General features: G+C 44.0%; 1 protein-coding gene across 1 annotated transcript; it reads left to right on the top strand.

The window, feature by feature from the left end:
* The first annotated feature begins 208,003 nt into the window (after window positions 1-208,003).
* LOC144824255 (adenylate cyclase type 5-like) lies at window positions 208,004-1,091,808 on the top strand. Its single transcript, XM_078683396.1, has 5 exons — window positions 208,004-210,463; window positions 922,170-922,319; window positions 1,075,848-1,075,969; window positions 1,091,435-1,091,514; window positions 1,091,702-1,091,808. The coding sequence occupies exons 1-5, from the start codon at window positions 209,534-209,536 to the stop codon at window positions 1,091,806-1,091,808; spliced, it is 1,389 nt and encodes a 462-aa protein (XP_078539522.1). The 5' UTR covers window positions 208,004-209,533.
* Window positions 1,091,809-1,153,433: the final 61,625 nt, after the last annotated feature.

Here is a 1,153,433-nt window from a genome sequence, read left to right as displayed (position 1 = left end):
AAACAATGGCAGAAAATTAAACAATCATAACAATAAATAAACACTATTAAACAAATATGATTGAATATATTAACCATGTAAAAAGAACACATATTATAATATAAATTACATATAACAAATAGCTACAAATATTATATAAAATAAATTATTAAATACATTTATAAACAATAATTATTTAAAAGGAACAAATATTAACAAACAAAAAATTATTTAAAAAATAAATATATTTTATTTCCTACCCTATAACACCACACCAACAAAAACAAAACTTCAAAAGTTTTTTACATTTATTTCCACAATTAACTTAATGAATAATCACTTTAAAAATATTATTAATACAAAATAATAAACATTCATTAAATACACATGCTTTAAGACTATAATATCCACAAGACACACCTAAAATTAATTACACAATAACCATAATTAATTTCTAATTAATTAATTTAAATTAATTAACAACTACTTATTAATTTATCAATAAAAAATAAATTAATTCCCAACATTTTCACCTATCAACACCACAAAACACACCTAAAACTAATTACTCAATAACCATAACTAATTACTAAATAATTATTTAAAATTAATTAACAACTAATTATTAATTCCTTAATTAAAAATACATTACTCTCCACCCTTCCCATCAGTAACACCTATAAACACCACAACACACACCTAAAACTAATTACACAATTACCATAATTAATTGCCAATTAATTGTTTAAAATGTATTACAATAAATTATTGATCAATTAATAATAAATAACTTTACACATTTAACACTATAACATATCGATTAAACCAAAATTAGAAAATATAAAATATTAATTAAATTTAATACAATTAAATTACTTCCCACCTTATTCCCCTATAAACCCACAACCCGCTATGGAAGTAAAAACGCAAAATTCAAACAACATTTTTTTATAACTACTAAAATTTTAACACATGTAAGAAAAATACAAACAATTGTTATACAAAAAAAATACATCACATCCATGAAATTAAATGAAATTTGAATTTCATAAAGCGCGCAGATACACACAAGGAGTGTCCCGGCGCTAAACTCGAAACTGAAGCCTCATGTAGAAACACCCCGCCAATAGTTATTGTTGGAACATCCACGTTTTAAGTTGTTTTCTAAAAAACAGTAGATCCTGAGCCTGTCTAATATGAAGAGGTAAACCATTCCATAAACGAGCAGCTTGAACCTGGAATGACCTTCCTCCAATTTGAGATTTTGCGGAAACCCCAAACTCCTTGCAAAAATCCTTGAGTTGTTGCACTGCATACTTCTCCAAGCTAGATAGCTAAAACACTTGGTTTGCAGGTGCAGTTATGGGACCTCCAACCAGAGACATGATTTAGGAGAAAAAGCAAAAATGCCAATCAGGGAGAAATGAGAAAAAATGAAAAAAGTAGAATGACAATTAGATAGAGCAGCAACAAAATGCCAATGGGGACCAGAGACAATTGATTCAAATTGGTCTAGATGTGGATAGTAGCGAACATCAAATTACTATAATGTATTACACAAACACAAGTCCTATCCTTACTGCTGATCACCAATGTTTGAACTGGGGCTTCTAGTTGGCTAGGGATTATTCTTAAGACCCACCTCTCTAGTCAGAGTAAGTCAGATACACAACCTAAATTAACCTGTGCTCACCCTCTGTTAGCTTGGCACAGAGCTGTCAGGCTTAACTTAAGAGGCAATGTGTAAAGTATTTGTGCAACACTTCGTACTGTAAGACAGTGAAAACACCACACAACAAGAACCAACACCAGATTAGAAAGCGAGACCAAAATGACCAATATGGAATACATAAATCAGGAGGTGTGTGCTGGTAAGTAAATCAGATAAAAAGCTGTGGTTTTCAACTAGCCTTGTTTTAGAGCTGGCACAGTAATTTTTGCTTAGCAGTTAGATATTCAAACTTTTGTGAGAGGTCAAATGTTTGTGGGGTTGCTGAGGCGCGTCCATCCTAAGGTTAACAGTAAAGTGTTGTGGGGAATATAACAGGAATCCTCCCGGGTTATTGAGAGTTCACCACCGCGCTGCGGGTACCGAGAGGGTCCAACTTCATGGTACACGAGTTCAGTCACTGAGCTGGTGGGATACTAGCCATGCTATCATGTTGGTAATGCTTTCCAAATAAATAAAGGGTGCCCAGTAGTGCACCAATCTGTCGGTTGATTATTGTAGGACAACAACAGGTACCAACACTCACCGGGACTGCTTCTGCTCGACGAGGGGAAATAAAATCCATCATCGGCGTCGTGCTGAGGCTCCCCGGTTTGCGATTTTGCAGTAGATTCCCTTGAGCAACTATAGACCACAGTTCCACTTGAGAGGGGAGCCACGCTGAAGGGGGTTTGCATGATGCAGCAGCCTAACACAATAACACGCCTCCAGATCGGCACTTGGGGGAAGGAAGGCAGTATCAGTCTTCTGCAGGGTGGTTTCCTGGATATTCCCCGCAACGTGTCCACACTTGTAGGCGATTTGCAGTCCTTAGGGGACCCTGAACATGGAGGGCAACCTCGCTGCAGTGGCACGGTTTGCAGGCTAAAACTGTAAAAGGGGTTGCTGCTGTGGGAGGCAGAGACCGCTGCTTGCAGTGAAGTTGCATGCAAGAACACCAATTCCAGAGCAAGAGTGCAGCTGGTAGTGAAGGCATGTAGTAGGCACAAATTATGCCATTTAGGTTGCAGGTAGTGCTCAGGCTGCCCACTAAGAAGTCTTTTGTGGCCCTGAGACTTCAAACAAGAGGCAAGCTGGACAAGCCCTCGGAGTTCCATGGGGTAACTGGAGGTAGAGGGCAGGATCCTTACTCTCTCTGGGCAGAAGTAGCAGGTAGCAGGTCAACACAGCAGAGCACAGTGCAAGGTGGCATTATCTCCTGGCAACTCAGCAATCAGCTTGTAGCAGGCCAACACAGCAGAGCAGTGGCAAAGTGGAAGTCCCTCTTGGCAGCATAGCTCCTAGTTGCAGAGTCTCCTCAGCACCCCAGAGTGAACTAAATTGGGGGTGTCAGAGGTCCAGTACTTATAGCAAAATGTGTCTTTGAAGTGATGGAGACAACAAAAGGGGTCTTTGAATCCTGCAATGTCCTTCCTTCCCTTGCTCCAGGCGCACTCCATGTCTATGGAGTGCAGCTCTATGTGTGGTTACAGACACAGTCCTATCCAGGTTTGAGTGTCAGTTCCACCCTCCCAATCTACGCGAGGAAGGCCCATCAGCCTAGTGATGGGCCATCAAGATACAATGTCATACCCCAGCTCTGTTTGTGTGACTGTCTACAGGGAATGCACAAAGCCCAGCTGTCTTTCTAACCCAGTTTTGTATTCAGAGACAGGCAGAGACATATACAATGGTTAAAGATTACATTAAATGCCAACTTTCTAAAAGTGACATGGTCAGACCTGCAATTTAAAAATAAACTTTACCAAAATATGTGTTTTTAAATGGCGATTTCAGAGACACCAAACTCCAAATTTCTATCTATTCCCAATGGGAAATTAAATTTAAAAGATGTTTTAAGGCAATCCCCATGTTAACCAATGGGAGACATAGGTATTGCACTAGTGAAAATGAACTTAGGAGTATTTTACTACTGGACATGTAAAGCTTAAAAATACAAGTCCTACTGTTAAGTACACTGCACCCTGCCCCCTGCCCTTGGGGCTGCCTAGGGCGTACCTTTTGAGGGACTTATATGTAATAAAAGGGAATATTTGGGCCAAGCAAGTAGTTAACTTGCCAGGCTGGAATGGCAGCTTAGAACTGCGCAAACATACCCTGCCATGGCAGGTCTGAGCTATGTTTCAAGGGCTACTGAGTGGGTGGCACAACGAGTGCTACAGGTCCACTAGTCGCATTTAATTTATAGGCCCTGGGAACCTATAGTGCACTTTACTAGGGACTTACAAGCACATTAAATATGGAAATTGTGGTAAAGCCAATGTTATCATGTTGACAGTACAGAGCAAATGCACTTTAGCACTGGCTAGCAGTGGTAAAGTGCATAGAATCCTAATAACAGCAAAAAAAAATCAGCAAAAGAACAGCATGTTATAGGTAGTTTGAGGGATTCGTTTTTTAAATTTATTTTTGAGAAGTGAGGCAAAAGCTTTTATTAGGTGCTGCCTAATCCATCTGCTGCTTGGCCAAACCCAGACAGTCCTAATCTGGGAAGGATGGAAGCTACTGGGCTTTGGCTTGCCAGTTAATCTATAAGGCCATTTTACAATGTATATCTGTCCTCAGACCAACATTATAACAGCTGTCCACTCTTTTTTTGTATAGTTCTCACCTAGAGTCCTGGTGAGTGAAGTCTTTTACCAAAACTGATCCCTGATGAAGCGGTATGGCGAGCGTCCTTAAGATTATCCAAAGTGCTTTTCCTTCAATATAAAAAGACTCAGGTGATATCTAGTAGTTGGCACTCTCAAATAGCTGTGCATGTCATAAACCTCTGTCTTTCATTTGCAAGATAAAGGCTGGCATTGCTTTGCAACGCTCAGTCACATCTTTGTATAGATCATTGAGTGGAACTAACTAGATCATTAATCATGGTCTGACTACATTATTGAGGTGTAATGTGCACAATTTTACAGTAGAAGCTCATCAACATATAACAACTAAAAAGAAGCAATGGGAAAGCCAATTGGCCTAGGCAGAGAAAGCCTATTCATTTTTCCAAATGCGTTTTGGTTTATGGTAGATGACCACCACAGATGAGTTTTTGGCTATTTTTTAAGAATTGTATTTTATTTTTGCAAATCCCGTTTAAAAGAATCTAAACTCATTTTTAAAAAGAAAAAAATACACTTAAGATTGCCCCCATGTATCTGAAAACATCTATTTCACATATTTGAGTTGGAGTGGTAAAAATAGAAAACATTTAAATTCAAAGATGACTGCTGCACTCCAATGGGCATGTGCCTGCCTGGGTGGCCATCTTGAAATTTCAAAAAAGGTTTTAAAGTGCCGCCCACCAAGAGCACAGTGTGCAGCCACAAATTAACGTGTGTTGAGAGAGAGCAACGAATCAAGACACTGTGGGGCAGATCTACGAGGAAGTGCCGCAGCGTAGCACCGCAGGCCCTTTGGCTGTGCCACGCTGCAGCACTTCCCGAAGCACAGGGATGCGACATATTTACAAGAATATGTCGCATCTCTGTGCATCCCCCTGTGCTGGCGCACAAACTGCAGCCATGCGCTGGCGCAGGCAGCCTTGCACCATGGTGCAAGGATGCCTGCGTCGTGGGGATATTATTTTTGTTCAGGGATGGGCACCTTCCCGCCCAAAAATAATCACTACAGGTATTTTCCTCTTTCAATGCGTGCTGTAGAATGCAGCACGCATTAAAAGAGGAAAAAACAAGGAGAAATTAAAACATTTCTCCTTTTTGCGCCTCGCTACGCCACCTCTAGGGTGGCGTAGCATTCACACGCATCTCCAGATTTACGATTTCTCGTAAATCTGGAGATGTATCTTGTTCCTTGGATGTTGTGTGGCAACACCCACAGCAACACCCATAGAACGCCCCTTCAACGCAAAATGCTGCATGTGAAGGAGCCGTATTTACAAGGAGAGGAAAAGTCACGCAGGGTGGCTTTTCCTCACCTTGTAAATATGGAGGAGCCCCCTGCGCCACCAGGCAGATAGATAATAAAGCCATCCAATCACGAGTAAAATGTTAACCCAAAGTCCAATAGGTCTCAAACAGCTAAAACTCTCTGTAGCTGAAACCTAACTACTGCCAATTCTAGCTTGCCTTAACTATTAATTGGGACCCTGTGGAAGTCAAGATCAAATTCTGAGTGTAGGTTCCTTGCAGGTACTGACCATACCACAACATTCTCTGAGTATCAGAAGGCACTAATCTGAATAACAGATATGCCAGGAGCAATTAACTTTTTCTCACTTCTCTGTATCCACATCCAACCACAAACAATAGAAATATAAAAGATGTCTACTTTTTCTTTTCACTTTTGAGATAGGACCTTTTACGCTGTTTAATTGTAAAGGTTCGGAAATGTGCGAGTTTCAACTTTCTTCTAACTTCAGACATGCTACTAGTACCCCAGTCACTGCCTTTGCTTTCTTTGAGCCGCGTTCAGCTAAACGATAATCTAATTGCACTAATAAAGTTATAAGCTCTGCACACTTAGTAGGAGGATATACCACCAATGATAGTAAAACATTCAATTCACTTTGTAGCTCATGATAAAATAATAATACTCTTTCCTTTTGGGCCAACCAGCTTCAATAGCTGAACAATTAAATGCCGTATTAGAAATAAACAAATCTTGATGGCACTATTTAAACCTTAATGATTCTCTATCTAGAGAAAAAATATACGACGATGGATCATTTTTGTCAACTGATGGAAAACTTGAGTTAGCAGTATTTTTTTCATAAATTTGACAAAACGAAAACTACGTTTGATTGGTCATGTAAAATATCATGGGTTGGTATTAAAAAGTTGTCGACTCTGTTCAAGGAAAACTTGTTTGAATCCCATAAAAATCTCTCAAAAGACACCGTAGGAGTAACGGATGTCTCAGTTGGATAGGCATGAGTATAGTACTGTTTCTGTAGCTAACATTTGAGCTACACTTGGGATTCATTGCTCAGGTAGGATGATAATGTGGGATAGGTTGTCTGTCAGAATGCACTAACCTGAATTTCTGGTCGTATGTAAGTGATGGACGTTTGAACACTTCTCTCTTCCAGAGCCAACTATATACAAAAGGAATATGTTAGATAGCAATAGGGGAAAAGGAAGTTGGATAAGAGGGAAAATAGAGACTCTCGATAGCCCCACTCTGACCCATCGCTGTGCTGGACGCTGAAATCTATTACGTTGTAGTGGAAAGTTCCAGAATACGTCTGTGCCTCCGTGTCTTTGGGTTGCTTGTGGAACTCTGGCATTCCTGGAACCTCTGTCTTTTGTGAGTACATACTCTCTCGATCCCATATATTTTCAAGATTGCTTATTAAACTAGAATACAGTATGTGTTTTCTGCAAAATATCAGTCGATAAGGACACTTCTTATTCCTCCATAACTTAATATCCCAATGTGGATTTGAAAATATGTTAATTTTAAATATGCATTGTTTGCACTTTGCCATTATCTCCTCATAATATTTATATTTATTTAGGTTCAACTTTAAAAATGCATTAAAAAAAGAAAACAGTATTCAAGGTTTTCATGAAGTCTGTCAAATAGGCTGCAGGAAAAGGTGTATCGATTGCCTAGCAAGGCAGCATTGAACCAAGAGGGAATTTATACTCAACATCTTCAAAATGACTGCCTCCACTTCCAAAACATTGTGAGAGGCCTGTGAAATGCTGTTTTATAAGATTGCGTTCAGGTGCTTATGCATAGAGTATCTTCCAGGGACATTAAACCTTGCACTAACTACCTGGTGCGAACATTCCCAGTGCATTATCAGCTTTTTCTTCCCTGAACGAGCTTAGCACTTATGAGTTTGGAGTATTACTCTTGGGCACCCACAGAGCACAGAAAGGTAAGTTTTGACCACAAATCATGACAGCGCCTCACTCCAGCCCCCACCAAAAAACCCACCTCGGTGACGGACCTCTTGATTTGCCTGGATTCTTAACATAACAGTCTAATAACAAATGTGGGGCATCCAGGTTGGAAGGCTGTACCCATGTATGCTTTTCAGGGCCAAAAACCCACCAGTCTACCAGATATTGCAATTGTTTTCTATCAATTCCAAAACTTATGTACTTCATATTCTTTTTCATCATTCACCTGAACTGATATAGAATTTGGAGCAAGACGTGTTTGTGCAGAACATGGTTTCAGCAAAGATATATGGAATACAGGAGGATTTTTATGGTCTGGGACAATTTCACATTAACAAAATTCAAGATGTTACCTAGTAGTAGTGCCCGCCGGGTCATGCCAGAAAAGGTGAGAGGGAAAGCGGGAGGGGACAGTTAGCCTGAATTTGTGATATAAAGAACTTGAATTGCCTGTATAATAATGGATGTCAATTGCATGGGCTTGTTTTTTAAACAATAAAATTTGGTTTAAAAAAAACCCACAGAATTCACGATGTGCTCAGTTTGAAATAGATCATTACATTTTCATTGCAACTTAGAAGATGTTTTCAAAATTAAATTCTCAGTAAGTAACCATATCATTTCACCCACAATGTCTTTTGGTGTAAGGGTTAATTGTGATCAGCATATAACAAGTAATCTAGTTTTAGCTTTTTCGGTGGTTTCCTGTGCTGTTTTTTTGAACTCCCTTCAAGTAACTTAAATGTTCTGTAAAGAAGGTACTGATTAGATGAAGACAAATTTAATGGTTGTATATTTAAATGAGGTACAGTCAAAAGAAAGGTGACATTTCAGTAACTCACAGTTCAATGTTGTTGTAGGGATACACCGTTTGAGTGTCTATATTGCCCACTTCTAACATGCAGCTCCCAGTGCACCCTGTTTTTATGAAAATGAGATAATTATCATCAAGGCTTGTGAGACAGAATTACATTTGTATTGACTTTTAATTTCTTTCCCTGTTAGATAGAAGAATTCCTCTAAGAATAAACCAGTTTGCTAGACTATAGCAAGAAGTGCTCAAATTAATGTATTTAGATATTGGAGAACGATTTAGTAAACTGTTACTATCACCTTACCAATCTTAAGTCTACAAATGCAACTTTAAATGGAATAATGTTAAGGCATGAAGGATGTTTATGTTGACACTATTGACCAGATAGGTTCCCTCTTTCTTGAATCTTTCCCCTCCAATAATAAATCCAAGGCTCGTAAATCATCAGAGGCATGGTTCAATAGGGAGTGCAGACGAAAAAAGACCTCACTGATATCCGCAATCAAGAACCATAATACTAGTGAGGTCCAACGGTCCACGGTCCAGAAAGGATTATAGACGACCTATGGTTGAGGCTAAGAGGGCCTGGGAGGAATCCCATTAGTTACACTTGAAGGCAGCTAGTCTGTCTAAAAATGGTGACTTGTTTTGGAGCCTGGTTAGGAGATCTAATGGTCGGGACCCTGACCTGATTCCGAACCATATCACCAATCAGGAGTGACATGATCACTTTAAAAACTATATGAGGGAGTCACTAACCTGGAGTATTGAGAGCCCCCCTGCTGCCCCCTGTCCCTTGTCCCCCACGAACCCTTTCAAGCGATAGTGGTGAGGGAGGTAGAGTTAGCCATAGACAAGATCATTCCGGCGAAGGCCCCGGGCCAAGATGGCCTACCAGGCGACCTATATCGCGCGAATCCTAAAGAATGGGCCACATATTTTTCCCTTTTGATCAATGCCCTCTTGGAAGGGGCCCCCGTCACCGCTTCTTGGAAGGGGGCTGAGGTAATTCCCATTTACAAGAAGGGCCCCAGGGGGGACGCTGCCAACTATCGTCCCATCAGCCTTATATATGCTGTCCAGAAGGTCGTTGGCAGGGTCCTACTGGAGAGGATTCTTTCCTGGGCCGAGGAGAAAAATATCCTGTCGGATTTCCAGGCAGGGTTTAGGGCATGCACAAGCACGATCGATCAGGCCTTTAGGCTGGCCCTCCTGTACTGGAAGGTGATGGCCATCGGCAAAGGCAGTCTTTACCTCGCTTTTATCGACTTAAAGACTGCCTTTGACCTGGTCTCCCGAGACCGCCTTTAGTTGGTCTTACAGGAGATGGGGATTCCTTTGCCCATTCTGAATCTCTTGGTCCACATGCATGAGGATAACTGTGCCCGAGTCAGGTGGGGTTCGCAGGAACAAAAAACTGAGAAAATTCCTGTTGAGAGAGGTGTCCGTCAGGGCTGTGTTATGGCCCCAACCCTCTTTTCTCTTTTTGTGAACGGGGTGGTCTCCTATCTACTAGAGATAAATGCAAACGTTCCAGTCCTGGCGGGCGATAAGGTGCCCACTTTACTTTTTGCGGACGACACCCTATTAATCTCTAAAACCCCTGCCGGACTGCAAAAATTGCTAAATTGGTTTTATTCTTTCTGCAACTTGAGGGGCCTGGTAATTAACACTTCAAAGACCAAGCTCTTCTTTTTTAATCCTAGCAGGCAGGTAAAGACCATACTCACACTCGATGGGGTACCCTTAGAGTGTGTTAAAACATTCGATTATTTGGGTATCAGAATCTCAGATAAATTGACCTGGAAACCACATATCGGTAAAATGGCTCTGAACCATAAGCGGGTTGTGGGTGTTATAGGTAGAGAGCATCGCTCTTCAAGATCCAGGCCAATTGCTCCAGCCCTTGTGATTTATGCTGCCAAGGCCGTAGGCTCGGCACTATATGGTGTTGAGCTTTGGGGCTTTGAGAAAATCGATGATATGGTAAAGGGAGAAAATAAATTCTTTAGAGAATTGGTCGCTCTCCCACAGGGAACTCCAACAAAGCCACTATTGAGCGATTTGGGACGCCGCTCATTGAGAGATCTCGCCATTTTACGTCCTCTTCTGTATTGGGCTCGCCTGTGGCGTACACCCGAGTTATCTAAATACGCCGACGGCCTAGGAGAAGTGATGCGTCTTGAGGGATCCTATAAGATCAGTTGGCTTTCAAATATAAAACAGTTCCTTATAGCATTGGGATTCAGAGAATCCTGGGACTCAGGGACCCCGCTGAACAAGACAGTCATCAAAAGTGCCTACTGGGCTTGGGTTGACAGGCAGGAGACTAGAAACCACAGCCTAGGTAGGGTGACTGATGATTTTCGCTTGCATAAACAGGTTCCAAGCCTATAACCCTACCTGGATTTTATCCAGAAACCCAGAGGCAGGGCTCTTTACATCCAGTTTAGATTGGGCACACTTCCTGTCCGTAAACACACTAGCAGTTGGAAGACCCCTTATCAGACACATTAATTTTGCCCACACTGCGATGGAGTGGTTGAAAGCATTCCGCACCTTGTGTTCGCATGTATTGCTTATTCTAATCCAAGGGAAAAATTGTTGAATCCTGTTTGTCACCAATTAGGAACCAGGAATCACCGTGAAGCATTGAGAATATTACGAACAGATACTAATACTACTCTGGCTTGCGGTGTGGCCAAATTTCTTAGTTGGACAAGGGTGATCAGATCGAAAAAGATATGTTCTGGATGAAGATCTTTTTAAATCTTGATTTTACTTTGTTTCAAAGCTCAGATAGTTTAATCTATTTTTAAAACATTTGTTGTGTGTTCTTGTTTTGATGAATTGTTATTTATTGATTGTATAATTATGTACGGAAGGTATGGAGAAAGGAAAAGGGAAAGTCGCATCACCTCGCTGTGTTTTTAATTTTTTTTGATACTATGGTACCCCTGCCCAAATTTTTTTTATATTTTGTACCCTCCTTGTATATTTTGTAAAATGCTTTTGTGATATATTTATATCAAAACAAAGCTTTGATGATGATGAAGGAATATTTGTAGGAAGCTTGCTGAAGGGTGTTAATCAACAGTAGACTATTTTTCTTGTAAAGAGGAAACACATGCATCTCTATAAATGTATTTATTAAAGGTCATTAAATGTTATTGCAGTTAGAAACAGATATTGCTTGCCATTAAGTGGAAAGCTAATGCAATGCTGACCGCTTATGTCATATATGTAATGACAATGACCAGTAATGAATGTAAACATCTAAAACAGACTGCAGATCATTAAATGTAAAGTAAAAATAAATGTTCAGTTTATGACCCTTCAACACTGCATCATAATAATCAATCCGGGATCCCTTTTGGCATAATGTATACATTTCTGAAATGTTATATACAGCTTACCAGCTCTTTCCTGAAAACACGAAATATGTTAAGCTTGTTTTTAGTATCTTCTCTTCAATTATCTTTATAGTAAACCTGCCAAATATTAATTGATTTGACCAAAATTACCATTGCATTGCTGGAATATGTGAGCTGATGTGAGGTCCGATTTTCTTGAGCTTTTTCTGAAATATAGCCTTTGCCTAAACTTCCAAAATAATGTGTTTTCACTCAAACTGGTCATCACTAAACATGAGCACTAAATCCGCTCCGCTCGCGGATTTCGCGGATTTTCGGTAAATCCGCGATCCGCGAACTCTCGCGAATTTACCGAAAATTCGCAATCCGCGAGCGGCGGATTCCTAGGTCAAAAGTTCAAGCCTTGCTGGCCTGTTGTTGTAACTATTTTACGATGGCGCCGGCAAGCTGCCAGCGCCATCGTAAAATAGTTACTAAATTAGCTTCAACAGGAAGCACTAATAGATAAAATCAAGCAGGCGCTCGTGCATCTGCTTTATTTTATCTATTCGCGCTTCCTGTTGAAGCTAATGTAGCAACTATTTTAGGATCGTAAATAGTAAATAGTTTACAGGCCAGGCAGCTGTGCCCTCTTCCCAAAACGGTGGCGTCTTCTTGAATAAATATGAAGGGCAGGGTTCATTCTGGCACGATGGTCCTGGCACAAAATTAAACCTCAACCGGAAGCACTTAATGTTGCAAACTTTCATATATGGCTTGCCTTTATACAAAAGCCATGCACAAACTAAGCATTGGCAACTCAAACGGTCAGCAGCCCATGCCAGACCTATTAACTTTGCCAGTGCTTGATGGACTTGTTTTTATGCCAGAGCTCAACACTTTGACAAGCTAAATGAAGAGGACCGGTATGTGTGTGTGTGTTCTGTTACTGTGGAGAATGGAAGTGGCAAGTATATTGCTGAAAAGTTATTGCTCTTGTGAGAGGGGGCCGGTATGAAGGCATAAATAAGGATTACGGTAGCAATATGGGGGATGAGGAATAACGGCAAAGTATAGAGAGAAGATGCACTAATGGGCAGGATCATAGGATGGAGGGAGGTGTGCCTTCGAGGGCTACACATTTTGTCATTCTTTGTTCCTCATTAAATTCCGCTCTGACTCGTATGGTAAAATTATTTTCCCTCTCTTGCAGCTTCGATGGAGATGATTTTGATGATGTTGAGGAGGATGAAGGGCTCGATGACTTGGACAATGCAGAGGAGTTATGTTGTTGGATGTATGAGACTTTGGAATACACTGAAATCATTGTACTTGCACTATAGATCACACATGGATAGAATGCCCCAGTTTCACTCTGATCGGTATCTCACCTTTTATACACACAAGAGGCATGTGCACTCGCATGGAAGCCCCGCCCCAAATCCGCAATTACGAAAATCCGCAAATACGCGGATTTTGCGGATCCACGATCCGTGAATACGCAAATTCGTGAATCGTGGATCCGCAAAATCCGCCCATGCTTAGTCATCACATGGATGAACCAGAAAGGAATGAGCACTTCCCTGGAAAGACTGAGCATCTCCATCCACTATTAGAGTGGAGTCAGTTTATCAGGGTCATTGCTTTCTGTATCGAAATATCCTAGCCTTAAAAATCAGAAGACCAGTGAGAGAAAATTTGCAAACATACTAGAATTAGGGAGTTACAGAGGAGGGGGTTGAGATCCATGAGGTGGAGGAGAGGGTCTGGGCTGAGGAGCTTGAAGCTGGACCAAAAGTAGTGTGTCTGCACATGGTTCTCCCTCTGTACAATCCTCTAGAAGGATGAGCAAGAACCACTCTTGAACACTTCTTCAGCTGAATCATCTAACTATGTGAGTGGTCAACATTCAAACGAATTACAAGCCAGCTTTTTGCCTTCCATTACTTGTTTCGCCATTTAGGCAACTTGGTAACTGAACAGCTTGCCATCCAAAAAGACGCAAGGCAAGTTATCACTCTGGCCAAGGTTAACTTGAAGAAATACAACCAGTATTGTGTTCTGAGGCTGGGTAACTCAAAGTTCACTAACATGCTACAGGTACATTTAGGAAGAAGAGTGTCCACTTCACCACAGTTGAAAATGAATCCTCAAACTAATGTGCAGAGTATTCCTTGCTGAGAAAACATTTAAATATTTAAGTTCACGTACTTCTTTAATTGTCTAATGTGAAATCTGATAATGAAGAATGAAGCATAAGGACAGGGTTCAGGAAATCCTGGATTTGGTGTCATTTTGGTCTTTGCAATGCAGTGGAATAAGGAACATAACAATCCAGCGGGTCAATTATGTGTACCAATACATCTTCAATCATTTGACAGCAGATGGACACTCCTGGACCTCCTCCTCCACATTTTCTGGTGCAGATATTCCCCTTATTTGCATCTGCCACTGCTTATTTAATCAACTCCCCCAGCAAGGTAGGTACATTTATTGTATGGCCGGAACCATGTCAGTTGCAGTGCTCTCTCGGTTACTCAGCGATTTTGTTTATAGAACGTAAGTGCAATTGTTTTACAGACTGAGAAGTCTCTGCTACTGGATGAAATGTCTCTGTCATTCTCAACTACTAATCGACACTGACTGTATAATTCTTGCAATTTCACTCGGGTCATGGTGAGATCCTTATTCAGATGCGTAAGGACATGTTCAATTCTAACATAGAAAAAGGAGGGGTAATTGTGAATGACTTGCACTGTCATAGAAGGGTAGAATGAGAGCATACTTTGTTCAACACTGCAAAATCAGAAAAGGTCTTTTGATTTTGCTCACATTCCAGAATGACCCAGAACCATACCATACCATACCAGTAATTGCTGTGGGGCCAGGGAGTTTTGATTCTTATTAACTTGGAAACAGTATGCCCCGGAAAGATGAATGGGAAGGATAGTAGGCAGTTTTCACGTGGCATACAAACTAGTGAAAACATTTATGTTTAGCCCTGGAGGTTGTTTTTCAATTACATAATTTGGGGTCTCATTATGATGTCGGGTGGAAAGCCTCCTCCCAACAGTCAGAATCTTTTAGACCGTGTTGGAACTCTTCCGACCGACTCCGTCGGTTTACAATCCGCCCGACCGATTACAGTGTTCGAGGTTGGATTGTAAACCGCATGGTCTTTCCGAATTGGTTCCAACCTGTTCTCGGAGAATAGGTGTTGATTGAAAGCAAAAAACAGGAAAATCCCATTGCTCTAGTAGTACTACATTTGATTAAGATATAATTGTCGCACTAATCCAACCATAGTCTTGGACAGTTGTTTCAAGGTCATAAATCTAGACCTGCGGGTGTCCACTTACAACTTCGTGAATCAGTCAGTACATTTTTTAAAACAGTCACTTTGAATTTCTTTACATTACTCAATTTTACCCTCCAGAGCTTCAGTTTAATCTGTCCATCTGAGATGTATTCCTTCAGGGAATCCAATGTATTTTATTGTATTCCAATAAAATGGAATCCAATAAAATGTAATCTGACAGGCTAAACTTCTTTTCCCGCATTTGAAATTTTAAATGGCAGATCAGAATGAAATCTGTAACTGACAGATGTCCTATGCCCCACCTCGTATTTTGTCCTTTATGTATTTCTCATTGACAAACATCAGGTGCCAACCAAAAGCTGAGCCAGATCTCCCACAACCCTTATTTGCTGGTGCGTTGTTATTCTGGTTGATGTGGCACAGTAAGTGCCCAGTGGAACACTAAGGCACTGTCCACACCTGCCAAGCTACCAGCACAGCTTAGTGAGGTAAAAATGTTGTGAGACGTGAAGTGACCTGACTGTCACAACTGCGAAGCTTGACAAGGCAAAGTCAGCCTCCATTCTTCAGAGACTAGTAAATTGAGGACTAATAAATTGGATAAGCGCAGTTGCGGCTCCTCTGCTATGGTGGAGGAGCTTCACCCTACTGTTTTCTCTCAGTACAAGAAGCAAAAACATGAAAGGGTGATACATTTTGGTTATTACCATTTTATTTTTCATTTGCGGGCGGGCTCGCGGGTGAGTGGGGTTGCTCTGCTCTGCTTACGGAGCAGGGCAGTAGTGGTTTGCCCACTCCTAAGTGCGCAAGGACTATTTGATTGGTCCTCTCAGGCTTCCAAAATCAGTCATGCGCACTTTCCCCTTCTCCTTGCAGGCTGCATTGCAACCTGCATGGAGAACATGCCCACCGCTCCAGCCCCTGGCTGAGTGCTGTGTCATGACGCTCAGACCAATCACAATGCAGCACTGCAGCATTGTGATTGGCTTAGGGGAGGGAGCCTGGCTGCCTGCTTCCTGTTCCTGTTGGACACAGGAGAGCAGGAGCAGAGAAAATGTTGGACCCGGCAAACCCTCCCCCCGCAACCCCCCCCCGGTATTCCCCCCTCACCCACGAGGCATGCCTGCCGCAACTTGATAATAGTAATCGTAATATTAATAGTAACAGTAAATAACACTTGTTTCTGTAACACTTCATTTACAATGGCTATAAATTCCAGAAGTGTGGCTTAAAGCGCTGAATAAAACAAGTTAATATGTATGAATCAAGAGTGGCAGGTAAGGATTTCCTTTATGCCCTGACAGTCCTAGACATAATATATGTGCCTAATTGATCAAGGCAGCGTGCAGATAACTAAGAGACAAGCTAGAATAACGCCAGCTCATGTTTCTCACCATCTCTTTTTAATTTACAGAAGTTAACTAAACTCCAAAGCCTCCATAAAAAATATTTAAATAGCTGACTCCATTAACAGTTCAGGTGCATAGGGGTAAAAAAGAATATTGGCTAGACGTCGAATACGTGTCGCAACTTCTTCCACCATCGTTTTGCAATTTGTTTACCACTGGCACTACTTTGTCACCCAAATGACCATTGGCATTTTGATGACTTTATGCCCAGAGATGTTTGGCCTGTGAATGCTTTTCTTGTAAGCTATTGAGAAGTGAAAGCGAAAACACCAGGTTTTGAGACACGGGGTGAGTGATACTTTCCACAGACTCTTTCATCTCGATACATTCCAATGTGAAAATACCTGGTTTATTTTTGCACTGTTATTATTGGATCTTGTATGGCAAAGGGGGATTATCTAGGACACAAAAGGTCAACTGAAATGAACAAAAAAACATTACATAAATAGCAAGCTCTTGGCATATAACGTTTCTCTCCAAACATTAATTCTGAATGAAAAGTGCTCATAAAAATAACTTTGAAACAGAGCCTGTATTGTGCTAGTAGTGTGAGAAATAGGGCATTGTTAAAGGGCTTAAATAGGAAACTTTTTTGTTCCAACCCATATGAAAACAGATTTTAAATAATGACAAAGTCGGCTAACCACTGTAGGTGCATTCACAGGCTCGCTGCTCACCTGTAAGGAACGTTGCACTCTACAATGCAATAGGGAGAGCTAAAACTCTTGCATGGCTCAGCGTGACGCATTCGATGATGTAAGGGCGCGGAAGTGAGGTAAATCTGTGCATATGTCCTTGAAGTTAGGAGATTGTGGCTCCTTTTAGGAATGGAGAAGGGAAGGAGCTAGTCGAATTTGAATTGAGATGGGATTCTAGATACCAGGAGAAAGTGTATTATGTCGTCTTCCCCTTTTTGTTTTTTAAAATTTGTTAGTATTAACATTTTCAAATATAAACACGTGGCAAATAAACTTTAAAAAGTAACAGTAACTTTGACTTGATGAGAGATGGGCACATTGAATAAAGTCAGGCACTTGCCTCACACCTATTATTCCATTCAACAGTTTATAATGGTGCGGAGTCACCAATGATGTCCATTTTACACTGTGTTGTATGTTGTGTTTTTGTCCTCGCTGCCACACGACCTCATAGGATTCCAATGTAAGTGTTCTGTTACCTTGGAATCTAGTGGGACAGTGTGAAGCAGATCGAGGCAGGAAGAGGAGTGTTCAGATTGTGGGAAAATGGTGATTCTTTCAATAATCTTCCCAGTCCTGGTATGAGTGCAGCATCCAAGGATTATCGCATTCCTGAAAGAAGTTCTGAAGTAACTAAAGCTGGGAGAGTGTGTGTTAAACCTCTTTATTTAAAAGACTACATCACACATGTCTGTTCTTCTTAATTTATTCCATAATAATTACCTAGTAAAACTATCATCTTACTTATAATATGTATCCCTAATAGTGATGTATTATTTTGATCTTGTTGTTATTTAATATTTGGTGGGAAAGGGGAAGTGTTGTGTTTATGTCCTCGCTGCCACATGACTTCACAGGATTCCAATCTAAATGTTCTGTTACCTAGGAATCTAGTGGGACAGTGTGGAGCAGATCGAGGCTGGAAGAGGAGTGTTCAGACTGTCCTCCTCAACCTACGGCTGGATTCTTGCATTAAAGCCTACTTACTTCTCATCAGCTTGAGAAGTATTTACTGGAGTATGTGCTTCACAACATTGTACACCCATCACCGGGTAGAGGTACACCACTGCTTATTATACAGACATACGTAGTGGCTTTGATTGATGCAACCTGGCCATGCACAATCATGTTCATACGTCCACCCATACTAAGACTCCCTAGTATCAGCATTGATGTCTTTTAGTGAAGTTCATGAGAGGTGGAACCAACTCTTGCATGTGTGTGAACCCACCAGCTCATTCCACTTACAGGGAGATCTCTTTGTGTTTTATGTCGGCCTAGTGTCATCTTTTTTGGCTGATCTAAAGAGGAACTAATCCCACTCTGTTATGCGAGACTGACCTTCCACCCGCACCTAAACTGCCAGGACAGCACAATTTCTTCTTCATCTGCCCATTTAGTGAGTTCCCTCTACCAGTACTGTATCTGTGGTACTGTATCTGGAGTATGCAGTAAGTACGCTTACAGCAGGTACAAGTGTAAAAGTAGGAAGGCTTTATTGGAGCATCCGTCCACTTCCAGGCCAAGTCCCAACTGACAGAATCTTTTTATGGAACTTGGAATGCATCACTGTTCACAATGCTTGACGAATGAATAGAAAGATAAACAGATATCATGTAGAAACACACTCAGTACAGAAACTTGGTTATAGAATATAGAGCTGGCATACATAGAGAAAGAATACTAGATACATACCTCCCTTCCTTATAGAAAAACAAAACAATTAGCAAATTAATTAATACAAAATTAAATCATTGAACTGTTGAGGTAACCTGGAATTCCTTTTTTACTTTCAGGAACTTCTGGTAACTCTTTAACAGAAGTACTCCCATCAATGCCATACAGAACTTTCCTTGTAACAATTTCACACCCATAATGAGGTTAATTAGTTACACTTATACTGTTTCCCTTGGACAAATTTATCTTCGCCAACTTAGAAATACTCTGCCATGTACCATTATCCGGTAAAGCTGAAGTTCTACCCGGCTTGACAACTTTTTCTCAGTTCAGAAAATTTAGAAACACCCTTTCAGAACATGTCTCGGACTTTTGATTTTGACTTCATCTCCTGCACATAATGTAGATTGTTTAGAACACTCTTTTTTTATTTATTTCTTATCACTTTCACCTCAACATTAGTTTTGACTGAATCATGAATCTTTTTTAAAATGCGAGTATCTATGTTTGGAAACAATCAAGCTGGGTTCAATTGCCGTCCAGGTTTCCTTCCTTTAAGAAACAGAAAGTAGAATATTTTGTGGTACAATGAGGAGTACAATGCTATTACCACAACAGATCTTCAACATGTCTTTTAACATTAATTCTGGCCCTAGGAGCCAGTTGTATGCCCTCTACCAATGTCCTGTTAAATCATTCCAGCAAACTATTCATGTTAGAATATAAATCCGCCTTGCCATGCTGTATACCCACACTCTTAAAATAATTACTCATGGTGCAAAGTGTGAATTGCATGCCATTATTAGACACAATGGAATGTGGCAAAGCCTCCCTTGTGAAACCATCCTGCAGGAAAACAATAACGGAATCTGTGTTGGGTTGTGCAATCAATTTTAGCTGAACCTATTTGGAGGAATAGTCAATAAGTACTATAATATAACATTTTCTAAACTCAATGTCCTCATGTGGACCTAACAAATCCATAGCCATTTTGGATCAAGGTTTATCTGGTAAGGTGGTTTGAACCTGGCCAGCTTGCTGTGTTTTCAATATTTTGTCGGACTTTAAACACAAAAGGCAATTATCCACAAACTGTACACTGTCACTGTCCAGATATGGCCACCAGAACAAATCTTTGATTTTGTTAATGGCACTAGTTTGATACATGTGACCTAAATGAGTTATGAAAATAAGTTTATTCCTGAATCCTTGAGGTGGGGCAAAACATCCCCCTTTTACAATCACATCATCATTCGCTACAAGCAAATCATCCCTGGCTTTCCAAAATACTTGGACAATCTTTTGATTCTAGTGGTCAGCCTTCCAAAATATATCCTTTGAGTCCCTCAAAGGTGTCATCATTAGACCTAGCCAACAACCATTCTGCGTTGGACAAGACTTTTCCTACCAAAAGCACAAAATTCTCCAAAGATGCCACCACGCACTCCTCTTGTGGTTGCAAACTAGAGGATGACAGCACTTCAGTAAATTTTAAAATGATCCACAGACCAAGTACACTCCAACGCTTCTCGTTCTATGTTGGCATACCTAGGCTCTGCTACAGTCAATGGTCTGAATACAAAATTAATGGTATATTCCATACCATCTTTGATTTGGCTCAAAACAGTTCCAAGACCCACAGTACTGACATCAACAGTAACCACATTTACAGCATTTGAATCAAAAAAAGATAATGGTTTAGATTTAGTTATCACTTTCTTCAAACTATTGAACGCCAAGGTATGCTCTTCCAACCGCTCAAATGTAACTCCTTTCTTGAGTAACATCGTCAAAGGTTAAACAATGTCTGCAAACTTCTGCACGAATCTAGCATAGTACTCACACAAACCTAAAAACGATTTGAGATGATCTTCACCATTAGGAAATATGTATATTCTGAATTGAGCCTAACAAATCCTTTTTAGGATAAATACCAGTCTTGGCAATGGTATGCCTTAAATATTCTACCTCATGAGCGAAAAAATGGCTCTTGTCAAGGCCAATAGTCATTCATTTTTACTCTAAATTTGGCATCACCTTGTTTAGTATGTTGGAATGTTGTTCCGCTGTCTCAGAATACACCAGAATATAATTTTTCAAAGCAACCACTCCATTGATATACCTGAAGATACAAAACATCAATTTCTGGAATACCGATGCAGCAGACAGAAGTCCAAACAGCATCCTGATGTATCTAAATGCCCTATAAGGAATAATGAAAGTAGAAATATGTCTTGACTGAGGTGTAAATTCAACTTGATGATAAGCTGCCTTTAGATCAATTATAGAAAAATAAGTCGCCCTATCCAATTCTGCCCATAATTCATGAGCCTTAAGCAAAAAATGACAGTCCCCCAAAATGTGTTTGTTTATTGATCTGAAATCTAAACACATCCTGAGTGTCCCATTCTTTTTTTTTAACCAAAACAATTGGATAAACCCGCTTCAATGAATTGACAGGTGCAATTACCCCTTCCTCTCACACACTTTTCAACATTTGAGACAGCTCAGACTGAACTGATAATGGAACTTGCCCCAATGTGTGTCTCACAGGCCCACCATCTTTTTTGAGTTGAATATGGTGTGAAAAACCTTTCACCTTACCAACAGACATATGCATCAAGGTAGGATTTTACGAGTCCTTAATTGCGATAATTAAGGAATCGCAATTAAGGACTCACAAAAGCTTATGTATGTAGGAATCACTATAAAATTGCGATTTCTACACATTCCTTATTGGCGACTTGCAAATTGCAATTCGCAAATAAGGAATGGCTGCCCATTCATTCCTATGGACCCTACAGGCCCATAGGAATGAATGGGAAATTGCATGCGCAATTTGCGAGTACCAATAGGTCCTCGCAAATTGCGCATGCAATTTCAGGGTGCAACGGTGTCAAAAAGACACCCTGTTGCACCCCTGTAATTGATCTGTGCACATATGTTATGGGCATATGTGTGCGCAACATGAAACTTTGAAAAATGCACAAAAGTGAATTTTTCAAAGTTTTTGCAAATTACTATGAAGTTCAACTTCATGGTAATTTGCGCCCCCTATTAGCGAAATCGCTATTCTCAAGTGGTTCTTGCATTGCATTTAAGGAATTGCAAATTGCGATTCCTTAAATGCAATCACAGTTTGAAAACTCGCAAATAATTGCGAATTTTTAAATTGCGAGTGGCAAGTTGTTTCATGCATCGCAAAAGCTAATTTTGCGATCACAAACGGCCGATTTTTGCGATTTGCACTGTTTGCGATCACAAATAGCTTTGATGCATGTGCCTGCAAGTTCCTTGTGAAACAAACCTTTATGTTCACTAAGAATACTTTCCAACTCGTCTTTACTCAACACACTCTGAACTTTCATAGTGTCTTCAGCCAAATGCACTTGCATTGGGTTGACGAGTGATATCAAACGTCCCCTGATGAGTCCAACCCAGCACTTGTAACCCATCCACCACAACATACACCTTTCCCAAAATGGGTCAGTTTGAAGGTTATCTCAGCCACAAAAAAACCTTCATGATAATCTCTATCCCTCCAAATGGATGTATGACGTTACAACGCATACTTTTACCACGCCTACCATTACCACGCAATTTTTACAACGCAGGATCCATTACAACGAAGTACCATTACCACGCATGTATTTACAACGCATATACCTTTACAACGCATACAAATACAACGTAAGTATTGGTAAGTATATAATATTTTTTTTAATTTAATTAAAATTAATATAATGTAATTTAATTTAATTTAATTAATTTAATTTAATTTAATTTAATTTAATTTAATTAATTTAATTTAATTTAATTTAATCAATTTAATTTAATTTAATTTACATTTAATTATATTTAATTTTTACCCTGTACCCTTTTACCCAAAAACCCAAAACTGACCCTGAACCCTAAAAATACCCCTTTACCTAAAAACCCAAAACTGACCCTGAACCCTAAAAATACCCCTTTATCCAAAAACCCAAAACTAATCCTGAACCCTAAAAATACCCCTTTACCCAAAAACCCAAAACTGACCCTGAACCCTAAAAATACCCCTTTACCCAAAAACTGAAAACTGACCCTGAACCCTAAAAATACCCCTTTACCCAAAAACTGAAAACTGGCCCTGAACCCTAAAAATACCCCTTTACCCAAAAACTGAAAACTGACCCTGAACCCTAAAAATACCCCTTTACCCAAAAACTGAAAACTGACCCTGAACCCTAAAAATACCCCTTTACCCAAAAACTGAAAACTGACCCTGAACCCTAAAAATACCCCTTTACCCAAAAACTGAAAACTGACCCTAAACCCTAAAAATACCCCTTTACCCAAAAACTGAAAACTGACCCTAAACCCTAAAAATACCCCTTTACCCAAAAACTGAAAACTGACCCTGAACCCTAAAAATACCCCTTTACCCAAAAACCCAAAACTGACCCTGAACCCTAAAAATACCCCTTTACCAAAAAACCCAAATAATATTTTTAATAAAATAATATACTTACCAATACTTACGTTGTAATGGTATGCGTTGTAAAAGTACCTGCGTTGTAAATACCTGCGTGGTAATGGTATGCGTTGTAATGGATCCTGCGTTGTAAAAAATGCGTGGTAATGGTAGGTCGTGGTAAAAGTTGCGTTGTAAAGGTTGTATACCCTCCAAATCCATACACTCTAACATCAGTAGCTTCCAAATTTGTATCTCGTCAATTCTTGTAGAAACAAACATCAGAAATAATAGTATACGGAGATCCCTAATCAACCATAACCTGAACCGTTCTGTTATCAATAGTAATCTCACACATAGGTGGGACATATGGTTCTACATCCATCTCATTAAGTAAACTAGCATCAGTAACCATATGAAATTCTTGAATGGCAGTACCCTGACTAGACTCATCAACAAACACAGCATTACTCTGACTGGTTTCAACCTCAAACACACCTTCCCTCACACACAACACAACTTTTTCCTCAACATCATCTTCAACATACTTCTCTTGCACACTATACACTCTCCTTGCCCCTCTTTGACAAACAATCCCGAAAAGACCAATCTTTCCACATTTATAACATTCTTTACCAGGGAAAACCTGGTCTTAACGTGGTAAAACAAGGAGAAATGCTTAATTTCGGATTGTTTTTGTAGCAAAACGCCATTATTTCTTCCTGCACATAAACAATCATTAAAGAAATTACAATTTGCAACTTCTGTGTGCTGCATTCTGCAGCACACATAGAAGTTACAAAACACCATTACTGATTGTTTATGTGCAGGAAGAGACACTCGGTCACCTTGGTGTCTCGGTCTGACTCTGAGTACGGCTCTTACTGAGGTGCCACTGAGATGTTGCCAAACAAGCTTGCCGGCCTATGGCAAAAGCACAGTACTGGGCTTCAAAATTGCCACCAGCCACATGGCTATCCAGTAGGCTCAGAGCAGGTAGCCACAGGTGCACTAAACAAGTGTTTCTGTGTGTTGTGTTGAATTTAAACATCATTTAGGGCATGGATGGCATTGGATTGAGTTGCAAAATGTGTTTTGGGGTATTTCTGTTTTTGGGTGTGTGTTAAAGAAATGTCTTTGGTGTGTGTGTCTGGTGTGTTGGCGTGTACCCTGCAGACCTTGTTTTTCCCTGTGGACTTTTGTTTTTACATTGTATTGCATTAAAAAGGCAAAGCAGTGTGGTTTAGTATGCATCCTTTGCCTGGCTTTTATAGGTCTTTTGTCGGTACAAACTATTGTACCGGAGGCCAAACAAGTCATCTCAAAATACACCACAATATCATGTGGGAGGCTCACCTAATTCGCTTAGAACAAAGTAAAACTCAACCCGATGTTGTTGGGCATAAAGAATCAGGGGAAGATATTATCGTGGGGGAAAGTGAACAAGAGTGAGACATTTCTAGCCCTGTCCCCAGCAGTGTAGTGGTACCGCCCACATCCTCAGCAAATTTCAGTGGCACTTCAGTAAGAGTCGTACTCAGAGTCAGACCGAGACACCAAGGTGACCGAGTACTGCAGTGAAACAAAGTGGGTCGTTGAGCCTAACTAGGTTCAAGAAAACAACTGCACCACAAAGGAAAATAATCCAGACTACCATTGAGAGCATGCTTAGGTTGGAGGAGCAGTACCAACGCAACCACCCAATGGCACGGTTGTACAATGCGAAGCTGGCTAAAATGTTAGCGCTGGACCTTCTCCCTTTTTCATTTGTGGAAGGGGTGGGTTTCCTTGAATTTGTGTCAGCCATCTGCCCTAAATGGAAGGTTACCGGCCAGCCCTATTTCACCAGAGTTGCTGTTCCAGCACTACATCATGATGTGCTGGAATTGGTTGGACAAGCTTTGCAGCAGGGTGCTGTTCATAATATCCACCTGACAATAGACATGTGGACAAGTTGCCAAGCTACTGATTACATGTGCATCACTGCACACTGGGTCTCTTTTGTGGGGGTTAGAGATAAGCTATCTGAAGTAGTAGGTGCTGTTGACACAGCTGAGATTTTTAATGCTACTCGGAAACATGGAACTGTAGCCATGTTCGCCAAGGAGAAATCTCATACTGCTGTAAACATATTGGAAGAGTTTGGCAGCAAGGTTTTTGAATGGCTGTGCCCAAGAGGGCTTAAAATTCGTTTTGTTTCCACAGATAAGGGCAGTAATGTACTTAAGGCCATGGTGCTTGGTTCCTATTTCGGGGTCCCGTGTTTGGCGCACTGCATTAACATTATAGTTCAAGACTTTCTGAAAAAAGAAGCCATAGTTAGCAACTTACTGACCACCTGCCGAAGAATATGCACTCATTTCAGCTATTCTTTTAAAGCTCGGAAGCAGCTGAGGATCATTCAACGTGACTATAGAATACCAGTCAAAGCACTCATCCAGGAGGTGGCAACGCGTTGGAACTCAACTTATTACCTGCTTGACCGGCTGTTTGAGCAGTATAGGCCAATCAATGAATATGTCTTGCGAAGAGGGGATGCTACTGTGAAAGGCATGACCCTTCAGATGGACCAATGGTGCCTAGTTAAATGCCTGACTGAGATGCTTCTTCCTTTCGAGGTCTTCACACGTGAAGTCAGCAAGGAGGACTGTACTATGGGACAAGCTATCCCATTGTTGCAAATGCTAGAGCAACAGCTGAAGGAGGTGTCTGAAGAATACAAAGGTGTAGAGGAAAAAACGAAGCATATGAGTTGGTGGCAAGCTTAGCCCGTCGCTTAGCTGACAATTCAAGGGTACAAAATAAGATTTTGTCACAAGAATATTACATTTGTGCACAATTCTGGATTCACTGTCAAAAGGGGCACTGAAAAGTAAGACATTAATTCCTTTTTCAGAAATGGATGTTGCCCGATACAAAACTTGGATAGCTAAGTCAGCCAGTAAGTTGGAAAATAAACGGCTGCTAATTAAAAGCCCACTAGATAAACCCACAGCAAGTGCTGCAGCAAGGCATCCAGCGTCAAGTTCAACTTCGGAGCCGTTTGGCTCAGAACACTCACCAACACTATCGACAACAGCAAGAACTGGATCATTAGGCCCAGTAAAATCATTAAACAATTGATATTTACAGCAAGGCATTGGTAGGTCCAGTATTGATGCAAAGACAAAAGAGCCAAAAAAAGGTGTAACACCCCTGAACATTGAGCGGATGGTTCAGGCCTATCTGGACGACCGTCAAGAGGTGTACATTGATCAAAACCCATTGCGGTATTGGTATGGGAAAAGGGCCACTGCTCAGCAGGCTGGCGATAAACTATCTGGCTTGCCCTGTCGCAAGTGTTTTTTCTGAACGTGTTTTCAATGCTGCTGGTTCCATTGTAACAGTGAGAAGGACCAGTCTGTCGCCCAAAAACGTGGAGAGGTTAACCATGATCAAAATGAATCAGCACTTTATACTGCAGAATTACACAATATATGAATCAAGGGAGGAAGATGAGGACAGTGGCTCAGGTGACAGAAGTAGTGTGTTAGATGATGATTACCTACTTCTGGTTAAACCCCCAGAGTTTGAGGATGAGCTATACTTCCCTGACAATTAGGCTTGCACTTCTTACTGTCTTTCTCCCTTATTTTCTTTTATTTTTGTGTCTGTCTTTCTGGTTCGAAACTTCGAATCACAACAAATCCATCACCACCGTCTTCTAGTCTTTTTATTACCATATATGAGTTTCAGCTGTCTGCATTTCACAGTCCACTCCTCTGAATCCTGCTCCTCCATCCTCCTGAATCTTCCTAAATCCATTGCCCTCAAGCCAGATGATAATTGGATGATGCAAAATGGAAGAAAAAAGAAAATGTTTCCTAGTCCCTCCAAAAGAAGTGGAACATGATGATGACTACTATAGCTATGCTACTTTCTGAGCCGGGAGAGACTGCCCATTAACTGAAGATGAGAAGGAACAGGTAATGAATGATGCCATGCTTTGGACGCTGACTGAGTGATTTTGTTGTTGTTTGTTGTGCATGAAGTTAATTCATTGTGTACTATATGTAATCTACACACTAAAAGTAACTCAAGGCAATTTTTACCTTCTTGTATTTTTAATAACACATTTTTACTTCTACTGAAGGCCGATACATTCCATTTTGAATATAGGAAGGGGACTCAATCTGTACACTGCACACTGAGTAGGACAACACCATGATGGTGATGGCGAGAGAGTCTGCCCCTTCACTTAAGATGAGAAGGAACAGGTAATGAATTGCAAGCATTGGACACCGACTCTGAGTGATTGGTGTTTGTGTTGTTGTTTGTTGTGCATGAAGTGAAATCAAAGTGTACTAATATTTAATCTACACACTAACAGGGACTCAAGTCAATATTTCCACTCTTGGTGTTTAATAACAAAATTGTACTTCAACTGCAGGCCGATCCATTGCATTTTTGAATATGGAATCTGGACTCACTCGGTACACTGCAGACTGAGTTGAACAACACAATTATGATGACCACAGTGACTATGTATCTTCGCAGTCTATCAGTAAAAGGATCAGAGATGATTGATGGAATAAGTCAGGTAATTTCATGAGCGGCATCAAAGGTAAACAAGCCAACAACAACCACAGCAGACCTAAATGTCTGTGTAGTGATGGAGTCGAGTGTAGTGCGGTATGACTGTGGTGCATTGATTTAGTCACTTAAATTTTAAAATGCTATGTTGCTGGATATGTGTTTTGTCCAACTCTTTTAAAAAATGTACGCTAAATGGAGGATGTGCAAAGGGTGCCGTCACCATGGGCCTGCCCTGTCCTGTTGTTGTTATAGGTTAATGCTGGAAACAGACTAGAGTAGACATGATGCATCCATGCCGCCTCTGAAAGTCTTCTTGTTGCACTACACCATAACTTATGCATTTTGTTTTACTTGGTTTCTCAATATCCCTTTTGTTTTTCCATCTACAATTACAGGCCGGGCCTTACCCTGTGCTATACTTGGGAAAACAATGCACACTTACCTTACCAATGAATCTACATCTGCCAGGTAGGCAGTGGCGTCACCCAAGATTGATGGACGGAGCATTCATGGAAGGGAGGACCAAGATGAATGCCGAGATGCAACTCCCCATTTTGACCAGGATAACACAGTAACAGTATCAACTTTCATCATCTTTTAAATATTTAGATTCATTTTTTTGTCTTCAATCATTACAACAGTGTGTTCTTGTTATTATCATTATGGTTGCTCTCTGTTTATAATTCATCCCTATAGATTTTTAAAAAATTTCTTTGTTATCTTTAAAAGTAAGCCCGGTACAACTGAACACAAACCGTATGCAATCCTGGTCTCCTTATCATTATCATGCATGCATTTCCTTTTTCTCCCTTAACTGATTGATATGGATATTGATAGAGCGTGCGAGGTCACCCAGCCAATAATTTCGCCGTTTCCGGCTTCGGGCCCATATACTTTCAATTCACACTATTCATTGACAGGGTGACTTCACGGGCTGCTACCAATTTGTGTGAATTTCCCTACTGTTATTACTCAGCGTACCCGACTTACCATCCAATGACACGGGTACCTATGACCTCAACGGATTAGGGAGCTAGCTGTAAAGGGAAAGGCAGCAAAATACCAACTCAAAAATGACATTCAATACTGTTGTAAAATGACCACGGACAACTGGAAGTTTTAAAAGCTTTATCTAAAGTTCGTTTTCGTTGAGCATTAAGTTTACAAGAATAAGGCAATCAATAACCAAGATAATGAAAAGTACATAACTATAGAGAAATAAAGTCAGGGTAATCATGGAAATACTAATATGAGATGCAACAAGAAACGCTATGCATTTAAGGTAAAAGTGCTTTAGACAGTTTAAGTAAGGCCGTTCTAGACCATATCAGAAAATGACAAACTGCAATGCAAAATACGATTTCTAACAGGTAGGGTAACATGGGAACACGTTATGAAAATATGCAATGACTTTACGTTTCAATAGTTGCGGCAAAAGCATGGAAAATCAACATGTGCAAGATGTCTCTTTATTGAAGCAAAAGACAGAAAAATAGAAAGGTGCAAGTTTAAATAACTTAGAGCAATATTTACCTAGACTGGTGTGAAAACCAAACCCTGGCCACGGGTCAGTTAAGGACAGGAAACCCTCAAGGAAGGATACCCCTCAAAGGACAGCAGGTGCAGAATGGACACCCAGGACAGGACAGGATACCCTCAGATTAGGAATCAGGACAGGACCCTCAGGACAGGACAGCAAACCCTCAGGACAGGACCGCTCAGGACAGGACCGCACCCGCAGTTTGGAAGCAACGCCTGCGCTCCACCCTCTCTGCAGCTATCGATCAAGACCCCGATTGGGTCAGCGAACTCCCAGCAAAGTGCTTCGCCAGCACTTTAAGGTTCAGTAGAACCTTAGTCTATGGTCAATTTCGGACAGAGTGCTCCGCAGCGCTCTGTATCTTCAGTCACCTATTGAGTACGATGGGTCAGTGACAGGTCAGCTAAACCAGACAAGTCGGACAATTTCCCTAGGTGAACCCAGGGTAGATATACAGTTTGGGGACGGTGTACCACCCCCCAATGTTGCAAAGTGTCAGAATCCCTCAATTTGGATTGGTCCTAAGATAGGATTTGGGTAACACACCAATCATAACACACTATTTGGATGCCTAATTTGCATCTTTGGGTACCGCCTAGCAAGATTGGGGTTCCCATGAGAAACTGCAGGGAAATACAATGACAATTTACATTGTTGCAGAGTAGGGACACATGGCTCCATTTTCCTGGGTTTTCAGGTCAGTTCTCAGGAGCATCTTGCCCATCCCTGCCAGCTGGCCAAGTTCCACCAGTCAAGGTTGTCAGTTCCCCAGATGGAGGAGCATGCGCAGAAAGGCCCTCCAAGATGGCATTCGGTTCAGTCAGACCCCCATTCCCCGCGATACATGAAAAGTAAGCGAGAACAAATTAATACATAGAAATAACATTATGAAAACACATCACAGGGTTTGTACTTTCAACTTATCACTATAAAATATACTTATGCAGTCTAAATGTTAGCTACATGTATACGTACACAAGAGCAGTGGCACGAGCAGTACCACGTTACTGGCAAAGCTATGTATTACGCATGCGCAACTATTTCCCTCCAAACCTGCAAACACGTCAGGACACGTGAGTGTGACTGACGCATGCGCAGACACTATTTCAAAGCAGCGGCCATTTTAAAGACTCAAATTAATTATTTTAGTAAAACACAAAGGCAAGCGTCGGGAAACCTCGTTTAAACATAGAATAAACGTTAGTAAGACGTACAACTTATTACTGGATTACACACGGGCGAGGTTCATGAATAAAGCACGTCGCGAATGCGAAGCTTTGCTTCATCAATATGGTAGTCTACAAAGATTGTGTTGTTTGTTATTTGTCCATGCGTACTGTTTTTCTTTGTCAAACCTTTCCCCAAACCCTCCTTCCCAACCATTCAGCAAACCCTAACCCTCTTTCCCCGGTCTGTGTGACTTATTGAGGTGTGACTAAATTAAATGTACACCGATAATTTATCACACGCTTGCTGGGACGGATGTGGCAAAAGCAACAGTAATTCAATTTCAAGGCAGGGCGATGATCTTCTTCTGCTTGCCCACCCATGAGCAGTATATTTATGAGGTAATTGTTTTACCAAAGGAACCTAATACATCAGCATTAATTGCTGGCATCGATTGGATTTGTTGTCATCCTCCTACACAGCACTAACGGTTAGGGATATGTCCAGAGTACTGTAGGCCTAGTCGAGTGACTTGACACAACTAGAGTTTGAATTCTGTGTAATAGGCTATCCCCACCACCATTATGTTTTGTTGTATTTTTGCATATTATTGTTTGGCATGTAAGTCCTGTACTGTACTTCATTCTACTACTCCTCGAAAAGTCTCTCTCAGGCGACTGACTGTCTCATTTTCTTTTTTTGCAAATGCTACTGCCAGTGTCTACTACTACTACTACCACCACAACCATGGCATGTGCCTAAGCTTAACATCAAGCAAAGGTAAGAGAAGTTTGGGGAGGCATAATTAATAATGGACAGGTTTTCATTAATTCCATTTCACACACCCCTTTGAGTCCAGTTGCAGAATGCATAGACTAGGAGAGACTGACAGCACTAGTAGGCCAAGTCACTCAGTGAGGGGTGCCGCATCTGTTTGTGTCTTACAATGTCAGTCAATTATTTAAATCAAACACTGGCTGTGGCCCTGCACCAGCAAGGATACAGTGTGATGTAAAACAGTAACCCCACCCACAAAACATTAACAACATAATATGTAAAGTATAAATATATAATTTAATCCCCTAACAAAAATAAACTATGTAAAAAAAATCCCACAACACCTGACCCACCCCTCTCCCTAACCCCAACCAATGTCCATAATGAAAAAGTCCAACCTAATGTCCAATTGTCCAAAGAAATCCCAAAGCCGACCCCACCCACCAAAAGAAGAAATAAAAAAGGGGCAATCAACAGGCTCTTATGATCGGTGGGCTCGACTCTCCTGGAGGACATGTACTTGCTCGTCTAGCCGGGCAACACGGTGCTTCAATGCGCAGTAGTTGCATCCACATGGGGGGCAGCAGTGATGTTAAAGGAGGTGCGGCGGCTGCCAGACGGTGGTGCCGTAACACTGGAGGGGGGTGGCTCGGGCCCGGGGCATTGGAGGAGGCTGCAGCTGCTGTCGCCTCCTCTTCCTACTCTGCCACAACCACCAGCCGACAAAATTGCCCCTGTATGGCCTCCAACTTCCTGCACGGGGCCTTGGCTGCCAACTCCTTCCTGTCTGGTTTCCCGTTGGAAGGAGTAGCGATATAACAAGACTATTGTAAAATATACTCTTAGCAAAGCAGTAAGACAAATTAATTCTACACATAGTGGCATGGTAGAACTAGCAAGTACAGTACATAACATTTGTGGTATGTATCTATCCTCCCACTTCCTTGGCCTTTAACATTTGAGGGAGATTCAGGCATTCAACCAACCATGCATCTTATTCCTATCAGCCACCTATGCCTGCATGCATCCCACGTATCCTTCTCTGCCAGTCAGAAATATTAAATCCCGCCCGCCCCTCCTTCCTTCCACCCTTCTTTCCCTTTTCGTTCAACCCATCTATCAAGGTCATCTGATCTAACTTTTATTCTTCTCCATAAAACTTTCACAGCTGAGTTGAAGTCAGATAGTAGAGGCCATTGGTTACTCAACACTCCTGTCGCTAATGCTTTTACTAATGCTAAGTAAAGGGTGTCTTCAACCGTTCACAACTTCTTACTTAGTAAGTCTCAACAGTACAGTATACAGTACACCCTGGCAGTGAGAGTTATGTCAATAGGTAAGGATTAGGAATCTAACTTACCACGGCCCGCCACTGCTGCTGGCCCACCCCCTGCAGCTTCTCCTGCAACTGCCGCATCCTCTCCTCCCTCAGCAGCCGCGTCGCCTTCGCCGCTGGCCCCGGCACTGGTGGTCGGTAGTGCGCCTAGAATAAACATTACACATTTTTTAGATGTCATATACACCTCCCCCTATTTTTCACTAGCAAGATAAAAAAATGAGTTAATAGTAATACATACATATGTAAAATACATCACTAGTACAGTTGTAGAGTAGACACTAGTAGTTATATGGTCCTTAGGGTCATTTTAGTCTTTGCTTAGCTAGCCCGAGCCATGCAACCATTTTGCCTTTGTGTCTTTTATTTTTGCGCACGTTACCTCGCAGCTTGTTGTGTAAGACGCCTTTGAGCCCACATGAGCTCATACTGCTACTGTTTTTATTAAAAATGGGATTGGATCCTCCTTTGGTCCACTTTTTAGCTGAACTCCACAAGGATTTAAAGGCTTCCATTAGAATGGACCAAGATGGACATCGCACAGCATGGTTTAAATCAGGCAGGGGTGTGCGGCAAGGATGCATCCTTGCCCCTATGCTGTTCACTCTATACATAAACTCTCTGGAAAAAAATCTTCTGGCTGCGTCTGCGGACACACCACGTGCAGGAGACACTCATATTCCAGTGCTCCTGTACGCGGATGATGCCGCCTTAATAGCTAGGACACATCTGGGCCTCCAGAGACTTCTTAATGCATTCAGTGACTTTATGTCTTCTCTTGACCTTGTGGTTAATAATGCTAAATCTCATGTCATGGTTTTTGGGGCAGCTAAAAATAATATCAAATCCTTTTACTGTAAGGGGGAAGTGATCACAAACGTTAAAGCTTTCACTTACCTCGGTGTAATTTTTGACACTAAGGGCAGCTGGATCCCCCAGATAACAGCAAAGACCAAAGCAGTGAGGAGCTCTGTTAACGCTATTCTGAGCTTCTCAAGGAGACTCGGGGGGAAACCAAGTGGTGCATTACTAGCTTTGTATAGGGCAAAATCATTGGCTATAGCTAGGTACGGAGCAGGATTGTGGGGATATGTAAAAACTGAAACCATTCAAATAGAGGTTAATAAGTTTTTCTGTTCTATATTAGGACTCCCCTCATCAACAGCCACTTTTTCTGTCCATCAGGAGCATGGAGTAGGATATATTACTGATATCCTCTCTATGGCACCCATTCTTTTGTGGATAAGGGTCTGGATTAATAACAACTTAGGTCTCAACCACAAAATTCTGATGGATTGTTTAAAACTTGTTAAATATAAAGATATTGCTTGGTTGGCATATATTTATAAGTGCTCTGTAGAACTTGGACGCCCGGAGATTTTCTCCTCCCCGCTTGACCTAAAAAAAGCAGACCTAACCTGGGTTAAGGAAAACTTTTACAAGCTTAAGTCCTTGGAGAGAGAACAACTCCAGTTAACAAAACCCAGGGTTAGAGCACATTATATGACAATCACCTGTATAGCCATCCAACCGTATCTTGCCGTAGTTAACATTCCGTTTCACAGGTGGCTTCTGGTTAAGTTTAGATTTAACAAGATTTACTTGGTACTCTGTGACAGACAGGGTTGGTTCAAGCATGAGGATGCACCTGTATGCAAATGCGACAACTTCTCCATTCAAGACAATATGCACCTTATGTTGTTCTGCCCCGTTTTTCATGCTCCTAGGCAGAAGTACCTGTTACCTTTGTTGAAGGGGAAAGCTTTTATGCAAGCAAAACCAGCTCTTCTATTTTTACAAATGCTTGATTCGCCCTTGGTAATGTTCAGTGTGGCAAATTTCCTTGTTGCTGCTGTTCGGATTAGGAAGAGGAAATTACAAGCTTAATAGTGTGGACTGTGATGAACGTGGTATATCTTGCTTTTTTGCACATGATGAGTTTTTTTTAATCTGATCTTTTTATTGTTTTTATATTGCATTGTATTGTATGAAATTTTTTAAACATGCACTTGGATTGACTTTTAACTGTTGTAGTATGCTTTTATGATTTTTAACAAAATCGAATAAAGTGGTTTTTGACTTGACTTGACTTGACTACTGTCTAAGCGCTGCGTACAAGGTCGAACAAAACAAGCCACCTTGTTATGAAGTTCTGGTGTTAGTCCATATTGCTTATTCATAAAAATGCTACACTTTTTGGCACGACTGAGAAATGCTTGCAATCTACTAACACACACCATTTTTCTCATAAGAGACAGAAGATTCCCTTCTACGAACCAGAGCTTTGCAGAGCTTATGATGTAACCAGTACTAGGTTCTTCTAAGGTGAGGGGGTCCCCAAAATTCACTCAGAGATCTGCATTTATAATTTTATATCAACTATATTCCTACCAAGGGGATGTGGTGCTTCCACCACTGTTCAGTTATCATGATTTCGCATTTTTTTGTCTTCGTTCTATGGACTTGTAGTTGTTGTAATTGTCACTAAGTGTAACAATGTTTATTGTTTTAATCTTATGCATTTTCCTGTTGGTGCTGCATTATAGAACAACGTACAGAACTTGTCAGTTGAAAATAAACCTTTTGAACTTACATAGACTCTGTGGTATTTGGTGTGGACTCACACGAGTGAGTGAGTGAAAGGAAGGGTGTGCATGTGCATTGGTTCCACGACTGAGAGGTCGGGAGTGTTATGTTCTGGGTTGTCTACTCGGGTTTCTTGGGGAGGGAGGGGTTCAGAGAGCTAATAGTAATGAGACACTATAACTAGTTGGGCAGGGGATTGTGGTGGGTTCTGATTGAGGTGTGAGGAAGGTCCAACCTCCAATCACCAACTTCCTATTTTCTTATGCAAAGTTCTGTATGTGCAAATTCCCTACAACAGTAGTAGTATGTCCTATCCTATCAAAATAGTAAAATCTGGTTTGGCATTTTGTTAGTGGGAATTGTCGAAAAGCCTCAAGATTAAGAAAAGCTCAAAATTAAGAAGTCTAGAAGTAGTAGAAGAGGACAACCCAAAGGATAATGGCTGGAGCTACTGGTGAATCTGAGTTTTATTTAAAACCTTTTAAATAAAGAGTGGCCAACTGGGCAAGCTTAGCTACAGACAGACTAATAGTAGTAGTACAGAAGGTCATAGCAGAGGCAGTTAGAGGCAGGGATAACAAGAATTTCGAAACAGATAGTCTAGATTGAAGGATAATTGGTAAAAAAATAGCATTAGGAAACGGAAACAACAGTTCAGAAAAAATGCGGTGCAGTAAAAGTTAGGGAATAAAAATTATTAATATTAAAAACAGGAAGACTTACTGGGGCCAGCAGAAGAGCCCTCGTCCTGGTCCTCCTGTCCCTGGTGTTCAAAAGCTCCCGCCGACTCTGACCCCCTCTTCTTGCCCCTGGGTGCTGATCATGAAAGATATAAGAAAGAAAGAGACAAACACTGATGATTGGTGTGAAACAAATAAAATATTTTTAAAAGACTGTCAAAAAAACATTTATGTAAACAACAATTGCAATAAAATTGACCTATCTAATCTGGTCGACTAGTAGTATTGGAGGATTCGCGAACCGACTAGTTATTATTTATCAACACTAATCCAGTGTTCCATTCTGATTCCAGAATACTAACTATGCTTAAGTACCGCCTGACCTTGCCCACCTATTCCAGGGGTGCCAATTGTTCATTAAATATGCATTTCTACTTCTTTTAGTCTTCAAAAGTGCATAAATGGAGGACACATGCCTACATTTTTGCATACACCAAATTGTTGGTTGGTTGCTGCTGATGTTCTGCTAGTGCTAAGCCTTTACCACTCACTGAACTAACTACAAAAAGGTTCTACTAAGGACTGGGGTAAGGAGTAGCAGCACTCAGCAGCACGTGACATAACAGAGGGGGCGTCACGCAGACCACTAAAAAATTACAAACTCATACTAATAAGTAACTAAACCTAAGTATCAATCCACCACTATCTCTTAGTGACAGGACAAAGGAAGGACTAGAGTCACTCTAGCATTACCTAACTTAAGTTCTCTAAAATAAACTCTTACATAATCACGCTAAGTGAACGCAAAGTTGCAAGCAAGTAAGATTAGTAGCGCAGAGCACCTGTGTCATAGCAATCACAGAAGAATTTTAAACGTCATTTACCTCCCATGTAAGCAGCAGCATTCTAGCTGGTCGGAAAAAAATATATTCGCAATACACATAACAGAAGAACAGACACAAAGTAGTAATTAAGAAATAGCTACTCACCAAGCCCCGGGACCTCCACTCCTAGCAGGTCCAGCAGGTCCTGCTCCCAGTCCATGATATCGGACCACTGGTGCGTCAACTGGTTTTGGGTGCGCTGGACACCAGAGCAGCGGAACAGTGCCCGGCGCACCTTTCCCCACCGCTGCCGACACTCCCGGATCCCGGACCGAGGCGTGCCGTCTGCTGCCAAGGTTAAGGGGAGGTGGCGCTGCACAAAAACAACCAGTGCGGCCAACTCCGCCTCCCCAAATAAGGCCCATGCCTGCACCCCTTGTGGGCGTCGCCTTCCACAAGGAAGACGGTCGCGGCTCTGGCTTCGACGAGCCCTGTGGCCCTTTGCCATGGTTCTGGGTAGGCGGGGCAGAAAAAAAGGTAATAATTTTAAAAGTAAGTAAAAGAAATGAAAAAAGCAGGTAATAGAAAAAGAGTGAAAAAGTAGTTAAAAACACACAAAAAGTAGACAAAACCAAAAAATATAGAATCAGGAAAATAGAGAGAGAGAAAATAAATAAAAAAGATTAAAAAAAAGTTTCCTGAAACAAAGGATTGAAAAGATAGAGGGAGGATTGAAAAGCAGGCCCCAGAACCATAGCAATAGAGTGAAAAACAAGATGGCCGCGCCCATTGCAACCACATTGGCCAGTTTGCTCGATATTTCCCCTGAGCACGAAGAAAGCGTTGCGAACACATAATACACGTTCTCGAACAGGAAATACTTATCGCGAACGGGCGGGAGCATGTAATGCGCAACCTGGAACAGGAAATAAGCATCGCGAGCGGTCGGGACAGGTGAAAACAAGATGGCCGCGTACATTAGCAACCGCATGGGCAAGTTGGCAACACATTTCCAACGCGATCATGCAAAAAACATTGCAAACAGGGCGGCAAGCACTTCCGCGTCTTCGCGATATTTCCGCATGTTTGTGGAGATTTTTGGCAGAGATTTGTGTAGCGCGTTTATGCAAATTCCACCCACACCTAGTTACAAGAAAGGTCAGAGCAGATATGAAGATGTGAAGTGTCTAGAGGAGTCTAGACAAAAGATGTTCAAGACCACCAGGTTTTGATGGTCTAATCTGAGAATATTCGGATTATGATCTATTATTGCTCAATTGCCATCAAAGGGGGATTTGAGTAGCATAATTTTGGATCCATCCTTTTATGTTTGCCTAAGCAACATATATATTTACATTTGGCCATATGTGCTCATGTGACGCAATAATCCCAGTGAGTTGTGTTGCAGCAAAAGTATAGAAAGTGCATCTATCATGTCATTTGACATATATGTGTGTGCATATTAACTTTTTATTTTCAGAAACATCTGGATTGCTGATAATAATCTTCTATAGGTTTAGATTGGAAGGTGGTGCGCTAAAATTCGTGAGAATCAGTCATATGTGTGTTTAATGCTTTCTTTATAAATTGTGACCAATTGTCGTTTTTGCTTAAAATTACATGTATTAGTTATTGTGCCACATATAAGAATATTGCACGATGTAGCCTGATTCATTATTAAAGATTTCCTAGGTTGTAGAACTACTATGTTTTAAAGAGAAATTTTAAGTTATCGTGATTATGGGCCTTAAGCTTGCAGTCGAGACATTTAAACTTAACTTGAAAGCTGTTTTTCTGCATGTTTTCCACCTCTGCAGGTGCCGACCAAAGGCATTCATTAGATAGTAAAAAGCACATTCTATTTCAGAGATAGAGAGGCAAGAGGAGCTGGCAAGGTTAAAAGATTTTAACGAAAAAGAAAGGGGGTGTTACCAGTTGGTACTATCAGACCACGGGAGATACCAAGGACACTTTGAAAGCAGAGGCTGTGATATGGGAGTAGTGTACAGTGTGCCAAATTCTTTTCTGGTAACGGGTAACTGTAAAACATATGTGCATGAGGTCATGTTTTCTCAAATGGTCTTTGTGCATTTTAATTAGTGAACCCACCTTGAGTTTAGTGGAATTCCCTTTAGACATGGAGATTTACAGACCTCTCTTGACATCTCTGATTGTGTGGCTTCATACTATACATGATTCCTTACCTATAGAATTTCTAAACCGGTTCCGATGCTGACACCTTTCTTGCTACCTTGATCACTATCCTATTCTTTTTTAGTGTAGGATTTAGTAGATACTGCAAATCTTTTCCATGTAAGGTGAGAAGGATCAAAACCAATCGACGAGTCATCAAATCCTCTTCCTTATTTTTTGCATTGCTGCTTCTGAGATACTTATATGCTCTTTGCTGTTGAGGACAAATATTGCAAGATACTTCGGTCTTCCTTTGGTAGTTTTATACTTTTAACAGTATTTTCTTGAGAGTGATGTATTTGTCTGCCTTTCAGTTTCCAATAAACCTTTTAACTGTAAGTTACTGATTCCAACTTTTATTGCGTGGTCCTAATGATCACACTGTATTTTAAGATTTGGTTTGTTATTAACCCCTCTTCCTCTCAGGCTACTACAAAGGTCTATTGACCAGAGTTGAAGTGGAAGGAACGGCCCAGAGCATTCTCATTATAAGTTTGAACCTCATGAAGACCTGTCCCAAGAACTGCAACACCATTTTCTAGTCTATGTTCGTCAGGTCATCACAAAGGTCATCTAGTCTATAATGTCTCCAAGTACAATTTAATCATGCGCAACAGTGCTGTGTATGAAAGCATTACTGTGCTCCATTCCGTGCCTCAACATTTGCAGATTTGATAGTCCAGATTAGTTTTTGGCATCCAAGAGCAAAGTTCTAGGTCTTTTGAAATGTATACATCAGTGCATTGCATATTAAAAACTGCCTTTTTAGGGATACAGTATATGTGTTGGAGACTCTGCAAGATCAGCATTGTGCAATGCATCCAAATATTCTGAAAGTTTTTCTACAGCACAGTCTGACAACTTTTTAACACAGGCACATGCCCAGATACACACTGATCAATAATCCGTTGTCAACAGAAGCTTTGGGGTAGCTCACAGTTTTGTTTGCAATAGGCTTCGGTATTAAGAAATATTCTACCTTGAAGCATATTCTGCAAAAACATTTTGTGTGCTCAGGCTTTATGTTGTTTAACATGGGTTGCTAAATGCATCTCAAACTGTAGAGATTTTTAAATGGTGGCATGATTTTGAACATACACAACCATACTTGTCTCAAAGACTTACATTATTTCAATCCTATGCACCCACACATGCTCACAAAGTAACTCTAAGTTACATATGACTATGGTGTTATCAGTGATGTCGTCAATGATGCATTTTAACAGGTCTAGTTTTAAAACAAAGTTGTGTTTACTATGAATGGATCATTTTAGTAAAATTACTGCGTTTTTAGTTGCTGCAGTATTGCAATCCCTGAAAATGGTACAGCTGTACCTGTGACATGTAGTAAATGCACAGCTGATGTCATTGTATTGATGCATTTTGGAGAAAGGCCCACCCTATTACTGTTATTAGGGAGTGGCACTTGAGTTGACATTCTCTGCACCCTTTTCTCAGTTTTTTGTGTAGATTTAAACTTTTTGGAGAATTCAACAATAAAAAAATCTCAAATGGCATCTGGAGGAAACCATAGAGGAGATGAAAAGTACTAGGAAGAACAGGACGATCCAAGAATTTCTTCACAGTCCATTGTTTGGAACTTCTTTTCAATCTGTACAGGTAAGAAGAAAGTCTCAGCAACAATGATTACCTCCAACATCTGCCACCAAGAGTTTTCCAGGGGTACTGATAAAACATTATCTGACTTCTTGGAAAACCACTCAATGCAAAGCTGGCAAGAGAACAATTTACAAAGATGCGGGAGTCTCAACATGTCATGCTCCACTCCAGACTGGTGATAGTCTTCCAAATGCAGTCAATTGCACCCTCATTGAAGATATCAACCCTCTCTATGCAGATATTGGTTTATTTTGCAAAATGTGTGAAAACATTGTATCTGTTTGAGAACAGAGTGCAGCAGCTCTACACCAACTGTTGGCTTTTCACAAAGTAAACTACATAAAATCATCTTTCTCTACCTACCCTGGGTCATTTCCTGACCCCGGGGACAACTACCCCTGGTGCTGATTCATGAAAATGGAGGAGGGTGGTGTGCATTGCCATCCTGGGTCAATTGAATGCCCAAGGGCCCCATTCCCCCAGGCTGAAAATGTAAATAAGGGGAGGAAGTGTGCGTCCTCTTCCCAAGCAGGTGATTGGCAAAGAGCACCTCAACCCCCAGGTCATGTTGCAGTGACATCTTTTCCCATCCTGAAATAGCATGAGCAGAGATCTCTTCTGCGCCCCAACCCTTTGGGAGCAGAAAGGTTCCTGCCAGGTAAGAGCACAAACGTTTCTCCCTGCGGAATGCGGGGAGGAAATTATAGCATTTCTAACTGCCTGCGGGAGCAAGAAGAAAAGCTACTCCTTCTGGGGGGAGCCAGGCCAGCTCCCACCACCCCAAAATGGGTGGTGAAAAGGGAGCCCGCGGGCTGCGGGGGGCCTTGGGGCTCCCCCCCACAGCCACCCACAATAAAAATGCTGAAAGGTTCTGTGGGTGGGCACAGGGAACCTCAGTTTTCTTTTAAAAGCAAAAATAGTGTTGCTGGCTTCTGTGTGGCCAATGGGGCCACTTGGAGGGAGCCGTTGGGGCTGTAGGGGCCTTAAAGATGTGGGTGTCCCTGGTGGGCACCGGGTAAACCAAAAAGAAGTCTGCTCATTTGATATTCACTGTTCGGTGTGGTGCGTGCCATAATGTCCAGCGAGGGATTGTTATTTAGGGGAATAGTTATGAGCCCCTTTGTGCTCAACGCAGTCAAAATGTGATTTATGAAGCCACACAAGGCCACCTTACATGGCCCTGAGTGGCTTAATAGGATCTCGAGTAATACAACGCCACACAAATCGCAATGTTGCATTACTCTGCGCCGGAGAGGTGTTTCCATGGGTGTTTGCGTGGGTGTTCCCATACAACATTCATGAATTTGGGTGCATTCCCAGGTGTACCAGAAGTTGTAGACCCGGGAATGTGCAAAAAACATATGCCTCCCCAGGTGAGATGTAACGAGGAGAAATATCTTTATTTCTCCTTGTGCTGCGTTGTGCAGCACACATAGAAGGAGGAGAAAGATGGGGTGAAAAACATGTCTTCCTCATGCAATTTTCTACGGGAAAATTAAACAGGGATTCATAATGGCGGAACTGAATTACACCAGATTTAGCAGAAACTAGATCTATACCCAGAAAAAGTAGCTTTTTTGTGATTTGGTTTAAATCCATTCATTATTTCTTTTAGAAATGAAGGTTCAAAATGTATTTATATTTCATGTTATGCAGTGCTATTACCTCACAAACTACACAGTGCATTTTAAGAGATGAATGATAGTTTCAACAGTTAACTATAACTGGTAAATTATAGTGCTTTTTTTATAGTTTAAAAGGTTTTTTTTGCCAGACATTTTCACTAACTAAAACATTACTTTAACCTTTGTTTCTTTCAGTGGATGTACAGACGGACTGACGGATGGATAGATGGATGGATGTACGGATGGATGGATAGATAGATACATTTGTCTGCAAAATGTTACTGTTTAAAAATTTGGGAGCTGTTAAGTAACTAAGAAAATGGATAGATATGAATAAACTGATGTGCAAATGGTATACAGGACTTATGCAGACAAGTCTCTATTTAACTATTGTTAGCCCATTTATAAATAGATTATGCCTCAAATTGCTATGAACATATAACTTACCTCACATGTTTACCCTCTTGTTTCATGTCTGCATTAACATCTCAATGCTAATTTACTTTAGCCTACTATTCTGTAAAGGCTTTGAATTCAATAGTTTCTTTTAAAACAAAATGGCATTCTGGAGTTCCTCACATTTGTCTTGAACACTTAGGGGCAGATTTACAACAACAGCACGGTGTAGCAAGTCATTTTGCTGCGCAGTGCTGCGTTAGTTTGGAAAGCCCAGAGATGCAACATATTTACAAGAATATGTCGCATCTTTGTGCTTCCCCTGCGCTGGTGCCCAAACTACCCTTGCTCCATGGTGCAAGGATGCCTGCGTCATGGGGAGATTGTTTTTGAGCAGGAAGGAACACCTTCGTCCACAAAAGCAATCAGAACAGGATTTTATCTCTTTCAATACGTGCTGTAGAATGTAGTACGCATTGAAAGAGGAAAAAACGAGGATAAATGAAAATATTTCTCCTCATTGTGCATCACTAGGCCACCTCTAGGGTGGCGTAGCATTCACACGCATCTCCAGATTTACGATTTCTTGTAAATCTGGAGATGTGTCTTGTTCCATGGGTGTTGCGTGGGAACACCCACAGCAAAACCCATGGAACGCCCCTTCCACGCACAGTGCTGTGTGTTAAGGGGCCATATTTACGAGGAGAGGAAAAGTGACGCAGGGTGGCTTTTCCTCTCCTTGTAAATATGGAGGAGCCCCCTGCGCCACCAGTACGTCAGGAAAAGTGACGTAGTGGTGGCGCAGGGGGCTTGTAAATCTGCCCCAACATGTCAGAGCACTACTTGTTCATTAGAACTGTTTGGTGATGCTGTAGTTGATTAGTTGCCAGTTAATTGATAGGCTTCCGGTGTTGGTACTACATGTTTCACTCTGATTGTCAAAATGTTTTACTGAAATTAATTGAGGTGATGGGAACACATAAAGAATGTGCCCTCATTTTAACTTTCTAGAGCACTAGCCATAATTCGAAGACAAAAAGAGCCCCTTATTTTGTTTTATTGGTGCATGTTTCCTCTGTATGTAATGAATACAGAATGCTAGCACTCACGTTTCTCATTAGAACTGTAAGAAATTTTTCTTACATTGTTAAGGTATGTTTGAGACTTCCACCACCATGGAGGATTCACCTATCTTTTCAGTTATCCCATCTTAAACCATACCTTTGTCGAATGGATTCTGATGTTAAGGAAAATGCCTGATCTTATTCTAAGTTCAGGGGCATCTTGAATAGGCTATTTAAGACATCTGTGGCTCTTGATATGGAGCCAGGCATCCTGTATCTCAATCTTTGGGTGTAATCAATAAATAGCCCCGGCACTGGTCATATGGACCTTTGATGGTCGACCTAGAGAAATAAGGAGCGATCATCTATATAAACAATAAATACATCATTATAAATTTGTTATTGAGTCAATAAAGAGAGTTAGTGTGAGTTAAAGGGTCTATTATCAGATCTTTTAAGATGTCATCTATTTATTTATCAGACATTAATCTTTAGATTTCAGCATTAAATATCAGTATAACTCATCTATTGATATTTGATTATAGAATAGAACAGAATATCTGTTTAAATAACAGACAAAATAGTAATAATACAGCAAGCATGTTCCATAAAGGAAACTCCCTATTCCAAAAAGGCTGAGATAACGGGAGTAAAGGTATTGCTTAAGAAACCCATAAATAGTTCTGATTGAGAGAGACATCAATTCTCAAGCATAAAGCTTTTGCAAATCAGTCTGGAAATGTAATCTCAGTCATGATTCAGCAAACATAATAAGCTAACTAAACTCTCATGTAGAGAAGTCTAGGAGATCAGAGACAAATCTGTAGTGAGAATGTCGGAGAAAGGAATCCCACAAGATCTGATCCTCAGGTCTCAGAGCAGTCTAGGAATAAGCACTAATATAAACACACAAGATCTATGTTGCAACATTATTTTCTTTTGTATTCTTAATCCACCAATAAAATAGCAGCACACTTCTGGGAACAGGTTCATTTCCCATGCTCTCATCAGAGCATATTAGACTTTCAGACATTAGTCCTAGAAAATGTTTCGTTATTTTCTTCAGATCTAAACTTTGAGTCATTCTTCCTTTCATTATTGTCTCTTCGTGATGGGAACCTCACTATGAGTTGTCTAATACAAAACAAGCATCTATTCACTAACTATCAGTAGGCTTCCAAAGTTGTGACATCTGCAGTATAGAGGAGAAAAACATCTTGTACAAACAACTATTTAATATGATTTTTTTTCATTTAATATGACATTGACAGTTAGGCCAACTAAGTCTAGCATTTGATTTACTCACAGGCCTATAACATTCAAGTATGATTACCTTCCACAAAGTTTGCATTTAGCAAATACTTTATTGAAATGTAATATTGTTCACATTATTAATATGTGTTTTCAGTAACAAATAAGATTCTCTGCACCAACTTCCCACCTCTGATGGTTGATAAAACATCACAATTTCCTTACAAATCAATCTTTAGATTGAACACTCATTTTCAATTAAGTCATTCTTTTTATTCTTTAGGGTTTCATTTTTCTTCAACTCTTTATATTTTCTATTCGTTCTATCATCTATTTCTAAATCTTCTCTAATTTTCCTTATGCTTTCTTTATTCTTCTTTTTAATTAAATAACACTTTTTAATTAAATAACATATAAATCCTGTATGTAAAAAATAGAAACCTATCAAGCAAATGACAGCTATTAGTACAGGGCTTGAGATAACTCTAAAAAGTCCTCCTCCTACTGTTGTAGTTAATTACCAATAGTTGAAGCTCCTTTGCCTAAGCTCTTAAAATACAAGTGAGCTCCAAGCATACTAATTTAGGTTTCAGATCAAAAATGTTCTTTGCAAAATCTTCTATCTTTCTACTTTCATCTGAGATGTATTAACAGCAATGTCGAGCGTTCAGCATCATGCAGACTCAGCCTTTCTCTGCTAACAAAATATCTAGAGTTAATCAATCTTGCCAAATTATTGATCTAATGGCCACTAATTCTGTATTAACTGCTATTAAAGCACCTGATGTACTTGTGGCCATTTTATCTACCACTGTTTGCAGCTTTCTAATTTTCACATCATTTAAGACTACTGCACCGAAAATATCTCTCACAAATTGTGTCCCATAATTTTTCCTACGTGGATGTCGGAGCAGTGGTGTTATTGTACATCTTAGGAAATAGCAAAGCAAGATAACATATACCTTATCAATCAGCTGGCAACTGAAAATAAGCACCTTGTCCACATTCAAAATACTCTCCAAGAATAACTGCCTCTTACCCTGTTACGTTTTTTAAAATCTGTTTATTGATACTTTTTTGTGAGCTTACAGAGTCGTAAGGCGTGCAAGTAGTAAGGTATGGTATAATAGGTTGGCAATAAAATGCTCATAGAGCGGAAAGTCACAGGGCACAACACATTATGTATGTTAAGAAAGCATAGTGGTAAAGGTAAGGGACCATATGGCAGTTCTTGAGAGTCATTGGAATGCAGTTACTTGCACATTGGAAAAGATGTGGCACAATCATAACAGTTCTTGGAAGCGGGCCTCATGTGCATCAGGAAATACTCAGGTCATTCAAACTTAAAATATAACAATCAATGGAGAAGCCTTAACCCTCCCCTTCCCTCCACCCCTGAAGCGGCTGCAGAGATGGTGTTGAAGAGGAGAAGACATCTTTATGTGTCTGATATCATCACCCTGTCTGTTAGCAAGTCGATGTGAGCATCAGGGGCAAGTTGAGTAGCTGCTTGTAAATCAAACAGGATGGTGCCCCAGTTGGTTACTATCAGATATTTGCAGAGCCCCATATTGTTTTCCCGGTGTAAAGCGATGTTCTCCCCATGGGCCCACGTCATGATGGATTGTTTCCAGGCTGCGAGAGCTGGGGGTTCATGTGTTTTCCAATGATGGGTGATGAGTTGTTTAGATGTCAGGAACCTTAAGTCAAGAAAACTGGATGTGACCCTTTGCTTCTTATTCCTACGGTAAAGGCCAAGGAGACATGTTTCTCATATATGGAGTGTCGTGCAGCCACTACAGGTGAACAGAAGGTGCATAAAACTAACCCTGGGCGTAGTTTGTGTAGTAGCACTACGCATAGCTACGCGAAGATCTCTTCGAACTACGCGAGCTATGCGTAGCTACGCAAACTGCATAGTGCACTGTGCAAAATGCTGTTCGCACTGATTGCACAGTGCCGGGTGCTTGTCTGCACTGTGAAATCAGTGCAAACTGCATCTTGCACAGTGCAAGCGGTCATTTTTGCTTCTTATTCCTATGGTAAAGGCCAAGGAGACATGTTTCTCATATATGGAGTGTCGTGCAGCCACTACAGGTGAACAGAAGGTGCATAAAACTAACCCTGGGCGTAGTTTGTGTAGTAGCACTACGCATAGCTACGCGAAGATCTCTTCGAACTACGCGAGCTATGCGTAGCTACGCAAACTGCGTAGTGCACTGTGCAAAATGCTGTTCGCACTGATTGCACAGTGCCGGGTGCTTGTCTGCACTGTGAAATCAGTGCAAACTGCATCTTGCACAGTGCAAGCGGTCATTTTCTGCAGCTCGAGTAGATTTCTACTCGAGCGGCAGCTTTATCAACACGGACTGGTAGTTTCTCATCGCGAGCGGTCGCAGGCATATGCCACCACTCACAATGAGAAACCTGACCTCCCCGCATTGAGAATCTCGCCGGGAGGTTTATTTTCCACGCGAATGAGGAAAAAGTCTCGCCGGGATGTCACTTTGCTTGCTCGCGCCGTCAACTTGCTGTTGAGGACTGCGAGCAAGCAAAAAATGACCGCTGCACTACGCTACGCGTGTTTGCACTGTGCTACGTGCAATTCGCGTAGTGCGAAGTTTGCACTACCAGATTAGCCAGGGTTACATAAAACCATGCCTGTATAACTGCAGGGACGAGCATGTCCACAGTATTTGGAAAAAGCCTGCGTGTACCAAGTGACATCGGGGCAGGCATCATCTGTGCTTTTGAAAAAGCGGTATATCTTGGTGGGGTGACATAAACTCTGTACAATGTAGAACTGAAAAAGGTAAAAGCGGGTGTAACGGGGATATGGACTGGACTTTCCAGCAAGACCTCCCATTCTTTGTCCGTACAAGGATATGCCAGGTCGTCCTTCTACCTACAGTGGAGGAGCATGAGCTGCAGTGCAGTGTGGATACAGAGGAAGTCGGCAAACCAGTGGGTCAAATGCCTGCTTGATCCCATCAAGTGAAGGTGTGGTACAGTGAGGTGTGTTGGATGTTCCTGTGCCATATCACCACACTTGTTCCCCAGTGCAGTGACTAATCAGTTGTAATGGAGGAAATGGCATGGGGTAAAACTGCATCCTCGATTAATGATTCATGTAGTAGAAGGCATCCATCTTGGTAGAGGTCACCTAGGGTATAGAGGTCTGCAGTTTGCCAGGCGGTTAGCTCTGCCAACGAGGTGGTGAGCTAGTGATGGGGAGTACAACGTACAGCTAGCACTGGAGCAAAAGTGGTCTGTGGCAGACAGAGGCTCTGGTGAGGGTGGAACAGATGGAGGATGTCTGATAGACACCAAGTAGGTATTGTTGTCACATGCCTGAAAGTTGCAGGCCTGACAGCCACTTAGCTATCCAATGGAGTTGGGAGGCTACGTAATATTGTTCAAAGTTAAGCACTGTAAGCCTGCCCTGGTCTGTCGATAGGTATAGCTTTGAGAGGGCCACCCTGCAGCAGGAGTTGTTCCATACAAATTCCCTCACTAGCTGTTCAAGGGGGCGAAAAAAAGAAATCAGAATACAGAGGGGGAGATTAACAAAATAACAGAGACAGTCACAATTGAAGTATTAACCTTCTGTGCAATTAAAGTAGGGATTGCTTCAACAGATGCAGGAATAATTGGAAGTGGTCTTTCAATCTGAATTGTGCTTGGATCAACAAGGGCTGAAGCCACCGTAGCACTCGTGGTTGTAACACAATCTTTATTTGTTTGGAGGAGCCACATATGAGGTGGATGTGAGGACAACAAAGCATCTATAATATCACCCCTGAATCACTATTAGCGTCTGTTTTCTTTGACGTTTACTCGTCATTATTTCCCTGCTTCCAATTCCTTTTAGTCTTTTCTTTAGTTATTGCTGAATATGTTCTTGCTCCTTTGACTACACTAATCTTCTTGACCTATTCTGGTACTTTACTTTCTCCTTAGGATGAGCCTCTCTCTCTCTCTCAAGCACTTAATGCTTCATATTATATGGGTCCAGGAGGTTGCTTCATTTCTTATAACTTTTCTTGTAAGCTTTCAATAATCTTTAAATCAAAACTATCATATTCTGGAAATGTAAAAGGTCCTTCATTTATAGTTATCTTGCATCTTTGACAGAGTCATAAACATGTAGGGAGCCCTACATTTGTCGCCATATAATGAGCTGGCGAACCTGCCGGCGGTGTCTCCACACCCTCCCGAACTGGGAATCTAAAATCTCCCCTATTTCACTAAGCGAAACACATAATCTCTACATAAAAACGTAATCAATAAAAGAAAAAGATGACTCATAACAGTATTGATATTCACACCTCCATGACTGCACCCGTCGCCTTAACCGATACTCCTTCAGTCTTCAACTCCGGGCTTTGGGCTCATGTACATGGGCTACAATAAGTTGGAGTAATTTATTTCAGTTCATCTCTCTTGTGACACTAACCATCCTCTCGCAACTACATGATGGAGCCAGGTTTTCTGTATCTCAGTCTTTGGGCATAATCATTAAATAACCCCAGCCTCTGGTCGTATGGACCTTTGATGGTCGATGAAGAGAAATGAAGAGCAGTCATCTAAATAAACAATACATTGGTAAAGATTTGTTATTGAGTCAATAAAGAGAGCTAGCGTGAGATAAAGGGTTTTATTTTCAGGTCTGTTAAGTTTTCATCTATTTATTAATTAGACAATAATCTGTAGATTTTATTAATAAACTTTAATATTATCCATCAATCTATATTTAATTATAAAATAGAACAGAATGCTCGTTAAAATCACAGTCAAAATAGTAATAATACAACAAGTGTTTTCCATAAAGGAAACTCCTTATTCTAAATAAGCTACGAGAGTGAGAGGAAAGGTGTTGGTTTAGAAACCCATAAAGAGTTCTGATTGAGAGAGAGATCAATGTGAAAGCATAAAGCTTTTGAAAATCAGACTAGAAATGTAATCTCAGTCACAAATCAGCAGGCAAATAGAATTAAGCTACGTAACCTAGAATGCAGTGAAGACTAGGAGATCAGAGACAAATCTCTAGTTAGAATGTCGGGGAAAGGAATCCCACAAGATCTGCTCCTCAGGTATAAGAGGGCCCTCCCTCTTAATTATTGTCGCAGCCCTGGGGGATTTGGTCTCAGGGACCTTTTTAAGGCTCAGGGAAGGGGGCTCTCCCCTTGTATGTACATATCTGCCCAGGGTATGGGGTCACTGGGGGCCACATTAGGCTCAGGGAGAGGAGCTATGTGCCCCCGCCAATCCACTTAATTACTCAGCCCTGAGGTATGGGCTCCCATGGCCTTTCTAGGCTAGGAGAGTGGGGTCGGACAGTCCCCTTAACTTTTTGATATATTTCAATCCCAGAGAATGAGGTCACTCGGCCTAATTAGACTCTGGGATGGGGCGGTGCCCCTTCCCTTTTTTTACCTCAGCCCCGGGGGCCTCTCAGAGGCTCAGGGAGGGGAGCAATGCACCCCCTCCTCAAATGGCATAGCTAGGAGGGTGCGGGGGCGTGCCTCCGCAGGCGGCACGATTTTTGGGGTGGCCGCGGCACTGGTGACCCATTGCGGACGCGGTGGCCTTTATAACTTATTTGGGAACACAGTGTCCCCAAGTAAGTTATAAAAGCTGCCGCAGCCGCAACGGACCTCTAGTGCCACGGTGACGGCCCACTTTGAAAATACAAAGCAGCTCACTGCACGCACCTGAATTGCCAACAGTCGGTCCCGCGTTTGTGTGTGTTGGTCTTAACCAGCCTCCAGGGCCGTCAATCTTGTAGCGCGCGAGCGCTACCAATGACGGCCTGGGGTGACATTTTGGCCAGCCCTCCCATTGAGAACGTAGCAGAGACGCGTCACGCGCTTCACCGCTTCACCGCTATGCTCTTGTGAGGAGTCTGGCTGCTGCAGAAGTCATTAGTTAAACGAAGTTCGACCCAACCCCCCTCCTGCCATAGAGACCCCTGAGCGACGAGTGAGGTAAGAGGAGAGCTGGAGCAGCAGGTTTATTTTATTTATTTAATTTATTTATGCGTTTTTATATAGCGCGGACTGTACCCGAAGGCGTCAGAGCGCTTCACAATAGGAACAGTAATGATACAAGAGGAGAACATTACAATTGAACAAAATTACAAAAGCAAACGTTAAGTTACATGAGGCAAAAGTGACAATTGTGAGCAAACAAAATACATGAGGTAGCAATCGATGCATTACAGGAGGAAAAAGTGACATGTGTGCAAGTTACAAGAGAAAACAAAGTACAATTAGAGGTATAATACTGCAATATATGGAGGCCACTCAAACACAAGAAAAAACGTTACTTAGGCAATGGTGGCACTTGTGCAAGTATCTAAAGCAAACAAAATGTGAGAGGTAGCAAACAGTGTGTTACAAGAGAAAAGTGACGTGTGCATGCTACAAAAGAGTACCAAACACAGGTACAAGGATACTACTGCAATAAATGGCAAACACTCCAACCACAAGAACACACTGGGAAGGCACTTCCATAGTCATGAAAAATAGAATTTTCAGTAAAGGGAGGTCTTCCTTCAGATGATAGAGAAGGCGTGAATACATTTTGGAGGTGTCTTCGGAGGAGGAGAACTTTGAGGTCGGTTTTGAAGGCCTGGGTGGAGGTTATGGAATGGGAGGAGAACTCCAATGGTTCTGTACCCACAATTTCCAGACACCTGCCCTCGGGCGGGGCATCAGAAGTAGGCACCCCGTGAGTAAGGGAAGCAACCACAAGACTTGGCTCCATCGCTGAGGAGGGCTGTCACTCACAGGCTTGGCAGCCCTCCCCTGGCGCTGCCTACCAGCCGTGTCTCTCTCGGCAGTGGCTCCCTTCCCGTGCCCTGGGTAGACTTGGGGGTAGGTTACAGGCTCAGCCCACAAGGCAGGCGGATCTCAGCTCCCCACCATTGGCTGCACTTCCAGCCTTTGGGCCACTAGAGTGGGCTTTGTATCTGCTCTGTATTGGTGGAGCTGACTGACCACATGTGGTTTTTCTGAGTTCCCAGATAGATCATGCAGTCTGTGTGTTCTCTTTTGTACTGCCAGTCACCGGTGTATTCAACTGTGTAGCTTTGTATGTGCATGTAACTTACATGATCGAGGTAACGATTAGCGGCGATACTACGTGCCTCTCGGACCTCTTTCAAGTGCTCGCCGTCCTTTTTCTCCAGCACCCCCATCTCCCCCCCATCCCAGGGGCGGCAATCTGAGGGATAGCCCCGGGCGCCACAAGCTCTAGCTACGCCTCTGCTCTGGGCCCTGGCACACCCTAGGATTTTTTTCCAAACAAGAGCAAAGCCTGCACTGTTTTTGGCTCGAGAAATTATATATTATATAAAGATAAAATACAGACAAAAATCAACCAACAATATTACAAAAATACAATGAATCAAATATGTACACAGCCACGCCTTAAAACATGTTAGGCTTTATCACAAATTTAGTAGGATGACAAGTAAAGGAAGGTTTGAATATTATAAAGTCTCCAGTCTTTCATAAACAGTATTTTGTTTTCAAACTGCCATAATGGAGATGAAGGGGTATAAGACAGGAAGGGCAACAAAGAAATACCTAGACAGAACAGAATAACTTTGTAGAAAGGATGAGCGGGCAGAGCTTTTCTCTGTTGACCACCTGTTTATACATTTTCGAAGGCCATGAAGGAAACTTATTGCTAGTAAAAACATTTTTATATCTTTTGGTGGTGGTATGTTAGTTTCTAGTTCTCAATACATAGTGCGTTTCCAGAGTAAACATTTGATATGTTTTTTTTTTAAGTATATGAGATAGCCTAGCAGGGTTATGCATATTCCAGAAGCAACAACCTACAGATAACCGTTTAATGCTAGATGTTTGACACAGCATTTTGTTAGTGTTAGATTATTAAAATAAGCACTGACCTTACCATTAGTAACACGAGAATGAAGGTATGAAACTACTCGTCTATGATAATAAATACTATATAATAATAATGTATCATTATAACTTCAACTTTCTTTTATATGCCTCCCGTTCTAAAAAAATGTCTAAATGAAGTGTATACTTACTTTACTCATGTTAAAATCAGGTATAAATAAACAAAATATAGCAAACAAACCTGGTAGCGCCATTTGCAGGTGTTAATGCACCTTCTATCAACCACTTCCTTATAGCATGAGTAAGAATATAAAAATGCACCCTCCCTCAATAGGGAAATATTTACATTTCTGCCTTTCTTGGATAAACATTCTGTCCTCCCATAGGCTTTCGATTCTACCGGTCCTCTGACTAAAAGCCACTGTGAGGAAGCATCTCTCAGAAGCTTTTGTTTTCACATATGTTCATGTTATGGTGGGCTCGTCATATTCAATCTTCATCATGGCCACAGCAAATATATTTTCTTCGTCTGTCATTGGAGCACTGTTGCCAAACCCAACGCTGGTGAGACTGAGCTTTGTGAAGTACAAGGAGGATGTGCACATGGAATCCTTGCTAGGACCACCCTCCCATTTCCGTGATCCAGAGGAATTGAACCAATATGGAGTGCCAATGGATTCCTCCAATGAAAGAGCCAACTCACATTCTTTATGGTATTGATGTATTCATTGATGACTTCATAGTCTCTGATACTGTACCAGATACAAGCCAGCCAATAAGCTGCAAGGCCAAATGCACACATAAGCAGGACCAGACTAGCCCTCTCCGACCCCCGGCCATCAACATGTTGTCGTTGACGCGGGAGGTACAGGGGTGGGGGGCAGAATCGTGAGTCCCGGGTCCTGCACCTCATTAACGTCCGAGCCGTGGCAGCAACTGGCAGCCAGAGAACATGACAGCGCTGATGGGCGGCATGCTCTGCATCCCACTTCCCATATGAATTTAAATATTGTAAAAAAGTGTGCACTTTTTTTGTGTAGCATTGGGCTTCACTTTTGTAGCCTTATGTTTTGTGTATATATATATATATATGAAAATAAATATTAGTAAGTAGTCTTCTGTTTATCACTTAGGTTAAAAAGCTTGGTTTTGGGGGGTGCATATTGTGATTGTGGGAAATTTAATATTTTTATTTGTTTTTTTACTTTTTTTGATGGTACCGCTATACTATCTCGGAAGTAAAGCAATAATTTTGATAGGCTGGAAATGTTTTTGTTTTTCAACCAATACAAAGCTGGATTTTTCCAACTTTATTATAGTTGTGCTTTTGAGTTGATCAGAAGTGTAACAGTTCTGATGCTGTTTTTCCTGTGTTTAGCTGCAATTTTCCAGCATGGCTGAAGGAGAAGAACCTAGTGGTGTTGCTCATGGTGCAATGGTGAAGGAGGAAGAGGAGGCCATTGCCCTGGAAGACCAAAAGCTGGAGCGGTGAAAGCAGTTCAAAGAGTCAATGGTTTGGCAGTCCCTTAGCATTCTTGCAGTGGAGAAAAAAGTGAACACCCAGCATCTGGCATGTTCCTTATTTCACAAAGTGATATTGTATGGAACTGGCCAGCAGTACTCGTTGGGGAACACAAGAATGCACAAACACATGTGTGCCATGTATTCCACCTGTTTTGCATGGGCTGGACAAAGAAGAGAGTTGGCGTTGGCACAACTCGACAAGGGAACATCTACAAGAGCTGCTGATGTTCCACCTGTTGGACCTTCCTTTTCAGGCGCCCTGAGGCAAGTACAAACACAATCTAGTACTTTAGCACCACCTGCTATTTCACCACCTGGCTCGTCAGTTGCTGTTGCCCACCTTAGGCAAGACTCTAACATTTTTTAGCCTTAGGCAGGGACAGCGACCCATGGGGGCAGATTTATCAAGCCACTTTGCTGGGCTGTGTGAAAGGGAAGGGCAGAAATGCACCATATTTAAAATGATACAGTGCATTCCTGTATTTTCCTTGCACCAGTGCTGTTTTGGCTGCCTAGTACCAACACAAGCACCCTTGCGCCATGGTGCAAGGGTGCCTGTTGTAGGCAGGATTGCTTTTGTACAGGAAGGGATGCCTTTGTGCACCAAAACAATCCTCAGAGACAGTTTCCTTTTTCTAAGTGTGCTGCAAAATGCAGCACTCTTAGAGGAACCAGCCTGGAGAATGAAAGATATTTCTCCTCGTTACACCTTCCCTGGGGAGAGGTAGTATTTTAACACATTCCTAGGTTTACCAGTGTTGATAAATCTGGAAATGACGACCAGAGAGTGATACCTCCGCGGCTCGCTATAACCTTTCTAAATTCATTTACTTCGTAGTGCGTGTTCTGCTATTTTTTTTTTTTTTTTTTATTATTTGTTTATTGGAGTAAGAGGATCACTGCACTTCATGCAGCTGACGAACAGAAACACATCGTAAACATATATAGTGCAGTTGCCTACATCCATAAATGGCCGGCTACCTGCACTCAAAAATCAAAATCGTTTGCATTAGTGTTACACGGCCCATCAGCCGACATCCAGCGGACCGGCGGCGTAATGATTGTTAGCATCCATGCGTGTGTCAGTGCTATGTTCGCTCACTCATAAATCAGTAATCTTACATTTTCAAAGTTCTCTCACTTCTTATCTGGTACCGTAACTTAAACAAAACCAAACAATGTAGTCCCCAACTTTTAGTTCACATCCTGCAATTATCTTCTGTGTCACAGCATCCTCCCTCCTCAGTTTCATTACCACTAAACTTGTACATTTAGAGTCGTCAGTGTCTTATCTGTTGATCTCTCTATATCTCCGTCTCTGATCCAGAACCAACATGTGCCAGTAAATACACTCGCAAGTATCCCCAATAATCTTTGGGCCTAGAGCCACCTGGCAGCTCTTCCTCATACGTTTCAAGCGTATCTCGACAATACACCATATCACTTATCCATTGCTTCACCCCAGGGGCCCTTCTGCCATTCCAGTACATAGACACCCTTCGCTTAGCCAGTAAAAGCGCTATAGCACAGAATTTGCGTTTCAATGCTCTCAGTTGCGGGATAATGCCCAACAAGCAGATTTTCGCATCACACAGCATAGAGGTCCCCAGCATCTCGTTCAGGACCTGCATCACGCCTTCCCAAAACCCCGCCACTTTGCGGCAGTGCCACGCTAGGTGCATGAAGTCCGCTTCATCCTGCTTACACCTACAACATTGTGAATCATCCCGCAAACCATACCTATGTAACCTCTGAGGCGTGTGGTATACCTGATGTAAATACTTGTAATGTATTATTTTCAAGTTCCCGTTAGGCGTCAACATACCAGTGAGTGCACAAGAGTAATCCCATTCCAAATCAGTGAGAGGTTCTGCTAGTCCGGCACTCCATCTGTCCCTGGCCTTGTGAGTATTCGCCCCCGCCGCCTCCTGTACAGTGGCATACAGTTTGGACACTAGATGTGACGCTGTCGGTGTAGTTAGGAGCAGTTGTAGGGGCGCTAGTGTGGGAGGTTCCTCCGGGTGTGTCGGGAAGTGTTCCCTAAGCGCTCTTTGTAGTCTATAGTAATTAAAACTGAATAATAGTGTCGGGTTTGTGATGTAGGTCAGCTTGTCCAGCGTGAGAAAGACCCCGCCATCGTATAGATCCCCAAGAGTGTCTATGCCCGCCCGCCTGAACAGGTCTATGCCCACCTTTTCCTGCGTCACCGAAAGAGCCGGGTGATGTGCCAGAGGGAGTGTTGGTGCATACAGTGGTAAGTTGTGTGTTGCCTTGCCTATCAGCCGCCAAGCCTCAATCGTGGTATTAACAGGATTAATGTCTCGTTCATGCCGTTTACTGCGTTTATGTGTTAATATGTTGGCTAGTGGGATAGGGTCAGCGTCTCCCGCCTCTACGGCCACATGTGTCATGAAGGGCACCTCGTGGTACCAGTAATGCGCGTATTGCGCTTGCGCGCACAAGTAATATAGATAAAAGTCTGGCACCTTGAAGCCCCCCTTAGCATATGGCAGCGTCATGGTACGTAATTCCATCCTCGCTTGCTTTCCCGCCCACAACAAATTTAGGACCAGTGTGTTAATATTACGGAATACGGCAGCGGGCGGTTTGATTGGGATATTGTTAAACAAGTACAGGAACTTCGGAAGAAGCACCATTTTTACAATGGCCGCCCTGTCTGCCAATGAAAGGGGAAGTCTGTTCCACCTTTTAACCTTGTCCTCTAGCGACGATATGGTCCGCCCGTAGTTCGTTCTTACCACCAATTCTGGGTCTCTGTGGAACCATACACCCAAATATTTCGTAGGTTCTTCTTGCCACTTTAGAGGATAGTCTAGTTTCGTCGGGTGGGTGCTGTCCGTTAAGGACAGAACTAGAGATTTATCCCAGTTAATTCGCAACCCGGACTGTAGGCCAAACCTAATGTACTCTCTCAGGAGTGGATTCAGGTGCTGCTCAGGATTCTTCACATATAGCACCATATCGTCTGCGTACAGTGAGATATGTATGGGTCTGGAGGGCATTTGTATCGCTGAATAGTGGTGATGCTGCCGGATCTTACATGCCAGCGGCTCTAGCACCAACGCGAACAGCATCGGCGAGAGCGGGCACCCCTGTCGAGTGCCTCTGCATATTGGAATGGGCTCTGATATGTACCTGTTCACTCTGATGCGTGCTGTCAGGTTGGAATACAACATCGTTATCCACCCCAGAAAGATCTGCGGAAATCCCATACGCACCAGTACTGCTTGGATAAAGGGCCAGCTGATTGTGTCGAAGGCTTTTGCTGCGTCCAGTAACACAGCCACCGCCTTAGATTCCGGTGTTAAATAATGGGCCAGTGCGAACAATGTACGAGTGTTATGTGTAGTCGCTCTGTCGGGGATAAAACCTGATTGGTCTGGCCTGACCAGCAAAGGCATAAGGGGCTTCAAGCGGTCCGCTAATAAACTAGCTATGATTTTAGTGTCCACATTCAATAAAGAGAGAGGGCGATATGAGTCGCACCTATCGGCTTCTTTACCCGGTTTCAACAATGCCACGAGCAGTGCCTCTCTCATGGACGCTGGTAGCGACTGCGCTTCATGTGCCGCCCCGTACAGCCGCACCAAGTATGGTGCTAGGGTATCCGCGTATTTTTTATAGAATTCCGTGGCGAAGCCGTCCGGCCCGGGTGCCTTGTTATTTGGCAATCTCCGAATAGTGTCAGTCACTTCCTCTACTGTCACCGGGCGTTCCAGATATTGCCTGTGCCCATCAGCTAGCCATGCCAGCTCTATATCATCCATGTAGTGAAGCAATTCACCCTGTGGTGGTGACGGACGTGCAGTGTAAAGTGCCTCGTAAGTTTTCATAAATTCAGTTAATATCCCCTTGGTGTCCGTGATCGCCTCCCCTGTGTCCGTGCCAATGGACGTTATGTTTTGTGGGGTTCTACCCGCGCATATCTTTGCGGCCAATTCCCTACCAGGCCTCCCTCCTTCCCCATATCTCCTCGCTGTCGCACGCTTCGATACATACTTTAGTTCATCCGTCGCGAACTCATCGTATTCGGTTAGGAGTGCTTTAATTTCCCCCAAAGCAGCAGCGTCGCCCGTTTGGGCGTACGTCTGTTCCAGGGTTTGTATAGCCCGTTCACGTGTGTGCAGTTGTTGTCTGATATCCTTGAGGATGCCAGAGGTGGTGCTGATACAGATCCCCCGTATCGTGGCTTTAAAGGCCTCCCATAGTAGACCAGGGTCTTTAGTGGTGGGGGCGTTGAGATCGAAGTAATCTATGATCGCTTTGTGTATGGTCTCAACATAAACAGGGTCCTGCAGTGCGGTCGCGTTGAAACGCCAGGTAAAAGGTGGTGGGTCATAGTATGGTATAGCAATGTCTAATAGTACTGGACCATGGTCCGAAAGTGTTCGCGGTAGGTGAGTTATGTCCCTGACCCACGAAAGTACCTCCTGTGTGCCCAGCCAGTAGTCCAGCCTAGACCAACTATTGTTAGCTGCATTTATGTGTGTCGCGACAGTCGTTACTGGGTTGCGTGTCCTCCATAAATCTACCATGTGCAGGTCTTCCATGGTGTCTCGCAGCATCAATCGCGCTTTGCCGTGTTGTTCCAGCGTATGTGTTGCCCTATCTAGAATATCCTGTAGTGCGACATTGAAATCTCCACCCCAAATTATGTGTGTCGTCTGCATGTCGACGATAGTGTGCCATACCCGTCTGAAAAAGTCCGGGTCATCCACATTAGGCCCATATGTGTTCACTAACAGTATCTTCTGTCGTCTCACCACCCCAGCTAGTACGACGGTCCTCCCCTCTGAGTCTCTATGCATGCTCGTGATCTCAAATCCCGTTCCCTTTCTGATCAATATGCTCACCCCTCTAGAGTATGACGAGTAGTTCGAGTTGGTGACAGACTCAGCCCATTTAGCGCCTAGTGTGGATTTACTTTCTCGGGTTAAGTGCGTTTCCTGTAAAAACACAATGTCCACTCGCAACCTGTCGAAATAGGCAAAGAGTCGCCTGATCTTTTTCGGGTCGCCTAGCCCCCTTACATTCCATGTTAGAAATTTGAGCGTGTTAGTACCTGTAATGGGTATGGGACTGGACATCAACGGCATAGACCTTACTTTTATAACTTTGTTTGTACAGTTCGTATGGACGTAAGCAGTACACAGTGACCGGCATTAACGTTGGGACGCTCTGCACATAGACAACTCTTACATCATAATACACAGCTAAGGAGTTCGCCATGCGTCTCAGACACAGAAATTGCAGTTGTAAGCATTTAGAAATTCCCGCCCACCCCCCACCCACTTTAGCCCCCGAACTTTGCCAAAGCCATCCCTTAACAACCTTAAACAGTAATGTCAAATTCTTAGTGGGGAACACCCACTCGGGGGTATCACCAGGTTCACACATCTCCATCCACATAGTGGACGTGGACGGTCGCGATATCATGCTGTAGTGTAGTACATGCGTTCCAGGTCCCCCAACCCCCCACCCCTCCAGTATATGCAGGGCCGCCAATGCGGCATGACATCAGTACGCCAAGTCCCCAACTTTTAGGTTCATCTGCGTAGCCACCAGATCAAGCCTTGGTATGGACAAAGTGCCGTCCGTCAGTTGAGCTATGTAAGCCATATTGTCTACCAGAGTGGCCGGCACTTGGTCGTGACCACGCAATCTCCATAGCCGAGTGGCAAATACCAAGCCATCCCCACACCCTCTATTGCAGAGATACTCACAGTCATGATGGCTCTGCCGCGGCGTAGTTCCAGCAAGGTCCATACTTACAATGTGTTCGCAAGTGCCTCGCCAGGTCACCAACCGCTACAATCACAACCGCTTAGGGGTGTGCGAACATTCGCTCACAAATGTAGTGTCCGTCGCCTGCGCCTTTCTGATGGGCACTGAAAATCAGTCTCGCGTGTCCACAGACTGGGCCATTCATTCCACATCGCTCGTGGCCGCACTTTGATCTTGCTGCTTGCGCCTCTTCAATTGCTGCCTAACGTAGTCCTGCGCCGCCTGTAATGTTGGCAGTATGACCGGTTTCCCACCAGTGAAGATTTTGAGTTTCGCTGGGTACAGCATCGCATATTCTTGTCCTAGCTCTCTCAGCTTCTTTTTAACTGGAGCGAATTCCTTCCGAGCCAGTTGCACCGCCATGGTATGATCTGGATAGAACTCTAGCGTGTTGCCTTGATGAGTGACCTTACCCATTTCTCTGGCCAGCCTAAGTATCGTGTCTCGGTCTCGGTAGTTTAGTAATCGGGCTATGACCATGCGGGGGGCGGCACCAGGTTTCGGCACAGGCGCAAGTGAACGGTGTGCCCGTTCGACCAGGAACACGGAAGACAGTTTCTCAGAACCAAATATCTCTTTCACCAACGATTCTATATAAGTCTCCATCTTCCCCGTGTTTGTGGATTCGGGCAAGCCCGAAATTCGGACGTTGTTGCGCCTGGACCTGGCTTCCTGGTCCTCCACCTTGGCGCGCAAGCTTTCCACTGTTTTTTCCAGACCTCCGCAGGACCTGGACATGGCCTGATGGTCATCCTCCACTTGCGAGATTCGTTGTTCGGCTTCCGTTATACGCCCGTCGTGCTGTTCAATGTTCGCCGTCATGTTGTCCATTCGTTGCACCACATTGTCCAGTTTTCCGTTCATTTCCTGCAGGCTCTTCTGAATCGCCCGCAGCACTGATTCCATGCCCGTGGCGCCTGATTGTTCCTGACCTCCTTCCGCCTCATTGTCCGTCGCAGCCATTTTATCTTGTTTCCGCGCCTCAAATTGGAGCTTAGTTTGTTGCCTGTCCGGTTTCCCCATGTCCATCTGCTGCTTCGGCGTAGTGTGTGCCGACGACAATCTGGGGCTGCTAGCCGTTGTCCCACCGGCCGTGGAGCTGACGCGGTGCGTTTTCGCTGCAGCCCCCCACCGAGCTTTGCGTGTAGTCATTAGTCAGCCACGTGCTCTGGAAATAAGGCCGGTCGCCTCCGCGACGGGCCGTCCGCTCAGGGCCCCAAACGGCGTTATGCTAGTGGCTGCAGCGCGTTGGGGGGTCTCTCCTCAAAGCCGGTGAGCGGAACCGATGTGCTTGCCAAAGTTATGGGGCTCGCTCCTCATAAGCTCATGTACCATGTACAACTCTCATCTTTGGAGCAGTGTGCAGCCAGCTTCATCTCCCGCGCGGGGGCCAGAGAGAGTGCTCGTGGACGACAGGTGCCACTGCGCGGTGCAGAAGTCTCTTGCTGGCAGTTGAGGCGTGCTATTGTGCCGATGTCTATGCGCTGCTGTGCACAAATCACGGGCGCCCCGCGTATTATCTGGATCTGCTCACCTCCGAGGTTGGCACACTGGCGGCCCTCTGCGTTGTCCCGCTGTCAGCGCCGATGCAAAGCATGCATTCTGGTAATTGCTGGGAGCCTCCCTCCGTTACCGGTTCACTTGTGTGTTCTGCACAGGCAGCGTGTGTCGGGAAGTCGGCCTGCGGGAGTGTCTGCCGCCGTCCTCAGTCCGGTGCGTTCCACGGGTGCCGCCATCTTGTCCGCGGTGAAACGCACGTTTGTTTGGTGCGGCGCTGTGTCGTGGGGGCTCACTCGAGCCTCGCAGTCGTCGCGCTGGTGGTCAGTGGCCACTCACCAAGTGGCGCTGGGTGTGCACCGTTGTTTCACTTCAGCAGGAGCCTCGGTAAGCGCCGATCCGCCAGGCGCCCTGAGCGGCCATTTTAGCGATGTTGTAGCCCGGAGCTCGAGACTTGGGCTGATTCTTCCATTCCCGGCATAAATCGCCTTCTAGCGTTAACTCGGGATGACGGCCTCACCTTCCGACGCCCATATTTACAATCGCCGCTTATTTTTATGGGGTTTCAAGGGGCTAAAGGCCGCTAGTTTCGCGACCGTCCGGCGGAGCTGACAAGCTAGCCAGCCATTCCGCAGTGCGCCCTCTAGCGCCCCGTGTTCTGCTAGTTTTTCAAATCTGGAAATGTGCCATAATCCATGGGTGGATGCACGAGAACACCCGCACTCCACCCATGGAACGCCTCTTTGGGGCAGAGTAACGCAATGCAACGTTTTGCGCTGGGTTGCGTTATTCCACATTTATCAAGCCATGCAGGGCCATGTAAGGTGGCTTGATACATCTTACTTTAGAGTTGCATCACCTCTGCACCTTCTTAGCTTGGCACAACACACTGATAAATATGCTCCATTGTTTGTATAGTCAAAAAGTAATAGTCACAGGGCAGAGTGACAAGAACATCCACCAGGAGCTTTTATTAGCTCACTGCTGTCCTCTGCAAAACCCTGGCAGCAGGTTCTGTTGTGCCCTGCCGGGTGTGTTATTTTCTCTTTTTGTTGTAGGTCCTGTTGACCTATAGTTGGAAAAAAAGGACAAAAAAAACACACACAAAAAAAGAAAAGGTTCTTTTGAGAACGATTCCTATTTTGTTACAATAAAGAGCTAGTGCAGTTATTAATACATATAAAAGAAGAGGAAAGGAGAAGGTAAGTGAAGGGTAAGTTATAATATGTAGCTATGTATAGTAAAGAAATAGTGTTTTTACTTTGTATTTTTCAAATGTCAAACTTTTTGTGGATTGTAAAAAATAAATTACAATACATTTAATGTACATTTGTTTACATGCATACATAATAAATGCAATTGTTTTTATTTAGTGTTTCTCAGATGGTAGTAACAATGAAGTTACAAATATGTGCTTTTGTTTATCACTTAAGAGGTATTTTATACTTCATCAAACACTGGGTAATCACAAATCAATTGGATTGTGAAAAAAACCTTTTCAATACTGTGCTTGTTCAATGGTAAGTTGTAGTGAAAGTAGTAAAGCAATTCACAGTGACTAATTACAATGCTTACCTAAAGCAGTAGATTTCTTCAAAAGACACTAACCATGCTAGTCCACAGAGGGCCATATGTAGCTAAAACATGAATACCGATTACCTTAATACCGAATTTGACCGGTTCGGTATTAAGGATGTCAAGGCTCCGTCAAGTTACTCCTCGGGACTGTGCAGAAAAGTCCAAACCTACACCCACACAACAACCCCGGAGCCTGACTTAGTATACAGACTCACGGAATCGTTCCGCGGGCGCGGGAAAGGAAGGGGACAGCGGGGAGGGAGATCTGCAACGACAAAAGACACTACAATTAGAGGAAACCCCCCCCCCTGTTGTACACTGCTTGGATGCTTAACACTTCTAATCGATGCAAACACTTTTGTCACAGAACCCCTACCTGAAAAGGAAAATACTGTGGGCGGTGTATACAGGAGAGATAGGAGGATTACCAGAGACTGCAACCAACTACAAAAGGAACAATAAAAAGGTTGAAGCCATGCAGTACATCCCTAGGGTTACATATACAACTTCATCCAAACATAACCTACCACATACAGCTGTGTTCTGACTTGGGCTGCTCATGTACTCTGTGCAATACCCCCCATGAATGTTCTCACCTGCACTGAAGAAATGAATGCAAAAAACAAGGTTGTGCATATAAAGAAACATAGAAAAAGGACACTGAAGGTTGAAGTCACCCCAGTCCTATTAGGATTCACACAAGGGTTTGTGATAAGGTAAAAGTCCGTTATATAATGTTTTGTCAATGTTCCACAAATGAGGTTGCACAGCACCCCTCAGTCTATATTAAGAATGTTTTCAAGGTAAAGTTCCATGCATGAGAGAGCGGGCGCTCCTCTCGTCCAACAGGGAACGAATCACAGTTTGTTTGTACCCGCGTAAACAGCCGTTTACCGGGTAGGAATTCCCTCACAGAGTTGCCGGTGTTCGAACTCGGTGACCCCAGCCGGGAGACACTCAACACTGACACAACACGGGAAAAGTTCTACTCACGGATCCGCAGATAGTTTCTTACCGACCAAGGTAACTTCAGGAAGAATTATCGGCGTCTTCCGACCGTTCCGTACCTCCATTTGGTTCCTGGGAGTGTGCGTGACGGACGTCCTGACGTCACTATACCGCAATGCTGCTGGGTTCTGTAGTTTGGTTTTAACGGCGCGCCGTTTGTCACGCATTACGCGGACAGCGGCACTCCGAGGACGGAACCCTGACAGAACATCCCCCTTCACAAGGGACGCTGTCCGAGAGCTGGCTTGTCCGGATGCAGCGCATGGAACCGAGACACCAGTCGAGGTGCATGCACCGAACCCGATGGCTCCCATGAATTCTCCTCCTGACCATAGCCCTTCCACGAAATCAGGTACTGCAATCTGCCCCTCACCCACCGAGAATCAAGGATCCTCTGTACCTCGTATTCGCATTCACGCTGCACCCACACTGGCAAGGGAACACGACGAACAGGGACAACAGAGGGTTTCAGCAGGGACACATGGAATACAGGATGGATCTTGAAGTGAGCAGGCAATCGTAACTTCACAGCCACTGGATTCACCCGTTTCACCACCCGATAGGGGCCTATGTACCGGGGATTGAACACACTACATTTCCGAAATCTAATGTGTTTGGTAGACAACCACACCAGGTCACCCGGCTTGTAAGTAGGGCACGGCCTGCGATGTTTGTCCGCCTGTGCTTTGTATTTCCCCTTGGCCCGCACAAGATTCCTGCGCGTCTCCAGAAGTATTCTGCGAATGCGCACCAATCTTGCTTTGACGTCTGGCAGCCGCACTGAGTTACTGGGTAGTACTAGAGGATTGACTCTGGGGTGATGTCCATATGAACTGAAGAAAGGTGAATATCCAGTAGATGAGTGTTGAGTGCTATTGTATGTCAGTTCCGCCACCCACAGCCAATTTACCCAGGAATCCATATCAGCCTGAACGTAACAACGGAGATATTGCTTTAAGGACTGGTTGAGTCTTTCTGTCTGGCCATCGGACTGAGGGTGAAAGCTAGTGGAAAGGGAAGAGGTGATGTGCAATGCTTCGCACCAGACCTTCCAAAAGAGTGCAGTAAACTGGGCCCCTCTGTCTGATACTATGCACTTCGGGAGTCCATGTAACCGTACCACGTGTGTTAGGAGGAGATGCGCTAAACGACCTGCTGTAGGGACCTGGTCACAAGCTATAAAATGACCCATTTTCGTGAGAAAATCCACAACTACCAGAATGGTTGTTTTGCCTTGGTCTTTGGGGAGGCCCACGATGAAGTCCACAGAGAAGCTCTCCCAAGGTGCTTCAGGAGTGGGTAGAGGTTGCAAATAGCCTTGAGGTTGTTGCCGATCGGATTTCATGCGAGCACACGTCACACACTTCTTTCCCCAAAGATTCATATCCAGACGTATGGACGGCCACCAAAACTGTCTTAGGGCCTTCTCAAGTGTTTTGGCTCATCACATATGTCCTGCACTAGGGGTATCATGACACCACTGATACACAGTTTTTTGCAACGCTTTGGTAGGTACAAGAACCCGTGTCCCCTTCATGGCCACTCCATGCTTTATCCTCCACTCGGGATGTCTGCGGAGCCATGTTCTCCATACACACGACTGTATCCCTGAACGGACTGCCTGCAGGAAGTCCCTTGACTGTGTGACCCCTATCACTTTGGAAGGATCGATGATGGATCGCTGCGGGGTTACGGCATGCATACTAGGATTTTCTTGCCGGGTCAGAGCGTCCGCCTTTTTGTTGTGTATTCCAGGTCGGAAGGTGACTACGAATCGATATTCCTCAAAGAACATCATCCAACGTAGCTGCCTAGGGGTAAGGTGACGAGCTGCCCTGATGAACTGCAAATTGCGGTGATCCGTATAAACCGTTACTTCGTGGGTCGCTCCTAAGAGCCAATGTCTCCACTCCAGAAAAGCATCCCTTATTGCAAGCAGTTCCTTTTCCGCTATGGTGTAGTTAACCTCGGCGGGGCTCAATTTTCTAGACATGAAAGCGATGGGGTGCAGCTCACCGGTGTCTTTGTGTCTTTGGGACAGGACCGCCCCTAACGCCACTTCAGAAGCGTCCGCCTCCACTGTAAAGGGCAATTCCGGGTTAGCATGAGTCAAAACCGGTGCTTTTGTGAACGCGTCCTTTAATCCATCAAAAGCGCTTTGTGCTGCACCGTCCCAAAGAAAAGGAACGTTCTTTCTGGTGAGACGGGTCAAGGGGGGAACCAAAGCAGAAAACCCCGCGATGAAGCGTCTATAAAAGTTGGCGAATCCCAACAGACACTGGATATCCTTTACATTGCATGGCCGTGGCCAGTCTCTGATGGCCTTGACTTTTCTGTCTGCCATGACTTGGCCGGACGGAGTGAGCATTACCCCCAGGAATTCGACGGTGGTTACATGAAATTCGCATTTCGTGATTTTGCAGAAAAGACGATGCCGTTCTAGGGCCCCCAACACCAAACAGACATGCTTGCGATGTTCTTCTGTCGAATCGGAATACACCAGAATATCGTCGATGTACACGACCACGAAGAGATCCAGGAATTCTCTCAACACCTCATTCAGGAAAAACTGAAAGGCGGCGGGGGCATTGCAGAGCCCAAAGGGCATAACCAAATATTCGAAGAGCCCGTACCGCGTCTTGAAGGCCGTCTTCCATTCATCTCCTCTCTTTATCCGAACCAGATGGTACGCTCCCCTCAAGTCGAGCTTTGTATAGATCTTGGCTGATCTGACCTGTTCCAATAACACCGGGATCAACGGAAGCGGGTATTGATTCTTGATAGTAATGGTGTTGAGAGCGCGATAGTCAATACAACACCTCTTCTCTCCATTCGCTTTGGGTATAAAAAATAAAGGAGACGAAGCGGGTGATCTGGACAGACGGATGTACCCAATGGCCAAATATTTGTCCAGATAAGTGCGCAAATAGTCGTTTTCCGGTACGGTTAGGGCATATAGCCTTCCATTTGGGACGATGGAACCCGGAATAAGGTCAATCCGACAGTCAAAGGGCCTATGTGGAGGGAGTTCCTCGGCTTGTGTGTCACTAAACACTTTTTCAAAGGATGCATAACATGCAGGCAACTCCACCTCCTTCACTGCAGCTGTGGCGACCTTATGTAAAAAGGCCAGATTCAGTGATGGACCCACCGTGGGTACCATACAGTGCTCCTTACAGTAATCAGAAACAAACCTGACTGTCTTGGTTGTCCACTGAATATGAGGTTCGTGTTTTTGGAACCAGGGCAAACCCAAAATGACCCCATATTGTGGGGCTTGTATGATGTTAAAAGAAATCACTTCTTGATGTGTTTCTTGGTATACTAGTCTACACTCCGGAGTCTGATACTTAATGGGTCCGGCGATCAACTCGCTCCCATCCACAGCATACACTAGTTCGGGTTGTTTCTTGGTGATTAGTTGTATGCCCAATCTTGTGGCTTCAGTGTAATCCATGAAGCACCCAGTCGCCCCGGAGTCCACCATCGCGTGAATCTCTTGTTCTCCCGAATCCACCATCAGGGACATGGCCAAAAACACATGGTTCCTCTCTTGTTCGCACCCAGGATTAATCGAAGGAATTATGTTCTTGCTTGAGAGTCCTCCTTCATTCTCTCTCAATCACTGGAGTTTTCCGCTCCCTTGTCCGATGCTCCTGCTGCTGTTTGTCCCACCTTATATTTGCCTGTCTTGGGTTTCACCGGGCACTCCCTGAGGAAATGACCTTTCTTGCCACAATAAAGACAGAGACCGTTCTTCCTACGGTATTCTTTTTCGTGGAGGGTTAACGCAGCCCTGACTGCTCCTATTTCCATGGATTCGGATGATGAGGTGGTCTTTTCTCCTCCGCTTCTCTCGTACGCCGCCACAGTGGGTTCTTTCTTTTTCAGCTCGCCCTTCTGTTCTCTGATTATGTGATCCAGGCGAAGGGCAAGGTCAATAAGTGCTGAACATGTGCGAGGTTGAGGGTCTATGTGCGCCAACACATCCTTCATTTCATCACACAACCCTTGATAGAATAATGCGGACTGTTTTGCTTCTGGCCAATCTGTTTCTGCTACCAGGCGACGGAAATTGTTCAGGTATGTAACCAAGTCTGAATGGCCTTGTTTCAGGACCAACAACTCCCTGTCAGCGGAAAACGTTTCGGCCCTTCGATCGAATGTCTTCTCGAACTCTGTTCTAAATTCATCCCAATCATAGAGCAGGGGGTCATCTCTCCTAACCACTGGTACAGCCCATTGAGCCGCCTCTCCCCCTAGATAGGAGATGAGAAACGCCACCCGTGCCTGGTTCGTTGAGAACATCTTTGGCTTGCACATGAAGTGCAACAACACTTGTGTAAGAAAGACTTGAACCTTTTTGACATCCCCATAAAACCTCTCGGGGGGAGCTAAAGGAATCTGAGTGGGCATTTCTACAACTAATGAGGGGGGTGAGGTAGCTTGACTCCCTACGTCAAAGGGGTTCCCCTGCATTCTATCCATCCTAGCCTTTAACTGCGCGTTTTCAGTTCTAGAAGCCGCCACTTCTCTGTTGGAAGCAGCCAACTCCGTTTGAACCAACGCCAAAGCTGCCAGTACATCGTCAAGCGAGGCCATTCCTTTTCAACACAGCCAAGAGGAGGAAGTATACTTAGGCCGATAATTCTGTCAAGGCTCCGTCAAGTTACTCCTCGGGACTGTGCAGAAAAGTCCAAACCTACACCCACACAACAACCCCGGAGCCCGACTTAGTATACAGACTCACGGAATCGTTCCGCGGGCGCGGGAAAGGAAGGGGACAGCGGGGAGGGAGATCTGCAACGACAAAAGACACTACAATTAGAGGAAACCCCCCCCTGTTGTACACTGCTTGGATGCTTAACACTTCTAATCGATGCAACCACTTTTGTCACAGAACCCCTACCTGAAAAGGAAAATACTGTGGGCGGTGTATACAGGAGAGATAGGAGGATTACCAGAGACTGCAACCAACTACAAAAGGAACAATAAAAAGGTTGAAGCCATGCAGTACATCCCTAGGGTTACATATACAACTTCATCCAAACATAACCTACCACATACAGCTGTGTTCTGACTTGGGCTGCTCATGTACTCTGTGCAATACCCCCCATGAATGTTCTCACCTGCACTGAAGAAATGAATGCAAAAAACAAGGTTGTGCATATAAAGAAACATAGAAAAAGGACACTGAAGGTTGAAGTCACCCCAGTCCTATTAGGATTCACACAAGGGTTTGTGATAAGGTAAAAGTCCGTTATATAATGTTTTGTCAATGTTCCACAAATGAGGTTGCACAGCACCCCTCAGTCTATATTAAGAATGTTTTCAAGGTAAAGTTCCATGCATGAGAGAGCGGGCGCTCCTCTCGTCCAGCAGGGAACGAATCACAGTTTGTTTGTACCCGCGTAAACAGCCATTTACCGGGTAGGAATTCCCTCACAGAGTTGCCGGTGTTCGAACTCGGTGACCCCAGCCGGGAGACACTCAACACTGACACAACACGGGAAAAGTTCTACTCACGGATCCGCAGATAGTTTCTTACCGACCAAGGTAACTTCAGGAAGAATTATCGGCGTCTTCCGACCGTTCCGTACCTCCATTTGGTTCCTGGGAGTGTGCGTGACGGACGTCCTGACGTCACTATACCGCAATGCTGCTGGGTTCTGTAGTTTGGTTTTAACGGCGCGCCGTTTGTCACGCATTACGCGGACAGCGGCACTCCGAGGACGGAACCCTGACAAAGGAATCGGAAAATGCGATGTAGATAAAAAATCGGTAAACATTACCGATTCGTTAAACATCAGTAAAAAAAAATATACCGATAAACCAATACTGAATCGGAATTACCGAATTCATTACCGAATTGGTAAATACCGAATCGGTAATTCAAAAATTCGTCATTCGATGAATCAGCCAATCCTGTGTCACCTAATCGCCTCCCAAACAGGAAGTGGCCACACCCAGGCAGCTGCACAGAACCTGGAGCTTACTGTGAGGCAGGTAGGTGAGCTGAGGAGCCAGGAGCAACAGAGCCTCACAGCTACAAACCAGAAAAAAACTGCATTGAAATGGCAAGCCAGGACAGGGAGAAGGAGGGAAGTGAGAGGAAAAGAAAACTGAAGTTCAGCGACAAGGAGCTGGAGGTACTGATCCAGGATGTGAGTCAGGACCATCACAGGCGTTTTGGTAAGCAGTCCCTCCATGTGCCCGAGTCTCAAAAGAGACAGATCTGGATTGGCATAGAGGACAAAATAAATGCCATAGGTGTGACCCAGCATACCATTGAGGACATCAAGAAGAGGTGGTACAACCTCAGGAAAACGGCGAAAGCAAGGATGGCAGAGAGGCAGAGGCAGGCTGGCAAAACTGGTGGAGGAAAGAACAGAGCACCAGCACCAACACCACTGGAACTGATGGTGGAGTCCACCCTCCAGCCGGAGAGTGTGAGTGGCGTGGGAGACGCAGACAGCTCTGCCAGAGCAGCAAGGAAACAATGTAAGACGCATGCCCAGCATGCTGTGCTACCCCCTCCCCAATCCCAATCCCCATAGTGGCATAGGGGCTCCCACTCCACTCCATGTCTTACTCATTACCTGCTATGCATTGTGGGAGATGTAGTTCGAGGGAACTGATGTATAGGACAGTCAGGCTAGCAAAGACAATAGCATGTGAAAGTAATGGGCAATCTCAGGACAATCACTGTGATCTGTAGGCATGATGTTTAATGTAATTCAAATGCAGACAGAGCAGTGAGTATAACTACATTTGTGTCATTACAGGCGAGACATCTCGCATTGCTGCAGAGGGGAGCAGAGCAAAGACAGCCAGGCCAGAGGGGAGGCAACTTGAGGAAGAAAGCATGCCTGCAGGGACCACAAGCTCCGTGCAACCACAACCACCAACTCCTCCATCACAGGCATCACCACAGCGCTAGGGAACGCCGCCATCCCCTCATACCCAGTCCCCACTGCGACGATCACCAACACCAACACCACCACCACCACCACAGTCAGGCAGGAGGCATGCCGTGGCCACCCTCCAGCAGATGGAGGAGTCGGAGGGCACAGGGGGCCAACAGTCTCCAGTCCATGAGGGGGGCAACAGGGAGAGGGCTGGTACTCCACCTGAGGGCGCCCACAGTTCACCCAGACGCCGCAGGGCAAGGCTGGACAGTCCTGAAGCATCCGAACAGGGTGAAAGTGTGTTTGCTGGACTGGAAGGCAACATGCTGAAGGTCCAGCGCCTGCAATGGAGGGAGATGAGATCACTGCACAGGGAGGTGGCACACATTAACAAACACATGCACAGGATGGAAAAGGGCATCAGTGCAATGGGAGACAACATGTGTGAGGGAATTCAGAGAGTTGCAACCTCTGTGGACAACCTCTGCAGCCAGTTGGAGCAGGACCGTCTTGGCAGGTGCAGGGAGAGGCAGAGGCTCCAAGCCTATACCAAGGCAGTGAACCGGCTGGCCACTGCAACCTCACTGATGTGTCGCAGGTCTATCGCCATGCAGGAGGAGATGGCCCATTGTAGCAGGGATGTGGCCAGGGGCATGGTTTCAATAACCTCTGCATTAGAGCTCCTGCAGAATGCGAAGGCGGCCACAATGGAAGGTGGGGGACAGTGAGGAGGCTACCAGCCGTGGTTGCATTACGCCCTCTCCCACTGAGGGCAGGAGGCACAGCGAACGCCATGGCGCTGCGCAGGAACAGTCTGACACTACAGACAGTGTTGGCAGGGAACATGCACATGCAGCGCGTGGACGCAGGAAGTAGGAACCACTGCCAATTGCCAAACATTAGATGGGTGATGTAACCCATGTCCAAATGGACACTGCTTACAATACTGGTGGTGTGCTTATTAAACACCATTACAAAAAACTGTTACTGGCTCTGTCTCGTTACTCACTCAGAAATAGTTTGACGTTATCTCTGCCCGTCTCTGTCTCCCATCATGTTCAACTGCAACACCAGCTGTGCAGGGCTCTGGCTGAGGGTTGTCCTCGTTCTCGTCCTCAGAGTCAGTTAGTTCCACTGCTGTTCCTTTTTTTGTGGCCAGATTGTGTAGCATTGCACATGTAGCAATAATGGGGCTGTACTGACGTGCACCTCCACTTTTGTGTAGACAACGGAATCTGCTTTTGAACAGTCCAAAGGTGTGCTCCACCACGTTGCGTGTGCTCTTATGTGCCACATTGTATCTCTTCTCCCTTGGGTGGTTGTGTTGAGATATGGTGTGAGTAGGTAAGGCCGGAGGGCATATGCGCTGTCACCTAAATACAAAAGAAAGTGCCATTAATTTGTGTGACCAATAGCTTGAGCCAAGGTGTACATCAGGGTGTGTCACATTGATTTACCTAGTAGGTATCCTTCTCCAAAATCACCAGCAGCCAGATGTGTATGGATAACACTGTTCTGGAATATGTACGAGTCGTGGGTACTCCCTGGGAATTTGGCCACGATGTCAGTTATGATGAACACATATCACCTGCACATTAATGGAGTGGGTGGATTTGCGATTGCGGTAAATGTATTCTGTTGCTGCAGGCGGGCAGATTGGTATATGGGTCCCATCGACGCAGCCAATGACGTGTGGGAACTGCGCCAGTTGGTAGAAATCCAGCTTGGTCGTCTGCAGCTGCGCCTGTGTACTGGGGAAGGTAATGTAATGTTCCATTCTGTCCATCATGGCATCCAGGAAGGTGTTGAAAAAACGGGATAGACAGCTCTGTGACACACCACCTACCATGGCTATCACACCCTGGTAACTTCCTGATGCCAGGAGGTGCAGGCAACAGAGTACCTGGACATGGGTGGGTATTGCGTGCGCCCTTGGTGTCTGATGCTCAAGATAGGGTTTGAGGTCCCGTATTAAGTCAAGGATGGTGTGTGGGTGCAGCCTGTACCTTTCATGGATTTCTGGTTCAGTCAATTGAAACAATGTGATGCACAGTCTGTACACCCGCTCTTCCTGTCTCCAGATCCTCACTCCTGCTGCTCTCAAGCGTAGCTGCCTTGCTATGAGATAAAGGCCCGCCATTGTGTTCACACTGTTGCATTTTGGGGCTGTTTTTATGCACTGCACCTGATTACCACCTGCTCAGGATCAGTGGTAAATACCGAATCGTTATTACCGATTTTGGTCAAATTCGGTAATACCTATTTTTGCTACATCGCATTTTGGGATTTTACCGATTCGTTATTTACCGATTCGGTATTCATTGTTTCGGTGTTCTCCGATCAGTAAATAAGGAATCTGTAATTATTTACCGATTCGTTATTACCGATGCCATTCGGTAATAAGTACATCTCACAGGGTTAAATACTGGTCGGTAAAGCCGAAATTTACTGATTTTCGGCTTTACCGACCGGTATTTGGCCACCTACATATGGTCCATAATGGCATATCTACGGTTGATAGTATGCACTATATTTGGTCCATATTTTGCACATGTCTATGTTTGTACCTAAAATTAAAATTTAGGAGTTAGATTCATACGGTAGCAGTTGACATGATTTTTTAGCAATCTGTATTTGTAGTTTCATCATATTCAGTCCATCCCATTTTGTTCCTTAAATATATTGCGTAATGTCTAGAAGTTACACTTTGTCCATGATGGAAAATAATAGCAGAACAATTAAAAGTGTGTCTGGAAATGGAAAGTTAGCTAGCAGTGAATTCAGTAATTAAGAAATTAATTTTTATATTATCTACAGTAGTTCTTTGTATCATTACAGATAGATTCTTATTCACTATAGTTAAACAAAGTATTGAGACAACCTTTGATCCACATGTTGAACAAAATTTCAAGTACACAGCTTGATATATTAATTTTTTAATGATATTGATTTACAATCAGGAATGAGATGGTAAATAAATCTTTCACATTTTGAGACTGTTGTGAAAGGATTCAAGTTTTGGAAACATTCATGTTCCAATTAGTAGCTTATAGCAAAAAGATCTGTATGTGGAAAATGCTCATTAGCTACAATTTCAGGGTTAGCCATTGAGAAATCGTGGACATCCTGTTGCTGATTAATAGAGAAGCAAACAGTTCCTGTACAAACATCAACAATATCTTTTATACCACTTGTAGATTGACACAATAGGTTCTTAGATTGTGGTAGGGAATACAAATGAGTTACTGTCTTACAATAAGGTGTATCTGTATTTTGGAGATATCATTCTTTTACTAAAGCTAAATATAAAATGAAATTAACAATCACATTACGATAGAAGTTAATACCATTTGTATTACTGAACTGAAAGCTTAACATTCCAGGGGGGGGGGGTCCTTTTTATTTACATTTTTCCACATTTTATAAACGCTCATCAGTTGTAAAGCTTTCATTTCTTTTCAAATATATGTTAGGTTTACACACCACCAGATATTCACCAAGAGAAAGGGTAAATATATTTTTAGCAACTAATTATATTTGCTTACACTAGAAGTGTCTGCATTAATTTTGGTTTCATCTAAATCTGTAATATATGGCCCTCATATTGTTTTCACACGTTATAAAGCAATATATGCCATATCCTCTTTAAAAAACAGTTCCGCCAATGTTAATTAATGCATAATCCAAGCTTAACACTTACATTTTATATATTGCTACAGCATAAGCTTGAATATAAAGACAACTGTTCTCTATGAATATATGTCTTTCAATTGTAAAAATCTTACAGTTGCTCTTGAAATTTCTTTGGGTTTCTTAATATTGCAAAGTTTTACAATAATAAATTCAATTTCATCATTAGTTTTATTTTTAGAAATTGTAGTATATATCCCATTGCTCCATTTACAAGTCCATGTTCTACATCAAAATTGTTTCGTAAAATGACACCACATTTTTTGGTAAGAAATAACTCTTTTTCTAATCCGGCAGTTTGTGACACAGATTTCTCCATTATAGGTAATGATTTTGTTAAAGGAATATTTGCCCCATGAGTTTCAAAACAATCTTTACAAGGTTAATGTATAATTGTTTCCTTTTCCGTTGATACCATTTACCATATTTAAATCAGAGCATTCTTTTAGGGTTGTAGGTGTTGGTAATTTTCTTGAATATATTTGGAATACATTTTCATTTTGAGTTTTTTCTGGTAATACTTTGAAGGCATCGTGCTAACTGTAGCTATACCTGCATATAAAAATATAGAAGAAAGTAAGAGCAATATGTGTGCTAATTAGACTGTAGTCTAAATTACACATTAGCTCTACATTTTACAAGTTTTCTTACTGAAATATATTGCAACTTTATTTGCATTTAACTTCAACAGAAGTAAATGGTGTGATTATTTTCCGAATAATGTAACAGTATTAAATAAATAGGTGTATTGTCACACTTTATTTGAACTTCAGTTCAAGTACAGCAGTTCTTCTAATCTAAATAGTGTTTGCATGAATCTAGTAGTTTTGGGTTACGTTTGTAGCCTAATGCAGTATATAATCCAATAGCAATTGTGTGTTACAGCTCAATTGTTTTTGTTAGATAGGATACTATTCGTTTATTCAACCATGTGATTAAAGTTAGTCTCTCTTTCACATATGTTCAAGAAATCATCAAATACATAAGGATATGAATGATGGTTTTCCCTTCTAATCCTCTACTCTATTGGTTAACATAGTTATATGACCTTAAATGTCAATGAAATAGCTATAGGTATACAATAGTAATCAGTAAGTAAGCAGTCTAGTCTATTTGTTGTTCAATATGCTTTTGTAAGAGTGTTTGGGCTATTTTACTAACCCAATCTTACATATAAATGATCACACTGTTTCTTTCATAACCCTAACATGTTAAATAGTACGCAATTGGACAGTCTTGTAGCTCACTACTTAAATGTTTCACTTTTCTACATTCAGTCAGTGTTTCATGTAGCTTTTTGCTACACTTCAAGATGGTTTGTGTGTGGATAATTGGCCACGGTTATATCTTATGGGCTTGAGAGTATACCAAGAAGCATTAAATAGAGCATAATTTAGATTTGGCAAATGTTGAAATAGCATGGGTGTCTAAAAGGGTTCTAAGGTGGAATAACATCCTACCTCTCATGTAATCTCTTACTGCTTGTCAGCATTCCCAATTTATAATTATTCATTGTTGAGACAATGATATTGGTCACCTCGCTGGTTTTCAAATTGAAATGGAGATAAAAGCTACTTTGAAATCTTTTTGACTGTATTTCCTCACACCCATTGTGTGTTTTGAAGTATTTGCCAAAGGATAAAATTGAAGTATTCATTAGCAAATGCGGGGATAGAATGAGAAAATGTGCAGACTTATGAACTAAAATGTATAAGAAAATGTGCATACTCAACAAAATGGTGTCTGCCTTTCCTAAGAGATGACAGCATGTCTTTCATATATATCACCTAAACATTGTGTTTTCAAAACCTTATCTATTTTGTGCAGGTAGTGTACATTGTACCACAGATGGCAATAATGGATTCATTAATAACATCCTCCAATTGCTGCTCAAGCATATCTAAATCCAGAGTACACTCTTTAAATCAAAGGCTCTTTTAAGAGCCAACTTAACAGGAACATCAGTAAATGTCAAAATATATGGGTTCTTTAATAATAAATAGTTTTACAGTATTGCGGTAATCTCTAGAAACATTTGAGATAGTACTGCGGTACTACGTATTTAGTTTTTTTACACATATAGGCATTTGCACATATTATCCCCTATATATTACCACTATACTGAACTGATACTAATTAAAAGCAAAACACATACCTCATTTATAAACTTATTCTTAAGATCTATCACAAAACAAAGGCCAACTGCTGTAAAAAACAACATGGCTGCCTTCACATTTTAGAAAGAACACATTAGCCAATTAGATAATCCCTTGACATTGCTATGTACCATGGTAATACCGCGGTACTGCCACGACCACAGCTACACAAAAATAGACCTCATAACCTAACATTTACTTACTCTACCTACCTGCACTACACCACAGAAACGTCTGCTTCCCCAATATGTAATACTTTCAAATTTAATAAAAATCAAGCTGACGGTTTCCACGCAATGCGAAATACAAAAGTCTCTGGAAAATGCATTGGTTTTTGAGACCCCCTTTTTTCTTTGCATCCCGTTGACCAAACTCCATGAAACTTTCTGTCCTCCTAAATGAAACGGGAACTGCAGGTCTGCAAAGATCCAAGCACATTTGTCAAAGTTATTAAAGGACAAAAATCTGAAAAATCCTTATCTCTGGTCATTCTAACTATAATTACAGAGTGACTACTGCCACTCTGTAGAATATGTATATATTATAAAGAGTATATAGAGCAAGAGAAATAGAGAGTACATTTCAATAAATAATTGCTTGCAAAATAATTACTCTTGATATAAATGTAGCAAAACATACTCTTGATGTAATGGAATGGCTTTCTATGTACTACATAAAATGTATTGACTCCCAATGTAAAGGAAGCACAGTACTATAGTTGTAGGTCATAGGCTAAGGTGCCATTTGATAATGTCTAAAATGTAGCCGTAGTTAAGCACATAGCTATCCCCTGAACAGTGATGCTTTATGTTATGCTTCTGAGGCCAGCTCTCTTCTAAAAGTACAGCTGCATTGTTCTATATTTATTGCAATCTGCTCCGCCCCTCTACCTCTCTTCTTCCTTGTTGATGCTCTATTAGACCAGACCAGCCCAGAAAGACTGCACAGGTGGCAGTGTTAGCTAAAATGGCAAATCAGGACAGAGTGAGATATCCTATGATAGACGCAAGTGTGTGTATTTTTGTTACAGAAAACTGGAGAATGAATTAAATGCCAACATTTTAACTGCTTTTCTTGTATAAGGAGTTGAGATTTTAGAATGTCAACAACTCCGGCATACTGATAATTATTTAACAACATTGTCTGCTTCCTAGGGTAGGCATGGGGTTCACTAGTATACAGTCCTCAAAGAAATGGTTTAAAATTCACAGAGAGGAAATGAAGACAAAGCTGTACACATGAAAAGAAAGATGGGCTTTGTGCAGCCTCTCCTCTATGACTGACCAACCCACAGCTGTCACAGATTCCCCATTCACCCAACAGTAAGATTCTTTGGATGTAAGATGGATTTGTATGGTGCTGCTTTTCACCCTTGAGGGTATCCAGGCACTGAGTAGGTGAGTATAGGCGTGTGGGGTGGATGGGCCTGAGTATAGGCATTCTTAATGGTCCCGCAACAAGACTAATTACAAAGCCATGTTATTAGCTTCTTGCAGGATTCAAGAAGTGAGGAGGAGTCCCTAATGTGTTGGGAAGGGCTTTCCAGGTTCTTGTGGCTTGGTAAAGGATTGATTAGTCTCCCATTCTGCTTCTGTGGATGAGGGTGTGTGTTTGTGTGAGTGAGAGTGATGCTGAGCAAAGGTGTCTGTTGGGTTGGTGGAAGTGAAGCCAGTAATTGAGGTATCTGGGTCCTGTGTTGTGTAGTTACTTTAAAACATGTGTGAGAAGTTTGAATTGGCAGCTCTTTTGGTTGGGGACCCAGTGTTGCTCTCAGAGGAGTAGTGTGGTGTGGTATTGGCGGCGGCGCAAGAGGTTGAGGACAAGTCTGGGGATGGCGTTTTGGATTGTTTTTTGTCTGTGAACAAGATAGATTGGGATGCTGGTGGACAGTGCATTACCACAGTCCAATCTGCTTATGATTTGGGCCTGTGTGTTGGTACATCTGGTGTACAGTAGGAGCCACTTGAAGATTTTACATAACATGATGAGGTTGATGTTCAGCCTGAGACCTAGATTCCTAGCGATGATGGTCTACATTTGTCACACCACCAGGTGGAGTCCCAAGGTAAACTCTTATACCTGAAGATCAGCACTTCAGTTTTGTTGGTGTTGAGCTTGTGGCATTTCTATTTCATCTTATTGACCTGGTTGGACATGCATTGCTATATGTTTGTCTTGGTGGTGGCAGTTTGGTCTAAGAGGAAAGAATGAGTGGGTGTCATCAGTGTAGGAGATTATGTTGATTCCGTGGGACCTAATGATGTTAGCCAGAGGAGTCATGTACATGTTGAAACATATGAGGCTGAGTGATGATCCCTGTGGACCTCCACAGATGAGGGCCGTGGTTCTGATGTGAACAATATGAGCCTGGAGTTCAACTTATGTTCTTCCAGAGAGGACTGGAGCTATACATTTGAGTGCTGATCCTAGTATTCCCACTGTGTGCAGTCTGGCAATGAGTGTGTGGTGGGAGACAGTTGTCAAAAGCGGTGGAGAGGTTGAGGAGGATGAGGGCGGCGGTCTGTCCATGGTCGAGGATGGTGCATATGTCCTCTGTGGCAGCAGTGAGGACTGTTTCGGTGCTGTGGGTGTTTCAGAATACTGATTGTCAGTCATCAGGGAGTTTTTGGCATTCGAGGGGGTGAGAGTGTTGTCTGTTGGTGGTCTTCTCGACGACTTTGGCTAGGAAGCGGAGCAGCAAAATGGGTCGATAGATGCTGAGTACTTGGGGATGGCTAACGGTTTTTTGAGGAGGGCAGTGGCTCTGGTGTGTTGCCTGCTATGTGGGAAAGTAGCTGTCTTGAGGGAGGTGTTGATGATGGAAGTGAGTGCAGCACTGATTGAGGCTCTTCCCAGGTGGTAGATTTGGTGGGGCAGGGGTTTGTGGGTGCCCCTGAGTAGACTGTCTTTATTATTGCTGCAGTGTCCTTGCTGGATAGAGGGTTCCGTGCTGTCAGTTGTTAGTCTGTGTTTGATGAGGTTAGCAGGCTGTGAAGGCTGATGCAGAGAGGCTGTGGTTCAAAGTTGCTGTAGATTGTGGTGATTTTTTCATAGAATAAGCCGGATAGATTTTACAGAGTTTTCGTATAGGTGTGATGGTGTTGGTTGTAACTGTTGGGTTGGTGAATTCCTTGACAATGGCAAAAAGTTCCTTGTGGCTAGAGCCAATTCTCAGGGTCAGGGCCATTTTTTTGGCCTCTTCCAGTTGATGGTGATAGTGTCATAGTGCGGCCTTGTAGGTGTTTCTTGTGGTGGTTCCTCAGCTGGTTCTCCATTTCCTTTTGATTTGTTTGCAAACTCTCTTGGATTCTCTGAGGTCAGCATTGTACCAGCTAGCTTTTTGTGTTGGATCTTTTAATTTTGGTATTTTTCAGGGGTGACAGGGTATTGGCACATGGGGTGATCCAGTTGTTGAAGATGTTTGTGTCATCACATCAATGCAGTTGCCAATGGTGTCTGGGTAGTGTAGTTTGAGGATTTTCAGCCATTTATTTTCTGTAACATTCTTCCAGCTGGAGCTTGGGGTTAGTTGGTGGCCCTGTTGTGTGTAAGTGGACAATGGAGGGGTCCATCCAGGTCAATGGAGTGATGTGGCTGACTTTAACCTTGTCCCTGGAGGAGAAGATGGTATTCAGGGTGCATCCAGCGATATGCCTAGGGCCTTGTACAAGCTGCATAAGGCCAGTGTTCTGCAGACTTTCAAGCAAGTCAATGGAGTTAAAGTTTGTGAGTTTGTTGAGATGATGCTGAGATTGCCTAGGAGTTTGAAGTTTTTGGTGCCTATGGCAATGGGTGCGGTGAGGTAGGTGAAGAGGTTGCTGAAATGGGTGTGAGGTCATGAGGGGCGGTAGGCAAGGTTGCCGTTGATAGTGGTTTTACTGTCTGTCTGAAGCTTGAAATTTAGGTGTTCCATTAAGAAGTCATCTGATGATGAAGCTGCTCTCAGTGAGGATGAAGCTACTCTCAGTGAGGATGAAGCTCCTCTCAGTGCGGATGAAGTGTCTTAGGAGGACACTGAAGTGTCGATGGTACAGCAGGAGGCATTTGGATTGCAGCATGGGGCTGCAAGGCTTCCTACTGGATGTGCTGGACCCTGAGTTGATCAAAACTTGGTACAGCCGGTGTTGCCTGCCTTCGGTGGTGATATAATTTGTATGCTGAACAGTTGTTGAGGGACAACAGTGCCAGACTTAGGACCCGCTCTAAAGCTACCTGGTCGACTCCCACAAATCTGGATGAGATGAAGACGTTTTTGGGTTTGACTTTTTTGATGGGCTTGATAAGGAAGCCGTCCCTTGCTACATAATGGTGTACCCGTCCATTGATGGTAATAGCCATATTTCCTGCAATTATGAGTTGTGATCTGTATTTACTTTTGCTTCGGATGCTGTATTTTGTTGATAATTCTTTGGCATTGCCACAAGATCACCCTGACTGTGACCGTCTTTTTAAGATTCGGCCTGTTCTTGAACATTTTGTAGATGGATTTTCAAAGATCTGTGCTCCAGGGAAAGAAATATCTGTTGATGGGTCTTTGGTCATGTTTAAGGGCTGTTTGGTTTTTAGGCAGTACTTTCCTAGCAAGGAGGCACGTTATGGAATTAAGATGTATATGTTGTTTGAGAGTAGGACAGGATATGTCTATAATTTCTGAGTGTACACCAGTAGGGATTCCACTATTGACCCCCTTTGTTGTCTGTTCACTTTGACTTTAGAAGTTTCAGAGAAAATTGTGTGGGAATTTGCTAAAGGGCTGTTTTAACAAAGGTCACAATTTGTACCTTGATAACTTATTCACTGCTGTTCAATTGTTTAAGGAATTCTTCAAAGTGGACACTTGCTTGTGGCACAATCTGCTCTAAGCATAAAGGTTACACAAAAGAGCTTGTTTGTAAATAGCTTCATAGGGGACAGTGCAGTGCCTTGCATAGTGAAGAAATACTAGCTGTGAAATTTGTGGACATGCAGTATGTGTACATGTGACTACCAACCATAATGACAGTACTTAACCTGTGACTGTTTGGGGTCAGGTTGCTGAAGTGCGCAAACATGTGTTCATTGTAGACTACAATCAGCAAAATGGGTGGTGTTAATAGAGTAGATTGGAGTTTGGAACCTTACACCTGTTCGTAAGGCTTACATTTGGTATCAGAAGTTGGCCATCCTTCTCTTCAATTTAGCAACTTTAAATGCTTTTGTTGTGTTCAAGGAGTGTTCTCCTGCGTCAAAGATTACTTTTGTTCAGTTTCAGGAGTCTGTGATAAGCAGCCTTGTTGTAGTGAAACAGGCAAGTTTTCCTAGAGTTGGAGTAGTGTAGGATTTGGCTAGATTGAAAGATCACCACTTTCCTGATTTAATTCCTCCCACTCCCCAAAAAAACATTCTCAGTAAGAGTTGTAGAGTCAGTTTGCAAAGATGTATGCGAAAGGAGAGTCGTATGCATTGTTCTGATTGTCCTTCTAATCCTGGCCTGTGTGCGCCCACATGTTTCAGTCACACTCAAAAGAGGTTTTGAGAGCAACCGTGAGTCTAATAGTGTACTGCCTGGTCTGTATGGTTTTATGGTTGTTGTTCAGTTTCACAGCTGGCATTAGAGTGATGTCTTTAGTTACCGCTGTTGTGTTTGTAGTTATAGTTTTGTATCTCATTCCAATTGGTTTGCGTTTTCTTTCTTGTTAAAAATAAATTTGATGATGGTGTTTGTGGACTAGTGCTTGGCTGGCGGTGTGCATGGACTGGCACTTGGCTGGTGGTATGCATAGATTGGCGCTTGGCTGGCAGTGTGCGTGGACTGGCGTTTGGCTGATGGTGTGTGTGGGTGCTGGTGCTTGGCTGGCAGTACATGTGAGTTGGCGCTTGGCTGACAGTGTGCGTGGGATGGTGCTTGGCTGCCGTGTGGTTGGGCTGGTGCTTGGCTGGCAGTGTGGGTGGACTGGCGTTTGGCTGATGGCATGTAAGTAGTGACTTGCTGCTGATCATTACACACACTGCTAGCCAAACACCACTGCACACACTATGTTAACCACCAGCCGGTGTGATTGCTGTGCCACTCATGTAGGCGAAGGAAAGTGATGGGCCCTTGAATGGCGCGGTCTGTTGATGTAAATGTTGTAATGTGCTAGGCCTGTGGTGTGAATGGTCTTGTGTGTCATGTGTGAAAGGTGTGTGAATGGCCTGTAAAGAATTTGGTGCCCTGCCGTGGCTTTACAGCTCATTTGCTGTGAGGCATTGGTTCAGGTTTTTAACCTTTTAATTATTAACAGTGCATTTCCATTTTGCGAAGTCTCTTGTTGATAAAATATTATGCTCTGAACCTTCACTCACCCTTGTGCCAAATTCAACCAGTATATGTGTGTACTTAAGGAATAGGTATTTTAAAGTAATATTTGTCTTTTCGACCTTTCTCTGCCAGGGTGAACATTGTCTCTACATTGTCTGTTAATGTGAGTGTTGTAATGTGCTGGGGCCGCAGCTGGTGGTGTGAACGTGTGTATCAAGTATGAAAGGTGTGTGGTTGGTGCCTTGCCATGGCTTTACTGCTCACGAGCTGTGAGTCATTGGTTCAGGTTTTTAACCTTTAAATTATTAACAGTGTATTTCCTTTTTGTGAAATCTCTTGGTAATAACATACACATTTTGAACCTTTCACTTACCTTCATGCCAAATCCACCCAGTTTATGTGAGTACTTAAGGAACAGATGGATAGGCAGTCATATTTTTCGTAACTGTCCTTCTGTGCTAAGATGTAGTTTGTCTCTAGGGAAAATTTACCAACATTAGATTTTTTTGTAAACTCCACACAACTGGGGAGTACTGGGTGGTGTGCCTCTCATGAATCCCAACAAGTTTTCTTACTCACAATGCCATGCAAACCTCAAAATGTGATTATAGTCACACATTTTTCTTGCATTACTTTATCATAATCTTCTGATATCAGAAAAACCACAATTTTCCTACCATCCAGCATTCCCCCCAGGTCTCCTGATAAAAATGGTACCTTACGTGTGGGTGGGCCAAGGACCAGCAGCAGGCAAGGGCCCAAAACGTATTGTGGAGACATCAAAATTACTTATAACAAAATAACCTGGTTTTGCAAGATGGTGTCCTGGATTTTCAGCCTCGGGCTCGGCGGCTATCTAGAGAAACCTACCAACCTCATATATTTCTGAAAACTAGACACCCTGGGCAGTCCAGGGAGGTATGGCTTGCATGGGCCCCCAAAGTTGTCCCACCCAGAATCCCCTGCAAACCTCAAATTTAGCTGAAGAAATCACATTGGAGAAATCAAAATTACCTATCACAAAATGACATGGTTGTGCAAGGGACGTCACCTGGGTTTTTGGCCACGGGCTCGGCGGCCATCTAGGGAAACCTACCAAACCCCACACATTTCCGAAAACTAGACACCTGCGGGACTCCAGGGAGGTAGGGCTTGCGTGGACACCCTAAAGATTTCCTACCCAGAATCCCCTGCAAACCTCAAATGTAGCTAAAAAAAGTATCATTTTACTCGGGAGACTGAAGGGAACGCTGTGTGGTAGGACATCCGTGCCGGCAGTGATCCCACACAAAAATATGTGGAAAATGTGATTTTTTTCAGATAAATTTGAGGTTTGCAGGGGATCCTTGGTAGGAAAACTTTAGGGTGTCCACGCAAGTCATACCTCCCTGGAGTCCCCCGGGTGTCTAGTTTTTGGAAATGTGTGGGTTTAGTAGGTTTCCCTTGTTGGCTGCTGATCCCGTGGCAAAAAATCCAGGTGACCCCCCCTTGCAAGACCTGGTAATTTTGTGATAGGTAATTTTGATGTCTCCTCAATACGTTTTGGGCCCTTGCCCATCCACACGAGTGAGATACCATTTTTATTGGGAGACCTGGGGGAATGCTGGGTGGTAGTAAGTTTGTGTCAGTCCATTGGCCCCACAACTTTTCCACACAGAAATGTGAGAAAACTTGATTTTTTTCAGCTAAATTTGAAGTTTGCAGGTGACTCTGTGTAGGAAAATGTTGGAGGCCCACACAAGCCATACCTCCCTGGACTCTCCCAGGTGTCAAGTTTTTAAAAATGTGTGGGTTTGGTACGTTTCCCTAGATGGCCGCCGAGCCCATGGCCAAAATCCCAGGTGACCCCCTTCCAAAACTAGGTTGTTTTCTGATAGGATATTTTGATGTTTCCACAATATGTTTTGGGCCCTTGCCTGTTGTGGTTACTTGGCCCACCCATGCGAGTGAGGTACCATTTTTATCAGGAGACCTGGAGGATTGCTGGTTGGAAGGAAATTTGTGTCAACGGGTGATCTCATAACTTTCCCACACAGCAATGTGAGAAAAATAGATTTTTCCAGCTAAATCTGAGGTTTGCAGGGGATTATGGGTAGGAAAACGTTGGGGGGCCCATGCAAGTCTAACTTCCCTGAATGCCCCCAGATGTCTAGTTTTCAGGAATGTGTGGGTTTGGTAGGTTTCCCAAGATGCCGGCTGACCCCGGGGCCAAAAACCCATGTGACTACCCTTGCAAAACCAGGTCAATTTGTGATAGGTAATATTTATGTCTCCACAATATGTTTTGGGCCCTTTCCTGCTGCGGACACGTGGCCCACCCACACGAGTGAGGTACCATTTTTATTGGGAGAGTTTGGAGAACTTGGGGTGCTTGAAAGTTTGTGGACCCACGCAGATTCCAGAACTTTGCATCACAGAAATGTGGGAAAAATTTGTTTTTGTAACAAAGTTTGAGATTTGAAAGGAATTCTGGGTAACAGGACCTGTTGAGAGCCACAAAAGTCACCCCATCCTGGATTCCCCTGCGCGTTTAGTTTTCAAAAATGTATAGGTTTGCTAGATTTCCCTAGGTGCTGGCAGAACTAGGGCTCAACATCTACAGCTAGGCACTTTGCAAAAAAACGGTATGTTTTCACTATGAAAATGTGGTGTGTCCATGTTGCGTTTTCTTGCCATTTCCTGTCGTGGGCACTAGGCTACCCATACAAGTGTGATACCATTTTTATCAGGAGACTTTGGGGAATGCACAGTTAGCGGAATTTTGTGGATCCACGCATATTCCAAAACTTTAGATCACAAAAAATTGAGGATTTTCTTTTTTTACAAAGTTTGAGGTTTGCAAGGGATTTTGTGTAACAGAACCTGGTGAGAACCACAGAGGTCACCCCATCCAGGATTCCCCTGGGTGTTTAGTTTTCAAAAACGATAAGTTTGCTAGGTGCTGACAGAGCCTGGGTTCAAAATCTACAGCTAGGCACTGTGCAAAAAAAGGGTCCGTTTTTACTGTAAAAATGTGGTGTATTCACATTGCGTTTTGGGCCATTTCCTGTCGCGGTCACTAGGCCTACCCACACAAGTCAGATACCATTTCTATCAGAAGACTTTGGGAAATGTAGGGTGGGTAGAATTTTGTGGATCCAGCAAGATTCCAGAACTTTCCATTACAGAAATTAGAGGAAAATAGTTTTTTTTACAAAGTTTGAGGTTTGCAAGGGATTCTAGGTAACAGAACCTGGTGGGAACCTCCAAGTCACAGCATTCTGAATGACCCTTAGTGTCTAGTTTTCAATAATATATAGGTTTGCTAGGTTTCCCTAGGGGCTGGCTGAGCCTGGGTTAAAAATCTACAGCTAGGCACTGTGTAAAAAAAAGAGTCCGTTTTCACTGCAAAATGTAGTGTGTTAATGTTGCGTTTTGGGCCGTTTCCTGATGCGGGCACTAGACATACGCACACAAGTGAGATACCATTTTTATTGGGAGACTTCTGGCAATTTGGCATTGGTGGAAGTTTGTGTATCCACACAGATTCCAGAACTTTCCATCACAGAAATGTGAGGAAAATGTGTATTTTTTGACAAGGTTTGAGGTTTGCAAGGGATTCTAGGTAACAGAACCTTGTGAGAACCACGTAAGTACCCCATACTGGATAACCCTGGGTGTTTATTTAAAAAAAATATATAGATTTGCTAGGTTTCCACAGGTGCTGGCAGAGCCTGGGTTCAATATCTACAGCTAGACACTGTGTAAAAAAGGGTCAGTTTTCACTGTGAAACTGTGGTGTGTCCACGTTGCGTTTTGGGCTGTTTCCTCTCGCGTGCACTAGGCCTACCCACACAAGTAAGGTACCATTTTTATTGTGGGACTTTTGGGAATTTGGCATTGGTGGAAGTTTGTGGATCAATGCAGATTCAAGAACTTTCCATCACAGAAATGTAAGGAAAAAGTGTTTTTTGACAAAGTTTGAGGTTTGCAAGGGATTCTGGGTAACAGAACCCAATGAGAGCCACACAAGTCACCCCCTCCTGGATTCCTCTTGTTTTATAGTTTTAAAAAATCTATAGGTTTGCTAGGTTTCCCTAGGTGCCGTCAGAGCTAGCGTTCAAAATCCACAGCTAGGCACTTTGAAAAAAAGGGTCAGTTTTCACTGTAAAAATGTGATGTGTCCGTGTTGTGTTTTGGCACGTTTCCTGTCGCAGGCACTAGGCCTACCCACACAAGTGAGGTACTGTGTTTACTGAGAGACTTCGGGGAATGCTGGGTGGTTGGAATTTTGTGGATCCACATGGATTCCAGAACTTTCCATCACAATAATGTGAGGATAATGTGTTTTTTTTACAAAGTTTGAGGTTTGCAAGGGATTATGGGTAACAGAACCTGTTGAGAGCCACACAAGTCACCCCCTCCTGTATTCCTCTGGGTGTCTAGTTTTCAAAAATGTATAGGTTTGCTAGGTTTCCCTACGTGCCCGCAGAGCTGGGTTCAAAATCCACAGCTAGGCACTTTGCAAAAAAGGGTCTGTTTTCACTGTAAAAATGTGGTGTCCATGTTGTGTTTTGGGCTGTTTCCTGTCGCGGGCACTAGGCCTACCCACACAAGTGAGGTGAGGTACCATTTTTATCGGGAGACTTAGGGGAACAAGGAATTGTAGAGCAACTGTTATTACCAATTGACTTCTGCCTTCCAAATGTAAGACAATGTGTAAAAAAGAAGGCACTTTGAAAAATGGCCTATATTTCACATGCTAGTATGGGCACCCACAAAGATGTGAAAACAGCTACTGTTTGTAAACTCTATATTTTGTTCCCATTTCGGAAATACATAGGTGTCTATGATACCTATTTTTCACTCTTTATATTTTACCAAATAAATTGCAATGTACCTGGTACACAATGACAAACCATTGAAGGACGCTGCACAGTTATTGGCTCTGGGTTCCTCGGGGTCTTGGTGAACCTACATGTCCTATATATCCCCAGAACCAGAAGGGTCCAGCAGATGTAACGGTATATTGATTTAAAAAATCTGCCATAATGAGAAGAAGTTACAAGGGAAACGTTGGCACAAATAGCTGTTTTTTTCAACTCATTTTCAATTTTCCTTATTTTCAACTGTTAGTTTCTATTAAAAAAAACCTTGAAGGATCTACACAAATGACCCTTTTCTGAATTCAGAATTTTGTCTAATTTTCAGAAATGTATAACATTCTGGGATCCATTATTGCTTTCACACCTATTTCTACCACTAACTGAAAGGAGGTTGAAAGCACAAAAAGTAGCAAAAATAGGCTATGTCCCAGTAAAATGCCCAAACTGTGTGAAAATGTTTGGTCTCCTGACAAATGTCTGTCTGTCTCTAAAAGCTGGGAAGATGGTGATTTCAGCACCACAAACCCTTTGTTGATACCATTTACAGGGAGAAAAACAGACGCTTTCATCTGCAGCATTTATTCCCCATTTTTAAAAAATCCTGAGGTTGTTGGACAAAAGGGCGCAAATTTGGTGCGAATACCTTAAGTGGACAAAAAGTTACAGGGGCATCAGTGCTAACTACCCAAAATAGCAAAAAAAGGCCGAGCACGGGGGGGAAAGGCCTAGCAGCGAAGGAGTTAAACATTTTTTACCTAGCATGTTTATCATATAATTGCATTCCAAAACAAATTGACTTTAAATTTCCCAGGCAGTATCAAGCCTCTTCATTTATCTTGAAGAAAAGTCAATACAAGCCTTATTTTTCAGGTAACATAACAGAATCAATTGAAGAAATTGCATTTTGAAAATTCATTTAGCTCAAAATTAATCTATTTGTATTTTTTTCTGTATTTATTGAGATAAAAAGTTATCTGCAAATAAATTACATTACAATCAGCAACTAAAGTACATCTAGGTTTAATTCATCATTGAAAATATTTCCAAACTTTGAATATATCATCATAAGGGCCTCATTACAATGTCAGAGGTCGGATGCTTTCCGCCCGACATTGTAGGTTTACAGTCCCACCACCGTATTAGGATGACGGCAGTCAGAGGTAAACCTGTGGGGAGATTCTGACGTGGTTCCAATGGGCTCAAGGAGCTCGTTCCGTCAGACAGACCACATAATCCCTTAATGACGGTGGCTCCGCCATCTGGATTATGATGTAGGTTTCCGACAGCCAATCCATATCAGCTTTTCCGACAAGGAAAAGCTGTTGGACAGCAAAATTGGGGACCCTAGCAGTGCCCCCTTACCCCCTGGCCCTCCGCAATGGGGCAGTGGCAGCTCCTCCGCATTGGCAGAGGAGTGTCACCCCACTGCCTGGCACAGAGACAGCAAACAAAAAATAAATCGTTTGCCGGCTCTGAGCTAACTAGAGCATGGAGGGACTGGGCATAGGAGGGGGGGATAAGTGCGTGTACACTCCCAAAGTCCTCATGCGTGTATTTGTGTGGCCAACCAAAACACACATGCACACTTAGGTTTTCTCCAGTTGAGCAGCATTGAGCAGCCGGGCTGAAGAAACTCCACAGACTCCCAGGCCTGAGCGGAGCATCTTTCATGCCAGCTCAGGTCAATCCCCATGCTGCTCTGCAGCACGGGGATTGGCTAGGAGTCTGTCCCAGGAGCTGCTGGGAACCAAGAAGACGCCAGCAGGAGAGATGCGACATGAGAGGTATCTAACTGCATCAGGTCAGTTTTTTAATTATTTTTATTAACCCGTGGCTAATCCCTGTTCTGTTTCCAACCCCCCACACTACCCCAACCAGCCCCACCACCCTTTGTTAGTTTCAGTCGCTGCTGCAATGGGGCCTGGGGTGCGTCTATGGTGGCCCCTAAACCTCCCTTTGCCATGTGGCAGGCACCGCATGGGTGCCTGTCACACGGTGAAGGGATGTGTCAAAACCTCCATTTCTCAATGGAAGTTTGTGTTGCTGGCCTTTTCCGCCCGGCACACAAGCTTTCATTGAGAAATAGAGGTTTGCGACAGCACCATGGCGGTCGCATCAAAGTACTGTGGTTGGAACTGCTGACCTGACGTCAAGTGGTTCCTTCCCGCAACGCCAGCCGACATCGAAATAAGGCCCTTAGTCTCCACTCATACAATGCTTTATAAAGAATAACATTTTGCTTTCTCTTCTTCCAGTCACTGAAAGATGGTATAAGTGATGATTTCCATCTTTGCGTAATGAGTCAGCGACTCAGCATGCTATAGAGACTGTGTTCAAAAGTAATCATTATTTTGACCTACTAGCCTTCGTAAAAGAAGTGGAGTACCTAAACGAATTGTAACAAATTGAATATATTCAAACAAAAATACTTGTAATTTTGGAAGGCAGACAATCTTATGCCACTAATCTCAATAATAGTTATCTTGACATCCAAAACAAATAGATGAGACATTTGGGTAAAACTCGGAGAGGATTTGAGCAGTATGATAAACTAATCATCTTGCACAATAATTAATACACCTCAAATTAGAGCCCTGGAAAGTTTCATTGCTAAACTGGAAGACTTCTGTCCTCATTTTTGGATATCTTGACACCATGGGGCAGATGTATCATCTAAAGAGATAAAGGTAGGAATGGGGGTCTAGGGGTATACATTTATCGACCTTGACGCCTCCGTACCCCGAAATATATGACAACAACAAATAGGGGAGGTGTCCGGTCAAGAAGAAGAATGTGTGTGTCTTATACTGAAGACTGAAGAACACAGACCATCAAACAGCAACAACAAAGGCAACACTTGGTTGAGAAATTCCCATCAGCCCACCCTTCCGGCGGAGCATCATCATGTGGGATTCATATGGTACATCCAGAAATCGCCCGACTCATCAAAATGATGGTGCGAAACTGGATACCAAAGATGAACTCTAACCAAAGTGTGTCTTAATGGTACTGATGGGGTGCAGTGCTATGGTTTAAACAGGTGAGTGAAATTAAAAATGACTGCCAAGACAAAAATTATGTTTAATCGGTATTATCTTGGCGCCAAGGTTAAAAAAACGCCTGATAGTCTGAAAGTATGACTAAACCATGGCGATGTGCAGAGAGGTCGACATGTTTCAGCCGGTTGAAAGACACTGTCCGGCTTTCTTCAGGACCAATTGGATGAAAAGCTACTGCATATATACGGGAAAGTAGTGTAAGAAGAATTGTGGTAAATAAAATTCATACCATACCACCAGGAATTTGGGTCCCCAATATATTCTGGTGGAGATGAAGTACGTGTTACTCTTCCGAGCTTTATGTGGGGAATGGCCTCACCTCACCCGGCAACCGCTCGGGAATATGAGGCCCCGCTCTATCCGTCGGTGCCTCTGTCAATCGTCCGAGAGGCAGTGGAGGTGAATTGTTTGATGGTCTGTGTTCTTCAGTCTTCAGTATAAGACACACACATTCTTCTTCTTGACCGGACACCTCCCCTATTTGTTGTTGGCAGATGTATCATCACCATAATTTGCGATTCCCAAATCGCTATTTGACAATTGCAATTTTGGATGTATGTAGAAAATCGCTATTTTTTAGCGATTTCTTAAAATTCCTTAATTGCGATTAGCAAATTGCTAATCGCAATTAAGGAATAATTTCCCATTCATTTCTATGGGCCAGGAGGCCCATAGGAAGGAATGGGAAGTTATTCTCAATTTGTGATTCGCAATTTGCTAATCGCAAACTGAGAATAATTTCAAGGGTGCAAGGGTGTCTTAAGGACACCCTGCTGCACCCCTGAAATTTTCATGTGTGCGCATATGGTGCACATACATGCCCTAAGCCTGTAACTCCGTTCTCAATAGCCAATCTTCTGAATGGTTGAGAGTTTAATCTTAGAACGTTGTCCATTCCATATACATTTAGTAGTGAATCTAGTAAATAAAAACGTAGTTAGGAATTTACAAGGCACATTTGCAAATAAAAAAAAGAATAACTTAGAATTTGTCATTTTTACTAACCATACCACCCTATAATAGGAATAGGGAGATTTTGGTCACTGTAGTTAGTGATAGTATAAACTTCAATATATCTGATAGAATAGTGAGGGTCATAGCTAACCTGCAAACTCAAAGGCATCACATTTATAGAAGCATTACTAAAATAACCACCGTTTTATGATGATTTTGTAAATTAACTTTATTTGTGCAGTATTCCCCAGATTTTTGCCTTCCTAAGCTGAACCTGCCTTTTTGGCCATAGGACTCTGGACACTTTACCCCTACTACCCAGAGGTAAAGTGTTTGTGCTCTCCCTTTCAAACATGTTAAAGTTGGAATACACCTGATTGGTACATTTAATTTACTTGCAAGTCTCTAGAATCCGGTAACCCTAGGCTTGTAAATGTAATTCTACCAGTGGGCTGCAGCACTCATTGTGCCGCCCACTATAACAGCACTGTCAAACCCTATCTCCAGGCCTGCCACGGCAGCCTGATTGTACAGTTTGATACTGTGTTTTAAAAGTAGAACATGTATATTTAGTGTTTTCCAAAGTCGTTTTCACTGTTACAAGCCTGGCTCTCCCATAGAGAAGCACTGGGTTACATTATACATATTTATAATGCTTAATTTCAGTTTCAGGGCACCTAGAAAAATGATACAAGGACTCATTTTAATGGTAATTTCAAAAGCAACTTAATGATAATGTCGGTTTTAAGTTTCCTTTGAAGGAAAATACACTTTTAGAAACTTATCCTTTTTCTGCCTAAAACCAAAAGACTTTTCTGCCATTGTCCAACTGTAACCCGACTACTGATGGTTCCCCTGTGCTGAGATGAGTGTTGTTCCCAGATGGTAGACTTGGGGTTCTGGGTAAGGGTAGGAGTTTCCTCCCTTGACTGTGTGGCCAGGATGTGCCAGGCCCTTCCTAAGATTCAAAGAATGCCTACCCAAAAACAGATGAAGCTCACACCTATAACCGCCTCCCTTATGTCTTTCTATTCAGGCTGGCTCCAGACCTAGCAAAGGAGGGAAGCGTCCCAGAACTTTTTCCAAGTGTGGACAAAGATTGCCCCACCCACAGGCTAGGACTGGGCATAAAAGTGGCATCCACAGAATTCTCCTCCAAACACTCTTGAACCTAAAAAGGACAGAAGAAGGACTCCCTATTGTCTGAAGAACCTAAAGGAGGTTTTGGCCTGCTTGCCTTGACTTTACGACCAAAGGCAAGTTGGATAACCTGTTTGAGCAACAAGACTTCAACAAGCTTCCAGATGCATGTTCCTGCTTTCTAGATAACCAGCCCCAATTGGTTCTGACCTGGTCCCCTCTGCAGGCCTCTGTGGGAGTGAATGCTGATCCTCAAATATTGCCCCCAAGGTCCAGGAGCCTTTGCTGTGGTTAGAGTGCACTCCTCCCTGCCTAACTGATAGCCTCATCGGAGCTGATGCTGAGCATTGAAGCTGACAACTTTCATCAATGGTTTCACCAGACTCCATTCCGAGTAACACTTGATTGCCAGCTTCACCAGTCTTGACACAAGCAGCATCTGAGCATCAATGCCGTCAACTTTCACCAACTGCTGCACCAAGACCAGAACCGACTAGCCTCCAATCGACTCCTCACGTAGCGACTCCCATACATCCATGAAAGATTTCAAGTCTTAAGATAATTTTCTGATTGGGACAAACCTGGTCCCTGTATCCAACCCATCCATCTTGGCTTTACCTTTTGACTTAGACCCAGCCTAGCACAATCAGATACCCATGTTTGGTGCTTAGTGGGTTTTAGTGCTAGCTTTAACATGAACCTTTGAAAATCATATCTCCAGTTCTACTTATTAAATTTTTTTTCATTTTGGTGTCATTTCATTTCCCTAAATTGGTTTCGGGAATTTCTTGTGTTGTGTTTTCACTTTATTACTGTTTGAGTACTGAATACATACTTTTCACAGTGCATCTAGGTGAAGCCTGACTACTCTGTCCAAAACTACAAGAAGTGTGAGCAGATATTTATTTAGTGACTCTAGTGGTTCACCCCGACAAGGATAGTGATTGTTATTTGAGATGGGTTCTCCCCTGCCTCAACTAATACCCCAATTTCTTGCTGATGATTAATCATACAGACAGAATCTGAGACAATTAGTGTATCTGCTGTAATCTACATACAAAATTATTAAGTTGTGTGCTAAGATACAGAATCTGATCATCAACCAAAATTATTTATTAGATCAGATGTGAAATGGGTGAAATAATCATATTATGTATAGGATGTTGAATCGTTTAAGACTGTTAGACTTGTCATGATTAGGGTGGTCGTTCCCTCAACTGTTTGCATTTTTGCCTTTCACTTTTTGCTAATTCTTTTTGTTGGCCTTAGGACTCAGGACTTTACGCCTGCTAACCAGTGCTAAAGTGATTGTGCTTCTCCCCTAAACATGGTATTGGTGTATACCCGATTGGCATATTTGTTGTACTGGTAAGTCCTTTGTAACGTGGTATACCACATACCCAGGACCTGTACATCAAATGTTAGTAGTAGGCTGCAGCACTGATTGTACCACCCACAGAAGTAGCTTTTCAAACCTGTCTCGGGCCTGCCACTGCAGTGCCTGTGTGTGCAGTTTACCGCTACTTTGACTTGGCATGTAAAACTACTTGACAAGCCTTAAACTCCCCATTAATTAAATATAAGTCACCCCTAAGGTAGGCCCCAAGTAATCCCAAGGGCAGGGTGCTATGTTAGTGAAAGGTAGAACATTCACTTTTATGTTACCCCAGACGGAGATCTCCGCTCTGCTCCGCCCGCGGAGTGCGCAGAGATTTGCCTTCTCTGCGTTCCGCGGAGATCCCGGAGAAGGCAAATCTCCTCACACCCTGCAGCGAGCAGAGTTGGTCAGCCCCCGCCTCCACCCCATTATAAAAAGTAATTAAACATTAATAAAAGAATAAAACCACTTACCTGGCATGCGGCGTCCCCGGGCTGCCCTCCTCCTCTTCTTTGCCCTATCGGTAATCCTTGTGAAAACTGGGCATGCGCGTGCCAGCGCATGAGCATTTCTCGCAAGAAATGTGAATGCGCAGGCTTATGCTCAGTTCTCACAAGGATTAGCGAGACAGCAAAGTAGAGGAGGAGGGCAGCCCGGGGACGCCGCACGCCAGGTAAGTGGTTTAACATTTATTTTTTAATAATGTTTAATAACTTTTTTAATGGGGGTGGAGGCTGGTGGTGGAGCGGAGCGGAGTTTGTTTTCATCTCCGAGGACCTCTACGTAGCCCACTATATACACTACCCCCGGGGTTAATGTTATGTTTTGCATGTCCTCATAATGACAAACAGCCTATTGCGTTTTTCACTACTGTGAGGCCAACAACTCTCATTGGCCAGCATTAGGAATGCTTTAATATACTTTTAAACTGTAATTCCTGATCGGAGAGGAGAAGCTTTTCATGTTTGATATGTTTGGAATGGTGATGATAAATCCTCCAAGTTGGATTTAACATTACTGTTTTAGGAATGCCACTTTTAGAAAGTGGACATTTCTCTGTAATTACTGCTTTTTGTGCCTGTCTCCAATATACGTCTGGGCTGGGTGACAGCTACACTGTGTGCATTCCCTCTTGACAGCCAAACAATCAATCAATCAAGGCATTTATATAGTGCGCTACTCACCTAGAGGGTCTCATGGCGCCTGGGGGGGGGGGGGGTCCGCTACTGCTCGAACAGCCAGGTCTTGAGCTGCTTCCTGAAGGCGAAGTGGTCTTGGGTGAGGCGGAGGTGGGTGGGGAGGGAATTCCATGTCTTGGCGGCCAGGTAGTAGAAGGACCTTCCTCCTGTGGTGGCTCTTCGGATGCGGGGGACGGCGGCGAGGGCGTGGTTGGTCGATCGAAGCTGGCGGGTGGGAGTGTAGAAGTTGAGGCGGTTGTTGAGGTATCTTGGGCCTTGGTTGTGCATGGCTTTGTGTGCGTGGGTGAGGAGTCGAAACGTGATTCTCTTGTTGATAGGGAGCCAGTGCAGGTCTCTCAGGTGTCCGGAGATGTGGCTGTGTCGGGGGATGTCCAGGATGAGTCTTGCTGAGGCGTTCTGGATCCGCTGGAGTCTCTTCTGGACACAAACACAGGAAGGGCTGGGTGTGAGAGAGAACTCATCTACATTCCTCTGCATTCTGACAGCATTCCTGGACACAAAGGGGGAGAGGTGGCTCACACTTACATCAGGATAGGCTGTGTTCTGTCCTCACATAAAGCACTGATTTTTCCCCCCAGAGTTAGACTGGCAGGCAGGACTGGGTTGAAAGGGATCCTTGTGCTCTTCAGAGAGTTATTTTGAAGTCACACCCTACATCTAGACCTGGGCAGAGCTTGCAGAGTTTCACTCCACGGAATTACACAGAGTTACCTGGAAACTCCCCCAAATTCCGCAGAGTTCTGTGAGCAGGTGGGCTTTTGCTCGACCAATGGCCACCCCAAATTGGCACACCACTAAATTCTCTCCAGAAGCCTTTCGCTCTATTCTATGCAAAACACCCCTTCTCAAGTCTGCACATTGTTAAAATGACCTCCTGCCCGCTACTCACAGGATCTTCCAAGTCTGTTCGGAGTCCGGAATTCATCTTTGTAAAGATTACATTTTCTGTAATCTCAGTACTTTCGGTTCATTAGGGAGCCAATCCCATGGCTGAACATATTTTATAGGGGTTGCCTGGTAGAGGGAGGGACTCCTGATGTGTAAGGTGACCCAGGATTGCAATATTGGGGGCAACTGAGCCAATCCTAGCTCACTTCACAGAATTCTGAAGCGCTCATTCTCTGTAAAGTCGCATTGCCTAAGTCTTCACTGTGTGTAAAAACTACCCATCCAATCGGTCATCAGCCAGCTGGTGGAGGCCTTGGGGTTTGGATCCGACAGTCAGTCTGGGGCCGGTGTATCACTTACTTTAAGTTATTCAGAAAAAACAAACAGTGAACTTGAGTCGGTCGGTGATAGCCTGGCTCCAACCGGGCATTCACTGCTGCTGTCTCTGATTGTGGAGGATATCCTCCCACAGCACCAGATGCAAGGTGGCAGCCTGCTGCAGCTCAGGGCGCTGATGTTTTTCATGTTGTAATTCGGATATTGAGCCCCTTTCACCGCCTCTTTGTGTGAGCTCCAGCAGCTCTCTTAGCCCCAGCACTGCTGCAGGCTGTGACAACGCCGGTCCAGCATGGCGAGTAGTGGCACCGTTACCCGGTGGTTTCGTGCATCTATCTAGTCTGAGTGGCTGTGTCATTTTCCAGCAAGCATACACCCTGCTATTTAGCTGAGGTCTGGGGTGTTGGAGTCACTTCTCTGTGACAGTTTTCGGTACTTTAATAGAGAAGAGAGCCAAATGCCACCATGAGAAAAAGGAGTTTAAGCTGACTTTTAAAAAACAAGTGTATTTGAATTTAAGTCATGCTTCACATGGGTGGCGGGGAAGTTCTAGTCACAGTTGGAGCTTTGCTTTGATCATCCTTCACTGCATTGCAGCTCCAATTTACAACCAGCAATATCTACTCCATGTTAGAAGTACAGCAAAAGCAGCAGCATTCCTGGAACAGGCCAGCTTTATAAGATAAGACAAGTGTGCTCACATAGCTCTCAGGTAAACTCTGCTCCACCAGTGGTAGGCACAGTTTGCCAAATCACCGATCCAAGTGGAGCCTGTAGTCATAACAACTCCATTAGCTCTGCCAGCGAAGCGGAGTTCGCCACCCACCCTTACCTACATCAACAGCACTTTTGGGTAGTTCTCTTACCACCTAAAATCAGACACTTCTAGATCTTGAAGTGAACCTGTGTCAGAAGGATTGCTAAGCTACTTAAAGGACTCAACTGGACTGCTCTTACTGAAGGACTGCTTTTCCGTGTGTTGCCCTGCTGCCTGCTGCTCCCTGACTCTGCTGTAAGGAGAGCAGGGCTCAGCCTTCCCTCCAAGTGATCTCCAAGGGCTCGCTGGTTTGCCCGCTGTTGTCTGTAGTCTCAGGGACACAAGTGACTTCCTACAATTCTGCTGGTGCTGCTGGACTCTGCCTTCTGTGAGTCCCACCCTAGCTTGATGTGCCTACATCCAAGTTCTGGGCCTCAGAAGTGGGTTCTGCTGCTGCTTTTATCACCTACAGCTCCTTGGCACCTGAAATCAAGCTTTAGGGCTTTTTGTGACCACAAATAGACCTGCTTCCACTGGGACTGCACCACTCCCTCAAAGGATCAGCATGAGCTGCCACAGTATAGTCCCCTTACACAGCAAGCATCACCGCCCACTACTGAGAGGTCCCATCTGCCGTCCACGATGTCTGACCGACTATCGTGCCGGCAGGATAATAGCTGGTGACACTCTTATTACTCCCAGCAACCATTTCCCCACAAACAGGTCTCTTGGCTCAGGTTGAGAAGGTAAAACTTCAGCAGGACCTGTTTGGAACTGTATTCGACCCCCGCTTCATTGCAGTCGGCCTGATTTTGGATGTACCCAGGTCTAGTGAAACTATTGACTTCTAAGTACTGCTTTTATTTTATTCTTTAAAAATTCATAACTCCCATTCTAGTTATTGGATTTTTGACATTTTGATCTTGTTTTATTCATAAAAATATAATCTGTGTGGAGCCTTTTTTTGTTGTATTCATTGTATTACTGGGTGTGTGTGTGTTGCACAAATACTTTACACATTACCTTTGTAGTTAAGCCTGACTGCTCTGTGCCAAACTACCAGAGAGTGAGCACAGGTTATCTTATTGTGTCTGGAGCTTACCCTGACAAGAGTGGTGGTTCCTGCCTGTCCTGAGTGCATACCTCAGCCAAATAGGAATCCCATTTCTAACAAAGATTAATGGCCTAATTTAGATTTCTGCAGACAGGTTACTCCGTTACAATGATGGCAGATATCCTGTCCGCCGAAATGTGAATACTATAATTTTCTATGGGATTCATATTTCAGTTACATTTATGACGTAGTAACCTGTCCGCCAAAATCTAAATCAGGCCCTAAATACAAAGGACTAATACACAAAGAGAAAGAGGGCAGCCTTTTCTGCCTCTTGTGACAGAAACGTTCCCTTTCTGCTGAGAGTTGATTATAGCAGTTGGAGAGGATTTAGACTATAATTAGGCTTTCCTGTTTTCAGTTCCTATTTTTGGTCAATTCTGGAGGGGTTTTTCAGGGTTTTCAATACCTTAAAAAAACAGAGGTTATCAGTGGTTACACCTTTTCACGCAATTAAAAACAATAGAAACAGTGTTTATGGAATGTTTTACTTTTCAAACCGATAGTGTCTGTCTATAGAGAGTGTATGTACAGGGTATATGAGATCCAAATACATTTTTAGAAATCAAACTTTTTGTAGTACACCATATAATACTTCTTTAGTGAGTCTGTGGTCATGCGCGCTCGTAAACGTTTATCTGTGAAAAGGTCCTCTCAACATTGGCACTTGAGACAGGCAACACCAAAACAGCCAGTCCACAATTTGCTAATTCTGGCCAATGACATAGCTTTCCATGCCAGTACTGGTGCACCTGAAGATTCTGATTCTCTAGGACATGTTCTGCAACATATGCATTAAATTGGGCGCATACACCCTCTGTCATTGAAGCAATCAAAAAAGAAGCTGTACTTTTCAAAGTATGGAGAAAATTCAGAAGGGATCTATAACATGTGCAGAGTACCTCAGTGAGGCTTCATTAACTTCAAATGCCATGGTTGGGTTAGGGACATTTCTATGCATCATCGCAAGCCATTTCCCATAGACAGTAAAATATAATTTCCTGAATTGCTCTTCCACATTTCTTTGCTTACAAAGTGGCAAGAATTCTAACATGCAGCATGTTGCAGTGCCAAAGTCACTAAAAGTATCTCCCAGCCTTCTCTAAAGGAGATGTTTCAGATCTACACCAATTACCCTGAACACTTGGTAGACAATGGTGTTTTTAGACTCTAGTATTTTGATTATGTCCACTACATCAGTCATGTATTCCTGGAAAAACCTAGGCATGCAGTAGACTGTACTTTTTTCACATCACTATCAATATGTGACCAAAGATCATCACATTTCTTGCCTTTGGCATCATTACTAAGCAAAAATTCAGTAAACGGTCGCCTCATGGATAATATAGCATGCACAGCCTCTAGGACTGAGAACCACCGGCTAAAGGACGGTTAAGATGACTCTTCCCTGGATGTCACAGAAAGCAGAAAATTAGAAATATTTGCATTTTAGTTCCTGGGCATACCGAAACAGGGCACCAGATTGGACTACAAATTCAATGGCATTCTTCATTAACTCTGAAGATTATAAAGATGCTTTTAGCATACCATCTAGCAAATGACAAGGATCTCTTACAAAGAAGCTTTTCAGCTCAAGTATAGATGTTGACAGGTCATCATACAACTTTTTCATATACGTAGCTGAATTACCGCAAATAAAAACAATATCGCTCCAATCTTTATTGAACTTGGTAGGAACTTTTTTGCAGCAGCATTCCAAGTGACACTGCGTTCCATGTTTACCAAATGTCGGATGTCATGTTTTCCCCACTATCTCAGATTCTTCGTAACAACACTCTTTTCACTTATACCTGTCACTACACCTTTGAAATGAATGTTTAAAACCTGGAGTGTTAGGCAATTCATCTACAATCAATAATGACTTGCTAAAAAAAGGGGGTTGATGTATCAAAGGATTTCACCTTTTCTCTGTGGGTAAATGTGATGGTATATAGTGGGAAAGATTCTTATGAAACCAGCCATTTTACTTACCAGTGAAATCAAATGTAGCCACAATATTAAATATGATCTTGATATTTCTTGATTCTCTACAGTTTATAAAATAACTAAATAAGACCTAAAACATGCTTCTAAACACTGCATCTTTAGCCCAAAGACCACAAAAGTGAAAAAAGCAGACGAAGAAGAAACAATATTTTAGTGATATTCCTAAACAACAAAACTCAAGCAGGATAATGTTAGCCCAGTCTTTCTTGCTGCTGCCTTTTATTACAAAGTTACATTATAGGGGCCCTTCAGGAAGAAATAAAAATGAATCTTTCACTCATCTATTCTTTCTTAGAACATCACTTAGTTTGTGAATTTGAAGGTGTTTTTTCAGTGTTTATGTGTTTGCACTGGTGATAGCTATTTTCCTTTTGGTGGGGTTCTATCAGTTATTATAGGTTTAAACCCAAAACCAGACAGACTAAATATAATCTTAATAATATTTCTCTAAAATATGTAGGAAGGCCTCACTTTTCTAAAAAATATTAACACCTTTCAATTTACCAGACCTTTTCAGCATCGACTATGATCAGTGCAACTTTGTGACATTTGAAGGAAAGGTTGGAGGAAAAGCAATCTAAAGCTTCAATCAAATAATTTATCATTGCCAAGGTCTGTCTACTAGGTAAAAGACCAACATAATACAGGTGCATCACAATTTGGACAACTTCAGGAAATCAGTTGCCTAGAGGTTTGGCAAATAATTTATAATCTTTGTTTAAGAGACTTATAGGTCAACATGGTCCGGGTTCTTCCAGGCCTTTATCTTTTTTTTAAAGTTATCTAAAATTACCTCATAGAATAAGTCAGGAATAGACTAGTAGTAGGACCAGAGATTTGTAATTTTAAACTTTTTAGAGAAAATAGTGCCTAAAATCACAAAGCACCACTTACCATTACCTGGTCATGATAGACCAGGGGAAGACACAAGGTCAGATCAAATGTGATGGAGAGCTGGTCGAATACAAGTATCAGGTTAATCCCTCTGAAAAGTTACCTTCTGAGTCTGGTCAAAAAGTTCTGGTCGAGGTGGAGGAGACAGCAGGGAGGATGCTGTAGCGTGTAGAGCAGGTGGGGCATAACTGACAGTTGTCGTTGAAGTACAAAAGCCAGTTAAGCATTATGGAAGGTTGTTGCTGTAGCTCAAGGTTGACAGTCGTCGTTGGCTAGCATTGTTGTAACATGAAATGCAGGTCTCACATTGCTGGTCACCACGGTCATTGTCAGAGTAAAGAGCAGGTCTCACCGGAGCTTCAGTTTGCAGTTATCACAGGTGGCAGAGTCATGGAGAGAACAAATCTATCTAGGGCCACAAGAAGCCCAGTCTTCAGAATTGAAAACTTTTCTTTCAGGAGGAGCTTCCACTGGTGCCAATCAAGGGTCCAGGACCTGAGGCATTACTCCTGGGGATCAGTACTCACTCCAGCATAGAACAAACAGCAGGTTTAGTTGCAGCGGGTCAGTTTGGCAGTTGCAGGGAGGCCTCTGAAACTTCTTTCGTCATGGTAGCTCACACATGGGGTCAGACAACTGACCCTTATGGTCACACTGGGTAGCTTCATGTGATGACGAGCAGGTCCCATCTTCCTTCTCAGATATCAAGGCAGACCTTCAAACTACAGGGAATTATTGTGGCGGTAGGGTAGTCCTTCTTCTGAATCTACCACAGGCCCAGCAGTGGTCTGGTGAGTGGCTCTGGAGATCCTGTCCACACCTAAGCCCTCATTGTGTCATTTTCTAGAAGTAATATACAAATCCCAACAGCAGAGCCATTCACAGTCATGTGCGCCAGGATGTTGGAAGAAGCACAGCTAGTTGGGACAAGAAAATGCCAACTTTCTAAAAGTGGAATTTTCAAAATTGTACCTTAAAATCCTATTTAACCGTTAAAGAGGATTTTAAATTTCATTTCATTTAAGTGTAAACAGCACATCTCTATCTGCTCCCAATCTGGAGTTAGCACTTATAAATGTAATAAGCTGACCCAGTGTTAGTCAATTGAACACATGTCCTACTTTTTAAATACAATGCATCCTGTCCTATTAGCCTTTGGGCCTACCTTAGGGGTGACTTATAAGCATTAAAACAAAGAATTAGGTTTGCAAAAATGCTTGTGTTGCAAACTCAAAATCGCAGTGAAGAACTGCCCACACAGACTGCAGTGGCAGACCTGAGACTTGCTGCTTTTCGAAGATGCTACAATGAGTGCTGCTGTCCACCAGTAGTATTTACGCTACAGCCCTGGGTACTGGTAGTACCATTTACTAGGGACTTAGAGGTTGATGAAATGTGCCAGTTGGATGTTGCCCATTTTTACTGTATTTTTAGGGTGAGAGCACAAGCACTTTAGCACTGTTTAGCAGTGGTAAAGTGCATAGAGTTCTAAAGCCAACAAAAACAAATTCAGCAAGCAGGAGGTGTGAATGCAAAATGTTTGAACGAATTCCACACCAAAGATGTCAGGTCTAAAACCTTCCCACTGTTGAGACTGTCTAGAGCTTATATTAATTCACTTACTGAAATTTGTCTGACCAAAGTTTGAGTTTATTGAGAAGAAGTTCCAGCCATGGGTAATTGATTCAAATATTGTAGGATATGAGATCTGGTGATTGTGTTGTTTGCATGATAAATTAACCTATAGTGTCTTCAAAAAATGAATCTATCCCTTGCTCCTCGTGAATTCGCTTCTGGGTACTAGAGTCTGTAATTGCTTTAATAAAATACCGGATGGAGGCTATCTTCGCGATATAGACTAACATTTTCCCTATATGTCTGTTCTCTTCATAGTCGTGTTGGCCTATTGTCTTCTTATTAACTATTTATTATTTAAGATAAAAGTCTTTTAAAACTTTTATGTAATTCTTCCAGTTTTAGCTTATCCTCATTAGACCCTCTACTGAGTATCTTAGAGGTAGCTGATTCAATGTATAGTCTGCTTTTGAGTTAATTGCAACAGTTTTTTCTTTTGTGTATCAGAGGAGTTGACAATGATTTGATCCCGTAGGTTTGCAATAAATGTTTCACATTCATTAGTCAAATTAGTGCTACCTAAAAATTGCAAAAAAAACCCTTCTTAATAAAGTCTGAGGTTTCCCATGACCAATTAGCATCAGTTAACAAAGCTTTGCTAAAGGACCACCTGAAAGTGGGCGATTGTGTAAGATTCACACAGTTTGTGTTGAAACAACTGAATAATCTGAAAAATAATTTATCATTTTATTTTTTTACTTTTATTTTGATTGAACACTAGAAAAAAATCCAATTGAGCAACTAGGTTAAAAGGTGTAGTAAACAAGCATGAATACTGCCTCAACATGGGCTTATCTGACCTCTAAGAAGAATGAAGTGTAAGAGTTAGCAAAGTAAATCACCTCCTACTATCAATTGGCTTGGGAAACTCATTAAATAAATACATGGCTGATATAGAGAGATGGAATCATCATCAATTGGTCCATAATAATTAATCAAAGTAAATTTGGTATTATAGATCAAAAGAGTAACCATAATACAGCGACCGTCCTGATCAGACTTAATTTACAAAATTTTGAAATTAACAGTTGAAAAGAATTGCAACTCCTCAACGTGCCATTTGAGCAGAAAAGAGATGAGAGAAGGCAAACATCTTGAAGTCTAAGTTTTGGTTTTACAGTTTACTAAAGTGAGTCTCTTGGAAGAGAATAATAGGAGGCTTGAGATCTGTTAACATCTTAATAATGCCTTGTACTTATTAATAAAGACATCATTTTAATAGTAGTCATTCTAGATTTATGTATTTTAAAAGCTGTTTATAAAAAAAACATTACCTCTCTGGACCCTTTTTTGCTACTGCACCCCCTGAACACCATTTCCATTTCAACAGCTTTATTTGACAAATTTAAGTCATAAAAGCATTTACAAAAATACAGATAGAATTGATTAGATAAAACAGCTGCCAATGGGAAAAACATTCAATTATTGATTATAAAAGGGAGTTATTTCCTTTTTTCTCCTTTTATATGTATTTTAGGTAAAAATGTGTGCACTAGTTAAGACCATCTTTAAAATCTCAGGATCATATGACTAAATTATAGTACATGCAAGACCTGGCCTTCAAAAGTCTAGGTGAAAACACTTATCTTAAAACTTTTATAAAAATACTTACAAAGAATATTATAAAAGAATTTAAAATATGTACAATACACATCGCAATTTTAAATAAGGTTAACAATTGTTAAGTTGCTACGTTTAAAACTCATTTAGATCTTGGTAAATAATTCTCACTATTATATCCTATACTGCTTAGTGGAAAATGGCTATGTTAGGACACATCATTATGTATCCTTACTTACACATATTCAGTAGGCCCTCAATACCCATGACCACCCAGGAAATGTTGATGAGGTATCGGTCCGCAGGATACGTTCGGCTTCGCTGGCCCGTCTAGTGCCCAGGAGCTTACAAATGGAAAGCAACCAGACGCGACGAGGAGCAACATATGCAGCACAAACAAAAATAAGATTTGTTGCTAGACTTACACCTCGGGCATGTGTCAACAGTTTGCGTGTTCCATCTAGCAGTGAATGCTCTCACTGGCAAGGTGCCTACCCTAAACTGAAAGTACAGTTTGCGGTCTAGCGGTTTCGTGATTAGGTCCCAGTATGTCTCCAGCTTCGGCATAGCTTTATGTTCTAAAGAAAGGCCTGTTAGAGAGAATGGCTCACTTTGTCTATTGTTGTTATACTAAATTAGACAAGAGGTCTCTGACCGCCCATAGCCATGTAATGCGGTGTAGAGCATCAGTCCTTATTATTTCTAAGATACCTTTCCCATAGCCTGCGAGCTCCATTGTAGACCAGAGTCTCCTCCAATAAAGGAGGGGTCGAAGTTTAGCTACGGCTGCGATCAGTTTTCTCCCCAGATCAAATATTAATGGGCTCATTGGGGTACCTGAACACCGTTTTCACTTTATTGGCATGGCAGAGACAGTGAAACTGAAGCTCGGAGGTGATGCAAAACTGTCAGCTTCATCCTCCCCCAACAGGTTGTGCTATTATTCACTCATGTCTGTCAAAAATCTTAAACTGCTTTTAAAATCAAATTGTTAGAAAACGTTTTTTGGGTTGAGGGGTTGTTAACTTTTCTGAAGCAGCAACCACACTCCTTTTCAATGTGAACCACAAAATTTGCTAAATTAACCTGTGCTTAACCCTCTGCAAGCTTGGCACGAAAGCAGTAAGGCTATCATAAGTATGTATGCAACATATAAACACGAATGAGGTGAAAACATAACACAAGAAAAATCCCACATCAACTTAGAAAAACGGAGTACAATTTAATAAATAATATTGCACTAAAATGACAAAACTCCAATTAGTAGAACAAGAGTTATGAATGTATTTATTTTTAGTAAAAACGAATGCTTAAAAGATCAATGCGGCAACCACGGACATCTAGTTCTGCAAGACCAGGGCAAAGTCTAAAGTTACGGCCGACTGCAATGGAGCACGGTTCGGATATATGAGGTGGATTTGGCGTGGTCTCAGCTTTCTTTTGGATGTGGAAGAAATTGTAAAAAAAAATGTCTGCGACAGTAATGTACAGAGTAAGGCAGTTAGCAATGTCCCAGGAGGAGGTGTTGTCGGGAAGCTGCTGGGTGAAGTCAGAGTGAAGATTTCTATATTTAGACTAGTAACTTTTTGGGAAGTTTAAAATCTCAAGTGGGACGAAGCTGCAGGTTGTGGCTGACGTGGGCTCCACAAATCCCGATACCACTTCTGCGAGCATCCACTGAACAGCATTTGACGCTGTGTAGAAGAGGTTTAACAGGACCTGATGTGATATCAGGCCGATTGATAATGCACTTTGCGTGGATCGCTGAGCAGGTAGGTCCCAGTCTCCGGTCGGTTCTCAAAGCACTTTTTGGCTAAAATATTTAAAAGGACCAATGTTTGGTTTTTGGCTGTTTGGGAATCTTTAGGACTGCTTCCAAGGGTCCAGGACTGTGAGGGTACCCTTCCTCACTTCTGGCAGGGTCCAGGTACATGGCTGGAGCTTTTTGTGATCCTGTATCTCAGAACAGGAGACCAGAAAACAAGCCTTTGCAGTCACTCTGGTAATCCTGTGTTCAAGCAACAAGGCAGTCCTCATGGAGCATGGTTGTCCTCTGAAATACAAAGCAGGCCTCAAACAGCAGGACAGACCTCTGAAGTATAACGCAGTGTAACATTTATACCTAGCGCCAGCCTTTGAAGTGTGAGAAACGTCTAGACTCCCCCACATATCTAGTCTGGAAATGTTCTTACTCCTCTGCCCAGGCTATAAAAGGCCTAGGGTGACAATGGACTGGTGTTAAGTTCTTTGTGAGTGTGCTGGAGGCAGCCCCTTTAAAATGTAAGTACAGCAGGGAGCTGCTCCACCCATCCCATCATGGCTGGACGGTTTATCCTGCCAACACCTAGTAGCCTTTTGTCCCACTGTCTGGGTGGAATTCTTTGTCCCACTGTCTGGGTGGAGTACACAAAGGTACTTTGGCACTCTATCCACAGTCAAGTGAGCCAGGACACAGGCTGCAGGCACCAAATGGTTAGGACATGAAAATGCCATCTTTCTAAAAGTGACATTTCTAGAACGATGACTTAAACCCTAACATTACCATTAAGAGGATTTCAAACTATAATATGTAAGAGCCCCAACATGATATTTCTACTTGAACCCAATCAAAGGATAGAACTTAGTAAATGTAATAATGTAACCCAATTATATCCTATCAGAGAGGAAGGTCTTGTATTAATGAAAAACAAATGTAATAGTTTTTTACTACTAGGATGTGTAAAACTTAAAAGCCCATTACCAACCTTTCCAATACACTGCACCCTGTCCTTTGGGCTGTTTAGGGCTTACCTTAGGGGTGAATTATAAGTATTAAAAGGAAGGTTTAGGTCTGGCAAAAAGGTTTTGGGGTTTTGGGGAAGGGGGATTGACATCCGAAGTGCTGACGCACTGCTCCGGCTTGGCTCTGCGCGGCTGTGGAGCTTTACCTGGGATATCCACCCATCCCTTCTGAACCGGAGTGTGTGGGGCGCTTGCGGAGCTGCTCAGATCGTCTGTGCAATCATCGCCGCGGCTGAAATCCACTGCGCGAGCGACGGAACGGCAGTGCATAAAATGGCGGTTGGAACCTCCCTGAAATCGCCGATATTGGAGAGCCTCTCTTGAAGGTACGCTTGAAGTCGACATATGGCTGTGTTGCAGCGGCTGCTGCTGGCCGCATTCCGCTGTGGGGACCTCGCTAACAGACTTTTCCTGGAGGCATTCTTTATCGTGTGCCTCCTCCCGAGCATGCCTGACTCTAAAATGGCGGCCGGCAGCGCGGTGCAACTGACGATTAGCACTGTCCTCAGATCGTCTTGATTCCGGCTCTCACCGTTTCCAGGCACTGCAAATTGTTCCTGCCTCTCCAGCTTGCCACACTCCTCCAGATGGGGCTCTGGAGCTGGTGACATCGCTGGGCTGCCCTGCAGGACATCACTGGACCCCCCCCCTCCCACCACCGGACCTGCCTGAACGTGTTGACTCCAGTCCTGGGTTATCACCACGCACCAGAGGTGGATTCTGGCCTTCCAGTCCAACACAAGGATGTCAGCCTTAACGACTCACACCTAGTTTGCGGGACATTTACTGGATGACCTGCCCTTTTGACGTCATCAGAGAGGCCGACTGCTCGGACCCACGAGCAACTAGCGGATGGCGTGTGCATTGGAAGGCTCAAAGAGACACGCAGTAGGGTGCAAAAAAAACAGGAGGCTGCGGTGCTGCGAGACTGTGGGGATTGCACCTGGAAGTGGAGTTCTCGATGGGACACTGGCATCATTGTAAGAGCACGGAGGTCGAGTGATGTGCAGGCTGAAAGGCGCGATGTACTGCGTGACTTGCGCCCTTCCCCCTATGCAATATTGATGCCCTGGTATTGTGCTGACCGCGAGTGGTATATATGTGTAGACTGGAGCTCTACTGCTGGACCTGGGGCATATGAATGGTGGAGCCACCTGCATACTATTGTATGATGCCCGGTGGAGCTACCTCACTTGCTATGGGGGAGATTGACTCTGGGCTCCCTCCTTTGACTATCACCTACCCAGCCGGACTTTGGACTAACGCTCCTGCGTCTCTACTGACCTTACCTTCCCCCTCTCCCTTCCCCCAACCCTCCCCCCTCTCCGCTCCTACTCTCTCCAGTTTCTGTCCTCTGCCATCACATGCCCTTGCCCTTTGTCCCCACCCTGTTTTTCTGTGAACCTCTTCCCTCGCCACTTGAGACTGAACTATTTTGTCTGATGCCTGATGGAGCTACCTGGTTTAGCTATAGGGGAGATGGACCGTGGATTCCCTCCTAGGTGATCACCGACCCAGTCGGTCTTTCGACAGACTTCCTTTCATCTCTACGGTTGTCTCTTCCCTTATCCTCACTCTCTCTCCTCCCCTACCCCCCACTACTTTCTTTCTCCTTTCTCTCCTCCCCTAATATATTGCCGACTGTTTGATTTAATGTGTACTTGTTATTTTTTATCTGGTATATTGTTGAACCACATTGCTGCGCATCCTTTCGTCTCTCCTGTCGTCTCTCCTGTCGTCTCCTCCCACACCCTCCCTCTATTTATGTCTCTCCTTCCCTTCTCTCTCAATGTATTGAGACCAAACTATTTTGTCTGATGCCCGATGGAGCTACCTGGTTTAGCTATAGGGGAGATGGGCCGTGGATTCCCTCCTTGGTCGTCACCTACCCAGTCGGTCTTTAGACAGACTTCCTTTCGTCTCTACAGTTGTCTCTTCCCTTATCCTCACTTTCCCTCCTCCCCTACCCCCCACTACTCTCTCTCTCCTTTCTCTCCTCCCTTAATGTATTACTGATTGTTTGATATAATGTTTATTTGTTGATCTTTTTCTGGTATATTGTTGAACCACATTGTTGCACTTCCTTTCGTCTCTCCTGTCGTCTCCTACCGCATCCTCCCTCTGTTTATGTCTCTCCTTCCCTCTTCTCTCGATGTATTGAGACTAAACTATTTTGTCTGATGCCCGATGGAGATACTTGGTTTAGCTATAGGGGAGATGGGCCGTGGATTCACTCCTTGGTCGTCACCTACCCAGTCAGTCTTTAGGCAGACTTCTTTGCGTCTCTCCTTATTGTCTCTTCCCTAGCTCCTATCCCATCTCCCCTGAATCTCCCCCCTTGCCTGCTACTCTGCCTACCCCCTGTCCTTTGTGCCCTTTGACTAAGCACTCCTCCACCCTTTGTTGGGGAAAGATCCAATATTTATACTCTGGAGTCTCAGTGAACCCGCTGAGTGAGTCCACTGCGTCAAGGGAGCCACTCACACTTGAGGTATGGTATGGCACCCCTTGCCAAAGCACTCCCTCTCCCCTTTTTGGGGAAGGATCCAGTGTGTAGGCCTTGGAGTCTCAGAGACCCCTCTGAGAGAGTCCACTGCGTAAAGGGAGCCTCTCGCAACAAAGATAGGGAAGTGATACCACTTCCCCTGGGATCACAGCTTTCTGGACTTTGGACGTTGCCTTGACTCGTCTACCGGTTTGTGTCCCCGTCACCCTTCCCCTCCTCTTCCCATGCTGTGTCTCTCACCCTCCCCTCCTCTTTCCCGCCTTCATTATCTGTCTCCTTCCCCCGCTTCAACTCCCCTCCCCTGAATCTCTCACCTTGCCTGCTGTTCCCCTTTCGTATTTGTGCTTATTGTTTATCCCTACCTTACAAGTAACTATGTTGCCATGCTCTAAGAACTGTGTAACCTTTGTAACAATGTAAACTGTTACTATGATCTGATGCTCATGTAAAGCGCTCTGATACCTTCGGGTCTAGCTAGCGCTATATAAAACTTTTTAAAGAAATTTAAAAAAAAATAATGTCGTATTGACAGTTTAAAACTGCGCACAGGCAGCAATGGCAGTCCTGAGGCAAATTTTGAAGGGCTAATTAACTGCCTGGAACGATAAGTGCTGCAGGCCCACCAGTAGCATTTAATTTATAGGCCCTGGATACATGTAGTACCCCCTGTGCTAGAGACTTATAAGTAAACTAAATGTGCCAATTTGGTGTGAGCCAATATTTTCATGTTTAGGGGTGAGAGCACAAGCATTTTAGCATTGATTACCAGTGGTAAAGTGCACAGCCAACAAAAATGACTAAGGGCCTCATTAATATCTTGGCAGACAGTCTGCCGTTCTGACATGGGGACGGAGTAAATTCCTATATTCCTGAGATGGAAGGACCACCTGTCAAATCTATAAATGACCACCAAGCAGATGGTCATTTATAAAGCATTGGCAGACTTCAAAGCAGTCCACTGTTTACAGGGCTGTGTGAGCATGCTGCAATCATGCACCAAAAACTATTATGTTTTTTAATTTCAAAAAGTAAATCCCAGAAGGGATTCTCTTTTTGAAAATAAAAAAGAAATGCTTCCCACGCCATGAGAATTACCTCCTATGGTTGGGGGGCATCATTTGTTTTTTATTGTCCCTCACCAAAAGGGTTTGCCTAGCAGTGTTAACAGTAAAGAAATTACTACAAGCCCATCCATCCTGATTGGGTGGGTGGACATGTAGCCATTTCTTCAACAGCCATTACTTTGTCGGCTCGTCTGAGAGGTTTAGCTTTGCCGGCAGCCACAGCCATAGCCAACTGAAGATCTGCTTGCATTTCAAGTGGGCAATCGAATATAGACCCTGTCGCCATTGCGATGGATTATACATACTGCCAACATAAATGAAACCCTAAGTCCAAACATAGAAATCTTCACCATTACTTCATCCAGTGTCTCCCCGATGATGACGCCACCTCCTCAGTCATGAACAACTGCCTTGCCCTGCGGAACCTTATCTTCTCAGACAGTTTTCTTCTATTTTTCTTACAAGTCAGAAAGTAAGCCGAGCCTGGCCATGGTCTTGCACAACTATAAGTGCATGGTATCTCTTTAGAATCCCAGGCACGCTTAGTTGGAAGGGTTTGAAGATTTTAATAGCTCAGTTTCTTGTTTATTCTTAAAAGATACTTCCAAGCTCCTTACAGAGTTGTGACTAGCAGCTAACCTCCGCCCCCTAAATGTGTCTTACAATTGGTCCATATGCACAGAAAAGATAATCCTTAAAAGTTCAGAGCCCCTATCCACACCCTATCCCTAGGACAAAAGGGTTGTGTATACACCAGGAATAATCTGAAGATGCCCATTCACAACAACCACAGAGTATACATACCAGCTAACATGAAAGTTCACCCACCTGATTTAAATGTGGGTGGACCTTCTGTATTTCTACTGATAAAGCGGAAATCTCTCTTTGGAAATTTAGAAAATGTGGCACCATTACTTTTAATTACCATTGACCTTGTTTCCGCTCAAGGCGATTGAACCTGGCCACTGTATTTTGAAAAAAAGAGCTCCTTCATAAACATGGGCAAATAATCAAATGCAAAAAAACATTTTAATAATGACAGTTGTGAGTAGTTGTAAAGAGATTTATTTCTAATTAATATTGAAGATTCTCTGACTCTTCATTTATTAGTCAAGCATCTATCAGGTTACATAAATGATAAGAGAGCATATCATTAATTGCTTACAGCTCGTTCCATAAAGGAAAGAATCCATATTCTAAGAAAATGAAGCACAAATGATGCACTTTCTTGAAAATTGCCACTCGAGCCTGTAAGATGACGTCCAATTTCTGATATTTCTAACCTTGCATGAAAACTCAGCTAAACCAACTGATGAATTGTTAATGGTGTATTAACATGAACTGTCTAATCTATTTTGATATGGATTATATTACCTTGCTGTATAATTGTTATTTTTCTGTGCTTTTATGGATTCTTGGAATCCGAATAAAGTTAATCTGAATCTGAATCTGAATGATGTCAGTCAGAACTCATGAAGAGTTCAAGAATAGAAGCAAGAGTGAGATTAGCATGAAGCTAAATCAATAATTAACAACTGCCGGTATCTCCCATAAAGAGAAATAAAGCATAGAGCAAATAAGCCTTGGCAAAGCCAGTTACTCAAAGCATAAAGCTTGGGGATTTTAATAAAAGTCTGAATGGACAAAACCTGCATCTAATCTGCCTTCGTCAGCCTCAGTTCTGCTCTCCATCAAAATCTGCCCTTCCCTTCCCTACATCTGCAAATCACATCTGATCTGCTCCCTTCAGTTCTGCATCGAAGTCTGAAATTCCTCTGCAGCCTCCCATCTCTAAATCTGTCTGCAAGGGTTCTGAAACTCCTAAACTAGCAACGCATTCATAATAAAGAAAAACGTTGCAAAGCATTTGGCGTAATTTCATTCTGCATCCAACCGGAACCCAGCATTTTCCAAAGGGATACCTCCAACCCTCGGCAGTCTGCATACGTCCTCTATCAGACAGGAGAAGATCCTTCCCACAACAAATTCTTGTTTAAAATAACTTCATTTCCTTACCTTCCTTTAAAGAAACATTTTATTTCTAACTAAACATGTAACGTAAGCTGCAAAATAATTTTTTAATTAGGCAAGAAACATTACACATTACATGTTAATGCACTTTTAAAATATGTGTGCTTTCTATTCTCTCTAGAGCAAAGGATGAACAGAGGCTTTGTTTAAACATTTCCAGCAACTAAAATGATATGGATCCGAGGTTACCAGCTGTAAATTATGCCAAGAGTTCTTCTTTCACATGAGAGGAAACATTCCTTCGCTTATCTCAAAGACCAACTGAAACTTACAGGGCAAGAGCTAAGTCACAAGCTGTTGTGTTAATTCTAATACAATGTATATTCTACCAATGTACATTTAACATTTTTGCTAGTTAAAATCACATTTCCATAGTGATAACAAAAATCTTAACTAAACCCATTTAAATCAAGCTATAAATTACTTGTACATGGGTTACATCATTTATTAAGTAGAAAGCTTCTGACTGAAGCCTGTGTATATCAAAGCCTCATGTTTTCACTTTGCAGCACCAAATGTCTAAGTGCCACTTTTTTAATGCAGTTTCATTTTGAAAGCTTAAGGCAGGTTTGCCATTAGTAATACTTAATTTGAAAGGAAATGTGTAGTGAGCCAGCCTGCCTCGCGCCCCTGTGTGCTATGCGCGAGGCACTGGTCTCGTGCTGCCAGTTGACGTATGGTGTTATGACAGTTGGCGGCCGGCGGACACGGCCATTTTACAGTAAGCAATGGCGGATCTAGCGGATCTCGCGTACGCGAATTTGCGTATTTACGGATTCGCAATCCGCGAGAATACGCGAACTCTCGCGGATTTGCGGATTTTCCCGTTTTTTGTGTTAGCGAGCGTTCGCGCGGATTTTGGGTCAATTTCGCAATTGCGAACTTACTTTTCGGCTCGCAACGGCCGCAACTATGTTGTTTCTACGTCTGGTTTATCATCACAGGTTCACAGCACCCTCTGTTTCACCACTGCCACCCTCTGGGACACCCATGCCACCCTCTGGTACATCCTCACTGCCACCCATTAGGTTTGTTTATCACTGTAGTTTATGGGGGTTGAAAAAAGCAAGCACACCTCCCCTACTTCAACTGCCATGAATTAATTTGGGGTTGATTAATGTGTCAGTTATTTTGAAAGTTCCAGTCTGGCTGGCACCTGCTTCCTTCCTTATCTGTAATTTGCTTTCTGTTGCAGTGCAATTTTTTTTCCCAGGACCTTTATGGTCTACTTGTAGCTATTCTATGAGCCTGCTGTTTGGGTCATAGCAGGGTCATAGAATAGTTGCAAACTCTGGAGGGGCCCCTCAGGAAGCACTAGAGTGAATGTTACTAATGTTAAGTTTGAACTTTTGCACCTGCTCATTGCTTTCAGTTTAGCAAAAATCGTTTTTTCTGCAATTTCGCGCGTTTTTTGGGGCGCGAATCCGTGCGAGATCGATTTCGGAAGCCGCGAATGCTTGCGAATACACTAAGTTTTTCTTTGCGACGTGTATGTTCGCGTGATTTTGTGCGTGTTCGCGAGGCGCTTGTAGCTATACGTTTGCCAAGTTACCCTAGCGGTCGTACACGGGCGCGGCCATCTTGTTTGCGTGACATAATTCCGTTTCCGGCCGCTATGTGTAATCTCGCAAACTGTGCTGCTCGCTAGTACAATTTCGCGCGTGCTCGCGAGGAAAATCTCGCGCGAACTTACCCACGCGGTCGGGAACGGGCGCGTCCATCTTGTTTCTCATTCATTGCTATGGTTCTGGGCATGCTTTCTGTATCCTCTCTTAATCTCTGCCATCCTTTGCTTGTTTGAAGTTTATTTGATCTATTTTACTTATTAATCTATCCCTCTATTTTTCTAGCTCTATATTTTTGTGTTTTCTGCTGCTTTTAGTTACTTTTAAACTACTTTTTTAAACTCTTTTCTTTTCTTCTTCACTATTCTATTTCTTCTTTATCATTTAACTTTATTTCTGCCCAGACCATGGTAAAGGGAGCCGGGAAGCACCCTGAGAAGGGGAAGGGTCCCGCACCCCGTGACCGGCTCCCGTGCGGGCGTTTGAGGGGGGAGCAAGTGGTGCCACGGGAGATCTTTTGCGCGGAGGATGTGGCCGCACTCATCTTCCACGTCCAGCGCCGCCTCCCCAAGACGATCCTGGGAGGCGGCAAGATCGCAACCGGCTATGGCATCCGGGAGCGCCGGAAGCGGTGGGAGAAGGTGTGCCGGGCCATGTTTAAGCTCTCTGGGGTCCGGCGCACATATAACCAGGCCACCCACCGCTGGACAGATGTCATGGACCGGGAGCGGGACTTGCTGGACGCGCTCGGCGTAGAGGTCCCCGGGCTTGGTGAGTAGTAGTAGCTATTCATCACTACTCTGTTTTATCCGGCTCTGTCATTTGCAAATCTTTGTTCTTTACCAAGAGCAATAATGCCGCCGATTACATTGTAGGTAAATTATATTTCAAAATCTTCTATGCATTTCAGGTGCACTGCTCTCCTTCTCAGTAGCCTTGCTTGCTACTATGCTTATTTGTTTTGTATTTTGTGTTCATTTCATTGGCCTGAGAAATTATGTATGAGTGTAGTGTAAAGATAAGAACTGCGTAATGCTAGACACTAAGGGTCATATTTTCAATTACCGGCGCATCCCTGCAAAGTAGCAGGGGTGCGGCAGTAATTGTGTGCCATGCCACCACCACCCATTGGCCCAAAATGTCACAGAAGCCTTACGCATCTGTGCCGTAAAGGCGGCGCATTGCTGGAGTTGCGTGCCAACGATGGCGCAGCTCCAGCAATGCTCTGGGGTACCCTATCTCCCCAATGCTGCATCAAGCCGTACGTCGGCTTCAAGCGCGCAGGGTTTGAGTCATGCATCATTGTCCTAAAAGTGACTGATTGACATCTTGTAGATTTCCCTCAGCCACTTTTAGGATTCGTTCCTGCGCAGGTACGCCCTCCCTTGCGCCGGAACGCCCCCTGATGGCGCAGGGCTTTACAACGTGATGCATATATACGCCGCACCAACACCATGGCGAGTCTTTTGTTCTGCCGCTGCGTCACAAAAGTCATGCAACAATGGAGGAAAATGAGCCGCAAGGGACTTCTAAATCAGCCCCAACAGACTGAAGTCCAGTCCTTCCTTTAGACACATGGCTATAAGAAGAAATAGTGGCGGTGGTCGGTGGATTGATAGTTTGAGTATTCACTGATCTGCAAGCAGGATGGACTTTGTCTGTCACTTCGCGTGCTGCGGACTGCTGCCTGCCAGGCCTAGGCAAACCTCTTTAGTAGTCTGTTTATTGAGTTACATAGGAACTTTCTAAGTCAACGGTCCGCAAATCAGGCAATACGAATAACGTAGTATACCACATGAGATAGATCCCGTGGAATAGTTGTCTATCTATTTGCTATTTCTCCAAAATATTTTGTTATTGTTCTTTTGAAATGTTTGATTTGGTTGACAAATCTCATCCATGTTTTCTGGTCTTTCTTTCTTTCATGTTGTACATCAGCTCCCCCCAAGGGCAAGAGGACACAGGAGGAGGGTGCTGTTCAGGAGGATGCAGGCCAGGATCGGGCAGGCGAGGGCTCCTTTGCTGGCCCCAGTAAGTTTAAATTTTAATAAAGAGTACCTATTTTTTCCTAGCGTTCCTCATTCGATTTTTTCTAAATCGTCTTTGATCTTCTTGTAGACTGGATATAAATTCTTATCCTGCCTCGAATATGACTCCATGTGGTATTACTAGATTATTCTTATTAGTCTGTCTGTGTAGCTAACTAAGATTGGACATTTGGCAATTCCATTGTACTCCCATTCTATTCAGCAATAGCTCTATGCACTGTCTCCTTACTGACTAGATAGTGTGGCAGAGTCATTTAGCTCCCGAAGTCACCGATGATTGATCCCCAATGATCTTTAGATTATCCTACGCAGGACAAGAGTACAGAGTCACAGTCAAGAAGTGTCAGAGGCACTCATGCTTGCAAAAATGCCAAAACCTTTAGCTCATCCACTCTAGTCTGGAGGACCAAAAACCACAGAGTCTATTTAAGTTTAATAGCTTTATTAAAGGTAAACACATTTATTAAAATCAACTTTGTCATAAAACTATTTAACTGAAAACAGAAAAGTGCTTAGTGCTGACGATTAATTGGACACATTTCTTGTGGTCGAGCCGAGCTCTCACCTGGTTTGAACTTGATCCTGGACTCGTGTTCTTAGAAGTCAAGCTTCTGTCTGTTAGGAGAAAAAGTGGTGCGTGTTAAAAATAAAAAGCAAGCATTCATCAGTTGTGCATAAAAGTGCAGCAAGACAACAGCCTTCCCTGGAAAAAGGGACATTTTTACTTTAGAGTAGACAGTCACAAATTATTCCATTGTATTCTGTTTTTTTAACATTTCTTTATGACTCCTAGACCAAATATTATATAGTAGTGAGTGGTGTATTTTAACATTCTTAAATGTACTTTGTAGGTGGAACATCTGGTGGCGGGGCCAGCGCGGAGGTGGCGGTGTTGGGCGAGGACTCGGAGGACTCTGAGGAGGAAGTGGTGCAAGAGCCGGCGGACGGTCCTGTGGGGGTTCCCACGGTGGTGGCGGGAACAGGTAAGCTATATATTCCTTACTTATTGAGATTGAAGACTGCATAGTGTGCTTTCTGCACAGGTGTATTACAAATCAACCAGGTAGTAGCCTCCTCGAAATGTACTCCGACTTAGCTGTGAAGTTTTTGGTGAGAAGAATCCCAATAAGATCTTAGATGAACGTGATGGATGGGATGAACGAAAAGCGAAAGAAGGGTGTAAGTAAGTGGGACGCGAAATTTTATGATGGCTGGCAAAGAAGAACGATATGTGTTTGCTTGGCCCCCGAGGTGGCTGGGAAGGAAAGAATATGGTATGGTGCATGGCTGGGTCAATGATGAAGCAAGGATGGGTGGAAGGACAGCAGCCTGGGTGGGTGAAACAGAAACTGTATGTGTGCGTATACTTAGAATGAATGGATGCCTGGAGCATGGGATTCTCTGACTCTTAGATAGCACATGTGTATCTAGAGAGAGTAGATGGTCGCTGGATGAACTAAGTGTTACCTTGAAGAGCATGTACCACCGCACCCGCACGTCTGTTCCAGTGTAGGGAAGGCAAGGAAAAGAAATTGTAAATGTGTCCAATACTACCATGAATAGTAGCAGTAGTTTGTATTGCAACTGCAAGCACAGCATATATCCGGTTATTACGGTGGACACTCCATACCTCTCTTAATAACTTTAGTTTAGTTGTAGTACGTCATTCATGTGTGGGTGTATCACTGTTCACTCAATATTAAGCAAAGCACCTAAAGTCATCCCATATGTCATCAAATACGTCCCATGTGAAGTGATAGATAATCAAATTATTTAGCTTCTTCATTTTCCTTTTCTAGTACTCATTTGCACTGTAGGGTGAAAGGTAAATTAATTAAGCAGTAGCCCTTGTAACAGAGTATTCTCAGTGCCACGCGTAATAGAAAAGTAATAGCTTCACCACCTGCATGTACTGGACCGGTACAGTAACGCCAGTGTGTCTCACTCATCATGGTGTGCAACTGTTTTTCTCGGGTGCAAGTTCACTGTGCTGCCATTCTGCCGGCTTGCATAAGATAACGTACCAATTTTCCTAAACAAGAGAGAAGAAGAAGAATAAGACTGGGGTACTGTCATAGTCGACTGTAATGGAAGTCCATAGTGGTCGTAGAATTTGTTCATTAAACTACCACTAATGTTAGAGCAAGGATGCAGAAGTGGGAGGTTACATAGATACTGTCCTCAATAGTTATGTACTGTGCTTTCAATTTGCTACTTGTACTGTGACCCAACTTTCGGCTCATTCACTTTGTGTTATTAATGCTAAGGAGCATTGGTTACAGACTATGTCTTTCTTTCTTCGTATAGTTGCTCCTTCCAAATCAACATCACGGAGGGAGCAGGCTCGAATGGCCCGGCAACGGAGGCTGGATGCCACTGTCGCCGAAAATCGGCGGCTGGTGGCCCTGGAGGAGGAGGAGGACACGCAGTCGACCGGTGCAACCACCACAACATCCTCGACAGGGACAGCTGCATCCTCCTCCGTGACCCCACGGGCCGCCAGCATGCGCAGTGCTCCAGCGGTACGGAGCCGGGCTAAGAAAGCCAACCGCCACCGCCAAGCAGCAGAAAGACCAGCTGCCCCCCACAGGAGCTGCAAGGCACGCCAGCGCCGCCTAGGAGTCCGAATGTCCTACCTGGAGCAGGAGGTCCTTACGTACAAGAACTTGGTGGAGGGCCTCCGCTTCGACCTTGCCACCCTCCGCAAGGAGTATGATGCCCTGGCCGCAAAATTCACCAGCACCCTCCAGTAGTGGAGTGTCCCTTGCCCTTTTTTTAGAGACTTTTGGAGGGTGGGATTTGGGAGTTGGGTTCTTTTTGGGACTTTTCAAAGACAATCGTTGGGGTTAGGGAGGGTCTTGAGGGAGATTATTTTGTTAGGGCTACATAAATATACTTTTTTGAACTTTATCTGACCATACCTGTTTTTTACTGCTTTTCAGTCTGGTGGGTGGGGGACGGGGGTGTAACAGTAAGTTTGTTTTCCTGAACAGTCGTAGGACTTTAGTAGTACTACCGTCAATCTCTCGTCTAGTCCTAATACTCCATTATACTACCTCCCACCAAACGCTTATCTTACCTGTAATTTGTGTTAGAAATTAGGGCTAGGCCCAGGGCTGGCTCCACGTGAAATGGGGATTAACGTTGGCAATCCTGGGCGGGTGAAATTTCCTCATTGCGGTGGTACTAGTGGTGTGACACAGTGGCAGTTGCATGCCTATGGAAAAATAGAAAACGTTTCCTGGTTTGTCCTTACTGTAGCATTACAACAGTTACGGTACGATCGAGAATATAGCAGGTGACAGTACACTAGAACAGTGCCATAATGTAGCCTAACAAATGGTAAAGTATTTGCTTGCAAGTATAACTTGTACTTGCGTTGAATTTATTTGACATTGGCTCCTACTACTAGAAGAAATAGTACTGAAGCTGAGTAAGTCTAGAAGATATCCTCGTATTCCTTCGCCAGCCTGTTGCTATGACCTTATCCTCCCCAGTAAGTGTGTGGAATTATTGATGTCATTTTAGTCAGACATCAAGCAAAACAACACAGCCCGGGGGAAGAGGGTTAGGGTTTGGAAAATGGATGGGAATGGGGGTTTCTTTTTGGGTAGGTTTTGTGGAGAGAAGAAAAAAAATGCACAGCCTGGACAAACAATAATTGAAGATAAAGAAATCTTTTGGTACAAACTAAAGCTAAGCACATGCAGTCACACTCATAGAAGAAAACAATGGATACTGTATCTGTAGTCTGTATGTTGTTGGAGTTGTCCTGTTGAATTTGGTAAGTAAGTTGCATGCAGCAAACAATTCCTCTTATTAGCGGCACTCCTCCATTCCAGCTGACGCTTCGTCCATCAATGTTGGTGACCACTGACAGAAGACACCCTGTCCACTGCCTGCCTGGCGGATGTTGACTGAAACCCGGCCTGTAATTATTGAACGGAAAACAGGAAGTGCTATTACAATACCACTGATAAATAAATAAAAGGTATGTACGCTGTGTGGTGCAAAAAGTCACACTTTGATTTCCCTAATAGACAGTACAATATTTTTGAAATTGCGTGCTCTGTCTGAGTCACTTTTTTAAGGATAAATAAGTATGGCCAAAATATTATAGCGGATCTTTCCCCTCATGGTAGGTGTACTGTAAACTGTGTTTTAGAACACAATTTGACCTTCCCAGCAATGCTCCCACCAAGACCCTTACTAAAGCCAGTCGCAAAAATGTAGAAGACCCTCAATCAGATCTCCAAAAACGATGCCTAGCAGAAAAATGGAGACAAAACGTACTTTGAAAGTAACAGGTTGCCCAAATACACCCTTACCGACCGTGGATTGTATTCAAACCACTTGCAAGTTGCAAGCAAGCAAAAGTATCCATAGCCAGCATCGCTCCAACAGTGCTCTAAAACCCCAGAACTGCGTTGCAATAGAACACCCCGAAACACATGCAATCCTGCTGCTAGGGCTAACCCTAACGAACCCTAACTTACAAAAAGTGCCAAAAGGTGTTTCCTTATGGATTTTGTCCAAAACACTTCTATCCGTTATTAGACCTTCCCAGGAATGCCCCAGCCAAGACCCGCCAACCCACCCGCAAAAAAGCACGCGACAACACCCCCAAACAGCAAAAAAGCTAAATCTCATACTTACAATATCTCTCGGCCTTCCGTCCAAACGCGCTGTGCAGCTAGGTCACCAATCATCATAACTCCTGTTTCCCACCACGGATTTCCTGAAAAGCAAATGCAATCAAGATGAGACTGTCGCAGCAGTGCTCCCAGACCCCAAAACTCACCCACAAACACCCGGAACCCCGCCAAAGAGCACCTCAAAGGCAAGCAAGTCAGCAAAAACGGCAAGAAATTTCCACCTCATATTTGGTCCAAAACACTTTTATCCATTATTAGAGCTTGACAGCAATGGGCCCAAAGCCGTCAACTCACCCGCAAAGAAGTAGAACACCCCCACAAGTGCTGAGTCTTTCTTCATTGGGCGTAATCCAACACTCTGCTTTGAGGGAAATCGCAGTCTGGAGGAGGAGGATAGAGGAGCATGTTCTTCTGAACTTGTGAACCTGAGGAATGTAGACTGCGGCACCTTCGAATCAATAAGCAAACAAGTGAAGACAGTTCTGCTGATGGGCTTGTTTTTGTGGTTAGGTGATTAAAGTTTGAATTAAATTAACTGTGCAAAACAAAGAAAGACAGACACACAGGAATAAAAGTGAATAAGGACGAAAAAGAAAGTTATTGATTCATTGTCTCATTTTCAGGGCTCGCTGTCAGGGAATAAGAATAAGAGTTCGTCATCATACTCTGCGAATTCAGGCAGGATGAGGTCAGCGTCACCGAACAGAGAACAAATTCCCTCATCTACGTTGCTGTCCTCCTCGTCTTCATGCGGCGTGCTTTCTCGTACTTTGTAATCTGGTGGTATGAGGTGCCGATTCATCTTGATCATTGTTAGCCTCTCCACATTTTTGGGCGAGAGGCGGCTCCGTTTGGGAGTTACAATGCCACCAGCAGCACTGAAAACACGTTCAGAAGACACACTTGCGAGTGGGCAAGACAAGTAGTTTATAGCCAGGTTGGAGAGCTGTGGCCACAATTGTTTTTTGCCATGCCAATACTGCAATGGCTCATCATTAAGAAAGACCTCTGTTGACTCATTCAGATACTCCTGCACCATCGACTCAAGGTCATCAGCGGTTCCTCCACTTTGCTTACTTTTTGCTGTGCCTGTGACTTTTTTTCGAGAACCATACCCAAGCAAACTTAGCCAATCCTCTACAGCAGCCACTGTTACTGTTGTGTGTGGTGCAGATGATCCAGTTGCCGGTGTCTTTAACGGCTGAGAGGTCTCTTGTGCCCCAGCCACAGGTGCAGAAGTGGATTCTTGTGACTGGGGATGGCCTGCTGATGCTGATGCTGATGTACTGCCTTCTCCTTCAATAACCTGCCGTTCTTTTTCAAACCTCTTGGCTGACCAGGCTAGCCAATGTTTGTACTTTTGAACATCTTCATCAGTAAAAGGAAAGAATGCTTCGCCTGCCAGCGCCTTTTTGTAGCGTGGATCCAGAATAGTAGCACAAATGTAATGCTGTTCTGACTTGATCTTTTGAAGACGTTCATCACCACGTAGGCGCTCTAATAATTTCTCAGACAAAATAAAAGGGTCTTTTTTTTTACATCTTTTTCAAACTCAGAAGACACCGCCATCAGTTGGTGCTCCAGCATGCACAACAATGGGATAGCTTTTCCCAAATTACAGTCCTCCTGGCTGACTGCACGCGTGAAGAACTCAAAAGGACGAAGCATGTCTGTCAGGCTTTTAACTATGTCCCATTGCGCCGCAGCCATCCGCAGGTCCTCCTTCTGAGATGTACCCTCTGTTAAGAAATAGTGATCGAGTACCGTATACTGCTCATACAGACGCTCAAGCATGTAGAAGGTTGAGTTCCAACGTGTTGCCACCTCCTGGATGAGTGCTTTCACTGGCATTCGACGTTCAAGTAGCAGCCTCCTCAGATGCTTCCGGGCCTTAAAAGAATGGCTGAAATGGTTGCACATTTTGCGGCAGGTGGCCATTACCGCGAACGCCGCACTGTCTCTATCACTCAAGAATTTTTGAACTACCAGGTTGATACAGTGCGCCAAACACGGCACTCTGAAATAGCCACCCAGCGACATGGCCTTAACTACATTGGCGCCATTATCCGTGGAAACATAACCAATCTGGCGTTTTTTTGGGGATAGCATTTTCGAGACCTTTTTGTTAAACTCGTCCAAAATGTTTTCGGATGTGTGACTTTTCTCCAAGCCAAACATGGCTAGTGTTGCATGTTTCCGAGCAGCTTTGAAAACTTGGTCCGGGTCAACACCTGTGTTTTGCTTTGCTTTAACACCTGAAAAAGAGACCCAGTGTGCAGTGATGCACATGTAATCAGCGCCTGCGCCACTGGTCCACATGTCTGTTGTCAGATGTATTGTGTGAACAGCACTCTTCTGCAAAGCTGCCCCAATCGCCTCCAGCACATCTTCATGTAGTGCTGGAACCGCAACTCTGGCAAAATAGAACCGGCTAGGAACCTTCCATTTAGGGCAGAGCGTTGCCACTAATTCTAGAAAACCTACCGCTTCTACAAAAGAAAAAGGGAGAAGGTCCACAGCTAGCATTTTAGCCAGCTTAGTGTTATACAGACGCGTCAGTGGGTGGTTGCGTTCATATGGAACGTCTGCAGAAAACATGGTTCTAATGTTGCCCTGGACCAAGCATTTACGGGCTGATAATGACTTCGTTGACCCAATTTTGCTCGCTGGTGAACTTTTGTGCGTTGGTGTCTCACTCGCTCCAACACTCTTAGTGTGCCTCACATTGGGTGTGCTGCTGACAGGGGTACTGGGTGTAAGGGAAGTGTTTGACACGTCTTCTTCCTCCTCGTCATCATCAGATGCAACATCAACGTTTTCTTGAATTCGGGCTTCCTTGATCGCATCTAGGTGCGCAAACCATTGGACAGTGTGCTGTCTCCTAAGATGACCTCTCTGGCCTCCGGTACCATAGTTGGTACCTGACTTACCACGACTAACTGCAAGCTTACAAAGGGTACAAATGGCAAACTTTGGATTTTTTTGACAAACAGTAAAGAAGTCCCAAACTGGGGACTTGAAGTGTCTGTGGGGCCTGGAGGAGGCGGCGATACTGGTGGTGGTGGTCATGAAGCTAATGCCAGTTGAAGTGGAGGATCTGGATTGCCCAACTTTTGTATGTTGTGCACTTTCACCGCCACTAATTAAGGTCGAGGTGGATGGAGGTCCCTTCTTGCCAGAAAGAAATATGGAAGCGGGACGAGTTGGTGTACTACTTAACTCCAATGATTGTGGTGTTTCCACTGCCTCCTCATCGACAACATCATCATCATCACGCTCAGCAGCTCTTCGGGCTAGGGTCAAAATGTCTGTTTGCTGCATGCCCGCTGGGGCTGCAGTGACCTTTATGATGACTGGGTTGTCGTTGTCAGAGTCTTCATCAGCAGCAGTATCCGCCACTTCTTGTTGAGCCTCATCACACTCCATAACTCTGAGACTTTGGACGAGCTTCCTTTTACGCTTAACTACCTTTGTCAGATCATGGTGTGCCTCACTGTCAGACGGCAGTGGTGCTGGTTCCCAAGTTTGATCCATATCATCAGAAGGAGGTGTGCTTGAAGAAGATGTAGACACCACCCTTGATCTCTTCCTTGCTAGGGGTGTGGAAGACAATGAATGATCATCAGGAGGAGTGGCTTCCTCAAATGATACCTCGCCTTGATTGTCGATTTCCTGATGTGCCCCTACTTCGGGAGGAACAACTATTGTGGGCACTTGTGACCCTCCATGCACCTCTGCTTGCGCATCTCCTTGCGCTGCCTCTCCTTCCACATGTACTTGGGCTTGTACTTGCACATGTGATTGTTGTTGCGGCTGTGGTTGTTCAACACTCGTCAGATGAGCTACAACAACCTGTGTTGATTGAGGGACATTGCTGCTGCTTTCTTGCGATGAGCCAACATCACTGGTCGATGGTGATTGAACAAGTAGATTGGCTGCCTCTGCAGCACTCAAGGGCTTGGACTTAAGTTGGCGTGGTGGTGGTGGTGGCACTGAGCCCAATGGAGCGGGGGTTCTGCTGCCAGCTTGGTCCCCAGCAGATCCCGCTGCTGCTGCAGGCATACTTTTTTTTTTACTCCCAAAAAAAAGGGCGGGCGGCACACCAGTCTCCTTGGTAACTTGCTTCTTCTGCTCCTTACTGGCACCTTTCTTGCTAGAGGAGCTACGGGTAACTTTTTTTGGGGCCATCTTCTTCAGAGCAGGTCAGAACAGCAGGCAGCAGTTGCACGAGTTGCAGAGTTGTCTGTGTCCAGACGTGACGTCGCGTGACGTTATGCTGCACACACACACCGCTGCAGGACTTCTTCCTGGCACTGGTGGTTCTCTTGAGTCTTGTGCACCTAAAAGCAATGGAAGACAGAGGAACATCAGTTCAGTTATACACCCCAAAAAATCGACAAAACACAGAAAAATCAGCACAATCCCATGCCATCCATGATGTTTACATTGAAGACACCCCACAGAAAGACTAGGGCCATGCAAGTATGCAACACTCACTACCCCTGGGCATAATGGATGAAAAGTAGGCAAAATAAGTGCAGGCCTCAGACACTGCCTCTCTTCAAAATGGCCCCTTACACCCCAAGCCAGTCCACATCAACAGTACACCCCAAAAAAACAGAAAAACAGCCAAAAATCACCACAATCCAATGCCATCCAGGATGTTTACATTAAAGAGAGTGAGACCACACTACATGCACACTCAGTCCATGCACCACTACCCCTGGGCAAAAGGCCCCACCAGCAGCCCCAAAAAAACGACAAAAAACAATAAAATCAGCACAATCCCAGCCCATCCATGGCCTCAATGGTGTTTAAATTCAAGAAGACACCCCTCAGAAACACTAGGCCCATGCAACACTCACTACCCCTGGGCATAATGGATGAAAAGTAGGCAAAATAAGTGCAGGCCTCAGACACTGCCTCTCTTCAAAATGGCCCCTTACACCCCAAGCACATGTTGCCTGTACCAGCCAGCACTCAAGATGGCCACCACCACCACCCACATGGCCAGTCCACATCAACAGTACACCCCCAAAAAACCGAAAACCAGCCAGAAATCACCACAATCCAATGCCATCCATGATGTTTACATTAAAGAGAGTGAGACCACACCACAGGCACACTCAGTCCATGCACCACTACCCCTTGGCAAAAGGCCCCAACAGCAGCCCCAAAAAAACGACAAAAACACAACATTCAGCACAATCCCAGCCCATCCATGGCCTCAATGGTGTTTAAATTCAAGAAGACACCCCTCAGAAAGACTAGGCCCATGCAACACTCACTACCCCTGGGCATAATGGATGAAAAGTAGGCAAAATAAGTGCAGGCCTCAGACACTGCCTCTCTTCAAAATGGCCCCTTACACCCCAAGCCAGTCCACATCAACAGTACACCCCAAAAAAACAGAAAAACAGCCAAAAATCACCACAATCCAATGCCATCCAGGATGTTTACATTAAAGAGAGTGAGACCACACTACATGCACACTCAGTCCATGCACCACTACCCCTGGGCAAAAGGCCCCACCAGCAGCCCCAAAAAAACGACAAAAAACAATAACATCAGCACAATCCCAGCCCATCCATGGCCTCAATGGTGTTTAAATTCAAGAAGACACCCCTCAGAAACACTAGGCCCATGCAACACTCACTACCCCTGGGCATAATGGATGAAAAGTAGGCAAAATAAGTGCAGGCCTCAGACACTGCCTCTCTTCAAAATGGCCCCTTACACCCCAAGCCAGTCCACATCAACAGTACACCCCAAAAAAACAGAAAAACAGCCAAAAATCACCACAATCCAATGCCATCCAGGATGTTTACATTAAAGAGAGTGAGACCACACTACATGCACACTCAGTCCATGCACCACTACCCCTGGGCAAAAGGCCCCACCAGCAGCCCCCAAAAAACGACAAAAAACAATAACATCAGCACAATCCCAGCCCATCCATGGCCTCAATGGTGTTTAAATTCAAGAAGACACCCCTCAGAAACACTAGGCCCATGCAACACTCACTACCCCTGGGCATAATGGATGAAAAGTAGGCAAAATAAGTGCAGGCCTCAGACACTGCCTCTCTTCAAAATGGCCCCTTACACCCCAAGCCAGTCCACATCAACAGTACACCCCAAAAAAACAGAAAAACAGCCAAAAATCACCACAATCCAATGCCATCCAGGATGTTTACATTAAAGAGAGTGAGACCACACTACATGCACACTCAGTCCATGCACCACTACCCTTGGGCAAAAGGCCCCACCAGCAGCCCCAAAAAAACGACAAAAAACAATAACATCAGCACAATCCCAGCCCATCCATGGCCTCAATGGTGTTTAAATTCAAGAAGACACCCCTCAGAAACACTAGGCCCATGCAACACTCACTACCCCTGGGCATAATGGATGAAAAGTAGGCAAAATAAGTGCAGGCCTCAGACACTGCCTCTCTTCAAAATGGCCCCTTACACCCCAAGCCAGTCCACATCAACAGTACACCCCAAAAAAACAGAAAAACAGCCAAAAATCACCACAATCCAATGCCATCCAGGATGTTTACATTAAAGAGAGTGAGACCACACTACAGGCACACTCAGTCCATGCACCACTACCCCTGGGCAAAAGGCCACACCAGCAGCCCCAAAAAAACGACAAAACAACAAAAAACAGCACAATCCCAGCCCATCCATGGCCTCAATGGTGTTTAAATTCAAGAGGACACCCCACAGAAAGACTAGGCCCATGCAAGTCACCACCCCTGGGCAAAGGGCCCCACCAGCAGCCCCAAAAAAACGACAAAAAACAATAAAATCAGCACAATCCCAGCCCATCCATGGCCTCAATGGTGTTTAAATTCAAGAAGACACCCCTCAGAAACACTAGGCCCATGCAACACTCACTACCCCTGGGCATAATGGATGAAAAGTAGGCAAAATAAGTGCAGGCCTCAGACACTGCCTCTCTTCAAAATGGCCCCTTACACCCCAAGCACATGTTGCCTGTACCAGCCAGCACTCAAGATAGCCACCACCACCACCCACATGGCCAGTCCACATCAACAGTACACCCCCAAAAAACAGAAAACCAGCCAGAAATCACCACAATCCAATGCCATCCATGATGTTTACATTAAAGGGAGTGAGACCACACCACAGGCACACTCAGTCCATGCACCACCACCCCTGGGCAAAAGGCCACACCAGCAGCCCCCAAAAAACGACAAAAAACAATAAAATCAGCACAATCCCAGCCCATCCATGGCCTCAATGATGTTTAAATTCAAGAAGACACCCCACAGAAAGACTAGGCCCATGCAACACTCACCACCCCTGGGCAAAGGGCCACACCAGCAGGCCCAAAAAAACGACAAAAATCAGCACAATCCCAGCCCATCCATGGCCTCAATGGTGTTTAAATTCAACAAAACAGTTGTATCATGCACCCCTAACCAACCCTGGTCCTACTGGATACTGTGGCTACCCACAATATAATTTATTTAATGCTCTGAAAAAGTTCCAAAATTGTACTTGCAGCAACTGTAATGCCCCAAACAAACTTACTTGTGAAAGTTGATTTCTAATCCAAAAGTGATCCAAAGACAGTCAAAAAGGCCTCAAATCCAAATATCCAGCAGCACCCACAAAAAGTAATCCTTCCAGCTCCAGATCCAAATGAAAGTGACCAGGAGAAGGACAAAGCACTGGGAGGAGCCTGCTGGACAGGAACAGGAAGTTGGAGACTGTGGGGCACTTCCTTCCTCCCCCCCCCCCCAAAAATGGACTCCTTGCAAAAATAAAGGCCATGCAAATGTCAACCTGAGGAGTGATTCTGATAAAAACCATAATTTTCTGAAGGTTTATCCTGTTTGCTGGTGATTTTCTTGTGCAGAATTGCAAAATCTCTATTTCGCGAGTGCGAGATTGTTCCTTTCCGCCGCAACTACGTGTTCGCAATTGCGAACTCTCGCGAGGTGTGCTGTGCAAGGTGGCAAGCCGCGATTACGTATTCGCGGGCGCCAAACTCCCGCGGGATCACGCAGCAAGATCTAAAAAAATATGATCGAGAAAAACAACTCGGCAAACGCTTAATGACGGAAAGTGAACGCCGTGCACCACGCCGCGCGCCGCAACCAAGCAAAAAATCCGCCGCGAGCGGATTCACGGATTTTCGACAAATTCGCGAGAGTTCACGGATTGCGAATTTGCCAAAAATCCGAAAAATCCGCGAGCGGAGCGGATTTTACGCCCATGCTTATTTTACAGTTACTTTAGGTATGCTGTGTCGTGCTGGCGGGAGCTTATAATAAACATTATCTTCAACTTATCTTCTGTGCCATTGAGTTATTACAACTCTTTATTGGTGACGAGGCACTTAAGCTCCCGCAACGGACCTGCGAATATAAATAAAGAAGAAAAACGTATTACCTTGGAAGAAGGCCCGAGAAAACAACAGAGCTAAAGGAAGCTGGCCGCGACGTCTGTATGTACAAAGCATATCAAAGAAGGTATCCCGCTGATGTGAGGTGGGAACAGGAGTGGCACTGCAGACGATCAACGCGGGCTCTGCTTCTCTTCCTTTCTGCTTCAAGAGAGACGCTGAGGTGGTGACTGCGCATTCTCATGAACGTAAGTCAAGCGTGAGGGAGTAACCGCCTACCTCATTAGCTTGCCTGCTCTACCTGCTGCCATTCAATGTGTTTTTAAGGGGAAGTTACCCATTTTGAGGAGAGCATATGTTCCGATGTGCATTTGTAATGAGAAGAGATTTACAGCGCAAAGTTAACTGAAAGAGAAAAATATCTCTGGGGCAATCACCACTCAACAGTGGGTATTAAAATTAAAGCACGACGCATCGATCTTATTTAAACAAGGAAAAAGAAACTGACACTAGTGAATTACAACCTATGTCACGCATGGTAGAGGATACTGACACAGTCAAGCCCAGGAAAAAGGGTTCTTAGGAACAATTGATGGTTTTCTCCCTGTTTATGTTAAACCACTGTTGTTTTACTTGACAAGAGTTACTTTGCAGTTGTGGTAGAAAAGAAAATCGCAGTGGCATACGTTATACAATTTGTTCTTTCTAATAAAATAAACGATACCTGTGAGAAATTATGCAGTCAATTCACCCTCCGCCTCCTTTCTTAGACACACCTGGGGAACCACCCGTTGCATGGAGAAAATGGTTTGACGCATTCGAGAACTATTTGGGAGCCATTGGTGCGCACAAGTTTAGAGCAGAAAGAAAAAGATTTTTACTTCTTCACTCACTGGGGTTTGAAGGAAGAGAAACACTCAAACACTTACCTGATGTAGTTGATGAGGGTGGTGAAGAAACTGATGAATATCAAAACACAGTTAGAAAACAGAAAATAAGGTATGACAAGCAACCCAGTGTTGTTGTTTCAAGACATAAATTCTTTAAAAGAGCGCAAAAAACAGAGGAAGATGTTGACACGTACATTACCGCTCTGAGGAAGATGGTAGCTGAATGCGAATTTGAAAATCTCAGTGAACAACTAGTGCGGGATCAATTCATAAGTAAATGTCTGGATAAATCCATTAGACAAAAGTTGTTGTCCTTGGAAAATCCATCTTTAGATGAATTCATCCGCATTGCAAAAAGCATTGAAACATCACAATCCTCTATCAAAGAGCTGGAGTGTAAAAGTGCAGAAATGGTAACTCCTGTACGCATTAAAAATGTGGTGAAGAAAAAAGAATTTCAACAGAATAATTTCTTCAAAAGAACAGATATCTGCTTCAGGTGCGGTTATCGTTCACATGCAAGAAGTGGAAGGCCATGTCCCGCGAGGAACACTACATGTCGAAAATGTGGGAAGATAGGGCATTTTGACAAAGTATGCCAAACAAATAAGAAAAGTTCTAACCAAGTCGCGTGTATTAAGGACTCGAGTGACAGTGACAGTGATGACACTCTCAGTGAACTTAAAGACATGGTTCTGGTGGTCAATGAAGGAGACATTAAAACGGGTGATCCAAATGACTGCGTTGATCCATATGCGATCATTGGTGTTGGAGATAAAAATCTGAGACTTTTAGTAGACTCAGGAGCCAGGATCACAATGATCAATGAATCTTTATTCAAAGAAAAATGGGGAAATAGATCTCTGCAACCACCTGATCGAGAGCCAGTATCCTATGAAGGGAGGAGCATTGATCTTCTAGGGTATTTTGAAGATGTCTTGGTGTTCAAGAACAGGCACATATATGGGAAAATATATGTGGCCGTCAAAGGATTAGACATTCTAGGATGGTTCCATCAAGGTTTGTTCAGTATGATGCTATGTCCTGGAGCAAAAGAACACATTTTGGTTATTCGAGACCAAACACATGTGGAAGAATTACTCCATAAATTCCCGAAAGTGTTTTCTGGAGAGCTTGGAAAGATCAAGGGGTTCAAGCACAAGATAAAAATAAAGAGTGATGCAGTGCCTGTTAAGCACAAAATAAGGAGTATACCTTTCAGCATCTGTAGTGATTTGGAAAAAGAACTCTTGTTTATGCAAAAAAGAGGAGTAATTGAACCGATTGAATCGTCGGATTAGTCTTCGGCATTAGTTGTAGCAAGGAAGAAGAACGATGAACTCAGAATCTGCATTGACCTGCGCAGTTTAAACAAAGTGATTTGGGTGGATTCGCACACTTTACCCAATATTACGGAAATGCTGGGTGTAGTTGCAGGGGCTAAGGTTTTCACCAAACTTGACTTGGCCTCTGCATACCACCAGATCGAACTTGACAAGGATTCACGCCACTTCACTGCGTTCAACACTCCATCAGGATTGTATCAATTCTGCCGTATGCCTTTTGGTCTGGCTTCGGCAGCCTCTGTCTTTCAGAGAGTCATGCTCAATCTACTCAAGGGAATCAAAAATGTTGCTATAAAAATTTTGTCAATTTTCCAAGAGCATGGTGTTGTACTAAAGAGGGATACATGCGTATTCTCTAAAGACAGAGTGGAATATCTGGGTCACACCATCTCAAGCGAAGGTTTTGAACCAAAGCCGAGTTTGGTTCAAGCTATAGTCGACGCATCAGCTCCCAAAGACAAAGCAGGTGTAAAATCACTTTTGGGCCTAACAGAGTTTTATTCACGTTTTATCCAAGACTATGCTACTAACATTCGCCCCATTTCAAAGTTGTTACAGGACTAAAGTGAATTTGTGTGGGATGAAGAGTGCAAGTTAGCGTTTGAATGGATCAAAGATAAATTGTGCACTGTCAGTGGTTTGAAACCTTTTGTGCAGGATGTCCCGTGCACTTTGACTGTTGACGCGAGTAACCATGGGTTGGGCGCTGTCTTGACGCAGGAAGTAGGTCCCAATGAACACACGGTGGGATTTGTATCCAGAGTACTTAGAGAGGCGGAAACGCATTACTCCGTGATTGAAAAGGAGCTCCTAGCATGTTGGTGGGGCATTGAAAAGTTCAAAAATTATCTGTGGGGGCGCAAATTTACACTTCAAACGGACCACAAACCATTAGTGTCTATTCTTGGTAACACAAAACGCCGAAATGCTACTCCCCGTATTGCACGCCTTGCATCTAAGTTACTACAATACAATTTTGAAGTAGTCCACATTGCTGGGGGGAAAAATGTGAGAGCAGACGCTTTGTCACGCTTACCGGCCTCCACAAACAAGACCATGCAATGCAATGATGACTGTTGTTATGATGAAAATGAAGACTGTATTATTGCCAGTGTTGAATTGATGCACCTATGTTCTGTTGGACAAGAAAGTTGGAGGGAGGCTCTAGAAAGTGATGAAGTTCTTAAAGAGGTGAAGAAGTATATTGCTCAAGGGTGGCCTAGAGAAAGGAATATGGGTGTGGAGTTACAACCCTATGTGAAGGTGGGAGATGAACTCTCTATTGAAGATGGTCTAGTTTTCAGGATTGAGAAACTGGTACCCCCTGAAAACATTAGATCCACACTTTTAGCCAAGGCCTATGAAGGGCATCTTGGAGCCACACTCACCAAACGTAGAGTAAGAGAGTACTTTTGGTGGCCACAGATGGATAAAGACATTGATGCGATGGTGCAAGAATGCACAATTTGTTCTTCTAGTGACAAATGTTTTCGCACAGCCAGTTCACCCCTCACTCCCAAACCCCTTCCGGGTGCTCCGTGGGAAAAACTAGGTATTGATGTGCTGGGACCCTTCCATAGTTTACCCCATCAATGCAAATTTGCCATAGTGATGATGGATTACTACACTAAGTGGCCAGAAGCTAAATTTGTGACCAAAGTTGACTCTAAAGAGATTATTAACTTCATGAAAGAAATTTTCATGAGAGAAGGGTTTCCTCTTTCCATCGTATCCGACAATGGGGTGCAGTTTGTGTCCACAGAGGTGGAAGAGTTTCTTAAAGAGTCAGCCATCTCTCACTACAGGAGTTCCCTTTACCACCCGCAAACTAATGGCTTGGTGGAAAGACTTAATAAAGTAATTGGTGATTGTGTCAAATGGGCTTTTGAACACAACAAAGATGTTCCCCAAAGTGTGAGGGCTATGTTATGGTTCTACAGGACCACCCCTCATTCATCTACAGGAGTGTCTCCTTTTGAACTACTGAGGGGCAGAAAACCATGTACAGAATTTAGACCTGCATGGATGTCCAAATGGTTCAAATCTAATTCTTCTCCCCAAGAAATTGATGAAAAAGTTAGAAAAATGAGTGAAAAAGTACAGTCAAAACAGAAAGAATACCTTGATGAGAGGAAACGGGTGTAAAACAGAGCGTTTGCTGTGGGGGACTGTATAAGGATAAAGAAACAAGGGTTTGTAAAAAAAGGTGAAGCTAAGTTTGGTGAAATTGTAGTGGTTGACAAAGTGTGTGGAAGTGCTGTTCGGGTCAACGGACAGCACTGGTGGAATGTCAACAAGGTGGTAAAAGTTAAAAATGTTAAAAACAATCTGCCGAACTCTAATGATGAAAAAAATGTTTCACGTGACAATTCCCCATGTGATCTCAGTGTACAGCCTTCCACTCCTCAACCTTCAACGGTGAGGAGGAGCACTAGAGCCATCAGAGTTCCCATCAGATTCCGTCATTGATTCCTTCTCTTTCTTCTGAGCTTTCCTTTTGTTCTCCTCTCTTTCCCATCTCTTCTGTTTTCTCTGTTTAGGGAAAGGAGATATGTAGTGAGCCAGCCTGCCTCGCGCCCCTGTGTGCTATGCGCGAGGCACTGGTCTCGTGCTGCCCGTTGACGTATGGTGTTATGACAGTTGGCGGCCGGCGGACACGGCCATTTTACAGTTACTTTAGGTATGCTGTGTCGTGCTGGCGGGAGCTTATAATAAACATTATCTTCAACTTATCTTCTGTGCCATTGAGTTATTACAAAATGTTTATGCTCTTTCACTATGGTAGTGAATACTCCATCACTGCCATAGCCAAACCTCTCCGACTGCCCAAAGGACTAATGCCTGTCAGAGAAATAGCTACATGTCCGCCCACCGAATCTTCATGGGCAGTCATGTAGCCTTTTTTACTGTCTATCACAACAGGCAAACCCCTGGCAGTGAGGGACAGTGAAAGCCAAATAATACTCCCCTCTGTCATGGGAGATGGCTTCATGTATGGATGTCTTTTCCAAAGCCATTCTTATGGTAATTAATTGAGCCACATGATCCAAGGTTCTTTCATGGGATTACTGTGACTTTTTCATTAATATACATTATTGTTCATGTATTCAGTTTTGTTCTAGCATCTCTGGATGACATTAACCTAGAGGGTGCTGAATAATTATTCATGTAGTGTGTTAGTGTTTAGGTGTAAAGGCAATATGACATTCATTTTTCATGTGCTTTGATTTACTGGTGAAATTATACAAATGGTCACACCACAGTGAGTATGCAAGTTCTGTACTTTCATATGCATAAATAATGTATAAAACCCTTAATTTTGGGGGTGAGCCTGAAGACTTTCCTGTTTTACTTGAGATGCTGTCCATTACTTTCTTGATTTTGCTGGCAAATTGGACTTCGAACAATTTCAGATGTTTGTATTCCCTTTATAATTTTAATTGAGAGCTTTAATGGCATTGACACTGTATCACTTCGTTTTTAAATTTTGTAATAAAACCTTTTAACTCTTTTATTGCTCTAGAACTCAGTTATTGAGTTGGCCCATTTACGTAATGATGTTTTCCGATTTTTGATGCTTTGGAAGGTGTCTTAACAAAGGGACACATTGCCTCATAAAATTGAGGTGTACCAACATCTCCAGTGCAGTAACATGTGGGAATTCTTATTGAGGTATATTTTGAGGTATCTAAAATTTCAAGGTACTCCTTTCTCCCACATCACCAAGAGCACATGAGCAGCAGATGGTGATAGATGTAAGACCAGATGCTGAAATATTCTTCCTATATCAGCGCACAGTACAGGCACTTGATAAACTCTGCTCTATGGTGAGCGAAGATCATAAAAACTTGACTAACAGGAGTGCAAAGGGGTGATATAATGGAGAGAAACGTAACTCTTCAAACCCACAATCACCCAAATGTAGATCCTGGTCCCCAGAAGGGGGCTTCCTCTATTTAGGGAAAGATTGTAGCAATTAAGCGCAAACAGAGGAAGACACCCAGAATCATACCATCATCTTTACCTCCCTTTATTTATCGGAGGTTTATCATGATGCAGTTAATATGGGCAATATTTATTAATTGATTAAATGACTAGCCGGTATAGAATACTTAACCTGGAAAGACATTGTAACACTGAGATTTTTTATAAAAGCGCACAAGAGAATGGACAATCTACAGAGACTGTCTCGGCCATGTACTCTCTGCCAAAGTGATACTATTACACTAGCAATAACTATCAAGCTGGGTCATGAAACTCTCACTGTCTAGGAAAGAATTGTACCTACTCTCCTGCAACTGCCACTGTCCTTTCTTCCAAAGTTTTCATATTTTTCATCTCAGTATTTTCCCATGTATTGTTACTGCTTTTTCCCAGAACTTGTTCTGATTTCATATAGTATTCTGACAAGTCCTGAAAGTTGGTAACATGAAGCATGAAGCAGTGGTGGCAGCATACAGATTTTTGTAGATTGAACCAGACAAACACTATCTTTGTGATGACCAGTGCGTTAAGAGGATTGGTCCCCGTAATGTGTTTAGGTACTTTTGAGTGAGTATATCAAAAACTAAAAGCACAGTTATATTTGCCATGGTCTGCTTTATAACCTATCCCAGTATCAAAGTACACGTGGAGTTAAAATAGTAAATACACTCTTCATTACAGTCAATGACTTGTCCTCATAATGATAGGGATGAAGTGTGTGTGTGTGTGTGTGTGTGTGTGTGTGTGCGTGTGCGCATGTGTGTATTAATTAGTTAGTTAGTTCGTTATGGACATTTGCACAACTCTGTGTGGTAAGAGTATGGTTGCTGGGACCAGCAGAATCCATTTTGTAATGCCCTGGTTTGACATGGCAGACAGCTTAAGTGCATTGTCTGCTTTGCTGGAGCTGAAGGTAGGTGCCCCAGGCACTGAAGTGGATGGGTGAACACAAGGCAACCCTTAGGAATTCGATGGGGATCTTTTAGTAAGGGATTCCTGATTAGTCCTACCTGACCACTGCTAATTGCTGCTAATTGGTTACTGGTAGGGAACGATTTGAGTCAGCAGATTGCTTTGGTAAGACTTTTTTAAAAACCCCTTTGATGCTCATGACGAGCTCAGCTCGTCATGAGGTACACCTCTCGTACACTCATGACGAGCTGAGCTGAGCTCGTCATGAACCGCGGGTTTTTTAAAAGTGCAGCGTACAGCGGGAAAATGCACCGCATGCATGGAGTTAAGTAGGGCCTACCATTTTGTCTTTCTCTGAGTGCTACTTCAGAGACACTGATAAAAGCCAGGTGCAGAGACTTCACATTTCTTTGTACTCATGTTTTGGGAAACTACTGCGTGGAGCAAGCCTCATCGCTGCCTGCTGTGAGAATCATCACAGAGCACAAAGGCTGTGCCTGCACTGCAGCTAGAAAGTGAAATTTGAGGCGAGAATTACATGATGTCTGAGCACTTGCTGGAGAGATGAGAGTCTTCCTAATACCTAAAACATTGCCTGTCTACTTGGATACAGAAGGAGAGTTTCTGCGCCTGCAGGTGGAGAGACTGTCCAGGAGCCATGGTTCCAGTGTGGAGAGCACTTAGAAGAGCTGACTTGTGGGCGGGAGTGTGACTGGTCCCGGCCTGGTCAGTGAAGTTTTTGTCCTCCTTGTATAATTCATACTACAAACTACATGAAACAAAAATAATCCCAGATGGAAAGGTTGCCATCTGGTATTCCCCCACATACCAAAAGGACCTGTTCTACTGCTGCCAGGAAGTGCTCTGAGAAAAGAAATTGGCATTGCTGTAGCTGGGGATACTCCATTGGCTGAAGATGTACAGCCACTCCGAAGGCCTACTGTGCTGTTCACTTCAGCTGTGAGATTTGAAAGGAAGTGCTGTCACCATTAGCTTGTGCGTGTTGGCAGACACATGGCAGAGACACCACCTGTGTGCCCTTGCAGGTTGCACAGGCACAACCGCCACAGCACTGAGCCACTTTCTCACAGATAGGTACATATGGGGCTGTTTAGAGAGACTTAGACATTGTGTATTATGCAAAAGAGATAGAGCTGCACTTTGAAAGAGTAACCATTGGCAATATGAACATTTTTGCAAGATATGAACTGAACTGGCTTACAGGTCCCAAAATGTGATTAATTGCATAAACCAATTAGAAAGCAAAGACATGTCCCAATTTTCATCCATGATTTTTCTTTACTGCTAGATCATTCTAGTGGTGTGGGGCCTACAGCCACTGTTCTACAATGCTCTAGTGTGGGAACAGTAGCATTTGCACTAGAGGACTGTGGATAGTGTGTGAACTTTAGCATTTGTTTAGAGCCCCATTGTATGTTGTAGAACCTTGTAGCTGAACTGTTCTTACTGTGTGTAGCATGTCACTTCTCTTTTTCTCAAGCCAAGCAATGGGCAAGACAGTACATTATTGTGTGTGCTCTATGGCTTTTGCGTTCAGGGTCTCTGCGCACAACACTACCTCCCTGGTGAGCATTTGACTTCTCACCCTCACTTCCCTGGGAGTAAAGAGCAAAACTTGAGTAAATGGCCCAGTATGCAGAACTGTTGTAGCATGGAACCCAGGATACCAGAGGTAAATGATACCAGCCCCACAGTTGCCGAATAACACTGTCTGCCCTGTAGTCCCCTTCATCCTCAAAAACTGGATTTGACAAAGTTAAACTTTTTTCAAAAGTAATTTACAACTAATTACATTGAAAAGTATTTTTTTATGAAGTCTAAGCAAGTCCTGCTCATGAAGACAACCACATTATTTTAGTTTGCAGCAATTGTATCAGCAAGCAAAACCAAAGAATGACTGAAAAGAAGCTGAATGAGGAAGGACGTGTACTGTTCCTGCCAATGGGCCAGCATGATGTGCAGGAAAAACACTGAGGGCCAGATGTAGGTCGCCAATTACCGGTCGGTAACGGCCGAAAATCGGTAAATTCGGCCGTTACCGACCGGTATCCATGAAATGAGATGTAGGAGCCCAAAATTTACCGATTCGGAAAACACGAGTCGGTATAATTCCGACTCGGTAAATATGAGTCGGTATAATTCCGACTCAGTAAATATGAGTCGGTATAATTACCGAGACGGAATATACCGAATCCATATCTACCGAATTCTTATTTTCCGAATCGGTACATAAGAAACGGTAAAAAATGGCCATGGAGATGTAGGAAAACCCAGAAATACAGAATTTGCGGAAATTCGGTATTTATGAGTCGGTATTTACCATGGATTGAATGCAGGTGGTAACCAGGGGAGGTCCATAAAAAGAGTCCCAAAATGCATCTGTGGAACCATAATGGCGGCTTTCAACGTCATAGCAAGGCGGCAAAGACTACAGGCAGCAGAAGAGAGAGAATGGCAAAGGGAAGAACAAGTGTACAGGCAGAGGATAACACTGTTCCAACTGACAGAGCCAGAAATACTCCAGAGGTACAGGCTACACCCCGACACCATCAAGGACTTGATCAGGGACCTACACCCACTCCTGGAGCACCCAACACCCAGGGCCCACGCCATCCCACCCCATGTCCAGGTGCTATGTAGCTTACACCTGCTGGCCTCTGGGAGCTACCAGAGTGTGATAGCTGCAGTGGGTGGTGTGTCCCAGGGCTGGCTGTCCCGCTTCTTCAGGAGGTTTCTTGACGCCATGATGCAGAGGATGGAGCATTACATTTCATTCCCTGCTACACCAGCAGAACTAGCAAAAACCAAGACAGACTTCTATCACCTGGCACACTTCCCTCACGTCATAGGCTGCATCGATGGTACCCACGTACCACTCTGTCCACCTGTAGCCACAGAGCACATATACAGAAACCGCAAGTCAACGCACTCCATCAACGTACAGGTCATATGTAATGCAGGGAACCTCATCACAGACATTGTTGCGAAGTTGCCCGGAAGTACCCATGATTCTTACATATTCCAGAATAGTGGAATATACACACGCCTACTTGCCGGAGAATTTGGAAATGGATACCTGCTAGGTAAATCACATTGACACACCATGACACTCACAGCAGATCTACGTCTCATGTACATGCAATTAATGTCATTCTTTCTCCCCCTAGGCGACGGTGCATATGCCCTGCAGTCCTTTGTGCTCACCCCCTACCTCAACCCATCCACCAGGAGTGAAAGGCGATACAATGTGGCTCACAGATCTACACAAAACGTTGTGGAGCGCACATTTGGACTCCTTAAGAGCAGGTTTCGCTGCCTCCACAAGAGTGGAGGGGCACGGCAGTACACCCCAATCATCTGCTGCAAAATCAAAGCGACCTGTGCAATGTTACATAATCTCGCTACAAAGGAAGGCACAGAGGTGGAGATCACACATCATGAGGACGTTGATGACGACACAGAGGAGGCAGAGCCCCATGGTACAGTGGCAGCAGCAGCTACAGATGGGAGACTGAGACGAGAAGAGGTCACACAGCTATATTTCTGAGTGAGTAATGAGACACAGGCAGGCAAAGTTATTGGTGTACGTAGTTTATTAATCACTACGCTACTGCATTGATAGCACACATTGGGCACACAATATCAAACTGTCCATGACTGTGTTGTCACGGTCAACACCACCGTGACCTCTTCCTCGGGTGGAGGGCAAAGTCAATGTTTGTGGCCACGGACCACAGGGCGGGACTGCTGTGGCTGTGTGTCAATGTTCTCGGTGTGGCCTGTGTCACTTCCCCGACGCCTGCCGCTCCTACGTAAGTCTTGCACAGAAGTGCTTGCGCCACTCCAGCTGGTGGACCCCTCACTTTCCAACACACAAGTGTCGCCTCCAGTGCCAGTCTGTTGAGCGAGCACAAGCTCCATTGCAGAGGTCATCCTGGCCATTCCTACAGATACATTTGTGCAGCACTGCACAATGGCATCCTGCATCGCCACTGACCGTCTGCACAGCACGGTGGTAGCAGTAGCAAACCTGTTCATGGCTTTTGTCTGCTGCCGCACGTCAACACGTGCCTTGCGTCTCTCCAAATGGTCCCTGTCCAACTTGTCACACAGGACAGTCATGCACTGTGTTATGTCAGAAATGCCAGACGCCATTGACTGCATGCTCTCTGATATTTCCCCTATGCCCTTGCCTACTGTATCAAGCTTTTTGTTTGTTGTGCGTGCCTGCCTCTGAACCCCCATCATTGCTTTTGCCTGCAGGCGCTGTACTTTGACCATGGTGGCCTCCAGTCCGCAGAAGACCCCCTGATCCTGACGCACATCCTCTGCCTCACGTGGCCTTCGCCCTCGGACACTGGCCCGCAAAACTCTGGGAGTGGCCAGCTGCTCGGTGTTGGCTGTTTCCTGTGTGTCACCCTCCACCTCCTCCTCCTCCTCAGATGTTTCCAGTATTCTGCGAGGGGGCACATCAAGGCGCCTTGCCCTTCCCAGCACTGGAGATGGTGTTGTGGGGGTGGGGGACTGTGCAGCCGCTTCTGTCTCCTGACTCCCAAATAACAGAGGGGACTGTGGATGTGGTGCTGTTGGCTCCTCAGGTGACTGGGCTGCCTGCTCTTGGTCCTTCCCTCCGTGTGATGTGCTTGGTCCAGCTCCTTCCCTCCTCTTCTCTCTATCCTCTGCTGTGCTGCGCATTGACTCTCCTGTGGACAGACATGGACATTGTGTCAGTGGACTTGTTCACCTGTGTCTCATGATAAAACACACTAATATTGCACTTTTGCCAGTCTCTCAATTTGCCTATGCTAGTTGTCTGTTGCTCCCCTTGCTGCAAGGCATGCTGACTGCTCAGAGGTATCTACCCATGACTACATTTCCCAGAATGCATTGCAGGACATTAGTACAGTCAACAACAGGGAGGGACGTGAAGGGACAATATTTAAAGGGGTCCAGTGTGCATGTCCCACATGCTGAGCAACAATAGATTGCACACGGTTCCCCTGAGGATGAGTGATGGCGTAGTGCGGTAAGCTGTCTTAAGACAGCTTACCGCACTACGCCATCACTCATCCTCAGGGGAACCGTGTGCAATCTATTGTTGCTCAGGACATTAGTACAACCTGTTCTGGAGTATGATTTGGGCACACAGAGTGTGTGAGGGGAATAGGTAAATGGGTTAATGACAATGTACTTGCATCTTACCTTGTTTCTTTGCGCCTCTTGCTGAGCTGTCAGCGTCCCCGATGCCGTAGATGCATTCCTGCTCAAGGGTGGATGCCACCATCTTCTCGATGTCGCTGAGTCGTGGGGCTCGGTTTCTTCCTCCCCCTGTTAACGCACATTCCTTGCGGTGGGCAGCAAGTTTCTTCTTAGTGATAATGCGGATGTCATACCACTGTTTTTTAAGTTCTTCAAGGTCACAGTGGGTGACACCAATGGCATTTACCTTGCCTTGTATTTCTATCCAGGTGCTGCGCTTGATGGATTCTGCTACATGCAGTGATAGCTTCCCAAATATCTTGCTGTAATTTCTTGCCACCTCTGCTACAAGCACCTGCAGTTCTTCTTGGCTGAACTTCTGCTTCCTTTTGCGCTCTGCAGCATCCCTCTGTGCATCCTGACTCTCCATGGCGCTGTGTTGGTTAGCTCAGGGAAGCCTGCTCCACACTCTGTCCTCCTGCTCTCCTGACTGTTGGTTTCTGCACCTGCATGGGCGTGGCCAGTCCCAGGTACTGGGGAGGGGTGCTTGAATCTGATTGGTTGATTGCCCAGTGCCTTTGGAATTGGGTGTGGTTGGAGTTCCTGATTGGTTCACAGGCTCACATGTTTGTAAGTTTCAAATTTCCGATTCAGAATTTACCGACTCGGTATTTACCGAATCGGTATTTACCGACTCGGTATATTCCGATTCGGTACTACCCATTCATTCCTATGGGCCATGGACCCATTGGTATGTATGGGTTTTACCGATTCGGATTTTACCGAGTGGGTAAATACCGAATCGGTAAATACCGATTTCAGATACCGAGTGATTCCGAATCGGTAATTTTTTCAGATTTTTTATCTACATCTCATTTTCCGATTCTGAAATACCGATTCGGTATGACTCGGTATTTTAGAATCTGTAAATTAGATTCACCTACATCTGGCCCTGAGGACTGCAAATAACAGATGCAGCTTAATTGACTATGCACTCCTTAATATTGAATCATGGCTCGTGGTGACTAATATGAAAGTGCAGCCCTAGGACAGAAAGTAACCATTATCTGCTCTATCTCTGTGCTGACTAAACAGTCCCCACCGATCACAGAACGTCTTGCAACCCCAACAGAACTAGTTTGAAAAACAAATTATAGGGCCACAGGTGGCGAGCATAAATGTATGTCTCCTACACCCCTGTTGAACAAGTCCATGTGATTTCGGAACAGGAATCTCAATATATTTGATCAAATTTCAGTAAGTGTTAGCACAACTAAAAAATATAACAGCGGAAAAACTGACAAAGACAGCATTGGCCTGTATTACATATAGGGTGTGGCGTCCTTGTTTGTGCCATGGTGAAACTTAAAGAAGGTGTGCCAGACGCAAACATGGATGATCTGCCCTATTTCATAAATGTGATGCCCCAGGGTAGCTGTGAACTCGCCCTGTCCTGGGTGCAACAAATTTGGTGAAATACAGAGCGGCTCCATATTTCTCTGTGTAGGTGGCAACCTGCCTGCACTTTAGAAGAGTTAGTGATCCCCCTGCAGCAGGGGCGTAGCTAGAGCTTGTGGCGCCCGGGGCTATCCCTCAGATTGCCGCCCCTTGGTGGGGGGGGGAGGTGCTGGCAAAAAAGGACGGTGAGCACTTGAAAGATGTCCGAGAGACACGTAGTATTGCTGGTAATAGTTACCTCGATCATGCAAATTACATGCACATACATGACACGGTCAAAGGCTACACAGTTGATTACACCTGTGACTGGCAGTACGAGTAAATAAATGCGCCCACTGCCGCTGTGTGAACTGTGAAACACAGCAACGAGGGTTCAGTGAGCCCGCTAGGCCTCTGGGCCCCAGTGTCACTGCGCCTGCTGCACTAATGTTAGCTAGCCCCCTGATCTGCCATTTTATATACGGCGCTCGGCTTCCACCCGAATCTATGTCAACCTTAGTGAATTCCCAAAACAGCAGGAGCACTTTAATACCTACATTTGAAGTAATCAAATCTTGCCTCAGCAAACACTCTTTGTGATCGTAGAAAAATGATCCTACATGTTACTTTCCATCTGTAAAATGTGAATTTCTTTCACCAGCCCTGAGAAAACATGGACATTTAGAAGGACTCTTACAAAACCACTACCACCTACCGGGAACATCCAGATAATACAAAGGGATGTCTCTCATCTGAGGTCAAATGATGAAAGTGTGTAACACATCCACTGGGTGTTTCTCCCCACTTTAACGGGCGTCCATAGGAATTTATTGGCGATGAAGTTCACCGGGTCTAGTGGTTTTGTGGAGTAATGCGTCCACTGTGGGGGCCTGTGTTTGACCTCATGGTCACAGTTTCAAACCCAGGCAGGTCCACTCAGCCTTTCATCCTCTTGAGTCCGATACAATAAGCACAATTGAGTTGGGTAAAAATATACATCTGTTATTCAGCGCCAAGATGACCACGGATGCACGTGCACCAAATACATGTGAGGTTATGTTATAAACAATCAATTTTGAGTTGTCTTTTTAAAAAGTTGAGAAGAGGCAAGGCTGGTGTATGTCGAGAAGGCACCGGCGTTCCAGATAACGGATTGTTTTCAGAGAAAGAAGACTTGGGACTGGGAGCGTTACTGTTCTAAACTGAGGGGTTTCTATGCATAAAGGGGATTTACACCTCGGTCCCTCGTGCTACCAGAGATTTGCATGAGCTATAATGTCAGATAGCTTGGATGTTTCATGTGGGAAGCCATCTTTACATAGGATGCATGCTATTTTAAACGTGCGTCTAGATTTCAAAAGGAACCATTTCAGAGAAGCAAAACAGAAGTTATGTGGTCATATTACTTGGAACTGGGAACACTCTGCTGCCTAGGGTCGCTTTCTCTGCCTCTTCCTTATAAGGACCACTAGACTGTGACTGGTTTAGAAAGAACTCTGTCGGTGCACCAGCCCGAAATGTGGGTAAAATGTGCATGATGATCGGTTTATGAACGGGTGCAACTGGTCTAATCCTCACCCTCCCCGCCCTCCTTAGTGTACACAAAACACTTGCAAACTAATCAACACACGGATTCGTGTCGGTGACGTTTTCCAATAGCAGACAGACGTGTGTGTAAAGTTGCCAGCTTGACTAGACCTTCTGAGTGTGAGCATTGACGTAAAGAGAGGGACCCGCCAGGTGGTTCTTCGGGTGTTCGCACACCTCACAGCCTGCTTGCAATGAGCGAACACGTCAGCTGGCCTAGCAGGTGTCTCTACAGCTCTCCTGGGGTTAAACAAATATATATTCCTAGAGTATTTTAGACCTCGCATTCGAGTGACTCGCACGAGCTTCTATCGTAACTCTGTGGGATTTACTGATGTACCGCAGCCGAATAACCAGTTCATCATGGGCACCAAATAAATTATAAAGTCCGCCGCGCACGGCCGCAACGGGCCTCCATTCCATGCGGCCGCCTCAAAATTGGTGCCGCCTAGGGCGGACCGCCCCCCACCCCCCCTAGCTATGCCACTGCCCTGCAGGTGGTTGACGTGAGCGAATGTGCATGTCTGGGGACGTCCAATGGATCCTCTTTTCCCCCTCCAGAGGACTGCCCTCACGGGGCGCACTGACAGTAAGCCACCTTTTTCTGGCACACTTTCTGTGCGCCTTCTAAAGGCATGTTTACCTCTGCCCACGTGCCATATGAAGGAGGCAAAGTGATTCCCTCATTTGCAGTTGGCCATGCTTGCTCTGAAGATAGCACTGGTGCTACATGTGTGCCCAAAAATATAAGAACATGGTAAGAAAAAGAAAAAACAAGGAGGCAGGCTTAGGCTAGAGCCTAAGAGAAAGTGGAAAAAAACTAATAAATAACAAGACCAGCAGGAGATTCCTGAAGCTAGTGTCATAGAGCTGGAGGCCTGTACTAAGATCCCAGTGCCTGATGTGTCAAAGGGTATTACCTAATCAGCGTATATGGGGAAATGTGTTGCTACATAAGGACTGAAGACTTGGAAGTCACTTCAGTGTACTGTATAGGAGTGATACCCCATAGAATAGCCTGTGCCTTAATAATCTAAAAATCCCACAAGGCACACAGCCCAAAAAGAACGCCTCTAGATGTCTATCGGACCAGAAATTAAAACAATCTGTTTTGAAAGCTAGAATGAACAATGGTCCTGTGGTAACATGATAATATTCATGTGAATGGTGACACCACCTTGCCATAACAGTCAATACTGGAGCATCAGTGGGCCTTCATTGGCATGGTGCACCAGAAACCACAGATGACAGGCTCTGTAGGCCTGAGGCATAACATTTTCTGCAGAGTTTGCAAGATGTCATGACAAGAGCACCACACATTAGTTGTATATATTAAAGTGATATCGGTATATATTTGCGCAAATTATTCAGGCAGCTACATACGTTTCTGCACATTTACGTGTCTTTCTCTAGGTCACGTTTAAAACTGTGCTTCAGTTTTTATTAAATGTTTTTAAAAGTAAAAGTGTTGGATATATAAATATGACCTACCTATGCAGCACAGTGGTATATTATATTTCCCTTCAAAGTGCTGCTTCATAGTGCGGGAGGTTTGTTTACCGCAAACCCTTTCAGTGAATTATCCAATACTTCACTGTATAAAACAAAAATATTTCCTGTTTTGGCCTTGGAATCCTCAAAATGGTTATTCGTTGTGGCCGTAAACCTCATAACACTGATATTGTTCTCCTGGCAACATCACCATGGCACCTGCCTACGCTGAAGAATCTCACATTCTGATAATTAGCATTTCAATTGATCATGTTCAATGTGGAGGAGCCTATCTGTTCCCTGGGCCTTTCTTCCTCTGAAAACAAAAAGACGCTCGTGGCAGGCGACCCAGGTTTCCACGGTGTACATCTTAAACAAATGACAGCGTTTCAAAAAAAAAATACTATTTCCAGTGCAGTCCATGAAAAGCACATGGCATAACACGTGATCAAATAACGAAGGGACCTGCTAACGCTTTTGAGGGTCTGTTCTCTCAGCTCATTGCTTGTGTGATTTTATGCAGACGATGGAGTCCACTGCTTAGGAAACCCGTCTTTAGACGACCTTGTCTCTGGTATCCGAACAGGCCTTGTGTTTAACTGGGTCAAACAAACACACAACATTGGACGAAAGTTATTTAATATTCCTTTGTTAAAACAGCTGGGAACACACATACTTTTAAAGTAGGCAAAAAGTAGTTGATACATTGCGTGAAGCGGACACACAACGAACGATCGACTGCATCACTCAGTGCAGGGATAGTCAAAGTACTACTAAACAGAAGAGGACCCCTGAAAACGAGGATAAAGAGTGACAGGAACCAGGGGGAAAGACACTACAAAGGTACACTAAACTGCCAACTCAACTGGTTAGTGTTGGTATAACTTATTCCCTATTGACACACAGTATAATCTTGAGCCAACCAAAAAGCGAATATGTTCATTAAATGTTTTTTTGTGCAATATCTGTACTTTTCACATATGTGTGTGGTTGGTTAATTTAATTTAATTTAATTTAAAAACATTTATAGAGCGCAACGTCCACCGAGCGGTTTCTTGGCGCTAACAAAGGTCCGAATTACTGAGGATTGCAGGGGTAAGCGAGTTTATGAGGGGAAGGCCTGTCTAAACAGGAACGTTTTGAGGTCTTTTCGAAAAGAGGCATAGTGGGTGGCAAAACGTAGGTGATCAGGCAGAGAATTCCAAAAAGTGGGAGCCAAGGTAGAAAAATTGGCACCACCCCACTTTTTTCGCTTAAAACGTGGGGTTTGGAGGAAAGATTTGGAGGAGGACCGGAGCTCTCTGGAGGGGACATATTCGCTTATCAGCGAGGAAATGAAGGCCGGGGCAGTGCCTTGCCGGGCCTGGAAGGTCATGCAGGCGGTCTTGAAAAGGGAGCACTCCCTGATAGGCAGCCAGTGGAGCTCCCTAAGAAGGGGGGAGGAATGATGGTAGCGTGGGAGACCGTAAATAAGCCGGGCCGCGTGGTTCTGCACCACCTGGAGCCTCCGTAAGCTGTATGCCGGAATGCCATTATAGAGGGCTTTGGCATAATCCAGCCGCGAGATTACCAATGCGGCCATGATCAGTTTGAGAGCCTGGGGGAAAAAAAAACGGGAAACGGTACGGATTGTTCGAAGGGTGAGGAAGCAAGAGGAGACTACGGAACTGATTTGGGAGTGAAGGGTGAGATGACTATTCATTTTCACTCCCAGTGTTTTTACCGTGACTGAAGGGGTAGGGGAGGGACCAAGAGTGGGGGGCCAAAAGTGGGGGTTCCAGGGACTGGATGAACCACCAGTGAGAACCAACTCGGTCTTCTCCGGGTTCAATTTGAGGTGGTTGTGGTTCATCCAGTCCCTGATGAAAATCATAATGGACTGAAAATTAGAAACAGAGAGAGAAGAAGAAGAAAGATCGAAGATGAGCTGGAGGTCATCTGCATAATTAAATACAGTGACCTCCAGCTGCTGAAGAGCGAAAATAAGAGGGGAGATATAAAGGTTGAATAGTAGAGGAGAAAGGGAAGAGCCCTGGGGGACACCACAGGTGACGGGGAGTGAGGTGGTCGTGAAGGCTACCAGCCGAACCGCCTGGGTACGGTCCCTCAGAAAGGAGGAAAGCCAAACCAGGGCTGTTCCCTGGATTCCAGCCGCCCCGACACGGGACAAGAGGATGTTGTGGTCCACCGTGTCAAAAGCGGCGGAGAGATCCAGGAGCACCAGCGCCTGGTGTTGGTTATGATCCATTCCCTTCCTGAGTTTATCTAGGACCGATACCACGACTGATTCGGTCGAGTGCCTGGGACGAAAGCCAGCCTGGCGGGAAGCCAGTCCCCCATTTGCCTCTACGTGGGCGCTGAGTACCGCGGTGACGTGGCGCTCTAGCACCTTGGCCAAGTAGGGCAGTAGGGAAATGGGGCGATAATTGGCTGAGATGGTTCAAGATTATACTCTGTGTGTCAATATTGGACGAGTTATACCAACATTAACCAGTTGAGTTGCAGTTTAGAGCACCTTTGTAGCGATACTCAAAGTTCCCTGGGGCCCGCTTGTGAGCGTCCGGACTTACCTGAGGCCCCCAAGTTTACTTGACATAGCAATGGACAAGCATTTATTTAGGAAAAGAAGCAATTAAGGTGTTCTTAAATTTTAAACCCTTCCCTGCGCCGCGAATTCCGCCGCGGCCCGGTGGGCTAGGGCAGTGAGCGCGGCGCTTCGGTGCTCATGACGGCTCCCGCCGCCATGAGTCAAGGGCGACGTGTGCTCATGACGGCGTGGTTCCGTCATTGCCACGCCCGCTCATTAATTCGCCAGCACAGGCGGGGAATTAGTCCTGCGTGGGAGGAGCAGTGGCAGCATGACGGCTCCACGCCAACATGAGCACACACCGCCCGTGGCTCATGACGGCGTGAAGCCATCATGAGCACACAAGGGGTTAAGGACATTGTGCATACATGCCAACATTAGGACAGCAGGAAGAGGGATATTTTTTTTAAAAAGAATCAGTAGATTGTATTTTCCCCATAGACTTGCATTAAAGTGGGGCCGATTTCAGTTGGGAGAATGTTAAATTAAAGGAATTTTTTGCTTTAAAATGTGGAAGTCTTGTGGCTGAATCGGATGTGTTGGCATGTATGATCGTGCCACACACATATGCAATATGATAAAGTCTCATCAAAATTCAGAAAGTGTATTTCATTAACAATCAGGTACCCTATTAAGTAAAGGGCGCACTTTCCCTGTTTTCACCCAGCGCACCTGTTTTAAGGTGCGCCGGGCGCAAACAGGGAAGGTGCGCCCTATTACATAGAAAGTGCTGCTCCAGGGCAGCCGCGAACTTGCACTGCCGCCAGGACAGCGCATTCTTGTGAAAACGGAGTGGCTGCTTTGAAGTCGCTCCGTCTTTTCACAGTGCAGGCGGCAACCCGCCTGCACTTTCAAAGGGGATTAGAGATCCCCTTGCAGGCGGGTACATTCAGTAACTGCACGTTTTCTGGTTTCACATTGTGAAATTCAGCCACTAGATGCGAATGTCTTTACTGTTGTTGTTCTAAAAAAAAATTAATGCTTTTCCTTTAATTTTTGCTGCATGAGGTTAGTGCATGGGTGGCAGACAGAAGCCATATCCCACATGAATGGCTCATCTGGTCTTGCTCTCGTGGATCCAAGAAAACCTCGAGCTGAACCAAAACCTGGACTATGGCTCAAGCTTGGTTCGAACTTTCAGTGGCTTGACCACCTCTACCACATAATGGTAATTAATGGGACAAAGGCATAGGAGGGATATGATTTGTCTATGAAACAATTTGGTGAAGCAGGAATACCAGCACCACAGCACAGGACTCCATGTTTCAAGATTCATAACTTTCTCACAACCCCATATTTTAGTGATTGAACTATGAAACTGGTTGTTATGGGGTAAAATCAAATGATTATTGGGTTACAGTCTTGTTTTCTAGTCACATATTTGCTACCAATGTTTATTTTAAGGTGTTTTTCCTATCCGATCAAAAAAGGAGCATAGAAATATGTTAAAAAATGAATTACCCAAGAGCTTACAATTTGCCAGAAGTGTCAGGGTTGCAGGTGGTGTACAACTGGCGAATTACAAAAATAGCCATCTCCCACAAACGCGTATTCGTGGAAACCGGCCTGGGGGCCTAAATACGCACCAGAGCAGAGATGCTTTGCGTTCATGCTTCGGGAAAGAGAGTAGTTTTTCGGCTCTTACCTGTACTTCTGGGTTGTCGTCCATCGGCGTCCTTCTCGTCGGATCAGTGTGCCGGGCTCCGGGGGAAGTAGGTCGCAGACCAGTCTTCCCCCGGGGTCATTCGCGCAGGGGATAGGACCAGGCAGGGGAAGGGGAGTTTTTTGGGGTGGGTATAAGAGCGCAGGGGAGGAAGGGAACTTCCTCTTCCTGCGCTCGGCATCATCGGGAGGGGAGCTTGCAAAAGCCACCAGCCCACCCTGCAGTTTCTGGGGTTTGAGGGTTGGGTTGGTTTAGCGTGCCAGTGTAGGCCGGGCTGTGTTAGGCGATTCTATGGACGGGTAGGTGGGTCAAGAGCGGGTGCAACCATCCCTCGGGGGAGAGTTTGAATGAGGTGGGGAGCTGGAGGCATGACTGGAATGCCAGAGGACGTCGGGGCAGGATGCTAGGTGATTTGTGGATATGGATGAGGTACGGAAGGGATATGGAGCGGTTGAAGGCATGAGTCAGAGTGGGTGAAGAGAGTGAAACAAGGAAGAGTGTATGGAGTTTTGCTGTTATTAATTTTGTTGTTATTGGTTATTGTTTAGTTATGCAGCCTGGTCCTAATAAATGGCTTGGGGGGGCAGGGGGGGCACCAAGCCGTCAGATGTCGGCAGAGTTCGGGGTGGCCCGGTAGGGCGCAAGTCGGCCCCTGGACGCCGGTTTGAAGCAGCAGGGTGGTCCACGGCGGCCATCCCTCCGGCGCTGGAATGGGCAACGGCGTCGGGGGTGTGTGAGAGGCGGGGAGCGAGTGTGGTGAAGAGCAAGGGAGTGAAGAGAGCAGTGAAAGAGATGTTGTGGACGCCTGTGGACGTGGATCCGGTGGTGGAGTTGGATTACGTGGATGAGAATGATGAGCTTGAAGAGGGGGAGGTGAAGGATGACAGTGACTGGACTGTGGGTGAAGGACAACAGTAGCCTTGGTGTTTTGCAGGTGCCTCAAACATCTAAAGACAAGGAGAAGGCGGAAGCGGCCAAGGTTTCTACCCCCAGAGGACAGCCCAGGGAACTGCTACCCCCAGAGGACGGCCCAGGGAGCTGCACGCATCGGTATCAGGTGAGGGGTCTTGGTGGGCGGCATGGGATGGGGGGCCGAGGGGAAGCAGGCGTGCAGTTCGGTAGGTGTCGGAGATGGTTCTATCCGGGTTACAGAGAAGGCACCTAAAGGGGGATGCCTGAGGGGGACAAACAAGGGGGGGTAGGTCTGTTGCTACGGCAGTGGTCCAGACTGACAAAGTTGAAGGATGACAAGGGTGATAAGGTGGAGGACACACATCAGAAAAAGCTCCCCTACATGGGGCTGGCTATGCCCCTGGGATCGCACCTGTCAGATAAAGTTAAGGGTAGGATTTGGAGGCACGAATATGTGGATGTTTTCAAACTGTTGCACAGGGAGGTGCAGGCCAAGGAGGGCTCAAAGAGGAGGAGTGGGAGTTGACTAGGCGCCCCAGGGTACCCGTGACTATGGAAAACTGGACATCAGCATTTCTCATCTATGCGAGCATATACTGTGTGAAGCATTTGGACAGGGCCATAGCTTGGTTGAAGTACATGGACATAAAAAGTAAGGCACAGATGCAGTCTGGCGGTTTGGCATGGCTGGGCTACGATGAGGAGTTCAGGGCCAGGGTTAGTGCGAATCATGACAAGTATTGGGGTGAAGTGGACCAAGAGCTGTGGATGCAGTGGATGGCATCCACGCATTCATCGGCGTCTACGCACACTGCTAGCGGACTACCTGTGGCGTATCGGTCCTTTCCGCCGCGTCCCGCCCACGGAGGGGAGGGGGGAGGGACTGCCACAGGTGCGGGGGCTACCGGACAGGCAGCAAAACCGGGTAGTTACTGTAGTGTCTGCCACAAGTATTTAGAGATTAAACATGAAGAAGGTGTAGAAGAGTATTTTATTTGCCTCATCCACAAACAGCCAGGCTCTCAACTGCCTGGAATATCGCTCACATTCTTCATTCTCAGAATGGTCACAAACGAGGAATCTAAGTTCCAAAAGGAATAAGTACATGTAAAGGAAGCATGACATTACACATCTCCCTTCTTTACAACGGCAATAAACACTATAACAAAAGTAAAATAAAAGAAGATAATAAAACTGAGCAACTTAATGTTCTTAATAGTGACACAAATGAGTTTATACATAGTCTTTCATATAGGATGGTGCTCTCCGTAGTCTTTGACTTCTCATACGACCAGAAGGTGAACTGCTAGAACAGGTAAGAGGAAGATTAATAGTACCAGAGGATTCACATACAGGATCAATATCACCTTGAGAAACATTCCTTGACTTAACCACAACTACACGACTTCTGTTCCAAATCCTCCCATCTTGTGTCTTAATGGCATTACCAAAAACTTTAATAACAGGTCTAACATTGGTATATTTAGACCATGATTTTCTTCCAACTGGTGCTTTTATTTTGACTAGATCACCCACTTTAACTTCTTGAAATTGAACACTTTTTTTTCTATCAAAATACATTTTTCTACAAACTTGTTTTTCTAATTCCCTCTCCCTCCAAGCACCAACATGATTGTCAACAAAGCCCTTGTTCAAATTCATCCAACCAGGACACCACATGGTGTTAGGAACTCTACCTTTAAATAATTCAAAGGGAGATTTACCAGTGGTAGAGTGAGGTGAACAATGGTAAGCTTCAACCCTTTCCTTAAGTGCTTCTTTCCAATTTAACCCATTGACTCTTGCAAGCTGAATGCACTCTTTTAATGTTCTGTTGACCCTCTCAACTGCACCATTGGTTTCAGGGTGATATAATGAAGAACGTTTGTGTGCAATACCACATTTATTGAGGTATGCATCAAATGTAGTCGAACAAAATTGAGGCCCATTATCTGATAAAATACTGTTTGGAAAACTCTCTCTCATGAATACCTCAGATAAAAACTTAATAACGGAATCAGATGTTATGTCACTTACAGCACACACTTCAATCCAACGTGAGTATAAATCAATTAAAACAATCAAGTACGGAGTATCAGAGACACCCGTAAGAGGACCCAAAATATCGATGGCTAATTCATCCCATGGATGATTTGGTAAAACTCTGCAAACCATCGGCATCTGTCTGGTTTTTAGAATTTTGTCACTAGCGCAACATTCAATACAGTCCCTAACCATGCGTTCTATTTCTAAATCCATTCCAGGCCACCAAAATTGAGTGCGTAACATTTCCTTGGTTTTCACTATACCTAAATGGCCAGTGTGTGCATGTGCCAATAATCTTTTCCTCAAAGAAAAAGGAGGCACAAGTCTCAAACCTCGCGTCAACATGCCATCAGTTATGGACAACTCCTGAGAGACCAAGGACCATGGTTTTTCCAAACGCTTATTATCCCTTAGCAAGGATACTACCTTAACTAACTCTTCATCTTTTAGTAACTCATCCTTCCACTCAACTTTTCCCACAACACCCTCAGTGACTTCACAAACATTGAGAAGATCATCTTCATCAACAAACTCCTCATCCTCACATAAATTATCATTCTTTACTAGTCTCGAAAAACAATCAGCAGCTTTATTTGAAACACCTGGCAGGTATTGTACCTCGAAGTCAAACTCCTGTAAAGATATAATCCATCTTCTAATTCTAGAGGAGATAGAATCCAAACCCTTCTTATAAAAAACTTCCTTCAAAGGTTTGTGGTCTGACTTTACAACAAACTTAGTACCCCAAATCAAATTCCGAAACTTTTTTAGAGCCCAGTAGATAGCTAATGACTCTTCTCAATAACTGAGTAATTATGTTCCGGACCACGAAGACACCTTGAGGCACAAGCAATGAGAGCATCATTCCCATGTTTGTTTTGCACTAACACCGCACCCAGACCTTTATCACTTGGATCAGTAAACACATACGTTGGCAACCCCGGAACAAATGCCTGAAGAGAGGGAGCTTTTTTTAATTCCTCTTTAATCTCAAGAAATTCTTTCTTACAGTCATTCGACCACTCAAATATAACATTCTTTGCAGTAAGTCTCCTCATGTTCTTTGTTTTATCTGCAAAGTGTAGGATAAATTTCCCATAAAACTCTACCATGCCAAGAAATGACAGTAACTCATCTCTACTAACTGGTTGAGCCATGTTATCAATGGATGTGACCAAATCTAACTTTGGAAATACGCCTTCACTCTTAATGCAGTGTCCAAGGTAGTTCACTTCTTCCAACCCAAACTTGCACTTCTCCCTCTTAAGAGACAAACCAGCCACAGACAATCTTTCCAACACATTACACACCCGTTCATTATGCTCTAGCATGTTGGCACCAAAAATCAGTAAGTCATCTTGGTAACATTTCACGCCCTGAAGACCTTTGAGTATATTTGCCATAATTCGTTGAAAAACAGAGGCAGCTGAAATTAATCCAAAAGGCATTCTTTTAAATTTAAAAGTTCCCATGGGGGTTATAAAAGCAGTCAAATCTTGGCAAGAGGCATCCAGTTCCACCTGGTGGTAGGCCGAAGCAAGATCCAAGGTGGTAAAATACCTTGCACCTTCCAAAGTACCCAGAATCTCATCTATGTTGGGCAACGGAAATCTGTCTACCGCTACTTCTTTATTTAAAGTCCTCAAATCTATACATAGACGAATTTCACCAGTTGACTTCTTAGCTATAACAATGGGAGCCAACCACTCTGTTGCTTCCACTGGTTCTATTATGTTGTTCTCAATAAGCTTGTCAATCTCTTTTTGCACTTTGTCTTGTTCAGCTAAAGGAATCCTTCTTACTTTAGCTATTATGGGGACTGCATTCTTTTTTAATTGTATGCAATGTTTATAACCTTTCAAACAACCTAACTTATTTTTGAATACATTAGGAAATTTTCCTGCAAACATTTCTGACAAATTCTCTACCTCTTGTATTTGCACCTGAGGTGTGGCATTCGGATTAAGTGTAACTCCTAAATCTCGCTGATCCCTCCAACTAATTAAGGAATCACCCAAATTAGTTACATAAATCTTACCAGGAATAATGCGACTTCCCAATTCAATAGTAGCCTTAAAATAGCCTAATATTTTAATTGGTTTCCTGCCATAACCCAACGGTATGATATCGCTTTTGAAAAGTTTGACATTCTTTCCAAAAGTCTTAAGTAATAATTTTTCATCAATCATGGTAATCTGGGAACATGAATCAAACTTAAACTCGATTATGGCATCATTCACCTTCACTAAATGTGAGGGATGATCTAATGGACTGCTACTGATTTGGAAAGTTACAGTTTTCACTTGGGGTTGAGACCATTTTCTATTCACATTGTCCCTCTTGTTGCCCCTAGTTCTACAACATTTTGAAAAATTTCCCTTTTTTCCACAATTATTACAAATAGATTTCAAAGCAGGACAATTGGGAGAGTTAGCTAGATGACCAATATTCCCACATCTAAAACAAGAAAACCTGTTAGAAACATTTAAGTTTGGATTGAAACTATTCATTCCACTATCGCTCTTTTCACTAGACATTTTTTCTTCTTTCTTCACTTGACAGACGACTTCTTCAACTTTAGGTTCATTTTTCTTTTCAGGTTCAGTCATCTTTTCTTTTTCTCCTTTTAATTCATCCACACATTTTGTCATGTGTTCAACCTGCTTTGCTATAACTCGAACTTCTTCCAAAGGCGGTTCGTCTTTCAACCATAGCTCTTTTCGAATGCTGTCATGAGCACATTTCAAAACAAATTGGTCTCTAATTCTTTCTTCCAAGGTCTGTCCAAATTTACAAGATGAGGCTAACTTTCTCAATGCAGAAACATAGTCTTCAACCGACTCATCCTTCTTTTGCCCTCTTAAACCAAAATGGTATCTTTCCATTATCGTACTCAATCTGGGTAAATAGTGTCGATCTAATTGCTCAATGGCTATCTCGTACTCATTCAAATTTCTTTGTTCAGATGCTGTGAGTTCTGGTAAATGTTCTAAGACATCTTGGCCTTCTCCTCCTAAACAGTGTAACAGTAATGAGTGTTTTCTTTCTGCACTCAAATTTGTCCCACATACTCTTGCATAGTTTGCAAATATTTTTTTCCATTTTTGCCATTTCACATTTGGTTCTCCAGGACTTGTAAAAAAAAATGCGGGTTGTGTTACATTCTGCATTTTAATTTTCAACTTTTCTTATTTTTTTTTTATTATAATATTTTGTTTAGACCCTCTTGTAATTTATACTTGAATGTTGCTTGTAATAATAAAGAGAATGGATTCACTTGTAAAGAGAATGGCTTCACTTGTAAAGGTTCTTTATTGAATTTATATTCTATTCAAGAATTGTTGAATAACAATGGATTTCTTTCTTCCAGTTTATTTCTCCTTTTTTTTTTTTTTTTTATGTCATAAAGTCAACTAAATTGTGAAGCGCTGAGCTTAATCTTCCAAAGAGGAGTTTTCTTTTTCATAAAATTCTTTTAACGTCACAATGCTTTGCACCTTGCTGACGTGTAGGAATTATTCCCTTGTAGAGAACACTTGCGCGCTGAGGCGAGCGTGATGCGTCAATGACACGCACTGTACACGTCACTGAAACGCACAGCCATCACTCTGCGTCTTTCAATTCCAAGCGCGAGTGGGTGCGCGAGTAACTTTTAAATTATGTTATTACGTTCCGTTTCTTTCTTTTGCTATTTTAAGCCCCTTTTTTTTAAGAAAACACCTCCCGCTGCACTCCTCACCGTATAATCTTCTCAAGGAAACCGGTGATGCAGCTTGTGAACTGCCGCTGGGAAGACAACGCTTCCTTTGACGATAACTCAGGCGCTGGAGAGGTGACAAGTCGGGGACGGCTGCGTGTTGAGGCAGAGAGGAGGTAGGACGATCGTCGCCAGTAAATATGTAGTGTCTGCCACAAGTATTTAGAGATTAAACATGAAGAAGGTTTAGAAGAGTATTTTATTTGCCTCATCCACAAACAGCCAGGCTCTCAACTGCCTGGAATATCGCTCACATTCTTCATTCTCAGAATGGTCACAAACGAGGAATCTGAGTTCCAAAAGGAATAAGTACATGTAAAGGAAGCATGACATTACAGTTACAATACAGGGGCCTGTTGGAGTTATAACAGAGGTTACTGCTCACGCTACCCGTGCAAATTTAAACATGAGTGCTCCAAGTGCAGAGGAAAGCATGCCCTTATGCAGTGTCATACTTTGGCTCACCCCCTCTGAGCAGTGGCGGAACGCTAAAGGTAGGGGACAGGCTGGGCAGAAGGGCGCCTACACCGGTTAAGGTGGATGCGATGGACCCATGGTCTCGTGCTACCCAGATCAGGAAGCTGCGTTGAGGATTCAGTGGGGTTTCACAGAGGGCTTTCTGTGGGTTATCAGGGTCCCAGGGTGAAGAGGTGGGCGGAGAATTTGAAGTCGGCAAAGGAGCTGCCAGGAGTGGTGGCTGCCAAATTGAAGAAGGAAGCGGAAGAAGGGAGAATAGCTGGCCCGTTTACTGACTGGCCGTCTGACGACCTTATCATTTCTCCGCTGGGGGTGGTGCCCAAGAAGGAGGAGGATGAGTTTTGGATGATACACCATCTGTCATGGCAGGAGGGTCAATCCATGAATGATTTCATTGCCGAGGAGGATTCAAGGGTGCTTTATGCATCCGTGGACGATGCGATCCGCCTAGTGCGGGTGTGTGGGTCGGGGCGGAAATGGCAAAATGCGACATCAAGTCAGCTTTCCGCCTGTTGCCAATACACCCCGTGGAGTTCTCGCTCCTGGGGATGCAATTTGAGGGGGCCATCTACGTTGTCGTGTATTTCTATAGGTTCTGAATCAGTCCCCCTATTCCTGACCCTATTCTGGTTAAACTAACTATCAAGTTAACTAACAGTCAGCCCATGAGGCAAGAAAACCCCCATGATGCAGATACCGTTATCTGACGCAGTCACACTACGGCACAGGAACGTGTTATCTGATTAGGTCATAACGCTTGAGATCTAATTAGACAAGCGACATTCCTCCAGCCCCTGATAAGGCATACGACGTTCTCATAACAAATCAAACCTATGACAACCTGGAAAATCCGTGCGGCCATTGTTTTGATTTCACAGAGAACTTTAGTAAAGAATGTGCTAACGAGCAAGTCGTATGACATCTTTATTGACGTATCTATGTCCATCCTTACGTCAATCTCGGCACCTTTAAGGTATAAATATTGCCGACCTTGCCCTATGCAAACACACGCGTGGTGACAAGACGGAGCAGCCATACTTGCCGAAGCCGAGAGCAGAAGCAGACCCCGCTGGCAGCAGCCTCGCCTTCCTGACGCGCTGAGAGACGCGCTGCTATCTCAAGCCGAGAGACCCAGCACCGGCGCTTCTGGGCAGCCCTCGCAGGCAGCCTGGAATATCGAGAGCAGAGAAAGAGATACCATTCCTCATTCATCCTAACTTCCAGGTACAGAACTGAATAACCCCTCACAGAGAATTCTTTAGTTATTCACTTGGCAAAAACAAACTTAACTTAAACTGTAACTTTCTATTCCCGCCCACGCATTAGACTTAGGTCAGGTACACGGGGTAGGCGTATTTAGAAACACCAGTTGAGTACGTTTAGTCAAATGTATATGTGTATGTAAATATATTTTAATCATTTTAAACATCATATGGCTCAGAAACCATATCAATGTTTTTACAGTATTATGTTATACTATTGCTTTTAATGTATGCACTTTACTTAACTATAAGTATTGCAATAATATCGATCCATTTCTCATGTATGAGAAAAGAGGCTGATCAATAAATAACATCTTTTATTGAACACGCCCGTCTCTTCCTTTTCTCTACATTCTGATGAGACTAAGAATGCACGTACTGACTGAGTAAAATAATTGCCTTGTGCTCACACGTCTCTCGAGATTGACTCTTGATTAGGGGAGAGCAAAGTTGTCATGTTCTATGGTTGTCAGAAACTAAATCCCTTCTTGTCTAATCAGGGGAGTTAATTCCTTCCTTGAACATTCGAGAAAGTTTCTAGCGAACTCTGAGCTTAGCTGGCAAACCCAAAAATTAAGTCTAGTATCGACAGTAGTAGACCTAGTTAACGTCTGGCCTAGGCCTTTACTGCTGTAGGTACTATTCCAATGCGCAGAGCCTATTGGGAAAATAGGAGCTACACTACATGGCGCCCAACGTGTTTGGAAAGGGCGATAAAACTAACGTAAGACATTTAGAGTAACTCAGTCGTGCTTTCTCACTCAGACCCCTTTTCCCAAATACTCCAAAGACGTCTGGAGTGGGTGAAAGGTTATATCCTCCAAAACCTCGCAGGAGGGAACTCCTATGTATGGTTCTTGGTCAAGTCAACGTTGAAGGATAAACAGTTCCAAAATATTGTGCATCTAATCTTTGTTCCATAAAGAAACCTGATCTGCAAATAGACATAATACCATCCTGTCTGTAAAATGGGAGACAGTGATGAAGAAAGAGAGGCAGTTAGATTAGCAACTGAACTCGCAGATGCTGATGCTACCATGCAAGCAGCAGACCCGAATATAACACTCATTCCGGTCATTAAAAGGAGATCTATAACCTTAAAACTGATAGAAAATGGACTGACACCTAGAGGTGGCACAGTCATATTTGTAATTGAGGCACACGAATATCGGCAGACAGAGGTATACTATTCATGGATACATTTTCCGGCAGCAAATGCTGTAACAAAGTACTTCCACTATTACAAAGTAGAGGAACCTCCTGAAACGTACACTCCTTTCGAGGAGGTGGAAGTACCACTCAAATTCCAAGAGCATTTGCTCTTATTTGATGGCGCCCTAAAACATAACAATCACATTACAAGGCTCGGTCCTTTAGGAAGACCAGGAGCAACGTGGCCGGTCTTAGCCGGATACACACCACATCCAGACATCGAAAGAATGCCTGCAGCAGAGCTGTTAATACAGCTAAAACAACTACTAAAAATTCATAGACAATTAGTTCAGTATGTAATGCGGACTTCAACAATTCAGCCAGCGATTAAACTTCCACAGCTGACCCCTCACCAGGGGAACACAAATAAAATTACACCACAGAACATCCAATCCTGCCTAGGTAAAGTTCCAGCTAAACGGGAACAGATACCATTCTGGTTGGCACAGAAAATTACCCAAATAGAGGCGGTGTTTCCTGACACCACCCCATTAGAAAAACACAGGATTCTGACTATATGTCTCCCAATGGGAATCGCACCACACATTGAGGACTGTGACACTTGGGGTACAGTCTTTGCTTCCATCTACACAAAAACGCACGGTGTTCCATCCATTTCGGTAATACCAGATGTGCTAAAACAAATTCAAGATGAATACGGTCCAGAACCTGCTTTAACTCTTGGTATGAAATTACTAAAAGACTTCAAGCAGGTCTCGGCTATATTATTAGCCAACATAAAAGGTGAAGCAGCAAACGTGGCGATCCGCCAGAGGTTAAAAGAGACAGATATAGCAGACCAACCAGCTGAAATTGCCAGAATCATAGAAAAATCCTATGAAGAACTAGGCAGAGATAGTCTAGGTGGAATACCAGTAAAACCGCAACTGACTACAAGTCCAGAAAAAATATTTTTTAATAATAATAATTCACCAAAAAAGAACTGGGATGGAAACAAACAATCCAGTCCTAAAGAAAAGAAATTCCAGTCCCGAGGAAGGTCTCCTAGGCGAAGAGAGAAATCTCCAAACCAAAGACAAAGGTCACCGCAGAGTGACCCCTCTGGGAAAAGATATAACCTTAGAAATAGGGATAATATTAAAAAACCTGATAGATATCAAGACATTGATACACGTCCCTCTCAATCTTTTCAGAATTCCTCGCAGAAATCGGAAAGAAGAGGACGATCAGAAGAGCACGCCAAGTCCAAAGACAAGGAACCTGCTCAACAAAAAAAGAAATTACAATTTCCAAAAAAGAAGGTAGCCAGTATCAAGGTAGTTAACAATGCCGAGAATACTGAGGACACAACTGAAAAACGGAGAGTGGGCTCAGACAATGCTAGACAGCGCAGCAGACGTGAGCATAGCTCGCAAAGTCCTTATGAATCATCTGGAGACAGTGGACACGAATGAATACCTTCAAGTGGAAACTGCAGACACCAGAGTTAGCAAGCCCCACAAGATATACGAGATAACATTACGTATAGAGGGAGATAAGACTAGGAAAATAAGGGGACTATTTTGGGATAACCTCTCAAAGGGTTATGACATCCTTCTAGCTGAAAAAGACTGGCCACCAGAGTTTGTCAGGGAGTGCCCTCATGGCGAAGAAGTAATTATGCCTGCCTTCTCGAATCAAATTCCGATTCATAAAAAATACACACTTGCTAGAAAGTGGGCAGTGGCCTTAGCACCTGCTTTATATAAAAATCATGTAGGATGGGATGAGGACTCCCCTCCTCACAAAATCGAGTTAAAATCACAACCTACTGCACAAAGGCAGTACCCAATTAAGCAAGAAGCTAAAAAACAGGTAAATGAAATACTAGATCAGCTAGAATACCAGGGGGTGATTGAAACTTGCACCTCACAAATGAACAATCCTTTGTTTCCGGTCTCCAAACCAGACAATTCATATCGTCTAGTTTTGGATTACCGACACCTTAACACATGTTGCAAAACCTTTGCAGTGCAAAACTCACACAGTGCTGCACTAATGAATAACATAGTGCGCAAAAAATACAAAACAACCTTGGACATCTCGAATGGATTCTTTTGTCAAAACATAGCACCAGAGAGCAGATATTTAACTGCATTCTCAGTAAATGGCACTCAAAAGCAATTCTGTCGGTTAGCCCAGGGGTACAAGAACAGCCCGGGGGTATTCTCAGCGAGAGTAACAGAATTACTACAACTATATGATGATGGAGCATTATCTTATGTCGATGACATTTACTTAACAGATGATGACTTGGAGACTCACTTGAAAAGGGTGAACACCATAATACTTGGGTTCGCTGCAGAGGGTTACAAATTCAAATTCAAAAAGTCCAGAATTGCCCATCTGACAGTCCTATTCTTAGGATATGAGTTATCAAGTGAAGGCAAAAGCCTGGCAGACAATTTCCTAGAGAAATGTGCCGTAATCCAAGCCCCTAAAACACAAAAAAACCTACAGTCAATTCTAGGCTTCCTAAATTTCGGAAGAACATACATTGCAAATTACGCAGAAAGGGTCAAACCCCTTTATGATCTAATTAAACCAGACTTTAAAAGATCCAATTGGACTCAAACACACACAGAAATTTTGAGATCCTTACAAACAGACATGCTAATTAAAACAAAATTAGAAACACGTGATAACACACGCAACCTTGTGATCCGAGTCATCCCAGGGAGATGCGGATTCACATACCTGACCTCTAATGAGGGAGAAAAGGTACCAATTGCATTTAAATCACACTTGTACACAGAAGCTGAACAGAAATTCAGTAATACAGAAAAAATCATTCGTGCAGTTCAAACCGCAATAGCTAGAGAAAAAGAGATAGCTGACGGCAGACATATCACAGTCAGAACAGCAGAATCAGCCTTTGAGGCACTAACAACACCGTGTAATTTACCAACAACAACATTGAATCCGGAATGGATACAATGGGTGAATTCAATCACAACGGACAAAGTATACTACTACTTTGATCCAGAACTAGAAGAATTAAAAAATCTAAAATATGAAAAGACGTATCCTCTGCCAATCGACATTCTTCCTTTACGACATTACGCCTGTGTAATCTATACAGACGGACATGCTCAACCCTCCGTTTGGGGAGAACAAGCATACAACCCCACATGTGAGATTACAAAAGAAGTGTGGCGGGGAGGTAAACTAAGACCTCTATTAACAAAATCACACTCAGTAGAAACAAATTCAGAACTACAAACTGAAATAATAGCTTTGAAAATGGCGCTAGATAATGCGGATCGCGAATTCCCGACACTTATAGTGTCAGATTCATATTACTGCGTCAAAGCATATAACAAGGATTTGCAGACATGGATTCAGAACGGTTACAAAGATGACACAGATGCACCAATAAAGCAGAAACTGCTCTGGGAACAAATAGATCTTTTGCAAAAAGAACTACCAAAGACTCACGTGACACACTCACTGAGTCATCAGCGTGATGGCGTTCACGTTGTGGGGAATTCATTGGCTGAAGCAGCCGCAGCGGCGGCCACTAAACCGGCTCCCGTAGATCGAAAAAAGCGTACATTAAAATACATTGACGGTGAAACGATGCTGGCGGTGAAAACGTCATCAAAAGGCGACTGCTCAGCATTACCGATCAACTATCCACTCAATTATACATACATAATCGATGCAAACTCCGTCCCTTTTGCTCGAATCCCTGGAGTGGGGGATAGAGTGATTCCAAACATGGACAGGAGAAACTTGTTAATCGCAGACGCACACATGGGCGAGGGTCTCAGACACCTTAAATTAAAAGATTCTCTGGAAGAATTACAATCACGGTACTGGTGGCCAGGCATGAGCCTGCACTACACCATGTTTGTAAAAAACTGCCCAAACTGCAACAGAGATCGCAGTGGGGAGAGAAGCAGTTTAATACCTCGTCGTATCAAGGCAGATAATATTACCAGCAAAAAGAATGGCTTGCGATTAACATATACAGGCTAGTTTCCACTTATAATGTAGATCACCAGCACTCGGCTGACGTCCGGACTATTATACAAGATTTGCGAGTCTAATTGGCATATACGCTAAGAGCATGTTACGTTCGACCATAGTTTTCACTCAGGCATACCAGCCTGGGGGGAAACATGGCCAAATGAGCACAGCCCAGCGGGAATCTTCTCACTTCCTTCCTGAGGGTACTGGATGGTGTAAAGAAAAAACCAAGGCAGAAAGCAATCTATAATGGAAAGGATATTAGGTTCGGGAGCTGGGTGGGTCAAACATCTAATAAGTGTCCAACGTAGTCTAAATAACTTGCCAAGAAATTCTCTGAAGGGATTCAGTCCGTACGAATTATTATTCGGAACTAGGATGTTGATCTCTGACCTTGATAGTCAGACTTCAGTGGTAATAGAAAAAACCTTTGATGTCAAAGACCGTTTGGCTATTTTGCAGGACTTAAACAAAACAAGAAAAGACCTAGGGCAACATACAGTTGAAACAACAGCCAACGACCACTGAAGAATCACCACCTGTCCCAGCAAGACCTGTCTGGATTCCAAAAGTCGGGGATCTAGTCAGGGAAAAGATCGCGGTAAAGAAGGAATTTGGGCCTTCTTACAGAAAAGCAGTTCCTGTCTTGTCTGTCAACGGGACAAGATCAGTTGTACTACCGCCACTTGCTGGTAAAAAGGAGAACCGAGTTGTATCCATCGACCTGGTAAAACCACAACATGTGGCCGATAACAAACAGTAGGCCAAGTGGACTCCCAATAAGTAGCAGAACACCAAGGTTTGCTACCAGTACAGAGGTCCTATCAAAAAGGCTCATCACATTCGAAACGCCTGCAGAAGAACAAGAAGGACTATGCAACAATGCAATAGAACTCAGACCTCTGAAAACCCAAATAAAGACATTTAGCAGAGACACACCAATCTATACTGAAGTACCAAGTGAAAATGCAAAAAACAGAAATCCTGAACCAATTGGAACAATTGACAGAACTGCATCCGGTTACTTCATCAACTTCGATGATTCCTCTGACGGCTTCAGTGAATCAAAGACACAGCCATCATCAAAATCCTTTAAAGACAAAGCGAAGGAACTTTTGAAACAACTGAAAGAAACATATCTGGTTTCTCCATGGATTGAATTTTGGGTGGGTTTTGGTGCATTTATCCTCATACTTTGGCTCATCATGGTATTTACTTTGGGACGCTTCATTGAGGGAAAATATGCTAAAATGGACACAGCAAGTCAGAACATCAACTTGGTCCTCAAACCACACACATCTTCACACGTCGAGAAAAGAGAACTTTCTTCAGAACTTTCTTCAGCCAACTTCACAGCCAATCCTATACCTGGTGGGGTAGCCTGGGACAACACTGACTATGAAATTTATGGTCCGGTCGAGATCCTAAAATATCCACACCAAATCAAGATCTCCTTGAGTGACTTTGCAAAACCAAACTCATTTGCTGATGATTGGGACTTCGAAAGTATTAACAACATGATGTCTGACTTAGTAATGTCTGCTAAATTTACAAAACATGATTATTTGCAAGGTTCTACAAATTATGATAGTATGTATTGCTATAACCATTATGGTAACCATTTTTTGCATAAATCTGCACAACCTAGAAATGTTTTAAATTATAATCAATGGGAACATTGTGCTACACCTCCAAAAGGTAGCTCTAGAACCGTGTATGACAAATATTCATATTTTTCAGGTTTTAACACAAGTAATGCTGAAACATTTTATTTTAAATTGTCAAACAAGACATGGATGAAAACCATGATAACCAACACAAAATTGATATATTCAGATTCATTCTTTGAAAAAATGAATACTTTTGGATTTGATTATTGGGACAAAAATGTTGATTTGAAAAGTGTTTGGGGTACAAAAGAATGGCAAGTACAGGGTTTAGAAGCTTTGTTTAGAGCCTGCATGATCCCAGAACAAATGATATTTTTAAATGACACTGTTCAACAAACCACCTGTCTTGGTTTTGCCAAAATCAAAGATTTAAATAAACCGTCTATTCCACAGCCAACAATGTTTAGCAATAGCTCTGATACAGATGAAGAGATAGACGTAAACCATATACTAAACCAAAACAGAACACATCCTGATTGGAAACAATGGTTGATCTGGCCCACAGATACAAATTACTGTCAAGATAGATTCCTGAATAAAACACAGGGTTTCAAAATGACCAGGCCAGACCCTAGATATCCCCAAAGACATCACCCAGGGATAATAACAACCTACAGTGTGGGCAAATTATGCCTTCAGTGGCTACAAACTTCCACACTGCCTGAAATTAAGCAACACCTAACTTTACTTACTGATGGTGCTGACTTGCGTGATTTCATAATGGGACCACCCAAACAGCGTCAAAAGCGTTTCATAGCAGCCTCTGTATATGCAGCATACAATGAGGCCTGGAAGGTTACTCAAATTGAGACAGCAGAAAGAATACGGGAAATTGACCGTATTAATTTGAAAAAATCACTTTCTGTAGTGGACAATGGGTTAATGACTCTGTCCTCCAGAATTTTTTTCATTGGACAGCATTGTGTCTTTAGCAATCGATATATTATCGCAAGACTTACTGTTATTACAACATGGTCAGTCACAATTGCGTTCCATTGTACAGCTTGGCTGGACGTTACAAAATCTGCGTTCAGGCTATGTGCCTTGGCGTTTAATCAACACAACGTCACTATTCCAAATCTTTAACCTTACTGATAGACAAATCGGTATGGCGCAAAAGGGTGCTGATTATACAATCTTGAGCATTGAAAAACTAGAAAGATTACCAATGACAATGTCAGAACGACCTGTCAGTGAATGGATAATCCACGGAATCATAAATATTCCAATCTCAACCTTCAGGTTTCAATACTGCCAAAAATATATACAGGCTGGCATGTACGAGAAATTGGGAAAGGGGTACCTTAAAACAACTTGGAACCTGCCCTATTCACATGCATGTGTCAGTAATAAAGGACAGAAAGTGTTTCTTAGTGGCAACAATTGTGCTATGTCACTAAGCGGCACGCTTCTGTGTAACGGAATTAGTTTGCATGGAGCCTGTGAAGGGAATTCATACAACCTTTCATGTCACCAGCAAGGCGCACCTGCAACTGAAATAGAACCATTCTTTCAAAGACTCTATAATGGGAGTTACATTCTTATTGTAGACCGCAGATGTTGCAGTCTTATGCCCGGGACTCCTTATCTAGTAACTACGACGGCGAAGGTCAAGTGCTGTGGACGTTCTTTATTCCCCAGCTCCTTTCCAGACAGGGAGGCAAGGGCATGGCCCAATTTGAAAATTACTTCTATTCGAATAGATACTTTAAGCAGAATGAAAACAGTGCTTCTTCAGACGCCTACAAGGCTCACGTCATCAAAAGAAACATATGATCTACAAGTCGCAAGGACGACTGCAGAGATACATACATTATTATCAACTAATTCCCCCGTACATTTCGCGGAAATCCTAAGCGAAATCTTAAATATTTCTGATACCAATGGGATCTCAGGGGTATTTAAGAAAGTATTTTCGATGGCATTAACACCATTCAAAGCCATACTGGGTATTTTTCCAGATTTCGTCCATTCGATTTTTGGCGGACTTCCCCTGATCCTGGGACTAATTGCAGGAATTCTATTCTTAGTCCTTATTTTTCGTTATGGCAACCCATGTCACAGATCAAACTCTCGCGACAATGGAAGATACGATCCTAGCCATTGGATACCGGGACCGGATATCAAAAATCCTGGGACTCTCCCGGCTTAGAGACCTAAACATGACTTGGTTTCTATCATTTCGACCAATGTGGCAAAGGTGTGTTTTACCTGTACTAAGGTGTCTGCTATGCGGAGAAGAATGCGTGTTAGACACCTGTCTGACGCTACAATCGGATGCGCCAGTGGATGCAGATACACTGTTGGTTCCTACCAAGGTTCACGCTTTGTGCTGCCCTCAAAGGCTGCCAATCCTGATGACGGCATTCCTGGAATCTTCACCACTGCGATTGAAGAGTAGTGAAGTTCAAGATGAAAGCAGCATCGAACAGGTACGACCTTCTGTCAGCAATGCGAATCAGAATGTCAATGCAGACAAACATGCGCACGAATGCATGGTTACACCTATTTCCGACTTAGTGGAACTTTCCCATGAAGCTGTTGACAGTTTTTTCGAAAGCCTTAATGATATGATGTTCTCTCCAGAACAGAAATAGAGACTTTTGAGCAAGCCCGCACACGGCGTTCCCTGAATTCGGCCTTCAACTTTAAAAATAAAGTCACATGAACAATTCTTCCCACCAGTTCACGGACAACAATTTTTTAGCAGCCCCAAATTATTTTTCACAAATTTTTCGGGACACTTATCTTCTGCTTAAAGTAAGAAACTATTCCTAGAGAACTAAGATTTCTATTTTTAGATACTTTATAAACTTTAGTTGCCCGCTGGGATGTTCACGAATATTTTATTATGTGATGAAATGGTCTCGAACTTCCTTTCTGTATAGCCATATTAAGAGCCATTTCATGTGTATTTCTCATATACCAATAAGCAATAATGCATAAAAATGCGTGTTTACTTTTGCATTTAATTCATGGCTTAAGTGCATACAATATATATGACTGCAATTTTTCAGTATATTTGAAAATTTCGAAATGCATTTATGTATTTTGGGGTGGTAAGGTATACACTATACTCTATAGTATGTTGTACTATGTTATTCTATGCATAGATTAGTAGATATGACCATAGTTAGCGTGGAGTGGGTGTCGTGTATTTCTATAGGTTCTGAATCAGTCCCCCTATTCCTGACCCTATTCTGGTTAAACTAACTATCAAGTTAACTAACAGTCAGCCCATGAGGCAAGAAAACCCCCATGATGCAGATACCGTTATCTGACGCAGTCACACTACGGCACAGGAACGTGTTATCTGATTAGGTCATAACGCTTGAGATCTAATTAGACAAGCGACATTCCTCCAGCCCCTGATAAGGCATACGACGTTCTCATAACAAATCAAACCTAGGACAACCTGGAAAATCCGTGCGGCCATTGTTTTGATTTCACAGAGAACTTTAGTAAAGAATGTGCTAACGAGCAAGTCGTATGACATCTTTATTGACGTATCTATGTCCATCCTTACGTCAATCTCGGCACCTTTAAGGTATAAATATTGCCGACCTTGCCCTATGCAAACACACGCGTGGTGACAAGACGGAGCAGCCATACTTGCCGAAGCCGAGAGCAGAAGCAGACCCCGCTGGCAGCAGCCCCGCCTTCCTGACGCGATGAGAGACGCGCTGCTATCTCAAGCCGAGAGACCCAGCACCGGCGCTTCTGGGCAGCCCTCGCAGGCAGCCTGGAATATCGAGAGCAGAGAAAGAGATACCATTCCTCATTCATCCTAACTTCCAGGTACAGAACTGAATAACCCCTCACAGAGAATTCTTTAGTTATTCACTTGGCAAAAACAAACTTGACTTAAACTGTAACTTTCTATTCCCGCCCACGCATTAGACTTAGGTCAGGTACACGGGGTAGGCGTATTTAGAAACACCAGTTGAGTACGTTTAGTCAAATGTATATGTGTATGTAAATATATTTTAATCATTTTAAACATCATATGGCTCAGAAACCATATCAATGTTTTTACAGTATTATGTTATACTATTGCTTTTAATGTATGCACTTTACTTAACTATAAGTATTGCAATAATATCGATCCATTTCTCATGTATGAGAAAAGAGACTGATCAATAAATAACATCTTTTATTGAACACGCCCGTCTCTTCCTTTTCTCTACATTCTGATGAGACTAAGAATGCACGTACTGACTGAGTAAAATAATTGCCTTGTGCTCACACGACTCTCGAGATTGACTCTTGATTAGGGGAGAGCAAAGTTGTCATGTTCTATGGTTGTCAGAAACTAAATCCCTTCTTGTCTAATCAGGGGAGTTAATTCCTTCCTTGAACATTCGAGAAAGTTTCTAGCGAACTCTGAGCTTAGCTGGCAAACCCAAAAATTAAGTCTAGTATCGACAGTAGTAGACCTAGTTAACGTCTGGCCTAGGCCTTTACTGCTGTAGGTACTATTCCAATGCGCAGAGCCTATTGGGAAAATAGGAGCTACACTACAACGTGGACAAGGTTTTGCCCATGGGGTGCGCTATTTGAACTTTTCAGCACCTTCTTGCAATGGGCTTTCACGCGGGGCAGCGGCCACCAGGACGTCACTCATTATTTGGATGATTTCCTTTTGGTAGGAAGATCACACTCGGGGGACTGAGGCAGGGCTCTGTCCAGTTTCCAAGACATGTCCAAGCACTTTGGCGTTCCCCTTGCTCCCGAGAAGACGGCGAGCCCCGGTTGTTGTCTGACGTTCCTGGGGATTAAGCTGGATTCCATTCACTGGCTGGCACGGCTTCCTGTGGATAAAGCATCGGAAATTCAGGAGAGTCTGTTGTGAGCGATTGGGGAGAAGAGGATTGCTTTGAGGGCGGTGCAGAGGTTGCTGGGTTTCCTGAATTTCGCTTGCAGGGTAGTCAGGGCGGGATGGACATTCTGACAGCACCTCGGCATGGCCATGTCGGGGGCAGTGCTTCCACACCACAGGGTCCGTATCTCCATGGGGGTGCGGGCAGACTTGAGGACTTGGCTGACTTTCTTGACAGATTTCAACGGAGTGTCCCTAGACTTTGATGAGGCGGTTTGGCAATGTCAAATTTTTTCTGATGCAGCAGGGTCAGCTGGTTTTGGAATATTCTGAGATGGTAGGTGTTGCGCAGAGAGCTGGCCGGCTCACTGGTTGAAGCAGGGGAGAAGCATTGGCTTTCTGGAATTCTTTCCTTTACTGGTGGCACTGGAGGTGTGGGGTTTGGAGTTTCAGAATAGGTCAGTTCTTTTCCATGTCGACAACATGACTGTGGTGGAGTTGGTTAACCACCAGAGGGCCAGGGATCTGAGAGTGCTGAGGTTGCTGCGGAGTTTCATGTTGAAATGTTTGCGTTTGAATGTGGTTTTTAGAGCCAAGCATGTCCCTGGAGCGAATAATGACATTGCGGAGGCTTTGTCTCGTTCGCAGTGGCAGCGGTTCCGGCGTTTGGCACCAGGAGCGGATCAGTGCAAGACCGAGCTGCTGGACAGCATCTGGGCCTTGAGGGAGTGAGAGTGATAGGCCTGGTGGAACATTCTATTGCCGACACCACGAGAAGGACATACCAGCTGGCTTGGGCGGAGTTTGTCTCATTTATCGGTTGGCATCAGGATTCTGTTCGAGGGGACCGTGCAGTGGTGCAGCAGGGTGTCCGGCGGCTTGTTTTGTGTTGCATTGACAGGGGGTTGACTGCTGCGACGATATCTGGAAAACCTACGGGAGTAGCTTTTTATTATAGCCTGTTTTTGGGGTTTGATCCTACAAAGGATGTAATTTTGAGTAGAATGCTCCGAGGTTCGGGTAGGGAGAGGCAGAGGGGGGGTGGGATGTTGAGGGAGGCAGTTACCTCTGAGTTGTTGGTTCGGCTGGCTGGGGTGTTGGCAGAGTTTTGTTATGACTCGTTTGAGGTACGGATTTTTCGGTTGTGCATGGTTTGGATGTTCTTTGGAGCCTTTTGGGTGTCAGAATTGTTGGGCACAAGGTCGATGGGTGGCAGGAGGTATGATGAGATCCATTTGGATGGAGTGCGCTTGGGGATTTGGCTGGGGCACTCTAAGACGGATCAGTTAGGCCGGGGTAAGTGGCTCTGGCTGTGTGAGTCAGGAGGTGTGAGTGTGTGTCCGGTGGTCGAATGGAGGCTCTTTTTGGCAGCTTCGCAGGGCAGGCAGGGTGAGATCGTCTGTCATGAGTCCGGGTCAAGGGTAACATCTGGCCAGTTGCTGGCGGTGTTGCAGATGGCTTTGCGGCGACTGGGGCTGGAGCTAGCTGGTTTTGGGACTCACTCCTTCCTCATTGGGGCTGCGACAGCTGCAGCCCGGTTGGGGTGGTCCCGGAATAGGATCCAACGGATTGAGAGGTGGAAGTTGAGGTGCTGTGAGCGGTATGTGCGGAAGTGAGGTGTACGTGCAAGCGGCTTAGTGGTTGGCTTTTTGCGGATCTTAGTTTTTTTTTAACATATTTCTCTTTCGTAGGTTGCGTGGGTGGACCGGGGGCCAAGACGGTCACCTGGATCGTGGGGCATTCCTTCGTGCACTGGGCGTCCAAGTACGCGGAGCAACAGGTCTACAGCCGTAACCTGGGACTCAAAGGACAACAACATGAGGTGCACTGGTGGGGAAAAGGGGGGATGCGATGGGGAGCACTAGTGCCTTGGCTCGCAAAGATGGTTTCACAAAAAGGATGCCCGGATTTACTGATAATCCACTTGGCGGAGAATGATTTGGTACAGCTGTCGGGTTTGGCGCTCTTGCAGCTGATGCAAAGGGACTTGGAGGTGCTAAAAACGAGGCTTGCAGGGACTTGCACAGCCTGGACTGAGTTTGTCCCCAGGAAAGTATGGAGGAGAGCAATGAAACATGGGGCCATTGAAAAGGCCCGGAGGAAGCTCAACAGAGCAATGAGACTGTTTTGTGGGGACAAGGACATAAAGGTTATCTCTCACATGGGTCTACGACTGGTGGAACCCTTACTGTTCAGGGACGACGGAGTGTATTTTTCTCGTTTGGTGTATGCGTATTATATGATGGAGATGAAGGATGTGGTCAGTAAGCTGTGGAACGAGGAGATTTGGTGTTGTAGGACGGTGTGAGTGGGGTATGGCAGAAAGATGCACTGTTCAGATTCCTACAAGGGGGGTGGGGCAGGTAACCGCCCTACAGAGGGTTCCCTGGTTGGCGATTCTATGGAGGGGTAGGGGGGTCAAGAGCAGGCGCACCCATCCCTCGGGGGGGGAGATTGAATGAGGTGGGGAGCTGGAGGCATGACTGGAATGCCAGAGGATATCGGGGCAGGATGCTAGGTGATTTATGGATATGTATGAGGTACAGAAGGGATATGGAGCGGTTGGAGGCATGAGTCAGAGTGGGTGAAGAGAGTGAAACAAGTAAGAATGTATGGGGGGTTTGCTGTTATTAATGTTGTTGTTATTGGTTATTGTTTAGTTATGCAGCCTGGTCCTAATAAATGGCCTTTTACACTTTAACATCTGCGTGGTCTGATTATTGTGCGATGCCGGGCCCCGGGGGAAGTAGGTTGCAGACCAGTCTTCCCCCGGGGTAATTCCCGCAGGGGATAGGACCAGGCGGGGGAAGGGGAGGGTTTAGGGGTGGGTATGAGAGCGCAGGGGAGGAAGGGAACTTCCTCTTCCTGCGCTCGGCATCATCGGGAGGGGAGTTTGCAAAGGCCACCCGCCCACCCTGCAGTTTCTGGGGTTTGAGGGTTGGGTTGGTTTAGCGTGCCAGTTTAGGCCGGGCTGTGTTAGGCGATTCTATGGACGGGTAGGTGGGTCAAGAGTGGGTGTACCCATCCCTCGGGGGGGAGATTGAATGAGGTGGGGAGCTGGAGGCATGACTGGAATGCCAGAGGACATCGGGGTAAGATGCCTGGTGATTTGTGGATATGGATGAGGTACGGAAGGGATATAGAGCGGTTGGAGGCATGAGTCAGAGTGGGTGAAGAGAGTGAAACAACGAAGAGTGTATGGGGTTTTGCTGTTATTAATGTTGTTGTTATTGGTTATTGTTTAGTTATGCAGCCTGGTCCTAATAAATGGCCTTTTACGCTTTAACATCTGCGTGGTCTGATTAGTGCGCGATTTCCTCTCCTGGCTCCGTACTTCTTCTACAGGTCCCTGATTGAGTTGACTTCAGCCTCCGGTGAAGTCCTATCTGAAAACAAAATCAAAACAGAAGAAAGCTGCATAATTTGTTTATGAAAACAGCGCTTTAGCGCTGAGTATACTAATTATCATTTCTCACATTATTTCTACCTATCTGACATGGGTTCCAAGTTTGTGGATGTTCGCTTTTGTTCTTGATTTCATATATAGTTCTGTAAATTTCTGAAAGATTAAGGAATCTAGTTAGTTCTACCTGAAGCTAGGGTGGATGTCGTAAAGTGCATAATATAGTGTTATAGTGAACCTTATGTTGGAATATATCTTGTCAGCCACTACATGCTTTTGGGTGGGTTTAGTCCAGTTTTTCTTCTCCATAATATTTACTCATCATTATTCTTCAACTCAAATAACTTTATTGTTTATACCTTTCTCCTACAAAACCTTTTTGCTTACATCAATTACCAGAATCCTTGGAATAACAGAATAATTTAGGTAGATATAAGCACACATTCACTGTGCCATTATTGTTTTCTATTTGTGCCATTCTACCCGTTTCCCGCTCCCCCACCCACCGCTGCTGCCCCCGTAGCCCCTCCCCTCTGTTGTTTCTCGCTCCTGCCTCCCAGCTGTACTTATCTCCCACCTCCCCTATAAAATGGCAGCTGCTGCGTGGTGAGCGCAAGCAGAACTTCTGACCTCTGCCGTTTCCTGCTCCGACCTCCCTGCTGTACCTCCCTCCCACCTCCCCTATAAAATTCCGGCTGCTGCTCAGCTGCATGTAGCGGGCACGCTTCTGCACCAAAGGCAAGCCCATCTGTGCTCGTCCGCGACCCAACAGCGACCAGCACCAGGAAACCTGGACCTCCGCACCGCCAACGTTATGACCCAGTGACACTCCACGCACTCAACCCAGGCCGCAACAACAATTGCAACCTAGCATCACCAGCTGACACCCATGGACTGCCAGGAACGCGGACCCAGCACAACCCGCCCACAAGAACACACCCGAACCGACGACACTGCTATGCATCCTCCTCAATGTCCGATCATTACACAAACACGTCACTGAAATCTGGGATCTCCTCGACAGCACCACCCTGGACATACTATTCTTCACCGAAACCTGGACCAACACCACCTCGGGACTGGACATTGCCATTCTCCAGGGATACAAAATCTCCAGGAAGGGCCATACCACCCGTCTGGAGGAGGTATCACCATCGTCCACAAATCCACCCTCTGCCTGAGCACACTCCCCGACGAACCCACAGACCTGATGGAACATCTGCACTTCAAGATACTGGCCAGCCCTACCATCACCCTCAGGGGAGCCCTCATCTACCGACCCCCGGGACCCTGCGGACCATTCACCAACTCCATCACAGACATCATCTCTTCGCACGCCATCACATCCACCAACTAAACCCTGCTGGGAGAGCTCAACTTTCACCTCAACAACCAACTAGACCCCAACACCACATCCCTCGTGGACAACATCGACAACATTGGACTCGCCAGATGGTGACCGAACACACATACGCAGTGGGACAAACCCTCAAACCCCTCTTCATAGGAAACTCCATCACTTTCAGCCACACCACGGAACTCCAGTGGACAGACCATCGATACATCCACTCTCCTTCAGAATACCCACCACCCACAGACACCACCACCTGCTCCCACAGAGAAACTGGACCAAAATCACTAACGACCAGCTGATCTCCTCACTCAGCAACTCCACCACAACAACCGCGGAAGACGACAACCCCTACACTGCCGCCCGAACTCTGCACAGATGGATCACCCACAGCGTCAGCACCATAGCCCCCCTCAAAAAGAACAACAACACACACATGCCAAGAAGGCCAGATGGTTTACCCCAAAACTTCGAGAGTCCAGGCGCACCTGCAACCGCCTCGAGAAGACCTGGAGGAACTCCAAATCCAAAGAAGCCCACAACAACTTCAAAGCTGCCACCACCGCCCACCATCTTATCAGAAACATGAGGAGAACTGCAATTGAAGAAAGAATTTCCACACATGAACACAACAGCAAAGAAATCTTCAACATCCTCAAGGAGTACGCCGAATCCACCAGTGAGTCCACTGACATTCCTTCCTCACAAGACCTCTGCGACAAACTCAGCACTTTCTTCCACCACAAAATCAAGAACATCTACGACAACTTCAACGAAGACAACCAACACACGGAACCCCCACCAGCCACCACTGACACCCTGAAGCTGACAATTGACAGCTGGAAATCCCTCACCACCGCAGACACACTAAAGACAATTAAGTCAATCCACTCCGGGGCCCCCACAAATCCCTGCCCCACCACATCCTCAACGGAGACACAAACACCATTGCACCCATGCTTCGCCACACCATCAACAGCTCCCTGGCGAACGCCTCCTTCCCCGACCACTGGTAACACACCGAGATCAACCCCAAAAACGACAGACCCATCTCCCTGCTCCCGCTCTCAGCAAAAATCCTCGAGAAAGCCATCAACAGCCAACTCACCACTTTCATCGAAGAGCACAACATCCTCGACCCATCCCCATCCGGCTTCAGCAAAAAACACAGCACAGAAACCACCCTCCTCGCCGCAACAAATGACATCTGTTCCCTACTGGACAATGGAGAAACAGTAGCCCTCATCCTCCTTGAACTCTCAGCGGCCTTCGACACGATATCCCATTGCATCCTAATACGCAGACTCCACGAAGCAGGGATCCAGGACAAGGCCCTCAACTGGATCTACTCTTTTCACTCCGGTAAAACGCAGCGGGTTAGACTCTCCCCTTTCCTCTTGTACCCCACACAAACACCTGCAGAGTCCCCCAGGGATCCTCCCTCTGCCCAACGCTCTTCAACGTCTACATGGCTCCACTCGCCCCCATCGTCAGAACCTACAGACTCAACATTGTTTCATACACAGACGACACCCAACTCATCATCTCCCTTTCCAATGGAGTCAATGCAGCCAAACAGAAATTCCAAGAAGGCATGGAAGCTGTTGCCATATGGATGAAAAGCAGCTGCCTACTGTTGCGTTTGGGCGTAGGATGGGTTGGAAATCACAGTAGAGTGCACAGTTGTATGAGAGAAGGTAATTGCGTTGAGCAGACAGGAAACTACATCTCCCATACTGCTTAGGGTGTGCTGATTAGTCCTACCTCCTTATTGCTATTTAATCTCCACCCACACACAACATGGTGCTTGTCACCTGACGTCCGTCGACAGCCCGAGGAGGTTGTTGTGCTTTCTTGCTTAGTTTCTGCGTTACTGACCTCTCATCACCTTCTGCCGTGGCCGTAGATTCCTTATTGACAAAGGAGAGAGAGAGACGGCATTTAGCCAGACTCGCTACCCCGGTGCTGGAGCGCGGTTCCGAGCCGCGTTGAAACAAGCACATTTCTACTGAGGTAGATTATGGTCTGTCTTGCCGCGCAGGAGCGTGCATCTGTTGGACTCCGTACACGGGAGACACTTAGTTTCACCAACGCTGGAGCATGAGTTACGCATCAGTTCTGTCAAATCCACTTTTTTCGTTTGTTTTACCGCGCTGGAGAGCACCCAGGTTGGGCTCTGTTTATGACACTGGAGACGCTTGACAAAGGCTTCAGCCAAAACGCGTTATGTTTTCCAGGAGAAAATAATACAATGGATGAAAAACGAGTCCCGAGAGTGCCTACCTCCTTACAGACTACGGAGTGAGAGCGTGAATATATATATATATATATATATATATATATATATATATATATATATATATATATAGGGTAGGTGCTTAGGGTGGTGTGTTGTGTTTTGTCTCACTTGCAGGGAACACGGGGCTAACGTAGGTGTGAGGTCTTCAACTCCAGACCAGTACCCCATTGATTAGTTTCGCAGCTGCACCTTTATTGTTTCGTTTCTCCCTTTTTTCCCTTTCCCCTACTGTGGTGTGGCCTGTGGAGTGTGTCTATGCTCGCAGGTGATTCCATACAAGGGGAATGGGTTATCTGGCATCATACATCGCTCCCGCTGTATCCGGCTTTTAAGGTTAGTGGTTAACCTTTCTCTGTCTGACACCTACAGCTCAACACAAATAAAACAAAAGTACTCCTCATGGACCCACACACCGACTCCTGGAACAACACCTGGTGGCCCCCAGCCCTCGGTAGCCCACCCACCCCCACAGACCACGCACGCAACCTTGGAATCATCCTAGACTCTGAGCTCAAAATGGACTGCCAGATCAACTCAGTCACATCCTCCTGCTTCCACATCCTTCACCTCCTACGTAAGACCTTTAAATGGATCCCCTCGAGCAGGAAAAACGCCACCCTGCCCTTGTCACCAGCAGACTCGACTACGGCAATGCACTCTACGCCGGAATAAACAAAAACCTCACCTGTAAACTACAAAACATCCAGAATGCCGGCGCAAGACTGGTCATCAACCTGCCAAGACACTACCATGTCTTCCAACACCTGCGCACACTCCACTGGCTCCCCATCAAGGCTAGAATCACCTTCAAGATCCTCACCCACACACATAAACCCTCCACAACACCGGACCCGCATACATCAACAGCTGACTCAACTTCCACGCACCCCAAAAAACCCTATGATCATCCCAGCTCTCCTACACCATGGTTCCCCAAGCCAGAAAGAGCAGTTCAGGAGGCCGCTCCTTCTCCTTCCTCGTGGCCAGAGCATGGAATGCCCTACCACTCCACCTCAGACAGACAACATCACCCCCCATCTTCACGCGAAACCTCAAAACCTGGCTCTTCATCGGACCCCCTCCTTGAGGGACTGGAACCTACACCTCCCCTCCTCCCCAGTACCTTGAGACCCTTACGGGTGAATAGTCATGCTTGACAAATTCCTGATTGATTGATTGATTTAGACTTACGTGTAGGAGTAGAAATACCTTGTATACGTACCTCATTTTCTGTCCTATCTCTTAACAGAGACTTCTCTTGGCTGACTGGTTCTGTCCCAGAGTGGGGTTCAACGTAGGACCTTTTGTTTTTCCCTCCTTGTTTTCTCCCTTCTTCCCCGAGTTACTATTGGTACTTAGACTCCGTTGGGTACAATAGGTGACCAGGGGAGGTTGAGGACATTACATAATTTGTATGGCGTTCCTGCGAAAATGTGAGTAAACCTCATAAGAAGGAGAGGTTGATTTGTATTAACATTATGCTTTCTGGCTCCATAATGTCCATCTTACTCATTACACAACAACCAGGATAGGAGTGGTTCCGATGGTGAGACTCAAAAACTACTCTCACCCAAGAAGTGTTACTGTGTTGTGGAATCTGCCCATTCTTTAAATACAATGTTGACAATTTGCACGCTTTGCCAAAGTGGTAAAGCCAGGATTAACCCCTTCGCTGCTAGGCCTTTTCCCCTCCTGTGCTAAGCCTTTTTTTGGCGTTTTGGGGTAGTGCGCGCTTAGGCCCCTGTAACTTTTTGACCATATAAGATATCCGCGCCAAATGTGCGTCCTTTTCTTCCAACATCATGTGGATTCTAAAGGCGCCCAGGGTTTGTGGATTCCCTTGGAGGGGTCCCAGAAATTAACCAAAATATGGTGAATTTTTTGTTTTTTTCAGAAAAATGGGAAAAACGGGCTGCAAATGAAAGCCTCTGGGTTTTTTCCTGAAACAAAGGGTTTGTGGGGCTGAAATCTCCATTTTCTCAGCTTTTAGGGAATGACAGTCTTTTGTCAGAGAACCGACATTTTTCACACAGTTTTGGCATTTTTCTGGGACATAGCCTATTTTTGCTATTTTTAGAGCTTTCCACCTCCTTCCAGTTAATGGTAGAAATGAGTTTGAAAGAAATAATGGATCCTGGAAAGCTGTACATTTTCGAAAGGTAGACAGAATTCTGAATTCAGAAAAGGGTCATTTGTCTAAATCCATGAAGGTTTCTTTATAGAAACTAACAGTTAAATATTGGAATAATTGAAAATTTGTTGAAAAAAACAGCCTTTTGTCTCAACGTTTTCACCTATAACTTTTTCTAATTTTGACAGCTCTTGGAAAGCAATATACCGTTACATCCGTTAGAACTTCCTGGTTGAGGGGATATATAGGACTTGTCGTTTCACCAAGAACCTGACGAACCCAGATCCAAAAACTGAACAGCAACTTGCAATGGTATTTTTTCATTTACTGGGTATAGAGCACTTTGTCTTGGAAAATGTATACATGGAAAAATCTGTATGAAAGACACCTATGTATTTCTGAAATGGGTACAATTTATAGTGTTCAGAAACAGTATATAATTGCACATTTTCAAAATTGGGAATACTCATACTAGCATGAGAATTATTGGTCATTTTTCAAAATGTTTTTTTTTTTACAGAATGTCTTTCATTTAAAGGGAGAAATGCATGAAAGCTCAATTGGTAATAACAGTTAATTTACAAATCTGAATTACCCTAAGTCTCCCGATAAAAACGGTACCTCACTTGTGTGGGTCGGCCTTGTGCCTGCGACAGTAAACAGCACAAAATGCAACGTGGTCACACCTCAATTTTGCAGTTACAAATTGACCCTTTTATGGCAAAGTGCCTACCTGTAGTGTTTGCACCCTAGCTCTGCCGGCACCTAGGGAAACCTAGCAAACCTATACATATTTGAAAAGCAGACACCCAGGGGAATTCAGGATGGGGTTACTCGACTGCCTACCACCAGGTTTTGTTACCCAGAATCCCTTGCAAAGCTAAGAATTTGACCAAAAAAACACATGTTCCTCACATTTCTGTGGTGGAAAGTTCTGGAATCTGCGTGGATCAACAAATTTCCACCCACCCAGCGTTCCCCCAGGTCTCCCCAAAAAAATGGTACCTCACTTGCATGGGTAGGCATAGTGGCTGCAACACGAAACAGCGCAAAACTCGACGTGGCCACACCTCAATTTCCCAGTGAAATCTTGCGTTTTTTGGACAAAGAGACTACCTTTTGTTTTTGAGACCTAGCTCTGCCAGCACCTAGGGAAACCTAGCAAACCTATACATTTTTGAAAAGTAGACACCCAGGGGAATTCAGGACGGGGTGACTCGACTGCCTACCACCAGGTTTTGTTACCCAGAATCCCTTGCAAAGCTAAGAATTTGACAACAAAAAACACATTTTCCTCACATTTCTGTGGTGGAAAATTCTGGAATCTGCGTGGATCAACAAATTTCCACCCACCCAGCGTTCCCCCAGGTCTCCTGAAAACAATGGTACCTCACTTGCGTGGGTAGGCATAGTGGCTGCGACACGAAACAGCGCAAAGTGCAACGTGGTCGCACCTCAATTTCCCAGTGAAATCTTGCGCTTTTTGGACAAAGAGACTACCTTTTGTTTTTGAGCCCTAGCTCTGCCAGCACCTAGGGAAACCTAGCAAACCCATACATTTTCAAAAAGTAGACACCCAGGGGAATTTAGGATGGGGTGACTCGACTGCCTACCACCAGGTTTTGTTACCCAGAATCCCTTGCAAAGCTAAGAATTTGACAAAAAAAACACATTTTCCTCCAATTTCTGTGGTGGAAAGTTCTGGAATCTGCGTGGATCAACACATTTCCACCCACCCAGTGTTACCAAAGGTCTTCCGAAAAAAATGGTACCTCACTTGCGTGGGTAGGCATAGTGGCTGCGACACGAAACAGCGCAAAACGCAACGTGGTCGCACCTCAATTTCCCAGTGAAATCTTGCGCTTTTTGGACAAAGAGACTACCTTTTGTTTTTGAGCCCTAGCTCTGCCAGCACCTAGGGAAACCTAGCAAACCTATACATTTATGAAAAGTAGACACCCAGGGGAATTCAGGATGGGGTGACTCGACTGCCTACCACCAGGATTTGTTACCCAGCATCCCTTGCAAAGCTAAGAACTTGACAAAAAAAACACATTTCCCTCACATTTCTGTGGTAGAAAGTTCTGGAATCTGCGTGGATCAACAAATTTCCACCCACCCAGCGTTCCCCCAGGTCTCCCGAAAAAAATGGTACCTCACTTGCGTGGGTAGGCATAGTGGCTGCGACACGAAACAGCGCAAAATGCAACGTGGTCGCACCTCAATTTCCCAGTGAAATCTTGCGCTTTTTGGACAAGGAGACTACCTTTTGTTTTTGAGCCCTAGCTCTGCCAGAACCTAGGGAAACCTAGCAAACCTATACATTTTTGAAAAGTAGACACCCAGGGAAATTCAGGATGGGGTGACTCGACTGCCTACCACTAGGTTTTGTTACCCAGAATCCCTTGCAAATCTAAGAATTTGACCAAAAAACCCACATTTTTCTCACATTTCTGTGGTGGAAAGTTCTGGAATCTGCGTGGATCAACAAATTTCCACCCACCCAGCATTCCCCCAGGTCTCCCGAAAAAAATGGTACCTCACTTGCGTGGGTAGGCATAGTGGCTGCGACACGAAACAGCACAAAACGCAACGTGGTTGCACCTCAATTTCCCAGTGAAATCTTGCGCTTTTTGGACAAAGAGACTACCTTTTGTTTTTGAGCCCTAGCTCTGACAGCACCTAGGGAAACCTAGCAAACCTACACATTTATGAAAAGTAGACACCCAGGGGAATTCAGGATGGGGTGACTCGACTGCCTACCACCAGGTTTTGTTACCCAGCATCCCTTGCAAAGCTAAGAATTTGACAAAAAAAACACATTTTCCTCCAATTTCTGTGGTGGAAAGTTCTGGAATCTGCGTGGATCAACAAATTTCCACCCACCCAGTGTTCCCCCAGGTCTTCCGAAAAAAATGGTACCTCACTTGCGTGGGTAGACATAGTGGCTGCGACACGAAACAGCGCAAAACGCAACGTGGTCGCACCTTAATTTCCCAGTGAAATCTTGCGCTTTTTGGACAAAGAGACTACCTTTTGTTTTTGAGCCCTAGCTCTGCCAGCACCTAGGGAAACCTAGCAAACCTATACATTTTTGAAAAGTAGACACCCAGAGAAATTCAGGATGGGGTGACTCGGCTGCCTACCACCAGGTTTTGTTACCCAGCATCCCTTGCAAAGCTAAGAATTTGACCAAAAAAAACACATTTTCCTCACATTTCTGTGGTGGAAAGTTCTGGAATCTGCGTGAATCAACAAATTTCTACCCACCCAGCGTTCCCCCTGGTCTTCCAAAAAAAAAGGTACCTCACTTGCGTGGGTAGGCATAGTGGCTGCAACAGGAAAAGGTCCAAATCGTATGGTGATTTTACAATACCCTATAGCAAAAGTACCTTGATTTTTGGGGGGGGGGCACCTGATTTTTTGGCCCTGGGCTCGGCGGCCATCTTTGGAAACTACCAAACCCAAACAGTTCTGAAAACTAGACACCCGGGGGAGTCCAGGGAGGTATGGCATGCGTGGGTCCCCCAATGTTTTCCTACCCAGAATTCCTTGCAAACCTTAAAATTAGGTTAAAAAAAACACTTTTCCAAACTTTTTCGCGTGGGATCTCCGTGCCGGCAAAAATGTGCTACCACCCAGCGTTCCCCTTGTTCTCCCGAGTAAAATGATACCTCACTTGTGTGGGTGCCCCAAAGCATAACAGGCTAAAAAAGAATTTTTTTAAAATCTAGTATTTAGGTTTCACAAATTAAGCACCCCAGCATAGTCACAGGGCTTTGGCCCACCCACACAAGCGAGGTATCATTTTACTCGGGAGATCAAGGGGAACGCTGGGTGGTAGGACATTTGTGCCGGCAGGGAGATCCCACCCAAAAATGTATGGAAAAGTGATTTTTTTAACCTAAATTTAAGGTTTGCAGGGAATTCTGGGTAGGAAAACATTGGGGGACCCACGCATGCCATAACTCTCTGGACTCCCCCGGGTGTCTAGTTTTCAGAACTATTTGGGTTTGGTAGTTTCCAAAGATTCCCGCCGAGCCGTGGGCCAAAAACTCATGGGAACCCCCTTGCAAAACCGAAATTGTTTTGAATGAATTAAGTTTTCAATTTGAGAGCGTGCAATTCTTGGGACAATATTGCATGGCAATTGTGACAGACATTTTCAAGTTTGCAGGAGTTTATGGATAAAAAAAAACCAATAGAATACACCAGAAAGACATGACCATATACTCCCATGGTTTATCAATAATGTCTAAATTTAGTAAGTTATTTATAGCTATAATGTACACCTTAACAGAGTTACTCAAAAGTCAAACATTCAAGCACGGCTATCTATTCCTCAAAGACACACACATACAGGTTGGATTTGGCACGAGGGCGAGTGATGGTTCAGTACATAAAATTTTATTAACAAGATATTTCAGAAAAATGAAATGCTCTGTCAATAAATAAATGCATAAAAACCGAACCAGTGACTCGCAACTCGTGAGCTGTAAAGCCACGACAAGGCACCAACCGTTTTACAGGCCATTCACGCACCTTTCATACCTGATACACACCAGACCATTGACACCATCCAGAAGGAAAAGCAACACATTACAACATTCACAAAAAGGGACAAGGTACACCCTACTTCTGAAAGAGAAAAAAAACCAAATATTACTGGACAGCTATCTAAACCGCAAGCACAAACACATACTGGTTGGATTTGGCACGAGGGTGAGTGATGATTCAGTACATACAATTTTATTCGCAAGTAATTTCACAAAAATGAAATACACTGCGTATAATTGAAAGTATGATAAACTGAACCACTGACTCACAGCTCGTGAGCTGTAAAGCCACGTCAAGGCACCAACCTCTTTACAGGCCATTCATACACCTTTCATACGTGTGACACATACAAAACATTCACACCGCCAGCTGCGGACCCATCACATTACAACACTCACACCAGCAGACAGCGCCATTCAAGGGCCCATCACTTTCACACGCCCACATATCTGCCACAGCAACTACACAAAATGATGGACTGCGTAGAGTATCACTCAACTAGCAGTGTGTGTAGTGACCAACAGAAAGTAACTACTCACACACCGCCAGCCGAGCGCCAGTCCACCGACACCACCATCCAAGCACCAGACCATGCACACCGCCAGCCAAACACCACTCAGCGCACACCGACAGCCAAGTACCACTCCACACACACCACCAGCCAAGCATCACTCCACGCACACCACCAGCCAAGCACCACTCCACAAACACACCAGCCAAGTACCACTCCGTGCACAGACAGCCAAGTACCACTCCACGCACACCATCCAGCCAAGCGCCACTCCACACACACCGCCAGCCAAACGCCACTCCACGCACACCACCATCCAAGCACCAGACCATGCACACCGCCAGACAAACCACTCAGCGCACACCGACAGCCAAGTACCACTCCACACACACCACCAGCCAAGCATCACTCCACGCACACCGCAAGCCAAGGGCCACTCCACACACACCGCCAGCCAAACACCACTCCGTGCACAGACAGCCAAGTACCACCTCACGCACACCACCAGCCAAGAGCCACTCCACACACACCACCAGCCAAGCGCCACTCCACAAACACAACACCAGCCAAGCACCACTCCGTGCACAGACAGCCAAGTAACACTCCACGCACACCATCCAGCAAAGCGCCACTCCACACACACTGCCAGCCAAGCACCACTCCGTGCATAGACAGCCAAGTACCACTCCACGCACACCACCAGCCAAGCGCTACTCCACACACACCACCATCCAAGCACCAGACCATGCACACCGCCAGCCAAACACCACTCAGCGCACACCGACAGCCAAGTACCACTCCACACACACCACCAGCCAAGTACCACTCCACGCACACCGCAAGCCAAGCGCCACTCCACACACGCCAGCCAAGCACCACTCCGTGCACAGACAGCCAAGTACCACTCCATGCACACCACCAGCCAAGCGCAACTCAACACACACCACCAGCCAAGCGCAACTCCACACACACCGCCAGCCAAGCACCACTCCACGCACACCACCAACCAAAGACAAATCCAAACACAACACCAGGCAAGCGCAAGAGCACGCACACCGCCAACCAAACACCAGACCACGCACACCGCCAGCCAAGCACCAGTCCACAGACACCACCAGACAAGCACCAGTCCACAGACACCGGCAGCCAAGCGCCAAACCATGCACACCGTCAGACAATGGACACTACACGCAAACCAACATCATACTTTAGTTTTTTTTTATAATAAAAGAAAAACAAAAACAAATTGCAAATTGATACAAATCTACTAACTCAACAACTAAATCTAAAAAGACTACACAAATGCAAACTTTGAAACTGAACAATAAGTTTTAAAGAATAAAGACCAACCAGTTCACTTTACCACTCATTGATACTCCCAAAAATTATTTTGCGTGTGGTACAATCTAAAACAAGCAGGTACACACAGCTCGGGGTTTGAAGGGCAGTCGGGGCAGTACATACGAACCTCCTTCCGCAAACCTCTTCGCCAACAGACTCTACAGCTCCGATTGGGAAAGTCTTTTGAGGTTGTAGGAGGAATTGTATCAGGAAAGTGGCGATCTTTCAATCTGGCAACATCCTCCACCACTCCAACTCTAGGAACACTTACCTGTTCCACTAAAACAAGGCTGCCTACTACAGACTCCTGAAACTTCACAAAAGTCATCTTTGACTGGGGACAAGATTTCTGGAACACAACAAAAGCATTAAAGATTGCCAAGTGGAAAAGATGGATAGCCAAATTCTTGTACCAAATGTAAGCCTTACGAAGAGCAGCATACGGTTCCAACCTCTGATCTACTCTGTCAACACCACCCATGTACTTATTGTAGTGCATTATGGACACAGGTTTGCACACTTCTGCAACCTGACCCCAAACAGGCACCGGTTCAGTGCTTTCATCATGTATTGTAGTCAACATGTAGACATCTCTCCTGTCTGAAAACTTCACAGCTAGAAGCTCCTCACAACGCAATGCACTGCACTGTCCCCGAGCAAGCTTTCGACAAACAAGTTCTTTTGGGAAACCTTTACGGTTTGAGCGGATTGTGCCACAAGCAACAGTGTCCACTTTGGCCAATTCCCTGAACAACCGCACACCAGTGTAGAAGTTATCGACATACAAATGATGGCCTTTGTTAAAAAATCCACGACCAAGTTCCCACACAATTTTCTCAGTCACTCCAAAAGTCGACGGACAACCAGGGGGGTTAATCCTGGATTCCTTACCAGTGTACACCCTGAAATTAGAGACATATCCAGTCTCACTGTCACACAGCATATACAGTTTGATTCCATAGCGTGCCCTCTTACTAGGAATGTATTTCCGAAATACCAAGCGGCCCTTGAACAACAGCAAAGACTCATCCACTGCAATTTCTTTCCCAGGATAAAAGATCTCAGGAAATCGATCAACAAAATGATCAATGACAGGCCGAATCTTGAAAAGACGGTCACATTCAGGGTGATCTCGTGGCAAAGCAAGACTATTGTCAACAAAATGCATCATCCGAAGCAGAAGCAAATACCTATCACGACTCATGACTGCCGGAAATATAGCTGTTGCCATCAAGGGACTAGTAGACCAATATGAAGCCATTGATGGTTTCCTAAGCAAGCCCATCAAAAAAGATAAACCCAAAAACTTTTTCATCTCCTCCAAATTTGTGGGAGTCCACCGGGTAGCTCTAGCGTGGGGCTTAAGGCTGGCACTGTTCACCCTCAAAAAATGTTCAGCATACAAATTAGTCTGCTCTACAATCTCTGCCAAAAACACATCTTCCATAAACAACTTGAAAAAATCAATAGGCAAAAAGTTTTCAGTGTTCACCCTACACCCTGGAACACCAGTAAATTCAGGCAATGCCGGCTGCACCATGCCTGGTGCAACCCAGAGGTCAGAACTTTCAACGTCAAGTCTTCCAGCCGCAGGCTGCCGCACAGCTGCCTCTTGTCTCACTACACCACTGGAAATCTAGCAGCCCAGGCTGCAGCCCAGATGTCTCTTGCCGCACTATTGGCACAGCAATGTCCTCCGCAACCACAGGCACAGCAATGTCCTCCGCTACCACAGGCACATCATCCACACCAAAAGTAGCTTCATCAGCACTCAGAGTGTCTTCATCATCAGATGAAGCCATGTGTAGAGAAAACTCACTACCTGAATCTTCACCTCCCACCTCTGGCTCAGAATCAGAGTCAGTCTCTGGACCATGGTCAGAGGAAGAATCAAAAAGCATTCCAACAACTTGCTGAGCAGTAATTCGGCGGCTAGCCATTATCCTTACAAATAAAGGAGTCTGCACAAACAACTCAACAACCCCAACACTGCGCAAAGTAAGATAAAAAATGTAAGCCTTTTTCACAAAAAACTATATTTAGAAAAAATATACAATTCACCTACAAGACACAACTACACTCACCAGCACCTACTCTGCCAAGACACAGCAAATAGGCAACGATATCCCACTAGAAAGAAGGAAAAAAAACTTACATCTACAGAAGGACACATCAAAAACAAATGCAAAACATGTTTTACAATCACAACAAACAGAAACCAAACATACTCGTATTACTACACACTTTGCAAAATAAACAATTACATTACAATTGAACAAAAAAGAGGTATCTTACCAAACACATGCAACTACAGAAACAGCAGAACAACAGAACCACCAGTAACGGAACCGCACACTGCAACAATCTAAAGAGAAAAAAAAACAATACACATTAGAAGAAACAAAAACAACACACATTACAACAGGCTATGTCACAAGGTATGTCACAAATGGGGTGTCTGTCCCAAAGGGGGGAAGATTATAAATCATTAAAAACGTGGGCCCCCTGGAAGCAACCCTACGGAGGGCAGAGAGGCCAAATAAAGACACAGCAGAACATACTTTAGAAAACAAATGGGCCCAAGGAAGCAACCCTTGGCCAAGGGATCGCTCCCTATAAAAAAAGTGGGCTTTTCTATCCCCCCCTGGGTCCAGAAACGGTAAAAAAAACAGCCGATCTGCCCCCAGGGGGGCAGAACAGTCTACAATATTTATAATGCCCCCTGGAAGCGACCCTTGCCCAAGGGGTCGCTTCCTTTATAAAAATAATAAAATCCCTGGTGTCTACTGGGCTTTTCTACCCCCCCTGGGTCCAGATGCGGTCCAAAAAATGGCTGATCTGCCCCCAGGGGGGCAGACAAGTCTAAAAAACAATAAGGGCCACTAAGAAGCGACCCTTACCCAAGGGGTCGCTTCCTTTTCAATTGTAAACAAATACCTGGTGACTAGTGGGCTTTTCTGCCCCCCTCTGGGGGCAGATCGGCCAAAAAAACGGCCTATCTGCCCCGGGGGGGGGGGCAGAAAAATCTGAAAAATATTTTATCCCTCTAAGGAAGCGACCCTTGCCCAAGGGGTCGCTTCCTTTATAAATATAATTCAATCCCTGGTGTCTAGTGGGCTTTTCTGCCCCTCCCTGGGTGCAGATCGGCCCAAAAAAATGGCCGATCTGCACCAGGGGGGGCAGAAAAGTCTGATATATATTATGGCGATAAAAGGAAGCGACCCTTGCCCAAGGGGTCGCTTCCTGCACAAATAGATATGGGCAAAAACTAATCCCTGGTGTCTAGTGGGGCCTTCCTGGTGCACGATCGCGACGCTGTGCGCGATCGTGCACCAGGAATGCCGTGCATTGGGACATCAGGGGAGAGGAAACACAGTTTCCTCCCCCCCGATGCCTCAAGGCACTGAAAAACGGCCCTCCCGCCCCACCGGAGCAGCACAATACCCACCTCTCTGCTGGACGCGCTGGAAACAAATGGCTTCCAGCGCGTCCCGCTCTTCCTGATGACGTCGGTGCACGCTGTGCGCGCTGACATCACCGGGAAGCGTCGGGGGCCAGGGGGTGGCAGCGGAAAGTCTTCAGCTGCCACCCCAGGTACAAACAGCAACATCGATGCCCCAGGGTGTGCGCGCCAGCGCTCCCCCCCAGGGCTGTACTGATGACGGAGCGGTTCCATCATCAGCACAGCCCAACCGATGCTGATGACGGAACCGCTCCGTCATCAGCATCGAAGGGGTTAAACAGAAAGCTTTATAGTGCCACAGGTAAAGCTTTCCCATTGTCCATGTCTAATGGAGGAGGATGGGTGCTTTTGTCTCTCTACCTGAGTGAATTCCACACCTTGTTGGGGGGTCTTTGTGTATGATTTTGTATAGCACTTGCTACCTTAGCAAGGCCTATTTCTAAGCACTCCTAATGTTTACCGATAAGAGACTGTTAGAAATGGGGGTCTCTAATTGGCAGAGGTAGGTACCTTGGCCCAAGTAGGGACGCTTGCTTCTAGTGTGGGTAAGGCAGATACACACTTTAGATAACCCCTGCTCACCATCTTGGTAGCTTGACACGAGCAGACAGGCTTATCCCAAAGGCAATCTGTAAAGTATTTGTAGTAAAAACACACAGAAATACAGTGAAAACACCAACAATGGACACCACACCAGTTTAGAAAAATAAAGTATATTTATCTAAACCAAACAAGACCAAAATCACAAAATTCCAACATGCAGGTAGTAAAATACGACTTTAGAACAGTTATTTTAAAAATAGAACTTGTAGCAAACAAATAACTCCACCTGGGGCTATTACGACATTGTGACAGACAAAAATCCAAAGTACAGTGCCGACTGCGAGGTGCACGTCATTGGGCACGGAGTCACAGGGATCCCCAAACAACAGTACCTTGGAACAAAGTCTTTGGACAGTGCACGGTGTCATTTAGATGAGGTGTTGGTGCCGATGTCAAGGCAGGCTCCCTGGCTGCTACGGGGTAGGTAAGGTATCGTGTCCGGGAGGGGGAGACGTGTCAAGTCCAGGACAGGGTAAGTTGGCTGCATCGGTGGTGAGGCGTTGGTTGCGGTGAGACGATGCGAAGTCAAAAACTTGTGGAGTCACCCTCTGTGATTATCAGCTCCACAATAGCAGGATTCAGGTGCTAGCATTGACGACGGGGAGGCAATTAACTGTAGGCGTCAAAGGGTGTCAAAGGGCATCGGATCTGCGGTGCATGTGGGCGTTGCATCATGCACTTCACGAACTGCGCCCCAGGCCTCAGTGCAGGTCATGGTGTCACGACGTCACCACTGACGGCATCGGAGATTGTCTTGCTTCTTTTAGGTTTCTTCCAGCTCCTAACAGCAGGAACAACCTCCAGAGGCCCAAAACTGGAATAGGCACCTTCTGGCAGGTCAAAATTCCTTTTACATCTAAAGATATGCTCTATAATATCTTTCGCATGCTGATAAGTATGGGGGCCTGTGCCCAAAGCCCTCGGTGTCAAATAAATCACAAAAGAGCGTAAGTAAAACCTACGCTGCCTGTCGCACAATTGTGGGCAGAGGGCCTCTATGCTGTTCTAAAGTCAAACGTATAATTTGTTCACTTCATTTCATGGTTTATTAAACGACATCAAACCATAGTTAATCGTGTAGTTACGATATCAATGTGTATCAATTACTTTGGTCTTTCACTACAAAAATTATAAATGCAATTCATAAGTTACATCATTACTCAGTGCATTTGAATCAATTGAAAAACATTTGATTTACAATACTTCAGGTGGTACCCAATGCATTTCGGGTCCTAGAATGAACCCTTCATCAGGGGATTAATTTTCATAACATTTTTGTAATACAGAATTTCTTAAAGATGATTCTGTGGTTCCAGTTCGGATCTATAACACAAAAAATACAGCAAAACATATATTTACACTTCTTATTTCTTCAACTTGCGGCGTTTGCCTGCACTATATAGGTACATTAAGGAGCTGGGGAATGACACCGACGACACCAGAGATTTAAAAAAGAATGAAAAACTAGAAGAGAGCTGATAGTACTAGTGGATAGAAGATACCATACGTGTAAAGATGAATACATCGTGAAAAGTATACTGCAACCAAAAGCTGAAGCCTGGAATTCCAATGGTGAATCTTATACATGATACCTCTATCGAAAATCAAACTATATGGGCTAGAGGTTCTAGTGCTCGCAATGAAAATAAAGTAAAACGTCACCGAATCCACGTGGAAGGAAAGTGAATTGTTGCTGAAATATCTCTTACCAACCACTCAGTCTATGATTCGCTGAGTCCAATGTATGCCCACTCATCCACACATAACGTAAAGCAGCGAGAAAACCTACAAAAATTAACAGCGTTCATAAGTGCTGACCCCTGTCCTTTCTATGGCCTCTACCGCATAAACACCACTGCGTGAATCATACCTATTTCCTCTTGCCTCGACCTATCAGGGTTCGTCTCTTTTCTTCGTAAGTATGTCTAAAAGTAATCGTATACCCAGAAGGGGGTTAGTTCATTATCAGGTTTTAATCTTCTGAAATACACGTTCAAAAACAAAACGAATCCTTAATAGACACTCACCACAGTAAGCAAAACTCCCCAAGCCGTCTTCTACAAACTCAATCCGCAACCGGAGTCACGTGATCGGAAGGGTTTGCAAGACTAGCTTAAAAGCTTAAACATCAAAGAGGGACGAGGCATCCAGCAACACTAACAAAGGACCAAGGTGTTTGACTATACGGGATGGACATGAGTCCAACAACACTAACATAGGACCATTAGTGCACTTCTCCATTACAGTCGGGTGCGCTCCTATGGTTATGAAAAGTAAACTACACCGCTGTATGGGCTAGAGGTTCTAGTGCTCGCAATGAAAATAAAGTAAAACGTCACCGAATACACGTGGAAGGAAAGTGAATTGTTGCTGAAATATCTCTTACCAACCACTCAGTCTATGATTCGCTGAGTCCAATGTATGCCCACTCATCCACACATAACGTAAAGCAGCGAGAAAACCTACAAAAATTAACAGCGTTCATAAGTGCTGACCCCTGTCCTTTCTATGGCCTCTACCGCATAAACACCACTGCGTGAATCATACCTATTTCCTCTTGCCTCGACCTATCAGGGTTCGTCTCTTTTCTTCGTAAGTATGTCTAAAAGTAATCGTATACCCAGAAGGGGGTTAGTTCATTATCAGGTTTTAATCTTCTGAAATACACGTTCAAAAACAAAACGAATCCTTAATAGACACTCACCACAGTAAGCAAAACTCCCCAAGCCGTCTTCTACAAACTCAATCCGCAACCGGAGTCACGTGATCGGAAGGGTTTGCAAGACTAGCTTAAAAGCTTAAACATCAAAGAGGGGCGAGGCATCCAGCAACACTAACAAAGGACCAAGGTGTTTGACTATACGGGATGGACATGAGTCCAACAACACTAACATAGGACCATTAGTGCACTTATCCATTACAGTCGGGTGCGCTCCTATGGTTATGAAAAGTAAACTACACCGCTGTATGGGCTAGAGGTTCTAGTACTCGCAATGAAAATAAAGTAAAACGTCACCGAATACACGTGGAAGGAAAGTGAATTGTTGCTGAAATATCTCTTACCAACCACTCAGTCTATGATTCGCTGAGTCCAATGTATGCCCACTCATCCACACATAACGTAAAGCAGCGAGAAAACCTACAAAAATTAACAGCGTTCATAAGTGCTGAGCCCTGTCCTTTCTATGGCCTCTACCGCATAAACACCACTGCGTGAATCATACCTATTTCCTCTTGCCTCGACCTATCAGGGTTTGTCTCTTTTCTTCGTAAGTATGTCTAAAAGTAATCGTATACCCAGAAGGGGGTTAGTTCATTATCAGGTTTTAATCTTCTGAAATACACGTTCAAAAACAAAACGAATCCTTAATAGACACTCACCACAGTAAGCAAAACTCCCCAAGCCGTCTTCTACAAACTCAATCCGCAACCGGAGTCACGTGATCGGAAGGGTTTGCAAGACTAGCTTAAAAGCTTAAACATCAAAGAGGGACGGGGCATCCAGCAACACTAACAAAGGACCAAGGTGTTTGACTATACGGGATGGACATGAGTCCAACAACACTAACATAGGACCATTAGTGCACTTCTCCATTACAGTCGGGTGCGCTCCTATGGTTATGAAAAGTAAACTACACCGCACTCATTATCATAAAACTAAAACCCATTGCTGAACAAAGCGAGAACATTTGTGCAAAAAAGTATAATGTAATATAACCTGAAAACTCACAAACCGTATGACATCTTTATTAACAGAGCCAGTACTTCAACTCACTATCCTACTTTTTATGAGAAGAAATGTCATACCTCACCAAGTAAACAGTGCATAAGAGATTAGACAAAGCAGTGCATTCCCTCACAATATATAGCTTTATATTTGATACTTTACAGATAACATAAGAGTTCATAGTGATCATTAAGACCTCCTGGTATGACAGTTCCTAATAATTTTATCCAGTGGGTTTCCCTACGTGCCAACATTGTGTTTAAATCTATACCCTTGTTAGATTGAATGCATTCTAGAATCGTGTATCGCAATTGTGGAATCGTATGAGATGCTTCTATCCAATGTCTTGCCAGAGAAGAATTAGTGTTCTTATTCCTAATGCAGCTTTTATGTTCCACTATTCGTATTTTAACCTTCCTACTCGTTCTTCCTACATATACTAGTCCGCATGGGCATTTTATGGCGTACACCATTTTTTCCGTGTTACAGTCAGATGTGTGTCTCAACTCTATATTTTTACCTGTCTGTGGGTGTGTAAAGTTCTTGCCCAAAATTACGTTACCACATTGTGCGCAGTTGTAACATTTCATCATCCCTTTGTAAGAAGATTGTGATGACTTTTTTGCAGGTTTCAAAATTTCTTTTAGGTTGCTTGCCCTTGTATGCGCAAACATTGGTGATCCACGAAACACTTGTTGGAAATCCGGTTCATTTTCAATGAGTTCCCATCGATTTCTGATAATCGCTTTAATTGCTGATGCTTGAGCTGAATGCTTGATAACACAAACTTCACGTTTCATAGGTGATTTATCTCTCTTTCTCAAGAGGTGTTCACGAGGTATTTCAGAAACTTTTTGTTAGGCCTCCTTCAAAATTCTTTCTGGATAACCTCGATCCTTGTATTCTGTAATTTGTTGCTCAATCAGTCTCTCACATGTTTCCGATTCAGAGGTAATCCTTTTTATCGCATCATCTGAGAGATGGATAAATGCTTCTTTAGGGCATGTGGGTGTGCACTAGAATATAATAGAGCATTGTTCACATCCGTTGGTTTCTTGTACACTATAGTCTCTAAACCCAATGATGTTTTCTTGATGAGTATGTCTAAGAAATGGATAGATTCTGTGCTGATTTCAAAAGTGAATTTAATTCTAGGGTTGCATTGATTCAATTCCTTGATGCACTCCTCCAACAGTTTTCTAGAGCCTGTCCAGACGACTAAAATGTCGTCAATATAACGAATGAAAAGTGCTGCATTCTCCTTCCAGTGTATGTTCGATAGTACATGTTGCTCTTCGAAGTGTGACATAAACGTATTAGCATAGGAGGGCGCTCCAGGAAATCCCATGGAGGTTCCCATGCGTTGGATGTAATGATCTCCTTGCCAGGTGAAATAGCTATGATATAGCGCGAAATGTAACAATTCCAAGAGAAAAAGACTTCTGTATTCCGGAATATCTGATTGTAATAGTCTCCATTCTAATGCCTCAATGCCCTCATTGTGTGCTATCGAGGTATACAATGCTACCACATCTATGGTGCAAAGGTAAATGTCTTGTGTGAACAGATGTCGTACAGATTCGAGCTTAATCTGTTGTGTCTTTCTAATAGGTTACCACTGCCCGTACCAGTGGTTGAAGATGGTAATCGAGATAGTATCCTAATAGTTCATTGATTGATCCACACCCTGCTACAATAGGTCTGATCGGAGGCTGAGTTTTGTGCTTATAGATCTTGGGTAACATATATATTGAGGAGACCCGTGGGGTTGAATTATACAAACATTTCTTGGTGTTGTCATCAATAGAGCCTTCATCAAATGCTTTTTGTAACATGACCTCTAGCGTGGATAAAATTTCTTGCGTGGGATCATGATCCAACTTGATATATGTGTCTTCATCTGATACATGACTGTTCACACTGTCGATGTAAAAATCGGTATCTAATACCACAAGAGCACCTCCTTTATCAGCGGGATGGAATGTGATTGATTCATCTTGTCGTAATTTGTTAAGAATGCGTCGCTCTCTTATAGTGAGATTTGACTGAGATGGTGGCCCATATCGTATACTTTCCAAGTCCTTTTTTACTAGGGTTTCAAATGTATCCAAGGTCTTGTGCGAGATGGGTGAAATGAATTTAATCTTTGGTTTGAACCTCTTTACTGTAGATTCCCCTCCGCTCGTTGTTGGCATGCTCCAGAAGGGTATCACAAACAGTGTCAGGATCTCTTAGCAGACCGAAAATTCTATCAGGAAATAACAGAAGACCCGACACCAAGGCTACAACGAACGGTCACTCTGATGGTAGAGGAAGCTGAAATCAATGGTTGGATTTCGAAAAAAGAAGGAGAATTCCTGATGACCAAAACACCAAGGACCCCATATTTCTATTCTTTACCGAAGACACACAAAGCAAGGTTCCCACCACCAGGTAGACCAATTGTCTCCGGCATAGGGTCAGTCCTTGAACCCCTTTCTCAATTTGCCGACGAGTATTTGAAACCACACGTACAGAAAACTCCGACCTACCTAAAAGACACAAGAGACCTTCTTAATCACCTCACACAAATATCCTACTCGGAAAGAACAATGATCCTAGTAGGGATGGATGTAGAGAGTCTCTACACAAGTCTCCCACAAGAAAAGACACTAAATACCCTAGAGAACTTACTCTACAACATGGACTGGCAATTCAAAACCCCCCGCCACTTTGTCCTGGAGTGCTGTAGACTTGCACTGACCGAGAACTATTTCAAATATGAAACGACTCTGTACAGACAATGCCATGGGACCTCGATGGGCAGTACATTTGCCTCGAGCGTGGCAGGGCTGTATGTAAGCAATTTTGAGCAAAAGGTCATCGATACCATAGACAACCCGTACCAACACCAAATCCATTTTTGGAAGCGCTATATCGACGACATTCTCCTCATTTGGGAGGGTGACATGGATAGCCTGCTAAACTTCCACACATGGTTGAATGCACAGGACGAATGGTTAAAGTTCACATACACTGCAGACAAAAAAAGTCTAGATTTCCTAGACATAACAATCTATGTCGAAGACGACCATTTACACACCAGAACTTTTTTCAAACCCACCGCAAAAAACAGCCTCCTGTCCTTCAACAGCTACCACCCACGTCCCCTAAGGGAGAATTTGCCCTACAGCCAGTTCCTCCGATTACGGAGGAACTGTAGCAAGACGGATGAGTACAAGACCCAAGCCAACGACCTCTGTAAGAAATTAGAGGCACGACAATATCCGCAAAAGGTGATTAAGAAATGCAAAAAGAGGGCCAGAAATCAGAATCGTGAGGCTCTTTTAGAAACCACCAGTAGGACAACTGAAGAAGACCAGCTCACGTGCGTAACAACATACAGCCCAGCCTCAAACAAAATAAAGAAGATCATAAACAAACATTGGCGCATCTTGACGTCTGCCAATATTTCGTGGCCCAAACCACGATTCGCTAATAAACGAACTAGCAATCTGAAAGACCTCCTGGTCCACACCAGACCCAGACTAACCACAATACAGAATCAGAGTACCCTCTGGAATCTCCCACCAGTTACGGGACACTTCCCATGCGGTTCTTGCTCGGTCTGTTCCCTAACAAGACCCACAAAAGAAATACAACTCCTCCCGCACCTAAAATGGACAATAAGGAACCATACTAATTGCAATACCAGCCATGCAATCTACATGATCACATGTCCCTGTAACCTAATTTACATAGGCATGACCTGCAGGAAAGCAAAACAGAGGATATGTGAACACCGCAGCAACGTCAAATGTCGGAAGACAACAACCAAGATGGCCACGCATTTTTTAGAAAAAGGCCACACAGTGAATGATCTGCAATGGATCATCCTAGAGACCCTGAAAATCAAAGATCACAATGCGGAAAGAATACTGTTCGAAAAGGAACAAAGATGGGTACACAGACTGGGTACTGATGTGCGAGGTCTGAACGATAATATTCCGTGGGCCAGCCTGAATAGATAAATACAGACGCTATTAAGCGCCATAAAATGAACTCACTGAGAAAATGGGCATTGAAACTGTCAGAGAATACCTTTTCCCTGTCTAACCAGTCAAAAGCCCCTAGCTACAGAGTCTGTTTTCCCTCTCTACACCCACACAAGGTGTATAAATAACCCCGGAAGCAATCTAACGCTACCGGGTACAGGACGGCAGAGTCAGCACAAGTAGTGCGGGAAGCGTGGAGCTACAGGTAACATCGAGAGTGGAGGTCCAATGGTACCGACAGATAAGTACACCCCCACCTACTAACTTGTTACCCCTCACCATTACTACTTTTAGAAGGAGCCCAAACCCCAAGACTCCCTGTCACCCGAGGAAGCGCAGAACGGATTGCGCAAAGATACGTTAAGTATGAATGCGATAGTTGTGAAAGTCACAATAATCACACATGTATACTATTATCAACACCTCATAGATACATGATCGGCACTTAACCCTTTAAGCCTTAAAAATGAACCGTGTGTTAGCCCTTTTGCTAGTCTAGCTTTCAACCAGCCCGACCACAAATGAGATAGACAACAATAGTTTGGTTGCCAGAGTCACGAGTATGTGGAAGCTGCCAGCAGTATATGGTGAGCAAACAAGTATTTTAATTTCACAAACCAACTGTATAATAGTCCCACCACCCTCACCGAGGTCACCCTTATCATTTGTATTTACAGGCACAACATTGACCTTCACCCAGCAGAGGACTAATATGTCACTTTGCTACACATCTCTCACCTGGTCCTGAAGAAAGCCCGTCGACCCCCCAGGCAACTAGGGCTAAAACTAGTCGACCTTTTAATCTAACGAAAATAGATAGCGTGAGAATCCTAACAATTCTCCCCACGCATATCAACCAACATTTTCTTGTTTTAACTCGAATCCGGAATAATAAATACTTACCCCAGCTGTCCGAGTTATTTTAAATATCACTCACACCATTTATCACTGGACACTACTGCTTTTAACCTCGGGTTACAACCTCCTGGTGGAGGATGCATACCAACTAACCCTGTGATTATGCAGACACGAGAGTGCAATAGCGGAGAACCAAGATATACCGCTACCCACAAAAATACCCACTCACGTGTATGAGGGTTTTTTACCAAGGGACATCCCAGCGACCTGAAAACCCAGGTTAGCAGGACAAGTGATCCAACCCCCCCCCACAATTGATTTACAAGATTACTGTTCTAAGGAAAGTGGTTGGATCCAACATTTTTCCTTCTCCCCACCCCATGATTTACGAATGCTCCAGAAGAACCATCTCAACCGCAATTTGCGCATGAATTTGAAAAGCATCACCTCCGTTTCCAGGGCATTAGATACACACGTGGGAACAAAAGATATTCCTTTGCTTAGAATAGCTTCTTCATCTAGAGTTAAGAGTCTCTTGGAAATATTCACTACAAGCGATTTCATTTCTTTACAGTCCTCTATGGCCTACCGGTTTCTTTTATTGTTTTTGGATTTTCCACGCCTGATTGGCCATCTGCGCTGGCTGGACTTTTGTCTGGGGGCATCTTTGCGTTGGGACCTTCCACTAAAAAAGGTGTCGTGACTGTAGATGTGCTTTCTGCCTCCATTGCAATGGGATGGGATGTTTAAGGCGCCGAAGATGCACTCGGTCGTTGTAATGATAGGTCTTGATCAGTCACAATGCTCTCTTCCGACGATGTTGCTCCGGGTTTCTTAAAAACCCTTCTCTGCGCATATTTCTCAGCCCACGTATACACCTCGTCGAACTTATAATCTATCGTGTCTCGACGAAATTTACGAGTCTTGCGTTCGTGAACTTCTCTCTCGTGAATATCTGTCAGGTTGGTAAAGAATATATCCGCGGGAGTGAAGAAGAATCCCCACACCTCCAAGGCACAGAAGCAAGAACGTGAAATGAGACACACACTCTTGTCTACTGTCCCCTAAAAGTATGAGGGAATTTACCCTAGGAGTGTCCCCCACTCTCCTCATACGAGGGGGGGGCTAGGCAGGGTACAGCAGGAATAGTCGTAGGTGGATGTCCAAGCTAGAAAACAAAATATGCAGTACACATAGATCATTCCTTCACTAACCTTTAAGCAGGAATCATTGACATGCGTGATCATACAAGTGTGCTTACCCCAATTGTAGTTTAGGCAGGCTCTCTCGAGGAAGTCAAGGAATAGTAGCCAATATGAGGAGCCACGAGTAGTGGGGCATAGACCTCTCGAGGGACATACACACCAGACCAATGTAAAAAACACAAAAAAGAAATGGGGAATGTGAGGAGCACCGGCCGGCTGCTGAGGGCTGAAACAGCGGAGCAGTGCACACACACACGAGGTGAGACACCCGGCCCTCAAGGGAAAACAAGGGCGGAGCGCTCACACTCTCAGGAAGGGTTTCAACAAACAAAGAAACTCGCCAGGTATTACATTCATACAAGCGAAGCCCGAAACAAGATACGAGCAAAAGAACACCCGCTAAATGCGTGAGTAAAGCAAGGGAGGTCGCGAGCAACTCTCGCGTATAATAACAGGAAATGCCGTAGTTCGGCAAAGAACACTCTCACTCACGAACACCCATCCAGGAAATAGAAGGGACCAAGGAATGAGGGTGCAGGAGCTGAGTAAGGTCCACAGGCACACGGAGACTCAGCAAGACGCCGCCAAACCTCGCGCCAGGAATCAGGAAGTGAAAAGGTGGGGGCGTGGTACCGGAACAGTAAGCCAAGCAAAGGCTACGTTCTGCCGTGCCTCTTTTCACTGGTTAGGGAGCGTCTCTGAAGAGTCTGTTGGTGGGAAATAGGGGCCGGGTAAAAAGAGCAGAGCTTCATAACCTCGCATGTCAATGCTATCGAGTCCTAACAGTACCCCTCCCCAAAGGCCTATTCATGGGACCAGGCTTAGCGGGATGGAGTCTGTGGAATCGTTGAATCAATCGGGCGGCATGAATGTTTTCAGCAGATTCCCATGACCTGTCCTCTGGGGGGTATCCTACCCAATCTATTAGGTACTGTAATTTGCCTCTTCTGTTACGGGAATCAAGTATTTTGTTTACTTCGTATTCTTCTTCGCCATCTATTCGTACAGGTGGAGGAGGGTGGTCTGGGACAGTAGAAGGGATATAGGCTTTTAACAAAGAGCTGTGGAACACAGGATGTATTTTCATGCACGGGGGTAGGGTCAACTTTAGGGTGACAGGGGTGATGATTTTTTCAATGGGGAAGGGACCTATGAACCTAGGTTGGAGTTTTTTAGAACCTTCCATCTTTAGGTTTCTAGTGGACAACCACACCTTCTCTCCTATTGTGTACATGGGTTCGGGTCTTCGGTGTTTATCCGCTTGTCTTTTCATAGCTTCCTTGGTCTTACTTAACTCTGTCTTGGATTTTTCCCATACTGACTTGATTTGGGCATGATGTTCCTCAAGAGAGGGTATTGAGGTATCTGTGGAAGGAATATCGATAGGGATCATTCTAGGGTGTTGGGCCTGGACAAAATAAAAAGGGGATGTCTTTGTAGCAGAATGGGTAGAATTATTGTAGGCGAATTCTGCCAAGGGCAAGGCTTGAACCCAGGTGGATGGGAGGGATGTCAACAAACAGCGCAAAAATTGTTCTAATGTTTGATTAGTCCTTTCTGTTTGTCCATCCGTTTGAGGGTGGTATGCAGTGGATAATCTGTGGTCTATCCCCAACTGGGAACACAACCCTCTCCAGAACTTTGAGACAAACTGTGGACCCCTGTCTGATATAATGACCGAAGGTAAACCATGTAATTTGACGATTTCATTCAAAAAGACAGAAGCTAGTTCTTTGGAGGACGGTATAGTTTTCAAAGGAATGAAATGACCCATTTTGGACAGTAAATCAACCACTACGTAGATTGTGGTAAAACCTTGACAAGAGGGCAAGTCTGTCATGAAATCCATGCTAATTGTGTGCCAGGGCTGGGGAGGAATGGCTATGTTTTTTAGGAGTCCAGTGGGAGCGCAATGAGACGCCTTTTGGCGAGCGCAAGTGGAGCAAGCTTGAACATATGCTGTCACATCTTTGGTCATAGACTCCCACCAGAACCACCTATTACATAAATCATGGGTTTTTTTAACGCCTGGATGTCCCGCCAATGTACTGTTATGACACCAACTGTTAATAGTCTGTCTCAACTCCGCATCAGGAACAAACACTTGGTTGTCATGGTAAAACAACCCATCTCTAATGGAATGCAAGGGATTATTCAACCACTCTTCCTGTGATACATCCAAAAGTAGTTGTTTGATTTGTTCCAGAAGGGTATGATCTTTTTCGCCCACTCCTAGGATCTTATTCTCAGGTATTATGAAACAGGGTTGTTCTTGTTCCGTGTGTTGTTCATGACCTAGTCTAGACAAGGCATCTGCTTTTCCTTGTTGTATCCCAGGCCGATAAGTGATGATAAAATCGTATTCACTGAAGAATAACAACCATCGCATTTGCCTGGGCGTGAGAGCTCTAGCTGATTTAAAGAACTGAAGGTTCTTGTGGTCAGAATATATGGTGACAATATGGGGAGATCCTAGTAAATGATGTCTCCACTCTTGAAAGGATAGCTTGATAGCTAACAATTCTCTTTCTCCTATAGTGTAATTTCTCTCTGCTGGTAAAAGTGTCTTGGAAAAATATGCTATAGGATGCATGTGTCCTGTCTCCGGGTCTCTCTGTGATAGTATACCTCCCACAGCATATTGTGAGGCATCCGCCTCTACAAAAAAAGGTTGAGTGTTGTCGGCGTGATGAAGGATAGGAGCAGAAGTGAACTGAGCTTTTAGGTCACAAAAGGCTTTTTCTGCTTCAACGGACCATTGAAAAGGTACACCTTTTTTCAGGAGTCTGGTTATCGGAGCTATGATCTCAGAAAAATGATTGATAAACCGCCGATAAAAGTTGGCGAATCCGAGGAATGATTGAATTTCCTTCACGGAAGTAGGACTTTTCCAATTTACCAAGGCCTCAATTTTCTTGGGATCCATTTGCAGACCAGTAGGTTTGATGGTAAAACCCAAGAAATCCACTTCTGTGGTGTGGAACAAGCTCTTGTCCAGTTTAGCAAATAACTGATTTTCCTTTAACTTGCTAAGGATCTTACTCACGTGTTCTACGTGATCCTTCTCAGTCTGTGAGAATATAAGAATATCGTCAATGTAGACAATAACAAAGATGTCAATGTATTCACGCAAGATGTCATTAATGAAGTACTGGAATGCAGCTGGTGCATTGCACAGCCCGAATGGCATTACACAATACTCATAGAGCCCATAGTTTGTGCGGAATGCGGTCTTCCATTCATCGCCCTGTTTGACGCGTATTAAATGGTAAGCCCCTCTGAGATCTATCTTCGTAAAGATTTTGGCACCCTTTATTTGTTCAAGAAGGACTGGAATCAGAGGTAGAGGATACTTGTTTTTTATCGTGATTTTATTCAGGGCTCTATAGTCCAGGCATGCCCTGAGCCCTCCTTCTCTTTTATCAATAAAAAACAAAGGAGATGATGCAGGTGAAGTAGAGGGTCTAATAAAACCTTTCTCTAACATGTCGTCCAAATAGTTTTTTCTGGTTTTTGGTATGGTGCCTGTTTCTCTCTCTCCGGCTCTTAGTTGTTGCACTTCAGTCATGAGTCTTTGATTTTCTACCCCCAATCTACCCACTTCTGTCTGAAGGGCTACTAAGGCGGCTGTGATATTCTCTATTGACTGAGCTTGGAGTTCTACAGAGAGTACCGATGGGTCAGGATTCATCTTCACTCAGGGGAATGTAAATTCGTGGGCTTGGCTTTCTGTCAGGTTGGTAACCAATATTCCACGGGAGTGAAGAAGAATCCCCACACCTCCAAGGCACAGAAGCAAGAACGTGAAATGAGACACACACTCTTGTCTACTGTCCCCTAAAAGTATGAGGGAATTTACCCTAGGAGTGTCCCCCACTCTCCTCATACGAGGGGGGGGCTAGGCAGGGTACAGCAGGAATAGTCGTAGGTGGATGTCCAAGCTAGAAAACAAAATATGCAGTACACATAGATCATTCCTTCACTAACCTTTAAGCAGGAATCATTGACATGCGTGATCATACAAGTGTGCTTACCCCAATTGTAGTTTAGGCAGGCTCTCTCGAGGAAGTCAAGGAATAGTAGCCAATATGAGGAGCCACGAGTAGTGGGGCATAGACCTCTCGAGGGACATACACACCAGACCAATGTAAAAAACACAAAAAAGAAATGGGGAATGTGAGGAGCACCGGCCGGCTGCTGAGGGCTGAAACAGCGGAGCAGTGCACACACACACGAGGTGAGACACCCGGCCCTCAAGGGAAAACAAGGGCGGAGCGCTCACACTCTCAGGAAGGGTTTCAACAAACAAAGAAACTCGCCAGGTATTACATTCATACAAGCGAAGCCCGAAACAAGATACGAGCAAAAGAACGCCCGCTAAATGCGTGAGTAAAGCAAGGGAGGTCACGAGCAACTCTCGCGTATAATAACAGGAAATGCCGTAGTTCGGCAAAGAACACTCTCACTCACGAACACCCATCCAGGAAATAGAAGGGACCAAGGAATGAGGGTGCAGGAGCTGAGTAAGGTCCACAGGCACACGGAGACTCAGCAAGACGCCGCCAAACCTCGCGCCAGGAATCAGGAAGTGAAAAGGTGGGGGCGTGGTACCGGAACAGTAAGCCAAGTAAAGGCTATGTTCCGCCGTGCCTCTTTTCACTGGTTAGGGAGCGTCTCTGAAGAGTCTGTTGGTGGGAAATAGGGGCCGGGTAAAAAGAGCAGAGCTTCATAACCTCGCATGTCAATGCTATCGAGTCCTAACAATATCCAAGTTCTTATTAATGTTCTCAAGTACCTTATCCCAATCCTCTTGTTCCATGCGTTCAGTAATTTCATCTTTAAGTTTGTTGATATCTAGAGTCAATTCTCTCAGCAAGATGGAAATTTCCTCCACAATCAGGAGGATAAGATCAAGCGAGCGAGCGAGCATTTAATAAGTATGGCATACCAGCATGCCATAAATGTTTTGTCATATTTAAAGAGCATAGGACGTAAATCAATCCTCAAACCACGCGAACTGGAACCACAGAATCATCTTTAAGAAATTTTGTATTACAAAAATGTTATAAAAATTAATCCCCTGATGAAGGGTTCATTCTAGGACCCAAAATGCATTGGGTACCACCTGAAGTTTTGTAAATCAAATGTTTTTGAATTGATTCAAATGCACTGAGTGATGATGTAACTTATGAATTGCATTTATAATTTTTGAAGTGAAAGACCAAAGTAATTGATACACATTGATATCGTAACTACACGATTAACTATGGTTTGATGTTGTTTAATAAACCATGAAATGAAGTGAACAAATTATATGTTTGACTTTAGAACAGCATAGAGGCCCTCTGCCCACAGTTGTGCTACAGGCAGCGTAGGTTTTACTTACGCTCTTTTGCGAGGTCAGAACTCCCAGCAGCGTAATCAAGGGGAGCTGTTGGTGAAGTCTTTGTGTCCCTGGGACTTCAGAACAGGAGGTCAGCACACACAAGCCCTTAGAGATTCTTTTTCAAGCAGCTTCTCGGCAAAGTTCCCGTCTGTGTCCTCTTCCTTGGCAGTAGCAGCCACTGCAGGCCAGCCCAGCAAAGCACACAGCAAAGGGGCAGTGCTTCTCTTCACGACTCTCCAGCTCTTTTCCTTGGCAAAGGTTCCTCCTGAGTCCAGAAGTGATCTAAGTCTCTGGGGTTTAAGTCCACTACGTATACCCTATTTTGTCTTTGTTCCCTATGTGGTAAGGGTCTCTGAGTCCAGTCCAAACCAGTTCTGTTCTCTCTAGTGCAGCATCACTAAAGGAGGTGGAGACATCATTGTGCAGAGGAGACACTGCCTATTCAGGTGAGTGAAACTCCTCTCACCAATCTAAATACAGCCGAATTCTATTCAGCTCAGCACTTAGTCACTCAGGATAGGCAGGACACACCTGACCCCCCGGTTCCTCGCCAGGAATGCGCATGTGCAGGCTCCCACGCATGCGCATTTTCAAGAAGAAGGCGCGATAGACCAGGAAGATGACCCCGCAATAAGGTAAGTGTTATTAAATCTTATTTTAGGCGTTAATCAATGTTTAATATTGCGAGCGGGAGGTGGGCTGGAGGCGGGCGGGAGGCGGGCGGACAATTTTCATTCCGCCCCCGAGTGTGCAGAGATTTGCCCCGTTTCTCCGCCTTCTTTGCGGAAGGCGGAAGGGGCAAATCTCCGCCCATTCCGTGGGCGGAACGGAAATGTCCGCCCACCCCTAGATAAAACACCTCAAACTAATTCCACGACTCACTGCCCACACCATGTACTTGCTTCTCTTCCCCTACATTCACCTTACATCTGTAGAATCATGGACCGACTCGCAGGTAACGAAGAATACTCTTTATTTGAGCAAACAAGATAGCGTCCATCATTTCCCAGTACTCCTTCAACTGTCGCAAAGCTCTGCCTACTCCCATTCTATACCAGAACCCATGGTCTCCTGTCACGCATATACAATGACCATGGTTACTATGACGCCACAACATCCCCTGGCCCTCCATCCTACTTTTTTATCAGTGATGCTCTCAGGCACAACCATCACAGACCATACTTTTAGGCCCCATGGAAAATGTTTGCTAGTCCCCAGGATTCAGTGAGTCCAACAATATAAGGATCCTATTGTGCGGGGTCTATGTATGTATACACACACAAACACATTTTTATATAATTCATATAATGTTGTGCAAATATAATAAAAGTAACACCAGTTGAATTTTCAAGAAAACGTAGCTATTTTTGTGACTGCGTGAAAGGAACCCTCACATATTCATTTTGAATTGATTTGCTCTAATATGAAGACTGTTTGGTATTAGGATAACATTACATCCATATAGAAAAACAGGCTAGATGTTAATTCCCTGTGAGCCTCTTTAAAAAAAAGTTATTGCACTCTTCATCAGTGGTGATGATCATCTCAAAATAACCCGCAGGGCATGCCCAAAAGGAGTTAAAAATACATCATTTTTGATAACCCCAGCTGCAGCATTCACTTCCCTCCCATTTTGCCGTGGGAAGCCTCCCACTGTAGCAAAAAGCCGCAGAGATCAAATAGCAGCCACCCAATGGCGGGCTTGTACTACAAACAGACAGCTGACAAGCACCAACCCGCCCCGCAGTGGGCGGTCCCAGCCTCTGCAGCTAGGCTGCACGGGAGTACAAAGATTAGTTTGAAAGGTGCGGATTGAAATATCTCTACAAGTGTGTTCGGGAGAGGGAGGAGGCCGGGCAGTGGTGCTAGTTGCCTGGGAAAGAAATAAAGGTTGATTTAGTGTTCTCTGGATTTTTTTTTAATTATCGACGTGTATTGATATTTTGACATTTGCCGAAGGATATGTGCCTTGCTGCCCGGTGGACTATTTTTATCTTGTTTTTTTTTTTTTTTACAAATGTGTGAGAACCATCCGTTTTCGGGGGGTGTCTTAATATGCAGGGAGGCTGCGTGGTCTGTGAAGGGCGATGGGGAGGTTGTTCCATCACTGCTGTAAAATGTGCCTGCCTTGCACGTCTCTGGCTTTGCGGTCCCACTACACGTTGTTTCAGGGTTTGACGTGAGAGGGGCTGGTGCCTCCGGAGCCCCAGCATCAACAGCCATCAGCGGCAGCAGATTCACGTGTGTGTTCTTTCTGTCTGCGTTGGAGATGGCGTTCCGCCTCCTGCAGGGCACTGGCTGGGAAGTGGTGCCCGTCTCAGCTGTCGAGCTGGTGTTCCGAGGAACCGTTGCTGCCCGCCGCAGATTGTCATTTTTTTTCTTCTGAAGGGAATATAGCCGTTTTTCGAGGGGTGCCTGGTATGCAGCAGCTGAAAAGCGTGACTGCAGCGCTGGATTCAGAAAGGAAGCAGGGAGAGAGGGGGCCGTCTGTCCCCAGGATCCGTACTGCAGCAACGTCCGTGTCCCTTGGATATAAAAATGCATTGGAGGATTCCCAGGCAGCTGCTGTCCCCCGACTTTAAACAACGGTGACAAAAACCAGCTTGTAAAAAACCCAGTTTGTGGATTTAATTAGCAGAGGCTTATTTGATGAATGTCTACATCATTTGGCGACGAGATGCATGCCAAATTCCCAAGGCTGCCTGCAAATCTTATTTCTGATCGACTGGCTTTAATTCCTGAAATTGAGTGAAACCCGACCATAGTGGGAGCCAAACCCTTCACTGTATTTCTTTAGCTTATGCGCTTTGATCGTAAGAAGATCTGTGATCTTTAAATGCTGATTATCTGTGGAATTCTGAGAAATGATACTCTAGGAGTTTAGACTTGGGAGAAGACGTCTGGCATGTAGCGCTATTTGTTTTCAGATCAATGGGCCTGTGTATTTTGACCAAATAGGATTGCAGTTTATCTCCGCGAAGATTAGTGCATTCCACAAAGACTTCTTCATGAGCATCAACTTAGGAAAGTTGCAAACGTCTTGTAGCATTTTCTTGATGGGAGACTAAGGCTGCTCTTTCTTTGAGAACTTCCCAATTAAAATGAAATAATATATTTTTTATTGGGAATGAGGATTTTCTGTATTATTATGTTGCATAAGTTTGCTTTTTAAGTCCACAGCCAATGAACTTTTAAATTAACTTGACTTGACTTGACACACAGTTCTGTAGTTCTGTTGTTATTTTTCTGGATTTTACAAGATGTAAACTGCACCCAGAGCGTGGATTTTATTTAGTGTACTTTTATTTTAAACATTTTTTGCGCAAAGGTGATTTTTTTTTGGACTGAATCATGTCGCGATCCAACAGCGTGAGTCCTCCAGGATTCGGAGCGTCTGGTGCCCGGTCGGGTACAGAGCACAGATCTGCCTGGGGAGAAGCAGAGTCAAGGGCTAATGGTTACAATTATTCCACTAGATCCTCTAGGAGGAAAAGTTCCAGAATGATGAGCAGATGGAGGAGTGAGGAGGACTATGAACCCCAGCCAGAAAGGAACATGATGGAGAACAGAATGAGCTTCAGATCCAAATCTGCTTGGCAGGATCAAGGTGACGAGATCAGGAACAATAACCGATCCAGCACCAAGAACCCTAGAGGTCAGGATGGAGAGGTGAGGCCAAAATCGGTGGAGCTAGGTATGGATGAGAAGAAAATTAAGACAAAAGGAGATGAAGAGAATGACTCAGAAGGCCATTACTCCTTGGGGGACTGTTGTGCCAACCTTCTCCAGATCTTCATGTCCAAGAAGTTCCAGTCGGACAAGCTTGAGAGGCTCTACCAACGCTACTTCTTTAGGCTCAACCAGAGCAGCATGACCATGCTGATGGCCGTCCTAGTTGTTGTCTTCCTGGTGATGCTCATTTTCCACTCCATCTACGGAGACTACCAAGTACCGTACCTCGTGGTCCTCTCAGTGGCCATGTTGGTAATCACTGTGCTCATTTTTGTTTGCAACAAAAATGGTTTCCACCAGGACCACATGTGGATTGTGTGCTATGCCATCATCCTGGTCATTTTTATGGTGCAAATTGTGGGAGTTCTGCTGCTGAGGCCCCGGAGCGCTTCAGAAGGGATGTGGTGGACAGTCTTCTTCATCTATATTATTTACACACTTCTTCCTGTGAGGATGCGGGCAGCTGTCATCAGCGGGATTATTTTGTCCACTATCCATCTTGCAATTTCCCTGAAGAGCAATGAAAATGACAATTTCCTCTTTAAGCAAGTGAGTTAAATCATTGTTTGTTGGGTGGGATTAATTTTTGTTTAATTGTGTTGCTGCTGCGGCTTGCTGATGTATCAGACATTTGTGTAGCAACTGGCAGTGGTCACTGACCTGTAAAAACTCTAGTATGGTTGTGTTTTAGTAATATAAACGGCACTGTTATTTTTAATGTTACTTTGCCCAGAAAGGGCATCAAGGTGGTTTGCGTTTAGCCAGGTGACATAACTATTTACCCACTGGGAATCGCACAAAATTGATATTTTGGGCTATATAATTGGATGACCGGGACGTTTCATAGCATGTGGCACGGCCTTGGGGAGATTCAAAGGAGGGATGGGATCATGGGGTGGGTATAACTAACAACGAAACTGAAGTTATGTTATCACTGTGTACTTACTGGCTGAGGGCTTCCTGGGTCAATAAGGTTATATCATAGAGGCCACTTGGAGATCAAAGAGTAGAAATCAACCAAGATTGTAGAAGATCTATGTTAGACATCTTAAGAAAAGTAAATACATAGCACAGAGGTGTAGTTTCTGTCAAACTATGATTAATGCGCGAACAATGTTTGAGGGAGAGAATGCATGCATCTTTCAGCAGAGGACTGTTGTGATAATTGTTCGAGTGGGGGCAGACAGATCTGATGTAAGGAAGGCACTAGTTACTAATTGGAGAATGTGTGGAAATTACTTCATGCATGAGTAGAAGGTGCAAAGCCAGTAAGAATTCAAAGTCGTCTGAAACAACCATTGGCGAATAATTATTGTGTGATAAAATAATGCTGGGGACCAAGAACCATCCACGGAGCGACAGCACGGTGCAAATAGGTACCAATGTCTACCAATGTCTTCCCAATTCATCTCATTCATCATAAAATGTGTGTGTATGGAGGAAAAATTTGACATAGAGCAACAATCTGTACAATGACAATGTGCATTTCACCAGGGGGAAGCTGCTCTGTTCAGAAAAAGAAAAAAAGAGTTTTAATTCAACTATTGGTTAGAATGTGTTCTAATATTGTAGTATCATATATGATGTTACTGACGCTACATGAAAAATTCAAAGTATCCCGTGGTTTTAGATTTTTCTAAGAGCCTATAAGTGTCACTGCTGCATGTGGTTATGCAAATTAGCCATGCTTTCATAGATCCAAGGGGGGGGGGGCATCTGAGTATAAGGTGATTTTAACATCTAAGAAATATGTTTGACTTGCAGTCTTAGAGTAAAACTTTTAAGCCAATGTGCTGAAATAATGCACTGTTTACCTGTGTGACTTTAGTGCACCATTAGTGTACAATTAAACGGACATGTTCCTGGCATCATGGGAACTTTTTTGTACATTTTCTGAAGAAACAGTAATCATGGGATCAGTTTTGAAAGTAATGTCACCAGTTTGGGAATAAAGGGCCAGAACATGGGCCAGGGCCCCACCAGGTTCGCCTCCAGATCTTCTCCCACGTCCCATCTTATATAGCCATCTTTTTCAACAGTAGGATCTCAGTGATGGTGATGGGTAGATAACCATACTACTCAGATTACCAATCGCAGTTAGCTGTGAAACCTCGACTTGCTGCCAGTCACCAGTGCTGCAAAATGGTAAAACTGCCAAAAGTTGGGTTACCAGACATTTACGTATCCTCTGCATCATTCCACACATCTCCAGAAAACACAAACCGTTCAAATGCTAGCAAAGTGTGGCCTTAGCTAGTACTGTTACATTTCTCATATTTTCAGATGTATCCAGCAGTCTTTTCTTGCTGAAGGAAACCTGCGGTATTTACTAGCGGAAGCATTGTTTCCTCCAGTTGTGTCCCAAAAAAAACCAGTTCACCTAAACCGGTCAGACAAGGTTGCGGGTGATGCTATTAATAAAGTCTCCATTTTCTCACAGTTCATAATCGAAGCCAGGGCCACATGTCAGGTATGAGCTGGTTTTTATTCAGTCCGGTGCGCTCAAGTTTTCTAAGTCTATAAATAGCTCATCCTCTGTAGCTTTTTTTTTCTTCTTTTGATTCGGTTACTTGTAGTCCTGGTTTGTTTGTTTGAGAAACACCGGACAAGTCCCAGAATGCAACGCAGAAATCTTGGACTGGACTAGATGAGCTGCTCACATATGGGCTTGGAAACTTGCGAGGACAGACGGTGCAGTTTTGTCAAACCCTGAAGATTCTCACAAGCTTTGCCGGTGTTCTTTTCATGCCCCGCAAATCCCTTGTTTTGATAAGTGCTTCTTTGAGAGGAAAGTTTAATGTAAATCGTATTGGGCATCCATTTAAACCATGCAGATGTATTCCATGCAGTTTTGCTGGTCACCAAGGGATCTTCCTGTTTTGTGTCCATACATCTCACTGAAATTAGATCTCCCTTCTGAAAAGCATACACGGCATTCTACCTGAAAGGGCTAGAAATCATTATTGAGAAAAAAAAGTGCATTGTGGGTTAAATTAATTAGCATGGCTGCCTGGTGTTTGATCACATGAGGTGGTAATACAGACATCAAGGGTTGATTAGTCGCCTGATGAGGTCACGAGCTTCAGTTGAAAAGGTCAATGCAATTAAAGAAAAGCTGCAGCAAATTGGAGCTGACCTTTACGTTTCTGCTTCTCTGGCAAGCTTTCGTAGACCTTGCGTCTTCATGCCACCGTCTTTTGTTAAAATCGGCGTTTGCCATGTGTTCACGGTTCTTTAAAATGGAATAACATCTTCTTGCGAAGTGAGCTACTTGAGCATTTAGATCTAGAATTGAATGTCTCTTTATCTGCAGTGCTGCCTGCTCATTTCATGATTGACAGGTATGGTTAGCGCTATAGTATGGTAAAGGAGCTGGGACTCAACCTGCTGATGTGAATTACAAGCATACAAAGGTCCCAGCTGGCCCGGCACTGAGTGTCAACCCATTTTTGCCAGTACCCCCTGCCTCATTCGTACCCCCAGACTGCTCCACAGCCACATCTGCCTACACCTTCAATTGCCTACCAGTATCGTGAATCAGGCCACCACTACTGCCACCCTTCATAGCTCCTGCGTCTGGTGGTTGCAAGAGGGTGCTGCTTTATGTCATGGATTCCAGATACATCATATGGTGCCCACACAACATCCTGGAGCAGGAAGAGGTCACAGAGAGGCGGTCAGCCATTTTGTTACCATGCTTTGCGTAGTCTGGTCAAATCCAGAACCTTGCACTCACATCGCCAAAGGCCTATATTTCCTGATATTGCTTGATTATGTGAGCATTATAATAATAAAACTGGGCTGTCACTTACTGTTAATGAGACACTGAGGGGTCAGACATGAGGGGCTAATTCAGAAAGCTTTTTCCAGTTGTAAAGTAGACGTGTAGCAGTAAAAAATGTCATGCACCCATATTTTAATTTGGGGGTTATTATATGAGGACATCACATTATCTCTTCCAAGTTTTCATTAACCTCGTCAATGGGATCTGAAGTGTAACTTTGGCTTAGTTCAATGGAAGTCGTCGTTGATTGGACAACTGCTAAAGTCTAGTATTAGAATATTTGCATTCTCATGAGATAGTTTCATGGCAACTATACATGCATTGTCCGTGATCTCTAAAAGATAAGATGTGTGTCACATCTAGGACCATGTAAGACGTGTGTGAGAAATGCACACAATGTTAGGGTACAAAAGAAATATACTTTTTTTTATTTAACTTGGATCTGAAAAGTGGTCGTTTCCAGAAGAGCCTGAAGAAATCCAACCGAGATCAGGCTGGCCCCACCCGCCAACAAAGCTGCATATTTGGTGTAGTTATTAACATGTAGATATGTATTTCTCACACTTACCTGAGCACCCTTATTGAAATGAATCCCAAATGAATCGGTTATTATTGATGCAAAAAGTGGAGTGAAATGCACCACCGCACACTATTGCATCTATAAATGTGTTAAAAAGAAAAAAAATACTAGAATATTATGCAAGTGCTTTCGTTTTTCTCAAGCTATACTTGCATAATGTACACATTGTACGAACTGAGGTTAGAATAAAAAGAACACAGTGTTCATGGATACCATACAGCTGGGCAGGTATATTATGCAGTGTAGTTTTTAAATGGGTTTAAACGGAATTGGCTATGCATCTATGCACAATCATACAAATAATGCCTGCCTAGATAATGTAGCAACCTATACCTTTTGTGACTATGTCCCAAAGTGTTTGCCGATAGATCATAACTTTAACCTACCTGAGTAGAACCACCTGTAGCGCACTTGTGTGAAGAATGTCTCATGAGCTCTTGTTTAGATCCATGAGAAATTAGTTTTAGGATTTATCAAAAAGAATAGTGGTCCCCAGTGAAGTCCTAAAAGATAAGTTGATATGTAAACCATAAAGGAAAGGTGCTGTTTTTAATGACATATGTATCAGAGCAGTTTTATGACACAATCTTTATTTTGTAACTGTTGGATTTTGTTTGACTGATAATTGGTTCCTGCAAGTACTGCTACCTGTGTAACCCACTGCCGGAATCCTAAAACCTCGCGAAAACCCCTCCTGAAGTAGGGTGGCCGCTGTGTGATCAGGGTATCTATTTAACCAAGGGATCAATGCTAACACATCTATTGGTGTGGGGGGGCCCTGCTCGTGAAAGTTACTCCGGCTTCCCCCTTCCTCTATGCCCGTGGTTGCCTGGCTTGGACCTGCAGGTTGTGTCGGGGTGTGATGGGTGGCCACAGATTGAACATGCATGCCTGAATCTACAGGTGCCCTGGGGTCTTGTGCATGTGCGCCTATTAAAATCCCAGCATACCCCTCTCTTTTCTGACCCCGCCCCCTTACTCTTCCCCGGGAGCTCACTCCCTTGGGTTGTCCGAAAGGGCTGATGAGGCTTCGCGGAAAATACCCTCACTGTACTGATGGGCTGTGAAGGGACTGAGTCACCCGAAAACCGCTTATGCCAAGACAAGGAATCGACCTTGTCCCATGCTAGGGATGCGTTAAATTCTTTGGCCTTCCTGAAGTTCACATCATACTCCTTCCACGCATCACCAGTGTATTGATCACTCCACCCCACAATCCTACTCAGGTAGCAAGCCATTTCGGCCTGCACATTTGGGGGGCGTTCTGCCGTGATGGCTGAAAGGACAGCGAAGGCCCTGATCCAGTTCTTCAATGTCTCCTCTACTCTAAACCTGGAGCATTGTGCCCTCCATTCACTTGGATGCATCCACTCCTTCAATACCTTTGCCTGTTCCATCTCCCTATTGTCCAGCAGTAAAGAGTAAATGTAAACATATTTCCCTGCCCAAATCATCTCCTTCACTTCTTTGGACACATGTTGTCCCAAATTTTCACTTCTCGTTGGCACTAAGCCGTCCCCCAACAGCGGCAGAGACACTTCCTTACCATTCACAGGCACTTGAGCCGGTAGGGCACTCTCCCCGTTCGCCTGAGCAGGACCCGAACCTGTAAGGGAAGAAGATGCTGGTCCCGCACTGCTGGCAACCGCCGTTGAAGCCTTGATCTTTTCTACCAGTTTCTGTGCTTCGGCAACATGATCAGATGAATCAAAGGACATACCCCCCTTTCTTAACCACGGTAGCAAATCTGCTATCCGAGATACCAATTCTGAAGGCACTGCATCAGTACCCGCTGGGCCCGCCGGCATCACTGTGGGCACGGTCAGGGGCACAGGAGCAATGGGCAAGGGTGCAGGCGTAACTGGGACTGGCGCCGCAGGCGTAACTGGAGTTGGAGCCACGGGCGGAGGGGCAGGCCCCAGAGGCGGGAGCGCCGGCGGGATGGCAGTAGCCGGTGCCACGGGCGCTGGGATCACAGGGGCAGGCCCCAGAGGCGGGAGCGCCGGCGGGATGACAGGAGCCGGTGCCACGGGCGCTGGGATCACAGGCGTAGGTGCAACAGGCACCGGGACTACCGGCTCCGGGGTAGGAGCCGTGTACCTAGTTTTCTTGGCCTTAGACCTCTTTGGTGAGGTGACAAAATCCCCCCTTGGCAAGGGGGGTGCCTTCCTACGAACAGGTCTACCCGATGGGCCAGGGGAATCATCGAACCTCTCATTAATTCGTGCCTCTAATTCATCAATCTTCCCCAACCGTTTGATCATTTCGCCCATTTCCCGCATCATGGCTCGCATCATCACCTCCATCTTAGACCCTCCTTTACCACCCCTTGCTCCTGGCATGATGACAACTGCTACACTCCTAGTGTTACAATCAGGTATTCTGTACCTTCACCAGATGGAGGGTCTCCAGGGGGCTTTCAGCACCATGCAACGGCAACCGCAACACCACCGGCTTATCCGGCTATGTAAGGGGTGAGTAAACCTAATGTAGACCCACCCGGCAGCAACCAGGAGCGATGAATGCCATCCCCCCGTTCCCCTCTTACCGACCAATCCTGCGCACGTCCCGCCGGTACCGGTCTGTGACCACGACCCCCGTCCACGCCTTAGTGTTGACCCGTGAAAATTGTTGGGGAAAATTCACATTAAATCCCAATTCTGCTCGTCGCTCAGCAGCCCTGTGCAAGCCTAACCGAATCCGTTCCCGAAATAGCCTTAGGCGCCGCTCTGGAGGCGGGAACGATACTCCTTCCTGAAAACCTGTAAAATAAAACGAGAGAAATTTTAAAAACAAGAGGCCCCCCGCGAGCGGGGCACGACCAGTAGCGTGGGAGCGTCCAGGAACAAGAGGGTTTCCTGGGCGCTCCCCGCCTCTATATTCCCAAGGGGCACGGTGGGGGGGGCGGCTACGCCCCCCCACCCGGCCCCTCCTGCGGCCCGCCCCCCAGACCCGGAAGTCCAATGACGACATCCGGGTCAGGGAGGGCACCTGGAGAGGGGAGCGGTCGCCGCGTCGCCATGCGGGCGGGGGGGCCAAGAGCCCCCCCTTTTCAGTTTCTGCTTCTCTGGCAAGCTTTCGTAGACCTTGCGTCTTCATGCCACCGTCTTTTGTTAAAATTGGCGTTTGCCATGTGTTCACGGTTCTTTAAAATGGAATAACATCTTCTTGCGAAGTGAGCTACTTGAGCATTTAGATCTAGAATTGAATGTCTCTTTATCTGCAGTGCTGCCTGCTCATTTCATGATTGACAGGTATGGTTAGCGCTATAGTATGGTAAAGGAGCTGGGACTCAACCTGCTGATGTGAATTACAAGCATACAAAGGTCCCAGCTGGCCCGGCACTGAGTGTCAACCCATTTTTGCCAGTACCCCCTGCCTCATTCGTACCCCCAGACTGCTCCACAGCCACATCTGCCTACACCTTCAATTGCCTACCAGTATCGTGAATCAGGCCACCACTACTGCCACCCTTCATGGCTCCTGCGTCTGGTGGTTGCAAGAGGGTGCTGCTTTATGTCATGGATTCCAGATACATCATATCGTGCCCACACAACATCCTGGAGCAGGAAGAGGTCACAGAGAGGCGGTCAGCCATTTTGTTACCATGCTTTGCGTAGTCTGGTCAAATCCAGAACCTTGCACTCACATCGCCAAAGGCCTATATTTCCTGATATTGCTTGATTATGTGAGCATTATAATAATAAAACTGGGGTGTCACTTACTGTTAATGAGACACTGAGGGGTCAGACATGAGGGGCTAATTCAGAAAGCTTTTTCCAGTTGTAAAGTAGACGTGTAGCAGTAAAAAATGTCATGCACCCATATTTTAATTTGGGGGTTATTATATGAGGACATCACATTATCTCTTCCAAGTTTTCATTAACCTCATCAATGGGATCTGAAGTGTAACTTTGGCTTAGTTCAATGGAAGTCGTCGTTGATTGGACAACTGCTAAAGTCTAGTATTAGAATATTTGCATTCTCATGAGATAGTTTCATGGCAACTATACATGCATTGTCCGTGATCTCTAAAAGATAAGATGTGTGTCACATCTAGGACCATGTAAGACGTGTGTGAGAAATGCACACAATGTTAGGGTACAAAAGAAATATACTTTTTTTTATTTAACTTGGATCTGAAAAGTGGTCGTTTACAGAAGAGCCTGAAGAAATCCAACCGAGATCAGGCTGGCCCCACCCGCCAACAAAGCTGCATATTTGGTGTAGTTATTAACATGTAGATATGTATTTCTCACACTTACCTGAGCACCTGCTTGAAATGAATCCCAAATGAATCGGTTATTATTGATGCAAAAAGTGGAGTGAAATGCACCACCGCACACTATTGCATCTATAAATGTGTTAAAAAGAAAAAATTACTAGAATATTATGCAAGTGCTTTCGTTTTTCTCAAGCTATACTTGCATAATGTACACATTGTACGAACTGAGGTTAGAAAAAAAAGAACACAGTGTTCATGGATACCATACAGCTGGGCAGGTATATTATGCAGTGTAGTTTTTAAATGGGTTTAAACGGAATTGGCTATGCATCTATGCACAATCATACAAATAATGCCTGCCTAGATAATGTAGCAACCTATACCTTTTGTGACTATGTCCCAAAGTGTTTGCCGATAGATCATAACTTTAACCTACCTGAGTAGAACCACCTGTAGCGCACTTGTGTGAAGAATGTCTCATGAGCTCTTGTTTAGATCCATGAGAAATTAGTTTTAGGATTTATCAAAAAGAATAGTGGTCCCCAGTGAAGTCCTAAAAGATAAGTTGATATGTAAACCATAAAGGCAAGGTGCTGTTTTTAATGACACATGTATCAGAGCAGTTTTATGACACAATCTTTATTTTGTAACATGTATTTTTATTCAAAATGGTCAAATGTCGACGGACAAGCTTACTTTTTGTTCTGCACTGTCAAACTCGCGATGTTGAAAATGTTAATTATAATTGTAATGTTTTTTTTTTTAATTCTATTGTTTTGAACATTTTTATTTTCACCCTTTTTATCCACTTTTTATTTTAAATGTGGTTGAATGCTTAACGGTTTCTAGTCAGCTCTTCACATTACTTTAATTTGATTTAGTTTGACAGAAGAAACATAATGTTCAATTTCTCCTGTGTAACGCAAAATTCCTGAAGTTACGTCACATCGTGTAATGTTAAGTCTGAAATCTGTTTGGTTAAAAATCCTATCATGGGACACCAGAACCATCATTCGTTTTTTTGTGCTTTTTTGTGTGAAATGTCTGATTTGAAGTTTGCATATTTTTCTGAAATTTCACATAATTTCACAAAATGGAACTAAATGAACTTTGCACATGTCTATTATTTACCACAAGCATTGCTTATTTTTGTTGAAAGATGATTTATTTTCTCATTTTTCTATGGTAGCAAGAAGGAGCCTCATTTAGAGTGATAGAAAACATTTGATAAATGTGCAGTAATACGGTGCAGGCTGACGGCGCTAATCTAATTACCAAATTAGGGTTTTGTTCAAGATATAGAACTCCATTATAAACAATGGCCTACGTTTTTTATTTCAAAATTGCTGTAATTAGTGCCTCAAAAAAGTGTGGTACATTACCATGGTTATATTAAGATAATCATTTTTGTCTAGTACTTGCCTACACACTCATGATGCTCCAGTAGAGGATGTGACTATTTCAGAAGTCGAGTGTGCTCGTTTGTTGCTTTTAAAAGCATGAACATCTGAATTAAACACACAGTATTCAACCTTATGCCCTGAACGCTGGGGCTCAATCCCAGCACCAAGTGCAGTAACTCATTACATTACCTCACTAGTCGAAATTATACTATTGAAAAATAGTTTACGTTCACCTGCCCATCTGAGGGTGTGAAAGCATTTTGCCAGGACCTTTGCAAGGATTAGGGAGCTGCAGACAAATGACAGTTTGCCATTTGGGTGCTCCCACTTCCATTGCACGAAGGCCATGATGCAGGTCATGTGTTGCAATCTCGCACTCCCTCGTGAATTTTTGTGACTTCTTGTGTCTCCAGTAATGGCAAATTTAACTGTTTACCTACACAACAATGCCTTATTACTTGTGGTAATCTACATACCTAATATCGTCAAGCATTAATGTCAGGAAAACTGTCATCTTGGTCGATATACATTTTACCACCAGAGATTATTTTTCATGTAAAGAAGGGTCTTCTGTTTTTAAGGAAATCCTCAAAGGGAGCAGCTCTCTAAGCTTTGTGGAACCTGCAGTTTATCACAGGTACACCAAGGGAAAAGATGGGGACCATGAGCAAAGTATTTGTGTGTGAAGAGCAGACAGGCGATAGACTCGATGGGCCTGGAGGCCCCAATATACTGAAAATCCCGTGTTTCCACTATCAAAAAAGGCACATCGTTACACTGGTCCTTTGTTTAAAACCTTTCTTACAATGTAGTTTCAGTTTCTTTTTTTTCTCCTAAAGTCTGCTTTACTTTGTAAGTAAGATTTTTTTCCTGCAAAACTTAAATGCTGTTGGCTCTGAACGATGGCTTAATAGTTCTTGGAAGGCCTGCCCAGGAGGGTGGGGCCAAATGTTGAACCTGTTCACCAAACAATTGTTGAGAAGGCAAAATATCCTGAGCCAATGAAAAGGACCCCTTTTGTGCCCTATATATTGAAAAGGGCAGCATAACGCAAGCATACAAGTGCAGAATCCTAGCCGTGTTATTCTCTTCAAAAATACTAACTGGGTTTTGTTATAGAAGCTTAACATTTGGATTGCAGATGTCAAATGCCACCAAAAATGTACTGCCACCAAATGATGTTGGTTTTCAGAAGGGTGTGTCGAGTGGTGCACGGTATAATGGTGTTGACTATCCTAGTAAGAAGATGTCTTGCACACAATGCAGCTCAGTTATACAGTACATATATGGTCTGCTCTAAGGCCTTTGTCACCAATCATAGAGAAAATGTGTGTCCCAAAGAGCGCCCCTTAGGTGCTCCTAGGGAATTTTTCACCATATTTACTGTCCTTTTTCTGAGACTTGTTGATCGGTTACACTGCCCAATTAAAGACTTGGAATAAAGATGGACTATCAAGTGGTTAGATAAAGATGCAATTGTCTCCTTACTATTTAGTCTAATAGGCTGTACCTGTGAGATCTTAATGACATAAAGCGTGCCCCGCTGCTTCCTACAAAGTGTGGTGGTAAGACTATAGGGTGTAACCCATATGTGGATGCCTTGTTGCTGCTTGAGAATTCTCCTGATTGGCCATAGTGAGCACATAATTTTGCAATCCTGAAAAGGATTCACCCACCCTATCAAAAACTCCGGACTTGTGTTTTAGGAAGTCTATCAAGAATAAAAGCATAGTTCTTGCATGAACTCGAGGGGTCAACAAAAAATATATAAATTGACTGGCAGCCAGGCTTCACCGAGAAACAGAGCTATTGATTAGTTGATGGCAATGCACTCGTGCCTGAATTCCCAGTGTGGTGGATATTAACCAAGGTCATTGCTAAAAGGGCGCATGCTTGCAAAATTGGTCCCCCTATCTTCCCATGGGACACCAGCATTGTGCAAAAATCCCACTGATACAATGGAGGCTGTTTTCTTGAGGAGACTTTGTAACCTCCATAAAGAAATTATTTGGGGGTAATTCATGCAGAATTTGGAGTCTGTTCAGCGTGGAGTATGTGATGTCCATTACGGTAGCTACTACCCTGATTTGTTCACTGTTTTGGTTAATCCTAGAAAAAGAGTACACTGTCCAGGAAGAAATCACTTAGCAACATATTTTAACATAAATGAAATCACAATAATTATGTAAATTTGTGGGACTCACTCCCATGCTAAAAAACGACTTCCACAACTTTGCCATCATCCTAGACAGCGAACTCTCCATGAAACGTCAGGTAACATCTGTCTCCGCAGCCTGCTTCCACATGCCCCGCAAAATCTTCAAGTGGATCCCCACCAGCACCAGGAGGAGGGTAACGCATGCCATCATCTCCAGATGACTGGACTACAGCAACACACTCTATGCAGGCACCACCTCCAAACTCATGAAAGGACTCCAGACGATCAAAAACGCAGTCATCAGACTGATCCTCAACCTGCCCAAGACTACCCAGATTACCCAGCACCAGAGAGACCTCCACTGGCTCCCCATCCACAAGAGATGTCACTTCAAGCTCCTGACCAACGCCTGCAAAGCCCTTCACAGCCAAAGACCCGCCTACTTGAACCACTGGCTGCACTTCCACCATCCCACCAGGAACCTGCACTCCGCATACTTGGCACCCGCACAGATCTCTCGCATACGCAGCTGCTGCACTACAGGACACGCCTTCTCCCATCTCACCGCCAAAGCCTGGAACACCCTCCACCTCCGCACCTCGCCCCGCTGACTGGCTTCAGGAAGGGGCGTAAGAATTGGCTTTTCGAATGAGACCAACAGCAAGCGCCTTGATAACCTCTCGGGTGACAATCAAAGCTCTGTAAATACTTCTTGATTGACTGATTGATTCAGCTCATTGTGATAGGGTGATGAAACGTGTGTCGACATAAGAACCACATTATATGTTAACTAACGCAGTTAAATTGAAACTTCACACATTTGCTAGAAAAATAGATTGGACCAGTAGCTAGTTGTGGCAGTGCTTTGGGCCCCTGCACTACGAAACATGGAGTTTATATGGTATAAAACTGCATGGACTATATACCAAATGGAAAAAAAAAAGAGTCTATAAAAGTGCGCGGAACAGCCCTGGCCCCGTCTTTTCCAAACGCTAAAGGCATTACTTCATTCAGCCTTGGTGTGCAGAAGAAAAAAGCAGACGGTGTAGTCAATGCGTTTGTGTTTGTAAGTGACGATAAGGTTTTATAGAACGCTTGTGCCACTAGGCTGCCCCGGCGTTGCGCTGAGGTGCTTGCTGACGCCGCTTGCATGCTTTGGTGTGCCTGTCCTTTCTCTGCCATGGCTGTAAGACGTGGGAGAGCGCGCGCAGGATCTAACGTAAACACAGCGAGTACATTTTTCCCAGGCAGTGCCTTACTCTACTTGCCAAGCCTCGGTTGATGCTGTGGCTTGTTGCCATGGAAACTTGTTTTTTTTTGGTGCCTTCTCTTGAGTCCCGTCGTTGCGGAGAAAATCTTTTTTTTTAATGTGTTTAGATTTCATTCTTTTTTTTAATAAACTTGTGTGGAGGCGATAAGGCAGAGAGATAAGGTACGGCCGTTCACCCCAACTCTTTGCTTTATTTATGAAGCATGGCCGGCGTTGCAGCTTCCCCTCAGAAGCCTCTCATGGGGTCTGTGGTAAATGGTGTGTTGGCCATGGAGGTCAATTCATCAAATTGCCTGGGGTAGCGGAAGTGACTTCGCATGCCCTTTGACCTTCACTTTCACTCACACATGCGTATGCTTATTGCTTATACATGCACACGCATTCACAAATTGCCTGGGGTAGCGGAAGTGACTTCGCATGCCCTTTGACCTTCACTTTCACTCACACATGCGTATGCTTATTGCTTATACATGCACACGCATTCACACATGCTCACGCTCACACTCACACATACACACACTCACACACACACACACAAACTGCTTCCACATGCGCACAAATACACACATATTCTCTTACATAAAAACACAGAAAACTGCAAGCACGCACACAACACACATACATTTAAAAGCTATTTTTTTACTCTATTCAGCTGCCAGGGAAAGTCATATGCCAGCTATTTGTACCCCATTAAAACATTTTTTTAACTGATTTAAAATAAAAATGCGAATAATGTAATATTATTTACTATTGGTATAATAAAACATTGACAAAAACGAGATGAGTGAAGCCCCAACGGACGTCCATGAAGACGAACTACTTCAGTTGTTGCCACTGATTTTGCAAGGCTGAAGCTAGGGGTCGCAAAGGCAGTGCCAGGGGTCATAAGGGGCACGCCAGCGACCCCTAAATGACTTCCATGGTGTTGGTGTGTTTAACTGCCATACAACTTCAATGATCTGGCGAGAGTAAGGGGTATACAAGTCTGGAAATGAAGTCACATGGCATAGGTCAAAGATAATGGTCAGCCTTTTACTTTTTGATTAAATTTTTTTATATATATATATATTTTAAACTGGTGGTGCATCATGTTCTTAAATAAACTGACTGCTAACAGAAATGGACAACCAACTGCAAAACCTAATGACATTCTTGCTTTGTGAATAAGTTAATTTGGTTAAATTACTGTGGTGCAAATCTGTCCACAGGGACTTTATGCTGCAACAATTTAAGGGTAGGAGTTTTTACCTATACTTGTATCTCTCGTCTATACAATATGAAAGAATTATCAGCATTACTTTTCATGAGCATTTCTTCTCTATACATTATTAAAGTAGTATTAGCATGCTTTTCATGAACAAAGTACGAACAGCATTGTTTGCAAAACGAAACGCTTAATATTGCTTGATGAGAGAAAATGCTGTAGAAAAATATTTACAGAAAGCTTCTTGCTTATACTCAAAATAACATATTATCCTACAAATCAATGTTCCCATAACATATTGTAGTCTTTCTTTTTTAGGTCTCTCGTAGACAGTGCATGCAATGTCTCTTCTAGACATTTAGTTTACTGTTAGTGAGCTTGGAGCCCTCCCATTAGTACCATTGGTGGGTTTCAAAGCCACTCCGAATTGCTTGCTTCTTGCAGGTCAGTTCTGCGGTCAACACTTGCATGTGACCCTCCCCTAGAACATGGACCAAGTACTTGTGGCCTTGCGCTGCTCGCACTTTATTGACCTATTTTTTTCTTTTTGCTGAGCCACTCTATAAAGTGCATCTTGCCTAGATGGTTCTATTAAGTGCTTCTTGTTTTAGGCTGTCCAGCTTCACTTAGTCTCTCCCATGAATACCCACTATCTGTAACCAGGTCTTTAAATCCTGTTCTTATCTTGTCTCATTTTCTGTGCATTCAAAGGTGGATGTCTAATGTCTGGCTTTGTGTTCCGAGAGAACTTGGTATTTACTTTTCTTTTGCTGACTTCAAAGTGAGAGAATTTATGTGACAATCCATCCTGCTAAGTACCAATGTGAGTGGACAGACTGTAGGTTGTTATCTTTTCCAGCACACAACAAAAATGAACTGTGCTGATATTTCAGAATGTATTACAATGAGAACAGTAGAAAAGAAGCTCGTGTTTTGTAATTCTGAAGTTTGATGGAAACAAATATTTTAATATAATCAAAACAAATCAATACACTTGGTGATGACTTTCCACAGATAATCATTTGTGCACAGTAAATCTGTACGTCTGTGCAAATGTAATGGGCATTGTCTATTGGAAATGTGTTGCTTATAATGGCATTGTTATATACTCCACACTGCACCACTCCACTTTACACTACTCATCTCTACAGCACTCTACACCACTTCTCTCTTCAGCACTCTGCTCCACTCAATGCCCCGCTACTCTAAGCCATGCCACTCCACGCCCCACCACACCATTCCACTCCACTGTAAGATACTCTATGACACGGCTCGCAATGCCACTACACACCTCTCCACTCCACCTACCCCAACCCATTCTACTCCACTCCAATGTACCCCACTTTACTCCATTTCAATCTCTCCCACTCCACTCTACCTTACTCCAGTCCACCCAATTCCCTCTACCCTACTCCAATCCACTCAGTCTACCCTGCTCCCCTTCACTCCAAAGTATCCCTCTCAAATCTACTACTCTCCAATCTAAACCACTCCACCCCAATCTGCCCCATTCCAGTCTAGCCCAATCTACTCCACTACACTCTTCTTCACTTCAATCTACTGCACTCCACTGTACCCCAATCCACCTCACTCCAAGCTACCCTACTCCACTCCAATCCCCTTACATAAAACTACCCAGCTCCAATCTACCCCAATCCATTCTAATTTACCCTGCTCTGATCCACCCAGTCTACCCCACTCCAAGTACCCCACTCCACTTCAATCTACATCACTCAACTCCAACATACACCACTCTATTCTAATCTACCCTAATCTAATCTACACAATCTACCCCACTTCAAGTACCCCACTCCAATCTGCCCCTCTCCACTCTAATGTACCCCAATCCACTACACTACACTCTTCTCCAGTCTAACCTGATATACCTCACTACACTCTATCCCAATCTACAGAACTCCAACTGCAATCCACTCAAATCTACCCCACTCCACTCCAATCTACCCCACTACAATCTACCCCACCCCATTCCAATCTACCCCATCCCACTCCACCCACTCTTCTCCACTCAATCTACCCCACTCTACAACACTACACTCTACCTCACTCCACCGTAAACCACTCTACCCTAACCCACACTACCCCAATCTACCTCACTTTACTGTAAACCAATCTGCCCCACTCCATGCTACCCCAACCTACCCCACTCCATGCTATCCCACCCTACCCTACTCTACGCTATCCAGTCTGCCCCACTCTATGCAAATCAATCTACCCCATTCCACTTTACCCCTATCTACCCAACTCCAATCTGCTCCACTCCCACACCATGCCACAAACGTTTAACCATGCTGAACAACCGCCACACGAATGTACAACATGGCTAAGAAACATTGCCAAAGTCGCTAGCGCTCGCGTAGGCAAGACCTATTGGTTTTGCCAATGACTGTTTCTTTTTCTGACAGTAGTTCTCAGGGAATGTTTCTACTTCTTGAAACTGTGGAGCCTTTTACTCCCATTACCAACGAACACCTTTCCTATCATACCAGCTCCCACTGTGAGAATATTTTTCAGTCCTCACAATCCTAGTGGTGTTAACGATATCCACAGTGTTTTCATCATCACGTTGGGTTCCCCAAATTTAGTTTCTCTAAACTCGAGTTTTTGCTAGTTTGTGCTGATTCACAGTGTTGTTCAAACTTTCTTCTTCGAATTGTTTTACTATGAAAACATTCAACAATTAATTGCTTTACAATCAACCTCTAAAGTGTCCTAAAAAATATATTTATATTATGATGATTGAAGAAATTCATTTTTTTATGCACTTTTAAATGTTGAGACAAATTGTAATCAGTCTACATGCCCAAAATCCCAATCCTCAAATGGACAGTTTATTCGGTTGAACCTGCTGTGCCTGTCAGAAAGCATGGCACAAACATGGATAAGAGCAGAGCTATCAGTTGCCATACCTAGTTGAACAATAATGACATATTGGCACATGTGCACAATACATTGTGGAGAAGGATGTGCATTAACAGGGATGGTGAATATTGACCACTCTGAGGGTACACAGATGTAATTTCCTGTAGTGGAAGCCCAAGCAAAATGAATTATGTATCTAGGGGTTTAAATGATAGTAAATCAGCTAGGACTGAGACCTTTTGAAATACGACTATAAAAAGAAACAAAAAGACTGCAGCGTGATTAGGTGTCATGTAGTATGGCACACTGAAGTCCTGGAGAGTATGACAACAATGAAAAGCAGAGAGATAAATTAGTCTGAGTTTCAAAGCAGATTACAGGCTCATGAAAATAAAAAAGCACTCTCAATGATGGGAGCTACATTTTTACATTCTGCATCTGTACGCTTCAGTCCTTAGCAGTGAATATAGTGGAAAGACGACATGCCCTTAAGAAGGTGATGAGACGCTGAAACTTGTGACTCAGTGACATCATGAATGGTATCCCTAAAACTGAGCAGACGTAGGACTTTCTTGAGGTGTGAAATTAGACTGTTTTCTTGCCGCACTGCACTTTTTGGGAGAAACCAAGCATTTTGTTAGGTCTGGCTTGACAATGCAGCTGTCGTCTTAACTTATGTGATCAACAGAAAAAGAGCTTTAAGACGTACTACAGGAAAAGGGTACTTAGTCTTTGGCCACATGTTGGTGTCGTTGAGTACAGCTTTTGATTTGTCAACAGTTCTATGCTTTAAGTAAAGGAGAGTGCTTATATTGTGCTTTTTAGCTTGTAGGGAAAGCTTATGCTCAGCACAGCACAGCAAGACGGAGCTGGTCATGGTGGTAAGATGACCAATGCTACAACCCTGAATTTCTATTGTGAAATGTTGCGATAAAAGCCCTAGGCCTGTCTTATTTATCGTGAAAACAATTTGTTAAAGCCAGTAGAAACATGGGTTTAACTCAACAGCATTTAAGGGTGGATTGGTATTAATCTGTATTAATGCCTACAGGTGGGTGTTTTGTTACATGGAATTTCACAGTTTACCATAGTAGGCAAGGGTTTTGGCAGCATTCACCTCATCTGAAAAATAATAAGGATAGAAAGTGTGCACTGTGATAATCCTTTTTAGGCCCTCTTAGGAGAGAGAGTATTTTGCTTTACCAGCCGTAACTTTGTGAATATTTTTAATTTTATGATTGTATGCCATATGGTTGCCTTGTGGGATAGTTTTCAAAAACGAAATTCCCTTTTGTGTCAAATTCATTAACTTTCAATAGTTTACACTGAACCAAAATCTGCACTCAACCAATAAGTGTCATGACTAGTCTATTTGAATAAGTATATTTTATTACACACAATGCCAAAAAAACCCGCTTTTAATTGCTCTTGTATAAAAAAAAATAGGTAAAAAATCATCGTAATGATAAAACTGACTGACAATGTCTGTAGCCACAGTTTTCCTTGAACACTTTACAAATGTATAGTACTCGCATCGATATAATACATCTAATGTAAAGCAAAATACAACAATATGTCAATACATATACATATATATATATATACAGTAAATCTGTCAATGAAAATAGTTTCTAGCTCAAACAATTCAAAAGTTACTAAAAATGCAGCGACGCATGTTGCCGCACAGTGGTAGGCCCTATGTTGGCATATTTGGGTGTTAAACTGTTACTAATAAGTTGCAACCAATACTAAACAATGTTAACTAGTGTAAAAATGACAAAATTATGAAGCAGTACTAATACAAAATGTGCCGCATTGTGCAGCATAATTTGACTCTTTGTGGCACATAATTTTGTCAAACCTGCCACATAATTTGGCCTTCTCCTGCCGCATATTTCCAGTGGCCCTGACTATACACCACTCAACGACAATCCAGTGTACGCTATTACAACATACAACACTACAGTCCATGCTACTCCACTATATATCATTCCATTCTACGTCACTAGACTGTGCACCATTAAACTCCATGTTATTCCACTCTAAATGACTAGAGTGTGCACTATTCTAATATATGCCACTCCACTCTATGCCTACTACACTCTCAGCTATTCCACCGTACGCCACTCCACTGAACCACATTCCACTCTATTCTATACTGTACGAAAGTACACTTTACAGCACTCTCCTCCACTCTGATGTAACACACTTCACTTAATAACACTCCACTCAATGACACTTCACTCAACAAAAGTAAACTGCACAATTTGAATTCTTTTTGTATTCAAAATAAATAAAAAAAAGTTGAAATTCAATTAAAAAACCAAAGGTTAAGGATAAGTTATAATTTGGAAAAAATAAATTCTTCTTTCTATACAAGTCAAACTTAAACTACATAAGCATTAGAAATTCTAAAGTTATAGTTAGAGCTTACATTTATAATTTATGCACCACCTTCAAATTACTATGTCGTGCACCTCCATACACAGTCTGATCACCACACTTCACTCCGCCCTTCACTCTGGAGGCGCAAAGTACCTTCAAAGGAGACTGTCCTTTTACCACCCGGCCCGGGCTCTCAGATCGGAGTCACAGTTCCTGGCTGTGGTGCCACGCGTGGAAAGAGCTCGTATTGGAGGTCGCTCCTTTGGACTGCGGGCACCTCAGCTGTGGAACTCTCTGCCGCTCACACTCCGGGGCGCTACCAGCCTGTTGGCTTTTAGGAAGGGTCTAAAGACCTGGCTGTTTACTTTATAGGCCTTTCTTCCCCTTTTTATTACCGCATTCCCTTCTCTGTTTTTATTGCCGTGTTATGTTATTCTGCCGTAGGTCTCGCTGTTAAAGCGCCGGGATACTCTTTTTGAGTCGCCGCGCGCTATATAAAAAGAAATATAACATAACATAACATATAACACTACATTAACTATAACTTGCCCCTTTTCCGTTCACTTTTATGCCCTCACATATTTAATAACTTATAGCATGTTAAATGATAGCATTCATAACAACACTTATGACACCTGAAAAGACAAGATTTGTAAGAATACAGTGCATGGTAGAGTGGCGAGTTAATGTAGTGTGGTGGGTGAGGTGACCAGACTTTGCATGGAAGTGTGCGACTTGTAGCAATTTGAAGGAGGTGCAAAAATTATATATGTAAGTTATAACTATGACTTATAGTAATGTGAAGGTGGTGTGTAAATTACAAATTTAAGTTATAACTATATGCATACATACACACAAATATATACCCTCCTCTGTTCAGGCAGAGAGAAGCTTTGGCCTAAATATTCGTCTGACAAACAACACTTTTAGTGTGGGATTTTTTGAGTGCCCAGATAATGCACTGGAAATGGAGATCATTTACTTTAGGAAACAAAGATTGGGGGATGTTGGCCAAGAGGAGATGGAGCCATTTAGGGACGGTGGCATCAGAAGATGAATGAATGACATCATTGGTCTTATATTTTACAAACGCTGTACCCAAAGACATTGGCAGCCAATAAACATTTGATAGTAAAGATCTTCTGGCTTTCAAATTTTGTCACAAGCAGATCACATTGTTTAGCTACTTTATGTTGTCAAAGAAGCTGTTGCGGAGATCATAGTGTATTCAGCAAATTTCAGGACATGAATTGGGTAAGAAAACTGTAGTCATTAATACATTTGCATGAAAGATCTGTGTCCACTGGTCACAGGTGTCAATCCTCATAAAAGTAGCTCAAAAGGTATTTGTGCCTGCTTCAGAGAATAACTTGTAAGTGTAGGTTACAGATTTGCAGTAGGTTTATGCTTCTGTTGCAGGAGTACCTTGCTTTGCAGAATGGTCACAAGTTCCGATCTAACTCCCTGGTATGCGTCCAATTCAAATAATTTGACTTGGCCTTCAAGACATAGGTTTGAATCCTGCAGCATTTATCTGAATCCTTTCTTTGATATTTTAAGAGTGATAAAAATTGTTCTAATGGGTAATAATAAACATTGAAGTCTCAGAAAGTCCAATTTTACCATTTACTTTTTTCCAAAGTTGTATCTGCCATCCAAATGGTTATTATTTGTGTACTCACACACATAGAAAGCCACGTCTGGTATTTATATAGAGTATACATATATCTATGTCTCTTACATAGACCCACAATCTGGGAATGCCACAAACACTTTAGATCTCCAATTATCTGTTAGCTACTTGTGAAGTTACACTGCAGGGGCTTTTTTCCTTTTTCCTGATGGATTGGCAAACTTCTGTATTACTTCAGCTTAACAAAGAACGCTAATTCACATAACATCCAAAGCATAGGGGTGAATGTCATATTTGTAGTTTATGATCATTTGTGTAAATGTACATAATGTTTCATTTGTGTATTATTGTCAAGCACGATATAAGGATACGTAGCCTGCTCAGTTCTTGTTGGAATTGCAATACCAACATTATAAACATAGCCTATTGAGATATGGAAAAACAGGGACAAACCACTGTCAGCGTGTACTTCCCACTATCAAGGCCATACGTTTTAACTCTCAGGTTTCAACTCACAGGTTTTATATTCTAATTGTGCTATTTTGATACGAAAATGATTACCCATATCAATCAATCAAAGCATCTTTATTCGGCAGAAGACCCGCCATGAAAGCAGTTCAAAATACATATCATTTAGTGAGGTCTATGCAGATTGTTTTGCTGAAAAAAGATCCCAATTCTGCCTTCACATCTATGCTCACGGAATGTGTGATGCCACCGCATGTGCCCTAGATCCGTAACGCTGCACCAGGTCTCAGACCTGGATGATTGCAGGGCTTGCCCAGAACCTCGTTTTAGCTAAAGAATTGCTGCTGGAACCAGGTTCCTACACTAATCCAACATTGCCCAAGCAGAACTTCCTCTTACCTCAGATCAGTTTTTTCACAATGTACCACTGCATCACATTCATTCCCTAACATTGTGCGGGGACACCAGCCTCCTACTTTTCCTACCCATTTAGGATTGCCACAAACTGCATGGGTGCAAGGCTGGTCCTGACATGTTTTTGAAGGAGAGTCACTTATTTATGATGAATGCCCTAAAATTGAGGCCAGTCATGTACATCTCTCTCTCTTTGCACTCCTTGTGGTTAAAGGCAGGAACTAAGCATATCATAATTGGCTTTGGTATGGACAGAGATTACAGGTGTTTTTTTGTTTGTTCTGTATACTCATTTGGCCAGTTGACTGTAATAGAAAAGGTAGAAGCAAAAAGAAGGAAATGCATTGGAGACCATGTTTTACAGTGGTGATACTTTGTACAGTGACTTCACTTAAAATCAAGCATAATACAGATTGTTTTGGAGGTGTAAGAATGATGCACGTTTTTTGACATTGTCATGGACTATATCACAGGTTGTCCATTTGTTTATTGTGTTCACTGAAGTTACTTGATGTTGGGAAATTGTATTCCTTGACCTTGGATCTTCTTAGGTGGCTTCACAGTTGGTGAGTACCACTGCTGTTGCTTCTGCCCTGGGCCTTAAGACCCAAATATTCCTCACACCTCACCGTATTCCTTCCTGTCTGGTACACATGGAGCAGCGAGCGAAGTTCTACTTATAACTGCTGTTTAGGCAAATATGGAAAACTTTGGTCTACTTTTAACTGCTGTTTAGGCAAATATGGAATTCTTTGCAAAGAAGGATAAAGTTCTAGTTTGGCTGAGGCTGTCACAGTATCCTTTCACACCCCCATGTACTCTGCATCCTAATGCCCACCCATCATGGATGGGACACCAGGCTGCAGAGTATGTCACTCAGAGGTGATCAGCCATTCTGTTGAGATCAGTGGAGCACAGTAGTTGCTACTCTGCTTGTCTCCTCCTTTCTCTGCATCAATAAATATTTCTCTGAGATATGCAGCTTCAGGATAAGGGGAATGTGCATGGCGCTGCAAGCAAAAGAGGAACGCAGCTGGACCTGTGTAGCAGCAAAGAGTGCCCATTGCAGTGCCAGTTCTTTTTAGCTCCCAATTTGTTTTTAACTGTGGTAGCACTGTGAACTTGGAGCACAAAAAACTTGGTGAATTTGCAAGACTGACAACTTTGTTTACCCATAGTAGATTAGTTATGCTGAACTTGTGGTGTTCAATAGTGGGCTATTCCGGGCTCGGCCCAGTTATGCAGGTTACTACTTGCCCCACCCTTTAGGACCACAGCTCCCCAGCTGCAGTTAGGCTAAAGAAGGGGCGGAAAGCTCTAGAAAGAGTCAGCATTAATATTGGAAGGATTCCCCTACAAGCGACCAAAGCATGCTACTTTTGGTATGGAAAATTAGTCAACACTGAGAATGCTTTTGCATTGGAGATAGGTGTTCAACCAAAACCACCAATAGATATTCAACCACAACCATTCTTTCTCCTTGAGTGCCTTTGGCTTCGTGATCATAAGCTGTCTGTGTATACTTTAATGTGTGTTCTGGCTTTAGTATCCGATGGGTCACCTCAGCTAATGCAGGTCTATCCACTGTGCCAGGAACTTGATTGACATGTGAAGATCTGTGGAATAGGGGCCAATGCAGGCATATTCACACACCTTCAGTATACAATAAACACACGGGAAAGCCTCCGAAATGCACAACATATAATGAAATGAAGGAGCTTTTGTCTTTCTAATATCAAGATATATATGCATTTTAAGCCCTGAGCTCGGGTAACAAGATATCATTAGCAGCTCTATATGTGCCACCATGGAATTTAAAGATGTGTGAGCGGAAATTTAAAAAATGCAGTGATCTTCACAACGTACAGAAAAGGACATCTGGAAATCGCACTGTGCCTGTTTAGATGTATACTAAAATCCTCAAAAGACAATGTTTATAATTCAGTTTCTTCTGCAACACACGCACACCTTTTGTATTTCACAAACAGAAGTGGTTTTGAACTTTGAAGCTCCAAAGAGGGGATTCGTCTCGGTGAAACTTTCCACATAATTAGGTGGTGTTACAAATTTCAGACCAGGGGAGCCTATTTTTGTACATCCTCCAAAATGTATATCGTGAACATGTTTGGGCAGATTTACAAGCCCCTTGCGCCACTTTTGCATCACTTTTAACTTGGGAAAAGTGACGCAAAAGTGGCGCAAGGGGCTTGTAAATCTGCTTCACTGTTTTTTGGTTTTTCTCTTTAGTCCCCCATTCTATTTTTATAAAGTATATGTTTAAAAAAATAACATCACCGAGCTTGCCAAAGCCAAGGTTCTTGTCTGTACCGGTGGTTGTTTTCATCTGCTTTCTCCTTGTTTAAGTGCTTCCCACGTTTCTTTTCCTCCTGCTCCGTTTCTCTCAGTTGCTCTTGCTGCAAGTCTGGGGATGCCATACTACCACAAATTCAATCCTAAATCCGGTTTATACCGGATTGGTGGTTACACATAGGACCACTTTCTCTTTATTTTGAGGATTTACTTTGCGAGTTGTGTGATATCTTTCACTCCCATTTTTAACTTTTGCCATATCTTTCATGTTTAGCTTTAAAATGAATCAATTTACTTTGCACACCAGTGTAACATCACTGGGTTCTTTTAGTGAATGCTTTCTGTACGCTTGCGACTGGGAATGCAAGGCAGCAGTTGCCGCTGACACACAAACTACGTTTATTTGACCGTGGAATGTTTCTCATCCTGAACAATAATCCATTTTTGGGCACTTCGTTCCAAGGCCGCCAGTGAGCTGTTCCCTCAGAGCTGAGATCAAAAGTAATGTTTTTGTAGCACGCTGGTGCACCATGTCAGCGATAACAGCTTTTTGAGGGCAAAGAACATCCAAGAAAAACAGCATTTTTCAGTTACTATGCAATGCATTTTTCACAGGGGAGCTGTACTGCAGACTCGTTTTTATTAGCCTAAATGGCTTGAAGTATCTTCTTTATTTATCTATATCTTCCTATATGGTTTTAAACCACAGTTAAAGCTTTATACTGCCAGTAGTCTTACTAAAGACATGGTCCAGATTTACTAAGTTGTCCAGTGAGACTCCATGTGGCATGTTTGAGTATTTATCGTTGTTTGTAAGTTTCAATAAAGGCACGAGCATCTTTTCTGTGAGCCTCCTGAAACGATCCGAGTGTTGCCAACCCCACCCATGAATGTGCAGTACCCCTATCTGGGTTTAACACACCCCAGTCTCCAGAACAGAACTTCACCAATGGGCATGTTCGCTAAAATGAATGGGCAATAGAGAGGCCAAGGAATACTTTTGAGTATTTTTGTGAACTTCTGTTTTTGTGCATTAGTACCATTGTGCAGAATATAGTTTTATGCTTAAATATAATTGTACACATTGCTATATTGGTGTTGTCTTTAAAAATACTTTTCTATTGTTGGGATGGAAAAGTCCACTGCATGGTGATGGATGTGCACCTCGGAAAATGAGTGCCACCACTGTAAGGATATCTGGCTCCCTAATGCTGATTTCTGTTGTCATGGGCGAACACAGATCATGGGGAAACAACCTTTACAACGCAACTTTTACAACGCACTACCATTACAACGCAACTTTTACAACGTAAAATCAATTACAACGCATGTTTTTACAACGCAGTCATTACAACGCATGACACTACATCGCACACCACTACAACGCATGTCATTACAACTCAGTTATTACAACGCATACCATTACAGCGCATAAAATTACCATCCAACACTTACCCTACTATTGCACCCCCTGGAGTTAGAATAGTAATTTTTACCCCTACACTATCCAAAACCTACCCTACTGTTGCACCCCCTGGAGTTAGAATAGTAATTTTTACCCCTACACTATCCAATACTTACCTTACATGCAATGTAATGTAATGCGTTGTAATGGTATGCGTTGTAAATGTAGTATGCGTTGTAATGGCATGCGTTGTAATGGTGTGCGTTGTAATGGTGTGCGTTGTAGTGGATGTTGCGGTGTAAAAATTGCGTTGTAAAGGTAGGCGTTGTAAAAGTATGCGTTGTAACGTCATACATCCCAGATCATGTATATGCGCCATGACATAGGCCTGTCTCACGGATTGCGGTCTTTTTGGACCAGCAGGAGTACCCAAAGCGTCACCCTCATGGTGGTGAAAGGTTAGTGTCTTTGCTAGGAGTTAAACAGCATGATGCTGGCAGCATACAGTGCAGTGAACAGTAGGAGTGAACAGACAGGGCCTTTCTACTTGTGTTACTGGAGCGAGGCCCACAGGCTCACCCATTTAAAGTGCCACTACTGTGTGCTTAATGCATCCCTGGCCTATATTGGTTGTGTGTGTAGTACTATGCATGACATGTGTGGTATACATGTGCTGGGTATATGTGTACCTGTGAATGGTACAGTACAGGAATAATGCAGCACTGTGCAGTGCGTATTCGCTGTATGCATGTGCTGGGTGTATGTGTACATGTGAAAGGCACAGTACATGAAGGATATAGTGAAGTGTGTCTATATTATATGCATGTGCTGAGTGTATGTGTGCCAGTGAGTGGTACAATACATGAAGGATTCTTAGTTCCATTTTGGGAGACACTGTGCTGAAAGAAGAAACATGAGAGGAGGTAGAGGAATGCTCCCAGAAAGATGTGTGTTTTACTGCATTACTGAAAGCTGGGTGTGACACACTGTAGTAAGTCGAGCCATGCTCTCATGTGCACTTTAAAAGGTGCTCTTTGATTCAATGAGAGGTCACTGGGAAGGGGCCTGAGCACATCTCAGGAAGGAGATGAGCAGGGTCGGACTGGCTACCAGGCGTTTTGGTGTGCTGCCAAGCTGGGGGCTGATTTTGTTGATGGGAACCTGCGTGTGCTTAAAACCATTCATTTTGCTTTGTTAATTTAGAAGCACACGCAGGTCCCCATCAACGACATCAGCCCCCACCACAGTAAAATCAGCCCCCAGCTTGGCCGCACACCAAAATGCCCGGTAGCCATTCCGGCCCTGGAGATGAGGCTGATAAGTGAATCATAAACAATAGAGCTGAGGCCCTGCCGTAATCTTTTGATACACATCACTGTGACTGCTATCCAGGTGTCAACCCGTAATCACTCCCATGGCCTGTGTTGTAGGGGTATGAAATTTGGAGTTGCTCCTGCTGTGACAGACTACTGTAGAGGAAAAGAGCACAGAGGTGAGGGCTCTTCAAAAGGAAGCAGACGCCCAACGTAAACTTCAAAGACTCTGGCTCTGATTCACATTTGGTGTCTGGAAACGGACTATAAGAAGAGAAGCTTGAGACCCCAAACATTGTCACTGGCAAGCAACCAGTCCAGCTGTGCAAGAACCAGAAGCTGTGCAAGACTTCTACCTGTGAATCGGATTGGGGGCCAAGGACTGCTAGTTTCCAAACTTGATAAGGGGACATCACCAAGGGAGAACCAGTACTGCTTGCTTGCCAAGACCAGTATCCCTTGTGATGATGGGACGACCGTTGGAGGGAACAAGGTCCAGTGAGGAAACCCTGGGGAGTGGATCCTTGAAGTGAGGCATGAGGAGACGGCTGCTGCAATGACTGTGTACAGGGATAAGTCAGCAACCCCCATATGCCAGAGGAGGGCCTCAATGAGCATTGCTGCATCGAACAGGTCATTGCCCTTGTGCAGTGTTTATTCAGTGACCCCTTATGCCAGATGGGGTCACTGTGAAGATTGCTGCTGTGCCAATCGGGCTGTAGTCTATTTGGAGCATAAAGGTGGGACTCCACATGCCATGTGGGGTCACCAAGAAGGCTGCTCCTGTGCCAATCGGGTCAGAGCACTTGCGCAGAGGAGGAACAGAGACCCTATATGCCCGATGGGCCATCAGAACCAAGCAAGAAGCATGGTTGAGACCGATGACGGAAGAACAAGGCTGCCTTGGTGACCCTAGCGGGCCTGAGCCGTGACTGAGGACCAGTACCAGGATCGTCACACGCCTCTACCTATCCGAAGAACTGAAGAATTTACCAAGCACCGGAGGAGCATCAAGAACCCAGCAGCCGCTGCCCTCGCAGTGCAGCATGTGAGGAACTCCGTGACAGCTGACCGCAGCTCGCCTGAGCTGTGTGTGAAAGGCTTACTCAGACTGTCACTGCAGCTTCAGCACCCGTGAAGGCAGCATGCTCAGAGATTCTGATCACTCTGATCCTGCAGATAACACTGTTTTTGGTCTGGACAGCCTGCGTGAACATGCTTGCCAGATAGCGCCTCAGCACGGGAACAGTTTTGACTTTAATTGTTAGTCAGAGTGTGACTTCTGAACTTGGGACTACTAGAGGATTTAACCACTACTGCTAGCTTAGGTGAGTGGGACTCCGGTCCTGAAGAGGTACTTGGCTCAGTTGCACAGGATCCAAAGTTGGTCGCGCACCGGGACATCAGGAGTAAAAAGACTCAACCCTCACGGTTGGGCCAGTACCCCCTGCTCTCCCCACAGCCCTTTAAACAGGGGTCTGGTGATGTGGAGAAATGTGTTTTCCTGACCCTTGGTAAGTAGGCCTCAGTTTGGGCCTACAGTCATCATGTTCAAAATGGATGTCTTCACCCTGCACATTTCACTGCTGTTATTTCTGCAGTACACAGTCAAGTAGACTTATTTTTCTTTATTTCCATGGACATTGTTTTTGCTGTTTTCTATGGAGCATACCTAGCTCGGTTACAAAACTGTATCTTCTGTCCAGGTCCTTTCGCTAGCTCGCTGTACCCTATTCACTCATAACAGCAAACTATCGTTCATGTATCACTTTGTTCAATCACCTCTGGATGGCATTAAAATTGAGTCGGCAGAACTAATATTCTTATAGTGGGATAATGCTTTGGTACTAAGATAAATATGACACTTAATAAAACTGTGCTATGATATGTTACAAATTTGATCATATCATGATGATTCTGCAGTTTTTGTGATTTTATATGGGAAAATAGTGTATTTAAACCCTCGATTTTGGGCATAAATCAGAAGAAGACTTACTGAAGGATTAGATGTTGCAAGGGATACTGTCTGTTTCACTATTGATTTTACCGGCACCTTGTGAGAGCCTTCTTTAATTGCAAAAATAATTTTATTAGCATTTTAATAAAATATGCACAACAGTACAATTACTATTACTACTTACCGCAACTTCTTCCCCACCTTTAGTCCAGTTCCCTTTACAGCATATATAGACATATCTTAATTCGGAAAGTACACTTCTGTTTTACATATACTAATTTGTAAAGTACATTTATACTCAATTCCAAACTTTTAAGGGACTCTAATTAATGAACCCACATACCCTTCCAGTAGACCCATCATATTTTACATTTATTTACAGTTAATTTCCATTGCAAAGTACATAACTACTCGTTTTCTTCCCCAGACTCCTCACACATATCCACATTTGAAAAGAAATCGAATAAATGATCCCATGCTCGTACCCTTTCAACTGATCCTCTACCCCTCCTTACTACACTATATAATACTGAGCTCTCATAACTTGCCCACTGAATCAGCGCCTCTTTCCATTTTGCTATCCTGGGAGGCCTGGGCGCCTTTTAATTCACAGTTACCTCCTGTCTAGTAAGTACCAGGGCCATGTCAATGAACCCTGTTGTGCTTCTAAGCTTAGCAGGTTTTGGAAATCCCCCCCAGCAGACAGACCATAGGAGCGCATTTAATAGATCTCTGCGTTACTTAATTTGTGCAGGATACTACCTCCTTGCATTATCCCTCCAATAATGAACATGCCCACACCATATGCCCACAACATCTCCACCCCTTGTTCCTCACACCTAGGGCTTGTTATTGCTTTCTGATATGTCCAAGCTATTTTCACTGGAGTTAGATTTACCCTATGTAAATTAAAAAAAATAATGCATGAAATCCTTGCATTTCTAGATAGTTCCAGAGTTTTCAAGAATCGTAGCCAATTTCGGCTCTGGTATTTGATGGTCCAAATCCTCCTTCCATAGACCAGAGCCTTCTTGTCAATTATTCTGTACCACATCTTTTGAGATTTGTAATAAAACCTTTAAACTCTTCCACTGATCTAGAGCTCAGTTATTGAGTGGGCCCTTTACTTAACTGTCTGTATTTCTGATATTTTTCATGTCCGGAGGTGCCTTACCTTCGAGACATATTGCTTTCGAAATTGAGGTTAAACTCCGTCTCTAATTCATTGAATTGTGGGATTATTGTTGAGGTAAATTTTGGGGTGTCAAGATTGTGGGGTCCACTTTCTCCCTTTTTTGGAGAGTTTATGCTTTTCCACATATAACACCAATTATATGGGATGGCAAGCAGACAAGGCTAAGTAGAAAGATTGTGATAACTCCAAGAGATAATTAAGAGTTGTGTTGCCACCATGTTTAATATTATCTAATAGAATATCTAATGATATCTCTTGAATCTGAGGAACACTTGTGTGTTCATGAAACAAGCTATTACGGTTCAGCCATTGTGGGAATTTGATAATGAAGTCCTGGAATAGGTTAGTACAGACTACCTCCTTCATGCCTTTTCCTGGCCCCTTCCTTCCAATATATGAACCGTGACTTCACTCTGAAACTAGATGATTTGGCTTGTTGCTAAATTGGTGGTAGAGGTGTGGTGCTTGAATAAAGGAATGTTTACGAAGTGACCGATCAAAACATTTGAAGATTGAAAAACGAACTTTGAGTCACATAAGGAGAAATGTGCCAATACTTTCAGCTTATGAAAGGGGTAATGAAACTGACCGTCAGTTCAAGGGCTATCAGAAAAAACTCCATTAGAGAAGCTCTTAGTGTTGTTTGTGAGACATCATGTTGTAATTACCTGCTGACTGAATGGGTAAGACTAGATACATCATTTAGTAATGTGTGTGTACAACACAGGGAGGTATGTATGACAATATTATGCAAGTGGCATTAAAAAGCAGTTCAAATAGGGAAATCTGATCAAACCTTGTCACACAGATATTGTATGAAAGTTGAGGGACATGCTCAAATTCATCGCCTCAGCATCCTCCTCCGAAATAACTAATTTTGTGTGCTACTCAATGGACCAGCAGAAGGAGAGCTCTTGCCTCCCATAGAAGAAGCATTAGAGATGGCAAAGATAATTACTGCAGCCTAACTGGTGATGGCTAACATGCGGGGTCAGTATCTAATTCCTTCAGATGTAATGTGGATGTCCAAAATATAGATATCTAAAATATGGAATATGATGTCAATGCAACACATTATGCACCTATGCTTTAAAAGAGAAGATGAGAAAATGTGGCTTCGTATGATGGCTTTTTCCAGATTGCATGGCCAAGAACAACCGCAAGCTATATCCAATGGGCATCAAAATCCCGCAGATGATTGTATGATACAACCTCAAATGACACAAATGTATATTCTAGATTACGTTGATCCAATCTATTTTATCAGTACCATATTTTTCTGCAAGTACTTCTGTAGTTCCCTGAAGACTTTAGATTGGGTTTTAGTTATGCATGAAGAGTTTTGGCCAGTGAGTTGAAGGAGGGTTGGAGTTTATAATGCTGAAACAAGATGAGACTCACAGCTACAATTTTTACTAGGTGGAAATTTAAAAAGGAATGTTACTATAGTTATTTATTGTGATCAAAGCTATCTTTTTTCCTGTGTTTGTAACAGCACCGTAAATGTGCCTTTTTTGAAACACTTGCATATTGAAATATATAGCACAACAGAGTAAACATAGGTAGCATGAAATGCAACAAACGTAGCTGACAGAAATACAAGATTTGGAAGAGACGGGAGAGATGGGATAGGTATTGGAGGAGTGGTAACAGAAATAAAAGAAAGAGAAAGTGGATGAAAAAAGTGTGGAACTGAAAGGAGGGAGAAGGGGGCATCGAAATGTGAAAATGGAAGGGCGAGTCCATACGCGCTAAATAAATATCTGCTCCTGAAGGAACTAAGATGAACTCTAATGAATATTATTGATGAAGCAAAGAGACTAGTCATAGCCAAACTTTCTCACACTCAGGTAACATTTGATTAAATTAATTTTGGGCGGTAGAAATCCCAGGGTTAGCTTGGATGCAAGGACATTACCTTATGAAAGAGGAGGATTCAGGGTTCCAAATTTACAAGTGTACTATCTGGTAGTGCAGTGCAGCTTCGCACACTCCTGGTATCACCCAGACGCCAGACTTCCCTACTCCAAACCTGAGGCGGACTTGGTCCTGCCTGCGACATTGCACACACTGCTACCCCAGGGCCTCCCAAGAGACCCCAGGGAAATCCAAACTGTCTCAACCACCAGTTGGGCGTGGCAGAAATTAGTTCGAGTCACAGCAGAGTCTAAATTGGATTCCCCGGACATTCCAATATTAAATGATCCTTGGATTCCCATCATGACAAAAAAATATTACAGCGTACATTAACCAAATTTGCAATTAGTAAGATGGGCGACCTATTCCCTGATGGCCACGTCTTTGACAGTGTTGAGGAAGAAAGATTCAGCGAGGCTACATTGATGGACGGGTAAGCAGCGCACTTAGATCAGAAATCACCGAGTTCCCATTGGAACCGGCCGAGTTTTTCCCATTATCCACTGTAATTTCGGCCCGTGGGAGCGAGTGAGCGAGCGACTAATTTCCAAAATGTATTGTGCATGCATGACACTTGTTCCTGGTAGTTCCACCAAGGCCAGAGAGGCATGGGGAGGGATTTGTGTTATCCCATTTCGGATTCACACTGGGACTTTAGCTGTGCACAAATTAAAGAAATTTCCCTAAACAGTAAGCACAGGTTACTAAACATTAAGTTTATATGGAGGATTTACATGTCCACAGAAAAAATACACAACATTGACCCAAACAGGCCACATTCCTTTAGTAAGTGCGGTGCACCACATGCAGACTTTGCACATTTAGTCTGAAACTGTGTAAAGATTGGGGCTTATTGGAAATCATTTTGCAAAGAAATCACTACAATGGTAGATTTGGAGGTACCTCCGTCTCCAGAAACCTCTTTACTGGGCTATGTATTAGATTTCCCTAAAGCTGTTCGGAAATTAACAGCAATGGCTTTTTGCTTGCTAAACGAGAGATAGCCCTCAAATGGGGTTGTAAGGCTTTACCCACGACTGAGGCCAGTTTGGCCTATTGCAACACAAACAGTGACTTATATGCTGACACCTTACCTTCTGCGTCCAAAAGATATATGGGGCCTCTTCAAAGCTTAACTAAAATACACAACTACATCCCATGCCTCAGAACCACCAGACTGCCTGGTCCCCACTGGAGTGGGGTGATACACAGCAGAGAGTTTTAGCAGTTCCTGATGTATTCATGTTAAACCTATTTAAACGACTGTAAAGGGAAAATAATATCACTTGTAACAGGAAGTTGGAGGATGGCAATACATTTGAAGAAATGTAATTTATTATTCTTTATATGCCATGATTCAGCATGATACTTTGCAATGTGGCAGTGAATAACACCTGTGAATTGTGTTATAATTGTACGCTGAAAATGGAAAATAAAGTTTTAAAAAAAAACTAGAAATAGCCAAAAGAAAGTGAGCTGAGTACAAGCACGGTTTTAGGTGCAGAGCGGGAAGAGATGTCAAGCAGGGAGGAGTGACTGGTGAGTTATTATCCCTTCATATCCAGAATCCAATACCACAAGCAAAGAATGACTGTGTGTAACAATCCCCAGTGGAGCCAATCGTCATGTACTAAATGCAGTATTTATGACATTCAGGCTGAGAAGCTTGGCAAGGACCCCATATCCAGTCATATGTTACTTTATGGTCCTGTATCATAAGACCACGCCCCTTTAATCGTGTGGCATTCTTGTTGAGGAACTCTAGCCTTTGCAGCAGGAATACATAGATGTATGCTTTTTAAATATCCAATTGATGTTTGACAGAAATTGGTGGTGACTCTGTCCCCATGGAAAGAGTAAATGAATCGCACTTCTGAGATTCTGGAATGTGGCAGAATGCCTGCTGACAGAGCCATCTGGTGATTGTTTTGGAACTGAAAAGGCCTATCTGTTATTTTCTCATGAGGAAACTTTTCGCTTCAGATCTATTCTTAAACATTCTTTTACAGCCTAGTATTGACACCACAGAATCGTTTTTTTTTCTTTTGAATATAGCCATGTCAACACAAGTTTCTTTTAAACCCCTTGCAACCAGGTTCAAGGAAATATACCAACCTATCTGTGAAAAGTATGATACGCCGAAATAAAAATGCAACAACGTAGGTTGTGGAAATTGTGATAGGTCATAGGTTTAATATAATTTTTACCTAGTTGACTGAGGAATCCTAAGCAAACAGGGTCAACAATTAGTTAAAGCTGATTTTTACACTAAATGATGACAATTGCGTTATGTTTTACATCCGGTACCATTTCTTGTATTCATTCTCGGTGAAGCATTTTTTGTTCACACCGAATACCATCTGAACATTTCTTTAGTGGTCAGAGTTTGTTCACGTGACCTGGTTGGAGCTCTGCAGTTGTTCAGTGTCTCAACTTATGCATTTTGGGAAGGAACACTGACACTTTCTTCCCAAGGCCTGGGGCAGATCAGGAAATGTTTGTTTTACATAGTATCAGAGCAGTTGTGAGCTGGCAATAGGCCAAGGTGACATTTTCTTTGTGCCGGGCTCATATTGCGTAATTTCTGACATGTCATATTACGTTTCTTACATGAATTGCCCGAGATTGCGCCTTTACACCATGTTGTGTAATTAAGATTTCATTTGGGTAAAAATCTTGTTGCAGGAGCACGCAATCAACGTTGTTCACATCACACAGGATTTTGCGCTTTCCTTAGCGCTAAATGTGTCTTCACATCCAGAATGGATGCATCCTGTACTTAAAAATTGCACCAAATACCAAACTGCCAATTCGTTTAATAACATATAATTTTGCGGACGTTTCACTTAAATTACACACATTTATCCACGCCTAGCTGCGAGGCTGTGTAGCTTCATGCATCCTATATTAAACATTGAATTAAATAAATAGGGGAGAAAGACCCCTTAGTATTGCACCAGATTACACTTTACCCTAAGCTTGGTGCCTACAAAGAGGAGACTTGTCTTCAAAGTTAAGTCCATGGTCGGTCGCTGTGGCTAAGTGGATTAAATCCTTTCATCCCAGATTGCCTAACATACCATCCACCACCACCACTGCAGCAGAAGGTGACACTTGATTTTTACCTTTGAACTTCAGGCTCTAGTGATCTAACGTGGCTGCTACCCACACTGGCTACATTGATGCAGCCATGTGACTCCCTTGGTAGGCCTGTACATTCTCCTGTATGACTGGTTGAGGCCATAGCGCAGCAAGAGCTACAGCCGAGTAGCGTGTGTGTAGGGTGGGTGACTCTGGGGACCTGATGCACCCTCTCACGGTCTTGAAAAGAGGAACGCGTGGCACTGCAGAGCGCTTTAGACCTGAAGAGTAGAGATGTTGCCTCAGCATGATGACCACTCCATCCTGACTTCAACTTCTAAGTAGCTGACAAAGAAGATGGAGGCAGTGCCTGGACTGGTGCTCCTGCGTCATATCTCTCTTAGGCTTGATGCCTTTAAAGCATTGGCTGGGGCAGGGCATCGGGAGGCTAAGAAAAAGACCAGCTCCCATGCTCAAGTGTGCACTGTTCTGATTTCAGTAATTTTTTATTGAAAATTATATTTACATGGTGCAAAGGATATACATGGGGAGTAACTGAGAAGAAAGAAGAGAAACAAAAACTCCCCGGGGGGGGGGGGGGGGGGGGGGGGAAGGGTATGGTCCAGTCGACCGCTTTTCCTCTTGTGGCTTCTCTCGGCTTTGCCCCACCTGTTCGATTGTCTCTCGCGTGGCCCCACTCCCCTGGTGGCTTAGAAAGAGAGGATAGAGAGTGAAGAAGCACAGGGTAGGTCGGAATAGGCAGGGGTCGGTGTGTGCTGTGTAGTGGTCTCTGGCTCAGTGGTGTCGCTTATGGTCCACTGCTGTGATTACGTAAACACGCCTTGCCAGTGTGGTACTAAACTTTTTTAATTAAAAGAAAACCAGAGAAAACGTTCCCGGCACTGAGGGCATTGATTTTTGCGGATCGCCCGTTCACTAAGTTGCTTTTTTCGTTGATGTAGTAGTTGAAACATGTTGTGAAACGTTTAAGCATGTGTCACTCTCTGGAAAAAAAAAGTGCAGTACTACAGATAGTCCTAAACAAGCATTGGCAAGGTCAAGAGGTCTGTGTTGCGTTTTAATTATACGTCTGACCTACTGGATATCCTAGTGCTGGTTAAATATGCCTTTTATTTGTCGAACTAACAAAAGACAGATTCAATTTAACACTGTTGCATCTTGAATGGCAACGGGTAAGTAGCACAATAAACAGCAACATTGTCATGATTATGTGCAAGACTTTGGTGATTTCACAGCCTCTGCTCCTCTGAACACAAGTGCTCTTCTATTAAAGTGCACTCATACACTCACTCTTTCACATACTACCTCCTTATACCAGTTTACCTAAGCCCCTCAAGCTAATTTACCATGGAAAATAGTCATCCATTCGGTCCCACTCATATCAGCTGATGTACTCACTCACATCACAGTCACACCAAACACCCACTCGCAGCAGCTCACCTGAGACACTCATCCACACACTGACACACCCACTCACACCAGCTCACCCATGTTCCTCATTGATGCATTGACAGTACCGCACTCATGCGTTCACTCACTCCCACCAAAGCCAATAAGGCTGATGTTATTTTTATAGGTGAAAGTATCTCTTCATTTATTGTGAAGTTATTTGTATGTATAGTCATATGGACGGGTTAGTGGGGCAATATGAGAATTAATCAACAACTAGTTTGAGTACAGCGATGGTTACATTACTACATGTATACATTGGTGAATAGATTGATAGATGAATGGGTGAGTCAGTGTGCAGTAATAGAAGAGCAATATGCAGTGGTGCAATTGAATCAAGGAGTGAGGGTGAGGGTAAGATCCTTGTGGACACACAATATATTTCAGAGAAGCATTGTGCATGATAATGTGTATTGTGGTTTGAATACACCCTTGTGCATAAAATGGGTCATGATTCACACAATCATAAGTAGCAGAGGTGGCCATTGTAGGTGCACAATGCCCAAATCAATACCACATTTAAGGATAACTGCTAACTATCTAAATCAGCAGGTCCATTCATATTAATTTTATGGAACTGTGTCTTACGTATCTTATGTGGATAAAAAGTTTGCACAGGTGCTGCTCACCTGTAGCTACATCAGACACCTGCGATATAAAGGTGTCAATGATGCAAATGTGAAAGTCTTATGCAGATGTTGAAGGGCACAGCAATAGCGTACAGCTCACCTACCCTAGTTTACTCCAGCTCCAAATGACATTGACAAATCCAGAATTCAAGTGTGAATTCACATGGTAAAAATTATCATGATCATTGTGGACTTCACAAGGGTGCAATCCACACACACACCACATACACACACTGCAAGGTGCATGATGCTGCACATGAGGCAGGGACTAAGAGGGAAACAATGCAACTGCTGCACAAATAAATGGCACCATTGCAAACCATTCTGGAAGAGTGGTTAACAACACACACAATTGCCATATTTTTCTTTGACTTGCCACTAATTTGTAATCCATGAATGTTCACATAGTATTGTATAGGGGGGAGGTGGGATAAAATAAGAATAGAGAGACTTGCAGTACTGGATCTGTTCAGCAGCTGTGCGAAACTGTGTAACAGGATTTGTCACTTCTGAGACCGTCTACGTGTGCGAGGTAGATGAGCACTGGACCAGATTTTCTGACTTTGTGAGGATGCAATGCACTGGAATAACACGAGGATGCAGTCAGTTATCATCAGTAAACTAACAAGCCTTTACATACACTGGACAACTTTTAACTTTAGTGACACAAAGGTACAAGTTTAATAAGCCGCTCGGCATGAGAGCAAAAATTCTAAAATCCCAGATTGGAGTGTGACACTCCTAGAAATAAACTTGAAAGGCAAATTTAAGCTATCGGCACTCCTCAAGATACATTTGGAGCATAGGCTGGAGTGAACTGCACTTCGAAGTTTACATACTCTGAAGTGCTTTCTCAGGAATACAGTGAGGTGGCAGATGCCACGGGAATCACTGGTTCGGACTTTAAGGAGACTAGAGCGCTTCTTGGTTCCATCAGGATTCTTTAGGTGAGTGGGAAGGGTGAAGCTTGTTCTGGAGGGAGTGAGGCCAAGCCACGATTCGGGTTTGGGTGGAGTTTATATACCCTCTCAAAGCCTTGATGGATGTAGCTAGATCACATCCAGGATGTGGGGCACATGGCCATCTGGAAGGTTCTCGAACCTTGGGGAAAACATGTTAGTACACTCTCTATGACCTTACAGGATGGGTAGGTGCAACCTGTTGTTCTGAACCAAATAAAAGGAAACAGATATATAATTTTTGCTCGTACGTGCATAGTGAAAAACAACAGCAAGGCCCCAGTAACAGCTGGAGCAAGGCTTGCTATTGGCTTATGGGATTCTTGGGGAAGCTTGCAGGGACTTAATGGAAAACAACACCAAGGTCCTAGTAAGAGCAAGAGTAGTTAATCCATTGATTCACGGGATGTGGGGAACAATTGCAGGGTCTCAAGCGTAATGGAAATTATTGGTGCCGAGGAAGCATCAGTCATGAGGGAGCTGGGGGAATACTAGCCATGAGGAAGGCTGGGGGTGCATCAGTCATGAGGGAGCTGGGCCAATATCAGTCATGAGGGACGCCGGGGGAGCATCAGTCACAAGGGAGCTGGGGGAGTATCAGTCATGAGGGGTGCTGGGGGAGCATCAGTCATGAGGGATGCTGGGGGAGCATCAGTCATGAGGGGTGCTGGGGGAGCATCAGTCATGAGGGGAGCTGGGGGAGCATCAGTCATGAGGGGTGCTGGGGGAGTATCAGTCACAAGGGAGCTGGGGGAGTATCAGTCATGAGGGGTGCTGGGGGAGCATCAGTCATGAGGGGTCCTAGGGGGAGTATCAGTCACAAGGGAGCTGGGGGAGCATCAGTCATGAGGGGTGCTGGGGGAGCATCAGTCATGAGGGATGCTGGGGGAGCATCAGTCATGAGGGGTGCTGGGGGAGCATCAGTCATGAGGGGTGCTGGGGGAGCATCAGTCATGAGGGGTGCTGGGGGAGTATCAGTCATGAGGGGTGCTGGGGGAGCATCAGTCATGAGGGATGCTGGGGGAGCATCAGTCATGAGGGGTGCTGGGGGAGCATCAGTCATGAGGGATGCTGGGGGAGCATCAGTCATGAGGGGTGCTGGGGGAGCATCAGTCATGAGGGGTGCTGGGGGAGCATCAGTCATGAGGGGTGCTGGGGGAGTATCAGTCATGAGGGGTGCTGGGGGAGCATCAGTCATGAGGGATGCTGGGGGAGCATCAGTCATGAGGGGTGCTGGGGGAGCATCAGTCATGAGGGGTGCTGGGGGAGCATCAGTCATGAGGGGTCCTAGGGGGAGTATCAGTCACAAGGGAGCTGGGGGAGTATCAGTCATGAGGGGTGCTGGGGGAGCATCAGTCATGAGGGGTGCTGGTGGAGTATCAATCATGAGGGGTGCTGGGGGAGCATCAGTCATGAGGGATGCTGGGGGAGCATCAGTCATGAGGGGTGCTGGGGGAGCATCAGTCATGAGGGGTGCTGGGGGAGCATCAGTCATGAGGGGTCCTAGGGGAGTATCAGTCATGAGGGGTGCTGGGGGAGCATCAGTCATGAGGGGTGCTGGGGGAGTATCAATCACAAGGGAGCTGGGGGAGCATCAGTCATGAGGGATGCTGGGGGAGCATCAGTCATGAGGGGTGCTGGGGGAGCATCAGTCATGAGGGGTCCTAGGGGGAGTATCAGTCACAAGGGAGCTGGGGGAGCATCAGTCATGAGGGGTGCTGGGGGAGTATCAATCATGAGGGGTGCTGGGGGAGCATCAGTCATGAGGGATGCTGGGGGAGCATCAGTCATGAGGGGTGCTGGGGGAGCATCAGTCATGAGGGGTGCTGGGGGAGCATCAGTCATGAGGGGTCCTAGGGGGAGTATCAGTCATGAGGGGTGCTGGGGGAGCATCAGTCATGAGGGGTGCTGGGGGAGCATCAGTCATGAGGGGTGCTGGGGGAGTATCAATCATGAGGGGTGCTGGGGGAGTATCAATCATGAGGGGTGCTGGGGGAGCATCAGTCATGAGGGGTGCTGGGGGAGCATCAGTCATGAGGGGTCCTAGGGGGAGCATCAGTCATGAGGGGTGCTGGGGGAGCATCAGTCATGAGGGGTCCTAGGGGGAGCATCAGTCATGAGGGGTGCTGGGGGAGCATCAGTCATGAGGGGTCCTAGGGGGAGCATCAATCATGAGGGGTGCTGGGGGAGCATCAGTCATGAGGGGTCCTAGGGGGAGCATCAATCATGAGGGGTGCTGGGGGAGCATCAGTCATGAGGGGTGCTGGGGGAGCATCAGTCATGAGGGGTCCTAGGGGGAGCATCAATCATGAGGGGTGCTGGGGGAGCATCAGTCATGAGGGGTGCTGGGGGAGTATCAGTCATGAGGGGTGCTGGGGGAGTATCAGTCACAAGGGAGCTGGGGGAGTATCAGTCATGAGGGGTGCTGGGGGAGTATCAATCATGAGGGGTGCTGGGGGAGCATCAGTCATGAGGGGTGCTGGGGGAGCATCAGTCATGAGGGGTCCTAGGGGGAGTATCAATCATGAGGGGTGCTGGGGGAGCATCAGTCATGAGGGGTCCTAGGGGGAGCATCAGTCATGAGGGGTGCTGGGGGAGCATCAGTCATGAGGGGTCCTAGGGGGAGTATCAATCATGAGGGGTGCTGGGGGAGTATCAATCATGAGGGGTGCTGGGGGAGTATCAATCATGAGGGGTGCTGGGGGAGTATCAATCATGAGGGGTGCTGGGGGAGCATCAGTCATGAGGGGTGCTGGGGGAGCATCAGTCATGAGGGGTCCTAGGGGGAGCATCAGTCATGAGGGGTGCTGGGGGAGCATCAGTCATGAGGGGTCCTAGGGGGAGCATCAGTCATGAGGGGTGCTGGGGGAGCATCAGTCATGAGGGGTGCTGGGGGAGCATCAGTCATGAGGGATGCTGGGGGAGCATCAGTCATGAGGGGTCCTAGGGGGAGCATCAGTCATGAGGGGTGCTGGGGGAGCATCAGTCATGAGGGGTGCTGGGGGAGTATCAGTCATGAGGGGTGCTGGGGGAGTATCAGTCATGAGGGGTGCTGGGGGAGTATCAGTCATGAGGGGTGCTGGGGGAGTATCAATCATGAGGGGTGCTGGGGGAGCATCAGTCATGAGGGGTGCTGGAGGAGCATCAGTCATGAGGGGTCCTAGGGGGAGCATCAGTCATGAGGAGGGGTGCTGCGGGAGTATCAGTCATGAGGGGTGCTGGGGGAGCATCAGTCATGAGGGGTCCTAGGGGGAGCATCAGTCATGAGGGGTGCTGGGGGAGCATCAGTCATGAGGGGTGCTGGGGGAGTATCAGTCATGAGGGGTGCTGGGGGAGTATGAGTCATGAGGGGTGCTGGGGGAGTATCAGTCATGAGGGGTGCTGGGGGAGTATCAATCATGAGGGGTGCTGGGGGAGCATCAGTCATGAGGGGTCCTAGGGGGAGCATCAATCATGAGGGGTGCTGGGGGAGCATCAGTCATGAGGGGTGCTGGGGGAGTATCAGTCATGAGGGGTGCTGGGGGAGTATCAGTCATGAGGGGTGCTGGGGGAGCATCAGTCATGAGGGGTCCTAGGGGGAGCATCAGTCATGAGGAGGGGTGCTGGGGGAGTATCAGTCATGAGGGGTGCTGGGGGAGCATCAGTCATGAGGGGTCCTAGGGGGAGCATCAGTCATGAGGGGTACTGGGGGAGTATCAGTCATGAGGGGTGCTGGGGGAGTATCAGTCATGAGAGGTGCTGGGGGAGTATCAATCATGAGGGGTGCTGGGGGAGCATCAGTCATGAGGGGTCCTAGGGGGAGCATCAATCATGAGGGGTGCTGGGGGAGCATCAGTCATGAGGGGTGCTGGGGGAGTATCAGTCATGAGGGGTGCTGGGGGAGTATCAGTCATGAGGGGTGCTGGGGGAGCATCAGTCATGAGGGGTCCTAGGGGGAGCATCAATCATGAATGGTGCTGGGGGAGCATTAGTCATGAGGGGTGCTGGGGGATTATCAGTCATGAGGGGTGCTGGGGGAGTATCAGTCATGAGGGGTGCTGGGGGAGCATCAGTCATGAGGGGTGCTGGCGGAGTATCAGTCATGAGGGGTGCTGGGGGAGCATCAGTCATGAGGGGTGCTGGGGGAGTATCAGTCATGAGGGGTGCTGGGGGAGTATCAGTCATGAGGGGTGCTGGGGGAGCATCAGTCATGAGGGGTCCTAGGGGGAGTATCAGTCACAAGGGAGCTGGGGGAGCATCAGTCATGAGGGGTGCTGGGGGAGTATCAATCATGAGGGGTGCTGGGGGAGCATCAGTCATGAGGGATGCTGGGGGAGCATCAGTCATGAGGGGTGCTGGGGGAGCATCAGTCATGAGGGGTGCTGGGGGAGTATCAATCATGAGGGGTGCTGGGGGAGCATCAGTCATGAGGGGTGCTGGGGGAGCATCAGTCATGAGGGGTGCTGGGGGAGCATCAGTCATGAGGGGTGCTAGGGGAGTATCAGTCATGAGGGGTGCTGGGGGAGTATCAATCATGAGGGGTGCTGGGGGAGCATCAGTCATGAGGGGTGCTGGGGGAGTATCAATCATGAGGGGTGCTGGGGGAGCATCAGTCATGAGGGGTGCTGGGGGAGTATCAGTCATGAGGGGTGCTGGGGGAGTATCAATCATGAGGGGTGCTGGGGGAGCATCAATCATGAGGGGTGCTGGGGGAGTATCAGTCATGAGGGGTGCTGGGGGAGGATCAATCATGAGGGGTGCTGGGGGAGCATCAGTCATGAGGGGTGCTGGGGGAGTATCAATCATGAGGGGTGCTGGGGGAGCATCAGTCATGAGGGGTGCTGGGGGAGCATCAGTCATGAGGGGTGCTGGGGGAGCATCAGTCATGAGGGGTCCTAGGGGGAGTATCAGTCATGAGGGGTCCTAGGGGGAGTATCAGTCATGAGGGGTCCTAGGGGGAGTATCAGTCATGAGGGGTCCTAGGGGGAGTATCAGTCATGAGGGGTCCTAGGGGGAGTATCAGTCATGAGGGGTCCTAGGGGGAGTATCATTCATGATGGGTCCTAGGGGGAGCATCAGTCATGAGGGGTGCTGGGGGAGCATCAGTCATGAGGGGTGCTGGGGGAGTATCAGTCATGAGGGGTGCTGGGGGAGTATCAGTCATGAGGGGTGCTGGGGGAGCATCAGTCATGAGGGGTGCTGGGGGAGCATCAGTCATGAGGGGTGCTGGGGGAGTATCAGTCATGAGGGGTGCTGGGGGAGTATCAGTCATGAGGGGTGCTGGGGGAGCATCAGTCATGAGGGGTCCTAGGGGGAGTATCAGTCACAAGGGAGCTGGGGGAGCATCAGTCATGAGGGGTGCTGGGGGAGTATCAATCATGAGGGGTGCTGGGGGAGCATCAGTCATGAGGGATGCTGGGGGAGCATCAGTCATGAGGGGTGCTGGGGGAGTATCAGTCATGAGGGGTGCTGGGGGAGTATCAATCATGAGGGGTGCTGGGGGAGCATCAGTCATGAGGGGTCCTAGGGGGAGTATCAGTCATGAGGGGTGCTGGGGGAGTATCAATCATGAGGGGTGCTGGGGGAGCATCAGTCATGAGGGGTGCTGGGGGAGTATCAATCATGAGGGTGCTGGGGGAGCATCAGTCATGAGGGGTGCTGGGGGAGTATCAATCATGAGGGGTGCTGGGGGAGCATCAATCACGAGGGGTGCTGGGGGAGTATCAGTCATGAGGGGTGCTGGGGGAGTATCAATCATGAGGGGTGCTGGCGGAGCATCAGTCATGAGGGGTGCTGGGGGAGTATCAGTCATGAGGGGTGCTGGGGGAGTATCAGTCATGAGGGGTGCTCGGGGAGTATCAATCATGAGGGGTGCTGGGGGAGTATCAATCATGAGGGGTGCTGGGGGAGCATCAGTCATGAGGGGTCCTAGGGGGAGTATCAGTCATGAGGGGTCCTAGGGGGAGCATCAGTCATGAGGGGTCCTAGGGGGAGCATCAGTCATGAGGGGTCCTAGGGGGAGCATCAGTCATGAGGGGTGCTGGGGGGAGTATCAGTCATGAGGGGCCCTAGGGGGAGCATCAGTCATGAGGGGTCCTAGGGGGAGCATCAGTCATGAGGGGTCCTGTTGGACAGGCCACATGAAGGTCCGCTCTCCCCCGGCCCGACCAGGCCCGAGCCCAGCCACGCAAGTACCACACACCACCATTGCACGTCCACCGTCCCCGCAGGGACCCCTACACTCGAACCTGTTGACCGCGTAGGCCGACCCACTACCGGCCTGCGCGCCCATCCTGGGCGCCATCTTGGACACTCCACCACGAGGCCGCCTGGCCCCCGATCGACCTCAACCCTGGGCCTGGCCCGGCCTCAGACATTCCGGCACCAACGTCCACCCAGGAGGTGAGCGGGCTACTTGGTCAGTCAATGGGAGCAAGAGGTGTCGATGGCTCTCCCCCGCCAAGTGCCGCTCGCCCATCGCCTCCCCGGGCGCTGGCTCCACCCCCCTGCTGGGTGTCGGGACTCCCTCATCCCGGACCTCCCGGCCTCCAGGTGCGAGGGTCCGGACATCAAAGCACACCAGCCCTATAACTGGGGCAGCTCCGGAGCAGGACGGCAGTTGTATCTTGGAGTCGAGAGACGCAAAGAAGAACTCATCCTTGACGGACTACTGGCGCTGCCGTAGCTCTGTCTTGTGCACCCTCGTCTTGCCTGCTGGCGCTGCCGCGGCTTTGGGAACCACCCTATCCTTCATCGTCGTCGGGACCTGCTGGCGTGGCCGCGGACCGTTTGTAACCACCACCTTCATCGGGACCTGCTGGCTCTGCCGCGGACCGTCGTCTTCCTTCATCCATCTCGGGACCTGCTGGCTCCGCCGCGGCCCGTTCATCTACACCACCGAGCTCGAGGATTGAGAGCTATTTCCATCTTTTTGGTAACAAGACTGTCCCGCTACCCTTTTCCCAAACAGAGACCAGAATAGAGGGGACCCCGGAGTCCAGACCTCCTTGTACCATTCTACCGTACTTGAAGAATTACCTATAAAGTATCGTTGAACTTTATCATTGTGTGGTGTCCGTCTGTGGGGGGGGGAGTTACTTGTCTGTACGATTCACTGGAGACGGCTCTCCCCGGAGACCTCTCCCCTTATCCTCGGCCGACCCTCCCGGTCCGTCTAACATTGGTGGCCAGCGGCGCGATCCGAATCACCGCATAAACCGTACAGAGAGTAGCTCACCCCACGGCGAATCACGATGTCAACTAAAGACAGCGGATCAACGGAGAAATGCCAGATGGAGAAATTGGATGAGTACAGCCATCGTGAACTTAAACAGTTCTGTATCGAATTAGGTATCGCTACCACCGGACTAAATACCAAAGATGACTTTAAGCAGGCCCTAGAATCTTGGGCAGAAACCGGGGCTGCCGGAACCCCCGATCAAAACATCGCAGCACAAACCCCCATGGCCCCTGAAGAGCGAAGAACGGGTCTCTCGCCAGACGAGATCCAGGAACGAGAAAGAACCCGACTACACGAGCTGGAAATGGCCCGGATCAAAATGGACGTTGAACTGAAGTTGGCCGAACAGAAAATCAACTTAGAGCACCTGCGTCTCCGAGAAGAAAGAGAGGAGAAACAGAGACAAAGGGAGCTCGAGGAAAAGAAACTGGCATATGAACATGAGCGGAAACTAGCTGAAATCGACCTACGCAAACAGAATAAAGAAGCAGGGGTGTCCGAGCAACCCCACACTCCAGGGGCAACAGAGAAGAAGGTACACATCCCCAAGGATGTCGTTCGAGAATACTTCCGAGAGGACGACATCCAGCAATGGTTTAAGGCCTATGAAATCGCTATGACTGCACACCGGATCGATAGAAGCGATTGGGGGGCCGGTCTGTGGGGGAGATTCCTCAATGAGGGCCGCGACGCCCTGCTGCAACTCCCGGACCACCAGATGACCTCCTATGACCATATGAAAGCTGCACTCCTCACCCGCTATGGCCTCACACCCGAGATGTACCGTCAGAGGTTCCGAGACTGCACCCGCATCCCGGGTACAACTTGGGTGGACTATGTCAATTACTTTAGCCGAGCCTTCGAGGGCTGGATCAAAGGAAGCAAGGTCACAACCTACGAACAACTGTTCAATCTTATGGTATGGGAGCATCTGTCGAACAATTGCTTCATTGAACTTCGCCAGCACCTTCTCGACAGCAAGTTAACGGATCCCCGGCAGCTCGCAGCCGAAGCTGACCGGTGGGAGATCACCAGAGTGGGTCGAAATGGGTCCTACGAACAGAACCGGAACAACAATGGTCAGCACCGTCCCCGAGGAGGAGGAGGCCAAGGACGCGGAAGAAGCAACGCTCCGGTCACCCCCACTACCAGCACCACCCCCCCGGCCAACCGGGGCAGCACCCCAGCGCGACCGGGATATCGAGCCAATGGTACCTGCCATCGATGCCAACGAGTCGGACACTATGCAAACGACCCAAACTGCCCCCAGTACCAGAGCCCAAGACCCCGCCAAGTAGCCGCTGCCGCTCTGGGGGAGGAACAGATCTCAGAGGAACAAGAAGAATATGAACAGGAACACCAAGAATGGGAGCCAGCCGCCATGGCTCTCGCCTGCCTAGGGGGGGGGGACATGGTCCCGCGGGTCCCCCTACCCGCTAATACCCAGAAGTACAGCCAATGGGTGGGCATCAATGGACGCCGGGCTGAAGCCCTTCGTGACACTGGGGCCAGTGTAACAGCCGTCCGCTGTCACCTGGTGACCCCCGAACAATACTTACCAAACATTCTCTGCCCGGTACGTTCAGCCGATAACTCAGAAAGTCTGTGTTGGATGGCCTGCGTCCCCTTCGAATGGGGAGGGGTCTCCGGCATGTTGAAGGTGACGGTCCGAGATGATGCCCCCGTAGACTGCCTCCTGGGTAATGACCTGGAAAGCTCTCCATGGGCAGCAGTCGAACGAAAAGAGCACCTGGGGATGTTGGGCGTCCCGGACTGGGCGTGCGTCACCACCCGGTCCATGACCGCCCGTGCCAACCCCCGCCCAGAGGAACCCGAATGGCCGGCGCCACCGCCTCCGGTCGCCCCCGCCGAAACCACCGACCGTGACGTCCCCCCCGAACCAGCTCAACCTCCAGACCTCGCTAACCCCGACCAGTGGCCTCAAGAGGGGGGGCCCACGCAAGAACAATTTCGCCAAGAACAAAAGACCTGTCCCTCCCTCGAGGGACTCCGCCAGCAAGCGCTAGCCCAAAGCGCAGGGGATACCTCCGGAACTCACTGGGTCTACTGGGACAATGATCTGCTGTACAGTGAGCAAAGAATCGCGGAGCTGGGGGCCAGCCGAGTCCTAGTGGTACCCCTCCGTTTTAGAGACTTTCTGCTAAACCTGGCCCACGATGTCCCCCTGGCAGGACACCTGGGTCAAGACAAAACCTATAGCCGCCTGGTGACCCACTTCTTCTGGCCCAAAATGAGGGACAATGTACACCAGCATTGCCGATCTTGCCCCACGTGCCAAGCCAGTGGAAAGAGCGGCCGCAAACTGAAAGCCCCCCTGCAACCTTTTCCCGTGGTCACCACCCCGTTCGAGAGGGTCGGAATCGATATCGTAGGGCCCCTGGACCCACGCACAAAACAAGGCCATCGATTCATCCTGGTGCTAGTGGACCACGCCACCCGCTACCCGGAGGCTGTTCCCCTGCGGACTGTGACAGCCCCGGTAGTCGGCCGGGCGCTGATGGGGATCTTCTCCCGGGTGGGCTTCCCCCGGGAGGTCGTCAGTGACAGAGGCACGAACTTTATTTCGAAATATATGAAGTCTCTCTGGCAACAGTGCGGGGTTACCTACCGGTTCACGACCCCCTATCACCCTCAAGGAAACGGACTCGTTGAGCGGTTCAACCGCACGCTCAAAGGGATGATCGGGGGGTTGGAAGAGCCCCTCCGTCGCCAGTGGGATGTGCTGCTGCCGTGCCTCCTCTTCGCCTATCGAGAGGTTCCCCAGAAGTCCCTGGGCTTCAGCCCATTTGAACTGCTATATGGACACCCCGTGCGGGGACCGCTCAGCCTAGTCAAGGAAGGCTGGGAGATGCCCCCTCTAAAGAACCCACCAGATGTTTTCCGCTACCTCCTAACTCTCCGCAACCAGACCCGGCGATTCCGAGAACTAGCAAAAGCCCACCTAGAGGCCAGTCAAGAGGACATGAAAAGGTGGTATGACCGGAATGCCTCCTCCATCGAATTTGAACCTGGGCAACAGGTATGGGTGATGTCCCCCACCGAACCCTGCGCCCTACAAGACAAGTGGACAGGGCCCTTCAAAGTGGTCGAGCGCAAGGGTCCGGCTACCTATCTCATCGACTTGGAATCTTCCCGGAACCCCCTCCGGGTCCTCCACGCTAACAGACTGAAACCGCACTTTGTACGGACAGAACTCAGCCTCCTGATGGCCACAGACAATGGGGCTGAAGAGGACTCCGAGCCCCTCCCTGACCTTCTACGAACTCGGGAGAAAGACGGCTCCGTAGATGGGGTCCGACTCTCAGAGGCCCTCACTCGAGAGCAACGCCAGGAGTGCCGAGTTCTCCTGTCACAATTCGCCAGCCTGTTCTCCCTCACCCCAGGTGTCACTTCCTGGTGTACGCACGATGTGGACACGGGGGACAGCCCCCCTATCCGCCACCGGGCCTACCGCGTGCCAGATCGGGTACGGGCCTGCATCCAGGAAGAAGTAGCCAAAATGCTCACGCTCGGGGTCATCGAGCCCTCAGACAGCCCCTGGGCCAGCCCTGTAGTACTGGTCCCCAAAGCAGCTGCCCCCGGCACCACACCAGAACTCCGGTTCTGCGTCGACTACCGGGGCTTGAATGCGGTCACCAGGACAGACGCACATCCCATCCCCCGGGCAGATGAACTAATCGACCGCATGGGAGCTGCCCGCTACCTCAGTATCTTCGACCTGACGGCGGGCTACTGGCAAATCGGCCTCACACCCCGGGCACAAGAACGTTCTGCCTTTTCCACTCCCGATGGCCATTACCATTTCACCGTCATGCCCTTTGGCATGAAGAATGCCCCAGCAACATTCCAACGGCTCGTCAATCAGGTCCTGGCGGGGCTCGAAGGATTCAGCGCCGCCTACCTAGACGACATCGCTGTATACAGCAACCATTGGTCCGAGCACCTCCACCACCTCCGAGCAGTGCTGCAAGCCCTTCAGCGAGCTGGCCTCACGATCAAGGCCAGCAAGTGTCAAATTGGACAAGGGTCTGTAACCTACCTTGGGCACCAGGTGGGAAGCGGCCTGGTGGCCCCTCTGCAGCTAAAAATTGCCGCCATCCAGTCCTGGCAGCCCCCCATCACCCAGACCGAGGTACGAGCCTTCCTGGGCCTCACAGGCTATTACCGAAGGTTCGTGAAAGACTATGGTACTATCGTGAGGCCCCTCACAGAACTCACGTCAAAAAAATCAGCCCCAGAAAGTCAACTGGACCCCAGAGTGTCAAGCTGCATTTGAACAATTGAAAGCCGCCATGTGCTCCGCCCCTGTGCTCCAGGCCCCCGACTACAGCCGGGAGTTCATCGTCCAGACGGATGCCTCCGACCATGGCATTGGGGCAGTCCTGTCTCAAGTGAACACCGAAGGCCGTGATCAACCGGTGGCCTTCATCAGCCGGCGACTCCTACCACGGGAACAACGCTGGAGCACCATAGAGAGGGAGGCCTTCGCGGTGGTGTGGGCCCTCAAGAAGCTCCGGCCCTACCTTTTTGGCACACCCTTTCGGGTACAGACCGACCACCGACCCCTGCAGTGGCTGATGCAGATGCGGGGGGAAAACCCGAAGTTACTACGCTGGTCCATCTCCCTACAAGGGATGGACTTCACAGTTGAACACCGGCCTGGGCCAGATCACGCCAACGCAGATGGCCTGTCCCGGTTCTTCCGCCTCGACGAGAAGAGTCCCCAAGAGGATGGGTAACTCTCCCCGCCTTCAGCTGGGGGGGACGCATGTTGGACAGGCCACATGAAGGTCCGCTCTCCCCCGGCCCGACCAGGCCCGAGCCCAGCCACGCAAGTACCACACACCACCATTGCACGTCCACCGTCCCCGCAGGGACCCCTACACTCGAACCTGTTGACCGCGTAGGCCGACCCACTACCGGCCTGCGCGCCCATCCTGGGCGCCATCTTGGACACTCCACCACGAGGCCGCCTGGCCCCCGATCGACCTCAACCCTGGGCCTGGCCCGGCCTCAGACATTCCGGCACCAACGTCCACCCAGGAGGTGAGCGGGCTACTTGGTCAGTCAATGGGAGCAAGAGGTGTCGATGGCTCTCCCCCGCCAAGTGCCGCTCGCCCATCGCCTCCCCGGGCGCTGGCTCCACCCCCCTGCTGGGTGTCGGGACTCCCTCATCCCGGACCTCCCGGCCTCCAGGTGCGAGGGTCCGGACATCAAAGCACACCAGCCCTATAACTGGGGCAGCTCCGGAGCAGGACGGCAGTTGTATCTTGGAGTCGAGAGACGCAAAGAAGAACTCATCCTTGACGGACTACTGGCGCTGCCGTAGCTCTGTCTTGTGCACCCTCGTCTTGCCTGCTGGCGCTGCCGCGGCTTTGGGAACCACCCTATCCTTCATCGTCGTCGGGACCTGCTGGCGTGGCCGCGGACCGTTTGTAACCACCACCTTCATCGGGACCTGCTGGCTCTGCCGCGGACCGTCGTCTTCCTTCATCCATCTCGGGACCTGCTGGCTCCGCCGCGGCCCGTTCATCTACACCACCGAGCTCGAGGATTGAGAGCTATTTCCATCTTTTTGGTAACAAGACTGTCCCGCTACCCTTTTCCCAAACAGAGACCAGAATAGAGGGGACCCCGGAGTCCAGACCTCCTTGTACCATTCTACCGTACTTGAAGAATTACCTATAAAGTATCGTTGAACTTTATCATTGTGTGGTGTCCGTCTGTGGGGGGGGGAGTTACTTGTCTGTACGATTCACTGGAGACGGCTCTCCCCGGAGACCTCTCCCCTTATCCTCGGCCGACCCTCCCGGTCCGTCTAACAGGTCCTAGGGGGAGTATCAGTCATGAGGGGTCCTAGGGGGAGCATCAGTCATGAGGGGTCCTAGGGGGAGCATCAGTCATGAGGGGTCCTAGGGGGAGTATCAGTCATGAGGGGTCCTAGGGGGAGTATCAGTCATGAGGGGTCCTAGGGGGAGTATCAGTCATGAGGGGTCCTAGGGGGAGCATAAGTCATGAGGGGTGCTGGGGGAGTATCAATCATGAGGGGTGCTGGGGGAGCATCAGTCATGAGGGGTGCTGGGGGAGCATCAGTCATGAGGGGTGCTGGGGGAGTATCAGTCATGAGGGGTGCTGGGGGAGCATCAGTCATGAGGGGTCCTAGGGGGAGCATCAATCATGAGGGGTGCTGGGGGAGTATCAGTCATGAGGGGTGCTGGGGGAGCATCAATCATGAGGGGTGCTGGGGGAGTATCAGTCATGAGGGGTGCTGGGGGAGCATCAGTCATGAGGGGTGCTGGGGGAGTATCAATCATGAGGGGTGCTGGGGGAGCATCAGTCATGAGGGGTCCTAGGGGGAGCATCAATCATGAGGGGTGCTGGGGGAGTATCAATCATGAGGGGTGCTGGGGGAGCATCAGTCATGAGGGGTGCTGGGGGAGCATCAGTCATGAGGGGTGCTGGGGGAGCATCAGTCATGAGGGGTGCTGGGGGAGTATCAGTCATGAAGGGTGCTGGGGGAGTATCAGTCATGAGGGGTGCTGGGGGAGTATCAATCATGAGGGGTGCTGGGGGAGTATCAATCATGAGGGGTGCTGGGGGAGCATCAGTCATGAGGGGTCCTAGGGGGAGTATCAGTCATGAGGGGTCCTAGGGGGAGCATCAGTCATGAGGGGTCCTAGGGGGAGCATCAGTCATGAGGGGTCCTAGGGGGAGCATCAGTCATGAGGGGTGCTGGGGGGAGTATCAGTCATGAGGGGTCCTAGGGGGAGCATCAGTCATGAGGGGTCCTAGGGGGAGCATCAGTCATGAGGGGTCCTAGGGGGAGTATCAGTCATGAGGGGTCCTAGGGGGAGCATCAGTCATGAGGGGTCCTAGGGGGAGCATCAGTCATGAGGGGTGCTGGGGGAGTATCAGTCATGAGGGGTCCTAGGGGGAGCATCAGTCATGAGGGATCCTAGGGGGAGCATCAGTCATGAGGGGTCCTAGGGGGAGCATCAGTCATGAGGGGTGCTGGGGGGAGTATCAGTCATGAGGGGTCCTAGGGGGAGCATCAGTCATGAGGGGTGCTGGGGGAGCATCAGTCATGAGGGGTCCTAGGGGGAGCATCAGTCATGAGGGGTGCTGGGGGAGCATCAGTCATGAGGGGTGCTGGGGGAGTATCAGTCATGAGGGGTCCTAGGGGGAGCATCAGTCATGAGGGGTCCTAGGGGGAGCATCAGTCATGAGGGGTGCTGGGGGGAGTATCAGTCATGAGGGGTCCTAGGGGGAGCATCAGTCATGAGGGGTCCTAGGGGGAGCATCAGTCATGAGGGGTCCTAGGGGGAGTATCAGTCATGAGGGGTCCTAGGGGGAGCATCAGTCATGAGGGGTCCTAGGGGGAGCATCAGTCATGAGGGGTGCTGGGGGAGCATCAGTCATGAGGGGTCCTAGGGGGAGCATCAGTCATGAGGGGTCATAGGGGGAGCATCAGTCATGAGGGGTCCTAGGGGGAGCATCAGTCATGAGGGGTGCTGGGGGGAGTATCAGTCATGAGGGGTCCTAGGGGGAGCATCAGTCATGAGGGGTCCTAGGGGGAGCATCAGTCATGAGGGGTCCTAGGGGGAGCATCAGTCATGAGGGGTCCTAGGGGGAGCATCAGTCATGAGGGGTGCTGGGGGGAGTATCAGTCATGAGGGGTCCTAGGGGGAGTATCAGTCATGAGGGGTCCTAGGGGGAGCATCAGTCATGAGGGGTGCTGGGGGGAGTATCAGTCATGAGGGGTCCTAGGGGGAGTATCAGTCATGAGGGGTCCTAGGGGGAGCATCAGTCATGAGGGGTGCTGGGGGGAGCATCAGTCATGAGGGATCCTAGGGGGAGCATCAGTCATGAGGGGTGCTGGGGGGAGTATCAGTCATGAGGGGTCCTAGGGGGAGCATCAGTCATGAGGGGTCCTAGGGGGAGCATCAGTCATGAGGGGTCCTCGGGGGAGCATCAGTCATGAGGGGTCCTAGGGGGAGCATCAGTCATGAGGGGTGCTGGGGGGAGTATCAGTCATGAGGGGTCCTAGGGGGAATATGGGCTCTGAGGATGCTGGGATGCAGTCTTGAATATCATAGCGTGCATAGGACGCCATAGGGGTAAAGCAACATGAACTCTGCACTCTAGGCCACTAAACAGAGGTTGCAAGTTGGGCTTGTGACAAAGAAGGAGCAGGAGGGGGGTCGTGACAGCCACAACGGCCTGTCCTTGTATGTTTGTTGGTCTGTGCTTTGTGTGGACATTATCACTTTGCGGACAGCTAAAGCTGCCTGCAGTCAGAATTAAAAAATATTTTTTCCTGATACATTTACATTGGTGAATGTCATGCCAAAGTAAGTCATTCCCTCGCCTCACCTAACTGCATATTTTTTCAACTGTTGCTTTCTTCTAGCAACAAATGTATTTCCTGGACTTCTTTTTGTACTTTTGTCTTCTGTCTGTATGTATGTTGCCGGGCTTGTTGCTTTTTATTGGGGAGGCATCCAAACTGAATACATGGATGCAGTGAAACCAAAAACAAATACATGAAGATTTTTTTTTTGACAAAGCACACGTTCTACTTCATCATGAAAGCTCTTCAAGGGTGTGCAAAGTTGCAGTTTTGTTACTAACGTCCTTGAATGTAGGTAACTTTGAAACTTTCGAAAACATTTTCCCCACCTTTCCTGAAATTTGCAACATTTAAGTCAACGTATTTCTTCTGTTTCCTTTATTAACTGTAACAGGGTGGTTCTTCAAAATGTATATTTCACGGAAGACAATTAAGCCCTTATTTCAATCTGGGCCATAACTGGTTTACAACACTTTTTTTTTACTGAGTTTTATATAGCGCAAACTAGATCCGAATCGGGTATCAGAGCGCTTTACATAGCACCAGTTGCATTGCATGAGGACACATTCCATTTTTTCTTGTTTTTGTTTTGTTAGGCACTGGGAGATTAAGTGGTTTGCCCAGAATCACAGGATGTTCAGCGTCGTTGCCGAGACTCGAACCCTTATAAATCGCTCCTCGACATGGATGTTTGACCAGGTTAATACCTGAAATAAATCTGGGGTGGGGAGGGGCAAGTCCCGCAAAATGCCGAGTTTCACACCCAGACCAGGTAAATAAGGAACAGGTAAATTGTGCGCTATATAAATCCTATTTGTCCTAGCAGAGTGACGCATTGCTGTTTTGACCTTGCTTTTGAGTTAGTCTTGCTGTTCTGCACTGAATGGGCAGCGATGCACTAGTGTTTACCTTCGGTGTCATGGTTTTCTGAATATTTTCTTTGCTGTTTACAGTGGAAGCCTTTTGTCCTCCTCATCAAGAGCAAACAGTGATACCGGTGGCGCATTAGCCAATGAACCGCGTCCTTATCGCTGGTTCTTTTCATAAACCTGGGATGGAAATGTGCACTGTACCCTATGCAAAGTGTGCCAACCTGCTGTGGAAGGCCAGCCACTATGTGCAGAGGAGACGAGATGCGCCGCCAGAAGTGGGTAGGAACCAGAGTGCGAAGGAGGAGTTGGTGGCTGAAATTGGCCTCTTTAAATGTAAGCCCTAAATCAAATAATAATGACCCAAAATATAAACCGCATCAAAACTGAAGTCTCTTGGCGTGTACCAGTAGTTTTGCTGCTTCTTTTGCCTTCATATAGCGCCTTGAGGATTAATGACTGCTTTCAGTAACTTGCCTCGACCGATTATGAGACTGCCTTTAGTCTGAAAGGCAAAATAATGTTACTCATTCGCTGATATATTTATTAACCCTGACAAATTTAATATTTAGTCAAATGTATCTTAAAGCAATATAAAAAGAGATGTGAGTAATTGAATTAACCTCAGCTATTGGTAATTTCTACTATAGTGCATTCCACCGGTTGTTTTATGCCCACTGTGCCACTCTAGATAGAGAACAGGCATACGTAAATTAGCCTAGGTCCTGCTCCAGTAGGAACAGGCCAACCAGGACTGTTCGGAAACAACACAAGCAACCCCAGTCTGGGTTTGCCCTAGTTGTGCTTCGTCTGTGACAAACCTGCCAACTTGCACGAAAATCTCTCCGTGTGAGGAGAGTGTGGGGACTCGGAGTGGGCGGGGATCATGCTGAGAAGTACCTTAAGAGGTACTTTTACTCTCACCCTGCCCCCAAGCCCTCTCCTCCAAAAAAAGAAGAAAACAAAAGGCTTGCTGAGGTTGGTGCCGATGTTCTGGGGTGTTTCACATCCCTTAATGGACGTCGGCAGTTCAAATTATATATAAATAATTATCTGTCTACTCCACTCCAAAGACACACTGCCCTAATTAAAGCAGAGAAGAAAGAGGCTGCGTGCATACATAAGGTACCTAAACACATTTTGGTAGTACAAGTAAAAAAAAGTGAAAAAGCAGTGAATGTCGTGTTCAGTAAAAAAGTATATTTTCTCCTAGATCATTGCCATCCTCCCGCGTACTGCTGGTGTGGGTTTTATCCCATCATTAATGAACAAACCGGAAGGGTGATAACTGATAAGTACCTTATCAAGGTGGAGACAGAGCACACCCAGGGCAGGACTGGCTGTAGCGGGCACCGGGCGTTTGCCCGATGGGCAGGAAGGGTGGTGGCCAGTTTTGTACCTGAGGGGACCGTTTTTGGTACAGGGTGCCGGTTTTGGTACAGGGGGCTGGCTTTGCAGCAGTGCTGCAATATAGGCCCTCTATACCAAAAGCACCAGCAGTGTTTCCTATCAGGATTCACCCCCCACGGCCTGTCTGACTTAATTGCTAGGGCCGATTGCATTCCCAGTCCAGCCCTGAGCACACTGTAGATGTAATTGAAAATTGTGCGCCTGGTACTTATGGACATACACAGTTTCATCTTTAGTTCTTTTGAACAGTTGAGAAGAATTTGATATTTAATTATTTGTTTCTTTGTTTATTTCTTTGTTTTATTTATTGGTAGAGCCCATACTTTGAAGAGATCTTCAAACGAGGGACCCTTCAAACAACGACAGCCAAACTTGGTTCATGTGGGAGCACTGGCTCCCGTCCAGAAATTGACTGAGTTCCAGCCCCTTTGCCTTGTTTACCAAGATCATCATTCACCAGCTCTTTACGACCTCAGTTAGTGTGTCACCGCCTAGACGGACACACAGTCGTCAACCCAAAGCCGCCCCTCCATGCATCCAAGCCGATACATGCTTTTTGGGGACATACGATTCCATGGTCTAGATTCCTCCTTGTGCAACATACTTCCATTAACGTGTGCACAGAAGACAACTATTTGAAGTTCAGAATGTCACTCTTCTAACAAGCTTTCTGGTCAATCCCCAGTTGACATTGGTGACTTTAGAGACTAACTTTCCACATATTTATTTATGCATGCTTTTACTCACCCTGTTACCTCCCTCATAGCAGTAAAAAAATAAATGAATAATATACCATAATTCTAAAAGCGGTATTTGAGTAACGTAGTGTATTTTGCCACAAGGTTGTTTTCGTTTGCTTTTATTTGCTTTTAGATTTGTAATACCAGCAGTTATTTCCCTATGCTATCGGGTATCCATTTAATAAAACCGAGTGAATGTCCAGTCTCTATCACAGTGCATGGTAGTACACCGTGGCATTGTACAGACTACTAATGACGTATCGTTGGTGCTCTTTGATCTAAAGAAGCTTTGCATGTCCTCTTGTTTCCATTTTGCAGAGGAGAGCCAGTGCTTCAGTACAGCAAGTGCTAGGCTATGTTTCATTGGGAGGATGACCACATTTTTTTATGCCACCAGAACACAATGTTTTCAGCATGAGACTGTCCACTGCAATGTATTGTGTTCAGTCGGTTTGAACGAGATGCAGGACATAATGAGCTGTAGTGGAAGCATCCACTGTACCCTAGGTCAGCGTTTCTTAACCTTTTGTCTTTTGGGGACCTCCACAAAATCACTTCAGGAAGCCGAGGACCCCAGCCTAAGCAATTTCTACAGTTTGAACCTCCAATCAATACACAAAAAAACAAAAAACAAGTATAGATTGACCAAATACATAAATTATTAAATATTTTATTTCACAAACAAAAATACAACAATTGAAAATATTATTTTGATGGGAGGGTCGAAGCTTTTCAAAATGTGATCTTGTTTCTTAAGGATGAAGCAATATGGTACACTATGACATAGTATCTTGTCTTTTTTGTGTTGAATGCATGCTCTCTGTTTTGTCCAAGCATACCAGTGCTTCAGTTGAGCCCACCAATTGGCTGTGCTAGTTTCTGTTTTCTGTACTTCTTCCAAAAATCATGCTGGGGATACCAACATAATTGTTAGCCTTTATTTTTTATGTTTTTACATTTTGCTTTTTTATCTATATATACTTCATTACTTTCCTATTAGTTAATTTTGTAAGAAGTCAAGGATCCTCTGAGTAAGGGTAGACAAAATGTTTCATTCTGCCTACAGAATTGATAGAATTTGGTGACTCTGCGTTACTCTTGTAACATGGAGTTCTGTCCAAATTCCACCGATCACCGCGTGGCGAAATGTTTTCCCTGCAAAGCTCAAGAAAAATGTGAGCTCCCAAATGAGATGTGGCATCCCTTCGCACAATTTCTGAATGTGGGTAGTCACAAGCAGTTGTGGTCAGAAGGCTTCTTCTTGAGTAGGTTTGCCGCTACTCAAGTAGATTTTCTACCCAAGTGACAGCAAAATCTACTTGAATGACTGTGTGCTCTTGCGCACCGCATACTGCCATCTGCATTGATTTTTCAACACTGCCCGTGCTACCTAAGCTAAATGACATGGCGACATGCATAATTTCCAACCATTGGCGGAACTCCTGGGAATCTTCCTCCCAGCACTACCACCTGAATAGGTATTGTGGACCCTCAGGTTAAGAAACACTGCCCTAGGTTGTTGTATGAGCTAGAACTGAGAACACGACTTCCAGATGATATGAACGCATGTCGATCCCTTATTAGTTAGACTCCTCAGATGCCCAGCCTATCACAATTCTAGCCTTCTAGCCTTAAAACAGGATATACATTGGAAAAATATAAGAACAGGAAAATAAGAAAATCCTCAGCATTAATGCCTGTATGAGCATCACTGTTTTTAGGTCGACCTCTGCCAATGCGCTTGTGCATTGCAGATGTTGATCTATAGTAGCTGAAACAAACTCTTTGAACCAAGCGCGGATTCGGATTACATGCAGTTCATGTGCCCGTGCATGCGCTTCAGACCCGCCACAGCAATGCCGTGAGAGCTTCACGCTTCAAAGGTTCCCTCCCACCCTTCCTTTGATGTCCACCGCGCGTGGCCTCTGCCTGTCGCCTCTCCGTCCTTCACAGCCCCTTTCTTTCGTGAATGTTAGCTTAGTAAAGAGGTCTCTGGGTCCTAGCGCGCTCTCGATTATTTTCTCCTCCAAGGTGTCTCCTTTTCAGTTTCTATGTTTGAATCTCTCTCGCACGCCGCTATGTCAAGTTTTCAATGCATCTTACTCCCCTTGCTTGTCTTACTCATTTCGTTTTTCCAGAACTTGTATTGTATTGTATTGAACTTGTCCTCAGCACCTCCCCACCTTTGTGCCTAGTCTCCTAATTCTCGTCTGTCCCCACACCCCTGTCCGCTACGTAGTTGCATTTGTGTAAACAGGCATTTGCCTCCACCAGTGCATCCTTAGAGTCCACCGCCCTACCAGTCATTTGCATCAAACTATTCCTCCGTGGCTGCGAAGGCCGCACTAGACCTTTCCCCACTTGCTGCTGAGGAGGCCCCACTAGACTTTCCCCGGGTTGTCGCTTCTGTCCATCACTGTCTTCCAACCAGCGTCACTGGTCCCTGCAATATCTTTTCAAGGTTGACGAGCCTCACTGGACTCTCCCGAGTCCACATCCTCCGTTCTGTCCTGGGTTGAAAGGCCTGATTGCCTGCCGGGAAGTGCTAAACTCCCAGACGAAACTTCTTTGTCCGTTGGCACGCATATCCACCTCCCACTAGCTCCCTCCAAGACACCCCAGTGTCCGAATTACTAGTAGCCACTGCCCTGCCCCTGCACTGCCGTGGAGCACTCCCTGTTCTCTTCTTGTTGAATACCTTCGTAGGCTTCTTCTCTCGACTCATACCTGCAGTGACCTCTCCCTCTAGCCCCATACTGCCTCCTGCCGCATTCTCCTTCTGATCTTCCCTCCATTGGCCCTGCTGAAATGCCTCACATGCCCTTTCACGTGATGGGAGCCTTAAGCCCCACCCCTGCATCTCTAATGCATTGTTTGCCGCGGCCCTGCTGACCTGCAAATCTGCTGGGCACCCCGCCTCCTCAGCGCCTGTCTCGCGCACCACAGGAGCACTCATCGCACGCTTCCCATGCCGCACGCATCTCTCCTGACTTAAATGTACCGCTGCTGCCATGACAGCCTGCAGATGCTGGCGATCACCCATGGCACCAGGTAAGGAAACTGATCCGGCTACTTAATGGGCCTCATGTCCCAGTGTCACTTCTTTCTTGCTCCGCAACGTTTTGGGGTGCCGCAGCGAACATGCAAATATCACAACTGTCATTCCCTCTAGTGCCCTCCTCAGTGGTCGACTTCTTACTACAACCACACCAGCCTGAGGTTCGGGCTCACTCAGCACCACCACAGCACCACTCAGCACCACCACAGCACCACCACAGCATCACTCAGCGCCACCCCAGCATCACTCAGCACCACCACAGCACCACTCAGCACCACCACAGCACCACTCAGCATCACCACATCATCACTCAGCGCTACCCCAGCATCACTCAGCACCACCACAGCACCACTCAGCACCACCACATTATCACTCAGCACCACCACAGCACCACTCAGCACCACCACAGCACCACTCAGCACCACCACAGAATCACTCAGCACCACCACAGCATCACTCAGCACCACCACAGCACTACTCAGCACCACCACAGCATCACTCAGCACGACCACAGCATCATTCAGCACCACCACAGCACCACTCAGCACCACCACAGCATCACTCAGCGCCACCCCAGCATCACTCAGCACCACCACAGCACCACTCAGCATCAACACCTCATCACTCAGCGCCACCACAGCACCACTCAGCGCCACCACAGCATCACTCAGCGCCACCCCAGCATCACTCAGCATCACTACAGCACCACTCAGCGCCACCACAGCATCACTCAGCGCTACCCCAGCATCACTCAGCACCACCACAGCATCACTCAGCGCCACCCCAGCATCACTCAGCACCACCACAGCACCACTCAGCATCACCACATCATCACTCAGCGCTAACCCAGCATCACTCAGCACCACCACATTATCACTCAGTACCACCACATTATCACTCAGCACCACTCAGCACCACCACAGGATCACTCAGCACCCCCTCAGCACCACCACAGCACCACTCAGCACCACCACAGCACCACTCAGCACCACCAAATTATCACTCAGCACCACCAAATGATCACTCAGCACCACCACATTATCACTCAGCACCACCACAGCACCACTCAGCACCACCACAGCATCACTCAGCACCACCACAGCATCACTCAGCACCACCACAGCATCACTCAGCACCACCACAGCACCACTCAGCACCACCAGAGCATCACTCAGCACCACCACAGCATCACTCAGCACCACCACATCATCACTCAGCGCCACCACAGCATCACTCAGTGCCACCCCAGCATCACTCAGCACCACTCAGCACCACCACAGCACCACTCAGCACCACCACAGCATCACTCAGCGCCACCCCAGCATCACTCAGCACCACCACAGCACCACCACAGCACCACTCAGCATCACCACATCATCACTCAGCGTCACCACATCATCACTCAGCGCTACCCCAGCATCACTCAGCGCTACCCCAGCATCACTCGGCACCACCACATTATCACTCAGCACCACCACATTTTCACTCAGTACCACCACAGCACCACTCAGAACCACCACAGCACCACTCAGCACCACCACAGTATCACTCAGCACCACCACAGCATCACTCAGCACCACCACAGCATCACTCAGCACCACCACAGCATCACTCAGCACCACCACAGCATCACTCAGCACCACTCAGCACCACCACAGCACCACTCAGCACCACCACAGCATCACTCTGGAACACTACAGCATCACTCTGGAACACTACAGCATCACTCTGGAACACCACAGCATCACTATGCGCTACCACAGCATTATTATGCGCCACCACAGCATCACTCAGGGCCTCCACAGCATCACTCAGGGCCTCCACAGCATCACTCAGGGCCTCCACAGCATCACTCAGGGCCTTCACAGCATCACTCAGGGCCTCCACAGCATCACTCAGGCCATCCACAGCAGCACTCAGGGCCTCCACAGCAGCACTCAGGGCCTCCACAGCAGCACTCAGGGCCTCCACAGCATCACTCAGGGCCTCCACAGCATCACTCACGGCCTCCACAGCATCACTCACGGCCTCCACAGCATCACTCACGGCCTCCACAGCGTCACTCAGGGCCACCACAGCATCACTCAGGGGCACCACAACATCACTATGCGCTACCACAGCATCACTCGTCGCCAACACAACATCACTCCGCGCCATCACAGCATCGATCTGTGCAACCATTCAACAACAACTGGTTCAAATATGTTCTCTCAATGTTTCAAGCTTTATTACAAATGTCACAAAAAATGTTAATATTTCTCTTCTGTTCTTGCATTTTCGTCACAATAAAATACACTGAACATAATCTTCACAAAAGTTATTTACAAAAGTTTAAGCTATTGCCATTATAAATTACAATCACTTTTATTTAAGTATTAATTATTTAAAAAAATTAAAAGCCATTGTTATTTGTAATATCAATACATCTAAGTCACGTAAATACAAAACATGTTGCATTACAAATGCTATAGGTGTCACATTTGCGAAAGTTATAACTATTGGTATTGTAAATGACAAAGCTATTAATTTAGCTATTTTTCAAAACCAACACATAAATAAAAAAATTGTCATTTACAAGACCAATAGCTCAAACTTTCCTAATGCGAGACCTATTGCATTGCAAATGCTTGTTTAAAGGGTGGCTTCCACATTGAACATGGCTATGCATTGCTATACAGGGCGATTTGCTTTGAAAAGATGCCCTTATATGTGCATGAAACACCGATAATTACATTTCTAAATAGTGGGTCTATCCGAGCCAAGAAAGGAATATTACTTTCATTTCCAAGAAATGTATGCACTTTTTAGGAGAAGACGTCCACTGCCAAGAGGTTGATTGAGATATACTAGGAAAAGCTACTCCGCATTTTTTAGCCATCTGTTTTTAATGCTGTCGGGATTTTATAATGTAAAACAATACAAGTAATCAAATCTACTCCTTTTGTTTGCTTGGACCTTATCTCAAGAATAGCACAGATGTATCAGAAACCTCAGAATCCATGAATAAAATACCAAAACAAAAAACATTAGCCAAACATGAAGAGACCCTGACGCCTATTCAACTCAAAAGGTTAAACATAGCCAGAACGAAGTGAATAACAAGGAAAAAGAAATATGGCACAGGTTTGTAGTGGCCTAGTACTGTTCAAGTTCAAGTTCGGGCATTTATATAGCGCACTACTCACCCAGAGGGTCTCAAGGCGCTAGAGGGAGGGGTTCACTATTTGTCGAATAGCCAGGTTTTCAGTTCTTTTCTGAAGGAGATGTGGTTCTGAGTAAGGCGGAGGTGGGTGGGGAGTGAGTTCCAGGTCTTGGCAGCCAGGAAGGAGAATGATCTGCCACCCATGGTGGTTTTACGGATGCGCGGGACTACAGCGAGGGCCTGATTGGATGATCTTAGTTGGCGGGTGGGAATGTAGAAGGACAGTCGGGTGTTGAGGCATTCGGGTCCCAGATTATAAAGGGCCTTGTGTGCGTGGGTAAGAAGGCGGAAAGTAATTCTCTTGTTGACGGGAAGGCAGTGGAGGTTTTTTAGGTGTCCGGTGATGTGCTCTTGGCGCGGGATGTCTAATATGAGTCTCGCTGACGCGTTTTGGATACGCTGGAGCTTTTTCTGCAATTTTGTTGTAATTCCGGCGTAAAGTGTGTTGCCATAGTCTAGTCGACTCGTGACCAGTGCATGGGTGACAGTCTTTCTTGTCTCGAGGGGGATCCAGCGGAAGATCTTTTTGAGAATGCGAAGGACGTTGAAGCAGGAGGACGATACGGCGTTGATTTGTCTGGACATTGAGAGAGAGGAGTCTAGAATGAAGCCAAGGTTACGTGCATGGTCTGTGGGTGTGGGTGCTGATCCCAAAGCGGAAGGCCACCAAGAGTCGTCCCAAGCTGAGGGGGAGGATCCTAGGATGAGCACCTCCGTTTTGTCTGAGTTGAGTTTTAGGCGGCTCTGTTTCATCCATTCGGCTACTTCTTTCATACCTTCGTGAAGATTGGTTTTGGCGGTGTTGGGGTCTTTGGTGAGGGAAAGGATTAGCTGGGTGTCGTCGGCATAGGAGATGATGTTGAGGTTGTGTTGACGTGCGATGGAGGCGAGAGGACTCATGTAGACGTTGAAGAGGGTGGGACTGAGTGAGGAACCTTGAGGTACGCCGCAGATGACTTCGGTGGGCTCTGAGTAGAATGGGGGGAGTCGGACTCTCTGGGTTCTCCCAGCTAGGAAAGAGATGATCCAGTCCAAGGCTTTTGCTTGTATGCCGATGTTGTTGAGGCATTGTATGAGGGTGCTGTGACAGACAGTGTCGAAGGCGGCGGAGAGGTCGAGTAGAATGAGGGCCACTGTTTCTCCGTTGTCTAGGAGTGCTCGGATGTCGTCGGTCGCCGCAATGAGGGCGGTTTCGGTGCTGTGTTTGGCTCGAAAGCCGTTCTGTGAGGGATCCAGGGAGTTGTTGGATTCAAGGAAGGCGGCGAGTTGGCTGTTGACGGCTTTCTCGATGACTTTGGCCGGGAAAGGGAGGAGGGATATGGGTCGGTAGTTTTTCAGTTCTGAGGGGTCTGCTGTGGGTTTTTTCAGAAGGGCGCTGAGTTCGGCGTGTTTCCAGATTTCTGGAAAGGTGGCAGAGTTGAAAGAGCAGTTGATGACATCGCGGAGTTGGGGAGCGATGATGGAGTCAGCTTTGTTGAAGATGTAGTGGGGACAGGGGTCAGAAGGCGAGCCAGAGTGGATTGAGTTCATGAGGCGAATGGTGTCTTCAATGGTGATTGGGTTCCAGGAGCTGAGGTTGTTAGTTGGAGGGGTGGGATCTGAAGGGGGTGGGGCGGGTTGGTCACTGGGAGTATTCTTGAAGCTGTTGTGGATGTCGGCAATTTTGTTGTAGAAGAAGGAGGATAGCGCATCGCAGAGGTCTTGGGAGTTAGTGATGTCGTTGGATGCTGCGGAAGGGTTGGTGAATTCTTTGACGATATTGAAGAGTTCCTTGCTGTTATGAGAATTGTTGTCGAGACGGTCCTTGAATGCTGATTTCTTGGTGGATCGAATCAGTTGGTGGTGTTTGCGGGTGGCTGTCTTGAGGGAGGCCATATTGTCTGGGGTTGGTTCTTTTCTCCAATTCTTCTCCAGGGTGCGGCATGTCTTCTTGGATTTTTTAAGGTCATCATTGAACCAGGGAGCCTTTTTGCTGGATGATTTCAACTGGTGTTTTTTCAGGGGTGCTAGTTCGTCCGCACTGTGGGTAATCCATTGCCTGAGGTTGGTGTTCTGTGTTACTGTGAGCGTTTTGGCACACAACATGCTCCTACGAGTGGGCTTGAGACTGCTTGTGGGAGCAAGGAGGGACTGTCGAGTACACACTCCGCAGTTGAGGAAAATACCCTGGGCAAGAGAGCTGTGTGAGGAGACATGGTGGACTACTCCCATTCCCCTAAGGGATGGCATGGTAGCATGCGCTTCCAATGCTACTTACCTGGTGAGCGCCTAGAACTTTTCAAAGTAATGTATTCCTTTTTTACTTAGATGTTTTCTTGTCCACATTTTTTGAGTAAGACATAGTTTTGTATTTATACAGTGCTTCTTGCACTAGCTAAGTGTCCAACAAACTGCTATGCTTGAGGATAATGCTTCTCCATAGTCTGTGTTTTGCTGGAAGTAGGAAAGGATGACAAAATCACACAAAAGCAAGTACACCGTGAGCCGTAAGGGCAACGGCATCACTCCTTCTTCCATCGCCGTGAGGGGAACGGCAGGACCCGCCACGCCGTGAGGGCAACGGCTGTAGTTCCACAATAATGAACTACATTCCCCAGCAGCCCCGGGGGCAGCGCACATCCCTGACGCTCACAACGCGCCCGGAGGCGCTATAAGAACTCGGAGCGCAGAGAGCTCCTGGGGGCCACAAAAGCAAGTACACCGCAAGCCGTGAGGGCAACGGCATCACTCCTTCTTCCATCGCCGTGAGGGGAACGGCAGTAGCCGCCACGCCGTGAAGGCAACGGCTGTAGTTCCACAACAACGAACTACATTCCCCAGCAGCCCCGGGGGCAGCACACATCCCTGACGCTCACAACGCGCCCGGAGGCGCTTTAAGAACTCGGAACGCCTCCCGCACCGTGGACAGGGGCCAGAGGAGGCCGGGCTGGGACACCCCCCTAACATCTACAATGGGTAAGAGGAAGCAGGTATGCCGCGGGGATGATGAAGGGAAAAAAAGCGAAGTACCACAGAAAGTCAGAATCAATAATTTCGTACTTACATCAGCGGTGGGGGTTTTGACCAAAGAAATAGGTAATGCTGAGAAAGTGCTTGGTCTGGGTGATGCTGAGGTTGACCCGGCATTAGTTGTAGATCATAGTTGGGTTATACCTTTGGAGCCGAACATTGTGATTACAAAACCTCACTCTGAAGCGGATTTACAGCAAACGGTATTACCATCCCTATTGAACACATCTGGCCATCAGAAGGGCACAACGCATGGTGTCCCCCCTCATATGTTGCATAGAAAGCGTAAGTCACTGAAAATAGTTGGCAGGAGGAAAAAACCCATGGCTGAGACTATCACAACCGACCAATGTAGGACGAAATTGGGAAAATTGTAGAGGACCTATTTACTTCACGATTGGATCCTGTACTTGTGACCATTGCTAAAGATATCGTGGACACACTTAATACCTGTGTAGCTGGGCTATTGTCTAAATGCGAGAAAATTTACTTGCTCCTTAAACAGCATACGGGGGCCAAGGGGTGTTCTACTCAGTCTCAACTATCAGTTGTAAATAGGCCTATGGTTGACGTTGTGAACATGGATCATATAGCCAGTATGGCTAGTAGCTCTGCTAGGGCCGTAGGCATTGTTGGGCAGGCACCCAAGAGGGATGGGGTGGGGAGTTTTATGTCTGGAGCAAGTATTAGGAGTAGCCAGGTACAAGAGAGTATTAGGCAGTCCCAACAACATGGTTAAAATCTGGACCTGCCCCCGGAGGCTGCCCCCCTGGTGGCCGTCTTTACTGGGGTGTCACTGGTAAGGGGGGGTACCAACGAAACAACCCACGACCTTATGAACTAAGCTAGGCAGTGGTGCCTACAGTTCAGTACTGGAGGAGCTGACATCACACGCACTGTTATTATGGCACGGAGGGTCTCCTGGGTTGGGCGTTGTCCAAAAAACATCCCGGGGGATTGCGTGGTGGTAAATTTTAACAACCGGGCTAGCGCTGAAAGATTATTCTGGGACGCTTCAGACCTTGATAACAAGGGCATTAGGCCACTCCCTCTGGTTTTTTTTTATCCCCCAGTAAGGCCACATAGACATCATCAGCCATCTAACTGGGAATACCCTCCCCTTAACAACAAGCTTACGTCATTATATCAGGCTACTGAAAGTCCGCAGATGAGACCTGCACAGGGGCTGCCACGTGGGGTAGAAATTGCACCTACAAACACAGTACCTGTTTCCCCGTCACGCTTTCAACTTAGGGGGGAGTTAGGATTATCCAATCGTTTCTCTCCTCTGTCTCAGATGGAGTCGAATGATTGACTACCTACCGGTACTTTAGGGCAAGGGGTTGAGGCAGGTGCCATAAGCCACACAGTAATAAGTCACACAGCTCCATGTAAACCTCTGAGCTGGAACGTGGCAGGTATTAGATCTAAAAGCACAGACCCCACATGGCTGAAGTTTATAAGGCAGTTCGACATCCTCGCCTTTCAGGAAACCTGGGATGCCGTTTCTAGTTTTATATTGGATGGTTACCACAGTTTTACTATTCCTGTGGTCACAGGAATCGTGGGGAGGCCAAATGGGGGCTTGCTTTTTCTTATTTCGGTAAACCTTGCTGGCACTTTTAAAAAACTCGATGCAGAGTCTGGTAATTTTTTAATAGTTGAATGGACCGTCTCTGACCAGAAATATCTGTTAATAAACCTATATAATGCCATGGAAGGCTCACATCAGAAGGAGCATTTTAGCATTTTGTATCAATTTTTGTCCATCTATAAACTCAATCAGATTTGTGCACCAGAGGTGTTACTTCTGGGAGATTTTAACATACACCCACGTTTATGGGACTGTTACGGAGGTGAACATGTTGGGTCACTGAGTGGGGGGGTTCCCCATTGCGAGCATAGTAAACAGGGTGAAGCTCTTGAGGAAATCCTTTCCAATTTGAATCTATTCGAACCGGGTAAGGAAGAGGGGAGGGAGAGGGTCCCCACTTTTATAGGACGGAGAGCAAAGTCGGTCATCGACTATATCTTTTTATCCACTTTAGTTTTGGCCAAGACTCTGGCGTATAGAGTGGTGATGTCGATTTTCAGTGACCACGACCCGATTTTATTGGAAGTCGAGTTGGGGGGCACGTTTGACATCAATGAATCGGGGGGGGGGGGGCTCCGCAGAATTTATCTACAAAAGATCAAGGTAGATGGATCAAATGGGACACTGTAGTCCCGGAGGCTTTTTTTGAGGACCTAGCTATCAAAGCCGAGGCTAATCTTGCCATCTGCCTGGACGGCTCCGCCTCGGGGGCGGGAACCATAACAGCCTATGTAGCACTATGTAAGCTAATTGCTAAGAATTTACAGGTGGATGGTAGAGTGAATACAAGGAAGGCCCATAAATGGTTCGATAATTCTTGTTCAAGGGCCCATGGGGCTCTTCTTGAGGCCCTCAAGAAGAGCCCGAGTGACAGGGTCCTAGTTGCTTCCCTTCGCAAGGAATATAAACTCGCCATCAGTACGCGCAAACATAAACTAAAAGAGGAGGCTTGGGACAACCTTCAATCTATTGATGTACTAAGGGACAGTAGGAAGTTCTGGTCCACTATAAATCAGCCGTTCTTCTACGAAAATGAGAACTTAGACACGGACTGTGTAATTCCCGATGCCAGTTGGCTCCAACATTTTAGGATCATCTATGATGATAAGGAGCATAGGGAGATACCATCAGTTAGTGCCGCTACTGCTTGGTTTACTAACCCTGTCATATTTGAATTAGCTGAAGTAGAACGGGCTATTAGAGACACGTCCAAACATAAGGCTCCAGTCCCCGACGGGGTACCTGCCGACCTCTATATTATGTATCCAAATTTCTGGGCGAACATCCTAACTAACGTGTTTAATGCGTCATCTTTAGTAGGTTTCCCACCTTCCTGGGCCACATCGATTATAGTTCCCATTTTTAAAAAAAGGAATAGAGGGGACCCCGCCTGTTATAGGCCAATCTCCCTGCTAGACTCTGTTGTAAAAATCCTGGGCAGAGTCATTTTACAGAAACTGGGAGATTGGATGTCGGGCAGGGGGGTGCTCTCTAATCTCCAGTATGGTTTTAGAGAACACAGAAGTATTATGGACCAATACTTACATTTACATCTCCTGATAAGCAAATATGCGATAACAAAAGATGGTCTTTTATATTTGGGGTTCATGGACTTATCATCGGCGTTCAATTTGGTGAATCGGTCAAAACTATGGGGAATCCTGCGTGAAATAGGTATAGAGGCACCTTTGGTTAATTTTCTTAGTGACCTTCACCAGGACCTCTCTGCCGCTGTTAGGGTCACGCAGGAAGGTCGGTGCACCGGTCAATTTAGCTCTAGACGGGGGGGTCAGACAGGGTTGCATTCTGGCCCCTCTCCTTTTTACGATTTACATTAATGCCCTCGAAGAATCCCTGGCCGGGGCTAGTGTGGACACTCCGCATATCGGGGGATCGGGTATCCCTGTCCTCCTGTACACGGACGACGCGGTTTTAATTGCAGGCACAGGTGTGGGCCTACAGAGGCTGCTGGATCACTTCGGCAGCTTCATGGAGTGAATGGTGTTGCAAGATCCACAACAGCCCTTCTTAGCTTCTCTAAAAGGTTGGCCCATGGAGGCTATGCTCAAAATATACAAATCCAAGTGTTGTGCGATCGCATTTTATGGGGTAGCCATATGGGGTTACGCACCTTTGGGTAAAATACAAGTGGTAGAAATCAGGTTTCTTAGATCCCTGTTAGCAGTACCGCAGTCGTCCCCGACATTTTCCGTACACTCCGAATTAGGCTTGGGCTATATCACAGACCACCTTAAAGCAGCCCCATTGATTTGCTGGGCAAAGACGTGGCTTAATGAGGAGATTACCCTTAATCACCTAATCCTAAAAGATTATCTAGCCCTCGAGAAGGTAGACAGAATCCCATGGCTGGCGTACGTTAGAGCGGCGTGCGTCAGACTGGGACGACCCGAATTATATACATCCCCGGAGAGAATCAAGAAAGAGGATTTGGGCTGGATTAAACACAATTTCCGGATCATGTTGGAGGCGGAAAGGGAGGAGCTGGAGCTTAGAAAACCGGGTGCGAGAAGTATTTATGTTTTACAGACTTCCCCATCTATTGAACCCTATCTGAAGATCGTCACTAAGCCGTTTCATCGCTTTTTGTTGATTAGATTTAGGTTCAATATAATCCATCTTACTTTGGGTACATTCCCGCAATGGGGGAAAACGGAAGACACCGCACCATGCTCCTGTGATAGTTTCTCTACACAAGACACATAATGTTTTGTGAGCACTTTTCCAAGGCGCATAAAAAAATCTTAAACCCTATATTACGAGAAGCTGGATTTGTTCACGTAAGGCCCACACTCTTACATTTGCAAATGCTGAGTACTGTGCGTGTCATCTTCAGCGTAGCAAGCTTTTTGGTGGCTACAGCCCGGGTAAATAATAAAAGGCTTATTTGCATGTAACAGCCTAGTAGGATGCAGAGGGGGCTTATGGGTTTTGAACCTAAAGAAATATAATGATGCACTTTAAATTGTAAATACGGTACCCCAATCTCTTTGATCTGAGCTAAACGGTTTGTTTTAAACATTGGCCTATTAATTGTTTGAGCGACGTATTGTAAATAGTGTACATACATGAACGATAACAAACAAATGCTTATTTATTTCTTTTTAACTATTTTATGTATGGTGGATGTATGTATTGTTTCTTTTATGATTTTAATTAATCGAAATAAAGATTTTTTGACTGACTGACTTACAAAATCACAGAACCTATTCTAGTTGGTGAGAGTGCCATGCTTTCAAGAAATTCGAATAGTGTATTGCGCTAGGAAGATTCTGATTTCCTCCTGCCAACCAAATAAATAAATATTGGCAAAGCCAATAGGTCTGGCGGTGTCTGCCAGTCTTTTGGCAGTTCTTGATTTGTTATGGGTTTTGCAAAACTTTATTTTTTGGGAAGCTGCCAGGTGAGCTATTGAGTGTTTGTCAATCGAAAAAAACGGACTAAAGGCAAACACTTTTTTGTGTCTCAAAAAACCAGGCATTTGCCATAGTACTCCCTAACACTGAAGGAAAATACTTTTTGTGTGAAAGTGCTCATTGTGAAAGGGAGGCATGCTGTAACCCATAGTAAGTCAGCCAATAGCTTAAGTGAGCTGACATAATGCCCCTTGATCATGCTTGAGTGGGTTGGAGAAAAATCTGAATGACACAGACAAATGGACGAAGTATGTCAGAAAACCTCTATAAGTAAGAATGTCAAACATGTAGCTTTAGTAAAATCAAAAGGTCTTAGCCAACACAGACCTGAAAAATCCAATTGTTCTGCCATTGGCTGCTAGCCTTTTGCCTTTGAGAACAAAGGAAAGTAGGAAAGATGGCAAGAAAATGATAGAAGACAAGAAGGAATGAAAGCAGGAAAGAAAGTAAGAAAGAATTACAGAAAGGATAGAAAGATGGAAAAAAGGATTGAAAAAAAGAAAAAAAATGAAGGAATAAAGAACGAAAGAGGAACAAAGGAGGAATTAAGAAAAGAGGGAAAGAAAGCAGAGAATGAAAAGGACAGAAAGAAGGAAAGAAAAAAGGAAGAAGGGAGAAAAGATGGAAAGAAAGAAGAAAGGAGCGCTTGCTAGAAAGAAGGAAATAAAGAAAAGAAATATGGACAGAATGAAAAATGAAACGAATGAAAGAAGGAAAGAAAGCAAGTAACAAGGAAATAAACAAAGAAACAGAAAGAAGAAAGGAGGAGGAAGGGAATTTAAAAAGTGCCTCAAGTGGTGTAAATTAGACTCAATAAAGCCTCATTTTCTTTCTGGACAAAGTTTAATAAAGAACCATTGGTGAAATTGAGTCCAGAATAAACGTGTCACGAAGAACTGTCTGCTTATGAATTCACATGTATAATATTGAAGCGCTAGGTTTTTGTACTACATGAATAGTAAAAAGAGAATAACTCAATACAGAACAGGTTTGAACGGACGCAGTCTGTTATGCTGTAAAATACCTGTAGTCAATTAAACAAAAGACACTTCAAAACGAATTCATAACAGCACTGGCAGGAGACAGTAACTGATAAAGCATGCATTGTGGCCTGTGTTCACATCTGGAAGACAGGCCCTGCTATCACATTAGGCTCGAAACACAAGGGCAATACTAAAGTAATTATAAAGCTTAAAAAAAAATACACTATCACATAAGGGAACTACCTTGTATGTGTGGATGTGCTCGTTGTGGAAAAGTAGACTGCAGCCACTTAAAGTGAAGGCTGATACATTACCCCATGCTGTTTGCTGAAATGTGGGAAGCAAAATGTTATTGACACAACAACAGACCCATAGATGAAGAGAAGTGGCTGAAAGCCCATTGAAGTTAATATATTATACATATAAATTTAGTAAAACTTAGTAACTTTTGGAGAACCTAATTTAAGGGCATATTCTGATATGATCATTAATTAATAGGAATAAGAATTAGTGCAAATGGCCCTCCACGCTCTTGTGTGTGTAAGGCGTAATTGACTGTAGCGGAAGTAGAACCTTGGATGAGATTTTTAAGGCAGGTTAGGGGACGTGGAGTGGGTGTGCGGTTGCACTTTGTGATGGTGTTGGTAGCAGGGGGAGCTGTAAACAGATACTGGGCCAGTGGTGCCTGTAGTAGCCTCGGTGAGTATTGCATGTGAAGGAAGTTGCAGCAGGAATGTGAACAAACAGATTCCCATTGTGTTGGATGTATTACAGTTGTGTGGTATCTTCACTCGCTACCATCCTATACAGTGATATTTAAAAAAAAATGTTTTTAATGAATATTTCATGCTTCCAATTATCCTGTTTTTGCACAAACGTTCCCCATGTGGCAGCCTGAATTCATATATTTTTTTGTTTACAGCTTTGCAATAGTTGAGCTTCAGCAAGTCTTCAGTGACTTTAGCAAGGAAGCGAGCTCTATAGCAGAAGTTTAAAAGGAAGTTTGTTCTGTTAGCAGCGCTTGAACTGATTGTCAGTCAAAACACAATACACATCAGTTTCAGGAAGACTATTGATAATACCGCATGCAAAGTGAACCTGAACAAAATGTAAATTCTATTCTTACCAAATACACAGTGTTTTGGGGATTGTAAAAATAGAAGACATACACACAAAAGCAACAGATATTGCTGAGGAGGTTTTATCAACTGAGTCATTGAGGCGAAAGAAGCACCTGTTGTGTTGTGTGTGGGAATTTATTAACTCAAGTTTCAAAAAGATGCACACTAAAAAACACAAATGTAGCTTCCTTTTCCTTTCAAAGGATGCAGAAGATTAAACTATTTGTACTGTGCTGTCGTAAAGAGGTGAGTTTTAGTGGGCATTGCTGTTACTGTATGAACTGTGGCTCAGATTATCAAGAAGTCATGCAATGCAGGGCTGCAATTAAAGTTGGTGTGATGCGTTGCATGGAAGAGAGAGAGCAGAACAGCACCTTATTTACTAAGATATGGCGCAGTTCTGCCCCTCTGCGCTGCTGCACAGTAGGCAGCCATGCACCGACACAGACACCCTTGCGCCACATTGCAAAGGTGTCTGTGTTGTCTCTTCCAGTACAAAAAATATGCTTTAAGGCTTTTCCCACTTTTTATGTGTGGTGTGAAATGCAGCACACATGCAAAGTGGGAAAAACGAGGAGAAATGAAAACACTTCTTGTGGCGCCTGGCTCGAGGAGGAATAGAATATTGATTGATATCCTTGGCTACAATTCTATATTCTAATATTGATCAGCATCAAAATGGATAGGTGACAGCATGGGAACACCTATGCATGCCGCCCCCTCCCCCTCCCGCACCCTCCCCGCACTACAGAGGAACTCCACCGTGATGCAAAGTAACACAAAGCGATAGTAAATTCTACCGGTAAACTTTGTGTCAGGTTTGCGCTAAAAAAGGTAAGCAAACCTGATGCAAAGTGTTTATAAACCCGTGCTTATGTGTATTGTGCTGTCATTTGGATACATTGATTTGATGGGTGATAGCACTTTGGAGTTTTGAGTGCCACTTCTTTGGTACAGTATTTTCAGTTTCAAAATTAGGAGGTGCTGCTGGCCTGCTAGGCCGAGGATCCTTCACTCGGGGATTTTCTGTGTTCCCCCTCATTGTTTTACTTTATTTATTGCCTGATGGACATCCATTACATCACTACATTAGTTACCATAGCTATACCTCATCGAAATTATGTGTAGCACAAAACATTGTTAACTCACCTACCACTATATTGCACATCAGCATGATGTATGTAGGGTAAAAAGTTCCAAGTATATCCATATTTAACATTTTCTTAATTTAACTTAATTTAATGAATTGTGTTTAAAAATAATTACATTTGGTATAATCCATGGCAAAATATTAATTTGGCTGTGCTGTAGGTCAGCATTGGGGTTGGGTTGTAATTTAATGAAATTAAAATGTTACAATTAAAAAATAAACATTGCTTGATGTTAGGATTACGTTTGTGAAATTGTTTCATGTTTTTTATTAAACTGAAATTGATTTAATTTAATGTAATTATATAAGTAGCTTTAGTTATGGTTAGCGTCAGGATTAGAGTAAAGCATTTCTTAATTTAATGGGAAAACATAATTAAACATTATTTACTGGTAAGGTATGGCGTGAGAGTTTGGGGCAGGGATGAGAAAATAAAATTGAATTTGATATAATTTAATTAGTAGAATTCGATATTTAACAAAGGTTAAGGCTTGTGTTAAGACTAGCAATTAGGTTAGTATAAACGTTCATTATTTAATGTAATGACAGAACTAAATATAACTGTACTATTGTTAAGGACAGTGATAGAGAGAGGCATAGCTGACAAGGTAAGAACCAAAACAAGGAGATGGCACAGTGGTAATTCTTTATACTGATTATATGTTAACGAGGTACAGGTGATCATTTATAGGCAGAAGACGCATTAGGGAGGCAGGAGCATTAGTGGTGTAAGTGTGTTGGCTGTGCTTCCAAGAGTTCATCAGACTGGTTTGATGTTCCTTCTTTGATCTCTTAAAGCGCCCCAGTGTTGTGCAGCTGTTTAATTGCATGAACATTAGGAATTAATTTGGTGCTTCAGATAGATGTTGATTTGAGAGCTCTGAATTCCAAGCAATCCTTAAAACAAATTGTAATCTGGGGTCAAATGTGCCCAGTGATCCTCTGTGGATGGCTGTGCACCACTTTAGAAAATATCTAACAAATTTGTTTGTGACCTTTAAAATTCTTTTGCCCTGAAGGGACAGACGTCGCTCTTGTCATAAAGAGGAAAACACAATAAAATAAATACTTAAATAACTATTGAAAGATCGACTGCGTTTGGTAAGTACTTATTTGTCATGTTTGGAAACATTTGGTATAGTGGAGTATAGTGAAATGAGAAATGGAACGCAATACTGATTGGTTGGCTTGCTTCTCTTTGCTGACTGTCCAATAGGTTTGCATTGCTATAGATCACGTCACTGTAGCATGCTCCCATGAGTTGTTAGCACTGTAGTTTGCAAGGTATTTTTAGAAGCGAGATCATTATTTGTTGGCCTTTTGACAAAAGGAGAAGTATAAATTCAGCTTCAGCAGCCATACATCTAAGTTTTCGCCGAGACAAAGTCAATAGCTGGGGTTTATAACCTATTCGCACAGCATTTACCAATGTACCTACCCATGGCTGGTCCTAGGATTTGTGGGGCCCTGGGCAGGAAAGGAACCTGCGAGGCCTCTCTAATTTGCATAAGATTTAATATCATAGGAACTGTCAACTGACCATTCATTTTTAGGGACTGTTTAAGTGGCTTTGCTAGAAGCTATTTCTCTAATGTGGATATCACTGAGATGGCTACAAAAACAAATAATAGCATTAATAAAACAATTTTAAAAGCTCCATTATGTGGAAATAAAACACATCAAACTGGGTTGAAAAGATAGGCCTGTATCTCTCCAAGACCAATGTTTCCAGATTATACATTATTAAAATTCTAAGACAGATTGTCCCAAAGGTATACAGTGGGTCTTCAGGTGACTCCCTGATACTCCAGTTGCACCAGTTAAGTTCAAGGTTAAGGCATTTGGCTTTCGCAGTCATGGGCATCCACGCAAAAGGATACATGATGGTTCGGATGAGTGCCCGGCAAATGCTCCAGTAAACAACAGAAAGCACTGATTGCAGAATATAAGAGGATAAAATGACACAGATGACATACACAGGTGGGGTGGCTAGAATACTGGCCGGCCGGAGTGCCAAAAGCTGGACCATTCCCACAAATTGAATGCCTAAACCCAACAACTACACTCACACTTCATTTTTAAGAGCTGAAAAGAGTTTAACTAGCTTTAAGATATAAAGATGAGATGGCTAAGAAGGGACAAGAATGTGTATTCAGGAAAGCAAAACTGCCAAAAACTACAATGGGAGTCAGTCACTAAACAGACAAGTAATAAATGTCAGCAACAAAACAAGAGGGATTTATTATAGAAGACTCAGTGTGGTTTTCCCTTACACGGAAATGAAATCTAGCAATGTGGAATAGGTTGGGGGAGGTGGTGTGTGACTTTCAAAATAAAGCTCTCATTATCCCTGAGATTTACTGCTTTAAAGATTTTAAGCCAGATTTTAAGTCAAATGTCTTTAATATCTGAGAAGACACTTGCCAAATTGCAAAGGGTCCAGACACATGTCGCTCGACTCAAATTTAGCCTAAGAAGTAACAACCAAATTGCACCTATCTTCAGATAAATCCACTGGATATTGGTTAAAGAAATAATTGAATGCAAGACCATTGAAAGACCATGCTCATCATACATACATATCTCTAGTCATGACCTAGGCTACCTAATTAAACTCTGTTATGCCTTTCAATTGCCAATACAAGATTAGCCTTCCTAAAAGTACTTGCCACCCACTCACCTAGGCTCAATGACTGGCTAATAACTCCATGAGTTATGATGTACTGTATATAATGAGGCACTCACTCCTCAGTCAGCTCCCCTCTCCAGTCCCCTTTTCATGTACACTGCCCATTCTTCTCACCTCCAAACCAAGGCTAATTCAAACTGTACTGCTGAAAAACAGTGGTTTCTCAAGCCTCACTGTCACTTCTTATGGTTTGGGATAATTTGTTGTGGGAAGAGGCGCACATCATCTTGTGCTTGCCCAGGCCTACCTATTGTCTTTCTGCACTTGACAGTGATAATGCTTTCTTTGGGAGCATTACCAGACTGACCCTGTGCAGCAGCCTGGTAACTGTATTTTAATACTCTTTGGGACGGGATAATGAGTGTGTTGCAAATATAGCTCTAGTTTCTTAGACAGTTGGTGACAAATGATGCACCGTAAAACACGCTGGAGAAGATACCCAATAGGCCTTCAAACTACTTTTACAAGATATTTGGGCTTCTTCACCTTCACCTTTTCTGAGGTGTTTTGTTAAATTACACCAAATAGAGCAGATAATGCATATTTCTTTAGTTATTGTTCTATTGAAAGAGATGAAGGAAAATACCACACAAAGAGGGTATACTGGCGCTAAGGGATTTCCAAGTTAAAGGTACAGACTATACTGTTGAATGGAAAGTCCAGTTTTAAAAAAAAATTCTCAGAAGATTGAAGATTGACCATAGCTCAAGACTGAGACATTTCCAGTCCTGTGCAGCTTGAAAGGAGAAGGACCTGCCTCCAATATGTTCTACTCTAAATTTTAGGATAGCACAGGAGCATGTTACAGAGCGTACTATTCTGAAAAATGAATCCAAGATTTTTTTGTTGATGCTAAGATGGTGGTTGATTGGCCCCACTCCACAGGCCACCAAAGAGAAGTGCATATGGTACCAGGCTCCTTAAAGATGTCATGCCTTATGTTCTGCTATAATGTTTTAAAGAATGTGTCTTTATCCAGAAAGCAACAGATTGCATGGAAGGTCAAAACATTTTCTTGGTTAGAGACAAGATTGTCATTGAATGAAATGGTGATTTGGGTATCAAGATGCATAGAACATCAGCAAAAAAACCAAAGGATTAAATGACTAACGCAAACTGGGTAAGGTGAAGAATAAAAAGTGGAGGACCAAGGAATTCTACAAGTCAGAAGTTTAGTATATCACCAAAATGGCATGGGAGGATTCTCAGAAATGATAGAGTTAAAGCCACTCCTGGGGAATACCCTGAATTTCAGGTTTTTCCAGTTGATTAAAAAGCACCGGATGAAAAACTGACAATTGTGACAGTATAATTTAGTAATATCAAGGCTGACAGCCTTGATATTGCTGACACAGCAAGAAATGCTACTTCCAACTCATGGAAAGGTCCGAATACAACTAGCAAGCGATCAATAAGTAAATTAGTTTCTATGAAAGAGATTTGTCAGTTGACTTATTGTTCAAGGAGGTTTTATAAAAGGCAGCAAAGAGATGTTAGAAGATGCTGAGAAGCTTTGAACTCCCTGAAGTATTTTTGAGCAGAGAACCAAGACCAGGTTTTTATTTATTTTTAAGATTGGTAGATACCGTGATATTGCAAATGGAGGTCAGAGCAGGGGCTATGATCTTTAGATGTCCATTCATGAAATGTGCAGGAAAGGGTTCCAACTGGGAGCTAGAGACTTAATAGAAAGGTCAAGAGGAATAAGAGTACACAGAGAGCAGGCTGTAATTCTGCAAATATGTCGAGGATGGTTCAAGATCACAAACCTTTGTGAAGGGTGACACATATCGTAAATCTAAGCCACATTTTCTACTTGTAGAATAAAAAGACCTACAATTGCAAACTTTGGCAGAAGCCTCAATGTACTTAGCAGCACATGCTGGTTCAAAGACACTTTTACCTCTCCTCCAGCCTTTTACTTGTTTTTGCTGATTCTGCCCACTTACATCCACCTCTCTACTCTGTGCTTTACTTTTCACCTGACTTCTTGCTTAGCCTATCTTCTCTTGTTGGTTCAGCCCCTCCTACATCCACCTTGCTCCGCATGCTCTCCTCTCAACTTCTCATCTTTCCCCAAGTCACTTACCTTATCTCTCTGGTTCTGTCTTGCCTTCATCCATCTTGGTCCTCATCCCTCCATGCTCTACTCTTCACTTCTCACCAAGCCTTTACTTTTCTCTTGCTGGTTCTGTACATCTAACATCCTGTCTCCTTCGCCATTTAACCTCTAACTATCTCTCGGTGGCTCTTCTCTTTTCTATAAACTTCTCTCTCTTGCCACTCTGCTTATGCACTATTGCTGGTTCTGTCTCTCTTATAACCATGATCCTTATCATTGCACTAGCTCTACTGCTCATCTCTCCCCAGCCTCCTAGCTTTTTTCATTGGGTCTACCCCATTTACATCTTCTCTCCATTTTTACCCTCCTGAACACTCTAATCTTTTCGTTCTGATTTTGCCCCTCTTACACCACCTATTTGCATTCATTCTCTTCTCTTATTCTCTTCTCTTTTTCAAACCTCATTTTGTGGATTCTGCCCCTTTTAGATCAATCACTTGGCTATCCCCAGTTTTGCTGCTTCTCTTTCTCGTTATGTCTCTTTATATCTTTCACCTTCCCCCTCCATGCTGTGTGCCTCATCTCTCACCCTGCCTCTTACTTTTCTCACTGATTCTGGCCTTCTACATCTTCCTCTCACTATTCCCTCTCTCTTCCCTGTATAAGTGTTCTTGATTGGTTCACCTTTTTTTACATCTACATGCCCCATCCATGTACTGCCCTTCACCTCTAATTTCTTCCTCCAGCCTCCTAATGTGTTTTTTGCTGGTCTGTCCCCTTTACACCCACCTTTCTTTTTTGACTCCTCTGCCTCTTCCCTTGTCTCACTGTTTTCGCATCTTCTACATCTGTGACTCCTTCCATGCTCTACACTTCACCTCTACTACTGTCTCTTACCTTTCTCACTAATTCTGCCTCTATTACACCCACCTCTTACCTACCTGCTGCACCCGTCACCTCTCATCTCTCCACAGCCTCTAACCTTCTCTCACTGGTTCTACCTCTGTAAAATCTTCCTCTGCCCTGCCACTCTCCCCCAGCCTCTTACTTGCTCTTGGTTGTCCGGCACTCTTACATCCAACACTCAGCATTCCCTCTCCATGACACTTAATTTCTCCTGAGGGTTCTGCATCTCTTATATCTACCTCTCCTATTCAAGCACTGCCTTTCACCTTTCTCTCCAGCCTCAACTTTGCTCACTGGTTCTGCCCTCTTTATGTCCACCTCTCCTCTCCATGCTTTACTCTTCGTGTTTTATCTCTCTCTCACCTTCAGCACGAAATAGGGCTGTGGTATATTGGCATATATAGGACATCATAAGGGCCGGACTGGGAACCCCAACCGGCCCTGGCAACGTGCTCGGCTGGCCCCCCCTCCCCACTCTTGGGGGGGTTGGAGGTGCCGCCGAGCTCTTTGCCGGGGCCGGTTTTCAGCCGATTTTGGTACGGCCCTGTAACAAAAACGGCTCCAGGGGCCCAAAACCGTCCGCCACCCATGCGGCGCACCGGGGATTGCCCGGTGCCCGCTATGGCTAGTCCGGCCCTGGATGTCATTTTCTAGTGCACCGAAGGGGAGTAAACTTGACAATGGTGACCCGAAATTCAAGAACGAGTAATGATTTCCGAAAATATCTTTGTTTGTTGTTAGGAAACTAATGAACACTTTATTTCGCTCACAGGCACAAATATAAATGCACAAACGGGCACATGCATCATTGTCAGTTGCATACGCAAACGGTGCTAATCGCAAATTTCGGCCGTTTGCAAATGCAATTGACAAAATTGAGAGGCATCATGTTTTTCGCAATTTTGGAAATCGCAATCATGTTGCGATTTCTAAAATTGCGATTGCATTTAAGAAATGGCAATTTGCAATTTCTTAAATGCAATGCATGAACATTTTAAATTTGCGAATTCACAAATGGGGAGAGGTAAATTACCATGAAGTTGACCTTCATGGTAATTTGCGAAAACTTTAAAAAAATACACAAAAGTGCATTTTTGAAAGTTTCATTTTACACACACGCATGCCCTTGGGGCATGTGTGTGTGAATAATGCACTTAAAGTTATATGTACAAATATTGTTAACCTGTACAGCACATAAAATCTAGCAATAAAGATGATCATAGGCGATAGTAGATTATTCCGTGCTGTGTATAATGTGAATGTCTTGATTTATAAACCTAATAAAGTTTGTTTAAATAAAAAATCATAGGCGATAGCCTGAAAAGGAAACATAACAGACAAGTTACTGTATGAACGCACTGCTTCACTTTTTCCCTGGCTTCATCTACCTTGTATTTGATACTTCAACATTCCTGCTTGATATCCAGGCACGCAAAAAATGGCAGCCCATTTTCAAGTAGGTGACCCTTGTTGAGACCACATTCCTTCTGCGCTGGATGTCATTTGTGCACAGAACCACGTACAAGGTTCTTGTGCTTGTGTTGTTCTGTCTTTGAGAGGATGTCAAGTTGTATTTTTCGCCTCTTTGGAGGATATCAAAAGCTATGGGTAATACTTCCAAGCCAGGCCACAGCTTTGGAAGATCTATGTGATGTAGACATAAATTATACAGAGGTATTATCAGCTTGAGAAAACAGAGGTGACACTCTTTCAACTAATCACCCTTTTTCTCATGCTTGCTGCTGCATCCTTCTTTCCTTGGCATCACTCTTTTTTCATGCCCTACATGATAAGGAATGTTGTCATTCGAAATTCCCAATCCCAACTTCTGCTTCCTTCTACTCTTCACTCGCATTATTCTGTGAGCATCGATCGGGCCTTCATATTTTTTATTTTTTCTGCTGGTTTCCCCAGCTTTTCTGCCCTGTCCTAGCTGTAGAATTATAAAAAAAAAAGACTCCTTCAAGGAATGAGACTCCTGTCCTTTTTGCTTCCCCTACCCTTTTCCATGGGCATTCATTTTTCAGTGTCCATTATTTTGCCTGTCTTTTAGTTTAAATTTCTACCTATGGTATTTTAGGGGTTTTAAAAGGGTTTTTGTTGGTTTCTATTTTTCATGCCTGGCCTATGACTCAGTATTGCGTCTTACAACGTAGTATACAATTACTTAATACAGCACTTTCACTTACTAACAATTCTTGAAGGTGACATTTTGCCAGCCTCGGTTTCTCCATTCCAGTTCTTGAAGATGAAAGCCTCGGTTTCTCCAACCGTGATATTAGTCAGCCCCATCAGCAGGAGCAACTTTGGACTAAGTGGCCTATTTCTGGGAATTGTTGTGAAATCCATTAAGGTCGTACATTTCTGGTAATCACAGGTGTAAGCCTGTGGTGAATAGATTTCTAGAGTAATATATTGCTTTTGTATACTGAACCCGTTGTGCTCGGTGTCATGATTATTTAAAAAAAAAAAAAAGGTGAATGGGGAAATTAAGTCAATGAAAGCTCGATCCTAAAACCAGGTTCTTACATGCACTTTTGGGAACAATATAAAAAAGTGATTGAGGTCATAGGCTCAATCCTCTTAATAGAAACTGCAGTGTCTTGCTTAGAGGAGAGTTGGTTACAAAGAAACACCTTTTTCATTCTAGGACCGTATGGGATGAAGGAATATACTGTTATATTCAATAATGCAGGTGCTTTGTATAGCAATATTACACAACGGAGATGGGGTCGTTAGGCATCGGAATTGGGGGCAGGAACGCCATTTAGTCATCGCCAGGTGTTGTAGCTGTTACCCGCCCCCTTGGCTTGGCCCTTGCGACCCCTGGCACTGTCTTTGCGACCCTTGTCTTGAAAGATGGCAAAGTCAGTGCCAGGAACACAGTGGCAGCTCCTCCTTTTCTCTGGGGCTCAACTTTGTTTTCTCTCAATAGTTTTATTACACTATTAGTGAATAATGTTTCATTATTCACTATTAGTGTAATTAAAAAAATGGAGTACAATTAGTTGGCAGCTGATATAGGTAACAAAAAAATTACATGTGTTTTTTTGTGCTTGCAGGTGAGTGTGTATTTTTGTGAGGGATAGTGTTTAAACGTGAATGTGTGTGTGTACGCATGTTTGTGCGAGTGAAACTGAAGTTCAAAGGGCATGAGATGTCACTTCCGCTACACCTGGCGTTTTATTGAATTGACATCATGATCGGAGTGTACACTGTTTAGCACCAGAAATGAAAACGATACACGTTGTTTATTCTGTAATGGAAAGGAAACAGCTATTTGTTCAGTAACGCATAGGGAATTGTTCAAAGTTTTGCTAATGAAAGGCAAGGAAACTTGCACGTTATATTCGACAGCGTAAAGGAATGGGCTCACCTTTAGACAGTATTTAAAGGAATATGCAGTGGTCTGTTAAATAAGAGGAATAAACCTTGCAATGTACTACTCTCGACATGAGATCCACTGTTTACTCTGGAACAGAAAGGATTGATTTTGCATTGGCAATGAAAAGCAGTGCGCGTTGGTGGGCCATCTAACTGAGTAAAGTGCAATGTGTTTTTTTAATTCAAAGTATTTTATCAATTGTTATAAGCAAATACATTAGCATGTTTTGGATAGGACTGTGAGGGGTTTTGCTTCTGTAATGGAAAGGAATGTTCATTGGTTCGCTGCCATATCAGAAAAAATTTTACAATGTTTTATTTGGGAAAAAGTGTTTGCTCCCGAACAATAATCTCACTTTTTCCCCACTTAAGTTTAAAGTGGTTTATTAAACATTTTGTTGCAGCTCCTAAATCCATCATACATAATAAGAGGAAACGTGGCACCCGCACACAAAGTTTATGACTCTGTTGCCATGGTCTGCGGGTATAAATGGGAAAATGTTTCTCAAGTTTCATGCACTGAGCTTTATTATTTCCATGTGACTCTTGAATGCTATTGTTAGCTTTCAAAATATGGCAAATGCTTGTGAGTTCTAATAACTCTTGGGTAGTAATTAATCCTTTAAATTGTCAATTGGTGCCGGGGTCATAGGCCAGGCTTCTTAGTTGGTGCAGCCCTGACCAGACTTTGGTCTTGAACTGCAAAAACATAATGTTTGAAAATGCATGAATCAATTGTAATGACTCGAAAGAAGAGATGTGGCCTAACGACTAGAGCTGCCTACCTTAAAACTGGGGAGGCAGGTTCCAGTCCCCGGGTCAACATCCTGTGACTCTGGGCAAATCTAGTAATCTGCCTGTGCCTTAAACAAAAAAGTGTACAATAACCCAGTTGCCTTGTGAAGCAGTCTAATGCTATTGGGCAAGTTTGGGCTATATAAAACTCGAATGTGAAAAAACCTATTCCATGTAAGCTGTGCTGAGTATAAAACTATAAACAAATCCGCCTTTGCTCTTCTCTAAAACCACGAGTCCATCTTGAAGTAGTAGGATACCTTAAATATCAATTGAGCATAAGTAACCCACAGTGTTGTTCTCCCTTATTGAACACCCTCTGTGTGTCAATGCACCCTAGCCATTTTGGTTCGACATCTCCTTTTGAAGGAGGTTAAGTCTGATTTGCAAATAGTTTTTTTCTATGTCATAGTGGACTGGAAAGGTATTCAGGCGAATTTAAATGTAAGAAGATTGATTATTGTATTAAAGAAATACATTTTTGATTGTCCGAGAGATTGGATTTTACACATTGCTTAATGAGAGAATTTATGGACTAAGGCAATGTTTTTGGTTCAGATGCTTTTTTTTTGCCTGACTTCACCATCTTCTGACACTTAATCCCTATTACATTTTTTATCTTTCTTAAAATGTTCAATTTAAGTTTCTTTTTATTTTTAAAAAATGACTTCAAAAGTGGGATCCAAGTGATTGCCACAATTTAATTTTACAAGCATGGCAGAGAGCAGGCGCATATGATCACCTTCCCCTTCCCTTCATTCATTTCTGGTTTCCAGCCCTCTTTTGCATAAGTAAACAAGGGCGACAGAGACCTTGGCCTTTCCTGCATCAGAGAATAATAATGTTTCGTGACCTTCCTATGAAAATGACCTCATGACATTCAGTAGGTAATTATGAGTCATAGATTGGAGGCGTCAGGCTGGTGAGAGTGCAGCAATGACTACAGTTTAGGCATTTGCTTATGATTGGTCTTTTAACTGTATTTTCTCTAGCCCCTGAAAGATCTGAAGACTGTCTGAATTGTCTGAGTAGATATATAAAACCGTAGCCAAAACAAGCATTTACTAATTGATGCCATAATCAAGCAATTAGCAATAACATTTTAGGCTACTTAGGGACCTGGTTGTGTAAAAGTAATTGAGAATCTTGAATAATTTTACTGCATTCAAAATCTAATTTTTTTGTCGTGTTGACGCAGTTGTTTACACGTCTCCCTCCCCGCCTGCTTAAGTACTTCATTCAAAACGCATTTCATATTTGCCAATTCATCTGTTTGTGCAGTAAATATTGAGCCAGGGCATGACATTCCTTAACCACCCAAGCAGTGGGTACCGCTTCACGCTTTTGTGATGCTGGTCATTTCCAGGTTTGGTGCAGACGCAAGTGGGACTGAGGAAAACATTGTCATGCCAAACCTCTCCTCCCCGCGACCCTGGATTTCTAGGTAATACTAAAACCAAAGTAGAATGGTTTTCTGCACTGAACATCTGCAGTTGACTTACCTGAGGGGAGAAAGAATAAGTAAAAATAAGTGTCTTACCAAACATTGCCACTTACCGACAACAAGCACTGACAAAACCAATAAGTCTTGCTTTTTTGACCAATTGGCTTTGCCAAAGTTTTTGCAGCAAAATAAAAAGCTTTTTTTTTTAAAGTATTGACTTCTGCCGAAAAAAGAACGTGTGTGTGTGCAAATGACTCACAAGATGATGGATGGAATGTTGCACAATGGCAAGACATTCACCCCCAGTCACAGATCTGGGTTTAATCCATCGTTATTTTGCTCACCAAGCCACCCCAGTTCAGACAAATGCATGCATACCCACCATGACGTATTGGCAGCCAAGCTTGATGGCAAATATGGGCATATGGAATGAGACATCAAACGTTCTGTTTCTTTTTTTGTTTACCTGTTCTAAGATAGTGGACGCTATGTAGAGGGATACATTTAAAAAAAATTAAACCTGCACGAAAGTGTTTTGTAAAATTGGGCTACTCCTAGCAGCAAAAGGCAGATGTGGGGCTAATCAAATAACATGGAAAAAAAACTTTTTATTGAGGAACAGTCAGAGGGTTATGGAAGAGCAGCAAAGGAGTGGGTGGGTGAGAAGTGAACGTGGGGGGCAATCGGGATTGGGCAGGGGAGCAATAAAGGAGAAGGACATTTAAAAAATGCATAGTTGTTGAGAACCGCGGATGAGCTTAGTTGGGGGAAGAGGGTGCATCATAGAGCACGGAGATGGAGGATTTTAAAGCGATGTAGAATGGTAGGAAGAGAGTATGAAAATATATGTACTTTCCTGGTGTTGAAAGAAACAAACAAAAGAATGGTTCCCTGAATGTAGCCATTGAAAGGATACAAGTGATCTATCAAAAGATGGTAAAGAAACTGTGCTCCAAGGGAAAGGAAGGGGCAAACACAAGAAGAGAAACTAAAGCCTTTGAATAAGAAGCAAGCAGATTGATAAGAAAGTAAACCAAAGGTAAGTAATGAGCAGGATCAAATATCACAGTTCTCAAGTGGTCTTTAGACAAAGGAGAGCTCAAAGTGGTCTGTGTACATTACCTAAGAACTAGGCACTCATTAGGACCTCCAGATCTTCTGTGATGCTGCTTTACCTCTTCCAAGTTCAAACGAGTCTTTAGGGGACTAAAGAATACTGCAATATTGCAGACAAATTGCCCAAGATTTATGGAGCTTGCCAGTAATAGGAAAATCACATTAGGAATGAGCTGGAGGTAATAATAATTAAAAGACATGTACTTTTTCCTAATTTTTCATGACATGTTTCTTGTATCACTTTTTAATGCTTGATAAAAATTCTTAAACAAAAAAAAAAAAAAAAAAAAGGAATGAGCTGGAGGTGAGCCACGTAGACCAAAGACCAAAAACAAAGTGTTTAAAAATTCCCAGACGTCCTTCTTTCATTTGTTATTGTTTTTATTTATTTGGGGAACGTTTACTTTTATAGTGTTGTTTTCAGTGTATTATTTAATGCAGTGAAATGGAGTAATAGCATTTGAATATCAAATTGATATTCAGTCACTGTTTGATCAAGTCATTATGGGATACTGATAACATTAGCACAAATTAGAAAGTCACATGCTTTCCTGACTTTCGATTGCAAAGCAAGATATAACCCAATATGCAAATGGGAATAATTAAATAGGCAGGATAAAAAAACCTTTCAAAATATATTTGAAGAAAGTACACAGAATGTAAGCAATTTGAAAATGTTTCTAAGGATTGAAGCAACGAATCACGTTGAGTCAAGTATATCAACATCAGTTCTCAGTTTATTCCCAAAATTAATACATAAATGCATAAGGTCTATTAACCTATTAATTAGTATTATATAATGTTTTAACCAACACATTTGAGCATTAGTAAGGTGCACTAATGGCAGTTTTCATCTAAGCACTATTCGTTGATGAAGGAAAGTTTTCCATTCCAAATCACATGTTTTGGTAGAAACCAAGCAAACACACGGAGATGATGGACGGAGCGCCGAATCTTTTCAAAACTCACCCCCAGCCACACATCTGGGTTGAATGCATCATCGTTCTTTAGGTCACTTCGCCACCCCAGTTCAGACACAGCTATATGCAAATCAGTCATGACCCTGTGCCTCATGGGAACAATCCAGCCCGAACAGCCATGCCATGTCTTCCCTGGACAGGAAACAAGCATCCTGGGACATGTTTCAGGCTAACAGCCCTCATTAGCGGTCCCTGGATGCTTGTTTCAGGTCCAGGGAAGACATGGCTTGGCAGTTCGGGCTGGACTATTTCCCATGGGGCACAGGGTCAAGACTGATTTGCATATGGCTGGGTTTAAACTGGAATGGCATGTTGAGCCAAAAAACAATGGATTTAGGCCCATATCTATGTTCTGGGGTGAATGTATGACATTCTGTCCATCAATTGTTCTTTTTTCATTGGTAGGAACCAAGGCGTGGTGGAAAGGAATCAAGGCTGATGGTACCACTGGATAGTGGAAATAGCCAACTTGAGTAGACACAATAAGAAATTGACAGTACTTGGAAGGAAAATTTCGTGATATGAATTTATTAGCTCATTTTGAGGAAAATTGCATGTGCTATTTTTGGAATTCAACTTGTGGCTTTTTAATTTGCACTTTATATTTATGACTGCTGCACTTGTCATTTTAAAAATTCTGTTCTTTTCATGTTGAAAGATTGATGTTTATTGACAATTTGTGATTTTACACTGGTTCTAATTGTACTTTAATGGTTATGTATTGACCAAAATAAATTTAGACTTGATTGAATCATGCTTTAGTGAAAAAAACGAATATTTCATATGCTGTATGATGTTTCTAACAAGTTCTGTCTTGTTAATGTTTTCTTATTTCATAACAACTCCATAAGAGAGACATCTAACATATTTTGACCTTACATCAAATAGATGTTATAGAAAGGAAATTTGCAAAATGTCACATCTGGCAAAGGATCGCAGTTGAATCTAGACAACTTTTACTTACAGTGTTAGTTTCATAGAATCCTATTTCTCTTTAGTGTTCATTTCAACGAAACGTTAAATTATGATAAAGAATGCCCGTGAATTGCTCGTTTTCTGTAACTCTAGGGTACATCTCATTAGTCTTGTATCTTCCTTACCCTCTTTTCATTGCATGGCTTGGTATTTCCAGCCATCTTATCACTTTACCCATAATGTCGATGCTGTTCTTACCTTTTTCTTGCCTTCCTATAGACTTGCTGTTCAAGTGGATATTTTGCAGCTTGACTCCTCCCCTTCAATCAATTAATCAGGATATATAAAGTGTGGCTAAACATCCAGGTGCTTGCAGGCCCTGGGGGCTTTTTCGACAGCCAGGTCTTGAGGGCCATTCTGAATTCTGGAAGTGAGGCGATGGTCCTGAGGTGCAAGGGAAGGTTGTTTCAGGTCTTTGCTGCGATGTGGGAGAGAGAGCCTCCCCCCCTTTACTTCAGTATATGTGGGGAGTATGGACAACTGAAAGGGAGGCGGAGGGTAATCTTCTCGATAGTTGGTGGTTAATGTAGGCAGGTCCTTGGTTCTGTAGAGCCTTGAGTGTGTGGCATCTCTTCTATACGGGGAGTCTGTCGAATTTCCTGAGGTGGGTTGTGATGTGGGTTTGTCGGGGAAGGCTGAGGAGGAGTCTAGCTGCCGCATTCTGTATGGCCTGAAGTCTCTGTAGGTGTTTGGCCTATTTATATGTAGAGGGCATTGCCATAGACCAGTCGGCTGGTGATGAGGGCTTGTGTCATGATGCATCTAGTGTGTAGAGGTAGCCACTTTAGCCACTTGACAATCTTACGTAGCATGCGCAGAGTGGGGAAGCAGGCGGAGGCGATGGCATTGATCTGTAATTTCATGGTGAGCTTGTTGTCGATGATTCCGAGGTTTCTGGCATGGTTGGAGGGAGTGGGGGCAGGTCCTAGGTCTGAGGGCCACCAGGAGTCATTATATATTGCCAAAGATCAGTACTTCCATCTTGTCTGCATTCAGCTGCAGGCAGTTGTTCTTCATCCAATCGGTTTTGTTTTTCATGCATCTATAGAAGTTGGTTCTGGTGGTGGTGGGGTCGTCAGTGAGTGAGAGGATGAGTTGCATGTTGTTGGTGTAGGAAATTATGTTGAGACCATGGGATCTGACAATATTGGCCAGCGGGGTCATATATGCATTGAAAAGAGTGGGGCTGAGGGATGAGCCTTGGGGATACTGCAGCTGAACTCCTTGGATTCAGAGATGAAAGGTGGGAGGTGGATCCCTTGGTTTCTTCTGGTGAGGAAGGAGGTGATCCATCTGAGAGCTTCCCTTTGGACGGCGATGTGGTGGAGTCTTTCGATCAGTGTAGGGTGGGATATTTTGTTGACGGCTGCCGCAAGGTCGAGAAGGATCAAAGCTGCTGTTCCTCCTTGGCCGAGGAAGGTTCGGATGTCGTCGGTGGCTGCGATCAGGGTGGTTACAGTGTTGTCATTGCTGCAGAAGCCTAATTGGGAGGTGTTGAGTAGCTGATTCTCCTCCAGGTGTGTCATGAGTTGATTCTTTATGATCTTTTCCAGTGCCTTTGCTGGGAATGGGAGAAGTAGATTGGCCAGTGGTTTTTGAGTTTGCTGGGGTCGGTGGAGGGTATTTTGAGTAGTGGTCTGACTCAGGGTGTTTCTGAGCATCAGTAAATCTTGCAGTGGCGATAGAGGTGATGAGTAGGGTGGTGAGTTCCTGGCCAATCCTTTGGTTTCCGAGGATGAAGATGTCATGTGGGCCTGGGTCTGTGGGAGCAGCAGAGTGGATGGATTTCATGGTGGAGGAGGTGTCGTGGGTGACGAGAATGTTCCAGGTGGTAAGTGTGTGGTTCGTGTTGGTTAAGGTGGTTGTGTGTCTGTCTAGGAAGTCTGTAGGTGTGGGTTGGGGTTTGAGGTTTGTGTATAAGGTTGCGATACTGTTGTGAATGAAGTTGGAAATTTTGTCACACAGGTCCTGTAAAGGTGTGATGTTGTTTTAGCTGGCAACCTGGTTGGAGAATTCCTTAACGATGTTGAAAAGTTCCTTGGTTTTGTTGGCACTGGTTTTGATGTGTGCAGCAATAGCTGTCTTCTTTGTTGCCCTCAGCAGGTGGTGGTAGAGGTTGAGGGAGGTCTTGAAGGCTGCCCTCTCGGAGGTGTCCTTGCTGGTGCGCCATCTCCTCTCCAACTGTTTTCTGTCTCATTTCACTGCTCTGAATTCTTGCTTTCTTATCTCTCCTCTTGATACATAACCCCTTACTACTCCCAACCTGCTCCCTCTACTATAATCTGAGCTGATACTCTGATGCTTACTGCCCGGCTCAGATGTCTCCTAATACCGCAAGAATCGTTGATGTGCTTCTTCTGTGCTCATTTCGCAAGCCCTCAGGCCAACATTGATTCTGTTCATCTGTGCTTATCTGCATGTTACACTTTACTTCCCTCCTTCTATCTCCCTTCCTTCCTCTATACATCTTTCTCCTCTTAACTAGGCTATCTGTTCTTCCTCTCTGTGCTGGTCTGTAAACTACCTCCACCACCTCCTTGCCACTCTCTTTATCTTCTACTTCTCATTATTTTATCTTTATTGCCCCTTGACTCCCCATGTCTTTGTTCCTGGTTGCCTTTCCAGCTTTGGCCTCCCTCTCTTCTGGTATTTTCCTCTAAATGCATAATTCTTGCCTTTGTTTATTGTTAGTTACTCTGTATTGCTTCTTCTGATAGGACTCAGTCATCAGTTTCACATCATTCTCTCCCGAGGCCTCAGATAGTATTGCAAGATCTTATAGTTTAGAGTCATATGCAAGATCTTATTGTTATTACTTTGTTACACTCTTCCTCCAGAGCTTAATGTGTACAGGGGGTTGTGGGTGATGCGCACTGGCAGGCATTTTGGGGACTGGGATTTATTTTTCATCATCCAACTTTGACTCGGAGCAAGGGAGAGAGAGATGAAAAAAGGGAGAAAGAAGAACAAGATTCACATCTAGTCATACCTGTCCCACTTAGGGAGACACACTAAAGTATACAAAAACGTGATGGATGGAATGCTTGAAATAATCTTGACACACTAAAGTATACAAAAACGTGATGGATGGAATGCTTGAAATAATCTTGGTCACTAGTAATTGCTCTGGGCTGCATCTCAGTCCATCGGTATTTTGCACACTATGCCACCTCAGTTTGGACACAGCCATATGCAAATCAGTTTTGAACCCTGCTCAAGTGGGAACAGTCCAGCCCAAACTGCAAGGCCAGGTTAGTCATCAACCAGAACACAAGCAACCCAGGACTGGGTTCGCCTGGTTCGAGCTCATCAGCCATAAGACAGGATTGTTTTTGTTGCATACTTTAGTGTGTTGCCCTAAGTGGGACAGGTATACCCAGATGTGGGTCCTGTGCTCACTAAGGAGGCATAGTTACAAGAAACTGGTAGACTGTGGTGTTAGGCCAAAATTGGTAATGGCACACTCCGACAGTTTCAAAACGCAGGCATGCGCAATATTCACAAGAATGCTGCACACCTCAGCGTTACCCCTAGCGCTGGCACTAAAAAAACTGCCTAGTGCCAGCAAAGGCACCTATGCGTCATTTTGCTAGGGTAAGAGCAAAATACGAGGAGAAATAAGAAAAAATCCTTGTATCGCCTGTTTAAGACCAGGTATTCCCTGGCAGTATTTTTAGTGCTGCCCCAAAAAGCATCAAAAAGCAATAGGTGTTGCAATGGAACCCCCACTGCAACACCCATTGCACGCCCCTTTCATGCTAAGTGCGGCGTGTATAGGGGCCTTATTTACAGCATTCACAGCATTAAGCCACGTTAAGTGGCTTAATGCTACCTTGTAAATAAGGTGAAGGAGGTAACACCACCAGAACACTGGAATAAGTGATATTCTGGTGGTGTTAACTCCTTTTAATTTTGCCCCTTTATCCCTAGATCCAAGCTGTACTTAGCTGATTAGCCTCACTCATGGTGAAATCAGTCATAGGTTGCTGTGTTCTGGGTCAGAGAAGAACAGGAACAAACATTTGATTTTTTACCAACAAATTTAGAGTTTGCACTCCAGAATGCATTAGGCAGATGGAAGATTTGCATTTCAACAATGGAACTGGACTAGGCTTATGTTTGTCCCAATCTCAAGTGCCTTTTGTCTGCTGATGGTTGTAGGCAGAGGGCACCAGCACTTATTATTTGGACTTGGGACTTATGTTCTGTCATCCACTTTTGACCCAAAACATGAGCGAGAAAGAAAGAAGGATGTAAAAGATGGGAAATTGTGGTGAAGGGAGAAAGCAGGTAACCTAGGAATAAAGTTGGACCCCTGTACTTTAAAAAGAAAAAAAATTAAGCACTGCCCATCTCTTGGAGTGGGCTGTTGGCTGGAGATGAACATTCCTTACATAGAGAAATGCAGCTCACTCATAGGCTGATATGGAAGTCAGAACGGTAATGTGGTCACTGGAAGATTGAGATGCTTATTTGAATGGAAGGTATTTAATAACCTAGAACAATGCATGCAGGGTTTAGGTAGTCCTTCAACATCCTATGGTTAGTTTGCGTTGGTAGAATAAACTTTAGCATTTGTGATAACCCTTTTCCGGTAGGTTTTCCTCTTAAAGTGTTTCTAAATTCATGTTTAGGAATAGTGGTATTTCTGGAATGCTTGGCTAATCTCTTCACAGGTATGCCTGCTTGCTACCAGTTCATTGGTTTTATTAGAAAACTATCTCAATCTCGGATTAAAACGATCAGGAAACAATTTACGGAGCATACTCATTATTTTCAGGCAAAATACGTTATTGACGTGCGGCGTAACACATTTTTATAATCTAAAAAAGGTTAAGGATTTTGTAATTTTAATGTTAGTTTTTAAGGTTGGAAGGTTTAAAATCGGGACTAGCCGTCTTGTGTTTTTGTGGAACTCACTGCTGTGGAGTTGTCCAGTGAGGTAGATAGGACTCTTTCGATGACAGTCTTGCTTGAGTTCTTTCATAGGCCATAAAGGACGTTTTGAGAAATTACTGTTGGTACCATCGTGTTAAGTTAATTCTGCATTAAGTTTTTTAAAATATTTTGCAGACACATTACAATAATAAAAAAAATCTAATTCAAAAGCAACAAACAAATGAACTCAAATTGCACATTGCTTAGAATTGTTCCATTTTTGTAGATTTTGTAAGAGCAACCTGTATTTAAATTCACATGTATATACTGCAGGCTAACTACACATAAATGTATCTGAAGCAAAGGCTGGTGCAGTTTCAACATTTCTTCTTACATTTTCTTAATGGAACTGAGGACTTCGCATAGAAAGTGTTTTAATTGTCGCAATTACTCAGATTCTGTACATCTGAGGGACTGCGACCACTAAAACGCTTTCAGGACTGTACTAACTCCACTTAACAATTTGGAAACGTCTTTCCGAATGGTTAAATGGGTAAAGCAAAAACTAAGGAATCTGTATTTAGAAGGAGCATGTTTAGGGTGTCGACCAAAAAGTGGTAAGCCATTCTGAAATTAACTCTGACAATAATGTCCATGGTCCCATGGAGCGCTGCAAAACCTTAGAAATTCACCGAGGAGGTTATTCTCCTCCCACCTCCCCCCCCCAAGTGAATGGTGAAGTCATCTTGGAGCGTACTGATGCATGGTTTTAAATCCCAGGACAGTAAGCGGGGCTACCTCTTTTTCCTCATACATTGGTGGCTTGGAGTTGTGCCCAATACCCACCCAGAGGCTCCTATTAAGAAAGCCTTTGAGGGTTGGCGGTAATAGGGCTTAGCCAGGGGTTGATACTGACTAGATTGGGCACGCATGCCTTTGCAGGGAGCGCAGTGGCGTACCGAAAGTTGAAGGCCCCCCTCAAGGTACACAGCGGGGCCACCTACTCCGGATCAAGCCTGAGTACTGTGCTGAAGGGGCCCCCTGCAGCTCAGGCCCCCCCCCCGCACCGTGGGGCTGCGGGGGCCTATGTTACGCCCCTGCAGGGAGCTGCATTATGTGGTTCACTGTTGTTTGAGCTCTGTGTTTCTAGCCACATTTCATCCCTTATTCTATCACACTGTTGAGACTGGAGTGCCTTTAGGCGGCTCTTTGATGGTGTTATTTGCTTGTTCGCGTGTGAGGATGCTAATTGTTGGCATCATGTGCCTGACCCTGTGGGAGATATAAGTAGGAAGTTATGTGAAGTCCTACTGTCAATGTACCAATGCTTAAAAAAGAATTTTACTTTTGAGAATATCTTAGAACGATTGACTATATGTCCTGCAAAACCCGTCATTTACAGGTGTCCTATGCTTATTAGGTTTGTAATGTCTTTGCAAATCTTTGCTTTACAATTAAAGCAAGCTGTGTCCTTTTGACCACACTTTGCTACCCTGCCTCTATCTCTTATTCTTCCTAGTAGGGGGGAACTGTAGGGAGTGGGGGTTATCTCTAGACCTGTGAGTGACAGCGATTTACACTATGTGAGCTTCCTAGGTGGATCCCCCTCATGTCACTCGCCCACTATTTTCTCCCTTTTTTCCAAGGCCCCTCCTCCCGCTCTGCCCCTCCTGCTGCCTCTTCCTCAAATTCCCTCTCCTCCTACTCATTCCATCATTGCCACCTTCTATCTCACAAGGCTCTCCTATTTTTTATCTCCTCTTTCCCATGAGGACCCTCCTTCTGATCTTCCTTATTTGCTTTTATTGTGCTCTATGTGTCTTTTTCTCCTCTCACCCCATCTCTGCTGATATGCCCCATTATAGAGACCAAGTGGCACTCTAAGCCCCCCCATGTGTTTGTGTGTTGTCTTCTTTTAGGTCGAGCTTGGGCAGCGCATGCGCTGCTCTGCGAAGCATTCTGTATTGAGCAGGGCCAGCAGTAGGCATGGACAGTGTGAGCAGCTGCCCAGGGCCTCACACTCAGCCCACCAGCATGAGGCCCCGCACCAGTTCAACACACCACCAGCCCTCTTGTACTCCTGATGATTCAGTTGAAAGAAAGGCATCTCTTTGCAATTGGGCCCGTGAAAGGGAGGAGAGGGGGCCCTCCCTGGGCCTTTTATGGATGGTGTCCCAGTTGCAATGAGATGCATTTTGAAGGTTTGTCCTGCAATTATGTCTCCTGCTCGGCTGCCCATTCAGAGACACCGCAGGACGCCCATTGTCCAGCACTTTAGCGCTTGCACAGTTTTAATTCTCAGCACCCAAGCATTTCTCACACCTTCAGCCCGAAATGGGCTGTAAAAGAGGTGCTTGAAGGTGGCTGAGAGGAGGAGCTGTGGCCCAGGAGAAGTCTCCACAAAGCAGCTTCTGGACCCCTGAATATGTCACGTTTGCAAATTAGAGGGACCTTTCACCTTCTCTTTCGGCACAGGGCCACAAAAATCCTAGAACCGGATCTGGTATTGAGATATGGAATAGAAGCTCTGCCCATTTCCTGCCCATCTTTTCAATTGGCTCCTGTTATTGTCCTTTTGAAATTGCTGTTTTTCTTCCGTGAATAGGCTTACTAGTCCCTCCTTGGTACAGCCTTGTGCATTTGTAACCTCCCATAAGGACTAAACGTCTTTACTTGTGTTGTTACACGCTCTGCTTTATCTAGTCAGCGAACACTATTTTCTTTAATGATCTTACCCTATTCCACCCATGATGTCGCAGCATGCTGCCTGCTTTTATATTGCTATTATTAATGAATGTATACAATTTGCAACGCTGTCAGCTTTCACTTTAGCAGCCACGCTTCTTTATTAATTTAATTTAGAACGCAGTCCGCTTTCACATTATTGCTACAGAATCTTTCTATCTTTATTTTTTGCAGTACCAGCGCCCTTACCGTACTTTTACTTCAATTTTGTCCGCGCCCCTGTGTTTGGACGCTGCTCACTGTAACCTGAATACGGCGAGCAGCATCTAAAGAAAGGGGGCGCGGCCACCATTAAAGTGGTCTAGCATTTGTGAGCGTTTGAGTGTCTGCTATTAGAATTGACAATGCCTTTCATATATGTGTTGCTTTAAAAACACATAAATAAAAGGCATTGTCATTTACAATGCCAATAGCTTAAACTCTCACAAACGCGAGACCTTTTGCATTGAAACTGCTTGTTCTTGACTTGCATTCCGACCTCAGACGGTCTTTCTGCTTTCCAAATGCCCCTTTCGCACCTTGCTCCCTGTCTTCCATTCTTCCTACGCCCTTTCTCAACATTTTGATTTCACCCCAACTTACCCCCACCATCTTCGCTCCTCCTCCCTCTATTTCCAGGATCTGAAAGCGCTTTGAAGCATATAAAAAGCTGGATATTGGGATTATGCAAAGCAGTGTCGTTGATACTGTCTTTCGTTCGCCTATTTTAGGAGGAACCCCATGTTCAGAAAGGTGTTGAATGAAGTAATGGGAGAGGCACTTGCACTGACGTCACGAGGACGCTGATCAGGAAATATTCAGCGCGTTGACAGCTTTCCCTCTGAATCCATATGTACCTGTGACATGTTTTCCAGCAGTGTGAATTACTGCTCTGGCCTGGCAGTTGTGAATTATTAATTGAAAACTCTTCCTCCCACTGTGTTGTAGAATTCATATCCCCATGTAAGGGCACTGCGTGTTCCACAGCCTCGGACCAGGGTTTGGTCACATCTAAGGCAGTGCATTCTTTTTGGCTTTTTCAGAGGCTTTTTTTCTGCTATTAAGTTGTGGCTGTGCTGTGTATACAGAAAAATTGCATATTTCCTGCTTCTTATGATGCCCTTATCTGGAAACCAGTCTCCATTTCAGTTATACTTCAATCTATATTCATATGATGAAATCTTACTCTTTTTTGACTTCAATATGTATGCTTTTTGTTATTCAGTCAGGAGTGGCTGCGCAAAAATGATTTAATTTAATATTTCCTATTGCGCTTACCTGGCCCGAAGGCAACAGAGTGGTTTATAAAATGGTAAAAAAAGAAAAGGGTCAGAGCATCACCTGCACATAACAAAAAGAGGAAGCAAATAGTAAGTAAAAAAAATGTAAAAGAGAATAAACTATCTCTGCCCAACTTCTCCACCCAGTTGGCACTAGACGCACCTTCCTTGTGAGGACATGAAGTGGAGGCTCCAACCTTACCATGCGCCACTCCTTAATGTTGCAGTGCAATGACTCCTCTGTACCCCATTGGGGCATCTGATAAGTGACTGCGGGAACGGTGGAACTGCACCAGGGTGGTGATGTGGAGCCACTTTTGTTCTTGACCAGTGTTCAGCCGGGCAGGAGGCAATGCTGCTTGAGGCTGGGGTAGGGTAGAGACGGACCACACAATGTAGTGGACTAAAGCTGCTTTCAAATGAAATCTGGACTTGTCTGGCCACTGTGACTAGATGGAAATATGGCAGCTCTGAACACCCCTGATGAAGGAGCAGTCCAGTTCGATGTTCTGTCTGCCATGACTATGCTATCTCGGATAGGTTTCTTAGCCCGTTACCTATGTTGACTCCAAGCTCTTCAGGCATAAAACAATGCAAAGTTCAATTCAGCATCATTAGGGGAAATTGGAAGTCGTAATCCTCACAGGATGATTTTATTGTCAATCTAATCCTGGAGAGAAGTTTCTTCTCCCTATTTATTCATTTCCTTACCTCTCACTCTTTCCAGCTGTGTCAGAGTCTCACTGCGTGTCACTCTGTTCCACAATTGTCGCATCACCTGTTGTTGCTCTTGTTGTTCTTTGTTGGTTTACTTTAAACAGTGTAGAAGCTTCTGCTTTCCTAGCTCCAATCGATTTTGCTCCTGTCATTTCGGAATTATTGATCCTCTAGTTTAACAAATACACTCATTTGATAATGGCACGGCACAATTCCAAAAAGAGGAAATTTCCAGCTCGTAAATAGTCATTGAACCACTGCTCCAGACAGTTTGTGATTTTAAGTGATTCCACTCACAGTGCCTTGCAGCAGTCACATATAAATCCAATGTGTGACATGTGAAAATCATTAAGTATATACAAATAGCAATTCAATATCAATAGCAGCCTCAATATCCAGGGGCGGCTCCTCCACTAAGGCGGAGGAGCATCACCCACTGCTTTCTCTCAGTGCAAGAAAGCCAAAACATAAAATGGTAATTACTAAAAGTTATTAACATTTTGTTTCCTTTGCAAATTGCGTGCAGGGCTGCTCTGTTCTTTGGGCAGGGGAGGAGTAGTTTGCCCAACCCTGAGTGCGCAAAGACTGTTTGGTCAGCCCTCTTGAGACACCCAAACCAGTCATGTGAACTCTGCCCTTCTCCATGCAGGCTGGAGAACATGGCCGCCCCATTAGCCCCTGGCTGGGTGGCATCCTGACCAATCACAATGCAGCTTGTAGCATTGTGATTGGTTTAGAAGAGTGAGCCTGGCTGCCTGGTTCCTGTTCCTGTCAGAGGCAGGAGAGCAGGAGCAGGAGCCCAGAAGACGCAAGATAGGTAAGATTATCATTATTTTTCTAATTTCCCCGTGCTCCGCCCACAACACCCCCTGCTAATTCCCCTCATGCCCACACTCCCACCCACGGGCAATGCCGGCTGCTGCTGTCAAAATACAAAAGTACCATAGAAGCGTTACATCGCTGTTACTCGTAGTCCCTAATCAATGTCTGTATCGGAGCCTTTGAGAGCTGGGTGACCACACAGAGCCTTAAAACTGAACCACCCACAAAGACTGAGTTTCAACTTCCCCAGGAGGCTGCACTGAATTTATCAGGTAGAGGCTTATAGAATTTTCAGTGACTGTCATCGTTCCTTGGTTGCCTCCTTGTGCCAACAATCCTTTGACTATATTCTAAAATAAAGGCTTTTGATGTAACACCCATCATTCTAGTCTTCAAATGTCCAACTTTTTCTCAAGAGAAAACTGTAAACAGGACCTGGCCGCAGGCCAAGGCATGCTTCCAATGCTGTGCTGTGCATGGCCATGGGCATGCACAGAACAGGGTTGGCTGCATGTGAGGGGTTATTCACATGGCCTGGCTTGTGGCAAAGCCCTGCAGCCAACTGCTCGCCATGCACAACCATCAGCTGTGTGTGGCAGGGGCTTTGCTTTATGTATGGTAGTGAAATATTACTTTACGTTACATCAACACTAGAAATTAATTTTAAAAAACAAAGGTGAAAGTAACATTATGGATTATTTTTTTTATTTGTTTATTGGCATTTTGAAGAAAAAAATCCCCATCTCCATCCAGCAAGTCCACTATTGCGCCCCAAATTTCCAGGTCTCATTCCGATTGCCATCTGGTCCTACCTTCTGGAGCCTACACTCTTTAGCTGCCTCCCACTCCAAAAAATCTGCCTTCCATTTGTTGCATGTCGTGGGGATGAACTGCCCAATGGATGGCGATACGCTGTTTGGCCAGGACTAGCCCAAACTGCGCAAACCTGTAGCCCATTTTGCTTCCTTTCCTTGGGAGCGACAGCAGACCCAACAGGGAGTGTCTCACTGCTAATTCCACTTTCAGTGCCGTCACCATTTGCAGCTCTCGGCGCGTTTCCTCCTAGAAGGGCCTCACCTTATGGCAAGTCTATTTGGCTTGTCAAAAGTTAACAGGGACATCCCACATCTCACACACATTCATCTGATCCATTTGGGTAAACCCAATGTAGGGATTGTGGTGTTAGGTATGCTGTGTGTAAATAGTAGAACTGTGTCTGCTTGAACCTGGCGTGGCTGGCCAGCCTGGCCACCTCTTGCACCTGTGCCCTGGGATGCCTCCACTCTCCCTTTACAAGGGGGGACTCTAAGTCCTCGTTTTTCAGTTGCAGGAGGGAGTGATATTCGTCTGCCTTTCAAACTTGAGGGAAGCGTACAGCCGGGAAATGATGCCCCTAGTGGACCCAGGTATCAGTATCACCCGTAGAACCTGCGAACCGCTTGGCTGATCAGGGAAGGATGTCCATATTCCTCGCACCGTCCTGGACACACTGGCATATTGCAAAAATTGCTCCAGACCTACACTGAAGTGTACACCGACCTCCTCCAGTGACATGGTGTCATTCAGGAACAGATCTCCTATACTCTGGCAGCCACCTTCCACCCATCTCAATACATCCATGGAGGCACATATGTTGTCAAGCGGGAAGAAGCTTAGAAAAGGGCACTCTCATCAGTACCTGAGTTATGGTTCTTTCTCATGCCTGAGCGACCTGCCAGACTGCAAAGGGGGTGCCAGTCAGGAGCCAGCGACCACACATAGGCCACTTGGGAAGATCTTCCATGGCTACTGAACCCTCCAACAACACCATCTCCCAATTGGGGCCATCCTCACACCACTGGGATGCATATTGAAGCAAACCTGCTAGATAATTAACTGGAGATCCGGGAGGCCCAGGCCTCCCTCAGAAAAGTCCAGTTGTATGACCTCTAGAAAGAACCTTCTCCTCTTTTCCACCTGCACGGGGAAAGCCAGGAGTCCGTCCAGTCTCTGAAATAATGAGGGCTGCAGCACACAGAACGAATTCTGCATAGCATAGAGGCATCAGGGCAGTAGAACCATCTTGCTTAACGCCAACCTAACCAAAACCGACAGTGCAAGCATATTCCATAAAATTTATAGAGGACATGAGGCCATCCAACACTCTCCCCATATTAAGTTCATATTGTGGGTGACAGTCGTATCTTATCTGAATCCTCAAGAACGAAACCTTCTAGCCTCCCAGGGCAGTCCCACCTCAGGAAGGGCAGTCTCTGCCACATCAGCAAGCAATGCCAGATGGAAGAGCACAGTCTTGTGGCGGATGAGTTGTAGGCCTGACACTCCAAAATTCAGCCACAAGTCGCCACAGACAAGGCACTGTGTGCTCTGGGTCAATGACATATAGCAAAGTATCATCTGCATACATTAATATTCTGTGCATCACGTCACCCACTCGCACACCACAATCTTCAAGTTGCGAGCGCTAACAGGAGAAGGACCTCCAGACCACCACAGTGCCTTGCGACAAATCTGTAGCCCCTCCCTCAGAGTCTTGATACCCTTACTGATTAGTACTCGCTCTTTACAAGCCACTTGAGTGATCAATTGATTGTTTGAGAGGGGACAATGGGCAACCCTGTCCGGTGACCCTCTCCACAGTGAGTGCCTCACAGACAATCCAGCCTGTGTAGGCCCGTGCCCTGGGGCCGTGTATAAGAGCTGTATTCATGACAGAAATCACAGACCCCCGTCCATCCGACACAGCGGTTACCACAGGTATTCCCATTATAGGGTATTGAATGCTTTTGCGATATCTAAGGCGACCAGTGCTGTCCGTATTGCTTTACCCTAGGTCTCATGTAAGAAATGGCAGAGCCTTTGCAGGTTCATGTGGGTACCCCGACCCAGCATGAAGCCACACGGATCACTGTGCACTAAGTGTGACACTATGCAGCCCAGGTGCTGTGTCTGCACTTTTGTGGGAATATAATATCTCAGGGGCATAACAAAGGCCCCTGCAGTGTGGGTGGCCCCCAGGCTTACCCATACTGGAGGGTTCCCCCTCAGCCCTTACTGATGTGGATGTGAGGGGCCACTACAGCATATCTTGCAGGGGGTCTCCTCATGTTTTGTCACGCCACTGTAAGATCTACATTGAGCATAGACAATGGGCAGTAGGAGCTGGAGTCAGCCGGGTCCCTGCCTGGATTTAAATGCATAATTATCAGAGCTTCTCACATGTGGGTCAGAAGAACACTGTTGGTGCATGACTCGCGGAAGGTCCCAAAAAAGGAAGGAAGCAGGGAAGCGGTGTATAACTGAAAGTATTCCACCAAGAGACCATCAAGTCTGGGACATTTCCCATGAGCCATGTTCCAAAAGGCTTCCTGTAGTTCCTTCACCTGTATATCTTTGTTGCGCCCTTCGGCTTGAGCCAATGTCAGGCATGGGATCTCAGCCCCCGTAGTCAGTTCCCTGCCTCAGGGGTACCTGTGAGCTCAGGGGCTCCATACACCACTGCTGTGTGATACTGCAATAGTAAAATTATCGTGAACTGCTCCACTGCTACTCCACCATTGTGCCCGTTGAGGGAAAAAATCAGTAGAGGTGGCCACTCATGTTTAAGCAGCCAGGCCAGCATACGTCCCAGTGGTCCCCCTCCCAGAGGAGCCACAGTCTGTCCCAGATGGGGGAAACATGTCTATGCGCTTCCGCCACCTCTGCATTTCTCCCCACCCAACTCCCCTCCCATTGCTGTTGAGCAAGAAGATCTCCCCCCTCCGTCAATTCCTGCTCCAGCTTCCTCCTGGTGCCATTGGTCTTACTGAGGCTCTCGCCCCTGAAGAACACTTGTAATGCCTCGCATTCCACGTGACCCAGCGGAGTTCCATTTGGTGTCCAAGTAACCCTGCCGATCACCCAGCTCACTCAATGACCTTACATTCAGGGTAATTGAGTGATTTAGGCCCCAGGGTGGGATATTCAGCCTATGATCTTGCACCCCACACTTGAGCAGTAAGGGGCGAGATATGACAAACTGCGCACTTGATAACTTGCCCTCTGAAAGTTTATAACGCAATCCACTGTCAAAAGGAAGCGGTTTAGCCGGCTATGGGCCCTTTACGTGGGAGTGTAGCAAGAGAATTCTCTGAAGGTGGTTTGAAGGTCCCTCCAGATATCCACGAATTGCAGCCTTGTCATGGTCTCCTTTAAGCTCACTACCATGCAAGGTTTGGTGCCTCTCTGGGAGAGTGCCTGTACAGCCAACCATATAAGACACAATTAAAATCCCCAGCCCAAATAATGGGCATTCGCACATAAGGGAGCAGCTCAACCTCTAATGCCTCAAAAAACTCACCATCGTCCATGTTGGGAGAGTATATGTGGATTATACACATCTCTCTACTATCTAAAGAGCCATAGAGTAGGATATACTGCCCGCTACAGCCTCAACGTGTCGAAATTGGACACCAGGGGGCACCCAAATAGATACACCCCTGACATAAGAGGAGTATGTGGATTAGAAAACCTACCCACTACATTTCCTCTGAAATTTGTGGGACATCTAATAAGTATGTCTCCTGCAGTAGAGCAATGTGGACCGCCCGCCACAGAGAAGTGTGAGTCCTGTATCTTTTGACAAACTAGTTAAGCCCTTTCACATTCCAGGTGAGCAACAGCATAGGTTCACTCATCGGAAGTCATTTTATGATCCTCCTGGCCCAATCTTCCCCTCGTCTGACCTCCCTGACCCTTCCATCCGTCTCACACGTCCCCCCAGTACCAGTATGCCATTCACTGCATAAAAATGAACATTATCCCTCAACTGCTCTCCCACCTTTCTCCCAGAGTAAACATCTCCAAACTTAACTAGTGTCTCCCAAGTTATTCGACTATCCCCACCCACTATGAACTACGGCAAGGCCCGTCTGTGTTGGGACCTATTAGTGATACTTGGTGAAGGTAAGAGGTTCCGGCCAGCAGACCAGTTATAACCCGAACAGCAGTTCGACCCCTGAGATAGCCCAGCAGGTCGGTTCGCACACTTCCAAACTCCAGACAATCACATTGTAAACAACAAACCAATAAAGGGAAGAAGAGAAATAGCGAGAGATAAGGAGGGGAAATGAGAGAAGAGAACAGGGGGCGCTCCTCACTGGTGGCTAGACCCTCCATGAATGACGCCCAGGTGCCCGCTAAATCCCCCCCCCCTGTGGGAAAGCCAGTGGTGGGGTCATCACCATGGGTAAGTGTTCCAATTCTCTCTCTCAAAGGGGTCCCTACACAAGCAACTCTACACTGTACCTTATGTGCTGCTTGTCCAGCGCGGGGGCATTCTTCCGACAGCATTGTCACCAGGTTGTTACTGTACCTTAGTCAAACCACAGTGTGGGCATCCTTCGCTAGACCAAGTCATGTTCAGTCCCAGGGACCTATGTCTCTTGACTAGGTCTGCTGGAGGATGTCACAGAGGTGATTGACTACCAGTGCCATAGCCTAATCCCTTTTGGGTCACTGTAGTTCCAAGTTCAAGGTGCCATCTTGGTGCACCAGCTTTGCTCTCACAACCAAGTGTTGCCAATATCTGCTTATATGCCTCTTCCTTTATGGTCACTGTTTTGGGCACCTCCTGATGGCGTCCCTGGGAACCTGCCACTCCCACTGATCTTCAACCTGTCCCATCCATCCTCCGGTGAGGGAAAGAAGTGTGCCCAACCATCATGGATCGCCTTTTGCGGGGTATAGCAGCATGTAAGTGGGACTCAGGGCTTTCAATTTTTGTTTGATGCCACTGTCTTTGCAGTTGAAGGGCCCTAGTAGTCTTGAAACATGGGTATGGTGTGGTTCTCGAAGGTCGGGCACCCCCGTTTACAGGCCTCCAGCAGAATGTCGTTGTAGTCCCTATAATTCAGGATCTTTTCTATGACAGTTCATGGGGTGTCTCCCTGAAATGGTGCCAGAGACCCGTGTGCTTTTTCTACCACAAATGTCTGCCTTAACTTTGCAGCTGGTAGTGCCATCTTAATTCAGTCCTCCAGGAATGACGGCAGGGTACTCCCCTCAGTCTCCTCCAGGAATCCCACAAACCTCAGATTGCATCTTTGGAATCGTCCCATCCTCAGCCCTTGCTTCAAGTTTGTGTGATCGGACATCAAGTGTGGCCACCGTTATTTTCAATGCAGCCATTTCTTCCTGCATTTTTGACACCCGCTGCTCTATTTCCACTGACCTTTCGGCCACCTTGCAGAGATCAGTATGAAGTGGATTTATGTCCATTTCCATTGCATCAATCTTTGCCTACCCGGCCTTGCCTGACACCTCAATAGATGTCAGGATCTGGGCACCTGTTGGGTCTCGTGTGTCCTGCAGTCTCTCGCTGCAATCCACAGGAGAGCCTCCACCCGCAACCGGGCTAGTAAATTGACCCATCTGCGTTTGTTACACACCTCAGGGTACCCAGTCTTTGCCCATGATGTGTTTCAAGCTCAGCTCAGCTGTGTCACCATGAAAATCATTGTTGTCAGTTGTGATCTGTGGAGTCACCACTCCAGCAAGTCTACTGGCTCTCTCCTGGCCAGCTGTCCGCTGCATTTTTTGGCTGGACCACCCCCCTAGCACCTGTATGATCCTCAGCCCACCAGGGCACAAGTCAATTGGATCTCCTCTATGTCCAGTCCGTAGCAAACAACTGCAAGAATCACAGGTTTTTGTGGCAGGCGTCCCTTTCCCCAGCTCCCAGGGAGGTGGTCTAGCGGCTGACGCAAGAGGCACGTGGTCCACCAGCATCAGTCACTAGTTTCCTCCAACAGGGGCTAGTCTGTGTCATGCGAGCCCCAGTGGTATTAAGTGGGGGCGCAGGTCCGCTGAGTCTGGAGTCCGGGGAGGAGGGGCCTACGGGTGTCCAGCAGCTCTTGCATCCCCAATGTACAAGCAAAGTTCCAACAGCTGGACGGATCATACCGAGGCGAAGGAGTGTCATGGAGCACTCAGCCCCTGCAACTCACCTCCTAACAATCCTGCCTGTAGTCCAGTAGCAGAACCTGCATTTCCCGAGGGTTGAGCTCACTCCCCCATATTAGCCCTCGAGAAGTCAGGTATCCAGCACTCCCAGTATTTTATTGTGGGGGAGGAGGCCATCAATCACCAGTGATAACCCCCTTTCTCTCCATCACTCGGCAGCTCCTCATGGGCCCAAGGGGATCAGACACTCACGGGTATCTAGTTTCTGTGTCCTTGTGTCTCTGGTTAATGCCCAACTGCTGTATGAAGGAGGCTAAGTGATGGCAGGACTGCCCGCTAGGAGTCCACTCCACAAGGGATGTCTGTGCTGTCCCGCCAGGCCATTAACTTCTGGCGGTAGTTACCCCAGGACCCGCATCTGTCTCAGGCCTCTATATGTGAGTCCCTGCTGTTAAGCAGCATCAGTGGAGGGGGGAAGCGTGAGAAAGCCAGCCCACTCTCATAAAGCTCCCACCACTCAGGCCCCACTGGAGCCCCCAGGTGCAGGATCTCAGGCAGCCGCAAATCGTGGGGTCAGCTGCAAAGCTGCCGCCGGGTCATGCGCCACCCAAGAGGGAGTAGGGGGGCGAGAGAAACCAGGCCCACTGACGGCAGCATTCCTTCTTTAGTCTCTGCTGGGGCACACAGCAAAAACTGTGCCGCCTCATCGCATCACTGACCGGGGGCTCCGACCACACCCGGCCCCCTCCATCCCAATGGCACCCACATGGCTCTCGCTGCTGGTGAGTATTGAAGGGCTTTCAGGCAGCTTCTAGGGTCAATAGAGCCAACCTGCATTTACCCAATGAAAGGGGTAGGGTCAATGGGCTCACTGGGGCTCCGGTGCAGCAGGATGTGAAAGGATGATGAAGTCAGGCCAGGAGCTGGCGTATAACGCTGCTGCTCAGCCATCTATCCGGACACACTCTCCCTCAATTAACTTTATAGTTAGGTGTGATAAAAGGGTCTGTGTTTTTTAACTTAGAAATTCACTGAAAAACCAAGAGTAAAGTAAGGTTATAGTTAAGTGCAAATGCCAGTGACAACATTAACATTTTGAAGTTTTAAAAAAACAAAGAAATTCACCAGAGCTAACTAGAACTTGCAATCCTGCGGTGCGCTGCTTATGACCTTATGTATTACATCACTTTTGACATTTTCTATGACATCATTTATGACATCACTGATGACATCTCAAATGACAACATTGATGATATTATGAATGTGCTTTTCACTAAAAGGACACACCCAAACCCTGCAGTCCCACTTTGGGGGCAAATATACCACTGCACCTTTAAATAACACACTTTGAGCAGCATTCCCTAGAGACGAGGAAAGACACAGCACTCCCTTTAGGCGAGGCAAGAAAACAAATTCAGGTGCATTTAGAATAACACACTCAAGTTTATTAATGCAACATTTAGAACGGTAGGCCAAATATATCAGTAAATGCATATTTCCAAATATCAAGTGACTAAAATGTACAATTAGAATAAAATGCAGTATATACAAGTAGCAAAGAGGAGAAACTATATACAAAATGGTTAGGAACACCTCACCGATCGATTAAACAATATCCTTGCCAACTCAAGCTGGGGGAGGCCTTCACCAGCCCAGCAAGGAGTTGGATCAGTACTCAAATTCCGTCACCTCCACAGCAATAAGTCTATTCTGTGGTGTGCTTCTACATGGCACCCGAAGGCTCCCAGCTTTAATACCATTACTCAATGTGAGGCGAAGCTTCAAGAAAACCTCGCCCACTTCTCTTGAGAAAGAACCGAGCTGGCTGTACCAGTCTGTGTCAAGGCCAAGACGGAGGCTGGCCAATCTCCTGTATTTTGACTTCGAGGCAGAGTTGCACATTCTACAGATAACATCTAGTTCACCCTGGTCAGTGAAGAGCGAAAAAAAAGTGAGGAACAGAAACATGCCCTCCCCACTTTGCAGCTACTTGCGAGCAGCAAGACAAGGCCAGAAAACAAGATGACATGAGGCCATGTCAAAGCCAATAGAAAGAACTCATAATTCTCATAACCCAAACAACTTGCAAGCACTGCTGTATACACACAAAAGCTGAAGCAATACAAGGACAGAAAAGAAGATGACATAAGGCCATGTCAAAGCCAATAGTAAGAACTCATCAATGTACAACACAATAGAAATTTCTGCACAACTGCCTATAGCATCACATACGTTATGTCTCAATGTCCTATAGCAATACATATTGTATCTCTCAATGTACCACACCGAGCACATGTGTGCACCACCACTCACAACACTGCACTTCGACATTCCACACCTCTCTCTCCCTCTCACATCTTCAAATGCACATCCTACACCCTCTGCTCTTGGCAAGACTGTTCTACTCCATGACCGCTCTGACTGAAAGACAGCAAGATTACAAGAAAGAAGAGAAGCAGGCATATGCAGGACATCGTATATCTAGCCTAGGATAAAATAACACACTAAAGTCAGTTAAAATGATGGTAGTTGAAGGTCATCATAGGGTGCCAAACCACAAGAGTGCCTCTTTCATTACAGTGTGTTAGTTTGTTTTATAGTTTACATTGTGGCGGGTGAGTACCATATTACTACTCTACCTATTTGTATACAGTCTGGGTCCAGCTAATGGGTGTAAGTGTTTACAAGACACATGTGCCCCTAATGCATCATAGGGAAACAAAGGTATTGTACATATTATAAAACTATATATTCAAGAGTAACTCTGTGTGCAGGTGGCGACTTCTGACAGTTTGTTTAACACAAGGTTTTTGGTTTCGCAGGGCACATATTCTATCTAGTAGATACTAAGTATTATAAGCAGCCATGAGTGGTTTGAAAGAATTGTCTCTGTTTGACAATTTCTTCATAATATGGAAGTCTGTGTGCACTGGATACTTACCTATGCACATGTGCTTGATAAGCTTTAGAAGATAGACTTTCCGTAAAGTTTTCACCACAGTATGAAGACTGCGGGTAGTATCACATTTAGTAAATTCATACCTTGGGTATTTTAAGTGAATAGTCTCTCTTTAGACACGTTTTGCATGGAGTGAACACTGTTCTTAGTAGATACTTTTTAATACTCTATAGTGTATTTCTTTTGAGAGTTTCACTGTCTGTAAACATTCTGGAACACAGTAAACTCTCTCTATAGTGTAACCACAGTTTATAGTATCAACTTTTCTACTCATATCCACTTTATTTCTCACTGTAGGCTTGGTGGTGGTGAAGGGTTTGATGCAGGGTAAAGGCTGTCCATTTTAGGACATTAGTTATGTAACAGAAGTTCAGCATCGGGAGGAGGCTGTTTTTTCTGATCAGTTGTATACATATTGAACATAGTGTGCAGTAGGGGTCACCCGTATATGTGTGGTTGATTGTTAATATGAAGTTGACTACCCATGAAGTGTATGGTACAGGGTCAATGTTGTACATAACACAAGCTTGCTTCATCTAAGGGTGTTTGTATGTGTGATGGCATTAATGATGATATATATGATTCAGATTTGTTTGGTACTTACTTTCAAACCTCTTATGACATACTCCTTTATAGAGTAATGAGTACAAAAGTAGCATTCATGATGTAATTGGTGATGCCATCAATTATGTCATTTGAGGTGGCATCAGTGAGGTCATAAAGCATATTATGAGTGATGTAATATGTGAGGTCAGAAGCAGTGCATTGTGGGGGCGCAAGCTAACTATAACTGGTGAATTTCTGTTTCTGTTTTTTTTTTGTTCAAAACGTTATTTTGGTATTCATATTTTCGCCTAACTATAATGTCACTTTTACCTTTGGCTGAGAGAAAGAGAGAGAAAAGTAACCTTTTAGGTTTCACTATAGACAGCTTTGTAATGAAGACCTATTATTTCTAGTACTTTAACATAAACACAGTGTGTGCTTTAACCCCTTGCGCACTGGCCGAATTTTCATGCTGTACGGGCGAAATAAAGAGTGGGTGGGGTTCAGACGACTCCCGGCGATCCTCATACACGCCCACCATAATGGCCGGGGGCCATCCGCAGCACGCAAGGGGTTAACTGCTTCATGCTATGATTCAGTGGCGTTGTAGTCTGTTTCAGCTTTCCGCTTCTTCAATTACTTTCCTTCTTATTCTTGTATGTGGACCATGAGAGGAGAACGGTGGTCTTGTCACCTTTCAATTGGGTGAATTTGTATCCTTCCAGTGTTGACGTCAGGCTTCTTTTTTTCCTTTTGCACGTTTTATAGCATATTACTTCATGGACTCGACGTAAGCACATTTTTTGCCCCTTTCCTTTCAGATGTCCATATTTCATTGCTCCCTTCCAACCCTCCCTCTGAATCCTGTGTATCGTCTCCTAAATGCTGCCTTCTTTTCTTTTCTCCCTGTCTTTCTTCTTTTCTCCATGCTTCAGCCTCACCTGGCTTCCCACTCTCTGCACTTGGGCTCTCCTCCTCTTCCACCTGCTCGATCCTGTTTAGTCCTCCATTCTGCATTCATGCCTGTTCTCCTATCATGTCCCTCTCCAATATGGTCGCATTGCTCCCTTCACATGCCTTTTTGCCCACTGACCTAGTATTCCCTCTGAAGCCTCTTGGAGAATCGGCATGCTTTTGCTAATCTAAGACCGTCACCCACTCCTGGGCTCTATCACTGCACTTATCCTTCTTTAGTCCATCAATGTCGGCCGAGCTTGAGAGTCGTGCAAGGGCACCATTTGAAGCCGCGTGGAACCCACCTACCATCCTTTTTCTCCATTCATGCCCCATTGACTGCCCCACCACATCCTCGACTTTCGCCCGCTGCTTGCCTTCATGTAGTGCTTGAGGTTACTGTTCTTTCGCTGTTCCCCAGCGCTTGCTCATAGAGGTCTCTGCCTCTAGCTACCTCGACGTCTCACAATTGCTGCTCACCTATTCCAACAACAAGTTGAGTTGAATGTCCTTAACATTTGGGTCTGCCACCTGCCGAGGCTGAGAACTCTTGTTGTGCAACATACTGTTGCTTTCATGGCTCTTTGCCCCTTGTCCCAGGGGTTCCTCTCTTCCTCTTCTCGGCAACCACACTCCATATTGGCATTCAGAGCTGCCAACTTTGAGCAGATTGGACTGTCTCTGCATATCTCTGTGCCCTCATTTCTCTTCGTACTCTAAGAAAGGTGCGTTCACTATCTTTACATCTCCCTTGCACCACCTGACTGCCACACAACATTAGTTATATTTATTACTTTAAATTATGATGTGCTGCTTGTTTACTGTACGATTGTATCTTTTATTGTTGCATTTGCTTTCGAATATAGAAAGACTTATTATTATGACAAGAGTGCAGTGTGATTTCTTCTTGTTTGTACAGTCTCAGGAGAACTAGCATTTAGCGTGCAATAGTTTATTCTCTGACCAGGCATCCTCTGTCGATTTTCATAATGGTGCTTATATTTGCCTTTTGTCTAAAATTGCATTGCTCTGCCTTAGTTAATTGTGCTCATTCATCAACCTAGACGCAGTCATACACAATACAGTCAGCGCTCCCACACCTTGTGAAGAAAAGCATCCTTACAATGCCAATATAATTTCCACACCACCATAGAGTAGCAGTTGCAGACTACCAACAGCAGGGCTACGGAGGTTATGTGGCAGGAGAGGGACAAATTATGAGCCAGGGCTGGCTAAATTAGGTGACAAGAAAAGGCGAACTATGCGGCACAATTTCACCGTTTTTGTGAAAAGTATTACTTCATTACTTCCTCATTTTTACCCATGATGCCTTAGCATAGGTTTTACCTCCTTAGTACCACTTTAACACCCAAATACAGCAATAAACTACTGGAAGGTGACCAGTCAAGTTTTCCAAATGAATGAATGAATGAATTAATTTTAGGACTTGAAGAGTGCACAGCTACACCCAGGATTGTCCTGGCGCTAGTGAATAAGCAAGAGCAGGAGAAAGAGGGAGCAATCAAATAGTAAAAAGCCAATTCTTCAGCTGTGTTTTTTAAAAGACCGTTCACTTTCTACTAACCAGAGCTCGGCCAGCAAGCTATTCCAAGTTTACGTGCCCAGGAGGGAAAAAGATCTACCTCCTTTTTTTGCACACATAACCCCTGGGGTTCTTGTCTAAATAACCAGAAGATGACCGTAGAGTGTTAAGCTGAGAATACATGTGAACCCTATTGGGAAAGTACTCTGGCCCAGACTGATGGAGAGCTCTGTGCATAAGTGTCAAGATTTTAAACAGGGTCCTTTTCCTGACCGGTAACCAGTGTAGAGTGATCAGATGGCTCGTCATCGACAACGGTATGGGAAGATGGAGTACCAGACGGGCCGCTGCATTCACCACTGTCTGTAATTTCTGCAGCAGATATTGATGAAGCCCTGCTTACAGAGCATTGGCACAATCCAATCTGGACACTAACAGGGCCAGGAGCACAGTAGTCCTGGCAGGTAAAGAATTGTAAGAATGTTTTGGCCATACGCATCAGGCCAAAGCAAGAGCCAACAATTGCATTAATCTGAGCTTGGAGAGTCAGCTGCTTGTCAATCTTGACACCCAAGTTCTTTACTATTTCTGCATGGACCTTAGGTGGGGGGGCTCTCATCCAGCCAGTGCGCTTGTAAATTCTGGGTAAAATTATAGCCAAAGCTAAGAATCTCAGTCTTATCGGGGTTGCACTTAAGTTGAGGAAGACTCATCCACTGAAGGATCACAGATAGGCTTAATAGCCTCTTGATCCAGTTTCTTATCTTTCTTAAATGAAAAGAGAAGCTGAGTGTCTTCTACGCAGCACACTATTTTGGCCCCAAAGGACTCGACCAAAATAATCAGAGCGGTCATGTAAATGTTCAACATCGTCAGGCTAAGTGCCGAGCCGCGGGGCACTCCCACCAAGACAACACTCTTGCTGGAGCAGACATGGGGCATCCAAACCTCTTGGTATCTATCCTCCAAAAAAGATTTTAGCCAGTCTAGCACTGAACCCTTATTGACAATCTCTCTGACTCAAGCAAGCAGCCTGAAATGCAGCACTGTATCAAAGCTAGCCCAAAAGATCTAACAAGACCATGACTGCCTTCCCCCCTGGGTCTAGGGTATGTTTGATCTCCTCAGATACCTCTATAAGGGCAGTTTTGGTGCAAAATTTAGGACTAAACCTAGACTGGCTGGGAGGAAGGAGCTTGTTGGACTATAAATAACTGGAGAGATGTCGATTCACAACCTTCTCCGCAATTTTTTGTGTTTTAAAGCCTTTATTAGGTTTAATATATACTACATAACAACAATACAATAAGATCGATAATAATAATCAGAAGTAGGCATGCAGTATTAATGACTGTTAAGAAAACCATAAAAGTCTTTATCATTTTAAATAAGAGGGAAAGAAAAAAAGGGGGGTATGAAAGGGTAGAGAAGGGAGGGGCGAAGGGGAAATCTTAGAGCAGTTCTTAGATACTTAATTAAAGTACTAACAAATTGCCTCTAGTTAATTTCATATAGTAAACAATATACCTATGGACAGATCATATAATCTATTCAAATATAGAATAAAGACAGAGAGAAAAGTTCATGGAGGCTGAAAATGTTTGATGAGCCAGGTAACAGGGAAAGGTGCCTGTATTTGCTGAGTATGTTGGGATCTGAATTGGAATTTTTCAGAAGCAGCAGAATCTTAGCCTGCTTCCAAATAGAGGAAACAGTGCCAGAGATCTGTTAATAAGAGAGTTTAACACTGGGTTAATGACATCCTCTCCCCTCGCTAGAACAGATGGAGGAAAAGGGTCAATAGGAGATCCTGATCTCAAGTTGAATATTGCAGGTATGGACTCCTCTAAAAAAAAAAATAGGGTCAAAAGAGGAAAAAGCGCAACTGATATCAACAAAAGGGGGAAGGCAGAGGTCTCCGAAGAGCAAGTTTTTCGAAGGCAAGTTTCCCGAAGAGCCTTTCACTGCATAGTGTTGCTTCTTTTCGGTAACTTTTGATCCATTTGAGTTAGAAATTAAATATTTTTGTTATGTTGTGCAATTTATGCAGCACATGGTGGATTGTCAAATCCCTTATTATGAGGAAACACCGCTGCCACAAAGTCATATCATTCGAGGAGCCCTGACCAACAGCCATGTCTCACCACTTATTTCTAACATTCTCACACTACTGACCCTACCACCCCCTCAGACTAGCAGCCTCACACAACTGACACACTCCCATACTAGCAGTCCCATTACCTACAGCCCTTTCATACCTATCACAGACTTTGTCCTTAAGTGTTTACACGTATTGTGATTATTCTATAAAGAGCAAATCTTTTTGCTTTGCCAATCCTTGTGGTTTTTGCAGGTAACAAAGTGCATGTGTACCTTAAGATCCTCTGAAAGTCAAGGAGAAACAACACTCTCCCCAGGGGTGGGTGGAGCGCCAGATGTAACTTGGTCTCAAAAGATGGCAGTAGTTCAGATTTTTTTTTTTTTAAAGAGTGGTTCAGCTACCTATTAGGACCTGGCTTCATGTCCCTTGAACAGTGCTTTCACTTTTGAGATTGGTTCAAAATCAACACAGACTACAACTCCCAGAGGTGTGGGACCAAGAAACGGGGCATAACTTTTCAGAGCTTGGGTAGTGTTGCTGAACCTTCGAGGTCACCCTTAGGCCTACCTTTAGCTCATTCTTTTATCCAAAGTAGTTTGCTTCCATCATTTAAGGTGGGTGTAATTGTAGATTCAAAATGGCTGGGTCTATGGTATACTTTCAGGCACCGTTGTAAGATAAATTCTAAAGGAACTTATAGTTATTCTGAAAATCTGACTGGCATGGATACTGCCCTCCTTGCCTGTATTAGACAGCCTTGAGCTAAGCAATGATCTGTTTTTTTGTCTAGCTAGCTAGATGTAAAAAAATTATTATCTGCCCTTTCTATGCATTAGCAATGGTTAGGGCCACTGGATTTATGCGATTTTGCGACTGTCATGTTTTCCAAATAATTATGGATTTTCCACATTTGCCACGCAATCCATCTCCTACATAATCTGCAGATTTTGACAAAAAAAAAATTGTTTTCAGCTCAAAAAGTAACTAAAACATGGTGACACGCATCGCCACGCAGTGGAGGCCTTTAGCAAAGGTTGAAAAAGGTCACTTTTCTGCTGCTTATTGCCACTTTCGAGTTACACTTGTACTAATGAGGGGAAACCTTTACACAGAAAGAATTAACATGTGTAAAAAGGATAAAGTAATTAAAATGACCAAATGTGCCACATAATTTGCCTTTACTTGCTGCATAACTAGGTCCCCTCCCCCACTGCAAAATTCCAATGGCCCTGACTAAGGAAGGACCATCGGGATATGTATAAAGGTAATTGTCTACACGTGCCACTGTATCCCTCCATTCAGAGCCATTTCTAGGTGTTTTGGCACTGTAGGCGAGAATTGAAAAATGCCGCCCCTCCCTTTTTCTCCTAATTTGCCAATTTTTTGGGCTGTTTGATTTCAAAATTTTAAAAAATTCCCCTTTTGCCGCCCTAGGCGGGCCCCTAGACTTGCCTAATGGTAGGAACAGCCCTGCCTCCATTTCTCTTCGTGTAGCTGCACTGTCCAGTTTTGGGCATGAGTAACACTGTGCCTGATTGCAAGATTATTGCTGTTCTTTATCCGGGCATTAGTCTTGAGCCTCAAACCTGATCTCCCCAGAGCCTTAATTATAGCGCTGGAACAATCATTTGTCTGCTGCGGGTCGCCTCGGTGCTTGGAGATGATGGGCTTTCATGTTTATTTCGAGTGCAATTGAGCCTGTCCTATCCGTTACAGTCTGATTGCAAAACACACCGCAATGCACAGTAGCGGAGAACGCAGCTTTATGTAAAGCGGCGAGGAATTGCCTGGCCCTGTGTGACTGTTTATGCTGCAGTTCTCGAAAGATGCTGCGCCAGGACTTAATTGGTGCCGGTGGTTGCAAGTGTTGGGCACCGGCTCTCAGTTTCGGGGCGCGTAATATCTATTTTATCATCAGACTGTTTCCCAGAGAAAGATTGAAAAGGCAGCCAATGAGAGACAAAGGGGAAAGAAAGGGAAGAAAAAGAACATGCAAAGTGAGACTAACAGACAGGAAGTGTAGGCGGGTGGAAGAAAGAGGCACGACTTCGAACCGGGACTAGGCAGGCTCAGTATTCGGCGTACTGGACATCTGGCAGCACCGAGGGCTGCTTCTTATAAAACATTAAAAAATAAAAACTTTGGTCCTCAGCACTTTAAAAAAAATGATGTACAAATTAAACAACGATGCTGTCTAATAAACATTACTGCTGGCATCTCCAAAATCAGTTCCAAGCTGAGATTTCACACTGCGTGTTGTCCAATTTATCAGACCCATTCACAGTAAAGTAGGGTACGTGTAGAATATTTCGCATTGTTACACCACTTTACCAGGAGCAGGTGTGAACTTGTGACGCAGTTTCCTTTTGAGTCAACATTCCATGTCTGGTGCACAGCCGACTCAAAGGGAAGGGGTAACCTTTTGTTCACGAGCGCTAAGTGTGACACCGGCCAAAACAAACCTCGGGGGATGAACAGTATGGTAGGGGGCAGAGTTCGAGTGTTCTTAAAGGCTCCCAACATAAATCTAGTAATTATTTCAACGATGATTGATGGATTTATTGAACAAGGAAGCATCCTCGAAATTCAAAGAGTGGGTCTGTTTCCAAACATCGCCACTTCCGAAGAGATGAGTGGTGAAGCATAAGAGCAAACTTCGCACCTGTCAAGTTTCGTGTGCTTGCGTCACGTTCTGTATTTAAAACAGCGGGGCCCATTCTGTTTGGTTATTTATTTTACAGTGTGTTCTTCTTGCTTCCCGCAACGCTTGATTGGTCTTTGATGTGAGAAGCACATCTGCTTAAGGCCGTGTGAGTTGAGCACTCCCTCTTGCCATCTGCCGCGATTTGCAGGACACAAGATTATGTCTGAGCTGGCAATATCGACTTCTCATCCTTCCGATGCCGATAATTCGAGTCACAATTAATTCGGCAATTTTACCAAGATGCTGTGCATTGTCTTAGCCATGGCAATGTTTCAAATGCATTTTAAAAACACGTTATTATATTATTATTAACCAAATAGTGATCACCTTCCATTGTCTCTCCCACTCCACTCTATATAGTCTAGGCGGATGTGCAGTGCAGCCATCTCACGCAATCTAGTTCGCATAGTAATATCACCAGTCTCACCGTAGTACTGTTGCCATAACAACAACATCCGTTTGTATGGCAGTGGCTGCAATTGAGATGCATCAGATGCAGCCAACAGGAGTTAACACCGCTGCCTCACCCGAGACCTCAAATGCCTGCAGTTGATCCAGGAACAGTAATTCTATGGAACAGCCAGGTGTCATCTGGGCACGTGCAGCACCGTTTAGGCTGAATTGATGTAAAAACCTCGAAAACGTGCCGCATTTTTTTACAGTCTGAATTATAGACAATAGTGATGTTTCTCTAGCAGGGCATGCCAATAAAAGAAGGAAACAGTGACGATTAAAACTACAATGGAATCTAAAGTACATTGTCTAAATATTTTACCACTTTTAAAAAAATCATTTAGAGCATAAAGATGTGGCCCCTGGGAGGCGGAGTCTAACAAAGGACTGCCAGGGAGCTCTTCGCATATGCCTTACATTTTTTATAAATCTATTGGTCTCTTTTAGGATTCGCCAAATTTACCAGATTATGCCAAGAATTGCCCATAACAATGCGATTACGTCGGCTTGTGTAATTATGAGTAATTTGGAGAAAACTTTCTACTGCAAGAGCACATTTAGCGAGCAGCTGCTCGTTCTGCTCTTTATGTTTGCTGCATTTAGGGTTATTTTCTTAAAGCAAGATGTATCCTCGTGCCCTTTTTGGACGCAAGGGTGCCTTTTCCGCTGAAAAACTAGTGTTAAATGCTGGGAGTAAATTGGAGGAAAATCCTACCCCATTTAGCGACTGGGAGGATCTGCTTGCACTCGCTAGTCATCTTCTGTTGCATTTAGTCCTATTTCTTATATCATAATGCACCCTTGCTTTTTTTTTTTGACACATTAGGCATTTTTGTGGTGAGAAAATAGTACTAAATGAGGAATTACTCTTCTTACATAATTCTGCATAATCTTGCGGAATCACGGCCGAGTCGGGGTACCACGCGTATGGACGGCATCCCCCCTCTTATTTTACCGGTAGCTCGATAACTGGAGCAGATGGAGCCCCACATCCACTCTTTGGCCTCTTTGGGGCGAGATCGGAGCCTATTCAGAACGCTGCTCACTCGCTGGCTTCTCTGATGCAATCGCATCTTAGGGGTGAGTGAGGGGAGGCAATGAGTCTGATGGTGCAAGCCACCTTTCGTGACGTCACTTCCTGTTGTGACATCAGCGTCCCCACACATCTTTTTTTAGGACTTGTGCCCTGTGCGGAATGTTTAGGTAACTCCACCTGATTATGCTATACGGAATTACATGAGTTACACCCACCCCTAACTTTACCGTGGCCATCAAAGCAGAATATCAGAAACCTGGTGAGCTTCAGCAGTAGGGAGAAACATGATAGGCCAACCTGGTATCCCTGAAGGAATAGGGGCTGCCTCTCCTATTACCAGGGTTGGATTGGGATAAAAATCGGCCCGGGCAGGTTGAAAAAAAGTGGCCCACATTTGCATATTGCCTTGCAAAACACTATTTCAGCAAAATGTTATAAAAAAGGGGGGGGAGGCGGTAAAGAAATTCACGGACTAGTTTACACTGATGAAACACCTAAAAACAAGTGAGGCCACTTTTGCTCAGTCCCCCTGTCCCCTCAGTATACATATATTAATGGGCCGTCCCAGGGAGAGAAATGGAGTGACACCTCTGCTGTGGAGTGACACCTCTGCTGTTAATAAAAGGGGGGTAATGGGCCCATTTACCTCCAGAAAGGCCACTCAGGCACCCACTGGGCCGCTGGCGGCATCGAACAATGTAGAAACCGCCAAAATCGGCCCCCAGGCTGCTCAAAAAAGCAGCCCACAGCTCGAACTGGACACTGGCCCCTCGGGCATTTCCCGAATGCCCTCGTTACCAATCCTAGGCTGCCTATTACTCGTTGACTTTGTGCTTTGACCCACTACAGCACTCTGCTGCCTTTTTACTAGTATATATATATATATATATAGACGCATCTTTTTTTTCTGGGCAGGTCGAGGCCCGTTCGTGCCTTTTGGCTTGCTGGTGTGGGACTTGGTCCCCCCACGTTCACGGCAGCGCGGGAGGCGGGGCCAGCAATCCCAACACCTGAAAGGCATCTGGACACTCCCGTAGCGAGGGATGCATCTTTTTCCGGGCCGGTGGAGGTCCGTTCATACCTCTTGGCTTGCTAGGGTTGGACTCGGTCCTCCAGCATTCACGGCGTGCCTGAAAGGCGTCTGGAAACTCCTGCAGCGCCCGTGCAAGACCAGGCCATGCACCCCTCTTGGTTCCCTCTTTTCTCGCCTATACCAATTGTAAGTACGTTATAAACTGCAAGCCCCCTGTCCAAGTATTTTCTTTTCCTGATTATATTTTGTGACTGTGTTTACAAAATGAAATGGCCAAACGGAAATTGATGGGAGTCAGGAAGGGTACTCCTAAGAACTATCATAGAACCAACTTGACTCCTTTTTTGGTGAGTGCGGCAAGAGTAATAGACCATGAAAACACTGTGGTAAAACAACGCCTATATTTGGATGGGGGAGTTCCTATTGATTTGAATTCAGATTAAACCTCTTGTAGGGTTTCCAGAGATATTCAACATGTTAACTCCCTTAGGGCTGAACTAGCAATGGAGTTTCCATCAACTATACAATCTTCACCACACCAATCCTAGTCATCACTGACAGGTCCACCGGTAAAAAGGAAGAAGAAGGTGAAACATGTGATGTCGTCCCTAGGTGCAAGAACTACATCCAAAAAAAAAAACTCTGGACATACAACATCAAGGGGGGAGGGGAGGAGGGGGGGGGGAAGATAAATTGCATCTTGCCCGTGCCTACCACCATAACCAAGTCCAGGATTTTGACAGCTCATCATACTTTACTACCAAATTTAGATCTGGAGAATATAATAAGCCAATGTGAGTGTGTGTGCCCACTGATACTAGATAGACTTAATAAACTCGAGGTTACTGTGCTAACTATTTGAGAGTTTATTAATAGTATAAGGTCCCGGGATGGACAGGAGAGGCCAACAGTGTGTGAAAGAGGCAATTCTGGGGGTGTGCAGCAGGCCGATGGGCTTAATACGCAGACAGGTAGACAACCTAATATAGCTACACAGCCCACATCAACAGGCACTGCTCATAAAGAGGGTCACAGTCTCAGGAAGGGTCTGGCTAAAATTGGAGATTTGTTGCTAGTTTGTCAAATAACAGTAGGAGGGTGTACCAGCAATGAATCTAGGGTTAGTGAGGATGCCTCCCCCAGAGTAGTTAAAATGATAAATCAAACCCTGGGCAGCTAAACACATTAGCCATTTACACACATGATTCCCCTAATCAGATGAATTTGGATTTCCCACCTGAGTGTTGCCCTTATGTGGCGAATTTAACAAATGTCCCTAGGCCTCTGAATAACAACAAAGAAACAACACGCTACTGAAAAAGAAAGTCTGCCATTGGTTATCTTGTAGCACCGACTTTACAAGCTCCAGTTATCATGACATTTTATTTGTCAGAAGAGTGGGTCCCACTCTTCTGACAAATAAAATGTCACGATTGGCCCCTTACCTAAATCTATCCATGGTGATCAGCTGCAGATTTCCAGCCTTAGAGGAAAAAAAGATGAAGGACAGCTGCCGTATATGCATGCTTTAGGAAACTTGGGCAACTGAGCTCATTCATAGGGTGGGATACACCACATTTAGTGTTGAAGCTAGACCATCGCCTGTAGGCAGACCCGCTGGTGGTTTACTATCTGGATTAAGACCAGTTTGGCATGCAAAATAAGTAGGCTTGAAATAGACTCACAGGACATATTGGGACAAGCTTTGGTACCCCTCAAAGGGAGTTTTAATTTAAGACTAACATATATAACCATTTTTGCATCCATCACAAGGACTTAACCATAATATTAATGCTATCCAGTTTCCTGGAGAGCTCAAGAGAAGAGTACTATCTCATGGTGGCTGGGGACTTTAATACAACATATGAACCCATAGACTTTGTCCAGGAAATTGTGCAGGAGGAAGAGCTAGCCAAAGGAATAAAAAGATTACAGATACCGCCAATTAAAAGATGAACAAAGGTTGGTCAATAAGTTTTGTCCTTCACACTTACTCATGGGGTCCGTGCCTGTAAAGGGTGGAAACCCTCAGATTCAGAAGCTAGCTTTACCTTTAAAAGGGTAAACGCCAAGACTAGGATTGATTTTATTATGGTGGATTTAGAACTATAGTCGAAAGTCAATGACATGGTTGTCATAGGTTGGCAGGATAGTGACCATAATGCATTTATCCGGAGGTTGGCTGGTATCTCAATATTGTCTATCCAGACCAGCCCGGCATCAGTTGTTGTTGTTACCACCAATAATATTAGGAGGATGCAATGGCCTCAAGTAGTCTCATATGAGAAGTCGCTCTCTGGTATTTACACAGAGGTGGCCCAGACTCTTACTGCTCTGAGAAATTCTATCCTAAATGATGGAAGCATTTTGATCACCTTCTCTCGTTTATTAACCGCTTGCGCGCTACCGCGATTTACCGCTGTGCGCTGGATTTTAAAAAATGGCTTGTTTATGACAAAGCCAGCTCGTCATCCGCGCAGCGCAGGTAACGCCCATGACGAGCTGGCTTTGTCATTAGCACGGAAGGGGTTAAGGAGATTGAAGTGCCATTTTAACAGTTAGCGTGAAATAAATATAAAAAGCCTGAATGCGGTGCCTAGGTATAATGAGAACTGTAGGCAAGCTAGAACAGAGTTAATTGCAGCTGTAAAGAAAGGAATTAGGAGTGACATAATAGCGAGGAGAAAAAACTACAGGAAGACACCGGACGAGGCAAAAAGGAACTGCGAGGTTGAGAACTGGTATACCATAGTTTAGGCTTCCAGACTGAAGGACTGCCAATTATTTTGTCATTTACTCTCTAAAGGGGCTACTCACTTGGTCAAAGTAGAGGACTTTTTCATACATCCCCATGTCTTGGAAGATCACTTTCGGAAACTATATTCAGGTGATGACTGGGAGTCTGAGTCTGAGAATGTATTGTATGGGAGGGATTGCTCCTTAGAGTCAGTAGTAGGAGATGGGGAAACATCCTTTGCAATGCATGCGGTATAACAAATGTTATCACACCGCATTTTTGCTGCGCAAAAACTTTTACAATACAGGGCTTTACACCGCAAACCATTACAACACATTCCCCATTACAATGCCCTGGTGGAGTTAGAATAGTAAATTGCATTGTAATGGACAATGCGTTGTAAAGCCGTGTGTTGTAAAGGCTTTTGCAGAGTAAAAACGTGGGGTAATGGCACGCATTGTAAATGCATGCAGAGTCAAGTGTCCTATTCTAGGGGATGTAGTTAGTTGTACTCTAGAAGAAACAGTGACCGCAATTAGCACACCACAGCCTGGGAAAGCACCAGGATTGGATAGAATACATGGAGATTTATATAGCTCTGAGCCAAACATATGGAGCCCTTTACTCCATTCAGTTTTCAATGCCATATACGAGGAGGGGATATCTCTGAGACCAGGAAGGGTGCAGAAATAATCCCCATATTTAAGAAAGGGGACAATGGGGATCCCTCAAATTACAGACCTATTAGCATTATAGATGTCACACAGAAAGTCTTCAGTAAAATGATTTTGACACATCCTCATTATTGGATAGAGGAAAACACCACACTGTCCCACCTGCATGCTGGTTTTAGGGCATTTACAAGCACTCTGGATCAGGTGTTCCATTTTTTAATGTTCATTTGGAAGGAAGTTACGATCAAGAAGGGGCACCTGTTCGTTGTAATTGTTGATCTTAAATCAGCATTTGACTTCATTAATCATACCAAATTATTGATTTACCATAGGGATCTTGGGTTACCTAATGGCTTACTTCAACTCTTGGTCTGACTGCACCAAGATAATTATGCTAAAGTTAGGTGTAACACCAGAGGAGACTTAACCAAAGATAGAACAGTCTAAAAAGGGGTGCGATGGGGCTGTGTTCTGGCCCCAACCCTGTTTATCATATCCATGAAGGGGCTCATCAACACATTATATGACTGTGAAGGTGATTCCCCCCCAAATGAGCCGGCGAGCTCATTCTCTCTCTTCCATTTGCTGATGACACGCTGCTTACTCCGAAAACCCCAATGGGCATTCAGAATATTTAAAATGTGTTTGCCACAGCATGTGAGGTCTGGGAACTTGAAATTAACTGCTATAAAACAAAGTTCATGGTCTTTAAATCTTTTAAGGGAAACTGAGGTTGGGTTAACCATTTTTAGACCAGGTCTTTGACTATTTGGGAGTTAGACTAACTGGCAACCGGGCATGGTCACTCCAGATACAAAATAGCACTCTCACACTTCAGCATGTGGATAGTGCAATTGTAAAGAAAATCAAATGATCCGTTTTCCACCCAATTTCCTCTATAATCCAAATACACCAGTCTAGAGAGCTGGGTGCAGCCCTTTATGGTGCTGAATTATGGGGATTGGAACAACTGAATCAATTAGAGGTTGCTGAAAACAAATGTCTAAGATCAATTCTAAACTTACCATTTAACTCTCCATTACTTCAAGTACGTCTTGATCTGGGGCTAACGTCTATTTCTCATACTGCTGTTTTAAAGGTCCTTGTGTTTTGGGTGAGACTCTGGATTAGTAAAACCCAGATCTAGGTTTAGGACTGATTGGAAGAATTAATAACCCTTGAAAAACAGCCTGGGCGACTGGGTTGGTTCAGAAAGGTCAGGCAGTGGCTTTTTAAACTGGGGTTGGGGACTTTGTGGACCGACCCAAAATCCAAGACTAAAAAAGTGCTTCCCCAGCTAAAAAAAAAGATTCTGAGATGATATTGAGTCTACATGTACTAATGTCATGGCACCAGGCACTTTAACAGATAGATTTTTAAACTTAAAAAAATTGTTTTCAGGTTGAAAACTTCATGGATGAAATTGAACCTCCTCAGGCACGAGCACTTTATATACAATTTAGGACTAAGGCTCTTCCCATGAATGCTATGAAAAGTAGATGGGTGAATGCTACTGTAACCTCACAGTGCCTGGTGTGTGACTCAAGTTCTGAAACTATAGAACACTTTATGTTCAATTGCCTCCATTATGCCCACATCAGGAAAAGTTGGATTATTCCTGCTTGTCGCCTGCTGTCTTTTACCCGATCCGAAGATGCACAACACACATTTAGATCTGACACAACTAGATAGCTCGTCTTCACATTATCCAGATACTTGATGTATGCTTGGTGGCTCAGGTCTAAGATGTGAGTTACTCATTTGAACATGTGTGTGAAATAATGTTGAGAGGAACTGTCTGTCCCTCGCTAAAAGCTTGGAAATAATGTAAATATCGGATTGTAATTGAATTGAATTGGTGTTTCTCCTGGAGGACTCTAAATGATTATTCTAAGTTTCTTCATGAGGTTTTATGAATTGCTACTTTTTAATGCAGATCATAACCATGATGTTTTTGTCATAAACATTTAACATATTCTATTTTAATGTTCTAATGTATGATGTGAGCATGTTTGTTTTTATGTGAATCTTCATTTCTTGATCGAATATTGTATATGGTGGCTGCAAATATCTGCAAATGCTTCACAGATTGTGTAGAACAGTCCTGGGTGTAAGCATCATGACCATGGGGCATGAAGTCCCCTGAAAATCCTCGGCTGCATACTTCTGAAGTTCTTTTTCAGACCATATTTTATGCAACACCTTCTTTTCTGGAAGTAGCATCCCTGCACGGTATGCTATGAGCGAAACTGGAACAAACTGTTTTACATGGAAAGTGAGTTTTTGGACCATGACCTGCTCCTTGTGCGCTTGTGAGCGCCTTTATGCTGTTTAGAGCAGTTTGAAACTGTCTCAACAGTGTTGTTCGAGCAAAATATGCTGAGTGTTGATGCCATTTTTCGTCCTAAATATGAAGAAAATAATTTTTACTCGGAGAGTCCGTCCTGATTATGACCCATCAGATGTATTGTCTTTAATAGGATGAAACATCAACGGACATGTGGATCACTATCTCAAGATTTAGGAACCCTGTTGTGTATAACCGTATAGGTGAATGAATTGAGTAACTGCTAGATTTATATTTTGTCACACGTTTTGCGTAGCCACTTGCTGCTAAAGTAAATCGGATTTGATTTGTCGAGCAGTTTAGGAGACAGCTATTGTATCATAAGATGAGAGCCATGTAAGGCCTTAACCACATGAACTGTGATGCTTCTAAAGCAAGCATTGCAGAAAAGCGTGAAACTGAATTTCCACGAAGAAGTGCTTGGTTTTGTTTTTCTTCTGGTCTGCTCTGTGATTCCATCCAAGATTTCGGGTTGCTGTTTTGTGTTTGTTGTCCTCCCTGCTTCGCCCCTCGTTGTCTTTGGTATTCTGCATTAATGGGCACATAATCAGAGTGCATGACAATGTTACTTTCCTCTGAAGCCGCCCTCTTTACTCATCTCTTCACCCTTTCTTACAGTGATTCATCTTTCATGTTGTCACCTGGGCTGTGTAAATACTTTAGTTTATGTTCACTGTGTGACCAGACCTTATTGGTCTGAAGACTTCCCCATAGTGTGATATATCATAAAATGAGTTCTCTTTTGCATGTATAATAAAAAAAATAATACTGCACCTATAAAGCACACTGTACTATTCGTCGTTTTTCTAGGTGCTTATTAAAGGTAGTGCTCATTACCAATCTCAGTGACACTCATTTTATCGAACGCAGAAGGGTGAAAGGCCGAGTTGACTCGCAGGGTTTCAAACCTGTGAACTCGAGGTTACACCCAGATCTGTGCAATGGATGCATTATTCCATTATAGGGCCATTGAAGAATTTTAAACCAGCAATGGTTTTGCCTTCTTGCCATGTACTGTATTCACTGTGAACGCAGCACTGTGCATCGATGTCCCCTTGGCCTTGATCACACACAATAGAAAAAATCACGAATAAACAAATCTCAGGGGGAAAAAAGCACTATAAAAGAGTGAAAGCGCCCTTTACTGTTGCTGATCTTGTCTGTAAGAAATGGTATATATAATCCGGGCATGTTATGCAATTGGAGACTTATTTATAGTAGTTACATTTGCATCAAACCCTAGATCGCCCCCATAACAAGTGCAGTCATAAGGCCCTTGGGGCGGCCCAGCCTGCAAACGTTAAAGACTTAATTATCAAAAGTGGTCCGAATGAGCGTGGCTTGGAAAGCCCGTTTCATAATATGTTTGTTGCAGGACAACCTTGCGCCGAGCCCTTCCTGTGGCAGCATAGTTATCTTGACATTCAACGGCATGAGACGAGAGCCTCTTGTGCCAAGACTTCCGGGAATGCTCAGCGCTCTGGCGCAACCAAGCGTGATTTGCAACAAGGTCAGGTTGTAATGTCATTCTGTGCTCTTGGATGCTAGAGACGTACTTATTATGCGTATGTACCGAAGGCAGTCTAGCAAATAGTTATCTATTATATCTCCTCCTATTTCTGTTGTGCACTCGCCAGGATGAGCTGTACCCAAGAGTTGGCATCAAACTGATGAATTCTTTTGAGGTTTTGGGATTGAGGGAGATTGGATGGACCAGGGCAGAGATTACTTAAAGGGCGATTTAAAGGAGCTACTTTGGGCTCTCTTGTAACGCTTTCTAGGATTTCTTCTTCTGTGAATCATTTTAGAAAAGAGTTTCACACTTTAGGCACAAGATGGCTGAAACAGAAACTTTCTCCAGTGATAAGTTAATTTTTGGGTCAGTGAGGCGTTCAGCTTTTAATGGACATTTCAATCTGAGGGAGACACATTCTAGGATTTCAAACCTTTAACACGTTTACTAAGGAAGCAGCATGCCGTCCATTTGATTCTGGCTTCCTTAAGAAGCCAGTGTGAAATTATAAACTTGTAATAGGACAGCTCGTTCTGTATGTATGTAGTATTTCTGTACGGTGAACCTAGGTGAGGCAGTAGAGCACTTTACGGGTTCGAATGAGACGGGTAGCTTGGTTCTGGGATCAGAAGTGAACTGTCCTGTTTTGTGATGTAGTGGTCTGTAAAGCAGTGCGTCTTTCAATCGATCCTAAATTGGAGCAGAGATGGAGGCGTACTGATAAATACAGGGACGTTGTTCTAGATCGTGGGTGCGTAAATGGAGAAGGCCTCTTGCCTTGTTTTGAATTTTTTTTTCACTTCTTAGTCTTCATTTTGATGGTTCTGTGACAGTGGATGTGACTAGGGCCGAAAGAGAGGGTGAGCTTGTCTGCAAGGCCAGCAGGGTTGCGGTTATGATGGCTTTGTAAACAATGCAGCTTGTTTTGAAGATGGGCAGGCCAGCCAGGGGAGCCAATGGAGTTACATCAGGATGGGATGAGGTGATTACCTTTCTTCAGACCCTAAATGAGATGTATTGCAGAGTGTAGGATGCCCTAAAGTGTAATGTAGGGTAAGTATCAGAGGCCGGTCAACAGTTTCGCTTTCTGTGGGAGAGAGCGCTGGCACCAGGCCGCCCTTTTTTTGGGACAATACGTTCCGTGAACTTGTAGTTGGTGTACATGGTGAACCCATGTATCTTGTCATTTATTGAAAGTAGGGGTACAAAGCTGTCGAGGGTCATGTCACTCGCCCAGTGGACTAACTACATTTGAGATGCCCCCCTGCAAGATGCAGGGAGGGCCCCCACTCCAGATTGATTTTATCAGGAGCTCTCGGACGAGAGTACAGTGCTAAGGGGGCCCCCTGCAGCGTGGGGGCCCCAGCACCGCTTGGGGTGCGGGGGCCTGTGTCACACCCCTGACCCAGCCAGGTTTGTACTAATTATTGCTCATTATTCTTGGCAAATAACAAGCAGTTTATCCTGGTTGGGTTGAGCAGCAGGGAGGCACTGAACATCCATGTCTGGATGAGGTGCTGGTAGCATTTGAATCTGCGGATGTCTGGAATGGTGGAAGCCTTCAAGTAGAGTTGTGTATCTTTGGTATATCTGGGAATTTTGATGCTGTTATCTGTGAGGAGAGCTCCAAGTAGAGGATGAAGATGACATCAGACAGGGATCTTTTGGGACCTGGAGGTGCCCATGTGAACTAACCCTGGGCAAAGCACTACGCTACGCTCGCGATGAGAAACTACCAGTCCGCGTTGAGAAAGCTGCAGCTCGAGTAAAAATCTACTCGAGCAGCAGAAAAGTACAGCTAGCATTGTGCAAGATGCCGTTTTCAATGATTACACAGTGCCGGATGCTTATTGGCACTGTGCAGTCATTGAAAACGATATCTTGCACAGCGCGAACATGCTACTACGCAATTTGTGTAGTGCTACGCGTAGCTCGCGTAGTGCACTTTGCGTAGCTACGCGTAGTGCTACTTCGCGAACTACGCCCACCCCTAATATTGTGAACCATCTGGTGGCAGTTGGAAAGATAGGAGGAGACCCAATGAATCAGAGAGAATTTTTTTCAACTGCGAGTGGCACTTTGGATCAGATTTGGTGAATCAGTGAAGGTAATATGGACTGGCTTTCTTGAGGTTATTGGATATTACAGCTGCAGAATGCCACTGGTGATCTGGAACGATTAAAAAAAAAAAAATTTGGGTAATTTATCTTTGAGTGTGGTTGTGAATTCAGAAATTCCACTGATGGGCTTGTTCTGAGAAGGGTCTTAAGGGGTATTGGGATATTTAAGATGTCCCAAAATAATCTGCATTGAACGTTTGTTGCTTCGTCCGTTTTCCACAGCCTACTATTTCAGAAAACGTTTCTATAGATCTTCCACATAGCAGGAGTTATTGGAATCTGACTGTAGTGAGATTAACAATTTAGAGGAATTTAGGAACAAATATTTGCCTCCCAAAGGTCTTAAAGGCATAAACAGAGGCTACACAGTTTGGGACAATCTGGTGAGCAGCATCTTGTTGCTGAGAATGGGTAGGATCTGCTGTGGGAAGCAAGATAGCGACTGTGTAGCACGCCTCACAAGCCGCTCCCTTCCAGACCTAATTGTTCTGAGATACATTGTTGCAAGAAAGAAAACAAGAGAAATGGAGTAACCTCTGAGGCATGTGGAGCTATTCCTGCCAGAAAAGCCAAACTCTTCACCGAGACACTCCTATCAGGAGGTCCAGGTCTGGTTTGTGCTAATCACGTCCACATCCCGGATTTTACATTGAGCTTCTGGAGCTGTATGTGGCACGCTCTGATGGTGTACACTGGGGGCGAAAAGCATGCCTCTGAAAAGTATTAGACAGGTCTGGGAATGGACAGAGATGCCGCTGCAACCTTACAATACACAGCCGGGCATGTCCGCTCGAAAACCACAGGTTGGGGAAAAACCCAGTGGGCAGTGTGTAGAAAGAGGCGACACCCAAGGGGCCAAATATTTCAGCAGAAAATAGAGCCAGCCACAGAGCTGCTTGGCGTAGACAACGCAGTATAATCGCCATTCCGCAATCCTCAATTACCAATTTCTCCAATACAGTATTAACTGATGAATGTGATCTTCCCAAAGTAATACAGGATGGCAAAATAAGCACAGTGAGTTTTATGCTCCCTTTGGGTTCTGGGGATAATTTTTCTAGGCAGGATGCGGGCCCGCCTGAAACAAGTGCTAGAGGTTTAGAGGACATTATGGGTTTCCCCGGATCAGGGAGAAACGTTCTTCTCTCTTACTGAGGAATCAGGAACCTCCAATACGAATGTCAGTGAGTCTGAAAGCGGTCTTCATACCTGGGGGGTCAAGTGACAGCTCTAATAGCGCTCCAGATGAGCTGTTTACAAGGAAATCATAACCTTAAAGGAACTGTAAATAGGCACCTAATAGAGGAAGGGAAATGGAGTGAGTCACCTAGAATGCACAAACCCTGAAATGGGACTATTTGGCAACCCAGCAGGTTTATTCTGATGAGTATGAGGGACATGGGGCAATTCAAGAAAGGACTCGACCGCTCTCTGTAGTTGGATCTGAAGATACAGGGGAGCCCTCGCTGGGGCTCATTTACAGCTCTATAAAGCAACTACAAAAAGAGTTTCATAGCGGGAGTCAAAAAGCACTTTCAGCCACTAAAAAACGACAGTGGCAATTTGGAATGTTAATAAAACATTCTCTGAAATCGTTGGCAGTATTGCTTCTGTAGAGGAGCGAACTTCTGCACTGGAGATGGATATCAGTGCAATGAAAGGCCCAAGTGATGTCTATGATTCACATCTGTAGATGTAATGATGAAAATGGAAGACTTCAATAACAGACGGCAGAGAAAATATTTGATATTTTTGGTGGTTGCAGAAGGAGCGGATGGGAGCGATATCAGAGCTTTCATGTTGAACCTGGCTTTCCCGGACCTATTAACATGGCACTGGAACCTGGAGGCACACTGTGCACACTGATTCTCCTTGACGCTTAAAACATCATGAGGCAACCAGGTAGACAGACCTAGAGCTATTCCGGTGTATTTTGGTAACTTCTTACTCCAACACGCAATTTTTGAAAAGCCTCATCCCAATGCTAGACAGAGTTATGACTGCATAGCTTTTTTGTAAGAGTTGATTTCTGCCATGCCACAGTGGAGAGAAGATGGTGACTGAGGCGGCTCATCAAGCCATTTCAGCTTCTTGGTTGTGAAATGTTCCTAATGAATCCTGCTCGTCTGAAAGTCAAGTCAAGTCAAGTCAAGAGTTCTTTATTCGATGGTTAAAAACCATCATAAAAGCACAGTTTATATACAATTAAAAAACGATTAAATCAATAATGAACCCAACTTGCAATACAATTCATAAAAAAACTGTTTACATTATACAATCCAATACATAGTATATAAAAAAATAAATAAAAGGAAGCTAATCATGGTGCAGTTCTATACACAATATATAGGGCTAATCACAGGAATTTTTACTCATCCCCTAGGGACCTCCTTAATCTTACTGCAATTTTAATAAAGTTGATTACACAAGATAGCACCCAGGGGTCATTGGCCTGTTGCAGAAATAGTAAAGCTGTCTTTGCATGTCTAATTTTAGCACGTTTAATAATACTGATTAAAAATTTCCGCCTTGGCATTGAATAAATAGGACATAAAAGTACAAAATGAAGGGAGTCCTGCGGAGACCTATTGTCGCAGCCGCAGGCTCCCTTCTGCTCAATTGCTGTGTTAAAACCCATAGGGGATGCTAATAAGAACGGTAATAGATTGAGCCTAAAACGACATATAAAATATATCTCCTGAGCATTGTGCATGAGACGCAAGTAAGGTTCCATACCGTCTGTAGTTACTATTAAATTGTGTGCTCTTACCGTAATTTTAGCGTTTTCTGTCTCAACTCTAAGTTTTATTCTAGAATCTGTAAAGGCCTTCTTTATATACAGCTTATGCGAAGGAACAATTAATCCTGGGTTGCTAAAGAGGGAGCTGTACCCCAGTGTGTCCAAATTTTCCTTTACATAACAGAGCCATGCTATTCTCATACATTTGTCTTTTTTAAGGCAATCATTTAGGATTTCTCGACTCAAAGTGGCCTCAGGATTGCACCATATTTTAATCCATGCCAGTATTGGTCTCCTTTTAATCAAATCTTCTAAATATGGCATACCCAATTCTCTGTGAGCTATGAATGCTGGAACACTTTGGGGAATTTTAAGAATTGACCTCAAGTGTCTATTTTCTTCTGTTTGCAATTTACATACATTAACAAAACTCCATACTTCAGCCCCGTACGTAAGTTTTGAACAACACATAGAGCTATATAAGTTCATTATTTGCTCAGGGCACCATCTGCCCACCCTCCTACCGTAACCTGCAATGGCTCCATTGGTGGATAACATTTTGGAACACCGGTCTTCCACCAGGCTATCAAACTTTAAGGCTTCATCGAACAATATGCCTAGGTATGAGAATGACTTCACCCTTCTAATCTTGTGTTTTCCAATCACGAACGCCGGCTTTACCCCTGGTTTATGCCCTGCTACCATAACAAATGATTTACCCAGATTTACAGACAGATCCAATTCTCCCATGAAGCTGACAAACCCATCTATTAAGATTTGAAGGCTCCTCGGGGTACGGGCGAGCAAAACCGCGTCGTCTGCATATAGCAGTACTGGGATAAAGCGTGCACCAGCTCTGGGGCAGTCAGTTTTCAGGTTTAGCAAATGCTGTTCTAACCCATTAATATAGAGTGAGAATAGGAAGGGGGCAAGAATGCACCCCTGCCTTACCCCACTCCTACAGGGGAACGAATCAGTCAAACCCCCCTCCATGTTATAGCGTACTTTTGCCGAGGTGTCTGTATGGAGCTCCCTTAAGATATTTGACCAGGCCCGCCTCAATACCCATACTCAGCATCATGGCCCATCATTTTTTCCGATTTACATGATCAAATGCGGCCGCCAGACCCATAAAGCCCAAATACATATTCTCATTACTTACTTTAGTGTATTTGGCTGTTAACATATAAAGATTCAAACATTGATCCCCCGTAGACCTTCCAGACCTGAACCCGTACTGGGTGTTGGAGATGATGTTATTTATCTCCGCCCACTCAGTTAGGCGATTAAGAATCCCCCTCCCTAATAGTTTAGCTGACACATCTATCAGGGAGATAGGCCGGTAGCATTTCGGGTTGTCCCTATTTTCTTTTTTAAAAATGGGAACTATAGTGGCGGTCGACCATGATCGCGGGAGACCCGACTTAACTGCAGCATTGATGACCCGTGTCATTATTGGCGCCCAAAGGTCCGTACAGCTCAAAAATAAATCCGGTGGGAGCCCGTCTGGACCTGGGGCTTTATTTTTTGACAAGCTCGCGATCCCATCTTTAATCTCTTTAAGGGTGAATTCTATTGGTACATGATAAAGTGTACTACCTACATCATCCCCCTCTATTGCAGCCTCATGGTTGTATAGGCCCTTAAAGTGTTCAATCCATTGTTCTGGTAGGATGTTAGTCCCTATGTTCTTGACAGCGGTTTCATTAAAACACGGGTTATTAATTACCCTCCAGAATTCAGACGTGTCCTTGCTCTCTGCAGCTTCTCTAAGATCCGCCCAGGCCTCTACCTTTAATGCCTCTTTCCTTCTACTTACTTCCTTTTTATAAGCTTGTCTGCTCCGTACTATTTCCAGGTTGTCCCTAGGTCTTTTTTTGAGGTTAAATTTGAGTTCCCTTAAGGCTCAAGAACAATTACTATCGAACCACCTAGGTGCTGATTTGGTTCTTAATGGCGCCTTAGTTTTCAATTACCCGTCCACTATGTCAGTTAATTGTCCAAATGTATTCCGCAACAATTGTCCCTCTATTTCCATATCTAAACAGCCCTCTATGCTAGCTCTGCCTACCTCCATCAATGACTTGTAAAAACGTGCCTCATCAGAATTGACCCACCTGAGCCGCCGTCCCTGATCAGTCACCTTCTCCATAATCCCAGTGTGTTTACTGAGACCCCCAAACACTTCCTCACCCTTCAGATTAAGTTCTAAAGGGTTGTGGTCACTGAATATGCTCCATGAGATTCCTACAGTTATTATTCTATTTTTAAGTGACCTTGACACCAATATAAAATCAATGCATGACTGGCACCCTCTTCCTTTGAAAGTGGGTGGTAAGGTACCGTTCTCTTCCCTAGCCATCATACTAATAGTGTGCACAAGGTCGTGCTTATCTATAATCCTACTGAGGGTTAGGCCCCCTTCTGAATGTTCAAAGTGGGGTCCGGTTGTTACTGGGCAAGATGACCATGTTTCATCTGTGCTAACCAGCGCTTGGCAAAGATGACAATTAAAATCACCTGCTATAATAATACTGGGTGTAACCCCCTTCTTGTCTATATTTACTTCACCCAGTCTTGTTGCCAGTTCTAGAAGAACTGAGTGATTCCTGCTATAACTGACTCTATTATAGACATTGAAGATTCTCATAGTTAGTCCTCTCCCCCTAAACTGTACTACCTGTAAATCACATGCAGACCGGCCCACTTTTGACCTCCAAGCTCAAATTCACATACATAGATAAGCCACCCTTTGCTCTCCCCGATCTGGTTTCTTGCGCCGGTTCAAAAAAGCACTTATATCCCTGCATGTGGAATGGGCAATTATCCAGGGCCCATGTCTCTTGTAGGATAATGACTTGGTATTGGCTGATATGTGTGCGCTATTCATGATTGTTAAATTTAGCTGCTATTCCCGCTATATTCCATGAAATAATTCTAACCTCACCATGATCCTTACTCGAAGCCTCTATACTGGTTTCACTCTGTATACAAACCCCCTCCACAAGTACTACTCCATCTGCTGGTATCTGAGCACTTGTGGAGGAGCTAACTGCCCTTCCTATGTGTTGGTTAACATTATTCCCTATAACAGCGGTTGCAGATAACTTTTTTGCCCTGCCATTCCACTCTACTTGATCATTCACCATTTTGTCCCCTCTATTTTCCTGCCCCGTGAGCTTCCTAGTGGGCAGTCAATCATTACTATCCAGTGAGCTAAGTGCCTGATATCGATTACTTAGCCTAATTCCACTGAGCAATGGGGGTATCCGGGAGGTTACTGATCTGCTCCCCCCTATTCCTGTATTTGATGGGTGATAAAAGAATCCCAGAGATAAAACGTTAACAAAATCATGTTGGATTCTGCCCGAGCCCGCCTGCTTTAAAATATCAGCGACCAACCTTGGGCAGCCAAAATTCACCACCACGCAATCCCCCTCCATCGTTTTGTTAGAAGTACCCACCCATGGCACTCTGCGCACCATTTTAATGTGTTTACACAGATGTTCCCCCAACACAGTTTTGGCAGAAAGAAAATATAGTACTTTGTTTTTAAGGGCATTCCAATCTTCAGCACGAGCTTCCTTAATTTTCGGTACATTTGCCAATACAACTGTGTAAGGGCAAGCCTCTGGTGGGAGATTAAGAGAAAACTCCCTTTTTGCCTGATATGCCTGTGAGCCTGGATTCCCCGCCACCGTCACGGGGCCTTCCTGTGTCCCCTGACTTATTGGAATATTTTCCGTGTGATTGACAGGGCCAATATTAGATGCAGGGATTAGAGTCATAGGAGTTATCAATGGGTCTACCAGATCATTTACTCTAGATGTGGTCCCATCCAATGTACGGGTTATATCAACACCTTGTATGTTTGTTTTTGTTTTTGTTTGTCCCGTGCCTTCTGATATTCTCTTCTCCATTTGACTTAGCCTGGCTTCTATTTGGTTTAATTTAGCCATGACTGGTGTAATATAATGTGCTAATCGCTCATCTAGAAGTGTAATAAGGTCCATTATCTTAGGACCCCCTCCCTCATGTGGACCCTTCTCAAGATCTATTACCTCAACCGTGGCCATGACCTTGTCCGTTCTATCATTAACAGTTTCCGCCCTCTGCTCTGATGGCTCCGGTGTGAGATTTGTGATTCTGGACTGTTTGGCGTTTTGCCTACTACCTTTTGGGGGATTACAGGCCTTTCTTTTGCCTCGCGTGTGTTTAATAGTCCCAGTAGAGGCAGCCTTCGTGGCCTTAGTAGTCAAAACTGCCCTTGACTTCCTGTTGTGTGTTAGTGGTGGTATGGAAAGTTGCCTATCCAGTGTTACGGGGCCCAATTGAGAGGGGGAGTTGACTTCCAGTGAGGCAGCATTTGTGTCTCTAGTTGCATGTACAGTTGCTATTGTGACCAACTGATTCCCTACTTTCTGTACTGGAACGAAAGGAGTAGCAGAACAGTTTAAAGATTCTGCACATACACTAATTCCGACGGGATTCGCCAGTGGGGAGGTTATATCTTGAAATAGTAATGGGATGCTGTCATTTAGGGACACGTCATATCCCTTATTCTCATAGATCGTGGCAGGAGGGGGCGAGGCAGCGTGCTGTATACATCCCAGGGATGATCGCTTGTTTTTGATGAATTCAACAGAGCGGCGTCTCTCAGATCGCCGCTCAGAAAGTGCAATTTCCTTGTCAGTTACTGAGATGGGCCGTGTAACAAAATTGTCAAGCGTACCTCGTTTATCACCCACTGCCATAGACGATTTGTCCTTAGTGGGAGACATCCTTAGTGTAGTTGCGTCTCTGATAGGGGGGTAGCCCAGCCCAGCCTCCTCTGGCCTCTGAGGGCCACAGAGGGCCCGCCCTTTGCCCGGGCTTAGCCCCGGGCACTCCCGCGACGCGGGAGTAAGAGGTCTTTTAATGCGCCTCCGGGCGCTCTAGTGACGGCGTCAGAGTGCGCCGCCGCAGGTAGTGCAGGGATAGCGAGTCCTCCGCTCGGCGGCCGCTAAGATGAAAGTAGCGGCGGCGGGAGGACTCGCAGTGCATGGCGCTGAAGGGTCCCGTGAGCAACAACTGGGCAAAGCAGGTCCTGAAGTCTGGTCCCAGCTACAGCATCCAATGCGGAAATCAGAGCCCGCTTCCGCTGGGGGTAAGAGGTCTTTTAATGCGCCTCCGGGCGCTCTAGTGACGGCGTCAGAGTGCGCCGCCGCAGGTAGTGCAGGGATAGCGAGTCCTCCGCTCGGCGGCCGCTAAGATGAAAGTAGCAGCGGCGGGAGGACTCGCAGTGCAGGGCGCTGGAGGGTCCCGTGAGCAAAAACTGGGCAAAGCAGGTCCTGAAGTCTGGTCCCAGCTACAGCATCCAATGCGGAAATCAGAGCCCCTGAAAGTCATCTTCAGAGGAAAGACTTGGACATTCACCTCCAAAATAAAAGCCAAAGAGTATATGAAATAACTCTCTTCAGGGTCAGCTGTAGAGACACCAGTCATGGGCAAATTGCCTTGAAGTGGGGAGAGTCTACAAGGAATGATACAAAAATCAGTATACAGGGTTCAGGTCCCCCTAAAATGGGTCTTTTTTCACAAATGTCACTGTATCCTCTTTGGGGGGGTTTACCAGGTCTGTGAAAGGTGTTTGGGGTATGTGGGGAGCTGTTTGTTAGGGTTCTTCTCTCTATGGGTAAATAAGGGGGATGCTCTCTCATATCTCCCTTTACATTTTCATCTATAATTAAGAAGATTTCCTCCTTTTCTTCTTGTCTGTATGCTGGGAAGGAGGGAGCTTGAAGTGATAGCAGATACCACCACTCAGATCATGTTGACCTGACAGCTTCATGGTGGTGGTGGATAGGGTGTGGGGGGAAGGGATGGTTTTAAGGGGGATTGGGTCCTAGCGGAGATCTTGTGCGGTGGGTAAGGTTCAACACAAGAAGAGAGTTATGTATTTGGAATATCTGGTGCTATTATTGATAAGACTAACACATATAAGGAAAGCAGAGAGCAGCAGCTTATACTTCAGGACAGCTCTGGTTTATGTGCTGAAAGAAGGGGCAACTGGGTTGTAATATATCATAGATTATACTATTGTCATGTAGTGCCTACAAATCTATATATGATCTGCGTGTTTAGATAACAAACTAAGAGATTGGTGTCCAGACTGATTCCAGACATCCCCAAAGGATATGCTAGTCTGTAGACCAGCAAGCTCACAGTGCCACTATGAGCCCCACAACCTTACCAAGAAGCGAATAGTTTCTGGCAACTATCGAACATGACAACCCTGACCTCTCCGGGATCGTGTAAACAGTACAGTACTTTTTGCTCAGTTACTCGTGCTCACCTTGCCTCAGAGAGATACACAGAATAAATGGTAGGGACGTTTTCAATAAGTATTTATTGAACCAGCGTCATTCTAGTATAAAATATTTGTGCTGCAACAACCATTAGACAGAAACAGATGTATATGGTTATAAACACCAACAGAGTAAATACAAAGTAGAATTCTACCATGGTGCTAAAACAATGAATATATGCAGGCATATAGATACATGGAAGTAATAATGAGTGTGCCTAAGATGCAAACCCTAACTAGGTGTACCTAGCATGTAAATAGGTGTATAGCCAAGAATCCCCCAAGTAAAGAGTCAACCCCATTACCTGATGAGAGAGAATGAAGGACTCCCATCTTGGTGTCTTAGTATCGAGGTGGACACCCCGCAAAGGAAGGTCAGACCACTGCGTGCTGGAGTGTATGAGTTCAGGGGACTCAGCGTCTCGTGTCAGCTGGAAGTTTCTCCTCTGGTTTGCCCAGCGAAGATGTGGTACTTATATACCTGAAAGGTACCCTCAGGGGTTCTACCCATATGTGTCATGGTACTGTGGGCCTGTCGGCCAAGGATGACGATAGTGTTGACTTTTGTGCAGAGTTACTATGCAGAAGATGGTAATCCTGCTGTGATACTAAGATTCTTCATGCACAATAGATGAGGCTAGGTTTCGAAGAAAACCACATGACATTTATTCGGCACCTAACTAGGTAAAAGGTCAACACCGGAGCAGTTATGTAGAGCAAGGAAGGACAAATGTAGGTAAAAGGTTGTGCAACTACCAAAGCTTATATTGGGGTACATAACATTAAGGGTAAGATTCGTATAGCTACCCTGAATATTAAGGGGATGAATGATAGTATCTATGCAAAGGACAGCTTTAGATTTTCAGATATTACAAGCTGATATATTATGTCTGCAGAAAACACACATAAAAGGGGCAAGGAAACATCTGTTGGAATAAGTGGGCTTCCATGTCATTGGTTGTACTACCCAAAGGGACAAGAACGCAAGGGGTAGCCATTTTGGCTCCAAATAATCTTTTCAGGTTCAAAGAACTAATGCTGATAGTTTCGGGAGATGGATGATCATGCAGTGTTATTATCCAGGTGGGGTATTCACTCTGTGCTCGGTATAAAGACCAGTCACCGATGATCCAGGGGTTTCTGATTGGTTGGATCAAGAATTGGCACTTTGGCCTATCCCAATAATCATTTGTGGTGATTGAAATACTCATTTGGGGGGAGGATCACTGGAGGAAGGTGTTAATTCTTATACGGGTCGAAAACTCAGGGTGTTCAAATGATTGTACTTGCTAATTGACATCTGGAACATGACTATGGTAGCAGACCCAGGGTTTACCTATTTATCTGCCCCAAAAAGAAACATGCTCGCTTATATTATTTTTATATCTCCCACGACCTGCTCCAAAATTGTAAAATCGAAAAATGTCCTTTAGTCATCTCCGATCATAACCCTCTGGCATTGGAGCCAACAACACACGAGCTGGTGAGCAAAGTAGGTCATCTACTCGCTATTTGAATTAGGCAAAAATCAACACAAAGGGAAACAAGAGAACTGAGAGCTCCAACTGGGTGCATCTCTGGGGATCCTGAGGGTATTAAGGAGATCTTCTGGGGGGTATTATCAAATTCTTTATGGTGAGGGAGAGGAACTGGGGGATGGGAATATATTACAATATCTAAAGTCAAGCCCTTCTCTGAAATGTAATTCTAAAGATCAAGAATTATTTGACTCCCCCCCCCGTGTGGGCTAAAATACAAATGGCTTTTAAAAAGCCTACCCACAGTAAAAGCGGTTGGTACTGGCAAGATCCCCATTGACTTTTATAGAGTGTTCTGCAAGATAGGGGCAATCCTGACTGAGGGCCTAAATCCCCACCCCGGCATCTTGGTCAACAAGAGACATAGTAGTCTCCCCTAAAAAAAGATAGACTTCTCCTTGAGCCTGGGTCATATCAACTGAAAACGCTGATCAATAGCAACATCAAAATTTACTCGAAAATATTGGCCTTTCGGTTATGGGTTGTAAGTATTCTTTGTAGATGCTTTTATGTGGTAGGGGACATTATGGCTCTGATAATATTAGATGATGAAAAACCATTCAATAGGGTCTCCTGGAGGAATTTATGTGTCATCATGAACTGGTTAGGACTTGAACCTGGGCAATAAAGCAATAAAAGCAGCACGGTATTGCAGTCCCACCGTCAGGATAGACTTAATGGGGGGACAATTGGAACTGATCCAGATCCAGCAAGGTACAAGGCAAGATTGCCTGTTTGCTCTATACTCCTTAAAACGGACCTTTGACAACAGCTATACATTATCATGGATGGGATACAAAAGTGCTGGCACATGCAGACGATGTTGCAACAGTGACTCCCAACCTCGCGATAGCTCTAAAAGAAATCGAAAAAGAGGCTGGCATCTTTTGTAGATTCTCGGGTTACTCTTTAAATCAGGATAAAACTCAAGTGGTTATTAACAGTAATCTACGGCTTAATGATATCCGGGTGGTGGTGAGGGTGGTGTATTTGGGTGTTAGTATTACCCCAGATGTTGATCAAATAGTGGAGAATAATCTATCTCTAGTTATTGGAAAGGCAAAGAAATTTTTTTCAAGAATGAATAGTTTGCACCTGTCTATAAATGGACGAAGTAATGTTGTTAAAGTTATATTTCTCCCCAAATTGTTATATTTCTTCCGGGACAACACACTTAATTTAATTTAATTTAATTGTGGGTTTATATAGCGCTAGGAATCGACTCCCGGAGGAGTATCTCCACGCTTCGACCGCTGGGGAACCCGTCCTGGCTCACCCTGAGAGATGGTCCCAGATGGGTATCTCTAAGGTGCGACCAAGCATCCCCGGCGATCTGGGGGGGCCGTTGTGAAGATGAGGCAAGCTGATGCCCAGAGTTGCCGCGTGTGGTCTCTGACTAGAGTAGGCACCGAGGCGAGAATTATCGAGTCCGCTGACCTTGGTCCACGACCCTGCCGCGTCGGGAATCGAACCCTGGTCCCGGGCCGTTCTCTGCTTACGGGTCTGCCGCCTCTAACCAGTGAGCCACACTTCTCCACTTGAATTTGGAAGTCACTGGTTTAAGTTAATGGATATTATGATAATCAGATTTATCTGGGCTTACTCTAAAAACAGGAGGGACCTTAAGTGTTTGACTCTCCCTAAAGAGAGAGGAAGATGGGCAATTCAGAACTTTAAATTGTATTACTGGGCGGCAGATCTCCAATATATGGTCACCTTATTTGGGGAGGTGGATGGAGCTTGATCCGTAAGGAAGCAGAAGCTAGGGAGTGCCTTCTCCGTTAAATACAACCCAGCTATTTTAAAAAGATCTTCTTCAAGACTATCCAGGGAGTTTACAAGACCAGGTCAGCACTCCAGAAGAAACTGGGGCTAAGGCGATTTTAATTTTTACACTCTGATTCAAGAAAACCCTAGTCTCCCGGGGTCTATTGGGACTCGTATGTACTTAGAGGAAGAGTCATGGTCTTAAAAGACATGGGAACTTTTATACCGATGTTGGAATTATATCCTTTGAGGGACTGAGGACAAAGTATGAGCTTCATCAGGAGGAATTTTTTAAATACCTGCAAGTTCAGGATTTTTTCATTGAGAAGGGTGGGGGACCCCAAGGTTTTTCTAGAACAGAGCTTCTGGATTTATTAGTGGGGGGTCCACATTGTACAATAGGTTGTATATATGGGTAATAAACTTCCTCTAGCAGGATGACATAGAGAAGCAATCTGAGAAATGGCAAACTGAACTGGGGGCCACAGACAGCTCTTTTTATGAATCCCTTGAGCTAGGTCATTCTATGTTATTGTTAGCCAACTTATCGTCTTAACTCTATGAAACAACCTTTGACTTATATTACACTCCAGGCAAGATTGCTAAGTGGGGTGGTGGTGCAGGTCCTATATGTCCACAATGCAAGTGTTTAGGCGCAAATCTAGTCCACGTGTATGGCAGCTGTCCCTCACTTGAGCTGCTTACAGCGGAGATTAGAAAGTTCCTTGACAAAATCCTGAATTTCAAAGTATCCCTTACCCCCAGCTCATATGATTATGCATTATTATGCATTATGTCGTCCTGGCTCAATAACTCCCCCCCCCTTTTATTGATGGCTAGCGTGATTATTGGTAATTAACAATTTAGAGTTCTCGCTATAATCAACTAAACATAGGGATGCCAGGAAGAAGGGGAACCCAATATGGGCTTATAGATTGGATAGTGGATCAGCTACTCTGATAGGGTTATCAGGTAGTGGAATATATAAAAGGTGTTCCTGCCCTCACTGTTCTTGTTTATGCCCCTCTGGTATATAGCCATAATGCTCTGTATTTAGCAGGGACACTGGGTAGTACCCTGCCAGTTTTACTGAATTAAGATTAAATATAGTTTATCGTATATCAATTGCTAACGTTTTTATTATGTATTATATTGCAGTTTGATCTTAGTTATAGGATTACTGCTATGGTGTGAGGAAATTGTAATGGATTTTGGATATTATGCTCTATGTGGTATTTAGTTTTGATGCTAACCTCGTGTGTTGTTTGTTAAAACTGGCACAATCTGTGCAATAAACATGTCCATATACCGTATGTTGGAGAGGGCGATACAGGTAGTGAGCACAGAGATCGTCCTTTCAAAGAGGAGGCTATCACTAAACGTAGGTTCTCTTATGCTGACTTCCAAATCTATAATGGTGGCATCTCCAGCCTTGGGCATAGCTCCCAACACCCCTCAGATCTCCTCACATTCATCTAGCCCTCCCCCAAATGTCTCATCTCAGGCGCTTCCAAGACGTCCTTTCGTTGAAGGTGATCAGTTCAGGTTTCATCTTAGAACCTCCCTAGCCCTTAACACTAAGTCTAAGAGGTTAACCCACACTAAACAAACTGGCAAGAAAGAGAAGGCTCCTGGCCCTGTGCATTCTACCCAATCAAGTTTATTACTTGACAAGTACTCGCAGTGTAGTGACTTAACCACTCCTTGTCCGCCCTACAAGATAAAAGAGGGTTTCGGTTGTTCAACCTACAGGTCATGGAAAGCTCTATAGAGAAATGTAAGAACATAATATAGATGTAACTCATTCCCCTAGTCACTTGCCTTGACTGGATACATATAAAATTAGAGGCCTTAAAGGTTCTGCCATCCTCAACCATAGGAAGCCGACCTCCATCCACCATTGAGCCACTACACCCCACCCGACTGCGCAGCAGACTCATGCTAAGAATAACTTACTACCCCCGCTGCCACAACCTACCTTGATAGAAACAATAAATAGCCAGAGTCTAGGGGGTAACCTGGAGAAGCAAGATTGAAGCAGCACTGAGGCAAAGCGGGGAGAAGGAAGTGGAAGGCCCAAACCGATCATCCACCCTGGTAGATCTTACACAAGATATCCCTTTCTCCCTCCAGAATGCACGCCTTATTCAATTGTTCATAAAGATGTCCCTGAATTCTCTCCCAACACGAGCGAAGATGGGGCCGGCTTTAGAGCTGGTAGCTACACTGTTTGTTGGTGCCCCCCATCCTTGGTGGAGGTGGTGACAACCTCCACCACAGATTCCCTTAAAACCACCTTTTAACAGTGATCCTCAAGTCTTCATAACCAATCTCTTTCAGATGCATTTAATTAGTTATATAGCCCTACTCATATCAGTGTAGGATTTCAAAGCACTTTGCATTACACACACATTACACGGAGACAATCAATCATACATGTGTAAATCATCGTATAGGAAATGTTACATAAACCAGAGGTCTATAAGGTGTAGGAGTTATGTGTCATCCATACTGTTAAGCAGTATAGTTTGAGTTCTTGATCTGGAGAACCACAAACTCAGAATTGAAAATGGAACACCATTGTTGGGGGGTTCTCTTTGATAATAAGAATTGATTTATACCCAAATTAACACTTTTTGCAACATTAATCTATGCTCTAATCTATACTTTGCAGTGTGCATGCAGGTCTTTGATGACATTTAATAATTCACTGCTCTATATTAGGATTTTAACTTATAAACTGCAAGTAACAAAAGGATGTCTCTTAGAAAAGCAGTAACCCAATGATCGATTTACGTTATATGCACTTTGTAATCTGCATGGTAAACATTCTCTGCAGCATGCATAATAACCCTCTTTACTTTTTTATGATCAGTCAAAACCTCCACTAGACAAAAATCCGATCTCTCTCCAGGAAGAACATTAATTACCAGAGTTATCTTGACATTTTTATTGTTGCCTGGAAATTACTGGAGGCAAGGAATACGGCAGCAGGTGCTTTGAAAACCAAAATAAACCTGTAAACTCAGCACCCCTGAAGTCAGCACCTGTTGCGGTGGCATCGGTCTCACCGCCCTAGAGCAGGCCCTGAGCGAAGATTTTGTGGCCCTGAAAAACAAATCTGTTTACTGGCTGAAAACCAATGCTGAATAGTCGCAAAACCTAGCTAAGGAGGTTCTGTTGGTAAGAAGATCCCCATGGATGGGCATATATCCCAAATATTTCACTGGGGATTCTGTAATAGTGAACTATAAGAACCCCTCCTGAATGTTAAACTGTTACGACGCTGTTTAAGCAAAATGACCCCACCTTTAAGCTGAATCAAGGCGCTTCACTAGGGTATTTTTTACAGGTCTCCCACCACTCCTATCCTCACCAGGGATGTGATATGGGCAGATGGCACAACTGGTAATCTTGGCCAAACAATCTTCAACATCCCCCACTAAGAATTTGTTCGAAGTCCTATCACAACTGGATGGTCAGGATTGAGAGTACCCGAACCTCCTAAACAGTGCCCCTGGAATAGAACCAAAGTTGAAACTCCAACCGAACGACCCTCATCATGCTCCAACAGCTACCTTAAACCTGATCCTAGCAAAGGGAACATATACTCACCAAAAAGACCTGACTCCTTCTATGAACTCGCCCGCCCCAAAGACAAGTGGATGAGGGCATAGAGCATTCTTCTACTGACCAAATTCCTGATACTCCTGGAGCAACTAGAATTCTCTCCTGGATCATTGCTTGTGTTAACGCGGGATTTCTGGTCTATTGTTATAGATCTAGATCCCAACTCAGGTCGACTGAACCGTTGGTACCTGTCATAGAGTAAAAGGCAATCCACTACTAGGTCAATCAATTAATGACTTACACCACTCTAAAGAACCACTTACTCTTAATAAGTTTAAAAGTTTATTACAAAGCCAAACTTAACTGAAGATACAAACATCTCAATATAAGGTTCAAAAGATATACGGGTATCAATACAAACATACATTTTCTAAATGCTCTTAGTCGGCAGAAAAATATTACCAAAACCAATTCAAAAATCATCAAAGTTGCAAGAATAGATACAAGCTGTAGCCTGTGAGTCATTACAGAAAGGAAAAAATCAGATTAGACTGTCCCTACTCTAGACTAAGTGACATCCCTATTTAGCAAGATCTTAACCTAAAAAACGTATCAGCAGTGGTGACTTCCAAAGAAGATCATTCACTTCCCTTAGTCTTCGCTGTAAATCCGTGTCTCGCAGTTAACCTATCTGCCTACCCATCCGCTCTCTTAGGTTCCTCAGACCATCTGCCTTAACTCCACCCAGGGGTGCTGTCCCTAATACAAAATCACATTTACAATAGAAACGCCCTTTAGAGACACCCCTCACGTGGTGTTGGTTCTGGCATTTTCCATGATGATACTCCTCTGGGCCCATCGTTAGCGTTGACCTTGCTTCCCAGGCTCCTCTCCGGCAGGACGGTACCCCCCAGAAATTCCTGAAGCCTCCTCCAGGCCTGTGCCTGGTTCTCTTGAACAAAAGTCTATTCATCACTCTCTTGATTGGAACCTCCTCGCACCTGCAAACAGACACTTGTACTGTGGGCCCCAAATTCCGGCCTCCACCATATCTTTTTAAGTCGTAAACCATCGAGCAAGCTCCACAAATTGTGCCTAGCACGACCTCTCTCTAACGAGCACATACAGATCAAAAGAAACGACTTTGTCTATTCAGGCCTATTAAAAATACATGAACGGCCTGTGCACTCTGCAAACCTTTAATTTCTTAGTTTAAACAGTATTCTAACTTATTACACACAATGATTATATGAAACATCTATAAAACATATATTTCAGTTCTATGATCAAAAATACCTTGAATTATAACAACATCAAAATCCATCATTGTGTAAGAGTGTAACAGCATCTTGTACTCTATGTGAACTGGCATGTGGCCTACACATTTCTACATTAGCAGAATTACATTTTCCCCTACCACAGCCATACAACATGGGATTTCAACATCTTCTAACATCTCTACAAACAACTACATTAGTTCTTCACACTTGATATAAGTATTCTATTTTCAATTAAACACTCTTATATATTTTCTCTCTATAAATTCGACACTCTTATATAATGTTTACTAACTAATACAACGTGCTTGTAAATATGGTGCACTTCTATATTTTCTTGATTTGCGCTCTCTCAATCCCCCCTTTGATGACTTTTAGTAGTCATCACCATCACAACACCATCCCTGAGGTATGGACTGAGTCAAACTGAAGTCGTTGCAGTACCCCCTCGTTTCATCATCTCTAGAGCCTTCAGACTCCTGTACTGATTATCCTGCATCGCAGTCAATCTCCTCTCCTGCTCTCTCATGGTTCTTTGCAACCTGTTTGATCTATACCATTGGTACAGCCGCACCAATCCCCACAAGGTGATTATACAAATCACTATTATGATGATAGGTTTCAGTATGTACCAAATGAAACTCTTTCCTAATTTGGCAAACCAACCTCCAACTTTACCCATTCCTTGACCTACTTTCTCCCACACTGTTACCTTTGTCAAATCCTCAATTTCATGATGTGTTTCAGTAATGTTCCGAATGTACTTTTCTAAAGGTTTTGAATTGTCTGGAATGTAAGTGCAACATTCTTGGACCTTCAAAGCCTTACAGACTCCTCCCTCTTTGGCTAACAGAACATCTAGAGCAAGTCAGTTCTGAAAAACCATTGCCCTTATCGATTGCATCTCTCCCTCCACCAGCATTAATGATCTAGCAGTACTGGCGGACAACCTATCTACAACTGTTGCCAATCTTCTAATCTTGACATCATTTAGTGCTATCCCTAAAATAGGAAACATAGCACCAAAGACGTCTCCAACTACTTCCTCACTGCTTACATCCCTTCTTCCTCTAGCTTGAGTTCCTCCCTCTATAATTTCCAAATCCTTAGCATGGTATATTTTGGGGAAGACAATTGCCAAATAACATGATCCATACCAATTATCTGGTAGTTTCACGTATGCATTTCTTCCACACACAAAATATACATTTGGGATCACCTGCATTTCCTTCAAGAAGTCTTTTGAGTAGTACTCTAATTGGAAAGCATGTTCACAACTTACTTTTCCCACAAACACATTCTCGTAATAGGTTTCACCCCTATGTATACACAGTTTCCCCTTTTTCTCTCGGTCTAAAGCTATTGGACCATTGCTACCCTTTCTTTGGTGTGCCCTTTCTTCCTCGGTCCAATCTGTTTTCCATTGACCTGAAGCTTTTAAGATCTCCTGTCTCCGGTATCGATCATCCACTTGTCCTACAAACTTTTTCTCAATTTCTGACACTTTACAAGTCAAATTATTTCTTCGGGCGTGTCAAGTATCTAATGTTTTCCAAGGAAGGAAAAATTTCTGTAATTTGTCTTCACTCTTGTAATAATCCCACTTATTTAAATGCTTGTAGTTCGGCACTTCTGGTAAAACAGCATCGAAGTTTGAAAAATAGTATTCAAACCCATCACGGTCATAGAATATACTAAGCAACAAACTACATGTGATTCCATAAGTCAATGGAAGATGATGATATCTGATACCTTCATCTACAGAGGCTGGCAATTTCATGCAAACATAACAATTCTTGGCCTCCATAGCATCAATGTATTCATAAAGCAATTTAGCATATGCATTTGATTTAAAATTTCCCTGTGATTCATCTACATGTAACCTACGAGTCTCAGCTGCTAGTAAAGCTTTGTCTTTCTCTGTATTGTTCCCCTTTTGACCAGCAGTAGTAGGTTTCTGTATCGATGCAATCTTCGCTTCCTTTGATGTTTTCCCTTCATTTTCATGTCCCACTACATGAGATATAGTAACTACTAAAACTATAAGAAAAATCACTCCCACGAGAAACAGCCAAGGGGGGCAAGATGGCCGCTGTAGTACTGTAGAGTAAGTCGCACTCTACTCTCTCTCCCGCCCCTGATACTATGGCGCTGGTAGTTTGAATGCAGGAATGCTGTTAGCGGCTGGTCTGAAGCACTGTCTAATAGCTGGAATAATCAGCAAGCGAAGGATAAGCCAGACAGCTCTAGCAGTGATACAGGCGTGGAATAACTATTGGAAAAATATATTCAGTGCTAATACGATGTCACAGCGCAGTAAGCAGGAGAAAGAAAAGCCTCCATCTGCTGCCGGGACGAGTAAAGCTTCGGTAATGCGCGATGACTTACGCTCTGGAGCAACACCAAAAGTACTTATGGGTACTAAAAAGCAGACGGATGCTCTTGCCCGTTCTTCAAAGGCACCACAAACAAAGAAAGGTGACAGACCCGAAAGGAAAGCAGAGACAAGGCTTTCCACGGCCGGTTTGAGCAAAATATCAAAAGAACTCCCGAAGGACGCCGAGGGAAGCAGATCACATCGGATACAACCTCCCCCGCAAAAAGAGGCTATGCGACAGCCTACCATGCCAGAATCCTTCACTAAAATGCCCCCAGCTCTCCAAATTCGGGAAGGAGATTCACAGCCCACGGTCGTGCTGAATCTGCAAATCGAGGAAGCCGAAAAAGACGTCCTTGAGGACGCAAGCGTCGGTGTTCCAGTTGCTGGGCAACCGGCAAACAAGCCAGAAGTCAGCACGCATCTCGCGGAAGACGCCAGCCTCAGAGGAGAAGGAGTCTCTGTTCCAAAGGTGAGCATTGGCTTGGCAAAAGTGAGCGAGGACGCAATGGGGGTGGCTGTGGAGCCTCTGGGGGCACTAGAGGAAACTGAGAGGCATAACAATATACAAATGCTGGATGCATTATTGTCTGTAGAAGCGGGGCTTCACATACAAACTAACCAACCTCCAGAAACTAAATGGGGAAGCTTACTAAGCATTGAATCTCAGCAAGAGCAGGACTTGGAGCAAGCTGGGACCAAAGGCAATAGAGGGGGGTCTCCAGAGTTCTTCTCAGTCAATGAAGGGTCTGACTCTTCCAGTGTTAGCGAGCCTGAACAGGAGGAGGGAAGCTCTATCGATCTTACTACCGGCTCAGATACAAGTAAGGGCTCAAGAGACATAAGCACGCAAAAGAGAAAGAAACTTGGAGAAAGAAGAAACGGACGAGGGTCTATGTGCAGCATGGACAAAAAGCTGTCATGGGACTATTCGGCCACCTCAGCGACTTTTCAAGAGAGCGGACAAGGAGAAGGGGCTAGTGGCGGGCTGCCACTTAAGTCTACTTCCCAGAATGTAACAATGGAGATGTTGTTTGGCACCCTTAAACAAATGCAAACTGAAGCCAGGGTAGAAAGCCGAAGGGCAAGACGCAATACGAAAAAGATACAGGCATCACTCCGTAAAGTAAACAGAAAATATGAAGAGGTTGAGGAGAGGGTTACACAGGTGGAAACGCGTACGGGGAGGATGGAAGACGAGATAACGGATTGGCAGGCTTTTAAAATTGAACAAGGGAAGATAGTGGAGGATCTCCAGTGGACGATCGAGGACTTTGAAAACCGTCAAAGGCGGAACAACGTGAGACTCTTGGGACTTGAAGAAGGATTGGAGGGGCAAGATCCCAGAGGGTACGTGATCAAACTCTTGAAAGGGGCTTTCCCGGAGTCCCAGTGGCAGTGGGAGGTGGAAGTTCGAAGAGCCCATAGATATCCATTAACAATGAAGAAACATCGAGGGGGTCAACAGAACACATTACCCAGGGCAATGCTGGTGTTTCTAGGGAATTTCCTTGCAAGGCAAGAGATCATCGACAGGGCCAGGCCAGAGTCTAGGAAAACATTTGACGGAGTTACATTTTTTGCCAGGCCTGACTTCTGCCATGTCACGGTTGAGAGAAGGTGGAAGTTAAGGCAATTGATTACCCCCTTCCAGAAGCAAGGCGTAGAAGCATACCTATTATACCCAGCAAGGTTAAAAGTTATTAACAAGGGGCATTCTAGGATGTTTTTCTCAGAAATTAAGGCAGGTGAATTCCTGGCAGAGCTGACCGAGCAGAATAAGGGAAGGGACAATAGAGGAAGAAGCCCACCTAAAACACCATAGGCTAATTGTCAGCTATGAATAGACTACCACTGTAATTTGAATGAGTTAAGAGGGTTGGGTAGGGGAGAGAGGCGACACTACAGACTATAGAGGCTACACATAGGTCATAATTGACCTATTTGCCTGTAATGAGGGGGGGTGGGATCTTAGAGGGGGGGAGAAGAGGGGGGAGGTTGGGGGGGGGAAGGGGGGAGGAAGTAATGGAGGCAAGTACAGCACTCAGAGAGGAAGTAATCATAGTTCACGAACACAGGGAGTTTCGGGAGGGAGCATCCTTTGCAGGTATTTGTAAAAAGTTTGTCTGGTTTTGCAGGAAGGAAAAGTTTAAAAAACTAAGATGGCAATAAGGATAGCCACTATTAACATTTGTGGATTAAATGATGGAGGGAAAAGACAGAAAGTCTCCGCCATGTTAAAAAGGTTGCAATTGGATATAATATGCATACAAGAGACTCACATAGAAGGTAATAACAAATATCTTTTAGATCAAATGGGTTTTGAGGTATTAGCCTATACCAGACAAGAAACTAAGACGAAGGGGGTGGCTATACTAGCAAAAAAAGGGGTGTTTATAGTAAAGAGGAAAAAAGAGGATCAAGGAGGGAGATGGGTTTTGATTGAGGGTGAATCAAAGGCAGGATTTTGTACTATTGTTTCAATATATGGCTCGAACGAGGATGACCCGGAGGTTTTTGAACTCCTAGATCATGAATTATCTTTATGGCCTGAACCGATTATTTGTTGTGGGGATTTTAATGTTAATGGATTAATGGGTCTGGGTTTGTCGGGAGGAGGGGGGTATGGGGGGAGGAAAAAGAAAGTTTGTAAAGCAGTTTGTAATCTTGCTCATCATAATGCATTATCTGATGTCTGGTCTTGTAAACACCCACAAGGGACGGGGAGCACATACTATTCGGCTCCACATAAAGTGGTGGCCAGATTGGATTATTTCTGGAATTCCAATTCTTTGTTAGGCAATAGTCATTTAGAGAGACTCCCGAGGTTATTATCAGACCATAACCCTCTTGTGTTAACTCTCCCGTTGGTTGTCGGAGGGGGGAGGAAGACCTACAATTGGACTTTCGAAAGAGGGCTCTTAAAAGATGAAAACTATCTGAATAGAATGAGAATTTGGATTAGCCAATTCTGGGAGGTTTACAGAGGTTCAACTTCGGCCGGTATGGTATGGGACGCCTTTAAGGCGGGCATCAGGGGGGAAACCCTATGCTATACACTACAAAGGTCTAAAAATGAGAAAGAGGAATTGGCTAAAAAATTAAGGGATTTAACGGATTTGGAAGAACGCCTAATTTCAGCCATCTCCAACCAAGAACCTCTGGAAGATATACTATTAAATATAGAGCTGTACAAAGCAGACACATCCGAAAGTATAGTGAGGAGAACAGCAGCTAATTATCTGGCTAAAAGGGAGAAAAGCTACGAGTATAACGAAAGAATTGGACATCTTCTTGCAATTCGCACTAGACAGAACTTGGCTGCAGGGCAAATAAAGGAGATAAAGAACGAGGCAGGTGTGGTTGTAAATAACTTAACAGAAGTACAGGAGGTTTTTAGAAAATTCTACACCAAACTTTATGAGCAGACACTTAATAGCACAGATCAAGAGATTTCGGAATATTTGGAAGACATACACTGCGTAGGGCTACAAGCTGAGGAGAAGGAAAAACTAGAGCTCAGCTTTACAGCACAAGAAGTACAGGGAGCTGTAAATACCCTCCCAGTTGGAAAAGCCACAGGCCCAGATCAAATCCCAGCAGAATTCCACAAAATCTTCTGGGACGCATTGGGGGCGGGCATGTTTGAAACCCTTTTGCAGGCACAGGCTGGTAAATCAATTCCACCTTCATGGGGAGGGGCTGATATTATTGTTATATTAAAGAAAAGCAAACCCCCTTTAGAACCTGGGTCATACCGCCCAATAACACTTATGAACGCAGACGCCAAAATTTATTCCAAAACACTTGCTCAAAGACTAAGTAAGATTATAGAGCATTTGGTGAGCACATCGCAGCACGGGTTTATCCCAGGTAAGGGGACCACGCAGCACACAAGGCAGATGATTACTATCTTAGATGCCATGGGAGTTGCAGGGGACCCTGTCGCGGCCGTATTTCTGGATGCCGAGAAGGCCTTTGACAGGGTCTCTTGGAAATACTTATGGGAAGTAATGAAATGGTTTGGGTTGGGGAATGGATACATTAAGGCAATCCAGGCATTGTACACAGAACCAAATACTAGAATAAAGATCAACAGAGGATATACTGACCCAGTACAAATTAAACGTGGCACAAGGCAGGGGTGCCCTGCATCTCCGCTGTTATTTGCCCTGTACATTGATCCTATTCTGCGTAGACTCGAAAATAACTGTAGAATCCCCCCAATTAGATTATACAATATCAGCTACAAAGTGTTTGCTTATGCGGATGACGTGGCTATAATTACTAACAACCCAGATATAGCTCTCCCTGAGATAGAGAGAGAAGCAACAGACTTTGGACTAATCTCGGGTTATAGAATTTAATAGCGAGAAAACACAAATAGTACAAAACTCCTATATGATATATCAAGATAACAGAGTTGTTAAAGTAGCCACATACTTAGGTATAAAAATTACTTCAGATTTAGATAATTTAGTAGAGATAAATATGAAACCATTAGTAAATAAAGTAAAGGAAAATACAGAAAGGATACATAAGCTCCATTTGACATTGATGGGCCGCATAAACATGATTAAAATGACTACTTTTCCAAAATTTTTGTACTTATTTAGAGCTATCCCTCTTTTCTTTGATCACTCTTGGTTTAATAAAATAGAGGCAATTTTAAACAAATTCATTTGGGCACAAGGTAAAACCAGGAGAGCATATCTTCATTTAACACTACCAAGAGAAAAGGGGGGGTGGGGTCCACCTGATTTTCGTGTTTACTATTGGGCCAGAGCTATGCAATATTTTCAGGGACTAATAGGGGGTGGCGGCACAGAGTTAGGAGAGGAAGACACTCACGGACACATTAATGTCTATACTGCATTGCTGGGTGAAGGGGCTGAAGACGGATTTTTAAACACAATTGACTATAGTTACTTCAAGCATACTAGGTTTAAGACTCTAAAAGCTGCCTATAGTATCTGGAAGGTGCTACAAAAGAAAATGGGACTAGGGAGACTCAATAGGTATACACGAATGTTTACTAACAGATCTCTCCCCGGTGACATATTCAGGGATATGGTGATGAGGGACTGGCATAACAAAGGGATTAAGAAGATAGGGAATCTTATTAACCAACAGGGGGAAATCCTACAGTTTCGAGAAATCCAAAGCATGTTTAAAGTAACAAATAAAAGTTTTTTTAAATATTTACAGATTAGAAGTTATTTGGCAAATAAACAGGGAGGAACGTTGCGCTTTGGGAATTGCCGCATAATGGACTATATAGAGGGCAGCTCCCATTGTACGATTCGGTTTTTATACGCAGAATTGTGTACATATAAAACTGATGACAGGGAGAAATATGCTAGGAAGTGGGCGGATAAACTGGGGGTACAGGCAGAAGGTTTTCAGCTATCCCTTGACCTGGGCCGAACGGTTTTATGTTCTGCTACTTTACAGTCACAGCACTATAAAACTATATACTCGCTGTATCATACCCCAGCTAGAATTGCACAGTGGGGGGGCAATACAGGAATAACATGCCCACGGTGTGACTCAGACAATGCTGACATTATACATATGTTTTCGCAATGCCCACAATTGTTTTCCCTCAAAAAAGAGATTGAGAAATTTCCTGATGTATCGCTGGGTCTTAAAATTAAGCTTACAGATGACTTATTATTGCTAGGGGTCTCGGTAGGAACTGAGGAGGCGCCTTTTGAGTTTATATTTATGTTGGCCGCAGTCTTTCGAATTTGCATAGCAATATCATGGCTCGACAGGGTCCCACCTACCTATCAGATGTGGATTGCCCGGTTATTGTCAACCTATAATTTAGAAAAAGCAATTTACGATAGAAAGGGTAAAAAAGGCAGATCTCTGGGAAAGAGGATTTGGCAGCCAGTGGCAAATTGGAAAAACAAAATGAAAAATCAGGAAGGGATGTCTGTGGCTAACGGTTAGTTACCAGTGGACACGGGGCGAAAAGTATGAAATTTGCTTTCTCTGTTTTTTCCAGTATTTCTTTATTTGGCTATGTATAAAAATATACTTACAATTTATCTGCAAACGATGTTACTAGCGCTGTAATGTTCCTGTTTTTGTAATCTATAAGTGTGCTGTAACATTTATTGGTTTCTAACTTTGGAAAATAAAAACTTTTAAAATAAAAAAAAAAAGAAAGAAAAATCACTCCCACTAAAAGTGTGCCTACTATACATTTGGGCCTGCGGTTCGGGTTGCCAGCCTCCATGATCTCAAGTCAGTATAGCTCTGGTTTTCTTTCACAGCACAATGTCTCTTTCCTTTGTACAATGTCTCTTTTCGAACCACACCTGGAAGCTGATAATCTTCTCCGCAAGATCAGTCTTTGTGTTCTATAGCAACGGACAACCCTAGCCCTTCTCCGTCCACTAAATGGAAGTCCCTAGTTTCTTCTTCTTCCGCTTGGCGCTAGGTTATCTCTCAATTTGTTTATTTACAAAGTCTTTCACACAGTCTTTTAGCAATCCGAAATTATACGTGTTCCAGCGACTCTAATCACGGCTTCTAATATTTCCAAACGAAGAAGGACCTCCTCAAGTATTGACCTCCTTGAACAACAAATCGGAAATTCTATTCTGTTTAAAACCAGGTCTCTTATTCCGCTCAGATAAGGAGGATAGGGGATATTGAGTGTCAGCAACCCTTCGACCTCCACTCCCGGTATCAGAAACACTATTTCCACTGTTATGATGGGGTCAGTACTGGTCAGGGTCACTTCCCTCACCCTCCCAGATCTCTGTACACTGGACATCTGCAGCGAGGTAGGTCCACTCAGGAGTAGCGTATCTTCTGCAAGGCACTTGCACCCTCCTCGATCTTCTCGGACCTTCCTGTTCCTGTCCTTGTGCACTTTCGTCCAAATCCGAGTCTTCAGATATAGGGGCAAAAGTTTTCACTGGAGCTGGCTTCAAGCTCGGCCTCTTTCTTCTTTCACTTGGCCAACTAGCTTCTCCACGCCTCGCTCTCCTATATCTTGTCCTCACACTCGGTTCTTGATCACTCTGGACTTGATCTGTTTCTGAGCCGCATTCACAGCAACTTTCTCCTTCTGTGGCAACTTCAGTTTCACTGCCGTCCTGTCCTTCTTCTTCTTGTTCTGTAGCGCTCCCAACTTCTTCCGACACCCCCACAGCTTGACTGATCCCCTCTAGTGGTTCACCGTCTACAGCTGGATTTTCATCTGCGAGGGGAGCTGTTTCTTCCAGGGGTGCTGGAACTCTTCGAGTATGGGAAGCGTGAATCCAGTTTGGCAGCCCTCCACACTTCACAGCGGTATTCGTTGTCAGGATAACTTGATAGGGACCCTTCCAACGCACATCTAGGCAGTTCTTCCGGACGTGCTTCTTCAGCAGAATCCAGTCACCTGGGCACAAGTCGTGACATAGATCTCTTGAAGATGGAACTTCAGCAGCCTGCACCTGAAGAGACACAGAATGAATGGCGTCAGACAGACCCTTGCAGTAATCCAGGATCAGGTCATCTGTAATATTCAACAAAGCTGTAGTTGGTACAGACGGAAGTCTCATTGCCCTCCCCATTAAAACTTCATGTGGAGAGAGACCTGTCCTCCTGTCTGGTGTGCTGCGCATACTCATGAGTACCAAAGGCAGAGCATCAGGCCAGCTTAAGGACGTCGATGAACATACTTTGGCTATTCGGGACTTGAGTGTGCCATTTATTTGCTCCACAATACCTGAAGCCTCTGGTCGATAGCTACAGTGTAACTTCTGATCAATGTTCAATGCAGAGCAAAGCATCTTCACAACTTCACTGTTGAAATGAGTTCCTCGATCTGATTCCAGGGAGGTCGGCACCCCGAAGCGCGGGATCAACTCTCTAAGCAACAATTTTGCTACTGTGAGTGTATCGCACCTGCGTGTAGGGTATGCTTCGACCCATCTGGAAAATATGCATACAACCACCAGAACATACCTGAGGCGGTTGCTTTTTGGCATCTCAATAAAATCTAATTGCATTCTGTTGAAAGGCCCCCCAGACCTCCCAATGTGACTCATTGTAACTGGTGTTCTTTTCCCTACATTCAATTGCTGACATGTAACACATCTCTTACACACCGCTTCTGCTGCAATCCTGAATTTAGGACAATACCAGGTCTGCCTGAATACCCTCAGCATAGCATCTCTTCCTAAATGTACTGGACCATGTATCTGTCGTGCCATTGGACTCACCAATTCCTCAGGTAACACTGCCCTTCCATCTGCTGAAACCCAAAAATCTATTTCACTTTTCACGCAACCTGCTGTTTCCCATGCCTTTTTCTCAGAATCAGGTGCGTTCTCTTGCATGTTTTTTAAATCCTCCCAAGTATCAACTGTTTCTAGCATCATGTTTAACTCGGTCCTTTCCTGAGCCCCACCCACTTCCACCTCCGTGAAAGAATATCCTTGCTCCGCACAGTAGCGGGCAACTTCGTCTGCATATCTATTACCTTGCGACACAAAATCTGTATTTTTGGTGTGGGCTACGCATTTGACGATTGCAATTGCTGCTGGACCTTGTAATGCTTCTAACAACAGTCGCACAAATTCCCCATTTCGAATAGGCGAACCAGAGGAGGTCATGTAACCTCTCTGAGACCACAACTGCCCAAAATCATGAACTACACCGAAACCATATTGGCTATCGGTATAAATGGTGACTCTAATTTTGTTTCCTGCTAAACAAGCACGTGTCAATGCAATGATCTCTGCCACCTGAGCGGAGTGTACTCCTTCCAGGCAAGCGGCTGTAATGGTGCAAACAGCATAAGCTACTCTCAACCGACCAGTATCGTCTCTTAAACATGAGCCATCAACAAATAAAATTTCATCAGGGTCGATCAACGGCTCATCCACAATATCTGGTCTTGGCTTCGTGCATAGTTCAGTCACATCAAGGCAATCGTGGTCTTCACATTCCTCGCCTTCTATATCATTAGGAAGTGGCATCAATGTAGCAGGATTCAAAACAGAGCACCTCTTAAGGGTCACGTTCTCCGCAGCAAGTATAACTTGCTCGTAGCGCGTGAGCCTACTACTGGTCAAGTGCTGTGTCTTGGTCCTCGTCATTAACAGTTCTACAGAATGAGGTACATACACCACTAACTGGTGTCCCATGACAATATTTTCACACTGTTCAATGCTGACACCTGTTGCAGCAACGGATTTGAGACATCCGGGCAACGCTGCGGCTACCGGATCTAAAGTAGCCGAAAAGTATGCAACTGGTCTACGGGCATTTCCATGAATCTGTACCAAAACTGACAAAGCACAACCCTCTCTCTTGCAGCAGAAAAGTGCAAATGGTTTTTCATAGTCAGGCATCCCCAAAGCCGGAGCGCGACACAAGTCCTCTCCCAGCTGTAGAAACGCCATCAAACAGTCCTTGTCCCATGGTACCGGATCACTCACCTCCTTGTGCGTCAGTTTTTGTAAAGGTTTTGCTTTCAGTGAAAAGTTAGCTATCCACTGTCGGCAATAACCAACCATTCCTAGGAACATCCTGACTTCTCTCTGTGTCGTAGGCGCGTTCATCTTCATTATCGCCTCTATCCTATCTGGTGACACTTTGCGCTTTCCTTTTTCTATCCGGTGACCCAAGTACTGTACTTCTGTCAAACAGTACTGCAATTTGTTCGGAGATACCTTGTGTCCATTTTCAGCTAAATGGTTCAGCAAGGCAATGGTATCTATCTTACAAGCCTCTTCCGTTTCTGACGCAACAAGTAGGTCGTCTATGTACTGGACCAGAACCTAGTTCTGCGGCAGTACCAGACTTTCAAGATTTTTCTTCAACAGCTGGTTGAAAATTGATGGGCTTTCTGTATACCCCTGTGGGATACGACACCATGTTAAAACGCGATTTTCCAGCTTAAAAGCAAAAAGGTACTGGTTCTCCTCATCTAATGGGCTTGAAAAGAACGCCTGACAAAGGACTATCACTGTGAACCACTCAGCTTGGAATGGTATCTGAAACAATATCACTGATGGATTCGGTACCACTGGACAACATGAAACAACTATGTTATTAATCTTTCGAAGATCTTGTACTATTCTGAATTTCCCACTAGGTTTCTGCAAACCCATAATCGGGGAGTTGCATGGACTTCCCACGATTTCCTTCAGTATTCCCTGTTTTATCATAGAGTCGATTACAGGTTTTATTCCTGCAATCGTCTCCGGGGTCAGTTTGTATTGGGGCATTCTTGGATATTCAGCATTTGGCTTTACCATAATCTTCACTGGTTTCACTCCTTTGATCAGTCCTATCTCTTCTCCAGTAAAATCCCATACTTCTGATGACACTGCATCTCGTAAATCCCATGGGAGCTCCTCCACTGTCAGGGTAGGATACAGTTCTATGCATGTTCTCGAATTTGCAACTTTAAAGGTAGCATCATCGTCTGTAGTCTGTACCTCCACTCCCTGAGGTGTGCAGTATATTGTGCAGTTCAGTTTGCACAATAAGTCCCTTCCTAACCGACACACAGGACTAGAATCGCATACCACAAACTGATGTTCATCGGTGTAGTTTCCTATTTTCACTGATACTGGTTCCGTCAAAGGGCTATTCATCCTTCTATTTGCAACCCCTACCACCTGAATCGTTTCCCCTGACATTGGTAGATCTGGAACCACTGCCGATCTCAAAGTTGATCGAGTACCTCCAGTATCCACCAAGAATGTTGTAGGACACCCTGCCACTTCAGCCTCAACAAACGGTCCTCTTTGATCCACCTCTAGTACTGCCCCGAGGGTACAGTCCTCCTCTCTATTTACACGTCGTCCCGTCAATGGATCAACGTAGTAACACTCTTCTTCACCTGTGAAAAAAGGCATTTGTCTATAGACCTTTTCCCCTGTCGTAATCTTTGGTGGCTGCGGGAACTGAGCCCGTGGAGCCGAAGTCCCCCCTTTGGCCACCTTACCCTTTGTCACTGTCACCCTTTGGGCTGGAACTTCCTGAACTTCCTCCTCTAGAACTTCTAGTTCTCCGTTTTCAGGGTTATAGGGACACTCGCGTCTCCAATGTCCCACCTGGTGACACTGGTGGCACTTTGTCGTTTTTTTCAATGTAGCAAAGTCTATTCTAGGTCTCAGATTTTCCTCGTTGTCCCTATTCTGACTATTTAATTTCCGTCCCATTGTCCCTGTTCCCTGTTGCTGCTGTCCTCCCTTTCCAGCTGACTGCATTTGCACCATCATCAGTTTCTCTTTTAGTTTCTTTGCTTTGGACTCTATTTCATCACTGCAATACCTTGCGTATCTCAAAATCTCATCCAAGGGTTTGTTTTGCCAACAAATTAAATGTTGCTGAATCATCAAACAAATATCGGGTCTCAACCCCAAAACGAACTTCGATACAAACTGTCCTATATCCTTGGGATCCATTACATCTAGTCCACTATATTGTTTGAACGTTTTCAGCAATCGTTCATAATACTCATGAACTGTCTCCTTGGGTTCCGGTCTTGTTCGGTCTATTTTTACCCAATCTATGTCCTGTGGTGGCACCTTATCCTTCAGCCATGTCATCACCCTTTCATATTTTACCATTACACTTTCTGACGGTCCATTAGTGCGAGTATCCCTTTCTGGTTCTGCAGTTGGCCACTCGACACTAACCTTGCATGCTAGCCACAAATCTCCTGGGACCACAATATCAAACAAGGTGTTCAAATCAATCCACAATACTTTTGAAATCTTGACAAACCTCTCTACCTGCTTGTACCACTCTAAAGGATTCTCCCTTAACTTCGGAAATGAGTTTGTAAATGCAGCCAAATCTCCCCTACTCCAGGGCACGTGTACATAACTTCCATTCGCTATTTCTCGCAAAGGGAATGCCTCCATCTGCATTAGCCTTCCCTCCGGAGACATCGCATTCGCACTCCGTCTAACAGTTCCTTGCCTGCCGAGTAATATCCTTTGCTATAAACAGCAGCTCATCTTGTTCGTACATGTCGATCCTTTCTAAAGACAATGTACCATCTATTATATCGTCCAGATCAGATCTTAAGCTGGTCACATCGAGTCTTTTGGCTTTTATTACAGCTTTCAGTATTCCATCGCTAGAGAGTCTACTTACATCTCTCCCATCACAGCTCTGAGTCCTACGTCTAGGCTCAGGCGAGTTATGGGGAGTCCTCCCATGCTCCCATCTCTCCAGGTCCCATGCAGTTCCATCCTCTCTGGGTGTATGGTGAAACACTCCTCTATTTCCCATAGTCCCACATTTCCCATTCTGCCTGGTTTCTCTAGGTGCATGGTAAGACATTCCATTATTCCCCATGTCTTCACAATTCGCCTGTGACCTCTGATCACTCGACGCATGGCAAGATCCCTCACTGTTCCCCGTGTTCTCACGATTCCAGTGCTGTACGTTATCATTAGGTGCGTGGTGAGTGCACCTAAACCTATCTCTGTATTCTTGGGTCCTTTGGTCTCCCTCACTTTGAATGAGACGAGATGTCTCTCCACACTCCGTACTTCTGCCTTTTTGCTCCTGCCTATTTCCTCCGTCAATATGACGTGTAACTCTTCTACTCTCCTGACTTTTACCGTCCCACTCCTGACCGCTTTCGCTAGCCCCGCAGTGAGATAATGTCCCTTTTCCTTGACTTCCCCATTCTGCTTCTGCTCTTGACCTGTTGCTCTGTACTTCTGTGGACCCATCCCATTCCCTCAAGTCAGCCCTCAACTCTCTATAGGATTTCGGCCGTGGTCCCCTCAGGTCCATCGGTCCTCTTTGACCCCCCTGTTCTGTTACGGGACCCACTGCTGAATCCAATGGGGTGCTCCACGTTATCGGTCCTGGCAATTTCCTCCAGGCATTTGTCGTGTTATTCCTTCTTTCCATCTCGACTCTTTCTCTGTCTAGCCATACCTGTTCTTCCACTCTCTCTTTCTCCGGGTGATAAACCGACACTATTGGACCTATGGTAACTGGTACTTGAAGAGCATCTGGCAATCCATAAGACTCAACCCTCTCTGTTGCTGGCATCTTCTGCACCACAACCCTTCCGACTACTCCCTGTACAGGACTATGTTGAGGTATCTCCTCACCTTTGGTAGGTACCCAATTCGTTATAGGGAGTGGCCTATTTCCTTCCATGTCAACCCTATCTCTCCTTTGGAGTTCAGTACCTTCTATCTCCCTATAGTCCGGAGGCGGTCTATCTATCAATAACCTATTTATTAGGCCATCCTCCGACTCACTCTCTTCATCCTCTTCCATGGATTTCTTTCCTGTAATCTCTCTCATTGGATACAACTTATCCACTTCAATCGTCTGTACCCTCCATTTCTTGGCTTCCGCATCCCATTTGGCATCTTGCACTGCCCTTACTGATCGCCGTACCCTTTCTTGGCGTCTGTTCTGACTCCTGTCGTGCGCCGCCCTAATCCATGCATTAAGGGCCTCAAACTGTGTTGGTCTAGGCAAAGGTCTCAATGAGGACATAACTGCTTTCAGTTGATGCAACACTTCTAGTCTAAACGTTCCGTAATTCGGAAACGTCAGTTCCTCATTCCCCTCTGTAATCTTACTCCAAGCATCCAGCCACAGTATAGTATGTAACCCAACATTCGTTGCCATATAGTGAGCTGGTGTACCCTCCGGCGGTGCCTCTTCCCCGTAATAAGATTCTCTTCTTTTTCTCTTAAAAATCCCTCTCAAACATTTAAAACACTTCATGTTCAAAATTTACGAATTTCTATTTTCTCCGCGTTCGTTTACTTCCTGATGACAATCCACCAATCTCAGCGCGGTTTTCGCTAACTGGCCTATCACTGCGCGGCTCTTTGCTGACATCACACCAACCGCCCTATCACAGCGCGGCTTCACACCAACCGGCCTATCTCAGCGCGGCTTCACACCAACCGGCCTATCTCAGCGCGGCTCTCGCTGACGTCACTCGTCTCCCCTTCGCAGCAGTTCCCCTCCTTTCTCCGCTCGTCTCCCGGTCATGCATGCGTCCCATTCATACTCTGAAAAATGATTACTTCCGTCCAAGCGATCACTTTCCTTGACTGTACGTCCACAGTCTAACTGTAATTGTCACCTTAACTGACGAAATGTCTTTCCGTTGGTCTAGACAATCGCCTTCTCTGATAGGTTACTTGCACACGGTAACTTTTGACCTGCGTCCGTTACCCACACACTCACTCTTGCATTCCCCCTATCTCGGTCCTGCGGGCGATCAATGGTACCTCATGACCCCCTTTTCTCTGGTCGACAACTACTCTGGATGTTCGATACACCCGAACCACTTAAGCTCTTCCCTGAACTTAAGATTTTCACCAGTTCACCGGTTCCCCCGTTTCCCAGGTTACCAGTTTACCAGTCTGCCAGGTTGCGCGCGCTCACAACCCTCTCTCATTCACACTACAGGCATTCAACTCCGCATGACATTACAATACAGATACAACACAAAACACCGCAATCTGTCCACGCATGACCCTTGTTATAGTCACTCTCGTCCGATTCTGCTGCTTTTCTCTCGTGCCGTCAGCACCCTCTTCGGCAGGCCACCTCTCGATCTCTAGGGACCTTGGGGTAAACTTAACCTAGTCTAGATCACCTTCCTCAAGAAGGTAACCATCCTCACTCTGCTACCAACTGTTAACGCGGGATTTCTGGTCTATTGTTATAGATCTAGATCCCAACTCAGGTCGACTGAATCGTTGGTACCTGTCATAGAGTAAAAGGCAATCCACTACTAGGTCAATCAATTAATGACTTCCACCACTCTAAAGAACCACTTACTCTTAATAAGTTTAAAAGTTTATTACAAAGCCAAACTTAACTGAAGATACAAACATCTCAATATAAGGTTCAAAAGATATACGGGTATCAATACAAACATAAATTTTCTAAATGTTCTTAGTCGGCAGAAGAATATTACCAGACGCACTTGGGGGCTTACCTTGCCCAACACCCAGGTCCCGCGCAGCTCCAGCGCTCCCCTCCGCCGCCGCATACACAGACCAGCGGCCGCAGTGCGAGGGGGGCATTTCTTCCTGAAAAGCCTGCAAGAACTACACTACCTAGACGCCCTAGCGGCGGGACACGCCGCCGTACGGGAAGCCCGCGCCAGGAGGCGCTTGAAAAGGGACACCAGGAGCGGGGAGCGGGGGGTCCAGACGCACTTGGGGGCTTACCTTGCCCAACACCCAGGTCCCGCGCAGCTCCAGCGCTCCCCTCTGCCGCCGCATACACAGACCAGCGGCCGCAGTGCGAGGGGGGCATTTCTTCCTGCAAAGCCTGCAAGAACTACACTACCCAGACGCCCTTGCGGCGGGACACGCCGCCGTACGGGAAGCCCGCGCCAGGAGGCGCTTGAAAAGGGACACCAGCACCCGCGTCGCGGATCGGCGCCGGGCGAAGCCCGGGCAAAGGGCGGGCCCTCTGTGGCCCTCAGAGGACCTGAGGAGGACGGGACGGGCCCCCCCACTTGGACCCATCACAGAAGCAGGTACAGAAAACAACTAACCCATTTGCTTCCAATTGTCATTTGTCCCTGACCCGTTCAGTGTCTATTCTGGAGCTCTTGCAGTCCTAACAATATGTCTATCTGGGAGGACCTGAACGCCCTGTGTGGCACAAACTATGCCCCTAACATATCAACTCCGCCCACATCTGGCAGAAATACTGACCTTACAAACCGTACTCCCCAGGAACCACCTTTAGTGCCTGAAATGATTGCCACTCAAGCCAACACGCTGCCCCAGGCCCTAATCACCAAAAGGAACATTGAGGAGATCCCAGCTAATGTTGATCAAATGTCCTGTAGTCCCTCATCACCCCCCGCTATTTCAACTGTCTCAACGCCACAGAAGGTGGGGGCCACATCAAATGACTCTGTCTCCCCCTTTCAATCGACCCTACTGGCCCACATTGAACGATTGCTGAACGCGGCCCTATCACCCCTGGTCACAAAAATTCAGGATCTGGGAGAAAAGTTGTCCAGCGTGGAAAAAATAGTACAAAGGATTAATCCATCAATTGTAAACACTGCTTCTCCTTTATGTTATACGCCCTCCACCAACCATGAGAAACCTAAGTCTATAGAACACAGAAAAGCACAACCAATTAATTCCTCTACTAGCAAACCCATCCCAAAAAGTTGTAACATAACTTCTAAACCGACTTATGTCTCTTTAATAGCACCTAGGATTCCTCATGAAAGAAGGCATCGAATTAACCTACCCCCTGAAGCTGCCCCCTATGTGACTGTTCTCTCTGGGGTGCCAGAGCTTAGACAGGGCAAATTTGAAACAAACCAGGACCTGCTGAACAAAGCCATCTTCTGGCTCAATAACAATAGACCGCTGCCACCTGACCTAGATGGCGGAATTGTGAGCGTCAGGAGGGTGGGATGGTTGGGTACGTTGCCCAAAAACTGTCCGGGAGATCTGATTTTAATTAAATTCAAACACAGGAACATTGTCCCCTATCTAAGATCCTCTCAGCCCAAAACTGGAGATGGCCCTATTTGTATCTGTGACTTGTTTGACTTTTATCCTGGCCCCAGAGTATTGAACTATAAATTCCGTTGAAAGGGGGTTCCTGTGTACCATGCGCTTTTATTCTGCACAAGATTGATTTTAGTTTGTTTTAAATAGTCAAATCTATTTTCCCTTTTTTAAACTTGCAATTAATTATTGTGCCTTTATATATGCATGTATTTTTTTTTCTCTGCTGCTTTTATGGTTTTAAACTTAAAAACCGAATAAAGCTTGATTTGATTTGATTTGAATATTACCAAAACCAATTCAAAAATCATCAAAGTTGCAAGAATAGATACAAGCTGTAGCCTGTGAGTCATTACAGAAAGGAAAAAATCAGATTAGACTGTCCCTACTCTAGACTAAGTGACATCCCTATTTAGCAAGATCTTAACCTAAAAAAGGTGTCAGCAGTGGTGACTTTCAAAGAAGATCACTCACTTCCCTTAGTCTTCGCTGTAAATCGGTGTCTCGCAGTTAACCTATCTGCCTACCCATCCGCTCTCTTAGGTTCCTCAGACCATCTGCCTTAACTCCACCCAGGGGTGCTGTCCCTAATACAAAATCACATTTACAATAGAAACGCCATTTAGAGACGCCCCTCACGTGGTGTTGGTTCTGGCATTTTCCATGATGATACTCCTCTGGGCCCATCGTTAGCGTTGACCTTGCTTCCCAGGCTCCTCTCCGGCAGGACGGTACCCCCCAGAAATTCCTGAAGCCTCCTCCAGGCCTGTGCCTGGTTCTCTTGAACAAAAGTCTATTCATCACTCTCTTGATTGGAACTTCCTCGCACCTGCAAACAGACACTTGTACTGTGGGCCCCAAATTCCGGCCTCCACCATATCTTTTTAAGTCGTAAACCATCGAGCAAGCTCCACAAATTGTGCCTAGCACGACCTCTCTCTAACGAGCACATACAGATCAAAAGAAACGACTTTGTCTATTCAGGTCTATTAAAAATACATGAACGGCCTGTGCACTCTGCAAACCTTTAATTTCTTAGTTTAAACAGTATTCTAACTTATTACACACAATGATTATATGAAACATCTATAAAACATATATTTCAGTTCTATGATCAAAAATACCTTGAATTATAACAACATCAAAATCCATCATCGTGTAAGAGTGTAACAGCATCTTGTACTCTATGTGAACTGCCATGTGGCCTACACATTTCTACATTAGCAGAATTACATTTTCCCCTACCACAGCCATACAACATGGGATTTCAACATCTTCTAACATCTCTACAAACAACTACATTAGTTCTTCACACTTGATATAAGTATTCTATTTTCAATTAAACACTCTTATATATTTTCTCTCTATAAATTCGACACTCTTATATAATGTTTACTAACTAATACAACGTGCTTGTAAATATGGTGCACTTCTATATTTTCTTGATTTGTGCTCTCTCACTTGTCTTAAAAATAAAGTGCTATCACCCGACTAGTTGCAATACCTTGAGCAGTTTGATATTTGTATGTTCCAAGAAACCTGGGCAACCAAACCCTTGTTTAAAACTGGTTGCATTACTTTCCATGTCAACGCATTTCTTTCTGCCCATGGCACCGCTTTGGGGGGCCTTTTGACATGGGTTAAAACTTATCTAAATGTGCACATTGAAGCCTTGAGTATTAATTCCTCTGCTATCCTAGGGCTAAAAATGTCTTTATCAGGAGGGGAGTGGGGATTTGTATGCATTTGTTTAACATCTATTGCAGACCTAGGAGCAGAAGCCCCAAATCTCTATCACTAACCACTTTACAACATTTTATTATCTCTAACAATCACAGGGATATGACTGTTATAGGTGGAGATTGGAACATCGATTGTAAACCTATATATGGCATTGAGTTGGTCAAAGAAGAGGAGGATGTGAGTTGGGGTATACACTCTTGCAGTACAAAATCTCATGTTCCGAGCTCAGTGGCTGCTATCCAGGCTGTTCACTATGCAATACTGAATGGGTTGAGGGCATGTAATGGCAGGTTTACATCAGACAAACAGGGTGAACCTACATTCATAAGAGACCCGATAAAATCTAAAAATGATTATTTCCTGATAATGGTCTGTATGTGGGATAGTATGGAGGATTTTAAAATAAATGAAAGAGAAGAGAGTGACCACTAGCTCCTACGTCTCAAGCTCTCAGAATGCCTAACCGATAAACATTATGCCCCTATAACACCAACCGTAATGCCAACACTGGGGAATGAACGGAGGTCTATTAAATTGCCTTCAATCCTAGGGAATGTGGAGACCAGGACACAGATTTATAATCTATTCGCAATTGCTTTTTTCTGCACCTACCCTTCCTATGTCCACTGAGTTCCCAATAATTGGCTTCCATACTAAACTGATGGCCTCCTTAAAATTGATTTTAACCAACCCCCCTCCTACCCCCCAATAAGAAAGCACCCTACTTGTAGGGCCCACAGCAATGATAGAAACCCATGGTACACAAAGGCTACTTGAGGTCCACGTAGAGAGAGACAGGTACAGGAAGAGGCTCAAGTCTGCAAGCCGCAAGTGGAATGATGCTAGTAGGAGTGACTTAGTGGTGGCTGCAAGGTCCAATGAAAACAGGTTGTTCTGGAAAATTATTGCCGATGGGAGTGTGAACTCTGAGGCACAGATTGATTGCTACTTGAACGTGGGTGTCTGGGTAGATCACTTCACTAGATTTTATGATTACACTCCCGGCGAGCACAAAGTGCTCACTCAACCTGTCCCAGATCTCACCCCCTTAGACCTACACTTTACACATGAGGAAACCGAGGCAGCTATTACCATGATGAAATTGGGCCATGCACCTGGCCCAGTTAAAATCACTGGAGAACTATTGCGCCACAACTTGTCAGTTTGGGTTCCATACATTAACAGCTTGAGCAATGCCACAGCTCTAGGACCTCCAATCCCCGACACCTGGAAAGGAGCAGAGATAATCCCTATTTACAAAAAAGGGGACAGGAAAGGCCCTGGGAATTATAGGCCAGTAAGCCTCCTGGACCTCTTACAGAAAGTCTAAGTGAGACAGCTACTAAGAAAATGTAATCATTGGATTGAGGATGCAGGAATGTGGTTCCCCTGCCAGGCTGGGTCCAAACCCAAAGTTAGTACTATAGACCAAGTCCTGAGGCTTCTTCTCTTCTCATTTCTGAAAGTACAAAAATCTGAAAGAAATTCATCTTTATATAGCATTTGTTGCCCTCAAAGCACTCTTTGACCTAGTCCCCAGGGAACAGCTATGGGCAGCGCTACAGAGCCTAGGGGTCCCTGAAGGTCTTCTCGGCCAACTAATATGGTTACACCAAAAGAATCGTACCCAAGTGTGATGGGGTCCCCAGGGACAATTGACAGATCAAATTTCAATGCACAGGGGTGTGTGTTGGCCCCTAACCTCTTTTCCCTTTTTGTTAAGGACGCCATAGAGCCCTTCGCCAAGGCAATATAGGTGCTCGCCAAAGTAGGAGGAGCCAGTGTCCCTGCTTTTATGTTCATCACCACCCCCTTTTCTGAATCATTTTGTCCACCATAAGCGAGGAAGGGTATACTCAGACATGAGTCCCTTGCTCACTGCTCCATCAAGATTCAATCAAGCCGGGCCGACGACGCCTGAAATGGCAGAAACCGGTCCCCGGAAGCTTGTCTCCTTTCTGGTGAAGAATTGGCTTGGTAGTTTGGTCTGACCTGTTCCCATGATGCACTGGGCCAGGGACAGACTAATTTGCATATAGCCAGGTTCTGAGCTGGGATGGGGCAGTGAGCTAAATAACGGTGATGGATCAAGCCCTGATCTTTGGACTGGGTAAGAGTGGTCTGCTTAATTCAGACACTCTGTCCATCACCACCCCCTTTTCTGAATCATTTTGTCCACCATAAGCGTGGAAGGGTATACTCAGACATGAGTCCCTTGCTCACTGCTCCATCAGGATTCAAGCAAGCCGGGCCGACGACGCCTGAAATGGCAGAAACCGGTCCCCGGAAGCTTGTCTCCTTTCTGGTGAAGAATTGGCTTGGTAGTTTGGTCTGCCCTGTTCCCATGATGCACTGGGCCAGGGACAGACTAATTTGCATATAGCCAGGTTCTGAGCTGGGATGGGGCAGTGAGCTAAATAACGGTGATGGATCAAGCCCTGATCTTTGGACTGGGTAAGAGTGGTCTGCTTAATTCAGACACTGTTCATCACCACCCCCTTTTCTGAATCATTTTGTCCACCATAAGCGTGGAAGGGTATACTCAGACATGAGTCCCTTGCTCACTGCTCCATCAGGATTCAAGCAAGCCGGGCCGACGACGCCTGAAATGGCAGAAACCGGTCCCCGGAAGCTTGTCTCCTTTCTGGTGAAGAATTGGCTTGGTAGTTTGGTCTGCCCTGTTCCCATGATGCACTGGGCCAGGGACAGACTAATTTGCATATAGCCAGGTTCTGAGCTGGGATGGGGCAGTGAGCTAAATAACGGTGATGGATCAAGCCCTGATCTTTGGACTGGGTAAGAGTGGTCTGCTTAATTCAGACACTCTGTTCATCACCACCCCCTTTTCTGAATCATTTTGTCCACCATAAGCGTGGAAGGGTATACTCAGACATGAGTCCCTTGCTCACTGCTCCATCAGGATTCAAGCAAGCCGGGCCGACGACGCCTGAAATGGCAGAAACCAGTCCCCGGAAGCTTGTCTCCTTTCTGGTGAAGAATTGGCTTGGTAGTTTGGTCTGCCCTGTTCCCATGATGCACTGGGCCAGGGACAGACTAATTTGCATATAGCCAGGTTCTGAGCTGGGATGGGGCAGTGAGCTAAATAACGGTGATGGATCAAGCCCTGATCTTTGGACTGGGTAAGAGTGGTCTGCTTAATTCAGACACTCTGTTCATCACCACCCCCTTTTCTGAATCATTTTGTCCACCATAAGCGTGGAAGGGTATACTCAGACATGAGTCCCTTGCTCACTGCTCCATCAGGATTCAAGCAAGCCGGGCCGACGACGCCTGAAATGGCAGAAACCGGTCCCCGGAAGCTTGTCTCCTTTCTGGTGAAGAATTGGCTTGGTAGTTTGGTCTGCCCTGTTCCCATGATGCACTGGGCCAGGGACAGACTAATTTGCATATAGCCAGGTTCTGAGCTGGGATGGGGCAGTGAGCTAAATAACGGTGATGGATCAAGCCCTGATCTTTGGACTGGGTAAGAGTGGTCTGCTTAATTCAGACACTCTGTTCATCACCACCCCCTTTTCTGAATCATCTTTATATTCGCAGATGGCACTCTCCCAGACTCCTAGGGGACTCCAGCAAATGCTGGATAATGCCAACACCTTTGGTGCAGCAAGGGTTCTGGAGAGTAATGTAACAAAAACAAAATTCATGGAACTTAGGTTCCGCAAATCATTTAGGGTAAACAACCTTTACAACGCAACTTTTACATCGCAGAGCCTTTACAACGCAACCATTACAACGCAAACTATTACAACACATTGCTCTGGGGGGCGCTCTAGGATAGGGAATCGGTTAATTTACTATCCAATAACCTTCCCTAGTGTCCACGGGGACTGGAGTTGGAATTGTAAATTAAACTATTCACTATCCAGCACCCCAAAGCACTATGCGTTGTAATGGACTGCGTTGTAATACTTGCGTTGTAAAGGCATGCGATGTAAAAGCATGCGTTGAAATGTCATTCCATCATTTAGCAATGCCCTGGCCTTGAATAATGGGAAACTGGAACAAGTATTTCATATTCGAATACCTGGGTATTATGCTGGCTAGAAGGGTTTTGTGTTCCCCTCACATTCAGAAGCGAAGAGCAAGTCTCGACCATTCATAAAAAAATACCAGGAAACAACATCAAGAACCAACAGCAAGAACCCTACTTCCCGCTGTAGACACATATAAACGAAAGCCTCAATCAGCTGTCTTCTATGGTGCCATATCAATTTGGGGCCACGTAAACACTGATCCACTCACCTTAAGTGAGAACAAGTTTATTTTCTTATTTTTTCACCTCACCAAGAGCAACCCCCAGTACTCGTGTTTCTTGATGTGGCACTTCAATGGGTGGGGAATATTGCCCGGCTGATGCCTCTCTTATATTGGGCGAGAATTTGGACTTTGGAGGAGCTCAAGCCGTACCGGAATGCGGCAGAGAAATTGACAAAGACCTCAGTTTCCCATGGTTTAGACATGTCCATAGCTGGCTTTTAATGCTGGGTCTTCGAATTTTCTGGTCTGACCCAAGTTCTCTAAACACAACTTTAAAGAAACAGTTAAAATCTCTTTATTAGAAGTATACTTGAGCTAGTATCCATCAAAGCTCCGATCTTAGGGAGACTGGCAGGCCAGTTTCTGATTATCAAAGACAGCCCCAAATATGAAGCCTTCCTAGACGTCTTCCAACAGGAAATGGCAAAATCCTTGTATCTAAAGTTTCAATACAACACACACGAAATAGTGTCATTCACGTCTATGTGGAACAGTGGCAGGAGTTCCAACTCTAGTGACATCTGCTCAATGTGTAGCCTGTCGGCTAAGAAAAATGTGTCATGTTTTGTTCTTTTGTCCTGCCTACATGAAGCCCAGAAGTAAATGAATACGCCCTCTGTGTAAGCAGTTCGGCATTAGACACCACTACGAAGCTCAAAGGTGCTGAAGGAAGACACATCTACTCACAATGTGGCTACCTTAGGCAAAGACCTATTCCCTGTAGGGTTGTTGAGGAAAGAAAAGGACCAAAAATGTTGAGTCATGATGAACTGTTTGACTGGTTATTATGTCAGATTATATTAAGCCTAGTAGTCCGCTCTCTCTCCGCTAGACCAGTGAAAAGAACTGCCTACCGAGTGCTGCCAGCTTCTGGCAGCACTCGGAGTGCACCTTTTATTTTATTTTTAACCTGACTTCTAAGCATTTTGATTTATTGTACATTAAGTAAGAATAATTTCGTCTGCACTAGCACTTTCGCGTGCACCAGATTAGTCGGGTGGCTGCTTTAACCTATCTTTGATCCTCTTTTACTTTTTAACCTGCATATCGATGTTATAACTTGACGTAAGATGAGTTGTTTGGGTGGTTATTATCCCAGCTCATGTCAAACACAGTGGCTACTTCATTCTGGCCAGTTCATCAAAAGGTTTGCCCAATTTAATGCAACCTACTTGTTAGCACTTGGCATGTACTATTTTAATCCCGCCACTTGTTTTTTAAGAAGTATGAACAATGCTCTAGCATGTATGATTTACATCAATTGTACTAGCATCTTAGTATAATAATGTTTGAATGGTTGGCACAGCTTGTCCATGATAATTTATTCCTTTTTCATACACTATGATTGCTTAGTTTGTCACCAGATTTTTAATAATACATACTTGTTCATTGTGTTTTAACAGAAATGTCTAATGAATGATTGTATGTTTTATGAAATGAAATTTCAGAAATAAAATTTGCTTACTTACTTACACATTAGTACCCTATAGATGTAAATCAATTTATTTATGGCCTCTACCTTTAATTCGCTCTTTTTTTAAAAACTTTTCTTTATTAGGTTTTCAAGTACAACAAATCAATTGTCTGTAAATTAATATGAACATGTAAATATTTAAGATTACCATGGGCAGTTTGAATTCTTATATGATCCTTACATTCAGTTATGTAACTTGGCTTAAATCAACACAAACCTGTTAGAAGGATGATACAATCAATAGTCTAAACAGAAGGAGTGTGAGGGTGGGATAAAAAAGGGTTGGCTTTGTAATAAAAGATATGGGCCAAAATAAGATAAGGAAGAGCAATATCTGGTCTAGCATATCTGAAAATATAATTTGACATTAAATCGGGTAATCTAAAAAAGTAATAAAAGTGTCAAAAGATGAATCCAACCAGAAATGATAGCAAACGCTCACCAGTATTAACAGCCCCACTTATGACATCAAAGAGCAACAATAATGAATACATATAACCTTGTTACACCCCCGCTGGTCAGCTTCAAGACCAGTAGTTACACTGGTATGGTGAGCTATTAGAGAATAGTTAAAAAGAGGTATGTAGTTTCTTCCTGCCCTTGAACCATACTGAAAACCCGAAAGCGAAAGAGGCACTGGTGTGTTAGTTGTTTCAAGTCCCAACAGTCTCATTTATTTCACTGGGCATTTTTATAGCTCGGACATAGTCCATCGAACCATTGGAGGACTGTACATAATAACCAGTGAAGAACTTATTGTAGGATAATTACAAATAAGGTCTCCCAGTTTTCTGTTTTAACTGATTTGATAGATAAATACAGACAGAAAACAGTATGTTTTTTGACTGTATCTATTTCACAAAATTTAAAAATTCTGAAAATTGGGGTTCTTTTGACTTTCCATACTGTCTTTCATCAGTTCCAGGACAATGGCTGAGCAGATAGATGGCATGGGAAGTTAAAAAACAGGATGAGATTTTCTTAAATGCCACCATATGTCAGCATCTTTTTGTAGTATAATGGTAATATTTACCTGTGGGTGTATTGCCATGTAATATTTGGTTTCTTAATTTGCTAAAACAGAACAGGTGTCAAAGTGTGAGTGCACGTTTATTATTCAAATAAATTTATACAAATACCATTTTTCAACTTTTTTTATTGACACACCACAAAATAAATATAGCTAAATACTGATAAGATGTCCAAAAAATAAACATGGATAAATACAGACGGAAATGTCCAAAAAATAAATACCATAAAACCAATTGTTTTAATTATAACACAGCATTACAGAAGGCCTAGAGATACAGACCATACATGTGAAACCATGAGGGGTCAATGTGGGACTAGTTACATGAGGATTTCAGTTGGTGGCTGGAGGAAGTTTCTAATCTGTGCTTTCTAAACTGAGGGAGAGAGGAAGAAGACACTGAAGGAGAAAGGAACGAGTCTGGGTGTGTGGAAATCCTCATTCCAGATTTTGAGTCTGAAACTGATGGGGTCGCAACTCGCAACAAAGAAATCCGGTTTGTATGGATGGAAGGTCTTGAAGGCAATGCTCCTCAACTTCAGTAATCTCTAATGTTACTAGTGTTTTGGTCACATATCATCCTGGACTCCATGCACAAATCTGGGCATGTCAAGGGTTACCTGGCTTTACTCACATTGAGAACAAAGAAAGGCATTATCTGAAGAGCAGGAGTAAAGTGATCTAATTGACAACAAAATGGGCCAGATCTTTTCTGACAGAAAAGCAACGAGCTCACAGAGCAGAAGGAAACCAGGCAGCCAAAAAGGCTTCTTTCCTGCTTCTTTCCTGCTTGGTTTTAGCGTGACAGTGTTTTGGCAGAAGACATACGATTGTTGTTGCCAATAGCCTAGTTTATGAAAGTTAATTTTAATAATTGATGCACATTTGGAGAAAAAAAAGACACAATGCCTTTCTTTACAAAGTTGAAATAAAGTAAACAACGCTACACGTCGGTAGTCATTTTTAGGTCCGGGCTAGAAACAGCTTTACATTCGCCTGCAGACCTGTTGTTTGCAATACGGAACGCGTGATTAGAGTCAAGTGGACTTTAAATCAGGCCCTTTGCTAATGATCAGGTGACTTTATTGTGTGCTGTAGATTGTATGTCTTTATTCCGTGTTCCAGTTTCTGCAAAGGAGCAGTGCAGTCTCACAGTGTTCAGATCGGACAAGTCTTTCTTTTCCACTGCATTCTTGCGGGGGCACTCTTTATTTTATATCCAGCTCTCCATAAGAGTTGCATGTAGTCTGTGCAGCATGTTTCCATTACAGGGGGTGCCTGCCCTCCCATGCTTTAGCAAATCATAGCTATACTTTGGGCATGTAATGCATTACCCGCCTGCCTTGGTAGGTGTGAATCTATAGATTAATGTCACATCTAATAATGACGCATCACAAGCCATCTCCAGCTCTAGAGAGGTACAGCCTCCCTGTACATGGGCGAGCCCGTTATCAACAATTCATATACCTCAGGTGTCAGTGCAGTAGAGATTTTCCTGAACCCTGTCACAGCATGGTCTCATTCAAGGGAGATTAGAGTCAGCTGGAATATAGGTCCTGTCCCCTGCAGCCCACTCCGGTCATTTAGTTTGACTGTCGGTTTTTAACACCGTTTATCACCCACCTTCTTGGGAGTTTTTATACTACACTACTGCTTCAGTGATTCAGTGACTTGACTAACTTGTGAACAATCTATCCAGAAAGCTGGTCCTAACGCATCTCAATTTTTTTTAACAAAAATCCCTATGAAGCTCTCAAGGTTTGCAGATCATGGTACCCAAATATATGCAGATTATAAAAAGCCAAGTATGCTTGAGGCTTAGACCCTGCTCTTCTGCTGTCCTTCACACTTGAAAGAACTAAGCACTCTGCAATGTGTAGATCTGAGCTCAGAGTGTGACATTTTGAAAGCCAACTCATGAAGTTGTTTGAAAAGAAATATCGGGCGAACAGTCTAGCAAAAGCTTACAACTATATATATATATATATATATATATATATATATATATATATATATATATATATATATATATATATATATATATAACCTGTAATGCCCCTGAAGATCAGGCTAACCTTACAGTAGTCAATTTAACAAAAAGAGAGCTTACGACTGATGAAGAACAAGTCCTAAGCCTCGGATTAACATTTTGCCCCAACAGTGAGTTGGAATATACACAGACTAAGATCGACTTGTTCCGCTTTACACGCAAGTTAAAACTGCACAAATATTTTAAACTACGTCCGCACTTACAAGACAAGGGGAATAAAGGATCCAGGATAACTGCAACAGATACCTTAAGTAGTAGGGATCTACATACAGTAGAAATCCTGGACAACCTGGAATTAGAACAGACACAGAACATTGAAGAATTAGATATGGCGCAGAGAGCTGAATTGCAAGGAGTGGAACAGGATAGAGAGGATAGTGGATTTAAACCAGTCTCCATCTTTGTTCCTCAGTCCCCTTGGGATGCAGTGGACGTATTTATTGAAGCTATGAACAATGATCTGACAAAATATCGTAGAGCGGACCGCCATAAATTTGAACACAATATTAAGGAACCACAAAAGTATGCACTGAAAACCTTAATGGCAGACACGAATATTATAGTGAAACCCTCGGACAAGGGGGGGAACGTGGTTTTAATGACCAGGGATTACTATAAACAAGAAGCTTTGAAGCAGCTCTCGGATGAGAAGTTTTACAACAATTGTACCAGCGAAATCTATCAACAGAGCATCAGAAAATATGATGAACTGATCAAAAAATGGTACGATCTTCAGATGCTCAGTAGAGATGAACATTTATTCCTGCGAACTAATTGTCCCATGATACCAACATTCTACCATCTCCCGAAATTACATAAACATCGTGACTGTCCTCCTGGCCGTCCAATTATTTCCTCTATTGGAAGTCTAACAGAAAATATGTCCCGATTCGTCGATAACACCCTATTTCCTTTGGTGTCTACCTTAGAATCATATGTCAGGGACACGAAGGACTTCCTGATGAAAATACAGGACCTTGAGTGGGAATCAGGGTACCTGTTGATGGTACTGGACATTACCAGTTTATACACTAGAATTGAACATCAACATGGTTTAGAAGCTGTTAAACACGCTTTAGAACAGCGTCAGCTAAGTTTCGCCAGACATAAAACCATGATTCTCGAGTTTGCTGAATTTTGCCTGACCCATAATATCTTCCTATTCGAGGATCAATTGTATATACAGAGGTCAGGGACGGCGATGGGCACTTGCTTTGCCCCCAGCTACGCAAATTTATTCGTGGGCTGGTGGGAGGAGCAAGTGCCCAGAAGCTGCACAGTTGGGTAACAAGAGGGAAAGGTAATATGTTGGCATCGCTACATCGATGACCTGTTTATTGTATGGAGTGGTGGATGTGACACAGCACAAGAGTACATAAACGTGCTAAACAAAAACAATGTAAACCTTCATTTCTCAGGTTCAGTTAGTCCGGTGGCAGCGGATTACCTGGAATTGAGAATATTTATAGAAGAAGGACATCTCCATACCTCCCTATTTAGAAAAGAAACTGCTGGCAATTCTACACTCTTTGCCAGCAGCAGCAGCCATCCTCCCCAACTGATCAACAGCATCCCCTATGGGGAACTACTTAGGCTTCGCAGAAACTGCTCTAGAGAGTCTGATTTCGAGACGGCTGCCTCGGAGTGTGTATCCCGCTTTAAAATCAGGGGATACGGTGAGAAACTGCTAAGAAAGACTCTGAATAAAGTAAGGAAAATTGAAAGACGCACTCTCCTAACGATGAACCCCATACGGGGAAGACGTACGGAGAAAGGAACTAACAACAAAGGCAAATTCAGGTTAATAACACCATACTCGTCAGGGGCTAAAGACCTAAGAGTGATGCTGAATAAAAACTGGCACATTCTACTGACTGACACAGTGCTTAAGGAAGACCTACCAACCCATCCACTTCTTACGTTTAGCAAAGCTAGATCAGTAGGCGACATGTTAGTGACCAGCCACTTTGAAAAACTACCCCAAAGAGTTAACACTTTAAAAGATCAAAAAGGCTTTTACCCCTGCGGCCGCTGCAAAGCGTGCGCAGGTAGTAAACGGGTCCTGTCGTATGTAATAACAGATACAGGGAGAAAAATGACTATCAACAAGTTTATCACCTGCAGTACGCAATATGCCGTCTACTGCTTACAGTGCCCATGTGGCCTACGCTATATTGGGAGCACAATTAAGGAGCTCAAGCTGAGAATACTTGAGCACCTTAGAGCCATAGACAAGGCGGACCAGGCCTATCCAGTGGCCCGCCATTTTGCTGAGGCCCACAAACAGGATCGTAATAAACTTCAATATTTCGGTCTTGATATTGTGCCTCCCAATGTAAGAGGTGGTGACCAACTAAGAAGACTACGGAGATTGGAATCGAGATACATTATAGACCTTTCAACGAAACATCCGAAAGGCCTAAACAGTGGGGAAGAGATGGCATTTCATCTGGGGAAATAAGACACATTACTCTCCGCACTGTATTGAGAATCTGAATTTGAACACTGTCAGACCATAACGCTGTTATGAGACCTGGTCTGAATTGCAATGTATCTCCTATGATTCGGCATTCCATAAACACATGTGATGGTTCCGTATACTGAATATCTGAATATTTAAATATTTAACAGTTGTCAGGTGAACTGGAATTTTAGACAGACTTATATGATGTAATCTGTTTCTCGTGATGACGTTTTGAAATTATGAAATTAGGTCTGCAATAGGATGTGACTCATTATCTGTATTTGATAAAAAAAACTTTCAGTACAGAGGAATTAATTTGAGATTATCCAAATTTTGCAACCTATAATGAAATGAATTACTAAGTAAGATTGTTTGATGCTACTGCCAGAACTTGAGACATTGATTGAATCTAGCGTGATTATCTAGCTGTACTCATTTGCAATATATAGTTTTCATGCCATATTCTATCCGCCACTATACCTATTGCATCAAGCCGCACCCAAATTCTATTTTATCTATAAGTATCTTTTCAATATATGATATAAAATGTGACTTATATAATACGATGGACAGTACTGGTTTGTAAGATAAGGGACATTAGCCGATCCACGGCTTGATCTTTGCTCATCCTGTGAACCAATGTATATCATTTGCACCACGACTCTATCAGGGTAAATGCCCATCTATGGGCTTGATCCCTCTCAATGTCAATAATGAGCTCTATATATGACATTGAAGTCATTTTAAGATGGCGCGCCCTTTCATTGTTGTGGCGAAAGTCCCTTGTCTATGTTGCTGTCCGAAATAATGTTTGCGGCTTTAAAAACATGTCGACATGGTATTCAGTGTAACACACACTGATGAAGGCAGCACGCCGAAACGCGTCTGTGTGTGCCCCTTCCGCGATAATAAAATCAGCGTGATCGACAGTATTGCCTTCCGAGTGCTGTTTGCCTTCTTGTAAATATCAAGGGGAATTGGAGCGTCATATATATATATATATATATATATATATATATATATATATATATATATATATATATATTACCTACTGGCGGTCGCCAGTAGGTATATATAGTTAGGATTTTTTCTCTATGGGATTTTTGAAAATTCTATGTCTAATAACTTTGGCGTTTGTGGACGGAATTGGCTGAAATTTTCAGGAAAATTGAACATTTTGTTTCTGAGCAGCCCCTGAAAATTTGGGGGGGTTCGTCAAGGGGGGGCCGAGAAAAAAGGGGGGTCCCAAAACGTGTTTTTAACATTGAGTTTTCCATAGGGCGGTTGGCCTCACTTTTAGCCCGAACGGCTCATTGGATTTGCACGAAACTTGGCAAAATTGTAGGGACTGGTAGCCCGATGTGCCTTTGCTAGGTCTCAATATATGTGCTCCAGTGGATTTTGAGAAATTAACGTTCAAAAAAAGATATATATCTGTAACAGCGGACCAGGCAGCGCTCCGGTTCACGGACTTTACGCGTTACGGAGCTTTGTGAAGCGAAGCTGATTGGTTCTCCGGCATCTGTAAACATTCCAAACAGTCCTTAGCGGCCGCCATCTTGTCTCTCGGTAGGATCGAGAGACAAGAGGAGGCCAAAGCGAAGGGGCAAATGACCATAAGGGGGCATAGTAGATCCTCCCTGACCCTCTAGGTTTGATGTGGAGGTTTTAAAAGGGCCCCGCGGGGCAGAAAAAACAATAATAATAATAATCGAACGGCTGAATGGATTTGCACGAAACTTGGCAAAATTGTAGGGACTGGTAGCCCGATGTGCCTGTGCTAGGTCTCAATATATGTGCTCCAGTGGATTTTGAGAAATTAACGTTCAAAAAAAGATATATATCTGTAACAGCGCTCCGCTTCGCGTACTTTTCGCGTAACGGAGCTTTGCGAAGCTGATTGGTTATCCGGCGTCTGTAAACATTCCAAACAGTCCGTAGCGGCTGCCATCTTGTCTCTCGGTAGGATCGAGAGACAAGAGGAGGCCAAAGCGAAGGGGCAAATGACCATAAGGGGGCATAGTAGATCCTCCCTGACCCCCTAGGTTTGATGTGGAGGTTTTAAAAGGGCCCCGCGGGGCAAAAAAAAATAATAATAATAATAATCGAACGGCTGAATGGATTTGCACGAAACTTGGCAAAATTGTAGGGACTGGTAGCTCCATGTGCCTTTGCTAGGTCTCAATATATGTGCTTCAGTGGATTTTGAGAAATTAACGTTCAAAAAAAGATATATATCTGTAACAGCGCTCCGCTTCGCGGAGATAAAATTATCTCTGTATTACCTAGCTGTTGCTAACACCAGTTAGCGACCGCTAGTAGGAGATAGTGACCATCTTGGGCCCCACTTTGCATGTCAGTGATATTTATCACTAATGACATGCAAAGTGGGCATGCCAAGATGTTAGCGACTGGAAACAGTCGCTAACATCGCTATCTCCTATTACCAACTTTTGGAGATATTCGCGCTAAGCGCGAATATCTCCAAAAGCTACCACCTGCCCTGAGCAGTTCTTAGCCATGTTATCCAATGGGAGGTGGATAACATGGCTAAGAGCATTAGCTCGGTAATGCATGAATATCGGTGAGTTTTCAGCGATATTAATGCATTGCGGTCGTTTTTTATGGCATTTGCGATAAACCTTGATAATAGCAAGGTTTATCTGCGATAATTTCTGACGATGCTTAGCGGTAAAAAATTTGTTGCTAAGCATCGTTAGGGATAAATATCGCTTAACTTTGGTAATATGCCCCAACGTCTGTTAACGTTCGATTCGAAGGAAATCAGGAAGTGTTGAAAAACATTGTCTGCGCCATCTTGCCTTTTTTCAAATGCCACACTTTTGTTGTGCACGGCAGCCATTTTAGATGACTTGACCAGACCCACTCTCTGCACGCTGTCGATCCTTAGCATGGCTCCCCACCCTCGCAAGCATCTCCCCCAGGCACTGGTCACCCTCGTTCTCTGTCTTATGCATGGGTAATAAACCTCCCCCCATCTGCGCTGCTCTTCCCTGAGAATCACACCCTGTGCCCGCCCGACACCTCCCTTTCGCCCTATTCACTACCGCACCCTCTGACACTCCTTTTCCTCTGTGTCCAATTGTCCAGGCCGGTCCTAGGCTATCAGCTAGCCCTGCAGATGTAGTTTATGGCCCCAGCTGTAAAGAATCACCCCTCTTCAAAGGAGTTATAGTAGATCAAGGCCCACACTCGATGAGATCCGTCACAGCACACGCGTTCCTACTATCTGAAAACCATCCTGTATTGTGATTGGGGAGGGGACCGAGCCTGAAGCGGAAGATTCCAGGGATGACTCTTTGTACATCAAAGTTTTTACAATTATGTGTCACATTAAAAATATATAGCACTCCAACACAGTAGTAAGATTATAAAACTTTAATAACTTATAAATATATACAACAAAACAAAAACAGTAAAAACATATAAACATTTTTAGGGAAAAACAACGAAGTAGCGGTCGGCTGTGCGAATAGTCCCAACGCAGCACAACGTCCAGATTTCTGGACGGCACCCAGGTGATGTTGCTTGGGTGCCGCACTGATTTCGGCATCCGGCGTGGGGCGTCGCGGGGGGTGGGTCATCAGTAGCAAACTGTTGTGCGAATAGTTCCAAGGCAGCAGAACGATGGTACCAAGGTGATGTCCAGTAAGTTGCCGCACTGGTTTTGGTATCCTACAATCCTGCTCCGAAGAACGGCGTGGGGCGCTCCGGGGGGGGGGGAGGCGGCGTGAACAGGCCTCTCCAGGTGGAGTCTCGTCTGTTGTAGTGGGGCGCCCCTTTACCGTTTCAGTTGCCATTCCGTCCGCTTTTGGTCCACTCTGTCAAAAGCCGCAATTCAGCTGAGTTGCGCCCACTCTTGCGGTGCAGCGATAGGCGGCTGCCACAGGACTCTCAAAATGGCGGCAGGCTCTTTTCTTTTTGGGCCTGGTCCACTGAAATGGCCCTGGGACACCTTGCAAATCGGACGCTTGTCTGCTAGGTCTTGGACCCCATTCTCGAAAGCGTCCCCTCCGCCTTGAGGATTCAACAAAAGTTTTGGGGGCCCCCGACTCCTGCAGGCTTCTGGTGGGGAGCGGCTGCCATGATTGCTCGCGGAATGACCACGACGGAGCCACGAGATGGTGGTACTTTCATTTTGACGCCAGCTTCAGTGTGAAACATCCAGAAACAAGGTGGGGCTTTCATCGTTTGGGAAAAAAAAAAGTTTTCATCCAATGAAAAGTGTTATTTTTAGGTCATATGATCAAGCCTTCCATCATTTGGAAACCAAAAGTAAAATGAACCAATGAAAAGTTTTATAAACAAGTCACATGACCTGTTATGCGGCATAGGGTATAAAAAGCGTAGAAAATCCGTTGGCACGTGAGGCGGCGTCAGTAGCGGACCGATGTGCGAATAGGCCGAAGGCAACACAACGCGCCAAGATCCGGATGGCACCGAGGTGGTGTCCAGCAAGTTGCAGCACTGGTGTGGCCATCCTACAATGCTGAAAGTCGGCGTGGGGCGCCCCGTTGGCCTGTGAGTTCGCGTCAGTAGCGGACCGATGTGCGAATAGGCCGAAGGCAGCACAACGCGCCAAGATCCGGATGGCACCGAGGTGGTGTCTAGTAAGTTGCCGCACTGGTGTGGCCATCCTACAATGTTGAAAGTCGGCGTGGGGCGCCCCGTTGGCCTGTGAGATGGCGTCAGTAGCGGACCGATGTGTGAATGGGGCCAAAGGCAGCGCAACAATATTTTCGGAATAGAAGACACCACAAGGCGCTGAGATGCCAAGATCCGGATGGCACCGAGGTGGTGTCTAGCAAGTTGTGGCACTGGTGTGGCCATCCTACAATGGTAAAAGTCGGCGTGGGGCGCCCTGTTGGCCTGTGAGATGGTGTCAGTAGCGGACCGATGTGCGAATGGGGCCAAAGGCAGCGCAACAATATTTTTGGAATAGAAGACACCACAAGGCGCTGAGATTCGGTTAGCACCGAGGTGGTGTCTAGCAAGCTATGCAGCTGAGTTGCGTGCGCACTTGCGGCGAATAGGTCGAAGGCAGCACAACAATGTTTTCTGACTAGAAGACACCACAAGGCGCTGAGATGCGAAGATCCGGATGGCACCGAGGTGATGTCTAGCAAGTTGCTGTACTGGTGTGGCCATCCTACAATGCTGAAACTCGGCGTGGGGCGCCCCATTAGCCTGTGAGATGGCGTCAGTAGCGGACCGATGTGCGAATGGGGCCAGAGGCAGCGCAACAATATTTTCTGAATAGAAGACACCACAAGGCGCTGAGATTCCAAGATCCGGATGGCACCGAGGTGGTGTCTAGTAAGGTGCACTGGTGTGGCTATCCTACAATGCTGAAAGTCGGCGTGGGGCGCCCTGTTGGCCTGTGAGATGGTGTCAGTAGCGGACCGATGTGCGAATGGGGCCAAAGGCAGCGCAACAATATTTTCTGACTAGAAGACACCACAAGGCGCTGAGATGCCAAGATCCGGATGGCACCGAGGTGATGTCTAGCAAGTTGCTGTACTGGTGTGGCCATCCTACAATGCTGAAACTCGGCGTGGGGCGCCCCATTAGCCTGTGAGATGGCGTCAGTAGCGGACCGATGTGCGAATGGGGCCAAAGGCAGCGCAACAATATTTTCTGAATAGAAGACACCACAAGGCGCTGAGATTCCAAGATCCGGATGGCACCGAGGTGGTGTCTAGTAAGGTGCACTGGTGTGGCTATCCTACAATGCTGAAAGTCGGCGTGGGGCGCCCCGTTGGCCTGTGAGATGGCGGCAGTAGCGGACCGATGTGCGAATGGGGCCAAAGGCAGCGCAACAATATTTTTGGAATAGAAGACACCACAAGGCGCTGAGATTCGGTTAGCACCGAGGTGGTGTCTAGCAAGCTATGCAGCTGAGTTGCGTGCGCACTTGCGGCGAATAGGTCGAAGGCAGCACAACAATGTTTTCTGAATAGAAGACACCACAAGGCGCTGAGATTCGGTTACCACCGAGGTGGTGTCTAGCAAGTTGCTGCACTGGTGTGGCCATCCTACAATACTGCTCCGAATAACGGCGTGGGGTGCCCAAAGGGGGGGGGAGGCGGTGTGAACGGGCCTTCCTAGGTGGAGGCTCGTCTGCTGTAGTGGGGCGCCCCTTTACCGTTTCAGTTGCCATTCAGCTGAGTTTTGGCCGCTCTTGATGCTACAGCGACAGGCGGCTGCAACAGGACTCTCAAAATGGCGGCCTGTTCTTTGGATTTGGGCCTGGTCCACTAAAATGGCCCTGGGACACCTTAGAACTCGGACGCTTGATTTTTTTTTTCCTTTCCTCTACATGCAAAAAAAGGTAAATGCCCGGTACGTTATACGCTTCATCTGCCACGATGTACTCTCCAGAGGAACCGAAAAAAAATATAGTTATGGTAACTATACCATGCATCGTCATATGGAGAGGTGGCACCAATTAATTATAGTGCTGTATAAAAGAGAGATTTGGAGGAGAACCCCCGACCTGCCAGTACATTCATCAAAGAAGTGGCACTGACAGCATCAGAGGCAAGGGAAACGGTCCCAAATATTTAGAAGAACTTTGGAAAGATTAAAATGACATGTTTAGATTGTGGCAAATTAATTTCATGTGGACAGATGAGTGTTACTCTATAAATACAGCATATGAACATCATCATAGTCGATGGTTGGTACAGACATTTTGACTATATCCTGGACCTGCCCGTCCTCGCCCAAAATGGCGCCGGAATAAATGGGACTCGTAACTCCTTGTTGTGTACTGGTTGCAGAACCTTGAAATCACGAGATACGTATGCAGTTTTGAAGCACATGGCGGGCGGGGACGAGAATTGATTGAGTATTTCGACATCCCTATTGATATTAAGTTCTGATGTGTTATTGATTACTGTACTATTGAAAGTTCGAATTAACGTCGCGCATGGTACTTGCCCGCAAATGTATATCTAGATAATTTTATTGTAACTGGCCCTGTCGTATTTTAATTATAAAATGTACGTCCACCGATTCCGCAACTGTTAGACACCTTAGTTCTTGCAACCTAATGGCCCGCCCGTTACGTTCCTCTACAGTGTAAATGTCTACTGATCCAGCGCTCTCACCAAAATATTGCACAAATGACACTATCTACTACCACAAAACTTACACTACAACACTAGGCCCATAACAACAATAGAGCGCTTGAATCATGAGGCGATAAGATCTAAATATAGTTGTTTAAACCATCTGCAATAATCAAGACCAGCTTGTCATTTTAGAAAGTTTATTTTAACACATCTAGAAAAACTTAGGTTTTGGTATTTTATTAAACAAGCATTAGAAAATGTCATAAAGAAAGATTTATTCAGTATTAATAAAAAGAGCATAAATCAAGAATTATTATTCATTAGCAGGAATAAGTAAAATTAAGCATTTTCCAAAATCCTAACTATATCTCTGTCTCTACCCTCATCACCTAGTAATAAAGTAATTAATAAAAACTCCTGTCCTCACGTGTAAAGTCCATCAGCATAACATCGTCCTCCAGATTTCTCGAGCGTAAGCCAACTATGTGTTCTCTGAACCTATTCTTATACCCTAATTTTAGCTGAGCTAACTATTTTTCACATTCCAGCAGACGAATTCTAGTTCTCCATTGGCTGAGCCACCTCGTACCACAGTAAACTGTGACACCTCCTTCTTACATGCCCGGGCAAATTCACTAGTCCATTGTTCATGTAGAAGTCTTGGCAGTTCTTCCTTAGTCTGCTACATTTTGTAGCGACAGCTTCCTTTTAACCTTGAGCTAGTCAGCTCTGAACTCCCGTGGCACGTTAGCAAACGTTAGCAAATTTCTCCAAAAAGTCATCTTTTTAGCAGTTCAATCCAAAACCTTTCAAAATAAAAGCTCAGAAGCCTTTTCCATCCTTCTTGGAATTATTTTCACTTGAGCCATTTTCATCATTAGGCCTCTTTCAGAAAGCGTCAATTTTCTGCGCCACTGTCCCTGCGTCACTTTTAAAAGGGTACTAATTTTCTGCAGCCATCTCTAAGCTTCACTTGTAAAACTATTATATAAACAAACACAAAGAATAATTAATGCAAGAAATACAGTTTGTTCTGTTGCCTCCCATCATTGCTAATAATTAACCCATTAGTCTAAATTACCTAGCAGTAAAGCACAAATAAAGCAGCATTTTATATCTACCAGTCTTCATAATCCATAAAGCCTTATGTGCACCTAGAATAGTAGAAATGACATCACATAGACAAGGGAAGCAAAATAAGCACATGCCATTATTTTAAAAACAGCTGCTATTAGTTATGACATGACAATAGACAAGATTAATTTATTATTTTCTACATACATGAGAATGCAACATAATGCACATTTATGAGCACACATGTTAGTTTCCCGCGTGTTCTGTGAAAATGCAACTTTAAACTAGGTTGAATTATTATACACACAGCACAAATTGTTAGCATTATTAATTTATTTATGGAAGTGTGACTTCACGGGTTTAAACAGATTTCTGTTTTCTATCCCGCTCCATCAACTCCCTCATCTGGTGATTAACAAATCACCACACCACCACCCAATATTTTAGCAAAAATTTTATCTAAGATGAACATGATTCAATTTCACCTGTGTTAGTATTTCTAAAGACTTATCTCATCAGTTTATCTACAATTCTCATATTGAGTTTTAAGAAACCCCTCTAGTTCTATTTCTTTCTCTTGTGTATCATACAACTAAGCTTCAATAAAAGTGATGCAAAAACTATAACTAATAAAATGTCAGTATCTTGCTTGTCATATTAACCTAAAACTTCTCTTTGTTAATTTCTAAAGAAAAAGTAACCTAAATTAACCAAAGCAGAATTATATTTTCATTAAGCTTGCAAAGAAAAATAAAACAAAAATTTTAAAAATTTTACCTAAATTTTCTAAACATTTCTAACACCCCCCTTTTTCAATTTTTTTTTTTTTTTTTCAAACCTTCTAACAGTTTTTCTTCGACCTAATGTCACAAATTAATTTTTCAGCTAACAGAATTTCTTCGACCTTGTGTCACCTAACAAGATTTCTTCAGCCTTATGCCAAAAACAGAATACCTAAAATTTAACAGGTATGTACTTCAATCATTGTCACCTTTGTTTTCAATCTCTTTTTGACTCTCATTATTTACCTCCACTACAGGTATCACTTCTATTTTCTTTCCTGCCTCACTTTTCTTTACAGAATCTTTTTGACTTGATATCTCATCAATTTGTTCCTTTGATCTGTGTCTCAATTTGAATTTTAGGCCTTCATTTTCTTCTGGCCAGTTATCACTTTTTCTTAGTAATTTCTTCTTTTGCTTGGTCACATTACATTCTGTTCTCCAAGCTCCTTTTCTGAATTTTCTTATTTCAGAATCTTCATCACTCTCATCAGTTTCAGTGTCAGAAATTTCAACTTCAGACTCAGGTACTTCTTTACTCGGCGGTTTCACTCCGTTAGGAACGTCATCTTTGTAGCTGGTACTTGGCAATTCATTTTCTTCTTCAATTACCTTCAACTTCCCAGTTTCAGAATTCTTGTTCCTGCTTTCAGAGCTACTCTTCTGCTTTTCAATACTCTCCTGGTCTTGAATCACAATCTGATCACATTCTTCTTCTGCTTCTTTTTCTGGCAGATTTCCATCATTTTCTGAGTCTTCAATCACAATTTTCAAGTCTTCTTCAATCAAGGCTTGTTTTCTATTCATGTTCTCCAGATGTCGACTAACTTGTCGATCTTCAAGATCTGGATTCTCTTCAGGCTCTTCTTCAGAATCTGAATCATCAATTGTGACACTATCCTCATCAGGATTTTCAGGTGTAGATACACGAAAAGTATGGCCAGTGTCAATCCACCTCTTCATTCTTTTGCACTTCTCTGCATTTGTTGTGACAAGACTGACTGGCCTCCTTTTCTGCCACCTTGGCACTAGAGAATTTCTTTTTAGACGAACCTTTTTCCTGATTCTTTTTCCTGGTAACAAATCAAGTGCTTGCTCTTTTTCTCTTGTTTGCACTTCAGTTTCATCTTCATCAAACACAGAAATCATTTCATCTGATAAATTCCTGCAGTTCTCCAAATTGATGCTATCATTGATAGTCATCATTCTTTTCTCTGGTATAAATGTCTGTCTCATGACCTTGTCCATCATAATCTCATGTGGATTTAAATCTGTCTTTTTATCAGTAGTGTTTCTCAGAAACATCAAAACAAGTGGAAGAATATCTGTCCACTTTGTACCTGCAGCTAGGCACATTTTTGCATCTCTGTCTTTTATAATACCGTTCTCATGCTCCTCAACATCTGAAATTTCTATTCTATCTGTACAATGGAGCAGTCTGTTTTCAATATGTCTTTTGCCATCTGATAAATTTTCAACAGTAATTTCATCATTATGTCGCATCCGAAATATTTCAAACCATTTTGTAATCAAACAAAAAATCACAAATATGTAGCACAGTTTGTCATTCAGTGACATCTCACGGAAATCCGTTTGTAATCTGGTCAATGAACCACTCTCCTGTAATTCTGTTTCCAATCTCACAATTGTTCTCTTAATTGTGTTCACTTGCTGATATGTCAGACACCTCTGGTAAAGAAATTCTGCAATTTTATGGTACATTCTGTCCATATCAGTAATCATGCTATTTGGTAAAACTACTCTGTCATCTCTGTGTATCCAAATCTCATCCTCATCTCGCTGTCTAAAATCTGTACTCAACCATGTGTTTCTCAACCATGTGTTTTCCTCCTCATGAATTGCATCATCTTGTAAGTCTTTGACTCCTTGCCATGTTTCAACTACGGATGTTAGTATTAGTGAACTCAAAGCATGTTCATCATTCATTTTGTATGCTGCACATATCACGACAGCAAACCTTTCTGTCAATTGAATATCATCAATCAATCTTTTAATTAAATTTGTATTTCTGATAAGTGAACCTGCAGAAGTTAATGTTTCAATCTGTTGATCAATTGCATCCTTTACTTTGATGTCTTCACTCAAAAGAACATCATTTTCATACCAATATTCTGGAAGTGCATTTGTTCTTTTTGGACTCTTTTCTTGATCTTTATTTAATCCTGTATCTGTTTTGTCTATCTGTTCATTAACAAAAATTTGTAATGGCAATGAAGCCATCTCATTCTCTTGAATTATTACCTGTCGCTGTATTTGTAGCTCTTTATTTAGCTCATTTATCTCAATCTCCTTTTCCTTTGAACATAATTTTGACTCATCAGGCTGTGTTAATTCAATTAGGTCAATGTCAGACTTCTCACTTACCAGAACTGAAGTCATCTTTGTTTCTTGCTGAGTTGTAATCCCTACTAGTTCAATCTCAAGTACAATAGAATAAACCTTTTCAGTTAATGGGACTTTTAAAATTGCGGAATTAATTTCATCTTTTCCCAGTGTAGGGACTATCTCTGTTTCCATATATTTCATGGACCGTATCAAATCATTTGATGAATAAACATAATCAGGAATATTAATTCCAAATGTACCAATCATTTCATCATGTTTTTCAATTGCATTAATTTTAGTAAAAGTCTGAGCTGACATTCTATCAATCTGATCTGGCATTTTTGGCGTTGCATCAATCTGTTCTGGGGGTCTTCTTGAATTCCTGTTCTCATCCATATTTACAACATCAATTTTATACTGCTCTATATTTTCTACTCTGACACCTTTATTATTTATTTTCACTAATTTGGGAATCTTTAATTTATTCTCGCATTTGGCTACAACCTTTTTCATTTTCTTGTATAAGGAAGACATTTTCTTTAATTAATTTGGTAAACGTACTCTCTAAATTTGCCTTGCAGCGCTTGCTGATCAATTAATTAATTAAATACTATCAGGTGTATAAAACTTTATAATTTGGTCAATTTAATATATCTCCTAATTTACCTGTATCACTAATTATATTTAACCTGTAAAGAAAAACATGAATTTGCAAAAACACACTGTAAAATATTTATTTATAACAGTAAATATCAACATATAATCACATGTGTTTTAAATGTACTTATTTTTCACTTACACACTTTCTGCAACATATACCTGTGGAAAAAGAAAACCTAACTTGTTTTGCCTTAATTTTCTGTATCTTAATTTTAATTAACCTGGGAAAAATTCTGTATTTGCAAAACAGCAATATAAAACATTTATTTTTACAACAAGAAACACCTAAATGTGATTGGGTATGTTTAGAATGTATCTCTGCACTTACACAAAATGTCTTTTTTATTTATTAATGTGACACTGCTGCAAAACTTCAAACCACTCCCTACAATCTCCAGTTTGAGAATCTGCCTTCCTCCACCTCACCACTACTGCACTTTGTTTAGCGCTCACCAGCATTCATTCCAATATCCACAGCCCTTTAAATGCCTCCACAGCCTTTCAATGCCCCCACAAACATCACCTCACACTAGCGCGATGACAGCGTTTTAATCCCCCTTTTAAAGTAACTACTCGACAGACAATTCAATACTTCATTTGTTTCAACACTCATCAATATCTGCCACTTATTAGCTGAATAACACAGCTGCAAGTCACTCGTAAATGTTTCGAGGTGGCAACCCACCTCGGCCAACCACAGCGCTGTTTACATCACCACAGCCAATTACAGCGTGGCGGCGCATCAGCCAATCACAGCACAGCGGCAGAAAATACTCCAGCCAATCAAAACGCGGCTTCGACAACACTCGTCCAAGCTCAGCGCGTCTGTTACCGTGGCCGTATACCGCTGCTGCTACAGTCTCATTCGCCTTGCGCTCAAGCCTTTCTGTTAGGAAATATAATTTAACACGGCGCACAATCGCTCGCCACACATTAGCTATAACATGCTTTTCTTTTTTATAATAACAACGCAACTACAATAAGGAAATTAAAAAGTGAAAATCTAATTCTTTAAATCTAAGAACGTTTGCAAAATGTATAGGCAATAATGATAATTTTTAACTAACCCGAGCGCCACTATTCTAAACAAAGAACCGCTATCAACTAATTACAATGCAGCTCGGTTCTGATGCTGCGCGTCACCAGCCAATGGGTGCACAGGCTTTCAGTGACGCTGCGCGTCAATAGCCAATCGGTGTGCGACTCTTGTATGACGCGACGGAATCTCTATCAGTCACAGCGCGGCCCCTTCGTAACTTCTTCAATCTCGAGGCTCACGAAGCCTCAACCAATGAGGTCGCGGCCTTTGTGTGACGCTACGCGTCAACAACCAGTGGGTGTACAACCTCCTTAGGCTGCACCGGGAACTAGGGGTGTGCGCTTCACCATCCAATGGGTGCACCACTCTGCTATGACACGACGGGACCTCATCCAATGGGAGCGCGGCGGCTGACGCAAGCAGTCGCTGCAGCTGGCAGCTCTCCCTCCTCTCTCCTCACACGGCGAACCGCCCCTCCCTCACAAATACTCGCGCGTTTGTCAAAACATTTGCATGTAAACCAACAATTAAATCAAAGAGAACAGGCACAGTCCACAAAAGATTCAAACAGGGGAATACTTTAATATTTTTAATATTAATCGCAAACTCAACCAGGGAGAGCCTCGCCCAATCAGTGCGGGGCTCGCGGAGCCTTGCCCAATAGGAGCGCGGCTCTATCTATGACGAGTCGGAGCCTAAGCCAATGGAAAGGCGGCTCCTTCGTTTACAATTTTGTTTTTATTTTAATCTCTTCCCTTCGTGTTCAGCTCATTTAACACTATTAAAACGAAGGAAAGAACAAATCGGGTACTTTTAAAATTGATATAAATTAATTTAACTTTGATGCTGGCATTATTTACTTATGAAATTGATTTCAAATAAGAGATTTTAAAAACGGGGACACTTTAATTTATTAACAATTTGGATAATTGTGGTGGTACACATCAACTAGATACACAACCGCCTAAATCAATATAATGTTCACTGCTTTGTTGTGAGGCTTTTGGCTTTCAACCAATCGGAGCCTAGCTTTACTGTGACGCTCCGGACGCCTTACCCAATCAGAGCGCGGCCACTCTGACGTAGGGAGCTGCTGCAGCTTCAGTCTCTCCCCACACGGTTTCACTCCTAAAACAGCCCCTCCCTTACAATTTTCGATCGGGGCACTTTTAAATGATTTAAAATAGCGTGCAGTGCTTTTAAGTGCATTTAAATAACGCACAACACTTTTATAAAGTCTTAGAATGGTACAGACTTTACCTAGAACATTCCTAAGTACCTTAGAATTACCTTTGGTACATTTTAGTGAATATATAAAACGAAACTCATCTGTCTGCTTCTCTAATTAGGATAGTTTACATACATTCAAGTATCCACACTTCGGAATAGTCGGCGCTATTCACACTAAGGATAATTTTCATTTGCCAGTAGAGCAACTCTTACCCTACCCTTCTAACACGTAAAAATATGAACTCATTTTCCTCTGAACGCACCGCGAAGTGACAGTATCTAAGAGTTCCACTTGAACATACCTTACAAAACAATCACGCACTTTCACACTGAAAATTCCCTAACTTCAGTCACACATGAAATCCGTACAGGACTCTCACCTGTTTATAGAAATCATGCACCGTTAGCAAAATAACACCGTTATCCGTACAGGACTCTCACCTGTTTATAGATATAAAACATGTACCCGTACAGGACTCTCACCTGTTTATAGATAATCATGCACCGACATTACCCTACCCTTCACTCAAGCTCGAATATAACTAATACTCTTATTACAGTGAGTTTTATGGAAGGCGCTTTGTCCCTATTCTCATGCTGCTCTAATTTCTTAGAAAACCCTCACTATTACAAGATTCACACCTAGCCCTAAAACTGTGTTGCACGGCGACAACACTGTATTGCACGGCGACAATACTTCTGGTACACGGCGATACCAACAGTGATACTCGGCGATATCACAGAAACAGATCAGATATTCTGCGTGACTACCTTCTCATCACACAGTTTTTGTACCGGTACACACATAGCACAAAATTAAACAAACTCAACATGTGTTAAAACTTAATCCTATGAATTTACCAACATATATGTATCATGCATGTAACATGTATGTCAAAAACAACATATATAAACCGTCCGATGGCTACCAGAAATTGATCCAGCGCTCTCACCAAAATATTGCACAAATGACACTATCTACTACCACAAAACTTACACTACAACACTAGGCCCATAACAACAATAGAGCGCTTGAATCATGAGGCGATAAGATCTAAATATAGTTGTTTAAACCATCTGCAATAATCAAGACCAGCTTGTCATTTTAGAAAGTTTATTTTAACACATCTAGAAAAACTTAGGTTTTGGTATTTTATTAAACAAGCATTAGAAAATGTCATAAAGAAAGATTTATTCAGTATTAATAAAAAGAGCATAAATCAAGAATTATTATTCATTAGCAGGAATAAGTAAAATTAAGCATTTTCCAAAATCCTAACTATATCTCTGTCTCTACCCTCATCACCTAGTAATAAAGTAATTAATAAAAACTCCTGTCCTCACGTGTAAAGTCCATCAGCATAACATCGTCCTCCAGATTTCTCGAGCGTAAGCCAACTATGTGTTCTCTGAACCTATTCTTATACCCTAATTTTAGCTGAGCTAACTATTTTTCACATTCCAGCAGACGAATTCTAGTTCTCCATTGGCTGAGCCACCTCGTACCACAGTAAACTGTGACACCTCCTTCTTACATGCCCGGGCAAATTCACTAGTCCATTGTTCATGTAGAAGTCTTGGCAGTTCTTCCTTAGTCTGCTACATTTTGTAGCGACAGCTTCCTTTTAACCTTGAGCTAGTCAGCTCTGAACTCCCGTGGCACGTTAGCAAACGTTAGCAAATTTCTCCAAAAAGTCATCTTTTTAGCAGTTCAATCCAAAACCTTTCAAAATAAAAGCTCAGAAGCCTTTTCCATCCTTCTTGGAATTATTTTCACTTGAGCCATTTTCATCATTAGGCCTCTTTCAGAAAGCGTCAATTTTCTGCGCCACTGTCCCTGCGTCACTTTTAAAAGGGTACTAATTTTCTGCAGCCATCTCTAAGCTTCACTTGTAAAACTATTATATAAACAAACACAAAGAATAATTAATGCAAGAAATACAGTTTGTTCTGTTGCCTCCCATCATTGCTAATAATTAACCCATTAGTCTAAATTACCTAGCAGTAAAGCACAAATAAAGCAGCATTTTATATCTACCAGTCTTCATAATCCATAAAGCCTTATGTGCACCTAGAATAGTAGAAATGACATCACATAGACAAGGGAAGCAAAATAAGCACATGCCATTATTTTAAAAACAGCTGCTATTAGTTATGACATGACAATAGACAAGATTAATTTATTATTTTCTACATACATGAGAATGCAACATAATGCACATTTATGAGCACACATGTTAGTTTCCCGCGTGTTCTGTGAAAATGCAACTTTAAACTAGGTTGAATTATTATACACACAGCACAAATTGTTAGCATTATTAATTTATTTATGGAAGTGTGACTTCACGGGTTTAAACAGATTTCTGTTTTCTATCCCGCTCCATCACTACTCATCATATACGATTACAGTTTGCTCCGTGGCCGGCCCACGTGGTTATAGGCTCGTATTTGTATAATGAAATTTTCACAATAAAGGTTTTTAAAAGAAAACATGGTAGTAGTATATACATTGGTAAAGTTTTTAATAATAGTCACTGTTTTAGAATCATTAAAAGGCAAGTGAAATAAAGCAGACCAATTACATGAAGGGTAAAAGGTATAATACGCAGGAACGCAGTAAAGATAAATGGTCAAGGGCTGTTGTGTTTTCTACTCCTGCAACATAAAGTGATCGATAAGAATCTCATATTCAGGCGTATCGGCGACTAAGACAGCAGGTCGACCCTCTTTTGCTCAACGGCTCCGTCATGGGACGAAGAAACGCCCTTTTTCTCGAAAAAAGAATATATTTTACTTGCAGGAGAGTTGTAAATTTTCCGGGAAAGTACATTAGCCTGGAACATTATAACATATATTTAAGAAAAAATAATGTTCGGAAGTAATAAAAAGCGTAATTTTTAGGTCATATGACCAAGCTTTTCATCATTAAAATAAGAAAAGTAAAATGAACCAATGAAAAGTTTTATTAACAAGTCACATGACCTGTTATGCTTACGTTACGCGCTGCGCGTCGCGCCCCGGATGACTTCCGGATGCGCTAACGCGGCGCGTCATATGACGCATTACGCGACAACGCAGGTCCAGAATATAGTCAAAATGTCTCCACCAACCAGCGGTCGGAACACAACCCCTTTCAGCAGGCTAAATAGTTCTGTTAAATGACAACAGAAGGGACAGGCAACAAGAACCATCAGTCAAAGAGGGGAGGGCTAGTTCTTCTCTACCGGGTTACATTGGGGCGCTACCGGAACTGATCGAATTGGTAGTCTACAGTGTTTCTGGATGTTTCAGACTGAAGCTGGCGTTAGCATGAGAGCACCACCATTTCGTAGCTCCGTCGTGGCCATTCCGCGAGCAATCATGGCAGCCGCTCTTTATCGTTATTTTGGGCGGGGTGGGTGGCGGAGCCGAGCTGTATTGCAGCCATCATGGTGTGGAGTTCAGTTCATCTCACTAGTTTCGTATTTGTCATGAGGGGTTGTTCTTAATGTTTCTATTTTAGCGAGGTCAAAAAGAGATCCCATTAGTGGCCTACTGATTTTGCTCGATTCCTTTTGTTTTTTTACACGATTTTTCGCTATCTGCAAAGACTAAACAGAGTATTGCGACTCTGTGCTTGTTTGTAAATAGAGAATGAACCAAAGAGAACAATCAATCAAATGGAGAGAGAAGCAGGCACGACGGATTACAACGGGGACAAAGGCCTGCGTTAACTACCCTTCACTATCTGCAAAGAGAGAGTACTCCTAATAGAAATGAGGGGGGGGGGGCCAGCATTCAAAGCAGATCAGTGTGCATAAACACGAAAATGTTTTTACTTACCACGTACTTGACATTCGACAGCTTATGATATTTGCTATTAAAAAACCATTGAAATTCACTGAAAAAACCATAGGTTATAGACCATATATAGTTAGGAATTAGCATTTACAAAACCTTGAAAATTCACTGAAAAAACCATAGGTTATAGACCATATATCGTTAGGAATTAGCATTTAAAAAACCTTATTTTACTCACACAAAACCATTGAAATTCCATATATAGTTAGTTGCACTAACTATATATCGCGCACCCGCAATCCACTGCTGATGATGTCACATATTACATCATTCATGACATGGTCAGTGACATCACTGATGACATCACTGATGACATCTCAAATGACATCACTGATGACATCACTGATGACATCTCATTTGACATCAATGACCACATCACTGATGATATCATTCATGTGACAATACAATGCATCTCCTCACACTTTAATATAACCTCTGTTACACCCAGTGTTAAATACAGAGTATAATTTTTGAAACCATTGACACACCAATACTAGTTACTACATACGCACTCACTGATTCCTACGTCTATACACACATTCACTCATTCACCCATACAATCATTCATACATACAATCACTCATCTTTACAACACTATCATATGCACTCATACACCTATACAGACACTCACACTCTGCCACTCATCCATGGAGTTACTCACACACCTAGTCAGTCCTGTAAAGAATCAATCACACTTCCATTTTCTATTTTTTTTCCATTTTCCATTTAAACATAGAGTACCTTACATTTTCAAACATATACTAACACATACTTACTCTCTTATACAATCATTGATACAAGTACACATTGATCTGCACAGAGTCACACATCTCCCAGCCAGCCACACACACACTCAGTCTCCCATACAAATACTTGGACAATCAATCAATAACCCATATAGTTACTCATATAGCTACTGATCAACACATGCAGCAGTTTACAGAACAACAGACATAATGATGCACAAATTAAGACAGTTTAGTCACTAACCCATGCACTCAGTGAGACACATTTAATCACTCACTCATACAGTCAGTCACGCACCTAAATCCTTCATCCAGACACTTATACATCTACTCATTCTTCAATATGTAAAACATATTTAAACTTTACAGAAACACACAGTCAATGGATGATGTCATCAGTGATTTCATCAGTGATGTCATTTGAGATGTCATCAGTGATGTCATCAGTGATGTCACTGACCATGTCATGAATGATGTAATATGTGACATCATCAGCAGTGGATTGCGGGTGCGCGATATATAGTTAGTGCAACTAACTATATATGGAATTTCAATGGTTTTGTGTGAGTAAAATAAGGTTTTTTAAATGCTAATTCCTAACGATATATGGTCTATAACCTATGGTTTTTTCAGTGAATTTTCAAGGTTTTGTAAATGCTAATTCCTAACTATATATGGTCTATAACCTATGGTTTTTTCAGTGAATATATATATACATATATATATACACATATATATATTGTTTTTCGGCGACACTATTTTTCTGAAAAATGGGGGATAATCTCCTGAGAAAAAAGGAAATTACGCAAACGGTCGTGTGACTATAGTAACTTTGTCTTCTCAGAGAAACGCCTGGTTGTGCACATCAGGTACCTGGCACTCCCAGGTACTGTCATCACATGCTGTGCTAGACATTTCAATATCAGTTTATTGCTTTCTCAAATGATGAGGTTCGGTATGTGATTCTTCAAGTTACTAATGAACCGTGCTTAATTTGAGCCGGTGAATGCAGGTTGGGCCCACTGACACTCATGTTTCAGGAGCAGCACTTACTTTCCTCAATAGTCTATGAACCAGCGTGAGAGAGACAAAAACACAAAAGTGAGAAAGAAGAAGGAAAAGAAAGACACAAAGTACACTAACAAAGTGAGAAAAGAGGGATGAAAATAACCTGCAAGAGTTAGATAAAGCCACAAGGAGTGTGAAGTGGTGGTTTAAAGGGCATTATGTAGAATCAAGATTACACAGCCTTGCTATTCAGCACCCCTATCTTTGATGGCACGAGACGCTAGAGTCTGAGCAAAACTTTGTCCCTGGCACTTATTATTTTACAAATTAAGCACCTCTAAAGAATCTGGTTAAGAAGTAGGGCAGTAATACCTGCATTGTTTTTCCTACACAGAATAGACATGCATTGGCAAAAGGCGATAGGTCTGGCTTGCATTTGAGCCTTTATATAAAATTAAAAACTGGCCGCTGCAATGAAAAGAATTGTCTTCTGGATAGAATGCCTTAGAAGATAAAAATGTAATTTGGGTTGGTTCAGAGTACTCTTGATATGTAAAATAGTCCCAAATGTATTGCAATGTAAACACTCCATAGAAGGCACAAAGATGCACCAAGCAGCCAATAACACGAAGTGTGAGAGATTTACAGGGTAATTACGACTAAGGCGGTCCTATGGTTAGCCATAGCCGCATTGGTGGTGTGGGCACCGCCAGTCCAACCGTCCTATTACGAGTTTGGCAGTCGGACTGCCAAGGGACCACTGCAACCGCCGGGTATACCAAATCCCCTGTGGTGTTGCAGCAGTCTGAGGCCCGCAATATACTTGGCGATTCCAGTGCTGCACCGCCAAGCATATTACGAGTTTCCTCACTGCCACAGTTTTCATAGCAGTGGGCACGCCATGAAAAGTGTGGGAATGAGGAAACAAAGGGGGCCCTACATGGTCCACTGTTGACTCAGGACCTGGGGATGCATGCAGGGGGGCACATGGTGTGAGCCCCATATGCATGCACTCTGCTTCAGGCACAGCATAGACTTAAAAGTCCATGCCATGTAGGAACTTGCTCTGGCTGTCCTATTGCGGTGCCTTTCTAATGCTCACAGCCAGGGAGTGCCTTAGCATTGCCTGCCAGACCAGGAGAAAACTCCTAATCTGGCGGGCAGTCAGAGAAAGAGTTTGGCTGTGCAGGAATGGGGCACTGGCATGGCAGCCCACACCCACACTGTCAAACTCATAATCGGGCCCTTAGTCTTAACGGTGTAGTCTAAGTCACTATATTTTCAAGAATTTATGACAATAGGCTTTACAGACAGCTGTTCAGTTACACCAGGCCAAAAAAGCAGAGGCACAGGATGAACTGGTTTTGTATGGTATATTTAGCTACAAGACAATTGGTCCTGCTGACACAAACTGCTGCTGTGATTGAGGGATTAATTCTCAATACGTTTGGCACTCTTAAGTTCTGCGTAGATGATCAAGTGTCATCAGCGGATATAGGGTTGGACTGGGACAGAAAATGGGCCTCTGCACTAAAATAAAAGTACGCCCCTTTAGTGAATTAGCTAATTTATGCATGGATTTGAGTTTGCTGAAGCCAATGCTGTTTTAATAGCAGAGAAATCAACAGTAAAAACTAGCCCACCAGATCATAAAACAGACCTACAACAGACAAAAAACCCAGACCACACACTGACCTCTCAGGCCAGCCCTGCCTGATTGTCCCATAGGCCAGTCTGACCCTGGGGCGGATATAAATGTCCAATCATGATTGACAGAGTCAGGATCTGTGGGCATTCACAATGCCAGGTGGGACAGACCACTGAGGAAATCTGCAGGTTCGGCATTTTTTCCTCCGACCTAAGTTTCAGAGTAGCAGTAGGGAAATATGGGATCGCAATGGGAGTACAAATTCACCAGTCAAAAGGTAGGGAACAGGCACAAAGGCATGCATGTTAGGTTATTTACAAAACCATTCCAACGTTTTTTCAAACCCAATGTGTGCACGTACACTCGGTCCCAAAAGGCTTGAATAAGAGTGCAAAGCACCCCCATATTTCACAGGGGTGAAGAAGAATGGATATCGCCTTAAGTGAAAATATTTTGCCCCTCTTTAGATTATTCTCTCTGTGAACCCTTGTGAAGGTGTATATCTACATTTTTCTGCACCACAATTTATGTGAATGCTTCTGGGGCAGTTTGAGTGTTGTGATTCCATTCCACAACTATTCTAATTGTAAAAATCTTTGGATTTTGGTCCTTGCCCATCCCCAAATCCTGTTGATATTCACAAATTTCTTAAACTTAAATTTTTGATTTCTTACCAAGTCACCGTATTTATTTAAATTATATTATAGGTCCATAATACATGATTAAGTCCATAAGTTGTCCTGTATATTTCTACTTTTTCACATAAAGTTTTGTGTTAATCTTAGCAAGGGGTACATTTGCACTAGTCATGTTCGGTGTTAGCAAGAATAGCCACATTAAGCTCCAGAAGATAAAGTCAAATCTCTAAGTGTTTTCACAGCTGACATTCCTCGGTTGGTTCTTGGCACTTATCGTCTTATGTTTCTCATATAACATTTCCCCAAAATATCCAGTTTAGTTAGAGAGCTGTATAGATTAGAAAGTTGTGATACAAGCTGATCAAAACCAATTCCCCACAAGAGCCCAGGCCAGACAACCTAGTACAATTCAGTTCTAACACACCGAGGTGTCAACCTCCATCGAGCATGGCTGAAAGGCAATTGGTCCAGTTCTGAGACACTGAGTCACAGCTAGATAACTGAACTAGATCATTCAGTGGGATTGCCTGGTAATTAACTAATAAAGGTAGGCAATTCAGAGCCCTGAGGGACTCTACCTTGGTCGCTGATTGAGAGGTGGAAATTCTCCTGACTAAAATCCAACATGGATAAGACTGAAGACAATTTAATCCCAAATCACAGATCCAAAAGTGTGACAACCATTTAAAGAGGTTAGTTTATGTAAGATGTGAACTCCAAGGAAAGATATGAAAGTCCAATAGTTAAAGCCACTGCCATCATCGTTCGTTCATTAAGATGCTCTACATAATGGTTTTCGTGTCCATGAAGAGCAGATGTCCACATTGCAAGTGTGGTTGAATGATTACACTGCACAGTCCTGAATTCTGGGGGTCTATAGACAGAACTGTCTGGTCCAGAGAAGGAGTCATTAATACATGCATACTCTTCTATTGGAGAAGACAGACACTGTCGAAGAAAAATAATAATGATATGTTAAAATATTCCTCCGTCTTGCTGATCATGTCAAGAGGTGGGCAAGGGAGGAAACTGACCCTGCATTCAGAAATGTGTTTCACAAATAATATGTTGTAACTGGAAAGCAATTAATGAAGCATAGCAAAAATTTAGTGAACCAACAAATGACTTTACTTTATCGGCGGGAACATCTTGTATTCTGGTTACCATACGTTCACATTATGCTCCATCGCTTCATCGCAGGTGTAGTAAATACCAGGTGTAATTGTTCTCGATGCTCTCCATCTAAATCGATCTAGAGTGCTAGTTCAGCCAACAGCATTCCAAGGTGCAGTGACGCGAGTCTACCACTCTTTAGGTGTTCACGTTGATCATTCGTTTAGACAGCTGAGCCCAGGTTTAGTTGCATGGACTTCAGGTCTAATGTTTGTGGACTTGTGGTTGTTTGTGTGTGTGGACACTTATTCGTTGCATCGGCTCGAATAGTGAAAGGAGCCGATGCTTCGAATAAGTGTCCCTACAAGCAGAGGAACTGATTGATGCAAGCTATGACCATAAGATACCACCTGGTAACCTGAACACCAAGAAATGGGGTCGCAGTAGCAATTACTTCTTTAATAACATCCCCAAATCAAAATCAAAGTATATATTCTGTAGAATAGGAAATAAATAACAACAGATTATTGGTCTGAGAGCCAATGCAATATCTTCTGCTGGGAGCCCATCCTCAAAAGTGTCATCTGATCTCTTCATTACTTAAGAGATTTAAGGGCGAAGGGAGGTAGGAGAGTCATGAGTCAGAAGAGCAGGCTGGGAGATAAGTAGCTTACAGAAAATGATTAAGTAAAAGCAGAGAGTCAATCAGCAAACTTGCATCTAGAAAAATGGTTTACTGACCGTCTTCTCCACCCTCCTCCCACCGAAAAAAGCTGCACTTAAAGTTAGTGGAGTTAAAATAGAAATGTTGTGTGCCAAGCTAGCTGATTAAGTACAATTCGGCGGATTTCGAGTTTGTAATATGCGCTTTCATTTGAGTGACATGTATTTTCAGGTCGTCTGTGCCTTTCATTCCACACATGCTCATCAGCAGAAATGGAGTAAATTAATCATGTCAGCACCTCAGCCATAAAATACTCGAATTAGTTGGAGCCAACTGCTTTCCTGTTCATTAACAGTCACCGTAAAAATGGTGGCGTAGGCCTTAAGTTGAAAGGGTACATGGCCTGGGATGTTTTGAGCATTTTGTCTCGTTCAAATATGACGTCATGCTACAAAGGACAAGATGCTTCAATTGTAGTTTTTCTTTAGCAACCTAGTTCATTCGAGGACTGGTTCACTTCAATTGATTGATCCCATTGAATTACTACACTAGGAAAATGATTTATAAAAGAAAAGCCCAGTCCTTGAGCACTGCGTCCTTAGTGACATGGAGTCATCAGTAGCCTGAATACTGCAATACAATGCTTAGGATTATTTTCAGTCTTGGGAACTCAAATTCAAAACTGCAGAATGCCGTCCGCTAGGCTTCCACTTCTGTTGTCCACAAACTTTAGAAATAGGAGTTGCTAGCCATTTCACAGCTTGACAGACTTCCAAAACTCTTGAGCAGTGCATTTTTAAGAGTTGCAGAAAATACAACACAGAGAGGCATACTTTATAGTCCTGTAGAACAGACCAAAGCTCAGAGATGGATTGCCTACCCAGATTGCTTGTCTGGTGGATCTTGAGGGATTGCTTCTTCTTGTCTGGTGGATCTTGATGGATTGCTTCTAAGCAATCTTGATGGATTGCTCTCTTGTTTACCCAGAGCAGTGTCAAACCTACCTATCACCTGTGGGGTCGCCCGTAATGTAAACTCTGTGAAAAGAGCAGGCTGTGGACTTCCTGAGAAAGACTTCACTTGGAATAAACAAACCCAAAGGATAGCTCCTTACAATGGATGGTGATTAACAATGCGTTTACTTTCCTCATCCGTCAAAAGACCACCTTGTGATGGCTGATGTGAAGTGTAAAGATACCTCCTAGCCCTGTGATGTGCTGCATTCTGGGTAGCATCACCTGATGCTCTGCCATCCTTATGAGCAGCCCGAATACAAAGTCACACCATTGTTCCCTTCTTTATCTAAATCTGATTGAGACCTGCCACGGCTTCTGGAATTTTATTGGTGGTGGTTTTGGATTAAGGTAACCAAGTTAGCTCACCATCTAGTAGTTGCAAAGATGTGTTGAGAGAGGAGATTCCTAAGGTTGCAAAAATGTGTCACTTTTCAAAGCCCTACCACTGGCCCAGTTATCCAATGGTATAGCCAAGCCATATACACCAGCATCCTATACACCAGCATCCTCTCTAGCAATTGTGTTATAAACTAATGAAAAATGTCATAATTCTTGCCATTTTCGCTTGCAAACGTTGAGATCTACGCATGCATCAACTTATCTTATTTGACCCATAAATTATCACACTTTCCCCCAACCCCAGCTTCTTCCTCAACAGCTTTTCCAGCACACCTTAGGAGATTCAGGTTGTGGGGTATTCCAGTGTCCGGTAGGGCATTCATCCTATATCCGACTGATGTTCCAGATTTGTTCCGGTTTTTGACAATAAGGCACCACATTGCATTCTCACCTTGGTTACAAAGTATGCAAAAATACAATCTGTGACATTTGTAGCGCTCCCGCACCAACGTTTACTGCGAAGTACAAGAGATGGCAAGTCAAGGGTTGGACTGTCTAGCACTCCTGGAGGGGTATTCTTCTGCACCCCACAAGTTACCCCTCGATGTTATCGGCACCTACTGCCAAGGGCAAAGTTGTTAGGCAGCTGTGACGTGTGTCTCAGATTCTGTGTCCAACAGGTGCTCCCACACGAAATTTGAGCTGATGGAGAAAAGAAAGTCACCATTGCCGGCGAATGTTGGTAGGGTGCCCGAACAATCATTTAGCTATGAAAGAAAGTTAATTTTAGGCACACAGCTCTTGTGTGACTGATTGAGAATGCTTCAAACGAAATAGGACTAATGTCTTAAACAAGCCCTCCTCTGATAGATGTTACACAACCCTTAAATTGTGAACCGGTTTTGTAATCAGGACTCGTGCTTTTCTAAAACCCAACAGGCTACAACTTGTAATTTAGTCTGGAGAGCCGGGAAATTTGGTGAAGATCTCAATTCAAGGGCCACTGCTTAGAATTTTGTGGTATTTCATTATTTCTTCATGCATTTAATTAAAGCTGCAAAATACATGGTGGTTAACCTTTGCTAACTTATGAGCAAAGGTGATATGAGAAGTGTCCAACGTGAAGAAAGTGATGTAGAGTGCATCCAATCGGGTCAGTAGGTGTTTATGGCTCATGTTCTGCCGTCTCAACCTCCAGTTTCTTAACCACACTTGATAACATTTGAATCTGAGGCCATCTGAGAGCATTCCAAAACTATGAGCCCTGTACTCCCAGTGATGTGCCTCCATCTTTATCCACTTGTACCGTAGCTTCCGCCTGCTAATGCAACATGAAATGGAGCATAATAAAACGAGTAGTATGTGGGTGTTTCTTCCAGGGTGAGATTCACAATTCTTGATGTGATTATATTCAGAGGCACAGATTCCTTATTTTTTTTTTTTATTTATATAAAATTTGTATCGCGCGCAGTTACCCAGGGGCATCCCGGCGCTGTGAACACAGGAAGGAAGGCTCTCACTCAGTCCTACACCGGAAACAAGTGTGTCTTCAATAGTTTCCTAAAGTGCAGGATATTGGGCTCAGCGCGGATCTTGAGGGGCAAGGAGTTCCAGTGTGCCGCCACTTGCACCGAGAAACGTCGGCCCCCAGAGCGAGCTCTTTTTACTCTTGTAGTCTGCATCAGATGTCTTTGATCTGAGCGCAATGGACGTGTGGGCTTGTAGGGGCGTGCCATCGCGGACAAAATAGGAGGACCCCTACCATGCAAAATTTTATGGGCCGTACATGGCGCCTTAAATTTCACCCGCTCCTTAACAGGGAGCCAGTGGAGCGCTTTCAGGGCGGGGGCAGCTGACTGTCTTCGCGGCACATCCATCAAAACCCTCGCGGCTGCGTTCTGCACCTGCTGAAGGGTTTTAAAAGTCGCTTCGGGTGCGCCCAAAAATAGCGCATTCCCGAAGTCGAGCCGCGACAGAATTAGACCAAATTAAAAGCTTCCTAGATGAATTAGGGAGCAAAGGTAACACCTTGCGTGCAGATCGCAGCAAGCCAAAGCAAACCCCCGCGATTTTCCTAGCATGGGTCCTGAAGGATAAATCTTCCTCTAACCAAACCCCCAAGCTCTTGATTTCCTTCTTGGGGGATGGCGGGTCACCCAGGGACTGAGGCCAACAGCTAGTGATGAGAGAGGGACTGGCCTTGCCCAGCACCATCAACTCAGTCTTGTCACCGTTGAGCTTCAAAGCGGACTGGGACATCCAGCGATGAACATTAGTAAGACAGTCATGAAGGACTTCGGGTTGTTCCTCCAGCTGGGTGAGGCCTACAACCAGCTGAGTATCATCAGCATAGCTGATGATCTTCACTCCTGAAGGGGAGACCACTCTTTCAAGTGGAGCCATATAGGTGTTAAATAAGGTAGGGCTCAAGGATGAGCCCTGCGGGACTCCACATTGAAGAGGGAACAAGGTGGACTGTTCTCCCCCTTCCCATACTTGATAAGACGGGTCTGAGAGGAAAGATTTCAGCCATTTCAAGGCCATCCCTTTAACACCCACCTCTGCCAGCCGTTGGAGGAGCACCTGATGATTAACGGTGTCAAAGGCCGCACTCAAGTCCAGGAGGATCACTGCCACTGATCCCCCTGAATCAAGAATGCTCCTTGCTTCCTCCACCACTGCCAGCAAGGCTGTGTCTGTCCCCTGACCAGGGCGAAAACCCGTCTGGGAGTCCCCTAGCAGATGGTGGTCTTCAAGATGGCGAGAGAGCTGGTAGTTGACCAGCTTCTCTGCGACTTTTGAAAAGCCGGGCAGGAGTGAAATGGGCCTGAAGTTGGCCAGATTTGATGGATCTAATCCAGGTTTCTTCAATAGTGCTTTGACAACAGCGGATTTCCACCTTTGAGGCACTGTGCCCTGGGCAAGCGAAAGGTTAATAAGATCCGCAAGCGGAGTGGAAAGAACATTTGCCACCTGTTTAAGGAATTTCATGGGCGCCGGGTCACTTGGAGACCCACTCTTCATCCTTTTCAGGACTTTTTCGACCTCCTCCTCTGAGAAGGGGCCGAACGAGGGCAGCTCAACGGGGCTTATTGTTGGGCTGCCGTCCATTTCCAAACTCTGCGACGTCGCAGGCAGTGAGGACAAAATCTTCTCGATTTTCAAGTGAAAGAAATCGGCCAGCTCCTCACATTTCTCCTGCGGGTTGTCGTGGACAACTGGGGGGACCGGAGCCTTCAGCAGCTCTTTAAAGATCTTGAAGGATTCCCCTGGTGAATTGCTTGCCTTCTCAATCCTATCACTAAAAAAGTTCTTTTTAGCCTCTTTCAAAGCCACTTTGTACTTCCTCATCCCTGTCTTGTAGTCGTTCCGATTTTCGTTGGTCCGCTCTCTTCTCCATGCACGTTCTAATCTTTTGCATGAAGTTCTAAGAGCCCTAAGTTCGAGAGTGTCCCATGGGGCGGAGCCAACTCTTCTTTCTCTGAGAGGCCTCCTCTTTTTCGGGATCAGCGAATCCAAAGAATTAGTGAGCCAATTGCCCACCTGTTGATCCGCTACAGTGGGGTCAGTAACAGGGGGAGGACAGGTTCTTGCCAACTCGGCTGCCCAGCTTTCCACTGGTAGCCTTGACCAGAGACGTTCCACTGTGTACCGTTGGGGTACCGGGTCTTTCCCCTTCACCAGCTGCCATCTAAAAGGAACCAACCGGTGGTCAGTCCAGGGAAGAGCCAAGGGATGTAGGGCAAGCAGGTTTTCCGAGTTCGCAAAAACAACATCTAGCTGATGGCCTCTCTCATGGGTGGCGCCGACATTAACAAGGTGAAGATCAATTGAGCCCAACATGCCTTGTAAGTCATTCGCCCATCCATCGTGAGGGTCATCAAAGTGCACATTCAGGTCCCCAAGGACTACAAAATTAGAGGATGCAGCGGCTAATGGTATCACCGCTTCGATAAAGGAATCTACAAAGTTTCCCATAGTGGCAGGAGGCCGATAAAGAAGGAGGCCTGATATGGAAAGAGTAGAGGATAGTCGCAGCACAAATTGACAGCTTTCAGAATTATTGATGCCGCAATCAACAGCCTTGCACATGTAGTTGTCTCTATACAGGATGGCTACCCCTCCCCCCCTCCCTTCCGGCCTGTCCTGATGAAATATGAGGTATCCCGGCGGGAGGGCTTTTACAGTATCCGGTCCGGAGCTAGGGGTTAGCCAGGTTTCTGTTAGAAACAACACGTCCAAATTATGGTCTAAAATCAGAGAATGGATTTCCGTGGCATGGCAGGGTAAAGACCTGCAATTGAGCAAAGCCATAGATAACTGTGTTTTATCCCTGGCGCCACAGGCCGAACTACAGAGAGCACATTTCGAATAGGGGGTACCTTCTACCCAACAATAGCTACAACCAGAGCGTCTGGGGGCATGCAGTGACATCAGAGTATCCTTAGAGTACCTGATAATGGGATCCATGTGACGTACAGGATCAAACAGAGTGACATGCCCTGAGCCCGTCTGGGCACGGACGGGCACAGACGGGCTGGACTCTGGCGTGACTCCGGCGTGCTCCCGCTGCGCGCTGCCATGACCGTTTTAAATACCTTCGGTATTCACGCCGCCTAGTACGCTGCCCTGAATGGCGCTACCGTCATGAAAATTACCCCCAAGATGGCGCTGCAAATACGAAGCAAGGGAAGAAGGGCCGCCAAAAGCGGTGATGACACAATTATTGAGCAAGTAAGTGGGTTAAAAACAGGGTAGAATTGACAAATAATTAAATAAGATACAAAACGGGTAATTTAAAAGTTATTCACACTCCGAGTCTAATAGAGATAAATGCGCTGCTGATCAACGCGCTGCGCTAGAATTGTGAGTCTTGCCTGGTCAGATGTCCGGATCCCAAAACCCAACCCACCTTAAATACCTTCGGTATTCACGCCGCCTAGTACGCTGCCCTGAATGGCGCTACCGTCATGAAAATTACCCCCAAGATGGCGCTTCAAATACGAAGCAAGGGAAGAAGGGCCGCCAAAAGCGGTGATGACACAATTATTGAGCAAGTAAGTGGGTTAAAAACAGGGTAGAATTGACAAATAATTAAATAAGATACAAAACGGGTAATTTAAAAGTTATTCACACTCCGAGTCTAATAGAGATAAATGCGCTGCTGATCAGCGCGCTGCGCTAGAATTGTGAGTCTTGCCTGGTCAGATGTCCGGATCCCAAAACCCAACCCACCTTAAATACCTTCGGTATTCACGCCGCCTAGTACGCTGCCCTGAATGGCGCTACCGTCATGAAAATTAACCCCAAGATGGCGCTGCAAATACGAAGCAAGGGAAGAAGGGCCCTTAGTTGGGTAAGTTTTATCAATGTATTCCCTAAGTTGTAAATGTTCGTTGTGCATCATTTAGACGCAAAGGACTCCAATCTTTACAAAATACAATGGCATTGCTAACTTCTAAAAAAAAATAATAATTCAAAGTGCAGGGTCCCAAACCTTTTCTTCGGAGTTTGAGTTTATTTGTAAATTGTTCAATTATTAAAAATCATTACAATACCAGATCACAAACGCATAACTCATAAAATTCAGAGCATACGCATACCGTCAAATACAATGATTTCTCCGAAGTATAAACAATGTCATAGGGCAGATTGTGCAGAATACTATATATACTTCAGTAGTTAAACAGCTAGGTCTGCACCCCCCTAAGTGACCTCCCAAAAAACAGCTGACGGCAGCAAGGAGAAGGACATAAAAGAACCTATGATGGAGGATGCGCAAAACAGTGATCATGGAACCAAAGGAGCAGTCCCTTAAACTTCAAAATTAAAATAATTTAAAGTGCTCTCAGTGCAATACAGTACCGAACATGGAGGGGGAAAGCTTGCATGATAGAACTATTAAAACACTTTAAACTGCTGCAAATGGAAATCCAGTGCGTGAGAGTGTGACTTACTAATCATGAGCTGGAAGCTGCTGCATTGAGGAAGGAACCACCTTTCTCAATTAGGTGGATAAGGGAGTTTTTAAATACAAGCTAAACTGCTATGAGTGCAGCCCTATACTAGGTAAAAACGTACTGATCATACAAAAAAACCTGCTGCCGCAAGGAGGGAGGAGCCCTCAGAGCCGCCTCAGTGATTGATCCTTACCACTGACAGCGTACTTCCAGGCCCTTCTCGTTCATTGTATGCCCGGGTGGCCTCACCCTTCCCCTGCTAAGTCAGACCTACTCAGAGAATATCAAGGCAAGAAATGATTACAAGGCTCCTTAAGGACTAGGACCCTCTGGGACAGCCAAGAGGGCTGTTAGGGCAGCCTTTAACAATTTCAGGAATCAGGCCAATAACTGGGTAGATTCCCCTGTTAAACAGCATTCTACTGCCTCGTTTCAGGTACATATGTTCAGGGATCTAATGATTGGGTGCAACCAAAAATTTGTAGGTGGTAATCTCTTTCTACAAATGCAAACCACACGAAGAAGCAATTCAGCCTCAAAGTGACAAAATCTGCATTTTATTGTCCATGTCAGTACTCCTCCTAACATACCAAGATGCTTGCAAAGGGATCAGCATAAATCTTAACCGCATTAATTGTTGCTTCAGCCACTTGTAGAGGGGTTTGGATAAGTACGTCGATAGCGACTAGAGCTCGTATAAATGAACTGGCCAACTTCCATTAAATTTCTCCTTCAGCTCCTTCCTGCCGAGTTCTGCTGAGATTATTTTTGCTTGCTTTGATGGGAGTTTCGTAATCTGTTTCGACATGAATTTAGCTGACCATATCTTATGATCCACTAAGTTCTTCAGTGAGTTTTCTGGTGTTATTGCCAGCCAAAGGTGATATTTTAAGATTCTGGCCGTGGCCTTTTTCAATTTTAAATAATATGACAGAAACCTAGTGTTTACTAGGAAGTACTGCCTTGTAAAAAACAAATTCCTGTCATACTTGGGCTTGATTGGTTCAGTCAGTTACTCGAAAACATTTTCTGACACAGTTACATTGCGCTTTATACAACCAAGCATCCAGCCTATTTTTGAAAGCCTTCTCCCCATAGGCAGATGAAGGCATTAAAATTGACTGGCAGTACCCACTGGTTGTAATATTGTTGGTTGCTGAAAAACTGTGTCTCAGTTCTTCAAACTGCAAGACATGGGTAAGCATGGGATCACTGTGTTCTACTGGTATTAAGTACTTTAAGAAACTAGACCATTTCCTTATTTAATGGAAGGCACAAGCAGTATCTAAGAACCTTTTCCCAACTCCTATATCATTCTTGCTGTAAGTCCTCCTAATTTTTGTTCAACTACTAGAGCAGTTTTCAATAATTGGATTTGAGTGTTTTTTGAGTTCCACCATTAGGAAAGATACCAATATGAAGTTATCCAAGTTAGATTGATGCCAATTTGTAGTCGGACATCCATCTGGATCAATACAAACTTTCAGTTGTTTAATTGGGAATTATGTCAATAATCAGTTCATTCATTAGAATGTCTGTGTTTTGCTGATCTATTAGATCTGTTCTTCCTTTTTACTTATTGATTATTTGATTCACATGTGAATACTTATAATTGCAACTGGTATGAACATAGAACTCAATGTATGTAAGTCGCATGCTCGGTCAAAAGCTACATTTTGTGACTTGTGTTTCAAGTAGCTTGCTCATTGTCATAATAATGATTATGTATTTATGGCCACGAACCAACTGAACAGCTTTGGGCATTGTGTCACTCATTCCATTAGCCCATGTCTGCATAGTATCAGTAGGGGCTGCTACCGAAAAGAGGTGGTGGGGCGGGGGCAAGACGGGCACGGAGGGAGAGGGAGGGAAATAATAAAATGATTAGAAATTACCTTTTTACCACTGGCCAGCTCGTCTTCTTCCTCCGTCCCCCTGTCTGCACTCGGCAGGAAGCACAAAGTCTCCCAGAATACCCTGACCAATCACAACGCTGCCTTATCAGTGTTGTGATTGGTCTGAGCGCCGAGGTTCGGCGCTCAGACAGGGGCTGGCAGGCTGTGCATGTTCTCCATGCAGGCTTTAATGCAGCCTGCATGGAGAACATGCACAGTGCGCATGCCGCTTTGGCTGGCCCGAGACGGCTGGCCAATGCATCAGGCGCACTTTAGGTGCCTCCATCACTTCTCCCACTAGGAGGCAGGGAGCCCAGCCCCATCGCCAGATTTCAGCTGCAAGCTGAATACAAAAAACAAAATGATAATAACAAACGTTATTATTTATCTTTTGTATTCAGCTTGCAGGTGAACCAGTAGGGCGACGCTCCTCCGCCTTAACGGAGGAGCCGCCACTGCATGGCCGTTATGTGACACATACACTATGTGAATCCTGAGCACTAAGGCTTTTTTTAAGCAGGTTGGAGATGTTCATCCAGGGAGTACTGGTGTGCCCCAAGTGGGCAGATCAGTTCCCCTCTTTGGAGCTTGTGCAGAGTACGAAAGCATGTGGTGCGTGTTATTTGAAGCAAGCAGCCACCTGTATTTCAAAGGGCCTGCAGATGTATGGTATTGTTATCTAATCGTGACCAGGGAACGCAATTTAATACATGCATATGAACTTTTTTAAGTTTGACAAGGCGCTACCATACATGGGCATGTAAGCACTCAGTGTAGAGGCACAGACTGCCAGCTAAATTGTGGCCATAACTGACTCAATGTACTTAAAATAGACATGTTTTCAACTCCCGGTGGAGCTCGAGCTTGGTATGTTCCACTGGATTGTGTTCCTATCAGATTAGAACCGAGTAGAGCAGAATGTCCACCTGAAGTCATTGTTTTTAAATCTCAGGATCTACGTGCAAACTTCAGTGTTTGAGCGTTGATGGGGTAGAACGGTTTTTGCATAAGGATCTGTCCATGGCCTGAGGAAAAGCTGTGGTCTCTTGTGTATGAGAAGTAAATGTATACATCATCAATCGATAACACTTTATTTCGTGTATGAGCCATAAAAGCACATAAGATAAGAAAAAAAAAGTACGATAAAAACAGTTAAGATGTAATATAAAACGTGCAATATTTTAGACCTTATGACAGCCGCTACCTCCTTACTATTTAGGCAGGCTCCTGCAACAGTGTAGTTTTATGCAGTATGTCAAGAGGTGCCAGTTATCTCCCTTACTGATATTGTTTATTAAGATAATTGCGTAACCAGCTGATCCTGTAATTGCAAATCAATCTGTACATAAATGAGCGTTCACTAAGGTAGTGTGGCCAGCCACAAAAGGTTAAAATATATACATACCCTAACAAGGTTTCTATATTATTTAAATAAGTATTGAACATCCTGTTCTCAAGCAGTAATATAAATTACCGTTTAACAGGCCGCCACTATACAGATTTTCATGGGAAATGCTCATCTTGTGCCATATTCTCCACACACCCATCAGAAAACGAGAAAGAGCAAAAACTGTCAAGTTACATGCATCCTATGTCAAAACCCTTAGTGTTTCTCTGTATTCCCTAGAACCCAAATTCTAACACAGCCGAATTATCCAGCGCCTCCTATAGGTCACATAGGTTGGGCAGAAGAAGATAATGTGCTCAATAGTTTCTTTAGAGTCCCTATAGGCCGGGCACTGAATCTCATTGACCCGTGGCGTACGCTCCCACTTGGCAGTAAAGGCCTGGAGGGGCAAGGTTCAAATCCGGTATTGCAAATACTGTCGCCTAGCTGAGGGGGTTCTATATCATCCAGAAAGCCCTCCTATTTAAAGGAGGCCTTAACTATAAGAAAGGCTTTTGTTGAAGATCCATGGTTCGGCTGACTACATAAGTGATTGTCTCCATATTGCCAATATGCCCTTTTGATAAATGATTTGTAAATAGCCCCAACCTGGTCCGGGGTACGCCATAGTCCATAGAGGCCAATCTCTGACAGTGTACCCATCACATGTTTTAGCCATGGAATTCTACAAAAGGCCTCATTTAATTCTGTAATGTATTAATTTATTTATTTTTGGAGTTTTATACAGCGCTGGCTAGACCCGGAGGTATCAGAACGCTTTACATAGATGAGAGCGAGGAAACTGCACAAGATACAAATAAGTAAGAAAAAACATCAATGTACAATGCAAAAGGAGATGCAAAGAAGAAATGGGCATACACGAAATAAACGATACATAGAGTAGAGTGGGGTAGGAGATTGGGAAGACGGTTGGTTAGATAAAAATACAAATCCTGGAGACTGGCACCAACTAGTGTAGAACCCAGGGCCAGTCCATCACTCCCGGGCCAGAACAAAGGCAGGTCCAATTCAAGAAAGGAGTTAAGTCCACAGCCGGGTCGCAGCGCCGCAGCATAGCGGGTACGTCTTCGCTCAAAGAGCCAAGACTAGTAGACAGCCGAGAGGTCCGCGTAAGTGTGTAAGAAAGTCTGTACTGAACTGTCAGTGTAGCTTTTTCATGTTAGCTGCAGTATTATTCACCTTTAGTGGCAGTCCTGCCTCCCTGGTTTTTACGATTGTGCCAGCCTTGTGGTCGGCATTTTACTGGATCCTATCTACATGATATTTTTCTGCAGTTCTGGTTGGCTGCTGCGATAGCAAGGCAATTGTGAGATGGGTGCACTTTGTGCACTTATGTTAACAGTTAAGATCAGGATTTTTCCCAGACCCTTAAAGAGGCCACATATCAGTGTCCAAAGCTTCTGACATTGTCACCATCCTCCATGTGATGGCCGGAACTGGAAATGTTTATGATAACATATTTGGGGGGCTTTTGGAGTGCTTCATGTCTCAAAAAGCTTGGTTGGGGAGCACCGGGTTTGAGGTTCGTGCTTCTTGTTGGCATAAGCCCGACAAAGATATCTGAAACATAAAAACGTAGGGATACTTCATAGATTAAAAGGTAAAGACACTAGGATCCTGTTTCCAAGTTGCTCTTTAAATTTCCGACCCATGCATAAACCCCTGTTAACAAATGGATCAGAATTACGAGTTTGGTTTTATTTAACACATCCGGTGATTATCGAATGCTTAAGCATTAAGGGCCAGATGTAGGTAATTCCTATTTACCGACTCCTAAATACCGAATCATACCGATCGGTATTTCACATTGATTCCTATGGGCCTTGAAGCCCATAGGAATCAATGGGAAATACAGATTCGGTATTTACAGAGTCGGTAAATACCGAATCTTGCAAGGGTGCAGGGGGTGTCACTTTGACACCCTCTAGCACCCCAAGTACAGGCTTGTGTGACATGTGGTACACATACATGCCCTAAGGGCATGTCTGTGTGTCACATTGCACAGGTGTGCATGCACAGATGTGCATGCACACCTGAATTCGGTATTTTACCACCTAATAGAATTGGGTGGTAAAATACCGACTCTTAAGGGCCTGTGGCACTCTTAGGAGTGTCAGCTACATATGGATTTACAGAATCGGTATATTTACCGATTCAGTAAAATACCGAAGTGGTAAATTTACCGAATCGGTAAATATACAGATTCTGTAAATAACGACCCACCTACATCCCAAAAGCCAAATACCGGTCGGTAACGGCCGGAATCGGCCGTTACCGACCGGTATCTGGCTACCTACATCTGGCCCATAGTTTTTACCATATCATGCACACATGCAACACACATGCAAACACGCAACACAATGGGGTTCGTTATTTATTGGGTGCGTTAAACACCAAAATCTGCATGTTATTCCCAAGAGACTCGTAATAGGTGCTATTAATCGCACCCAATATATAACGGACCCCGTTGTATTGCGTGCTTGCATGTAGTAAGTGATCCTGTGTGTTGTGGGTGCATGCCTTGCGAAATTTCATTGAGCCAGGGTCAGCAATTAGAGATTCATAGGGATTATGGCTGTGCAGAGGTCACCTATCATGGGAACATTTGATGTGACTAGATCAATTTCATAATTAATGAATTCATCCACAGCTAAATGCATCCCATGGTAAACATGGGTGTAAAAGCTTGATTCAGCGGCCCACCTCACGACATGCCATTTGGGCACAAAGATTAGTCTGTTAGTGACCACCGCAAAAGAGTGCGGGTCAAGCAGTTAGTGATCTTGGATACTGTGGACTCTGCCACAGTGGCATTAGATTTGCAGAGACTGCATTGGCTGGTTCGTTTCTACATAACATCGTCTGCCCTGAGCAAATGCCTGTTTCCTCTAATAAATCCTGTTCTTCTCCATCGCCCGCCCCACCACTCATAAATCAAGCAAAATACATGAGCAGTCCAGATTCCATTACAGTAGAAGCTGCCTTTATATAGGCTTGTCTGATTATCACTACGAAGCTCTCTGCATTCCTAAAGGGAACTGAGCTATTCCAGGTGCCCCCTGCTCAGATATTTTTTTCACTTCAGCTAGTTAATGTTCAAAAATAGCATTACAGCCACGCTGGAAAGTGATTGGTTCATTGCCTTGAACTGTTTGACTTCAGCCCATCTGTATCACTTAAAATGTCACCAGTGGACTTTAAAGCTGATTGCTGTGGCATTTAGTGGAATGAGTACTTGCACGGTAACTTCCTCTTCCGTGGCCTTTTGATTTTATTGATGTTCTGCATTTCCCACACCACCACCATCAGGTGAATTTTCCGCATGGGACTTTACTCTCCTCAACAATTTATGTTGCTGTTGAGAAGTTATTTAAGCGTATGTCATTTCTGTTGCGTTTGATCGAGACGTGTGGAGATTGGATAGATTTTATGATGTAAAAAGACCAGTTTCATTGGAGTCAATTTAAGACTAGAATTGAGTAAAATCTCTGGAGTCAATGCAAAAAGGCATAAATGCGCCTGGATTGAATGTGGTTGAGGCTTCTTTAACCTCAGCAGTAGGAAAGCTATTTGGTAAGTGGTCTCTGCAATCATGTTTTTTTTCTGTTAGTTTCAGCAATGACACCTGCTATTGTCGCTTCAGAGCATAACCGCTTCTGTAGATGGTTAGTGCCTTGTGCTTAAGACAGTGCCACTAGAATTATGCGATTCTGCAGTCCTTTCCACATGATTATTGATTTTCCACGTTTGCCACCTAATCCATCATCTGTTGCATAATCCGCAGATTTTAACTCAAAAAATTGTTTCTAGCTTAAAAAATCATAAGTTTCGGAAATCGCAGCCACCCGTGGTGCAGTGCAGTGGAACACCCTAAACAAAGGTTAACTAGTCCTTTTCCAGTAGCTTAGTACTCTATTTGGATGTTAAACTGGTACTAATGGGTCAAAACGATTACCCAAAGAGTGTTGATGTGAAAAAATGACAACATTGTTAAGTAATACCTTCCCAAAAAGTCCAGCATTAGGTCTTCATGACGCATAGATTAGTCAATCCTGTCGCATAATTTGCCCCCCCCCCGCTGCATAATTCAGTTGCCACTGGCTATATAACTGGTTTGTCATAGTCATGGAATGATTTGCTTTTTATAGGTTTAATGTTTACTGAGATAAGTAGGATGCAGAACTGTAGCTAGTACAGAGGGTATAGTTGCGATGCCAAATGCGGAGGGCAGTTAAGAGTCTAGTTTAGATGCCATTCTGTTTAGGTGTTGAATGGAACAGGATAAACTAGTTGTGGGGAACAAAATCCACATTTTACTATGATTTAATTACCCAGTTAAATATTTGACATTTGTCTACTGGGCTGCAATCACGAAACAGTTGCAGTAAAGTGATTAAAGCCATTGATCTCTTCTTGCTCCTCTTGCCGTGTGTGATCTTGAAGAAGCACATACAAATCATTTTCCAGCAGAAGAAACATATCATTTGCTTTCTTGTGTTTTCGAGTAGCAGTCTAGTTGGGGAGAGACAGGGTAAAACACTCCAGAGAACTTGACCCTTGATTTGCCACCAGCTGCCACTCCCTATGTGTTGATTCTAACCAACGTACCCACTTTATGGAGCTAGGGGGAATAAAGCTTTATGGAACTGAGAAACAATGTCTGACTGGATAGCCCTGTGGTAGACTTTGATAGCTGCCTGAAAATGCCCCTTGGCGATGGAGTCATAGTCACGTCTCCACACCCGTTCCAACCTTTTGCAGATTTTACGCAAGCTGGCTAACTTGTCACTGTACCATGGACTGGACTTGGTGTAATGACACTTCGATTACCTGGCTGGAATAAGCATATCTAGTGGTTGACGGATCCAGACCGACAGTGCTTTGTCAGCCAAGTCCGGATCATCTGGTATATTAGGGACATTTGTGGACAGAAGGGCATGAAAGTGTTCAATCTTTAGTTTATGCCAAGGGCGCCTCTAGGAGGATTGCTGAGCCACCTTTTGAGAGGGCTCTTCCCCAGTGAGAAACATAGATATCATGTAGTAGTCCGACCAAAACATTGGGGCTGGGGTATTAACTGTGAGGGAGCAGAGTTTAGAGAAAACTGGATCCAGCAAATGGCCGGCACAGTGAGTGGGACCTTGGGCCAGTTGAAACAGCTGACATGCCTCAAGGTCAGACATAAAACTACTTATCTCCGAATCCAAAGGACTATCCAGATGCAAGTTCAGGTCCCCAAACAGTAAAATTGGATGATCTCATTACCAGCGAACTAACCGATTCTTTAAGTGCAGTTCTGAACTCTTTAGAGTGGCCTGGGGGCTGATAGATCAGTAGTCCCAACAGGGTAAAGCCTTCGCTAAAGGAAATCCCGAAGCATCCGCACTCACAGCCAACCATAGCCATTTTGGTGAAGGTACAAGTATAGCAAGATTTAAAAATTACTGCAATACCACCGCCCCTAGAGTCTCTGTTAAGAGTCATGATATTGAAGCCATGGGAGAGTGCCAGACCGGGCTCAGCCACAATATCGACTGAAAACCAGGTTTCCATTAAAAAAAGAACTTCAGGAACTTCATCCTGCAACAGCTCATAGACGTCGAGAAAGTGCTTCGCTAGAGAGCGGCAGTTCAGGCTACAAATCTTAATATTGTGCCCCGCCCAGGAAGATTTCATACAATGCAGGGTAACGGCCCTAGAATCAAAACTGCAGTGTAGACCGCAAAAAGGACCTTCAGGCACCTTGCCCAGAGAACGAGCACAAGGTTTCACTGCCTCCCTAATAGCCAACAAATCACCTCTAGTATAGGCGGGAATGTAACTGCCCAAACTGCCAGCCTGTCTGGTGTCTGACAGTGTCCAGGCGCAGACGGGCTTGCCTTAGTGCACCCGCTGTGCGTCCGCGTCCCCACCATACTAAGTAGGTGAGCGCTGATGGCCAGTACTGCCCCCTGCGAGCTGGAAATGCATCACCCAGAACGGAGATACAGAAAGCAGATAACGCCCTCCACAACAAATGGCACCCAGCCGCGGTGGAACGGAGCGAGGTAAGCAGCAAAAGTGAGTTAAAGAGTAGATTAAAGTATTTAAGTTAAGAATAAGCTAAAAAGTGCAACACAAACACATTAGAACATCACGCTATACACTGCGAGTCTCACAGAGGAAAGTATAGCATACATAAAAACAGGCGATTGCCAGCAAGCAGATTACAAAACGAGTGGCCTCACCATCGACGGCAGTGCCTAGCTAGGTACCGCCGCCGGGAAAACAGGATCCCTTTCAGACAGATTGCTCATGGCGGAAACACCGCCATGTACAGGCTGTCGGAAACAGACTGTGGTGGCCCCAAACTGGGCCTCTGTCCCTCATGGCCTTGGGGACACATGCAGTACCCCCACTCAAATCCATGCACCATGTGCCATGCACCATGGTGCATGGTACATGGATGTGCAGGAAGTGCTCCTGTTCATGGCGGCTTGTGCTGTAGCCCTTTTACTGGGCCACAGCCCAAGCTGCTGTGAAAATGAGCACCAGGCGGTCATATTTTAATTGGGCAGTCAGACCGCTGCCTCCTTGTCGGGCCGTCTCTTGACCGCTGTGAAAGCAGGTGGCAGTCCGACCTCCCACTATCATAATAAGACCCTAAATGTCCAAGGCAAGAAAATGCCAACTTTCTAATAGGGACATTTTCAGAAATGCAATTTAAAATCTGACTTAACCATAAGTTAGGATTTTAAATTGTGATTCCATAGAAACCAAACATGAACTGGTTACTTCTTTTATTAGTCTTGGCATCCTTGGCATGGTTTCCCTTGACTTTTTGCCTTTCCCTCCTGCATTTTTTACTGTGTACTGGATTTTGTCTTTACTGGCTTAGATAATTTGGCACTGATCAGTGTCAAAGTGCAAGTGCTCCCTGCGTAAAATGTGATTCTGATTGGTTATCCATGATTGGCATATTTAATTTACTGGTAAGTCCCTAGTAAAATGCACTAAGTGTTCCTGGACTGTAAATCAAATGCTACTAATGGGCTTGCAGATCTTGTGTCACCCACATAAGTAGACCTGTAAATGTGTCTCAGACCTGCCACTGCAGTGTCTGCACGCGCAGTTTCCAACTGCCATGTCGATCTGGCAAGTGCGCTCACTTGCCAGGCCCTAACCTTCCCTTTTCTTTCATGTAAGGCACCCCTAAGGCAGGGCCAAAGTTCACACATGGGCAGGCAACAGTGTATATGAAAGGTAGGACATGTACTGGTATGTTCTATATGTTAAATACTATGTATTTCGTTTTTCACTGTTGAAAGGCTGTCTGTCCCATAGGCTATCATTGGAGTTGCACTGTAATATTTGACATGCATAATTTTCAATTGAGAACAGATAGAGATTTGGAGTTTAGGCTCTCTGAACTCAGAATGTAATAACACATATTTTAGTAAAGGTGTTTTTTAAATTGTGTGTTTGAAAATGCCACTTTTAGAGAGTGGCCATTTTCTTGTTTAACCATCCTGTTGGCCTCTGCCTCTTTGAGTATTCACTGTCTGGCTTTAAAGTGATAGGAACTGGGTATGTGCTTTTAGTCACTCTAGACAGTAACAAGGGGAGTTGAGGTGTGTCCCCCGTTTCCTGGGTGACTCATAGCCAGGCTGAATGGACCTTTCTGCATTTAGAGTGGTGGGAGGAGTTTTCACATGAATAGGCTGTGTCTGCTTGGCATAATGCTGTCTCCACCACCTGTAGTGAAACTGGACCAGGGAGGACAGAACTGTTTTTTACTGAGCTCAGAGGCTCTTGCAACAAAGACTACAAAGAGAAAATGGGGTATAAATATCAGACCTAAAAACCCAGAACTTTATATCACTTCTGGAATCAAGAGGGACCTCTGCCAAGGAGAAGAGCTGGAGAGCTGTAAGGAGGAGTAGTGCCCTTTTGCTGTGTGTTCCTTTGCTGGATTGGCCTGCTGTTGCTGCTTCTGCAAATGAGAGGACAAAGACTTCAACTTTGCTGTGAACCTTCTTGCAAAGAATCGCCAAGTGTTGTGGTGTGCTCACCTCCTGTTCTGAAAACTCAGGGTCACAAAGACTTCACCATCAGCTTCCTTGAACTCCACTGCTGTGAGTTCTGACCTGCCAGGAGGTGTCTGTTCCAGTTCTGTGCCTCTAGAGGTTGGTCCTGTTGCTAGGAGCTGAAAAAGCTTGAAGAAACCCAAAAACTCGATGCCTCACCCTTCCAACACCTGCTTTTCTGATGCAGCACTGTAGAGCAGGAAAAGTCAGCATGCTCCGCTGCCGTGAGACCGAAGAATCAATGCAGCACCTGCTAGTGGATGCAAAATCCGTTGCATGTAGAGTCCTGAGCACCGATCTCTTAAGTCCTATATCCCCACACTGACTCTAATGCATTCCCTGCTTTGCAGCTGAAAGAATCGGCAAATCGTGGGGCCACGGCTGAATAAATTGACACAGAGCTGCAGCCTCAACCTCCAGTGTGCCCAGATTTCGACGCATCGCACTGGTGCAGCAGGTTTTTCTATGGATCACCAACAGACCAGAACCATCTTGGACTCAGCGTATCACTTCCCTCTAGAGCAGCAGAACTGTTGCATTGCCTCCCCAAGGACTGAGTCACTGATGCATCACTTTGTTTTCCGTCACTATCCCTCTCTGTGGCTGTTTTGCCTTGTGGATTTTGATGCATTTTAGGATCTTTGTGTAAAAGTCACACATTCATAGTTTTCTACTGACAAAATTGCTTGAAACCTTTTAAAAGTCATATTTTGAATTTGGATTTATGTTGTTTTGGTCTTGTTTGGTTTAGATAAAGGTACTTTATATTTTTTCTTAACTTGTGTGGTGTCCATTTGTAGTGTTTTCACTGTGTTTCTGTGTGTCTGTGTGCACATACTTTACACATTACCTTTAGGATAAGCCTGTCTGCTCATGCAAAGCTGCCAAGTGGATGATCAGGGGTTATCTAAAGTGTGTAACTCCCTTATCCTAAAAAGAAGCAACGGTCCCTACTTGGACGTGCATACTTCTGGCAACTAGAAACCCGCATTTCTAACATCTTTTCAGTTGGAATTTACACTTATAAAATGCAAAAAGACAACTCCAAAGTTATCCTGTGGGAGAGACAGGCGTTGCAGTAGTGAAAAATGAAGTTAAGAGTTTCTTGCTACCACGACATGTAAAACCTAAAAGTACATGCCACACTTTATAATACATTGCACCCTGCCCTCTGGGCTATGCAGGGCCTACTCTAGGGTGATGTATGTGTGTTAAAAAGGAAGGTTTGGGCCTGGTGAAAGGTTTATTTTGCCAGGTCGAAATGGCAGTTCAAAACACAGGCTCTGAATTGACAGGCCTGAGACCTGTTTAAAGGGCTACTTAGGTGGGTGGCAAAATCAGTGTTGCAAGTCAAATAGTAGCATTTAATGTACAGGCCCTTGGCAAAAGTAGTGGCAGTCTACTAGGGACCTATAAGTACATCAAATATGCCAAATGAGTATAAGCCAGGGATACCATGTTTAAACGTTAGTACTGGCTAGCAGTGGTAGAGAGGACAGAGTTCTAAGGCCAGCAAAAATGAGGTCAGTAAAATGGAAGAGGAAGGCAAAACATTTTGGGGAAGACCACTCCAAGGCTGACTGGTCTAACAGATAGGGACTGTATTGTGGCAAATTTTAGTAACACCATCTCTGCTGGTCTCCTTTTGAGGGATCTATCACTAATTAAGGAGGGACAATCTGATATCTTAGCCTTGCCTTCATTTTTTTTTTACAGGGCATTCATTTTATTTTACTCCAGAGTAGGCCTGAAATGGCTAAAAGCCAGGCCTTAAGGTCACAGAGCGTGTAATTTCCAACTTACCTAGTGACTAACATATTTGAGGTCCTAAGTGGTCTTGAGAATCTAGACTAATTGCAACTCCCTCTCCCGCACACCTGATTCTGCTCCTAATAGTTCACCTATTATCTTTGAGTCAGATGAGTTTTTGAAAGTTTTGAGTTGAAACATTGCTCGTCTGAGGGGGTAGGGATGACACCCAGTGGTGTATTTTTTTCAAGGGATTTCACACAATCTGCCTGCAGGAAACATGGGATGTAGCTAACAGGTTCATATGGGAAGGTACAGCTTGTATTTCATTCCTGCAGTCCCAGCAGCATTTGGGAGGCAAAGGGGAGCCTTCTGCCGTAATTGCTCTGCGTTTGAACTGTCAATGTGTCTCATTGGACACTGGCTCACATCATTTTGTTGCTGATATGGGGCGCTTTTCTAAAACTGTTAAAATATTAATTTTGTATCTGTACATTTCCAATTTTTTTCTCCAACCCCGTTTTTCATGTATATGATCTTAATAGGTTTTTAAGAAATGTTTAAATTCATGTAATGACCATGTTTCCATTATGTGGATGGTTGATTTTACGCTTCATTGTGTAGGGGTTGCCCCACTTTAGATAGTACCTTATTTGAGTGGGACATTTTCTCTCCATGGCATTTTAAAGACTCCAAACAGGGTAATCTGGAAAGTTTAGTTATTTCTGATTTTAGTCTATATTACCTGATAAGCAGCCCTACAGTCAGGTTCCCTTTGGCAGAGGCAACATGTCAGTTATAGACTTTGTTTTGGTCTCTTCAACTTTGCTTCATTCATTTAGGGAGCTTAAGGTTTCATGGGACTCTTGTAGTGACCGCAAGCCTCTGACAGTCATGCTTGGGAGGAAGATTGACTTTAATAGGGAGATTCACAACTTTAATGTAGTGCTCACATTATCGGATCAAGGACTTAAAATAAAAGGGGACAGGATTTTGCTGTACAAATTTCATTTTAAATAAATCCAGCTCTGTGCGTCTGAATTTGAAGCTTGCGTAGAAGAAGGTTTCCCCGAAAATCAGATTTTGTCCTCAATCTGTGTAGCAGTCAAGTCCTTGCTGTCCAGCCCCACATCATTACCCACCTTTCACCCTAAGGGTGGTTTTGGAAAGGCGGGATTTCACCTCTAGAGTCAGCTTACCATTCTCCAGAATCCCGTCACAGGTCGACTAGACCTTTTTACCTGTCATAGAGTGAATTAGGCAATCTTGTCTATGGAATCAACAACAGTTTAGAAATCCCAACAGCTTCCCCCAAGAACCACTGACCAAAACTAAGTTTGAAGATTTATTACATAACCAAAAACAACTGAAGATACAAGCACCTCAGCAAGAGGTTCAAAAGATACACTGGGACTAATACAAACATAATTCTACGGAAAAGTCTAAAGCGACTGATGAATAAAACGAGAATCAATTCCAGAATCATCAGACTAAACAAAATTGCTATAACCTGGGTTCTGGTACTCATTGGGATAAAAGACATCAGTTCAAATTAGACTGTCCCTACTCTATACTAGGTGACATCCCTACTTAACAACAGTCCATCCTAGCAAAAGGTGTCAGCCGTGGTGACTTCCAAAGAAGTTCACCCACGTTCTCTTGAATCAGGTGTAATTCTCAATCCTAGCTAAGCTCCTTGCCATCCAACCGCTCTCTCTAGCTCCTCAGCCCATCTGCTCTGCCTCCACCCTCGGGGTGCTGTCCCTAATACGAACCCCCAAAATGCAAACGACACGCCTTCCGGTACGCCCCTCTCGAAGGTGTTGATCTTAAGAAGTTTTCCACTATGGCATTCTTCCATCCTTCTCCGTCAAACGTCCTTGGGTCTCAGACTCTCTGTCGCTTCAAGATGTATCTTCAAATTCCTAGTCTACTCCTCCATGTCTGAGTCTAGCATTTCTAACTTTCATACACAATGGGCCCTTCTACTCTACTGTCTACGTGATGGTGCACCTGCAAAGGAATACATACAATTTGGCTCACATTCTATAAATGTTGCAAAGTTTTCTAAAGGCATCTTTTATAAAAACATTTCCACATCTAAATGCTAAGCAAAACTTTCGAACAGGCCTGCATCCATTCTATGAACTAGGCCTCAGCTTGAGTTAAAGGCCCAACATTTTACATTAGCAATCCCCTGTTTCACTAGGCCTCCAACCTTACCAGCAAATGCATTTTCTACTTTAAGCTAGCTGTTCAAATATAAAGGCACAGTTAAATTCAATAAGCAGATCTAAATGCACAATAGTGCTCGTTTAAACGCACTTCTCATAAGTGAAAGATTTCATTTTAACGACATTTCTAGGTTATACAGCAAGTGCGGATGTAATTCATAACCTTGGCTCTTTAGATTTCTAATACCAGTTTCTCTAGTTCTCCATCCCACATTGCATCTAATGGTAATTAACGTCCTCTATATATATACGGGTGCTGACTACTTGTACATATGATGCACCCCTACAAATTTCACTGTAAATGGCGCTCTCTCAGTTTCACCATTCCTGCCCTTCGTGAACTAAAGCTGTTGCTGATGCAAACCCCCAGGGATAGTGCACTAACCACCTCTTTTCGGGCAAACTACAAGTTAGCCCTCAAGGACCTTAAAACGTTCTTACATTTGGAGGCTTGGTAAGAACTCTTTCTAACCTGTTTCAAGAATGACAGTGGCATGTTGTGGTGTATTGTGAATTGGTTGTTTAATTCCACCCAAAGCCCTGAGCTGTCATCCCATATCCGTCTGATGGAGAGGTCAAGCATTTTGCAACCCCACTCCCTTGCTGCCGGATAGGAATTCAAATGTTGGATTCCAGTGGGAGGAAGCGAAGATATAATACCTGCTTTACTTAATAAAGCCCCTGGTCCAGGCGGTATTCCAGGTGATCTTTGTAGATGTCAATGACTTGGCACCTGTGGTGATGCAGCAAACCTAATGCAGCTGTTAAACTGGAGATGCCAGCATCCTGGTCACACTCTATGATTGTCCACTTGTTCAAAATGGGCTGCAGATAAGATCTGTATAGTTAACGACCTACCTCCTTGGTGAGTGATCTTAAAGAACTTGCAACTTTCGGCAAAGGAAAATAACTTTTTGTACGATATACAATCCGAATTTAGAGCTGCTCATGGGACAGGAGTTCAATGTCTTAACCTATGTCTGGTTTTTTCAAAATATACTGTGGTTAAAAAAGGGATCACTTCACTTGGCCTTCATGGTTCTCAGTTCAGCCTTTGATAGAGTGATCAGAGGCAAATTCTGGCCTGTACTTGTTTCCATTGGGGTAAAGTGAAATATCATCTGGCTACTGAGGACTTTGCACCACAATATTACAGCCTCACTTGTGTATGGCGAGAGGGGTGAATGCACTCAGTATGATAGTCTGAAAAAGGGAGTTTTACAGTTGCATTTTAACTGCCTTTCTATTTATTCTATATATTAACCACCTTGAGTCAATCTTAGTTAAATAAGGGGGGCACATGCCGATTATGGGGAAGGGTTCTTTAGCAGCGCTGCTCTATGCAGATGATGCTGTTCCCCTTTCAAGAACTGCCATTTGTTTACAGTAATTTTTGTACTGTGTTGACATAATGAACAGCTTAGATTAGAGAACCAATCTTAAAAAGTTTCATGCTATGGTAATTGGCCTGAAGGGCACTTAATTCAGGAACTTTTTTGTGAAAGGCGTCCCTATCAGTGAAGTGGACTAGTTTTCGTATTTGGGAATATTATTTGACTCTGCACTCAACTGGATCCTTTTGCTGGAACCGAAAAGATAGATTTTTGGAAAGGACCATTGATTGAGTATTTGACTTTGCCGAGATTAAGTCACAAATGCATGGATGCGGTCAGGGAACAAGTCATAAAAAAAGAAGTGGGGGACGCTGACATCACAATAGGAAGTGATGTCACGAAAGGTGGCTTGCACCATCAGAATTATTGCCTCCCCTCGCTCACCCCTTATATGCGATTGCATCAGGGAAACCAGCGTGTGGCAGTGTTCTGAATGGGCTCCGATCTCGCCCCAGAGAGGCCAAAGAGTGAATGTGTGGCTCCATTTGCTCCAGTTATCAAGCTCCTGGTAAAATAAGTTGGGGGACGCCGTCCACCCATGTGGTACCGCGAATCGAGCCCTGGATGCGGTCATAAGAATAATGCTAAGTGTGTTTCGGTGTCATACTGCTGTCACGTTTGCGGTTACACTGCAGCATCTTTAATAAAGACTGCGAATAATAACTTTTTGAGAAGATTGCTTGGCTTAGCAGCATGTGTTGCCTCGGTTAGGGTGCATGAAGTTATGAGTGAATGTGTGGCGTAACCCTGAGCCTACGTTGAACCTATTCATTCTGGTGCATTGTCTTGGCCTTGACCATGTTATGGCCATGCCATAGGTAAGATAAATAGAGCAGAGCTTTAAGCTATTAGGCCGCCCAGCAATTTTGTACTGCCCCTGTTCCATCACCCAGGCAGACTTAAAATGGACAACCAAAGCCTTCCACCTCAACAAACAATCAGAAAGAGAGATGGGAGCCATGACTGAACCTCTGGTTAGGCAATGTCTAATGCTTAAAACCACCCAGATATAGCTCTGTTTTGCAATTTCTAACAACCATCACTTTCTTCTGACACGATTTACAATGAATATTGCCCATCATCTGCAGACAATCCGGATGGTCTCTGGACAAGACACCATATATTTTTGTTGTCCCAGGTATAGCGCTTTAAGAACTACATTTATCTAACATTTGATGAAGAAAATGAATTCTAAACGAGTTAAACTTGCACTTTTATATCTTCAATTTTTACCTGATGTGCATATTTGCTACCATATTGCTTGTTTCTTTTCTGGGTCAGACAGAGTGAGGTGACTGGCTAATTAGATCCTGATTGAACCTCATGATGATTTTATGTGTTCTGTTTTTTATTGTATTCTTTACAGTTGATTGTTTTGCTTTTAACCAGATAAAGATAAACTGAAACAGATACCAGCAGTGGAGGCGAAGCATAATTAAACCTCCAAACCTAAAACAAAAAAGAGCAGTTTTCCCAGAGCAAAAGAATATTCTTTCCTTTTTTTGTGGCATATTTTCAGCCAGGAAAGAAATATAAACCCAATCTTCCTCCATGATCCCCAAGACTACCGTGACCCATGTGAGTAACACGTGTTGTGGTGTTTGCAACCTTAGAAGGATGTGACTGAATGCTGGGGCATAGATTAGTAAATGGTAATTATAGTTGTATTTTAGGTTGGAAGTGGGAAAACCAATTATGTGCAGTTCTGCTGCAGGCCCTCCAACCCTCAAGATACCGCAGTTTGTCACACATATAACATATCAGGAAAAATCCTCAGATGCGTGTCTAGTGGAATGTGAATAAAATACTTTGTTCCATATTAATTTCAAAACTCTAAATAGTTTCACTGCTGACGTGGTTGGAATTTGTATTAGTTCCATAAAACCAAACAAGTATTTTTGTGTGTGTGTGTGTTTGCTTGTTTTTTGGGTAGTCGCTTCCATATTGTTGGTGAGCATAATGGTGCCTTTTTATGCAAATGTGTTCACTATTCAACCGAAGGTAAGTTGGAACCGTAAAAAAGTGTACATTTTATAAATGGTGTGCACGGCTTTGAGGACACACTGCAATTATAATTTTTTACAATAGCTTATTCAAACTACAGGATCTATTTACATAGCCTGAATGTGCATTTTATGTTGATAACAGTGGAGAAGAACACATTTCCTGAATGCTTGTTGGCTAGAACACCGCATTCTATCAGAATATCCACTTGAATATCCAAGTGGTGGTTGATGACATATTAAATCAAAGGGGCGCATAAAACAATGTACAAAAAAAATAAGTTTCACTTACCTTACATGGTACGTCCTTGATGTCGTCCTTTGATGTTCTGCAGCACTTTCTCGATATTCCTGGCTCCATACTCCAGTCCAATCACGAGGTCCCACATCCAACTCCAATCAAGACTGCTCTCATGCTGTTAAGCAGCATGAGTGAAGTGTCTGGATTGGCAAGAGCGGGCTGGCTCTCCACTCTGAAAGGCACTGGAGGCTTGTGCCTGCTCTCCGACCCACCTGTCTAATACAACTGGGTTGGGGAGGTTTGAATTGCACATCTGATTGGCCGTAGCAAGGTAGCCGGCCAAACCAACATGCACCCTTCAATCTGAAGGGGGCACTCTTCACTGCTTCCAATCAGCAGCAGTGAGCACTGGCACGCCCCACACTCCATTTACTGGCAGAGAGTAAAAAATAAAATGGTAATAAAATCATTTTATTACAATTTTATTTTTCACACTTTTTGCACAGCAGTGTGTTGATGATGGAGGGGGCGACGTTACTCCGCTCCCATGGAGGAGGCGCTGCTGGAATATCCATGGAATACATTTGCTTTGAGCTCAACAACATGACTGCCAGGCTTGTACAAATAAAGTTAATTGCTGATTGATACTTCTCAGTGCCCAAGACTCCTTTCTATTCTATAAATAGAACGACAGAATGTGTCTGGCTTACTTGATAACCCGGATTTAAAACAAACACACTTAAAGTGCTTTGAAGAGAGAACCAATCTATAGAACACACAGAAAACAATCAACAGTGACCCAAACCTACTTGTATCCATAAAATGGCTACAAACACAAGTATTTAAAATGGAATTTAGCCAGAAAGCTTTAAGGTAACCATGTCAATATCTTTCTGTTTGATCCTTAGATTTGCCTTTTAAAATTGGTTAGAAAAGAGCCCATAACTAATACTGAGATGCCAAGGGCATCCCTAACTAACATCTAGTACAATATTATTGAATAGGGTTCTCCTTTTGAACTCTTGTGATCTGCTCACGTTGCTGTTGTCTCTCTTTTTAGGTGTAATGTTACCAAATACCTCCTAATTTTGCAAAAAAGTATACATACTTATAGTGGCTTTCAGCCAGCCTTCTTTATCCATTGATCTATTATTGTGCTGTTCACATTTTTGTTCCACCCACTAAAATATACAGCTGGGGGCAGATGATCTGCCCACTTCAATCATTGGTTAACTTAATTGTGAGTGTCAGCAATCTGCTCTTTCACAAGGTGCACATCCATACAGCATCTAGTTCATAAAACTTTAGTTGCTACGGCTTGTGCACTTCGAGATCAAAAAATATTTTTGCTTATTGACGTTTTTTTTTTTTGCTGTTCAAAAGTGCCTGGTAGCTTCCCCAACTGTAAGGCTTTGCAAAACCATAACAATACAAAACAATCATTGGCAAATTAAACAGACTGGTAGCCAATTCCAGGCATATTGGTTTTGCCAGTGCTTGTTTTATTTGCATATTCATCCAGATTGCTAGCTCAACAAATCTCTCTTTTCCTCATAACAATATGTGTTTAGAGGGAATTTACATTAACACCAATATATCATAGTAGTTTGTCGTTCATTATTTTATTCTTTGCCAGGAAAATGTACTTCACTTGAGAGCCACTTAGTTTCCTCATGACTGGCGAGTTGTCATGTTAGTAATTACAAAGAATTTGTAGTCATTGATAGTGCAAGTCGGCTTCTCAGCTCACTGAGTACTCTGGGAACAAAAGTATACAATTTGAAAACTGTTTAATAATTATCACTATCCAACGAATGTAAAACCTTTTTATTCTCTCTTTGACAAAGAATCTAAAGATGTACTATATAAACATGCTAAAGGCTACTGCAACCATATATTTTAATTTTACCTTTTGTTTTTTGATGCTTCTTGTATGCATTTTTTACAGGTGGGGTTCCCTATGCCTTTCTTTTAAGTTGTATAAGTATTAAGTAAGGAGCTTGTCAACCCATGTATCAGCAGCGGCTCGTCCACTATGGCGGAGGAGCGTTGCCAGATCAAAAACGTCAGGAAAGGAAAAATAAAACAACACTTATTTTATTTCTCCTTTCCCGTCATCATGGTGTGTACACTCCCTTCACTTCACGTGACAGTTTGGCCGGCCGTCTCAGACTGGCCAAACCATCATGTGTAGTGAAGGACTCTCCAACCCCAGCATCATTGCTGGGGTTGGAGAAAGCAGGCAAAAACTCCTAGTCTGTCATGGAGTGCTAGTCGAGAGCGCTCAGGCCAATCCTGAAGCTGCTTTCATGTGAGAGCAGCTTCAGGACTGGCCAAAGGGCAGGCTGGAAGTCTGTGCCTGAAAAGAGGAAGGAGCAGAGGAGCGCAACGTGGGACGCGGCCGGCTGAAGGTAAGTTTTTGTTTTCTTAAATTATTTTTTTATGTTTAACTCACAGTATAGGACATCCTTATAGCATCGGAATGGAAATAAGTAATTGATGATGAGCCTGCCCTCTGATTTCAACTTAAAGGGAGCTAGCTCTTCTGAAATATCTAACCCATGATGGTGGCATGGACGATATCAATGCTCTATGAAAGTTGAAACCATTGAATTCCTCTTTGGACACATTGTAATTACCCCAGAGCTTAACTAAACTTTAGATTTAAAATGTATCACTGAAAGTCCCCTTAAAGCCTTTGAGTTTCAGGTGAGCAATATCCTTTTTGTTGTGCTTTTACTGCAGAGCAGTGTCCAATTTCACACTGACACATTTGTAGTGGACACAGCCTTGTCGCCACACCGTATTGCGCTCACGACTATTTGTTTGGTTTGTGATCTCAACGGAGCCTGTTAGAATGGATGGCATTAAAACAAATGATTAGGATTTTGAGCAACACGTTGTATCGTTAATTATGGCCTGGTACTGCCCAAGTCCCCTCTACCGTAGACCCCCGGTATGCCCTTGGTTGAATGGGTGCTCCCTTCCTCCCCCGGGGCAAGCATTTCAAACCACACTGTTTTGGATTAAGGGGAGTGACCACCTGACCGTATTTATTACATATAAAAAACATTGATTATTAATTTACATTATGTACACTTTACGCAGAAAGTCCAGATACATTGATAGATACATGATGTCACTTGTCTAACCTTAACATGTTCTAATACAACTCCGTTCCTAACGTAATGTAACAATGTATATACTTTACTTTGCAATTCTTGCACAATACTGAAACGTTTCTTTTGTCTCTCTAACACATACTGCTGGTTCACACATTCCCCTGTGCATGGCCAGAGTTGCTCTGCTCTTTGATCTTGCCAAGGGTAGAAGTGCAGCCAACTGGGATCTGATGTCACTGTCAGTTCGCGACGGTCTAATAGGAGTCACTTGAACAGCAAGCAACCGCCTAAGGACAAGCCACTGCATTTGTGAATCATCGTAGGCATGATGTGCACTTCTGTATGAAATCTGTGACTTGAAAAATAATAGGAAAACTGCTGTGCTCACTCGTGGTGAAGAAGTGTGAACAGCCTGATGTGGCACAGCTATTACTTTGACTATTGGTGAAGCTCTGAATTCACAGAGGGTGCCTTATACTTTTGAAGCATAATTTAATTGATTGTTAAAGTCATTGAAGAGTTTAAAAAAAATAAGCCTTCTTTACGCTGTCTGACCAATCGCGTGGCCTTTTGCAAACCTTTAAACCTTGTCTATTTAACATTCCTCTCTAAGTGACTTACTTGTCTTCCTTATACATTTGAGATCTGAGATACCTTCATGGGCTGCTTCATGCTTTATAATTTGGGGTGTATTCCATCAGCCTCCTTCCTGATACTTGTTTTGTCACTTTTGAAATGTTGAAAGCAGAGAAGATGACACCAAACAAGGACAATGCTACTACCTAGGAAATGCTGTGAGGCAATATGGCCGACCCATGATATATTGTGAAGATGCATTTGGCATTTACATTGCACGTTGATGCCACTGGGGTAGCCTGCCCCAAAGTGCACTGAAAGCCTTACTCAAATTGTTGCTTGCTCGGACACGCATTCTTAGTTGGTAAAGTGCATGGTTGCTGAGTGTCCTATGTGGGATGCTTCAAGGATTGCTTGTGAGAACCCCAAGGGAAACTTTCTTCTTGTTGTAGTGATCTTTCTACTGTGCATTGGCATACATTTATTACTAATAAGTACAGGGTTGGTAGAGTTTCACCATATCAATAGATTACTCCAGTGGCTTCCCTTGCATTGGGCAAGCACTGGTGTGCTGTGGTTCATACTGTGGGGGAGGGGGTCGTGGAATGAACTTTTCTTTGTTGCTGGTGAGTAGTGGAAACAGAAATGAAGACCCTGAACCACAGCTGGGGCACTGTATGGAAACTTGCCCAAGACAGACAGAAGTTATGCCCTTGTTGCTGCCTTACATGCAAGTCGATGCAGCAAGAAGTTAGTTTCTCTTCAAAATTGCAGTTCGGATGTGAGCTTTCTTATTTGACTTTCAAACATGTTCTAGGGGTTTGGCAGTCTGTACAGAAAAAGTCAAGTGAGATTTTTGTTACCTCAACATGATAAATAGTAACTAGTGTCATCTTTGATTACAGGTTCCTCCTTGCAGATAAGTTTAAACCTTGTGTTGTACGAAGAGGAACATATGTTCTACACCATTGGTTTTCCAATCAGTGAAGCAGAGGTCCTAGAAATCGATATGTAAGGCTACTTAGAGTCAGTGACTGCCCACAACAGCTGGTGTGATGTCCCATGTTCCCATGTGCGTTGGGAGTCTGTCTATCAGGCCCGGACTGGCCATTGTGGGCACCGGGCAATACCCCGGTGTGCCGCAAGGGTGGGGGCCGGTTTCGGGCCCCTGGGGACCGTTTCTGTTACAGGGCTGATTTTGCAGCGTTGCTGCAAAAAACAGCCCTGTAACAATATCGTCTGAAAACCGGCCCTGGCAAAGAGCGCGGTCACACCCCCAACCCCCCCCCCCCTCCGGGTGGTGAGGGGGGCCGGCCGAGCACTTTGCCAGGGCCGGTTTTGGTTCCCAGTCCGGCCCTGCTGCCTATTATGCTGTAACACCACTAGCCTGCATAGTTAGCATGGTCTATCCCCGAGATTACAAGGGCGATGGTTGTTTGAACCTGCTGAAGGGAATATGTGACCCACGTTCTTCAGTGTTTTTAATAAAACTTGAATTGGCTGATTTAGTTGGGGTGTTAGCGTCCATAATTAATATAAGTTATCTGACCTTGCTGGAAGCTGTGGAGGGTTCTTCAGGTTACTTTAGTAAGGGGGGAGGGCAGGTAGCTGGGGTTTTAGACCTTTTCCTAAGTGTTAAGAATGCTGTGTGTGGATTGAGTTGCTAGTGGTTGTGGACATCAAGTTAGCAAACACTTGCAAGCAGTGGTCGATAGCCCAATTGTCAATGTCCATATCCATTTCCAGTGGCGGATTCTTCAAGTGGGCAGGGGAGCATCCCCCAAGCTGAGAGCCACGCTAAGCGTTAAAAATACAATGGCAACAACATTATTTCATTGCCATTTTATTTTGAACACTTTGTTTTATTCGCAGCAGCTGCCAGCCTGCCATCGAGCCAGGAGAAATGGGGGCGTGTCCTCTGCTGCCGATTGGCTGCATGGAGGACTGGCCAGACACTGCAAAGTATGCATGTCAGTTTGGCTGGCTGGCTAAAGCGACATGAACACTTTGCAGCTCTCCACTCAGCTGTTTTAGACAGCTGGTTGGAGAGAAAACATAGGCCTCCAGGGCCTAAAGGAGCATTGGTGCAGCCCGCTCCATGAGAGCAGTGTCTGGGTTGGCTAGTAGAGCTCTTCTTGCCACAGACGAAAGGACAACACAGAGGAGGATACATTGTAGCCTGTGGGTAAGTACCATTTACTTTTATTTTTTATATATTAAATGTGTAATGCATGTAATTCGTTTTTATTTGGTCTTTTGGAGGTAGTGGTTGTTTTACTTTGGGTTTTTCGAGGAAGGGATTGTCTAATTTAGTTTTTTTAGAGGCGGGAGCACTTAGCTTGTGTCACTACTTTCAAAGGCTACCCGCAGCCCCTGTCCATTTTCCCTTTCAGCATGATCTGGGTGGCACCAGAACAGCTGTAGCAGGAAATATTGAGGGTTTTGATGATTACCTTAAAGAGGCTCAGTTAAGCATCGAAAAGTAGGTGCTTGACATTTGAGCACTGAGGAAATGCATGTTTGTATGCTGAACTGTCATTATTTAAAAGGTGAGAAGCGATTATTTGGAGATATTGTGTAATAGAGAGACATTATCGAATGTTCAAAGCTCCTTAAAATCCAAGTAGGAGGGAGCGCGTTGTGGCAAGCTTGTTCTTTTGAATAGTAGCTATTGTTCCCCTAATCTGCATGTGCAGTTCTGTGTGTGTGTATCCCATGTCCTGGAAGTGGAGCCTTTTGGGAAAGGGGCACATCCGCAACCTCTCCCATGTTTCCATGATGAAGATGTGATCATGCTGGAAATGCACATGAGGTCAAATATTTGTGAATGGGTCTTACTGATGGAATGTGCATTGAGGGGGATTGGGAAAAGGGCATTGTAGTTACTGGGGACTAGGCGAGTTGCAAACAGAGAAGGATACTGTTTTTCAATGCGAAACTAGAGGCACCCACTACTTAGACACTTGTAATAAGCTCTTAATAGTACCAAATGCCCTTCGCTGTTACCAAGTGGCAGAGGACAGACAGTACTGTATTTTACAAATCCTGAAGCTAAATTCTGATGTTTGCAAAATGAATCTTAAATACCATCCAAATCATTGTGCATAGTCAAAAAATCCACACTCAAAAATATTGTGCTGCAAAAACCAGTTTCTTTTTGCTAAAACAATATCAAACGCCATTAAAAGGACTGCAACCTTGCCCTCAAAGAAATGTCAGTAACCCGGGACACAGCACACCTTAAGATAAGGACAGTAGATCATCTTTTTCTGTGCCAGTAGCCCACAACTGGGCCACCATATTCAGAGAGCTGATCAGCAACCTAGTGGTGAAATAAACTACAAAGGATTCAAATGGACTCCCTGAAATCTCAAATCCACCTATTTGTGCTCAAGGGACACAGGCACAACAAACACAAATTTACGGCATGATAGAGCAAATTCAACATTCTTGCAAATTGGAGTCCAAGTACCCCCGCCGCCTCCCCCCAATAGTATTACAGGTAGTTCCAAGTGCAAGTAAATATAAGCAGATGGCATCAGACAGAATATACAAAGTTTACTACATTTTGAAGCAAAAACAAGTTATTTGCAGAAATGAGGGAAAGCATTCTTAGATGTATTGCAAAACTGCTTTTCAGGAAATAGTACACTGTTTATGACATACACCAAGGTAAAGTATACTTTTTATTTAAAGAAAGTGGGCAGCCATCACATAAGTGAAAATGTGGCCACAATGGCGTAAGGATGCCTCTAGATTCTCTTTTACATGTATTAAGTAGGTGGTGGTGTGACAGGATGTCAGGTGCCTCACTCTTGCATTGCACATGTGCCAGATGAGAGCCAAGGCGGCTCAAGTTGGGTAGTCAGGGGCACATGAGAAGCACCTCTTCTGATCAACAAATAGCTCAAAATGCCTACAAAATCCCCTTGTTAGGATCATTGGCATTATTGGTGAGATGGACTGATTAAACAAAACTCAATATTACTGCAGTTGTGTACTAGACTTTCATTTTGCTCTTATTAATCGTGTATCTGACAACAATCCAATCTTACTTGATCTCCTTATAAACTCCAGTATCAAGCTTCATAACAAAACACAAAGTTGGTTAACTGGCAGCGGGCCAGGCATCATAGATAAAGCTACCCAATCAGGATACAATTGCTTAATCAAAAACAAAAGTGGAAAACCTGGAGGGGCAATAGGCTTTATTTCAGCTTAACCTCTTCTCTACAATCGCTTGGCAATTCCTAAATTTTCTGTTTTAACATATCAATACACAAAATATTGCTCACTCTTTCAAACATCATTAATAACCTCATTAACACGCTCCCCTTTTTAAACCTATTTATCCTTAAAAAAATAGTTGCACACATTCACATCAACTCCAATTTAGATAAAAGATATTTATGCTATGTTAGTTAAAAATCTATGCCAAAGGCAGTGATCCAGCACTCAGAAACTGACAAATTTGATAATCTGGACCCAATTCAATAACCCTCAGTCCCTTGTACGCTGGGTGAGTGTAAACCAAACTTCCCAATTTGCTGATCCTATTTATCCATTTCTTGGCGATTAATCTTTTATAGGTAATCAGGGTTTGGCAAAATAATATCAGAATTTCAAAAATATCACCATAAGAATAATCATTTCATACAAACCAAAGACACTAATGATGACAAACTCTTTTTGAGGGTTAGAAATGCTTAATCCAAATAAATGTGAATTGTTCATCAAGGTCAATACTGCTCAAATCATAGGTCATTCACTCAAGAGAAATAATAGCAAATAGACATCAATAATTCATCTTAATTGTCAGCGCAATGAGTGAGTGGATAGGCATAGAGACAAAAGAATAAAGACATTTGCAAGTAGATTTTATACAAATTCAGACTATCATACTAACCAATCATATGAGGTTCTAGAAATCTGAAAGGCTACCCGTTGGCCATGAGGGTTAAGGAGCAAAGTCAAAGAGTCAGAATCAGCACATTTGAATTTAGGAAACAGCAACACAGTTCTGTTCTCTCGTAAAGTAAGAAAACGCGTTCTAACCCCACCCTCTCACTACAACTAGTTATACCCTAAATTCACTAAAGGTCCAGCCCTCATTGTGTCTTCTCACATGGATTTAATCATTTTCATTGGTCAAAACAGGGGGTGTTCAGTCACACCACTCTCAACGTGTCTAACTTTCAAATGTCCCTTTGTTTAGGTTTGCACATTGTAATCAACTTCCAGCAGAGGAAATTCTAATATCAAGCTTCCGTGTTTTATTCATCTCTCCATCGCACTCATGTATTACTTTGTAGTACAAATGTCCTCATGCTCCGCTCGGCAAGGAAATTCCATGCTTTTTATCAATTTCCTCTCTGTGCAACCTTGGCCATCATCAAGAACTTGTGAAGGACACATCACTTTTTCTTTCTCCCTTCTACATTTCCAATATGCCATGTTAATTCTAAAAAAGACTCTTGGGCCTTTCCTGCAGGGCAGAAAGTACACGTCTGAAAAAAACCAAATACAAGTGTTATTTATTATTTTATAAAACTCCACTATTAAATGCTCTTTTGAATGCTTTTATTCGCTTTCTTTTCTTACACGCTGCTTACTATTTGTCTAGTTATTTGTAAAAAAGAAACTCTTGACTTTTGTCCTATTTTCTACATTAGTCATCTGTATTTGTGGCCTACTCTAACACTCCCTGCATGTGCAGTTGTAATTTTTCCCCTTTAAGTCTTGCGTGGTTAATTTTTCACAACATTTAGTTAATGAGTCGCATGTTGAGGAGGTCAATCCGAGCAGGTTTTATTTCATGAAAGCACTGCTCCATCAGCAGCAACACTACACTTGGTTCCTTGATCCTAGAAATCCTCAACTACATAACCAACATATTGTAAATAGCACTCCCTAGACCCGATAATGTCTTCAGATATCTTTTTCATGCAGTTATCTGCTTGGCCAGTTAGGTCATTTCCATTTCCAAATCTCCCAGCTTACCTTGTCAACTAAAAAGAAATAAAACGGGTTACAATCTTCACGTTTTGGTTCAAAGTAACCATGGGCACCTTTTAGAAAGTATAAATGACCCTGCCAGTCAGCCAACTTCTCATGTACCTTAAGCAGCCCCTCTTCCAAGGAAATGTTAAAATCCAGAACCCTCCATGCCAGTTAGTTGTTCAACAATGGACAGAACAACTAAAGAATGTTTCTGCCATGTTCTCTGGAGACTTACTGGAAGTCTTTGTTCTGCAGAATTACCATGAATACACAGAGGCTTGCTCCAACTCTCTCAAAAGGCACTTCAGACCCACACAAATGCAATGTGAATCATGAATACCCAACGGGAAAGGGGACTGAGATAAGAAAGAAAAGTAGCGGGTGCAAGGCTTTCTTCACATCAGACAGATTTTGATATGCACAGCTGCCACATTCTGGTCCACAAAAGAAAGTGTAAATTATCAGTTTTCTTTTAAGTGTTATCATAAGCTAGATTCCTATATCAACTTTTTTCCAGGAAAACTAATACCTGGTTTATAAACACCTCTTTCTCAGCTACTCTCCTTAAATTTCTTAAAACATGAAATGATATCTATAAACAGAAAATATCACAGTGATTACTTTTTATGCTGATATCCTATATAAAGAAAACTATACAATGTGTTTAAGAACTCCCCCTACTTCTAACACTCTTTAGAGGAAACAAAGGGAATGTCAGATGAGGTAAAAGCACTCGCAGCCCATTAAAGTGCACCAAATATGCAGAATGTTCAGTGTTTGACTTCTTATAAAATGATTCCTTGACCAACTATGGTTGTTCCATTAGGTGAAAAGGGTCACAAGCAAATCCTTGCAGGAGATTATTAAAGTTCAGGAAAAGAGTGTGTCACATTGGTGATAGGACTCCATCCTACCAGTCTCCCAAGACCAGCACTAGTAAAAAAATCCATGGTTTCCAGCAGCAAGTTTTGGGAGCGATTTGATTTACCTCACTTTCTCCTTTTATGCTGAAAATGTAAGATGTCTGCTATTGCGAAATCATCTGCATTGAAATGTCCAAGCTTTGCAATATTTTGATTTACTTTCACTGTATGTCATCCTTGTCCACAGCGACTGCAATCTTGGATGAAGCATCATTGCAAACAAATTCCAGTAATAGAAGTGTGTTGATAAATTTTGCGGTAAAGTTCCATTTCCTCTTATTACAGCCTATGAGCCAACCTCTATATTCCTTTTTAGTTTGAGAATTCAAGACCTCTTGTATATACTTATATGTGTATGTACTTTGTGGGCTCTAGAGATCAGCCCTAGGACTTGTCTGCTTCCGCCTAGGGCCTTTTTATTTTGTTCAACTGCCTCAATTTAACTGTCTTTATGAAAAACGGCGAGCAGAGTTCAGTAAAATACCAGAATTGCTTTCTGCTGAGGGACATTCCTTTTTTTTACATTTCTGGCAACTGCCTCTATTTAACTTTCTTGATAGAAAACGACCAGCAGAGGTCAGTAAAATACCAGAATCACTTTAGCATTCTCTAGATTCCAGTCCATAGAAGTTGTCTTTCATGAGCACCCGTAGACAATGATATTTTTTTCAAATCTTGTATTTTCAGTGATATGACCACTGAAGACCCTGATTTTATATTAAAAACAGAAATTTGGACCATACCATTTCCCGCTGAAAGGCAATATTTCTCTTCATGTGTTCGTATACCAGGAGTGTCATGCAGTTTGGTGCTACTTTCCATACATGTTAAAGAACAGTAGATGTTTCAGCACCTAGGCTAATGTGCTGCATAGCTAAATACATATAAGGGGCCACAGGCGAGACCGAATGCATTGCAAATGCTTGTTAAACTTAGCCTCAGTCATGCCAGGTTCTATATGCCACTAACAGCACTCACTAATCTCTAGATTGTTTGAGGATTATCTACTCTGCTGAACCCAATAAAGTTGTTTTAGAAAAGACCTTACTGCAGCATACAATAATGTTATATATGTAATTTTAGCATGTAAACCTTACCCTCTCTAACATTTCCTCAAGTGTTCACACCAAATCAGATCTTCACCGAACTTTCAAAGATCTCTCTCACTGGTGTTTGAGATTCTAAAAGCATTAAGGACATCTAATGATCTACCAGTCCTTCAGGAGTCTACTTGGGCAAATCATTCACTAGGAAAAATAAGTCACTGACAAAGAAAATTACCCTTATATCAATAACTCAATTGAAGTATGTATCGCTCTAAAAGCCTTGAAGAAAACCAGAGTCACCCCACTTCTAAAAAACTGTCTCTGCATACTAACACTATCCCCATCCCATCTGTAGAACCACATCCCGTTCCTTTGCTAGAGTCCCTTCTTCATCTCCTGCAACTCTTCAATGTGCATTCCCTTATACTAACAAGAGCCTCCCACCTCACTCCTGGTGCACCCCCACCCCCACTAGACCTCTTCCCATCATTGCTGCACCGCAACCGGGAGACTGAAGCTGTAAGGCAGAAGCTAAGCTGCTAAATTGCATGCTCTTCATCGCAAAGTCCATGAAGAACTGTTTCAACATATTGGCCATTCTCTCAGACACAGCACTGGACCGCCACTTCAGTAATCACACATGGCTCAGCAACAACTTCGCTCTCTAATACCATGAACCATTTGAGCTGAGTACAGTATCTTCAGCAATTAGCACAAAGGTAAAACTGGGGGAGAAATAGCAGCCATTTGTAAGAAAGCACTACAGATATCTAAAATTGAAGGCTTCACCCTGACCATCTTTGAAGCCTTACAGGTCAGGTGTCACCCCACTGCCAGGTTTTACCTGTTGCTTTCTCTTAAGTTACTGACCACCTCTTAACAACAGAAAATTCAAAGACCCATTACTAGACTCTGTGATGAAGAATATTCTATTCTAAAACATCCCAACATATTTATCCTAGGAGAATTCAATATTTGAGTCAAACACATGTAGTTAGCATCTACCAATGCCATTGAATACAACCTTGACACCCCCAGGCTCCAACAAATAATATCACACCCCAGCCACATATAAGGCTCATCTTTGCACCAACAGGATTTGCTTCCATGTTTTTTAAATATTTATTTTTAATTGATTTTATTGCGTTACATAATACAAACAACTTAACAAAACCAGTTGTATCATGTGCGGGCATACCAGCATGACAGTGCATAATACCTGTTACAATCTAACACTTAACAATGCAGGCCTCTGAGGGGTGTACTTTATACATGTGGCACACATGGAACGAATCGTGCCCCCACGCACTATCCCCCGACTTCCCACTGTAATTTGAAAAACCATCCACGGTCAATCAATTAATAAATAGCACTATCTACTGGGCTGTATTGCAGCCCCATGTACCATGATCTCCTACACATGCGACTCCTGAGATTAGGTCATGGTAGCGTTGCCATTGGAGTCCACCTCTGTACTTAGTTTTTCTCAGGAGATATGTCTGATATGGACCCCAACAACTTTTGGGCTGGCTCGTGGGAGGGAGCAGTTTGCTATATACATCCGCGTTCGTATTGCAATACAACATATAGGCATTCCATTCGTGTAAGGTTGGTACCAGGCCACCTGCTCAGCGAGTTATTTGCTTCCATGTTTAACAACTGCACAATCAGCATCAGAGCGAGACCACCACTCAGGGCCGGAGCCGGACTGGGAACCAAGACCGGCCCCGGCAAAGTGCTCGGCCGGCCCCCCGGGGGGAGGTCTGAGCTCTTTGTCGGGGCCGTTTTTTGCCCGATTTTGTTGCAGGGCCGATTTTGCAGCTGTGCTGCATAAACTGCCCTGTTACAAAAACGGCCCCCAGGGGCCCAAAACCGGCCCCCACCCTTGCGGCGCACTGGGGGATTGCCCGGTGCCTGCAACGGCCAGTCCGGGCCTGCCACCACTTCATCACCTGTAGAATCAATGTGCTAAAGAACTGCCATCGCCATCAGCACCCACAAACAACAACTGCACACACAGACAACGGACCTTCCTGCACTTAACTGTTTCCTCAAAAATATCCAATCAACATGCAACCATAAGATGTTCCTGCCTTCTAAAATTGGATATCCACTGGACTGTACAACCAAATACCATTAAAGACCTCAACCCAGACCAACATCTATAAGAAGACCACTTGAACCAATGATCTGTTAAATAAATTGAAGAAAACCGAGCTCAATAAAATGAAAATCAACCTCAACATAGGTGGAGGAAATCTAACGGTAAAAAGAGCAGAACCCTACTTCACTGTTACAACAGGCCTTACATAACATCTATGAGGAAAGCAAAAAGCCAGCACGACTCGTGCATTATGGATGCAACCTGCCCATCAAAAGAACTCCACAAAATACAGCAGAGTCCTGAAGCGCACAGCCTCAAAGCTCTAAACTGCCATTATTCCAAGATTTATGGGACAAAATCTTGACAGTTTTCTATCCATTCCAATTTTGAAATGAGTGCTATCTTGTGGACAAAATAGCTAACGCACAGCCTTAAAACAACAGTCTCCCCCCTGGAGATAAAGATCTTAAATTCGCCCCATCAATACCTTCCACCCTCTCTCTGAAAAATAATGAAACATTATCAAGGCATGCGGACCACCAAAATCCCGGGCAACCCCTAACATGTTCAAGAAAATTCTTCAAGCAACATGTGCGGGGAGTTAACTTAAAGCTTAATAAACAAGTCTCTGGAAGGAGGGTTCTTTCCAAAGGAATTCTAAACGTCTTACCAGAGCGCTTCTCAAGAAACAGACCCTTGCCCTGTCCACCTCCGCAGTCTACAGATCTATATTTAAAGGACCTTTACTTGGAAAAATATTAAAGAGATCAGTATTTATCTAGCTTTTGAAATTCAGAGGAACCAGCAATCCTCATTTTGACCCCGAAGAGGCGCTGAATCTACCATATCGATATGGGGTGGTTTGAAATTAACAGAGGATAGTAACAAATGATTCGCCCTTCTTCTTCTGGACTTATTAGCAGCTTTTGACACAGTCCAACAGAGGTCAATGCTTAACAGCTCTTGCCATCTTTGTATACAAAAACATTTTCAGACATTTGGAACTGAAATATTAATTAGGGTCAGCATGTGCTAGTAACAGGGAAGGCCAATGTTTCTGATATCTGGGATGGCATTCCTTAAGTCTGGTAAGGGATACATTGGTTTATTTGTTTGTCTTTGACTCTGATGGCACTTCAGATCACTTGGTTTTTATATGAACTCAACTACTTCTCAATCTGTTCTTTGCTCGTGCATGCAGCTGCCAACCAGATTGGGAGTTGTGCCTACATCGTGAATCTCAACAGGTACATTACTTGGCTTGTCAGCAGATCCCCTGCATTGAGAAGCCCTTCAACTTATTTATGTAGGGTGTCATGAGTTGAGGTGGGATTTCGAAAAGATAGAACAGATACTGAAAGCAAAAATATTGTTAGCAGTGATTGATGTGTGGTGACATACCTTTGTGATTGGTGGTAGGAAATTTCTGGCACGTGCTGCCGAAACGTCCACCTTTTCATACTGAGACGAGGGGGCATTGCAGTCCCTAACAGGAGGGTGCAATCTCACATGCTTGTGAAAACATAGCATACAAGTGTTAAATTCAGTATGCTCTAATATAAGATGTGTGCCTGTGTAGATTTTACTACTAAATCAAGGAGCCTGTGAAAAAAATGTATTAATTGCCATATATTTTCTCTCTCTGGTGCTATTTCCAAAAACTAAAACGTTTGCGGCCATACACACATTTTGTGACATCCCTGGAAGCTGCACAGTCCCATCTAAGACACTGGAAATAACTCTCTATTGGCCTCAAACTATTCTAATTGGACAGAATGTTTTATGAACGACGTGAGGCAGTTTGATTGTAAGGGAAAATGACACTTGTATGCTGAGGCTGGCTGAGTAAGTACTAATATATTAAAGGAAGGTGAGTCAAGGGACACAAAAAGTAGTATCCATGCCATGAGGAACACCACAGAAGGAAGGATGCAGAGACTGGGTTGAAGGCAGATAGCATCTTGGCGAAAACATACACTGGATGATCTGGCTGCATTGCTTCAGAAGTATGGTACTAAGGAGCAGAAAGTGCCTACAGGACACCAGAGAGGAAGCACATAGACAAAGGGATGAATGCCAGTGCAACAAGGGATAACTGGAATAAAGGAAAGATGCCTTGCCTGGGCTACAGGAAATGAGCACCTGGATAAAATAATACGAAGAACAATCAAGCCGCACTACATCAGAAATCTGATACTGCGGACCAGAGAGTGCCTGCACTAGATAATGAGATTGGTGGCTTCTTGTGTAAAGCAAAAAGTGAATAAAGCCAACCCCCTTGATGCTGCCATGTCCAACATAAGTTACGAGAATCTTTGAAAGCATTTCTGGAGTGTGACACCAACACTATTCATAGATTGACAACGAGGGTAAAAGGCTTGAAAACGTATCTAGAGCTGAAAAGTACTCCTGTTGGCAATCAGTACCAAAACCATGTTTGTGATAGTTTTTCTTAAAACTTTATTTATACGGTTGGCTTAAGGTCTTAGGTGAAGTGACCAATCACCTTGATTGCAATATACAATTTTCCATGAACAGTTTGAGTTAATTGCTAAATGTATACCAAACACGTGAAAGAGAATTTAGCAAAGGAACCTTTGGTTGCCTGCAATCTTCAGCACAGGTAACAAATGTGATCACCTAAATTGAAGATGCACACAATATGAATAAAAAAACGTAATGCCTGTTTTACTGTGATAGTGTTCAAAATTCCAAGTAAAATTGATCAACTATTTACTAAATGTTATGCTATTGATTGGTTTAGCTGGAGAAAACTGTTACATTTTGTGTAAGCTCTTTGAAGGACTCAAGCAATTCTTTTCATGGACCCAGTACGTCTTGAATATGAAATATCCATAAATAATCAAGTGTTGAATTGAGATTTACAATACATTTTAATTTATCCATTAGAAGAAATAGAAAACTGTAAAAGTATGCAAAAAAAAGAAAAATCACAATTAAAGTGCAATGCCGGTAGGGTAAAATTACACTTACTAACTTTGACTCGGGCGGTTGTAATCCAATTGTATCCAATCTTCAAAATAATTAGAAAATTACTTTTACATTATGCAACCTAACCATTTATCCAGATCGAAATTTTCGAGCAGAACAGCAAAGTTTCCCTTATGTAATTCAAGTTACAATAAATGTTTTCACATCCTTGTTCATTAATGATGCCTTTAGGGTGTGAAAAGAATGTTACATTTTTAATTCTTTCAAGATCTTAATTGACCACTTATGTCTTGTGCTGTGATAAACCCAGCAAAACAACAAGGAGTGCATTAATATTTCAACTAAAATTTTGCACCATGGAGAAAATGTAGACTCACCGCTAGAACTTTCTGTTTTCAATTTCTGAATGAATATAGTGGTCAAAATTTCAGATAGCCCAACTATAGTCACAACCAGCATGAGACTTGGCTGCAAAATATCTAAGTCCCATTTTACTTCCAGCGGTCGTATCTATTGACTTGTGATGGATACAGGTTCAGTAGGCAGAAATTATAATTGCTTTTGTTGAGTCATTGATCCAACATAAATCCAGGTATTTCAGCTGATAAATCATAGGCCTTACATATTTGAATACAATATTTTTATGACCATTTCCACTCCAAGCACCTTAAATGTAACTTTAAAAAACATTTTCGAATCCACATTAGGACTGAATTCAGGGCAGCTTGTTTGCTGTGTTGCATCCCGCAGCATAATAATTGCATCACCATCTAGGCTCTTATATAACCCACATTTATGAATCATACAGGAATAAAATCAGCAAAGACCATGCTATAGAGTGTGCGGCAAGAAAATGGCTACTCTGGTCAGAGCTGAGTCTGTGTTAAAGATAAATAAAACATTAAAAGCTGATAACGTCCGACAACTAGCAGAAGTAAGTCTGTTTGAATAGGTATTTTTGACTTTAGTTCAAAGTTTCACAGGTCTATAGAAAGAAGCCAAAAGCAGGACACCCCTCCCCCCGCCACCAAATTTCATAAATGTTTGTGTAAGTCTCTTCAATGTATTTTATGTTATAATTAGTCTGTATAAGGAAGCATTAACATTGTTGCTAGATTAATTTGTCAAAGTCAATAAAAGATGGTAACGCTTTCATTAGTTCCTTCTCCCACCAGCTAAACTTTATTTTTGCCATTCCAGTTGTAAGACCAGAATTCTAGCTGTGGAATCGACTTTAAGCTAAATTAATGACGGAAGAAAACCTGATTTAGGACTTGTGCGGCCTTATAGTCTTGCATATTTATGAACCTTCCTTTTCTGACAACGGCTTTTAAAGTTTGATTAAGTAAAATGTTTTGTCAACCTGCAATTAGATCCTTAACTTAATCAATTATCAATGACATAACTAAATGCTCTACCTAGATGTTAGAGTGGATATAATGGAAAGTAATAGCAGGACTTGGCAAAAGTATCACATGTAACCAAATATTGTACTGGCAGATTCGTATAAGTCAGTGTGACACACTTTATGAATGCTAGCGAACTTGAGTAAATTGCAAAAAAAATGGTTAAAAATTAAATAAAAAATGTATTCGGAATTCCTGTCAGGGAATAGTGTGCCTCTGGCAGAGGGCTGCTTCCCTTCCACCCTAGTGTGGGTCCCTTAAGGCCAGCCAACCAGGAGTGTGGGTTTGAGTTGTATTGCATTTCAGTCCATTTCCAGCTGATTCTAAATCACATTTTTTTTCGAACCAATGACACTGGAATGATTTCCTTTAGAAGTGCTAGTTACTAATGCTTTTATTCTACTATTCTGGTCTGTTTCAATTAAGTAGGACCTGTTTGAAACTGTTGCTTTCTAATTTCAAATACAACAGAAGACCTAAAACTAGCTCCATTCCATTCTTCTACTTCATTTCACATTATATCAATGCATAAATCCAATAAAAAGATTTAAGACTATACAGCATATAAAATAATTTCTAAAATAACACAAATGTGATGCATACCAATTTTTATTTAGAAAGATCCGGTTATTAAACGTTAAACCTCTTTCATCTGGGCCTTAATGTAAGGTTCACAAAGTGTAGCTTGTTTCGTCCCCGGTACAGTGTAAAATGATTTACTTGTTCAGCGTTTGCCCAAGGGCGGATGAGGTTTTTTTTAATGAAAATATGAGCTATCTTTTGGTGTTGCTTATTTTAATAATTTGTTTAGTACTGAAAGCCTGTTTGAGAGGAGTTGATGAAAACTGTTGCAAACACGTGTTCTGCTTGCACAAATTATTTATTCATCTTATCTCAAAAAAGAGGAGCTGAAGGTTCTTCCGCATTATGCCTTTGAAGCTTGTGCTTCTCATTCAAGGGTTACATGTCGTCACTGACATGAAAAGATTGGGTTTGCAAAAGGTATGGGCGAGCCCATATGCATCTCAACAAAAATTTAAATCACTTGTTTTGGTTTGGTTTTTCAGTGTAACAAATAAATACTTGCAAAAGTACCACGCAGTAGCTCCAAGTCCCACAGTAATTCCCCATTTTTCATGGAACCCCTGGTGTGTGACATCCTGGAATTATCAATGCTCCCGTACTGGTAATTCTTTGTGCGGACATATTGCATTGGTGTTCCCACATCTATCTAAATGAGGTCCTTTATAATAACAAAATCTGATGTAAATTTGGAGTTATTTTATTTTTCTAATGAACAGGTAATTACAACTCCTGCAAGCCTGAATGGCCCCAAAAAAGTTAAATTACTGTTCGTTAGAATTGGCTATGTTAGCACAGATTCATAGGGCATTGGCCATTTTAGGGCCATCTCCAGGGTCAAAATCGGAGAACCCTATTATTTCCACTTCCTGAAATAACAGGCGCAGGAATACCACGCTGGGCCCTAAAGCTCACATTCGGACATCATTTTTCATCTTTTTGCATCTAAAGCCAGCCAGATTACAGCACATGGCAGAAATGAGGAAGGCCAAAATCACAGGAGAAATCTGCCTTAGAGACAGAAATCTGACCTGGGGAGCACTCGCCCAGTGCATAATTTGTAAACACAAACATATTCTTAGGAGCCCACCACACCCACTTGCACATGCTTTATAGGAACGCTGCCTAGTCTTGATTTCATCTCATGTTTGTTACTTCCACCACCCTACACTTCAGTGCCTTTAGCTCACTTTTAAATGTCCTTTTTCATCTAAGCTTACTCCTTTTGTTGCTGTTTTCCTATATTTTTCTTCCTCCTTCTTTATCTGTTTTCTGCCTTTCTCTGTTTTGCTGAGGATCAAAGTCTGTTAATGTAAAATAAGTCCTGGTCTCCAAAAATCGGTGCTGTTGCCAACCACCTGTGCAAATTGACCACTGGGCTTATCAAAGAATTGGCCGCCCTAAGCAGGAAGGCCATACACCTATTGCACTCTCGGCCAGTATTGTGAAAAATGGAGATTAGAGGAGGGAAAACAATATATATAACAAAGAGTAATGCAAAGCACAGCAAAAAACCCTGCGGTGGGAATGTATTCTTGGCAAAGCGTTACAAAGCAAACACCTGCTCCTGTTGTTGATTAAAACAGTACCTGGCCACTTGAACCACAACAAACAATGTGCAAATGTCAAAGCACCAAATGATATGTTTGAGTTCCTGCCAAATTTTACTTTAGTTCAGTTTTTTTATTCTCGTGCCCACTACTCAAAGTTCACAATATTATTAATAATCTACTATTGCTAGAGCATCCGGGTATGAAGCGCCTTAAAATGTATGAGTGTTTTGTTACATATGGATAGACATCTATGCCTTTGAAGTTTCAGTTTTAATGTTTTTTAGACAGCACAATTTTCACAAAAGCACTTAGTTGTATTGGGTGTTAGGAAACACAACGCTATGCGAATATTATGGTTTTTATGTTTATGAACTGGTGAGCACATTTGAATAAAAAAAAAATCCACATTAAATATGGCATTCCACTATGTGAACAAACGTGCCATTGCAGAGGAAATGGGTGAAGAGCAATAATAAAGTACCTCGAGACTCCTCATGGGAGGGAGTGGAATGGAAAAAAAAGAATATATATATATATTTCAACATACATTAATCTAAATAATTTTGTTATATATACACACACCCACATATATAGGTTTTCCACTGAAAAACACAAAGGCTAAAGTAACATTACAGTCAGGTGACTTTGTCAGCGACAAAATTATTTTTTTAACTAAAAATAACACAAATTCACCATTTCCCCATCACCATCCATCCCATATGACCTCACATATTACATCACTCTTGACATGTTCTATGACATCATTCATGACATCACTGATATCTCAAATGACATCATAACAACATCACTGATGACAGCATCCAATGAGTGTGATAGTTTGATTTATAGCTTCCATAGTGGGGTATAACTACCATAGTAGTTCTTTATCTAATTTTGTGCAGCCTCTGTGCAGCAAATCTGTGTGTTTACAAAAGTCATGTGCTCCTAGTACATCGTAGCTGTGTACAGGTATTGAATATGTTTTAAATGTTTGTATTGTAGAGTAATTCTGTGTGCAGGTGACCGTTAACTACTTGTGTTCAGTATGTTCCACATATGTTTTTAGGCACTGTAGAACAAGTTTACAACAGGGCAAAGATTCTACAAACAACATACTAAGTAATGGAGCATCCTTGATGTATTAGACAGAATCATCTCAGTATGGCAATTTCTACGTTACATAGAAGACTGTGTGCACCAGGGATTAAGCTATGTACAAGTGCTTGTTTTGGTTCAGAAGATGGTTTATCTATAAAGTGTTCACCACAGTATGAAGGCTGCAGGTAGTATAATCTTCGGCCCCTTGAGACGTTGTTTATTTTAAGCGAATACTGTCTTTACTAATAAGTTTAGCATAGAGTGGACACTGTTCTTAGTAGATACTTTTTAATACTTTGTTGTGCATTACTCATACGAGTTTCACTTACTGTAAACAGTGTGATACAGAGTAAACATTTTCCATAGAATAAATACTTATTACAGTACCCACTTCTCTACTCATATGAACTTAATTTCTCAATGTATGTTCAGCGACTGTCAAAGGTTTAATACCTGTAGTGGGGCATTTGTTTTGGAACAGACGTTCAGTATTTTTAAAATGCAGATCGAACATCATATGCAATGAGGGTTTTTCCTTATATCTGTGGTTGATTGTTAATGTGAACTGCGCTATCCGTGAAGTGTATGATATTGGGTCAAGTTAGCACATAGCCCGTGCGTTCTACTCCTAACTTAAAACTTGAATGATGTCATCAGTGATTTCAACAGTTGTGTCATCAATGAAGTCATTTAGGATGTCATCAGTGGTGTCATAAATGATCTCAAAGAATATGTCATGAGTGATGGAATATGTGAGGAATAGGCAGTGCATGGCGGGGCACAAGTTATAGTTAGCTGTGACAAGTTAATTGGTTAATTTCTGCATTCTTTTTTTCCAAGACATTAATGTTGTCACTGACATATTCACGTACTATAACATAACTTTACCCTTTGGCTTTTTCGGTAAACGTCTAAGGTTCTTTTCTTTGAAGAAAAACAGATCTTTTTATAACACTTAACTATAATGTTACTTTAACCTTTTTTTGTCAATTAATTTCAATGGTTTTCTTCTTAAAGGAAAACAAATCTTTTTATCACACCTAACTATAATGTTACTTTAACCTTAGTTTTTTTTCAGTGAATGTCTAGGTTTTTTTAATCTAATGTAATATTTCATTATCATATATAAAGCCAAGTCCACGCCACGCAAGTCCTTTGGCAATGCCCAGCAGGATGTTAGCCACAAGTCCTTGGCTGCCGGCAGGCCCTGTGGAAAACCCCCCACAGGGTATTATGTTTTTAAAGGGGGGGGGGCAAGTGACTTGTCTCTCTGAGCCTTATTAAGTAATCATGGGCGTAGTTCGCGTAGTAGCACTACACGTAGCTACGCGAAGTGCACTTTGCACTACCCAAGCTACGCGAGCTGCGTAGTGCACTGTGCAAAATGCTGTCCCCACTGATTGCACAGTGCCGGATGCTTGTCCGCACTGGGCAGTCAGTGCAAACCGCATCTTGCACAGTGCAAGCAGTCGTTTTCTGCTGCTCGAGTAGATTTGTACTCGAGAGGCGGCTTTCTCAATGCGGACTGGTAGTTTCTCATTGCGAACGGTCGTGAGCATACGCGACCACTCGCAATAAGAAACCTGACCTCCCCCGTTGAGAATCTCGCCGGGAGGTTTATTTTCAAAGCTCATGATCGTTAACTTGATGTTGTTGATCGCGAATGAGGAGAAAGTCTCTCCGGGATGTTATTTTGCTCGCTCGCGGTCGTCAACCTGACGTTGAGGACCACGAGCAAACAAAAAATGCCCGCTACGCTACTCGTTTTGCAGTGTGCTACATGCAATTCACGTAGTGCATAGTTGCGCAAACTATGCACACTATGCGAGCGTAGTGTAGTCCTACGCCCAGGCCTATTATTAAGCCAATTAGGTACTGGGGACTCCAGGGCCTTATGTTTTTTAAAGGGTAGTGGGGCCAAGTGGCCCCTCTACCGGAGCCTTATTAAGACCTTTAGGCCCTGGAGGCTCCAGGGCCTCATGATTTTTTAAAAGGTGGGAGCCAAGTGCCCCCCTCCCTGTGCCTTATTAGGCCCTGGGGACCCCATTCCCATGGCACTTTTTTTATTTTTTAAGCGGATAGTGGGGGTACATGGCCCCCTCCCCAAGCCTCATTAGTCCCTGGGCACCTTATCCCCCAGGGCATTTATTTTGTGTAAGGGGAGGGTTTCAGCAGGGCTCCCCTCCCCGAGCCTCCCAAAGAGCCTGAGGGCCACATCCCCCAGGGCTGTTATTTATTTTAAGGCAAAGGGGCCCATAGGACTCCTTCCCTGAACCTTAATATGGCCCCATGGACCCGATCCCACAGGGCCATATCTCTTTTAAAGGGGGGGTGGCCTTGTAGTCCCTCTCTCTGAGCCTCATTAGAACGTTGGGACCACAACCTCAAGGGCATTTTTTTGTTTTAAGAGGAGGGGGACCAAGTCCCCCCTAAGTCTTTTAGGCCTTGAGAGCTCATCCCTTAAGGAAGTTTTTTAAGGGGAGGAGGGTGCGTGGATTTTTTCCCTGAGCCTTGTTAGGACCTTGGAACCCCATTCCCTTGGGCCATCTTTTTTTAATTAAAGCCCTGAGCCTTATTAGGCCTTTGGGACCCATCTCCCAGCGCCATTTTTTTTATTAAAGTGTGTGAGCCGGATGGCCTCTCTCTCTGAGCCTTGTTAGGCCTTGGGGATCCCATCCCCCAGGGCCCACTCCTCAAAATAAATGGGAGGAGGGCCTGAACCCCTTTAGCTCAACCGGGGACCTCATTCCCCGGGGCCACACTATTAAAGGTGTGGGCCCTGGTGTCCACCCAAGGCATCCAACATACAATTGTTGGGGCTGCAAAGGGAGACCCAGGGCCACACTGACCCCAGCCAGCTCCCACTAGGCAGCGGGAGCCGTCATTGCTCCCGTCGCAGAGAGCAGCTACTTATGTTGCTCCCTCTGGATGGGAGCAATATTATAATCCGTTTCCCTGCCCGCTTCACGGGTCTAGGGGGTCAGGCTATACCTACATTACCCCCTTTAATAATTTGTATTGACATGTTTAGGACCGGGAACTCAGGAACTTATTTACAAACCTCTTGTGCCGTCGGGGTGTCACTTTTTATGATGCTCCGGTGGCGCATGGTGCAGATCCATATCTACTAGGCCACACAATGTCACTTTGCATGTTTTTTTTATGGCATTGTAGATATGGTGTAAGGCAACACAGCGCAAGTTGCTCCATTGCCTTACAGTGCGTCAAGAAAGCGTTCCATTGGTCTTCCTACCTAACACCCATGTGTTTTGACGCATCCCTAGATTTACAAGGATCTGTAAAACTGGGAATTGGGGCAAACTGTACACCTCCCCAGGGCAGACGTAATGAGGAGAAATATGGTTATTTGTCCTTGTTTTTTCATTTTTCTATGTGCTGCATTTCTATCTGTGCAGGAAAGTATCCCTTCCTGCAAAAAAACAATCCTTCTAACAATGCAGACACCATTGCACCATAGTGCAAGGGTGGCTCTGTTGGCCCTAGGCACCATATTGTGTACCGGCGCTGGCTGAAAGGATAGGAATGCCCCATATCTCGTAAAAACAGTACATTCCTGCCCTTTCCATTTGGCATAGGGCAGCACTGCAAAAACACTTATGGCACTGCCCTATGCCAAATGATTGTAAATGAGGCTCTAAGTCCTCAAGTATTGTAATGGCTGCCAGCAACATATTTCTCATGTTGCTGGCAACCAATCAGAGCGCTCGTTCCCGCAGGAATCTGACTTCCATGGAAGCTAGATGGCCCAAAGGAAAAAAGCTCCCTGTGCAAATCGGAGCGCTCTTATTTTTAACTGGCGCTTCCACAAGACTCTCTCGAGACTCTTACGGACTAAACGTCCAGATATACAATTATTTTTAACCCTTAATTTCTCAGAAACGACTGAACGCATTTACATCAAATCACAAAATGCGTTATCTGCGGACCAAGATCTAACTTCCTGCCAAATTTGTTGTAATTCCATTGAACAGCTTTTGCTGTAGCACTTCTTAAAATGCCTATTGAAAAAGCAGGAGAGTTTAACATTTTGGGACCTCTTTTTTCCTCTGCCCCTGCCTGATGGATCACCCCAAAACTTTACATGTATAAACTAGTTGAAAATTAGCACCTTTCTGAAACGTTTCGTAGAGATTCGTCAAACGATGCCAAAGTTATTAGTAACACAAAAAAACACTTTTCCTATGGAACATATGGCCTAATTATAACCACCCAGTAGTACTATATATACATATATATATCACCAACATCAATTCCTTGAATGCGTGTCCAGGCACAGACCTCAAAGGATGCTTAAAGAGTTTATTGCAGTTCCACATATATATATATTTGGAATGTTATTGATGCAAACCCCATTGTCCATTTATTTTATTTTATTTAAGTATATACGCATATACATATATATGTTTATATAATATGTTTGTGTGTGTGTAAAAACCCCCTTAACCATTCCGGAACCTTAAAAATCCCCTAACTACTCATTAACCAGAACCCCAGGATATTGCAAAATCTGCACTTCTGTGAAGAATTCTGCAATGTTTTACAAATGTGTCCTTAAAAAATGTGATTTTTTAAAAAGTAAAAAATATTAGTCTGCTCCTCCTTTCATTGTTTCTACACTGAGCCAATAAAAGGAGGATGAGGACAGAAAATCGGGCGGTAGAGGGGTACGTTTTTCTGCCACCTATCTGTTAACAGCTTGCAAATGTCTCATAGGACTCCACACTGTCCTTGCTCCGCTACACTTCCCGCTCGCCTCCTGTGCTTCCTCATTCCTGTGGCCTAAACCCCTCCTCCCCCATCCCCAGGACACGTGATCCATGTGAACCTCACATTTCCCTTCACCCCAGAGTCTTCTGTGCCAACACCACTAACCCATTCACTTCCACTTTCATCCCCTGCTGCCCTGTGCACCTAGGGAATGGAGGTTGTCAGATGCCAGATGAGCAGATTTTACAAATTTAAATCTGTGCCTCTGGCACCAGCCAACCCCCTATTGCAAGGTGTGGGACTGCTTGACTGTTACAGGCTGTGACTGAGCAGAGTCTTCAAAAGTGACACACCAAAGATCAAGTGGTATTTTGGTGATGCACGTTTTCTGCCTGCTGCAAAAATTCTGTGTGTTTTGGCTTTTAGTTTGCAAAATGTGCTTATTTGTTGCAAAATGTGCACACCCAGCTAGCAAAATCCTGACGTGTCAGCTTAACACTGCCCATCCCTGAAACCTAATGGCCAGTTTCTAATCCTTAACAATAGCTATCCATTAAGCTTAAAATCCCTTACTGCCCCGTCATTTCTATGCATCCCGAAACCCTAAAATCTCCTTACTACTGCTTAACATTACTCATCCCTAAACCCTTCACTACTCCTTAAGCCTACCCAACCCTAAATCCTTAAAACCCCTTTCTACCCTTAACACTACCCATTCCTGAACCCTGAAAACTCCATACTTTCCCATTTAAGTGTCATAACGTTAAAATATATACATCCCAACATACATAAATGTACATTTTTCCCATGGACAAGGCGTTTTTTATTTTGCTAATAACTTTGGCGTCGTTTGACGAATCTACACAATATTTTCAAAACTAGTGTTACAGTTACTCTAGCTTCTGTTTGGAAAGTTTCCGTATGTTGGTCAAGTGGGGACCAAGAAAAAGGGGGGACCCAAAACTCTTTTTCCCCATGCAATGTCTATGAGGATTTTGCATTTTTTTTAACACAACTACAGCCTAAACTGCTGAACGGAATTACACCACATTTTACAATAAGGTAGATCTTGGTCTAGAAAAGAGACCTCTTTGAAATTTTTTCTAAATCTGTTCAGTAGTTTGGAAGTTATAAAAGAAAGAAAAATATAGATGTCGGGCAGAGAGCATAAATAAAAGCACACATAAGGGGTCAGGATAGAAGTATCCTGACCCCATAGGACACATGGAGGGGTTTTAGAGCGACCCCAAATTGACAAAAAAAGCCCTTTTTTGGGGGGCCGCACCGATTATTTTACTTTAAAGTAATCATAGAAATACACTGAAAAACGAAAGCATACAGGGATGTTATAGTTAGGTTGATTTTTTTTTACCCACACAAAACCATAGCAATTCTGCAGTTATAGTTATACTTATCTGAAGAAACTATAACTCATACCATTAAGTAGCTTTAAACCATGAGTTATGATTTTTTAATATAAGAATATAAATATAACTATAACTGTTTATCAGTGTGTGTATATATATATATATATATATATAATGCACACACACATGCATAAACTACTTCCAACCATTAAACATATCACTTAAATGCAATGTAAAGTACCATGATGTAAAGGTACTAAAACGACCTTCGTGTTACTTACTTGCGATGCAAAAATTCAGATGTACTTATCTGCTATGCAACGGTACCGTGCAATGAAAAACAGATGCACAAAAAATCCTGTATTAGTTAGGAAGAAAGAAAGGTCCTTGCTCTTCACCCTTAGCTATAACCAACATTTCACCAAGCGCAGCCCACCTATATTAGGCAGTACAGAATGAGTGAACCCACCCAAACACAACTCACCCCTGTTAACCCATAGTAGGTGCCTATGCAAGACCCACCTTCCCACTAATTGAAAAGAGATGCTACTCGGTTATTGTAAACATTCTATACCAAGCGTCACATCACACAGCTGTTAATGAAGCTATGTAAGACAATAGGTCTCGCCTTTGGGACCATATAAGTGTTTAGCCATGCAACAGTTGATAAATGTAAACATGAGTAAATATACATGTGTAAATGTACTTTTAAACTGTTGAATAACTTTTCTACTTCCAGCTGTTCACCATTTTCGGGTGAAGTGTTATTCAAAAGTGTAGACTTTTATATTCCCACCCTCAGAGACATGGGTGGAGTAAGTAAAAAGTCATATACAGCCATAAAGTTACGGCTAGTAGAGAATTTAAGGCAGTATTTAATGTTTTGAACAGTTGCAGAGTCCTCTGCTGTCTGGGCAGAGATCTCCATATGGTAAAGTACAGGAATTATTTTAATGTTTAATAAAGTTTTAAAAAGTTACATTTTTTATGATAAACTCTAATGTAAATTACATTTTTATATTTCTTTTAAAAGTAGGGTGAGATGTGAGGACAGTGGCAGTACTGTTAACTTTCTTCTGAATTAAATATTTAATCAATTTCACTACATTAAGTTAAGATAAGCTTACTTTTGTAAAGAGTCATTTAAAAAACACCAACAGTAGAATGCTTGTATATATTTATTATGTAATAAAGTTACTGAATGTTTTGAATTAATTTTAATTGGCTTGATACTTTTTAGACAAATTTACTTTAAATGTGTTTTTAATCTAAAAAAGCTAGTTACAATATTTTAAAATTAAATAAATATTTATAATTTAAACATATTAAGATTACATTTATATTTGTTGTATATTTTAGGTATAAAGTAAAATAAATTGTCATTTAACATCAGTTGCTAGGGGTTCTTTTTAAGTCTCTAACTCCATTATTTTCCATGGGAGGTTGTTACAAAACCAGTGGTTTGCCATTAGTGGTGCTGGACTTACTTCAGCTTCCACCTGGAGTACAGTTAAGACTACTGTGATGTATTTTTTAGCTGTGCTAGCCTTAGAAGTGCAGTTTGTGAATATAAATGAGCTTATTATTATGTGTGTATGTACATGTGCCTTCATACCTCCTATTCGCTCGCATAACTCTTCCTTACTCCTCCCTAAACCCCTCCTATTTTGTCATAAATATTCCCCAACCCATGCGCGTGTGTGCAGAGATCTCTGCAATCAGGGTGGAGATCTTTGCACATAAAGTTTAGTGGAGGCAGAAATGTAAACCTTCACATGTATGTTAATCAATGGCATTCTTGCAGTACTTGTGCAGTACTACTAAACATACTATGCAGTGCAGTTTGTGAATAGGCACAGTGGAGTAGCTAGAGATTTTGCTGCTCTGGGCGGTCCTTGAGTTTGCCGCTCCTCATACACACCAAAAATACTACAGTGGTACTGACTGGAGAGCAGGTCCACGGACTGCTGTTAAATGCATAGGCACTGGGCAGCTTCCCTGCAACAAACAGAGGTGGCTGGCAGTAGGTGGGTACAACTTGTTTGCTTGCTCGGAGGGGGCTGCCTGCTCACTGGCTCCCTCTCTTGCACTGTCTGCATACCAGCAACCCTCCCATCACATTCCCATGAATTTGCGTGTCACTCTCCTCAGCACTGGCCACTCCTACTGCCTCACCACAGACACGGCACTCCACGCAGCCCTAAGATAAGACATCATACCGCTCAGATAAACAAATAAGTAGAGCAATAATAACCCCACACCACTTGTTCATTTCTGGGAGTGGTGCCAATCACCTCACTTGAAGACCCCATGCCCCCAAAAAAGCGCCGCACAGGCAGACCGTGGCCTCTACCCCCCATAGCTATGCCACTGCTTGAGGTGAACAACCCGATTTTTCACTCATATCTCTGTAAAGTTTCATTGTACACACACTAATGTTCACCATGGATTTCTCGTGCAGAGCAGGGTCTAGCTGTTGTTATAGCCTGTATTTTTGTGGGGGTGACTGAAAGGCACGACTGTTAGATTAATAGTCGGGCTGATTATTAAGAAAGTGGTAGTCCCCAACCAGACACAGCCAACGAAGCGAGAGTGCCTCTCTAATTAGGCGGTTCCTAGCCCGTAATTTGCAGAAGTTTATGCTTTCGTCGTGGCATCTCAGAATGTCCTCTCCGTCCGAACCACAGGGTGAAGAGTGGTCAGATAGGAGCATCTTGGTTGTTTACTCTCTGGCGAGGCAAGATGCAGTTGTCAATAGTAAAATGTCTGTTTGATATGCATCTGTGGGTGAGGGTTAACCTCTGTGAGTGACATCAAATCTATGCCGAGCTTTGATTGGTTAGCTTCCTGTGGCTGAATTTGTGTTTCACCGGATCAAGCTTTGGAACATTTTCGGTTACTTTCGTAGAACAAATCTCTTTGTTTTTGAGCCCGAGTTTTGGAGGTTTGTGACGGAGGGATATGACTATGTGGATGTATGGAATCCGAGAATTTTCATTGGGCCTTCAGAGGACAGGTGAGTGAGATGTAGAAATGTAATCTCCTGAGACTAAGATGGGACTCTTTCCGTTGCGAATAGCATGTGGATTTGATTGTAGGGACCATGGTTGCCTCTCTGTTGCCGCTCTGGTGTGATGTCCTTGTCTTGAAATGTGGCTTGGGGAGGGGGGGGAACGGGTTGAGTGTTTGTCTGCTGTAATGGTTGTATCTGACATAAGTTAACAGTAAAGTGCCCCGTATAAAGCTGCGCGTTGATACAAAGTGGACAATTGTTGCCTAGCGCTGCTATACTGTTTACATCAAAACAGAAAACATACATGCAAAGATTATCAGTAAAATGCATGCACAGGCAACACCAGTATGCATTTTCAGTGTCAGAAGGGTGGAATCTGTTTAGGAAGGGGGAGGGGACGCTGTGCGTTTGCATTCCCAAGGGAAATTAAAACAAGCATTGGCCGCGCAGCCGTAAAAGTAATGCCGCCCGGCCGCGAAATGAAATAAAACAGTTTTGAAAAGCGAGTGGTGATGCGAGTTGTGCGCACACGCGCGTGCGCCAGGAAACAGTGCGGTGCACGTCGCTCGCGCTTGTGCGTGTAATAGGAAGCTGGTGGACGGCCTGGGTAGCACTTTTAAAGCCCCTACTAAATTTCTCCCAAGAGCAGCGCATGCGCTGTCTCTAGCGAGACCTAAAAAAAGCTGATAAAAATATAGTAATTCGTTCTTTTGTCTGAGTCATGCATAAAACATTACTGAATAGCATTTCTACACATGGCATTACATACGTTGATAGCATATCAGAGCACATTTCTTTTGTATAATGGAATCTAACAAGACTTCAGTGAACGGACTTGCACTACGAGGCACAGAGAAATATTTCGAAAGACTGGAAGGGAAGGTCTGATTTCAGAGCTGGATGGGGCCGAAGCATCCTCTGGAAAATACCTTGAAGTGAAAACCAACAATCAGGCACGCCTCAGCTTGACGTTTTACCCCCGCCTACAAGGTAGGTTACACTCCCTCAAATTATTTCTTCAAATGATTGACCATCGTCATAAAGGCTTGTGCTTTAGCAGGTTTGCTAGCAGAGCAATGTCTGCCACACACATTGGAGAACCTCCTTCTTAATATCTCTGCAGATATCTTAGCCATCGCTGTCATCAATCACATCTTGGCATATCAATATCGAACCTATTTTTAAAAAAAAAGGCAGGGACTGAACAGACCCTTCTTATTCTCCAATTGCCGATTAACAGTTAAACTCAACGAAAGAGCACCATAAAAACCTTTTCAGTGGTATCAGTACACATTTTATAAGCTATTTATTAATTTCTTTCAAGATTCACCTTCATCCAAAAATGTGCATTCACTGATGGGAAAAATGTTGTCTTAGGTTAACAAACAGGATGGTGGTGTCATGGTAACCCCCTTAATTGTTGCCTTGGACAACATCTAAATTAGCCTTAGCCTTTAGTTTTGGCGTTTCTGGCCCTGGTCAGCTCATCTGCGTTTGATACTCGCATCACACTACATTTGGCAAACTCTTTGGATTGCCTTTTCCTTGCCACCAAATCCTCATGAAATCACTTCTGCCTTCTCATAGATGGTGTTCCCCTTCTCATCAAGTGTATCTTACATCTCCACTATCGCTCCATTCTTGTTTAGCATTTTCTTCTGCCCTGTTCCTCATCTGACCCGGTTAACATCAAGAAGCTACAATTATGTTGATGCGCAAATAGTTCACAAGCATAAAAACCTGACATATCTTGACTCCTGTGCCATGGGCCAGTGCCTCAAGTTGTTGATTACTGGATTCTGTTTAACCTCTACCTAAATCGGTCATAAACTGAGACACTAGTATGTAGGAAGTGAACCAAGTACCCCATCACAATCTGATCATAAGGACTAGGTCCGCTCAAGCCAAGTGAGACATTAGGTGTGTCTCCAAGTTACAAAACATGTGGAAGGGAAAGTGAGCTGATCTACAATTTCTGGGTGTGAAGAAAGCATATAACAGCCCCAGGGTGGCATGATGTGATAGACCACAGAAAGAGGCCTATGGTAAAGAGTTTGTTCTAAGGTGACATACTTGACCTTACACAGATACCACCTGGCTCCATCGCATTATGAAATAAAGGTAAAGCTCAACCAATGCATTTTTAGCTACTCCACCTACTTCCCTCCCTGACACAACTCGTCTTCTTGGCCTGACCAGCATCCACTTTCAGTTTTTTGACCTCGCAGCGACTCCCAGTTGGCCTTCTACCCTTACATTTTCAAAACTGCTCTCCCCTGAGGCGGAAGCCGGGGGATCTCCTTCTATTCTTTTTTATAAAACGCTATCTGATTTAGTAATTGTCCGTGCTGAGGACGTTCATTCGTGTGTTTTAAAAGCCTGTGATCTCGTGATTGTCCGTGCAGAGGACTGTCACTTGTGTGTTTTAAAACTTATTTTTCATGCAAATCATTATTAAAACTTACTGTGAGGAACGCTCTGTGGAAGGCCCGATTACTGCGGTCTTCTCACAATAGCGCTGCCCTATTCAGCCGCGGTCACGTGATCTGACCCACCTCACCCGCCATCTTGAGGAGGTAAGGGGGTGCGCTCTAGTCCATCCACCCGCCCGCCCTTCCCGCCCCTTCTAGGTATAAAATGGGAGGAATATCCCGTCCGCGCAGCAGGCGGGCGCAGCGGGCGCGCCGGCAGCGCGCCGCAGGCGCGCCAGAGGCAAGCCCGTCTGCGCCCGTCCGCGCCGGGACCGGGCCTAGGGCCATAACCCCTGCTCAACAAGGGTTAGATATCAAGAAGAAGTATACTAGTCAAGGCTTACTGGCACTTCGGCCAACCACCAGTATCAGCTGTCTCAAAATAACACCTTCTCAGATCCACAGCCCTCTAGCTATCTCCTGCCCTCATTGTAGCTGCACTATCCCGTTACTACTATCTGACGCTAAAACTACACCAACGAAGCACCATGAAGGAGCTGTTATATCTATTGCCCTCATCAATGCGCGTTCACTCGGAAAGCACAGGCAGGAGATCTCAGATATGATAACTGATTTTAAACTAGATGCTCTGTTTGTCACCGAGACTTGGACCGATGATACATCTCAGCCAGACCTAGCCATCGCAGTACCCAACGGATATAAAGCATACTGCCAGAACAGGCCCAGACAAAGAGGGGGTGGGCTGGCCATAATAGTCAGAGACTCATATCCTGTAAAAACAACCCCCATTTCTTCCACCTCCTGTGAGGCCATGCAATTTGCTATTAACCCTTCACCTTTGTTTAATTTTAAGGGAATATTGATATACCGCCCTCCGGGATCCAAAACAGCATTTTTAACTAGTATTAATACTATGATGGAATCAGTAGCCACCGAAAGTGCCTTTACGGTGCTAGGTGACTTAAATTTCCATCTGGATCAAAGTCACCTAACTGATTCGGCCACCCTCATTTCCGATCTGGAAACTCTAGGGCTCAAACAATGGGTTACGTCCCCCACCCACCAAGCCGGTCATATCCTAGACCCCATTTTTTCTAACTTGGAAGGCTTACAAATATCCAACATCTTACCTATGCCTTGGACTGACCATTATGCAATTTTTGCAACCATAGCTACTAACATTCGTTGTAATAATAAACCCCCTCCCATCCCCAAACAGCCCTTCAAAGATTGGAAAAATATCAATCAGGATGACCTAAAGCTAATACTGGATCATACTCGTCCAACGCTGTCGACAGAGCCTAACTTAGCGCTTCAGCAATTTCATACCTGGTTGGGTCAGGCCACAAATCAGTCAGCCCCTACCAAAGAACTATCTAAAAACAGATCTAAACCTACCGCTCCCTGGTACAATGAACAATTAAGGGCACAAAAGCAAATTAACCGTAATAAGGAAAGACAATGGAGAAAAGAATATGATACCACCAGCAAAGCAGCCTACAAGGAAGCATTGGCACTCTATAAAGCCATGATTGTCAAAGCCAAAAAAGACTATTACACTGACCAGATACAGAAAGCTAAAAATTCTAGCAGACTATTGTTTCAAATCACTAAAACATTGTCTGGCAACTCCCCTGACCTTACCCCTCCTCCATCACAACTGCTATGTGATTCACTAGCTTCCTTTTTTTTCACCAAAGTGGACGATATTTACCAGGTCTTTTCCACCAATTCTAACGTGAGCAGAGTCAAGCCCCTCATTTTAGCTCCAGTTAACATGTTCCCCAGCTTCCAACCAGTCACGGCCGAACAAATAAAAACTACACTGTCTACTATCAAATCAGGATCATCCCTTGACCCCTGTCCACTCTCAGTACTCCTGCCGGTAATGGACTCTATCATACCATTACTGACTCAGGTGTGCAACTCCATTCTCCTATCAGGTAACTACCCAGACCCCCTTAAAAACACCCTATTAAAACCCCTGGTAAAAAAACCATCCCTGGATAAAAGCGAGCTAAAAAACTACCGTCCCATTGCAAGTCTACCTTTCATGGCGAAGGTGATTGAAAAAACTATGAATATCCAGATTTCCGAATTTATTGAAGAACACCATCTCCTGGACAACACACAATTTGGATTTAGGAAATACCATGGGACAGAGACAGCCTTGATTAAGGCTGCTGATGACATCAGGGTAATCAGGGATCAAGGGGGCACAGCCATTCTAGTTATGCTAGATCTATCAGCAGCCTTCGACACGGTCGACCACACTATTTTGGTCGACCGTGTCGAGGGACTTGGCATCTGCCACACTGCCAAAGACTTAATTGCGTCCTTTCTTGCCAAAAGAACGCAGGCTGTCATCCTAGGACCCTTCCAATCGGCCCAACTTTCATCTCCATGTGGAGTACCTCAAGGCTCATCCCTGAGTCCGACACTTTTTAATATCTATGTGTCGGACCTTGCTAAAACCATCAAAGCACATGGGATGAGCCTAACCTCCTACGCCGACGATACCCAACTTGTGTTGGCGATTAAGGGGGATGGAGATCTTGTGGCTGAAAAATTCAAGAAGGGACTGTTAGGTATAAGAGAATGGATGGCTACCAACTGCCTCAAATTAAACTCAGAAAAAACTGAGGTACTTATTTTCGGACCCCTTTTCCCAGCCTGGCCATCAAGCTGGTGGCCAGAAGCTTTCGGCACTCCTCCCATTCCAACTGCTAAAGTCAGGAACCTCGGCATCATCTTCGACGAGGGTCTTAACTTCATGGATCATGCCAACAGAACAGTGTCCATAGCACATCTGAAGCTAAAGATGATAAGGAAAATACGTCCTTTTCTTCCTGACTCAGCCATCAAAACTCTGATTACCTCTCTTGTCCTCTCGTCTCTGGACTATTGCAATGGTCTCTTCCTTAATGCTCAATCCAGAGTAATTACTAAACTGCAGACTATTCAGAATGCAGCTGCCCGTCTGCTTTCGGGCAAGACAAAATATGAATCCATATCCAACAATATAAAGGACTTCCACTGGCTCACGGTGCGAAACAGAATCCACTTTAAGTCTCTCTGTATTGTTTTTAAAGCACTCAACAACCAAGGTCCTCACTTTTTGAAGGAACAGCTACAACAATACAAACCTAACAGAGCTCTACGATCAGCTACCCTCAATCAACTGGTCATTCCTCGCACTAAAACCGTCACATGGGGCGACCGGCGCTTTTTGGTGGCCGCCCCAAGGCTCTGGAACACGCTTCCCCCGAACATCAGGGATAGCCCCTCTCTTTTCCAATTCCGCAAGCTCTTAAAGACCTGGCTATTTGCCCAGTGATCATTTCTTCTTTATGTTGACCGTCACAGATAAATGGTTTTATCAGCGCCAAGACGCCCAAGGGTAAATGATGCGCTTTACAAATATCAAAAATAAATAAATAAATAAATAAATAAAGCCCTTTATTCTTTTAAGCCTCGTATTTGCCACTCCTCCTACACTTCACAAGAATCTTCCTCCTGCACTTCACGAGAATCTTCCTCCTGCACTTCACGAGAATCCCTCCAATGGGCTTCATAAACCCTCAGCTGGATTGTGCTCTTTCCAACAAGCCTAGTATTTCACTCCTTACACACTTTGTGAAACAAACTCACTTTATAGTTTCAAATTCTAAGAACACTTCTTGGTGACATTTCCTACTGACCCATCACATCTGTAGCACTCTTCGTTTATCAACAAATCCCTAAGATAACTTGCTGCCTCTTTAGTTCTGCCAATTACAAGCTAATCACCTTCTCTGGTGGGCTGCCAGCAGTAAAGCTTCCAACATCCTGATAAATTAGCCATCACTGCCAACCCATCATTTCCTCCACGCCAGCCCCTCTTTGAAACATCCACAGTGGACAAACCCATAGCTCACACTTGGCCCTGCCCATGTTACTTGAGTATATTTCCAGGAGGAGATAGCAGATGCCTTACCCATCCCCAGTAAGACCCTACTTTACCAGGCATCATTTTAGTTTCAGGGATATGGCGCGGGTGTCAATTGCACGTCCTCATATCTGCCCTGCTGCTCATTATCTACATATTTCAGTGACAATGCTTTTCCCCTTTATATTTGTATTACATATTTTTATGGTTTGTGTGTGAGCTTAACTTTTTACCTCCTTATGATGTGTGTAGACTTTTGCAACGTTAATAGGAATACTCTGGCATGTTTGTATTGGGACTCACAAAATCCCTCAGCCGCACACTGAAACATTCCTGGGAATAGGCATGAAACTTTCAATTCTGCAGTTGTCTAAAAAGCTGTGGCCACAATAACTCTTCCTGAAAATGGCAGTGTTTGTTTTACCTCCGAAATTACCCTTCACCTCTCTGTTCTGCATAATACAATAATTATTCACTGCTTTATGCCTGCCATTGTTAACATCCCACCCGTACTGTTATCGCAATCAGAGAAGATTGTGGACTATTATTATATAATCGTCTTCGCGGTGGTTATTAATTGTATTGTTATTATTGGTATTTGCACCGCTTTTAAAGTCACAGTAGCCTACCAAAACCTGCCCTCTCTAGAGTGCTGTGGAATTTAGAAGAGATTACTTGATAAATTGGGGTCGACTGAAGAAAGTGTCGCTCCGGTCTTTCGTTTTTTTAAAAGGTGCACATTTTAATGTTCTTTTTTTATTTTTTCATTTTTTATTGTTATTTATTATATGTTCCATTGCGCCCTCCAGTCATTGATATTAGAAGGCCATAGGGAATAATGCCTTGGCGCATCTCACAAGGTTTTGGTGGTTGCGTTTATATTTGCAGATGAAAAAAAAGTGGAAAGTCCCCCAGATATATTCAATGTTTTATCATCCCCTGATAATAGTGAGTATCGGGACTGGCGTTATTTGCTGTGCTTTGTGGCAACACTGAGGTTCTTCCTATTTTTTGTTCTGTCTCATGACACAGGCCTCTTCCACTGCTAGGTCACAAAATTCCACTGTGGCTTGATACAACTTCAAATCCTACAATTACAAATACTTAGAGGCTGATTATGATCACGGTGGGACTGCCACGACAGCCTGTTGTTGTCAGTCCCACTGCCATCGGAACCATGTATTCCACCTGCCATATTAGCATGGCGGACGCAATGTTGGCGTTTGGAAAGACCGGCTGCCACACCTCTGACGGGTTCATTGAGCTCGCCGGTGTCTTAACCCCTTCGACGCTGATGACGAGCTGGGCTCGTCATGAGGTAGCCTCCTGCTACACTGGTGACGAGCCCAGCTCGTCACGTAACATGCGCTTTCGCATATCTCAGCGTGCGAGCGGAATTCCGCCCGCACGCATGCGGTTAAAACTGAATCCAATCCCTACAATGGTGGCGGTTTACCCGCCATGAAAAGGCTGGCAGAAAGGGATATTGGGGACCCATAGCGGGGCCCCCTTCCTCCCTGACCTACAGTTATGGGTTTTGAGGGCACCCTAGGTGCCCCCCTTCATATCCCTGCACCATGTGGCAGGCACAGCATGGTGCCAGCCACGTAGTGCAGGGATATGTTATGTGTTCCCTTTTTGCACAGCAGGGTGTGCTGCAGCCAGCAGCACCCGCCGCAATGCAAAACATAGGCATTGCGAATGTCGTGGTGGCGGTCGCATCGTAATGCCTTATGGCGGGATCACCGACATTCAGTCGGGCGGTCCCATTTGCGAAAGGATGACAGTCAGACAAATGTCCGACCGCCATCCTAATCAGCCCCTTAGTCTTATAGAACTAGGCCTTGCGTTCACTCGGAAACGCTTTGGGGTGTTCTAAGGCCCTGTTTAAAGTGTACCCAACTGACAGTTCCATTTGTCTGCTGTTTGGCGCTCCTCACCTGATGAGTCTGTGCCCAAAGAAGTGGCTCTAGACCTTACAGGCTTATGAGTGCATATGCAATGTTTTTTTTTTGTGGAGCATTGAAGTGAAATTGGTTGAAAAATGTTTCTGGCTTCAGTTTCTATATTCTCCCGTTCATGGAAGAGGGAAGCGGCTACTGGTCTAGACCTGAAAAGATGTTTATGTTTTATATTTTTACATCTGCTCCTTGGATGCAGGCATGGTGCAACGCAACAACTGTAGCGGCCTTGCGTGTTTTCGAGTGACGCACTGAGATCACTTGACACACGAAACGGGAACGCCATTTTAACAATGCATCAATTACAGCTCTCTAAAAATAACTCCTCCGGGCTTATGCTACCGTTTTAACTGGTACAATTTCACACATTTTAAATGTCACTTCATTCCCTGTATGATATGACTCAATCGAAACTGCAGCTATGGTGGGTGAGAGTTTTCACCAACCACTGCTAGTACAAGCACGAATGACCTTGGATGTTTCACTGTAATGGTGATAAAAAGTAACAACAACCAATTGATATGCCAATATATGCGAAATCTGGCAATCCGATGCAATGTTTATTTTTTCTAAATTTTAGTTGCAAACATATGCCACAAAAAAAAGATTTAATGCTGCCACCTTTACGTGGTAGCCTTAATTTTGCAATTATTGCTGGAAATAAATGGCATTATTGGCTTTGTATTTGTGTGACCTGAAGACATAGTTTATATACATAAAGATGACTGAAAAACATATAAAGTTTAGAAAGAAAAGAAAAGCATTGGCAACGTAAACTATTGACCCACCAGAACAGACACTGAGGTGCAATTTTTTAAAAGTGGATGTGCATTTTATTAAGGTGGATGTGCACTTGTGATCAGGATAAATATGTTCACTCAAAGCAAGAGAGTTAATGGGTAATGCAGACTGACTAAAACCCCATGTTCTGTGCGGTACTTGGTGAAAGCAAAATGTGAATTACAGTTGAGCAGGCTAACAGATGAAGCGGGCTGATTCATAGCCCATTTATGTATGTATATATGTATGTTGTGTACATGATGCTTCAGAGAAAACTAAAGATTTCTCTAGACTAGACCCAAAAACAAAAATAAGAGCTAGACGTGTGGATCTATTCTATATCTTTGTGCAGCAGTAGCTGCAGCAAAACAATAAACAAAAATGAAAAAGTTAACAATTTTGATGCAAAATCATTGGTAAATTGCCTTTTTCCTTGTGCATTGGGAAGGCTTGGGTCAGGTCAAGGTTAGGTTTTAACTGCAAAGCTCCATATGGGGGTGAGATGTTTATTCCTACCGGTAAACACTGGCACAATGGGGTGAGGTATTTATCAAGTGCAGTAAACACCTATTGAGTGTGTTCCATCTGAAATGGGGCAAAACCTGCAGAATTTGTTCTTTACTACACCAAATTGTGCTTGTATATATACCTAAGGGTCATTTTTGCCTGGTATATTTTCGGATTTTATTTGGGGAAAATGATTGCCAGGGGTGCAGTAACTCGAAATCAAAATTTTGCTGTGTGCAGTAGTGGGTGTTTAATGGTCCGCTTGAATGCAGGATCATAGAATAAACTTGAGGGTTATGGTTGGAATTGGGTTCGAGAGCAAAGTTTAGTATCATGTTTGGGCTGAGAATAGTTAGAGCTAGTCTTGGGCAGAGGCCAGGTGAGAATTAGAGTTGGATTAAAGTTAGTTTTACGATAAGGGTTTGAATAGTAATCGTTTATGAATTAATTAGTTAATTTTGAACTTACATTTTCACTTTTATGGCTACTGAAACTTAAATTTGGTGTTAAGGAAGTTTCTCGATTTTATTTTCGAGATTGGGTTTTCAAGCAAATAACTTTTCAGAGTTTAAAGTTCAGACTAGTGACTAACTAACACCCACAGCAAGGCAGATAGCACAAATGTTGTGGAGCATGGAAATGATTCTTGTATTCCGGTGTCTCTACAGCGTTCATGTATTTAAACAATTTGAGTATTATTTTGCACCAGCTCTACACGAGGAGATTCTTGTCAAATTTTAGAATTTTCTGCCTGGTGAGATTACAGTGGATTATCAACTCAAAATAATCTCAGGATGGCGACCACTGCCCTCCAACCGACCAGAGGTTGACTATTCCAGATCTCATTTCAGCAATATTCTGTTGTGGTAAGAAAACATTTTAGCAAGCGTTGACTGGAGCTCTCCAAATAGCGTGCCCTCTTAGATTATGCTAACATATCCTGCCCTTCCTTTGCCTGGCACTGATTGGGAGTTTATACACACCGTTTGGAGTTGTGGTGCAGGAAGATGCCACATGCTTTTTCTGTGTGTTATCACGATTGTTTTCTGTGTTACTTTATACAATATTTCTGTTTTATTTTGCAAAATCTGTTTGCTGTGCTGGACCATGTAGAAGGAAAAAATAGTACAAAAAACAGAAAACTACCTTGGTGTCCGTTCAGATGTGGCACACATTTGAAAATAAAAAACGATTGAAGCTTAAATAGGCTGGGCTACACAGCCAGCACTATCAGTGAGCAACATTGGGGCGAACGGGTATGAAGGAGAGTTGGAATTTGATAAAAACCACATAAAAAAGGAACATAAGTGATTCCAGTACCTTTAGCTGCCCTAATTATGTGTGAGAGTCAGAGTCACATAGACTAGTGATAAATGAATGACAAGTAAAGCATAGGCGTCCTCCATAGCCTGGCCAGACTGCAGACAAATGTTCTTGGCCAGGAAGTCCCTGGCATCCTGAAGTTGAATAAACACCAGTGATATACCTTCATCAGTTAGACTGCGGGTAATGGGGAACCACAGAGGGATGTCAACCCTCAGTGTAATTAAATCATATTTAAGTCTGATGTTTTCTCCTCCTTCTCAGGGTAATCCATCTTGAATCAGGAAAAATATAGGTTTAGCATCCTAAGAAAGAAAGACGAATACTCCTGGTAGCAGCCGTCATTACGATTTTGTCTTTTAAGTGTTCTCCAATTCAACCAGAACAGTACCTCCTCCCATGACCTTTTCACTTGAACCTCTACCAGTAGTTGAAAAGATATGTGTAGCTCAAGGATTTTACAACAATCATCTCTCAGAAGATCAGGGAACGGGAGCATCATTGCCTTGACATTCTCCCCTCTGGTACTGGTGGAACATAAAGCACTCTGCCAAGGGTGGTTCTGACAAGATGTTTCAGCTGCCAGAGCTACGTCTCCACATGAACAGTAGATGTCGAAGCACAATTCTTGAAGGAATACCCATGCTGCATAAAATCCCCCTGTTTTTGAGACTCGGGCTACAGTGATGACACTACCCAACCCAAGCCACCAGTCTGCTGCTCTGTCCTTTAGATTATGGCCATTGCTTCCTTCATGGAACTCTTTGTTGAAGAGTCCCCCCAGTCTGCATTACATTGGTTCCTCGCCTGCCCTTGTGTGGATCTAGCAGTAGCAATTCCCTGTCTCAGTTATGCCAATTGATGGTCAGCGGCATCGTGAACGCCGATGGAGATCTTGATGGGCATCTTCTGTTACAGCTCAGCAGGTAAAGGCTCACAATTAACATGAAAGGGTGGGCGGGTAAGTGATCAGAAGGATGGATGGATGGTTGGATGGAGGATGGATGGGTGGTTGAAAGGATGGATGAATGGATGTGTGGATGGATGGAAGAAAGGATGGATGGCTGAGTGAAAATGATGGAAAGATGATTGTATGGATGGGTGGATGGATGGAAGAATGAGTGGATGGTTGAGTGAAAGTGTTGCTGGATGTTTGGATGAGTAGAAGGATGGATGAGCAAAGGAGTGGACGGATGTGTGAAATGATGAATGGCTGAGTGAAAGGGTGGATGGATAGGTGAGTGAAAGGGTAGATGGATGAATCAGTGGATGGATGGGTGGGTGGATGAATGTATGGGTGGATGGATGGGTAGGTGGATGGTTAAATGAAAGAGTGGATGGAAGGATGAGTAAAAGTGTGGATGGATGAATGGATGGAGTGAAAGGGTGGATGGAGGAGTAGAAGGGTGGATGGTTGAAAGGATAAATGGAGGGATGGATGAGTGAAAAGGCTGGGTGGATGGAAGGTTCGAAGAAGGGTGTATAGGTTGGGACAGGGACATTTTGAACTACAGTGGGAGTGGAGTTCTTGATGGGCTTCTTTTGTCTGCAAATTGACAGACAAAGGCTCATAATTAATGTGAAAGTGTGGGTGGGTAAGTGAGTGAAAAGATGGATGGATGTGTGAGTGAAAGGGTGGATGGATGGGAAAGTGACAGGGTGGGTGGATAGGTTGATAGATGAATGAGTGAAAGGATGGGTTTATGGATGGATGAGTGAAAGGGATGCTGGATGGATGGATGCATGGATGGATTGAGTGAAAGGTTGAATGGATGGATGGGTGAAATGGTAGATGGATAAGTGAGTAAAAGGATGGGTGGATCATTGAAGGGTAGATAGATTCTTAAGTGATTGGATGAGCGAAAGGATGGATGGATGAGCGAAAGGATGGATGGATGGATGAGTGAAGGGTGGATTGAGGGATGGATGACTAAAAGGCTACATGGATAGATGTGTAGATTTGATGTATAGGTTTGTATACAAATGGGCAGAGGGATGGATAGGTGGACAGAGGGGTGGATGGTGAAAGACTATAATGGATGAAAGAAATAATGGATGACAGAATGTGAACTGAAATGGTGGATATCAGTGGGTAGATGGAAGGATAAAAGGATGAATGGATAGATGCTTGGATGAAAAAGGCAAGAGAACTCTTCTGGGTAGGGTTGCAATGACTTGCTTTGCTTGATTTGTGCCATAAGAGCTTTGGTTCAAAGTGGGGTGTATTATAGTTTTCTGGCTACTCCCCTGCTGCTGGTTGACCAAGTCTTCAAACATTTGCATTAGTTGATGCGGGGAGGATCGTCACAGCATAAAAACCGCTCTGTCTTCTTTTGCATCTTTCTGCTTGCTTTCTTTAAGGGGCATGATGAGACTGTCTCAGATGCTGGGCAATAATAAGGGAGCGCATGGCCTGAAGACAATCGATGACCTTAAAGGTTGAGTGATCAGATTTTGAGAAGCAAAAACCGGGATAAGCCAGACATAAAAGTAGGACAAATTACTTTAGCATTACTTATGACTGGCCTGTCCTGAATTTTGTGCGGGGGGTTGAGGTTTGTGCGTGTATGTACATAATATGGCCCCACATTTACAAGCTATACCTACATAACATTCGCTATGGCATCACTTTTGCCCGCACTCTGTCTCTGCTCTGCTGCAGCATGTTTGCAGCCTATCTCCTCCTGCATTGCTTGAAACAGACACATTACTTAACGAGAGCACACCTTTCACTTCTCCTTAAAAGGTTGACTTGACCTTGTCCCAAAAACCGGGACATACTTTTAAAATTAAGAAAACCGTTGGGACACCGGGACAGCACTCGGAAAACCGGGACTGTCCAGGGAAATCCGGGGCGGCTGGTCACCCTACCTAAAGGTAAACATCACTAGTGCTCAAAACACTAATGACCCAGGTCGGTTTAGGGCATTCAATTTTGAAAGAGCTAGTGTATTGCTTATCGCAATTTTTTCTCTCAGCAGACACACCTCCCACTTCTCATCAGTAAGGGGTAGGGAATACACCAGTCAAAAAGCCCATCTTAAAAACAAGCCCGCTCCCTATCCAGACAGAAGCGAAACCCACACCCAAATGTGATGAAAAAAATATGTGGAAGCGCGATAACACCTCACGGGCGCACCACCAATGGGACCCCTGGTAGGTACTCACCAGGACGGCCCTGTTATCATCATCATCGGTGCTATCGGGCTTAAAGAAACGTGTCCAAATGAAAACCAATTGTGTTACCAGTAATAGGTGCAGTGGAAAAACATACAAAGACAGTGATGTCACACAACATAAACCATATATACACAAAACCACGCACACAGCACGAACAGATAACTTTATTCTTGTTCCTCTATGCTGCTAGCGTATATTAAAAAAGTGAAAATGGCTACTACCTATAGAGCCATGTTCTCCTTGCCAACATGTTTCATTGCCATGGTGATATTCAGGCAATTTCTTCAGGGTAGCAACTTTTTATGCCACTGCATTGGACACCAGGGTTTCAAATTACCTCTATCGGCAAAAGTTTCTCATACCAGCCAAGAGGTCTTTAGACAAAAGGTTTTTTGGTTATCTCCATTTGTGAGTAACCTAGCCACTCCTTCCGTTATCCTTAGCGGTAATAGGAGCGCGGTCGGCGTTCTATCATCGAGCCATGATAGAACGCCGACCGCGCTCCTATTACCGCTAAGGATAACGGAAGGAGTGGCTAGGTTACTCACAAATGGAGATAACCAAAAAACCTTTTGTCTAAAGACCTCTTGGCTGGTATGAGAAACTTTTGCCGATAGAGGTAATTTGAAACCCTGGTGTCCAATGCAGTGGCATAAAAAGTTGTTGCCCTGAAGAAATTGCCTGAATATCACCATGGCAATGAAACATGTTGGCAAGGAGAACATGGCTCTATAGGTAGTAGCCATTTTCACATTTTTAATATACGCTAGCAGCATAGAGGAACAAGAATAAAGTTATCTGTTCGTGCTGTGTGCGTGGTTTTGTGTATATATGGTTTATGTTGTGTGACATCACTGTCTTTGTATGTTTTTCCACTGCACCTATTACTGGTAACACAATTGGTTTTCATTTGGACACGTTTCTTTAAGCCCGATAGCACCGATGATGATAACATGGCCGTCCGGGTGAGTACCTACCAGGGGTTCCATTGGTGGTGCGCCCGTGAGGTGTTATCGCGCTTCCACATATTTTCTTCATCACATTTGGGTGTGGGTTTCGCTTCTGTCTGGATAGGGAGCGGGCTTGTTTTTAAGATGGGCTTTTTGACTGGTGTATTCCCTACCCCTTACTGATGAGAAGTGTGAGGTGTGTCTGTTGAGAGAAAAAATTGCGATAAGCAATACACTAGCTCTTTCAAAATTGAATGCCCTAAACCGACCTGGGTCATTAGTGTTTTGATGACTTTCTGAGTGGAGGGCGACCTAGGTCTGTGTTTCCCTCTCAGCTCCGTGTTTGATGTGCAAACATCACTAGTGCACCAAGGCTTCCTCTACACTCTAGCGTGGACCTCTGGTCCCTATGACATCCGCCATTTCTTCTTCAGCTCCGTAGAGGGAGCCTATGCCATGACTCCTTTATGTGTTTTAAGTACTTGCTTAGTGTAGTGAAGGGCATTTCGAAGAGAAGAGAGAGGTAGAAGCGAGCAGTTGCTTTTCAGTTCTGCTTTGCTCATCTGTGAGGTCTTTTGATTTATAGCTCACCAGCATAGCACAATATCCAGAAGAATTTTGGGCAAGAAGTTTGATTTTAATGCACCCATAACTGTGATTCATACATTTTCCACCAGGCCGCCATTTTCTAGCTTCATAAACAACAGTTCACTTTTATTTAGAAAATATTTCCCTTCACCATATATTTGTTTGTTCCTAAGCTCTTTGTCTCATCACTTCTTAATCTACAAAGTCTAGGTCCCTGACAATCTGAATTAGAATTTCACAATTTTGGTGACTGGTGGTACCATGTTCAGCATACCCAATCTTATCTAAGGAATCAGGCTGGCTTAGTGAGTTAAAAATTTGCCGCTGAGAAATGTCGGGATCTGACAGTTTGGAGAGGCTACCTCAGCCTTCCATCCTTCTGAGGGCAATAAAATCAGTACCCATAAATTGGGCAGTAATAAAATCTGTTGCTTGAAGTGACTAGAAAATTCAGCAGTGGGGTATAAAGCGCTAAAAACACTTTAATATTATTTATTATCATCATCATCATCATCCCTGCATTAATCTCCATTTTTCCTGAATTACGGTGTGGTTGACTTGTCAGTGGTGGCTTAAATCTTCTAAAAAGGGACCTTATGGCACTTCACTCCTGAAACACTGGTCAAATTCCATGTTGATTTACTTAATGCATTATAGTCTATGTGCTAGAATACCAGAGGTATAGAATATAAAAATAAGAAAATGCTGTGATTCATCCCATATTTTGGCAGAAAACATGGCGAAACCTGTGACTTTCGAAATCTAAAGCCTCCACTGGCTCCCTGTTCAGAAAAGAATCAAGTAAAGATTATGTGCTCATCCAACCAATGGAACTTAGATGAGGGGCTGGGGCAGATAAAGGTCCAGCATAAATGCCACCACAGATACTATGCCGATAAGGGTATGCAGTTCCTGTAAAGAGAGAAGATTAAAGGGCTACCCGAAAGCAGGTGCGGGGATGGTCCCTTAGGAGCAAGGACCCTCACACACCCCCGAGGGGTGTCATGCTTCATCATTGGGGGCTCCTCGTTTGGCTGGCACTGCAATGCCCAACGGGCCCAGCAGAGGAGCTCTTTGACAGTGTTATTTTGTTTTTGCCGATGTGAAGGGTGAGGTGTGATGGTGTTTGTGAGAAATGTGAGTATATTGGTCAAAGCAATGTGTGCAGTAAAAATAACAAAAAGAACCCAAAATACTATTTAATGACTGAGTTCCATTGTTATGATTAAAAACTATGATCTTGCAAGAGATGGATATAATGATCCACTCCAGCTCTAGACGGTGTTTTTAGAGAAATAGAAGGTCAACATGTTTTATGCCTATTACTGTCATAAAGATCATGGCATTTCGTCAGGCCCGAAATCCTATTCTACTCATGGTAGGATGGGAAACAATTGCATGTAAATAATACCATACCCTGGATAGATCATACTGATATGTAGTATACCTTTCCGGACAAATAGAGGAGAACCAAAAAGAAAGGAAAGGAAAAGAAGAAGGAAAGGAAAAGAGCCTCAGATGAATTAGCCGAACAGACGCACACTGGTGTACTGAAGTTCGGTTGACGGCGTATGCGTCTAGTAGTCGACCTACTACCCCTTCAACCAATATCTGCAAGATTCTGCCCTCAAATACCTTCAGGGAATCATAAACAAATACTGATTACACCATCTGATCTAGAGGAGACCACTCACTGAACATACCCTCCGGAGACACCGACAATTATGTCACTCCCACACAACCATTCACAAACTCATACCAGTACTTACACACTCATTTACTGATTCATAGATCTACACACACATCCACACTACATACAGTCACTCATACACCCGCTCACTCACTAATACAGCAACTGACATATCCACTCATTCACCCTTACAGCCACTCAAACACTGAGTCAGTCACCCATAAAGCTATTCACACACCTAGGTACTCATCCATACAGTCAATCACACAGCCACTTATTCACTGATAACGTTACTCACACACCCACTTACTTACTCATAAAGACACTAACATGTAAACACTCACCTATACAGTCACTGACACAAACACACTCACCCACACAGCCATTCTCACATTCATTCACTCACCCAGTCACTCATAAACCACATCACTCACCTATATTGCATTTCTCATACCCAGTTACTCACCCATATACTACTGACACATCTACTCGCCCATAAGCTATACAAACACTCATTCACCCATACAGCCCCTCACACACACACTCACTAACCCATACAGCCACCAACTCACCCACTCACTCATCCCAAAACCTCCTGGTTGAAGTGTTACCAGCCAATCAAATGTCAGTAGTGTCTCAGCATGTTATTGGGCTCCCAGACATAGATATAACATGGGGAAAATGTGTTTTGGACCCCCTTTTTTCTCAGGCCCCAATTGACGGATTACCCAGACACTTTCAGCAGCTGAACCAAAAAGAGGGCATTATTTTTCTACTTACGTGACGATTTGTCAAAGTAAAGCAGATGAAGTTAAGAGAGATCTTAATTTTCTCACAGAAGGAAGGAGGAAAAAAAGTCAAGTGACAAGAAAGAACTTAAGATGATCAAAGGTTACCACATGTATCATCAGAAATTGAGAGGCATATTAACAAAACACTGGAACCTCATTAAGAGTAATACTGTGATTAGTCATGCAATCCCTAAGAAACCTCTGCTTACTTTCAGGCGCACCAAGTCTATGCACCTGGAATTGATGGTCAATAGTCCAGAGACACAACAACTGGACACATGGCTAAGAGACAAACATGGGTTTCAAAAATGCCACAGATGTAAGGTGTGCAAACATGGTCTGAACGTACAAGAATTCACATCAACTTTACAAAAAACTTTAATCAAGATACGCAATTCATATAATTGCAGGAGTGATTGTGTGATCTATATACTGCAATGTCCGTGTTCCAAGATGTACCTGGGTAGTACCATTCACATGGTACATGTGAGGATTCTACAGCATTTGAGAGCTGTTAACAATAAAGACAAAAACTATCCAATTGCTCGGCATATGCATGAATCCCAAAATAGCAAATTTGATAAATTGGTGCAGTTTGTAATTGATTCAGTTCCCAAAAGTAGGAGGGGAGGCAACAGAGAACTACAGTTGAGGCAGTTAGAGTCGGAATATATCATCCCTCTAAATTCAAAAATTCCTAATGGACTGAATTTTGATGAAGAACTCTATGTCCATATATGAAGAATATATGAAGAATGCGAGGAAACTCCTCTGTTCCCTTTAGGACCAGCTGTAGATAGATTACATTAATGTTGCAGATTTTTTAGACTCAAATAGTTTGCACTGTTTTTGCACTTTATTGTCTAATTGTTTATCTTTATTTTTTGGAGGTGTAAAGAATAATAATTATGTGATGAATTTTTCAATATTTATTTAAGACAATTGAATGAAATTTGATGAATATGTCAGTAAGAGTGAATTGCTGCATCATATAATTGGTGTTATGCATTTTTATTACAAGCAGTTGTATCAGTGGTAATTTTGATACTGGCTTTTCAGTTGAAAGTCTAGGGTCACTGATGATAAGAATGTCTGGTCATTAAGGGGTTAGGAAGGGCACATACAATCCCGCTTGGGATGTCGAGGCCCGATCCTAACCCTGTGTAACGGATGAAAAGATTATGCCATCAAGTATCCAGGATGTGTAAAGGCATAAAGAGGTGAAGAGTGATATGATAATAATAATTTTTATCATTGGTTTTAATTTAATCCAAATTGGGACCTTGATTTACTCTAAGCCATTTCATAATATGAGGACAGAGGCTGTAACAACTGGTTTGTTTATGAAGACAGTTTGAATCAAAGGTGACATTTATAAACCTGTTTTATTGTTGACTTTATATTTATTATTTTTTACTATGCACATTTGCACTCATAAGCATTGAGCTTTGCACTTGCACTTTAGGTGAGAAAAGATAAAGTAAGAGAAAAAAAAGGAATAAGCGATAAGCGAGGATGAACGTGTGAAAGTACTTTGACTATGTCTGTGCCGCCCTGTCCGTACAACGCAGTGATGCTTATCTAAGGGTGAGAAAATGGCGTCTATGATATGTGAACAAGGCAGTGGAGACTGCTGAAATGCGTTATGCCATTGTGATCAAGGAAAATAAAACCACTTAAAGAAAGTATTCCAGCTGGGTCAGTGCCTGCTTTGAAGTGAGATATATACATATATATCTTTCAGGCACAGAGTGACGAATAAATTATGCAAAAAAGAAGCAGAGAATTCAGAATAGTTCTCAAGTTTAGGTGGAAAGCAGCTCCTTTATAGAGCACTCTCAACACCAGCAACACTCACTCTATATCTGCTCACCTCAAATGTCTGCTTTTCTATCAAACTCTTTAAGCATAGGATTAGCACAGTGCCTTCCACACCGAGATTGAAAGGGACAACGTCTTTTTCTATTTCTACAGCAAAGTCTTTAAGCATAGGACTAGCACAGTGCTGTTCTTGCCGAGCTTTAAAATGACAAAAGCCATTTACCACTCCAGGCACAGTATTACAGCTTTAAATTGATAAAATACTAACCAAGCCAACCTGAAATGAGTAAAAGCAACCCCTGACACAGTGTTTCGCTCTAATTAGAGCTCTTCAGAGAGGTATAGCTTTGTCCAGACACAAGGGAGCACCCGGTATAAGTCAAAGTGGTAAATGGCTTTTGTCATTTTACAGGTCGGCAAGGACAGCGCTGTGCTATAGGACTGTTGGGAATCATATCGCGGGCCTAGAAGTTGTTGGAACCTTCTCATTTGTGTTTTGTTTAGTTTACCATTTTAACTCCCTTTAATTTCCTACATGCAAACAAAGACATTTTTTTAAAGCCAGAACTCTGACTTGGCATTGACTTTATTGTGCATTATTATTGCTCTGTGGTGAGTCACAGTCCTGCTTTGGGAGCAGTGGCTTAATTCTTTTTTTAATGACTTGAGGCCCTGAATAAGTAACAGTAACACTCTCTGTGCTTTTTGTAATAGGCTCGGCCATGCTTATTTCTGATAAGCTACTGCCTTTGAACTCCTCCTAAACAAGCCAAATGTATTATTTAAAACTCCAGGACAGTGATTAACCCTTGACATCATTTACCCAATTTCCTGGTTGTTTACATTTTTTTATTCTCATTTCCTCTCTTCAAATGTTTATTTTAGCCCCTTCAGCCATTGGTCTTTTTAACTGTCATTCAACTTTCACTTCAGTCACTCGTTCTCATGTGCTGTGATCGAATACGTTTCCCTAATTTCAATTTTATAGCCACCTAAAAAGAAGTGCACTTTAGCGGCAGGGCTGGTGGACCAAAAATTTACTTTGCCAATGTTTTTTTTCTTTCTATTCCTTTATACTGTTTATTCTTTTTTGTTATCTTTGTATGTTTCGGCTGTGTGTCCGGGTATGGTAATACCAAGCTAATAGGAATACCTTGTTTTCCATCAATAAAAATCATATATTCGTGTGGAGGGCATTAAAACTAAAAAGGGGGGTTTCTTGTACTTTGTACAGCTGTTTGTTAGGAAGGAACCTTACTGTTATATTAAAATTGTATGCAATTTGTTTTAATTAAAATTTTTATTGCAATTATGTAGCCACCACTTTAGTCAGAGGCCTTATTATTTGTTGTTTCTTTTCCATCTATTTTTGTGGCATTTGCTTGCAATTTTAATAAAAATCAATAAACATTGCCCCAGCTCCCCAAAGCCTGGCCTATTGGCTTTGTCATTGCTTGTTATTTGTCATAATTACATCATTTTTTGTTTTACCGTAAAAATGGCAAATAAACTGAAAATTAACACAATTCTGATTCTTTCAAACAATTGCATAATTTCTCGCTTTCTATGATACTTTTACATGCAATGAGTGCTTTGGTTGTCATAAAATAAATGTAGGAACCCAAAAATTTTCTTAGGAACCTAGCACCAACACTGTCAAATGCCAACTGTTGCCTAATACCAAGGCTGCCTAGTTCAGATTCCATCTCATGCTTCTTTCTTCCAACACACTACATTTCCGGAAATACAAAATGGCAGTAGTCGTATATAAAATCGCACCTCCTATTAGGATATACATTTAGTGGGTACACATATCTTGTAGAGCAGTATGGTTGGTGATATAACCGATATATAAACAACCTTCTACCACAGGTGTCAATGGCAGTGGTTAAATAGGGGTGAATGGCTAGCCAGCCAAGATGGCGGACATGCTTTCCTAACGCTCAACTCGTCTCACCCCATTATCCTGTAGAATCGGGCTGTGTACGCCTGCCGCGCCATCCTGAACTGCTGTGAGAACACAACGGAGTAGACCCTGATTGCACTGGGACCAAAAGAAAAACAAAATAACAGCTAGCGACGACGGCACTGGACGTGGGAGAGCGGCCTGGGGCTGCACAGCACACACCACTGGCAGCAGCCTGCAGATGTGGGGGAGGCTGATGTGGCCCACTGGATCTGAGCAGTGCTACCCGCCCCACATCGGAGGACATGGACGAGCTGGGATGCCCATGGGAGTTGCATTTAGCGGGGAGACGCCTGCACAGATGGAGAGGACCCTGTCATGGGAGAGGGAAGCATGGGCAGTGCTGGCGACTCGTGGCTGGCCCCCATGGAAAGCAGGCATTGCCGGACACTGCGGGGTGCCGCCGGGACACAGTGAAGCCCCAGAGGAAGGTGCTTCTCCTTTTCCCACCCTCCCCCTGTCTGGGGAACACGGTGCCAGTGACATCAGAGGGTTGCGCCTGTATAGCGGCCGGAACTTGGGGGCCATCTAGTGGCGGATGCACAGGCCTCTGCTCTGTGGTCGGAGGTTGGCAAAACAGGGCCGCAATTGCCCCAATAACAACCTCGATGACATGCCTGCAGCACACAGACTGGAGCAGAGGCAGGCAGGAGGAGGCGCGCACTGCGCGATACTGAGCATGGACACCATGGGGGAAGACGAGCCGCAACTCCGGAAAAACACCCACAACGAAAATCACACAGACCTGGGAAGTCTAACAAGCCCAACTCCCCCCAAGTTAACAGAGGAGATCAACAGGACCACCAGGCTGCGTATCACAGGATGGGGGCCCTACACACAGTAATTAAAAGGGGCACAAAGAACAGAAGTAGACCGCCAAGCTAAGTGAAGCCCACGAGTGAGGTGCAGTGAAGGCCACACAGTATGCAACTGGCAGCTTAACAGGTCGAATCTGTTATGCAGCAGATCTGTGATTGCCCCATTTGAAAAGCTGTGAATTAAGTGCCCAGGCAGATAAGCCTCACAAGAGAAATCACAGGCCACATTCAGTGCTCCCACATGAAACAACCGGGATGCAACCAACCACATGGGCTGCCTACCGCACCTAGGGCCCAGAGAACGGTACCCAGAAAAACCAGCATAGGTGCTAGGCAGATGTCACAGACACTGAATGTTCCAACGTCACTTGCCCAGTTGCCTGCATTGATGTAGGACACAAGACGGCTGTTGGCGCTGTTCAGCGCGCGCAGCTGGCACTCAACAACAAGAGAGCTGTAGGCACAAAATCTGCTGAACACTTGCATGCCCACACCCCAGCAGCTAGTCATGGGCCAACTTCGGACCAGCACGTAGCAGGCTTCCACTCACCCGGGCACGCTGGAACCCTAACAGGAAGAACGGGCGCAGTGGGCGAGACCCCTGATTCCGCAATCTCCACAAAACTCGACTCAGTGCTAGCAGCGGTGGAGAAAATAGGTCTCGCACAGGGGTACACCTTCACCTCACTGGAATCCAGCATTGACAGGGTCATGTCAGATTTCACCCTGCTACGAGAGGGTCATCGAAAACTAGCTGAGAGAATCCAAGCAAACAAAAGCAATCTATCTAAACTGGCTCCTACCACTCGCAGTCATGCAGAAGCACTACAGGATGTTATGGACAGGGTAGCCACTCTGGAGGACAAACTGGATGAAGCAGAGGGTAGGTCGAGGTGTAACAATATACGCGTGGTGGGCCTCCCAGAGGGGGAGGAGGGACAAGATTACACTTATACTGCAGGAACCGCAATAGTAGGGCCACCTCCAGGATTCTTGACCTGGGAATAGCAGTGGCGAACGCTTGATCACTAAGCTTTGGAAACACCCTGATGCCTCCAAACATAGAAATGTGGAGATACTCAATGCACACCTGGACTAAAGCAGAAGGCGTAGCACTACGACGCGAGGACACGTTAGGCTTACGCAAGGTACCTTTGGCCTCACACTGGGATACAATCTGGCAGCTTTAACCTCCCCGCAGGACGCTGACACTCCACCTCAGCCCCCAAGGGAGACCAAGCCCCGATCCAGATAGTCCCCCACTGAAAACACCCAGGATAGAATACACCCATGTGCATTCCCCGTGACGCGCCTACATTCGCCCTTAGAATAGGATTATACCCACTGATAATGTAGAGGTAGGGTCTGAAAAACACAAGAGCCGGTCCCAAGTTTCACACCTATTCAGTACTAATTTCTCCCAGTTCCGTTACAATCCGGCTCCAAAGTTTTGAAATATGCAGTAACAGGCGGTATGTGCACAAGTGCAGAGCATGTAACCATCACTGAGTAAGACTTGCTTAACCTGATGTGAAAATGTAGTAATGACCTTGCAACACAATGTAACAGAATGTTTATTATGCGGCATGTCTTGAAAATGTTTGTTAACATGCAAATATAAAAGTCAATAAAAACAGATTTTCAAAAATGGCAGTGGTTAAAGGATCCACTGCACAATAAAATCACACAAAAGATACTAAAGCAGTTCAACGAACAGTATATTGATTTAATTTAGTAACAATTCTGATAAATTCCATCGTAGGACATTTACATTTGCTCTTACTCACAATTAACTTTTAGCATGTACTGTGTAAGTAATGACTTTATTTGCATACGTTAATTAAAACCATTGCATTACAATAAAAAAAGAACATTTAAATTAAAAAAATCCTGTGCAATTGGCAAAAGTAAAACGTTCTAGTAAAGTGCTATTATTAAGTGCCAGCTATTGTCTCGGGACTCATTTTCATATTTGCGTTTCACAGTAGCCCTATGGCATGTATTGTGCTTAGCGGTATGGCATGGCGGTGGGAAGTTTTTACCCTTTATTGAAACTTGTTCGGTTAACATGGGACGCTCCTTTCTGTAAACATGTTTTCCTTGTGTTGTTGTAAGAGTTTACGGGGCCTCCATACTTTGTCTCTGTTACACTATGGAGTTGAATCATATAATTTACAGATCTGGGTTTAATGGCATTTTCTTTGTCTTTCTCATTTCTATCTATACTATGATTTTGGAAATCTCTCTGACTACACTTTGTTACTTTTTGCAGTCTTGAAGTGTTGGCTGTGGTTCATAACTCTACTTATTTCAAGTGTTGAAGACTTTATCTGTGTACAATAAACCAATAGATCAATATACTGTTCTTCCGACTGCTTAAAGAGTGCTTTGATTTTTTTGTGTGAAACACAACATTCACTGTCTCTTTTGCTTCCGATTGAAGGTTCTTAATCCTTACATTCCCCGTTTGGCACTGTTTTAATTTCTCTTAATTCTGCTTTAATAATTTTCTGGCCTTCTCTCGCTTGTTTTGGATTAAGGCCTGTTGCAAAACAAACCCAGTTTCCCAAAAAGAGCGCTGCGCCCCAAAACCTGCACTCACCCGAGCAAATGAATACCTTGCATAGACAGTTTGCCGGCCATGTGCGCGTCATGTGACCAGTGCTTCTTAATGAACAGCTGCACTGCCAACCAGACAGCAACGCGAAAGAATTATCTGTTGCTCACAGACCTGACGGGGATCAGTGACAGGAAGGAAACAATGGTGTTACTGCCTATGTGGCTGCTTTAGATAAGGGGTGCAGCATGGAGATTAAACATGTCTTCTACCTAATTAGTTGATCAAGAGCTGCTAGATTTATAATTGGCCCCTGCGTGGCCTATCGATTTTCAACTTAATTATTTTATTCTTTATATCAGCCTCTTCCATGAATATTAAATTATACTACTTGGATCCCTCCCCGTGGCGTCCATAATATCCTTTTTATCAGTACTGTGCAAATGGGAAGGTTGTATTCAATGAAAGGCTGAGGATAGGCTGGTAGCACAATGGACTGCATGTTCAGTATTAGGCTATTGTCAGTACAGCAGTGCTGGAAGCATGGGAATCATCTCAGGGAGTCGTGGATAGCTTCAGAAACCACTCATCAGCTCAGTGCTATAAGGGCATATAAACAATGCTAATGGGCTTCTGCCAACAATAATTAACGTTGGAACACAAGTAAGCCATGAGTAGTGCTTCTCTAGCTATGAGAGTGATTTACTGGTTTGGCCTGTTGTGTTTGTTGGTGCTTGGGTTATGTTATTTATGTTATAGAAAGCTTGTATCGCGCACTAATACTCGAGTGTCCTGGCGCGGAAGTGAACTGGGGCACTGCTGATGGAAGTCAATTAAGGGAGCTAACTGAAAAGGTGTGTCTTTAGACTCTTTTTGAAAAGATGAAAATCTTGAGTAAGCTGAAGATCCGCAGGAAGCGAATTCCAAGCCACTGCTGTTTTGACAGAGACAGACTGGCCTCCCAAGCGAGCTCTGCAGAAACGTGGCATAACCAGCCGACATAATGGGCAGACCGCAGAGATCGATTGGGAACATACCTGTTGAGATGTCTCTTGAGATACACGGGAGCAGAACCATAAAGGGCCCTGTGCGCAAGGGTGAGCGCTCTGAATTGTACTCGCTGGGCCACAGGCAACCAGTGCAGATCCCGCAGAAGCCGTCAGACGCTGGATCTCCTAGAGATGTTAACATGCATTTGCAATGCAATAGGTCTCGCATTTACCAGAGTTCGAGATATTGACATTGCAAATAACAATGCCTTTTATTTTATTTTCGTTTTTAAAACCTATATAAAAGGCAGTCATTTACAATGCTAATTGCTTAAATTCGCGTAAATGCGAGACCTATTGCATCGCAAATGCTTGTTAAAATATTTCATCGAAATAGTTGCATATATAAAGTCACACGTAACAGAAATTACATATTTGTGCCTAGAGGATCTATTTTTAGATGGATAAAGTACGCTCTTCCTTAATCTAGGGCAGTCCACTCCCACCAACAGATGGCAGGTAGATTTGAGGGTCATTAGTGCAGCAGGTGCAGTGACACCGGGAATCGGTGTCTGGAGAGTTTTTTATTACCAAATAGGTTGACAGGAATACATATTCCTTATTTGCAGTACTGCCTGTTTACCCCCCTCACCCCCGCCCGCCCCTTGCTAACTCTATGCATCCGTTAGCTCATTCCTTCGCCTGCTTAAAGTAGTTCTGTGCGCAATAATGTCTTGCTTACACCTAAAAGTCTAGCCCTCAAAATGCTGATTGGCTGCTCGATCGCCTTCGTAACAAAATACTGTGCATTGGTCATTGCCTCTGCGCGTGCACGGCATGCCCCGTTCAGTTCCTTTGCACAGATAAGCACAGAGCACAAAATGCCCATACTCTTCACCTCTTCGTAAACAAGGAAACAAAAGCAGCAGTCCATCAGACTATCAGCACTAGGCACAAACATGAAATGTGCATGTTACACGCTGGTCTTTGCAGCAGGCACATTAACCATCCAAGCTATCTCATGATGAGTCACACCTTTGGCTAGACTGCACACGGATATTTCTAGGAAGCGTATTAACCTCCAGAGTTATCTTTTTTTATTATGCTGTCTTAACTATGTACGATATTTTAAAATGCAGTCTATATGTGGCTAATTAAGTAAACCAGAGCTTATTTACCCCAACATTGTTGCCATTTTTTCAGGGCATAGTTTAAAAAATGTATACATAAATTGACTGTCCGGCTCCACACCTTATAACTCTGTTGCTGGTGTCTATGCTTAATGCAGCATAATTCATCCCTATCTGGAAAACAACTAATTACAGCAAGCAACAACTGAAAGGCCATCATTTAACCTTTGCAAATAGTCTGCCATTGCTTGAAACCATGTTTTGGCACTTTTTGTAATGCTTGATTCGTTTGAGCGAGCAATATTTTTTTGGGGTGTGAAATCTGCAAATTATGTAGCAGATGTTGGATTATGTGGCAAATGCGGCAAATCCATAACTATGTGGAAAATGTCATTTCTGCAAAATCGTATAATTCCATAGATATTTCCCTTTTCAATGAGGCATTGCCTGGCCCCCTACACGCTCTGGGTGGCAAGTGCCGGTTTTAGGTCGCACTGCCAGGCAAGGCGAACACAAGAACCTAGTTATACCGGCCAAGACACCAGAATAGAGGCCACCAACTCGAAACATGGCTAGGAAACACCAGGCAATATCTTACAAGGTTCAGGACGATGAGATTTATTTGAACAAAGTTTAATATTACTTTAAAAAAATATGGAACAATCAGAATAGGGCTGGGGGCAAGAGAAAATGCGAGAAATAAAGGGGGGGGTGAGCGAGAGAGAGCAATAGAGAGATAATTCGAGAGCGTGAGATAGAGAAGAGATGGCATGATAGAGAGAAATAAAGGAGATAAAGAGTCCACGAGGAGGGAAGACTAAAAGAAAGAGAAGAGACGGTGAGAGAGACACAGAGAAAGGGAGCAAGACAGTGAAGTAGAAGGAACAGAGAGGAAGGAGAAGAGAGAAACAAGAGACGGAGAAGAGAGAAACAAGAGACGGAGAAGAGAGGAACAAGAGACAGAGAGAGAGAGAGAAACAAGAGGCAGAGGCAGAAACAAGAGATAGAGAGAAGAGGGGGTAAAACAGGTAGAATGAAAGTGCGAAAGAGTCTGTGAGAAAGGAGAGGGCAGAGATTTAGAAAGAGAGAATGGAGAAGAGCTAGCAAGAAAGAGAGGTTGTGAGGGATAGAAAGATCAAGAGAGAGAGTTAGATAAAATGGTGAGAAGAGGCAAGAGAGAGAGAAAGAAAGCGAGGGGGACAGTGGAGGGGCAAAAGAGATAGAGAAACTATAGAGGGGCAAAAAGAGAAACAAAAGTGGAGATAGACAAGAAAAAGAGAGTGACAGTCAGAAAGAGAGAGAAACACAGAGAGAGAAAAGGAGAGCGATCGCAGACTTGAACTCAGTCTGCCACTGGGGCACACCCTTTCTTCACCAAGGTTTCGGCAATAACTGTTGGCATCTGCGTGGGGGTTCTGATACAAGGCACCAGGGATTCGCCTGACAAGTGTCTGACTCCGCCCCTGTCCTAATGGCCTTCCAGACACGGGCTGTCGGAGCATTTCTTCCTTTGCACAAGAGCACACCGTTCGAACTGCTTTCCACTTGCACAGCTCCTCTGTAGAGTTCTAAGCACTTGGTGGGGAGTGCCCCGTGAGCGAACAGCCTGTCCTTCGTGTTCACCTCGCTTGCCCAACGGAAATGTAACAACCAGCACGACACAAGAGCCTGCCTATGGCAAAGAGGAGGCGCTGTGATACTCCAAGCAGGCAGGGGCCCTGCACTGTGCGTAGCACCAACACGCACATCCCGCACGCCATCACTATTCATGCACGGCTAAATCACAACAAACTAAAGTGGACTCAAGTGCTTGCTAATAATGCATTACCATTTCAGGTACCTCTGAAGACAGGAAGTCTGAGCTGCTGAGCAGAGCCAGCTGGAAATCCAACAATCTCTGACTTGGATTACCCTGGCAGGCGCACAGCCCGCTGAGCTATCTTACGATCACTGTCAGAGCACAGTGGAGGGACTGGGAAGCGGGGGATTTTTTTTCAAAGGCATGCGCTTCTGGTGACGTGTTTACCAAGGAAAAGTAGTAGCAAAACAAGTATCAGTTCTGTTCCTATTGTGAAGCATTCTGACGCCTTCGGGTAAAGTCCGCGCTATATAAAAACGCATTAAATAAATAACTAAATAAAAAATGATACCCATTGCAGTGAGGAGTTTCGTGAGTGTGGACTTGGCGCCGTGTCTGCACATGTCACGGTGTATGCGGCGGCTACTGCCATAGCACAGGGATGTAGGGCTGCTGAAAAAAATCAAAGTGCGCACTGAAAATAAAAAGTGTAAGCAGTGCCCTGAGCTGCGGCGAAAAGACACCCGAGCTTGGGAGACGAGTGTTTGGGCACCCCCAAAGCAACGCCGAATATTGGGAATACTCACTGTTACCTGGCAGCGTAGACTGCCTCTGTGCTCACACAAAGCGATACACGAGCGCAGGCGGGCCCGCGGCCCTTGTCCTTCTTCTACTTCCATGGCCCTGGTCTGCTCGCTGTTCTCAGGCTCGGGTCGTGCGCAGCTGATATTAGACCCGGGTCCTTTTCCCTACTCTCTTTCTGCGGCGGGCAGGCACGCGCGCGCACGCTCAGTGCGTAAGAGGGACGCACTGGTCCTTGTTCTCTTATGCATCTGTATAGGAGGCCGAAAGGGGGCACGCGCCGGCAGTCAGACAGACGGACGGACCGAGCGCCATGGAGCCGCCGCTGCTGCTCACCGCCTGCCTCCTGCTGCTCAGCGGGGCCCGCGCCGACCTCTCCGGTGAGTGCGAGGAAAGACGGGGGGAACATCTCACCCTTGGGGGGTGGAGGCGGCGGGGGGGTGTCTGTATGTGTGCGTGTGTGTGCGTGTATGTGCGCTCGTGTGTCTCTGTGTGTGCTCGTGTGTGTGTCTCTGTGTGTGTGCTTGTTCGAAAAGCAAGGGCTGTGGCTGTGTGTGTGTATGCATGAGGCTTCCAAGGAGAGAAAGAAGAGACAGGAGAGGGTGAGCGTGCGACCTGATCCGATTGCGGCCGGCTGCGTGCGCGTAACAGCCTCTTGTCCGCTCTGCCTAGTCCTTGAAAGCAAAAAAGCCTGAAATGATTACAAACGACTCGCTCTGCGACAGCAGGTCTTTGGCCTGCAATCGCAGGGCGAGACCTAAAAAGGAGTCTTGCCGGGGCATTCTGTATGGCTACCATCTCTTTAGCCTCTCTAGGGAGCAGATGAAAAAACTTTCTAAGTGCTTTGAGAGTCAGTTTTTTGACATGGTCAGCGAACCGAAGGTCTTCGCAAAACCATACCCCTAAGTTCTTTGCAGGGGCACCCGCAGAATTGGGGCACGGGAAATCAGGGGGCCACAGAGATTGTCTAAAGGTCGGCGGGGACTGGCCGAACAGGAGGACCTCCGATTTGTCCTCGTTGCACTTCAGGGAGGCATGAGCAAGCCAACGAAATACGGACGCAAGGCACGTCTGGGCGATGTTAGTGTCCAGGTCCGAGCCCTTCTAGGTGAATAATAGCTGGGTGTCGTCCGCATACGCTATAATTTTTGCCCCAAGCTCCTCTGCCAGATAAATCAAAGCGGTAAGATAGACATTAAAAAGCAGAGGGCTCAAAGTAGAGTCCTGAGGCACCCCCGTAGTGAGTTTCCTGACAGGGGAAAGACAGGGAGCCATGCAGACTTGCTGCGTGCGAGCATCCAGAAAAGATTTAATCCACTCCCAAGCCAGTCCCGTAATGCCTATGGAAGAGAGCCGGGCCAAAAGCATCAGGTGAGGTACCGTGTCGAAGGCGGCAGAGAGGTCAAGTAAAATCAGGGCCGCCCTGCCACCCCCGTCCAGGCACTCCCTAATCGCCTCCGACATCTCCACCAAAGCGGTCTCCGTGCTATAGGCAGTTCTGAACCCGGACTGGGCTGGATGTAGCGCGCCTGAAGATTCGACAAAAGTCTCAAGCTGCCGAAACACAACCTTCTCGCAAACTTTAGCTAAGGCAGGTAGAAGAGAGATGGGTCGATAATTAGCTGGCACCAGAGGGTCCAGCGAGGGTTTCTTAAGCAGGGGTAACAATTTGGCCTGTTTCCATCTCACGGGAACCGTGGCAGTCTGAAGGGAAAAATTGACAATCCCCATTACTTCGGGACAGACCTCCTTGGCCACCCCCGCTAATACACGAGCCGGACAAGGATCACTGGGAGAGCCAGACTTCAGAGATCGCAGAATGGCCAAGATGTCGGACTCAGCTGCAGGCAAGAATGCTGTAAGCCGCGGGCCAGGAGTACTAGGTAGAGAGGGAGACACCACCAGAGGAGCACCCAGTACCCTGGCATGAGAGCCTAGACTATCCTGAATCCCTGATATCTTGTCCACAAAAAAGTTGGACAACTCCTCGCACCAGTGCTGAGACACAGGGAGAGTCTTGTGCTCCCCATTCGGCGATAAAAAGCTCCTGATGATGGCAAAGATCTCCTTGCTGTTATTGCTAGCCATCGCAATCCTTCCCGCTAAGTAGTTACTTTTTGCTTTCCTAATGGTTGTATAATACTCCCTTTGAGCTGTTCGCAGGGATGCTTTGGCAGAAGGACAGTACTGCTGACGCCAGCAGCGCTCCAGCATTTGCACCCCAATTTCAGTTCCTTAAGAGCATTAGAAAACCAAGGTTGAGAAGGTGGAGAGCGCTGTTTACTACCGCGAACTGGTTTAGTGCAATCGCTAACCCCCTGCCTGATCCAACGATCAAAACTGTTAATTCCCCTTTCGAGATCGGAGGCATGGACCGGCCGCAGCTGGTGTAACGCTTCCGAAAAAACGGGAAGATTAATCTTCCCAGGAAGCATGGCGGGAGGCGAGATAGGACCTTGAGAGGACCTACCCAAACCCCAAGAGAACCTGATCAAATAGTGGTCGGACCAGGTGACGGGTTCAGGATCTCCTACAATCATGGTAAAGTTTGAGCACACCAGATCAATAAGATGGCCACCAGAATGTGAAGGTGCTTTGACCCATTGAGTCAGCTGGGCCAATTTAAGAGAGTCTAAAATAGCCCTCGCATCATATGCATCAGGGGCATCCAAATGGATGTTGAAATCTCCCAGGAGCAAATACTTAGTATAGCGAATGGAGCGCGGGATGATGATGTCATCAAGTGCTATCAAAAAGGCTCCTGGGGAACCGGGCGGCCGATAGACCAATGTGCCACCCAGGGTAAAGTGAGGGGAGAGAATGAAAGTAAAATTCAGAGCTTCCCCCTCCACCCAATCACCTGGGACTTCACAGGAGAAGGACCACGAGTCCCTGAACACCACTGCTATCCCCCTCCTCTCCCGGTTCTGCAGTCGCCACGGGCAATTTTATAGCCCCTGGGGATGGCGAGCTCCACTACTAGGGCGCAGGAGTCACTGAGCCATGTCTCTGTGATAAAGAGAATATCTAATTTGGCATCCAACAAAAGCTCATAGATATCAGAGGCATGTATGGCCATAGAGCGCGCATTAATCAGCGCAGCCTGTACCCTAGAGGCATTGGAGACTGTGATAGGAAGGTTTAATAAGCTGGTACGGAAACAAAATTTGCAAAGAGGACAAGATCGAGAAAGGCAGTGGAGGACATCCCACTGCTCACCTCCACCACAACTAGAGCCTTTGACCGAAAACAGTTCCTTGCGAGTATAGGCCCGTCTGCTACTAACGAAGTCAGGCGCGGCCCGACCCTAATGGCTGGCGCTGGTCGCATCCAGGGCGTGGACGGGCGCAGGCGGGCTAGCCTTTGGGGCGCCTTCGGCGCTGCGCATCCGAGGGGGCATAGGCATTTTATAGACGAACCCCTCCCCGAGCTAGACCGCTACCTACGGTCACGCCGGGATCCGGGACTCGCCCCAAGATGGCGCCCTGCCCTCCATCAAGCGGCACAGAAAGCCGTGGTGGAACGGGGCAGGGGAACCACCTCAGCTACAAGAAGGTAGGAGTATAACTAATGAGGTATGAATTAAAAAACAGGTAATACTGAGAAGTGCCAGAGAACAATTTAAAAACGAATAATATGCGCAAATTCGTCAGTGCAGTGTCAAAGTAATAACATCAAGTCGCATCAGCTGGTAGACTGCTCCTGAACACGAGCGTGAAGCGCAGATGCTGCCACCATCTACACTCTCCGCATTGCGCCCACAACAGCCCAACAATTTATAGACGAACCCCTCCCCGAGCTAGACCGCTGCCTACGGTCACGCCGGTATCCAGGACTCGCCCCAAGATGGCGCCCTGCCCTCCACTCAAGCGGCACAGAAAGCCGTGGTGGAACGGACAGGGGAAACCACCTCAGCTACAAGAAGGTAGAAGTACAACTAATGAGGTATGAATTAAAAAAAACAGGCAACACTGAGAAGTGCCAGAGAACAATTTAAAAATGAATAATATGCACAAATTCGTCAGTGCAGTGTCAAAGTAATAACATCAAGTCGCTTCAGCTGGTACACTGCCCCTGAACACGAGTGTGAAGCGCAGGTGCTGCCACCACCTACACTCTCTGCATCGCGCCCAACCCAGCCCAACAATTTATAGACGAATCCCTCCCTGAGCTAGACCGCTGCCTACGGTCACGCCGGGATCCGGGACTCGCCCCAAGATGGCGCCCTGGCCTCCACTCAAGTGGCACAGAAAGCCGTGGTGGAACGGGGCAGGGAAAACCACCTCAGCTACAAGAAGGTAGGAATACAACTAATGAGGTATGAATTAAAAAAGGCAATACTGAGAAGTGCCAGAGAACAATTTAAAAACGAATAATATGTGCAAATTCGTCAGTGCAGTGTCAAAGTAATAACATCAAGTCGCATCAGCTGGTAGACTGCCCCTGAACACGAGTGTGAAGCGCAGGTGCTGCCACCACCTACACTGTCTGCATCGCGCCCAACCCAGCCCAACAATTTATAGACGAATCCCTCCCTGAGCTAGACCGCTGCCTACTGTCACGCCGGGATCCAGGACTCGCCCCAAAATGGCACCCTGGCCTCCACTCAAGTGGCACAGAAAGCCGTGGTGGAACGGGGCAGGGAAAACCACCTCAGCTACAAGAAGGTAGGAGTACAACTAATGAGGTATGAATTAAAAAACAGGTAATACTGAGAAGTGCCAGAGAACAATTTAAAAACGAATAATATGCGCAAATTCGTCAGTGCAGTGTCAAAGTAATAACATCAAGTCGCATCAGCTGGTAGACTGCCCCTGAACACGAGCGTGAAGCGCAGGTGCTGCCACCACCTACACTCTTCGCCATGTAGGGTTTCACTCCACTTCCTCTTCTGAGGTGTAACATGATGAATGAGTTAAATGAGTTGACTGGTGCAGCATGAACCATCAATGTAGGTGTGTAAGTATGCAGTGATAATTTTATATCGTAACATAGGTGGGAGGTAGCGGAAGAGTGGGAAGGATCCAAAGCATAGATTTTAGGTTGTTACATTGAGGCAGCTAACAAGTACATACTAATGTGTAAGGAGGCAATCTTACTTGGGGAATTGTGTATTTAGTTTGTAGCATTTCTGATGTGGCTGGAGATGTTGTTCCAGGTCGTGGATTCATAACTTCATGAGACCTACTTTGTTTTTTTTGTTTTTTTTGTTGTTTTTTTCTTAACTTCCACTTAATTTTTCCAGTCTGTCGGTATCCTGACTCCTGGTGTTTCATTGTCCACCTGAGGGATCTAGTTTTTTGGGAAAGTAAGTATGGGGGTAGTTTCTGACGACCGTGTATGCGATTCAGCTGATCTTGAAGGGAATATGGGCATTGAGGAGCAGCCAATGTAAATCCTTGAGCATTGGGGTGAAATTGCTGTATATTTTTTTCGACCTTTGATGAGGTGTGCTGTATGAATTATTTGGGCGGGAGAAGCTAATTGCATTGCTTTGACCTCTCACCATGGAGGCTTGCGAGAAGAGTGTAGAGGTTGTCTGATGTGTGCATTGGAGAACATGGCTCTACTCTACAGAAGAACAGGAGTTCTTAGTTTGCCAGTGGAAGGATTGAGACACTGCTAAGGAATCTATATATGAGATTTTGTTTGTATTCTGAAAAAAAACCATGTCTGAGACGTTGCGAGGGAGATGCTGAGCTCTCAACACTGGCTTCCTTCATTCTAAAGTGCACTAGCACAGGATATGGAGATCTACAAGAGAGAACAGATCCACAAAAATGGCTGCAATGGCTCACAATGCAACTTAGGGCAGTTAGATGGGAGGTGGACAGACCCCACAGTCCTCCAAACGCATGCTATGTTATGCCTCTGGCTGTCTTCAAGCACCTGTGGTGTCTGAGAGGGTGAAGGGACAAGGGAGGACTTAGGAATGGAGAGATAAAAATTGAGCTTTTGCAAAAAGGGTTCCGCACATTTAGTATGCACATATTTTTTTATTTCTGATCATCGGTTTTGGACTTTTTACTGAGGGTGCGTTGCACTACATGTATCTCGCCCATGGTAACCGTATTGTAAATAAACTGAACGTGTTTACCGCCAATGTCTGCCTTTTAAGATAAGTTGCTGCAATGCAGCTGGGGTAAGGGGCACTTGGCTGATTACACACTAAATGTGTGTACATGTGTGCACATGTGTGCAGGCTGTTCGTATGAGACTACTTGTGTGCACAGCCCCAGTAACTATGTACAGGTAGCCTGGCACAGAGTGGGCTCTTTAGGATTAGATATTAACCTTGGATAGGCCTTCTATTAGTAGTCGGCAATCATAGGTGAAGTCAGTATAATTTAGTATTTTGTCTGCAGTGACACTTCATTACACACAAAGTGGGAAAACTGCCTTAGAGTTCGGCTATGCTTCCCTTAGACCTACAAAGTCCTGTGAGGTACAAAACTGGGGATGGAAAGTGTCGGTTGAGTTCATATATGCAGGTCCCAAGCTCATACATGTATGCTATATGGATCGTCCACAATTTGTATATTTCCTTGGCTCAGCTGAGGATCAGAGCCCAGGCCTTTTGTCACCCTGCTGAGATAAGTTAATTGCTCCCCATCAGAGGGAACAAATGCCTCTCCACACAAAGGATGATTAACAGTGCTTCCCTCAGCTCCAGAGGAGGAAGGGGTGGGTAGAAAATCTGTATCTGTAAATCAGCTGTCACACTGTACCAGGGCTCTGCACAAACCCAGGCCCACTGAACGCAAGACAAAGCCAAGACAACTTGTATCAACAACGGAGGGGGGCTCCTCTTTGACATTTTAGTGGAAAAGGCTCTGGCTGCGATGTCCGGAAAGGGCGGAGCTGAGGATCCCAGAGATGTAATGAGTGACTTCTGGATGGTACCATCTTGAACTTTCCCAGTATGATGTACAGAAGGGGTGGGACAGTGCTGGACAGGTAATATGGCACCCAAGGATTGGGAAAGGATGTCTGGTTCTAGAACCTTCAACCGCCTTTTAAAACCTATTTTGTAAAGGAAAGTGCTTTTTTGTGCTGTGCTTTTCATTTGAGCTGCGGCTGCAGGAGCAGCCATTGACAACTGGAAGGAGAACCCCAGTTGATCCCAGGACCAGCGAGTTTCTCCAAGGGTCAGTGAAGCTGGCTTACTTACACCCCCTGAGGACCAGTTGGGGGAAAGAACTTTGTTTCTGCACCCAAATACAGAGAATAAGAGGAAAGCTGGTTCAGTGAGTCAGTGGAACTAACTTCCTTCAAAGTAAACCATCCTGGAGGCAAGGAGGCCTGATGGCTAGAGCTCACTATCTGGAGTAATATGAGTCCTGGAATGTCCGGATCAACCCAATGGGGCCTGACATATGGCTATTTTTAAGGTTTGTGACCTTTGACTTGCTGCAGTAAGGATCAAGTGTGTGAGGTTCCGCTGCCTGATGAGGAATTACCCCTGGGGTGTGCCCGGGCCCAGGCCTTGATGCAAGGGCACATTAATAATTAATGTGCCCTGGTAGGGAGCATGTATAAGGCACCCTGCCCAGCGCTCTAAAGGCCTGGGGATTCCAGCCCTCAGGCTGATTTCTGTTCTGGGGGCCCGGGATGCCATTTCTGCGCTCCTGCTGCAAAGGAGAATGGGGGAGCTCTGTTGCATCACCGCCCCCTCCACAAGGACAAAGAAATGGACCTGTGACCCCGTCGCCGGGACAGGCACAAATGGACCGAGGACGACTGCTGTTGCTCTCCTTTGAGGAGAGGAGGGGCCTGAGACCCCCATCTCCGGGCACTCAAGAATTAGTCGGGGAGCACTGTCATGCTCCCTTAGCTGTAGTCAGCTTCACCCTGCTCCCCGTTCCTGGTGGGAGCGGGTGGCCACAACCAAAGAGGCACCCTGCCCACAGTAGTGGGCATGGGTAAAGCATGCTGCTGGTTCCTGCGCCGAAAGAAGGAGAATGGCGGCTAGATGGGGAACTCGCCTGGGCAGATAGGGGAGGGCTCTCTTTTCTGCCCCAAGCGGGGGAAGCCGCAAGGGGCTTCTTTTGAGACATATCCACCTTTGAACCAAGGGAATATTAGCTCCCATGATTAATTACCATCGATGGAATATGGGGCCTTACCAATAGGTTTCCTGGGTAACTTTTTGAGGCTTTAGAACCTACCTATGGTTCAACTGAAAAGCTAAATCTTCCCGATCAGGAAACTAACAATAGCTTTCTCTGGGAATTTACCACCCCTAGAAACATGAACCTCTGTAGCTTTCCTGGAGTGCAATCAGCCATCCAACAAGGACACTATCCTGAGTCCCTTGGATATGTATCACTTTGAGAGCCATAGATTTGCTCTTCCTAACGGAAACCTGGTACCGCCAGGACTCTCTCCCTGATGTCCTGGCGGCCCTCCCCCCCTCGTACTCCGCCCTCCGTGCCGACCGATCAAACGGAAAGATGGGTGGTGGGGTTGCTCTAATATCGCGCGAGGAGCTACACTTTCAGACACTGGCTTCCTCTCCCCTGCCAACATCTGACTGTCTAGTAGTACGGTCCACTTCTTTTAAAACTCCTCTCACCTGTGTATTGGTTTATCGCCCTCCCCAACCCTCGCCCGGTTTTATTACTGCACTGCAGGAACTCCTTGGCACTCTGTCCATTAATAACGCTTCAGTGATGGTTCTCGGAGATTTTAATTTTAGGCCCGGTGATCCTGCTGAGGATGCATTATCTAAGGAATTTACTGCCCTACTCCTCAGCCTGAACTTCTCACAACACGTCTACACTCCTACACATAGGCAGGGGCACATACTCGACCAGATATGGTCCCTTAACATCCCCATTTCGGCGCCCTCGGTATTACCATGCGCTTGGTCGGACCATCACCTCCTGTCCTTTTCGCTGGCCCTTAACATCCCAGCCCCTTTACGTAAACCTAAAAACATTTGGACCCGGAACTGGAGTCGAGTTGACATCTCCATCTTGTGCAGCTCACTCCGTGCTTCCCTTCCGACCTTTGAGGGTCTGACCCTACATTCTCATGCTACCACACTAGATGATTGGCTTGTTACAACTTGTGATCATATAGCCCCCCTCAAACGGGTAACCATTAACCGTGTTCACAACGCTAATAAGTGGTTTGGCCCAGCTTTAAAAGCCAAGAAACTCACAGTGCGACAAGCCGAACGCACCTGGCGTCGTGCCTACTGTCCACTAGCCAGGCAGCGCTATGTTTTAGTCCTGTCTGAATACAAACGAGACATTGTAGCCGCAAAAAAAGACTATTACACTGGACGCATCCTGGCGGCAGAGAATCAGCCTCGAGAGATTTTCGCAATGGTCCACGAGCTAGCGGCTTCCGACAGGACTCAGTCAAAAATCCCTCCCTCACAGATTTTATGCAACTCTCTTAACGAGTTTTTTGTAGAAAAAGTGGCCATCATTAAGGCAAATATTCCCCCCCCTTCACCTTCTTTCTGCGAGGGCTCTATTCCCATCAATAGCCAGTCCCTGGCCTATATTCCCCCCCTGACTTTGGACTCACTTCCCCCTCTTCTCAGACGGGTGAAATCTGGTTCCCCTGCTGATGTTTGCCCAGCTCACATATTAAGCCAGATCTTTTTAGACTGTCCCTCCCCTGCCCTTACCCTGCTAAACAAATCATTTGAACAGGGCACTGTTCCGCCTTCCTTCAAGGCCGCCACAATCATCCCGATACTGAAGAAACCCGGGGCGGATCCCGGCGTCCCGGCTAACTACTGTGGAAAAGTAAATTTTGCCATGTTCTGTGTCCCTACGTGTCATCCATCATATGTTATGTGTGCATGATTAAATATGCATATGCATTCCCCATGTCTGATTAATGACGCAATTACAGTTGTGTCCCCCTCTAGTATGCTAGTTTCCAGTCCTCGTGAATACTACGAATATCAGGCCTATGTAAAGCCACGTTGCCACGTTTCTCAGTGGGCACGTTATTCTATTATAAAGTCCCCGTTTCTAGGCCTCAAAAGGGCCCGGACACCAGATTCAGCTCCTGTCTCCTGAAGCCTCGCTGAGGAGGGATACAGCCCCCACCTGTATCCTCGACCCTTCACTTACTTCCTGCCTCGCAGTGCCCGGCCCAGCCTGGCTCAGTCTCTGAGTCTGCCAAGAATATGTTATGAGTCCAGTTATCAGTTCAGTCCTCCTTCTCTGCATTCCTAAGCTACTGAACTGCATCAATAGTTTCCGTCATTGTCTAGCCTTCACGTCTCCACGTTAGAGAAATACTGCATTTAATGGTCATTTCATATTCTTCATCACGCACTACATGTAGAATAATGCATGGTCCAGTCTTAGAATCAAGTTAGCCTTTCCTCTCCTAACTTCTAGTTCATATCAACATGTTCCCTAAACATCAGATACTAGATAGGGTTTAGGTACATGTCGCTCCGACCCTCCAGACTTCAGTCTCTGCTCCTAGCACAGAGTTCATAGCCCCCAGCTTCTCCTAGTGATACGTCATTGCCAGTTTGCGCGCACCATCAGGTTAGAGGTCCCGGCTCCTTAGGTAGCCCCCTCCAATGGTTTCCGCCCCATTCATGACATATTCTGTTACGTCTGCACCACATGTCTATGTATACGCCCAGTTACACCTACTTTCGCCCTTATCTTTCGCGACTGCTACGCGTCACACCTATTGCTCCACCCACTGCTACGCCTACTGCAATGTAAATGCTATGTGTTTGCGTTATGTATATATGCTCATGTATTGTTATTAAAAGTCAGCGCGCTCATCTCAGATCCAGCCCCAGCAGCTGCTGGGCCCTGTCACCCTGTCATCCTATTCCTATGCAGGTTGTCCTGTTCCTGTCCTTATGCTGTATTAAACCTGCAAAACTCCTACTACCTCGAATCTTGACTCTTATTTATTGAGCTATCTGTTATGATATATGTCTAGTCAAAAAGAGAGGTATTAATTATTTATTTACCACATAATGGCGCCCGAATAGGGACTTGCCCTTTCCCCACGCGTCGGCGAAGCCACGCCGACCCCCTGACCCTCTGCAGTCGTGACGGAACTCTTCTGCGCAGTGGCAGATATTTCTGCTCAAGTATCCCTCAGGCCCACGGAGGAGACGGAGGAGGCGGTCCAGCATCCAGACGAGACGGTGGAGGAACGCGGCGAGCCCCGACCAGAGCCCAAGCCGAGAGTCCAAGGTCCGAGGTATCCGGAGGTCCACCCGTAACTGAAGTCCGAAGTCCGAAGTTCGTCATCCGTCGTCGTAGCAGTCCAGTCCAGTCTGAGGCCTTCCGTTCTTGCTGCCCGGTGAGTACCGTTACTGGGGTGGTATCTAGACAGGGTCAATTTAAGTGACTCTGGTCTGTGGGTTGGTGGTACACAGTCCCACAAACGAAGTGTCCGCTTCGGTGGATGCGGGTCCTGACGTGTCTCTTTATGAGACCGGTAAGTTTCGTACTGTTTCAGCAGTACATCTAGTTTCTGTTCTAGTCAGTTTCTGTTCTCGAGAAAATTTATGTGTTCTGTTCTCAGTATTTCCAGGTAGTATTCTGTTCGAACTGTTATTTTGAATGTTTTTCATGTATTTCAATGTCGTGGTATGAATGGGGAATAAGTATCGTGTTCATTGTGTATTGTATTGTGTCTAGATTACAGTTCAGTCATGCCCATATTTTCCAAGTTACGTCAGTTAAAAACTAGAAAGGGTCTGCTGGAAGCAGCAGTTCCCGTCCCGCCCAGGGACAGTCCAGGTCACTTTATGTATCAGAAACATGGCATAAGTGCCATATTGTATCTAGACTTATGGGTAGAGTATACCAAACAGTTAGAAGAAAAGTATAGATGGCCCGTATCGGGTACATGGGATGCCGAATGCATCATGCGAGTGGAAGAGGCATTATGGAAAAAGAAAGCCAGACAGTCACAGAAAGATGCCATCGAGTTATGGCGTAAAGAAGCTCATAAAAGAACTGAAAAAGAAATCAGAAAGTCAGAATTAAGTAGAGAATCCTTAGAGCGAGCCCAAGAAAAAGAATTAATCGAGATAGGTGAACAAGTCAAAGCCGAACAGTCAGACAGACAGAGGCATGCCCTTATTAAGGGTATGTATCCTCTTCTTGCCGAGGGCTTGCCAAAAGCGACCCCGGAGGCATCCAGTAATTTCCCGCCACCATTAGTTCCGACCAAGCTACGTCACAAACCGACCGCAGCTGATATTTTTATTTCGTCCTATCTGGACGACACAGTCCCGGAATATGCAAACCCTGTTCGCGCTCCGCCAGTCCCTGTAAATCAGGCACATCCTGCTCCTCCAGACACCGGGGCATCCCATGCAGTACCTGCTACGGTACCCCCGGTCCAGCCAGCATTTCAATTTCCCGCTCCGCCACGAAGAATATCAGTCGACGATTCTAGTCTAGGGGCCGCAGGAGGAGGTCCTCCTCAAACCCCGCCGCCACGCAAGCGTTTATCAGCACTCGAATTACATGCTCAAGCATCACAGCGTACTCCCAAGAGTAATAAGTCTGTTGCAGAAATCAGGCAAGCCCTTGGCGAATGTGCCTATGACCCAGTCCCAGGCGAGAATAATATGGTTTTATATTCAGTACGCGTAAGGAGGGTGACCGAGTATCTAGTCACCCTACCCAATATGAAAGAAGATCTAGACAGAATATATTGTTTCATCCGTACAGGGGATGATCCAGAAAGTATTAGTGATGCCATGTCTCAAAGGAAAGCTGAGATCCAGCGTATGATATTAAAGTTTTTAATTAACTGTCTAATAAGAGAACAAGATTACCCGTCTAAAGATCCGGCCGAAATGAAAACCCTGACAAAGTGGAGTGATAATATAGCCGAGGGTAAGCACAATACCATTAATGCCATGGAGAGTATGTACAAGAAAATCCGTAGAGAAATAATAAAGATACACGAACAACGTAAAGCAGCACAAGTAAGCGAGAAAGAAAGTAACTCTGATACTGAAGAGGTAGAGGACGAGAATCCCGCCAGAATAGCGTATGTAGGAAAATTTAGATTTCCAGATCGCCATTTACGCCTAGAACACAAGACAATTTTCCATCATTCAGCACCAGAACAAGGTTCCCTAGAACAAGTGTTCCAAGCTACCGATCACATTTTGAAATCACGAATCGGTTACAGTGAGTTAAGTACCATGCATGAACAGGAACTAGCCCGATCAGCAGTCCGATGGATTACTGATTCTACCACTTTTCCAGACGAAATAGTGGCACAAATGTTTCTGAAATTGCCCCCAGCCGAGCAGCGATTGGTGGGTATGTATATGATCCAGCACCTCATTACTCTGTATGAGGGTCAGCACTCTGATCCAGGTCCGTTACACGATATCCTGAACGAGTTACTCCAGTATAGATGGAGAGGTCTAGGTACCGATCTAATTAGTGTCATTCTAGAACAGCGCCACAAATATAGAACGTTTCTGAACCCGCATTTTGTTCATGTCTCACCCCCAGAAAGTAAACCATTTTACATGGAAAGACAGAACCCGTTACGAGAAGTGCATCCAGTTAAGACAGAGGACGGTGAAATGCAACGAGTGTTTGTATACACTCCGATTACAAAGATGGAACTCCTCGAAATGAAGAAATTAATTCCCTGTCATGACAAAGATCCAGCAGGGTTCCATAGAGAATTAAAAGACATGCTCCGTATGGGAGAATACACTTACCCAGATATCATTAAAATGTTAAAGGTCCTGTTGCCCGCAGGGGTGTATGAAAAGCTAAAGGAAAAAGAATGGGAGGTGGGAGAGAAAAAGATCGATTGGGCAGTTCTAGAAGCTGAAGACAAGGCACGAGTACCAGGTACCGGTCTAGGAGAGAAATGTAAAGAATTACCAGAATTATTGATTCAAGTTTTACCCAGATTATTGACAACTAGAAAAGAAGACTGGGATGCAATCTCAGCCTGTAAACAGAAGCAAGATGAGGATATTAGTGATTTTTATTCTAGGTTTGAAAAATGCTTTAGCATCAATAGTGGCCTCAAGACAAGTAGTGAGTCATACCCTCACCTTTTTGTTACTAAATTAGTCGAGAATTCAAGCCCACAAATTAAAAATCGAGTTTTGAAAGTCGAAAGTACCTGGCAAGCTAATACCCCGTCCCAGATGCTCCAGATGCTCCAGTACCACCAGAATAGAATCAGGAAAGAGCAAGAACACGAGAGAAAACGTATGAAAGACACGAAAATGAAAGTACTAGTTGCACAATCTGTTCCTCAAGACAGTCAGAAGAGGGGTCCGAATCAAGTCAGTCATCCTGCAGCTCCCGTTAAAGGGAATTGCAATTATTGTAAACAGCCAGGTCATTTTATAAATGAGTGTGCAGTTCTGAAACACAACATAGCTACTGGTAAGACTAAAGAAAGACCACGTCCGCCTAGACAAGAACAAGTTTCACAGACTCCTCAGCCACAGAATGCACAACAGACAGTTACAGCACCGCAGCCTATTGCTGCAACACAGCACGTTACATCGCAGATGTACCAGTATGCACAGTCTGAGTATCCAGAGTACCAGCAGTATTCATGAAACAGCCTAGAGAGGGAGGTAGGCTTGCCTCTCATCGAGATACCTGTAGATCAAGAAGGTCCCTATGTTCACAGTCAAGTATTAGGGAAAGACAGAAAGTTTTTGATTGATACAGGGGCAAGTAGGACCACAATTAGTCATGCCGAAGTTCCAGGGGCTCCGCTCTCAGGCTCAAGAAATGTTTCCCTTGGATTTTCAGGAAAACCTATCGTAAATGAGATTTCAAAGCCAGTTACTCTAGAAGTAGGTCCATTGTCCCGCACTACTGATCTGTTACTTACTAAATCATGTCCCGAAAATCTATTAGGTATTAAAACACTGAAAGAGTTAGGTGCAGTTATATGTTGTTCCCCAGAGGGAATACGATTGTTCCTACGTGACTTTAAGGGTCACTATGTGTTACGAGATTTTGATTCAAGACTGTCTAATGTTCCGCAGCACTTATGGGCGCAAGGTCCCACTGATGTAGGTTATATGCAAATCACACCCTATCGTGTGACTCTCAAACCAGGTGTAGTGTTACCACGAATCAGACAGTACAGATTGCCACCCGAGGCTGCAGCAGCCTTATCCAAAATTATTGACGAGCTCATCGCTCAAGGAGTAGTTGTAGAAACTGACTCCAACGTATGCAATTCTCCGATCATTCCAGTCATGAAACGTACTGATCCAAAAGCACCCCCAGTATATCGATTAGTGATCGACCTACGAGAGCTTAATAAATGTATTATTCCGCAGTACCCAGTTGTTCCAGACATCTCTTCCCTATTGACAGCCATTGATTCCGAAGCCACGTTCTTCACTGTCATAGACCTCAAGAACGCATTTTTTAGTGTTCCAATTCATCCAGACAGCCAGTTTCTTTTCGGATTCTGTTTAAATGGAAGGAGCTATATGTTCACACGCGCTCCTCAAGGTTTCACAGAAAGTCCTAGTATTTACAGTCAAGCACTTAAGAGACAACTTGATAATGTTCACATGCCAACTGACACTGCCCTGCTCCAGTATGTCGATGATCTACTGATCACAGCCCGTTCTGAACGTGATTGCGAGCGAGCGTCACTAACGGTTCTGTATTTCCTGGCCGAGATGGGGCACAAGGTGTCCCCTTCGAAGCTTCAATTCTGTGTCCAGCAAGTGGTATACTTAGGACACTTACTGTCCAAGAGGGGTAGGCAGTTGACACCAGACCGTATCCAGTTAATAGCGAGTCTTCCTCAGCCCAAGACCCAGAAGGAGGTACGTGCTTTTATCGGCCTTACTTCTTATTGTAGACAATGGATTCCTCAGTATGCATTTCTAGCCAAGCCACTGATACAGTTAACGACACAGGAGGCAGCCGTATCGACTGTTCTCCCTTGGACATCTGAACATACACTTAGTTTCAACGAGTTAAAGAAAGCTTTATGCCAAGCTCCAGTTCTAGCCACACCGAACTACAGTAAGCCTTTTACACTTTTCGTCACAGAACGCGAAGGTACAGCATTATCTGTTCTCACACAAGATCAAGCAGGACAAAACAAGCCATGTGCTTATTTTTCTAGCACACTAGATCCTGTAGCCCAGGCTCTGCCTGCGTGCCTCAAGTCAGTTGCAGCCACAGCACTAGCTATCAGACAAAGTGATTCCATAGTCTTAGGACATTCCTTGACAGTACAAGTTCCACATTCCGTGGAAGTTCTTTTGAATCGAACGCAGACTCAGCACTTGACAATTGCACGTTTAACAGGTTATGAATTGACACTGTTCCAGCCACACATAGAAATCAGACGCTGCAACATCCTGAATCCTGCTACATTGTTACCATCAGCTAATTCAAATTCTGCCACACATGATTGTGTGGAAGTAGTTAACATTACGACAAAGCCAAGACAAGATCTGACAGATACTCCGTTACCAGACCCCGACCTGACACTTTATGTGGATGGTTCATGTATGAGAACTAGTACAGGAGAACTAGTCGCCGCGTATGCAGTGACTACTGACACCGAAGTTATTGAGACACACCGTATTGACACTCTGTCCGCTCAAGCAGCAGAGCTAGTTGCTCTGACACAAGCCTGCATACACGCCAAGAACTTGAAAGTTAATGTTTACACAGATTCACGCTACGCATTTGGAGTCGTACACGACTTCGGAGTGCTCTGGCAGGAGAGAGGTTTCATGACTTCTCATGGAACCAAGATTCAGCATGGTCTCCTTATTCAAGCTCTGTTAGATGCCATACACTTACCGACATCTATCGCTATCATGAAATGTAAAGCACATACGAAGGTCACTGACATTATTTCCCAAGGTAATGATCTAGCAGATCGCACAGCCAAGCTTACAGCACAGACTCCAGACATTCAAGTTAATCCGACACAGACACATACTCCAGATCCGACTACATGCATGACAGTTAAGGACCCTACTCAAGATGTCATAGATATCCAGTTACATGCTACTCCCGATGAAATTAAGAAATGGTCCGAACAAGGAGGGGTCCAGACAGATCAAGGATGGGTAACGAAGGGTAGAACCGCATGGTTTCTCCCCGACTCTATGGTTCAAGTCATTATTAATACCGCACATAGTCCAGCACATTTAGGAGAAAAAGCTATGCTAGACAGTATCCAGAACATTTGGTTCAACAAGCACTTACGAGCTGCAGCTAAGCAGAAAGTCCGTACCTGTATGATATGTTGTCAGTTCAATCCAGGTAAAAGTGTCCCGGTGGAACAAGGTGGTTTCCAGCCCCCTGACCACCCTTTTGAAGTCCTCCAGATGGATTATATTCAGATGGAGCGATGTCGAGGTTTCAAGTATGTCCTTGTAGTTGTATGCGCTTTGTCCAGGTGGACAGAAGCATATCCAGTCCCAGATTACACAGCCGCGACCACTGCCAAGCAGTTGGTTCGTGAGTTCTTCCCCCGTTATGGACTCCCTAGAGTCGTATATTCTGACAACGGCCAGCCATTCTCATCCGAACTCATGAAGCATGTTTCCCTTTTGCTAGGGTACCAATGGACGTTCCATTGTGTACGCCATCCTGAAGCAGCCGGTCTCGTTGAGAGACATAACCAGACTCTGAAAATCCGTATTGCAAAAGTGTGTAAAGAGAAGGGTGTGGACTGGCTAGTAGCTCTGCCAGTCGCTTTATTTTATATGCGCATGGTCGCACATTCCAGATCAGGTCTGTCCCCGTATGAGGTCGTTTTCGGCCGCCCCCCTAACATGTGGGGTACTCCTAGACCCCGAAGTATTACCGATGTTTCAAGTAATATGCTGACAGATTACCTAGCTTCCTTGATGTCTGCCCTCAACTCATGTCGTTCACAGGTTGCCGCCGCATTTCCAGACAATACCGAGGTGGCACCGCATGAAATCGTTCCAGGATCCATGGTGATGGTCCGCAACTTTGACAGATCAAGTCCGCTGGAGTCTCGATGGAAAGAGCCCCGACAGGTCCTCCTCACTACCCGTACAGCCGTGAAGTTGGAAGGACGCAAAGGCTGGGTACACCTTTCTCATATTAAACTTTTTAATGGACTGAAACCCGCCTTAAAGAACATTTCCCAGGATTCAAAGGATTGCCAGAATATTGTTCTCAAGGACTGTCCCGCAAATGACATTGCTACAACCCCTCCCCTGTTAGAGAAAACTCCGCAGCAGGAGTATAAGTTAAAACTACGGTCTAGTAAATTAAGTCAGTCAGTTTGATTGTCTAAGTCCTCCCCTAGGTGAAACGGTTAGACTGTTTCTGACATGTATAAAATAGACCCCCATAGTGAGAGAGTTAGTCAAAACTCAATCCGATGTATCGTTTTTCTATGTTTCATATTGTTTTCCAGCCTTATGATTTCCTGCACCAGTTATGCATTTTTCCTGTATCTCCCAGTTTCACATGTAAATAAGTCTGCTAATGCTACAGTAGAGCACACGTTTAGTGATCTGCCCCCTCATGAACTCTCCTACCGCCTCGCCATGCGTAATAACTCATTTATCCGTATGTTACATTACTCACACCAGACCAGCAATGCCACTAATTGTTGGGTATGTGGTCGACTCCCCCCTTTCCAGATGCCGAAGGGAGTTCTGCCACTCTTTCCTTATCCTTTTTCACATAATGGTTCGTGTGGAGCATGGTCCACGTTAACGTCATCCTCAACAGATATGTCTTTTCTTAACAGTACATGTTTCCCAGACAAGCAAGGTCTCCCTCACCGAACAGGTTTAGATCTAGAAAATGAAGTGTATAATTTAGGTAATTATTCGTCGAATTTTATGGTCCTGAATGTTCAGTCTGATACTACTCCAGACTTACCTGCTATTTCAGTACTACCAGTCAAAGGCGAATTATGTGTCCGAAATAATGGTTCCGTACATGTAGGACATAGTGATTGTACTACTATTGTCAAGTATAGTGACAGTGGGAAATCTATCTTTAAAGCTTCACGTCATTCATATTTTATTTGTGGTCAAACCGCATATGTTCGTCTGCCCCTCGATTGGGAGGGAACCTGTTACATTGCCTTCCTACTGCCACCAGTTTTCCTAGCCCCACCTGATTATCATAGAAACACACATCTAGTACACATTAGACATAGAAGGGAGTCCCCAATTGTCGATTATACTGAAACTGCTCTAGAACAGTATACAGATTTCAATAGAGGTTTCTTCTTCTTTATAGGACCTATCCAGAATAGTAAGTTAATCCGTAGATTAACCAGAACCCTTGAAGCTGTAGTAAATGAGACTGCCTCTGCTCTAGGTAACCTAACCGAAGAGCAATCTGCTATGAGATTTGTCGTTTTACAGAATCGTCTCGTCCTTGACGTCATACTGGCCGATAGGGGCGGGGCCTGTAGAGTCATCGGATCTAGTTGCTGCATTTTCATTCCAAATAACGCGCCGTCTGTTTATTCAGCTATAACCAGACTCCATAAAATTGCCCATCTGATACACCAAGATCCAGGCACCTGGACATGGTCCGGTTGGTTCTGGAATATAATTTCCGCATGGGGATGGAAAATATTGTCCTTTCTAGGTATTGCAGTAGCGATCATATTCAGCTGCTGCCTCTGTATACAATGTGGCCCTGCGATTTGCGGCATTTGTGCTACCTCTTGTATTCCTAGTCCCAAGCTCCGTTCTAAATCCCGTTCCAGGATAATTCGAGACGAGCAAATGATACTGTATGAAATGATAGATGGTATCATGAATATTGATGTTTCCTGATGGAAACGTAGTGACAAGGAGGGAATGTGGAAAAGTAAATTTTGCCATGTTCTGTGTCCCTACGTGTCATCCATCATATGTTATGTGTGCATGATTAAATATGCATATGCATTCCCCATGTCTGATTAATGACGCAATTACAGTTGTGTCCCCCTCTAGTATGCTAGTTTCCAGTCCTCGTGAATACTACGAATATCAGGCCTATGTAAAGCCACGTTGCCACGTTTCTCAGTGGGCACGTTATTCTATTATAAAGTCCCCGTTTCTAGGCCTCAAAAGGGCCCGGACACCAGATTCAGCTCCTGTCTCCTGAAGCCTCGCTGAGGAGGGATACAGCCCCCACCTGTATCCTCGACCCTTCACTTACTTCCTGCCTCGCAGTGCCCGGCCCAGCCTGGCTCAGTCTCTGAGTCTGCCAAGAATATGTTATGAGTCCAGTTATCAGTTCAGTCCTCCTTCTCTGCATTCCTAAGCTACTGACCTGCATCAATAGTTTCCGTCATTGTCTAGCCTTCACGTCTCCACGTTAGAGAAATACTGCATTTAATGGTCATTTCATATTCTTCATCACGCACTACATGTAGAATAATGCATGGTCCAGTCTTAGAATCAAGTTAGCCTTTCCTCTCCTAACTTCTAGTTCATATCAACATGTTCCCTAAACATCAGATACTAGATAGGGTTTAGGTACATGTCGCTCCGACCCTCCAGACTTCAGTCTCTGCTCCTAGCACAGAGTTCATAGCCCCCAGCTTCTCCTAGTGATACGTCATTGCCAGTTTGCGCGCACCATCAGGTTAGAGGTCCCGGCTCCTTAGGTAGCCCCCTCCAATGGTTTCCGCCCCATTCATGACATATTCTGTTACGTCTGCACCACATGTCTATGTATACGCCCAGTTACACCTACTTTCGCCCTTATCTTTCGCGACTGCTACGCGTCACACCTATTGCTCCACCCACTGCTACGCCTACTGCAATGTAAATGCTATGTGTTTGCGTTATGTATATATGCTCATGTATTGTTATTAAAAGTCAGCGCGCTCATCTCAGATCCAGCCCCAGCAGCTGCTGGGCCCTGTCACCCTGTCATCCTATTCCTATGCAGGTTGTCCTGTTCCTGTCCTTATGCTGTATTAAACCTGCAAAACTCCTACTACCTCGAATCTTGACTCTTATTTATTGAGCTATTTGTTATGATATATGTCTAGTCAAAAAGAGAGGTATTAATTATTTATTTACCACACTACCGACCAATCTCCCTCCTCCCTTTTTTGGGGAAGATTGCCGAGTCCCATCTTACGCAGGTCTTAAGCTCCTTTATCGAGGATAGCAATTATCTCGCCCCCTGCCAAGCGGGCTTCCGCCCCCGTCATTCCACAGAGAAGGTGGTAATTTCAGTTCTGGACCGACTCAGGGAGGGATTGGACTCCAACGTACCCCAGGCCCTCGTTTTATTAGATCTGTCTGCCGCCTTTGACACGGTGGACCACTCCATCCTCTTACGCCGTGTCAGGTTGGCGGGCATCGAGGGCCCCCCTTTGGCCTGGTTGGAGTCCTTTCTGTCTGATCGCTCCCAGGCTGTCCATCTGGCAGAATTTGCTGCCCCTTCTCGTGAAATTACGTGCGGGGTCCCTCAGGGCTCTTCCCTCTCCCCTTTACTTTTTAATTTATACATTTTCCCTCTCATTTTTGCTTTACAGCATATGGAGGTCGCGGTGTACAATTATGCCGACGACCTCCAACTTATTTTTGATTTATCCCCGGCCTCGCCAGGTCAAACCAGCTTCCAGTCCGTGATGTTATTTATCCGTGATTGGATGAACACAAACCATCTCAAATTAAATCCGGACAAAACGGAGCTGGTTTTGACGGGCGGGGTCGCAAATCCATGGTCACCTCTTTTTTGGCCCCCATCTTTAGGTACCCCCCCTACTCCTTCCCCTTCAGTCAAAACGCTGGGCATTACTCTTAATCACCAACTCACTCTCCACTCACATATTAGTTCAGTTGTTTCTTCTTGTTTTTTTTCCCTACGGACTATTAGGAAAATTTCCCGTTTTTTTTCTGTTTCCGCCCTCAAACTGATCGTCATGGCCATGGTATTGTCAAAAATTGACTATGGGAACATCGTTTTCAATGGTGCCCCCGCATATGCCCTTCATCGTCTTCAGCTGGTCCAGAACCAGGCGGCCCGCCTGGTTTATGGCCTGGCTAAGTCGCACCATTCCTCCCCCCTTTTAAAAAACCTTCACTGGCTCCCTATTAAGCAACGGGCACTGTTTAAATTAGGATGTCTCAATTTTCAAGCCCGAGCGGGCACTGCCCCGGCATTTATCAACTCTGCCGTTACAAACTATTGCCCGCCGAGAGCCCTTCGTTCCTCTTCTCTGGGCTTGCTAGTAGTACCACGCTTTAAGAAGAAAAGAGTTGGTGGTCAGAAATTTTCAGTTCTGGCCCCCACCTTTTGGAACGCCCTTCCCCCTTCAATAAGACTCCTATCGTCCTATATGGAATACCGTAGGGCCTTAAAAACCCTTTTGTTCCAGCAAGCGTTTACTGGTTAGCCGTGTCCCCCTGTTTGCTTGTTTTTACCACTGTAGCTCCCAGCGCCAAGAAACTGTTTTAGTATATGAGCGCTTTATAAATGTTTTTAAATTCAAATTCAAAATAGAACTTAGCCATTACTTTTGTATGCACCCATCACCGCTAGAACCAGAAATCTGCCCACGAGTCCCCTAACGACCTGCCCACTTTAGTCTTTACACCATGTTTTCTGGAGTCAGTGATCTCTCCACTCCCTTGGAGACAGGAATGCATTTTTGTCACATGCAAGGCCTGTGAGTCCCATAAAACGAAAGAGATTGCTGTGCCTGGAGGAAAATCAGCATTATTACCAAACACGATATTTTGCAAGAGCAAACATGCACAAATCGTAAGTAACACAAAAAAATTGCATGAACTTGGCCCAAGGATATTAGAGTGCTTTATATGAGCACCACATTACATTTACTAACTTCAGATTATTTTAGATTTTTTTTATGCACAGGGATGCAATGCATGTTCAAACTCTTGTCTAGAATTATGCAAAGTGAACTTATGGAGTCAATGCTGTGCGGTATGCAGTTAAGAGCTGTTAGCAGATTTATTCATTCTTTGATGGCTGTTGACTATTTAGGTGGAGCGATTAAGAGGAATTCCATTTTAAGAGTGATTATTTTAGGGTGATTGAGAGTCAGCCAGTTTTTAGCTTTCATTAGAGTGGTATTGAGGGATCCAATATCTTCTGGGGGGGGAGATTTTCAGGTACAGTTGGGTATCATTGGCATACATATGATGGAGGTTGTTATATAGTTTCGAAATTTCTGTTAAAGGCTCCATGAACAAGTTGAAGAGAGTTGGTGAGAGTGTGGAACATTGTGGTACTCCTAGGGTGACCGGAGAGGGATTAGATAAGTACTGATCTACCTTGAACCGTTGTATTCTATTGTGGAGAAAAGAGGTGAACCAGTTTAGGACGGGCCCTCAGAGCCCCATCCTGTGTTGCAATAGGTTGAGTAAGCTGTCAAGTTTAACCATCTCGAAAGCTGATGATAGGTCGAGGAGGATCAGAAGGCAGGAATCATTCTTATCCAGCATTTTGAGTACATCCTCAACAATGTGAGTAAGAGCAGATTCAGTGGTATGACAATGACGGAAGCCAGATGGAAAATGGTCAAGTAGTTGGAATTGTTCTATGTGGTTACATAGCTGGATGTGGACATGTGAATTTAAGATCCTTTCATCGAGTGAGGATAGATATTCTACAAATTTGGTCTTTATTTAGTGTTTGGCAGCACGGAAATTCTGTCACAAAGTGGCGGTTAGCCCTCACACTATAATAAAAGTGCTATAGGCTATAATGCAATAGTAGTACGGCAGCCAGGACATTGGCCACATTTACGATGGAGTATTCTATCCTCCAAACTCTAAATAAGGGCCCCAATCTTTTAGCAGACAGCCTAAACCAGCCTTTTTCGCCCCCTGCAACAGCATTGTCTTCAACTGAGCTCCCTTTCCAGTGCTGCAATCAAACTAATAGATGTCCAGTATGCGGAAGGCTCATTAGGACATCACATGCTACTTTGTTCATTCCTACTGAAAGAAATGTACATTCTCCAAAAAAGAGCAGCAATCTGCCAGGAACAGTCCTGTTTTGTTCAGCTGGCATCATTTCCATGCCATCATACAGGGCCTTCCCAGTCAGCTGCCATTCGTGGCCTGGAGCCAAGGCTCGTCAAACAAGATGCGCATTGTATGACACACATTATAGTTCTGAGCAAAAAGCCGGGTTTGGGTTTTTTTTTAAAACCAATGCCTTACCACAATTGCTTATATTTTTTTATTTGGGTCTGTGCACTAATTTGTCAAGATCTGTGGTGCGCCTTAAATTCTTTCCTCCTTAAAATTGACGACACTTATCGCACACTTTGGATATCCTGTAAACCCCAGGATGTCCCGTCCAATGCTTAATTTGTGCAAGATAGAGTGCCGGTGCCAGAAGCTCTGCTCAGAAGTCTGCGTTCGATGCAATTAACCGTCAGTGCGCCAAATACCAAGGCAGGTAGTCTTTAATTCACTACCAGACACTCCCCGCCCCTTTTCTCACTCTTCCAGGTTCCTGCTTTCCCCTTTGGTTGGTTTTGCCGTCTTTCTCTTCCTCCGTCTTTCTGTTCTGTGTTTCTCTCTCTCTCTTACACTTTGATGCAGGAAATAAGTGCCAGTCGCCAAAAATAAGTGCTGTGGCCCCCACAGCAGCCACCGGCTAAAGTTAAGCACTGGTCCCAACTTTTATTAATTTCGCTCCTGCACTTGGGAGAAGCCTAAGCAGCTCTGCGGGCGTGAAGGTTTTGCGCATGGTCAGCGACTAGCTGCCGCCTCCCCCCCAATCCGGCACCCAACACCAAGGAACGTGGACACGAGACGTGTTTACTTTTTGGAAGGCGGGCGCTAGTCGCCCGGCCGTATTTATTAAAGTATGAAATTAAAAGGTTTTAATTGCATAATCAACAATGAAATACAAAAATCAGCAGGACATTCAGTTATACAATCGTTATCAACAAGTTTGAGAGCCTGACCTTAACAAAACTCTAATACAAGTTTGTTCCTAGCTTAACTAAACATCCTATCTTGATTTTTGTACATTTCTGGCCATATGGCAGGGTCACTACCGGTGTCAGGTCCTACAAGCTGCGCCTTCCCCTTAGAAGTGCGCATGCGCAGTGTTACCCCGGGAATTGCCCGGTCTACGCCCCAAACTCCATTTACCCACTAAAGGAGGGCCCTTACTCTGCGCCGGTGGCGTCATGAGTCCACGCGCGCGGGGTGGCTACCAGCCTAAGGAAAGCGTGAACTACTCCTACCCGCGCTCCTTTGCATATTACCTTGCCCCTGGAGTACTGGGAGTGGCCCGCAGGCCCCTCCCCCTGGGCGGGAACCTCCATAGGATGATGCCCGCCCCCTCAGACCTCAAATATGTGCTCACCGATAATGACCTTACCGCATGCCCCATACCTAATAAATACGACGACCTATGGAAAAAAGTCTAAAGGACAACTACACTGGCTAATAAATAACAGTATCCACGCATAGCTAAAAGGGAAAAAAGGCCTAATGACACATGGCATAAAATTACAATTCGGTTCACACATGTTGCTCCTAATCACAATATCTACGTATATCTACAAAGGGAAAAGAGGCCTAAAGACACATATCTTCAAACATAGTTCACTTCATACATCACTTTTCTACAAAGGGAAAAAAGTCCTGACAACAGATCACGAAAACAACAAAACCTACTCTCTACCGCGGTCTATACCTACGAGACTTACCATTAGACCGAACATAACGCTGCTTAAACTTTGTACCAAGGGATGGTGGGTGGGAAACAAAGAAGCCCCGAACGCGGGGCACAACGTTCAGCGAGGGAGCGTCCAGGGACAAGGGGGTCTCCTGGGCGCTCCCTACCTCTTATTCCCGAGGGGCCGGATGGCCCCTCCTAACGCCCGCCCCCCCCGACCCGGAACCAGTCCATTGATTCTGGGTCAGGAGGGGCGCCGGCCAATCGGCGGTGGGCCGCGCCCCCAGGGCACGCCCCCACCGTCGAAGGACCCGAGGAGAGAGGGGGTGAGGCGGTCGCCGCGCCGCCATGCGTGCGGGGGGGCCGAGGGCCCCCCCTTTTCACATGGTCAGCGACTAGCTGCCGCCTCCCCCCCAATCCGGCACCCAACACCAAGGAACGTGGACACGAGACGTGTTTACTTTTTGGAAGGCGGGCGCTAGTCGCCCGGCCGTATTTATTAAAGTATGAAATTAAAAGGTTTTAATTGCATAATCAACAATGAAATACAAAAATCAGCAGGACATTCAGTTATACAATCGTTATCAACAAGTTTGAGAGCCTGACCTTAACAAAACTCTAATACAAGTTTGTTCCTAGCTTAACTAAACATCCTATCTTGATTTTTGTACATTTCTGGCCATATGGCAGGGTCACTACCGGTGTCAGGTCCTACAAGCTGCGCCTTCCCCTTAGAAGTGCGCATGCGCAGTGTTACCCCGGGAATTGCCCGGTCTACGCCCCAAACTCCATTTACCCACTAAAGGAGGGCCCTTACTCTGCGCCGGTGGCGTCATGAGTCCACGCGCGCGGGGTGGCTACCAGCCTAAGGAAAGCGTGAACTACTCCTACCCGCGCTCCTTTGCATATTACCTTGCCCCTGGAGTACTGGGAGTGGCCCGCAGGCCCCTCCCCCTGGGCGGGAACCTCCATAGGATGATGCCCGCCCCCTCAGACCTCAAATATGTGCTCACCGATAATGACCTTACCGCCACAGGCCAGTATTGTTAACCGACGATCTGGCCTCCCCCTCTAGCCCCTATCTAAGGACACATCCTCCTACCCCAGCCCTCTAGCCAAGCCCAGATATTGTCAGACCATAGGACATTACCCTCTTCTGTCAAATGAACCCCGTCCTTCAAGTAATACTTGTGACCCCAGATGCACCCATGAGGTATTGACTGTAACAAGGGGGTTCGAAACAACCTATCCAACCGTGTGTTGATCCTCTTTACCGAGTGATTCAACGCCCTGACTGAATCGCCCCCCCGCCACTGAAGTCGAGGTATTAGTTGTGACCATACTAGTGTGCACCCGGGGCAGGTCCTAGCTATCCAACCCGCTGTTGAGATAATCTCCTCAATCAAGATGCGCCTGCCCAGTGTTGCCAAATCGTTCTCCCCAAGGTGAAGTATCACCACTGACGGTGGAGCCCGCTTGCGTGCTAACAGCCCTTGGAAGAACCCCCTAAACTCGTGAAGACACAACCCTCCTCTGCCAAAGAACGTGATATTCAACCCTAGTTGTGCCGCCCTTTCCTTCTTGTCACCTGACAGGAAGACACATTCCGCTCGCTTCACATATGAATGACCAACAATCCAGACATTGTTCTTTGTTGTTTCCTGGTCGCCGCTCCGTGCCGATGAATATTGGCGGTGCCCGACGACAAATTCCTCCCCTGCGTAACAGGTCTGAGAAACTGTAAGAGAGCGGAAAAGAGACCAAGCGTGAGTGACAGGTAATCATAGCATGTCAATCCGAACATAACGTTTATAGCAGTCTGACGACCATCTCCCAATTGTCTTCACTCTTTCCACTGGGAGGCCCCCCGCCACCGCCTCAGTTGCTGCCCCAATCCTGAAGGAATGAGACCCAAAATCTCTAGGATCAAGACCAGCTTTTGTGACCCCTATTTCGAACACTCTCCTGAATTGATACCTGGTCAAGGGGCTCCCGTCGGCGTGACAGAGCAACGCCCTGCTTGCTGAACCGACCAATAATCCCATGAGTGATTCCACGTGCCTCACCGGGCAGCACGGGTTGGCGGGGGCCCGTTGCAGAACTATGGTGTGACCCCTAGCTTCTTGATCGGTCTTTGATTTCTGGATAATTACCCACATGGTGTCACCCCTTATCGTCACCCCAGCCTTCTGCAAGCCACCAAGTATGTCAGCCTTAGATCCTGCCACAAGTTCACTAATTCTCAGTGCCCCATAAAATGCCAGGGAGAATGCCGCCCTAAAAAGAAGCACTTCCCACTCCGAGTTACAAACAATCTCCAGCGTGCCCAGTAAGGCTGTTAGCCGGGCCAACCAGATGGGCTTCCTCTTATCCTTCTGGTGTCCCTGAATACGGCGCCATCCCCTTAAAGCCTTGCGTATCATAAAGGTGTTGGTGGGATCCCGAAAGCCCCTAGCTTGCGCGAAGAATGACACAGCTGCCCTATGTCTGGTTGCCGCTGCCACTGAGCGCCCCTCTTTGTGCATCCATTCTAAGTAGGCTGCAAACCCATCCTCCTTCGCCCAAAGCACTTCCCACTGCGGCCCCAAGAAAGAACAATAAGACAGAAACGCCCCTTCGTACGCCGTCTTGGTCCTGGGGGCTAAGCTAGCGACCACGAGGTCTTGTAATCTGGGGCACCAATCTGCCAAAGTACCGCTGGGAAGTGTGCTGGCGAGGGGTCTGCTGTGGGGAGATGTTCCCTGAAAACCTGCATTTTGAAGCGAGAAAGGGAGTCAGCAGCATTGTTTAAAACACCAGGGACATGTTTGGCTCTAAAATTAGCATTCAGTTTAAGGCACCGCAGAACAATCTCTTTGATCAGACGAAGTATGAAAGGACACCGCGCCCCCTGCTGATTGATACACTCCACCACCGTCATGTTATCTGACCAAAACACCACTGATTGGTTACATAGGTGTTCGGGCCAGACCATCAGTGCCACCCATATTGGAAAAAGTTCCAAGAAGCCAATGTTGCCGAGCAAACCCCATGTGTTCCATTCTTCTGGCCATTGTTGAGCGACCCACCTATTCCCTAGGATGGCACCAAAGCCCACACTACCGGCCGCATCAGTCCATAGTCCTAACTCCGCTGATGTAGTGAGCGGGCCGGGCCAGACCACCCTACCGTTAAAATCCTCCAGGAATGCCATCCAAATAAGCATATCCTGGCGAATTTCAGACGATAGGCGCGTGCGGTGGTGCTTTTCCCTCAGCCCCTTCATCGCGTGCGCGATGGAGCGAGAGAAGGGGCGAGCCATTGGGATGATTCTTAGTGCGAAATTCAGCTGCCCTACGACCTCCTGTAATTGCTGCAAAGTGACCTTCTCCTTCCGGAGGCATAACTGCAGCGACGTCTTGAATTTGCGCACCTTATCCTTAGGTAGTCTAAAACATTTCTCCATTGAGTCAATCTCGATGCCCAGAAATTCCAAGCAGGTGGTCGGGCCCACCGTCTTCCCAGGCGCAAGCGGGACCCCAAAAGCCCGCATGAGCACGCAAAATTCCTGCAATGCTAGTGCGCACTCCTGAGAACCCGCTGTACCGAGGAAGAGGAAATCATCTAAGTAATGCATGACCCTTTGATGGCCTGTCACCTGTCTCATGGCCCATTCAAGAAATGAACTAAACATCTCAAAGTAGGCGCAAGAAATAGAACAACCCATAGGCATGCATTTGTCCATGTAGAACCTATCCCTAAAGGTGAAACCTAAAAGATGTTGGTCCGCCGGGTGGACTGGGAGGAGGCGGAAGGCGGATTCTATGTCTGATTTCGCCATCAGCGCCCCGGGTCCAGTGGCCTGTAATAAGGTCACTGCCTGGTCAAAAGAGGCGTACTTGACACTACAGATACCTTCGTCAATGGCATCATTCAGTGAGGCCCCCTTTGGCGCTGATAGGTTATGAATCAATCTGAATTGCCCCTTCTCTTTCTTGGGGACAACTCCCAGTGGGGAACACACAAAATTGTGTACTGGTACTGCAGAAAAAGGGCCAGATATCCTGCCTAAGGAAAGCTCCTTGTCAATTTTGGCGGCCACAACAGCCGGATTGTGTGTGACTGACAATTGATTTCTACAGTGCGCACTGCCCGTGTATCCCCCCGCCGGGATCCTAAAACCTTTAGAAAAACCCTCCTGGAGTAGGGTGGCCGCTTTGTGATCAGGGTATCTGTTCAAAAATGGAATCATTGCCACCACATCCACTGGAGTGGGGGGGCGTGACCTGTCTGACTTATAGTGGCCTTCCCCTACCCCTCTGTCCCGTGTTACCTTGCTTGGACCTACAGGTCGATTCTGGGTGAGAGGGGTGCCCACAGGAGGCACATGCATGCCTAAACTTACACGCGGCCCTTGTGCAGGTACGCTTATTAAAATCCCAGCACACCCCTTTCTTCTCTGGCCCACCTGCCCTAAATTTCCCAGGTACCTCACTCGTCTGGGGGGGCCGAAAGGGCTGCTGCGGTCTAGTGAACACCTTGCCCGCACCGAACTGAGGGGGAGGTGCAGTGTCAGAGAACTGTTTGTGCCACGCCATGGAGTCTACCGAGTCCCATGGTAATGATCTATTGAATTCCAATGCCTTCCTAAAATTTACATCATAACCCTTCCATGCTTCCCCAGAATACTGTTGACTCCACCCCACAATCCTGCTCGAGTAGCAAGCCAATGCAGCCTGCAGATCTGGAGGACGCTCAGCCTTAACTGCAGTGAAAACGGCCCATGCTTGCATCCAATTATTGAGATTTTCCTCAACCCTGAATCTAGTACATTGCGCCCTCCATTCGCTTGGGAGCATCCACTCTTTCAGTGCTTTTGCCTGCTCCATTTCCCTATTATCCAATAATAAAGAATAAATGTACACGTATTTATCAGCCCAAATCATTTCTTTAACAGCTAAAGACACATGTTGAGCTAGATTTTCGCTCCTGGAAGGTACTACACCGTCCCCCAAGAGCGGCAATGCCACTTCCTTACCAAGTGCGGGCACCGGGGGCGGCTGCCCTTGTACTCCGTCCAGCTGGGGAACACTTGGACCTGCAAGGGGAGAAGAAATTGGCAATGCAACACTGTCGGCGATCGGTGCCGATCTGATTTTTTCTACGAACCTTGCCGCCTCTGCTGCATGGTCTGCAGAATTCGGGAAGGCTCCTCCTTTTTGGAGCCATGGCATCATGGCCGTTAACTGAGATAACAATTCGGGTGGCATCGAACCTACGTTACCCCCCGGGACAACAGGTACCACTGGGGTTATGCCCAGTGGTCCTGGCACAGCTGGCAGAGCGGGTGCCGGGTGTGGCCCGCCTGTACCCGGGATTGTGGGCACCGGTGCGGAAGCAGCCCCAGCGTCTACTGGTTGACCTGCTGGCACCGGCACCACAGGGGCGATGGGTGTAGGCACATGCGGGGGTGGAACCACCGCGGGCGGTGCGGTGGGTAACGGATCCCCTGGGCCTGGGATGGGGACCGCCTCCTTGGGTCTTTTGGACCTAGGTTTCCCTTGCGGGGTGACAAATTCCCCTCTTGGCACTGGTGCCACCCTCTTGCGGACCGGTCTCCCGGACGGGCCCGGTGCCTCGCCATCTCTATCCTCCAACCGGGCTTCCCGCTCCTTAATTTGTCCTAGCTGTTGTTTAATGTCGCTCATCTCTCGCATCATAGCCCGCATCATAGCCTCCATGTTGGACCCCTTTCTTCCACCCCTTGGACCTGGCATGATGCTAACCCCCAAAAACACCCGCTGCCTACTTAGTTCCCAACAGGTCAACTGTGTGTACCTTTCAGATGGAGGGTCACCAGGGGGCTTTCAGCACCATGCAACGGCGACCGCAACACTAGCGGCTTGTCCGCTTATGTAAGGGGGTGAGTAAACCTAATGTAGACCCACCCGGCGGCCACCAGAAGCGATGAATGCTAGCCCCCCGTACCCCTCTTACCGACCAGTCCCGTGTACTCGCCGGCGATAACCGTCTGGATCACGTTCCCCAACCAGGCTGCGCGTTTACCCTCCTTACGTCCTCTCTGGAGAATGGATTGGACCAATAATGTCGCTAAAAGCCTGGAATGGAAAATAGCATTAACACCTTGTGGCAAAGCCTTTAAATTTCAACCCCACTTCTTGTGCTCCACCGTACCACAGCTAATGATTTCACATTAATTCTTGAAATAAACTTGTTATTAATACCTGGGAGAACACCGTTAATTACACACAATACAGTGTATTGCCTTTCAATTAAACCCCACTTCTTGGACTCCACCCCAGTAAACAATTGAATTTCACAAATTGTATGATATTGCAATTCATCAGAAACATGCGGCAGGTGACTCCTGAAATAAAATTGTCCTTAATACCTGGGAGAGCACCATTAGTCCCACATAATACAATGCACTGCTGTAAAAATTACAACCACACTTCCTGTATCAGTTTGTCCGAAATGTATCCGGGTCTCCCCTCCAAGTATTGCCCTGTTTGCGCCTGCTTCGCTTTCCCTCGTGTGAATCAAACCCTTTCGTTACAGCTCGATCCGCCTACCCGCTCCGCTCTAAATTAGAGGGAAACCTTGCTCCTGAACTGATTGCTGCCCAGTTAATCCCGGCCCCGTGTTCGGCACAAGAAACCCCCCAACACGCAGCTCGCACTACCTGCCCGGTATATGCGGGTGAACCGGCGGTATCGTGCCCGCTGTTAGTTTCCGCCCAGCTCCAATCCGCACGACTGGCTGCAGCCCTCCTCCCCCTGCACAATACCTCACAGCGGCCCGTGCCCGCTCCCCTGCTGCTCCGGACACCGGCGACGAGTGCTCAACGGGTCTCCTCTAGCTGCTCTCTGGCGGTGGGAGGTTTACCGCGGAATCCTCTCGCGACGCGGCTGGCTCAGTAGTCCTGAAGCTGCAACAAGAAAAAACCGACGATCAGGAAGCGGCTTTAGCCTCCGTCCTCCGGCACCGACGATCAAAAAGCGGCTTCAGCCTCCGTCCCTCAGCGCGAGATCCACGTCCTGGGAACCCTGTAACCCTGCAGGAAGACAACAGGGGAAAGTCTCCAACACGGCTACCTCGCGTCCAACGCCGATCCCAGACCGATGTCGCTCTCCTCGAAGTGCTCAACCTGAAATATAAAAGCGGGAAAATTAGAAAACAAAGAAGCCCCGAACGCGGGGCACAACGTTCAGCGAGGGAGCGTCCAGGGACAAGGGGGTCTCCTGGGCGCTCCCTACCTCTTATTCCCGAGGGGCCGGATGGCCCCTCCTAACGCCCGCCCCCCCCGACCCGGAACCAGTCCATTGATTCTGGGTCAGGAGGGGCGCCGGCCAATCGGCGGTGGGCCGCGCCCCCAGGGCACGCCCCCACCGTCGAAGGACCCGAGGAGAGAGGGGGTGAGGCGGTCGCCGCGCCGCCATGCGTGCGGGGGGGCCGAGGGCCCCCCCTTTTCATATGCAAAGCCACACAATGTCATAAAGGATAGACTGGCTTTGCCGATGTTAAGTTCCCAGATTCTACACCAACCACTGGCTTCAAAAGTAAAACCTTCGCCCCCTCTGGTATCTCTCAGGTACCTATGGCGAAGTTATTAGTGACGTATTGATGCATTGAAATAAAGTTATTTAACTTTCACATAAATTGCTTATGCCTCGTGTCCGGGCACGTTCCTAACCTGCACAAACAATCATGCAGTTACAATTTTCCTAGAGAAGTGATATTTTCGGAATCCGATGCTGCGGATAATTTTAGGTTTGGCTTTTGAAACAGATCTCAGAGTATTGATTTTCCAACCATTCGTGCATACTATGTACACATAGTGGGGCTTTTGCCAGCACGTTCATCCATTGATCTCATCTGATGCCGGTCACATTCTTCTTCCGCCGACCACTGCATGGAGCAGTAGTTCAGCCCACTTCGCCCATTCCTTTTGAGTAATTCCACATTGTTCACACCTACCTTAAAGAAGTTCCTACCTCTTGAATTGCAGATATGATTCAAAGTGGGCCTTATTTTATTGATTATTTTCTATTAACCTTTAAATAACAACTATTTGTTTTGCCTGCACTTTCAGTACCTAGTTTTATTTTCTATCTTCTCCTTTAAAAACAAGTTTTAAGACGAGTTTAGGTGGCATTTTAACATTGTGGCTGCCTGGGATTCGAATGCTTGGTTAGGTGGTGATTTCTGCTTGTCTTCACAAGATAATTATGATTATAATATTAATAATAATAATACGATTAAACAAATGAATGGCTTATTATTGAATAACATCCTTAGTAAAACTGTCACGTGATTTTTTTTTGTTTTATGTTGTAGTTTGTATTTGCATGACTGCCCTATATAGGTGATTGTTTTCTTTTTTTCTTTTTTTTTTACGTGGCATATGCTTACAATAAAAAAGTTTGTAGCCACCACACCAGGTTTCCAACGCTAATGCTTGTTGATATTATCTCTCACCCAACCGAAGGCACTTCCAGACATATAACATGCTCGTTGCTCTCTGTGAATCCAGAAGCATCTTGAGGATAACAAGCAGCCCGAGACAGCCTGCTGGCTCGATTTCAGTGTCACCCAAGACTTTGATCAACAGATTTTGTGTTTTTTAGTTCTCTGGCTAGGTCTCTGTCACTTGCACCCTGCACCTTTCAGCAAAACAAGGTTGGCTCTTGTGTCTACATTAGCGGCTGCGGTTGGTGTAACTTTAATCTCGGCCTCCAGTGACAGGGCCGCTTCCTACCTTTGTGTTTTGTTTTCGTTTATGAGTTCCTGTCAGTCAAATGCTAAGAACAGACAGAAAGGATGAAGATTTCCCTCATATAAATTTCAGTCAGTTTGTCATGCGGCTAACATGTTCTCTAGTGAGGAGTGATCTGCAAGTCCTAGAGTTTTTGCTCTCTTAGGCAAAAAACCCTAATACATTGTGTTCCAGTAGTCCTTTTTGGCACACAGGGCCACAATATACAAGTGCAAATATAATGCCATTTACACCTTTTTGAAACATAACTCTCATAAAAGTAGAGGCATTTTATGCAAGTTGCCTTAATTAGCTGATGCAAAATATTAATCTTTTGTTCATAACTATTAATTAGGTAGGTAGGCTTGCAACCAACACCAATTTTTCAATTTTATGAACCAATCTAATGGTACATAGGTCGGCACAGAAAATTCTACACTTGTTTAATAAAAGAATTGATCACAAATTGCTACCAATATAATGGTCCATCTGGCGCAGGCCCTTACAATGCCACAGACCATACCATTTAATGTTGAACACAATTTGCCTTGCTCTGCTGCATTATGCCCAACACAGAAGATGTACAACACAGTAACACAGAATATACAAATGACTATGACATGGGGTTTTCCAGTGTTTGGAGCTCAAGAACTACCATCCCATCTCTCTGTTCCCCTTTCCCTTCAAAGTCCTCGAAAAGGAGAAGTGTGGCTCAGGGGTTAGAGGCAGCAGACCCGGAAGCTGAGATCGGTCCTGGACCAGGGTTCAATTCCCGCCTCGGCGGGTCTTGGGCTAAAAATTCCACAGACTCGATAATTCTCGCCCCAGTGCCTCCTTGACTCACGGGTTCACACTCTGCGACTCTGGGCAATAGCTTGCTTAATCTCCACATCGGCCCCTCGCGGCGGGATGCCTGACTTTCACCTTGTGGATACCCTGCTATCTCACAGGGGAATACCAGGAAGGGTTCCCTAAGCAAGCGCCGGGAAACCCACTGCGGGTAGCTGTGCGCTATATAAGCTCAACTACATTTACATTTACAAGGCCATCAACCTCCAAATCACGGAATACTTGGAGAACAAGAATCTTCTGGACGCATCCCAATCCAGATTCTACACCAACCACAGCACCGAAACCACCTTGATTGCTGCCACCAATGACATCATAACCCTCCTTGACTGGGAGGGAAATGGCGACCCTGATCCTCCTCAACCTCTCAGTAGCATTCATTACCGTATCCCACCACACACTTGTCGGGAGGCTTACCCACATTGGAATCCAAGCAGAGGCTCTCAAATGGACCACCTTCTTCCTCACTGGAAGAACTTTGAGAATCTGCCTACCACCTTTCACCTTTGAACCTAAGAACATCATCCCTCAAGTCTTGTACCTCTGCCCCACACTGTTCAACACCTACATTACCTCCTTGGCCAACATTGTCAGAACCCATTGACTAAGCATCATATCCTACACCAATAAACCCCAGCATATCCTCTCGCTGTCAGAAGACCACTCTACCACGATGACCAACTTCCACAGGTGCATGATGAGCATTGCTAACTGGATGTAAGACAACGGCCTAAAACTCAACACAGACTAAAAGGAAGTGCTCATCTTAAGGGAACAACACCTCCCCTAGGATCGACGCCAAATGGCCAACATTTTAGATGGCTCCCTGTCAACACCAGATGAACTGTTACTCAAGCCCTCATCACAAGCCGGCTAGACTATGGAAACTCACTTTACGTAGAAATCACCTCGCACCTCTTGAAGAGAATACAAACTATACAGAATTCAGCAGCCATACTAATCCTTGACCTGCCATAGTGAACCTAGATCACCCCTCACCTCAAGAAGCTGCACTGGCTCCCCATTCAGAAGAGATGTCAATCCAAGATGCTGATCCACACCTACAAAGCCCTACACAACCAAGGGCCAGGATACATTAACCACCGCCTGAACTTCCAACAACCCTCCAAATACTTGCGCTCTGCCTCTCTCTCCCTCACTCACCCTCCCACAGCCACCTAAGCAACAGTGGAGGAACGATCTCCCCCATCGCCTCCAGACCTCATTCTCTCGATTTGAATTTAGGAAGGGACTCGAGACATGGCTGTTCAACTAAACCCTCTCTAAGCAGCTGGTTCTCAGTCTCTGGATACCCTTATGGGTGCTCAGCCTGTTTGATTGATTGATTGATCAGTCGTATTTCACACACACCCTTAAATCTGCAATCCCGAATTTCTGAATGTATCTGCTTTGAAACATTCCACTTATCACAAGTATTGCCTGTGAAAATGGGCTATCACATAAAGATTTTGATGCTTAGTACACCAAAAACCACATGCCCTGGTATGTACAAGGCATTTTTTCAAAACAAATGTACGCAGTTTTAACTTATAATTACAAAACATAGTGGGAGATGTTGACTTTATTCGCAAAACCTTTATTTCTGACTAATGCACAATTGGGAGTTTGTGCAGGCGCCAAAATCTACTGGGACATTTGAATTATATGATCAACAAAAAAGGAGTAATTCCAGGAAGGATTACTGCTTTCAATTAACTTAAAAAGGAAAGAGTTTCCTTTTTAAGAAGAACCTTCACTCACCAACCTAGTTGATGACATGCTGCATGATTGGGTTCCCACTCGAGTGGCCGAGTGCCTCCCAGGTGTGCTACCATGCCTCATTACAGTGCTCAGCCCATCATCTCCTTGTGTTTGCTTTGTACACTCTAAATTGGCAGGGTATGCCCAGATGTGGGTCCCTTGCTCACTTTGCCACTGGATTCAAGCAAGCCTGGCTAATGAAGGGTGTTACCCAGAAACCGGTCCCAGGATGCTTGGTTCCGGTTCAAGGAAGACCTGGCTTGGCTGTTCGAGCTGGACTGTTCCCATGAGGCACAGGGTCAAGACTGATTTGCATATAGCTGGGTCTGAACTGAGGTGGCGAAGTGAGCTTAAGAATGGTAATGGATTCAACCCAGATCTGTGACTGGGGGCGAGTGTCCGAAAAGTTTAATCGCTCCGTCCATACTTTCCTTGTGTTTGCTTTGTTCGCCGTAAGTTGGCAGGGTATGCCCAGACGTGGGACCCTTGCTCAACCTGCCACTGGATTCAAGCTAGCCTGGTTGATGAAGGGTGTTACCCAGAAACCGGTCCCAGGATGCTTGGTTCCGGTTCAGGGAAGACCTGGCTTGGCAGTTCGGGCTGGACTGTTCCCATGGGACACATGGTCAAAACTGATTTGCATGTAGCTGGGTCTGAATTGAGGTGGCGAGGTGAGATAAAGAATGATGATGGATTCAACCCAGATCTGTGACTGGGGGTGAGTGTCTGAAAAGTTTCAGGGCTCCGTCCATCATCTCCTTGTATTTGCTTTGTTCACCCTAAGTTGGCTGGGTATGCCCAGATGTGGGTCCCTTGCTTACTTTGCCACTGGATTCTAGCTAGCCTGGCTGATGAAGGGTGTTACCCAGAAACCAGTCCCTGGATGCTTGTTTCTGGTTCGGGGAAGTCTTGGCAGTTCGGGATGGACTGTTTGCATGAAGCACAGGGTCAAGACTGAGTTACATATAGCTGGGTCTGAACTGAGGTTGCAAAGTAAGCTAAAGAATGATGATGGATTCAACCCAGATCTGTGACTGGGGGTGAGTGTCTGAAAAGTTTCAGTGCTCCATTCATCATCTCCTTGTGTTTGCTTTGTACGCCCTAAGTTGGCAGGGTATGCCCAGACTTGGGCCCTTTGCTCACTTTGCCACTGGATTTAAGCTAGCCTGGCTGATGCAGGTTGTTATCCAGAAACCGGTCCCAGGATGCTTGTTTCCGGTTCAGGGAAGAGCTGGCTTGGCAGTTCGGGCTGCACTGTTCCCATGAGGCACAGGGTCAAGACTGATTTGCATATAGCTGGGTCTGAACTGAGGTGGCGAAGTATGGTAATGAATGATGATGGATTCAACCCAGATCTGGGGTTGAGTGTCTGAAAAGTTTCATCGCTCCGTCAATCATCTCCTTGTGTTTGCTTTGTCTTCAAGACAAGTCAGCAGTTGCTTATCCACCTCCTGTATCTGCTCCACTAACTAAAGTAGCACCAGGAGCAACAGCTTTGTGTCAGTGTCGTTGGTAGGAAACCCTAAACACCTGCTTTTAACAGTGTGCATAGGTCTCATACAGACATTAACTACCCATGGCTTAGATGCCGCTTTCCAAGGCGCCACATACATGTGCCATGATTGGGGCTCTTGAACATTCCAAGGCTACCAGAGCTGTTTAATATAGGTTTATAGCCCGTTGCCAAGGGCTATACTCATTGTTAATGGCTCTGATCCCGAGTTAAAGGCCCGAGCCACAGATGAAGACCTATCACGAGGGTGAAGACCTTCAAACACCAGTATAACCCTTGGCAGAAAAGCTATAAGACTACTAGAGGATTCCACCCATTGAGGGTGGAATGCTGTAAATTAAAAGGCGAGAAACAGAAAGACAAACAGTGGAATTCTGGAAGGTCTGTACCAGGCATTATTGGACCTGGACCACTCTATTGTCTTCGATGAAGCTTTCAGCATTGGAATGTTATAATCTTTATTAGAACATTGGAATGTGGAGCACTCCATTGAATACAATGGAGTGCTCTGTGCTTCTACGGGCCAGGAAATTCACGCAGAGCAACATTCCACGTAGTGTTTGTTCACAGCTGTTGCTGATAACAAAGGCTTCTCAGAGCCCGAGGGAATTTAAACCCCCTCTGAGAGGCCCTTGTTTTATTTGTTAGAACATTCTCCACTCTAGTGGCAGAATGTTCTAATAGCCCTTGGTAGCTGGGCTATACTGGCAATTAAAGTCCCGCTCCCTTGTTAAAAGCCCTCACCTTTGGCTCGGTCCTTTAATGGCTGGTAGAGCCCGCTATGGCAGGCTAGAAGGCTATATTAGAACATTGGAATTTTGGGAGATCCATTGAAAACAATGGAGTGCTCTGGGCTTCTAATGGCCGGTAATAGCCAGGAGCTTCAACATTCCAATGTTTCTTCACAGATGTTGCTATGAACAAAATGCCTCAAGAAGCCAGAGGGGATTTCAATCCCTTTGGGCTCCATGAGCCCTTTGTTTAACTAATTAGAACATTCTGCCCTCTAGGGGCGGAATGTTCTACTAATCTTAGATTCCTCCATAGCAGACTCTACCGGCCTTTAAAAGCCCACTCTCTTGTTAAAAGCTCTCACGTTCAGCTCAGGCCTTTAGTACTGGAAACGTGCCTTAATGGCCAATAAAGCCCGCTACGGCAGGTTGTAAGGTTATATTAAGTGAAGATATGGGAGTGCTTCAGAAAGGTGTGGCAAAGGTGTTTGAAACTATTGATAATCTATGTAGTCACTGGGACACCCACTCATTTGAGATAGAAGGCCAAGAAAATCAGCAAGGTTGCATAATTATCATTCAAGTAGATTTAAAGCGGGTAGGCAATGGACATCTTCAAACTGGAAAGGCACAGATGTCATTGTTTTCCTTTAAAAATGGTGTATTGTCTGTGGTAAAACACAAGTAAATATTGTAGCTCTGGCATTAAACTGCATGTGGATAGATGCTCTTGTGTTCTATGGTATGGGTAAAGCACTCTTACACCTAACCCGGTTCCATTGGCGCTGGAGGGGAGAAAATAAATCACTTCTCAGATTAGAAATCTTTTGTGAAAAGCAAAACCTTTGCAAAAAAAAGAAGTGTAGAAGGTCAGAGGTACTGAACAGCAGCAGACCGCACAGGTAATTGCAGTTGCGCGAGTCAGGGCGTGGCAGGGGAGTAGTTGATGGATGAAGAAATAGGTATTGTTTATTTCTTTAATTATACCTATTCCATCGTCTGTTGCCGCTGGTACTGAATGATATTATTTATTATTGTAGTCATGTACTGAACACCATAACCTCAGTTGTCTCTAGACACTCCCGTAAAAGTTACTGCTTGCTTAATTTGTACCCATTTGATCGACAGCCCAAGAGTGAAATGCTGCGTTGGCCCACCAGGATTACATTATGAAAGGGCAGGAACCTGGAGGGACAGGCAGGCAAATTAGGGTGACCAGGCATCCCGGATTTGCCCGGACAGTCCCGTTTTTTAGCCAGCTGACCCGGCAGATTTCAGGAAATTTAGTTCATGTCCCGGTTTTTAGAAGGGTGACTGAAAATGGCAGGAGGTGTATTTTTTATGTTTTATAAAGCAGGGATAGTTAGCAGTTGTTTCAAGCAATTTAATTAACGGCCAAGCTACTGGGTTTAAAAATTGCATTTTATGTATGTTTTGACTGCCTGTTCTGTAATTCTCAGCTGAGGATCGCTTTCATAGTGCCAACATCGGCCCATACCCCAAACCGCTCACAACAATTTCCCATAATAACAGACACCACACAATGTTTTGTTGGAGAAAGTTGTTGCAGCTTTATTTGCATAAACATTATGCCAACATGTTGGGTTATCTTACGGGCGATCCAGGGTCAGGCCGCCTCTCGCGACCTGCCCACCTGATGAGCCATAAACCCCCTGTGGTGTTAACCGCGGGGGCGTTGTCAGTTTTGGGGGAAGGGCTAACCCCCTCCCCCTGGTGGACCTCCAGTCCACCCCTTACTCACGCCCCTCCCCCTAAGGGCGTGCGGAGCGTTGCAGGCAACCCCCGGTTGCTCAGGTCCACAACCACCCGAAGGACTAACGGGGCGCCGTCACTCCTCCAGGATCCCACTGAGCATCTCCCTGGGGATAATTGGCTCTCGCACCCTGACTGTGCTCCTGTAGAGGGTACCCTTCTGTACCTTCCAGCGTTGGATCGCCTTGTAACTCCGCCATTGCTCTGGGTGTGGCCCCCGCCACCCCAGAGCCCCCCCAACTTATGATGTTCTTTCGCTTACCAACTGCCACTACCAATGCGTCCACTAAATCTAACAGGAAGAGGTCCATCCCCACTTTGGATAGGTGTATGCTGTCCTCTTCAAAGCACCCTGTGCATACGCATGTAGCACCCCATGCCTGACCAAACCAAATCCTCTTTGCTCGGTGAATTTGCGCATTGTGCTGTTCACCCGCCTGCACGAGGCCTCCATTGCCTCCCCTGACCTTGCGCCCCGCCAAGATAGCCTCGGGGGAATTTCGGAACACCATATCTCACAGGTCCCCAGCAAGTTGCTCAATTCGTTCAAAGTGCTCCTCATCATGCGCAGCAGGCCCCTGCGCCTGAGGTGAAACCAACTCATCACCTCCTAGGTGTATTACCAATAAATCGGGTGGTGAGTCCCCCTTACCCAGTTTCTAAAGAATTTTCCGCTTCAAGCTATTCCAGTGCATGTCGGGAGTTCCCAGCCCCTGACCCTTCACTTCCAGCCTGCTGCTGCCAATGCTTGGCCTTATTCTAGCAGGAAGAGGGCTATTCTTACTTTGGGCAGGTGAATCCCAAGAACCTCAAAGCCCCGTTGCTCCTTCAGGGTCCAACGTGAGGACCTCCCTGTGGATATTCGGCTTACGCGCCCTTACAGTGCTCCTGTAGAGGGTACCCTTACTGTACCTTACAGCCTTTGGATCGTCTTGTAATTCCGCCACAGTACTAGGTGTGGCCGCCGTCCCCCAGGGCACCCCACCGCCAAGACCTACCTACAGCCTGTTCATTCAGAGGCCTCCCTCGGCTCAAGCAAGGACATGTCCTTTCCTCCTCTGGACAGCAGTGGTGTCCAGCAACCAAAATACACTATGGGTTCTGCTGCTCCACAGGACTGTGAACTGTATCAGTAATGTCCCTGAACCTCTCACTATCACTGCAAACTCTGCTATGGAGATGTGCCTATTAGTGCTCCATCCCCTCCATTTCAGCTCTGTCAAGGCCAATCGCACCCTCCAGGGAATGGCTCACTCGCGCCCCCTGCACAAAGCAAGGCCTATCTCTGTGTAGCCCATAACCTTGCATTTATCCCAGACAGTGTATCAGGGTTCTTTTGAAACATAGTTTGCTTGACTGCCAAGTGCACATTGCTCTGTCCCGGATATGAATTTTTCTCTACTCCGTATCCGGCTGCCAAGCTGCTGACCTTGCCCGCCCCAACCCTGGGCGAACTAAAAGAGGTTATACTGCTAACCATAAGCAGATGCTGTTGCTGATGATGGTCCTATACATAACTGGTAAACTTGGTGCTGTACTATATCACTTACACATGGTGCAGCACCCGTGGCCCAACACATCAACTTTACAAACCCAGGAGCGAGCCTGAGCTGGCTACCTCTGGTCCATGCTGCACACGCCTTACTCTAAGGAACTCCACCCCACGGAGCATACGTCCCCTCTCCCCTGCTGTGTGCAAACCCTATAGTGTGTCACAAGTACTGACCTTCAGAAAACTCATGGAAAAGACCCTTGAGCACCCTCCTAAAGATACCATACCAGTCTTCTGCCCAACTACCCTTGTGGTTACCCTTCCTGTGAACTTAGAGCTGAGGCCAGTATTTGCCTAAGGTACATGAGCACAACTGGGGCTGATGTGTAAGGAAGTCATGTTAATAGCACAACCGCTACACTTAACACTGCTTATACTCTTCCCCTACAAGAAGTCAGAACCAGGTTGTCACCTTTCACCCCAAGAGCACTTAACCAGGAACAGCATTCAGGCTCCGAGACCAGAGCACCCTTGTCCATTCCTGCTTCCGTTCCCACCTGTCATTCTCAGAGTTGTGCCTGTGCACTTGCTCCGATTGTCCTGAAATTAGAAAACAGGTTACACTCCAATCCTGGACGTGCTGACCCAGAACCCCACACACTGGCCCCAGTGTGTTCTTCCCCTGTTCCTGCTCTGAGCCCTGGCAGGCCAGCTTGCTAGGCGTGTTTTGACCATTATAGGACAAAACCCGTGCGTTTCTGGGAGAAATAACAAATCCATGAAAACAGCCCCTAACCAGCAATGACAGGTAAGCCTATTGTTCGCTCGATTGCCAAGATCAGAGCCCCTTACCTGCGCACCGGTTGCTGTACAAACGAACACATTCCCTTATTGCACATGGGATGCGTGATATGCCACCAGTTGTGTAAAAGCAAACATATTTCTTTTTTTTTTTTTGTCTTTTGTCACAGGGAATGCATGATTTGCCCACACTCTGCCACTGCTTACAGAGAGACCACCCCAATTATTGCCCAGTAAAACAACAAATTACCCAGCCGCATCAGTTGTTTTTACAATATACCATCCAATAATTGCACAGGGGCTACCTATATGCACAGACTCACCAGTTAACTACCAATGTATTAATTCCATGGGGTGTAACCTGCGCACTCCACAACAGGGACAGTAATGACACCTGGGGAGAACCTGGAAAACCCAGACCCTAGCACACTGCCCCCAGTGTGCTATGAACCCTACTACCTGTTGATAATTCAGGTGGCCCCCCATGTGAGTAGGGCGGTTCACCCGTGCTGTTCCTGCATTTGAGACATAAAACATCCATTAGAAGCCATGCCCCTCTCTCATCTACCAAATGGGTTCTCTGCAAGGAGACAGGGGCCATCAGTGCCCCCCACGCTACTGAGGCCAAGCCTGTTTGTCGGAAACGAGAACTAGTTTGCTAACTCGGTCGCCAGGATCAGAGCCCCTTGCTTGCGCACTGGTTGCAGTACAAAAGAACACATTCCATTAATGCACATGGGCTGCCAGATATGCCCAACGCATCACATGTGTCAAAGAAAACGCATTTCATTTTTTTCACAGGGCATGCATGGTTTGCCCACAGTCTCCCCCTACTTACCGACAGAACACCCCAAATATTGCCCATTAAATCAACAAATTGCCCAGGTTCATTCGATATTTTACAAGAGAAAAACCTTCAAATATTGTACCGGAGCTATCTGCTAAGTTCAGATTCACCAGGTGACTACGAATGTAATACTTCCCTGGGTTGTAACCTATGTGTCCCACAACAGGGACAGTCCTGACACCTGGGGAGGACCTGGGTGTCCCAGACCCTAGCACACTGCCCCCAGCGTGCTATTACCCTTCTACCTGTTCATAGTTCCGATGGACCCCCATGTGAGTAGGGCGGTTCTCCAACACGGTTCCTGCATTTGACACATAAAAACATCCATAAGAAGCCCTGCCCCCCCCATCTGTATAGCAATATGGATTCTCTGCAATGAGACAGAGAGGTGGCATGCCCCCCACGCCACCGAGGCAAAGCTTGTTTGTCAGTTACGAAAACCTGTTTGCCAGATGCAGCAATGTAGTGTCTTGAAACTAAGTCAGTTATTCACATGCTAAATCTGCTAATGACCATAGCACTTTGGAGTGCATGATTTAGAGTCTCATCTTAACTCGTCCCCTTACTATTCTTCTCTCTTTGTACTTAGACGCTTTTGTAACTTGCACATATGTTACCTTACCTCCCAGGATGCACCGTTTGCTACCTCTTGTATTGTTTAATCCGAGCCAAATTATCCACGGTGCCCGTCCATGGGCGAACCAATAACTCTACCAACTGCCAAATGTAGGAAAAGCTCTATACAGTCACCGTTAATTGGACAGAAAGTCCCACACCAAGCTCTCTCCCCGCGCTGTGGTTTAAGATGTAGCATATTCCTGGGGGTAGCTTGACACCTACACCATTAGAGCACCCAGGGACTGAAAAGGTTGTGACCCTGCACACACTTGCAGAGAAGGTATACAGAGATGGTTTATAAAACACACATGTGACACACAAATGCTGTGCATTCTGCACAGGGAGACGTGCTCAAGAGATACCAATCACTCCCCATGGCACAATGCTGTCACACAAACCCTCACACCCCACACATTGACACTTCTCAAACCGTAGTGGCGCACTCAGCCAACAGCAGAGGCTGTCATACACACACCTCACATTCCCACTTAACAGTGCTGTACATAGTCACACACAAAAGCTGTGCCGGAACCGCACGGCATTGTGTGTACCCCCTAGCATCCAGCCTCCTAGTCCTGGCACAATCCGGCTGCGGGCCCTAGACCCCCTGACGCCCTAGCCCCAGTAAACTAAGACTCAGTTTACAAGCAACATACCTGTAGGCCGCTGACAGGTACGCAAGCCGTACTCGGTTGTCAGTGTCCCAGCCCCCATGCGATAGTACCAGTTGCTTTGCAAGGGGGCCTCAGATTTATGACACTGGTAAAACAGGATAACCCTCGAGTCACAGGAAGTATGCGTGTCGGTTGCCGGGCATCGAACCTGATGCTACCACAGCAGAAACGCCAAGGCCCAAGAGCTCCAGATCACATCCCAAAGTCCTCTTTGTCGTCTAATTCTTTGCCAACAGACAATCTGTAATCAGAAAAACACGTTAGCCTCAAACCACACCCGTTTTACGCTACATCTGGCCCACTGACACCAGTGTGCCGACACTTGTTTACCCATGGTCACTCCCGTGACTTCCAACGAGGCGTGGCCCGGCATCCTTTCCCGAATGGTAGCCTGCATGGACATAAAGCAAGACGTAAATAGCCCCACCCTGCCCAACCTACACCCCCTACCAGGCACCGGGGGGCTGGACGGGCTAGGAGAAAATGCACTGAACATATTCACATGGTTTTGCGTTAATTCTGCCCTCACATCCGTATCACAGCCATGTAACATAGAACCTACACTAAGTGTTCAAGAAGGCCAATACCCGGCTCATGTGATGTCAATCCACCTCCGCAGTAACCTAGCAAGTGTACATAGAAACGCTTTCATTTGTCACTGTACATCTAACTTTAACCATTACAGACTCTAACGAACACAAGTAACCCCAGTGCAACCAATGCTAAGAAACACCCGATTCTGTGTAAAGCGCCCTGACACCGTTGAGTAGTGTTCCCGCTAATAAACTTATAATTAATTACCTAGGCACAGCTCCCGCCATAGGCGTTGAGGGAAAAAGTTATGTGGCTTACATAAATAGCGCTATTCTTCAGTGAAGCGCTCGTACACCATCGGGGATATTAGCGCTGTATTCACCCGTATTTAATCAACAACGCTCCAGCAAGCCGCAAAGTTTGTTGTAAGTTTGAGAGTCCTTCATATATTGGTATTATACCTCTACTTGCACTCTGTACTCCCTTGTGACCTGCACACAAGTCACCCCTTACTCCTATAATGCACCGCTTGCTACCTCTTGCATCCCCGTAATGTTCACGATTGTCACCCCTGCTTCAAACAATGAAACGTCCATGTGTGACATAAGTTTGCCGTACTAGTTCTCATGTATCCGTTCTGTTCCCATCGAAAAGCGCTCTGACACCTACGGGTAAAGTCCGCGCTAAATAAGAATGCGTAAATTCAACAAATAAATTGAGCCACCATTGCCAACGTAATGTTTTTACTTGTGTATGAGTGTCCTCCGATTATTGCAGTATTATACCTCTATTTGTACATTGTACGCTTTCGTAACCTGCGCACAAGTCGCTTTGCCTCCTGTAATGCACCGTTTGTCACCTCTTGTATTTTGTTGGCTCTCGATTGTCACAATTGCCTCATGTAATGTAACGTTAGCTTTGTAATTTGTTCATATGTAATGTTGTCATGCAATAGTTCTGTTCCTATAGTGAAGCGCACTGACACCTTCGGGTAAAGTCCACGCTATATAAAAACGGATTCAAAAATTAAATACATAAATTGCCTCCGCCCGCCCCTCCCCCTCACCCACATGCAGAATCTGTCCGCGCCCCACCCCGCGAGGCTCAACGCGGCGGGTGCGAGGGAGTGAGCCGCAAGTCGAGGCTCCCAGGGTCGCACGCAAGAAGGATGCCACACCGTACTGCCTACCGTGACCCCCGCCCAAGCCGGCAAGGAGCCCGCCCCCTCCCTCTCCCTTCCTCCCCACGGGCCCGGGAAAGCACGCCCCGGGAGACCGGCAACAAAAGGCACAGGCAGCAGGCATCGACAAAGGAGCAGCAGCGCGCGCACCAGCCCCAGGACAACAAGGTAAGAGAGGGGGCAGGCAGGGCAGGGAGGCACGGCACCAGTACGGTGGAACGGAAAAACAGCGGGAAAATGGGCCCCCCCCCAAGAGACCCACAGGCAGAGGGATGGCCGCGCGGCCACCCACGCCGCGATCGGCACCCCTCACGTCGCCCCTCACCGCCCGCAGAACCAGGTCCAGACAGATCGACTCGTTCCGCTCCCGGCGCACACCAAAGGATCGTAGTAGGGGCAATATAGAAGGTGCGGTGAGGGTCGCACTAAACGGATTGTAGTCGGGGCAGCACTACAAGTGCGGTGCAAGTCGCAGGCCACAGTGCGACTCGCACCGCTCCCGGCGCACACCATACGGCTCGTAGAAGGCGCGTGTGGGGCATAGTGAAAGTGTGGTGCGAGTCGGAGGGATACGTGCGACTCGCACCACACCCGGCGTTAAGCACCCGCTTAGACCCGAAGGGGGGGGCATCGGCCCTCCAACCCAGCAAAGAGAGTCGCCTGGCATAAGGACACAACGCCGAAAAGCACTCGAAAAGATTGGGCCAAGCCCGACCGCACGTACCCTCCCTCCCTGCGACCCGCAGGCAGGAGGAGGGCAGCGCCGAACCCAAGCCCGCCAAGACCAGCCCCCAAAAGCGACCCGCTAAATTCAATACTGGGGATCAACCACCTCCCCCTTCCCAGGGACCCGCAAGACGAGGAGAGGCCACGACACGATGCAAGGCCGCAACGGCACCCTGGCCTCCCGCTCGTCCCGGACCCCAGCCCCCGCCCCCCACCTCCCGCCCAAAAACGAGCAGCACACGGCCAGCCGGAGGGGCAATCCACCTCCCCCACCAAACGGGCAGGAAACGAAACCGAGGACCCAGAGAGAGGACCCAAAACAGGGAGAGGAGCAGGGGGGGGGTCGGCGAGCCCGGGAGGGAAACCACTCACCAGGGAAAAACAGCGTCCGGGCAGCACTGCTCGTCCGGGTCAAGGGGGAGAGGGTCCGTCCACGCGGCCGATCAGGGGTCAAAGAGGGCGCCAGGCCCGCGACCCCAGGCCATATACCTTTGGCTCCGCCCCTCCCCCGCCGGAAGTGACATCTTTGGAGACCCACCGGGTCTCAAACACTAGACCGCTCTTTGGGGGTCTGTGCATCCTGTGGCACTAAGGGTGGCCGCCCTCTTTGGTGGCCCCCTTCGGTCGCCCGGGCCAGCCTGGCATTCTGTGCGCTCGCTTGAAGTAAAATTGTAGTCCTTCTTCTATTTTTGTGGAATGTCCCGGTTTTTGGCTTTAAAATTATGGTCACCCTAAAGCAAATGGACTTAATACATTGTAGCAAACATTTGTAAATGATTATTCAAATGATTCTGTGACACTGCACCATCTCGGAAAATCCTTGCACAACCCCCAGCGATGCCAGAAAATAAATGTCAATTGGCTTGTAAAAAACAAGTTGGAGGATCTTGCAAAGCACTACACGTGAAGATCTTTAGTTTACAGCCAAAATAATCTGTGCTTGGTTATTACACATTATTATTATAATCTGAAGAATACAGTAAGTATAAAAAAAACGTAAAATATGTGGGTGGAGTATTGTGTGAATTGGTTTGTACTTAAAAGATATGACATTAGCCTCTAAATATATTAAATAAACGCACCTTTTATTGGTATTTACATCTCCAATTCAAAATTCCCTTTAATGGTTGATATTAGCGTTGGAAATAAGCGATTCCTTGCGGTAGTGTTTCCTTCTTAGATTTAGGAACCGAGGTCTTCTGACTAAAGTTTCCGTTTTATTGTCATATTTTACGCTGAAGGATGTCACATTTAGAGAAGGTAGTGAGTTTTTTTTATAGGTTTTCCTTGGTGTAGTTCATAAACCATGTTTCCCTTTAATAATGCAGGTTAGTAAGTCTTGCTGAAGAGACAGACAGCCCGGGGGAGGGGAGGGTGTCTGATTAAACAGGTGTTTCATAATTTAGTGGAACAGGCCTTTTGCTAATCTCGTTTCTAACATATCCTTTTTATCCTAATGACAGCTGATAACACAGAGAATCGCCGTAGGAGACGCGACCTGCAGAACGCTCACGTCACGTGACGTTGCTTGGTTGGTGCCCCCGGTACTCGTCCTCGCTGATTGCATTAACTCCAAGTGCACTAACAATCATTTTGTCATCTCCTGGCAACATCGAAACATACACACCATGCCTCGTGGGCAGATGCGCGAGACTGGGAGATGCAATTAGACTGCTGAGGGAGTGCGTCCACGGTAAACGGCCGGCATCAGATTAGAAGGGGAACAGAAAATGCGCACGGTGTGTGTGTGGGGCTGCCACGACTCCGCCCTCACTAGAAGGCTGGCCACTAAAAAGTACTTCTTAGGATGTTTTTAGTAGAGGCCTCAATGAGTTTGCTGACAGTTCCTTGCAGATAGAGGGCAAAACATTCCAGCAAAAGTGTTACCAGTAAAGAATTTTAGCCATTTGTGTTTGTCTTGTGTGTGATGCAGGGTATGTTATCCGTGTGTGTGTAATATATGTAAATAATGCACTATATATATATATATATATTCACTGAAAAAACCATAGGTTATAGACCATATATAGTTAGGAATTAGCATTTACAAAACCTTGAAAATTCACTGCAAAAACCATAGGTTAGAGACCATATATAGTTAGCTGGACATTTTATTGACATAAAACCAATGAAATTCCATATATAGTTAGTTGCACTAACTATATATCGCGCACCCGCAATCCACTGCTGATGATGTCACATATTACATCATTCATGACATGGTCAGTGACATCACTGATGACATCACTGATGACATCTCAAATGACATCACTGATGACATCACTGATAACAACATCCAGTGATTTTTTGTTTCTATAAAGTTTAAATATGTCTTACATATTGAAGAATGAGTGGATGTGTAAGTGTCTGGACGAAGGATTTAGTAGGTGCATGACTGACTGTATGAGTGAGTGATTAAATGTGTCTCACTGAGTGCATGGGTTAGTGACTAAACTGTCTTAATTTGTGCATCATTATGTCTGTTGTTCTGTAAACTGCTGCATGTGTTGATCAGTAGCTATATGAGTAACTATATGGGTTATTGATTGATTGCCCAAGTATTTGTATGGGAGACTGAGTGTGTGTGTGGCTAGCTGGGAGGTGTGTGACTCTGTGCAGATCAATCTGTACTTGTATCAATGATTGTATAAGAAGGTAAGTATGTGTTAGTATATGTTTGAAAATGTAAGGTGCTCTATGTTTAACTGTATAGACAAGAAAATGGAAGTGTCATTGATTCTTTACAGGACTGACTAGGTGTGTGAGTAACTCCATGGATGAGTGGCAGACTGTGAGTGTCTGTATAGGTGTATGAGTGCATATGATAGTGTTGTAAAGATGAGTGATTGTATGTATGAATGATTGTATGGGTGAATGAGTGAAGGTGTGTGTAGACGTAGCAATCAGTGAGTGCGTATGTAGTAACTAGTATTGGTGTGTCAATGGTTTCAAAAATTATACTCTTTTTAACACTGGGTGAAACAGAGGTTATATTAAAATGTGAGGAGATGCATTGTATTGTCACATGAATGATATCATCAGTGATGTGGTCATTGATGTCAAATGAGATGTCATCAGTGATGTCATCAGTGATGTCATTTGAGATGTCATCAGTGATGTCATCAGTGATGTCACTGACCATGTCATGAATGATGTAATATGTGACATCATCAGCAGTGGATTGCGGGTGCGCGATATATAGTTAGTGCAACTAACTATATATGGAATTTCAATGGTTTTGTGTGAGTAAAATAAGGTTTTTTAAATGCTAAGCCCTAACTATATATGGTCTATAACCTATGGTTTTTTCAGTGAATTTTCAAGGTTTTGTAAATGCTAATTCCTAACTATATATGGTCTATAACCTATGGTTTTTTCAGTGAATTTTCAAGGTTTTGTAAATGCTAATTCCTAACTATATATGGTCTATAACCTATGGTTTTTTCAGTGAATTTCAATGGTTTTTTAATAGCAAATACCATAAGCTGTCGAATGTCAAGTACGTGGTAAGTAAAAACATTTTCGTGTTTATGCACACTGATCTGCTTTGAATGCTGCCCCCCACCCCTCATTTCTATTAGGAGTACTCTCTCTTTGCAGATAGTGAAGGGTAGTTAACGCAGCCCTTTGCCCCCTTTGTAATCCGTCGTGCCTGCTTCTCTCTCCATTTGATTGATTGTTCTCTTTGGTTCATTCTCTATTTACAAACAAGCACAGAGTCGCAATACTCTGTTTAGTCTTTGCAGATAGCGAAAAATCGTGTAAAAAAACAAAAGGAATCGAGCAAAATCAGTAGGCCACTAATGGGATCTCTTTTTGACCTCGCTAAAATAGAAACATTAGGAACAACCTGTTGAAAATAGCAATGCGTATGTACATAAGCGGCGTTCATTTGTGTTCACAGTACCCCTTGTTGATTGTTTGAATCGAGCATTGAATTGTTCGAAGTTGGTTCTCTTAAGGATCTTCTCTGCCTGCAAACGAGGAAGAATAGGAATATTCTCTCTCCCTTTGCAGATAGTGAAGGGTAGGTAACGCAAGCCTTTAACACGTCGTACCTATTTCATTCCTCATTGATTGATTGATTGTCCGAACATTGACTGTTTGGGAATTAGTTCTTTTTGGAGGTATTCCCTGTTTGCAAATAAACGTAGGAAAATCTTTGCAAGTAGTGAAAGGGTACGTAATGCGGACCTTTCTCCCCCGTTGTAATCTGTCATGCCTATCTACTCCCCACTGATTGATGCACCTGTTTCACCCGGACCATTTACTAGAGATACGTCATCTGGCCCGACCAGAGAGCACCCCTAGTGAAAAGGACATATGCAATAATAACAAAGTGATCACTGTATCCTGTTAACAGAAACTTTAGCATGAAACAACCTGGAAAGAAAAGAATAGGAAAACGAAAATCAGTAGGCCACTGATGAACATGAACTTTTATTAAACAACGAACAAAGAAACGATAACATAACGTAATGATAAAACCTATTAATGTCCTAGAAACAAGAAAACGTTAAAATATGCCAGTGGTGAGAGACCAGAAAAACAGTAAGAGAAACCAAATCACCCCTCGCTGTCCCACCGCCTGCCACGCCAAAAAAATCGATAGACTAGGGAAAATGCAAGTCAGTAGAACATCCGCCCCCACTCTGGAAACTTCCAAGGTGGGGCAGGGTTGCGGCTACGCCCAGCCGGGAGCAGCCCATATAAGGCAGGTCCTGCTGCCACGCCTCGGCCAGGAGATCCTAACGTAGGGTGTAGCCGGAGGAGAGGCCGAGGCCAGCGGGACCCGGCCAGGGGATTGCTTTTACAACGCTGAACAGTTGCAGGGGGGGGAATGTCTCCTCGACCCTCCCCTCTCTCTCCCAGTCCGGCCGCGGTGGCCCTTGAGAGTTGCAGGTACTCCCGCCACATGCTCTTCCGGTCCGGCCACCAACGGTCGGGGGGCCGAGGCCGACGGGATCCGGCTGCAGCCGATAAACCAAGAAACCCGTTCATGGGGCCAGAGCCAGGGGCGTCCAGCCGACATCTACCGGAAGCCTGGCCCGAAGACGGACGGGACACTTCTTCTTTCATGAATAATGGCTGCGACAACACTGGGGGGGGATGTCTTGCACATGCCTCCGACCCCCCCCCCCCCCCCGTCCTCATCGCCTGGTCCGGCCATAACAAATCTCAAGCGAGACGCCGTGGGGTGCACTGGGAGGGAGAGACGGTGCGAACAGGCCTCTCCCGCCTCCCCAGGTGGAGGCTTCCCAGCTGCACCCTCAGCGCTCCAGGCGCCCGGAAAAGGGGTCTTCCACTGTGGCCATGCTGCAACGTCTCGCCCGGCAGGGTGGAGCCCGTCCGCTCATTTGACCCCGCGATCGCCAGTAGCTACCGAACTCTCAAAATGGCGGTCGACCTGGCAAGAGCGGGCCCAGCATAAAGAAATGGCCCGGTCACTGGTTGACTCCACCACCGTACTCCTCCACGACCTTGAAGATTCTAGAGGAGCCGCGGGAGTCTCCGACCCCCGATGGGGAATGACTGCCATGATCGCCCGTGGAGTGACGAAACTGTATCCGCGGGACGTCGGCGCTCCCATGCTGGCGCCAACCTCACTTTGAATTACTAGAATCCTGCAGACCTCAGTTCCGGTGAAAGCACAGTGTGACCCGGTAGGAAAAATTGTTGCACCCCCTCCCCTTTTTGACTGATAGTTCAAACCACCGATCCTTTCCTTTGCCCTTTTAACGGAACTTTGGACTGCCTCCCCCTCTTTTACATTTTCTAGAGAAAACAAAACATTAACCACTAGTGGAGAAGTGTGGCTCAGTGGTTAGAGGCGGCAGACCCGGAAGCTGAGATCAGCCGTGGACCAGGGTTCGATTCCCCGCCTCGGCGGGTCTCGGGCTCAAAAATTCCACAGCCTCGACAATTCTCGCTCCGGTGCCTACTCGATTTACGGGGTCACACTCTGCGACTCTGGGCAATAGCTTGCTTAATCTCCACTACGGCCCCTCGCGGCGGGATGCCTGGCTTTCACCTTGTGAATACCCTGCTGGGGTATCTCTCACAGGGGAATACCAGGACGGGTTCCCTAAGCAAGCGCCTTGAGACCCCTGGGTGAAACGTGCGCTATATAAATCGATTTACATTTACATTTTACATTTACTACATTAGCATAGCAGTTGACACCAGAACTGTTTTCAAATTTAAAACCAACAACATCTTCAACAGAATCCTTTTTGTTTCTGCTGTGACCCTGCTACAGCACAGGCATTGTCCCCAGCAGTAATTCTGCAATGCCGGTAAGAATAGCTGTGGTGCCTACTGGACTCACTCACCCCCGCGGCGCCCCACGCCGTTATTTGCTGGGCGGCAACTTACTAGACATCACTTTCGTGCCATCTAGATTTCAGCGCGTTCTGCTGCCTTGGAACTATTCGCACAACAGACCGCTACTGACAAGAATATTTCATTATTGGTGCTGTCAATTTCAATAAATCTATTGGATAATTCAAAAGAAATTGCCACGGTCTCTTCGTTGTTTAAATGTTTTTACTGTTTTTGTTTTGTTGTATATATTTATATGTTATTAAAGTTTTATATTCCTACTACTTTGTTGGAGTGCTATATATTTTTAATGTGACACATAATTGTGAAAACTTTGATGTACAAAGAGTCATTCCTGGAATCTTCCGCTTCAGGCTCGGTCCCCTCCCCAATCACAATACAGGATGGTTTTCAGATAGTAGGAACACGTGTGGTGTGACGGATCTCATCGGGTGTGGGCCTTGATCTACTATAACTCCTTTGAAGAGGGGTGATTCTTTACAGCTGGGGCCATAAACTACATCTGCAGGGCTAGGTGATAGCCTGGACAATCGGACACAGAGGAAGAGGAGTGTCAGAGGGTGCGGTAGTGAATAGGGCGAAAGGGAGGTGTCGGGCGGGCACAGAGTGTGATTCTCAGGGAAGAGCAGCGCAGATGGGGGGAGGTTTATTGCCCATGCATAAGACAGAGAGCGGGGGTGACCAGTGCCTGGGGAAGATGCTTGCGAGGGTGAGGAGCCATGCTACGAATCGACAGCGTGCAGAGAGTGGGTCTGGTCAAGGCATCTAAAATGGCTGCCGTGCACGACAAAAGTGTGGCATTTCAAAAAAGGCAAGATGGCGCAGACAATGTTTTCAACACTTCCTCATTTCCTTCGAATCGAACGTTAACAGACGTTGGGGCATATTACCAAAGTTAAGCGATATTTATCGCTAACGATGCTTACCAACGAATTTTTTACCGCTAAGCATCGTCAGAAATTATCGAAGATAAACCTTGCTATTATCAAGGTTTATCGCAAATGCGATAATAAACGGCCGCAATGCATGAATATCGCTAAAAACTCAGCGATATTCATGCATTACCGAGCTAATGCTCTTAGCCATGTTATCCACCTCCCATTGGATAACATGGCTAAGAACTGCTCAGGGCAGGTGTTACTTTTTGGAGATATTCGCGCTTAGCGCGAATATCTCCAAAAGTTGGTAATAGGAGATAGATATCTTGCATGTTGTAATGCAAGTTATTGTGGTATATGGAACTCATACCATAATCTCTCAGGAAAGCAGAAACTGATCCTTTTGGGACCGCCTAAAAAGGCCTAGGGGGTGAGGAGTACTCTACTTTGCCCCCTTTTCACGTTCCGAACTATTTTATTTTACTCTCTTCTGTAATTACACAAAATAGCAGCGATAAGATGCATCGGAGACACACAGTGAGAGAAAGGAGGCCGGAGATGAAGAAGAGATGTCAAATACACATTGGAGATAATATAGTGGCAGAAGGGAAGTAAATATGAGTAAACTTACCATGTAACATAAAAATGTTGCACTCTATACTATAAGTCTCATTTTATACTACAATCACTTCGCTACAACCTCATAAATTAAAAATAAAAATGAATAATGTCTCAAACAATTTTTGATTTCTAAATATAAATTTATTCTTCAGAATTTTCTAAATTTGAAAGAACTAGTAACATGTCCTCATCAGCAATTTCCTCATGAAAAGTCTGCAATGATGATTCTTCTAACTCTATGGTCTCCAAACATTCGATAAATTCGCCATCAACAGATTGATCAAAAAAATCATTCAAGTCATCTCCTCCTTGTGACAATATTTCATTATTGGTGCTGTCAATTTCAATCAATGTAGTGGAATCATTCAAGTCATCTCCTCGTGACAATATTTCATTATTGGTGCTCTCAATTTTAATCAATGTAGTGGAATCATTCAAGTCATCTCCTCCTTGTGACAATATTTCATTATTGGTGCTGTCCATTTCAATCAATCTAATGGAATCATACAAGTCATCTCCTCCTTGTGACAATATTTCATTATTGGTGCTCTCAATTTCAATCAATGTAGTGGAATCATTCAAGTCATCTCCTTGTGACAATATTTCATTATTGGTGCTGTCCATTTCAATCAGTCTAATGGAATCATACAAGTCATCTCCTCCTTGTGACAATATTTCATTATTGGTGCTCTCAATTTCAATCAATGTAGTGGACAATTCAAAAGAAATTGCCACGGTCTCTTCATTGTGAGCCATTTTATTTTGAAATTGCTTGCTGTAAATTGCAGAAAAAAATAATCACTTTCATTTATCGTTTTTAGTAATACATAATATAAAACTAACTTTATCAAGTATTTAGTATAACAGAAGGACTGCAAATAAATAACAGAAAACATTTTTCAAATTATCTTCAAGTGTACAACATAGTTCCCCTTACAAATTAACAACTCACCTTTTTAAAAGTAGGAGAAGTGTTAGTACTGTGTAAATCAAACACCAGAAATTCACCACCAAAAATTCCTCACAAATGTACCTCAGACAGTAGTATCACAAAATGGCTGTGGTTTCCTCTCATTTGACATATATACATAACCAATTAACTTTCATCACACACAAATACAAAACCAAACTAACATTTTAATTGGTTCTAAATTTCAACACTTTCAAATGTGTTTTCCCCATGCAATTTTCCATAGGACATTTACATACGTCTACAGCCTGAATGGCTGAACGGAATTACACCAAACTTGGCAAAATGGTACATCAAACCTAAGAGGTCAGGAAGGATATACTATGCCCCCTTATGGTCATTTCCCCCTTCACTTTGGCCTCCTCTTGTCTCTCAATCCTACCGAGAGACAAGATGGCGGCCGCTACGGACTGTTTGGAATGTTGACAGACGCCGGAGAACCAATCAGCTTCGCAAAGCTCCGTAACGCGAAAAGTACGCGAAGCGGAGCGCTGTTACAGATATATATCTTTTTTTGAACGTTCATTTCTCAAAATCCACTGGAGCACATATATTGAGACCTAGCAAAGGCACATCGGGCTACCAGTCCCTAATATTTTGCCAAGTTTCGTGCAAATCCATTCAGCCGTTCGATTATTATTATTATTTTTTTTTTTTGCCCCGCGGGGCCCTTTTAAAACCTCCACATCAAACGTAGGGGGTCAGCGAGGATCTACTATTCCCCCTTATGGTCATTTGCCCCTTCGCTTTGGCCTCCTCTTGTCTCTCGATCCTACCGAGAGACAAGATGGCGGCCGCTACGGACTATTTGGAATGTTTACAGACGCCGGAGAACCAATCAGCTTTGCTTCACAAAGCTCCGTTGCGCGAAAAGTACGCGTACTGGAGCGCTGCCCGGTCCGCTGTTACAGATATATATCTTTTTTTAAACGTTAATTTCTCAAAATCCACTGGAGCACATATATTGAGACCTACAAAAGGCACATCGGGCTACCAGTCCCTACAATTTTGCCAAGTTTCGTGCAAATCCATTCAGCCGTTCGGGCTAAAAGTGAGGCCAACCGCCCTATGGAAAACTCAATGTTAAAAACACGTTTTGGGACCCCCCTTTTTTCTCGGCCCCCCCTTGACGACCCCTCCCAAATTTTCAAGGGCTGCTCAGAAACAAAATGTGCCATTTTCCTGAAAATTTCAGCCAATTCCGTCCACAAACGCCAAAGTTATTAGACATAGAATTTTCAAAAATCCCATAGAGAAAAAATCCTAACTATATATACCTACTGGCGACCGCCAGTAGGTAATATATATATATATATATATATTCACTGAAAAAACCATAGGTTATAGATCATATATAGTTAGGAATTAGCATTTACAAAACCTTGAAAATTCACTGAAAAAACAATAGGTTATAGACCATATATAGTTAGGAATTAGCATTTAAAAAACCTTATTTTACTCACACAAAACCATTGAAATTCCATATATAGTTAGTTGCACTAACTATATATCGCGCACCCGCAATCCACTGCTGATGATGTCACATATTACATCATTCATGACATGGTCAGTGACATCACTGATGACATCACTGATGACATCTCAAATGACATCACTGATGACATCATCCAGTGACTGTGTGTTTCTGAAAAGTTTAAATATGTTTTACATATTGAAGAATGAGTAGATGTAGAAGTGTCTGGATGAAGGATTTAGTAGGTGCGTGACTGACTGTATGAGTGAGTGATTAAATGTGTCTCACTGAGTGCATGGGTTAGTGACTAAACTGTCTTAATTTGTGCATCATTATGTCTGTTGTTCTGTAAACTGCTGCATGTGTTGGTCAGTAGCTATATGAGTAACTATATGGGTTATTGATTGATTGCCCAAGTATTTGTATGGGAGACTGAGTGTGTGTGTGGCTGGCTGGGAGGTGTGTGACTCTGTGCAGATCAATGTGTACTTGTATCAATGATTGTATAAGAGAGTAAGTATGTGTTAGTATATGTTTCAAAATGTAAGGTGCTCTATGTTTAACTGTATAGATTAGAAAATGGAAGTGTGATTGATTATTTACAGGACTGACTAGGTGTGTGAGTAACTCCATGGATGAGTGACAGAGTGTGAGAGTCTGTATAGGTGTATGAGTGCATATGATAGTGTTGTAAAGATGAGTGATTGTATGTATGAATGATTGTATGGGTAAATGAGTGAATGTGTGTGTAAACATAGGAATCACTGAGTGCGTATGTAGTAACTAGTATTGGTGTGTCAATGGTTTCAAAAATTATTTAAAAAGTATTTAACACTGGGTGTAACAGAGGTTATATTAAAGTGTGAGGAGATGCATTGTATTGTCACATGAATGATATCATCAGTGATGTGGTCATTGATGTCAAATGAGATGTCATCAGTGATGTCATCAGTGATGTCATTTGAGATGTCATCAGTGATGTCATTTGAGATGTTATCAGTGATGTCATTTCAGATGTCATCAGTGATGTCATCAGTGATGTCATTTGAGATGTCATCAGTGATGTCATCAGTGATGTCACTGACCATGTCATGAATGATGTAATATGTGACATCATCAGCAGTGGATTGCGGGTGCGCGATATATAGTTAGTGCAACTAACTATATATGGAATTTCAATGGTTTTGTGTGAGTAAAATAAGTTTTTTTAAATGCTAATTCCTAACTATATATGGTCTATAACCTATGGTTTTTTCAGTGAATTTTCAAGGTTTTGTAAATGCTAATTCCTAACTATATATGATCTATAACCTATGTTTTTTTCAGTGAATTTCAATGTTTTTTTAATAGCAAATATCATAAGCTGTCGAATGTCAAGTACGTGGTAAGTGAAAACATTTTCGTGTTTATGCACACTGATCTGCTTTGAATGGTGCCCCCCCCCCCTCATTTCTATTAGGAGTACTCTCTCTTTGCACATAGTGAAGGGTAGTTAACGCAGGCCTTTGCCCCCGTTGTAATACGTCGTGCCTGCTTCTCTCTCCATTTGATTGATTGTTATCCAAGTATTTACTGTTTTAGAATTGGTTCTCTTTGGTTCATTCTCTATTTACAAACAAACACAGAGTCGCAATACTCTGTTTAGTCTTTGCAGATAACGAAAAATCGTGTAAAAAAAAAAAGAAAAGGAATCGAGCAAAATCAGTAGGCCACTAACGGGATCTCTTTTTGACCTCGCTAAAATAGAAACATTAGGAACAACCCCTCATGACAAATACAAAACTAGTGAAATGAACTGAACTCCACACAATGATGGCTGCAAAACAGCTCGGCTCCGCCACCCACCCCGCCCAAAATAACGATAAAGAGCGGCTGCCATGATTGGTTGCGGAATGGCCACGACGGAGCTACGAAATGGTACTGCTCTCATGCTAACCCCAGCTTCAGTCTGAAACATCCAGAAACACTGTAGACTACCAATTCGATCAGTTCCGGTAGCGCCCCAATGTAACCCGGTAGAGAAGAACTAGCCCTCCCCTCTTTGACTGATGGTTCTTGTTGCCTGTCCCTTCTGTTGTCATTTAACAGAACTATTTAGCCTGCTGAAAGGGGTTGTGTTCCGACCGCTGGTTGGTGGAGACATTTTGACTATATTCTGGACCTGCGTTGTCGCGTAATGCGTCATATGACGCGCCGCGTTAGCGCATCCGGAAGTCATCCGGGGCGCGCAGCGCGTAACGTAAGCATAACAAGTCATGTGACTTGTTAATAAAACTTTTCATTGGTTCATTTTACTTTTCTTATTCTAATGATGAAAGGCTTGGTCATATGACCTAAAAATTACGCTTTTTATTACTTCCGACCATTATTTTTTCTTAAATATATGTTATAATGTTCCAGGCTAATGTACTTTCCCGGAAAATTTACAACTGTCCTGCAAGTAAAATATATTCTTTTTTCGAAAAAAAGAGCGTTTCTTCGTCCCATGACGGAGCCGTTGAGCAAAAGAGGGTCGACCTGCTGTCTTAGTCGCCGATACGCCTGAATATGAGATTCTTATCGATCACTTTATGTTGCAGGAATAGAAAACACAACAGCCCTTGACCATTTATCTTTACTGCGTTCCTTCGTATTATACCTTTTACCCTTCATGTAATTGGTCTGCTTTATTTCACTTGCCTTTTAATGATTCTAAAACAGTGACTATTATTAAAAACTTTACCAATGTATATACTACTACCATGTTTTCTTTTAAAAACCTTTATTGTGAAAATTTCATTATACAAATACGAGCCTATAACCACGTGGGACTGCCACGGAGCAAACTGTAATCGTATATGATGAGTAGACATTTACACTGTAGAGGAACGTAACAGGCGGGCCATTAGGTTGCAAGAACTAAGGTGTCTAACAGTTACGGAATCGGTGGACGTACATTTTATAATTAAAATACGACAGGGCCAGTTACAATAAAATTATCTAGATATACATTTGCGGGCAAGTACCATGGGTGACGTTAATTCGAACTTTCAATAGTACAGTAATCAATAACACATCAGAACTTAATATCAATAGGGATGTCGAAATATTCAATCAATTCTCGTCCCCGCCCGCCATGTGCTTCAAAACTGCATACGTATCTCGTGATTTCAAGGTTCTGCAACCAGTACACAACAAGGAGTTACGAGTCCCATTTATTCCGGCGCCATTTTGGGCGAGGACGGGCAGGTCCAGGATATAGTCAAAATGTCTCTACCAACCATCGACTATGATGATGTTCATATGCTGTATTTATTAGAGTAACACTCATCTGTCCACATGAAATTAACTTGCCACAATCTAAACATGTCATTTTAATCTTTCCAAAGTTCTTCTAAATATTTGGGACCGTTTCCCTTGCCTCTGATGCTGTCAGTGCCACTTCTTTGATGAATGTGCTAGCAGGTCAGGGGTTCTCCTCCAAATCTCTCTTTTATGCAGCACTATAATTAATTGGTGCCACCTCTCCATATGACGATGCATGGTATAGTTTCCATAACTATATTTTTTTTTGGTTCCTCTGGAGAGTTCATCGTGGCAGATGAAGCGTGTAACGTACCGGGCATTTACCTTTTTTTGCATGTACAGGAAAGGAAAAAAAAAATCGAGCGTCCGAGTTCTAAGGTGTCCCAGGGCCATTTTAGTGGACCAGGCCCAAATCCAAAGAACAGGCCGCCATTTTGAGAGTCCTGTTGCAGCCGCCTGTCGCTGTAGCATCAAGAGCAGCCGAAACTCAGCTGAATGGCAACTGAAACGGTAAAGGGGCGCCCCACTACAGCAGACGAGCCTCCACCTAGGAAGGCCCGTTCACGCCGCCTCCCCCCCCCCCCTTCGGGCACCCCACGCCGTTATTCGGAGCAGTATTGTAGGATGGCCACACCAGTGCGGCAACTTGCTAGACATCACCTCGGTGGTAACCGAATCTCAACGCCTTGTGGTGTCTTCTATTCAGAAAACATTGTTATGCTGCCTTCGACCTATTCGCCGCAAGTGCGCACACAACTCAACTGCATAGCTTGCTAGACACCACCTCGATGCCATCCGGATCTTGGAATCTCAGCGCCTTTTGGTGTCTTCTCTTCAGAAAATATTGTTGCGCTGCCTTTGGCCCCATTCGCACATCGGTCCGCTACTGACGCCATCTCACAGGCTAATGGGGCGCCCCACGCCGACTTTCAGCATTGTAGGATGACCACACCAGTACAGCAACTTGCTAGACATCACCTCGGTGCCATCCGGATCTCGGCGCCCCACTGCAGATGAAGTGCCTCTCAACTATGAAACCACCACGGTGACATCCGGATCTTGGCGCGTTGTGCTGCCTTCGGCCTATTCGCACATCGGTCCGCTACTGACGCCATCTCACAGGCTAATGGGGCGCCCCAAGCCGAGTTTCAGCATTGTAGGATGACCACACCAGTACAGCAACTTGCTAGACATCACCTCGGTGCCATCCGGATCTCGGCGCCCCACTGCAGATGAAGTGCCTCTCAACTATGAAACCACCACGGTGACATCCGGATCTTGGCGCGTTGTGCTGCCTTCGGCCTATTCGCACATCGGTCCGCTACTGACGCCATCTCACTGACTAATGGGGCGCCCCACGCCGAGTTTCAGCATTGTAGGATGACCACACCAGTGCACCTTACTAGACACCACCTCGGTGCCATCCGGATCTTGGCATCTCAGCGCCTTGTGGTGTCTTCTATTCAGAAAATATTCTTGCGCTACCTTTGCCCCATTCACACATCGGTCCGCTACTGACGCCATCTCACAGGCTAATAGGGCGCCCCACGCCGAGTTTCAGCATTGTAGGATGACCACACCAGTACAGCAACTTGCTAGACATCACCTCGGTGCCATCCGGATCTTGGCATCTCAACGCCTAGTGGTATCTTCCATACAGAAAATATTGTTGCGCTGCCTTTGGCCCCATTCGCACATCGGTCCGCAACTTAGACATCACCTCGGTGCCATCCGGATCTTAGCATCTCAGCGCCTTGTGGTGTCAGTCAGAAAATATTGTTGCGCTGCCTTTGGCCCCATTAGCACATCAGTCCGCTACTGACACCATCTCACAGGCCAACAGGGCGCCCCACGCCGACTTTCAACATTGTAGGATGGCCACAGAAGTGCGACAACTTCCGGATCTTGGCGCGTTGTATTGCCTTCGGCCTATTCGCACATCGGTCCGCTACTGACGCCGCCTCACGTGCCAACGTATTTTCTCCGCATTTTATACCCTATGCCGCATAACAGGTCATGTGACTTGTTTATAAAACTTTTCATTGGTTCATTTTACTTTGGTTTCCTAATGATGGAAGGCTTGATCATATGACCTAAAAACAACACTTTTCATTGGATGAAAACTTTTTTTTTTCCCCAAACGATGAAAGCCCCACCTTGTTTCTGGATGTTTCAGACTGAAGCTGGCGTCAGCATGAGAGCACCACCATCTCGTAGCTCCGTCGTGGTCATTCCGCGAGCAATCATGGCAACCGCTCCCCACCAGAAGCCTACAGGAGTCGGGGGCCCCCAAAACTTTTGATGAATCCTCAAGGTGGATGGGACGCTTTCGAGAATGGGGTCCAAGACCTAGCAGACAAGCGTCCGATTTCCAAGGTGTCCCAGGGCCATTTCAGTGGACCAGGCCCAAAAAGGAAAGAGCCCGCCGCCATTTTGAGAGTCCTGTGACAGCCGCCTATCGCTGCACCGCAAGAGTGGGCGCAACTCAGCTGAATTGCGGCTTTTGACACAGTGGACCAAAAACGGACGGAATGGCAACTGAAACGGTAAAGGGGCGCCCCACTACAACAGATGACACTCCACCTGGAGAGGCCCGTTCACGCCGCCTCCCCCGGGGCGCCCCACGCCGTTATTCGGAGCAGCATTGTAGGATACCAAAACCAGTGCGGCAACTTACTGGACATCACCTTGGTGCCATCGTTCTGCTGCCTTGGAACTATTCGCACAACAGTTTGCTACTGATGACCCACCCCCCGCGACGCCCCACGCCGGAAATCTGGACGTTGTGCTGCGTTGGGACTATTCGCACAGCCGACCGCTACTTCGTTGTTTTTCCCTAAAAATGTTTATATGTTATTACTATTTTTGTTTTCTTGTATATATTTATAAGTTATTAAAGTTTTATAATCTTACTACTTTGTCGGAGTGCTATATATTTTTAATGTGACACATAATTGTAAAAACTTTGATGTACAAAGAGTCATCCCCGGAATCTTCCGCTTCAGGCTCGGTCCCCTCCTCAATCACAATACAGGATGGTTTTCAGATAATAGGAATGCGTCTGCTGTGACGGATCTCATCGAGTGTGGGCCTTGATCTACTATAACTCCTTTGAAGAGGGGTGATTCTTTACAGCTGGGGCCATAAACTACATCTGCAGGGCTAGCTGATACCCTAGGACCAGCCTGGACAATCGGACACAGAGGAAAAGGAGTGTCAGAGGGTGCGGTAGTCAATAGGGCGAAAGGGAGGTGTCGGGCGGGCACAGGGTGTGATTCTCAGGGAAGAGCAGCGCAGATGGGGGGAGGTTTATTACCCATGCATAAGACAGAGAGCGGGGGTGACCACTGCCTGGGGGAGATGCTTGCGAGGGTGGGGAGCCATGCTAAGGATCGACAGCGTGCACAGAGTGGGTCTGGTCAAGGCATCTAAAATGGCTGCCGTGCACGACAAAAGTGTGGCATTTGAAAAAAGACAAGATGGCGCAGACAATGTTTTTCAACACTTCCTGATTTCCTTCGAATCGAACGTTAACAGACGTTGGGGCATATTACCAAAGTTAAGCGATATTTATCCCTAACGATGCTTAGCAACGATTTTTTTACCGCTAAGCATCGTCAGAAATGATCGCAGATAAACGTTGCTATTATCAAGGTTTATCGCAAATACGATAATAAACGACCGCAATGCATTAATATCGCTGAAAACTCAGCGATATTCATGCATTACCGAGCTAATGCTCTTAGCCATGTTATCCACCTCCCATTGGATAACATGGCTAAGAACTGCTCAGGGCAGGTGCTAGCTTTTGGAGATATTCGCGCTTATCTCGAATATTTCCAAAAGTTGATAATAGGAGATAGCGATGTTAGCGACTGTTTCCAGTCGCTAACATCTTGGCATGCCCACTTTGCATGTCATTAGTGATAAATATCACTCACATGCAAAGTGGGGCCCAAGATGGTCGCTATCTCCTACTAGCCGTCGCTAACTGGTGTTAGCAACAGCTAGGTAATACAGATATAATTTTATCTCCGCGAAGCGGAGCGCTGTTACAGATATATATCTTGTTTTTGAACGTTAATTTCTCAAAATCCACTGAAGCACATATATTGAGACCTAGCAAAGGCACATCGAGCTACCAGTCCCTACAATTTTGCCAAGTTTCGTGCAAATCCATTCAGCCGTTCGATTATTATTATTATTTTTTTTTTGCCCCGCGGGGCCCTTTTAAAACCTCCACATCAAACCTAAGAGGTCAAGGAGGATCTACTATGCCCCCTTATGGTCATTTGCCCCTTCGCTTTGGCCTCCTCTTGTCTCTCGATCCTACCGAGAGACAAGATGGCGGCCGCTTTGGACTGTTTGCAATGTTTACAGACGCCGGAGAACCAATCAGCTTCGCAAACCTCCGTTACGCGAAGCGGAGCGCTGTTACAGATATATATCTTTTTTTGAACGTTAATTTCTCAAAATCCACTGGAGCACATATATTGAGACCTAGCAAAGGCACATCGGGCTACCAGTCCCTAATATTTTACCAAGTTTCGTGCAAATCCATTCAGCCGTTTGATTATTATTATTATTATTTTTTTTGCCCCGCGGGACCCTTTTAAAACCTCCACATCAAACCTAGGGGGTCAGCGAGGATCTACTATGCCCCCTTATGGTCATTTGCCCCTTCGCTTTGGCCTCCTCTTGTCTCTCGATCCTACCGAGAGACAAGATGGCGGCCGCTACGGACTGTTTGGAATGTTCACAGACGCCGGAGAGCCAATCAGCTTCGCTATGCGAAGTTCCGTTACGCGTAAAGTCCGCGAACCGGAGCGCTGCCCGGTCCGCTGTTACAGATATATATCTTTTTGTGAACGTTAATTTCTCAAAATCCACTGGAGCACATATATTGAGACCTAGCAAAGGCACATCGGGCTACCAGTCCCTACAATTTTGCCAAGTTTCGTGCAAATCCATTCAGCCGTTCGGGCTAAAAGTGAGGCCAACCGCCCTATGGAAAACTCAATGTTAAAAACACGTTTTGGGACCCCCCTTTTTTCTCGGCCCCCCCTTGACGAACCCCCCCCAAATTTTCAAGGGCTGCTCAGAAACAAAATGTGCCATTTTCCTGAAAATTTCAGCCAATTCCGTCCACAAACGCCAAAGTTATTAGACATAGAATTTTCAAAAATCCCATAGAGAAAAAATCCTAACTATATATACCTACTGGCGACCGCCAGTAGGTAATGTATATATATATCATGTCACATCATATCTGTGTTTCGTCATATCTTGGTTCATCACCCATGCCATCCCATGCCATTTTTAGTTCTCAGAAACCATAGAGAATTTAGCTGTCTGTAGGCGAAAGCCTCTTGTGAACCATACCAAAACTTACAGTGGGCTTGCAGTCCGCCTGTTGCTTATCGTTGGCTGGCTTCGTTGTCACTTTCATTTGTTTGCTTTACATGTCCGACCTAGAAGTAAACAGCAGTTGCTAGATGTACTCGTAAGCGCACACAGTCTGGTACATCCTATAAAGCTGGACCCTCACCCAGCCTTCTTAGAACCCTACTCGACTTGTGAAATGACACCCGGCGGACTGAACCTCCCCCACTTGGCATTTGTGACATGTGAAAGGAACCTCCAGAGTTTGGACCCTCCTCACACTTGATATCCAAGGACAGAAAGGCCTACAAGGATCACAAGGACCCCTCAGTGGCTCCAGGAACATATAAAAGTTAAAGAGGCCATTCTTGTGAAGTATTCCAGCTGACCAGTTGCAACTGGACCTGGGCTTGACATCATTGTTGCACTCTGCCTGACACCCTGAGAGTCTCTAGGTGCTCCTCATAAATTCCTGAGGCCTTACAAGTGTTTTCTATTTGTTTGTTTGGGCACTAAAAGAAATTTGGGAACGCTTTCAAAAGTTTTGCTCCAGATCTTCAAGATGACCGACCGCACAAAGTATCTGACCGGCAGTTCCATGACACCTCAGTGAATTTCACGTTAGTCCCATATGGAGAAGAGGCTTTACTCTGAAAAATTACCAATTCCCTTTTTCAAACTGGGACTTTTTAGAACGTCCCTACTTCTAGACTCTAGCAGACCTAATCTACTTGGTGTATGCGACCCGCACTCCATTGTAGTCAACCTCAATTCGCTCCTAGGTTGTGGTCTCCCACAACCATTGACTATCATTGGCATCTTGCCTTTTCTTTGCGCTTTTTCTACTGAAACCTTTAAAAAAATCATATTTCAAGTTCTCCTTGTTGGACATTCGTCATTTTGTGTCATTTGTTGTAATTTGGTTATTAAATGTTGCACTATTTTTATAAATTAGAGTAGGATATTTAATGTTGTGTTCAACTTTTTAACCATTTTGCAACTTCTAAATGCTTCACAAATTTTCTTTAGGTTAATCCTGTCTGCTCTGTGCCATAGGTACCAAGTATTGAGCTCAGTTTTAAATTATTGAAACCTTTGACTGGATCGAACAGGATAGTGACTTTCTCACTGGTGGTGGACACCAATCCTCCACAACTGACAAACCATTCTCTCACACAAGATAATGTCTTTGAGGAGACTGGGAAGGTAATTATACACTGGTACGAATTGTCTGAAAAGTGCTTACACATGTCCGCCCTAACAGTGATGGTTTGCTAATTAAACAACAGGTTCAGGAGAGGGGGGGACATTTTCATATGTTTAAGCAGTTTTTGTAAAATGAGAAAAAACAATGTGTCCATGTTCCAAATATGTTTTTGCTTCTCTATACGTTGAGTGCATCGAATGCCTAACCTAAAGTTCATTGGTCCTATTTTGTTTTATAATTAACACTTATACAGCACACAGTCAATCATTTGTAGGGCCTCTGTGCCTTTCAGCAGTCCAGGGGAGAATTGTTAAAGGATTCCATTACAAAGGGTGACATTTGGATTTTGTGAAGGTGTGCAGTTATTAGATCGAGTGGTGGTAACAATAGGAGAGAGAGGGAAAAAGTAGGGACACCCTCGGTCCCCCAGGCAATGTTAGTTAAACAACAAGAGAGTGTCAAAAATAACACAGAAAAATAGCACCAGTTCAGAGATGAAAATCTTCCTATAAGAATCGCATTAGAAGTCTTACAGGGATTTATTGGAAGCCCTCACTCACCACCCTGGGTGGTGACATGCTTCATCATCGGGCCCACCAGGAGAAGCCGAATGCCTCCCTGGTGTGCTACAACGCCAGAATACTGCGGAGCTGGGTTTTTGTGACAGTGATGTGAAAAATATGTGAAGTTAAAATTGTCAAAAAGCTGTACCAGAAAGAAAAAAAAATGTATTCAGTGGTCAGCCTGACAAGGTTAAAATATGTGTTGGGAAATGTGCCAATTAATGTATTGGTTATTTCCACTCAAGGTGGGGTCGACATGTTTCAGCCCTTATGTGTATAGTTACTGGGCTTTCTTCAGGACCATGTTTTTGTGTACCTCGGCGGTGTGGGCGCGCTAAGGTCCACCCTACCAGAGGACGTGAAAGTTAAAATTGACTGTGTAAAAATAGTGCAGAAAAATAAACAAACCAACAAGTTGTGGGAATTACCTCTGCTTTAGAGGAACCTGTATAGTCTGGAGAAAAGAACAGACATACAAACAAGAAAGACAAACATATAGTTAGAAGGATCTTACTCAGTGATGTTGTCTGGAAGATTACTCTCTGAATACACGTGCTTTGGCTAGTCAAGAAGACGTGACCGTTTGTGCCATAAATGCTATGTTTAATTCATCAATATGATGCTTTCAGCATGCAGAATGGCAAGAGAACTTATCCGATATAATATCGGCCTGTGGTTACAACATTAGTGAATTGCGATCAATTGGCCAGACGGTTAAAGGCCCGTGGGAGTGTGTATACCCAATTGGTATAAATTATCAGACATCTTGAGGTTACTTAGTATCAAGGCCATCTCACTTGTACAAAATAGGATCCACGCCCCATAGGTCTCGGGAGGTGGCTGGGGCGACAATGGCACACCCTGCGAAAGGACAGAGATATGGTGAAATAGTGAATATATGGATAAAGAGAACCGAGTACTTAGCTCTGTAATGGTAAATGGCGGCCGTTCTTACGCCCGCAACGCCCAGCACCCGCTCGGCACCTAGCGTCTCCTGCTACCGGACCTCGTGGATGGTCCGCGGCAGTCAGAGAAACGCTAAAGAAAGGAGCCGGCCGGTGCGTGGGCGCGGTCGGGATGACGCCAACCAATCCCGATTGAGAGCCAAAGTGAGGCTTGGTTTCTCTACCAATCGCGCTTGCGTGTGCCAAAACGAGGTCTGTAACGCAAGCGCGCTGGGGAAGTTTCTATGAGTCTCGGTAGTACGAGGCTTGATAGCGGATTCTATTTGCAAATGTCCATGGTTGAGGACAAAAAAAGAAATGTAAGATGAACATTTCCCTGCCAAAAATTGTAACTTATTAAATTATTCAGCACTGTTTTTTAAGTCATGTTCCTAAAATCTCTTCCCAACTCTGAGAATAATTCTAATTTCTCCAGGATGTAAATTACATCCACGGAAATGTTCATCTTACATTTCTTTTTTGTAACGCTTGCGTTACAGACCTCGTTTTGGCACACACGAGCGCAATTGGTAGAGGATCCAAGCCTCACTTTGGCTCTCAATCGGGATTGGTTGGCGTCATCCCGACCACGCCCACGCACCGGCCGGCTCCTTTCTTTAGCGTTTCTCTGACTGCCGCGGACAATCCACGAGGTCCGGTAGCAGGAGACGCTAGGTGCCGAGCGGGTGCTGGGTGTTGCGGGCGTAAGAACGGCCGCCATTTACCATTTCAAAACTAAGTACTCGGTTCTCTTTATCCATATATTCACTATTTCACCATATCTCTGTCCTTTCGCAGGGTGTGCCATTGTCGGCCCACCCACCTCCAGAGACCTATGGGGGCGTGGATCCTATTTTGTACAAGTGAGATGGCCTTGATACTAAGTAACCTCAAGATATCTGATAATTTATACCAATTGGGTATACACACTCCCACGGGCCTTTAACCGTCTGGCCAATTGATCGCAATTCACTAATGTTGTAACCACAGGCCGATATTATATCGGATAAGTTCTCTTGCCATTCTGCATGCTGAAAGCATCATATTGATGAATTAAACATAGCATTTATGGCACAAACAGTCACGTCTTCTTGACTAGCCAAAGCACGTGTATTCAGAGAGTAATCTTCCAGACAACATCACTGAGTAAGATCCTTCTAACTATATGTTTGTCTTTCTTGTTTGTATGTCTGTTCTTTTCTCCAGACTATACAGGTTCCTCTAAAGCAGAGGTAATTCCCACAACTTGTTGGTTTGTTTATTTTTCTGCACTATTTTTACACAGTCAATTTTAACTTTCACGTCCTCTGGTAGGGTGGACCTTAGCGCGCCCACACCGCCGAGGTACACAAAAACATGGTCCTGAAGAAAGCCCAGTAACTGTACACATAAGGGCTGAAACATGTCGACCCCACCTTGAGTGGAAATTACCAATACATTAATTGGCACATTTCCCGACACATATTTGAACCTTGTCAGGTTGACCACTGAATTAAAAAAAAATTCTTTCTGGTACAGCTTTTTGACAATTTTAACTTCACGTATTTTTCACATCACTGTCATAAAAAACAAGCTCTGCAGTATTCTGGCGTTGTAGCACACCAGGGAGGCATTCGGCTTCTCCTGGTGGGCCCGATGATGAAGCATGTCACCACCCAGGGTGGTGAGTGAGGGCTTCCAATAAATCCCTGTAAGACTTCCAATGCGATTCTTATAGGAAGATTTTCATCTCTGAACTGGTGCTATTTTTCTGTGTTATTTTTGACACTCTCCTGTTATTAGATCGAGGACATCAGTTTTATTGAGTTGTACTTTTTTTATGTGAGAGATGGGATGTTGTACTACATTGCCTCCATTGGTACAGAGACAATCATAGCTTTAAATGGTTCTAGTGTCTGGCCCAAAAGTCATTTGCTGTGGTGCTGGAGCCATGGCTCTTCAGGACCTCCATAACCTGGCTGACCATACCCTGGCTGATAGGCACAGCAAACCTAGTTGTAAATGGATATACCAAAACATAAGCAAAAATACCCAATCCAGCCCTTTTCCCGCAGCTTCCACACTGCCTCAAGAAACTTTGAATCCACTGTCAGATCACAGAGATACCTAACTAAGGGCATCATGTACAAAAATTCCACTTCAGAAATAGTACATCGTGACAAATAATGGTTCACCATTTGTGATTTCTCATTTGTAATGCACTAAAATGGATTTGGTAAAAGTGGTCACAATTTGTGCACTGACTTCTACCAAATACATTGGTATTTTGCTACCTGACCAATGTACTAATAGATCGGTTTTCAAAATACTGAAATGGAGTGGTTCATACTTTGACCTACCTAATTAATATGCATGAGATAGATCAGAAATTGCGACCCACTAGCATTTGCCACACTCACAGGGATGGTGACCTGAAGAGAGCAGCAGACCACCATGCCTCTGATAGATTTTAAATAAAGTTTTTTTTTTATTAAATGGAACCCGTTTTCCTTAAAGTAAAACAGGATGCATTTAAAAAATAATGAAAAGTTACACTAATCCTTTTTAGTAGCAGGCAGTGGTCCATGGGACCACAGACATTTTTGTCAAAGTTAATTTGCGAATGGCTTACCACCTCCTTAGATTTGGTGGTAAAATATGAATGTTATGCAACTTGACACCCTAAACATGCCTCGTCTAAATACTGATTCCTTATTGTTTGCTTTACCCATTTAACAATTCATAAAACGGTTTCCAAATCGTTAATTGGAGTTAATACATTTAAAAAAAGTGTTTTAGTGGTCACAAACCATCAGATTAACAGAATCTGAGGGGTTACGACCACAAAAAGACTTTCTACGCCCTCAGTTCCATTTAGAAAATGTATAACATTTTGAGACTGCACCAACCTTTGCTTCGGCTACATTTATTTGGGCTCAGACTGCAGTATAAACATGTGAATTTGAATACAGTTTTCTCTTACTAAATCTACAAAGGTGTAATAATTTTTAGGAATGTGGCATTTTAATACATTTCTTTGGTGCTTTTGAATTAGAATAAATTCATGGATTATTAAAATCTTTTTTTAACCGAATTGTAATGTGACTAGAAAATATTTTTAAAAACTGAGCTCATGATCTAGCAACGTGTCATGAACTTGACAATTTAATAACACTAAATTATGTGGGATCCTGTGTCCACTGAACCATTTTGTTTCTTGTAACAGTTTTCCACGGAGGGCTCTGGGTTATATAAGATCTGGGTTCTCCTTAGGCGTCTTCTAGATTCTAGAGGAGGCGTATCAGTAGTAGTATGCTATAGGCATTTCATTCATTAATTGTTTCGTTTGTTTAGATTTTTCTTTTTTTTACTTTTCTGACTACCCATCAGTTTTACAAACTGGATGCTGACCGCCCATTAGTTTTATGAACTGGGGCCATACTACAAAAGTGCCAAGGGTCGCAAAGGATGTTAGCGCCCTCGTTTGCGCCCGGGACACTTTGGTATTACAGAAGGGCCCACAAACGCGTGTGCGGCCCCTTCTGTAATACAGATAATGCTGGCCCACATATATCGCCAGTGCTATCACCAGATGGCGTTTCCTCATTGGCATGAGGATGTTGCCCCATGCAAATGAGGGGACTTACTTTGCCTCTGCGCCCTGCTGCATTATAGACGCGGGTGCAGAGGCAAAGAAGCATTCGGTGAACCCCCTGATGGCAGCCCTTTAGAGGGGAGAAAGGGGGTCCTATGGCCCCCCAGACATTGCCTTACAGAAAAGTGTAGTCATTCACTTCACCAGCCTGCAAGGGGATGTCTCTCCGGGTTGCCGCCTGCACAGTGCAACACGGAGCAGCTGCTTCAAAGCCGCTCTGTTTTTCACTCGAATGCGCTGCCCTGAGGACCGCACGAGTTCACTGCTGCACTGGGGGCAGCGCATTCAATGTAATAGGGCACACTTCCCTGTTGGCAACTGGCATACCAGTTTTAAGGTGCGCCCTATCCATAATATGGCCCCTGGAAGCATTGCCTAGATTTGCATAATTTGTTTAGTATAATTACCAATCATTTTATGAAAATTATGTGAAATTATACGTAATTAATCGAAATGTAAACCTGGCATTTAGTTGTAGATTTTAGTGTGAAATGAATCTTCACGTCCATTTTGGATCCAAGGGCACATTTGGTGCTAAAAAAACAGAGCCAAAAATACAAGTGCCGCGCATGACTTCTGCTCTTGTTCTTTTTGCTTTGTCCCTGCACTTCTGAGCTATAATTTTAAGGTGAGCACGGTGCAATTACGTGATGTGGCATAATTTGGGAACTTTGGTGACACTAGATTAATATGAAACACCTGGAAATTATATTATGTATTTGACATAATTGACCTTTCACCAAGTCTTTGTTACAGTATCGTTTTGACGCTCAATGTCCTGTGTTGATATCACTTTTCCTGGAATACATTGTGTACACCTATGAATGTAATACCCACTTTTGAGGTTGTGCAAACACTGCCCTTCTTGTCTGCAGGTGTACAGAGTAGCTTGAAATACATCACCCTGCCTGCACCACACCGTCCTTCGGTCACTTTAAATATGTTTCCTTCCTGTCCTGTACATGTATTGCAGACTAAATAGGATATTATACTGATGCTACAGATTAAACCATTGGAAAGTAATGGAATTTTCAAACAAGGGGTGTGCATATTTTCAAACTTTTTATCTTTTGCTTACTTCCACTAAGACTTGTGAAGAGAAGGCCCATTGTGTGCAGGCCTTATAATTCTCCACAAGCACATTTCTACATGAAATGTGGGAACTTTCACGCTCCTTTTTAGTTACCACAAAAAAAATTATTTCCAGCGTCCAATTTCAAAATTGCGAGGGACCTGGCTTTAATGTAAACTGACCAGAGAACAGCCGACTAGCACTCTCAAAGTACTATAGCCAGTTTGCTTGTAAAAGACTCTGCTAGGACTTAGACTTGAAAAGTGTGAACTTGGTATAGGCCAATAATCGGGATCTATGTATGACTTACATAATAAAGCTTTGCACACCCATAGTTAACTTTTCCTCCATTTTATCTATGTTGTGTCCACTAAAGTAAGAGTACCATTTAAGAGGAACATAACACTCTCTCTGTGAAGGCCTCCAGTGGCGTAACACAAAATGATGTGGCCCTCATGCATAATGTGTTGTGGGCCCCCAACGACTGTTGCCTTGTTGCATTTGACGGATATTAATAAGCTGTAAATTGACTACGGTTACCTTTTGCCCCCCTCCGCCCGCATGCTGCAGGTTGCACCCAGGGCCGTCTTAACAGCATTATAGGCTCACGGGCAAAGCAGTGCACTGGGTCCTACCTACACAACCACTCACAGGGATAAAAATGTTTAACGGAAAATTAGTGTTAAATTAGTGTTAAAAAGTGTTAAATTCTGATCTGCATAGGGCCCCAATGCATGTGGGCCCCCCCGACAACTGCCTAGCGTACCCATGCGTTAAGACGGCACTGGCTACACCCCAGCCGCGGCCCTTGGAGAGAGTTGCGGTTGGGCAGGGAGGCGGGGCGGGGGATGGGCAGGGTGGGGGTGAAAAAAACTGGCATATGGATATGTGGAGGTAAGTAAACAATCTAATTAATACAACGAATTTCGTAGCGTGCCCTGCATCGCAAAATGCGATGCAGTGCGCACCACAAAATTAGTTTTACTAATTAAATTGTTTACTTACCTCCAAATATCCTTATGCCGGTTTTTATCAACCCCGCCCATCCTCCCTGCCCCATGGCAACTCCCTCCACGGGCCGCGGCTGCTACACCCCCTGAATTGCCCATCGCAGCAGCTTCAATAATGAAGCCCTTTCTTCCACTGCAGTGTGGCTTTCCTGTAGGGTACCACAGTCCAGTGTTTCGGCTTACTGATGCAGGGTTTTAATGAACAAGAAAAGCTTTGAGATCTCATTAATCTGATACTGTTGATGTGCATGTTATTAGTTGTTAATCCTCCACTGAACAGTTTTTATCCCTAAGCCTTCCCCTCCAGCCCTTCTCGAGGAGTCTAACTTGCATGCCATGTGGTGCTTCCATATGTCCTCACACGAGCCTTATGGTTAGCAGTGTGCGAAGCTGCAAAGGTTCTTTTATACCCAACCCTCACAAAGATCTATGGGAACTTTGCAACTTTGTCGAGTTAATCAAGTTTTGTGCTTTGCAAACCTTGGGGAAAAGGGTGGCTTTTGTCAGAGTTTGTCGCATATTTGTTTTTTTAACACTAAAAAGGGTTCTGCCAAAGATATACTTCAGGTACTATATCTATTGTTCTCTTCAGCAACGCCATGGTGCACAGAAAAGATCTGCAACCGGGAAACCTGCAAATACATTTTCTGCATACATTTTCAGAGTGAAATTCTGATGCAATTTTTGCCAATTGTTAGAATCTCACTATGCAGGCCATCTTTCGTGCCACTGGTTTTCCTTGGGGTGAAAAATAACTTGCTACGTGGCGATAAATGTTTTGCAAACCACAGCTTTGCCATCTTCAAGATGGGGAAAAACGTGAACACCGCAAGACTTTTCATGAGGGAAACAAAGACATTGCACTTCTCTACCTGTGGTATTTATTGATTGGCTGTTATCATCAACAGAGTGCAAGTGAAGGAAGGCACTCACTGCTGTCTGCATTGTTTTACTTTGAACTTTTAATTGATTATTTTAGTTTTGACTTAAGGTTACTCTTCATCTTTAGTTTTCTTGCCTCCACCTTAGATAAACATGGTTACTGGTAATGATCCTCTCATCCTTGCCTGGTGAAATCAAGGTCACTGAAAAAAATAATGTCCCTGACACTGTGTTGTCCTGCAAGTAATACATAATAAGCACGTCTCACTCAAGGTGTAGGAGAAATGATTTTTGAACTGTGAGAGACAGCAGCCAGGTCTAATGTGAGCATGAAAACATATATAAAGCTCTCAGTTTTCCGTTTTTACTGATTTTTACTGGTAAATACAGACAGAAAACAATATGTTTTCCCTCTCTATTTGATTACCCCCAGGTCCCTCCTGACCTCGTCCCATTCCTTAAAATATGGAGATGACCATCTCCACGACAGAAAAAAGAAAAGGAGCATGCTGGGATACCCCACCTGCTCCCTCCCACTGGGAGTACTTAAGCGGTACCACCCAGCATGCAGCCTGTTCTTTTTTCTGTCTTCCGACAGAATGGATGGAGTTTTGCTGTTCTCTTACCTGCAGTGACTTCAGGGTCTTCTCGTGGGGCTGCTGGGCTGTCCTCTCCGTCCCTGAAGTCCTCCTCTGTGTGGGACGCGTCGGGCTGCTGGGCTTCTCGACGTCCTGCTCCGCGGTCTCCTGGCCTGCCGGGCTTGCCGGGAGCCGCGTTGGATGCCGCCCGGCCCTTTGCGGCTGGGGCGCTGGTTCTTCCGGTTCTCTTCCGGGTTGCTTTGCGCGTCTCCCTGGGGCTTGGCCGGTGGTGGGAGACGCGCTGCTGCTGGAGTGTTGCGGGTTCCTGGGGGGCTCTGCCGGGCTTTGCTCCTTGGTTTTCCGGCCTCCATGACTTTGCAGCCTTTCTTCGTTCTCCATGCATGTTTCTTCGGCCATTTGCGGGACTTGCTTGGTGGGGTGCCTGACATGCTGCCTTTTCCTGGCATGGCAGGACAGGAAAATACAGAAAATTGGGCTTTGAGTGACTCTTCATAATGTCATTCATCAATTCCTGGCCAATAGGTATGCAGATTCAGAGCATGGGTGTTAAAAAACAAAAAAGCGTTGAAATCTTAATTGATTGGGGAGAGGATGTAGCCTTACGGCTACAGCGGTTGACCTCGAAGCTGAAGAAACGGGTTTGAGTCTCGGGAATGACGCTCAGTATCCTGTTATTCTGGGCAAATCACTTAATCTCCCCGTGCCCAACAAAAATGAATGTGTCCATCTGTAACGAAACCGGTGCTCATGTAAAGCGCTCTGATACCTTATATCTGCGGGTCCAGTTCGTGCTATATAAAACTTTAAAAAATATATATTTTTAAAATGGCGTATCAACATTTGTTTGAGATAAACCACTAGAATTTTGATGTGGCTGCATTTGTCTAATTATATTAGATATCTTGCAGTGGTACAACACAACAGGCTTCGAAGTATCAGTTCATACTTCTAAGTTAAATTGATGTGGAACTATATGAATTTGACAAACCACCAAAAATATATACAAATACTGATAATGTGGCCTAAAAATAATTATGGATAAATTCAGTTGTAAATATTAACAAAATAAATACTATAAAACCGAGAGCCATAGGATATATCCCACAAGGCTGAAACAATCTGACCCCTGTAATGTAAATTCGTTTCTGTGAAAAATCACCAGCTCACTGTTGGTGGCCTGACTGGAGCAACGGGGCTTACATCAGAAAAATGCATGTGGTACATAATGAAAAAGGAACCAGAAAATACAGGTAAGAAAATAAATACCTAAATTGATAGGAATTTAGTAAGTAAAAAGCCACACAAAATAAAGGCCTCCTGAAGTAATGATGAAAAGCCATTACAACACAGTTGTAATAATTACTGCCAAAAAACAGCTTTATGCATAAAGGAAATAGTTTTCTTATCAGAAGAGCCACTGGCACAGCCGTACGTTTATTTTAGGCACTGAAAGGAAACAGGGCCGGACTGGGAACAGTAACTGCCCCTGACAAATTGCTCAGCTGACACCCCCCTGGTGTGAGGGGGAGTGCAGCTGAGCAGTTTGCGAGGGCCCGTTTTCTGACAATTTTGTTACAGGGGGCTGATATTGCTAACCCCTGGTAACAGAAACGGCCCGCCCAGTGGCCCAAAACCAGCCCCCACCCTAGCGGCCTACCGGGGAAATGCCTGGTGCCCGCTATGCCCAGTCCGGCCCTGAAAGGAAACAATAAGTCGTCCACCAACTTCATTCAGAGAAAGTAAATGGTTTTAGAAAAGCTTATTCAATAAGGAAAGAATCTGCTGTCTGGTGGCACATTGCCCTAATTTGTAAGTGGGTGATGTGGATGAAATGTGCTTTGGTAAAACCATCTTATAGAGCAGAGGGCTCGGCTCTAAGAATGGCAGGTAGAAGGAAAGGACAGAGAATATTGATTAGGGAGGGCAGATGACTACCAAGGGCTGTGGTGGATGGAGTATGAGAGGATGTTGTAATTATTGTTATGTTGGGCTTTAACCAAGACTTTTTGATTTTACTAATTTTTTTTATATTTAATAAACACTCCTAAGGGTTTCAAGTCAAAGTTCTTTGTCCAGTGGTCTGTTATTTTGTCATTCATGTTATTCTTGAGGCCACTATAGCATAAGACATTGGGTTATCCCATGTTATCCACTGGCTACCGACATTATGAGTGAGGCCATTCTACTGTTTACTCTTTCATATAAAGCACATCCACACTCAAATTAATTAACTTCACTGCCAGGGACTACTATGGCATTGTGCGCTTTTTTATGACCAAATATATTTTTGCTTTTAGCCATTGTTTTTGTTTTAGATTTGCCAGCACCCCCAATAGCTAAGATTTGCCAAAGTATTGGTAAAATAAAATAAGCAATTACTAAAGCTATTTGCTTTACCAATGCTTGTTAATGTATAGGGTGGGGGTGTTACAGAGAGAGGAAGGGGAGTGCGGTAGGTTGCAAGATATTTATGTTGCATGTTCTATGTGAAAGCTAAATGGGAGGACAAAAAGTGTGGGATGGTGTTCGGTCGCCAAATATTGTTTTATTGGTGAGGACAGAGTACGTGAGGGGACATGGGAAAAACAATTTTCTGTACAATGACTCAATTCACGTCCAATCGACTCAGCTAACAGGGGGCATGCTGTTATGGGGGGACAGGTGAGGGACATAGACAGCCTAACATTTTAGGAGAGTAGTAGTCAATAATGGGGATGTTTTCCACCTAGGGAGTCACTGCGTTTTTCCAACAATTCGAGCTTCTACCTCAACGTCCAGAGCACACAACTTGATTGAAAACTGCCCGTAGGTTTTCTAAATGTTGCTGATTATTGGGAATGCGACATTAAGTATAAAGAATGATTCTGAACGTGTTAACTAAACTGTGTCTATTTTAGTAAAGCTTGGGTAAAAATTCAAAATGCAATTCAATTACAAATTTGAGCTTGTTTTTTATATTCTTGGATGCTTTTTCTGACAGGGTTGAGACTTGAATTGGAGTCAAGTCAAAGTCAAATACAGCTTTATTCGATTGCTATTTCATACAATCATAAAAGCACATATATAATACATACATATTAATTATTGCCATTATTATCATTATTGTATTAATTATAATAAGTAATACAAAATGAACCTCCTGTACATAAATCACTATTCAGTTGATTGTTCATGCAATGATAAAATCACTAAAAACAAACACATTATTACATGAAATAGCAGTAAAAGCATAATTCAGGTAATTTATAAAATCAATGACAATGCCAATGTACCCTTTGCCTCTATATGACCGTTAGACTTAGATTATCATTCTTTTCCTAAGGATAACTACTTGCTTTAAAAACATTCCTATTTTCCAAATAATATGTACATTATCCACAAATTGTAGAGCAATGAATGCTGGACATCATTGTCTAATCCCCAAAGATTTTAGGATTGGAACAATCTACACATTCCTCAATTCTCTATAGAATTTACAAAATAAAAACATGTGTATGGTGGATTGAACTGAATGTTTGTCACATGGAAACAGTTGCATTACTTGAGCCCAGTCATTCATAATTGGAAAGCTAACAATGTTATGAAAAACCCCAAGCCTAAATCTTGTCAGTAAAAAGCGATCATAACCTCCAGGAACGACTGTTAAATATGGCTGCATATTTAAAGTAGTTAAAATCAGTTGGTTCTGCTGGACGCTAGGCTTTAAAATCTCTGATGACAGTCTTAACGTGTTCAAAAGTTGGAGGTCCTCTTTTTTTAAAATCCTTTCTCCTAACCATCTGTGAGGAACTTGGGTCAGTAAAATATTCACAATGTCCGAGATCCTCCATAAAATCACGGACATATCTAACCCAAGAAACATTTAAGGCCCCTTCCAATTTCAGACTATCCGTCACGGTCTCTATTTAGCTGGGTCTTTATTTTTGTCTAGACTCTATGCCACATGAGGATGGGCTCTAATTTTAAGAGGTCAGAAATATGTGGCAGGCCCAGTTCCGCATGACAAATATACGAGGATGTGCTGGTCGGGACAGAGAAAATATATCTCAAAAACTGGGAGTCAAAGGTTTGCACAGAAAGACATTAATATGCTCTGGTTACCTAGCCGGGCCCGATCAGTATCAGGGCACAAGTTGTGAGGAAAATAGCAGGGGAACTAATTATCATATGCATATCACAGTGGCGTCAAATGTACTGAGGTCATAAGAAGTGATGTCATGCCATTATAATAATTCTCACTTAAAAGGTCGAAGGCTGTTTTACAAAAACAACAAATAAAGACAATCACAAAAGAAAGTAAAAAGAGACTTTTCGTGTATTTTTTCCACATTTCAATACGAAATTAAGCTTGGAACTGGATGATAGTGACAATATATTTAAATAAACATGTGGAACTTGGTAATAGGAAGCTCAAACTGCTTTAGTGAATAAAAAGTGCTGTTAATGTGTGTGTGTTATCCAGCATCAAAGCACAAAAGTGCTTCTGATTTGCAGTATTTGCATTGCATTGAGCAATAGAAGGGTTAACTTTGTCAAGTTTTTTGTTCCTCGGATAAGAGACTAAAAGGTAATGCTGAAAGTCAGATGGAGGTTTAAAATCATTCTAAGGCCAATGTTTGCATACTCAAACAGTTGCAGTGCTAGGAGAACAATGCGACCCTTCTCAGGCGTGGGGGAACAGAGACCCCTTTCCAGTGCTTAATTTGTAAAAACAAAAAAGAAAAAAAGTGCTAGGGCTCCAGTCAGCAAGTCACTTCCACTTCCACTGTCAATTACAGTAACAGCATAATTAACAAGTCACACTTCCACAAGTGTTGCAATTCTAACAATTTGAGGACTCCAACGTTAAAATAATGGATTCAGCAACAGGTATTAGTAATACTTAATGTATTTTGAATTAATAAACAACAGTTGTTGTGGTCATCTCTGAATTTAAAAAAACAGCCCCACCATGTGGAAGACTGTCGTAGGTACTTGTGGTGACAATTAAGTGCCGGTGGCGAGCACTGGAAATCACCAACTGAAATTAAGCACTGGTCCTTTCCAAAAATAGCCGAGTGACTCCTCCTTACCCTACTTGTGTCCTGACTAGTATGGCGACCGGATTTTGAAAAGCAAAAACTGTGACACTTTACAAACATAGAAGAGGGGCACAGAATGACAAAAAACACTGCCTTCGACTAACATGGAAAAATGCCACTTTTATACAGAGTGCCTTCTCTGTGTACTAAATGAATTCCTGAAAAGCCTGGTAACTACCCCAGCATTCGAAAACATAAAAGCTCAGTGTGATCAGTCGACTCTCTTATACGCTGTATTTAGTGATATCTGTCAGGATAGATGATGAAAAACTGGGGCCATTTCAGCAAATCTGGGGCACCTGGTCACTCTAACTACTGGCCAGTTTCTTTATTTCCTCATCCGAATGCAGGAATAGAAAATTCCAGGAGGAAAAGCCTGATCAGTGCAGAGATTCCTGCCCAACTGCTACACATTGGCTTCAGCATATACACAAGCATTGTTTTTTATCAGTAATGATTGCCTGCTTTAACTTTCTCAGTCTGATATTTCGCTTTAACTTTTCAGGGACGGGACACTTTCATGGATGTTTCACATCTCGGTCCAAGGTGCAGATGCCTTCCTCTGCTCTGTTCAAGATTATCTGCTTTAGGTAGAGCTTCTGCAGTAAAATACGATGCCAGAACTTCCCCAGGTTACAATGTTGTGAACAAAAACGAATGGTCTAGTAAGGTCTCAGGGTGCTGCAGTTTGAGTCCCCACAAGCCCCCCTCCAACCTAACATGGACCTTATTGGATGAAGTGATTCAGTGAATAGAATACAATACAATGTCTCAGCACTATGCGTTAAGGATCGCCGCTGTGGCAAAATACAATAAACAGAGTTAGGAAGTGGTTCCTGCAGAATCAAAGGGAAGCATTTCTAGTCCTTTTCTGAAAACCATTTCAGAAGGACAACTTCTCATGGCCAGAGACAGAGCATTTCAAACTCTGCCTGTCAAGTAGGCAAAGGAACGGCCTTCTCTTCTAGACTTACACATGCGGGGTGTTTGAAACAATTTGAGGTTGTTAGAACGCAATGAGTGGGCCTAAAAGGACAACGTAAACCCAGTAGCGGCCCGTGGTGGGAGGGCTGCCGGGCGTTGATATGGGGCGGGGGTGGGGCAGAATGGGGGCAGTAAACTCCGGATTATGGCCAAACGGAGGTAAGTATACAAATAAATAAATAAAAACGAATTTTGTCCCGCGCACTGCATCACCAAATGCGATGCAGCGCATAATGAAATTCATACACTATAAAGGGATTCGTACACTATAAAGTAATTTCAGGCTGCTTTGACAAGTCTGTCTAAGATCCTATCAGCACAGCACTGGCTTTCTGCTGTGGCAGAGGGCAGAGGGCACAGCTCCAGAGGCGAGAAGGTGGGATGCCATTGAGGGTGGAATTGTGGGTGGATGGAGATCTTTTTTTTATTTGTATTTTTACATTTGGGATAGAGAGATTAATTTGTGTTATGTATGGCTTCTCATTACTCCTCTGCCCAGACATGGCAGTTGAAAGCCATAGTAGACGATTCATATAACATAATGTAAAAACATAATAAAAAATGGTACAAAATGACAAACAAGGAAGTTTTCACATTGGGGTTCTGAGCGACTTCACAGACAACTCGAACGTCACACTAGTCTATTTGATTTCATTCTGAGCCCCTCGAGGATAAACATCCCTGTTATTCACTGCTGCCTATCTATAATTCTATATATTTAACATCTATTAGGCATATTGCCATGCTAAAATGCACAATAGTACGAAATCCTATATAAAACAAAGTATTCCAGCGCAGGTGTATTTACATCATGTTTCTACGTGGAATGCTCCCCCTTATTTTGATCACTTTGGTGAGCGCCCTCCTTTTTATTTCATTGGTTTCATTAGTACGCACCGCTAACCACAGTAAGAAAAAATATTTACTATCATTGATACACTCAGCAGTGACAGAGGTGTGGCATATTAGTGCCCTTGGGCGTATTCACATCGGTTATCTGCCAGAAAGAGAAACATCTCTGCAATGGGTGTTCAACCGAATGAGTTGTCTTAAGCCGCTCTATGATGAAGTAGATATCTGGGGGGAAATTGTATGTGCCTAGAGGCAATTCATTATCCTGCTGAAGTCTTGCAATCAACATTTGAGAGCTCCAGTGAGGATGATCTGGCGGAAAAGTTAGGGTGGACACATTTGGAATTAAGAAGTTATCAATGAGAAAGTGAACACTTCAGAAATAATCGATCTGCAGCCCCAAGATGACAAGGGCAAGTTGGCAAAAGAGCACAGGGCTACTGCCCAAAAAAGGACAGAACTTCATTCTGCAAAATGTCAGCTGCTGAAGGGCAGGCTGTAGTGACCCTGCTGAACTCTACTATGAGCTACCCAACCCGTGTCCCTTTTGTTGTCAGTTTTCAGGCTCCTCTCAGATACCTTCTTTTTAGGTCCAGCCTAAGGGGTGCGCATGCGCTGCTTGCTCTGTGAGCCATGCTGTACTGGAGTATGCTATTGAAGCCACTCCCACTCTCCACCTATATTTGTCATTGGCTAATGTCATTGACCTTCGTAAAGTCTGGTTTCTGATTTGTACATAGGCTTGTTAGTCCCTCCATAGTACCGCCTTGACTTCCCTTGTATCCTCCTATGAGGACTGGCCCTTTTACTTCAGTTGTTACACGGTACGCTTTATAAGTTGGTAAGCCCTATTTTCTTTAATGCTCTTCCCCATTCCACCCATTGCATCAGAGCACCAGCTCGCTTTGTTTTCAATTGTAATTTATTTTATTCAAATTACAGCGTGGTCTGCTTTATAGCAGCCGTGCTTATTAAATTATTTAAAATACGGCGCGGTCCGCATTCACTTTAGCGGCCACACATATTTAATTATTTAATTTCCAGCGCCAGCCGCTTTCACTTTAGCGACCGTGCTACAAGGTTTTTCAATATATATTTTTTTTAAATAAACTTTAGGTGAAAGCACCATGCGCTCTTACACTATAATAGTGGCCACGCCCCTTTGTTTAGACGCTGCTCATGGTAACCTGAACATGCGAGCAGCGTCTAAAAAAAGGTGCATGCCCACCATTATAGTGGTCTCGCAGTTGCGAGAGTTTGAGCTCTTGGCAATAAAACAACAATTCCTTTTATATATGTGTTACTTTTAAAAACATATAAATAAAAGGCATTGTGCTTTTCAATGCGAATAGCTTAAACACTCGCAAATGCGGGACCCATTGCATTAAAAAATGATTATTTTACTTATGCATTATGTTTTCTGTTCCTTTACGCCTAAGTCTGAATATTTTAAAAATACCCTCATCCCTAACTATTCCAAAAGTATTCTGAGAGGCTGCATATATTGTGTGCATCGCTTCCACTGGGCCAACTCACTTGTTTATATTTTGAGAAGAAATGGGTCTGGTTGAAAGACAGAATTTTCCCATCAAGAAGACAGGCCAGACACAACTTTTTCTTTTTGGCTGAAAATGTACATCAAATTATTGTCAGTTGATTTAATCAGTTGCGTGTGGCTGAATCTAGGATTTATTTATGATTGTTATACCACTTTCTCATCATTTCCTATTTTGATAATCTGCAGTAGGTCCACAGAGGTGATGAACGTCTGTGAGGAATCTAAACAGGTAGAAGATTAGAGGCCTATGGGTGGTGTGTGAGAGTACTGGACTTGTGTCAAACATTTTGCGACAAGACGTTTAGGAAATGTGCGTGAAGGGGCAAATCTATCTTTAACTCATGGATTAAAACGTGTATTGCTCACCTGGGTTTTTCTTTTCCTTTTTGGAGGGAGTCGTCAAGAGGCAATTCATTACTTGCAGTAAGTTTTGTACAAAGAAATAAACATGGCAGCCTTCCTGTTCTACCCAGTTGCTCCATGTACCCGTCATATGCACGCAGTCCAGATTTCTTTATTTAGCTCTTTTATTATGCAGTGCTTAGCCCCATGCAGAGCTTGAGTGTTATTATGTAGATCAGGTTTTCTCCAGTTGCATTGGAAATTATGCAAATCAATTTCCTGGAGACCAGTTATTTTTTATCCTATGGTCGCAGGTTTAATCTGTTCCTGGGTGCACTCGGTGCCGCTCTTATCGCCTGTGATAATCATATTATGATTGATAAGTCTCCATTCTTCAAGACATCTTGAAGTTTAAGGGGCTGCTGTGGATAGTTCACACTTGGGCAAACCTAAGACTTTCCACAGTTATCTTTTTTCTGCCTGTGGATTTTACAACAATCTTAGGTTGCAACCTGTGATGCATTAGACAACAGGTATATTCAGATAGTTTAGTCTTTTCCCCACCGTGCTATGTAGAAGTTGCATATTATCTTGAAATTCCCCACTGGTAGCCACTAAACCACTTTCGGAGCTTCCGTCTGACTTCTTTACCTCTCGTCAAAGTCTCAGTCAGGAGCAAAGCTATCAATGGTGCTGCAGCTGCAGTTGGATCAGGGCTCAGTGGCTTGAGAAGCCTACTGAACACTCATTATTGCCCTATTTTACTAGAATATATGACGGAATTCCGAATGCGTTTTTCACGCATGTCTCTGGAACTCCGGCATTTGAACAAATGCGTCTTTAGCACGCTTTTGTTCTGCACGCAAGTCTTTTTAACAACTTGTCTTAGGGGCGCTGGATATTGGAATAGTTTAATTTACTATTCCAACTCATGTCTGCACAACTTTGGGAAGGTGTTAGATATTAATTCCAACATCACTCCACCACTGGGCCCCCTAAAGCAAGTCGTTATAATGACTTGCGTGCAGGACAAATGCGTGCTCAAGGCGGATTTGTTCTCATGATGGCGCTGCTAGGCACAGCGTGATTCCGAATTCGTCCTAAAGGACGTTTCTCATTTGACTACCCAACTAGCTGTAAAGAAGGCTCCTGGAAATACCACTGCTAGGTCAATCTGAGTGACTTATGAACCTCTGAAGCTTGGATGTCCTTTTCATCAGTACCCTGTAATCTTCTAAATTGGTTAATACCAGAACCATTGTATGAGAATTGCTTAGCAGTGACTCTTGGTTTATTGGCGTTTTCACTGAATGTTTTCTTTGTGGGTGCAGAACAAAGCAGCTTGACACGGGGCTAGCAGATGACTTGTAAAAAGTATGTGTATTAGAACTTTGCCTACAGATAAATATGTGAGTGGCAATAAACTTCAGGTTTATAGTTTTTTTCTCTAATCTAACATCTAAAATGTGACTGCTACTGATTTGTTAAAGATATTTATGCAACTAAGTAGCCCACTCGTGACTAAGTGATGGAGACAACAAACTCACTGTTTATTGGAACTTGCACTGTACCGTTACATTGAGATTGCTAGAGAATACAACATGACATATCTCTAGCTGATACATAGTTAAAAGTACTTGTGTTGCTACGCAACTTATTTTGGTCCAATGGGAACAGCATGAGATGCTTTTGTATTCTTTTTGAAAAGTACGGTATGGACGAGGTTATCAAGGATTTATTTATTAAACGTTATAAAAAATTTGAAGACGCTATTAAATATTTTTCTTATAAAGTAACATTCTAAGTTCTACATTATATAGCAATTATACATTTTGTTCCCCCATTGTGTAGTTATGTAGCCTGTTTTCCCCACCAAAACAAAGTATATTGCGGAATCATGCTGTGAACAAATTAGTGAACCAGGGCAAAAGCGGAACAAGTCAGCTAAAGCATTACCTGGAGCCTTTGTTCTGAAAAGTAACCATGCAAAGTAAATTTGAGAAGTAATCTTTCTTAGGTGGATTTGTGAGTGGAGCTACAGGTTTGTCAAGAAGAGCCAGCGATGTGACTAACCTTTCCCAGGCTTTAAGTATAATCCAATAGTTTGCGGTGAAATCTCCATATTTACCGTTAGGTCTTTGCGGCCTATGTATTCTTACATATGGATTCCAACATATTTAAATGTGAATGTGTTTTATGCAACAGGGCAAGGCACTATATACTGTGTGTGAGTTTATTGCAGAATTGACTGAATGTTTGATTGGAAGAGTGGGTTTTAAGTGGGAAGTGTATTGCTGGGGGTCAGAGTGGTTGGGCAAAGGATTAGAATAGTTTATTAGGAGGTATAACAATGTGGATGGTCAAATGAATCTAGATGGGGTTAGGAGCTGGCTGGTGGCAAGATGAGAAGGGAGAAAGCAAAGGGTGCTATGACAGGAAGGTACAGTCCATCCAGTGAGCCACAGTCTATCAAATACAGATGAGTTGTCTGCAGATGTATTCAACAAAAGTAAGTACAGATTTTGCTTTTGTTTGTGTAGCTACTTTAATTTCTACTTATCTAACATTGGAGGTTTATAAAAATGTGGATTGGTTCCTGCAATTTTAAGCCGTCTGGATACTGAATTCTTAAGGCAATATGATGGTCTGGATCTATGACCCTGTACTTTTAAAAGAAGTTTAATTACACATTTTAATATACTTTGGAGAATGTGATTAAGTGTAATTGCAATTTTATTTGTATTTTCAGAAAAGTATTACCTACTGGCTTTAGCCAGTAGGTAGTTATTAGGACCAACTTTTCCCCTAGACGAAGCATTTTTTGTTTTGCTGATAACTTCAGTGCCAATTGATGACATGTTCAAAACTAGCATGCCAGTTAGTTTAGCCGCTGTGTGGAAAGTTTCGGGGTGATCATCAAGAGTGGGTCGAGGAAAAGGGGGGGTTCCCAAAATGCTTATTCCCCATGCAGTGTCAATGGGTATTTTGCATTTTCTGACCATGAGTACAGCCTGAACTGCTGCACGTAATTACACCAAATTTTGCACAACGTTGATCTTAGTGTCGAAAGAGCAATTTCTGTAATTTTTTGTAAATCTGTTCAGTAGTTTGGGAGTTATTAAAGAAAGACATGTATGCATGTCTAGGTAAGTTGGTATTTAAAAAAGTAGGGAATGTTAGGGCCTCCGGAGCTTTTATTTAGTTTTAGTTTCTTGAGTGCCAATCTAGCTTTTTTTCCTTTCCAGAGAAGTTCAGAGATTACGGCATTGACAGGCGTTTGGTAGCAGTATGATAAGAATCAAAGTGACAAAATGTATTTGCGGGGCAATCATCTTTTTAGTGCATTCCACGCACCCCACCATGTCATGAATTTCGGCGACCAGCCTGTCAGTGTGTCTTTCATTCTCTTTAGGAGCTAGTCCTCATTTGTTTTCCTTGTATCTTCTAGGTTAGTTTTGAAGTACAGGCCTAGGTTTTTGATCTACGAGGATTGCCAGTGTACTTTAGTGTTGTTCTAAATGGACAGTAGAGTGAGGTAATCAAACGGAAGATTTCGGTCTTCTCAAGATTTAGGGAGTAGCATGAGACCTGAGCGAAGAAATTGATTTCAGATATTATTGCAGGGATGTCAGTTTTGGCTTCTTATGAAAATATGAGTACATCGCCAGCATATGCCGCAAACTTTGAAGGGAGTGTTCCCAATAAAAATGCTTTTCATAAGTTTGTTTGATCTGACGGAAACAAGTAGGGGTTTGATGACTAAAATATAGAGAAGGGGGGAAGGGGGAAACCTTGTCTAGTTCCTAGTGCCAAAATAATTTTATTAGATAGGATCCCATTTGCTCTGATATGTATAGAGGGTTGGACATATAGAGCAAACATTTGATGAATAAAGGTATCTCCAAGGTGAATGTGCTCATGACTGGGAAATGCCAGGAGACCTCATTGAATGCCTTCACTGCGTCCAGGGATATGACTATTGTAGGTGATGTTATAGATTTAGCTTTCTCAATGATGTGGCAGAAAAGTCTAACATTGTCAGTGCAATGTCTTCCTGTGATGAAGCCAGTTTGTAATCTATGAATAAGGGATGGGAAAGTTCTTTCTAGTCTGGTCAGTAAGAGTTTTGCGTATATTTTACAGTCCAAGTTTAGGAGGGAAATGGGTCTATATTTTTTTAACTTTAGAGAGTCCTTCCGCTCTTTGTGAATCACAGTAATATTGACTTTGGATGTTGTGCTGGTGATTTTACCTGTTTTCTTAAAGTGAATGAAAAGGAACTCCAAATGTGGGATTTGTTAATTTTGGAACGTTTCGTGAGAGCTGGCTGCGAACCCATCAGGCCCTGGTACCTTTCTTAGCTTAAGGGAATGTATCACTTTCGCAATCTGTGATTGAGAAAAGGGTTGGTTGAGGGAAATGTTAGAGTCTGAAAGAGACGGGAGCTGGATTTTCTCCAAGTATTTCTCACAATCCATTGCTGTTGTAATTTTGTTAAGATTATAACTTGCATTAATAAAAACAGACAAAATTCACTGAAAAAAAAGAAAAATTACAGGGATGTTGTCGTTAGGTTGATCGTTTACCCATACAAAACCATACAAATTCAGCAGTTATACTTATAGTTATACTTATCTGAAGAAATGACAACTCATGCCTTTATGTAACTGTAGGCCACGAATTACAGTTTCTTAATATAAGTATACTTATATATACTCTGAGGTGCTGACCTCGATTCATTGTGCTGCCCCCTCCATATCCTTCACTGCACTTCCTGGACACGGCCGCTTCCCTCCTTTGCATCTCCAGTCTGTGTGCTGTGCTCTCCTCCTTGCCTCTGTGTTTCCTCCCCTTTTCTGTGCATCACTACACTGCCTCAGCCATTGCACTGCTACCCCCCACCTGACCCCACACTCAGTGCTTAATTTGAGCCGGATGTGGTAGGTGCGGCCCACCAGCACACATTTGTTTGGACCGGCACTTATTTTCCTCATCAGACTTTAACCGAGAGCAAGAGATTAAAAAAAACAAAATTGAGAAAGGAGGAGGAAGAGAAAGATGAAAACCATGACAATCTGATAAAGCAGAAATGAAAAAGAACCTGCAAGAATGAGATAAAGAGTCAAAGTGGTGAACAAAAAGGTATCAAGTGGAATCAGGACTATGCAGTCTATATAATAAGCACCCCGACCTTTGGTAAAACTGTGGGCCTTAGCATTTGTTCTTTTACAAATTGAGCACTGCCCTTACTGCTCTTGTCACCACTATTCTGTCGCCTTGATAGAGACAATTGTTTGGGATTTTGTATACTGTAAGCATATTCATCCTGGATTCCCTAATACACTGCACAACATACGCATGAACAGTAGCAATATAAACATAACTATGGGGCCGATTAGGATTGCGGTTTTTCCGCATCCTCCGGGCCGGCGGAAGTGTCCGCCGGCCCAGAGCATGCGGAAAAACCGCTGCGGAGCCTTCAATGACCCCCCGCCAGATTAGGATGGCTGGGGGGTCTGGAATACCGTCCGCCGTTTTTCCGCCGCGGTCGCCTTCCAACCGCGGCTGAAAAGCTCTAACATGTCTGGCGGTGTCTATCAGACACCGCCAGGCATATTAGGATGTCTGCATTTCTATGCCTTTCCACGGCGGCATTTCCGCCGTGGAAAGGCATACGGACTTTTGTTTGGGGGCCCGTTGCGGGCCCCCAGGGGTGAAGGGGGGTGGTGGTTGCACATGGGGGGTACCTATGGTAGCCCCCGGCCTTTGCGTGCACGAAGCGGCAGGCACCACGGGGTGCCTGCCGCTTCGTGCATGCAAAGGTAAACATGCATTTTTTTAACGTTGCGGCGGGTGCTGCTTGAAGCAGCACCAGCCGCAATGTTAAAAATACAGGATGTGACCGCCAGGGTGGCGGTCACATCCTAATTTGCACAGAGAGGCCGCCGCTGCCCCTGCGGACGGTCCCTCCACCTCTGGGGTGGCGGACGGACGCAGGTCCGTCCGCCATCCTAATAGGGCCCTATTTACAGAACAGTAAACAAGCATCCACTGCTGTGATACTCGTGTTATCAGTTCTTTATATTACATTTGCTTGCGAACATATTTCAAATACAGTAAACACAAATCAACTGCACAGCCAATGCTTGTTGTATTTATTTTCAACCCCTCTATTCGCTTCTCTGGCGAGGTTTACACTGCCAGACATGGCTGTCTTGTCAGATTCAATTTTCCGAAACATTCATAATAAGAATACATACATATTCACACACATAGGGTGTCTTTGGATCAGCCCTCCTTAACCATTGGCCTGTTAAAAGTGTTATTCATACCTCATTTCCTTTGGCTACAGTCAGTGCCGGCTTTAGGGCAATGCGACCGGTGCAGCAGCACTGGGCGCTGCCCTGTGGAGGAAGCGCTGACCTCAGGGGGGCGCTGTGTTTAGTAATAACTTATTATTGGAGCGCTGAGGGACACTTTTGTCTGGTGGTAGTGAGAGAATTTATGGAGGCGGCCATTGGGTGTGGGGGTTTCAGAAATGATTGTCGCACCGGGCGCCACCAGTGCTACAGCTGGCTCTGGCAACACTGAGAGTGACGACATTTTGTCTGATCATGAGTGCACAGCTGCCAGAAAATTAGTATGCTACAGGGCTACCAAACCATTCCTTTATTTTTATAATTTGAATGTTTGCCAGTTTTCTTTTTTTTTGCGAACTGCATATGTTTGCAAAATTATAATATTTATTAATTAAATATATTGCCCGCTTGAAAAGGCCACGCCTGTTGGCATGAACGAAAGAACGGAATGGAAGGAAAATAACCCTTACACTGGAGAAGGACAGAGGTGGTGGAACAACATGAAATAAGTACAGCCGGCAAGCCCCGATGTGAAGTACGTGCTCTTTAACCGGTTGAGTATTCGTTTAACGGGCCCATGAGAGTCTCTTGACAGCAGGCTATTTCCAAATAGCCTGGGGACAGCTTTCCCTGCTGGTTCTCACATGTGACCTCTGATGGAGCGAGATAGAAAACAAAATTTTGTTTAAACTCGCAAAGTCACATTTCCATAACATGAATAAAATTATTAATGATTTGTGATATGTCGTGCTAATACAACTTAGATTAAACTTTACACGTGGGGGGACTAACATGTGTGCTCATAAACGTGCATAAATGTTGCATCTTTCTGTTTGTGCAAATTAATAAAATAATTTATTGTTTTCGTTTTTGTCATTACTAACTGCTGCAAACTTAAAAGAAGCATGTGCTTGTTTTGCTTTTCCTTGTCTGTGTGATGTCATTTCTACTATTCTAGATGCATTTGGGTCTCATAGAAATACGGAGACTGGTAAATATAAACGCTGCTTATTTGTTTGCAATGGCTAGGTAACATTTTTGATTAATCGGGTGGGTTAATTAATTAGTGAAACATGGGGTGGATACAGAATCTACTTTATTTCTTACATTAATACTTTTCTTGTGTTTGTTTTATACTAGAAAACATAAGTTGCCTGCTTTTGGGCCTAGTCATTTGAACCGCAGAAAAAGAGCTGATCTATAATTCTGCAGAAAGTCACGAGACGCCCATTCTGAATTAAAACGATTATTGAAGCTGCATTCACAAAGCAAAAACTGATGAGCTGACATCATTCTGTCGGACATGGCCAAGGTCGAAAGTGAACATTTTGTCAGTCCTTAACTTGGCATCCGCGGAAGTTGTACTGAAAGTCTATGGAAGCTGCGAGGATGACTTAATACATAGTTGCAATCGCAGGAAGCTTCTGGCTTCACGTGGAAGAGACAATGGTCTTTGTAAGACATGATTTTGTGGAACTTTTTGAGAATCGGGTGACATGTCACTTGTCACTCTCAGCCAATGGGACGTCGAGGATTTCTGAAAACTTTCCTTTGCTAGTTTAGTTAGCGTAGAAAGGTATAAAAAGTCATGCCCTTAGGGTTGGGCTGGCTGCTGCTTTCTGACTTTCCGATGAGGGTGATGTGCTGCTGGACTTTGCGTGGAGCACGTAAGAATCCTCAAAGAACTTTACTTTAATTCCTATCTATTTAGCTTATTTAGGGACTTAGGTTTTAGAAATGCTAAACTTTAAATATTCATTTTAACCTTGATTCATTTGCTTAAATTGTGTTTTCCATAATTCTTTACAATCATGCTTGCTTTATTGCTAATAAAATTCAATTATAAAACATTCAATTTACATAACATAATTTAGAAAATAAAATCTTACTTTTGACAAACAAGCTGGTCTTGGTTATTCAGAAGTGTAGGTTACCATTAGTTAGATCACGTCACCTATGGTGGTCGTTTAAATGATTGGGTTTTATTCTAATGACAATATTCTTTCTGCAAAAGTATAAATATGTATATAGTTTATAGATAATGTGTATATAGATTTATTCTGACCACCTGATTCAGTAGGCCCAAAATATATCTGGTTCATAAATGGGTCCATATTTAGTATAGAAAATTGTTTATAGATTATGAAGTTGGGTAGCATTGTTTATGATATATTTTCTATGGCCCGCTGGATCAATTCTCTGGTAGCAGAAATTGATGGTTGCTAAGAGGTAACCAAGGTAATATGTTGGTTGCTAAGGGTTACGTCATGGTATGGAAATAGGATCGATGTTTTAACACTTGTTAAATTCGTTTTTCGTGCTATCTGTAAGCTATACCGGTATAGATTGTGTGGCGAGAAATTAGTCACGCAAGCCATCTGTTCTGTTTGTAGTGATATCGCCGAATATCACAAGAGGTATCGCCGTGTACCATAGTGTTGTCGCCGAGCAGCACAGTTTTAGGGCTAGGTCTGAATCTTGAATAGTGAGGGTTTTCTAAGAAATCAAAGCAGCATGAGAATAGGGACAAAGCGCCTTCCATAAAACTCACTGTGATGAGAGTATTAGTTATATCCGAGCTTGAGTGAAGGGTAAAATTAACGTCGGTGCATGATTATCTATAAACAGGTTAGAGTCCTGTACGGGTACATGTTTCATATCTATAAACAGGTGAGAGCCCTGTACGGATAACGTCGTTATTTTGCTAACGGTGCATGATTTCTATAAACAGGTGAGAGTCCTGTACGGATTTCATGTGTGTTTGAAATTAGGGAATTTTCCGAATGAAAGTGCGAGTTTGAATTGTATTTTATGTTCAAGTGGAACTCTTAGAACTTTCACTTCGCGGTGGGTTCAGAGCAAAGCGAGTTCATAATTATACGTGTTAGAAGGGTGGGGTAAGGTTACTCTACTGACAATTGAATATTATCCTTAGTGTGAATAGCGCCGTCTATTCCGAAGTGTGGATACTTGAATGCATGTAAACTATCCTAAATAGTGAAACGAACAGATGCTGTCCTTATAGTCATTGTTAAAAATTAATTTACACTGAAAAGTGTCCTTAAAATGGCGCTGTGAAAAGATTTTGTGAAGGAGGGGTAAGCGCCAGGAGTGAGAAGTGAGAAACCGCAGCTGCTGTGTACGTCACAGAGCCGCGCTGGGATTGGGTGACCTACGTCACAAGCTGTATTCTGATTGGCTCTTGAGTCTCTGACGGCCTGTGAGCTGATTGGTCGTTCGGAAAAACTCTAAATTTATTGGTTGAGCAAAAAAGTGACGTAGCTCAACTGCCATTGGCTTGTTGGTGTGTTTCGAGCACGGATTGGTTGTTTTGCGGAACATCCCGGAAATATTTTACGAACGATTTTGTGAATTAAATTTAACTTTTAAAAATGAGTTATCATTTTAAACATGTTGAGAAAAAGACAACATTATTTCAGAAATTCAAAAATTTATTTTCACCTGACAAGAAAATCGAAACGCGAGGTGGTAAATTACTTCATAAGTATAAAACACCTGCAGCGTATATGGAAGGTGAATACGTATATCATACTGTCTTATGGTTCGACAGTTGGAAACGATATACTAAAAACGACGGTGTTTTAGCTTGGCCTGATGATGGTTCATTTAATGTAAGAGTTTTAAGAAATTTACGAGAGAAAATGAATGCTCTTGTTCCAAAACCGAGACCAACTCAATTTGAAGCTTTAGTTGAATGGGAAGACGAGATGTATCAGTTACAAAGAGAAGCTAGTGGAATTAAAAGACCTTCTAAAAATCCATCATGGAAAAGAGAAACTCATGAAGATAGATTGCGAATGTGGAGACAGGGAAACATGAGTGAAGGATTGTATTTAATTCATGAAATGGTAATGGGTTCTCCTACAGGGAAATCTATGGAAAGTGAATCTGAGGATGCAGTTATGGAAGAAATATATACAACTGCTAGAAAGAAACAGCCTAATCAGCCTTTGAGACCTCCTAGATCATGGTCTACTCCGGTAGTTTCTACTGAAACTTCACCGAGTGCACCTCCAATTAGTGAAGCTCCTAAACTTTATCCAAATAATTGTGAAATCACTGAAACTCCTAGAAGACCAGAATTCGAGAATGCTCGAAATGAGGGTAGACATTTTTCAATGACTCCAAGAGCAAGGGAACCTCCAAAAGATTATGCAAGAGAGACAAGAAATGTTGAGGATGTTGATTATAATGAATATTTAAGGTCTAAAGAAGAATTAATTAAAAGAATGACAAAAGGCATGGAAGCTGTCACAGTTCCAGTAACAATAGGTCCTGTTCAGCCTGTATTTGATCAAAGAGATACAAACAAAAATGGATTAACTATTCCTTTAAATACAGAAATTCAGAAGCCTGCTGAAAAATTTTATTCAGACTTGACTGAATTAAACACTTCTAGATCAAGAATGCCTGATTTAACTTTTAATGAGGATCTATCTCCAAAAACACCAATGGGTGCTATGTCAGATGTAGGAAGTCCTGAAGTCAGGGTAACCACACCAAAACTTGATGTGGCTAAATTAAAAGCGAACATCGAAGAATTAATAATTGGAACAATTGGCCCAGATAGTTTAAATTACTATCGGGATGATGAACTACTATTCATTTGCAAAAGTATTCAATGGAAAACGAAAAATAAATATGATCAATTAGAAGATCTAGCTGCAGAACTTGAAATCGATGTAAGTAAACAAAAGAATTTTGCAAAGCATTACAGATTAGACTTTTCAGAAAGTGACATTGAGAGTTTGAACTCAATGGGAAGAATAGTTCACATTAAAGATTTGATTGTCTATATCAAAAAGCTAGGAGAACTGAACAAATGGAGAGTGAAATGGACCAAAAGGAAGGAAGATGAAAGATTGGAGAAATTGTCAAAACAATTTCCAATGAGAGAAGTAGCAGGTGGAGGATATGTTCATGTCCCTTGGTCAAGACAGGACATTCTGTTATTTACAAATGACTTTCCAAAATTAAGGGAAAAACCAGTTGAGTGGTACAGACAAGTTGATAGATTTATCAAAGTGTCAAAAGTTCTGTGGATTGATTTGGATGGATTTTTTGACATTGTTGTTCCATCTGATCTTTGGACAGAATGCAAAGTATCGATTAGTTGGCCAAAAGCAGAACCTGAGCGAATTAAAGAAACAGGTGCCCCAAATCCACTTGTAATGGATTTCTATGAAAAAGTAATTGTTTGGATGAAAAACAAAATTCCACCCAAAGAAGTTGATTGGGTTAAAATAGAAAGAACAGAACAAGAAACAAAAGAATCAGTTCATTCTTTTTATGAAAGACTATTGTTAATCTTTAAACAATACAGTGGTTATGAAAAATTAGATGAAAAAGACATGAGTCATTTTATCTATAGATTTGTTTATGGACTAAAACCTGAAATTGGAGAAATGATCAGAACTAGTATTGTCGGATGGCAAGCACTATCTATAGATGATATTCTAAGAAAAGCAAAATATTGTAGTGATGAATTAGAAGTAAAACAGAAGAAGCTGAAGGAGAAAGCCATGTGGGCTCAGGTAAAGGTGGCTGAGCAACAGATTGCCAGCATGGGAAATAAGAACACTAATTTTGTTCAAACTGGAAATACAAACCAGATACAAGGAAAGTTTAAAGGTAATAATTTCCCAAAGAAATTTAGCCCAAAGATAGAAGAGCTGAAACAAAGATTACCTTGTTTTAATTGTGGCGAAATTGGACATTGGAGGGACGAGTGTCCTCATCCTCCTAAAAACTTAAAGAATCCCTTATTGAATCCACAGATGCAGAATGGTGTTAACCTGCAACAACAGCTACAGATGCAACAGGGGTTAAATGAATTTAATATTCAGCGACAGTTACAACAACAGCAACAACAACAGGTGAATAATCGTCAAGACCAGTTGCCACAACCACCTTTTCCGAATTGTGGGGGAGTTCAAAAATATAATCCAAACGTGGGATTTCAGGGATGTGAACAGGTAATAAAACCACAAAAACAGCAAAAGCAGCAAAGGGTTCAAATGCAAAATGCTTCACAACAATTTTTATTAACAGAAAGTCAAGACAGTGATTCTGATGATTATTGCTGACAGTGCCCGAGAGAGGAGGAAGAGTGTGTTGTTGGAGCCACTCTTGAGGTTGACCAGTCTGGTCCTTATGTAAACGGGAAAGTTAATGATGTAGACATCACTTTTCTAGTGGACACTGGTGCTACCCGTTCTACTGTTAGATCAGTGGAAATTGAAAACCTACCTCTCTCTGGGGATACCATCCAAGTTGTGGGAGTAAGTAATCAGCAAATTAAAACAGACTTAACTGATCCAGTACCAGTTGAAATTGGAAACTACAGAGATAAACACAGATTTGTGGTTTGTAATACTAGTCCAGTAAATCTATTAGGCAGAGACATCCTATGTAAAATGAATTGCAGAATATATTGTTCTCCTGAAGGAGTTGAGTTACAAACAATGGAGGAAGATGGTTTGTACAGAATGACAATGATGATGATGGAAGCAGAAGAAACAAAATTGTTTCCTGCATTTGAAGAAAAGGATTTACCTGAAGAGCTAAAGGAAACAGTGAAATCTGAAATATGGGATTTTACTGGGAATGAGATGGGTCTGATGAAAAACGTAGATCCTGTAAAAATTGCGTTGAAACAGGGAATAGAATTTCCAAACACTCCACAGTATAAAATGAAAACAGAGACAATTGAAGGTATTACACCTATAATTGAAAAATTAATAAAGCAAGGTGTATTAAAGGAAATGAAAAGTAGCTCTTGTAATTCACCAATTATGGGAGTTAAAAAGTCTAACGGAACATTTAGGATCGTACAAGATTTGAGAAAGGTTAATCAAATTGTCATTCCATGTTGTCCTGTGGTTCCAAATCCAGCAGTAATTCTATTTCAGATTCCACATGATGCTGAATGGTATACAGTCATTGACCTTTGCAATGCATTCTTTACTGTTCCATTACACCCAGACAGTTATGAAATCTTTGCTTTCAGATTCCAAGGTAAGACCCTTGGATGGACAAGAATCCCTCAGGGATATACTGAAAGTCCTTCAATCTTTAACGAACTGTTAAAAAGATCATTAGAAAATTTAGATTTACCAGGTAGGTCTACATTGGTGCAGTATATTGATGATTTGTTAATAGCAGCAAAGACAAGAGAAAATTGTGTAACAGACACAATAATTCTGTTAAATCGCCTTGCAGAAGAAGGACATAAAGTGTCCCCAGCAAAATTACAGTTTTGCAAACAAGAAGTAAAATATCTTGGTCACAGAATTGCAAAAGGAAAAAGACAAGTAACAATAGAGAGAATAAAAATGATTCAAGCAATGTTACCGCCAAGAACACAAAGACAGGTCAGAATGTTCCTGGGAATGGTAGGTTACTGTCGACAATGGATAAGTGGGTTTTCAGTAATTGCAAAACCATTACAAAGACTGACCAAATCAGATGTAAAAGATCCAATTATTCTCAATGATGCTGAGATGGAATCTTTTGAGAACCTGAAAAAGAGCTTATGCCAAGCTCCTGCTTTGGGTATGCCAAATTATGAGAAAGATTTTGAACTGTATTGCAGTGAGAGAGAAGGATGTGCATTATCTGTATTAATACAGAGACATGGAAATTTAAAGAAACCTATAGCATACTTCTCTGCAGTTCTTGATCCAATTGCAAAAGCATTACCAGGTTGTTTGAAAGCAGTTGCAGCTACAAGTATCAGCCTCGAACAAAGTGAAGGAATCATTATGGGATTTCCTGTAAAAGTTTTTGTGCCTCATTCAGTTGAAATATTACTGACAAGAGGTAAGACTCAACATTTAACAAGTAGCAGATTGACAAAGTATGAGAAAATCATACTGGGAGCAGATAATGTTTCGATTTCAAGATGTTTGAATCTGAATCCTTCTACATTACTGCCTGATTCTGAAATTGTTGATGACATTGAAACTGAACATGAATGTTTAGATGTCATGGAATTCTGCACTAAACCAAGAAAAGACATCAAAGACAGACCTTTGTCTGAATCGGATTTTGTCTACTTTGTAGATGGCTCATGCTTAAGATCCGAAGGAGGTGTCTTGAAAGCTTCATACTCAGTTTGTACAGTTGTAGATGTTGAAGAAGCATCATGTCTTGAAGGAGTTCGTTCAGCACAAGTAGCTGAATTGATTGCTTTAATTCGTGCATGTGAAATATCAAAAGATATTAGAGTTACCATCATTACTGATAGTCAGTATGGATACGGAGTTGTGCATGATTATGGACAACTCTGGTCACAGAGAGGATACATGACATCAACAGGATCACCAATTAAAAATGCAGTTTTCATTAGAAGATTAATTGAAGCAATACAATTGCCAAAAGAAATTGCCATTGTCAAGTGTGCAGCGCACACTAGAGGAACTGATTATATTTCCAAGGGAAATGCCTTCGCAGACGAAACAGCAAAGTACTGCGCAAGGAAAAATTATTCATACAATCGGGAGAGGAGTAAAGAAACTGATTCAAATTCATTAATGCTAACAACTGTTGTAGAAACATGGCATGAGATTAGAGATTTACAAAACGAAGCAGATGATGAAGAAAAAGACTTATGGTTAAGATCAGATTGTAGACCACGTGAAGAAGATGGAGTGTGGGTTTACAAAGATGGCAGAATAGTCTTACCAAATTGCTTGATTGCTGACATGGCAAGATTATATCATGGTCCTGCACATCTAGGAAGAGATTCTATGGTCAGACTTTTTAGAGAAACTTGGTTCAATACCAAATTTAGAACCATTGCAGAATCTTTTTTGTCAAAGGTGTTTGTCATGCCAACAAATGAATCCAAACAGAAAATCAGTGGTGGGGACAGGAATAATTGGTCGAGAGGGTGGTCCCTTTACCAGGTTACAAATAGATTTCATTGAAATGCCCTTACACAACTGTTTGAAATATGTACTTGTAATTGTATGCCTATTCTCAAGATGGGTAGAAGCTTTCCCTACACGACATTGTGATTCAATTACAGTAGCAAAACTAATGCTCAGAGAAATCATCCCAAGGTACGGTTTTCCAGTCACTATTGAGAGTGATGGAGGGAGCCATTTTGATAACAAACTGTTGAAGTTAATTTGTGAAGCTTTGAGCATTGAGCAGAAAATACACTGTGCATACAGACCAGAGGCATCAGGTGTAGTTGAACAAATAAATGGAACTATCAAAAATAGAATTGGAAAAATGTGTCTTGAGACAGGTGTTAAGTGGACTGATGCTCTTCCACTTGTTTTGATGTCATTAAGAAGTACACCAGATAAAAAGACAGGTCTGAGTCCTCATGAAATTATAATGGGAAGAGTTATGAGACAAGCTTTTGTACCTGTAGGTAAACTGTTGAGCATAAATGACAGTGCAATTTTGGATTACTGTAAAAGGTTATCTGATATGGTAACTTCTGTGTCTAATCAGGTGGGAACTGAAGCTCAATCAAATGAAAAAGTTTTGACTCATGATCTGAGACCTGGCGATTGGGTCAGAACGAAAGTACATCGGAGAAGGAATTGTCTATCTCCTAGATGGCAGAAACCTAGGCAGGTAATCTTGATCACTACTAATGCTGTAAAGTGCAGAGGATTGAAGCGCTGGATTCATCCAAGTCATACTATTCCAGTACCGACTCCTGAGAGTTCTGATGTTGAAAGTGATACCACAGATGATTCTGATTCTGAAGCAGAAGACAGAACAGAAGGTGAAGTAATTCCAGATTCTGAAGATCGACAAGAAAGTCGACATCTGGAAACTGTGCCAGTGAATGGAAATCTGACAAGAAAAGACTTAGAAATAATTGTGATAGATTCTGAAGGTGAAGAGAATCTGTTAAAAGGAAAGATAACTGAGGATTCGGTTGTCTCTATTGAAGACAAAGAAGCTGAACCAAAAGAAGTTTCAGACCAGGAGAGTATCGAAAGGCAGAGAACAAGCTCTGAAGTAAGGAACAAAAATCCGAAATCTGGGAAGCTAGAGGTAATTGAGGAAGAGGAGGAGAACGAAATACCGAGTACCAGTGATGGAAGACAAAGTGAAGTTCCTGAAGGAGTGAAATTGCCGAATAGAGAAGTTCCTGAGTCAATTGAAATTTCAGACTACGAAACTGAAGAAAGTGACGTGGAAGGTGGAAGTGAAAACGGAAAGAAAAGGACTTGGAAGTCAGAATCAAATAATTCTGAACCAAAGAAAAAGTACGTGAGAAAAGCAGACTACTGGCCTGGTGGAAGATTGAGAGTAAGATTGATCAAAAAGCCAATAGAACAAGTTGAAGAAATCAGTAGTCAAAAGAGTCCAGGAAAAGAAGTTGGAGTTGGAAGAAAAATTGAAGTGATATCGAGAAAAGGGAAGAGAATAATTAAACCAAACCAGAAATACAAGTCTCCTGAGTGGACTTACTTAGTAATTCCACCTGTAATAGACATATATGATAGTAGTGAAGAAGAAAACGAAATCCAAGAAATTAGTGACAATGATTGAAGTACAGAATTATTAAATTGGCAAAAGGCTGAAGAAAATCTGTTAGTTGACACAAGGTCGAAGAAAAACTGTTTAGTTGAAGAAAACTTATGTATGACATAAGGTCGAAGAAATCTTGTTTAGGGTTATAAAAGAAAAATATATTTTAAAAGGGGGGTGTATATAAATTTTAAAATTTATTTTTATTTTTGAGGCTAAAACTAACCTAAAAACTCCTTACGTTAAGGAGAGCACTTCAAAATGTTCTGTTTTTAAAAGATGCTGTAAGATGACTCTGGTGTGTCTGCTCATTTTAGTTCTGCTCTGGTTGGTACTAGCTGTGATTATCCCTTTAGAAATGAATAGAGAATTACACAAAGTTAACATAACAAGCAAAGCTCTGGTTAGCCAAACTAAACATAGTGCATCTGCAAAAGTTATTGATCATCAGCCTAACATTCATCAAGATAAATCAATAGGTGATTTTTCAAGCAATACATTCACAAAGCTTTTGAGTGAATATGTCAAGGTAATGGATGCTAAAGACTGTTATGTCTGTGTTAAGTTACCTGCTTCTGTTTCTGAGGGAGTAACATATAATATGCTTCCTCTCACTTATGCTGTAACATGTAGTGTATTAACTAGTTTATTTTATCAAACTGGTCGTTTAGAATATTACTATTCAAATTATGATGAGATTTTTGCTAATGTTAAGATTGATAATGCTTTAAATAAGCATAAGAAAGCAAAACAAATGAGAGAATATTTCCTTGTTACTAACGAACTCACTTACGAGTATGCTTACAAGAATAATCTAACATGTAAATTAAGTGCTGAAGGAAAGAAATTTTTGAATATGGTTGAGGAGAGAAGAGCAATTTATAAGAGAAATGAATTAGTCAAGCAGACTAAGTCATCCTTCTGGCAAAAAGAGGATGAGAAATTAAATGGCAAAATGCTTGAAAATATTGCAATTCACATAGACAAACCTGTTAGTGGAAAGCTTTGCATTAGAAGAGATAATACACTTTTTGATAATTATTTTGTAGGTGCAAGTAACTGTGAAGATACTTATCTGATTATGGGAGGTTGGGGATTTAAAGGTGGAAAAGATCCTATCTTCCCTGGAATTTATTTTGTTTGTGGTGACAAAGCTTACTATAATCTTCCAGACCATTGGTATGGAACTTGTTATGTGGGAATTGTTTTTCCTAAAGTGTTTCATGTTGACAGAGATTCAGAAGGATTGTTTAAAATTCATAATTATGTAAATAGAGCTAAAAGAGAAACTTTTACTGAAGTTCTGGGAGATATTTTTCAAGCTGTAATACCTTTTGTTGGTATAACCCTAAATGCAGGGAGAATTAGAAAATTGTCCACTATAGTTGATAGATTATCAACTGACACTGCTGATGGATTTCAATTAGTGAATGTTGAAGTTATTGCAATTAGATCCATGGTAATTCAAGATCGTCTTGCTTTAGACATACTCCTAGCAAAAGAGGGAGGAGTCTGTGGCATTTTACATGTCCAACATTGCTGTACATATATACCTGATGAAAGTAAGAATATTGAAATGTATATTAAGAATATTACACAAATGCATTCAGAAATAATTCCTTTAGAAGAAGAAGATTTTACAGGGAAACTTTCAAAAAGGTTTCAAGCAATTAAAAACTGGTTTCATAATATCGGAAGTTCAATTCTTGGCAAGATTTTGGCACCTTTGATTGTAATAATATTCATTTTTATTTTGACTAAAGTAGGTTGTTTGTTACATAAAAGAAAGAAACAGTTAAAGGAAAAGAAGAGAATCTATAAACTCAGAAAAGAAGAGGAAAGGGAGATCGAGTTACAGGAGTTACATAGAGAGCGTCATGTTAATTGCAAAGATTATGCTGAAACAGACTTTTAGGTTTACTGATACAAATGAATTTGAATCGATTTCTTAAAAATTTAATTTACCAAAATTTTGAGTGCTGGTGTGGTGATTTGTTAATCACCAGATGAGGGAGTTGATGGAGCGAGATAGAAAACAAAATTTTGTTTAAACTCGCAAAGTCACATTTCCATAACATGAATAAAATTATTAATGATTTGTGATATGTCGTGCTAATACAACTTAGATTAAACTTTACACGTGGGGGGACTAACATGTGTGCTCATAAACGTGCATAAATGTTGCATCTTTCTGTTTGTGCAAATTAATAAAATAATTTATTGTTTTCGTTTTTGTCATTACTAACTGCTGCAAACTTAAAAGAAGCATGTGCTTGTTTTGCTTTTCCTTGTCTGTGTGATGTCATTTCTACTATTCTAGATGCATTTGGGTCTCATAGAAATACGGAGACTGGTAAATATAAACGCTGCTTATTTGTTTGCAATGGCTAGGTAACATTTTTGATTAATCGGGTGGGTTAATTAATTAGTGAAACATGGGGTGGATACAGAATCTACTTTATTTCTTACATTAATACTTTTCTTGTGTTTGTTTTATACTAGAAAACATAAGTTGCCTGCTTTTGGGCCTAGTCATTTGAACCGCAGAAAAAGAGCTGATCTATAATTCTGCAGAAAGTCACGAGACGCCCATTCTGAATTAAAACGATTATTGAAGCTGCATTCACAAAGCAAAAACTGATGAGCTGACATCATTCTGTCGGACATGGCCAAGGTCGAAAGTGAACATTTTGTCAGTCCTTAACTTGGCATCCGCGGAAGTTGTACTGAAAGTCTATGGAAGCTGCGAGGATGACTTAATACATAGTTGCAATCGCAGGAAGCTTCTGGCTTCACGTGGAAGAGACAATGGTCTTTGTAAGACATGATTTTGTGGAACTTTTTGAGAATCGGGTGACATGTCACTTGTCACTCTCAGCCAATGGGACGTCGAGGATTTCTGAAAACTTTCCTTTGCTAGTTTAGTTAGCGTAGAAAGGTATAAAAAGTCATGCCCTTAGGGTTGGGCTGGCTGCTGCTTTCTGACTTTCCGATGAGGGTGATGTGCTGCTGGACTTTGCGTGGAGCACGTAAGAATCCTCAAAGAACTTTACTTTAATTCCTATCTATTTAGCTTATTTAGGGACTTAGGTTTTAGAAATGCTAAACTTTAAATATTCATTTTAACCTTGATTCATTTGCTTAAATTGTGTTTTCCATAATTCTTTACAATCATGCTTGCTTTATTGCTAATAAAATTCAATTATAAAACATTCAATTTACATAACATAATTTAGAAAATAAAATCTTACTTTTGACAAACAAGCTGGTCTTGGTTATTCAGAAGTGTAGGTTACCATTAGTTAGATCACGTCACCTATGGTGGTCGTTTAAATGATTGGGTTTTATTCTAATGACAATATTCTTTCTGCAAAAGTATAAATATGTATATAGTTTATAGATAATGTGTATATAGATTTATTCTGACCACCTGATTCAGTAGGCCCAAAATATATCTGGTTCATAAATGGGTCCATATTTAGTATAGAAAATTGTTTATAGATTATGAAGTTGGGTAGCATTGTTTATGATATATTTTCTATGGCCCGCTGGATCACCTCCTTGGATGGGAGTGGCTACCCAGCAACACTGGAAAAGGACTGCCCTCGTTTTCCAACTTTTTAAAATTTCATTACAATATGTCGAAGTGTGGCCTTCAGTGGTTGAAGGGCACTGAAAAAAGCATGGGAACTGTCTCCTTGAGTGCAACTCAAGCCTCATTTAACTGTTTAGGAACAGGTGTGTGAAACAAAAAAGTAGGGGAACGGTTTTTATAAAATCAAAAAAACTTGAAAAAGTTGTTAGCCTTTAGATCAACTCCGGTCAAATCTAAATTTAGCATTGTTTGGGTTTCTCGCCAATGCCCATGTGCAAAGTGAAGGGAAAGGCTGCTTGTGAAATGTTTCCTGTGCTTAATTTCCTCAGCCTTTTTCTTTTTTTTCCCTCACTATTGTGCATAGCTCTATTTACACGTCCAATATGCACCCCCAAATAAAGGATACACTTGCAGTTTGTGAAATATCTGCTGATAATCCGATATTATTTTGTCTTTGGATTTTCAATCGTGCACAGTCACTGAGGTATCATTGCGCTAAGCATAAATAAAACGAGTCACATGTGTGAGCCTTTCAATAAAGGAAGTGTTTCAGGTCAGTGTGTGGGCTGTTGTTTGGGTGTTTGTGGACCTGTTAGGTCAGTTTTTATTGTTGATTTCCCTAACATTACCAGAAATGCCCTCCCATGCCTTGCAAACGCCTACACAGAGTATCTAAATTCAAAACAGCCACAATTTGCAAATGTGGGTCACTTTTTTTTTTGCTTTGCGATGCGCTATTGGCAGCAATTTCTAATTATGTGCCCTGATCTATTTTCTGTCGCAGTCCAAACTTGGCCCAAGCTAATACAAGGGCTGTCCTGATGACCCATTTAAAAAAGTATTTTATTTATGTTTTTGTACAGTTGTGTCACTGCCTGTGAGTGATTTTAGAACATTTTATTTGCATGACAGTTAGTTTTACAATAGTGAAATTACAAATGGGTGCAGACCACCATAAAACACTATGGGGTTCCCATTCTATATGCTGGAGCAACACGTGTATTCTCATCTCTAAATCTACGTATTGCTTTTCTTGTGAGAAGTATTGTTGATTAGGTCTCAGCTACAGATAGCTTGAGCTCAGTTAACATCACGTACATCCGAGGTGCATTAAACATATGATGCAAAGGACAGAGAAGGGTCATGGAGAATGGATAATAAATCTGTTAGGTAAAGACTAGAAACTGTGGTTACGAGTCCCTGCCGAGTGCCAAGATGTTCTGGTAGAAAAGGGAAGGCCTAACCAGCCGCAGGGTGGAGATTCAACTATCTGGCATTTTGAGATGTTGAAAGTAAGTGGTTGCAGCACTTCTCATCAAAGAGGAACTGGGTGTCACGCGGCCAAGGGTCAGTGAGATGGTAGGCATATGTTTGGCACTGCTTGACCACTTATCGAAAAAGGTCAAATACTTGTCTATGTGAATGTGTTTGCTGGTCTTTGGCACTGGTGATACCAGTGTTAAGGCTAGTGGTCAAACTTGGTTTGCGTTGTGGCTGTGAAATGTATAGTATCTGTATGTTCTGGGGTGAGCAAACTCCTGCTGACTCCAAGTGTGGCAGTGACATCCAGCAAGCGACAAAGACAAGGTGGCGTCACTTATCCTTCTTGTGACACTGTATGCCACAATGCTTGCCGAGCTCAGGCGACCTCCCATCATCACATAAAGTGCCCTGGCCAATCACACAACCAGGTGCAGGTCCGATGTTTTTATAGAGCCCTAACTTAGCACAAGGGCATTAAAGCGCTTTACGTGACTAGCAGATTACATTACACACGGTCTGTTTTTTAGGTCGAGCCTAGAGTCTGCGCTCATGCGCTGCTCAGCAAGACTTGCTGTACTGGAGTATGGAATAGAAGCCCCGCCCACTCTCCACTCATATTTCTCATTGGCTACTTTCATTGTCCATCATACATGCTGGCTTCTGATTAGTAAATAGGCTTGTTAGTCCCTCCTTGGTACTGCCTTGTCTACATTTGTAACCGCCTATGGCTACTGGCCCTTTTAATTCGGTTGTTACACGGTACATGTTATTTAGTCTTGTAAGCACTATTTTCTTTATTGAGTTTCTCTCACTGCAGGCACAACGACGAACTTTGCATACGTTCAGCACGCCATGCACGCATTTTCTTTTCAAGCAGCCAGGACAATGGCGTGCTTCTCTCCAATGCCATAGGTCTCGCATTTAATTGTGATACCTACTGCATTGCAAATATTTTTTTTAAGGCATAGGGAGATTAATTGATTTTTCCCAGAAACACATAAAGCTGTTGCCAGGACTCCAACCTGGTCACGCAGTTCCAAAGTCGGGAGCTCTAAGCCACATTTCTCAATGAAAACTCACCGGCAATGATGTGGATAGGTTGTAAAAGACCATGTGAATTGCTTGGAAAAAACAATTTTATGTAAGTGTGATCCTTGTAACCTTGAACTTTACTGAGGGATGGTGCACATTTGAAACGTTCTCTACTTATAGACAATGGGCATATGCTTATGGTTGTCTGTTATCTCCATGAAGAGAGCGGGCATCTGTGAAAATGTGTCAATGCTCAGAGGTGGAAAGTACTTTTAAAAAGTTATAAAATATTCAAAAGCTTTATTTGATTCTATATTTGGGGAAATATTGCATTTTATCTTTTTTTTCGTTTCGGTATTATTTGTTTCTTTGTGTTTATAGCAGGTATATTAGGTCTCTCACCTTTTGTCTGCTTTAGTCTTTGTGTTCTTATGAGAACTAGACAGATTACCTAATAACATTCATTGCTTCAGTTAAATTGATTTAAAAAATGTAATTCTCTTCTTAATCTTAATACCTCAGATCAGCTATGTGTAATAACTTTAGAGTTTGCTGTGCTTTTCATCTTTTTCTTTTGTACTTTATTTTGTACCTTATTTTGTATTTGCAAACATTTTTAGAGAGGAATAATAGTTACAAAATATTTGCTCTTCTCCTTTAAATTGTATGCTGGTGCAAGCCTGTCACAAGGTGCTTCTTTCAGAATACTAAAACAACACTTCAAATAGATGACTTACTAGTGGAAAAAGTAGTTGAGTAGGCTTGTGTATTAAAGCACTTTCATAATGTATAAAGTATAAAACACCTCTAATGGCAAGAGAGCAAATCAAATTATAAGAATTTAGGTAAAAAAGCAGAAAGTGGTATACGGTTTTTCAGCTTTCCAAGCAAAATGCAATTTCGCCTTTGGGGTGCTCCCCATACAGAAAATGAAAGGTAATTGTTACACTTTCTGTTGTTATTTGGTGCCATTACTTGGTGCCAGTTGTATATCACCTTATGGAAGCACAGACCCTGAAAGGAATTATCACATACACCAGAAACACAATATCATCTTTCGTAAACACAACAATCTGAATTCTAAAGTTAGGATGGGTGGATATGATGTTTAGTGAAGCACAGAGGACAAATCCCACAACTGCAGACTGAAAAAATTACTCCTGAAGTGCAGCTTAATCTACATTATTGATGTGAAGCACATTCCCTCCTTTCATGACTTATTTCAGTTAATGGTTGCTTTCAATGCTCTGCTCTGTTGATAGGCTGCAACCTCGGGCATGTGATTCTTGTTTCCAACCATGACAGAGTACCGGGTTATGCTATTAGTCACATAGGACCAAAAACATCCTGCATGAAAGGATTTGACCTAACTCCAACTCTAAACAACACCATAACAGTTACTTTAGGTCAAAGCATATTTACAACAGTGTGAAGTTGTAGTTAGAACACTATGTACATATGGTATCTGACGGCCAGGCCATCCAACCTCAAGAGCTAAATAGGTGCTCCCAGCAATGATTGCTCTTTGATCTGACACTGAATCCTTGCAATGTCCCTTGTCCTTTACCTTGAAGCACTATGGATGGTTTGTCTCACTCACTGCCTCTTAACTTTTGCACCTGATCATGCATTTCACCCAATCCCGGATTGCCACCTGGTCAGGGAATGTCCCACATGCACCTCAATGGGGGCTAAAAGTGCCAACCTCTTAGGATGCAGGCTGCGCTTGCAGCATCTTTGCATGGTGTGCATGCAACACAGAATCTAATATTGAAGATGTAATGGATGAGAAACCCATGGCTACAAATCCTTCATAGCGAAAAATCCATTTCGCATTGCAGTGACAATAATAAGAAACAACTGTTGCAAATACTTAAATGGCAAAAGTATTTAACTCCCCTAAACCTGTTACTAATCTGCACCCCCTTATATTAAACCTGAACTCCTTACTCTGCTCCTATTCATAAGCATTCTTTTTTTTAGGGCTCGCCTGGCGTTGGAGCGCGAAGCGCTCCCGCCAGCGAGTTCTATAGTCACCTTCCTCCCTGCCAAGGGAGTGAGAGCTGTGAACAAGCAGCTCCAGACCTGTGAACGAGCCGACTCAGGTCTGTGAACGCGCGGGAACGTCAATGTGCACGTTCACGCGCGTCACGCTCCTGTCCTCCCGCGTCTCTGCCGAGGCGCGCTCCAGGCCGACTTGCGGTGTGCGTCACAGCGTGTTCCAGCGGCCGGAGGTAGGTAAGTGAGGGCCGGGGGGATTTGTTTGCTTGTTTGGAACATTGAAATATTTTAACCAATGCTTGTCCCCGGTTTTAAGTCAAAAGTGGCACTGTTGCGATCAAGAACACGCTGCCTACCTCCTTGCACAGCATTTGTAATATTCCCTTCTTTACAAAACGTGAAGAACCTGGTTTTCTTTATTCTGTTCTTCCTTGAAGATTCTTTCACATGGAGATGAGCCCTCTGTTTTTCTTATAACCAAGAACCCATGTTTGAGTGAAAGTGCTCCATATAAGAATATCTTTGTTTACTCGTAAGATGTCAAGTGGGGTAGGAAGCTCCAGGAATTTTTGAGATCACAGCACTACTTAGGCTATAGTATTTTACTCGCAATCTTTACTTTTTGTATGCACCTTTGCCTTTGGTAGAGTATTATTTTCCATGGAACTCATTTAATTTCTGCCAGTTTGTCTGGCGTGCTATCTTGCCAGAAGTCTTCCTGTCAGAATGCAATTAGCAATTCTGGATTTTAAAAGTGCGCATTTGATGAACTGCCGTGTGTGCGCTCTCCGAGGCAACACGTGAAATGTAGGTCACATTTACTCCTTATTAAAACATGCATTAGGAAGAACTTGTTTAATTGAAATGCCTTGTGTGCAGTTCATGGTTTTGTAATCAAATCCGGAACCAAAAACTTGTGCTTCCTCCCCAGTTTCCAGTTGAAGTTGCCGTGGAGTAAAGCGAAGCCACATTATTCACGAGTGTGACTGGAAGGAACCCTACTTGTCTGCCCGTGAACACTGAGGCATTTCTGGCAAGGGTGTGCGCAATTTTGGAGGCTAGAAACCCCCCTACCCCCTTCATGGTAGGGTGACCAAGTGCCCTCAATTTGCTCCTAACTACAGTTTTTTCAACATCTGGTCTGTCATTTAAAAAAATGTTTTACATTTAGTAGAAAATACGTTTTTAGAGAAGGTCGACGGGACAAAGAGGGAGCCATGTCCCAATGTGTTTTAGAGCAGAATTACGTAGCAGTCCCAAACAGACTTCAATTTACTTAACACAGATAATACTATGTTTCAACTTAGCATTTAATTTCCTTTAGTGCCACAATATCTGTGCTTTCAATATTGATCAATGCCATCAGTTAAGTCATTCTTCAATCCTGGGTCGTACAAATTGTAGTCCTACTTCTATGTTGTTGGAATGACTCATAGTTTCGGTCACCCTATCTCATGGCCACCTGGGTTTTTGCCTGTGGGCATTGGGCAGTTAGGAATATTACTTGGTAGCTCGGAGCACCACTTCTTTTGGTACCTCAAAAGTACCTGTCCTGGGCAGTTAAAAAAAATTCTTCCTGAAAAATAGTCGGCTGCTAAAATAGAACATTAGCCACCAATGTGCTCATTTTGAGCAGCGTGAGGGGATCCTTCTTAGTCAGGACTGTGCTTAATTTGTGTGGCTAGGTTTTTGCAGAAGTTACACTGCTGCAGCTCACTGGCAGAAGCTATTCCTAGCTAGGAACCTACTCTCTTTTGACATTGGTGAGGTTCAATGTTGGCCTAGCCAGGAGTTTTGTTGTGTTTAAAAGCACAACCCTTACTAGACAAAGCTCTGCTGTGGAGCCTGGAATGCACCCTTCATAGCCTGAATCACCCCCGCTTTGAGCCGTTGCTGCCTAGGCAGCGGAGTTCCTACTTGGCAAATTTTCAACATGCTGCATAGCTTACAGACATTGGCAAAGCCAATAACTCTGGCTAATCACTTATAAGGTCCCAAAGGCGAGACCTATTGGCTATGCCAATGCTTGTTTTTAATGTAACGGAAACAATTGTTAGAAAAAAGAGAGAGGGACCCAAATCACCACAGGGGTAGGGGACCGAAAGACAAATGTCAAGAGAAATCCCCTTGGAAACCGTTAAAACTGTTTTATTATACGTCCAACCACAACAACCATCTGGTCATACTTAACTCACACACAAACAGCCACAATGTGAACCAGGGAAACGAATCAACTTTACACCATTAAAAACACATTGTACAATAAAGCAATAAAGTTAAAATAACGCATTTGTAAAAAAGTGGGACAAAAAAGGCAGCAAGAAAAGATAATTCCAAGTCAGGAAACAACACGGTAATTAGACATGTCAATATGTATACACACAGCTTTTACGCAAAACACATTTTTGCTAAATAATAGAAAAGCAGATCTTTGCATTAGTCAGTTACCGTGATAATTCCCATACAACTAGGCCAGTGACGCGTTTCGGTGGGTCCAACCAGAATAACTCCCCACCTTCTTCAGGAAAGAAAACTTCTTCCCACTTCGTATATAAAATTTCTAAGAATAAACATATACATATATTAAGATTTGGACTGACTCGGTTCAATGGCTCACACTACATATAATCACAAACCATACTCACGCACTTCTCTTCTCAAGACTACATGCTTAAAATCACTTCTTGTGGAAAAAGGTGCTAGTTTATATTGATAATAGTATGCACAATCGCAATATTAAAGGGTTATAATCATGTCAGAAGGAACGGAGACCATGAACACCTCTGTATGTATTAACAATGGTTATTTTATATCATTCCAAGATTTATACGTACTATGTACAGAAAAGGAAAAATAATAGTGCTCTGTGTCTCTTGTGTTAATTGAACCATAAAACACATGAGTGACATATTCGTGACATTTAAAGCTTGGTTTCCACAATATTTAAAGTTGACCATCATTTATTTAACAATATTCCCAGCTACTGTACGAAATAGTCCGAGCTGATTGAAATGGTTCGCTTTAATTAGCTGTTGACGGCGTTTCGACACTGTGTGCGTTGTAGGGTCTCATCAGGACATGTGGGACATCTGTGAATTTAAAAAGATAGAAGAATGATATCACTAAGGGTGTTTGATTCCAGCTACAGTACTCTTAAGAGGTATAATGAACTTTCTGGCCCCTGTCAAGGGGGTTGCACAGCTACGTGAAAGGTGTGCAACACCGATAAAGTGAGACAAAAGATAGAGAGAATACTCACAAGGGACCCAGCCGGGTGCTACAAGTGTGAGAGGAAAAATAAAAAAGAATAACATAAGAAAAAATGATAAATAAGAAAAAGGTACTTATTCAGATGGCGAGATAGAGTTGGTAGAACTACTGTCTGTTCAATTGCTTACCCTATTGTGAGTAGAAAGGGCTGGCAACATGGATATGCACAACATGATTATTCGCAGTATATCAGTGGAAGAAGAGACTGTGGAGTTAGCTAGTCTTTACCAGGTAAAATATCAAATGTGCAGGTGGTGCGTCCACTCCGGCCTGCGCATGTAGTATTTGGACCAAGGACACATGGTAGCATTGGTGCGAGTGTAGATCTATAAATGACAAGAATATCGATTTGTCTCTTTAGAAGGGATAATGAAGTTGTAATAATGCAATAAGATGCGTTGTGAGCGTATGTCATGTTGTACATAAATTAAAGTTGATACCCGGTCTCTGTGTTACAAAGCCACTGAGTGTGCTACGGAGGTTTGTGAAGATTATTTCTTGTTAAACCTTGTGAATCCCCGCCCCCTCATCACACTGTGGCTCCAACACCACCTACTTCTCTGTTGTGGATGGGACAGAGCTGAGGCCTGCTGGTGCCGGTAGCCTTTTAGGCCGTGCTTGTGACCACACCCCTCTTTTTTGATTGGGCCCTTTGAACCCAAACTTCCTGGTCACTGTCTGGCCTTTTCCTTGACACGCTCTCACGCACTGTTGCTGCTGTGCCCTTTCTCTACCACCCATGGGGGGGTTGGTGGGTTAGCCGCCCTCCCTCTAGGGTCAGCTGCGCCTCCTGGTCAGTGGTAAAATGCTGCTGAAGACAGTCTGATGACCAAAATTCCAGATTGCAAGTCAAAAGTATGGTAGTCATCTGGCCATTGTTTTATCCCAAGACCAGTATTTTAATGTCCTAGCCAGTACAAACAAGCATTTACAATGCAATGGTTTCGCCTTTGGAAAAGTTAGAGTTATTGGCATTGTAAATGACAAAATTTTTATTTATGTGTTGGTTTTGAAAACAGATAAATAAATGGCATTGCCATTTACATTGCCATTAGCTTAATCTCTGCAGTCACTCTGCACTCTCTAGCACTCCCTAGCACTTCCTACTCACTCTGCACTCTCTAGCACTCCCTACTCACTCTGCACTCCCTAGCACTCCCTACTCACTCTGCACTCTGCACTCCCTCTGCACTCTGCACTCCCTCTGCACTCCCTCTGCACTCCCTCTGCACTCCCTCTGCACTCCCCATGCACTCCCCATGCACTCTGCGCTCCCCATGCACTCTGCACTCCCCATGCACTCTGCACTCCCCATGCACTCTGCACTCCCCATGCACTCTGCACTCCCCATGCACTCTGCACTCCCCATGCACTCTGCACTCCCTATGCACAGTGTTTTAAAAGAATCAAACCAAAGATTAGTGACGTCTAGGGCTAACAAACATTTACAATGCAATGGTTTCGCCTTTGGAAAAGTTAGAGTTATTGGCATTGTAAATGACAAAATCTGTATTTATGTGTTGGTTTTGAAAACAGATAAATAAATGGCATTGCCATTTACATTGCCATTAGCTTAATCTCTGCAGTCACTCTGCACTCTCTAGCACTCCCTAGCACTTCCTACTCACTCTGCACTCTCTAGCACTCCCTAGAACTCCCTACTCACTCTGCAGTCTCTAGCACTCCCTAGAACTCCCTACTCACTCTGCACTCTCTAGCACTCCCTACTCACTCTGCACTCTCTAGCACTCCCTAGCACTCTGCACTCCCTATGCATTCTGCACTCCCTATGCACTCTGCACTCCCTATGCACTATGCACTCCCTATGCACTCCCTATGCACTCCCTATGCACTCCCTATGCACTCCCTATGCACTCCCTATCCCTCAATGCTACGGTAACGAAGCACCTTCAAGTTGCGGCAGTAGCCTTTTGACATATAGGCCCTATACAAACGGTAAATGAATAATATAATGTGCGCCACCACAGGCCGCTGGTTGAGACACTTTAGAGGTAATGGGTAGACTACACGTGGTACTTACATTGTTCGAGGTTCTAGTTTTGCGCCAATATGTGAGCGATGGGGTGTGACGCAGCAGTGTGTGCGGTATTTACATATCTTCATTGCCTCTCCTGTTCATCCACGCTGCCCCTGGTGCCTCTGGGCGTTGCTTCCAGGCAGTGACAGTGCAGCTGGCCCCTGAAGATGTATTGCACGGTATACACACACTTTTACACATGGCAAGGATTAGACAGGGGGCCCGGCTGCACAGCTGTCAGACCGCCCCCTCCCAAACCCCACCCCCCACCCCACTTCTAATCCCTCCAGATCCCAAGCAAGGCCGGTTGACAGATTTGTATGCCCTCGGGAAGCCCAATACGATAAAGAACCTTGTTGGGGGATGGGGGGAGGACGCCTCCCTTCTCTTCCCTGGAAACAGTTAAAGGTGCTCTGCGAGTTGCCCTGCAGCCGGGTCCATGTGCAGCAGCTGCGCGGCTCTCAAAGCGCTCTTAAAGGCATACACAGAGAGGAATTAGTGACTACTCATCTGCACTGCTGGCAACCCAATGGAGACAACCAACCCCGGAGACTTCTTTCAGGCTTTTTTTTTATCACGGAAGCAACTGTTCGTGATGTTTTAAGAGTGGAGGATACAGCACTGATTCTTTTGCAAAGTAACTATGTTTACAGCCATCTTGCACTGGTTTGCTTTTTGGATTTTTGAAAAATCTCGGGTTCGATCCCGAGTTTCGGCAGAACCTTTATGATGAGTAAGAAATCACCCAGTTTTGCTCAAAAACGTGCAAAGAAAAGGTGGATTTAACAACTTTAATATTTTATAATTGGCTTTCATCTGGCCCCGCCAGTGATGATAGAAGCTTGTAGCCAGTACAGTGGTGTGCATCTTCCATTGTGCAAATTTCCAAGGCACACATTTCGATTGTGTCCGTCCTTTTCGTGTTTCCTTCTGGCGTGGGTTTCATTGCACGAGCGGACATTGCGCACGCATATGATTTATGATAGGCAAATCCTACAAGTGCGATAAGAGAATCCGGGCAGGTTCTGGGTGAGCTTGCATTGTATGTTTGAGCTTGTGAAGGGGGCAGCATGGACGTTTCCGGTTCAAGGAATAGAATGGACACTTTGATAGTGCATTGCACATTCTCGTTCACAACACGCAAGCACCTCTAGGATTCTTCGTTATCTGGCCACCAGATTTTACTGGAACCTTCTTTCTCATCAGAGAAAAAGAAAGGTTCATGCCGGCGAGTTTAAAAAATAAATAAATAAATACATTTAAAAAAAAGGTATTTTTAAAAGGACGGTGTCGAGTAGGCAGCGCTCCCAACAAGGCGAAATGAAATAAATAAAAGCACCTACGGGCACACGGACAGGGGGGGGGGGGCGGGAACGGGCACAGGACAGCGAGGGGGGGGGAACGGGCACAGGACAAAATGCATAAACTTACAAAGTGAAAACACATGCTCCTTACCTGATCACCTTGTGGGAAATTAACATGGAGAAACAACCAACATTGCTAAGAAGAAATATGCGCCTGTAAATTGAGTGACCTACCGCTCCTCTTTCGAAATCGTTGTACATCGCTTTATCGAGAAGGTTTTTCTCGCTGCTTCTCTCGGTGCCGATGAGCGTGATGTAAACGTAGTCATCGGTGCCTGCAAACCACTGGCTTCCAGTCGCCACGGTCACAGTGTAGGACGGCATTGAAAGCTACTCGCCGCAGAGCAGTGGTGTGTCCGCTTCGACTGAAGGGAGTATGCCGAAACTGTGAGGTTTCGCTTTCCTCCTCGAGGCGCTGAGGGTATCTTGCCCTGCCTTAGCACGGCTGCCTGCTGCCTTCAGCTATGCCCTGATATTGGTAATCTCTTTGTTTCCCAGCACCTTTCGCTGCCAGGTCTCACAGGGAAATAATGTCACCAGCGCAGCGCTCGCAGTAATGGCAGTAGAGTTATGAAAATAAGCGTGGAGCCCTGAAAAGCAGAAGTTGTCTGCCCCGCCCCCTCTTCCGCCGTACATAGAAAGTTTGGGAAGCATGTTTTAGTTTTACAAGGTGCATTCTGACTGCGCTTAACTGGTAGGTTCTGTCACGTATTGAGTACCTGTACTTTTCTAATTTGAAAAGGAGTAAGTAGAAGCAATAAGAGTTTTTGAAAGATTTTTTTTGCCAGCATATGTCACAAAGATAAAAAAAAAGAAACAGCCTAAATAATGTAGGGGACATAATATTTGCATTAACAGTTTTAAATAAAAAAAAAACAAGCACCTACGAGGACACGGGGGGCGGGAGAGGACACGGGGGGCGGGAGAGGACACGGACGGCGGGAGGGGGGCGGGAGAGGACACGGACGGCGGGAGGGGGCGGGAGAGGACACGGACGGTGGGAGGGGGGCAGGAGAGGACACGAACGGCGGGAGGGGGGCGGGAGAGGACACGAACGGCGGGAGGGGGGCGGGAGAGGACACGGACGGCGGGAGAGGACACGGACGGCGGGAGGGGGGCGGGTGAGGACACGAACGGCGGGAGGGGACACGGACGGCGGGAGGGAGGTGGGAAACGTGCACAGGACAGCGAGGGGGGGGAGGATCATGGCGCACGCACATTTCTAAACAAAATGCTCCTTACCTGATCGCCTCGTGGGAACTCGAATCCTGCAGCCAACTCCAACAACAAACACTTAGCAAAAGAAGAAAACAGGCGGACTCCCAAAAAAAAAATAACACACACCCACCACCGTGATGACGAACAGAAGTGGGTGGAGAGGGAAAAAATGTCGGGAACGCCCCCGAATCTGGTCCGGCCTTGACGGACAGATCCGGCTCCCAATGGCTAGCCTCCATTTATGGAGCTAACCAATGGGAGCCGGGGGACGTTCCCGAAGTCCTTATTGTAAACAAAGGATTTCGCCTGCGCCGAAAAGCTGCGCAGAGCGCAGCCTTCGGCAGGCGAAACCCAAAAAGTACGAAGATCGCTAAAAGTCAGGGTTTCCCCCTTTTCAGCAGCACGTAATTATAAGACAAAAGCTCTTTAAAATGTATTCTGGAATTGCCTGCTTTATAATTAGGGTACATAACAACAGGCCATATGAAAAATGAAAACCGACAATTTTGCTTAAAGTTTTGTTTAGGAATCATGTCGGGGTCCTTTGCTGAAAATTAAAAATGTGAACAAATGGCTGGTATGTTTGTCTGGGAAAGAAGGCAACCCTAGTGGAAAGAGGACTTGGATGAGAACGTTCATTATTGTAAAAGGAAACGCCCCCTTTTGTTGACATCAGTTTGACAACGTGCAGCAGTATCAAAGCTCTCAAACATTTCCTCTTTCAATAGGGTTTCACCTCACAGTGTGTGATTGACAGCAACAGGAACTAGAAGAAGGCGCAGCTCTGAATAAAGCGTCCACCTGCCAGACATAACTTTTTTTAATTATGTGAGACTGGCAATTCATTACAACTCATTTTTCCACGTGACGTACATACGGCTTGAGGACCCTTTGGCTAGACAGATGCCCAATAATTTGACAGTATTGATGCAAATGCACCAGTGAAAAGGTCAGGCGTCCCCATAAAGCAGCTGCTTATTGTTGAGTAAAACTAATAATAACATTTAAAGCATTATTGTTCAGGAGTTTGTTTAGCTGAAGCCACACAATCGAAAATGGTTGCTTGTGATCTTTAATGGTCTAACTGCATTTTACTGGCTCAAAAGCAGGCCTTGAGATTAACATTATTATATTTCTTTTACATGTGATTGACCCCGTAGCCGTGCCCTCTCCTTAGAAGCTATTTGAATGTAATCATTCGGCATTTTCCCATGGAGTGAATGAGTCAAGAAAGGCTTTCCATCCCTAAGATTTTGTTAGGTGCATAATTATAGGAGGGGTTAATTCTTCGCTCATATTTCGTGAGTTATAATTGCATGGTCTCCTTGTGTAGCCTTTACATAATGGTAACGTTCAGATCTGATTAAACTGACAGAATTGAGTCTTCCTTTACTGTGTCCTGCAGCATTATTCATTGATTGTTTGGTAATTTGTACGGCTTTAGTCTAGCTGCTAAATGCTGCTTCAGAATGGCAGAAAAGAAAGGGGTGGGAGAAAGAATAAAGGTGGGGGTCAATCAGTCAGGTGATTTGTAAAGCATGACTAAGGGTCTGAAGGCACTGGGGAGAGAGTGGGGGGAGCTGTTGGTCCGTCAAAGGTGCTGTGGTTCAGTCCAAGAGCCAGGTATTGAGGTCCTTCCTGAATTGAGGCAGTGACAGCGATTGCCTGAGGTGGAGGTCAGGATGTTCCAGGTCTTTGCTGCAAGATAGAAGGATCTTCCACCGGCTGTGGTCTTGCAGATATATGGGACGCAAGCCAATGCCGGTTAGGCGAAGCGGAGGTCTCTGGTGGGTGCGTGGAATGCGAGGCGCTGGTTGAGATATGCAGGTCCTGCGTCATGTAAGTCTTTGCAGGCATGTGTGAGGAGCTTGAAGGTGATTCTTTTGTTGACTGGGACCCAGTGGAGGGTTCTTAGATGGCTGGTGATGTGGCTGCGGTATGGGACGTTGAGGATGAGTCTGGTGGAGGCGTTCTGAATGTTCTGCAGTTTCTTGAGGAGTTTCTGGTTGATGTCGGCATAGCGTGCATCGCCATAGTCGACTTCTACTGATGAGTGTGTGGGTGACCGTCTTTCTGGACTCAGTGGGAGCCACTTGAATATCTTTCGGAGCAGACATAGCGTGTGGAAGCAGGATGATAAGACAGGCGTGTCATGGTGAGCGAGGAATCCAGGATGATGCTGAGATTCAGTGTGTTGTCTGTGGTGGGGTTCCAAGTGCTGTGGGCCATCCGTCTCTGTCTCTTATGTATGAACACGAGGTGGTTCTTGCCTCTTTGAGCATGAGGTGGTCTTTGCCTCTTATGAACCTGTCTCCTCTGAGCCCGAGGTGGTCCCTGTCTCTAATGAGCTCGAGGTGGTCCCTGTCTCTTCTGAGCAGTAGGTGGTCCCTGTCTCTTCTGAGCCCTAGGTGGTCCCTGTCTCTTCTGAACAGGAGGTGGTCCCTGTCTCTAATGAGCACAAGGTGGTCCCTGTCTCTAATGAGCAGGAGGTGGTCCCTGTCTCTAATGAGAAGGAGGTGGTCCCTGTCTCTTCTGAGCAGTAGGTGGTCCCTGTCTCTAAGGAGCTCGAGGTGGTCCCTGTCTCTTCTGAGCAGTAGGTGGTCTCTGTCTCTAATGAGCATGAGGTGGTCCCTGTCTCTTCTGAACAGGAGGTGGTCTCTGTCTCTAATGAGCCCTAGGTGGTCCCTGTCTCTAATGAGCAGGAGGTGGTCCCTGTCTCTAATGAGCAGGAGGTGGTCCCTGTCTCTTCTGAGCAGTAGGTGGTCTCTGTCTCTAATGAGCATGAGGTGGTCCCTGTCTCTTCTGAACAGGAGGTGGTCTCTGTCTCTAATGAGCAGGAGGTGGACCCTGTCTCTTCTGAACAGGAGGTGGTCTCTGTCTCTAATGAGCAGGAGGTGGTCTCTGTCTCTAATGAGCATGAGGTGGTCCCTGTCTCTTCTGAACAGGAGGTGGTCCCTGTCTCTAATGAGCAGGAGGTGGTCTCTGTCTCTAATGAGCCCTAGGTGGTCCCTGTCTCTAATGAGCAGGAGGTGGTCCCTGTCTCTAATGAGCAGGAGGTGGTCCCTGTCTCTTCTGAACAGGAGGTGGTCTCTGTCTCTAATGAGCATGAGGTGGCCCCTGTCTCTTCTGAACAGGAGGTGGTCTCTGTCTCTAATGAGCATGAGGTGGTCCCTGTCTCTTCTGAACAGGAGGTGGTCTCTGTCTCTAATGAGCAGGAGGTGGTCTCTGTCTCTAATGAGCCCTAGGTGGTCCCTGTCTCTAATGAGCAGGAGGTGGTCCCTGTCTCTAATGAGCAGGAGGTGGTCCCTGTCTCTTCTGAGCTGTAGGTGGTCCCTGTCTCTAATGAGCTCGAGGTGGTCCCTGTCTCTAATGAGCATGAGGTGGTCCCTGTCTCTTCTGAACAGGAGGTGGTCTCTGTCTCTAATGAGCAGGAGGTGGTCTCTGTCTCTAATGAGCCCTAGGTGGTCCCTGTCTCTAATGAGCATGAGGTGGTCCCTGTGTCTTCTGAACAGGAGGTAGTCTCTGTCTCTAATGAGCAGGAGGTGGTCTCTGTCTCTAATGAGCCCTAGGTGGTCCCTGTCTCTAATGAACATGAGGTGGTCCCTGTCTCTTCTGAACAGGAGGTGGTCTCTGTCTCTAATGAGCAGGAGGTGGTCCCTGTCTCTAATGAGCAGGAGGTGGTCTCTGTCTCTAATGAGCCCTAGGTGGTCCCTGTCTCTAATGAGCATGAGGTGGTCCCTGTCTCTTCTGAACAGGAGGTGGTCCCTGTCTCTAATGAGCAGGAGGTGGTCTCTGTCTCTAATGAGCCCTAGGTGGTCCCTGTCTCTAATGAGCAGGAGGTGGTCCCTGTCTCTTCTGAGCAGTAGGTGGTCCCTGTCTCTAATGAGCTTGAGGTGGTCTCTGTCTCTAATGAGCAGGAGGTGGTCTCTGTCTCTAATGAGCCCTCGGTGGTCCCTGTCTCTAATGAACATGAGGTGGTCCCTGTCTCTAATGAGCATGAGGTGGTCCCTCTCTCTTCTGAACAGGAGGTGGTCTCTGTCTCTAATGAGCAGGAGGTGGTCCCTGTCTCTTCTGAGCAGTAGGTGGTCCCTGTCTCTAATGAGCCCTCGGTGGTCCCTGTCTCTAATGAACATGAGGTGGTCTCTGTCTCTTCTGAACAGGAGGTGGTCTCTGTCTCTAATGAGCAGGAGGTGGTCCCTGTCTCTAATGAGCAGGAGGTGGTCTCTGTCTCTAATGAGCCCAAGGTGGTCCCTGTCTCTAATGAGCATGAGGTGGTCCCTGTTTCTTCTGAAGAGGAGGTGGTCCCTGTCTCTAATGAGCAGGAGGTGGTCTCTGTCTCTAATGAGCCCTAGGTGGTCCCTGTCTCTAATGAGCAGGAGATGGTCCCTGTCTCTTCTGAACAGGAGGTGGTCGCTGTCTCTAATGAGCAGGAGGTGGTCCCTGTCTCTAATGAGCAGGAGGTGGTCTCTGTCTCTAATGAGCCCTATGTGGTCCCTGTCTCTAATGAGCAGGAGGTGGTCTCTGTCTCTAATGAGCCCTAGGTGGTCCCTGTCTCTAATGAGCAGGAGGTGGTCCCTGTCTCTAATGAGCAGGAGGTGGTCCCTGTCTCTTCTGAGCAGTAGGTGGTCCCTGTCTCTAATGAGCAGAAGGTGGTCTCTGTCTCTAATGAGCAGGAGGTGGTCCCTGTCTCTAATGAGCTCGAGGTGGTCCCTGTCTCTTCTGAACAGGCGGTGGTCCCTGTCTCTAATGAGCTCGAGGTGGTCTCTGTCTCTAATGAGCTCGAGGTGGTCTCTGTCTCTAATGAGCATGAGGTGGTCCCTGTCTCTTCTGAACAGGAGGTGGTCTCTGTCTCTAATGAGCAGGAGGTGGTCCCTGTCTCTAATGAGCAGGAGGTGGTCCCTGTCTCTTCTGAGCAGTAGGTGGTCCCTGTCTCTAATGAGCCCTAGGTGGTCCCTGTCTCTAATGAGCTCGAGGTGATCCCTGTCTCTTCTGAACAGGAGGTGGTCTCTGTCTCTAATGAGCAGGAGGTGGTCCCTGTCTCTTCTGAGCAGTAGGTGGTCCCTGTCTCTAATGAGCTCGAGGTGGTCCCTGTCTCTAATGAGCAGGAGGTGGTCTCTGTCTCTAATGAGCCCTAGGTGGTCCCTGTCTCTAATGAGCTCGAGGTGGTCCCTGTCTCTTCTGAACAGGAGGTGGTCTCTGTCTCTAATGAGCAGGAGGTGGTCCCTGTCTCTTCTGAACAGGAGGTGGTCTCTGTCTCTAATGAGCAGGAGGTGGTCCCTGTCTCTAATGAGCATGAGGTGGTCCCTGTCTCTTCTGAACAGGAGGTGGTCCCTGTCTCTAATGAGCATGAGGTGGTCCCTGTCTCTTCTGAACAGGAGGTCGTCCCTGTCTCTAATGAGCAGGAGGTGGTCCCTGTCTCTAATGAGCATGAGGTGGTCCCTGTCTCTTCTGAACAGGAGGTGGTCCCTGTCTCTAATGAGCAGGAGGTGGTCCCTGTCTCTTCTGAACAGGAGGTGGTCCCTGTCTCTAATGAGCAGGAGGTGGTCCCTGTCTCTAATGAGCATGAGGTGGTCCCTGTCTCTTCTGAACAGGAGGTGGTCTCTGTCTCTAATGAGCAGGAGGTGGTCTCTGTCTCTAATGAGCCCTAGGTGGTCCCTGTCTCTAATGAGCATGAGGTGGTCCCTGTCTCTTCTGAACAGGAGGTGGTCTCTGTCTCTAATGAGCAGGAGGTGGTCTCTGTCTCTAATGAGCCCTAGGTGGTCCCTGTCTCTAATGAGCATGAGGTGGTCCCTGTCTCTTCTGAACAGGAGGTGGTCTCTGTCTCTAATGAGCAGGAGGTGGTCCCTGTCTCTAATGAGCAGGAGGTGGTCTCTGTCTCTAATGAGCCCTAGGTGGTCCCTGTCTCTTCTGAGCAGTAGGTGGTCCCTGTCTCTTCTGAGCACGAGGTGGTCCCTGTCTCTAATGAGCTCGAGGTGGTCTCTGTCTCTAATGAGCAGGAGGTGGTCTCTGTCTCTAATGAGCCCTAGGTGGTCCCTGTCTCTAATGAGCTCGAGGTGGTCCCTGTCTCTTCTGAACAGGAGGTGGTCTCTGTCTCTAATGAGCAGGAGGTGGTCCCTGTCTCTAATGAGCAGTAGGTGGTCCCTGTCGCGTCTGAGCAGGAGGTGGTCCCTGTCTCTAATGAGCAGGAGGTGGTCCCTGTCTCTTCTGAACAGGAGGTGGTCTCTGTCTCTAATGAGCACGAGGTGGTCCCTGTCTCTTCTGAACAGGAGGTGGTCCCTGTCGCGTCTGAGCAGGAGGTGGTCCCTGTCTCTAATGAGCAGGAGGTGGTCCCTGTCTCTTCTGAACAGGAGGTGGTCTCTGTCTCTAATGAGCCCTAGGTGGTCCCTGTCTCTAATGAGCAGGAGGTGGTCCCTGTCTCTAATGAGCAGGAGGTGGTCTCTGTCTCTAATGAGCCCTAGGTGGTCCCTGTCTCTTCTGAGCAGTAGGTGGTCCCTGTCTCTAATGAGCTCGAGGTGGTCTCTGTCTCTAATGAGCAGGAGGTGGTCCCTGTCTCTTTTGAACAGGAGGTGGTCTCTGTCTCTAATGAGCATGAGGTGGTCTCTGTCTCTAATGAGCACGAGGTGGTCTCTGTCTCTAATGAGCCCTAGGTGGTCTCTGTCTCTAATGAGCAGGAGGTGGTCCCTGTCTCTAATGAGCAGGAGGTGGTCCCTGTCTCTAATGAGCAGGAGGTGGTCTCTGTCTCTAATGAGCCCTAGGTGGTCCCTGTCTCTTCTGAGCAGTAGGTGGTCCCTGTCTCTAATGAGCTCGAGGTGGTCTCTGTCTCTAATGAGCAGGAGGTGGTCCCTGTCTCTTCTGAACAGGAGGTGGTCTCTGTCTCTAATGAGCAGGAGGTGGTCCCTGTCTCTTCTGAACAGGAGGTGGTCTCTGTCTCTAATGAGCCCTAGGTGGTCCCTGTCTCTTCTGAGCAGTAGGTGGTCCCTGTCTCTAATGAGCAGAAGGTGGTCCCTGTATCTTCTGAACAGGAGGTGGTCTCTGTCTCTAATGAGCCCTAGGTGGTCCCTGAGCAGTAGGTGGTCCCTGTCTCTAATGAGCTCGAGGTGGTCTCTGTCTCTAATGAGCAGGAGGTGGTCTCTGTCTCTAATGAGCCCTAGGTGGTCCCTGTCTCTTCTGAGCAGTAGGTGGTCCCTGTCTCTAATGAGCTCGAGGTGGTCCCTGTCTCTAATGAGCTCGAGGTGGTCTCTGTCTCTAATGAGCAGGAGGTGGTCCCTGTCTCTTCTGAGCAGTAGGTGGTCTCTGTCTCTAATGAGCAGGAGGTGGTCCCTGTCTCTTCTGAACAGGAGGTGGTCCCTGTCTCTTCTGAACAGGAGGTGGTCCCTGTCTCTAATGAGCAGGAGGTGGTCCCTGTCTCTAATGAGCAGGAGGTGGTCTCTGTCTCTAATGAGCAGGAGGTGGTCCCTGTCTCTTCTGAGCAGTAGGTGGTCCCTGTCTCTAATGAGCATGAGGTGGTCCCTGTCTCTAATGAGCAGGAGGTGGTCCCTGTCTCTTCTGAGCAGTAGGTGGTCCCTGTCTCTAATGAGCAGGAGGTGGTCCCTGTCTCTAATGAGCAGGAGGTGGTCCCTGTCTCTTCTGAGCAGTAGGTGGTCCCTGTCTCTAATGAGCTCGAGGTGGTCCCTGTCTCTAATGAGCAGGAGGTGGTCTCTGTCTCTAATGAGCATGAGGTGGTCCCTGTCTCTTCTGAACAGGAGGTGGTCTCTGTCTCTAATGAGCAGGAGGTGGTCCCTGTCTCTAATGAGCACGAGGTGGTCTCTGTCTCTAATGAGCACGAGGTGGTCTCTGTCTCTAATGAGCAGGAGGTGGTCCCTGTCTCTAATGAGCACGAGGTGGTCTCTGTCTCTAATGAGCATGAGGTGGTCCCTGTCTCTTCTGAACAGGAGGTGGTCTCTGTCTCTAATGAGCAGGAGGTGGTCCCTGTCTCTTCTGAGCAGTAGGTGGTCCCTGTCTCTAATGAGCTCGAGGTGGTCTCTCTCTCTAATGAGCAGGAGGTGGTCCCTGTCTCTTTTGAACAGGAGGTGGTCCCTGTCTCTTTTGAACAGGAGGTGGTCTCTGTCTCTAATGAGCATGAGGTGGTCCCTGTCTCTTCTGAACAGGAGGTGGTCTCTGTCTCTAATGAGCAGGAGGTGGTCCCTGTCTCTTCTGAACAGGAGGTGGTCTCTGTCTCTAATGAGCCCTAGGTGGTCCCTGTCTCTTCTGAGCAGTAGGTGGTCCCTGTCTCTAATGAGCTCGAGGTGGTCTCTGTCTCTAATGAGCAGGAGGTGGTCTCTGTCTCTAATGAGCCCTAGGTGGTCCCTGTCTCTTCTGAGCAGTAGGTGGTCCCTGTCTCTAATGAGCTCAAGGTGGTCTCTGTCTCTAATGAGCAGGAGGTGGTCTCTGTCTCTAATGAGCCCTAGGTGGTCCCTGTCTCTTCTGAGCAGTAGGTGGTCCCTGTCTCTAATGAGCTCGAGGTGGTCCCTGTCTCTAATGAGCAGGAGGTGGTCCCTGTCTCTTCTGAGCAGTAGGTGGTCTCTGTCTCTAATGAGCAGGAGGTGGTCCCTGTCTCTTCTGAACAGGAGGTGGTCTCTGTCTCTAATGAGCAGGAGGTGGTCCCTGTCTCTTCTGAGCAGTAGGTGGTCCCTGTCTCTAATGAGCATGAGGTGGTCCCTGTCTCTAATGAGCAGGAGGTGGTCTCTGTCTCTAATGAGCCCTAGGTGGTTCCTGTCTCTAATGAGCAGGAGGTGGTCCCTGTCTCTAATGAGCAGGAGGTGGTCCCTGTCTCTTCTGAGCAGTAGGTGGTCCCTGTCTCTAATGAGCTCGAGGTGGTCCCTGTCTCTAATGAGCAGGAGGTGGTCTCTGTCTCTAATGAGCATGAGGTGGTCCCTGTCTCTTCTGAACAGGAGGTGGTCTCTGTCTCTAATGAGCAGGAGGTGGTCCCTGTCTCTAATGAGCACGAGGTGGTCTCTGTCTCTAATGAGCACGAGGTGGTCTCTGTCTCTAATGAGCAGGAGGTGGTCCCTGTCTCTAATGAGCACGAGGTGGTCTCTGTCTCTAATGAGCATGAGGTGGTCCCTGTCTCTTCTGAACAGGAGGGGGTCCCTGTCTCTAATGAGCACGAAGTGGTCCCTGTCTCTTCTGAGCAGGAGGTGGTCCCTTTGGTGTATAAAGAAGAGTCGGGCAGAGTTTTCTAGTGTTTAGGACCACAAGAGCTGAGTGTTGTACTGCTGTTACTCCTCTTGTTAATGCATGTTGGATTTATTATGTAGTGGGATGTTATTTCAGGTTGTGTAATGCCTTACAGATAGTGAAGCATTTAGATAGATCTTGTTGGCCTTGTCACTAAAATGTGGCGAGTACTGCATACGTTGGGTAAGGATACCTCCTGTTCGATCGGGAACCAATGTAAACTTTGGAGGACAGGGATGATGTAATCTGTTTATTTTCAGCCCTGGCCCTAGTCTAGTAATTTAAAGGTGGGCTTCAGTCAAAAAGTATCTTTGCCACTCTAAGGACATTTTTTAATTTAATTTCCAAAGAATATCTATCTCTTACAATGTAAGACTGACCCTTGTCTTTCTTTTCATAGATCATCAGTATTAGCCGCCTATGCCGCCATTAGAGTTTCCTATCTGCCTCCTCTCAACTGCACCATTTATTTTATTATACCTTCAAGCCTGCCTCCCACGACCGCTTCCGTATGGAAATGTCACCCAGCTCATTATGTTATTGTAGGACTTGCCCAGCTCATTATGTTATTGTAGGACTTGGCCAAAGTTCCCTAAAATGTTTTGCTTCCCCCCAGACCGTTTTCCTGACAAAGAGTTACCAATTTAGATGCTTTGGGTACTTTGCCACTGCTGACCAGTGTCAAAGTACAAGTGTTCCCTGTGTAAAGTATAATGGTAATTGTTTGGCCATGATTGATATGTTTGCCTTACTAGTAAAGTCCCTAGTGATGTGAACTGTGTGTGCCAGGGCTAGTAATGCAAAGGTGCGAGGAGAAAGAAACTGCAGTGTAGGGCCTGCTCGCAGTTTGCTAAGTTAGCATCTTGTCTTGACAAGTGCAGCCACTTGTCAGGCCTTACTTTCCCTTTGGCGTACACTGTGGGCACCCCTGTGGTAGGTCCCGGGTAACCCCATGGCAGGGTGTTGTGTAAGTAAAAGTCAGGACATATACTGAGGTGTGTGTTACGTCCTGACAGTGAAAAACACTCCATTTCGTTTTTCACTGGTGAAAGGCCATCTTGCCCATAGGACAGAATGGGTGAGGCTGGGTATTGTGTTTTGTTAGCCTGGTTTCCTTTAACCCCTTTAAAGCTAGTAAACAAACCTCCCCAGTGCTGCGCTGTCCATTATCCGGTGCTGAACTGGACGTCCAACGGTCGTGCGCAGCACTGGGGAGGTAGTGCCCGTGACGACCGTTGGCCGACGGCAGCACTTAAGGGGTTAAGTTTAAAATGGAGAGGTGAAGTTTAGTATGTATGAACTCAGTGTCATCTTTCTATGAAAGTGGTTTTGTCACTGTGTGTTCAGAAACGACTCTTTTAGTAAGTGAGTGAGTTTTGTGCTTTAAGCATTTCTGTGTGTCTCTGCTGAATGTGGATTGACTGTCTGGGTCTGAGAGGTGAGAGGAGCTGGGGGAGGTCTTGACCCAGGGAGGGCTTTGAAATGGCACCAGGCTGACCTGCATCTATAGAGTAGGCAAGGAGAAGTCCCGGAAGGTGAAGATGCCTCGGTTGCTACTATAAAACAATTGACCCATCTCCTGCTGAGTGATTAAGGATCCAGACCCCTACTATCAAAGGGACAAAGGTGACACTGGGAGGGAGACACCCAGAACTGATTTAGGCAGGGGTCAGGATCCCCTGAGCACAACGAACTTCAAAGACATTTAGGCGTATAACTAAGAGAGCTAAGACCCTTGAACGTTGGAATTGAATGGAAATGGATTGAGACTGAAAAGGCTTAGACCCATTTCGTGATCAGGAGGAACCGCTGCTAAGGAAAGAACAACTGAAGAGACTGCTGGGAAGGACCAACCCTTGCTTTGTGATCTGGGGCTGGTCTGCTGTTTGCTGTGTTAACCAAGGAAGAGGCTGTTGGGACTTTGCTTTGTGCGCTGGTCCCCCCTGCTTGAAGACTGTGCTTTGTGCTGTGTCTTGTTACCCCTAGGGCCCGAAGTGAGCTGGCTCCCTGTTTGAAAACACAGGAACATAAAAGTTTCTGGAGAAGTTTCAAGTGGCGCAGTGGTGCACGTGTTGTGGCAGCATGAGACCCTCGGAAGGTGTGCCCTATTATTTTGGACAAATGGAGGAGAAGTGAGACTTGGATGTGATGGGTGCGTGTTGGGGTGCACCGCAGGCATTGGTGAAGAGCGCCTGGTGAGCGTGTGCATCGGAGGTGAAGTGAGAATCGGACACGCAGGGTGCATATCGTGGTGCACTGCAGGCACTGGTGAAGGGCACCTGGCCGGCGTGTGCATCAGAGGTGAAGGGAGTCTCGGACACGCAGGGTGCGTGTCGTGGTGCACAGGAGGCATTGATGAGGACCGCCTGGTCAACGTGTGCATCGGAAGTGGAGTGAGTCTCGGACGTGCAGGGAGCGTATCGAGGTGCACCAGAGGCACTGGTGAAGAGTGCCTGGTCATCGAGTGCACCGGAGAAGTGAGGCTCGGACACAGTGAGCATGTCGGGGTTCGGCCGAAGGTGATGGTGAAGAGTGCCTGGATATCAGGGCACCGGAGTTGGAGTAAGTCTCGGTGAAGCAGTGGGCGTGCTATGGTGCAACCTGGGACTGTGGAGGTGATCTGCTGATCATCGTATGCACCAGAAGAAAGTGAGATTCCGCAGCGCTGTGTGCATGTCTTGGTGCAAACTGAGACCTCAGGAAGGAGTGCCTGGTGAACGTGCACTCGGAGTTGACCTGAAGTCTTATCAGCGTTGTGTGTGTGGCTTCGTGCCAGAGGATACCCGCAGGGTGCTGTGGTGAATGTGCACCTGGAGTAACGTAATCTCAGAGGCGTGGGGTACGTGTGCCCTGCGGCCGCCTGAGACCTTCCTAACAGTTGCGGCCCGGACTGGCAGCCACGGAAGAGCTGAGCTGCCAGGCCGAGCCTCTGTGGCCCATTGAGAAAGTTCTGCATGGAAGGCCCAGTTTTCTGAAGGAGGAGAGGAGAGTGGGGTCGCACCCCCCGGGTAACATGGGCGGATTGCGGGCTCAGAGGGACACTCTCTCGGCCTCTCAGTCCTTCTGGCAGCATGAGCCTTTGCTTCGGGTCAGATTGGGGCCCATACTGACCAAAGGAGCGGCAGTACTGGGGCCAAGGTGAGAAGCTGTACTTTGTCATCATTGATACATGTGGGGGGCAACTTTTTTCTGCATAACGAAGTACACGATTGTAGCGCTACGCATTGCATTAGTTCTCCATTGCAAAGTACATGATTGTAGGTACGCATTGCATTATTCCTTAATTGCAAAATACGTGATTGTAGCGATGCACATTTCATTATTCCTTCATTGCAAAGTACGTGATTGGGGTACGACGCATTGCATTATTCCTTCATTGCGCAGTACATGATTGTAGCGGTATGCATTGCGTTAGTTCTCCCATTGCAAGGTACCGGGGTATATCGTTACACATTGTATTATTTCTCCTTTGTCAAGCACAGGATTGTATCTTTATGCAGCGCATTATTGTTTGTCCATTGCAACGTGTGTGATTCTAGCATTACGCCAAGCATTGCATTTTGAAAGCGTGGTTGGGATTTGAACCTACCAGCTAGCCGGAATGAATATTACCCTTTATTATATGTTGGCTTTTGTATTGTGTGGTCTGATCGAATATCTTTTTATTTAAAGTTTGTACTCATTTTTATCAAACTTGTGTGGAGTCCATTTGATGTGTCACCAGTGGGTTGCTGTGGGTGTGGTTGCACATATTGTACACTTGTGCCTTGGAGATAGGCCTGGCTGGTTGTGCCAAGCTACTAAGGGGGTGACAGGGCTATCTCAAACGGTGTCCTTACTTGGCCTAACATTGATTGAGGAGTCCCGGGTCTCACATTTGGTAACAGTGGTGCGGGATTTGGACTCCGGCTTCCAACAGTTCTCAAATCAAGCTTCTCTGAATCTTCAAACAACTTGTTGAAACAGGTGTAAGTGATGTATTTTTGGATGTGTCCAAATCAATCTTAACCGAATTCAGGTAAAATAAATTGTGTATGGTTCAAAATTCTGGAGTGTGTTGACAGCTGGCCAAGCATTTCCGGTTCAGCAGTGGAACCTGCCACCTCTCCTTATTGGAGAAATTGTTTGAGTTAAAAAAGATTCCATGATTGTGTATTTTACCCCGCTTGCATCATTTTGATCATCATGATGCCAAGTTTCACCTTGCTGATTGCAAGGACTATGAGGCTATAAACAAGGCATAGGCATGCGTTACAAGAGCTAAATAAGGTAACAAAAATAAAAGTCTAAGAATCCCTTTTTGGGGCCTCCTGACCATTTCAAGTAATTTGTGTTGTGATTCTTCCAACAGAGCATCAGCTCTACACTTCGAGTTATAACTGGATGCCTTGGCCATCAGAAAATTGGTTGGGTAGCCCTATACCTATTCCAGATTAGGTATTATACCTAAACTGTAATAACCATCCTCTCTTCAAAGTCTGCAAAGATTCCTAAGAATATCAACAATGGGTGGGTGGGGGGGCGCAGGGGTCCCTCCCACCAGCCAGTTGTTTTTTAACTAAAGTTTAGATACTTAGGTTGGGGGGCATTTTCAGATCAGTGAACAGAAGCACGAGTACACATATTCCTGTGAACATCAAGGCTGAGGCTGGCATGAAGAACTTTGGTGTGTGTGAAGGGGAAAGCATGATTATTCAAAGAATCTAAATGTTCTGCAGCTTACCAACTTAATCGTAAGTTCATTACTTTGACCTATGAAAAGAAATCTGCTCGTCACTTTTCAGAGCAATGGCCGCATATTGTTTCAGCTGTGCTGGTGGAGTGCTGAGTGTCACGTACAACATTGTTTCTGACTGACTCTGCCTTGATTTTTTAGAAACCACAAGTTTAGCTTGAGGCAGTAGAGCCAAAACAACAGAGGGGCCTTTCAAAACATAACCAGTCACTGCTACAAAAGACCAATACATTGAATGTGTACATTTGTAATGTGGAGCGAACAACTGTGAATCGTGGTTTTCACCATGGACTACAAAGTTTCCAACAACTGATAGACTGTATTGAGGATAATATTTCCTAAAATAGTCTTACAGGTTATAAGGAATTACCAAGTGATCAAAATCGATCCAAGATTGAGTTACTTGAGCGATTTCTCACTAGAAAATACAGTCCCGAGTATCAAGAAAAGAACCAGCGGAGTTCTCTCCTGACTGTTCAGAAAGCCAGGTTTATTTATTTATTTATTTATAAAGTTTTATATTGCTCCTGCTACTTACTTAGCACCTGAAGCAAATTTACATAGATACAGTTTTGCAAATGAGGATCATATCATTTCGTAGTTTCATGTTTAAGAAACTACTCCCATTCTATCCTCCTGCAGTATATTTTTTGGGTAAATGGGTCTCGATATAGAGTGTAAATGACCTAAGATTCATCCTGGTCTGTGTTGATCTTTGCAGGAAGAATTTCAAAGAGGTCAGTGGTAAAAACATTTCCATTCCCATACTCTGCTAAACTAGTGTAGACAATGGATCACTGCCCCTAAATTTGAAATGTATCCTGTTGTAGAGCACAGTGACCGCACATATTGTTGGTCAAGTTCTGCATTAAGATGGCTTAGTGCCTGTCCATGACTGTGGTCAAATAGTTATTTTTCCTACCCTTTTTTCTGATCCGACACTCATGACTTAAGGAGGGGTGTACATATTTGCTTTTTGTGAGATGTATAGCACATTCTCTGGCAAGAGTTTTGTAGAAAAGACACCACTTCTGATTTGCTTTTAATAGTTTATTCATACTAAGTTCTTCCAAACGCCTCATCCACCCACCTACGCTGGATGTCTGTCTCAACTGTCAGATATGGAACCCTGAGTCCCACCAAATCTTCCAACGCACTCCAACCTTCCCCAAACATTTCCCCAGATTCCACGGTACAAGATACCACACATTTTCCTTCTTTTTTAATGAAACATATTATTCACTTACACATTGAAATACGTACACTAATCATTCAATTATAAATTACTAAACCTTGGAGAGGAGCTGGCCTAACGGCTAAGGCGCTCGACCTGGGGATCTGGGTTCGAGTCTCGGTAACGACGCCAAAACCTCCTGTGATTCTGGGCAAATCACTTAATCTCCCCGTGCCTAAAAAAAAAAAAAAAAAAATGAAAGTGTGTCCTCATGTAAAAAACATAACTTGTGCTATGTAAAGCGCTCTGATACCTGATTCGGTTCGGGTCTAGTTCGCGCTATATAAAACTCCACAAAAAAAAAAACAAACTTCCAGAACACACCCCTGTACACATACATAAATAGCCCAAGTCAACGTTAGCCACCACCCATCTCAGCGTGTCGGCAATCGACCACAGTCTAATTAACATGACCGCTATTACCCACACTCTCTCAGATACTGAGGTGACCTTATCATTCTGCTACTATGCCAGTGGTCCTGGCCCCTGCCGTTTTGTGTTTCTCTCTTCCCGTGAGTTTTTCTTGTCTGTCCATAACTTTTTTTCCACCCTTCGTTCAAGCAATTCCTCCTTTCCCCATTCTTCGAAACCATCACTCTGCTCAAATTCCAAATCCAATTGTCCTCCAACTTCACTACATTTTATTAATAACTCGACCACCCTCTGTGGTGCCACAAACTTAGATACTCTGCGTAATCCCATAGGTATGTTTATTCTAGCCCAATTACCCACAGCTACTTCTGTCTACCTCACAGCTACCCTGGCATAATATATTTATTTTCTCCAATGCATCTTCACCTGCTGTCTGTCTTTTCACTCATCCTCTCTGTTTACCTTCCTTTCATTAAGATGGTTAATCCATGGAGGACACATGAGCAAGCTGGGCTGCTTCCCCTAAATATTTCAAACGGGACCCTCCCCATGATTGAATGTGGCGTGAGGTGGTATATTTCTCTCTAGTCTGAATTTCCTCCCTCCAGTTTCTTGCGCCCTGTTTGGCTATTTGTATTGCCTCTTGGACACCCTAATAAATCTCTCAACAGCACCATTGGATTCCTGGGTGATAGAGAGCACACTTCATATGCAGGATCCCTATCTGTAAAAGGAAATTTCTCATCTCCTGAGAAACTAGTTGTACCCCATTGTCCATTAGTATTGATTCTGGAATGCCCTCTCTGGCAAACTCGTCCTTCAGGAATCTGACCACATTCTTTGTCTCTACGCCCTGGTTAATACATATCTCCAGCCACCTTGAAAAGAAATCCATCAGTACTAACGCATGATACTGCCCTATCTTATTAGTTACAGGTTCTAATATGTCTAGAGCCACTTGTTCCCATGGACTTTCTGGTTGCTTCCTCACTACCATAGGGTGTGTCCTTGTAATACACCCTATGTTACTATTTTTACAATCCAGGATATCCCTGACAGACCTCTCCACTAGTCTGCCCAATCCAGGACACCACAACCTCTGCCTGATCCTCTCTTTACTCTTGTTGATTTTCAAATGTCCTTGATGTGCCAAGTCTACTAGTTTACCCCTTAGACTTGCCAGAGGAATGAGCTTCATTCGCCTACAGAGTCATTCATGAATCACTGACAATTCCTTCAGTAACCTCACAGACCTTACAATCATGTTTTTGTCTTCTGACTTCTCTGTCCCTTTCACCTGCACCAATCTTGATAGGTAACTGCCACCTGGTTATCTACTCCAGAATTGTAGTATACCCTGAAATCAATTTACTGTATGGATACCACACAGATCTGCATCGAAGCCCTTCTTTTCAAAGATTTATTTAAGAGGCTTATGATTCGACCTTACTACAAAATTGTTACCCCACAAATATTTTCTACATTTCTTGATAGCCAAAAAATGGAAACAGCCTCCCTTTCTTTTACAGAATACCAGTGTTCCAGGCCTTCAAACTTCCTGATATAAGTATGATGATTTTTTCATTACTGCCTTCCCCTTGTTTCAAAACTGCACCTAAACCCTTCACACTTGCATCCGGGATCATGATGGACCTATCCTGCATGCTAATACTGTTTAATGAGGGTGTATTTGATAAAGCCTCTTCAAGATCATTATATTCTCTATCACATTGTGATAGTTACATATCTAACATCGTTTTAATGTTAGTGCTGAGTCTAGTGAACAGCCGCCTAGTGCCGCTGTTGATCAGGGGTCAGCATGTAAAATTCACAAGAGCCGCATGCGGGCCCCGGACCGTACGTTGAGTATCACAGATTTAGGTCTTGCCTGTAGACAGCTTTATCGGTTCAGCTATTCCCATGTCATTTAAAAATTCCTGTATAAAAATACATAACTACATACTTACATAGGGGAGCTTTTGGTTAGCGCTTATCATTCACTGTCCATTTCAACTGTCAGCCCCATTGTGCTTCAGTTACACGGCATGCGGTATAGGCAATGGATCAGCCCACATCAACCATAAATTCTCTTCCACTATCAGTGGCAGCATTTTCCCTGACCACACATGCTCAACAGCCTAAAAAAATGTGCACCTACGTGCCAGAGCTGCTAGGCCAATATTTTAGTTTCCAATGCATTTTTCTTTTAATTCATGATCATTTTTTATTTCTTACTCGTCCTTGAGTATTTAAACTATATATTTAGATTACAATAATGAGAAGACAATCATACTGTTTCTTTCTGCCTATAAAAATTGTTTTCCTGTGATGTGCAGTAATAAGGGGGAGGAGTTGTAGCCTTGTGGCTAGAGCTGACAACTTTGGAAGTGGGGAGCCAGTTTCAAATTCCAGCATCAGCTCAGTATCTTGTGATTGTAGGCAAGTTACTCAACGTCACTGTGCCTAAATCTTTTTTTTTTTTATATCTGGTTCTGATATTTTTTTTTAATCAATGGTTCTCATGTAAAGGCTCTGATGTCCTTGAGCTAAGTTTGCACTTCACACAATTGCAAAAAAACAAGAGTTTCTATTACTGCTTAAAATTTTGCTGCCTGCTAGATAGCATCTGTACTGTGCTAGTACAATTATGTGTAGTTTTTTTTTATTTGCATTTTTATTACAGGCCTACGGATACCATGCTCAGGCAACTGCAGTCTTTCTTTTCTTCTTATTTATATGGCACATGCATGCAATAAAAAAATAACCATTGCACCACCTTGTCATGGCCTGGCAAAGTGCCCTTACCAATGATTGTTCGGCTAGTCTACAAAGGCCAGGAACCACCTTTTGCACATCAGTCTTGGCCCTGTACCAAAAAGGCCAGTCTAGCCCAAACTGCTAGGCCATTTCCTTCCGAATGGGAAAACAAGCAACACTAGTATGACTTTGCTTTATTTGGGTATTGTTAATTATGACTTATTTTGTACTTTTATTGCTCTATAATACATGGTAGACTGTAATCCGTGTATAAAAGTATGTCTGTAGTTTCCTTCCTAAAAGCGATTGGTGACACAGCTTGGACGCTCAAGTGTAATGATCTTTTGCAGTTGAGTTCTGATGTCACACTGCCTGCTTCTAGAGCCAGCCGCTGAGGGAAGATGCATGCAGGTCACAGAGCATACATTAAAGCTGTACTTTAAAAGATTAAAACGTGGCCTTTGTTTCTTCTGCTGTGTTTTTCTAGATGAATAGTAATAAGCACAAAGGAGATATTTATGGCAACATGTTTATTTTTTCATCTTTAGGTAATTATAGGAAAAACAGAATCTCCCCCCATGTTTCTAGCATTCTAAAAAAGACTGTGTTTTTAAAAAAGTATGACTAGTACTAAACAGATTCTAATCTTTTTGAAGAAATACCTAACTGCTTTTTGTTGGGTTTAATTGTGCACCAGAGATTCTAATTTTATTTTTCATGCTTACAAATATCATCTCAAATTCAAATTCAAAAATCTTTATTTCGATCATAGAAGATCATAAAAGATATATACAAGTAGATTGATCGTTGATCATAAAAATGCATTTAGAACACATTAAAAGCATTATACAAATACAGTATCTTAGAATATGATTCTAAAAAAATGGATGTGCCGAGTGCTATATATAATACAGTTTTAGAAAAGACAACTATGTCGAATGCAAGAGGGTGGGAGGGGTGTTTCACAAAGTTATAGTGTCCTTTATTATTCGGGCACGCGCCTGCCACATTGCAGTCAGGAATTTTGCCATAGCGAAGACTGTTGGCGCAGATAGATCCGTCTTTAAGACTCTATAGGCCGGGCGTATGTTCTGAAGCCCAAGTTTTTTAGATGAGGAACCAGCCAGTGTCTCCTAATTCTAGTGTAGGCTCCACAAAACAAACAAATATCATCTCTCTTTTACTTGAAGAAGCACCCTAACAATGATGTAAATGGTGTTTGAGAAGGGCTATGGTGAGACCATATAATATAAGGAGTAAAGTACCCCCACTATACATTATAAGGATATTACAGGTCACCTTATAATGGACTTCTCAATGTTTGGCCTTGTTCCTCTATTTGGTCACGGAACACCTTGGTGACTTTCAATATCTTTCTAATGTATAGAAGGGCGGTACTTTACCCATACATATTTGATGAGGTTCAGTCAGTGCATATGATTGAGTGTGTGTTTTAAAGGCAGTAGCAGCTACATTAACCAAAATAGGTTCGTTTCCTGGCAGATATGGAGGTTCTGATATTACCAAATTTTATGTAAGGTGAAAGCACTTTCCTAACAGCATGCCATCCATAGATTGCTTGAGTGTATATAAGGAAAAGAGGGAGCTTTTTAAACACTAATCTTAATGAAATGTGGCATGTACAATCGATGGGAATCCAAGAAGTTTTTTTTCCGTGCATTTTTTAGATGTCTGTGCTGGAGGACTTTTTTTTTTACTTGTGGTTAAGGTTTACGCTTATTATACAGTAACTTTAAAGAGAGATAATAGTATAATTGTTGAAGTGATGTATTTTATTACTTTGTTTAAAGGACCATGATCCTAATAAACGCATGTTTGAACTGAACTAACCTAATGCCATCCACAGATCTGTCATAGTCTCATAACCCGGATACTTTCATTCGAACCCACAAGGTGACTTTGACCTGATTGGCTTCGTTGGCCAATAACTCTTGCCCGGCCTTTTCAGATCTCTTTATCAATTGACCTTTCCTTGAACTCAGCGCTTTGAAGCTTCTATTGGGTTGTGACAGAGACAGTAATTGAGCACGTGTCCAGTGCACTTAGATTTACAATTTGACAGATTTTTTGTGTTGCTACCTGTCAAGTGAAATGAAAACAAAAATAATAGCTCGAAACTCGAAATGCTCTCTATTAGAAGCGGCAATATTCAGCAAAGTGAACTGCTTTCTAATCCCCTGTTCAATAATGGAAGCAGATTAAATCAATAAAAGAACATCTTTTTGATGGTGTGCGGCGGCTACGATTGGAGCACAGCTATCAGCATCCCCCATGTAGGTAATATAATTGCACCCAAAGTTTTAGAAAGAGCGAAACGTGTATGATGCATAATTAAAGATTAAATTATAATGGCCCGGGTGTCTACACAGTGGACAGAACGCATCTAGAGTAGAACTGTCATTTATTTTACGTTGTTGTTTACCTCAGGACATGCTACAGCGTACGTGCTTGCCAGCAGTCGGGCCTCGTTTAGCCGTCTGTTTTGTTCTCATCTCAACAGATTATACCCAAGGGAGCCAGCAGGAAGGTGTTTCCAAGAAAACAGTGTATTTTCTTTATTTTTGTCTCTCTTATCGTGTTTGTAATGATGTAAAGTGGTGGAAAACCACATCCTGGCTTCTGAAACGATACAAACAAAGTTTACTGCTTTCTCTCCTGGCTCTCCTTGGTGTCGATTCTAGTTAGGCAGATGGTTAACCTGAGGTCCCCTCTACACAGTGTTTGCTGCTGAGCCTTTCTAGATACCAAACAAGCGTTGGCAAAGCCAATTGGTCATGCCTTTGGGACCTACTGGCTTTGCCAATGGTTTTTGGTGATGCTGAACGACACGGGTACAAAGCAATGGCTTTTGCCAATGCTGTTAAGTATTGGCAAAGAAAGATGAGATGACAAGGCCACTGTTTGTGATTGTGTCACTCTTCAGGCACGCGCGTGCCCACAGAATGACACAGATGTCATTTTCTGGACCAACCTAAAATGGCTCCACGTAGAATGGTAAATTTAAAAAAAAAGAAAGAAATGTGATTGCATGAGAGCACTTTTCTGAAGGACCAGCAGCAATTTCCTGCCTTCGCCCACCCAAATTAAAAATATATATATATATATTTAAAAAACAATGGTGGCGGTGGGAAAGCAATGGAGCCGGTTAGGAGAAAAGCTGTAGGCTGGGTGTCGACACGAGGGAGACAGCAACAAGGGATAGTGGAGAAGAACATGTGGAAGATGGAAAGAAGGATCACAGGGAGTAGAGAAGCACACACACACACACACACACACACACACACACGAGAGAGCAATGCAAAGCATGGGGGCCACACAGAAGAAAGCAAGCAACCTGGAGTGCCAAGGGGGGGGGGGGGCCTACGTGGGTGACAGATGGAAAGCACATGCACTCTCATAGAGTGCTTGAGCAAAAAGTTAAAAAAAGTAGTTCTCCAAAAGTGAGCAGTGGATTGACAAAATATAGAGACTGTGCTACAGGGATGGACAAAAACAAGATGGATAAGGGGAGCCAATCGAAAAAAAGCAAGCAAATGAGTGACAATAAAATCAACCAATGATAAGCAATGGATGGCTGTAAGCCCACTGTAAGTTCTTGGTCAGCTGACAATAGGTATTATGCAGCCAGACAGGATTGATGCTTCCACAGCTTCACCATGGTTAGGCCGTCCTTTACTTTGAGGATTTCAGTGGTGTATCACTGCTTATCGGCCTTTATTCAGCCCAACTAACCTACAAAATAGACATAACTGTGTTATTCCAGTGTTTACAAAACATGTTGTTTTTTTGCAGTGATTGTTTTAAAGCACATATTTAATTTAACAGACAAGTAATGGAGGGTATGTAGTGTTTTACCATTGGCAGTGCTCCCAATGTACAGATATTAGACTATTTTAAGAAGTCTTAAGTTTTGCACTCTCATTCACATTCACATCTCATTACCTCTCACATTCACTCTGTCAGGACTCAGGGCCTGATTTAATTCTTGGCAGCAAGGGTTCACCCTCACAAAGGCGATGGTGTATCCTTACCATCAAGAATGTGGTCCACCTACCAAATTTAGATGCAGGTGGACTTTTGGTTTAATCGCCACTGAGAATATTCCACCTCTGCTGTGATTAAACCCCTCCAGTGGCCCTGTGGATTAAGGGTCATCTGAAGCAGAACGGTAATTCCAATCACCTCATTTAGATGGGTGAAATTAGAGGTCAGTGTTCACTGCCCATCACCATCGGAAAACCTTGGTGGTAAGGATCAGTGAAAACTGCCAAATGTTCCCCTTGTCATGAGAAAGGACTCCCATTGGGAGGGGAGCGTTTTTTTTGGGGGGGGGGGGGAGGGGGGGTTCCCCAAAATAAAATCCCTATGCAGGATATTCCTTGTAAATACAAAAGAAATCAGTTTGGTACAAAGCTCCGTCATGTTGCCGGAGCCTGCACCAAATGTCACAAAGCAGTGACAGGAAGAAGCGTAATGGAGGTTTCAGTCAATGCTTTAAGAAATTACTTCCTGCTAGGTGGTCATTTCCTAATTTGGCAGGCAGCACCCCTGTCGGGGTGCTGGAGTAATTTACTCTGTATCCCTGATGGAGAAGTGGATGGGGGTCATTCACCTACTCTTTACTGAATATTATGACATTGTAGGGGTGGACAACCCTGCTCACTGCATTGTTCCCCGTGAAGCCTTTACAATATTGAATTGGGACAAACTAATTTGTAGCCCTGTATTCTAAGGCTCCTGAAACTTGATGCTTTAAGCATGCTTGCCAATACTTTTCTGCACTCTTTACCTGACCATATTTAAGTGGTGCTGCTGTTGTGTGGACAATCATAGCAGTTGTCTCACTTTATGTCAGTCCTGACATTTTTACAGACATCACACTGTATTCTGAGACTTGAAATGCTGCTATTAATATTGTAAATATGGGCTCAAAAACTCCAGCAGAAAAGAGCATTTGAGGAAAAAGTCAGAGTTAGCTGAAGGTGCAACACATAGCAATGGGACACCTTGCAGCTAAGAATTGTGTTTGTGAGTGGAAATTCTTGTAAAGTTGTCACCACTGTCCTGTGTACTTGTTCATATCACTCTTTTCACAAATAACTGTCACTCCACCTTTCATTGAATGTTTAAAGCCTGGGATATTTGGCAGGTAGCCTGCTATCAATACAAACTTGCTAGAAAAGTAGGATGATGTATGAAAGGTTTTAACCCATTTCCCCTCTGTGGGTACATGTGATAGTACATTTTGCCCAAGATCATTATTTACAGTGTGTAAAATAACTAGATCATACCTAAAACATGCACATGCACCTTTAATCCAATCAGACATAACTGTAGGAAAAAGAAAGAAGAAGAAACACTATTTTAGTGTCCTTCCTAAACATCAAAACTCAAGCAGAATAATTGTAGACCAGTCTTTCTTGATGCTGCATTGTTTAACACAGTTACATTGTGTTGGCCAATTCAGAAGGAAATAAAAATGACTCATTCTCTGTCATTTTCATTTTTTCAGAATGGTATTTTAGTTTGTGGTTGTGCAGGAATTTGTCATGTTTTATATGTTTCCACTAATGAGGGCTGTTTTCCCTTTCCTCAGGGTTGTATTGCTTATTATAGGTTTAAGCCTAAAACAGGATAGTATAACCATGACATGTGCATATCTTTTAGTAGGAAAATGACGGCGAATTACAATGTTGTCCTTTCTACAGGGACAAGTTGCTTAGAGCTAACCGCTAGTCGGTGATATAAGGGCTTTTGGCATAACTATATTGCAGAGTTTTGCAGTACTCAATTTGTAAATAAATAAATACATAAACCAACAATAACAGTGAAAACAATAATGTATGGGCCCAAAGTTTATTTTAAGACCCCATGACCGGCGCAGCCAAATGCTGGTAGTCTTTATTGATCTTGTCGGTTTCTTTTACCACCCTTCACTTTTTGTTTATTTATCTTACTTACACAGATTCTTTTTTATCCCTGTAGCCTCCTTTTTTCACTGTTTGTCTTCTATACTCTTATTTCTTCGTTCTCCCTTTTACGCTTTCCTCTCTCTTGCTTTGGGCTGAGTTTAAGGGAAAAAATGACAATCCCAAAAAATGAGGGCCGAATATCCACCAACTACTACAACAACGACCAATTAAGCATTGGAGTTGGTACCATATTTATTAGCAGGAATGTAATTGTGATTAGCTGTGAATAAATACTAGAGTATTGCATACACCAGGGTATTGCATAGATGGTCACTGGTTTTAACCAGCCAAACCGAGGCTAATGGTTTTTCTGTTGTGATGTAGGGTTGCACATTGCTTGAGTGCAATTTAGCAATACGTTTTGGGGGAAAACCTTTTTTAACAGACTTTGAGGTGTAGATGTCATGTACTTCAACACGTCTGCCTTATTTGGCAGAGCAGTAGTACTAACAACCAGGGCATGAAGAATAGGGTCAGGTGTGGCTGTGAATGGCAACCTGTGGATGAATTCATCAATGCATAATGGTAGATCCAGGATCATATTGGAGTGAGACTATTCTGCTTCACCATGCTGGTCATCGGAGCCGAAAAAAAACAAGCTCTACCATCCCACCCATTAGTAATATAAAAACCAGGCTATTTTTTCCGTGAGTTTTACTTATTGAAGTAAGTGTTGTGCAATGCGGTACAAGTTGTAGATTGCGCTTTTTGTACGTGCCAAATAACGTCTCATGTTAGATGTTTACTATGACTATTGGAGGTTCTACAACCAATTCTAGGCAGAATTTGAGATCCTTGGGGTTTGATCAATATTTACTCAATTTAAGAAGAGTGTCCACTGTATGCTTCATGCTTTTTTTCTTCATATATAGGAATTCGTTTCACTTTAAAACATTCCCAAGAACAACAAGCATTTACAATGCAATGGTTTTGCCTTTGTTAAAGTTAGAGCTATTGGCATTGCTCTTGACATTAGTTTTATTTATGTTTTTTTAACATATATAAATGGCATTGTCATTTACAATGCCACTAGCTTTATCTCTCGCAAATGACACACGCAGAGCCCCCCCACACACACACCCACACAGAGCCCCCCACACACACACCCACACAGCCTCCCACACACACAGCCACACAAAGCTTCCCACATACACAGCTACACAGAGCCCTCCACACACACCCACACAGCACAAGCAGGCAACAGGGGCACACGGAGGCACAAGCAGGCAACAGGGGCACGAAAACGGAGGCACAAGCAGGCAACAGGGGCACGAAAACGGAGGCACAAGCAGGCAACAGGGGCACGAAAACGGAGGCACAAGCAGGCAACAGGGGCACACGGAGGCACAAGCAGGCAACAGGGGCACACGGAGGCACAAGCAGGCAACAGGGGCACACGGAGGCACAAGCAGGCAACAGGGGCACACGGAGGCACAAGCAGGCAACAGGGGCACACGGAGGCACAAGCAGGCAACAGGGGCACACGGAGGCACAAGCAGGCAACAGGGGCAACAGGGGCACACAGAGGCACAAGCAGGCAACAGGGGCACGAAAACGGATGCACAAGCAGGCAACAGGGGCACGAAAACTGAGGCACAAGCTGGCAACAGGGGCACGAAAACGGAGGCACAAGCAGGCAACAGGGGCACGAAAACTGAGACACAAGCAGGCAAAAGGGGCACACGGAGGCACAAGCAGGTAACAGGGTCATGTAAACAAGCACAAGCAGGCAACAGGGTCATGAAAACAAGCACAAGCAGGCAAAAGGGTCACAAGCATGAATTGTAATTTTGACGGGGCTGAAGTGGAGAACGGTCAGTAGGGAAGTAGTGCGGCTGGTGCAGTGGTACCAGGCCGAAAGGTGAGAGGGGCTGTCTGCACCCCAGTTTGGACAGTTTCCACTACCTAACAGGGATTGGTGGGAGGGGGGCGTACTTCTTGCTTGCTTTAGGGCTGTTACTTCGGGGACGCAGTGCACGCTCCTGCCTGCTGCCGCCGGGACACGACAACAGGCAGGGAGAGGACAGGCTGGGAGAGGGCAGGGAGGGGACAGGCTGGGAGAGGGCAGGCTGGGAGAGGGCAGGGAGAGGACAGGCTGGGAGAGGGCAGGTTGGGAGAGGGCAGGCTGGAAGTGGACAGGCTGGGAAAGGGCAGGCTGGAAGTGAACAGGCTGGGAGAGGACAGGCTGGGAAAGGGCAGGCTGGAAGTGGACAGGCTGGGAAAGGGCAGGGAGGGGACAGGCTGGGAGAAGGCAGGCTGGGAGAGAACAGGCTGGGAGAGAACATGCTGGGAGTGGGCAGGCCGCGAGAGGACAGGCCGCGAGAGGGCAGGCCGCGAGAGGGCAGGCCGCGAGAGGGCAGGCCGCGAGAGGGCAGGCCGCGAGAGGGCAGGCCGGGAGAGGACAGGCCGGGAGAGGACAGGCCGGGAGAGGGCAGGCCGGAAGAGGGCAGGCCGGGAGAGGGCAGGCCGGGAGAGGACAGGCCGGGAGAGGACAGGCCGGGAGAGGGCAGACCGGGAGAGGGCAGGCCGGGAGAGGGCAGGCCGGGAGGGGGCAGGCCGGGAGAGGGCAGGCCGGGAGAGGGCAGGCCAGGAGAGGGCAGGCCGGGAGAGGGCAGGCTGGGAGTGGGCAGGCCGGGAGTGAGCAGGCTGGGAGAGGGCAGGCTGGGAGAGGGCAGGCTGAGAGAGGACAGGCTGTGAGAGGACAGGCTGGGAGAGGGCAGGCTGGGAGAGGGCAGGCTGCGAGAGGACAGGCTGGGAGTGGGCAGGCTGGGAGAGGACAGGCTGCGAGAGGACAGGCTGGGAGAGGGCAGGCTGGGAGAGGGCAGGCTGGGAGAGGGCAGGCTGGGAGTGGGCAGGCTGGGAGAGGGCAGGCTGGGAGAGGGCAGGCTGAGAGAGGACAGGCTGCGAGAGGACAGGCTGGGAGAGGGCCTGCATGGTGAGTATCTTTGTTAGTATTTTAGCCGGAAAGTAAAGTCGTTTTAATACTGTCCTTGGCTTCCCTCGTACCTATCGTTGGGCTTGTTGTGGTAGAACTAGCGCATGTTTGGGCGTCTTTCCAATGTGAATCGTGCTTGTCTTGGATTTCAGGCCTGGCTACTCTGCCCGCCTTCCGTCAGTGGGCGGGCTCCAGCGACGGGAATGCAGAGATGCTGAGTGACTGACTATTCTGTGTAGAAACCTGCGGCCCGGGGCCCAGCCTGCCCGTACAAGTGCCAGCGCCCAGGCCTGAAGACACCGGCGTCTCCCTTGAATGGGACTAGTGCTGGTGAGTAAGTACTCATCGCAAGGCAGGGTACGGCTGACTGGTGTCCGACTTAGCCACGCAGCTGCCTTTGTGGCGCGTGACTTCTCCTGCTCCCCTCAATTATCTCCGAAGCTCCCCGCTTTCCAATGGGCTAAGGCACCGGCTCAGATTTAACGCGTGCCGCCGCTCGAGGTGCTTCAGTGTTGGGTGGGTGCAGATGTAGGCCTCGGAGGTCTTTGCATTGTCGTCTTCGCAAGGCAGGGTACGGCTGACTGGTGTCCGACTTAGCCACGCAGCTGCCTTTGTGGCGCGTGACTTCTCCTGCTCCTCAAAATCATTAGAACGGCCGACCTGCACAGCTCTCCCTTAGGTCAGCTTGCTGGCACAGAAGTAGTGTGAGGGCAGTTTATTTCTAGAACACATCCGACACTCTGCAGTCATCTTAAACTCTGTGCACATACACCTTACCTGAGGGGCAGGTCAGAGGAGAGGCCTTCTGTGTCCCAGAGTGTAAAATGTATGGGATCAACAAAACCCGGAGAGGAGCACTTGCAGTTTCCGGTAGTCTATCCTGTGCTGCTGCCGTGCACCGCGTACCTACGGAGCAGAGAGCTGCTGCTGGCGTTTTGTGGAGGTAGGTGAGGGCACCTGATCTATTTCCTGGCCATGCTGGGCAGCAGGGTGGCTTTCCTAACATCGGCTGTTCACCCGGTCGATGCCACCGGGTGTTGCCGCGTGGACCATGCAAGTCTAGGGGCCAGGGCAACTTGCTGGTGCTGCGGGTGTGGAGTAAGCCATGCTCCGAAGATGCGATTGGTCGGCTGGGCAAGTGCATCCTCCAGACATGTGGCTGGGATTCCTTTCTTGGAAAGGCTTACTGACAGGGTGTGTGTGCAACGCTTTAATGTTCTCCGATGTGCGCTGCTTGGATGACGTCAGAGCCATTGCTGGGCTCTCCCTACCGGCAGGGCTTCCCTCGTGGCTGGAGCAGCTGGCAGTGGGCAAGGGTCTTCCTCGCACCTGAGCAGGTTGGGGGCATGGGCCTTTTGCTCTGTTCTGCTGCGCCTTCAGGCCCACCCACGTTGGCAGCGTTGCTCGGGGCCTCCCGCTGACCTAGTTAACACTGTTCCTTCCTGAGGGTACTTTCAGGGCTTATGGGGTGATTCCTTGTGCGGGCGTTGTTCCCACGGTCAGCGGACTCGGTCCTTCGCTCCCTGGGGCAACGAGCAGTCGTGCAGGGTAGCGAGTGTCGCAGGGTAGCGAGTGTCGCAGGGTAGCGAGTGTAGGCATGGGCAGCCTGCTCATTCAGTCCGGGAGGTGGCGTACGCTGGCGTGGGGGGGCAGCTAGGCAGGGTCGCTCACGGAGAGCGGGAGGGGGGTGCGGGGGCGGGAACGGACACACGGGTAGCGGGAGGGAGCCTCCCCTAGCCCCAGCACGGAGGGTAAACAAACAAAGCACTCACCTGGACTTCGTTCCGGGGCCGAGGTGGGACTTGCTCTTTCCCCGGGGCTCCTCCTTCGCTCGAGAGCCTCGGGACAGACGACGCAGGCTGCTTCCTTCTCTCCACTCCTCCTCCTCCCGATGACACGGCGGAGGCTCGGCCGGCTGGGCCAATCCCAGCGCGGCCCTGGCTGTAGACGGACGGCTGCTTCCTTCGGCAGGAAGGCGGGTGTCGGCTCAATGCAGACCCAGATTCGGGGGCGTTCCCGAGAACAGGCTTTCGGCTGACGTAGCCAAAAGCGAAAAATTCTCGGGAACGCCCCCGAATCTGGTCCGGGATTGACGGACAGAGCCCTCTCCCAATGGCTAGCCTCCATTTATGGAGCTAGCCAATGGGAGGAGGGGGCGGATACCCGACCCCACAGAGAAAAACATAAGGTTTTCCTAGCGTATGCGCACTTCGTACGCATTTGCTAGGCAAAACCTAAAAATCATTCAATGATCAGGAAAATATCAGCTACACTTAGGGGCAAATTACAGGTTAGTTGGAGCAGTATCCTGGGAGGAGGATACCCTCTAGGCAATAACAACTGGTTAATCCTCATTCGAGAATCCGAGCACTGTAATGTACAAGATTCTACAGTATTGTTTCCATTGCTCTTCAAATGAATTAGAATTTAGGAGAGAACCACAGCTGCCTCCCTTGCACTAGAATTCCAGTCCAACTCAGTGAAAGTAGTGAATTCAGACTGCTGATTCTAGGTCTCTGATTGGCTAATGCCCATTTGCTTTCACTGCAATGTGCACCACTTCCGTGTTCCGGATACTGCATCACCAACCAGACGTTTGAATGCTCAGTCTCGATTCGAAATCATAATGCTGGTAAACATTAGGATGTATAATTATCCATAATGAATCAAGATTAATATTGCATTAGGTAGGGTGCATCAATTGCAAATGTAATAAGTTCTTTGGTTAATCGAAAATACTAGAGTCAGAGAGCCTGATTTACAAAGTGTTTGCAAAGGTCTATAAAAGGTGTGTGTGCAAGAAATGCATTTGTGATTTGAAATTCCAGATTCATATTCATATACTAACTGCTATTTGAATTTTCAAACTCACTCAAAAAGGAGGGGAATCTGCCAGTATGGTGGATTTTCCAGCATCATCAGTTCAGGATTATGAGTGAGAAAGGTGGCATGACTGTAAGCAACAATTCACAATGCAGCAAATTCACACACACAATGTCAGTCAGTCAGTCAAAAATCTTTATTTCGATAAATGAATATCAAAAAAAGGCACGGTACAGAAAGAAATATGCAATAACAATAAAAACAGACTTCGTACAATATTAAAAGAATTTTAAAATCATCTCTAATTTCATAAAAATTTCATAAAAATGTTTAAAAATTATCATTCCTCCAACAGCCAAATTCCTGGTATAAGGTACAGTTTTAACCAATAAAGTGCAAGGTGTAAAACAACAGAACCATGTGACCAATTACCCGTTCCCCATCTCCTGTAAGCACTTGTGTATACCTGCTAGGGGAATGTACTTTCCCAGGGTGGCCAAAGGAATGGAGGTCCATCACATTTTGTTAGAGCATACATTTTAATTTCGGAAATAACCTCACCACAGTCTATGCAAATAATAATCTTCTTCTAGAGAAAACAACAAAAAAGAAAATATAAAGCTATATATTTGAGCTGTACATGCTCTCACTGATTGTGAACCACGCTGACAGTTCCACGTGTTACATATTTAGGATGACGTGTATGATTAGAAAACATTGATTTCTGTAGATGTGCTTCGCCATCATTCTTAAATTCTTTGAATCAGCAAGAATACATAAACCTGTAATTTACCACTTTATTGTATTTATTTCTTTAAATCAATGTTGGAAATGTGGGTAGACTCCATTTAGGAAAACCAATAACTGTGCTTATCAACGACTTCTTTTTGCATCTATGCACTTGGCATACTCACCGCTTAACTTCTAAATACACAACTCTGCCATTTTAACAAAACACTTATATTGAGGAATGATTCTGGGCAGGACACACCAACATGGATTTATTTGGATTGGGTGGAGAATCGAAATTTGCCTAGCTTATGTAACGGTAAGTTTCAATTCTATTAAGGACACGGAGGCGAGGATTATGCTATATTCTTCCTTCGCTTTATTAGAATATTGCACACAGCAGCTCAGGAAACCAAATGTACAACCATGCTCAAAGGAACAAAGAGCATCAAAACACTTGTACAAACTGAAAGAAAACTACAAGTCCCATGATCAGTCCTGGTGTCATCAAACGTAGTCCTTCCACTATGTCCACTACCAGGGTAGAAAGCCAGTCCTTCCGTCGACTTCCTCCTCTTTCTTCGCGCAGATCACACCTCTCACTCACTGGTCCTGTTTGACGCCATCGTTTCCTAGCAGAAAAACAACAGCGTAAACCAGGTGCCATAACATGCGAACAGAGGAGCATCGTAAGACTGGCACAACAGAACTACAATGTAGAACAGTCCAAAAACGCTTTACTTACTGCCATACGGGTGGGTCCCGACTATGGAGGGTTAGCTGGGTGGGATAATCCTCGCCTCCGTGTCCTTAATAGAATTGAAACTTACCGTTACATAAGCTAGGCAAATTTCGATTCTATGTCAGGACCGGAGGCTTCAGATTATGCTAGTTCAAAGCTTACTCACCACCAACTGGGCTAGGTCCACTACTGGTTTGAAATAGAACCTCTTAAACGTTGAATCCGAGGACCAATCCGCTGCCCGCATGAGATCCTCCAAACGAGCTCCCACTGAGAAAGCCTTCGAGGCCATGGCCCCCCTGGCCGAGTGAGCCCCAAAAAGTTTCGTATCAATGCCTGCTTCTTGCATGACCCAACGCACCCACCTTGCAATAGTGGGGGAGGAGACTGCTTTGTGTGGTTTACGCAAGGCAATCAGTAACTGTCGCTCGCCCGCCGGGCGAAAGTCTAAGGTAATGTCCTCATAAGCTTTCAAGCAATGCACAACACATAACTTCGGGGTGTCCACAAAAGCCGGGTACGAAATAGATCGAGTTGCGGTTTTCGTGCGACGCCCCACCGTGAAGGTAACTCCATCCGGAGAAAAAACACGCGCGGAAACATCCAATGCGCGCACATCCGAAACTCGCCTGCAAGATACCAGGCACAGAAGCATGGCCAATTTCGCCGAAATCTCTTTCAATGACAAGTAACGATTAGCCGGCCAGGACAAAAACAAATTCAAGACCACGTTGACATCCCAAAGGACCGAATACCTGGGTTCCGGAGGCAATGTCAGGCGAATACCCCGTAAGAGTCTACAAACAAAGGGGTGCTCCCCCAACGGGGAATTCTCCACTGGCTGGTGACCCGCAGAAATCGCGGAACGCATAGCGTTGATCGTCCTATAAGCCAGACCTTTCGTCGCCAATTCAGCTAGGAAATTTAAAACGGGAACGAGGCCCGCGACCAGGGGATCCAGGTCCCTTCGAAGACACCAACGCATCCATCGAAGCCAAGCGGATTTGTATCGCTTCGTCGTGCTGTCCGCCCAGGCCTTTGACAGGAGGCCCTGAGCCGATCCCGAAAGGCCTGGGAGCGACCAACGGCCCCGGAAAGTTTCCACGCCATGAGGCGGAGCGAACTCCGAGTGATGAGAGGATGCGGCTCCTGACTCGGATTCAGCAGGAGGTGAGGAAACTGGGGGAGTAGGATTGGAAAATCCCAAGAAAGTTCCAGAAGAACCGGAAACCATACTTGCGACCTCCAAAGTGGCGTGATCAACACCAAGTCCGCCCCCTGGCGGCGCAGCTGCGCTGCCGCCCGGACCACCATCGAAAAAGGGGGGAAGGCATAAGGCCGGTCCCGGCTCCAATCTTGCAGGAAGGCATCCGTGGCCTCCGCTAGAGGGTCTGGTCTCCAACTGTAAAACCGTGGTAGTTGGTGATCCAGGCGGGACGCAAACAGGTCCACCGTAAACGGACCCCACAGGTCGGCGAGCCACTGAAACACACGGGGATCTAGCATCCACTGGCTGGAATCCCGCAAGTGTCGGGAATGCCAATCCGCCACCTGATTGACCCGGCCCGGTAAGTATTCCGCCGTTACTGAAACGTGTCGGGAGAGACAATAGTCCCAAAAGGACTTGGCCAAGTCCGCCAGAGCTCGAGAGCGCGGACCTCCCAGATGGTTCACGTAGCGTACCGCCGAGACGTTGTCCATTTTCAACAGGACACAGGCTGTCGCTGAGTCCTTGGTCCAGCAACGGACCGCAAAGGACCCCGCTAGGAGCTCCAGACAGTTGATATGCAACTGTTGTTCGTCGGAAGACCAGGCGCCGCCGGTGGAGAAATCTCCGCATCGGGCGCCCCAGCCCGATCGGCTGGCGTCGGATTCGATGACCAAATCCGGGACCGATCCGAAGATCGCACGCCCATTCCACGCCTCCATGTGCGTGAGCCACCAAGACATCTCCTCTTTCACTTCCTCCGTAAGGGGCACCATCTGGTCGTAGGACATACCCCGTCTCAGATGGTGGGCCTTGAGGCGTTGAAGCGCCCTGTAGTGCAACGGCCCCGGGAAGATTGCCTGGATGGAAGACGACAGGAGGCCCACCACCCTGGCAATGTGACGCAACGACGTCCGATCTCTTGCGATCGTCTGTCGAAGCAAATGTCTGATCTTGGCGATTTTCCGCGAGGGAAGACTGAGCGTAGCTCCGATTGAGTCTATCACGAAGCCTAGAAAGGTAAGTTTCTGAGAGGGAACCAAAGCAGACTTGGGACCGTTGATCACGAACCCCAATCGCTGTAGTAGGGAGACGGTCTGCTGAAGCTGACCAGCCAGGACCACTGGACACTGGCCCATCAAAAGAAGGTCGTCTAAATACACCAACATCCGAATACCCTGACCTCGCAGGTACTCCACCACCGGGTGCAGCACTTTCGTGAAGCACCACGGGGCTGAGGAAAGTCCGAACGGAAGGGCGGTGAATTCGAACACTGCGCCCTTCCAACAGAACTGCAGAAAACGGCGGTGTGGAGGGTGGATAGGGATGACCAAGTAGGCATCCTTGAGATCTAACCGAACCATCCAATCCAGAGGGAGAAGCACGTCCCGAAGGAGGTGTATTCCCTCCATCTTGAAATGCCGGTAGACCAACCACCCATTGAACTCCTTGAGGTTGATCACCGGGCGTTTGCCGCCATCCGTCTTGTCCACCAGGAACACATTGCTGATGAAACCAGCGGGGTGGCGCGTTGATCGACAGATGGCTCCCTTGCGGAGCAAGTCCTGAACCTCCCCGTCGATCAAAAGCGCGTCGGGTTCCGAAAAGACAATCGGCCGAGGCAAAACCTCTTGAAAAGGTTGATCGTAGAATTCTATGTGAAAACCACAAACGGTTTGCAAGACCCATGCGTCGGCAGTGAGCGATGCCCACTCCTCGTAAAAGGCTGCCAGCCTCCCCCCTATGGGAACCTGGTCCAGAAAAAGGACACTTACCATTGGTATTGTTGGGTCCAGGGTTCTTGCGGAAGCCTCTGCCGCCAAAGCGCTGCCCTCGTGTGGGATAGAAATTGTTGAAGTTGGCAGAGGTCTGGTACTGTCCTCTGCCGGAGCCTTGACCCCTGTTATTGGCATTCTGCCCTCGGCCGGGCGCGCGGCCCCTTCCGCGACCGGCCCCTCCAGAAAAACGCTGGTGAAAGACGCGTTTGATAGTGGACTGCGCCTTGTCCAACGAGGTAAAGGTAGAAACAAATTTACCTAATTCCCTGATAAAGGGCTCCCCAAAAAGACCACCCTGGGCTACCACACCTGCTTCAGACGAAGCCAAGTCCCCCAACTTGGGATCCAATTTGATGAGGAGGGAACGTCTACGTTCCGTGGAAAGGGCGCAGTTAGCGTTTCCAAGGAAAATTATCACCCTCTGGGCCCAGTTAGACAAGACTTCAGGGGAAATGACGGTACCATTGGCTTTCGCCTCCTCCGCCATGTCCAGAATTTTCGTGGCGGGCCCGACCGCGTCAAGGAGCTTATCCTGGCATGACCGCCAGGAGCGGTCAATGCCTTTGCGCGGGTCCTTCATAAACTTGGCCAAGAAAGTGGCCATTTTCGCATCTAACTCTGGGGTCAGGGCTACCTTACCCTCTAGAGAGGGCCTCGGACATTCACCCCGCAGGCAACCCCTAGCCTCATTTTCCAAGGGCTTGCGCAGGCGACCCGCTACAAACTTAGCCACGGTCTCACCCGGTGTCCAAGCCGCAGACCTCGGATGCACTAACTCATCCGGGTCCAACATGCCCGAACCATCCCGTGGTACGACCACAGCCGAGCCCGAGGGGCGCCAGGAGCGCACAGATTCGCCATCGTCGTCCGTATCGGGGGAGGACAGCACTGGAGACGGGGGAGCAGTCCCCACGTCCAAGGAAGGGTCGGAGCCCGCTAGCGGCACAGGGGAGGCAGTAGACGCGTTAGCCAGGAAGGCGTCCCTAAGGCGTTCGAACGCATCCTTGTCCACCCCCTGTGCCCCCAACGGAGCACTTTCCCTACGTGGCAACTTAGGGGCCGGCGGGCCCTCACCCGAGGGACCCGGGAGGGCAGGCGAACTCTGCAAATGGGCGGACGCCAACTTCTGGCACTCCTCAACAATACGTGCTGACAGGCGGTCCTCCATGGGCCCCACTATTTCAGTCACGCAGCGGTAAATCGAATTGTCAACCGCTTGGTAAAATTCATCATCCTGAAAAGAGGGGTTAGAGTCCTCAAAATAATTATTCTCCTCCATTCTAGCCATATAAACCCAACAAGGGAGAGTGAGGAACTGCCTACCCCACGGGGTGTCTGAGGGCAGAATATGGGCAGTCCTCTAGGGCTGCAATGCAGTTATGGGCCAATCACCTGGCAATAGGGGGCTGCACTGTGACCCCCCCAACGCGCAGACCCTCACTTTGGACAGGGTCTAAGCCACCCCCACCGCGCGTTTACCACACAAAGTCACATTCAGTGCATAACAAGCCTTCCGGCGTTTAACGCGGTCCAGGCCGCTGTACAGACCCTTAACAGGGCGTCTTATGTGTAAATAGGGACAGAAATACCGACCCGGATCTACCGGGCGTGAAGGGGTGGCGAGGGCAAGGCTCCGGCGCTGACTGACTCCTCCGCGCGTCTCCCAGAGTGAGGAGAGCGCCGAGGAGCCAGCGAGACGTTTGGGCGCCCTCTAGCGGGCGTCTACCGCACCGCAACAACACTGGGAAAAATGACCGCGAAAGGAGCGGAGAAAACGCTCCCGCGGTCGGGGCTCTGCAAGGCAAGACGCCGCGACGAGCCCCCAACGAGCGCTGACACAACGCGCAGCGAAATCCTTACACAGACATGCAATTGCAATAGAAAACCAGAAGAGCACTTAACTGGCTGCGTGAGCAGCGAAGAAAGAGGAGGAAGTCGACGGAAGGACTGGCTTTCTACCCTGGTAGTGGACATAGTGGAAGGACTACGTTTGATGACACCAGGACTGATCATGGGACTTGTAGTTTTCTTTCAGTTTGTACAAGTGTTTTGATGCTCTTTGTTCCTTTGAGCATGGTTGTACATTTGGTTTCCTGAGCTGCTGTGTGCAATATTCTAATAAAGCGAAGGAAGAATATAGCATAATCTGAAGCCTCCGGTCCTGACATAGAATTCCAGCATTAGGCACATAGGGCGCATTCCTGCAGAAATATTTTCTGACTCTGTAAATTGATGCATTTCATTCCATTTGTGCTAGTCTCGCACACAGGGATAGGCATGGCATGGCTTAATGACCAAAAAGCTAGCTAGTCGTGGTGTCTTTCAGCCAATGAGTTCAGAACATCAAGTACTGCCTTTGAAAATGCAAAAGATAAATCAAATGGATGCCCCAATTGTGTCCGAGGAGAGTTACGTGATTTTCATGATGAGGACTTCAGTACTCAGACCGCTCCGCTCATCCACCAACTATGTGAGAGAAATCAGAGTAATTCAGTCAGTGTTGCAGAAAGATTTAGGGCCTGATTATGATGTGGGCGGAAACAACTCTGACGATCGGTTTTGAACCCTTCAGACCTCATCGTAATCAGCTGGTCGGTTTCCTTTCCAACGACCCATTTTGATGGGGTCGGTCGGAAGGGAATTCGAATTGGATTTCCTCATGGCCTCCGAAGGGCTCGGAGAGCCAGTCCGCTATTTGCAAATCCTTCATTAATTCCTCGGCTAGCTCTTTGCGGCCGAGAGATTGTGATTGCAGATTCCCACAGCCTTTCTGCACCAGCCTTTCCGAGACAGAAAGGCTTTGAGAATCTGTCTTTGGGGGCCCCCAGCAGGGCCCCCATGGGTGCAAGACCACCAAATGGTGGCCTACGGGGCACCTGTAGTGCCCCCCTGGTGATCCCTGCACCCTGTGGCAGGCACCTTGTGGTGCCTGCCACAGGGTGCAGGGATGAACTGCACCTCTGCTCTTTACAATGAGAGCATGCATTCCTTTCAGAATACAAACTCGCATTGTAAAGTATAGGACTGGGACAGGACAGGGTTTGGTCGTTTTATACTTGCAGGACTGAAACTGACAACAGGAGGTAGTTCAGTTCAAGTTCCCAACCGATGTCGGATGGACTCGGGTCCATCCGACATCGTAACCTGGTCCTTAAAGTTAAATCTGTTGAGTAGCTTCCCACTATCTCCCAGTTGAACTACCGAAGTTAAGAGTGGACACAGCGTAGGCGTGAACTGCAAGTTAAACTCAGCATTCGGCACCAGGCTAAGAACTTTATAATGCAAAAACTTGAAAAGACTCTTTGCCAAGACAGTTTGCTCAAGGGCCAACTAAATTTAGAATTCTGCATACAAGCAAAGAAGTCAAATGAAATTACAGATGTCTCATTTGAGGCTGAAAACAACTGAGATCTGTGCGCAGAGTACATCATGAACTTTTGTCAGCCTGTGAATCTGATGCTCTGAACATGTGAGTTTGATTTTGCTGCAAGCCTGGACACTAAGGAACCATAAATAGAAAGACATTATGCCTGATCTGTAATTTATTTAGTAGAAAAACAGTTATGGTCATTATATTATGTTAGCCCAATTAATGTTACTTAATCCAATGAGATTACTTAAAACAAATAGAGATTATGACAGTTTCAAACTTAATATAGACCATAATTCATTGGGACCATGTAGTATCCGCTAAAAGAGACAAGTAAAGTTTATCCCATGTACCTAACTTTGTGTCTCAACCAATATTCAGTTGAGTAAAAAATTGTCAGTCTTCATAATGTAGGGTTGTGTTCCATTTCTATGTATGTTGTCAGTAAACACGCACATTAGTCCAGAAGTCACAACGTTGAAAAAAGTCACAGGCGATAATAGATCATCTAAACTGAGCAAATTAAATCACAATGTTTTTTTTGTTTTTTTTAAAGTATTTTTAATGATAACACGAAAAAAAGAAAAGAATAACTTTAGTAACATATATACAGTAAGAAAAATAAGCGATAGGGTAATAACAAATCCATACAAAAATAAGATTTTAGCCAAATCAGAAGAGTAGAATCAATTATAAAACCGTATTAGACAGAAAAAAATTAATATATTTTCAGCCATCACCATCGTTAAGCCTTAACATTCATTAGACGCAAAACATATTAGGATAAGATTGAAATTAAAGAAAGGTTCCCCAGATTCTATCCAGTTTCATCATTGATCGCACTCCCCTTATTTTAGCCAGTGCGGAGTCCATAGTGTAAATTTCATTGACCAAAGACCACCATTCCATAATGTGCGGTGGTTTAGAAGAATCCCATGCCCTAGCAATAGTCAATCTGGCACACGAAAGTAAAATAGTTATTAAATATTTGTGTGGACAGTTTAACGGTTGTATACCTAATAATACAGTGATTATTGAAAAAGGGGAGAAGGTGACTTGTTTCTGGTTCAGAATATTTTCAAGTCCAGACCAAAACTCAGACAATGCCGGACATAAGAGAAGCATGTGCTCAAGATCCGCCGCAGCTAGTTCACATTTGGGACACTTGGAGCGATCACTTGGTGGGCTGTTTTGGGACCATTTTGATATTCTTTACGGGGTAGAGTATAGAAGACATATTGTTTTATATAGTTGGAGCCCTAAACTAGAGGACTGTACTACATTATTGATCCTACAGAATGAAGCAGAGATCTTATTAGCAGTTATATTAGTACCTAATCTTGTGGTCCATTTCATAGCAAGTTTCACGCAATCATCAGCCTTATAATAATTAAGGCATTTATAGCCCTCACTAATTAATGATTTTGTCTTTTCAGTTTAGAGACAAGTCCAAATGTCCGAATCAGAGACTTCCATCAACTTCATCTTACGAATAAAAAAATCCCGAATTTGCATGTGTTTAAACCGTCGAAAAAAACCATCCGAGCCATAAAGGTCCCCTAAGGTATTAATACCGGAGTTGGCCCATGTAGTCCCTGCTCCATCGCTAAAAATTCCGGGAAGTCCCGGGTTGCCCCACAGCGGTAATTTAGAATGAAAAAAAGAAGTCTTAAATAGTCATTATCGAATTCCATATTCTGATCTCCCTAGCAGTCTTAAACGTAACCTTTTTAAAGTAATTGGGGTCATTTACTCTTGCTAAAAACTGGTTGGAGTCTTTTCCCAGCATGAATTGATGAAAGTAAAATGGATTGTTAGAATGGAGCAAGCTACGAAGGCGACCAAAGAAGGTTGCAAAAAAATGTAGTCTAAAATCGGGGAAATTTAGCCCACCTTTATTAAATGGGAGTTTGAGTAAGACGATCGATCTACGTGCTTTTTTATACCCCCAAATAAAACTACTAAAAATCCCATCTAGTTTTTTAAAGAAAGAATTATTAACGCGTAAAGGAATTGATCTTAATAAATAAAGGAATTTTGGCAGTACCTTCATTTTTATTAAATTAGTCTGACGGACAAGACTTAGAGGGACCTTATGCTACTTTTTTACTAGAACTGACACTTCCTTTAGTAAAGCATCGTAATTAAGTGTGATTATTTCGCCTATTTTAGATGAGACTTTAACACCCAGATATGTAGCGGCCCTACATATCCCTTGGACAGGGGCCTGAGGTTTATAGTTCGCTATAACCTGTGTTTTGTTTATATTTAATTTGTATCCAGAGATTGCCCCGAAGCTATTAGCTTCCTCTGTTATCCCTAATAGAGCTTCTACCACGTCAGTGGAATATATGGCAATATCGTCAGCGTAGGCTGTAATTTTAAGAGAGTTAAGGCCGTATTCAAAAGGAACAATACGAGATTGAGTCTGCAGTGCGTTTATGAATGGTTCCATGGAGAGTGCAAACAGCAAGGGTGACAAAGGGCATCCTTGCCGAGTGCCACTAGATATTGTGAAATTAGAAGATGTCATACCAGCGTAGCTAATTTTCGCGGTGGGATGATCATATAGCGCCTGTATCCACCTTAGATATTGGCCCTTACAACCATATACAGTCATTACGGCCCAGAGATAGTCCCACCGCACTCAAAACAATGTTTTTCAAAGTAACAACAATTCACAATTCATAACATATGTAATGGATTAGAGTCAAAGGGCCCGATGTAGGTAATTCTTATTTACCACTTCTTAAATACCGAATTTTACCGATTCGGTATTTAAGAAGTGGTAAATATGAAGGGGGGAGATGTAGGTATTTCCAGATGTGTAAATACCGAATCTTTAAGATTCGGTATTTACCGAATCTGGAAATACCGAATCGGTATTTCCTATTGATTCCTATGGGCGTGAAGCCCATAGGAATCAATGGGCAATACGATTCTGTAATTACAGAATCGGTAAATACCGATTTTAGCAAGGGTGCAGGGGGTGTCACTTTGACACCCTCTGGCACCCCAAAAATAGGCATGTGCGCCATGTGGCACACAGACATGCCCTAAGGGCATGTCTGTCTGTCACATGGCTAGGTGTGCATGCACACATGTGCATGCACACCTGAATTCGGTATTTTAACACCCAATTGGATTGGGTGTTAAAATACCGAATCTGAAAGGCCTGCGGCACTCAAAGATGTGCTACCTACATATGCTTTTACAGACTCGGTATTTTTACCGAGTCTGTATTTACCGATTCGGTAATTTTACCGAATCTGTAAATACAGATTCGGTAAAATACCGATTCTGTAAAGCATGCTCCTACATCTCAAAATCCAATTACCGGTCGGTAACGGCCGAATTCGGCCGTTACCGACCGGTAATTGGCCACCTACATCTGGCCCAAAATCACATAATTTTATACCTCGAACAAAAATGTGACACACGTGCATTTCCAGAACTATATTAACAGGAGTGCATTATATATATATATATCCTACAACAATGGGGTCAGAATGCCGGAGCGCTCAACAGCGGGTGCAGGCTACGGGCCGGACCCAGGGCCAAAATTAATTTTCAACAAAGTTTAGCCGCACACGACAATGCTTCAGCTTTTCAAATTTTATTGAATAATCAGAGCCAGTATATATATATATATTCCAACAACAATTGTTTTCAAGTAGTGTAGAACAAAAACAATGTCCAGGCCGCTTGTGCAATTCTTCAGCGTGTATTTAATTCAGTAATGCTCACTCTCGAGTGGCCTGGACATTGTTTTTGTTCTACACTACGTGAAAACAATTGTTGTTGGAATATCGGGAGTCGCAACCCCGTCCGGACCCGCCGCTGCGAGTGGCTGGGGTTCACTGCGAACTAAAGAGTTGGATATATATACCGTGAACAAGCTAACAGGGATAGCAAAATGCGGGGCTTTGTCTCCTCAACCTTGATGTGATTGCAATAAAAGAATTGGGGAACAAAAAAAGTCTGTGAGTGCATCTTTCAAAAACTCTGAGAGGTATTGTTGTGGATATATATATATATATATATATATATATATATATATATATATATATATATATATATATATATATATATATATATATATATATATATATATATATATATTCACTGAAAAAACCATAGGTTATAGACCATATATAGTTAGGAATTAGCATTTACAAAACCTTGAAAATTCACTGAAAAAACCATAGGTTATAGACCATATATAGTTAGGAATTAGCATTTACAAAACCTTGAAAATTCACTGAAAAAACCATAGGTTAGAGACCATATATAGTTAGCTGGACATTTTATTGACATAAAACCAATGAAATTCCATATATAGTTAGTTGCACTAACTATATATCGCGCACCCGCAATCCACTGCTGATGATGTCACATATTACATCATTCATGACATGGTCAGTGACATCACTGACGACATCACTGATGACATCTCAAATGACATCACTGATGACATCACTGATAACAACATCCAGTGATTTTTTGTTTCTGTAAAGTTTAAATATGTCTTACATATTGAAGAATGAGTGGATGTGTAAGTGTCTGGACGAAGGATTTAGTAGGTGCATGACTGACTGTATGAGTGAGTGATTAAATGTGTCTCACTGAGTGCATGGGTTAGTGACTAAACTGTCTTAATTTGTGCATCATTATGTCTGTTGTTCTGTAAACTGCTGCATGTGTTGATCAGTAGCTATATGAGTAACTATATGGGTTATTGATTGATTGCCCAAGTATTTGTATGGGAGACTGAGTGTGTGTGTGGCTAGCTGGGAGGTGTGTGACTCTGTGCAGATCAATGTGTACTTGTATCAATGATTGTATAAGAAGGTAAGTATGTGTTAGTATATGTTTGAAAATGTAAGGTGCTCTATGTTTAACTGTATAGACAAGAAAATGGAAGTGTCATTGATTCTTTACAGGACTGACTAGGTGTGTGAGTAACTCCATGGATGAGTGGCAGACTGTGAGTGTCTGTATAGGTGTATGAGTGCATATGATAGTGTTGTAAAGATGAGTGATTGTATGTATGAATGATTGTATGGGTGAATGAGTGAAGGTGTGTGTAGACGTAGCAATCAGTGAGTGCGTACGTAGTAACTAGTATTGGTGTGTCAATGGTTTCAAAAATTATACTCTGTATTTAACACTGGGTGAAACAGAGGTTATATTAAAATGTGAGGAGATGCATTGTATTGTCACATGAATGATATCATCAGTGATGTGGTCATTGATGTCAAATGAGATGTCATCAGTGATGTCATCAGTGATGTCATTTGAGATGTCATCAGTGATGTCATCAGTGATGTCACTGACCATGTCATGAATGATGTAATATGTGACATCATCAGCAGTGGATTGCGGGTGCGCGATATATAGTTAGTGCAACTAACTATATATGGAATTTCATTGGTTTTATGTCAATAAAATGTCCAGCTAACTATATATGGTCTCTAACCTATGGTTTTTTCAGTGAATTTTCAAGGTTTTGTAAATGCTAATTCCTAACTATATATGGTCTATAACCTATGGTTTTTTCAGTGAATTTTCAAGGTTTTGTAAATGCTAATTCCTAACTATATATGGTCTATAACCTATGGTTTTTTCAGTGAATTTCAATGGTTTTTTAATAGCAAATATCATAAGCTGTCGAATGTCAAGTACGTGGTAAGTAAAAACATTTTCGTGTTTATGCACACTGATCTGCTTTGAATACTGCCCCCCACCCCTCATTTCTATTAGGAGTACTCTCTCTTTGCAGATAGTGAAGGGTAGTTAACGCAGGCCTTTGCCCCCGTTGTAATCCGTCGTGCCTGCTTCTCTCTCCATTTGATTGATTGTTCTCTTTGGTTCATTCTCTATTTACAAACAAGCACAGAGTCGCAATACTCTGTTTAGTCTTTGCAGATAGCGAAAAATCGTGTAAAAAAACAAAAGGAATCGAGCAAAATCAGTAGGCCACTAATGGGATCTCTTTTTGACCTCGCTAAAATAGAAACATTAGGAACAACCTGTTGAAAATAGCAATGTGTATGTACATAAGCGGCGTTCATTTGTGTTCACAGTACCCCTTGTTGATTGTTTGAATCGAGCATTGAATTGTTCGAAGTTGGTTCTCTTAAGGATATTCTCTGCCTGCAAACAAGGAAGAATAGGAATATTCTCTCTCCCTTTGCAGATAGTGAAGGGTAGGTAACGCAAGCCTTTAACACGTCGTACCTATTTCATTCCTCATTGATTGATTGATTGTCCGAACATTGACTGTTTGGGAATTAGTTCTTTTTGGAGGTATTCCCTGTTTGCAAATAAACGTAGGAAAATCTTTGCAAGTAGTGAAAGGGTAGGTAATGTGGACCTTTCTCCCCCGTTGTAATCTGTCATGCCTATCTACTCCCCACTGATTGATGCACCTGTTTCACCCGGACCATTTACTAGAGATATCTGGCCCAACAAGAGAGCACCCCTAGTGAAAAGGACATATGCAATAATAACGAAGTGATCACTGTATCCTGTTAACAGAAACTTTAGCATGAAACAACCTGGAAAGAAAAGAATAGGAAAACGAAAATCAGTAGGCCACTGATGAACTTTTTATTAAATAACATACAAAGAAACGATAACAATACGTAATGATAAAACCTATTATTGTCCTAGAAACAAGAAACGTTAGAAGTAAGCCTGTAATAAGAAACCTGAAAACATCGCCCCTCACTGCCCCAAAACCTGTCTGTCCCACCGCCTGCCACGGCCAAATAACGGCAAACTGGGAAAGATAGAAGTCAGCAGACATCCGCCCCATTCTAGAAACTTCCAAAGGGCAACAGGTTTTCGGCTACGCCCAGCCGGAAGCAACACATATAAGGCGGGTCCTGCTGCCACGCCTCGGAGATCATCACGTAGGGTGTAGCCGGAGGAGAGGCCGAGGCCAGCGGGACCCGGCCAGGGGGATTGACAACGCTGGAGAGTTGCAGGGGGGGGAATGTCCGTGTCCTCGACCCTCCCCTCTCTCTCCCAGTCCGGCCGCGGTGGCCCTTGACAGTTTCAGGTAGTCCCGCCACATTCTCTACCAGTCCGGCCACCAACGGCCGGGGCCGATGGGATCCGGCTGCAGCCGATAAACCAAGGAACCCGTTCATGGGGCCAGAGCAAGGGGCGTCCGGCCGACATCCACCAGAAGCCCGGCCCGAAGACGGACGGGACACTTCTTCTTTCTTGAATAATGGCTTTGACAACACTGGGGGGGATGTCTTGCACATGCCTCCGACCCCCCCCCCTCGTCCTCATCGCCTGGTCCGGCCATAACAAATCTCAAGCGAGACGCCGTGGGGTGCACTGGGAGGGAGAGACGGTGCGAACAGGCCTCTCCCGCCTCCCCAGTGGAGGCTTCATACCTGCACCCTCAGCGCTCCAGGCGCCCGGAAAAGGGTTCTTCCACTGTGGCGATGCTGCAACGTCTCGCCCGGCAGGGTGGAGCCCGTCCGCTCATTTGACCCCGCGATCGCCAGTAGCTACCGAACTCTCAAAATGGCGATCGACGTGGCAAGAGCGGGCCCAGCATAAAGAAATGGCCCGGTCACTGGTTGACTCCACCACAGTAGTCCTCCACGACCTTGAAGATTCTAGAGGAGCCGCGGGAGTCTCCGACCCCCGCAGACACCCCCGATGGGGAATGACTGCCATGATCGCCCGTGGAGTGACGAAACTGTATCCGCGGGACGTCGGCGCTCCCATGCTGGCGCCAGCCTCACTTTGAATTACTAGAATCCTGCAAACCTCAGTTCCGGTGAAAGCACACTGTGACCCGGTAGGAAAAATTGTTGCACCCCCTCCCCTTTTTGACTGATAGTTCAAACCACCGATCCTTTCCTTTGCCCTTTTACCAGAACTTTGGACTGCCTCCCCCTCTTTTACATTTTCTAGAGAAAACAAAACATTAACCACTACATTAGCATAGCAGTTGACACCAGAACTGTTTTCAAATTGAAAACCAACAACATCTTCAACAGAATCCTTTTTGTTTCTGCTGTGACCCTGCTACAGCACAGGCATTGTCCCCAGCAGTAATTCTGCAATGCCGGTAAGAATACCTGTGGTGCCTACTGGACTCACTCACCCCCGCGGCGCCCCACGCCGTTATTTGCTGGGCGGCAACTTACTAGACATCACCTTTGTGCCATCTAGATTTCAGCGCGTTCTGCTGCCTTGGAACTATTCGCACAACAGACTGCTACTGACGACCCACCCCCAGGAAACATCTTCTGAATTTTCATAATTTGAAAGAACTAGTAACATGTCCTCATCAGGAATTTCCTCATGAAAAGTCTGCAATGATGATTCTTGTAACTCTATGGTCTCCAAACATTCGATAAATTCGCCATCAAGAGATTGATCAAAAAAATCATTCAAGTCATCTCCTCCTTGTGAGAAAATTTCATTATTGGTGCTGTCAATTTCAATAAATGTATTGGATAATTCAAAAGAAATTGCCACGGTCTCTTCGTTGTTTAAATGTTTTTACTGTTTTTGTTTTGTTGTATATATTTATAAGTTATTAAAGTTTTATAATCCTACTACTTTGTTGGAGTGCTATATATTTTTAATGTGACACATAAATGTAAAAACTTTGATGTACAAAGAGTCATCCCTGGAATCTTCCGCTTCAGGCTCGGTCCCCTCCCCAATCACAATACAGGATGGTTTTCAGATAGTAGGAACACGTGTGGTGTGACGGATCTCATCGGGTGTGGGCCTTGATCTACTATAACTCCTTTGAAGAGGGGTGATTCTTTACACCTGGGGCCATAAACTACATCTGCAGGGCTAGCTGATAGCCTGGACAATCGGACACAGAGGAAGAGGAGTGTCAGAGGGTGCGGTAGTGAATAGGGCGAAAGGGAGGTGTCGGGCGGGCACAGAGTGTGATTCTCAGGGAAGAGCAGCGCAGATGGGGAGAGGTTTATTGCCCATGCATAACACAGAGAGCGGGGGTGACCAGTGCCTGGGGAAGATGCTTGCGAGGGTGGGGAGCCATGCTACGAATCGACAGCGTGCAGAGAGTGGGTCTGGTCAAGGCATCTAAAATTGCTGCCGTGCACGACAAAAGTGTGGCATTTCAAAAAAGGCAAGATGGCGCAAACAATGTTTTTCAACACTTCCTCATTTCCTTCGAATCGAACGTTAACAGACGTTGGTGCATATTACCAAAGTTAAGCGATATTTATCGCTAACGATGCTTACCAACGAATTTTTTACCGCTAAGCATCGTCAGAAATTATCGAAGATAAACCTTGCTATTATCAAGGTTTATCGCAAATGCGATAAAAAACGACCGCAATGCATTAATATCGCTGAAAACTCAGCGATATTCATGCATTACCGAGCTAATGCTCTTAGCCATGTTATCCACCTCCCATTGGATAACATGGCTAGGAACTGCTCAGGGCAGGTGTTAGTTTTTGGAGATATTCGCGCTTAGCGCGAATATCTCCAAAAGTTGGTAATAGGAGATATATATCTTGCATGTTGTAATGCAAATTATTGTGGTATATGGAACTCATACCATAATCTCTCAGGAAAGCAGAAACTGATCCTTTTGGGACCGCCTGAGAAGGCCTAGGGAGTGAGGGGTACTCTACTTTGCCCCCTTTTCACGTTCCGAACTATTTTATTTTACTCTCTTCTGTAATTACACAAAATAGCAGCGATAAGATGCATCAGAGACACACAGTGAGAGAAAGGAGGCCGGAGATGAAGAAGAGATGTCAAATACACATTGGAGATAATATAGTGGGAGAAGGGAAGTAAATATGAGTAAACTTACCATGTAACATAAAAATGTTGCACTCTATACTATAAGTCTCATTTTATACTACAATCACTTCGCTACAACCTCATAAATTAAAAATAAAAATGAATAATGTCTCAAACAATTTTTGATTTCTAAATATAAATTTATTCTTCTGAATTTTCTAAATTTGAAAGAACTAGTAACATGTCCTCATCAGTAATTTCCTCTTCAATCATCTCTTCTGGAATCTCCTCATTAAAAGTCTGCAATGATGATTCTTGTAACTCTATGGTCTCCAAACATTCGATAAATTCGCCATCAACAGATTGATCCAAAAAATCATTCAAGTCATCTCCTCCTTGTCGCCAGTAGGTATATATAGTTAGGATTTTTTTGAATAGGGATTTCTGAAAATTCTATGTTGAATAACTTTGGCGTTGATGGACGGAATTAGCTGAAAGTTTCAGGAAAATGGCACATTTTGTTTCTGAGCGTCCCCTGAAAGTTTGCGGGGGTTTCGTCAAGCGGGGGCCGAGAAAAAAGGAGGGTCCCAAAACGTGTTTTTAACATTGAGTTTTCCATAGGGCGGTTGGATTCACTTTTAGCTCGAACGGCTGAATGGATTTCCACAAAACTTGGCAAAATTGTAGGGACTGGTAGCCCGATGTGCCTTTGCTATGTCTCAAGATATATGCTCCAGTGGTTTTTACGAAAATTAACTTTGAAAAATATATATTGGGCTACAATGGGCTATATATATGTTAGAGCCCAAATGTAGCCCAATGTAGCCCAATGTAGCCCAAAGATGGCCACCAGAGACAAAAAAAACAAATGTAGCCCAAATATCAGCCAGATGTAGCCCAACTATAGCCCAATGACAGAATGTCCCAGAGTGTTCTAAAGAACAACTAGAACGCTAACAGTCTTACTTATGACAAAAGTATGGCACACCTGAAGTCATCTTGATTGGAATAAAGTTGTAACACTTAATACATTTAATTTGAAAAGGAACAAAATGAGGGGTTTCATTTTGCCATAGAAATGTTATATATATATATATATATATATTCACTGAAAAAACCATAGGTTATACACGATATATAGTTAGGAATTAGCATTTAAAAAACCTTATTTTACTCACACAAAACCATTGAAATTCCATATATAGTTAGTTGCACTAACTATATATCGCGCACCCGCAATCCACTGCTGATCATGTCACATATTACATCATTCATGACATGGTCAGTGACATCACTGATGACATCTCAAATGACATCACTGATGAGATCACTGATGACATCATCCAGTGACTGTGTGTTTCTGTAAAGTTTAAATATGTTTTACATATTGAAGAATGAGTAGATGTATAAGTGTCTGGACGAAGGATTTAGTAGGTGCATGACTGAATGTATGAGTGAGTGATTAAATGTGTCTCACTGAGTGCATGGGTTAGTGACTAAACTGTCTTAATTTGTGCATCATTATGTCTGTTGTTCTGTAAACTGCTGCATGTGTTGATCAGTAGCTATATGATTAACTATATGGGTTATTGATTGATTGTCCAAGTATTTGTATAGGAGACTGAGTGTGTGTGTGGCTGGCTGGGAGGTGTGTGACTCTGTGCAGATCAATGTGTACTTGTATCAATGATTGTATAAGAAAGTAAGTATGTGTTAGTATATGTTTGAAAATGTAAGGTGCTCTATGTTTAACTGTATAGACAAGAAAATGGAAGTGTGATTGATTCTTTACAGGACTGACTAGGTGTGTGAGTAACTCCATGGATGAGTGGCAGAGTGTAAGTGTCTGTATAGGTGTATGAGTGCATATGATAGTGTTGTAAAGATGAGTGATTGTATGTATGAATGATTGTATGGGTGAATGAGTGAATGTGTGTGTAGACGTAGGAATCAGTGAGTACGTATGTAGTAACTAGTATTGGTGTGTCAATGGTTTCAAAAATTATACTCTGTATTTAACACTGGGTGAAACAGAGGTTATATTAAAACGTGAGGAGATGCATTGTATTGTCACATGAATGATATCATCAGTGATGTGGTCATTGATGTCAAATGAGATGTCATCAGTGATCTCATCAGTGATGTCATTTGAGATGTCATCAGTGATGTCACTGACCATGTCATGAATGATGTAATATGTGACATGATCAGCAGTGGATTGCGGGTGCGCGATATATAGTTAGTGCAACTAACTATATATGGAATTTCAATGGTTTTGTGTGAGTAAAATAAGGTTTTTTAAATGCTAATTCCTAACTATATATGGTGTATAACCTATGGTTTTTTCAGTGAATTTTCAAGGTTTTGTAAATGCTAATTCCTAACTATATATGGTCTATAACCTATGGTTTTTTCAGTGACTTTCAATGGTTTTTTAATAGCAAATATCATAAGCTGTCGAATGTCAAGTACGTGGTAAGTAAAAACATTTTCGTGTTTATGCACACTGATCTGCTTTGAATGCTGCCCCCCACCCCTCATTTCTATTAGGAGTACTCTCTCTTTGCAGATAGTGAAGGGTAGTTAACGCAGCCCTTTGCCCCCTTTGTAATCCGTCGTGCCTGCTTCTCTCTCCATTTGATTGATTGTTCTCTTTGGCTCATTCTCTATTTACAAACAAGCACAGAGTCGCAATACTCTGTTTAGTCTTTGCAGATAGCGAAAAATCGTGTAAAAAAACAAAAGGAATCGAGCAAAATCAGTAGGCCACTAATGGGATCTCTTTTTGACCTCGCTAAAATAGAAACATTAGGAACAACCTGTTGAAAATAGCAATGCGTATGTACATAAGCGGCGTTCATTTGTGTTCACAGTACCCCTTGTTGATTGTTTGAATCGAGCATTGAATTGTTCGAAGTTAATTCTCTTAAGGATCTTCTCTGCCTGCAAACGAGGAAGAATAGGAATATTCTCTCTCCCTTTGCAGATAGTGAAGGGTAGGTAACGCAAGCCTTTAACACGTCGTACCTATTTCATTCCTCATTGATTGATTGATTGTCCTAACATTGACTGTTTGGAAATTAGTTCTTTTTGGAGGTATTCCCTGTTTGCAAATAAACGTAGGAAAATCTTTGCAAGTAGTGAAAGGGTACGTAATGCGGACCTTTCTCCCCCGTTGTAATCTGTCATGCCTATCTACTCCCCACTGATTGATGCACCTGTTTCACCCGGACCATTTACTAGAGATACGTCATCTGGCCCGACCAGAGAGCACCCCTAGTGAAAAGGACATATGCAATAATAACGAAGTGATCACTGTATCCTGTTAACAGAAACTTTAGCATGAAACAACCTGGAAAGAAAAGAATAGGAAAACGAAAATCAGTAGGCCACTGATGAACATGAACTTTTATTAAACAACGAACAAAGAAACTATAACATAACGTAATGATAAAACCTATTAATGTCCTAGAAACAAGAAAACGTTAAAATATGCCAGTGGTGAGAGACCAGAAAAACAGTAAGAGAAACCAAATCACCCCTCGCTGTCCCACCGCCTGCCACGCCAAAAAAATCGATAGACTAGGGAAAATGCAAGTCAGTAGAACATCCGCCCCCACTCTGGAAACTTCCAAGGTGGGGCAGGGTTCCGACTACGCCCAGCCGGGAGCAGCCCATATAAGGCAGGTCCTGCTGCCACGCCTCGGCCAGGAGATCCTAACGTAGGGTGTAGCCGGAGGAGAGGCCGAGGCCAGCGGGACCCAGCCAGGGGATTGCCTTTACAACGCTGAACAGTTGCAGGGGGGGGGAATGTCTCCTCGACCCTCCCCTCTCTCTCCCAGTCCGGCCGCGGTGGCCCTTGAGAGTTGCAGGTAGTCCCGCCACATGCTCTTCCGGTCCGGCCACCAACGGTCGGGGGGCCGAGGCCGACGGGATCCGGCTGCAGCCGATAAACCAAGAAACCCGTTCATGGGGCCAGAGCCAGGGGCGTCCGGCCGACATCTACCGGAAGCCCGGCCCGAAGACGGACGGGACACTTCTTCTTTCTTGAATAATGGCTGCGACAACACTGGGGGGGGATGTCTTGCACATGCCTCCGACCCCCCCCCCCTCGTCCTCATCGCCTGGTCCGGCCATAACAAATCTCAAGCGAGACGCCGTGGGGTGCACTGGGAGGGAGAGACGGTGCGAACAGGCCTCTCCCGCCTCCCCTGGTGGAGGCTTCCCAGCTGCACCCTCAGCGCTCCAGGCGCCCGGAAAAGGGTTCTTCCACTGTGGCCATGCTGCAACGTCTCGCCCGGCAGGGTGGAGCCCGTCCGCTCATGTGACCCCGCGATCGCCGGTAGCTGCCGAACTCTCAAAATGGCGGTCGACCTGGCAAGAGCGGGCCCAGCATAAAGTAATGGCCCGGTCACTGGTTGACTCCACCACCGTAGTCCTCCACGACCTTGAAGATTCTAGAGGAGCCGCGGGAGTCTCCGACCCCCGATGGGGAATGACTGCCATGATCGCCCGTGGAGTGACGAAACTGTATCCGCGGGATGTCGGCGCTCCCATGCTGGCGCCAGCCTCACTTTGAATTACTAGAATCCTGCAGACCTCACTTCCGGTGAAAGCACAGTGTGACCCGGTAGGAAAAATTATTGCACCCCCTCCCCTTTTTGACTGATAGTTCAAACCACCGATCCTTTCCTTTGCCCTTTTAACGGAACTTTGGACTGCCTCCCCCTCTTTTACATTTTCTAGAGAAAACAAAACATTAACCACTACATTAGCATAGCAGTTGACACCAGAACTGTTTTCAAATTGAAAACCAACAACATCTTCAACACAATCCTTTTTGTTTCTGCTGTGACCCTGCTACAGCACAGGCATTGTCCCCAGCAGTAATTCTGCAATGCCGGTAAGAATAGCTGTGGTGCCTACTGGACTCACTCACCCCCGCGGCGCCCCACGCCGTTATTTGCTGGGCGGCAACTTACTAGACATCACCTTCGTGCCATCTAGATTTCAGCGCGTTCTGCTGCCTTGGAACTATTCGCACAACAGACCGCTACTGACAAGAATATTTCATTATTGGTGCTGTCAATTTCAATAAATCTATTGGATAATTCAAAAGAAATTGCCACGGTCTCTTCGTTGTTTAAATGTTTTTACTGTTTTTGTTTTGTTGTATATATTTATATGTTATTAACGTTTTATATTCCTACTACTTTGTTGGAGTGCTATATATTTTTAATGTGACACATAATTGTAAAAACTTTGATGTACAAAGAGTCATTCCTGGAATCTTCCGCTTCAGGCTCGGTCCCCTCCCCAATCACAATACAGGATGGTTTTCAGATAGTAGGAACACGTGTGGTGTGACGGATCTCATCGGGTGTGGGCCTTGATCTACTATAACTCCTTTGAAGAGGGGTGATTCTTTACAGCTGGGGCCATAAACTACATCTGCAGGGCTAGCTGATAGCCTGGACAATCGGACACAGAGGAAGAGGAGTGTCAGAGGGTGCGGTAGTGAATAGGGCGAAAGGGAGGTGTCGGGCGGGCACAGAGTGTGATTCTCAGGGAAGAGCAGCGCAGATGGGGGGAGGTTTATTGCCCATGCATAAGACAGAGGGCGGTGGTGACCAGTGCCTGGGGAAGATGCTTGCGTGGGTGAGGAGCCATGCTACGAATCGACAGCGTGCAGAGAGTGGGTCTGGTCAAGACATCTAAAATGGCTGCCGTGCACGACAAAAGTGTGGCATTTCAAAAAAGGCAAGATGGCGCAGACAATGTTTTTCAACACTTCCTCATTTCCTTCGAATCGAACATTAACAGACGTTGGGGCATATTACCAAAGTTAAGCGATATTTATCGCTAACGATGCTTACCAACGAATTTTTTACCACTAAGCATCGTCAGAAATTATCGAAGATAAACCTTGCTATTATCAAGGTTTATCGCAAATGCGATAATAAACGGCCGCAATGCATGAATATCGCTAAAAACTCAGCGATATTTATGCATTACTGAGCTAATGCTCTTAGCCATGTTATCCACCTCCCATTGGATAACATGGCTAAGAACTGCTCAGGGCAGGTGTTACTTTTTGGAGATATTCGCGCTTAGCGCGAATATCTCCAAAAGTTGGTAATAGGAGATAGATATCTTGCATGTTGTAATGCAAGTTATTGTGGTATATGGAACTCATACCATAATCTCTCAGGAAAGCAGAAACTGATCCTTTTGGGACCGCCTAAAAAGGCCTAGGGGGTGAGGAGTACTCTACTTTGCCCCCTTTTCACGTTCCGAACTATTTTATTTTACTCTCTTCTGTAATTACACAAAATAGCAGCGATAAGATGCATCGGAGACACACAGTGAGAGAAAGGAGGCCGGAGATGAAGAAGAGATGTCAAATACACATTGGAGATAATATAGTGGCAGAAGGGAAGTAAATATGAGTAAACTTACCATGTAACATAAAAATGTTGCACTCTATACTATAAGTCTCATTTTATACTACAATCACTTCGCTACAACCTCATAAATTAAAAATAAAAATGAATAATGTCTCAAACAATTTTTGATTTCTAAATATAAATTTATTCTTCAGAATTTTCTAAATTTGAAAGAACTAGTAACATGTCCTCATCAGCAATGTCCTCATGAAAAGTCTCCAATGATGATTCTTGTAACTCTATGGTCTCCAAACACTCGATAAATTCGCCATCAAGAGATTGATCAAAAAAATCATTCAAGTCATCTCCTCCTTGTGACAATATTTCATTATTGGTGCTGTCAATTTCAATCAATGTAGTAGAATCATTCAAGTCATCTCCTCGTGACAATATTTCATTATTGGTGCTCTCAATTTCAATCAATGTAGTGGAATCATTCAAGTCATCTCCTCCTTGTGACAATATTTCATTATTGGTGCTGTCCATTTCAATCAATCTAATGGAATCATACAAGTCATCTCCTCCTTGTGACAATATTTCATTATTGGTGCTCTCAATTTCAATCAATGTAGTGGAATCATTCAAGTCATCTCCTTGTGACAATATTTCATTCTTGGTGCTGTCCATTTCAATCAATCTAATGGAATCATACAAGTCATGTCCTCCTTGTGACAATATTTCATTATTGGTGCTCTCAATTTCAATCAATGTAGTGGACAATTCAAAAGAAATTGCCACGGTCTCTTCATTGTGAGCCATTTTATTTTGAAATTGCTTGCTGTAAATTGCAGAAAAAAATAATCACTTTCATTTATCGTTTTTAGTAATACATAATATAAAACTAACTTTATCAAGTATTTAGTATAACAGAAGGACTGCAAATAAATAACAGAAAACATTTTTCAAATTATCTTCAAGTGTACAACATAGTTCCCCTTACAAATTAACAACTCACCTTTTTAAAAGTAGGAGAAGTGTTAGTACTGTGTAAATCAAACACCAGAAATTCACCACCAAAAATTCCTCACAAATGTACCTCAGACAGTAGTATCACAAAATGGCTGTGGTTTCCTCTCATTTGAAATATATACATAACCAATTAACTTTCATCACACACAAATACAAAACCAAAGTAACATTTTAATTGGTTCTAAATTTCAACACTTTCAAATGTGTTTTCCCCATGCAATTTTCCATAGGACATTTACATACGTCTACAGCCTGAATGGCTGAACGGAATTACACCAAACTTGGCAAAATGGTACATCAAACCTAAGAGGTCAGGAAGGATCTACTATGCCCCCTTATGGTCATTTCCCCCTTCGCTTTGGCCTCCTCTTGTCTCTCAATCCTACCGAGAGACAAGATGGCGGCCGCTACGGACTGTTTGGAATGTTGACAGACGCCGGAGAACCAATCAGCTTCGCAAAGCTCCGTAACGCAAAAAGTACGCGAAGCGGAGCGCTGTTACAGATATATATCTTTTTTTGAACGTTAATTTCTCAAAATCCACTGGAGCACATATATTGAGACCTAGCAAAGGCACATCGGGCTACCAGTCCCTAATATTTTGCCAAGTTTCGTGCAAATCCATTCAGCCGTTCGATTATTATTATTATTATTTTTTTTGCCCCGCGGGGCCCTTTTAAAACCTCCACATCAAACCTAGGGGGTCAGCGAGGATCTACTATGCCCCCTTATGGTTATTTCCCCCTTCGTTTTGGCCTCCTCTTGTCTCTCGATCCTACCGAGAGACAAGATGGCGGCCGCTACGGACTTTTTGGAATGTTGACAGACGCCAGAGAACCAATCAGCTTCGCTTCACAAAGCTCCGTTGCGCTAAAAGTACGCGTCCTGGGACGCTTCCCGGTCCGCTGTTACAGATATATATCTTTTTTTAAACGTTAATTTCTCAAAATCCACTGGAGCACTTATATTGAGACCTACAAAAGGCACATCGGGCTACCAGTCCCTACAATTTTGCCAAGTTTCGTGCAAATCCATTCAGCCGTTCGGGCTAAAAGTGAGGCCAACCGCCCTATGGAAAACTCAATGTTAAAAACACGTTTTGGGACCCCCCTTTTTTCTCAGCCCCCCCTTGACGAACCCCCCCCAAATTTTCAAGGGCTGCTCAGAAACAGAATGTGCCATTTTCCTGAAAATTTCAGCCAATTCCGGCCACAAACGCCAAAGTTATTAGACATAGAATTTTCAAAAAACCCATAGAGAAAAAATCCTAACTATATATACCTACTGGCGACCGCCAGTAGGTAATATATATATATATATATATATATATATATATATATATATATATATATATATATATATATATATATATATATATATATATATATATATATATATATACATATTACCTACTGGCGGTCGCCAGTAGGTATATATAGTTAGGATTTTTTCTCTATGGGATTTGAAATTTCTATGTCTAATAACTTTGGCGTTTGTGGACGGAATTGGCTGAAATTTTCAGGTAAATGGAACATTTTGTTTCTGAGTAGCCCCTGAAAATTTGGGGGGGTTTCGTCAAGGGGGGGCCGAGAAAAAAGGGGGGTCCCAAAACGTGTTTTTAACATTGAGTTTTCCATAGGGCGGTTGGCCTCACTTTTAGCCCGAACGGCTGAATGGATTTGCACGAAACTTGGCAAAATTGTAGGGACTGGTAGCCCGATGTGCCTTTGCTAGGTCTCAATATATGTGCTCCAGTGGATTTTGAGAAATTAACGTTCAAAAAAAGATATATATCTGTAACAGCGGACCGGGCAGCGCTCCAGTTCGCGTACTTTTCGCGTTATGGAGCTTTGTGAAGCGAAGCTGATTGGTTCTCCGGCGTCTGTAAACATTCCAAACAGTCAGTAGCGGCCGCCATCTTGTCTCTCGGTAGGATCGAGAGACAAGAGGAGGCCAAAGCGAAGGGGAAAATGACCATAAGGGGGCATAGTAGATCCTCCCTGACCCCCTAGGTTTGATGTGGAGGTTTTAAAAGGGCCCCGCGGGGCAAAAAAATAAATAAATAATAATAATCGAACGGCTGAATGGATTTGCACGAAACTTGGCAAAATTGTAGGGACTGGTAGCCCGATGTGCCTTTGCTAGGTCTCAATATATGTGCTCCAGTGGATTTTGAGAAATTAACGTTCCAAAAAATATATATATCTGTAACAGCGGAACGGGCAGCGCTCCAGTTCGCGTACTTTTCGCGTTACGGAGCTTTGTGAAGCGAAGCTGATTGGTTCTCCGGCGTCTGTAAACATTCCAAACAGTCCGTAGCGGCCGCCATCTTGTCTCTCGGTAGGATCGAGAGACAAGAGGAGGCCAAAGCGAAGGGGCAAATGACCATAAGGGGGCATAGTAGATCCTCCCTGACCCCATAGGTTTGATGTGGAGGCTTTAAAAGGGCTCCCGTTTTTTTGGTGGGGTGCGCCCGGTTAGCGTAACGGGAAGCGGACTGGGGAGCGTACTACAAGGAATGAAGAATGATTGACTTTTAACTTATTGTATGTTTATAGACTTTTTTTTAACTTTTTTTTCTGCTGAGTGACGTCTCGGCCTATCTTCACGGGATGCAGTCCCTACCATCTCGGCGTTTAAGCCCAGGGGGACCGGTAGTGTGGGAGAGATAACGGGGCATATTATCAAGGGGGTTTATCTCCGCTTTTTTGGCTTTAAAAGCCAAGAAAGCGGAGATAAAATTATCTCCGTATTACCTAGCTGTCACTAACACCAGTTAGCGACCGCTAGTAGGAGATAGTGACCATCTTGGGCCCCACTTTGCATGTCAGTGATATTTATCACTAATGACATGCAAAGTGGGCATGCCAAGATGTTAGCGACTGGAAACAGTCGCTAACATCGCTATCTCCTATTACCAACTTTTGGAGATATTCGCGCTAAGCGCGAATATCTCCAAAAAGTAACACCTGCCCTGAGCAGTTCTTAGCCATGTTATCCAATGGGAGGTGGATAACATGGCTAAGAGCATTAGCTCGGTAATGCATGAATATCGCTGACTTTTCAGCGATATTAATGCATTGCGGCCGTTTTTTATCGCATTTGCGATAAACCTTGATAATAGCAAGGTTTATCTGCGATAATTTCTGACGATGCTTAGCGGTAAAAAATTCGTTGCTAAGCATCGTTAGGGATAAATATCGCTTAACTTTGGTAATATGCCCCAACGTCTGTTAACGTTCGATTCGAAGGAAATCAGGAAGTGTTGAAAAACATTGTCTGCGCCATCTTGCCTTTTTTCAAATGCCACACTTTTGTCGTGCACGGCAGCCATTTTAGATGCCTTGACCAGACCCACTCTCTGCACGCTGTCGATCCTTAGCATGGCTCCCCACCCTCGCAAGCATCTCCCCCAGGCACTGGTCACCCCCGCTCTCTGTCTTATGCATGGGCAATAAACCTCCCCCCATCTGCGCTGCTCTTCCCTGAGAATCACACCCTGTGCCCGCCCGACACCTCCCTTTCGCCCTATTCACTACCGCACCCTCTGACACTCCTCTTCCTCTGTGTCCGATTGTCCAGGCCGGTCCCAGGCTATCAGCTAGCCCTGCAGATGTAGTTTATGGCCCCAGCTGTAAAGAATTACCCCTCTTCAAAGGAGTTATAGTAGATCAAGGCCCACACCCGATGAGATCCGTCACACCACACGCGTTCCTACTATCTGAAAACCATCCTGTATTGTGATTGGGGAGGGGACCGAGCCTGAAGCGGAAGATTCCAGGGATGACTCTTTGTACATCAAAGTTTTTACAATTATGTGTCACATTAAAAATATATAGCACTCCAACAAAGTAGTAGGATTATAAAACTTTAATAACTTATAAATATATACAACAAAACAAAAACAGTAAAAACATTTAAACATTTTTAGGGAAAAAGAAGGAAGTAGCGGTCGGTTGTGCGAATAGTCCCAAGGCAGCACAACGTCCAGATTTCTGGACGGCACCCAGGTGATGTTGCCTGGGTGCCGCACTGATTTCGGTATCCGGCGTGGGGCGTCGCGGGGGGTGGGTCATCAGTAGCGGTCTGTTGTGCGAATAGTTCCAAGGCAGCAGAACGATGGCACCAAGGTGATGTCCAGTAAGTTGCCGCCCTCCGAATAACGGCGTGGGGCGCCCCGGGGGGGGGGGGGAGGCAGCGTGAACGGGCCTCCCCAGGTGGAGCCTCGTCTGCTGTAGTGGGGCGCCCCTTTACCGTTTCAGTTGCCATTCCGTCCGCTTTTGGTCCACTGTGTCAAAATCCGCAATTCAGCTGAGTTGCGCCCACTCTTGCGGTGCAGCGATAGGCGGCTGTCACAGGACTCTCAAAATGGTGGCAGGCTCTTTCCTTTTTGGGCCTGGTCCACTGAAGTGGCCCTGGGACACCTTGGAAATCGGACGCTTGTCTGCTAGGTCTTGGACCCCATTCTCGAAAGCGTCCCCTCCGCCTTGAGGATTCTACAAAAGTCTTGGGGGCCCCCGACTCCTGTAGGCTTCCGGTGGGGAGCGGCTGCCATGATTGCTCGCGGAATGACCACGACGGAGCCACGAGATGGTGGTGCTTTCATGCTGACGCCAGCTTCAGTATGAAACATCCAGAAACAAGGTGGGGCTTTCATCGTTTGGGAAAAAAAAAAAGTTTTCATCCAATGAAAAGTGTTATTTTTAGGTCATATGATCAAGCCTTCCATCATTAGGAAACCAAAAGTAAAATGAACCAATGAAAAGTTTTATAAACAAGTCACATGACCTGTTATGCGGCATAGGGTATAAAAAGCGTAGAAAATCCGTTGGCACGTGAGGCGGCGTCAGTAGCGGACCGATGTGCGAATAGGCCGAAGGCAGCACAACGCGCCAAGATCCGGATGGCACCGAGGTGGTGTCCAGCAAGTTGTCGCACTGGTGTGGCCATCCTACAATGCTGAAAGTCGGCGTGGGGCGCCCCGTTGGCCTGTGAGATGGCGGCAGTAGCGGACCGATGTGCGAATGGGGCCAAAGGCAGCGCAACAATATTTTCTGAATAGAAGACACCACAAGGCGCTGAGATGCCAAGATCCGGATGGCACCGAGGTGGTGTCCAGCAAGTTGTCGCACTGGTGTGGCCATCCTACAATGCTGAAAGTCGGCGTGGGGCGCCCCGTTGGCCTGTGAGATGGCGGCAGTAGCAGACCGATGTGCGAATGGGGCCAAAGGCAGCGCAACAATATTTTCTGAATAGAAGACACCACAAGGCGCTGAGATGCCAAGATCCGGATGGCACCGAGGTGGTGTCTAGTAAGTTGCACTAGTGTGGCCATCCTACAATGCTGAAAGTCGGCGTGGGGCGCCCCGTTGGCCTGTGAGATGGCGGTAGTAGCGGACCGATGTGCGAATGGGGCCAAAGGCAGCGCAACAATATTTTCTGAATAGAAGACACCACAAGGCGCTGAGATGCCAAGATCCGGATGGCACCGAGGTGGTGTCTAGTAAGTTGCACTGGTGTGGCCATCCTACAATGCTGAAAGTCGGCGTGGGGCGCCCCGTTGGCCTGTGAGATGGCGTCAGTAGCGGACCGATGTGCGAATGGGGCCAAAGGCAGCGCAACAATATTTTCTGAATAGAAGACACCACAAGGCGCTGAGATGCCAAGATCCGGATGGCACCGAGGTGGTGTCTAGTAAGTTGTCGCACTGGTGTGGCCATCCTACAATGCTGAAAGTCGGCGTGGGGCGCCCCGTTGGCCTGTGAGATGGCGTCAGTAGCGGACCGATGTGCGAATGGGGCCAAAGGCAGCGCAACAATATTTTTGGAATAGAAGACACCACAAGGCGCTGAGATTCGGTTAGCACCGAGGTGGTGTCTAGCAAGCTATGCAGCTGAGTTGCGTGCGCACTTGCGGCGAATAGGTCGAAGGCAGCACAACAATGTTTTCTGAATAGAAGACACCACAAGGCGCTGAGATTCGGTAGGCACCGAGGTGGTGTCTAGCAAGTTGCCGTACTGGTGTGGCCATCCTACAATCCTGCTCCGAATAACGGCGTGGGGTGCCCGAAGGGGGGGGGGGGAGGCGTCGTGAACGGGCCTTCCTAGGTGGAGGCTCGTCTGCTGTAGTGGGGCGCCCCTTTACCGTTTCAGTTGCCATTCAGCTGAGTTTCGGCCGCTCTTGATGCTACAGCGACAGGCGGCTGCAAGAGGACTCTCAAAATGGCGGCCTGTTCTTTGGATTTGGGCCTGGTCCACTAAAATGGCCCTGGCACACCTTAGAACTCGGACGCTCGAATTTTTTTTCCTTTCCTCTACATGCAAAAAAAGGTAAATGCCCGGTACGTTACACGCTTCATCTGCCACGATGTACTCTCCAGAGGAACCGAAAAAAAATATAGTTATGGTAACTATACCATGCATCGTCATATGGAGAGGTGGCACCGATTAATTATAGTGCTGCATAAAAGAGAGATTTGGAGGAGAACCCCCGACCTGCCAGTACATTCATCAAAGAAGTGGCACTGACAGCATCAGAGGCAAGGGAAACGGTCCCAAATATTTAGAAGAACGTTGGAAAGATTAAAATGACATGTTTAGATTGTGGCAAATTAATTTCATGTGGACAGATGAGTGTTACTCTAATAAATACAGCATATGAACATCATCATAGTCGATGGTTGGTAGAGACATTTTGACTATATCCTGGACCTGCCCGTCCTCGCCCAAAATGGGGCCGGAATAAATGGGACTCGTAACTCCTTGTTGTGTACTGGTTGCACAACCTTGATATCACGAGATACGTATGCAGTTTTGAAGCACATGGCGGGCGGGACGAGAATAGATTGAATATTTCGATATCCCTATTGATATTAAGTTCTGATGTGTTATTGATTACTGTACTATTGAAATGTTCGAATTAACGTCACCCATGGTACTTGCCCGCAAATGTATATCTAGATAATTTTATTGTAAGTGGCCCTGTCGTATTTTAATTATAAAATGTACGTCCACCGATTCCGCAACTGTTAAACACTTTAGTTCTTGCAACCTAATGGCCCGCCCGTTACGTTCCTCTACAGTGTAAATGTCTACTCATCATATACGATTACAGTTTGCTCCGTGGCCGGCCCACGTGGTTATAGGCCCGTATTTGTATAATGACATTTTCACAATAAAGGTTTTTAAAAGAAAACATGGTAGTAGTATATACATTGGTAAAGTTTTTAATAATAGTCACTGTTTTCGAATCAGTAAAAGGCAAGTGAAATAAAGCAGTCCAATTACATGAAGGGTAAAAGGTATAATACGCAGGAACGCAGTAAAGATAAATGGTCAAGGGCTGTTGTGTTTTCTACTCCTGCAACATAAAGTGATCGATAAGAATCTGATATTCAGGCGTATCGGCGACTAAGACAGAAGGCCGACCCTCTTTTGCTCAACGGCTCCGTCATGGGACGAAGAAACGCCCTTTTTCTCGAAAAAGGAATATATTTTACTTGCAGGACAGTTGTAAATTTTCCGGGAAAGTACATTAGCCTGGAACATTATAACATATATTTAAGAAAAAATAATGTTCGAAAGCATCATTAGAATAAGAAAAGTAAAATGAACCAATGAAAAGTTTTATTAACAAGTCATATGACCTGTTATGCTTACGTTACGCGCTGCGCGTCGCGCCCCGGATCACTTCTGGATGCGCTAACGCGGCGCGTCATATGACGCATTACGCGACAACGCAGGTCTAGAATATAGTCAAAATGTCTCCACCAACCAGCGGTCGGAACACAACCCCTTTCAGCAGGCTAAATAGTTCTGTTAAATGACAACAGAAGGGACAGGCAACAAGAACCATCAGTGAAAGAGGGGAGGGCTAGTTCTTCTCTACCGGGTCACGTTGGGGCGCTACCGGAACTGATTGAATTGGTAGTCTACAGTGTTTCTGGATGTTTCAGACTGAAGCTGGCGTTAGCATGAGAGCACCACCATTTCGTAGCTCCGTCGTGGCCATTCGACGAGCAATAATGCTAGCCGCTCTCCACCAGAAGCCTGCGGGAGTCGGGGGCCCCCAAGACTTTTGTAGAATCTTCAAGGCTGAGGGGACGCTTTCGAGAATGGAGCCCAATCTCTAGCAGACAAGCGTCCGAGTTCCAAGGTGTCGCAGGGCAATTTTAGTGGACCACGCCCAAATCTGAAGAGCCGGCCGCCATTTTGAGAGTACTGTGGCAGCCGGCTATCGCTGCACCGCAAGAGCGGGAGCAACTCAACTACATGGTGAGCGAGACGCTGTAGTCGAAAGAGCGGGCGGTAAACAGCTGAATAGCGGAAGAGGCACAGTGTAGCAAAAGCGGGCGGAATGGCAACTGAAATGGTAAAGGGGCGCCCCACTACAGCGTGTCTTTAGGTGAAACGGATTGTGGGACAAGGTCAAGAATGGAAGAGTTACCAAAAGGCAAAAAGTTCCGCTTGATCCCGGGAGCCGGCCACCTATGTCGGGGGCGATCTCAGGCTACACCAGGAGAACACGACTTGGGGAGGGAGCCGGAGCCAAGCGCCCCCTCCGATTCCGCGCCATCACACCGTCCCTCAGGGGCCTCCGTCAAGCGGTTCAGGGTGGCACCGCATTACATTGTTCACAAATGCAGTCACGTCCTGAAACAGTCCCCACTTTACTTTGACAATAGTGAAGCTGAAGCAAGTGCAAATAGGCTTCAGACAGTGTTACAAGCACTCCTCAAAACTTTGAACCATCAGAGTGCATGAGTTTCATGCTCGATCGATTGAGCTAGCCGGATCGGGCAACAAAAAGTATAAAATAGTTATGTAAATAGTTGTTTAATAAAATGTTTTACCCTGTTACTTTGCTGGTGTGTTGTATATATTTGTAATATTTGCATAGAGTTTATCGTTATTTTGGGCGGGGTGGGTGGCGGAGCCGAGCTGTATTGCAGCCATCATGGTGTGGAGTTCAGTTCATCTCAATAGTTTCGTGTTTGTCATGAGGGGTTGTTCCTAATGTTTCTATTTTAGCGAGGTCAAAAAGAGATCCCATTAGTGGCCTACTGATTTTGCTCGATTCCTTTTGTTTTTTACACGATTTTTCGCTATCTGCCAAGACTAAACAGAGTATTGCGACTCTGTGCTTGTTTGTAAATAGAGAATGAACCAAAGAGAACCAATTCTAAAACAGTAAATGCTTGGATAACAATCAATCAAATGGAGAGAGAAGCAGGCACGACGGATTACAACGGGGCAAAGGCCTGCGTTAACTACCCTTCACTATCTGCAAAGAGAGAGTACTCCTAATAGAAATGAGGGGGAGGGGGGGGCAGCATTCAAAGCAGATCAGTGTGCATAAACACGAAAATGTTTTTACTTACCACGTACTTGACATTCGACAGCTTATGATATTTGCTATTAAAAAACCATTGAAATTCACTGAAAAAACCATAGGTTAGAGACCATATATAGTTAGGAATTAGCATTTAAAAAACCTTGAAAATTCACTGAAAAAACCATAGGTTATAGACCATATATAGTTAGGGCTTAGCATTTAAAAAACCTTATTTTACTCACACAAAACCATTGAAATTCCATATATAGTTAGTTGCACTAACTATATATCGCGCACCCGCAATCCACTGCTGATGATGTCACATATTACATCATTCATGACATGGTCAGTGACATCACTGATGACATCACTGATGACATCTCAAATGACATCACTGATGAGATCACTGATGACATCTCATTTGACATCAATGATCACATCACTTATGATATCATTCATGTGACAATAAAATGCATCCACTCACACTTTAATATAACCTCTGTTACACCCAGTGTTAAATACAGAGTATAATTTTTGAAACCATTGACACACCAATACTAGTTACTACATAGGCACTCACTGATTCCTACTTCTACACACACATTCACTCATTCACCCATACAATCATTCATACATACAATGACTCATCTTTACAACACTATCATATGCACTCATACACCTATACAGACAATCACACTCTGCCACTCACCCATGGAGTTACTTACACACCTAGTCAGTCCTGTAAAGAATCAATCACACTTCCATTTTCTAATCTATACAGTTAAACATAGAGCACATAACATTTTCAAACATATACTAACACATACTTACTCTCTTATACAATCATTGATACAAGTACACATTGATCTGCACAGAGTCACACACCTCCCAGCCAGCCACACACACACTCAGTCTCCCATACAAATAATCGGGCAACCAATCAATAACCCATATAGTTACTCATATAGCTACTGATCAACACATGCAGCAGTTCACAGAACAATAGAAATAATGATGCACAAATTAAGACAGTTTAGTCACTAACCCATGCACTCAGTGAGACACATTTAATCACTCACTCATACAGTCAGTCATGCACCTACTAAATCCTTCATCCAGACACTTATTCATCCACTCATTCTTCAAAAAGTAAGACATATTTAAAGTTTACAGAAACATACAGACACTGGATGTTGTCATCAGTGATGTCATCAGTGATGTCATTTGAGATGTCATCAGTGATGTCATCAGTGATGTCACTGACCATGTCATGAATGATGTAATATGTGACATCATCAGCAGTGGATTGCGGGTGCGCGATATATAGTTAGTGCAACTAACTATATATGGAATTTCAATGGTTTTGTGTGAGTAAAATAAGGTTTTTTAAATGCTACGCCCTAACTATATATGGTCTATAACCTATGGTTTTTTCAGTGAATATATATATATATATGTAGAAAAAATTCCTCTCACAAGAAATTAGAGGCCAGAGGGGGGTTCAGGAAACACACGCTTTATTGAGGCGATGTCAGTGGCGGCGAATGCATTTCGGCGAATGAGCCTTCTTCAGCGCCCACACTGCTATGAGTCTTTCACCTATGAGTCCCACCTGCTTAAAATAGGCGCTTGCAACCAAGATCTCCTCCCCCTGATGCGGTCGGCACACCTGTGGCAGTTCGCCTTCAGTCCTTGGAACTTCACTACCCAGCATGCACTGTCTCGGCAAATCTGGGCTGGTGGTGTGAGGGAGTAAGTATGTCAAACAGTCCGTTCGTGCAGGCTGCAAGTGGGGTGTGAAAGCGGCCTCCCATCATCACAACGTCCGCAGTGGCTCCCCTTGTCCCCCTCGTGCCGCCACAGCCGTTCTCCTCAGGTAAGGAAATGGGTGGGGGCTGCCAAATGCGAGACAACAATGCCCCATTCAGGTTAAATACCTTTGTCTGCCCATGTTCACCTTCGGATCCTGGCGGTCTTCCATTATATCGATACCTCGATGAAATGTCACTACAAGTAGCGGAGTGCCAGAAGTAACGGAGGCTCTTGATGTGACAGGGCCGTCTGTACTGCGTTTCCGGCAAGCGCAGGTCAAATATAGAAAAAATTCCTCTCACAAGAAATTAGAGGCCAGAGGGGGGTTCAGGAAACACACGCTTTATTGAGGCGATGTCAGTGGCGGCGAAAGCATTTCGGCGAATGAGCCTTCTTCAGCGCCCACACTGCTATGAGTCTTTCACCTATGAGTCCCACCTGCTTAAAATAGGCGCTTGCAACCAAGATCTCCTCCCCCTGATGCGGTCGGCACACCTGTGGCAGTTCGCCTTCAGTCCTTGGAACTTCACTACCCAGCATGCACTGTCTCGGCAAATCTGGGCTGGTGGTGTGAGGGAGTAAGTATGTCAAACAGTCCGTTCGTACAGGCTGCAAGTGGGGTGTGAAAGCGGCCTCCCATCATCACAACGTCCGCAGTGGCTCCCCTTGTCCCCCTCGTGCCGCCACAGCCGTTCTCCTCAGGTAAGGAAATGGGTGGGGGCTGCCAAATATATATATTTCTTTCTTCAAAGAACAGTGATGTTGTGTAACTAATCACATCTCAACAATATACATCATCAATAGATAAAGGGATTTTAACTATCAATCATGTATATTGATGCGATTAAATACACAATATAATTTGGATGTTCTTTATCTTTTATATCAGATACACAGACTGAAAAACCTAAAGGTTTACCTAAAAACCTGACTTAAGCCCTTGAAATTTATTTCTTCTATCAGGAGAATTTTCCACTGGTTCCCCCTTCAAAACTCAAGTACAGTTCAAGGTTATTTGTCTTCTACACAAATGTATTATAGGTAAGACTCCTCCATTACAGTTAAGACGGAAATATCTTATGTTGCCGTTTTCGGCCGCAAAGCAGAGATAATTTCATCGCCCTATTAGCAAGCTGTCGCTAACATCAGTTAGCGACCGCTTTTAGGTGATAGCGAGCGGTTTGGGGCCCGCTTTGCATGTCAGCGATATTTATCGCTAATGACATGCAAAGTGAGAGTACCCAACCTGTTAGCGGTTTGAAAGCAGTCGCTAACATCGCTATCGCCTATTAGCAACGCAGGGGTAGCGATTAAAATATTTGCGCTAACCGCGAATATCGCCAAATCCTAACGCCTACTCAGATCAATTCTTAGCCTGTATGTCCAATGGGAGGTGGATATTCAGGTTAAGTCCCTATTAGCGATAATGCCTGAATATCGCTGAATTTCCAGCGATATTCACGCATTTCGCCGCTATCGCCGGATATTTTATCTCTTTGGAGATAAACGTTGCTAATAGCACGTTATCTCTGCGATAAAATCTGGCGATGCGCGGTAATAAAAAAAATGTCGCTAAGCTTATTTAGCGATAAATATCGCTAGTTGTTGATAATATGCCCCTAAGTCCATGCGATGCCATACCCTCTACAGGTACTTTGGTCATGAGATGGCATGTCTTTCCCAGACCGTCCACACATATTTCCAAGTAACCAGTTACTTTCATCGAGGCCAAAGAAAAGACCTCACCTGAAGAGTGTTTGTAAATCATATGGGATCATACAGTATTAATGCACTGTATGATCCCATAGTTAAGAGAGAGCAGACCAACATGATTCGGATTGGACCACATGTATTAAGCACTTTTCTAAGAGACTCAAAAAGTACTTTGGTGCTTTAATATAGTATGTCACCTTTATTGCTCATGACGTTCCACAATTAAAATTAAACTGAGATCATGGATTTTCAAACTATCACTGCCTGTACAACAGAAATTGTTACAATATCACACTTTAACATATTATACCAAAGCATCTGAATCTCAGGTTTGCATGAACTGTTTTTCGTTTTGAATTGGACACTTTACCTTTCTGTTCGAGTGTGAGCATTCATTAAAAGGACGCATCTTGTGCTAAAATGAGCTCGCAAGTGCCACGAACAACATCCTTTCGATTTCATGTTCATGCTGTTCCAGGGCTCCACGCGATAGTTTTTGTTACTCAACAAAACTTGAAATTATGCTACGGGGCATAATGGTGTAACTTTTGGAATTTCGCGTAAGAAGTGCGACGCAAAATGTTGCCAATTGGGCGAGATTGTGCCGGCGTGACAGCAATTTCTCCTAGGCCTACCATGTGTGCGAGGGAGGCGCATTGCCTCTGCCGCCTTATGGCATCTATGTGATATTCTTCCCTGTGGCCCAGAGGGCTGGGAGCATAGCTCACAATGAGGGAATGGACCCTCGGCCAGACCGGCCGCCTGACTTGTGGAATGTTATGTAGCACTTGAGCAATATGAGTTAGCAGAGTGTTGAAAGTTCACATACCAACAGCTCTGTGGGTGCCAAGGGCTCACAATTACTTAAGCCCAGAACAAATCACCCACGCTTGACTTTTCCTTCCCGGCATTTCAGCCCCTCTCGTGTAATCTAAAATAAATCACGGAAATACACTCTAAAACTCCTGTCCCCGGGGGTGGAGGTGTGAGGACGGAGTCCGCTGTACACTGTGCTGACGCATGTCTCACAGTAGCACCAGCTGACTGACATTCATGCACTCACAGCAGCACTCGGTACCCGAGCCCGAACAGAGCAAGGCCCAGAGCTGTAAAACCTGAGAACTTCTTACCCCCGGAACCCCTCTGAGCCGTCTGTAGACCCAGCAGATCATCCTCCAATCAGATTATCTTTCCAAATCCACTGTTATGCTAGTTGTGACCTGTGTGAAGCTCTGAATGTTGCAGCAGGGACACAGAGGTGTGAGGGTGTACTCTCACATACATAACATTATATTTAATCCAACCAGGGGTGAGGGACCATTTTAGGTTTCGAGCCCATAACACCTTTGCTATTCCACTCATTGTGCCTTTTTAGCCTGGGCAGCACATGCCCCGAGGCATGCTGTATTCGAGTATGGACTTGAAGCCCCGCCCACTGTCCACACATATTTTTCATTGGCTTGTGTCATTGTCCTACCTAAATGCTGGCTTCTGATTCCTTATCAGGCTTGTAAGTCCCTCCTTAGTACCGCCTTGTCTTCATTTGTAACCTGCTATGAGGACTGGCCCTTTTACTTCAGGTGGTACACGGTACGTCTTATTTAGTCTGTAAGCACTATTTTCTATAATGAGTTTCTCCTACTGCAGGCATGATATGCATTCCTGCAACATTCAGTGCGCCATGCGCGCTTTCACTTTGCAAGCAGCCTTGGACAATGGCGGCAGCTTCTTTGAATTGAAACAGGTCTCACATAGTCACATTTACAAGAGTTTGTGCTACTGGCATTGTAAATGGCAATGCCATTTATTTATGTGTCAATTATCAAAACAGATAAATAAAAGGCATTGTCATTTACAATGCCAATAGCTTAAACTCTTGCAAATGCGAGACCTATTGCATTGAGAATGCTTGTTGTTCTGATCCGCTCTAGTCAGTGGCATAGCAAAACCAGTGGCGGCTTATGTAGGATTTAGTGACACCCTATTCCTGCCTACACCTCCAGGAAGTCCATGATGCAATTAAAGAGTTAGAAATACACCCTCTCTTTACAAATTGTACGGTTTACTCCTTGCATGTGCCACAGTCCCATCTCGTTCTGGTTTGTAACCTCATCTCTGAAATGGTTACAACAGAAAAAGGGTATTGAGTTCACGGGAAGTAATGGCGCTCAGACAATATTAACGTGAATGTTACTATAAATGCAAAAGTAACTGGTGCAAACAGGGAGGGGGGACCCAAAGAACCCCTCATTTTAAATGTGAAAAATCCACATATAAAACTTGAAACACAAAGTCCTGCGCACTCAAATCAAATATAACAAGTAGTATACTACTATATGTAATTGAAAAAGACAATTGTCCAGCGTTGGTTCCTGGAGTTAGATGTATATCTTCTTTTATTAGATCATCACACCATTGGTAATTTTACAGCCAGCCGACACGTGTTTCGTTATAGGTCAGTACAATCACAAACACTATAACTCTTCAGGGCTGGAAAGCTTAAACTCTTGCAAATGCGAGACCTATTGCATTGAGAATGCTTGTTGTTCTGATCCGCTCTAGTCAGTGGCATAGCAAAACCAGTGGCGGCTTATGTAGGATTTAGTGACACCCTATTCCTGCCTACACCTCCAGGAAGTCCATGATGCAACTAAAGAGTTAGAAATACACCTCTCTTTACAAATTGTACGGTTTACTCCTTGCATGTGCCACAGTCCCATCTCGTTCTGGTTTGTAACCTCATCTCTGAAATGGAGTCCACACACATGATGCTCTATGCAGCACCTTATGTTTCTGATGCCATAGTTTCCTCGAATCACCACCTGACCTCATTAGTGTGAATCTGACTTAGGGAATGCAGTCCACCAGATTTAGTTCTCTTTGTCCGCTTTTAGTCTGTCCCGGTGGACAGCAGACAGGCGTTCCTCCATGAAACATACCCAAGATTAGTAAAACAAAGAGAGAGATGCCCCTACCCCTTTCTTTTTTGCCACATGTTCGGGGTGATGGCTGAGATGAGAGCATCTTGACAGCAAGCTAGGAATATTATCCCTTAGTGCCTCGACGGAGACCGGAGAGTTGTCCTTGTCTTTAATCCATTTGTTGAGTCTCTTGCAAGGAGTAGAACAGTAACAAGATTGCATGTCAGGAAGGGCATATCCACGCTGCTTTTACCACTTCTAAGTGGTGTAAATTAAAGGGATTACTATGACCCAACGTAAAGTTTCCCCACCCTGTATGAACATTTGCTACATGTACTTGACCAAAGTATGTCCCACTCTGAAGTAAACGATTTATATTTTACTGATCTCTGCAATGGTGGTGAGGCATCTGCCATGATGCGCGTAACCTTTAAGCGGAAGCGGTCTTGAACCAGGGTCCAATGAAACGATTTTGTTACAAACCGTGTTGGACTTTTGCTGGCCTTTGATGATAAGTGTATGAAAGGGATAGTTTGGCCTCAAAATGGTTGCGCATTAAAAGCTTGAGACAGTTTTCACCTACGGTACCAGGCAGTAGGCATCATGGATACTGCCCAGTTTCCACTGATTACCTAGTGGGCACCACTGACTGGGCATGCCTGAAGTCCACACCTAAGCTTCTCAAATCACTGCATTGCAGGGATTCACCAAACGGACTATTTGCATCTATGTTGGAAATGGAAGCTTTTCCTCCTAGAACAACAATTGAAAGAGAGAACAGACAGAACTGGAGCAAGTGGTGGGTCACAGTCAGGGTGGGGTGCACTGTCATGGGTACCATTGCTGTCACTGAAAGTCAGCCTAAGACCCACCTGTACCTATGCAGTATTGCTGCAAATTCTACCCCCAAAGTAATTGACAGTGTGGGAAAATGTTAGCACATCTGTTCTGGCTTAGTTCATTGGTTACAAGAATGACACCGTTTTAAGATACCTTATGGACCTAAACCTTAAGCTGTACAGAAATCAATGGATATAGTTGCAAAGTGATAAACAGTTCAAGAAATGCTAAAACTTTAGTACATTCAGCTGGCATGTGCAATTGAGAAACGCAGTTCTATTTGTTTTGCAGGGATGTACATCTTCAGAAAGTCAAAAAAGCTTTCAAGTTGTGATTTTCACTTGCCATCTTGTGACACAAAAAGATGGGCGGCAAGGTGTCCATGTCCAGAGGTGCTCTGTTTGACCTGCTTCAAATGTGGGCACAGTTCAAATGAAGGGATTTACTGATTGCCCGGGAAGTGAGCTATTTGCAGCCTGGCAGCAAGCTGGAGTTAGAAAAAAAACTCCCATGCCTCCGTCTTGTGGGTTGTTAATCTGCAGGCTCTGCTGCACGTCCTGCTGTTGGCTCTTTCCACTGGCAGGATTCATTGGGGGTGGTCCGAAACCCGATTCTGGCTCAAGAATAGCTGTCAGAGCTGGAATCTGGCCGGGTACCACTCTGTTCCAGCACTGACCTTTTTACTGCTATATGATTATTCTGAGCACTTTTACTGTTTTTATGGACAATGCTTTTGTCTGTGAGATGCATGTTTTTTGAAAGAATCTCTACTTGTTGTACTGAACCAAAACGTTCTGTAAGACTTTGCTGAAGGGTAAATTCATTCATTCAAAAAACTTTATTTCGGTTTGTTTATGAACCATAAAAGTACAGAACACATTTTAGACATTGAATAAATACACATATTACATCCCAGTTGATATACATAGACTACAAATTTCCATTTGGTGGCGGAGTCCCATTAAAATTCCTAAGACAATAAGTTATATATTTACAAATTTAAAAGGTTAAAATACAATAGAAGCTCAAAGTCTTCCTGGATGTGTTATCCAACAACAGCCCAGGAGCTTTGTTACTTCCGAAGCATTCTCCGTCTTATTAGCCACATAGAGAACAGAAACTTAGCAACGGCTGTAACTATTAGTACATTAGTATCGGATTTTAGAATTCTAAAAAACTCTAGATAATTCCTAACTCCCAAGTTCAGACATAGCTGTATAATCCATTTCTTTCTGCTATTACTATAGGCAGGACAGAACAAGATTACATGCATTAGGGTCTCATTAGAGTTTCCACATCCTGGGCAGGGGCGAGCAGGGCCCTCTTTCCATTTGTCTGTATATGAATGCAGGGGCAGTGTGCCATATCTAAACTGTAGATAGAACTTCTTTGCTAGAACCGGTTCAATCATATCTAGTTCCTTCTCAAATCTGTAAACATTCTTGTGATCTAAAAAGCTATCGGTGAGACTAGAGGGCCTGGCTGATTGAAGAGCTTCCTGTAGATTATGATGTTTTATGGTCTCAGCCAGGGTTTGTCTCGAGATAACTTGGCATGCAGCCTCAGGATTGGACCACAAGTTCTCCAGTCCAATCTTGGTCGCTAACCCCCTTATAAATGATAGCCACTGTATCCTACCTGCACCCTGACAGGCCATCACGGTTTTCAATTCTTCTCTATAGCTCTCAAGCTCCGGGACACTCCACAATCTTCGCCAATAAAGGAGCGGGCGAGAGGCAACTACTTCTGCAATTGGCCTCAAATTTAAATCCAGCCTTAATGGTATTAGCGGTGTGCATTTTTGGTAGAGTGAGCAGCTGCCTAATAAAGTTATTCTCGGTAACACCAATCTCATTTACTGGTCGGTGCCCCCAAAGTTCCGCCCCATAGAGGGTGGAAGATCGGGCTTGAACTTTGTATATTTCTAGCGGGGCACTCACTAGTTTATGTACACAAGTTTTCTGCACTTTTAAGATTCCCCCCGCGGCCTGTGACAGCCCAAGGTTAGCCTTAGACATTTGAGTATCCCACCCCATTTTGTCATTCAATGTCAAACCAAGGTAGACAAAGTTATTTACCCTTTCCAGGGGTCGACCATCCATTTTCGGGTGGGGGCAATTAATTGTGCTGGCGTTAAACACCATGTACTTTGTTTTATCTATGTTAATCACCAGGTTCCTTTTCTTACAGAATTCGGTAAATTGGTCTAACACCCGCTGCATCCCCATTGGTGTTTTTGAAAGCAGCAGGGTGTCGTCCGCAAACATTAGTGCAGGGAATTTAGCGCCAGCTAAATTAGGGGCATCAATATAGTTTGCGCTGGTCAGATCTTCTATAAGGCCATTTAGAAAGAGGGAAAATAGTGTGGGGGCAAGTACACACCCCTGCCTAACCCCTTTCTCAATTGGAAATGCCCTAGACAGCTGGCCAAATTTACCAAAGTGTACCTTCGCGAAGGTTCCTTCATGGAGTCTTTTAAGTTGATGGCACAGGTAAAGAGGGATCCCCATGTTGGTTAATATGCTCCACAATTGGTTCCTATCCACCATATCAAAGGCGGATTTGAGGTCCACAAATGTTAGGTACAGGCTACCCCCATCCAAGACCACATGCTTCCAATAAAGTACCTGAAGCCGTAGTAATTGGTCGATGGTCGATGTTTTGGCTCTAAACCCTGCTTGCAGGTGGGAGAGAATATTATTCTCTGTAATCCATTCCTGCAGGCGTTGTAAAAGGAGTCTGGCATAAATTTTTTATGTGACATCAATAAGGCTAATTGGCCTGTAGTTTGATGGTACCAGCGGGGAGCCCTTTTTTATAAACCGGGATAATTTCGGCCCCCAGCCAGGTGCAAGGGAGTTCTTGTCCGTCCAAAATGGCATTAAATAGGACAGTCAAGTAGGGGACCCATATCTTCAACTCATCTCTATAAAGATCACCAGGAATCCTGTCCAACCCCGGGGCCTTATTAGGTTTCAATGCTAATACCGCTAGTGTCACTTCCGACAAAGTAAATAAAGGAGGGCACCAGCTAGGATCCAACCACAGAGGAAAACTTGGTAGGTCAAGAGTTAGGGAAGCAGGACTAGAGTAAAGATCTTTGAAGTAAGCACACCAAACTTCCTCAGCAATGTTGGGGTCGATCTTAGACTTGCCCTCTGCCTTCCCGATGTGAACCAGATTCCAAAAGGATCGTGCATCTTTCACAATCAGTGCCTGTTTGATTCCCTGCCATCTCTCGGTTTCCCATTCAGATTTTGCATGGAACAGGAGATCCTTATAAGCCTTCCTTGCAGTCATAATGGAAGTCTTACTGCCTGTTTTAAGAGCAGATACTAAAATAGTTTTTGCCCTCCTACATGACTGGTTATACCAGGGATTAGAGTCCCGTGGCTGCCGTTGGCTCTGGTTGGAGGATTTGTAAAAATTGCCTGCCAGGGTCTTCATTAATTCTTTATGAATTTCTACAGCCTTTGCGCCTGCCGCAGAATTTGAGGCACTCTCATTCAATGCTAGCACCCGCTCTAGCTGGGGAATTACACTATTGTACAGGAAAGCCAGATTTTCTGGTGAGGACTTAATAGTGGCCCAACGAATTCTTTTCCCACCCTGTATAATTCTAATATTACTTGATACAGCGTCAGCCTCTTGTGGCACCGCCTCAGGCTGTGGCAGATCCAACTCTACTACCAAAGGGTTGTGATCACTTTCCGAGCGATCATGTACCTGGAAGTTACAAATCATTGGCCATAAGGACAAGCTAGCCATAAAATAGTCAATTATTGACGAATGGCCCATTCCATTATAAGTACACTTTCCTGGGCTATCCCCTGGAAAGCGGCTGTTACATGCTCTAAGTGAATGTGTATACGTTAAGGATGTGAGCTGCATGACCATAGGTGTCCAGGATTTAGTTTGGTAGACATTAGGGAATGTAATCTGGCAGACGTCATCCTCGTCTGATGATATCTGAATGGCCCCCCCCAAGTGGTTCATAGTGGCAGTTAAAGTCTCCCCCTATTAACACCTTAGTCTCGCTAGGGAGACTATTCAATAAATTAGTTAAGGCCTCTAGAGTCTGTGAGGTCCCTCCCACACGAACAGGACATAAGTAAATGTTAATGATTGCCAATTTAGGTGTTTTTGGGCGAGCTAAGAGAATGCATAATAAGTCACAGCTATTAGTGCTAATCCTTTTAACAGAAAACCCAAGATGGACACCCACCCATATAGTCAGACCACCAGATGGCCTGCCTCTAGCACCCTTTATGGCGAGTTCAGTGTAGGTAACATACCCCATTCTATGGAGGGCCGTCGTAGCCCATGTTTCCTGAAATATACAGAGTCCATGAGTATCCACAAAATCACACCAATCAGTGCTGTCTAATTTTGTAGCCAAACCCGCCACATTCCATGATAGGGCCGCTAAATGTTTGCTTTGTCGGCTAGATGGCTCATTTGACTGGTTAGAAGATGTGGCAATTCCTACGATTGGGTCGCCTAAATCAGGGCACAATTGTCCCTTAAAGGAGTCATGCCTAAATGTGGGGAATTTGGCCATTTGGGAAATAGAGAGAGCAGTGGTAGATTTGGGTACTATAGACATCAACCTAGTCCCACTCTGTGCGTCCACCCACGCTAGCTCCCCTTTACCCACCTTTGGACTAGTTAAGGGAGTGGTGGTGGAAACGGGGAGTAAATCACAGCCATCGAAACAGGAAAGAACACCATATCTGTTAGAGATTTCCAATGGGGTAAAAGGGATCAAGTGCTCCATACTCCTGTTCCCATGCAAATGGTCCGACCCCGCTGGAAGCATGCTGTGGCCACCAACAGGGACTGTATTCCAACCCGATGTGTTCCCAGTAGGCAAGGGCCTAGGCGGTTGGCCCGTGTATCTGTTGTAGGGAGGCATGTACGCATTCTTATTGCGATGAGGATCAGCAAGCCCTACGGGGAAAAAAGGGGGAGTCACAAACGATCTTGGATAAAAATATGTTAGATCGAGTGGGACTATGGCAGTTTTCAAATTCCCCGAGGGGCCTGTTAATATACATCTAACTGCCTCTGGGTCCCTAAAGTTTATTACTACAATATCTCCATTGAGGTTTTTTTCCCTGCTGCCCAAACAAGGGAGGCGCCTGCCGTGGACTATCTCTCCGTTAATGTAGTATGGGAGTGGTCTATTTAGTCCTAGCCAGTGGAGAATTTTATTTTTTAGCTGGGGATGCCCCTCCCTTTTACCTGCCTCTAAAGTAGGGACTCCTGTGAGTACAACTACGAAAGGCACAGCCTCGGGGGGTAATTCAACATTATGGCCCTGTAGTTTATCATTAATGGGCAAGCTCAACCTTCCCCTTCCCAATTGCTGGTTCGTGACGCTGGGGTTTTCCCCTCCCTTCTGTGGTTCTCTAGCAGCCAGGGCTATAGATTTTACCACTGTTGCCACAGGCACCTGGGCATGCTGAGATGCCGGAGTTTTCCGTTGGATATTGCTGGGGGGATTATTAGCTGTATTATTATCCTTACTGGAGCTCTTGAGAACAACTGCTGCTCTCGGTTTGTTATTGCCAGAAGGTTTATTGGCTCCAATATTGCCATTGTTAAGACCCTTAGAGGCAACCAGAGTAAGGGCAGGGGCAGTTGGAGTCTGAGATGGAATCGTCGATGAAGTGGTGGGCCTTAGGATGTTCGTAGAAGGCCCTACCCCAACTTTATCAACATACAATGCCTCTAAATTACCAAGTCGTTGTTCCACCCTCTTTAAAATATCCAATATAGGATACATAAAGGACCTAAATAGCTGATCTATAGAATCCCACGGGGTGCCAGAGAGTGGTAAAGCTTCTTGACGAAGGGGGGAAACTACCCCAGCTCCACCTAATAGGTTAGTATCGGGCAATATAACATTTGTGTCTAGAGGTGCTATTGCCGCTGGCACTAAGTCAGATGGTGCTGGGGCCTTAGTCATAGTTACAACAGTGGTCTTACTTTTCAGGGATTTACCGAACTCGGAATGGCTAAGCTTACCCCTCTGAGGAGCACCCCCCCCCCCCATCTCCTTTTAGATGGTGGTGGGCCAGGGGGTTTGATCTTGTGTAACATCTTGCCCTTCCTTTTAGGCAACTCCCTAGCTAGAGCACAAGACACATTTTCAACATCTGGACCTGTACAAGGAGCGCATAAAGACAACATATTAGGTGAAGGACCGATGATTGCTGTACCAGGAAGCGGTGGAGTGTCTCTGAGGAGTAGGGGAAAATTGTCCAAGGGCGGTGGATCTTCACTGTAGATATCGGTGTCACTATCCGGTAGGACAAATATAGGCGCCAAATCAGTAAATGGTCTATTTTTCAGGAGCTCAATAGAGCGGCGACGTTCAATCCTGCGCTCAGTCAACAGGTTATCCGTATCCAAATCCACAGAGGCCCTGGTAAAGTAGTTCTCCAATGTACCTTTGCTGCCCCCCGCGGTTATCGGTTTGTCACAGTTTGTAGACATACTGATTTAATCCTACCTTCCCCTTGAGAATGAAGACGTAAGAGGGGTGGCCCGTCCCGTCCTCGGACTGCCACAGACGGCCCACCCTTTGCCCGGGCTTCGCCCGGCGCGTCCCGCGAAGCGTGGAGAGTGACTGACAGAAATAGAAGAAAGGGTGGTCCGGGGGCGGGGCTCACAGGTGCGCAGGCCAGGTGGTCAAGGCCGAGCAGGGACTCCTGGGAGAGTGAGTCCCTGCAGCGCTACAATGCCCGTCCTGTGAGCAGCCCACACGCCCCGTGACAGAACGCCACAGAGATCAGTGCTGCCTCCAGGCAGCGCAAGGAGTGGGGGCTACAACAATGCCCAGGCGAAGAACAGGAGCTGAAGCCGATCCCAGCAGGTACGGGCGGCAAGCACACACACGAGCAGGAAAGCGTCCCCGTAAAGGGTAAATACTTAGCATCAACTAAAATTAGAAACTTGACAGATAATCATGGGATACTTATGTTTTACACTGTGTCTTCTGGTTTATAACAGTATAATGAATTGACAGGAAATAGCATTGAGGGATTTGACTTGATTGAAAATGTGCCTAAAGAAAATAAATGTTGACTATCACAATAATCAATATATAGATATAGATGATGTATCAATGCCTACCCAAATGTTTCCAGTTATCACAGCAATCCCTGCCAGGTGGGTAGTAATTATAGCTGCAACGTACCCACACTGATGACTGTGCATGCAGGTATAATGTTAAAAGTTTATAGTAAAGCAGATAACTTGCTGCTTCACTCAACCACCTTCATGATTTACGGTACATACATTAGGACTCAGGCATAGTAGGTAATACTTACAACCACCATGAGCATGCTCAGAGGCACCTCTAGCCTGAGCAAAACAGGTGTCGGCTGATAATACATGTCCGGAAATGCTCTGAGTTAGACTATTTTCACAAGAGTATATCAAGAATACTAAAAAGATGACAAATAAAATACGTCTTGGACATGTATTGCTTTTCTGCTGGGAGGGGAGTGCTAACTAACTCCTGGTTAGGCCTCGGACGCTGCTGCAGGTGACCTGGGGGGAGAGTTGTTGACGCTGCTGTGCTCGCTCCTGTCCTCTCGCGGCCGGGCTTGGCTCCGCCCCCTTCTTGGTACCGGAACGACCGGCCGGGCTTTGCTCCGCCGGTCCAACACTACAACACCCAGGATCCTTTGGGGCAAACGCCCACGCAATCACCAGGCGCGCCAGGAGGCGCATAAAGAAGCGTCAGGGGCCGAGTCCTCTGGTGCCCTCGGACGCTGCTGCAGGTGACCTGGGGGGAGAGTTGTTGACGCTGCTGTGCCCGCTCCTGTCCTCTCGCGGCCGGGCTTGGCTCCGCCCCCTTCTTGGTACCGGAACGACCGGCCGGGCATTGCTCCGCCGGTCCAACACTACAACACCCAGGATCCTTTGGGGCAAACGCCCATGCAATCACCAGGCACGCCAGGAGGCGCATAAAGAAGCGTCAGGGGCCGAGTCCTCTGGTGCCCTCGGACGCTGCTGCAGGTGACCTGGGGGGAGAGTTGTTGACGCTGCTGTGCCCGCTCCTGTCCTCTCGTGGCCGGGCTTGGCTCCGCCCCCTTCTTGGTACCGGAACGACCGGCCGGGCTTTGCTCCGCCGGTCCAACACTACAACACCCAGGATCCTTTGGGGCAAACGCCCACGCAATCACCAGGTGCGCCAGGAGGCGCATAAAGAAGCGTCAGGGGCCGAGTCCTCTGGTGCCCTCGGACGCTGCTGCAGGTGACCTGGGGGGAGAGTTGTTGACGCTGCTGTGCCCGCTCCTGTCCTCTCTCGGCCGGGCTTGGCTCCGCCCCCTTCTTGGTACCGGAACGACCGGCCGGGCTTTGCTCCGCCGGTCCAACACTACAACACCCAGGATCCTTTGGGGCAAACGCCCACGCAATCACCAGGCACGCCAGGAGGCGCATAAAGAAACGTCAGGTCCCTCGTCCCGCGAGGACGCGCCGGGCAAAGCCCTGGCAAAGGGCGGGCCCTCTGTGGCCCTCAGAGGCCAGAGGAGGTCGGGTCGAGTCATTCCTCTTGGCTGTTCTCTAGGGACTAAAGACATGAACTAAGGTATGCCTAACTAGAGACCAACCATTCAGAGCCTACCTACGATTGTTCCTGTTTATTTTTTCCGTAGCCCCTTAGTCTTCCTTTGTCTTTGTAGATATCCATTGGCCTCACACAAGGTGTGGGCAGTTGGGTCATTAGCTTGTCGCATTATGACCTCTAAAGGATCAGCCAAACAACCTGCCTCGCAAGGAGGGTCACTTAAGGAGACACTTGACCTTTATCTAACTAGGGTAACATCGGCTTTTGAGTCAATAGAACATAGCCTCCCTAAAGACACCATAGGTAGCAAACGATCCCCTCCAATCCTAATTGACTCGCCCAACTCTTTATTACGTAAGGAATTAAACGTGATTTGCAAAACCAGGTATATCCCCATTGAACAGGGAATTGAACAACCCTGTCTTACAACATGCCCCATGGGTATTGGAAGCCCTCAGATTAGGAATTCGCATCAACCTAATAAAAGTCCACTGGAAATCCCAGTTGTAACAACAGACAAAATTACCACTCAGGGGTTAGTACATCCTTATGTTCCTACCCAGAGCATAAAACGTAATGGTATGAAATATAAGGGGAAACCATCGAAATACCGAAAAACAACCTCAAACCCCTCTTTGGTTACCGCCACCATCACCCCCAAGACACCTAAAGTAGGTCAAATACTGGAAACACCTATATCCCTTTTACCATCTATTTTGTTGGCCCACTTTGAAGATTTGGTAAAAATTCTATTATCCCCGCTTATCGAAAGGTTAGAGAGAATTGGGGAAAAGCTCTCAACAATAGACAACAATACCAAGCCAACTAAGTCGAATAAGCAATCTCAGAGAATTGCTGCCTCAAGAATCTCTGACACGACTGCACACAGCAAAATTGCCCAGAATAACCCTTTTGATCCTGTACTATCAGTTATTAAAAATAAGGAGGTAGCCAATGAACTGACAATGGCATATAGTTCTGTTCCCAGAGCTGGGCAGTCGAAAGTAGGTAAATGTTCTGTTGGGCTAGCCGGGAGTAATAGATCCAGAAATTTACCACCAGAGGCAGCACCCTACGTATGTGTCCTGTCGGGAGTGCCCGTGCTTGCCACCGGGAAGATTGAAGGTCACCAGGATCTCAAAAACAAAGTCCAGTTTTGGCTGACAAAAAATAGACCACTTCCATCCAACATCAACGGGGCAATCCTAAATGTCAGAAATGTGGGGTGGATAGGCTCCCGTCCTAAGAACATAGCGGGAGACCTGGTCATTGTCAACTTTCGGGACAACCTGGTTGTCCCTTATCTGCAAAGCTGGGAGCCACAAATAAGAGACGGGCCTATATCAACACTTGAACTGTGCGATTTCTACCCAAGAACTGCATACTCGCCAATCATTAGGTGGAGCGTAGAGGGATACCACTGGGGGAGGGTAGGAGGGGTCCTGAACCAACTAGATATCAGCAGTTACCTCCCTATAACTACTAGAACCTACCCCTTGGCCCAGATATGTACTCTGATAGAACTAGGATATCACTCCTATCAACTTTGTATTGTTTTATTGTAAGGAAATCTGATGTATTTTTATTTAAAATTGTATTGTTATTTTAATGTAAATTAATTTTGCATTTTGTATGCTTTTATGGTTAATAATCTTAACCGAATAAAGTACTTACTGACTGGTTAGGCAAATACTTTAAAAACCATCTTGCATGAGTCACTTTCAATCAATCAATCATAGTACTTATAGAGCGCACTACTTACCCGTGAGGGTCTCAAGGCGCTGTGGGGGAGAGGGTGGGTGCTGCTACAGCTCGAAGAGCCGGGTCTTGAGGAGTCCTCTGAAGGTGAGCAAGTCCTGGGTCAGTCGTAGGTGGGTGGGGAGGGTGTTCCAAGTTTAGGCGGCGAGGAAGGAGAAGGATCTGCCGCCGGAGGTTGTATGTTGGATGCGGGGGACAGCGACGAGGGCGAGGATGGCAGAGCGGAGTTGTCGGGTGGGGGTGTAGAAGCTGAGTCGCCGTTGAGGTAGGCCGGTCTGGTGTTGTGGAGGGCTTTGTGTGCGTGGGTGAGTAGCTTGAAGGTGATCCTCTTTTCGACGGGGAGCCAGTGTAGGTCTCTCAGGTGGGGGGTGATGTGGCTGTGGCGGGGGACTTTGAGGATCAGTCGGGCGGATGCGTTTTGAATGCGTTGCAGTCGTCGTAGGTGTTTGGCCGGGATACCTGCGTAGAGTGCGTTGTCGTAATCCAGCCTGCTACTGACGATGGCCTGGGTTACCGTTTTTCTTGCTTCGGTGGGGATCCACTTGTAGATTCTGCGGAGCATGCGGAGGGTGTTGTAGCAGGAGGAGGAGACGGCGTTGACTTGCTTTGACATGAAGAGAGAGCAGTCGAGGATGATTCCCAGGTTGCATGCGTGGTCGGTGGGTTTCGGTGCTGTTTCCAGCGCGGTTGGCCACCAGGAGTCGTCCCAGGCTGAGGGGGTCGATCCGAGGATGAGGACCTCCATTTTGTCTGAGTTCAGCTTCAGTCGGCTGTTCTTAATCCATTCGGCGACGGCCTTCATTCCCTCGTGGAGGTTGGTTTTGGCAGTGTGCGGGTCTTTGGTGAGGGAGAGGATCAGCTGGGTGTCGTCGGCGTATGATATGATGTTGAGATTGTGCTGGTGGGCGAGGGGGACCATGTAGACATTGAACAGTGTCGGGCTGAGCCCTGGGGAACACCACAGATGATGTCCATGGCTTTGGAGCGGAAGGGGGGAGGCGGACGCTCTGGGTTCTGCTGGAGAGGAAGGAGGTGGTCCAGTTCAGGGCCTTCTCTAGGATTCCAGCTTCTTGGAGGTGTCTTTAGTGTGCGGTGGCAGACCATGTCGAAGGCGGCTAACAGGTCCAGGAGGATGAGGGCTGATGTTTCACTGTTGTCTAGTTGGAGTCTGATGTCGTCTGTGGCGGCGATGAGGGCTGGCTCGGTGCTGTGGTTACTTGGGAATCCGGACTGGGATGAGTCTAGGATGTAGTTGTCCTCGAGGTAGCGGGTCAGTTGTGTGTTGACGACTTTCTCTGTGACCTACGCCGGGAACGGGAGCAAGGAGATGGGCCGGAGGTTCTTGAGGTCCTTGGGTTCTGCCTTGGGTTTCTTGAGAAGGGCGTTGATCTCGGTGTGCTTCCAGCTTTCCGGGAATGTGGCTGTCTCGAGGGAGATGTTGATTTCTTTACGTAGTTGGGGTGCGATGGCTGCATCTGCTTTGTTGAGTATGTGGTGCGGGCAGGGGTCTGAAGGAGATCCTGAGTGGATGGAGTTCATGATCTTGCGTGTTTCGTCGTCGTTGACGTTGGCCCAGGAGGTCAGGCGGTTGGTGCGGGCGGTGTTTGCAGGGTTGGTGGAGTCTGGCGTTGTTGCAGTGTTCGTGGTGTGGAAGCTGTCATTGATGTCAGCGATCTTGCGGTGGAAGAAGGTGGCCAGCGAGTCGCACAGTTCTTGTGAGGGAGTTATGTCATTGGTGTTGGCGCTGGGGTTGGCGAGTCCTTCACGATGCTGAAGAGCTCTTTGCTGTCGTGTGCATTGTTGTCCAGGGGTTTTTTGAAGGAAGATCTCTTGGCTAATCTGATGAGGTGGTGCTGTCTGCGGATGGCGTCCTTGTGAGCTTTGTGGCTGTCCAGTGTTCGTTCGTGTAGCCAGTTCTTCTCCAGTTTCCGGCATGTTCTCTTGGAGGTTTGGAGCTCTTCAGTGAACCATTTGGCCTTCTTGCTGGTGCGGTTGTTGGATGGTTTCTTGAGCGGGGAGAGGGCGTTGGCGCCGTCGTTGATCCATTGACTGAAGTTGCACGCAGTGGAGTTCGGGTCGCTGGGGTTGGTGGGTGGGTTCTGAGCGAGGGTGGTGACCAGCTGGTCTGCAGTGATTTTGCTCCAGTTGCGGCAGGGCAGCTGTTGGGTGCGGTGGTGCATGGTGGGCTTCTTGTAGGTGAAGTGGATGCAGCGGTGGCTGGTCCAGTGGAGTTCGGTGGTGTGGTCGAAAGAGACGTGGGGGCTAGCGGAGAAGATGGGTTCAAGCGTGTGTCCGGTGGCGTGGGTGGATCTGATGACGAGTTGTCTGAGGCCGAGGTTGGTGAGGTTGACGATCAGGGTGGCGGAGTTGGTGTTGTTGTTGTTCTCGAGCTGGAAGTTCAGGTCCCCGAGGAGGATGTAGTCCGTGGAGGCAAGAGCGTGGGTGCTGACGAGGTCAGCGATGGAGTCGCTGAACTGTGGTCAGGGTCCGGGGGGGGTCTGTAGACAAGAGTTCCTCTGAGGGTGGTGTTGGGGTCAGTGTGGATCCGGAAGTGCAGGTGCAGGTGCTGAGGGTCTCATCGTCTGAGTGGGTGGAGACCTTGAGGGAGGATTTGTGGATGATGGCTATTCCTCCTCCAATACCGTTGGTGCGGTCCCTGCAGGAGATCTTGTAGCCGTCCGGGATGGCTATGGCGATGTCGGGCGCCGAGGAGTCGTTCCACCAGGTCTCGGTTAGGAAGGCGACGTCTGGGGCAGAGGTGTTGAGCAGGTCCCAGAGCTCGATGGCGTGTCTGCGTGCGGAGTGGGTGTTCAGGAGTATGCAGCGGAGTTGGTTGTGTCCAGTCCTTGGTGGTTTGGCGGCTCTGTCGCAGGTGAAGCTGCAGTTGTGGCAGGAGAAAGGTCCATGGGTGCGTTTTGGTGCGGCCTGGAAGCAGGTGTGGTCTCGGCCGGCGTTGAGCTTGTGGATGGTGCTGGCATCATGGTGGCATCGTGGTGTTCACGGGGGCCAGGGGTTCTGGCGCTGGGCGCGGTCCAGGCGCAGACGGGCTTGCCTCTGGCACACTTCCGGCATGCCAGCGGTGCACCCGCTGCTTGCGGCCGGCATTTAAGGCGGGAAGGGAGGGAGGAGCAGCTGGGAGGCGGGAGTGAGGCAGTAAATGGATGGCGAGGGGGCGGGGCCGAAGGTGAGCCACGGTGGGAGTGGGCAGCGGGGTACAGAAGAAGAAAAGGGGGGGAGGCAAGGACGCAAGGGCAAAACAAGGGTCAAACTACACAGGACAGTGGGAACAGTATAGCACAATCAATTGGGGCACAGAACTAAAAAATGCACAAAAACAGTGGAATACAACCAGCAGGATCGAACTCACGGGCTGAGCGGCAATGAGGGAGGGAATGCACTCACACACAGGAGGAGCTATGTGGCATGGGGAGCGATCTGTCCTGCAGAGTATAGTGGATCTGCAAACTCTAGTGCACCCCACTGGGTCTCGCACCCTCTACCGAAAAACAATGGTATTCCCACACAATGCAATACCTTCTTGAGGAGTAGAATTTGGTGAATAATTGTGGCAGATTCATTGCTTTTGTGAAACAATACAGAGTTCACCCGGTCCCAAAAGCTGAGTTTATAGCAGAAACCAATGGTTATTGGTCAAACCGTTCTGTCTAGGCTATTTGTGTTCTTAGCAGGGTGATGTGCACTACAACCATACACACGAGGCTGAAATTGATTCCTTCCACTTGATCCTGACAAAAAAGCGAGTGTATAGAATGCACCGTAGAGCACAAGCCAGGTAACACACTGTCCAGCCCATTTTAGATTTTGTGCATTATAAAGCAGCTGTTTAAACAGACCTGTTGTTTCCAATATACATCCAGTCGGCTTTGCGATCTCCCCTTTCAACAGGTGTATTTTTAATCAGTCAGTTTCAGCCATTGACTCGAGTCTTTGTCAAACACATCTTAGCTTAGCCACTGGGGTGACGAGGGATGTATGATCCTACATCGCGCACCAACACATCACGGGTGTTAATCCCAGGCTAATACATCGCACATGGCAACACTTCGCCCTCTGTTATATCGCACGCATTTACAATGGCAATGCGTCCATTCCTATTGACAAGGCTGTAACATCGCAGGCTCCCAGATCGCACGTCACAACAACGCGGGCTTTGCATTTTCGTTCTCCTAATGCATGTACCCGCCCCTAACCCTTGGCCCCCATTGCCCCCCCTCCGTCCCCACGACGCTAATTCTTTATTTCTATTTCACATTTTACAACGGTCTGTGCAAGATTGTATCCCTCAGGTGTAATGTGCACTTAAGCGTCCAGTAAAATTGGTGCCCGTCATGATAAAGCTTCTGAGCCCTCTGACATGCTGACTGGCCCTTTCCATTTTTACCTTCAAATTGGCTAACATGCCAATGACAAGCTGTCATAAGCTTTGCTGCACTTTTATCTTTTCAAGATATCTATAGTTTAGTTTACTTCATAAGAGTACTCAAGTTGACTTGCAGACACAAAGCAAGTCCTTGTTCGGAGTCATGAGTTTGCTTCAAACATCAAACACTCAACAATCTGTTGCTTTAAAAAATGAAATCAAGTGGATAGGACGAACGTTTGATTAAATGGCAAGAAAGCCAGTTTCTATTGGAGTTTTGGCCAAAATCCAACTTCTAATGGACGATTAGTTAAACGCTAGGTAAGTACTTCTACATTAAACCATTAGCAGTGTTAAAGCTTAAAATCACCCTGACACAAACATGACTATAAGTTAAAGCAAAAAAATAATACTTTTGAAATGTGCATTTTAGAAAGTGTAATCTTGCTGCCATTTGTTGCATTTCAGTACAAAAGGGGTGGTCCATCACCACCCCCTTTTTTACCACCCCCTTTTGTGCCGATTTGTTGCATTTCAGGCTTTTATGCATTATTAACACAAGTTGTACTGTTTAAAAGGAAAGGTTGAATGAGGGGGTGTGAGAGTGCTGTTAATATATTCAGCAAATTACGAACCTTCCCGAAAACAACCCTACAGTTTTGGGTTCCATTCAAGTACTTGACCGTCTATTTGGTGTTCAGATTGATTCTAAAATGTGTATTTCAGACGACTTTAGATCTGGAGGTTTCGTTGTGGGCATTTTGCAACACATTTAAAAACAGATGACTACAAGATCTTACTCTAACACTAATTAAACAAATCGAAGGTTTACAAGTCGGGAGGTCGAGAGCCCGACTTTTCCTCACAATAGCATGACCTTCAGTTTCTATAACCATTCATCCCTTCAGAGCTAACCATCAAGACCCCATAAACAGACGCTCTTATCTAGTTCTGTGGTGCACTATCTGACTGTCGTCTGCGCTTCTACTCTCTGGTTCTCAAGCTCCACATACCAATACGTGAGCCGCTCACCCCGACCAGCTTTGCTATTTTGCATTCTAGGGCTTGTGGTCCTGATTTTATAACTGGACAAATAGAACCACAGATCCCAGAATGCAAAGAATTAAAAAATCTAGACTGGGTGACCTTGTCACATGTGGACCTTCCAAACTTGATAGCTCTGTTACTTTCCTGCTAATAAACACACATGGGTCACTGTTGTGTGATGTACTTTCATGAGTACATTCTAAACTCAACATTGTCCCAAATCTCACTACATATTCCCATCCACCATGCACCCACCACACATCCATCCACCCATCCATCCACCCATCCATCATGCATCCATCCACCCATCCATCCACCCATCTATCACGCACCCATCCACCCACCCAAACATATCCACCCACCCATCCACCATGCACCCACCCATCCATCCACCCATCAATCCACTAATCCACCCAACCATATCCATCCACCCATCCACCATCAATCCACCCATACATCCACCCATCCACGCACTAATCCACCCATCCATCATGCATCCACCCATCCATCATGCATCCACCCATCCATCATGCATCCATCTACCCATCCTTCGTGCACCCATCCATCCACCCATCCATCATGCATCCATCCACTCATCCATCCACCCAACCATCATGCATCCATCCACCCATCCATATCCACCCACCCATCCACCATGCACCCACCCATCCATCCATCCACCCATCCATCATGCATCCATCCACCCATCCATCACCCACCCATCACCCACCCATCCATCCACCCATCCACCCATCCATCCACCCATCCACCATGCATCCATCCACCCATCCATCCACCCAACCATAACCATCCACCATGCACCCACCCATCCACCCACCCATCCATCATTAATCCATCCACCCATCCATTCACCCAATATCCACCCACCCATCGACCATGCACCCACCCATCCACCATGCACTCACCCATCCATCCACCCATCCATCCACCATGCATCCATCCACCCATCCATCCACTAATCCACCCATCCACCCATCCACCATGCATCCATCCACCCATCCATCCACCCTACTATATCCACCCACCCATCCATCCACCCTACCATATCCACCCACCCACCCATCCATCCACCCATCCATCCACTAATCCACCCATCCACCATGCATCCATCCACCCAACCATATCCACCCACCCATCCACCCACCCATCCATCCACTAATCCACCCATCCATCCACCCATCCATCATGCATCCATCCACCCATCCATTCACCCAACCATATCCACCCAGCCATCCACCAGGCACCCATCCAGCCATCCATCAAGCATCCCCCCACACACAAATCTACAGCAGAAGATTGCGTGACTTACACAAACGAATGACTGCAGTCTTGATCACTGTCTGTTCTTATTCAAAATGCTCATCCTTTCTTTAATTGCGTAACTTACACCAACTCATAGACTGCAGTCTCAGACGATTTGCATGCACTGTCTGTTCTCAAACAAAATGCTCCACATGTCAAAATGCTTAGACACGGGGTCAGGCAGACGCCGCTGCTCATAGGTACTCAAAATGCTCAGATGATTTGCACGCGTTGTGATCGCTAACCATGTATATGTAATCGTGACGTTGTAGCATGCGTCCCGATAGCATGCGTTGTGGAGCCGCCCACGATGTAACAGTCGCTTTGCGATAGCACCGCGATGTCATGCAATGCATTCGTTGTGACGGGTGTTTCCCGTGACAAGTATCTCTCCCCTCCCCCCATAGCACATTGGGACCCTCGCAGGTGAATAGCTGTGCTCTCTAAACCGCTGATTGAGGGATTGATTGATTGATTGATTCTCTCTCATCTAAAACTATTGACTGGCGGTATCCTTCCGCCCCCCAAAGGAGCGCATGCCTTACAAATCATAAGGAATTATTTTCTATATCCATGATTAACCTTCCTTCAACTCCCTCTTTGATTTCTAGATTGATATTGCCCTGCTCCCCATATATTATATTGATATTTAACGTACTGAGGACTGCAACAGGCTTTTTTCTATTATTGTTTGATTGCACTCTGATGTAAGTATGTAAGTGGGTGGGCATGTCAGTAGAGGTGACTTGAAATACACCTTTATAAGTACAACAATGGGCATTTATTTGTTTTAGGGTACAAACAAACTTCATTTATATCCTTGCTGTCATGATCTTTGGGATGAAGGAAGTCCCCCTGCACTTGCGGGTTTGTGGAAAAACATGGAACTTGTAGTGTGAAAATGAACAACCTAATATGCAGCTTACATTTCGGTGCAAACGTGTACTTAAGAAGTTTAATTTAATGTGTTATCAAGACAGGTTTTGAATAAGCAGTGAAATACCTAACCATGCTTCGGTGAAAATCTGGTTATCTACTAACTGTGGTCAACTTTAAATGCACTGCACTCGTGTACACGCCGTCTTTACGTGCGTTAGTATACTAAACTCAGACTTGTTGCCTTGTCATTGTTTGTGTATTCAACCGATGGCGGGCCCCAGACCTTGCAGATGTTCAAACACACCTCAGCTCCTAGAGCAATGAGGAACCTTTTTTCTGCAGAGCACACGGAATGCAAGACTGGGAGCAAGGGCGCTTTACGTCACGGCCTTCCTCGATGAGGGGGCCATTGTTCAGTTTGTGTTTAGTCACAACAGTTGTTATTTGTTAAGGCTCTTTCTATATTGCGGGCTGATTAAACCTTCCCGTCAGTTCCAAATCGATGCCAAATAACGCTATAATAATGAGAAAAAATGCGCAAATTTACCGAGAAACGATGGTTTGCCCACCTGCATATGCGAGCCCTTCTTGAGGGGGTACAAACTGGCGAATACCTTTGGCCAATTAATTGCTTTTGCGAAACAATTTAAACTTCACCCTGCCTCAAGGGTAGAGGTTACTGTTTAGGCAACCACACAGATGGCGCAGGTGTTGTTTTAAAACGAGGGCTGTGTAAACACGTCAGTGCTTGTTTCTTCACAAAGTTGCAGACAGGCAATCGCCACACAGGGAAGTTGAAACCCCATTGTACCTGGAAGGGGCGGGTGCCAGTAAATGGCGGCAGTCAAGGCCGCTGGGACTCAGAAGGATTAATATAGTGCGTGTCTGTGTCCTACTGGCTGGTAGCTGAGGGTGGATCAGTTAGATGGAGTAAGGGTTTAAGGCCTTTACTACAGGTGTTCACGGCAGCTGTTCATGTTCCTCCTTATTGTCCTCTCTAAAAGTAAATGTAAACAGAGGTCAGGGTGGCTGACTCCAGAGCGCGGGCTCACGGTTCGATCCCTGGCACCGGCGGCGGCAGATCAGCTCAGCATCATATGACTCTGGGCAGTGGGCGTCTTAATATCCCCCACGCCCCAGCTCCTTGAGACCCTTAGGGGTGATTAGTTTGCGCTTTGCGGCACGCAGTGGGTGTCTTAAGAGGGCGGCCCTTTAGTGCCGCTTCAGGTACCTCCTCCACCCTTGTCGCTGGGACCCCCTCCTCTGGGAGTGCCCCTTGGGTCTGGCACCTCTGTGGCGTCATTTCCGGTGGGCGGGGGACAGGTATTTATACCTGCCCCCACCCACTGGCCACCCTCTTTGTCCCCCGCTGGACACGCTGTCCAGTCTTGTCGTTGCAGTGGTGGTCGTCTCAGTTTGTCTGTTTTTTGAGGTGAGTCAGGGTGGAGAGTTGGCGTCCCTGCTTCTACCTCAGGTATTGTTGGAGGTGCTAGGGGCGTGGAGGCTGGGCTCACCTGGTGCTGTTGGGCACAGTTGATGGTTAGAGATGCCCCCAGTTCCCCTTGGTCTCCTCTTCTCGGTTCATCCTTGTGTATGGTGAGCACCAGCCGATTGAAGAGAGTGCTGTTGGTTGTGTACATGTATGGTAGTTGGCAGTGGCTAGGCGGAAATTGGTCACAGTGGTGCTGAGCACCAGCCGATTGAAAAGTGCTGTTGGCTGTGTACACGCATGGGGTTGGCAGTAGTTATGCGGAAAAAGGTCGCCGTGGTGGGCCTTAAAGGTCTGGCTTGCGGGGTGCGGTGTGTACCCCGGCCTGGAGAGGTGTGAGCATGGGATGAGAGACCCACTACACGGCGGGTTGCGCCCGAGCCCTATGGTGGCTCGATGTTGGGGCGAGTCCGGGGCACATCAGGCCAGTGTTGAGTGGTGTTTTGAGGTAGGTGGGCCTGTTAGTACTGCCCGGGTCGTTTTGGGGCTTGCGGACGCCTGTCGACTACCTGTTGTATGCTTTGGTTTTATATGTTTATATATGTATACATGTGTGTTCATTTATATATATGCTTGTTTTGTTTCTTTAACTACTGTACTGCTTTGTTGTAACATTTGTAACTGTTTCCTTTGATTTGTATTTGATGCCTGCCTGCCTGCCCATCCTTAATTGTGAAGCGCTCTGATATCCTTCGGGATCATGTTCGTGCTATATAAAACTTTATAAATAAATAAATTAATTAAAAGAGTTCTGGCCATGGAGGGCCCTTCTTCACTAAATGGCTGTGTTGCATGCTTCTTGGCAGGATTGTGGCTCCTGTTGGAAGAGGAGCGGAGCTGAAACACCGTCTTTGCTCGGTGCCTGCGGAGCAACACTCACACAACGGCACCCACCTCTCCTCCGAGTACGCAACCCCTTATTGGCAGATTGAGGTTGTGAGCACGATGTCCACGGGATTTCTGCATAGGCCCGTAAACTACAAGTCTGGGCAGCAATTGACTACCTGTATACACCGTGATGCCCATTTCCCTGACAGGGATGTATCGATTTAGGGTGGCCTCCTTTCCGGCGGCTGGCTCGTTTTCATGGCTGAGCGTGGCGTAGCTATTGGCTATGGCCACCACATATTGCACGGTTTGTCCAGTGCTTGGGGGAAGAAGGAGCGGCCCATTCGGTTTATTTGTTTGTTGATTTGTTTAGTAGCGCAAACTTTGCCCGAAGGTGTCAGAGCGCTTTGCTAGCGGACCAGTTATATTGCATAAAGACTTCAGAGTACACAAGTTACTATAAACGTTTGAGCAGAAAAGCTGTAAATTCACATAAGAATGGTTGTAAGTACAAATGTTTACTACAGGGACTGGTGGTTAGAGTTACATATATACAAGTTGCAATTTAACTCAAGGAAAAGATAATAACAAGTAAACTCTAAATTCACATACAAATGATAGTAAATACTTAAGTCTACTACGGATACTAGTGGTTCTCCACTGTCCTGCTAAGTTGATTTTCTCGCCTTGGCATTGTATTTTGTATTTTGTATTCTGTCTATTTCTTAGGTGTTCCTTTGCGCCCCTTGCCCCCTGTTCCCCCCCGCTCCCCGCTTCCCGCCGCTGCTCCCCTGCGGCCCCGCCCCCTTTTGCCTTCTGTGTCCCGTCCCCTCGCCCATTGGCTGCCCCGCTCCTGCCTCCCAGCTGCTCCTCCCTCCCACTTCGCCTCTCATGGAGGGCGCCGCACAGAAGCGCAGCGGACGCGCACAGCGGGCGCACCAAAGGCACGCCAAAGGCAAGCCTGTCTGCGCCTGTCCGTGCCTGGACCGCGCCCAGCGCCAGAACCCCCGTGCCCCCGCAACGCCAGACTGCACTACGACTCTAGCACCCTCCACGCACTCATCTCCGGATGATACCACCCCTGCTGCCAGGCCATCCTGAAGCACACCCAAGGGCCTTTCACCTGCCGGAACTGCAGATACACCAGCATCCAGCCCGCCAAACCACCGACCAGAGAACCCAACCACCTCAGATGCATCCTCCTCAACACCCGCTCCGCTCGCAAGCACGCCATCGAACTTTGGGACCTTCTAGACTCTACCGCCCCTGACGTCGCCTTCCTGACGGAGACCTGGCTGAACGCCACCTCAGCACCAGACATCGCCATAGCCATCCCACAGGGCTACAAGATCTCCCGCAGAGACAGCGCCAACGGAGTTGGAGGGGGAATCGCCATCGTCCACAAAGACACCCTCAGAGTCTCGACCAACACCGACGAAACCCTCACCACTGCCGAGCACATGCACTTCCAGATCCACCCCGACCCCAACACGACCCTCAGAGGAACACTCGTGTACAGACCACCCGGACCATGACCACAGTTCAGCGACACCATCGCCGACCTCGTCAGCACCCACGCCTGCGCCTCCACGGACTACATCCTCCTCGGGGACCTGAACTTCCAACTCGAGAACGACGCCAACTCCACTGCCCTGATCGACAATCTCGCCAACCTCGGACTCAAACATCTCGTGACAACACCCACCCACGCTGCTGGACACATGCTGGACCCCATCTCCTCCGCAAGCCCCCACGTCTCCTTCAACCACACCTCCGTACCCCACTGGATCGACCACAGATGCGTCCACTTCACCTTCAGGAAACCCACCACACACCACCGCACCCAACGGTTGCCGCGCCGCTGCTGGGGCAAGGTCACCAAGGACCAACTGACCACCACCCTCGCCCTGAGACCACCCGCCGACTCCATCGACCCCGACACCGCCGCTACCAACCTCAAACAGTGGATCAATGACTGCGCCAACATCCTCGCCCCTCTCAAGATCTCCACAACCAACCACACCAACAAGAAAGCCGCCTGGTTCACCGAAGACCTCTGGACCTCCAAGCACACCTGTCGGAAGCTGGAGAAGAAATGGCTCCGCGGCCGATCGCCGGACAGCCACACAGCCCACAAGAACGCCACTCACAGACACCACCCACTCATCAGGACCGACAAAAGGACTGCCTTCAAGGACCGCCTAGACAACAACGCACACAACACCAAAGAGCTCTTCAGCATCGTGAAAGAACTCTCCAACCCCAGCTCCAACACCAACGACATCCCACCATCACAAGACCTGTGCGACTCCCTGGCTACCTTCTTTCACCGCAAGATCACCGACATCCACGACAGCTTCAACTGCAAGACCCCTGCACCCACCACCAAGACCACCATCCCGGCGACCTCCACCCGCACCAATCACCTGACCTCCTGGTCCAACATCAGCTTCGAAGACACCATCAAAACCATGAACTCCATCCATTCCGCATCCCCATCTGACCCGTGCCCTCACCACGTTTTCAACATAGCCAGTACAACCATCGCATCCCACCTACGGAAAACAATCAACATCTCCTTCGAGACAGCATCCTTCCCGGAAAGCTGGAAGCACGCCGAGATCAACGCCCTTCTGAAGAAACCCAAGGCGGACCCCAAGGACCTCACGAACTTCCGGACCATCTCCCTGCTCCCGTTCCCGGCAAAAGTGACAGAGAAGATTGTCAACAAACAGCTAACCCGCTACCTCGAAGACAACAACATCCTGGACCCTTCCCAATTCGGTTTCCGCAGCAACCACAGCACCGAGACTGCCCTCATCGCCGCCACCGACGACATCAGGATCCTGATGGACAAAGGAGAAACAGCCGCCCTCATCCTCCTGGACCTGTCAGCTGCCTTCAACACGGTCTCCCACCGCACCCTATCAGCGCGCCTCCATGATGCCGGAATTCAAGAGAAGGCCCTGGCCTGGACCACATCCTTCCTCTCTGGCAGAACCCAGAGCGCCCGCCTCCCACCCTTCCGCTCAAAAACCACAGAGATCATCTGCGACGTCCCACAGGGATCCTCCCTCAGCCCGACGCTGTTCAACATCTACATGGCACCCCTCGCCCACGTAGCACGACAGCATAACCTCAACATCATCTCCTACACCGACGACACCCAGCTGATCAAATCCCTCACTGAAGACCGCCAAAGCCAACCTCCACAGAGGAATGAAGGCCATCGCCGACTGGATAAAGGACAGCAGACTGAAGCTGAATTCAGACAAGACGGAGGTCCTCATCCTCGGACCCACCCCATCAGCCTGGGATGACTCCTGGTGGCCCACATCGCTAGGCACAGCCCCAGAATCCACCGACCATGCACGCAACCTGGTGTTCATCCTCGACTCCACCCTCTCCATGACCAAGCAAGTCAACGCCGTCTCCGCGTCCTGCTTCAACACCCTCCGACTGCTCCGCAGGATCTTCAAATGGATCCCTCCCGACACGAGAAAAATCGTCACCCAGGCCCTCATCACCAGCAGACTCGACTACGGGAACGCCCTCTACTCAGGAACAACAACCAAGCTCCTGAGATGACTACAACGAACCCAGAACGCCTCAGCACGACTGATCCTCGGCGTCCCCCGACACAGTGACATCACACCCCACCTGAGAGGCCTACACTGGCCTACACTGGCTCCCCGTCAACAAGAGAATCACCTTCAAACTCCTCACCCACGGACACAATGCGCTACACAACACCGGACCAACATACCTCAACAACCGACTCAGTTTCCACACCCCCACCGCAACCTCCGCTCTGCCACCCTCGCCCTCGCCACAGTTCCTCGTATCCGGAAAACCACCGCTGGCGGCAGATCCTTCTCCTACTTCGCCTCCAAGACCTGGAGCGCTCTCCCTACCAGCCTACGACAGACCCAGGACCTGCTGGCCTTCAGAAGACTTCTCAAGACCTGGCTCTTCGACCAGTAGCAGCCCCCCCCCCCCCCCCCCAGCGCCTTGAGACCCTCACGGGTATGTAGCGCGCTTTACAAATGCATTGATTGATTGATTGATTGTAGTGAGGTTACTTGCAGTGATGCAGAGTGGTCCCAGCGGACCCACAATAGGTGGGCTGTGGCAAAATATGAACCTGGGAATCTTAGATTCTGACATTATCAAGACTCTATGGCTATGCGGGGTAAAATGTTCCAACATGAATTACAAGGTGACTAGAAGGTAAGCCAAACCCGGCTTTGATTCTGTGGAGGGCAATCAATTCCGGGGATAACAAAGTGAACTTGGTCTTCAGCTGGATTAACCACCAAGGATCATAGATGATTAGTAGGTAGTGTGTATCTGTGATCGGACTGCAGTTAAACAAGCCTGGTGGGCTGCTTATGTTGTCACTCCAAAAGGGTGCGGTGACTGCAACAGTGTGCACAATACAAACATTCCCTCAACCCAGATATGATACCATTAATGTGTTTGTTAGGGTTTAGCATTCAAAAAGGTCCGTGAAAATGCCTGGTCAAATACAGCAAAGTATGTGCTCTCTGGTCTGCTTCATGGTACACATAAGCAGAAGTTGGGACGTGCACGACTTGCACTAGGAGGAGACATCAGCATGGCATCACAGCAGCTAAATATCACAGTCAGAAGGTGAGGGGATGGCATGCAATATGGTCATGTAATGAAGTAGTATACGGGGTCAAGCGCAATGCTATAGACATCATATTGTCCATACACGGGCAGAAGGGTACAGTGCCAGGAACCCACAAATAGAGTGGGTTTTTAGAAAGGAGTTGTGTAAGTTTGCCATTCCAAAAATATGTGTGCTGTGACTCCAGTGAGGGGGAGAAAGAAGGGTACGGTGCACTCATGCTGACAGTTACTAGAACACAGCGTGCATTCAAATTTAGAAGGAGCAGGTAAATTTCCACTGCTGGTGCGGTACACGGGTATCCGTTTGAACCCCCAATTTTTGGAATAATAAAGTACGAGGGTAAACAAGGGCTTAGTCAACCCTATATGTAAGGCACATATTGCACGCAGTGCACAATGCATTGCATCAGACATAACCAGGGTTATGAAGAACAGTAGTTTTTCATTCCCGTTTGGCTAAGCATTCTGGCCGGCGTGGTACTCCTATACAGGAGGAGGCCAGCTGGCCGAGAGAAGGGTATGGTGTTGGCCACAAACAATAACTTGTTAACAAATGCATGTTTGGCCTGGAAGCGAACGCCAATATGTTTTCCAGCATATTCTGAAATCAGGACTGGGCGGTGATGGGTAATGCACAACCCGGCAACACGTAACAAGTTAGCCCGTATTGGCACAGTGCACCATAGGGATTGCACCCTGAACTGCGGTTAAAGTAGAGAGCAGTTTCACTTCCGGCCTGGCCATCAAACATGCTGACGGATGGGTAAATAGAGCTGTGGTTAAAACATAACAGTAGTTCACAATTTAAGTGGAGGCCATCAAACTTGCCTACGATGGGGTAAGTAAGCCATGCACAAGCCCACCAAGCAGGAGGGCTCGATTCAAATATATTTGAAATCAAATAGAATAGGCGGGCTTGGTAAATAAGGCGTGGTCTCTTGAGTGCATATGCCACAAGGTTTCCACGATAGGGACGGGGAACACCTGCATACCAGTAACCTGTCAGAAGTAGATGGGAATTGTCCAGCATGAAGGATTGGTACCCACATGTTGCAGGAGATTATGTAGCCGGCGGCCATATCCAGGGCTTTGGCAGAGATACAGGGTGACCCAGAGGCTGATTGCTACGAGGGGTACCCTTTCAGGAGCACAATAAGGGTGCATTATGCCAAAATCCCAGCAGTCTTTATGGTAGGACCCTGGTTGAAAACGACGGTGCCCCATTAGTTTTGGGCGGTGGTAAGCCTGAGCAACCGGGGGCTTGCCTGGTTACACTTCACCCCTAAAAAGATGTAAGTAAAAGGTATGGACTGGTGGTCCATGATATTTATGGGGGATAACCCCCACATAAATGGTAACACTGATTGGATTGGCCACGGTGCAGTTTGGTTCATCAGGTGAGCAGGGTAGCTTAGGTGAGGCACCTCTGCCTGCCCTTGGATCGCCCGTAAGTTAACCCACCAAGTTGGCATACTGTTGAGCGGGGGGGTTTCCGATATCGGCACTATACAAGTACCGGATTATTTAAACGTTTTTTTAAAGCTGATTCAGGGCAGGGCGCCTTACTCCTGCTCCCTCCCACCCACTACATAAGCAAAACTTCCCTCTCACAGGCACCTGTGCACAGCTCTTTTATGTTGTGCGCTGGGCTGCACGAGCGCCACCTCACCTGTGTAAATGAAGGCATCCTGTCGAACATTGTATTTCCCTTATATTCTTTTGAACGGGGTTATCGATGGGAACAGAATGACAAATATGAGAATGTTCATTTATACTTACATTTTTGTTATTATTTATTTGAGCTCGGGCTGGTGAAGGAAGACCCTTCACTTTTTTTTCTTTTTAAAGCTAATGACAAATAATCTGTTGATTTAAATTATGAACATGGAACTAATTTGTTTTTATGACCACAGGACTCCAAGCTTGACCCAGTTGACACCTAATTTAGGCCTCATGTCCGCATGTTTAAGGAGACCTCCTGCTTTACCATGTTGCCTATTTACCCAGGCCATATTCTTGAATGAATTTCACCATATTTAGGGCGGTCAGATTTTCAAAACAAAAGGCAGGCAGAACATCCCCTAGATAGACATAGATGTCGGGGTAGGATTTGGTAATCGTCACGGAGCACAGGAAAACAGAGATTGAAAAACGTAGTACAGAAAAACAGGAAACAGACTGCAATGAGACCCTGAGGTCACAAAATCAGCTTTTTGTGCTAACAATGTTAAATACAAATTAGACACAACTACTACGTTGTTCACTTAAATTATTTACTAACTAGGGCATCTATCTCGACCTGTATGACTTTTGTTGTGCAGACCTGTGTCCCACTTAGATCCAGACTCGGGCATCATGGGACATCTGCCTTGCTGTGCTCTGCCACAGGGTTCATTTGAGTGAGTGTAAGCAGGACAGCAATCAATCAATCATGCCATTTGTATAGCGCACTACTCACCCGGGAGGGTCTCAAGGCGCTTGGGGGGAGGTGTATGCTACTGCTCGAACAGCCAGGTCTTCAGTTGTTTCCTGAAGGCGAGATGGTCCTGGGTCAGCCGAAGGTGGATGGGGAGGGAGTTCCAAGTCTTGGCAGCCAGGTAAGAGAAGGATCTTCCTCCGGCGGTGGCTCTTCGGATGCGTGGTACGGCTGCGAGGGCGAGGCTGGTGGACCGTAGCTGGCGGGTGGGCGTGTAGAAGGTCATGCGGTCGTTGAGGTACTTGGGGCCCAGGTCGTGGAGAGACTTGTGTGCGTGGGTGAGGAGCCGGAACGTGATCCTCTTGTCGACGGGGAGCCAGTGCAGGTTCCTCAGGTGGCTGGAGATGTGGCTGCGTCGGGGGACATCCAGGATGAGTCGGGCGGAGGCGTTCTGGATGCGCTGGAGTCTTTTCTGTAGCTTGGCTGTGGTTCCGGCGTAGAGGGCGTTTCCGTAGTCCAGTCGGCTGGTGACGAGTGCCTGGTTGACAGTCTTCTTGGTCTTGGTCGGGATCCCGCGGAAGATCTTGCGAAGCATACGCAGGGTGTTGAAGCACGATGAGGAGACGGCGTTGACTTGTCTGGTCATCGAGAGGGAGGGGTCCAGGATGAAGCCCAGGTTGCGTGCGTGCGTGGTCGAGTGGCTTGGGTGCGGTGCCCAGGGCTGGGGGCCACCAGGAGTCGTCCCAGGCGGAGGGCGAAGATCCCAGGATGAGGACTTCCGTCTTGTCCGAGTTCAGTTTCAGGCGGCTGTCCTTCATCCACTCGGCGACGTCTTTCATCCCTTAGTGTAGGCAGGTTCTGGCGGTGTCAGGGTCTCTGGTGAGGAAGAGGATCAGCTGGGTGTGGTCGGCGTAAGAGATGATGTTGAGGTTGTGCTGGCGTGCGATGGCTGCGAGAGGTTTCATGTAGATGTTGAAGAGGGTGGGGCTGAGTGAAGATCCTTGCGGGACGCCTCAGATGACTTCGGTGGCCTCGGAGCGAAACGGGGGGAGGTGGACTCTTTGTGTTCTTCCGGCGAGGAACGAGATGATCCACTCCAGTGCCTTCTCTTGGATACTGATGTTGCTGAGGCGCTGGACTAGGGTGCGGTGGCAGACCGTGTCGAACGCAGCGGAGAGGTCCAGGAGGATGAGGGCCACTGTTTCCCCCTTGTCGAGCAGGGTCCGGATGTCGTCGGTGGCTGCGATGAGGGCGGTCTCGGTGCTGTGGTTGGCTCTGAAGCCGGACTGCGAGGGGTCGAGGGATCCGTTCGTCTCGAGGAAGGCGGTCAGCTGTCTGTTGACGATCTTCTCGATGACTTTAGCAGGAAAAGGGAGGAGCGAGATGGGGCGGAAGTTTTTGAGATCGGTGGGGTCCGCTGTAGGTTTCTTCAGGAGGGTGCTGATCTCGGCGTGCTTCCAGCTCTCCGGGAAGGTGGCGGTGTTGAAGGAGGCGTTGATGATGTTCCGGAGTTGGGGTGCGATGGTGGAGTCGGCCTTGTTGAAGACGTGGTGTGGGCAGGGGTCGGTCGGTGATCCGGAGTGGATGGTGTTCATTCTTGCGGGCTGTGTCTTCGGTGGTCACCGTGGTCCAGGTGCGAAGGGTGGCGGTGGGGGGCATTGGTTCGACGGTTGGGTGCGTGGGTGGGGCACCGAAGCTGTTGTGGATGTCGGCGATCTTGCGGTGGAAGAACGAGGTGAGGGAGTCGCAGAGGTCTTGTGACGGAGTGATGTCGTTGGTGCCGGTGCTGGGGTTGGAGAACTCCTTGACGATAGTGAAGAGCTCTTTGCTGTCGTGGGCGTTGTTGTCCAGTCGTTCCTTCAGGGATTTCTTCTTGGTGGTGCGGATGAGCTGGTGGTGCTTGCGGGTAGCGTGTTTGAGGGCGGTCATGTTGTCGGTGGTCCGGTCGAGGAGCCAGGCTTTCTCGAGGGTGCGGCAGGTCTTCTTGGAGTCCTTGAGGTCGTCGGTGAACCAGGATGCCTTCTTGCTTCTGGGTCTGCTGGGAGGGTTCTTTAGTGGCGCGAGGTCGTCGGCGCAGGCGGTCAGCCACTGTGTGAAGTTGCGGGCTGCTTCGTTGGGGTCCGTTGTGTTGGCGGGTGGGCTCTGGCTGAGGGAGGTGGTGAGCTGGTCTGCGGTGATCTTGCTCCAATTCCTGTGAGGTACCTGTTGCGGGTGGTGGTGGGTCGTGGATCTTTTGAAGCTGAAGTGGACGCAGCTGTGGTCGGTCCAGTGGAGTCCGGTGGCGTGGCTGAAGGTGATGTACTTGCTGGAAGAGAAGACGGGATCAAGCGTGTGGCCGGCGTAGTGGGTGGGGGTGTTGACCAGTTGCTTGAGTCCGAGGTTGGCGAGGTTTTCCAGCAGGGCGGTGGTGTTGCGGTCCTTGTTGTACTCCAGGTGGAAGTTGAGGTCCCCGAGGAGGATGTAGTCAGTGGAGGGGAGGGCGTGCGGGCTGATGAAGTCTGTGATGTCTTCGCTGAAATGTGTGCGTGGTCCCGGGGGTATGTAGACGAGGGTGCCTCTGAGGGTCGTCTTAGGGTCGGTGTGAATCTGGAAGTGGAGATGTTCGGCTGCGGCGAAGGAGTCGCTGGCGTCGGTCGTGATGCGGATGGTGTTCCTGTGGACGATGGCGATGCCACCTCCGGTCTGGTTGATGCGGTCCCTCCTGATGATCTTGTACCCATCCGGGATGGCGATGTCGGGTGCAGAGGAGGCGTTCATCCAGGTTTCCGTGAGGAAGGCGACGTCCGGTGATGTAGCGTCGAGGAGGTTCCAGAGTTCCACGGCATGTCTGTGGACGGAGCGGGTGTGGATCAGGATGCACTTGAGGTGGTTGCTGCTGGTGTTTGTCTTGGCGGGTGCGGGGCAGGTTCGGAGGCAGGTGAACTTGCAGGTGCAGCAGGTGAAGGGTCCGTGGGTGCGTCTCGGGGTGGCTCGGCAGCAGGCGTGGGTCCGGCCGGCATTGAGTGCGTTGAGAGTGGCGGCGTCGTAGGTCAGTCGGGTCGTCTTGCCTCGGCGGGGAGGGCCAGGGGTCCTGGCGCTGGGCGCGGGCCAGGCGCGGACGGGCGCAGACGGGCTTACCTTTGGCGCACCTTCGGCGCTCAAGCGGTCGCTCTGGGGGCATCATAAGTAAGGAGCCGGGAGGGAGGAGCAGCTGGGTGGCGGGAGCGGGGCGGCGAATGGAATCACAGGGGGGCGGGGCCGCAGGGAGGCAGCGTAGGGAAATTCCAAGAAGCAGCGAGCAGCGGGAAATTCCCAGGAGCAGCAGGAAATTCCCAGGAGCAGCGGGCAGCGAGCGAAGGAATCTGCAGGCCGGTGGCAGCAAAGGCAGGTAGGAGCGGCAGCAGTGAGTGGGGCGACCAAGCCCTGTGGAGGGCTGAGCGGTCACACTCTGTGGTCCCCTACGGTCCCCTTAAGTAAGGAGCCGGGAGGGAGGAGCAGCTGGGTGGCGGGAGCGGGGCGGCGAATGGAATCGCAGGGGGGCGGGGCCGCAGGGAGGCAGCGGCAGGAAATTCCAAGAAGCAGCGGGCAGCGGGAAATTCCCAGGAGCATCGGGAAATTCCCAGGAGCAGCGGGCAGCGAGCGAAGGAATCTGCAGGCAGGAGGCGGCGCAGGCAGGAGCGGCAGCAGTGAGTGGGGCGACCAAGCCCTGTGGAGGGCTGAGCGGTCACACTCTGTGGTCCCCTTAAGTAAGGAGCCGGGAGGGAGGAGCAGCTGGGTGGCGGGAGCGGGGCGGCGAATGGAATCACAGGGGGGCGGGCCGCAGGGAGGCAGCGGCGGGAAATTCCAAGAAGCAGCGGGCAGCGGGAAATTCCCAGGAGCAGCGGGAAATTCCCAGGAGCAGCGGGCAGCGAGCGAAGGAATCTGCAGGCAGGAGGCGGCAAAGGCAGGCAGGAGCGGCAGCAGTGAGTGGGGCGACCAAGCCCTGTGGAGGGCTGAGCGGTCACACTCTGTGGTCCCCTACGGTCCCCTTAAGTAAGGAGCCGGGTGGGAGGAGCAGCTGGGTGGCGGGAGCGGGGCGGCGAATGGAATCACAGGGGGGCGGGGCCGCAGGGAGGCAGCGGCGGGAAATTCCAAGAAGCAGCGGGCAGCGGGAAATTCCCAGGAGCAGCGGGAAATTCCCAGGAGCAGCGGGCAGCGAGTGAAGGAATCTGCAGGCAGGAGGCGGCAAAGGCAGGCAGGAGCGGCAGCAGTGAGTGGGGCGACCAAGCCCTGTGGACGGCTGAGCGGTCACAGCAGCTGTTTGTGTTAGAGATCCTGGACTTCTAAGCCCACATCCATCACGCAAGAGTGGCCAGTTAATGGAAAGGACATTTGTAAGTGTACTGCATCTGGTTATGAAGTTCTTTTTCCAAAGCAGGAGATATGATCCATTTCCTTTACAGATATCACTTAGGCTAACAGGAGGCATGGCCAAAAACCGAGGCTGTCCTTACAATTCCAGAATTTCTGATTATCGTATGAAAACATAGACCTGATCATTTCTCACATGTACGTTTGGTTCAGATGCTTTCAATTGATTGTGTGAGTTCGAGCTGGGGCTTCTTGGTTGGAGTAGTGTCCGCAGATAGGATTACTGTTCTGGATCTCTTGAAGTAAGCTCAGTATCAACAATTTCCTCTTTAGAAAATAGGCCAGCACCAACCACTACCCCTCCCTATCAAAAAAAAAACCAAAACAACCCTTTTAGGACGGCTCGGAGTCAAGAATTCTACCTGTCGGAGTAATACTGCACCATTAGAACCATTAGAAGCAAACATGGTTTAATATTTTGCATCCGTGGCGTTTTACCAGCTTTTACAAACTGCAAATTTACATGTCTCTCTCCCTTCAGCATGTTCAGAGTTGAGGTAAAAGCTGCTGTAGGGAAGAAATGCCTTCCCACAAGGAAATGACAGACTCCCTTTTTTTTTTTTTCGGGTGGTTTCATTAAATCACAATTTAGTTTACTCAAAAATGTCCATGAAATTCGGCTTTGCACAGTAAGCCACATTTCATAATTAAAGAGAAATACTGATTTAAGCACATCATAAAAGACATCATAAACCAGCAAAACACTTCCTCTTCGCGAGCATCATAAAGAGCATTATAAAATGTGGAGCCATCTTGTCTCAGTGTCAATCTCATCTTTATAATGCCATATGAATGGCGAACCATTTTATACAACTTGATATAGCACTTCATGGGTAGACGCAGATTTCCTCTGCACCAGGGGGTGGGGGGAGCTTCTATTGCATGATGAGTTTTGCACCCTTTGTAATGCAGGGGGTATATTATGGGGCCACATAACACAATATGCACATTTTCATTGTTTTGCGCCTTGCGCACCTTTAGAAAGGTGCGCCCGGCGTACGCAATGAATGTGCGCCCTATTATGATGATTGTACTGCCCCCAGGGCAGCTGCGAACTCGCTCTTCCCCAGGGCAGCACAGTCAGGTGAAAAATGGAGCAGCTGATTTACAGCCGTTCTGTGTTTTCACAGTGACCTGCCTGCACTTTTGAATGGGATTAGAGATACCCTTGCAGGCGGGTGCAGTCAGTGACTACACCCGCCGGCAAGGGGATGTCTGGGGGGTCCATGGGACCTCCTTTCTCCCCTCCAAACTGCTGCAATCAAGGGGCACACTGACAGCGCACCCCCTGAGGGTTTCTTTGCCTCTGCGCCCGTGTCTGTAATACAGTGCGGGCACAGTAGCTAAGGGATTCCTTCATTTGCTGGTGCTTTATGTGTGCTAGTGGTATCGGTATTACAGAAAGGGCCACACAAGTGCCTGTGGCCCCATCTGTAGTACCAAAGTGCCCCAAGGGTGCGTAAAGCGAGGGCAAACACCTGTTGCGCCCCTGGTGCACTTTTCGTACTACGGCCCCTGGTGACAGTTGGGCCATATGTTCTACCGAAGCATAGAGGTTTTTGATTTATTTATACATGGGTTCCTGTGTTCTGTTAATCAATATAATTAAATTGAAGGCGATGCAGCTATGTGTAGGTAATGCAAGGAGTAAATATGTTTTTTGGATGCTTGGGTTAAGAGTTCAATATGTCTTCATTTTGATGACCCCAAATTAATAAAATGGTGTATTGTCTTACACTGTCTTTTGGGTAGGTGTGGCTAAAGGTTTGTGCCAACAAATTTAAAGGTTGCTCATCTATATTCCTGCTTGGGTCCTGTGCTTAATTTGTAAGAAAATGAGTGCCCCTGTCCAAAGCGCTGCTCTGAAGCTGGCACAATTATTTGTCAGCACGTCAAATACCATGGCTGCGCTGTCCTGAATCCACCTCACAGGAGTATTGATTACCAAATACTCCCTGACCCTTCATCTTGCTGTTGCAGTTTCCTGATTTTTCCCACTGTAACGCTTTCAGTCTTTCTCTTTCTCCTTCTTTCCCCTTTGTTTGTTTTTTCCTCTCTTGCTCACGGGAATGGTCAGATGAGGTAAAATGAGCCGAGATCCCCAAAAACATGTGTGTGGGTGAGCCCCAGCTGCAATTACTCGCTCAAATTAAGTAATGCTTGGATGTTAGAAAGCCAGCAAAACTGCAGATTTGCCCAAATTACTTATTTAGGTAAATTAGAAGGTTGTCCATGTTCGTACTGGTTGATTCCCTTTTCCTTAGTTTGGGGCATGCCAACATTGTTAAATCATATCCGTCTCACATCGTTCATTTTAGAATAAAAACCCCTACCAAACAGAAGGCAGGCCTGTTGCAAAATATTGTAAAAGTTGAGTTTCTGAATACAGCTGTATAGTATGTGTGTATAAGGATGTGTTCAGTGGAACAAAGCTAGAGATTAACAGATTTCTGAACAGGTGTGGTGGGGGCTGGGGTGTAGATATAATTCAGAACATCTACAGGATGTTATTGAGTGGATAAATTAGATTTTCTGGAGATGTAGTGATTTCTGAGAAGTGGATCTTCAGAACATTTGACTATTATGCCAATCAATCAATCTTTATTTGGATTGTTAACAAAACCCCTAAAATCAGTTATTTTGTTCCTGAATATAGTTTCAGGTTGGAAACCTACAGCTGAAAATTGATTTGGTCTACGTGAACTTGAATACTTTCCATACATTTAAAAATAAAAAAGGTCTCAGCCATGTCGTTTTTCAGAAATGAATGTAAGTAACTTGCTAAGTAAGTGTATGCATGCGTTATCACTTGATGACGCTCAAAGTATTTTAAAATGTTTGCTGCTGATGCTTACAAGGCAACAATTCATGGGTGCTCACTAACCTTTTGCCAGTGGCCAAAAAGTATGGTCTGCGATGTGATTGAGGGCCGCACAGATGCTAGCAGGCTGGTGGGCTGGAAGTGTGGGAGATATAGATGGGTGTAAGGGAAGAGACGTATACACATGGTGTGGACAGAATATTGTGGAGTTATTTTGAGGGTTCCATTGCATTGTGCTATCTAAATAAAGTCTCTAGTCTCTATAAAAGTCATTGATTGGTCAACATGGTGTTATGCTGCATCTCCATAGCTATCCCTCTACCACACTCTAGGGTAAGCCTTCTCTACCTGCTATCTCTAAGTTTTGTGAGTCAATTCTACAAAGGAAGTAACTTGATTGTTGAACGGGAATGATATATATTTTTAAGCCTCATAATCTAGTACACCTCTAGTCCAGGCTTCTCCAACCAGTAGCTTGTGAGCTACTTTTAGCTCTATAGCTACAAGTAAGTAGTTTTTCTGTGTGCAGCCCAACCTACCTAATTCGAAGATTTTCTTTGGCTGAATTAATATATTTATCTCAAAATTGAAAAGCATATATTTCAGATGAAAATATATGTAGTTTCAAAACTCATAAGCAGATGATTGGAAAAAAATGGATTTCCAAAATATACTTAAAACTGATATTTGACTGATAAATCATGTGTATTTGGGGTGACTTGTTACTCTTATTATCTCTGTGCTGAGGACACTGCAGCTATAGCATTCATTTATTACCCATCGAGAGTCATTCCAATTTCATAAAGTCTTTTTCACATTACTGTTGGCAACCCTGACTGAAGCACTGAGGTGATCACTGCTGGTAAATTTTGCATGGGGTGTCCACCAATGTAATCTTGTCTAACATAGTCACTATTGCATCACTAATAATATAGCAGCTCAGGATTATTTTCATTGAAGATAAGTAGCTTCTATTAAAGAAAAGGTTGGATACACCTGCTTTAGTGTCTTAAGGTTGCACATGCTATAAACAAATCCTTCACAACGACCCCCCCACCACAAGGTGTGGAATCCACTGAGGTGGGAGACACACACAATCTCCACTGCTAGACAAGGGGCAGTGTAAAAGGTTTAACCACTGCAGTATGATGCTTGAGGTTTAATTCTCGCTCTACCACTTTGCCAAAATATACTGAATGTGAACTCTGTATGTATTTAAAGTATGGAGAAGTTCCACAGCACAGTGGCATTTCTTTGGTGAGCACAGTCTCAGATTATCGCCATCTGAATCCCTCATACCCCAGTTGTTGTGTAATGAGCAAGATTGACACAATGGAACCAAAATCATGTTGGTTATTAGGTTTCACCTCACCTTGGGAAAATTGTGCGCTATTGGGTAATCACTTCATAAATATATTACTTTGTTCCATTTTTTAACAGCTAGGAAAAATGTAAACTAAGCACTGCTAGTAAGCTTTCAAACAAAAAGTCATGCACTGTGGTGTTGGTACTCCTGATTCCCCAAATTGTTTGATAGTCAAATTATATCCCTCCTATGCCTTTGTTCCTTTAATTACCATTACCACTTGAACCACTGAAAGTTCAAGGCAACTTTGAGGTTTTCTTGGAACAACAAGAGCAAAACCAATCACGTTTGCTTGTGGGATGTGGCTTTTGTCTACCACCCATGCTCTAACCTCATGCAGCAAGAATTAAACATTCATTTCCAACGTAAAATGAGAACAGGAAAGTCATCTAGGGGCTGAATTTCAATTTGAAACCCGAGAACCCAGGCAATTGTTTTATTTCACTATGCCCTCTTTTTCTTCATTATACAATATTAGGATACCTTGGAATACATGAGTTCAGGTGAGAGTGGTAGAAAACCTTCTCTTGTGTTTGATTTAATGAACTATAATGTTGTTTCACGTATAATAACAACCTAAGCCAGCCAGAGGGTGCACATGAAAACTGACTCGCTTCTTGGTTCACTACTGCCATTGATTGTTGTCTGGTCGGTAGGGCGCCTGAATTTTTCTAAGATCATGTTTGAACACTGGCACCACTTTTAACAAATGCTACTCAGTGCAGTGAAACATTCAATGAAGTGCCATATTCTGATGTACTAAGATGAAACTCTTCTGTGTATTAATGAAATACACGTTTTACATTTTGACGAGACTTTATCATATTGGTATAAATGCGTTGCACAATATTTTTAAAATTTAAGGTGTTCCTACGGATATGAGGACATCATTGTTTCTTTTCCTAAATAAATACCTGTTTAACAGCTTTCTGAATGTTAGTGCTCAGTCAAGTAAACAGCAATCCAGTGTTGCTGTGCACCAGGGGATCACATGTGAAGGTCAGGAGGGCCACAAAAGGACCCATGGCTTGAGTATCCCTGCAATAGTTTGTCTGTATTTTCTTTACATACAATGAGAATAAACAACACATTCATCTGGTGTCATAAGTAATATGAACAATATCAGACTACAGGAGGTAGCCCTTATACCCTAGAGACTAGGGCGAACATGTGTAACATACAACAATGTCTCTAAGAGTATCAGATAGTGGACAAATTCAAGGTAGCACAGTTAATTGCTGGAGGCAAGTGGAAAACCAGTGTGACAAAAAACAATTTGACAACATAAAGTTTTAGGGTGGTCATATATATTTGTTATAAATAACTTCATATATTTAAACATGTGTAAAAAAAAACTGTGTTACATTAAATGGCATATAACCTCTAGGGTACTGTGCACAAGTGCTCGTGAAATGGTGACGACGCAAGTGACCCGTGAGGAAGTATTTACAGCGACGCGGAGAGGCACGAAAAGAACAGTAGTAGGTGAAATTCACATAGTAGATATACCAAAGCAATGAATGTTATAATATACAAGTGAAATTGAAATGGCTATCATTGAAGAGATACTGTTGTTAAGGGTGTTGCAGTATCTCAGAAGGGCCTTCCCCTTTGTCTTTCCCCGACTGCTGCTTCAGGAAGGTTGATGACAGCCAGGTGCACAGACTTCACACGTCTTTGGGGACGTGTTCTGGATCTCCCTGCTTGGAGTCAATATCATCACTTCCTGCTGTAAGAGTCATCATCTTGCACACAGGCTGTGAATGCACTACAGCATAAAGTGACATTTCAAAGGGGACCACCTCAAAACGGCTCCAGATTCTTAGACAGTGGCTCACACATCCCCTGTGTGAAAAACGAGTATAAATGTGGGCGCAAAAGATCCCACTTTGATCCATTTCCAAACTGCTTTACTGACCAAGAAAATGAATGCTTTGCAGAATACTCAAAGTGCTGCTGTGAAACTAGGGTTCATGTCTGCATGAAAGAAAGTGCTCCTGAGGTGATTGTACATTATTTGAAGTCTACACAACTTGCTAGAGAAGCTGAGGGTCCGCTTATAGAGGTCTCGTACTTGTGCAGAAATGGAAGGAGAGTGCCTCGCCATGCAAGAAGACAGACAGTGCCTCAATGCCAATTCCATCATGGGACTTGAGAAGACATGACTAGTCAGCAGGTTACCTGCTTAGTCAGCCACAGCGCTACCACATTCTCAGTTTTTGAGCCCCTTCCATTGAATCGGATAGGATAAGTCCTAACTCCCTTTTAGCACCACGAGGTGAAATTGTGTGCGTTTCTAATGTTTCTCAGGCAACAATGCTTTTGAGTAAAATAATTGTAAGCTTCTACAATGAAGCCTGGCTAAATGCACTGCACTTAGCCTTAATTCAGCTAGTCCTATGTTTTGTTAATTTAGCAAAGTTGTTAACGATGTGATTTGGATCCTAGCATACAAGCAGGTTTGGTTTGGGCTACCAAAATATTTTTATCATTTTGAACAAAGTAGGCCTTTGCATTCCAATTCCTGCCTAACTTTTAAGGAATTAGACGTATCGTATATGTTTGCTATATCTGGGTGCATTTGTTGTTTTTGATTTTTGTTTTCTTTGCAAATTGACTCTCTTCCTGTTGATAGGGATATTCTAATTTCTCCCAGATGAAACACACCCTTTGCCTTTCTGAGTTTGTTTTGGCTGCAATGAAAAAAGGAAGTATTCCATGTACCCAGCAGTCTCCGAGCAGATGGCTTCCAATGGGTGCAGCAGTAAGGCACTCGGCGTAGTATTGTAAATCTCACCAGCTCGTTGGCAGTGGAAGAGAATGAAGCCAAAGTCGTTTTGGGTGGTATGATGTGAACAGACGATATGGGGGCCTCTGGGTTTGTCCACATATCCTTGCCAAACTCGGGCAGGGCACAACTCCCCCTCCGGCCACTGTTTGAACAACTCACATCCTTGATAAACGTGTAAGGTATGTGCTAGAATGGTCTATGTGAAACATGTGTCAGGTTTCAATTTCAAGCTGTTCTACACCTTTGTAACCATTCTTAGGACTATCTAATCAGAATCCTTAAGATGTCACCTGCTATTTACATTTCTCTAGAGGAGATACAGTCTTGTGGTTAGTTTTCAGACTGTGCGACCAAAGCCACAATTTGACCAGATTGTGTTCCTAGGCAAATTGCCTTCTCCCCCCACAAAAAAGATATAACTTAACATGATATTGTAAAGTTTTTACTTTTTGAATCTAAGAAGTGTCATTTTATGAGACTTAATGTGCATTTAGGGCTAAAATGTTTCAGTTTTTACTTATTTGTTTATTTTTATGGGAGTTTTCTTTCGTGCAAACTTGACGCTCAGTTGAGTGAGTGAGTTCTTTGGAAAAAAGTTATCCTCTGCAAAATATGTCCGTGTTACCTCACAATTTTCCTGTGGAATTTTAAAGAATGCCAAAGTCATAAGGACTTGATGGCACTCGAAAATTACCTTTTAATTAAACGTTTAGTCGAAAAAAAATTCTTTAGACAAACTTATTTTAGAAATTATTCCAAAATCACACGTGGTTTTCTTTTCTTCATTTAACTTGGCACAGACATGCATCATTTTTTTGTGTCTCTGTTCTGCAAAGAAAAGAGAACTTGAAAGCCCACTTATATCAAACTTGCCAAAAGTTCCATTGTGTACTGAATTACTCCACTTGTGTTGGACTCTGCCCCAGTCCTCCTAGCTTGTCGGAAGCTCCATCAGGTTATGACATGTCCATATTTTATCACGTATCACTTATCCCCCGGCCCTATATGCGTTTCAAAATCCCCAGATCGAACCATATTTTCCTCCTTTTCCAAACAAACGTACCCTTTTGAGACTTTGCCTCAGCCCTACTGACCTGAAGAGGCCCTATTATGTTCTGAAACCTTTGCCAGTCTCCTTAAAAGGCCCCAATGTGTGCGAAATGTTCTAATTTTCTTGTTACCAGACACTAACTGCCCAGCCTTAGCAACTGATTGAGGTCCCATTATGTTTCAAACTATCCAATTTCCCACAGGTCTACCATGTCTGACTCTCCCACTGTTCCTCCCACTTCTCTGAGGCCACACCAAATCTTAAACGTTCTCCTTATACCTACCTACTTACAGGGCATTAGATTGTTTCTCTTCAGTAGCTCTTGAGAATGTAGTGTAGTGTAGTTCCGATACTACCCTTTCATACAGGACCTACAGTGTTTGCGGATAACATATACTGTGGGGTTGGTGGCAAACTAAGTCTGTACACCCCCCCCGAATATGTCAGCCTGTGTTTTTGCATTAGCTAGCTCGCAGTGCTACTAGAATCTCCTGTTATCAGAGAGATTAGTTTGTGCAACTTCAGAACATAATAACCTCAGACTCGTGGAAACAATATACTATTTTTCACCCAGTCACTCGTGCTTGCTTGTTTTGCTCTCAGAGAGATACACAGAAGAAACAGTCGAGCATGTTCATAATACGTAGTTTATTGTACCGTAGTACTTCTCATGTAAAATAAGTGCGCTGCTACAACTGTAATACAGTAGCAGGGAAATAGACCCAGCAGTACAGTGAATAGAAAGAAATAGTATTGATCTACCATTTTGCAATAGTCATGAACACATACATGAATATGAAATGCATTTATGAAGTAAAGTGCGTACTCCTAAGATGCCTGCCTAGATGTACCTAAGTGTACCTAGCATGAGCGTAGGTGTGAAATAGCCTAAGTCTAAGAGCCAAGAATCCCACTAGGATTTAGTCGAAACCCCATACCTAAATAGTGAGAGTGTGGGACCTCGTCCTGGACTTGAGTTGGACACCCCCCAAGGGATCGTTAGACCACTGTCAGCTGAAGAGATGGCATGTCGGAGCTGTAGCGTCTCTGGTCAGTGTGTCGGCCTTGAAGTCTCAGTTCCCTCCTGCTTACTGATAGCCAGAGGTGCTGTATTTATACATTCTATGTGTGTATGTTCCCCATTGTTCAGCGTGAGTTTGACTGAAGTTTAATCTTTATTGTTTAGTTAATTAAAACCATAACAATTTGATTTACATCACACAACCGTTATTAAAATATTTCAGATTCTCTTTAAAAAGGAGAAAGAACACTTAGTAAGAACAAGAGTTAAAACTAGATTATTTTCCTTCAGATCAAGATAAAAACAGTAAGGCAAAGTGTGGTTCATTAACTGTTAAAATCTTCCTATTATTTTAGACGTTTCTCGAATGCCTGCAAGAACTTAACCAGCTTACAATGTATTTGAGGGGCAATCGCATTCAAGCCTCCAATAATGGCGGATCTACATGTTCGTAGCCTCTCAATCCGAAAGATATGCTTTAAAAAATATGTCCGTTCCTTGGTCATCATCTTGCAATGACAAATTATATGTATTAGATCTTCTTTGGGGCTACCACATAGTCGACATGTTATGGCAGAGTGCTGTTTCCAAGTTGGTTCCTCAGCCAGGGTTGGAAATTTACCAAATCTCAATGCCATCAGCTTTTTCTTAATAAAAATGGAATATGTTGTTTCTAAATAGATTGCTGGCGTTAGTGATTTATAACCATTGATCACAGCCCAAGAATGAGAACGATGGGAAAAAGTTTCTTTGCCCGTAACCAATGAGTGCAATTTGGCCACTTTATATAGTGCCTGTTTAAATGCTGGGAATGGCAGATTATTATCCCAAAGATTTGTTGAACATGTGACCTCCAAAGCATATGTAAGGAATAGATTTGCTTTTGATTTTTTGTGTGATTTCAACTCTTGCCATAGGTAGGTATTAAGATTAATGTCGGTTGCTTTTTGCTTAATCTGGTACCACACCTTAATGTATGAATATAGTCTGCCCAGCCTTTCATTTTTTAAGCCAAATTCAAGTCACATTTGCGCTGGTGAGGACATGATGGGTAGTCGAAGAACTTTTTTGTAAATTTAGTTATTAAACTGTTTAATAGGTCGGCGTCCTTTCCATGCATTGCCACACTTGCATATGTCAGGGTGGGAAAAACCTTGTTTGCCATCACGATTAAAAGAGGTTTTAATGATGGACCTTCCAATTTGTCGCCAGGGTACTTAGACCAAATATCAATGCTCCTGCTCTTTGCGTCAGTTATTTCTTCTGCTCTATTAAATCAAGCTTCTCATCTATAAAAAAGCACAGATATTTATAGTTTGAGACTTTCTCTAACGGTTTTCCGTCTAACCAAATATCATGTTTTGAAACACAGCGATTGGTTATCAACATTGTTTTACTCTTTGTAACATTTAAGGCCAACTTGTTTGCCGACAGGAAGACTGAGAGTTATTTTACTAATCTGGTTAGGCCCACCTTTGTTAGGTTCATGAGGACAATGTCATCAGCATAAGCCAGGTGTGTGAGCTGTAGATCACCTAGTTTCGGAGGATGTGCATTACAAGCAATTAAATTGCCGGAAAGATCTGAAATAAAAAGATTAAATAAATGAGGCGCAAGGACACACCCTTGTTTAAGGCCAATCGATGTAAAGACTTTTCTCGACAGCCGTGAACCATCCCCTATTTTGACTTGGGACCAGGTATCAGAATAAAATAACAGCAAACCCCTCAAAATACTCTCCGGTATGTCCCATGTTCTCAGTTTTGACCATAATAGGTTACGATCTACACTGTCAAAGGCGGCTTGAAGATCAATAAAACACAAGTTCAAGTCCTGTTTGCTACTCATGCACTTTTCCGCTATCATAATTATGGATAGGATATTTAATGTTGTGCCAATGCCTTTCTGAACCCTGTTTGGTTAATGGGGATCAGCTCGCTTTCACCTGTCCAAGTAACCAGATCGCTTAAGAGAAGCGATGCAAAATATTTTGCCTCAACGTCCTGCAACGCTATTAAATGATAGTTAGTCGGATTTGATCTTTCGCCACCTATATAGATTGGTATGAAAATGGATCCTTGCCAGCTTTCAGGTACTCTGTAGCAAGTTTGCACATCAGCAAACAGTTCGGCCAGACTTGGACCCCAGAATTCTGGTGCATATTTGTACGCAGCTTGAGGGATGCCGTTCGGGCCTGGCGCCCCATTAGATTTCGCTATTTTGATTATTTTAATTATCTCTTCTGCTGTATATGGATTATTCTGGAGCACAGAATTTGACGCATTGCGAAGATTACTAGTTGATGGCTGACTCCCTTGTTCTTTAACAGTGCATATTTTATTGTAATATTTTGGAAAAGGATCACTGCCTGGAGTTTTTGTCGAGGTATCAGTAAACTTTGTCGCAAGAAACGCAGCCCACTCGGATTCCTGCACATTAGATGTAAGTGCGTTACAGGGTCTTGTTAGCTGATTTATTGTTTGCCAAAATGTATTTGTGTTCTGAAGTTTTGAGCTGAAGATTAGTTTGGACCAAAAGCTCTCATTGGTTATCCTTTTTTGTTCCCAGGCCATATTTTTATATATGTTTCTTAGCGCACGAAAGGTGACCCACTGACATGCACCGCGGTCAGCAGACTGCAACTTCTTGCGAGTTTGTCGAAGTGACCTTCGCAGCTCTTGTAGCTCTTTCGAATGTTTTCTCTGTGATCCGTCTGTGCCGGCTTTTATGACAGGTAGCTTCATATTTTGTTTTAATTTTGTCAAGAAGAGAGACCATGCATGAATCGCATTCGTTGCTGCATTCCCTATACCATTCAGTGTGTCCTTCATTATCATAAACTACTCGTTTTCATTTGTGTTCGACCAGTTTATGCGTTTCAAATTGACAGAACTTAGTTGACCTTCTAGTATATATGATGGTTGCAATCTTTCCTTGTTAAGGTTGAATTTGGTGTGCTGCATTGCATGATCCCTCAACAGGGAAAACTCGATATGAAAGCTAGTTACTAATGGGATCAGTGAGAGGCTAACAATTGTAAAGTCCAAAGTTGATTGAGCATGTGGACTATAGTACGTTTTACTGGGTGGTTGGTCTTCAGGGAACCTTCCATTCAGTACACGCATACCGAGAAATTCTAGTTCTGACACTAATTGGATTGATAGTTGGTCCTTCCGTGTTCCTGCTACACCTTGTGACTGTTGAGGAACACCCCAATGGATGTTATCAGCTGTTAATTTGTCTTCTTCTTCCAGAGTAAGAATCAAGTTGGAATTGAAGTCACCGGTGATTATAATATTAGATAGTGGGTCTGTGGTGCGTAGGCCCATGATAGCGCTGCACAATATCTCATTCTTTGTTTTTTTCACCAAGAATTTGGGTTGCGTATAATAGTTAACCAAAATTGTTGACTTGGTATTGGTGGTATTTTGATCAGTTAGTTTAATTAATTGGATACTTGGATCTGGAGATTGTAGTTGTTCCGAGTTAATTTTTAAAGATGTTGACACATATACTGAGAGACCACCGATGGCACGGCCATAGATCTTGCATTTTTCAGCTGCTACACTGTGATGTATAAACCCAACAAGGGCAATTTCTTCTCGTAGCCAAGTTTCCTGAAGCGCAATTATGTCACATCCGCTCCATTCTTCCAATGGTATTCCTCCTGCTAGCAATCTTTTTGCGCCTGCGATGTTCCAGGATAACACATGTATGTCCTTGTTAGTATTTTGTTTCTGTTTACCTTTAAACGGTCAGATCTTCCGTTTATCATTTAACATACCAGGAAGCCATTTCCAGTTATCCTTACTATTTTGCAATTCCCCATTACACAGATCTGTTCCTACACATGCGATGGGGACTTCACTTCTGCCCTTTGCGTTATATAGAATCGAGTAGACTGGCTTTTGAGTATTTGGAAGTGCCTCATTGATTTTCCTAATAAGTTGAACACCACCCGACCTCTTCAAAGGGGGCCGGTAGTGTGGTGAAATTGGGTGTGATATTTGAATACCCCAGGTTTGAAAAATGTCTGATTTCCCCATAATTGCTTCAGCTATTACCGGTGTTTTCCAAATTGTCAAAGTTTGCTCGGTTGATGTGTCATTAGGGCCTTTAAGGAATTGAACCAGCTCAATGTCGTCAGTGCTGGTCGCTCCACCCGCCGTGTGGCCCCTCCAGGAAGTCACCCGGTCCCCTGCTGCCGCTCGAATCGCTGTACCGCTGCCCTGACTGTGCCCCCGCTGTGGTTGGTAGTATCGCCATAGTACTGCCCCAATTGTACTGTTTTGTTCTGTTGCCCTTTTGTGCTGGCCATAGTACTGCCCCAATTGTACTGCTTTGTTCTGTTGCCCTTTTGTGCTCGCCATAGTACTGCCCCAATTGTACTGTTTTGTTCTGTTGCCCTTTGCGCTCGCCGTAGCACTGCCCCACTGTACTGTTTTGTTCTGTTGCCCTTTTGTGCCCGCCGTAGTATTGCCCCAATTGCACTGTTTTGTTCTGTTGCCCTTTTGTGCTCTGCCCCCTGTTGCCGCCGTCTGCCCTAGCGCTTCTGGCCCCGCTGCCCACCCCGCTCCCTGCCGCTGCTCCCCCGCGGCCCCGCCCCCACTCCTGCTGGTTTTCCCGACCCTCTCCCATTCGCCAACCCGCTCCCACCTCCCTGCTGCTCCTCCTTCGCTCTGCCCCCTCCACTCTCCATTTATGGCAGAGTCCACGCGTGCGAGCAGCGGGCGCGCCAAAGACAAGCCCGTCTATGCCCGTCCGCGCCTGGACCGCGCCCAGCGCCAGACCCCCTGGCCCCCGCAGATGCCAGCCCACCCGTCAGACCTACAACACAGCCGCCCTCAACGCACTCAGCAACGGCCGGATCCCCGGCTGCCACCGAGCCACCCCAGGACGCACCCACGGACCCTTCACCTGCCAATCCTGCAAGTTCTCCTGCATCCGGACCTGCACCGCACCCGCCAAGCCGAGCACCAGCAGCAACCACCTGAAGTGCATCCTGCTCAACACCCGCTCTGTCCACAGACACGCCGTCGAACTCTGGAACCTCCTCGACTCCGCATCTCCAGACGTCGCCTTCCTCACGGAAACCTGGATGAACGCCTCCTCAGCGCCCGACATCGCCATCGCCATCCCGTATGGAAACAAGATCACCCGGAGGGACCGCGTCAACCAGACAGGAGGAGGCATCTCCATCATCCACAAGAACACCATCCGCATCATGACCAACATCGACGACACCCTCACAACCGCCGAACACCTGCACTTACAGATACACACCGACCCCAAGACCACCCTCAGAGGCACCCTCATCTACAGACCGCCGGGACCACGCACACAATTCAGCGAAGACATCGCCGACGTCATCAGCCCGCACGCCCTCCCCTCCGCTGACTACATCCTCCTAGGGGACCTCAACTTCCACCTGGAGAACAACAACGACCGCAACACCACCACCCTGCTGGACAACTTCGCCAACCTCGGACTCAAGCAACTGGTGACCACCCCCACCCACTACGCCGGCCACACGCTTGACCCCGTCTTCTCCTCCAGCAAGGACATCTCCTTCAGCCACGCCACCGGACTACACTGGACAGACCACAGCTACGTCCACTTCAGCTTCAGAAGGACCACACTCCACCACCACCCGCAACAGGTTCCCCGCAGAAGCTGGAACAAGATCACCATCGACCAGCTCGCCACATCTCTGAGCCAGAACCCTCTCGCCAGCTCAACGAACCCCAACCAAGCCGCCAACAGCCTCACAAGGTGGATCAGCAACTGCGCAGACGACCTCGCTCCACTGAAGACCCCCCCATCAGACACGGCAACAAGAAAGCCTCCTGGTTCACCGACGAACTCAAGAGCTCTAAGAAGAACTGCCGAGCCCTCGAGAAAGCCTGGCGCAGAGACCCGACAACAGACAACATGACCACCCTCAAACACGCCACCCGAAAACACCACAAGCTGATCCACACCACCAAGAAAACCGCATTCATGGAACGACTAGACAACAGCGCCCACAACAGCAAGGAACTCTTCAACATCGTCAAAGAGCTATCGAACCCTAGCGCCGGAAACAACGACATCACCCCATCACAAGACCTCTGCGACTCGCTCGCCTCGTTCTTCCACAGCAAAATCGCAGATATACACAACAGTTTCAGCACACAGCCGACGCACCCTATGACCGCACCAACACCCCCCACCACTACCCTCCGCGCCTGGACCCCGATCAACACCGAAGACACCATCCGCACGATGAACTCCATCCACTCCGGATCACCAACCGACCCCTGCCCTCACCACGTCTTCAACAAGGCCGACTCCATCATCGCACCCCATCTCCGGGACATCATCAACGCCTCCTTCGACACCGCCACCTTCCCAGAGAGCTGGAAGCACGCCTAACTCAGTGCCCTACTGAAGAAACCATCAGCGGACCCCACCGACCTCAAAAACTACCGCCCCATCTCACTCCTTCCTTTTCCTGCCAAAGTCATTGAGAAGACCGTCAACAGACAGCTGGCCGCCTTCCTCGAGACGAATGGATACATCAACCACTCGCAGTCCGGTTTCAGAGCCAACCACAGCACAAGACCGCCCTCATCGCAGCCAGTGACGACATCCGAGCCCTGCTCAACAACGGGAAAACAGCGGCACTCATCCTCCTGGACCTCTCCGCAGCGTTCAACACGGTCTGCCACCACACCCTAGTGCAGCGCCTCAGCAACATCGGAATCCAGGAGAAGGCACTGGAGTGGATCATCTCCTTCCTCGCTGGAAGAACCCAGAGAGTCTGCCTCCCCCGTTCAGATCAGAGGCCACCGAAGACATCTGCGGCGTACCACAAGGATCATCGCTCAGCCCCAAGCTGTTCAACATCTACATGAGCCCCCTCGCGGCCATCACACACCAACACAACCTCAACATCATCTCCTACGCCGACGACACCCAGCTGATCCTCTCCCTCACCAACGACCCCGCAACCGCCAGTACCAACCTACACGAAGGCATGAAAGATGTAGCCGAGTGGATGATGAACAGCCGCCTGAAACTGAACTCGGATAAGACGGAAGTCCTCATCCTGGGATCATCACCCTCCGCCTGGGACGACTCCTGGTGGCCCCCTGCCCTGGGCAGCGCACCCAAACCAACAGACCACGCACGCAACCTGGGCTTCATCCTGGACTCCTCCCTCTCGATGACCAGACAAGTCAACGCCGTCACGCTTCAACATCCTACGCATGCTACGGAAGATCTTCCGGTGGATCTCCACCGAAACCAGGAAGACGGTCACCGAGGCGCTCGTCACCAGCCGACTGGACTACGGTAACTCCCTCTACGCCGGAACCACAGCCAAACTTCAGAGAAGACTCCAGCGCATTCAGAACGCCTCAGCACGACTCATCCTGGACATCCCCCGACACAGCCACATCTCCGGACACCTGAGAGACCTGCACTGGCTCCCCATCAGCAAGAGAATCACATTCCGACTCCTCACCCACGCACACAAAGCTCTCCACAACCAAGGCCCCAGATACGTCAACGACCGCCTGACCTTCTACACTCCCACCCGCCAGCTACGATCGACCAGCCACGCCCTCGCCGCCGTTCCCTGCATCCGAAGAGCCACAACGGGAGGAAGATCCTTCTCCTACCTGGTGGCCAAGACATGGAACTCCCTCCCCATCCACCTCCGCCTGACCCAAGACCACCTCTCCTTCAGGAAGCAACTCAAGACCTGGCTGTTCGAGCAGTAGCGGACCCCCCCCCCCACCCCCAAGCGCCCTGAGACCCTCCGGGTGCGTAGCGCGTTATACAAATGCTTTGATTGATTGATGGAAGGTCGGTTGTTTCAATTTCTTTTAGGTCCTCAAATTCAGCCAAAGCTTCAGGATGTTGCTCCTATTCAATATATCATGGGCTCCCTGTGTCTTATACTCTGGAGACCAAATAATTTTATGCAACTCTGTGCCGGTTTTAGGGCTAATTGACCGAGTCACAATGCCAGATTCCTTCGTTACTTGTGCCACGTCTGTATTCATTACACAAAATATTAGAGATCCTTGTGCTGAGGTATTTAATGACTCTGCTGAAACTCCTTGTTGCTCACAGTAAAGAGTATCCATTCTAACTGGAACGGCCAGATCTGTTTTTATTTCAGTAGTTGGAACTGGAATTGCCTTTGCCCCTTCTTCGCTACACAATGACCGTTGTGCATGGCTGATTAAACTATCTGGAGCGGTATTTTTACCTGCTAGCTGATCATCGACCTTCAGTTTTGATGGTATTGTTTTCAATGTAATGCCACTTGATTGCAATTGCCCTTCCTTGTTATCATTATCCGAGCCTTGGACTGGATCATCAGAGGGCTTGATCTTATGCTTTACTGCTGACTGCGTGCACTGTTCACCAATTGTATTGCACTTTTTGTCAAGAGTTGGAGTAGACAATTGATTTGTGCCAAACATCCCAATTCGCTGATTTTTTGCAATGAGTGAGGGATTGGCCACAGTGCCTGATTGTCGGAAGCTTTTGGGGGCATTTTTAATCATCAACTTTCCTCTGTTAAACATGTCATCACTTACTAATGTCTCTGAATGACTTTCACCAGTGTCAGCATTTTTAAATGATCTTTGGTACAAGTTAGAGAAAATAGGATATATTCCATTGCCTAAGTTTGAAACTGCCTCACTTTTCTTGTTTCTAGATTTCCTCTCTTTTTTCCTTTGTCTTTTTGTTAAGGTTTGCTTTACAGACTCATCGTTTTTGGACTCTTTCTTGGCTATTATATTGGTGACTTCACTCGTGTTTGACTTTACAAATGCCAGATTGTCCTCATTGGTGGATAACGCGTTTGAGTGATTTTCATCATCCCGTATGTTTACTTCAGATTTAGGACTGATCAGCCCGTCCAGCTTCTGGTCCGCATTGATCAATCTTTGATTTAAGGTGAGTATCTGTTCTAGAATAATAGGAAGAGAGCTCAATTTGTCCAAGACAGGTTCACAGGGGCAGGAAGATTGAAATTGATATGTATGTGCTCGTGTTTGAGCTTGTGCTCTATTTATTAGACTATTGAGATTGTCCAACTTTGTGTTTATCCCTGCAATTTTGGATGCAATAATGTTCATTAAATCGATTTGTATGTCCAGCTTATCAGATTGCATTATCAAAGTTGATGTTGACATTTGCAATGCTTTTAAAAGAGGGGCGACCAGATTCACAAACGCCCTATCCATTTGGAATTTAGACATGGGTTCAGCGTGAGGATGACGTTGGGGATTAAACCTTGTGCGTCGATGAGAGAGGTGAAGTGGACCTCCTGTAGAGTGTTATTCATATGTGCTAAGGATGACGTCTTAGCAATATCGATTGGGAAACACCCACCATCTGCATGGAACTAGGTGAAAGGTTAAGTCCATAAAAGGCTACTGTCCATATATGGCGTTATGTCCATACAAGGCAGCCTGTCCTTATTTGGAGTTATGTCCTTATAAGGCTCGTTCATATGAAATGACGCGGAGACGATGTGGGGAAAGGTTACGAGGTTCCCTAGACCTATATCAGGGTACCGATATGAAATATAACAGTAAAGTGCCTTCTCCTGACCAATTGACTTTTAGTGTTGGGTAGCTTCTTTAGTCTGCCTGAAATGTTCACCTGCACAGGTGTAACGAGATAGGAAGGCTGGACCTTCGGGAATGGTCGAGTCCTTGCAACACTGATTCGCCACCTCCTTCTTTCCAGACGGACCGGTGGAAGGACGGACTGAGCGACCTCGAAGAGGAGGAAGAGAACCACGGTCCCTTTAACAGGGCGTTTGCAACCGAGGAGGAGAAACCGCCCCCGGAGGACGTCAGCGAAGCCGGATTGGTTAAAGGACAGGAAGTGATGTACTCAGGGTGTGTGAGCACCCCGGAGAAGGCGGAAGAGATCACGAAGCGGAGAGGAGGAAGCGAAGAAGTCGAACAACATCCAGGAGAAGACGGGGAAGCAGAGAAGGAAGGCGAGCCAGGAGGCCAACGACCCCGTGAATCGCCGTGCCACACTCCCGAGGGAGGAGTGTGGCTGTCACAGGTACGGCGGCGTTGGGCAGCCTGGGTGGGGAGCCGGAGTGCTCGAGTGTAATTAGTGTAAATAACCCCTGTGCGTCATTTCACCTTGTGGTTCCTTCCTTCCCTCCAATTCCCTTGTCCTTCCCCGTACCTCACCTCCTAGTCCTCACCCTCCAGTGCACTGTACACGGTAGAAAGCGAGCACATTGTACACTTGGTCTATCCTCACCTACCCTGGCCCCTCTAGGTGCACGCCCCTAAGAGGATCTGAACTAACGGCCTCCCTCTTTGTTGGTCTCTTGCATGTCGCGGAGCCGGCGGTCGACAAGAGAGACAGCTCCCCGAAACCCACCAACGGACCAGAGAAGAACACAGCCACGGATCCCAGCGCGTTCTCCCGTGATAGACTGACCCAGCGGAGGCGAAAGACTTTTGTGTTTAAAAGTGCTCTGAAAATAAAACCCTCTTTACCTGCATTACCTGGTGTCACGGTCATCCCTACTCCCACGCCAACAACATGCTACCTTCTCAGGCTCATGCATGGTCCAACCTTCACATCTTGCCCTGATCGAGACCTTGGTTGTAACCAAAAGAGGATCCTGTGAAGGGAAGTTCATCACTCAGCCCCACTGACAATCTTGCCCACCCCTAGTGTGCCTGGAAGCCAGGCCTGAGTCCCTTTCTGCCATAATGCCATACCACTGAGTGTCTAAGGGCCCTCGGATCAAGGTACAGACAGCAGGATCTGACAAGTTTGTATTGAATAATTATGATACCGCTTGTGAGAAAAAGATCATTTGAGTCGCAAGCTGAGGGTGGCTGTGGGCAAAAAATGAGGTGAGATACTGGCTCTGCCTAGACATTGCTGTTGGTGCATATGTGTCTGGCATTGAGAGTATAAGTATAGGCATGTGTGTCGGAATGTTTACCTGCATTGTGTATGGGCAGAATCATTAGTGTGAACAGACATTTTAGGTCTCGCCTGGACAGCGCATGCGCTATTGCTGGAGAGCCTCCTGTAATTAAAAAAACAACTTAAAAAGGGCTTAGAGCCCTCCCATCACTTACCTTTACTTAACATTGGTTGGAGTCCACGTCACTAATTTCCGCCGGTCTGGCCTTGCCTGTACACTGCATGCACTGTTATATGGAAAGCCATTTGTAAAACAGAAATCTCAAAAATGGCTTAAAGCTGCCCATTAGTTACCATTTGTTGGCGTTTTCATCACTCATTTCCTTTCTTCTCACTGGTCAGTACCTCCAGATTCCCGGTTTCTTCATGTGTATGTTGTATTCCATGGAGCTTGGACCAAGTACAGTTTCCTGTCTACAACCAGTGTCCTTCCACTGGCCAGAGGTTTGCAGAGGGGTTTCTTTTACTATTTCCTAGTAATGCACTCCATAAAAGTGCATCGTTTTGCCTGTCTTCTCTACTTGCCTCTCTTACCCCACCTGCATTCCATGGTTGCTTGCGCCACATGTCCACTGATATCCTTTTGGCCCCCTAGCACCCTTGAAATTTCATACGCAAATTGCGATTACCTTTTTGGTAATCGCAAATTGTGAGTGGATTCACATTCATTCCTATGGGCCTCCGGGCCCATAGGAATGAATGGTAAGGCATTCCCTATCAGTGAATCGCAATGTGAGGTTCACTAATAGGGAATACCAATTTATTTAGCGATTCCTACAAGCATTAGGAATTGCGAGTCCTTAATAGCGATTCCTTAAAAATTGCTGGTAAGGAATCGCTATTCCTTACGTTGATGCATGTGCCCCTAAATCCTTTCTCTGAGCTTTGTTAGAGGTTGCCTTTGACTTCCTCCCCACCCACCCATTTAAGTGGACCCACTGTTTTCAAATGCTTTTATACTGTGATTTTGCCACCATTCTGTGCAAATCTGGATACATATCCTGAAAGTAGGCAGGGAGGGACAGTTCCTGGGTTGGAATGCCCTGCGAGTCTGTGCACACCCACAAACTTGCATGTTTAAGGACATACAGCAACTCCTCTCCAATCTTTTCCTGTGTTGGAAAAGGTTAGACATGCACTCCTGACAAGGACTGGGGTAGAACCTTTGCAGAGTGTGGAAAAGGTGCTACAGAAAAAGTGAATTTGCAGTCACTGAACAGATAAACACCTGTATATTTGCTCATACAAAAACAAAAATCATAAACGTTCCTAGGAGTATGATTTCTATACCTGCTACTGTGAAACCAAGGGGATTCCTGAAAATTATAACTCTGAACCAATCAAGGACATAATTTGTAAATGTATGACTTTTTGTTTAATCCGTCACTAATATATTGTCATGTAGCACTTAATGGGTTTATACTGATACTCCATTATAAATCTTTGTTATGCATGGCTCTCACTGAGATGCTTTGGAGTGAATGACTGGATTCTAAATGCAATAATTCGTACCTATAAGGTAGCAACATTTAATGACACAGCTTTTACCAACTGTTGCTAGGTCATAAGGGGATTGTGGAGGAGTGGGAAAGGAAGGCACAGAGTGTTGTGGCGTGGGTGGCAGGAGCCCAGGTATTGTTTTACAAGTTTTTACAGGTAGACATTTTGGTAGAGGTAGGATAGGCCATGCTAGGCATTGTTCCCCTTATAACTATCTGCCACTGCGTAGTAGTTTGAAGATGGGGCAGATGATTTGTGGACATGAATAATATAACATTTTAAGTGGGTAAAAAGTGAATCTTGGGAAGGTTTTTAACCTCAGTGTCCCAGTGACATCATAGACAACTGGAGATTCAATCTTGTCTATTTGATGCCACTCAAATCCCTTCGGTGTTCACTGTTAACCATCTATAACTATATATTTAAATATTGGCATGCATCAAACATTTGCTAAATGAAGCCTCAGAGGAATAATACTTAAAATTGCATAATAGGTTGACTCGCCGTTTATTTCAAGTTCTAGATTTGTTTGTGTGTTTTGAATGCGAACATGTGTCAGTCTTGCTTTCCTGCTTCCGCAGGCATTTGCATATAATCAGAGAGCACTATGGAACCACTTTAATTAGGCTCAAATAGATTCATTTTTCAAAGGGGTGTATATGTATATAGGACCCATTGTTAGTGATGCAAGCAGAGATCACAGCTCACTGCATGCCTTTAGAGTGCTCGACTTCATTTTAAAGGTTACATTTTATTCTATACAAGTATGCCAAACGTATTCAAATCTTGTTTTTGTGCTAGATATACGGTATAAAAGACATATTCTGTGATACTGTAAACAGCTGCAGGGGTTGGGCCTACTTGTCAGTAGATAAAGTAATAAAAACGAAACTTGCTGTCCCTGCCCCCCAGATTATATGGCGTGGGCCAAGGTAGTGGCTTTCTCTGTCTTGGGCCATGAAGACAGTGATATGAACAGAAAGTGCAAAAGTCTTCAAGAGCTGTTTGCTCTTTCTGTCATCTCAGCTACTAGTTCTAACCCTCTGAAGCAAAGGATGCAGTAAAGGTTTCAAATGTTGCAATATGATTGGGAATTAAAGGATATGTGATGCCACTTCTACTGCTCAAGGCATAATTTAATGTTAGAGTGCATTTTAGATTTACAAGAGGGCGTCAAATTGCAAACATATAACTCCTGTGGGTTTTCCCATGCACAAAGGAGGTGCGTATGTTTCTTAAATGCTATAGTTTGCAAAACAGACCAGCAGCCACAAAGCCAATGTGTCTTGTCTTTAGTATCTATTGGCTTTGCCAATGCCTTTTGGCGATGCTGTGCAGCATTGCCAAGATGCTATGCAGCATGGCCAGGTTTATTTTGTTTAAGGTTCATTGACATGGCCATAGCTGCTTTGACATTTTATAGGCACACGCATGCAAGATGACATGTTCATGCCTCATTATCTAGGAGCACCAACACAATGACGTGGGTGGGCCTTTTTTTTACCCAAATGTGAAGAAGCATTTTTACAAAATGTTTTTTATTTTTAAGTGGATTTTCCGGTAGCAATTTGCTGCCTGGCCCTCCATTAAAAAAAATGGTGGGTGTGAGAATGAGGAAAAGCAGCAGACGAGTAACGGCAAAGTGGGGACTGCGTGTAGTAGCACACAAGCGAGAAAGTAACACTAGGGAGACAGCAACATGGACCACAGGGTGGGTATTTGGCTACGGAAGAAGCACATGAGGGAGAGAGCTAGGAAAAGGAAAGCCATCAAATAAAAAGTAAGCAATTGAGAGTGGCAATAAAGCCAATCAATTGTATCAATGGGCGTACTGAAAGCCCTATAAATTCTGGGTAAGCCCACAATAGTTCTTACCCTGTCTCTTAGGCTCGCCCTAAAAAAAGGAATATTTGGGGTGCTCCTAGTTTAGTTGCATTTTTGACCACTCGTTTTTTTGTTCCTACAAATTGTCTGAGCATTGTATTACTGAAATTCTAACCATACTGTGCTAAAACGTTACATAATTGCAAAGTGCCCCGCATATAAATTGGTAAAATAAACTCCATGCCCTGCTGGAAGAAAGTAAAACAAATGCTTAAGTGTTTTTTTTCCACCTGAGCTCATCTGGAGAGTATAATTCAGAACTCAGACGAGGAATGAGCAGACACATAAAATAAGAAAAACAAAACTTTGGACAAAAAGAAAATGTGCCTCATTAATTATTCAAAACACAAAAAGGTATTGTGAGGCACACCTGGTTTCGAGGAAGGATCATTCACGGTGAAAGCACACATATAAAATATTTAAAAGGTATATGCATCATACAGTAAAAACATCTACAATCAAGGCATGAAATCGCAAAGTTGGCCTCCCCAACCTCCAACTTTTCACGTATCCCATCACTATCCGTCAACCTATCACTACCAAAGATTGGCCCAAAAAAAGAGCTAAGTCAATTGTGTCTAGATGACCTGCACAACTAAAGTCTAGTTTTATAATTGCTTATTAATGTTATGTTAACAATTTTCTCACCAGGCCAGCCTAGTGAAATGAGCAAGAGCAATACAATATTATTTTTTTGTATTCTCAGAAGGTTTACATAGAGTTTACAGAGAGAAACCCCAGCTTTTATAGGGGGGATAGAAGGCTGCACCTTTCAGGTACATTCTTATCATCATTGGTTTAACCCACACCACATAGCTTTCTGGGTGCCGCAGGGCTCGACCCTGAGCCCCCTACTTTTTAAACTGTATGTGAGACCATTAGTGAAGATTATAGAATCCTATGAGGTGACATTGCTCTTGTATGCAGCTGCTAACCAAATTGTGGTGTCCCTATCATCTTAGGATAACCACAAGGCAGAATCTCTTAAAAGCTGTCTTGCCTAAGTTTCATCTTGGATGAACGGAAACTCATTAAAATTGATTGGGGGACAAAATAGAGTTTCTACTGGTGGGTAACTAAACCCACCTCTGGGGCCCTCATCTGAGGCCATCTGCTATGAGTATTACTCCATCACCAGTCCAGGTGGTAACAAATTTGGGAGTATGGCTCGGTGACCAGCTGTCTATGAGCCATCAGATCAACAAATTAGCAGCTACCTGTTTTGGTATCTTTGAGTGGTTAAGGAAAATCTATATGTGCCTTCCGGCCTATGCTCAAAGAACGGTAGTCCAGGTCATCGTAATGTCCAGACTGGACTATGGAAACGTTCTATACTTGGGTCCTGCTACTTCTTGGTTTTGGACCGTACGGAATGCGGCTTCACGGCTCCTTCTCCATCCACCCAGATTCACTTCATCAGTCAGTATGCTATACACCATTCATTGGTTACCAGTTGAACGCCTGGTTCAATTTAAAACCCTATGCAGTATGCATACATGTCTTCTAAAAATAGGGCCTTGTATTTGAGGCCTTTGGTGTCCTGGTACACAGCTAAACGCCTGCTCCGCTGTAGTCCGCTTGAGCTGACTGTAGTCCCCAGAGTCAAGAGAATGTTATGTTATGTTATGTTATGTTATGTTATGTTATTGTAATTTGTAGAGCGCGCGTTTACCCGTGGGTGTCTTGGCGCTATGGACGGGTGGGTAAGTCTGCACTGACGGCTAATTCTGGAATAGCCAGGTCTTCAAGCCTTTCCGAAAGCCGATAAGAGAGGGAGACTCTCTAAGCTCAAGAGGGAGCGAGTTCCAGAGTTTGGAGGTGTAAAAATGAAAACTACGCACGCCCCATTGGACGGTGCGGGTTTTTGGTACCTGGGGAAGTTTAGCGCCCGAGGACCAGAGATTCCTGGTAGGTTCATACCTGGCCAGCAAGTTTTGAAAGAAGATCGGCCCTTTATTGTTAAGCTATGGACAGAGCTTTGAATTTAATCCGTTTCTCCACCGGAAGCTAGTGCAACTTGTGGATTTCAGCGGTGACTGAGTGGGTTCTGGGAATGTTGAGAAGCAATTTAGCGGCCAAGTTCTGCACACTTTGGAGTTTTTTGAGATACTGTTTTTGGGCATTTCCTAATAATCCATTGCAATAGTCCAGTTTGGACTGGATCAAGGCTGTGACAACAGTTTTTCTGGCATCTACTGGAATGTATGGGAGAATTTTTCGGATCTTTTTGATGAGGAAGTGGCTTGCTGACACAGTAGCGTTGGTGTGGTGGATTAAGGAAAGTTTAGGATCCAACCACACCCCCAAGTTCTTAACTTTTTCCGCTGGTCTGGGGGGTTCACCCATCTCCACTGGCCACCAAAGGTTGCCCCAGCATGGTTGAACATTGCCAAAAGTCAGGATCTCTGTTTTAGAGGAGTTCAACTTGAGGCAATGGGTGTTCATCCAGTGATTGACCGAACGCATGCAGGTTTGGAATTGTGCAGCGGGAGATGAATCTTTTTTTGTATGGTAATGGCAATCTGAGTGTCGTCAGCATAGGAAGTGAGGCAAAACCCCGAGTTCTGAATTAGTGGGGCCAGCTCTGAGACATAAACGTTAAAAAGTGACGGGCTCAAGGACGAGCCCTGAGGCACTCCACAAGGGAGGGTGTATGTATCCGATCGGTGGGCATCCAACTCAGAATCCTCCAAGGTGGCCGAGCATTTGCATATATGGGACCAAGACTGTGGAACACATTGCCACAATCATTGAGAACCTGTAAATCAGTTGCAGCTTTTCGTAATTCCCATCTTTTTTATTAACAGTCCCCTGTGGCTTCAGTAATTCTGGTGGGTTCATTGAGGATGCCAGCGCTGGGAAACCTTTTTTAGGTAGCCATACTCTTTACACATTACTTAAATAATAAATAAGTAAATAAATAGCATACTGCAATAATAATCTTTTTGCCCATTATCTTCTCAGCATTGAGTCGCTTGGTCACATAAGTTCTCACTGTTAATATCCAAACTGTTCTACAAGTCATGAGTTAGATTCCCAACACAGATCACATAGATTTTCATCCCTCCAAGGTCTATACATTGAGTTCCATTAAATTGGAGGCTAGAAAACCTGTTATTTACATTACTCAGATATTTGGGAAGACATCAGCCAAGTAGTTAATACTGTCCCTGCTCAAATACATTTACTAATTGAATAGATTTCAATAAGGCCTGTACAACCTGAAGGAGAAACTACTGTGATTGTATTATTACAACTTTGCACTAGTGCAAACAATGGAGCAAAGCCAATTAGCAATATTTTGCTGCCTGTGTAATGCAGAATACAGTGCACATATTTTTCTCCAGTCAATATTAAGCAAGGTTTTGCAGCAGGGAAAAACTGAGGGAACAGATTTCTAAATATACACACACCGCTTATTTTTGCTTATACATCAATTTTACCTCAGAGATTATAGCAAATTAATTTGGTACTGTTTTTATTACGTGTGCCATAAAACTTTTATGCCTCCAAGATGTCTCGATATTTTGAAATTGAAAAGTAGGAAAAAAAAATTTTTTTCACGAAGGCTGAATAAAAATATGTGAAATAAGTCCTATCATGATTGTCCTTTTGCATATTCCATTTTCTTCATAATTAGTGGTACAAACGGATTAGCCCTGTTCCTGTTAGCTAGTGCAAATTTCCTGTATTAGGACCCAGAAGTCCATTAGCCTTAGAAGAGCTCAAATTGACCTTTTTTCAGGGTGACATGCCTTTTCCCGCGCAGTTTGCAGGCGTGAAGAGATGTATCTCATTCGCTCTCTGCCAAGTGTTGATATTACTATCTTTCTTCTGTTATGGCATCATGGAAAACATCTTGACTTTCTTCATCCATACACACAATCGCTGACAAGATAATCTCGTTAATGGATTTTCCGTGCACTCTTGGCATCAGCAGTAAGTATTGCCTCTATTTTTACACCTCGGAAAGTTCAGCGTGGTCAGTTTCACAGAGTCTAGAACAATGTGCTGGTTAATCTTTTTAGTTTTAGCCTAGAGACTGCTTTGGATGTCTAGTCAGCATCAAGTAAAAAAAAAAATCATCAATAAAAAACATATTCATATATATATATATATCCATAAATAGAGGGACTTTGGGTTGCTCCTCTTCCTCCATTGTTCTGTTCAACTATCATTTTTATTTGACTTTCGCCTACCAGAGTATTCAACATGAGACAATATGTCAGCCCAGTTTCACTGTGAGTGATGTGCTTTGACCTGATTACTTGTGCACATTACCGTGGCGGCCGCCGTAAAAATAAGGGGGAGTGGTGGAGAGGGATTAGGGAATTTAGGGTTAAAAAATAGTAATTTAAAAAAGTACGCTTTTGCTGCCGCTGATGCCTACAGCCTCCTCGGTTCTTCTCTCCCAGCAGTTACTAGGTTAAGCACAGGCTCTCCACCCACCGCAGATACTGTTCTCATGCTAGGAGAGCAGCGCCAGGATTAATCTGAGCAGCCAGGTCCACCACTCAGACAGTGCCTGGGAGCCCGTGGCTTTTCTCCAACCAGGCTGTGCAACACAGCTAGGTTGGAGAAATAGAAGTGTGCATGTCTGTTTGGTTGGACTTAAACGGCAGGCCAAACTGACATGCGCACTTCTAAGTCCCCACTGCTCTTCCCTGTCATGGCTCGGCCCACTCCACCCTGCTCACATATGCCAGAGCCAGTCACAGATTTTTTAAAATAATTTATTATCATTTTATTTTTGTGTGACTGACTCCGACGAGTGGGGCTATGCTCCTCCACTATTACAAAGAAGCAGCCCCAGGCACATTAGTCTAAAAGAAGTTCACGTCAGTGCCAGGGCTAGTGGCCAGTACTTTACTTTGCAGTGCTTTTTTCCTTTCCATCCTTTTTTTCTGTGGTTAAGCTATATATTCAGGTTACAGTGTTCCAAAGCCGACAGTACATTGGGTTTGTTCAAACCAGAATATTTTCCCGTGATGTAAATTAAAACTTAAAAGGATTCCTATACCTTTTGTTAGTACATCTACCTGCTAAGTAGCACCTGTACTGTTCTATCAAAAGTGTCTTTAATTGGTACTAGTCAAAACAAAATATGTGTGTGTTTGTGTATATATACATCACTCTTTAGATGGTTGGTATCCTGCTGCAGCGCTCAGCTGCTTCTGCCGGTGCATGCCTCTTGGGGTAAAGACTCCTGTTTCAAATGCAAAACATGAAGGTAGCACTCCATGAAGGAATACAATTCCTTTAATGTTCTTAAATCGGCAACATGATACAGAAAAAGGACATATTTCAGCTTCCCAGTCTTTGTCACAGGTGCTTAGTATGCCTTCTTCCCTTTCTGCTATATATAGTGTTATTTTTCCATTTTCACCCAACTGTGAAGCATTCTGGTACATGTAGTACATATTACATATACATCTTAAGTTTATAATTATCAGAGAATTTCTATGTTATAACTACCCACTTAACTTTTACCATCCAATGTATAGATGTATTTACATTTCAATGTAATTCTTAGATATCTGCATTTCATATGGTGGAGAGACTCACCTATCCAATACGCATTTCTGCGTAGGGTATAATAGTCATCATAAAACTAAATCAATTTCAAGCCCTCTAGTGGGCATACATCGTACCTCTCCGAAGTCTTTAGTATCTCAATCCCTTCTAGTGGGCTAAACATCTAGCGAGGTACCTCAATGTAGATTAATCAATTCATCTTGCAATTCTGGACATGCATCACAGTACAACAAGATGGCCTTAAAATCAGTTCTCTTGATTTTCATAAACCCTACATCAGCTCATCAACAGGTTGAAAAGTTTATCACACATCATGGTTGGAAAATTAAAACATGTTGTTTTAGAGTTATTAAAGAAAAAAGATTTATGTATATCTAGAGACGCGGGGGAAGGGGGTCAGTGGATCTGACAGATCTCAAAATAAGAGCTGACCGACTGCCGCCACTTCAACCAGAAAGTGGTGGCCGCCATCTTGGGTCTCTGAACTCAGCCAGAGTCCCAAAAAACCAGAAACAAAATACCCTTATCCCCAGGCCTGGTGGTGGCCCACAGGGACCCCGCCTGAAGCCAAAAATGTTTTCTTTTGAAAAATGTTATCTCACATCGAATTCGCAGAGGATCCATGATTTTGCGATTAAAATAAAAAAACAACATGCTTATTTTCCTTATGCCCCCCGGGTGGGCCACGTCCCTGGGGGTGGATTTTTAAATATAATGGAGGGAGGGGCATGCGTGGCCCCCCTCCTCAGGCCGATTTCGACCCACGGACCCCATCCCCCAGGTTCCAGCCTTAATATAAAGTGGGCACGCAGTCCCCTTCCCAGGCTCATTTCTGCCCTGGAAACCCCATCCCTGGGGCATGGCCATAATTTCAAAAGGTTGTCTCAGTAACTATAACTTGTGCCCTAAGTTAACTATAACTTGTGCCTTTGCCATGCACTGCTATATATCCCATGTATTACATCGTTCATAACATCTTCTATGACGTCACTGATAATATCACTGCCACATTTGTTGTCAAATTATTGGTGAGAATACTGTGCATGGTAGGCACGCGATATATAGTTACCTTAAGGCATGAGTTATAGTTACTTGAGATAACTGTAAGTATTACAGCTGAATTTCTATGGTTTGTTTGTGTAAAATGGGAACCTAACTATAACATCCCTGTAACCTTTGGGGTTTTTTAAGGGAATTTCTAAGGGTTTTTATATTCTATTTCTGAGCTATAAGGTCCCTGTAATATTTGTTTTTTTCAGTGATATTTTACCTACTGGCATTCGCCAGTAAGTAGTTATAGTTAGGACCACATTCCCATAGGAAAAGTGTTTTTTGACTTGGCTATATCTTTGGCGTCGTTTGACAAATCTTCATGAAAGACAAACAGGGGGTCAAAAAATGTGCGTTTCCCATGTTAATTCCCGTAGAAAATTTAGCCACAGCTACAACCCAAACTACTGAACGGAATTACACCAAATTTGGCAGAAAGGTGGCTGTTGGTCCAGAAATCCCCCTTTTGTAAATTGGTTCAGTAGTTTTGGAAATATTAAGGAAAATCCCAATTTTTATATATAGGGATGCGGATCCTCCGAAGATAAGACAGTCCCCATGCTCAAATATGATTGGCTGCCAACACTTTAAACAAGGAAGTGTCAGCAGCCATCTTGGGACTCTGCTTGAGCCAAGTCCCGGAAAAAATGTAAAAAATAAATAAAAAGAAAAGGGGGCAGGGTAGAACCACCCTGACACCCCAGGGACACTGCAGGGCCAAAAAAGCATTTTTTTAAAAGCATTTTCATCGGGAGTCACGTGGGATCCACATTTCCCACCAAAAATGTTAAATAAAATTAAGTACAGGCTCCTGTGCTTCGTTAGTAATTGCCCCGGGTGGGCCAGGTCCTGGGGGCATGTTGCTAATAAAGGAGGGTTGTGCACAAGTCCAGGCTTATTAATGCCCCCGGGAGCACTACCTCTTCAGGTCCTCTTGGACCCCCGGGGCCATCTTCTTTTGAAATAATTTTACACTCATATATGACTATCTCAGTGATTAGCAGTTTTGTTCCTAACGTGAGACTTTTCCTCTTACATTTTCTAGCACAGGTGAATGAATAAAATTGCCTTTCATTATTAAAAATCACATCTGTATTGATATTACGAACAATATGTCTTAAACCTATCTTTTCTCCTGCACGTTTTTATGATGCAGTAACTACTTTGTATATTTGTGCCATTTTTCATAACGTGAAACTTTGCACACATTTGCTACGGATTACACAATGGCTGTTATAATCATTTCTTTTATCAATAAAATCCATTGATATAATCTCTGCTCTATCAGTTGCTGAAACAAGATAGAAGTACCTGTAGAGGGGAGGGATCACCAGGAGCTCCAGGATTCATGAAGATAATTAGATTAGAAACTTTCTCCTCAGAAAGTGGGGTGAAAGAGTTCATTACAGAAGAAACGGAAACACAAACATCATCCATGCATTCCTCCCCAGTATCCGTCCCTGAGACGGAGATTAAATTATTTGGAGTATTTGGCACTGTCTTAAAGCCCAGGAAGATTTTTTTTACTTTTAGAAAGAAGAAATCTGCTAATTTATCACATATCATTTGGCTGGGAGTTGCTAAATTTTTTGCCAATGATGAAAGTTAATTAACTGTATTGAAAAGTTCCTTAGTGTATTTTTAGCCGCTCTAATTTTATCTGTAAAATTATACTGTTTTAGTTGGCATTTTATAATTTCTTATCATGGTTTTATATATTATTCTTCCCGCTAGGCTGTAAGCTTTACTCCAGCGCTGTTCTTGTTGCCTACATTTCTTTTTATACTCCCAGAGCTCATAGGAGTACAAAGGAACGTGCAAATCGATGGTCAGTCTTTATTTGAAGAGGGGCTACTTGAGAGGGAGCAGCCAAAACCCAGGCCTCACTCTTGGCGGCAGCTTGATGCACATCATTATTAATTTAGGGCTTGGAATTACATAGAACATTGTTTAATTTATTAATATCAATTTTCTCCGATGCACAGTATTTTAGTACTGTTGATGCTTTGGAAGAAATGGACTGTGCCGCTGGCCCATGCATTTTCCACAGAATGGCCTTGTGATATGTCCACACGAAAGGCAAAATCATTTCAATCAGCAGATCAATAATATTTATTTATTTATTTATAAAGTTTTATATAGCGGGAGAATATACAGTCTAGGATATGATTAGCTTAATGAGTGGGTTTGTTAACCTGTTGTAGCAGTCAAAACTAGGATGGTTGACGATTAAAAGCTCCGTATCTTTTTTTATTATCCATACATTTTAAGTGGAAATACATTCCATGAATCCTAATGTGGATTGAATAAATGTATCCTATAGGCCTGGCGTGCGGTAAATAAGGCAGCCATTAACATGCATGGAGCAGAATTGTGAATCCTCTTGAAGTTGCTTCTCAGTTCTGTGTAAGATTCTATGTAGAGAGAGTTTATACTCTACCTTCTGCGCCAGTTCTGATGTCAATAGTGCTTAATTTGTTTAAAGAAAAGAAAAGTGCAGGCATCCAGAGTTTTTTTCAGAAGCCGAAGGTCCGGCACCATCAACGCCCGAGGTGCTGAATACCAAGACTGCATAGTTTTCTTTCCATCTCATGCCTTTTTAATCCATCACCAGACACTCCCAGCCCCTTTATCTCACTCTTGCAGGTTCATTTTATCACAACTTTCTCAGTTTTTTCCTGTTTTTTTGTCTTTCTCTTCCACCTTCTCTACCCCTTTCTAGATGGCTGTCTCATGCTCTGGATTAAAGTAAATTGATGAAAAATAAGTCTTGGTTCCCAAATGTAAGTGCTGGTGGGCCACAGCTCAAATTAAGAACTGGAGGGTAATCTGACGCTGAGAGAGCTGCAGTTGAGAAATGACACAGCTTGAGCTAATGAAATCTGGCCACATAATTACTTCACTGCTGCCAGTGTCCTAATGGATCCAGTTCAGATCTCTATGTTGAACCTCGCCAGAATGTATACCTCTAAAGTCCTCCAATCAATTTAGCCAAATTCCTCCACCATAAAATACCAGGAATATTCGGTTGTGGTCAGGTCTTTCACCCTATATCCCTTGCAATCAGATGTTAGGGCTTCAATTGTTCAAGCATCAAGTCTATGAGAACTCCTGTTCTGCTGTTTGTGGAACAGTCCTACCCATTTGCCCTTTTTCATGACGCTAAAGACTTGGCTTCTTCAGCTATAATTTCCGGTGTTACATTAACCCTTCCACTCTTCCATCAGTAAATGTCTAATTTTACCATATCATTTTCCAAGGCAAGACTGGCTGTACCTGGCATCGGGAGTTTCCCGGGAGGCTGTAAGGGTGGGGGGCCAGTTTTGTTGCTTGGGGCCTTTTTTGTAACATTGCAGCAGTTTTGAAAGCAACTTGTTCCTTGTGTATCCAGTAGTTTTCAGGCAACAGCAAAAATGTCAAGATAACTCTGGTGATTAATGTACCTGCTGGAGAGAGATTGGAGTTTTGTCTAGTGGCAGTTTTGACCCATCTAAGGTAGCACAGAGGGTTAATATGCCTGCTGCAAAGAAAATGTGCCATGCAGATCACAGAACAGAATGTTATGTGCATAGCTTGGTGGGTTACTGCTTTTGTCACAGTGACCCTTTTGTTACTGTGTAGTTCATAAGTTACAATCATAATCTAGCACACTGAACTATGAAGTGTCAAAGAGGTGCATGCAAACTACACGGTACAGGTTAGAAGTCCCCCCCCATCCATCACGAGTCTTTCATTTATCCTTTTGTTGCTAAAAAGGGTTTATTTGGGTAGAAAAAATGTGTATTCATTAGGCCAACCCTACCCGCTGTTTTACATTCTGAATCATGGGTTTGTGCTTTTCCAGACCTAGCGCTCTTAAAAAATGACTACCAGTATGTATGACATGAGTCCTACATCTTGTAGTCCTCATGTCTTATGTAACATTTTCTATACCCTGATTTACAGATGTAAGATTAATTGCGTCTGTAATTGTGTGTGATGCAAAGTGCTCCGACACCCTATACTGGTATGAGAGGTGCTATAAAACAAACAAAGTACATGTGAGAGAGGGGCTATGGAGAGATGAGGGGCGCTGTTGAAGGGTGATAGTGAGGGAATCATTGAACAGCCCAAGGAAATATTGTTCATTCCTGGTGCATTCCAAGGTAATCATTTACTATGATTTAATACATTATGAAAAATGTGATGTAGAATGCACCATTTGTGCCCACATTTTCATGGGGGAAAACCCCTCAATCCCTCCTTGCAGTGGTCAGGCTCGCTTGCTGCACTCGCTATGCACAGTATGGGACTGGTTTGGGTTGCCAATAATTTTCCTACTAAGACAGAAACTTCAAATATTTTCAATGTTGTGTTTTCACTGCATTTTTCTGTATAATAGAGTTATATCATGAATAAAATGGTATAATTTGAATATAAGACGAATCCAATAATGCCACTAACTTCGCCCCTTAGCAGAAATTTTTTAGCATAACCAAGTTCTTCTTACAAAAGCTAAAACAATATTTGCTGCTGACTTGTCAAGTCTAGTTTGAGTGGACTTGCCTGAAGAGGCACTATCTGCTTCAGGGCAGGAAATGGGCCTCACTGCCTCTGGCTGAATGGGAATTGGCACTTAATGAGCATGTGCCTTCCAAATCTATGAATCCTAGTATAGCCACGGCTAACTATGAGAATTGGATCACGGATACTTTGGACCAGGTCCTCCCAAAAAAATCTCTACAGTCTATTAAACGATGCAAAGTGGCCCCATGGTATTCCCCCACCCTTAGATCCATGAAACAATCGTGTCGTAAGCTGGAGAGAGCCTGGAGGCGAGAATACTCACAATCTAAGAAATCCGAGTATAGAGCTGCGATTAAATCATATAAGAGTGAAATGAAAAGCGCACAAATCCAATTTTATGACTCTAAAATCAAGTCAGCTGCTAACTCACCCAGAGAAATATTTAAAATAGCTAAGTCACTAATCTCTCCCCCCCCTGAGTGCGTCTCCTCTGCTGGGGCGCTAGCTCGATGCAATAATTTGGCAACTTTTTTCTCTCAGAAAATTTTGGCCATCTATTCCTCCTTCCCTACTGATACAGAGAAGCGGGACATTACTGCTGACCTTAAAGCGGACGTTCCAGTCCACAGCTCGCTCGAGGAGTTCCCTCTTCTTGACTCAACTGCATTGAAGAAAATTTTTTCTAAAGTCACCTCAGGATCTCCCAATGATCCTGCACCTCCTCAGACCCTCCTTAAAGTCAGCGAGGCAATATGTCCTGTTATCTTAGATGTCCTAAACTCGTCCATTGTTTCCAGCGTGGTCCCTGCCCAGTGGAAATGTGCAATGGTCAGGGCCCTTCTTAAAAAACCTTCATTAGACCAGAACAACTTGGCTAACTTCCGCCCCATCTCCCTTCTCCCTTGGATGAGTAAGTTGCTGGAGAGGCACATCAATAACATCTTGGTAGAGTATCTGGAGTCCAATGACCTACTTTGTGCCTCCCAGACGGGATTCCGCCCTCAACATGGCACCGAAACTGCTTTACTTGCAGTAACGGAAGAAACAAGATCTGTGCTGGACCAGGGAGGGAAGGCAGCCATTATATTATTAGATCTCAGTGCCGCGTTCGACACGGTTAACCATGCCACATTATTACATCGTCTAAAAGGCATGGGCGTGTCGGGCGCGGCCCTGAAATGGCTGACCTCCTTCCTGGATGAGCGCTTCTTCCAGGTGTTTGAGGGCGAGGTAGCATCCTCGAAACACCCTTTGAGCTGCGGGGTTCCTCAGGGCTCGGCCCTGAGCCCCACGCTCTTTAATGTCTACATGAGTCCTCTGGCAGGGATAGTACAGCCCTTCGGTGTGCGTATTATCACCTACGCGGATGATACCCAACTTGTGGTCTCCCTGGATCACACGGAGGGTTCATCCAACACCTTAGGGCCCTGTCTAGAGGCAGTAGCCAAGTGGATGCATTCCTCATGTCTCAGACACAACGGGGAGAAGACGGAGATTATGCTACTGGGCAACCCCGCACCGACCATTCTGGTTCCCATCTGGCCCGCCTGTCTTGGTGCTCCTCCCTTGCCGAAACCCCACAACAAAAGCCTCGGAGTCTGGCTTGATAAAGCATTGGATTTTTCTGTGCAGGCCACTAAAACTGCTTCCATCTGCATTGGTCTGTTGAGAATGCTCCGGAAGATTCTCCCATTGCTTCCTTTCCAGGCGAGGAGAATCATGGTTCAGGCCTTGATACTCTCCCGCCTGGATTATGGAAATGCATTATATTTGGGTGCCCCGGTAGCAGTGATCAACAGACTTCAAGTTACACAGAACTGTGCTGCTCGACTCTTGTTTGGCATCCCCCGTGGCCAATCAGCAAGGAAGGCTTTAAAAGAACTCCACTGGCTCCCAATAGCTGCCAGAATGCATTTTAAAGCTATGTGCATTGTGCACAAAGCTTTTCACCGAACAGGCCCAGCCATTCTGCGCCCTCTGGTCGTACCTTACGTTCCATCGAGAACCCTTCGTTCCAGCGCCCTTCATCTTGCCACGACAACTAAAGTCAATAAGGCTCGCTGGGGAGGCCGGGCGTTTTCACACTTAGCAGCTAAGATGTGGAATTCGCTCCCGCCAAATATGCGGGAAATCAGCAATCTGATGGTCTTTAGGAAGACATTAAAAACTTACCTGTTCGCCAAAATGTGTTAACCTTGCTATCTGCTCACCACACTACTCAGTTCAAGCGCTGCGAGGCCTTAGGGTATGTGCGCGCTATATAAATATAATTTTTCATTTCATTTCATTTCAGCATGGTTTTGTCAATTCTGCATCCGCTTCAGTGTTATAAGGGTTTTTATTTTCTCTTTTAAGATTTTTGGGGTTTTCCCAACGTTTTTAAAGTGAAATCTTCATTAATTGTTTCACGAAATGAGAGCATACACTGAAAAACTAAATGAGAAAAACATAATACAATTTTATTGCAACATTTATATAGCACTTACCGCCCTTTTGTCAAGCACTGAAGCACTTGCCTTCATGGGCAGCATCCAACACCATGGAAGGCGAGTGGTTGGAAGGGTGCTGTCTTTGTTTTTGATCCAATTTGGGAAGTGTTTCCAAATCGTGCATGATGACCACTTTGGGGCAGAGATTTTGTTTAATAGGACAAGCTACTCGAAGTGATGGATGAAGAAGTGTGAGAGATAGGTGGACAGTTTATGGTTTTCAATACGCTGGCAGCTTTGACCAACTCTGCACGCCTTGTGTCGTATTTTTTAAGATCAGTTAATTTGTCATTACTGCACCAGGTTTTCCATTCAGAGATATTTTGTTTAAAGTTCATAGTCCTAGACAGGCATACGTTGCAGGAGTAAATGGTGGGGAGATCTGCTTCTACCATCCCATGTATGCCCGTCAATTTAAGATGTCAAGAAGCTGTCCTAGTATGCATCTAGGTGGGATTTGCAATGGTGGACAAAATTAGAGCCCTGTGTTGGCCAGCTGCATGTGGTAGAACTCTTCAGTTATTCCACACCTGTTCAGTAGGTGTAGGGGGGTTATTCCTGTGGACTGGTGCAGTTCTGGGTGACATACATGACCCGTAGAATATCTGTCTTATATGATTGGAAGAGGATAAAAGAGTATAAGGGAACTGTTATACAGTCTGTATGAACTACAACCAGGTGCCTGACCGCTGAGTGCTGTCATATTGGTATTTGTGCAAAACAGCAGAGTTATATATAAATTGACATTACTATATAATACCCAGGCTAAATATAGATCATCCCTTTGTAGCTTTCCTCAGCATATAAAAGTAATGTGCTGGTTTGGCTATCCCGTTTCTATGGACTCTAGATTAGAACTCAATTATTTTTCCAGATTCTAACTTATGTGATGGTGTAGTTATGTTAAAAAGAGCCAGTTTATCACCTCTCTTCTGAAATGTGAATATTTCTGGCTGCTTATAATCTTGTCAGGTAATGAGCACCACAGCGTGGGTGCTTGTACTGAGAAAGTGGGTACCATCTATGAAGGTGTTCTAGCAAGGTGGAATTATGCTCCATAGTGCAAGCCTGGCACACGTCTTATTTTGTATTGTATTGCTTGTATTTACCATGTAGGTATAGTGTTCCTTTTCATTTGGAAGCTTCTCGGACCATGCAGAGTGCCTCAAACAACCCTCGTCTAGCTATGAGCAGCCGGTGGACTCATTGCTGGACTGGAGTCATATGTTCTTTCTGCTGAAGGTAGAGAAGGAGTCTTGCAGTAGCCTCTTTGATTAGTTGTCGTTTTCATAATGCGGGTGACAAGTTCTAGATTGGTGGCATGATCAATCTTGGAGATTGCGAATGTGAGGATAGCTTTTATATTTTGCTGGTATACAACATATGAGAAGATGTAACTCATTGTATAGAAAGGGCTTGTGTGACCATTTTGTTATGTGTTTTCAAGTATCCATGTTTGGATCCATGATTAACCTAGGTTTCTGACGTCTTTTTATGTTGTTTGAGGGCCTCCAGTTCCTGTGGCCATATGGCGGTACACTGGTATTTTTGCCATTGTCTGAAGGTCATGATCTTGGTATTTACATGTGTTGAGCTTTAGGTGTTTTGTAAACATCCAGGCAATTATGGTGCAAAGGCATTCAAATTTTGAATTATAGTGGTTTTTGGGACCATCCATTTTAAGCGTGATTTCTGTGTCAGGTCCATATTTGTAAAAGTTTAGGTTGAATGATCTTATCACATCTGGTAAGGAGATTGGGTAGATGTTTAATAATAGAGGATAATAGAGGACATTTGCTAACTTACCTGAGGAGACGCCACCATACTCCACAGCTTGCCAGGAGACTCAGCCCACGCCGCCACCGCCGAGAGTCACCTTACCTGCAGTTTGTTGGCGCCGCCGCTCCGGGACTACGAATCCCGGCAGCCTACGCGGCGGCGCGCGTCAGTGACACCGCGAGGGCGCCAGGGGAGGCGCACATAAGGGCCAGCTTCGCGGGACGCGAGCGGGACGCCCGGGGCTAAGCCCGGGCAAAGGGCGGGCCCTCTACGGCCCTCATCGGCAGGAAGAGGCAGGGGCAGGGCCTGACCCCCTGTTTCACAAGAGACGCGTCCACAAGTAAGACATAGTTGCTCTGTTGTTTACCGTGTTACATATATGGCGACTAAAAAGAAACCTGCTGTTGTGCCCGCTAATACCATGGATAACTATGTTGTGCAAACTGTAAAGAAAATAAACGAACAAAGGAGGGAATCACTTGGGCTAAGCCAGTCACCAGATTTGCGCAGGTTAAGCCCTACCTTACCTATGTCAGCAGAAGATAGCCCTTTTGTGATGGTGGAAACAAGGGTCTCAACTAACGATTCACCTATGATTGAGTCTGACAGTCAGCCACTGATCACGTTAGTATCCCCTGTTATCTTGGATGTAGACTTTGATAATGTTATTGATTCAGATCCAGACACTGTTACTGGTCCTGTGGAGGACGATTTACCTCTGATAGAGCACACACCCCGACCTGTGCGTGCCTGTGTGAAGAATCAGCGGAAACAGGGTGGTCAAAGACCAAGAGTGAAAAGGAAAAGAACATTATCTCCAGGTTCCTCGAGAGCTCCCCTAAAGGCAGTAGGGGAAGGGACTGCAAGAAACAAAGGAGAGGATGAAATGTTTGCTAAACTGCTTGAGGTTGTAGAGGGTAAACTTATCGAAATTGTAAAACCTCTGATCTCTAAAATAGATAAACTCCAGGCGGAAGTAAAAAGACTTGGAGGTATGCAAACTAAGCTGACGGAGGAAATAGGTAGTCTCAATACTTCGTTATTAACAAGAAATATTATAGAAGAGGTTAATCATGCCGGAGAAGGGATACCTGGTGTGTTGACTGATCCAGCCCATACGTCGGCCCCCAAAGTTAATCATAATATAACAACAGTAGAAGGGTGCCCGTTGATAGTTAATATTCCACAAGCACAAGTCCACGGTATAGACCCTCTGCAATTCATTGAGGAAGCTTCACCTGTTGTACTAGTGTTAGCTAATGTACCCCAGTTGGATGACGGTATTATCGAGTCAGCCAGCTCTCTGAGTAGTAAGGCCCTTCACTGGCTCTCTGGTAATATGAGGTTAGCGCCTGGTGGGTTACAGCAACTGGCGCATGATATCAAAGCAGTTAAACGTGTTCCCTGGATAGGGAATCGCCCCAAAAGATTTAAAGGGGATTGCGTGGCGATAACATTTGCACATCCCAATATACTTCCTAATGTTCTAACACATATTTTTCCACCTCAGCGTAGAAGAGGTACGGTGGTTCCCCTAACACTAAAATTTTTTCATGGGGAACAGCAAAATGTAACCCTACCAAAAACGCCAGCATTAGGATGGGACAACAACTTGATTAACAATCAGAATATGCATAACCGCTGGGCATCCCCCCTAGTACCAAGTCTGCTATTGCACAATAGATTTGATGCCCTGTCTGGTCTTAACAACTGCGATTGACAAGAGGTCAGACACGAGTCTGTCGCAGTGGTTGCAGGAGTAGACTCATATCAGCCCCCAATTACAACTGGTAGTACACTGCCTAAGTCTGTGGGTACATCTTGCAATACCTTAGTGGGGGCGTCAACAACTTGCCTTATTGCCAGTTGGAATATAGCAGGACTAGTTTCTAAATTAAATGTACTAGGGTGGCTAGAACTAATTAGAACATTTGATATCCTATGTTTACAAGAGACCTGGTGTTTAAATTTTAAGGGCCTTGATGGTTTTGTAGCCTATGAGTTACCAGCAGTGGCAACTACCTCAGGGAGGGCCAAAGGTGGTTTGCTAACTCTGATTTCTGTGAAAATGCGAGTTAGGGTGAAGGAACATATTACTGTGGGCAACAATTCCCAATTGCTATGGTTAGCGGATGAGGCAGACAAAAACATTCTGTTGATTAATATGTACAATAATGTTTTTGATGCCAGCAGATATACGGTTATTTTAGAATTAGACGTCGCAATCAAACAATTGATGAAAGCCTCCAATACAGTTTTTGAATTCATATATGTTGGAGATTTTAATATTTCTGTTTGCCCTCTCTCTAACCAAAGGTTGTGTGGTACTTTGAATCGTGTTGGAGAGCCAGCTATGCACTTCCAACACAATACATATGGAGAAACTTTGAACTCCTTCCTACTCGCCTATGACTTGGAGATCTTAGAGATTGAGCAGGACGGGAAGGGTGATAGTTTGCCAACCTTTGTGGGGCGAGGGGCGAACACTGTGATTGATTTTATTTGCATGTCTTCCGAATTAGCTGATTTTAGTTCTGATGTCAAGGTTGTAGACCACATGGTTAGTGACCACAACTGTCTTGTTATTGAAACTAGGTTTTGGGAAGCTTGTATAATTCCAGATAGTAGTCCTATTTTAAACATTGAAGTACATAGGCCGAATGGATTCAGAATAAGGTGGGCAGGGGATAAGGCTGAAGTAACTTCTAATTGCATTATCTCCTGCTGTCTAAATGATATTACATCTATTATTGACGAGAAACCAAATATGAAGGCCTGTATTTCCCATTTTATAAAAATCAATGTTTTTATTAGTAGTAAGTTTACTAGGTCTGCTGGAAATTTCAACAATAAAGCTAGGGGATGGTTTAACAATGCATGCACTGTGGCATTGAAGACATTAAAAAAGGCATTATCCATCAAACCTAGAGATAAAACAGTTGTAGTTAAGCTTAGATCTGACTATAATTTAGCTCTTAGGCAAAGGAAAGTTGAATTGCGTGAGGAAGCTTGGGAGCGACTTGATCTAGCGGCTGTATCGAATAATTGTACGCTTTTTTGGGCAGTAGTAAATAGCCCTTTTTTAAGAGATGATAAACTTCCCATGTTAACCTCAAACGTGGGTAAGGAATCATGGGTACAGCATTTTTCTGCCATTTTTAATCCTGATACGGTAACGTTGCCGACAAGTTGCTCTTGGCCAGTACTTAACTTAGATATCACCATACAGGAGGTCCTAAGTAGTATCAGGGCTAGTAAGGGCGGTAAGGCCCAGGGACCCGATGGTGTCCCAGTTGATGTATACAAATTTGCGCCTGAGACTTGGGGGCCAGTACTAGCCAAAGTTTTTAACGCTGCTGTTCGCTATACTATTCCGTGTACCTGGTCCGAATCTATAATAGTTCCAATTCATAAGAAAGGGGACCGAGGAAACGTCAAAAACTACCGGCCAATCTCGTTGTTGGATTCGTCGGTCAAGATCATGAGCCGTGTACTCCTCGTCCGATTGGAAGAATGGGCAGAGTCTAATCAAATAATGACAGACTGCCAATATGGGTTCAGGAAAGGGAGAGGTTGCATTGAACAATGCCTAAATCTGGAGCTACTGATTGGGAAATACACCCGTGCAAAAAATGGTTCACTTTACCTCTGTTTCGCTGATTTGAGCAGCGCTTTTGACCTGGTGGATCACGCCATACTATGGACTACTTTGCTAGAAATGGGAGCACCTAGGGAAATTATATATCTTCTGGCCCGTTTATATGAGAGGCTTAGCGCGAGTGTCCGGTACGGGCCTTCGGGCGAATGCACAGATAAATTCAGGGTCAGGAGAGGTATTAGACAAGGGTGTGTACTGGCACCCTTGCTTTTCACTCTGTTTATTAATGAAATAGACTCGATCTTGCAGAGGGCACCAGCTGACGCACCTAGAGTAAACACAAGTACCATCCCCGTGTTACTCTATGCGGACGACGCTGTGTTGCTCTCTAGGACTCCCCGGGGTCTACAGCTTTTGATAGATAAATTTGTGGCCTTTATTGAGAAAAGAAAGCTGGTCATTAATAAAAGCAAGACATTTGTGATGGAGTGCGGAGCTAGTAAGGTAAAAATTAAAAAGCCCTATAGGTATCTCATTGACGGCCAAGTGGTGCAGTCTGTGGAAAACTTTTGCTACCTGGGAGTTAACTTTTCCAAAAATGGTCACTGGGATGTCGAGCACAAGGTGGTGCGCGACAAAATGATCAGGAGTGCCAATGGAATATTTGCATTTGCAAGTAAATTAGGTAGTAGAAGGCCTAAAGAAATGCTTAAGATCTTTGAAGCTAGGTGTCTCTCGGCTGCCCTCTACGGAGCAGGGGTATGGGGGGTATCTAGGGTAGAATCCCTACAGGTAGAAGAGAATATGTTTCTGAAAAAATTACTGTGTCTCCCGACCTCTACTGCTAACAGTTTGGTCCATAAAGAACTAGGACTACACCATATAAACGATCTATTATTGTTGAGACCTTTGATGTTGTGACGTTCAGTCTGGATGAAAGACGAAACCTCATTTAATAGGGCCATCATTGAGGATTGTTTACGCCTAGACTATTTTCTTAAAATCCCATGGATTAAATACACAATCGATTCTTTCTCTAGTGTATTTGGGCTTAACGTTACATTAGATCACTGTTCTGCCTCGGATCTCTCTAAGGAGAGTCTGAAATCAATTTTCTTAAATCATTGTGCAGAAAGACGAGCTACGGATGATCTTAAACTCTCCACCTGTATACGTTATAACCATTTGAACGAATTTGTGGGCCTACACCCTTACCTCATCCAGGTGACCAAAGGGCAACACCGGTTTGTTCTCACCAGGATGAGGATGGGTACGGTCCACCTATTGGTTGCATTCCCTGAGATTAAGATGCGCCCTACAGGTCCATGTCGGTGCGACAATATTTCGGAACAAAGCACAGAGCCCTTTCTACTTATATGTAACCTGTATAGCGAATGTCGTAAATTCTTTTTAAAACCTTTATTTATTAAATTCGGAGCAAGAACTGTTAAAGCGGCAATGAAATTACTTTTTAACTTGCATCACCCTGACATCTGTTTTTATACGGCTAGTTATTTACTTAGGGCCATCAGCTATAGGAAAAGCATGATTTTTTAAAAAAATTTATCAAATTTCTTACTATATTTTATTTATTGGAAAACTTTTAAGTGTGTCATTTGATTGTTATATGTATCTTACTGTATTTGTAGCTGATTGCGATTGTTAAAGTGTATTTTCTTTTAATATGTATTGTATGTATGTACTTTTATGGACATGATTTACATGTTTCCGAATAAAGTTTTTGAATTGAATTGAATTGGGACCATCCATTTTAAGCGTGATTTCTGTGTCAGGTCCATATTTGTAAAAGTTTAGGTTGAATGATCTTATCACATCTGGTAAGGAGATTGGGTAGATGTTTAATAATAGAGGCGATATGAAGAGCCCTTGAAGGAAGCACAGTATTGGTTTTGAGTAGCTGATGTTAAAGTTGTTAGGTATACTACAATTGGTCTTTGAGATATGAACAATCAATGTTAGAGCATTTTCCACAATGGAGTCTTTGTAATAGGGTGTGGTGGAGGACGATGTCAAATTCAGCTGCTAGGTCCAGGAGCAGTATGGCAGTCACTGGGTACTTGCTCACCGTGAGTTTTGACCACCCAAATAGATATTGTGGCAGCCAATGAGCCTTTTGCTGGGCTGAAACAATATTTTGATCTGCTAACTTGATTTCCCTTCTTGAACTTGGAAAGTTGAATACCCGCTGCTCTTTCAAATATTTTTTCTGAGGAGTGGACTATTCGATATTGGTCGGGTCAGATAGATTTTAAGCATTATGTGCTTTAGGAGGTTTTCAGCTTGGGTAGGAGTGGGCCTAGTTCCATGGACTTGTTGAGTAAGCTTCTGGCTACCTCCCAACCAGGTAGAGCGAAGGATATCTTTAAAGATTTTTGAGGTCGGTGCTGAGCTTCAAAGTGATCCTGATGGTCTGCTTGCAATGATAATGTTGAGGAAATATTTTTCTGAGATAGTATTGAAAGTATTCATCGGGGGAAGATAAAGATTCTTCATCTTGTACACCAGTACCAGCTTATGTTTTCTTCTCTCTTTACCTCTGAGTTCTTTCACTTAAAATGCCCTTCACACTTTTGAATTTCAAGACCTTTCTTTTATTGCTCCACCCAATTTGCCCGTCTCTGCGCTTGTCTTCCTTTCCTGTCTGATCCCACATTCCATAGGTTCCTGTGTGTCTCTCAATATCTCATTCTTCTCGGTGCATAACCCTGTATTTATTAGATAGCCCATTTGCACATGTTGGAGGATTCTTAACTGTGTGTTTTCCATGGCGTGTGGGGCAGAATCCTTCACCACTCCTTAATTACCATTCATGTCTACTAGTGGTGAAGCAGGAATGCGGAGAGTTGGATACGGTGTGGTGTGGTGGAAAAGCATAGTCGAGTCTGCCCTGTTGAATCTGCCTCATTTTTGATCGCTTTGGTGGGAAATTAGCATGATGTTCCAGACTGCATTGTGGGAAATGATCATACTTAACAGCATTCTCTGTTCACAGTTGTTGGCGTCACTGCTGGGTGAGGAGTGGTGAGTTGTTGATAAACATTAACCAGGCAATGACATGCATTTCCATCTGGATATAATTCTATCGTTTTAATTTCATCATTTGCAATTATTTTTGCTCTTTCACACAAGCAGAGCCCTCTTTAAGAAAACGTTTGTGATTTTCTACGGGATTATGTGGGTCACATTGTCGTCTTAAATTCGATTTTGCCTGAATGGGATGCTTTTATAACTAATTAACATGACTACAGGAAGTAAGGAATTGGCCCCGTGTTGCTCAGTTGGGTCTATTTTTAAGTTCCTTTTTTAGCTGTTTTCCTTTTAAAGAGCTGCAGACCTACATTTGATTCCTTCCCTATTATTTTATCTGCGGCAACAACAAGTGCTTTTAGTTTTTTTCCCTTGGGGGTGGTGATCAAATGGAATTGGAGTGAATTGCTTTTAAGAGTCAGATTATAGGCCCCAGCTACAGGCCTGAGTGTTAAAGTACAGAGTAGGTCGGATTCTGCGGGGCTTGGAACTCCCCACCCAGGGTGTGAGTGACACGACTACGGCTTGTGCCACTTGGTGTGATTCATGAAGAGCTCAGGATGCTTCTTGGAAATAGATGACTGCTTCACTAAAGTGTGTGCAACTTGGTCAGTAATTTGAACTCATAGCGTCAATTTACCCATAGAGGATATAAATTAGCTTGCACACCAAAAGCAAAGTGACCTCTCTTAACACTGCCTTGGGCTGAATTAGTGCTGTTATAGTACACCTGTGGATATAAAGTGATCTTTTTAATTTTGAAGCAATGATGCAGTTTACAGTATCTAAACTTGCAACATTTGTTATCAGGCATGCTCTATTTTAGACGTGAGAGGACATAGGCTCTCATTAAAATGTGCGCTGTGATCCTGATTAGGAAGCAAACTGGAGTTTGCACCTGAAATTTTACTACAAGTCAGAAAATACAATAACCACCACTTTGATCCATATCCCGAATCGCTCTGAGCGAGCGAATGAGGCAAGTGAAAACATAGGTTGTTAGTGAGTTTGCTCCCCTGTGGAATTTCTGAAATGCTTACATTTCCTTCCTGCCTTTCTGTCATCCTTCTTTAGTTGTTTATCATTTCTTCTCTCCAAAATTCTTTCTGCCTTAACCCATCTTGCGTTCCTTCCTTTTTTACATCCTTTGGGTACTTTTTTCATCAATCCATACATCCTTCTCTCCATCTTTTTATCCATCCTTCCTTTTCTCCTTCCTTCTTTCCTTTACCTTCCTTCCTCTCTTGCCATCCATCCATGTTTTCATCCTTTCTTCGCTCCCCTATCTATCTTACCTTCCTTGTTTCCTTCCATCCAGCACTCTGTGAGCTTTTTGGAGACCAGAGTTTCTGATCAAAGTCAAAGGAGCGATAAAACACCAACTTAAATGTTTCATGTTAAACAGAACTGCCCATTGGCACCAACCCCCATTCAAGCTGCCAAAGTGGGGTTTTAGTGACATCCCTACTACCAGTGGTGTGGTTATATCCCACAATTTCACTTTTCTATTCATCAGAATGCTGGAAACACGCTATACAGAGTGTTCCCCCCTTTGAGGGTCAGAATCTGAAAGTGGCGTGTATCCTCCCTGGATAACCTGAACATTGTAGCCGTGTCTTAGTGGTGAGTGAGGATGAGAGGGTGAGATCTATTCTATGCTCTCTGGGGTTTTGTGAACGAGAACCTGGTATGTGTATGAATGGGATGGATTTTATAACATTTAAATGGATTTTATTGAACTCGGAATTCCTGCCAAAACTCACTAAAAATATGATGTGGCAGCAAAACACCCCAAAATGGGCTGCAAATGCTCCATCGGACAAAGTTCATGAATTTGCACAAATGCAGGTCTACTGGTGAAGTTCACAATTTTTGTGAACTGTGTGATCATCACAGAGCTTTGGCTGCTATTTGCAGGATGTTGGAACCACCTATTGTAGTGACTACTTTTAAGCTCTAATTTTAGCACTTGAAACCTTCATGAAGTTCAAAGTTTAAAAAGTTTGTTAAATTTGCTAAGGTTAAAAAAATATTCATGATGTTTTGCAAAATTGAATACATTTGGTGTGCAATTGTAGAATCTTGCGACTTTGCTAACCCTAACATGGGGCAATTCAGTTTGTTCAAAAATGGAGAGAAGGGAAGCTAATTTGCGATGTCTTTTGGATTTCCAGAGACAAGACGGAAGTGATGAATTGGTATTTGATAGCCTGCCATGTCTCTCATCTTTCTTGGGTCTCCACAGTCCCGAGAGGGATTGGGGAATGTCAACCTCCATCCTCCCTTGTGAGGGCAAGCCTGCGCAAACTTCCTCTGACAGGGTATTCCAGCCCATGCTGACAAATAATGTCTCTCACACAAGCCGGACTGGCCGTAGCGGGCACCGGGCATTTCCCCGGTGTGCTGCCAGGGTTGGGGCTGGTTTAGTTAAGGGGGGCCAATGGAAAGGTTGCCGCTTTTGTTGCTTGAGCCTGAAAATGCTGCATAATCGGTCCCTGGTAACAAAAACGGCCCCTCAGGGGTCTAAAACCAGCCCCCACCCTGGCGGCCCACCTGGAAAAGGCTTGGTGCCCACTACGGTCAGTACGGCCCTGCTCTGCACCCCTCAAGGAAACATAGCCTCGTATTAATATTTATCCATGTAGAACCTCAGTTTGCTCGTGTGCACCTGTGTAATCCCCAAGTATGATGTCTAAAAACATTTACATTAACAATAAAGTGCAACATTTAAGTACCAAAGACACGATTGGAATCCTTGGGGCGACAACACCCGAAAATGTAATCTTCAAATTAATAAAATTTAAAAAAAAAAGTTAAATGGCTACTGCTAAACCGCAGCTTAATGCTCAGAGTTTTGTCTATACATGAGAATAGTGTTTAGTTTAACTCCAAACGTTTCCATGGCAATAAGCAAAACGTTAACGCAAAAATGTAGAACTGTGCTATGACCCTCATACTGACACTTACTTTAAGCTTTGATCATACAACTACTGCCACCTGTGATATTAACATAACATATTTTCAAGATTCTATATTTCACATTGACAGGCTTGGGCCCAGAATATTAGATGCTATATAATCCATTATGAATGCATACACAACATACCCATAAATGGGGTCCAGGGCCACCCATTGCACTGGTTACCTGCTTTGCATTCTATAGGGAAACACCACACTTCTCACATATAATATCCCCGGTTAAAGGAAGGGTGCCCATTTAAAGTTGGGCCGCATTTTAACTACAGAATTTCAGAAACCAGCAGCCAGATGTACAATAGGATTTGGAGGTCGCAAACCCTCTGATTGGATAAAAAGCAGGGTTTATGAAAGCAAAAAGACTTTTACATTTCTACAAAGACCATTTTGCAATTCAGAAAAGTTTTTCCAAACGTCAAAAGAGGTTTAAGAAATGATTACTAAATCACAATCTGGAAGAGGTGTGTTTTAGGTAATCCTTCAAAATTGCAAATCAGTGACATACATATCAATTGTTTACAGTGGTGATTCTGATAGCAAGCCATTGATCAGTGGCCAAACCCCAAGTTGTGGTGGTAACTGATTTGCAAAGCGCCAGGGGTCGCCTTTGCAACCCTTCCACTTTTGGGAATCTGCGTGGTAACTTAAGGAGAGTAGGCAGTGATCCAGAAGACCACTGTATCTCTCACTGAAGTTTTTCAAAACCAATTAAAAAAAAAAAAAAGCAGCATTATTTCCCTCAAGAAGTTTTCTGTTCTGAAATGAAATGATCGAAATTGTGGTCTGTTGACCCTTGCAGGCTGCCATCTATGCACTGGCGTAAGGAAATTTGAGGCCCTCACCCGCAAGTTACATGTAGGGGCCCCCTCTGGACTGAGTCAGGAGCTCTCTCGCAAAAGTATTCTGCTGAGAAGGCCCCCTGGAGCTTGGGGACCCCCTGCACAGCAGGGGCTGCGATGGGGGAGGGGAGGGGGGCCGTGTCAGGCCACTGCATCTATGTCATTACAACAATCACAGTGAGTCACAAATTGCGACCTGCCTAAGAATATATTAATTATTCAGTTCGTTCTGTGACCATTTGCAGGTCTTTATTGTACGAATTGACCTATTGGTACATAGGTCAGTTAGCAAAATAAAATACTGGTTCAAAAAAGTCGGTGTGCAATTTCAAACCAGCATATTTTTTCCAAATTGTGTTTTAGCTAGTAACACAATATCCTTTTAACTACTTTTTTGTTCAATACCGTCTTGTCTTCTTGCACACTTAGGAATGGCAATCAAAAAAGGCAAGGTTACTAAGTTATCTTGCACATAGCGTTTGGACAAATGGTTCCTAGTGCAGCAGTTCAAAGGATATGGCCCAGGCACCAATAACTAGTTGCATGATGCATCTGAAATCAACCGCAATACTATCCTTTGCACATAATTTGTCCATAGAAAAGGCCCATATGACTCCAACAAGGTACTGTACAAACCACTTGAAACTGGGTAACTAGGAATGACAACTTGATGAACCTCCTTCGTGAAAAGTCCTTGTCTTCTAGCGGTGGATATATGGTGAATCAGCTTAAACCGTACATGTCATGTCCTCTCTGCCTCTGTTGACAAAGCTGTGCTTTGGAAATTAGGCCACATTGCTTTGCTGACTTTGAGTTATAATCTTACTTTAGTAATACATATTTTTACACCCATTTACTTATGTTTGCTGCTGTGTAATGTATTCATACTAAAATGCAAAATCGTGCAAGAAGAAAGAAGACACTCCATGTAATTTTTGCTGATTATTGTGTTTCGTTAATTAGAGCCAAATCATTTCAGTTGTAAATTAACATAGATTAGCCTCCATCTGTTAAAGATGTACTTGAAAAAGATGTAGGGTGTATAAAAAAAATTGTAGAAAAATGCAGCCGCAAAATACGAGCAAACAGGGACGGCTTTAGAGCTGGTAGTGCCCGATGTGACAATCTTTTTTGGCTCTTCGCCTCCCCTTGACCTCCTCCATGGATTCCCACACTACCACCTGGCAATAGTGCGAATCATCTCTCCACAGTTTTAAAGCGCTGGTAAAGGCTGGCTTTACTAATCCACTCAGCTATCCATATAAAATACAGATCTGGTCTTTGCAGAAGGTACATTAACCCTCTGCGCTACCTTATGGAGAGTCAAAACTAGCACAAAAGAAAACTTTGATCCCTCTCTCTAGCAGGAACATTAATCACAAGAGTTAATTTTCACATTTGTATTGCTGCCTGAATGCTGGGCACAAGGAACTCTGCAGCAGGTGCTTTCAAATCATAAGTTAAATCCTGAGCTATTGCTAAGCACTGAGCCCCCCCCCCCAGGTTAGCACCTAGTGCGGCTGCACCAGTCACACCTCTCCAATGCCGACCCTGCGAACAAACCAGTGTCATGCTCAAAGGACTTTGCTCTCTTCGAATGTCCACTGCAGCCCATTTCTGTTACTTGGAGCAACACAGATAATAGAAGATTGTGGTCTTGTTGGACCATAGTATTTTGAAGTTGAGTAATTCACACTCCATTAACATAATACAGAAATCGCATACTATTGTCGTCTGAAGCCTGTTTTCTTTGTGCATGCAGATTCTATATAGATCTCTGGATATACGTTGATTTTGCAAGTGTTGTGGTGGCTCTGCAACACACGACAAGGCTGTCTCCGACGCCATACACCAACCATTCATAGGAAACCGATTGTTCTTACAACCAGTGCTTCCAAGACAGAGTGCTACAGCAAAGGATGGGCACTTCACTTGAGATGGACAACTGGTGATTCCTCCTAGTGCATTCCATTTTATTGTATTTTGTGTGTGCCATTTGAGGCAGAAAGCATTCATGGGTAAATCAGGGGTGCCCACCTCCACAACTGGAGAACTGCTAGACAACGCCCCCAACGGAAGCACAAGCAACCTCAAGTGGGTTTCAGCTTTATTGCTTCCCAGAAATCGGGGAAAGTCTCACCACCTGCAATCAAACTAGTCAAGTGTGCATACACCCACCTGTGTAATGCTACGACCATCGACAGCCACTCGTACACCACCAATCAGGTTCCTTTGGGCTAGGGTGTCTGTCCTCCGTATTGGTCGACTCTTCTTTGGAGTGTTTAGGGACTCTAACTACTAAACATGTACTCTATTGCTCCTATCAAGTGATTCCAGATGGTACAGCTTGTCGTTACCTATATGTTACATAAGCTGTGGCCATCATTATTTTGTGGTGTTGGTTTCATGTAGTGGGCACTGGCACTCATTTTAGGGACCTGGACTTATTTTTCATTATCAGACGTTGAACCAGAGCAAGGTAGGGAAAGGTAAAAAGGAGAAATAAAGGGAAGGAGGAGAATGAAAAGAATATAGTGACAAAGGAAGAGAACATAATAAAAAAATAGCTGAAATAGTCAATGGACAGGAAGTGTAGCAAGATGGAAGAACGAGAAGTGAGGTTGAATCAAGAATAGAAGTGATGCAATTGGGCAACCACGCATTCAGCAGTGCTGAAGGTGAGCGGCTAAGAAAACCTTTGGACTCCTGCATCTTTTTTTGCAAGCACTGGTTTTAATGTTCCATAAACGTTACAAATAATGGGCATAGTTTGTGGGCAAACTGCTTTTATGAGCTACACTAACTCTGCCCTTTGCCCATACTTGGGAGAAATGGGCTGTATGCCAAACCAGCAGGCAGGTGCACAACCTTTGCACTATATCCTGGAAAGCCAACATCAAGTTGTGACCCACCCTCAATGGAAACCCTGTTTCTAAGGCATAAAGAGGGACGAGGACACCTGCTCATCTCTTCGTCCACTCCCCAGATTGGAGCGAGATGTATTGGCGGGCCTCACTTTGGTCCCTAGGCACACTGGCAACATTATAGAGCATTCTGTGTGACTATTCATCAGTCTTTGGTTTGCATTTTTAGAAACAGGTGGCTACCTTTGATATCCAAGAGCAAAATTGAATAGGATTATGGTGAAGGTGGACACTGAGAAATATATTCAGACCAAGGATACAAACTGTTGGCTTATACTTTGTATCTGCAGGTGAGTTACTTTCCCTTCTAACTAAAAATGTCCCTCATAAATCAATCAAGAGCTCTGCATGGAGTGCTTTAATACTACAGGAGTGATTCATAAATTGAATGTGTCAAATGATCGAATGACTGCTATCCCGCAAATACCCTAGGATGTGACTGTCCGATCATTACTGCTGGGGTTTCATGTTCCTGTACAACACCAAGTACTCTTAACCCGTCTCGCCCTTACTTAATTAGATGTCTTGATCCTGGAAGGATTCATAGCAATTATAAAGACCCAGGAAGAAAAGGGAGGCCTTTTCTTTTCATTTCAAGGATCGGTTGCTATAGCAATCATCCTTTATACACACTGCCGTGCTTTTCTTAGCAGATTCTGCACCAGTGATGTAGCCAATAAGAAGGCAGGGAGGAGGTCGAGAAGTGAGTAGGCATGGATTGTTGGTGCGGAGGACACTGCGGTGACGCAGACAGCCCTGAGTCGTCCTCTGTCCCTGCCACTGACGCAATAAATCCCCTTTGGATCTCACTAAGGCCTTATTTGTCTCTCCACACCCAGATCCCTGGACTGTTACTGAATAATGATGCAAGATTCACTAAATCTGTTGTTCTTGTCGAAGCTTCAGTTAAACTTTTATTGGAATTATTTTCCAAAGTGCTTCAAAAAGTATTTTGAGAACTTCAATAAAAGTGGATGGAGCTGAGAAGGTGTCTAGTATGTGCTTAAGTAAGCTCTGTAATTGAATTTCAGGCTAACCAGGATGTCAACCAAAACCATGAAAAGAGCTTTTGAGATGCCTCCAATTATGGTGGCATACGCAGCAGAAACCCTTGGCACAAACTCGCGACTGTAGCCTCATCTGCTGGCGTACTCCACGGCATTGACTCTTAACCATCTTGCAGTATGTATAGAAGGGGACAACATGCCTTGCACTGAGTTCACAAAATGCTAATTTCAGCATCTTTGTGTGCAGGGTGTATATGGATTCCCAGCACAATCTACTTGACATACTCTTGTCCAGTGTCTCCCCACATTGTGCATGTAAACCAGATCGCATACACTGGTCCCTTGTCAATCTACACTTCACACGTAAACCAATTCACATACACTGGTCCTGTATCACCCCACACTGCACATTTACACCAAATAGCATACACTGGTCCAGTGTCCTTTAATACTGCACACTTAAACCAACTCACATACATTGGTCCGGTGTGAATCCACACTGCAAATGTTAACCAGTTTGCATACACTGGTCAAGTGTCAACCCACATTGCACACGTAAACACAATTACATACAGTGGTCCAGTTATAACCCACACTGCACATGTAAACCAATTCATATTTACTGATCCAGTGACAACCCACACTGCTCATGTGAACTAGTTCATATACACTGGTCAAGTGTCAACCCACACAGTACATGTTAACTGAGCATCTGGGGACCCTATGGGACTTATCTCCTTCGTAGTACATTGTATGACTCTGGACAACCTACTGGGGCGGAGCCCAATTGATTGCTCTGTTCATATGTTACTTTTCCTTGTTTTTGGATGTGCCCCATCATTGTATACGGCTGACTCTATGACCCCACTTTGTTGATACTGTGTTATTGACCATTGTGCAGCCAAACTCTTATTTTGCATTGTTATGCACCTTTGCCAATCCTATTATGCAATTGTGTTTACCACTAGTTGGGCTACATTTGTGTAATTTCTGATATGCAGGATTGCTAGTCCTGTCCCTACGTGACAATACAGGTTTGTTATACCTGCAACAAAAGTTCATAAAAAAGCAGAGTAGAATACAGGCGATCTGTCCACTTCATGTACAAAGTCTTTGGTGCTCGAAGCCGGTAATGCTCTTAAGTGGGAAATTTAAGAATTATTTTAGTAGGCAACAAAGATAAAGTGAAGCCAAGAAGAGAATTAGGGTAAAGTGAGGTTTTTACTTAATGGCACCAGTCTTTCATGTGTTCGGTGTGCAATTCTACTGTCTCTGGATACAGAAGATGTCTCCTTTATTATGGATAAATTAACCGTTAGCTCTAACAACTCATGTCTCGTATAATGGATTAATCATTATAAGCGGTAACCTTTATCAGTTACTAAGCTGGCATGGTGTGGAGTGGTGTGGCTCACTGGTTAGAGGCGGCAGACCCGGAAGCAGAGAACGGCCCGGGACCAGGGTTCAATTCCCGAAGCGGCAGGGTCGTGGACCAGGATCAGCGGACTCGATAATTCTCGCCTCGGTGCCTACTTTAACCAGGGATCACACTCGGCAACTCTGGGCATTAGCTTGCCTCATCTCTACAACGGCCCCCCAAATTTGCCGGGGATGCCTGGTTTCACCTTGGAGATACCCAGTAGGGACCATCTCACAGGGATAGCCAGGAAGGGTTCCCCAGCGGTCTACAGCACCACAACGCCTCAGGGCAGCAGTGCGCTTCACAAGACACATACATTACATTACATTCATCACATATTCATTTTGGTCTCAGCCAAGTGAAAGATCAAGTTTTTATGGAAATATTGTAATCGAAGAACTCCATGAAATTTAAATTGATGTAATTACCATGTAAATTGCCCCATATGGATGGTGTGCTTACACGTTTTCTTTGGCCGAAGTCTAGTGTAACAGAAACTGTACAGGGAAGGATTGCACTGAGGACAAGCATTGGCAAAACCAATAGGACTCAGCAATGCCCGAGCTATTGGCCTTGTCAAAGTGAATGTCTTTTAGCCATGTTGTCTAGCAGCAGATCTGAGGTTGAGCATGGCTGAAAGTCACTGAATGCCCAGAATCACAGGATGTTAAGCCAACATGAGTCTCTTTGTCCCCATGTTGAGTTTATTGACTTGCCCGTTGTAACACATAAAAGTGCTGTGATGTGATCTGTGCTGGCGGCAGCATACCACTTTTTTCAGTGACTTTCAGCCTGGCTGAACAGCAGATGTGCTGCTACACAACATGGAAAAAATACATTTGCATTGACGAGGTCAATAGCTTGGGCAACTTTAAAGATCTATTGGCTTTGCCATTGCTTGTTTTTTGTTGACAGGGTCTTGGGAGACGGCCTGAAAACACAAGTACCTCTATAAAGTGCTGAAAAACAAAAGAAAATACAGCTGCACAAACTGGGAGCAGTGTAAGCAGACATCTACTTGGGAGGGCCAAACACAAGACGAGGGTGTGATGCCCACATGCCGTGACGAATGAGATCAATGAAAATGAGAGCAATGCTGAAATTTACTAATGGTAGGAGATGGGCAGCTCATAAGGTCACAGATAGAACACACCACGTCACTTTGAGGCCGCTCATATGCTTCTAACCGAGACCTAATAACAACAGATCAAGGATGTGGCGTAAGGGCCACAGCTACCAACTATGGAGCTGGGAAACCGGATTCAAAATTTGGCATCAACTTAACATCCTTGATTCTCGGTAAATCATTTAATCTCCCGGTGCCTATAAAAATTAATGTGTCCTTGTTTAAAGGAACGGGTGCTATTGTTAATCACTCCAATCCTTTCAGGCGATGTTGGTGCTGTAAAAAACTGTACAAACAAAGTAACTGGTACTAATGTAAAGTGCTCCACTACCTTCAGTGGGGTTGATGCTATATAAAACTGCACAAAAAATACTAGAAAGAATCACAGTGTTAGGCTGGTTTACAGACCTGAACATGAGGAAATACATCGCATCGGCAACCACATTAAAATGACTACTTTTGCAGAAGATACTGAGGGGCAGGCAGACCTTGATGACATCAAGACGCAGCCTGGCTCCTTTGAAGAGAACTCAAGTTAAACAACAATGGCGCACAGAAACACTTCACCGGTGAATGCGGATAAAGTGTCCCAACAGGAGAAATTTGAAGAAATGGAGTCCCAGCCTATGAAATGAGAAGCAACATGGTCAGACACGAACAGTTTAATCATTTCACACAGGAGAAACGTGGCTATGCAATCACAGCAGAAGACACAGGTACTTTTGAAGCTCTGACATTCCATGTGAAAGCGCATACCTTATTCAATTGAGGTTGGATTTTCCAGCTATAAACACCATTGCCAAACGACCACATATAGAGACTACACGTGTGCCAACGCATATCAGGCATGCACACATGTTCCAATCAACACACCAGCTTAACACTAACAAGACATTAAAAGGCAGAACATCACCACTCACTAGAATGAAACAGACTACAATGAGGGTTTAAAGCAGTGACAGGGGTGGTTTGTGGATGGGGAAAGCACCCGGAGGTGTGAGGACCAAGCAGAGACAGATGAGAGGATATGGGGAAACGGAAAGCAGTAACAAAGGGAAAAGCAGGGGTGGGGAAGGGGGAGTGGGTGATCTGTGGAAAGGGCATAAGAGTGGGTCGGAGGAGATGGAGCTGGTAAAAGCACGAGCACTGTGTAGAGTGCTCAAAAGAAAGAAAAACGTAGGTCCTAAAATGGTCATGAAAACAAGAGCAGTTGATATTTACAAGTACTTGGTCCATGCTCTGGGGAGGGCTAAACACAGTAGTTGATCGTAGGCCACAATTTCCAGGTTCCTGGCTTGGCTGCACGAGGTGGGAATGGGCCCCAGTTCAGATAGCCACCAGGCAGAGGACCACCAGAGCAATGTGTCCATCTCAAAGGATACCGCCTCCATCTTATCCAAGTTGAGCTTAAGGTAGTTGGATTTCATGCAAAGGGTGACTTCTGACATACACTTTATACATTTGTAAATTTTGATTGTGTGCAATTGGTGTCATTGGAGAGGATGAGTTGTGTGCTATCTGCATGTGAGATAATGTTGGTCCCATAGGCTCAGTCAGGTGATTTTTAGCAAGCAGGACCTTGTAGACATTAAAGAACAAGGCCCTGAGTGATGAGCCTGGTAGACTCTGCAGATTATCTTGGTGTGTTTGAAGGTGAAGGGGGCTAGGCTGGCTTTCTGCCTGCATCCTATGACGATGGAACTAATTCACTGCAGGTACTGTTCCTTGAATTCTGACTCATGAAGGAATTGATGAGGATCTGGTTGGAGACGGTATCAAAGGGTTGATTGAGGCAGACTACAGCTTTGGTGCTGCATTGGTCCAAGAAGGTCCTGATGTCGTAAGTGACAATGAGGGTTGTTTCGGTGCAGTGGTTTGGTCTGCACCCTGATTGGGATGTGTCCAGGAGGTGGCTGCCCTATAGGTGGTTTGCTAGTCTCTCCTTCATGAGCTTCTCCAGCGCTAGTTAGGTGGCGTGGTCGGACCTGCTGTAGGTTTCTTCTGTAGTGGCAGCATGATGCCATATTTACAGGAGTCTGGGAAGGTAGCTGTGCTTAGAGAATCATTGACAATCTGGTACATGGTGTGCATAAGGAAGTAAGTCCTCTGGCAAAGGCAAAGAGCAGGCACGGGTCTGATCAGGTTCCTGAGTGGATGGAGCGCATGGCGGCAGCAGTTTCTGTGGGGATGATGGTAGGCCAGAAGGTCAGGCAGGCTCCTGGAGTGTTGGCATTGTCTTGAACGAGGGGTGCCACTGTGGAGGGGTTCATTTGGGTGCAAATTCGTCATAGATGGTGCTTGAACTTGCCACAGAAGTAAAAAGCGAGTTGAGAGCAGAGCGAGGTGAATTGTTTCTGTGTGATGCATATACCTGAAAGAGAAAACACAAGCTGTGAAATTGAAATGTTAAAGACTTTTTACTGCCAGGCACACCAGCACACCTTAGGGACAGGGAGCTGGTCTCCACAGAATCTTTCCTGAGTGAGACTATATTATAGGTCTTTCCCACAAAGGAAGCATTCTGATTGGCTGAGTGGGCACCAAGTGTGTTCAAGTCAGCTCTAGAGGGTAAAAGACTCACTGCAGGACAAGCATATTTTAATTCTAATCGGAGACACTCTGCTAAATAAATTTAAATGTACCTGGGCAAGCCACTTTACCACCTTGAATCTCACTCAGTTCCCTTTGCTACTAAAACCAGGAGTTCTTAAAAATAGATTGACCTGTAAAATGTGAATCTCCAACTCCATAAGCTTCGGTTGTTTCCAGCCCTCTAGAACCAAGCAGGGTCAGTAAGAAGAGGGGCTGGAGCCTAAATAACAGCTTTTGGGAGGGATATAAATGTGCAGCTACCAGTCAGAGGCAGCTCGTTCGTTAGTAACTTCGCATCAAGCGGTCGCGATCGAAAGGACAGGAGAGGTCAGTTCAGCCGAGCGGCTAACAGACCCTCTGTTAAAAATAGACAGTGGCAACGTCTGATTAGCCAGCCAGATGATTCCACAGTTGAGCAAAGCAGGCGATCAGCTAGTGCGCTGCCAGAGAGCCGTGGTCAACAAATGCCCCTGGAGAAGCAGCATGGCGCCTTTTGAGGGCGCAGCGCAGACTCCGCGAGCCAATGGCTCCCCCACGTGCTTCAATTACATCATCCAATTGATTTACCGCCCATAGTATCCAGGCTTTTGCAAACAGGAGAAAAACAGCTAATCACATCTCATCAACCATGTTTCCACAGAAGTCAAAGGCCCGAGGTGCATTTATTTCATAGCATGTCTGGAAAAAGATCACTGTCAGAAGTAGATTTGGATTTATTTGTGGCATGGCTGGGCTGGGTATACATTTGTTGTGTAAGGTGATGTGACAGCAGAGGAACTGGCTAATTAGTGTAATATTCGCTGCATGCAAGCTTGAGCGAAAGGACTTTGAATCAGAACCTTTATATTCGACAATAGTTCTGAGCAGCGGGCAATTTTCCTGTCTTCAGTGCCACAGGAACTTTGCTGCTTCAGTTGAAAATACAGGGTATCTGAGATCCCACCACAGAGATTTATGGGCAGACAGGCTATACCACAGTAAACAAGAATAACAAGCACGGGAAAGCCAATAGGTCGTGCCTGTTCAAGAGCTGTGCTTTGTTATTGTGCTTTTGCTGCTGTGCACCATAGATGAAAGTAAACAAAACTGTCACTGGCAATGCCAATAGGTCTTGCCTATGCAAAACCATTTTGCCTGGCCAATGTGCCTTAGCCATCTTGTACATCAGCATTGCTTATGTTCACCGTGGCTCAAAATTAGTGGCATATAGGAGAGTTACATGGGATGTTGCAGAGTGGAGTAGAGTGTTGTAGAGTGGAGTGGCATAGAGTAGAGTTGCGTGGAGTAGAGTGGGTGTAGAGTGCATTGACGTAGAGTGTTGCAGAGTATAATGGTGTAGAGTGCAATGGCGTGAAATGTAGCATCATAGAATGCAGTGGCATAAATTAGAGAGTTACATAGTAGACTGCAGTGGTGTAGAGCGCAGTGGCATAGAGTGGAGTGCTGCAGAGTACAGTGGCATAGAATACAGTAGTGCCGAGTAAAGTGGTGTAGAGTTCCGTGGCATAGAGTATAATGATGCAGAGTGGAGTGGCATAGAGTGGTGTAGTTGCAGTGGCATTGAGTGGTGTTGATTTGAGTGCCGTTGAGTAAAGTACTGCAGAGTAAATTAGAGTGCAGTGGCGTAGAGTGAAGTGGACTGGTGTAGAGTGTTGTGTACAGTGATGTACAATGGAGTGGCACAGAGTGGAGTGGTGTACAATGCAGTGGCATAGAGTAGAGTGCTGTACAGTAGAGTGGCAGAGAGTGCAGTTGCATAGAGTGGTGCAGAATAGATTGGTGTAGAGTGGAGTGATGCAGAGTGCAGTGGCACAGAGTACAGTAGTGCAGAGCAGAGTGGCATAGAATTCAGTGCAGTGTTGCTGAGTAGAGTGCAGTGGTGTAGAGTGGCATAGAGAGCAGTACCGTAGAGTGCAGTGACGTAGAATGCTGTGGTTTATAGTAGAGTGCAGTGGCATAGAGTGGAGTGGTGCAGAGTGCAGAACAGTGGTGTATAGTACAGTGGCTTAGAGTGTTGTGGTGAAGAGTAGATTGTTTCAGATTAAACTGAACTGGCGTAGAGTGGAGTTGTGCAGGGTAAAGTGCAGTGGCTTAACATGCAGTGGTGCAGAGTGAATTAGAGTGGTGCAGAGTGGATTGGCATAGAGTGCAGAGGCATAGAGTTGATTCCTGCAGAGTAAAGTGCATTGGCGTAGAGTGTACTGGCATAGAGGGCAGTGGCGTAGAGTGCAGTGTTGCAGAGTGACATCGAGTGAAGTTGTGCAGAGAATATTGGAGTGGCTTAGACTGTGGTGGTATTGAGTGCAGTGGTTTAGAGTGTATTGGCATAGAGTAGAATGGTGTAGAGTGCAATGGATTGGTGCAGTGTGGAATAGAGTGCAGCAGCACAGAGTACAGTAGCATGGGGTAGTGTAAAGTGAAGTAGTGCAGAGTAGAGTTCAGTGGCGTGGAGTGGTACAGAGTAGAGTGGAGTATCATAGAGTGCAGTGGCTTAGAGTAGATTGTTTCAGAGTAGAGTGACGCGGAGTGGAGTGGTGCAGGGTAGACTAGAGTGGCGTAGACTAGAGTGGTATGGAGTAGAGTGGCATAGAGTGTAATGGCGTAGAGTAAAGTGGTGTACAGTGCAGTGGTGCAGAGTAGATTAGAGTGACGTACTGTGGTTTGGCATAGACTGCAGGGGTGTATAATTCAGTGTTACAGATTAAATTGCATTGGTGAAGAGTGTATTGGCATATAATGTAACGTTTAAGAGTACCGTAGAGTGGAGTTGCGCGGAGTAGATTCGAGTGGTCTAGACTGGAGTGGTGTAGAGTGCAGTGGCATAGAATAGAGTGGTGCAGAGTAGAGAGGCGTAGAGTGAAGTGGTGTAGGGTGCAGTGGTTCAAAGTGGAGTGGTGCAGAATGGAGTAGAATGAGGTGGCACAGACTGCAGTGGTGTGGAGTGGTGTAAAGTGGAGTGGTGCAGTGTAAAGTGCAATGGCGTGGAGTGTTGCAGAGTGGAGTGGCTTAGAGTGGAGTATGCATGGTGTGGTAGCACAGTGTCATTACAGCCAACACATTTTCAATTGAAAGGGCCATTATATTTGCACAGATTTATAGTTTTTATAATAAAACTATACACCACACTAGCAATATATGTGTGGATATTGCATCACCTAGTGTATGGATTTGTTTTGATCATATTAAAAGTATTTCTTTCCAACACACTACAGAATTAGCAAACAATGTGCTTCATTTGTGTGTTCCTAATTCTGATATGTTCTGAAACATATGTAGAGTTCAGTTAAATGTTGTATGCTAGAAAAACCCTTTCCTACCCCCAATATCCAGCACGTTTGTCACATAAATCGTCTCATTTTGAAGTCAGAGAAAGAAAAGAAATGACCAAACTTCCTCGGATGTAAAGAGACAAGAACACGATTTACAGGCCTGTTTACAGAAAGGAGCCCACTTGGAAGAATACAAAGGGAGTAGGTGTGAAAAGGCTTTGCTCCTTGGGAGCAGCAAACAGCCTGCGCAGACTAAAAAAAATAAAGCCAGTAAATAGAAAGACAGAAAATGTGAGTTACAAACCACAAAGCCACGGGTAAGCAACTTGCGGAATGCATTTCCAGGGAAGCATTCTGAAATTCCCCAAAATGTTTGTAGCAAACCTGACATCAGTGCTGCCTGGTTGACTTTACCTAAAAAGGACTATGGCGCAGTCAGTGCTGGCCTCGTCATACGATTTTTTTTTCTTTATTTTCATCCATGCTGCACTGACGCTGTGCTGCTATACAACAGACAAAGCCAATCACTTTTTTTTTGTTGGGGCGTTTTATATAGCGCAAACTAAACCAGAAGGTATCAGAGCGCTTTACATGAGCACCAGTTGCGTTACAGATGGACACATTCCTTTTTGTTAGGCACAGGGAGATTAGGTGATTTGCCCAGAATCACAGGATGTTGAGCGTCCCGGCCGAGACTCGAACCTGGTTCCCTAGCTTTGAGGTCGACCGGCCTAGCCATTAGGCCACATCCTCTCCCCTTCACTTTTGCTTAGGTAAGACCTATTGGATTTGCCAATGCTTGTTTTCCTGAGTAGTGCCACGAAAATACAGCTTCCTCCTCAGAGACCCGCCTGTGCCAGCCCATGGCTAGATATCTCTGACCCCCTAGGTTTATGGTCACCTTTGGGGGTGGCGGCCAACGGACAACTTGTTCTCAGGGCCGAGGGGGGGGGGGAGGGGACTCCTGCTGCCTCCAAAAACAGTGCTGCCTGGGGTGGACCCCGGCACACCCCCCAGCTACTCCACTGGAATGAACATTTATCTCTCTACCAGTAAGGCGCAATTGAGACAAAGTTCAGTCTACTGTATATTGGACTCTACCTGTCTTGGCCACATGCGAATGACATGCTGGGCCTGCAGCCTGAGTACAGGGGTTTCCCCTCAAGATCTAGACACAAAACTGCATTTTGTCACAGCTTGCTCAAGAATGGTCACCGGGTTATTTTGAAAGACAGTATTTAGCAAAACGATTTAGGTGTCATGAGATGGTTTGAATAAATTCAGAAGCCCAGCTGGAGGATTATAATGTGCAGGTGCTGTCTGTCGCAAGTGAGTCCTAAAAACAAGCTAGGTTTTAAAGTTCACTTTAGAAGTGTTTTCCATTTGTTCATAGAACACTTGGACTAGTTCTGAACACTCCAAGATTTTACTTATAGGAGATTCAGGGGGATGAAATTATCCGCTCAGGATCTCACAAGGCGTTCATCAAATAGAGAAGCTGGCCCATATCTTCGAACTCCTGGTTACAAAATAGGAAACTCAGCCTCCAGAAGACGCCTCCTAATACCAATAATGTCTTGTTTATACATAGCGTTTCCTACTTCATGTAGCCGCTTCTAAGCGTTGTAAATGACAGGTCCTATTTCCCAATTTATTAACCACCTTTTCCTCCAAGTGCAGAATGTGTATTTTTTTTTTAGGACAACGAGTTTTGAGGTTAAATTCACCTTGTAGGAAGCTATGCAAATGAAATCAATCCATCATTTGTAAAAGCGCACTACTCTCCCGTGAAGGTCTCAAGGCGCTGGGGGGGGGGGAGTGTTGCTACTGCTCAAACATCCAGGTCTTGAGAAGTCACCTGAAGGTCAGCAGGTCCTGGGTCTGCCGCAGGTGGATGGGGAGGGTGTTCCATGGCTTGGCGGCGAGGTGGGAGAATGATCTGCCGCATGCGGTCATTCTGCGGATGCGTACAACGGTGGCGAGGTCAGCGGAGCGAAGCTGGCGGTTCGGGGTGTAGAAGGTGAGTCGTTCGTTGAGGTATGCTAGTCCGGTGTTGTGAAAGCACGTTCTGAAAAAGAGCAACATATGAATTGCTCTAAATGCAGATGAAATGGAAAAACTCTATAGCATGAGAATGAAGGTGGGAGGCTCTTAGGAAATAAGGAAGGCACTGCTCAATAGGAGTGATGTAGGCATAGAACAGCTTGCAACACATATTAGCAGAAAGTGGTTTCATTTTTCGAAACATGTATTCAATTGTTTATATTATATACTACTAAAGCGTCAGCTCGCAAGGCCTCAATAATATAGTTGTATTTATTCTATACTTTGAAGCTCTTAAAAGTAGGAGAAAATGGCTACAATGCCCTGCTTACTTACCGGTAATATATATTTCTCCTAGTCCTACTGGGCTCGCTAATATCCTTGCTAATTAGATGATTTCCACTCTTGAAAACTAGAAACTTTATGCGTCTCAGTCTCTCATGGCCCCATTACATAGAATGTAGGCTGCAAAGGCCTAGTATTCTCTACATCCCCCGGGTATATCTAGTAATGGACTGGGAGCTAGAAGCATCCTGGAAAATATGTTCATAGTAGCCCCACACAGTACCAAATTAGTGTAGGGAGTGGGTCGAACTCACTCATTGCATTCAATGTGCATACTCTCAAGGTTCTTTGCCAGGCTATGAGTAATGGAGGTTGCCAATGAGAATTTTGAGTATTACTAGACGCGGCCGATACAGGCAAGAGAGGTGAGGCGGTGGGGTGGGTGGTGGGGGGTAACTCGACAAACGACGGGAGAGGGAAAATAAAATAAATAAAACCACTTACCTTGCGCTCGCCGAATCGTCGAGTCGGTAATGCAGCGAGCGCAAGGTAAGTGGTTTTATTTATTTATTTTATTTTATTTTATTTTCCCTATCCTGTCGTCTGTCGACTTCCCCCTCCGCCCCTCTCCCCTGCCCTACTGTTCTTACCTGCACCTGCCTAGCCTGAGTATTACTCTTTTTCTTGTCCCAGTCCCTACTGAGTTGTACTATTTACAAACCGCAGGGTTTGGTATTTTAACTGCTTAACAGGTGAAATGCCAAATGCTATATCCACTGTCCCCAGTACAGGCGCTTGTTCTGGTCTGCATTGCGTTTTGCATCGGCACCAGTTTACCTAATGCAAACATTACAATTCATCACTGGCTGGTATAGTCTGTGGACCTCTGGGTCATCTTTCACTTTCCCTAGGCTTCCCAGGCGGAGCCAGCTGACAGGGGAGATTCACCTCAGTGGACCATCAGATAAAAAAATTGAGGGAATGGCTAGGTCAGCAAGAGGTGTAAAATTGAGGGTTAGTAAAAAGTGTATGACATGCCTGACTGGTGCTTAAGGGATGTCAACACAGTTTTGAGGGCCACTCATCTTAAGTTATATATAAAACTCATGCAGTGAAATGGCACACCAAAGCCAACCAATTAATTTATCTTTGGTGCCTACTGCACCAAAATGGACCTCGGACCTTCTTGTTTAAGCGAAGTAGTGTGTAATTATTAGCACTTTCGACTTGGGGTGGAGATCTACCCCTTGTTGCAATCATGATCAGTCAATTTAGTTTCTGTAATGATGGTCAGTAAAGAGGATTTTAATTCCTAAGGAAACGTGTTTCATTTCTCGTGCTCGAATTGACATCCTCCTGGATACCCCTACCTCTGGAAATAACTTTGGAGGAGGGATTTGAAGGACGCATTAACAGTAAGGGGGGAAAGGCCCCAGGCCCCGAGGGGGTCCCCATTGATCTACTAAAAGCTGAACCATATTTGTGGGTTCCCATACTGGTGAGGACTTTTAACTGTGCAGCAGAAGGTAACATTCCTCCCTCTTGGGGTCAATCAGTTATTATCCCCCTATTTAAAAAAGGCAGTAAATCTGAGGCTTCAAACTACCGTCCTATTTCTCTGTTGGACGCTTCAGTAAAAGTCATGAGCAGAATTATGCTCAAAAGATTAGAAACTTGGGCTACAGATATGAATATTTTAACAAAAGTGCAATATGGCTTCAGGAAAGGTATGGGCACCCTGGAGCAATGTGTAAATTTGGACCTTGTTATAAAGAAATATACTGTAGCAAAAGAGAGCAGCCTCTTTTTATGTTTTGCTGACTTGAGCAGCGCGTTCAATCTAGTTGATCACGCCATTCTTTGGAAGGTTTTACTCGAGTCAGGGGCACCAAAGGAAATAGTTCACTTTTTGGCCAGGCTCTACGAAAGACTTTCTTGCAAAATTCGTTATGGCACCCTAGGCGAATGTACGCCATTTCTTAAAGTTTCACGAGGCATTCGCCAGGGATGCGTGTTGGCCCCCCTTTTATTTTCTCTTTTTATTAATCATATTGGTTGCACCTTGGTTAATACCCCAGCAGATGCCCCCCTGATTGGAGGAACACCCGTCCCAATACTATTATATGCGGACGACGCTGTCCTTTTATCTCGTACCCCGATTGGTTTACAGTGATTAATTGATAGATTCATGCTGTTTATCCAAAATAGAAGGCTCTGCGTGAATAAATCTAAGACATATGTAATGCAGTGTGGGCAGCCCACTAATAAACCGAAGTCTAGTTTTTTCTTAGATAATGACAAGATGACTCAGGTAAAAACATTTTGTTATCTGGGAATTACCTACGCTAATGACAGGTCATGGATACCCGAGTTTGATAATATCCGGATGAAAATGCTGCGATCAACTAGCAGCATCTTTCGCTTTGCAACCAAGCTCGGATCTAGAAGTATTTTAGATATGATTAACATATACAACATACGCTGTGTTTCCTCTGCATTGTACGGGGCGGGTGTGTGGGGTCATACTGAGGGCCCCTCGCTCCAAAAGGATGAAAATAAGTTTCTAAAAAGATTGTTATGCCTTCCCCCCTCCGTCTCTGTCCAATTAACCCATGATGAGGTGGGAATCGAGTTTATTTCTGACTTAGCAGCCGTTCGGCCACTCATATTGTGGCGCTCTATTTGGGCTAAGACAGAAACTCGATTCACTCAAGAAATTATTCTTGATTGTATAGGCCTGGACTATTCACTTCGCATTGAGTGGCTGAAATACATTCAATTTTGGTATAAAACTCTTTTCGAAATTGATGTTCTCCAGGACCCTGAACTGGCGGTTGCAATCCCCAAAAGAGAAATTAAACAAACTTTTCTAAACTTTAAAAAGAAAGGGCGAGATAAGGTGTACGGCAAGTTAGCCACCGTGAAGTTTTATAAAGAACTAAATTTAACCCAGGGGTTTCAAGCCTACCTTTCGAATGTCTCTCGACCATCCCACCAGTTTGTACTAACTCGTGTTAGGTTGGGTATTGCCCATCATCTTGTCGCCTTCCCAGTACAGAAATTAAGGTCTGAGACTCTCTGCCCTTGTGACAACTTCTCACGCCAAAGCTGCAGTCATTTTCTACTTTTTTGTAAATTTTATCACCTTTTAAGAATAAGGTATTTAAAACCTATTTTTATTAAATACAATATCCGATCTTATAAGAATGCTCTAGCGTTATTATCCTCCCTAGAGAATGCGGATATTTGTTTCTTTGTTGCCACTTTTATCCTGAAGTGTACAGCTGCCAGGAAATGTATAGTGCTGCCGTAATTATATACACTCCTGTCTGTACACATTTCCTTATATTTTCTTTCCTTTTTTTTTTTTAACAGTATATTGTATTTAATTATGTATTATGCCCTTTGCTTGTAAATGTATGGTCCAACTTCTTCTCCTTTTGTATTGTACTTTGTTTTACCTCTAATGAATTAATACTAAAATGTACAGCTGCCAGGAATAGCACTTGGCGTGATAATTATAACTATTCCTGCCTGTACTAATTATTTCTGAGATTGTTTGAGTTTCTGTCCTTTTAGATTATTCGTGTATGTAATGAATTGTTTTTATGTCTATGCTTGTGTGATTTGTATTTTCAAATCGAATAAAAGCTTATGACTTGAAAAACTTGACATCTCTGCGCTTACCTGTTGATACCTCAATGTGTTGTTTTATGCAATTGAATGTACTGTGGCACTCAAACAATGTGTCACATTGTATTGATGACATTGTGTCTATGAAAAATAATACTCCACAGAACTACACGTTCAACTAACTAGTTCATTCATATTTAATTCATTATCGATTATAATACCTTTTATTAATCTACATACATACCTATCGAATGTTTCCTCACTGTATTTTCAGACGAATCCCTGTTTTTGATAGACTTACGCTTCCAGGTTCACCTCCTATAGAAGGTAGCCCCCTTTCTGAACAATACCAGGAGGAACAGAGGCATCAGCAGGCTGGTGCTTGCAGTGCCATGCTGATTTCGTCACTGCCCCACCATTTTCTACCTGGTAAACTTGAGGGAACTCCAAAGATTCTGTCAATCCTAGAAAGAAAAGGACCACTCCTGTTTCCCCTGCACTCCAAAGCGCCACAGTAATGGCACGTGTCGCTTGAAATCCATAAATAAAAGTAAAGCTACTCTGCTTCTGAGGAGTGTGAGTACTCTGCTCTTAGTCCTGCACCTCTGCTGAAAAGTCATGGTGCTCTCTATCTTCAAGCTTGAATCCTGAAGCCCCCTTTCTGATACCCTGGGCATGCATAAAACTGGCGAGGGACTGCCCGGTGGTCTACTTTTATCAGAAGTGTGCTGCACAGCCCTGAGAAGGTAATTCTATGCCATAGATCCCCCCAACCCTTGGAATCACTTGAGGGTCTCTCCATCCTACACTGGCATGAATGCCTGGTCTTTGAAAAGCAGAACCAGGGCAACACTAGAACACAGTTGGTGCTATCATGGTGATGCCACCATCATACACTATTGTTCTTTTTGTGTGCTGGTCTCCACTTCTTTTCAATGACAGAACACATTGGCCGATGGATTTGGTGGTGGTGGAAGATTTTAGGTCTGGGCGGAGGCTGTGTCTTCACCCAGATCGAAATTGAGGCCTTAGAGTCAATGCATTGACTCTTGTAGCAGTAGCACAATCTATGTGTTTCTCTAAGATATAGATGAAGGCAGTTTAGTCATTGTGGTAATTAGCTTGAAGTTTCTCTGCGCCCTCTCAATGTCAAAGAAAAGTTTGGAACCTCTGGTAAATGCCACTAGTCTACCCATAATCCCATGGTCATATTCAAATATGCCAGCATACTTGATTCAAATGGGGGACTCAATTAATTTTAAAATCATTATATTTGTCAAGTTTTCAAAAGACAAAAAGTTGTGCAAGCATGCAGAGCAATCATGACAAAAGAAAAAATCAAACCTAATGAACTTAGAGATATTTGGTTACACAACCAGTCTCCATCACTCCCCCCTTTTAGCACCCCTACATACTGTACAATAATTAGGGCGTTCCTCACTGCAACATTCTCCCCAGCGGTCTACTCGGTCCCAGGGCTGGGGCTTCTTATCGAATCCTGGAGACTTTCCAATACTCTGAGCTCACCCCACAGGTAAGTTGTAGACTCCATTTCGTACGGCAAAAGTATTTTTACTGTGTCTCCCACCTAGAATTAGATCCACCTCAGTGAAACTCAATGGGGTAAAAATTAATTACCCCATGTTTTTTTTTCAAAACACCCTGTTTTTTTTATTTACACATGTGGGCATGTGTGGTTTTTGATCCAAAGATCGGGATTCCTGTTGCTCACCCTAGAATACCAGGCATGCATATCCTCCATAGGAAAGACATTCGTTTTCTCCTTGAGCAGCATAATTTAGCGCTCCACCCCTTTATATGCAACCTATATACTCAACGTGTGTTTGACTATATTATTTTGTGTGCATTTTAATAATTAATTGTAGTGAGTGGCTATGTATTCAATTAGATGAGAGCCACCCGTATGTTTAGTGGAACTAAAATAAATGTATTTACCATGAAAGAAATCTAGGTCTGTCCTAATTTGCATTTGATATATTCACTTACACTACTGAATTTGTTTAACATTTTGTGAATCTAATCTGTAACCAGGCCCAAGTCGCACACATAACGTTTTTCTAATTTGTTTTGCAAGTGCTTTCTTTTTCACTTCTTTGCAAGTGTCTTATCATGTACCATATTAAGTTAAAATAAGGTTATTATGCTTTGGGTTAGATTAGTAGACACCTGAACTTTTAATTAGTAATTTGCCTCGGACAGGAAGACAGAGGCGGTGGAAGATGCCATCCTGTACCAGGCAGACTGAACTGATGTTACATCCAATGTCCTCCAGATGAATGCTTCTTTGTTGAGGCTGGGAAGCTAGGGATTCAACATGCTCCCAGTAAACTGTCCTTGTATTGTTTTTTTTTGGTGGGGATTGAGGCGAAGAGGTATTCTAGAATCTTCTTTCATGCTTTAATTGTGCGATCTTTAGAGACCAGAACCTCTCCTGACTTTGCTGAGAGAAGACTTCTCGATTCTGCTGATTTACTCTGCTCGGAGTTTTGAGCTTCATGCTTAAATACTCAGACTCTTTTCTTTGAACCTTAAATCCTGTTCAGTTGACGAGGACAGCTTCCTCATAGAATTTCTTCTTAGCCACTTTTAATGCTTTATTTAGAATTGGGGAGTTCCTTTATGGATCCTGCGTGGTTGATGTTTTGACTTCTGTATGTGATCCTGTTTTCTATACCTTTCTTAACTATGTACAAATTCAGATTGCATGATCATTTAAATATGTATGCTCTTACAATATTTTTTTTCAATTTTGCTGATTTATTTAACCTGTAATCTGAATTAAACTGTTAATGAAACCCTTACGTTTGAACACAATTCTCTCGGTCTTGTGGAGCTGCATTGGTCTCACTGTACTTGTAATGCGCTGCTGATCTTAGATCCTTTTTTACACTTCAAGTCGGCAATCAAAGATCTTTACGGCCAGCGGAGGATTCTTTCTGATTACTTTACAAAGAGATTGACGATCAAAAAACCCCGCTCTATCATCCTTGATAACTTAAAATACAACAGGCAAACAGTCTCACACACACACGTGCAATCACACACCCACACACAAGAAATCAATCACACTCACAGAGAGTTCACACTCACTCAACACCACTTCTCAACTCCTTTTGATGATTACCAACTTTTTTCCAAACATAGGTATGCTTGACTTTTTAAGTGAACAATTAAATTGTGCTTTTAATGCCCATAACTGCAGATTTATGATCATCTTAAGACTTCCTTAAGTGAGGGCGAAGCTTCAGACCTTCAGTATTTTGGTTGAAGGAATCTTGGTAGTCCTCTCAGATAGTGAACCAGCTCATTGTGAAGCATTTAAATTTCAATATTTACCTTTAAAAACCATGTATAACAAACAACGGCCAGCTTTTTTAGTACCCGTTGGACGTCCTTTAAAAGGTTGACATTAGCGAAAAGTGGTAAGTAAGTATTTTTTGTTTCCGAGTGTAACAAGAAACCGGCAAATGGGAATATTAAAAGTGCACGTATGTCAGTACACATGCGTGAAATACATTGGGACGGGCACCAATGGCTGTGGGCATGATGGACAGTCGTTTACCTGAAAGAGACGGGGCACTGGGAATCAAGTGCAAAAGACCGGGGTCGATGCCCTTTGGAAAATAATTCATCGGAGAGAAAACATATTGATTACTGTGTTACTTCTTGTTGGTTCATGTGAGGGAAAAAGGGACATGATGTGTTTATTATTAAAGTAACTGATACTAACTCGAAAGAAGTATTGGTTATCTGGGGAGGTGACTTAAATTGTAAAATTTGTAAAAAGAGACGACAAGAAGTTTGTGGTATTATGCTCGATCAGGATACCAACTTAACACACTTCGAGCATTCTGTGTGCAGGGATTTGCTAAATTACATCGTTTTTTCTGGGGATCTAGGGTATGCAAACGAAATAGGTCAGATTGAGTCCTCTTTTGTGCCAACATTTGTTGGCAGGGGCGCGTCCACTACAATTGATTTTATACTAGTCTCTGCTCGATTTGGACGCCAGATCAAAATCTGTCAGACCCTGAATATTGCATTAAGTGACCATTATCCTCTAACCTTGGAGATCTTAAACCCATTCCGTGAATCAGGTGGCGGTCAATTCTGTAGGCAGAATGTCCCGGATGTAAGCATGGGAAGACAAAATGGTTACTCTCTTAAATGGAGTAAGGTGGTCCCTGATGACTTTTTGGCCAATCTCTTGTCTAAATGTCTACCTAGTTTCTTGACCGTCTCTGAGAACTCTGATAGTCAGGATATTATCAATCAGTTAGACAACATTGCTTCCCAAATTAAGGATAGCTTATGGGTGGATTAAAAAAAACGTAAAGAGAAGACTAGAAGCTGGTTTGACTCTGCTTGCACAAAGGCCCATACGAAGCTTGAACATGCCCTACATGCCACCCCCCGTGACCACGTATTGGTTAAGGAGTCCCGGAGACATTATTATCATGTATTAAAAAGAAGGAAATGGCAATTAAAAGGGAGGCGAGGGAGTCTCTTTGCGAGGCCTCATAGAGCATGGACGCATCTGCCTTTTGGAAAGCTGTGAATGCCCCTTTCTTTGGTGAAAATACTAAAGCACGCATTGAAATTGCTATCTCTGAAGATGAATGGGTAAACCATTACTCTCAATTGTATAGTAACCCAGTAGGGGGGCAACAAACTCCATCCCAAACCCTAGGGGAAGCAAGAGCTAACGATGTGAATCTGGAGGTCACCTTGGAAGAGGTAATAGCAAGCCTTAAAGCAACCCGGGGAGGTAAAGCCCCGGGCCCAGACGGAATACCACCTGATTTGTTTAAAATAATACCGACCTGTGGGGACCTTTTTTAGTACAATTATTTAATGCCACCTCTGTGATGGGCATAAACCCCTCTTGGTATATCTCTGTTATTGTGCCCATATTTAAAAAGGGAGACAGACCGAATCCTATATGCTACCGACCAATCTCCCTACTGGATTATTCTATAAAAATCCTAGTGAGAGTAATTTTAAGTAGACTTCAATGTTGGGCGGAAGATAACTCCATTATCAGCGATCTCCAGTATGGGTTCCAAAAATGGGTCGGAACAGTGGATCAAGGCTTAAATCTTTTTATCTTGCAACAAAAATACATTAGGGCCAGGCGGGAGCGCATCTACTTCGCTTTCGTTGATTTAACGTCAGCGTTTGACTGCGTCTCACATAGTAAATTATGGTCCATTTTGGAAAATTTGGGGGTAGAAGAAAAACAAATTTATTTTCTTAGAGAATTATATTTAGGTGCCACCGCTACAGTGCGTTATGGAAAAAATGGAGAATGTACCAGATTATTTTCCATAGGGCGCGGGGTACGGTAGGGGTGTGTTCTCGCCCCTTGTTTATTTTTAGTTTATATACATGGTCTTGAGAAAGCCTTGTTGAAAGAACCCAGGGATATGCCCATGGTAACTAAGAGACCGATACCTGCGCTTCTTTATGCAGATGATGCGGTCATCATGGCTCGGACGCCTGTGGCATTACAAGGCTTAATAACTTCCTTTAACAACTTTATGTCAAATTTAGACCTGAATATCAACTGTACTAAAACATTGTCTATGAACTGCGGACCGGGCCCTAACAAAAAGAAGAAGGCTATGTATATTAATGCTAGTCCCCCAGACTTCACCGCCACTTTATTATATTCAGGCATTTTGTTTCACGAAGCCAGCACATGGGCAAGTGCTATAAAAGCAAGAAGACTTTTGTTCTATAAATCAATTATGGCCCTAAAAAATTTCTCGAAAAAATGGGGAAAAAAACAATAGTTGAGCTTTTAAGAATTTTTAATGCAACATGTATTTCAATTGCTGTCTACGGTGCTGGCATATGGGGATATGCCAATGTAAAATCAATCCAGCTCGTAGAAAATATGTTTTTGAGACACATCTTGGCTGTACCTGAGTGTGTCTCAAGCTATATTTGCCACATGGAGCTTGGCCAACCGTACATTGAAGACACAATTAGGGTCCAGCCAATATTAACATGGCACAGGGTCTGGACCAATGATGAGTGTGCATTGAACCGCGCTATCATAAAGGATGCTTTATGTTTAGACCATGTGAGTAGAATAAGATGGTTTACTTATGTAAAAGATTTTCTTGTGAAAATGGGGTGTCAGAATTATTATGATGACCCACTTTCAATGTGCAATATCCCAAGGAAGTCATTTAAAGATCAATGTTAGAGAAACCTTGAGGATATAAGAATAAGTGAGGAATCAAAGAAAACAAGCATTGGCATAGCCAATAGGTCTCGCTTGTGGGACCTTATAAGTATTTAGTTTTGCAGCACAATATCCTTGGTGCAAAACATCAGCTAAACCTTGTACCTTATAAGTGTTTAGGCATGCAACAGTTGATGTTGTTACAGCCGGTCAAAGAACAAGGCTGTTAATGAGGGGAAAGACGAAGTGGTTCGAGTCAATGAGGGAGGTGCTGCACGACCGGGGGGGGGGGGGAAGGTGTTAATTTTAATTTTTTCCTGAAAGGAAGGAGGTTGTGTTCCTTCCGATGGCTCTCAGGCAGGTTGTTCCAGATGGAGGGGATAACTGATGAGAAGGGCAGTGTGTGAGGGGGCAGTGTGTGAGGGGTCAGTGTGGAGGGGTCAGTGTGAGTGGTCTGTGTGAGTGGTCTGTGTGTGAGGGGGCAGTGTGTGAGGGGCCTGATGCAGGCGACTTGCGTGTGTTGGCGTCAATAATTTACACGTAAGCAAAGTAGTCACAGCCATTTACAACTGGTGTGCCAGGAGCAAACATGTTTTTCGATTTTATGTGCCACTTTAAAAAGTTAGTAGCTGCCAGTATTCGCAGACTGTTAAATTGTTCAGGGATTTGCATATATTTGAAAATGTCTGTTTTTCAAAACAACTGCATTGTTGGTCACACCTCATCTGGGAGCGCTGTCTGGGCCTGTGAGGATGGGTGCACTAGGCACTTCCCGAGCAGCAGAGATTTTAGAAAGGTTTCTTTATGGCATTCCCTCTCGGCCTGCTGCAGGATAAAGAGGCGGGGGTGGCGTGGGGAGTGGAGAGGCCAGCAGAGTGACGCGATTTGTTTCGGTGGAGGGGGAGGGAATTGAAGCGTGAATGGAAAGTGCACAAACAACGCACCACACTGCAAAGAGAATTAGAAGCTTGCAGCAGTATCTAGGTGAAAGCATACGTGTTTGGGTGCGTGAAGTAAAAACATTATATTAAAAGTAAATAAGAGAGGGATGCAGAACACAGAGGCAGGAGAGTATTGAAGTCGAGGGCAGGCAGCAAGACACACAGAGGTGAATCATGGATTTCAGAAACAGGGAACCTAATTATAATGTGGAAAGCAAGCTATCTAAACAGACATTAGGATTAAGTATAAAGTAACTCACAATTTCTGAAACATTTTATTTGCGCGAAAGAGTTTTGAGACCGCACCATCCACGTGAAGTTTGTTCATTGTCACTAATTTAAACAGCATTCAAATGTAAATGGCACCGACTCTCGGCCTGCTGCAGGATAAAGAGGCGGGGGTGGCGGGGGGAGTGGAGAGGCCAGCAGAGTGACGCGATTTGTTTCGGTGGAGGGGGAGGGAATTGAAGCGTGAATGGAAAGTGCACAAACAACGCACCACACTGCAGAGAGAATTAGAAGCTTGCAGCAGTATCTAGGTGAAAGCATACGTGTTTGGGTGCGTGAAGTAAAAACATTATATTAAAAGTAAATAAGAGAGGGATGCAGAACACAGAGGCAGGAGAGTATTGAAGTCGAGGGCAGGCAGCAAGACACACAGAGGTGAATCATGGATATCAGAAACAGGGAACCTAATTATAATGTGGAAAGCAAGCTATCTAAACAGACATTAACTACTTCCTGAAGACTAATATCAAGTTGTGTCCCCATTTGAACTACAACAGTTTTGGCGATGCTTGGCTAGACATAACATGGTGTCAGAGATAGATTAAAACCCCGAACACGAACTCAAATCGACGTGTAAAGCAGCTTAGGTGAGGAGTAACGGCAGGGAAAGGTTGAAATGTTGTGTCTAAGCTGACTGGGAAGACACACGTTACACCCTGCGGGCAATGTGGACAAAGGAAAAAAACTGCCGAAAGACTTGTGCTGCGAAGAAGGAAGGAGATTCAAAATGCCAAGAAGGCTGAGATAAGTGTTTTACGTGACGATGCAGTGAAGTGGAGGAATTGAAACGCAAATGGTAAGGATAGCACAGCTGGGAGTTTAGCCTATGAGCGCAGATCCAGAGTAAAAAAGAAATCAGACAGTTAATTGATGAAAGCTGTCGCGTTAAAAAAAAAAACAGCTGTAAGGCAAGCGAGCAGCGTAATGTAATTGTAGCACTGTTGGAAAGAACACACATACATTGAACTGTTGCGCAGCTTAAATTTGAAATGTAAAGTATGGCATGTCCAAGAGCAAGTGCCATAAGCGCAGTGGGAAAGGCATGCAGAGCGAGCAGCGAACCGTTGATTCATTGTCACGAAGAAACTAGAGTGCTGTGTAGGAAATAAATCGATGTCACAAGCGCAAGTGGATAACGAGCCAGAGTGAGCAGTGAGGAGTTATTTTATGTCACGCTGTAAGGAGAGTGCAGTGTGAGAAAAGACTTGGTGCCTTAAGCGCTGGAGAGGAACGGGACAGAGCGAACAGCACGCAAGTGAAAAGGGAAGCGGAGCGAGCTGCGAGCTGTTCTTTTGAAGCCACGCATTGAGGAGAGTGCTGCGCATGAAAAGTCTCAGTGGCTGATTTGACTATTAATTAAAGCAGTGTGGTTAACAGCAAATGTGTAAAGACTAACCAGACGTTGAGAGCCAAATAAAGTAAAGTAAAACAACCTACTTACAGTAGAAGCTCACTCTGGACGGCAGGTAATACTCTGAAGACAAGGACGCGAAAACAATTTAAAAAAAAAAAAGACGCAAGTGGTGCGCGGCCGGGAAACTGAAAGTACGGCCCATGATTAATTAGGGGAGGAGAAGCCGCAGAGCGCATGTTGGGCGAAGCCCTTTGATGTGCTGTGCGGCGGCCGTTAAAAAAAATGCAATTAGGAGGGAGGGAGGCTTATGCGCGTGCTTGTTTGATCACGTGATTCACGTGAACTTAAACAAAACCGCACAAACGAAACCCTTGGTTTCACGAGCGTTTCGAGGACATGAATTCTCGCTCCGCTCAATGCGCTTGCGCGCATTGATAGGTCGCGAGACCTAAAAACTGTTGTAGCTCACCAAATGATACTGGCACAAGATAAAATACGACCATATCTAACCCTTCCCATGAGTGAACATGAGTGGTTTATTTTAACGCGTTTTAGGTTAAACATCCTTTTTAGAGTTTTTAGCTTCCCCGTTATGAATTTATGGTCACGTGATTTAATTAAATTCCTGTGTGATGATCTTTCTGAACAATCGGATATTTACATTACATTTTTTTGTAAATTTTATGTATTACCCCGGAGGAGATTGATTGTTCCCATTCTGAAGGAGATGGAAGTTAACCGCTGCCGCTCAACATTTTTTATACTGCAGAGACTAGATGTTATTTGAATTGTGGCATCTATTTCTGAATTTTTAAAAAATGTGTTTAGATTGCGTAAATCAATTTGTATTCAAGAATTTTAAATTTATACTTGTGTCGGTCCTTAACTTTGCAATGTACTTTTCTTGTCTCTGTATCTCTAATTAAAATTCTGTGTGTACTTTTATGGTTATTTGCTTTTAACCGAATAAAGTTATGAATTGATTGATTGATTGACATGATATGTATTTGGTGTTCTTCTCACTATTTGGTGGGAAAGAACATGTCGAATGGAAAGAATATTTCGTTCTGGAAGAAATTGAATTACGTATTTTTTTTATTTATCTCTCCGAGCAGTCCGGGATCATCGTTTTCATTAAACAGTATTCTTTTTTTCAAATCTTCAACAATTAATACTCCAACTTAAGTAATAATACTCATCAGTACTCAGTGTACACGCCTTTTAACAAATTGGTGTAAACTAGGTAAGTGCTGGATTTGGTGCACTTCCTAAAAACGTGTTATTTGCAGAACTTGGAAACAGCTGAAGAGTTGCATGAACTATTATATAAAAATGTTAATATCACACAGCAAGAAGAAGACAAGAAAACATCTTATAAAGATTTTACTTCTGAGTGTCAAAGTAGTACTAGTTCTACTCCTACTCATATTGTACATTTAAAGAAGGTGGTCCCTCCCTTTTCATTAGCCCCTTACATTTCATCACCCCCCAAAGTGAGCAGTTGCTAGTTTTCATATTTTTTCTCAATCACGTGCCAAATTCTTACAATAAACTTCTACCTGCCATTTCGTCTGATTTACGTCCAGCACTGGCCAAACAAACTAATATGTACTGTTTTTGATAAGACCTCTACATATGGGGTTTCAGTTTTTTCAATTTAATGGGTCCTCCCCGCGTTCTTTGTATTTTCGATAAGATGTTTCTGGCAGAGAACAATACATTATTTTCAGGTCAGGCTAAGATGCGAAAGTTGGTAACCGGCAGAGCTTTGTTTTTTCTGGAAGAGCCACAAAGAGAGAATTAGCTTAATCCTCGTGGGCCTGAGGACTCCGCCAGTAATATCCAGTAGACCCTGCAGAGCGAACTATTCTGGAAAATGGGATTTGACAGCTGCAGAAACCTGGCCCTCTGCCTGCACCCAAAACAATTAAAAGTTTTCAGTCCAGTTTTACAAAAGTGCTTGGAGGTGAAGAACAAGCATTCCAAAGCCAATAGGTGTAAACAAAACATTGACAAAAAGAATATGTCTCGCATAGGTGAAATTTATTGGCTTTGCAAATGCTTGTTGAGAATGAAATTGCATTTTCCACTCACCTGTAGTGCTGGCGTCACAGTGCTCAGAGTAAGACGTCTGCTTATGTGCTAGCCTTCGCAGAAAAGTACAGCAGGGCGCAAAGTTAGAACCTTGGCATCGGCCCAGCATCCTGTGATTCTGGGCAAATCACGTATTCTTCCACGTGCCTTCAAAAATGCAAAACAAAAAAGAAAACAAATGAATGTATCTTGGTGTAATGTAACTGGTCCGGGCATAACGTGCTCCAATACCTTCAGGTTGAGCAGGGGAGATTTGGGTGAAACGGCGGGAGTGAGTAATAGAGAGGAGTGGGGACACATGCACTGGTCCATTCTGACTATAAAGCAAGCACAGTAGAAGCACTGTGGCTATAAAGATGTAGCACAGTTGAAAGAGCTGCCACCTTGGGGAACCGAGTACGAGTCTTGGCGTTACCTCAACATCCTATGATCCTGGGCAAATCATGTAATTGCCCCAGTGCCTTAAAAAACAACAACCAAAACCAAATGTGTCAGTGTAATGCAACTGGTACTCATATAAAATGCTCCAATAACTTTGGGTCGAATAGAGCAGGAGGAGAGGTTTGGGTTAAACCATGGGAACGGGCAAGGGTGAAGGAAAGGACTGCCGACGCTTGGAAAGGACTGCGGACACATACATTCTAAGAGTGCTTGTCGATAGTTAAAAAAAGAGTACCTGTTATGTTATATTATGTTGATTTGTACAGCGCACAAATCACCAGACTGGGTATCCAGGCGCTTGGGCAGTTGTGTATAGATGTGTGGTCCCACGGTGCTTATATGAATATGCAGGTCTTCAGCTTCTTGCTGGATCTCAAGAAATGAGGAGGAGGTTCTGATGTGTTTGAGGGAGGTTGTTCCATGTCTTGGGTGCGATGTAGGAGAATTAAAACCCCGAACACGAACTCAAATCGACGTGTAAAGCAGCTTAGGTGAGGAGTAACAGCAGGGAAAGGTTGAAATGTTGTGTCTAAGCTGACTGGGAAGACACACGTTACACCCTGCGGGCAATGTGGACAAAGGAAAAAAACTGCCGAAAGACTTGTGCTGCGAAGAAGGAAGGAGATTCAAAATGCCAAGAAGGCTGAGATAAGTGTTTTACGTGACGATGCAGTGAAGTGGAGGAATTGAAACGCAAATGGTAAGGATAGCACAGCTGGGAGTTTAGCCTATGAGCGCAGATCCAGAGTAAAAAATAAATCAGACAGTTAATTGACGAAAGCTGTCGCGTTAAAAAAAAAAACAGCTGTAAGGCAAGCGAGCAGCGTAATGTAATTGTAGCACTGTTGGAAAGAACACACATACATTGAACTGTTGCGCAGCTTAAATTTGAAATGTAAAGTATGGCATGTCCAAGAGCAAGTGCCATAAGCGCAATGGGAAAGGCATGCAGAGCGAGCAGCGAACCATTGATTTATTGTCACGAAGAAACTAGAGTGCTGTGTAGGAAATAAATCGATGTCACAAGCGCAAGTGGATAACGAGCCAGAGTGAGCAGTGAGGAGTTATTTTATGTCACGCTGTAAGGAGAGTGCAGTGTGAGAAAAGACTTGGTGCCTTAAGCGCTGGAGAGGAACGGGACAGAGCGAACAGCACGCAAGTGAAAAGGGAAGCGGAGCGAGCTGCGAGCTGTTCTTTTGAAGTCACGCATTGAGGAGAGTGCTGCGCATGAAAAGTCTCAGTGGCTGATTTGACTATTAATTAAAGCAGTGTGGTTAACAGCAAATGTGTAAAGACTAACCAGACGTTGAGAGCCAAATAAAGTAAAGTAAAACAACCTACTTACAGTAGAAGCTCACTCTGGACGGCAGGTAATACTCTGAAGACAAGGACGCGAAAACAATTTAAAAAAAAAAAAGACGCGAGTGGTGCGCGGCCGGGAAACTGAAAGTACGGCCCATGATTAATTAGGGGAGGAGAAGCCGCAGAGCGCACGTTGGGCGAAGCCCTTTGATGTGCTGTGCGGCGGCCGTTAAAAAAAATGCAATTAGGAGGGAGAGAGGCTTATGCGCGTGCTTGTTTGATCACGTGATTCACGTGAACTTAAACAAAACCGCACGAACGAAACCCTTGGTTTCACGAGCGTTTCGAGGACATGAATTCTCGCTCCGCTCAATGCGCTTGCGCGCATTGATAGGTCGCGAGACCTAAAAACTGTTGTAGCTCACCAAATGATACTGGCACAAGATAAAATACGACCATATCTAACCCTTCCCATGAGTGAACATGAGTGGTTTATTTTAACGCGTTTTAGGTTAAACATCCTTTTTAGAGTTTTTAGCTTCCCCGTTATGAATTTATGGTCACGTGATTTAATTAAATTCCTGTGTGATGATCTTTCTGAACAATCGGATATTTACATTACATTTTGTTGTAAATTTTATGTATTACCCCGGAGGAGATTGATTGTTCCCATTCTGAAGGAGATGGAAGTTAACCGCTGCCGCTCAACATTTTTTATACTGCAGAGACTAGATGTTATTTGAATTGTGGCATCTATTTCTGAATTTTTAAAAAATGTGTTTAGATTGCGTAAATCAATTTGTATTCAAGAATTTTAAATTTATACTTGTGTCGGTCCTTAACTTTGCAATGTACTTTTCTTGTCTCTGTATCTCTAATTAAAATTCTGTGTGTACTTTTATGGTTATTTGCTTTTAACCGAATAAAGTTATGAATTGATTGATTGATTGACATGAAATGTATTTGGTGTTTTTCTCACTATTTGGTGGGAAAGAACATGTCGAATGGAAAGAATATTTCGTTCTGGAAGAAATTGAATTACGTATTTTTTTTATTTATCTCTCCGAGCAGTCCGGGATCATCGTTTTCATTAAACAGTATTCTTTTTTCAAATCTTCAACAATTAATACTCCAACTTAAGTAATAATACTCATCAGTACTCAGTGTACACGCCTTTTAACAAATTGGTGTAAACTAGGTAAGTGCTGGATTTGGTGCACTTCCTAAAAACGTGTTATTTGCAGAACTTGGAAACAGCTGAAGAGTTGCATGAACTATTATATAAAAATGTTAATATCACACAGCAAGAAGAAGACAAGAAAACATCTTATAAAGATTTTACTTCTGAGTGTCAAAGTAGTACTAGTTCTACTCCTACTCATATTGTACATTTAAAGAAGGTGGTCCCTCCCTTTTCATTAGCCCCTTACATTTCATCACCCCCCAAAGTGAGCAGTTGCTAGTTTTCATATTTTTTCTCAATCACGTGCCAAATTCTTACAATAAACTTCTACCTGCCATTTCGTCTGATTTACGCCCAGCACTGGCCAAACAAACTAATATGTACTGTTTTTGATAAGACCTCTACATATGGGGTTTCTGTTTGTTCAATTTAATTGGTCCTCCCCGCGTTCTTTGTATTTTCGATAAGATGTTTCTGGCAGAGAACAATACATTATTTTCAGGTCAGGCTAAGATGCGAAAGTTGGTAACCGGCAGAGCTTTGTTTTTTCTGGAAGAGCCACAAAGAGAGAATTAGCTTAATCCTCGTGGGCCTGAGGACTCCGCCAGTAATATCCAGTAGACCCTGCAGAGCGAACTATTCTGGAAAATGGGATTTGACAGCTGCAGAAACCTGGCCCTCTGCCTGCACCCAAAACAATTAAAAGTTTTCAGTCCAGTTTTACAAAAGTGCTTGGAGGTGAAGAACAAGCATTCCAAAGCCAATAGGTGTAAACAAAACATTGACAAAAAGAATATGTCTCGCATAGGTGAAATTTATTGGCTTTGCAAATGCTTGTTGAGAATGAAATTGCATTTTCCACTCACCTGTAGTGCTGGCGTCACAGTGCTCAGAGTAAGACGTCTGCTTATGTGCTAGCCTTCGCAGAAAAGTACAGCAGGGCGCAAAGTTAGAACCTTGGCATCGGCCCAGCATCCTGTGATTCTGGGCAAATCACGTATTCTTCCACGTGCCTTCAAAAATGCAAAACAAAAAAGAAAACAAATGAATGTATCTTGGTGTAATGTAACTGGTCCGGGCATAACGTGCTCCAATACCTTCAGGTTGAGCAGGGGAGATTTGGGTGAAACGGCGGGAGTGAGTAATAGAGAGGAGTGGGGACACATGCACTGGTCCATTCTGACTATAAAGCAAGCACAGTAGAAGCACTGTGGCTATAAAGATGTAGCACAGTTGAAAGAGCTGCCACCTTGGGGAACCGAGTACGAGTCTTGGCGTTACCTCAACATCCTATGATCCTGGGCAAATCATGTAATTGCCCCAGTGCCTTAAAAAACAACAACCAAAACCAAATGTGTCAGTGTAATGCAACTGGTACTCATATAAAATGCTCCAATAACTTTGGGTCGAATAGAGCAGGAGGAGAGGTTTGGGTTAAACCATGGGAACGGGCAAGGGTGAAGGAAAGGACTGCCGACGCTTGGAAAGGACTGCGGACACATACATTCTAAGAGTGCTTGTCGATAGTTAAAAAAAGAGTACCTGTTATGTTATATTATGTTGATTTGTACAGCGCACAAATCACCAGACTGGGTATCCAGGCGCTTGGGCAGTTGTGTATAGATGTGTGGTCCCACGGTGCTTATATGAATATGCAGGTCTTCAGCTTCTTGCTGGATCTCAAGAAATGAGGAGGAGGTTCTGATGTGTTTGAGGGAGGTTGTTCCATGTCTTGGGTGCGATGTAGCAGAATGAGCGACCTCCAGTTTTGCTTTTGCAGATGCGGGGAGTATGTGCAAGTACGAGTGAGGCAGAGCATAGGTGACTGGTGGGTTGGTGAAAGTATACACGGCTGTTCAGGTATTCTGGTCCTGTGTTGTGTAGGGCTTTGTGTGTGTGCGTGAGAAGTTTGAATTGGCTACACTTGTGAATGGGGAGCCAGTGAAGCTTCCTGAGGTGCGGCGTGATGGCTGTGAGGGGTGTGAGATCAAGTATGAGTTGTGCTCCGGTATTCTGAATGGTCCGGAGTCTGTGTAGGATTTGTTTGGAGATTCTGCATGGAAAACCAAAAGCAGCAAGGCAAAGATACTCAAACAGCCCTGGTCCCTTCTTCCTTCCCTCTCACACAAATTATCTCTCTTCCTTTCATGCATCCATCCTCTTTCTCCTGATTTTCTCTCTCTTCTACCTCTTTGATTGCTTTCTCTCTGCCTCCCTCCCTTTTCTTTCTTGAAGCTTTTCCCTACCTGCTACAGTTAACTTTAGGAGCGGTTTCTGGGCTTTCGCAACCGGACACCCGGAGAAATGACTGCGAAAATAAAAGGCCTGTTTGACCCTGGGGGCTACATATAAACATTAACACTAACTAAAGAAACCCCGAAGCACAATGAAAGGATAGGATTCTGGGTTAAATATACAGTGTGCTCCCATCCGAAGAGCCCTGTCATCCATGAAACTCTAGACCAGAAGATGCAGAAAAGTATAACCAGGGCCACTGGAATTATGCAACAGGAGGGAAACAAATTATGTGGCAGGGTTGACTAAATTATGCAGCAACAAAAGGCAAAGTATGTTTTGTAATTCTGCACATTTTGTGGTAACATTTCTATTTTGGAGGGTGGGACACACATAACATAACATTTTAGATGGGCTGCAACTTCCACTTGTCATCTATTTGCAGCCACTCTCAACCACCAATGAATAATATCTCTCCTATTAACTGTTACCTATCTATAATGCTATTTATTGTTGTTGTTCGTTGTTTAAAATAGGGCCTTCAATTATACATCAACAACATCACACATGAAACACAATTTTAGGAAAGCAGAAGAACAATGATATACATAGTACTTGATTATTGGGCAGCTAAGAAAAAGGGAGAAAGATGGGATGGACTGGCACCGGCTAATCGCAAACACTTTCCAGAATCTGAGCTAATTTTCCATAAAGGTGCACCCTCCTTTAGTGGTCCACCAGAAAGAAACACAAGACTTGTATGTGAACAAGCCTTTTGATTTGGTCCACCCTCTGTGAATTCAAGAATGGTGGTATGCTTTAACTGCAAAACAAGTTCTAGGACAATGAAAATCGTTGTGGAAAGCAGTGAAATTCTGAAACAAAGTATGGAAAATAATATTGCTCAGTTCATGTACATTCTCGCTCACTTCAACAAAAGGCTGCGTTCCAGGTGCTCTGCAATTGAAGAATTGATTTTTGGTTCTGGGTTGATAGTAGAGATCTGTGCAAGATCTCTTGCTTACAGTAAATAGATTATGCTTTTGGGCAGCCCTATTAGTCAACCCTTCCACCCTTTGCTTATTTCTATCATCTCTTTCAGCTTCACTGGCTTCAGACATTAGCTAGAAGAGTATTTACTATCACCTCATGCCATTGGCTGTATCATTGCACCTTCTATGGAGTGGGCTTGAGGGGCAATTTAGCATCTAAAAGGCACACTCATTCATTACTCTTTTTGTCACATTCCATTCTTTTTCAAACAAGCATTATGCACATAAATCAATATTTTTATTTTGTGGGAGGGACTATTAATACACAACCACAATACCATAACCAAAGTGCCACCTCCGTGACCAGCAACACCACAAAACAAGTCCTTATCAACACCAGTTCAACAACAAGTATTTCCACCACTAACACAACCAGCAATACCACCGACACCACCATTTCCATACCACCACCACTAACTACCACTAGCTCCAAACCTGCATCAACATACCACCATAATAACCACCAAAAACTACACCAATACCACCACTATCATATGAAAAACCACCAATCACACCATCAGCAACACCAAGAGCAATATCATCAACAGCAACATCACCAGCACTACATCCACCACTATTACCACCAGTACCACACCACCCTAACTAATATGAATAAAAACACTTCTACACCATTAGCAGTAGCATCATCAGTACTATCAACTATATCATGGCTGCTGCCGGTGTCACCACTAATACCACCACTATTACCACCAATAATACCTGTACTACTATGAATACTACCACACAATAACAATATCACCAAAAATACTGGTAACACCACAAATGCCACCACCACCAATAACACACACCTACAAATACCACCACCACCAAAACCACCACTATCTAAACCATTAACACTGGCAAGAAAACCACCATCAATACTACAATACTACCAATAACACACCACCACCATCAATAAAACTAATTCTACCACTACTAATCCCACTGAAAGCCCCATTCCCAGACACCACCAACAATGCCAGCACCACTAATGTCACCACTACAAATAACATCCCTACCAATACCAGAATAGCACCAGTACTACCACCAGTAGCACATCACCAACACAACTTCCACTACCGTCACCACCAAAAATGTGCAATGTAAAAAGTTCTGTCTTGAATGTGCTATTCCATGGAATGGTTGCTTAGTGATCTGAAGGAAGATGATACTTGTAAGCACACTGACTTTCAGGACTCCTGAATTCCTGCCACAGTGTGAGGTTTGGGATCTATTTTTAGTCTAGGCAAGTCAATAAAAATGTTAGCATTTATCTGAAACTGGCATGATTTGAAGCAGCCAATGGCTGAGGATTTTATAATGAGAAGGAGTGGCTTTAATCTGCAGGTAAATCAAAGGTCATCAAAATAGGACTTTGTAAAAAGCCCAAAATATAGTTACAAATGTGATCATGATTAGACTCCCCATTTAACCTATACCCCTCAGATTGTTGGTTCACTCAGCCAAGGAGCTTGCAGAAAAGAGCACTGCAAGGGCCCTCAGTTACTGGCCCAGTTTCTTGCAGAGTATATCATATTTACAAATTACAAAGCTTCAAACTCTGAGTAACCTTTTAAGAATTCATGGCCACCAAAACTAGATGCAGAATTCATTGATAGCTTTAATAAATGCTTTGATGGTTTGATTTATCTCTGTATTCCCAACAGGGCTGGACTTGGATCACAAAGCAGCCCTGTCAAATCTTGTCATACCAGCCCCAATAGACAAGGTGGGTTGGAGACGTTCTCCCCCAAGAAAATTTGAGCACAAATTTCTAAAATAGTGGATTCTACAACATATTTTTAATTATATGTTCAATTGTATTCGTTTTTAAAGCATATTAACTGATAACCCCTGTATATCATCCAAGGGGAAATGGCTTAATTGAGCGTTTTAACCACGGGTTTTCAGGAATGCATTCAACTATCTGCTTCAAGTAATGAGTGTTGGAGAAATCAAATAAAAAATATGTTGTGGAGCTACAGAACCATTCCACATTATGTGACCAAGGAGACACCATTTAGTTTGCTCAAGGGAAGAGTACCGTACACTGTGCCGGTTCCAGCATGGATGGCCAGGTCGCGTCAGCGGAATGTTAACTGCCGACAGTTTCGCAAGAGAGTTGGACAGTATCAGGCTCTATATGGTCAAAGACACAATGAAAGGAGAAAGAAAAATGGCAAGACTGTTGTGCGAGGAATGCTAGTGAGATGCCCCCGGGAAATTGGGTGGGAAAGGGTTGCGCCAAGTAATCTCCTCCGAAGGAAGAGATGGAGGTGAAGAGCAACAATCTCGAATTGTCTGATGGCAAATGGTGGAATGCCTGAAGAGTATCGGCCTGCAGTGAAGCAGAGCAACAAGAGTGGATGACGTCTGGTGGTGACCTGGCATTGGCAGAAGGTGATGTTTTGGATGGTGGTATGTCAGTAAAAAGGAAGCTTAGCACGCATATAAAGACAGAACTCAAGCTTTTATAAGATTACGTTTGTACGTAGGCGGTAACGGATGTCCATTACTTTAGTTTGGAAATGTTCCTTTAAGGAAGGGAAATATGTTATGTTCTAATTTGTATATTTTTACCTTGGTATTGTGATGCTGTTTCCAGGCAACATGGATGCTTCCACCTCTGGATTCCGGTGTGTGTGGGATTCTCAGAAACTGTAAAACAGACAGTTGCCAGGGATCAGGGAGATACCAGGGGTCGTTGTAACCTGCTGAATAAACCTCTAATTTTTTATGTTATGTTCTGAGTCCTGTCTTCCAAAAAGTAGGCTTTAAAATTAGAACATGCAGAGCGCTGCTTTTAGGGAAGTGTATATCAGGAATGGGTTTTTTGTTTGTACTTTTGGGACCCGGCTAAGAACAAATGTACTGGTAATCGGATGCGTGCATCGTTACCCATAGCTCAATAAAGATGATAGCAGATAAGGACCCCCACGTCTGTCTGGAATATTTCCAAACAGCTACAAAACTTCAGACTGAACCAGGCTCTTTTGAGGGAGCTGCTGTGACTCCACTGGTGAATGCTACTTTCAATCTATTGATAAGATGTAATCCAAATTATACATTTAGTGCAACCCTTTTGAATCTCTCGTCATTTGGTTATTTTATTGGCAGTGCATCGATTGCTTAACTTGACTCCCTTGGACTGACTTAGCTGTTCCACTATCAGCGCTGTGACTGTTTTTGAAAAAACGACAGCATCAGGCATTTTAAACCGCTCTTAGCACAACTATAGTCAAGACACCTTTCCTTATTCCTTTTTACACACACACAGAACCTCCCAAGCAACACTGTTCTTTTCAAAACACTTTCTTGAAAATCCTCACATTGCATGAAACTATTTTCTCAACTCGTGAAAACAATTCACTGCTAGCAGATTCAGACATATTACCTTTGTCAGAGCTTCTTAAACATTCCAGCAGACCAAGAAAGGTCACTCAGCATTTAAAATCCAGCTAACATCAGAATATGGATTTTAATAGTTTTTAGAAAACTGAGACTGTTCTGCCATGATGGTAAATCAACTTTATGGACAGTGAATCTACCCTAGAGCTGGTGGTCTTAAGGTGAAGGCCTACTCGGCCCAGAGAGTGCCCTTCTTAAAGTCTCACCTAAATTAGAAGATGAGTTAAGTAGATTTTGAAACACTTAAGCAGTGGCACAATTATAATAGAATAACTCGGTGAGTTGGGATTCACAGGCTGAAATCTGGCAAGGGCCCACTCAGACTTTAATTCTTTGAGGCTGGTGTAAAAAGTACCACGTGGCATAGTGGTAAAAAAAAAAACAACTATCACTCAATGCTTAGAAATAATTTAGTGTGGGGCGGGCACCACATATATCGTCTTTGTAATTAATGTATTTCTTCATCACTTTCCCTCAATGTAGAATAGAAAAACAGACATTCCCTGGAACTGCCCCAAATGTCTTTTTTTTTTTACAATCGGATACATGAATCCGAATTGTATTTACCGTACAAAAACGAAATTTGTATGGTTGTTTGCCAGGAGGCTTTGACTAATGAACTTTCTAATAACTGTAGATGCTGCCTTATTGCTTGCTGTCTTGATTGTGCCATCTTGCATGGCTGTGCAGAGCTCTGTAAACACTCAGGGTGTTGTATGCGCTTCCTAACTATGTGAACTGAATGTAGGCTTGAAATGGGCTCCATGCCTCACACTGTTTAGATTCCTGCTGTGCTGTGGACTGTTTCTTTCCTAAAGCACTTATTAATTTATGATGACAGATTACGGGTACACAAAGGTTCTTTTTTTTTGTAACCTTCACAAAGGTCTACAGAAAACCTCACACCTTTGCAAGCTTTGAAAAGCTGAAGATTTTAATGCGGGTGTGGTAAAAGCAAAAACTTTTCAGACAAATTTTGCACATTAGCACAACAAACTGTTGTCTCTTACGGAGTGCTTTTGTGCATAGAAAAATTTAGAAAAAACTAGCAATGCAGACGAATAGTTTTGCGTCCATTTTTCTAATTGGCTGGCTTAAATGCAAGTGAAAAGTATCTCTCTGAGCAATGAAAAGAAATAATCTTAATATGCAAAAAAATACTTTGCATTGGCACAGATGAAGCAAGTAACTTTGCAAGCTTACCTTGGAGCAAAAATAGGAAGCCCCTCCACAATTCACAAGTGATAAAACTTTGCATATTCCTATTAAAATGTGACCTGTAAGGAGCAGCTTTGTGTATTGCTATCTACATCATCCAGTGCAATATTAAGTTATCTAGAATTAGGCATATATGGCTCATTTCACAAATATTCTACTATCAATAGGCGTGTCTTACTCTTGTAGTACTTCTGAATTGTTGCTGAATTCCACGAGTTAGCCATGTCCTGACCCAGGAGTAGCAAGTAGTAGTAGTATTGTCGGAGGTAAGTGAAGGCAAAATATTTGGGAATTGGGCCCCTTGTCTAAGTCGAAGAGATCTAGTTCTAGGACTGCACTAGTAATTATCGACTCTTAAATTTTAAGGTAGAGGATCCATTCCATCAAGCCACCTATGAACAGATAATTGAGAAAAATACAGAAAACATTGAGTTACACATTTGTGTGGGCACATTCCAAGTCAATTTGCAATAACACTGACTCAGATTCATAGTGGCTGACTTCCTCTTGATTTCCATAGGTATATAAATTTCAGCGAATTTACAGAAATCTTCAACAATTAGAAAATGTATGCAAAACATTGCTTTCTATCGCCACTCTTGCTTCATACTTCTGCAGATTATTTGTAGGGATAATTGTAAAATAATTTGGCATTTGTAATTGTAGTACTTGTTGCACTCCTGTAGACTTTAAATATTTACTAAGTTACCTTTCTGATTCAAAAAAGGCACTGCCTCCCTGCCCAGCCCTGCTGTTTATATTTAAAGCAATTCCGTTCTGTGATTAATTTGATTGATCTGTGATCACATGAAGGTTTATTTTTTGAATTTTGTGTTTATTGAGCTTCAGTTGATCATCTCCTAATACATTTTCATGCAATAAGACCAACATAATCAGATACATTTTTGGATGACTTTAGTAAACCCTTCTTCAGGCGGAGGTTCTAGTTAAGCTTATTTATGTACATTCACTTTAAACGTAAGTAAGACACTCATGGCATCCAAAGGTGGAATGCAGCAGCACACAAGCATGTTAAATTGAGCGGACATCCTAAGTATAATGTGACCATTTACCATTCAACTAAATATCAACAAAAAAGTAATTTTGTAAATGAACACGTACAATATTAATCGAATATTTAATGGAAGTTCTTCAAGTAAGAACTTAGGGTCCGTGCATTTTATTTATGATGCAAGGGTCATGGCTACAAAATATGGACTTGGGCAATGGCACATTTAACTTCTTTCCTTTACCTGAAAAAAAAATTCAGGCAAGAAATCTCTTCTCTTAAACAGCATGATACATGGAGATGTCTCATACCCTTTCCCATCATAGAAGTACTCATTCATATGTGCTTCAAGGCGACAACAGCTGTGCAGAATGTTCAGACAAAACAAAACAAATTTCCTTTATGCATGTTTCAAACAGTTGTTAGAGCTACCTCTATGCCTTTCTCAGCAACACCCATATTCCACTTATTAACTGTGCATTTACTATGGTGGGGAATTTGCCACACCAATAACTTTTGCCTATCATCAGAGGAATTTACTATTAGAGTAGTCTGCGAAATCAGAAACTCCTACTGCAAATGTACGTTTTCTTGGCACCTACGTTAATTTATTTATTATGAGTTTGTAAAATAATGAGCATGTCACTTTGAGACCACTAGCAATCAAAGCAAGGAAAAGAAAGTGACCAAAACTGCACGGAGAAGTGTTGTAGACTTCATCGAAATGCCAGCGGAATTGTCTTTATTTACCATTACTGTATCATTGTCGACACCGTTGTTTGGGGAATACTTGTCTGAAAAGAGCTGCCTTCAGGAATTTCCTGTACTGGTAATAGTTAGCCTCTTTACTGAGTCTGGGGTTCAAGGCAAGAAATTGTTTGAACTGTTGGGTTTGAACTTAGGAGGAGAAGTTGTTTTGTAAATCAGTCCCTACGAGACGAAAAGATTGTTGTTCAAGTTCACACTTTTTCCATTTGATGAGAGTTTACTCGTGCATTTCAAATGGGAAGTATTTGTTCTTCTGTATTTGGTAAAAACTCAAATTTAACATGAAGCAAATGTCAGATTCCTCTAGAATTTGTGAACAATCAATATCCTCCTAATAAGCTAATAATAATGACCAGTGTTTTGTTCCATAGCTACAACTTTGATTTACCTTTTGTAAGGGGCATTTGAAAAGGATAATGAGCTTATCATGACATTGAAATCCCATAGATGTGTTTTTGGAAGAAAGCAGACTTTGATTTTGTGTTAACACGGTATACGATCAGTATTTACACCAAGGATGAACATATTTGGATCACTTTAATTTTTTCCTGTATTTATTTTTGGGTTTAATCTTTTTAGAGCCCTATGCTACCTTTCAAGAACTACATGAGAGAGAATCTGGGAGGGGGAACTGGACAGTGTATGGCAGGAAGATAAAAATGTTTATGGAAGGAAAGATAGGGAAGATTGACAATGCAACAGAAACATTGCTTTATCGGTATTATCAACCAACTCCAGCCTCCTCCATGCTCAAACCAACTTAAACAAGAGAAGAGTTATCTTTGAAGAAGTTCCCTAGCCTTAAAGTTCCAAAGCCTCAATCAAAATTTTTTAGTGGGGAAAATTCTGATTTTTTGCCTTCCTTAAACGAACTGTATACATATATGAAAGGCCGTAACTCTATATCTAAATAAACAGATTAGACTCTCCAAAGTGTGTCGCAGACTGATGGGGGCTTCATGCACATGTTTACTAGCAGGGGTCAACAAAAGCAGCTTAGGTGCAGCACAGAGGTCCTGAATTGTGGAGGGCTGAAGCCACATAAAGTCCCTGATCACTTTTATGTGTCCCTGAGTGGTTTATCTGCAATCTATTCAAATAATAAAAGTCCCTACAATTCCATATGTCTCAGGTTGACTTCTTTGGCTATACAGGCGAATATGCAACTCTGCAATAAAATTCCCTACAACTCCATATGTCTCAGGTTGACTTCTTTGGTTATGCAGGCGAATATTGTATTGTAAGGGGAACTTGTAAAGCGCGCTGACACCGTGGGTTTCCTGGCGCTGGCAAACTACTGAGGGGCTAGGAAGGTTTTAGCCGGATTGAGGAAAGAGCCAAGTTTTTAGGGATTTACGGAAAAGGGTGAGGGAGTTGGAGGTTTTGAGAGAGAGGGGGAAGGAATTCCAAAGTTTGGGGGCCAGAAATGCGAATCTCCGGCCTCCGGATCTGCAGAGTTTGACAGGGGGAATGAGTAAGAGGTGCAGATGAGAGGATCTCAGGTTCCGTGAGGGACTGTAGGTCCTGATGAGGGATTTCAGAAAAGCGGGACAGGAACCAGATAAAGATTTAAAGGTGAGGCAGCCGATCTTAAAGGCTGCCCTCGAGATGACCGGGAGCCAGTGCAGTTTTAGAAGGAGGGGTTTGGCGGATTGCCATTTCAGAATCCCAAAGGCCAATCTCGCCGCTTGATTTTGAACGAATTGTAGTCTGGAGAGAGATGTTTTGGGCAGACCATGATAGATAGCATTCGAAAAATCTAAGCGGGAGAGGACAAGGGCCATGATTACTTGCAGGAGGGCTTCAGGAGTGAGGAGATAGGCCACCTTCCTGATCCTGCGCAGCTGGAACATACAGGAGGAGACAACTGTCCCCACCTGGGGCCCAAGGGAGAGACCGGAGTCGATAGTGACCCCTAGGCTTTTTACCGAGGCCACGGGGGTGGGGGGGAGGCCAAGTTCTACCGGCCAAAAGTGCGGGCCCCAGTAAGTAGAGCTCTTGCCAGGGAGAAGAATCTCCGTCTTTCCGGGATTCAGTTTGAGCTGGTTTTGGCTCATCCACAATAGAATGTGGGACATAACTGCCTGAAAGTTTGGAATAGCAGAGGGGGAATCGAGAGGAAAGAGGAGTTGCAGGTCGTCCGCGTAGTTGAAGACGGTGACGTCCCACTGCCTCAAGGAAAAGAGAAGGGGTCGAAGATAAAGATTGAAGAGAAGGGGGGATAGGGAGGAGCCCTGAGGGACCCCACAGGGCAAGTGCTCCCAAGGAGCTCTAAAAGTGCCCAGGCTGAGGGTCTGAGACCTCCCGGTCAGGAAGGATTTCACCCATGCCAGCGCCAGGCCCTGGATGCCAGCTTGCTCGACACGGTGGAGAAGGATGTTGTGGTCCACCGTGTCGAAAGCAGCCGACAGATCTAATAAAACCAAGGCCTGGGGGGTACCCTTGTCAGCACCGTCTCTCAGGGCATCCAACACGGCCAAGATGACAGTCTCCGTAGAGTGGCCGGGTCTGAAGCTGGCCTGATTGGTCTCAAGAAAGTTGGAGCTCTCGATGAACTGTGAGAGACAGGTGGTGACATGGGCTTCCAAGATTTTAGAGAAGAAAGGCAAGAGGGAGATGGGACGGTAATTCGCCGGGGCGGCAGGATCAGCCCCAGGCTTCTTCAATAGAGGCACCAGCACGGCCTCCTTGAAGGAGCGGGGTACCGTACCGGACGACAGAGAAGAATTCAGCAGGGGAAGGATACAGTCGGGTAGAGAGTGACAGATGTTTCGTAATATGGTGGGGGGGCAACAGTCGTCTGGGGATCCAGATTTAACACGGGTGGCCAGTGTGGCCAAAGCGGTAGGGTCTAAGGGGGGGAAAAGCGTAAAAGAAAGAGAATTGTGGGGGGAAGAGACGGAGCCAGCGCCAGGAAAGATAGTCGGGATGGTATCTTTGATCAGAGCAATTTTTTGAACAAAGAAAGTGCTCAGCGCGTTACATGATTCCTGTGTAGGGGCCTGAGTCGGAAGTGTCCTGGGGTCGGAAGTAAATTCGTTGAGGACTTTAAAAATCTCCTTAGACTTGCAGGGGGCAGATAAGATTTTATCTGAGGCATAAGCTTTTTTGGCAGCGGAAATGGCTGTTTTATACCTATTCCGCACGGCCACATATGCACTTCTGCTAGGGGAGCGGTAGTCTCTCCTCCACCTGCGCTCGAATCGGCGGAGTTCTAACTGCAGGGTCTTAAGGTGAGGGGTAAACCATTTGTGGGAGTGACACTGTCGGGATCGGGGAAACTTAGTTAAAGGGGCAAAAATATCGCTGGCTGTAGTAAGCCAGTCAGAAACATGTCCCTGAAGCTCGTCGGTGCTTGAGTTGATGGGGAACAGGGGGCGGGTGAAAGAAAGATGAGATAAAAGTTTAGAGGAGTCGGCGGCTCTCCACTTGCGTGCGGGGCCGCCCTCCTGCAGTGGGGTCCTGATCTGGCCAACGGCCGAGAAAGTGGTGTCAATTAAGAAATGATCGGACCACATACATGGTGTTATAAGTGGGCAGGAGGACTTGACCCCGTGAACCCAGATGTGGTCGAGGATATGGCCACCGCTATGAGTGGCAGACCTGACTAGTTGTGTGAAGTCCAGGCTCGAGAGGGCCTCGAACAGTTCGATGGCATGGGGGCCGGCATCCTTGTTCTGGAACCAGTAATTAAAGTCCCCAACAATGATAGTGCGGAGGGAGGAGGTAGCAAGGTTAGTTAACTGTTCAGTGAAGGAGGAGGGGAAGGAAGGCATGGAGTGGGGGGGACGGTAGAGTACCATAAGGGTGACTGCACCTACCTCGGTCCCAAGACGGAGGACCAGATTATCCACATCGGGGAGGGTCATATTGGCAGAGGCGATGATCTTAAGATTCTTACGTATTACCGCTGCCACCCCTCCACCGGAGCGGCCTCCAGGGCGGTTGGTGTTCAACACTGCAGATAACATTATAATCTGCGAAAAACCAAAGGTGATGATGGACGGAGCGTTGACAATACAAACACTCACCCCCAGTCAACTGATCTGGGTTTAATCCATCACCGTTCTTTAGCTCACTCCGCCACCCCAGTTCAGACATGGCCATATGCAAATCAGTCTGACCCTGTGCCTCATGGGAACAGTCCAGCCCGAACTGCCAAGCCATGTCTTCCCTGGACCGGAATCAAGCTTCCCAGGACCGGTTTCTGGCATTACAGCCGTCTTCAGCCGGGCTTGCTTGACTCCAGTGGCAAAGTGAGCAAGGGACTCACGTCTGAGCATACCCTGCCAACTTAGGTTTGCAACATTATAATCTGCTACAGATGTACTGTGTTAGCTCATGGTACAGGAGGGAGTTGTAGGAATAAAGGAAACTTAAATGTCCTAGGTACATAATGTCATTTTAGTTGAAAGAATGAAAATTATGACTTAGCCACAGTAATGCTCTCGGCTCAATTGAATTTTGAGTCATCTCGCTCTAAGAGCTCAATATTTCACACCAGCGGCGTTCATGAATTTGTCACAGCATAGCCAGGGATATGGTGTTTTATTAAAATTAGCAAGAAGATCAAATGAGCCGCCACCTTTTGTAATTTTCACATTCCTGTTCATTGTCACATCACTGAAGCTGTCGGTCGTGACTTCCCTTTCTCGTGTATAATCTACCTTTGGGATATTGAGCAGCGCAACGAACAAGATGAATTCCTGCCAAGCTTCAGTGTTGTGAATACTGGTTCTGTGGTTGGAAATGACTTCTCACTCAGAGCTCTATCACCAGACAGAGGGCATCGGCCTGGGGTGCCTGATATCTCTTCAGCGGGGCTGGCTCGTCAGAGACCAGTCTCAGTGTGATGCCTTGAGTGAGGGGTTGATATCTACTTATTGTATTCTCTGAAGCACAGGGAGCAGGCAGAGCCTGTGTGGGTAAGGAGGCTGTGACTCCTGAGATCACAGAAGGACATCACTGGAACCCAGATACCCTCGACCTCGAGCCATGGCTGACTGTGTTCATTATTCCAAAGTATACAATTTGTCAATACTGAGAGAGTGAATGTCATACATAATACCCTTCTTATTGCTACATTTAAAAACATGTTTCTGGCAATTTTAGATCCAAAATCTATAAAAATCATTTTATATTTCAAATTACTGGCACCACAAAAATCTTTGATGAACAACACTTTTATGTCAGGTGTATGTTTTAATTTTTTTTATATTGAAGTATGTTCTTGCTCATTTGCACAACTGCTTTTATCATTGAAATTATTTACATGTTAATGCCTTTGCACAACATATTATGTTACCTTGCTTTTATGTTATTCAATAGAAGGTAATCTGTATGACATTCTACTACCTGAATCCCTGATTATAAATAATATTGCTGTGTCAGTTTTCTTGTTATAAGCATTATGCTGTTTTTTAATGTAGTTTAAATTTCAAATAAACGTAAATTGAAATTGAAAAAAGAACGTAAAAAAGAAAACAAATTGTGGCCTGCATACCACTGCTATCTCACTTGTCTGGGGTTTCAGGATGGTACCTATGCCAAGGCTGTGCCTGCTTTAGGTGCATCACTGTTTGCAGAATTCCCCCCTTAGTGACCAACAGTTATTTTGAATTTGATACAGATCCTCCCCCAGGTGTAGACCCTCCTGTGCCCATAACAGCCTCATTATAATGCATAGTTGTAGCCTAATGTACGCCCCTGTATGTGCAAGGTAACTAGGGTCTCGATGAAACCTCATCTTAGTTTAGCCATATGCACAGTACCACTCCTTATGTGCATTACAGCACCTTGGGCAGAAATCTGCCCAGTTTTCAGAGTGCAGTGCATTTCAGCGCATACACACCCTGGCCACTCTGGGACAAAAACGTTGAAGTTTGTAACTTTGGAACTCTGAAAAGAGATCAAAACCTGGCTATTCAAGTGAGACCCTCGGACCTGCAAGTGCCTAGATACCCTCTTGGTTGATGATCTGCGCTATAAAAATCGATTTGATTGATTGAGGGGTTTAAATTGCACTGGTACTTTCAGCCTAAGAGCTGAGTTAGTGCAGGCCTCCTACTCGTGCAAGGGTAGTGGTTGTGGTGCTGGTTGGAAGGACGCGCAATGAAGTGCCTTTCTGGCACCAAATGTGGTGCCCCAAGACACTGGCACCACATCTGATTCTGGAGTCTTGGGGGAACCCAAAGCTCATCCTTTATGCCTCTCCATAGAGCAAAAGTTGTGAGTGCAGAGATGTCACTGTTCCAAAGTCCCCCCACCACATTAATGCAGTCCCTCTAACACAGGAATGTATCTGTCCTAGGTGCAATCAGAAGAGTGAACGCGGCTGGGGAAGACGATCCTGTGCGAGTAATCACACTTTGTAGTCTTTGACTTTTTTACTTTCGCCCAGTTACTGGTGGATTAGGTAGAGGTGTGAATCTCTGTGAAAATAGTCTCCACAGTCACATAGCCAATAAGGACAGTCCAAAATGAGAGACGAAGTAGACCGGTTTATTGAGCAATAAGAAACTCCAACCACCAGCCCAGACCTTCTACCAGCTCCGCTCCCACCACCCGCTTCTTTTTAACAGATACATTCTGTTTTTACATTCCATATCAAAATATAAACTAATGGAGTGACGAGGGGGAAAGGAGCATACTAACTATACAATAACACAAGACTACACTCTCCTATCTCTTCAGCAGCAAACCGGGCTTGCAGATGGGCCAGCGAAAGAGCAAAGTATGTGACAGCCAAAGCTTTGTCTCGCCCTCATTTAAACAATAGCCTCCTTGTTTCTAATTTGGTTTTTATTATTGAACATCGGTTGGGAACCAAAGAAGGGTAACATAATTCATAGAGAGCCCTGTGTATTTTTCTTTGCAGATGCTGCTCTTGCAATCCATGGGTTTGCAATGGAGGCAACTGTTGTGGGTTAGTTGGACGCAAGTTTGGGCACTGATGTCATCATGCTGCAGAACACAGAATCCAAAGAGGTTATTGGTATATGTACTCTCTATTCAAAATCTTTATTTCGGCATTACGCCATAAAAGAACAATTTATACATTACATTTCAATAAAAATTACATTTCAATGTAAATAGAAACAATCACTTAAAAAAGAAAAATAAAATGCATTCTATATAACTATGCAATAGAGGTTTGGAATATACATGGAGCATAACAACAAAATCATATGAGACGGGAGGACACCTCAATAGTTCTATAAGCAAATTCAATTGTATAGTGCACTTAATGCTAATATAAACAAAAATCGGTTCCATAGATTGGACCAAAATAATAGGGATTTAGAGATTAAATTCACAGCTGAAGGCCCATTTTTTTCCTACGGTAGCAAATGGAAAGTAAGAATCTGCTGACACTAAATATGATCTGTTGTGAAGTATTAGTAGTCAAAATTCTCAGAGCCTGATCGCAGGACCTCAAGCCTAATAAAAGGCATATCGGTTTAATCCATCTTTTCCTTTCATGTGCGTAGATAGGACAAAAAAAGAGAATGTGCTGCACATTCTCAATTTGATTGTTTTCACAAAGTGAACAAACTTTGTCCAATACCTCAGCCGATGGATCACGGTTCCTTGCCCAACATGACAAAGTTGATTTTAATAGAAGATTTCCATATCTAAACTTTAGGAAAAGTGTCTTGGCAAGTGGGGGCTCTATTTCGTCCATAAAGGACTCATAAAAGGGTTCGCCCTTAAAACTTAAAAATTTTGATACTAATGAACCACTAGTACTGAGGTTTACAGCCATATTTGCTACATAGGACCAAAAAGCTTTTTTCAGGACTAATTTGGGATTAGGTGGTAAATGCTCGGGATGCTCCCAGAAATGTTTCAGGCCTATAAAATTAAGCCAAGTCCTGACATGTGTGAACCAGGGGATTTTTTTGTTACTATCCAACCCCATGATCTCTATCAGCCCTTCTCTATATGCCTGAAGCTCAGGAACGTGCCACAATCTTACCCAGAGCATGAGCGGTCTAATAAGAACATGATGGTCAGTTCTTTTGAAATCAAGGTCCAATTGCAGGGGTACTAATGGGGTTCCTCTCGGAGCCCTAACCAAGCTACGCATAAAGTTGTTGTCGTGGATACTAAAAGTCTCCTTAGAGCCTGGCCCCCACAATTCAGCACCATATAGCACTGATGATTGAACCTTAAATTTAAAAAGTTCCATAACGGGACGTACCGCTTTGCTGGTGCTTAAGCTTTGCTCTCTGAGTATTGGTTTAACGTTCTGAGCAAATAACAATTTGCTTTTTTCCAATTGTGCTTTCCAGGTGAAGTTGCAATCAAGCGTCACCCCTAAATAAGAAAAGTGAGGCACAGATTCCAACTTTGTCCCTTTTAAAGTTAGACAACCCTTGTCTGGTTTGGTTGGATTAAGGGCCATGTATTTCGGTTTTTTTACGTTGATCTCTAGCCCCTTTTGACAACAATAATCGTTAAAAGTATTCAATAAAATCTGCAAGCCATTTTTTGTTTGGGATATCAGAATAGTATCGTCAGCAAACAATAGAGATGCTACCCTCTCGCCATTCAATTTAGGTGCGTCATTTTTACATTTGTCTAAATAAGAGGGAATATCATTCACGAAAATAGAAAATAGAGTAGGGGCCAAAACGCATCCCTGGCGAACTCCACGTTCGATTGGAATTTTCCGTGAAAGTTCGCCATTTTGTCCCCATCTAATTCTCGCAAAGTTCCCATCGTGTAATTTTATGATATTAGCTACTATATTGTTTGGCATACCCGCTGCACTCAGCGTCTTCCACAGAAGATCACGTGGCACCAGGTCGAATGCTGCCCTTAAATCAACAAAGGCAACATACAAGTGGGCCTTCTTTATCATTACGTACTTCCAATAGAGGCAGCAGAATCTAAAGCACTGATCTATAGTGCTGACTTTAGTTCTGAACCCGGCTTGAAATTTAGTCAAAAATGAGTTATCGTCCAACCAATTACTCACTCGTAATAGAATATGGCGTGAGTAAATTTTCTGAAGGATGTCCATTAAGCTTATTGGACGATAATTACAGGGATCCTTCCTGTCTCCTTTTTTAAATATTAAAACAATTTCAGCTCCTTTCCAACTTTCAGGAAATTCTAAACTTTGAGATAGTTTGTTGCATAGATAATTGATATATGGTGCCCATATTTTCAAGTCATGCTTGTAAAGATCCCCGGGGATTTTATCCAAACCTGGGGCCTTCCCATTTTTAACTTGGCTTATGGCCAGCTCTGTTTCCCCCAAGGTAAAGACCAGCGGATCCACTGGAAGTTCATAACTTGCTGCAGTGGATGCTGTGTAAGGGTCATCATATTTCATATACAAGTTGGTAAAATGGGTTACCCAGGTTTGCTCGTCTAGGAATGTGTCTCTAACCACCCTTCCTACCTTGTTCCCATTAGCTATCAACTTCCAAAAAACTACAGTGTCTCGTGATCTTGCAGCTGACAGCAATTCCGCCCACTTTTCTTCCTCCCACGCAATTTTCGAAGTCCTTTGGGTAGTTTTATAGTTACTTCTAGCTTTTTTAACATCCAGTTGAGACTTGGATTTAATAGCAATTAGCATTTCCCTCTTAGACTCTCTACACAATCTGTCGTACCAGGGCTTGCTGTGAGACAAGTTCTGGGTCTTCTGCTGGGGTTTTTTCGGCATTTTAGTTACCAATAGTTTTATTTTTTTGAAAAACTCCTGATGTAAGGTCAAAAAGGAAGTTCTTGCTTCCTCCTCGGGAGTTAAGCTTAGATATGCAGCAAAGGTACCTGCAAAAAGTGAGTATATTTCGCTCAAAATATCACCATGATCCAGAATAAATGGCCATTTTAGCGATCTCCTGTTGTTACTGATATGAATATCATTACCATCCCCAACACCCCCCTCAAAGGAGGGTGGAGGGGAGGGGTCGCTAAATAATGCTGCGTTTAGTGACAGATTTAATGGAAAGTGGTCACTTTCTGCCCTCTCCATTATTTCAAGATCTATGAGATACGACCAAAGAGAGATGGAAACTAGTGCAAAGTCCAAGATGCTCCTATATGTATTCCTCCTAAAGGTTGGTTTTTTTATGGTGTCGGACGGTAACCGGCCATTACAGGCCCTAAGGTGATGGTCTGTACATAATTTGATCAGTTGGAGAGCCAGAATGGAACATTTCACAGATTTGATGCTCCCGAGGAGGGGGATTTTATTTGCCTGATCTTCCTCCTCAAAAATCTCACTTATGCCCAACACAGGTTCATAGTCACAATTGAGATCCCCAGCCAAGATGATAAAATCCTCCCCAGGATTCAACCCCCTCAAAAAGCAATCCAACTTAGAAACAGTCAAGGATTCCTTTGTTGACGGTGTTGGCCTATTATAGATATTTATTAGGAGTAATTTATTCCCGTTGGAGGTAATTATTTTTAATGCTAGGATATCTACAGAATTTGTGTCTATCACCTCAATACTAACCCTTAGATTGATCTTTGTCCAGATCAGGAGGCCCCCAGACGGCCTACCACTTCTGGATGGGATTGCTCCAATACCAAAAGTCTTGTAGCCCACCCTGTGGGGAGTGTCAATTGCCCAGGTCTCCTGAAGTAAGCAAAAATCAAAGGATTCCATAAATGCAGCCCAGTCCGGATCCCTCAATTTGCTGGCAACCCCAGCTACATTCCAGCTAACAAACTTGACCGAAATCCCCAATGCAGAAGACATAACAGTATTAACCCTTGGCATCTCATCACCAGTATGTGTTAAATGTTGGGTTCCCGAAGATATTCCCTCAGAAGGTAAGTGTCTTATAGTAGAAGTTAGTTCTACCTGTTCTTCAGGAATATAATCGTAACATGTTACATTTTTTTCCAAAGGTCGAGATACAACAGTTGGCAAAAGGTTACACTCAGTTCCAACCCCCATTTCAGTATGGTTCCTTGTGTCCCCTCCCTCATCCCCCCCACTCAAAAAACTTCAATCGCAACTATCGAGGCCACTGAAAACATCAAAACGATTGGACGTCTCAAGTGGCGTGAAGGGTTTCAGATGATCCATCCTTCTGTCTTGAAAGTTGTGAAAGTTATGATGTCTAACTGGGACAGAATTCCATCCCAAGGGGTCTGGGACTATTGCAGGGCAAGGGGCACAAGGCATATTTCTCATACCCTGATAGATCAGGGGGTACTGAGCATATTGACTATTCCCAACATTCTGTACAATTGAATAGTTAAGTGGCTGGGTTTGAATTGATCCCTGTAAAAAAGGAGGCTGAGATGGGAACACCACTGACCTTGGATAAAAATACGTTAGAGGTCTTGGGATTATAGTACTATTAGAACTGCCCATCTGCCAATTCAATATGTAGTGGACAGCGTTTGGGTCCCTAAAATTAACAACCACTACATCTCCTTCGATATCTTTGGTTCTGCCCCCCAACCATTCGAGACGTCGAACATGAACTATGTCCCCGTTAATATGATTTGCAATAGGCCTGTGTGTTCTCAACCAGTGCGTTATCTTGTTTTTTAGTTGAAAAAAGCCCTCCCTCTTATTTTGTTCAAGGGCCGGCACACCTGTTAGGACTACCACATAGGGTACTGCCTCAGGTGGAAGTTCAGGCAACGGAACCCTTTTAGGTTTCCCCCAGGTGCGTCTGGTTTCCCTCACTTCCCTTGTTAAGTCTGTTAAAGCTAAGTTAGTTATATTACCAGAATTTTTGATGTATTAACACTGGTCTTACTAACGACAGACCCCAGCATTTGATCACCTGTTTTCTCTTGAGATGGTCTAGAATCAACATGATGGTGAGCAATAGCTGACACTAAATTCCCCAAAGATTTTGGTGCAGATAGAATTGGGGGAGGGGTAGGAACAACATGAGGGAAAATAGGGGGAGGAGGTTGCACAACAGATGTCAACGCTTGTGATACACCATTAAATGCTTGACTGTCTGCATAGTTAACATCTTTAAGGCCTACAAGATCTATTTTAGGCAATGCAGTCTCAATTTTTGACAACCTACACTCCACCTCCGTTAACCTCTCCAAGATAGATACAGAATATAGTCTGATCAGGTTCTCAATATCCTGAAGGGACACAGGGCCCTTATTCTCAGAATGAACATCGTCTGTCGCACTTGGCTCCTTATTGACCTCTTTGTCTATGGAGGTATTCAATAAAACTGGGGATGCAGAAATGATATCCATCCCCTCAGAATCAGATTGGATAACACAGGGATTCTTAACAGCTATGGACATTTTTTTACCAAAGTCAGAGCAGCTCAGTTTGGGTTGCAGCGGATCCCTCCTTTTCCGTCGCTTTTTGTTCGGCGGGGGGCCATAAATTTTCCCCGTAGATGGTAATTTTTTAGCTTTAACACGGGCTGCGTGCTGTTGTAACAAGGCGTCTCCCTTTAAAGTCGACAGGCCACTTCCAGTAGATGTTACGGACAGGTCAATCATATCCGCTCGAGATACGTTTTCAGGTGAAAGAACAACCGTATTTACATCCGGGAGTAAAGTGTCCAGTAGAGGGATCGACTCATTTACTAATACCCCAGCAGCATTAGCAGAGGGTCCAATCACGGGAGATAAAGATGGTAAAGCTGATCCATTTTTCATACTTTCCACTGAACGGCGGCGATCTGCCCGCCGCTCCGCTAGCACAATCTCCCTAGTAATATCAGGCGATGATTTAGTGAAATAACTGTCCAAGGTCCCATTAAGCAGCAAACCCTGTTTATCCTGTGCATGCAGCTCAACATTGATAGTTGCCATATTTAAATAAAGGGGGTCGGTTGGTGAGGCAGATGATGGTGTTGAGAGAAAAAAAAGTTAGATAAAAGAAATCAATCAGTACCTGAGAACAAGAAAGTATGCCCGGTCCGGTCTCCTCGTGTCTCGGAGGGTCTCAGAGGGTCCGCCCTTAGTCCGGGCTTTGTCCCGGGATTCGTCCCGCACACGCGTTCTGCTCACGCGTGCCTAGTACCAGATCATATGCCGGAAGGAGTGTAAGGGGAGGAGACCCGGGAAGAGGCAGCAGGTGTGCTAGGTCTTGTGCGCACAGCCTGTTGGGCCTCGCAGTCCCGTCCTCCTTTAGATTGCACTTGCTCCCTTTCGCTCAGCGGAGCGCCTCTTCACCTTCAGGCACAATTCCCCGGGCTTTTGAAGAACAGCAGCACGACCAAACAGCAAACACTCCTTTACGAGCGGCACCCGCGGAGCGGGGGCCGCGAGGAGTGAAGTAGGCGGTGGGGAGGGGAGGAGACCCGGGAAGAGGCAGCAGGTGTGCTAGGTCTTGTGCGCACAGCCTGTTGGGCCTCGCAGTCCCGTCCTCCTTTAGATTGCACTTGCTCCCTTTCGCTCAGCGGAGCGCCTCTTCACCTTCAGGCACAATTCCCTGGGCTTTTGAAGAACAGCAGCACGACCAAACAGCAAACACTCCTTTACGAGCGGCACCCGCGGAGCGGGGGCCGCGAGGAGTGAAGTAGGCGGTGGGGAGGGGAGGAGACCCGGGAAGAGGCAGCAGGTGTGCTAGGTCTTGTGCGCACAGCCTGTTGGGCCTCGCAGTCCCGTCCTCCTTTAGATTGCACTTGCTCCCTTTCGCTCAGCGGAGCGCCTCTTCACCTTCAGGCACAATTCCCCGGGCTGTTGAAGAACAGCAGCACGACCAAACAGCAAACACTCCTTTACGAGCGGCTCCCGCGGAGCGGGGGCCGCGAGGAGTGAAGTAGGCGGTGGGGAGGGGAGGAGACCCGGGAAGAGGCAGCAGGTGTGCTAGGTCTTGTGCGCACAGCCTGTTGGGCCTCGCAGTCCCGTCCTCCTTTAGATTGCACTTGCTCCCTTTCGCTCAGCGGAGCGCCTCTTCACCTTCAGGCACAATTCCCCGGGCTTTTGAAGAACAGCAGCACGACCAAACAGCAAACACTCCTTTACGAGCGGCACCCGCGGAGCGGGGGCCGCGAGGAGTGAAGTAGGCGGTGGGGAGGGGAGGAGACCCGGGAAGAGGCAGCAGGTGTGCTAGGTCTTGTGCGCACAGCCTGTTGGGCCTCGCAGTCCCGTCCTCCTTTAGATTGCACTTGCTCCCTTTCGCTCAGCGGAGCGCCTCTTCACCTTCAGGCACAATTCCCCGGGCTTTTGAAGAACAGCAGCACGACCAAACAGCAAACACTCCTTTACGAGCGGCACCCCAGTCATACTCCAGGACGAGCACTATGCCCGCTTCAGGTTCCAGTGTATGTCTATGCACACTCAGTCATACTCCAGGACGAGCACTATGCCCGCTTCAGGTTCCAGTTTATGTCTATGTTGTACACTCAGTCATACTCCAGTGTGTGCGCTATGATCGTGTCAGGATCCAGTGAAGCACTGTGCCTATGTCAGTCATACTCCAGGACGAGCACTATACCCGCTGCATGTTCCAGTGTATGTCTTGTACACTCAGTCATACTCCAGTGTGTGCGCTATGCTCGTGTCAGGACCCAGTGAAGCACTGTGTATATGTACTCACTGAGGTCCCAGTATTGGCATTTGGAGATCTGGCTGCCATGCTGTGAGGTTGGTGATCTGATGTTGTACAGCCTGAAATTATTAAATTAACTTGCACCCATCATTACATGGGCTGGAGTGTTATTGGCATTAGCATATCAATCACTAGGTGATTAGTAACGCATGTATAGAACCATTGTATACCGCAAACCTATGAACCCATCTTTATGAACTATGTGTTTGTATACTGGTCACTGTGGATTTGTGTTGAGAGGCCAGTTGTTACGGTAAAGAATACCGTCTGATTCATATAAATTGCTGGTTTCTGTCACACAATGAGATTTGATTACTGACACTGATCAAGCCAAGAAGGAGGTTGATCATAATCAAATTAATATGCTGCCGATCTATGTGCGATGTGAAACTACTGGTGATCTGAGGTTTCACAACTGATGTTTCAGACCTGTGGGAGAGCAAGAGGGTATGTTGGCTGCTGGTGGGCTCTGACGCTGGGAAGCAAGCTAAAAACCACAGTGGCTGCTAACGGAATTCAAAAGCTCATGTTTAGCCTTGAAGTTCTGTGTTTAATGTCTGGAGACCAGGGTTCGAGCCTCGGGTCGCGTCCAAAGCCTGTGATTCTTGGCAAATCACTTAATCTGAATGTGTAATGTAAATACGCTGCTCATGTAAAGCGCTACAATACCTTCGAGTCGAGTTCGCGCTATATAAATAGGCAACAAAAAAAAAATGGCAGCCTTCTTCTGTGAAATAACACATTATCATGCACATGTGATGCGTCATGCCATCATTAGCCGTTTTGGATTTTGAAATTAATCTTTCCCATTTGTGACACTCAGCAGACTCAGAATTTATCAAGTTCTTCAGGACCTATCTACACAATTCCTGCATCATATAAAAACGGATTTACTAAATATAGCGAGGCAAGGTATAACAATGTACTTGGGGATGTCCTGATTCCATGGTTACGGTACTGTGGATAACTTGTGATTGTGTCAAAGATTATCAAAATTCATGCCTCTAAAAGTCAATGATTTATTTAGCAGGCCAACTGCAAGATTCATCTTTGTGAAGAAGGTACGTTGAAATATGCAGCTTAAGATCAAACAATCCTTATAGGAATTTTACACTAATTACACTAAACAATGTTCACTGAATACATATTCTTGTCAGTCAGGAGATTGCTTAACCTCTGAGTGATGACTATAAGTTGAACAGCGCAGTATGAAAGGACATACACAATATGCAACTGATTTTCACTCAAATGAAATCACAATTGATTGTTTATTGTGTATATATTATTTAAGTATTCTGTGGTAATTTACGTGATTTCAGTACGTTTTGCAATTTTATTTTATATCTCTGTTAGCAAGGGGATGCAGTGGGCATAAAGAGGTGTTGAAGAACAAAATGGTGGGTCGGTTACATATTGAACTGATTATGTTTCTGTATTTGTGTTCCTCTTTACTATTACCTGCATTGTTTTTATTTGATCGAATTGTCCTTCTTCTGGGTGTCGGTTATCTTATTTACTATTTATAGTCATTTGATAATGGAGGAAGATGTGTTGTGGTTAGTGATACCATCAAGCTGTAGAACCTAGAACCCAAAGATATAATTGGTATATGTACCCACTGAGGTTCCAGATTTGGCAGTTGGAGATCTGGCTGCTGCACTGTTGGGTTGGTGGTTTGATGTTCTGCAACCTGAAACCAATAAAAGATCTTGTGTTGATCATCACATGGAGAGGAGTGTTATTCGCATCAGAAACAGCACCAGGGGTAAAATCGGCTGCCCTGCTAAAATCGGCTGCCCCTGCTGACTTGTAATGGAGGCCTTGGATAAATCTATTTGAAATATATATTGCTCTGGAGGTCTTGCGGAGATAGGTGCTCCTCTGCCCATCTTCAAGCTAGCTTGAGCCTTTATATTGCGGCCACTGAGGTGAGAATCATCATAACTGGTTGTAGAATTTCGATTGAACATCCAGATGCGACTGCGCAAGAGTGATGGCTCAATTGCCAAGTAAAGGGCACAGCTGTTGTTAAACTGAATTCTTTGATTCCCCGGATTAAAGTAATTTCTGAGTGAGTAGAATACATAAGAACAAGGAGGATCAGCAGGGAAGTGTCCAAAATTTTCAGGAAAACTCGCGAGATAAATGTATGTGCAATGTTTCTCAGTGGAAGTCATTTTCATAATCAGTGGCTATCCTAAAAATCTGGCTTGAATCAAGGCCTTCTGGACCCGTGTTCAGAACCTCCGCTTTAGAACGACAGACCATGACTCAATGGCTTTGACCATTGGAGGAACAATTCTCCCTCTAATATCTTGCATCCTACTGGCGCATCACGATGGATGTGCTGTGTGAGTGTAAGTCTGTTCTCCTGAGGGAGGCTTGTCTGCCTGTCACGCTTCTCTGTTAGAAAATGTTGGGCCTTGAGGGGTATTGTTTATGCACATGAACTGTCTATCCTTGAAATAAGGGACAGAGGAAAAGGGAGCTTTATAGAAAATTCTATCAGAAGCATGTCATTGTTAATACACACGCTATGCATTTTTATCTCACAGTTACATTTTCAAAGTTTTTTGTTGGGTTATTTCAAATTTTGATCTTCACTGTCATGTTTGTAATTGTTTTCTTCGTTTTGCAGTACTGATGGTATGAGAAAAAATACAGAAAATATATTTAGTTTCATTTTGTTCACTTTTTAAAAAATGTATCGCTTTAGCTTTGCAGTATTTACATTACAATTATGTCCCTGTTTTTTAGAGGTTTCTGGATTTATCTGCATGGTGCGGCAGACTCCTTTCTATTTTGGAGGGTGCCGGGCCAATAATTATATTGTTGTTTTTTGTTTTATAATGTGGTGATAATTAATAGTTTATTCTGATTTGCAAACTGTCACAATATGCCCATAAATGGGCAAGCAGCTATGAGCTGAGCAGTGGTGGAAAATAGAATATGGCTATTTAAACTATATAGTAATAAGGAATTTTTGGAGTTAAACATAAAAGATGTTATTTAAAAAAAAAAACTGAACAAACATCCAGAACGGTGCTACCCAAACTTTTTAGAACCACAACCCAGTTTTTACAGCACAAACTTTCAAAACTTACATAGTTCTAAGAGGCATGAGGTGGCGATACGTTAATGTAACTGAAGCACTGCCAGGGAGTGCACCTCTTCCTTCGAAATGACTGCTAAATTTGCACAGCCCTATAGTTTTCCTGATAAACCTATATTGCACACAAATGATACTGTGTGGAAATTAGGATTCAGTGTATATTTTTCATCTGTGCATCACCAAGTAAAGTGTCTTGATTTGTTTTGAGCCTATTAAAATATTTCTTTCCATCAAACTTCACAATTACAAACAAAATGAAATGTGCTTCATTTTTGTTTTCCTAACTACTGAATATGTACATATAATTTACAGGTATTTACATTTTGTTGTTACAAAAAAATGACATCTTACAGCCTTTTGTTTCACTCTCCCTGTACCTGAGCTAGATTGTTACATAATTCACTTTACTTTTCTTTCTCTGACTGCAAAGTGAGAGGAGTTTGTAAATACTAACCCCAAGTTTAAAATGCAGAAGTAGCAATTTGTCAGAAGACATACTCTGAACTTTGACCTCTGTCTTTAAAGTGCAGCAAATGTGACAAGATAAATAAAGAATCTTTAGCATCTTTAATTTTTTATTGCTTGGATGTTTGAGACCCACCAAAAACCTGCTTGCAACACACCAGTGGGTTGTGACACACAATTTGAGGAACACTGATCTCCAAGCAGTTGAGCTTCAGAGCATAACCTACTTTATGGGTTCCGAAGTAGCGCGCTACTCACTGAAAAAGCACTTCAACATCCCATCAAGGGTAACAGGCACTATATAAATGCAACCCTTGTTTCCCTCTTCTATCCCGCTACTATCCTTCTCAATCCAAATAACTGACTAACATATCCATCACTCAAATCACTTTCATATTCCACTATACTAAATCACCACTAATCCTTTATGGGTTCCGGAGTAGATTGCTACTCATCGAAAAAGCACTTTGACGCCTCGTCAGAGGTAGTAAGAGCTATATAAATGCAATTACAATACAATACAGTCAACATTCTGCTGGCTCACCAGCTAAACAGCATTTATTTTTAATTTAATAAGGACAGCCAGCTGTGGTGTTTCTGCACTGCACTGGTCAAATATCCCAATCTTATAGTTCTCTTATGCCCACTCCTGGAGTTCTGAATGCCCACAAAACTCAATCTTTGGTTAATGCTATCACAATATTAGTAGGGCAAGGAAATTAGGTTGCCTTCCTAATATTATGAAAGCATTTATTTTTTACTAAGCATGAGTTGTATGTCTTTATGTACATGCTCTCAAACGTTGCATAAACTCTGTCTAAAAGCTCTGCAAGAAGAAGATTGATCATTGATTGCTGTTTGCTGGAGACGGTCCTCTATTTTAAAAACATTTTTTTTCCAGACACCAACATCACGTATGGTCATGGGACTTGTGGTTGCAGCGTTCCCATTACAACTATGTACCTACAAGAACCAGAATTCTTAGTGCTAGTGACTAAAAGTCACTAATGGCTGAATGTTGCCCATCTGACATGGAGCGTGTGGCATGTTCCCAGCTTTGGGCTTGGAGTAACCAAAAATATAGTCTGCCTTAATCTACCATCTCTGAAGAAAAGCTGAAAGAACATGATTGAACTCTGCAGAGAACCCTGCTCATCAAAAACAGAAATATTCTGGGAAGTAAATCTGACTGCTGAAAATTGGCTAGGTTCCCATCTGTCAGGAGCCTCAGTAATCAAATAAAGATTGTTTTAAGCTGAGACAGTGCGGCTTCTGTTGGCTGCATAATTCAGGGCTGCAGGCAAGGCAGACTGGCACTGGTCCTCCTGGAGATAATGTGTCATTACCTACAGGTTTTTATTTTTACATTCTGATATTTGTTAAGAAATTGCTGTTAACATTGTCCAAAAAGAATTAAGCACAAAGCATTATTTTCCTACCATGGTCTTTCAGTGGTGGCTAATTTCATAACAGTATTTGAGTATGGACATTGTGTGAAAACTATGTCATTTCTTAAATGAAGTGTCAGGAGGGGTGGAATATTCATTGTAAAAAATAAAGTGTTACTATATTTAAAAGTGGCAAATCCTGTGCAATATAAATAATATAAATTATTCTTATTCCTATTATTGTTGTGGCCAATGGTCATTGATATTAACTGTGGTAAAAAATAACAGTGGTAGTGACCATTCTTTAAGTTTTTTAAACTCATAATATTTGTATGCAACATTTTATTCACATTTATAAAGACATACAGGGACAATCACTTTATCATATGTTACAAGCATGTGACACCTTCCCAACAGCAGTAATCGGGCGTAAGGACCCTAGAAATCCTCAACCTCGTAGAGTCCCCTCTTCTGGGACTTCAGGATCAACAGCCTTTCTTTGGTGTGAAAAAAAAATTGGCACAATACCTCAATATTGGCACCAGTATTCCCATATCTTCAGGTGTTTCTGAAAGCATCCTCAAAAAATACATATTTTATCCATCTAGAACTGAATTGATCAACAAGAGATTACATCCTACGCCTACACATTAAAACCAAATGTTGGTAATAACATTTGGATAAACTGAGGAAAATGAAATTTTGCCTGACCAAGATGCCCCCTACGTGTACCCTATGTTACATGTGTGTTACATATATGTGCATTTCACCCATGCTTATTTTCCCTTAAGTGGCCTGAACAAAGAGGCCTCTGCATTTACGTCCTGCTTTAGGATGCCAGTAATTAAGTCTCCCATGTAAGAAATATTAAGCTAACATGAAGGCCCATGTATTTACATTGTGCACTTTTAAATAAATCACGATGAAACCTTTTTTGTGGTTCAGCTGAGCCACTTTCTGAAATAAGGGTTTTTCATGACTCCTGACACACTGAAAGCTGCAATTACGTATCTCTGACCTCGCATGCTTCTAGCTCAGCCGAAAGAAACCCAGCAAGGGTTGCCAAGATATTATTATGAATAACAGTTATCTGCCTGCTGTACAGAGTCACATTCCTGCCCAGTGAGGAGGGTAAACAGAACCCGTCTGTAAAGATAGGGCCTAGCTTTCCTGTCTCCGTTTAGATGAAATCACAGTGCTTGCATCTGTAAAAAGCTCACAGCCCCATGCAATGAACGAAGAAATATATGCTTTTTCTGATTCCTAGTGACGAGCAACCTTTACTTCAGATAAAACATCCCCGACTCTAGATATCTCTAAGATATCAGATAGTACAAGACGTGCTGGTCGCCCTGACACTGAAGGCTTCTCTACTAGACTTAAAGTCAGCTCTCCTCCCAGTTACACGTCAATTGCACGTCATGCTCAAATTGCGTGCACAAGTAGGGCAAAGTTCCAGCCTGTCATGCAAACTCCTCCTCTGTGTACCACCCACCTATGACACCTACCTATCACCTACCTATGACTCATAAAGTGTACACCCACATGTACGCCCACATGCTCTTATCTGTTTCTTTCTCTGCTCTGCGTTCCTTCCTACGCCCTATGTACAAGACAAAATGTATATATGTTGTTCATTTGTTATTAAATGTTAGAAGACCCTTCCTGAACCTCAGTGGTGATGGAACAGATTCTCCCTTAACTCGAGTTATTGGAATAAAGCCCTTTTAACTTGGACACCACGGACTCTCTGCCTCTCATTTGATACATGCTAATTGTTAATGCCTAGAAATTATGCCAGGGTAATTATTTTATTTACCACATTAATTTGGCGCCCGAACAGGGACTATCCCTTTCCCCACGCGCCGGCGACGTAGGTCCAGCTTTTGCCCCCTTCTACAGCCGTGACGGACTCCGAAGTGCACGCAGCGGGATTTCCTGCTTACTCCCTCAGGCCCACGGAGGAGACGGACTGCGACCAGGCGTCCACACGAGGCGGTGAGGATCGCGGATCATCCCAACCAGATCCCAATCCGTGAGAGAGCAAGGTCCGAGGTTTCCAGAGGTCCACCCATTCCGAGGCGCATGCGTAGACGTGGACGTAGATGCATAGAAGTCCGAGGCCTTCAAGTTTCAAGTTTTGCTTCCCGGTGAGTACCACTATGGGGAATGCATAAAGTTTCAAGACGGGTTCATTTTATATGAAAACGGTCAAGACGGGTCCACGTTATTCGTGGAAACGGTCAAGACGGGTTCACGTTATTCGTGAAAACGGTCAAGACGTGTCTCATTTTTGAGACCGGTATGGTTGTACTGTATTCCAGTGCATATAGTTTTTCAAGTACATGTTTAGCTCTCTGTATCAGGTTAGGTTGTAACTGTTTTAGTGTTTAATATTTGTTTGTGTGTGAATGATTGTTGATTGTTTCCGTCTATTTTGTGAATATTGGTTTCAAACATGCCACTGTTTTCAAAATTGCGTCAGATAGGGACCAGAAAAGGCATACTAGAAGAGTCAGTTAACATCCCGCCTAGGGACACACCTGGTCATTATATGTATAATAAGCATGGATTAGACGCCATCTTGTTTTTAGATTTATGGGTAGAGTACACCAAGGGTTTAGAGGAGAAGTATAGATGGCCTATGTCAGGAACATGGGATCCTGAATGCATTATGAGAGTAGAGGAATCGCTATGGAAAAAGAAATCAAGACCCTCTCAGAAAGATGCCATTGAATTGTGGCGCAAAGAGTCACATAGGAGAATAGAGAAAGAATTTAATAAAGTAGAGAGAACTAAACAAGCAGCGGAAAAAGCGAAAGAAAAAGAACTAGCTAGAGTGACCTCCTCAGAAACACCCAGTAGGTCGCGAACGCCACCACCTGTACCCTTTAGAGTATGTAGAAAGAAGCTGACAGCATCAGAGTTCCTTGTAAATAGCTCCTTGTAAATATGGTTTATGAAGAGCATGTCATTATTATAACTTGTTGAGTTTCTTGTGAATATGGCTTGTGAATAGCGCCATGTGGTTATGGTTTGTGCAGAGCTTGTTATCATTACGTTAGGCAGGAGAGAGCTGGATCTCTTTCAAGTGCTTGGAGAAAACGTTTTGAAGATGTGCGTACGTGTTATGTGATAACGTGGAGAGATGAGTTCATGACTTTCCCATGTACTGCAGTCATTGGGGAAAGATTGTGCTTCAGCTGCCAAAGAGTTAATATCTTGTATTGAGAAGGCAGTATTTGTTTTAACATGCTGTTTAACAAAGTGTTGAGGGGTTTTGGCGTTTTTGGTCGAGATTTGGCCGATTTATGGCCGTTTTTTGGTGTTTGCGGGGGGCGTGTTTTTGAGCGGAAATTCGTACCCGTTCCAGTGGATGGATTTGGTTGTTTTTGGTGAGGATTTAGGGAATCGCTTGGACTACTGTGATGCCAAATGTGAAAAGGATCTGGGCTGTGGAAGTGGTGGAAAAGGCATGTTTTGTGCGGAGGTGCGATTTGCCATGTTATCCAATGGGCGTTTTTCTGAAAATTGAGAAATTATTTTGGGGGTGTTCCAGGTGCGCTAGGGGCCCGGGGGTTGGATCAGCGGTAGAGGAGGTGGATGGCCAGATGTGCTGAATTTTGGGGATTTTTGGCTTGGGCGGAAGGGTGTGTTTGGCTAATGTGTATTTTTTGGAAAATGGAGCTGTTTTGATTTGTGCGTGCTTTTAGGCCGAGATTTCGTGGTGTGCTAAATAGTTCTTAACTGAGTCTGCGGTATCGGCTGAAACTTGGGAGTGTCTAGTTTTGCGGCAAAGTAGTTTGAAGGAAATTGGTGGAGGGAAAGGTGTCTTTTTGGCGTAGTTTGGAAGTGCGTTTTGGCACGATTTCATGGCTGTGTAGCTCACATGCAATGTTATGTGAGCTGACACTAAATGTCAGTGAGTGTTTTAGATGAATGATGGTTGATTTAATTTTTTCATTAGTTGCTGGGTCTGCCTATGTGCTTTGTCAGTTTGCTGACTGAATGGTAACATCTTGCATGGAGAATAAACCAGTCAGATTGAGATAAGGGTTTGCACGGAGGGTACTTTAATGTTTTCACGGTTGAGAAGGAAATATAAAACAGACCCATCATAGAATGTGCTTTTAATTAGTGTAATGCAACCGTGTGTTTTTTTTAAATTAAAATTTGTTCTACAAAATATACATTATTATTTTTTCCCAATGCAAGCTGCCCTTTAGTATAGCGTGTGACAGTTAATCCACTCAATTAGGAAACATGGTTCTTTGTAAAATAATGAATCTGGCCCTTTTAATAGGTAGTATAGAAGAGCTTGCACACTTAATTATGAAAATCTTGGTTCTGCAATGCAAAATTATGGAGTTTTCACATGTTATTTTCAAAAAGTTTCCTTTTTTTTTCCTTTGCAGCTAGTAACAATATTTTATGATATAATTATTTTCAAATGCTAGCATGTGTCTAGGTTACAAAAAATAAAATATGTCCTTATTTAATTACTGATTTTAGGATGCGTTTTATCACGTTTTAAAATTGCTTCAGTTAAGTTAGAGAATGTTGGTTAGCTCCCTAGCCGAGGGTACAGATATGTTTTGAATTACAGAGAATGTGTTTTTCGACCTTGAGGTTGCCTGACTCGCAGGGAAAGATATTTTGTGAAGGGAGGGCTTTTCCCTCTTGGAGCACCGAGCAGTGCCTGTCTTGTTATCATTGGCCATATTCCAATTCTTTTTCGCGGACACTTGGCAGCTGTTCTTAGCTCTCAGAGTTTTGAAAGGGTGGAGGAACAGCCACGTGGGTGAGAGCATGCTTGCAATGAATAGTTTTTCCCTCGTAGTGTAAACAGAATAATTGGCAGGAGTTTTCGCTCTTGCAATGAGCCCTAGCATTTACAGTCAGGCATTAAAAAGACAGCCAGGGCCCTGCAGCCCAGTCTCACACACCCTTCAGCCCTGGAGCTCAGTCTCAGGTAGAGCCCTGTGTGAGGTGCATCAGTCCCGCCCCCCCGCTCTGCAGCTCACTCAGTTAGAGCCGTGCGTCCTGTAGTGCGGTCTCACACACGCTCAGTCTCATTACGCAGACAGTATTTATATGCCTCCCAACACTGCCCTGCAGTACGTAGATGACATCCTAATTACAGCACGTTCAGAACCAGAATGCGCAAATGCATCACTGACAGTTTTTACATTTTCTGGCTGACAAGGGGCACAAGGTGTCCCCTTCAAAGTTGCAATTCTGTGAAAAGCAAGTGGTGTACCTTGGACACTTACTTTCCAAGGAGGGTATACAGCTAACACAAGCCTTTCATTCAGTTAATTTCTAGCCTTTCACAGCCCAAGACACAGAAAGAAGTACGTGCATTTATTGGCCTCACTTCATACTATAGGCAATGGATTCCCCAGTATGCCTATCTAGCCAAACCACTCATACAATTGACAACACAGGACACAAGAACATACCTTGGCATTTGAGGAATTAATAAGAGCATTATGTCAAGCGCCAGTTTTAGCGACCACATGTTTTAGTGTACCACATGCAGTGGAAGTTTCTCTTAAACAGGACACAGACACAACATTTGACTGTAGCAAGACTGACAGGATATGAACTGACATTATTTCAACCACACATAGAGATCAGACGTTGTAATATTCTGAATCCTGCAACACTTTTGCCCTCAAGTACAGTAAATGCACCACCACATGACTGTGTGGAAGTAATGAATATAGTGACAAAACCAAGACAAGACCTGACAGATATTGCACTTCCAGACCCAGACTTAACGCTCTATGTAGATGGATCATGCATGAGAACGAGTGCAGGAGAGTTAGTAGCAGCAGCTTATGCTGTGACCACTGCTACTAAAGTCATAGAGACACAGAAAATAGACACACTATCAGCACAAGCAGCAGAGCTCATCGCTCTGACACAAGCCTGCATAAGAGCTAAGCACTTGAAAGTAAACATTTATACCGATTCACAATATGCCTTTGGCGTAGTTCATGATTTCGGGGTACTTTGGAGGGAAAGAGGTTTCTTGACCTCCCATGGGACCAAGATCCAGCACGGCCCGCTTATTCAAGCCTTGTTAGAAGCAATACATTTACCTACAGCCATTTCTATCCTGAAATGCAAAGCTCACACCAAAGTTACAGACACCATTTCCCAGGGTAATGACCTGGCAGACCGAACAGCTAAACTTACAGCCCAGACAGCCCAGACACCAACAGACACGACAAGGACAGAGGTACCATTACTGACAACATGTATGACGGTCAGGGATCCCACTCAAGATGTACTCGACATACAGACACATGCCACTGCAGATGAGATAAAGAATTGGACTGAACAAGGAGGGGTCCAGACTGAACAAGGTTGGATGACTAAGGGAAAAGGTACATGGTTTCTTCCAGATTCCATGGTACAAGTAATCATAAACACAGCACATAGTTCAGCACACTTGGGAGAAAAGGCAATGATAGACAGCTTACAGAATATCTGGTTTAACAAGCACATGCGTACAGCAGCGAAGCAGAAAGTACGACCATGTATGATCTGTTGCCAGTTCAATCCAGGTAAAGGCATTCCGGTGGAACAAGGCGGATTTCATCCTTCTGACCACCCTTTTGAGGTCCTCCAGATGGATTATATCCAAATGAACAGATGTAGAGGTTACAAGTATGTCTTGGTAGTTGTGTGTGCACTATCTAGATGGACAGAAGCATATCCAGTTCCAGATTATACTGCTGTGACAACAGCCAGGCAATTAGTGCGCGAGTACTTCTCCAGGTATGGATTACCTCGGGTCGTCTATTCTGATAAAGGTCAGCCATTCTCCTCTGAATTAATGAAACAAGTGTCTCTTCTGTTAGGATATATTTGGAAGTTCCATTGTGTACGACACCCTGAAGCAACAGGCCTTGTAGAAAGACATAATCAGACAATTAAGACAAAGCTTGCAAAGATATGTGCAGATAAAGGCGTGGATTGGATGGTGGCCATGCCGGTTGCCCTCTTTTACATGCGAATGGTAGCTCATTCCAGAACAGGCCTATCTCCGTATGAAGTAGTCTTCGGTAGACCGCCAAATATGTGGGGTACGCCTATGCCAAAAAAAAATAAAAAAAATAACTGATGTTGACAGTAACATGCTGACAGATTACCTGGCTTCCTTGATGTCTGCACTACTCTCTTGTCATTCACAGGTTGCTGCCGCCTTCCCTGACAACACCCAGGTCAAAGAACACGCCATTGTCCCTGGGGATTTTGTATGTTTCCGGAACTTTGATCGATCAAGCCCCCTTGAGCCACGTTGGAAGACGCCGAAGTTGGTGCTACTGCTACTGACCACGAGGACCGCACTGAAAGTCGAAGGACGCAAGGGAAACTTCACGCTCAACACTGTAAAAGACACTTTGGACAATCTGGAACTTTGGAAAATACAGACTTTGCGCCGCTTGCGCCGCTTTTACTAGAAAAGACTCCACAGCAGGAGTATAAATCTAAGTTAAGATCTAGTAAGTCATACGTAGTTTAATTGTCTAAGTCCACTCGGTGGTGAATTGGTTAGGCTAGATTTCTGACATGTATAAGATCACATACGAGAATAGTAAGAAAAGAAACATGAGAGAAAAATACTGCAAACTATTACGCAGTAGATGTATAGTTACTTTGATCATTCTTTTTATTCTGTGCATTGATATAATCTGTGTCAGTTTATTACTACATGTTTTCTTTCCTATTTCCCCACATATACACTCTTCCCTTAATAACACTGTAGAGCATACATTTAGTGACCTGCCACCTCATGAATTGTCATATCGACTTGCATTGCGTAACAATACTTTTATTCAAATGTTACACCATTCTCATCAGACCAGCAATGCGACTAATTGCTGGGTATGTGGCCAACTGCCACCTTATCAAAAAGCGAAGGGAGTTCTGCCCTTCTATCCCCTACCGTTCTCACACAATGGTTCATGTGGAGCATGGTTTGCCTTAATGACCTCAATAGATAGAAAGTACATAGCTTATCCAGGTGGCTGGATATATGGAAACCTGAATAAAGTAATGAATGAAGCTTGTTTTCCAGACAAAGACGGATTTCCCCAAAGGAAGGGAACCGATCTAGAGAATGAAGAGTACGAGCAGGGAAATGCATCCGTTAATTTTATAATGTTAAATGTTCAGCCCAAGAAAAATACAGGTCCACCTTTTATTTCAGTTCTACCAGCAAAAGGTGATTTATGTGTTAATAAGAAAGGCTCAGTACATATGGGACACAGCGAGTGTAAAGTTGTAGTAGTGTTTAATGATAAAGGACTTTCTTCTTTCAAAACATCACGCCATACCTATTTCATTTGCGGTCAGACAGCCTATGTACATCTGCCCTTAGACTGGGGTGGGACTTGTTATATAGCATTCTTATTGCCACCTGTATTCTTGGCCCCATCCCATTATCATAGAGATTCACGACTAGAGCATGTTAGACAAAGGAGAGAGACTGACTCCTCAGAGGTCGATCAGACTGAAACAGCTTGGGAGCAATATACAGATTTCAACAAAGGATTCTTCTTCTTCATAGGTCCCGTCCAAAACAGTAAACTGATACACAAGTTAACAAGGACTCTTGAAGCAGTAGTGAATGTGACTGCATCTGCCCTGGCGAACTTGACCCAGGAGCAGTCTGCCATTAGACTTGTCGTTCTTCAAAATCGCCTCGTTCTAGACGTCATCTTGGCGGATAGGGGCGGAGCTTGTAGCGTGACCCGATCTAGTTGTTGCGTTTTCATCCCGAATAACGCGCCATCTGTGTATGCAGCGATAACAAGGCTCCACAAGATCGCTCATGACATACATCAAGACCCAGGCACATGGACTTGGTCCAGTTGGCTCTGGGGTGTGATATCTGCTTGGGGATGGAAAGTGTTGTCCTTCCTAGGAATGATCCTACTCCTGATATTTAGTTGCTGTCTCTGTCTGTAGTGTGGCCCGGCCATTTGCGGCCTGTGTGCAACTGCCTGTGTTCCACATCCAAGTATACAAAGGATCAAAGACGAACAAATGATGCTGTATGATCAACTATACGGTCTCATGAATATAGATGTATCCTAAAGGGTTACGTAGGGGACAAGGAGGGAATGAGGAAAATGAAATTTTGCCTGACCAAGATGCCCCCTACGTGTACCCTATGTTACATATGTGTTACATATATGTGCATGTCACCCATGCTTATTTTCCCTTAAGTGGCCTGAACAAAGAGGCCTCTGCATTTACGTCCTGCTTTAGGATGCCAGTAATTAAGTCTCCCATGTAAGAAATATTAAGCTAACATGAAGGCCCATGTATTTACTTTGTGCACTTTTAAATAAATCACGATGAAACCTTTTTTGTGGTTCAGCTGAGCCACTTTCTGAAATAAGGGTTTTTCATGACTCCTGACACACTGAAAGCTGCAATTACGTATCTCTGACCTCGCATGCTTCTAGCTCAGCCGAAAGAAACCCAGCAAGGGTTGCCAAGATATTATTATGAATAACAGTTATCTGCCTGCTGTACAGAGTCACATTCCTGCCCAGTGAGGAGGGTAAACAGAACCCATCTGTAAAGATAGGGCCTAGCTTTCCTGTCTCCATTTAGATGAAATCACAGTGCTTGCATCTGTAAAAAGCTCACAGCCCCATGCAATGAACGAAGAAATATATGCTTTTTCTGATTCCTAGTGACGAGCAACCTTTACTTCAGATAAAACATCCCCGACTCTAGATATCTCTAAGATATCAGATAGTACAAGACGTGCTGGTCGCCCTGACACTGAAGGCTTCTCTACTAGACTTAAAGTCAGCTCTCCTCCCAGTTACACGTCAATTGCACGTCATGCTCAAATTGCGTGCACAAGTAGGGCAAAGTTCCAGCCTGTCATGCAAACTCCTCCTCTGTGTACCACCCACCTATGACACCTACCTATCACCTACCTATGACTCATAAAGTGTACACCCACATGTACGCCCACATGCTCTTATCTGTTTCTTTCTCTGCTCTGCGTTCCTTCCTACGCCCTATGTACAAGACAAAATGTATATATGTTGTTCATTTGTTATTAAATGTTAGAAGACCCTTCCTGAACCTCAGTGGTGATGGAACAGATTCTCCCTTAACTCGAGTTATTGGAATAAAGCCCTTTTAACTTGGACACCACGGACTCTCTGCCTCTCATTTGATACATGCTAATTGTTAATGCCTAGAAATTATGCCAGGGTAATTATTTTATTTACCACAAAACTCTGTTTAAAAAGATTCCAAACAGGACTAACACTGGCGAATATTTGCTAATACTATCACAGAGGATGAGCTTTCTGAAGCTCTATCCCAACTGAAGGGCTTGAATTCCTTGTGCCAGAAAGAATTCACATTGGAATTGTTTTAAAGGGGTAAAGTCCTTGATTGTGGGCCTCCTGTGTGTCATGTTCTAGGGGGCCATGGAGACGGGTATATTACCCAGGGAACTGAGAAAGGCAGATATTGTTCTTATACACAAGGAGGGGAAGCTGCCAGAAGGCTGTGTCTCATATAGGTCTATTTACTTTCTCAGTATAAAAACTAAGCTTTTGGCAAACAGATTAATGAGAATGGTGGATACTATAATAGCCCTGGATCTGTCAGGCTTTATGCCATACAGGGTGACACAGCATAATTTGAGGCGCTTGTTCAGATGTCTAGTGTGTAAAGACCGGATAGGAGAGCCAGCAATATTATTATCGCTGAATGTCGAGAAGGCCTTCAACTCCTTGGAGAGTCACACTTGCTGGCGGTGCTGCACAAGATTGGCTTTGGTCAGTAATTCCTGAGATGGGTCAAGTTATTGTTCGATGCGCCTCTGGCCCAAGTCAGGGTCAACGGGGTGAGGTCTGGAGAGTTATGGCTAGGTAGGGGCATCCAACATGGATGCCCTTTGTCCCTGCTTTTATTTACAGTGGTGATAACATCACTGGCAATGTGGATCTAAGGTGATACACTAGTAGGGGGCATGAAATGGGACCAAGACTGGGGTGTGATTTTGTTGTATGAGAACGACATGCTGCTATATCAAGCAGAACCAGATGTCTCGATCCCCCATACTCTTCACATGCCGAACATCTTTGGGACAATTGCAGGGATCTGTATTAAGTGGAACACATTTATTGCATTCCCGATAATAGATTTGACCCCACCAAGTAGCTGCAAGAGTCCATGGCAAACAGTCAGCTTAAAATACCTGGGAAATTATGTGATCGTGGATGGGGACGTGTACAGACAGGAGTTTATTTTGGTTGAGTATAAAGGGGTGGTGTCACACTGCCGAAAGCTCCCAATCTCCATGTTGGGCTAAGCAGCCCTGTAGAAGATGAACTATCTGTCCAAATTCCTATACATACTGCAGAATACCCCATTTCTGATACAGGACAAGTTTTTCAGGAACAGCTGCTATATAAAGGTGGCCGACTCGGATTGCCTTCTTTGCCTTGACTTGGAAGCTGGTTGAAGGGGGTGGCGCTCTCCCAAACCTGAGACCTTATTACTAGGCAACAGGAACCATCGCGTATGCAGACAGGGGGGCTATGGGTCCAGGATGGATACCCCAGTCTGCTGTACGGGACAGGCTGGATCACCAGATTGCTGTGTCCGACCGTTGTGGTAGTTAGGATTTGGTACAGAGGGACTAAGGTAATGGGGTGGAAAGAATGGGTGTCACTTGAGACACCATTATGGTATTCTGCTCTACTGGCACCCCTACAGCAGGTTGAAGGCAATAAAAAATGGGACCTACTGGGTATTTCAAACCTGGGTGATCGTTGGCGTGAGGGCAAGATGATACCATTCCCTGAGTTATAGGCACAATTTGAACTGACAGGGAGTCATATTTCTCTCATACTTACAGATAAAGTATATTTTACTGGAATACAGGAATCTCTTAAATGATATTGTGGAGGAGACACCTTTGGAGTTCCGAACATTGGGGACCCACTCCATAAACACATGGCTTGCAGATATACTCAACTCTGCTCATGAATAGCATACCCCCCAACACTCTGCAGAGCCAAAGGGACAAGATCTGGAGAGGTTAGAAGACAATTCTTGGGGGAGTGGGGGCTGCAGATAGCCTTTGGAGGTAGCCATCCGGTCTAGATTTCAGTCTGGTCCAGCTAAAGATCCTTCACGGGGATTACTAAAGGAGAACTAAATTATATACGACGGGTAGGATGAACAACAACCAATGCCTCAGGGTGTATGGGCAGAAACAATCTGTGGTTCATACACTGTGGGAGTGCCTGGGTATTGCGGGATATTGAGCAGCATTATGGGGCAAGATTGTTTTCGTTCTGGACTTCTCCCTAACACACACTCCCCAGATGGTAACACTAGGCATTTGGGGCAGACAGACACTGGATAGGCACGTAGTCCCTTTTTATGCAATGTGGCAGTGACTGTGGCAAGGAGGGATGGAGTGGTATTGGGGGTGGGGACAACGATCCCGATATTTTCTGAGTGGGTCTCCAGCTGGCACTGGCGCATCAGAGCAGAGGAAGTGGTATATCGGGCCTGGGGCTGTCCCCATAAGTTTGATAAGGTGAGGGCCCACGGAAGGGTGTGGCGGTTGCTAAAAAGTGAAGACACCGGTATTGCAGGTGGTACTGTGATGGGGCGGGGACGGACCTGCTGGGCTACGCTCAAAGACCTTTTTGTTGCCAGGGTACATGAGTGGGGAAAGGTGGTTAAGGAAATTAAACTGCTGAAATAACTGTGATGGGAACCAGGACGCAAGTCATGGGATGGCAATGTAATGGAGGGCCTTATTGCAACGGTTTTATCATAGTCATTAATTCAAAAGTCAAAACCTAATAAACAGATTTAAAACAAAAAGAATATTTGCTAATCGAAGTAATCCTTACAGTGTCAAAAACTGAATTACACTTCAAAATGAAAGGTTGCCACTTGCCTCTCCCAACACCTAGTCCCCCAACATGCTCTCCACCCTCAACGAGATTCTGTCGTTGAACCCATAAAAGCTTGGATTTTATTTTGTCCATTCCATAGAACAACAGACAATTTTGTACTAAGAAGCATTAGACATATACTGAATGCAAGTGTCTTTCTTTTTGAAGTCATTTGGCACCTCCCCTCGCTGACAGGAAATGGCTGCTGCTGTTAATTTATGAAAGTGCCGTTCTTCCGGCACGTGCCGGGTGCAAAGGGACTGACCGTTTCTGTAAATCTAAACGTTTTGTTTTCAGTCGTAAAGCTCTAGCTTCTCTGTACTACCCGATGTGTCCTCATTCTCCAGATTTTAATGAGAAATAAAAAAGTCTATTTCGCATTACATAAAAACGAAAAGAAATTAGTTAGTAAGTGGGTATTTTAAATGTTCAGACTAAACTTGGTGCTTTAAAGATTTATCGCTGGAGCAGACACCTAATCAGGCCCGGTTCCCGTTCTAGCTGGTGGGCTGGGTGAGCCAGGCCCACCCAAACATGAGCCTGGCCCACCCAAACAGGAGCCTTGGCCCTCAGCAGTGAGGGCTGGAAGGCAGGCGCGCAACGCGCAGGCCGTGTGTGTCGGCCTGGGCCGAGACAGCTTTCCCGGGCGCACACACAGTTTTAGAGATTATCGCAGCCCTGCACCTGAGTACTTCACAGGTCTTTAAAGACCATTAACATGTTAACTGAGGTTTTGTTTAGTTTTTCACCCCTTCATCTCGGCATGACGAAAGGTGACAAATCCTTTCTTTGACACTGCTAACCTTTGGTAACCTTTTCCTCCTGCTGCATTGATATTTATTTTTCTATGCAGCTCAGGAGAAAAGAAGTTTGATTATTCTTAGTCACCTTTCCTGACCCCTGCAGTGGCTTTATCACATCAGGCTGTGACACAAAGTTTGACTAATGGAGTAGGTAAGAGAATGTGTTACTACATTTTTTTCTTTTTAAAATCTGCACAGGCCCAGCAGGACACATACTTCTTGTGAGCGTCATTTAAACAGTTTTTATCGTTATCATGGCCAATGCAGTACAACAATAAGACATTACAAAATACCCAGATAACGCTGGTGATTAATGATCCTGCTGGAGAGCAATCTTTTGTCTGTTAGTTGTTTTTAAATGCAGATGAACTTTTCTTGTATATGGATAGTTTATTGGGTTACTGCCTTTGTCACAGAGATCCTTGTGTTACTTGGAGTTCAGAAGTTACAATCGTATCATAGGACAGTGACTTATGAACTGTCATCTAAGAGCTGCCTACAAACATGAATGTTATAGTTAGAACTTCGCTTTTTTTGTTTTGTGATATAGTTAGAACTTCCCCAGTCTTTCATTATTCTAATGTTGCTAAAATGAGTATGATTGGGCAGATATACATTTTTATCAGTAAAGCTGACCCCCATGGAATACTCTTTAAATCCTAAGGTTGTGTTTCCCCATACCAACCCCTTTCAAAATATACTCCCCACCAGTATGGATGACACGTGATTCATACACCTTTTAATCCTCATTTTCTATGTGACATTCCCTATAGGCTGATTTACATACTTGTATGATTCATTGTCTCTGTATAATGTGTGTGTGATGTAAAGTACTGACACACACTACACTGATATGAGTAGCGCTATACAACAAATAAAATGCATATGAGAGAGGGGCTAAGTAAAGATGAGGGGCACTGTTGGAGGGTGTCAGTGAGGGAATCCGAGGAGGAGGTAGTGGGAGGGGCTATGGAGCGATGAGGGGCACTGGTGGAGGATGACAGTGAGGGAATCCGAGGAAGAGGTCATGGGGTGGAGGGGGAGCTAGGGAGAGATGAGGGGCAATGGTGGAGGGTGGTAGTGAGGGAGTCAGACGAGGAGGTCATGAGTGGGAGGGGCTACATAGAGATTAGGGGTACTGATCTCCAAGGAGGAGGTCATGAGGGGGAGGGGCTATGAGGGGCACTTGTGGCGTGAGGCAGTGAGGTAATCCGAGGAGGAGGTCAATAGGGGGGTCATGGAGAGATGAGGGGCACTGTTGGAAGGTGATAGTAAAGGTATTTACGAAGAAAGAGGTTATTGGTGTGGCGCCCAAAAAACCTTTCGCATCAGTGATAAAGCCGGCCCTGTCATGGCCTTTCTGGTTTTGTTTATTTAATTAGCAGTCGGGTCATAATGGCTACTGTGGAACATACTTTAAATTGCGTACTAATTATATTTACTTCTATATTCAATGTTTTAAGTTTGAAGGTGATTTTTCTAATGTTTTTACCTGGCAAAATGAAAGTGGAGACCGATGGTGCCTGATATGGGGCTGGGGCCCAAGGTCAGCTGTGAGATAAGGTGCGCTGGAGAGGAGTAGTGGATATTCAAACCTGTAAGGGAGTGTGTTGCAGAGTCTGGGGTTTAGGTGGAGGTAGTAATGAAGAGGGATTCTCCCTGAAGGCTCGCACAGAGGGAGCCGAGAAGTGTCACTTGCCTGATACCCCCACCTCAGAAACCTCCTCTTCCCATCAAAGAAACATTACATGGAAAAAACACTTTTTGAGAGTGATAACATTTAGAAAGAGATTTGTAAAAGAGTGCGTTTTACTGGACCCTTCAAGAGTAAGAAGAGCTAAAGGAGGGCCCTGAAGCAGGCCTGCCCAGAAATATATGCGACAAATTGAGCCCAGTGACCCACCGAAATGCACCCTTGGCCCACCCAAATAAAAAATCCTGGAGCCGGGCCTGCACCTAATGATCGATACTTTGGTCAGATTTGGCAAGAGGGACGAGTTCTATTTGTGTTTTTGGACATCCACCAAGCGAAATCAAGCCTTGCTAGTGAAGAACAAGCAAAAGTTTAAATATTTACATATCGCAACACACGCACAAACACACACATACATCGACACACCCACACACCAACACATAGAAAAGAACACCAATGATTCTACCTAAAAGAGATATTCTAAAGTAGATTGAAATATACACCACCACCGCCAGTTTTTCTTCGACTTTTTTCAAGCCCCTATCTTCCATTTTAAGTCTGGAGGAGAAATGGTTGCACATAGACAACTGAGATTTTTTCAAATAAATAATTGAAAGCGAAAACATTTGGATGCATCGCTGGCTTTGACTGCATCTTAGAATGACGTTAAAGTACATATTGATTACATTTGATAAACTCGTGAATGCAACTCAACACTTGATTAGAAACACACAGTAAAGCATTTGACCTTTTAAAACCTGTCACAGCTTAATTTGGTTACTAATGAGTCACCCCATCGGATGTCTTTTCTGTGATATTTCCCATGATGAATGGCGCCTGACTCCTTAATCTTCATTTGCAGACGCTTCTGTAGGTCTTCATTTGCCTACCTTCCCGATGAGCGGATTTGGCCACACTTGCCTTTGTGTCTTGCATTTCTTTACCCCAATAGTATGTGTAATAATTGATAGGTGAAATGACTAGCCTGAGCCCTTACATCGACTTGAAAGTGAAATTGTTGATGTCATATGTCAGTTAAAACAAATGCAGGCAAGATGGCTGCACCGCTTAATTTGTGCTGGTGGTTGCATTTTGGAGCACCACCTGATCAGCCATGGAGAGGGCTCGGGTTTAGAGCCCGTCACTACGGAATTGGCACAAAAACAATAAAAGGTACTTCTGATGTTGCTGCCTTTGTTCTAGGAGGTTGCAAATCACTGATGTTTGGTTAGTGGGGCAGAGCCCACCCATACCAACTGGAAACCTACATATTTAAGGGGGTTTGCAGCTCACACATTCTCCTTTATCATGTGGTGGCTTCACCAGGAAACCATGAGAGGAGAGTGGATATCGTGTGACACGCTGTATCAAATTTAAGCTTGCAGGTCTTGGATTGGGCTACAGCCACATCTCAGGGGACAGTGATGGTATCCAAAGCCGTCCTCAGTGCTTAAACTGTACAGGCGGTTACTGGGTATTGGCACTAGGCCAACACTCATTTTTGGGAGCTGTTCTTATTGTCATCATTTGGCTTTGCCCCAAAGCAGGAGACAGAAAAGGGAGTAAGAGAAAGGAAGTGAAAGACATGATACAAGTACCAAAGAGAAAGAGGTGTGGCACAGTGGCCAGAGTGGCTGACTCTGGAGCGCAGGGTTCGTGGTTCAATCGCAGGCAGCAGCTCAGCTCAGCATCATGTGACTCTGGGCAATAGCTCACGTAATCTCCCCGACGGCCCCCAGCACCTGGATACCCTTAGGGGTGATAAATCGCACTTTACAAATATGGGATTTGGATTTAGAAAGAGAGAAAGGTGGGATGATAAAATAATCTGTAGGAGGGACATAAACAGTCAGGAAGTATAGAGTGGTGGAATAAAAGATCAAGACTAGACAACCATGCAACTCAGTGAACCCTTCATTCAGCAACACTGATGTTAGGATCAAAGAACCTGTCCAGACAGCAGTTGGGTTTCTAACCCTACAACGGAGGTGATGCCATGAATAGGCAGACTGAAAGCAGGGCCAGACTGGCTACCGGGCAGTATGGAATGCTGCTGAGCTGGGGAGTGATTTCGTTCATGGAGACCTGCGTGTGCTAAACGAAATTCGTTTTGCATTAATTATTTCGAAGCACACGTAGGCCTCCATGAACAAAATCAGCCCCCACCGCAGTGAAAGCAGCCCCCAGCTCGGCAGTATTCCAAACTGCCCGGTAGTCAGTCCGGCCCTGACTGAAAGGCACCTCGGGGACCCAAGCAGGGCCCCTGTCCCCCACGGGCCCCTGCTAAGTCGCTGGGGACATATGTAGTGCCCCCCCATCCATGCACCGTATGTTACATGGTGCCTGGGACACGGTGCATGAATGTGCACAAAGTCCCTATTTCTACTGCAGGCCTTTTCCTAGGCCGCATCACAAGCTACAGTAGAAAAAACATGTTACGACTACCTGTCATATCCTAATAGGGCGGGTGGGGCCTTCGACTCATTGTTGGACAGACTCCTGCCCGAAACGATGGAGGTCGGCGGTCTGACCAACTGCCATCGTAACAAGGCCCTAAATTAGCTCTAGGTGCTTGATACTAAAGGCCCAATTTTCGAACTCATTTTGTCTGTAAGCATATGTTATGGCTAAAAATGTCTCTTTGACAATTGTAAGCTAAAATCAAAAGGATACAAAGCAGGTGGAAAGGCATTCATTACTGTACAATTGTATAAACATGAAAGCATACAATTATGTGGTAGTAAACCCCGTGCAAGGAGTGGGGAGTGGACTGATCGAGCCCGTTCGTATATTCCTCCCTGACCCTTTTTCACCCTGGAAATTGTCAAACATTGGCTTTTTGGTAAGTGTTCAAGTAAATCTTTTCACACGGTTGCAAGAGGATCAGACCACCTCCAAGTTTAATTGGAGTGTAGGCAAGCAGGTTTCCCCATGGAAAAGAGCTTTCTCCATCGAGAAAATTAGGTGAAAAAGATAAAATGTGCATTCGCACAATGCAGCCTTTCACCATTGCGGAGCTGTACTCAATGAAAATGTCAAATGAAAATCCCTGTAGTACACCTGAAAGGCTGCCACTAGAAGAGGTTTCCAGGCATACTACTGAGAATGTGTGTTCATTTACAAAACATATAAAGCTACACAGTCTGTAGAAGTACATGCAGGGGCATAGGTTTCTAATCTCTCTGTGAATCAGGTCATAAGTTTTGCTATTGCAATTCATAGGTAATCATTTTATCCAACTTGGAAGAAGGAAACCTGAACTTTCCCCAACAAGATGGAAACCTGTGAACTGAAAGTTTAGTTATTTGTTTTCTTCAGCATGCACTCTACCCTCTCAGGTACTGTTCACTCTGATATAAGTGCACTCAGAATCCCCACCCCTCCTCGGAAGGGGGCTTGTCAATTCACCAACACGTGTGTAATAGCCTCTTAGTTCCAGTTACAGAAGATAAGCACCTGTTTACACAAGCACAGTGTAAGTGGAGACACAAAACAATAATGCACAGAGCTGCTAATTGATAATTAGACAGGAAAAGATGTAGGGTAGGTTGCAGCAATGTAATTATCTGGTCCCTAGGGGTTTGTTGTGGCGTGCAATAAATCACACTGCTTTATTCCCTTTAGAGGTGAAGCTACCCAAAGGCGGGTCACTCTTTGTTACTTGTCTGTCATTTTAGAAAAAATCACCTGCCATTAAGATATTAACAGTGTCTGCTGTAAAGTTAAAGACAACATAAAAATGTTCCATCTTCGAGGGGTTTGTTTAGCCATTTATACTATTCAGAATCCAAACTGAAATATCGCTCCACACTAATTACAGGGCTTAAGACACTGTTATATATGCCAATTAAATTGACTGTATAATTAAAAGGAGGAGCCAGCTTCACCTGTGAAGTTTTAGATGGACAAAATAACACATTGCTTACCACTGTTCTTCATTAACCTGACACTTTGTCCTCCTCGTCGTAGTCAGTACAATGTGAGACAGAGACAGAGTATGCTAGAACTAGTAAGACAGTATTTCTTAGTTTGTAATGCAAACACTGCTCCGCTCACTCAGAATAGCCACATCTCTCATCCTTTTCCCCATCTTATTTAACCAATCACAACGAGGTATAACGGAAAAGAGATAGGTAGGGATCTAGGACTGAGACAGAGAGGACTGAAGATCAGGATAATTATGTTTACTGATAAGTACTATGTTCTGTACCCCTTAACCCGTCCTCCCATTCAAAGTCTGTACAATGTGACAATATACAGAAGGATCACTGTTGGAAATGGCTCATTCTGCAGGGTTCCCCCCAAACCTTACTCCTTCCTCCTCCCATTTTTGCTGAATTCGTTTTTGTTGACTTGAGGATTCTGGGCACTTTAACAATGCTTACCAGTGCTAAAGTGCATATGCTCTGTACTCTAAACATAGTAACATTGGCTTATCCACAACTGGCATATTTAATATATTATAAGTCCCTATTAAAGTGCATTATATGTGTAATGGACCTGTAAACTAAATGCTACTCATGCCTTTAGTAGCCCTGCCTCTGCAGAGCCTCTATGTGCAGTTCGAAACTGTCATTTCAACCTGGCAAGTTAACACACTTGCCAGGCCTAAACCGTCCCTTTTATTACATATGTAATTCCTAAAGTAGACCGTAGGCAGCCCTATGGGCAAGATGCAGTGTATTTAAAAGGTAGGACATGTACTTTTGAGTTTTACATGTCCCGGTAGTGAAAAACTAAAAAAATCAATTTTCAGGACTGCGCTGCCTATCTCTCTCATAGGTTAACATTGTGAATGCCTTAAACCACCTTAAAGTGTCATTTCCCAATGGGAAAAGATAAAGATTAGGAGTTTGGTGTCTCTTGGCACCCAATTTAAAATCACAATGAATGGTGTAGTCGGATTTAAAATTGTAAACCTGAAAAAGCCACTTTTAGAAAGTTGGTATTTTCTTTCTTTAACCATTCTGTGCCTCTGTCTGTCTCTGAATGCATATCTGGGTTGGGTGACAGCTGGGCTTTGTGCATTTCCTCTAGACAGTCACACAAATGGAGCTGGGGTTTGACATTTGCATCCTAATGGCCCATCACCAGCCTGATTGGAAGGGAGGAGCAGAAACTTGCACCTGAACAAGGTTGTGCCTATCCTCACACAAATAACTGCAGCATACCCCCCTGTAGTGAGTCTGGAGCCCTGGCAGGAAAGCCAGATTCCTTGTGATCTTCAAAGGTATCTTTGAAGTTTCTCCCCACTTTAAAGGCACATTTGAGTATAAGTACTGGACACCTGACACCACAAAATGAAAACTTTGCTGGAACCAATTCCATCCTGCCTGGAAGAAGAGCTGCTCTGCTGTGCTGTAGGAAGGACTGTCACTTTGCTACTTGCATTGCTGTGTTGGCCTGATGATTGCTGTGCTGTAGGGTGGACTGCCACTTTGCTATGTGCTCTGCTGTGTTGGCCTGTGCCTGCTCCTTCTTGTCTGGAAGAGAGAAGGACCTGGTTCGTACATCTTTGAACCCAAGGTTCTCCAAGGGCTTGTTGGCTTGCCTCCTGTTCTCAAAAACCTTTGGGAAAAAAAATACTTTTTGCACTTACTGGTGCTGCTGGACACTGCCATCTGTCAGCCCTATAAATGCCTGAGGTGCCCCTCTAGTCCTAGGCCTCAGAGGTGGGTTCTGCAGCAGTTTTCTGCAAAAATTGGCACAGTGACACCTTTGTGCCGATCGGAACTGACACAGTGGCATCCAACTACAACGCAGTGTTGATTTGACAACGACGTGGGTCCGGACTGCGAGGTTCAACAACGATGCAGCGCCAATCTGAAGATGCCAATTGCGAGATCGACTCTGACACATCAACCAGACGGCGTAAATCGGAACCAGCGCATTGAGTCTTCGACTTCAACGTTTGTCCAAACACAGGTACTTTATCAGCGTCCCCAGCGACGGTCCTGTAGCCAGTCTGCCCTCCATCGTGGTAGGGCTGAACTTTGTATTTACTTCGGTTTAGTGCGACCTCAATAACTTTTTTGCGTTATTAACTTCTAAGCACTGTTTTGGGATTCAATCTTTAAAAATTCGTATCCCAACTTCTCCTGATGGATTATTTATCATTGTCATCTTGTTTTACTTAGATAAATAGTCTCTATTTTTCTAAACTTGAGTGGAGTCTTTTTGTGGTATTTTCACTGCATTACTGTAATTAATGTGTGCACAAATACTTTACACATTGACTCGAGTTAAGCCTGACAGCTCTGTGCCAAGCTAACAGAGGTTGAGCACAGATTAATTTAGATTGTGTATCTGATTTACCCTGACTAGGACTGTTGCACTGGCTTGGACAGGGTGTATAATCTGCCAACCAGAAACCTTAATTTCTAACATTCACCTTTTTCTGCAAACACTGTATTACCAAACAATGCACCAGCATTGCCCAAAAGGTGGCTATTAACTTCATAATAGATTTTAACACCTCAGAACCAAAGCTAAATTCACTGTTCCCTAGTTCTAATCAATATTATTTTACAAACTAAGCAGATGACCACCACGTTGCAGCCCGGTAAATGTAATTTAGCGGAACATTATTTGCTTCCGCCCATGACGCTGCTGCTGTTCTGCTGGAGTTGCCTTGGATGCAGCTTGAAACCAGAACCAGCATAGAAAAATATGCTTTTGTGATTGCCTGAAGTACTATGATTTGTACTCCCCTATTAAGGATTGCAGTAGAAGGCCTTTTACCTTTGATGACTCGGCCATAGGAAACAAAAAGAGAATTTGAGTTTCTGAAATCCTTTGACCTTGCCAGCTAAATTAATAAAAACCTTCTTACGTCCAACGATAAAGGAATCCTTGTTTTCTCTTTGGACTGGAAAACAAAAAGCACCACAATTTAAATAGGTGGTTAAACTTTAGAACCACTTTTTCTGGAACGAATATGACATGAGAATAGGAAGCTAACAACACCCCTTTTTCACCTAACCTCCTAGATGTGGTAATGGCCACAAGGAAGACTACCTTTGATGTGAACTATTGTAGATATGCTGAATCTAATGTCTCAAATGGGGGGGCCATGAAGACCTTTAAAAACGATGCTCATATCCGATGGAGGAACACTTGATGGTTGAAGGAGTCTCTTAAGGCTAAAGCCCCGGAGCTCACTGAAACTCTTAATGGCTACCCACCTTGAAGATGAGTTTGAAGGAGATAAACCTTTTTGGAAACACTTCCCACAAAAATTATTTTCAAAGGATCACATTGGGTAGCCATTTCGTTTTTGACCGAACACCAATTCCCACCATTTCTCCAGTTCTTTAACTAAAACAATAAAGTAGAAGTCTTTTTGAACTCATAAAGCAATAGATACTTTCCTAGAACTGCCCAGGTTTTGCAAGCCAACATTCTCAACTTCCAGTAAACAAGTTTATGATTTGTAATGTTGTATGTGACAAGAGAGGAAGTTGAGAGGAGGGTGAAAAAGAGGTAAATGAATACACTATTGCTCTGCAAGTGAAATCAGAGTCAGACATCAGATCCATCTGCGCCAGAAAGGGGCTGTCAGGATTACTGTAAATCTTTCCTAATGAATCTTCTGATGCAAGTCTGAGAAAAAATGTATGGAAGAAAAGATGTACAGTAGACCAGTTGGCCACCTTTGGAGAGAGCTTTTACCACCTATGATTGATTGCTCCATATATACAATTAAAAGCTGAGGAGGAGAGAATCGGAAGGATATGAAAAGAGCCTTATTCACTAGGGACTGAAAGTCTCAGCAAATTCTTGGAGGTATACCCTCACCAGCTGAAAATTCACTGAAGCCGGGACATCTCTGCTTAAGCTTTTGGGTTGAAAATTGCCCTATTTTGGGATATACAATGCTGTTAGAGAACAAGATGTGTCTCTGCCCATATCCACAAAGATGCACCTTTTCTGATAAGGACCTAACCCTGTTTTCTCCCAGTCGGTTGATGTAGCTCTTGGTTACCTGGTTGTCTGTCCTGATCATCACTGCTTTTCCACAAATGCAGGGAAGAAATAATTGATGGCCCGTCAACAATGCTAACAATTCCCTCCAATTTGAGGATTAATGACTCTCTTCCTAAGACCAGCTACTCTTGACCTCCAATTCCTCCCAATGTTACACCACAACCCCACTGACTTGTATTGATTGTCAACACTACTGGAATTGGAGGAAACAGTGGCTCACATTTGAGAAGATTTTCGGGACTTAACCACCAGCTGAGCCCCTGTGCTACACTTTGTGACATTGGGATCAAAATTCGAAGTTCTGGTTGTCTTGGGACCAACTGGCCTAAAGGTGGTGCAGAAGGGGCTTGGAGTGGAGACATGCCCAAGAGACAATTGCTGTCGATGCAGCTAAAAACCTGGAACCCTCTACCAAGGTCTGGCAGGAGCTGCTGGCAGTGAGAGAATATTCATTATATTCATTAGAGCTTCTTGTAAAGTCCGTGGTCTTGCTGGCAAGTAGACTCTGTCTTTCCTAATGTTGAATAGAGCCCCAAAGAATAGCCTCTAGTTGGAGCTGGGACAAGGCTTGAGTTATTCATATTCAACTCAAATCCCAGTCTCCGCAGACACTCTGTGACCCGTTCTGTTGTTATTTACACCAAAAGAAGAAATTAGTCAGTAATGCAGTTATAATTTGATTTGAGTATTATTTATTTATTATTTAGGCTTGTAGAGCGCGACAGCTACCCATAGGGTCTCCCGGCGCTAAAATACTGCAGCTAACAAGGGATGGTTGGCCAAATAGTTATAGGTCGAAAAGCCAGGTCTTGACGACTTTACGAAAACAAATAAGGCTGTCCTCAGACCGAATGGCCAAAGGAAGAGAGTTCCATACCTTGGGCCCTAAATAAGAAAAGGAGCGCCCTCCCATTCTGGAGAGCTTGATCCTAGGAACTGAGAAGAGGCATTGGGAGGAAGAGCGGAGAGAACGGGAAGGTGAATAGGATTTTACTAGGGTCTGTAAGTAACTAGGTGCCACCTTGTGCCTGATCTTGTGCATTTAGGTGAGAGCCTTAAACTTCACCCGGTTTTCCACCTTCAACCACTGAAGATCACGGAGGTGGCTGGATATGTGGTCGGTTTTGCGGCAACCGCTGAGAAGACGCACTGCAGCATTTTGAACTAGCAGCAGGCATCGGGTGACAGCCTTGGCCGCCCCCAGGTAGAGTATGTTACCATAGTCCAACCGGGAGGTGACCAAGGCACTCACCACCGTCCTCCTTGTATCATCAGGCAACATCCACAGGATCTTTCTAAGCCAACGTATAATGGTGAAACATATGGCTGATACTTTACTGACTTGACATTGCATTGTCAGGCCCCTGTCAATGGCAACGCCCAAATTTCGTACCTGCTCCACTGGTACAGGAAGGGGACCTAGGTTTGCTGGCCAGTGTCTCGAAGTCCACAGGTTAGGCTTCTGTCCTAGGACAAGGACCTCCATCTTCTCGCCATGCAGCTTGAGAAGATTGTAATTCATCCATTTTGCTATTTCTCGGAGACCAACTGAAGGCGGAAGGAGGAGGCCTTGTCAGAGTTGGTAAGTGAAAAGATAACCTGGGAGTCGTTGGCGTATGTGAATAACGTGAGACCGATGTTATCAGCTATGTGAGCCAAAGGGGTAACATAAATATTAAAGAGTAGGGGACTGAGGATAGAACCCTGAGGGACACCATGGGACTGTGAATAGGTATTGGAAGTGGCGGAATGGGAAAAAATTTCAAAGGTGTGCTTAGAAAGAAAGGAGGCCAGCCAGTCCAGAGCCAATCCTTCCACGCCCATGGTGGCTAAGGCGTCAAGAAGGATTTTGTGTGAGATGGTGTCAAACGCCGCGCTGAGATCAAGTAATATCAGCGCGGCCGTTTCACCTTTGTCAAGCAGGGACCGTAGGTTCTCTGTGACGCCCAGGAGTGTGGTCTCCGTCGAGAAACCAGGCCGGAAACCAGACTGCGAGGGATGAAGTAAGTTGTTGGAACTCACACACTGAGTAAGATGCAGATGGATGTGACGCTCAAGGACCTTGGAAAAAGCAGGTAACAGTGAAATGGGGCGGTAGTTGGCAAGATGCTCCGGGTCAGCAGTTGGCTTTTTCAAAAGTGGCGTGACCATTGCATGTTTCCAGATGGCATGGACCGTGGCAGTCTTTAGTGATAGATTCAGAATAGAACAGATTGTAGACAAATGCGGGGGATCGAGCGCCCTAAGTACAGAAATAGGAAGGGGATCCAAAGGGGAACCAGATTTTACATTGCAAAGCAATTCATGAAGACCTTCAGGCTGTAGTACAGGCCAAGTTAGAAGCAGATAGAGAAAGGAGGTCTCGGGCCGGTGTGCTTTTTCTACTAGAATGAGTTGGGCTATGGTCTTGTTATTAGAATTACAAGTGGAGATGTCCTGGTGGATCTTCTCCACCTTGCTTAGGAAAAACTGGGCAATTTCATCGCATTTCCTGTCTGTCAGAGGAGAAGTTTTAGCTAATGTGGAAGAGCCTGCGAGATTTTTCACTAAGCCGAACAAGACTTTGGAATTGTCGATGGCATCTGTTATGGACTTCGTCACAAAGCTAGCCCTAGTAGAGGCGCACGCTTTGTGGTAAGATTTTAAGGTGATTCTGTTGGTCAGAGCTGCATGCTGAGAATAATCTTTGCGCCAAATGCGCTCAAGCTTCTTACACCGAGACTTCTCAACTTTTAATGCCTCGGTGTACCAAGGAGCGGGCATCTTGTGAGATACATCCTGTTTTAGAGAAGCAGGGAGGACGGTGTCAATGGGATTTTTTAGCCAGGAGTCGATCAGCATAGCAGAAATTTCCACATCAGCTGGTGTGGACAGTTCCAAAGGGAGGTGAGAGGCAAGAGCTTTATTCAGAGAGCCGATATCCAATTTCCTCCATGCCCTGCTCCTTTCCACATAGTTGCCTCTGTGCAGAGCTGCGGTAGTCAAAGACGAAATTCTAAAATTAACTAGATTGTGATCTGACCAGAGGACGGGCAAGTCCGGAAGACATTGTAGATCCGGCAGATTGGAGAAAATGGGGTCTAAGAGATGTCCACCTTTGTGTGTGGGACCATGATTATGTAAAATAACGTTCATCGCATGGAGGTCAGTGATCAAGGTTCTAGCTACACTATTGCTAAGGTCGTCCAAATGAATATTAAGGTCACCCACAATTAGAAGAATACTAACGTTAGGCAGCAAAGAGGCAATGAGCTCAGACAGGTGAAGGACCCAGTCGTTAGCTGGCCCCGGTGAGCGGTAGATTAGAATGCCATTTAGGGAGATTTTGGGATGAAGGACAAGTCTAAAAGATGCGGCTTCGCAAATTTGTAAATTAATACGGTCTAAAAAGCATTGATACACGTTTTTAAAAATATTAGCAATGCCCCACCAATTTTGGCCACCCTATCACAACTGACCATGGCGTAGTTAGTCGGAAGTGCTTCTGCGATATCCGGGCCCGAGCCTTCATGGAGCCACGACTCTGTGACGAAGAGGGCATCCGGTTGTTCGTCATTTAGAAGGTCAAAGATCTCACGTCTGCGCTTAGGTACGGAGCGACAATTCATGCTGAAAAAGTTATATACTGTTTTTGAAACAATCGGCGGTTGGGGTGTACAGCTATGACAAAGTTGAGGAACCTCGAGTGACAGAGAGCAATTAGAGCAAGACTGTGAGGACTTACTTGTTAAACTGAACGTGGAACAGTCTGCATGACGATAGGGCCTGTAAGCTCGCAGTGAGCTGGAGCTGTAGGTGAGTCTAGAAGATGGCCTGACGACTTGGCCAGGGGGTATGGCCCCTGGGCCCATTTGGGAGTGGACGGGCGCAGACGGGCACACCTGCTTGCCTATGCTGCCTCTGATTTCTCTATAAAACAAGGGCATATGCAGCACACACCTTGTTAAGGGTTTTCTGTCCTTATTCGACTGCCTGCAGGAAGGGGAGGATCCTAGAGTCATCCCAGGAAATAAGAGTTTGATCGTAAAATTCTTAATGTACACATCTGATTCCATATGGTTTTCTACTACTTCAAGCGGCTTAAATAAGAGCCACAAGGATGTTTTGGCTGAAACTATAGAAGGCGGTCATGAGTCCGCGTTCCCCGATTCATGGCCTTCCTATTTCAGATGAGAAAGTTTTGGGCAAGAACTTGAAGAGCTAATTCAGAAGATCGTGAAGGAAAAGAACATTTTACAGACAATCAGACTGTGTCCTGCGAACAGGTCATTTGTACTAATGAAAGCGATACCGCAGGCTCAGTAAGTGTACTCTCCTTTTTGGAATCGAGCCCATTACTGGGGACACTTCCAAAAGCCGTGAGGTGAACGGCCAGCTAGGTCAGCAGTTAGCTTGCCTTTGTCAGCGCTCCAGCACCTAAACTACGCCGTGAGGGAAACGGCCAGCGTTAGCAGCGCTCACTCCTACAGCACTCCACCGACCATCCAGACCACAACACCCAGGTGCCCCGGCGGCGGAAGTGACGCCGCACGAGCGCCCGGAGGCGCTTGAAAGAGCGGAGCGCCCGGAGCTCCTGTGGGACACTTCCAAAAGCCGTGAGGTGAACGGCCAGCTAGGTCAGCAGTTAGCTTGCCTTTGTCAGCGCTCCAGCACCTAAACTACGCCGTGAGGGAAACGGCCAGCGTTAGCAGCGCTCACTCCTACAGCGCTCCACCGACCATCCAGACCACAACACCCAGGTGCCCCGGCGGCGGAAGTGACGCCGCACGAGCGCCCGGAGGCGCTTGAAAGAACGGAACGCCCCTCGCCCCCGCGAGTCGCGCGCGGGAGCGCCCGGGGCTAAGCCCGGGCAAAGGGCGGGCCCTCTACGGCCCTCATCGGCACGAAGAGGCAGGAGCAGGGCCAGGAACGCTGTTCAATCTCATCTAAGTAAGTGTTGCCACCCTATTACTTCTGTATCCGGCGGGATCATCATATTGATTGACACCCCAAGGACTGCCTTTGCTGATATTAATATGACTAAACCCAAAGCATCCTCTGCTCCAATTAATACTATTGAAACCTATATGGTTCAGAAAGTTGCCAAAATCAACCAAGATAGGAGGTCCTCATTGGGTCTCAGCTATTCTCCGGATATGCTTATTGACAATACTCCTCCACCAGTCTCAATACTTGATATTAGCAATGAGGTTTTTCAAATACCTGATACCAACTCATTGACCCAACTTCTAGTTGAAATTAATGAAACAACTCCCGACTGCACTATAGACGTTGGAAGTAATACCCTAGAGGAGGAAGCCCCTACACCGGTGCCAGCCCCCAGAATAACGAAAAACAAGGGTAAAAATATACCTAAAAGGGGCGGACTTAGATCGGAGAAAAAATGTCTTGAGGCTGCCTCAGAGGATAAACATGGTGATGATAATGAGAATAAAGGGGGAGGTGGAATCCATCTAGACGAAGATCAATTTAAAAAACTACTGAATGCTATAGATAATAAAATCAAAGTGATCACCAAACCACTTCTAAGCAAAATTGATTCGCTCACAGTAGAGGTCACTAGATTGGGATCGCTTCTGCAAAAAATTATAATAGATACACCTAGGCCAGCCCATACAAATTTGACAATGGCAGACCCAAAAAATACCAAAGCCACAGCCTGCCCAGGTAGTGTCGCAAGTACTTCTCAAAACACCACACACCAACCTGGTCAAGGGGGAGAAGGGATAGGAACTATAAATCCAGTCCCGAGGGTTGAGGACTCAGCAGGGCCCGCTAACATAAATACCAACGAAATAGAGAGCCTGGTTAGGGGTCCTGTAGAACTAATAGTAGAAGCTTCCCCATTAATTCTGGTTCTAGCAAATGTTCCTCAACTAGAACCAGGGCAAGAAGAGAATATCCCCTCATTGATAGATAAATCACTCCATTGGCTATCCAAGAATATGGCTTTTAAGCCAGGAGGCAGGGACCAATTGGCACAAGAAATAGTAAAAGCTAGAAGGGTTGAATGGATCGGAGGTGGCTGTAAAAAGTTTAGGGGGGATTGCGTGGTGTTGCACCTCTCAGTTCCCGAAGCCTTACCTAACATCCTAGCTAATATATACCCCCCTCAGCGAAGATCAACAGAAATTGTGCCACTAACGTTGGACTTCTTTTACACAAAAAGGGGAAATGCCATTAACCCAACGTTACTAAAAACTAAATGGAATACCATCACTAGAAAATCCAAATATCCACCAAATAGAAGTAACTGGGGAATTACGTTAGAAAACAGGTTCTCTGCCATATCAGGACTAAGCCAATGTGATTGACTGGTTAGCCAGAAGAGTGTAGGGCATCCAAAGACTGTAGAGGTTCATCATGGGAACCCTAGTCTTACCACGGTGGAAGAAACAGGTCGAAGGACACCCGATCCTAGAGGTTGTACCACTGAACCAGTGGAGAACAGCACATTAGCTGCTCAACCAGGTATTATATTGATTGAAGTAAGGTCCCTATCTGATGAACCTTCCCCTAACCTGACTACTCCCTTAAATAAGAGGAGTATGGAAAGAGGAAGCCCCATCAAGATTATCTCTTGGAATATTGCAGGTATCCAAAATAAATCTGTGACCCCGGAATGGTATGACTTTATAGATTCTTATGACATTGTACTGTTACAAGAGACATGGTCAGTGTCTCCAGTATTCCGCCAGGGATTTTTGAACTTTCATGTGCCCGCGAAGAAGAATCTAAGGGGACGCCCCTCAGGGGGCTTAACCATCTGGTTACGGCAAACTCTGCAATGTACTGCTAAGCAAAATCTTATTCCAAACAGAGACCTACTTTCTATCCTGCTTACTTGCAACGATGGTTGCAAGCTGGCAATATACAACATCTATGCTAGGGGGACTCTAGGGGGAATACCCTCAGATATAATAGCTGCTCTAGATGCGGACCTAGAGAAGTTATCCACGCAGTATAATATATTAGTAGGAGGCGACCTAAACACAACATTTGAACCTCTAGGCTGTGAGGACAACGACTTGACATACGAAGAAGATACGAAATGGGGAATCCCTCAGTTGGACATTCCAGTGGTTAAAAAATGGTCACAAGTAGCTATCCAGGTGAAAAGTTTATGCCTATCCAGAGGATTGAGGGCAGCAAATGGTCGTACTCCCTCTGATCCTCACGGTAGACATACCTTTGATAATCTTAGATCAAGCAGTAGAATTGATTATATTCTGATAGACATTAGAGTCTGGAATAAAGTGATCGATATGCAGGTCATATCCAGGTTGGAGAGTGATCACAACCCTCTGTCTTTAACGTTCAATCTTGAGCAAAAAATCATGACAGAAATTTTAGCTAGGAACTTTATGACCTCAGACGTTGTTTTAACAAATGACGTCCGTCATGTTAGATGGGCAACTTTAGTGGCCAATGCAGAGGATAGGCAGGTCCTAGAGGGGCTAGTTATTGATGAAGTCGCCAGATTGCAGGTTTTAATGAATGATGGAAATTTTATAAAGATAATTGAAGAGTCACAGCCAAAGTTTTTTGCCAACCTCCAGAAATTATTTTTGAAGGCTGGCAAGAAGAAGAAGGGAAATGGACAACCTATAAAAAAGGGTTGGTATGACCAATCATGTAGAGTAGCAAGGCATAACCTTAGTAATGCTCTTAGGTCTAAAACGGGAGTTTTGAAAGCCAGAGATGAATATAGAAAAACTCAGGTAAAGGCAAAAAAGCAATGGGATGAGAATTTCTGGTTAGAACTGAAGAAGGCTTGTGCTGACAAACACCAGAAAGAGTTTTGGGCCATATTAAAATGGGGCTCAGGGGGTGTAGCGGAATGCCCAAAAAATCATGTCCCGAAAGAGTCATGGGTTGACTTCTTCAAACCCCAATACGCTGATAATATAGGACAACAGGTGGTTCCTCCCCCAGAAAGGGTCTTCTATGCCAATGGACCATTCACAATAAAAGATGTACATGAGGCAATGGATGGAGTGACCAGAGGCAGGGCACCAGGCATTGATGGTATACCGGCTGACGTTTTCCTATTAGATAGAGACAGCTGGTGCAAATATTTTGTATGGCTTGGGAATGCTATCGCACAGGGGGCGAAGATTCCCTCAACGTGGAAAGGAGCAGAAATTATTCCAGTCTACAAAAAAGGAGATAAGGCTCTAGCAAGCAACTACAGGCCAATCAGCCTTATCGATTGTGCCCAAAAATTGATGGGTAGGCTGGTTCAAAAGAAGTTACAAGCCTGGATAGTTGACAAGGACATTCTTTCGCCTTATCAAGCTGGATTTCGCCCTTTAACCAGCTCTGTTGACCAAGTGTTTCACTTTTTAACTATATATTGGAAGAACGTCACCCTGCTAAATGGTCCCTTGCTCGCTGTTTTTGTTGACCTGAAGGCCGCTTTTGATTTAGTTCCCCGTCAAAAACTTTGGGGTGTTCTAAGGGATCTAGGAATAAGCCAGGAATTACTAACTTTGCTTGTAAGACTCCACGAGAACAACTACGCCCGGATAAGGTGGGGAACCCAGGGGGAGATCACGGAAACCTTTCCTGTGGAGAGAGGAGTAAGGCAGGGCTGTGTCCTGGCTCCCACGCTCTTCTCCCTCTACATAAACGGTATCGTGGACTTTCTGAAGCAAACTCCGACAGATGCTCCATTACTGGATGGGAAGCGAGTTCCAGTACTCATGTTCGCGGATGACACCTTGCTGGTCTCACGGACTCCTAGCGGCCTACAAAAGACACTAAACGCTTTTGGAGAATTCTGCCGGATCCGAGGCTTAGAAATAAATACATCTAAAACAAAATTTATGAACCTGAATCCCTCTAAGAAATACAAGGGGAAACTGGTCTACAATGGGGCCTTTTTAGAAGAAGTTGACGCTTTTACCTATCTAGGCATTTCTATGAACGCTTGTATGAATTGGAGATCTCATATGGACCTTGTAATGTTAAAATATAATCAGTTGGCAGGGGCAATAACAAAGAAGCATAAAACTTCATTTTCAAAACCAATACAGCCAACATTGGAAATTTACGGCATGAAAGTGCTGGGTGCATGTCTTTATGGGTCAGAACTTTGGGGCTTCACCAATTTGAAGGCTTTATCAGCGGCAGAAAATAAATTCCTGCGAGGCTTAATCGGAGTCCCACAGAGTACCCCCACCATTCCTCTCCTGTATGATTTGGGGAGGAAAAGGATTGAGGACATGATTAGACTCCGCCCCCTCTTATATTGGAGGCGTATAAAAACTACTCTAGAATTGAGCCACTATGCTGCTGCCTTGTTAGATGTTGATAAATCTGACACTTTTCACAAAGTAGTTTGGTTGAAAGAGGTGAGGAAACTACTTCAAAAATTGCACCTTGAACACTTGTGGTATGAAACCGACCCAGATGTCTTTCCTTCCAAGGATGCATTAAAAAAGCTATACTGGGAAATGATAAATAATGCCGTACTGGTTTCCAGCCAATCCCCTGCCTTGACATCCCAGTTCTTAGAGATAAAAACACTCCCTATGTTCGAACTGTACTGGGATTTGATCTCCAAGCCTTTAGATAGGAAATTGTTTTTCCAGTTTAGAGTCGGCACCCTACCCCTGAATGCTTTCACTGTTAAATGGTCCCCTGATAACGTCAGCACATGCTTTTATTGTAAATCCCATGCAGAAGATCTTTTGCACTTTTTATTCGTATGTCCATTATACGCAGCCCCAAGGAGCAGATGGCTGAAACCTGCATGCAAAAACCTGGGCACAAGGAGTTGTCTCGAGGCTTACAGGGTCCTGAAATCAAACTGTGCCCCTCAACTTGTAATTGCAGTCGCCAAGTTCCTGGGATGGGCTTGGATCATACGCACGCGCACTTTAAAACCCCCATGAACTACATGAACTCCCTTTGGACTGTGATGATACTTTTAATGTCTAAAATTTTTAAGATTTTTTCTTATTCGCCAACAAAGCAATATTGCATGTTATTTAATATGTTTTTTATACTACTAGATTAGTATTTATTATGTGTAGATAGGGTTGAAAGCTTTTATGACAATGTTGTCGAATAAAGTATTTAAACTTGAACTTGACTTGTAATTGAGGTAGGCTACAACAGCAGATGTGACCTATGCAATTCAAAGGGGTAACAGTAACGGGAATATGAATGTCTCTTTCACTCTGGGCCTGTGGCTCGCTTATATGAGTGTAGAAGTTATAAAAAGGTAGTATAAATGTATTAGAGAACATTACTTTGATTGTCCACAGTGAAAAAAAGTGATTTGAGATAGACTCAGAGATCTCATTATTGAAAGGAAGACAGAATTCTTCACACAGCGAAAGATAATAGCTTGGATGGCTGATTAAGTGGTAGGAAGTGTGAAACCTTGTCTGTCAAGAAGTATTGCAGGCACCTGTGGAAGATGAACCTTAGGCAAGATAAACAAGGTACTCACGTTTACAGTGCTGCAGCCGGGTGGGCCACCAGGCTAGAGATGCATGACAATACAGAGTAAGTATTTGAGGAAGCCAATAACATTACAAGTGGCGTAAGCTAAGTAAATAGGGAGCTTAAAAGAAGAGACAACGCAGAGCCGTCTTAATGCATGGCCCAGTTCCCGTGGGGGCCCCAGGCGTAGGGGCCCCATGCAGACCATAATTTAACTCTAATTTTCCATTTAGCATTTTTATTCCTGTGAGTGGTTGTGTAGTCAGGGCCCAGTGCACTGCTTTGCCCGGTGTCCTATAATGCTGTTAAGATGTCCCTGAAACAACGCAACTGTTCAGTGCCAAGAAACTATTTTCAGAAAGACGTCAAGGTTGTTTCTTGATGGATCAAATGCACACTGAGTTGCAGAGGACACCAGGTGGTCCTCTGCAGACACCTATACTTGCCTCTCTTCTCTCTTTTGTAACCTCCACTTCCCTTGACCCCCTTTTCTTTTTCGTTCAGTGTCCCACAATATATTTGCTAAACTCCATTTATAACTTAGGGGGTATTTTGAACTGCAGTAAGGCATGCACGGACATCATGCTTATTGAACTGATTGGGCCAAAGGAGCCTTGATCTTACACAACATCATGAACTGTGGACACAATGGAAAATGATCATAATTTGAACTGAGTCATATTGAGAAAAATTACAAAAATGGCGGACTATATTTTGTGTTCCATTGTTCCATACAAATAATGACGGTTATATTGTATGGGTGATGGCGCACTGAAACTATAAAGTGCCTTTTGTGTATTGCAGGAGTGTGCAGGAGTGTACTTCAAAAATGCTAGTAAAGTCACACTTACCAAAAAAGACTGAAAATGCAAATAGTTAACTTTAAATTAAAAAATCTCCTTTTTGTAGAATATATTCCTTATGGCTCATACGTTTGACTGCATGCTCTATGGCCATGACTCACATAAAAACATATGCCTCAGAGGGGTATCGTGTTACAAAATGGCTTAACCTCAGGCAGCAGAGAATGATTCTTTTTTGTGTGCCTGGCATCATGCTACCAAAGGAGGCCCCAGCATTGCAGGTGGCTGAGGGTTGGTTCCTTGGCCAAAGGGGATGCATGACCCATTTTTGAAGCTTGAAATTTTCATATCTGTTTTTTTACCAGGCGTATAAGAAACCCTCATTCTTTAATCCTCAGTGGTCTAATTGTAGATGTCCAGATACCTTGGGGAAAGAGATAATGTCTTATAAAAGTAGGTTTAACTTCTTTCTTTTAAAGCACTTCATGCAGCACTTCTGCCATTTCTTAGGCATTAATAGATGGAAATATTATTACATTTAATAGTCCTCAATTTACCAAGGTAAGCGGAATTTCTTGTGTAAGAATGAGTTGGCCTTGGTTTGATTCAAACTCATGACGTTCAGATCACTTCAATCGTGAACGTTTCTGACATCCAGTAGATGAATCCTTTTAAAAAAAAAAAAGAAATAGAAAAGGCCAGAACACTTTGCAGATGAACTCAGATGGTGGATGTGTTCTGTGGACGTGAAATATACAGGGAAAGGCACATCTCGGGTCTCACAGGATTTCTGCTACAGCTTTGAAATAATAATAAAAGCTACAATCTCATGGGACATGATCATAACATATGGGAAAATATGAAGTAGGGTTTATACAAATTGAACTCCAGGTTTCTGCACGCTTCTAAGGAGAGCTCTCTGAATGTCGGGTTACGCTCTAGGTGTGCAGTGGTTGGTTCAAAACATGCAGTGCACTCATGTTGGAGCGCGCTGCTTCCTATGCGTGATATTGAACTCGGTGATCAGGTTCAGATCAATGTTCTGTAACACTGTGTAAAGTTCATGGGGGCTAGTTTTGGAAATCCCATGGAATTGGATGATAACCCTGGATTGCCCTTTGTTGCCTCTAGTGCTGCCCTTACTCCCCATGGACTCAGGAATCATGAAGGCAGAGGTAGGAGCAGGAAAGTAGGCAGGATTTGTAGAACTGTTGTTTTTTCTTCTTTTGAAGTTTCCAGTCCATGATCTTCCATGAGACCGCAGGCTGTTGGGTGGCTAGGGGTGGAGCAAGAGGACACTATCTGATGTTGTCAGTGGTACAAAGGAAAGCACCATCCGTCAAATCTGCTACAGCTGGGATTTGTTATTTTGACGTCCAGTCTAAGGGCTTATTGTCTTTATTGCCATACAAATTTCAAATGCAAGCTGTACCTAATTTCAGTCGGTGGTAACAGGCATTCATTTTTGGGGACCAGCATCTATTTTTCCATACAGGCTCTTACCCAGACCAAGAGAGAGAAAAACACAAAAGGGAGAATGGAAGAGAAGGAGGAGAGAGACTGAAAATGAGTGACAAAGAAAGAAAGCAGGGATGAAAAATAACCTACACGAGTGAGGTAAAGGTCCCAGGGAGTATCTGACAGTGGGTGAAAGAGCCACGAGGTGAAATCCAGACTATGCAGCTTTGGTATTCGGAACTCTGACCTTCGATCGCTCCGACCATGGGCTTCTGAAAAACTTTGTATCCAGAACTTATATTAAGCACTAATATTGTAGTCTGTGTGATTAAAGAGGCCCAGGTAATAGGTAGATTCCATAAAAACAGGAAGTGCCCCATTCCCCTTTTATGCCCCCTGGTATTGGGAGAGGACAGAAGGGCGGGACTGAGGAGGATCGGGGTTAGGATTTGTTAGATTCAGCCAGGTCATCTGCTGCCTGGGGGGAGTAGACACTTCTCGTCTAGTGAAGACAGGCCCGAAGACCGAATGAGGAGGTAATGGAAGGCTGCAGCCCACAATCTCTAAAAGTACAGAAGGAATCCTGCCGCTATCATGGTCATGGATCAAACACTTTATACTGCTCTATCTTTAACAGTAGTAATGAATACAACTAGCCCTTAATCGCTTAGTAAACTATTGTCAAGCCAAATATGTAATGTAAGAATACAATACAAGTGTAAACTTGCTGGTTACCACTGAGGAACCAGAGAGCAGGCCTATGTGATGTGATCACAGCTACTGGTCAGATAGCTCATTAAGTTAATCATTCACTGCGGACCTTAATGTGGCTTGCAGCTCACAGGCAGGAATCCTGAAGAGGCTGGTTCAGCCTTTTACCCTTCTGAGGTCAATCATTTAAAATGTCATAGCAGCACCTCCCTGTTACTCACAGCGGTGCTAAGCTGCAGTGTTGGATTGCTGTGTTTTTTAAGTCGAGCCTGGGCAGCGCATGCGCTGCTCTGCGAGGCATGCTGTATTCAGGGAGGGCCTTGAAGCTCTGCCCACTCTCCGTCCATATTTTTCATTGGCTTGTGTCACTGTCAACTGTAAACTGTGGCTGTTCATTGGTCAATAGGCTTAGTAGTCCCTCCTTAGTACCGCCTTGTTTCATTTTGTAACCTCTCATGGTGACACCCCTGTTACATGTGTTGTTACTCGGTAGGCTTTAATTACAGCCTCCGAGCATTATTTTTGTCAAATAGCTTTGTCCTGCCTGCTGTTGCAGGCAGGACACTCTGTCACCTAACGCTTTTTTTTTAATTGCACGGCTGCCGAATGCATTTGCGATGCAATAGGTCTGCATTTGCGAGAGTTTAAGCTTTTGGCATTGTAAATGACAATGCCTTTTATTTATCTGTTTTAAAAATAACACATAAATAAAAGGCATTGTCATTTACAATGCCAATAGCTCAAACTCTCGTAAATGAAAGACCTATTGCATTGCAAATGATTGTTTTAGCTGTTAAAATCCAAGGTTCATTACAGGAGCTATGTTCTGGAGATCCAGAAGGCCCTTGCTTGCTCTGGCCATCACTTCCAGCCACTCTGAGCAGTCCATTGATCAATGAGCCTGCCAGAATTTTATACCACTCTTGATCAAGCCTGTGACCTTTATTACAATTTTCCACGTTTACACCGCTCATGCATATCCTTGGAGACCTGCTGGCAAAAACATATTTTCATCACCTAGTATTTGCACATTCAAAGCTAAAAGGTGGCCGCGTAGTAAATAGTACATTTGTGTTCCACAATTTATGGATGTCTTATCAATCAGTGTCTAACACAACATGGCACTGATTGACTAGTCCTTTGTGTTCAGAAGCTTTTATGATTAGATCTGGTTGAAGAGAGCGTCAAATCATTTTATCAAGACCAGTGCCATTAAGAGGGCTTGTACTTACAGAGCAGTCTGTCACCTGCATATTTCTGTGGATTGGATGGATAGTATATCGGCATGTGGTTTCTCTTTAAAAGAGTGCACCGATTACCAAGCAAGCTATGGGAGTAAACCATTTCAACCAACAGTGAAGGCAGTACGTGGCTTAGATAGGAACTTTGTGCAGACAGTAGCATAGGCGCTTAAAGTAGGCTAGCGTTGGGGGTGGAGTTTCTGCAGCACCCGCAAAATAGCCATGCTGTAGTTCAGAAGATGAAAGAGCAATAAAGAGACCTTTACATTATGTTTTTTATCTTGTTACATTCAGTAGCAGCTGCTACGGGGCAGTAGTGGTGGGGCGGAGGGAGAGGGAAGAGGCGGGGTTAAGAAACAAAGAAAATTGCACTTACCTGAAGGCAGCTGCTTTTCTTTCATCCTTTTCGGTCAATGCAGGAAGCAGACTCATGATAGCAGCGTTGTGATTGGCCTGAGCACCATCGTTAATGAACTCCACCCAGCTGTGCAATACTGCCAGATGTAGAACATGCTAAGTGCACATGTTTGTTAAGGTCATGCACAGTTAGAAAGTGCTCACCACTCCTCCCCCTGCTGTGTGGATAGTCCTGCCCACCCACACCTTCAGAACCAGTACTGAAAAATAAAATGATAATAGCATGGTGTTATTATCTTTTTATTTCTTGCTGTGGGACGACGCTCCTCTGCCTTACCGGAGGAGCCGCCATGGGTCACATTTGTTGTGTGTTCGAAGTCAGAGGTCAAATGTCCGCCTATGTCTTCCAGTGAATTACCTTATTCTTTTAACCCCTTCCATGCTGGCCCGTTTCCGCCGCTGTGCGGTAAACAAACGAACAGGGCGGGGCCGTGACGAACCCCAGCCGTCATCAGCACACGAGCACCGTGGAGCGTGACGGCTGGGGTTCGTCACCAGCATGGAAGGGGTTAAGAGGGAGATTGGTGTTTGTTTTTCTTTATCTTCAAAGTGAGATAAAAAAAATAATAAGTGAACTGTGTGGCAATGTTGCTGGGGTACAAGTAGTGTGAAAGGAAATTCTGTAGGATGTCAATTGTCTTCTAACATACAACAACATTTAAATACTGGTAAATGAACTATACAAATGTTCAAATTATGTCAGCTATTAGGAAAGCACTAATGAAGAATGTTTTTTGCAATTCGGAATTGTGATCGAAATAAATATTTTGATCACATCAAAACAAATCAAGATACTTTTCCATGTGATGCGTAAATGATAAATATTTTCTAAAACCACATCTTATCATGTGTGCACTAAACAGTTTTAGCAGTGAAACTGCATGTCTGTGCACACTTAGTGGCAATTTCAATGGAAAATGTGCTATCTGCAAATACCAGTGGGCTATCATAGCATGTGTTATTAATATATCTGCATCAGTCTGCTCCAAACCACACTACTAGCTACATACTACAGCCATACGACTCTGCTGCATTCCGCAGGACTTTATAGTAGAAATATTTGTATTATTACGGCTTGAGTTAGAACCATAATGCCCTTTCAGCAAAAATGTTCTAGGAACTTTTAAGTTTCTTTTTATTTTATAATGGTGATTAGTTATTGGTGGACAGGTAGGCAAACATTACTTTCATGAAAAAGTACTTTAAGTTATTTTTGGTTTGGTGTGATATGCTTAAATATATGTAAAGGATTTACACACCTATCAGTGTGCAATTCCAGTCCCCAGTTTCAACAGTATTCACCTGTTTATTAGCTTTCGTTAGAGGTCAGATCTCTCAATAAACTGCAAATATGTGTTTCTCCCACTGTCTTTTTTTTTGCAAGCCTTCTATATAATTTCTTCTGATTCACACATCTGTCCTCGAGACCCCCTTACAAGACCCCAAAGCTTCATATAAGTTCTACCCTCAGATCCTTATGTCAGCCGATAAAGGGCAGTCATTGTAGGTGTAAGTCCCAGTAGTTTAGTTGTAAGTAATAGAAGGAAATGGCACTGAGCACACCTGCTTCTGATCCTTACCAGATTGAGCAGAGTCCATTGGCAATAAACAATTAGTCACAACTCCTCTGACACATGCATAAGACAAAGCACTATTATCTACATATACGTACACCTACACTTAAACGTCAGCTCTGATGCTATGATAGAGCGAATGTCCTGATTTTGCAAATTAAACACATTTAACTGAAAAGTGCTAATTTCCTTGCTCAATAACATACGTGTAATAAACGCAAAAATGTGTAGTAGGTAATCATATTTAGGCATTATATGCACACATGATTGTACTGGACGATTGAGATCTAAGAATCCTGCGCTGGTAGCTGTTGAAATACTAATGGCATGGCATGCTCACCTCAAAAAGGGAGGTAGAATTGGTGTTCATGTGACTTTGTTAAAAACAAAAAAACTGATTTTGGTTGCGATATTGCGCTTGAAGCCAAAACCTGCATCATATATGTACTCCAAACTATTTACATTCACTCAAGAATAGGCAGCACATATGTATTTATTTATGTTACTGTGAATGCTGTTGTGTAAACTTTCCTCAAGTATCTGGAATTTACTTGTTTCCATTCGTTCAGTGCCTCATGCACACGACTAATAGAGGTAACCCTGGACGTGACCTTTCGCAACAACCTTTGCCCAGTGCCTTGGCACCAATATTGACTGGACAAAGCTGACTTCCGCCTGCCCTGCCATTCATGCACTGAGTGATAGGTGTTATCTTAGTCCATGCCCAGTGCCTGTTATTCAGCTATCATAAAAAAGAATCAATTTTACTGGGGACACTGCATTTTCACTCCTTGTCCTTTATGCCAGAAACCAATGCATTGTGGTAGCTGTAGTCAGTGCTTGAAATTGAAAAATAGAACTGCAGGTACTCTGTACCAGAGTACCTACTTCATCTGAGAAGTGCCTGATCCAGCGGCGTACCAGCAACAGATACTCCAATACCATATACTCACCTCGGCCCATAAACACTCACAATTTGTGTAAACCGTTGAAGTCAAAGTTTCTTATTTTCATACCTCAAGATTGATTATTTCTTATTCCTAACCAACCTTTAACTGATCAAAAAGTTATTTTCTCTGGTTAATGGACCATTAATTGAACTAGTTGATGGTGAAAATTAACTAAATTCTAACATTGTACCTTGAAGTAAATAACCACAGACTCTGGAACATTTTAAGTCTTTATCTAAATTATTGGCATTTGAACCACTTCAAAGTACAGCACATTCACCAATACTCATAGGAGAGAAGGTTCAATTAATCATATCAAAAGCACATACTTCAAACTTGCAATGACTTATGCTTAGAAAGGGGAAGACAGAGAGAAAATAACATATGCAACCTCACGAAATTGACAATTATCTAGGATGGTGTGAATACCAACCCCCTGGCCAAAGGGCTGGTAGCAGGGCCGGACTGGCCGTAGCGGGCACCGGGCAATCCCCCGATGCGCCGCACGGGTCGGGGGCTGGTTTTGAGCCCCTGTGCGCCGTTTTTGTTACAGGGCCTGTAACAAAATCGGCCGAAAACCGGCCCCGACAAAGAGCTCGGCGGCACCCACAAAGCAGAGGGGGGGGGGGGGGGGGCAGCCGAGCACTTTGCCAGGACCGGTTTTGGTTCCCAGTCCGGCCCTGGCTGGTAGGGGTCCCCTGGGATAGTTCAGGAGACAAAGACTTCGGGACAGGATTCAGGACAGGGTAGATGACCTCTCTAGCACCGACACTCTCGTCGCACCCCTCTCTGACACTCTCTTCCCCCTCGAGATTCTTCTGTGATCTTCTTTCTAAGACTAATAATTTAGGATATTAAACTCTGCATTCGTTTCTCCATCAGCACCACTCGCTACTTCGACAGAATCCCGAGCTCTGCAGCAATCAGCATCGACGTCTCTCTAACTAACTAAAAACTACCTCAATTATACCTTTTCTCTCTTTATGTACCACCCAATAATGTTTCAATATTGTAAAATACTAACACTGATTGGTCAGGCAAGGGGGGAAGATCATCACACCATGCTTACATATCACTCTTTGAGTTAGCCCGCTGTTAATAAAGCCATCCCCTTAATTTTTATTCAAACTTTATTTTCCCACCCACATTCACATTGCATCCGATACAAATGTTTAACTATAATATGGGGTTTTATTCATTCAGGTCTTGTACTGCCGGGTACTCAGGCTTTGGGTACGCTGTGGCCTTACACTGATTTTGAACATACATGTCAACCTTCCGGGCTAACTTCCTCTTGCCATGCGTGAAACCTATGTGACACGGCTCACTCCAGACATACCCAAGAGGCCCAAATGCGCACTAATAATGAAGTCAGAAAGACAGATGTTACTTTCAAGAATAAATGGTTTCACTGTATACCACCCATCTCTACTCTAACCCCCTCTACTTATTAATACTTTCCCCGCATTAGCCTTAGTAAATTCACACAATTTAGTTTCAAGCAAGCAGATGCAAAGCTTGTGAGTCTTCAAGACTCCACATTAGTACCTTCTGCTCATGCGCAAGAATTTCCCTCCAAGCGACAGCTCGTCATGCTGCGTAGATGCAGTTGAAGCATGCGCAATAAAGATTTCCCATTTGCAGCCATTTTAGAAAGCTACTCGAGTTATTCATGTTAGCAAACACGTACGCAAGCTTCACTGGCCCTTGTTTTTATGTGATGCATATTAGTTTTACACAATACGTAGTTAATAACATGTTAGAGAGTTTAAATGAGAGGATTTCTTCCAAGCAAGTCTCGGTCATATGAGTCCTTGCTCCATCAAGCAAGTCTCGGTCATATGAGTCCTTGCTCCATCATGCCGGTACTCTCCAATTATAAGTATTACATTTCTCTTGAGAAGTGCCGGTACTCTCCCTCTCAAAATAAAAAAAAAGTGCTTTGTTATGTGCTAATATTAGAAAGAAGTACTGTAAGTTTAATGACTGTATTTTTGGGAAATGTATCGTGCACTTTTGTTGTAATGCCTGCATGTATGCACGAACGACTTGCTATGCTTGTGAGTGAGAGCATGAATTTAGAGTGTATGCGTGTATGTGCGTGTGTGTGTATCACATTAAATATGTTTGTAACTGTCGAAGTCTTTACAAAGAGGGGAAGCAGATAGTGGAAATCAGCCAAAACCTTTAGGAAGGCCAGAGCAGAAGCGTAGCGAGAAAAAGAACGAGTGGTGGGAAATAAATCTTAGAGAAGGGAAACACCCTCCGGCCCCAAAATGAAATACGAGAGTATAAAAATAAAATAAGCAAAGCGAACACTTCCACGCCTGGGCCAGTCTGGAGTTTTTTCCTTTTTTGGGTCTGTTTTGCAGTCTTTAGCGAGGTCTTCCGGGATGCTTTGCATGTCCTTGTTCACGCCTGTGAGAAAGGGGTGCTTGAGAGATGGCTTTCAGACTGTGTATTTGTATGTCTGTAGTTCAGAGTGCAAGAGGCATACAGTTGCAAATCTATTTCTAAAGTGGCCAATATTGAGGGCATGAAGAGAGTCGTCACTGTGGCTTCTATGCCGCTTTTATGCACTGCATTGATTGGCCAATGTCATAGTGGAGGTCTCAAGGCTTTCACTGCACATTGTTCAGGCACTGGACTCATTTAAATAAAATCATATGGGTAGCATAATTGACATTTATAAAGTCGTTTTTATTAAGAGTTTTATTAAGAGTATTAGGAGTATTTCAATTACAGAAGGTAGGTGTAGAGATCTCATAGTATTAACGAAAATCGCTTTCAAGGAAACATTCACATTTAAATGAGATCTAAAGTTAATACAACAGGGAGGGAGTGTGGTGGTCAAGAGCTTACAATGCAAGCATGGAATCAAATGACACAAGAATGTAATTTCCAACACATACCTTTTAGAACACCATTCAAGAGAAACAACACACAGGGTTACAAACTAAGTTATGTTAAATAGGAAAGTGCTGCCCCCCCCTTTTCCTGATATCTTCCCGGTATCCTTCAATATCCTGTTATGGTAAAGATCCCATATCTAGGCTCCCAATACATTTTGGATTAAGGCAGGATTAGACACAGATACAGATGGTTCAAATACTCTGACAGGTCAAAAGTACATCTCAATGCCTCCTTAAATCTTTGGCTTATGTGGCAGACTCATCTACTCGTGTTTAGCCTCTTGTCCCTAGTGCATTTTAAGCTGCAGCAGATGTAGCTTGGGCACCCACATCACGACAGCAGCTCCTCTCCTGCAGGGGCTGCGCAAGGACCTAGTTTGTGGGGTTGAGAGGTGAGGCAGGTTTGTGCAGCGGCGGCCCTCGAGGCCAGATGCAGGAATGTATTCTGTTGTAGCCTCCAGGCTCGATCCCTTGTGGTGGTGTCTTACTGGTGGTTGGGGCCTACAGCCCTATCAAGGTTTCCCTCTTTGACAGAGACACAGCTTCCACTCACACAGGTTGACAGCCACATTCTCTTAAGCCTGCATCAAACTGCCGGTAACACAGGATTCTTGTTCTGCTAAGGTCTTATGACGCTTACACGGAAACTGTGCAGAAAGACCAGGGGGGACCCCTCCATGACACAACTGGATTCACTCCCATGGCAAGTCAACTTTCTCAGCTCCTCCAGCAGAAAGTGCAGACTTCTGGTGCTGTCCCCTCACCTCCGGAGGACTGATTCTCAGGACGTCCACTGCCCTGGTCACACAGAAGCTCTTCGAATACTCACATAACAGTAATTTATTTGGTCAAGAATGACCTGGGAATGGAACAAAGTAAAGTGGTTTGAAACCAAATTTTATAGACAGTTTCTAAACAGGAGTTGTGTATCCACTGTCTCACACTAAAGAACGTATTTGGGTGGTTTTCTTTCCAGTGTCATTCTCAGGCTGATCTCTAGACACATCCTTTATGCAAAGTTTTGTGGCTCACTGCGAGTAGCGTTGGGGCTGGAGTATCTGAAACATGAGCACTATGAAGTGTGAGATCTCTGTTCCTGGCTGTCTTCAGCCTTCTGTGCTTGCACTTATTAATGTAACCAGGAATGGATAAAAGAGCAACCTAAAAATCTTCTCACCTTCAACACCAGATACTGTAGTCGCACCCCTACCATCTACCAAATGATAGCTCTCATGAAGAATTAATCAGTGGCCCTCCATTAACAAGGTCCACATAAATATTTACAGGTAGCCCTGTCTTGATCCTTAATCACCTCATTGTGTGGGTCTCCACCCTCGAGCTATAGAAATGCAGGAAAAACACTTCCACTGTCTTTGGGATGCTATCCCCATCACTCATCTTGTGACAAGCTAAAATCGTGGACATCCAAAATGGATCCCGCTAGCCCTGTATTCATATTTATGGAACAAGCCTAGCCCTCCTACCTTACATATGTTACAAACTCATTGCACTTACACGCACTTGACATGCACATGTGATGCTAGCACAAGGTTCTAGGTTTCATATAATAGCAGAACTCTACGCAAGAAGTGGCAGTATTCTCACCTCTCCTTGTTGCATAGAAAAACCTCTGGCCACATTATGGACTCAAAGAACAAGGTATGGTGCCTGCGTAGCTTAATCTGATGGACTGTAGTGCAATGCCTACTATGGGTGCCTTGTGCGCATCTCCAATCACAAAACAGGTTGTGGACCTCACATTACATGGGATAGACCTAGACCACTGGGCATATGCTAGATTAGCAGGGAAACAGTGAGGCGACCTTAACCACACATACCCCTTTACCATTCATGCCTATACCATGACATTTCATGGTAACTGCATGCATGGTAAAGAAATACGTGGCTAAGACTCATTCGTGGTTGGGCTGCGTGGTAGAGGTACACGTGGTAAAACCATTCATGCTTCTATCATACAAGCAGATTAGCGTCACATCAGGATGAATAATATGTCTAGATTCCAATTGCCCTTCGTCAGGTGCCCATTGCAGGGATACATGTCCATTCAACAACCATTCCCATTCAATACAAAAAGAATGCAACGTCTGCAGGTAGAGGCACTTATACCCTCCCACAGTTCTTTGTGCCTTAAAGGAAAACTTTATAATTAAGGAGTTCTGCGGTTTCGCCGCCTATCATCAGCTACTGCAAACCATTTCATCTCACTCCACTTCAATGGGATTTCGGCACTTTCTGGAAACACTTCCTCAGAAAGGATTGCCGAGCAGAGGAGTTACTTGATCTAGGACGGCCCTGCTGAGGAAAAGAGCCAAGAGTGACCAAACGCAGATCGCCCCTCCCCGTTTCCTGACATTTGTTTGGTTTCCCTATGAAGTTAAAGGCCAATAAATCTTCCAGGAACATTGCCAAAACCTGTACTGGCTTTCAAAGAAAAGGAGCAAGGTAGGTGAAAATTGGTTCTAGCTAAACTACGATTTTCATATGGCAGCTGTGGTTGGATTAGGAACACTAAAGTCAAAATTAAAACAGGTAGCTCAAATCTGATTACAGATGTACTTTTCTGAAGGTCAACTTTCGTGCAAAATGTAATGTTTGTGCTGACTGCTTTTTACAGTCCTCAGATCTCAAGATATAGTGAAGCAACCTTCTCCTTTCCAAAGGAGGCTTAGGTCTATAGCCAAAGGCATTGGCACATATAAGGGGAGGTCAGAGGTAATATATCCTGAGCCCTAATTAGGTTTGAGGACACCTCTCCATCCAAGTTGGCTTCCCACTCTAATGCGGCTGACCTACAAGGTGAGAATTATTTTTGTGACAGGTCCCATTGTCAACCTACTGCACTGGCATTGACAGGGCAGGATCACAGTAGCACTACACAGTAGGCGACGCAGAAATAACAAAAAGTAAACCCTTTGTACAGTTCACTTTGGGCTGGGTTCAGCCCACAGCAGAGGATAACAATACGCCCAGTGACTGAAATAAAAACAATTACTACATGCAACAATAAAAGGATTTTCTGGCAGTATACATATGTTTCAAAATACAGAAACCTATACTATGTCAGGCCTCTATGGCATAATTCTTTTCTTTTGGAAGTTGGTGGAATAATATGTATGTTTAGGAAAACTGTCAGAGTGCTGACCCAGAACAGTGTTCTGGTGATTATCTGTGTATATACAGTGCCCGTGTCAGCGACACGGAAAGTCAAACTAGTATCTGGTTGACCAAACCCCACCATAGTGCCTGTTTTTATATAACATGCTAGTGAAGGCTATTTAAAACCAAGTTATGTTTGTTGGGGGGGGGGGGGTTGGGCTCCTGTGGTGCACTGGTTTCCAGAAAAGCTATGCAGGACAAACTTGTAATTTTAGCTCTTCATTGAGGTAAAACTATATTAAATTGTGCTTGTTGTGTAAGATGACTCTACATGATCATTAGGTATTTAGTTTTGCATTTTTGAAAATATCCTAGTATATAATAAACTAATCAACTGATTAGGGAGTATAAATCCCCGAAGAGGACAAAAATAACAACATGGTAGCCAGTAGAAAAGAACAAGCATGTATGTTAAATGATGACAGACAACTTGATAGATTTCGGACATTGTAATCCTAAACTACCTACATGGTAAGGGGAAATACCAGCTGTAGTGACCATAATCAGTGCTTAATTTGAGCTGGTGGTTTCCGTTGCTTGGCGCCAACAGTTATTTCACAACATCAGGAGTAATGACTGTTCACCACGTGGTGAGTCTTTCTGTCTAACTTCGAGATAAGCAGAACTACAGTGTTTAATAATTCAAAATACACTAAGAATTAATAATACCTGCCACCACAGCTTTGGGTGGCCTGGAATAATCAGATATTTCACACTTGTAGGAGTGCGATGGTTAGGAGTTGTATTGGTACTGTCATTAACAACAGCGCTCAGAGGAAGGCCGGTTTTGCAGCAGTGGGGGTCTGTTTTGTCTATGGGGGGTTATTTTGCAGAAGTGCTGCAATATTGGCCCCAGTAACAAAAGCAGCAGGGGTTCACACTTGAACCCCGTGGGAGGGGACCGGTCCAACAAAATTGCCAGGGCTACTTTGGGTTCCTAGTCCCGCCTTGGCTGGCAGGGAAATGGGGTTGAAAGCTGCAGCCATCTCCTGAGAAGGGCACTGGCGCGCAATGTTAAAAAAATTAAATAGTGAACTATATTACCTCCCCGGTTCCTTTTACAATTTCCCTTTTTTGATTGCCAGGATTATGAAATATGCTTGGAGAGGATATTTTGAACAGTTGTGATTTTTAGTAGTAACTAAATCAGTATCCTCACAAAGAGAAGTTGACACAACTTAATGTGCTATAGTTTTAATTGTGGTAACAAATCGGATGTTTTGATTTTACAGAGTGAAATAGAAGACACTTACAGCCTGATTGATGTACGGGCCGTTTTGCGTGTCCCTAATAGCGATCAATAGCGACTCGCTATTGAGGAAACGCAAAACGGCATTCATGTACTTTTCTGAGAAAAAATAGCGACTCGCATGCGGGCGCTAAAGCCGTTAGCGACCCACAAAAAACGCAGAATAATCGCTATTTCCGGCTACCTGCGATCGGGATTGCGACTCGCAATCCCGATCGCACGAGATTGCGCTCGCAATCCCGATTGCACGGGATTGCGAGTCGCATTCTCGCGGGATCAGGAAAACGGGAAGACGCATTCCGAGCACCGTGATGACATCACAACCAGGAAGCAGCCAAATCCCACCCCCAAACACCACAGTGACGCTAACAGTCGACTGTCCACGACGGAAAGCTGCCACCAACCCGCCGTTTGCGCATCCCGACCCCGCCGAAATAGCGACCGCTATGTCAGACGACCCGCAGCCCGGACCCAGCAACAGCGCTGGCCGAAAGCGCAAATTGAAATTTTCTGAACAGGAGCTGGAGAACCTCATAGAGGGTGTGGTGGCCAACCACGACCAGCTGTTCGGTGCAAACTCCCGGAGGGTCCCCGAGCAGGAGAAGAGGAGGATCTGGGTGGGGATTGCCGCAAGTGTGAACTCTGTGGGAGTTGCGGACAGGTCCCTGGAGGAATTAAAAAAGCGGTGGTACGACCTCCGAGGGCGTGCCAAGGAGAGGGTTGCGGAGCGCCTTGGTGAGGCATCAGGCACCGGAGGAGGTGGCCCGACTGTCCCACCCAACACCCCCCTGGAGGACCGGGTAGAGGACACGTTGGAGAGGGAGGCGTGTGTTGGCGTCACCCCTCTGGACTCCTCCCGCCCCACCCAAGACACCCAAGGTAAGTGGCATGCGACTGCGACCCTGTCCCTATGACCGCCCATGACCAAATAGGCTCACTCATTGGCCCTTAGTCATGCCGTGCATCAGGAAATGCCCTGAAGCATTGTGGGAGACGTAGTATGTCCACAATGTAGTACTACCACAATGCGGCCCGAAAGGTTCCAAAGTGCGCAAATACACAGCCACCCAGGGAATGACACCCAGCATGCATGTAACATCTGCACGTCTGTCAGTCACATGCACCTAATGAGTATCCACTTACCCTCACAGGTGCAGGAGATAGCAGCGACAGTGAGAGGCTGCTGATCGGCGAGGAGGCCCAGGAGGAGGAATCCCTACCTGCCACCCAGCCACCAGCCCCTGCGCCAGCGCCAACACCAGCAGCCAGGCCACCCACCTTGCCTGCAGCATCCGCCTCAGGCCCACCGGCTGCCAAGGCCAGGCCACCCACCTTGCCTGCTGCATCCGCCTCAGGCCCACCGGCTGCCAAGGCCAGGCCACCCACCTTGCCTGCTGCATCCGCCTCAGGCCCACCGGCTGGCAAGGCCAGGCCACCCACCTTGCCTGCTGCATCCGCCTCAGGCCCACCGGCTGCCAAGGCCAGGCCACCCACCTTGCCTGCTGCATCCGCCTCAGGCCCACCGGCTGCCAAGGCCAGGCCACCCACCACACCTGCCGCATCCGCCTCAGGCCCACCGGCTGCCAAGGCCAGGCCACCCACCACACCTGCCGCATCCGCCTCAGGCCCACCGGCTGCCAAGGCCAGGCCACCCACCACACCTGCCGCACCTGCAACACCAGCTGCTGCAAGACCTGCAGCTCGTCCACCACCATCTGGGCCAGCCACATCGGCTACACAGCGGCCGACCACCAGGAGGGGCAATGGCCACTTCCACGCATGCATGAGTGTGGAGCGGCGCATGCTGCGTTTACACCAGCGCCAGTCGCAGCAGCAGGGAGCCATCCAGCTCCAGCTGCAGAAGATCGGCCGCAATGTTGCGGGAGTGGGCGACAGGGTGGACCGCATGACGGCGGCCATTGACCGCATGACGACGGCTATGGAACACAACACTGCTGCGCTGGTGAAGCACTGAAGTGTTGCTAGCAGGCGCCACCACCAGTTGCTGAGCCGGCTGTCCACCTACAGCCGCTCCAATTATGCCTCGGCAAATGCCACCACCCTGCTTGCGCGCCGCTCCTTAACCCAGCAGCACCAACTCGTCCAGTGCTGCGAGGATATTACCCGGGTGCTGGAGCATTTGACAACCGCGGTCACCGCACTGCACGCACCTGTGATTCCGGCAATTGTGGGGGGTGATGATGCTAGTGAGGGTGCCTCTAGTGTCAGCAGCCACTCTGCCACGCAGGCCCCCCCACCTAGGCGCAGCACAAGGGCTGCCCCACCTCCAGCTGCCCAGGAAGAGGAAGAGGCTCCCAGGCGCCTGGGAATTGTGCGCCGGAGACGCCAATGACATTGTGACAGGGACACAGGCGCAGGCTGAACTTAAGCCTGCAATGGAGCGTCTCATGCAGTATGCATGAATACTGCTTTTTGTATATAGTTGTTACGAAGACCCATTTATTTTTTTGTGATTCAAACAAATACATTTATTTTGGTGCACACATACGCCTTGTGTAGTCATTACAGTTTGCATGCAATTGTGATATGTGGGGTGGGGGAAGGGGGTGGGCTAGAAATTGTTAGCTGTGATGTGGTTGCGACGTCTGTGGCCTTCAGCTGGGTTCTCCCAGCGTGCATGGTGCGCATGTGCTGGTGGCCGGTCGTCCCCCTCAGATTCACTGCCTGAGATGTCAACTGGTATCCGGCGCTTGGTTGCAATGTTATGAAGCATTGCACAGACAGCCACAATGCGGCAGCACGCTGCAGGACTGTAATACATGGCCCCACCTGTCTTGTGCAGTATACGGAACCTGCTCTTGAGCAGGCCAAATGTCCTTTCAATACAGTTCCTTGTCCGGATGTGCGCAACATTGTAGCGGCGTTGCTGAGGTGTGGCAGGGTTGAGGTAAGGGGTCAGGAGGTATTCCCGTAGGGCGTAGCCACTGTCACCTGAATGAGAGGATGCAGATGTTGATTGCCTGTGCAGCGCAGTTACTTCATAGCAATGTGACATTGTCGACAAAGTGTACTTACCAAGTAGGTGTCCTTCCCCAAACTCTCCCCTGATCAGTCGTGTGTGGAGTCCGCTGTGCCTGAAGATAAAGGAGTCATGGGTACTCCCTGGGTACTGGGCCACAATGTCAGTGATGATGGTCTTGGCATTGCAGACCATCTGTATGTTGAGGGAGTGGTACGACTTCCTGTTGCGGTACATATACTCCGTGGCAGCTGGTGGGCAGATGGCGACGTGGGTACAGTCTATGCAGCCAAGGACATGGGGAAAATGGGCAACATTATAAAATTGAAGTTTTGTGAGGTCCAAATCCTGTTGGCTCGTGGGAAATGTGATGTGCCGGTGGAGCTGGGTGAGCATGGCGTCAACAAAAGTGTGGAGGCAGCGTGACATGGTGGGCTGGGAAATCCCCCCAGCAGCGGCTACTATGCCCTGGAAACTGCCGGATGCCAGGAGGTGCAGGCTGCACAATACCTGCACATGTGTGGGCACAGAATTGTTTCGCCTTGTTGGGTGCTGCATGATGGGGTCGAGTTCTTGTATCAGCCAGGTGATCATTTCCCCATTCAGCCTGTATTTAGCATAAATCTGTTCTCTGGTTTGCCCCAGCAAGGTGACCCGCTGCCGGTAAATCCGTGCCTGCCTCATGCGTCTCCTCCGTGCTGCTCGCTGTAGCCTTCGCCGCCTCACCACCATGTACATCCCAGGCATTGTGGAACGCCTATTGCTGCTGCTGAATGTCCTTATGTGTGATTGGTCAGGCCTGGACCTGTTGGTGATTGGCTAACAGTTTTTCAAAATTTGGTTAATCATGGCTTTTATGGTTACCACCTGCTTTGAGTTGTCCTTAAATTGCGCCGCGCTAATGTGCGATTTAGCGATTTTTCGCTAATGTATTTCTTTCATGAATGCCGATTGAGACAATATTGCGTTTCGCTATCCAATTCGCAGATTCCGTGGTTGGTCGCTATTTCATTTTCGCTAATGCTCGACTTCCCGGAGTCTGCGACTTTTACAGCGTAATCGCTATTCCGCTCGCTATTATTTTTTAGCGATTTCGCTATTTCGTACTTGAATGCCGATTCCGTGTTTTGCACCCGCAATTGCGTTTTCGCAGCCATTGCGGGCGCTATTTCGCTTCATGAATCAGGCTGATAGAGCTTACAAGCTTCTTTATGAAGCAGGCTTCGTGACATATAAAAATAATAGTCTTTTAGTATTTGACAGAAAGGTTCACCTGTACGTATTGAAACTAGTCCTAATTATTTTGTCTGTGGGAAACGTGCAATTTTCCTGAAAACATTTATTCGCAATTTTGATAGCATAGAAGGTACAAAAAGAGTTGTGGAATTTTGAAAGTGCTATATTTAAAGAATTGTGCTGCAGCTTCGAAGGAATTCTGAACCTTGTGATAACAAGGTCTACTGATGAGCTGTATCCCACCCATACCTAGTGGAAATGTAACTTTTACTTGTGTATTGTTCATTCCTTTGTTTTAGTTACTCCTTATATTTTAACAATATATCCTAAAAAAGCGCAAAATAAATATAAGGACTTGTATTCTGCAAACATTAGATGATTATGTTCAGGTAGGAAGGTAGAAATCTAAGACAAAAGACACTGTTGAATCCAATATAAACCACTGCTATATTTTGGATTCTCAGGATCTTTCCTTTTTGGGATTGGCACGTGCGGGCGCTTGCACCCTTCATGTCAAGAATATTGTATTCTATAAGTACTATAAGGGGTTTTGATTTCGCCTCCTAGGTCTATGTCTTCGTTGGCTGAAGAACCTGCAGCCATCAGCTTGAGACACTGCCAATCACATCTGAGGTCAGGTCCATGACTATTTGGTCTCAACTTCTTTCTATTGGCTGCTTGGTAGTATTGTTCGACTTGCACTGGAATGCATGAGAGATTATTTCATTTTTGAAAAGTACACTCTCATGTCACATTTACTTCTTTATGTCACCCATGCACTGTATGCACCCAGCAACAATAGTGGACCGTCCATAAGGATGGAGGGTCCCCCACACCTTTTTTGCAGACATGAGGAGTGTCTGTCAGGCTGAGCAAAGGTCAGCCTGCTAGACATCTTTCGTGTTCAGGACAGGCAGCCAGGCACTGTACATACACTAAATGTGCAGGCACCTGGCTGCCTGAGCTGAACTTTGCTGGGCTGAAAATTTGACAGCCCTGTGTGTGTGACCTCCTCAGCCTGGCAAAGTGTTTAGAAGTCCAACCCCGCAATGACGAGAGGGCATGTCACAGTTACATTCAGATCTGGACACTACAGTTTAGGCCCCTTAAGTGCCCAGTATAGTGTCTATGTACAAAGACACGGACTCGTGATGAGGTTTCATACACTGGCTTTATTCTATACGTCTTCACTCTTTCCCTGCGCAGCTGTTACTAGCCTTATCCTGTTTACGCCCCTCCCCATCCTGTGTCTCCTCTTCCTCCTACCTCCTCAGCCGAGGAGGTCCTAGTGCCTGTAGTCACATGTCAAACAGTACATCTCCCCCTTTCTTAACACATGAAATGAACAATACTTAGTGTGTCACATATCCAAGAAAATATCACTTAGGGCTATATGTATCAACATACCCTTTTGCAATTTCTTAATAGCGATTTTTAAGGAATCGCTATTTAGAAATCGCAAAATGGTATGTATGTAGAAAATCGCTTTTTTTAGCGATTTCTTAAAATTCCTTAATTGCGATTAGCAAATTGCTAATCGCAATTAAGGAATAATATCCCATTCATTTCTATGGGCCAGGAGGCCCATAGGAATGAATGTGAAATTATTCTCAATTTGCGATTCGCAATTTGCTAATCGCAAATTGAGAATAATTTCAAGGGTGCAGGGGTGTCTCAAGGACACCCTGCTGCACCCCTGAAAATGACATGTGTGCGCATATGGCGCACATACATGCCCTAAGGGCATGTATGAGCGTCACATGGCACCTTTGAATTAAAAAAAAATGTTTTTTTAAGAGAATTCGCAACTTACCACCAACTAGAATTTGGTGGTAATTTGCGATTCCTTAAGGGCATTTTGCAAAAAAAAATTCCTGGATACATTGCTTTTAAGGAATCGCAAAATTTGCTATTCATTAAATGCAATCGCAAAATAAGGAATGGCAAATTTTGCGATTCCTTATTTTGCACCCAAATTGTTTCATACATACCATTTTGCGAAAATGGGTTCGCAAACGCCGAAATTCGGCGAATTTCGGCGTTTGTGAACCCATTTGGCCATGATACATATGGCCCTTAGCTACAGTTCCTCAATTCGACGGTTCGGTCTCTTGATAATTCGACGAGGACGGGTAGAAACATCTGGACCGTCAGCCTCTCTTCCATCAGAAGTCGCTCTCGACGGCCTGTCGCTGATTTCAGTTCCACTGGGTCGTGTTTCGTCACCTCCAGGACCAGTGAGCAATTCTTTCACTTGAGGACTACATTTTTGAAAGTGCGCTACATTCCGGGTGATTCTCTTCTCATCCGATTCAGCCGTGATCATCGTTCCTTTTTGTTTGGTGACTACTAGTGGAGTTTTGTGATAACGACAGTCTGTTTTCCTTTGTTGTTCTTGCTTTACTAGTACCCAGTCACCTTCTTGAATCAGGGAGGTTGTCGCTCGCCGACGGCGATCGGCATAGGACTTAATTTTTTCCTTTTTGAGTCGTTCGGTCACAGCTATGTCCTCTAGATCTGAGTCTTGAGACACTGCACTTTCCTGCCAGTCAATCATTGGTATTCTGGTGCGCACTGGCCGTCCCAACATTAGGGTCGCAGGGCACTTACCAGTAGTGGAATGGGGCGTGTTCCTGTATGCTCGCATAACTTCATTTAAAGCCATTTGCGTGTCCTTCCATGACCGCTCGGCCTGTTGAATGGCTTTCTTTAAGGTTGACACAAATCTTTCCACCATTCCATTTGCTTGAGGCCACAGTGGTGTAATTTTGCGATGCTTGAAATTAAGATGTTTTGCAAAGTCGGTGAAATCTTGACTGTTGAATGGAGGCCCATTGTCTGTCTTCACTATTTTGAGAATGCCCCAAGCGGCGAACACTTCATCCAAAACCGGTATTGTGCTGGATGCTTTTGTGGATGTGATGAGTTGGGCAATGGGAAAAGGAGAATACTCATCCATGATGCCCAGGATATATTATCCAGATTTGAAAGGCCCAAAGAAGTCTACTGCAACCTGCTGCCACACACCCTCCGGCAGCGGGGACATTTGTAGTGGTGCGGGAGGATCAGATCGACGGACCAGTTGACATTGGGGACATTCCTTTAATGTGTTTTCCACCATTTGGTCTAGTACTGGGAACCAGACCCGCTCCCTCAGTGCTCTTTTGGTCGCTACGATGCCTCGGTGGCCTTCATGTGCCAAATTGATGATGCCTTGTCGCAAGAGTTTTGGAATGGCTATTCGATTGTCTCGTAGGAGCAAACCATTGGTAGCGACCGAAAGTTCCTCCTTAACATGCTTGAAGGCAGCAAGCTCCTGTCTGTCAATCGATCTGTCGTGAGAGTTAGTATCCAAATGCCTCCAGTCATTTTGGCATACACGGCGTTTCACATCTTGCAGAGTGGCATCCTTGAGAGTGGCCTCCAGAATGGCCTCCAGCGGGACAGCTGGTGGTCGGGCTTGATCGACCACAAAACATATGTATTCCTCTGCCACGGACGGTCGACACTTGGTTGTCTCTTTAAGGTGTCTTGACATGTAGTCAGCAGGATTTTCTGCTTTTCCGGGCTTATGCACAATAGTATATGTGTACTCTTGGAGACGAAGACCCCAGCGTTCTATTCTCTGTGGCATTTTAGCTCTGGGGTTGCCGAAAAAGGTGATGAGGGCCTGATGGTCAGTGATCAGTGTAAAATGTTTTCCATATATGAAAATGCGGAAATGCTCACAGGCCCACACAACAGCCAAGCTTTCCTTCTCGGGCTGCGAGTAAGCCTTCTCCGTCTCAGTCAGGCTTCTGCTGGCATAGGCAATGATACACCGTTGGTCACTTTCGGAGTCATATTGAGCTAGAATGGCTCCTAGCCCTACAGGACTGGCGTCAACAGTGATCTCTGTTTTCTTCTTAGGATCAAAATACGCCATGTTGTCCGCTGATTCTACTGCTGCTTTTATGTCATTAAATGCTTGTTCACGCCCTCCGACCATTGAAACGGGTGACCTTGCTTTGTTAGTTGTCTCAGGGGGTGACTGATGGTTTCATAGTCCTGGATGTATCGGGCACAATAACTGGCCATCCCTAGAAACGAGCGAATATCACCGGCGTCACGGGGGCTGGGAGTATGGTTTAAAGCAGCCACTTTGTCTGGATCCGGTCTCATCCCCACCTGGGAGAAGATGTGGCCAAAAAACTTTAGCGTGGACTTATGGAATTCATACTTCGCTTTATTCAACATGAGATTGGCGACAATTAGCGCATGACAGACCCGTTCGAGAGCTGTGTCATGTTCTTGTGTCGTGGACCCATACACCAGAATATCATCGCTGTAATTCAAGGCGTTGGGGATGTGATGGATCGTTTTTCGACTGGCATCTTGAAAGATTTCTGCAGCGGAGGACACACCAAAACTGAGTCGATTGTATCTGAAAAGACCAATATGTGTTGAAAAGGTTGTTATGTAACGAGACTGCTCATGTAGTGCTAGTTGGTGGTAGCCCTTGTTGAGATCCAGTTTAGAAAATATTTTTGCTCCATTGAGTGACGCGATCATATCACTGATATGTGGTCCGGGGTGTCTTTCCCTCTCAATAGCAGTGTTGGGTGCCCTCATGTCAACACATAAGCGTACTTTGTCAGGCTCACCCTTCTTCGGCACAACTACCACCGGAGAGACCCAGGGTGTGGGTCCATCTGTCCGTTCAATAATGTCAGCTTGGAGCAGATCTTGTAGCTCCTGTTCGACTGCTTGTTGTAAATGAAAAGGAATCCGCCTGTGATGTTGGGCCACTGGGTTAATTTTCTCATTGATATGTAGTCGAACTTGACAACATGGCATCTTTCCCAGGCCAGCAAATAACTTTGGAAACTTTTGAACCACATCCAGTTCGTCATCCACCTTGTACAGAATGTCCACTAATCTCAACCGTTCAGCAGTGGGGAGACTCAGAAGACAGTCAGCTTCAGGCTCTTTAATGACATGTATGTATGCAGGAATAGTGCGACCCTGATATGTGAGGTGTGTCGAAAACTTTCCCAAACAAGGTAGTGTTTTTTTTTACATCCACGTGTAAACTCTCACATGAGCCGGGCTTAGTTGCGGTGGTGACTTCATCCTCTGATATTCCGCTACTGGTATGTAATTGAGAGACGCACCGCTGTCTATCACAAATTTCGTCCAGTGCGTACCAATTTGAATGCTGGGTCTAGGATATTTTTTTAGTCGGTCAGGGTCAGCAACCATACATATATACTCATCACTGTCTTGCGAGATGGGCGAAAGTGACCTTGATTCTGGGGAAGATGTGCGACGGGATCGGTAGCTCCGACGAGATTAGCAGCTAGAGCGGGATGATCCCGTTGATGAGTCTCTGTGATCACGTACTGCTTTAGCATGATGACGCGTGCTCGACGGTCGAGAGGACCTTTCATGATCCCTTGGTTTGTCTTTCCTGTGGGTTCCACACACGTTCTCAAAATGGTTCTCACCACCACACTTCCTGCATTTTTGACCCATGGCGGGGCATCCATCTGTGTGAGGAAAATTGTAGCCGCAGTGGTAACATTTGAGCTGTCGCTCCCGTCGTCTGTTGTTTCGACTGAAACTGCGACGTCGTTGGGTTACAGGTTGCTGTTGTGTTTTGAATCGAGATGACCTCGATTTCGCCGGAGAATGCCTGCGTGTGTTGCAAGATTGAATCCTGAAGGCCTGGTCACGCTTTTCACTTCTCCCGGCTTCCATCTTTTTGGCATGTTCGTCAGCCTGATCATGCACTTGTGTCATCTCCTCAATTTCATCCAGTGAGTAACTTTTCTTAAACAGCTTCCGCCTCAGTGTTTTGGACTGACAGCTGTCGATGACCCTCAGACGAAGAGCATCTTCCGTCGAGAACGAAATAAACTCGCAGTACCGTGCCAGCCGTCTGAGAAGTGTGATGAAAACGCACATGGGCTCCTCTTTTTCTTGAGTGGCGAGGTTAAAAGTGTATCTCTCATAGTCAATATTTCTTTTGTGCACGAATTTCTGGTTCAGCGCTGCACATACGTTGGCATAAGATGTTACGTCGGCTGCGGGTAGTTCCTTTATAATTTGGCTAACATCCTTTCCTATTAAATTCCTTAACGCAATCAACTGTTGACCGGCGTCCGTCACATGCGAACCTTTCATAAAGTCGTCAAAATCTTCTAGCCGCTCTGTCCAGCGAACACCCAAGGACCAGTGGTTCAGGTGGACGCAGAAACGACACTCCAAACACCCCCATCTGACCAGTATTGGCTCGCGCTGGACTCGCTTGGCGATGAGGCGAGTTAGACATGGCGACAGCTCCCTCTAGTGCTTCAGTCACACCACACACCAAATCCCCGCTGGACGCGCTTACTCATGACTTCCTGACGTGTGCCCAAGATTACCAGCTTTTGGTTGAATTATTTGACTTGTAACAATGCTGGATGATTTTTTTTTATCACTCAGTTGAATTCGCCAGTGCTTGTTGACCTACTTGACTTTTGCTGATGCATGTACCAATGCTTGAACTGAACAAACACTTGATGATTTTTTTTTTGAATCACTCAGTTGAATTTGCCAGTGCTTGTTGACCTTTTTGACTTTGCTGATGCATTTACCAATGCTTGAACGTAACAATGCTTGATGATTTATTTTCTCAAGATTTTCCGTTGAATTTGCCAGTGCTTGTTGGATTTCTTGACTTTTCTGATGCATATACCAATGCTTGATGCTCTTTGAACTGCTCCGCCGGACTTTAAAATGGCCACCGCGACTTCCTCGCAGGGCATTGGTGCAGGCGCCTGACCCAAAGATGGGTGCCGCAAACTCTTGCGCTCCGCGAGATTTGGCTCAATCGGCTTCAATAGCAGCTCCTCCAGCCACCAGACGGTCATGGAGGATCACGGCTCCACAGGGGAAAACACTCACCCAGGTAAGGGGGCTCGACAGCACGCGACTGAGGTGGGCTCTCAGATCGCTACCGCATGCACAGCACCACGGAACCTCCGCGATGCTTCGACATCGCGCGGGGGGGGTCACAGGTGCCCCACGAGTCTTCAGCGCCGTCACAGCACCGGGGGGGGCTCTCACAACCCCGGATTCCACGGCGATACAGGCGCGACTGGGGTGAGCACCCAGATCGCGTTTCACTGCAGTGAATGCAGTCGGGGCAGGCTCCCACGCCGATCCACGCCAGACTTCGCCCACAAAAACGCAGTGCCTCCACCACGCTGCAGGTCATAAAACCCACTCCACATGGGCCGTGACCACCTCGTCACCAGATGTAGTGTCTATGTACAAAGACACGGACTCGTGATGAGGTTTCATACACTGGCTTTATTCTATACGTCTTCACTCTTTCCCTGCGCACCTCTTGCTAGCCTTATCCTGTTTACGCCCCTCCCCATCCTGTGTCTCCTCTTCCTCCTACCTCCTCAGCCGAGGAGGTCCTAGTGCCTGTAGTCACATGTCAAACGGTACACCCAGGGCTGACTGTCCATCAGTAACGGCTCGCCAGAGAATGAAGTGGGGTCAGCGGTCTCACTGATCCCATCCAACTCTGTGCTTAGGAAGAACTGCTGCCTCTTCTCATTGGCTCACCCATAACAAGGTCAGCCAATGGGGGGTTGGGGGGGTGTAGCAAGTCCCAAACCACCAGGAACTGCAAAACTACCCTCCCTCCACCCGAGCACACCACTGCGGCCCAGTACATTTTTCTCCTATATTGTTTGGTGTGTACACGTGTTTATGTATGCATTTATTCATGTTTGTGTATTTGTGTGTGTGTGTGTGTGTGTGTGTGCTGTAAATGGGTGTGTGCGTGGGTATCTGCTTGTGAATGGGTGTGTGCATGTTTGTGTTTTTGTGAATGGAGGGGTATGAGTGAGGGTGCATGTAGAAGTGTGAGTGTGAGAATGTGTATGAGTGTTTGGACGCCCCTCTGCTTGAATTACTGGCCACCAATTCAAAGGAACTTTTTTTTAAAACTATTTTGCATTGCACGAGGTGTGAGCATAAGCATCATACCTATTGGTTTTGCCAATTTGTGTTTTTCCTCTTTCTAAAACACTTAGAGAGACCATGTGTCCTCTCCAGATTTGCGTAACAGATATGTTGATTGCTAATATCTACTTTTGGATGGCCCTGCTGAAATTCTGGGGAAATCTGTGTCACCTCAGCAATAAGGTCCCACTGACTTTGAAGTACTTATGCTGGATCCCATGTTTTTTTATTATCAAAGTAAAAGATAAGTTAAACACGAGCCTTGTTGCGACTTTGGCCATGTTACAACCCAGTAGCGGCTGCTTCGATACGGGGGCGGGGAGGTAGAGGGACAGCCAAACAATCATGTGCACTTTGAGAGTGCAAAAACCACCAGAACATCCCAGTCCCGCCCGACCTGGAAGCAAACCATCGCAGAAAAATAAAATAATAATGGATTGTTATCATTTTCTTTTTCTGTTCTTACGCTGCTCAAATACCAATAGGGCAACACTCCTCCGCCTTAGCGGAGAAGTCGCCACTGCTACAACCGCTCGTAGATGTTGGCCATATGTAGGTAAAATAATGTGTCCGTTTTTACCGTACAACTGTGAAATATCTCATCTGTAGCTAATAAAGCATATTGCCAGGCCTTACTCAAGTGAAAGGCCTAGTGAAACAACCAAAATCTTTTTCCATGACTTCTTCTATGACCTTTTATCTCCAGTCACATACGCTTGACTTCAGAAGATGTGTTACTGGACCAGCACTGTACCATGTGATATCAAGTGGGCTTCTCTCCAATTGTGATTTCATTAAAATGCAACTCAAATTGGCATGTGTTGATGGTGGGCTGAATATTTTCCAAGGACTGTAGTAGAATTTCACTTGTGTCACTGACTTCATTTTGTGCCTAAAAGCAACAATCTTCTTTGAGTATAAACAAATCTTGAACATCTTGCTGGCAGTCACAGACTCCTCGAGGAAATTCGAGTCCAAAACAAGTATTAAGAAAGGCAAGTCTTTTGATGAATGCATTGGGAAGAGGCTTTCCTGATTTTTAGTCAACACACAGAATGTGGAAATTGACAGTGTGTTCATTTTGACGTGTCAAGGATTTTGTGAAACCCATTGTGGAGTCCAAAGATCATAGGAGACGATGATTCAGAAATATAATATGAATAATCTGCCTAAATAACCAAAGTGGGGTTTTCATCGCACAAGTAAGTTAGGGTGTAGGATTGATTGTCAGGTCCCCCTTAAAATAAAGTTTTTTTTAAATCTGGATTGCAAATTCATGCAGGAAAATTGATACTTTGGGAAAAAAAGGGGGAGGGGAATGAGGACTGCTTCACCATGTTTGCACTTCAAAACTTGTGTACACAATAGTACACAAATATCAGACCTTAGAATGAAAACCTAAGAGGAGTGTTTGTTGAATTGTTATAAACAAGAAGTGGGATATTGACCATGACTATCCTTCAGGAGGTCGTTCGAAAGATGATGCCATAAACCATCACTGTACATTTAGCCTTTCGAATAACACCTTTGAATGCACAATCAAAACAGCAATCCTGGCTTAGGACCTAAAACACAACTACTGTCCTCCTAACTATGACCACCTGCGTTATTTTATCTAGTGGCCAAATTTGCCAGACTGTCAAGAATGTGAATTGCTCCTCGAGATTGTGATCATTGCATTAACATTTAAATGCTTCCTTTCACAAAGGCTGGATTCTACGCCTATCACTGAGTCAAAAGCATTCTCTAAACCTTCTCTCACCACACCCACCCCTTGGCTTTTGCATCTTTTGATAATTTGTAAGTGGATTGTGCTAACTCCCTTATCACTGTTTTGATTATCAACCTTGCTACCTCCATAGCGGCCACAAGACCAATCAGGGAGCTGAAGAAAATATTCTCTATCCTCTGTTTTAACAAAATCCCATAGGTCTCAATTGAAGCCTATGGCGTTCTGTTTCTAAATCTACAATAAACATCTGGGAGGCCAGTAGCTCCCACTATACTCAGGTTCAGATAATCTAAACACCCAACACAGAAATCTGAGATCATCCATTCACCGCCTGCTAGTCTCCAGCCCCCATCTACAGGTGTGTAAGATGTTGAGACCACTGACTTTTAATTGTGATATCATATCAGTGGAACCTGCTGGCTTTCTACATAATGCCCCTACCCCTTTGTCAGGATTCAAAGAATGCTTTCCTTGTTAACTAGATGTTCCGCATGTCCGATTGAATCAAATGCATGTTTGCTTTTTCCCAGCGTATCCTTGGATGAGATTTAGTTCACATAATGCATAATCCAATTTCTGTAAATAATTAAAATAATCGTTTTCATGTGGCTGTTGTGACCATTAGTATGTCACCTTGAATTTTCACATCTTTAAGGTTCTAAAATATCTCTCCAGTAGCTGCATTAGCCTATTGGACTATTCTTACGATCAGGCCTATCCATACAGGCCACATAGAAAGCATCAGGCCTGGCTGGGGCTTCTTTGATGGTTGGATGAGTTCCTGAGATCATCAGTGACAGAAGGCACCAATGTTGAAGCAGCAAACAATTTTCTTGCAGCAACACATAGATGTTGTGCTACTCTGGAGAACATGTTTTAAAGGCAACTGTAGCAGAACCTAAAGTGCTGTAATATTATTTTAGAATTTGCTGTGAGGACTGCCAATCTGCGTAGAAACTTGTGTTGTATATAATGGAGCATGTTGTTCTCTTAAAATAAATTCTTCAAAAAAAGCCTGTTCTCCTCCTGAATACTCTTGGGGGAGGTTTGAGGGGCAGCGAACTTGCTGCTCTGACTGATCAATATAAAGCTTATAATAGAATGTGATATTTTTAGACTTGTACACCTGTACTGTTTGCTTTCAGACACACTTGGGAATACTTGCAATTTTTCATCAGAAATCAAGAGGGATCTGGGCATGCCAACGTTGTGAAGCACGAACTGCTCCTCAATCTATAGCTCACATACATTGCTTGAGTCCAATTGACTTTCATCATTGTGACAGGTTTTCGATCTCTGCTCGGTCGGCATGCAGATGTGTGCCTTTAGGTCTCTGTATTGATTACTTCCTCAGTAGAATCCGATTGACAGTGTTTGCGTAGTGGGTCGGTTGGAAGTTTACCCCCTACTAGCAAGAACATCTTTTGTTTCTTCACCCTCTAAATATTTACATTTTTGAGACAAAGTTGATACTTAATTAGCGATAGGTGATTTTAAGCCATCCTACTTTGTATTCAGCCAGATCGTATTTGATATGTATTCAGATATGCCGAATATTTCTCTCATGCAATTGGTTTCTCCAGCTTTGGCACTGCTATTTTTGTCATGTCCACAGTGGGGTAGCTAGACCTGTGGTGGGCCCTGCATCTTCCATGGTACTCCAGAGACACCAACCTCAATCTTCGTTCCATCCTAAAATTCCATAAAATACTTGAAATGTGGAATGAAGGGGCCATAGACTGACACTGCTGGCTTGCACTGTACTTTGTTTCTCAGCACAGGGGTTTTTAGGGGCATGTATGCTTTTATAAGTTCTAGGTGTGGTCCCAGTATACTTAATTTATGTATTGTAAAACGGAAACTTCACAATGTACTCGTGGTATAAGTTATGTCCTTAAATGTTGACAAGAAACTCCAAAAAGTCCCACAGTTCTAATAAATGTATCCATAATCTCATTTTGTTAATCGGATCACCTGACGTGTTTAGCTTGTACCATGCATGCCAAGGAGATTCCGCAAAGCTAAGCTTATTTCTGCAAACATGTTGTTAATATCCTAGTCTTTGGACCTTCATTTAAGCTGTCAACCCCTTTCATGTATTTTATGCTGTTCAGTGACTGGTAGTGTCCTATGAGTGTATTGTTTAACAAACACTACACTAAAAGGATGCCATTTGTTAGTACTAACAAGTTGTATGGATACCCTAGACCAGACCATTGACTGCATCTGAGAGGTCAATCTGATCCTCGATAACTATGTTCTATTCCCTTTTCATGATTAAATAAGCTAGTAGTCCATGGCCTTCCAAATAACTCTTTTATAAGGTATTTCATAATAATCAACATGACACAGTCTTTAGTATGCTGTTCCACAAGAGAGCTATGAAAAAGAAGTTGAATATTTTGGGAGGATGAAATACATTGTAGTTCGTTCTACCTTTGTTGATGTCGAAACAGTGGATGCACTGGCATCCTGTACTCTAATGTTTCAACCATAACTTTAGGAAGTAGCACTCAAATACACTCATTTCTTGAGCCATACATCCATGACCACCCATTACACAACTGTAGTTCCTCACAGTTATACGAAATCCATAAACTCTTCCAATGCCACACTTCGATGACAATGAAGAAACACTCTTGTGGCTGAGATTTTATGGGTTTATGACTGATTGGCTCATAGAGCTCCAGTACTTCAGGGGTTGTCTTGACCTTCACTGTTGTTGTGATAATGGACACACTAAAGTATACAAAAAAGTGATGAATGGAATACTTGAATTATTCTCAGCCATTGTTAAGTACTCAGGGTCTGCATGTTATGTTATGTTATGTTATGGACATTTATTCGGCGCACAGCTGCCCCAGCAAAGGGGCGTCCTGGTGCCTGACAAGGTAACCAACATAACACAACTAAAAAGACAGCAGACTAGAAAGGAACAGGCTTAAGAAAATAAAAAAGTCTTGATGGCCCTACGAAATAAAAAGAGATTATCAGACGCACGTATCTTTAAAGGAAGAGAATTCCAAAGGGCCGCAGCCCGAACTCGAAATGAGCGGCCTCCAGCTCGGCTAAGCTTGAACCGAGGGACAACTGCGAGATCCTGGCCTAAGGATCTCAGGGCGCGGGCAGGGACATAAGGCGTCAAGAGATTCGTAAGAATCGGAGCCGACGAGCCCTTAAAGATTTTATAGGACAAACAGAGCACTTTAAACTGAATCCTCTGCTTGACAGGGAGCCAATGCAGAGACTTCAGAGTATTAGCAGCGGAGCAAAACCTGGGCAGACCAACCACAGCTCTGGCTGCCGCGTTCTGCACCCGTTGCAGACGTGCAATTTCAGCTTGGTTCACCCCTACCAAAAGAGAACTGGCATAATCCAGCCGAGAGATCACCGTCGCCTGTAACACCAGTTGCCTGGTTGCGGCATCAAAAAACTTCACGGCTGGTCTTAGTCCTCGCAGAATGCCAAAACAACTGGCGGCCGTTCTCTTGGTATGGGAGACAAAGCTAAGGGCGGGATCTAGCCACACTCCAAGATTTTTTGTCTCCATTGCCGGAGTCGGGGTAGGTCCAAATTCCGGAGGCCACCAGATGTCGCCCCATAGTTCCGATTTCTTGCCGATGACCATAATCTCAGTTTTTTTTGCGTTCAACTGGAGATGGTTGGAATTCATCCAACTGGCAAGCGCCCTCAGCCCATTCTGGAACCTAGGGGCATCCAAGTCAGAGTCCCCGCTGAGCGTGACCGCCAGCTGAGTGTCGTCAGCATATGAGACCATAGTCAGGCCCCACTGTCTGACGACATCCGCCAGCGGCCTCACGTACAGATTGAATAACGTGGGGCTCAGCGAGGATCCCTGGGGGACCCCCTGGTCCAGCAGATGGAATTTGGACTGATGGGGTGGAATGGCTACGCAAAAAGTGCAATCGGCAAGAAAGGAACGGAACCACTGAAGGGCAGTCCCTGTGATACCAGCTTCTTCCAGGCGCTGGAGAAGAATATTATGAGAGACGGTGTCAAAGGCGGCACTAAGATCTAATAAAACAAGCGCCGCCGTTTGACCCGAATCTAACACCATGCGCAGATGTTCCACCATATAAAGAAGAGCTGTCTCCGTGCTGTGGTCAGCACGGAAGCCATTCTGCATGGGGTCTAAGATGTTTGCCCGCAAAAGGTGGTCAGAAAGGACTCTGTTCACATGTGCCTCCACGACTTTCGCCGGCCACGGGAGAAGCGATATCGTGCGGTGGTTCTCTGGTTTAAGAGGATCTAAACCAGGCTTCTTCAAAATGGGCATAACCACCGCATGCTTCCAATTAACAGGAACCATACCAGTAGAAAGCGAAAGGTTAATCAGGGAGTGCACCGGCAAAAAATCGATAGACAACGGGTCCCTAAAAAGAGCTGGTCTCAACGGATCTGCCGGAGAACCGGACTTAATATGTTGGGCCAGTTGATTAAAACTCTCAGACGATAGACAGGGGAGAGTATGCAAGGCCATGTGTTCCTCGGGCCTAAGGGAAGGTCCGACATCCAGTGTGGAAGTGGAAAAGGTACGGCGGATGACTTGGACCTTCTCCACGAAGAAATTCGCCAAGGCCTCACACTGTGCAACCGAACCCAGATCATTAATAGGGGCTTTTTTTGCCATCAGATCTTTGAGGGCCTTAAAGATCACTTTGGAAGCGTTAAGGCTGTTGCGGAACTCGAAGGAGTAAAAAGCCGCACGCGCTCTGCAGACCGCTCGATGGTAAGATTTGATAGTGGCGAGATATGACACTTTTTTTACGCCACTCTCTTTCAGCGCGTCTGCACGCACTCTTTAAAGTACGTAAAGAGCCATCGTACCAGGGTCTAGGGTCCCTTGAGCTACATTTGCTCAGGGTCACCGGAATGATAGAATCCAAGGCACAAGTGATCCACTCACAGAAAAGGTTGTAGCCCATTTCCACATTATCAAACGGGCCGAGTGGGTCCTCAGACAGAGTACGGTACAGATCCTCTAATCTCAGTTTGTTCCAGTGTCGCCTCGGGACGACTCTGGCCATGGGTTTAGAGGGGGGCTTGTACAGTTGGCACTGGATCCTGACCAAAAAATGGTCCGTCCAGGCAAGAGGGGTAGGAGTTAAAACCCTAGCCTCTGTGAGGTTGGAAAAGAAGGGGTCCAAAGTATGGCCTCCCACGTGAGTGGGGAAGGAAACCCGTTGGGACAGTTGGAAGGCTTCCAGATCGGCCAGAGTACTACTGACAGCCGGGGTGGTCGGACTCTCAAAATGAAGATTCAGGTCCCCTAGAATGGAAAAATTAGCACAGCCCACGGCCAGCATACCTATAGCCTCTGGAAGAGCCTCCCTAAACGCGACGTCACTACCCGGAGGACGGTAGATTACCAAGCCGGAGAGAGAAAACTGGGGGCTAATAGAGATCTGGAAAGAAGCACTTTCGCAGCCCACAATTTTTAAACCTCTCCAGATGCAGGGATAGCAGGATCTGACAGCAAGCGCTATCCCCCCCCCCTCTAGTAGGGCGATTAAGCGTGTACACCGTATATTCAGGTGGAAAAGCCAGGTTGAGGATAGCTGTATCAGCCTCCTGCAGCCAGGTCTCAGTAATACAGAAAATATCGAAAGGACTCCCAGTCAATCATTGTTTTGCATGCCCTCCCACCTCAGTTTGGACCAAGCCATATGCAAATCAGTGTTGAATGTGCACACTGTGTTACTGGAACCAAGCTATACCTGGCTGATGAGCCTTAGCTAGAGCAAAACTGGTCCTGGGTTGCATGTGCTCCTTTCAGGGAGAACCTGGCCTGGCAGTTCCACCTGGACTGTTCCTATTGCTGCCGGGTCACAATTTATTTACATATTTGCTGGGTCCAAACTGTGATTGCATGGTCTGCAAAATAACAATGTTGCCCTAAGTGGAACGGGAAAGCCCAGATGTAGGTACTGTGTCACTGGAACCAAGCTGTACCTTGCTGATGGGCCCTAACTCAGGTGAAACCGGTCCTGGATTGCTTGTGTTCAGTTCATGGAGGAACTGGCCTGGCAGTTCAGCCGAAACAGTTCACTTTGGAGCAGAGTCAGACTGATTTGCATATGACTAGGTCCAAACTGAGATGGCATTCTGGTCTAAAATAACAATTCACTGGGATGCGGCCCAGAGTGATTACAACGGTCTGAGATTAATTTAAGCATTCCATCCAACACTTTTTTTGTATACTTTAGTTATAATGGACACAAGCAAGCTTTTCAAGTTTTCTGCTCCTGGCTTTACTTCTAATCTAGCTAAATTTTACCGAAAGAAAGCAATCTATAGTGGCTGCGCTACTCTGTAAGTATAAACAGTTGCTTAATTCAAGAACAACTCCTCTTGTACAGACTCCTCACTGTTCCGCTTTTCTCTCAACTCCCAGCTGCCTCACTTCCCCCCACATTCCACCTGGAATGTCCCCCAGGCAACATTCTGCACACACTACATAGTCATGAAAAGACCCAGAAATGCAAAAATTCCTCACCTCTTGATCTTCTCTTCAAAAGAGAATTTGGAAGTTTGAACCGGGGACTCTCAATGTGCTGGCCTTCTTCAGAAGGAGTTCTTGATGATACACTTGTTGAGGGGCTTACAGATTACCCCACAGTGGAGTGGAAGCAAGGGGAGCTTCCTGGAGAACGTTTTTAGAGAGATTAGAACAAGAAGCAAGAAAATTGAGTTGTAAAGACAAGGTCTGTTTAAGCTTGCTGCTAAAGGAGAAGGTAAACAATTGAAATGCGAGTGAACAGAAACAAAAAGAAATACTTTACAACTGTGCCATAGAATATCCCAAGGAGGTTACAGGGGCGACCAGGGGTATTTTACTGGTGCCTTCTTCCAGAGCTGAAGAGATTTGCAGACACAATAAAAGCATTTCTAGGTAATTGAGTTGCTCAATGCGGCTTCATCACTACAAGGCGGCATTGGAAGACATAATGATCATAGACACATGAAGGTAGAAACCATCATTAGCTGGTGCCTCTTGTTGCTTTCAAGAGCACATACTTAAAGATTAATGGCGACGAGGTTCTTAGTTTCTTAGATCAATGATGTTCTGTTCAGCAAAGGAAGCAGAACCTAGTACATGCACAACCAATGGAAGCTTCTGTTTGAAAATCATTCTTTTTTTTAATTATTCTTTTTATTAACGGGCATCAATGATACAAGCAATACAGAGCAAGAACATCTCAAGAAACATGGTATTTGCGGAGAGTGAGGGGGCCAAGGTCAATATAGAACACATATTCATGGGGAAGGGAGTACATCAAAAACTGCATTTCTGGTTGGAACACAAATTTCACCTTTGTACTGGTTCCACGGGCCCCACACAGCCGCCCATTTTCGAGGACGGCCCCTAGCAACATACACCGATTTTTCCCGAAACATACACCAATCTAAGTTACTTTTCCATAATTCGAGAATGGGGGGTTGTTCTGATCCCCAATGTTGTGCAATGTTTCTCTTGGCGAGCATGTAACTTAATGTGACCCATAGTGTCTGCGCTGAGTTGAGGTCAGTCGGTTCCCATATATTTAGAAGGCACCTCCTGGCCTCAGGGAACAAGGCGGTACCTAAGACATTGTGTATGGTACTATGAATCTTGCTCCAATACTCAGCAACATGTTGACATTCCCAGATAATATGAAGGAACGTGCCACTCAGGCCGCAATTGCGTCGACATAAATCAGAATCAGAGAGCCCCATCAGCACAAGGCGGGGCCCAGTGACATATATCCTATGTAATATTTTAATTGCACAAGACGGAGTCTAGCAGAGATGGCCACCACCCTCGGGGATGAAATCGCTGACTGCCAGTCTTCGTCGTCCAGTTCTATTCCATCTCGGATCCACCTATCCCTTAGCTCGCCTAAAAGGTCCACTCTCTGGTTGATTAACTTTTTATAAATAAGAGAAATAGTTTTTTCGGGAAGGTGCCCATCTAATATCCTATCCTCGAGTGGGGAGGCATCAGGGGGCTCAGCGCCATCAGGCAGAACAGCCCGCATCGCATGCCGAACCTGAGCATAGCGAAAGTACTCTGAGCTGGACAATTAGAATTTTTTTGCAAATCCTCAAATGTCTTAACCTTCCCTTTACTCCAAATGTCCTTGACAACGGAAATACCAATCAGGTCCCATTTATCAAACCCTCTCGTTTTCCAAAGTTTCCCAAGCCAGTCCGTATCAAATAGTGGGGTCGCTAGTGTCAGTCTATTGCACCACCCCAGCGAGCGTAAAGCATCGTGCCAAATGCAGACCGCATGTTTGGTCGGTCCCGACAAATCTAGCTTGGAATACTGAGAGTATAAAGCCCTGTTATAAGTGTTATTTGGCAGTAACCATCTATCCATAGCGTAGCCCGGGTCCAATAATATCGCTTGATGTCTGGGAGGGCGATCCCCCGTCATACCAAGGCAAGGTTAACTTAGCTAATGCGATACGAGGCCTGCCCTCCCATAGCAGAGTACGCTGCAGTCCCTCCACCCCTCTGAAGTAAGCCGCTGGGACTACATCTAGGGAGTTCTGAAGGGTATACAGAAAACAAGGCAGAGCCATCATTTTGAAAAGCGCCGCTCGCCCCAACAATGAGAGGGGAAGTCTCCTCCAGTTAGCAATGTCTCTCCGGAGTCTTTGTAAAGGTGGCAAGAGATTCATCGCATACCTGACATTCGGGTCCAGGGAAATATAGATCCCCAGGTATTTGAACCCCTCAGAGCAGAGCTGGATGGGGCAACCACGTGGGGGAATCGGGGGATCCCCTTTGAGAACAAACAGAACCGATTTACCCCAATTAATGAAGAGCCCAGAGTTTCTACCAAAAGAAGCTAAAACGTCACAGACAACAGCTAAGGACGCACGAGGGGAAGTCAAATAAAGCAGAATATCATCCGCATACAGAGATACTCGGTCTTCCCACTCAGGGGACCACCGCAGGCCTCGGATTGATGGTTCCCAGCGCAGCCAAGCTGAAAAAGGTTCCAAAGCCAAGGAGAAAAGGAGAGAGAGGAGAGAGAGGGCAACCCTGTCGGGTGCCACGGCCAAGCAAAAGGCAGAGGAAACCCATTTATTGACTACAATCTGAGCTAGCAGCTCAAAATATATCAAGCGCACCCAATATATAAACTCGGAGCCGAACCCAAACTTAGCCAGTACTGCCCATAAATAGGGCCATTCAATCGTGTTGAACGCCATTGTGGCGTCGAGAGAGGCAATCACCACCGGTTCCCGCAGGGTATGAGCCCTTGCTATTACTCCGTGTAGTCTGCGTAGATTCAGAGCGGTGTTCCTATGCGGCAAGAAACCCGATTGGTCAGGGTGAATAAGCCGGCTTACCACTTTTACCAGCCTATTAGAAAGGAGCTTGGCCAAAATTTTGGGCTCTGCATTCAATAAAGAAATCGGTCTATAGGAGGCGCACGCAGTTTTAGGCTTGCCCACTTTATGGTTCACCACCACCAGAGCTATCCTCTGATCTAAAGGCATGGTCCCCCTATCGCGGGCCTCAATAAACATATCACCAAGATACGGGGCCAGCGTATCAGGTCGGAGCTTATAGAGTTCGATAGGAATTCCGTTAGGCCCCAACACTTTCCCTGATTTTAAAGAGCGAATAGCTCGGGTTATTTAATCGGGGCTAAAAGCGCTATCCATGAAGTCGCGGTCCTCATCGGACAGGCAGGGGAGTTGAAAAATCTCTAAGCAACAAATGGGAGTCTTCCTCCGGTCTATCAGAAACCGGGGTATAAACCGTTTGAAAGTGAGTCGCAAAACTATCAACTATGGACTGAGGATCAGTAAGTGTGACGCCATCATCCGCGACAATCTCAGGGACTACTCGAGAAGCCCAGTCTTTTTTATCCAGCCAGGCGATGAGTTTCCCTGCCTTATCCCGAGGTCATAAAGTCTGCCCTGTTGCTCTCTGCCATGCACCCTCGCCCTGTCCGTCACCAGAGATTTATATTCGTGTTGTTTGAGACTCAATAGATGCAGACCAGCTTGCGTCACCCCCTCCTCCAGTTTCTCCTCCAACCACTTTATGTCGTTTTCAATGGCCACCACCTCACTGTTCCTCTCCTTCTTAACACCAGCTATCAGTGAGAGCGCTTGGCCCCTAATTGCCATTTTGAAGGCTTCCCAAAGGGATACAGAAGAGGAAACAGATCCAACATTATCCACAAAATAGCACTCAAGAGCTTGGACAAGGTTTTTACGAAGCTTGGGGTCTCGGAAATACCATGGACTAAAGGGGGCTGTTCTACCTGCCGAACCCGGTGTAATGCAAAGTCGGAACCAGAGTGGAGAGTGATCGGATATACCCCGGGCGAGATGGGCCACCGCAGTCAAATAAGTAGCTTGTGCCGCCGGGATCTGACAGAAGTCCAAGCGAGAGAGGCTTCCGTGAGCCCCAGAGTGGAAAGTATATTGCTTCTGATCAGGGTGAAGCAATTGCCACCCATCAACCAGACCCATAGCGTTCAAAAATTCAGGCAGCCACCGGACGTTACATCTCAGATCTCGCGGGGGATGTCTGTCCATGGTCCCGGACATTACAGCATTGAAATCCCCCCCCCCAGCACCAGCAGCCCAAAAGGCAAGATAAGTAGGAGTTTACCTAGCGTGGCAAAGGAAGAGGATTGTAATCCGGGAGGGATATAAACAGATAAAAGAGTAAGGATGTATCCTTCCTTTCGACCTGTGATGCCTACATATCTGCCTCTGTCATCCGACCAAACTGAGTCTACGGCTAGTGGGAGTGCCCTACGTGCTAAAATGCCCACGAGAGCCTGAGGGGAACCCGCGTGTGCCAATAGTGTATATCCCATTCTATGTAGAGCTTTACATGTGTTTCCAATTAAATGAGTTTCCTGAAGCAGGACCACATCAGGTGCATGTCGTTTGAGGTATTGCAAGACCACACTGCGTTTTATCCGGTCCCCCAACCCATTCACATTCCAGCTTAATACCTTTAGTTCCCTACCCCCCATCGTCCCATGTAAAAGAAATTCGATAATACTCTGCATTGTCTGAAATGATCCCAGATAGTACTGTGATGCCACAAACCAAACAACAAACAAAGGAAACAACCCACATTCCCCAACTACCCCCACCCCGCTGCCCTGCCCACTAGGCTTCAAACTGCCCATTGAAAAAGCAGAGTGCCTGTCGCCCTAAATATTCAAAAGAAAGAACAAAAAAAGGGGTTATTTAGGGGAATAGTCACCGGAGCCCTCGGTCGGGCCCCATTAAGTACAGGTTTGCATAGGTCCGCAGTGCATACTGATCAACAAAAATGTAGCACACTCCCTCTCAGTTCCGACACTACACCCCCCACCCCACCACACACAGTTGAATAAAGAAATCAGGACTCAACGCCATCCTCTCGCCCCTGTGGCTCATGATCCGGGGGGCCCAGGTTTTCAAGCCACTCGGCAGCAACTTCAGGTTGATCGAAGAACCAAACTTTATCCTTAGCCACCACTCGGAGACGAGCGGGGAACAGCATTGAGTATTTAATGCCCCTCTCACGAAGGTCCCGTTTCACAGATAGAAAGGTCTTCCGCTGACTCTGTACCCTCTGCGTAAAGTCAGGAAAAAAGGAAATTGCAGCATTCTCATATTTGAGGGGGGCATTAGTTCTCGAGCACTGAAGGATAGCGTCTCTGTCGCGAAAGTTGAGGACTCTGGCCAGTATGGGCCGCGGGGGGCACCCGGCCGCGGGCGACCCCCGGGGACCCTATGAGCACGTTCGATAATGAAGAATTTACTTAAGCCCCTCAGTTGGAGATGCTTAAGAATCAGATCTTCTACAAACAGGTCTGGAGCTGGGCCCTCCAATTTTTCCGGAACACCTATGATGCGTAGGTTGTTGCGGCGGAGGCAGCCTTCATAGTCATCCAGCTTAAGTTCAAACATTTTCCTGGAATCTCGCATTTCTCCGACCTCCTTCTGCAAATGAGAGACATTCTCCACCAGGCTGGCGGTGGTGAGTTCCACCTGTTTCACTTTTTCATTCAGCTTCCCCATATCAGTGCGAATGAGATTGATGTCTATGGCCATTGAGTCAATTTTATGTTCTAGAGAGGTCTTTACACCAGAAATGGCGTCCATGACATCTTTGAGGGACAGTTCCGGGCTGTCCCCAGCCGATGCACCCCCCATTGAGTCCTCCGATAAGCGTCCCTTGGCTACATCTTTATGGACGGTATATTTATCCAACTTGTTCGATTGGATCAGCTTCGGACCCCTAGTGCTGGTGGTTTTGTTCCGGTCGATGATGTGAGGTTTCGAAAAATTGAATTAGTGGTGAGGAGGAAGGGGGGGGGGGAAACTACGCACCGGCGCCTGTAGGCCCCAAGATGAGGCCAGATCGCTGCCGCGTGGCGGTGTCTACAAGAATATGGGCAGCAGACAAAAGGAGGTCACACCCCTCCGCCTCCCAGGGCGGCAGCGATGATTATGGCAATCTGAACGGCGCTATTTCCAACTGCGCCCCCGGTGTTAAGTCGGGACGCACGAGCAATCACTGGGGACGGGGAAAGCGGTCTCCAAAGTCCGGGTTTGTAAGCTCTGCTCGGCACCCGGTATGGCCTCTCCAGGACCAAGGACTACTCCTAAGTCACATATATGAGGAGGGGGAAGGGTGCGGGAGGACACTCGCCCCTGCCGGCTGGGGACCGCTGCAAATGACAATAGTACCAGGATCAAACCGGTGGGGGGGGGCCAGACTCACCCCGGCAGTCCGAGTTCGTGTGCGGCCTCAGTCCCAAGGCCCGCCATGGGCCAATGGTCTGGAGCGATCTAGTGAGCGAGCCGCTCACAGTGTCTTCGTCGCCGATGACGGCGTCCCATCCGGGTAGTCCACAAATGGACACTGGATTGCAGGGGCGATTGCGACTGCTGTCAGGATCAACGCGCAGCCCACTATCGCACCTCTCCGGGCAACAGCCGGCCGAAAGCTCCCCGGAGCTTGGATTAGCACATCACTGCGGATCTCGGCCTGTGGACCCACCGGCCGTCGACGATTTCCTGGTGACACCGCGGCTCCAAAGGACCGCAAATCACCCCTGGTTCATCCGCAGCGGCTCACGCGCCTTCAGCTTCAGGGGGGACACTGCGGATCTAGGATAAGTGAATCAGGATCGTTGCGGGGCTCACCGATTACGGAGCTCCGAGACTACGCGGCCATCTCGGTCTGGACTTGGCCACGCCCCCCTTGAAATTCATTCTTATTATGCAAATTAGCAATGCTACAAATGCATCTCTATGTATTTTACCTCCTCTCAGCCACAACAACTCTGTAGTTTTAATGTCGCTAGGTTCCGACACCGACACCCACTTTCCACCTCGGCTCTACATTTGTTTTTTTCCAGACCAGACACAAAAGCAAAATTTTTAAGAGTTCCAGAAATGCTGTAGTGCATGAACCGAGGCTTCCACATATTATCTAGCAACTCTCCCAGCACATGAACCATGGAACACAAGGCCAAACAAAAGTCATTTATTTGATTTCTAAACCTCCAAAATCCTTCTTTGATTTCTGAACCTTTGGAACTGGATTGAGGTGGTGATCTCAGACCATGACAGTTCATTCTCCATTTAATTCTGGAACTGCCTGTTAGAGAAGAGCTACTGGTGTGAACGTGCCAAATGGGAGTATATCACAAATTTGCTGAATTTGACTTGTCTACCAGTAGAGTCAGCCAGGTGCTTGTTTGGATCCATTACCACACAAATGTGCACAAAAAGACCAACATGCAGCAACACAACACACCTCCAAAGCCTTCATCAGTCACCCAGACACACAACTAGTGCGCCATAGTCCTGCTCTTTCAGGAGGGCCCAGCACGTAACTACTCTCCAGGACAGTCACTATTTATCTCCCTGTATGTAGGTCGAATGAACTACCAGATGTTTACTTGACACTGTTGTGGGTTCACCTCTGTTTTGTCTTGTTTTCTTTTTCTACTGTCTGCAAAACCACTGTAGGCAATTGGTCTTCATAGTTGTCCCCTGTTATATGAGAGTTGGCACTCTGTGAAAAGACAGCCGGCGAAAGGACGTCGTTTCGTTCAGTGTATCAATCCAACTACTCTTAACTTCCTATACCTTTGACTCCCCACCAAGAACAAATGTGGTTTCCCAGATGAGCCCTTTCAACACTTGCGCATCTGTCGTCACATGGCACATTTCAGGAGCTAGAGGAGTGAAACCCAAGGAGGGACATCAGACTAACCACGTTAAATGGAGCAATATTCTCCCAGGGGAACGTCAAAACAAATCATGTGTCTCTGCATACCTTATCCGTACATGCCATCTGTCATTCTGCTATCATAGGGATGAGGGGGCATTAGCGACCCTCCTTTATTGTGAGGGGTGCGATGTTACAGTTTGGGTGTACCACCGAAGCAGCATGGTCCAGCAATCTGATAGGTCAACAACATGAACACATGTGCAGTCTCTTCCAGTCATTTTGAGACACAAGGACACTGGGTAAAAAACCAGGCTAGCCCACAATGTTCAAAGATGGAGCTGAATGACACATGACCATTTAGGGTATTTTGTTCCAACAGCCATGTCATGGAGGTTACAGCGAGGAGAGGTGGGTTTAAAGGTTGTTATGTGATGGCGATGGGTGCAATTGTTGCTTTTTGAGACTCTTCTGTGGTTGTTAAGTTAAGCTGAGCGGGGTAAGAAAAAATGGGGGACCATACAACATAGCACACATAGGAAGATGGGTCACCTCGAATAACGGTCATATATTGAGTGTTCTGAATAACATCAAATAGTCAATGAGCTTTACTGTTGTGTGTATTACGTCACTCTCAATTAAAAACATCCCTATATTGATAGTTCTACTCCGCTGTGCAGTCTCTTTCATCCTGCCAGGATCGATAACACGAGTACCGTAGAGTTCGGTTGCATAAGGAACAGGCAGCAACCAATTTATGAAAAATTCAATTGTATCAGTGTGCCTGACAGTCCAGAAAATAATGTCTTTTAATTTCCCTGTAATACATACGAGCCTGAAATCCCGAATAAAAATGTCCCTATTATAGGCGACTTGTGACCTCCCAAGTCGCCTCCAATCGAGAAATATTGTAGCCGTTCAACTGCTAACTTATTACAGTTGAGGGGGAAGACAGGAAATGGAATGCAATTAGAGCTGCACTTTAGAAAGCAATGATAGTGGCTAAAACTTGGCTTTTCCTACTTCTGATCTGCCTTTCTAGATGGACAGTGATAAGAAGAAAGGAGATATTTAGGGCAGCAGGCTTATTTTTTCCATCCTTTAGAAGATAGGAAAGACAGAATTTCTGTGTATGTTCCTATACATTCTTAGCTGTAGCATTTTTTTTTATTTGACTTGTAAACTGAGTCCGGTAAAACATCTTCACTCTTTCATACAAAAGAGCAGGAGCGGCTCCTCCACTAGGCCAGGGGAGCGTCGCCCCACTGCTTTCTCGCAGCGCAAGCAAGCCAAAACATAAAATGGTAATACTTTTAGTTATTACCATTTTATGTTTGCTTTGCGTTTTGCGGGTGGGCGGAGCTAGCCTGCTCTTTGGGCAAGGGAGGAGTGGTTTGCCTACTCCTGAGTGCACAAAGACTGTTTGGTCGACCCACTCGAGCCACCCAAGCCAGTCATGCGCACTCTACCTTTCTTCATGGAGATCACGCCCACCCCACTAGCCACTGGCTGGGCACCGTCCCGACCAATTACAACACTGCAATTGCAGTGTTGTGATTGGCTTAGGGGAGGGAGTCTGACTGCCCGCTTACTGTTCCTGTCGGAGACAGAAGAGCAGGAGCAGAAAAGACGCAGGACCTGGCGGAAGGGTACGTTTAATTAATTTTATTTTTCCAGCAACACCCCTGCGATCTTCCCCCCTGCGACACCCCGTAAATACCCCTCGCGCAAACCCGCCCATCCGCGAGAAATACCGGTCACTACTGTGAAAGAGCACCCCAGAAAGGATTCAAACGGTTTGTGGGGAGGGTTATGGTGTGACCATATAACATAAGGAGTCAAATACATTATAACTAAAAATATTTAAAGCCACGTCAGATTCCCATGGCCTCCTCAGTGACTCTGAAAATCTTTATAATGTAGGCCGGCAAGTACTTCATCCCAATCACTCTAATCTTCTCTAACGCGTTGCTGAGTCACTCACCAGGCCAGTCTTTTGCCTGCCTGAACACGGTGTGCTGTTTTTGTCATGTGATCATGGTGGTAGCACTGCACAGCTTACTCTTTTCATTTTGAAGTACCTCTTGACAGGAGTGAAATGAGCACCTGAGCAATATTGTTATTGTTGCTGTTATTATTATTATTATTATTATTATTATTATGACTACGATGACGACTGAGCATCATGCCTGATCAGCTGTGCATGTTTGCTCATATGGAGGTTTCAGCTGAGTAATGAAACCGTAGACGTCGACTTTTGCATCTTGCTGCCTGAACTGTCAGTTGACAGAAAGTATTAAATTAATATTCTCTTTGCTGTTGTGTGTGCTTTCATCTCAAGCACTTGAGCAGAGTCGTCCTGTCTGTTCGTCTGGGATTAGGTGTGTCATTTGTGTGTCGGCGCGTGCACCCCGCTCTGAAGAGCCACTTTCATGGAGTTACCGGAACAACAAAGCGCGAGGCCTTTCATCTCGCGGCGCTGATGTACCGGCTTCCAAGTGTAACTGGCGCGCGCCGCTGGATAATGTGCCGGGAAAAGTCTGGTCTCGAGGGCCAACTCCCTGGTGAGGAGGGATTATGGTCTGGAAAGTGCAGCACTGGCTTCATGACCTTGGTTTGACTTTGACGAGCTGTCAGAAGCACATAACGATAGAATCCTCCTGCTTGTTCTGCGCGTTACATTTGAGGGTGTTCACAGATTGAGTTAGGACACAGGAACACTTTAAGGATCTTGGGGGTTCTGGGCCAAAAGTATTTTGGGGTTCCCTGTTCAGAACACTTTTAAATTTATGAATCAATTTAAACTCTTTCAACAATTTCAACTCTTTCAACTCTTTCATGAAAGAGTTGAAATTGATTCATAATTTTTTTGGCCAGGTCACTGGCAGTGCAGAGGCACATTGGTCCAACATCTAAATGTGTTTACATGTAATATTCAGGGATAGTGATGTGTTTTCAATATTGTAACAGCAGCAGCACACTAATATTACTGCAAATAATCTCTGTGACAGTCTCCCATTTCTCACTGCGAAGTCCTGTTTTGATCAAAATCAAACTTTTTTTAAAAGGATGTTGCATGAAAGAAACAGTTCTCTGCAAAATGTCTGTAATAACCTCTCACACATCACTCACATTAAAAATAAAGGAAAATGGTATTTAAATCAGTCTGTTTAAGAATTATGCAAGGTCATCAGAGCAAGACTCTCCAGTACCGGCTGGCACGGATCGGGGGTGGCGGGTGATGGGCGGGGTAGCTAGAGGGGGGGGGGAGGGGGGGCGATCCGCCCCAGGCGGCACCATTTTTGAGGCGGCCGTGGCCGGCGGCACTGGAGGCCCATTGCGGCCGCGGCGGCCTTTATAATTTATTTGGGAACGATTCGAACACAGTGTCCCCAAATAAAGTAGACACTGACTTTCGCATTCCTGATGGATGTGCACAACATAAGAGTCTGACATTAATTCCTAGCAAAATATTCCATCTACAAGGCATAATTGTCTCTAATAAGCTGTTGCCCTTCAGCCCTTTGCAACTTCTTGCCCTTTGGCTTTGTAAGTGGTATAGACAAGCATTTGTGGGATTTGTTAAAAAGATGAAAGATATTTCTGAATCTCTTTTGATAGAAAGAAATCCGTTTCAATCCGGTGCTTTCAACATTTTGTTCCCCCAAACCACAGATCGCTGTGCTTTCAGACCAATATATCTTACAACTCTGCTGTGAATGTAAAGCACGCAGAATACCCCTTTAAATGTTTTGTGATCTGCACAGTATACGAATAACCTAGTGCACACTCAATCATTTATTGTTATTTACTTGGATTTGCCAAATTGCCTGTTTTGTCAGTAAGGCATATAACATAATAAAAGGAAACTGGCTTCAATTACGCGACTTATAAATCAATATTTCTTAAACAAAGTGTGAAATTGACGCATCAAATTTTAGAGCTGACATCATTATGGGCAATGTTAAAAAGTTGTTTGGAATGAAGTATACCTTTATGGTGCCTCATGTTCCTCTTTCCACTAACAAATCACTTAAAAGAAAGTTTGTGTTTCAGGAGAGGTGCAGTACAGAATTGTGTGGTGCAGGATTTCCACATACTTCTAGCGAATTAGAATTTCTAAACCTAGGAAGTCCGCATGCAGATATCCACAACCTCATTGTGAGACTTTCAAAGCACCTGAAATTTACGATAATACCAAGAAAAATTTCACCAAGAACCGGTGATTGGTAAACAATTGCAACAATTTTGATTAAAATTGACACGTGTTCGCATTATGGGCCTGATTCACAAAGGTAAACTTACACTTTCATGCAAGTTTACCATTGTTTGCTATTTATAAAGGGATTTATGCATAGTAGGTTTACGCATAGCTATGGATTTGCTGCATTTGCCACATAATCCATTATCTTCGGAATAATCTTCAGATTTTTAAAGAGGTTGTTTTTAGCTCAAATGGTTAAAAAGTTATTAAATTGCATTGACATGTGGTGGCGCTGAGTGGTAGGTGTCTCAAGGACCTCTTTCAAGTGCTCGCTGTCCTTTTTTCCCAGCAATCCCCCACGCCCCCCAGGGGTGGCAATCTGAGGGATAGCCCCGGGCGCCCCAAGCTCTAGCTACGCCTCTGGGAAAAGAGGGTGAAGAAGGTCAAGGAAAAATAAAATCAAACGTATCTCCTCACTGTGTCCCTCATCGTCATCCTCTGGAACAGGAAGTACACAGACTTCCAGGCTCCCCTGACCCGTCCCGACGCTGCAATGCATCTTTGTGATTGGTCTGAGCGCTGTGGTTCGGTCCTCAGCCAGGGAATGGCAGCTTCTGGGCCAGCGCCCACTTTGCTCATGTCTTAAAACATCTCTGCAGCTGTGGCACCGATGCCATGTAATGTATTTTCAGGGTGCAGCATAGACCTTGTACTGCCCGCAAAGCAGGAGGCCCAGTTGCTCATTGGCTGCCTCTCTCTTCAGGCCTTTGTCATGTGTCAAGCGCAGTCAACATTTTTAAGGTCTCATTTGCGATTTTCACAGGCTGGTCAATCATTTTCCCTTATGTCATTCCACATTTCCATTGCCTTTGGCAATGAAAATGATATATTTGCTAAGTTCTGTAGAAAATATTATCAATATCTGTCAAAATTCGCCCATCGAAGATAACATTCTTGTATAAAAAGTAATCATTCTCAAGTGAAGTTAGGAGGGGGGAAGAGGGGTGCACCAATAACAATGAAGACGTGTGCACGGTTTATATACTCGATTAACCTTCGAGTCAAAATAGTATGTTTCCTCTTTACATGTATTTTCACCACTGTGTAGTCCTGCAGAGGAAACGCAGCAAGACCAGAAACAAGAGGTGTTGGTGGGCACAGAGACAAAGGGTTCCATTACTGAAGTGCGGTTAGTGAGCCGCAGGTATTGGCAGAATGCTACTAGTGCTGAAATCCTCCTTCATTGGTCATGTTCATGAGCAGAAGAATCAACCATTCTTCTCCACTCTGGGCCTCATCACAGCTGTGTCCGTCTCGAGCTAAGGTTTACATCTGTATGAAGCTGTCCAACTATAGTTGGACTCCTGTCTCTGCCAGACATGTGCTCCTTTGCTGGATTACCAAAATGGCTGTGGTGCCCATAAGACCTGACTACATTCAAGAAGAAGACTATTCCTTCAGCGCTACTATTCCTTGCGACGGCAAGCCAGACATGCACATTTTAAACCTCTCTAACCCAGCGGTCTTGGACAGCTGGGTTAGAGATGGCCCAGGCCTCCAGTGCGCTTGAGAGCGCTGAGAGAAGTCACTCCATCCAATCCCGGCGCTTCTCTCATGCTGGTTAACAGCATCAAAACAGCAGTAGGATTGGTTAGGGGAGTTGGCTGGGCCTGATGAGAGAAGAACACCAGGACCTGAGAGGATGTGCAGTAAGGTAAACTACTTTTATTAACTTTTTTTTTTGCATATATTTTATGAATGTGCATTTATGTCCTAAATCGTTGACATGCATTACATTACCATTTGAAAGTTAAACATTTTAGCTTTAAAACGATAATGTATTGCATGTCAGCATCAATTTAGTTAATAACGTTTTGCGCTGACCCACCACCTATTTGCCCGTCCCCCCCTCTCCATAGCCGGCAGCCGCCACTGGAGGTGAGTGATAAGGAGCTATGATGTGCTCATGATAGGAATTAAATAATTAGTGTTGGAAATTGGTTTAATTCTGAAGAAATTGTGCCATGTGTAAGAGGTTTCTACCCTATATCCAGATGGGCACACATTGGACAGCATCCAATGTCAATGGTTCATATTTCACTCGGTACTAAGTTGTAAATGGTTACAGCAACGTTCGGTGAGAATTGGCCTGCTATGGTATGGCGGTGGTGCAGAATTCAGCTTGTTGTGTCCACTGTGTTTGAGAGTAGTGCTCTTAGCTGCTTTGGCCTGGCACTGACCATCTGTGAATATTTGTTTCTGGTTAGTATTTATCAAGATGACCTACAACTCCCTGCATGGTCACGGGACTCTGTATTGATACGTGATTCGTTCTTCGGATGGCCAACAGCTGCAGTTAGAGATGCTCTTCAAGCAGCACTGCTTCTCTGAACATAGGTAACATGCTTAGTTCTGGGGAAGGAGCTCTTATGAGGGCACCTTCTGGAATTTGTTGCGACTTACTGTTCTGGGCTTCATCTAGCATGCCTTAGTATGCTTTGCCTTGAGTCACTGGTTATAGAGGGATGATTTCACTTTAGTCTTAGTTTGCTCTGTCGAGCAGTTCTAGAAGAGTTCTAGAAGAGGTGGGAATTGGCTAGATGTGGCTCATTTAGGTATACAGTTGGAAAAAAAACGGAATTATTTTTTTTTACTATCCAGCTAATAAGGGCTTTATTTGGAGCTTGGCAGATGGAATACTCTGTCAAATAGTAATGGATATCTTGTCTGACATATTAGAAGTGCCATAGGCTATAATGCCCTTGTTATGCATGACTCTGGTAGATTAATCTACACACAGTGGATCTCCAGGAATCTAAACAAGCCAGGTAAGTACCGATCCCTTGATTTTTTGACTCTGGTAGAGTGCCACTAGCATGAATAACTGGATTTAAATCTATCAAACCACTGTAATTATGTAGCATCAGTTGTTAACAAAGGCTGTTACCCACAATTTCTACGTTTTAATGCAATTCCATGCTGCTCTGGCAGGGCTCTTTAAGGCCTGCCTGAGCAACTCTGGAAACCAGGGAGCACAGCTTCTGGAGGAGAGAGCACACAGAGAGGGGTGTGGGTGGGTGGCAGGAGGCCAGGTATGTTTCTTAGGTGTGGACATTTTCGACACGGCAGAGTCAATGTTATGGGCTGCCCCATTACTCCTCTGCCCCTGCGTAGAAGTTTAAGGCTGGGGCAGATGATTTAGAGGCCACAAACTACCATCATTACTATATGCGGACGACATAGTGTTAATCAGTCAAACAAAAATAGGGCTGCAAAACCTTGTGGATGCAACTCGGTTGTACTCGGATGGTAACCAACTGACGATAAATCTACAGAAGACACAAACTATGTCAATTAACAAACAAGCATTTACAATGCAACGGTTTCGCCTTTGTAAAAGTTAGAGCTATTGGCATTGTAAATGACATTTTGTTTTATTTATGTGTTGGTTTTGAAAACAGATAAATTAATAGCATTGTCATTTAAAATGCCAATAGCTTAATCTCTCGCAAATGGGCGATACCTGGAGAGAACAAAGATTAGGGCCCCCAGAATGCACTGGTATGCTCCATGAAAGCAGAGGTTGAAATACAGCCTTCTGCATGCGACCCCTAGGAACTCACAGGGCACCTGCTGCTGCACACACAGCACCGCCATGTTACTTATTCGAGAAGCCATGAGTTTGCCATGGACAGTACCCCACGTGTAATGCTATTCGATATGTTCGGCTAGATGAGGGTGAACCAGGCAATACCAGAAATTTGCCTACACCACAAAGCCCCCTTTTCGAAGTTCTGAGTGTATAAGGCAATGGTGCATGTGTCCCTTAAGTTAGAAGCACTACAAACGTATTTAAAAGAGAATTTATCAATGTTGGGAGGTGCAAGCGGTAGGACGGGGATACATTATCCGACTGGCTGGAAGTAATTGTATACATGTGTTCAAACTAATGAGGCCCCGGAGAAAAGTGTTCTCACAAGACAGGCCTGGGATTTAATAACGTCCCCATGAAGCGCGGTACAATAGGACTGTTCATACAGAGATGGGCTGCGCTGGAGCCCCTCAGACAGCTAACTACACCTCAGGCCCAGCAAAGGGAAGCTGTATAAGGGAATGTATGAAAAACGCGAACAATACCGCCAAACCGGGGCAGCCCGGACAGAAAGTAAAGCGCAAAACAGCAAACATTTAATTAGTGTCTTAATATCATCCCCTCCGCCCCCCACAAGCAAGGCTTTTTAATTACTGAATGTAGAAACAGAATACAAGTCGTAAAAAAAGAAGTGGGGGGGACGCCATCACCGGAAGTGACGTCATTAAAGGTAGCGAGCTCCTCTTCACAGAGAGGCCAAAGAGTGAAGTCGAGCTGTTTGGCAGGGGGGACGGCGTACGCCCGGTAAAATAAGTCGGGGGACGCCATCCACCCGCGTGGTACCCCGACTCGAGCCCTGACGAGACTGTATACATCCAAGAGTGGTATGATAAGATGGCAATCCAATACAGCTTTTCGGTATACACTTGAAAACATGGCCTGTGTACTATTTGTTTGGAACAAAATCAATAAGAGCTTATTTTCACAATTTTAAGAAAACACTGGAAAATAGCCACTGTAATTTCTAAAAAAGCCTCTTAAAACAGAGACAGCCGAAGCGGACATGAGCGCTTTATTGTGCTATGTGGAAATCTCAGTCTCCACCCTCACCCCCATCCCCATCCCGCCCTTTTTATCTTCCGTATGGTTTACGATATATGTACATTTATTTTAGACCATTCAGCAAATGCAAATGAACTCTTTGCACTGCTCACTGTTTGGTGTCAGTGTGCTTTCAAGAAGCGGTCTTAAGAATTGCAATATGTGATGATACAGTGGCGTAGCAAAGATGCTGTGCGCACAGCTCTCGAGTGTCCCAGTTCCAAATGTGCTTAGCTCAGTCAGTCCTCAATTTTTCTATGAATTCTGAGATTTGTAGTGCTGATTTTATCATGAGTTGAGCTGGATTACAAATAGCAGCATGCAACATTTAAGCATGGAACCTGTTTGTTTGAGGGCAATGGTGGTATGCTCCATATGGGATTTGTTTTGGGGTCAGATATGATGTCCAGACTAGGAGTGCTTCTCCTGCATCATGAGAAGATGCCTCTAAATGTGGAATGGCGTTAGAAGGTACGAGAAGTGTCTGAAATGTATACAAAACTTAATTGGGTTTGGTTGGAAAGGTGTGGGTGATGTGTACCGGTATGCAGGGCTCTCAAATTCCCCTGGTTCATGTGAAACTACTGCACCCAGTCCGATTTTCTGCTTTGCATTCTGGGACTTGCAGGATTTTTTTTTTAGCCCTTTCTGGAATCAGGACTACAAACTCCAGAATGCAAAGCAACAGCCTGGTTGGGATAAGCTAATCACGCACGGATATGGGAAAATTGAGATGTCTGTTACTGAGCTAATGAAAGCAAGTAGGATGGCAAGGTGATACACTCTCTCTAGGTTATTGTGGATACTATCTCTAGTACTGAACGTTTTACCTACAAATATTTCCTTTCAGGCTTGCCATTTAATTCGTTATATGCAGGAAACACAACGCTATCACCCTGAATGCATTAGGGTATCATACAAACTTCAGGAGTGGAAAATGTCCGTAATGACCTGGAGTAAGGAAGGTGGTCACCCTAGAAAACGGGCCCCTTTGGCCGCAGTTTGGCACTAATATCCATAATATTGATGACAACGGCACCTCACAACCTTGTGTCCCGGTGCCACTGCACCTGCTGCACTATTGATAGATTACAGCCCTGGGGAATCATCATGCAAGCAGGCGTACATGCTCTAGCATTTTTGGGAGTGGGCTGAGAACCTGTTTTTTTTATCCCAGGTGTCTAAAGCTGTACCATAGTAGCTCGGAAATTTCCCCGAGTTAATGCAAGAATTTTAAACAGAACAAGTTGGAAACCGGGAACAAGATTTGCCTCGCTCCTATCCCGACGGGTTATGTCTAAAGTTCATATTCATGTTTGGACTGTTAGACACCTCACACGCAAAAACAAAACAGGTGCTCGGCTCAGCCTTATAAGGCCCTTGGTGTACGCCCACTGTACCGTTTCGACACCAGCGTTTACCTGCTAAAAAGTGACTTTTGATTTAAACATACATTTATAAAAGAGCTTGACATTTGCTCACGGGACGAGCCGGTTTTAAACGGAAGTGCCTAAACATGTACCCTCTGCCTATATGATGCCCATTCATCTTTAGACAAGCATTTACAATGCAATGGTCTCGGCATTATTATTGAAGGTGAATAAAACTTGCCATATGAATAGGAACATTAAAAAAATAGGTAATAAAAAACGCATATCACTACAAGTAATTATTTGTTTTTATTTTGTAATGTTTTCAAGTATGAACACCATACCATTGGTTGACGAAGTACTCAAAACATGCAGTAAACCACACAATACGAGACTGCAACGATTATTAAGGGCACCAATATATTATGCAATATGATTTAATGATGCCTACATAACCCATGTGCTCTTCCCTCCATCTCTCTTGACTTCTGGAATTCCCACCGAGAAACCGCACCTCTCAGAGAGGAAGTGTGCTCTTCAGAGGCGTACCCAGTTCAAACAGTGCTTCATAAAGTGAAGTTTCAGAGACCCTTGAAAACATGGAGGAGGCAGGTATCGCGAAGGGGGGTTACATGGCACTATCAAACCCCACCCTGGTACAAATATCAGACCAGTAAATTACATTAATAAACAACCTTGTACTTTAATGCAGGACATTTGTCTTTCGAGAAAAAAAAAAACTTACAGTGGCCAGTACGGGGATCGAAGCCGCAACCTTGGTGTTATTAGCACCACGCTCTAACCAACTGAGCTAACCGGCCCTGAAGGTAACAGTGCAAAGGAATGTTTTCATTAGATAGAACTGGGTAGGTTATCATAGGTGCAGAATAAACACATTGAGGCGCTCCGACAGTTCTGGGTTGACTCATTTGCACATACAAGGAAAGAGCACGTACATAAATCACCGATGGTACTGAAGGCGCTTCATTAATAACACTGACACGATTAGCAAGTCCAGGTAAAGATAGACCGAAGACCAGCATCACTCCACAGCTCCCCGCCCCCTCCCACGTACTTTGCACAGAGGGCAAGCTTATGAAAGTGTAATAAGTCCGTTTCCTTGTCAGGATAGTGAAGATGATTGAAAAGCGGGGGACACAACACTTTACCACACACACCTTTTCTATTTTCTCGTTTATTATCATTGTTTAGTGACACCCTTCTGACGAGGATGAATTGATAAGCTATGTATAGCTGCCACCTTATAATGGATAAGCATTCATGACACAGCTGTGCCCCCACCCCAGAATAATTAAAATATAGATGCTCATAACCCCCATCTCTAGGCGACCCTCTTTCTTCCGGACTGTACCTGCTCCTTGACAGCCAGCCTCAGGGGCGCCAATACTTCTTCCATGGCTTTCCTAGGCAGTTCTGGCTCTAGCTTCTGCTGCTTCCTCTGCGGTGCTCTCTCCTGCAGACGGCGGGGTGCTGCGGCCAGACCCCGGGTGGACCGCTGGAGCATGGGGCTGCGCTGGCCGGGGAGCAGAGTGCGGCAGAGCAGAGTTCTAAGCAGCAGCATGGACAGGGAAAGGCGGGGCTCCGGGCTGCATGATGAAATCTCTGCCTGGCCGGCTCCGGAGAGCGACCCGGTAATTCATCAAATGCAGAGCGTGATTCCTGCTCAAAAAGATCGGCCATGTTTGAATGGTGCAGTTATCGTTTGATAACATTGCAAGTTCGCGGGTTGCTATACAAACTATACATTGGACATCTTTAATGGCCTATTATTTTTGTAGATACTGTTTCATAGAAGATGAACAGATAGTATGAGTAACATTTTTTCAAAAAAATAATGTTTTATATTGTTTAAGCATCACAGTAAATATTTGTGCTTGAAAGAACATGCCACGTGCAAGCAGCCCCACCGCAGTCTTTCTACACAATAATGATAATTAACAAAATGGCGGCCACGCCCTGTTCTCTAGTCGACGCCAGACATGGGGAGCCAGTAATTTTAAACAAGCAACTGGAATACGTTAAGTTACATTAGGCAAAAGTGACAATTGAGAGCAAACAAAATACAAGTCAGGTCCCGGGCCGCGCTGTGATTGGCTGACGTCACGGGGGTGTCCCGGGCCGGCAGCCAATCACAGCGCGGCCCGGGAATGACGTCACAGGGGTGTCCCGGGCCGGCAGCCAATCGCGGCGCGGCCCGGGACAAAGGGGCGGGGCTTAAAAAAAGCACCAGAAACGCCCCCGAATCGCGTTTTCAGGAGAAAGCGCGATTGACAGCCTCTGCCTCCCAATGGCTAGCCTCCATTTATGGAGCTAGCCAATTGGAAACAGAGGCTGTCCTAACCTCACTATTAGAAACAACAGATTTCGATCTGGGAGTGGCTTCGCCCCTCGCCAGGTTACGAAACCTAAAAAGGGAAAACGAATTATGGCTGTTTTTGGAACAAAAACCGCATTGAAGACACAACAGTGTATAAGTACATGGGAGTCAAAATCGACAACAGCGGCCAGTTTACAACTCAGAAAGCAAGCATTAGAGGAAAAGGCATTGCGATATCGACTACTCTAAAAAAACTAAATGGCAAACTTGTTAGTCCATCTCTTCTGCCCCTGGCACAAGATATAAGAGCTAAACTGCTGCCCACGATCACTTATGGGAGTGAAGTACAGAGAGGAAGGGTTGCGGCGACTTTGGACAGAACTGTGGCGGCTGCATATAGAACCATATTCAGCTTGCCAAAACAAACCTCTCCGGCCCAACTTAGGCTGGAATTTGGAGGACAGAAGCAGTCTCTGGCAAGACAAGGCGCATACATAATTACTTGGGATAAAGTCCGGAAGGCAAACAAAGGAACCCTAAACAGATACTCATGGGCAGAATTAGAATGGAATCCGGCATCGCCAGCCACCAGATATTTGAAAAACAGTCTAGTGAATCTGGGGTTACAGGAGCTGTGGAACACCCCTACTAATCATACCACGATCAAAAGATTAGTAAAGAAAACAATAAAACACCTCTCATGGATCGAAGACAAAGCGTGTGTTGCAAAGAGGTCACATGGGTGGATCATCCTAAACTCCTATTGTAAACAAGGCCAACAGAGTTATCTTGACCTCGGGTACTCACGTTATATAAAACTGAAGTTCCTCAAATACAGAATGGGCATGTTACCTTGCACACGCCATCTCCCACAGCGGCTGAGGGTCAATGGGGGTACCCTCTGTCGTTTATGCGGTATGGAGCTGGAAGATATGGAACATCTGTTGTGCTCCTGTGAGAAGTTGTTGGTGGAACGGAAACAGTTGTTGAAACATAATTTTAACCAGCGTGAAATACGCTCACGAAGACAAGCAGTTCTTGCCTGCTTTGCACCCAGCGACCCGCAGTTGAACTGTAGCCTTGTGAAGTACTTGATGAAGGTAGAAACAAAGATGCAGAAAACTGACCCTCCGTCATGTTTTTAGAGGCTACTAATCAAAGCAGAAACCCTTACCGGTAGCCTATAAAGATTTACATTAAGGATGACGGAAATAAAGAGAACACTGGAACTCGTCACCTCACCATAACCTACAGTGGACATTTAGAACAACATGATTACTATTTTTATTCTTACTACATATATTTATGAATTTTTGTTAGGAGTTTTAAATTTAGACTGCATATTTTATGTGAAAGTAATTTTATTCAACTGATGAAAAATGTATTGTGCGCATCTTAGTGTTTTTAAGGATGAATTGCAATGGCTTTAATTAACTATGCTAATAAACTATTACTTACTTACTTACTAGATGATCTCAGGGGCTATACATAACAAAAAATTATAGATATGTAAAAAGTGAATTATTATAATAAATTTTCCATCCTCGTCATCTGTCGAAATATCCCCCACCTGGCCCCACCGCTCTTACCTGCAATGGCCACTGCTGTGTAATATAGTGGCCGGGACATCCGCCCCATTCCTAGTGGATTATCCCATGCACCAAACTCCAAATAAGTCCCTGAGAAACTTCTGTGGAATCAATATAGTAAATTATGTTAAAACAGAATGTTACTAAAGGAAGACTCAGTTTTTGTAAATACTTAAAAAAAATCTTGAGCTTTTCACCTTCCACGCCTGATTAGGAATTAGTCAACCAACACCAGGGGGAGTTTGCTCATATTTTACATTTTTACGGTGGAACATGACGTGCTAGACTTTCCTTGTACTGCTCTTATCCGTTGATAATAAAAGGACAAGCTTTATCAAACCTGAATTCACCAACACTGTGCTGTGTAATATTTCCGATATGTCCTTCACATAATATCCTGTTTGCAAATATTTAATGGGTATTTCTCTTTCTTTGCAGCTCGTCTCAAATGTTCTTATTTTCTCCTGCACAAACATCGTGGGAGTCTGCACCCACTACCCTGCAGAAGTGTCTCAAAGACAGGCCTTTCAAGAGACCAGAGAGTGCATTCAGGCCAGGCTACATTCACAGAGGGAGAACCAGCAACAGGTAATCCATATATTCACTACATACTACTCCTGGTGTGAGTCGCGGACCATTGCCTAAAAATATAGTTTCCAGGCCTTCCTTCTCATCTATCTCGCTGAGTTTTGATTTCAGCCTCTTCTTTTGATCCAGATTCACTGTGGTTTGTGTATGTTTCTCAAACCTTATCTCCCATACCTCAAAAGCCCTGTTACAGTTCCATCACTGAGCCTCTCACATGGCCCTGCCGGTTTGGTCCCTGTGTTATAGAATGCGAGGACAATGAATAACTGCCCAATGTGTGACATCTTTAATGCATTCAGTTAGGAGTAATGAGGAGCAGCAGATGCTACCCTGGTTTTGCTCCATGGCTCTCCTCAGCACTGCCCTTGCAACCTCAGGTCGCATGCAATGACGCTGCGGACTACACACCTCCTCAGTGGCAGCGGGGGTTGACACCAGTCTCTACAGTATATTATTTACAGCCACTCTCAGCTTTGATCTTGGACTCCCAAGGGCCACATTATGTAAAGGGAGCACTTCCCCTGTTTGTGTTGTGGCACAGCTTTAACTAGGTAAGCCGGGTGCAAACATAGTGCCCACACTCCCAGCGCTTACTCCACTTTGCGCCTATAACACTTACATACCAAGGAAACTCATGAGACAGATTTGTGGGAAAGCAGTGGTGCAGGTTTATTTTGCACAACAAGTAGCAATAAGGTGGGTCATCTTATGGGCGATCCAATGCAGCAGCCCCTCGCTGACCCGTATGCCTAATGAGCCATTCTTGCACGGCGAGTCGATGCTCTGACGGTGCAGTCCATTATCACTTTCTTTCGTTCACTCCCGCCCCCCCTGTCAGGGCGGAGCGATGAGGCACACCCCCGGTCGGTTCAGGCCCCCCGACCGCCCGAAGGACTAACGGGGCGCCGACTCTGTTTCCTGGAACCCCCTCGGCTCCAGGTTCTTGGCTCAGGCACCCCTACCGTGCCAGGCAGAGGTATTGACTGTATCCTTCTGCCGCAGAGGTACCCCTCCTGTCCATCTGCTTCCAGATCGCCCTGTGACTCCGCCTGCAACATAAAACAGACCGTTAACAGTTCCAAACATGCCTGCCGCTCTGCCGCTGGGTCTGGGTCAGGGAGGGAACAGCGCAGAGCAGCCAGGAACGCGACGGCAGGAAAGACCGAGCCTCGCTGCCGCGCTATTTTAAAAAACCCTTTAGGGCCGCCCCTCCCACCCGGTGACCCGCGCCCATTGGACGCGCATGAAAGGGGGCGGCCAGGAGCTGACGTGCACCGTTTTGCTCGCGCGGAATGTGGGACTAAGATGCTGTCTCGCTTAGAGCCCCTTCGCGTCGCGCGGCCAGCGGCATAGTGCCCACACTCCCAGCGCTTACTCCACTTTGCGCCTATAACACTTACATACCAAGGAAACTCATGAGACAGATTTGTGGGAAAGCAGTGGTGCAGGTTTATTTTGCACAACAAGAAGCAATAAGGTGGGTCATCTTACGGGCGATCCAATGCAGCAGCCCCTCGCTGACCTGCATGCCTAATGAGCCATTCTTGCACGGCGAGTCGATGCTCTGGCGGTGCAGTCCATTATCACTTTCTTTCGTTCACTCCCGCCCCCCCTGTCAGGGCGGAGCGATGAGGCACACCCCCGGTCGGTTCAGGCCCCCCGACCGCCCGAAGGACTAACGGGGCGCCAACGCTGTTTCCTGGAACCCCCTCGGCTCCAGGTTCTTGGCTCAGGCACCCCTACCGTGCCAGGCAGAGGTATTGACTGTATCCTTCTGCCGCAGAGGTACCCCTCCTGTCCATCTGCTTCCAGATCGCCCTGTACTCCGCCACAGCTCTGGAGGAGGCCCCCGTCGATGACAGAGCCCCCCCACCCACGTAGCTACTTCGCCTCGCTGTTCCGTACTACTTGTACATCCAGGAGGGATATGTTCACCCCCAGTCCAGACAAGCGTTCCACCTATCCCCATTACGTATTTGGGTGGCTCTTAGCTCGAGCTCCCTTCGCCTGCCCAACTTCATAGGGGCACTGTCAACTCCAGCGTTCTAATATTTATGATCACCCCAGTTGGACATTTAACACTCAGGAATACGCTTTCTTGTTCTTCACAGACATTGTCCCAGTATGGCATGCCACCTTCAATTGAACTTGGTTTCTCTTGTAACCTGCCCCTTGTCACTTCCCCCTTCTGTAGTGCACAGTAGGCTACCTCATGTATTTTGTTTACCTAGTGGCGTTATACAATCCCTGCACGTCACATACGGGATCTATTACAGAGGCATCATTCGCCTTGAACCCATCATTCCCGTCGTGACCCCTTGATTTAAGCCTTAAATAATAATCCTCCTGGAGAAGTAGATCATCGTGCGCACCCAAGATACCCAAAATACCAACCGTACTGTACTTATTGGAGTATGGAACAAAACAGGATTCGGCTGTCACATCGGCCAAACCTGGGGTACTAACAAGACCTAATCCTCAAACTATAACCCCACCATGTTGGTCTGTAATTTCACCATGTTTCAATTCGACTTGTCCGACCCCTTTAATTTTAGTATTTCAGCCCCAAACCTACCATATTTATAAGGACATGCTTGCAGCTGACAATCCCTTTCATGCCAATTTTCCAGCATATAGCTAATAGGGGCATAAACTGCTGGGTCTTGCTGTAGGTATTATTAATGTCGACATTTGTGTTGAAGGCATTATGTGCGTGAAATTACAGCCAGAGCGGGGGTTGACACCAGTCTCTACAGTATATTATTTACAGCCACTCTCAGCTTTGATCTTGGACTCCCAAGGGCCACATTATGTAAAGGGAGCACTTCCCCTGTTTGTGTTGTGGCACAGCTTTAACTAGGTAAGCCGGGTGCAAACAGAGACAGTGTCCTATTACATATAGAGCCAGATGTACGACTGGAAAAATGCTTTTTCAAATGTGCAGAATGTGATTCGGTAACTTGTTACCGAATCGCATTTTGCATATGCGATTTTGTATTTTGAAGGGGCGTGTTTAGGGCGTCCCTTCCAAATACCGAAACGGTATGGTATGGTATTTATTACTGTTTTACCACTGAATTCCGGTCACAAACAATTTACCACCAATTTAAAACTGGTGGTAACCAATTTGTAAAGGGGTCTCCAAGGGACCACTTCCCTTTTGAGAATATAAATAATAATATTTTATTTGATATTCTTTTTTATGAGCAGGCAGTGGTCCCACAAACCACTGCCTGCTCTTAAAAAAAATGAAACTTCAAGGTTCCATTGTTTTCCTTTTAAACACAAACCGTTTTCCCTTATGAATAGTGGGCTGCATTAAAAAAAAAAAAAAGATTGCGGTATTAAACAGCAATCACAGACATGGTGGTCTGCTGACCTCAGGGGGCACCATCCCTGTGATGGCTGTGATCCCTAATGGGCCGCAAACTGCGACCTACCTCATTAATATTCATGCAGTAGGTCAGTTTGCGACCCACAAAGAATCCCTCAATGTAGCTCAATGAGTTTCATACATTAGGAATACCGATTTCCTCATTGCAATTCAGAGGAAATTGGCGTTCCCACTATTTATACATCTGGCCCACATGGAGCGGCCTCCAGGATATGCAGGCAGCACTGGGCCTGCTTTGCAAAGAGGGGCAGAGATTTCCATTCAGGTGGTTCAGTTATTGACTGATCCTGCCTGATGGGGGATGTCTTGGGGGGAATATCTGGGTCAGGCGGTATGTGGGCCCCAATTACAACCTTGTCAGAGGGTTCCTTCTAGGAATGAACTGACTGCAGCTTCTTTGCCTCTCTTCTCATGTCTCATGGCTGGGGGGCAGAGGCAAAGTGTTTCCCTCATTTTCAAATAAAGGAATACTCACTTGGGATCAGACCAGTGCTATATTTGTTTGTGGCATAATCTGCTACAGAGGGAGCCTCCAAATCCTCTACACCCCTTCTGTAATAGAAGAGTACCCTGGGGATGTGAAAAGACGAAAAAGCATGGCTGTTGTGCTCCTGCTCCACTTTATCCAGTACGCGTCAGGTCTCTGCTCAAAAACTAATAAATGCAAAAGGATATGATGGCAGCGCTGCGGTGAGGACTGAGAAGTGTCATCGTAATTAAATATTCTGAAACATTTGATGTCTTCCTTCCATTTAAAATATGGATCAGGAATACAGAACAAAGGAAACAAACAAACCCACAAACCAAAGGCCAGATGGGCACTATGCTCTGGAAAGGAGCTCAGAAGACTTCAAAGATGAAACAGGACCCTGCAGAAATTTAATATAAATAGAGGGAGAGAGAAGAGAGAGCAAGGGAGAAAAGTAAGGCCACCAAAGAAGAGAACGTAGGGTGTGGCAAAACAAGCAAGGTGCACGAATGAGAGAGGCCAGGTGGCAATTATACGGATAGCAAACTTAATCCACCAGTTCGCAATGTTTCCAGGCAAAGAATGGTTTTCCTTGTGGCCTATTATATTACCTGAAACAAATGAAAAAAGAGGACCCTTTGAATAACGAATGCATATAGGCAGATACATAATGTATACTAAAGGAACAAAAAACTGCCTTAAAGGATTATTGAGTGGAGTATCTCACTATATTACAGGATGCTTATCAAGTCATCCATGGAGTCTTAATTTGTATCTGCATGTCAGCCATAAAATAAGTGGGGGGGTTTTAAGAAAAGCGTGCAAAAATACATTTATGATATAACAAAGTAAAACGATTTTTTGTATCAAAAATATATATGATTTATCGTAAATAGCATCATACAAAAATACGTATACCTATACATCTCTAAGTGCAAAACATAAGCAATCCTGGATTAATTCTTCTCACAACAATCACGTGTGGCTTAGCGCGATGCAGTGATTGTTGCTAAATCTGGACTTTGAAGGAAAACTGTAGTATTCATGCCCATTCAATCATTGACCTCTTCACTCTAATAATACATTAGTAGTATTCATCAAGCAGTTTGGACTGGACTGTTGTTTTTGGAACAAGACCAAGGCTGATTTGCATAAGGCTGCTTCCTGTCTGTGGTGGCATGTTGGGCAAGAAAATGAAGCAGGCCCAGAGTAATTACCAGTGGCTGAGATTGCTTCAAGAGCCTACCTGTCACTGTTTTGTTTTCCTCAGTATTCTTTCTGCGTCTGTTTATTTTTGTTAATGACGATTGAATCCAAGCAAATAATTACTGTAGTGCCAGGAAGTGGTTTGTCTCTGAGTTGTGCTTTGAAAAGCAGGACCTGTTATAACCACTAGGCACGCATTGATATGATTAGCATGCCAGTGGCAACCTGAGTCCACCTCCAGGGGCTCTCTCAACAAACTGACTTTGTTTCTGTCAGTGCCAGTGAGGCATTAATAAAAACATGAAGTAATGAATGGGAGAAATAGCAACTTCATTTCTGAGCAATGACACTTGCCTAGTAGTTGTTTCAATTATTCACAGAGTAGTTCTAAAGACCAACCCCCTATTCCTTCTTGCTACACTCATGGCAATAGCTCTAGCACCATTCACTGCAAATTACTAAGTCAAACCTAAAAAAGAACAAAGGTCTAATAAGTCTGCTCTACACAGGGACTGCACTTGTGAGACTTGATTGTGCTGGAAAACCAAAAATGCAAGACTATTTGGGACACCTGTGGAGAAAAAAACACAGAAGTAGTAACAGCTTCAATACTCTTGGGGCCTATTCACACAGATACATTACATGTAAGTAAATCTACATGTGTAAATGTAATACTACACATGGTAGTAAATACATTACTTATGGCTATTTGCCATTTTTGAGTGGAAATTTACTATAAAGTGTAAACTTACATGTTCTCCCCCCCTGAAACAGGGAGTGGAGCCACAGTTGCAAGTGTAAAGTTACTACTAGTAACCTTTCCCATGTGGGCAGAGTTCTCGACCACAGTGGCGGAGATCTCTCTATAGTAAAGTTTAGGGAAAAGGTATAACATGAATTAAACTTTTTTTTTTTTAAATCTACAAATATTTATATGTTTTATATTATTGTAAAATATTTTTGGACATTTATTGACCAAAAGATGCTACCGCACTATTTACTTAAATGTAGTAAAATTAATGATGATACGTTCTTAAGTTTTATGAAAAATCCCATTCAAAGTATAATGTTTATATTTATTTTGTATTCTAAAATAGTTATGTATAGAATTAATGTTGAAATAAAAATTTATTAAAATATTTTATGATAAAATATTAATTTTTTATCTAAATATATTTTTTCACATTAAATCAAGTTTATCAATATTTTGAAAAAGTCAATCAATTAATTTATTTGAGCATTGTTTCCTTAGAGGATTCTATGTTAAGTCCCTAGCTTGGAGTGTGTTGCAGTACCAATATTTGTGTGGTGCTTGAGTTACTCCAGGTCTGAGCTGGAGTACATTTACTGCAGTTTTTATTTTAATTTTTTGGCTGTAGTCACGTTAGAAATGCAGTTTGTAATTAGCAATGGGTGTTTGTGTGTGGGTGTCTAAACCTTTCCACGGTTCTCCCTATAACCTTCCATACACCTCCCTAAACCCCTCCCATTTAGAAGTAGATTTTCCCCATTTTCCAGCCACTCCCCAGGTTCATCCCATATTTACTACCAAGGGGGCGATTACGATACCATTTGGAAGGCCTCCAAATCTGATTTGGGTTTGCCGAATCTAATTCGGAACCCTTGTTTCCGACCGAATCGTACTCAGTTCCCAATGACCGATTACGGTGCCCGGAAACCGTTAGAGCTGTCTGAATCGGTTCTGAAAGGCATTCAGACAGATCAAGCCTTTCGGAGCCAAATCGTACAGCTACATGCACACGGTTTCTGAGCGGGCAATTACGATGATCCTTTCGGACAGCCGTTCCGATTCAGTTTGCTCGAAACAAAACGGCTGTCGGTATCTGGCTTTGGGGGGTCCTTAGCATGCCCCCCTTCACCCAGGGACTTCCAACTCAGGCCTGTGGGTGTACCCAATGGACCCCCCTTTACAACCATGCATAGTGTGGCAGGCATCATGGGGGGCCTGCCACAGGGTGCATGATTTTCCCCAGCCTCCCCTTTCTCCAATGGGAGCCTGTGTTCTCGTTCGGAACACAGGCTTCCATTGAAGTCAATGGGAGTCTGACCGAATCGTATCTGAAAGCATCTGGATGCATCCAAATCACTCTGTTGGACTCCCCCGATCTGAGTCGTTCGGAAAGCATTCCGTAACCGAATCATTCAGAATGCTTTCCGGACAAGATCGTAATCGGCCCCTAATTAATAAACTTTCATGTTTGAGGATTTCACCTAAGAAAATATAGGGAGCTGGAGATTTCCACCTGTAGGTTTGTAACTTGCATTTTATAGTAAGTAAATAGAACTAGAGTAGTACTACTCTGTGTGCAGTAAAATTCTGTTTGTGAATAAGGTCCAATGTGTTCTATATTCTAACATAAAAACCTGGTCAAAATCTGCCAGACAAGAGTGATCGAAAGAGAAAATGTTAACCTCCATTGAAAGATAGAGGTTGATTACCCTAATTATTGATGGGGAAAAATAGCAATGGTTGTCTCTGATAGCTAGTTCACAGTTGCATGGTGTGATATTAGCCATTTGTTGAGTTTGAGCTGGGATTTGTGCATCACTGTTATAGCTGGAGATTAGGGTTTATACTCTGACAGCAACCAGGCTGAGCTAGTGGGGTAGAATCAAAGGTTTGTCGAAAGCCATTCTTTCTCATGAAGGGGCACAAAAGTGCTTTGTGGACGCTAAGAACCCTACACTGTAGGAGTGCCTTAGACAGAAGAGTGTGTCTGTCATATGGTTGCCTATATGGGTAGTGTAGATGTAATGCACGGAGTACTTGATATGTAAAAAATTAAGTGACAGGGCCCTCATCAGGAAGCCACTGGAGCCTAACCCGCCCATTGCCCCTGTTAGTGCTACCAATAACAGTACCAAACCATCACACTCATACAAGTGTGGCAGTTCAGACTATTCCAGGCCCCCAAAGCTATAAAAGATTAGAAAGAGCGGCAAGTATTAGTCATCTTTAATGTATATCGGATTATTAAAGAACTGTTGTTGTGCACACTATAAATCAGAAAACAGCCCACCATGTAGCAGACTGTCTTAAGTTCCAGTACTGCCAATTACGTGCCGATGCCGAGCACCGGAAACCACCTGCTCAAATTAAGCAAGGCATGCATGAGGACCAGAGTTGTGCTTGTATCATGTTTCATCCGCTGCACCTATGCATGAACTTGAAGCAAAAATAACTTAGAACTAGGATGCTAGGCAAGTGGTCATGAAGGTATTGTTGCAAGTCGTCATGTGCATGGTCATGTCAAAGGTCACCCAAGGGTCATGAAAGTATTGTTGCAAGTCGTCATGTGCATGATCATGGCAAATGGCACCCAAGTGGGGCTGCAACCAGTTCTGTAACCAAACAGTCATGCAAACAACCATGCATGTGTACACCAACCAATTGTTATTGCAATCTAAGTGGTACCAGTAAATACTAACAGGCATCTGGCAATATTATAAGGAGCTAACCCAGAAGCAACAGAAGCCAACTTTAGATGGCACTGTTAACCCTCCTGGTAATGCTATATGGAACAAACATCATAAGCGACTGAAGTCCAACCTGTAAAAGTACTGTGAACCCACCAGAAGCTCAACATTTATAGTCACTGTTCAGTAACTAGGAATACTATGGGGCATATTACCAACCTACAGCGATATTTCTCGCTAAATAGGGTTAGCGGTAATATTTTTATCGCCGTCCTTCACCTGTTTTTATCGCTGAGATAACTTGCTATTAGCAAGGTTTATCTCAAAAGCGATAAAAATCAGGCGAAATGCGTGAATATCGCTGTCAATACAGCGATATTCACGCATTAGCGTGACAATGCTCTTAGCCATGTTATCCACCTCCCATTGGATAACATAGCTAAGAACTGGTCAGGGCAGGCGTTAGTTTTTGGAGATATTCGCGCTTAGCGCGAATATTTCCAAAACTACGCCTGTGTTGATCATAGGCGATAGCGATGTCAGCGACTGTTTTCAGTCGCTAACATTTTGGCACGCCCACTTTGCATGTCATTAGCGATAAATATCGCAGACATGCAAAGTGGGCCCCAAAATGCTCGCTATCGCCTACAAGCTGTCGCTAACTGGTGTTAGCGACAGCTTGGTAATTGGGCGAGAAACTTATCGCCGCTTTGGCGGGAAAAAGTCCCGCTAAAGCGGCGATAAGGGCCCTTGGTATTATGCCCCTAAATGAAGTCTGCCCAGGAGGGATAGAATGCTGGCACCTAAAGATAATGACCATGAGGGAGTGCTATATGATGCTAACAATGAGGAACTGTGCCTCCACCCTGGAGACATTGTTAAGCAACTAGTCAATAACATATGGAGTGACATAGGCAACTCCTAGGACTGGGCATTGAGTGGTCTATTCACAAACTGAATTTATAGTATATTTATTAATACTGCAATAGTACCATTAACCTACTACAAAATGCTATTCACTAACCGATATGCAGAGGTCTCTGGAATACCTATTAATAAATAGAAGGAGTTAAGTGAGGAGAAAGGATGGGTTTTGGGAGAGTTAAGGAGGTGTTTAGGGAGGGACATGCACCTGATAGAGATCGCAGGTCACCCGGCCAAATAATTTCACCATACACGTACCAGGCCCATATACTTGTTTCAATTTATCATGTACCTTGATCGGGTGACCTTATACTCTCTACTACCAGTAACCCTGGTTCCTTCCTATTTATTTCTATTTTACCCGACTTACCAATCCACCGTTACAGGTACCTATGTCCACAACGGATCAGGGAGCTGGCTGTAAAAGGAAAGGCAGGCAAAATACAACACCGACTTTTATTTCTTCTGTATTCATCAAATAACCACAGACTACTGGGAAGTTTTAAAAGTTTATCTTAGAAATCAGATTCTGAGAGCATACAATTTACAACGAGAAGACAGTCTATAATCAGAATAACGAAGAGCACATAACCATATGAAAAGAAAACTAAGGCAACCATTTATGAGTCTATAGGAAAGTAATAACAAAGTGATATGCTAAATAGATTTCTGGAATAGAACACGAACTAGAGTTTTGCTGTTTGGAAAATACTTCAAGAAAAAGAATATGGAAATCCCATACATCTATAGGAGGGGAAAAGTGGAACACGCTATAGTTCTAGCATCATTACTTCAAAATCAGAGTGCAGGAGAAAATTATATACCACATCTAAGATTCATAAACAGTATGGAGAGAATGTGCTCTAAAGGTAGGGAAACAAAGGGACATGCTAAGGAAAATATACTGTATGACTTTTATAGTAGGTTGCGGAAAGCATGGAAAATTAACGTATGCCAAAGAATGTCTTTATTAAAGCAAAGACAGAAAATAGAGAGTGCAGTATAGAGTTCTTAGTACCATATATTTACCTAGAATGGTGTGCAGACCAACCCTGGCCATGTGTCAGTTAAGGACAGGAAATACCCCAAGGAAGGACAGTCATCTATGGGACAGCAGGTGCAGAAAGGACACCCCAGGACAGGACAGGAAAACCAGATTAGGATCAGGACAGGACCACCAAGGCACGACCAGCACCCGCAGTTTGGAAGCAACGCCTGCGCTTCACCCTCTCTGCAGCTATCAGTCTGAACCCCGATCGGGTTAGCGAACTCCCCAGCAAAGTGCTCCGCCAGCACTTAAGGTTTAGTAAAACCTTTAGAGTCTATGGTCAAAATTCGGACAGAGTGCTCCGCAGCGCTCTGTATTCAGTCACCTATTGAGTGCGTTGGGTCAGTGACAGGTCAGCTATTCAGACAAGTCGGACAATTTCTCTAGCTAAACCTAGGCTAGTTATACTGTTTTAGGGTCAGTGTACCACCCCCCAAATGTTGCAAGTATCAGAATCCCCAATTTCGATTGGTCCCCTAGTAGGATAGGCTAACACACCAATCACAATTTACGTCTACAAGCCGAGTTTTACATATTCTGGAACCGCCTATTGAATTTGGGGTTCACATGACCGATTCTACAGAATACAATAGGAAGAAATACATTTGTTTCTAATGTAACATATTTCAGCTTCTCCGGCTGGGTGAAGGTGCATCTTCCCAGGCACGTCTTGGCAGGGACCTTCAGTTGGCACCCTGTCAATGCCACCGGCAGAATACGGTCATGCGCAGAACATCATCTCAATATGGAGTCTTGAGCCTTGCATCAGACCCTCAATACCGCGGTACATGGAAAGTAAGCGAAAACAAATTAAAACATAGAAATAAATGAATTCACTGTATACTATGAGTAGCTACTTTATACTCCTTAAATTAAAAATCATACTATGGCATTATAGTTAGTGCAACAGACAAGAACACGAAAGCATCTGCGCAAGCTTCACCACGTTAGGACACAGACAGCCATTTTAGAGGCAAGTACGCATGCGCACATTTTCCCACCAGAACTGCAACTACGTCACGTCACGTGAGTGTGACTAACGCATGCGCCGAAGAAACCCATCAAGCGGCGGCCATTTTAGGGACACGGGTTATTTGTATTAGTAAACACATAGGCAAGCGTCACTACGACACTCAAATATAAGGATAAAGGAAAATTAGTAAGACGTGCAGGTTGAATTATAGGATTAAAATGTTATTCGAGGTTCTTGATGTCAAGCAAGTCGCGTAATATGCGAAATCTTGCTTCATCAATCCCCTCTTTGATGATATTTACTATCATCACAAACTAATGGAACCAGATGCCAACTTTTCTCACACTTTGTGCATTTCGATTTCTTCCAACACTCGATTTAATTTCTCTTTCACATCTTTATCAGGGTGAGAATTTTTCATCTTTTTGTAAATCTGATTATTTAAGTTTTCCAATTCAAGTTCATCCACACTCCGTTTCACACCTCTCTTATTCACAGCGTATTTCTTTGTGTGTTTGCGGCATTTGCAACAGACAAATATGAGAAATATGACGAAACCTATTACTCCAATTGGCATCAGTACCTTAAACAATAAACCTTTACCTAAATTAGCAAACCAATGACCTACAGCGGAGAGACCATCAGTAAGTCTCTTCCAGGCACTATCAACCTCCAGTGGTTTGAGTTCTTTTTCCAAATGTGTAATGTTCTTCACATATTTTTTAATTTGTACACTTTTGTCCGGTATGTAAGTGCAACAATGTTGCGCTTTCAACATCCGGCAGACTCCGCCCTCTTTTGCTAAGAAGGTGTCAAGCGCAAGTCTGTTCTGCAAAACCATTGATCTGATCGCAACCATTTCGGTATTGACCAACAGAAATCCATGAGCTGTGTCAGTAGACAACACATCCACTATTGTGGATAATTTGCAAATTCTGTGTGTGTTCAGAACCACTCCCACTCCAGGTATCAGTGCACTAAAAATACTACCCATTATTTCACCTACGCTTTCTCTTTTACTACGCACTAAGCCATTAGTGTTTTCATTGCTTCCAGCAATTTCCTTCACATGGTATATTTTCGGGAAGACAATGCCAAAATAGCAGCTTCCATACCAGGGATCCGGCAATTTGAAATAAGCCTTGTTTCCACATATATAATAAATTCCGGGAAACACAGGTTCTGACCCATTTTTGAAAGCCCAACCTCCAATTACCTTGTAATTGTGCTCACATTGACTGGAACCAATGAAAATGTTATTATAATAACTAGTCTTCTCGCGGTGAAGACAGAGTTTCCCTTTTCTTTCGAAATCCAGCAACAAAGCAGGACCACTCCCACCATTTGAGGTGCTTTCCATGTTTTCAGCCCATTTAGGAATTTTCTGTCTTTTATCATTTGCCTTTCTTTGGAAACTCTCCCTTCTTTTCTCTGCCATGTTTAGAAACATTTTTTCTTGTTCATGTAATGAACAGGTCAAGTTATCTCTGTGTGCTTCATTTAAGTCTATGGTACCTATAGTCAGAAAGAATTCTCCCATATAACGTGTAACGTCACTTTTAGTATGTACAGGATTCAGATTTCCACGTATTGGAAGTTCAGAAAATATCATGTCAGAGTTAGAGTAGTAGTACTGTAACGGTCCTCTTTTTTAAAATAAGCTAGCTAAAACACTACAGGAAATTCCATAAGTCAAAGTTAGGTGATGATAAGTCACGCCTTCAGCTACAGAAGTGGGTAGCTTCATGCAGACATAGCAGTCTTCTATTTCCATAGTTTCTACATAATGTACTAAAAGGTTAGCGAATACATTTAAATGAGTCTGGTTCTTAATTCCGTGATAATGTAGTCCTTCCTCATCTGGTGCTTCTAAGTCTGATCTTGTTTGTCTGAGTGCTTTTTCACGTCTTTCTATACTTCGTGTTGTCAGTTCTTCAATATCAGTAGTCACAGTCTGTGAAGAGTCAATATTAGTATTTTTGCTCACCATATAAGGAATGAAAACTGTTAGTCTTATCCAAATTATTAACACTATAGTTATGCTACATATACATACTCTGCAGCATGTTTTACAACAACTGCGTCTAGGCCTTCCATTCATATTTGAATCAGACATTTTCGTTCAGAAGAAGTTTTCAACCCCTCTTTGTAACTTTGCACAGGTAGCTTACACTGAGCAATTCAGGTTGGTTCGTCTTCTTCGGCAGAGTAATCAGGTGTCTGTTCTTCGTCACTTTCGTCAGTTATATCAAGATCCTCAAACTCCTCCAAGATCAAATATGTCCATTCAGGATCTTGATATTTCTCGTTCAGTCTTTTTATTCGGTCACTTCTTCTTTTGGAGCTTTCTCCCGCTTGTTCTGCTATACGGGAACTCTTTCATCTTTCCTCAAGTTTTTCTTCTACTGTTTTTAGTCTCAGTCTTAGTCTCTTAATGTATCTGGGCTCGATATTTTTCTTTTTCTTTAGTCTTTTAGCTGGCACTGTGTTTTGGCTTTCTTCTAATGCTCTTTTATTTTCATTTGCTTGTGGCACTTCTGATTCTTCCCTTCCTGTCTGACTAGTTCCAGGTCTTGTCTCTATTTCTTCTGCCTGGTCACTAAGCTGGCCTTGTTCAGGTGTATACTGGATTTGGCTTTTGGGCGTTTCTATTTCTGTGTCCTGAACACGTTCTTCTAGTTCTACCTGATCTTGTTCAAGCACTTCGATCCCTTGATTTTCTTCTGCTCGAACTTTTACACTAGTTCTGGTCTGTCCCTTTTCGAATTCAGGAGTTTGTGGAGGTGTGTCGATCACTTGCTCTGTCCCTGTCTGACCTTCTTCTTCCTCAGACTTGACGTGAATCTCAATAATCTGAGGATCTTCGCCTGTGCCTATCTCTTCTTCTCTATCCCACTCTCTATCTTCGTAGGTTTGACTTCTTGTTCTGATTGGGTCATTAGTCAGGTCGATTATGGGTATCCAATCATCTTGACTGGTGCTCGGTTGTTCGTCATCAGCTACTTCAGGACCAACGTCTGCAGACCCCTCAGCTGGACAACCTTCAGCGTCAGTTTTCTCATCTGGAATCACCTTCTGTGTATGGCTGGCATGGATCCACTTTGGAACGCCGGCACACTTCACCGCTGTCGTGGTCACCAGTATCACTTGGCGTTGTTTTTCCTACTTCGGTGCAAGGCAATTTGTACGAGTATGCTTCTTTATTACGACCCAATCGCCTGGAACCAATTTATGGACTGGAGTCGTTGGGTTTGCGAGGGCGTCTTCCCCAATCTGGCGAGAGATAGAACGCACTTGGTCACCCAGTTGCTTGCAGTACTCAAGTACTAAATCATCAGAAATGTTTAGCAGTTTATGTCCTGGTACCCATGCTTGTCTCATCACTCTTCCCATCAGGATCTCATGAGGGCTCAGGCCTGTTTTTCGGTCTGGAATACTTCTAAGTCCCATCAGAACAAGAGGCAAAGCATTTATCCAGTTCATGCCTGTAGATTCACACATCTTTCCTAGTCTCGATTTTATAGTGCCATTTATTTGCTCCACCACTCCAGAAGCCTCTGGACGATATGCACAGTGCAGCACCTGTGTGATCTTGAATGCTTTACAGAGTTGATCGATTATCTCATTCTGAAAATGTCCGCCTCTATCTGATTCAATAGTGACTGGAACCCCGAACCTAGGTATTAATTCTCGTAGTAACAATTTTGCTACAGTTATGGCGTCATTCTTTCTAGCAGGGTAGGCTTCCACCCATTTTGAAAACAGGCAGACAATGACAAGGACATATCTCATTCCCTCACAGCGAGGCAGTGTGATAAAGTCAATCTGTATTCTTCCAAAGGGACCTCCTGATTTTCCAATTTTTCCCAATTCGCCTACTGTTCTTTTCCCAGCGTTAAACTGCTGACATGTTAAGCACCTCTGGCAGAGTGACTCCGCTACCTTCCTGAACTTCGGATTGTACCATGTTTGTTTGAAAACCAGAACCATGGCGTCCCTACCAGTGTGTGAATCTCCATGTATCAGTCTGGCCATAGAAGCAAGCAGATGTCTAGGCAACACAGGCATACCATTTGGGCCCACAATGACACCATCCTCACTTCTCGGTCGACAACCAAGTTTCTTCCGTTTTTCCTTCTCTTTTGAAGGCACAGCATGCTGCCAATCTCTCAACTCTTCCCAAGTGGGCACCTCCTCAAACACCATAAGTTGGCAGCTGTTTCCAGGTCCTCCCAGTTTGACATTTACAGACATGTGATTCTTGGCACAATGTTGGGCCACTTCATCAGCAAATCTATTTCCCAAAGTTACATGGTCAATGCCAGATTTATGAGCAGCACATTTGACCACTGCCAATTTTTTTGGTAATTGGATTGCCTCCAGTAAATCTTGTACAACAGTGTTTCCCAAACTGTGGTCCGCGGACCCCCAGGGGTCCCTGACACATTCCCAGGGGGTCTGCAGACAGCAGTTTTAAAAGCACTGCAAAGTATCTTGTTTAATTAGCAGTTTTCAAAGAACAATAAAAGTGTCAGATAACGCCAGTGATTAATGTCCCTGCTGGAGAGAGGAGAGTTTTTTTCTGGTGGCAGCTTTGACTTATCCAATGTAGCACAGAAGGGTAACATGCCTACTGCAAGGAAGTGTACCATGAATTTTAAGAAACAGTATTTTATATGCATAGGTCAGTGGGTTACTGCTTTTGTCACAGGGATTCTTTTGTTACGCTGCAGTTCATAAGTGACAGTCGTAATCTAGCAAATAGACCTATAAACTGTCTTCAAAGAGCTGCTTGCAGACTGTAAGGTACAAGTTAGTTAATTATGTTTTTTTCCCAGTCTTTCATTATCCTGATGCTGCTAAAAAGGTTTCTTTGGGTGGAAATATATTTTTATTGTTAAAGTCATTGCTAACCATTGTGTTATTTTCTGAATCCTGGGTTTGTGCTTCTCCAGAACAAGCACTCTTTAAAAATGCTACCAGTATGGATGACATGTGAATTCTACACCTCGTAGTCCCCTTTGCCTTATGTAACATTTTCTATACACTGATTTACATGTATGATTCACTGTCTCTATATGTGTGTGATGTAAAGTGCTCTGACATCACTACAATGGTATGAGGGATGCTATAAAAAAGAAATAATCAATCAATCATTGCATTTGTAAAGCGCCCTACTCACCCGTGGGGGTCTCAAGGCGCCTGGGGGGGGGGGGGGGGGGGTCAGTTCTCAAAAAGCCAGCTCTTGAGCTGCCTTCTGAAGGAGAGGTGGTCCTGTGTGGCGCGCAGGTGGCTGGGGAGAGAGTTCCAGGTCTTCGCTGCCAGGTAGGAGAAGGATCTGCCCTGGCGGTGGCCCTGTGGATGCACGTGACAGAGCGGGGCTATGGAGAGATGAGAAGCACTGTTGGAGGGTGATAGTGGGGGAATCATTGAAGAACCCCCAGAAAGATTGTCGTATTCTGGTGCATAGTCAGGTCTTCATTTGCTATTTTTTAAAAGCTACTACAATTCAATATATAATGATATGTGCTGTAGACTGCACCATTGTTTCCCAAATTGCTTGGGGGGAGAGCTACCCTAAATCCCCTTTGTAGTGGTCAGGCTCACTCACTGCACTCAGTATGGGGACTGGTCTGAAATCATTTGCCAAGGGCTGCTTTGGGTTACCAGTCTGGCCCTGGCAGGAGCAGGCGCCTCGTACAGCGAAATAAAGCCAACCCTTGAAAAGTTAGTCACGGAGACGCAGCACCAACCTTCCCATTAACTTTTTTTGTGTTCTTGCAAATTCTTTCAATATAAAATACAACAGAAGTTACGAAGAGTTTCGTTAGCCTCCTTGGCTTAACAACACACTCCGCCACTTCAGAAACGCAGGGCTGCACCATATTAACAAGAATATGGTGCAGCCCTGCGTTTCCCCTGCGCTGGCTCTACACTTAACAGGGGAAGATTTTTTATGTACAGGAAGGTCCCCCTTCCTGCACATAAACAATCTTGAAGTATCGTTTTGTCACTTCTATGTGTGCTGCTTAATTCAGCACACATGAAAGTTATAAAATGGCATTTTGTTTTTAAAGATTGTTGAGGTGCAGGAATGGTCACCTTCCTGAAGATAAACAATCCAAGGCGTTTTGCAAAATCGAGTAGAAATGAAGCATTTCTCCTGTTAAGACCCGGTTGTCCCTGGTCTCAATTTTGGCTCGGCCTCCCATTTATGCTGCCCTTGTAAATAGGGGGCAGCGTCAAAATCAATGGGTGTTGCAGGGGAAATGCCCACGCAACACCCTTTGCCCACCCTTTAACGCTAAGCATTGGAGGAAAGGGAGTCTTATTTACAAGGCAGCGTTAAGCCACGTTAAGTGGCTTAATGCTGCCTTGTAAATAAGGCGAAGCCCCTATCCCCACGGGAACGCCGCAAAAAGTGATTTTCCGCGGTGATAGGGGCTTGTAAATATTTTCCTAAAATCATTAGTAATTCGAGTATTTGTTTTGTGTGCAAACGGGTGTTCATTTTTTTCGAATGAATCTTTTAATGTTTGAAATTTAAATCCTACAAATTGCTTGGGGGTCCCCGGCTTCCAGTGGTGACTCATTGGGGGTCCTCAGGAGTCAAAAGTTTGGGAACCACTGTTGTACAACCTTTCCATTTCTGATGGGAGTACCTGAAGAAGTCAGAAACTCCCTCTGTAGCCACAATTGGCCGAAGTCATGCACAACCCCATAACAGTACTGACTGTCAGTATATACTGTTATTCTTTTGTTTTTTCCAATTTTGCAGGCTCTTATTAATGCAATCAATTCGGCTACTTGTGCAGACTTTACTCCTAATAAACAGGATGCTTCTTTAATGCCGTCTACAGAGACTACAGCATATGCAGCACTTAGGCCTACAAGTTTGTGTCTCATACATGAGCCATCCACAAACAGCTCCTCATCTTCCACAGGCAAAGGCATTTCCTTAATGTCTGGGCGGGGTTTAGTACTGAATTCTGTCAGGTCAATGCAGTCATGCTCGTCCTCTCCCTTGGCTTCTGCAAGCATTGAGTCAGGGAGCAGGGTAGCTGGATTCAGAATGTTGCACCGAGTAATGACTACATTCGCAGCACCCGCGAGAATCCTCTCGTATTTAGTCAGCCGACTAGGGGTGAGATACTGAGTTTTAGTTCTGGTCAATAAAATCACAACTGCATGGGGAACATACACAGTTACAGGATGTCCCATAACAATGGATTCACTCTGTTCTAAACTCGTGCAAGTTGCAGCTACTGCTTTCAAACATCCGGGTAATCCAGCAGCCACTGGATCCAAAGTGGCAGAAAAATATGCCACTGGACGTCTAGTTAAACCATGCTCCTGAGTTAGGACTGACAGTGCACAATTATCTCGTGTGTCACAGAATAGTGCAAAATCCTTGGAATAGTCAGGCATCCCTAAAGCAGGGGCTGTACACAGACATTCTCGTAATTTAGTAAATGCTGTTAAGCCTTCATCATCCCATTCCACTGGGTCCTTTGCTCCTTTCTTTGTCATTTTTATCAAAGGCTTTGCCAGGACTGCAAATCTCACAATTCATTGCCTGCAGTAACCTACCACCCCAAGGAACATTCTGACTTCTTTCTGTGTACGGGGTAACTGCATTTTTCGATTTATCTTGACTCTCTCTGAGGTAACTTTTCTGATGCCTTTTTCTATTTGGTGCCCCAGATATTTCACTGACTTTGTACAGAACTGCAATTTGTCAGGGGACACTTTATGTCCTTTTTCACCTAGGTGATTCATTAAAGCAATGGTGTCAATAACACAATCTCTATGACTTTTAGACGCCACCAAAAGGTCGTCTATATATTGCACCAAAACAGATTTTCCAGGTAACACTAAAGTTTCAAGGCACTTTTTTAGAATCTGATTAAAGATAGAGGGGCTTTCTGTGTACCCTTGAGGGACACGATTCCAAACGTACACGTGACTGTCGAAAGCAAATGAGAAAAGAAATTTGCTGTCTGGATGCAATGGGATCGAAAAGAATGCATGACATAGGTCTATCACGGTGAACCACTCAGCATCCCAGGGAATCTGATACAGGATTACTGCAGGGTTTGGAACAATAGGGCAACATGGAACAACGAGTTTATTTACCTTTCTCAGGTCTTGCACTACCCTATACTTGCCACTAGGTTTCTTTATTCCAATAATGGGTGAATTACATGGGCTACTCATCACTTCTTGTATGATGTTTGCTTCTAGCAGTCTTTTTATTTCAATGGCAACTCCTGCTCTCACTTCTGCACTCATTTTGTATGGCTTGGTATTGGGATAAACTGCATTTTCTTTCATGGCTATTTTAATTGGGTCTACATTTGCCATTAATCCTACATCCTTTCCAGTAAAGTCCCATACTTCTGGTTTCACTGTCTTTTGGAGTTCTTCGGGTAAGTCTTGTATAGTCATTTGTTTAATTTAAAAGTCTGGTCTAATTAACATTAATTTGTATATGCCATCCTCGTCTGGGGTTTGAATTTCGACGCCCTTTGGTGTGCAAAAGATGGTGCAGTTCATTTTGCACAACAAATCACGTCCCAGTAAGTTTACTGGACTGGTATCAAAAACTACAAATTTATGCATTTCTTTGAAATTCCCTATTGTGATCTCCATGGGCTCAGTAACTGGGGTACTAATCAATTGATTAGACACGCCCACTACTTGGATTGCCTCTCCCGAGAGGGGTAGGTTTGGAACGTCTGCTGTTCTCACAGTAGAACGGGTAGCACCAGTGTCCAATAGAAAGGTGACATCATTTCCATCAACCTTTCCTTCAATGTATGGCCCTGACTGGTCTACCGGCAAGGAGGCGCCAAGTACACACTCCTTGTCCTCCCCTCTCAGGCCCCGTCAGTATTGGTCGTCACAGAGAAAAGTATCATTCAACAGAAACTGCGAAGTTGCTGTATTTCTATTCTCATTGCCTCCCCAGATCTCTATGTCATCACCGTGTGGTGATTTTCCCTTATAATTTGGTTTTGGCGCTCGGGGCAATTGACTTGCCTTTACCTGATGCTGGGTCTTTCTTGGTTTTTCATTCTGCGTCTGTGGAGTTAAATCAGGGGTTTGGGTATTATCATGCTGTAAATATGGACACTCGTCTCTCCAGTGCCCAATTTCTCCACACTGGTGGCAGGGAAATTTCTTTTTAGCCTCTTCTCTGCTTATTTTTACCTTTGGCTTCCCACCACCCCCTGAGCCTTGATTTTGGGTATTCTTATTCATCTTATTCAATTGCTTTTCCTGTTGTTCTGCTAGCTTCACTTGTGCCCACATAACCTTTTCCTTTAGGGCCTTTCGCTTATCTGCCATCTCGTCCTCACAGTACTTTGCGTACCGTAAGACCTCATCCATTTTCTTAGACTGCCAACAAATGTTATTGTCTTTGATCCACTGGCAAATTTCGGGTCTTAAACCATTTACAAACCTGTAAATGAAGTGGGTCATATCCTTCATCTCGATGTTATCTATACCACTGTAAGTTTTGAACACCTGTAACAGTCTTTCATAAAAGGAGTGCACAGACTCATCCCTTTCCTGCGTGGTTCTATCTATTTTGGTCCAATCAGTTTCCTATGCAGGCACCTTCTTTTTCAGGTGTAACATGACCTGATCATATTTTCTCATCACTTCATCAGAGGGAGCACCTGTTACAGGGTCCCTGGTATACTCTTTGTTGGGCCAATCAATGGCAACCTTGCATTCGGTCCATAAATCCACAGGAACCACAATGTCGAAAAGCCCATCCAGGTCTTTCCACAAGCACTTTTGCACCTTTACAAACCTTTCCACCTGCCTGTACCAGTCCACAGGCTTTTCTCGTAATTTGGGAAAGTCATTGGTAAAGGACACAATATCCTGTCTAGACCATGGAACGTGCACGTATTTTCCACCTGGCACTTCACGCATAGGGTAAACTGTTCAGGTTTGTCAGCTTCCTTTAGAACGAACTCAGAAGACGTCTGTTTAGATCTGGCCTCATCTTTCTTCTTTGCCCACCTGGCTTTCCACTTTTCTACGTCTCCCCATTTTTGAAACACAGTCAATAATTCTTTGACCTGCGCCTTTTTCCCTGACACATTCATATTTTCCAGATCTTTTTCTGAAAAATCAGCTCTATAGGGTTTCTGCAGTGGCTTTGATTTTGAAATATCTATTCCCATACTAGCTGCAGTGTCTGTTAATTTTTCAATGAGCACTCTGGTATTCCGGGTAAAACTCTTGCCGATAAACAGCAACTCTTCTTCAGAATAGGTATTTAATCTGTCTAAACCTACATTTCCTGCCAATAGTTCTTCCATTTCTACTCTCAGCTTGAAGATATCTAAAGGTTTCGACTGAGGAGTTTGTTTTTTTAATTCTCGACTCCATCTTTCAATCTCTTCAGGAGTCACCAATGTGACACTCTTGGTACCCGAAGTCTTTTCCATTTGAATCTCTCTCGTATTGAAAGGATTATGTCTTTTTTGTAACCTTTTTCCTGCACCCGTATGGGCAGATCCATTAGCGAGACCTCAGACTCACATTCACTGGTCTGGTCATCCACGATTAAGGGCTCTGGTCTTGGCTGTGCTACGACTGGAGTGATAACTGGAGTCTTTGGACTTCCCTGTCTATCCCCATACAGCGGAACCACGGGTCCAATAGTTACCGGGATTGTCAAGGCTTCAGGACTTGTATTTAACTGGGAGATTTTCTGAATTATCTCGGCTCTCAGCTTAGCTAGAACCTCTCGTTCCCTGTCCTCCAATATCCTGTCTAAGGAATTGTCATGTAATACCTGCGGGGTCAAAGTTGGGGCATAACTCGGGGCAGTGGGATGTGTCTCACTTGGTCCCTCACCATAATTAGGTTTTGGGAACAAACTTCCTGTGCCTAGGGATCTTGGTTCCTCCTCAGACGGGGGTCTTGAGAACGGAATTCCTGACGTTGAGGGCCTTGCCTCACCTTCGTAGGGAGGTCTAGAGCAGAAGTCTCTTTCTATCGAATATCTTGACTCCCCACTAAATGGTGTTCTTTGACAGATATCTCTAGTACCTAGGGGTCCTAAACTCTCATTATACGGAGGTATTTGACAACCCTCTCCTACACTTACTGATCTGGCCTCTTCCCGGGGAGGAGGTCTCCGAGAATTATCCCCTTCACTAGAGGGTCGGTGTCCTTCATTATAAGGAGGCGGACTTCTCATAAACATGTCATCTAATAATTCATCATCCGACTCCCCAATGGGCACCCAATGTTTGCATTTTTCTGTTCTCTTCTCTCCTGCAGGAGGACCACCCATTGGCATCATTGGAAACAGCCCTTCTACAATCATATTCTGTCTCCACTGTTTCATCTTTTTATCTCTGGTCTCTTGTTTTAACTTCGGATAAAATTTTGTTAACCCTTTATCCATTCTGGGCTTATCTCTCTCAAAAGCCTCGATCTCCCATTCCTCTAAAGCCTCGTAATGCGTTAATCTAGGTCTGGGATGCAAATCATTCATTCGGGTTCTCAAATTAAATAGAATTCTGCCATTGAATGTACCCTCTAACGGAAAAGCCAATATTCCGTCATCCTTGGTGTATTCCGCCCAGTTTTCCAGCCATACACACGAATGGTACCCTTTATCAAACATCATGAACGATGCAGGAGTATTAGGTGGCGGAATGACAACCCCTTCTCTGGTTCTAATCGTTTTGTCCTTTTTGAAATAATTCTTTACTTTGGTTACAAGAGACAATTTTCTCTTATTTCCGTACATAATGCTGGTGTTATGCCCTTTCCACTGATCGTTTTCAAACCCTAACTGTCGTGGATCAGGTCTAGTATGCGGTCTATACGCGTGCCACATACGATTTCTGCGAGTGATTTTGTTTACAAATCACTCCCAATCCAAATGCGCCTTTTATTTTCGTGCAACCAATCAAGTGCACAGAGTCAAATAATCTCGACCAATGGGTGCGCGGCCTTTCGCGAGACAGGTTCTCACACTTCGTCGCTCACCCCTCCTTTACAATTTCAGCTCCGCTACACACCCGCTGCGTCTACCAATCCCAGCACGGCACAGAGTGACATCAGAGCAGCTCCGCAACTGACTCCCTCTCTCACAAGGTAACGGAAACTTTATTTCTCTCTAAAAGTGCAAGTGCTTTTGTTATTTTAACAAACGAATACACATTCGCCACTGTACTCAAGTGTCTAGATAGTAAAGATTTGTTTCACTGCAAGTAAACTACTTCCATATACTTTTCACACACTACGGATAGATCTCTTCTGCCTACCCTTCACTCAAGCATTAGAGAACCTGCTACTTCTTAGACTTATGCACTTCTTTCCGGGAAATATACTAAGTCTAAAGTTTCACCAGCGAACCCCTTTGCTATCACCCAAGCTCCGACGAACCTGCTACTCCTTCCGATGCGACCCTTACCAGGTTACATTACAATAGAAGTTTTGCCAGCGAACTCGTTGCTATCAATTGTTCGAACATACATTCAGAAAAAAAGAACCCTAATTAGTGCTTCCAGTTCTGCCTAACCTGCACTAACCTTCCTTAAGCCAGTGACCTCAAAGCGAAGTGGATTCTCTTCACCACTCGCTATTCAATTCCCCGGGGATTCCCAACAAACATAAAACACTTTACTAACGAGTGGGTTAATACATATATCAGTATAATAATAAGAAAAACAATTTAAAACATTTCATAATTTTTCAAAGCAAACATTTCACGTGATTGATCAAGGCACAAAAAATTGTTTACCCTTGTAGCAGCAATAAAATGTTAGCAGCATCCAACCTATCTAGCTTAACTAGTCCTACCTAACTTTAAATAGTCCCTAACCATAGCTCTGCTACCAGAAAATTACTGATAGAGATCGCAGGTCACCCGGCCAAATAATTTCACCATACACGTACCAGGTCCATATACTTGTTTCAATTTATCATATACCTTGATCGGGTGACCTTATACTCTCTACTACCAGTAACCCTGGTTCCTTCCTATTTATTTCTATTGTACCCGACTTACCAATCCACCGTTACGGGTACCTATGTCCACAACGGGTCAGGGAGCTACCTGTAAAAGGAAAGGCAGGCAAAATACAACACCGACTTTCATTTCGTCTGTATTCATCAAATAACCACAGACTACTGGGAAGTTTTAAAAGTTTATCTTAGAAATCAGATTCTGAGAGCATACAATTTACAACGAGAAGACAGTCTATAATCAGAATAACGAAGAGCACATAACCATATGAAAAGAAAACTAAGGCAACCATTTATGAGTCTACAGGAAAGTAATAACAAAGTGATATGCTAAATAGATTTCTGGAATAGAACACAAACTAGAGTTTTGCTGTTTGGGAAATACTTCAAGAAAAAGAATATGGAAATCCCATACATCTATAGGAGGGGAAAAGTGAAACACGCTATAGTTCTAGCATCATTACTTCAAAATCAGAGTGCAGGAGAAAATTATATACCACATCTAAGATTCATAAACAGTATGGAGAGAATGTGCTCTAAAGGTAGGGAAACATAGGGACAAGCTAAGGAAAATATACTGTATGACTTTTATAGTAGGTTGCGGAAAGCATGGAAAATTAACGTATGCCAAAGAATGTCTTTATTAAAGCAAAGACAGAAAATAGAGAGTGCAGTATAGAGTTCTTAGTACCATATATTTACCTAGAATGGTGTGCAGACCAACCCTGGCCATGGGTCAGTTAAGGACAGGAAATACCCCAAGGAAGGACAGTCATCTATGGGACAGCTGGTGCAGAAAGGACACCCCAGGACAGGACAGGAAAACCACATTAGGATCAGGACAGGACCACCAAGGCACGACCAGCACCCGCAGTTTGGAAGCAACGCCTGCGCTCCACCCTCTCTGCAGCTATCAGTCAGAACCCCGATTGGGTTAGCGAACTCCCCAGCAAAGTGCTCCGCCAGCACTTAAGGTTTAGTAAAACCTTTAGAGTCTATGGTCAAAATTCGGACAGAGTGCTCCGCAGCGCTCTGTATTCAGTCACCTATTGAGTGCGTTGGGTCAGTGACAGGTCAGCTATTCAGACAAGTCGGACAATTTCTCTAGCTAAACCTAGGCTAGTTATACTGTTTTCGGGTCAGTGTACCACCCCCCCAAATGTTGCAAGTGTCAGAATCCCCAATTTCGATTGGTCCCCAAGTAGGATAGGCTAACACACCAATCACAATTTACGTCTACAAGCCGAGTTTTACATATTCTGGAACCGCCTATTGAATTTGGGGTTCCCATGACCGATTCTACAGAATACAATAGGAAGAAATACATTTGTTTCTAATGTAACATATTTCAGCTTCTCCGGCTGGGTGAAGGTGCATCTTCCCAGGCACGTCTTGGCAGGGACCTTCAGTTGGCACCCTGTCAATGCCACCGGCAGAATACGGTCATGCGCAGAACATCATCTCAATATGGAGTCTTGAGCCTTGCATCAGACCCTCAATACCGCGATACATGGAAAGTAAGCGAAAACAAATTAAAACATAGAAATAAATGAATTCACTGTATACTATGAGTAGCTACTTTATACTCCTTAAATTGAAAATTATACTATGGCATTATAGTTAGTGCAACAGACAAGAACACGAAAGCATCTGCGCAAGCTTCACCACGTTAGGACACAGACAGCCATTTTAGAGGCAAGTACGCATGCGCACATTTTCCCACCAGAACTGCAACTACGTCACGTCACGTGAGTGTGACTAACGCATGCGCAGAAGAAACCCATCAAGCGGCGGCCATTTTAGGGACAAGGGTTATTTGTATTAGTAAACACATAGGCAAGCGTCACTACGACACTCAAATATAAAGAGAAAGGAAAATTAGTAAGACGTGCAGGTTGAATTATAGGATTAAAATGTTATTCGAGGTTCTTGATGTCAAGCAAGTCGCGTAATATGCGAAATCTTGCTTCATCACACCCACCCACAAAATAGGCAAACCTATTAGTATTTACAAATTGCACTTCTATAGTTACTACACCAGAAAAGGCCCAAAACAGTAGTAAAATGCTCTGAGCTGCAGTAAGTCGGTCACCACACATAATTGAGTCAGGGACTTAAAATAAAAGACCAGAGACACTAATGTTACATGAAATTAATTTATTAAAGCTTTTGAAATTTAATGTTACAATTATTTATACCTAGATCATAACTGTTAATTATAAAATGTTACTAACATATTTAAATGTCACAAGTATATCACTTTATTTTAAAAAAAAAATGTAAATGAATCTCCACCTAAGTTTTCATAATTTCTAATACATAGTAAATATAAAGTTTATGCTTTAGGTTTTTTTTCTAATGAAACGTTAAGAAAAATAATTTTAGTTTAATATATTCAAAATAATGAAATATTAATACAAAATCAATTTCTTGCTGTAGAATTGCTTATTTTGTTCTACATTTAAAATACATTTTGATAATAAATTCACATTCATATTTAAAATAATATTTTTACAACTTCTTTATGTTTAATAAACTTTCAAACTTTTCCTAATACTTTACCTTAGGGAGATCTTCATCCCAGTGATGGAGACCTCCACCTATGTGTGAAAAGTTACAAGTAGTAACTTTACACTCATAAATTGGTTTCACCCCCTGAATTCAAGGTTTGGGGACATATAAGCCCAGATTTTTTAGTAACTTTACATTTGTACATGGCAAATAGGCAAAAAAAGTCAAGTTAACTAAAAGTGTAAGAGTACATTTACTTGTAGTAAATCTACATTTGTACATTTAACCTTGTGAATAAGGCCCAATATATTCTATTGTACTATTAAGTCTGTTGTAGGTGTTTGGTTAGCCTAATCCTTTGGTGTGGATGGTGTTATTGAAACCAAAGGACAGGATGTGTAAGGAATACATTCAGATTAGACATCAATACAGGAGAAGAGGGAACAAGAAAATAAGGAAGACCATTGACTGAAACAGGATAGTGATTCTGGCCTAAACCTAAGCCTTTTCTAAGCATTAATAGTCCCTGGGGTGAAGTCATACACCCGTCCCTTGGGTATGTTTCACTAGGATGCCATTGCCCTGGGTGGAGAGCTTCAATGCAGTAACTTGTGGGGAGGAGCTGAAGATGGCTCTGGCTGGACTGGGAGCAAGAGCAGAGGCAGAGAACAGGAGCAGTAGGAGGACATCATAATGCATGGGAAGACTTGAAGTCTGTGGTATTCCCTTGGCAAAACACCCATCACACTTTAGAAATGACTAACAGATGAGACACTATGTTGGGAGACATCTTGCCCACTTTTGTTAAATACTATACTACACACACCTGAAAGAATACAGAGGGCAAGCCATCTCCCAGCAAATGTCTCTCCAAGGCCGCCTTGGTGTCGTTTGAAATTGCCAAGCATGAGCTGCTTAACGCACTCCTTACAGTTGAAGGTATTGTTGACTCAATTAAGGTTTTACTGGCTGGGGGGCCCGGGCTTGGATGACCTAACTACATAATTTTACAGAGTACTCCTCTATTCTAGGGGCTCATCTTCTCAAGGTGTATGGATAAGCTTGCATGACTGACACACTGCCTCGACCCGTCATGAGGCAGTTATCACAATATTCCCAAAACAGGAAAAAGCTCCAGATCAGTACTCTTTTTTTTCACCCAATCTCTCCTCAATTTACATGCCAAAATCCTGGATGATATATTGCCAAAGGCTCCACCCATTTATGAGGGATGTAGTGTCACTAGAACAGTCTGGATGTATGCCTGACTGATCCACATCTGATTTTATGAACTTTCTTTGCACTAACACAGCAAGAAGGCCCTGATCTCCCTTTGATTGCTGGGCTGCTGGATGGACAGAAGGTGGTTATTCTCTCTTTTGGTCATAAATGTTTTTTACGCTCTCCCTTATGGGAATCGGGAAGGGGCTTTTGGGGTGGATTCTGTTACTATATTCCCTCACAACAGCGAGGCTTAGAGGATGGGCTTTTATCTTCACTGCTCAGCATAGCACGTGGGACCCCCCAGGGATGTCCATTATCCCCACTGTTATTTGCAATGGTGATGGAACTGTTGATAAATATATTAAAAGATAAGGAGAGACATCGGGGACCATGGATCGTAGGGCAAAAAGTATCTTATGTCATTGTATGCAGACGATTTCTTACTTTACATTAAACATACCACTGAGAATTTCTACCGTTTCCTTTGAGAGGTAATTCACCTTAAACAGTTTTCAGGTCTGCAAAGAAACTGGGAAAAGTAATTAATGGTCCCTATAACAGCAGCGACCTCCCAGTCTGTAGTGAAATTCCACTCCAATGGTGTGATGGCCCAACGCAATGTTTGGAAATAAAAATACACAAGACTCTCCATGGTCCTGCAGGCAAACTACGACTCAGTTACAGAGATGATGAAACAAGTATAATCTCAATTCCCAATCTCACTGACTGGACAAATTGCTGTCCAAAAATATTTTTCCTCCTCAGATTACTTTATCTCATTAGCAACATTCTGCTTCCTCTTACGAAAGCCTGTTTCTCCGCAATACGGTCAATATTTATTAGCTTTACATTGGCAAATAAACAACCCAGGACTTTTTGGGACATATCTGATAGAGATGTCTAGCCGCAGATTCCTTACCTTTGAATTTCCTAGGTGTCAGACTGGATCCAAAAGATTTTTCTTTGAGCAATACCCCTGCAAACCGGTAGATGGCACCGGTCGACTCTGCACGGCATGCTGGTAGGTTGCCTTGGTCGGCTCCTCATGGCGTCATCTGCGAGGGAAGTGAAGTCTGCGTCGCATATAGGCGCCACCTCAGTGCGCTGGCGTTTCTTCTTTCATTTCCGTGCCAGGCAAGAGCGGATCCATGAAGAGCACTACCCTCTGTCACTATATGACCAGATTTTTTGTTTTTTGTCAACCCCTTTTTGTTGGTGGGTAGGAAGTCACTTCCTCTAGGAAGACTTCAGGGTTCAAACTGTCAGTGTCGGAGCCACATTTGGTTTGCTTGTGGTATCTGGAGTGCGACCATGACTCAAACTCATGCTCCGACTGCCAGGCCATGGCTCTGAAGGCTTTGAGGGAGAGGTCTCAAAAGCTGCTTGGGGCCTGGTAGGCAACGTCATGCCCGACTTCTCAGAAGTCTCGGTCCCGGTCAAGAAGAAGGTCTCCCGGAACTGCTCCAGAAGTCTCAAGTCCTCTTTGTCCTACTCGCAATTCTTTGGGCACTCTGGTAAGAGGCACAAGAAACACAAGAAGTCAAAGTGTACTTCAACTTCTCCCTATCTGTCGGCCAACATGACAGGGGAGCCTTGACATTCAAGGCCTCATTCTCTGGAAACCGGTTCAGCTCCATACCTCCCTGCCTTTCAGAGCAACCCCTGCTCAAATTTTATGAGGCCATGCACCTAATTTTTGAGTGGCCTAACCCCTCAGGGGTCAGAAGGGGCTCCATCGGGCTCTGCACCAGCGGCTAGGGCACTGATGCCATCCCCTAATCTAGCCATGGAGCCAGACTGACACCGATCAAACCATCATGGTGCCCTTTGGTGGGCCTACCAGTTCTGATCCCTGATGGCACAGAGCCAGTACTCTGTTGGCCAATTCCGATTTTGACACTGACAGGGCCAATTTGCGCTATGTCGTACCCTGAGCCTTATTTGGACAGGCCCGGATTGGGAGAAGAATAGGAGGGTTCACTGGACCCTTTGGAATACCAGCTGTATGGTCAGTGCATGGACTGGTATGATGAATTGGGTGAGCCTAAATCCCCAGATACTGGCATTCTTTCTCCTCCTGCGTGACCACAGAAAAGGGTGCATCTTATGCGATTGTGGTCTGCAGTGCAGCTGAGGTCTTAAACCTTCAGCTTCCTACAGTGTCAGTTACGACTAACATCTTGAGGAAGTTGCTACAGCTGGGATCAGCCTCTTCGGGACCCGTGATCCCATTCAACGAGCCCCTCACAGAGTTCCTTATGGGAACCTGGTCCAAGCCCAGCACAGTGGCTCCTGTGATCAGGACGATCACCCACTGCCACTGCACTGCCTTGAGCGACCCAAACGTCCTCCCTTAAGAGAGCTATATGATCCAAGTCTCTACTTCCCATGGCATGGTCCCTGCCACTCCCCCGGACAAGGAATCCTGGAGGATGGACAGTTGAGAGAAGAACAGTTTTTCTTCTGTCTGCCTTGCATTGCAATTGGTGAACACCACATGCTTATTGGGCCATTATTCCCACTATCTGTGAGAATCGGTTGCAGAAGTGCTGCCACGGGTCCCATAGGAGGCCCAGGCCATCCTCTCCTAAGCAGTATCAGACGGAAGGGATGCTGCAAAGTTCTCCATCTGATGTAGTTTAGATACGACCAACTCGCTGGGCCGAGCGATTTCCACGATAGTGGCTGCTAGATACAATGCCTGGCTGAGAACATTGGGCTTTTTGGGGGATTTCCTTGCCTTACTCATGGGCATGCCCTTCGATGGCACCCGTCTCTTCAGAAACAAGGCAGACACTGTGTTGGAGGGCTTTAAGGACACAAGGGCTACAGCCACGTCCTTGGGCCTCTCAGCTACCCTCTGTCCCCTGTCTGCCTTTCTCTCCTTTTGTGGTTACAGAGGGGCTTTAAACAGTGCCAACCCTATCCCAGCCACCGAGCAACACAAGTTTTACAACCCCTGCATGGACGAGGGTGTGGTTTGTTCCGATCATGTGGGTCCAGTTAGGATCATGTGGGTCCAGTTAAACCACCACCCCCGGCAGCTTCTGCCTCCAAACACTCTTAGCTTCGCCCTTCCAGACCATTGTCGTCCAGTTTGTAGCAGGATCAACCATCACCTCCACCACTGGCAAAACATTACATCAGACTGGTGAAATTCCATCAGCAGTTGGGTCCTCCAGATCGTGTGAAGGGGCTAATCCCTCCCCTTTGAGACCAAGCCTCCTTCCAACGACCAGCTGATGGAAGATAATTACATTTTGCTCAGTAATCATAGGGAGATCAGGGTCTGCTTGCTGTGTTAGTGCAAATAAAGGTAATAAATTATCAGATTTAATTTTGCTCCAGGAGGAATTCATGACCCTCTTAGCCAAGGGAGCCATAGAGAGTGTTCCGGCACCAGAAGTCGTCGGGGTTGCTCTTCCCAGAACTTTCTGGTGGTCCCCAAACAGGACAAGGGCCTTATTCCTGTCCTAGACCTTTGAGTCCTCAACTATTTCCTCAAAAGGAGAAATTCAAGATGTTCACAATAGCTGAGGTCCTCTCTGTCCTGTACCCGGGAAGCATGCATGTTAGCATTGGACTTGCAGGACGGTTATTTTTATATCCCGTCCTGCCTGCCCATCAAAGCTACTTGAGATTTACAGTAGGCCATGATCATGTTCAGTTCACCCATATTTGGTCTTACTAATCCATATTTGGTCTTACTAATGCCCTTCGTGAGTTCACCAAGTTGATGGTGGTGGTTGCAGCTCACCCGCGCAGATCAGGGGGGGCAGTTTTCCTCTATCTCGATGACTGGCTGCTGAATGCGGGATTGGCACACACTTTTGTCTCCCACCTCCAGACTATGGTTAACCTCCTGCATTTACTGAGGTTCACTTTCAATGTGCCGGAGTCACACCTGACTCCCTCTCAGATGCTACCTTTCACCAGAGGAGTTCTGGACACAGTGCAGTTTCAGGCCTATCCTCCAGCACAGCCAGTTCAGGATATTCAGGCTATGATACTGATGTTTCATTCTTTATCCTGGATTTCAGTGTGAAGGACACTGAGGCTGTTGGGCCTCATGGCCTCCTGCATCCTGCTAGAAGCACATGCCAGAAGGCATATGCAGGCTCTACATTGGGACCTGAAGCACTAATGGGCACAGCACCAGGGGAATCTCTCTGACATGGTACAGATTATAGAGGGAACTTCACAAGACCTGCAGTGGTGGTTAATGGATTACAATTGGGTCAGAGGCAGACCCCTCTCCTTTCCCCACCCAGATCTCACGGTGGTGACAGGTGCTTCACTCCTGGGATGGGGTAGCCATCTGGAGGAAGCTTGAGTTCTGAGCTATCTGTTTGGCATTGAACGACTTTCTACCTTCCATCAAGGGAAGACTAGTGCAGGTGTTTTAGGAAAAACACCACTTCCATGTGGTACTGCAACATACAGGGCAAGGTGGGATTGTGGACCATTTGTCAAGAGGCTCTGTGTCTCTGATCATGGCTGGAACAGCAGGGCATATCCCTGGTGATTCAACACCTGGCAGGTTCTCTAAAAGCCTGGATGGACGAATTCAGTCATGGATGCCTAGCGGATCACGAATGCAATCTCCATCCTCCCGAAGTCTGTCATGTTATTCTGGCAGCCAGGCGTTGCTGCACCACAATGGTATATGCCTGTCAAGTGAAGACATTCGTAATATATTGGACAGAAGAATCTATCGACCCTCTATCTTCTTCCCTTTCTGATGTGTTGCTTTTTATTTTGACCCTTACCCAGCAGGGTTCTGCTCTGCGTATCCTGGAATGGTATTTTTCGATTTTGTCTGCCTTTCTAAGGCTGCCAGACCAACCCTCCTTATTTAAATCACCCATTGTACATAGATTCCTGAAAGCCCTTGTGCATATGTTACCTCCTGCCCCTTTCATTATGCCTCAGTGGTACCTTCATATGGTTCTGACTTTCCTAATGTGCGCTCCTTTCAAGTCCCTGCATAACTGCCTCCTCTGGCTGCTCACAAGGAATACAGCCTTCTTAGTTGCAATTACTTCTACCAAGAGGGTGAGTGAGCTACAGGTTTGATAGTCCAAACCTCCCTTCTCGACGATATTCCTTGACGAGTTGGTGCTGCACTCTAAGGCCCCTTTCTCCCTGAAAGTGAGAGCACTATTCCATGTGGGACAATTATCACCTTGCCCACTTTCTACAATCCGCTGCATCCCTCCAAAGATGAGGAGCAACTCCACCATCTGGACCCAAATAAGAGCATTGCTGTTCTACCTTGACCACACAAAAGATTTCTAGGTGGATGACCAGGTCCTCATAGGTTATGCTGGAGCAAAGAAGGGTTGGGCAGTGCAGAAGAGACCATCTCATGATGGGTCGTCTGGTGCATAAAGATTCGCTATGCTGTGGCAAAGAAGCAGCCTCCTGAATGCTTAAGGGCTCATTCCACCAGAGCTAAGGCTGCTACCACTGCACGGCAGTGTGGAGTCCCAGTCCTCAACATCTGTCAGGGGGCAACGTGGGCATCCTGCAAACATTTACCAGACATTACTGCCTAGATGGTCAAGTCGGCAGAGACGGACATTTTGGCTGCTCAGCCCTGCAATATTTTCTAGTTTAAACATGTCCGCAGTCCTTCCTTTGGGGATGGTATTGCTTGGGTACCTATTCAAAGGTAAGCAATCTGTGGCTAGATGGCTCTATCAAAGGAACAAGTTACTTACCATCAGTAATTCCTTATCTGGTTGAGACATGATCTAGGTGCAGATTCCTTACCAATCCTCCCCACACTGCGGTCACGTTTCTAGGGTCAGGGCTCATCCCTTTCAGGGCTCTAGTTTTCAAACACACAAATGTCAGTACACTTCATGGCTCTGTGCTTCCGGCATGGAAAGTTGTGAAAAAGTAACTGACATCAGCATGCTGAGATTGCACCTACATAGATGAAGCAAACACCCCTTCCAGCGCAGATGATGCCACGCAAAAGCCGACTGATTTCACCTACCAGTACACAGTGGTATTGCTTGAAGAAAAATCCTCCGGATCCAGTATGATGCCTGGGAAAATCAAAGGTAGGGAATCTGTGGCTAGATCATGTCTCTACCAGACAAGGCATTACAGAAGGTAAGTAACTTGTTGAACACAACCCTACTCCAGGGGTGGGTAGCTGCCCCAATGTAGATTGTTATTACCTGGTAGCCTGGGCCAAATATTGTTTTTTCAGTGGACAGATCCCTCCTTTCAACTACCCACTCAGCCTATAGAGTGATATATAATGGATGCCACTCACAGATGTTGTTTTCCCAATGGTTTGCACATAAGAACAACCCCATCTTAATACGCTCGAACGAACCAAGAGCAGTTGAATGCGCTTTGGTTCAACACACTGGGGGGTCTGTTTGTTAGCAGGAAATACTTGACGTAAGATACAGATCAATAAATATAGTAGAGTGAACTGACCCCCCCTGCCCAAGACCTATTGGGATTATCAAAAAGACATTACAATCCTGCTATCCAGCAATCGCAGTAGCCCGCCTACTTTCTAGCACTAACTCTAATATTGTCTTCATCTCTTCCCAGAGGATTAATCACAAGGTTGTGCAATGCAACTCTAGAAGTAATCAAAGTCTCAAAATCCACTTACAGGGCAGAATGAGCATGACTTGCACAATGATCTTACCTATGTTATTTATATCTATTGTTGTCAACAAAATCCAAGAATCTCACCTAATAGTAGACACAGATTACATTTTAAGTACCTGCATTGGAAATACTATACTCATGTACGGTTTCACGCAATAGGTCTCACTGCAGACTCAAGCTGCTCCTGATGTCATTACCCTACCACTGATTATTATTATTTGACTTGGACTTGTCCTCCCATCAACCCCTTCTACGACTTAATTTTTCAAACACTTACAGAAATTATCTCAATCTACACAACTCTCCCCAGCCTTCAGGCCTTGCTGAGTTACATTTAAAATATAATGGTTGATCACGGCATGGGCTTGTGGAACCTTGGCATTGTCATGCGAAGGTTCCACCTGGAATGTGGTTTTGAAAATAGGGACAGTTGGTTTTCATCTGTGTTCCACCAGCAGCTCGTCTCAATCTAGAATGAAATATATGCTATTCTGAACCTACCATTGGTCTCCTGTGTCCTTGAGCCACCACGTCCTTTTGGCAGTAATGAAGTGACGAGCTGCTGACACGGACCTTTTGTGCCAGTGCTCTCGGAAGCTGCTAAGCGGTCTGGGCACTTCGTGGCTTCCCTCAAGGAAGAGAGACTTACTACAATGTTCATTGTGGCACACAAGGATGAAGGTGGTGTCCATTGTTGGCAGCTGTGCTTTGGTGAGGCTTTAGTTGTCAAATCAACTAAGAAAGAGAGATACATTGTCACTATACTCTATATAACCAAGGAATTACTCTAGCTACAGTGAATACCTTCCAGTTTCTCCAAGAATGAACTAAATACTGGAACCATCGGGCGACAATGCCTACATCATCATATACCTCCCAACCTCTCCAAAAACGCATCAAAAATCCTCAAACACCAACTACTCGAAGCACATCCAGAAACTCTTATCTTAGACCCTTATTTTAGGATCACCAAGGGAACAATACTAATGACCTTATATTCCGCATAAAAAAGAGCCCAATGGAGAAACACTCTACGCTCCATGTTAAGCATCACAGGCACCAGAAAAACACCTCACAGACTTAGATTAATGGTATCTCCCTCTCCCCTATGCAATGCAAATGCCACCATATCCATTTACAATAATGGGATTATACTAATTATGTCTTCAAATGATAATCTAACCTTAATTGACAAAATCTTCCATTTCCTAAAAAAGGGGATCCTCAACAAGCCCAATCTCCCCACCCATAATCTCCCTAACATGCTTGATGGAACTCCGTCATCATCCATAGAGGTCAGGGACACCCCCAACTCACTCAACTCCTCTGCGGGTCCAGAGGATTGACGACCCACACTCAAACCCCCCCCACTAGAACCCTCAGTACAATCTACGACTGTGATCGCTACTAGGAATTCTGCAACCAACTACCCCGCTCACCCCCTCAACAACAAAAATAGTCTAGACCATCACGGCTTGACAATTCATCCGCCCCACTAACCCCGCTCACCTCCCCAGATCGCACCAATGAGGGCACTGCCATCACGTCCTTCCTGACCCCCATACAGGAAATAATAATATCCATGAACCCACAGCCGCACAACTAACCAACCTTAGATCAGTGAGATCCAGTAACATTGCCACCACCTCCAGTCCTATGCTTCCTCTCATCCCCACCAATCAGCCTCTCACATATGCACCACATAAAGACACAACTAACAATGACTCATGCTGTCAACTAGGTGACAACACACCATTATCAGATCTCGCGTCACATCCCACCACTTCCTTTAAACCAGAGTATTGGGTAATGCGACTCAATGAAATCGAGCGTGGCCTAAAGCACTTCAAAGAGGATATACAGAAACTTAATTCAATCACAGCCAATATTTGGCCCTCTTGAAACGCAAAAAAGCACCAAGATAACCAGAAAGGACATCCATACAGACATCACCCCACTCCAATCCACCCTCACAGCCAACCTAGGTCAGCATACTACTCCTTACCCCAACAATGCTTCCAGGCCAAACAGATCAAAGCAAGATCTATCAAACAATGAGATCCATGAACTCCTCCTGTATTATAAGTCTGGATTAAATTCGAGCAAGGTGGTTCATAATCAAATCAAACCCATCCAAGCTAACCCTCTCAGAGAACCGATTCACAATACCAGAGGAATAAACAAGAACAACCTTAAAAGAATCACTTTATCACAAATGGCCTATCAACACAATAATAAACATCTAAAGTGCATGCTCCTCAACTGCAGAACAGCAAATAAACACGCAGCTGATATCTACGACCTCATTCTTACACATAAGTTCTATATAGGTATCCTCACGGAAACATGGCTAAACAGCTCATCCCATCCCATAATAGATCTACTAGTCCCACCTAATCACAACATCATACGACTAGACAGAACACGGAAAACGGGTGGTGGAATAGCATGCATCCACAACAATATTTTATCATTACGCCAACTAGAAACAATAGAGGCAACAACATGTGAATATCTTAGCGCCAATATCTCTTGCAACAACAAAGTTATTTGTAATCTACATGCCTTCTATCACCCTCCTGGTGATAACCCAGACTTCATCGAACAATTCATGGAAATCTTAACAATAAATTCTAATCATCCAGAACCACAGATCTTCCTGGGTGATTTTAATCTGCATTGGAATGACCTAAATGACCCCTCAGTGAATAGCTTAAAATCCTTCCTATTAAACCACGAGATGTTCCAAATCTGTGACTGGCCTACACACAATAAGTGAGAGATTCCGGACCTATCATCTCTAAGTCGGACCCCATCTCTTTAGAGTCTATTACCCCTTGTGATTGGTCAGATCATTATCGCATCACCTTCCTCATCAACTTAAAAGAAATCCTTAGGAATGCCCAACCAAAGAAAATCAAACAGTTGAAAAGCAATCTTAGTAATAAAAACCATAAAGATCTAACCACTCTATGCAACAACACCTTGATCCCACAGACCAATATGGAGGATGTCAATGACCTCACTGACTATTACAATACTTCGATACGAGAAGTCTTGGACTCTGTCGTTCCCCTACAACAGTAAAACATCTCCACTAAAATCTCAAAGACTTGGTTCAATGACAACTAGAACACAGAAAGAGGCAACCTAAGAATGACAGGAAGAGCTTTGAAAGACTCCCCATCAACCGAATCACTAAAACTCTTAAGAGCAATAAGGAACACATACAATTGTAGAATAAGACAGGCAAAAACTAAATTTATTAGAACCCAACTTGACCAGGCCAGAAATAGGCCCAAAAAACTATTCGAAATAGTCAAACAGCAATCACGTAACACATCAAACCCAATAGACTCCGGACCCAGTACCCTACCAAACTGCGAAGAACTAGCCACCTTCTTCAAGTATAAAACAACAAAGATAGAAAAGGAACTTCAACTAGCAAAGGAACTACTACCTGCCCTCCCAGTCAACCTATCTCACAACTCCCAATCTACGGAAGGGATGGAACCACCCTTCATCACCTCCAAACATAATGCCATTGGAACGCCTTCTCCCCAATTAGCGAACAGGAAATCTACAATGTTCTCTCATCTTTAAACCCATCTAACCACTTCTCTGAACCTCTACCTCCCAGCATATTCAAAGAGATCAAAACCTTTATCCTACCACTATGGTCAAAGATTATAAACACCTCTCTACGCCAAGGCTCTATCCCAGACTCCCTAAAAATCGGTCAAGTAACACCCATTATAAAAAAAACCTATGGCAGACTGCTTTGACCCTAACAACTTCCGGCTCATCTCCAACATCCCTACACTGGCAAAGCTCTTCGAAAAATGTGTACAGAAACAACTCTGCAAGCACATAGAAAAGTTTCAACTTCTTGATCAATTCCAATTAGGCTTCCGTCAAGATCACAGCACAGAATCAGCCCTTACCCATTTTGTAGATGACATTCTAAAAATGCTGGACAAGAACGAATCATGCATTCGAATACTGCTTGATTTATCTGCTGCATTTGACACCGTCAAACATGATACCATACTAAAACTACTGGAACAAAGAATGGGCTTGTCAAGGGCTGTATTACAATGGTTTGCTTTTTTCCTCCAAAACAGATCCTTACGAGTCAAAATGAATCAATCTCTATCTAAGCCACAAGCGATAACTCTAGGAGTTCCTCAAGGATCCGCTCTCTCACCCATTCTCTATAAAGTATTCCTGGAACAGCTAGCAAACCTCCTAAAATCAGCTAACATCCATTACCATATGTACGCTAATGACACCCAGCTATATCTCAAGATTGCCTCTCCAGATGACATAATATCCCTCAACTCCATACTACAAAATGCACACCTCTGGCTCACGGTTAACCACCTCAAACTCAACGCTGCTAAAACGGAATTTCTTCTCATCTTTCCACCAAATAACAACATCAAGATTGATCTGTGGCTGAATCACCTTACAGCACTCAATTGCTCGCCGCACATAATAGACTCGGCCAGATCCTTAGGTATTACATTAGATAAACACCTAAATATGCAGAATCACATTAGTGCTGCCACCAAAGGAGCAAACTACCAACTGAGCATTCTGTGGAAACTGAAACCATACTTACCTCATGAAGATCTAAAACAAGCAGTACAAGCCCTAGTATTACTCAGATTGGATTACGGTAGTGCCACACTGTGTGGCTTATCTAAATACAAACTAGCACCACTAAGAGCCTCTCTCAATGCAGCAGCAAGACTGGTCCTTGGAACAAAAAGAAATGCACACATCTCACCATCCCAAAAACCTTAAATTGGCTACCATAAGAAGCAATAATCCATCTAAAAATTGCTTGCATGATGCACAAAGCGCTACACTTCAACACCCCCAGTTACCTGGCACACAAGCTAAAAAAATCAGGGGGCAGCAGATCTTCACGAAGTGCACTCAAATTGTTGCTGAAACCCCAACGAATCCACAAACAGAAAATGGGGGCTAGATCATTCTCAGCTGTCGCTCCCAAGATATGGAACTCTTTACCGCCGAACCTTCGCCTATTCTCCTCCACCTACGCCTTCAAAAGAGAAGCCAAATCATATCTACTGACTAAGTTCTTACCCTAATTCAACATTTCAATGACACTGAATTGATTCAGATAGAAAACTTTTATGTAGTCTATCCTGTCTTGGATGTGCTTTATTTTACTCCAGTCACTGTTAGCCTATTCTTAACTGTTGATTTGTTTGTCTCACGCATATGTTTGCCTGTTGATCAGACCAAGTGCTAATCATGTTATCTCCATGTAAAACGTTCTGATACCCTCGAGGGTCACGTTCGCGCTATACAAAACTTTCTAAATAAATAAATAGCAGGCCTTTTGCAACCACCTCACCACATGTGGCTGAGAGCCAGCATGGAGGAGAACTTGTGTATGTGGTTCAGGTTTTCAGTAGATTTCAATGGCATACCCATATTTGCCCTGAAAGTGTGTGACTGGGATGTACAGATTTATTCTGACGCAGCGGGCATGGGGTTTGCTTTGTACTGGCTGGGCAGGTGGTACCCCAAAGAGTGGTCAGAGGGTGGGTAAGGGAAGGGCAGGAACATTGCAATTCTTGAATTCTTTACGCTGGTAGTGGCGATGGCGATAGGGAGTCAGGAACTGGCACACCCCGAAGGTCCTGTTTAGACTAGATAACATGGCAGCGATTCATATTGTTAACAAACAATCCACCAGAGATGTGCAGGTTCTCAAGCTATTGTGGGTTTTTGTTCTGGCTTGTATGAGATATGATGTGGCGTTCAAGGCTAGACATGTTCCTGGGGTGGACAATCACATTGCGGATGGCAGCCAACTTGTGGAACGTAGGTGAAAAAGGGTGCTCCAATTGGTGGAAGGGTCGCTGGCAGAGTTCACTAGGAGGTCCTACATGTATGCATGGGAGTATTTCATTACTCGTGGCACACTTTGGAACAGGGAAGTGGACGTGGTCCAGTTATAATAGCAGTGATTGAAAACGGTCTTTCTTGTGTCAGTTACAGGAAATCTGGCCAGGATAGAGTTTATGGGCAAGATCCTGTGGGGGTATGCACCATCAGCTGGGGAGTTTGGGAGAAGGATGTTAGAAGGTTGGGACAGAGAGTGTTAGGAGAACCAGAGTAAGGAAACCAATGACAAAATGTGTTTTCAGAGAGGTAAGGGAGTCACTGCCCGTGATATGCCTCGGGAGAGTGGAGACGTTGTTGTTTGCAATTCTGGTGTCATGGATGTTCTTTGGGGCTTTCGGGTTGTCAGATAGAAATCCCCTTTCACCATTCCAAGACAGACCAAAGGTCCAGGGGAAAACCAAACAGTGGTGTTGCAAGAACTCCCAGTTATGGCTTTATAACTGGTTAATCTGGCCAAATAAATGAAGGCGGCAATAGAGGACGCACAGGGTGTGGTGTTTCGACATGTCAGCGAGAACAGGGTCAACTCTTTCAACTGATGTGTGTACTGAGGAAAGTATTAGCTAGTTTGAGGGAACCCACAAAAGATTATGGAACACATTCTTTCAGGATTGGGGTGGCCATGAAGGCGGCAAGGAGAGGTTGGGGTAGTGATAGGTTGATGCAACCGGGAAGGTGGTCTTCAGAGTGCTTTAAGCGATATAGTAGATTGGGGAGGTGGAGTGGAGAAGTGAGGGAGACTTGGTGGTGTCTGACATATGATGTTTTTTCAGGTGCAGTGGCTGGTCCAGGGTGGAGGACCTGTCCATTGGACTGGGGGATATTCACTCATAAAATAGGCAGAGAGACTTGAACTTAAAAAAGATTAGGCGTTAACCTTGGTTTCGAATACAGCTTGCTCAAGATCACATGGCAGGGGAAAGAGGGGATGAAATGGCGGAAGTTACTGCATTGTTTGAACAAAATGTTGCAGCGTCATAGGGACTGTATGTTTTAGTCATTCACTTGGGTGACAATGACATGGTGGTTTCTAAAGGGCTGGCATTACTGAAAGAAATGAAGACGGATATGTTGTTGATAAAACACCAAAGGGCAGGATGTTACTTGATCTGGACAGAATTTGTTCTGAGAAGAGAGTGGAGGGGGCGGATAGACCTGCGATGATAGATAAGGCATGATGCAGGGTCAACAGTGACATGAGGGTTTTCTGTAAAGATCAGCATTTCAGAAGAGTGGAACATCTGGATTTGAGTTATGATGCGTCGGAATTGTTTAGAGGGGGTGGAGTGCATTTGTCTCGCTAAGGAAGTGTGCTATACCTATGTCAGTTGAAAGAGGTTTTGGACCCAACTCTGAATGTGCGTAGATGGAAAGCCTTATCTGAGTGGTGGTTGGTAGATAAGTTGTCATGGTTATATATTCAGATTATTGTTGGGCAAATAGGAAAGCAGGAAAATGGGGGATGTCAATAAACGTTCACTGGGAGGAAACAAGAAGGAAATGTTAAGATGTAGGATATGTAGATAGTTAGGTGTGAATAGATGTAGTGGTAAGAGAGTTAAATGACACCAGTTCAATAACAGGGTAGGAGTTAGACAATTTTCAAGAGGAATATGTAAAGGGTCTGGGAAGCTTAAGGGTGGGGGGGTAAGCAATTGTAGGTTATTGGTTGGATAGTGAGGCCTAGTTTTGTGAGGCCAAGGGCTTCTGGTTGTAATATGCACATGTTTTCAATAAGCAGCCTTTTTCACACAACATAGTGATTTTGTAGTATGTGCTGCACCTCTTTTACCCAAACGTCCATTTATTTGCTTGCCTTGTGCTACAGTTTCTCCTTTGGAAAGAAGACATTTTTAATCCGATATTTTTTCACTTTGGGGGTTTACTCTGAACTGAGATTGATAATTGTTCTGGAAACAAATGAAATTGAACCCTCTGGTCTGCAAATTTTCTGTAATCCCTTTTATTAGCGGTTCAATTAGAAAACCACAACCTCGGTGTCTTTATTGAGAAGCATTCGGCTTGACTGTGTTACTTTCTGTAGGTGAGGTTTATGAGTAGCTCCTGCACATTAGTTCCTGCCTCTGTCTGGTTTTGTATTTCTCACTTTTGTAGTCCATTTGATGGTTACACATATGTGAGGACTTTTTATCTTGTACATACGAAAAATGTAAACATCTGTACCTAGGGATTGGTGCATTTTTATACAGTTCCTAAATACAGCATGCAAAAAAATACTTATTTGGTAATATGTAAAATTGTGTCTCTGCTATGTTAAAATTAAATGGGGTCTTCCTATGCTGTATATGATTATTTTCATCCCTCCCCAGACGTTTATTTGGTAGTTAGTAGCCCTTTGTTGATTTATGAAAATGTATGTGTTGTTTAGGCCTCAAAAATAATGCACTCAAAATGTAAACACTAGGTCTTGCTTTAATGAGTTCTCCTCTCTTTCCTAGTATCTGAGTTAGAATGGTACATTCTTAGAATGGTACATTCTAAGAGCCACGTTTCACAGTGTCAATGCAGCCGTCTCTCAGCCCGCTATATAAACTAAACAATCATTCGCAATGATTTTTTAGAGTTCGAGTTATTGGTGTTGTAAATGACAATGTCTTTTACCTATGTTGGTTTGGAGTTTAGTGGGTGCATAAACAGAGTCACAGCTGCAGCACTGCCTAGAGAACTTAGAATGAGGAATTATCACTGGTACCAGAGCCGCATCTGCAGCACTGTCTGGAGGACTTAGAATATGGAATTACATATGAGACCAGGAATGCAGGTAGCAGCACTGTGTAGAGGACTTAGAATGAGGAATTACCACTGGGACCATAGAAGCAGCTGTAGCACTGCCTATAGGACTTAGAATTAGGAATTACCGAATACGTCAGAAGTGGTAGGGACAACTTCCTCTATAGATAACTTCACAAACAGTATGTGTTGCTTCCCCTCTTGATGGCATCAGAAGCGGCATACGCAGCTTCCTTTCTCTCTGATGTCACAAGTAGTATACGCTGCTTCCTCTCTAGATGACATCTCAAGTAGTATTCTCAGCATCTCCTTTCAATGACATCACAAGAGGTATGTGCAACATCCCGCAATTACATCAGAGGGTGTAGGAGCAACTTTCTCTGTAGATGACATCACAAATAGTATGTGCAGCACTCCCTCGCAACGAGAACTCATATGCACAAATTCCCCTCTCGATGACAAACTCAACAAGCCATGTTGTTATATCAAATGTGAGTCACATTTAAAACCACTTGAGTGGTTTATAAGCAAATCCTGTGTCTTTGTCTACTTTTTAAAAGCCCATCAAATACTTTTTTCTAATTTATAAATTACATTAAACTGCAAGTATTTTTTTTTCAACTTGCTAAAATGAAAAGCTTTGATCTGTTACCTCAAGGCGCCCAGTTTGAGACTCCACACACCCAGTGTATTGCAAAAGGTTACTTGGCCTCTTTCCCCATTCCCCGGTTATGCCGACATAATGAGGAAGTAGGTAACGGCCCTGGGAAAGCAAAGCTGCCTCAATAGCATCCATGGGCATTGCCTCGGAACAAACTGAGAACTGCTCATACATTTATTATTGAGAAACCATTTTATACAATGTTATGTAAAACCTTCCAATAAAGTAACAAGCATTGACATTGACAGAGTGGAAAAAACAACATTGGCTTTTAAGAAATAAGGTAGTTGCTTTAGATGTTTTGGAAGAACACAGAGATCTTCAATGTATAAAAGGAAAAACATAGAAGCAATGAGTATGAAAAGGGAAGATTAAGATATTAGACCACAATTACACATATGCTGGTAACTGTGCGGAGAGGAAAGAATGTCTGACAGTTGCCTTAATTGAATTTCTTTCCACTCCACCCCATTATGAAAACATTTTAGTATTGGGACATGCAGTGTTAATATTAGGAGCGCTCCCAGCTAAACCGCACAACACTGGGTAATTCTCAAAGATGCCTTCAGCAGCTTTTTGCTGCTAGGGAAGCGTGCAGGATTACTGGCTGAAGCAATGGTTCCACTGGTTAATCTCCAGCTGTAGCGCTGGGAGTGAAAATGGCATTTCCGACTCCACGTTAAAATAAGCAGTGTTTTTAGGGTGCAGTACCACAGGTTGTCACTAGGTGTCCAATGGGACCTCTTTTGGCCACATAAAGTACTGCACCCTGCAACATGGCTAGGGAAAGGTTATGGTGCAGTGGTGAGAGCTGCTGAATGGTGAGCAGGTGATCAGTGTTCGAGTCTGGTGTCAGGCTAAAATTCTGTGATAATTGGCTGGCTGTTTAATTTTCCCAAGCCCATGTCTAGATGCTTTTTAAATAAAAGCAACTAATGCAAAATAACTTTGTAAAGTAACTTACCAAAACAGCAGTGGCTTTGGATGGGTGGAGGGGGCCCATGAGCAGTGTTGTGGGAGGGGAGAGGGGGAGGCACTAGGGATAAAGGGATGACAAGCAAATTAAGCTACCAAAGTTTCATTGAACAAGAAAACAGAACAGTTAATGAGCAAAGAGGTAGGCCAACTAAAAAAAGAGTTCTCTCTAAGTATAAATAACCTGATCATGTAAGAGAGGCAGTCATAATGGGAGGATACACAATTCTAAAAGGAGGGACTACTAAGTGTATCAGTCAATGAAAAACAAGCATTTTAAAGGACAGCAAGAGGAACCAATAAAAAAGATGGGTTTTTTCAAGCCCATATCCTAGATACAGCATGTCTTGAAGTGACACCGTAAGCGCTGCCTAGACGAGACCTAAAAAAATACGGAAAACATTAACTTAACATTGAACATCAATTGTTTGATCTTGCCCATCTAAACAGCCGTCCACTGTAGTAACCTCTACAAATGTTCTGATTTAACATGTTATATGAACACCGACCTGCTCACCTTGTAAAAGCCTTGCTGAATTACCTCATCCCCTTAATATAGTTTTTCACATTGACAAACTAGATATCCGAGTATATATGCATACCAACTGGAATCTACATTTTTTGTACAACTCTCAAAATAAAAAAAAACAGTTAAGTTCCCCCAAATCATTTATTTACCAACAAAGAAAATATTATTTACTCATATCATTTTATTCAAATTAAAAAAAGAATAACGAAGGAGAAAACGGGTGGCAGTTCGTTTACGATATTGATTTTTCTCCATTTTCAAAAGAATCTAGAAAACTAACTTCATACCGGTTTTATTAAGAATTTAATTTAAAAAAAATGGTTCCCCACACCATAGAGAATATTCCTCACATCAGAAACTCAACCACTCTTTATGCTTGCACGTGCATTCTCAGAATGGTGTCCACTGTATAATAAGATGCTAACATGGCGGCAAATCACTATTGTGGTGCTTATACACAAGGGAAAATGTCAGGTTATCATGCCTGTACATCATTGTGGTTTATTAAAAAATGCCTACTTTTCTTTTACTTGATGCATGCCATTTTATTTATATTAGCTTTGTGCCAATTATCAGAAAATAGCAAAATATGTGTTTGTCTAATTTCAAAAAACAAAAAAACACCATAATTGTCATTACAAATGAAGATTTAAAAGTCAATAATTATTTGGTTGATCCCCTGATTTTGCCAACATTAAAATGCTGACTTTAATTATTGAGTCATTTAATTAGAGTTTCAGCTGGCAGCATTTTTCAATCATTTGCCTTAACCCCGCATTCTAGAGACTATAACATCAGGTCACTAATGTGCATATCTTTTATTTCTATTTTTCTACAATTTAAGGTAAATGGGTAAGATTTTAAAAATGAATCATCTTATATTATTTCTTTTCAATCAGTTAATTCAATATGAAAAGCATAAAAATACCTCCCTCCTCCCACGTGATTAATCAAATACAAACTTGAAACGTTATGTAATGAGATTCATGTGATTTATAGATGTATAGCCTTGGTCCACAGAAAAATGGAAAATAACGGGGGACTATTTGATGTTTCTATTTATGCAAACACAAGCGAAGCACCATTGCTGTAAGAAGCTATAAATCCAACAATTTACTGTAACAAAGCAGTGAACAAAATTCCACCCCATGCCTGAGTTTTTTAAAGAAGACCTTTCTCCTGCTAAGGAAATATAACTGATCAGTAATCATGCCACTAATGCCTCGTGCTCATCATTCAAATTACACATATTTTCATGTAGTTGAAATAATAGTAATAGAGGTGTAAAAAAAGCCAAAAAAATTCCAAAAAAGGTTTATCATTACAAACTTCTTAGATACTATTGAAAATCACTGTGTGCCAAGATGATTTCATTACGATTATTAACAAAGCAATTTGCAGGACTGATTTATGCTTATTGCAGAATTAAATTAAATTGTGAATAAGAGGTGTGTTATGAAAATATTTGCTCTTTCATTCTTCTCTTTGAATTTTAATATTCATCTGTCAATTTTCATTTGATTTTACTTGCAGTCCCTGCAACACTTGATTCTGTTGACTTGTTACTTAGCATTTTATGACCTTTGCGTGGACTTCACCTATTAGCAAATTACAAGCCCTGAAGAAGTGACAAATTAACTTGTGAAACACATGTGGGCTTTTCTTTTTTCCCTGAATCAAGAAACAAACAACACACTAGAAGTCCATCAATTTAAAAAAAGAATTCAGAGTGATTTAGTTTAAAAGAAAACACAAAATAAGTAGAAGATTGAGCACCCTACTCTTATCCGTTCTACAGACCTTTAATCTGTCTTTAAAAATATAATATTTCTACTGCTAACTTAGTGGTAGAAAAATCCAACAAGATTGTCAATGCACTCCCGGGGTTGATGTGGGTTCACCAGCTAACATCCATCTCTATAGCCTATGTGGCTTTTGCGGGCCAATGCGTATTAGAATATTGGGTTTACACCTACTGCTTTAACTGAGCTCCTAAGCAGAGCACGCTTTCTCCTTACCCTTCTCTGGCTGCAAGTCCGAACTGTGATTTAGGACCTGTGACAAAAAGAAACACAGCTACACATTTGCATTGGACATCTTGCACCTTCCAGGTGAATGGTCATATGTCCGTAAATTAAGCATATAATAATAATTCAATTTGCACCTTTTTCGCTGTTTAATGATATAGATGTGTTTGAAAATATTGCAAGCACAGTGTTTTCAGTTTTCATACTATCCATTTCCTAATTTAAAAAATATTCAGTTTGACAAATGAACTATTGCTTAGTAAAACAAACCATAAACACTCATTTCTGAAAACCACAGTATCTTTTTTGTTTTAACCTACTCTATTGATTTTTCTTGCAAGCTACAATCATCAAAACAAACACAAAGCAAGACAACGGTCCATCAACAGTAAATCAGCAGAACAACACATATAACAACCAATCTATTCCCTCATCTAGTCTATGATAAGTCCACCACTTGCCCCATATCTTCTCGTGTTTAATCGCCCCCTCCCCCCCCCCCCCGAGCTTCATATACGGGTTGCTCCAGCAGGGCACACCATTCCACTCCCTTATGCCACCCTGCCACCAGGGGAGACCGTGGGGACCTCCACTTACGTCAGTCTGTGTATCTTAACAATGAAGCCATTGTTTTAATACAGAATGCAAAATCTAATAGATTGCACTCTTTAATAGTTTTCGCTGACTCAAAGCATTTTCAATACATGTGACAAAGCAATGGAAGATAAAAAAAAATTGGGATTCTCCCATGGTTCCAAAACTGTTACCAGCTTAGCAGAGGCGTAGCTAGAGCTTCTGGCGCCCGGGGCTATCCCTCATATTGCCGCCCATGGCAGTAGCGGGTGAGGGTGCTGGGTAAAAAGGACGGCGAGCACTTGAGAGGTCTGAAAGGTGCATCATGAACTCCCACTGCCCTAGCTGTTGTCCAATACAGTACAGGCTGTGCTGCGCGCGTGCTGCACACTAAGTATATTCTTCAATTTCTACCAAGTTTTGGCTTAAAAAAGATGAAACCATAAACTGAATGATAAGAAAGCAAAATGTAGTAGTTGAGAATTACTTTATCGTCATTTGTTTTAGGACATTGACCGGGCTGTTTCCCAGCTTTCACTTTTGTTGTCTTTCCGGGTCTCAGTGTGCCCTTGGCGTCTAGGCAGTCGAGCCACTGCCTCTGTCCCAGTAGAATTTGAATAATATACTCAGTGTGTAGCACGCGCACAGCACAGCCTGTACTGTATTGGACAACAGCTAGGGCAGTGGGGCTCCATGATGCACCTTTCAGACTTCTCAAGTACTCGCCGTCCTTTTTATCCAGCACCCCCACCAATAGCAAAATGTGTGCAGTGGGTGGGCTCAATGAGGGGGGTGATTTCCTTTTTATACAGCCTACTCCTCTCCACATCACACGCACCGAGATCCTGATACATGAATATCTGGGTCATTTGGGAGAAAGAGACATCTCAGAAGAGGAATAGAAGCATTTATGGAGTGATATTGTTAAAGATAACCACTCCCCAAAGCAAAGGGAAGCACACTATAAGATTATTTTCAATTGGTACCTGTACCCAACCAAACTCAAAAATATTTTCCCAGAGTCATCAGATTTGTGCTGGTGGGAATGTGGTCTCTTAGGGGACTTTTGACATATTAGGTGGGACTGCCCTACGGTTAGACCATCTTGGTGAGGAAATTCTAGCTCACATGAAGGATATCCTTGGATACCCTATCCCAATTTCTATGGAGGGAGCCCTGCTAGGGATAAAATATCCAGAGCTAGAACTTCAAATAAAAGCAGATAGGGCCATAATGTGGGTGGGCCTATGGGCCGCCAAAATAGCGATTGCAGCGTTGTGGAAAAAAAAAGGTGCCAGTGCTTTCCCAATGGCACTCACGCCTCTGAAGAATATTGACCATTGACCATGAAGAGGATGGCTGATATTTTTTTTAATGAATATAACATTTTTAATATAAAAGTGGCCCTCTGGTAGCTTATCTAACAAACGGCCTTCCCTTGGAGGTGTTCTCACCCTCGTTGCACGATATGCATCTATTCCAGTTGTAGGCAGAGTGATCTCAGTCACCCTGAATTACTGATCAGGCTTCGTAACACCACATAGTGACAACAGACATATATATTAGACTCAGACACCACTGTACCCAGTATACAACATCCATCTCCCAAGTTGTTACTTTGTTGTAGGGGAGGTATGGGGGTTGGCAGGAGGCATAACATTCTAGGATTCATGGTTTATATAACATAAGAATAACAGAGTGGGTTGTCACTAATGTTAGCTAATAATCTTGACCCCCTTATTTGAGGAAGCTGTAACCCCGATAGAGTTTTAACAGCTTTGGGGAATGTTGCTTCATCTTTATAGCTGAGACGTACGGTCACCCTGTGTATCGATTCTATGCCTAATAAAAAGAATTTAGACCCCAAAAAAAGTAACACCTCCCACTTATATTTCTGAATATTTTCAATTTTGTGGGCGTCCACTTCTAGTTTTTATATATATGTTGTCCTTCATAATGGATTCTCAGAATAATTTGTTTATTTTAAATCCTAGGTGGGAATTGTTGGTTAACAGTACAATAGGCTAAACATGTTTGTTATTTTTGATGTATACATCTTTCGATCTCCCAGTGTTAGCTTAGTGTCTGCTTCGATATCTGTTTTTAACTTAAACCCTCTATCCCCTCACCCTCACTTCTGCTCGGTCAGATACTGAAGAATTGTACGCGGTACATGAAGGTGTTCGTTTCTCTGTCTGTGTGTTGCTATGGCAGCATAGGTTTGGCAGGAACAATGGTTCAGGATACATCTACAGTCTCCCCATTTTGCCTTTCTTTGGAAGTTAAGAAAAATCATAACCCTATATTATAAGAATATAAGAACATTGGAATGTTGAGGGCTCCATTGGAGACAATAGAGTAGCACCGGGTTTATATTGACAGGTATAAGTCTGGAGCTCCAACAAACAAATGTTTGTCTTCAGGTTTCTCCCTTTTTAATTTAGAACATTCTACCTTTAGCGGATAAAATGTTCTAATAGCCTTATACCCCTTATGTCTCAGCCTGTACCTGTTGTTAAAGGCCCTTACCCTCTTTATAAGCCCTAGCCTGCGACTCAGACCTATAACTTGGGTTCAGGGCCTTTAACAACTGTTCAGTCCAGTCAGACTTTATTTCTGTCATTTAACCATAAAAGTGCAATGTCAATATAACTCTTAAATAGAATATTGATATATTGGTTGGGCAAATATTGCAACAACTGGTATAGCCCTTGGCAGCGGGCTGTAAGGCTGTACTAGAGAATCCAATTATTTCCCTTAGTAACAATATGTGTATATTGGCATAATTTCTCAAAGCACATCGATCTAAAAGGAGCTCATCACCCACACCAAAAGCATTTAGTAGTGAATTCTGACAGTGTCCTATTCCATCCAAAGCACATCCTAATCAATTCACCAATATAAAGATATATCAAAAAGCACCTCACAATATATTATTACAACATATCTTTTTTTTTTTTAAAGTTTAGAATGCTTTATTGAGATGAAGTACCAAGTAAAAAATCAGTATACATTGTACCAACAAAGGTCAAATAGTAACATTACTAAAAATTGGAATAACAACATTAAGACTATATTAAGAAATATATGATGGAAACCAATGTGAACCTTCTCAACCTATACTTAGCCAAGTACAATTTAGTGTTTAAGAAGGAAGGGAGGAAAAAAAAGAAAGGAGGAAATTAAACACAGGGGGAGAAAAGAGAGATAAGGAAAAGTAATGAGCAGCAGCTAAATTATAATGTAAAGATAACAGAAAAAAGAAACTATTAACATAATATTATCAAGAAGGTCCATGGCACAGTACATACAAGTTAAATCAAACAATATATATTTTTTAACAGTTGTGGTAGCGCGGTGTTGAACTAGTGCACAGCATGTGGCCTAACTGAACCTCCTTAAATCATATGGGCTAACACCCCGGTCTTTTTCTGCAGGGTGTCCTGTTCGCACCCAGTGCTGCATATCCTGCCAAGATACTTGGTATCTGTATGATGCTCTTGGTAACTCTGGGACAGATGGCAGTGCTTTGAGATACACATACAAACTCTTGGGAGCCCATTTGCAGGTTGTGGCAAGGCTTTATAGGACTGTCAAATTTGGTGGTGATCTCTTCTGTGGCTATGTCTCTTCACCAGGTTCCCACCAGCGTGCATTTTGGGCTTACCATTCCTGACATGACCCACGCTTAGTGACAGGAGGACCTGGCACAGAGCTTCCTGGAACTCACATGACCATAGTTGAGTTGATTGTGCCTCTCAAAAAGAAATGCATGAGTCCAGTTCTAAAACCTACAAACTGAAAAAAGATTACTAAATGTCCTTATGAATTGCAAGGGGAGTATTTGGTAAGTAGTAGATGGTGGAAGGGGCAGGGACCTAATAGAATTGGAAAACTGGAGCGGACAACGGGAGGATAAAACAGAAAAACAGCAGGGACATTCTCCCGCTGTGAACTTTGACCTCCCACTGACACTACCGCGAATAAAATTCCTAAACTGTTAATAGAAAAGAAGAAGAAAGAGGATCCAGAAGGAGATGACAAGCATACAAAAGCAGGATGTATAAGGTGGCTGCTTGCTCAGTGCCGTACGTATTTTGTATGACTTCCCCACCCTTCATATTTGTGTGTTGGCTGGAAGAACAAGATGATAGGGAATAAAAACCTCTGAATGACCAGACATTAATGATACGTCTTCATCTGCAAAGGAAGAAGAGGATTTGATTATATAGCTGTTTCTCTTCTTTGGCAGAAAATTTTTCAGGAAATAAGCACATGGCTAAGTGGTACCCAAACCAACATGCTATCTTTCACAGACAGTCCCTTCATATCACCTGGGAGGTTCTCCATGTTATAATCTATTAGTTTTCATACATTGCTCATGGCTGTCTTTGATTAAGAATCCATTCTTTTCTCAACTTCACTTATTCAAATTTTCAATATTTTTATACCTGTTTTTCTTTTCCTCGTCTGGGCATCATCTTCTAAGGGCATCCATTGGTTCATGTTCAGCATAAGTACAACCCATTTCACCACTCACATCACCTTAAACCAAAGTTCAAATCTCCACAAAGAAAAAGGTACACAAACAGAAAAAAATATTTAAAATGTCTAATTCTAGTTATAAAGACAATTGTCATGATTAACAACATAGAGAACTATCTTGTTCAATCTGTCAGTAGGTTATTTTCTTGAAATAAAGAAGAACTTGTTAGAATGTGGTTATTATGAAAATATAGCAGTGCATAGATATGCATTATATGTTATATGAGAAATCCCTCTTCATTTGAATACCTGCAGAAAAAATTTCCCTGACACTGCAGGTACATATAGCACTTATTTAGTAAGTTTTCTGTAGCAACATTCTAGGTTTTTAATAAAAAGGACTCATAATTCACCCCCACAATAAGTGGCATTATTCACCAAAGTGTTTATCTCCTCAACAACAGCAAAAGATGCAGGCTGGTATCTCCACAAGATCTTTTACTTATATTGATTTGTTAGAGCGAAAATAATAACTTGGAAGTCTCCTGCACTGGGAAAATTATTTTTACCACATGGGGCTCTGAAGAGTTAAAATTGTGCACTGGTTGGGTACAACATTTGTTGCTTCTCTAAAATATGATTTAAATACAGACTCTGGCCTAATAGAAACCTTTAGTCATATAGGGGCTGATGTATCAAGCTGTTTTAGCCATTCAGTGTCGGTGGTCAAATGTGTTGATACATAAGGGCCCCAGCCTCCAGCATATGTTCTGAATTGCTTCTGACCTTGAGGTTAAGAGTATTTTTCAGGGCCAAGTAACCCAGTTACCCGCTAGGGGTAGAGAGGCTAGACTGCTAGTTGAATCAACCTAAATAGGCCATCAAGGTTGATTCATCCATATGGAGATTCCATAGTTCTTCAGTTTCAAGAGGGCGAGTGAACATTTTCAACATGTCTTAGTTGTTGCTCCCTGAAATGTGGTAAAAATCATTTACGAAGGATATGATACTTACCACTGATTAATTTATCTCAAGCAAAAAAATGCAAGCACAAAAGCTCATGGAAAGGCCACCTTGCAAATTGTGTTGCTGATGAGGACCAACCCATATGATGAAGCACTACACCTGTTGTTTGTGAGGTACTTTGATCCTTTCTTATAAACAACATGCTTTTTTAGGTCTCGCCTAGGCAGTGCCTGCGCTATCTCTTTGAGACATGCTGTATTCAGGATATTTGCATAAAGCTCCGCCTACTTCCTACCCATCTTTTTAATTGGCTCCTGTCCCTGCCCTTTCCAAAGGGTGGCTTTTCATTGGTCATTAGGCTTTGTAGTCCCTGCTTGTTCTCCCATGAGGACACCCCTTATTTCATGTGTTGTTATGCCCTATTTTTTTAAAGGCCTTCAGACAGGACACTCACTTGGTCCTAAACGATGTTGGCAGTGGTTAATTTACTTGCCAGCACATCTCACATTTATATTAGACCTGCTATAAATTTCCCTTTATCAGCTCCACATAGAGTACAATCTAATCTGGAATTAATGTAATAATTCTTTTGTCACATATCAAAGCTACTAATTGTATATATTGAATGTACTGTGGTACTGTCTTGCATGCAATGCATTATGGGTAGTGTGGATTTACCATATCTTCAAAGTTTATGATGCTCACTAGAGACCTCAAGGCGCAGCTTGCAGTACTGCACCTACACATCTCACATTTATATTGGACCTTCTATAAATTTCCCTTCATCTGCTCCACTTAGACTACAATCTAATCAGAATTAATATAATAATTGTTTTATCACATTTCAAGTATTAATTGTATATATAGACATAGCTATTTGAATGTACTCCTGGTACTGTCTTCCATGCAATGCATTCTGGGATTACCATATGTGACCAAAAGTTTGATGCTCACTAGGGACCTCTAGGAGCAGCTTGCGGTACTGCCAGTGCTGGTGCCTTGCTCACTAGGGACCTTGAGGACCAGCTTGCAGTACTGCACCCACGCCATTTTTCATATTTATATTAGACCTTCTATAAATTTCCCTTAATCAGTTCCACATAGAGTTCAACCCAACCTAATCCAGAATTAATATAATTATTTTGTCACATTTCAAAGGTACTAATTGTATAAATGGACGTAGCTATTTGAATGTACTCGTGATACTGTCTTGCATGCAATGTATTATGGGTAGGGTGGATTTACCATATCTTTAAAGTTTATGATGCTCACTAGGACCTCTAGGAGCAGCTTGCGTTGCTGCACCAGGACAAGCAGTGCTGGTGCCTTGCTCATTAGGGACCTCTAGGAACAGCTTGCGGTACTGCACCTAGACATGCAGTGCTGGTGCCTTGCTCACTAGAGAGGTATAGGAGCAGCTTGCGGTACTGCACTGAGACATACAATGCTGGTTCCTGGCTCACTATGCAATCATTTGCTATGAACTAGGTCTCGCATTACTGAAAGTATGAGCTATTGGTGTTGCATTATTATTTACAATGCCAATACCTCAAACTATCAGTAATGCGAGACCTATTGCATTGCAAATGCTTTTTTTTATAAAGAACCTAGGATGTCAGTGCCGTAAATGCTCTAAAACAGCACAATAAGATATGAGAGGAGAATTTTAATTTTCTCTTTAGAAAAGGCAGGGTTAAGCTTTTGCTTTTTCAACATAATAACTACACTAAATGAATAAAACACAAATTCTTAGAGAAGATTAAAAATGTACATAAAAAAATAACATAACGCAGTTCAAACCAAACTTTTAGCATCTGGTAGAATGATCAGAACTGTTCCTGGCAAGACAAGACGCCCATTTTCTTATGTTTTTACACAGTGGATCTTATTGAACAATATGCATATAGCATAGTTCCATTTCTGAGTCTATCCCACCAAATCTCAAATTAAGAAAACATATGGAGGCAAGATTAACATGCTGTACTTGCAACTACCAAATAGCAAATTCATTATGTACTTTTCCACAGAGGTCCCTTTTTACACAGTTTATGTAGATATCACTATTTCAAGACATGCAAGCCGATGTAATTGTTGGCGGAGAGGCAACCCCACTGTAACGGTGATATAGTTCAATCCAAGCCAACACAGTGGTTTGGCAGCTCGATGTATATGCAAATGAATGATAAGTTTGGTTATGGAAGTGACTACTCTATCACTGCCATAACCAAATGTCTTCAATGGCCCAACGGAGTAAGGGGTGTTGGAGAATTGGCCATATGTCTGTCTACCCAATTAGGATAATCAGACATAGCTGTTTTATAATTTCCATCACCTCCTGGAAAACCCTGGCTGTACGGGTAAGTAAACAAATAAATGCCCAGTGACTCCTTTGGAGAGGAAGGCATTATTTTTTTTTATTTTCCCAAAAATAAATCCTGCTTCAAGATTTTCTGGTTGAAAATGAATAAGAACCCAGTCTGGTGCAAGTCTCAAACATGTTGACGGAGCCCTGCACAAAACTGCAAAAAGCATCGACAAGAACCACAGTAAGGACGGTTCCTGGCAAGGCTCTAGAAATGACCACCAAAATGGAGGTCATTTGTAAATTCGGCAGTGGAATCTCTGTCAGGGCGACAGAGTAATTTACTATGTTGCCCTGGCAGAGAAATGGGACTCAGGCCAAAATTAAAATGAGCCCAATACTTTGCTGACATGCTTAAATCATTTAAAATTTAATGAGATTGAAGATTTAGAAAAACAATGTATATACATTTTTTAAAAAGCATATTAATCACAATTCTTCCTTTAATCCTGATTGGAACAAAGTGTTGGCATGATCAGTGCACTAAACCCTAAGATATTTTTAGCCTGTTTCCCCAGTTACCACTACATGACCTTTTGTGGAACAACTAAAAAATCTAGAACCTTCACTATAGAAGGTTATTCCGCACTCCCTAAAAATGATTCCCGCTGCTCAATTAGGCGGTGAAACACAACATTTTGCAGGCTAAATGTTCATTCACATTGTCAATGAATTAAAATGCATGCACTTTTACTCTCATGAATTGCGTTTATGTCAGTGTAATGGATATTTACTTTTGTAAATGCTGGTGAAATGAGGGGAATGTGGGTGTTTCAGATAGATGCACTCTGCAGGAATAGATGAACACCAACAACCTAGCAACTATGTGGGCATTCACAATCCTCTTCCAGCAAGGTACATACTCTAGAAACCCAAAGCATTTATGCTGCTGTAATAGGCTGGAATAAGTGCTCTTCTAGGAAGAGAAATGGTGCTGCATCCCTCGTTTCAATAAATTAAAAGGAAAAAAGGAAAAATAACTGTTTTACTCCATAATTTACTCATGCAAAATCTTTCACTCAGATGAAATTCTACCTGCATGCCTTTTGCGTTTGTGAGTAATCCTGGAAGACTACGACTATCATAGATTTACAGGAATTCTCCTGTTGCTTCAAAAAATCAACTCACCATACTTTGGAAAGTGAGATTTTATCAGGGCAAGCTATTTGCAGGGCATACTGCCCGTTCTTGGAAGAGCTGGAGCTGCCAAAGAACAAATATTCTTTTGATTCCGAAAGTAATTGAGCAATAAAGATGCCTTTAAATCTTTTTTATCTTGTCACATTAGCTGTGTGTTCAAAGACAGAGGTCAATTTCAGCCTATGTCTTTTTACAAATTAGTACTTATTTTATCCTGGAGAATGGTGTTTACTTTTCTTTCACTGACTGCAGTTAGAGGATTCTGTAAATTGAACTGACTGACAAGTATGCTAGGGTACAGGAAATGTGAAATGGAATTCTGGTCACCAACCTTTTCTGTGATGAAAGCTACTTAACTTCAATGAAAATAATCTCGAGCTACTAATATCATTAGTGATGTAATAGTGACTGTGTTAGACAAGATTACGTTAGTGGCCTCCCCCAATGGAATATTACCAGGAGTGATCACCTCAGTGCTTCAGTCAGGGTTGCCAGCAGTAATGAGAAAAAGGCTTTATCAATTTGGAATGCCTCTCTATGGGTAATGACTGAAAGCTATAGCTGCAGGGTCCCTTGTACAGAGGTAATCATAGTAATAAGTCTCCCCAAATACAAACGATGTATATATCAGTTTTAAATAAATTTGTTAATCCATTTTTCTGAAAATATCAAATTATGTGTTTTGAAACTACAAACGTTTTTATCTGGAATACATACTTTTAATTTTTGAAATAAATGTATTAATTCAACTAAACCAAAGCACCTAATTTAGCTGCACACAGAAGAGCTACTTACATGTAGCTGGAGAGCTGCCAGTAGCTCACGAGCTACTAGTGGGAGAAACCTGCTGCCGGATGTTACTTTTTATTTTATAACACCAGCCTTTAAATTGTTTATACACATATTTCCAAATTTATGAGCAGTTAAGAAAGTGCTTAAAAAAAAAGTCTGTGTGATGGAACCAACAATTGTAATAGGATCAAAATAAATCAGAACACTTTTCATGGTGAGGTGCAAATGGTAAATATTTGCTGAAACACGATTTCCACACATTATCATTTGTATGCTATGTAGTTTTAACAACAAAGAAACCTAGGGGTCTAGCCAAGAGGATAACGAAAGAACCTCAATCCGTCATCGACCAAGTCTAAAATAGTACAGCGATGATTGACATTGAGTTAATCGAGTGGGATAAACAGTGTATAAACAGAAGCTGTGTTTGTGGTTGTGAATAGAACCCGATCAGTGTTCATAGGATACCCATCAAAGTATTGTATGATCAATTTTATCATCTGGTCATCCAACAGAGGTAATGAGTCTCTAGATCATTGAGACCAGATTCTTACCCTGTAGCAGAGCGGGGTCACTGTCCACAAGCACTTTATGACCAAGTGATATTGAGCTAATGGGTAAAGGTGCAGTGCAAAAAATCATAAACGTGGAGAATTAAGATAGGATAGAGGACAAAAAGGAAGACAATTGTATTGGAAATATGACCTCTTCCTAGGTAAAAACAGGAACAGCGCAAAAGAGCAGTATAGAACAAATGACTGCATAAGGGCCAACATGTTTCAGCCTTCATGGGGAAGACCCAAGGCTTTCTTCAGGGCCTCTGTTCATAAAGTTGCTACTGCAATGTGAAGAATTGTTGAATCAAATTAGAAATAAATGAAGCATATAAATCAGTGAAAAAATCCAAAAGGATACAATAGCTTAGTTACTGATCCTCCGTGTAAGTGGTTTCTTTTTTAGATCTAAAAAATACAAACAAAAACACAAAACTAATGTTTACAAAGGAAGAATATGCCACTCAGTTCCTTTTGAATAGAATGAAAATCACGCTCACCCAGCATTACCGGGGAATAGACCTCACCTCACCTGGACACAGACTCAGGGTTAATGAGGCCACGCTCTAGGAAGAAACAAGGATACACATGCTTAAATGCCAGAGGTGAACAAACCTTATTCACTCCTTCAAGCATTCTTCGAACTCACATTACTGTTATCCTTACTCCTAGTCTCTTTTACATTAAGGCATCCCCAAATCACTAGGGGCTTAAGACCTTGCCAGGTTACTCATAACTAATATCCTCATATTTCAAACCTCAGTTCTTCAAAAAGCTTATGATCTCACACAAGTCCACCGTGTAGGAGAACTCGTGCCTCAATTATACCTCCAGACAAATTCTGACAACATAAGGCATGGTGGGCGTCCGTATTGTAACTAAACCTTACCTATCCGTCGTTGCCTCAGACAGATCCCGAGTCAGGGGGAGGCAACGCATGGATTGGCAAAGGCATACTTATACGCCATGCTAGTAACCACGCCTCCAATCATTCGTCATTGCTTGAGATGAAAACGTCTCTGAATGACTAAAACCTCATGTTTTCTTAGACGCATCGCAAAATAGATGTGAATGACGGTGCTTGCCAATGTTAATTACAAGAACTAATGTTATTCGAGCTGCGTCTTACCCCGTCCTTCACCGGCTCTTCGAGATCTCGTACCGGAAGAGTTGGGGCTGGCGCGTAGTCTCGCGGTTTGCTGAAACTACAGAATGACGTCGGAATCGTATGATCAGTAGTTCTATAAGAGTCAACGGCGTGTAGACACTGTAATTGATTAACGCGCCACTCTGTTCAATGTTCAAGATTCTTTATCTAAACGCGAGGGAGTCTCAGTATGCTGAAAAGAATTGGAGGCTATGGAATAATTGTCAAATACTCCTCATTGTGTGTAAATATCACGCAAACCCTAGGGAGTCATATAGAGCTAAAGAACGACTTCAAGACTGTAGAATACCCCTCAAGTGTGGAAGCTAAATAATAAACTATAGACAAGAATTTCTCAAAATCTAGATGGTGATTTATAGACGGAGGAAAAATAACTATAAGGCAAGTGACCCGCCATGTATGTCCAACATGTAGGTGGTAATGCGGTGTTTAATACTAGATTGAAATTAGCACTATATAGCCAAGTCCCTGCCATCAAGAGAAGATGATTATTAACTTCCTCTAAATTCAAAGATTGGTCCAGGGTATTTCATCATTGAGCCCTTGACTGTCCAAGCGTAATCTGTATATCCATTTCTGTTCCTTCATCAGAAGAAATTTGGACACATCACCAATGTGAGATGGAATATGTGGCTTTTCCAGGACTGTCCATCTGAACTCAGTTTCCTTGTGATTTTGCTCTAGGAAGTGTTTAGTTAATTTAGACACGTTCTTTTTGCACCTAAATGAGCTCTTATGCTCTAGCATGCATGTCCGAACCTTGCGGGTCGTCATCCGATGTACCTTTCATTGCATGGGCAGGTCAATTGGTAGATAACATTGGAGCTGTTACAGTTAGAGAAATGTTTGAGCAACCAAGGGCGATTCGTCCCTATATCAATCTGAGTGGTTCTGCACGTTTGAGCACACATGGAACAACCACCACAGGGGTGGTGTCCATGTACTGCTGGTAAATCCCATAGAGTATCACTTGTTTCTTTTGATTTCTCCTTTGGACGAGTGTGCACTAAACAGTCCAGCAGATTCCTTGAACGCTTGAAAGCGAACAAAGGTTGCTCAATTTTCTCATTTGTGCAATTGAGAATACGCCAGTGATGTCTTACGATCCTTTGAATTAGGTTTGATTTAGTACTAAAAGTACTGACAAAAGTCAACCGTGTAAGAGGTGGCTTCTCAATCGAAGGCTCCAAAAGGGCCTCGCTGTTGTTGTTGCTGGCTCATTTGAGGGAGCCTTTAATCAGTTGTCTAGGGTAGTTTCTGGCTTTCAGTTGGCTAGTGAGATTAGCCGCATGTCTAGAGAAAGTCTCAGTGGTGGAACAATTCCTTAGAACACGAAGGAACTGCCCATAAGGCAGATTTTTATTCGCCAGACTTGGCACAAAAATACTGCCCATACTCGTGCCCGTGATTTGTAGGTACAGCTTATCCTCATATCTGAAAAAGTTCTCCTTCATGGCGATTTTAGCTAACGCCATTATGAAGGGAACAGGAGTGATGGTATCTAGATCAGTGCCCCCCAGGATGGAACAAATGGTGTCTAAAGTCTCATCCTGGGGGATAGAGGTGTATAAAGATTCAACATCCAGGGAAACCAGAATATCTGTCTCCTGGTTGAATTCAATCTCTGGAATAAGCCGTAAGACATCTTTGGTGTCTTTAAGGTAAGTGGGCATAGTCTGCACTATAGGTCTCAAAAAGTGATCGACAAATTCAGAAAGTGGCTCCAAAACAGAACCCTGCCCAGATATTATGGGCCTACCTGGAGGAGGTCTCTGGACTTTATGTACCTTTGGCAGGGTATAGAAGTAAGGTACCACTGGATGCTGGGCCTGTAAAAATAGTGATTCCAAAGGAGTGATCCAACCTTCCATAAGGGCTTCTTCTGCTAGTGATTGAATCTCACTCATCAGTCTTTTAGTGGGGTCTGTTAGCAGAGGTTGGTAGGCTATTCTGTCGCCTAATTGGCGTAGGCATTCAGTTCTATAAATATCTACATCCTGTATCACAATAGATCCCCCCTTGTCAGCAGATTTTATCACTATGGTGGGATCCTGTGACAACGTTCGCAATGCCTGATTTTCCTGTCTAGATAGGTTACAATACTCGTTCTTTTTGGTGTCCCATACCTTCTAAATTCTGTCCTTAACTGCCCTCTCAAAAGTGGCTACCTGAGGAGGTACAGTATGAATAGGAGGTAAAAAGGTTGATTTAAGTCTGAGACCTGTATTCCTATTCCTATCCAACTGGTCACTGTCTGAAGCATCATTATCCTTAAAAAAATAGTGTAACCGTAACTTGCGAAAAAACTGCAAGTTCGATTTGCATCTGAAATGGGTCCCCATTGTCAGATGTAACAAATCCTAAGCCTTTATTAAGTACTTGTTCTTCCATTGGTGATAATACCTTTTTGCTTAGGTTAACAACCAGGCTAGGTTCGGATTCTGTTACGATTGGGGGGTATTCCTTGCGGTCTGGCTGAGGGTCCCTATGTAGTTTTATCAGTAAAACTGTATATCTGTGTGATAGTTTGAGGCCATCTCAATAGAAAGTGCACTGTCTGGAAATGACAGTATACTACCACATCATGCTTTAGTAAGATGTTTATTAACCCCTTGCCTGCGTCGGAAGGCCCCCATCCGTCCGAAGTCTTGGTGGGCATGTGTGTCGGACGGCCGGGAGCTGTCCGATCTGCGCATGCGTGGAATTTTCCTGCACCGCAGGGAAATTCCGGCCACCGTCAAGGGGTTAAAAATGAGAGTTTTTAAATATGAACTGAGAAACATTACTACTTCCACTCTCATGACAGTGTTATTAGTGAGCTAAGGGGCAAGAAAGAGCCCATGTGAACCCTATATGTTGGCTAGTTTTTTATTATATGTCAAGCAATTGTTTTGTCTATTTAATCAAACAAAAGGTTTTTTTGTACAATAGACACACTGAACTCACATATGTGAAGGTGCTCTCCTACTTGACAATGAAGAAAAGGCCACTCGGTAAAATAAATATTTGCCTAGGATCACGCAATTTGAGACCAGTTTATGGGTGAAGCACATTACAGTTAGATCGAGGAGATTATTCAAGTCACTAGACCTTCAGGTCTGGTAAAATTTGTATACTTTTTTAAGGCCTGTTTATTATTTTCAACTCCCATGAAAGTAAGAAGTTTCTAAATATTCTTAAGTGGGTCCCATTTTTTAAAGACTGTGTTCCACACAGTCACCTAAACCATCTTTAGATATATAGTTCATTGATTTTTTTTAACCTCCTTTTTCCTGATTAATGAAACGGAATCAGGAATAATCTTCACCTCTTCCTTTTCACTACCTACTTCTACTTCCTCTCTTTTATTTCCCTTTCTCGGCTTTTGTTTTAATGATTATCTGTGTTTGTGTAAACTGAAATGGTTTGTAGTATCAAATACTGTTTCTCTCTTAAACCTTATCCTTAAACAAACTATAAACGTTTGAATCTTATTTGTGTCGTGCCATCTGTTATTGTTACATTTTTTATTTCATGTATGGCTCTATAAATGTCTTTAGAACTTTCTGTTAGGCATGTACTGCATCTTATGTTTTGCATTCTACATTCCAGTCAGACTACCTAGGACTTTCTTACTGAGCAACACCTATTTTCTGTTTTTCAAATAAATTCGATTTTATATATATATATATATATATATTATATTCTCCCTTCCTCATCATTTATACTACAAATTTGGCGACGAGACTGTGGACAGAGACCATGGATTTAATTTTTATTTTTGTATCCTGATTTTTATCGAATGGAGATGTTCATCTTGTGTGCTTTTGAATTATAATATCTGGATTACAAGGATTACTTGGACTTATTTTTCGCTGTCATCCTGTGAAACTTCAGAAAATTTTTGATGAGCTGCGATGAAGATATGCAATTTTAAAAAGTTTACTTGATTAGTTTCCTTCTTTCCGGTCCGTTGCTCCTTGTTTTCTTTTCAAGCACCTCGCGTGGATATTGCCTGCGCGTGGATATTACCAGCGTTCTTCCTTCTCCTGCTCCTACGAGTAATTCTCCGCGTCACCGCGCTTGTGACCTTTCGCGTCATCCCGTTTGAGAGTCACGCCGGTCCACGCTGAGATCACATCCGTGGGCCATTTTGTTTGTTGTTGTTTTCTGATTAACCGTGAAAGGAGCGCATTCACCATTCGGGAGCGAGAACGGCAGAGGTTTCTTCAAAATTACTAGAAACGCAACGATAGCAGCGACTAACAGCGATTGTACAGCGGTACTTTTTTTTGTTTTCTTCATTTCAAGAATAACTATATAGTTACAGCTCTTTCGACAATTTGAACTGTGGATTTTTTTTTTACCACTTCCAAACTTAAGTACTAACTGTATTACATTTTTTGGACAGAACTTTATTTCAAATATTTTGGCCATGTGATGTTTATTTGATTTTCTTGTGCTACAGTGCCAATTCTTCTAGAATATTTGACTTATATTATGCACAATATCTATGTGCACACAATGTTACTGCATTATTTCTAGTATAGTGCAATAGTTAAGCTTTGATTTAAGAAGTTTATATATACTATATTTTTTTTAGGAAATATGCAACTTACTTTGATGTGATATTTTAGATTGAACTAGTTTTAACTTTACTCATACATTTTACTACATAGTCATTGGTTGTACATATTCAGACATCAATATTTAGTTCGATCCTCCAGCAAAATTTCTTCAGGTAAAGGGAGATCCTCCACTACCATGTTCCAGGTGAAAAGAGGAATTTATGACCTACATTAAAGCTATTGATGGTGAAAGGTTTTCTGCAGAAAGGAAAAAAAATATTTGTTTGCACTGTCTGGTATCCGAGGGTCAACTTGTTTTTAGAACTCTTCCACAAGGGGATGGAGGTGTTGATAGAAATGTTTTTGAAGATGCACTGAATAGATTAGAAACTAGATTTAAACCCTTGTTCAGTATTGCACTTAATAGATATAAGTTTTACACTAGAGAGCAAGAAGAGAATGAAACGTTTGAAGATTTTCTTACAGGATTACGTGGATTATCTGTACATTGCAATTTTGGTCCTATGACTGATGAGACGTTTCGCGATCAAATAATAGTACACATCAAAAGTAAAAAAATACAGGAACAATTGTGGATTATGGGTGATCCCAACCTACTTGAAGTCATTAAAACTTCCAAAGCTATGGAACAATCTGAAAAGTGTGTTAAGTTTGTACATAAGGAAAATAAAAATTCCACGATGATATATGTGTTATAAAGGGAGATGTTCCACGTGATTCACCACATATTAGTACAAATACCTCCTCATCACGTGATTAATCTTCTAAATCTAACTATTTAAGCCAAACTTGTATTAGGAAACCTGAAAAAGGTTTCCATTGTTTTAGATGTGGGAATCCCAATCATGCCACATCTTTAGCTGGGTGTCCCACTCTTACCAGAGAATGTAAGAAGTGTGGAAGACATGGACATTTTGCTGCTTTTTGTAAAGATAAAAAAAAGTGACACTCCTAGTGTTAAAGGAAAAGTATCTTATATTAATTCCAGTGATTATTCTGATAATAATGGTGCACGTGAGACTGGAATGTTATTATCCATACCTGAAGAAGTAGTAGAATCTAATTCCAGTAAACTCAAACCTCCAAAATGTACAGTATATATTCAAAATGTTGAATTAGAGCTCATAGCTGACTCAGGTTCTCCTTGGACTATTGTCACTAAGGAGCTTTTCTTAGATTGTTTTAAAGGCAAGTTTTCTCTTAAAGATTTAAATTAATCTGACATCATTGCTAGGGCTTTTGATGGATGTATTATAGACATGGAAGGTTTTGTCGATACAGCTATTGAGTTCAAGGAACATACTGCCAACATTAAATTGTATGTTGCCATCAAAGGTGTGAATGTTTTAGGATGGAGGGATCAATGGTCTCTGGGTATTGTTTTGAATCCAAGAAGTGAAGATCCTGTGTTATTAATATCAGAAGCTAATGATAGTGTGTGCATAATTTTTTTTATGATAATCACTAAATTATTTCCTGGAGTTTTCTCTGAGAAACTAGGTAAACTTAACAATTTTTCACACACAATAAAATTAAAAAGTGGTACTTTGCCTGTCAAACAAAAACTTAGATCCGTGCCTATATGTGTGAGAGAGGATTTAAAGAGCTGTTACAAGAGCTTGTTGATCAAGATATAATAGAGGAAGTAGATTCTTCAGAATGGGTTTCTCCCATTGTTCTCGCACGGAAATCAGATAAAAGTTTGAGGCTATGTGTTGATTTAGGGCATTAAATTCAAATTTAATTGTGGACTGCCATCCCTTGCTAAATATTAATGAAGTTGTTTCCATGCTTGAAGGTGCCAAAATATTTTCTACTTTTGACTTACGCTCTGCGTATCATCAGATTCTTCTCACAGAAGCTTCAAAACAATATACTGCATTTATAACACCAGAAGGTCTTTTCCAATATAAAAGAATGCCTTTTGGTTTGGCATCGGCGGCATCAGTCTTTCAAAGGGCAATGCATCACATTTTTAAGGACTTAGATGCATTTATTAGATGTTTTCAAGATGACATTCTTGTTTTTTCAGCTTATTCAGAGGAACATGCTGAACACATAAACGAGGTTTGTAGTCGTTTGGAAAAGAACGTATTGACCTTGAAGTTAGAAAAGTGTAAAATGTTTCATGAAAGTGTAGAGTATTTAGGTCACACGCTTTCAGGGAATGGTGTTGTTCCTAAGAATATCAAAACACACAAGAGAGGGGTCCCACTCTACCAAAGGGACAGGATGCCACTTTACACAATGTCTGAAAAAAGAGAATCCCTTTGGGATTTTATAGCATATACCACACCTATCTTAGTTATTCACATAACCCAAACACAACTGATACACACTCGCTCAACCAATAGGAGCTCCCAGTATAAGCCAATTGATCAAAATGTAAGAAGTATTTTCATTTATTTATACCTTCCAAGTACATAGTGTAATTAAAAACTATAGCAAAATACACGTTATAAATTCATTTAAAAAAACGCAAAACGAAAGTGCGTGACAAATCAATGTCCATGTACAATTAAAAACGTAGTGAGACACAATCTCTAAAACATTAATGTTTCCAAGAAAAGCATATATCTATAAACGTGACCAAGAAGCGACGCGTTTCGGTGGTCTCACAGGTCCAACCACCTTCTTCAGGCTTTAAAATATGACACATATGACACCACAGCACTTTCAATATCTCAGTTAGGGCTTGTGAGAATGTAAACACAATGGGCTTTTCAAACTCCCGGTCTCCAACCTTTCGCATCAATATTCTTGCAGGTTGCTGATTTCCGACCTCGAATAGAGGCGAGAATATCACCGTCGAAATCTACACAATTGGTCGTCCAAAATAGTTTTCACACTCGGGTAAATCACATCTTTATTAATAATGTCCAACCCCAGAATTGTGGATGAAACACTCGGTCTAATGGTGTGGGAAGTTAAAAACAACCGGTATTAAAAAATCTCCGCTTATTCACACGGCCCTGTTGCCTCCCATCTTGTTCGTAAGAAGTCTTTAGTGGAAGCCATTGTCAATGCCCCAGCTTGAGATAATAAAGAAAAACTTTTATCTTTTGCTGTTCAATAAAGATTTTGCTACCAAGATGGAACCATTGAGAGAACTTACTAGACCGAGTGTTGAATTTTGTTGGACACAAAAACAAGAAGAAGCTTTCCAACTTATAAAAAAGGAAATTATGGAAGCCCCTACTTTGAAACCTTTTTGTTTGAACAAAACTTGTGTAGTAACTGTTGATGCTAGCATGTATGGTTTGGATGGCGTACTCTCTCAAAAAGCTGGAAAAGATAAATGGTGTGTAGCCTTTGCATCTCGCACCTTAAATGAGACTGAAAGAAGATACTCTGTTATTGAGAAAGAGTTATTGGGATGTGTTTGGGGAATTGGGCATTTCTAGAATTTTATATGGGGTAACAGAATTATTCTCAGGACCGATCATAAACCCTTAGTGTCAATTCTATCTCCTGGTGGTGGGTGGAATGCTACGGCTAGGATCAGCAGACTTATGTCTAGACTGCAAGAATACGTAGTAGTAAAAATGAATTGTTTCTGATTAATTTAAAACCATTACAAAAATGCATTTGGGTGCACATTTCATCAATAAAAAGTCTTAAAAAGAGAGATCGTGATTATTAATAGATATATTAGTAGAAAAATAGGGTTTGGGAAATGTCCATAGTTCATTATGTCTTGTCTGGGCCGACATCTTGGCTTGTTAATTTCAGCACCACTAATTTCAGGAATTTCACCAACTTCCCGTTTAGTGACGGAAATCCTGGGTCAAAGCATGCTAGGGCAGCTTGTCTGCGTGTGCGTATTCTGTGTTCATTAAAAGGCGATTTTAGAAGAGCTACTCTTTCCTCTTCCAACTTCAAGCAGGTGCATAATAAATGTTCTATATCTTCTTTCCCTGCACCGCACAACCTGCATGTTGTCCCACAGTTCCTTCTCAACCAAGGTTGTAGATGTGGTATAGCGGGGAGAATTCCTAGCCTATGTTTTAAAAAGGCTTCTTTTGATTTCCTGCAGTATCCCAGTCCAAAGTATGCCTGTAACCCGGGTGATTTATATGTACACAGAGTCATCCAAGCGTGACGCCTCTGGGAAAAAATGCCTTTAGCCTCTATGAGCGAGAGTTTCTTTATACTCTTATTTGCTACACGTTTGAATTGTGCATGCGGTAATGGGGTTTCCCATAGTTCTTTTAGTCCTGTAACAATCAGGGACTCCATTAAGTATTTTTTCCCCTGCATTTTGGAGCTGCTGCACAGATCTTGCCCCACTGATGGTTCAATGTATTTTCTGGTGAGTTCTTTATTTTGTGCCAGCACTTAATATATGATCCTCTTCTTGCTAGCGTTTGGCTCGTCAGTCCAAATTCTAGCCGGATCTGGGCTTGTGAGGTGTAAGATGGCAGATTTAAGAGAAGTCTGTATGCTTTTGAGATAATTGTATCCAACAATTTCGCATCTGTTCCTCTTAGTGCTTGGCTGCCGTAAGAAATTGATGACTGTATTTTAACTTGGGCAACACGAAGCAATGGTAGAGGAGTGGGGCCAGTCAACTTAGTTTTTAAGTTGTTTAAGTGTTGTCGTGATCAGCATACCTTTTCTCTTTGTGGCCTCAAGATGGTTTGAGAAGCGACCTCCTTTGTCGACTATGATGCCAAGATATTTATATTCAGAGCAGTTTGTAACTACCTCTGTTCCAAGGAGCCAGGAGTGCGACTTTTTATTCCCAGTTATTGACAATACTTTGGTTTTGTCAATGTTTACTTTAAGTAAATTTTCTTCGGCATATCCATGCAACGTGTTAATGAGATTCTGCAGTCCTACTTTCGTATGACTAACCAGGACCACATCATCTGCATAGGATACCCCCCCAATCGGTGTGCATGCGCATTGCAGGCTTTTAGAGCAGGTGGCAGATCGGCTGTAAATAAATTGAAAGGGGTTGGCGCTAAAACGCACCCCTGCTTGAGGTCTTTTGTAGTTGGAATGCGCATAGAGAGGTGGGTGCCATTCCCAAGCTTCACCTGAACCCACGTATTAGAGTGCAGTTCGATCAAAAGGCTTAGTAGAGGGGCAGGGATCCCCAGAAGGCTAATTTTCTCCAAAGATTGGCTCGATTGACATTATCGAAAGCCGCCTTGAAGTCCACAAAGCAAAAGTGAAGCGTTTGCTTAGTCAGTTTTGCTTTGTCTATAATTAGCGATAGTGCCAGGAGGTTTGTTACGGTTCCCATATCTCTACAAAATCCAGTTTGACTAGGTGGAATTACATTGCACTTGGTTGCCCATTCGCACAGCTGTGTCAGTAAAAGCCTGCAAAGTATTTTGACTCAATGTCCAAAAGGGCTATCAGGCGATAGTTTTTTGGTAACGATCTGTCCCCTGCTTTATATATCGGTGAAATAACTGATCCCTTCCATGATGCGGGGAGACACCCAGAGTAGCTGCCAGACGTGTAGAGGGGGGTCAAGGATTTTGCCCAGTATTCCGGGTCAAGTTTGAAAAGGGCTGGAGGAATCCTGTTTGGCCCCGGAGCTCCGTCCTTCCTTCCTTTGGAGATTAGTTTCCTAAGTGTAGCAACATTAATTTCGATTTTAGCTTTTTCCTGTAATTTTATTATTTGTGGGGGATGGCCCACCTGGGAGTCCTGGGGCGTGTTTGGTGCAACCACCTGTGGTTAAAATGAGTGTCTAAGAAATATTCCCAGGAGTTGTTAGTTATGTACGATGTTATTCCACCATGTTTTGGATTTAAGAATTTGTTTAGTGTAGACCAAAATCGGGCGCTGTTATTCCCCTTAGAGTCATAGTGAAGTTTAGCCCAGAAATCATCTTCATTTAATCTTATAACCTCCCATTTAGGTTTTTTGAGGTCCGCCCGGTGCTTACGAAGCTGTTCAAAAAGACCCCTTTCGCCCGGGCTTATTCTCAATAGTCTTAGGGATTTGTTGATTGCTTTTTTGTGGTTTTTAGTGCCAATTTCTGGGTGCTTGAAATCTTTCCTGTGACCGTAGAGCCAAGAGATGGGAAGTGCCGTACTGTTGTTGAGTATTTGTTTGCAAAATCGGCCGTAAAGGTTTCCCATACGGTTACTGGATTACCCATGGGATAATTTAAGCTATTTAATTGTAGTTTTGCTACTTGAAGTACCTCTATCGTATTTGCGACAGAAGATTTAATTCGTTTGAGATTTATGGTATGACAGGCATGTGGTCCTGTTGGATTGGGAAGAATTGGATCCGGAAAGGCAAGAATAGAGGCTTCCTGGGGACGGTGGTCGCTGTCTCTCTTTTCTCCTAATTTAAAGCCTAATATATGATGAAAAAGTGGGAGGGAGACTAGCGTGTAGTCTATTGTAGAGGTTGCGTTGCCTGAATTGAATGAGGCAACAGATGGGGAGTCATCAGTGAATCTTCCATTTAGGACACTCAGGCCGAAGTGCTCCAAGTCGTCCAGCAGCTCCTTCGCCAACTTGGAGGTTTTACCTTGGCTGCTAAAGAATTGAGTTGGAATATTCCAGTAGTAGGACTGGGCCTGAATGTCATTGTTTGAGGATGAGCCTAAAATGTATTGGTTAAAGTCCCCAGAAAGAATGAAATTGGGAGAGGTGTGCGTAGTCATTAAATGATGTAGGTGGTCCATTAGAAGTTTTGACTCCTGTTTCTTCTTTTTTGGATTAATGTAAATGTTAGTCAGCAGCACCTCTTCTTTTTTCCCCCTAAGATTTAATTTAATCTGAACTGAATTTATGGTAGGAGAGTGGGTGGTAAGTTCCTGTGAATGTTTGAGATTTTGATAAAGGTCGCTAAGCCACCCGCCAGCCGACCAAATTTACTTTTTCTTGTGGCTGGGGAGTGATAGCAGGTGTAGCCCTCTATGTGTACAGGATCCTCCAGCCATGTTTCCTGAAGGAGGATAATATCAAATGATTTCGCGTATTGTAAGAATTCAGTGTCTGCTGCCTTGTTGTTAAGCCCATTTTGATTCCAGGAGCATAGTTTTAGAAGTGCTGTTGCCAGATGCGAGCCCACCTCTATTTGGTTGCCCTGTCATTGTGGGTGACTTGGTGTGTTCATTAATCTAAATGGCCGAAGATCATCTGGATTGTCCGAGTTAAGGACCATCGCGCTCCTTTGGATGAATGTTGCCTGTGTTTTTGCAGGTGATCGACCCAGTGCACCCCTAAGTACTGACGTTTTTATAGATGGTCCGTACCGAGGTCTCTTGAGCAGGGGGAGCGGATATCCTGTGTTACAATGTGTGGCGGATTTGATCCCCAGGTTTTGAGGATATGTTGCTCCTCTAGGATTTTAACAATTTCGGACAAACTCCAGGTTGCTTTTGTTGCTTCCTTGTCCTGTGATCTATCAGTTTTAATGAATTCTATTGAGAGGAGGTCAGCTGAGCATAAACCATTTAAGGTTGGTATAGTGCTAAGGAGACGAAGTAGATTGCCTCTGTTCCGAATATCGAATGGACCCTTTGATTTGTATTCTGGAGTAAAAATAATAATAGTGGAGTTTCTATTTGGGTCCTCCGACTGAGCTGTTGGGGGCTTGCCACACACTTGGATTCCTCTGTTGTTAACGGTGAGCTGTGGTAAAGTTCCTGTAAAGGTGTCACAGGAGGAAGATTTTTGAAGTACAGAAACAGAGGGAGCTGTAAAGTCACCCACTATAGAGGAATATAGTTGGATTTGGGGGCCCGGGGGTCCTGTTTTCATCGGTTCTTGAGCCGAAAGTCTTGAACAGTGAGTGATGGTCATAGCTTCTGGTGCCAAATGGGGACTGTGCGTTGGTGCGGGCCCCCTTAGAACAGATGACAATGGTAGTATAGGGGGGGTAACGACCTTCCCTTTTCTGGGACCACTGTTTGCCGTAGTATTTGGATTGCCTGTCAGGCCGCAGGACAGGGCCCTACCGGCCTCCTGTGTTGGAACCTCTATAGTTACTGTCACGTACTCCCCTTTTGAAGAGACACTGGGCGCAGTGGAAGTTTGTTCTGTGCTTGCGTTAGTTACTAAGACGGGGCCCAGTTCTTGTGGCTGCTGTCTGGTTTCAGTCCTAAACAGTAGATAGACTTCTGCGGCACTTGAGATTGTTAGTTTATTACGACCTTTCCTTCTTTGCTGACGGCGACCGTTGGCATTCTGGATTGGAATTTGGTCCTTGGGAAGTGAAGAGGAGCATGTTGGCAAATGATCCACTGATGGTGTCAGTACAGTTTTGTCCATAGTGTTAACTGTGATGGAATCTCCTCTTGAGGGTTCGAGGCTAGCTGTTTCGCAGGGGTGGATGTACTGGTCCCTGGCGTGAGGCCCTTTTGGCAGGCCTTCTATCAGAGTAGATACTATTTCTGGGAGTGCTGCTAATTTGTCGATGATCGGACCGCAACTGCACGTCAACTTTTCTTCCTGCTGGGCTCTGCCGATTAGCGAGTTTAATTGGCCAAGTTTCTCATCAATTCGCCCCACAAAGACAGCTAAGGTGTCAAGTAAAGTCAACTTTAAGTCCATTTTATGAGATTGAAAGTGAAGAGTGTCAACGGTTCGTTGCATGGTATTTAAAAGAATGTCCCAGGTGTTCGACACGTTTAATGCTTGAGTCCTAGTTTTGGGCCTTTGTTGATTTAAGGAATCGGTGGGTGTGAAGGAGACAGAAAGATTTTGTGAGGTTATTGAATTCAAGAGGATAGCCTCCTGATCAGAAGCCTGTTTGATCAGCTGATTTTTGTTGTTTGTTTCATCTGTGGGGACAGGCTGTTTGACCGGGGTAACCGGGATGTAGGAAGCAACCAGATCTGCCCAATCTTGTGATCCCATATAGGTGAGGTTCACAGGTCAGTTGCACCCTTAGTTTTGTGTGTTTTCTGCAGCCTCCTTTGGGTATTCGGTGGAACTCTGTTCTTCTACATTTACTTTTGGTGGGCAATTGGGAGATCTTTGAGCCGACCAGGTGGTGCGAGAAGATATTGGTAATCTTTGGCGGGTTATTTGAGTTGAACCCGCTGGGCTCATCTTGCTCTTGATTAGAGTCCTTACCACTGCTTGTCGTGGGGTTGCACAAGGAATGACTTGCCTTCTGTCTAGTTGGAGTGATTGGAGTAGTTGAGGAGGAGTTAGTGTGCTTGGGAGAGGGGGGATGAACGTAAGGCAGGACTGACCCCCCTGTCACCTGTTTGCAGGTTGGCTGGGCTGAGATGATGGGAGGGGCAGGATAGCACTGCCCCTCCCATCATCTCAGATTGCCCATCCTGCCAATACCCAGTCTCTCTATTGTGTGGCTGTCTGGGAGGAATACACAATTGCCAATTGCCAACAACAACTAGTGATGTGACCCAGGAAACAGGCTGCAGGCACCAAGTGGTTAGAACAAGAAAATGCCAATTTTCTAAAAGTGGCATTTTCATATTTGTGACCTAAAATCCAACTTTACCATTGCAGAGAGTTTTAAATTATAATTCCTCAGACACTAAACATGATATTCCTACCTGCTCCCAAAGTAAATGTATCAATTATTAAATGTAATAAGGTAACCCGATGTTATCCAATGGGGGAGGTAGGCCTCACAACTACATCACTACCAGGACATGTAAAACTTAAAAGTACCCGCCCAACTTTTATAATATACTGCACTCTGCCTTATGGGCTGTCTAGGGCCCACTATAGGAGTAACATGTTTTGAAAAGGGAGATTTAGGCCTGCCAAAAGGTGTATTTTGCCAGGTCAAAGTAGCAGTTTAAAACTGTGTAGTATCCTGCATATTATACTGTAAGGTGTTTTACCAGCCCTGCTCTGCCAGTGCCTGTGCTCGGACTCATTAGAATGTTGGAGTCTGATGATGACTCGGAATGTTGGGACTGAGAGAGGCAGTGAGACAGTTGGTCATGGGCTGAGCAGCTGACAAGCAGCTCCTGGTGGGGCTCTGATCTGGGGCTCTAATCTACCACATATCTACATGATGTCCTGTACCTTGCAACATGTTATCTTCATGTAATAAATCATCTTGAAATACTATAAAAAAAAATTTAAAAACAATTACTGCTTATTGGGACTGAATGACAGATCGTTACTGCCATCTACTGGTCTCATATACATCAGTTTATTTTGTGTGCGATGTGTGTTCAATACACTCGAATTTTCAGCAACTTTAAAACAAGTGAGGTAATGTAGTCTTTTGAAAATAATTGCCCCAGAGGAAAAGAGTATGACGCTGTGTGACGTTTGGTTTTCCAATTTAGTATCCACTTACAGTCTACACATCAAGTATGTATATTTCACTCATTTTCACCCGATCTTCAAGTGCCAGTTTGAAGTACATTTCACTCGTTATCACTCGATCCCCAAATGCCGGCTTGACAGTAAACTTTCCTCTATGTGATAACATCGGTCCCAAAAGAATTGGACGCTGTGGAGATTAAGTCTCTCTCTATCCTTATGTTCGTCTGCTGAGTGACGGTTAGATTTTCCGTGTGGAGCCATCCTTCTCCTGCTGTTTCAGTTTGTAACTGATTACGTCACTGAGCCCTCCCGGAGTGTTGGTGATCAAAACCTCTCTCTTCACGTCATCACGCCCTACGCAGCGGCCATCTTAGAGCTATAGCTATTTGCCATAACGATGCCTGCCTCTCATTACGTGCAGTCTAATGAACTATTTGGTCAAACAGTTGAGCAACAACATGGATGATATTTTCCTCATAAACGTACTGTCAAGGTTATTTTCAAGCAAAATTCAACAATTACTACGAATACTCGGCGGAGTCTGCAGGAAGCGGTATGCAGTGACCCCGGGTGAGAAGTCGCTCACCGGCGACTGGAGTTATTGATTATTTACAGTAGTTTTTATTCATTTTACAGTATTATTTATTTCATATACATGATGTCAATATGTCTTTTATGGGATTTAATATGGAATCTCTGTTTGTATTTATTTTACTTCCTCATCTCTCTTATATTGTCTTTACTTTTATTGCTGGATCTTCAATTCTCTTTACTTCTCTGTTTGAACGTCTTTTATTCTGATTCTGCTCACTCTTATGCTTTTCTGTGATGTATTATCTTCTTATCTAAGTTTCTTTCTGTGTGTTCTTTTGAGAAAGGAGGATATGTAATATCTTAGTAAGTATGCTCACATCTCTTCCTTGACTCCACCAATGGAATTCAGTAAATGTGATGTCATTTAGAATGTCATGATTGGACTCATCACAGTTGGTCTTGGGCTGAGCACCTAGCCAGACGCTCCTAGTGGGGTTTTTGTATATGTATAACTTGTCCTAATAAATCTACATAAAAACTACCTTCAGTCTGGACCCAAGTTACTACAAACTGTACCTACATGAGGCAATGGCAGGTCAGAGACATGTTTTAAAAGTGCTATGTAAGTGGGTTGCATAATACGTGCCACAGGCTCACTAGTAGCTTTTAGTTTACAGGCCCTGTGTACCTGTAGTACCACTTTAATGTGAATTTATAAGTAAATTATAAGTCCCTAGTAAAGTATATTTGTAAGCAATTGAGTGTAAGCCAATTTTACCATGTTTAAAAAAGAAAACACAGACACTTTAGCTCTGGTTAGCAGTAGTATAGTGCACAGAGTCCTAAAAGTCAACACAAGCAAGTCAGAAAATGAAAAACAAGAGGAGTGAAGGCATAAGGTTTGAGGGTGGCCCTGCAGAGAGGGCCAGGTCCAACAATGTTTGATCAAGCAATAGATAATAAATATATGCTTGTGGTTATCCTTGTGACCATTGCATGTCCGCCAGCATAGGCAGCACCATTGTGCTGGTATTAGGGTGTCAAAATAGAGAACAGTGTGACCAATAACCTATAGGTCTCACCGAATCTCCTGCATACTCCATTGATCACTTGGAATTCTGAAGATTGGAAAACAGATTACTCTTTGAGGAGAAGCCAGGAAGAGAGTGCATTTGGATTGGGATCTTGCTTGGAGTCATCTTTCAAGTGATATTCCAAATCACAATATTTCCTTATGCCTTCTCTTGGTGCTCTATAGCAGTGATAAAGTACAGAATAAGGTGAGTAGGGAGGTTCTACAGAATCAATTGTTTCCTAAAAATAACCGCCAAAGGATCACCATTTTACACTACTTCTAGTAATGCTCTTATTAGTACCATACACTCAAACATTTCTGAACATGTGTTTCTTATTATTTCTTTTTAGTAAGCTCTTTGATTTGTTCCCTTGGAACCAAAAGATAAAATTATTGCATTCAGGAACTCTCTTTTAATCTTAGCAATTCTATCAATCTATCTCATGCCAAGTTTTGCATTGGTGCCTTATGAGACGAATTCTGTGTCTTGAACTCGTTTTCTTCTTTAGCAGTCTGTTTTCACTCCTCAATTTCTGTAGTCCTAGTTCTTGGTTTTCACAGGTTTTGCATAAAAGCATTATCTCTGTCTTACTAAATACAAATACCTATTTGGGATTCTTTAAAAAAAGTAATGCAGTATTTTTGTTCCAAGGAGTTCAGGCTTTCTATCAAGCCTCCAGCTTCCCCACAAAATAACAACTCTCTTTCACAGTCTTAAAAAAAATATTTTAACTGATAAACTCTGGCACAAGGGTAGATCAGCCTCATGTGGTTGTTCTGTGCACATAACTCTCTGATTCTTGACGTAGTAGAAGAGTTTCCTGAACTTTGGTGAACCACAGCTCTTCTTCAGATGTCAAGGTGAAGTGGATCTCCTTTGTGGGTGCCGTGTTTTAAAGACAGCTTTGCCCAAAAATGGCAACCAAGATTTCACAATCTCAAGAGATCTCAAAGTTTTAAGATCTTGTACGATCTTACACTATAGCTAGGCATGAAATAGTTTAGGAAAAACAAAGGAACATGTCTCATGGGTAGGCCAATGTACTTTAAGGTCCATTCAAGAGGACTATGGCATAGCACTGTTGGTCAATTCTGGTAATAGTGGCAGTGGGACAATAGAAAGTGGACTGAGGCAAAGTGTTGGGCAAAATTACGAGCGGGCGGTGAAGGAGTCTGACAGAAGGTCAGTGGAAAATGCAACTATCAACCAAAGCCTATTACTTGAGGAATTTATTGTGCTTCAGTCTTTATGGGGCATTTGTCTCTAGGACCCTCCTCTCTTCTATTGAGCTTCCCAGTTCTCAGCACTCTTGCCTCTCCTATTTTGTCTTTAGATTTTTTCTTTTGGATCAAGCCATGAATTTCATGGTGGCCATGTTCACTGTTGTCTGGTAAAAATATGCCACCAATACCGTAAGGCTATGGTAATTAATAAAGAGTTAAGGATCTCAGCTATGCTTTCTTCTAGCTCTACTCTATGGATCAGTTACTCACTTTGTTGCCTTAGTAAAATGAATGTGGCTTTGAACTTACTTTGAGGTGATATGTAAGGGACATTTCTGATGACTGCTTATTTAAACTGAAAATTCTAGGCAATACCCTGTGTTTCATGATGTACGGACACAAGACTCAGCCATGAAATTGTTGAACGTGCATGTAATTGTTCCTTGCCACACATTGTTTCAATAAGTAATGTAGTGGTTGTTTGTCGAATTCTGTGCAGGCTCCAGAACTCTTTAAGATCAAATCCAGACATAAGCGCTTTGACTTAAAGAAAGCTGACATTAGTTGCAACTGAGGAAACTTTGAACTTGAACCTATGATTCACCACCTAAGATTCTTACAGAACCAGATCTCGGGTAAAAGCAGGGTTATCCTTTTCGTGTTCAAAATATTTTATTGAAAATGTTTTCATATTAAACAATAAGCCAGACATACAGAAAAGAATAACATTGCAAAAGATCTAGTAAAATACTAATGACGTAACATTTGCTAATTCATTTTCAATAACTGACGAGAAACTTGTTCATAGAAAACTTAAAAGGGGGAAAGGGAGGGGAGGGAAACATAATATCAGATAATTATTAATTGATAAATAGAGCTACTAAACAATATCAATTTATATAGTAAAAGAATAATAAAGGGGGAACAAGCAATAAATACACTATGAATTTGATAAATAGATATCAACATGAGTCCAAAATAAATGATAAGAAATAGAATTTTGACAAACCCCAGACAAGGATAACTGTGCACCTCTTCTTGTAAAAATAACCCATGACCACCAGGTATGAACTGATAACTTTGAAACATCCTTCCAACAAAAGGGAATTGATTTTAACGCAGCTGAAATTAAGAAGTTAAAATGTCTACATCAAGGTCACTTAAATCTTGCGACAAGGGTACAGATTTGCAAATTAACATTTTATATGATACGTCTTATTGAATATTAAGAATCTTTTTAATAATATCCCATACTGCTGTCCAGAATTTTGATATGAAAGACAAGTAAAAAGCACATGTTGTAGTGATCCAGAGTGTAGATTACAATGCCAACATGTATCAGATTAAAGCAGTTTAGGGTGAAATAAACGTGATGGAGTCCATAAGCAATTAAATAAGATATAACAATTAGTTGGAACAAGTGAAACAGGTAACCATCCAGATATATTAGTAATCCATAAATATTCCCATGTATCAGTAGGTAATGAAAGTGACAATTCAGTATTCCAGAATGTTGCAATCATATCTATGTTACTGCCTAGATTGTTGGACAATTTTTTATATAAAATAGAAACACCATGAGCATTGGTTGATATAGTTTGAATATAGATAGATAAATCAGTATGAATATTAGATGGAATACCTTGTGAAAAAGAATCTAAAATCGAATTACTTTAATATTCATATTTTATAATATCAGAATTAGCTAAACCATACTTTGTTTGTAACATGTGAAATGGAATAAAAGTATTATTAGAATAAACATCTTTAAGATAAAAAAAATACCAGCTTTAATCCATGAACACCAGAAACTAATATTTCTATTAAGTTTAATAACATTGCTATTCCATAATGATAATTCATCAGTATTGCACATAGGATATTGAAAAATTGAATCTATATAATTGAAGATCATTTTGGTGGATTTGAGGATAAGAGATTTATGAAATAATGATGATTTGTTAGACATTGTTAACAGTGTGAGAAGTGGAAAAGGATTTGCAATGGATTTTTCATTAAGGAACCATATAGGAGGATTATGTATACAGGAATGATTAAACCAAATAGCACTTTGTTTTAAAATAAACACTTTATGATAAAAAAGAAAATCTGGAATACCAAAACCAGCATTACATTTAGACATTTTTAATTTTTATAACTAATATGTTGCGCTTTGCTATTCCAAAGAAATTTGGAATCGAGTTTATCAATAGCTTTATAAAATTTTAATGGGAATTGAATGGAGATCATGGCGAGAGTATTTTAGGAGCAATATTCATTTTAATAGATTCCATTCTACCCCACCATGAAAGATGTAACGAAGTCCATTTAGACGTTTTTTCTTTGATATAATTTAAAACAAACTCACTGTTTAAAGTTAATGTTGATTTTATAGAAGAAGAAAATAAAATACCCAGATATTTTAATTTATTTTTTTGCCAAATAATTTCATGCATGGGAATCATATCAGGAGTACAAAAAACATTTAAAGGAAAAAATTCTGTTTTATTAGTATTCAATTTATAACCAGAAACCAAAGAATATTTTGTTATTATTTCTATTAGGGAAGTAAAAGAGGATAACGGATCACTGATAAATAAAAACACATCATCAGCATATGCTAATGTTTTAATAATAACACCCTTAACCATAATTCCTATCATATTTTCTTCTTAGAGAGGCAAGAAAGGGTTCAATACCTATTAAAAACAATAATGGAGAAAGGGGACATCCTTGACGTGTACCTCTGAAAAGGGAGAATTGAGTTGAAACTTGGCCATTAATAAATAGACAAGCAATAGGAGCAACATATAAAGCTGAAATCATACGGATAAAAGTATCACCAAAATTAAAAGATGATAAAGTATGAAATAAAAATTGCCAATGAAGTTTGTCAAAGGCTTTTTCAGCATCCAAAGCCATGACTCCTGAAGGGCAAATTAATGTCTGACCTTGTTCAATGACATGCAGCAGAGTTCTTGTATTATTAGCTGAGTATCTATTCTTCTTGAACCTGGATTTATCAGGATGAATAATAGAGTCTAATATAGGGGATAAACGTGTGGCCAGTATTTTAGCATATCATTTACAATCTTGATTTATTAAATAAATAGGACGATAATTAGAAACAAGAGTGGGTTCCTTGTCTGATTTAGGAAGAACAATAATTAAAGCTTCCGTAAAAGAACCAGACCTATTTCCTGATGAAGTAACTGATGTAAAAAGTTGAAGTAAAAAAGGTGAGAGTTGGGATTGAAATTCTATAAAAAAAACTCAGCAGGTAAACCGGAGATTTATTATGTTTGTGAGATTTTATAGCAAATACGATTTCATCCTTAGTAATAGGTAAGTCCAATCCAAGTTTATCTGATTGGGAAATCTGAGGTAGATAACATGAGGATAGGAAGGAGTCTACCAAAGAGTCATCATTAAATTCAGGTTTATTATATAACTTAGAGTAAAAGTCCAAAAATTCATTAACAATATCTTTATGAGATAAGGCAAATTTACCATTGGGGCCTTGAATGGAAGTAATTTGAGTTTTGTCTTTTTTAATACGAAGGTAATATGCTAAAAGTCTTCAAGATTTATTTGCATTTAAACTAAATTTAGCTTTGGCTTTAGAAAGTTGGATGCCAGCTCTTTTACTAAGAATTGTATTAAACTCATAGCGTAACTTTTGTAACTTATCCCTGTATTGTGAATCATTGGATGTAATAAAGAGCCTTTCATATTTCACTATCTGTTTTTCCAAGTGTTTAATATTAGCATTAAAGGTTTTATTTCCGTGGGCCATAATAGAAATAGTAGCTCCTCTAATATAAGCTTTAAAAGCATCCCATCCAGTAACCATAGAACTTGAACCTTCAGGATTCAATTGAAAATAATCCTTAATGGCTGTTAAAGGTTTTGGTTTATTATGCTCGTTGAGAGCTATGCCAGAATTCATTCTCCATCTGGATTGCTTAGGAAATGTTGAATTCAGAGATAAGACACAAGAAATCATAGCATGATCAGAAACATCAATATTTCCAATCATTGAAGTTTTTATAGAATTGATAAATTGTCTTGTGATTAAAATATAATCAAGTCTAGAGTGTGAATTGTGTGGATTAGAGAAAAAAGTAAAAATTTTGTCTGTAGGGAAATGAAGACGCCATATATCAACTAACTTAGTAGTTTGAAGAAACGTTTTAAAAACAAAATAAACCTTAGAGGTGTGAAATTTTGTCTGAGACAATCTATCTAGTAACGGATCAGAGATTACATTAAAGTCACCAGCCACAACTAAAGGGGCATTTCCAATTTTTAGCACCTCAGTTGTAAGAGTGCACCAAAAAGTAGGCTCATCCGCAGTGGGACCATAAACATTTAGTAAAAAAATAATAGAGTCATGAACTTTAACTTTAACAATTAAGTATCTTCCCTCTGCATCTGTAAATTGAGTCAATATCGCTAAGCCATTTTTCTTGCCATTAGCAGAAGAAGAAACAATACTGTCAACCCACTTTCTTTTTATATAATCTAGTATTTTATCATCAACATGAGTTTCCTGTAAAAAACTAAAATCAGCTTTGGAACTGCCTAAATAATCCAAAATCTTAGTACGCTTAACTGGATGGCATAAACCTTTAACATTTAACGAAATTACTTTAATGTTAGCCATAATAGAAGAGGAAAGAAGAAAAAGATAAGAAGAGGATAATGAGGAAAAGAACATATAAGAAGGTGTGAGTAGCTCTAGAGAAAATCAAAGGTATCTGAGAGGGTAGAACATAGAAAAAATGACAAACAAAAAACATAAATGTGAACAGTGAAACGCACAAGCGCTCTACAAGTATGGCCAAAACCGTTGGAGCCCAACAATTGAAAAATTATGCATAAAATTGTTAGCAAGAATCAACTTCAAGTGGTAGGGTCATGAGTGTCAATTGACTGCTGCAATTGGAGATCAAGAAAATGTCGTAGATCCTCTGGACGGTAAAAGGGTTTTGAGAAATTGTCTTTCCATATGCGCATTATAGATTGATCAAAAAGGCCATATTGGAAACCAAGATTTCACAGCTGCGAGCAAAAGTCAGAAAATTCCTTTTTTTTTTTTTTTAAATATTTGTATTAAACATTTTGATTTTTTTTCTCCATATATTCCTGTATATGTTACAGCATACAGTAATTACACAAGTGGTTATGCATATATTACACTTTTTACAATTATTATTCTGGTGCATGGAAACATAGGTAACAAAGTAAGACAAGAAGCGAGATAAGAAAGAGAATGAGATATTAACCAACCCTCAATTATCCTGGGTTTAATCTACTGTTTTTCCAGTTTGTGATGGGCCGCCATATCCTTTTACCTAACAACTTAGCTCTCCTTCCTTTCCTATCATAGATTGCCTTTTCCAGATTATATATAGAAAGAAGTCTTGAGATCCATACTTGGAACGGGGGGGGTAACCTTGTCCAGCCAGGTTCTTGCTATACAAATGCGAAACACCGCCATTGAGACAAACATAAATTCTACTGGAAAATTACCTGGCGTATCCCCCACTCCCAGCATAATTAATTCATCTGTAAGCTTTATCTTAACCTTAAGTGATTCCTCGAAAAACTCTTCAATAGCCTTTTTCAGGGTGAACAATTGAGGGCATTTTGAAAACATGTGTACAATGTCTGCTTCGTTTGATTCACAGCGGGGGCATGTTATTCCAGTTGTTCCAGCCCACTGGGCGATTCAAGCTGGGGTATGATATAGTGAGAACACAGTCTTAAAGTGTTGTGATTGCAAAGTAGCTGAGCATAGCACTGTTCTGCCCAGATCCAGAGATAGCTGAAAACTTTCTACCCCTGACCCCAGTTTTTCTATCCATTTTTGTGCATATTTCCCCCTTTCATCAGTTTTAATGTCTTTCAATTCCGCGTATAGCTGTCTTATTGTGCAATTTTTAGCTAATTCAATATAATCCATGACTCTGCATTGACCCAACCCCGTCCAGGCCGCCCTGTTTTTGCATTAAGAAGCTTCTGATTTGGAGATATTTGTAAAAGCTGTGGTGTTCTAGCCCGACCTTTGCTTGTAGCCCCCCAAACTGTAACATATTCCCCTGGCTATCGAGCAAATTTCCTATTTTCACTATACCCTTGTTATGCCAATCCCTCATAGTAGTATCTCCAAAAATGTTCCTTGGTAATGAGCAGTTTGTGTATAGTCGTATATAATTATTATATCTTCCTAAGCCAAATTTTTTTGAAACCCCTTTCCAGACCCTATAGGCCGCCTTTAATGTTTTAAACCGTGTATGTTTGAAATAACTGAAGTCGATTGTATTTAGGAACCCATTTACTGCCCCCTCTCCCAATAATGTAGTGTAGACATTAGTGCATCCTGGGTTGTCTTCCGCTGTATAGTCTGTGCCTCCCCCACCTAGCAGCCCCTGGCAGTACTGTAATACAGCAGCCCAGTAATAGAGCCTAAAGTCTGGCGCCCCCAACCGCCTTTTTCTCTAGATACTGTTAGGTGTCTATAGGCTCTCCTTGTCTTTCCTTTGGCCCAAATAAATTTGTTCAAGATTGCTTCTAATTTATTAAACCACATGCTGTCAAAAAATAACGGAATAGACCTAAACAAATACAAAAATTTAGGGAACGTTATCATTTTTATTACATTAATCCGCCCCATCAAGGTCAAATGTAGATTATTCAATCTTTTCGTATTTGCTTTTACTTTTGCCAACAGTGGAGTCATATTAATTTCTACTAGCTTATCTAGGTCAGCTGTAATTTTAACACCTAAGTACATAACTTCAGAAGCTACTCTTATGTCCTGATAGTTTACCCATCTATTTTGTATAATTTGCGTCTTTCCTTTATTCAATGAATAGCCCGAAACTATCCCAAAAGCAGCTGCCTCCTGTTCTATTTCTATGATGGCTAGCTCCGGTTCCGGGGTGACCACCGCCACATCGTCTGCATAAGCAAGTGTTTTATATTCAAAACCATGTAATTTTGTCGGGGGGATATTAGCATTCCCTTCCAGCTTGCGCAGGAGGGGATCAATATATAGCGCGAACAATAGTGGCGAAGACGGGCAGCCCTGTCGTGTACCACGTCTTATGCGTATTTCAGCAGTATACCCTCTATTTATTCACACCTTAGCCATTGGTTCTAAATATAATGTTTGAATAGCCTTTATGTAGCCTGCTCCTATACCAAACCAGTCCAGAACCCTCCACAGATACCTCCAGGAGACCCTGTCGAAGGCCTTCTCTGCATCCAAGAAAATAGCCGCGACAGGGTCTCCTGTGGCGCCCGCTGCATCCAGTATGGTAACCATCTGCCTTGTATGTTGAGTGGTCCCTCTCCCGGGGATGAATCCATGTTGTGTTGTACCTACTAAACCCTCAATTACCTTGCTTAATCTGTGTGAAAGCGCCTTGGAATAAATGTTTGCGTCGGCATTCATGAGTGTTATTGGTCTGTATGACCCGGGATCCGAATGTGGTTTGCCTTTTTTCAAGATTACTATAATGTTTGCCCCGGCCCAAGACTGTGGAGTGCTTCCCCCCCTCTGCGCTTGTCTTAAGGTTTCCAGCATATCACTCCCCAGGGTGTCCCAGAAAATTCTGTAAAATTCCGCCGGAATTTGGTCTGGCCCTGCTGCCTTTCCTGAGGGGAGTTTGGATACTGCATTCTGCACTTCCCCCAATGTCAATGGTAACTCCAATATCTCCTTATTGTCCTCGGTCAGTTCCTCATGCGGGGTTCCTGCTAAGTAATTTTCTATCTCAGTGTCAACATTTCCAAGATCTTGATCATATAAATCGGAATAGAATTCCCTAAACACTTCTCTCACTTCCTCTGTCTTAGTCACAACTTTTCCCCCTTTATCCTTAATTTCTTTTATTTCTCCTGCTGCCATGTTTTGTCTGGTGCGAACTGCTAGCATATGACCTACCCTCTCATTAAATTCATAACATTTTTCCTTTTTCATTAAATAATTGCTTGCCGCTTTGTTTGCCAAACTCTCGCTAGCCTCGGCTTTTTTCAGTTCTATTTCCAATAAAATCTCATCTAAAGGTTCTTGGGTAGTGGCCGCTTGTATGAGCCGTTGTTCTAGCTCCATTAAATCATGCAGTCTGCCAGTTAATTCAAGTTTTTCATATTTACACCTGTTAAAAGTGTAGGCCATTGTTTCTCCTTTTATCCCGGCTTTACAGGTGTCCCAGACCACCCCTGCGGAAGCTGTACCTCTGTTTACTTCCCAGAATTCTCTAATCCATATCTTCATCCTTTTTAAGTATTCCTCTTCCTTAAGTAGTCCTCTTTCGAACGTCCAATTATACTCTTTATATACAGCACTAGTGTTCTGAGGGATAGTTAATATTAGGGGGTTGTGGTCTGAAAAGACACGAGGAAGTCTTTCTATTTTTGTGCCTGGTATTAGGGAACTAGAAACCAGAAAGTAATCCAATCTGGCCACTACCCTATGGGGGGCGGAATAAAAGGTACTGCCCGTTCCGGTGGGATTATTGACTGTCCAAACATCTACCAATGCATTGTGAAACATTAGATTACCAATAGCCCTTCGCGTTCTTTTTTTACGATCACCCTGCATCCCCCCGCCCAACAGACCCAACCCTGACAGCCCATTTACATTAAAATCCCCGCAAAATATCACCGGTTCTGCCCACAGTGCCAATTCAATGTCTAGAAAATCAAATAGGTCAGGTTCATCCTCATTAGAGCCATATACTGAGACAATGGTATACCGTCCCCCAGCTGTTTCCCCTTCGACTATAACCCATCTACCTTCCTCATCTTCCCTCTTTTTCTTTACCTGTACAGCTCCTTTCTTAGCGAAAATCGCCACTCCTTTTGTTTTAAAATCTTGTTGTGTACATGCTAATACTTCAAAACCAAGTTGATCCATAAGGTATTTATCCTTTCCCCTCACATGCGTCTCCTGGAGGCATATTACATCCAGTTTCAATAGTCTAAGCATAGCCGCTACTTTCTGTCTTTTCCCACCATCGTTTAGCCCGCAAATATTAATAGTAGCAAACCTTAACGCCATCTTATCTTGATGATTGAACTACCAGAGGACCTCCTCTTAGAAAATGCTGCCACTTGTTCATTTCTATGTATCTTCTTGTTTTGTGCTGTGCATAACCTGACTTCTTCACCGCCCTCCACCCCACCCACCCCCCAGTCAACCCCCCTCCCTTTACCTACCCCACCCATTCTACAGGCAAATCGGTCAAGCATGACCTATGTGTGGCAGCTTACTGCTGTAGTGTCGCCTCCTTTTCCTGCCCAAGCTATCCATAGTGCTAACATATTCAATACTTCTTCAGTATTGTAATATGCGTCTTATGCTGGCTCGATATCCCTACTCTTCCCGCCCCTTTGACTCTCCGTGATTTCTGCAAGATATTCGCCTGCCTTTATCTCTGAAAAAAACATTCTGACACGACCCCCTGTAATAACTTTCAGCTTCGCTGGGAACATCAGGTATACTTCAGAGCCCTGACGCTGAAACGGAGTAATTAGCTGCCTGAGCTTCCACCTCCTTTCGACGGTCGCATGGCAGAAATCGGGCCTAGCAAAGAATGTAACCCCTTCAAATTACTTTTTTTTATCTGGCCTGGCAGAATCCATAACTTCCTGCCTAGCCAGGAAGTTCCCAAAAAAGACTAGCATAGCCCTTGGTAGGGTATCCTGACTAGCGCCTCTTGGTTTTTTCTGCGTCAGTGGGAATCTGTGTGCCCTCTGGACTTCTAATTCCCATTGCCACTGTGCCTCTGGGTATGCACCTTTCAGTAGTTTAACCACAAACCCCCTAGGATCCTTCCCTTCCACTCCTTCTTCCAGGCCAAGAAGTCTCAGGTTATTCCGCCGCTGGCGGTTCTCAAAGTCCTCTAGTTTCCATTGTAAGTCCTCGACCACCTTCCCTTGCTCCATTCTGAAAGCCTGCCAGTCTGTAACTTCATCCTCCAATCTGCCTGTTCTTTCTTCAACCTGTACAACTCTTTCTTCCACCTCTTCATATTTTTTATTCATTTTCCTGATACTCGCTTGTATTTTTTTAGTGTCTTGTCTTGCTCTCCTACTTTCTATCCTAGCCTCCATGTGCATTTGCTTTAACATATTAAACATTCCATCTAAGGTTGCTTGAGGTGGTGGTTCGGCAATGTCTTGGTTGGCATTTGCGGCGAAATTATCAACTCCTTCTTCTTCCTGGTACATCTTAGAGGTATTACCGTAATCCCAGAGCAATTTCCTATTTGTACTTGATGCAGATCTGTCTATGCCTCTATCTCGTTTTATCATGGTTCTTCTTTTCTTCTTTTGTGTCTCTTTGTTTCTGGGATTACCGGTATGTGACCCCTCTGATTCTGTCTCTAATGAGGAATCTGTGATTCCGTCCTCATCTTCTGTGCCCAGTAAGGAGGAGTCAGAGCCTTGAGTCACAGAATAGAATTTCTCTCCTTCAGGGGAGCGCACTCTCCTTCCTTTATCTGCTTTAACCCCCTTCAATGCACGACTTTCAATGCTTCTCATGCTTCCCCAGGTGGAAGACTCTATTAGCGTATTTTGGTCTCCAGGGGTGGGAGCAAGATTAACCTGCATTAGGGCTTCTAGCATTTGGGCATTGTTAAAGTTTACCGGATCTCCAAGCCCTGTCCCTGTCTGTTCTAACATCCCCCTGCTCACCTGGTCAGCTCCGCGCTCCGTGTTTGCGCCTGTGTCAATGTCCATGTCAATGTCGGCGTTCTCAGCGTTTTTCAGTGCTTCCAGCGCTTCCAGCGTCTCCGTCTCTCAGCGCGGCTCCCGCATGAGGCGTGCACGATTGGAGTTTCTGCTGCCTAGCAACCGCCGTGCTTGCGTCCTCGCGGTCGTTGAGTGCTGCCTCGGCGTTTGTTACCGCATCTGTCTCGTCAGGAGCCTCGGAAACCATAATCACCGGCGGTGGGTTGCCCGCAAAAGCCTCTGAAACAGTAGGTTGTCTCGGATCTTTGGTTGGTACGTTGATCGCTTGTTTTGAAACTCCGCTGTCTGCTTGGGTGCGCTTCTGTTGTTGCTGCCCTTTAGATCCGGGGGTGCCTACTTGCGCCGTTGTCCTGGCTCCCGCTTTTTCTTTGGCAGCTTTCTCTGCCTTCTCTCCTCTCTTGAGTTGCTGACTCGGTTGAGAACCAGTGCTTGTCAGGGCTGATCGTTTGTTAGTGCTTGTTAGCTTTGGGACTGCTCCTGTGCGATGTGCCATCTCAGCAACTGCACTGACACCTCGCTTGCAAGCCTCCCTCCAATGTCGCCCAAGTAGGACAAAGAGCGCCGCCAGGGACTTCTGTATCACCGTAGTACCACCTGCTATATTACCTCTGCTTGGGGTTGAAAAGATCGGCATGTCTTTTTCCAACTTCCAGCTACATATCCCGCGGGTCAGGAGAAGGAGTAGATGCGACTACTCTCTACAGCAGCATAGCGGCCATCTTGCCCCTCTCTTCAGAAAATTACTTACGTACTGCAACAGTTTCTTTACCAAAGTCTTGATGAATAAAAATTTTATTGCCATTGACCATCAATGAGGGAATTTCTCTAGCAGCTTTCCTGATTAGAACCAAATGATGATGATGACGAAAAACTTTAAATATCATTTGCCTTGGTTTGGTATGTGAAGGATTGCGATGAGAAGGGATTCTGTGAGCTTTTTTAACTTCAAATCTTTCTGGAAATTTGATATTTAAAAGACCAGGAATCAAGGTTTCTAAATATAGACGACAATTAGATCCTTCAACTTCTTCTGGTAAATTAAAGATGCGAAGGTTATATTGTCTATTACGATTTTCCATATCCAAAAGATGTGTGCACATAGGAGATATTTTTGTCACCAGCGGAGAAAAAGCATCTATTTAATTGTATCTTGATTGAATTATCAGAGATTTTCATAGACAAAACTGGCCATTTATTTTCGCACATTTTTAACTTCTGACGCAATAGTCTCAGTATTAGCACGAAGTGCTTGAATTTCTTCTAAAATTAGAGACAATGAAGGTTCAGATGACTCTACCACTTTTGATTTTAATGGAGGAGGTGAAACCTGCTGTCTCCTTTTATTATTGGCAGGATTTTTATTTTCCATTTTTGAGGAGAAAATTAACTGACTTTGAAGTAAAATGAATAAATAATTAATAGCAAAAGAAATAAAGAAAAGATATTAAGCACTCCTAAAAAAAAGATTGGTGCAGCAGCTTAACAGGACTGTGGGTGTGGCTAGGCCCAAGCCAGACCCTTTCCTGAAGTATACTCCGCCCCCTGACAGACAATCCAGGCAATACCTCTGTGGAGAGCAGGGAGCAGGAACCACAAAGCTGAAAAACACCACCTTCGTCCACCAAAATAGCACAAAACCTCCTTAGCAGGTAAGTGGCCCCATAACTAGCACAGCGGCCACATTTGCGGCGATTTTTTGATGTGAAATCGTCGTTTTTATTGGAAAACGGGAGAAAAAACGATGGAGCTTTCACTCCGGCGGTCATCTTGAAATCGCGCACTCACCCGAATCCAGGGTTATCCTTTTCAAAATATTTCCAAATTCATAGTCTTATTCTACACCACAGAAAGTCCAATTTTACATCAATTCCGATGTGAGAGTAGAAATCAAAGGTGATTGCCATAGTGGTAGCAAATTACGTTTTTACTCTTCAGTGTTCTAAAGAGAAGCCTCTTCTCAAAACTTATGTGGAATAGGTACTTCTCCTTTGTGGTCATTCAAGAACAAAAATACATCATCTCAGTGTAATGAATTCTGGGACAGACATAGTCCTCTACCTGTCCTTGATTTGCAGGTTTAACATCACATTCCTTGGAATTATGCCTGAGAAGAATATTCAAGCAGGAAGCGTTCCATAGAGGGGCAGTTCAGTTATTCTTTTTTCTCAATTATTTTCTGAATAAAAATGTTCATCTGTCTACAAGCGCAACTTTAAATAATTGAAAGATGTAGGTGAACGAAGCTGTTAACCGAGGTCATGGGAGGTCAGAGGCTGGACTGTACACTTGTCAGTCAGAGAGATATGAGTTTTTAATCCATCAAAGTACTTTCAAGCTGGTGCATGTCAGAATATCATACACAAAAATGTCGCCTTACTCAAACATTGTGATATAAATATCGTTTATGAAAATATTGCCCCTAAAGTGAAGATTATAATGGGGATATTTTTGTGACGAATATTTAGGACATAATGTTACCATCAGAGGACGTCGTACAGCAGCGGATGGAAAATGTATAGTTTATTGGGTGGCTGCAGTTGTGTTTTGATGCTGTCACTCCTACTTGCCAACTCTGAGTGACCTCTGGGCAGCTAGAGCCTGCACCCAGGATTCCAGCCGGACTTCAGCTTGCAGTGTATTGGGTGAGTGGTGATACACAACGTCACCTTGAGCGAAGACCTGACACTTTACCCATCATTGCTAAGGGAACATTTTCTAACTTTGTCCAACTACAGGATCTACTCCACTAACCCCTCTCACAAGTAGGCTTCGGCCCAGAATTTCCTACAATCCTGATTATACAATAGAAGATTTTAAATTCACACAGTCCTTGTCAAAATTTGATGAGTATGATACTGAAGGTCTATCTTTTTTGGCATTTTTGGTATTGGTTTAAAATAGGTAATATTAGAAGTTGAAAATATTCTGTAGCTCGCATGTTGGCATTTATTACTGAACTGAGGAAAAGCTAATGAGTCTGTGTATTGGGCACACTTGCTGTAAGTCTAATTTTAATTATATTGCGTTATCGTCTCCTCCTTTGACATCATTTCAATTAGCAGTAGACAGCTGTGAGGAAATTAAACACTATTCTCTGTAGGCTGTCTTCGCTGGCAGAACTTCAAGGTGCATCATGTAGGGAATATGTTTGGCTGAACAATAATTAGTGGCCATGGGATAAGTCTCGTAGTACATTAAGTAATGGCGCAAATTAGATATTTGTGGAATCCAATAATAGAAAGTATATTCCCTGGATACACTATTGATGGTTAGACGCTTTAGCTCTTAGAAAAATCAAGGACAGAGTAACAACATATTACTATTGAATTAATCAGCCTAAGGGAAACCCTTGGTAAGGTATCTACTATGTGTAGTAAAGAAGTACTTACTACACCCAGTAGATACCCCCCCCCCAAGGGTAATGTTATTTACTGAGTTTGGTAAATATCAAACCCTAGTCCACACAGGATTTAATCATTGCTTTAGTCTCTCTATAGCATTTAGAGGCAATCACTCACTAAAATAGTTGCATTTGAAACAGGGCATAACCTGTAGAATCTGTATTTAATGGACTGAATTACTCATATTTTGCCATGTTGTTTGGGTCTTTTACTTAAAGATTTTGACTGGTTTGCCTTTTTTAAATCTAAAACCTGTCAGAGCAAACTGCGAGACGGGGAGGTGTGTGATAATTATCAAACACCTTTTTTGCCTCTAACTTTTTGATAAATGTAGCAACCTCATCTACACCAGGTCCCAGTTTAGCCATAGAACTTTCTGCCCTATTTTGGTATGACCGAATAGTCTTCCAGCAGAAATTCCAATTAATCTGAAAGCATGGCCAAGGTGTAACAAAACATCTCCCTGATTTACAAATGTGCTATCTTCCCGCTCTTATGAAGAAATTAATCACTACCCATGGACTAAGGGAATGTGCACACTCCCTACTAAAAGGAAGACCTAGGGACCCCTTGATGTGATTTTTGACCTTGGTGCAGATTTATCCAATCTCTTGACTTTTCATCTGTGAACTTCTTCCTTTGAAATCGATTCTGGGGATGCTAAATCATGTTGAATGGGGGCAATGATAATGGCATGGATTTTTCTCAGTAGGAACTGGGAGCATGTATTTTCCATGATAATGGCATGCATTATTCTCAGTGGGATCTGGGAGCATACATTTTCCATGTTCTTTGGTTTTGATCCTGGCCATTTATTGACCATATGGGATCAAAATATTGATATTGTTGACAACTAAATGTGCTAGGATAGTGCTTAGATTCTGTCCAGGATGTCAGTGTTTGCAATTATGTTTCATGTGTTTGTGAAGCTAACTCTTACTACCAATTCAGTTGTTTTAGTGTGCCAGAGCTTTGGGTGACACTTAGCTTTGGGAATGATTCTTCCTGTGCTTTCACTTTGTAGCATCCTACCCCAGCTCGGCTATCTGTAAATGATCACATCACACACAGAGCTTAGTATTACATGATTTTATTCATCAGTGTGTAACCTTTAACTGAACATTATATATTATGAATTCTATGACCTATATCACAGTTCTACATAGTCCATCAGGAACCAAAAGGGTCCTGCCAGCTCTAACTCACAAGATTCTACATCTGCCCCTCTGTTAAATAAAAAAGTACCAATAATGCATATCTACATTTCACTACAGCTCTTCAATAAGTCATTTTGGTGCTCAAATCAGTCACCCAGATTTGGTCATAGGAGTCTGAGGAGATACCGACGAAGGGTCCATGACGGACATTAGGGACAAAGACATTAGTACAGTTATTGGGCTCTCTGAACTCTGAAGTGGATAAGTCTCACTCCTAACATCTGGAATTAGTGAAGGCCGTGGCAGGTGCTTGAAATACGAAGAATCTCGTGTAATGGACTTTACAGGACCATGAGCAGTCACCGTGAGTTCCTTACTGGTCACATCCCTCAGTGGATCATCATCAAAAGTAGTATCAGACTTGTGCTTCTGTTTCTGCCTTATGATCACTTGGTCTCCTCTGTTCAATACAGGGTTCCAAGCACAACAGCATCTTTCCACATAGATCTTCGTGTGATGTTTATGAGAACAGTCAGTACTGCGAAGTTTATCAATATCAATAAATCTGTCATTGGTCCATTTCTCTCCCAAATTTTAAGGTGGCAGGCCTTTCACCTGTGGTAGAATGCAGAGTTGACCTGTAGGCATGAAGTGTAGACTGAAGAACTGATTTATGCCAAGATTTTCCAGTGCAGCACACTGGACTGTCTTCTTGAAGGATACTCCTAAATCTCTCAACCACACCATTTGCCTGTGTCCAGAGAGGTGTGCTTTCCGATGCTTGCTATTTAAATTAGTGAGAAAGTCTTTAAATTCCAGACTATTGACAGGAGGGCCATTGTCAGATTTAAAACTCAAAGGAACATCCCAATTTGCAAAAATACTTTCTAGTCTCTCGAGTAGTGGACGCCAGCTCTTATATTAGAGGAAAATGGGAATACGCGTCAGCAATTACTAGTAGATGAAGGGGTCCAAAGAAATCAATTGTAATCTTCTCCCATGCATGCTTTAGGAAATCAGACATGTTCAATGGATGTGCGGTTGTCCTAGATGACAAACAGTTGCCAAAGGATAGGCCTTTAACTCTTTTTCAACTCTTTCATCAAGACGGGGAAACCATACTCGGTCCCTTAATGCTTGTTTCGTAGCAACAACCCCACGGTGACTTTCATGGGCCAGTTCAATAACTTGTTATCTTATACTCTCGGGTAAGACAATTCTTGACCCTCTTAAGATGGTGCCTTCTGGAGTAACTGAAAGTTCCTCCTGCACACGTTCTGGTATTCAGGTCAACATGAAGAGGTTGAGCATGTTTTGCCATGATTTGTGTGTAATAATGTCTGAGTATTAGCAAATCCTTGTCTGTGCCCGTGGCAGCAATGATTTGTTCTACCGATATGGCAGAAGGGTTACTCGATTTCACAATGAAATTAACAGAGGCATCAACCGCTTTAGAAGTAGTGAAATGACAATGTATTAGGACATGTGAGAAGTAGCCAGCAGGGTTTTGATCTTTTCCTGGATGATGCACAATCGTATTATCATACTCCAGCAATCACAACCCCTATCTCTCAATGCAAAGTGCCTCTTGGCTTTAGGATTGCTGAAAATGGTGAGCAATGCATGGGGGTCAGTGACAACTGTGAAATATTTTCCCAAGCTCACACTATAGCTAGGCTTTCTTTTTCATGCTGCAAATCAGCATGTTCTCTTGTTGAAAAACTTCAGCTAGCATAAGCTACAATGTGTCATGGGGCATTCAGATGTTCAGTGTGCTGTGCAAGGATGACACCCAATACCACTGGACTTGCATCAGCCACAACCTCTGTCTGCGATTTCGTATCAAAATTGTTATTTTGGTTGCTTTCTCAATTGTGTGCTTGATTTTCTTGAATTTTTGTTCACATTCACTTAACTATTTAAATGGGGCATTCCATTTTGTTAAATTGCAATGGGCTACTTACAGTGACAAAGTCACATAAACACCTTGAACAGTCCATACCAAGGAAGGATTTCAGCATAGTTACATTCTGTAGGAGAGAAATGGATAATTAGGCCTGTACTTTGTTTGGAGCAAAGTACAAGGTCTGGAGTCATTTCTCCATCAGAAAAGACATGGCCAGAAAACTTGAGTTTGCTTTGGTGAAACTCACTTTTTGCTGCATTTAAAGTGAGATCTGCATCAGCAACTGTATGGCACACTGATGTCAGATCTTTATCATGTTCTTTTCGTGTGACCCTAAAAACTACTATATCATCACTGTAATTGAAAGCATGTGTGACTAGCTGTATTATGCAACAAATGACATCCTGAAACAGTTTGGGAGCTTATGACATTCCTAAACATAGCCTTTTATATTGAAACAAACCAACATGAGTGGAAAAGGTAGTAATGTACCTGCAAGCCGCTTCCAGTTCAAGCTGGTGATACCCTTTGTTCAAAGAAAGACAGGAAAAGCCTTTAGCTCCATTCAGCTGTGTAATCAAATTGGCAATGTGCTGACCTGGATGTTGTTCTCTTTCAATCACCTTTTTTGTCTGGCACATACCAATGCAGATGCGTACAGCTCCTCCACTATACTTTTTTCGGCACTACCACTATGCATGATACACATGGCATAGCACCAGTGGCTCACTCAATGATGTCATGTCTTAATCGGGTATCAAGTTCTTTTTCAAAAGCCTCTTGTAAATGCAATGCAATTTGAATATCTTGTTGAGCAGCAAGACGAATTTCCTTAATGTGAATTTGCACTTTCGTGGTCTTAAGCATTCCAAATCCATGAAATAAAGACAGAAACTGATTCACTATCTCATGAAAGGCATTGACATTGTAGGTCACAAAAATCAACCCCATGTCACCAGCATTACTGAAACTGAGTAAACATGCGGGCGATGAAGTGCCTGGCAGGACATGAATTGCAGCTTGTACTTTTGTATTTTTATGCTTCACAGTAGCTATAAATGAACCTAGACTTTGCAGGGCTGTCGAAGCAGCACACATATACACTTTGGTTTTTGAGGGAATTAAACGTTGCACTGGAGACACTTCATTATACTTCACCACTGGCACATCGAAGCTCAACTGTCTGATACATAGTATGGAGAGTACCCATTCATTTTCAGTGTGATCTTGGGACAGTGTCCAAATGATTTTCTCACTTTCACTTGTCAGCTTATTTTTGTCTGCCATTCTTCCTTACTGGAAGCTAATCCTACATGTGCATGTCATCTGGCAGTCGACATTGACATCACACAACCATTTTCCTCACTGTTTCTCGACAATGACTGTGATGTACTTTTAGGTAAAGTACTTGACAACAATTGACGTCATTCAGTTTCTACTTGCCTCAACTGATGTTGCCGCTTGGCCTTGTGGGCATGCGTAGAACGTTGTGTCTGGAACTTTCTGGCATCCGTTTTGTTTTCTTGATGTAACACATTTGCTCTTGCCTCCATTATGTTTTCTCAACGTAACACACTTGATCTTTCCCTCGCTTTTCAGACTGCTACAAAGTGGTTCTCTTTCCCACAGCCTTCGCATATCTGTCCAATGGTGGGACAGCTACCCTCATGCGGAAAGGAAAATCCACATCAAAAACACAACTTCTTTCTCTTTGGAGACATTATTTTATGGCTTACTGCCTTGTGTTTCAACTTACTTTTCACACTCAGCACTAATTCATTTTGAGCCGTTCCAGCCTCCAGGTTGCCTGTCTGTCAGCTCTCTCCTCTGCTCCGGAAGCATGAGTACTCACTTCAGGCTGAGTGTTTCTTTCATAATATAAAAAACAAAGTGGTCCTAGACACAATTTATCTAGTGCATTTCAATGCAATATTCATTTCTGCATATAAGTAATTTTTAAAGGATTCAATCCTAGAAAATGGAAGAAACAACAGAAAGCCAAATGTGTAAGCAGTCACAGCGCAAAATTATACATATGTACGTTAAGGAATTATTACCACTCTAAGTTTTCTGAAAAAATATATTCACATTTTATTTCATATTAGTATATACATATTTATACACAACAAGAGTGCAATAAGGTGTGCTCAAGAAAGACAGAAAAACTAAGGAAAAGAAATCAAAAAGTTTTAGAACAAAAGGCAAGGTTCTATTCTCTTAGTGTTGAGACTGCCCCTCATGTACTGTTCATATGGTTCCGTTATAGTATTTCACATGGCGGGGGAAGAGAGAAGGGTGCAGGTCTCTGAAAGGGTGGGGATCGTCGACGTTTCGACCCTAGCGCTGTTGGGGGAGGATCAACGCCTCAGCAACGGGTCTTCATCAGGACGGACAGAGGGGGTGGGGCGAACCTGGGAGAGATCATATGATGAATCACACAATTGTTCTCTTACTTAATAATCCTAAAGTAAAAGCAACCCAATCAATGGGTAGGGTACATTACCTAGACTGCAAAGACAGCGTCCCACAAGGATGGGGGTAGCTACCTAGAGATACAAGACACAAGGCTCAGTGCCTACAACCAAATACGGACACTCAAGATAAATCTTAATGCACCATATACGATTCCAGTGCATTCACAAGAGGAAAAACATATAAGCACTCACCAGTGGATGGTGTGCTCCATTAATCCAAAGTTCAAACATCTGATTTAAACAACTCAACCTTGCATGGAGAGTTTATCCAAATGGAATGTATCCAAATCACTAAAAACAAAAAATATATATCCATACACATAATTGTCATGCCATACATGTATCACAAGCAGACTCAAAAAACAGCATTGACACAAAACATAACAAAACATTAAAAAAAGAAAACACTCACCCAAGGGTGATGTTCAAAAACGCGGCAACCCAGAAGGGAGAGACTGTATTCACTGTTTTGGTCTATGGAATAATTCGGAATCCTGACTAATTAGCTCATGTTACCAGTTACAGGACGTTATTTTGGAAGTAAAAGATTGGCATTTTGACTACGCTCGTGTAAAACAGTGAATACAGTCTCTCCCTTCTGGGTTGCCGCGTTTTTGAACATCACCTTTGGGTGAGTGTTTTCTTTTTTTAATGTTTTGTTATGTTTTGTGTCAATGCCGCTTTTGAGTCTGCTTGTGATACATGTATGGCATGACAATTATGTGTATGGATATATATTTTTTGTTTTTAGTGATTTGGATACATTCCATTTGGATATCTTTTCCGAGTAAACTCTCCATGCAAGGTTGAGTTGTTTAAATCAGATGTTTGAACTTGGGATTAATGGAGCACACCATCCACTGGTGAGTGCTTATATGTTTTTCCTCTTGTGAATGCACTGGAATCGTATATGGTGCATTAAGATTTATCTTGAGTGTCCGTATTTGGTTGTAGGCACTGAGCCTTGTGTCTTGTATCTCTAGGTAGCTACCCCCATCCTTGTGGGACGCTGTCTTTGCAGTCTAGGTAATGTACCCTACCCATTGATTGGGTTGCTTTTACTTTAGGATTATTAAGTAAGAGAACAATTGTGTGATTCATCATATGATCTCTCCCAGGTTCGCCCCACCCCCTCTGTCCGTCCTGATGAAGACCCGTTGCTGAGGCGTTGATCCTCCCCCAACAGCGCTAGGGTCGAAACGTCGACGATCCCCACCCTTTCAGAGACCTGCACCCTTCTCTCTTCCCCCGCCATGTGAAATACTATAACGGAACCATATGAACAGTACATGAGGGGCAGTCTCAACACTAAGAGAATAGAACCTTGCCTTTTGTTCTAAAACTTTTTGATTTCTTTTCCTTAGTTTTTCTGTCTTTCTTGAGCACACCTTATTGCACTCTCTACTGCACTGGCAGAACTTCCCTATTCTTGTTGTGTATAAATATGTGTATACTAATATGAAATAAAATGTGAATATATTTTTTCAGAAAACTTAGAGTGGTAATAATTCCTTAAGGTACATATGTATAATTTTGCGCTGTGACTGCTTACACATTTGTCTTTCTGTTGTTTCTTCCATTTTCTAGGATTGAATCCTTTAAAAATTACTTATATGCAGAAATGAATATTGCATTGAAATGCACTAGATAAATTGTGTCTAGGACCACTTTGTTTTTTATATTATACGTTACCCAGGTCCTTGGACTCTTTCTGGGTCATACCCCATTTTCCTAATGAGTGTTTCTTTCAGCATTCGTAATTTGAAGGAATCGGAGAAGCAGCCATCTATTTCACTGAGACACATAGCCTCTTCATCGTTAAACTCATTGAACTTGCAATGTTTTATGAGTGAATCAAGTCTTTCTCCAACCTTATCCATCAATTCACCAGCTCTCTGCCTTTCTTTACTGAAAATGTACCTTTCATAGTCTACATTCAGCATGAGATTGAACTTGGTGTTTAAAACTTCTTTGGTTTGACTGTACTTCACTTCGAGGTATTTTCTTTATCACTTCTATTACACCGTCCCCTGCCAAATTCTTTAGACATTTAATGATCTTTTTCTCATTTGCTTCTTCCAGTGCATCAATGAAACATAGAAGGTTTTGGCCAAGGCAGTCCACCTGTCGCAATATTGTTTTTTGGCGGTATCAAAGTGAGGTGGCTTTTTAAAGAAAAGAGCGGCATTGTAACCAGTTATGGCCCTTACTGACGAGAGTATATGCAGTTCACTTGGACTTGCACCATTCATACTGTCTATAAGTCCATGTGACATGCTGACTTCAGGTTTGTTGTGGCCAATCTGAACTTGTATGGCTTCGTTGCTCGTTGCCACTGGAGTCGTTCAATTTCTGAAGGAGTTTTAAGTTGTGCAGAATGCACCCAACACCTCCTGTGGTGTCTGCTTCAGGAATTACTTGCTCCGTGTTCACAGTCCCTCGGCCAAAGACTATGGTATGATGACTCTACTCAAGTTCTGGTAAGCGTGAATGTTTTCTCTTTATGTTTCGTTATCACCACATCTACTATTTCTCTGCTTTTATCGTTTCCTTGCGCTCGCCTGTTTCTGCTCATAGTGTTCTCTTGTACCTAGCTGTCGCAGCTAACTGCACTTTCCGAACCTGGTTGTCACTGCCTTTAGATTTTCTTGATGTTAGAAATGTTTCTGATTTTAGTGCCTTCTCGGACTTGGCTAGCATAGCCTCTAGCGCTTATCTGTACCTGGTTGTCACTGGCTTTAGCGTTGTCAAATGGTGTGAATGACAACTTGGTGTTGCGCTGTGGTACATTGTCTCTTGACTTTATCAGCAAATTTTTCGCCGACGACAAACCCACTTTCTGTAAGGCCTTCACAGGCCTGGCACTGGCTGGAGGTCTCTTTGACTCCACATATGCTAGCTGTCGATTTTCACATCGACTGAGGCACACGTGGCACGCACTGGCAGATGTCTGGACCTTGGCAAACACTCTGGGAGAGCCCTCTCAGTTCTTCGGGTTGCAGGGTTTACGTAATCCCCTATCTCGTCACCTGTTGTAGCATCCTACCACAGCCCGGGTACTTCTAATTGATCATGCCACACACGGAAATTGGTATTATATGGACTTATTCTTCAGTGTGTAACCACCAACTGCACATACTGTATCGTGAATTCTATTACCCATACCTATGCACTTACGTCACTGTTCTACGGAGTCCATCAGGAACCAAAAGGGTTCCATCATCTCTAACTCACAAGACACTACACACTTGTTTCTTTCAAACCGGTAAATAGGTTTCAAAAAGCATATATTTATCAATTTATTTCCAAAAAAACGTATTTTATGTTAATGCTTTCCTAGCAGTTCATATCGGCTTATGAAACTGATGTGGGTTCAACTATTACGGTGGAAATCAGGTGATTCTTCCATCATTTCTCTGTATAGATTTTGCAGATAATAGAAACAAAGAATAACCCTTGGGAATTATTTGTGATCAGTCTGTACATATCCAGATTCCCTTATGTAATTCTGTATTGCCTGTGTTGCATACAGGCCCTCATATATGGTTGCATGAAGAGATACTTGCTAAGACCTAAGCATTTTCATACGTTTAAATGTAAATGCCATGCATTTCATACATGTGCCAGTTTTACTCCTTTTTTTTTTACATATACGGAAATGCAGTATGTGAGAAAATGTTTAGAAGTTGGTGCGGCTGGGTGTCCATCACAAGTAATAAAGTCACTGTCTTGCTGGGCCCAGTCAAAGGATTTGGTCATTTGCACCTGAACTAAACCCATAGCAGCTGTGGCACTGAGCAGACAGACTTTATTTGGAGAAAAGGTGTAAAGCCTTTAGAAGTACCAACACAGTGAAAACCACTCCATTTTATGAAAAGAGAAAACAAATTAATGAGTAAAAATACACCAAAACAACAAATATCCATCACGGTAAGCCACAGATATGAATTTTTAAAGATGTAAGTGGAAAAGGCATCAAGAATAGCAAAGCTTCAATGGTAGTCAATAACCACAGTAAGCCAGGACCAAGGCTAAGATTTGAGGCTGACTGCGATCAACTGTTGGTCAAACACACCAAGTAGATTGGCTGCCCTAGGGCCTGCATGTAGGGAAGTTCCAAAATATTTTTAAGTCCAAAACTGAAAAGGGATGTTGTCATTTTTCTGGGGAAAAACTCTTCTCCATGCTGGACAAACCGAAATTCAGGCTGACACCATGGAACTGCTGCTTTGATACCTTTCACGGGTGGTCGCCTGGTAGGTCTGGAAGTGAATGTTTTGAAATACTTTCCAAACTTCTTTTGGTACCCAAACCACCACAGGCATAGAAAAAATAAATAAACAAGCCAGAACATACTGCCTTTACATCCCAGCACCCAGTTCATTCATATGCATTCTGATAAATGCAGTGCATGGTAATACCTTCATTAAACAATCTTTTGTTTTCACCATGGTTGGTGCAGCCAGTGCTAGTATCTCTAGGCATAAGTTCATGTTTCAAGATAAGTGTCCAACAGTAGAGATTACCATGTACAGTTGGAGGTGCTGGAAAAGATTCACAACAGTCTTTTTGGGTTACAGTACCATTTCTTGAGTACAGGTGCATCACTCGGAACTCATTAGCTCAACAAGCTCAAGAGAGCCTTTTGAAACAAAAACAGGTGGGAACTCACTGCTTTGACATCCCAGAACCCAGTTCACTCAGATGCATTCTGGTAAATGCAGTGCATAGAAACAAATACTTCCATTCAACAATCTGTCTTTTTCACCATAATTGCTGCAGCCAGTGTGGAGTATCTCTAGACATAAGCTCATACTTCAGCTTAACAGGATACACTCGCCCTGCCTGGCAGCTTGCCTTGCTTCTAGCGTTGTGATAGAAGCGTGCTGTACTTTTAAACTCCCTTTGGCTTATTTAGTTTTTTTTATTATTTTCGTTTTTCCCTGCTTTTAACGGGGTAGTTGTCCCCTTACCTGCACATAATTGGACTCCTCACCGCTGCTTTAGCGGGTCCGGTTCTGGGGGCTTAGCCTCGAGTGTAGTTTCGGCACCATCTTGGGAGGGGTAGCGACGCTTTTTGGGCGCCATCTTGAGCGTCCTAGTGGGGCTGATCACACCTGGTGGCCCTACTTAAGGCGGTCAGTTTCGCTGCTCTGCCTTAACAGGATACACTCGCCCTGCCTGGCAGCCTGCCTTGCTTCTAGCGTTGTGTTAGAAGCGTGCTGTACTTTTAAACTCCCTTTGGCTTATTTTTTTTTTTTTATTATTTTCGTTTTTCCCTGCTTTTAACGGGGTAGTTGTCCCCTTACCTGCACATAATTGGACTCCTCACCGCTGCTTTAGCGGGTCCGGTTCTGGGGGCTTAGCCTCGAGTTTAGTTTCGGCACCATCTTGGGAGGGGTAGCGACGCTTTTTGGGCGCCATCTTGAGCGTCCTAGTGGGGCTGATCACACCTGGTGGCCCTACTTAAACCAGTCCTCTAACGGGCAGCGGGATCGCGCAGCGGGTGCGCCCTCGCTGTGCCGGAGTCGTGCCAGAGTCCTGCCCGTCTGCGCCCGTCAGTGTCCCGGAGGCGTTCGGAGCAGCGGGCGGGGCTGAATCTTCGTGATTATCAACTCCTGCCGCCAATATGGTATGTTATACGTCGCTGGAGCTTCGGTCTCTGCAAAAGGTATCATGCGCTTGTCACAAAGTTTTTCCCGGCCGATACAGGGGTAAGAGACGATGTCCTGGTTGTGGTTGGTTACCAGGCAATGCCCCGGCCACTATATTGAATAGGGAGGTGGACAGTGTGAAGCATCTCTGCCTGCATTTAAACACCAGATCAGTGCGCAGACATGCTCAGGAGATCTTCGATCTCCTGGCCACTGAAAAGCCGTTATGTCTGATGTTGACAGAGACTTGGTTAGGAGATTCGTCTAATCCCGACATCACCACAGCAATTCCCCCAGAATACAACATCTTTAGGCAAGATAGATCGGAGGGGAGAGGCGGGGGTGTGGCACTTGTGGTGAATAAATCCGCCGCATGTTCCGTTATCCCCATGGATGCCATCACAGGATCTGAATCCCTTGCTTTCTCTATAGCATTGGCGCCGTATCAATCTCTTAAAGGGCTTTTAGTTTACAGGCCCCCTGGACCGGCCGGATCCTTCTTTGATGAGCTCCAGTCGGCAATTTCGGCGCTGGCTCTGAGAGCTGAGCACTGTGTATTGGCCGGGGATTTTAATTTCCACATGGATGAGGGTTTGGACCCTGACACAATCAAATTGATAGACATTACGGCCCCCCTAGGCCTTGTCCCCTACCTTTCTGGGCCAACACATGAAAAAGGCCATACCTTGGATCAGGTCTTTTCCATGTCCCCATAGAGGTGATGGCGCTTTTGCCGGTGCTCTGGTCAGATCATAGGCTGGCCAAATTTTATGTGCCAGGCACAAAGAAACCAGCGAGCACTGCTCTTAGGCAGCAGGAACTTGCACCTAGGGCGTATCACCGGGTGACTCCAGAAATGCTGGCACAGGCATCTCTTGACCATCCCTGCCCTCTTACGGGAGACCTGGATAGGGATTTAGAGTCTCTGCAGGCGTGGCTGACGGACAGGCTGAATGATCTAGCCCCTGTGATGGCCCCGGATTAACATCTAAACGGGTCTCTGCCCTTTGGTTTACTGAAGCACTGTCGGCTTCTCGACAGCAGTGCAAGGTGGCTGAAAGGGCTTGGCGTTCACAGTATGATTCCGCGGCCAGGCTTGTCTACAGGACAGCTGTCAAAGCTTACCATCGGGATATCCTCCTTGAAAAAAAAGGCTACTTTGCTAGGAGGATAGAGGCGGCCTCTAACTCTTGTAAGGAGATTTTTGCGATTGTTAGGGAATTTACGGCCCCTCGATCTAATTCGACCCAGGCCGTTCCTTCCGAGCCGTGGATTTCTGCCCTTGCCAACTTTTTTACTACGAAGATAAAACTGATCCAGGACTCTTTCCCCTTGAGGGTGGTTGAAGTATCTTCCAGCCTCGAGGGTGGGTCAGTCCCACCGGCCCTTTTGGGTTCAGTCCTGGCAGACTTTCCGCCAATATCAGTTGCTTCGTCACTGGCACTAATGGCCAACCTTAAATCCGGGTCGCCTCTTGACCCATGTCCGGCCAAATTTCTGGCGAAAATGGCGGTAGTTGTAAATCCGTTGGCGAACCCACTCTTGAATCTCTCCTTGAGTCGGGGGTGGTCCCGCAGGCTTGGAAGCAGGCGATGGTCATTCCCCTTCTCAAGAAGCCTGGCCTAGACCCTGAGGCTTTGGCCAATTACAGGCCCATCTCTCTCCTCCCCGCGCTGGTTAAGATCTTGGAGAAGCATGTGCATATTGTGCTTTCCAATTTTTTGGAATCCCACATTTTGCTACACTCCACTCAATCTGGCTTCCGCCCCAATCTAAGCACCGAGACGGCGCTTTTGGAGGTGTCTGAAGCCATTAAAGAGGCACTGGATTCGGGAGGCAAAGCTATGCTTGTAATGCTTGACCTGTCGGCGGCCTTTGACACCGTCCCCCGTGAGGGTCTCCTCGCCAGACTTTATGAGATCGGTCTGAGGGGGACGGTGTTCAGCTGGTATAGATCATTCTTGGCTGGCCGTCGACAAACGGTCTGGGCCTCACCCAGCTCTGCCGTGATGCCACCTTTGGGAGTCGGAGTCCCGCAGGGCTCGGTGTTGAGCCCGACTCTTTTCAACATCTTTATGACCCCTCTGGCGGCTTTGGCGGAGTCTTTTGGGGCCCAGATCGTATCTTATGCCGACGATACCCAGCTCCTCTTTACATGCGGGAAAGGAGAAGATTTTGATGGGGAGAGTATCCGTGAGTGCCTTGGGGCTGTTTTTAAATGGTTCCAGCTTAACAGCCTCAAGTGCAACTCGGATAAATCTGAGGTACTCTTCTTCGGCTGTCCATCTGACCCAGACTGGCAGGAATGGTGGCCTGTTAATATGTTTCCTCCAGCTAGCAAAGAATTTGGGGATCAAGATCGATAATGGTCTGACGTTAAGATCTCAGATCCTTGGTCCTACGGGAACATGCTTCGGCCTTCTCAGGATGCTCCGTAAGTTCCTTCCTTTGCTCTCAGAAGATCATAGGAAGACTACGGTGCAGGCCCTAATTGGTTCAAGATTGGACTATCACAACGTCCTATATCTTGGCCTGCCGGAGTATCTCCTGCAACGGCTGCAGATGGTCCAGAACTCGGCCGCGCGGGCCATTTTTGGCAGCGGATCATTTTTAAGGCCTTGACCTTGGCCCATAAGGCTCTCCACGCCTCGGGAGCAAAATATCTCCAAAGGAGGCTTGCCTTTTACCATCCGGCCCGATCTCTGAGATCTGAATCATTGTTTCTTGCTGTGGTCCCTCGAGTAAAAGAGGCCCGCATTGGAGGTCGCTCTTTTAGGCTGCTGGCACCACAGCTTTGGAATACTCTGCCTCTGGCATTACGCAGCACCTCTAATTTGCTGACTTTTAGGAAGGGCCTTAAAACTTGGCTTTTTGCCCTTTAGTGCGCTCGTCTTCCTTTCTGCTGGGTCCGTTTTTATTTTTCTGTGTTGTGTTTTTCTGCCACAGGCTTCAATAAAAGCGCCGGGACACTCTATGGAGTAGCCGCGTGCTATAAAAGACTAAACTAACATAACATAACACAACATAACATAACATATAGCTGTCCTGCATAATCAGAGAGTAACAAATACAGCTGGAGTTGTTAGAAATGCTGCTCAACAGTCTTTTCAGGTGACAGTACCACTCCTTGAGCGCAGGTAAATCACTCACAGCTTGTCAGCTCAACCAGCTCGAAGGAGCCTTATGAAACAAATACAAGGCTGGGTTACCATGCTCTGCATCTATTATAACGCAACTGAGCAAACTGAGTGCTGGGTTGTGAGGCAATGTGTTCCCTTCCTCGTTTGTTTGATAAGGCTCCCTTGAGCTGATGAGTTGACGAGCTCTGGTTGATGCTCCTGCACTCAGTGAGTGCAACAGAAACCTGAGAAGACTGAGTAGCATTTCCAGCACCTCTAAAGCAACTTGTTACTCTCAACTGATGGACAATGGTTCTGAAATATGTGTCTAGAGATACGCAGCACTGGCAGCACCAACAATCATGAAAACTAAAAACTTTTACTGAAGTGTTATCATGCAATACATTTACCATAATGAATCTGAGCGTACTGAGTCCTGGGATGTGAGATAGTGTGTTCCCTTCCCCCTTTGTTTTATAAACCACTGGAGTACACTTTCAAGGCCTTCTGGACCTCAGGGGAGCCCATAGAGCCTCTCAGGGTGTCAGGTAGAAGGCAAGAGTAAGTCCAGTCAATCAATCAATTAATCAATCAATCATAACACTTGTAGAGCGCACTACACACCAGTGAGGGTCTCAAGGCGCTGGGGGTGTGGGGGGGGGGATCCTGCTAGTGATCGAAGAGCCAGGTCTTCAGGAGTCTCCTGAAGGCCAGTAGGTCCTGGGTCTGACGTAGGTTGGTGGGGAGGGTGTTCCAGGTCTTGGCGGTGAGGTGGGAGAAGGATCTGCCGCCGGTGGTTGCTCTTCGGATGCGGGGGACTGTGGCGAGGGCGAGGCTGGCGAAGCGGAGCTGGCGGGTGGGGGTGTAGAAGTTGAGTCGAGTGTTGAGGTATGCTGGGCCGGTCTTGTGGAGAGTTTTGTGTGCGTGAATGAGGAGCTTGAAGGTTATCCTCTTGTTGACGGGGAGCCAGTGCAGGTCTCTCAGGTGTGGTGTGATGTGGCTGCGGCAGGGGATGTCGAGGATCAGATGCGCTGACTCGTTCTGGATGCTTTGCAATCGCCTTAGGAGCTTGGCCGACATTCTTACGTAGAGGGTATTTCCGTAGTCCAGCCTGCTGGTGACGAGGGCCTGGTGACTTTTCTTCTTGTCCCGGTGGGGATCCACTTGAAGATCCTGCGGAGCATTCAGAGGGTGTTGAAGCAGGATGAGGAGACGGCGTTGACCTGTTTGGTCATGGAGAGGGTGTAGTCGAGGATGACCTCTAGGTTGCGTGCATGGTCGGTGGGTGTCGGGGCTGTTCCTAGTGTTGCAGGCCACCAGGAGTCATCCCAGGCTGAGGGGTGGAGCCGAGGATGAGGACCTCCGTCTTGTCTGAGTTCAGCTTCAGGCTGCTGTTCCTCATCCATTTGGCGACGGCCTTCATTCCTTTGTGGAGGTTGGTCTTGGCGGTGTGAGGGTCTTTGGTGAGGGATATGATCAGCTGGGTGTCGTCGGCGTAGGAGATGATGTTGAGGTCGTGCTGTCGGGCGACGTGGGCGAGGGGTGCCATGTAGATGTTGAACAGTGTCGGCCTGGGGTACGCCGCAGATGATTTTGGTGGCCGTGGAGTGAAAGGGGGACAGGAAGAATGCTCTTGGTTCTGCTGGAGAGGAAGGATGTTGTCCAGTCCAGGGCCTTCTCTTGGATCCTGGCGTCGTATAGGCGTGTGCGTAGTGTGTGGTGGCAGACCGTGTTGAAGGCGGCTGACAGGTCCAGGAGGATGATGGCTGCTGTTTCTCCATTGTCAAGCAGGGTCCTGATGTCGTCCGTGGCGGCGATGAGGGCGGTCTCGGTGCTGTGGTTGCTGCGGAACCCGGACTGGGACGGGTCCAGGATGTGGTTATCCTCGAGGAAGTGGGTCAGTTGTTTGTTGACAATTTTCTCTGTGACCTTAGCCGGGAATGGGAGCAGGGAGATGGGTCGGAGGTTCTTGAGGTCCTTGGGGTCCGCCTTGGGTTTCTTGAGTAAGGCGTTGATCTCTGCATGATTCCAGCTTTCTGGGAAGGTTGCTGTCTCGAAGGAGGTGTTGATTGTTTTCCGAAGATGGGGTACGATGACTGTGCTGGCTTTGTTGAAAATGTGGTGGGGGCATGGGTCCAGTGGTGATCTGGAGAGGATGGTGTTCATGGTCTCACTGGTTTCCTCGTCATTGACGTTGGTCCAGGAGAGCAGGCGGTTGGTGCAGGTGGTGGTCGTGGGGGCGGTGGTTGTCGGGGTGATCGTGGCGTTGAAGCTGTCGTGGATGTCGGTGATCTTGCGGCGGAAGAAGGTGGCCAGTCTAGGTGCAATTGCTACTAGTCAGTTAGGATTCTTCACAGGAATGTCCTCTTCAACTTTTTCATGCCCTTGAAGACACCCAGGGGATCAGCCTTAAGATCTTTCTGTCCCTGGATTTCAATTGGATTTCTGTCTAACCTTCTTAAGTCCTTCTTGCTGGTCACAGATGCCAAATGCAGCAGGTTCAGTCGGCCTGGTATCCTCTTGCAAGTCTAGCAGTGTTCTGAGGAAGGTGGGTAGAGGGTTAAGCTTTGTAGGGCTCACCAGCCTGTGGATAGGGGAAATTCTAAGACACTCCTGGTTCCTCTCTAATCAATTGAGTAGGCCCTGACCCACCTACCTACTTTTACAGTAGTTCCTAATTGTTTTACTGCAGACAGGCCCATATTGCAATTTGTCAGAGCAAATCCAAGATAGCGGAAGTCTTCGACCACACTGATCTTGTGGCACTGAGTCTGGGTGTGTATTAGTGGGGAGTTTACAATGATAATCCTAGTGTCCTCCACATCTAACACTAAAATCCAGATTAAACCATGCACTATACTTACAGCAAATACAGAGACTAGTAGGACAAAAGAAGGGTCCTTCGGCAAACAGATAGAGGAAACACAAGAAGTACCTTGGCACTTTTTTTTCTCCATTTCAAGTGCATCAAGTGTTACATGTGGCTCAACAGACCTACCAGACAGGATTAGACACTGTGTTGTCAAGAGAATGCCCACAGTCCTCATCAAGCATATTTTATAGAGCTCAGAGGAGTAATCTCTGCACATTTAGGTCAGCTTATTGTCTGCTCTTGGGAGGAATGTCAACCCTCTTTCACACCTCTTCGAGGACTAAGCACAGACCGGGAGTTGCTGGAGTGTTAATGTAAATTGCATTCAGGAACTTCAGGCACATGAAAAAAGTAACTTTAAAAATGTCTGCTCTTCCTTTATATTTATTAAAAATCCAATGTCACCATTGAATTGGGTTCTTAATAATTATTAAAAATAATTATATAAATATATTTCTGGCAGGACCCATTCCCAAGACGCAGTATTAGAATTTTAATATATACTCTGATTTTATACATAGAACAGCTAGGACTGTCAGAATAGGACAGAGTGTGTGCCACACTTGTGTTCTATGGATGGGCCATGTTTGCTCTTTTTAGGGCATGCCTACAAGCAGCTTTTGCTGTTGTTGAGAGCTATTGCATCTAATACTTTGATGAATAATTAGAATCGGTTTTGGGTCAGCCCCTTCAAACCATTGGCATTTTGCTTTCTTCTATTCTAGCCATTTTCTTGAGACTGTATTAATCATATTGTAGTCTGTTCCACAGGGCAGTTGCTCTCTCTCACCACATTGTAGCAGCTCTTTCTGTAACTTTCCACCTCCTGCAGAGTTCTTGCCTTCCACTGCAAGGGGGACTACTTTCAGCCTTGCTTTTCCCTCTTCCTCCGCTTCCCCTGCCCCTCCCTGAGTAAATTATTAAAGTATAACAAAACAAAGTGTGCCCACAAGTGCATTCCTGGACAGCCATGTTGGAATGATTTTATATGCATTATGAGAAAAACCATTCAGACACTACTCACAGTGCATGCATAAACATGCATGCACCCTCTTGGTAGTAATAGTTCAATAGTTTTTGTTATACTTTGTTACAACAACTATTCCAGGATGGCTGTGTGTGTGTGTGTGTGTGTGTGTGTGTGCGTGTATATATATATATATATATATATATTCACTGAAACAACCATAGGTTATAGACCATATATAGTTAGGAATTAGCATTTAAAAAACCTTATTTTACTCACACAAAACCATTGAAATTCCATATATAGTTAGTTGCACTAACTATATATCGCGCACCCGCAATCCACTGCTGATCATGTCACATATTACATCATTCATGACATGGTCAGTGACATCACTGATGACATCACTGATGACATGAGTAAAATAAGGTTTTTTAAATGCTAATTCCTAACTATATATGGTCTATAACCTATGGTTTTTTCAGTGAATTTTCAAGGTTTTGTAAATGCTAATTCCTAACTATATATGGTCTATAACCTATGGTTTTTTCAGTGAATTTCAATGGTTTTTTAATAGCAAATATCATAAGCTGTCGAATGTCAAGTACGTGGTAAGTGAAAACATTTTCGTGTTTATGCACACTGATCTGCTTTGAATGGTGCCCCCCCCCCTCATTTCTATTAGGAGTACTCTCTCTTTGCAGATAGTGAAAGGTAGTTAACGCAGGCCTTTGCCCCCGTTGTAATCCGTCGTGCCTGCTTCTCTCTCCATTTGATTGATTGTTATCCAAGTATTTACTGTTTTAGAATTAGTTCTCTTTGGTTCATTCTCTATTTACAAACAAACACAGAGTCGCAATACTCTGTTTAGTCTTTGCAGATAACGAAAAATCGTGTAAAAAAAAAGAAAAGGAATCGAGCAAAATCAGTAGGCCACTAATGGGATCTCTTTTTGACCTCGCTAAAATAGAAACATTAGGAACAACCCCTCATGACAAATACAAAACTAGTGAGATGAACTGAACTCCACACAATGATGGCTGCAAAACAGCTCGGCTCCGCCACCCACCCCGCCCAAAATAACGATAAAGAACGGCTGCCATGATTGGTTGCGGAATGACCACGACGGAGCTACGAAATGGTCCTGCTCTCATGCTAACCCCAGCTTCAGTCTGAAACATCCAGAAACACTATAGACTACCAATTCGATCAGTTCCGGTAGCGCCCCAATGTAACCCGGTAGAGAAGAACTAGCCCTCCCCTCTTTGACTGATGGTTCTTGTTGCCTGTCCCTTCTGTTGTCATTTAACAGAACTATTTAGCCTGCTGAAAGGGGTTGTGTTCCGACCGCTGGTTGGTGGAGACATTTTGACTATATTCTGTACCTGCGTTGTCGCGTAATGCGTCATATGACGCGCCGCGTTAGCGCATCCGGAAGTCATCCGGGGCGCGCAGCGCGTAACGTAAGCATAACAAGTCATGTGACTTGTTAATAAAACTTTTCATTGGTTCATTTTACTTTTCTTATTGTAATGATGAAAGGCTTGGTCATATGACCTAAAAATTACGCTTTTCATTACTTCCGAACATTATTTTTTCTTAAATATATGTTATAATGTTCCAGGCTAATGTACTTTCCCGGAAATTTTACAACTGTCCTGCAAGTAAAATATATTCTTTTTTCGAGAAAAAGAGCGTTTCTTCGTCCCATGACGGAGCCGTTGAGCAAAAGAGGGTCGACCTGCTGTCTTAGTCGCCGATACGCCTGAATATGAGATTCTTATCGATCACTTTATGTTGCAGGAAAAGAAAACACAACAGCCCTTGACCATTTATCTTTACTGCGTTCCTTCGTATTATACCTTTTACCCTTCATGTAATTGGTCTGCTTTATTTCACTTGCCTTTTAATGATTCTAAAACAGTCACTATTATTAAAAACTTTACCAATGTATATACTACTACCATGTTTTCTTTTAAAAACCTTTATTGTGAAAATTTCATTATACAAATACGAGCCTATAACCACGTGGGCCTGCCACAGAGCAAACTGTAATCGTATATGATGAATAGACATTTACACTGTAGAGGAACGTAACGGGCGGGCCATTAGGTTGCAAGAACTAAGGTGTCTAACAGTTACGGAATCGGTGGACGTACATTTTATAATTAAAATACGACAGGGCCAGTTACAATAAAATTATCTAGATATACATTTGCGGGCAAGTACCATGGGTGACGTTAATTCGAACTTTCAACAGTACAGTAATCAATAACACATCAGAACTTAATATCAATAGGGATGTCGAAATAGTCAATCAATTCTCGTCCCCGCCCGCCATGTGCTTCAAAACTGCATACGTATCTCGTGATTTCAAGGTTCTGCAACCAGTACACAACAAGGAGTTACGAGTCCCATTTATTCCGGCGCCATTTTGGGCGAGGACGGGCAGGTCCAGGATATAGTCAAAATGTCTCTACCAACCATCGACTATGATGATGTTCATATGCTTTATTTATTAGAGTAACACTCATCTGTCCACATGAAATTAATTTGCCACAATCTAAACATGTCATTTTAATCTTTCCAAAGTTCTTCTAAATATTTGGGACCGTTTCCCTTGCCTCTGAAGCTCTCAGTGCCACTTCTTTGATGAATGTACTAGCAGGTCAGGGGTTCTCCTCCAAATCTCTCTTTTATGCAGCACTATAATTAATTGGTGCCACCTCTCCATATGACGATGCATGGTATAGTTACCACAACTATATTTTTTTTCGGTTCCTCTGGAGAGTTCATCGTGGCAGATGAAGCGTGTAACGTACCGGGCATTTACCTTTTTTTGCATGTACAGGAAAGGAAAAAAAAATCGAGCGTCCGAGTTCTAAGGTGTCCCAGGGCCATTTTAGTGGACCAGGCCCAAATCCAAAGAACAGGCCGCCATTTTGAGAGTCCTCTTGCAGCCGCCTGTCGCTGTAGCATCAAGAGCAGCCGAAACTCAGCTGAATGGCAACTGAAACGGTAAAGGGGCGCCCCACTACAGCAGACAAGCCTCCACCTAGGAAGGCCCATTCACGCCGGCTCCCCCCCCCTTCGGGCACCCCACGCCGTTATTCGGAGCAGTATTGTAGGATGGCCACACCAGTGCGGCAACTTGCTAGACATCACCTCGGTGGTAACCGAATCTCAACGCCTTGTGGTGTCTTCTATTCAAAAAACATTGTTATGCTGCCTTCGACCTATTCGCCGCAAGTGCGCACACAACTCAACTGCATAGCTTGCTAGACACCACCTCGGTGCCATCCGGATCTTGGAATGTCAGCACCTTTTGGTGTCTTCTCTTCAGAAAATATTGTTGCGCTGCCTTTGGCCCCATTCGCACATCAGTCCGCTACTGACGCCATCTCACAGGCTAATGGGGCGCCCCACGCCGACTTTCAGCATTGTAGAATGACCACACCAGTACAGCAACTTGCTAGACATCACCTCGGTGCCATCCGGATCTCGGCGCCCCACTGCAGATGAAGTGCCTCTCAACTATGAAACCACCACGGTGACATCCGGATCTTGGCGCGTTGTGCTGCCTTCGGCCTATTCGCACATCGGTCCGCTACTGACGCCATCTCACAGGCTAATGGGGCGACCCACGCCGAGTTTCAGCATTGTAGGATGACCACACCAGTACAGCAACTTGCTAGACATCACCTCGATGCCATCCGGATCTTGGCATCTCAACGCCTAGTGGTATCTTCCATACAAAAAATATTGTTACGCTGCCTTTGGCCCCATTCGCACATCAGTCCGCAACTTAGACATCACCTCGGTGCCATCCGGATCTTGGCATCTCAGCGCCTTGTGGTGTCAGTCAGAAAATATTGTTGCGCTGCCTTTGGCCCCATTCGCACATCGGTCCGCTACTGACGCCATCTCACAGGCCAACGGGGCGCCCCACGCCGACTTTCAACATTGTAGGATGGCCACAGAAGTGCGACAACTTACTAGACACCACCTCGGTGCCATCCGGATCTTGGCGCGTTGTGCTGCCTTCGGCCTATTCGCACATCGGTCCGCTACTGACGCCATCTCACAGGCCAACGGGGCGCCCCACGCCGACTTTCAGCATTGTTGGATGGCCGCACCAGTGCGGCAACTTACTAGACACCACCTCGGTGCCATCCGGATCTTGGCGCGTTGTGCTGCCTTCGGCCTATTCGCACATCGGTCCGCTACTGACGCAAACTCACAGGCCAACGGGGCGCCCCACGCCGACTTTCAGCATTGTAGGATGGCCACACCAGTGCTGCAACTTGCTGGACACCACCTCGGTGCCATCCGGATCTTGGCGCGTTGTATTGCCTTCGGCCTATATGCACATCGGTCCGCTACTGACGCCGCCTCACGTGCCAACGTATTTTCTCCGCATTTTATACCCTATGCCGCATAACAGGTCATGTGACTTGTTTATAAAACTTTTCATTGGTTCATTTTACTTTTGGTTTCCTAATGATGGAAGGCTTGATCATATGACCTAAAAACAACACTTTTCATTGGATGAAAACTTTTTTTTTTTTTCCAAACGATGAAAGCCCCACCTTGTTTCTGGATGTTTCAGACTAAACTGGCGTCAGCATGAGAGCACCACCATCTCGTAGCTCCGTCGTGGTCATTCCGCGAGCAATCATGGCAGCCGCTCCCCACCAGAAGCCTGCAGGAGTCGGGGCCCCCAAAACTTTTGATGAATTCTCAAGGCGGAGGGGACGCTTTCGAGAATGGGGTCCAAGACCTAGCAGACAAGCGTCCGATTTCCAAGGTGTCCCAGGGCCATTTCAGTGGACCAGGCCCAAAAAGGAAAGAGCCTGCCGCCATTTTGAGAGTCCTGTGACAGCCGCCTATCGCTGCACCGCAAGAGTGGGCGCAACTCAGCTGAATTGCGGCTTTTGACACAGTGGACCAAAAACGGACGGAATGGCAACTGAAACGGTAAAGGGGCGCCCCACTACAACAGATGACACTCCACCTGGAGAGGCCCGTTCACGCCGCCTCCCCCGGGGCGCCCCACGCCGTTATTCGGAGCAGCATTGTAGGATACCAAAACCAGTGCGGCAACTTACTGGACATCACCTTGGTGCCATCGTTCTGCTGCCTTGGAACTATTCGCACAACAGTTTGCTACTGATGACCCACCCCCCGCGACGCCCCACGCCGTTATTTGCTGGGTGGCAACTTACTAGACATCACTTTCGTGTCATCTAGATTTCGGCGCGTTCTGCTGCCTTGGAACTATTCGCACAACAGTTTGCTACTGATGACCCACCCCCCGCGACGCCCCACGCCGGAAATCTGGACGTTGTGCTGCGTTGGGACTATTCGCACAGCCGACCGCTACTTCGTTGTTTTTCCCTAAAAATGTTTATATGTTATTACTATTTTTGTTTTCTTGTATATATTTATAAATTATTAAAGTTTTATAATCTTACAACTTTGTCGGAGTGCTATATATTTTTAATGTGACACATAATTGTAAAAACTTTGATGTACAAAGAGTCATCCCTGGAATCTTCCGCTTCACGCTCGGTCCCCTCCCCAATCACAATACAGGATGGTTTTCCGATAATAGCAACGCTTCTGCTGTGACGGATCTCATCGAGTGTGGGCCTTGATCTACTATAACTCCTTTGAAGAGGGGTGATTCTTTACAGCTGTGGCCATAAACTACATCTGCAGGGCTAGCTGATAGCCTAGGACCGGCCTGGACAATCGGACACAGAAGAAAAGGAGTGTCAGAGGGTGCGGTAGTGAATAGGGCGAAAGAGAGGTGTCAGGCGGGCACAGGGTGTGATTCTCAGGGAAGAGCAGCGCAGATGGGAGGAGGTTTATTACCCATGCATAAGACAGAGAGCGGGGGTGACCACTGCCTGGGTGAGATGCTTGCGAGGGTGGGGAGCCATGCTAAGGATCGACAGCGTGCACAGAGTGGGTCTGGTCAAGGCATCTAAAATGGCTGCCGTGCACGACATAAGTGTGGCATTTGAAAAAAGACAAGATGGCGCAGACAATGTTTTTCAACACTTCCTGATTTCCTTCGAATCGAACGTTAACAGACGTTGGGGCATATTACCAAAGTTAAGCGATATTTATCCCTAACGATGCATTGCAAAGATTTTTTTACCGTCAGAAATTATCGCAGATAAACCTTGCTATTATCAAGGTTTATCGCAAATACGATAAAAAACGACCGCAATGCATTAATATCGCTGAAAACTCAGCGATATTCATGCATTACCGAGCTAATGCTCTTAGCCATGTTATCCACCTCCCATTGGATAACATGGCTAAGAACTGCTCAGGGCAGCTGTTACTTTTTGGAGATATTCGCGCTTATCTCGAATATTTCCAAAAGTTGATAATAGGAGATAGCGATGTTAGCGACTGTTTCCAGTCGCTAACATCTTGGCATGCCCACTTTGCATGTCATTAGTGATAAATATCACTCACATGCAAAGTGGGGCCCAAGATGGTCGCTATCTCCTACTAGCCGTCGCTAACTGGTGTTAGCAACAGCTAGGTAATACAGATATAATTTTATCTCCGCGAAGCGGAGCGCTGTTACAGATATATATCTTGTTTTTGAACGTTAATTTCTCAAAATGCACTGAAGCACATATATTGAGACCTAGCAAAGGCACATCGGGCTACCAGTCCCTAATATTTTACCAAGTTTCGTGCAAATCCATTCAGCCGTTCGATTATTATTATTATTTTTTTTTTTTTGCCCCGCGGGGCCCTTTTAAAACCTCCACATCAAACCTAGGGGGTCAGCGAGGATCTACTATGCCCCCTTATGGTCATTTGCCCCTTCGCTTTGGCCTCCTCTTGTCTCTCGATCCTACCGAGAGACAAGATGGCGGCCGCTACGTACTGTTTGGAATGTTTACAGACACCGGAGAGCCAATCAGCTTCGCTTCGCAAAGCTCCGTAACGCGAAAAGTACGCGAAGCGGTGCGCTGTTACAGATATATATCTTTTTTTGAACGTTAATTTCTCAAAATCCACTGAAGCACATATATTGAGACCTAGCAAAGGCACATCGGGCTACCAGTCCCTACAATTTTGCCAAGTTTCGTGCAAATCCATTCAGCCGTTCGATTATTATTATTATTTTTTTTTTTTGCCCCGCGGGGCCCTTTTAAAACCTCCACATCAAACCTAGGGGGTCAGCGAGGATCTACTATTCCCCCTTATGGTCATTTGCCCCTTCGCTTTGGCCTTCTCTTGTCTCTCGATCCTACCGAGAGACAAGATGGCGGCCGCTACGGACTGTTTGGAATGTTGACAGACGCCGGAGAACCAATCAGCTTCGCTTCACAAAGCTCCGTTGCGCGAAAAGTACGCGTCCTGGAGCGCTGCCCGGTCCGCTGTTACAGATATATATCTTTTTTTAAACGTTAATTTCTCAAAATCCACTGTAGCACATATATTGAGACCTACAAAAGGCACATCGGGCTACCAGTCCCTACAATTTTGCCAAGTTTCGTGCAAATCCATTCAGCCGTTCGGGCTAAAAGTGAGGCCAACCGCCCTATGGAAAACTCAATGTTAAAAACACGTTTTGGGACCCCCCTTTTTTCTCGACCCCCCCTGGACGAACCCCCCCCCAATTTTCAGGGGCTGCTCAGAAACAAAATGTGCCATTTTCCTGAAAATTTCAGCCAATTCCGTCCACAAACGCCAAAGTTATTAGACATAGAATTTTCAAAAAACCCATAGAGAAAAAATCCTAACTATATATACCTACTGGCGACCGCCAGTAAGTAATATATATATATATATATATATATATATATATATATATATATATATATATATATATCTATACTACTATAATAAAGGAAGAACTTTCAGCCTTTGAGGCGGGTAAACTCGGGAACCACAGCGCCAATCCACACACCCGATACACCGTTGGAATCGTCAGGGTGTGTAGATGGTTATAGGCTATATAAATAAAATAAAACAATTGTTATTTAAAATATTTTAAGTAAAAAAAAAAGTAGTCCCTCTGAAGTAGCGCCGGCCGCGACGTGCGTGCTCACGTCAGGAGCGCGGGGAGGAGCGGCGTCCAGGATCGCGACGAGGAGCGGCAGACATGGAGCGGAGGAGGAGCGGTGACGTGAGGAGCAGCGGACAGGCCAGCGGAGGTGCGAGCAGCGGACAGGCGGGAGGAGCGGCGGCTCAGGTAAGGAGACCCATGTCGGGGCAGGCGGGGGTCAGGGCAGGCGGGGGTCGGGGCAGGCGGGGGTCGGGGCAGGTGGGGGACAGGCCGGGCGGGGGCCCGGGCTGCTGCACAATGTCGGGGCGGGCGGGGGTTGGGAAGCCTGTTGCACCCGGACAAGGTCGGGACGGGCTGCTAGTATATATATATATATATATATATATATATGTGTGTGTGTGTGTGTATATATATATGTGTGTGTGTGTATATATATATATATATATATATATATATTTATATATTTATATATATATATATACATACATACATGTATATATATATATTCACTGAAAAAACCATAGGTTATAGACCATATATAGTTAGGAATTAGCATTTACAAAACCTTGAAAATTCACTGAAAAAACCATAGGTTATAGACCATATATAGTTAGGAATTAGCATTTAAAAAACCTTATTTTACTCACACAAAACCATTGAAATTCCATATATAGTTAGTTGCACTAACTATATATTGCGCACCCGCAATCCACTGCTGATCATGTCACATATTACATCATTCATGACATGGTCAGTGACATCACTGATGACATCACTGATGACATCTCAAATGACATCACTGATGACATCACTGATGACATCATCCAGTGACTGTGTGTTTCTGTAAAGTTTAAATATGTTTTAGATATTGAAGAATGAGTAGATGTATAACTGTCTGGACGAAGGATTTAGTAGGTGCATGACTGAATGTATGAGTGAGTGATTAAATGTGTCTCACTGAGTGCATGGGTTAGTGACTAAACTGTCTTAATTTGTGCATCATTATGTCTGTTGTTCTGTAAACTACGAGTATACAACAACAATAGAGTAGACCAAGTCTAGACAGTGGTGTGTATGCCTGAGCAAGTGAACATGCAACCAACAAGCATGCAGGTGGAGCCCAATGCCGTAGACTACCCGAGGTTCGAATAAAACCCATCAGACCGCCCACTTGGCGGAGATTCATCATTTAGGGCTTAGTACATATTCAAACCTCTACCTGGCCATTTTAGTGCCAGGGTAGCATGAAACCTCTATGTACAATGTTCCTCACTATAATGGTGTTGATAACGTGCAGTGCTCAAATAATAATGGTGAGTAAAATTGACTACTGGGCCTTCAAGGAATTTCAGAGTGAAGGACAGAGTGTCAAAACTTAAAAACACGCCCTGTAGTTGAAGATGGATACTACTCAGTGGCGCTATGCAAGGTGGTCGACATGTTTCTGCCTTCTGGGGAACGACCCCGGCTTTCTTCAGGACCTTTTTATGTAAACTTGCTACTGCAACAAACAATAATATGTGATAGTGAGGAAAAATGGAAAATAGTGCTTATACAAAGTCACATAGCTACCAGGAACTTTAAATTTCCAATGTTCACTGGAAGATGAAGGACAGGACTTCTTCCTATCGTGAGACAAAAGTTCACACAGTCAAACAGGATCAGGTCATCTCCATGCACCTGTACGATTCCATATACACCACTCAAAAAACATACAAACATGAACAAATTGAGTTCTGATTAACTAGAACCAATTGTGTCCCGCTTAACTAAGACAAATAGGCATATTTGCCGCATCACTCAGAGGCACTTCCCCTAGTGATACTCACCCAGCTTTGTGTGGGTGACGACCCCACCTCACCCGGCAACCGCTCGGGGGAATGAGGCCCCGCTCTATAATGTAGACAAAGGACACAGTAAGTGAAAAAACATCTTCTGTGTCCAGCCAAATAGCGCTACATGACAACCCAACAAACATGCGACAAAAACACGGAAATCAGCCCACTAAGTTTGTTAGCTCTGAGTTGAATAAATAGGTCACAAGGGACCACAGGCACCAAAGGGTTAACTGCAAAAGAGGTTTTTATAAAATAACCCCAAGTATAAGGTGTAGATGTGCACAATAGATTAAAACCATAATTCTATACACCATATCATAAATATAATAGGTAAGTACTGGAGAACTCTACTGATTACAAAACCCCAATAATATATCTCAGGTAACTCACAATGGAGTAAGGGGGCATCTTTTACTGAGATAACAAGTAGTAACTATCAAGTGTGAGCCCTATCAGTACAGCAACCTACTCCTTACCTGTCCGTCGGTACCTCTGATGTTGAACGAGCGGAAGTGGAGGTGTGTCTCCTGCCGCCCGCCTTCATTTTATAGGGGAACTGAGAGTTAATTAGTCACATGGGGACTCACTAAGCGCTCACACCGGCACGCTCGTAATGGCCAAATTGAGTAGGTCTCAAGGTTTTAGAGAGAGCGCCTCATCGCTACCTCCTCGCCGGAAGGGAAACCACTAACTCCCTCGGCGAGCACGACTGCGCATGCGCAGGGCCTAAGTCACTACTCTGCCGAGTCTGCGCACTGCACGCGGGGCAACCTGTAGTTAAAACAGGAGCTCACGCGAAGAAGACGCCAGCAATTGTCATAAATATAAACATTGGGCAGAAATTGTCTGAACCGGGGTATATTGTCGGAAAAGTGACCTAGGTAACAGAGCCAAAAGATATTGGAGGGCTAAGGATGCCATGCTGGATCAATTAGGAAACCGATCGGAAGCACCATTTTATGTACACAGAACCACCCATAAGTGGTGTTCTAAGACGGACTAGTCGAAGATCACATTAGCTGTAAACATTTTTCACACAATTATGGAAAGTTTGCAGAAAGCCAGGGATAAGTGGACTGTACTGTGTGGGGTATCATCGCATGTAGGTTGGGTGAGCTATATCTGTATGCGAGGGTGCGCATACAACAAAACAATGACCCGCAGCCATAGAAGCTGCACTAGATACTCAAAAAACAAACAGTGTGGAGGGTCAAGGGGATAGTTTACCGACCTGTCTACTCAATCCCCAAAATACGAGTATACAACAACAATAGAGTAGACCAAGTCTAGACAGTGGTGTGTATGCCTGAGCAAGTGAACATGCAACCAACAAGCATGCAGGTGGAGCCCAATGCCGTAGACTACCCGAGGTTCGAATAAAACCCATCAGACCGCCCACTTGGCGGAGATTCATCATTTAGGGCTTAGTACATATTCAAACCTCTACCTGGCCATTTTAGTGCCAGGGTAGCATGAAACCTCTATGTACAATGTTCCTCACTATAATGGTGTTGATAACGTGCAGTGCTCAAATAATAATGGTGAGTAAAATTGACTACTGGGCCTTCAAGGAATTTCAGAGTGAAGGACAGAGTGTCAAAACTTAAAAACACGCCCTGTAGTTGAAGATGGATACTACTCAGTGGCGCTATGCAAGGTGGTCGACATGTTTCTGCCTTCTGGGGAACGACCCCGGCTTTCTTCAGGACCTTTTTATGTAAACTTGCTACTGCAACAAACAATAATATGTGATAGTGAGGAAAAATGGAAAATAGTGCTTATACAAAGTCACATAGCTACCAGGAACTTTAAATTTCCAATGTTCACTGGAAGATGAAGGACAGGACTTCTTCCTATCGTGAGACAAAAGTTCACACAGTCAAACAGGATCAGGTCATCTCCATGCACCTGTACGATTCCATATACACCACTCAAAAAACATACAAACATGAACAAATTGAGTTCTGATTAACTAGAACCAATTGTGTCCCGCTTAACTAAGACAAATAGGCATATTTGCCGCATCACTCAGAGGCACTTCCCCTAGTGATACTCACCCAGCTTTGTGTGGGTGACGACCCCACCTCACCCGGCAACCGCTCGGGGGAATGAGGCCCCGCTCTATAATGTAGACAAAGGACACAGTAAGTGAAAAAACATCTTCTGTGTCCAGCCAAATAGCGCTACATGACAACCCAACAAACATGCGACAAAAACACGGAAATCAGCCCACTAAGTTTGTTAGCTCTGAGTTGAATAAATAGGTCACAAGGGACCACAGGCACCAAAGGGTTAACTGCAAAAGAGGTTTTTATAAAATAACCCCAAGTATAAGGTGTAGATGTGCACAATAGATTAAAACCATAATTCTATACACCATATCATAAATATAATAGGTAAGTACTGGAGAACTCTACTGATTACAAAACCCCAATAATATATCTCAGGTAACTCACAATGGAGTAAGGGGGCATCTTTTACTGAGATAACAAGTAGTAACTATCAAGTGTGAGCCCTATCAGTACAGCAACCTACTCCTTACCTGTCCGTCGGTACCTCTGATGTTGAACGAGCGGAAGTGGAGGTGTGTCTCCTGCCGCCCGCCTTCATTTTATAGGGGAACTGAGAGTTAATTAGTCACATGGGGACTCACTAAGCGCTCACACCGGCACGCTCGTAATGGCCAAATTGAGTAGGTCTCAAGGTTTTAGAGAGAGCGCCTCATCGCTACCTCCTCGCCGGAAGGGAAACCTTGAGACCTACTCAATTTGGCCATTACGAGCGTGCCGGTGTGAGCGCTTAGTGAGTCCCCATGTGACTAATTAACTCTCAGTTCCCCTATAAAATGAAGGCGGGCGGCAGGAGACACACCTCCACTTCCGCTCGTTCAACATCAGAGGTACCGACGGACAGGTAAGGAGTAGGTTGCTGTACTGATAGGGCTCACACTTGATAGTTACTACTTGTTATCTCAGTAAAAGATGCCCCCTTACTCCATTGTGAGTTACCTGAGATATATTATTGGGGTTTTGTAATCAGTAGAGTTCTCCAGTACTTACCTATTATATTTATGATATGGTGTATAGAATTATGGTTTTAATCTATTGTGCACATCTACACCTTATACTTGGGGTTATTTTATAAAAACCTCTTTTGCAGTTAACCCTTTGGTGCCTGTGGTCCCTTGTGACCTATTTATTCAACTCAGAGCTAACAAACTTAGTGGGCTGATTTCCGTGTTTTTGTCGCATGTTTGTTGGGTTGTCATGTAGCGCTATTTGGCTGGACACAGAAGATGTTTTTTCACTTACTGTGTCCTTTGTCTACATTATAGAGCGGGGCCTCATTCCCCCGAGCGGTTGCCGGGTGAGGTGGGGTCGTCACCCACACAAAGCTGGGTGAGTATCACTAGGGGAAGTGCCTCTGAGTGATGCGGCAAATATGCCTATTTGTCTTAGTTAAGCGGGACACAATTGGTTCTAGTTAATCAGAACTCAATTTGTTCATGTTTGTATGTTTTTTGAGTGGTGTATATGGAATCGTACAGGTGCATGGAGATGACCTGATCCTGTTTGACTGTGTGAACTTTTGTCTCACGATAGGAAGAAGTCCTGTCCTTCATCTTCCAGTGAACATTGGAAATTTAAAGTTCCTGGTAGCTATGTGACTTTGTATAAGCACTATTTTCCATTTTTCCTCACTATCACATATTATTGTTTGTTGCAGTAGCAAGTTTACATAAAAAGGTCCTGAAGAAAGCCGGGGTCGTTCCCCAGAAGGCAGAAACATGTCGACCACCTTGCATAGCGCCACTGAGTAGTATCCATCTTCAACTACAGGGCGTGTTTTTAAGTTTTGACACTCTGTCCTTCACTCTGAAATTCCTTGAAGGCCCAGTAGTCAATTTTACTCACCATTATTATTTGAGCACTGCACGTTATCAACACCATTATAGTGAGGAACATTGTACATAGAGGTTTCATGCTACCCTGGCACTAAAATGGCCAGGTAGAGGTTTGAATATGTACTAAGCCCTAAATGATGAATCTCCGCCAAGTGGGCGGTCTGATGGGTTTTATTCGAACCTCGGGTAGTCTACGGCATTGGGCTCCACCTGCATGCTTGTTGGTTGCATGTTCACTTGCTCAGGCATACACACCACTGTCTAGACTTGGTCTACTCTATTGTTGTTGTATACTCGTATTTTGGGGATTGAGTAGACAGGTCGGTAAACTATCCCCTTGACCCTCCACACTGTTTGTTTTTTGAGTATCTAGTGCAGCTTCTATGGCTGCGGGTCATTGTTTTGTTGTATGCGCACCCTCGCATACAGATATAGCTCACCCAACCTACATGCGATGATACCCCACACAGTACAGTCCACTTATCCCTGGCTTTCTGCAAACTTTCCATAATTGTGTGAAAAATGTTTACAGCTAATGTGATCTTCGACTAGTCCGTCTTAGAACACCACTTATGGGTGGTTCTGTGTACATAAAATGGTGCTTCCGATCGGTTTCCTAATTGATCCAGCATGGCATCCTTAGCCCTCCAATATCTTTTGGCTCTGTTACCTAGGTCACTTTTCCGACAATATACCCCGGTTCAGACAATTTCTGCCCAATGTTTATATTTATGACAATTGCTGGCGTCTTCTTCGCGTGAGCTCCTGTTTTAACTACAGGTTGCCCCGCGTGCAGTGCGCAGACTCGGCAGAGTAGTGACTTAGGCCCTGCGCATGCGCAGTCGTGCTCGCCGAGGGAGTTAGTGGTTTCCCTTCCGGCGAGGAGGTAGCGATGAGGCGCTCTCTCTAAAACCTTGAGACCTACTCAATTTGGCCATTACGAGCGTGCCGGTGTGAGCGCTTAGTGAGTCCCCATGTGACTAATTAACTCTCAGTTCCCCTATAAAATGAAGGCGGGCGGCAGGAGACACACCTCCACTTCCGCTCGTTCAACATCAGAGGTACCGACGGACAGGTAAGGAGTAGGTTGCTGTACTGATAGGGCTCACACTTGATAGTTACTACTTGTTATCTCAGTAAAAGATGCCCCCTTACTCCATTGTGAGTTACCTGAGATATATTATTGGGGTTTTGTAATCAGTAGAGTTCTCCAGTACTTACCTATTATATTTATGATATGGTGTATAGAATTATGGTTTTAATCTATTGTGCACATCTACACCTTATACTTGGGGTTATTTTATAAAAACCTCTTTTGCAGTTAACCCTTTGGTGCCTGTGGTCCCTTGTGACCTATTTATTCAACTCAGAGCTAACAAACTTAGTGGGCTGATTTCCGTGTTTTTGTCGCATGTTTGTTGGGTTGTCATGTAGCGCTATTTGGCTGGACACAGAAGATGTTTTTTCACTTACTGTGTCCTTTGTCTACATTATAGAGCGGGGCCTCATTCCCCCGAGCGGTTGCCGGGTGAGGTGGGGTCGTCACCCACACAAAGCTGGGTGAGTATCACTAGGGGAAGTGCCTCTGAGTGATGCGGCAAATATGCCTATTTGTCTTAGTTAAGCGGGACACAATTGGTTCTAGTTAATCAGAACTCAATTTGTTCATGTTTGTATGTTTTTTGAGTGGTGTATATGGAATCGTACAGGTGCATGGAGATGACCTGATCCTGTTTGACTGTGTGAACTTTTGTCTCACGATAGGAAGAAGTCCTGTCCTTCATCTTCCAGTGAACATTGGAAATTTAAAGTTCCTGGTAGCTATGTGACTTTGTATAAGCACTATTTTCCATTTTTCCTCACTATCACATATTATTGTTTGTTGCAGTAGCAAGTTTACATAAAAAGGTCCTGAAGAAAGCCGGGGTCGTTCCCCAGAAGGCAGAAACATGTCGACCACCTTGCATAGCGCCACTGAGTAGTATCCATCTTCAACTACAGGGCGTGTTTTTAAGTTTTGACACTCTGTCCTTCACTCTGAAATTCCTTGAAGGCCCAGTAGTCAATTTTACTCACCATTATTATTTGAGCACTGCACGTTATCAACACCATTATAGTGAGGAACATTGTACATAGAGGTTTCATGCTACCCTGGCACTAAAATGGCCAGGTAGAGGTTTGAATATGTACTAAGCCCTAAATGATGAATCTCCGCCAAGTGGGCGGTCTGATGGGTTTTATTCGAACCTCGGGTAGTCTACGGCATTGGGCTCCACCTGCATGCTTGTTGGTTGCATGTTCACTTGCTCAGGCATACACACCACTGTCTAGACTTGGTCTACTCTATTGTTGTTGTATACTCGTATTTTGGGGATTGAGTAGACAGGTCGGTAAACTATCCCCTTGACCCTCCACACTGTTTGTTTTTTGAGTTCTGTAAACTACTGCATGTGTTGATCAGTAGCTATATGATTAACTATATGGGTTATTGATTGATTGTCCAAGTATTTGTATGGGAGACTGAGTGTGTGTGTGGCTGGCTGGGAGGTGTGTGACTCTGTGCAGATCAATGTGTACTTGTATCAATGATTGTATAAGAAAGTAAGTATGTGTTACTATATGTTTGAAAATGTAAGGTGCTCTATGTTTAACTGTATAGACAAGAAAATGGAAGTGTGATTGATTCTTTACAGGACTGACTAGGTGTGTGAGTAACTCCATGGATGAGTGGCAGAGTGTGAGTGTCTGTATAGGTGTATGAGTGCATATGATAGTGTTGTAAAGATGAGTGATTGTATGTATGAATGATTGTATGGGTGAATGAGTGAATGTGTGTGTAGACGTAGGAATCAGTGAGTACGTATGTAGTAACTAGTATTGGTGTGTCAATGGTTTCAAAAATTATACTCTGTATTTAACACTGGGTGAAACAGAGGTTATATTAAAATGTGAGGAGATGCATTGTATTGTCACATGAATGATATCATCAGTGATGTGGTCATTGATGTCAAATGAGATGTCATCAGTGATGTCATCAGTGATGTCATTTGAGATGTCATCAGTGATGTCATCAGTGATGTCACTGACCATGTCATGAATGATGTAATATGTGACATGATCAGCAGTGGATTGCGGGTGCGCAATATATAGTTAGTGCAACTAACTATATATGGAATTTCAATGGTTTTGTGTGAGTAAAATAAGGTTTTTTAAATGCTAATTCCTAACTATATATGGTCTATAACCTATGGTTTTTTCAGTGAATTTTCAAGGTTTTGTAAATGCTAATTCCTAACTATATATGGTCTATAACCTATGGTTTTTTCAGTGAATTTCAATGGTTTTTTAATAGCAAATATCATAAGCTGTCGAATGTCAAGTACGTGGTAAGTGAAAACATTTTCGTGTTTATGCACACTGATCTGCTTTGAATGGTGCCCCCCCCCCCTCATTTCTATTAGGAGTACTCTCTCTTTGCAGATAGTGAAAGGTAGTTAACGCAGGCCTTTGCCCCCGTTGTAATCCGTCGTGCCTGCTTCTCTCTCCATTTGATTGATTGTTATCCAAGTATTTACTGTTTTAGAATTAGTTCTCTTTGGTTCATTCTCTATTTACAAACAAACACAGAGTCGCAATACTCTGTTTAGTCTTTGCAGATAACGAAAAATCGTGTAAAAAAAAAGAAAAGGAATCGAGCAAAATCAGTAGGCCACTAATGGGATCTCTTTTTGACCTCGCTAAAATAGAAACATTAGGAACAACCCCTCATGACAAATACAAAACTAGTGAGATGAACTGAACTCCACACAATGATGGCTGCAAAACAGCTCGGCTCCGCCACCCACCCCGCCCAAAATAATGATAAAGAGCGGCTGACATGATTGGTTGCGGAATGGCCACAACGGAGCTACGAAATGGTGCTGCTCTCATGCTAACCCCAGCTTCGGTCTGAAACATCCAGAAACACTGTAGACTACCAATTCGATCAGTTCCGGTAGCGCCCCAATGTAACCCGGTAGAGAAGAACTAGCCCTCCCCTCTTTGACTGATGGTTCTTGTTGCCTGTCCCTTCTGTTGTCATTTAACAGAACTATTTAGCCTGCTGAAAGGGGTTGTGTTTCGACCGCTGGTTGGTGGAGACATTTTGACTATATTCTGGACCTGCGTTGTCGCGTAATGCGTCATATGACGCGCCGCGTTAGCGCATCCGGAAGTCATCCGGGGCGCGCAGCGCGTAACGTAAGCATAACAAGTCATGTGACTTGTTAATAAAACTTTTCATTGGTTCATTTTACTTTTCTTATTCTAATGATGAAAGCCTTGGTCATATCACCTAAAAATTACGCTTTTAATTACTTCCGAACATTATTTTCTCTTAAATATATGTTATAATGTTCCAGGCTAATGTACTTTCCCGGAAATTTTACAACTGTCCTGCAAGTAAAATATATTCCTTTTTCGAGAAAAAGAGCGTTTCTTCGTCCCATGACGGAGCCGTTGAGCAAAAGAGGGTCGACCTGCTGTCTTAGTCGCCGATACGCCTGAATATGAGATTCTTATCGATCACTTTATGTTGCAGGAATAGAAAACACAACAGCCCTTGACCATTTATCTTTACTGCGTTCCTTCGTATTATACCTTTTACCCTTCATGTAATTGGTCTGCTTTATTTCACTTGCCTTTTAATGATTCTAAAACAGTGACTATTATTAAAAACTTTACCAATGTATACACTACTACCATGTTTTCTTTTAAAAACCTTTATTGTGAAAATTTCATTATACAAATACGAGCCTATAACCACGTGGGCCTGCCACGGAGCAAACTGTAATCGTATATGATGAATAGACATTTACACTGTAGAGGAACGTAACGGGCGGGCCATTAGGTTGCAAAAACTAAGGTGTCTAACAGTTACGGAATCGGTGGACGTACATTTTATAATTAAAATACGACAGGGCCAGTTACAATAAAATTATCTAGATATACATTTGCGGGCAAGTACCATGGGTGACGTTAATTCGAATTTTCAACAGTACAGTAATCAATAACACATCAGAACTTAATATCAATAGGGATGTCGAAATATTCAATCAATTCTCGTCCCCGCCCGCCATGTGCTTCAAAACTGCATACGTATCTCGTGATATCAAGGTTGTGCAACCAGTACACAACAAGGAGTTACGAGTCCCATTTATTCCGGCGCCATTTTGGGCGAGGACGGGCAGGTCCAGGATATAGTCAAAATGTCTCTACCAACCATCGACTATGATGATGTTCATATGCTGTATTTATTAGAGTAACACTCATCTGCCCACATGAAATTAATTTACCACAATCTAAACATGTCATTTTAATCTTTCCAAAGTTCTTCTAAATATTTGGGACCGTTTCCCTTGCCTCTGAAGCTCTCAGTGCCACTTCTTTAATGAATGTACTAGCAGGTCAGGGGTTCTCCTCCAAATCTCTCTTTTATGCAGCACTATAATTAATTGGTGCCACCTCTCCATATGACGATGCATGGTATAGTTACCACAACTATATTTTTTTTCGGTTCCTCTGCAGAGTTCATCGTGGCAGATGAAGCGTGTAACATACCGGCCATTTACCTTTTTTTGCATGTACAGGAAAGGAAAAAAAAATCGAGCGTCCGAGTTCTAAGGTGTCCCAGGGCCATTTTAGTGGACCAGGCCCAAATCCAAAGAACAGCCATCTCACAGGCTAATGGGGCGACCCACGCCGAGTTTCAGCATTGTAGGATGACCACACAAGTACAGCAACTTGCTAGACATCACCTCGGTGCCATCCGGATCTCGGCGCCCCACTGCAGATGAAGTGCCTCTCAACTATGAAACCACCACGGTGACATCCGGATCTTGGCGCGTTGTGCTGCCTTCGGCCTATTCGCACATCGGTCCGCTACTGACGCCATCTCACAGGCTAATGGGGTGATCCACGCCGAGTTTCAGCATTGTAGGATGACCACACCAACTTGCTAGACATCACCTCGGTGCCATCCGAATCTTGGCATCTCAACGCCTAGTGGTATCTTCCATACAGAAAATATTGTTACGCTGCCTTTGGCCCCATTCGCACATCAGTCCGCAACTTAGACATCACCTCGATGCCATCCGGATCTTGGCATCTCAGCGCCTTGTGGTGTCAGTCAGAAAATATTGTTGCGCTGCCTTTGGCCCCATTCGCACATCAGTCCGCTACTGACACCATCTCACAGGCCAATAGGGCGCCCCACGCCGACTTTTACCATTGTACGATGGCCACACCAGTGGCACAACTTGCTAGACATCACCTCGGTGCCATCCGAATCTTGGCATCTCAACGCCTAGTGGTATCTTCCATACAGAAAATCTTGTTACGCTACCTTTGGCCCCATTCGCACATCGGTCCGCAACTTAGACATCACCTCGGTGCCATCCGGATCTTGGCATCTCAGCGCCTTGTGGTGTATTCTCTTCAGAAAATATTGTTGAGCTGCCTTTGGCCCCATTCGCACATCGGTCCGCAACTTACACATCACCTCGGTGCCATCCGGATCTTGGCATCTCAGCGCCTTGTGGTGTCTTCTACTCCGAAAATATAGTAGAAAATATTGTTGCGCTGCCTTTGGCCCCATTCACACATCAGTCCGCTACTGACACCATCTCACAGGCCAACAGGGCGCCCCACGCCGACTTTTACCATTGTACGATGGCCACACCAGTGCCACAACTTGCTAGACACCACCTCGGTGCCATCCGGATCTTGGCATCTCAGCGCCTTGTGGTGTCTTCAAATCAGAAAATATTGTTGCGCTGCCTTTGGCCCCATTCGCACATCGGTCCGCTACTGACGCCATCTCACAGGCCAACGGGGCGCCCCACGCCGACTTTCAGCATTGTAGGATGGCCACACCAGTGCGGCAACTTACTAGACACCACCTCGGTGCCATCCGGATCTTGGCGCGTTGTGCTGCCTTCGGCCTATTCGCACATCGGTCCGCTACTGACGCAAACTCACAGGCCAACGGGGCGCCCCACGCCGACTTTCAGCATTGTAGGATGGCCACACCAGTGCGGCAACTTACTAGACACCACCTCGGTGCCATCCGGATCTTGGCGCGTTGTGCTGCCTTCGGCCTATTCGCACATCGGTCCGCTACTGACGCAAACTCACAGGCCAACGGGGCGCCCCACGCCGACTTTCAGCATTGTTGGATGGCCACACCAGTGCGGCAACTTACTAGACACCACCTCGGTGCCATCCGGATCTTGGCGCGTTGTGCTGCCTTCGGCCTATTCGCACATCGGTCCGCTACTGACGCAAACTCACAGGCCAACGGGGCGCCCCACGCCGACTTTCAGCATTGTTGGATAGCCACACCAGTGCGGCAACTTACTAGACACCACCTCGGTGCCATCCGGATCTTGGCGCGTTGTGCTGCCTTCGGCCTATTCGCACATCGGTCCGCTACTGACGCAAACTCACAGGCCAACGGGGCGCCCCACGCCGACTTTCAGCATTGTAGGATGGCCACACCAGTGCTGCAACTTGCTGGACACCACCTCGGTGCCATCCGGATCTTGGCGCGTTGTGTTGCCTTCGGCCTATTCGCACATCGGTCCGCTACTGACGCCGCCTCACGTGCCAACGTATTTTCTCCGCATTTTACACCCTATGCCGCATAACAGGTCATGTGACTTGTTTATAAAACTTTTCATTGGTTCATTTTACTTTTGGTTTCCTAATGATGGAAGGCATGATCATGTGACCTAAAAACAACACTTTTCATAGGATGAAAACTTTTTTTTTTCCCAAACGATGAAAGCCCCACCTTGTTTCTGGATGTTTCAGACTGAAGCTGGCGTCAGCATGAAAGCACCACCATCTCGTGGCTCCGTCGTGGTCATTCCGCGAGCAATCATGGCAGCCGCTCCCCACCAGAAGCCTGCAGGAGTCGGAGCCCCCAAAACTTTTGATGAATTCTCAAGGCGGAGGGGACGCTTTCGAGAATGGGGTCCAAGACCTAGCAGACAAGCGTCCGATTTCCAAGGTGTCCCAGGGCCATTTCAGTGGACCAGGCCCAAAAAGGAAACAGCCTGCCGCCATTTTGAGAGTCCTGTGACAGCCGCCTATCGCTGCACCGCAAGAGTGGGCGCAACTCAGCTGAATTGCGGCTTTTGACACAGTGGACCAAAAACGGACGGAATGGCAACTGAAACGGTAAAGGGGCGCCCCACTACAACAGATGACACTCCACCTGGAGAGGCCCGTTCACGCCGCCTCCCCCGGGGCGCTCCACGCCGTTATTCGGAGCAGCATTGTAGGATACCAAAACCAGTGCGGCAACTTACTGGACATCACCTTGGTGCCATCGTTCTGCTGCCTTGGAACTATTCGCGCAACAGTTTGCTACTGATGACCCACACCCCGCGACGCCCCATGCCGTTATTTGCTGGGTGGCAACTTACTAGACATCACTTTCGTGTCATCTAGATTTCGGCGCGTTCTGCTGCCTTGGAACTATTCGCACAACAGTTTGCTACTGATGACCCACCCCCCGCGACGCCCCACGCCGGAAATCTGGACGTTGTGCTGCGTTGGGACTATTCGCACAGCCGACCGCTACTTCGTTGTTTTTCCCTAAAAATGTTTATATGTTATTACTATTTTTGTTTTCTTGTATATATTTATAAATTATTAAAGTTTTATAATCTTACTACTTTGTCGGAGTGCTATATATTTTTAATGTGACACATAATTGTAAAAACTTTGATGTACAAACAGTCATCCCTGGAATCTTCCGCTTCAGGCTCGGTCCCCTCCCCAATCACAATACAGGATGGTTTTCAGATAATAGCAACGCTTCTGCTGTGACGGATCTCATCGAGTGTGGGCCTTGATCTACTATAACTCCTTTGAAGAGGGGTGATTCTTTACAGCTGTGGCCATAAACTACATCTGCAGGGCTAGCTGATACCCTAGGACCAGCCTGGACAATCGGACACAGAGGAAAAGGAGTGTCAGAGGGTGCGGTAGTGAATAGGGCGAAAGGGAGGTGTCGGGCGGGCACAGGGTGTGATTCTCAGGGAACAGCAGCGCAGATGGGGGAGGTTTATTACCCATGCATAAGACAGAGAGCGGGGGTGACCACTGCCTGGGGGAGATGCTTGCGAGGGTGGGGAGCCATGCTAAGGATCGACAGCGTGCACAGAGTGGGTCTGGTCAAGGCATCTAAAATGGCTGCCGTGCACGACAAAAGTGTGGCATTTGAAAAAAGACAAGATGGCGCAGACAATGTTTTTCAACACTTCCTGATTTCCTTCGAATCGAACGTTAACAGACGTTGGGGCATATTACCAAAGTTAAGCGATATTTATCCCTAACGATGCTTAGCAACGATTTTTTTACCGTCAGAAATTATCGCAGATAAACCTTGCTATTATCAAGGTTTATCGGAAATACGATAAAAAACGACCGCAATGCATTAATATCGCTGAAAACTCGGCGATATTCATGCATTACCGAGCTAATGCTCTTAGCCATGTTATCCACCTCCCATTGGATAACATGGCTAAGAACTGCTCAGGGCAGGTGGTAGCTTTTGGAGATATTCGCCCTTATCTCGAATATTTCCAAAAGTTGATAATAGGAGATAGCGATGTTAGCGACTGTTTCCAGTCGCTAACATCTTGGCATGCCCACTTTGCATGTCATTAGTGATAAATATCACTCACATGCAAAGTGGGGCCCAAGATGGTCGCTATCTTCTACTAGCCGTCGCTAACTGGTGTTAGCAACAGCTAGGTAATACACATATAATTTTATCTCCGCGAAGCGGAGCGCTGTTACAGATATATATCTTGTTTCTGAACGTTAATTTCTCAAAATGCACTGAAGCACATATATTGAGACCTAGCAAAGGCACATCGGGCTACCAGTCCCTACAATTTTGCCAAGTTTCGTGCAAATCCATTCAGCTGTTCGATCCTACCGAGAGACAAGATGGCGGCCGCTACGGACTGTTTGGAATGTTTACAGACACCGGAGAGCCAATCAGCTTCGCTTCGCAAAGCTCCGTAACGCGAAAAGTACGCGAAGCGGTGCGCTGTTACAGATATATACCTTTTTTTGAACGTTAATTTCTCAAAATCCACTGGAGCACATATATTGAGATCTAGCAAAGGCACATCGGGCTACCAGTCCCTACAATTTTGCCAAGTTTCGTGCAAATCCATTCAGCTGTTCGATTATTATTATTTTTATTTTTTTTTGCCCCGCGGGGCCCTTTTAAAACCTCCACATCAAACCTAGGGGGTGAGCGACAATGTACTATGCCCCCTTATGGTCATTTGCCCCTTCGCTTTGGCCTCCTCTTGTCTCTCGATCCTACCGAGAGACAAGATGGCGGCCGCTACGGACTGTTTGGAATGTTGACAGACGCCGGAGAACCAATCAGCTTCGCTTCACAAAGCTCCGTTGCGCGAAAAGTACGCGTAGCGGAGCGCTGCCCAGTCCGCTGTTACAGATATATACCTTTTTTTGAACATTAATTTCTCAAAATCCACTGAAGCACATATATTGAGATCTAGCAAAGGCACATCGGGCTACCAGTCCCTACAATTTTGCCAAGTTTCGTGCAAATCCATTCAGCTGTTCGATTATTATTATGTTTATTTTTTTTTGCCCCGCGGGGCCCTTTTAAAACCTCCACATCAAACCTAGGGGGTGAGCGACAATGTACTATGCCCCCTTATGGTCATTTGCCCCTTCGCTTTGGCCTCCTCTTGTCTCTCGATCCTACCGAGAGACAAGATGGCGGCCGCTACGGACTGTTTGGAATGTTGACAGACGCCGGAGAACCAATCAGCTTCGCTTCACAAAGCTCCGTTGCGCGAAAAGTACGCGTAGCGGAGCGCTGCCCAGTCCGCTGCTACAGATATATATCTTTTTTTGAACATTAATTTCTCAAAATCCACTGAAGCACATATATTGAGACCTACAAAAGGCACATCGGGCTACCAGTCCCTACAATTTTGCCAAGTTTCGTGCAAATCCATTCAGCCGTTCGGGCTAAAAGTGAGGCCAACCGCCCTATGGAAATTAACATGGGAAAAACGCGTTTTGGGACCCCCCTTTTTTCTCGGCCCCCCCTTGACGAACCCCCCCAAAATTTTCAGGGGCTGCTCAGAAACAAAATGTGCCATTTTCCTGAAAATTTCAGCCAATTCCGTCCACAAACGCCAAAGTTATTAGACATAGAATTTTCAAAAAACCCATAGAGAAAAAATCCTAACTATATATACCTACTGGCGACCGCCAGTAGGTAATATGTGTGTGTGTATATATATATATATCTTCGCCACTCCACTCCCACGAGCTAGCTGCTTGCGCTCTCTCCCTCAGAAAAGAAAAGAAACGTGGAGCACAGACCCAAAATAGTTCCAAAATTCGTTGGTTTATTTAGCTGCTGTTCCGTCGGCCATTACGCGTTTCGGTACTGACGTACCTTGATCACATGACACAGCGAAAGGTCACCTGGTTTCTTAAATACCAACATTTCACTTTTTTCTTTTTCTGTGATGCATTTTTAAAGTGACAGTGCTTTTATAACTGTGCAAATGACGCTACGATGTGACATTTTTCTCTCAATCTCGGTAAAATACCAGGTTTAAATTCATTTGATTGTACATTTCATTCTTTAGGCAAACAAATATCATTCTGTGCAAATTTGCATATATTAGTGTGCAAAATACGCATTACAGTACATTTCCATGTGCAAACATTTTAGTGCAAAGTTCGCTACGGTTATATCGGTATAAATACCAGTGGGGCTTTTTTCTCATGTAAAAAAATATAGTTCTTATAATACATACATTCCAAATAAGTAACTACTTTGGAATCTGTTTAAGACCATATTTCTTCCATAAGTAAACAAGCTCCACCACGTCTATAATTCTCGCGGTATAGATACCTAAAGTGCAAAGTTAGATGTGCAAAATACGCAATACACCTAATGTATAAATATAGTGCAAATTCGAATCTTTCAATAAATAAGAATTTTTTATAAAACCATATACTATACACTTTTAAAATTATATACACTTAGAGATACCATAAAACACGATGTTTCGTTTTTCTTGTGTTTACCTAATTAGAATTCTAGTACTATTATATTGTTATTTTTGCCTTTTGATTTCTCTTTATCCCAGATATAGAGTACTAGTGTCACTATTCCGTTAGTAATAGTATCGAAATTCATTACCCTGCTCAGAAGCCTCTGGTAGGAGTATGTATTTAGTGAAAAAAGAACAGTGAAGTCGATTTGATTTCGTGCCAAAACCTAAATGGTGAAAAAAAGGAAACTTATTTTCTAAAAATGCAACCATCAACCAAAGTACTGTAAACAGTGATTATATACATAGATTAAAAGGTTGCCCTTCATATTTACAAAAACTTTTTCCATTTTTGTGAGACTGTTTTGATTCTTGACCTTTAATTTGTCGAGTATTTACCAATTTTTCTAAATGGGCGTATGTCAGTAATTACCATCTCTATCTTCAGGTTATCTATTTTGTATGTTTTTCCAAACTATTTAATGTTTCTCAGTTTTTATAACCCGGTATATAAGTCTTCCGTCAAATTTAATCCATAGGGATGTTTGGAATCTAACTCCAAGATATACCTGGTTTCCAATTTTCAAAGTTTTTCATCCCTATCCCCACCTCTCTTACTTGGGGGTACAGTGTCTATTAGGAAGTACTTAAGCAGTCTGACAACCCCTTGGTGTTTCTTGTTGAAATGCCGGGCTACCGGATAAGTTGGGTCTCTTCTTGATTGCACGTATATCTTGTAGAATTCTTTTATGCCCCTGCAGCTTTGTGCTTCCCACGTATTCTAGCCTGCAGGGGCATTCGAGGATGTAGATTACGTATTCCGTTTTGCAAGTTAGCATTGGTTTAATCTGATGTTCTCCTTTTCCAAATGCTAATGCAAAACTCTTTGTATTCACTCCATTTAAACACGCCTTGCAAGTTTGACATTTATAAAATCCTCTCCTTTGGTTGAACCAATTCTTTTTGGGGATTTCTAAAGGGTTGTGTACTACCAGACGATCCCTCATATTTGGTGCTCTCCTATGGGTAACAGTTGGTTTGTTGGGTAAGTGTGGACCCAATATTGGGTCGTTTTTTACTAGGGGCCAGTTCTTTTGAATTATGCGTCTGATTTCTCTGTGCTGTCTATTGTACATCACTATCATTCTGAAATCTTCTTCTATTTGTGGAGATTTGTTCGGTACTTCTATGTTTGTATTTTTTTTCGCTAGGGCTGTTTTTAGGAGTGATGTTCTGTCTACCTCGTTACTTTTCTTTATCGCTGTCTCAATACAAGATATCGAGTAACCACGTTGTAGGAATCTAGTTTTGCTTGATTCTTGGGCTTTTATTAGTTCTTGTGGTGTACTACATATACGTTTCAGTCTTAGCATTTCCCCGTACGGGATGCTTTGTATTAAATGTTCAGGGTGATGACTGTTAACATGTAAAATGGAGTTCACCGCTGTCGGTTTCCTATGTATTTTTGTCTCCAATTTACCCCCTTCTATGTACACCTCAACATCCAAAAATGTTACATTAGTAGGGCTGATGTCTTCTCGCTGCTCCTCACCGCTTGACCGCCGCTCGCCGCTCCTCCCCGCTCTCATGTCCTCCGCTCTTCCTGTTGCTCCTGAACGCCGCTCCTCCCCGCGCTCCCGATGTCATCACGCAGACGGCGCGGCCGGCGCTACTTGCAAGGCACTACTTTATTTTTATTTCAAAAATTTTTAAACAAGGTATATTTTTAATTTTCATATAGCCTATGTCCTTCTGCTTGCCCTGAGGTTTTCAAATATGTCTTGGGTGTTTGGATTGGTGGTGTACTTTTCGAGTTTACCTGGCTCAAAGGACACAGTTCTCTCTTTATAATAGTAGTATAGATATATATATACACACATGCCAGCTGAGGTGGACTTAAGTATGGGACATGCTACTGGTTGCCCCCAGCATGTACAAGCATGCAAAAGTATGTTCTGCATTTGGGGAGAGAGGAACTGGTATTCTACCACATAAAGGGGCTTACCTGAGGAGTTGCTGACCGGTCTTAATTCTCAAGAACCAGATGCCAAGCCGATGCCAAGCCTGTGGGCCAACATTGATTAGGACACTACTGAGTGTTGGAGCGCCGATTACTTAATCTGCTTTTGCGGCAGGGGTCTGCATATTGTCGGTCAGCAGCTGGGAGAAAGGCGTATTCAGTATAATCGGATGGGACATTACAACTTTAGTGAAAGGGGTGGGGCCAAGAAGACGCTCTAATCGCTCTAATGGCAGTGAACATTTTGTGATTAAAAAAAACCCGATGTTATCACCCTAGAAGTGGAACATGCATTGAGAAAGGCAATTTAGCCGAAACGTGTCTGCAGTAGGGTTTCACGAGCTGACAGACTACGCTGAAAGAATATTTGTGTGGCCCAATGAACTCCACAGGTGATCCACCCATGATGTGTCAGGCTCATTCTTTGTACTGAATGAGTGCTGGATTGGATATATATATATATATATATATATATATATATATATATATATATATATAATACCTACTCGTCAGTAGGTAGTTATAGTTAGGACCAGGTTTTCATATGAAGAGCGGTTTATGACTTGCCTATATCTTTGGACCATAGTCAATACATAAAAATCTGGCGGTCAAACAAAAAACCATTATGGAAAAGAGACAAAGCAACCTTCAGCCATCTAGTTTACTTAGATAGAATTCTAAAAGGAATATTCTATTCCATAATCAGAACTGATATCTAACACAGAGACCATTACGAAACAGACAGAAAAAGATTAAGTGCAGTGCAAGTGAAATAATGATCTAAAAAGGATATGGAAGAGAAAAACCTTTTATTCTAATACCTCTCCCAAACCTAATAAAATGATTGCAGATACGACGAAAACCAAATATGTTGCTGCTTGTGAAAAGTGGTCAACTAGTTTCAGTCATAAAGGGCTTGTAGCCCAGGCTTTCTTCAGGACCTTTTATAACATTAAGCTACTGCATATGTGAAAACATATAATGAAAACATATAATTATGTGTTTGTCATATTACCTTCATACAGGCAGAGTAATTGTCACACCTAGAAGATAGAATTACACAAATCATAAGACTATATATCTATAATAGATTGCTTACTCTTTTTCTTTTACACGCTGATCTAAACGGTTTATTCAATATATCTGGAAAAGGAGAGCAGGTCCACTCACCTGTCCTCTATGAGGTATTGGCCTCACCTCACCCGGTAACCACTCAGGTGTATGAGACCCCGCCCTGTAAATAAGGTAAAATATGCTTTTCAGGGGGGATCAGAAAGCTAAAGCTGTTTGGAGTAAAATACAAAAACCTATATATGGAACAAAACTCTCGATCTCAACAAATGAAGAACACATCCCAAAAGGGTAGCCTCATCTTATGGCTGATCACATAGATAAAGCAGGCCTTCACCTAAAACTGTATGTGTATGAATGCTCAACGCAAAATGCCAACTATGATGTTTATGTAGCACTAGTGAGCCGGCCTTTATAAATTCATTAAAGTGACCTTTATTGTTCGATGTGATGATGATTTCTTAATAACCATTGGACAACATGAAGTATTTTTATGCTCTCCTGGCTCTTGTCGAGGGCATACGTCACTTATATTAGATGCCCTGCGGTATATCTTGTAATGTCTACGGGGGTCGATATGTTTACATGAAAAACCTTTTTAATCTAAGCATTCTGGTGGCACAATGAGCGAGCGGACCAACCCTAACAAAGGTCAATGCCCTCACCACAGATACATGCAAGTCATAACGATGTTACCAAAGTATTCTAAACGTAGCTCAGATCGCTCGAAAACGCGCGTACATTTGAGCGCTTATACTACTATGCATGTCCGCATCGCCTCACCTCACCTCTCCGTCGGTGCCTCGGGCTTCACCTCAGTGCATGGGAGGTCCCGAGGCACCATCTTGATTGTCTTTTTGAAACATCCACGGATGGCAATGGACGTCACTCTTGCGCAACGAACTACAGGATGACGTCAGGCGTGACAGTCCTGTAGTTTCATCGATATTCGTGTTGGAATGCGCTGTTAGTTCTTACAACAATCGCGTTCTTATTCTGTGCACTTTATACATAATAACCTGGCCTCTGTAATTAGTCCCTATCTGCCAGATAACTGGGCATATTAATTATTATATGTTGTAAGTAAATAATTAGTAGCTCCATGCAGAGAGTACATTGTCCCTCATTGTATATTATACTGAACAATAAAGTTTTGTATTACTAGACGTAAATACTGGGTAACTCTATGTAGAGAGTACATTGTCCTTCGTTGTCTAGTTTGTTTGACAATAACGTTTTTGAGGACCAAAGTTGAAATCCACATTGTATCAGGGTATATTTGGATTTATCTAGTGGAACATGCTGCTTCAATGGGAGCTTGTTCATAGGGAAGGACTAAAATTACAAGACTAGAATTAAAGGTCTGTAGTGCTTACAGCGCTAAAGTTCATACAACGATGGGGCCTCGGGACCTCCCATGCACTGAGGTAAAGCCCAAGGCACCGACGGAGAGGTGAGGTGATGCAGACATGCATAGTAGTATAAGCGCTCGAATGTACGCATGTTTTCGAGCGATCTGAGCTACGTTTAGAATACTTTGGTAACATCGTTAAGACTTGCGTGTATCTGTGGTGAGGTCATTGACCTTTGTTAGGGTTGGTCCGCTGGCTCCTTGTGCCACCAGAATGCCTAGATTAAAAAGGTTTTTCATGTAAACATATCGATCCCTGTAGACATTACAAGATATACCGCAGGGCATCTAATATAAGTGACGTATGCCCTCGACAAGAGCCAGGACAGCATAAAAATACTTCATGTTGTCCAATGGTTATTAAGAAATCATCATCATATCGAACAATAAAGGTTACCATAATGAATTTATAAAGGACGGCTCACTAGTGCTACATAAACATCATAGTTGGCATTTTGTGTTGAGCATTCATACACATACAGTTTTAGGTGAAGGCCTGCTGTATCTGTGTGATCAGCCATAAGATGAGGCTACCCTTTTGGGATGTGTTCTTCATTAGTTGAGATCGAGAGTTTTGTTCCATATATAGGTTTTTGTATTTTTGTATTTTACTCCAGCTTTAGCTTTCTGATCCCCCCTGAAAAGGGTATTTTACCTTATTTACAGGGCGGGGTTTCATACACCTGAGTGGTTACCGGGTGAGGTGAGGCCAATACCTCATAGAGGACAGGTGAGTGGACCGGCTCTCCTTTTCCAGATATATTGAATAAACCATTGAGATCAGCGTGTAAAAAAAAAAGAGTAAGCAATCTATTATAGATATGTAGTCTTGTGATTTGTGTAATTGTATCTTCTAGATGTGACAATCACTCTTCCTGTATGAAGGTAATATGACAAACACATAATTATATGTTTTCATTATATGTTTTGACGTATGCAGTCGCTTTGTTATAAAAGGTCCTGAAGAAAGCCTGGGCTACAAGCCCTTTATGGCTGAAACTAGTTGACCACTTTTCACAAGCAGCGACATATTTGGTTTTCGTCGTATCTGCAATTTTTTTATGAGGTTTGGGAGAGATATTGGAATAAAAAGTTTTTCTCTTCCATATCCTTTTTAGATCACTATTTCACTTGCACTGCACTTAATCTTTTTTCATCACATATTTAGTGCATATCCTCTAGATACATCTGATGATCAAGTAGCACAACTGGTCATTGGTCTTTTTCTACTACTCCATGTAAAGGTCACAGAGACCGATACGAAATTCACATCACATCATCTCCTTTTGTGCTGAAAAGGTTGAGTGGTAAGAAAAGAAGGATATCCAGATGATGACACTGGCCACGATTGGCAGTTGATGGAAATCTGTCTGTTTCGTAATGGTCTCTGTGTTAGATATCAGTTCTGATTATGGAATAGAATATTCCTTTTAGAATTCTACCTAAGTAAGCTAGATGGCTGAAGGTTGCTTTATCTCTTTTCCTTAATGGTTTTCTGTTTGACCACCAGATTTTTATGTATTGAATATCACTGACCATGTCATGAGTGATGTAATATGTGAGGTCATAAGCAGTGCATTGCCGGGGCGTACGTTATAGTTAGCTCACATTACTATAACTGTTGATTTTCAATGGTTTTGTACAAGTGAAATCTGAGCCTAACTATAACATCCCTGTAACCTTTGTTTTTTTTAGTGAATTTCTAAGGTTTTTGAATTCTATTTCCTAATTATGACATCCCTGTAACTTTTTTCCCAGTGTATTTTATCTGTTTTTTTAAATCTATTTCTTGACTATAATGTCCTAGTAAACTTAGTTTTTTTCAGTAAATTTCAACTTTTTAAAAATGTTATTTCCTAACTATAACCCGTAACCATTGAGAATGGGTGTGTGAGTCACTGTATGAGTCTTTGAGTCGATGTGTGAGTGGGTGGGTGAGTGAGTGGGTGGGTCTCTGAGTGGGTGGGTCTGTGAGTGGGTGGGTCTGTGAGTGGGTGGGTCTGTGAGTGGGTGGGTCTGTGAGTGGGTGGGTCTGTGAGTGGGTGTTTGAGTGACTGCATGGGTTTTTCCAAAAAGTGTCATAGTGAGTCTGGTTGTGCATGGAAAGTTTCGGGATGATCCATCGAACGGGGTCAGGAAAAATGTAGGGGGGTCAGAAAAGTGAGTTTCCCATGCTAATTCCCATAGACACACCTGCAGCCCGAACCACTGAACGTAATTACACCAAATGTGGCAGAAAGCTGGCTTTTGGTCAGCAGATTGTACTTTTTTTATGTGCTGTAAATCCATGCAGTAGTTTGTGAGACATTAAAGGAAATTCAAATTTGTATATCTATGATCCCAGAAACCTACATGTGAAATTTTCTCTATTGTCAAGTCCCTGTCCTGCTTGGACCGAGTTTCTTGTTGCAGTCCTCCCTCTGAGGTGGGATGCAACGCTCTTGCCACCTTCTTTCGGGACAAAGTTAATTCTTTATGCTGCTCCTTTGCAGAGAATGCTAGAGGCCCCACATGCTTACAGGTTTGGTTTGAGCCTTCAAAGGATGATTTTCATCTGCTCCAGTTTTAACCGATTGAACACGATGAGCTACTCCTTCTTATGCTTTCTATAAATCTGGCTCTCCTTTGGATGTGGCTGTTCCAGCTATTTTGGAGCTGTGAGCTGTGGCGTTCCTCCCTGTGTTGGGAAAACACAATATCTCTTTTGACTCTGTGGAGGTGACCATCTATTGGAAACATGCCTCTGTGGTGCCACATTTGAGGAAACCCTCACTGGACCACATTAATCCAGAGAATTGTATGCCAATTTCTTGGCTTCCTTTTTCAGCTTAAGGTGTTGAAAAGTTTGTCAATCACCAACTCTCGACTGTTGTAGAGACCAGGGACCTCTAGCACAGCACTCATTCGGGTTTCCGCCCCCAGCACAGTACAGAGTTTGCTCTGTTGCTGGCATCCGTAACCATACGCCCGTCTCTGGACAGAGGTAACACAACAGCTTTACTGCTAAATTATCTGAGCATAGCCTTTGACACAGTGCCCCACACCATTCTGCATGAACGGTTGAGGAGCTACAGTGTGGGTTGGAAAGCACTTCGGTGACTGGCTTCCTTTCTGCAGCGTTGCACCTTTCAGGTCCTGCAGAAGCCCTATCATTTGGAAGTTTTACCGACGCAGCGGGGGTGCCACAGGGCTCTTCATTGAGCCCTACCTTATTTAATCTTTACATGCACCCCCTGGTGGATATCATTCAGTGGCATTGTAACCTTGTCTCAGAATGCAGCTTTGGTCGCTGCCTCTTTGAGTACCTGTCTGTCTGAGGTTGCCCTCTGGAAGGACCTCAATTGCCTGACATTAAATGCTGTCAAAATGGAGGTCTTGATCCTGGGGGGAAGGGGGTCAGACCTCCATCTTTACTCCTGACTGGTGGGCATCACCATCATATAACTTTATTTCAATTGTAGAAATCTTAAAAAGTACACATCATCACATGGCTTCCTTCCTGAGCCAAAGCCCGTTGTTAAGAACCTGAGCTTTCTGTTCGATGCGAGCCTGACATGTGACACCCATATCATGATGCTGGCTGGCAAATGTTTAGGGATGCTAAAATCTCTTCAAAAGAAATTTGGTTTTTGCCTGAAGCCGCGAGAAAACAGTAATTCAGGCCGCCATCATTTTTTAGCTGGACTATTGCAATGTGTTATATTTAGGAGTCTCCCAGACATGGCTTGGGAGACTCCAACATGTACAAACTTGTGCTGCTTGCCTGTTGTTGAACCTCCCCAGATAAGCATCGATGGGCGCTGCCCTGCACTGATTGCATTGGCTTTCAGTGGAGAAGCGCGTATCTTTTAACGTCCTTTGTTATATTAATAGGGCATTCAGCAAAGTTGCAGCTAACTAGCTTCACCCCTTTAGTAAACCTTACCTTCCAGCTAGGTGTTTGAGATCACATGATCCTTGTTGGCAGAGGTCCCTGCCTTCAGGAAGGTCCGAATTGGCGGCAGCTTCTTTAAGGTTCTTGTCTCCAAGCTCTGGAACTCCCTCCCTTTGGATCTATGACAGTCAAAGACAGAGCTCTCCTTTCACAAAAATCTGAAAACTTGATTTTTAGGTAGTTTCTGCTTCCTTTCTTATGCCCTTATTCGCTTGGTAGTTTTGACCTTGGTTAGTGCTGGGACACTTCTATTGGAAGTAGCCATGTGCTTTATAAATTGCGTATTATTATTATTATTATTATTATTATACTAATAATATAGGCTAATTCAAGAGTAATAACAAGCTAGTGCAGAGATTTTCAGAGCTCTGATTGGCTGCCAACACTTCAACCATGAAGTGATGGCAAATATCTTGGTACTCGGCTGCAGTTTAATCCGACAAAAAATCTAAAACAAAAGAAAAGGGGGCAGGGTACAAATACCCTGACCCTCTAGATCTGCCGTTGGATCCCAGAGGGACCCTGCCAAGGCAAAAAAGCATTATTTTAAAAATTGATGCAAATTCGCAACATTTGTGAGTTTGCGGCAAAATAGACAAAAATTGCAGGCACCTGCAAATGAAATCAATAATTAAGTTCTTTGTAAAGGGGCACCCCCTTACCCAGGGCTTGTACATTAAATACTACTAGTGGCCCTGCCTCACTGATTTTGCCACTCACTGAAGTAGCCCTTTAACTATGTCTCAGGCCTACCACTGCAGAGCCTGAGTGGACAGTTTACACTGCCAGTCGACCTGGCAAAATAGACCTTTTGCCAGGTCCAAACCTTTCCTTTTTATACACGTCCCCCCTCAGGTAGGCCCTGGACAAACCAGAGGGGTAGGGTGCAATGTGTTCAAAAGGCATGTACTTTTTAGTTTTACATGTCCTGGTAGTGAAAAACCTCCAAAGTCGTTTTTCACTACTGCAAGGTATAGATCACTTATAGGATGACATTGGGATTACCTTATAACATTTTATAAGTGTAATTTCCAATTGGGAAGAGATGTGAAACGCAAGTCTGGTGTCTCTGGAATCCTAATTTAAAATACTAACTTATGGTGAAGTCAGATTTTAAATTACCATTCAGGAAATGCCTCTTTTAGAAAGTTGGACTTTTCTTACTTTAACCATTTGGTGCCTGCTGTCTGTCTCTGATTGGTTTGGGGTGGGTGGCAGTGCAGCTTTGTGTATTGCTCCTAGACAGCCACACACAAAGGGAGCTTAGGTGTGACTTGATGGGTCAGTATGGGAGGGAGGATCTGGGCACAGCCTCACACTTATACCTGAATAGGCTGCATACACCCATGTAGTGAGTCTAGAGCAAAGGCAGGAATGGAGGACCTGTGAGCATTTCATAGATCTTCTTTCAAGTGTCCCCCACTTTAAAGGCACCACTGGGTATAAGTACTAGACCGCTGACACCACCACTCCAGTACACTTCTGGACCAGTGACCACTCTGCCCGGAAGAAGATCTGCTGTGCTGCTGAAAGGACAGCCACTCTGCTGGAGTGCAGTTTTTCTGGACTCCTGCCATGTTGTGCTGTCATACTGCCAGCCTGGATGAGAAGGACTGGACCAGTAACACTTGAACCCAGCATGACTTGAAGGGCTTGCTGGCTTGCCTCCTGATCTAAAGTCTTAGGGACATAAAATACTTCCAACCCTTCTGCTGCTGCATCTGGACTCTGCCATCTGAGAATCTGCCCTACAAAGTGGTGCCAACCCAGTTCTGGACCCTTGGAAGTGAAGCCTTAGGTGCTTGATTCAACAAAAGCCATGCATCCGCTCCGAAATCGGCGATCGATGATGTTGCACTGACCAGAACCAGCATATCGCATTCAGAACCAGTGCATCGAACTCGGAATGGACACATCTTCTGCTGCAGGAGCAGAGTCAACACATCGCAATTGGAACCAGCGCATCGTACTCAGAACCAATGTGTCACCACTGTTGCATGGAGAACATTGGCCCGTCTCCTACACTGCGTGGCTCGACACCGACTCATCTCTTTAGGGGCACCCTGCATCTTCTTCAACGGCGATGCAGCCTGTATCAAGGTACTTTTTTTAGCGGGCCTACTGGCATACCCTATCCAGCTCCATTGTGATCAGCCTGCACTTTTGACTGTCCAGGGCTGGCACCACCAGATACCCCAAATAAGAGCTTATTGCTTCTAAGTGCCATTTTACAGTTTAAAAAAATAGAAAATCATATCTAGACTTCTACTTAATGGATTTTTGTCATTTTGGTCCTGTTTTATTAATTAAATTAGGTTCTAGAGGGGCGTGGCCAGGAATCATCGTCGACCGGATGTGACTCCTATCGGCTCCGTCCCAAGCCCCACAGTTTCTATGGCTTGAGGCATCCTACAGTGTACTCTGTCTGCCCAAAGGTGCAGCAAAGTGTGGGGGAACTGCGGCACATTGATTTTGAGCTCAGCGTAGCCTGCAGGGAACAGCGACTGAATGACCGCAGGTCGGGGCTGCCCTGGCAAGCTCTCCATAAAATGGTGGCCCTTCACATTAGAAGGGCCGTGAAGCCACGTAGATGAGCCACCGTGACTTCGCACGAGATGCCTAGACGGCTGGAGGTCCTGGATGTGTCCCCTTGAGAGCTCCCACTGGGCACAGTAAAGCAGCGGAGCATTAGATGACAGGCGGGAGGTCGCGGCCACCCCTCCTGACCCGCGCTCGGAAACTGGTGCAGGAAGCGAGTTGGCTGTAGGAGGCCTCGGCAACGCTGAAAAGGGCATGAGAAGAGCTGCAGTTGTGGCTATCCTGGGCATACTTTGCTGGTCATAAGAGTGGCGCCCCTGGGTCCCCCCCGAAGCAACACAGTGAGTGAGACTGCTGGGACATTACGGCAACATGGGGCCTAGGTGGGAGTTTGGCGGCACATTTGAAGAGGCCGGGGCAGTGAGGGGCCCCCCTGAGACTTTACTCATCCCCATCTCCTGCTTGTGCGAGTCACTCCTCGCCAAGAGGGCCTTTTGGTCGGCCAGGACCTGACATTACTGCTGGATTCACTGGGTCATCTCAACAGGCCCAGTTTGACAATCTAGGCCACAAGGCGCCTGCAGCTACGATGGCTGCCATGATTGCAGTGTGAGCCTCGCGTTGCTGGCGAGGAGAGGCGCAGTGGAGGATATCTCCATCCTCACAAGAGCTCCAATGTGAGTACCTGGCTCATGGGTCGTACTTATCAGGGGCCCAGGGACTAACTCAAGTGTGAGGTTCCGTGCACTGGATGCCTGACCTTAACATGGTCGCAAACACCTAAGAACATTCAGGAAAGGGATACACTCAGCAAAAGTTACCCGACTAGCCCCCCTTTCCATCAGTTGTATCAAGGAGTGTGCAATCCTAAGGAGGGTACCGTGTAATCATGACTCTACATTAATTCATAGCTCACCATTATCAGGTGACCCCTGTGACAAGCTCTGATAGCCCAGACATCCTGATCTGGAGTCATACCTATATGGGCTTTTGGTGTGGGGTGGAGGCCTTGGGGAGACCGAAGAGCGCAAGGCCTGGTTCTGATTGATTGTCGGGGTGGCCAGGAGCTGACCACGCTGAGCTTCCACTTATGCCACCGAAAAAGACCCCCAACAATAAAGTCTCCAACTATTTTGCGGCAGCGGAAGCGGGACATCCAGCGATGAGGTGGCGCAACCCTCAGGAGCAATGGCACTCACCAGGGAGACCTGCCGGCATCCCTTCGAGAATTAAAAAAGGAGCTCCACGCTGACATAAAAGCCGACTCGGATGCCTCCTTTAAAGCATTTCAGGCGGAAATGAGGGAGAAAATGACAACCCTGCAGGCAGATGTGGACTCGGTTGGTGCCAGAACGCTGGATCTTAAGGCGAAAGTGCAGGACTTAACGGCTCACATTCAGCCCCTGGAAGAGGGGTCTGCGGACATAAGGGGTCATCTGCATGCCACTTTGCTCAAATGTGAAGATTTAGAGAACAGATCCCGCCGGGATATTATCCGCATCCGTGGCCTGGAGGAAGACTGTGAGGGGCCAGATCTGGAGGCCTTTGTGGTGGGCCTCTTCTTCTCGGTGGTGGGTGAGGGATGACCCAACATAAGGCTGGAAAGAGTACATTGTGTGGGGCCACGGATTCCTGGAGAGAGCAGGAGACCCCGGGACGTTCTTGCAAAGTTTACCTCCTTTAAAACCAAAGAGTTGGTCCTGCAGAAGGCTAGATCCATGGACAAAGTCACTTTTCAAAATGTTACATGTGTACTCTTCCAAGATGTGGCCCAGGCCACCCTGGCTCGCCGGCAACAGTTTCGCCCGATCACAAATGCCTGCGAGAGAAAAAGGTCAAGTATAGATGGACCTACCCATTTGGGATAACCTTCCAATGGGAAAGCAAACAGGTACACTGCACAGAGTTGACGAAAGCGGCGGACATCCTGGGCATCGCAGCTCTAGTGCCTGATGGCGCTGCCACTTCGGGGGCCACGGATTGAAAGAAACAGCGAGAGTGACAGGGGGCGGTCAATAGAGGAGAGTGGGCCGCAAGACCAACAATAATCTGGACTGAGTTCCACGACCATGGGATCCTGAGCTATTTCCAACGATCAAGATGCTCTACCTCCCGTTCTCCTCCCCTGGGGGTGGACTAACATTGAGATGGAGAGTTGGATGGAGCTGAGGACTTGCAGAGCACGAAGCTGAGGGGGGGGCACTGTTCGTGACTCTAGTTCAGATGCCTGACCCCCTAGGCTGCATGAGCGAGCTCCGCTTGTTGTGAATGATGTATTGAGCGACAGGTGGCCAATGCGATAAGGAAATTCAGGTGGGAGGGTGGATGGAGTGTAGGACTTGCAGACTCCTGGACACAGGCGAGGCCACCGGAACTTGAAGTTTTGAATAGCTCACGTCAGGGATTTAAGTCAATAGATAGTCGCTAGTGGGTTGTATAGCAGCACAAAATATATGCCTTAAAGGATGTTATTGTGGGGGCTGGAGGGAACGGGATTGGCTATGTTCCACGAGTTTGACCTGGTAAGGAGGTTCCCCTCTGGGAGGGGAATTCTCCACACTTGAACTTCTTGTTTGTTATGTTTTGTTAAGTTAGTTAGATGTTATGGTGCATTTTTTATTCTTTTGTTTGTGGGCTGGGGCGGAAGCAGGAGGGGAGGACTGATGCTTAGTTTGTGTAGGGGGACTTGCGAGGGGGATTTGGTTGCAGACAGATATCCATGGCTGTCAGGACTCTAATCTGGAATGCCCGGGGCTTAAATTCCCCTAACAAACGTCAAAGCCTTTGGAAATATTTGCTAGACCATAATGTCCAGATGGTGGCTCTACAAGAGATGCACCTTAAAAAGTCAGAGGACCAACGGCTGCACCACAAAGCCTACCCTCTTATCTTTAGAACCTCTCACGCCTCCAAACAAAATGGGGTGGCTCTACTTTTCCACTCAGGGGTCCCGTTTCAGGCACAAGGTACTTATGCTGATAAAGCAGGGAGACACATTATGGTTCGGGGGGAGCTATGGGTCCGGCAATGTACTTTCACAGTCATCTATGCTCCAAACACAGGCCAACAGGACTTTATTTTCTCCTTCCTAATGGCTTTGGGAAATTTTGCGCAGGGGACATAATGCTCTTGGGTGACTTCATCCTCATCTGGGACCAGGGGCTGGACACGACTCATCACTTAGGGCCTCGGGAGGGGTCTTTGGCAAGGCACTCAAGTCACAGCTCCAATTCATGGGACTGAGGGACGTATGAAGGGAATCTAATCCTAATAGTCGTGACTGCTCCTTTTTCTCCCATTCCCACAGAACATACTCTTGCATCGATCACATCTTTATGAGCCAATCTCTGCTTCCCTCGTTGCTGCAAGCACACTTCCACCCGATATGCCTATCTGACCATGTGCCCCTAGAAATTACACTTACGTGGCCAAATCCCAGCCCAAAGCATGCGCAATGGTATTTCCCCAACTTCCTTTGCAGGGACAGACTCCTACGGGAAGACCTCAGGAAATCTATCAAGGACTTCTTCGCACACAATGACCCGGAACAGACTTCTTATGCCACTACCTGGGATGCACTCAAAGCAGTAGTTCGCTGTAAATGCATTGAGCTGGCTACTACTCTAAGAACGCGGCAACCTAATAGGGACCTTAATAGGGATGATTTGCGCCAATTATCATTCGCCCAGATCCGGGTCCTGGTGAATAGCTCTGCGTCCCCTCCTTTGGCTTAGCACGCGGGACAAGGGAAGGTTATCCATTGTCCCCCCTCCTATTCACCTTGAGTATCGAACCCCCAGCACATAAAATTAGAGGAAATCCAGATATCCAGGGGATATGTTTTGGCTCAGATGACCTTAAGATTACGCTCTTTGCCGACAAAGTGCTTCTCCCAGTCACAGAACCAGAGATATCTCTCCCAGCTATACAAGGGGAGCTCCGGCTCCTTGAACAGGAGGCGGGGTTTAAGATTAACCTGGCCAAATCCTGTTTACTGAACCTGTCCCTTTCTAAAGAGGAGTGGAGGAGGGTAGAGGGATAGTCACCCTTTAGCTGCACAACTAAAGAGATCACCTACCTAGGTATCAAGCTCACCCCCGTATCGCAGACCTATACAAGGCCAATTTCCCTCCCCTTCTACGCCAGTTAAAAATCGACCTGGGCAAATGGAGCGCTGCTTACATTTCCTGGCTGGGCAGGATTAACGCCATTAAGATGAATGCACTACCCCGATTGCTCTACCTCTTTCAGGGTTTGCCCATTCCGGTGGAGGAAGGTCTCTTTCGGGATCTGCGCCAAATGCTTACTAAATTTATATGGTTGGGGAGGAGGGCCCGTTTGCCACACCGTCTGCTCACGAGTCCACGCAAGTATGGGGGCCTGGCGCTGCCAGATTTTAAGGGGTATTATAGTGCGGTGCAACTGCGCGTTATCACTGAATGTTCGCTGCGGGCCTCAGAGAAACACTGGCTACACATGGACAGACAGATAACGGGTTGCACTAATTGGGACCTTTTATGGAAGCCAAAACATGATAGACCGGCCAAGGCATACATTAGTACTCCCACATCCACTACATAAACGTGTATGGGATGTTCTCACTAGGAGGTTGCATCTCACTACCTTCCCCTCCCCCTATACGCCCGTACATTTTAATGCTGCCTTCCCCCTTGCCCTTCAAGAAGGACCCTTTAAGGCATAGCGGGAGGGAGGCTGTCATATGATCTCCCACTTATTTGAGAATGGCTAGCTTCTCTCCTTCCAAGAATGTAAAAAACAATTTGCGTGACTGCCAAGGAAGTAAACCATTTCTTGCAGCTTAAAACACTGGGTGCAGCAACCACTGGTGCGGCTGGCCGTCACCAGAAATTTGCTCCCCGTAGAGGAATTTGCCTAATCTGGATCCACCTCCAAGGGATGCGTCTCCTTTCTGTATGCTCTAATTCAATCTTTGAGTCTAGATCGACCCCGCGTCATAAACGATTCTGGGATACACTTATAGATTTCCCCTTAGCGGAAAAGCAATGGGAGCATTTAAGCAAGGATGTAGGGAAAATGTATTGCTCTATGTACCTAAGGGAGGCACACTACAACCTTATATATGATTGGTACCTATACCCTCAGAAACTACATAGGATCTTTCCCAATACGTCAGATAAGTGCTGGTGGGGATGTGGCCTGTTGGTTGATTTTCGCCACATTTGGTGGGACTGCCCCTCAATACAGCCGTTCTGGAAAGAAAAACAAGAAGCACCATCGTTAACACAATGGCACGCAAGGCTGTGGAGGGCGTTGGCGTGCTTGACTAACATAGTGTACGACACCAGAAAGGGCTTTGGATATATATGGTCCCCCCTGGTGAGCTACTTGTCGGAGGGACTTCCACTGATGGAGTGCGCCCCACGGCTTAGGGCCCTCAACCTGTTCCTTATTTAAGTCCACTGCAGCTAAATTTGCATTCTCTTTATTATTTCCACCATGACATCATTGCTTTTTTTGTTTTTAGCTATGTTAAGTTTCCTTTTCAAGTTGCTCTCACTGGAGGGCGAATTGCAGGACAGGTGCGGGATACTGAATGCAACACATTAAGATTGTGATGATTATAAATGGGCTTTGCCATTGACCTTGTGAACAAGCTGAAACCCGCATGTGAGATCAGTAACTCTTGGCTTATTTCAGTTAACCGTTGCATGTGCTCTGCATTTCTATATAAGTTGCACAAGAAAATTCATATAAACAGAATTTGACATAAATTAGGTTCTATTTTTCTTACCTACTGTGGAATTCTTTTGTGTGGTGTTTTTGCTGTTTTACTGTTTGAAGTGCTGCACAAATACTTTACACATTGCCTCTAAAGTTAAGCCTGACTGCTCCGTGGTGAGCTACCAGAGGGTGAGCACAGGTTAATTTAGGGTTTACCTGTATGTTATCCTGACAAGGATTTTGGTTGTTGCTTGACTAGGGCTCATACGCCAGTCAACCTACAACCCAATTTCTAACAACATGGATTTGAGATCGCTGCAGGCAATGTTTGTGGTAATATCAGGGTTATCAATAATGAAAACTGTCCCAGCAGACTATAAAGAAGGCCCACAAACAGCCAAAAATACGCCTCACACAGTAAGCTGTCAGGCTAGCCCTTCTGCAACTGCCTGATTGCCCTGTAGGCCAGCGTGACCCTCTACATGACTCCATAAGGGAATCTATTTTGAAAAGAGATAAAAATGTAAGGGTATGGGCTAAGGCACTGCCCTTATACGTGGAAGTTGATCAATTATCAGTTGTGCAAGCTTTATATGCTGGTCAACAAATGAAAAACATTCTTCTGTGCGTATGTATGCACTGATAATGGAGGTCCAGGAGAAATTGGGTGGGACATGTTGAGTCTTTAACATTTAATTGAAAAGTCACATGTTACAACTGACCCTGTATTGAATGCATAGCGCCATCACCTAGTGTGGAAGGTGGGTATGATTAACGAATGGCCATGTCACTAAGCTTGTAGGGTGATTGCAGAGTTGTGCCACAGGTGACTTCAGGATGAGACACCCAAAGCAGCCCTGGCAATTTTGTCAGACCAGCCCCATCTGAGACGGGTGGGGGTTGCAGGTGTGAAGTACTGCTGCTTTTGTTATCAGGGCCGATATTGCAGCACTGCTGCAAAACCGGCCCCCACCCTTCCAGCCTCCCGGGGAAATTCCTGATGCACTCTACGGCCCGTCTGGCCATGGGTGAGTTGGTAGAACAAGATAAAAAATTTCTCTCTAGTGAGAGCATGAATATACCACTATACGTAGCTTCCTATCTGGGGGTATATCAACTTTTTCACATCTCCCTCATCTAGAATGACAGCTGAGTTCTCCTGAGTGAAGCGCGCGAGTGTGTTAACTAGGCGGCAGGTGTTTTAATTGCTTTGTCTCTTTGACTCCACAGGAGCGCCTCCTGCTCTCTGTACTTCCTCGTCATGTTGCCATGGAGATGAAAGCCGACATTAATGCCAAACAAGAGGATATGATGTTTCATAAGATTTACATTCAGAAACATGACAACGTGAGGTAAGAAACTATTGCCTAAGCATTGCAAGCTGTGGTGGGGAGTGGCGTGCCTACACTGTGGTTAGAATTAATTGTCAACACCAGGGGTGTACAACCTATGTCCAGAAAGTCCGGATCCTTGAAAGATATTCAGGAGATCCAGATAAATGTAATTGTTCCCACAATGAATTCAATTGGTGCTGATTTACATATTCAATGATTTCCCTGAAAATGTGATATAGATCCGATCCTTCTGGCCCTGTGTAGGCTCCCTTCAGTTACACTTTGCACGAAGATGGAGGGAAAACATGTGCACCATTTACACTTTGTTTGGAATCCTGGTTAAAATATCCAAATTTAAAGTAAGTGCTCTGTGATCCCATTCTCCATTTTTCTTCTTGAATTGTATGAACGGCAAAGCACCACGAGCATCATGCAACAATTCTTGTTGAAAGTTGGATCTTTGAAAATAGTGACCGCATCTTGTCATTCTGAAGTCTTCAAGAGTTTTATCCGGTCGCATTTTGCACTGATTTGCAAAAGATTGTCTCCAAAATAATTTTCTACAATACTAGATCAGTATTCGATTGTCCTGCTGAGAATATTTGAAACATTTTTGGTTTATTGCGTCTCTTGCAGTAGAAGAAATTAGAATTCTGAATGCTACTAATCTTAAATATTTAGTGTAAGGGTTCAATTGTTGGGTATCCTAAGGTCTCTGAGTATGGCTGATCTGATGCATAGCTGCAAAGTTTTGAAGTAATCCTCCCATCACAGTATATTCATGGCAATAGTCGGTCCATTGATAGCTTCTTCTATCATAACCAAATCTCTATTCGCTGTTGGCCAAATGTGACCATTCATGAAATTGTCCGTTTCTGGCTGCACTCATCCTTATTAAATAAAGTCACTGTATCTCCAGAAAATGGTGTCTGCACCCCACTCTTTGTTGCCATCCACTGCACTTTTTTTATTTCATCTCCAAAGGAAGGGAGCAGGAAAGGCACGACTCGTATCCCAGGTTACCACTGTTCTGCACAAGACTACAGTTTTGCGCTCATATACTGAGATTCTGTCTAACCTTGATTATTGCATGTTTTTTAATGGCCAATATCAATAAAGAATATATCTTAAAGAATATATCTTGAAGCTCTGTACTTGACTGCTCTTCATTTTATTACCAGACCCAGCGGCCTCCTCTAAATTAATCACCCTTTTCTATATGCCATTGTGACTCCTCCAATCTTCATGAGCATTCATATACACTAGACTTTGACTATCAAATCTTATGGAGATTTGAAAGCATACTGTTACAAGTTAACATAGTAAGATACATTTGACCTATACACATCACAATCTCTACTCCGTTGTGTTTTCCATTGCTCTGCACTGAATTACAAATGCTTCTGGTATTTGTTTTCCTTACCAAAGAACGCATTCCACATTTCATTTTCGCACATTCTCTTTTGCATTGCATCTCTTGTAGCGGGTGCTAGGGCTGCACCCCCCCCACCTCCTTCATTGGTTCTAAAGGTATGTACCCCTCTATACCCCACAAAGTGGAAGACCACCTCTAGCATCTATACTTGCCTCTTCAGTAAGATAAGATTTCAATCACATTTTACTACTCCTTTTTTTTATAATAGTGGGACAAGACAAATCCCATTTGTAAAGGACTTCACTACCACAACACTCCTCAAGCACACTTCTGACTACTTTGGTAACATCCTATAGAAGACCTCCGTCTTTATGATTGGTGGAGGGCATCATACGATCAGGCTATTGATTCAGTGATTGATTTGGTATTTTTGGAAGACTTCTGTTCCATGGCAGCTGATCTCCATCGACTGTTTATGAAGAAACAATATATATGTATTGTATATGTTTTGTACTTTAATGTAGTTTGTTTGAATAGGTCTTCAGGCAGCAATGTCACTACGTGGTGGTATGGCATGCAGGTGGAATGAAATGAGGCACAAGGGTTCTGGTAGAATGTTGGGAGCAGACTGTGGTAGGGTTGACAGTTGGTGAGGACCTTTGCTAAGGTAACCACTCATCAATAAAGTAGCTCTCTTCTGAAAGGAGTGTGGCTATTTACTTTCTGGTGGACACCTCCGCTGCATTTAGTTCTCTGAGAGTCTCTACAAAAATGCACCTGCCTCCTCTTCACACCTGCTCAAAACATCAGACGTGTCTGTTGAGTGATCATTACTTTTACAGCCTTCTAACTCAATGCCTTTCTGTGTTTCATGCACTCTGTCTGCACCCTTCCTCACAGACCTTTTAAGAACTGGGCCTGATTTATTAAAGGCTGGAATGGATAAAAAGGAATGCCCACTGAACTGACATACATTTTAGACGTTCTGATAGATTCAATTCTGAAAAAGCATACATAGCTTTGCCAGTGGTCCACAATGTATTGGCTGCATTTTTTTTTACTTTCAGAAATATCACCAGGAATGAATGTTTACTGTCCCTTTTTCGGGGGTATAAGATGTGGTATACTTCCCATTAATATGTCTTACAAAGGCTAGGTTCATAGTAACGAAAATTCATATTCATGGAAAAATGATGACCAATTTAACAGTGTTACAGTTGAGGGTGGTTGAGGACCCCCACCTATAGTGTAGTTCTGATAGTACCCTTTCATGCAGGACCTACGCTGTTTACGGATAACATATACTGTGGGCTTGGTGACAAACTGACTCTGTACACCCCCACTGAATATGTCAGCCTATGTTTTCGCATTAACTAGCTTGCAGTGCCACTAGAATCTCCTGTTATCAGAGAGATTAGTTTTTGGCAACCTCAGAACATAAGAACCTCATACGCATGGAAATAATACACTATTTTCACTCAGTCACTCATGCTTGCCTGTTTTGCTGTTAGAGAGATACACAGAAGAAACAGTTGAGCGTGTTTAAAATAAGAATTGATTGTACTGTTCTTCTTCTAATGTAAAATAAGTGCATTGCTACAACTGTACCACAGTAGCAGAGATATAGAACCAGCAGTACAATGAATAAAAAGAAATAGTATTGTTCTACCATTCTGCAATAGTCATGAACACATACATGAAAATAAAATGCATTTATGAAATAAAGTGCGTACTCCTAAGATGCCTGTCTAGATGTACCTAAGAGTACCTAGTATGTGAGTAGGTGCAAAAGAGCCTAAGTCTAAGAACCTAAGTCTAAGAGCCACGAATCCCATTAGGATTTAGTCGAACCCCCATACCTGAATAGTGAGAGTGTGGGACTTTGTCCTGGACTTGAGCTGGACACCCCGCAAGGGATCATCAGACCACTGTCAGTGAAGTACCGGGTTATTTAGAACCCAGCGGTGCCAGGGGACACACCCGAAGACTTCGGATTCTCCTGTCTCAGACTACAGAAACACAGAAACTTCTTGGTGACGTCAAAGATCAGATTTATTGGCTGCAGCCAGTAACAGGTATCCTAGAAGTACAACACGGTGTATGTTCTCAGGAGACTGCTCAACTTTACAAAGCTAGTCATCCCTTTTTATACCAAATATTATGCTTCAGGCAAACATTCCTTATTTACAATTGACCATTCACATGTTCTCATGAAAAAACGCAGAATCATGATGATAAGCCCATTTTTCAGTTTGCCAGCCCACAATCAATTTTTAGTCAAACCCAACATTCTTCATCAGACAGGTCGAGCGAACCCACCATAAAACCGGGCACCTCCCCATCGTAAACGGACCATAAAGAAAAGAGCAGAGACAGGTGTGAGCAAGATAAGACACAGCTGTGTGTAATAAAAGGTTTGATGGTGTCTTGTGTCTTGATCAGCAATCTTGATCAGCTACTGGGAAAGGAACTGGCTTAACAAGTTTGGCTTCAGGCAAGAGGGTCGCTCGCTCAGATCATTCTGAAGTCAGCTAAAGTGTACGTGTGCTTGGAGACTCGTTCGGCCACTGTCATCGGCCTATGTGAGGGCAACCACAAAATGGCTGCCGTTCAGAAAATGGAACCCGAGGGTTCAGAACGGAAACTCTGATTTCACGGTGATCTCGTCACTCGAATATGACGAAAATACCCGTATACCTTACACTTGCCATTTTCGGTCTAATGTTACCAAAATCGTCATGATACGATGACTTTTATGAAACGGGTTCAGAATTTCAGTACCTCATCAGCTGGAGCGATGGCATGCCGTAGCCACAGCATCTCTGGTCAGTGTGTCAGCCTTGAAGTCTTTGTTCCCTCCTGCCTACTGATAGCAAGAGGTGCTTTTTTTATGCAGTCTACGTGCGTATGTTCCCCATTGTTCAGTATGAGGATGACGGAGATTAAACCTTGTGCATCGATAGGAGAGGTGAAGTGTACCTCCTGGAGAGTGTACTCATAAATTATTCATATGCGCTAAGGATGACATCTTAGCAATATCGATTGGGAAAAACCTACCGTCAGCATGGAACTAGGTGAAAGGTTTAGTCCATAAAAGGCTATAGTCCTTATAAGGCGTTATGCCCAAACAAGGCAGTCTGTCCATTTTTGGAGTTATGTCCTTATAAGGCTCGTTCATATTAAATGACGGGGAGATGATGTAGGTAAAGTGTACGATGTTCCCTGGACCTATATCAGGGTATAGATATGAAAAATAACACACCATGTACGGTCATTTAGGACCCATATCTTCAGCAAACACCTCAAGAATCTCAGCAACTGCCTGAGCCATAAACCTACATAAGGTTGGTCTGTAGGGGATCTGTGTACTCCCATATCCAGAAGCTGCCAAGAGATGCAAGGCCTGATATTTCTCCTAAAGTCTATAACTGGGGCAACTGGATTTATGCAACAGTAGAGGACCAGATTATGCGATAGGGAGACTAAAGTATGTAACCAGAAATGTCAATTATGTGACATAATGGAACACATACAAAGGCAGTGCTACTTTACTAGTGTTTTTAACACACAGTCATGGTGTCCAGGCCAATTAGCATTAGTTTAAAACCTGAAGATGGCACTGAGCAATTGAAAGGGGACCAGTTGACTTTCGCAAAGTGTCTGCTTGTGCACAGTTCCATATGCGGTACCTTTTTGGAGTACCTTGTGGTTCATTTGGACTATAACATTTTTTTGCTGCAATCTAAATTATTCTGCTGAAAGTGGATTATGTGGCAGGTGCGGTAAATCCATAATTCTGCTGAAAATGCTGCTTCTGCAGATTCCCATAATTCCAGTGTCCGTGGCTGTACCAAAACATGCCAAATGTGTCCAATGAGTAGATGGGAAATGTTTCAATATACACAGTTCAGATTTTCACATATATGTGGGATCTATTTACCTGTGTGAGTTTATGTGGCGTAATGCAGGCTTAAAAGAGCTACACATGAATGGTCGATTTCTGACGAACTGGCCAGCACAATAGCGATTCCGTCACAACTCAACAGAGAGATCATTATAGGTATAGCAACAATAGCTGTTGGCGGGTCTATCATGAACATACCTTGGTTAGATTCTCCCTATAGATGTAGGAACCAATCATGGACAGTAAAAAAAAATGTGGGAAATTTTAAAAGATCCGTTTATATATTAATCTAATATTTTCTTTCATTCCCTGAGGTCTTTGAAAGCAAATCATCTTTGCCCAAAGTGAACAGAAGTACACGGAATAAATGCATTGCACCTTTGTTTCCACAAAGGTCACACTCAAAGAAAGAATATTCAGATATTGACCTATCAAAATTAAGTTCCTCCAGAATGAGAGGGTGAAGAAATGACATAAATTAGGCAATTTTCACGTCATTGCTGCCTAAATCTTTCCGCATAGAATTTTTTTGTGTAATTTCTGAAAGCGAAATGTAGACTGTGAGCAGTCTCAAAATCCTGTGATTATGGGGAAAATCACCTACCTTCCAAATGAGTGGGTCCTTAATTGGTGCTATAAGCACCGGTGCTGAGGATTAGGTGTTGGTGCTGAGCATCGGAAAGCCCCTGCTCAAATTAAGCACAGAGTGTGAGGGTTTGTGCTACACTCATCCGGTTACTGTTCTCCTATTGGATGCACCTTCTTTTATTGCTCCAACAGAGAAGTAATAACGATTGCGCTGTAATTTAGCCAGAGGATCACAAATGTCCCTTCCAACAACCAGGTATTTGACGAATGAGGCGTACATTCGGGGACCAGCCTGTGCACAGTCGTACAAGTAGTTTGACAGGGACATGGTGAGGGCTCTAAATAATACTCTATTAATAACGTCCTGAGGGTCTTGTGCTATCAATTCTAAATATGTTTTAGGGCTATCCTAGGATTCACGCGTTATTGGGATCTAAACATACTCTATTAATAACGTACTGAGGGTCTTGTGCTATCAATTCTAAATATGTTTTAGGGCTATCCTAGGATTCACGCGTTATTGGGATCTAAACATGACTAGGCACAAAATTCATTTTTCACCTGTGAAATTTTGTGAAGGTGATCAACTTTGAGACTTAAAGTTGCAGAGTTTTTCATCTTTCCATAATATCACCTGAGCGTGAACATTCTGCTATTAGTAATGATTTTGCATGCACATATTGCTGGGAGGCAAATATTCTACAGAAAAGGAGGATTTGCTTGTTAATGCCCTACAAAACCTACATTTCACGAGCATTTCACACTAAACGCAGCCATTGTCATGGAGAATGCTGCTGGCCAATGAAAAAAACAATACTTTATTCAGCCATATGTCTATTTAAACATTTCGGAAAGCTGGTAAACGATATTATAATTATCTAAAAGGCCCGATTGGCCGTTAGTGTTCCAGACACACCTCTTATTTCTTTCATAAAACACAACCCGCTACACCAAATTATGTTATGAAATCCCACTTCTCCAGTACTCCTCTCGCTTTCTGAGGAAAGCACCTTTCTTTTTAAAATTAGAATTTGCTGCTTTAGTTGAATATACTCCAGTGAGATACATCCAAATTTCTATGTTGCAACATTAACAACTTTTATTTTCATCGTCCTCTAATAGAATACCTGAGACTCCTGGGGACACGTTTACTCCCATGCTCTCACCCAAGCATAATAGACTTTCAGACATTAGTCCTAGGAAGGTTACAAAGTTGTTTCCTTGTGGTCCAAAACTTCTTCCCTTGAATCATTCTTCCTGTCGTTAATGTATCCTACCAATGAGAACTTCACTATCAGTTGTCTGATGCAAAACAAGTGTCTAGTCACTAACAGCAGGCTTCTGAAGTTGCAACATCTGCAGCAAAGAGAAGAAAAACATCTTGAACAAAAGAACTATTCAATGTGAAAAAAAGACTTTTCTGTGTTAATGTATTATTTCTAGTTAACATGGCATCAGCAGTTAGGCTCACTTAGTCCTGCACTTTATTTACATGCAGGCCTATAATAATTAAGTATAGTTACCTACTACAATTTTTTCATTTGAGCATGTATTATTTTAAAAGTAAAGTCATGCACATTAGTAATATGTGTTTTCGATAGTAGATACAATTTGTTGCAGCAGAATACTTGTCAGAGATCTGTTAAAACCTTTTCTGTGGACTTGTATGCAACAACCCCAGAGAACTATGCCTAATAACATTTATATGAATCAATAAAAATGCAAATCATTTACATTAACATGCCAAAGCCAATAATCGTAAAGCACCCCATGACGGTGCAAAGAATCGCCTGCGTTCATCAGAAGAAACCGTCTTCTCTTATAATTTCACCAAATGAGGCTTGGGCTAATAGCAGTGAATACATAATAGTAATTTAATATTTCTGTCCCCAAAGGAATATAATTAAGGTGCTCTTGCTTTTTATTATAGAGTCAATATGCGTGGCTTGTTGTGGTTTAATGCCTTCTTTATTTAGCCTACAGGGACACTGATAAATTGTGCATCACAAGCAAGCATGCCATACAGTAGGCATTGGATAATGCAAAGGTAAGTAATATACACTCCCTATACCAAATGGCTATATGAAGGTGGCTCATGCAGATCTTATTAATATTTTATAAAGGGGGGGAATCCAGTATTTAGAAGAAAACTTCTGTTTACCAAGTCTTGCATGATAATAGCTAGTCTCAATATGCATTCTAAAATTTTGCTATGTTAGATGACATCTTCTAGGGCATTCCTGCACCATACAGCTGTTTTTAAAGACAAGGGATTTTTGGATTACATCAATCCATCACTCACAAGATCCTTGTACCTGAAATTTAGATATGGTGTTTTGCCCTTTGCCAATTCACATCTATTTGGTCCTCATCCTCCACCAAGTCTTCATTATGTCCTTTATGCTGCTTGGTAGTAGAATCCGAGGAACATTTTTTGTTCATTTGACCTGATTACTTTAGATGCAGGGTTAAATGGGTTGTTCAGCTATAGCGTAATGTGGGCAGATTGGACAGGATAAATGCACTAAGAATTTGCAAAACTGATTCAAGGATAATGCTTGAGGATTACTGCCACTACGGGACTTGCTGTCTTAGCCTGCTGTCAGCCACCATCCAGGAGGAGGGGCCATTGCAGCTGACAGTTCATGCTACTTAGAGCGCCTATCGTCACCCGCGACCCGGGACACTTGAGGATTACGGCTGATGCAGGACTCACGGTCCCAGCCTGCCATCTGACATCTTTCAAGAGGGAGCGGCCATTGCAGCTGACAGCCCGCGCTACTTAGAGCACCTACCATCACCCTCAGTGTGGAACACTTAAGGATTACGGCCGCTGCAGGACTCGCTGTCCCAGCCTGCCATCATCCAGTAGGAGTGGCCATTGCAGCGAACAGCTTGCGCTACTTAGAGCACCTACCATCATCCGCGGCACGGGGTGTGCACAGGAAATGTCTGGGCCAAGGGCAAGACCATCCCGAGCCCTTAAGCGACTGGAAGAGGCTGGGCTAGGTCAAACCTCTAATGTTGAAGGGGCTGTGAGTATTTTGCTGTCTTAGTCCATATACTGACGTCTGGCTTTTCCGTGGGCTCCTGGATCCCAAGGTAACTTTTGATCACAGATGGTGAAACGTAGAGGTGATACCATTAACACAGGCCAGAAGAGACCTAGAACGCAAAATACAATTTTATCCTTCTTAATAATGCTGTTGGAATGCTTGCGGATAAAATAACTCAGCTAGAAGACCAACTGGACATCCTTGTTACGCATACCCCACCAAGGAATTCCCCAAATGACATCAGGTCTGTGGATTTATTTGTACACGATTAGCTAGTAGTTTTGAAGGCATTAGAGCAATTGACAGAGGTGGGTCCTCAGTGTCATTATCATGAGTCGAGGCCTAATTCCCGGACCCAAAAGGGGCAATATCATTGTTTGCCATGCGGGCCGTGTATAGGCCAAAAAGGCAGTTTACCACCGGTCCATTGGGTCATCAAATCCTGGGAGGAAGTCTAAGAAAGCGGTGACAAATGGATAGAAAGTGTTGACTTTGGGTAATCTGAAAAAGTACATTGGGATTTTGGGTCACAACTCCAGTGTGTGTTAGCCCCTCTTATTAATTGTGTGAGGAAAATAAAGGAAAGGTTTGAGAAGGTAGAGGGTGAACTGGGGAAAGCAGTCGTTTTGCTTGGGAGGCTTGATGTGGGTAGCCATCAGCGGAATGCTTCTTCCCCTGGAATTCATCCTGAATCATCACAATCTTCAATTCAATAGACCCCAAGAGTGGAACCAGCAGCCTTTCAGGTAGCTATGGATCATCGGTCCAAAATCAGTCAAACCCAGCCAACTATACAGGATGGGGGTTCCAGCCCATTAGAGGGTGGGGCTAAGCCACTCGCCTTAATTCCTTCGACCACTGAGATGAACAGCAGAAGAGTAGAGGTGTCCCAACCCACAAGCTCCGCTCGAGATCAGATAGTGTTAGACCTCCAAGGGTGATCTTGCAATTACCCCCGGCCTCCACACCTTATGACTGGGTCATGGCGAATGTGCCCCAATTGAAACAAGGGTTAGGAGAAACTAACCACGAGCTGAAAAACAAAGTAGTACATTGGCTTGCAAGTAGACTGAGTTTTGTTAACTGTCTATGGCATGAGGCTTTGAGACCCTCACGGGTGAGTAGCGTGCTCTATAAGTCACTGTATTGTGATTCATTTTAGTAATTCATGGAGGGTGGGACAGAGTTTGTTTAATGTCAGGACCCTTCTCCTAAGGAGTTCTGAGATTGTACTGCTTCCCCTGGGATACTTTTACCCTCCCAACAGGCTGGTGTTGGGCAGTTTCGTAGGAGGAAAAGGCCACAGGCACCGAGAGAACTATTCATTCCGAAGAGGGTGGTTATCCAGACAGCCCAATTGTCCAGCTTAGTAATAGATTTACTCCTTTCTCGGACCTCATTGGGGTGGACTGACTACTCACTTTGGATACTGGAAATGAGAAGACACTCAATGGGACTGGGAGCTCGGTGCATACGTTGTTGTGAATACTAGGCTGGAATGTAGCAGTGGTGAGGTCCAAAATGACCGATGAACTTGCGGTCAAACATTGAGATTATTGGCCTGCAAGAGACTTGGGATAGCATGGGAGACTCATGTTTAGATGGTTATGTGGTTTTTTACACTTATGCTATACCTTCCCCCACAGAAGAGCTAACGGAGGGTTAGAAAGATTCATAAGTGTAGGATTAGGTTGTTATATGAGGATTGTTCTGCACCCAGCTATTAATGCTTTTGGGGTGCTTTTAACTTTTTCTCATAAAATCTTGATGTTAATTATTAATGTTTATAATTCACCTAGCTCAGAGGAAATGAGGGAGGGGGATCTCAGATCCTTTCTTGAAGGTTGGTTCATAGCCCATTCTACTGCACCTATATATTTGCTTGCAGGAGATTTTAACTTGCACCCCTTTATGGTTTGTAGGCCCAGCTTAGGGGAGGACAACTATTTTAGAGAGGGATCTGTCACATTTCACAAATACATGTTGAGGAGGGGTTTTAAAACTCTTCTGTTGGAATGCAATCTTATCAATCTTTTGCCCAATCAATCATTGTATTGGCCCGATATATTACCTACTTATAAGAACAGGGAATTTAGTTCTATCATATATCTTATATATTTTTCGGCCTGTTTTCTTTCTTTCTCAAACAATTTTAAAATTATTTGGGATATCACCAGTGACCATGATGCTCTTAAGGCAGAATTTAGGTGGTTTAATTAGGAGAAGGCTTCCTACTGAAGGAACAAGACCATAGGCTAAGCTGGGGAAGATTATTCCTGAGGAAATTGTTGCAGTCCTGCAGCAGAGACTTTGAAGCTTGTCTTCGGTGGGACAGCCCTGGTTATGTTATTTTGGCAGCCGCCTTAAATATCTGTATGAGGTCAACGTTGCCCTTACAAAGAAAGGGAGAAGGGCTGTTAAAGAAGGGTAAAATGGTTCGATAGGAAAGTCTCTTAGGCCCGTACCGCTCTGATGTTAGTTCTACGTCAACGGCCGAGATCCCATGGCAAGCCAGATTCCAGTATACATTGGTATGTAGGGTGTGGAAAAAGGAGCTTAAAGATGAAGCCTGTGACCCATTGGTGTCTGCTTGTGACTCGAGAAATAGTGCTGCTTTTTAGAAAGTGGTTAATCGACCAATACTCACTGAGTTAGGAGACCCTGATATGGTACAGACCATTTCAGCACAGTCATGGTTAAATCATTTTGAAGCCATTTATGCAGCTAGTGAGGAGTCCATACCAGATGATCTTAGGGAACCTCTGAGAAGGGATGATCTTAATTTTGATATTCAGGAAGTCACAGAGGCTAACAAGGCTTTATCTTCTGGCAATGCGCCAGGCCTGGATGGGGTTTCTGGAGACCTTTTTATGAGTTTTATTGAGCTATGGTCGCCTGTTATAGCACAGCACTGCAATGAGGCAAAAGTCGGTTATAGTGCCGATTTTCAAGAAGGGTAATAGGGCAGACCCAGCTTGTTATCAGCCTATTTCTTTATTGGACACCGAGTTAAAGATTGTTGAACGGATAGTGCTGAAGCAACTTAATGATTAGCCGGAGATAGGAAAGACTTTATCAAACATTCAATATGGCTTTAAACCAGGGCAGGGAAAGCTCAAGCAAAACCTGAATCTCTGCCTGCTGATCTCTAAATACATGGTGGCTAAGAACGAATCAGTTCATTGGCCTTTCATGGACCTCAGCACAGCCTCTGATACAGTGGAAAGATAGAAACTTTGGGCGTGCATGGGGAATTGTGTGTGGAGACTCATATTGTGTCGTTTTTGCGTACTTTACATGCTGGCTTGAAAGCCTCAGTTAGATATGGTCCATCAGGGGAATGCACAGAGCCCTTAAGTCTGGGTCAAGGAGTTCGCCAGGAATGTATTTTAACCCCTATGCTTTGTATTCTCTATGTTAATCAGTTAGAGCGATTTTTAGTGGAAAGATGTGAAGATGTTCCAGATGTATCTGACAGGCTGGTTCCTACATTGCTCCACGCTGATGATACAGTGCTTATGGCACATACAGCGAATGGTCTGTAGCTTGTATTTTATGTTAAAAACTAGAAGGTAACTGTTATGAACTAGAGAGCACAGCAGGTAAAGGGTATCACTACTCAGACTTTTGTAATGGTGCTCTAAATGAAACCAGGTTGGTTACCACGACAAGAAAGAAGAGCTATATAAATATGGCTCAGACAAATTCAACTACTTCCATTGAGCACTCAGAAGTCCACAAATACTTTTTCAAGCGATACAGTTCAGTTTTTATTTTTCTTGATTCAATTTATCTTCTTCATTGAATTACAGTCTTCAATATATCCATCAAATCAAATACAGCCAAAGTGCAGCCAACACTTCATTGAATTACAGTCTTCAATATATCCATCAAAATCAAAACGCAGCCAAAGTGCAGCCAACACGTGTTTCGTCTGGTCCCATTTGACCATTGACTTCCTCAGGACTGCAACCCAGAAACAAAGTACAGTAACCATTACTATTCAATTTTTACTTCTCTAGTTTGACAGAGATTCCAAATCTTTAAGCCTTTAACATCAAAGGGAAACTTCCCCAAACCAAACCAGTGAAATAGTCGAAATGAGAGTTAATAGTAGTTTGCTCACCACCAAGAAGTAGCATAGAGTCACCCGTTGTCTATATTAATACAGTATATTTTCTTTAGTATAAGTGTGTAGTATCTCACAATCTCTATGTAATTACAAATTAGTGTGGTATGGAAATTAGTATCAGTCAGGGTTTGCGACCATGCTAAAGAGCTTCATACCTATATGCCTTGACTTTGCGCCAGTAAACATCAGTTTGATCCAGTTCTTGATAATTATAAATCCATCTATAAATTAGCATTTAGAGTAAGTTATTACTGGTAGCACTGTATTTCAAAGTTTCTATCTACATATTCACTATTTCCATCGCGGTACTGGCTATTCTCTTACCTATTTTCAGTAGTGTGTATCCTGTCGAGTATTGTATTAAGAGGTGGGAGTGTCCGTCACCTGAAACAATATCAGATTGCCATCAGGTCAGAATCATTATCCTAATACTAGCCTAGCAGTTAGATGTTATCAAATATAAATAAGGAGAAGTCCTCACCTTTTTAGAAGCTATCCATCGCGTAGGATCGCGTATCTCTGTGTCAGCGTCCTAATGTGGCGCCATCTTACTATTCCTCCTTTTTATCAGCTGAAGGCAGGGAGCGCCATTTTGGTATTACCTATATCTCATTCGAGTATTACCAAGTTTGTGCCTTGCTAGAAGTAATATATATACTTCATCACTAAGTAGTAGTTATTTATATTCACGCGATTGTTATTCGTCATAAATCGATTTTAGTTTGTATAATTGCTCTATTTCTTAATACTATATAACGTTAAGTATAGTATTCGATCTAAGCTTGTAGTTGCGTAAATATGTCCGCCATCTTGAGACGGTCTGAATAAAGTATACACAAAGAACCTTTGTCATAGTTTGCTCCTAATATTTTAAGGAATTATATTTAAACTCAAAGGTAACACTCATGTTTTCTCTAAACCTACATCTCGTATTTATACTAGCACGAGTATTATTCATTTTAAATCAAACTTTGATTTTTTATTTTTTCTCTATTTCTAAATGATAACAAAAGTTCGATTCTATATTAACTAATTCATCACACACCTCATTAATGTGACTGTTATTTGAAAAACTGAGTTAGCACATCAGTCTAGCTAGTATTGGATATAAACAGTTGGTAGCTAGAAGTAACGTAAATACGTCCGCCATCCTATGACGGTCTTTTAAGAAGTAATGTCTTATGGTTTGCTCCTTGTAAAGTCTCATATCAGCCACTTTAATAGTCTTTTAAAGATTGCGCTCAGAGGTAACATTATGTTATCTCTATGGCAGCGTCACGTATATAAAGTATGTTCATTAGCGCAGGGCCAGGCACACTAGCAATATGCCCCGCACCGTCGCAACTATCTGACTGATATATGCTCGCAGTGAAACAGGAAATTCCAGTTTGGAAAGGGAGACATCAAATAATAAATCATCTAATTGCATTCATCAACATCGTATATGCAATCAGTCTAAGATAGCTCAAATAAATATACAGTCACTGATAATTGTTAACATAAACATTTGTCTATGTAGAACTGTCTTACAGGTTATACATAATGAATAAAAACAGTGTGATTTTATGCAAATACAGTATATTATTTGAGAATTGTAGTGGATCAGGTCATCTAATATAATCATCTAACATGCAATTTTCTGTTACTCATTCCCTAAGAAAAATTCATATTCATTATCTACATTTAGTCCCTTTTCTACAGCCTTAAGCTTGATCAACCATGTCACTTCATTTCTCCGAAGTGTCAGGATCCTATTCCCCCCTCTGGGATCTGGATATACATGATCAATAACATGATAATTGAATATGTGTTTAGCTCTTTCATGTGAATTCTTTATTAAATGTGAAACAGTGGGATAACGTGTATCCCCTTGTTTTATTGCTCTGAAATGCTCAGACATCCTATCTTTCAATCTCCTCTTAGTACTTCCTACATATATCTTGCCACAACTGCATACAATAATGTAAACAACAAAGGTTGTATCACAATTAATAAACTTGTCAATCACAAATTCCCCTGTATCGTTATAGTTAAACCTAACAACCTTTTTCTTGGCCCATCTACACGAGGAGCATTTTCCACATGTGTGGAAACCTATGGATCCAGATAGCCAATCTTTGTTTACCTGTCTCTTAGGGTAACTGGGACACAGTATATTGGCCAATGTCAGTCCTTTTTTGTATGTCACTGAAGGATATTCGCTAATGAAAGGTAAAAGATCTTTATCTAACATTAGAAGATGCCAATGTCTCTTTAGGATAGAGTAAAGTTTGTTACTGTCTTTACTGTAGTGTGTGATAAATCTTACTCTAACCTCAGAATCCTTCTTTTTATTAACAGGTTTAACTTTGAGGGTTTCTTTACGTTTAAGTTTAAGAGCTCTCTTAACAGCTATGTTTATCACTTTTTTCTCATACCCTCTTCTTAGAAAACGTCCTGAAATGTCTTTCATGTTTGCTTCAAAATCTAAAGAGCAGTTACGCCGGGCTCTCACCAATTCTCCATATGGTATTGTTTTCAATTGGTTGTTAGGGTGACAACTTTTAGCGTGAAGGACTGCGTTGCAGCTAGTCGGTTTTCTGTACATTCTACTTCAAAGATGACCATCTGCTACAAATAACTCAATATCTAAAAAAGTAATTTTCTCAAAATCGTACTGTGTTGTGAACTTAAGATTATATGTGTTATCATTCAGGTAGTCAAAGAATCCCTTTAGCTGTTCTACAGTTCCAGTCCAGATTAGGTGGCAGTCGTCGATTAATCGACCCTAGTAGTGAATATACTGGATCCATTCTTTATTAGCAATGCCCCAGATTCGCTCCGCCTCGTACCAGCCCATAAAAAGGTTGGCAAAAGACAGAGCGAATCTGGCTCCCATCGCTGTCCCGAGCTCTTGCCGGTACCATTTTCCATCAAATAGGAAGACATTATTTTTCAAAACTAGTTCTGTCATTTTTGATATATCATCTGTGTGTGATCATAAAATTCTGCTGCTCTTTTACTCAAGAAAAAGTCTAGTGCTTTGATGCCCAAATCATGATCTATATTAGAATAGAGGGACACTACGTCCAGTGTGGCTAGTATCATCCCATCGTCCCAAGGCATATCATCTAATAGATTCAAAATATACTTAGTGTCCTCAATAAAGGACGGTAAGTTATATACAAACTCTCTCAAGAAAGTGTCAATGTATTCGGACAGGTGTTCAGTTGGGCCACCTATGCCGGAGACAATCGGCCTTCCTGGCGGTCTATCCCGGCATTTGTTGACCTTGGGTAAGGTATACAGACAAGGTGATTTTGGAAAAGTAATTTGGAGGTAGAGGTATTCATCATGATTTATTAAATATAAATCGTACCATTCTCTGATTTTCTCATTGATGGTTTCGGTTACTGTTTTCATTGGATTCTTCTCTAATTTTACATAATAACGTTTATCATTAAGCTGTGATAAGACATTGTTATTGTAATCTGTGGTGTTCTGTATAACCAAGTTTCCCCCTTTATCTGCTCTACGTATTTGAATATCCTTGTTGTTCATCAAAATTCTAAGTGCTTTCCTTTCTCCTAGTGATAGATTGTCCTCTCTTGGGTTCAAATATCTCTGTTGGTAATATGACTCTTTGTCTATATCTGTACTCACTGCTTTGAAAAAGACGTCTATCGTATTACCCTGTGCCAGTTGTGGACTCCACTTTGATCATAATTTAAGACCACTACCTTCCGTCATGTATCGTTCTACATCTAATTCTTCCAGTAATCTAGACAATGTCACCGGATCATCCTCGCTTTCTGTCAGGGACATTAGTAACTGTGTCTCTTTTAATTCTTGTATCGTAAGATTACTCAACCCTTTAGATACTGATGTTGACTTCTTCTCTGGTATATTGGTGAAGAATTTTTTCAATTTCAAAAGTCTAGTAAATTTAAAAAGATCAATTTTGGTCATCACCCAATCTTGTCTCCTAGCTGGACAAAATCTTAAACCCTTTTTAAGTATACTGATCATATCATCAGTAAGTTGAAAGTCTGATAGGTTAATAACTTCGATGTCACTTACTTCACCCTCGTCTATTATGCTTGTTGCTTCCATGATCTCAGACTCCTTTTTATTCTTGATCCTGGATCTCCCATTTCCTCTTCTGCCTCTCCTGGTCCTCTTGCAATTGTATTGCGATTCCTTCCTGTATCTCGATTCCCCTTCCGTAGACGTTGTACTTCCTCTAAAAAATTAGTTTCTGGTGTTGGAACATTTGTTGTTGACACTGGTGTTTCCTCATTCTCATCACTTGATATATTGCTTGATGACGCTTCTGTCTCACTAAGGGGCGTGATGCTACCTATTTGTCTCAAAGTAGGTGTTTTTTTCATTAGATAGTCAAATCTTTTAGCATAAGTATACACTCTACCTGATAAATAATCTTTCTCATCTCTCTTGATTTTGCGAGCCTTCCTTCTCTTAATATCTGATTGTATCTCATTCAGAATCTCATCCATTATGGTATAATTTTTAACCGTTGCTTCTGGAAGGTTCATTAACTTTATTTCATCTTCATCTTATTATGGGCTGGTACGAGGCGGAGCGAGTCTGGGGCATTGCTAATAAAGAATGGATCCAGTATATTCACTACTGGGGTCGATTCATCGACGACTGCCTCCTAATCTGGACTGGAACTGTAGAACAGCTAAAGGGATTCTTTGACTACCTGAATGATAACACATATAATCTTAAGTTCACAACACAGTACGATTTTGAGAAAATTACTTTTTTAGATATTGAGTTATTTGTAGCAGATGGTCATCTTAGAAGTAGAATGTACAGAAAACCGACTAGCTGCACCGCAGTCCTTCACGCTAAAAGTTGTCACCCTAACAACCAATTGAAAACAATACCATATGGAGAATTGGTGAGAGCCCGGCGTAACTGCTCTTTAGATAGCGATTTTGAAGCAAACATGAAAGACATTTCAGGACGTTTTCTAAGAAGAGGGTATGAGAAAAAAGTGATAAACATAGCTGTTAAGAGTGCTCTTAAACTTAAACGTAAAGAAACCCTCAAAGTTAAACCTGTTAATAAAAAGAAGGATTCTGAGGTTAGAGTAAGATTTATCACACACTACAGTAAAGACAGTAACAAACTTTACTCTATCCTAAAGAGACATTGGCATCTTCTAATGTTAGATAAAGATCTTGTACCTTTCATTAGCGAATATCCTTCAGTGACATACAAAAAAGGACTGACATTGGCCAATATACTGTGTCCCAGTTACCCTAAGAGACAGGTAAACAAAGATTGGCTATCTGGATCCATAGGTTTCCACAAATGTGGAAAATGCTCCTCGTGTAGATGGGCCAAGAAAAAGGTTGTTAGGTTTAACTATAACAATACAGGGGAATTTGTGATTGACAAGTTTATTAATTGTGATACAACCTTTGTTGTTTACATTATTGTATGCAGTTGTGGCAAGATATATGTAGGAAGTACTAAGAGGAGATTGAAAGATAGGATGTCTGAGCATTTCAGAGCAATAAAACAAGGGGATACACGTTATCCCACTGTTTCACATTTAATAAAGAATTCACACGAAAGAGCTAAACACATATTCAATTATCATGGTATTGATCATGTATATCCAGATCCCAGAGGGGGAAATAGGATCCTGACTCTTCGGAGAAATGAAGTGACATGGTTGATCAAGCTTAAGGCTGTAGGAAAGGGACTAAATGTAGATAGTGAATATGAATTTTTCTTAGGGAATGAGTAACAGAAAATTGCATGTTAGATGATTATATTAGATGACCTGATCCACTACAATTCTCAAATAATATACTGTATTTGCATAAAATCACACTGTTTTTATTCATTATGTATAACCTGTAAGACAGTTCTACATAGACAAATGTTTATGTTAACAATTATCAGTGACTGTATATTTATTTGAGCTATCTTAGACTGATTGCATATACGATGTTGATGAATGCAATTAGATGATTTATTATTTGATGTCTCCCTTTCCAAACTGGAATTTCCTGTTTCACTGCGAGCATATATCAGTCAGATAGTTGCGACGGTGCGGGGCAGAATGCTAGTGTGCCTGGCCCTGCGCTAATGAACATACTTTATATACGTGACACTGCCATAGAGATAACATAATGTTACCTCTGAGCGCAATCTTTAAAAGACTATTAAAGTGGCTGATATGAGACTTTACAAGGAGCAAACCATAAGACATTACTTCTTAAAAGACCGTCATAAGATGGCGGACGTATTAACGTTACTTCTAGCAACCAACTGTTTATATCCAATACTAGCTAGACTGATGTGCTAACTCAGTTTTTCAAATAACAGTCACATTAATGAGGTGTGTGATGAATTAGTTAATATAGAATCAAACTTGTGTTATCATTTAGAAATAGAGAAAAAATAAAAAATCAAATTTTGATTTAAAATGAATAATACTCGTGCTAGTATAAATACGAGATGTAGGTTTAGAGAAAACATGAGTGTTACCTTTGAGTTTAAATATAATTCCTTAAAATATTAGGAGCAAACTATGACAAAGGTTCTTTGTGTATACTTTATTCAGACCGTCTCAAGATGGCAGACATATTTACGCAACTACAAGCTTAGTTTGAATACTATACTTAACGTTATATAGTATTAAGAAATAGAGCAATTATACAAACTAAAATCGATTCATGACGAATAACAATCGCGTGAATATAAATAACTATTACTTAGTGATGAAGTATATATATTACTTCTAGCAAGGCACAAACTTGGTAATACTCGAATGAGATATAGGTAATACCAAAATGGCGCTCCCTGCCTTCAGCTGATAAAAAGCAGGAATAGTAAGATGGCGCCACATTAGGACGCTGACACAGAGATACGCGATCCTACGCGATGGATAGCTTCTAAAAAGGTGAGGACTTCTCCTTATTTATATTTGATAACATCTAACTGCTAGGCTAGTATTAGGATAATGATTCTGACCTGATGGCAATCTGAAATTGTTTCAGGTGACGGACACTCCCACCTCTTAATACAATACTCGACAGGATACACACTACTGAAAATAGGTAAGAGAATAGCATGTACCGCGATGGAAATAGTGAATATGTAGATAGAAACTTTGAAATACAGTGCTACCAGTAATAACTTACTCTAAATGCTAATTTATAGATGGATTTATAATTATCAAGAACTGGATCAAACTGATGTTTACTGGCGCAAAGTCAAGGCATATAGGTATGAAGCTCTTTAGCATGGTCGCAAACCCTGACTGATACTAATTTCCATACCACACTAATTTGTAATTACATAGAGATTGTGAGATACTACACACTTATACTAAAGAAAATATACTGTATTAATATAGACAACGGGTGACTCTATGCTACTTCTTGGTGGTGAGCAAACTACTATTAACTCTCATTTCGACTATTTCACTGGTTTGGTTTGGGGAAGTTTCCCTTTGATGTTAAAGGCTTAAAGATTTGGAATCTCTGTCAAACTAGAGAAGTAAAAATTGAATAGTAATGGTTACTGTACTTTGTTTTTGGGTTGCAGCCCTGAGGAAGTCAATGGTCAAATGGGACCAGACGAAACACGTGTTGGCTGCACTTTGGCTGCGTTTTGATTTTGATGGATATATTGAAGACTGTAATTCAATGAAGTGTTGGCTGCACTTTGGCTGTATTTGATTTGATGGATATATTGAAGACTGTAATTCAATGAAGAAGATAAATTGAATCAAGAAAAATAAAAACTGAACTGTATCGCTTGAAAAAGTATTTGTGGACTTCTGAGTGCTCAATGGAAATAGTTGAATTTGTATTTTATTTTTTATGGGAGAAAATAGGCCTAAAAACAATTTCTCAAATTCTTACGCAATGGTGATAGGTCCTAAACATGTTAAAACATAGATCGTTATCATTGATGGCTATCTTATTGGCCATCTTATTGAACACACAAAGAAATTCTGCTACCTTGGCATTTGGCTGGACAGTAAATTGAGTTGGGACCCTTTAATGAAAATTCAAGTGCAGTCTTTTAATAGGGTTGCCCATAGTATTGAGGCATTTGCAAGAAATCTGGGCCATGTTCTTGTAAAATCCTTATTAGAGCTGTACAGAATGAAGTGTGTTCCAACCGTGTCTTTTGGTTCAGAAGTTTGGGGGTATATGTCTTGCCTTCCTATCCAGCTGGCAGAAAATAAATTTATGAGAAGGCTTTTGAGGTTGCCACAGAGACGTGCCAATTGAGATTGTCCACGCAGAGCTGGGGGCAGATGTTGTTGAGGATCTCATCAAAATCCGCCCCATGGATGAATGTGTGGTCAAAAAAAGAACTGGAGCTAAACAGATTCATTCTGAAAGATTGTTTGGCATTGGATTTTAGCTTTAATGAAGTGGGGCTAGGCCGTTGGCACTCATTTTGCTCAATATTCACTTGTTTGTGAAGTCTTTATGCATGTAAGTCCTCCTTTGGCGTGCTGCTCGGTAATTAAGGGCTGCCAATCCCTTAGTGCGTGTATAATCTTGTAAAATGGTACGTGATGAAACAATCACGATCCTACCTAGCGCACAGCTGTATTGATAATATTTCCTCCTTTTCTGTATGTTTATCAATAATCTTCCAATTATTCCACAATTTCAAGATTTGCTTAATTGTTGCATTTATTTTGAATCAACAATGTTCATGAATTGTAAATCATCTTAGTTCAATGTGATTTGATTTCGTTATAACACTTATGTGCAATTTAGAGTACATAGGTTGCATTCAAGCGTCATACAAACAATATATACTGTGATTATTGTAACGACGGTCGTTGAGTTCATTGGCCCGATGCATTTCGGGACCCATGTCCCTTCTTCAGGGGCCTCTGTAAAAAATCATACGTTGACATTAATCTTAAATTGCAGTTATCCACATTTTATGCTGATTTCATGTATACATGTGCCACTACTGAGTTTTGAGTTCACCATACTTGTGAGTGATCTTTCTAACAAAAGGTATTGAATAGCATTTGTATCAACGTCAAAAAAACGGAAACATACTTGGACATGAATTGTTTAAACCTGATACCAATGTTTTCATGGATTTAGATACAAACAACAGAAGAAAATCACTATATGATTATCATTGATTGGTGTTACACGAATATGCATTGAAAGTACTGTAGATTGGGTTACATAAACCTTCACAATGGTTGAAATTAATGGCCATGCTCGAGTTACTAAAAAAGCAGTGTTGAAAAAATGGAAAGATGTGATTGTACACGGAAACTCACTTATTTAGTTGGACTTCAATTATGTTTGGCGCTAAGTAAAAAAGTCTTCGTCCCGATTTACTCTCTGCACATAAAATAAGGGGAGTGTGGTTAGTAAACCGCTGAGATGCCTAGATCACCGTGCTGAGTTAATGAGAATAAGGCATGAAATTACCTGCTCTTCATAATGTTAAAGTGGCATTTCTGTGGAAAGACGGGAAACCCGTATTAAAAAAATATATGACAAACAAATAAGTAGCGAGTTTGTCACGAGTGGTTTCAAACTGCCGACGAGGCATTAATTAGAGTGGGGGCTTACCGTAAAATTAAGAGTTCTAAGACGGTGCTCCTTTACATAGTTCAAATGTCTCAGCTCGATACCGGAAGTCGAATCATTGTTCACGGTTAACGCGAGTGTTTAATAAATGGATGTACCGGCTGTATGAGACTTAAAATGTGAACACAAAAAGTGGACTATCTCCTCTTAAATAAAGACGTTGACCATATTGGAATTCCGACTGAACGTTATAGAAAGGAAAACTAGAAAACTCGATTGATGGTGAAAGTTGAAAAGTGATCTGTGTATGTAATACTAGTTATGATTACAATGACCTCATCAGAGTTACTATATTGTGAGGCATTAAAGACACTCTTATTCATCGAAAAAGGTGCATCAATATTTTACAGTACTAAACATTTCATAAAAAGCATGCAAGATCCAGTTTGTCATTTAACCCCAAGGGTTCCATCGTTTGAAATTTCTTGATTAACATGACTTCTCTTTGAGAAAGTAGTTTGCGGCTGTCTGTCCCTTCTCGTGGTTCAATCTTTTCCACAACCATAAACCGTACTTGAGAAATATTCTGTTTGTTAGTTATCCAGTGAGCTGCCAAATTCGATTTTGTGTTTTTGTTTCGTATCATACTTTTATGCTCACTTATTCTTATTTTGAGTTTTCTTTCTGTTTTGCCAATATACATTAAACCACATGGGCATTTGATGCAGTATAATACAAAGTTTGAATTGCAGTCCGCTGTAAATTTCAAACTTATTTTCTCTCCAGTTCTCGGATGAGTCACAAAATTTTGTTGCATCACGTTGTTGCAATGTACACAGTTATTGCATTTGCGCATCCCTTTGTGGTTGGCGTCACTTAGTTTTGTAGTTGATTTCAATTGTTCTTGTAGATTGCGACTTCTTGTGTACGCAAAAATTCGTTTGGATTGAAATATGTTGTGAAAATCCTCATCGTTTTGAGGTAGTTCCCATCGTTTTGTGATTATTTTTCTGATGTTGATTGCTCGGGTAGAAAATTTAGATACAAATACACTGCGATTGGCAGTGGTTGTTTTGTTTTTGCTTATGAGCAAGCTTTCCCGATTAATTGATTTGACTCGTGTTACAGCTTTTTCTATGCATGTTGGTGGATAGCCTCGTTCCTTGAATCTCTTTCTCAATCTTTGTAAATCCTCCTCATGGGCTGCCGTTGTCGAGCAGATCCTTTTACTTCTGAGCATTTGAGAAAATGGGAGATTTTCTATTAGTCTGGGAGAGTGAAAGCTTTGATACAGAAGAGTATTGTTTCTGTCTGTAGGTTTTACATATGTTTTGGTCAATAATTCCGTGGTGTTTTTGGTTATTTTTACATCCAGAAACGTTATCTCTGAGGTGCTAATGGAATGTGTAAATTTGATTCTTGGATTTCTCTCATTTAGTTCTTGTATATTTTGTTCTAAAACTGATTGAGAATCATTCCAAATAAGGAAAATGTCATCAATGAATCTCTTGTAGAGGATCAAATGTTCCGACCATTGAATCTGGGACAACATGTATAGTTCCTCAAATTGTGCCATAAAGATATTGGCGTAAGTTGGTGCTCCTCCAAATCCCATGCTTGTTCCACTTATTTGTAGATAAAAGTCATCCTTGAATCTGAAATAACTGTGTTGAAGACAGAATGTTAAAAGTTCTAGTATCAGAATTTTATTAGCTCCCAAGTCTTCCATTTGTAATAGGACCCATTCCGTTGCTTCAATTCCTTCTTTTAGGGGGATCGACGTGTACAGAGCAGTCACATCGATTGTACACATTATCCATTGTTGGCTGTTGGAAAGATCCAAATTGTTCAATTGATTGAGAAAGTCTGTGGTGTCTTTTATATTCGTTTTCCAGTTTAAAACAAATTTCTGTAGAAAGAAGTCTATGTACGTTCCTAATGGCTCAAAAAGAGACTCTACTCCTGAAACAATGGGTCTGAAGGGCGGATTGTACAAATTCTTGTGGACTTTGGGGAGCATGTACATATGCGGTCTTTTAGGATTTTGTTTAGTTAAAAGTTTTGCTGTTTTCTCCGATATCCAGTACATTTCTTTAGCATGTTGCAGAATCTTTTCTAGAGTTGCACTGACCTCTGGGGTAGGGTCCTTATCCAAATAGAGATATGTGGTTTCATCAGCTAAATGTTCTTTGACCTTATTATTGTAGTGTTCAGTGTCCATTACTACGAGTGCTCCACCTTTATCTGCTCGTTGAAATGTGAGTTCTTCATTCTTAGATAATTTCTGCAGTGTGCTTTTTTCTTTCTTTGAAAAGTTGAGGCTTTTTTTGGCTTGGAAATCTAATTTATGAATGTCAAGTAGAACCAGTTGTTCGAATAAGTCTATAGTTTTATGAGATACGGGAGCTACATACGTGCTTTTGGGTTTGAATTCCACATACTCCTTGGTCTCTGGTTGTTCATTGTCTGTCACAATATTTGAAAAAAAGTGTCTTAATCGGATGTTTCTCATAAATTTGTACAATGCTATTTCTGTTTCCGCTAAGTTGGTTTGATGTGTAGGGACGAAAGACGTCCCTTTATTTAAAACTTGTATTTGTTCATTCGTAAGTTGTGTAGATGAAATGTTAATCACTATGTTTTCCCGCTCCTCAGATTTGGTTTGCTGACTTCTTTTGTTATTGCTTCTCCTGGTTTTAGTTGGTTTCCACTTGACTTGGCCGTGGGGTCGGGTGGTTTCATTATTTGTTGACCTTGTTCTAAAAAAACCTGAGAGGTAGTCGCATGTGATGTTGTTAATGTGGTGGCTGTATCGCCAGATGTACCAGTTGTTTCTTTTCTTTGAATGGGTACCCTGGAGGTTGAAATGTCTCCATCTGAGACTACGCTTTCATCCGAGGAGGTGAATTGTTGTTTTTTAAATGCTGGGCGTCGTTGCGCATACATTTCTGCCCATGTATACACTTCATTTAAACGATAGTCTATTGTATCGCGTTTAAATTTTCTTAGTTTTCTTTCTTGTAGATCTTTTTCATAGCTTTCCAATCTCTTATTGATTATTTCCAATTCGTTCGTCCACTCTGATGTTTCCATGCGTTTCGATAGATCTCTTTGTAAGTTAAATATTTCTTCTTCTAGTTCTTTTATTGTTTTAGATAGTTCCTCTACTATGAGGAGGATGAGATCTAGAGAGCATTTATTCAATACCGCGTACCATCTGTCCATAAAGTTTTTGTTGTGTTGGAGTCGAAATAACAACGGTTTGATAGCGAGTCTTAGACCTCTAGGGATGCGTTGATGTTTATGATATTGGATTAACGTTGTTGCATGTAATCTTTGGTTCAATTCGCGGCGCATGGTGAATTCCAAATGTTTCAGTTGTTGAATGGTGGAGCTTTGCTGAGACTCAAAAGTTTTCGTGGCTTTGATCAGGGCATAAATTTCTGTGGCTTGTTCCTATGTGTATGTTTTTGTGTCCGTTCGATTCTCAGTGGTGCCTGCTATACTGTCGAAAGATGCCATCCTGTTTAGGTTGGTGGGTGCTCAGGCCTATGGTAAGCAGTGACTGTGATTAATATTAATGAAGTGGGGCTAGGCCGTTGGCACTCCTTTTGCTCAATATGCACTTGTCTGTGAAGTCTTTATGCATGTAAGTCCTCCTTTGGCGTGCTGCTCGGTAATTAAGGGCTGCCAATCCCTTAGTGCGTGTATAATCTTGGAAAATGGTACGTGATGAAACAATCACGATCCTACCTAGCGCACAGCTGTATTGATAATATTTCCTCCTTTTCTGTATGTTTATCAATAATCTTCCAATTATTCCACAATTTCAGGATTTGCTTAATTGTTGCATTTATTTTGAATCAACAATGTTCATGAATTGTAAACCATCTTAGTTCAATGTGATTTGATTTCGTTATAACACTTATGTGCAATTTAGAGTACATAGGTTGTATTCAAGCGTCATACAAACAATATATACTGTGATTAATGTAACGACGGTCGTTGAGTTCATTGGCCCGATGCATTTCGGGACCCATGTCCCTTCTTCAGGGGCCTCTGTAAAAAATCATACGTTGACATTAATCATAAATTTCAGTTATCCACATTTTATGCTGATTTCATGTATACATGTGCCACTACTGAGTTTTGAGTTCACCATACTTGTGAGTGATCTTTCTAACAAAAGGTATTGAATTTGATTGGATTGCATTTGTATCAACGTCAAAAAAACTGAAACCTACTTGGACATGTACCATTTTCCAAGATTGGATTTTAGCTACCATATTGCCGGGCTCCATTATGCTCAAAGCACTTAATGCGATCTGCGCTATTCACATTTATTTTTTTATCCCAAGCAAATAACTAAGGAAGACGCTAGATGGGGAACGAAGGCGTTTCGAGCAAAAGCACAAGTATCAAGATATAATAGTATGCTGACAAAAAAATCTTGGTCACAATATTCTATAGTTAAATCTATGAGTATACAGAAATGTATTTGACTTTAGCCATGCCAATTTTGCACAGACACCGCGTGTTATCATATTTTCTCTTGAATTTGTGCCCTCAGCTGTTAATAGGCTGGCATAGATCCTCTGAACGACCAACCTGCGCATGTAATACGGTTAGTGTATTTGATACTTTACATGCAGTTTTTATCTGTCATAAATATGCATCATTACGACATAAGTATATTCGCCCACTCGTTGTAAATAAGGATTTTAAACAAGCCCAGGCAGCACTGTTTTACCTGCAGGTTTTATCTAATAAGAAGGTCTGCTTTTATGTACAAAAGTTTTTAGCGGAGGGTTTTCACTCTGAACGGTGATATGAGATTTGACATTTTTTACGCTTGTATTTTCACGTGTATTTTATGTTTTCTGTACTATTATGATTTACTGTGCTTAAATAGAATACAGTTTCTGTTGGATTTGATTTGAATCCAGGAAGATAATTGTGTACTGTTTCTAAATCCCTGTTAGCAGTGTAGCTGATAAGACGTAAGCTGCTAGGAAAGCCAGACAATAGCAATTTATAACAAGTATCTATTCTTTTCAATGCTCTTGCTCTTTTTTCAAAATTGAATGTTTTTATACAGTGATTTTAGAATTTAATTAATATTTATTTAGGGCCTTTTTAAATGTACCTGCATGTGATCATAGCATTGCTAAAAATGTATGTGTGTTGTATCTTGTTGATGGATTTAATGATCCAGACAGACAATAAAGAAGGAGACATTTTCTAGTGTTTTGAGATGTACTGTGATATCACTCACAGGATGGTCCTTTTAAATATGATTACCAAAATAAACAATTTTTATACTCTTTTTCCCCCTAAATATAAGGTCTCCTATTGCACATCAGTGTTGCATTAATAGTTGTCTTATGGGACATGTTTTGTTCAGCCTGTTAACTTGGTTTGATTACTTCTGTTGATGCAGTTTAAGGTGTAATGTTAATTTTAACCTTTGTGTGGACATTATAATGCTGGGTGGATGTCTCAGTGAGTTGAAGGCTTGCAGTCCTTCTGAGTTTGGTAGCTTGAGATCCATAAATTGAGTGATAATAATACGTCATGTACAGCGCTTAGAAATTGTAGATATGTGGTATTTAGAAAACAAAAATTATAGCCCACATTTTCATTATTGTTGTCATTATCCAAGCTCACAAAATAATACTTTGTATTGTACTTCATAGGACACAATTGATTATCTCTGCATGCAGTGAATAATTATTACACAATTCAAATCTACTCAGTATGCAGATCTCATAAGAGTTTATGACTTAAATGCCTTTCCAAGACTCAATTATCCTCATCAGTATTTTCATATGATAATATATCTCAGTACGCCAATTCCTTTCTTTTCCTTATTGCGCGTACAATAAAATGTACAACGGTGCACATAATCTTCATATTGTCAAGAGCACATAAATAATTAAAAGCATTTTTATAATTAAACAATCTATTGGCAAGGAAAAGAGGTATTTGTATTTCTATTTGTTTATATAGCGCTAGAATCGACCCCCGAAGGGGTATCTCTGCTCTTAAGATTAATTTCCTAATATCGATAGATAAGCTTTATTCGATAAAAAATTATCATAAAAACATTGCAAAAATACAGTGTATATGCATGGTTTAAAAAAGGAAGCACAGTACAGATATCAAAAAGTTAAACCAATGGATCCAATAAAATCAGAATAAAATATATAATTTTAAAAGAATTTGATTAATGGGTATTAATCACCATTTCATATGGTCAGGGGGCGACACCCACCTATTGCCCCCTGCATTGAGCAGTTAGATCAGGTCAGTCCTTGTGCTGTTAGAACAGGTCAATCATTCATCCCATAACCTCCATTTAGGAACCTGCCAAACTCTTGCCTACCGCCTTTAGTCTAAGTGACCAGGCCCACCCCAGGAATTTTCCTTATATCACTATACAGAGTACAAAATAATATAAAATGTAGTGTAGACTGAGAGGTTTTCCCATTACACAGGCAATTCGGTAACTTATGGAAACCTTTTTCCCTGTCACGAAATGCTACAAGGTAATGTATAGTACAAAAATCTCACCCTAGTCAGATAGAATCTGTGCTGGGCATTTACAATCATTTTTAGGTAACTTTGTAAATCCGGAACAGAAGGGATTTGGCAATAAGCAGTTACGCTATATTTGTGTTTGGCTTCTTCACTTCTAGCACAGTCCATGAGCGAGATATATCTCAACTTCAAATCAATTTTACAAATGTCTCGTATGGATATTAGGTCCCCTTTATCAAAATCTATCTTGCAATCCATCAAATAATTGTGAATGTACTCAAGCCATGGGATTTTTTCCAGTTATCGAGGGCCAGGCAATCTTTTATTATATCGGTTGTAAGTTTTGCCTCATTCTTTGCCCACAGCCTTCGACAAAAAGTGAGACCAGCTATTCTAATAGTATCGTTTATGTAGGGTACAGCCAGTTCTCTATGTACGTTATGATTGGCTGTGGAGCTGGGTACTGCCAAAAGTCTTTTCAGAAACTTATTTTACAAGACTCAAACTTGTATCTTACATGATGCAGCTGGTGTCAGTAGCTAGTATTTTACTCACTGAGACATTATGCTGACAAATTGGTCCATACCCAGAAAAATCGAAAATTTTGTTCATGGTCAGAATGCCCACACATCACCCATTGAGAATACCTGTGAATCTCATTTCTTTACCTGAGTGTACATAAAATACACCTGGCAGCAAAACGGTGTACAGAAATGGACGCAACAGAAAATGTTTACTATTTGCCCGTGCAGAATGAAACTGGCAGAGGAGTTGCCAACAACACAAAATCCGAATGAAGGAAAACATACTTCTGTTGCTTCACAACAAAGAATCTTGTGCGACTGCTCTGCACACCTCATCACCAAGTCGGAACAAATCGTCAAACACAGATGCAAATGTAAGAAAAGCTAGTATGTCTGAGCTGGTGTCTGAAAAGCTGAGAGTGAATGGTATAATAGAATGTTGGTGTATGGTCTGCAGTGAAAGCTGTAAGATGGGAACAGTTGGAGGGAGGAGGGAGCACTAATAGGACATACACGTATTTTGTTGTTGTTTAAGATCCTAGCATTAAATGGAGAACTTACCTCCTATCTGAGTGGCTCCTTGTGAAGACCCTGCCTTCGAGGATCACAAAAAACCTTTTTGATGTCCCTCTTTCAGGCAACTTATGTATTTTACCCGTGCATGCATATAAAAAAAGTTGCCATTCAATATTTATTAAACCACCAGTCAGAACTCATGGCATAGTGCTCGTCAGACTAGCATAGAGTTCAAGTTAAATATACTTCTATGGGAAGTCCTTTTTTGTCTACTAAAAGATTTTATGCCATGTTAGGAAAGTTGTGAGAATTTTCAGTGTTCCAGGTAAAATATAATTTTACTGGCTGTGGTGCTCCCCATGCACTGACTTTTTGCAGAAATTTGGCGTTGCCACTTTGTGGTGCTTGAAAGATGCATATTTGCCTCACGCCATGGAAGCGCTGACTTTCAACCTACGCTTTACCGCCTTGTAGGGATTTTAGCAGGAAGTGCAAGTCTTTTTCATTCATCCAGGTTTGTTCGATATTAGGTCTTTCCTAGTGAAAAAGTAAGTGATACCATACCTGCCAACTTTCACGTTGCCACCGAGTGGCACACGATATCGTCTCCCATCCAACGGGCACCAGGCGAGGAACTGATATCACAAGGTGACAGGGAAAATGAGCTGAAAACCACTGGAAATAGTGGTTTTACAGATCCCTTTTCAAGGCCTTGAACTGCTGATGTCCATTAAGGGTTGTGAAAACACCCCAGGACATCAGTGCCAGCCTTAAAAAGCTTTTTCTTTTTTGGAGGAGGGGGCTTGGGGCAGAGTGGGGTTCAAAAGTGCCTTGTAGATGCTTCTTGGCACGAGGGCCCGCCCCCTCCTCACACTGTGAGATTGTTCTTTCAAGTTGGCAGGTATGTGATACTACAGATATGAGTGGGATACTTGATCTTGCAGCACATTCTATGAGTTTTTTTCATTTTTTTTTCAGTATTTGATATAGCACGAAAGTACCTTTGTTCAATAAAGAAAGACTTTTCAGAGGATGCATTTAGGGATCAGGAGTGACTCAGAGAGAAGGTGCTGTCCAAAACAACAGAGAATGAATCACCAAACTGTCACCAAGCTAACTGGCAGTAGATTACATTAACATGGATTTGACTGGAGTGGATGGAACCATAAAATTGGACAAGTACTCTACCCACACATTATTTATGCATCTCATATTTTCACACATTTGTGTCCCAAAATACCAACTTACAATTTGAGTCCCAGAAGGGTGCTGAGAATCACTCGATTTTTGGTGTGATTTGAACTTGAATCTCCTGTTGAAACATGAAGAGGGAGGTTTGATGTGGGACCAAATCTCCCTTCGAAACATGAAGAGGGAGGTTTGATGTGGGCCCAAATCTCCCATTGAAACATGATGAGGGGGTTTGATGTGGGACCACATCTCCCATTGAAACATGAAGAGGGAGGTTTGATATTGAAATATGAAGAAGGATGTTTTATGTTGGACCAAATATCCTGTTGAAATATGAAGAAGGAGGCTTGATGGTTTTAGTGACCGGCCGCGGATGGACAATAAGAAGGGATAAACAAAACATTCAGATTTCTGACTGATGCCGCTGCGACCTCCAGTCTTACCTATTGGGTCCACTAGGTGAGAGCAACTACCATTTCTGAAAACTTGGTGGAACAAAGCCAACATGGAATGGAATAAAGCTAGGGCAATGGGGGCTGCTTTAGAGTCCAGTATAGATAGCACAGGTACAATTCTGCCTCATTTATATTGATGCAAACTACATTTGGTAAACACAGAGCCTCGGTATGATAAGATAGATGTCCCAGGCTGTTCTTCCCTTAAGTTGTAGTACTATAGTGTGAGGAAAACATTTCAATAAGTGCAGTACAGTCACTCCCTGTACAATGTGCAGTAAATGACCACATGATTAATTTAGAAGCGATGGGGTAATTGTGAGCGAGGCGGACCTCTCACATCAGAGGCTGTCAGGATTCTTTAATCTGGCTAGCATGAATGCAAATTTTGTAGGTCTCACCTAGGCAGCACATGCGCTGTCTCGTTTGAGACATGCTGTATCTGCCCTGTGGGCTTCAAGCATGGTCATCGATTCTCATTTGTTCTTTTGTGCGCAATTCTGAACGTCTGCGTTTTCAGTGGTACATTGGCTGTATTTGTCCCTGCTTTTAGTGTTTGGTTCCCTCTCATGGTGACTGGCTGCATTACATGTCCTCATTCCCTCCTGTGTATTTAGGGTAGTTTTGGTGCACTATTTTTTTTTCTTCTCGGCTCTGTGTTTTGCCAAGCGAAACATGTGCCGTGACGGCCTTTGCATTTTGCTTGTGTAAACAAACTTTGTTTGCTGATATGCTTTTGGAGCACATGACGTTTGTTTTTTCAGCATGCTTCATGTTTAACTTTTTAAAAATATTTATTTCAAAGAGGTAGCGTGTGTGCTTTTGGGGTCGGCGCAGATTTTATGTGGATGAATTATTTCAATTCTGAGGCTGCACACCTTTTAACTACAACCACATTCATTTTTCACCATCACCATCACTCAGAGGCTGAAAAAACAAAAAAAGGGGACTGCTGTATCAGCTTCTCCACGCGGCCCTGTCTCTCTCCCACCTGAAATTAATGTAGCATGTTTTCTTTTTTCTAAGCATTAAGCTGACTTGCATTTCTATGGTACCTATGTGTGTCTTCTGTAGTTTGTATGTAATTGTAATGTAGTCTTTCTTCTTTGGTGCCCTGCGCCTAAAGCTTCGATTTCTTCTTCCACTCCTCGCAGTTCATCGACTGGTAACCAAAGAACAGAATAGAAAAAAATCTGTCTCTTGCTTGTGTTGCCAGCCTTAGTGTAACATGACAGTAAAAACACGGACAGCCATCATTTGCAATCAGTTGACTAGATGGTCATGTGAGTACCTTGTTGAGGGAGCCAAATGGGTAAGTCATTGGATTTAAAATCCAATGGGGATTCCTCTGACAGGTTCACATCCTGTTCCTAACGATGGGCCTTTTCTTTTTTTTATTTTCTTTTTGTTAACTGTTCCAGGGGAGCTGATAATAAAAGTCCTGGTATTTGGGGTACTTCAAAGCAGCCCAATGTTAGACTCCCCAGTGATCATTCTGAAAATTACTCTCAGTTGGTGACATCATTCGCTTCCCAAAGTGGACTCTTGGTGACTTATGACACCCTATTTATACATCATAATATGTTTTTATTGCTATAATATACGTGATTATTTAATAATCCTACGGGGAAAGAGAAGGGGTATTTCCTATTGAGACGAGAGACTGTATTGTTAGGGGAAAAAACACAGTGACACACACACACTCACTGTCTCTCTGTGTGTATTGAAAAGCCACCTTACTACCACCATTGTAGCATATACCCATATGTACAGCTTGTCAAGTAGTGAACTTGATCTGTAGCAAATCATTTTGCCTCAATCGCATCCAGTGCCTGGTGTGGCACAACATGATGAATGGTTTATTGGTGGCGAAACCCCACACAAAATTGTGTTAATGGTTGGCCTTGGCTATGTCGTTGGGTGGGTTAATACAACCTAGAGGGACTCAAGCAGGTAACACACAATGTATAGAAACTTATGTCCAGGTCTGTTGTCTTTACTGGGAGGGAGCGTTAAATACTGGCATATAAAAATGTCATGTATACACAGTCGATCAGTGGTGTGTTATTTCTATTCTACCTTACAACATGAAATGTGTATAGCTCTTCAATCCCTGGCAGCGCAGCACCCAGGATAATATGAGGCATGGTCAAACACTTTTGAGGTACCATAAGTGCTACATGTTGGCTTTGCCAATGCTTGTTGTAATGTAACAAACGCTGAACCCCAAGACGTAAAGTGGCCCAGGATCACACACTGTGAAATAAATTAAGATTGAAACCAAGGTCTCCTAGTATAGAAGTATGTATGTAGTAAACTACTTCTTTGCTGTTCTTCACTGAATAGAATGTTCATGACATCATAGAATGCCTGGGTGACTCTCTGGTTCACAGTACCTCTCTCTGACTCACAGTGTCAGTTGATCAACTCAGGCTGAGCTGCTTAGAGCTTACTCCTGGTGGGGCTATACCTGTACTTCCTATCTTCTCCTACTCATCTATCCTAGAAGGAATCTACAATAAAGGATTTACCTACTTACAAAGTTGGACTCTGCATCTTCCTTTACTACAATTTGGCGACGATTTTAACTGGATAAACCTACGCATGCACTGAGGAGAAAGGTCAACTAAGGAACCAAGGAACTGAAAGACAAGTAACTAAGGACTTTCAAAATGTAAATTGAAGCTTAAAGGTAACGCCCAGCTAGCCCCACCAGTGTCCTTTACTATCTGGACAGCCTTCACCCTGGGCGTGTGTCTTTACTTTGTTGTCTCCTGTCAACCTGTGTGAAAATTGTTCTACTACATCAGCAAGTTGTCTGGACTGACTGTCTACAAATCTGACCATTTTTTATGTGCTGAAAACGGTTTGACAGCGTCTTCATCTTTAAAAAATACAACAGCGACATTAACAACTGGTCCTTCAGTTCTGCCAGTGTATTTGTCAGTGAGCCTGCTGTTGCCCTGCTACTGTCTACGAGTTTTCAACGTTTGGACAAACTCAAGAGTGTCCAGAAAAGCGGTGATGTTGAAAACAGTCTGGCAGCGTCTTCCTCTTTGGGAAAAAAGACAACAGTGTCATTAACAACTGGTCCTTCAATTCTGCCAGTGTGCTTGTCAGTGAGCCTGCTGTTGCCCTGCTACTGTCTGCCAGTCTACAACGTTGGATCAGACTCAAGAGAGTCTAGAAAAGTGGTGATGTTGGTGAGCTCATACGCTTATTTGTTCAAGTATTATCTACTGTCTGGGAGTACTTTGCCTGCTGTCGCTGTGTCGTATGGTGTCAAGAGTGACATTTTTCGTGAGCCTTTGCGCATGTTTACAAAAGCGGGGGGCAGAGTTGTACTTTATTGGTGTGTGAGGCATTTTTCTTTACTGAATGGGACACTCAAAATGTTGCCTCTGCTCTACGCCAGTTTAACGGATGACTTTCAAACATGCCACGAGCACACACCTCGCGCATTCACTCGACACGCGCAGCCTTACCAGCTTCATGATGCCTGCACTCCGTCTTCAGTGACGTCCGCCTTCTCTGTGAAGTCATTACTGCGGTGGACGTTTTGGTGCACGCTTCAGCCGAGAGCCACCCTGCACAGCGTCAGGGATGCGTGCCGCCATTTTGCTCTTTCATGTTATCATCTTTTTGGCAGTCTTTACTCCGGTGTACTTCTTTTGCCATTGCTGCATTGTCAATAAAGTTTTGCGGACAATAGATTACCCGCTTTTCTTCAGTAAGTGAGTATTGTGAGTAATGGTCAACGAAGGTCACTATACTCCTCACAAAGTCCACAAGGAGTTGCCTGGTGTTCCCTATTCAGCAAGGACAACGTTTCTGGAGCTGTCGTGACTGTGTGGACAAAGGAATGGTTAATGCATAGACCAGCATGCCCAACGTTTCTCGAGCTGTCGTGACTGTATGGTCACCGGAATGGATAGTTCATGGACCCGCAGCTCTTCTTATGGGACTAAGAGCAAGTTGACTTTCTGTATTTCCTCTTTGCCTTATGTTTTATCCTGGTAAGGTACAAACATTACGATCCAAGTGATGTGGTCACTGTGCAGACAAGAAATGTATGTATGCATTAATCTGTGTAGGTTTTTGGGGCAATCAGTTACCATGTTTTGTGGTTAGCCCAGTTTTCTATTCTTCTTTGGGGAAGTTGTGTGTGTGCATACTCAAACGATTCAGTTTCCAATTTAAGTTGGTTGGGTGACAGTAAACGTTCTCTATAACTCATGAATATAGTGTAGTGTTGCTTGATCTCTTATTCAGTCTTCTCACATAGAGTGTACCCGTTTGTTTGGGGAGGTTGTGGGTAGTAGTCAATGTCCACATCTGTTGTTAGGGTTAGTTTCTTGTGATGTACCCTACTTTGGGGGAGCTCGTAGTGTTTGTGGGTAGTCAATGCCCATATCAGTTCCCAGTGTAAATTTTCTGTGGTGTACCCTACTTTGGGGAGGTGGTAGTGTTTGTGGGTAGTCAATGCCCATATCAGTTCCCAGTGAAAATTTCCTGTGGTGTACCCTATTTAGGGGAGGTTGTGTATTTGTGGGTAGTCAATGCCCCATTTCAGTTCCCAGGTTAATTATCCTGCGGTGTACCCTATTTAGGGGAGGTTGTGTATGTGTGGGTAGTCAATGCCCCATTTTAGTTTCCATATCAGTTCCCAGTGTAAATTTACTGTGGTGTACCCTACTTTGGGGAGGTGGTAGTTTGTGGGTAGTCAATGCCCATATCAGTTCCCAGAGTAAATTTCCTGTGGTGTACCCTATTTAGGGGAGGTTGTGTATTTGTGGGTAGTCAATGCCCCATTTCAGTTCCCAGGTTGATTATCCTGTAGTGTACCCTATTTAGGGGAGGTTGTGTATTTGTGGGTAGTCAATGCCCCATTTTAGTTTCCAGGATTACTATCCTGTGGTGTACCCTACTTAGGGGAAGTTGTAGTTTTTACAGGGTTAGCACCCTGCCTTGTTCCCTATTTTTGGTGGAGATTGTTTTAACATCATTTCAATTTGACACCCTGCTTCTGTCGAAGTCTACCTGCTTGGAATTCGTGGCCAAGGGTTTCATGTTGGTAAGACTTTGAGTGTGGAGCTTTATCATATTTCAGTGTCAACATACTTTTATCAAGGGAATCTTTCTCTTGTGAATTTTTGTCATCGAGTTTACACTCTTCCTGTTGTCTACTTTGGTATTCATTCATCTAAACCATGCTGTTACCCTAAGAGAAGGGGATGAGGCATATAGTAGCAATATTTAGTTGTGTAGAAATATTTAGTTGTCTTCTCTATCCATTTAAAATTTAGCATCCTATTGCTAATGATACCTCATGCTGTTCATGTCATACATTATTTCCTTTGTGTACTTCATTTTGTATTTTCATACAAATGTCATATTTGAGGTATCTTGTCTATCTTTCTTTCTATTCTTCTGTCATTCCCTAAGGAAAGAGGATGTGTAGTAAACTACTTCTCTGCTGTTCTTCACTGAATAGAATGTTCATGACATCATGGAATGCCTGGGTGACTCTCTGGTTCACAGTACCTCTGTCTGACTCACAGTGTCAGTTGATCAACTCAGGCTGAGCTGCTTAGAGCTTACTCCTGGTGGGGCTATACCTGCACTTCCTATCTTCTCCTACTCATCTATCCTAGAAGGAATCTACAATAAAGGATTTACCTACTTACACAGTTGGACTCTGCATCTTCCTTTACTACAATGTACCTTTGCTGCTGAACTACAACTTCTCCTGAAATAACCTCAAGTAAACAACAAAAAGGATCACCACTGCAGACGGAGAACGTTTAACAATGAATGGTAATATTTTTGAGATTCAGACTATAGTTAGAATGGAAAAATATGCTATTTTTCATTTGTAAGCGCTTACTTTAAATACTTAAATTGTAGAAAGCGCAATGCAATTTGGAAGTGGCAATTTTCAGTACTTCTATAAAAATGTCTGCATATTTCTGCTGCAAATGTTAACCCGACGGAGTTTTTCTGTTGTTTACCCAGTTATTAAGTGTTCCTTTAGCTGTCAACTAAAAACAGACAGATGGAAGAATGAAATTGTTTACAAATCTGGGTTTTACTTTGCCTGTCTTTCAATAACCACTTATTTGTCTGGTAATTATTATCCTTTCGGTATCCAATCACTCACAGATTGCACAATTCATGTGTCAGCATCCTAAGCTGTTAATATATACAGTTTTTTAATGGAACTACATTTTCATTATCATAATAACTTTATTTCGATCACCATGGTCATAAAAGTACAGCCAAGCATAAAATCTTCACAGTAATATTCACCCGGACAAACGACCATGCTTCAGTACACAAATAATAAAGAAAAATCATGTCTTCTTCAGGTGTTACTTCCATTTGGCTGTTTAAATATATTTTACATAAAAATATCCAGTGATAAAAATCTATATAAAAAAGATATTTATACAAATAAATAAATTGAATAATTTGGAAGGTAAAATCAATGGTAGTTTATATTTTAAAGAGTGGTTACCCTTCCTTAAGAAAACTATGGCACATTAGTTTTAGTGCTCTATACAAAGATATTTAATAACCTAATCTAAAAATACATGCACATATTTAAAGTAATTTTAATAAAACTAGTAAAAAAGCATGGTTTGTCTTCCGTTCCCTTCCTTGCGAAATTAAAGACCTACCGTTTACTATATATACCTAGCCACTTGAGCAGTACTGTTTAGCAGCTGTCTGCCATCTCCCATCACCCCAGTGTGTGTGCCCTAGGCTAGAGCCACCTGGATCACCCCATGAGGGCTCTTCTGTCGAGGGCGTGGTTATATCACGAGCTGTCTGCTCTCAGGACAGGACTCAAAGAGTTCTAGAGCTGCAAAATCTCTACACCCAAACAAAAGGGGTCGGGAGGTGGGGGTAGGGTGACCAACTGGCATGGGTGTAAATTCAGGACAGTAAGTGTAAAAATTCAGGACAGAAGGTCAAAATTCAGGACAAAACTTCGGGAGAAAAGGTACGTTTTACAGACATATCAGAGGAAGTTGTGCAATAGTCAAAAAGTAAGTAAATAGACAACCACTTAAGTACAAGTCAAAATAAGTTTGTATTAGGTTGAGACAATTGTGCACTTCGCGGTTTTTCGGTATGCGCGTAGCTTTGAGCAACTGTGCAAGTCTTTTTGTGGTATTTCATATGATAATAATCTATTTATATGGCTACTGCACTTAGTTGTTCAGTCTGATCTTTTGTTTATAACTCATGGTCCTGAGCTGGCATGTTTGGTGAGAGAAGTGGTCAGGAAGTGCTGTTCGGATAGACTTTGTTACTAGCATCTCATATTTGAGTGCCATTGTGAGATGTGAAGCAGCACGCTTAGGTGAACTTAAGGGAGGATTGTTGTGATGAACCCACTATAGGAAAATAATTATGGGTGTTTCAGCAAGTGGAACTTAAAATATGGAATCTGACTTTGCTTATGGGGGGTTTACAGAGAGTTGCACTACTTGACGGAAGTCACAAAGGTGCTTTTCTCTGCAGCTTTCTTAAAGTAGGCACTGGCAATAGACTAATACATAGTTTATTTTTTACGCCTTGCCTATTGCTACAAACACACTATACATCTCAGGCACAGCGCATGGCACTATGAGGCTCTACCTAAAACCTTACACCTAAAACAAAACATGCAAACATTTAGAATTACTAGTGTAACATTCAAGTAGCAGTTGTGTGTCACTCAAAATGTCATATATATTTATTTATTTATTTGAAAGCTTTATAGAGCGCGGACAAGACCCTTGCGGGAATCAGAGCGCTTTACAATAGATGAGTTTAGTTATATCATACATTAACAGACCATAGAGCACAGCATTAATCATGCAGACAAAAGTAAAACAACATGATGCAGATCAGGAACGGCCTGGTGAATCATAGTAGTATAATGAAGATAAAAAAAAATGTCAAAATATATAGCAAATCATTGAGTATACAAACAGCAAAGCAGTAAGGTGCAGAGCAAGAGCGGGCTAACGAGGCAAGGTCGTGGAGACCTGGGACTATGTTTTGGTGAATTTTGCCATAAGGATTCCTTTAACTTCCAACTTGAAGGATGAGGTGGAGGGGTTCAGTCTTATTTACGGTGGAAGGGCATTCCATATCCTGGGTGCCATTCCTGAGAATGATCGTTTGTAAGTTTTTTTCTTGTTGAATGTTTGTGGCTTCAAAAGGAGGTTTTCCGAACTTCTTGGGGATCTATTCCCACCGGATATTGTGAGTTTTTGTGTGAGATAGCTGGGAGCATGCAAGGCCTTGTATGTCATGCAGGCTATTTTCAGGTGAATTCTGGCTTCAAATTGCAGCCCGTTTAGAGATTTTAGGTCAGGGGAGATGTGAGACCTTCTTTACAAGCCAGTGATGAGTCTGCAGCTGCGTTGGTGGCGGCTCTTAGGGGAGCTGTAATAGCTTTGGGGACACCGCATAGTGAGACACTTCCATAGTCCAGCCGAGGTAGAACTAGAGCTTGAACCGCCATCTTGAAGTCATTGGGGGGTAGGAAGGGTTTCAACATCCTTAGTGTATTATTCTGTAGGTTTGCTCCCTTCGTTGCGTTATTAAAGTGTTTCTGCATATTGAGGTTGCAGTCCAGAGTTATACCCAATGATTTCGCTGAATCCACAATGGTTGGTTGAACGTTGAGTGCTATAAGGTGTTTGATCCAATTGTGCATTATCGGGACTTTGGCGGGTGGGGCAATTAGAAGGAATTCAGTTTTCAAAGCATTCAATTTGAGGTGATTTTCTGCCAGCCATGTTTGGGTGGACTTAAGAGTGGTGTTAAGCAGGTTAATGTCGTCAAGGGTGTTGATCTTGAGGTACAGTTGGGTATCGTCAGCGTACATGTGAAATTGCACGTTGGATGCTTGTAGCAGATCAGTGAGTGGTTCCATGAATAAGTTAAAGAGTGTAGGGGATAGTGAGGACCCTTGTGGGACTCCTAGGGTAACTGGAACAGATTTGGACTGGCTGTTGTTGACTTTTAATTTTTGAGTCCGGTTTTGCAGAAAAGAGGTAAACCAGTTGAGCACTGATCCTGATAGACCCATTCTGTGCTTCAACAGATCAATCAAGTTCTCGTGTTTGACCGTGTCGAATGCTGAGGAGAGGTCTAGTAGGATCAGAAGGCATGCTTCGTTTTGATCCAGAATGTGGAGTGCATCATCAATGATGTGTGTCATGGCTGATTCTGTGCTGTGGTTTGCACGGAAGCCGGATTGGTGATTGTTGAGAAGGTTGAAGTCATCAATATGATTTGTCAGTTGATGGTGAACACATTTTTCCAGAAGTTTGGCCAGGGTGGGAATATTGGATATAGAGCGATAGTTGTTTAGGTTCATGGGGTCAGCTGTGGGTTTTTTAAGGATGGGAGAAACCGGCCCCACCTTTAGGGAGTCAGGGATGCAACCTTGTAGAAGTGAACTGTTTATGATTTTGGTCCAGAGAGGTAGTAGCAAAGGGCTAAGACACATTTGCGGGGAGAGGGTCACTGAGGTGATTGGAAGGCTTCAAGGCATTGAGAAATTTGCCTATAGCGTCTTCGGAATAGGTGTAAAAACATGGCCATGCCGTGTCGTTTTTTAGAGCAAACTTAGACGGTATTTGTTGTGTAGAGATAGTGGGTAGAGAAGTTTTGGTGAGCGGGCAGGAGTGAGAGTTTAGATCATTGATGAGATCTTTCTTGATGTTCTCAGTCTTTGTATTAAAATAGTTAGAAAAGTCTTCACATGTGGGTTGCGGTTGAGTTGGATCTTGTGGGCGTTGAGGTTGGTCCTTAGATTGAGTTTTGATTAATTCAAAAAGTTTTTGGGGACGGTTTCTTGCCTGGTCAAATTGTTGGCTGAAGTAGACTGCTTTGGTCTGCTTGACCTTTCGGTAGAAGGAATTTCTCTTTCTTTTTAGAGTCATGAGGAGCTTGGCGGATGGTACCGATCTCCAGTTGGGTTCAGCAGTTCTAAGAGAGCGTCTGTCCTCGTTAAGAAGATCATTGAACCAGGGTTTAAAGACTTTAATGGAAACTCTTTTTAGTTGCAGGGGAGCAAATTCGTTAATAATCGAGGTCATAGAGTTGAGGTAGTGGTTGGTGAGATCATGTACGTTGGAGGACCCAGTGGGGGGTAGAAGTAGGTTCTGGCTTGAAGTAGGTAACGTGTTTGGGTTGAGTTTTTTCCAGTCTCTTTTGTGGATTAGGCCGCTTTAAGTTTGACTGTTTCATTGATGAAGAAGGTGATGATGTGATGGTCTGACCAATCACAGGGGAGGATCGACTCCAAGTGAGTGGAATCGCTCTTAGAGATTATTAAGTCCAGAGTAGCGCCTTTATTGTGTGTAGGGCTGTTGCAAATTTGGTTGAGGTCTACGACGTTCAGGAAGTTCTTGAGACTGTTGACCACTGTGTCATTGGGATCGTTCCAGGGGAGGTTAAAGTTGCCCAGGAAGATGTGGGTGTTCTGTCGACCAGTATGAGTTGTGATCAAGTCCATGAGGAGTTCAGTGAAGAGGAGGTTGTCACCAGGTGGGTGATAGATGATGTGTAGCGAGCAGACAGGTTTGCCATTACTGCTGATGTCGAGGCTTATGTATTCACAGGAAGGGAGTGCAGAGGATGTAGCTCTGTTTACAGTGATGTTGCTCCGGTGTATGCATGCAATGCCTCCTCCAATCTTACCAGTCCTTTCAAGCCTGATGATGTTATAGTTAGGAGGTACTAGGATGTCGATGAGAGGCGAGGAGGATTCTGTGAGCCATGTTTCAGTGAGAATTATCAGGTCCAGCTCGGTAGAGGTAATGAGATCGGCTATGTTGCAGGCATATTTAGAGGCCGATCTGCAATTCAGGAGTGTGCATTTAAGCCGGGGTGTGGCGCGAGAAGGGATGTCTTCCAGTATGATTGGGACTTTACAGAGATTATTGTCGGTAATTCCTCTGTTGTTGTGAGTAGAGGGCCTGTGAGGGTTGGCGTGGATAGAAGGGATAGGCATGTGTGTGAGTGAAGCGGGAGTCATACAGAAGGGTTCATAGGAGAGCAGGAGAGTGCGAAGATCAGTCTCCGAAAAAGGGCTGTTGGTACGCGTTGGCCGGGAGGATAGATTATGGGAGGGTATTGATTTCCAACTGGGAGCGTTGTGTTTGGGGGTGCTGGGAAGATGGGTAGGGGATTTGCTAGGTAAACTGGTTCTGTATGATCTGGGGAGCCATGGATGACTCGATAGCATAGCTTTAAAAGCATGGAGATTCTTTTTGATTATATGAAGCATGGACATGATCTCATCTAATCTAGTGTCAGGTTGGTGATGATAGGGGAGGGAGGTGGTGAGAGAAATGTGTGTGTCTGGGGTGTAGCCTGGTTGGGTGTAAGGGCTGGTGACGGAGTGCGTGAGTCGGTATGTGCAGGTGGATGTGTGTGTGGGAGGGGTGTTGATGTTGGTGGCTGAGTAGTGGGTTTGGAGTGTTGGTGTGTGGGTGTGTGAGGTGCGGTTGGGAAAAGTTGGTGTTCAGAGGGTGGACTGATGTCCGAGGAGTCATGGGGTGACATACGGAGTGTAAGAGACTGAGCTGTGGGGGATTGGTTAGCGTGAGTGGAGTTCTTGATAGTTGTGTGACGCGAGTAGGGGAAGAGGTAGGGGGAGAGAGGGTACTGTTAGAGGGGTGGGGCTATGATGGTTTCCGTGGTGAGTCCCTTGCTCATTGCACCATCAGGATTCAAGCAAGCCGGGCCGAAGAAGGCTGTGATGCCAGAAACCGGTCCCCGGAAGCTTGTTTCCTTCCCAGTATAAGAATTGGCTTGGTAGTTTGGTTTGCCCTGTTCCCATCATGCACTGGGACAGGAACAGACTAATTTGCATATAGCCAAGTTCTGAGCTGGGATGGTGCAGTGAGCTAAAAAACGGTGATGGATTAAAACCATGATCTCTTGACTTGGTAAGAGTATTCTGCATCATTCAGAAGCTCTGTCCATCACCACCCCCCTTTTCCAAAATCGGTTTTATCCACACTATGTGTGGGAGGGTATACTCAGACGTGAGTCCCTTGCTCATTGCACCATCAGGATTCAAGCAAGCCGGGCCGAAGAAGGCTGTGATGCCAGAAACCGGTCCCCGGAAGCTTGTTTCCTTCCCAGTATAAGAATTGGCTTGGTAGTTTGGTTTGCCCTGTTCCCATCATGTACTGGGACAGGAACAGACTAATTTGCATATAGCCAAGTTCTGAGCTGGGATGGTGCAGTGAGCTAAAAAACGGTGATGGATTAAAACCATGATCTCTTGACTTGGTAAGAGTATTCTGCATCATTCAGAAGCTCTGTCCATCACCACCCCCCTTTTCCAAAATCGGTTTTATCCACACTATGTGTGGGAGGGTTTACTCAGACGTGAGTCCCTTGCTCATTGCACCATCAGGATTCAAGCAAGCCGGGCCGAAGAAGGCTGTGATGCCAGAAACCGGTCCCCGGAAGCTTGTTTCCTTCCCAGTATAAGAATTGGCTTGGTAGTTTGGTTTGCCCTGTTCCCATCATGCACTGGGACAGGAACAGACTAATTTGCATATAGCCAAGTTCTGAGCTGGGATGGTGCAGTGAGCTAAAAAACGGTGATGGATTAAAACCATGATCTCTTGACTTGGTAAGAGTATTCTGCATCATTCAGAAGCTCTGTCCATCACCACCCCCCTTTTCCAAAATCGGTTTTATCCACACTATGTGTGGGAGGGTATACTCAGACGTGAGTCCCTTGCTCATTGCACCATCAGGATTCAAGCAAGCCGGGCCGAAGAAGGCTGTGATGCCAGAAACCGGTCCCCGGAAGCTTGTTTCCTTCCCAGTATAAGAATTGGCTTGGTAGTTTGGTTTGCCCTGTTCCCATCATGCACTGGGACAGGAACAGACTAATTTGCATATAGCCAAGTTCTGAGCTGGGATGGTGCAGTGAGCTAAAAAACGGTGATGGATTAAAACCATGATCTCTTGACTTGGTAAGAGTATTCTGCATCATTCAGAAGCTCTGTCCATCACCACCCCCCTTTTCCAAAATCGGTTTCCGTGGTGGAGTCAGATGCTAATGTGAGTGCAGAGGTAGAGTGGGTCATGCTGTATGTGAATTGATTGGTCTGGGCGGAGTTCGAATTGGGCATGTTAATGAAAGGAGGGGGTGGGGTGGGGGAGAGATGGATAAGGGAGGGGTTGTGTGGGTGGGGTGAGGAGTATCAGGAGAGGGTTCATTTGCTGATGGGGGTATGTATGTAGATTTGGTCCTGTTAGGGGGGGATAGTTTGAGCTGGGAGGAGTCAATGTTGAGTGTGGTATTGTGAGGTGTGGTAAGAGTAGGTGGAGAGAAAATGAGGGAGGGAGTGGTGAAGGAGGGATGAGGAGCTATGGTCGAGCCTTGAGTGGTTTCGGTTGCCAGGTGTGGTGCGGATGTAGTCTCTGCCATGATGGGAAGGGGAAGCATGAGATGTTTCGGTGAGGTGCTGCTAAGTGTAACAATGGGGGTAGTCGTCAGGGCAGTAGGGGTAGAAGAGGTGGATGAATCTGAAGCCCTTGATGGTCGGGAGAGTGGATTCGGGGAGAGGTCGAAGGGCGTTAGGGCGGTGGTACCAGGAATAGTGGTGGTGGCGGTGTATAGGGAGGCAGCTTGGGTATTGTCCACTTGTTCTTTAATGATGGGGAAGATGTTGTCTAGGAGATTTAGACTACGGTCCGTGGCTTGGATGAGGATAGTACCGTTGTTGTAGATGGTGATAGTTGCTGTAGCTTGGAAGAGTTGGGAGGGGGCTATATAGATAGCTAGACCATGTGCCGATTTTCTCGTGGAAGATATCGGAAAGGTGGCTAGGAGTGCTTTCCTCCATTGTGCTCTCCGATTCGTGTGGAAGATGATGTCGATGGTTATGTGCCCATTGTGTGGGGAGAAGTAGGGATCAGCAGAGAGAGTTTCAGGGTGTGATTTGATAAAATTGTGCTTGAACCGTTTGGCCGATTTTTTTGTGAGGTCAGGGGGATAAACGATGTTGTGAGGGTGGGTGCCAGTGAGTTCCATGGTATGTGTGGGCAAGTAGGTGCGAATGAGAAGGTGCCCGATAGACTAAGGATGTCTGGGACCAGGGAGGGGTTCAGAGAGAGGGAAAGGGGGAGGAGGAGGTTAGGTGAATGTGAATCAGATGCTACGAATGTGAAAGGTGCTCCATTCATCACCATCCCCTTTTGTACCGCTTTGTTCGCCATAAGTTGGCAGGGTATGCTCAGACGTGAGTCCCTTGCTCACTTTGCCACTGGATTCAAGCAAGCCTGGCTGAAGACGGCTGTAATGCCAGAAACCGGTCCTAGGAAGCTTGTTTACGGTCCAGGGAAGGCATGGCTTGGCAGTTCGGGCTGGACTGTTCCCATGAGGCACAGGATCAGACTGATTTGCATATGGCCATGTCTGAACTGGGGTGGCAGAGTGGCCAAAAAAACGGTGATGGATTAAACCCAGGTCTTTTGACTGGGTGTGAGTGTTTGATTGGTTCAGATGCTCCGTCCATCACCACCTCCTTTTGTACCGCTTTGTTCGCCATAAGTTGGCAGGGTATGCTCAGACGTGAGTCCCTTGCTCACTTTGCCACTGGATAATTCAAGCAGACCTGGCTGCAGACGGCTGTAGTGCCAGAAACCGGTCCTAGGAAGCTTGAATCCAGTCCAGGGAAGGCATGGCTTGGCAGTTCGGGCTGGACTGTTCCCATGAGGCACAGGGTCAGACTGATTTGCATATGGCCATGTCTGAACTGGGGTGGCAGAGTGGGCTAAAGCACTCTCACCTTTGATGGTGCTTTGTTGTAATAGTGATTTCAAGGGTTGGCGCGGGGCTGGGTAAAGTCTGGGGGTAGCCAAAACATATACTGTATGCTTCAGTCTTGTTCTGATTGGGCAAGTCTCCAACTCACCACATCAAACATCTTGGATGTTATCACCATTGCCAATCAAGAAAGAAAGGCCACAGTAGATCAATGCACAAGTAATCAAAACTATTCTCTTGTATGATAGAGATGCTCAGTTTAGACCAGCGCTTAGACATTGATGGACTGTATGGAAATAGGTGCACAACTAATGACTGCTATACGTATGGTAAACCAAAGAAATAAAACACACCAGAGGCTCAGTCCATGAGGGGATATTCAGTCAGAAACAGCTAATTGGAACTCTGATGGCTGTTTCGAAAGTGCTGTGGATGACTCATTTCAAAATTAATGAGCTATATTTAAATCCATCTTAGAAAGTGTTTTGAAATGATGAATAAAAATAAGTCTGCCCAAGCCAAACACAAAATTAGATTTGGCTGTACGTACTCATCCGCTATATGCTCCTTGGTAGCTAGGAAACTAGACAGCAAACACACGTGAGAAGACAGACCAACTAATTCAAGTGCCCAGGAGAATATATCTAAATACCCAGAAAATCCAATAAACTGATGAGCAAAGGAAAATGCAGACCCATGATGTGTATGAGAATCGAGAGAAAAAACAGAACATTCTGAATGGTAGTATGTTAGAAAGCTAAAACAGAGGAAACACAAAAAATATCAAGCAGTAACCTACATGGGTGTACATACACATTGACATATCAAGGAGCATACATATATGCAGCTACATTGGTTGATCTAAGACAATGATAAGATTTATGTGTGGTATTTAGTGTCAGAGATTAAAATTATAAAGTGAATGTAGAACTGGAAAGTGTAATGTGTGGGACAGACTTGTTTAGAATGTAAACACGGATATGCATACTTAAATTGAGGGGAAAGTTCTGGTGTTTCCAGTTGTGTATCACTGGTTGGTGGATGAGATGCTGATGATGATTACACGTACCTATTCCACCATCTTTGAAACGTGTGCTCCTAATGTCATATTTTCTCTTTAGGTAGCTTATTACTGGCAACAAATATCAGGAGCATCTCCACACCATCACTGATGTTTCTGATGTATAAAAACTGTTATACTTGTTTTCCTCTGTTTGCACTCATCGCCGTCTATAAGAACTGTACCTCAATTTGTGGTGTTGTAGATTTTTCAAATAGTTTGTGCAGTTGTGGCTGGCATTTATTGAGGGAAGGGAGCGGGCAAATGGGTGGGTGCATGTGCGGGCAAAGAAAATAAAAAATAAATTAAAAACAGAAAAACACTTACTTGATCCTGGTGTATGATGTTCTCCTCACTCTGACCTCTTCTGCAGGGACTGCAGTGCCAGCCCCAGCAAACTACCGCAATCAATCATGGCTTGCTCATGGTCTAATAATCAGCATGTGAACAGCACCCTGATTGGTGGAAGCAACCTATCTCGGCGCTCCAAAGGGCAGTGGATGACTTCACTTGCTCTCAAGCTAGCTTTCTTAAGACAGCTGGGTTGAGAGGTTTAAAGTGCGCATGTCAGGCTGGCCATGGCAGGATGGTCAGCCAAATAGACATGCACACTTAGAACAAGTGCAAAGGCAGCCCTAATCTGTCACTCAGCAGTCCCTGCCCCGTCTTTACACTCTGTTCAGGACGGTACGATGAAAAATAAAATGGTAATGAATGACCATGTTATTTTTCAAGTCTGAGGCTTTGGGGGCACGTAAGTGGGGCGACGCTCCTCTACACCAGCGGAGGAGCCACCTCTGAGTCTGTGGTCTTGTTCCTGTGTAATGCCAATGCAGTTATACTGATGTCAAGGTCAAGCACTTTCCATTAGCCTGGGGCCAGCATTCGTAATTTCAACTCTGTCTGACATTCTTGTGTGTAGGGCTGTTGTCAATCAAGGTCAGGTATTCTCTTTGCCTGGATTCTTCAGACCTTACTATGGCCCTGTTTTACGTAGTGACATTTGTCTCTTTGTATTTGGCCTGCTGGAGCTGCCCTAAATCATTGGTGGGAGTGCACAATGCTATTTTACTTACATGTGTGTGCCTTTCTTTGTTCACATATTTCTCAAAGATCCATGTTCCTGGATAATATCTCCATTGCAGTAGCACTAGCACTTCTGTTTCTGTGGTGTTCCGCTGGTGTGAACTGTTGGCTATTAAGATTCCTTGTAGGATTTTAGTGGATATTCCTGACATCAATTTCACTGGTATGATTTTACTGTTTAAAATGGTTCCTTCTGTTGAATACGTCTTGGGTATTTCTTATGTGATATTTCTGAAATTTTAACTCCGATTTCTAATATTTGGAATACTTTCAAATTTTTAATATTCCTTGATTTTACTAGTGTCACCTGATTTACATTGATATAAACATTTCTTAGGTCTTGATTTGGAACCATGGGTTTTGTGTCCTATTTGACGTGTGCCTCTTAAAAAACAATAAGTAGAATGTTAACAATCAGTAATTTTTTAGATTCCCCAGTTAAATAAAAATGAAAAGAAGTTTGTTGTAATGGCGTAGCCAGGGAGACATCATGTCATGGGGTGGTCATAGTGCTTCATGGAATCTTGGTGATTTCAGCGGATTTATATTTCATTTGGAAGTGAGCAGGCGAGGGAGCCTCACATATGTGTCTGCAGGAAGAAATAAAGCTTGGGAGAAAGAACTATGGGGCATATTAACAAGATGTGTGTTAAAAAAACGCACATCGCACATTTCACAATCGCCGGCTATCGCCGGATTTTTCCGCCGTGTTAGCGCGATATTATCAACGCGCAACACGTAGGCGATAGTAAATCCTGCAATAGCCGGTGATAGTGAACATTAGCGAGTGAAAACAAGCGTTGTTTTCACGCGCTAATGTGTGCCTTGATAATATAGGGGGGTGGATTCAGCTTTATGATCCACACCCCCATGTTAACAATGCTTAACACCTGGTCAGAGCAGGCGTTGGGAGACCTGCGATAAACAAGTTTATCGCAGGTCTTTTCCTCCCAACGCCTGCCTTGGTGATAGGGTGTTCCCACCTCCAACCACATTTTACATGTGGTTGGACATGGGAACGCCCACTTTGCATGTCATTAGCGATGTTTCTCGCTGACATGCAAAGTGGGCTTGTGGCAGGCGTTGCAATGCCCTTGTTAATAGGGCGCTGGAAGTATTGCCGCTTTCTCGGCGAGTTGTGCCGAGAAAGCGGCGATACTTCAGCTTGTTAATATGCCCCTATGTGACTACATTTCATTACTACATTTTGGCGACGATTGCCTTTTCAGCTCCCTGCAGTCACAGTGAGGTTAAATCCAGTATGGAGGTGCCTCAGTTGAGTACTTCGTGTGCCGCTTACAACTGTGCAATGGAGGGTATAATTCACCACAACTGGTGGCAGGAGTACTTTTTCAGTGATCCGCTGCTGTTATTTGCCAAATTTAAAGTGTGTATGAGGGCTATGGATGGTTTCAGGTATGCTGCTTCTAGGAAGAAGGTACATTTACTAATTGCGTTAGGTAAGGAGGGACAGCATGTTTTTAAGTTTTTACCAAAGGTAAGGGGTGCAGATGGTGAGGCAAAGAAGGATGTATACATGGAATCAAAAAAAGGTTGGAAAAATATTATGGAAAACAAGTGAACATAGTCATGCAGTGTCATACATTTTACACTCAACACGGAAAACTCAAGAGTCAGTGGATCAATTGGTGACAAGGTTAAAATAATTGATCTTGAAGTATTACTTTGGTATAATGACTGATCAGATGATAAGAGATCAATGCAAGAATAATAGACGATGCAAGAAAGATTACGGGCTGCAAGGAATCCAACTTTAAAGGAGGCAATTGTTAAATATTTGAATCTGATGCATGCATGAAGGAAATGCAGCAGTTGGAAACCAAGCGGAAGGAAGGTGTTAATGTAGTTAATAAAAGAGAATTGTTGACATAGAGAGACGTTAAGGAAAATTGAGTATGGAAGGCAAACAAGTAGTGGAGATGATAAAGAAGATAGTGAGCAAACCTGGATGTAAGGGGTGCTACAGATGTGGGAGTATGGGACATGCTACAGAGTTTAGAGGGTGTTTTGCATGGGACAAAGATTGTCACAAACGTAAGAGGAAATGTCACTTAGCAGTGTGTATAAAGGTATGTTTAGGAATTGGGTGGCCTATGTTGGAGGAGGATATTTATTATGCAGGACATAGTGCTATGTACCAAGAATGAAGAAGCAATGAGAATGCATAGACCAAGGGCGGGATTCTTGGTGAATGAGATGCCAAATGATTTGATGGTGGATCGAGGATCAATGTATACAATAATTCCCAAGGACATTTTTGAGGAAAAATGGTCCAATACCAAATTACAGCAGAGTGACGTTCAACACAAGGATTATAGCGGGGAGAGCATAAAATATAGTAGGATGCGTGGATTCTGAGTTTGAATTCAAGGGAAGGAAGGCAATGGGAATGTATATGTATCAAAAGGGGATCCAGCAATTTTAGGCTGGGTACAACAGTATGATCTACATATTGTTTTGCGCCCCAGATCAAGCGAACAGGTATTAACTGTACAGAAATACAAAGGTTCGGAATTCCTTTTGGAAAAGTTTTCAAACAGGTTTAAGGACCAAATAGGCATGCTAAAGGGCTATGTCCATGAAATAAAGTTGGAGTGGGGGAAAAACCTGTCATACATGGAGTCAGGAGAATTCCTATTGTAGTACGAAGAGAAGTTAAGAAAATATTGGAGGAAATGCAAAGAGAGGGTGTAATTGAACGGGTGGAAGCATCAGAATGGCTCTCTCCGGTGGCACTTACAAAGAAAGGGGATGGCAGATTGAGATTATGTTTAGATTTAAGAGCATTAAATCAATGCATAGTGATGGATAGTTTCCCTTTACCTAATATCTCAGAAATAGTGTTAATGTTGAACAATGTGATTTTTTTCACAAGACTGGACTTAAAGTCAGTGTTTCATCAGAACAAGTTACATTCTAAGTCCAAGAGATATACAGCGTTCATAACAATGGATGGCGTATTTCAATTGAAAAGACTGCCTTTTGGACTGGCATCAGCATCAAGTGTACTCCATCGTACGAGGCACAAGTTGTTTGGTGATGCCCACAACGTTCATTTTAACCAGGACGACATTTTTATTTTTGACATTTCAGAAGAAGACAATAACAGAGCATTAGTGAAGGTTTAAAAAGTATTGAGTGAAGCAAGTTTAACATTACGAAAGGAGAAATGCCATTTTTTTTAGAGAAATTGAGTATCTAGGATTCAAAATCTCTGAACCTGGTGTGAAACCAAAAGATCTTGTGAGGTCCATATGTTAAGCTCCTACCCATGAAGAGAAAGACCAACTATGATCATTCATGGGGTTAATTGAATATTATGCAATGTTTGAAGAAAACTTTGTAGGTAAAAACAAAATATTAAGGGAGTTATTAAGGTAAGGGAGTGAGTTTGAGTGGCTTGACAGCCATGAACATGCATTTGAGAGGATGAAGAATGAAATAGCCAATGCGGACATTTTAACCCCTTTTGAACCAAAGAATAGAAGCATTTTGACAGTTGATGCCAGTGCCCATGGTATATTTGCGGTGTTATCTCAAGTCAATGGTGAAGTGGATACGCCATTGGCTTTTGTGCTTAGGACTCTCAGACAAACAGAACACATACTATACTGTTATTGAAAGAGAGGCCTTGGCAGCTGCATGGGGAGTAGGATACTTCCGCACATATTTATGGGGTGTGCATTTTACTTTAAGGACTGATCACAAGCCCTTAGTCAAAGTGTTAGGACCAGGGGTTGTGGATAAGGTGTCGGTCAGGGTGGCACGTTTTGCGTCAAGATTGTAAGAGTACAGATATGAATTAGAGTATGTGGCCGGATGGAAAAATGTACAGGCAGATTGTTTATCGAGGTTGCCATTGAAAGTGGTAGATAAATGCGAAATCGAGAGAGAGGTGGTTTGTGCTGTAATGAGCGCAGAGCATGCAGTGGAAGGGGACTTTGAGGCAGTAACCCAGAAGGAACGGGAAGCAGCAGTCAAAGAGGATGACACTTTCAAGGATTTGGTGAGCAGTATTCTTGAAGGATGGAAGCGAGAAGGGAATATCAGACCTTCCCTGAGAGGTTTTGTAAAGGTTCCGGAAGAACTGAGTGAAGGGAATAATGATGTGTTGGTATGAGAGGGGAGAATGAGAAACGTTTAAAGGTGAGAAGTGAATCAACTGGTTCAGTGGGTGAGGCAAGCGGAGCATGGGCTAAGATATGTTTGGATGTCATAGGTCCCATTGATTATGTGAGTGAGGGGAGCAGGTTTACTATGGTGGTTGTGGATGTTTTTTCAAGGTGGATGGTGGTTGAATTCCTTAAGAACGTCATCACAGAGAGTACCTTGAGATTATTGTAACAGTTGTTCATGAGAAAGGGGTGTTCAGTAATACTGGAACGGACAATGGAAGCCAAGGTACGTCTAGCATGCAATTGTTTTTGGGAAAACAAGGAACAAAACATGTATGCATGTCATTATATAATCCCCAGGGGAATGGTATTGTTGAGCGGGTAAATTGCATGGTAAAAGTAAACATACAAATCGCAGTGAGTGGTGGAAATAATGTGAGCAGAGCAGTAGAGATTATGGTGTGGTTATACAATACCACGGAAAATGGAGTTACTAGCAAAGCACCGTTCAAGAGGATGAGAGGAAGAGATGCAAAAACAAAGTTATCCCCGCAATGGTTGAAGGAGAGTGGAGTGGTGAGAGAAGCAGTGAGTGAAGGGAAATTAGAAGCGGGCGACTTCATGAAAATCAAGTTAGGAAGGAGAGGAGATGGGGTGAATAGGATTTCTAAAACTATGGACGTACACGAGGTACATTCAACCAAAATACCCCGAAGCACACCAAATAGTTGTAACTATTATCCAAAACTAAACAAAAGGACTTGATTCAAGACTCTTTGTGGACTTCTATAAAAAGGATATTGATCTATGGCGAATCGATACACAGAGTGTGAAAAAAATTGCATTCATATACCGATTTTCTTTGTCGTTTTGTATAATAGTTACAACTATTTGGTGTGCTTCCGTGTATTTTGGTTGAATATTGTTCTAGGTTGTTTTGCAGTCCTAGTGGAAGCATACCCTGGTGGGTGGGTATTGTGACACCATGGGAGCACCCTAAAGAAATGTTTTTACTGAATGATACAGTCAAAAACTATTGTGAATGGATGTGCAGGTCATAGGGCAAACCCACAGGTTTTGGAATGAGTACACGAGGTACATGATTGGCATCTTGTTTTGTGGTATGGACAAAAGTGGAACAATAGAAGAGTGGCATTGTATTGCAAGAAGGGTCATCGGTGCTGCAGGAGATGGGGAGTGCTTGATGATAGAGAGCAAAGCGGCAGTGGACTTATGTTGATGGATCGAGGGAAGATGAGTAAGGGAGGTGAAGGAGTAAGAGAAGGTGTTAATTGAGGCAGGAATGAAAGAAGAGTGGACAAAGATGTCAATGGAGGATGTAGAGAATGATGGTGCAGACAGCATCGCATGCCAGTCAAGTTCAATGAATAAGTAATGGAATGATTAGGAACAAACATTTATCTTATTCTTTTTCACTCCTTTTCCCTTTACATTAGTAATGTGCAGGCCATATTCTTTCTCATCCTTTTCCACTTACATCATCAATGTGCAGGTCAAACCACAGCGTAATGTATTGTTAACCTGGTGTATAAATAATAGTATGCCACTATTGGTTTTTATTACAGTTATGTATGTTATTATTGTGTGTAAAGAAAGGAGATGTGTTGTAATGGTTTATCGAAGGAGACGTCATGTCATGAGGTTGTCATAGTGCTTTATGGAATCATGGTGTTGAGATTCCAGAGGACTATGAATGTCAGTTGGATGTGAGAGCAGCAATATGACATGAGAACAGATCAGATTTTATTAGACCCTTGGAAAGTAAGATATGAAAGCGGATCAAATAATTACTAGAACTTTGAAAGTGAAGACATACAAGTTAATCATATTTTACAAGATTCTTGGAAGTGAAGACATGAAAGTGAATCAAATTTTACTAGACCCTTAGAAGTGAAGACATAAAAGTAGATCAGAGTTTACCAGATCTTGGAAATGAAGTAATTATTCCCAAATGCAGTTAAGACAGATAATGGATGCATTAGGAACTAAAAACAAGTAGTTCTCTTGTGGAACCATTGTGTTCATGAAGAAGTTTAATAACTGGCTTCAGGTTGAATAGATGTGGTTAAAAGAGACACAAAGAAAAACTCTCCTGTTTCCTTGAAAGAATAAGGGATACATATATAAGTATATATATATATATATATATATATATATATATATATATATTCGTTTCACAACAAAACTCCTTCCGGGTCCCTTGACCCATGAAAGGTGGCGTGGACGTCGGCGGAGTGAATCCGACAAAAATATGCAAATAAACAAAGTCCATTAACCACGCTCTCAGGAAGCAACACGGAGACACCAAAATGAAGCCAGTGCTGTTTAATCCACAACGCGTTTCGCCGACAAACGGCTTGATCACGTGAATTAGCGTTACCGAATCAGTGCCATATATCACATAACGATGGAAATGAAAAGAGGACTGGTATACAAAACATTGTAAAAGTAAAGTTTCTCCCTTATGTTATATCATGAGGACTAACTTGTACATTCTCTAAACAGTGTGAAAGAAATGTTAAATAATCACATACTTTACACAAAGAATTGGTGTTATAATGAGACAAAGTAATAAACAGTGCAAACATCCATGAAAATGCATACAAATGTCAGCACCTAAAACGCGGCATTTACCACAGTGAATAAAGCATATTTAAACCTGTGGATACCCTTCCTCATGCCCCCAAGCTTCACCCTTATCGCACGCCCAGTGCGCGAAAAAAAGGGGGGGGGGAGGAGGACTCTCTCAGCGCTGCAGGCGTTTGCAAATTAATTAATGTGCCCTTGCGCACTAGAACAAATAAAATATTTGATCATACAATTGTACTCACGACAATGTCAAAGAATACAGCGAGGGAGGTGCAAGATGAGAAAAATGAATGAAATTAATGGCCAGTGCCCAAACCTATTCTCAATCAAGTAGTAAGTCCAGTAAATCTCCAAGTCTTAGTGATGGCAGATCCATAACGCAAAAGTGCTCATGTGACAAGAACCGGATTAGGGGAGGAATCCCGTGAAGTGAAGTGGCGGTGAACTGGGCCCCTTATCTCGGTCCTAAAACAAAACAAATAAACAGAACTAGTTAAAAACAGTTTCATTACATTGAAAGGTTACATGAAGCTTAAAATATAATCATCAGACAGATGACCATGGTAACAGAAGAAGAACGCTATATTACAATTGTATTATTCCTTTAGGTGTACGGCTAGCTCCTCATCCTGATTCAGACCCCCCGGGCTCTTGGTTTGGAAGTCTATGATGAGTTTGGACTCCCTTTGGCGTAATTTTAATACCCTGTTGCCACCTCTGGGATTCTTTCCTATCTGTTCCAAGATGAAAAAACTCAGATCCTTGACATTAGAGAAATGTTTATCTCTAAAATGTCGGGCCACTGGGTATTTGGGGTCGAAATTACTGATGGCTCTAGTATGTTCCAATATTCTTTTCTTGGCCATACACGTCGTACTGCCTATATACCATTTATTGCATGTGCATGTAATGGCATATATCACAAAGGTCGAGCTGCATGTGAGAAAGGGGACGATCTTTTTCTCGACACCATTGTACTTCACTTCCTTAACAGATTTACTGTTGGCACAGGCCTTACAGTGCCCACATGGGAAAAAACCATCTAATCCCTGAACATTGCTGGGTGGGTACACTGTGATGTCACTGCGAACTAGCATGTCACGGATACTCCTCCCCCGTCTGTACGTTATACTGGGTCTGGGAGGTAGTTCTTTCCCTATAATACTGTCCGTTTTGAGAATGTCCCAGTTTTTTGCTACAATTTTCTTGATATCTTGGGAGTCAGTGCTGTAGGTTAGGATAAGTCTGGTAATGTCCCCACCTTTATCCTTGTCCTCAGTATTGTCTAAGAGGGTATCAGGTCTTTGGATATTGTTGGCTCTATCCCTAGCTTTTTTAAGAACCCAATTAGGATAACCTCTCTCCTTGAATCTATCAAGAATGGTACCACTTTCTTCTAGGTATGCTGTCGCAGTGTTGCAGTTGCGCTTGGCCCTCAGTAGTTCTCCAAATGGAATGCTCCATTTCAACTTATCCGGATGACTGCTGAGGGCATGTAGCACACTGTTGCCCGCAGTTGCCTTACGAAAAAGTGAAGTGTGGATTTCATTATTCACAATCTCGATTTTAACATCTAGATATTCAATGTTCGTATGGCTTTTGCAGCCACTAAGAACAATGTTCAGGGAATTGCAGTTTAACCTCGTTATGAAATTGTCTGCTTCCTCAATGGTGCCCTTCCATACAATAAAAAGGTCATCGATGTACCTCAACCACATCGATACCTTTTTAAAATCCTGTTGCAGAGTGGGGTCAGATCGAATATCCCTTTCCCATTTGCCCATGAACAGATTGGCAAAGCTAGGTGAAAAACACGAGCCCATGGCAGAACCACTAACCTGTCTGAATAATTCACCATTGAAAAGGAAGATGTTGTTACCCAGACAGTATCTCACCATGTTGAGCAGCATGCGAGTATGCTCTCTGAATTTAACATGTCTGTTTTTCAGAAATTCTTCACAGGCTTCCACACCTTGCTCATGATCAATAATGGTGTATAGACTCTGTACATCAAGTGTTATCAGTACAGAACCTGTCTCCCATTTCAATTTCTCAATCTTATTAAGAAAGTCTTTCGTATCACGAACATAACTTTCTAGTTCCATGACATGTTCTCTCAGAAAATGGTCAATGTATTTGGAGACTCTTTCCGACACACTACCTCTAGAAGACACAATGGGTCTCCCTGGCGGTCTAGTGGCATTTTTATGTACTTTAGGTAATAAGTAAAGTACTGGTAAAATCAGATAATCACATTTCAAATATTCATATTCCTCCCAAGTGATGATTCCCCTCTCTTTCCATTCAAACAGTAGGTCCCACAAAACACAAATACTTTTATCATAGACTTTCATTTCAATACATTCATAGAATTTGTTATCAGTTAGTTGTCTGTTCGCTTCTTCTAAATACATTTCCCTGTCGAGGACAACAATATTTCCCCCCTTATCAGCAGGGCGGATAACAATGGAATTATCTTCCATTAATGATTTGATAGCCTCTCTTTGTTTGTATTGAAGATTTTGTCTGTTTTTGGATCTGTGTCTCTGTTTGTGTCGTAGATCATTCAGGTTTTTATTGACACATTCGTGAAAGGAATCGATGTTGTCATGGGGTAAGATAGGTATAAAATTAGATTTGTTCTTAAATTTGGTATTGGCTGCAGTGTCTGTGCATATGTCCAAGTCTGTAAGCATTTGTGTAGAACCACACGGAGTGCCACCCTCTCCCTCATTGGCTCCCAATTCCATAACAGTGTCCAATGTCTCAACATCAGCTATGTTGAAATTATATACATTGGCGATGTCAGTATTGTTGGAAGGGTTTTCGCTGCGTTCTCCCTTGAGTTTATACCATTTCTGCAGTTTCAGTTTACATGTATATTTGAATAAATCTATGCGATTATCAGTGTATTTAGATGGGAAGGAAGGGCAGAACGACAATCCTAAACACAGGGTTCTTTTCTCATTCATATTGAGTTTTCTTTTTGATAAATTCACTATGGTCATATTTACCATTTGATCATCCATTAGTATTTCTTTCTGGCGTATCCCTTGCTGGTTCCCATGTTGCCACGTCCCTTGTCGCTTTTGCCATCTTTGCCTGATCCGCGTTCTTCTGTTGCGGCGTTTCCCCTTCCTCGTCCTCTTCCGCGGGCTCCCCGTCCCCTGGGCTTCGGTACCGGTGTCTCCCTGGTTGTTACGCGCCCCCTCCTTAGGGTCCGGTATTCGTCTAAAAAAGTCTGCTTTTTTCCTTTAGGTGGTCCTACTTCACTAATCAAAGAGATATCTGACTCACTACCACTGGTGAGGTTCTCTTCAGTGCCCACCGTCGCTCTTGATTCATCGGCACCTAGTTCTTCATTTCTATACAGGTGGTCATACTTGTGGCTGAACGTAAGGATGCGACCGCTGTCATAGTCTGCATAATCGCGATCAAGTTTTCTCTCTTTCCTCGCTTTGATGTCTTCCTCATGTTTGGCTAATCTCTCTTGTATAGGTTTGAGTTTAGCCTCTAAGTTATCAGCCGACAAGCTTTTTTTCAGATCCTCCATGATGTCCTTTATTTCTTTCATTATCTCCTCTCGGTCTATCCATGCGTATTTTATCAGAATTTCTAGCATTCTGCGCGAGCTGTTAGCAGAATTAGTTGACCATTCCTCTAGCATTGCTGGATTCGGTTTTTCATAGGTCGGGGTCGTGAAAATGCGTAACCCCCTCGGTACCATGTTTTGCTCCACATAGTATTGCAGGGATGTTGCTTCCCACCACTTGGTGATTTCCGTTTTTTTATGTTTCTCATACAGTTTCAGTTTTTGCTCTACTGGTTCAGTTTTCTTGATTATTTCACTCGTTTTTGTGGTAGTTTTGTTGGTGTTATCTTTTCTCACAAATAGATTTTTCAGCACCTAAAATGCGGCATTTACCACAGTGAATAAAGCATATTTAAACCTGTGGATACCCTTCCTCATGCCCCCAAGCTTCACCCTTATCGCACGCCCAGTGCGCGAAAAAAAGGGGGGGGGAGGAGGACTCTCTCAGCGCTGCAGGCGTTTGCAAATTAACTCCGGGGCAGCGGGAGATTATTTGCATACCGCCCTGGATCTATTTTTAGTTAACGATTGTCTGTGGGGGTGTACACACTCTGTAATATTTTTCGAGTGCTCGCGCTGCTAGAGCATTTTGACATTGGTATCACGGTGATAACACTGCCTTCAGGATTTAAAAACTGGCAAAAGGAACCCGGTATATACTGGGGGGAGGCAACTAAGAGACACCCAACTAACTATACTAGCCAGAAGAACAGACGCTGTTTAAATAAGACAGCATGGAAGAAGATGAAGAACGCATTAGGGCTGCGAAAAATCTATTTGTGAGAAAAGATAACACCAACAAAACTACCACAAAAACGAGTGAAATAATCAAGAAAACTGAACCAGTAGAGCAAAAACTGAAACTGTATGAGAAACATAAAAAAACGGAAATCACCAAGTGGTGGGAAGCAACATCCCTGCAATACTATGTGGAGCAAAACATGGTACCGAGGGGGTTACGCATTTTCACGACCCCGACCTATGAAAAACCGAATCCAGCAATGCTAGAGGAATGGTCAACTAATTCTGCTAACAGCTCGCGCAGAATGCTAGAAATTCTGATAAAATACGCATGGATAGACCGAGAGGAGATAATGAAAGAAATAAAGGACATCATGGAGGATCTGAAAAAAAGCTTGTCGGCTGATAACTTAGAGGCTAAACTCAAACCTATACAAGAGAGATTAGCCAAACATGAGGAAGACATCAAAGCGAGGAAAGAGAGAAAACTTGATCGCGATTATGCAGACTATGACAGCGGTCGCATCCTTACGTTCAGCCACAAGTATGACCACCTGTATAGAAATGAAGAACTAGGTGCCGATGAATCAAGAGCGACGGTGGGCACTGAAGAGAACCTCACCAGTGGTAGTGAGTCAGATATCTCTTTGATTAGTGAAGTAGGACCACCTAAAGGAAAAAAGCAGACTTTTTTAGACGAATACCGGACCCTAAGGAGGGGGCGCGTAACAACCAGGGAGACACCGGTACCGAAGCCCAGGGGACGGGGAGCCCGCGGAAGAGGACGAGGAAGGGGAAACGCCGCAACAGAAGAACGCGGATCAGGCAAAGATGGCAAAAGCGACAAGGGACGTGGCAACATGGGAACCAGCAAGGGATACGCCAGAAAGAAATACTAATGGATGATCAAATGGTAAATATGACCATAGTGAATTTATCAAAAAGAAAACTCAATATGAATGAGAAAAGAACCCTGTGTTTAGGATTGTCGTTCTGCCCTTCCTTCCCATCTAAATACACTGATAATCGCATAGATTTATTCAAATATACACGTAAACTGAAACTGCAGAAATGGTATAAACTCAAGGGAGAACGCAGCGAAAACCCTTCCAACAATACTGACATCGCAAATGTATATAATTTCAACATAGCTGATGTTGAGACATTGGACACTGTTATGGAATTGGGAGCCAATGAGGGAGAGGGTGGCACTCCGTGTGGTTCTACACAAATGCTTACAGACTTGGACATATGCACAGACACTGCAGCCAATACCAAATTTAAGAACAAATCTAATTTTATACCTATCTTACCCCATGACAACATCGATTCCTTTCACGAATGTGTCAATAAAAACCTGAATGATCTACGACACAAACAGAGACACAGATCCAAAAACAGACAAAATCTTCAATACAAACAAAGAGAGGCTATCAAATCATTAATGGAAGATAATTCCATTGTTATCCGCCCTGCTGATAAGGGGGGAAATATTGTTGTCCTCGACAGGGAAATGTATTTAGAAGAAGCGAACAGACAACTAACTGATAACAAATTCTATGAATGTATTGAAATGAAAGTCTATGATAAAAGTATTTGTGTTTTGTGGGACCTACTGTTTGAATGGAAAGAGAGGGGAATCATCACTTGGGAGGAATATGAATATTTGAAATGTGATTATCCGATTTTACCAGTACTTTACTTATTACCTAAAGTACATAAAAATGCCACTAGACCGCCAGGGAGACCCATTGTGTCTTCTAGAGGTAGTGTGTCGGAAAGAGTCTCCAAATACATTGACCATTTTCTGAGAGAACATGTCATGGAACTAGAAAGTTATGTTCGTGATACGAAAGACTTTCTTAATAAGATTGAGAAATTGAAATGGGAGACAGGTTCTGTACTGATAACACTTGATGTACAGAGTCTATACACCATTATTGATCATGAGCAAGGTGTGGAAGCCTGTGAAGAATTTCTGAAAAACAGACATGTTAAATTCAGAGAGCATACTCGCATGCTGCTCAACATGGTGAGATACTGTCTGGGTAACAACATCTTCCTTTTCAATGGTGAATTATTCAGACAGGTTAGTGGTTCTGCCATGGGCTCGTGTTTTTCACCTAGCTTTGCCAATCTGTTCATGGGCAAATGGGAAAGGGATATTCGATCTGACCCCACTCTGCAACAGGATTTTAAAAAGGTATCGATGTGGTTGAGGTACATCGATGACCTTTTTATTGTATGGAAGGGCACCATTGAGGAAGCAGACAATTTCATAACGAGGTTAAACTGCAATTCCCTGAACATTGTTCTTAGTGGCTGCAAAAGCCATACGAACATTGAATATCTAGATGTTAAAATCGAGATTGTGAATAATGAAATCCACACTTCACTTTTTCGTAAGGCAACTGCGGGCAACAGTGTGCTACATGCCCTCAGCAGTCATCCGGATAAGTTGAAATGGAGCATTCCATTTGGAGAACTACTGAGGGCCAAGCGCAACTGCAACACTGCGACAGCATACCTAGAAGAAAGTGGTACCATTCTTGATAGATTCAAGGAGAGAGGTTATCCTAATTGGGTTCTTAAAAAAGCTAGGGATAGAGCCAACAATATCCAAAGACCTGATACCCTCTTAGACAATACTGAGGACAAGGATAAAGGTGGGGACATTACCAGACTTATCCTAACCTACAGCACTGACTCCCAAGATATCAAGAAAATTGTAGCAAAAAACTGGGACATTCTCAAAACGGACAGTATTATAGGGAAAGAACTACCTCCCAGACCCAGTATAACGTACAGACGGGGGAGGAGTATCCGTGACATGCTAGTTCGCAGTGACATCACAGTGTACCCACCCAGCAATGTTCAGGGATTAGATGGTTTTTTCCCATGTGGGCACTGTAAGGCCTGTGCCAACAGTAAATCTGTTAAGGAAGTGAAGTACAATGGTGTCGAGAAAAAGATCGTCCCCTTTCTCACATGCAGCTCGACCTTTGTGATATATGCCATTACATGCACATGCAATAAATGGTATATAGGCAGTACGACGTGTATGGCCAAGAAAAGAATATTGGAACATACTAGAGCCATCAGTAATTTCGACCCCAAATACCCAGTGGCCCGACATTTTAGAGATAAACATTTCTCTAATGTCAAGGATCTGAGTTTTTTCATCTTGGAACAGATAGGAAAGAATCCCAGAGGTGGCAACAGGGTATTAAAATTACGCCAAAGGGAGTCCAAACTCATCATAGACTTCCAAACCAAGAGCCCGGGGGGTCTGAATCAGGATGAGGAGCTAGCCGTACACCTAAAGGAATAATACAATTGTAATATAGCGTTCTTCTTCTGTTACCATGGTCATCTGTCTGATGATTATATTTTAAGCTTCATGTAACCTTTCAATGTAATGAAACTGTTTTTAACTAGTTCTGTTTATTTGTTTTGTTTTAGGACCGAGATAAGGGGCCCAGTTCACCGCCACTTCACTTCACGGGATTCCTCCCCTAATCCGGTTCTTGTCACATGAGCACTTTTGCGTTATGGATCTGCCATCACTAAGACTTGGAGATTTACTGGACTTACTACTTGATTGAGAATAGGTTTGGGCACTGGCCATTAATTTCATTCATTTTTCTCATCTTGCACCTCCCTCGCTGTATTCTTTGACATTGTCGTGAGTACAATTGTATGATCAAATATTTTATTTGTTCTAGTGCGCAAGGGCACATTAATTAATTTGCAAACGCCTGCAGCGCTGAGAGAGTTCTCCTCCCCCCCCCTTTTTTTCGCGCACTGGGCGTGCGATAAGGGTGAAGCTTGGGGGCATGAGGAAGGGTATCCACAGGTTTAAATATGCTTTATTCACTGTGGTAAATGCCGCGTTTTAGGTGCTGACATTTGTATGCATTTTCATGGATGTTTGCACTGTTTATTACTTTGTCTCATTATAACACCAATTCTTTGTGTAAAGTATGTGATTATTTAACATTTCTTTCACACTGTTTAGAGAATGTACAAGTTAGTCCTCATGATATAACATAAGGGAGAAACTTTACTTTTACAATGTTTTGTATACCAGTCCTCTTTTCATTTCCATCGTTATGTGATATATGGCACTGATTCGGTAACGCTAATTCACGTGATCAAGCCGTTTGTCGGCGAAACGCGTTGTGGATTAAACAGCACTGGCTTCATTTTGGTGTCTCCGTGTTGCTTCCTGAGAGCGTGGTTAATGGACTTTGTTTATTTGCATATATATATATATATATATATATTCACTGAAAAAACCATAGGTTTCACACCAGTTATAGTTAGGAATTAGCATTTAAAAAACCTATTAAATTCACTGAAAAAACCATAGGTTTCACACCAGTTATAGTTAGCTGGAAATTTTACTCGCATAAAACCATTGAAATTCCCACGTTGTAGTTAGTTGGACTCACTATAACTTGCGCGTGCAATGCACTGCTGATGACGTCACATATTACATCACTCATGACATGGTCAGTGACATCACTCATGACATCACTGATGACACCATCCAGTGAATGTGTGTATTTTTAAAAAATAAATATGTGTTATTTATGTATATGTAAAAGTTGATGGAAGAATAAATGTTTAAATAAGGGTTTACATGGATGTTTTTTTTTTTTATTGATTGGTTCACTGGCTTATTAAGTGTATCTTAGTGTATACATATATTAGTAAGTAATATTTAAATATTTAAATATAAGGATTAGTGTTTCACTTTGTGTATAAGTGGCTGCATGGGTTGGTGAGTAGCTACTTGTGTATGTATATGGGTTATTAGATGTTTTTTTTTAATGTCAATATGAGTGTCTATATGTTTGGTGGGGGTATTACTTAGAACATAGATGCATGAGTGACTGACTCTCTGTTTGTATGTGTTTTGAAGACAGCATATGTGCAGGACTGTATGGGTGGATGACTGTGTATATGTGTGTGTTACTGACTGAATGACTGTCTCACTAGTGTCTTTATCAGTAACTACATATGTTTTAATGTAGTATATGTGAATATTTATGTATATAAGTGAGTATATGTGAGAGTAAGGGATTGTAGAAGTTCCTGTTTAAATAAGTATGTGTTTCTATAAGTGATTGTTTAAGAGAGTAAGTATGTGTAAGGTTCCCTAGAAGTAAGGTGGTAGTGTGTGTATAGCTGTATATGCAAATAAATGGATGTTCAATAGTTTATTTGCATGTGTGAGTATGAGTGAGAGTATCTTTTGGATGACTGTCGGTGTGTAACAGGATGTATAGGTGTATCACTACATATGATGAGTGAGTATACGTATGAGTGATTATATAGAACTGTTGGTGAATGAGTGGATGTGTATATAGATGGTGGAATTATTGAATTGGTTGTTGTAACTGGTATGGGTATCTCCATTTTTTGAAAATTTTAGTTTCTATTTTTGAATATGTGTTTTAAGGGTTACATTACAGTGAAAGGAGGTCTGTCACTGTATCACAAGGATGGTGTGATCAGTGATGTCATAAGTGATGTCCCTGACCATGTCATGAGTGTTGTAATATTTGACGTCATCAGCAGTGCATTGCACGCGCAAGTTATAGTGAGTCCAACTAACTATAACGTGGGAATTTCAATGGTTTTATGCGAGTAAAATTTCCAGCTAACTATAACTGGTGTGAAACCTATGGTTTTTTCAGTGAATTTAATAGGTTTTTTAAATGCTAATTCCTAACTATAACTGGTGTGAAACCTATGGTTTTTTCAGTGAATTTCATAGGTTTTTTAATAGCAAATCTCTATAGGTATGAAATGTAATATTTTTTATAACGAATTTTATATTGTATAATTATGTAATATTTTTTTTTGTGTTGTTTTTTTGCCCCGGAGCGCTCCCAGGGCGCGTACCGATGCGCTCACTGGTAAGCGTAGTGCTACGGCGCGCCCCGGGGCGCGTACCGGTGAGCGTCCCGTTAGCGCTATTCTCGCGAAGGAAAACAACATCGTGACGTATCGCGTAGCCGCGTGATGCGTCATATGACGCACAGTGTAAGCGCACTCGGAAGCACGCGAGCGCATACGATCGCGAAACGTCATGACGCCCTTACGCATCGCGCCCCGGGGCGCGCCCCGGGGCGCGTAGCGTAAGCGCGTCGGGTCATGCGACCTGAAAATAACACTTTTCATTGGTTCACAACACTTTTGGTTTCCAAATGATGAAAGCCCTGGTCATGTGACTTGAAAATAACACTTTTCATTGGTTCACAACACTTTTGGTTTCCAAATGATGAAAGCCCTGGTCATGTGACTTGAAAATAACACTTTTCATTGGTTAAGAACACTTTTGTTTTACAAATGATGAAAGCCCCCACCTTTTTCCTCATTTTCGCTTTGTTATTTGAGTGAGGAAGACCTGCTTTTTCCTTACAGAGATGGCTACAGTCATATCAGCAGCTGGAGCATCTGCCCCACCACCACCACCACCACCATCAAAAAGACCACCAGAAGATCACATTGGTGGTCAAGAAGAAGAGGAGGAGGATGATGAAGAGGAGGGACAGACAAGGCATTTCCTGCCTGAAGATAATCAGCCCTACAAACCAAAAGAGCACTTCATATGGCAGTTCTACAAAATCCCAAGGGGTTTCAAAAAAGTCAACGCTGCGAAGGTGACTTGTCTGATTTGTGGTGCTGAGCTGTCCAGGGGGAACCCTAACAAAAAATATTCCTTCGGGAATCATACCATGATTCGGCACATGATCCGTTGGCACCCAATCAACTATTCTGCTGCAGAGGTAAGGGACCTCTGCAGTAAGCTACCCCCATCAACATCCAGACCCTCAACATCGAAAGAACCAACTCCATCGGGTTCAGAGGCAATAGAGACGATGCCTATCATACAACCAAAATTTAACGATTTTAAAATTGTGTGCAAATATTGTGGAAAGACACTTTGCTATGGTGAGCAAAGTATACAACTTATCATCTGTGCTGGGGATAACCATAAGTGCCCGAAAAAACCCTAATTTTTTCTGTTTTTTTTGCTCCAGTTGAGCCATTTACAATTCCCTGTTTTTTGTTTCTCCCCATAAAAAATACAAAAAAATATAAAACTGTTCAGAAAACCCCAAAAAAGTAAAAAATGTTCAAAAAAACAATTAAAAAAATATAAAACAACAAAAAGAATAAAAAAAAGTTCTTTTTAGAACTACCTTTAATTTATAAAAATAAACCTATATTTTTAAAGAATCTCTGTCAATCTTTTTTCTGCAGGGTACGCGTACCGGTACGTGCACCGGGGCGCGTGCCAGGGCGCGCACCCAAATTTTTTTTTAAAATAAAGAAAGAGTGAGCATGAGGGAAGAACACAGAGAGAGTAATGTTAATAGAAAAAGAGCTAGAGGGAGCAACACAGAGGGATTGTTTATTACATAGTAAAAAACAGAGAAGGTGTAATAGGGTGTAAGTGAGAAAAGGAAAATGAATAAGAAGAGAGAAAAAGAAGACTAAAGTAGAGGTACTGGTAGAATGTGAGTGGGTGTTGAAAGTAAAAGGAAGGACAGTAAAGAATGGGGAATGAGGGGTAGTGACGGAACCGGAATAAATGAACAACGGTGAGGGAGGGTGAGAAAAGAGCAGTGAGTGTAAGTAAAGAGGGGTGAAAGAGGGTGGATAAAAGTGAATAAGGTTAAGACATGGGGAGTGACAGAGAGAAAAGAGAGAGAGAGAGTAAAGGAAGGAGTGACTGAAAGAGTCTGAGTGAAACAGGAAAGAAAGGTAAGTAAGGCAGTGTGGGTGACTTATAGGGAGTCAGTGGGTGTAGGTGGGGGTGTGGGTGTGTAAGGTGTGTGTGTGGGTGTGTGGGGTGTTTGGGTGTGGGTGGAGGTGTGGGTGTGTGAGATATGTGTGGGGGGTGTGGGGGATATGTGTGTGGAGTGTGTGTGTGTGGGATGTGTGGGTGTGTGTGTGTGTGAGGAGTGTGTGTGTGGCTGTGTGTGTGTGTGTAAGGTGTGTGTGTGGTGTGTGTGGGGTGTATGTCAGAGGTGTGTGTGTGTGTGTGTTGGGGGGAGGTGTGTGTGTAGGAGTGAAGTAAATGATTAAGGGAAAGAGAATGAGTGAGGGAGCAAAGGAAGGGAACACAGGGTAAGGGAAGTAAAGAATGGGGACTGAAAGAAGTTGAATGTAGGAGGGGAAATAGGGAAAGGGGAGTAAACATGGAGAATATGAATAAGTGAGGGAAGCAGAGTAAAGAAACAGGAGTGAGGTAGGTAGAGAAAATAGTAGTGAGGTTAAAGCAAAGGGTGATGACAAACTACATTTTTTTAGTCACACTTACCATATAATAAATGTAACTTTTATTACATTTTTTTACTATATTTTGTATCTGTGAAAGAGAGAAGAAAAAATAAATTATAATTAGTAAAATATGTATTTTAAAATAAAAGATACAAATGAAGAGGTTAAAAATCATAACAGTGTATTTAGAAATGAAGTAAGAGTGAAGGACACAGAAAGGGAAATAAAGTAAGGTAGAAGGACAAAAAGAAGGAAAAAGAAATAGAAGGAGAGTAAATTACTAAGAGTAAGGCATATAGATTCACTGACAGAAAGGAAGAGAAAAAGAGAAAAATGAACTGAAGGTAAGAAAGATACTAGAAGAATGTGAGTTAGCAAAACTAAATCAGGAAACAGGAGTAAGTAAAAAGATAATGACTGAGAGGGAAAGGAGTCTAATTAAGGATGCATTTAGAAGAATGAGGAATGGAAGATAACTGCGAGTAAGTGAAGGAGAGTCATAGAGTGAAGGGATGAAGGGAGAGAGGATAATATAGAAGGATTGAGGGAAAAGGAGTGAGGAAGTTAGTAGACAGAGAGACTAAGGGAAGGACTGAGTAAAGTGGAGTACAATGAGTGAGGAAAGAAAAATGAGTAAGGGAGCAAAAGAAGGAAAGAGAGGAGAAGAGGACTAAAGCAGTGGTACTGAGAGAAAGTGATTCGGTGATGAAAGTAAAGAGAAGGACACTGAAAGATAGGAAATGAGGGTTAGTAATGGAACCGGTCTAAAAGAAATGGGTTGAAGAACGATGAGAGAGGAGCAGTGAAGTTGTTGTAAGAGAAATGATAGAAGGTAGATAAACACAAGTGAAAAGGAGAGTGAGGGACTGAGGACATAGAGGTAGTGAACGGAAAATAGTGAGAAGAGGTCAAAAGAAAGGAGCAAACAAAGGTAAGCGAGGGAGAGTGGGTGATTTATAGTGATAGAGTGCGACAATACAGCTGAGTGAGTAAAGAGGAATTACTAAAAGAGCAAAGGAGGAAAAGACGGAAAAGGGAAGTAAAGCAGAGAGACTGAAAGCTGAATAGTTATGCAAGGGAGAGAGGGGATGCAGACAGTTGAAATGAGAATGAGGGGTTGTGAAAGAAATGGAGTAAAGGAACGGGGCTGAAATAGAGTGAAAGAAAGACATTATAAGTGAGTAAAAAGAGCTGAAAGAGGGTGGAAAAAGGAAAGTGAGTGTGAGACAATGGGAATACAATTTAAATTACACAATACAAACTATAGAATAACTAGTACAACATGTTACATAGTTTATTTTTGCTGTTCTCGGAATATATTGAATTTCACTTAAAAAAGTGAGTTCGAACTACTCATCATATGACAGCGGGGAAAAAAAACACAATCAAAAAGATTGTGTTTTAAAAAAAAACATCTAAACTTAAAAATCACAAATGTACACTAATCTTTGATTTACTTACTTTTCCTTTAGGCCAAATAGTATATCATGAAGGTCCTTTTCGTTGGAAAGTACTCTGCTGTTCACTAAAAAATCCATTTACTCGACTTTCTAGAAGAAAAGCTCCAAGAACATCTGAAATATTTTCATTATTTTCATATACTCCTTTTTTTCAGTCATGACTCTTTGCTCATTCCTTCACTTTTCCTTAAGGCCAAATAGTGTCAGATGTATCATTATATTTTCAAATTAATTAAAAGAAACTCTGAAATTACCGTTTTTCTGACGTTCTGAAAGAAAGGCTCATACAACATTTTCACAATATTTAAATATTCGTAATTCCATCTCTGACTCACTCATGTTCATCATTTCCTATAATACTAATATCATTTACTATGAGATCCACTTACAGCACCTATATGACAACTCAATTTTTTATATTATCTTGATCACTTTTACTCAGAATATAATTTTAAACAGCAAACTAACCTTTATTAACTGCTCCCGTCTTCATAGGCCAATTACCTTTACTTAAATTTTGGTTCTAAAAACACTAGGTATGAATTTTTTAAGTCAAAAGGCAAACGTTGTTTGAAAGTCAAATTAGTGTCATTACAGTGGGTCCAACCTTTACGATTTTTTAAATAGCATGTGTAATGCCCTGATGTTGTTGAAGGACCGTCATGATAAATACAGTTGCAAAGGTTCTTCCTGAAATTGATAACTGAGAAGCCACGACATTTTTAATAGAAGTTGACAATTTACTTCCATCAGGTCTACATCGTTGGAACATTAAAATCACATATTTACCATAAGTTTGTAAAAATAATGTGGACAGCATTGCAGACTTACATTGGGTACACACTATATTGTGATCAGCTGCTTTAACTAGATTATTAAAAGGCACTGATTTGCAGTCTGGTAAACTCAAATATATAAATCTTTCAGTGTCTATTCTAGTACTACTTGATAAACTACAGTTGTCGCAGTCATGCTGCCATTGATAAGAAAGGCTAAAAAGATTTTTTATATCTACACCTTCATCTTCCAAACATCAAACATATACATTAAAAATTCCTGACAATCCTGCTGAATATTCTCTGAAAATTGATTTTGACCAGAACATATGTCTAGACGATTTCTAATTTCTGAAACACTTTCTATTTTTGCTCTATCACTGCTACATTTCTCAAACACAGAATTCAATAAACAGCAGAATGTTTGATAACGATTTTCAACAATCTGTTCTTGTAAATTTTGAAGAAAAAAAACAACATTAAGCACTACATTAGCATAGCAGTTGACACCAGAACTGTTTTCAAACTGAAATCCAACAACATCTTCAACAGAATCCTTTTTCTTTCTGCTTACAATTACAGTTTCATCTACTTTTTGTCTTTTTGCTACTACCTCACTGCAATTATTCTCATTTCTTCTTTTTCGGCCTACCACACGTTTTTCAAACAGAGGATATTGAGGCAAATGTGGAGCATACTCTCTTCTTAACGTATTGTATTCTTTAACACAATCTGGATCAGCACAAATATTTGTTTCATCACACTCAATCAAGTACAATCCTGATAAAGTTCTGACTCGTGATAATGCCACATATGCCATACCCTCTTTAAACACAGAACTTCCAATGTTCACCAAAGCACTATCTACACTTAAACCTTGAGATTTATGAATTGTCACCGCATATGCCAAACAAACAGGAAACTGTTTTCGGCGAACATATAAGTCTTTCACAAGCAAAAATCTAGCTGAACAACGACAAATTTGTTCTATTTCGTCAATGCCATCAAATTTAATTTTTAAAATTTCAATTCCATCTCTGTTTTTGTAATTCACAAAACCAACAACATGACCCATTGCTCCATTTACCAGACCTCTTTCAACATTTAAATTCCTTCTCAAAATGATACGACAATTTAAACACATATTCAGAGTCTTTTCAAAACCAGCAGTTTTCGATATACTCTTCTCTAATGAATCCAATTTTGATTTCAAATTTTCAGACAAAATAATTGTTGCTCCCATATGCTCTATTTTATCTATAGCTTCCAGTTTCACAATCTCTTCATTTTCTAACTTTAACATTTTGTTGTTGAAAATGGAACATTCTTTCAGAGTTGGCATCAAACATATTCCAGATTTGTTCTCGTTAATTTTCTTAAAAATATTCTCTGGAAGAATGTTTTCATTTGGATACAAATTTGAAATTAATCGTGCATGTAAAGATTCTTTCCCATGCTCACTTACTTTTCCGATCCTTACATCTTGTAGAATATTTTTATAATCTTCATCCTTTGCCTGTCGCATATTTTGAAGTAGTTCTGCATATTTGAAATTTAACCATATATTAACGTTTCCAATGCTTCCTAGGCACTTCCTGGTATCTTCACTGGTTGTCCTTTCACTGGAGTCAACTGCAGTAGATCTCCAAAAACAATAATGTGTTTTCCTCCGAATAAGACATCATAGTCTGTTCTAAGAATTTCTTGCATTCTCAAATGCACAAAGGCAAGCATTAGATTTGAGACCATGCTTACCTCATCAATGATAAGAAGTTTCATTTTCTTCAGGACTCTTGAAACTTCAGAACAAGCATCTCCAGATAGCTTGTGGTATTGTAATTTGTTATCATGCTCAACTGGTAGCATCAATAAACGATGTAAAGTAATCCCTTTAATGTTATGTGCTGCAAGCCCAGTTGGAGCAGTAACAACACAAGACAACGCTGATTCAGTCCTTTTCTGCAAATAAGTTGCAATTGCTTTAATCAGAAAACTTTTTCCAGTTCCCGCTTCTCCACTCACATACAGTTGGACAAGCTTAAATGATGTACATGAGCACTCTTTTTTCTCATGACTGAATCCATGTTCAACCTGTTCTGTGACTTCATCATATATCTGTTTCTGCTCAATGTTTAGTTGTTTCACCAAATCTTCTAAGTTAACTACATCCTCTTCAGCTTGTTCCATAGCTCTTTCCACCTCATCCATGGCAGTGGCAGCCTCATTTTGAATAATTGGTCCTCCTAGTGGATCCTGACTCAATGAAGTAGAACTCCGACTGTCTTGAGAACTGTCTCTCACAATCTCTGCAGCAATTGTTGCTTCTTGCTCTATTTCTTCGTTCAACATTTGCAGATAATTTGGAAAAACAGGACATTCTATGGTATCCTTGGTTGCATTAAAAGAGTCTTCATAACAGAGAAAATCTCCAAGTAGTTCATCTTCTGTACCCCATGGTTTAAAGAGTTGCAAAAGAGCCAAATAGTAGAATTCCCTTTTGTCTGGATTTTCGCAACTCAATTTTCGATGATTAATCAAATGACCTTTTCTCTGTTTCACTAGACATCCTTCACATCCAATGACAGCATATATTCCATTATTGATATCTTCTCGGATGTTCCTCTTATAAATATATCTTTGCAGAACTTCATAGAGACAAGCGTTCTCAAGGTAAGGACTTCTATTTGGATAGTATGTATCCAACATGTTTGTCTTCAAAATATCTGTACTTTCTGGTTCTTTCTCCGCCAAATACTCTATTTCTTGTACAGATTTCAAAACTCGGTTTTGTGTTGCAGCAAGACTTAGACTCACCCAAATGATGGTTCTAGATTTGGCATATAGACTTGCTGATGACAATCGATCAGAACATTCATATGCTCCAATTTCTCGATGTGACAACATCTTCAGACTGCAATTTCTTGCTTAGACTCTTTTCATGTGAAATATCCTCCCACATTTCCTTCAGTTCTGTCTTTTCTTTTTTTGTGATGTAAGACGTCACATATCGAGCCACAGCAATAGAGTTGTCAGCAACGAATTGAATATCCATGTTAGCATTCCACATGGACAAAATCACTGGGTTGTAGTCGTTGATGTACTTGGATTCTTCGTTTCTTTTTAAATTGTATGTATTTTTGGGTGATTTCCTCGTCACAGTATGTCGTAGAGAAGACATCAAATTATTTACTCTTCCTTTAGAAATCACTGGTCGTGGAAAGCTGAAACGACATTTTGTGTAGAACTTTTCCTTGGTTTCGAATTTTCTACGACAATACTTCCCACAACGATGGGATTGAAAGCATAAAACTTGTTGCCTTAAACTGTTGTCCTTGGTAGTTTTCGGAACGGCACATGTTGAATACTCTTCAATGAAACTCATCACTGTTTCATCCGAATCTGTTCCAAATTTGGGGGAATCTTTAATCCATAACAACATATGTATGTGAGGAGCACCTCTCACTTGATACTCCTTTCTCCAAAAGAAATCCAAAACCTCTCCAAGGGGAGGATTTTTTTCGTTGGTAATGAAAGACAGCATAGCTTCAAATCTATGATTGAAATATCTGCATACATTCACTGGATCCAAAGAACACAGTTCTCCAGGTGTTTTGAATTCTATATTTTGTATGTTTGCATTTGCCTCTCGTAGAAATTGAAGTAAGTCATCTCATGCATACTCAGCACAGCTAAGAGTGAGGAACCATGTAGGAGTTCCTAAGTTTCTTAGCATACATTTCAATTCCCCATGACGACGGTACCAATACTCGTTTGTACCACGCTGACATGCCATGAGATTGATTAGATGAGATTCCAAAATATTGTCTTGCAGATTGACTTTCTCCATAAAGTCCCTCACCGAAACATTTTGCAGATGTGCTCCACTTTTCAGTATATGGTTTACTGCATAAGAAAGCCCAGACAAGTCACTTTCATACAGTAGATGAAACAAATATGGGATGCATTGACGAAACCTTGGATCTTCAGCATATAATCTTAAAGTCCGGTATTCAGATGCTGGAATTTGAAGTGGTCGATGGTCATATCGTCCACCTCGACCTGTTGGAAATAGCTGTGGAAAACAACGAGCTTCCAAACTTTCTTCCCATACACTAATGGGACTTCCTTTTGCTGATTTCATTTGAAACAAGTCAATTGCATTCCCCATTACTTCTTTGGAATGCAAAGGATGAACAGTATAATGTTCATATATTTCTTCACTTTTAGACACATCAACTTTTTCAATTTGGCCAGCTGAACAATCACTGTCTTCATCTGCAGCTGTTTCCTCTGCTCCAACACATACATGTTTGTAGTACTCATTGTTTTTGACCAAATACAACGTTGCCTTTTTGACTTTCCTAACATCCACTAAATCTTGCCAGATTTTCTTACTCTTTGTCGGAACCCCATTAACTAGAATAACCAGAGGTTCCTCTTCCACTTTCTGTACACCAATTGTATCAATATTTTTCTTGAAATCTAGATGCAAATAAACAACTCTTCCCTTTAATCCTCTCTGTAAATCTGAAGGAGGCAATTTCCCTATCTTAGGCTCCATGCGAACAATTGCCTGAAAAGGATGGACACATTGAATCAAAATAGACTCATATGTATTTAAATCCATCAATTCAGGAGGAATGTCTACCAACTCCAGATTATTATGAACAGCTCTAGCAGGCATTCTGTTTTGATTTAATTTATCATAACAATATTTACAAATACGCTGATCAGAACTCAAATCAAAAGAATTCTCCACCCACAAATAAGTTGCAAAATCCTTCCACTCATAAGTATTTATCTTTTCACTTCCGTATAAATCAACTAATCTAGTTTGATGCTTATAATGAGTTCGTCGACAACACACACAAGTAAAATTCGGCCTTTCACTTGATTTCACCTTAAACCTGATAATTTCCTGGTCAAACTTTTCTGTACTTGAAATCTGTACATTGTCTTCCACATTACCTTAAATTTCTGTGTCAATTTCTACACTGTCCTCTTTTTCACCAAAATAACAAATCTCAATTTCTTCACAGATCTTCTTCACATCTAATTCAGTTCCATGCAAAAGAGCAATGTTTAATTGTTTAAGCTTAAGTGCTGGACTTTTTGCATACTACAACCTTATCACTAATTTCCTCATTTTGTTATGATGCACTGCTAACATCCTAAAATGATGAAAAACACTCTGACAGACTTGTCTAGAAAGACAAGCCAGTGAATGCCCTTGCAAACCTGTGTTTTCTCTCACTCTGCAAGGATCTAACAGCCTGATTCATGTAGGTAAATTGCACTCGCAAAGGGCCAGATTCTGAGAATCTGGCCCTTTGCGAGTGCGATTTTTGCATTTGGTATTCATGATACCAAATGCAAAAATCGCTATTTAAGAAGTCGCAAATATGTGAGGAATAGCATTTAAGGAATCTCTAATAGAGATTCCTCAAATGCTATTCATGAAACATCAAGAAATAGCGATTTTGAACTTTTGGGGCCGCTATTTACCGACAGGTCAGACCTGTCGGTAAATAGCAAAAACTCAGAAAAATGCTTTTAAAAGCATTTTTCAAAGTTGCATGTAGCACACACACATGTCCTTTGGACATGTGTGTGCGCAACACCTGTCCAAAAGTGCATTTTAGGGGTGCTACAGGGCGTCCTTTGGACACCCCTGGCACCCTTAAAATCGCTATCTTAGTTGCGAGTAGCAAATTGCTACTCGCAAATCCCCATTCATTCCTATGGGCCTCTTGGCCCATAGGAATGAATGGGGAGTATTTGCGAGTAGCAAATTGCTACTCGCAAATAAAGAACATGTAGGAATCGCTATTTAAGTAGCAATTCCTACATGAATGCCGTTTTGCGTGTCCTCAATAGCGAATCGCTATGATTCGCTATTAGGGACACGCAAAACGGCATCTACATGAATCAGGCTGTAAGTCTTGCAACATCTTCATTTTCTGTTTTAGAGTTTTCTTACTATATGTACGTAAGAAATTACAAAACAAATCGATTGATTCCTGTCGCACACTACAAATACTACTACACTTCCAAGTGTACACTGGACCCTTAGTACGTCTCCCTAAAACTTCATCAGTTAACACCTGTTCTGGTTCTCTAGGCACAAGTTTCTCTTTTTCAATCGGACAACCGTCTTTCACCTCATATGCTCGACCACTGGTGTCAACTGCATGCACTAAATCATTCTCCTGAAAGTAACTCTCCTCATTAAAAAATGGCAAACATTCCTACCAAGCATTACCAAAAAAATGACACAAACCAACAGCAAAGAAGCTCAGTCTGCTTCCTAATCTGAGGTAACACAGGTGACATGATTGTAAAAGGTTCAAATATTTTTATGTAATCATGCACACACTATTTATTCCTTCTCAAAAATGTAAAAGCCATTGATTTGCCCCAAAATCGTTTTTTGAATAACATTTTGGAAACAGAGCGCAGGTCCTATGTACAAGCATTCCATTTCAGTACTGAAAACTCACTATTTTACCAAATACATTTCCTCTCTCTTGCAAACATTCCTACCAAGCTTTACCAAAAAAAATGACACAAACCAACAGCAAAGAACCTCAGTCTGCTTCCTAATCTGAGGTAACACAGGTGACATGATTGTGAAAGGTTAAAATATTTTTATGTAATCATGCACACACTATTTATTCCTTCTCAAAAATGTAAAAGCCATTGATTTGCCCCAAAATCCTTTTTTGAATAACATTTTAGAAACAGAGCGCAGGTCATATATACAAGCATTCCATTTCAGTTCTGAAAACTCACTATTTTACAAAATACATTTCCTCTCTATTGCGAACATTCCTACCAAGCATTACCCAAAAAATGACACAAACCAACAGCAAAGAAGCTCAGTCTGCTTCCTAATCTAAGGTAACACAGGTGACATGATTGTGAAAGGTTCAAATATTTTTATGTAATTATGCACACACTATTTATTCTTCTCAAAAATGTACAAGCCATTGATTTGCTCCAAAATCGTTTTTTGAATAACATTTTAGAAACAGAGCGCAGGTCATATGTACAAGCATTCCATTTCAGTCCTGAAAACT

Source organism: Lissotriton helveticus, chromosome 3_1 (genome assembly GCF_964261635.1).
Source record: "Lissotriton helveticus chromosome 3_1, aLisHel1.1, whole genome shotgun sequence".
NCBI lineage: Eukaryota > Metazoa > Chordata > Amphibia > Caudata > Salamandridae > Lissotriton > Lissotriton helveticus.
Note: the sequence above shows the minus strand (reverse complement) of the source record. Positions and strands in the feature narration are given on the sequence as shown.

Coding starts and splice junctions, on each gene's coding strand:
- LOC144824255 (XM_078683396.1), top strand. CDS start 209,534: ATGTCGCGATCCAACAGCGTGAGTCCTCCAGGATTCGGAGCGTCTGGT. Junction 210,464..922,169: donor ACAATTTCCTCTTTAAGCAA/GTGAGTTAAATC, acceptor CTTTCTTTGCAG/CTCGTCTCAAATGTTCTTAT. Junction 1,075,970..1,091,434: donor CAGAAACATGACAACGTGAG/GTAAGAAACTAT, acceptor CCCTCTTCTTAG/AAAACGTCCTGAAATGTCTT.